Genomic DNA, 1,153,433 nt, shown 5'->3' with positions numbered 1-1,153,433 from the left:
AAAGACATCAGCAGAAATACACAAAATGGTCGCACGCTCCATTTTGTATGTCAAGTCAGTCTCAGTCTCAGTCAGCTGCAACGTGCAAAGCAACGCAAGGCTTCCGAGAACAAACACGCCAGCTTTCAGCTTGTTATTGCTAAACATTGCATTTTCAGTAAATAATGTCAACATGACCTGCCCTAGCTGGTCAAGTACGTGCCAAATCCACGTACACTAGAAACGCAGATTTCACCTTTAGGGAAAAACCCAAATCTGCACTTCACTGATTGGTCCAACAGGTCATAGCCTGATCCAGATTAAGTATGCTATGATGCCCATCCTGTGAGGGCTTATACCTATAAAATGTCTCTGCACTGTCATACCAATTGGGCACTCAGTAAGCTTGCTGAGGTCTCCGTGCGGCACGTATATTGCATTGTGATTACTTTCTAATTGGGTTCCCAATAAATCTTGCGAACTTAAACGTGCTGAGAGCGAATTGTTTATTTTACTGTTGTCATTGATCTTTTTATTTTTGCATTAACACATCTGCACATACGCCAATATTGGGGAGTACACGAAAAAAAAGTTTTTTTTTTTTATCAAGAACCTAAGTAACACAGTAAGCCTGGACCTATTCAATCATTTACATAGACCCGGAGCGTTATGCCCTTCTGACTAATATGAAGTAAGAACACTACACATGTATTTTAAACATCGTTTCGTTCTACTTTTAAAATAAAGATCGAGTAGTTGATGCTGTATAATCATTCCAGGTATATTATTAGAGGTTAACGTTATATTAAGCAGAATTTAGCATAATATCACAAGAGCGTTGCACATTATAAATTGGCGCTTGGAAATATTCCCCGTTTCTAGATGTATCTTCTCGTACAACGTATAAATATTTCCATGTATATTTGTGTTTATTAAATCCTAACATAACGTCATACTCCGTAGAGAGAAGTAGAATTTAGTACACTACAAAATGGCGCTTTGAAACACCATCCGTTTTAGTCACTAATTCCGGCTCGAGTACGTCGTCTGTGTTTAGCACGTGGCGCGAACTATAGAATGGTATATATCAGTGAAACGCAGAGAGATCGTAAACTACACCAGTAGAACTGAACGCGAGCATTTGTTTTACAACAGCGACGGCAGTAACTACGGGTATTTTCGCTTCATTTGACTTATCCCGTTTGTAGATAGATTCGGTAACAACAGTAATCCGATACTTACAGCTATTCGTTTACTCTTTCTGCAGGAACAGAATATTCATTCAACAGGCATATTTTTCTTACCTGACGGTCAGGGCAAATTTCTACTCGTGATTTCATACAAATATTTAAACGTCCTATTACACGTTTTCAGGTCGTTATAACCAGTCAAGATAAGGTAGGACAGGTCATTCAAATTTTACAACTATTCATTCATTGACATTAAAGAATGATTATAATTAACCGCCGGGTTTTAATATAACTTCTTCCCATAGAACATCAAGTCCCAGAAGTCATTGGGTAAGCATGAAATTATGGTGCTTATGACTTAGAACTTACACTGCATTTTCCAAAATATAACATTAGGTGTCGTGGTTTTTATTTCAGCTGATCGATTACGCAAATCACTTAGAAACGTATGAAATGGAATTATTTCATAAATAATCAATCCCATGGTGCACGTTAAACATGACACATTTACACATTATGTTGTTTATTTATTTTTTTCAGATCAGACCCTGATGAAGGTACTATTCAGTGCCGAAATGCATTGGGCAGGAATTGATAAAATGTGAAATGTTAAAAGTCATGATTGGTTATAAAGTGTTATCACATTGAATATTGTATAATGCATTGAAAAATATCGTGGAAGTTTATTGATTATAATTGTACAAAGATTAAGGAATGTAACACAAGTTGATTGATTGAAGATAATCAGATTATGATAATAAATAACTGATTAACAATTGCATACAAAGTCGAAAGAGCATAATTCATTAAGGTGTAGGACAACACCATGTGCACAGTGCGCAACTAGATGAGATTGTATCCCATCATAACCAGCGAACTTCTAAAAGTGGCATTTCTAAAATAACCACAATAAATCTGCGCACACTATTGCGCAGCATTGATTCTCACAATTTCGCACATACTAAACTTGACCCTGCACTCCCCTCATACCAGGAATTACCATGGACACACATATCCCCCATGCATTTCTATGAGAGGGCAGACCAATCTCACCACACGCACTCAGAGTGTGCATGCACTTTACACTGGGCCACAGTGCTAAAGTGCGTAAAGGTCTAAAATCACTACCACCACCTCAGAGCTTAAGGCAAAAAGTTTAGGGGTGAACCTGCCAAAAAGGGCCATGTCCAACAAGGCTCCATCTGCTTTTCAAATTGAATATCACATTAAAAAGGCATGATCGTCGGCAGAAATGGGACCTGACGAAATTCCTATTAGGGTCCTAAAAAGTGGAGCATGATTCTAGCTTGCCTTTTCTTCTACATCATGGGTACTCACAAACTTTCTCTCAGGGGGCAAATTTACAGTGTGGTTTGTGTCAGAGGGCCGCACCGGTGGAGGCAGTGTCAGTGGTGGAGGGGGCGGGGCTAGAGCAACAAAAAAAACTGTGACCATGAGGTTGAACACAGGTCCCTGCAGCGGACGCCTTCGTCGACTGAGCTACCAGACCCGGTATATATATATATATATATATATATATATATATCACGCTCCAAGTTTGCCCCAGCAAAGAGTTGCACTCCAGTTCAAGTAATGGCTGAATGCTTAGGGTAAGAATGTCCTCCGTCTGCCGATGCATTCAGACAGCCAGTTCGCCACCTCGCCTGACGCGTTTCGATTACTCTTCCTCAGAGGCGTGGTTGGTTTTGAAAAGGTACGTGCCTCCAGTGCTTAAAGTAATCCAGTTAAATCCGCCCCCAAAATGACTGGCATGATTGCACTGTGGGGCATACTGGGAACTGTAGTCACTGGAGAATTAAAACCCTCAATGGTTGCACTAATTCTTGGCTTGCAATATTCAAAGTCCGCAAATGGACCTCGGGAGACAGAGTCCAATCAAATCCCTTACTTGAAATCCACAATAGGTGTGCAGGATGCAACACCAAATGGCCCCCTGATTTCGCGGGATGGTGCAAGCTTGGCGGCGGGACAGCCGCCTTAACATCACGCTCCAAGTTTGCCCCAGCAAAGAGTTGCACTCCAGTTCAAGTAATGGCTGAATGCTTAGGGTAAGAATGTCCTCCGTCTGCCGATGCATTCAGACAGCCAGTTCGCCACCTCGCCTGACGCGTTTCGATTACTCTTCCTCAGAGGCGTGGTTGGTTTTGAAAAGGTACGTGCCTCCAGTGCTTAAAGTAATCCAGTTAAATCCGCCCCCAAAATGACTGGCATGATTGCACTGTGGGGCATACTGGGAACTGTAGTCACTGGAGTCACTGGAGAATTAAAACCCTCAACGCGTCAGGCGAGGTGGCAAACTGGCTGTCTGAATGCATCGGCAGACGGAGGACATTCTTACCCTAAGCATTCAGCCTTCCCTCTCTCCCTCACTCCCCTTCCCTCTCTCACTCCCTCCCTCAGTCCCCTCACTCCCTCCCTCCCCTCTCTCCCTCACTCCCTCCCTCCCCTTTCCTCCCTCACTCCCCCTCCCTCACTCCCCTTCCCTCACTCCCCTTCCCTCACTCTCCTTCCTTCACTCCTTGGAGTCAATCAGGCTGAGGCGACTAGGCTTCAGAGGGTCCAGAATGCTGCTGCACGGGCCATTGTAGGTCTCCCGAGACGATGTTCTGTCTCTCCTGTGTTGGCCTCTCTGCACTGGCTTCCGGTCAGACAGAGAATCAAATTTAAGGTTCTCTGTCTGGCATTTAAGATCTTAAAGCTTTCTTCTCCTCCGGCCTTGACAGGCCTTATCTCTTCTTATGTCCCCACGCGATCCCTCAGATCCGAAGCCCAGTATCTGGCGAACAAGCCTAGGTTCAGGCTTAGCAGGATGGGAGGACGTTCCTTCCGCGTGCTGGCGGCAGATTTATGGAATTCCCTTCCTGTTCATATTCGGGCCCTCAACAGCTTGACCCTTTTTAGAAGGGCCATCAAAACCCACTTGTTCATCTCTGTAGGCTAATATCCCCCTTCGTCTGCTCTGATCTGTTGTGTTGTTGCATATGATCAGGCGCCAGGACGCCCCTTCGCTGGGGCAGCTGTTGCGCCTAATAAATGTTATTAACATAACATAACATAACACTCCCCTTCCTTCACTCCCTACCTTCCCTCACCCACTCACTCCCTTCCTTCACTCACTCCCCTTCCCTCACTCCCCTTCCCTCACTCCCTTCCCTCACTCCCTCCCTTCCCTCACTCCCTTCCCTTCCCTCACTCCTCTTCCCTCGCTCCCCTAACCTCACTCCGTCTCCCTCCCTCCGTCGCCATGCTCCCACCGTCGCCCTCCTCCCTCTGTCGCCCTCCTCCCTCTGTCTGTCTCCCTTTCTCTGTCTCCATGTCTCGGTCTCCCTTTCCCTCCCTCTCCCTATGTCTCTGTCCCTCTACCTCCCTCTGTCATCTCTCCCTGCCTGTGTGTCACCGGGCTGAGACAGCTTCCCCAGCCAGCTTCCCCAGCGAGCACAGACACACAGCCCTACCCGAGCAGTTCACAGGTCTTTAAAAAGACCCTTTGCATGTGAATGGGGCTTTGTTCACCTTTTAGCGCCCCTGCAGCCCCACTCTGGCCTCCTGGAATGAATCGCTCGCAGCACAGAGCAGCAGAGTCTCTCAGAGTGTCTCTGCAACCGGCAGTGTTTGCAGACACTCCTGGAATTATTTTATTTTAAACACGGGTACGATGTCTTATGGTCCGCGGGCTGTCATGGAAGGCTTGCTGGGCCGCTGCCGGCCCGCGGGCCGTACTATGAGTACCTGTGTTCTACATGTTCAGAACAGGGGAAATCCCAAAGTCCTGGAAGGGGAGCATCGTAATTCCAATCGACAAGAAGGGCTCAGGCTGCTGCCCTGCAATTATCGGCAGATAGTTCTCCTGGATGCTACTGGGAAGATATTTGCGGTAGCTGTTTTAGACCATCTAAAACAGTTGGCATTTTCAACTGGTTCCATTCCAGTTAATCAAGCCGGGTTCAGATCAAAAGACTCGGTTATACACAATATCGCATTACAGCAAACAATAATGGAAAAAAACATCATCAATAAGTCACAGGTAGTGTATGCAGATAATCTTTGGAAAAAAACTCAAAAAAATGGGAACCCCAGATAATCTCCTCTATTTAATAATGTCATTGTACTCTGGGACATGGTGTCAAGTCCAAATGGGGAGGGAGAAGGGTCTCACCCCCCCAATACCTACACCTAACGGCCTGCGGCAAGGGTGACTCCAAGCTCCCTTACTTTTATTCTCTTAATACCTCAGTGACTTGCCGGAAAGACTCAATCAGGTTAATACTATCCCACCAAAAATTGCAGCTTATAAAATTCATTCTATGATGTACGCAGACGATGTAGTAATCTAGGATCGGACTCCATTTGGTCTTCAAAGAAATCTGCAAGCACTCACTAAATATACAGAAGAAAACTATTTAATACCTAACGTCACTAAAACAAAAAATTATCCCGTATAAGTATAAAGGAAGACTTACGTCAAATACAAATGGTCTTTAAGGGGAAAAGCGCTGGAAATTGTACAAGAATATACATATCTTGGGAGAATTTTTTCTCACTCTTTGCAAAATCTTCCCCACTTGCAAAACATGGTTTGAAAAGCTGATGTTCATCTAGGGGCTCTCCAACGACTTTATCCTCTACTGGGCAAAGACACTTCTCATCTCTTCTACAAGTATATAGGTCAATGATTCCCTCTGACTATCATATGCAATAGAATATATTCCAACATTTCAATGGAAACAACTTGACCTGAAAGAAGGGAAAGTCCTCCGGAAACTGACCAAGACGTCACAAGCTGTGCCGGTATAAGCTTTTCGTCTCGAATTATCATTAGTCAGCTCTTTTGCAAGAGGGCTCACTAACATAATAAAATGAGCATACAATTTGGTTCATACGGATCAAGGAACTCTTCGATCCTTGCTAAAAAGTGAGACAATTGAGCAAGAATCGCCGAAGTATGTATTCTGTAGAAACTTATCTATCGGTTTTAAATTATCAAATGTTACTCTTGACATGTTGAAATCTTGGACACCAGCACATCTGAAACTTTTTTAAAACATCTAACACCAAGGTTAAGCATGGATCTTGATATCAACATTGCTCCGAACTATCAATGTACAAACAATATGTGGAAACTATTGTATTTAAGAAAATACAACAGTTTTTTTTTTAACTTAAATCACGGAGTCAGGCGAAGTATTATATTACTCAGTCTCGCGATACTGCCTCTAAAAACCATTTACTTTTAAGTGGTATCCAAAAGAAAAAGGGTCTAAACTCTGTGATTTATGTAAAGGCAGGAAGATTTAGAACATATATATTGTTTGCCTAAACGTGACTGTCGTAGAAGCTAGCAAAAGATATTTTGAACCAATCAGAACAAATTGCAAAATTAACTCAGAATTTGATTTCTGTCTGCAAGGCACCACCTAATGAATTTGTGTGTATTAATATGTATACATTTTTAAAATCATTTTTAAATTTGTATTAGAACGACAATTTATTACAAAAATGTAATTTTAATCGTCAAATATTTGTTGTTCTCAGATGAGAACTAAATCAAATAAACTTGAACTGATTATAGTTTTTCCAGCCCACCTGAGTACAGTACAGTGCGGGTTCAAGCACCAAAGCCCACTCTTTGCATGCTCCTTGGAGACGTTATGTGAAAAATTAGGGAGTATTACTTCCTCCCCCCTCGGAGTGGTAAAAACAAAAGGCGGGGACCAATTTGTTTCTGCCAACAAAATGGCATAAGAAGTCAGATTTTGCCCAAAAATCCCTTTAATTACACGCTGTATGTCACCTTCAATTAGGAGGACTATATCATAAAATCTGTAGGGAGAGCCTCTCGGGTAACAGCTGTTTCAACTGTGATGAACGTTTCAGTTACTGTCACCTCCAGAAATGGACACAGTGCTTGCCGCACTATGGTAACTCCGCTGCATTGTCTAGCAGTGTTACTGCCCATGTAAAGGTTCCGTAACCGTGTCCTCACCGCCTGTGGCATATCTCGCTGTTAAAGCAGCAACTTCCTTTTTAGGTCTCGCTGAGCCAACCCGCATGCGTTGTCTGCGAGACTTAAGTAAGGGGCTTTCAAAAATGCTCCCAAAGGCTTTTCCAGGTGGATTGCCTACAGTGCATGTGTGCGGGTGCGTGCACATCGCACACCATTTGGCAGCCTAAGAGCCTCTCTCCGCACTCATGCTGGTTTGCTTGCAGCCGGCATCAGACTTCAACCACTTCAAAGGAATCCACTCCCCCGCCACCCGCCACTTTCGCGGCCACTTTGATGTTCACAGTGAGCCGCGCGGCCACTGAGAACATCATAGCAGCCGCAAAAGTGATCACAACTCCTCTCTCCTACCTCTTGTTTATGGAGCAGAGCTTTCTCTTGCTTTGTGTGTTTGTGCCCAGTTTTAATACAAATCCCTACTTGGTCTCTCTTTTCTCACATCTCTCCCTCCTACTGTCGGATTTGTTCTTTTCCTTCTCTCTTTACTGGTCATCCTCTTACTATCTGCACTTTAGTTTACCCTGTGTCTTTAATCCTTGCAGTAAAATTGGGCCACGACCTCTCCTCCAGTCCGCAATTGTACGCTTTCTTCTGCTTTAACTAAGGTTAACTTGTTTCAAATGCACGTTATACATGGGCTCCCCTGGTTAATGGAGTCACCCAAGGGGGACTGTGAACTTTTTATTACACCAGGGAGCTGCCGATGATTAAACTTCACGTGTCTGGTGCTTTACCCAGTCTTTGCCCCAATATATTTGATCTCTTCTCCCACCAGTTTTGCGTTTTGACTCACTAACTTTTTGTACACAAGTGCACATCTTATCTTCTTGGGTGAATTTACAATTGTGGTGTATTCATACATTAAATTACATTTATCAGTAGGTGGACTCATAAAATATATACCTGTTCAAGGAGGCGAGGGCATCCCGTTTGGTGCCAACCACCGACGTGACAAATTACGGCAGACATCTCATTAAGTCAGGGCTCTATTAATCAAACTCATTCATTGTTATAATTCGGTAGGAAGTTGTCGTTTCAGGTTTGGAAAGCACCGCAAGCCCTCTGCATACCCAAAAACGTACATGTTTGTAAGGGCACTCAACAATTCCTCTCCAATCATATCCCACAAAACAATTCACCAACACTTCTCGTCTTTTTTTTTTCACCCTCCCCTTCTCGCCTGCCCTCCGCATCATCTATCTTTTCACCTGCCTTTTCCCCCGTCCATTCCCCTCTTTCCTACCCCGTCCCAGTTAGCACCCTCTCTCCCCATCACAAGCCTCTGTCCGCCTGTTTTCATTCAACCCCCTTATTGCTTCCGCTCGGAAGTGCTCTACCGATGTTTGCACTTTTCATTCCACACAGATGTGCTTGCAGCCTCCTCCGCAGCCAAATCGTCCCCATTCCACCATCACGCTGTTAGCGGTGTGCCTTTATACGACTTTGGCATTTAAGAAGTGTCCATCAGGTGACAGGAAATGGAAGTCGAACAATCATCCTTTATTCCGATTTGGTTGAGTCTTTTTGATTTGAGCGCCTGTGTAAATCTGTACTCGTACACAGGACTATTTTTCAGCTACAGGAATTGCTGGCTGCCTTTTCATCTCGAAAATTTTATTGATGTTGTTTACAATAAGACCTAATTAAAGATGTGGTTTTGAATGTGCAGTAAGAGTCAACCTTTACAAAAAATAGACTATACCTTTAGTTTTATAAGGCATTCGAGTTCATGTTAGACTTTACTAAAATTCCAGTGGGTTATGCCTTCATTCGGAAGTTCAAAGGCGCCACATGACTTCAGGAGGTGAACGTGCCTGGGCTTACATTTCATTTTAGAAAAAAAATTCAAAATCCCAAAACAAACAAACCATTTGTAGTCACCAAAATCAATAAGCACATCTGCAAACAGTTTTCCATGGCAGGCAGGCAAAATCGGAATGTCCCTGAGGTGAGGGCTCCTCAGGTGATTTCAGCCTGTTCTTATCTGTGTGTCTGATTTGACAGCCCTTTTGCTTGGAGCTTATTTTCCACTTGGGCTCGGTTTCAGATTTTCTACTCTGTTTTCTTTGCATGGTTTTTCTTTTTTTTCAGTTTTTTTGTTCTTCCACTTAGCTCAGTCTCTCGGGCGCCCCGGTCACCACCACAGACCCGACCCCAGGTTTGTTCCTATCTTTTTTCCATTCCAATTTGATGGCGATGTATGTTGTGGCTCTTGTCTGTCAGTGGAGTGCAATGGTGTTATGTTAAGAGTCTATAAAGAACCACTTATATGCCTCCCGCATGCGGTTTTTAGAGTGTGAGATAGATCTAAAAGGACTTGTTTTTGTTGCTAATCACAGGCGCTGTTAACATGCAAACTCTGTGCTTGGATTCTCTTCACTAGAGCACATGCTGCATTACCTCCTCGTAAGTCTTCTTCGCCATATGATTAACGTAGTGAGCTTCAGCTCCACACCAGAACCCTCCAAAGCAAAAAAACTTAGCCTCCCATGCCTCCCATCCCTTCCCAATATGGCCGACCCATGTCACCCTTGACCTCTATAAGAGGCGGGCCGGCCCAACCCTTCAGCCTGTTTTTTTTGTTCTGCGCTGCAGATTCTCCAGAGTGTGTTTCAGGTAAGTGGTTCCGGCTGTAGCCTGAAACAGGGGTCCCTGGTTGGTGGCCCTGCTCTATCGGGCCCTAGGACTCTGGGACCATCCTTCTTCCTTTCCCCGGTGTCAGGTCTGGGCCGGTTAGGCTCTGCTTTACCAAGCCAAGGGTTTACAGGAGGCCAGACGAGGGGGTCTGGGGCTCTTCCTAAGGGTCCCTGTGGCCTGATTGTTAAGGTTTCTCACTTTGATTCCTAAGATAGTTGTACAAAACCTGGGGCTGCTGTTTTCCTGTCCCCTCGTCCGTGTGGGTGGGGTATTTGGTTGTTTTACACGTGCATGGGTCCTCCCACCCCCCTGGTGCCGCTCCTTCTGTGTTTTCCCGTTCTGCCTACTGGTCGGTCGCCGGCAGCCGGCTTTGGGGGCTGGGCTGTGTAGTGGGGCACCCGGTGGTCCCTTCTACGGCCCCCGGTCGTACCTCCGCTTCCTTGCCTTGTTTTCGGGGGCCCCAGGGGGCCTCATTGCGCCCTATACTGTCCTGGGAGAGGTTCTGTTAGGCTGACTCTGTTGCTCAATAGTTTCGGGTTGATGCTGCACCTACGAGCAGACTCACTTACTTGCAGCCAGCTTGGTATCACCTTTATTCCCCCAGTAGCCGTTCCGCCTGCCTTGCAGGCTCTGCTACTGCTTACTGACCTGCAATCCCTGCTTCCTTGAGGTCCGGCTCTGGTATCTGCGGGGCTCTGTTTCTCTAGCGTGCCGCGGTTGGTCGGTTTGGTGTGGCTTCTGTTGGGCCATTTTGCTTTTTTTTTGTACAGCTCCTGGAGGTGGCTCCGGTCTCCGGGAGCCTTGCCTCGTTAGTCCGCCTGCTGAGCGTGGTCTCTGCGGGCAGAGTTTGGATCCATGCCGCTATTCCGGGCCAGAGTAGGCGAGCGCACTCCTGTGTGCCGCGCGCTGCTGACGCGGCCTCTGGCGATCCCGGCCCCGTGGCTGCTGCAGACTCGCCCGTTTCTCGGTCCGAGGGTGTGCGTTTTTTACATTGAGTTTACAAGCGGTTACCGGTGGCTGCCTGCGCTTGCGTTGGGCATCGGCCGCTCCAGCCAGCCGAATGCTTTGCCTCCGGCCTCGGCCTGCTGCTGACTTTGCCCCTTTCAGTTGCGAGACGCTCGCGACCTTCCCTGTGTCTGTGTCTGTGGTAGGCATCTTGAGGTTGCCGCCACCCCCACAACTTGGGGTGTTTCTGCCTGGCTTTGGCGAGCTCTGGGGTGTTTGATTTTCTCTTATTACAGCCCTGTGCGAGCGGGCTCTGTTGAGGGGGGCTTACTTTGCTTGCCCAGTTTCTGTTATGAAATACGGCGGCCTCGGGGGTCCCGGAGGTTTCCACCTACTCTCCCATTCTTCTGGCCGAGGGTGTGCGGCTTGTGGTCTATGTAGGTCCTTGGTGTGCCTTTCACCTTCGTTCTTGTGGCCTCCAGTGTTTCTAGTTTGTTGGACTTGCACATACGCATGCCCACCACATGGTTTTCCCGCAGCATGTCTGATTCTATTACAGAACCGGAGGCTTCAGATTATGCTTCTCAATCTTTACTGCAAAAATCACAGCAGCCAATAAAAATGCATATTTTCATAAATAACCATAAACAAACTACATTTCCCATGATGACATGTATATTGGCACGCCCCCCTCCATAAGAACCCTTAGCGTGCCTCCATCTTCCTCTTTCTTTGCTGCTCACAGCAAGAGATAAGTGCACCTTGTTCCCTCCCTCTGCTGTAGTGCATTGTTTTATGATTATACTTTGATATTGACATTTATTGAATGTAATATGGATTTTTATAGAATAGTCTCTCTGTACCTTCATTGGAATTCGTTGTTGAGGGATTTGGTGCATCAACGGGCGAGCGTGTGTTAGGCAAAGCGTCTCCGCAGCCCGCCTTTATTTATTTTCCTCTGTGGCTTATATGAGAGCTTCGCGCCGCTGGCGGAAGCGTTGATGTTACGGTCGCTGCCTGGGGCAGACCTTCACCGTGTAGACACTGAGCCTTGGTCCCAAGGTTGAAGGCCTTTTCCACAACAGTAGCGCGCTTCTCGCGCAGGCGCAAGGGCTCCCCTCATCGCTCTGTGACGCAGTACAGTCCGGGTGGCTCTCGGCTGCGACGCGCTCCCCAACAAGCTGATATTGGGCTCCTTTTGGGCGGTTTTCAGTGGCGTTTGGGCGGCGCGTTAGCGGCGCGAATCCCCTGTCATTCAAAACACGATTGTTTCAACTGTGATCGCTCTGTTTTTCCTGGCGCCTGTGGAAGGTTGTAAAATACTGACCTATTAAGAGTGGGCACACGCTCTATAGATTAATACATTGGCCTGGGTCTCTGACCTGTTTGAATACAGCTTTGCTGAGGGGGTTCTTTAGTGTATCCTTCTGTGTGCTGGTGGGCTGACCCCCCCCTTACCCTCCTTGTGGCTGTGATTGAGTCTGGCTCAGACTATTAACTGGAGATTTGTCTGCTACAATAATTTGTTAAGCCACCCCTGAATATGGCTGAGTGGGAGCAATACCCAGAGGAGTATGCTGAGGAGGAGACATATGGAGGACAGCAGTAGGCTGTCTTAGAGGACAATTTAGTGAATGCTTTGGACGCCTCCGTCCAGTCCTCAGTGAACAGGGCGATGGAGACCACGGTCCCACAAACTGTTCAGCAGGCCCTAGCAGCAGCTCTACGCCCTATCAGGAAGCAACTAGAGGGCTTCGCCAAGAGGCACGGTTACAACAAGAAACCGCAGAAGAAGCAGGCAGATGCCTCTACATCTAATCAGGACTCTTCTGACCCCACACAGTGGCCACATGCACAAGCACTGTCCGCAATGCCCGCCAGTGGGGCAGCTGACCACTCTTACTCGGGAGGTAAGGCTAAGGTCAAGCTCAGGGCCCAAATCGACACAGATACCGACACTAACACCACGGGTACGGACACTGACACTGATATGTCGGAGGAGCCTCCTCCACCAAAAAAAGCAAGACCATCTCAGCCGGCTGGGGATATCCCTACAAATACCCCTTTCACCTTTGACCCTTCTGACATTATGCACCCTAGGTCCTCGGACTGGGTGCCCCCACCTGCAGTCTCTGCCTATCTACACGAGAACCTTAGGAAGAGTTTCCCAAGAGAAGTGCGCAATCGCCTCAAGTCGGAATGTCCATGACCTGACCTCCCGGACAAGGTGGCGGACACGCCGGAAATCGATACTAGCCTACTGACCTTTCTGAGAAAATTTTCAAAAGACCCCAAACGCGGTCTCGATCACCCCTGGAGGGGATGCCAGGACAAAATGCTGGATGCTGTGGGCCCCTTGGCCAAAATTCTAGAAATGGCCTTAGCAGCCAAGGAAGCGTCTACGCCGGTAGACCCGGACATATTAGCAGGTTGGACCCAGCGGGCCATATGTCTTATTGGCAACGCCAACTGTGCTATATCCTCCGAGAGGCGTAAATCTCTCCTGATGAAGATGGATAGCAAACTGACCGAGCTGGCAGATGCAGAGCCCGGGCCCCTAGCTGCGGGTCAGCTTTTCGGCGACAGATTCGTGAAGGACGTCTCCAAGTACGTCGGGACCTTCACGGCCTTGGATAAGGCGCAGTCGGGGATTAAAAGAGCTCTTAACCAGGATGTTTTTACCCGGGCCAGATGAGGTGGGGCGCTCGTTAGGCCGTGGAGGTCCCCAAGGCTCTCATAGAGGCGACTGTGGTCGTGGAAGAAATGACTATGATTCCACCAGAGGCAGGACCTTCTACCCATCCCGCAGGAGGTTCAACAGGGGATGTTTTCAGTCCAACCACAACAGAGCGAACTTCAAGGCTCAACAAAACACAGGTGAGCGTTGTAGACCTTTCTCTTCTTCCTTTAGGAGGTCGTACTCAACACTGCCTACGGCAGTGGTAGGAGCTAACACAAGACGCCTGGGTGTTACAGACAGTACAAGGCTTTCACTTAGAATTTTACTCTCGTCCTTTTCAGTCAGATATCCCTGCAGATCTCCATTTTTCCCTACAAGATCGCAGTTTTATTGAGGAGGAGATCGTTGGGTTGCTGCAAAAACGCGCGATAGCACCAACCAGTCAGAAGCCTCACGGTTTTTGCAGCAACATATTTATTGTACAAAAGAAGAGTGGCGGAAACAGACTGGTGTTAAATCTCAAAGACTTCAACCAATACCTAACGTACAATCACTTCAAGATGGAAGGCATCCATCTTTTAACGGATTTGCTACAGGAAGGGGACTGGGTGGTCAGGCTGGACCTCAAAGTCGCCTACCTATCCATTCCAATCTTCCCACCGCATCGCAGGTACCTCCAGTTCAGGTGGAACGGCCAATTGTACGAATATTTGGCTCTTCTTTTGGGCTCTCCTCAGTTCCATGGTGTTTTACCAAGATATTGAAGCCGGTTGTGGCTCACCTACGAGAGAGGGGAATACGTTTCATAATTTACTTGGACGACATCTTGATAATGGCACAGAGTCAACAGGTGCTTCAGCAGCATCTCGCCTTTACGACAAGGCTGCTTCAGAGCTTGGGTTTTGTGATCAATCCAAAGAAGTCGGTGATAGTTCCCACTCAGGTGATAGACTTCCTAGGATTTACGATAGACTCGATGTCAGCCCAGTTGTGCCTTCCAAAAGCGAAACTCAAGGATCTCAAGAAGGAGATCCGGAAGTTGTTGGACAGTCAGACAGTCACCCTCAGGGCGATAGCCAGGGTAGTGGGGATACTGGCCTCATCTGTCCAAGCGATATTCTCAGGCCCTCTTCATTACAGGGCCCTGCAACGACTAAAGATCAGGCATCTCCAGAAGGGACTGTCCTATTCGGACGTCATCCCTCCGTCACAAGAAGTACGGACCGAGTTGCAGTGGTGGCTAGGCCATGTAGACGCCTGGAATGGCAGAGCGATTTTCGGCTCCCAACCAGAAGTCATAATCGAGTCGGACGCCAGACGTTGGGGCTGAGGGGCGCGTTGCGGAGACATCGCCACAGGCGGCAGATGGTCTCCACAGGAACTTTCCTTGCATATAAATTGCTTAGAACTGCTCGCAGGGTCGTTCGCCGTGCTGACGTTATCCATGAGGCAGACCTCTTGTTGTATCCTCCTTCGCATGGACAATGTGTCAGCGGTGAGGTACATCAACAAGTTGGGCGGCACGAGGTTATCGCTTCTTGTACAGATAGCCAAGGATTTCTGGCATTATTGCCTGGAGAACCAGATCTCAGTACTGGCGGAGTACCTTCCGGGTCACTCCAATCAGGTGGCGGATTGGAATTCGAGATACCTCAGGGATTACAGCGACTGGAAGTTGCTTCCCGAGGTATTTCAGTGGGTCCAGAGGATTTGGGGTCCGTTCCAGACGGACCTATTTGCCTCCAGACTAACATACCAGCTCCCGCAGTTTTTCAGTTGGAGGCCGGATCCGCTGGCGAAAGCGACCAATGCCTTTCTTCAGGATTGGTCAACGGCATTCCAATATGCCTTTCCCCCGTTCATGTTGATCCCCAGAGTAATGTCACAGGTGATCAGACAACGGGCGAAGATAGTCATGGTGACGCCGTGGTGGATGTCCCAGTCGTGGTTTCCCAAGTTTATGCAGTGCAGTTGCGATCTCCCCAGACTCCTTCTGGAGTCGGAATTGCTATTGCTGGGCCCTCATCAGGAACGTCACCCACTGATAGTGGAGGGCAGACTTCAGCTGGTGGAATGGAGGCTTTCAGAGAACAGTGGCAACTGCCAGGTGTTTCGAGCAGGACTTCTGAATTCATCAGACAGGCCTGGGTCCATCCACGTGTAAACACTATTCCTCGGCCTGGAAGAACTGGGTGGATTGGTGCATGGAACGACATTTGGATCCAGTGTGGGCCGACTTGCCCCACATGTTGAATTTTTTGTCGGATAAGGCAGCGGACGGATTGGCTTATAGATCGGTGAACAATTTCCGGTCCACCATTTCAGCGGGGCATGCCCAGATAGACGGGAAACCGGTGGGCATGCACCCAGTGGTGTGCAAATTGCTTAAGGGTATTATTAGGGTTGCCAACCCACCTAAACCCAAGTATACGGGTTTGTGGGACGTTTCTTTAGTTCTCGCCTTGTTTAACAGATGGCCCGTCAAAGCGCTCTTATCCAGGAAGCAATTATCGGCCAAGCTGGCCATGCTACTTTGTCTTTCAGTGTGCAGACGATCATCAGACGTGCGGGCTCTCGACGTTACAGGTAGAGTATTTACTCCTGAAGGAGTTTCCTTTACCATTTAAAGTCGCACTAAGACATTGTCACGTCATATTGATTATAATGCTTTTCACGATAACGAGAAATTATGTGTTGTACAATGTTTGAAAATGTATGAGGAATGCACAAAGGCCATTAGGCCTCAGGGCTGTTCACAATTGCTGATTGCATTGGAAAAACATTTTAAACCCGTGGCAGCCACCACCGTTGCCAGATGGCTTCATTATATTATGAAAGAAGCTGGCATTGATATCACCATTTTCGGTGCCCATTCTGTAAGAGGCGCCATGGCGTCAAAATTGTTCATGTTGGGTTCAATCATCCAAGACATTATGCGTAGCGCAGATTGGTCCTCTGAGTCCACTTTTAAAACATATTATTAAAAGCCGGTGGGGGATATTACCTCTGTTGTTTTTAATGAGGGTTAATGAGCGTTAAACTAGCATAATCTGAAGCCTCCGGTCCTGTAATAGAATCAAAAATTTGCTAGCATTTGTGCCAAGAATTTTCAATTCTATTAAGGACACGGAGGCGAGGATTATCCCACCCGGCTTGGTTATGTGTAACAACTTGCCCACCCAGATGTTTTCGGTGGTTACGGTTTCATCTCCTTTGTTTCAGGATCAGACAAGAAATCTGAATAAACGCAGAAGACTGCCAGGATATTCAACCTAATGAACACGTTTTTTCTTCCATGTTGGAGGAGTTATCAGGTTATTCAAGTTACTTTGGACTTGTTCGCTACAAAGAAAGAGGAAGATGGCGGCACGCTAAGGGTTCTTATGGACTGTGGGGGCGTGCCAATATACATGTTATCATGGGAAATGTAGTTTGTTTATGGTTATTTATGAAAATATACATTTTCATTGGCTGCTGTGATTTTTGCAGTAAAGATTGAGAAGCATAATCCTCGCCTCCGTGTCCTAATAGAATTAAAAATTCTTGGCACGAATGCTAGCGAATTTTTGATTCCCTGGTTTACTATTGTCTGGGGTGTGGGCAAGTAGTGTTGGGGGTCTTTCGTTGTTGCTGTAGTGGTACGGCTCTTTTTGTTTCTGTCACGTTTTAGTCCATTGGTTTTTATTGGTTTTGGGGTCCTGGTGTCCCATTGCTGTAAATCGGGTGCCACATACTCACCTTTGGTGGATTTTGTATGAGTCCTCGTGGGGTTTCAGACTCCTGTTACGGTTACTGTCTGTGTTTACCTTACAGCTATCTTTGGGGTTTGGGGTTGTATTTTTCCCACTCTGGGGGTGTTGTTTTCCGCCTTTGTACCTAAGAGTTTTCAGACCTTCTTCTTTACGCTGTGCGTGTTTGGGAAGGAGCTGGGATGTAGTCTTGTGGCTAGTGCAGTCAACCCGGAGTATGGGGTTGCCGGTTCGTGTCTCGGCATCAACGCTCTTCTTCCCATGCTTCTGGTCTGCCCACTTTCTCTTTGGATTTTAGTGTTTCTTTTTTTGTACATTGGCCTCTATGGACTTCAGGTCTGGCTCTGTCTTTCCATTTATTGCCTGCTGGTTTTTCGGTATCATTTTGTGGTACTGATTAGTGCTGTTTTGGCAGCTTCCTCCAGGTTGGCTTAGTGGACTACTGCATCCGCTGCAGGGGCCTGTTTTTGGCCTCGGGGTCACAGGTTCGGTCCCCGCGGGTCCACTCTGCTTTTCATCCCTCTGTGGTCGATGAAATGTGTACCATTGGGTGGGTTACATTAAACATCTGTTTTTAGGTGCCATAATTCCCTGTCAGGGGTGTGCTTCCACTTTACACATACACAGGCTGTGGCAGTGCGTTGCATTTCACTGCGTTGGTCTTTTTCAAGTGTTTCTATATCTTTCTTCTTTCTGGGGTAGAGCAGTGTTCTGTTGGGTGGTGCTACGCACTTGGTAACATACTAGGTATTTTACCTTCTTCCCTTCCGGACTGTGGGCCTGCGGTCCTGCCATCCTGTGTGCTCTTGTTCCCGCCTGCTCTCCTATGGGGTGCGGGGTCTGGCGTGGTTGGTCTATGGTTGGGCGTCCATCTGGGGATTCCAATAGCTGTTGGGGACTGCGTGTCCTTGTACCTTCTGGGCGGGCAGTGCTTTGCATTGTCTGTCTCTTGGGTGCTCGTCCCCTCCGGGGTTCTCATGTGCTGCTGGGCCGTTCTGGGTTGCACTCATCTTCGCCTGTTCCTATGAGTGTATTTTCCTTGTCCCGCTCCCGGTTCCTTTCTGCCGGTGGTTGTGTCTCCACGGTTTCGGTCTGGTCTGAGTTGGTGGGGTCCGTTCTCTTCCCCTTCTTTTTGGTCTCGAGTCGGGCGCTCGCATCCCTTTTCCACCCTGTCTGCGGGTGTGTCCTGCGGTTTGAGGTTCCGTGACGATTGTAAGTGGTGTTTTCGACTCGCACGAATATGGTCGAGTCTGGTATCTACGAACCGCAAATGACGAGTTTAGTGGGTGTGCGCAGTTTCGCTGTGCTAACCTAAACCGTTCGTCTGTTTCGTGGGCTTATACATCTGTACCCACGGGTTCCATCTTAGATATGGCATCCGTTTTGTTTCTTGCCCTCAAGTAGCCAGCGAACGGACGCTGTCCGCTTCGCGACCCTGGGATTCCGAAGACTCTTGCAGAAGACACGTTTCCTTTGAAAGTGTCTTTATGATGAGGGGGATGATACTGTAAGGCAGATGGCCCCGCTCGAGGCTCATCTTGCCGTACCGGTCTGTTGTCCCAGCCGTGCATCTCATTAGGCACGTCTCTTTGATGCCTGTAGTTCGTGTTTCCCGATACCACCCCCTTTTACACCCTTTCCGATCTCCCCACTGTTTCTGCCTTCCTCTGCACCTGTCCCTGTTCCTTCTTCGATCTGTTTATTGCCGATTGGAATGTACTAAGGGTGGGAAGATGGGTTTTTACAGTTGGGAACCACGAATGTTTCTGTACTTATGTTCCGGACCTTGAATGCATCAAAGTGACCCCTCTCGGGGATAATTATGGGAACCAAGTTGTAAACCTTTGTGTACCATGTAACCCTATGGGAGGAATCTGTATAAAAGGAGCGATCCACAGTAGCAATTTGAAGCAGTCTCTCAGAACCTACACCCGTTGTACTTCTTGTGACTTCTGTGTTCCCTGCAGTAAATAAACTTCGAATCTTTGACGCCGAAGGAAGTGTCCCGTGTCTCTGTCATTTGTACGCCGGAACAGGTAACCCACGAAGGTTTCAGGTGTTGTCCCCTGGCACCGCTGGGTCTTAAATAACCCAGTCCTTCAGTTGGCGCCCAACGTGGGGCTGCATCAGTGATACCGGTCCAAGCCCGACGATCGTGAGGAACTTCGTGTGAAATCTCCGAGGGAAGGTGCACTCCGCTTCATCGATCCTGTTGTCGAAACAAGTGGCCCGACAACTTTTCCCGCGAAGATTCCCGCCTCCTGACGGCTGCGACGGACTGCTGCCCTGACTGTAGACCTGTTTTGGCGCCTGGCGTAGACCTTGGTACAGCGAGACGATTGACGGGCCTTCCTGGTGACGCCATTGGTCTTTGAGTTAAGTATTTGTGGGTCGCTCCCATAGTCCTTGGTCGTGGTTGCTTAGTTGTTGCATGGTTCCATTGCATTTGTGGTTCTTCGTACTTGGTTCTTTGTTGTGTTGTTTGACGTCTGCAGTCGCCAAAAACCGAGGGTTTTTGCTCTTTGCTGGGACTTGGTAAAACCCGTAACCCTTGAAGTTTGTGAAACTCGGCTAGTGTGCAAGATGCCTGGTCATAGTACTTTGTTTAGTTGTTTCAGACGTTGTGGTACGGATTCCCGACTGGAGGACTCGTGTCCGATACCTCCGGTTGGAACTCCAACTTATGAGCTTTACAGTAAACACGGATTAGGTCCGATTACCTTTAATGAATATTGGGTTCGTTATACTAAAAAAGACGGTGTCCTTAGTTGGCCGCCTCATGGTAGTTTTGAGACCCCAATTTTAGATAACCTCGAGGCTAAATTGTTTAAGAAAAAGTCAAGGCCGGCCATGTTTGATGCCTTTCGGTTGTGGCGTAAAGAAGCCCGACAGAAAGAGATCAGACAGACTAAACGTAATCAGAGAGATGGTGTTGCTACCATTGTAAAGAAAGCAGAGCAGTTTCAGCGTGATAAGGAGGATAAGGAAAAGGACGTTTTTGACAGGCTTCAGCGTATGTCCATAGATAAATGTTATCCCGCTTTGCCAACGGAGTCGGATAAAAAGGAAGAATTAGTTGAGGATCCTTTAATGTCTTATCTTATGAAGTCACCACCTCCGTACGCACAGGGTACCACAGCTCCTGTGGTTCCCCCTGTCCCAGCTCCTGTACCTGCTCCTCAACCTGTTCTTCCGACTGTTCCTGCTCCCTTGCCTATTGTTGTTCCTACTGCCCCTCCGCCTGTACTTCCACATACTCCTTCTCCCGCTACTGCTCCGGTTCTACTTACTCCTACTGTTTCTTCTGTTTCTACTCCTTCTCTCGTTTCCACTCTATCGTATACTTCTCCAACTACTCGACGTCGTACCCCTTCAATGGCTGCTAACTTTTTCAATTCTCTTGGACCTATTCTTGAGTCCACTGATTCGGACGGTCCACAAAGACGTAGTCAGCTTCCTGGTAATAGGGAACGTGCCGCGTTGTACAATATGGCAATGTCATGGATGTTGCATCCTCATAGAAATCCTCCACGTTCGGTGTTGGATACGTTCAGTCAATTCAATATACCGACACAGAGGTACGTTTTTGAAGAAATCTGCAAGGTTTTGCGCGATCAAATATCGGTGGATGCATCGGAAGATGTACTAACTGCTTTGACTAACTTGCAGCTTCAGTTTTCGAGCGGTATGGTGGTGGGTATCAACGTTCGACGTGCTATCGAGAAATTATTAGCTCTTCGTCCCTCTCTGATACCTCAAGCATTGTTTGTTGAGGATGTTGAGAGACAGCTAGATCCGTCTGGTCAGTTTCCTATGCGTGAAGTTCCACCAGTGTGGATGCCAGGTGATGCTGCTCAAAATCCACCGATCCTGCCACATTTCCAGAGAGTATGGATACATCTCCCATGGAAACGATCAGAAGTTTTACAGGTGAATCAATCTTTGCCTGACCCTCGCAAAAATCCTGCAGGGTATTACAAGGAGTTATCGCAGCTCGTAGATGCGACGGTGATGAATCTTGCCGATATCGATATGTTGTTTGGCAATGTTGTACCGCAACCGGTATGGGCTAAGATTCGGCACGAAGATCATGCAAGCGAATTAGGTGGCGATTGGGCTGCTCTTACTGCGGCCGATGCACGACAAGTTGGCGGGGCTAAGCCTGAACAGCTCGTTACTGCTCTCCCTCAAAGAATTATTACCTTAATGAAAATGCTTATGCCAGCTATGAGGGTGAACTGGGACAAGTTGTCAGCTTGCAGACAGAAGAAAGACGAGAGTGTCTCCGATTTCTTTACGAGATTTGAGGAGGCATTCATTGACCATAGTGGTCAGGATATGAGTACAGAGGGTGGTCAGCGGTTGTTTGTGGATAAATTTGTTTCAAATTTATTGCCCGATTTGAGCAATAAATTAAAAAATTCTGAGAGTGCGTGGGCTGTTTCTACGTCTGCTCAAATATTGGCTACGGCACAATATTATGAGAATAGGGAGAAAGAAGAGAATGATCGTGCCGATAAAAAGACGAAAGAACTTAAAACTAAAGTGTTGTTGCAACAAGCGTACCCTCCGCGCTCGAATCAGAATGATTCGCAACAACGTAATCGATCGCAGTCGCAATCTAATAGGTCGCAATCGCGAAATGACTCCTCTTCGCAAAGATCTTCATTAGGGTACAATCAGTGTGCCTATTGTAGACAGGAGGGTCACTTAAAATTCAATTGTCCTGTTCTAAATGAGCGTAATAGTGGTAATTCGTCTAGAGGAGGTCGTGGTGGTTCTCAGCAGACATCACGTGGTAGGGGTCGAGGTGCTCCCAACGATCGTTCAGACAATTCATCTAATTCCAACAATTGTTTTGATCAACGTGGATCGTCGCAAGGACGATCTGCGCAATACAACGTAGATGATTATTACGTCGATCAGGATGCTGACGATGGTAATTACTAGGACAGCCGTAGACAAGGAGAGGGAGTGGTATCAGTTCCGGTTGATCAGAGAGGGCCTTACGTCGCAGTTGCCACCTCGGGCGTCGTTGAGCCTTTTCTGTTGGACACTGGTGCAGCAAAAAGTTCCATCATGCATTCGAAACTCCCTGGCGCACCTTTGTCTGGCTTAACAAATGTTTCCGTTGGATTCTCTGGCGCCCCTGTTAGCAATCCGGTTTCGTGCCCATTGTCACTTACAATAGGGCCACGTGAGCTTGAAGCTCCTTTGATTTTGACCACTGGATGTGGTGAAAATCTCTTGGGCCTGGATTTGCTAAAACGTCTGTATGCGACTTTGTATTGTTCTCCTGCGGGAATAAAGCTTACTTTGGGTGAGAGAGTTGTCTCTCCAATGTATTTGTCTCTCGATACGCTCCCACCGGAATTGAGTTCTCTTCCTGCATCTTTGTGGGCAACAGGTCCAAACGACGTGGGCCTGCTTGACATCTCCCCTTATGTTGTTCACGTGAAATCTAATGTACGATTGCCTCGTATTCCCCAGTATCGTATCTCCCTCGATGGTGAACGTGCATTGTTGGCGATCATCTATGATTTGATTGAGAAAGATGTTATTGAGGAGACTCGGGGAAACGTGTGCAACAGCCCTGTACTGCCTATTCTAAAACGTACCGATCCTTCTAAGCCCCCTGTTTATCGTTTTGTTATCGATTTGCGGGAGGTCAATAAAATTGTGATTCCTCAGTTCCCTGTTGTGCCTGACATCACGGCGCTCCTCACTCTGATTCCAGCTTCTGCATCTTGGTTTTCAGTAATCGATCTGAAGAATGCGTTCTTCAGTATTCCGATTGCTGAAGAAAGCAGAGACCTTTTCGGTTTCTCTCTCGGTGGTCGCAGCTTCCGCTTTAAACGTGCTCCTCAGGGCTACTGTGAGAGTCCATCGATTTACAGTCAAGCCTTGAAGGGTCAACTAGATGCGTTTGTGTTGCCGGCTGGTGCGGCTTTGATCCAATATGTCGACGACTTATTGGTGGCTGCAGATACTCAGGACATTTGCAAAATTGCCACTATATCATTGTTGCAGCATCTCTGTGACTTACATCATAAGGTGTCTCCTTCTAAACTTCAATATTGTTGTCAAGAAGTCACCTATCTAGGTCACTTATTGTCAAAGGAGGGAAGAAGGTTGACCCCAGAGAGAATTGCAGCCATTGCGCGCATATCTGTGCCAACAACCCAAAGAGATGTGCGTGCCTTTCTAGGTATCACGTCATACTGCAGACAGTGGATTCCGAATTTTTCATTGTTAGCGAAACCATTGGTGGCTCTTACGTGCAAGGATGTTTCAACTCCTTTACCATGGACGGAAGAATGCCAGAAAAGTTTTTCGGAACTGCGTGACGCATTGTGTTCGGCTCCCGTGTTAGGTACTCCCGACTATAGCAAGCCGTTTACACTATACGTTCACGAGAGGGAAGGTTGTGCGTTGAGTGTTTTAACGCAACCTTTTGGTGATAAGCAACGTCCATGTGCATATTTTTCTTCGACCTTGGACCCGGTAGCTAGAGCATTGCCGAGTTGTTTGAGAGCAACAGCGGCAGCCGCGGTCTCCATCCGACAATCAGCAGGATTGGTCATGGATAATATGCTTACGATGATGGTTCCGCATGCAGTTGATACTCTTTTGAATCGTACGAAAACTCAGCACTTGACGAGTGCGAGGTTGTCAGAGTACGAGTTGACGTTGTTGGCAAGTCATATTCAGATAAAACGATGTAACGTCCTGAACCCGGCGACGTTGTTGCCAATTAGTACAGAGTCGGATGAAATAGCAGCCCATGACTGCTATTTGAGGACTGAGGAGGAAACAAAAGGTCGAGTGGACCTTAAAAACACTCCTTTGGAAGATCCCGATGGGACCTTGTATGTGGATGGTTCGTGTTTTAAATTGCTGAATGGTGATGTGATGACTGCGTATGCTGTTGTAACTTTGAATACTGTTGTGGAAACTGCAAGATTGAATCAGAACTCTGCCCAGGCTGCAGAGCTGATCGCTCTAACTAGAGCGTGTGTGTTGGCGAAAGGGAAACGTGTGAATGTGTTTACCGACAGCCAATATGCATTTGGCGTCGCCCATAGTTTTGGACGGTTGTGGAGAGAAAGAGGTTTTATGACGTCGCATGGTACGAAGATTCAGCATGGACAACTTGTGAATGATCTTTTGGATGCACTTACGTTACCTAAGCAAGTGGCGATTGTTAAATGTAGTGCGCACCGTAAGGTGACGGATGATGTTGGTCGTGGTAATGCGTTCGCGGATGAAACTGCTAAGGAGACTGCCCGGAATCTTAGTACTAGAATGTATGTGACGAGTTCGGTTAGGTGGCCTACAGAGACTAGCATGTGTGAGGACACTATCGAGAGCGTGAAAGCAATTCAGAATGAGGCCACTGAGACTGAAAAGACGAAGTGGAAAGAGAGTACGGGAAAGTTGGATGCGAACGGTTGCTGGGTCGATTTGTCGGAGCACAAGAGGTGGATGTTACCAGATGCATATGTGCTGGCTGTTGTGACAATGGCACACGGGTTAGCACATATTAGTGCGAAAGGTATTTGTAAGTTGTTGTCTCCTGTGTGGAAGAATGATGGTATTACGAAGTGTGCTGAGAGATTGGTGAAGAATTGCATGATATGTATGTTATACAATCCTGGAAAGGGGACCCCCACTCCTCCTGGCCATTTTGCTCCTCCTTCATATCCTTTTGAAGTAATCCAGCTAGACTTCATCCATATGGAGAGATGCAATAATCTGAAATACGTTTTAGTTGTGGTTTGCGCATTCTCCCGATGGATTGAGGCCTACCCTCTTAAAGACAATACTGCCCTGTCTACTGCGAAAATCCTGCTGAAGGAATACTTTCCTCGGTATGGAATGCCTCGAATTGTATGGTCTGATAACGGAAGTGAGTTTGTAGGGAGCGTGATGAAGAGTGTGTGTAAGGGCCTTGGAATTAATCAAAAATTCCACAGCGCCAATCATCCCCAGTCAGCAGGTTTGGTTGAAGGGTATAATGGCACCCTTAAACTCAAACTGGCTAAGATTCAGGCTACGACTGGTCTTTCGTGGCCTGACGCTTTGCCCCTTGCCTTGTTGTCAACAAGGACGACAGTACACTCCCGAGTAGGGCTCAGTCCCTATGAAATAGTGTTCGGCCGTCCTGCGAATGTTTGGGGGGTCCCTAGACCGGGTGTATTTTCTAATCTTGAGTATCCAATGCTGATTGATTATTTTTATGATCTGACTGCTAAACTGAGGTTAATTCACCAACAGGTTTACGAAGCACTGCCGACGCAGACGGAGGGTCCAGGCCACCAGCTCCAACCCGGGGACTGGGTGGTCACCCGGAACTTTGCCCGAAAGAAGAACTTGGAACCCCGCTTTTCTGGACCCTACCAGGTCCTCCTCGCCACGAGAACTGCCGTCCGTTTAGAAGGGCGAAAACATTGGGTGCATGCCACTCATACCAAGAAGGTTCCTATACCTTTACCGGCAGACTCGTGGGTGAGGAAGGGCATTGCTTCATCTGAAACCGAAGGACCACAGACTTTTGTACCCTTTAGGGACGCACAGCCTGTCGGAGAATCCTCAGTGCAGCAGAAAGACATTGTTGAGCGTTTGTCATCACAAGACTCAAGATTAGAACAATCAACTGATCGGCAGAACTCTGTTCCTTCATCGGATCCATTGTTTGATGAACAGACACGTCCTGGGAAAACTCGATACTTTTTGCGATCTAACACCAGAGACAAATAAATATCCGTTTTGTCCCTTGACAACTGCATTTTCCCATTTGCCACGATCAGTTCAAAACACCCGTATTATTGTGAATTATTTTTGCAAAAAAAATTGAGCTTCGTTCCATTTATGTGCTTTTACTTTTACAGCTAAAAGACTGCTTGTATATACATTGTGAATAAAGATACCTTGCATCCAGGTGTACCGTAGGGCCGCGCGTGTACTTCCTTCTGGTTAGTAGGTCTTGGCGCTAGGCTAAAGACCATCGGTTCCTGGGAACTCCTAGGGATTGACTACTGCTACACAGAACGAAGTGCGTCAAGAAACGTTGCGGACGGTAGTAGGGGATGACGTTTTCGAAGCTGATGGACTTGGGGCGCAAAGATTCAAACTGCAACAAATTATTCGTACCAAATGTTTTGTGTTCCAAATGTTCTTATTGTTTTTGACTGTTTCCTTGCTATTGGCGGGTGGGGTGTATTATATGATGTCGTACTTCTTACCTTCTGCCACACCTACTCCTACTTCTGAACCTAAATCTACCTCCACTGCATCCCCTCATTCTTTTCATATCTTACCCGAACACGAACAGGCTAGACGTGTGGAATTCAGAAATAATTCCTTTATTCAGCTCCTTCATCAGCATCAGTTAGTGGTGAATACTACAAATTGTTGGGTGTGTGGGTTAATGCCACATACCACGGATAAGGGAATTCCATACCTGGTCCTACCTTATAGTTCCCAGGGTTCAGCTCGAGCATTCCAGACAATGTTTCGAAGCGCACTAGATTCCTACCCCAGTCGAGAGCCACGTTCTCCCTACTTTGGCCCTGGTTCGTATCATAAGCCTTTGTCTATAGCGATAGAAGATTTGGATAAGGAAATCTATGAGCCGCCGCTCATCCCAGAGGAAGAGGTACAAGCCTATAGGGTCCTGAGTAAGGTCGAGTATAGTGCGCTCACGAGTGAAAAACAGCTTAAAAGCTCGCCTCCGATATGGGTCGTACCCCACATTGGTAATTTTTGTCTAATGGGTCGTGGCCGAAGATCGAAAGCCCGACTTGGAGAGAGTGCTTGCACCGAGAATTACATCCTGCCGATGGTCTCGTCCCCTGTGTTTCTGGCTGCCAAGGGTACATACTTTGTTTGCCATGATCGTGCGTATGCATGGTTGCCCTCCAACTTTGTGGGCTCATGTTTTATGGCAAATCTGTTGCCTGCGACGTTCCCCGTAGATGCAGACTATCACAAAACTAGAATTGTGAGAGGCGTGATTAGCGAAGAAGACACTGCCGGTCAAGAGGCAGGAGACTTTTTCAAGGGTTTCCTCCCGTTTTGGGGACCTATGGTTAATAGTAGGAACCTGAGACAGTTGACTCGGGTGGTGGAATCGACAGCTAATATTACTGCCAGTGCCCTTGGTAATATCACCACAGAACTTCAGGCGGAAAGGCTTATGACGTTACAAAACCGTATGGTTTTAGACGTGGTCTTAGCAGATCGAGGTGGAGTATGTAAGGTGATCCATTCGAGCTGCTGCATTTTCATTCCAGATAACGCTCCGACCGTCTATCAAGCCATCTCAAAGTTGCATAAGATCTCCGAATCCATACACGTGGATGTAGGGGATTGGACGCTACTTGGGTGGTTTTGGGGCCTGATGTCGACTTGGGGTTGGAAGATTCTGATGATTATCGGAGTTGTTGTGGCGTTCCTGTTCACGTGTTGCCTTTGTGTGCAGTGTGGTCCTGCCTTATGTGGCCTCTGTGCTACAACGTGTATAAGACAGCCACCTGTTACCAAGGGGACTCGGTTGGACAGAGCTATGTTACAGCAACATCTAGATGGTCTGATGAATATCGAATATGATTCCGACTAGTGCTTGCCTACATGAGGGCAAAAGGAGCGTCTGAGGTTCCGTGACGATTGTAAGTGGTGTTTTCGACTCGCACGAATATGGTCGAGTCTGGTATCTACGAACCGCAAATGACGAGTTTAGTGGGTGTGCGCAGTTTCGCTGTGCTAACCTAAACCGTTCGTCTGTTTCGTGGGCTTATACATCTGTACCCACGGGTTCCATCTTAGATATGGCATCCATTTTGTTTCTTGCCCTCAAGTAGCCAGCGAACGGACGCTGTCCGCTTCGCGACCCTGGGATTCCCAAGACTCTTGCGGAAGACACATTTCCTTTGAAAGTGTCTTTATGATGAGGGGGATGATACTGTAAGGCAGATGGCCCCGCTCGAGGCTCATCTTGCCGTACCGGTCTGTTGTCCCAGCCGTGCATCTCATTAGGCACGTCTCTTTGATGCCTGTAGTTCGTGTTTCCCGATACCACCCACTTTTACACCCTTTCCGATCTCCCCACTGTTTCTGCCTTCCTCTGCACCTGTCCCTGTTCCTTCTTCGATCTGTTTATTGCCGATTGGAATGTACTAATGGTGGGAAGATGGGTTTTTACAGTTAGGAACCACGAATGTTTCTGTACTTATGTTCCGGACCTTGAATGCATCAAAGTGACCCCTCTCGGGGATAATTATGGGAACCAAGTTGTAAACCTTTGTGTACCATGTAACCCTATGGGAGAAATCTGTATAAAAGGAGCGATCCACAGTAGCAGTTTGAAGCAGTCTCTCAGAACCTACACCCGTTGTACTTCTCGTGACTTCTGTGTTCCCTGCAGTAAATAAACTTCGAATCTTTGACGCCGAAGGAAGTGTCCCGTGTCTCTGTCATTTGTACGCCGGAACAGGTAACCCACGAAGGTTTCAGGTGTTGTCCCCTGGCACCGCTGGGTCTTAAATAACCCAGTCCTTCAGGTTTTCCTTTTCTGGTGTCCCCCTGCCGGGTGGTTACGGCCTTTTCCGGCCCGTGGGGTGTGCTTGGGTTCCCTGTCGGTTCCTGGTCATTGGTCCTCCTGCTGGCCGGTGTCTCGTCTGGCTTCTGTTGGTCGTTCCTTGACTTGTCTGGGGTTTGCCCCTTCCCTGCGGGGGCTTCTTGTCTCTGTTCTGGGCTATGTATATATATATATATATTTTTTCCCCCTGCCTTGTTCTCCAGGGGTTGCTGGGTTTACCACTTTGGCTTTTTGGCACGGTTGTGCTTTCCTTGACTGGGTCTCTTATGTCCCGGTTTCGGTTTGTGTCCCTGATGGTGGCTCTTTCTGCCTTCTGGTCCGGCTTCTGGTTTTGCGCTTTCCTCTGGCCCTCTGCTCACGGGGTCTGGGCCTGTCTAGCCTAGATGGTGCTCATCTAGGTGCTTCTCTCTTTTTTTTCTGCTGCTGCATGTGTTGGGCCTCGGTACTATGTCTCAATGGTTGGAATTGTGCTTCTGGGTGCACAGGATTGCCCTGGGCAGGAGTTTGTCACCTGCCGCTGCTTTCGATTTTTCCCACGTTGGTGTATATTCTTACATTGCTTTTCATGCTCCGGGAAGGCTGGGATTTTCCGGTTCTCATTCCCCGGGTGGAGCCTGTGATTCCTGTGCGGTATTGGTTTCTTTTTCTTCTTTGTCCCTGGTTTTGGGATTTTGGGGCCAGCTGGCTCGGGTTGCCCCCTTGAGGTTTTGGCGCTGCTCGGGATCATTTCGCCCTGCTCTTCCGTCCTCCTCGCCTTTGGCGTGTTTCTGACTGAGGCCTTACCTTCCTGTCCATTCCTGTTCCTGTTAGCTCTTCGTTGTTCGGCTGGGTCGGGCCTGGTTGATGCCTGGCTGTGTGCCCTCCTGGGTTCTCGCTTTGGTGGTTCGTTTGCTACATGTGGAGAGTTCCTGGGGTATTTTGCTTGGCCCCTTGGCAGGTCGATCTCGCTCCTCCATGCTGCGTTCCCCTCCCTGGCAGGTTCTTTATGCTTTCTTGTGTATGGTGGCCCTGGTGGACTTTGCTTCCTTTCTGGTTGCTTGGCCTTGAGCCTGGTCCCTTCTGCTCTGCGGGCGCCGTGGGCGTCCTTATGGGCTTTCTGCTTTTCGCTGTTGGCCGGTTGGGTTCCCATGGGGGCCGGGCCGTTCCTGCGGCTTACTTGGTCTGTTTTGCCTTGTGCCTGCCTGGGTTCTTTCTTTGGTGTTGCACTCCCTTCCGGGGGGACCTTTGTGCAACTGGGGTCCGTGTCCTGCCTGTTTCTGTCCTTGCTGGTGGGGTTTTGGTGACCTTCGTTTTTGTTGTGGTTCAGTTGGCGTGCTGGGTTTCTTTCGGCACCTCTTCCATTCTTGCGGCTCCTGCCAGTCTGTGTTGTTTCTTCTGGTTCCGCTGCTTTTGTCCTCAAGTGGGTTCTACTCTCTCGATGTTGCTGGTCTGCCGTGCGGTGTTGCTGTGTTTCGGTCGGCCAGTGTCTCTTCCTGCTGTGGCTTTTTGCTAGGTCATGGTGGTTGGGTTGCCCTCTGTATCTTCGGTTCCGGCATCTGGGCTTGCTTCCCTCTCGCTTTTGGCTGTCCGTTTGGTGGTCTTGGTGTTGTTGGGCCAGCTTGCTGCCGTCTGTACTGGGTGTATTTGTTGTGGCTTTTGGCCCCGTAAGATCTGGTTACGTGCCTTCTCTGTCCTCCTTCCGTTATTGGTTTGGGTGGTTTTTATGGCTGCCCTGCGGATCCGGGGTCCGGATTCTCAACCCTTCCTGTGTCTCTCTGTCCGGGGCTGGTTCTTCCTGCTCGTGGTTGCCTCTCTCTCGGGTGGTCCTTCCACTTGTTCGGTCTTTTGGGTTTGCCTGCTTCCTTAGCATCCCCTTCTGGTCCGTTGGTTTCTTGTGAGTTTCCATGAAGCCGCTTGGCTTTGGTATGTGCTCACTACGTTAATCATGTGGCGAGGAAGACTTACGAGGAGGTAATGCCCTGATTACTTACTGGTAATCTTCATTACTCCGAGTATAGTCTTCCTCACCACATAAGTTCCCATCCCTCCCTCCCTGTCTGGCTATCAGCTTCATGTTTATGCTTGGTAGTTTCAGGCTGAAGGGTTGGGCCGGCCCGCCTCTTATAGAGGTCAAGGGTGACATGGGTCGGCCATATTGGGAAGGGATGGGAGGCTAATGTTTTTTGCTTTGGAGGGTTCTGGTGTGGAGCTGAAGCTCACTACGTTAATCATGTGGCGAGGAGGCTATACTCGGAGTAATGAAGATTACCGGTAAGTAATTGGGGCATTCCCCCACACATAGTGCTGCTGTTGACACACCTCACTAAGCACTAAGAGCCCCCATCCCCTCACTGCTCCATTAAGGTGCCCTGCCCCTCCCTTTGTTGGCCTCGCTTTGCTTTTACTTCCACTCTTTTCTTTTTTTTCTCACCTTCAAACAGACAGCAGGCGCCACAAAAGCTGCCGCTTTGATGTTCTAATTCTCACGTGCAACTGCCACAAATCCAAACTATTGACCGAGTTTCTGCTTTAGCAATGGTCTTCTGCTCCTGTAAAAATCAGCCTATCAGAATTAGTCATTTGTGGCTGCATCACTCCAAAGTTTCATTTGACTGTGCAGTGCTTCGAAACAGACTCTAGCAAAGGCAATAGTTTTGGGCTATGCAAAGTACTATTTATCGATTTTTGTATTTTATTTATTTCATATGTCAAACAGTAAAAAGGGGAAATAAAAAACATGCCACCACCCAAATGTGCAATCCGTGTGCATGTAAAGAATTTTTTTTGTAATAGTCATAACTTTAATTGAGAAGTTACTTTGTTTCCCTGTGGGCAGGTATAGAAACTCTTTTTTAGTTTTGGCGCACCTCGTATGTGCCTCTGAGTGGCCCTCAGTGTGCTTTTTAAACCTCAATGTTCTAGTTAAAACCTCCTTGTGCCACATCACAGTAAAAATATTCGCCCCTACCACTGTAATTTACTCCATCCACGTCCTGCTGTTCCATTAGCTCACTCTCGACCTTGGTGTTTCGGGTCCAGTTTGAGCTATATAAAACTCCATAAAAATATTAAACTTCTCTCCCTATCACCAACACAGAATCCGTCCCTGCCCGTAGAGGACCTTCCGTTTCAGGGCTAATTAATCGGTGACTCTCGTAGCACGCATTTCACTCAAGCGCCAAGAGACCTTTCGAAATGCAGTGCTAATCATTCGGTACTTCTCAACATCATACGCTTACCACACAAGTGCCTACAGTTCATTGAGACTGCACTGCAAATAAATCACTACTTCTCACCAGCATCCTGTTCATGCAGGCGCCTAGAGGCAATTCACAAGTGCTTACAGTACCATGAGCGAGACCTCTCACCAGCACCCTGTTCCACACAACACCACACACATACACACACACACCACCACACACACACACAACCACACCACCACACTCACAACCACACTCACAACCACAACCACACTCACAACCACAACCACACTCACAACCACACTCACAACCACACTCACAACCACTCACACAACCACACTCTCACAACCACACTCACACACAACCACACACACACAACCACACACACACAACCACATGCACACACAACCACACACAACAACCACACACACAACCACAACCACACACACAACCACACACACAACCACACACACAACCACACATACAACCACACAAACAACCACACACACAACTACACACACCACACACACAACCACACCATCAGTGCACACTTTCACCAGAAACAGACACCATAAGTCGTCAGTGCACGCTTTCAACGGGCACAAACACCACCAGCCGTCAGTGCACACTTTCACTGGGAACAAACATCACCAGCCGTCAGTGTACGCTTCCACCAGGCACACACCACCAGACGTCAGTGCACGCTTTCACCAGGCACACACACACCACCAGCCTTCAGTGCACACTGTCACCAGACACACACACACACCACCAGCCGTCATTGCACGCTTTCACCAGGCACAAACACCACCAGCCGTCAGTGCAAGCGTTCACCAGGCACACACACACCACCAGTTGTCAGTGCACGCTATCACCAGGCACATACCACCAGCCGTTAGTGCACGCTTTCACCAGGCACACACACCACCAGCCGTCAGTGCACGTTTCCACCAGGCACAAACACCACCAGCCGGCAGTGCACACTTCCACCAGGCACACACACCACAAGCTATCATGGCACAATTTCTACAGGCACACACACCACCAGCCATTAGTGCACACATCAATTGTTAACGCATCCACAATTAACTATTGTAGCAATCACAGTATTACGCACTTTACTTTTAAACATATTCATCTAAAGCGCAGCATGCCCCATTGGTAGAAAAATAAATACACTTTTTTTTGGCCTACAATTTATAGACTTTTGTTGCAATTGGTGTTGCAATGTTTGGCAATGCCAATAGCTCAAACTTAATTAATGCGAGACCTATTGCATTGAAAATGCTGGTTCTTAAACTGTGGGCGCTGAGAGGAAAATCATCCTGTTACCCTTTTCCATCAGTCTGATGGGGTAGCTCACGTCCTTGTAGGGCACATTCGCGCAAATAATAAGTACGCTCAGAAGACTTGGGTGCCGGTGACGCTGCACATGAAACTTGTTTCTGTTGTTGCTTCCCCTGCTTTTTATTTTTCCAATTCTTCTTAGGAAATATTGGACAGTCATCTTTTGCAGGCTTTGCCGTCTATGTTTGCTGTTGTGCTGGAATTCTAGCAAAAGGTTTAACACCCAAACTATTGTGGACAATTGTCTTATAGGCATCTGCATTGATTAGTAGTTCGCAGGGTTTCTCATCATCTGGTACAAGGCGCAAGGCATTAGACACTGGAAAGTTAACTGCATCTCCTTTGACATTAGCAAGAATCAGATCAGCAACTACGTCATACACTCCAACCAGCGTCATCCCTAACTCCACAGCCACCTTCGATCCAAGCTCCTCTTGAACATGCTTAATCATGGAGGGCAGCAGTGTCATAGAAGGTGTGGCAAAACATTTTGCATACATCTCGCGAACACTTTACACCAATTTTCACAATTGGTTACTTCGGGTATTAAGTCTTTCTGCAAACTAATAGTTAAAATCCTGTGTTTTTCCACAGGAGTGGTATTAGGAAATACTGCTTCCAGCTGGTCAAATTTCTCTGCAAGTTAGTTAGGTAAATCATGTTTATTCTGTGGACACTTGCCCATAACTGAATAAACCATGACAGGACGAATAGTCAGTCCACAAGGTCCAGCTGGTTGCGCAGCAACCCCAGGTGTTCCCACCTGGAGATTCTGTGAGACGTATTGCAGTAGAGCTCTGTGCACCTCAATTAAGGCGCTGTGCAAGACACAAAGTTCTGCTACTGTCACTGTCAAATAACATGAATGTGGTGTGTACCCGACCAAAACTGGCTAAGTGGCCCCTGGAATTGATAAAGGACCTAAATGGACAGGAGTCACTGTGTGGGGTAGGGCACCATTAAAACAAATACGGTGTTGTCATGCCGAAATTGGAACTTCAAGAGTTCTATAAGGCCGATATACATTAGGTGTTGCAGTGTGAGTGTATACATGGAACAAGTTATCATCTTCATTCACTGCAGGAAAAGGTTGCCCAAGAATAAAACACCTCAGAGTTGAAAGCTGGATCATCTCCATACACAAAAATAAGTTTGATACCTGGGTCTGGAACTCCATATGTGTGCAAATGATGACTAAGTGGTGCACTGCTATGTGCCGCAATATCGACATCAGCCATAAGGACTAAGAAAGAAGAACAACTTAATGCGTGCCAGCGCAATATAGGGCAGTAATTCAAAATAAACCGTTTAATTGTATCAAGCCTAAAAAAAACTATAAAAATATCAATACAGGTAGGTAATGCCGTCACAACTGTTTACCAGAAAACAGAAGCAGGGATATTGTGGATAAGCACCAGTACTACTTGCGTGCCTCTTAAATAAGAACCGGACAAAACATTGGGTGAGCCATGTTGCAGGGATTCTGCACATACACAGAACTATGCGCAGGAAACCAGGACCTCGGTGTGTAGTGGTGTACCAGAAAACCTACCTCGGTGCCCAGAACCATAGTCTGACTAGTTATAGTGTCTCATTCTTTCTCCGTACTACAAAGAATCTACCAATGATTAGACATCCTAGAACATGTCACTCATTCCCTCTCTGGAATCACGGGAAGAAGAACAATATTTTGTTCAAACACTGATACTTGTCCACAACGTGAGTAAACAGAGACACAATATAGTTTCAAATGTTTATTTTAACTAACGTTCTCTATCAAGCAGAACATGAGCTAATTTGTGCATCAAAATGCACAAGAACAATATAATCAGCATGGTTACAATTCCATAACGCACAAAAGGGGTAATCATATTATGATGATATTATAATGATAGTGGAAAGAGGACTACAGCACTTTACCACCCTCCCCGTGCTATAAGCTAGAATATTATAATTATAGAAGACCGCTAGGCTTTGTCAGGGGGACCCCATACCTTCAAGTTTAGATGCAAGGAATTACATCTCAGGACAAGCACAGCTCTTCTTCGTTGCAATTAATCTCTCCAAGTGCCTTCTCATGCATGCAATGCCATATTAACAGCACTCGACTTTCAGTGGTGCAGCTGTGTTCTATGTTGTGTCTATGGGTGTGGGACTGACCAAAGTGAATCAACAGCATACATTGTTTTTCGACCTTGAACACGCTGTGCAGATGAGGAGCACAGGTACAGCTAAATGTGTGAAAAGCAGACAGTTCTCATGCAAGAATGCACTAGCAGTCTATCCACGAGAATAAAGTCATGTAGGAAAGCATGCAAAAGCGGCAAGATGGCTGCCAAGCATGTACTAACTAATGCTAATTTAGCCATGTCTCCAGTTATTCCCATTACCTCACTACACCCTCCCCTGGTCAGGACATCGGACAGAGGTTTATGGAGAACACAGAGTTCAAGAAATCTGAGCAAGAAGTTAGAGCATCAATTGTAAGTGATTCGAGAATCCGGGAGAGAAAATTTATTTCAAATCCAGCATAACAATTCTGGGAAGGAAGGGAAAGAGAGAAAAAAAATCCTGCAGATGATCGGTGCCAGCCAGGTTAATATATCAAAGTGTATGAGCAGTAAGTTGCAACAGCCTCCAGGAGGAAGTCATTGTTATCGTCAGAAAAAAGAGACGCCATCCACTCAAACAAACTGAAAGAACAAACATGATCCTCAATAAAGGGTGCCTCCAGCATCATCAGAGGACAAATTGTGTGATACTCGATGTAACTTTGTTGTAAGAAATCCTCTGTCACTGCACAGATATCCCACTGTGCCAAAACTCCAAGCGCAGCTGCGCATGCCATAATCCCAACACCGGAACACTCTTGCTCATGGGACACTAAGGAACACATCAGCAGATCAAAATGCGGTGCAGGAGACACCGTATTGGAGAGGTGAAGGTCTAATGCCCATACAAATGAACATTCCAGGCAGGTGAAGAGAGTTTGCACGCAAGTGTATTATGCAAAACAAAAGGATAATCCGTAAGCCACGCTGAGTGTCGCCAGGGGCAGAGTACCATAGCATTCACACATACGGCTATGAAGCATTTGCAGCCGGTTTTGGCTGTCTAGGGCCACAGGAAAAGCAGCCATTGCGCAGCAGGCAAATGAACTGCAGTACTCCAGCATCTAAGGCATGTAATAGTGGCAACCCACCGAAGACACTGGAAAAAATAGAATGAATAAATGCTGGTATCACACCAAAAATAGTTTGGAAAGAAGACATAAGGCCAGAGCCCACAACTTTAAAAAACATGGGTCAGGCCTGTAGTATGAGAGGCATTGAAAATGGTATGAATTAAAGCCCCGAAATGCAGTGGGAGGTCAGTATTAAGATCAGGTATTGGCCACATGAAGGACGAATGTTTCACATGCAGATGTGAGAGAAACTTCTTTATGGGATAACAATGCTCTAATTATGCTCAACTTATTGAAGTCTGCCTTCAAGGTTGGAATGGAAGGCCAGACCGAGTTATCACGTCTCCAGCGTGGGGGTGGAAACAATACATTTTTACAGCAAAACACATTTTGCGAGACTGTCAAAATGTAAGGGATGCCGGTAAGCATACCACAGCATTCCTCATTATTCAAAAGCAGATGACTACTGTTTGCAAGCAGAGTGCAAGTTGGTGTAATATTTGGCACTGGAATACCTTTCAGAATGCATGCGAGATTCGGGGCCATTAGTTTACAGGCTCCGTGCAACTGTATATTTTTGCAAACCAGAGAATGACCTATGGTTGAATCGCATGAGTCCCCAGTTAGGTAAACTTCTTTATCATCCCGCAAGCATCTGTAAGCGAATGGTAATGACCACATCTCATGAAGGAAAGCACTGCCTAAGGGTTCATAGCGGCCTAGGTGGTAATGCTTCATGTAGGAGCTAAATTTAAACAAAGAAAATGGTAAGGCTATTACTCCAAGGATGAGCCAGACAGCAGCGTCAGTTTCAGCCACAGAAAAAGGCAAATGTTCTAATTTTTCAATATGTAAAAGAGTGTATGTAGCATCCTTTATGAACATAAATAACTGTTTGTCTGTTAAGTTAAAAGGCAAAAATAAAGATGTTGCGTTTAAATAATCCCAAGGAACTTTCCGCATCTTAAGAGTTTGTAATGTCCATGCAAACTGAATTACTGAACGCAATTGAATCTGTCCATGATATAAAACAGAATCTTGCATAATATCAACAACAGATGAAACAATACTGTCCAACGTGTAAGTGGGGAAGAAAGTGTGTTAATACTATTATCTACGACAGCAAGGACTGTTTCTAATTTAGCCTGGTCTATCGCCATTAAACGGGAAGCAGCCTCAATCTGAGACAGCTTCTATATTTCATTATAGGTAGCATAAATAAATTGTTTTGATCTAGCACCAGCAGGCCCCTTTATAAAATCTGTTAAATCAATGTCACCTGATAATAACGGCAAATGTTGTTTTACTGATGACAGTGTTAAGTGTTTTAACCAGTTTTTACATCATTTTCCAACAGAGCAGTTGGTGGTAACTGAATGGGAGCTAGAAAAACCTGGATCAAGCGTATCCTGTGTATAGCCGGGGGCCTTGTCATGGAAACGGAGTTGGCAAGCATCTAAGTTGATCTGCCAAACCAACCAACCGAGGGGGTCTAAAGTAGAAATATTAAAAGTAACAGTTTGAAACATGGATTGCAAGTTGTCAATGGAATAATCAATATGATTGGTCCAGTTCAGATATTCAGCCAGAGCAGGAATGGCAGGGGTATTCATTTGCTTCGAAGTAGCCAATCCAAAACACATAGTCAGATAGACTGAATCATTTAAAAATAAAATTTGAGTCAGGTTGAGGCACGCGTGATGTAAAGCTTCAGTGCTCCGCACCTGCCAGAATCTAGAACCCCAAACAGATTTAAGATCTACTGTGGCCTTCCACAGATCATAGCCACCCATGGACATTGATTCTGGTTTAAGTGTATCAAAATCTTTAAAATATGTAACTTTTTTCAAGAACGTTTTTGAGCTACCTTCCAATAAAGCCAGGCAATGTTCCCATTGTGTGTAATTAATAACATTTCTAAATGTATTAGCTTTATACAGGTAATGATGGCCATAATGCTGGTAGCAAAACAAATCAGCATAATTTGCAGTATTCAAATACAAATCTTCAGCATCAAATGCAGCATAATACTTTAAATCTGAAAACAAAGATTGTATGGTATGTACATCCCAATCATCAGACCGTATATTGTGTTTCACTACATCACCAATGGAAACACAAAGTACATTTGGTACATTAATTACCTCTGTAGGGCCATGAATTTGGAACTCCACTGCATTCCAAACTATGCCATCGGCAACTGGCCAGGCAGAAATATTAACAAAAATAAGGTCTCTTTTCATGTTGTGAGAAGATGAATGAAGGGCCAAAGTTCCAACCACCAGTTTCACAGCAGAGTATTCTGGTATGTAGGGTCCATTTAAGAGAAGGAAAAGGAATGTCACAAAGGCAATTGACATAAATAGAAAAATGGCAAAGAGGACCTTCCAGATGTGTGTGTAAGGCAGAACCAAACAAGTCTTTTTAAACCATGCAACAAAAATAGAGAATTTGGAAGGGGTCAATGATAATGTAGAGTTCGAGTCAAAAGAGAAGGGCATCCGGTGGCAAACCAGGCAACGACTCGGTTGTGGGATAAGAATACTCTGTTTCTTCCTTAAGACTGGAAGTAGGGAGGTTTAGCAAAGGGTTAATGACAGAGTCCATCTCTATGGCAGTATCAGAAGCGCCAAACACTGGAGTCCTGGAAATCGCAGTACAAGAAGCCGCTGGTTTTATACTATTCAAGATCGGCCAGATGTTGTAACTTGACATTGTCCACAGAGACGTTCTGTTGTCTTTTCGACCAGGAAGTGGGGGTAAAATGACTGTAAGAGATCACTTCACGCCAAGCACTGGGACCGGAGCACGAGAAGAGGGGCCAAACTCTTTTTTGTTCTCCACCTTCTCTCTGACCAGGTCTCCAACTTTGGGTAGCCAGCCGATTACCGGAATCTGCAATGCTGCATTAGTGGCAGAGGGTAAATATTTCTTTGCAAGACTGTCTCGGGTCTCGTGTAGCTTCTGTAATACAGCAGAATGATTATCTACATCAAAGGCTGCGGCAGTTGCCGCCATGTCTCGACCATCAAGGTCTGGCCAGAGAGCATTCCGTATTGGGTCCGCCAACCCAGAGATCTTCTAGGGAAATCATTGAGTGCACGTTGTACACTATACAAATGGGCAAACCAGTTCATGCCAGTACCTAGGACCCTAGCTGTCAAGGATTGCTTTAAGTCACGGTTCATTCGCTCCACAACTGAATTACCCTCAGGTCCGTACGGAGATGAAAATTTGACCTGCACTCCCAAAGACCTCATGGACTCCTTGCACGCCTTAGAGGCGAATGCTGGATCCTGTTCTGAATGGAAAGTGCCACATGCAAACATTCCCACAAAGACACGCAAATCCCTGATGACAGTTCGGCCACACCCAAGGAAAAAGTGTGCATGAATCAACTGCAACTAAGCTGAATTTATAGGCAGTATCTGAAGAAAATGAACCTTAGTGATCTAAATAAAAATATCCAATAGGTCTATTAGAAATACACAGCGGTGGTTGTGGTGGTCGTGCTACCGTAGCTGGCTTAATCTGTTGGCAAATGTCACACGAAAGCACATAATTGCGGGTTCGTTTATATTAAACACACCACCAGTAACGCTGCTGTTAGATAGAGACAGTCGTAGACAGGCCAGTATGGGCTGAAGCCAAGCCTTCATGTGCGGCTGTTATCAGTGAAAGCCTATGGTCCGCTTTGGGAATTACCCAGTCACCAACGTCATCAAACCTCACATAAGGATCTTTATCGGGACTTAAGTGATAAGAGCATCTCGAAGGGAAACCCTGCGGGTAATTGCCACCATTCTCTGTAGCAGCAATTGCTGCCAAGATGTCATTATCAATCTTATTCATGGATCTTGTAACCGCTGCAACTGAAAACGTAGCAACTGCCGATTTAGCTGCTTCATCAGCCAAACTATTAGCAACCGCGTGTACTCCTACGTGCTGATGTCCAAGATTAGAAATACATGTGTGAGAGGCAGACGTTCTTAAAGATCTGCAACTAGAACCCAAAGCATTTTATGCTTAATTGCGCTGCCTTTAGAATCACAATAGCCATTTTGAGACCAAAAGAGTAAGTTGTCATTGAAAGACTGAACACAGTAGTAAGAACCACTTACAATGAGAGTAGTCACATTAAGATCTGCAAACTCAACTGCGAGCACCAGAGCGCGCAGCTCAGATATTTGGGCAGTACAGTTCCCTAGTGCCCAAAGTGTGTAAAACACTTGACTTGAACTCTCCGTTCACTATGGCACCTGCCACAATTGCGCATGCTGCCGAACAAGAATGCTTTGACCCCCTCTCTGGTTGCGCTGAACCGTCAGTGTAAATGATACAATGGCACTCCTCCAACGGACGAATAGACAGAGGAGCAGGCTGAACAAATTCATACTGTAAAAACTCCTGTGTCTGCAGGGAGGAGTCGAAGATGAAGGTGACATCCGAAGATGTCAATGAAGTAGCCAATTGTATCCAATGAGGATGCAAAGCTTTTGTGTTTGGTACACTTGCCTTCGTCACAGCTTCTAGAGCAGGATATGGTGTCACAACCAAAATGCGCTTCCCCTGTGCCAGTGCACATTCCTTCAGGATCGCCATCTTGACAGCTGTCAGGATTTTTTCAACTGTGGAAAACCGCAGTTCAGCCGAAGTGTACAAATGTGACTTGTAAGCAATAGACACTGTGTCGCCTTCATTAAACGCTAAGTATGTGAAACCCACTGCGACTGGCACAATACGTATCACCAGGTTAGTGTGGTTATCACGTATCAACAAGTATTTAGATTCAAGAAGATCAGACTGCAAAGATTGCAGGATAGATGAATATTACGGAAGCGAGCAGGTGTTTGGAAAAGTAGGTTGTATCAAAGCATACAATGGTTTGATACGCTGGGCATACTCAGAAATATAGGTTAGACCGAAGTTTAAAAATCCCAGCAAAGACTGTAGTTTTTTCAAGGTTGTTGGAGGTCAAACATGCGCATTTCTCCAAGAAATGAGGCGCCAAGCCTCTACCTTCATTATTGAGCTCGTAGTCCAAGAACAACACTGTGCACTCTGCAATGGGTGATTTCGCAAAGTTAAACTTATAGCCATAGTCCGCAAACAAAACTATGATGTGGTCCACTCGACAAAGATGCGCCATAATTGGTTGTCCGGGAGATAAATATCATCAACGTACGAGTACGCATCAGGGTCTATTGCGTCTAGCAGAGAGACGACAAGGGCGGCGAATACACCTGGGATGTTCTTATAGCCTATAGCCAAATGCCGGAATTATTTCTGTTTTCTGCGGGGGGTAAAAGCGGTCCATTAACTGCTTTCAGGTGATAGGTTGTGACTGAAAAAGCCATCAGAAATATCCAGGGTAGTCTTATATTTTTTACGAACAATACTGTCCACTAGAGCAGAACTATGGGTATTCTGAACCGCACATGTGCGACAATGAGAATTCAAATGTCACAGCCTCAGCCGCGGCCTCAGAGCAACAAGAGCGGGCGACGGCTGGCCCGGTGCAGACTCCATCTGCCGAGAAGAGGGAAAGTATGAAGAGATTTTGGGTAACCAAACAGAACCTTGTAGGCTTGGGCAACGAGTAGTTCAGGGTAAGAGGTGGCTACAAGGGATTTTGTTCATAAGCTTAGTGCATATGGTTTTGCACATATCACTCTAGGGTTGATTAAACAATTAAACCTAATTGTATCCAAAGGATAACTGAATCATTATTATGTTGTTCCAAAACATTCAGTGAAAGTAAACTAAAGAGAAGAAAAGAAAAAGCACACAGGAAAATAGTTTTATCTGAAAAAAGATTTTAGTATTGAACTGATCAAAGAATATAAATCATGGGATAACAAAGAAACAAATCTAAAAATCACAGTTATGAATAGATGTACATGGAAATCAACAAATCAATTCATAACATATCAACAACTCCACGAGTGAAAGAAGAAGACCAAGTTCACTGATGTACAAAGGTGTCCTTCAAGCAATAATGCTGTGGAGATGATGATTAAGTCGACGTTTCGGTCTTGCTTGTTGGCATCAAAAAGACCATCATCAGGACTAGTTTTTCACAAAGAAAGCCCCCTATACAAAAGCAATTATGTACAATTACTTTGATGTTCCAACCAATATATGAAAACAACAATAAGCTGCTAAGCTAGCTTTTATCAGAAAATCTGTGCTTCACATCGTAATGATGTGACTAAAATACCTGGGCAAACCACTGCAATGGTGACTTGTAAATCAATTATCTTCTCTTATTAAAATGCATGAAGCAAACATTAATGAAAAATAGGCCATACAGTCCAATTGTGTTCCCAAATGGAAACCAAATAGCTAGACTCTGTAAAACATGGCTCGATTGAAACCTGGTCGCCAACTTCAGTATATTTCAACTTGAAGATCTGTAACAATATGTATATAACGACTTAATATAGATCTACTGTTTTTAAATGGCTAACAGTGAAAAAGAGGTCTTGGTGTAGCATACCTGCAGTCGCTTGTGATGTCAGCTACAACTGCCACATTTAATATTGCTACTGGGAGACTTGTCTGGATAACCAGATATTTTGTGGTATCTATGGTAAAAAGATTTGCATTGTGTAATTAACTTCGTATGGCTACTATTGGAATAGTCATTTTAATGTTTAATTTTTTATTTTAATGCTTAAAACGCGATCATTTTGCTCGCATATATATTTATTTCAGCCCTGCAGCAAACACGTTCAGTGATGTTTTGTCGATGCTTGAATAAAGTATAAATTATTGGACCGTGAACCCATATAGAATACACTTCTCTTCATTGACAGATGCACAATCTCAATAGTAATGCGGCTAACGCAGTCTAAACGCATAATAGAAGGGCGAGCTGCCTCAAGTTATGACAGTCACAGTATGTATCTGAAAGTGAGGATATCACAATCACCCGTTATCAATTAATGTTGACTAAGGGGGTCCAAATATACCTAACATGCATTTGGTGTGTTGCGCCCTCATATTAAAATTTAATCGGTAGGTATGTCATTATAAAGATGGACAAGAACTGAATACTGACTGCTCTAGAGTGGTAACCTCAAGCAGATATGGCAGCGGTGGCTGAATTAACAAACGTGCAATTGGAAAGACAGAATATAAATCTGTTCAAAACATGTGTCTAAGACAATGACATATCTCCGCTCACTCACAGCGAAAATGACCTGTGCCGTCGATATATGAGCATTATCCACATGAAGTGGAGCAAGTGATTAGTCAAAGACAGATCAAAAAAGATACAGCAATTATGGGCTAGCTTAGCGAGAGTGACTCTATCTAATCTATACTACTATTATAAAGGAAGAACTTTGAACCTTTGAGGCGGGTAAACTCAGGAACCACAGCTCCAATCCACACACCCGATACATCGTTGTAATCGTCAGGGTGTGCAGATGGACATAGGCTATATAAACTTAATAAATATACTTTATTTAAAAAATGTACCGAAAAAAAGTAGTCCCTTGGAAGAAGCGCCGGCCGCGACGTGCGTGCTGACGTTAGGATTGCGGGGAGGAGCGGCGTCCAGAAGCGCGAGGAGGACCGGCGGACATGGCGCGGGGAGGAGCGGCGTACAGGCGGCGAGGAGCGGTAGACAGGCGGTGAGGAGCGGCGGACAGGCGGTGAGGAGTGGCGGACAGGCAGCGAGGAGCGGTGAGCGGCGGATGAGGTAGGTTATTTATTTATTTAGTTAGGAGCGATGAGCGGCGGAAAAATTAAGCAAAAATGACAATCGTGAGCAAGAGGAAGCAAATGGAGCATTACAAAAGTGAGTCAAACGGTGCATTACAGGAGGAAAAAGTTACGTGTGCAGGTTACAAAAGCGTACATCATGAGCAAGAGGAAGCAAACGGAGCATTACAAAAGTGAGCCAAACGGTGCATTACCGGAGGAAAAAGTTACGTGTGCAGGTTACAAAAGCATAGAAAGTAAACATAGAGGTATAGGAGGAAAAAGTGACGTGTGCAGGTAGCAAGAGGAAGCAAACGGAGCATTACAAAAGTGAGCCAAATGGTGCATTACAGGAGGAAAAAGTTACGTGTGCAGGTTACAAAAGCGTAGAAGGTAAACATAGAGGTATAGGAGGAAAAAGTGACGTGTGCAAGTTAGAAAAGCGTACAAAGTAAACATAGAGGTATAATACTGCAATATATGGAGGAAGGCTCCGGGGGACCCACGGACAACGTCGGGGCGGGCGGGGGCCCTGAAGCCTAATTGCTCCCGGACAACGTCGGGACGGGCTGCTAGTATTTAATATAACGGCTGCACGGAGGTAGAAAACCTCAACGTAGCATTCTCTACTTACAAATCGCACAAATGTAAGCCTCCTCCTCATGAATCCTTCACTGTAACGAGTACAAGTGTATCGTGGAAGCCAGGAAATGGTCCTGGATTTAAATACCTGAAACCGGAAATGAAACGGCCCGAAGCTCAACTAGTTTGATAAACGGAGCTGCGTTAATGGAGCGGCCATCTTAGACTGGATAATGGTTAAAGATACTTAGTTATGTGATCACTGCGAATAGCCAATGTTTAACATAATTGCACGTTCTGAGTGAATACATATCAATATTTGTGTGATTTTAGACTTGGAGCATTGTTAAATAAAGAAAAAATTAATTAAAAACACCAATTGGTGGCAACCATATTTGTAATCACATATCTAAAACATGCCAAAACATTTTTCATAGACATTAATTTAGAAGCGGTAAAGGCATATGATTCTTAATGGGTCCAATAAGTCTTAGGATTAACAGGATAACTAGGACGCATTGCACTACAAGACATACACATGAATGGTTGTCTATGATAAACACATCACACTACTGCTTTGGGCCGTCTACATATGTTAACAGATACTGCCAGCTAATAGTGAAAGTGAATACACAACAGTATGCTCTACAGAGTGTTGTAATAAGTAAATTTCCAACTATAAGAACATAATTCAGTTGTGTTTGTAAAACCTAACAGAAACAAGACTCAAACATTTATATGCACTGGGTTGCAGGGAGATCAGGCGAAAGAATACATAGATTAACATACTCAGATAAAAGACATTAGTATACAATGCAATTTACAGTTATATTTTATATTCTGAGTCAATTGCATGAAAAGAATTAGGCAGGACTGGAATCAGTTTCCTAAACTAGACATGCTAAGGTTTGCCATTCTGTACATGAATAAAGACATTTTTAACCGAGTCTGCATAGCAGATCCAATGTTGTTCCTTCATGGTTGGGATACGATCAACATTTGGTTGTCTTATAGTGGGTTTGACAGTTTCCACCACCCACCATATAAAGTCATTCTCAGTATGCTTTTTAAGTAGGAAATGTTCAACCAGTGGAGCATTTTCCACATGGCAGCGAATCCTAGACTGATGTTGGAGAATGCGTTTCTTCACTGCTTGTGTCGTTTTGCCAAAGTATCTGAGTCCACTCGGACATTCAATACAATAAACAACGTTAGGCGTGTTGCAATTGGAGAAACTTTTCAGAGTAACAGTCTTGCCTTTAAGCACAAAGGTTTTCAGGTTACTGGTTGTGCCACATGCTACGCAGTGGTTCCATTTATAATGTCCAACCACTGGACTGAGTTGGCGCATGTTGTCTACTAGATTAGTGTCTTTGTTTCTATACGCATGCACTAGTCGGTCTCTCAGGTTTGAACTCCTTTTAAAGACAAACATTGGTTTCTCACATAATTCTGGTACATTAGATAGGAGTGACCAATGTTTGGTCACCAGTTTTTTGATGGAGTTGGTTGCTGTTCCAAAAGTAGCGATACACACCAGCTTGGTGGCAGTTGTTTTGGTCTTCACTTGTAGAAGTGACTCTCTATCATTATACCACGCCCGTTTAAGTGAGCGCTTGAGGAGTTTATTGGGATAACCCCGGGCATGCAATTTAGCTTTAAGTCGCTGAGCTTCAGCAAAGTAATCTACCCGTCTAGAACAATTTCTCTGAAGATGGAGAAACTGCCCGAAGGGGAGACCATCCCTCAGGGCCTGGGGATGGTGACCGTTGTATTTTAAAAGCGTGTTTCTAGCGGTTGCTTTTGTAAACAACGTGGTATATAGTGTCTGGTCTTCACTAACCTTTATTGAGATGTCAAGAAAGTCCATGCAGTTCTGATCATGAACAAGGGTGAATTGTAGATTGGGGTTTTGGGCATTCACCCATAGATTGAAATTCATGAGTGTCTCCTTTGTCCCTCACCAAATAAAAAATATATCATCGATATATCACAACCAGCATTGTATGCAGGCTGCGAAGGGATTGTTGATGTTATAAATAAATTTGTTCTCAAAATCAGAAACATAAATATTTGCTATATCCGGCGCAAAAATTGCGCCCATGGCTACCCCTTTCTGTTGTTGGTAAAATGTTTTCTCACAAATTAAATTTTTTTCGCAGAGCGGAATGCAAATGCATTCCACAATAAATTCAGTGGGAACTGCATGCGGCCTTATTCTACTTTCAAGCAAATTATCAAGGATTTGAAGGACATCATTTTGGGGAATGTTCATATAGAGACTCTCGACGTCCATAGACACCAAGAGCTTGCTGGTATTATCAAAAGATAAATTCTCCACCACATTAATCACCGCTGTGGTGTCCCTGATGTAATGTTCTGCCTCAGTGGCAAAGGGACTAATAAAAAAGTCAGCATATTGTGCCAGGGGATTAAGGATGGAATTACACCCTGACACAATCGGGCGACCCGGTGGACATGTCGCACTCTTATGGACTTTTGGCAATATATAGATTGCTGGGACTGTAGGTGACTTGTTGACAAGGAATGAGGCTTCCTTGTCACTGAGCCACCCTCCGTCATGTCCGATCTTACTCAATTCAAGGATCTTTTTCTCAAGTTTGGGGGTAGGATTGCCTGTTAGTTTACAGTAATTGGTTTCAACCCCAAGTTGTTTATGAAGCTCAGTATTGTATGCTGTCTCATCCCAAAGGACTATCCCCCCGCCTTTATCAGCAGGTTTGATAATTGTCTTAGGTAGTGATTGCAAATGTGTTAAAGAAAGTTGCTGTTTTTTTTAGAGAAATTGCATTTCACATGTTGTGGTTTTTTAAATAGATTTTCAATTTCAGTAATAACAGCATTTTCGAACGTGATTATTTCTTTAGCCACCAAACCATTTGATGGAAACTACTACTACGCATCCAGTGGTTACCTCCGGGTGGAGGTTAGCATACAACAAAACAAAAGACCCTATGATGATGCACTAATGCAGCGTAATTGGCGGAGAATCAAGATATACCGCCTTTCCATCTACGTGCATGTATGAGGGCTTTTTATCAAGGTCAACCAGTACCATAAAAAACCCTGGCTACGCAGTTACAAGTGGTTCATTCCCCCTCATTTGATTTTTGATATTGTGGACAAGCACCAGTACTACTGGAGTGCTTCTTAAATAAGAACCAGACCAAACATTGGGTACACCATGTTGCAGGGATTCTGTACATACACAGAACTATGCGCAGGAAACCAGGACCTCGGTGTGTAGTAGTGTACCAGAAAACCCACCTCGGTGCCCAGAACCCCAATCCGACTAGCTATAGTGTCCCTCTCTTTCTCCGTACTACAGCGAAGCTACCAATGATTAGACATCTTAGAACATGTCACTCCATCCCTCTCAGGAATCGCAGGAAGAACACTCTTTCGTTCGAACACTCATACTTGTCCACAATGCGAGTAAACAGAGACACAATATAGTTTAAAAGGTTTATTTTAACTAACATGCTCTATAATGCAGTCCACGAGCCAATACTAGCAGCAAAATGCATAAGAGCAATATAATAATCATGGTTACAATTCCATAAAGCACAAAAGGGGAAATGATATTATGATGATATTATAGTGGAAAGAGGACTACAGTGCCTTACCACCCTCCCTGTGCTATAAGCTAGTTTAATATAAGTATAGAAGACCTCTAGGCTTTGTCAGGGGGACCCTTACCTCCAAGTTTAGATGCAAGGAATTACATCTCAGGACAAGCACAGCTCTTCTTCGTTGGAATGAATCTCTCCAAGTGCCTTTTCATGCATACAATGCCATATTAAAAGCACTCGACTTTCAGTAGTGCAGCTGTGTTCTATGTTGTGTCTATGGGCGTGGGACTGACCGAAGTGAATCAACAGCATACATTGTTTTTCTACCTTGAACACGCTGTACAGACGAGGAGCACAGTGTACAGCTAAATGTGCGAAAAGCAGACAGTTCTCATGCGAGAATGCACTAGCAGTCTAACTACGAGAATAAAGCCTTGTAGTAACGTATGCAAAAGTGGCACAATGGGTGCCAAGCATATACTAACTAATACTAACTTAGCCATGTCTGCAGTTAATCCCATGACCTCACTACAACTGAAAACTGCATCCCAGAATATTCCAACAACTGAACGACAGGTGGGGCCCTTGTTTGATAGACACACTAATTGAAGGAGAAGCACCCTGACCTGTATGCTGTGTTGAAGCAGGGCCGCCGAGTCTGTATCCTGATCTTCAGAGCCCTTTCAGCCACACCAGCGCCGCACCTCGCCACACCCGCTCCACGGGTGCCGCTTCCTGGCGTGCGCCAGAGGGTGCGGGGCTCTTTGGGAGGAAATCACCCGTGGCCTGAGGGAGGAGCAGAGCAGGGACTCAAGGAACCAGGAGTCCCAGCGAGGGCCGCGTCATCTGGCCGACGCCCACCCCTAGCCACGCCCCCACGCCGTCACACGCCCTACAAGAGCGACCTTGTTACCCGCTACGCGGGACGAGTGCGGGACGCCCCGGGCGAAGCCCGGGCAAAGGGCGGGCCCTCTGTGGCCCTCCGGGGACCGAGGAGAAGGGGCGGGGCCATACCCTTTCCATCACCGTTCCATGCCAGATACCAGTAAAATAAACATGTGAGTGAGAAACTACTGTTCATAATTTACTTTTGTTCCCCACTTGAGTCTGGAACTATCCCCCATTATGCCCTCCAAACTGGTAACTATGGACAATTATTTAATTAAAAAGGTTGCGCAAATCAACAGCAACAAAAGGGGGGGCGAGCCACTGGGTAACCGAGCACATAAAATAAGGAAAGGGGTAGTTCACTCTCCTCAGTCACAAACTGGCCAAACCCTAGTATGTGAGGCGGCCATGATGGCCAAAATTGTAGAACTTATCAGGGGTGTGACGCAACCACTTCTGGATAAGACTATCATGATGATACTTGGGACCCAACCTTACTCAAGGTAGACCATGGAACAATAGAGGATTGCTTCCACATATGTATAACCTACCAAACCAAAACCGCTTCCAGATCTTCTCTGGTCTGGATGGGGTAGATTGACAGCAAGCCCAGATTCCTAGAGAAACTGTGGCTGGGAACAACCCCTCTCCCCCAGTTTTTCAAGTTCTGACTAGGGGTTGGGTTCTCTCTAATAGCACCGAGGCCCCCATTGAGTCATCTCAAGAACCTCCCATATTAAATAAGACCCTCACTCTCGATAGGTTGACACCTTGTGACAGTGATATCCTGGAGCAGATGCAATCTATCGCAGGTGATAACAATGGGAGCAGGGAAAAGACAGGAAATGGCCCGATACAGGTGAAGAGTGACCTTTGTGCACTGCTTTTCTGGAATGTAGCAGGGTTGAGGCAAAAAATTACTAACCCAGCCTGGGAGTCTGCAATAAGCGGCCAGGATATAGTGGCCTGGAAGAAACATGGACTCAGGACCCAATCCATGTAAATGGTTATAGAACCTTCTTTACCCCAGCAGTTGGAGGCCGTTTTGGAAGGGCAAAGGGTGGTTTGACTACGTTTGTTTCAAATCAACTCAAAATTAAACAGGTTCATTGTCATTTATATTCTAATTACTTTCAGCTCATAATTCTAAGAGATTTTAAAGGAGCGAAGGTGATTATTATTAATTTCCACAATAATGTCCCGAGGGAAGAAATTGTGGTTGCGATGAAGCAGCTCAAGGAGGAAGTTCAGTTAGAGGTAGATAAAAATGACAGAGAACTAGTAATTTTATGGGGGGGGGATTTTAACTGTTCACTCTGTACCAAAGGGAGCCAGGGCCTATGTGGCCTAATGACAGAGAGAGATATGTATCTGACTCACTTTGATCACACTTTGATGGGGGACTTGTTGAACGAATTACTATTCATGTTTGACTTGGGGTTTGCTAATGAAACAGCGCTAAAACCCACACCCTTCGCCCCGACCTTTGTTGGTAGAGGTTTGGTGTCAACCATTGACTTTATTATCTCCTCCAGTAATCTTAATCATAGAGTGGTGGGGGTTACAAATATCCAATTGCCCATAAGTGACCATCTCCCCCAATGCCTCAAGGTAGCAGATTTGTTCCCAGACCCATCTAAGGCCGCGCCTCTTGTTGAGGCAGCGGTTGATGTGGTTCTCGGGAGACAAAATGGGTACACACTCAATTGGAGCAAAGTAATCCCCGCAACATTCTTCAAGGAACTCTATGAGGCGTGCTCTACTAGCTTTATGACCTGTTTGGGAGATAATTCAAGTAATGATCAAATAATTGAGCACTTTGGTATAATAGCTACAAACATAAAAAGTAGCTTAAGGGTGGAGGCAAAACGTAGAGGTAAGGGGTCCAAGAGTTGGTTCGACAACGCATGCACCAGGGCGCTGAAAACTTTAAAACATACAGTACACAGAAGCCCCAGGGACACAGGTGAAATAAGAGCATGCAGGTCTGCATATAACCAGGCCCTCAAAGTAAGGAAAACTGTGCTAAATAAGGAGGCAATAGATTCACTCTGCGAGGCTTCAAAAACTAAAAATTCCGCTGCATTTTGGAGAGTAATTAACACCCCCTTCCCTTACGAAACCCATACGGCGCGAATTGAGATCGCAATAAACGAGGATAATTGGGTGGATCATTTTTCCAATCTCTACAAGGCACAGGATGATATTCGTAGCGGAGGTCCTCATATTAGCTTGGACTTACAACCAGGCCTTAATTTGGTTGTAACACTTGATGAGGTATTGCTTGCCCTGAGAGCTACCAAAGGAGGCAAGGCAGCTGGGCCTGACGGGATCCCTGCGGACCTATTTAAAGTAAACACCGAAATCTGGGGCCCAATGTTGGTACAACTTTTTAATGCGGCTTTATCGAGGGGCTTGAAAGATTCCTGGTTTACCTCTGTCATCGTCCCAATTTATAAGAAGGGGGATAGAAACAGCTGTGCCTGTTACAGGCCAATCTCCCTTCTCGATTCTTCAATAAAAATCCTGGGACGAATAGTGTTGGCAAGACTCCAAAGCTGGGCGGAGGAAAATGAAGTCATGAGCGACTTGCAATTTGGTTTCCAAAAAGGGATTGGCACAATCGAGCAAGGCCTAAATTTATTGTTATTGTAACACAAATATATAAGGATAAAGTCAGAACGCTTGTATTTTACCTTTGTGGACCTTTCATCAGCGTTCGACTGCGTGTCACACACCAAATTGTGGGCAATAATGAAAAGTTTGGGAGTGGACAACACCATCATCTGTTTCCTGAGGGAACTTTATAGTGGAGCCACAGCTTCTGTTCGCTACGGTAGGGGGGGCGAATGCTCCAGACAATTCAGTGTGGGCCGTGGAGTGCGTCAAGGTTGTGTTTTAGCACCTTTTCTTTTCCTCCTCTACATTAATGGGCTTGAGCATCACCTGCTGCAGGAGTGCAGAGATATGCCCAGGGTGGGGAGGAGGGCAATCCCTGCGCTCATGTATGCGGATGATGCCGTGCTTATGGCACGTACTCCTCAGGCTTTGCAAAAACTAGTAGTAAGCTTTGAGAACTTTATGCTGAATCTAGACCTACTAGTAAATTGTAGTAAAACTTTCACAATGAACTGTGGTCCAAAATCAGGTAAACCGATGAAACGGATGTTTCCAAATAATGTTCCATTAGACAACACCCCAACTTTTTTCTATTTGGGCATTTTATTCCATGAGTCAGGTTCTTGGACAAGCGCAATTAAGGGCAGAACTCTTCTATTTATGAAAACGATCATGGCCCTAAAGAATTTTGTTAGAAAATTGGGCAGGAAGCCGATAAAAGAAATGTTAACTATATATAAAGCAGCATGCTTATCCGTGGCTATGTATGGCTCAGGTTTGTGGGGTTACGCAAATGTTGATCCAATCCAGGTGGTGGAAAACAAATTTATGAGGGAAGTCCTTGCAGTTCCACAGTGTGTTGCCACATTTAACTGTCACGCTGAACTTGCTCAACCCTACATAACAGACATTATTAAAATTCAACCTATCCTTTTGTGGCATAGGTTATGGACCACAAATGAATGCGTTATGAATCGGGCTCTATTACAGGATACCCTCAGCCTGGATCATGTGGATAGAGCAGAATGGCTGGGATACGTAAAGTGTTTCCTGACTGAGATTGGGTGCTATTCTTATTACTCGGATCCATCTTCAATGGATAGCATCTCAAAGAGTACACTGAAAACCCTCTGCCTGGACCATCTTGAGGATAAGAGGAGGAGAGCAGAAACTCTGAAACATTCAGTACATTCCCACCTCCTTACTCTATGTGAGACTAAGTCTGCACAGCCATACCTATCCCTGCCCATGACAAACTATGATCGCTTTCTTTTAACTCGTTTTAGATTTTGTATATTTTTTAGATTGGTGTCTTTTCCTAGTATGAACTCATGGATACGTATATTGCCCACTTGCTCGTGTGATGGCATGTCACATCAATCGGATATCCATATCCTTTTCTTCTGCAGACTTTATAGTGCCTCTCGTAGAAAAATTATCGTCCCTTTTTTAAAAGAAATGAATTTAACCAGATGCCGCCCAGCTTTTTTAGAAGTCCAGAGAATGGATACGGTTTTAACTGTAACTGTGGTTTTAAGTTTTTTAAAAAGTGTTTTTAAATTACGGAAACAAATGGTAACTGAAATGGTTTAAATTTTTTCTTATTGAATATCTTTCTAATGATCTCGCTCAGTGAACTCACATTATGAGCTGTAATCATTGTAATCTGTTTTTATGTCTGTTACTTTTATGGTTACTTGTTTTTAACCGAATAAAGTTCTTTGAACTGAACTGACTTGTTTGCGTCCAGGCTGAATACGCAACTTCCTAAGTTCTACAGTTGGCTGCGGATCCTCTAGCAATCAACTCAGATGCATTTCTTCAATCAAGGACGACGGGTATGCTATACGCATTTCCTCCGTCTGTCATGACCCACAGAGTATTGGCGCAGTTACGCAGGACGAAAGTGATGTTGATATCCTCGTGTTGGAGAGCACAAGCATGGTTTCCAGCAGCGCTGGCCTTGTTGTGTGCTCCACCAATACGTCTGCTATAATTCCGAGATATTTTGACGGACCCTCTGGGTCAACCTCATCCATTAGTGGTTCAGGAACAGTTGTCCCTCAAGGCATGGAAACTTTCAGGAGACGTAAGCAAATGCCGGGAGTTTCAGAGGACGCAATGTTTTTCCTGTGTCTATCTTGGGCTCCTGCTTAATCAAGAATTTCGAGTCAGCTTGGCGTAAGTTGGTTGGTTGGTGTGCTGAACGACAGGGGGACCTATATGATAGTTAATTTTCTGTCAGAGATGGCGAGTACAGGTTTGGCCTATCAGACAGTTAACAATTTCCGGTCTGCAATTTCGGCAAGTCATCCTAATGTGGATGGAAAACCGGTGGGGGAACAAGCACTGGTATGTAAAGTAGTGAGAGGCATCAGATTGGTGACTCCTCCAGCACCACGATATTCAAAATTGTGGGATGAAGATGTAGTTCTCCGTTTTCTCAGGAATTGGCCGGCAAATGAGGGCCTGTCGCACAAACAGTTATCCGCAAAAGTGACACTATAGTTGTTTGATTTCATGTAGACGAGGGTCTGATGTGCGAGCACTGGATTTAACAGGTAGGGTTTTCACTCCTTCGGGGGTATCATTTACCATCTCAAAAAGAACTGAAACAAATTCTAAATGCGTTATGGGCCGGGATGCCCGCCACCCCTCCCAACACCATTCCCCATGGGAGGAGACAGACACAGATTTAAACTTTTGGAAGGCGGGGGGGCCTTACGACCCCCCCGGCCGTATTTATTAAAATATGAAACAAAATTTAAAACTTTAAATTAAAACGTTTCATGAATCATGTACAAATTCAACTTCAATTACATTTTGATGAAGACAGGTTTTCAGGCTAACCTTAACAAATCTCTAATACAAAGGTTTCCTAGCCGAGTCTAGCATCCTGATAAATGCATTACATTTTTGAATTTGTACAACCTAGCATTAAGGGCCAACGGCAAGGTCTTAACCGGTGTCAGATCCCTATCACCAACTTCCCGCCCTCACGGTGTGAGTGGCGCATGCGCAGAGGACTTTACCCTCTCAGCCAACTGTAACTTCCCTTGTCGTGGGGGCTCCCTTTCACTCTACGCCATCTTAAGGTCGTCCGAGTTCCCGTGCGAGGTATCCGTAAGAAGGACAGCGTGGACTCCTCCCCTTCCCCACACTCTCTTCCGCCGGAGCGGATATCCGCCCCCGGGGAAATTCGTGGGAGGGGCATATAGCCGTCTCCCCCTGGGAGGGGCCTATGGCCGTTTCCCCCTGGGCGACCCATCCATAGTGGGTGCCGCCCCCCCCGTGGGAGGGGCCAATGGCCGCCTACCCCCGGGCGCTCCCATCCATAATGGGTGGCGCCCCCCCCTAGGGACCTTGAAATCACTGCTCACCGATCATGACCTTACCGCCCGACCAAAAATAAATACGACAGTTGTTTTACCTACTAAGGGAAGAAAAACTATGCCTAAATCTGCAACAGTTTGATAATTCACCGACTTCAACATTGCTACAAAGGGAAAAAAGTCCTAAAGCAAAACATAATCTTTATTTAATCCAATCCTTTACGTCTCTACAAAGGAAAAAAGGGCCTACAAGCAAGTATTCAATTATATGCATACCACGTCATACATTCATGATGCAAGAAATGACTGTCATACTTTTTATTACATCAAAATAATCACCGAGAATATTTCTTTATTTCACAAAATCTGCAACAAGGGGCTGGTGGGTGGGTCAAAAAAGTGCAGCTTGTTCCCTTGAGGGCTCACGAGCGACGAGTGCTGCAGCTTTCCGAGCACAGGAACAAGAGGAAGCTTCATTGGATTCCTGCCTATTTATCCAGCTGCAGGAGGGCGGGGACCCGCCTCAAGCACGCCCATCCGTGCACGGATTTCCGGGCGGGTGTCTAGGACAACCTCTTTTGGGCGGGAGGGGCGTGCTCCGGCTACGCCGCTTCGGGCATACCAGCCGGGTCACGCCCCCCGCCCACAATGGTTTCCCGGGGGATCGGGGCACCCATCCATACGTTCGGGGGGACCGAGTGGTCTCCCCTTTCCATATGGGCCGGGATACCCGCCACCCCTCCCAACACCATTCCCCATGGGAGGAGACAGACACAGATTTAAACTTTTGGAAGGCGGGGGGGCCTCACGACCCTCCCGGCCGTATTTATTAAAATATGAAACAAAATTTAAAACTTTAAATTAAAACGTTTCATGAATCATGTACAAATTCAACTTCAATTACATTTTGATGAAGACAGGTTTTCAGGCTAACCTTAACAAATCTCTAATACAAAGGTTTCCTAGCCGAGTCTAGCATCCTGATAAATGCATTACATTTTTGAATTTGTACAACCTAGAATTAAGGGCCAACGGCAAGGTCTTAACCGGTGTCAGATCCCTATCACCAACTTCCCGCCCTCACGGTGTGAGTGGCGCATGCGCAGAGGACTTTTACCCTTGCAGCCAACTGTAACTTCCCTTGTCGTGGGGGCCCCCTTTCACTCGACGCCATCTTAAGGTCGTCCGAGTTCCCGTGCAAGGTATCCGTAAGAAGGACAGCGTGGACTCCCCCCCCCCCTTCCCCACAATCTCTTCCGCTGGAGCGGATATCCGGCCCCCGGGAAATTCGTGGAAGGGGCATATAGCCGTCTCCCCCTGGGCGACCCATCCGTAGTGGGTGCCGCCCCCCGTGGGAGGGGCCAAAGGCCGCCTCCCCCCGGTGGCTCCCATCCATAATGGGTGGCACCCCCCCTAGGGACCTTGAAATCACTGCTCACCGATCATGACCTTACCGCCACAGGCCAGATAGTTGACCGACTATCTGGCCCCCCACACCTCCTATAGGTCATGCCTCCTCAAACCCACTAGCCAAGCCACGAAGTCTCCTATGAGTAATTCATTCCCAGCCCTCGACAGATGCACCCCATCATTCAAATAATAATGATCCCCCCCTAATACACCCATGGGAAATGCTTTGGAGATGAGCGGAGCGAAACAGTTTCTCAATCTTGTTGTTGACCCTCTTTACTGAGTCGTTCAACGCTGACGTAGACAAACCTCCCTGCCATATTCTCCTGGGAATCATGTGGGACCAGGCAATCATACACCCAGGAAGCCTCTTGGCCAACCAGCTAACTGTAGACAATATGTGCTCAACTAACACCCGTCTTCCCAGTCTCACCAAGTCATTGCCCCCCACGTGCACTATGACTATAGATGGCGGTGACCTGTGCCGCCCTAAGAGTTCCTCCACAAAATGTTGAAATTGGTCAATACAGAGGCCTCCCTTCCCATGGAAGGTCACTTTGAACCCATATTCCTCAGATGCGTGGATCGGGTCACCTGCTTTGAATATGTCCCCGGCACGCCTCACGTATGAGTGGCCCACGACCCAGACCACTTGATCTCCATTCGCTGATCCCTTCCCGCTGGTCAGCTGATGCTGGACCAATCCCAATTTCCGCCCCGCGTGACAGGCTTGCGAAACTGTAATCCAAACAAAAGACAACAAGCGTGAGTGCAGTTCATCAGTCTCACATACCTCTTGAAACAATTCGAGGACCAGCGGCCTAATTGTTTCACCTCGTCCGCCTGCAGACCCCGAGCCGTAGCTTCCGTAGCGGCCCCTATTCTAAATGAGTGGGTCCCAAAATCACCCGGGTTCAAGCCCGCCGTGCAATCGTAATTGCCAGCACCCTCTGAAATTGAAATCTCGTCAATGGGGTGCCATCCATGTGTCTAAGCAGGCCCCCCCCCCATGTTGTCAACCTCTGTTTCACGTAGGCCTCCACATGCCCCACTGGACAACCAGGATTCCCCCATGCGCGCTGCAACACCACACTATTCCCCAGGGCCTCCTGGTCTGTTTTTGACCTGGCTATCGAGATCAGTAGAGAATCGCCCCTTACTTGGACGTGATCCCTACGTAGACCTCCTTCCACGTCTTTCTTATTTCCTGCCACTAGTTCGCTCACCCGCAGGGCTCCATAGAACGCCAATGCGAAAGCTGCTCGGTGGGTGAGGAGCATGTCTCATCCAGTTTCGCCAGTAAGGTGGTCAATTTATCCAACCCAATCGGGTGCCTGTTATCCTGTCTGCGACCCTCCAGGCGCCGCCAGCAGTGGAGAGCCTTCTTGACTATGAAGGAATTCGTCGGGCCCCTTACCCCGTGGAGCTGCGCCATGAATGATATGGCGGCCCTATACCTGTTGGCGGTTGCTGCCGACCGGCCTTCTCTATGAAGTGCCACCAAAAATTGGAGCAAGGACTCCTCCCGCCCCCATCTATGCTCCCCTACTGGCCCCAGAAAGGCGCAGTATGAACGGAACGCCCCTTCATAAGCTTTCCTCGTCCTTGGCGCTAGACTGGCTGCCACAAGGTCTTGTAGTCCAGGGCACCGATCTGCCATAGTGCTTCGGGGAAAGGTGCCGCCACTAGCTCCGCTGTGGGTAGATAACCCCTGAAAGCCTGCATTTTTGAACGAGAGAGTGCATCAGCTGCTTTATTCAGTACACCCGGTACATGTTTTGCCCTGAACTGTACGTTCAATCTCATGCATCGTAATACAATTTCCTTCAACAGTCATAGGATCCATTTGCAGCGTGCTTCCTGGTGATTAATGCACTCGACCACCGTCATGTTATCTGACCAAAATACCACTGAGCGGTCCCTAAAGTCTTCTGGCCATGTCATCAGAGCCATCCAGATGGGGAATAACTCCAAGAAACCAATGTTACCTGTTAGGCCACTTGAGTGCCACCACGCCGGCCATGTTTGTGCCGACCACTGGTTACCGAAAATTGCGCCAAACCCCACGCTCCCCGCCGAGTCGGTCCATAAGCCGAGCTCGCTCGACGAGGCTGGGGGTTTGTTCCACACCACTCGACCGTTGAAGCCCTCCAGAAATGCCAGCCAAATGAGCATGTCCTGGCGAACCTCTGCCGACAGTCTAGTGCGGTGGTGTCCTTCCTTAAGGCCCACCATAGCCTGCGCTATGGAACGTGAGAAAGGGCGAGCCATCGGCATCACTCTCAATGTAAAGTTAAGCTGACCCACTGTCTGTTGTAACTGGTTTAGGGTCACCTTCTCTGTTCGGAGACATTGTACCAGGGAGGCCCTAAACTTGGCCACCTTCTCAGGCGGCAGGCGGAAACACCCCTCCTCTGAGTCTAGTTCTATACCCAGAAACTCGAGGGAGGTAGACGGCCCCACCGTCTTACCTGGTGCCAATGGGACCCCAAAACCCCGCATGAGCACGCAGAAGTCCTGCAATGCCTGCGCACAGTCCTGAGTGCCCACTGGGCCCGGAAAGAGGAAATCATCCAAATAGTGCATCACCTGTCTATGGCCCGTGGCCTCTGTGAACACCCATTCCAAAAAGGAGCTAAACATTTCAAAATAAGCACATGAAATCGAACAACCCATGGGCATGCATTTATCCATGTAGAATTTCCCCTGGAACGTGAATCCCAGCAGTCGCTGGTCTTGGGGGTGCACTGGGAGTAACCTGAATGCAGATTCAATGTCTGATTTAGCCAACAATGCACCGGGGCCCAGGCGATTCAACAGTACGACTGGGTCATCAAACAATGCATACTTCACTGAGGATACCTCGGGGTCAATAGCTTCATTTACTGAGGCCCCTTCGGGGCCGACAGATTGTGGATGAGCCTATACTCCCCCGGGCCTTTTTTCGGAACCACTCCTAAGGGTGAACACACAAAATCGGGTACTGGTAGGCCGCCAAATGGTCCTGCCACTCGCCCCAAGCTAACTTCTTTCGCTATCTTTTTGGCGGCCACCGCTGGGTTATGTTGAATAGACAGCTGGTTTTACAGGAAGGGCTCCCCCGAAAATTGCCCGCCGGGATCCTGAAGCCATATGAAAAGCCATCTCTCAGAGTCCCGGCAGACGCATGATCAGGGTATCGGTTCAGCCAGGGGGTCAAAGCCAAGATATCTACGGGCGAAGATGTTTGCTTCAGAGGCACCGCATCAATCCTGCTTGGATCCCCCCTTTCCTCCCGCGCCATTAGTTTTAGATCGGCAGCTGGTTTCCGGGTGTGAGGAATTCCCACAGCCCGAGCACGCGTGCCGGAACCTACACGTTCCCTGAGGCCTGTTACAAGTTCCTTTGTTAAATCCCCAACAAACCCCTTGCTTGCCTCCATTCCCGCTAGACCTGGCCTGGGCTTCCCCCCCCCCGGCGCTTGCCCGAAAGGGCTGTGACGGCCTCTGATGGAATCCCCCAGAGCTACTCGTGCTTGGCGCCGAAGCACCCGCCGGCCCTGGCAAGAGCTGGGCGTGCCAAGACACTGTATCCAAACAATCCCATGTCAAGGCCTGGTTAAACTCCTTTGCTTTTCTAAAGGCAACATCATAACCCTTCCATTCATTTCCCCCATACATCGCATGGAAATTCATGATCCTGTTCTGATAACATGCCAGGTCAGTCAACACTTCTGGTTTACGTTCTCCGAGAGTTGCCGCGAAGATAGAAAAGGCCCTGACCCAGTTCACCATGGTCTCTTCGACCCTGAATTCCGCCATCTTGGCCCGCCATACACTGGGATGCCAGAGATCTTTCTGGGTCTTTGCATATTCTAACTCACGATGGTCAGTCATAAGTGAAAACATGTTAATGTACTTGTCTCCCCACACCATCTCTTTCGTAACCATGGGAATATGTTGAGATAAACTTTCCCGCCTTGAGGGCACCGGGCCCTCCCCCACCAATGGCAACGCTCTCTTACCGGTTTCAGCCGAACTTCCAGCTGTGTCCGTTGTCTTCTCCCGATTGTCAGTCGTGACCACCTTCGCCATCTGCGGGGGAGTAGAAGGCACATTCGCTGTCCCGGCATCCCTTGCCTGCCGCAACTGCTCAATAATTAATCTGGCTTCTTCGGCTGGGTCTCCCGCAGCCGCTGATCCCCCTGCTCCCTTCTTTAGCAGGGTAATACCGCTGCAAACTGAAGTGCTAATTCCGGGGGCATCTGGTCATCCCCCAGTGGCGTGATAACCACGAGAATTGGCAATCCCCCATCCGGTCCTGGTACCGGGCTGGCCGCCGGCGCGACGGGGCTCGGTGGAGTTACTACTGGGACTGGGGCCTCGCTGGGACCTGCCCTCCCCTCCTTTTCTTACCCTTATCCCCTGGGGTGACGTTCGGCAATGCCGGTCGTATGACCTTTTAAAGCCGGCCCGAGGGGACATTCTGGGCCTCAACCTGTTTCCTGATGGCCGCTAGGCCACGATCCAGCCGGTCTACTTTACCTAACTTTCGGTCCATCACCGCCACTTGGTTCAACAACGTGCGCAGCATCCTTTCCATCTCGGAGCCCTTTCCGGATTTCTTGCCAGGCATGTCTTCGATCAATCCGTCCGACTTGACTTGCAAAGGTGACTTGATCTCCCAACACGCCTTGGTAACTGAAAGAGAAAGACAAGGATTACAAGTTCTCAAAAAAGTACAGCTTGTTCCCTTGAGGGCTCACGAGCGACGAGTGGTGCAGCCTTCAGAGCACAGGAATTAGAGGAAGCTTTGTTGGATTCCCGCCTATTTATCCAGCTGCAGGAGGGCGGGGACCCGCCTCAAGCACGCCCATCCGTGCACGGACTTCCGGGCGGGTGTCTAGGACAACCTCTTTTGGGCGGTAAGGGCGTGCTCTGGCTACGCCGCTTCGGGCATACCAGCCGGGTCACGCCCCCCGCCCACAATGGTTTCCCGGGGGATCGGGGCACCCATCCATACGTTCGGGGGGACCGAGTGGTCTCCCCTTTCCATTCTTATCCTGTGTTTCCACATCATAGCTAACTGTGTCTTGTACAATGTTTAAAATGTCATGAAGATTGCACCAGAGAATTTAGAAATGACATTGCAGGACAGTTATTGATTTCCTTACAAAGGTCTTCTCGCCCAGTTACTGCAGCGACTTTAGCCAAGTGGGTCACGTAGTGGTGTAGCAGGGCTTCCGTTCTCCCACAGAACTGTGCACAGAGATCTAGAACCTGGGTGAGTTAGGGTGACCCAAACCTCACCTTTGTTTCAGAAATCCCCTTACCAAGCTAGCTACAGTGTCTCATCGGTAGTAATTACTTCCCAATGACTTAGACAATCCAGAACATGAACTTAGGGTACCTCAGGTATCGTGGAACACATGAACACTCTTTCGTTATATAATCATTACAAACCGAAACTGGGAGGCAAAGAACACACGTGCAAGTTTGAAATGTTTATTTTTCAATGCAAAGTTCTCAAACGCAGTATCTTGTATAATACCAACATACATATTATAAAAATCAGAGTTAGCAGCATCGTCACTAATCCATAATAAGCAAAAGGTGATAGCATGTTATGATGCAAAAATCTATAGAATTCTGTATCACCTATATTTCGCGCACCCTATTCAGTATATTATATTATATCTAAGAAGGTCTCTTTTGGGTTCTAGCTGGGCGGGCCCATACCTCTAATTCTCAGTAGGAGTAGATCACATCAACAGCTACCAGCTCTCTGCATGCGAAGCATCAAGTGTGTCGATTCATTCCCTGTAACTCTATCTTAAACCCGCGTAGAGCCCAATGTTGGCAGCAACATTATTTGTGTTATGTCTAACGTGGTACGAGGATCAGGCCTTCAGCAACCTTGTGTTAGGTTATTCTTAGAGTGTGCAGTTCTCGGTGTGCAGACAGTTGTACCAAGTGTACCAAGCACGGCTGATACTAGAGCAATAACATATTATTCTCAAATAAATCACATCTTTCGTCTAGGTTGAAAGCTACAATAACAAGTAGGTGTCGTGTGCAAACTCAAGCTGAAATAAAATATTGCGTTTAAACATTTAATAAGCTCATGCTAACTTAACACAATATATAGAAACGTAGTAACCATATGACACCCCCCCAATGATCCGAGGACGGTTAAAAAAGAGAAAATATAAGCCAATACCCTATGAGAGGCAAAACATGAAAGCAGAGTTCAATGATATTGAGCCAAGCTAAATGTATGTAAATGTATATAAAAGTTTAATATCAAAAATATGTATGAATGCCTACAGTGGCCACACAAAAATATAAAAAGTCGAACTTAAGGCCTACTCCCAGTTCATAGGCCCAGAACATATGAAAGTCGAATGTTCGTATTAAAAAAGGGCACCATTCAGAATTACTAAAAAGTCACGTGCCTTAATAATGAAAGTCTTCAAAGTCACTCATGGGTTGAATGAATATGCAAAATAGGTAGCTACAGCTTCCAACATGAAATCACTGTCATCATCCGAAAACAGTTCAGCCATCCAAATAAGCAATGGGAAAGAACATACGTGCTCCTCCAACACCGATTCCTCAAGCAACATCAGAGGACAACTCAGTAGGTTCTCGAGAACGCTATGTGCCAGAAAGTCATGCGCCGCTGCGAATATGTCCCACTGACCCATTAGTCCATGCATCGCTGCCACAGCCATAACCCTTTCGCCAGAACAAACCAACTCGTGAGCAACTACGGGGCTCATCAGCTGATCAAAGTCAACGTCAGGAGAAGTCGGTAAGCAGAGACACAAATCAATGGCCCAGTCGAAATCACAGCTCAGGCAATGAAACACGGGCTGGACACATGTGAAATAGGAAAATCTGAACGATATTCCAAAAGCCGTGCTTAAAGTCGCAAGCGGCAAGGAGCCATAGTAATCAAGCATCCGGTTGCGAAACTGCATCAGTAGGAGCTGAGCGTTTTCTTGCGCAGGATGGGCATCCATGTTTTAGAAAGCAAAATATCACCAGAACGCCTGCAGCCAAAGCCAGCAAAACAGGAAATCCGCCAAACAGGCTTGCGAATATAGAATGAAAGAACGCAGGGATGATACCAAATACTTTTTCAAATGTAGTCACGAGACCACTGCTAACCAATTTAAAAAAATGTGCCAGACCTGTTGTGGAGGAGGCATTGAAGATTTGATGAACCAGCTCGGAGAAATGAAAAGGCAAATCAGTATTTAAAAGCGCCTGCACTTCTGTGCGTGTGTTAGCTATGTGAAGGACATAAGTTTCGCGGGCAGAGCTCAGGGCCACTTGCTTCTGAGACAATAGGGCTCTTATACGGCTTAAACCATTGAACTCGGCCTTCAAGGTTGGTATTCGTGGCCAAATTGAAACATCTGAATTCCCATGCGTGGGCGGATATAACACATTCTTGCAACAAACCACCCTCTCTGAAACGGTAACCACATAAGCGATACCGACCTGTAACCCACAACACAGTTCGTTATTCAAAAGTAAATACCTACCGTTGGACAATAACGTGAACGTGGGAACTATTGCAGGAACCGGTGTCCCCTTCAAAACACAGGCCAAATTAGGCTTGTCCTGATTACAAGAACCATGCAACTGGATGTGTCTGCATATTAATGAGCGGTCAGGCGACTGTGTACATTCTTCACCATTCAGAATCACTTCACTCCCCTCCTTTAGGCATCTGTAAGTGTATGGTAAAGACCATGTCTCATGGAGGAAAGCACTGCCTAATGGTTCATATCGCCCTATAGCCATATATTTCATACAATTTGTAAATTTATACAGAGCAAAAGGCAAGGTAATAACACCATGGATAAGCCATGTAGCAGCAGTCACCTCAGCCACCGAAAAGGGCAAGGATTCTAATTTTTCAATGTGTAACATAGAAAATGATGCATCTCTCATTGAAAGCATGCGCTGTTTTTCAGTCAAATTAAATGGGGCAAATAGTGATGAGACGTTCATAAAATTCCAAGGTACTCGACCAGACTTCAGAGTCTGTAGTGTCCAAGCAAACTGCATCACAGAACGCAATTGATTTTGACCATGATATAACACGGACACTTCATCATGTACAATGTCAACGACAGAAGACACAATATTGTTCAACGTGTAAATTCGGGAAGAAAGCGTGTTAATACGGTTATCGTCGACTGCAAGCACTTTTTCTAAATTTGCTTGATCAATAGCCTCAATTTGGGAAACTTTCCAAATTTCATTGTAAATAGCATGAAGCCACCGTTTAGATCTACCTTTAGCTGGGCCTTTTATAAAATCATTCAAATCCACATTATCATTCAATTGAGACAGATGTAGTTTAACTGCAGCTAATGTGGAATGTTGCAACCAATTCTGACACAGCTTCCCCACAGAATAAGTCGTGACAGTATAATCTTCTTCAAAACGGGGGTCGGGTCTGACTTCTGTGAACCCTTCAGCCAAACCTAGAAACCGACGTTGGCAAGAATCAGCACTCCTATGCCACATCAGCCAACCCTTGGAATCCAAACTGGAAATGTTAAAGGATGAATTGTGCAATAGAGCTTGCAACTCATGAATGGACAATTCAGTAAAGTTACCCCAACCTGAATATTCCTCTAAATCTGGGATGGTTGGTGTATTTAAATTTTTAGAAGTAGCCAATCCAAAGCATGTTGTTTGGAAAATGGATGAATTTAAAAACAACATGTGATTCGGGATGAGACATGCACGGTGCAAAGCCTCAGTGCCTTGTACCTGCCAATCCTTGGTACCCCAAACCGATTTAAGGTCAATTGTTCCTTTCCAAAACTCGTAGCCATCTACAGCCAACCTGTCTAGAAAGGACTTCGAATACAGTAATTTTGTATCGGTAAGTCTAACTTTGGACATGGACTTTTGTGTCATTTTAAAATAAAATGACTCGGGATTAGATTGATTAAAGTCTGTGAAATAAGTATATTTTTTCAGAAACGTATTGGAGATGCCACCTAATGGAGCAGGGCAATGTTCCCATTGTGTATAATTTACAGCAACCCTTCTTGAATTTGTCTTATGCAAAAAATGATTACCATAGTGTTGAAAACAAAACAAATCACCATAATTAATAGAATCTAAATACAGATCCTCAGCATCAAAGGCAGCATAATATTTCAAATCAGAGAATAATGCTTCTACGGCCTGAATATCGCAATCATCAGAACGTATATTTTGTTTAATCTGATCTCCCATGTTTACTCTAAGCACATTTGGAACATTAATCACTTCCGTGGGCCCATGTATCTGAAACCTAACCGCATCCCACACAATCCCATCAAGGACAGGCCAAGCAGTAATGTTAACTGTATTTAAGTTTCGTTTCAGTCTGTGCGCTGAATGTGAAGAGGAACGAGGGTCCAATGTTCCATTAAGGTATCGAATTCCTGTTCTTTCTTTAACGTAGTGACCATCAATCAGGCGGAAAAAATAAAACACAAAACCAATTGACATAAAAAGATAAAATGAAAATAGGATCAACCAAATGTATGTCCAAGGGGGAATTAAAAAATGTTTTTTAAACAACGTGGCATATCTTGCAATAGTTGAGGGTTTCTTTGAAGGTTCCGAAACAGAGTCAAAAGAGAATCTGGACTGGTCGGCCAAACGGGTATGCAAATCAGGCATCGATAAATCAGCAGGATAAGTGTAGTTTAACTCATCAATGTCAGTTACAGGAATAGTATTTAATAAAGGACTGGATATGGCAGGCATCTCGAGGGACACCTCATGTTCTGCACCAGATGTAATAGCCAGCACAGAGTGCCTCACCATGGAAGGACAGGAAACAGCCGGTGTCATGCTATGAAGAATCGGCCACCCTGTGTGTCTTGACATTGTCAATAGAAATAAATCTGTTTTCCTTACGACCTGGAAGTGGTGGTAAAATGACTGTTCTTGTGCCCTTCACTCCAAGAACTCGAACCGGTGCACGATATGAGGGACCAAACTCTTTCTTGTTATCGATCTTCTCTCGAACCAGTTCTCCAACTTGGGGTAGCCAGCCAACTACCGGGATCTGCAGCGCATCATCCGATGTGGAGGGCAAATGTTCCTTTGCAAGACTGTCTCTGGTCTTTTGTAGATTCTGTAAAACATTGCAATGTTCATCTACGTCAAAGGCCGTGGCCTGGGCCTTGCAGTCCAGCCCATCGAGGTCAGGCACATACATCTTGATACCAAAGAGCATTTCGTACGGGGTCCGCCCACCCAGAGACCTTCTAGGGAGATTATTAAGCGCACGCTGCACGCCTATGAGGTGGGCTAACCAGTTTCTGCCAGTGCCTATAACTCGAGCTGTCAAAGATTGCTTTAAGTCGCGGTTCATTCGTTCAACTACACTATTGCCCTCGGGTCTGTAGGGACTCGAAAATTTGACTTGGACACCCAACGAAACCATAGCATCCTTATACGCCTTAGAGGCGAAAGCCGGACCCTGATCCGAATGGAAGGTACCACAGGCAAAAATTCCCACAAAGACTCGCAAATCCTTAATGACAGTACGTGAATCAGCGCTCCGATGTGGCCATACCCACACAAAGCGTGTGCATGAATCAACTGCTACTAAGATGTACTTGTACGCAGTATCAGAAGAAAAGGGACCGCAGTGATCCAAATAAACGCATCCAAGCGGTTTATTCGAGATGTACAACTGTGTCTGAGGCGGACGCGCAGCAGTCGAAGGCTTAATCTGCTGGCAAATGTCACATTGAAGGACATAATCGCGCGTCTGTTTGTACAGTCCCCGCCACCAGAACCTCTGTTGTAGCTGAGTTACAGTGGCTGAGACGCCCGCATGCGCAGACGCCACACCTTCATGAGCCGCTGTAATCAAAGTAGCCCTGCGATCCGAGTTGGGAACTAGACGTTCGCCAACATCAGGGATTTTCACATAAGGAACCTTATCGGGACTTAAGTGGTATGTGCATTTAGAAGGGAACCCCGCAGGATATTTACTTCCCTTCTCTGTTGCAGCAACTGCTGCCAATATGTCATCATCTATCTTGCTTTTGGACCTCGTGACCGCTGCAACTAAGTATTTTGATACCGCTGACTTCGCTGCTTCATCAGCAAGCGAATTGCCAACAGCGTGGACCCCCACGCGCTGATGACCGAGAGTATGAATCACAAACACGAGTGGCAACTTCTCTTTAAGTTCCGCCACTCGGACCCAGATCATTTTATGTTTTATTGTGCTACCTTTGGAATCACGAAACTCATTCTGAATCCAAAAGAACAAGTTCTCATTGTAAGACTGGACACAGTAGTAAGAGTCACTTACGATCAAAGTCGTCACACTAGGATCTGCGTACTCCAATGCAAGCATTAGAGCACGAAGCTCTGCTAATTGTGAGGTGCAGTCCCCAAGCGTCTGCGTGTGCACGACACTGGACTTGAACTCATCGTTCACCATGGCACCGACCACAATGGCGCAAGCGGAAACGTAGGCATGTTTAGAGCCATGCGCAACCTGCGCCGAACCATCAGTGTAAATGATGCAATGGAAATCCTCCAACGGCCGCATTGCTAAAGGAGCAGGATGAACAAATTCATACTGTAAATACTCCTGCGACTGTAAAGTGGCGTCAAAAATAAACGTGACATCCTGGGATGTCAAGGATGCAGCCCATTGAATCCACCGAGGGTGCAAAGCTTTGGAATTAGGTACACTGGCTTTCGTAACTGCCTCTAAGGCAGGACACGGGGTAACAACCAACATGCGTTTTCCTTGTGACAGGGCACGTTCCTTAAGAATTGCCATCTGCACAGCCGTTAAAACTTTCTCCACAGTGGAAAAGCGCAATTCAGCCGAAGTGTACAAGTGTGACTTGTAAGCAATAGGTACTGTATCTCCTTCATTAAAAGTCAGGTACGTGAAACCCACCGCCCCAGGGATAATTCTTATCATCAGGTTGGTCTGGTTATCACAAGTCTGTAAGTATTCAGAAGCGAGCAAATCAGCCTGCAAAGACTGCAAAATGGCCGAATGCTCAGGCAGCCAGCATGATTTGGAGAAAGATGGTTGTATCAAAGCATACAAAGGCTTGATACGCTGGGCATATTCCGGAATGTAAGTTCTCCCGAAATTCAAAAATCCCAGCAAAGACTGTAATTTTTTCAGTGTTGTCGGAGAGCGCAATTGTGCGCATTTCTCCAGGAAGTGAGGGGCTAACCCTTTTCCCTCGTTGTTAAGCTCGTAACCGAGAAACAACACTGTGTACTCTGCAATGTGCGACTTTGCAAAGTTAAATTTGTAACCAATGTCTGCAAAGTTACAAATTATGCTATTTACTCGACACAGATGCTCCCAAAGATCGTCGTCCGTGAGATAAATGTCATCCACATATGAACAAGAAACTGGGTCGATGCCCTCCAGAAGAGAGACAATGCGGGCGGAGAATACTCCAGGACTGTTCTTATAGCCCATTGGGAGATGCCGAAACATTTTTTGCACACCGCCGCATGTAAAACTGGCCCATTGGGAACTTAGACCGTCTAATCTATGGGCATAAAAACCATTGGAAATGTCAAGCGTGGTTTTGAACCGTTTACGCTCAAGACTATTCACTAAAGCAGAGCCATGTGTATTCTGTACTGCGCAGTTACGGCAATGCGAGTTCAAATGCCTATAATCCAAAACCAAACGATATGAGCCGTCCGGCTTGTTTACAGTAAAAAGGGGGTTATTCATCGGTGACACACACGTTTCAATTACACCTTGATATTCCAATTGTTCAAGGATAGCCGCGACTGAAGCTTTGGCTTCACGCCGTATGGGATATTGAGGTTGAGGCTGCGGTTGAGACCGTAAAGGAATCTCGTGGCTTGGTGACAATTTATCCCAGCCACACTGATTGCGGTACACAGCCGGCGCAAGCGCCAGAGCCCACTCTTCTGCAAAATGCAGCGCTTCCACTCTCGGTACAGTGTGCGCGAAACTGGGCAGGATTACCTCCTCCCCTCGCGGAGCTGCGAGAACAAAAGGTGGGGGCCAGTCAGCCTCCGAAAGCAAAATGTCATACGTAGACGAGAGATTTTCCCAAAATACCCCTTTTACAGTTCGCTGCATGTCACCTTCAGTTAACAGGACAATTTCAAAAAGACGTTCAGGGGGAGCAACATGCGTATCAGCAGTTTCAATTACAACATAAGTATCAGTCGCTGTCACCTTCAACAGTGGACGGAGGGCCTCTCTCACTATGGTAATCAGCGCCGCGCTGTTTAGCAAGGTCAGAGCCCACGTCAGATTCCGAAGCCATCGTTCTCACTATCTGGGGCATATCGATGCGCTGTCAGGGCGGCGACTTTCTTCGTAGCAAACTGTGGTCTCCTGGGCGTAGAGCCTTCCTGCTGATCTCCACCGGTACGCGGGCGGGGCTGACCACGTCCTTGCTGGCTACCCCGGCCCCTGCTGCCCCCTCCTCCACCGGTTGACGGAGCCGATGAGTCCTGAAGGGAACGAGGAGAGCGATGGTCAGAAGCCTGAAACCTATCAGGCGATTTAATCATCGCGCGGTCGCGCAAATCATAAACACGATCCGACTGCGCAGGCAACGGAGACGCAGGAGCAGAAACCTGTGTTTGTAGTTGTTGTTGCTTACCCTGATTCTGCTTTTTAGGCCAATTTTGTTTCTTGGACTTTTGTTGACCACCAGTTTCCGATGACTGACCCTGGGGCTGCTTTTTCTCTTTATCAGGAAAAGCCTTAAGCCCCTTCGCATTGCGGCCAACCGTTCTATAAGCGGCCACAATGATCCTTGCCAACCGACGGGGTCTCTCGACCTCGGGAATTAAAGCAAAAGCGTTAGCCACCTGAAAGTTCACTGCATCTCCCTTGACATTTGCAAGGATCAGATCGCAAACTACATCAAAGGAGCCACACAGGCGCATACCCAATTCGACCGCCGACTCCGGTCCGTGTTCATCCTGAACACGTTTAAGGACCGCACCCAGATTGGTGACAGACGTGGTGCCGTAGCACCTCGAATAGACCGCTGCAAAAGTCTTACCCCCGGTCTCACAGTCAACAAGCTCAGGCGCCAAATCTTTCGGCAAACTTAGTGTAAGAATCAGGTGTTTATCACCGGGACTCGTATTAGGAAACACAGCTTCAAGCTGGCCGAATTTCTCTGCAAGCCAGAACGGAAAATCATCCTTGTCCTGCGGCTTTTTGCTCATCACGGAATTCACCATGACCGGATTGATTTTCAAACCAGCATGTTCTGCACGAAGCTGTGCACCCCTAGGGGCTGCGTCCTGAACATTACGGCTAGTGTAATGAACAAGCGCTCTAATCACTTCCACCGCGACTTCATGAAGTCGGCGTAGATCTCCCACGTTACAAGTGGCGCGATTAGGGTGAGGAGTGAATCCAGCCAAAGCGGGCCAAGGTGTGCCCGGAATGGACAAAGGACCTAACCTCGGAGCGGTTAAAGCGTGTGGTAGGGCGCCACCAAACCAAACTCCATGCTGCCAAGCATCAATAGGAACTTCCAGTGCCCTGTACGGAGCGTACGCAACCGGTACAGCTGAAGCAGTGTAGGAATGGAACACACCAGAATTAGCGTCGACCGGCGGAAAGGTCACCCACGAATAAAACAGTTCGTACGGGTAAGCATGTTCCGCACTCACTACCAGAACAACAGCCAAGCCTTCTACTGGAACATCATAAGCCCGCAAATGGTCACGCACCGCAATGCGACTATGCTGCGGGATGTCCACGGCTTGTGCCATGTCAGCACAGGAAAGTGAAAAAATAAAATTACTTTGTAGCACGACTGGATAGTAATTCAAAGAAACCGTTTACAGATAGATTCAAGCTTGAAAAAGACCTATTTCAAAAATAGGTAGGTTTTTCCGACACTGCCGTTTTCCGGAAACGGGAATGAAGGTGTTAAGGTTTGAATGATATACTACTCGAGTGTCATGATATAAGGCCAATCAACGTATGGGCGCCATGTAGCAGGGTTTCCGTTCTCCCACAGAACTGTGCACAGAGATCTAGAACCTGGGTGAGTTAGGGTGACCCAAACCTCACCTTTGTTTCAGAAATCCCCTTACCAAGCTAGCTACAGTGTCTCATCGGTAGTAATTACTTCCAATGACTTAGACAATCCAGAACATGAACTTAGGGTACCTCAGGTATCGTGGAACACATGAACACTCTTTCGTTATATAATCATTACAAACCGAAACTGGGAGGCAAAGAACACACGTGCAAGTTTGAAATGTTTATTTTTCAATGCAAAGTTCTCAAACGCAGTATCTTGTATAATACCAATATACATATTATAAAAATCAGAGTTAGCAGCATCGTCACTAATCCATAATAAGCAAAAGGTGATAGCATGTTATGATGCAAAAATCTATAGAATTCTGTATCACCTATATTTCGCGCACCCTATTCAGTATATTATATTATATCTAAGAAGGTCTCTTTAGGGTTCTAGCTGGGCGGGCCCATACCTCTAATTCTCAGTAGGAGTAGATCACATCAACAGCTACCAGCTCTCTGAATGCGAAGCATCAAGTGTGTCGATTCATTCCCTGTAACTCTATCTTAAACCCGCGTAGAGCCCAATGTTGGCAGCAACATTATTTGTGTTATGTCTAACGTGGTACGAGGATCAGGCCTTCAGCAACCTTGTGTTAGGTTATTCTTAGAGTGTGCAGTTCTCGGTGTGCAGTGTACCAAGCACGGCTGATACTAGAGCAATAACATATTATTCTCAAATAAATCACATCTTTCGTCTAGGTTGAAAGCTACAATAACAAGTAGGTGTCGTGTGCAAACTCAAGCTGAAATAAAGCTGAAATAAAATATTGCGTTTAAACATTTAATAAGCTCATGCTAACTTAACACAATATATAGAAACGTAGTAACCATATGACAGTTGGTAAGTCTGGAAGGTATTGATACTTCAGCTTTTTTAAGCCATTCTGTGAGAGGAGCTATGGCTTCTTAAGCTTTTTCTACAGGTTCTTGATTAGAGGACATTATGACTGCGGCGAATTGGTCTTCTGATTCAACTTTTAAGACATATTTTCATAAGCCAGTTGTTGATGTGGCATCTACGGTGGTGGATCAACTTTAAACTAGCATAATCCGAAGCCTCCGTGGAATGCCAGAAAAAAAATATTCTAGCTGATGCACCAAGAATTTTCAATTCTATTATGGACACAGAGGCGAGAATTAAACGTTAATATACAATATTAGGTTTGGATTGTTCATATTGACAACTGTGATTTCATGCAAAGGTATGTATAGTGATGTTGGGTTTCTTCCCAAACTTAGTCATGTGGGAAATACATTCAGTGAGTGGTATGTTACAGCTTATATTCTCTTTTCAGGAGATCAGAGTAAACCGGCTTGAGGAGTTAAGATGGAATTCCATGTTAGTCCACGGAGATTCAGATTATGCTTCTCTTAACTTTACTGACATTCACAGCAGCCAGTAAACTTTAAATTTGCATAATCCCGGAAGGACAACCGCCTCTACTGTATGCACCAATCACCTGTGAGTCCAATACATAATAGTCCTTGCATGACCTTCCTCTTCCTCTTTCTTTGCTGTTGCAGCAGCAAAATAAGTACCTTTTCGTTTCTCTGTATGTGTTTCTATTATTACAGATTTAAGTAGTTAAGCGCTTTCACTAGGGTGTTCGTCAGAAGACGTGTGCTGTCGTGCTACATTTTGCCGATTTTGTAATTTCATTGTATTAGGTTTGGCAAATACCATTCTTATTGTGCCTTTGTTTGTTTGTGGCATTTAGGCGTTCCAGCGCCCTCTGGGCTTGCATTAAGTGGAGCGGGACGTGCTTTGCGCCCTCGGGGAGCTACCCTCTTTACATGCCCATGCTCTGCGCATGCGTGAAAGGCCGATGCGAGTGAAATAAACGATCAGCTCTTCACGCATCAGCTTCGAGTAGACTGCTCTATCCCCGGTCCCTTTCTAACACTGACCGGAGCGTATTTCCAGAGGGGTGACTCCCTCCACAACTACAATTTTGGCACATTTACAGTTTCATTTTGTGGTGAACTGGTTTAGAGAATGTTGTTTGTAGTGACATAGGGACCGTTTTAAACAGTGCCTGCTCATACAAGAACACCCCAGGGTTTCTCCACCCCTAAAGCTCCTTTACCTTCTGCAGCAACGATGGCGCACTACGCCGAGGAAGATCAGTGTGTTGAGTTCAATGAATACACAGAGTATGAAGAACCTGATGAGCACCAAATGGAGGAGCAATTGGTTGAAGCCCTGGATACTCACATCCCGGGCTCTGTAAACAGGACATTAATTAACGCCTTACAGCCATTTACCAAGCCATTGAAAAATTATGTCAAACAAAAGTTTGGAGCTTCGCAAGGGGAAGCTTCAGGTCGTACCTCGGCTGAGGTTCTTGCACGGATGGCCCATAATGTTATGAATGACTATAGCTACATGGGTTCCCCCAAGACTAATAAAGCGTTGGTGATGCAGACAGGGGAGGCGGAGGAGTCTTCTCCTTCCGCACCTGACACAAATGATTCGGATCAGGAGTCGTAAGCTTCACAGAAGGCGACAAAGCGGAAACGCAAGTCCCACAATGTAGAGGACAAACCAGTTAATAAAAATCTTTTGTTCGACCCCAGAAACATCATACATCCGAGGTCCACTGTCATGGTTCCCTGTGTCGAGGTGGCACACTATGTGCAGGAGAACCTCCAGAGAGGTTTCGAGAAGGAGGTAAGGGCTACCTTACGCTCTGAATGTCCCAGACCATCTTTAATGGGAAAAGTCGCAGACACACCAGAAATAGACCCGAATATGGCCACTTTTATGAAAAAGTTTGCAAAGGATCCCAAAAAAGACTCGACCGGGCTTGGAGGGGCTGTCAGGACAAACTCCTTGACGTTACCGGACCCCTGACACAGATATTGGATGCCGCGGTTACCGCCAAAGACGCCAAGACTCCTTTGGACCTCTCGGAGGTTCTGGAGTGGGCGCAACAAGCTTTGTGCTTCCTCTGGAATGCGAACTGAGCCCTTTCGGCGGAACGGAGAAGTTCTTTTCTTTTCTTATTTGACCCGCAACTAGCGGAAATGGCAAATACGGAACCAGGCACTCTTGGCCATGGCATGATTTTCGGAGAGAAATTTGTGAAGGAGATGGGTAAATATGTGAATAAATTCTCTGCTTCAGGGGTCGAGCGACCGGCCGAGGGTTTAATCAGACCTCTTGAGGCTTCGAACAGTGTGGCAGCGGTGGTGCCCAATGCTCCAAATTTTACCCTACCCGCTATCGCGTTGACAGAGGGAGACAAAACAGAGGTTACAGAGGACAGTACAATTCCTCAGGAGACACCTCTTTTTCAGGTAAGCTGGGGACACCAAGGTGGGAGGTCGGATTGTTTTGTCCCACCAAAGGTGGGTGAGTATCACACAAGACCCTTGAATCCTTCTGACAGTAAGAGGGTTTGAGATAGAGTTCTATGCCTCACCACATCAGATACGTATTCCTTCAACCCAACATTTTTCCCATGCAGAGATGTCTTTCATAGACGATGAGGTCAGGTTACTGTTGGAAAAAGGGGCAATCGTGCAAACAGTTCCTCACCCGCTGGGTTTTGTAAGTACAATTTTTCTAGTGCCCAAAAAAGACAAAGGTTTCAGACTGGTGCCCAATCCGAGGGAGTTCAATTCCTGGGTAGTGTATTGCCATTTCAAAATGGAAGGCATACATTTATTACGAGACATCCTGTTGGAAAAGCATTGGATGGTGCATCTGGATTTGAAGGACCTGTATCTAGTGGTACCCATTTTTCCTCCTCACCGGAGGTTTCTGCAATTCCAGTGGAGAGACCAGTGGTTCAAGTTTTCAGCCATGCCTTTTGGTCTCTCGTACGCTCCTTGGTGTTTCACCAAGTTGCTAAAACTCAGGGTTCAGTATGTGAGGGAACGAGGAGTGAGACTTATAATATACTTGGATGATATTCTGATTATGGCACAAAATATGAACACAGTTCTTCTTCATCTAAACTGAACGGTCCACCTCTTACAAGAGTTTGGATTCGTCATTAACGCACAGAAGCCCATTCTGATTTCAACGCAGTAGAAGGAATTCCTGGGGTTTCAGGTGGACTCGATCACTGCTCAACTGCTATCATCCTTGAAGAAGAGAGTGGCTATCAAGAAGGAGTGAAGGTGGGTGCTTGCCTCTCCGACTATATCCTCGAGGATGCTGGCCCGATTGGTGGGGCTTCTGGCCGCATCAATTCAGGCGATATTTCCAGGGCCATTACAGTACAGGGCACTTCAAGATTCTGCATTTATGCAAGGGTCTGAGTTATGCAGAGCAGATCTTGATCTCCAGAGAGGCCTGGACCGAGATGACTTGGTGGTTAGACCACATGGATGCATGGTATGGCAAGGCCATTTTTGCAGCCAGTCCGGAAATAATCATAGAATCAGATGCCAGCTGATGGGGCCGGGGAGCCCGATGCGGCTCGGTGGAGACTGGGGGTCGGTGGTCCCCGTAGGAATTGAAACTCCATGTCCACTGTCTGGAGCTTCTATCAATCAATCAATCAATCAGTGACACTTATAGAGCGCGCTACATACCCGTAGGGTCTCAAGGCGCTGGGGGGGGGGGGGGGGGGGGGGGGGAGGGGTCCGCTACTGCTCGAACAGCCAGGTCTTCAGCTTCTTCCTGAAGGAGAGGTGGTCTTGGGTCAGGCGCAGGTCGGTCGGGAGGGAGTTCCAGGTCTTGGCGGCCAGGTAGGAGAAGGACCTTCCTCCTGTAGTCGCTCTTCGGATGCGGGGGACGGCGGCGAGGGCGTGGTTGGCTGATCGGAGGTGGCGTTTGGGAGCGTAGAAATTGACTCGGCTGTTGAGGTAGCTCGGGCCTTGGTCGTGTAGGGCTTTGTGTGCGTGGGTGAGGAGGCGGAAGGTGATTCTTTTGTTGACGGGGAGCCAGTGAAGGTCTCTCAGATGTCCGGAGATGTGGCTGGTTCGTGGGATGTCGAGGATGAGTCTGGCTGAGGCGTTCTGGATCCGCTGGAGTCTCTTCTGGAGCTTGGCGGTGGTACCGGCGTAGAGGGCGTTGCCGTAGTCCAGTCGGCTGGTGACGAGGGCCTGGGTGACGGTCTTCCTGGTCTCGGTGGGGATCCACCAGAAGATCTTCCGTAGCATGCGTAAGATGTTGAAGCATGCCGAGGAGACGTTGTTGACTTGCCTGGTCATGGAGAGGGAGGGGTCCAGGATGAAGCCCAGGTTGCGTGCATGGTCTGTCGGTTTGGGTGCGGTGCCCAGGGCGGGAGGCCACCAGGAGTCGTCCCAGGCGGAGGGTGAGGAGCCCAGGATGAGGACCTCCGTCTTGTCCGAGTTCAGTTTCAGGCGGCTGGTCGTCATCCACTCGGCTACCTCTTTCATCCCTTCGTGCAGGTTGGCTCTGGCGTTGGCGGGGTTGTTGGTCAGGGAGAGGATCAGCTGGGTGTCGTCGGCGTAGGGGATTATGCTGAGGTTGTGTTTGCGTACGATGGCCGCGAGGGGGCTCATGTAGACGTTGAAGAGGGTGGGGCTCAGAGATGATCCTTGGGGGACGCCGCAGATGACTTCGGAGGCCTCTGACTTGTACGGTGGTAGGCGGACTCTCTGTGTTCTTCCATCGAGGAAGGAGATGATCCATTCCAGCGCCTTGTCCTGGATTCCGATGTTGCTGAGGCGCCGTACTAGGGTGCGGTGGCAGACCGTGTCGAATGCCGCGGAGAGGTCTAGGAGGATGAGGGCCGCTGTTTCTCCATTGTCCATCAGGGCTCGGATGTCATCGGTGGCGGCGATGAGGGCGGTCTCGGTGCTGTGGTTGGCTCGGAAGCCGGACTGTGAGGGGTCGAGGGATCCGTTCGTCTCGAGGAAGGCGGCCATCTGCTTGTTGACGGTCTTCTCGATGACTTTGGCTGGAAACGGGAGGAGCGAGATGGGGCGGTAATTCTTGAGGTCGGTGGGGTCCGCTGTTGGTTTCTTAAGTAGAGCGCTGAGTTCGGCGTGTTTCCAGCTCTCGGGGAAGATGGTGGTGTCGAAGGATGTGTTGATGATGTCTCGCAGGTGGGGTGCGATGACAGCGTCGGCCTTGTTGAAGACATGGTGAGGGCAGGGGTCGGTCGGTGATCAGGAGTGGATGGAGTTCATCGTGCGGATGGTGTCTTCGGTGCTGATCGGGGTCCAGGCGTGGAGGGTGGTGGTGGGGGGTGGTTGCTCGGTCATGGTGTGCGTTGGTTGGTTGTTGAAGCTATTGTGTATGTCCGCGATCTTGTTGTGGAAGTATGATGCGAGGGAGTTGCAGAGGTCTTGCGATGGGGTGACGTCGTTGTTTCCTGCGCTGGGGTTGGAAAGCTCTTTCACGATGTTGAAGAGTTCCTTGCAGTTGTGTGCGTTGTTGTCCAACCGGTCCTTGAATGCTGTTTTCTTGGCGGCGCGGATCAGCTGGTGGTGTTTCCGGGTGGCCAGTTTGAAGGAGGTCCTGTTGTCCAGTGTCAGGTCCCTTCTCCAGACTTTCTCGAGGGCTCGGCAGTTCTTCTTGGAGCTCTTGAGTTCGTCGGTGAACCATGGGGCCTTCTTGCTGCCGGGTCAGCTTCTTGCAGGCTTGTTTGCAATTCGGGCACTCTCACCGCAACAGGCGAGTTGCTGTATTCTACTGCGAATGGACAATGTGTCAGCAGTAAAATACATCAATCGTCTGGAGGCACGAGATCTCGCATTCTGGTAGAGATAGCCAAATATTTTTGGCATTATTGCCTGGACCGTTATATAGCTTTAAAGGCAGAATACATCCTGGGCTCTTCCAATGTGGTAGCGGATTGGAACTCCCGGTTTCTACGGGATGCCAGCGATTGGAGACTGCATCCAAGAATATTCACGCAGCTGAACAACAAGTGGGGTCCATGTTCAATGGATCTTTTTGCGTCCAGACTCAACGTACAACTACCTCAGTTTTACAGTTGGCGCCCAGATCCTCTGGCGATCAGCTCAGACAATGGGCATTCTATATGCTTTTCCACCTTTCGCCATGATTCCGAGGGTATTGGCACAGATCTGTCGGCAGAAGGTGAAGGTTATACTGGTCTCACCATGTTGGAAAGTGCAAGAGTGGTTTCCGTGGTTCTAACCTTATCATGTGCACTTCCAGCGCAGCTACAGTAATTTCCAGAGATTCTGGAGGACCCCCTGGCCTTACCTCATCCGTTGGTAATGCAAGGCCAACAGTCACCCATGGCGTGGAGACTTTCAGGCGACGATGGCAAGTGCCTGGAGTTTCACAAGAGACTCTGTTCTTCCTATCGCAATCTTGGGCACATGCTACTCTCAAACGATATGAATTAGCTTGGCGTAGATGGGCTAGTTAGTTTTCTGAACGGCAAGGAGATCCCTTGGGATCGGGTATCCATCCGATAGTTAATTTTCTTTTGGAACTGGCGAATTAAGGCATGACGTATCGGACAATTAACAATTTTCGTTCAGCAATTTCAACAGGACATCCACATGTGGATGAAAAACCGGTGGGGGAACATCCCCTGGTGTGAAAAGTGGTGAGGGGCTTCCGTTTGGTTAACCCTCCGAAACCCAAGTATTCTGATTTGTGTGACGTTAATGTAGTATTACGTCTCCTTAAGACTTGGTCAGCTAATGAGGGATTATCGTGTAAGCAATTGTCGACAAAACTTGAGGTGTTATTATGTCTTGTATCCTACAGACGTGTCTCGGATGTGTGAGCTTTGGATATACCAGGTAGAGTATTTACTCCTTCGGGAGTCTCTTTCACGATTTCAAGGAGAACAAAGACACATTCCAGATGTATTTCATACCCTTCTTTTCCTCATCATAGCAAGTTATATGTGGTACAATGTTTAAAATGTTATGAGGGAGGGGCATGGCCAAGATGGCGTCGGAGTAAGACGTGTGGTGCAGTCCCTCCGGCGTCGAAATCTGCTTAGCTTTGTTTTAGCCCCTGGAGCAGCGAGCTACCGACACCCTCCTGCCTGCCGTGAGTCCCGCTGCCAGGGAGCACGATCCGGTCATGAAGTTTTGGCCCCCGGAGGTGTGGTAAAGGAGATACAATACCACGTGCGCCACGGCGGAGTGCGGCCTAGAGATCCCCGGCCTCGAGTGAGTGAAGGAACCGGACTTCCTGCGTTGCGGCACGAAGGGCGGGCGCCATCGTTGGGCCGGTTACCGCGGTGCTCCAGGCTTGACGGGTGCTGTGTTTCCCCTCCGCCCAGAGATCGCTGAGGGAGCCCCCCGGACCAGTGTAGCGCTGTCGGTTGGCTGACTCGGCGCCCGCGGGACAGGCCGAGCACGACGCTTTGCAGAGCCGGCATGGGCCGTTGCCGCATGGCACCTCCCCCACATCTTTGGTCCGTGAGCTAAATCTGCCGTTGGATCAGCATCGCCACTGTGGGCTGCCGGGACCGCGGGGGCCAGCTAGGAACACCCGAGAGTGCGGATGTGCCACCTCCCCCGTCCTTGGTTAATGGGGCACGCGGCGGCGGGGAACCGCCATTAGGCTACACTGGCGGGTGACCGCACATAGCTGTTGCGGGACGGCAGGAGGTCCTGCCCGTCACTACAACTCTGCGGTGGCCCCCTGAAGCCGAGGGGATCCCCTGGAGGCCCTGTATTCGGAGCCACCCCGCCTGTCGAGGCGCATAGACTGGAGTGGGCCTGTGGGGTGAAGGCCGCGGAGCGATCAACGGCGACGGTTGGAGAGTGCCGTCATTCCCACGTGGGGAGCACGATCGCTACTGTGGGACTGCTGGTACGGGCCTCTGGCTTCTGGGCCTGGACTTAGACAGTGATGGGCTGAGGCTGGGCTTATATCGTACCAGTGGTGGTGAACAGAGATCCTTCGCCCTGAATACACGAGCGAGCAAAGGCGTCGCAATGTCCTCCACACAACGTAAGGGGAAGCCCGGTAAGGTTGGCCCTTTGAGGGGATCCCAGCAAGCGGCATCCCCCGGGCCTAGTGTTTCACCCAAGCCAAAAGACGATGAGGCTCCCGCGACCAAAGCCTTTATGATGGAGCTCTTTGCTTCTATTAAGGAGGACATATCAGAACTCCGTTCCCAACTGGCTTCGGACCTCCGCGAGGTGAGGAGGGACGTGGATGGCATCGGTGAGAGGGTGGCTACTCTGGAGGATCTCGATCTAAGTGTGGCGAACGATGTTCATCAATTACAGCAAGATGTGATTCGGCTCACGGAGCAGAACTTGGACCTCCAGGCACATGCGGAGGATTTGGAGAATCGTTCCCGCCGGAACAACATCCGCATACGTGCAGTGCCATGGGACGGGGAAGCTGGTAATCTATGAGGCTATGTTCTCGCTCTCTTTTTGCAAATCCTGGAAGATGAGGATCTCCAAGACATTAAGATGGACAGGGTTCATAGGGTCGGCTTGCCTAGACGTGGAGGGGGTCCTCCACCCGACATTTTGGTCTGCGTCCATGGCCCCCAACTGTACCAGAACCTAGCAGCCTCGACGCTCCAAAAGCGACGTGAGTTTCGGCCTGTGACCACCTATCTGCGGGAACACAATATCTCCTATGCCTGGGGCCACCCCTTCCGCATCTTTTTCAGATGGCAGAATAGACTGGCACAGATCCGATCTCTTCAGGTGGCAAAGAACCTCCTGGGCCTCGACGACACGGCCCCCTCCCCTGAGGGCGGAAGCTCCCCGGCACAGAGGAGATGGCGGTCCCCCTCATGGCAGAGAGTGGGACGAGAGACAGATCGGAGACGACCAGATCGTACGACCAGTTTACAGGAAAGGGGGGCAGCGCTGGCCTCCGTGGCCTCAGTGACGGAGGCAGCCTCACAGCATAGCTCCGGGATGGCCTGAGCTCTGAAATTAAGGTGACGTGGCGCCGGAGGGGCTCGTAACTTCAGGTACCGTGGGTAAATTTGTACTTTTTGGGAAGACAACCCGGTCCGTGGCCTTTGGGGCACGCAATGTGGTGCCCCATCCTCTACCACTGGAGGAATCCACAAACTTCTATGCACCTGGACTGTTACGTACATTGCTCCTACTTGTTTTCCTTTTTAGGTCTCTTAGAGAGAGACCTAATGCTGTCCATCCACAAAGCTGACTTTTACGATTCGGATTTGGCCTCAGGCATTCACCCCAACAGCATTTCTCCTCCCCTTACCATTTGCTCCTGCATCCGAGAGCTTCAAAGGGATCTGCTTCACACTTCACGGCCGCCGTGACTCACATTTCTCCGTCCTTCGTGCCCAGCCCCCCTCCCAGCGCTGCCTTGTTTTCCATAAAGAAGGAAGGGACAAGGGAGAGACGTGAGTAGGAGAAAAGTTGACAGAAATTAAGACTTAGTTCAAGCATCCGACTAGCTACTAAAATGCCATTGTTGTAACAGCCATGTACAGAAATTATTTAAAAACCATTTAAACGGGAATATTTATCCCGGAGAAGGCGCATATCTGGTATTTGATCACATCGTGATTTCTTGTGAGAATAACCGAAAACCATTCTACTTTGAATTGCCGGCCTTAGTTAAGATAACAAAATAAATAAATAACTAACAAACAAAAAAAACGTGCAACTCGCCAACACTGTGACTGTGTCCATGTTGACATGACACCATTTCACTTCCAGGGGCCTCGCCTGTATTACCCCATCTAATTGTATTCTTTTTCTTTGGTTTGTTCTGACATTAAGTGAGCGGCAGTGCCTTATACATTTCTTCAAAAACAGAACGTCCAAAATGGACGTGTGCACTGCGGGCGATCTGCGGGAAAGCAATGCCGGGCTCCATAGCAGTGAGTGCTGCATTTACTACCGCATTTCTGCAATAGCTGAAGGTCTGGTTCCTCCTCGCAGGGAGGGGCTCTCAGCCCATCAGTCACTCCCTCCACCCTACAATATTATTATTATAATAGAGGCTTTTGTAGCACGCTCTGTTACTAAAAAGTATAGTATCCTGGCGCGAGAGAAAGGGGAGACAGATCACATTACATGCAGAATAGAGAGACATCCTTTAGGCAGTGATGTTAAAGAGGTGGGTTTTTAGGCCTTTCCTGAACGCCATGATGGATGGTGATGTTCTCAAATGAAGAGGAAGGGTATTCCAAGCTCTCGCTGCTCTGACAGAGATGGATTGGCCACCGAGCCTGCTATATTTAAACTTTGGCACAGTCATTTGGTGGAGATTGCTTGATCTAAGAGGGCGGTTGGGAACATAAAGGGAAAATCTTTTCCTCAGATAAGCTGGACCCGTTTGATGGAGTGCTCGGTATGCTAGCACGAGGATCTTAAATAAGATCCTTTGAGCAACTGGGAGCCAGTGAAGATCTCTAAGAGGTTGACGGACACTAGATCTTCTGGGTATGTTAAACAGCAGCCGGACCGCGGCATTTTGAATGACTTGGAGGCGGTGAATCAGATAGGCTGGGAGTCCGCAGTAGAGGGCATTCGCATAATCCAATCTGGATAGTATGAGAGCGCGAATGACCGTCTCCTTGGCCTCTCTCGGGAGCAAACGGAGAAATCTGCGCAGGGTTTTGAGGGTGGAGAAGCAGATTCCAGTGAGTTTTTTCAGGTGGTCCTCAAATCTGAGATTGTTACTAAACCAGACTCCTAGATTTTTTGCAGGTCCACCAATGGATTTGGGGCATGGGAGATCGGTGGGCCAGAGAGAGTCACTAAGTCCTGCTTACAATATGTCCTGCTTTTCGTGCCAAGAAAAGCGATTTCGTGAAAAGCGGCAGGCCAGCGTGTAGGTGCAAACGTGATGTGTGCTGCAGACTGAGCTGCGCTGATAAAGGGATGCTTCAGTGGCCATTTGTAAATCAAATGTCTGCAGTTAATACTAAAGCTGGTTCGGGTGGTGTGGTTATTTTTTATGTGTGGGAGAGCAACCTTTATCTAAACTGTTATTTAGAAATGGTACGTTTTGTAGGTATTTGCTGTTTATTTGCAGACTCACCATCACACCCCCTCACACACCCTCTCACCTCACACACCCTTTCACCCTCACACACCCTCACTCACCTTCACCCCTCACACACCCTCACTCACCCTCACCCACCCTCACTCACCCTCACTCACACACCCTCACTCACCCTCACACATCCTCACACCCTCTCACCCTCACACCCTCTCACCCTAAGACACCCTCACTCACCCTAACACACCCTCACTCACCCTCACACCTCCTCACCATCACACACCCTGACACCCTCACTCACACCCTCACACACCCTTACCCTCACACCCTCACCCTCACACCCTCACCCTCGCACACCCTCACCCTCACACCCCCTCACCCGCACACACCCTCACACACCCTCACACACCCTCACACCCCCCCACCCTCCCAACCCCCTCACCCTCACACACCATCACTCCCTCGCCCTCACCCTCACACCCCCTCACTCACCCTTACTCACTCACCCTCATCAGCATAGCATAACAAAACATAGCATGGCATAACACAAAAAGCATAGGATACACAACCTCACAACCCTCTCACCCTCACCCTCGCTCTAACACACTCACACACCCACCCACCCTCACTCACTCACCCACCCTCACCCACCCACCCTCAATCACCCTCACCAGCATAGCATAACAAAACATAGCATAGCATAACAAAACAAAGCATAGGATAGGAAAACATAGCATAGCATAACAAAGCATAGCATAACAGAACACAACAAAACATACCATGGCATAACAAAACATAACATAACAAAACAAAGCATAGCAAAACAAAACATAGAATAGTATAACAAAGCATAGCATTGCAAAACAAAACATAGCAAAACACAACAAAGCATAGCATAACAAAGCATAGCATAACAAAGCATAGCATGACAAAACATAGCAAAACAAAACATAGCAAAACACAAAAACCATAGCATACATAACAAAACATAGCATAGCATAGCATAACAAAACACAACAAAGCATAGCATAACAAAACACAAAATAGCATAGCATAACAAAACAAAGCTTAGCATAGCATAACAAAACATAGCATAACAAAACATAGCATAACAAAGCATAGCATAACAAAGCATAGCATACCATAACAAAGCATAGCATAACAAAGCATAGCATAACAAAGCATCTCATAACAAAGCATAGCCTAGCAAAACACAACAAAACATAGCATAGCATAACAAAACACAACAAAACATAGCATGGCTTAACAAAACATATAATAGCATAGCAAAACACAGCATAGCATACCAAACACAGAAAAACATAGCATAGCATAACAAATCATAGCATAGCAAAACAAAGCATAGCATAATAAAACACAACAAAACATAGCATAGCATAACAAAGCAGAGCAGAGCAAAACATAGCATAGCATAACAAAGCATAGCATAGCATAGCATAACAAAACATAGCATAGCATAACATAGCATAGCATAGCAAAACATAGCATAGCATAACAAAACATAGCATAGCATAACAAAACATAGCATAGCATAACAAAACATAGCATAGCATAACAAAACAGCATAGCATAGCATAACAAAACAAAACATAGGATAGCAAAACAAAACATAGCATAGCATACAGCATCACTCAGCACCACCACAGCATCACTCTGTGGCACCACAACATCACTGAGCTCCACCACAGCATCAATCTGCGCAACCATTCAACAACCACTGGTTCAATTATGTTATCTCAATGTTTCAAGCTTTATTACAAATGTAAGAAAAAGATGTTAATATTTGACATATGTTCTTGGATTTTCGTCACAATAAAATACACTGAACATAATCTTCACAAATGTTATTTACAAAAGTTTAAGCTATTGCCATTATAAATTACAATAACTTTTATTTAAGTATTAATTATTAAAAAAATTTATAAACCATTGTTATTTGTAATATCAATACATGTAAGTCACGTAAATACAACAAATATTGCATTAGAAATGCTATAGGTGTCACATTTGCGAAAGTTATAACTATTGGCATGGTAAATGACAAAGCTATTAATTTCGCCTTTTTCAAAAACAAAACCTAAATAAAAAATTTGTCATTTACAATACCAATAGCTCAAACTTTCCTAATACGAGACCTATTGCATTGCAAAACTGGGGGGGCAGTGGTGGTGACAGGTGTGTGTGGATGACTGCTTTTTTTGTTCTATGGTATGTGCGTGTGGTGGCTCAGGACGATCTACATCTGGCTTCTGGGACTCTAGGAGTCTATTCTCTAAATGTGAAGGTTTGGGGTGGTTATTTGGGAGGACTATATCCTTGCAGGAGAGCGGGGAGATGGGATGGTATGTGGGATTGCTTGGTGAGGGGCCCCTGTTATGATGGGGGAATGTTGAGACATGATTTGACCAGTATTCTCTTGCTCTTGGACACTACTGCAGGTTGCTCTTTTACTGTATTACCTACGGTCACCGGGGATGGATGTGGAGGGGTGGGACGGGGTGGTGCGGAAATAGCGGTAGCGGGATTGTTGCCTAATGATTCCTATTAGTATTGGGACATGGAATGTCAAGGGCCTGAATTCCCCGCAAAAACGTCAGGTGTGGAAGTATGTGAATGACCACCAACTCGATATAGTGGGTCTCCAGGAGACACACCTGGCGCGTAAAGATGAACTGCGCCTCCGGCACAAGCTTTTCCCTCTCATTTATAGATCTTCTGCCTCCACGAAACACAGGGGGGTGGCTCTTCTCTTCCGGGCGGCCCTTCATTTTCAGCCTATGGATGTGAGCAGCGACAAGGAGGGCCGTTGGCTGATGGTTAAGGGTCTGGTCCATGGCAGACTGAGCACCTTCGTAGTTGTGTTTGCTCCCAATGCGGGACAAAACAGCTTTTTCCAGGGCCTGCTGCGCAAGATAGATGACTTTGCTGAGGGGCACTTGTTTCTGCTGGGGGACTTTAACTTGGTGTGGAGTAGGGAGATGGATAGCTCCGGCACCCAAAGGGCTGATGCAGGGTTGTTCTCTGCTGAGACGCAGCGGCTTATTGGTGACCTGGGCTTAATTGATGGTTGGCGTTCCATGCACCCCCTGTCCCGAGATTACACCTTCTTCTCCCAAGTCCACCATTCCTATTCACGCCTAGATTACATTTTCCTGAGTCAGGCCCTCAGGGGAGATGTCCGCGACTCTAGTATATTCCCACTATCTGTGTCTGACCATAGTTTGCTCGTGCTTGGACTTCGCTGGTCGCCGGTGGGTGACAGACTTCGTAAGTGGTACTTCCCGGCAGCCGTAGTTAGGGATGACACATCATGCAAAGAATTACGGAAGGCTATTAGGGAGTTTTTTTTAGCTCAGCCCTGTGTCCGACACGTCCATTTCCACCACGTGGGATGCCTTCAAAGCGTCCATCAGGGGCACCTGCTTGGCCCTTAATTCTAATCTCAAAAAAATGCGCCGTAAGGAACGTGAGGAGTTGGAATCGGAATTGACAGCCCTTGAGCAGGCACACAAAAGTAATCCATCTAGGTTGACCCTCCGCCCCTTGACGGCGGTTAGGGGGAAATTGAGGGCCCATTACAACAACAGAGCAGAGTTCACCCTGCTGAGATTACAACACCTTTCATACTCCCAAGGGAATAAGGTGGGGAGACACCTGGCTCGTCAACTTGGAGAAAAGAGGGAACGGGATTATATAGGAGGGATCCAGGACTCGATGGGAGAACCGCAGCATCGAGATGAGATTAAGGCAGACCTATTTGGCCGCTTCTATGCAGATCTCTATACGGGAGACACACTTGATTCTGACACCCAGCGTGAATATCTACGGGGTCTGCCCATACCGCAGGTTTCTAAAGAATGGAACGAACTCTTGGCTGCCCCGTTCACTCGCGACGAAGTGCTTGATGCCATTAAACTCCTGAAACTGCATAAAGCCCCAGGGCCGGAGGGCTACACTGCCCACTTCTATAAGACATTTGCCACTGAAGTGTGCGACTTTCTGGTCTCCCTTTTCAATGACATGGCTGAAGCCAGCACCCCTTCTGGCTCGCTAGCTGAGGCCGTCATTTCAATTATACCCAAACCTGGGAAGGACCCCACTCAGTGCTCTTCGTACCGCCCAATAGCCCTTCTCAACATCAACGCCAAGCTGTACTCCTCAATTATTGCTAATAGGCTCCAGGACCTGATGCCGGCTCTTATACATCCGTATCAATCTGGATTCATTAAAGGCCGTCAAACCCATGACAACACTAGGCGAGTTGTCCACTTAATAGAAAAAGACAATAGATTCCGGATCCCAGCAGTTCTAGTAGGCCTCGATGCTGAGAAAGCTTTCGACCGTGTGAATTGGGGCTTTTTATTCCATACTTTAACTGCTTTTGGTTTTTCGGATAAGTTCCTCTCAATGGTGAAAGCAAATTACAGCAACCTTCCGCTCTAGAGTGTCAGTGAACGGTCATCTTTCTGCATTTTTCTCGCACTCACGCAGCACTAGGCAGGGCTGTCCTCTTTCCCCCCTGCTCTTAGCCCTGAGCATTGAACCGTTAGCGTTAGCAGTACGGGAACACAAGGAGATACGGGGCCTTCTCTTTACTGGGGAACAGCACAAAATTTCCCTATTTGCGGATGATGTGCTACTCTCTATTATGGATCCGGCACACTCCCTCCCACATGTCCAGGAGATGCTTTCGCGCTTTGAGGGGGTGGCTGGCTTTAAGGTCAATTATGACAAGTCATATGTCCTAAACCTCACGCTTTCTCCTGCGGAGGTGGAACGAGTGAGGTCTCTCACCCCTTTAGCCTGGGCCTCCAGCTCCATCGTGTATCTGGGAGTCCGCTTGACCTGCACGATAGGGAAATTATACTCTGCAAACTTTCCGTCACTGCTGGCAAAGACCCGGGCGGACTTAGATAGGTGGAAGCCTAAATACATTTTGTGGCTGGGCAGAATTCACTTTTTTTTTTTTTTTGAAAGAACAATGGTTCAAGGGTGGCCTAATAAGGTCCAGAAAGTAGTGTAGCGTAGGAATAATTCACGCTAGGGAGCTAAGGATGCAGGTACATATAGAATTATTTATTTTCTTTTTCAACATTTATCAAAAAGTTTCAGGTGCTCATATGAGTGACAAGGTGCATAACGTGACACAAGTGAACATAATGAAAAAAGGAATGTCACACAAAAGACCACATAAATATATACAATGGGGGGTTATATTTCCTCGAGTAGGTCGAAGACGTTTCGATCTATATTATTTTAGATCATCTTCAGGACTGGGGAGCTTCCTGAAACTGTGGAGAAGTAATTAAAATTAAATAGGAACCTACATCTACATTTTCTTAGCTTAGTGATTTTGGTGCTCCCAGTGGCAGGATTCAATTCCATGCACAATTTAATATAGTTGGGAAGGTGGCACTTAGCAATAAACCAATGTGTGCTGCGCTAATTTAATGATCAAGAGAAGGGGGGCATTTAGTGGCATGTGGGCACTTAATCATTCTAACTTACTCTGTAGTTAGTACAGTCCGACAAGACCAAAAACTCAATTCAGATTAGGTAAGGCATCAGCTGGTTTGGCAGGAGAAATTTCTAGGGGAGCAGAAAAAACGGCGTCACATCGTAGTACTCATGGTGCCGAGTCTAGAGTTAGGGCTGCATGCATTTGGGTAGTAAGTTATTTTAGGTAGTCATTTGATGCGAGTGAAAGCCATTTATAATCGCTGTCTATTATGGGATGTAGTGACTAAGCTCAGTGACCCAGAAAAAGATCATTTTGTTAGACATATATATCATGATTTGGTTAAGTTATGCAATAATAAAGAGGAAACATTTATTAAATTATTTAGACTTGAGAATTATATTATCAGTCCAGTGAGCGGTATTTTGTCGCTATAAAGGTGGTGGCATTACATATTTAAAAACCAGCTAAACATAGGCTAAGAGACAGGGAAGTTGTCATTATTTTTTGGGAAATACAGACTTTAGCGTGCAATTTTAGGCATGACTTACTAAATTCAAGGGTGTGCCAGAAAACGGAGTCTGGGCAGCTCGGTAGAATAATTTAAGGATGGATCCTTCTGGCGCCTACTGAACAACATTTAAGGCATAAACGTTATGACCTCAAGTTTGAGTATAAACAATGAGAAAGAGGAGGAAAATCGCTGGCACTTACTACGTGATTTTTTTGCCTCTAAGCTGCATTAGGGGTCCATTTAGTGGTTAAGTCGCTTGGGAAAAGGTAACATCATAAATCGGCCAACTGCTTGCCAGGAGCTAGGGCACAAGAATGTAGTCGGGTTAGGACTGAGTCCCGAAAATTACTTAAAAACGTGCCAGGGTCGTGGAGTAACTTACTTAATCAAAGCATGTAGGCTGCTGTGAAGGGGTCCGAGTACCTCGCTGCTTGGATTACTCACGCTCAATGCCGGGTGGAGAGCGCGTTAAGATTATTTCCTGGTTGCGCGCGCATGCATGCGGGTCCTATACTTGCGCATGCGTGCTTGGGAGATCTATCTGAGCCGCAAGTGTAGTGTGTTGTAAGCTACGCATGGGCAGTGTTGTTCTTATCGGGACAATTATGGAGCATTTGTGAATGGAGCACAAGCAAGAATTATTATCGGAAATTAGAATAAAGTTACCAATACAGGCAATGAATGTTGCTATTAAGACCTTACTTTAAAATAATGTATATAGGCAGATCGAAATTGCTGGATGTAATGAAATTAGGTGTGGGCGAATCAAGGTCATAGGTAGATTGTAGAATAGTTTTACAATAGTTATACAATTATCTGTACAAATGTATATCTTAAAGAAACATTAGATCTTTACAGTATAACAATTTTTGTTGACAAGTAGTTTGCTGCATGCAGCATTTTAGTAGGGGTAATCAGGTAACCATGTTCCATTCATCGAGGGAATTGAGTCCTTTCTCAATAGTTTTGCAATTGTAGATCCATTTGCACTCCAGGCGGTTCAGGATAGTCTGTTGATTTCCACCCCTTGCATTGGGCAGAATTCACGCCATCAAGATGGTCCTCCTCCACAAATACTTGTACCTCTTCCAGGCGCTCCCCATTCCTCTGGACATAGACTTTTTTCGACGCCTTAAGACCCAGATGCTCCGGTTCATCTGGCAGGGGGGTCGAGCGCGGTTCTCTTTCGCAATTTTGAGGCAGCCGCAGGGGGAGGGAGGAGTGGGTCTCCCTGACATGCATTTGTACTACAAGGCGGCACAACTACGGGTACTGGTGGACTGGTCCCAACAAACCTCGGAGAAACACTGGCTACACATGGATAGGAGTGTCGCGGGCAGCTCAATCTGGGATCTGGCCTGGAAGCCCAAGGACAGGCCCCAGAAGCCTACTTTAGTACCCACACCAGTACCACCTTAAAGGTCTGGTACACGTTAGCCACTGATGATCGTTGGACTACCTTTCCGTCACCATTCACACCTATACATTTTAACCCGGAATTTCCACCAGCGCTGCAGGAGGGCCCCTTCAAAGTATGGAGAGAGGGTGGATGTAGAACTTTAACCCATCTATTCCACGGTGATACTCCACTCACCTTCGATAATTGCATGAGGGATTATGGAGTCCCTTTGTCAGAACGATAACACCATGTTCAGATGCTTCATTGGGCCACGTCGCCTAGGGTCCTCGATGCAGCCACGAGACCTCCCTCGCCCTTTGAGGCGTTCATTCTCCGGACTTCGGCTATGAAAGGTGCGGTTTCCTTTCTTTATCAGCTACTGCTTACCTCATCGGTATCGCCTTGCCCCCGCTATATGGGGCATTGGGAGTAGCTCCTGGGACTGGACATCTCGGACAAGGAGTGGTCGGCTCTATGGTGCGATATTGCCGCACATAACCACTCGTTAGACTTGAGAGAGGCCCACCCACGCTCATGGACTGGTACTTGTACCCGGACAAGTTCCATCGAATATTCCCGACGACTTCTGACAGATGTTGGAGGGGCTGCGGTTTGCTTGGGGACGTCCGCCATATTTGGTGGGTTTGCCCGATTATTCGACCATACTGGGGAGAGATCCTTTCCCATATTAAGGAGATCCTCGGCTACCCGGTGGAGGACTCTATAGCCTATGTGCTATTGGGCCTCCGAGACCCCGCTCTCGAACATCAGACACGTGCGGATAAACAAATCCTATGGCTATGTCTTGGAGCCGCCAAACTTACCTTGGCCTCAGCCTGGAAAAAAACGGAGGCTCCGGCGATTTCCCCCTGGCACGCAAAACTGTGGAAACTACTTAGCATGGAACGAGTGGCGGACATCTTCCTGGGTAACTTCAAAAACTTCCAATTCCGCTGGGGCCCCTTGGTCCGTTTTCTTTCCAAAGGTTTACCATCTGCAGTTTGTCCATCCTCCATACGCGTGCTCCATCTATTTCAGGTCTAATAGTGCAAACACATTGAATGCTTGATGAATGTTGTTGTCACCACCACTGCGGGGGTGGGAGGGGTGGCTTATTGTCTTTTGTTAATTGATTGTTTGAGGCACCCACACAGATACTAAGGCCTACCATAGCTGGACATGATAGGATATGTGCACAGGCGGCTGCTACTCCTACAGCTGCTTGGCTGGCTCGATGGACTCTTTGAACTGTGCTCGCAACTGAATTGCTTCTTGGTCTTGTGGCTCTGCCCTCCTGTTCTGCTCGATGGCAGCCTGCTGTTGCTCAATACCATTGCTAACTGCCTATACTTATGCCCCCTGCGTGGGACGATGTGCGGGATTGCCGCGGTTTTTCTCTCTTTGTTCCTTCTAATAAACTAAAAAACAAAAAATTAAAAAAAAAAATGTTATGAGGATTATACTAGAGTTCAGGAATTATGTTGCAGGGCAATTGTTGATTTCATTACAGAGACCTTTCCGCCCAGTCACTGCAGCGACTTTAGCCAGGTGAGTTACTTTGTTATTAAGGCTGGCAGGTGTTGATACTGCAATGTTTGGAGCACATTCTGTTAGAGGAGCGAAGGCTACCAAGGCCTTTAATACTGGCTCCCGCTTACAAGATATTATGACTGCGGCAGACTGGTCCTTTGATTCAACGTTTAAGACATTTTATCATAAACCGATTGTTGATGTGGCCTCAGCAGTGGTGGAACAACTTTAAACTAGCATAATTTGAGCCTCCGTGGACTGACATAGAATTAAAAAAAAATGTATTATTGGGGCTTAGTGATAATCGTTAATGACTCGTGCATACTGCCAGCCTTTCTCTAGCTCAAAGTCAATATTCAGTGCAGGTGTAGCACTACCCCACGTCATTTCCAAATCTCGCGACCATTATAACTGTCGGGACTGTAGTAGGTTCCAGAGCCGCCACACTTATCTCCCCCTCCCACTCGTTGATGTAAACGCTTGACACACAGGACGTGGCGTAATTGACTCGTGATGCCGCATCACAGGTAATGGTATATATAGCTTCTAATGGAACTAACCACTGTGGAATTCAAGAGGAGCAGCGGTAGAAAAAAAATTGTTGCGTGAGATCATGCGCTCGTGATGTGGCAACTGACCGGATGGCTCTCGGCGGAACTTTGTGAGCTAAAAGCTACTTCATGGCAGAGTCTAATAAAAGTAACAGTACCTTATAAATGTGCTGGTGCTCGTTCCTCACACACTGCCTTCACTGCCCTGACTAATGCCTGCTCAATTACTGGCAAACAGAGAAATAGATACACTGGAAGCATCGTTATCTTAGAATCACTGAAGCCTGGCTAGGGACAACAGAACGGGACATTTAGACGCTATTTCATGCATCATTGAGCGTGCTATCAGGGCCCCACAGCCAATGAGTAACATGCAAGTGTTTCCCAACCATTCCAAAGCCGCGATACATCACCCAACCACAACCAATGAAGCTAGCTGACAAAAACTCTCTAGCCAATCCAATGACAACAGTTCTTCGGAACGAATCCAAGATCGCCGCACTTTCACAGGCCAAATAAGAATATGTTTCCTCCTACTTAATTGGCTGTCAGCATCTATGTGCCATAAGATTTGCTCTCTTTTCTCAGTAATTACGGGACAAAAGACGTCCGTTAAAGAAGTGATTACGAACTGTCCACTGAAATTCTGAACTGGTTTTGACTTTAGAAGCCTGTCATTGAAAGTAAAGCCCCGGCGAAGATATGCCCCTGTTCAACACCAACCCTTACGATCCAGATGTGGGTAAGTGCTGCCTCTACAAGAGGAGGGTTTACCCCTTCCCACCCAGATGTCCTGTAGTGCCTGTCACTTCATGGGATTCTCTCCTTGGCTTGTGTTTGCCAGTAAGCGTAATTGCTCCCGTGCCAGTGTGCAAGTATGAGAACGACGTGTGTCTTCTGTAGTTTGCATTTCACTCTCGATTCAAACTACTTTTAGTTCTTTCTGTTTGTATAATTTGCGGATCTCTAACTTTCAGAAGATGTTTTTTACTTGTACTTCGAGACCTTTTTAGAAAAGCTTTCCTTAAGGTGTTTGGGCAGGTACCAGTTTAATCATAGACACGGGGAAGACTATGCATTAGTCTCAGTTATTTTGCTTTGGCCAATTTAGAGCGCTACGGAGTGTCATTTGCTTGTTCTTCTCTTTTCACATGACAGTTAACCGGGTCATATTAAAGCATCAGGAGGCGTTGACAAGGTACTTCGCTTGAGCTGGTTTCCTTCCCACAGGAGTGGCTAGTGGGGTAGACCCTTTGTTTGTAATAATACTTGTTTTATCTGATATACAGACTCTGGTCTCTTTTGGATAAGTCCTGTTTGGATGACCCCCAGTTCTGCTCTCATCCATATGCAGAAAACGTTCAGCCTGCCAACTTTGAGGGCTACCTGATGAATTCTATTGTATCCAGTGGCCAGGAGGCATTTTGTATGCACCAGAAAGAGAAAAATCGGCATCTATGCTTCAGAAAACTCTGAATGGGTGAGCTGCATGCCCCATTCGCTCTGACTAGCAAATATATGCCTATAATCCAGGGTCCTAGGAGGGGTGGGTGACCTTTGTTGTCTCGCATGCTACCACTGCTTGTAAGCCCATGGTGTTGGAGGAAGAGCTCCACATCCGCAATTGTCAGCATCGAGTCCTTACTCCCTTATGATGCGTGTGGCGGTGCTGGGAATGCTTGTCTGCAAGAGCCTGCATTGCCATCAAGTGGCTTTTTATTGCTTTGCAGAAGCAACTGAGCCATCTTCCTCCTGCCACGGTGGAACAAAGGCTCTTCCCACTAGCACCCTTTGGCCTACCTTCAACAACTTCAGTGCCAGATTCTGCAGTCCCAGGAGAAATGAATTGTTTCATTTCCATTAGCTGGTTATCTTTTCAGTAAGTTTCATGCCTGTTCTTCGATAGCCGAAGGGATTTAGATCTAATACATTATAAAACCATCCTTGACACATATAAATCAGCTATCCTAGAGAAAAAGACAGCATTCTACGAAACTAGGATTAGTTAGGCAGGAAATAAACAAAAAGAGATCTTTGCAATACTGAAAGAACTGAGCCAATTAGGGGACAAAAACGTCACTGGAGACTTGCAGACCTGTGATAGGTTTCAGGAATTTTTCATTCAAAAGGTTCGGGGTATTGTCTCAGAAATCACTGCAAATCCCGTGGACCATAGTCTCCTAGACCAGTATGCTCCATCACACCTCCCCTGCCGGAGTAGTCAGTTGACCAGCTTTCCAAAACTCGACCAGGTCACCTTAACCACCGTAGCCAAACAGACCAAATCTGGTTCGAGAATGGATCCCTGCCCGCCGGGCATTTTTCAAATGGCCCTGCCGGGAGTGGAAAAGCAGCCCTGGAACTACTCAATGAGTCCTTAGATCTGGGCTACTTACCAGAAATGCTGAAAGAGGCAAGGGTTACTCCCTTGTTGAAAAAACCAGGGGCGGATGCGTCGGCCGTAAAAAACTACAGACCCATCTCACAACTCCCTTTCCTTGCTAAAATATTAGAACAACATGTCCTGAAATCCCTTTCAAAATATCTAGATGATCACCATCTCCTACACTCTAGACAAGCGGGTTTCAGGACACATCATAGCAATGAGCTGGTGATGGTGTCGGTTCTGGATGAGCTTAGATGCAGGACCGATTAAAAAACACCAGAGTGCCCTGATTTTATTAGATCTGTCAACGGCATTCGACACGGTCAGCTATGGCATCTTGCTGTGCCGATTGTCGAATCTGGGCATAAAAGGACAAGCTCTCCAGTGCCTAAGATCCTCTCTCACCAACCGTACCCAGAGAGTCCAAATGGGGGACCAGGTGTCGACCTTGGGCTCCCTGACCTGTGGAGTCCCCCAGGGTTCTGCGTTGTCTCCACTCCTCTTTAACATCTATCTGCAGCCCTTGGTGGAGGCGCTCACAGGCAGGGGTTGCCAGGTCTTTACCTACGCGGATGACACCCAACTCCTGGTCCACCTTGACCATACCAGCCAGGGTCAAGAATCTGTGAGAAATCTTATCAGTTACACTGTAAACTGGATGGCAGCTAACTCGCTAAAAATTAAACTGGACAAAACCGAGGTGCTTATTGTCCCAGTTCAAAACAGCCCTTGGTGCGAACTGTTCTGGCCCTCGGAGTTAGGTGGGGCACCAACCCCAGTACCAGTAGTAAAGAGCCTGGGTCTGAAGATCGACTCTTAGCTGTCGATGTCTAGCCAGGTATCGACAGTAATGGGTACATGCATGAGCCTACTCAGGCAACTACGGAAACTTGTCCCTCTCCTCTCCACCTCTGTCCTACAATCAATTGTATCAGCTACGGTCATCTCCCAGCTTGACTATGGGAATGCTTTTTATTTAGGCATCCCACAGAAGTTACTACGGAGGCTGCAGGTTGTTCAAAATGACGCAGCTAGGCTAATTATTAACCTCCCTAGGCGCATAAGAGCTACCCCCCTGCTGCATAAATTGCATTGGCTGCCTATAGAGCAGCGGGTCCACTTTAAGAGCCTGTGCATAGCCCACAAGGCAATACACGGAGATGCGCCAAAATACATAAAAGACAGAGTACAAAAGTACGTGCCGGGACGGGCATTGCGTTCTTCAGAGACCTGCAGATTAACCTCTTCTAGTTACAACCTTAAGACCAAAGGGGTCAGAGCGTTTTCGATTCTCCTGCCACGGATCTGGAATGACCTACCAGAGTCCTTACGTAGGGAACCAGCCTTGCTCCCCTTTAGAAAGATGCCAAAAACACACCTGTTCAGAGCAACACTCACATCTGTTTAGCCTGTCGCCCTGAAGTCTTGCAGTGCCCTGCTTCTTCTCTTAAGCGCTTAGAGACCAGTGGTAATTTGCACTATATAAAAATAAAATAACATAACATAACATTGCTCTCTCCGATATGCAAAGCGTAAATACCCAATCTAACATTTAAGTGATAATTACTTTCTTTTTGCTTTAATAGAAAACCGTAACTCGCTACATTGCAGGCTTTTACAAATAAGCCAGGCCTTTTTTAGCAAAAATGTCTTCATTTATAAATGATGGAAATGGAATCACTTAAACATTACTAATTTTATATGGTGCAACCTTTTTTCCATTTCCTTGCAGCTTGGTGCCTGTATTTTTTAAAAAGTAAAATGTGTGCATTGGATACTTTAATTTATTCCTGAATGGAGTCATTTGTTGGCAGAGTGGGCTTTGCGTTACGATCGGATCTCCACGCTCTGCACGCATTGCTCGCACTGCTAGAAGCTGCTAGGCATCGTAGCGCCTATTACCTGACTTGCTCGCACTGCAGATTAATTAGAGATTGTAGCGCTGTACTATTGAGACCGTGCATTGATATTTACTGTAACTTTATTTTTGTCTGTGTCACCCGATTTGCCTACTTTGTTTATTGTTGTCTGACTGTGCTGACCAGTCTATTAGCGCTTGTTTAAGGTTGTGCCCCATCTCGTCCTGTTGCGCTTTTTGGCTCGCTGCCATTTTGTTTGTTTGCTTGTTGTTCTGCCTCACAGCCCGGCTATCCACCCCGCTCCCGCCTCCCAGCTGCTCCTCCCTCCCACAGAGAGTGAAGCCCTACCCATCCGGCAATAACGCTGTGACCGTCCTGAGCTTCTGCGAAGCGGTCGCTCCCCTCGCTGCTCCCTGCACATTAAGCTGGTATCGTTACGATCGGATCTCCATGCTCTGCTTGCACTGCTAGAAGCTGCCAGGCATCGTAGCGCCTATTACCTGACTTGCTCGCACTGCAGATTCATTAGAGATTGTAGCGCTGTACTATTGAGACCGTGCATTGATATTTACTGTACCATTATTTTTGTCTGTGTAACCCGCTTTGCCTGCTTTGTTTATTGTTGTCTCACTGTGCTGACCAGTCTATTAGCGCTTGTTTAAGGTCGTGCCCCATCTCGTCCTGTTGCGCTTTTTGGCTCGCTGCCATTTTGTTTGTTTGCTTGTTGTTCTGCCTCACAGCCCAGCTATCCACCCCGCTCCCGCCTCCCAGCTGCTCCTCCCTCGCCCCTCCCCCCTCCACTATCCACTTATGACTGATGCCTTTGCGCGCAGCGTTCACGCGCAGCGATCGCGCCCCATGCGTGCCGAAGGTGCACCTAAGGTAAGCCCGTCTACGCCCGTTCGCGCTTGGACCGTGCCCAGCGCCAGACCCCCCTGGTCCCCGCAAAATCCACACCACCCGCATAACGTATGCCGCCGCTACTCTCCTTGCCCTTAACCCCGGTCGCACCCCACAATGCTGCGTAGCTACCCCAGGACACACCCACGGTCCTTTCTCCTGCCACTCCTGTAAGTTCGCCTGCATCAAGACCCATACCAAATCCTCCTCCTCCAAACACAGCTCCGAATCTAACCGCCTGAAATGCATCCTGCTGAACACCCGCTCGGTCCACAAACACGCCACTGAACTCTGGGACCTACTCGACACTACATCACCGGACGTCGCCTTCCTTACAGAAACCTGGATGAACACCTCATCAGCGCCCGACATCGCCATAGCCATCCCGGACGCCTACAAGATCATCCGAAAAGATCGCACCAACCAAACAGGAGGAGGCATCGCCATCGCCCATAAGAACACCATCCGAATCACGACCAGCTCTGACGATAACCTCGCGACCGCCGAACACCTTCACTTCCAGATCCACACCGACCCCAGAACCACACTTAGAGGCACCCTCATCTACAGACTACCAGGAACCCGCACACAATTTAACGAAGACATCACTGACTTCAGCAGCCCACATGCCCACACCTCCGAGAATTACATTCTACTGGGAGACCTCAACTTCCACCTGGAAAAGAAAAACGACAGCAACACCACCACCCTTCTGGACAACCTGGACAATCTCGGACTCAAACAACTTGTTGACACCCCCACCCACTTAGCCGGACACACGCTCGACCCTATCTTCACCTCCAGCAAACACATCTCCTTCGATCACACCACAGCCCTCCACTGGACGGACCACAACTGCATTCACTTCAGCTACAAAAAGACCACGACCCACATCCCACCAGAACCTATTCCTCGAAGAAACTGGAACAAAATCACCACTGACCAACTCTTCACATCACTTAACCAAACCCCCCCCCCCGCCATATCATCGGACCCAAACCAAGCTGCCACTAATCTCACACAATGGATCACCCACAGCGCTGACAAATTAGCACCCTTTAAAAACCACCAGATCAAAAAAAGAAGCAAAAAGGCCCCTTGGTTCAACGATGACCTTAATAAATCCAAGAAGTTATGTTGTACCCTCGAGAAAACCTGGAGAAAAAACCCAACCACTGACAACCTGACCACCTTCAAGGACGCCAATCGCAAACACCACCAATTGATCCGATCCACCAAGAAATCAGCATTCAAGGATCGACTCGACGACAACGCCCACAACAGCAAGGAACTATTCAACATCGTCAAAGAATTTACCAACCCCACCGCCGGCACCAACGACATCACTCCCTCCCAGGACCTCTGCGACTCTCTATCCTCTTTCTTCCACAACAAAATCGCCGACATTCATAACAGCTTTGAAAACCTGTCCGAAGAACAACCCACTCCACCCAACTCCAAACCAAAACAGCACTCTCACAACCTTTGCGCCTGGAACCCAATCACGACTGAAGACACCATCCGCTTGATGAACTCCATCCACTCTGGATCGCCAACTGACCCATGTCCCCACCACATTTTCAACAAAGCAGACTCCATCATCGCACCCCATCTCCGCAATGTCATCAACTGCTCCTTCATCTCCGCTACCTTCCCAGAAAGCTGGAAACATGCCGAACTCGGCGCTCTTCTGAAGAAACCCACAGCGGACCCCTCTGAACTTAAAAACTACCGCCCCATCTCACTCCTCCCCTTCCCGGCCAAAGTCATCGAGAAAGCCGTCAATAGTCAGCTCGCCGCCTTCCTTGAACCCAACAATTCACTTGACCCCTCACAGTCCGGCTTCCGAGCCAAACACAGCACCGAAACCGCCCTCATCGCTGCTACAGACGACATCCGAACGCTACTGGACAACGGAGAAACAGTTGCCCTCATCCTACTTGACCTCTCCGCCGCCTTCGACACAGTCTGTCATAACACACTCATACAACGCCTCAACAACGTTGGAGTACAAGGAAAAGCGTTGGACTGGATCATCTTGTTCCTCGCCGGAAGAACCCAGAGAGTCCGCCTCCCCCCATTCAAATCAGAGGCCACTGAAGTCATATGCGGCGTACCACAAGGATCATCACTCAGTCCCACCCTCTTCAACGTGTATATGAGTCCCCTCGCATCCATCGCGCGACAACACAACCTCAACATCATCTCCTACGCTGACGACACCCAGCTGATCCTCTCCCTCACCAAAGACCCTAACACCGCCAAAACCAATCTACACGAAGGAATGAAAGAAGTAGCCGAATGGATGAAAAACAGCCGTTTAAAACTAAACTCGGACAAAACGGAAGTCCTCCTCTTAGGCTCATCCCCCGCTGCCTGGGACGACTCATGGTGGTCACCGGCCCTGTTCGCACCCATACCTACGGACCACGCATGTAACCTGGGCTTCTTCCTTGACTCCTCCCTATCGATGACCAGACAAGTCAACGCCGTCTCATCATCATGCTTCAACATCCTGCGCATGCTCAAAAAAATCTTCAGCTGGATCCCCACCGAAACAAGAAAGACAGTCACCCACGCACTAGTCACTAGCCGACTAGATTACGGAAACACCCTTTACGCCGGAACCACAGCCAAACTACAGAAAAAACTCCAACGCATCCAAAACGCCTCAGCTAGACTCATACTGGACATCCCCCGTCAAGCTCACATTTCTGGTCACCTGAAAGATCTCCACTGGCTTCCCGTCAACAAGAGAATAACGTTTAGTCTCCTCACCCACGCACACAAGGCCCTCTACGAACTAGGACCCGAATGCCTCAACAAACGACTGTCCTTCTACACACCCACTCGCCAACTACCTTCATCCAATCAAGCCCTCGCCGCAATTCCACGCATTAATAGATCCACCATTGGAGGAAGATCTTTCTCCTACTTAGCGGCCAAAACCTGGAATTCTCTCCCCACTCACCTCCGCCTCACACAGAACCACCTCTCTTTCAGGAAGCAGCTAAAAACCTGGCTATTCGATAAATAACGCACTCACCCTCCATCAAGCGCCTTGAGACCCTCTGGGTGAGTAGTGCGCTATACAAATTATTGAACTTGAACTCGCTTCCCACTTATGCAAGCATTTGTTTGCTTCTGTTTGACCATGCCAACTTTTGTATCTGCAGACTACAAAGTTCTTTGTAGTCTTAACTGTGAGTTTATGAAGTGCCAGTTTCACTTTATTCTCCGGACGCTTTCACTGGCTGCTAATAAATGTTAGTTGCTTTTGAGATATTGTCTACGCCTCCAACAGTTTAAAAGGTAATTGGTCTTGTCTGCCAAGTTTGATGGGAGGATTGATTGTTGCTCTTTCTATGTGGTCCCTAAACTTGGAATGTTTTGCCCTTGGTGGTTTGTCAAGCTGTTGGTTTTCCTCTGACTCTTCAAATGCTTTTATCATGTGCTTTTATCATGTCCTATCTCTTTTTTTTCCCTTCAAATGTTCTTGATTTTGTTAGCTTCAGGTGCCTAGTTCAATAGGTTTTGATGTGTGAATTAAGCCTAATTATCGTGACAGCAAAGATGTTAGTATCATGGTATGTAACACTCTAGAAGACAGATGGTGGCACTCTGGAATAGTTTTTGGAAGTGGTTTTATTCAGAATAAGCCCTCGACGCTCCCAGGCATCTAGTCTGGAATCCACGGCAGAAGTAACTGCTGTGGAACCCGACCGTCGCCTAGGAACCCCCGAAGGAATACAATAATATACATTTTAGGGCGTGCGGGTAAGACCGCGCGTCTTCAACACAGGAACACAGAAGTATGTATACACTACATCACCTTTCCCCCTTACAATGACAAGGAGGTAAACCACAGAAATGCATATAATTTGTCTCTTTAGGGGGGTAACCACGTTCAATCGTTCACCTAACCAAGAAGGAAACAAACTAGTAAGGGCCTCTCTACCTCTAAGCAAAGACTCACAAGAACTCTCTACATTCGTTACTCCTTTCGGGGCATTAAAGTACCTGAGATTGCTATTCGGTTTGGCATGCGCTGCAAGCGTCTTTCAGAAACTTTTGGAGCATCTGTTTGGCAATCTCCGGGGTGTACAGGCATATCAATATGATGTTCTTTTTCATGCTGATACCCTAGAAGAACACATTTGCTTGCTAAGGATAGTTGTAGTCAGTTTTTCAAAGAAAAATATGACAATCGGGAAGGATAAATGTAAGTTTGCCACTAATGAGTTAAATTACCTGGGTCACACCATTTCTAGTTCAGGTATAAAACCTAAAATGTCACTCATCAGAGCCATCAAAGAAGCTAAGGCACCCTTGGACAAGGACGCTTTGCGCTCCTTCTTAGGCCTAGCAGAATATTATGCCAGGTTTGTTCCCATGTATGCCCAAACTGTGGAACCCCTCTGGTCATTGGGAGCAGCAACATTAAGGTACACTCACTGCGAGGCTAAGTGCCTACTCCTGTCAGCTCACATTCGAAGGGAAGACCGCGCATCTTCAACACAAGAACACAGAAGTATGCATACACTACAAACACCTAGGGGCAGATTTATGTTGGACTTGTGCCACGTTTGCATCACGCAACGGCAGTGTAAATGTGGCGCATCCCTGCGACCCATTTACAACGTGACGCATCTAGGCAGATGCGTCACGTTGTAAAGCCCTGCGCCACATGTGGATGTTCTGGCGCAGGGTGGGCGTTCCGGGGCAGGTGCGCCTCGCAAAAGTGGCTGAGTGAAATCTACAAGATTTCACTCAGTCACTTTTAGGCCAATGCTAAGTCAAGACCCTGCGCCTGCTTGAAGCCGGGGTAAGGCTTGATGCAGCATTGAACAGATAGGGCACCCCTGAGCCTTGCTGGAGCTGCATCATACTTGCGACGCAGCTCCAGCAATGCGCCACATTTACGGCACAGATGCGTCACGTATCTCTGCCGTTTTTGCCCCATGGTGCGCCGCATGGGTGGCGGCGCTGCGGCGCACAATAACTGGCGCATCCCTAGGGATGCTCCAGTTATTGTAAATCTGCCCCTTAGTGAACATAGATCATTACGACTCGCTCCGTAATGTAAAGCCTCTGCACTACTACGTTGGGGAAACAAACCCGGGGGAAATAGTACACACAAAGCTGTTCCAGATTACTTTCAAAAGTTGGTATTTTCTTAAGGACTGTTGCTTTAAGAAAAACTTGTAAACCTACAGAATCGTTTCAGGTGTTTGTTTTTTACTGCCTGTTACAGAAGGTACTGGACTTCTGCAGTTTTATTTTCCTTATTGATTTAACTTTTAGCACTTTGCAATCTTGAGTACACCTAGGAGGAGGAAATCCTTAGAGTTGGTTCTCATATGCCAAGATACGGACTTGTCAAGCATCTTTAACTTTAAACTATCATAGGTCTGCTTTTTGCCAACTGTGAGCGCGCTGAACAAGCGCTTTGCAGTAAATACCAGTTCAGTGGACTCATCAAAACTGCAACTTTTCCTTACCTTTAGCGACATCTAGGATAGGGTTCTAGCTTCTTTAGGACATTCACTGAAACCATTCCCTATGTAAAACCTGGCAGATTATTGTTTGGAGTGCCAACATCACAAGGTTTTCCCACTTATATACTGAATAGTGCCGGGGATTCATTGACAGTTGTACAGGAGCAATTAATTTAAATCTGCTTTCTGAAGCTCTCAGTACCCTCCAATACTATAGTTGGATCGAGAGTTGTTTAACATCCCTTTACCTTAGCATGCACTTTTCTTTTCTCTCTCCCGCAAACCTATTAGGGCTTTTGCTGTCTCAAGATACCACTCTCTGTCCTGTAATAGTTCCTTCTCTATGCTTAAGTTGGTGTTTAACCTTGAATTGGGGTTTTATGATTAAGACAAGTTTTGCTCTGTGTTGCTCGCAACGCAAAGCAGTTCGTCAATCTGAAGTCGTGCCTTTATTGGATCACTTTAACAATGCTATAAAAGACGAAGGTTGTTTGAGTTTTTCTAAAATCTTACAAATGTGTCATCCATATTCACTGCACTATTTCTTAAGTCTTAAAGCAGCATATAAACACCCAAAAGCTAACTAAGAACCTGGAGTTATATCAAATCAGGATAGATGATTCATATTGTATGATGGAGGTACGTTGAAAATGGCGTTTTCCAAATGTTTATGATTAAATATTCTTGTTTGTCTTTTAAAAGCATAAAACTTTTGCGCATTTGTCCAGCTGATGCATGTGCTTTTGTCATTCCCGACATAGGGAGTATTGAGAAGTAGATTACCCTTAAACCCTGTTTATAGAGCTTTGGGCCCGATGAAACGTAACCATGCTTTAGCCTCTCCCTCCGCTTACTTTAGAATATAAATAGAGTGAATCTTAAGGTAGTGCAGCCTCTTCTGACCTCTAAAAAGAATTTGGAGGTAAATGTACACCTGAAAGCCTCTTTGTATGTTACCTCCCTTTTGCACAATCGCAAACTATGGGATACAGTTCTCACTCTCTTATTTCCTTACTCTAGCAGTTCATTTCTCCTTAAACACTGGCCGTGAATAGAAATTTGGACTTTCACAGGAGCCTCGTTTGTAAAAGCCTAGAGGTAAAAGAAGTTCAGTCTGTATTGTTGATGTATTTGTTCTATTTCTGGCAAAGGGTGCGTTCTATACTGACTGGTAAATGACTTAACAATAGTGTGAAAAGGGGAATGGGTGTGTGTTACTGAAGATGTGGAGCGGACTATTGTTTAATGGACGCACTTGTTTGTCAATATTGGGTTTTTGCTACAAACTTTGAACAGAAATTTTCCGCCTCTGTCCTCAAATTCCTATCAAAGATGGATGTTAATTGGCTTGTTCACAATGCACTCGTAGCCTTGACTCCCGGCTTAGGCGTTGAATGATCTTTCTAAAAACTTTCTACCTTTTATTTTCCTCCCTTAGCTTTGGGGATTCATGTCTTAACCACACCCAAACTAAAAACCAATGCCATAATCCTCAACCACCTCATAATTTCTATGTGGTAAAACATCCTCCTGCTGAAACCGAGACATCTATTTTGAAAACCCAAATCAGTGAACCAGTATGTCAACTAAGTAGACAATTCCAATAGTTTTGTTAATGAGACACCCAATCAATTCATTTCCTTTTTTCGATTCCTAACATGTCTGTCAGATTTGTTACTTTGGTCAGAAATGAGTAATTTGCATCCTAATTTTCTTCCACAAGCTCATTGCTGGCCTAATATATTTGTGTCAGAAACATGAAAAACAGAGCTGCAGGAAATACCTGCAACTTTATTTCTTTCATAGTCAAGTTGATATTTTTCTCCATCGGCTTAGTCTCTCCTGCCCGTGACCCATCTTCAATCTAAGGTTCTCATTATGATGTCGGTCGGATCTCAATCGACAGGCTATCGGTTGCGGTCCGGCCGACATCTGGTGCCACAGTCCGACCCCTACATGATGCAGGCGGTCGGAGACAGCGGGCAGAGGTACCGACTGATGCTTCGGACAGTTGGTTGGAGAGCAATATCCTACAGTAGGGGCCCCCGGTGCCTGCTCAGGCACTGCCATAGGGATTACAATGTCTATTTCAGGCAGCCTTTAAAGGTTGGTTAGACCGCCATAGAAAGGCTTCCAGAAAAAGACTTTAGGTCCCCTAGCAGGGCCCCCGTTCTCCTGCGTCCTCCGCTATGAGACCTGGGCCCCACCTGTGGTGTCTGCACAAACATCCATGTCCCGTGTGCCAGGCACCAAATGATGGCTGGCACGAAGTGCATGGATGTTTGAAAACAACCATTTTTCCAAAGCGGCTTATGCAGTGACGCTTTTTCGGCTGCAGCACAAGCCACAATGAAAAAATTGATGTTTTCGACTGCCTCATGGATGTTCACATCCTAATTTGTCAGATAGATCCGCCGACTTCGAAGTCGGGTAGTTTCCATTATGATACAATTTCAGTCGGACTTCGTAATGAGGGCCTAAGAGTCATACATTAAACTTTGTGTGAAGATCTGTTTTGGCAGTGTAAATTGTGTGGAATTCTTTGTTCCGTTTTTTCCTCCCCTCATAACTTCCTTGCCTCAAAGAAAAGATGGTAATCTTAATTCTTTATGGATGTTGATCCAGCGGGCCTAAAGAAATTCTGTCTCAAAAGCACAACCCTACACCATGATACTCACCATTAATCATAAAACTCTACACAAGGCCCATAAATGATTGAGACAAGAATTGGCCAACTGAATCATGTGACCTAATTAATCGGAACTATTTACATTTATATACAACTGCAGTTTATCATTATCATGTTTATTAAATAAAGACATTTAATTAAGTCACCTAGGCAATGGATTAACTGATGGTAACTAGACTCAAAATAATCAAGACCAGCTTGTCATTTCAAAATCTATTTTATTAACTTTATGTTCAAATGAAAAATTAAGTAAAGGAACATTAGACTGTCAGCTTCAAACAAAATCAGCACGGAAAGTATTTAAGCAAAAGAATCTCATTCCCTAAACCCTATTTCCCTAACTAAACGTAATAAAACCTAAAAAAGGAAAGTCATTAGTTTGTTCTCCCTTACGTGAGTCAAAAGTCCGTCAGCATCTCACGCTCTACAGGTTTCAGGAACGAGCCAGCAAAGCTCCTCCCAAGCGACCAAGTTTTATACCTTTTCTCTATCTAAAACTAACTAAAAGAATACTTTTTAAAAGACATCCAGCGCTTTCATTGGCTGACAGCTGTCAGTCCACATTAGATCATCCTTTTCTCATTCCAAAATCGTGCCTCTTTTAAACGTCCTTGTCTATTGTCCACAAGCGACATTGGCTTCCGAGGTATTTGCAACAACTTATTAAATAACAGTTCGCTGCTTCCTCAGCTTGGCTTTTCTGCCGCATCCTGTCCATGGAATTTATACAACACGGAGCACATCCTGCACAGTTCCTCATATTTTGTTTACTGACGATTATGAATGTGACAAACTCTCTTTTCATTCTTTTGCTGTGCTCGGCTCATTATGACAGGATTCCAAACACCCACTTATAAGCTATGCCTCAAGCCTCTTTCTCGAAGAACTAGTATGCAAAGAAACACAAAACATTATTTAATTTGAATAATGAAAGTCATTCTGTTACCCACCCCCTTTACTAATGTTAACCCATTAGTTTATGTTATCTAGCTTCAAGCACAATTAAGCAGCAGTTATAAAGACCTTCTTCACATGGGCCTCAGGATTATCCACGAGTCTCTGCCACGTAAAAAACACAACATAGACAAAAGCACATTTAAAAAGAGCACATGCCATTATTTAAACAGCCGCAACTAATGTTGACAAAACAAAGTTAGTTTATTAATTCAACGCACTCGCAAATGCAAGAAAGAGCACCTTATGTTAATTCCCTCATGTTCGTGTAAATGCATTTTTAAACTAGGTTGAATTAGTACAAATCATGCATAAACCCATTAATATTATTAATTCATTATGGAAGTATAACTTAGCGAGCGAAAACGCATTTTATTTCTGAATCTCGCTTCATCAATGTTTTATTCTGGTAGACCACCCAATTACTATTTGGACTAGAGTGCTTTTAGTGATGTTGAAATGCAAATTACTACAAAGAAATACATTTTAATTCTAAAACCACTTATAAGAAATATGAAAAATAATTATGAAGGGATATATAGGTGGATGTATAGTGCGACACCATGACCCTCATTACAGCTGACCACTTAATTCTGATGAGGCTGGTAACAGCAGTTAACCAATCCCGTCCGAGTTATGAGATTTTTACTTTGTCCTAGAGTTCAGCAGTGAAAAACTCCGGGTGAAAGTCTGGGACAAAATAAGGAAATACCTGATGACTGTTAAACAGACCTGAAATTACAGATTACTTATTTCTCAGTGGATCCTCGGAGTCCAAGTTGTAATGGGCTGGATTTTCCCTCCCCAGTAGTTGCCAGTGCTACAAGCGGCCCATTTCCAGATCACTCATAATGAAGGCTTACAACCATCTGTTTGTGCTGGATTTTAATGACCACTGAGGGTTAGCTCATTGAATTGAAGGTCACTGCTTGAACAAAACGGTGATCAGCAGATCACAAGTTTGAGTTCCTTGAAAGATTGACCCAGCTTGCCATCCTCTCGAAGGGTAATACATTGAGTATCACAAATTATTAAATATTAACATCTTTATTTACAGTGAATACACATGGCAATAGTGAGGTATGAACTTCTGTAAAAGAAAACAAGTAACCAACATTTTCCAAAATTCTGACTGAACAGGAGTTTAGCTGCAATACCTATTATGAACACTACGACCGCTCCTTCTGCTACCAGTGATATTTTGACCCAATGTGAAACATTTGCCTTTTAAACAAACTGTGCTTGAATTCGGGCTCCTACCTCACATTATCGATAGCCATCCTAGAGTAAGCTCATTTACCCAAACAGTTATCCAACTCAGGTTCTTAAGCATACATTATGCTAAAGATGATCACAGCCCAATTCATATTAAGTAAGGGAAAATATAGAAATTTGCTCCTTTAATATCTATATCTTCAAGTGTCTGACTGAATGCTCAAAAATATCTGGAGAGCTTCTGAATAACCACGGCGGTCTTAGTTTTCCAAACCTTGCGCCTGCACAAAATATATGGATGTGAAATTGCAAATAGTTGGAGAATCCTGCTTATAGAAGCTGAACACATATTTGAATTTGCACATCCAACTTTATGTCAACAAATTTGCATTTGCACATCTAACTTCTCTAATTGTTGAAACTAATTGTTCTCATAAACACTTTCACCATATACCCCAAATAAATGTGGGTAATTTAAATCCCTGTTTCCAGGATGGAATCCACTTGCAGTGGTTTTATGAAAACTCATAAAACTATGAGTTTGTGGCTTTTCACCTACATCAACGGGTTGGCCCCAGCTAGAAAGCCTTAAAACTTGTCCTAAGCACTATACTTTTAAACCCCCCCTTAGAGGGTAAAACTTTAGCATTCATGATTGTTCGGCATTAATGCGTGGTGGCAAAGGCCTTTTCCGATTCTCCCTCCATAAGACAATGGATTAGTACATAAGTATTTTATTGCATTTATTTGCAAACCCAAGGTCAACATAGGTTTGCAGACAGACCTGCCCCATGACAATGGAATAGCTTTAACCTTTAGTTCCCACAGGAGACCCATCTGATCTTTTATGGCTTGTATTTATTTCCAACTTTGACATTCATACGTCTTTCCTTTTCATACTTCCTCCCAGTATCACCACACAAAGCAATCTGCTGTCAGTAATTTACTACATGTTACCTAGGTCACTTCAGAGCACTGGTACAGAAAACGTAAAAAGCAGAATAATGCAGGTTCTTAAATCTTGAGCTTCCAGCCAGATAATTAGGGTGGAATTTAGATGTCCGCTTTCTCCCTTCTGATCATGACTGGAAAGAAATTACAGAAGAGGCAGTGCAGATTGACTACAGGTTCAGTTACCAGGAAAGCAAAAAAAATCTTTAATGGATTGAATTGGAAGACTCGAACAAACGTGAAGACTGTCACTTACTCCCAGACAGGCCTTTGGGTCTTAATTCATAAGCATCGCCCTTCATTCCATTTTGATGAAAACCAAGGATCACAGTTCTGATGAATGCCTCCTTTAAATATTAGCTGCTGCAAAGAGGTTGAAATGCAATTTATCAGCATATTTCGAACTGAGGTGCATTCTACATATTTTAAAGACCATAACCGTCCACAGAATTAATATGAAAGAGAAACAAATTAGAAAAAATGACAATCCTGTATAATCAGAAGGAGTAATTGAACTTTCTGTAGAGAATCATTTTGTGTAATTTATGATTGTACAAGATTTGACTGCCAATTCTGAAATAAGTACTCATTGCTTTGGTCACATGCTTGATAGTATATGTAATAATTATGAGGTGGCCACAGTGTATGAACGGTTCATTTGATAACACAAATTGAGACACTTTCTGTAGGTTGTGGATACTTGGCCTCAAATGTTTCAAGATTTTGATTGATAGTTAACTAGAGGCCTCCTGCTTACTTGAATTTATGAGTAGACCCCACCTTTAGCAACTGAATTAGGGTCATACCCCTTAAGTGGTTCTCAAATTTCAAGAAGAACACAGAATAAATTATGTGGAATGAGGAAAGCGTGGCCAATTGGGTTTCGGGTAAGAGTGAAAAATGTCCTAGCTATTGTAACAGAAAGTTTCAATTCTTTTAAGTCCTCTGAGGCGAGGATCATGCTCAAACTTCCGTCACTTTATTTTCTCCAGCAGCCTTAAATCACTTCAGTAAACTACCTTTCACATGAACGTTTGGGAAAAGGTGAACAAAATGTCAACCACTCTGCACACAATGTTGCCTGTCAAAGTCCTCTGTTTGTTATCATGCCCCTCTTAATAGCATGGCCGTCAGAAGTCAGCTTTGCTGTGCAGCATGGCTAAAACCCCTTTTCATAGATGATCAGTCCCAAATGCAAGGCCTAATGGCTTTGCTAATGCTTTTTATGTTAGTAATTCTGTATACCTTGGCTTATACATCCATTCCACAATTGGTGGGGACGTAATATCCAGCACTTGATCAGGGTACCAGTGAGGATACCTGTTGACTGTGGTCTGGACAATGGTGATGTCTTTATTTAATTTCTACATTTCTGTACTAACATTTATCCAGCAAAGAAGTATCTTAATGTATGCACAGTCTCTTCTTTAATCTGACACATGCCCTCCTTTGTTAATCTGTTCATTCCTTACCTGTAGAATTTCTTTTAGAGAAAATAATTTTTATTTGTAGAAAATGTGTACATTACCACAAATATTAAATTAATACATAGTTTACTTCTGAACATCCATTTTAATTTCTATCCTGCAGTATTTTTTTTAAAGAAGTTGAATAACCCCATGTAGTGCCCAAAGTACCCACATTTTCCAAATAGTCCCTATAGCTCTGAAGCCCAGTAGTATGCATGCTTTAAGCTAGGTTGTCTCCTTTTTAAATAAATTTGTTTCCCTTCACTTGAACAAGAACGCTTTTCAAATCTTTGGCTCAAGATGTTACCATTACTGCCATGCCTATGCCTAATCAAATAAATCTGCTTCTTGCTCCTGCATCTAAAGCCCAGAAAATCCAGATCAGTTGGAGTACAACAAAATGGTCTCCTTTCACTTACTAGGTCTGGTATTAGCCAAGACAAAGTTATACGCTTAATACTTACACACATTTTCTGCCAGCCTTCTTTATCCATTGTTCTTTTATTGTATTATTCACATTTTTCGTCCACCCGCAGGGCTCGACAAATCCACTCGCCCGCTCGCATTTGCAAGGGAGAATGGATGAGGACGAGCTATTTTTAGGTCCTACTCGCCCTTTCTGGCGAGTAGGAAGACAAACTAACTTTTGTCCTCTGTCTTTGAAAACGGAGCAAAAGTGACAAGATAAGATTTAAAGGCATTTTTATTGCTCACAAAGGGACTGAGCAATAAAGATGCCTTTAAATCTTGTTAACTTGTCACTTTTGCTCCGTTTTCAGAGACAGAGGTCAAGAAAGTTGCAGTTGGGTCGAGGGGATTTTCCAAGTTACTAGACCTGAAGGACTAGTACAATGTTTTAGATTTGTTGAGCCCTGACCCGCTTCAGCTTACAGCAAGGGGCATAAGGTCAGTATACTTTAGCCGTTGTCTACATTTCCTGGGAATTACGGTATTCTGCTCTTCTACAAGGAGCACATCCACACTTAGAGGTTCAGGTAAGTGCCAGAGACCATTGGCAATGTGTGCTTTTTGAGACCAAAAATAACATTTACTTTTAGCCTTTTTTTTCTTATTAATGCGAGTTCGGCAACTTCCACAACAAAAACGTTTTGCAAAAGCCATTACAATCGAAAGCAAGCATTGACACAAGCAAGAGGCTGATAGCCAAACCTAATGGCTGTGCCAGTTATTGTTTTTTCCCTCAAAGGCATTTCCATAAATGTTTCTCTTTGATCAGCAGGACTGTAGCTAACCTGTTTGCCACAATAAATGTTCTATTTTAAACATGCAGCACAGGTATTGCGGCCTGGCATTTATATCTATGCATTTGCAACTTCTAATGTTCCACAAAATAGCAAATGCTTTGAGGCACGAACTGTAGCAGATTTCTCCATGAAACGATTGCACTTAAATATAGGCAAGTCATCGCACCTTAATTCATCTTCTTAAAATTTGTAGTCTGACATAAATTGTTGTACATGTGTTAAGTATATCCAAGGGGAGCAAACACAATTACGTGTGGCATAGTCCTACTATACAGAATTATTATAATTTTAACCCATTATCAAAAATCCAGTGAATCTGTATAGCTTTTATTGTGAATTTACACTTTGAAATTCTAATATCCTGATTCTCAGATTTTAGCAATAACAGTTTGTATCCCTTCTCTGTACAGTCCTATATTTGATTAAGGTGTGGTATTGCACTTATTTGGAGCAGCTTGAAAGTGCTGACATAGGAATGGCACGCCTGCCTTATCGTGGGCTCTGTCTTGGCTCACAAATACAGTAGAATATACATTTATTTGGTCAAAGACAATTCTCTGTTAGAACTTCCAATGGCATATTCATTCTTGATGTACATAGACCATTTACATTTTTTACGAGAGGTTGCAAGATTAAAATACCAGTTTGTCTCCTGTAGGGACTTTCGTTAGCATTGCATTACTCTAATGTTGACAACTTAGTAGACATCCTCCAATGTTGGGGATTTGCTAATCTCTTATTTTTGTTTTAGCTCTGTGGAACACCTATGGGAAACCCAATGAATACAACTCCATAATTCATAAGAAGCTCTAGTAAGAAGCAGTAGAAATCTGGATGACTGAGGTTGAGTTGAAAAGAGTCCTTGTAGCACAATTGTTGTCAATAAAAGTAGTCGGCACTCCCTCCAAACGTGAATATTCATTTTTAGATGTACCCTTTTACATTATTTCGTTTAAACTAATGAGCCTCTAGGCTACCTTAGTTTACTAAAAGGAGAAGTCTGCTGACGGAGCCAGAAGCATGGCAAGGTGGATTAAAGCGATTGATAGGTGCCCCTATTCAAACGGAACCTATTTGTATTCTACTATCTCCGAGAGAAGGCTGTTTTAAATTGTAAAATGATTGTCTTGGCCACTCTGGTTTGTCCATATACTTGTATTTAGTAGAATCAAATTTTCGACCTTGCTCAAGATCTATTATGTTAATATTATAATGTTTCCCCTGTAAATTGCAGCAAGACTATGGGGCAGTGCCATGCAGGTTATTATCTCATGCTTCCAGGAGGATGGGATCCTGTGCTTTATCCTTAGTCGGCTTTGTATGGGTATATATTATTGCTGCCTACTATGCAGCAACAAATCAGTAGGTCGGAACTTAGATAATCTAAACTTGCTATTCTCCTGAATTTTTAAGCAAGTCAGAAAATGTGCGTCTTGGTGCCTGGTTATACATTTCTTGGGGGGCAGATATCCAACGTCGAGGTGTTAAGAATGTATCTAGTGCTATATATGGCTTATATAGAGTTTTCACCTCCAGCGGTTATAACAGGTTGTTTTTTCTGCTTACTGCACCAAAATTGCACGTCTAGTACTGAGTTTTTCACTCTAAATTCTGACAGGGTTGAATTGTCAAAATTCGCAAAGAATGCACACTTTATTGTGCCTGGTATTTACTGTGTCTGATAATATTGCACAGTCCTGATTTGAGAAACTACGTTTACATTTTTCACAGTTTTTTTAATAACATCATCAAGGCTTAAGTACTATTTTAATTTTCATTAGATCTAGCTTGACAGCACAGCTGTCGTTTTCTGACATATTGTTAGTACTTTTAAATATATAGTGATGTTGCCTCTGCCTAAAGGAGTAGTTCTCTCCCCCCATAATGCTGTTGCCTATTTGGTGCATTGTTCCACCTCCTGTGGATTTTCGTGTTGCAATCCATGTGCTTAAACTATGTCTCAGTTTACTGAAAACACATTTTTAACTTTTCTTTGTGCTCAGGGCACAAATTTTCCTTTGTTGTGCATTAAAATTAAAAAGCGTTTCAATATCTCATCTAACAGCATCTTCGTTCTAGGAAGCACACATACCTTTTTTATGCAAGCATATGGCTGCCACATTTAGGTGGTGACATGTTTTATTTTATTTTTGTTGCTTATGCTTGTAATAAAAAATAGATATCTAAATAATCTGACAAACTTACCAAGGCTAGACTTTTGGTTTTACCAGACCTTTCCTTTAAAGATGCAAGACTGAATACCACTACTTACGCTTCTGAGCTCTGCAATCAGTCACGAATATTAGGATTTATAACCATCAGGAAGCATCAGTCATAAAATGCCATTTTTAGGTCTCGTGCCTGCGTTGCACTGCGCAGCAGTGCTTGCGCAGCGCAAGACCTTTAGTGAGTGAAAAACGGGGATTTAGCACTGACCTAGGAATCGCATACGCTCGTGCGTGTGCGATTCCTTTTGTGCTACCCGCCTTTGCGTGCATCTTTTTATAAAAGACTGCACACAATGGGCCAAAGGCGGGCTCGTTGCTCCACCCATGGCCTATTGGTGTTTATTGCGCGCTTGGTGCGCGTAATAGACAACAATAGGCCATGTGGTTTCAATTATCGTGCCCAGACACGGACTCGATAATTGAAACCACGGCGCGCGCTCACCACTCGTTTACAAGGAGTTTCGGACTGTGCATGGCTGCCGTGTCCGTGTGTTTTCGAGGCTATCTTGAGTTTCCCCGTGGCTCTCAGAATGCATTAGACTCCTCTTTCTATGAGAAAACATGGAACTAACAAACGAAGCAGCTCGTTTGAAAGTTATCCCTGACTATATCTGATCCAGTAACAATTTTTTTGCATTCTCTTCCCGTGCCCAAGCCCATGTGCACTCTATTTTTTTTATTCTACAGGTGTCTAAAACTAAGTTCCTTTTAAGAGTTTGTTGTGTCTCTTCCCTCTGTGCGTATGCAGACTGGTCACACATGTCTCAATTTTAGAGTCCTCCCCATGTCTCAAAAACATGGCTCTTTGCTGTAGTCAGTCCCTGTGTCAGATGCCACCTGTTTCCTGTTTAGAAGCTTGTTTTTCTGCTGACCCCACTTGCCTCTTTCCTTGAAGGCTCCCCCTTTCTCTGAGCTAACGTGCCACGCTTCTGGTGGCTGGTTCGTGCCTGATCTTATATACTACCGCTTTGAAGGCTGGCCTCGTGTCTGTCTCACAAATCGGTATACTGAAGGACTTTCCCATGTCCGCTCTCTGTTGCTGAAGGCCAGTGCCAATGCGTCAAACCTTGTGTTCCTCTTTTGCAGCCTGTGCTGGTCACTGCGTCTGATGCCACGTTCTTCTTTTGGAGACTACGCTGTGTTTAATCTCGTGTGTACTCCCCCAGAGGCAACACATGATGTCTCATCTTAACGTGTACTCTCTCAGAGGCAACCCAGTGTCTGAGCTCATGTGTACTCTCTTAGAGGCTCCCCTTGTGTGGCTCATCTTAACGTGTACTCTCTGAGGCAACCCAGTGTCAGAGCTCACATATACTTTCTTAGAGACTTCCCCTGTGTAGCATGTACTCCTTCAGGGTGTCATTTTACGTGCAGTCTCTCAGAGGCACCCCATGTGTCTGATCGCACGTGTATTCTCTCAGAGGCACATCTCAAAATACACTTATTGAGAAGCACCCATTTGCCCAATCTCACATTTTTCTTTTGGGATGCTTCCAGAGTCTGATTTCACAGGTAGTGTCTTACCTCATGTGTCCCCTTTGCCACCACCCCTGTGTCTGGAATTAGGCGTCCCTCGTTTAAGAACGCCCTACGTCCATTCCCACGTACCCACTTTGCAATCCCGACGGCTGGGGTCTCCGTACGGGAACGGCCAACCCCTAGGTCCCACCCTTCCAGGCGCGCCCCACCCACTCTTTGTGCGTCCCTACCTACCCCCGAACACGGGCGTGCTGAAGGGGTGGACGCGCGTCAAACTCGTCACATGCATGTGTGGCTGTGATAAGGGACCAGCTGGGAGGTGAGAAGGAGTGGCAGCTGGCGATAAATAACATTAAGTGACTACGAAGAACAAGCGTAGCAGATTTAACTTCATGTGACGTACTGCACCTACAGTAAGCACACTAAAACTGCGGAATGTATGTAAAGTTCCTACGCGAAGGACAGTTTGCCTCCTCTAAGGTTCAGACATTCAGAGAGGGGCGGTGTCTGGGTATACCACCCCCTTCGAGGGGTAGAAGGTCCAGCTGGTTGAAGAACACCTGCAGCGCGCAGCTAGTCTAGTGGGATTTAAGAGTATGCCCTGTCCATCTCACAGGTACTCACACTGCTGGTCATTAACCACTTGTCGGCTAAGTCCTTTCTTTACCCCCTACCCCTCCTCCAACCTCTGGCCGGAGCCTTATTTTGGTGCTTGGGGCATTTTTCGCCTAAACCTTCATAACTTTTTGTTCTCGTCCAATTTGCTCCATTTCCTCTACATGTTGGGGTTTCTAAAGTTACGCAGGGTTGCTAGGTAAGCTGAGTCATTAAACATTTGGGAGCCAGGTTTTACGGCTGGACAGGCAACTCGAAGCGGTAGTAGGTGGGAGAGGACGTGGCATGGAAATTAAATTATGTGACCTAGAGGCGTGATGTGGCAGTTGGGAGAAGGAATTCTTTGTACTCATCATGAAAACAACCAGAGCTTTATGTGGGATGAAAAAACTGGGGAAGGGGTCTCTCATAGGGGCGTGGTCACTGTAATGAAGGGCGTGGCTTGAAACGCTTACGTTAAAATTCTGTGCTTAGCATAGTGTGCAGCCCCACTGGTATTTTGCTGCTTGTGTCCATTCACCCAGATATATAACAGAACAAGTAACATTACACCTACAACACACCAGGACTATTGGCTTTGTCAATGGTTGTAAGTTGTTGCACAAGATAAATAAGCAACAACTATCACTTTGTTGTATATAATATTGAAAATGCTACTCACTCTTGTTATTACACTGTTGGGGTACGCTGTGGAATTCATGGCTGAAATACAAGTTATAGGAAGATTTTGCTGTCACTTGTGACTGATATGTTTTTGATTCTTCCTGCGTTTAATTGGTTGTTTATTTTCATGTCCTATGCTTTTTAATTGGTTACATACTCTTGATGTCCTATTGTTCAGGTGCCCAGTTCTGGTGATTTACATGATGTTTTGTTCCTGTCACTGAATATTTTTGACTATGTTATTTAATTTAATGAGCCCAAACATGCCTTAAACAAATTTTTGTTCCCGAGCACAACATTAATAAAGAATTTTTCTTTGGAATATATCAATTCAGAGAAAAAAAGCTGTCCAAGAATATATCTGATTTTTAGAGGTTCAAACAGGGAATTCTTTTATTCCTTTTTCTTTTTTTCTTCACAATTGCAGAAATTTCAAAGAATGATGTTTCTTGTTAATAAGTTGATTGAAATCACAAATAAAGTAGCCAGAAAGCAGACACTTGTTTCGTCTCGGGGAACAATCACACAGTGACTTCATCAGGGCCACAGAAACGAAAAAAACAAACAGTTTGCACTTAACATTAATTTCTAATCAGTCATGTATAAACAACTTTTCACCACCACCAGCAATATGTAATGTGAAAAAAGGGAAAAATAAGAGAAAAAGAGTCCAGTCACCAAAAATTCACCCTGTGAAAATTATATGGTATGTGGCTCTACAGCTCAAGTCGCAGAGAAAAAGAGGAACTTCTGAGTTTGATGAGCAGTGCCTACATTACGAACTAACACAGTCGTTAGAAACACCCATAATGCTACAAGTTCATGTGGTTCTAGAAAACAGTTGATAAGCCCAATTGCACATGAAAAGGGCTAAATTCAAATGCTTAAGAAACCAGTCCTAGTAAACCCAAGAAATAGCACATGGTTCCATCACTCGCCACAATAAATCTTTGCGATAGACTACACCACATTCCAGGTATAACCTGTCTGTGGTCCCATACAGCATGAGACTAATAAAAGAGAGAACCGAAGACTATACAAAGATCTTCAATACAAGTCTATCATTCACTATGACTATAGTTTCAAAAGCAATATTCAGTAGTTCCTGATAGAATGAGGTCTTATGATTATACCAAACCATCCTAATCAATCAATTATTAGTTATAAACCTGTATACTTAAATATAATTAGTATTCCTCGTATAGGTCACGTATCATTTACTTGCATATCCTAATATATGGCCAAAAATCGAAAAAAAGAGAATACAACAATGATTTCTGCTCCAATAAACACACGTACACATCTCAGATGGTCTTGTTATCAACTATAAATTCTAATGGTTAAGAGAAATTCACACACAAATGAGATATTCATCTCACTTCAACTGCAATAAATAAGATAAAATACAATGGAACGAGAGAAACTTAAGGCTACCCAGGCCTACTCAGTGTGATACAAGGTCACTCATATCAAGTCAAGTTACCTCAAAGGGACTATAAATCAGGTCCAGTCCAGAGGGAAATAGATTCATTTCTGAAAATGAGACGATATTTTAGTCACTCTGAACACAATACGATTGCTGGTCAGATTCCATAAAGGCAGCAGTACCAATATTACACATGTTGCTTGGTCATAAATTGTACTTAATCCCGTACATATAGCATAATTGTTACTTCTGGGTATATTATCCAGAACAAGCTAAAGTGCTATAAATATAATATAAATGTTCCATCAGAATATATACATTAGAAAAATACGTACAATACATACCAATAGCTCGCCTGTAGCCAGCTGGGACTGTTTTTTGGCGAATGTCCGTTCCCTTCCCAAACATTCCACCAACATATGGGACCTACTCTCTTCCGCTTCCTCAGACATTGGGTTCCTAACGGAAACCTGGTTAAAACCCTCCTCCGCCCCGGATATTTCAATTGCGGCACCGGATGGATATCGCATTTTAAAACTAGATAGGCCACATAAAACTGGTGGTGGGGTTGCAATTATTTATAAAGATCCGATAACAGCGATATTATTAGATCAATTTTGCAGTGACAATATAGAAATTCTCATATTCAGATTTGATCTTCACTCACAACTAAGCTGGAAGGGAGCTCTTATTTATAGCCCCCCCGGACCTATTGCCAATTCTATCACACTTCTTCAGGATCTGATTGCTCCCCATGTGATATTAACAAATAAGTTCTTATTACTAGGCGACTTTAATGTTCATAGCGAAAATCCCGACGACCCGGAGGCCACCACTTTTTCCGGAGGGAAATGTCTGTCCTCTGACTTACAAAAAGGAACAATACCCCGACACCCATTGCTGGTCATGTTTTAGACCAAATCCTTTCCAATTCATCTGATATCTCTCATAAGGCCACTATTCCTCTAACATGGTCGGATCACTTGTGCATATCCTTTGACTTGACTGGTACTCGTGAACATGTAACTAAAAAGGCCCTAATAACTTGCACTTATAGACAGTGGCACAAACTCTCTCCCAGTAAATTTCGCACTGCATACACCCAAGAACATTCATCCGCTTCGGATACAGTTGACAATCACTTGTCCTCTTTTCATAACACAAGCTCACTCTAGATGTCCTAATACCTGAGGAAAAAATCCCGTGTGTCCCCCACTTGCACACAGACACCTTGGTACACAGCGAATTTGCGCTTAGAGAAAAGTAAATGTAAAAGGCTAGAACTACAGTGGCGCCGAAATAAAGATTCCACAGCTAAGGAACAGTATAAAGTGGCCCTAGATATCTATCATAAAATGTTTACATCCGCACGGAAAAATCCTATAGCTAGCCAGCTGGAGCTAGCAGGCAACACCTCTAAAACACTTTTCCACATCCTTAACTCTCTCATCAATCCTAAAGCTTGCAACTCAAAAGAGGAAGCAACTCAATTACTGTGAGACAATATAGCTACTCATTTCTCACAAAAAATAGAGAACATCTACAACAAGATATTAGCTTCTGATTACACTAACCATATTCTTACTTACTTACTTTATTTCTTTATTTCGGTTAAGACAACCATAAAAGAATACAGTACAATATTTATTCATTCATCATGAAATGAGAAGAAATAGGGTACCAATAAAATAAAATGATGCTTAGTACAAACATACAAAAGATATCTGCACAGTTAGGGGTTAACTTTCCAGGGCACATAATTTGTCGGAATGGAAAGTCTTACAGACACAATGTAAATTCATCGATCGAGGTAATACATATTTTAAAAGGATAAATAAGTGCAGTGATTAGATCTAAAAAGACTTAAAAGATACCAGGAACTAGTATAATAAAAAATGATACGGTAAATAAGTATCCAGATCATACCAATCTGTAAACGTTCTGCAAATATATAAAAGTAACTTTGGTGCACGACCATTTTGCTTGACCTATTACCATTGAGTGAGTTAAGTTTAAAATCAATTCATATCTTATTAGTACAATCATGTTACATTTTTAGTGCATATCTTTTCCTGACTATTGCCACAGCAAGGAAGAAACGGCTCAGACTAAATACTATAGTCTGTGATGTATCCCCCTTGAACACTCTTTCCCCATCTTTAATTTTTCGAAAGCCTAAAAGAAGGCAAATGGGTTTGATCCACTTTTTTCTAGCTTGCAGATATACAGGACAAAGAAATAAGACATTGGTCTCATCTTCCCTAGTGCCTATATCCCACAGTTCGCTCATATCCGGTTTGGTATTTACTATAGGCCCCTTGTCACACACCCACTTAGATGTTCTAGATTTAATTTGTAGAATGCCATAACGATACTTTAGGTACAAGGATTTTCCCATTGCGGGCAGAATTTCGTCCATGAAGCATTCAAATTTACTTTCATTTTTAACTTCAAAGAATTTAAGGGTCAGTTTTCCAATATTAGGATTTTGTAATATACAACTGTGGATATATTCCCAGTACCTTGCCTTCAGCAGTTTTTTAGAAAGGTTAGTGAGGGAGTCTGGATCTGTCAAAAGTTGTATAGGCAACATTTTAAAAAACAATTTTCAATGTGCACTAACCATGCCAACCGGGTAACGTTCTTTATTTGCATTATTTCCTTTAGTGCTTCACTATAGTCCACTAACTCATCAGTAGACCACAGGCGGACCCAATATAACAATGGACGTAGAGAGGCATGATCATCAGAACGACGTATATTCAAATCCCAGAATAAGGGAATTAAGGGAGTACAACCTAGAACAGCTAAAAGTTGTCTGAAAAAGCTGTTTTCTTGTACAGAAAAGGCATCTCTGCCTACATGGCCCCACAATTCTGCCCCGTACAAAGTAGCCGATTGGGCTTTGTACTTAAATAGCTCAATTGCTGATGAGACTGCTCTACCGAAGCTATTCTTATGCTTCCTAATTATGGGGGCTTGAATTTGTGTTAGTAATAGCCTCGATTTTCTATTTGTGGCTTCCAGTTCATTTTAGTGTCAAGGGTGATACCCAGATATTTAAAATTTGGGACGTGTTCAATCTTTTCATTATTTACACTAAAAGCTTTATTAAAACCTTTGTGAGGACTGATCGCCATAACCTTAGTTTTGGAAGAATTAATTTCAAGGCTTTTGTCCGTACAATAAGACTGAAATTTTTTCAACAAATTTTGTAGGCCTTTAGGAGTATGTGACATTAAAATTGTGTCGTCCGCAAATAATAGTGTCGGAACGGCTCGACCACACAGCTTGGGAGAGTCATGTTCGCAGCCCAAGAGGGTGTTTGGGATGTCATTTACATATAGAGAGAAGAGGGTTGGCGCCATAACCCAACCTTGCCTAACACCTCTCTTTATATCTATTCTCTCTGTTAACTCTCCATTGGGTCCCCACCTCACTCTTGCATAGTTTCCCTCATGCAGTCTGATCAGTTGGTAAAGGATGTCACCGGGGACACCCATGTCCCTTAGTGATTTCCATAATTTCCCCCTCGGGACCAGATCAAAGACCGCCCTGAGATCCACAAAAGCGACATATAAGTGGGAATTCCTTATATTAATATATTTCCAGATTAAGCATAAAAATCTAAAAACCTGGTCCACCGTACTAATTCTAACTCTAAAACCTTGCTGGTATTTTGTAAAAATAGAATTTTCCTCGATCCACATAGTCAACTTACTTAACAGTTGTCGGGCGAAAATGTTTTGGAGCACGTCTATCAGACTAATAGGTCTGTAGTGCGATGGATTGTCTGTCTCCCTTCTTAAAAAGTTTAACCATTTCTGCGCCCCGCCAAGTCTCGGGAATTGGAGCTCCTCTTAGGATCTCGTTACTGAGCAAATTAATATACGGAGCCCACAAGAGGTTCTCATGTTTCCAGAGATCGCCAGGTATTCTGTCTGGGCCCGGGGCTTTGCCCTGTTTGACTGCATTAATAGCGAATATAGTGTCAGCCAAACAAAATTCTAACTTCACCCCTACCACCCGAATACAATGTTGAAAAGTGATTTACCCAGACACTTTCCTCAAGAAACCTATCCCTCGATCGGGTTCCATTTTTAGTACCCCCGGCGATAAGCTTCCAAAACGAAGATTGGTCTTTCAGTTTACATGCTAGAAGCAAATCCGACCAAACTTTTTCGTCCCATCCCTATTTTTGCTAGTAGAATGTTTTTTTTTATAAAGCTTCCTTTTGTCCCTGGTAATATTTATTTGGTTCCCTTTTACAGCTTTTATTAACTCTGATTTGGCCTGGCGACAGGCTCTGTTGTACCAGAGTCCTTGCTTCGGAAAATTATTTCGGCCAGGTTGAGCTCTTTTAATCCCTTCTGAGAGGATCCCACTAAGCTGCAGCATCAGGTTCCCATGCACTTCTGTTAGAGGGGAACCCTCGGTATTGATATCAACTAACGGTGACATTAGGGTTACATAGAGATCATAGATTTTCTTTATATTGCCCGCATTGCCCATAACGGCAGGCCATTTTAAGGACCTGCGGTTATTGGACTCTAGGGGGTCATCAGATAGATTGTAATGGCAAGAAGCCAACTCCGTGGGGAGCACAAGTAATGAGCTGTGAGTTGTCAAAATGAGGGGGGGAATGGTCACTTTCAGTACGGTTATCCACCTTTAGCATTGGCCATAGGGACATAGAAAACAATATATATTCTAAGTGGCTTGCATAGGAACCTCTCTTAAAGGTGGGTTTACTTGGGCAATCTGTTGGTAAGCGTTCATTACAGGCACGTAGCCCATATTCCATTGTCATTTTTAGCAGTTGAAGGGCACCTTTTGTGCAAGCTGTATATGGCTTGCATCAATACAGGGAATATTATTAGCATTGTCTTCTTCCCCATAAATATCTTCTAAGCCCATAACTGGTTCAAACTTCCTATTGAAGTCTCCTCCTATAATCAACACGCTTTTGTGGTCTAGGCTAGAGATAATGCTATTTAATTGGGCTATTGTCTCTGATTCTTTGTTAGACTACTGTGGTCTGTTATAGATGTTAATAATACAGACTACCCGTCCTTTAATGTCTTGGGATTTTATAACCAAGATATCAGGGCTATTAAAGTCTATCTTTTTTAAAACAGTGCCCAGTGTAATTCTTGCCCAAATTATCAAACCACCAACTGGTCTGCCTTTATTTATGTTTAAGGCCGGTATGTGAAATGACCTATATCCTACTTTAAAGTAGTTATCTACTCCCCATGTTTCCTGGAATAGAATAAGGTCCCAAGTATTCATATAATCATGCCATACTGGGTCAGACATATTTTTCCTTATTCCGGCAATATTCCAGGAAATTATCTTAGCTTCAACAATGTCCTTGCCATACAATTGTTTATGATCCATATTTATATCCCCTTCGGTTAGCGGGTTGAAGTTACCCAGCCTATCCATCGAAACCGGGTGGCAGCCCTGATTGGCTACATCCCTTGTGTTACACCTAGCCTCATTCCCCTGGATAAGGTTAACTATTGTGACTCTTATTTCCCTTTCATTAGTTGCTCCCAGTCAGTTAACCTCTTCTAGCCCATATAATTCTGTGAAGCGATTTTTTTTATTTGTAGCTACCGGAGGATAGGCGTTGAAACCTCCCACAACTCTTCATGAGCCATAGTATGCTCGTATCCAAAAGATCGCATAAGATTCGAACCATAAAAATAGGTGAGTTTTTTCATTTGAATAGGGCCGCTATCCATGAAACTGTATTTGTTGCAGATTAATCTCACCACATTGGTATCCCCAAAATTAATAATGATTGTGTTGCCCTGTATATCTTTTGGTCTGCTTCCTATCCAGTCAACCCTTCTTGCAAACAGTACTTCTCCATTGAGGTGTCTGGGAATCGCCCTGGGAATCGGCCTGTTATTAAACCAGAATATCACTTTATTTTTTAGCTCTTGGTAATATTCTGGTTTCCCACTCTTAAATTCTGGGACTCCAGTAAGCACAATTACATAAGGCAATGACTGGTGGTAAATCAACCGTGACCAATGGAGCTATTCGATTACTGTCATGATTATTTTTCAGCTTCTGCATACCTTCTGAACAAGCAGCCTTCTCCAATACGGTTTTGCCTGTGTTGGTTATTGGACATTGGACATTGTACAGGGTCTGAAACTCTATTCTTCATCCTTGCAGGTTGCATTTATACCGAGCACACATACTGCTTTTTTGACTAACATATTGAAAATGTCTCTGGTTCTGTAGCCAAGTGGCACAAATATGAAGACCGTAATGAAGAGTATCTCAATTTGTTAGTGGTGTGAATGAGAGTGGAAAGTTAATTGTGTATCTGTTCAGCGTTGGACTTTCCAGAAATACAATAGTCTAGTCTAATGTTTTTAGTAGTCCATTGAAATCTAAGCTTTGGGTGGGGTGTATGTAGCTTTTATCTTTGACACCCTGTCAGTGTACGAGGTCAGTTGAGCTGAGTTTTTTTTAGTTACTGTACTCACTTAGGGGCTGATTATGATGTTGGAAGGTCCGCAACCGACCGACCGTCGGTCGCGGTCCTTCCGACATCTGCCCCTGTGGTCTGCCCACCGCAATATGATGTGGCTGGCAAATGGACTGCTGTTAGATCGGGCTGAAGTAGCCCATCTGAGTATCAGAAAGACACCTTAATCCCTTAATGACGGCGTAGCCAGTCTCTGCTTTGCCGTCTGGATTATGATGTCACTTTCCAACAGCCTATTCATGTATGCCTTTCCAACCGTGAAAGACTCTCGGAAAATGTCTTTGGGGGTCCCTAGCAAGGCCCCTTTCCTCTGGCCCTCCGCTATGGGTCCTAAGGGACACCTATGGTGCCCCCTGTCGCAAAATCATCCTGTGCCCTGGGCAACCCCCAACTTTTTGCTGACTGATGCTGGTGGTAACTGATTGTGACTGACCCTGGGCTCTGCCTAACCAGGCACAGGGCCAGTGCTAAGCTGAAAGGAACATATTAGAATACAGTTAAAACACCTAACATACACTAGGGTACACTATTGTATGGTGGGGTACCCCTGTAATTTGCATGGCCTACCCCATAAGCCCCTAATATATCATAGGGCAGGGGATTGAAACTACCTAGAAGTCCCAAGTACCCTGGGGCATGGGAGTTTAGAGGCCAGCAGCTTTCTCTGCACTTGCATGTGTGCACTGCTGAAGCCTGTCATCAGTTTAAAAGCAGCACTGGGAGCCAGGACTGCTTTTACAAATTAAATTGTGCCCAAACTCGACTTTGGTGGTAGGGGCACTTAAAAATTATTAACCTACAATGTTTTGGCATATTAGGGACCCCCAGGGTCTCCCCTAGGTATCCCACCGCTGCCACCAAATGTTGGAAAGTGGGTTATTGGTAGGTGCAAATGTTGGTCTGCCACTAGCAATAAGGCCACTAACACATGATAGCACTCAACATAGGTCTTAGAAAATTATTCCTATGCTCAACCCTGGTAACGCGGCTGCATGCAGACAGGCTTAACTTCAAAGACAGGTATGTAAAGCATTTAAAAACACCATTTCATTAAATAATTAAGACACAACAGAAAATAAAAATCCAACACCAATTTATAAAATTAGGTAATATTTTTATCTTTTAAATGACACCAAAACGAACAAAATACACTGTAAGGAACCAGAAATGTGAATTTTTAAAGATGAGTCACTTTCTAGTGCTTAGAAACTAACAGTGCCCCTTTTTAGTCCTTCCGTTTTCTCTGACAGGGACACCTTTAAAAACTGTTCTGGAGAATCTCACCAAATGTGTTGTGCGGCCTTCTCCAGCAGGCGGGGTCCAGTTAGAACTCTTTCCTGAAGTTCTGCTTGTTGGTCCCACAGTATTCAACACACAATCCAGGATTCTGGAATCTCCAAGAGGGTGTGAAGTGTGAAACTTCAATTCCGCAATTGAACAAAACCCTTACAAATTCACTGGTACTCCAGGCTGGGAATTCTTTGAAGGGATGTCCAGGTGAGCTCTGTTAACCTGCACCTTGCAGGGAGTCCACTCTTTCGTCCTTTTGGAGCATGGTAATCCACAGGGCTGCAGTATCAGTTGGTGCAGTCTTCAGAGGTCAGGCCTTAGAAATCTTTGCACAGCAAAACCTCTCAGCAGGGTACTTCTTGCTTCAGTAAGTTTCAAGCAGCAGATCTCTGAAGACTGAACCAACATTGTCTTGACTCCAGTCGTGGTTCGTATACCACTTTCTTAGTATCTGGTTCGGTCCACCCCCTGTGGCGCACTGTGTATTTTGTGCTATTTACTGTGATTTCTTTGCAAAGTATGTGCATTGTGCATATCTCTGGGTAGGAGATATTTGTATGTTTTAGAGAGTATTATATAATAAATACATATTTTTATAAAAACCTTGTGTGGTTATTTTTCACTTAATCTATACTATCAGATTGCATTCTGGTAAAACAAGCTGCTTTACAATCCTTGTGGACTGAGCTTGAAGGTTTCTGTCACAGCTAACACTTCGAGTACTTTCTAAGGTTGTTGAAGATCTCTTAAATCACCATAAGGGTTGTCTGTACTGGTGCAAGGTGTCCACTTACATAAGTGTACATCATATACCAAGCCAGCTTCTCACACTCCGCTTTTGCCTCATTAAGCAATTCTAAGAGAGGAAGTCAAGTTCGATCTTGCCCTGTCCCACAGGATCTTACTTAATTGTTCTCTGTTAACTACCCACATCATTTCGGTGCCTTCTAGCATATATGTAGAGACAATGTTTGACCCAAACCTGACATCACTTTCCCATGTAAGGTAATTAATGCAACGTGTAACATCACAAAATACATAAATTCCCCAGTTTCCTTCCAATGCAAAGCCTCTGTAACCCTCAATTCACCCTCTTCCATCCCAGAGCAGACTTATAAAATAGAGGCTCCTTTTCAAAGTGTTTTGGTAATAAGGCTAAAGAACCACCATGTTGGTGCTGGTGAATGAGGCCCTTATGATGAAGCATGCCTCCTTTTGTAGATGAGGGAACTGTCCTTCATAATGAAAGGGGTGGGGGAAGGCAACAGTGGTTAAGTATTGATGATAATTTCCCCACATTTATAGAAGTGAGCAACTCCAGTCTTCCAGTCGTAGCAACACTCTAGACAAGATCTTTGATAGGACATGGATAGCGTAGACGAGATTGTCTGGGACTCCCAGCAGTTCATAATCTCCTCATTTCCCAGCTCTCTAACTCACTCTCTTCCTGTCGATTCTGATCCCACTTCTCCCAGCCCTTCATGCCTTAACCCACCTGCCAGCTGTTCAATGCTAGCTGCTTCACCCTCGAGCTTTCCTCCACGCTATAAGCTTTCTCTTTGTTTACATCCTTTTAGAAGCTATTGCTCAATGGTCCCCTTCGCATTTACTTGGTTGGTCTACACACTTACTCTCACTTTTGCAGAATTATTCTAGGGAGTGAAAAAAACAGGTTTTCAACAAGAAACATTGTACAGAAATATGTATACACATACAGTATACCACAGACAGGCCATGTAGGTGGTTATCATCTTGCTAACAAAACAGTCATCTCTAGTCACATACATGCCATCCAGTAGTACACCGGAGACAAAACTCTGCACACTTAATCAGCGCATCAGATATATTGCCATATAGTGGAATGCCACTGCTCCCAGCTGCGCACTCCACCAGCACACATCATGCTTTATTATACAACAGAACACAGTAAAACAGAACTCCTAACCTACAACAACACAAATGAAACATGCCATTTATTGGCTACTTTGGTAGCTCGCTATCACACATTGCTTTACACATTTATACATCTGTCTTATGGTCATCATGCCTAATCCCTATGAGAAGCATTTCGATAGGTGCAGCCTTCAGTATTGCACATCAAGCACAAAGGATATTAAATCACACCTCCATGAAGGCCACATAGTCACGTGGCACCCGAACATACTCATTCACATTCTAATTGAAGCACATCTTCACAAGTCGAATCACCATAGCCTGCAGTGCAAACTTCAAACCCACTGAACTACTTCTCATCAGACTACGACTGGTGGATTGTGCGCTTTACAAATGACACAAATACCTTGCATAACATACACCTTGTGCTCATCTCAAAGTCAAAAAGCATCTTACTTGAGTGGAAATAAAAGCAATAAATGTTCAGATGCTTCTTTACAGCTTATTTTAACCCCTTTGATACTGATGACGACAGGGAGCCGTCATGGCCCGCGATCGGAATGTGCGGCACAGGAGCGGAATTCCGGCCGCGGGCAAGGGGTTAAGCCTGATGCAAAACCCTTCTTCAAAATAATCAAAAATAGTAATGATTACCTTTCCCAACTCACCAACCCTACATCCCTGTAACTCGTAACCTCTACCTCTCACACTACAAATATCTTGCGGGCTGTCGCATTTTTATTATCTATATAAAATCATTTGCACAAAAGCTTACCATTTTTGAATTTGTTCAGATATCTAGATTTTTTTACAAACGCACCTTGCTTTAACTACTTTTCGTATGATCAAACACCAAAGTTGTTTTCCCTTTTGGAATGTTCACAGTAAAAACGCTAGCCTCTTGCTCAGAAGGCTTTTATCAAATTCATGATATGCGAAATTTGTTGATTTAAAAAAAAATTTTTTTTTTTTAATGTAAATCCAGAACAGGCGACAGCTGGACAGATGTAATGTAGGAATTAGAAATTGTTCCCAGGAATAAGCGAATGTTACAATAATATTGAAAGACTATACAGTTTAAAGATTTTAGTAGCATTGCAGTACATTTTATTTTGATTTACTTCCAAGTTTACATTGTTCTTTCTTCTATCCATTGTCTTAAATCTAGATATCAATAATTCTGTGAAAATCCCTTTTTGGTACTGCGCTTAAAAATGTTAAAGGTCCGTGCTTTGCTTTTACTTTTTTCGTAACAGAGAAAGCAACCAGCGAGATGAACACTGCTGAGGACTGGGGCCTCATTTTGGATCTTTGTGATAAAGTCGGCCAGTCACGCACAGGGTAAGCTAATGACACCTATGCAACCTCACAGTGTGAAATCACTTGACAGACGCCTAGTTTATACACTCCATAAAAACGAGCAATATGCGATTCTTACTAAACTTACAAAATTGTCGGTTGGCTACTTGTTCAGACGTAGAACATGCAAACACAGTTAAGGTCGCCTTCATTTGTCTAAAACGGGCAACTTCTGCCGTCATCCCTACAGTAGATGGAACTGGATTTTAGTTTGAGGAAAGTTAACATTCATTTTTTCCTCAAGTTAACAGAGTTACATACCTGAAATGATTTGTAAGAACATTTGCTGGGTCTTTCTTTGAATACATTTCGCATACAAAGCAGGTGGTTAAAGGTTGAAGTATTCTCAAATGCAATGCAAACATTCCGCCTTATAACTGCTTTCATATCTTGCCCCGACTTGCAGGTTGCGTTTGTCACTGACATGTGAAAGAAAACCCCTCAAAGATGTCTATTGTCCTTTTTAGGTCGAGGTACTAGGCAGAACCGGAAGTACCGAGATTTAATGACTCTTAGTAGTACGATTTGTCCCGCCTCTGTTTTTGGCTCTCTCCCATTGGCTGGCTTCCTAAACGGAGGCCAGCCATTGGAAGAGAGAGCTGTCCCTCCGAATAGGCTCCGTCCTTTTCAGATTTGGAGGTGTGTTCGGTGTTCTTCTTTCCACTTTTAGGCCACGCCCATTCTGAGAACACCGAACACGCCCCCAAATCCGAAAAATGTCCCTGGTTTCTCCGAGGCATTTCTGCCGTGCCTCGGAGAAAGACGGTGGTGGTTTCCAGAGCTGCTCTGCTCGTCCCCCCTCCCTCCGCCCGCAGCTCTCCTCTGTCCCGCTCCCCCCTCCCTCCGCCTGCAGCTCTCCTCCGTCCCGCTCCCCCACCTCCCTCCGCCCGCAGCTCTCCTCTGTCCCGTAGATTCTTTGCTAAAAGGGGTGAAACAGACTCGGGTGGACTTGTAAACAGCATTTGCTGGGCGTGTGTGTGACCAATTACGTGCGCCATCCTGTCAGAGCGACAAACGGAGCATCACTCTGAAGAGCCCCGATGCCCCCAGGAAGCTCCATAGCCAGAGAAGTCCCTCTGGGTCAGGCCTCACAGTAAAGCCGTTTCCCGAACTTTTTTCCGCACCAGAATCGGAGCACTGCTCCGTGTTCTTCGCCAGCCTTTGACACCTTTGGGTAAAGTCTACGCTGTATCCAAACGCATAAACGGCCCCTACCCGCCTCCCAGTGTGTCCTTCATATCACCGCCCCCCCCTGCCTAACGCGCAGTCTTTGCTCCCTGTATAGCGCCTAAAACCCCTCCCTACACCCGAGTCACCCGGAGCCCAGCCGTGGGTGTAGCACTCACCAGTGCCTGGCACTGCAACCCTCCAGCCTCCTCCACATTACTCGGAAGCCCACCCCACCCCTTCAACCAAGGTGAACTGAGGATAGCGGGAGGGGGGAACCCAGATGTAATTGGAGTCCATGTGCTGTAGGGAGGAGTGTACACTGCAAAACACACTGGAGAAGCTACAATTACACATAGGGAGCATGGGGAACTGCAGACACACGTGACAATAAAGCCAGCCTCGGGGAGCTGCATTTTGCCCTCAGGGGTTTGGGATGACAGCTAGAGCTGCAGTTATACTTAGGGACCTGCAGTCACGTCACCAGGGAGATTGAGCCGAACATGAGGGACTGCATTCACACCTTTGACACTGCAACCACGCCCAGGGATCAGCAATTATGCTAAGGGAGTGGTGGTCAAGTCTGTGACGATGCAGTCACAGCTACAGGTACAGTAATACTAGAAGCCGTGCAGTCAGCACCGGGCTCAGCACCCCACGTGTTGTTCTTTATTCATTCATTCCATCAACCAAGCATCAATGTCCACTGTGGAGTCGAATTCATACGAGCGTAGCTGCTGTCATACATGGAATTACCATACAGTGCCCATCATACTAGTAACAATATGTAGCTGAGTTAAAACAAGCCTTCCGCCTTGAAAACGTAGTGGAAGCCGTACTAGTAAACCCGCAATACCTTCTCAGAGGATCAAGCTCACCCAGCCCCTAAGTCTGCCAGAAGCACCTCAGGCACGGGGCTCACAGCTGTTATTATTCACACAGCTCTGATGATGCACCTCAGGCACGGCTCACAGCTGTTATTATTCACACAGCTCTGATGATGCACCTCTGGCACGGGGCTGAAGCAGTTATTATTCACACAGCTCTGATGATGCACCTCCGGCACGGGGCTGAAGCAGTTATTATTCACACAGCTCTGATGATGCACCTCAGGCACGGCTCACAGCTGTTATTATTCACACAGCTCTGATGATGCACCTCAGGCACAGGGCTGAAGCAGTTATTATTCACACAGCTCTGATGATGCACCTCAGGCACGGGACTGAAGCAGTTATTATTCACACAGCTCCGATGATGCACCTCAGGCACGGGCTCACAGCTGTTATTATTCACACAGATCTGATGGCAGAGTGTTGAGGGCAGAGTGTTGAGGGCAGAGTGTTGAGGGCAGAGGGCAGTAAGTGCGTCGGTTTCTGAACATATATATTTTGAATATTTTACAGTATCCGGTTTCCACCAAATTTATCAGGGCCAAAGTGCAGGATTAAACAAATCTGTACATTTCCATTCAGGTGATCGTTTGCTAATGCCTGGTACTCATTTTAGGTTTCACCTGTATAGCACTTGCACTGTGCTTGAGAAAACGATTGTGTTTAATATAAACCTAAAAGGGACGTATATCTTGCCTCACTAACTCACTATATAATACTCACTCTTTCACTTTTTATTACTCGCTCTCTAATACTCTATTTATTAATTAACTCTCTCCTACTCACTATCAACTACTCACTCTACTTCTCTACCAGAGCAATGGTAACCGCTCATCTCCTTCGACAGACATTCCGTCGATGATTACCTGTATTGTACTGTTAATGCAGTCACCAATGACAAAGAAACCGTTTACCGCACTGTCGACAAATGCACAAAAAATTACATTAATCACAGAAAAAGGAATTTTGATACCATTAATGCCTGAACCTACTTCAACTACCATGGTGGCATCTCAGCCACAAGCCATCTATTGGACATTGAAGATTCTGATGGTTTGGGACTCTTTGGCCCAGTCTAGCGTATCTTCATGTGAAATATTAAGAGGAAGATGAGACTATGGGATTTGAATATTTTGCTCCGAGACTGACCCCAGAGAAACAAACCGTATTATAGTACTTTGAGGACTATGGATCCTTAAAAAAAGACTTGCAGTATCATGAGGAGATGAATCTGGTTCAAAGTACTTTGTATAAAGACATGAGGCTTATGTTATTACATAAGATTTCCAGAACATTCTAAAACTACATCACCAAAGCAACCATCTTTACAACCACATTTGCCTGTTGTACAACTATGCTTTCCTCGCACTCTCATAATATACCTTCTTTTCCAAACCTGAAATTGCAATATCACAATCAAAAGGACTGCATTATCTGCAGTGGATAATAATACTTATTCGGAAGTTGACAGATTACAGTGTGAAGTAATCAAAGCATAGGTGCAGAATTGGATGACCATTTGGCACATATATCCCCACCAGCCTTCTCTACCAGACTCCTCACCAGACGATGTCTTACTCTTTCATGAACTTTAAGAGGTTGGATTCATCAATCACAGTCAAACAATCTGTTTGTTTTCTTATATGAATTTAAGGAGCCTTCTCGCAAATCTGTGAAAGCTATTCCAATAGTTAATCTGGAATCCAGAAATAAAAGTGATGAAAAATCCAGCTACAGTTTATGCAGTTTTCCCTTGTCTGGACAAAAATGATAAAGCTCCTGATGATTCCCTTGTCAGCGTCAAATAGGTCATCCCAGTGCCAACTTTGGTGAAGGAAGCTGCCCAACATAGATCGTTAAGTCCTTCCATATCCTGCTTTACTCAGCCAGAAAGGCAAGGAAGATATTTAGAAAACATAGGAAAGAGATTCTCTGATGTGGCAGCAATTGCAGTCCGGCTGCCACTTTCTTAGTAATCTCCTTGTGCTCTGACGAGCAGTTGTGGTCATAAATTAGTGCACACATTGGCCTTCGGCCATAGGGCAAAGAAGCTGAAGCCATGAAATTTCTTCATGAGGGGTAACAACAACATTTGAGGTGATAGACTATGAGATGGATATTCCATCCACTTGATTTAGACTTTTAGGTTTTGCAGCTGTTTTCCAGAGACCTAGATGACTAAAATTTAGGCCAGAAGTTCAAAGTAAGAACTTGGAGATTCTCCGTGATGGAGAGCTGTTCTGAGGCAAGCATGTAGATGAGGCCTTCTATTCAATCAAGACCTGTACCACAAGGACTCTCTGCATCCTACAGCAGAGATACCAGCCCTTTCTGGGATGCAGAGGGCAATTTGCATTCAGAGAATATTAGTCTTATCGATATCGACACCCTCAACAAACCTATCTGCAACAATACAGTCAGCAGCAGAATAAGGCTCCACCATCAGCCGCTTACAGAAAACAAGACCCATGGAGAAAGCAAGAACCACAAAATAAAGAGTGGCAGAAGAAAAAGGTTTAAGAAAGGCGGTGGTCACAATAACTTCTTTCTATACTGCATGCTGAAGGGCAATTTTTCTGTTATTACTCAAATTGGAAGAATGTGACTAAACACAGCCGGGTCCTGGACCTTCTGTCATATGGTCACACCTTGGAATTCATCCAAAAACCTCATAACCACCCCATAAGAGATTCCATTTCCATCTCCACCTTCACCTTTTAAAATTGGAAATGTTACCCATGATAAGCAAAGAAACGTTTGAAACAGTGATCTTAGCCTAGAGTAATATGGCTTTGTTTTCTCGCTATCTGGAGAATGTAGACCTATTTTAAATCCGTGAAAACTAAGGAAGTATCTCGGGAAGCAATCATTTTGCATGTTCCCAGTCCAAGATACTTTTCAGCTTCTGCATTTTGGAGTTATCCGACATCATTGGATCTCTAGGACGCCAACCTTCATATCCTCATAGATCCAAAATACCACAAGTATTTAAGAGCTGAAGTGGCTGGCTGCTATTACCATTGTTCAAAGATCTCCCATTTGGCCTTAAATCAACCCCTCTTATTTTCACATCTTGCTCCAGAGGCAGCATATCTAAGAAAGGAAGGTCGCCAGGTCTTTCCATCCCTTGACGACTGGCTGGTAAAAGCTTCTCACCATGCAGCCAAGAGGTCAAACCAGGCTTGTCTGCGACTCTTCAGCAATTTGGGCCTTACTCTCAACAAACGCAAATCTTCGCTCTAACTGACCAGTACAATAACATTCTTATTCACCTTGCCTCAAGATAGACACAGCACCGTGCTTATGAAGCCCAAAGTTCATTCAAAAGGCTGCATTCTGAATAGGTTGCAGCCAGCAAGGCCAGCGTACAATGCATACTCTAATTTAAACCAATTATCAGTAATAGCATGCTGTTCCTGTGTAGGATTAAATAGTAGCGTATGTGTTAGCTAGCTTACCTTGGAAAAATAATTTTTGGGGACTTTTACCCACCTGGGTCTTGCGGCTTGGATTCCTGCTAACAGCCCAGGTTGCTTACTTTACTAATAAATCAATCAAAGCACCAAGACCTGGTTTAGAAGGCATCTACTTTCAGGTAAAATGAATGCGAGTTTCTATAACTTATAGGCTTCTACAGAGGTTGAGGGAGTGCGATATCGAGGGTACTGTTTTTAGGTGGTTCTCTTCTTTTCTTGAGGACCGTCTACAAACGGTGTGGTCGCCTCCTTTCTCGGCAGATATTCCCCAACTGAATGTAGGGGTGCCTTAGGGATCAGTACTAAGTCCCACTCTTTTTAATATCTATATGGCCCCTTTGGCACCCCTGGTGGAGGAATATGGAGCAAAAATTATAACCTATGCAGATGACTCAAAGCTGCTGTTTATGGCCGCAAAAGACTAGCAGTTAAATGAGCATGCAATCGTCTTATGCCTCACCAAGGTTTTTGATTGGTTGTGTCAAAACCAATTATCGTGCAATTCAGCCAAAACGAAAATAATGTTTTTTGGATCGGCGCCCGAAGATAAATGGCGAAATTGGCTGCCCCAGACTCACACACCGCCTGCATGCCCAGTCAGTGTTGTTAAAAATCTGGGTGTCAGGTTGGACTCATCCTTGTCCATGAAAGCACAGTTGCAATCCGTGGTAGGTATGTGTTTCGGAATACTGATGATGATGCAACTTTTTCTTCCTTTTTTCCCTCAGTCCCATAGGCAGACTGTGGTCCAAGCCCTTATTTTATCTAGGTTGGATTACGCTAATGTTCTGTATTTGGGAATCCCTAACTACCTACTTAACCGTCTTCAGGTGATCCAACATGCAGCCACAAAAGCTATTATGCTGGTAGGACCTAGAACACCTATGAGGAGTCATCTGTATTGGCTCCTTATGAAAAACAGGATACTCTTCAAGGTCCTTGTGCTGGCCTTTAAGGCTCTACATAATAGTGGGGCACAGTACATTCAACAGAGGGTCACACCGTATTGCCCGGAAAGGACGCTTAGATCATAGTCACATCATCTGCTGGTGATACCAAAATTTTCTTTGGTCAGAAAGGGGGGTAGATCCTTTCAGGTGGTAGTAGGGAAAATATAGAACTCCCTTCCACTCAGCCTCCGACAAGAGCATGAGCTACTAAAATTCAGGTAGTCTCCAAACGTTTACCGCCTTTACTTAAAAAAGAAATTTTTACAAAGGACAGACCCCAAATTATTGAGTGTTATATTCCCTTCAACTTAACACGGTGTACACTCAGAACCCCAAAGTTTTCAGATAAAATGTGAATGGCAAAATGACCCCTTTTGGTGTCCTGTTTTTAGATAATTTCTGGCAAAGGGGTTGGCCACAATATAAATAAGTGTTGGAACACATTTTATTGTAAACCCTTTCTTCTCTTTACAGAGGAGTTAAATAGAGTGTAAAGGAATTCTACTATTCCTAAATAAAATACAGTTGACACTATGCTGAGAAAATGATCGCTGTTAGTAAATTGCGAATTATAGTGTCTTTACGTTTTCAAAAGTAGGTTTAGAACACAGCCCATGAAAAAGCCACATATTTGTTGGTTAATGCAATTTCTTCCTGAGCAGAGAATTTATGATATGACTAAATTGGAAGAGTAGGTGGGGCAATAAGAATGGTAAATAGTAAAGAAATCCACCTTTAAGTGATCGTGAGCTGGCATTGCTAACTATAGCTGGACAGGCAAAATGTATAATTTATGCCGAAGTTAAGGAGGACGCAACCACTTTTCTCGCTGCTTCCCGCATTAGTATATTTAATGAACAGTTACTATCATGATTTTTAGCTTGAAAAACTGATGTTCATTAATTCTGGTGCTCAAAACTATTCAAAACTACTTAAAACTCCATTCTAAGATGACGCGTCCCTCCGTGACGTTGTGTCCTAGGACTACACGCGCCTACACGTGATCAGATACGCAGAAGTGTTTTTAGGCGGCGCTGTGAGTCCTGGGAGACATGCGGAGGAGACAACGCGCTCCGTGAGGCCCCGGTCGGTAAAGAGGACTGGCGGTGGAATTGTTTTGCCGGCATTTATGGACAAGCGGGTGCTTTTTGAATTTAGAAATACTTTAGAGAGACTGGTTCGATGGTCGAATTACTAACGCAAACGAAATATACCCAATGCAAGATATATGTCTAATTACAGGCGGGAAGACATGGCGTATTTACACTAAAGAGAAGTGTTGTGTGTGTTGTGTATAGAATACCCGTTATTTCCATTCAGGTGCATAAATTTGAACACATAGGAAAGAGAGCATTTGAATTAGCAGTGTTTCTATCCCATATATACATTTTATGTTGTCCAACAGTCTTACTCACAACAGTTTTAATCACATTATTTTAGATTGACATTACAGCTGAAATCTACCAGGAGGACTCATATAGGGAGTTTTCCAAGAGGCCTTAACAGAGCAAGCTAGTACGAGAGACAGTGGCCTCTTGAGGGTGAATATGATTCTAAATAAATACGAACACATAGTAGAACACTTTTTGATATTGGGAGGAGTGAGAATGACTTAGTATGTTGTGTGTTTTGTTTTTACAATCAACAGTCTCCTATAACGGTGTATGGTGTGTCCAATACTGGTGCCTTGTCGAAGTGGTTTGCCCTGAAGAATTTGCCAAAAATTAACGTGGCAAAGAAACATGTTGGCGCTGAAAACGGTATGCATGAATAGCAACCGGTTTTAACTTGATAAAATACACTTTGTGAATAATAAAGTGGTTGCTGCTAGAGTGTATTTGTCAATTTTAATTACACACGGTTGCATCGCGAGATGTGACCTGCTCACTTCACTGCACCTAGGTTTTTCTTTTCTTTTGGACACCTTTTCTTTTTCCTGGACAAAATGACCACCGATGATGATAAGTGGGCACAACTGGTGAGTACCAACCAGTGAACCCGTTGGTGGTGCACACGTGAGGGGTCATTTTGCCATTCACATTTTTTCTGTTTATTCTGAAACCTTTGGGGTTCTGAGTGTACACCGTGTGAAGTTGATGGGAATATAACACTTAAAAATTTGGGGACTGTCCTTTGTAAAAATTTCTTTTTTAAGTAAAGGCGGTAAATGTTTGGCGACTACCTCACAGCAAGAAAAAAAGAGGACTGTATGGAATCTGTAAGTTATAGAATCTTGCATTAGTTTTAAAATTATATAACCTGAAAATAGGTGCCTTCTAAACCAGGTCTTGGTGCTTTGATTGATTCTTGAGTAGAGGGTGATCTGTGTGTCTTTTCCCTTTGTAGCTCCTTTTTGAAAACATGCATACTTTTACTAACCAGCATTTGCAATGCAATCGGTCTCGCCTTTGGGACCCTATATAGATTTAGCTACACAGCTCATTAGCCGGGGCGCTGAAACATCTACTGTTCTTTAACATGGAGGGAAAGTAAACGCCAACCTGTGTGACATGCCAGGTATGGGAACACATCAAGAGAAATATTGCCTTTCAGTGGGAAATGGAATAGTCCAAAGCTCTGTTCTGAATATAAAATTAGGGCCTTCGGTTGCCATATCACTAAAAATACAAGTTTTGAAAAAAATATTATTGTCTACAGATTCTCGTGCAAGAAAATTTCTATGGATAGGAATCTAAAGAATGCTGAAGTAAATAAGCAGAAAGCAATTGTGGTATTTTACTGACCTCTATTGGTCGTTTTCTATCAAGACAGTTAAATATAGGCAGCTGAATAAGGAAAAAAGTTCCTAATCGGAAGCAGACAAGTCCTAGGACTGATCTCCAGAGCCCACAAAGTTCATACACCTAGAAGTATATACTAAAATCTCGAATGCTCGACCTAAAAATGGGCTGTTTACTACTATCACCACCAAGAGGGATGTGCTCGTCTGCTGTGCTCATTAGTAACTATCATGGCCACAAGAGAAGAGGTTCCATTATTAAAGCACTATGCTGCAAACGACTAGCTCCAAGCCAGATCTTCAGCTGTTAACGACACTGCAAAAAACAAACTTTATCTGATGTTGTAAAGGCGTATCATATTAATAAACCTAGCGCACTTTCAGCACATCTGTTTAATTCATTGTTAGGAATGATGGTATCATGCATTCTTCCAATTTCTTTTGCTGCCTATGAATGAGATCTCCAGGAAGAACTGGACAAGCAGTGGATCCAACCCAGAATTCATTGGGCAATATTGTGGATATCACACTGAGAAAGAACGCTGCTCTACCATTTCGGGCTCTGTCAGGGGCGAAAGGGAAAGGGGAAAATAAAGAAGTGAAAGGGAAAATGTCCACAGTAAGGATCATGCTTGTGTTGTTCAACTACTTTATGTTGTGATTCATGCATTTGAATATATGAAAGATCCAGTATCTGAGAAGGGAAAAGGATTCTTACCTGTAATTGTAGTCCTGCCCTTAGAAGATTTACCTATTCATCAAGGCTAATTATTCCTCACACTTGTACTAGAATATCGTAGCAATGGTATCCTCTGCGGGAAGTCGTTCTCAGAGTGCTGTATTTTGATTAACTGAAGTTTAGTTATTTTAAGTCACTTAGGTTTACATTTCTAGACCTTTCAGGCTGTGCATAATGCTATATTGCTTTCTAATTTTACAGAGGGACTCTCACTTCGACAGGGAGTGATTCAAGTATGTAAATCTATGAAAGATACCAATGCTGGTAAACTACTGTTACAAACAAGTAACTTATTTTCCTTCCCTTTCCTGTTCTTGTCACACCTTCCTGTTAAGAAGAACCCATGTTGCTCTATTAAAATTCTACACGGTTATGGTCTGGATTAACTGTGCAGTTGTCACCAGACAATTATGTGAGCACCACTAGAAATTATATTTCGCTACACCCACAAGTTGGGAGCCAGTAGTACATGTTTTAATTGGGCAGACGTTGTTTGCTTCCGATCTTTTTGTTTATTTATACAACTGCATTAGCTTAAACTTTCAGGGACACACACATGACATTAGAATGCGCTTAAAGTGTCTTAGATAACTAGAAGATATACGACTATTTTCCTTGGCAGCATATTCCACTTAAATGGATTTGTAGGCCTGTCTAGATCGTGCAGCAGTCACCTTACCTTTTAACCTACGTCAATAGTATTCTACAGTTCTTTGTTTCCACAAAAATACATCTATTCAAGTGCTATTTACTTTTAATGATTTTATATTACCATACAACATTCCTTTAAAGCCAGGAATGACCTTCCCAATTGTTGTTTTTTATTACAATTTTTTGTTGTAACCAAATAGCCTCACTTAGAAAGTTGGCATCTTTTTCTTTTTTACTCGTACAATTTTTGTGGCATATGTGTTAATTTTATTATAATTAAAAAAAACTATATATAATAATCATCACACCAGCTTCCTAGGGCCAGACTTATTGGCATTGCCTATGGTTGTTTTTATTTAACACGTGATATAATTCCTGTTTTTAGTTGGTACCAAAGACTACTTGATATTAATTGTAATTCGGTCAGTTTTAAATTAACCTTTCTATGGTCTAGGTATTCTTGTGTGCTTCCAATGATGCTTCGTTTCAAAGTTTCTTCATTCTCATTTGTGTTAGTTATTACAAAATGCTGCTGCTATTGCTAAAAACCAGGCATGCAGTCTCTCATTGTAGAACTATAAACAACACCCCTTTGTCACTGCCCTAAAAACATAATTTCTTTACTTGGTTCTCAAAAGTAGAATTGCATGGTACATTAGTATACACTGCTGAAATGCAGTGTCATGCTACGAATCCAACTAGTTTTATTTTTCAGATTGGCTCACGCAAATGGGCAAATATGTTGCATGCTTGCTGACAATCCAGCACTGCTGGTTGTACACCTCAATTTAAAAACTTGATAGTGTTGATTGATTATGTTATTGAATATACCTGTGCGTGTTTTCTGTTGTGAGGAAAACAGGGCATTCACAGAGGTATTCAGAGTATATGAAGCTGCACTCCTGTACTACTCCTTCACGTACCCCTACATATCTTTGAGAGTTGGAGCTAAAACAGCTAAAATGGGAATATTGGTGGAATGTTCATATAGAATTAGTACAAATTGAAAGAACTGGACCTCTGCACTTTTTTAGTAGGGATTTGGATATTTCTGGGAAGATTCACAAATGTATTTATTAGTATGTGAAGTAATACTCTCGCATTTAAGGATCGCTCCTAAGGCCTTTCTTTCTGTCCCACCTCACTTATTTCTACTTCCAACATACAACATTGTGTTTTGAAAAATAAAAGTGTTGGGTAGATTGTTTGACGTAATCGCAGCCACTGGCAATTGCTCTACCCACAACCCAGGCTATCGTTTTTTGACCACCATGCCACCTCTGTCAGGAACCATCCATATGCAAATCAAAAACATCACCTTATAATTGCACATTGGTTTATAATCTAATTATAGCAGTCCAGCTTGAAATTCCAGGCCATGTCTTCTCTGACTGGCCAGCCCCATTTTGGGTGTGCCTATTTATTTTTCCTGGGTGCGGTGCAGCGTGGTACACTTCACACAAAGGGCATTTTATTGAGGAGAAGAAAAAAAATGATGGGTGGATTTTCTGAATCTGGTACCACATTTAAATCTGGTAATGACCAATGTTTTGAGACCTGACGTCACTCTTGTTTTTTATTGAATACCAGACCAAAAGACAGTCTGCGTGCTATAATGAGAAGGGTGAACCATAAGGATCCACACGTTGCAATGCAAGCACTTACAGTAAGTTATTTGTTTGCATCTACTTATTTTAGTAAACTGTTCATAAGAATTTAACCTTGTTTAAGCATTCCCCCTTCTTTATTGCAGCTTCTGGGAGCATGTGTATCAAACTGTGGTAAAATCTTTCATTTAGAAGTGTGCTCTAGAGATTTTGCAAGTGAAGTAAGCAACGTTTTAAATAAGGTAAGTTGCCTCATTGTTTTAGTGAATTCCTCATTTCTTGTCCCATTTCTCCTGTTGCCTTGGCCTTCCTTCAGTATAGGGACATGCTTGCTAATCTGTTTTTACTATTGGTGAATATCAAAGAAAACCCTATGATGAAAGAAAACTTCTGCATTGTAGGATTCTCAGTGATAGTCATAAATGCATGTCACACACACACAACACACCACACACAGTTTTCTGACGTTGGAGGTAGACATCTTAATGTTGAACAGTTCATTCATTGACACCTCCATAAGTCTGTCAGTGACTGGCCAGCTTTTACAGCCCTTTTCTGTAGAAAACTACCGTATTATAACTAAACACAAACCAGCTCCAGCTACTGAACAAAATGAAGGGAAATGTGCTTAACAAGCCTTTCAATGGACTGACTGTTCTTTGAGACTCTCTTCCTAATTCTTTTTTAGATCAAGCCTAGCGCAGCGCGCATGCGCTGCTCTAGGATATGACCTTTTGGAATCGGCCTGCACTTTTCAAACACTCGTGCTTGTGGTGGCATCCACCTTGCAGGAGTGAGCAGCGGTGTGCAGGGGCCATCTGTTCCCAATTAGCGTGGCTGCGCGCACTTGTTTACATTTGCCTATCTCGCATTTGAGCTTGCTTCATGCTAACAACTCCTGAAGGTTTCAGTGGCCTAGCTCTCAGTGAATTAGAGCTTGGCTATTGAAACCTACATGTACCAGAAAGCTCCTTGAAACTAGCAGCTGTCTATCAAGAAAGGACAAGTGCTAATATGTTGCAAAGTTCCCGCTAGGCAGAGATATTTAATCCGAGATATTTTGTTTATAAATAAACTTCACGCTTCAAATAGTGAACACAATCTTCGTTCTCCTAAGGAGGACCTAGACATTTCCCACTTAAAGTTGCCTGTTTCTGCACATGGAGAGAACACTTCCTGTCTACAGTAGTCCACTGATGGCAAGTCTGCATTTGTCCGGAAGAGCTGGCATGGGGCCTGAGTTGGGTTGAACAGAATATTTCACATTGGTTGAAATAGTATTCTGGTCCCCTGTGCCGTTCGGCAGATGACACCTACAGAACCAGTTCCTTTCTGGTGTGTGTGAACTTTGCTGAACCAGCTGCTGTTATTATTCCAAATTAGTTATGCACGATTATGCTCTTTGATTTCATCAGATTTAGTTCAGGGTTCAGTGAGCACTCAGTTCTCGATGGTAGAGTGCTGTTGTTGTAAATCCTTTTACTTTAACTGGATGGTTGAGATAAGGTTTAGTTTTGAACTTTTATATTGTTTTACATTTCTCTAGTTTGCTTTAATATGTTTTGGAAAGCCATTGTAATTTCCTAAATTGATTAGAATTGTGACCTATCAAATTTGATGGCTCCGCGATTTACGCCTCTAATTTGTTGTGATACGATGGTCACTGATTTTAAATAAGATTCTGTCCACTTTGCCTACCACCCTGTTGAGTTGGGAAACTGAGTACCATTGCATTGGGCATTAATATTAATATCAATTAGTTACTGTGTTTATAAACCAGTGTTTCTGCTCCCCCAGTGTGCATGGAATGGTTTTATTATGAATTAAGGAGCACTTGCCTTAGAATACCCTCCCACTATGCGTTGCATGATTTTATTTTTATTTAAGGATTAAGTGTCGCAGTAAACCCAATCCCCTAATCATAGCTACAATGCCATAGATCTGGTATTTCCACCAACGTATCGCCCATTTGGTCCGAGCTGTATGCACCATTGCTGTACGAAGTTGCCCGCCCGCTCCATATTAGCAGCATTTATGTATTTGGACCAGGGATTCTGTGATAAAATTGATTAGCGGATGGTTTAGTCCAAGTGTTTGTAGGGGAAGTGCACCTAGACAACTATTTATTTAGTTGAAGGTTTTATGAAGTCCTCACAAACCAAGGCAGCCACGTGAGCACCTCTTAGCTGCGGTGGGTAGAAACGTGTTGTGACAAGTATCTTAAACCACTCTTAAAATACTCCCAAAAAGCATTAACCAATGACAGTTCAAGGTCAGAGATGTGCTACCTTGCCTGTGTTGTTAATAGCAATTTAACATTGATACAGTTCCTGCATTCTCATTAAATGGAAGACATCACAGGATGGGTTGGTTAGCCTTTCAAGTGTACCATCTAAAATAATCGTTGCCGAAGCCATATAGGTCTTGGCTAAATGATAGAAAATAAATCTGTATGATGTGGTAATCACTGACTGCGAGGCACATGGATGTGTTGCCTTAGTATGGTATTATTCTGAGCCTGCACCCAGAATAAAACTGCATGAAGACAGCAGAAAGAAAGCCACGCAGAGCAGGGAGTGCAGCACCGTCTGCATCTTGAAATTAGTTAGTGTGAGTTTTAGTTGCTTTTTTTTCTGGTGGAACAGGAAGGGGCTAGCAACAAAGGGAGAGGGGCGGCCTCCAGAGTAGCAACACTGCAGTGGGGGTGGTATGGCAAGGAACAATTCAAGGAGGTGGGACGGAGGAAGGCGGTTCCGGCAAAAGTTAAACAAGCATTGGCATAGCCAATATGTCTCGCTTTTGGGACCTTATAAGTATTTAGCTATGCAGCACAATATCCCTGGTGCAACAATATCAACTGTTGCATTGCTAAACACCTATAAGGTCCCAAAGGCGAGAGCTATCGCCTATGCCAATGCTTGTTCTATGTGTGCCATTTTTTCTGCTGTTTCAGTTGTGCAGGATTGGGGCTTCTGGCACCCACCTTCTCTCAAATGGGTGTGTGGCAGCCTATTTATCATTTGAGGGAAAATGTGGCACAATTGACTAGAGAAGCCATTTTCTGGCAGAGTGTTGATTGGCTTTGGGGCAGAAGAGCGTGCACATGCCCTGCTGTCAGTGGGCCAGTTCCACTGCTGTGAATGCACACATGCATAGGCGCTTGAAGTAGGGGTGCGTTAGCACCCTCAAAATAAACAAGCTGGAGTTCAGATGGTAAATGAGCAATAAGAATGCCTTTAAATTCTGTTCTTTTCTTGTCACATTAGCTGTGTATTCAAAGACAGGTCAAACGTCAGGCTGTGTCGTCTGACAAATTTCTGTTTATTTATTTATTTTACCATGGTGTGACGACCGGATTTTCGGACCAGATAGAATCAGCTCACAAAACACCATCAATCCAGCCGAAACGTAACCATCTCCCTCCTCAGGACCCATTTATCCAGGCACCTGGGTACCTACCTGAGGATGGGGAATTAGCAATATACAAGCTCATATCATCAAAAACACCACTAAATCTATAGGGTTACTAGGAATACTCACTGATTACTAAGGACGTCCATCCTCTACACCACACTCCTACCTTATAGTCTCGCGGCAACTCAGACCCAGACTATGCTACCCTCCTAATCCTAGTGAAGGGGACAGTTCCGATAACTTACCATTACACACTGACCACAATCAGTGCTCGCGCAAGCCACAATCCTGTGGGTATACGCACTGTGTCCTCACAGTGCTCTCACTATTTCATACATACACAAGCCACAATCTTGTGGGTATACACATTGACCACAATCAATGCTCTCATTAACGCCACTTTCCCTAGCGGCGATCTCATTACACACTGACCACACTCAGTGCTCACTCAAGCCACAATCCTGTGGGTATACGCACTAACCACAATCAGTGCTCTCACTAGTTCATACATACACAAGCCACAATCTGGTGGGTATAACGCCGCTACACTACGACGATCACTTTCCTATGAATACCTTCAGCTCTCTCTCTCTCTCTGTTGGGAAGTTTCTCTCATACATCTAATATCTACTGGGGATGCAATTGTTATATTTTATGTGGTACACAAGAAAGGCCAAATTACACTGTGTAAAGGTTATTCCCTATTTCGAGTTCTTCTCTACTCCCTTGCTCAGTTACCATTTACCTGGACGGAAGTCGCATCCGTTCACATAACAGCATCTGACTAGAAGAAAGGTTAACTTTATCATAAGGAAGCAACGATCACACACTAGTTCACTAAGAACTGGGGTATCTTTATTCATTAATAACATCAACAATATAACACTACAATATCACACATAGCCTGAAAAGTAAAAGGGGAATAGACACATACACAGATCTGCGGGGTCTCTTTATTATAATGGAAAGCTTTATTACTAATTATAATAGGCTGCACACCGCTGAAAGAAAAAGGATTAGCAATACAGTAGGGAATCTAGCCTAGAGACTTGAGCCCAGGGACACTTCTTGATAAGATTCAGCTCTGGCCGGTTCTCTCTAGTTTGCAATGAGCGAACAACACCTCATAACTAAAACATCACCTTTACCCTGCAAGCATCTCAGTCTGCAGGGACAGAAAGCAAAATGGAGTCTCTCTGGTTCTGGGCCTTGTAGGCCCGAAAAGGACTTAACTCTATCAGAGTACATACACAAACCATACCAATATGTAATATGAAGTCAGGACTACAGGATCCACCCTCTACTATAGGTAGGATGATGAAAGGACACATAATTATGTCAAAGCCAATAGGCAATAGATGGATTAGAGTCAAGAATAAGGGATCTATCATCATTTAAAGCAGCTATCCTCTAGTTTATGCTTCTAGGTCTGAAAAGGGGCCTAAAAGGACCAAAACAAGCTAAGACTAGGGATCGAGGATGGTAGCAAGCTTAAAGTCACAATCACTCAGAAATAGAGCCAAAAACCCGGTCAGAACACTGCACCCTTGACTTCAAATTGCTAACATCCGTAAACAACAACAAACAAATAAACAAACATCAACATAATCTATCAACAAAATCAAAAACAAAAAGACTCCCTAAATTGAATGACAACTAAGGAAAATACCACCTAAAACTTGATGTAGGGAATATAAATCTGACAACCAATTGAAAACTAATCAAAGCACCCTTGACCTGAATGTTGAAATGTAACTAAAATTGATCTGATACCAACAGAAACTAACCAAGCACCCTTGAACTAAATATGCCTCAACCTCTAGTGATAACTCATGAAATCTATTGATGTGGGGAAATGTCTGTGAAAGAAAAACAACAAAGGGCCTAAATGAGGCCTGCCTACTTCGGTCAACTTAAGAAAGGATTTGGTAAAATCTGACAAATAAACATAACAAAGGGTCCTCAAAGTCTGGGCAACTATTACTAATAGATCTAGGACATAACCTGACTAAAAGACACACCTCCCAGGACAACTTAAAGTCTAAGGTGACCACCCCTGGAACTAATCCCACTGTTCTAATTAAGAGTTGATGGATCAAAGTGAAAGTGTAATAGTAGGGAAACAAGGATAACCCCATTTCTACAAAATAGCTGGTGTAGCACTATGCATATTAAGCAAGAAAATCAAAGAAAATTATCTAAGTGTGGTGTATATATTCCTCTAAAAGATAATCCAGACATAAATAGTCTGTCCAGAAATCACTATAGCTAAATCATAAACTTAAACATGGAAAGTTCAGTAATAGTAGATCATGCCAAAGGCAATAGTCAAAGGTCATAAGTCATCTAACTCAGGAAACAGTTTGCACTTAATTCCTCTGTATCAATCTTTGGAACACATGTGTGCACCATCATTCAAAACATTGCTTTCCCATCATTGGCAAAACTGTTTTACATAAAACAGGAAAACTATAAAATAGGTGAAAGATAAAAAAGTATAAAGTCAATCTGTATCAATAATGAAATAGTGTAGCATACTAAAATCAAAATATCATGTATCACAGGGCATCGGATTATTAAAGCAGCTCACTAATTATATACTGCACCCTATGACTTTCAAACAATATCATTTGCATATATCAAAAGGAATCATTGAACCAAAGGCCAAATCATTAATGTGGCAGTGCATCTTTTAAACTGGAAAATCAAAACCATGAACAGGACTGAGAAATTTTGAATTGGGGCATGTTTGTGGTAACTGCAAAAGTGGCATAATGTCCATCTGAAATAGAAACATGGGAAAAATGCAAGACTCAAGAATGCAGGCCAAGGAATTACATTGCAGATTCCATTTGTGGGAAAATATAATTATAACCAAATAAAAATGGGTTCTTTCAGATCATCACTTGCAAAAGTCAATTAATAATGTTTTTTCTTCAAAAAATAGAACTAATGGCTTTGTCAAAAAAAAAATTTGTTTAGGAAATCCAGATGTGTTTGAGGCAGCCAACTGTAGATTGTAATGCCAATTTTAAAAGTTCAGTCAATGTAATCCCTCGTTGGTTTCTCCTTAGGAAAACAGTTCATTCGTGTAGGCCACGACCCTCCATCTTCATCTGTATCCTTTGCCAAGGAAGCACGCGCACCAGTCTGGTCATCTCCAGGCACGTCAGCTTCCGGTCTGGGTCCAGGCTCGGGGTTTTTTGGGGGGGGGGCACTCACTCCGAAAATAAGAAAAATACACCACTCCAAAATAAGAAAAATACAACACTCATACAGGGCCCCCACATATCAGCCATCTGAAACGAAAAGCAAGCATCATCAATCTTGCAAAAACACATTTTTCATTCAAAAAGCACCCCAATTGCTTTTCATTTCTGTAAGAAACCTCTTAATTCATGAAAAGAACTCTTCTAAATCCAAGGAATGATTTAAACATTCTACCTATACCATATTCTTTAAATTTGTTTGGGCAAAATCAAATTTTTTCTTACACAGCCATAAGGGCTGGGCCTAGTCACTCCTTTGAGAAACAGCCCCCACCTCTAGAAAGATGTCCGCGCTCAGTTTTGAATCTGCTCCAACCATAACAAGCAGGAGCCGGGCTACACTGCGATCTAAAATTGAATCACTGCCAAATGCTCATCTCATTGCAGGAGCAAAGCTCCTGCCAAGTTTTTTCTCTACACTGCCTTCCCCTCATCGTGATGTCACCCACGGGGCGCCTCCACCCTTTCAAAACTGTGAGCGAAGAGCTCCTGAAAATGTGCCAAAAATAAAAAAAACAAGGCAAGGGCAAGTCTGCCTCAGACGGACGCTCCAAAAAGGGCCCCTCCTTTTAAAACGCTTCTGAGAGCCTGGCTGAGCTATCATATCCGCCAAGGTCAAAAAACAAATTCCTTCTAACTACAAACATACCCGTTCTCAGGCTTCAGAGAAACCCTGCCTTTAATTCGGAACACTGCACAGTTATTTCTAACTAATTTAAGCAAATTAGACATGGTGAAAAGCATCCTGAAAACACAAATTAATAAAGACATGTTTTGCAACTTAGACACATGCTAGCATTCTCAAGTAGGAAGCAAAATATTTCTGTAGCCTCATGAAAAACTAATCTAAAAGAAACTATATACAATAATGTACTGTTACTGGCTGAAAAGCAAAGCGTTAAGCAGCAACATAGAAAATCAAGACACATTTCTTAAAATAACATGCGAGACACCATTAATTCAAACAAAGGGGAAAAAAAGTTATACATGTAATTGTGCACTGCATAACCAAGAATTAATAATTTGGTGCGCAAGCTTTTCTATTTTAAGGATTAAAAGGGTCAGATTTATTTTTGCAGATAGCCTCTTTTCCTAACTGAGTGGGTTTTCTCACACGCTGTTCTGCTTCATATCAGCGCAAAATACAGAATCATGTGCATTTGAAATTTAAACAATAGGGGCAGCTTGCTGTAGGGGAATAATCAGTTATTTTTTTCTTCATTTGCAAAATACACTACAGAGCATTTTTTAAAAGCACACGGTTGCATTTCACTTTTATTATTTCAAGCACATTCTACATAAGATCTGTTTTATTTCCACAACCGGTGAACACTATTTATCTCTGTGCACCGTCCGTGCTCAGCTGAAAACCCTCTTCTAATGCTCATTTTAAAACACCCCCTCGCAGTCCGACTGGTTGATTTATAACACTCCGACCTCCGAGTCAGACACATTTAATCATGCGTTCAAAGGCAAACCCACACAAACTCGTGGACTCATGTCAAACTGTATGTTAAATGAACACTGCTTTTTTTTCTCTGTGCCAGATGTGACCTTTCCGTCAGCTAGCTGTCAAAGTACATAGGCGAACCCTGCAACTAATTAAAAAGTCAAATCAAACCATCATTAATCCAAACAGTCACTGACTCTTAGTGTCAGCTCACGTAACTATGCATGTTAAACAGCATATTGAAATAAACACTGCCTCCCAATTCAAGATATTAACCCTTTGGCAGCTCAAACACAATCATTCCCCGATGTCTGCAGATACATGGGGAAGTCAAGAACTTATCTCTCCACGTTTTCATATAACACGTGCACAGTCTCTAAATATTTTCTCTAAGCACTTGAAAGAGATCCAGCTCTCTCCTGCCTAACGTAATGATAACATGCTATGTACAAGCCATATCCACAAGGCGCTACAAGCCATATTCACAAGGCGCTATTCCCAAGGAACACAATGATAACATGCTATTCACAAGCCATATTCACAAGGCGCTATTCACAAGGCGCTATTCACAAAGAACTCAACAAGTCATAATGATGACATGCTATTCACAAGCCATATTTACAAGGAGCTCTTTACAAGGAACTCAACAAGTCATATTACACTTAATACATTTCACATTTCACAGCATAAGCAAATGCAGCAAGCCATTTAATAGGCAATTTACAAGCCTTTTTCATACACATATGTACAACTGCATCATCACCAAGATGTAATTGGCTCCATCACGTAATGTCACCCTTCAAGCCTGTCAGTTCAAACACCAAGATGAAAAGCATTTCTTCTACACTGCATAAGTCCGATGCCATGATGTAATGCTATCTCCTTACACTCCAACTGTTGAAGCCCATAGGTCAAGGACTACACCTCACCATGCAAGTCACAGACTGTTCCCAGATGTCAAATTTAAAGGGTTTTAAGTCCAAATACATGTGAAGGGCTCCCTCCTCTGCGCTTTATTCGAAACTGCCAGACTACGCCAAATGTGACGACCGGATTTTCGGACCAGATAGAATCAGCTCACAAAAAACCATCAACCCCAGCCGAAACGTAACTATCTCCCTCCTCAGGACCCATTTATCCAGGCACCTGGGTACCTACCTGAGGATGGGGAATTAGCAATATACAAGCTCATATCATCAAAAACACCACTAAGTCTATAGGGTTACTAGGAATACTCACTGATTACTAAGGACGTCCATGCTCTACACCACACTCATACCTTATAGTCTCGCGGCAACTCAGACCCTGACTATGCTACCCTCCTACTCATAGTGAAGGGGGCAGTTCTGATAACTTACCATTACACACTGACCACAATCAGTGCTCGCGCAAGCCACAATCCTGTGGGTATACGCACTGTGTCCTCCCAGTGCTCTCACTATTTCATACATACACAAGCCACAATCTTGTGGGTATACACATTGACCACAATCAATGCTCTCATTAACGCCACTTTCCCTAGCGGCGATCTCATTACACACTGACCACACTCAGTGCTCACTCAAGCCACAATCCTGTGGGTATACGCACTAACCACAATCAGTGCTCTCACTAGTTCATACATACACAAGCCACAATCTGGTGGGTATAACGCCGCTACACTACGACAATCACTTTCCTATGAATACCTTCAGCTCTCTCTCTCTCTCTGTTGGGAAGTTTCTCTCATACATCTAATATCTACTGGGGATGCAATTGTTATATTTTATGTGGTACACAAGAATGGCCAAATTACACTGTGTAAAGGTTATTCCCTATTTCGAGTTCTCCTCTACTCCCTTGCTCAGTTACCATTTACCTGGACGGGAGTCGCATCCGTTCACATAACAGCATCTGACTAGAAGAAAGTTTAACTTTATCATAAGGAAGCAACGATCACACACTAGTCAGACCCCCCAGGATATAGCGGCATGGATTAGCAAATTTAGCGGCACAAAAATGGAAATTTAGCGGCACAAATATGGAAATTTAGCGGCAATTTTGCGGCATCTTATTTGGCCATTTTTCCTACAACAAAGGGCTCAATAGCGTGTAGAGTGAGTAGCTGTCAAGCAGGGCATAGATCGGAGATTAGCAGAATGCCAAAAAGTTTTGCCAACTCGGAAATCGACTTGGAGTCTGTTTTTTTGCCATCAGATGCCAATCGAACTGCTAGATTTACATGCAAAATCCGAGTGGAATATTTCAAAAGTGAACAAATATTTGCACTGAATCAAAAGAGCGCACAGAAACTACGGCCTCTACTTGCTGTTTAAATATTTATTTGTCCTGTAATTTTGGGCTGTCTTCAGAAAATGCAACATTAGAACCCTCCTTCCTATAAAATGTTCCCCTTGATCAATCTATTGGAAAATTTCCAGGAACAAACTTACTTGTGTATCTATATATTTATTCCAAATTTGTTGGCAAAGTTGGCAGATGGGGCCCTAGTTATCAGCGAACAAAACGCTTTTCCTATAGACTAAGCATTGTAAACATATACAGTGTAACACTGACTGTATACACCTGTGAATGCCATTTGCTCGTCCTAAACACGAGGGGCATCCCATCCAGCGCTCGCTTAACGGGGCTGAGTCAACGCTCTTTCTGTGTGTTGTACTGCCATGAGATAGCTAAAGCTGTTTCTAGCCAGACCCGTGAATAGAACCATCAGTCAGGTCTTGTCATGTAGTCCAGACCAGACACTTGGAAAAAGTGCGTTAGATCATGTTACAAGCTGTCTCCATACCTCGACATCTAACTGTTGTCGGGTTTGACCCACGCCGTTCAGTGTAAGCGATTAGAAACCTTGGCATAAATATATGTCCTTCTGGCAACACACGCAGGTGACACTTCGGATGCACACCACACCGCGTCGAGGAATTCTGCTTTCTGGCAAGGTCCAGGACATGGCTTAGAGGTACACAGCCTCTGCCAGAAGCAAATGTGGCTGCCAGGCCGTGGGAAGGATGGAGGCAGGTTCTCTTACCAGCAGGCTTGCTTGTGTGATGCCGGCTGACCGCCAGAGAATGCCCTGACTCTCCCTCTCACTCATTGTCAGGCAGTACACACCCTAGTACGCACCATGCGGAGCGGTAGCAGATCACACCAGGGAAGCGGGGCTCTCCGCATGCGGGAAATCACCGTGCTCATCGCCAGTGTCGTGTCAATGGCCTGGTGTGTACCAAGGTTCCTGCTGTGCTAGCAGGCGCTAAATGAATATACACAAACTAATGACATATGTCTCAGCAGGGGCCTCGAGCGACCATTTATTTATATCCCCGGACCTTACCAGACCCTTGGAGTGTATGCTGCAACAAAGTAGAGTAGAGCCTTGGTAGCACTCTACACTTATGTGAAGTTTCTTCACATCACGTTCTTTCTACAACTCATTTGCATTGATAAAAAGTGTTTAAATGTAGCCAAAAATGTAGATTTTAGTATTGCATGCATTAAATGACTAGGCGGACCCCCAGGATATAGCGGCTTTTGTGAAAATGCCGCGCGATTTCTACAAAAGTGCCGATTTCGCGGGCACTTTTGTAAAAATCGCGGCATTTTTACAAAAGTGCCGATTTCGCGGCAAACCGCGAAATCCTGGAGGGTCTGACTAGTTCACTAAGAACTGGGGTATCTTTATTCATTAACAACATCAACAATATAACACTACAATATCACACATAGCCTGAAAAGTAAAAGGGGAATAGACACATACACAGATCTGCGGGGTCTCTTTATTATAATGGAAAGCTTTATTACTAATTATAATAGGCTGCACACTGCTGAAAGAAAAAGGATTAGCAATACAGTAGGGAATCTAGCCTAGGAAATAAAAGACAAGATTAATGTTTAAGTGTAAAGCAAACTAGTTTAGAATACCTCACCCTATAAGAAAGGAATGTTTCTCTCTCTCTCTGGTGGAATCAGGGCTCTCTCTCTCCCTCCGTCACCACGGCTTCACTCCACTGGCTCAACTGCTCCAGCTGACAGCTTCAACTCCTCCATCTGCTTCAATACATTATGATAAACTGGCAGCTCCAGCTGGCAGTTCCAACTTCATTCCAAGATTTATCTGACTGCTCTCTCCAGCTCCAGCAATCATCTGCCTTCTCTCTCCATTCCAAAAATCAACTGAACTGAACTGTTCCAAAGACCAACTGACTGCTCTCTGTTCCAAACACCAACTGACTGCCCCGCCTCCTCTGCACTTCGCTGATATGGAATGCTCTCCTCTAGTGGAAAGTTCCAGCCAGTAGCCTCCTCCCACCAGATCCATGCACCAGGCTCCCTGCTCCAGACGCCCTCATAGTGGTCAGCTGCTTGTTTCATCTAGAGACTTGAGCCCAGGGACACTTCTTGATAAGATTCAGCTCTGGCCGGTTCTCTCTAGTTTGCAAAGAGCGAACAACACCTCATAACTAAAACATCACCTTTACCCTGCAAGCATCTCAGTCTGCAGGGACAGAAAGCAAAATGGAGTCTCTCTGGTTCTGGGCCTTGTAGGCCCGAAAAGGACTTAACTCTATCAGAGTACATACACAAACCATACCAATATGTAATATAAAGTCAGGACTACAGGATCCACCCTCTACTATAGGTAGGATGATGAAAGGACACATAATTATGTCAAAGACAGGCAATAGATGGATTAGAGTCAAGAATAAGGGATCTGTCATCATATAAAGCAGCTATCCTCTAGTTTATGCTTCTAAGTCTGAAAAGGGCCTAAAAGGACCAAAACAAGCTAAGAATAGGGATCTAGGATGGTAGCAAGCTTAAAGTCACCATCACTCAGAAATAGAGCCAAAAACCCGGTCAGAACACATGGAAACTGGTGTTTGCTTTCTCTGACTACAAAGTTAGAGAATTTCGTAAAGCAAACTAGCTGCAATCTTTCTGGGACACGGAGCGTGTAAAAGGAAAGGCTATATACTTTTATAGCACAACTACATTTAGCAGTATATGATCTGTACAAATATTTCAAAACATCAGAAGTTAGGAAAGCAGACATGTAATTCTGAAGTGTGATGAAAACAAAGATTTAATATGATAAAAAACCAAGACCTTCATTTGGTGATGCGCAAATTATAAATATTTGCTGAAACTCGATTTCTACACATTATCGTTTGTGTGCTATATAGTTGTATCAGTGAAACTGCATGTCGGTGTGAATGTTGTTATTTCAATGGAATATTGCTTTCTGTAATTGACAATACGCTACCACACCCTTAGGTCAAAATGGACAGGGAAACGCCACTCCCAAGCTTTTAACAAGTTGATCAACACAGTTCTTATACTTTTTATTTAAGAAACACAACCGGTCATGAACGGTTGCGTTACTGCAGGTTGAAGGAGGAATAGAAGGTTCTCTTTTCCCATTAAGTGAGAGAAAGAGGAGACAGTTAAAGAAGGAACAAGCCAGGGTGTTTTCCAGATAAAGATGTGAAAGTGTGCATTTGGTTAATTTGCAAATCTTAAGGATATGCACATAATTGTGGCTCCGCACCCGTCTAATGAGTCAGATTTACATGTATTTTTGAATAACAATCCTTGTACAATACTATTTACAAATTTAAAGGTTCACATTCGTTTTCCCAAAGTGAAGCCAGTCACAAGTTCTGGAAGTTTAAAACTTGGTATTTATTCAATTCTCATTTTCAAAGACATTGCCAACGCGTTTCGTCCGTTGCCGAACTTCTTCAGGGCTATAAATATACACAAACATAATATTTTTACAAGTCTGTTGACAAACATTTAATAACACTTAAAAAAAAAAACAGACAATGCAAAACGGCGTCCATTTGTTTGAGCTTCTAATTCACACTTGCTTAGCGAATGTTATCTTACAATCTGGTATAGACATTACGGGAGATCTCTGAACATAATATGACACAAATTCATTTTGAAATTATATAATCTTGTATGTGAAATAAAATAAGATCCATATGTAGCTAAACACAAAACAGGCATTAACGCATGTAATTTGTATATGTAAACATACCATAGCAAGTTTATAATATTCCAAGATATATGTGCCTTTCGATAGTTAATTCAACCCCGGTAATCTGTGAATAAAGTGAAATATACACTTTTATGCTCATCAGGCTTAACATATATGCTGTCAAAACACAATTAGAATCGTATTCCGTACACTTCATTGTCAAATAGCATTATATTGTAGCTTCTAGCGGTGTTAGAATATATTGCAAAATTCCATCTTGAATAGCCTTTTTTAATTAAGTTTAGCATTGATGTAGTAAAACCATATGTTTTTACATAAGTTATATTGTGTAAAACCCACATATTGTAGGGATATAAAAAGTGTAATTCTATTTCTCAACTCAAAATCAGGTTTCTCACAACTGCCACTAAAACGATTGATTATCTTTCTTTTAATAATTTTGATATTTTAGCACGTCACACTTATATTAAAAATTGCCTATCAATTCTTATGGCAATATGAAGATGGCGTTATGGTTTTGAGTAGATACTGGAAAGATTAACCTAAAATAAATAAAGCCTCCATTAGCTAAACAGTCAACAAACATCTAAACTGTTAGTCTAGTTCGATACTTTAAAAGGCCCAGCACATATCCGTCATTGTACATTGTTTTTCACTTCTGAGTTCTCACAAAATTGTGTAATTTAATTCACTCCAAACAGCGCAGCCATATTGTAAAGGGCAAAACCCACTTTGTCTAGTGGTCTTTCGGGAGTCACTATAATGGCATACACAATCATTTAAACAATATTAGTTAATAGCAACAGACTTGATATTCCCAAAGAATAACAATTTTACAAAGCATTATTTAATCCTTATTAAGCACAGTTGGTAATTTGTTGCGCCATCTTTAAACTATGAGAATGGTGTCACGGAAGCTTAAGCATGTGTAAACACCGCTCGTATAGGTGAGTTTTCTTTGTGAAAAAAAGGAGTTTTACAAGAAACGTGCAAACACCGTTTACTATATATCTAAACGGGCAGTGTATAGTCTTTTGTTATTTCCCTTTTTTACAAGACATAGCATCTAGTCTAGTCTATACAATCCGTCACATTGCCACAATCAACGATGGAAAAGGAGACTATCTACACATTGAATTACAGAAAAAAATTATTATTCATTCTCCCAGCTTGAAGGGCACACGAACCCCCTACACTCCAATAACACAAGGGAAAGATAAAAGAGCGGCCTTCTTTGAACCTCAAAATAGGTTCTCAAATACATCGTAACTTAGCAATAAAGACACAAATGACATGTTAGTAAAGGATAAAACACCCTCCATGCATTTGTAAACAAAAAGAGGGCGAGTTTCATATCCTAAGCCAGATTTAACAATAGGTCCCTCTCTATATCCCAACTTACTGCAGGAGTACGCGTGTTGTCAATCATGTGGTCATCTGGTTCGGCGATAGTACAAGTTGTGCTAAACGCCCCCTTATTTATATTCAAGGACAAAAATTTGGTCACAGTGGCAAATAATCAGATAGACTACCCTGTGTAGTATTACAATTAATAAACTACCTTATGGTATATTCCTTAGGTCCGTTATATTTAAGTACCTTCCTCTTATTCATACCATATCTGCAAATTGAGCAGTTGCCACAGATATGAAAACCCAATGGCTTTTCTGGCAGCCAAGACGCTTGAGGGACATCAAGTGTCTTAACATAACTTGGGCACAGTATGTTTTTTTATTGTAGAACCCTTTCTATAAACAACTTTTGGTTTATCAGGGACACTGTCTGGAGGCAATGTTTCAGATTTTAGTAAGTGCCAATTTTTCCGTAGTATATTAAAGTACATTAAAGATATGTCACAAACACACATTGGCTCTGATTAATGTCTACACTGGAACGTGGTTGTTGGGCCAAAATATCGGCTTGTTTCTTTTTTCTCACTTTATTTTCTGCCTTTTTAATGTTGTCTTTATCATACCCCCTGGCTAGGAAATCACATTTGGTTTTGTGTATGTTTCTCTCGAAATTGACCTCCTCGCTACAATTTTGGCCAACCCGTACCATTTCTCCATAGGGTATGGCTGCAACAGTACTTTTCATATGGCAACTAGTCGCGTGTAGCGTACTGTTGCAGGATGCTGGTTTCTTATACATATCCCTATGGACCACATTTCCTTGCACATAGTCTGAGGTTCAAAAACACAATCTCTTGCTTGGAACTGTTGATGGTAAGTTTGATGTTACGATCATTTTCATTAAGGTAAGTAAAATACTCTTGTGGGCTCCCTTTCCAAATTAGGAAAATATCGTCAATGTAGCGGGCATAGAAGAGTATTTGGTCCACCCAGTTCTTGGCACCTGGGCCCCAGGCATGCTCCACCTCCTACAAACCCATAACGAGGTTTGCATAAGATGGAGCAAACCTGGAACCCATGGCAGTTCCCTGTTTATGCAAGAACCAACAGTTCCCATGCTAGAAAACCCTTTGTGTGAAAATCAGTTTGGACATAGTCAGCAGCATTTGGGTATGCTCGAGGTGACAAGCATTTTGTTTAAAAAGAAAGTTTTTAAGGCCCTTCTCTAGTTGTAAACAAGTGTATAAGCTTTCGACATCCATAGTTACGAACGTGAAAGTTTCATTTTCCCATACTACATCCTCCAATTTGCAGAGAAGTTCCCGACTGTCTTTCAAATATGAGGGTAAGTTCTGTACAAGTGGTTGGAGGAATGAATCCACGTATTCAGCGAGATGCTCTGTAGGCCCTCCATTGCCTGATATTATAGGTCGGCCAGGTGGAAAAATACCCACCTTATGCACTTTAGGCAGTGCATAAATACATGGGAATCTTGAGTTGTTAGCTAATAGGTATCGGTACTCAAGGTCTGACAATCGACCCGATTCATGCCACTCAGTTAATCTACTATTGATTTTATTCTCAATCATCTTGATGGGGTTAGATTGCAGCTTAGCATAACAATCTGGATGGCTTAGTTGTCTATCGATCTCATTAATATAATCCTGAGTATTCATTATGACAATGTTTCCACTCTTGTCAGCCTCAAGGATGACAAGGGATGGATCATTACGAATAGATTGAAGTAAAGTTCTTTCTTTTTTACTGATATTTTGTTTATGTACACACTTGGAGTTGGAATGGTGACTATCCGCCAAGTTGTATAAATCCTGTGTCACTAAACGCAAATTCATCAATAACAGTCTTAGTACAGCTTGGTGGAATAAACTTGGACCTATTTTTAATCCCAGTGTCAACTGACGTGTCCTCGGTTATATCCAAACTAGGTGCGAAGTCTACTAAGTCACCAACACCATCCTCAACATCCAAAGTTGCAATTACATGAGAAATGTCAATATCAGATAAAGTGAAATCAGAAACACATGCAGTATTCAAAACAGGCGGCCAAACATTTGGATGCTCTGAAAAATATTTTTTTACTTTCAGTTTTCGTACAAAACGAAACCAGTCCAAATGGACATCATCCATTACATGTTTACCATTTAAGCAGAAGTTCAAACCTTTACACAAAATCTCAGTTTCTTGTTCATTGAATGCACGTGATGACAAGTTAATCACATTCACAGTATTGGTAACTGCATCTAATTCTATACTGTCCACATTGTGGTGCACAATCTCATCTGTGAAAGCTACTTGTTGTTTCCCATTTTTGCTTTAGTCACCGACCTGGTGTTTCCTGCTACCCCTCATGATTCGTCTCTTGGCCCATCTTAAGGCTGCTTGGGAGCGAGAATAGTTTTAATTGATTGAATCTGGAATTTGTCCTTGTAACAGAACCCTATAAAAAGGTTGCACTAGCTATAATTGGCATGTTACTAAAAGCATTATGTTTGAAGGCACTGTAAACATTTAAACAAAACAAAATCTTTAAGCAGATTTTGTGACAGCCTTTGTGCAACCTACCTTTATACTGTAATGGATGTTTTAAACAAGTGAGTTTCTTGGTTCACTGTGCTTTCTGTCATGGACGTAGACCTCTTAGCACTATAAATACACATCACTATTTCCCCAGGGAACTGACCAATATTTAAAACGGTAACCATCAGCGTACACCCACAGATATCTAATGTGACAGGAAAATGCATTTCCCACATAACTTAATTTGCATTTATTTTTCATTTGAGTTGTGTGCATTATAGTTTATATGCAGTTTGCCTTTAGAATAAAGGCTAAAGAAATATTTACATAATATTTTGTTTTTAGCTGCGTCTCAAACCCCTCCCCCATCCCCCCACCACCACACCCACCCACTGCTGCCTGTGCTATACTTTCTGTGTTTGCAAGAAAGCTTGAACTGCTATTAATCAGTGTTTACTAAACCTAAGAACACCTTTTTCCTATAAAAAAGGCAAAACACTTTGCCAAATATTTTTCTTTTGTTGAAGATTTAAAGTAATTATTTTGGTATTTGAGAATTACTGGGTTTTACTTAATATTTCTTTATTTAAAAGATTATACAACATGTTACATCCTAACGGCTTATTAATCATCTGTTCTCAAATTCCGGGGGAGCTAATGTGCATAATCTCTTGTAATCTGATGCTGTGAAAAATGATCAAAGAAGTATTTTAGTAATCTAGAAATGGTAAGGTAATTGGAGTAGCCTCTTCTGCATTCAAATGCATGGTGGGTGTTCTTGGTGTTTTGAACTTCTATCCAGGAGTGACAGTAATGCAGGTTTAAAGCAATCCAGTGATTCTCCTGCATTCAAAAATAGGGCAATAGCAGTGACATAGTCTACTTTATGTAAGGCCAAATTAAATGATTGGCTTAACTTGAAATAATCTTCTACAGGTTTGTGTTCTGAGTAATTGTGATGCAGTGTATTATAAGCTGAAGAAGTCTAAGCAATCTCATTCTGTAACATAAGGAAGATCTAAAATACGAAAAGCCTCCTTTAATCTAAAGCAAGTGAAAGCAATTGTACAAATCTGCTCCTCTGGTTTAAAGTAACCTGACTAATGATGTCTAATGTATGGTGAAGTGCAGGTGTCAGAAGGTATTTTATGAGCAAAGTTTGTCAGGATGTAGACCTGTAAATGCTTTAAATTCAGGTACATAAATTTAAAATATATTGTTTGCTTGACGAGCAGCTTTGGCAAACCTTGCCTAAGGATAGAGCTACACAGTGCTTATAAAGCCTAAAAAGCTGCATTCTGAATAGCTTGTTGCCACCCTAGTTAATAGTCAGCATGACCCGCATACAATGAATAATCTAATTTATATCCAAACAAATAATCTGTAATAACATGGCTTCCTGTGTAGGGATGAATAGTAGGAAATACTTTAGCATACCTAATTTGACCAATTGCATATTGACGTTTTACCCACCTGGCTTTTGCAGCTTGGATTCCCGCGAACAGCCCAGGTTGCATACTATACTAAAAATTGTGGTGTTAGTAAACAGCCCAAGAGGGATGTGCATGTCTGCCATGTTAATTAGTAACTACAAAGGCTACAAAGGAAGAACCTCCATTATTGAAGCACTATGCTGCAAACCACTAGCTCCAAGCCAGATCACCAGTCCTAACTACTTGACATCACTAATGTGTTGAATAGCCTGCTTTTCTTCTGGTTAGTATTGGAAATTAATTGCTCTGTCATGGAGATGTTTGTTCAGATGCTGGAGGTAATTCTGTAAGAGCAGTGATAAGTAATCTTAAGTTTTGATTGGAGACACAGATGGCCATTTTTCCACCTTTATTTTGCCATGTGAAATGGAGCTACACAATTATTCAGTTCTTCTTGAAACAGGGGTGTAAATAGATTATGTTCCACATCATAAAAGATTGCAGGTGGGGCCAATAAAATCGAAAAAGAAAGACACTAACTGTCCACTTTGTCAAATAAATTGACTCACATCTTTGGAAGCAGTCTCGTATCCATGCTAAAATGGTGTGCAAAATTCTCCAAGGTATTCTGAAATTAAATTAATTGAGATTCAAAATGTTGGCAATCCCAAGGTCCCAGAGTTTGTGTATTTTTTCTCTTTTAATTGCCAAGGTGAGTGTAATTGAAATCGTTAGGTTATCTGGAACATGGCATGATGTCAGGGACTGGTTTACAAATTGTGTGATAAAGCAGCCAGCATGTGGACAAACTACTTCGTGGCCAGGGTAGGGTGTGTTTATTGCCTTACAGTGAGTTCGGAGCAAAGGTTATAGACTGGTTTTAATGATTTAAGACTGACTGGATGAAAAGAAAGTTCGGGGAATGTCTATACTTTCATCTTCTTCGTTGCCATTTAAGGCTGTCAAGAGGAGAAATGCATCCTTAATGATTCAAATATTGGTTTGAATGTATGTTACCTTACTTGCAATAAAAACATTTAAATGCTTAATATTGTGCAGGGCCCCCAGTTAGTAGGCGTAAAACAGTATTGTCACTTGTGAATCAGTAGCTGGCACATAAGAAAAGTCAAAGTATATAGATTATACACTTTAATCTATATGTATTCACTGAACCAGCCACTTACTCCATTTAAAGACGTATTTTTATATTTAATAAAAAAAATCTTATCTAATGGTGGTCAGTTTTTTAACATCAATATATTGGAAATGTAACTTTTAGAACGTTACCTTTATCCTGCCTGAAGCTGCTAGAGGCTAATTTGTATTGGGTCTCCTTCAACTGCCCAGCCAGTACTTGGCCTGAAAGCAGTGTGAAAACTGCTCCCAGAGCAGACACAGTGGCCTGTGTGTGGGAGGTGTATTATTCCCCAGGCAGAAAGACCAGTTGAGTTTGGTACCGGAACTTAATTAACTTCAAATGGGAAGTCCCCGTCATAAGTAAATATTAGGGGACACCTGGAAAGGCCTCCACTTTTGTCCCCCTAGTCAAGCTGGCACCAAACACACTAGGAGGAAAGCTACCCCAGATCCAGTTTGGAGTTACTACAGAAGAGAGGACTTCTCATTAACCTGGCCACACCTGTAGATGGGTACTCAGGCTCTGTGCAAAGGGGGAACAGTTTCCTCCTCCTAGATTTATAGAGTGAGGTGCACAGTGGGAGTGTTTTCAGGAAGGCAGAGAGGAACTACTGAAAAAGGAGTGGGGTTGCCCTGAGTAACTTTCATCCTATTGGGGTTGAGTGTGCTCACGAGTCACCCAAACCAACTAGCTGATGTTGACATAAATGTGGCATCCCAAAATGCCCTTCTCAGAGCGCCTTCTAGGTCTGAAGAAGATTGGATCTGATGTCTGTGATGTGAGAGGAGCCCTGAAGGACTGGACCTGCTCACTTGCACCCAGGATAAAGAGATGGACTCCAAGGGTCAGTTGACTGGCTTTCTGGGTCCCAGATAACAATTGACAACTGCACCTGGACTGGACTTTGCTGTAGACCTCTGCTTGGTACAGTGAGATTCACAAAGGGCCCTCCCCTGAGGTCCTTGATGACTAGGATTGTGTTCCATTGGTTGTTTGGGCACTAGATGAAAGTCTGGAAACTTCGAAAAACTTTCCTCCAGAGCTTCAGGGGACCAGTTGGGGGAAAAAGTATCAGACTGGCAATTCCACAGCATCAAACTGAGTTTCACTTCGTCCCTGTCAAGGCTCCCAGTACCTCCAGAAAAAAGAAACTAACAGCCAGATTCATGAAGCTGAATTGCGCTCGCAAAGGGCTAGATTCTCAGAATCTGGCCCTTTGCAAGCGCAATTATTGCATTTGGGATTCATCATCCAAAATGCAAAAATCGGTAATAGCGATTTCGCTATTTTGCGAGGAATTACATTTAAGGAATCTCTATTTGAGATTCCTTAAATGCAATTCATCATCCATTTTAAAATTGCGAATTCGCAATTTCGGCCCGCTATTTACCGCGAGGTCAAACCTCGTGGTAAATAGCGAAAACTTAGAAAAATGCTTTTAAAAGCATTTTTCTAAGGTGCATGTTGCACACACACATGTCCTTTGGACATGTGTGTGCGCAACACCTGTTTAAATTTGCATTTAAGGGGTGCTAAATGGTGTCCTTTGGACACCCCTGGCACCCTTTAAATCGCTATCTTATTTGCGATTAGCAAATTGCTAATCGCAAATAAGGAATACTCCCCATTCATTCCTAACGGCCTTTTGGCCCATAGGAATGAATGGGGAGTTATTCCTTATTTGCGATTAGCAATGTGTAGGAATCGCATTTTTTTTTTGCAATTCCTACATGAATCCCGTTTTGCGAGTCTGTAATAGCGATTCCTTATAAATAGCTATTACAGACTCGCAAAACGGGTCTTTGATGAATCGGGCTGTAAGTTCCCTTCCGACTTGGGTCTTCGAAAATATTCAGTAAGAAGGTTTCATCAGGGCCAATTTACTTCAGGTATGTGTTCTTCTGTTCCATGGCAGCAGCTACAATTGCAGCGGCAACTAGCTCAGGGAGGGTTTTTCTTCTCAAAAACTGACAGTCCCTTTCCGAGTTGGCATGTAGAAATTACTTTGATCTTTTGGCTTTCATACTTTTACTGGGACAAATCCACTTGTATTCTACCAGGGCTCCGCCTCTTCGACTTCCAATCGCTTCTAGGTCCTGGTCTTTCACTTCCATGAACTATCATTGGCACTTTTCAATTGATACTTTTTGGTGCTATTTTCACATAACTCTGTAAAATTAATATCTTCAGTTCTCCTTATTGGATTTTTGTAATTTTAATCTCATTTTAGTCTTAACAGTTATCTCTTTATTGGTGTCAGAATGGTATTGTTTTGTTTTACTTTTTGTAATGACAATGCACTGCATAGATAATTTACATATTGCCTTTGATTTAAGTTTCACTTCTTTTTGTCACCTTACCTGGGCCTCAGCAAAGGTTTATTTTATGTAATTTGCATGACATCTAGCAGGTGGTGACCTTTGAGGTGGATACTTGTATACCTAAAATAATAATCCACTTTCTGACAAACTATATTCCCACATGTGCTCTGCCACAGCCTATTCTGCATTCAGTCTATTTGTTATTTTTTTCTGCCCTCTTCAAACAAGCATTTGCAATGCAATAGGTCTCGCAGCATTAAAGTTTGTTTTTGGCATTGTATATGACAATGTGTTGCTTTAAATTTTTAGCAAAGTCTGTATTGGTGTATAAAGATGATTTGCAAGATGCTAGCTGTTGCAAAATATTAAGTAATGTTGGCAATAATATTATACTATAATAGTATTGTAAGTTACTGTTGTGCTTATATGCATTTTGTGATGGTGTAAGAGCGCAGGTTTTGTGATGGTGTGAGAGTGCAGGTTTTGTGATGGTGTGAGAGCGCAGGTTTTGGGATGGTGTGAGAGCGCAGGCTTTGGGACAGTCTGGGATTGCTGGCTCTTGTGATGGTGTGAGAGCGCAGGCTTTGGAGCATTCTGCGCTTGCTGGCTTTTGTGATGGTGTGAGAGTGCAGGTTTTGTGATGGTGCGAGAGTGCAGGTTTTGTGATGGTGCGAGAGCGCAGGCTTTGGGATTGTGTGAGTGTGCTGGTGTTTGGTGGCTCTTGTGATGGTGTGAGAGTGCAGGCTTTGGGACATTCTGGGATTGCTGGCTCTTATGATGGTGTGAGAGTACAAGTTTTGTGATGGTGTGAGAGCGCAGGTTTTGGGATGGTGTGAGAGAACATGTTTTGTGATGGTGTGACAGCACAGGCTTTGGGATGGTCTGGGATGCTGGCTCTTGTGATAGTGTGAGAGCGCAGGCTTTGGGACAGTCTGGGATGCTGCCTCTTGGGATGGTGTAAAAGCAATGTCTTTGGGACAGTCTGGGATTGCTGGGCCTTATGATGGCGTAGGTTCCCTGGCAGCATGGATGCTTTAAGAGCTTTGGCTTGAAGGGTGTTACAGGAGTGTTTGCTTCTGGCCTGGTGTATAAACTCTGGCCTTGAAGATTACATGGGGCTTATTTTGTGGGGTGGCAAGGCTGTTAGTGGATATGAACTGCAATCCTTGGCTTTGAGTGTTGTGAAAAGCACTGTGGATGGTATAAGAGGAGTGTAGTGTCTCTGGGGTGTAGGCGGCTGACTCCAGGTGTGGCATGTGAGGGCTGGCTCTCGGAATAGTGCAAGTTCTTGGGGTGTGCCAAAAGCATAGGCGTGGCAAAAGACCCATTGTTGCAAAACGTCCGATGCTAAGGATGTGAGAGGATGTGGCCTATGGGCTATGGAGGTCACCACAAATCTGGGGAACCTGGAGTCTTAGCAAGGACTCTCAACATCCTGTGATTCTGGGTACATCACTTAATCTCCCCGTGCCTACCAAAAATGAATGTGTTCTTGTGACAACTGGTGCTCTCCTCTTCAGGGTCATTATGAGGCGCTATATAAATATTACACTATTTGAACACTTCTGCATCCCTTTCGTTTGTTATGTGGCTTTTATAGCAATATCAATCCCACACAGTACGTGCACCCGCAGGTTACCTCACTGTAATTATGTGAACCACATTTCAAAAAGTCGGCATGCGCTCCAATGATACTCTGCCCTGGCCCCGCCCCCCAAGGCACGTAGGTGACCCCAGAATCCACCTTTTCTGCCGCGCGCTATAAAAGGTTGTTCTCCTCCGCTCCAAGGGTCTGTTTACTAATTCACCTGAACAAAGGTAGGCGCCGGGCCTATTGTTTGCGTTTCAACACTGTCCGCACCGTGCCGAACACACACAAATCCTCGGGGTCTGCGGCCTGGCGGTTGCATAGCTGGTGGCGACGAGGCTGACCCGACCCTGCTCAGGAGAGCCTTAGGGGGGAACGGTCATTTATTTTTTTGTCTTGGGGTTTTGGGGAGGCGTCGACGTGCTGCTTTTTTTCCGTTTTTTTTTTTAGAACACAACGACGCCCAGGATGCACTGGTGTTTCTGCCTTATGATTTGAAGCTTGCATAGCGCCCTCCTCAGGGTCATGTGCTTCAAAGTACTTATCCAGTCAGTTGCCAGAAATATCAAGATATTAGTGTTCATGAGCCTGGTCCGTCTTTGTCGGCTTCTTGCTGGAAGGCTCCTAGAAGAACAAGCCGTGAGCGAAACTGAAACCTTCCGTGGGGTGGGACTTCCGTCTTCAGAAGCCCGCGCACGCGCCCACGGAAAGAAGCAGTGCTGGTGACGCGGGGCTCCCATGCCCGAGGGAGAGCCCCGCGGTGGCGGCTGAAGTCCGGAGTGGCGGTAAGTGGGCCTTACTTGTGGGGGGGTGGGGTGCGCATGTGTGTGTGTGTGTGTGTGTGTGTATGCGCTCGTGTGTGCGGCGGGTGGCTCTGTATGTGTGCGTGCGTGTGTGTAGGTGCGCTCGTGTGTATTTCTCTGTGCGCATGCGTAAGCAAAGGGAGGTGTGGCTGTGGGGTACAGCTTTCCAGGAGAGGAGACGAAACAGGAGCTGGCCACAGCAAACGCGCTCACTTCCGTGTGGCCCGCTCAATTCCGAGCGCACGGCCAGCTCCTGTCCCCTCTCCTGGAAAGAAGAATCCATAACAATAGGTCTCTGACGAGACCGCACTTCGCGCGGTTCAACGCCACGAGACCTAAAAATGTATCCTTGTTCACCTTCCATCTGTTAAGTCCCCTTCCTCATCACCTTGTAGCCAGGCAAGAACCGCAACAACTATTTCTGCAAATTGTGCCTGCCTTCCCAAATAATATGGCGTCGATGATGCTTGGCACACTTGTCTTTGTTTTCAATCTGATAATTTATGAGACCGTAATAGCAACCTCCTTTGTAGGTCTTTCTCTTATCACTGCGTGTGTCAGGCACATTTGTATAGTTTTGATACATAATTTAACTTTTTGCATGTGTCTCTCTTTTTAATCAATGATAGTTCATTTTCTTGTCACAGGGCCATCCAAAGGTGTGTGAAAAGCTTAAAGCCCTAATGGTAGAATGGGCAGATGAATTTAAGACTGATCCACAACTGAGTCTAATTTCTGCTATGATAAAAAATCTGAAGGAGCAAGGCGTTTCGTTTCCAGCCATTGGTTCACAGGTATGTTAAGAAAAAAAAAATATATATATAATTTATGCTCCCATGATATAAACCTACCCTGACGTTTGTCTAGAAGACAATTTTTAACCCACTCTCCTGCCTTCTTTAAAGAAATGTTTTTCGATTCGTCATGGGATTAATTTTCATAAACATTAGATAAGCTCCTTTTAGGATGCCGGCTGTGCTATAACAAAGGAATATATTCTCCAACTAATAAATGCAGAATGCGTATGTAAATGCTGCTTTCTTGTATCCATATTTACAAATGTGATATAAACCTAGAGTAGAATCTAAATCTGTTCAAAAACTATGTACATGCTGGAGTAGTACAGCTTTAATGCCATTTCCTCCGTTTAAAAAGAGGCAAAAATGAAATACCTTTAGGAAAGGTATATCACCTCATACTAAGAAATAAACTCAGTGTCACGCAGCCAAGAAGAACCACAATCTCAACGCGCATCAGTGTCAATTGCCCATCCCCCCCAAACAAGAAAATTCTCGCTCATTGTTGAACATTACAGAAGGCTACTTCTCCTTTTATTAGATTTATTTCTGTGGTAAAATTATATATAGGAAATATTTTCAATTTTTTTTTCATTGGAGATGTGATTTATTTTTTGCCTTTTTTCCTGATGATTGCTTTCTCTTCTGCCATTTCACATAGCCCAGTTTCACTTTTGTTTCCTTATTCTTTTTCAGAATTTGACCCCCTAGAAATAATTTTATTTATGGTTATTTATTTCTATTTTTGGTGTTTTTTTTCTAGTGGGAATGCTTTTATCTCAGGAAAAAGATTAAGCTTCCTCAGAAGTGATGAAATCAAATGGGAATTCTATGTAAAGCCATTTCTGGGCTTTTTTCCTTACTTTCTTCTGTGTGACTTTGCTTGTTTGGATTGGGATTGGGGCTAGTGCACTGGATTCAAGCAAGCCGTCTTCAGCCCGGCTTGCTTGAATCCAGTGGCAAAGTGAGCAAGGGACTCACGTCTGAGCATACCCTGCTACACTTATGGCGGCCAAAAGCGGTACAAAAAGGGGTGGTGATGGACGGAGCATCTGAATCAATCAAACACTCACACCCAGTCAAAAGATCTGGGTTTAATCCATCACCGATCTTTAGCCCACTCTGCCACCCCAGTTCAGACCGGTTTCTGGCATTCCAGCGGTCTTCAGCCCGGTTGTCTGAAGACGGCTGGAATGCCAGAAACCGGTCCTCGGAAGCTTGTTTCCGGTCCAGGGAAGACATGGCTTGGCAGTTCGAGCTGGACTGTTCCCATGAGGCAAAGGGTCAGACTGATTTGCATATAGCCATGTCTGAACTGGGGTGGCAGAGTGGGCTAAAGAACGGTGATGGATTACACCCAGATCTTTTGACTGGGTGTGAGTGTTTGATTGATTCAGATGCTCCGTCCATCACCACCCCCTTTTGTACCGCTTTTGGCCGCCATAAGTGTGGGAGGGTATGCTCAGACGCGAGTCCCTTGCTCACTTTGCCACTGGATTTAAGCAACCCGGGCTGAAGACGGCTGGAATGCCAGAAGCCGGTCCTCGGAAGCTTGTTTCCGGTCCAGGGAAGACATGGCTTGGCAGTTCGGGCTGGACTGTTCCCATGAGGCACAGGGTCAGACTGATTTTCATATGGCCATGTCTGAACTGGGGTGGCAGAGTGGGCTAAAGAATGGTGATGGATTAAACCCAGATCTTTTGACTGGGTGTGAGTGTTTGATTGATTCAGATGCTCCGTCCATCACCACCCCCTTTTGTACCGCTTTGGCTTGCAAAAGCATAGGGAGTGCTTAACCTCATGCGCGCTAGCGGAATTCCGCTCCCGCGCTGAGATTTTTAAAAACGCACTTTACGTGACGAGCTGGGCTCGCCATCCGCGTGCGAGGAGGCTACGCCATGACGAGCCCAGCTCGTCATCAGCGTGGAAGGGGTTAATATATCCTCCCCCATACAAGACATTTTACAGGAGAAACTCCTAAACGTAGCGAAAACGCACTGAACTTTTCACTCGTAGGAATTGACTGAAATAGCAGTTTCTGACCAATATTTGACTATAATTTGTTGTCTCTTACTCCCTTTACTTGGAAGCAATTTTTGATTCTTTAATAATCTGTTTTATTTGAAGCTACTATGGGGAAGAGCAAATTACCTTGCCCAAACCAGAAACACAGGAAAAAGGCCCCATGTTGAGACACAACAAACCTTGTTGAGTTATTTGACCTGAGCAATGGGGGCACTAGACAAACAAATTAGCTCAGTATTGGAATCTCTTGAGGCAAGTTTGTCTCGATCAAATGACGATGTGGCTCAATCGGAGGCTTCAGTCTCCCATGGGCAGACTAAAATGATAAAAAAATCTGTAAATGGGTGCATTCAACATATTACTGACAACATCGTGTCGAACGACCCAGACAAAGCACTACAGCCTCCCCAAAAGAAGCAAATGTCCCCTTTATTTACACAAAATCCTGTTGCCCACAATAACCCGACACAAACGGATTCCATAATCTGCCTTGAAACCACCCCTTTAAAAGTTAACATCTTGCATAATGTTAGGAAAAAAAGAGGGCCAAAAAAAACCCTAACAAAAGATAGGACAAGGCCCAGGAAGTTATCTGATGTTCAGTGTACAGAACCAATGAATTTAGCGTTATTAATAGAGAGGTTGGATCTTTATCTCAGAGTCAGGTTAGATCAGATGGACCTTAGATTAACATCCATTGAAGAACACTTAGCTAACGCTAAAAACCAACCAATTACAACTTTACGGACACTTTTACTTGAAGCAGGTTCTTCCAACCCGGGCCAGATCTCTAAACACAGACCCAATGAGCCAAATAACGTCCTCTCAAACACCAGGGATGGGGAACACTTAACATCCACGCTCTCCACCTTTACGATCTCATCAGACCTTAGAGCGAAAGGACATTTTCCTAACCTGGCCAATCCCTTCCCTGAAAACGTACATCTAGAACGGGGGATTCTGTTTCTCTGAAAAGTTTAACTGACCCACCGGGTCTTACTTCCCGAGATTCATCCCCTAATCTTGTAAAAAACCCTGTTAGAAACGTTAACCCAGATAGGGTAATTCTGGCCCCAAATGACCATCTTGTACTTCCATCCAGCAGCCACTCCGTACATTATAGTGCTGGCTAATTTTCCAAAGAAAGAACCCTTGGCAATCGAAGGATGGGAAACATTGAGGAATAAATCCCTATACTGGTTGGGCAAGAAAACGGGCCTAACGGACCATCTGTTTAGAGAATTTAAAATGGCAAGAAGGGTTGAAAGTGTGGGCTCACGAGGGGATATATTTGCCGGTGACTCAATTGTTCTGGCTTTTCGCACCCCTCATTTGATAAATAGCGTGTTGCAACAGAGTGGGAGTAGGGGTATTGTAAGAGATGAAATAAATATCTTCTCATTAGGCTTTTTTTTTATCCCCGACAAAGAGGTCTCAAGGAGCTTCAGGGAAGGGTAGAAATCCATCAAACCACCACTACCCATATGATTTTCCAATACGAAATAGATTTGAGGTTTTCTCGGATTTGGATGAACTCGATTGACTGATTTCCCCTACTTTGGGGTCAAAAGGGAATTTACCCCCTAAAAACCGGAAATTACTCCCTCATGAATCTCTTAATATCTCCTCTGAACAATTGCTAGCCGCCAACAAAACCGAATCAGATTCATATCCCCCCCTTGTCATTCAAGAAAACCTGACACCGGAAATGGGGACGAATCGGGGAGAGATTCATGATGTTAAGGGAATTCCTAAAGCTAATGACTATGTAGACTCCATCATTCAGCCAAAGCCCCACCAAGCAGTTAAGACAAGCTTTCAATTACTATACTTTATTGGAACATTGCCGGACAACGTTCGAAGGCAAATAACGATATCTGGCTTAGCTTTACTCAAAATTTTAATATCTTATGCTTTCAGGCGACCTGGGCCACCACAGCAATTCATATTGTAGGTTATAAAACTTACTTTTCCCCTGCACAACCTTCATCTTCCGGCAGAGCAAAAGGTGGTTTATCCATCTATGTTTCCAACTTGATAGAGGCAGTAGATATAACTACGGTAAAACTTGAAGCCAACTATCAAGTACTAAGTCTCTCTCTGAACAATGCGGACTCATTCCTCATAGTAAACTTCTATAATAATTTTCCTGAGGGAGAATTATTGGCCAATATACAACAGATTAATCTTTTAATACAGCGTACAGCAATAGAGGTCATAATTATATGGGGTGGCGATTTCAATCAGCGCCTATGCAAATACAGCGACCAAAACATCTGTGGTATAATAGATGAAAATGATAGCCCGATAACCCATTTTTCCCATTCAGTAATAGGGAATGCCCTAAACAACACTTTGTTTGATCTAGACTTGGGTCTGGCCAACAACATGAATAATTCTTTCACTGCTATTGCCCCCACTTTTAATGGTAGAGGAAGACCTAGCACAATAGATTTCATCTTGGTTTCTTGTAGAGCGGAAAAACTTATTATAAACTTTGTGACGCATGTTAACGCAATAAGCGATCACTATCGCCTTGTCATTGCCTCAGAAACAAAATACCCAAAATATAGCAAGTACCCTGGCCCAAAATAGATTGACATTAGATAGACTAAATGGGTTTTCACTTAAATGGGAGAAAGGTGACCCAGTATCTGTTACCGCAACTGTAGTAAAAACAGCTTATTTGGCCATCGAAAAGAAAGTGTTTAGATATGGCTACATCTGCCGAGGAAGTATTGATTAACTTAACGGTGGTCATAAAATCAATAAAAGAAGCAATCTTTATCAAATTGAAAAACATCAGATCCAATAAGAAAGGTTGGTTTAATAATAAATGCAGAACTAGTGGTTCCAAATTGAAAAATGCCTTACAAAAACAGAAAGGGATGCCCAAGAAATAGCAACCCTCAGAAGGGAGTACAGCCTTGTCATTAAAGATAGAAAAGCAGAATTGAAACGGGATCTCTGGGACCAACTCCATAAAAGCTGTTCCCAAGAAAATAGCTCTGCTTTCTGGGCCATTATTAAATCTCCCTTCCTTTCCGATGAGAGAGACTCTCCCAAAATCGATGTTGCTATAGATGAAAGGGCTTGGGTGGAGCATGTTAGCAAGATATTTGCGAAGGGAAATGATCCAGAGTATGGACAAGTACAAACTCTCCCTGAGCAACAGTCTACTGTATACCCTATAGTCCTTGATATAACCCACAATGAAGTAGATCTGGCATTAAAGGCCAGTAAAAATGGGAAGGCCCCAGGCCCGGACGGGGTCCCAATCGACTTTTTTAAATCAAATCCTGACCTATGGACTCCGATCCTAACCAGGGTCCTGCAAGCATCTTGTACCGTAGGGCTCTTGGAATCCTGGTTAAAGTCGATCTTAGGACCCATCTTTAAACAAGGGTACCGTCAACAAACATCCTGTTACCGACCTACCTCACTGCTGGATTCCCTAGGTAAAGTGGCGGGCCGAGTCATCCTTGAACGCCTCCAGCAGTGGGCAGACGACAGCGGGATTTTATCTGACTTACAGTTTGGGTTTCGAGAGGGGCTAGGGACTATTGAACAAGCTCTTAATCTGACCCTGTTGTTAGGCAAGTATGCCAGTGGGAAAGGCGGGGAACTCCATATGGTGTATGTCGACCTATCGGCCGCCTTCAATTGTGTTAGTCATGCAAAACTTTGGTCAGTTCTATTAGAAATGTGGGTAAAGCTGAGGCTTGTCAATTTTCTGCGTGAACTATAGTCAGACGCTACAGCCAGAGTGCAGTACGGCGTATGAAGAGCTAACTGCGTCATTCGGTGTGGAGAGAGGGGTGAGACAGGGCTGCGTCCTGGCAGCCGTTCTCTTTACACTCTATACTAATGGCCTGGAGCGGGACATGGTCAAAGGGTGCCAGGACCTCCCGTTCATAAACATTCACCCTATTCCGGCCCTACTCTACGCCGACGACGCAGTGATATTGGCCCGAACCCCTGTTAAACTGCAACTGGCCCTTGATAGCTACGCTTCCTTCATGCCAATCTGGACCTAAACATCAACATCAAAAAGACCTTTGTTATGTCTGTGGGATCCAGTAAGAAAAGAACAAAGGGTATCTTTCTGAAAACTGCAAAGCTTGAGTGTACTGAAAAATTCCCATATTTAGGGATTACTATTGACCATAAAATTACTTGGAAACCGGCTATAGAGCCCAGAAAACTTCTCTTCATGAGAGCTACTTCTGCTTTGGTAAACTTTGCACGAAGCCTTGGAAGAAGGCCACCTGTTGAATTGGTAGCGATATACAAGGCCAAATGCTTAACTGTAGCGACATACAGGATAGGCGTGTGGGGCTATGAAAACATTGATGCCCTACAAATGGTTGAAAACAAATTTTTGAGGTATCTTCTTACAGTTCCTCGGGGTACTGCGACGTACTCATGCCACTTAGAACTGTGCCTCTCTTATCTGGCTGATATTGTCGAAATACAACCACTCCTTCTGTAGCATTGTATTTGTACATCAGACAGAACCACTTTTTCCCAAGGGTTTATAATGGATTGTATTTCCCTAGAAAACGCTAATAAGATTAGGTGGTTATGTTACATTAAACCCTTTTTGTACGATCTAGGCTTGGGAAAATATTTCCATTCACCCACCTCAATCCTTGAGATATCCAGAAAAGCATTCCAGGCGCGGTGCTGAACACACCTAGACGAATTGTGATTGGCCAAAGAGGCAAGTCATCAACTGTGCACAGGTTGGCTATACAGATCACTTTTTCTATTCAACCCTATTTAACTTTCAATACCACTAGTTAAAGGTTTTTGTTGACTCGGTTTAGATTAAATCATTTTCATTGACTGGTTACTTTTCCGAAAAGAAGTGACTGGTCTACAGCGTTACCGCCTTGTCCATGTGACGATCTCTCTATCCAGGCCACCATTCACACAATTCTATTCTGTAAGTTCTATTGTGAACCTAGAAAGTCCTGGCTTATATCGGTATTGAAACACATGGGAATTAGGAGATGTCATCCGGCATTGTTATCTTTGTTATCTTTATAGTTTTTGGAGGAGGAATGGTTAACAAAGATTATAATTACATTTTTAAAGTTCATTGGTCGCCATAGATCTAATTTGGAATAGAGTACCATCTTCCTACCTATGATTTTAAGTATTTCTGTGTAAATATGAAATAATGTTCTTTTTAAACTAACTTATTATAACAGGTTTTAACTTATGGAATTCTTTTTTTATGAGATGTAAAAAGAAAAATCTTTTTAAACTGTACTTTTATGGTTTTGTGAACAATGAAAACCGAATAAAGTTATTTTTGACTTGACTTTGAGTCGACATGGAGTTCGCCTCGGCTTTGAAGGTATTTTGCAATTGACTGTCTCTTGACGTTAAAGGTGCCTCAACTGCGTTTTTTTCAGTGTTGACAACATTCTGGGCTGACAACATTCTTGTCTTTTACAACCTCTCCCCACTTATCAACATACTCTACACTGCTGGTCCAGCCAACTTGTCCTTGAGCTTACAACTTTGGGTCAGGCACTTAGTTGCTAGGAGTGCAGTGTTGTTGGTGTTGTCAAGCAATCGGACTCCCGTCCTATGATCTATGAGGTCTAAGAGAAGGCCTTAATTTCGTCCATTTGCTTCAGTTTGTGTGGTACTTATACAGGCATTTCCGGGTGTACTGGGTACTTATGTACCAGTCAATCAGTAGATATGTAGAGCACTTCTTGTCACCTATGATGGTGTACAGGAGCTGGCAGGGGGCAGTTGATTAGCTGAATATCTAGTTCTTCAGGAACTTTCTGAACTCTGTAAGTGATTGGGAGGTCTGTAGATGAAAGGGTAGCTCATTCCATGTCTTTGCTCCTAGGTAGGAGAAGGTGTGCCCTCCGCGGGTTGACGGTTAGAGAAAGGAACGTGGAGCTGAGGTATCTGTTTGGCTGATGGAAGTTCAGGGTCTGGTTCAAGTAGGCCGGTCCATGTAAGGCCTTGTATGCATGGGTCAGGAGCTTGAACTGGGAGCCAGGGGAGTTCTCTGAAGTAGGGGATGATGTGGGTTCACATAGGGAGATCCAGGATGGGTCTGGCTGCAGAGTTCTTGATGGTCTGTAGTAGGAGGAGGAGGTGAGCTGCAATCCATACGTAGAGCGAATTGCAGTAGTCTAGCCTCCTGGAGCTGAGGGCCTGAGTGAAGGTGCGTCTTGAGCTTTGGGGCAGCCATTTGAATATCTTATGAATCATGTGGAGGATTTAAAAACAGGAGGAGGAGACTAAGTTGACCTGAGTCGTCTTGGTTAGCTTGTTGTCCAGAATGATGCCTAGTTTCCTACTGTGGTCAGTGAGGGACCATGCAAAACCTCTTAGCCATTGCAAAATGACAGTTATTTCTGTGCCCCTTAGGGATTTGACTCTGTTGTTCTACCCCTGTCTCTGTGTTAAAGGATATAACGGACTTGGTTCAGCCCCACACTTTGAGGATAAATAGCCAAGCAAGTAGACAATAATGTTGCTGCCCCTAACTTATTTCGTAACAAGTGAAACTGACAGATCAGTGACAATTACCTGGGTCTCCAAATATAAACTACCATTGGTTATGTGTTGGCTAAGTGAGCATGCTAAGATCTCTGCATCATGGCAGACGTTTTGTACCTCTTCTCTCATTCCCCCATGCATGCATTTTTAGACAAAGGGCCAGGGCCAGCACGTTAGAGAAAATAGCACTCTATTGTTCTAACTAATAAGGACATTTACAAATCTGGTCAGCAGCTTGTGAAACATTGCAGAATTGTAACAACAAAGCATTACGATAAAGTGTATTTCCCACTTGACCATATGATAAGATTGGTTCCCACAGGTTCGAAGTTCATAGTCTTTTATGAACTGCCAGCTTTGCTTTATGCTTTCCTCTTCCTAACAGCTCAGGACTGGCGCCTCATGTTTTTATTGCTTCCCAAAAAATTCCAATTGGTCAGGATTTACTTTATTTGTTGAAGAATCTGCTCCTTCCGTCCTCCAACCTAACAAATTTAAGTTCTAGAGTCTGTTAACTCTGAGCAATAAAATTACAGGCCGAGTTAATTTGCTGCCTCTGCTCAGAGTAATGTACTTCCATTCCCAGAATATATCAGAAACTTTCTTTTTTACCTTGGAAAGACAAGCCAGCCAGTAAATGTTCAACATTGTCAAGATAGAAAAGGCAGAGTTCATCCAAAATCTTGGATACTAACTGCAGCCATCTTGTCGATTTGGCCTATATGCCTTCATACAATTGTGTATGCACAATGTATTCAGTCGATGTTTATACACTTGCCATTGTGCACTTGTTTTGTACCTGCAACATAGAGCCAAATTTCTTGTATTTGGGGCCATGCATAACCGTGGAAAAGGTTTGGTTTCACTGTTTCGGCTTTCACTTCTTGTTCGGACTAAGATCCAGCAACAAGTAGAAAAATGGTCCTTGCTGCCTTTTTTCTACAGGGCCACCAGGAGTGAGTTTAGCTGCAAAGAATCCCACCTGTGTGCTTGCCTCTAGAGCAGAGGTCTTCAAACTTTTGGATCCCGAGATTCCCCTGTCGACATTTTCAGGTGTAAGGAACCCCTCATGACAAAAATGTTCAAACCTGTAGGCAGAATCTGCACATGCATCAAACTCCAGCTCTGGTCCTGGCAGCACAACACGTTTTGGTTCCAGAGTAGGGGCCGGCAAAAAGTCTGGATTCATGGTTCTGCCAGTGCCGTAGGATAACAAACGGTTTCCTTAGCCTACATAATATGGGGCAGATTTACAAGCCCCCTGTACCACCACTACCTCACTTTTTGTCACGTATTGGTGGTGCAGGGGGCCCCTACATATTTACAAGTAGATGAAAAGCCACCCTGCGAACCTTTTCCTCTCCTTGTAAATATGGCCCCTTCATATGCAGCACTGTGCGTGGAAGGGGAGTTTCATGGGTGTTGCTGTGGGTGTTCCCACGCAACACCCATTGAACAAGACACATCTCTATATTTACAAGAAATCGTAAATCTGGAGATGCGTTTGAATGCTACGCCACCCTAGAGGTGGCGTAGTGAGGCGCAACAAGGATAGTTTTTTTCATTTCTCCTCATTTTTTCCTCTTTCAATGCGTGCTGCATTCTACAGCACGCATTGAAAGAGAAAAATGCCCGTAGTGATTGTTTGGTGCAAGGGTGCCTGCGCCGGCGCATGAAGCTTGTGCGCCAGCGCTGGGGAAGGTCAGAGATGCGACATATTCTTGTAAATATGTCGCATCTCTGTGCTTTCCAAACTAATAGAGCACGGCGCAACAAAATGACTTGCTGCACCGTGCTGCGTTACTTGCCCTAAAGTGCTTTAAAATGTTTACAACTCCAGCACATCCACAGGACCAAATTCTCACGAGTGCCGAGATGCAATGGGACTTGTATATAATGTTTTTATAAGATAAATTATTCTTATAATAGAAATTGGCAAAAGTGAAAAACATTTTGGGGCAGATTTACAAGCCGCTTGCGCCACTTTTGCGTCACTTTTAACATGGGAAAAGTGACGCAAGCGGCTTGTAAATCCGCCCCTTGGTGTACAGAAAAAAACCTTTTAAGATGTATGAATGTCTTTTCTATTCTTGGTTAATTTCATTGTTTGTTGACCTGTGACATTCTTAACTTCCAGCAGTTTTATTCAGAGCTACTGCTTGATAAAACTGTTTAAATGTAAGGAATAGGCAGAGTGGGGGCCCAGGGGGTACTGGAACCAGAAAAAAAACAAAGCCTCTGTAACCAGTTAACAAAGGCACGTAAGTATGCAAATGGTCTTTAAGGACCTGTCAAATACTCGGGTGTGCGGAAGATACGACTCCAGACACTGCCCAGCCCACAAAAGCTCAAGCTGCACTGCAGGAGCCGGGGCTGAGACACAGACGAGTAGGAGGGGAGCTGAAGCCCTTGTAGTTCTATGGGCATGGGAAGAAGCTTGACTGGGAATGCGCGACCCCCTTTGTAACACTCCACAACCCCCCTGGGGGATGCGCCCACAGTTTGAAGACACCTGCTCTAGAGTGTCTTCTGTCTAACTGCCATAAAAGTACAGGCTACAATTTGTAGACCTCACCCACTTCCTTCATATATGTTGAGTTCAACACAGCTCTCAAGTCCTAGGATCAAGGTCTTCTGACAGTACCGCAGTTCAGCTTTTTTGTACTTGCCTAATATCAGGAGATGGGTTACTGTCTCATCCATTGCCTGGAGAGGTGGAGATAGATTTTGCTACTCTGATCTCTTCTGTTTTTTTCATAACTGGACCCCCTTGGGGCTGCTGCATTCCTCTAGGTGCAACTTCAGTACCATTAGTTGACCTGCTCATGATTAATCTGATGCATGAGGTAGGGAACATATTGTCTGATAGAAGCTTGGCTTAATAGATACATTATTTTAATTTTTAAACTTACAAACTCATGTTTCTGTAGAAAACCATGGTGAGCATTACTATGCTCAACTGTAGTTTAAAGAAAATATACAAGTCTGAAAGGACATTTGAGAAATTTGCTCCTACTATTGTATCCCCTTTTGTATTGCTTTGTTCGCCCTAAGTTGGCAGGGTATGCTCAGACGTGAGTCCCTTGCTCACTTGGCCACTGGATTCAAGATAGCCTGGCTGATGGGGATTATGAATCCGAAACCGGTCCCAGGAGGCTTGTTTCCGGTCCAGGGAAGACATGGCTTGGCAGTTCGGGCTGGACTGTTTCCATGAGGCACACAGGGTCAGACTGATTTGCATATGGCCATGTCGGAACTGGGGTGGCTGAGTGAGCTAAAGAATGGTGATGGATTAAACCCAGATCAGTTGACTGGGGGTGAGTGTCAGATTTGCTCAAACGCTCCGTCCATCATCCCCTTTTGTATCACTATTGTATTCTAGAGCAATATATCAAAAAACAATTATTGAGGCAAAAATGTAACTTTTGCTTCCTAATGTATCAATATTCAACTGCTTTGTTTGAGAAGTTGACAACCGGAATAAAGCATACATACATACATATATATATATATATATTGCTAGTTATTGTTTTGAAGCTCTAAAAATGCTAATCTTAAACATGTCCATGTTTTTGGAGCCATATACAGCCGCGTTTAATTTGACCTTTATTTATAATTCTCATCTAGGCTGCAGATCAAGCAAAAGCAAGTCCAGCACTTGTTGCCAAGGATCCTGGCACAGTAGTAAGCAAAAAAGAAGAGGAAGATCTTGCAAAAGGCAAGTACTGTTGCTTGTCCTAATATGATTTAATGTTTGTTGTAAGAAAGTGCCCTCTTTTTGTAAGGTTGCCTCCACTTTTTGCTAAACTGCTGATATGCTTTGACTGAGTGTGCCCTGGGTTCCTGCCAAACCGGTACCCAGGCCATATGTTCTTTCCCTAAAGCGACATTGAAGAAAAAAACCCAATTAGCACTCTTTGGCCAACGGTCAGTACCTTGTAAATGGTACCAAATCTACCAAGGGCACTATGGCCAAGGAAGGCCTCTAAGGGCTGTAGCATGTTTTGTGCTGCCCTTAGAGGCCCTGTACATATATATCTATCTATCTATCTATCTCTATCTATCTATCTATCTATCTACACACACACACATATATACATATTACCTACTGGCGACCTACTTTCCAGAGGAAATCTGCAACATTCTATTTGGAATAACTTTGGCGCCGGTGGACAAATCTTCGCGAATTTCTCCAAGAAAATGGCCTGTTCCGCTCCTTCCCTGAAAGTTTGGGGGTGATTCGTCAAGTGGGGTCCGAGAAAAAAGGGGGTCCCAAAACGTGTTTTCCCCATGCAATTTTCCATAGGACCTTTAGCCAGGGCTGCAGCCAGAACGGCTGAACTGAATTACACCAAATTTGGCAAAAAGGTAGAGTTCGGTTCGCAGATCACACTTTTTGTTAAATGGTGTAAATCCGTTTAGTAATTCCTGAGAACATCATAAGTAAAATCATAAGTATATCTATAGGAGCTTACCGTAAGCTCACTGTACTCTGTACCTTCACGAGCACGAGCTGAATGCTAATTGGCTGTCAACACTCCAAACCAGGAAGTGTTGGCAGCCATCTTGCAGAGAAGCAAACATGGAAAACGCAAAAAGGGGGCAGGGTAGAAACACCCTGACCCCCTAGGCCTGCTCAGGGGGTCCCACAAGGACGCCCAAGGCTCCCCAAATATATATATATATTTTTTTAAATCACGGGGTCCGCGTACGTACGCGAACTCCGCGGGAAAAAAAAAAACCCGGTCTGCTTTTTAAAAAAAAATAGCCCCAGGGGGGAACCAAATCCGGGGGGCAAAATGAGTAAAAAGGTGTGTGGGGGGGGGGGCTCCCAATCCCCCCACACTGCCCCGGGGACCGCCACCCCCGGGGCTTTAATATGAGAGATGGGGGGCTCTAAGGCCCCCGAGCCCCCCCCGGGGCTTTCTTTCTAGGTATGCAGGGGGGCTCATGGCCCCCCGCAGCCCTGGGGACCGCCACCCCCCCGGGGCTTCGTTTTCATAATAAAATTAAAAAACCTGGGGGGGGGGGGGCGCAATTGACCAGAGTGAGGCATATGCCCCCCTCCCACTAGAGGATGGCATAATAGGGAGTGTTCCCACCCAAGGAAGGGACCCATTGGTCCCAAGCTTTACCTACCTGTAACACCGCTATATTTAGAATTTAGGGGTCACCCCGAACCGTGCCTTCTCAGACAGAACCGATTAAGAAGACAAGAAGAAGGACTGAAGAAGCTGTGCCAAAGCTAAGAATAGGAGGACGACCACTGACTTGGCCCCAGCCCTACCGGCCTGTCCCCACGTCGAACCTGCAGAAGCGAAATCCTAGTGTGTCCTTTAGCCAGCAACCTCAAGATCCCAGAGGACATGCCCTGCCTTCCACAGAAAAGACTCTGTCTCCGTGAGCACCAGATTTGCTCGCCCACAGACTCTGGCTCACACCAAATCCGCGAGTCTGTACCACTCTGCACCCAACGCCTATGGCACGAGTTTGAGTGGCCCAACACCATGAGGAGGTCTCCCGGGCGATGCTGACCTGAGATCTGGTGATCTCTGACCTACCTCGATTCTCCCAGCAAAGCCCGTGGCCCCTTTCTGGAGGATCCGGCCAATCGCGACTGGAGCTGGTGAGAAAACCCAACGCCTAAAGACACCCCTGCACCCGAAGTCCCACGACCTTGGGTGGCCCAACCGACTATTTCCCAGCATCTCGGCATCCCTACTTGCCTCTCCAACCAGTGGTTTACCTCCAGAAGATCTTCGTCCCTGAGCCTGCAGTCTTTGTTGAAACCGGAGAACCCTTATTGAAATCAACAGGGCACCGGACACCAAAACAGCACCTTGCATCCAGCCGCCCCTTTGCACTGCAGGCGTACTTTGGGTGCTAACTCGGATCCCCCTTTGCCCTGAGCTAAACCCTAGGAGGTTTGCTCCCACAACCGTGTGGCCTGCTAGTGAGTAGCCACCAACCGGAGACAGCTTATCCCCCATTGGATAACATTGGGCCTCCACACTCTGCTGCCGTAGTGCCGCTGAAGGTGCTTTAAGAGTGCATCCTTGACCCTGGGGGAACCCTTGTTCTAACCCCAGAAATACAACCCCAAAGACAGAGTAGAAAAAGTGACTTAAAAAGTAATCTGAAAAGTGATTTCTACATTTTAACTTACCTGTATTTCAATCAATTGCATTTGAACCTGCATTCAATTGTAAAAACATTGCATAAGATTTTGCAAAGCATTTATTTCACTTACCTGTGCCAGGATTGGCTTGGTTCTCGACATAAAATAACTTAGACCAATTGTGTTTGTATAAAAATATTAATGAGTTCAGTCTTTGAGAGTGTGACATCATTTGCTGATTGAGTCTGTATAACGAATGCTTAACAGTACCCTCTGATATAGCCTTACTGCTCGCCCACACTACCACATATAGAGAGTAAGGGGCTATCTACTTTTACCTCTGCCTACCCTGGGGGTTGCACTGGACTATGTGCACACTATACCTCATTTTGGTATAGTATATACAAGATCAGCTTCCTACATTTGTGGTGCAGTGGTAAAAGTAATTTCTTCCTCATGCTACCTACCCTCAAAACAATATGAAATGTATTAATATTTGCACAAGGTACCCTTGCATATGTGTAAAATCTTGTTGTGCTATCGCCTGTACCACTCCACTCTTGATAACTGATCTTTATGGTACTTATAGCAGCGTGACAAAAATTCTGATGAAAAGGCACTCTATATCCAAAAAACAAGCGGTCTGGACACATCTGCTTCTTTCCCCATCGCTTACCCTTTAATCAAGCGACTGCTGAGAAGTGATGTAATTCAACCACTAATTTGAACCACATCCTGAGTTAGCTTAACGTCTGTGTTGAACAATTTTGAGTTGTTATGCACAGATGCAATCATTTACTCCAATTGAGCAAGTACATACTTTTTTATGAAAAAATACTCGAGGGCCACCCTACTGTACGGCAGTAGTAGGCTCAAAATTAACTGTAATATTCAGGAATCGGATGGATTTTGAGGAGGATCCGACGTATAACCCCTCTATATTTATTTTATTTTAGGTATTTATCAAGCACAGCATACAACAGAAACCATGGTTTCTTGGTGCTGTAGGGAAACCTTCTAACACTGAGCATACCGGTTACCATACTAATAAAAAGTAATGGAAAACAGACCTGTTTTAGCGATGTCCAGGATTTCTGTGGATTGGACTCCATCCTTAGATGAGTAGCGTGAGCATTCCAGTGGATGACAGCCACAACTAATATTGTCCTGCCTCTAACCATCTTCCTTCTAAATGTAGGTACCGTTGTTAGTTTTTGCTTGCCTGATCTCAGTTGGTGAGGGAGATCATGCCACTTGTATGGTGAATATACTACTTTATGTACCTGGGCACATCTTTTTAAAAATAATGCTCTGCTTTCCTGGAAAGCAATGTAAGGATGAGAGAGCAACCAATATGTGGTAACTAGGTTGCAGACCCAATGCAGTCGTAGCAGTGGAGTTCTGGATTAATTGAAGTTTATGCATATGAAACTATAGGAGACCATGATCAATGGAATTGCAGTAATCCAGCATAAATGAAATAAATACATTTGGTATCTGGTGTTTGTGAGGTAAGGTAAATATATGGAGAATGGGTTTCAAGAAATACAATAGATTACAACAGTATTTCACCACCACTGAGATTTGATTTGACAAAGTAACCAGAATGTTGATTTTAATACCGAGATTTTTAATGATGGGAGCAGGTGAGAGTGCTGGATAATAGCACATAAAATGTCCATAATGTCCCCATTTATTTAAAGATGGTTAAGATTGTTAGTGCTTATTCAGTGGTACACCTTGGTTAGACAGTCCTCTAGCTGGTTAGCGAGTTGTTGTACATACCTGGCAGAATTGGAAGTATAGACACTTTGATCTGGTAAAGGTGCCCTAGCCATGAAGCCTGGAGATTCTTTCAGCTGTGTAGATCCTCCTGGATCGAGCGCATGTATTCCGGCCAATTGGCTTGCTCCATGTTGCTAGAGAGCCTGTTAAGTTAAGACCTAAATATTTGATGGAGCGCTGGGCAGTCAAATACAATTTTTAACACATAAGGTGGTTTTTCTTGTGGCAATAACATCTCTACATAGGGTTAGCGAAATACATGCACTCAATGTGATAGAACCATACTATCAAGTGTTACCAGAAAAAGTGCCTTTACGCATCAACCCCAAGTTCTTACCTAAAGTTATATCACCTTTCCATTTAAATCAATATATAGAGTTACTAGTTTTCTTTCCAAAACCAGAGGCAGTTGCAGAGTGTGCCTTGCATATCATTGATTTTAAACAGGCACTTCTGTACTACTTGGAACATACAAAGGCATGCAGGAAAAAACAACAACTATTTGTTTCATTTTCAAATCCAATAAAAGGGAAAGCTATTTCAAAAGCAGGATTGGCTAAATAATTTGTCATATGTATATAAATGTGTTATAATAAAGCAAAACTAACTTTAACTACTATGACAAGGGGTCATTCAACAAGGAAGGAGCAACCATGGTTTCTTGGGAAATATCCCTCTTACTGACATTTGCTAAACAGCAACATGGAAGAACCCATATACATTTACAAAACATTATTGTGTGGATGTTCAGGCAAGACTAGAAGCTCTAGTTGGACAAACAGTCTTTCAAACATCATTTCAAACAAATGCACCATCTCATCCCTAAAGCTACCACTAGAGGAGTACTGCTTTACACTCTATGCATAACATGTGTATCTGCAGCCAACACATGCTGCAAATGGATTTATGTAATTTACCGTGTAAGCGTCTATTCGTAGCGTGCAGTGCTGCAGATTCACATACAATCTCCCACCTCCCCGGCAGTTATTGGAATGTGAGAAGGATAAACATAAATACAGCATGTTCAACAGCAAATGCTAACTTTGTAGACTATATCGCCACTCTGTATATGGCAAGGGGAAAAAAACATTATCTAACAAAGGAGCCATTGTACAAGCCAAATACTTCAAAGGGAAGGAGAAACAACACAGATCATAAGACTTCCTCAAAAGAAACAACTTGCTGAGTACGGGCCCAACACTAAATGGCATGAGTATGCATAGCATGTGAATCTGCAGCAGAACACGCTACAAATAGATACTTATAGGGTAAGTCTCATACTCCTTTTTTTATCATTTAGAATCACACCATATCTTTGCATGATCGAGCTCCAGAATGCTGCCATGCTCTTCTCTGGTAAATGCATAAATCAACACATCTTGAAAAACAACTACAACTCTGTCCTCATATGAAACATAACCCACTGAAAAGCTGAGGCCACCGAGGCCAAATGGCGTACAGTAATGTGAAAAATAACTGTGTGACAAATGAAAGCCTCAAAGTGCCTGCATTTGGGCTCTAGCACCATTTACGATAAGCAGATTTGCATCCATCTAACAATGCCGAACACTCTGAACTTAAGCAGAGGATATGAGTTGACCCAAATGGCTTTGTCCTGAAACACCATCAGCTCACCTCTGCTTCTTTGCACCACCCCCAAGAGCAAGACCCAAAGTGATGACTCAACTGGCGGATAATTCCCTTCTTGAAATGTCACAACAACTACTATTTCTTGAAGTCCTCCCTTCTACAACATGGTATACAATGAAGCTTGTTCACTTACACAGCTGTATCTTTGACTCTAATCCTGTGGTTAAAGCAACAAATCTTTGCATACACAGAAGCGAACCTGTCCATGACATCCTAAGCCAAACTGCCACTCCGAACCACCAAGACCTGATCCTTTTCCCCCCTGTTTTGAATAACCAAGGGTCTAGCCGAAAATATTTACTCCGTTATTTGCTACATAGATTTTCCTGAAAAAACCTCCCCCTCTGAACACGGAGATATCCTTAAATAAACCCCAAAGGTCAAAGTCAAGTCAAAAAAACTTTATTCGAATGTTCATAGTAACATCCATAAAAGCACATTTCAGTAAACCTACATTAACACATAAAATCCAAATATTGTTAAAAACGACATAGAATAGAGAATCACAAGCAGAATATACAGTAAAAAATTTAGATATCATTAATTATATTAGTTAAAATATTTCTCTCAGCAACAGTTACCCCTCCATGCTTTTCCTAAATTTAATTGCAAGTTTTAAAAAACTACATACAAATAAAGTGCAATCACAGCTTAAAAGTCGGAGGTAATAAAGTGCTGGTCTGATTTGTGCAAAATTCAATTTTTTGAGGCATGGTTTTAAATATAGCTTCCGTGGTACAAGATAGAAAGGACAGATGAATAAAAAGTGTGCCAGATCTTGCGGAGACTTTTCGTCGCAGCCGCAAGCTGGCAACACTTGGCCTCGATGGGCCCCCCTCTGTACGGCCAATAGTAGGTGGAATAAATATAGGCGAAACCTCGTGAGCAGAAAGCGATCATAACCTGACAGGGGCCATGACCGGTACGGTTCCATGCGCAGAGAGGTTTTTAATAGCACATGTTTCCGGACGCTGTCTTTCTTTAGTTCGACCTCCTCCCGAGCTAAGTACCTGGATGCAATGATTGTCTTCTTCACAAAAATAACATCAAATTTAGTGGTAAGCTCTGGGGTTGCAAAAAGATCGGGACGCCCTAGTTCAGAAAAACATTTACTGATATATTTAATCCAGGGGACTTTGAACCCGTTTTCCCATGTTAGTGCTTCTTTCAGGATTTGTTGGGTAAGGGGTATATCACTATTTATCCAACAGTTTAGCCAACAAAGTAAGGGATTTACGGCTATCCTATCGCATAAATAGGGCATGCCCAACTCTTCATGGGCAGAAAAGTTTGCTGTTCCCCTCGGAACCCTCAAAACCCGTGTAAAAAAACTATTTTCTGCAACCTCCAGGCCTCTAGAGGAGGTGTACCCCCATAGCTCACTTCCATAGCATGCAATAGCAGTGCTCTTAGCTTGATAAAGTTGGAGCAATGCGGCCACCGGACTATTACCCATTTTTCTTGCGAAGTCAAGAATTGCTGCATTGGCTCTGGTTACCTCTCCCATTTTCCTTTGTACTGCAGACCCCCATTAGCTGGTGGTCAAAGAGGACACCGAGGTAGGAGAATGTTTTGGCTACAGGAATTTTTTCCCCATTAACATTAAATGAGTTTGGCTTTTTTTTCCCTAGGCCTACCTTCATGACATAAGATTTTGAGTTGTTGATAGTCAGATCCCGGGACTTCATAAAAACATGGAAAGAATTTAGCATGGCTTGTAGGCCTGTTGCAGTCCTAGATATCAGGACTGCGCCGTCCGCATAGAGCAGAACCGGCAGGCCTTTCCGGCCGACATAGGCGTAATCCACTCCTGTACTTAAAAGATGCTCTTCTAGATCGTTGATGTATAGGTTGAAGAGGAATGGGGCTAGAATACACCCTTGGCGGACGCCACGACGTATTCCAAAATCCCTCGTTTCTTTTAAGTCTTGTGTATATCTGACATTTGCTCTTGTGTCAGAATGCATGTCAGCTAGTAAGTTAATCAGGTTCTGCTCTACACCCATTTTTGCCATGACATCCCATAGCCTACCTCTGTCTACACAGTCGAAAGCCGACGATAGGTCCATGAATGTCATGTGAATTGTACCTTGTCGGGCCATGGTATATTTTCCTATGATCATGTACAGGTTCAAACACTGGGTAACCGTTGAGTGTCCAGGCCTGAAGCCGTATTGAATTGGAGAGATTACATTATTTTCATCTGCCCATGCTACTAACCTGTTTAAAATTACACCCCCACTACTTTTAGGTCAATTTTGTGTCCTTCATAAGAAACTAGCAAACTATCAGATGAATCTAGGCTTCTGGCCACAACTGCTACGTAATGATTGCAAACCTGTCTCCCAAATGCACCAGTAACCACAACACTTTGCCCCCACATCAATACTCACTTAGGGAGCCACACACTTAGAAGCATCCCCGTCTCATCCTCACTTCTCCTTTCATCCAAAGCCATGTCCTGTAAATCCTCCGGGGTCTTGGCCAACACTCTCCCCTCGGAATTCTCCAAAGATCCATTTGCCTCTCTATTGTTGCAATGTTGTGCCCTCTAGCAAAGTGTACCACCTTAATACTTTTTAGGTGGGTCATGCCCTACTTCCTTCGACATGTGTGGTGTTCCCACATCTAAAACACATTAGCTTGCCTGAAAAACATCTTTGATCTCCTTCAGCATCCCTCTGAGCCTTGACGTCCCTCATCCTTTCTAAACTGACAGATGTGAATGGTTGTCATCAAATTCACTAGCTGACACCTGAGACGTCTGTTTACTTGTGGCCTTTCTAACTGTTTCTTTTAGACGGGGATAGTCCATGGGAAGAAGCTTCTAATTTATACTTTTTTTCCACGCACTGACATATAACCTGACCATCTGATCAGTGAAACAGTCAAATTGGCAATCATCAATTAGTCTCTTTAGAAAAGAAAAAAAATACCACCTTCTTTCCCCTTTTTGAAGAATGCGTGTCTTACTATAACTAGACTGAGTAGAATTTTAAAGCTGACCTCCAGTTTTTGTAAAACCTCAGAGCTTTCATTCATGACTTACTCATCATTTTAAAATAGGATTTGGGAGATGTTTATGCACAGCTCTCGCTTCAAACCCTACAGAGCGCAGCAGCAAAAAAGTGTTTCCATTCTGTATGGAATTTTACAACCCCAGTTGCACCCAAGTGTGTTTCGAATTTGGTAAACCAGTTCCTCCAAGGGATCAATGGGGTCACCCGGAGTCTCTAAAAAAGGATAGCAGTTAGTTAGAATACTAGATGGCAAATGCTCATTTACCCAGACTCACAAAGAAATATGGCTAGGATACACAATTGAATATCCACACTCAATATGGGTCTTGTTACTCTAAAGGGCTTTAAAAATGTTTTTTCTAAATTAGCATGTTTGTGGGTGTGAAAATAGGGGCAGCGTGCTTCACTATGATGTCTACATAATGCAGAAGGATTAAGGCCCAACAATGAAAAAAGGAGATAATCCAAAAACAAAAGTTAAACAAGCAAAATTTTCCAGGGAACGGTGCCTTGACGTGTTTGCCATTGAGAAGTGTGGACTGCATCAGTACAAGAAACTCAATTGTTGGGTCAAAATGGACGAGATAGTGTCCTATGAGTGTGTTCTCTTATGTTTGCCATGCCCTGCAGCGAGGTCTGACACGCAGGGGCTGCAGTGTCTTGTGTTTCACTAGTATTATTGAAAGTCTGGGTATTATCAGCAGTCTCCATCCTGAATGGTGAGTCCACAACGTGCAAAATACAGGACCCCCAGCCCACAGTAGTCCGGTTAATCGATAAACATGGACTTTCTGCTATGTAGGTGCCCAGACAAGTTCTAGATGCTTGAAATGGAATCCTCAAGGATGCGGTGGTGGCGCCAAAGTTCAGACTCTCGCCTCCAACAAAATTATGTAATGCACGTTGGACATGGATACAGGTAAACCTCAATTTCCCAGTGTACTGATTTTTAAAAAAAAGAAACTTCAAACAGCAAAAAACTATTTTCAAACAAAAGCTGATAACATTCCAAGAATTCCAAAAAGTCATAGCTGTACGCTTACATTAGATCTTTCTATGTGAAAGAAATTTGGTAAACTAATAGTATGCTACTGCATCTCATTGTTTGAGGGTTCCTGTCTGAGGTGGCCTGGTAGGCAAAAGCACGATGGACTGGAATGCTGTATGAGTAATTACCAGTGTCCGAGATGAATTCAGACGTTCCACCCATCACTTTTTTGTTGTCCTCAGTGTGATGTCCTTTTTGTGATGGCCATGGGAACACATGGGTCCTGTGCTCACTGCGCTACTTGAATCTAATTCACCTACAGATGAGGGCCTAAGTAGGTCCAAAATTGGGTTGCTTGTGTTCCTTTTTTTTTATTTTAGATTTTATTGCAAGCAAAATCAGATACATAAATCAAATTGGGAAGAAATACAGAAACCTACATAGAGAAACAGCAAAAAGAAAACCAGAAAAAAAAGTAGCAACATAAAATAACAAAGTACATTGCAATTAATATAGAGAAATTGCTAACTTCCCAGTTCTTCCTGTATCCATTGATGAATTGGATCCCAGATTTTCTCCCCCATTAGTCTTTTAGCACGACCTTTCACAGCATAGAATGCCTGTTCTATGTTGTATTTTTCTAAAAGCCGGGCCCTCCAAGTATGAAATTGTACCGGATCAGGACTTATCCATTCCTGAGTAACACAAGCACGATATATAGACATACATATGAATACAAGTTTTTTTTATCCTCAGGAATGTTGATAGAGGAGGTGCCTAGCAAAACAATCTCTGCTGTGAGAGTAATATTACATCCAAGAATTAAAGACATAAAAATCTGAATCTGATTAAGCACTGATGAAAGTATTGGACAGGAAAAGAACATGTGAGTCGCGTCTGCAGCTTCTAAAGAGCATCTCTTACATGCAGTACCTACAGAAGCTCCCCATTTAGAGATTTTTTCAGGGGTATGATATAAATCATAGAGAACCATATAGTGTTGAGTGCGGGATCTACCCGTTAATAAAATAGTTAGCCAACGTAATGGATTCTTCTATCATTACATTTGTCACCCCAAGTTTTCCTGCCTAACGTTCTTGAGTTAATATTATGTCATCTGAATATGATGAAATCAATAAGTTGTACAGGAAGCCTATCTTTCTTTTGATGTATAGAGATTCAATCAGAGGTATTTTCTGAAGCCCTAAACGTTGTTCTGGAGATAAAGTTTTAAAATAGCTGTGTAGTTGAAAGTATTTAAAATAGTCCAGAGTCGGGATATTAAACTTAGCCTGAAGAGTCAGAAAAGAGATCTCATCATTCTGCCATAAGTCATTGATACAATTGATTCCTTGTTTACTCCATTTTAGCATAATATGATCTCTAAAAATATCAGGCAATATATAATTAGATGACAAGGGGGTGTATCTCAAAATCTTCGGTATCCCTATATGTTGCTTAATAATCTTCCATGCCCGGTATGCTGCTATTACAGTCTTAAATTCAATTTTCTTAAAATAACTCGGTTAAATATTTTTTAGAAAGCAGCCACGAGCTTCTGCTCCTAAAGAAAATTCGTAAATGGAAGGGAAGTGTGCTTCATGAATTGGGGCATTATGCCAATAATTAATGGACTAAAACTGCAGTATTGATGCTAGATAGTAAAATAAAAAATGTGGTGTGCTCCTTCCTCCTCTGTCCTTAGGTAAAGTGAGCTTTTTAAAAGCTCTGCGATGACGTTTATATCCCCATAGGAATCTGCCCGCCATTCTCTCTAATTGTTTAAAAAATTCTATTGGAAATTCAAGGGGTATAGTTCGAAAAAAAGATATAGAAATCGCGGAACTATTATCATTTTTAATACATTATTTCTGCCATGTAATGATAAGTGTAAATGGTTTAGGGAGAAAGAAATATCAAACTCTATTAACGCAATACAAGATGAGATGGGTCAGGTCCATGAGGATCCAGATCGAATTCTTGAGGTATTCCGACAATTCTATTCTCAACTGTATAAAACTGATAATATGGCATATTCTCATGACATGTTGCTAAATTTTATAGGAGAAAATAATATTACAAAATTAAATGAATTACAAGCAAACTCCCTGGAAAAGGATATTACATGGGACGAAATTGAATTAGCTTTACTCTCGTTGGCTACGGGAAAAGCCATGGGTCCCGATGGTATCTCTCTTGAATTTTTTAGGATATTTAGAAATGTTATGAAAGAAGACCTATTGCTTACATTTCAAGAAGCTCAGAGAGGGTCTCCACCTGTATCTTGGAGTCAATCCACATTGATGGCTTTCCTTAAAAAGGATAAGCCTCCCCTTAACCCAGCGTCCTTCAGACCGATCTCTTTATTAAATGCTGATAGCAAGGTCTTCTCCAAAATTTTAGCTACCCGCATGTCAACAGTGATATCTTCCATCGTTTCACGTTGGCAACACGGGTTTATCCCTAATAGAGACACTGCGGACCATGTCCGAAGAATAATAGCTATGATGGACTGGGCCCAAACTACTAATACATCCATTGGAATCACCCTGTTGGATGCCGAGAAGGCATTTGACAGGGTGGAATGGCCTTATTTATGGGATGTACTGGCTTTGAAGGGCTTCGGACCCAAAATGATTAAAGCTTTGAACACGTTATATTTAACACCATCGTCACATATTAAAATTGGGCTTCGTAATTCTAACCCATTTTCTATCTTTCGTGGGACCCGACAAGGATGCCCTTCATCTCCACTGCTATTTTCAATATATATCGATATATATCTTAATAAACTTAATCAAGAGGAAGACATAAAACCTGTGGAGGTGGCTAGAACTACTTACAGAGCATTGGCATATGCCGATGATGTGGTAGTGACTACCACAGATATTGTAGCAACAATCACAAAAATTGAAGAGATAGCGGAAGAGTTCGGCATTTTTTCAGGCTATAAATTAAACTCTTCAAAAACCCAAATTTTATATATAGGTCAAACTCCACCTACACATCTCAATATAGTATCCACTGCAACATATTTAGGAATTAACATTACAACCCCAATATCTGATATACCTAAGCTTAATTTTACCCCCATTCTTAAAAAAGCAAATTCTACTTTGGAACGGGTTGCTTGTGTTCCTGTTTGAAGGGGATCAGACCATTTGGGCTGCACTGTTCCTATTTGAACAGGACAAAGTCTGATTTGCATATGGCTGGTTCTTGTCTACCGTGCCATCATTGTGGTGAAGGAAAGGATGGGGTGGAACGTGATCGAGTAATTACAAATGACTGAAATTATTTCAAGCATCTCTTCCATCATTTTCTGGTGTTCTTCTCTAAATGTCTGGCTTGTTTGTTTAGTGTAGGTTTAAGGTTTCCCTCCCTTGTGTCAACTCAATAGATTGATGTTCATATGTGCCGTCATCCACTGTTACGTTTGGGGGAAGGTTTGCTAATGATGTCTGATGATTGTTTAAAATTAATGTTTGAAAGGAAAGTTTTGAAAATGAGACCGATGCTTGTTTCTCCTCTGTAATTTTTAGGAATATTTTATTTATGTTTAAATTCTTCAGATGATTTGGTCTGTTTTCCTTGACTGAATCACAACTGCGCCATTATAGCAAACATTTTAGTGTGTTTATTAAATACAGCCGTGCTTTCTTCTAAGAAGACACTTGTGCTACTGCAGATATGCTACCAAATCAAGCTTTGAAAGCTTGACTATTGTAGCACAATATACAGCTGAACCCTTGAAAAAGAACTACATAGAGGTACATATAATGGAGGATTATGTGCCTGGATGTCCCTAAAATTATAAAACCACATCACCCATAATGAAAGCTTTCTTGTGGCTTCCAGTGGAGCAACGAGTTGCTTCTGCAATACTGTGCATTACCAACCAAGCCAGTGGTGAGAGATAGAGGGTCAGACTAACTGAACAAACGTATCTCTCTACACACCTCTGTCTGCACTCTGAATACTGAGAATGAGGTTGAGCCCAAAATGAGATTCAAATTTAAGAAGCATGGCAGGCAGAACCATCAATGTTTTGGCCCTCTACTCTTAAATACCTTGAGCCTACAAATGTGCGATCAGCCCAATTCATTGCTACCACCCCACACACTTCTCCCTGATAAGAAGGAGCTAGCCTTCATCATTGACAGTGGGTAGGGCCCTACCTCTCCAGCAAGTCCATATTGAAACAGCCCCATGACATCATCTCTCTGGAGGATTCACAGAGAGTCATCCACCTAGGACTGTTGTTTGCTAGCAAATGGCTATAGGAAATAAGTTACATTGAACAAAATAATACATGTATACTACTGTATGCTGTCTGCATTGATGATCTCCGTGTAATGTTTAAGTTGTATGTTTTTGAGAATGTGTTTACTATGTTGTATACTGAACAGTGCATGTAAATGATTTTGATATTCTTTGAAGGCACAGAAAGACCTTGTAAGACTCCTATTCGCTGATTGGCGGGTTGTGTTATTTCTGCAAACCTCTCAATGTGGCTGTTTCTCACTCATTCATGTTTGTTTCTTCTTGTGCTAATCATGTTCCCTCTCCTTTTTTTTATCCATCTCCCTCTGTCACCCTTTCAATTCCCTCTTTATGATCCTTACTTTTTATTGATGATCATATCTAGGATCTATCAGCTGTTTGCTTGCTATGTTGTATTCCATCTGTTTTGATTACTAACGTATCAGTTTGTTTGTTTTTCCCTCTTTCATAATGAACCCATTAAGGTTGCTTATTTCACTCTTATTCTGCCCTCTGTGCTCCTGAGCCGTTGTGCGCAGTTTGAAGATTACCAAGTCAACTTATCTATGCTCTTTCATTATCCACCCCAATTTTCTCCCCTCTCTTGATTCCATTATTTCCCTCGCTTCTTTCTCTGTGACTATTTTGTTATACTAATGCTTTCCAGAGTTTCACTCATAAATATTATGTTTATGCCATGCAAGATTTTATTAGTATAAATCTGCCCAGCAGTAAGTAGTGTAACAAAATAGTCACTGTAAAAAAGAATCCAGTCCAAGTATAGAAAAAAGGGTGAATTGGTAAAAGCAAAACCAGTTATTTACAGCACTTAGGAATAGATGTGTGGAATGAAACACTATATAATAAAACAAGTTCTTCCTTAATAATAATATTAAGCACTTGTTTTTATGAATAACTTAATACATACTTCTGTTTGTAAGTACTTTACGTAACAGTTCTTGCTATTACAGAACATAATGTTACTCATTTTACTTACAGACATTTGGAAGGATAAAATACTGAGCCTGCTTTGTCATCTTCAAAGTCATGACCTGATAATCTCCACATAATCGAGAAAATTATGTTAATCTCACTGGGCGATCCTGCTCGCTGTAGTTACAATTGAGATGTGTTTTTGTGACATAGTAAGATGTGCCCAAATTGTGTTTATCTGTCTCCTTTTTGAATTCTTGAGGATAGCCAGTCTGTAAGTAGAAGTCTATTCTTTGTTGTGTGCATTGGTCATCGCCAGTTTTCATTGTGGTGTCACTTTGACATTGAGTGTTTCTCCTCATATATTTCTCTTGAGACCAGAGCTTCTGGACTCCTATCTAATATATCCGAATTGTTGATAGTATCACCAGGAAGAAGTATGTTGAAGCAACAGATCTTTTGTATTAACCTTTTCCAGTGAAGTTGGCTAGGCATCGTCAGGGCTTGAAAATTCCACTCTACCGCTCGCATAGCCGAGCTAAATTTAACAAGGTCGAGCTATATTTAGGTCCGACTCGCCCTTTCTGGCGAGTAGGAAAACAAACCAACGTTTGTCCTCTGTCTGTGAAAACAGAGCAAATGTGACAAGATAACAAGATCTGAAGGCATTTTTATTGCTCACAAAGTTAATGAGCAATACAGATGCCTTTAAATCTTATCTTGTCACATTTGCACCGCTTTCACAGACGGAGGTCAAGTAGGTTGCAGTTAGGTTGAGGAAATTTTTTACCGTACTGGTCCTGCAGGACTAGTACCATTTTTTTTTTATTTTTCGAGCCCTGATCATTCTCTTTTCAAAATGGATCTTTGAGAGCTCGATTATGTTATGAGGTTTTGTAGAATTTAACTTTTAGTTTCAACAAGTATTCTAACATAGTCACTTATTTGATTCTAAACTACCTCTTAAATAATGATTACTGTAGTAGTCCGTTTCTCTAGTAGCTTGCATTATTTTTGTTTCATTTGGTGGACTAATCCATTTTTGTAGGCATGAGTGCGTTCTCTAATGTGAAAAGTTTCAGATATGGCATTTCTTAAATTTGTCTTTAATTAAATTCTTCACAATTTAAATGTGAATAGAATTGTAACACTGAATCTAAGATTGAAGATAGACTAGTTTGGAATTGGTGCAGAACATTTCTTTCCTCACTTTTTTATATCGGGCACCTCCTGTCAGATTGCATGCTAATTTCTCCATCGATTGAGCTATGTGATTGCCTTAACCCCCTAAATTCTAAAACGACTTGTGATGTTCTTAAGGGTAGATAAACCTAGCAATCTGATTTTGTCAATCATCATTATTTGGCTTTGTTTGGGGAAGAGCTGGCGTATTGCCGCCAGGTAATTGTAATGCAACGTATATATGTTCACAGATGCTCTGTTTTCACATGACTCATCCTATTTTTCAGCCATTGAATTATCATTAAAAGAACAAAGGCAACAGCTTTATCCAAGTACTTCCAGCCTCTTTGCATATAAGCCTGAGGGCCGAAAGGTTCAAGCTATCTACGATTTTGAAGCTGCTGAAGATAATGAGTTAACATTCAAGGCAGGAGAAATCATAACTGTACTTGACGACAGGTAAGCTATCTTAAGTATAGGCAGCTATCTATGTGCATCATGTTTAAGTGTGCAAACCTATGCAATTGTCTTCTTAACTAGAGCCTAGTATGTGATATCTCCAACTGGCAGGTAACTTGGTTTCTGCAATATACGATCTTCATTTACAGTCAAAATTCTTAGATTTATTCCATTATTTCATATTGTTATACGATCAAAAGTTCTGCATGCCCAGATGCAGAAAATTGCCCTTGGTAAGCCTATCCAGGAACAATTTTCCTCATTTGTAATTTGTTTAATACATCTAAATCCCTTCTCAAAAGTGAATTAGAGCACAACCTGCTACCTATCAAGTCTGAATAAAGATGAAAAGCACAGCCTGATAGAAGTAAATTAGAAGAGTTATATACATTACTGCTATTGATCTGAGTGTGAAGATTCCAGCATTACCTATTTGAGATGAGCCGGCTCAAAAGCCTACTGAAGCAAAGTGTTCTGAATTTTAGCCTGAATCTCCTTAGCAAGGCATGCTGTTTGATTACAATCGAAGCTGGGGAGGAGGGCATGTCCTTTACGATTTCACTTAACATGCCTCTGATGCAGAACCAGGACTGCAAATAAGTAACTATTTCTTCTGCATCTAAGTATGCTGATTTATAGTAATACGTGTTAGAATAGAAAAGCAAGCTGCAGACATCTCCCCAGCAGTTCTTGGTTACAAAGTACAAGAAAAAGACCAAAACTGATTGTACAATATAGTTAAGTGTAAAGAGAGCAGTTTGCCCAAAAAGTCTTTAGTTCACAATTTTTCCGAAGCATATAAAGTTCACAGAATAAAACAAAATAAAACGAGCACTTAAAAAAAAAATCTAGAACATGAATAAAACCAGATAAAAACCAATAAGATACAATTCAAACTATCAGCACAATCTAATAGTATTTTAAGTGCCTGACACCATCCACGTTTACAATAGGTCATATTTCATCAGACCACTAGGCTCCCATGGTGGGCTTCCTCATAAATATAAACTTTATAAAATGCAAGGTGCCATTGGATATTAATAAAAACAATTTCAACAGCCCTCAAGACTCCCAGTCAATAAAAGATAGATAGACAGACAGATTTTTATTTGATTTAGACCTCTACTGTGGTCAACAAAAAAGATAAAAGTACATTTTAAATTTCCATTGTAAAACTGATCACAATGTATCGACTTTAAAATATTTTTTTTAAACATTAAAAAAATGTAAACTAATTATAGCAGACAAATACATTGGGTGGAGATCTAAAAAGTGTAATTAAGCCTTGTACTGTAGTTCTATTCTATCTAAGACTTATAGGTTTGAAAAAGGGACATCTTACCTCTACCAAGGTTATATTTGGGCAAGCAAATAGTATGAGATGTATCTTGCACACCTCAATTGCAAAGATCACATAAGCCTGTAATATTGCCGGAATTATTCCAGTTTTTTGTAAAAGCTTTTAATGGTAAAATCCCCAACCGCATTAGGATAATACAGCGTCACACACTTTGTGCTAGTTTAAACCATAAGTATCCTTGCTGAGTCTTGTATTTTATAGTGTCTGCGTAGTGTGTATACTGTGATAACTGGGAACAGTGCTTGACATCAAGCTCATAGTATATTCTTGGAGTCAGGGTTTTCAAAAAAAACCTTAGGAGTGCAGGGGTCCAAGACTTTAAAAGTGCTGTTATGCAGTGAGAAAGATCTAACGCTATGTTAAGATTCTTATTAAAAGTATATTACATAGACTCTTTTTTTTAAATATCTCAAGTTTTAGTAAGCCCCTTAAGGATCCTACTTCGACGTATAATAAATTATCCGCACATCTTATGTTTTCTATAGCTCTAGCGAAGGAGCTAACTATGGATAACTCAAGGAGCAATGCTTGGAATAGAACCGCTTGAATAACCATTATCATTTTACAAAGCAGGTTCCCTTGTCTTGTATTTGTAGCTTGACATTTATTAATTAGAATGCTTTCGAGAACATAAGTAAAATAGGGGTAGATTCATATGGTAGACCTCTATTAGGGAATAAAAATGCCTGTGACCAAAGGAAGAATTTAATTGTGTTAAAAATGGGAGGAAGCTTGTAGGATTTGCGTGAAGATTCTACCCAGGTAGGTATGTTCTTTAGCTACCGCTATTGGCCTTTCACCAAGTGTCCAGTCAAAATGAGTTAAAAAAAAACTGAAAGGTACTATACTATCTTTGTTTTAAGAATATTTGCTTTAAAATAAAAAAAAATCTCAGTATGGCTAAATAATGCATTTAAGTTTTGTTGTAGGCTGATCAGTGTAAGCTCATGGAAGATAAACATGCTAGAGCAGCCTGGGTGTGGGTCTGGCTGCACTCATTACCTACAACACTCCTCTGGACCTTTTGGTTATACACTCTAACCCTTTGATCGAGACAATGAGAAGTTTGTATTGCCTGGAAAAACTTTCAAAGTCTGTAGGCAGTGGCTAGTTTATTGTGAAACCCTGTGGAAGCAAATATGCAGTACCCGAGTCATTATGAAACTCCTCCGTCAATGGCCAATGGCAGGCACAGTTTATTACGAAAAGCGTCTTTTACCTTCTTTAAATGCTCATGTTGTATAAAGATGTGTTAGGGCATATGTTCTTATTCAGTGTTATTTTTGTCTCTGCTGAGGTCAGAGTTTCCAGCCCACCTCCCTTCTTGGAGTAATCCTTGGCCTACTCGGCCTCGCTGGTAGTGCCCGGTGTTAACTGGGTGCACCTGTGGCTCAGTTTAGGGTCCAGTAGTAAGGCACCCCAGAACATTTCTCGTAAAAGACTGACACAACTGATGCTCAGGAGCCCCTGGGTCCCCTCACATCCATGCAATGCACAAGTTCTAGCGCCGGGGCGCCTCTTCGAAGGTAGCTGTGCGCTTTAGAAATTAAGCTTATTATTACCATCATCATCTCCTCCCCTGGTCTTACTTTTTGTCTTTACCCGGCGCACCCTTCTCCCGCATCTTGAAGCCACCTAGGAGGAACAGAAAACTCTTATAAATCAACAACATAACCGTTTTTTTGCATCATCTGTAAAGTGATCTTCTCAAAATGGAATCATTCTCCATCAAACACGTAAAAGGCCCTGTCTCCCAGAGACAGCCCGCAACATTATTGTAGGCCCTCGTCATCACAGTTCGGTATCCACAAAAGAGCGAAGCACTCCAACAAGTATAGTTAGGACCTAGTTTCCATAGGAAATTCGCAACATTCTATTGGGAATAACTTTGGTGCCAGCTGTTGAATCTTTGCGAATTTCTCAAAGAAGATGGCCCGTTCCGCACCGCTTCTTCCCTGAAAGTCTCGGGTAGATTCGTCAAGTGGGGTCAGAGAAAAAAGGGGGGTCCCAAAACGTGTTTTCCCCATGTTCATTTCCATAGGACCTTTAGACACGGCTACAGCCCGAACCGCTGAACGGAATTACACCAAATTTGGCAAAATGGTAGAGTCTGATTTGCAGATCGTCCTTTTGATTAAATGGTGTAAACCCCTCCAGTAGTTCCTGAGAAAATTAAGAGAAAAAATGTATATCTATAAGCGCGCGCGCGCGTACCTTCCGGAGCACAAGCTGCATGCTGATTGACTGTCACTGTCTGTCAACACTCCAAAACAGAAACTGTTGGCAGCTATCTTGTGCCTCGGTAGACTGGGGCAATAGAAAGCAGAAAAACAAATGTGTAGAACTCAAAAAGGGGGCAGGGTAGAAGCACCCTGACCCCCTAGGAAGGCTCAGGGGGGGGGTCCCAAATTTTTTTTTGAAAAAATCGCGCGTACCGTACGCGCACCCCGCGATTTTTCACCCCAAAATAATTTTTTTTTTTTGCCTTGGCGGTCCTGTGGGACCCCCTGAGCAACCCTAGGAGGTCAGGGTGCTTCTACAATGCCCTCTTTTTGAGTTCTAAAACTTTCAGAGCACGAGCTGCATGTTCATTGGCTTTCAACACTTCAAACCAGGAAGTGTTGGCATCCATCTTGTGCTCGGTAGACCGAGGCACAAGAAAGCAGAAAAACAAACGTGTAGAACACAAAAAGGGGGCAGGGTAGGAACACACTGACCCCCTAGGCATGCCCACTCTACAGGGCGCGTTTGCACAGTTTAAGATGTGGAATCAATTCCTGTTCAATCCAAAGGTACCCTAGAAGGAACTAGTCCAACTGCCGAGTGTTGTAAAAAGGGGGCGTGCCTTCTGAACACCTGCCTGCAAAAATATAGTAAATCAGTATAAAAATTAATACATTTAAAAATTGTCATTTAAAAAACCTTCGAAATTCACTGAAAACAAACATAGGTTTCAGGCCTTATATAGTTAGGAATTAGCATTTGAAATACCTTTGAAATTCACTGAAAAAACCATAGGTTTCATGCCTTATATAGTTAGGAATTGGCATTTAAAAAACCTTTTGAAATTCACTCAAAAAACTATAAGTTTTAGGGGTGTTCTACTTAGCTGGACAATTCACTCATACAAAACCATTGAAATTGCTCCTATATAGTTAGTTGTACTAACTATATTTCGCGCACCCGCAATCCACTGCTGATGATGTCACATATTACATTATTCATGACATGGTCAGTGACATCACTGATGACATCTCAAATGACATCACTGATGACATCATCCACGTGACAGTCACATACACCTTTTCATACACTAGTAAAATCTTTCATCACTCTTTGTAAAATACAGAGTATCCTATTTGAATCCATTGACAAAGCAATACAAGTATCTAAAAACCCACTAAATGATTCCTAGATGTATACACTCATCTAATCACTTACCTGTAGATTCACTCATACATGCTGTCAATGAACAATAGAACACTATCAAAAATACTTATACACCTATATCAACATTACACACCAGCACACGTCATATTCACTTATGAAGTCATCCTACACACTTATGCAAACAATCGATCATACTTACAAACTTACTTACTACACACTTATACAAACACCACTTCATCTATTCATTTAGATAGTAAGTCATACTTAGTGTATTATAAAATCATTATTACAAGTATAGAGTTATCCATACAGTCACTCATTGAGTCTTATGTATACTTATTTATAAACAACAACTCACACATACACTCTTTTATTTTTCTAGTTCGTTGGACATGTACCATTGAGAAATATATTTGCTCATCACACCACCCATAAAGATATTCACTCACCCAAACAACTGTTAGAACATGTAGTTTTAACTTCATATATCTACTGAATCAACTATTCACACATCTTTGGGCAGTCACACACACCCCACTAAACCACACACACATTAACTCTCCCATATAAATACTCAGTTAACTAATCAATAACTAATATAGACTTTCACATAGCTAGTAACCAACTGGAGAACCAGTTTACATTACAACTGACAAAGTGATACAGACATTCACACAGTTTAGTCAATATCCACTATATTTAGTGAGACACTATAAATTGGTCAAGCAAAACAGTCACTGCTACAAAATCCTCAATCCAAATATTTCTTTTTATATATCCACTCATTCTTCAATTCAAATTGCTATATATATATATATATATATATATATATATATATATATATTCACTGAAAAAACCATAGGTTTTAGCCCATATATAGTTAGGGATTAGCATTTACAAAACCTTAATTTACTCGCACAAAACCATAGAAATTCGCATATATAGTTAGATGCAATAACTATATATCGCGCACCCGCAACCCACTGCTGATGATGTCACATATTACATCATTCATGACATGGTCAGTGACATCACTGATGACATCACTGATGACATCACTGATGACATCTCAAATGACATCACTGATGACATCACTGATGACATCTCAAATGACATCACTGATGACATCACTGATGACATCTCAAATGACATCACTGATGACATCACTGATAAAATCACTGATAACATCTCATTAGTCATTACTGATCACATCACTGATGATATCATTCATGTGATAATACGATCAACCTTAGATACAATCAGTGTAAACAGACTCTCACAGACTGTCACTCATCCATGGAGTTACTCACACACCTAGTCAGTCATGCAAAGAATCAATCACACCTCCATTTCCTCAACTATACAGTTATACACACCTTACTTAATCAAACATATACTAACACATATTTACTCTCTTATACAATCCCTGATACAAGTTCACAATGATCCATACAGCCACTCACACATTCACTGGCTCTTATGCCCAGTTATTTATATATGTCAACTCTTACATGTACTGTGTTTTACATATGTACTTACTTTGACATGTAGCACTGAGAAATCCAATCACTCACCAATGCACTCATGCAGATAGTCAACCGCCCGTACAGCTGTTTCCACATGCACTTTTGAACCCATACATCTACTGAATCAACTGCTCACACATCTATGCACAGACTCACACACCTCCCAGCCACCCCCACACACACACACACTCACTCTCCCATACAAATATTTGGGCAACCAATCAATAACCCATATAGTTACTCATATAGCTACTGATCAACACATGCAGCAGTTTACAGAACTACAGAAATAATGATGCACAAATTAAGACAGTTTAGTCACTAACCCATGCACTCAGTGAGACACATTTAATCATTCCCTCATACAGTCAGTCATGCACCTACTAAATCCTTCATCCGAACACTTATACATCCACTCATTCTTCAATATGTAAGACATATTTTAACTTTACAGAAACATACAGTCACTGGATGTTGTCATTTGAGATGTCATCCGTGATGTCATCAGTGATGTCATTTGAGATGTCATCAGTGATGTCATCAGTGATGTCACTGACCATGTCATGAATGATGTAATATGTGACATCATCAGCAGTGGGTTGCGGGTGCGCGATATATAGTTATTGCATCTAACTATATATGCGAATTTCTATGGTTTTGTGCGAGTAAATTAAGGTTTTGTAAATGCTAATCCCGTACTATATATGGGCTAAAACCTATGGTTTATTCAGTGAATTTCAATGGTTTTTTAATAGCAAATATCAAAAGCTGTCAAATGTCAAGTACGTGATAGGTAAAAACATTTTCGTGTTTATGCCCGCTGATGTGCTTTGAACGCTCCCCCCCCCCCTTTTCTCTTAGTAGTACTCTCTCTTTGCAGATAGTGAAGGGTAGTTAACGCAGGCCTTTGCCCCCATTGTAATCCGTCGTGCCTGCTTGTCTCTTCATTTGATTGATTGTTATCCAAGCATTTACTGTTTTAGAATTGATTCTCTTTGGTTCATTCTCTATTTACAAACAAGCACAGAGTCGCAATACTCTGTTTAGTCTTTGCAGATAGTGAAAAATCGTGTAAAAAAAACCAAAAGAAATCGAGCAAAATCAGTAGGCCACTAATGGGATCTCTTTTTGACCTCGCTAACATAGAAACATTAGGAACAACCCTTCATGAGAAATCCGAAACTAGTGAGATGAACTGAGCTCCACACCATGATGGCTGCAAGACAGCTCGGCTCCGCCACCCACCCCGCCCAAAATAACGATAAACTTCATGCAAATATTATAAATATATACAACACACCAGCAAAGTAACAGGGTAAAACATTTTATTAAATAACTATTTACATAACTATTTTATACTTTTTGTTGCCCGATCCGGCTAGCTCAATCGATCGAGCATGAAACTCCTGCACTCTGATAGCAAGCATTGCTGCTGATGCTATGCAGACAAAAACTGGTTTTCAGTTTGTACATTCTTCAAGATTTTTCCATCCAAGGCTGGTTGAGAGTTTGTAGAACGATGGCTTCAGATTTTCAACATACGGTGTGGTGGCGCGGACTGGGAGGGGGCGCTTGGCTCCTGCCCCCTCCCCAAGTCGTGTTGCCCTGGTGTGGCCTAAGATCGCCCCCGACATAGGCGGCCGGCTCCCGGGGTCCGGCGGAACTTTTTGCCTTTTGATGACTCTTCCATTCTGGACCTTGTCCCACAATCCGTTTGACCTGAAGACACTCTGTAGTGGGGCGCCCCTTTACTGTTTCAGTTGCCATTCCGCCCGCTTTTGCTACACTGTGCCTCTTCCGCCATTCAGCTGTTTACCGCCCGCTCTTGCGACTACAGTGTCTCGCTCACCATGTAGTTGAGTTGCTCCCGCTCTTGCGATGCAGCGATAGGCGGCTGCCACAGGACTCTCAAAGTGGCGGCCGGCTCTTCAGATTTGGGTGTGGTCCACTAAAATGGCCCTGGGACACCTTGGAACTCGGACGCGTGTCTGCTAGGGCTTTGGCCCCATTCTCTAAAGTGTCCCCTCAGCCTTGAAGATTCTACAAAATTCTTGGGGGCCCCCGACTCCCGCAGGCTTCTGGTGGGGAGCGGCTGCCATGATTGCTCGTGGAATGGCCACGACTGAGCTACGAGATGGTGGTGCTCTCATGCTGACGCCAGCTTCAGTCTGAAACATCCAGAAACACTGTACACTACCAATTCGATCAGTTCCGGTAGCGCCCCAACGTGACCCGGTAGAGAAGAACTTTCCCTCCCCTCTTTGACTGATGGTTCTTGTTGCCTGTCCCTTCTGTTGTCATTTAACAGAACTTTTTAGACTGCTGAAAGGGGTTGTGTTCCAACCGCTGGTTGGTGGAGATATTTTGACTATATTCTGGACCTACGTTGTCGCGTAATGCGTTATATGACACGCCGCGTTAGCGCACCCGGAAGTGCTCCGGTGCGCGAAGCGCAGCTTCCCGGAAGCGATCCGGGGCGCGGCGCGCAGCGCGTAACGTAAGCATAACCGGTCATGTGACTTGTTATTAAAAATTTTCATTGGTTCATTTTACTTTTGTTATTCTAATGATGAAAGGCTTGGTCATATGACCTAAAAATTACGCTTTTTATTGCTTTCGAACATTATTTTTTCTTAAACATATATGTTATAATGTTCCAGGCTAATGTACTTTCCCGGAAAATTTACAACTGTCCTGCAAGTAAAATATATTCCTTTTTCTAGAAAAAGGGCGTTTCTTCGTCCCATGACTGAGCCGTTGAGCAAAAGAGGCTCGGCCTGCTGTCTTAGTCGCCGATACGCCTGAATATCAGATTCTTATCGATCACTTTATGTTGCAGGAGTAGAAAACACAACAGCCCTTGACCATTTATCTTTCCTGCGTTCCTGCGTATTATACCTTTTATCCGTCATGTAATTGGACTGCTTTATTTCACTTGCCTTTTACTGATTCGAAAACAGTGACTAAAATTAAAAACTTTACCAATGTAAATACTACTACCATGTTTTGTTTTAAAAACCTTTATTGTGAAAATGTCAGTATACAAATACGGGCCTATAACCATGTGGGCCGGCCACGGAGCAAACTGGAATCGTATATGATGAGGAGACATTTACACTGTAGAGGAACGTAACGAGCGGGCCGTTAGGTTGCAAGAACTAAGGTGTCTAACAGTTGCGGAATCGGTGGACGTACATTTTGTAATTAAAATACGACAGGGCCACTTACAATAAAATTATCTAGATATACATTTGCGGGCAAGTACCATGGGTGACGTTAATTCGAACTTTCAATAGTACAGTAATCAATAACACATCAGAACTTAATATCAATAGGGATGTCGAAATATTCAATCAATTCTCGTCCCCGCCCGCCATGTGCTTCAAAACTGCATACGTATCTCGTGATATCAAGGTTGTGCAACCAGTACACAACAAGGAGTTACGAGTCCCATTTATACCGGCGCCATTGAGGGGCTGCTCAGAAACAAAATGTGCCATTTTCCTGAAAATTTCAGCCGATTCCGTCCACAAACGCCAAAGTTATTAGACATAGAATTTTCAAAAGTTCCATAGAGAAAAAATCCTAACTATATATACCTACTGGCTATCGCCAGTAGGTAATATATATATATATATATATATATATATATATATATATATAATATGCATATTTAAATAACGAAGCAAACCACCTTCAGTGGATGATGCCATCAGTGATGCCATCAGTGATGTCATTTGAGATGTCATCAGTGATGTCACTGACCATGTCATGAATGATGTAATATGTGACATCATCAGCAGTGGATTGCGGGTGCGCGAAATATAGTTAGTACAACTAACTATATAGGAGCAATTTCAATGGTTTTGTATGAGTGAATTGTCCAGCTAACTAGAACACCCCTAAAACTTATAGTTTTTTGGGTGAATTTCAAAGGTTTTTTAAATGCTAATTCCTAACTATATAAGGTCTTAAACCTATGGTTTTTTTCAGTGAATATATATATATATATATATATATATATATATATGTGTATGTATATATATATATATATATATATATATATATATATATATATATATATATGTGTATATTTATATTTGTATATATTTTCAAGGTCTCCTGAATTGCATACCGCAAACAACAGGGAATTGGACGCTTGTGTTCTTCTTCTCGAAGCAGGTATTTATTTTTAGATTTTACAAGTGAACTGCAAGTGCTGAAACCAGACGCGCTTCGACGAACACAGTCGCCTTGCTCACTGGAAAAAAAGTGAAGGGTGACCCAACAATTTTAAAACACCGTTAACCAATCCTGTGCTAAGAGGTCACATGGTTCACTCTACAGACATGGAAAACATACTTATGTGCTCCACATTTCATCCGATTTGGAAACTGGTAAGGAACCAATGCAATTTGTAAACGCAATTTTGTAACCAGGGATTTAAAACTGAGTTAACAATTTTGCCATTATGTCAAATTACAAAGGATTTGTATCTGTGCAAATACGCTTTCACAATAACAATTCAAGGACATTTTTTAGTCTTGATGTGAATTGATATATACAAATCGTAATAATGTAGCAAAATAATATAAAACAATTGGAAAAATAGTAGAAAATAATTCCAAGAACAATCCACGTTAATTGCCACATTTGTTAATAACTGCATAATACATGATTTCAATATAGGTGTGTTCTCAGAGAATATGATGCTGTATTGCTTACATAATGGCATCCATACTCCTAGGTGCAAAATATCCCTGTGTTTGAATTCAATCGAAGAGGTCCATTACCCTATCCGAACCATGGTCTCCAAAAGTGCTAGTGCTAAAGTGCAAAACGAAATAACAATACTAGTGATCGGTACATATAAAGATCACAGAATCTTCAACCCCAAACCGTTATCATATCAGTCTAAATACTTTATCGATTTGACCCAGCCGGGTACAAATTCAAATGGGTTGAATGGTTGGGACGAGATCAGACCAGAAAAAGGAACAGTTCTTGAAGATAACATAATGGTTGCTCCACAATTAATCCTAGTTAAGATCAAAAATTCATAATAAATGGGTAATGCAAAGATACTCAAGAAATTAAACTATGGGAGTACAAAACACATCAATTTGATAGAAATCGCAATCAGAAATCAGAAATCAACTGGAGGCCAAGCATAGTCTTAATGAATTTGAATTCAGTTTCAGTCACCTCCAGGAAAGCTTTTCATCAGTGCCAGTGAGCCAATAAATACCATAAAACCAATTATTCATAGGACTAGTCTCATAAATTCATGATAAATTCATGATAAAATGCATATAAATTGACCACATGACCTATGTAAAAACCATCAATAGAAAATTACTAAAACCAACTTCAAAGCTTAATAACTTTCATGGTTAAAATCTGAAAACCTCAGACTAAAAGAACCAAAATTCATATACATGTACACACTAACTGGATGGTAAAGGGAAACCCAAATTATGAAGATCGCTTTTCAACAAATGCCCTATAAGTAATGATGTAGATCCTCACAGATGTTAAGACCTCTCAGACCCTTAGAATCCATTTCAATTATGTATTTTGTTTCTAACTGTCTGAGTGACTTTTCCCTGTTGCTTCCCCTCTTATTCTGTGGCACACTGTTAATCACGAAGTATTGCAGAACATTCAGATTGTTGTTGTGTTCCGCCCTGACATGTCGGGCAAGTGGGTATGTGGGATCTGCATTGACTGTTGCCCTCAAGTGTTGTAGAATGTGTGCATGCACCTGAAGTATTGTACTTCCTATGTACTATAACCCACAAATGCATTTTAAAATATAAACGTACTCCGTTCTACAAGTATAGTGTCCCCTTATCTAAATCGGAACATCTGAAAAAGCATTTACATAGGAGTTGGTATTAATACCAAACTTACATGCCCTGCATTTATATAAATATATATATATATATATATATATATATCCACAATGTGGCAGTGTGCGTCCATCACCGCCTAACAAATGTAATAACAACGTGGCACATGAACTCGACTTCACTGCGCTGTTTTGGCACTACAAAACATTTCCTTTGGTGCAGATTCAACCGAATCATAAAATGACAACAGCTGTTCCTCGTGCGGTGCAAGAACCCGACACGTGGCGTCTCGTAGCAGCGTGTGAGGAGACACGAATGTTGCTGTAGCTTGTTGTGGCAAACACACCCAGTGCTACACACGAGCTCGTGTGAACAGTGACAACGTTGACACAGGGGTGTCTCCTTCCGCCAGCCTCGCTTGCCATGTGACACGGTCCCAGCCTTTCTAGCCCGCAAGCCACAATACACCCCCCCTCCCTCCGATTTGGAAATATGGAGCAGACATTTTGGGTAAAATAAGTGTTGCTGTCACGTGAAGTGTATACATCCAAGAAGGTTCGTGCACGCATCCAGCGCCTGGGCACATAGTATGATCACCCAAGCCACTGGGCGCTATGTGTGTTCGGTGACCTGCGTACAACGTACTCCTGAATCCCAACTATTGTGAAGGGTGACCAGTCTCTCCTTGCGCTGCCCCCGTGCCCTTCACCATGTGCCACCCCTGCTTCACGTTTCAGCCTGCGAGTGTGACTCCCACGTGGTCCGGCACATGCCCTCCGTGCAGGGTCCGCACTCCTGGCCTGTTTCCTACTTTCTCTCAAAGGGTTAATCCCGGCTCATCTCTTGCCTTTGCTCCAGGGAGGACTGGTCCCTGTGAGTGTTTGCCCCCGGAGGCATCTGAAACAAACACAAAGGCGGCTTTGACAGATCTTGCCCCGCCCTGGCGGCCTTTGAGGCTTCGAATTCCCCAGGGAACATGGGCAGCTCTACCTGGGGCAGGTCCACTTTAAAATGTGTACATCTAAGTTTGCTTTCAATTTACTCAATGGAAACAAAATCGACTGACATGTAAGCCTTTTCAGAAGGGGCTCGAAAGGCCTGTCTCCGTATCTGTGGCCGAAAAGAGGGAGAGAAACACTTGACAATCCACACTTTGAGAGAAATACATATTGTTTCTTTAAATAAAATATACAGTTACAAAAAAACGATAAGAGAGAATGTAAAACAAGGAATTAGAACAGAAACGACAGTATTGAAGTAAGTAAACTTGTGGTGGTAACTAACACAGCCCAATTCTATTTAAGGCGCTCCTGTCTTCGCTGGGGTGGGGGGGCATTGGGGCCTGGCACATGGAACGGTGCGCCCAGAAGCAGCACAAGAATTGTTACTTTAGACCACGTGGGCACGTGTAATTAATGTGTTGTGAATGCGTAAGGCTAACTGCATCTGGTAGGCCGCCACAGGCTCTAGGGGAGTATTTACAATGGTTTTAAAGAGTCGGTAATACTAGAGTGTGAAGAGTGTTAAAGCTCTGAACACTCTGCAGATGTATGCAGACATAGGGAGGTACAGAGATGTAGATAGCTGCATGCCGAGGGTCACACAATATCTGGAAGGTGGCGCTAGAACCCACTTATGCGGCTCACACCCACCTAATCACTCATAACAGTACATAAAGGGAGATAAGAGTACATCCCACCCCAATTCACACACCGAAAGCTAGCCCTTTTAGGAGCATAGTGCCTAGAGCAGAGGTCTGGGTGTGTTGTACCTGCTCTCTGCCCCCTCCCCCCCAGAGATCACACCATTGCTAGTGTCCCCTCCCAACCCAGTGACGTCAGTGTGGCAATAAGTGCCAGCATCACTGGCCGGGCCTGTCTGGCTCCCTGAAGATCACCTCTACGCGCCTCAAGCCTCGGCTGACCAACCCACACTGGGATCGGGGATAGGCATCTCTGTTTACATCATAGCCGGAGATACAAGCACGCTTAGGGCCTTATCGGCGTCGGCCGCAGAGATTGGCGTGACCTCGGGCGGATAAGTGGCTGGGTGGACAGGACGCTGCCCTCGTCAGCCATGGCCGAACAGTACCGCGAGGCCCTATCAGCAGGACACCGCATCGTCTCAGCACGAGGACCAAGGTAATACACAGGAAGGAAGCAAGGAGACAGGACAGGAAAAGCTGTCTGTGAGAGCCATAGGCGGAGGGGAAATGGGTGACCACGTGTGTTACTAAGTGTACAACGTCCTATGGCTGCAAAGTGCCTACAAGCGACGCAAACTCCTCGGATCAGAGACCGGAGAGAAACCAATACTTACTCCAGCATGTTCCAGAGATGGGCGTCACGGGGGCAGGGTGAGGGACTTGGGGAAAGATTAAGGGGTAATGGGGTCATGACCCCACGGACTGATAAACAAGAGCTCGCCATTTGTGTCTAAGCCCCATCCTTCTCAGACGGGGGGCATGTTTTGGACTGAGGACGTCACTGAGAGAAAGAACCTAAAAAACACGCCCCCAATCCGAAAAAGACGGGGCTTTATGGGCCGGGATGCCCGCCACCCCCTCCCAACACCAATTCCCCATGGGAGGAGACAGACACAGGTTTGAACTTTTGGAAGGCGGGGGGGAGTTACCCCCCCGGCCGTATTTATTAAAATATGAAACAAAATTTTAAACTTTAAATTAAAAACGTTTCATGAATCATGTACAATTTTACTTCCATTACATTTTGATGAAGACAAGTTCTTTGGCTAACCTTAACAAATCTCTAATACAAAGGTTTCCTAGCCGAGTCTAGCATCCTGAAAATGCATAACATTCTAAAATAAAATTGTACATCCTAGCATTAAGGGCCAACGGCAAGGTCTTAACCGGTGTCAGATCCCTACTACCAAATTCCTGCCCTCACGGTGTGAGTGGCGCATGCGCAGAGGACTTTACCCTTGCTGCCAACTGTAACTTCCCTTGTCATGGGGGCCCCCTTTCACTCGACGCCATCTTAAAGGTCATCCGAGTTCTCGTGCGAGGTATCCGTAAGAAGAACAGCGTGGACCCCACCCCCCCTCCCCACACTCTCTTCCGCCGGAGCGGATATCCGGCCCCCGGGAAATTCGTAGAAGGGGCATATAGCCGTCTCCCCCTGGGAGGGTCCTATGGCCGTCTCCCCTAGGCCACCCATCCGTTGTGGGTGCCGCCTCCCCGTGGGAGGGGCCAATAGCCGCCTCCCCCCGGGCGCTCCTATCCGTACTGGGTGGCGCCCCCCCTAGGGACCTTGAAATCACTGCTCACCGATCATGACCTTACCGCCCGACCAAAATAAATACGACAGTTGTTTTACCTACTAAGGAAAGAAAATACGCCTAATCTGCAACAGCTTGACAATTCATCAACTTTGACATTGCTACAAAGGGAAAAAAGTCCTAAAGCACAAGACAATTTTTATTATTTGATCCATTCCTCTACGTTTCTACAAAGGAAAAAAGGCCTACAAACATTTATTCAATCAAAGGCATACATCCATGATGCAAAAAGTGACTGTATCTTTTTAATACATTTGAATATCACCAACAATTACTTTATTAAAAAAACATTGCAAAAAGGGGCTGGTGGGTGGGTCAAAATTGCCGCTTGTTCCTTCGAGGGCTCACGAGCGACGAGTGGTGCAGCCTTCAGAGCACTGGAACAAGAGGAAGCTTCATTGGATTCCCTCTCTATTTATCCATCTGCGGGAGGGCGGGGGCCGCCTTCAGTAACGCCCATCCGTGCGCGGACTTCCGGGCGGGTGTTTAGGACAACCCCTTCTGGGCGGGAAGGGCGTGCTCCGGCCTCGCCGCTTTGGGCATACCAGCCGAGACCCGCCCACAACGGTTTCCCGGGGGGATCGGGGCACCCATCCATACGTTCGGGGGACCCAGTGGTCTTCCCTTTCCATATGGGCCGGGATGCCCGCCACCCCCTCCCAACACCAATTCCCCATGGGAGGAGACAGACACAGGTTTGAACTTTTGGAAGGCGGGGGGAAGTTACCCCCCGGCCGTATTTATTAAAATATGAAACAAAATTTAAAACTTTAAATTAAAAACGTTTCATGAATCATGTACAATTTTACTTCCATTACATTTTGATGAAGACAAGTTCTTTGGCTAACCTTAACAAATCTCTAATACAAAGGTTTCCTAGCCGAGTCTAGCATCCTGAAAATGCATAACATTCTAAAATAAAATTGTACATCCTAGCATTAAGGGCCAACGGCAAGGTCTTAACCGGTGTCAGATCCCTACTACCAAATTCCCGCCCTCACGGTGTGAGTGGCGCATGTGCAGAGGACTTTACCCTTGCTGCCAACTGTAACTTCCCTTGTCGTGGGGGCCCCCTTTCACTCGACGCCATCTTAAAGGTCATCCGAGTTCTCGTGCGAGGTATCCGTAAGAAGGACAGCGTGGACTCCCCCACCCCTCCCCCCACCCCCCCACCCCCCTTCACCACACTCTCTTCCGCCGGAGCGGATATCCGGCCCCCGGGAAATTCGTAGGAGGGGCATATAGCCGTCTCCCCCTGGGAGGGGCCTATGGCCGTCTCCCCCTAGGCGACCCATCCGTAGTGGGTGCCACCTCCCCGTGGGAGGGGCCAATGGCCGCCTCCCCCCGGGCGCTCCCATCCGTACTGGGTGGCGCCCCCCGTAGGGACCTTGAAATCACTGCTCACCGATCATGAACTTACCGCCACAGGCCGGATAGTTGACAGACTATCCGGCCCCCCCACACCTCCTAAAGGTCATATCTCCTCAACGCCCTTAGCCACGCTATGAAGTCTCCTATAAGTAATTCATTCCCAGCCCTGGACAGGTGCACCCCATCATCCAAATAGTGGTCACCCCGGATACACCCATGAGAAATGCTTTGTAAGTGAGTAGAGCGAAACAGTTTCTCGATCTTGTTGTTGACCCTCTTTACCGAGTGGTTCAACGCCGACACAGACAGACCCCCCCCCCCCCTGCCAAACTCTCCTGGGAATCATGTGGGACCAAGCAATGGTACACCCCTGACAATATGTGTTCCAGCAATACCCGCCTTCCCAGCCTTACCAAGTCATTGCCTCCCAGATGCACTATGATTACAGATTGCGGTGACCTTTTCCGCCCTAACAGTTCCTCCAGATAGCTCTGAAACTGGTCAAAACAGAGGCCTCCTTTCCCATGGAAGGACACTCTGAACTCACATTCTCCAGATGCGTGGATCGCGTCACCTGCCTTGAATATGTCCCCGGCACGCCTCACGTATGAGTGGCCCACGACCCATACCACTTGACCTCCAGTCGATGAGACGTTCTCACTGGTCCTCTGGTGTCGGGCCAGTCCGATTTTTTTCGCCCCGCGTTACAGGCTTGCGAAACTGTAATCCAAACAAAAGACAACAAGCGTGAGTGCATTTCATCAGTCTTTTACAACATGTGCAGTCGCACATACCTCTTGAAACAGTTCGAGGACCAACGGCCTAACTGTTTCACTTACTCCTTACCCAGACCCCGAGCCGTAGCCTCAGTAGCGGCCCCTATTCTGAATGAGTGGGTCCCAAAATCGCACGGGTTCAAGCCCGCTGCAGCAATTGTAATTGCCAGCACCCTTCGAAACTGAAATCTCGTCAATGGGGTGCCGTCCTTGTGTCTGAGCAGGGTCCCCCCCCCATGTTGTCAACCTCTGTGCCAGGTAGTCCTCTAAATACCTTATGGGACAACTGGGGCTCCCTCGGGCGCGCTGCAGAACCACACTACTCCCCAAGGCTTCCTGGTCTGTCTTGGACCTGGCTATCGAGATCAACAGAGAATCACCCCGTAATTGAACATGATCCCTGCATAGACCTCCCTCCACATCCTTCTTGTTCCTTGCTACGAGTTCACTTACCCGCATGGCCCCATGGAATGCCAATTCGAAGGCCGCTCGGAACAGAATTACCTCGCTGGGCGATGAGCATGTCTCATCCAGCTTTGCTAGTAGCAAGGACAATCTGTCTAGCCCAATCGGGTGCCTTTTATCTAGTCTACGACCTTCCAGGCGCTGCCAACCGCGGAGCGCCTTCGTGACTTAGAAGGAACCCGTCGGGTCCCGTATCCCATGGAGCTGTGTCATGAATGATATGGCTGCCCTATATCTGTTGCAAGTTGCCGCCGATCGGCCTTCCTTATGAAGTGCCACCAAAAACCCGAGGAAGGATTCTTCCCGCCCCCAGCTATGTCCCCCTACCGGCCCTAAAAAGGCGCAGTATGAACGAAACGCTCCCTCATAAGCTTTTCTCGTCCTGGGCCCTAAACCAGCTGCCACGAGGTCTTGTAATCCGGGGCACCGATCTGCCATAGTGCTTCGGGGAACGGTGCCGCTACTAGTTCCGCTGTGGGTAGATAACCCCTGAAAGACTGCATGTGTGAACGAGAGAGTGCATCAGCTGCATTATTCAGTACACCCGGCACATGCCTTGCCCTGAATTGTACATTCAATCTCATGCATCGCGATACAATTTCTTTCAACAGTCTCAAGATCCATTTGCAGCGTGCAGCCTGGTGATTAATACACTCGACCACCGTCATGTTGTCTGACCAAAACACCACTGAGCGGTTCCTAAAGTCTTCCGGCCATGCCAACAAAGCCACCCAAATGGGGAATAGCTCCAAGAACCCAATGTTACATGTTAGGCCACTTGAGTGCCACCACGCCGGCCATGTTTGCGCCGACCATCGGTTACCGAAGATTGCTCCAAATCCCACACTCCCAGCCAAGTCGGTCCACAAGCCCAGTTCGTCAGACGATGCTGGGGGTTTGTTCCACGCCACTCGACCGTTGAAATCCGCCAGGAATGCTAACCAAATGCGCATGTCCTGGCAAACCTCTGCCGACAGTCTAGTCTGGTGGTGACCTTCCCTCAGGCCCACCATAGCTTGTGCTATGGAACGTGAGAAGGGGAGAGCCATCGGTATCACTTTTAAGGCAAAATTAAGCTGACCCACTACCTGTTGTAACTGATGTAGGGTCACCTTGTCCTTCCGAAGACATTGTATCAAGGAAGCCCTGAACTTGGCCACCTTCTCAATTGGCAGACGGATATACCCCTCCACTGAGTCCAGCTCAATCCCCAGAAACTCCAGTGAGGTAGATGGCTCCACCGTCTTACCTGGTGCCAATGGGACCCCAAACTCCCGCATGAGTGTGCAGAAGTCCTGCAGTGTTTGTGCACATTCCGGAGTGCCCGCCGGACCTAGAAAAGGGAAATCATCCAAATAGTGCATCACCTGTCTATGCCCTGTGGCCTCGGTGAACGCCCATTCCAAAAAGGAGCTGAACATTTCAAAATATGCACATGAAATTGAACAACCCATGGGCATACATTTATCTAGTAATATTTTCCTTGGAACGTGAATCCCAGCAAGCGCTGGTCCTGAGGGTGTACCGGGAGCAACCTGAATGCCGATTCGATGTCTGATTTTGCCAACAGTGCACCGGGGCCCAGGCGATTCAACAGAACTACTGCATCATCAAACGATGCGTATCTGACTGAGCATACCTCAGGGTCAATAGCCTCATTTACCGAGGCCCCCTTAGGGGCCGATAGATTGTGGATGAGTCTATATTCCCCTGGGTCTTTCTTCGGTACTACTCCTAAAGGTGAACACACATATTCCGCAACTGGCGGGCAGGCAAATGGCCCTGCTACCCGCCCCAAGCTGACTTCTTTCGCTATTTTTCTGGCGGCCACCGCCGGGTTGTGCTGAATAGACAGTTGGTTCTTACAGAAGGGGCTCCCCTGAAAATTTCCCGCCGGGATTTTGAAGCCATACATAAAGCCATTCCTCAAAATCCCGGCGGACACATGATCTGGGTATCGGTTCAGCCAGGGGGTCAAAGCCAAGATATCAATGGGTGAAGATGTTTTCTTCCAAGGCACCACCTCAATCCTGCTTGGATCCCTCCTTTCCTCCCGCACCATTGGACTTGGATCGACAGCTAGCTTCTGGGTGTGAGGAATTCCCACAGCCCGAACATGCATGCCGGAACCTACACGTCCCTTGAGGCCTGTTACAGGTTCCTTTGTTGAATCCCCAACAAACCCCCCGCTTGCCTCCGTTCGCGCCGGACCTGGGATGCGGATCCCCTCTGGCGTTCGCCTGAAAGGGCTGTGCCGGCTTCTGTTGGAATGTCCCAGGCACGCTCGTGCTTGGTACCGACGTACCCGCCGGTCCCGGCAAAAGCTGGTTATGCCACGACACCGTGTCCAGAAAATCCCATGTTAAAGCATCGTTAAACTCTTTTGCTTTTCTAAAGGTAACGTCATAACCTTTCCATTCATTCCCCCCATACATTGCATAGAAATTCATGATCCTATTCTGATAACATGATAAGTCGGGCAACACTTCAGGTTTAAGCTCACCCATAACTGCCGTAAAAATAGGAAAGGCCCTGACCCAGTTCACCATGGTCTCGTCGACCCTGAATTCCGCCATCTTGGCTCGCCATACCCTGGGGTGCCACAAATCTTCCTGGGTCTTTGCATATTCCACCTCACGATGGTCAGTCAATAGTGAAAACATGTTGATGTATTTATCTCCCCATATCATTTCTTTCGTAGCCATAGGAATATGCTGCGATAAACTTTCCCGCCTTGAAGGTACTGAACTCTTCCCCCACCAATGGCAATGGTGTCTTACCGGGTTCAGCCGTCTTCCCAGCCGTGTCCGTTGTCTTAGCTCGACCATCCGTCGTGACCCCCGTCGCTACCTGCGGGGGAATAAAAGGTACATTCGCTGTCCCGGCATCCCTTGACTGCCGCAACTGCTCAATAATTAATCTGGCTTCTTCAGCCGGATCGCCCGCATCCACTGATCCCCCTGCACCTTTCTTTAGCCAAGGTAACACCGCTGCTAACTGAAGGGCCAGTTCGGGGGCATTTGGTCATCCCCAATTGGCGTTATCACTACGGGGATCGGTAAACCCCCATCCGGACCTGGTACCGGGCTATCTACCGGCGCGACTGGGCTGTCTGCGCCCGGGCTCGATGGCGGCACTTCTGGGACTGGGACCTCCCTGGAACCTGCCAAACCCTTATTCCTCTTACCCTTACCCCCTGGGGCGACATTCGGCAAGGCCGGTCCTATGACTTTTGTAGGCCGCCCCAAGGGGGTGTTCTGGGCCGCCATCTGCTTCTTGATGGCCGCTAAGCCCCGACCGATGTCATCCACTTTACCCATCTTCCGGTCCATCACCGCTACTCGGTTCACCAAGGTGCGTAGCATCCTCTCCATCTCGGAGCTCTTTCCCGCCTTCTTGCCAGACATGACTTCGGTTACTCCGTCCGACTCGATCCTCAAGGGTACTCAAGCTTCCACACGCCTGGCACTGAAAGAGAAATAACAAAGATTACAAGTTCTCAAAATTGCCGCTTGAGCCTTCGAGGGCTCACGAGCGACGAGTGGTGCAGCCTTCAGAGCACTGGAACAAGAGGAAGCTTCGTTGGATTCCCTCTCTATTTATCCATCTGCGGGAGGGCGGGGGCCGCCTTCAGGTACGCCCATCCGTGCGCGGACTTCCGGGCGGGTGTTTAGGACAACCCCTTCTGGGCGGGAAGGGCGTGCTCCGGCCACGCCGCTTTGGGCATACCAGCTGAGACACGCCCCCCGCCCACAACGGTTTCCCGGGGGGATCGGGGCACCCATCCATACGTTCGGGGGGACCGAGTGGTCTTCCCTTTCCAAAATCGTCACTGGGACCTCTTTTCCAATGGCTGGCCAGCATTTAGGAGGCCAGCCAATGGAGGAGAGGGGCGGGGTTAACCCTCCATACTAAGAAACATAAAATCTCGCCAGCGAGACCGCGCAAGCGCAGCCTGCGCTAGCCGAGACCTAAAGATGCTTTCCATGACAGATGCTGCACTGAAGTCTTTGTAGCATTGCAGCAGACCCAAATTGAGCTTCCAAGGAGGCAAGGCCTTTCTTAATCTATTCATAGGAATATTGAGAAATAATTTCTGATGAAGACCTAACATTTTAGACTGCAGGTGAAGCTATAGGCACAAGGTGGGAGGGATCACACTGCTTCTCATCCCAGCACGGTTCTCCCCATTGCATCCTGGTAAATACAGTGCGCTTACTTTCAAAGTTGCTGTAGTTCTTCCCCAAAGTTGGTACTGGTATGGCTGTTCTCTCTAGACACGTGTTTCTTGGTTTAGCCCTTTTTCAGTAGAGAGCCAAAGTAATATAGAGCAGAGAAAAGTCATCAGGGGTTGCTGAAATGGTGCCCAAGTCGTCACAGGCCCCAGTACCACTCCACAGGCTATAGTCACCACAATGTAGTTTTGAGACGAAGTCTATTCATTAAACAGTGTGGATATTTTGCCTGTCTGTCTTTTCTAATTATTTTAACATTTGTGGCTTCATTGAAGATGCCTAAGATGCAGAACCAGGACTAACAGTAAGTAACCATTGTATTTTCCGCTGTAGGTTCTGTGTAAAATATGTTGGATTTTGCACTAAGATGCCAGTCAGGATAGCTGATGCAAAGGTGTTGAAGGAATATGCACGGAGAGGGTAGCTGGCTTAATTAACTAATCCATATAATTGGTAGGCAATTGCTTCCATTCTGGCATATCAACCAAGTGTGTATAGGTAGTAATAACTCTGGATCTCAGAGGGCTGGGTGTTAACTTCAAATTCAGGGCCAGAATCCCCTTCCTTCAATTCTGTGCTGTGCCCCCAAGCCTCAAAGCCCCCTCCTTACTGTCATTTCTCATTCGAATGGGTCCCACTCTGCTGAACCTTCTCTTCAAGAGTTTATAGATAGCCATTCCTGAAACAAAGGTCAGAGATGATAAAAGCTTGAGCAACTTTGAGCTACCATAAATGATGAGTTAACCTTCAGGAGAAGGACAGAAACACCTACAGAAGAAGAAGACAGCTAGAAAGGACAGTGAGAGGTAGAGACTGGCAAATATTCTGAAGCTTAATAGGTAGAATTTGAGGCACCTCTGATAATCCTTGCTGTCATTGTAGTTAACGGTACACCACCCTCATATCTGAACATCCTAAAGGCATAGTGGACTCCTACACCATTAGCGTAGACCCTTGTGTGGCAGGTAATGTTTAACGTTAGTGGGATTAGTGCTAGTGGTGCTTCCTACTTCTGTAGCTACTGGTAATCGGTGCTGTTTTATACTTTGGGGTGACTACTACTAGTGTTAATTTTGTTGTTTATATAAAATGGTTTTGTACAAGACGTATGCCTCACTTCATTGGTAGCCCCTGTATGTAAGTTGTTTGGCATTATTCTTTATGCAACAGTACGTTTGCAGGTTTTGCAGATATACATTAGAATATTATCCAAACTAGAGTATTCTTAAATATGTATTATGTTTTATTGTGATTGCTTTATTCCATACTTTTTAGTGACTCAAATTGGTGGAAAGGTGAAACCCATTTGGGAATTGGGCTATTTCCCTCTAACTTTGTAACGGCTGACCTCACGGCAGAACCAGAAATGAGTGAGTAATATTATTGCTCATAAGCAAGATTTTTTTAAATGCATTATTGACCCTACTATGTTTGCTCCATATTGACGTTTATTTCATTCATAAACTAAAAATTAAACTTTGAAGATCACTTCAGAATGCAATAATGAGTTTGCTTTCATTGCTACACCTGTTTTGTTTCAGAATGGAAACAGCATTTTACTGGATCAATTGTAGTTATGACATGTGATGCACAAAAATAAACAGTATGGCTCGAGCTCAACCCCCTTCAGTTGCAGCTAGCTGTGGCTCAATACATGTCCTCTGTTGCTTGATGAGTGTTATTAACATTTTGGATGAGCCCACAGGAATATTTCCTCTTTTCTTTCTTTCTAGTTTTTGGCCAGTAGATGTAATGGTCTGCAGAAAACGTGCTTCCATTGTAGTACATAGACTGTGAAATGTTCATGCTCTCCAGTGAAGTTTCACACCTTCACCTACCTTGTCTCCACACCAACCCCTACTCCTCTACTACTCATAACTCTGCTAATCTTATACTACATTTCCCCTCCTTTGCCTATTTCTACTGAGACCCCTATTTATTGCTATCCCCATTCTAGTTCCTACTCTTAACTCCTACTCATCGCACCCACTTCTACACCTATCAATATTATTACCTGTAGTCCTACCCTCACTCTCTCACTCTCTCTCTCACTCTAACTCTCACTCTCACTCTCACTCTCACTCTTTCTCTCTTTCTTTTCGGTACTCTCACTCCTTATCTGCAGAAGATCCATGAACCACCATTGTCTGGGTCACTTGGGGACAACAAAGATCATTGTTGCCTGCAAATTTCAAGGTTCAATAGGACAGCTGAGATTATTTGAAAGACCTACAATTATCTCTGGGACCAGTTTAGCAAAAGGTCATTGTCAAGGGAACTAGGTCCCCATCATCTCCTGGATGGAAAGCTTTGTCATTTGAAGTTTTGAGGTGTAAAGCAAATAGCAATTCACTTGTCATTAACTTTAGAGAATCGCTATTTCCTTACAAGACCAGAGACTACTGTTATGCATGTTGGTAGCCCCTCAACATTGCCTAACACATATGTTCAATTGGCTTACAATAACGCTGTGCAAAGGTGGAGGAATTAGACCAATCAGTCTCCTTCATAATATCCTCCAATATGCCACCCCTAGAAAAACACTGACTATCTATTGCATCTTTCATAGAATGAGCTTTAAATTTTTGTAAATCTAATTCTGTAGTAGGGGATCTCTGTGTATAGTCATAATCTAGTGAATAGTCCCGCCCATGTGCGCGGACCCCGGAGCAATCAAAAATAATCTCTTAAGCTGTCAAAACATGCAGACCTGCATAGACACTTAAGAGAGAATTTAAAGACAGATAATGCAGCCTATATCCACAGGCTACACTGTCCAATACTTCAACTGGAAATTCCACCAAAAATCACAACAGCACAGCCTGTCCAGGGTTTTCCACAGAGAAAAACCTTGCTTTTAACAGCAAAACCCTCTGGAATGATAGAGAGGAAGGAGTGGACAGACAAGCCCCATAGGCTGCCATTATGTGGCTCAAAACAGGATACTGTGCCTTTAAGAGAACTTTCCAGAAGCCTCACAGTATCCCAGAATGCAGTGCAGGTCCCTTTCACCTTCAATTCTTTTTTTCGGCTCCTGCTAGCAGGACCCTGGAGCATTAGCTCTTCTTTTCTGAGCTTTTTCTATACTATTTTTGTGATATTTTTGGATTTTTGTAGCTTCACTCGACGTCTTTAGCCTTTATCTGGATTCTGCTGTGGTTTTTTGGCAGAATTTCTGCAGTCTTCTTGTCTTTAGACTATTTCTAGTCTGACGTGCTTTGTCTGCAGCTGAACTGAAGGCCAAAGCTGAAGCTCACAGGGTTTGTACTCTGTGCTTGCCTGTGTCTTTGGACACCTGTCTTCTCTGTACCTTCTTTTCTAGGGGGCTTCGGCTTCCAGGTTTCAAACAGAGGAGTTTGAAGGCATCTTCAGCCTCTGAGTGAGGTGAGGGTAGGTCCTCTACCGAGTCCCATGCTGTAATCTCTGGGGTTATCCCCAGTAAGGGCACGTCTGAGCGATGACGCGGTTCCAGTCGGCGTTGGGGCCGTCGTGGAGTGCCTGGACGTCATGGAGTGCCTCGACGTCGACGTCATGGAGTGCCTCGACGTCGACGTCATGGAGTGCCTCGACGTCGACGTCCTGGAGTGCCTCGACGTCGACGTCCTGGAGTGCCTCGACGTCGACGTCCTGGAGTGCCTCGACGTCGACGTCCTGGAGTGCCTCGACGTCGACGTCCTGGAGTGCCTCGACGTCCTGGAGTGCCTCGACGTCCTGGAGTGCCTCGACGTCCTGGAGTGCCTCGACGTCCTGGAGTGCCTCGACGTCCTGGAGTGCCTCGACGTCCTGGAGTGCCTCGACGTCCTGGAGTGCCTCGACGTCCTGGAGTGCCTCGACGTCCTGGAGTGCCTCGACGTCCTGGAGTGCCTCGACGTCCTGGAGTGCCTCGACGTCCTGGAGTGCCTCGACGTCCTGGAGTGCCTCGACGTCCTGGAGTGCCTCGACGTCCTGGAGTGCCTCGACGTCCTGGAGTGCCTCGACGTCCTGGAGTGCCTCGACGTCGACGTCCTGGAGTGCCTCGACGTCGACGTCCTGGAGTGCCTCGACGTCCTGGAGTGCCTCGACGTCCTGGAGTGCCTCGACGTCCTGGAGTGCCTCGACGTCCTGGAGTGCCTCGACGTCATGGAGTGCCTCGACGTCATGGAGTGCCTCGACGTCCTGGAGTGCCTCGACGTCCTGGAGTGCCTCGACGTCATGGAGTGCCTCGACGTCATGGAGTGCCTCGACGTCATGGAGTGCCTCGACGTCATGGAGTGCCTCGACGTCATGGAGTGCCTCGACGTCATGGAGTGCCTCGACGTCATGGAGTGCCTCGACGTCATGGAGTGCCTCGACGTCATGGAGTGCCTCGACGTCATGGAGTGCCTCGACGTCATGGAGTGCCTCGACGTCATGGAGTGCCTCGACGTCATGGAGTGCCTCGACGTCATGGAGTGCCTCGACGTCATGGAGTGCCTCGACGTCATGGAGTGCCTCGACGTCATGGAGTGCCTCGACGTCATGGAGTGCCTCGACGTCATGGAGTGCCTCGACGTCATGAAGTGCCTCGACGTCCTGGAGTGCCTCTACGTCGACGTCCTGGAGTGCCTCTACGTCGACGTCCTGGAGTGTCTCTATGTCGACGTCCTGGAGTGTCTCTACGTCGACGTCCTGGAGTGTCTCTACGTCGACGTCATGGAGTGTCTCTACGTCGACGTCATGGAGTGTCTCTACGTCGACGTCATGGAGTGTCTCTACGTCGACGTCATGGAGTGTCTCTACGTCGACGTCATGGAGTGTCTCTACGTCGACGTCATGGAGTGTCTCTATGTCATGGAGTGTCTCTATGTCATGGAGTACCTCGACGTCATGGAGCGGTGATGCTCGACGTCATGGAGCGGTGATGCTCGACGTCATGGAGCGGTGATGCTCGACGTCATGGAGCGGTGATGCTCGACGTCATGGAGCGGTGATGCTCGACGTCATGGGGCAGGGATGCTAGACGTCATGGGGCAGGGATGCTCGACGTCATGGGGCAGGGATGCTCGACGTCATGGGACAGTGAGGCTAGACGTCATGGAGCGGTGATGCTCCTTTTGGGGCATTGGTCACTTGGGCTCTGCCCTCTTCCGTTGGGTCCGGACGTCACCGTTAGGGATGGCTCAGCGTCTCCGTGTTTGACACCTAGTGACATTTTGACGTCTGAGTGTTGGTTGTCGTAGAGACAGTCACTGTCTTAGTGATGGTGATGTCGTAGTGAGGTCGGCGTCATGGGTTACAGCCGCAGAGTACTGCCGGCTCTTGACGCCTGGGTCTTGTTCCAGGCCTCGCTCCTTGGTGAGCCTCCCGTCGTAGGAGGGGACTTTGTGTTCCCGGCACCTTCCACTCACGACGCAGAGCAGTTGATCAGCGTCGAGGAACCCTTCTGATGGGGAGTTTGTGGTTACTCACCACGTGTACGCGAGGGACGTTTGTCCTTTTGCTTTGTTTTGAGTGCTTGCATGCCTGCACGTCTGCTAGGTCGCCTCCTGCTCAACCACTAATGGTGAGACCACCGGGGATGTTTCAGAATCCTCTCGGTCCCCTCTTCCGTCCACCACCCCAGGGGCCTTTTGCCCCTCAGTCTGCGAACCTCAGTGCCTTGATGCCAGGGATGCGTCTGCCATGAGTACGGGGAGTCCCTCTCCGACGCTTTACTGGTTGGCGGGACTTACCTTTCGTCCACTACCGCCTGACAGGAGGTTCTGGCTCCGACCGTGCTCCTGACTTGGTCGCAGGGGTGGCGGCATGTAGACCTCGCGCTGTGGCCCGCTGTTGTTGGACCGTTGTTGTGAGATCCCTCTGTGGGGGGGTTTTCTTCACCGATTTGTGGTTCCTCTGCCGAGAGACAGGAGGGAAGCCTTACAAGAGGTGGTCTAATGGGCCTGATAGTTTCGGATCTAGGCATCGGTGTCGGAGCGAAGTTTTTCTCTCCTGCCGACCCCCAGGTATTGTGGGTTTGTCCTACGTTGCCATACTTTTATTCGCCTGACGTCTCTGCAGCCTGCGGCTCAGCAGTGTGCTTCTACTCTCCCGTTCTTTGGGCAACCCTTGGGTTGCCATGAGAGTAGTGAGTGGCCCGCATGAAGTCTGAATTGGAGACTTTTGGACGGCTGTAGGTTCGGGGCATGGAGAACGGCCTGAGGCCTTCTGCCCTTTCTAGCGGCGTTTTTCCTCCCAGGATTTGCCGGTGGTCCCGGGCCGCCATTTAATGCTTTAGAAGTATATTGTGCGCTTACGCGGGAGAGCTTGTGGCTCCTCGGCGAACAAAGGCCGGCTGGGTCTAAGTCAGTCTTCGGTTCATCGGCCCTCCTCCAGCACTTCCTCCGGTCGGCTCGCGGTTTCAGCGGCGCGAGCTCTGAGCAGAGGCCGTTATCCTGTTTAGGACAAGGGCGATAGAGGACGTACCTCTGTCTCAAAGGGGGAGAGGTCTGTACTCCCGGTTCTTTCTGGTTCACGAGAAGGACAGGAACGAGTTCAGGCCCATTCTGGATTTGCGACAAGCAAACAAGTGGATTCGCAGTAGAGGAATTTCGCATGCTGTCGTTGCATCAGGTTTATACTCAGCTGCAACAGGGAGATTGGCTTGGTGCCATAGATCTACAGGATGCATACTCCCATGTACTCATTGCACACAGGAAGTTCCTGCGATTCCAAGTCGGCGCCCATCATCATCAGTACGCAGTACTGCCAGTCGGGCTGAAGTCTGCGCCCAGACTATTCTCGAAGTGCATGGCAGTGGTAGCTGCACGCCTGGGGAAAAACGAGGTGGCTTCTCTAACCGTGCCTGGACGATTGGTTGATCAAGGCCTCCTCCTTCTCGGAAGCTCAGGCGCACTTCAAGAGGACGTGCGTTCTCTTGAACGAGCTGGGGTTGCACATCAACATGTCCAAGTCTGTCCCCATTCCGGTCCAGTGCATGCAGTACTTGGGAGCCTCCGTCAATACGCTGTCAGCAAGCGTGTCTCCTTCGGAGGAGAGTCGATTATCTCCCCTTAGGAAGGCTCAGGCTCTTGTGACCGCCCCATCTACGGCAGTGGAGACGGTGTCTTCTCTACTGGGGTCGGTGGGCTCTTGTATATTCCTCACGCCACACGCACGGCTGCTCATGAGACCTTTGCAGGAGTGCTTGGAGGATCAGTGGGATTAGAGGAAAGGATCCTTGGGCGACAAGATACGACTGTCTCTGCGTGCTCTTCAGTCTCTGAAGTGGTAGTGTTCAGCGGAGAATCTCCTAAGAGGGGTTCCCTTTCACAAGGACATTTCCACACAGACTGTTGTGACGGATGCGTCTCCCCACGGCTGGGGGCGCTTTCCGGAGACTTGCAGATACAAGGAACGTGGTCCCCGATGGAGTCCACGTATCACATCATTTTCTGGGAACTCAGAGCTGTTCACTTGGCACTGAAGGCGTTTCTTCCGTCCTTCCAGACCAACTCTCTGCTTGTACAGACGGACAATATGACCACAATGTATTACCTCAACAAGCAGGGGGGTTCGAGATCGCGCACTCTGTCGCAGGAGGCGCGGGCGATCTGGCGACTGACTCTAACGGCTACCCATCTGCCAGGTGTGCAGAATGTTCAGGCAGACGTGCTGAGCAGACTGATTCAGGAAAACCACGAATGGGTCATAAACGACGAAGTACTAGGAGAAGTCTTCGGCGTATGCCAAGACTTCGCCTCCAGGTGCTGCCTGTGGGGAAGCTGGGGAATGCGTTCTAGATTAACTGGTCGAACAGCTTTCTGTACGCTTTTCCACCCTTTCCCTTGATTCCGGCGGTGTTCATCAAGCTGTCCCAGTCCAGGGCGCGGATGATCCAGATTGCCCCGGAATGGCCCAGACAGTGGTGGTTCACGGACCTGCTTCACCGGTCTCTCCATCCTCTCATACAGAGGCCTTGCAGGCCGGACCTTCTCGCAAAGTTCAGGGGGCAGACGTTGCACCCCAACCTCTCGTCTTTGAGTTTGGCTGCATGGCTCCTGAGATAGTGTGATATGGCCATTTGAATCTACCAGAAGTTTGTATGGACATACTGAAGGAGGCTAAGCATCCTTCCACTAGGACTTCTTCTGCTTACAAGTGGAAGAAGTTTTTGCATCTGGTGCAAGTCCAAGGACCATGACCTGTCGACGTGTAAGGAAGATGTCATCCTTCTGTATCTTCTACGCCTGGCGCAGTCTGGCCTTAATGTCTAATCCATTACGGTTCATATTGCTGCGCTGACTGCCTACAGGAAATGCCCTTCAGACTTCCTTCTTCCAGATCCCTGTGATCAAAGATTTTTTGGAAGGCTGGAAAAAAGCATTCCCTCCTGTCTGGCTTCCTTCGCCTTCATGGGAATTGAATGTGGTGCTGTCCAGATTGATGTAGGATCCTTTTGAACCTGTTCATAGGGCTTTGTTGCAGCATCTGTCCTGGAAGGCGGCGTTCCTCGTGGCCATCACATCGGCCCACAGGGGGAGTGATATTCAGGCGTTGTGTTGCCAAGGACCTTCTACTGTATTTCATGCTGCTAAGGTTGTTACGCATAATCGCCCTAAATTTCTTCCTAAGGTTATTTCTGGTTTTCGTGTCAACCAGACAATAACTTTCCCTACGTTTGTTCAGAATCCGGCATCTCCAGCGGGAAGGTCCCTACATTCCCTGGATGTTAGGAGGGTGTTGGAATTTTATCTGGCTAAAACCAGAGATATTCGTGGTTCAGATCAATTGTTTGTCAATTATGGATCAGTCTGGACCGGTCTTGCTACCTCAACACAGTCCATCTCTAGGTGGATTGTGTCCTGTACACTATTGTGTTACCAACAGACTAATACGACCTTAGGAGGTAAACCTAAGGCTCATTCCACCATGGGCAAAGCTGCCACGACTGCTTTGCTGCTTAATGTTCCGTTTGCAGAAATCTGCAAGGCCGCCACTTGGAAGTCGGTCCATACCTTGGCTAAGCATTACTGTCTGGACACTGATACCAGGGCAGATGCTCAGGTTGGGCAGGCTTCGCTGCGAAATTTGTTCGCACAATAGTGGTGTTATTTCTCGTTTCTCCACCGCCGCTTTGGTGTGGGGATGGGCTTGCCATTCTATTCACTAGATTATGACTATACACAGAGATCCCCTACTACAGAAGGAGTAGTTTCTGTCCTGTAACTCCAGTTCTGTAGTAGGGGTATCTCTGTTATAGTCATAAGCGCCCGCCCTCCTCCCCAGTGGAGAGAGATATTCATGTAAGGAATGCGACAGGTCTGGCGTGTTACGCCTTCAAAAAGAACTGAAGGTGAAAGGGACCTGCACTGCATTCTGGGATACTGTGAGGCTTCTGGAAAGTTCTCTTAAAGGCACAATATCCTGTTTTGAGCCACATAATGGCAGCCTATGGGGCTTGTCTGTCCACTCCTTCCTCTCTATCATTCCAGAGGGTTTTGCTGTTAAAAGCAAGGTTTTTCTCTGTGGAAAACCCTGGACAGGCTGTGCTGTTGTGATTTTTGGTGGAATTTCCAGTTGAAGTATTGGACAGTGTAGCCTGTGGATATAGGCTGCATTATCTGTCTTTAAATTCTCTCTTAAGTGTCTATGCAGGTCTGCATGTTTTGACAGCTTAAGAGATTATTTTTGATTGCTCCGGGGTCCGCGCACATGGGCGGGACTATTCACTAGATTATGACTATAACAGAGATACCCCTACTACAGAACTGGAGTTACAGGACAGAAACTACTCCATCAGCCTGTTTCACAGTCTGATTCCACTGTATTTACTGTGGGCACCCAGAGCCCAGGACTCCCGGAACAGCTCACTAGCTCTTGTTGAAAGGCCTGACATTTTTCTACATCTACTGACACTTTCCAGGCAAGAAGGTTCAAAGTCCCCATCAACACCAAAGCGTGGTCCTCCCCGTCTGCGTTTTGCAGAAGACCTGGTTGAGCTGGAAGGAAAAAGGGAAGGTCGTAAGCAAGCTCCAAGGTCATTGGGAATCATGCTTGAGAGACCCAAAACTGAGTTATCAGGACAGTTAAGCACCAATCCAGCCTTACCTTCTGGAGAACTCTCACAATCCTTGGGAAGATATGAAATGCACATGCATTTGTTCTCTTCCACGCTTGAAGGAAAACATTTACCGCTAGAGCACCTGGGTTTGGCATCTAGCGCTAAGAATTTTCTAGCCGAAATGCAGCCTGCTCGCAAAAAGATCCAACTGTAGGGGTCCCTAAAACTGAGATAGTCTGCTGAAATAACTGTTAAGTTTCCATTTGCTGAAATCCCATAAGAATTTTGAATTCCAGTCTGCAGAAACATACACCTTCTAAAGTAAATATTCTGCTTTGAAGTTTATCTTGTGTTCTAAGCATAAAAACCATAGCTTCTTTGCCTTGTCTGATAGGTCTGTTGATCTTGTACCACCTAAACGATTTATGTACGCTACTGCAGAAACATTGTCCATCTTTAAGAAAACTGCTCTTCCTTGCAAATGATGCCTGAAACGCATTAGGGCATAAAGACCTGCTGTCAACTCTTGATAATTTATGCAATGCATTCTTTTTACGTGTGACCACAAGCCACCAGTATCTCGAGCACACAAGCTTGCAACCCAGCCTGTCAAGCTGGCATCAGACTCGAGGATAAAGTCTGGGGAACATCCTGATATCACTCTGCCATTCCAGGCGTCCAGATTCTCCAACCACCAAAACTATTCTGATCTGGCTTCCTTGTCTGGCATATTTTGTCTCCATATCATAGGCCTTCCCTAAGAGCCTTTGTTTTTATCCTCTACAAGGCCCAATAATTCAATGGGCCCTGGAAAATTGCCTGGATAGATGATGAAAGAAAACCTAGTACAAGGCTCATCTTTTTCCAGATCTTGACCATCTTTTTAAGAGGTAAAATCTGCATCACTTTCACAGTATCTATAGTGAAACCCAAGAATTATAGGGACCCGGAAGGAATTAAGACGGAGTTCTCCCTGTTGACAATGAATCCCAAATCTTCCAAGAGCGACATGACCAAGGACAAGTCCCGCAATATCTGCACTCAGCATTGAGACATAAGTAGTATATCATCCAGATAAACAATCATCCAAACTCCAAAAGGTTACAGCTCTCACCACCTTGGTAAAACCCCACGGTGCAGAGGAGAGGCCAAATGGTAGAGCATGGAACTGATCGAGTCGACCCTACCAGATGAACTGAAGGTTAATTTGGGATTCCCTGGAAATTGGAGTTATGAAATTGGAGTTATGAAATGGGTGTCTTTCAGGTCTAATTTCACTAACCAATTTTGCTCAACAGCATGTCCCTCAGAAGATGGATACCTTCCATCTTTAAATGCCTGTATGTTAGTAATCTGTTTAGGTCTCTCAAATGTATTACTGGTCTCTACCCTTTGTCCTTCTTTTCCAGCAAGAACAAAGGACTCACGAAAACCTTGCTTTCTAAGGCTACTTGAAGGATCGCTCATTTCTGCAACAAGGCTTCACCTCCTCCTCTACAACACGCTTGTGTGCAGCCGTTAAGGTTTACTCTCTCTGTAACTACCTGAAAGGGCTCTTTGCAGAACTCTTTCTTGAACCCATGACTGTTTCCAAGACCCAAGGATCCTGTCTTGCATTGTCACAGATGTGGGGCAAAAAGTCTGAGGCGTCCCCCCTACCTTTCCCTTGAAAGAAAGTAAGATTGCAGTTCTCACCGTGGTATCCAGACAAGCCCTGTCCTTTTGACCTATTTCTTCTCCTCCGATGGGAGCGATCCCCCTGGGGTTAAAAGGATCCGGACCGAAAGCTTCCGGCTTGGTAAACTCTTCCAAAGCCTCTTGGTTGTTTGAAGTTAAAGTGGAACCTCTAAGGGCCACGGCCGGCAGAAAGTGCCCTTCTGCGGGCCAGCAAAAAAAAACTTGTTTTAAACACTATGCATATTATTCTGCGCCTTATCAAGAGCTGTAAATGTAGACCCTTTTTCTTATTGTTTTAATCATGTCTTCCCCAAATAGAAGCCCTTTTGGGTTCTTTGATGGTTCTTTTTTGGCAAGGTCACCAAGCTTGGGGCTTATTTTCATCAAAACAAGTGTGTGTTTTTCTGTATTTAGCACAGAGTTAGCATTTCTCGACTCTTTGACTCCAGCTCCGGAGAAGGCTGATGCCAGGGGGAGGTCATAAGTGTGAGCCTCCTCTACCATATCTATAATACTTGCCAGCGGCCTGACCACATTGAGCAGGCATCCCTGGCATGACTTAAGGGATCTCTCCAAACCCTTCCTAAGGTCCCGACCCAGTTTAAACAAAAATGTTATTAACTCTGGATCAAGGTTAGGGGTAAAACAAACCTTGTTCTGAGATTATTAATCTTGGGCATTCTGCTCTCAGAACATTCTGTGCCCCTTTATTAAGTGGATTCCTTATCCATCATTTTCTAAATTTAGCTACGTGGTCTTGCGGCCACCATTCAGCACTGCACAGGTGCCCGATATTATCCAGGGAGAACATTTCCTCTCCTAATGGATCCGCAATGGTAACTTTGGAAGTAGAGGGGGAGTGTGACTCCCTAAAAAGGTTGTCTTCTTCAAGAGCGTCTTGATCTTAATCCAGAAAATACCCATCAAAGGGGCTCTCATTAAGTGACTCTTTGTACCCAATCTCAGAAAGGTGAATGCCGTCTGTAGCACCTGAATCACCTGTGCTGCTTTAGGGCACCCTTCATTTTTGTGTCATGTACGACACCCAGACTCTTTCAGGTGCTTAGACCTCCCAAACTCTGTGAGTTGCTTAGGCCTCGCATTTGTTTAGAAGGCTTTTTGGATATGTTTACTCTTTTTTTTTCATGTTACCTCCTTTGCCAACCAAGACAAGTGTTCACCTGACAATGTCTCTCTTACCTCAACACTCTGATTACTTCTTAATGTCTTGAACTGATAAAGGGTCTCTCTCAATCTGAATGCATTTCGCTCTGAATTATTCTTTTAATCATCTCCTTATTAAAATCCCCCTGCTGGATCTCAAGGGTCTCTCACTGATAAGACATGATGGGGTTTATATGGATATGGGATTAACCCAGATAGCTAATCATAAAACTCCTGGGGCAGTCTGTGTTAATTAATGAGACCGATTGTAATTAAGATATATATTTTGTCGAGTGGTAGGATAAAATTGCCACTGGAAGGATAGAATTGATCCTGAACAAAATGCAGATAAAAAAAACACCTTGAAGTACCCAGCAGATCACTATAGAGGGGTGCACTATCACCATCAACTGTATATCAGCGTGAAACGTTGCAGTGACCCTATCAGCAGCATCGGCGTCTTATGAGTTTACCACTCAAGTCCCAATTTAAAATGGTGCTGTACAATGTGCTGAAGTAGTTGCCGAGCGCATTCCTCATGATGCCACGTCAGTGCGGCTTACCGGAGATAGCGGTCTGCCACATCTGAAGGCCCAACAAGATTGGCGCCTCTGGGGCGGTCCTTGTTATGCAGCCCATAACGTCTTAATCCCCTCAGTGGGAGCAGGGCAACAGGACCATGCGGGTCAGGTTTGAGAATCGAGGGCGTAACTCCACAGCGAGAGCAGGTAGGCTGTCTTTATTCAGGTTTACCTTATTAATCACATTGATACACAAAGTGCTCTTGCCTAATTACTGCCATAATGAACCCACAAAGACAGTAAATAATAGAAAATAAGACTTTTCCGTAAATTGGAAACAGTGATGAAAAACAAACTTATAAAGGAAATAAAAAGGCTATGCAGCGCTTCTAGTAGTAAACCATATTTAATCCATACTTAAGCTCTAAACAGAAAACATTATTTAGGAAGAAACATTAAACCGAGCACTAGCTAATGTAGGTGACTTATCTGTGAGGAGCAACATTTAAAAGAGGCAGAATACTCACTGCATGGTCTTCTTATGTTTGCTGACTTTTCTATTCTCAGTACAAAAAAGGGGGGTCCTAGAACATTTGTTTAGAAGTAAGAAATAATACTAGATGTACATAAGAGAGCAAATGTAGTCAATTTCTTAAGGCTAATTGTTATTTAATCACAATACGCCATCCAACATATATTATACAGAAAAATGCATGTAACAATCATAAAAATCAGTGCCCCAAAAGGAGTGGAAGGGGGGGGTGTCAGTGGAAGGATTAGTGCAAGGTGTAGGAAAGTGACAAAGTGACGGTCCACAGACCTTGTTTAGACAGTTAGCACTTCTGGCTTCTTGAATGAGCCAGATACACAAAACATAAATGCTTGTAAAGTTCAAATTAAATACACCATGCTTCTAAAACACAATAAATATCACGCTTGGGGTAGGAGCTGGTAGGCATAAAGGTTGTCGAAGTTTCGACCTGACGGTATGGTAGGTAGACCTGTAACCTTACAGGGGGGGGTCTTCCTCAGGACAGGGTAGGGATGAGGGGCGAAGTTCCTAAAATCAATAATGCGATTAGGAATTCAGGCTGGCCTGGGAGGATCCAAATTACTACAGTGGAAATAGCAGGAGAGAGGTGGAAGGGTGTATGGATTACCGTGAGTCATGATGGTCACGGACCAGGAAGCATGGAAAATCCAATACCACAGTCACTTGAAAGGAGCGGTACATCAAAAGCAATATCTGAGAATGCAAGACCAACGTGTGGATTAGCATAAACAGTGTCAAGAGTGCACCGTGTGCCTCCATCGTATGAAAAAGAAGGGAAACTGACTTACTAAGGATGGGCTGACGAGTCACCATCCTCGTAGTAATTATTGCAAGTACGCCGCCACAATGTGGTCAGCAGGTAGGGGTTCTTTAAAACTGCAAAGAGGGGAGGGGGACCCAGAGTTAACCAACATACTCGAGAGACTCACACTTTATCAAAAAGGGGTAACTTAAGTGGATCAGGACAGGCCCGTAAACAGACGGTGGCGACAAATACCTGCAGGCGTAGAAAAATCCGGCGTCCCAAGCGGGGCTTCTGTCAGGAATGGCAAGAGGCTCCGAGGACAGATGCCGATGTTAAAGACTGATCGCAATGTGATACGAGCGCGTGCACGTCGTCTCACGCAAAATGCGTAGACTAAAAGCAACGAAAGACTCTGTATGCCGGTACATGGTCACACACGTGATCTTAATGACGAAAGAAAGTTCGGCAGAGTGAAATTAATGAAATTGGGTCCCAAAGGGATGTTTGTAGCTAGGAAATATTCGGCATAATGTCGTTAGCCACTGGGGAAGTTGATGGCTTAAAAAGACAAGTTGGGGCAGTGTAACCACTATTGACAGGGCAGTAAAGGTGCATTACAAAAAGTTGGTGTAATAGTAGCACCTAAGTAATTGTAAAGTCATGTGTATACAATGTATATTCAGAAATATCACCGTCCAGATGTAGTGCATCATAGGTGTCAGTGCTTATGTTGAAAGAGCTTACCTATCACGCAGGATGGTATAAGCCGGTTGTGGCGGAGGGAGAACATTCTCCCCAAGAAAGAGAGCTGCTTTAAGAGCGTTTAGGCTTCCAGAGTAAGATGAGCGGAGCACAACCCGTCCGGAGCCTCTTCTGATTTGATTTAAGTCACAAAGCAGAAGAAGCTGTACCTACCTACCTGCTTGTGATACACACCCAGTGCAGTGCTGGGGGAAAGAAATGGCAGATTACACCCGGTGGCATCCCTGGGTTTGAGGAAGGTAGGGTATCATTTCCGTTTTCTGTTTCATTCCTGATAATAATTGGGCATACAGTTAGGAATGTCGGACTTAAAAATGGGAACATTTTCTGAAACAAACAAGTAGGCATGCCACAATGCGCTTTGTAAATGTTGTAATACAATTGGTAGTGGCCAATATGTGTGGCTTTAGTGTGGTACCATATGTTAACACCGGCCTTCACAAACACAGTTTAGATGTGTTCTATTCACGAATTTGAATTACAGTTTTAAAGCTAGTCCCGTGGGCTCTACCAATGCTGGGAAGAAAGAAGGGAAGGAAAAAAAAATTCTGTATGGAAAGTACATAGGGGATAAAAAACTGAATGTGATAGTGTGATGACTGAGTGTACTATTCAGATGTGAAATAGTCCAGCGCACACTCCAGCGAAAGCACTCCCAGGAAGATGGTTTGATAGAGCAACCAGCAAATAGCATGAGGTGAGTATGTACCCTAGGTTTTATCTATCGGTGCGTTCTGTTTACTTTGGGCTTTTCCTCCATTTCATTATTCCTATCCCACATCTCTTCTTCTACCTCTCCCTATATTCCTCTTCCACTTTCTCCCATCATCTTGCTCCCTCCCTTGCTCGCTATTTATCTACCTACTCTATAAATAGAAAATTAACATTCCGGTTGAAAACAAGCATTTGCAATGCAATAGGTCTTGCATTGCTTGAAATTAGAGCTATTGGTGTTGCATTATTATTTGCAACGCCAAAAGCTCAAACTTTTACTAATGCGAGACCTATTGCATTGCAAATGCTTGTTTGTACTGATATAGCACCCAGGTCCCAGTGACTCTATTTGGGTATACCCTTTTTCTAACTGACTTTTCTATTCTGGAATGTTTTCTTTGTGATGTATAATACTCCTAAGTGCCGCATGGAGTCACTTTAAAGGAATAATGCATAATGGTAGCCTCCGTCTTGTAATGAAATAGATATATTTATGGATGAGCCAATCTGCAAAAATGTCTTGAAGCATGCCGTCATTAAAAACCTACTCATGATTTTCTTTGTAAAACCTGCAAAGGTGTCTGCTTGATTATTTTAAATTCCTGGTTGAGTGAACTGCTTTTATTGTCAGCTCTCTGGCCACAGACCATGGCCAAAGTGTTTTGAGCCTACAAAAAAACGGGTCTTTTATCTAGTACCACCCTATTTGTTCAGACCGTGCCCCATAATGGTGGTGCCTACCTATTGAGAGGCGACTCGTCTTCAGAAAAGGTTGGAAAGCCTAGAGAGCTTGATAGACCTTCCTGAGTGCAGAGACATTGATGTGAAAACTACTTTCGTTTTCTGACCACAGGCCTTGGACAGACAGATTGCCTAAATTGGCTCCCCAGCCCAAGAGGAAAACATCTATGCTATTATCGGAACTGGCAGATTTTGTAGTATGGAAACTCGCTCGGCATGATTGTTCCTCATGCACCGCTTCAGTAGGAATTGCTTTGATCTAGTAATAGCTGGAGTTTATCATCCTAGCTCCCCTATCCTTTTGTGATATTGTTCTGCAGCTAGCTTTGCAGAATCTACTCTGATAACCTGCTTTGAAACCAGGCAACCTTCTTGGACCACCACCTTGTATTCCTATCACTGCTCTCTAGGTAGGTCATCAAAAAGGTTCTTCAGCATATTCCATATCTCCTCATCATAGTTGCAAAGAGGGGTAGCTGCACTAGCTGTTTTTACCAGTATAGCTGCAGTAGCACACATTTCTTGTAAGTTACAGCCTTTTTTGCTTTCTTTCTAAGTAGGAGCCACTTAGTCTGGAGCTGAAGCATTTCTTATTTTTACTGTAAAGTTGATGACTAAATCGGGCATGGTGTATGAGCTCTGTTTCATTTAAGCCAGGTATTGGAGGTACTAAAGTTGTGGGAGAGGCTCAGGGTTGAAGGGTCTTCATTGTTATGCAAAACAATGTCTGCAAGGTTTTGAAAGGGATGTTTTAATTGGATAGTTCCTCAGGCCAAAACATCCTGAAATATGTTAATGATGTCCACCAGGGAAATTTTTGAGATGGAACCTATCAAGAATGTCTGTGTGGAGGACAGAAATTAAGCCCGTTCCCCCCCGATCACCTAAATCAGAAGACCTCTTCAGAGACCGAGAAGAGCTTTTGTGCCTACTTTATTTTGGAGCGATACCAAAGGGGATGATGGACAGAGCGTTTGAGCAAATCAAACACTCACCCCCAGTCAATTGATCTGGGATTAATCCATCATTATTCTTTAGCTCACTCCACCACCCCAGTTCAGACATTGCCATATGCAAATCAGTCGGACCCTGTCACTCATGGGAACAGTCCAGCCCGAACTGCCAAGCCATGTCTTCCCAGACGTGGGTCCCTTGCTCACTTTGCCACTGGATTCAAGCTAGCCTGGCTGATGCCGGCTGATTAGCCAGAAACCGGTCCCATGATGGTTGTCCAGGAAGACATGGCTTGGCAGTTCGGGCTGGACTGTTCCCATGAGTTTAATGGAAATTTTCAGAATGGATGGCATTCACCATTTCATAGAAACCAATTCAAACAATGTCTTTTTGTTCGAAATGTGCTTTTGCATGCTTATTTTTTAAGGTGTAAATACAATAGTTGCACCCACCCATTCCTCAACCATAAAACCCCTCACTAACTTTAAACTCCACCCATTCTGGAACCCTAAAACCCCTTTTTTATGTCTAATCCTTAACCATCTCTGACTACTCAAAACCCTTTAACACACCCAAGCACCACCCACCCCTGAACCTAAGAAAAAAACCCTCACCGCTGTTAAACACCACCCAACGATGACTTCTAAAACCCCTCACCACCCCTAAATTGTAACCATTCCTGAACCCTAGAAACCCCTTTCTACTTCTAAACTCGACTCATCCGTGAATCCTTGAAATCCCTCACCACCCTAAACTCGACCCATCCTACGCAAAAAACTCTTAACCACACTAAACCTCTACCTATTACTTAACCCTCACCAGCTCTAAACTCCACCCAAGAACCCTAAAACTTCTCAACACATCCCATAGCATTAAAGACACCTCAAACCCCTAAACTCACCTCATCAGTGACTCCTAAAAAGCCTTCACCACCCCTGAACTTCACCCATAACTGATACCTAAAAAAACCTCACCACCATTAAACTCTACCGATCGTTAAACCCGAAAAAAACCTTTCTGAGCTTGAACTCTACCCTGCTTGACTCCTAAAAACCCCTGATTAGCCATCCTTGAACACAAAAAACCCTCACTATTCTTAAACTCCACCCATGTTTAATGTAATTTTCCTTAAAATTATCTTTCCTTAAATGTTTTATTTATTTGTATTTGCCTAAAACTCCCTTTCCTTAAAACTGTTTTTTCATGATTTGGTTTCCTTCAGTATGGTTTGTCACTTCTCCTTCCCTTGGGAAGCATCACGCATTCCCCTGTCAATAGTAAATGTATATATGCCACTGATAGCAAGGGTGAAATCCAAAGTGATAGAAAATTTGGAAACCAAGTTCATGGTGCTTCAGAATGGGTTGAATCCAATAGAATCAGTTCTGTCAGGGGATTTTAATATAAACATGATGGGCTCCGCACTGATGAATGAGATTTTGGCATCCCAGAAAGCACTTTGGGCAATCCCAACTCCAAGTAAATGTCCATCCAGCTGATCAGACAAAAAGGGCACAGAATTCATCAACAAACTAGAACATCTTAGTCTTAGAGTAGTTAATGGCCGCTTTCTATGCAATAGCCCACCAGTGGCGTCTTACCACAATTGTACAGTTCCCTAATAGACTAGACAGTACTATCAACCTTTTTGCTCCACCTTGTTGATAGCTTTCGAATGACGGCAAGATAGGAAAGTGATCAGAACAGAGCCTACTGTAGTGTAGTTCCTATATTCCCAATAGGCTCTGCGCATTAGAATAATATACCCTATAGATTGGACATAGCACTGAGGTCAGTATGTCTCTATCAAGTATACTAAACTTAATTGTGAGTGCCAGCAAGCTCAAAGGTCACTAGAAACTTTCTCGAATACACAAGAAGGGATTTGTTTCTGACAACCGCATAAACATGACCACTTTGTTTCCCAAGAATAAAACGTATCTTCGGAGTCATAGAAACAATAGATAACTATTTTACTCAGTCAATCGAGCATGCTTCATTTCTACAGAGTTGCAGAGAAAATAGAGAGACGGGCGTTTCAATAAAAGGGGATTATTGAACAGTCGTCTTTCTCATGCAAGAGAGGTGAACTGCTACAATCGTTAGACAGAATGCAAATACAGCGTAAACAGTAATATAAAATAATACGGTAATAGCATTGTCTGGTGCTATGACATATAAAATTACATACATAAATAACAAAGGCTAAAGTACTTAACTGGTGCTTCTAAAGTATGCCTACCCCAATGTACCTAACCTAGGTCTAATACGAGGGAAGAACTAAGTGTGATCTTTAGCATAGGTTTAGTTTTGCCAAGAGTTGCCAAAGGTTTCTCTAGGTTATAATCAGCTCCATACCTTAGAATGAGAGAGGTGGGTATCTCTTTCACAGACTCGATTTCCCAACACCCCGCAAGGGGAGTCGGAAACACTGAGCAGAATTTCTCGGCAGAGGAGGACAGCTTATGATCAGTGCGTCAACTGGAGAGTTGGCTTCCTTTGGCACTTGCTGTAGCGAGCTGCGTTGTGCAAGTATGTAGTCTAACTGTACCGAACCACACCGTGCTTTGCCTTAGCAAGTGAAGGTATATTTATACCTTGAAGGTGTTTTGGAATGCCAGCTCTGACGTAAAGTCAGCATATGAACGTCATGAATGAACCCCTAAGTAATAGATGTTCATGCATAATAATGAGTTCTTGGAGAAATCAATATTCAAGCAATGGGAAGTCCCCAACGCCTTAAGAGTCTGGTTTTCCAAGACATCGTTGTGACTTAGATGAACGGATGGAAGTAGCCATGCCTGTATTTGGGCAGCATGGGCTATTCCTAAATAAGGACTGGATTTATATGCCTATATATGGGCAATGTGAATTGTACCTATATAAGGGCATGAATTGGGAAATGCATACAGAATCTAAAATCGAACACAACACTACTTTCTAACTTTGCCTATCACAAGCCTGTCGTGGAAACACACGGCTCAGCTTCAGCAGTTAAACAAGCAGTGGCATAGTCAATAGATCTCGCCTTAGAGGAACTTTATAAGTATTTAGCCAGAGATATTGTGTGCAAGTTGTGTTTAGTGTAGTGACGTAAGGGCACTGGCATGGTGTGGAATGTAGTGGGGAGTTGTGATATGATGTCTGTTGGTGGGATGTATGTGTAAATATATCAGAATAGACTTTGAGGATTACAACGCTGAATACCTCACATATTTCTTTATTTAATGATATACCTTGAGAAATTTAAATCTACTGAGAAAATAAATATTATTGTGATTTGTCAGGCTGGACACGAGCTACCAAGGAATAAACATTAAACCCAAAAAGTACTGTACATCTCAGGGTCCCATCTTTCCCCCCAAATGTTGTAATTTTTTTTTAGCATTTGTGTTGCGCACTGCAAATATTTCTGGTATCTGTATTGATTTTGTAGCATGATAACTCATATGAATGTGTTCGCTCTGCAAGCAGGATATAACATTATATAACAAAATATTAAAATTCATAAATTACATTTTTTTTTATTAAATCTCATTCATTTGGAAAGAATATTAATACTCCAGAACACATAACATGATTCCATTCAATACATGTCTATTGAAGAGCTGAGGTATTTTCATTGTGCTAAGATTATTTAAGCTCCTGGTCAGATATGTTTCAATAATTTTGTGATGTTTTCCTTTTGAATATTTTGCAGTGGCCATAGTCATGACTTGAACTGTTCCATAGGGCCACGCATAAGCCTGCTCCCTAGCCAGATCATGAAGACCTAAGAACCCAGAGAAGGCCCTCGTCCCCAGGAATGGTATTCACCAAAAGTAGATGCCCCACGCAAAATGGATTCTAGTTGCAACAGGAAACAGACCAGGGGAGAAAGCCCACAATCTTTCCTCCTCGCTGTTCACCCAGTGGCCCAGGCGCATATTTGTTTAATGTAATGTCACATCACATGGGCGTATCCAACTTTAACACGGACGGAAGTATGTGGCACTGCTGGAAGTGGAAATCCGAGAACCCATGCATTTCCTTGCAGCGCTGCTGAAACCCCTTTACAAAGCCTGACTGATCACCTATCTGCCTCTTATTGCTATATTTGGGTGTTGCACTGGTACTAATGAGGTGAATCCAAAGCTCAAGCAGTGTTAGCATATTTAAAAAATGACAAAATAATGAAGCAACACCGACACAAAATGTTCGACATTGTGCCTCGTAATTTGCCTTTTCTTGCCACATAATTTACTCAACCCTGCTGCATATTTTGCCCTCCCCTACCACATAATTCCGTTGGCGCCGATTATTACCCTCTCACACAGTAGGAACCTATTCACGTTGGTCTGTTTTTTTTTTTAATCAGACTGTACTGCAGAAGTACAATCATATGCATATTCAATAATTCAGCTGTTGCCATGCAATTAGTCTTTTCAATACTGGCCACAGAGAAAAGCAGTTCATAGCAGACTGCTGCAATGCCAGTTACTGCAAATAGACTAGAGTGAAATATGTATGTGGTCAAATTATCCGACTCCGCTCCCTCCAGCAGCGTTAAGCAGGATCTTGCACTTAGACAGTGAAAGTGTAAGATGCTGCTTAAGACTGCTGGAGAGCCCGAAGACAGTGGCTTGCACTCCTGTTTGATTAATTACATAAACAGCCCCATAGAGTGTACTGATTGCAGCTTTTTACCAACTTCCACTTACCTCCCTGGTCATAGTATATACAGTGGTAATTCTCCAGAAGTGGAAGCATAGTGACCTTGGTATACACATGGGTAATGCTCCTGAAGTAAAAGCCTTGTGAGCTAGTGTATACACACCGGTAATGCTCCAGAAGTGGAAGCGTAGTGTGCCATGTTATACACACCGGTAATGCTCTGGAAGTGGAAGCGTATTGTGCCATGGTATACCCTCTATTAATACTCCGGAAGTAAAAGCCTAGTGTACCATGGTATACACCAGTGATGCTCCGGAACTGTAAGCGTAGTGTGCCATTGTAAACACACTGGTAATGCTCCAAAACTAGAAGCGTAGTGTGCCATGGTATACACAACAGCAATGCTTCGGAAGTGGAGCATTTTCAGTAATCAGATGTGGAAACGTAGTGTGCTATGGTATGCACACTAGTAATGCTCCGCAAGTAAATGCATAGTGTGCCATGGTATACACACCAATAATGCTCCGGAAGTGGAAGTGTAGTGTCCATGGTATACACACCGATAATGCTCCGGAAATGGAAGCATAGTTTGCCATAGTATACACACGGGTAATGCTCCGGAAGTAAATGCATAGTGTGCCATGGTATACACACCAATAATGCTCCGGAAGTGGAAACGTAGTGTCCATGGTATACACACCGGTAATGCTCCGGAAGTGGAAGCGTAGTGTGCCATGTTATACACACCGGTAATACTCAGGAAGTAAAAGCGTATTGTACCATGGTATACACCGGTAAAGCTATGGAATTGGAAGCATAGTTTCCATGGTATACACATCATTAATGCTCCAAATCTGGAAGCGTATTGTGCCATGGTAAACACACCGGTAATGCTCCGGAAGTGAGGCATTTTTAGTAATCGGAAGTGGGAGCATAGTGTGCTATGGTATACACACTGTAATGCTCCGGAAGTAATAGCCTAGTGTACCATGGTATACACCTTTAATGCTCTGGAATTGGAAGCATAGTTTCTATGGTATAAACACCGGTAATGCTCCGGAAGTGGAAGTGTAGTGTGGCATGGTATATACTCGGGTAATGCTCCGGAAGTAAATGCCTAGTGTGCCATGGTATACACACCGGTAATACTCAGGAAGTAAAAGTCTATTGTGCCCTGGTATACACACCGGTAATGCCCCGTAATTGAAAGCATAGTGTTCATGGTATACACACCGGTAATGCTCCAAAGGTAGAAGCGTAGTGTGCCATGGTATACACACCAGTAATGCTTCAGAAGTTTTTAGTAATTGGAAGTGGACGAGTAGTGTGCTATGGTAAACACACCAGTAATACTCCAAAAGTAAAAGCGTAGTATGCCATAGTATAGCCTGGAGTAATGCTCCAGAAGTGGAAGCGTACTGTGCCATGGTAAACACACCAGTAATAGTCTAGAGTAAAAGCCTATTGTGCCATGGTATAAACCGGTAATGCTCTGGAAGTGGAAGTGTAGTGTGCCTTGGTATACATACCGGTAATGCTCCGGAAGTAAAAGCCTAGTGTGCCATGGTATACACAGGTAATGCTCTGGAAGTGGAGCATTTTCAGTAATCAAAAGTGGAAGTGTAGTGTACTATGGTATGCACACTGGTAATGCTTCAGAAGCTTTTTTGCCATGGTAAACACACTGTTAATGCTCCAGAAGTGGAACCGTAATGTGCCAAGATAAACACAACGATAATGCTCCAAAAATGGAAATGTTATGTGCTTAAAACACACCGGTAATGCTCTGGAACAGGTGGCCTAGTGTGCCATGGTATACACACACACGGGTAATGCTGCGGAAGTGGAAGCGTAGTGTGCTATGGTATACACACTGGTAATGCTCCAGAATTAAAAGCCTAATGTGCCATGGTATACACAGTGGTAATGTTCCGGAACTGGAAGCGTATTGTCCATGATATACATACCGGTAATGCTCCTGAAGCGTAGTGTGAATCAATCAAACACTCACACCCAGTCAAAAGATCTGGGTTTAATCCATCACCGTTCTTTAGCCCACTCTGCCACCCCAGTTCATACATGGCTATATGCAAATCAGTCTGACCCTGTGCCTCATGGGAACAGTCCAGCCCGAACTGCCAAGCCATGTCTTCCCTGGACCGGAAACAAGCTTCCGAGGACCGGTTTCGGGCATTACAGCCGTCCGGAAATGGAAGCACAGTGTCCATGGTATACACACCTGTAATGCTCCAAAAGTGGAAGCATAGTGTGCCATGTTATATACACTGGTAATGTTCTGGAAGTGGAAGTGTATTGTCCATGGTGTATGCACCGGTAATGCTCTGGAAGTGGAAGCGTAATGTGCCATGGTGTACACACCGATAATGCTCCCGGATTGGAAGCATAGTGTCCATGGTATAAACACTGGTAATGCTCCGGAAGTGGAAGCGTAGTATGCCATGGTATACACACGGGTAATGCTCCGGAATTAAATGCCTAGTGTCCCATGATATACACACCGGTAATGCTCCGGAAGTGGAAGTATAGTGTCCATGGTATTCACACCAGTAATGCTTCGGAAGTGGAAGCGTAGTGTGCCATGGTATACACACTGGTAATACTCTGGAAGTAAAAATCTATTGTACCATGGTATACACAGGTAATGATCCAGAATTGGAAGAATAGAGTCTCCATGGTATACACACCGGTAATGCTCCAAAAGTAGAAGCGTAGTGTGCCATGGTATACACTCCGGTATTGTTCCAGAATTGGAAGCATAGTGTGCCATGGTATACACACCTGTTATACTCCGGAAGTAAAAGTCTATTGTACCATTGTATACACAGGTAGTGATCCAGTATTGGAAGCATAGTGTCCATGGTATACACACCGGTAATGCTCCAGAAATGGAAGTGTGGTGTTCCATGGTGTACACACCAGTAATGTTCCAGAATTGGAAGCATAGTGTCTCTGGTATACACACCGGTGATGCACCGGAACTGGAAGTGTAGTGTGCCATGGTATACACACCGGTAAGGCTCCGGAAGTGGAAGCATGGTGAGCCATGGTTTACACACGGGTAATGCTCCGGAAGTTAATGCCTAATGTCCCATGGTATACACACAGGTAATGCTCCGGAAGTGGAAGCGTAGTGTGCCATGGTATACACACCGGTAAGGCTTCGGAAGTGGAAGCATAGTGTGCCATGGTATAGACATGGGTAATGCTCTGGAAGTAAATGCCTAGTGTTGCATAGTATACACACCGGCAATGCTCCAGAAGTGGAAGTGTAGTGTCCATGGTATACACACCGGTAATGGTCCAGAAGTGGAAGCGTAGTGTGCCATGGTAATACTCAGGAAGTAAAAATCTATTGTACCATGCTATACACAGGTAATGATCCAGAATTGGAAGCATAGTGTCTCTGGTATACACACCGGTAATGCTCCAGAAGTGAGGCATTTTTAGGAATCTGAAGTGGAAGCCTAGTGTGCTATGATTACACACTGGTAATGCTCCAGAAGTGGAAGCGTAGTGTGCCATGGTAAACACTGTTAATACTCAGGAAGTAAAAGCCTATTGTACCATGGTATACACCGGTAATTCTCCAGAATTGGAACTATAGTGTTCCATAGTATTCACACCGGTAATGCTCCGGAACTGAAAATGTAGTGTTCCATGGTAAACACACTGGTAATGCTCCAGAATTAAAAGCATAGTGTCTTTGGTATACACACCGGTAATACTCCAAAAGTAGAAGCATAGTGTCACTGGTATACACACCGGTAATGCTCTGGAACTGGAAGCGCGGTGTGCCATGGTAAACACACTGGTAATGCTCTGGAAGTGGAGCATTTCCAGTAATAGGAATTGGAAGCATAGTGAGCTATGGTATGCACACCCGAAATGCTTCCGAAGCATAATGTGCCATGGTAAACACACCGGTAATGCTCCGGAAGTGGAAACGTGATGTTCCATGATAAACACAAAAGGTAATGCTCCAAAAATGGAAATGTAGTGTGCCATGATAAACACACCGGTAATGTTCTGGAAGTGGAAGCGTAATGGCCATGGTAAACGCACTGGTAATGCTCCTGAGGTGGAAGCGTAGTGTGCCATGGTTACACACACCGGTAATGGCCTGGAATTGAAAGCATAGTGTCCATGGTATACACACCTGTAATGCTCCAGAAGTGCGGCGGTCTGCTAAGCTGACATGACTATGCCTTCCTTGCAGGTGTGCACTGCCTTTTTCGAGAAACAAATAAGGAGAAAGTGAAAGCGAAAGCGCTATGTTTAATTTGTAACCTGATCCACGACACAGGAGGAATGCAGCTTGAAGCTTGCGCTCCGCTGCTCGCTCCCGACAGCTGGAGGCCGTGGGAGTGAACATTTAGAGAAAAGGTGGGACATGCACCCGCCTTTGGCCAATTGCTTGCTTTCATTTTTGAAAGCTGCATGTGTGGGGGTTGAAAAACCACACGAAAAAACGTTTCTGGGAAGTCTGGAGTGATTCCAAGAGGCCTCCCTATTGAGTAGTGCATGCACGCTGAGCTAGGCTCGACCTAAAAATGAAGAATAAAATGGTCAACTGGCTCAGCCCACAATCACCTGGAGCTTGCAGAAATAACATTTCAGAAATGCAAAATTGAAGGGGAGGATGGCCTAACAAACTGGGTTTCAGTTCGTGAGGATGTTTATTGGTTTACGCCTTGCCAGTTAGGGTCCCTGCTCAACAGATGGAAAGCACAAAGATTCCAGTATCTTGCAAACTAAAAGGCCTAAAACACAAGGTAATCAAGCGCTAAGGGCATATCAAAAGGCACCAAGCCACAAATGCCTTAAAGCTGAATAGCAAAAGCAGAGTAGCCTTCAGCAAACACAGTTGATGGTTAAGGAGAGAGGCTGAATATAAAATCTAGGCCAGGCTGTTGCATGACATCAAAACTAACAGACATAAGAGAGTCTGGAAGACCGTGAACAAGTTAAATGGCCTAACGTAAATTGCCTCAACTTCAAATATATCGGAACAGCGTTAGTCAGAGTTTCTGTCAAACCACTTCAAATGCGCCTCAAAAAGGAACTGCATCGAAGCGGATCACCCCATGCAGTGCTTCGCTTCAGTAGTACCAAAGGCCTCTCAGACGGACCACCTAGGGAAACAAGCAGGACTCATCTCCAGCTTAGAAAGACAGCAAACGATCATAGTAAAACCAGCCCCTTAAAGCTGAAAATAGGGATCATTAAAAAAAAAATTGCGAAGGGCCGTTGAGCAGAAGGGCCAGGACCCAATGGCATCCCCATGGTGATATTCAGTGATAATGAGGAGTTCTGGGTGGAGAGCATGGAGCCTTTTTTTAATAGCATTATAACAGCCAATTTTATATCAGACCCATGCGAGGGCTTGATTATCTTCCCGATCTATAAAGGAAATGACAGCTCGGACCCGCTAACTTTCGTCTGATAGCCCTCCTCAACGTTGAGTCGAAGAATTGTGCGTGTTGCCTGTTGGAGGAATTAACGCCCTGGCCACAGAACAACAAATAATACTCCTCACCCAAACCGACTTTGCTAATGATATGGGCACATCAACACATTTATCAGCCCTTTCATTACTAATTGACCAGAGTAAGCACAATCGCCAGCCTCTCTTCCTCTGCTTTATCAACTATAAAGTGGCCTTTGACTATGAGGATTGAAACAAGCTTTGGCAGAAGCTAGTTAGCTGGAGCATCCCCCGGGCCTGCTTCAAGCCTTGATTCTCCTCCACACAGATACATGGATCAGGATTAAGCTGGGAGGGGCACCCACCTGTCCATAAAAATTCGACAAGCCAAGGCCCAAGGCAGAGGTGCATGCTTTCTTCTCTTCTCTTAAATCTGTTTTTATCAGATTTACCAACAATTTTAGACAAGGTCAATGCAAATGCACCAAAAACAGGAAGTATATATTTGCCACGCTTGATGTACGCCAATGACCTGGTTCTGATTAGCCGCACAAAGATTGGCCTCCAAAGTGTCCTGAGCACTGCATCAGCCTATTCAATGAAGAACCAAATGGAAATAAACTTGAAAAAAACAAAAACCATGCTTATACAACTAGCTCCATGACATGCCACCTGGAAACAGCATACTCGATCCAACTACTGAATATAAATATCTTTGATTTCTGTTCGACAGACTGCGGTCTTTAAGCAGCACAAAGAGTGCTTTCTTCTGGAAGGCAATTTACCTACTGATGGCTTTTCATCAACTCAGATAAAAAATTGCCACACCATTGTTTATTCCACTCCTGCAAATAATTTAGGCAAAACTGCTATCGCCTCTCCCATACGGGAGGAAGGCCTTCAGGGGAAGAGAAGGCTTCCTCCTGGGTAAGATCATAGCGAAAACCTTTAAGTCCCTAATCCATTTGTCTCTGGGTACCTCTGGGTACCTCGGCTCCCCAGGTAAGGCTGAAATTTGGCCTAACAAATCTTGGCCAGGAAAAGGGCGTGTATTAAATGCTGCTTTAAGCTAAAAAAAGGCCAGTATGCAGACTCTGACCTACCATCTGTCAGCAAATTGGCTCAAGAGCCCATTCCCCAGCTACAGACCTCCTCGCATCTTCATTGGCAACTCTTGATCTAAACTCTCTGTGGGAAACACAGATCAGCTATTTTCAATCTAAAACCTGTTGACCGATAAAGAAGCATTCTCCAAGTGACATCACGCTTGTACATCACAATAGCCAGCTACACCACGTTGAAACCCCAACCATACCTCTACTCCGGGTTTAATGCTTACATCAAAGGAGATTCCTGAAATACCGTCTGGGGGCCTTCCCTCACTTTTACACCTGCCGCCATGGCAGCGAGACGATGGCAGGGGGCTGTTCTGGCTATTTGGACAAGGTCCTGAAACAATGTTCCTCATAATGTGCACGTGCAATTCCACACACGAGGATCACAACATCATATTAAAAGGCCGTTATAGCCTGTTTCATACCAAGACACACACAGCTGACGTGCAAGTTGGTAAAACACCTTCCGAGAGTTGAGCAGAACCTTGAAAAAACTGCTTTTGACACCATGGCCAAGGAAATAATTGCTCCCGGGTCCGACTAAGCCCTCTCCGCCGAGCTCATAACGAAGGAGCTTGGCAGCCGAGCTCTGTTAGGCCAAGACTGTTGCTGCCGAGCCCTCTCACTCAAATAAACTTTCCTTTTAATAACATTTGAGCTGAGACGCGCAGTCTGCACTGATACCTCTGCACAATCGCACCGCTTCGCTAACATTCTAATGAGAACATGTAGCACTTTATTTGTGCTCCAAGGTCTTTTTTTTTATCCCAAATGAATGAGAACCGTTTTGCAATAACAAAGGTTGTTCTGTAAATTTTTGTAATACTCTATTTTAATATTTTCTCCGGTGTTATTGCTGGTGTAATGGTTTTAATTAACTACACACTTTATAAATAAACTTTTCTTTCAGCTTTGAACTTGGTATCTCAGTTTTCGTTTTTCCATTAATTTACATCACATCACTCAGAACGAGATTGGATGCTTTTTAGGTCTCGCCTGTCGATGCGCATGCGCATCGAGCAAGGCGAGAGTATTGGCACTTATCCGCTCTTTATCCACACTGCAAGGAATCGTGGCGATTCCTTGCAGTGCACGAGAAATTTAAGCTCAATGCGCATGCGCATTGAGCTTAAATGCGCGTGCACATGCCCCCAGCCGCCTACTCTCTCTCACAGCCTCCCCCAGCTCCGCCCCCTCACTACTTGATTGCACGGCCGCTAGGCCGTGCCTCCCCTACTCTCCTCCCCCCTCCTCCTCTCCTCCCCTGCCTGCCTGCCGCTAGCCTTGCCTACTCTCTCTCGCAGCCTCCCCCAGCTCCGCCCCCTCACTACTTGATTGCACGGCCGCTAGGCCGTGCCTCCCCTACTCTCCTCCCCCCTCCTCCTCTCCTCCCCTGCCTGCCTGCCGCTAGGCCGTGCCTCCCCTACTCTCCTCCCCCCTCCTCCTCCTACTCTCCTCCCCTGCCTGCCTGCCGTGTGTCTGTTTACATGTCTTCCCTCTTTGTTCGTGCTCTCAGCGTGTATCAAAGTGACATGAGCTCTGAGCTCAGTTTCCTTAAGAGTCACAGTGCATGAGAGCCAAGTTTACCTTGATCAGTGACAGTCGCGTTGGCACAGGATATAGGCCGCTCACAAATTCAGTGCGCCCGCTACTGTGTTGAAATTGGGATACAGGCGCACGCCATTTTGGATTGGTCTAGTATCAGGCCGAGACCCGCAGACAGCCAGGAATGTTGGAGAACGCTGATAATGGCTGTGTTTGTGGCTGGTCCCACCAGCACATGCACGATTTGGTCACTTCCTGTTATTCTCTGGCCACATAGACGTCATCCTGGTGAAAGCTGTGACTGTGTACAGGACAGGCTCGTGCTCCGCCACCAGCAATCTGTGCTCCGAGCTCCCAGGCGGCCGCGCCGTGGGGATAATTTTGAACAATAATACACACATCCTCTCTTCATTGCAGTGGCGCAGGCCGCCCTGGGCCCACTGATTGCAGCCAGGCCCGGGTGGCTTTCGAAGCGTTAATGGCTGTTGACAGAATACAGACTGTGTTTGCGACATCTGCTTGCTTGGCTGTGAGCAAGGGTTGTTATTTTATTTTTTTTGCCTTGGTCTCCTCGCGGCATCAAGGTTGTGGTGAAAGGAACCGCCCACCCCTGATATGGAGTTAAAAAGCTCAATTGGAACCAAGGGCTCCTCTTCAGCAGGCAGGTAATGAGGGTAACCATGGAAACCCACCAGAGGAAGTGTATTCTGGCAGGAGGACGTTAATCCCCTCAAGGGCATACGAAGGACATCTGGACTTTGCGGGCACTCGGCAGAAATGTGCATTTTAGTTAAAAAAATTACCGCTGTAAGAAACGCCCATCTGTAAAAACTGTGTCCAGCGTTGGAGACACAAGGTCAACTTTAGTCTACACAACACCCTCACTCTCACTCATCCTCACTCACCCTCACCCACCCTCAACCCCTCACCCTCACTCACCCTCACCCACCCTCAACCCCTCACCCTAACTCACCCTCACTCACCCTCACTCACCCTCAACCCCTCACCCTCACTCACCCTCACTCACCCTCAACCTCACTCACCCTCAAACCCTCACCCTCACCCACACTCACCCTCACTCACACTCACCCTCACTCACCCTCACTCACCCTCACTCACCCTCACTCACCCTCACTCACCCTCACTCACCCTCACCCTCACTCACCCTCAACCCCTCACCCTCACTCACCCTCAACCCCTCACCCACCCTCAACCCCTCACCCTCACCCACCCTCAACCCCTCACCCTCACTCACCCTCAACCCCTCACCCTCAACCCCTCACTCACCCTCACTCACCCTCACCCTCAACACCTCGGCCTCACCCTCACTCACCCTCAACCACTCACCCTCACTCACCCTCAACCCCTCACCCTCACTCACCCTCACTCACCCTCAACACCTCACCCTCACTCACCCGCACTCACCCGCACTCACCCTCACCCTCACTCACACTCACCCTCACTCACCCTCACTCACCCTCAACCACTCGGCCTCACTCACCCTCACTCACCCTCACTCACCCTCACCATCACTCACCCTCACCCTCACCCACCCTCACTCACCCTCACCCTCACTCACCCTCACTCTCACTCATCCTCACTCACCCTCACCCACCCTCAACCCCTCACCCTCACTCACCCTCAACCCCTCACCTCACTCACCCTCAACCCCTCACCTCACTCACCCTCAACCCCTCACCCACCCTCAACCCCTCACCCTCACTCACCCTCAACCCCTCACCCTCAACCCCTCACTCACCCTCACTCACCCTCACCACCTCAGCCTCACCCTCACTCACCCTCAACCCCTCACCCTCACTCACCCTCACTCACCCTCACTCACCCTCAACCTCATGCTAAAGATTTACAAAAAAAACCATAAACAATTCTAAAAGCACTAACTCTAATGCTGCGAGACCTATTGCATTTCTAATGCTTGTTAACTCTCTTAATGTTTCTCTTTACATAAACATGTTAGGAAGAATTTGGTGTGAAGGGTGCTGCAACACTGTTGTGAAAGGGGAAGATAAGACTAAAGTGCGGAAAACCATGCCTATGACAGGATGTTGAGGATGCTTCACTGCATTAGGGGCAGGCGGACTGTACAGCCACCGATATACGGTTACAAAGTGTTCAGGATCCCCACATTCAGCAGGGAATTACTCTAATAATTATGATTTCAAAGACACACTAAAATCTAGTATAGACACAAAAGCAACCATTTCTTCCTCACTTGCCCTGCTATGTATACTGGGATAGTGTAGATGCTAGGTACCTTACGCTGCGGGTGTCTGAATTTAAACAGAAGTGCAGACTTAGGGGGACCATTGCCTCTTTGTTTTTTTTCTTTTTGAAGAGTAAACGTGGAGTGGGGCTTAGTTTCAACAAATGCATTTTAAAAGTGATTTTGGTTTTAATTAACCGAGAAATGGGAAAATAATACGTTCCCTCCTATTGGTAAGTTTTCTTTGCAGAATTTTCAAAAATGAAAAGGTCTAGGTTTGAAATGTGTGCTGGGCTCTGCTTGTGCATCGTTATTTGACTGTTCATAAAAGAGACTATATAGGAAATAATGTCAACAACTTGTGTTTCATTCCTATTATTTGTGTGTTCTATGCATAATTCCTCTATTTGAATATCCATGTTAAGTATACTATTTATTTGTGGCACATCGCTGCGATAACTGAATATAATTATTCTCTTACTTCTTTGAAACTCCCATAGTAACTTGGGCTGATGTATCCCCAGTGTGAAAATATTTGTACTTGGATTTTTGCACATAAATAAAAGCTAACGAAACCTAAAAAACATCCCAAAAATAATTTCTTTTCAGAACTGTTTTGCAAATTTCATTGCAATCACAGTATTGAGCATATTGCTAAAGAATGTTATTTATATATTTTACAGTAAAAGCGGAAAAGAAGACAGTTCAATTCAGCGATGACGTTCAAGTAGAAACTATAGAGCCGGAGCCTGAACTTGTTTTCATTGATGAAGTAAGTACAATAACCAGAGTTAAATGTATCTGCTTCTCACTAAGAACAGATTCACATGCTGCTTTATCTTCCCAAATGCTAAAAAGAAGACACTACTGTGCCAAGTGCCGATTGCGACCCGTGCCGTTTAACAGTATCTGAACAAAGGTCTTTGCACTGTGCAGCCAGAGTTGCCCACCTGTCCAATACTTGTTTTTCGGAGTCTGTGCTGTCTACATCTTAGAGCCCACATTGTTTTTTATTGATCCTCAAGTAGAGAACGCATGTTTTGTTGTATTATAGTGTACTTCCACCCGCAGTGAATGCTGGCTACTACCCGGTCTTTAGACTATGGTGATACTGCCGGTTGGTGGCAAGTGATGTGTATATGATAGAGCAGATCATTTCACCTTGGAAAGTTGTCAACAATTGTCCATGGGGAAAATCTGCTCGCACCCCAAAACAGGAATTTAACACCCCGCCCCCCCTCACCCCCCCCCCCCCCCCTTCCCCCTCCCACCACCACACTCACCCAATGTGTTCTATGTGACTGTTAGGCAAATTCTCCAGAATAGGATCTTTCATAGAATGAATCATTCCTTGTCAAGGTGAGAAGCCTCTGGCTCCATACAACACCAGGGTATAACAGCAATAAGCCAAATGAAAAGAAACAGACACACATTGTTCGTTTTTTAAACTTCATTAGAAATTATCTAAACTCCAGCCTATAAGGTGGAAAGGATCTGAATTCCATTCCCCTGTCTATTCAATGTACACTTTAAGAAATTTTAAAGAACTTTGGAAATTGTATTCCTGGATGCAGTAACGGAAAATGTACCTTTTCTTCAGAGATCATTTTGCAACTGTCAGTAAATCGTTTTGGAACATGCTTGGAAAATCATTAACATGTCTGCTTACAAATGCCCATGACAGTGTTATTCCAATAAAAGATTTAATTTTACAGTTCTTTGAGGTTTTTACTTTCCGGTGCAAACTCATTCCCTGTTCCATGAGGATGATAGCAGGGGTGCATTCTGTCTTTGTTACAACCTAAAAGCATTCCTCTGGCAACCAAGGCCAATATCCCCAGAAGAGCAGAGAGTTTTGCACTTTGCAAGAAATCATTTTTTGCAAGATCATTGAATTAAAGCTCATGCTGCTCTTGCCAGCCGGAAGCTCGGGTGTCGAAGTCGTCAGTAAATATTGCTAAGGATATCGCCACAGCTGCTATAAAAATATACACTGTCCTCTTGGCCTTACTTTAAGCGCCTAACCTTGTTGTGGAGGGCAATTTTTTTTTAATAAATGTGTCCTGAGACCGATCTATGCACCTTAGAGAAGAACTGGGCTTTCAGGAGTTAAAAGTTAGATGAGCGATTTGCGTTTGGCCTCAATTTATCCAGGTTGAATGGAGCAGGTGTGTTTTTAAGATTCGAAGTTCTTGCTATGCCTTTTACAAAGAAAACGGAGTGGGTACGTTTTAGGAAGGGAGGGCCAATGACAAATTCAATGCAAGTTTGCAATTGTTGGCTTTTTGTCCTTCGCAAGCGTCGCAAGATAGGAAAGTTATTTAACACCTTGGCTGCTAGGGGGTTTTCCCCTCCTGTGCTGATAATGTTTGAATACTATAGTTTCATGACAAGGTCAACTCGTCAAACGCACAGCGCAGGTAACACCCATGACGAGCTGACCTTGTCATGAGCATGGAAGGGGTTAAGCACTATACATCATAGCAACACTTGCTATATGTTTTACAAGATTTACATTGTGCTCAAGATGTGTAGGAGGTCAGAGACGGGCCAGATCCCAGGTAAACGCATCTCCTCCAATGGCCCTTGAAATGCTAGATTTCTCTTTGACAGAGACTGAAGCGATTTATACCCCTCCTCATTCACAAGCTACTGCAATCGGCCTATCGATTAACTAGTTGCAAACTCAAATTTGTTTTGCAATGTTTTTACTGTGAGCTTGACAGATATCAAAGAGGAAGGCTTCAAGTAATATGGATTTTTGATGGAAATTGCCCACAGCATTTAAAAAAATCATTTGACAGCAACTCTTCAACTCGTCACGAATCTAAATAAATATTTTTTTATTGCTATTCTATTTAGTATTTAGTGCAAATACAATTTTGAGTGAACGTGGATTTGTCTTGGGCTATGTTTGTGCATTTTCATTTGATGACATTTCCAAGTTTTTTAAATTAACTGTCAGAATTCTAATGTGCGGAAATCCAAGTTACGTGGACAAATTACTCCATTCAGGAATGCCTCAGAAATGGCTGTTTACTTTTTAAGATTTACTTAGGTGTGCAAATAACTTGGCTTGTTGTAAATATTTTTTGTACCTGTGTAGCTAAGATCATATTTCATATGTTAGTCAAATTGCTTTATAGGAGGAATGTTCTGTATAACTGAGATACTGTTTTGTTATTTAGAAGCCTCATTTAGCTCTCGTTAACTTTCCTACCCTTTTGAACTTTCTCATTTATATGACTATAAAGGATGAAACAAAGGATGTATGATTAAGTCCATGTTCCTCACGTTTTGACTCTTGTGCCATGTTTTTTCATCCCCCTCAAGCTCATTCATTTGACATGCTACTTTAAATTGCAAGTTATCTGCTGAACTCTCCTTACATAAAAAAAGAATAATTAACAGAAACAGTCTGCATTGCTAGTTTGACTACTTGCATTTGTACCATAGTTTACGTATTATGATCATTTTCACAGGAAAAAATGGACCACTTATTACATCTGCTCCAGAGCACAGACCCAACAGATGAGCAGACAGATTCTGTTGAGCTTCTTCATCTTGAAGGTAACATTTAGGTTTTCACTAGGAGACTAATACAAACATGCCAAAAATATATGTGTGAGTCTCAGTCCACATTGGTTTTGCTTTAACCTAATTCTATCCTAGATGTCCCAAGATGTTTGGGTCATTGTAGCTTTATTTCAAAGCTGTGATTAATCTTGTTGACAACATATATTGTTTGAACTCCTTTTTAATTGTATTGCACAATATGCTTTTGGCTTTTTGGAGGAATTAAATTACATGCAACAATACCTAATCGAATGTTACAAGGAGTTCTGATTCTGAACTCTGGCCATATTTGGTCAAAGAACATCAAGTTAATGACAATAGCCTGTTTATATTCCTTATTATTTCTATTTGGCCTGATATCCATCAAGTAGCTTTGAAGATTTAGATTAACTCTGCCCTATAGTGCTAGTTACGAAGGTCCTGTTGCATTTTTACGTTTTCAGTCCCAATCGAAAGCTACATTTTGGTCCTCCGAGACCGTGATGGTGTATCTTTCTGCCAGGTAAAGCAGAGGAAACTGACTGATGACCCCTTCCTCATAACTTGCCTGATGAAGGTTCTGTTTGGGGACGGAATATTTATCCTAACAGTCTGCAAATGTTTCCAGTGAGTTCCTCTTGCCCTACCTACCTTTTAGATTAGCACAAACGCGCAAATATTTGGATTGGTATATTAAAAACATTGCCAATCCAGTTAAAGACCCATGTAGACTATTGTTAATAATATTCATGAATATACAGGAAATAACCAAGAATATCAAAAAAGCTTATAGGAAATCAAGTGAGTGAGCATTATTCTGTTCAATGTATAATTTCCTACGTGGCTTATTGCTATGTAATAGTACCTAGTAAATGTGCATACTTGAGAGCTAAGACGTTTAAGCACAGACCAGACCTTTACAGCTCACGGTTTGGAGCTTACAATATGTGGGTCCAATACCAGTGTTCTTGGAGATCTTTTATCTTGGCTAGATCAGTCATGGGCAACTGAAGACTGGCCAAATGAGGTTTTATTTTGTTATTAGATTAATTTGGGATGCATGAGAGCGCAGCTCTTGTCATCAAGGCATGTAGTGTTAATAATTACCGTTAAAAAAACCTATAAGAAATACATTATATCTGATAGAGACATCTAGTCGCAGATTCCTCACAGTTGAACTTCCAAGGCGTAAGACTGGATCCGGAAGATTTATCTTTAGCAGTACCCCTGTGCGCTGATAGTTGGCGTTGGTCCTTCATGTGACGTAGTCGCCACCGTCTCGGTAAACGTGACATCCGCATCGTCTATATAGGTGCCACCTTGGCGTGCTGTTGTCTGTTTGTTTCACGCCAGCCATTGCAGATCTGTGGAAGGGAGCTACCCATCATTTTTTGACAGCTTTTTTTGACTTTTTGTAAAAAAAAACAATTATTGGTTTCTAAGTAATGTCAAAAAAGACCTTGGAATTCAAACTGTGCAGCGCCTGTCACCGCGCCATGTCGTTCACGCATACCCCACCTCGTGTGTTTTTGGTGCCTGGAGCGCGACCACGACCCAAAATTGTTCTCGGACTTGGTGACATGGCGGAGGGAGAGGTCCCTAGGGCTTTTTGCGGACTGGCTTTTGGGCTTTGGGTTCCCATTCTCGGTCGAGAGGAATGTCCAAGCGCTGCTCTGAGGGCACCAAGTCTTCATCCTCCCATTGGAAGTCCCCGAAAGGCTCAGGTAAGAAGCACCACAAGAAACACAAGAAGTTAAAGCATGCTTCGACTTCTCCCTGTCCGTCACACGACGCAACAGAATCTCGACATTTGAGGCCTCGTTCTGTGGAACGTGTACAGGGGTCTGCTCCGCGTTTCCCTCCCTTTCTAGGACTGGGGGCGACTCTGGCCTAATTGAAAGAATTTCATGACGCCATGTGTGCCAATATTGGGTGGCCTGACAATGTCAGCACACCTTCAGGCCCCACAAGCTCAGCAGAAGGAGTTCCATTGTGTTCCGTGACTGTGGCTCCAGACCCAGCCCCCATGTCTCCTCATGAAACGGTCCGCACCTCCACCACCTTCCCTGATGTTGCGTCTGATTCCGAGACTCAGGCCTGCGTGAACCTCATTCTCATCCCCGGTTATACGGAGCCGGCTGGCCATCCACTGAGGCGGGCGCCGACAGACCCCTTGGACTCTGTTGCATCCTCATCCTTATTTTGAAGGGTTAGGATTTGAGGAAGATTGGCAGGGGACGCAGGACCCCTTAGAAATCCTACATTATACTGAAGAAATGGACTGGTATGAGGAACTCGATGATGCCTGTAGCTTGAATACCTCTCCAGAGCCTGGCATGCTCTCCCCTCCTAACCTGGCTATGGAGGAGGACGCTTTCTTTGCCATGGTGGTATGTAGGGCTGCTGAGATCTTTGACCTGCAGCTTCCTACTGTGGCAGTCAAACCAATGTTTTGACAGGTCTTCCAGCCTGGCGTCTGTACTTCGGAATCCTTGCTGCCATTTATTTAGGCCTTAACTGATGTTCTTCTGGGCACTTTTTCCAATCTCAGCAGAGGGGCTCCTATGAATAGCACTATTGCCAGTCGCCAGGGCCCTGCCCCGGGTGACCCAGCTTTCCCCACATCTCACCCGACCCTCGATAGCTTGGTGATCCAAGCTTCAACTTCTCTAGGCACGTTCCCTTCCGTACCCCCGGATAGCGAATCCAAAAGGTTAGATAGCTTCGGAAAGAACATTTTCTCCTCCACCTTCTTAGCTTTACAATCGGTAAACCCTGCATGCTTGTTGGGTTGTTACTCCCATTCGGAATGGGAGAATGTTGCAGAAGTTCCAGAGAGGCCCAGGCTGTTCTCTCCCAAGCTGTTGCAGACTGGAGAGATGCAATGAAGTTTACCATCCGCTGTGGCCTTGACACAACAGACTCATTGGGCGAGGCAATTTCCTCGACAGTGACCATTTGTCAGAACCCCAAATTGAGTGCTAGTAATAATGGGCACTCTGGCAGGTAAAAACTCTCACCCAAATGGCAAAAGACGACCAGGAATCAGCAGGTGGTCCGACCTTTATCGATCCCGGAATTCAAAGATGGCAGCCGATCTCAAAAACGAGATCGCAGTCTAGTTGTTTTCCCTTTTAGTTACACAAGTGTTCTGATGCTTAGTGATGTGCGCGCGGCGAAAATGCTGGGCACTTCACTGAAGTAATTCCGCGCTGCGTACCTGAAAATCCTAGCTCCGATTTAAAGGGTGTTATTCTTAGTTTTTCGTTGGGTCCTTCCTTCGGGCTGGGTGAAGTCATGGACCCTTTGTCATTAGGCCCTGTGTCTCTGACTTAGCTGAAGCAACGGGACATATCCCTGGTTGTTCAACACCTGGCTGGTTCTTTGAACACCAAGACGGACAAACTCAGCTGCCGGTGCCTAGTGGATCACGAATGGCATCTCCATCCGGAGGTGGTGCATGCACTGTTTCAGCAGTGGAGTGAGCCTTGGTTAGATCTGGCTCATCCCACTCCTGTCCGGAGTGCTCAAGAAGATCAAGAGCGACCAGGCTCAAGTCATTCTTGTGGCTCCAGACTGGGCATGGAGAGTTTGGTATCCCAAGATTTTGCAGATGAGCATTGATCCTCAGATGAGCATTGATCCTCAGATCAGGCGGCCCCTTTGAGAGGATCTTCTGTTGCAGTAGCAGGCGCAGGTTCGCCACCCTAACTTGTCAACCCTCCACCTCCTTGTGTGGAGATTGTACGGCTACAGTTGACAGCATTCGACCTTTCTCCCGAAGTATGCAAATTTATTCTGGCAGCCAGGCGTCCCTCCACTAGGTTGGTACACGCCTGCAGATGGCAAACATTCTGTCAATATTGTACAGAAAGGTCTATTGATCTTCCGTCTGCCTACCTCTTGGACATCCTCCTTTTCATCCTCTCTCTTGCCCTACAGGGCTCTGCTCTGGTCACTCTAAAAGGTTACCTTTTGGCCCTCTCTGCCTTTCTATGGTTGCCAGACCAAGAGTCGCTCTTCAAGTTCCCCATTGTAAATAGATTCCTGAAGGGGCTTAAACATCTGTTTCCCCCCTCACCTTTAATCATGCCCCAGTGGGACCCAAACTCGGTCCTCACTTATCTAATGTGTGCACCATTCAAGCCACAGCAGAATTGCCCACTGTGGCTGCTTACAATTAAGACAGCCTTTTTACTGGCCATAACTTCTGCCAGGAGTGTGAGCGAGTTACAGGCACTTTCTTATCAGCCTCCTTACCTGATCTTCCTAGAAAAGGTAGTGCGCCGCACTAGAGCTTCTTTTTTGCCTATAGTGGTGACACCTTTCCACCTGGGGCAATCTGTCACCTTGCCCACCTTCTATGCTCCTCCGCATCCTTCTAAGGAAGAAGAACGTCTCCATCGTCTGGACCCAATGAGCGCGTTATCGTTCGACCTCACTCGCACTAAAGATTTCCGGGTGGACGACCAACTCTTTGTGCGATGTTTTGTACCAAATAAGGGTCATGCTGTGCACTAGACGACCATCTCCCGATGGGTTATCCAGTGTGGTGTTCCGGTTCTTGACATCTGTCAGTCGGCTCCATGGGCGTCTCTGCACACATTTGTCAAGGATTATTACCTGGACAATCAGATCAGGGAGGGCCTCTTTGGCCATTCGGTCCTACAGGACTTTCTGGTTTAAACTTTTCCGCTGCCCCTCCTCCAGGGATGGTATTGCTTGGGTATCTGTTCAAGATAAGGAATCTGCGACTGGATGTCTCTATCAGAAGGACAAGTTGCGAACCTTAGGTAACATCTCATCTGGTAAAGACATAATCCATGGGGCAAATTCCTTACCAGACCACCCACCATCCCTGGTCTGTGGATCAGTTCTTCATGTCACAGCTGTTTCCCTTTAGAGTCATAGTTTTTTTTAAAACACACCTCTGTCTGTCAACTTAATGGCTCTGCTCTTCTGACGTGGAAAGCCGTGAAAGGTACTGACGTCAGTGCGCCATAGTGGCACCTGTATAGATGATACAGATGTAATGATGACTGAGCTGCTGCTGCCTGGATGATGAAGTCGACCGATGTCACCTGTCTGCATGCAGGTGTAGTGCTCAAGAAAAATCTTGCGGATCCAGTCCGACTGCTGGGACTTTCAAAGGTAAGGAATATGCGGCTAGGTTATTTGTCTACGGGATAAGGCGTTACCGAAGGTAAGTAGCTTGTTCATTTGTGTCTGTAATAGTGGTCTTAGCATAATAATGGCAGTGGTTGGCATCACTTATTTATATAAGTGGCATATAGGTACGCCATAGGTCAGCTATAATTTCTGCTACTAAAAAAAAAACACAAAAAACCTTGTGAGAACATGTTAGGCATTTTTCTTGGCAGCAGTTATACGTCTGAGGTTGAGAGCAGTGGATCAGAGATCTTGTAGGTCTGGCTCAAATGAAAAGAACGATTTGCATGCCAATGATGTGGTCTCTACTCTATAAGTCATGTGAGTAGCTTTCCACTACCTGGCTAGTCCATGCCACTTGAGGCAGTTGTAAGGATCTAGCAGCTGAAGTTCTAGTAATGTGGTTAGGAAATGTAGATATTACAATTTGTGCGATAGGCATGTTGGGACATGACTCTTTCCTGTCATCAAGTTAATTCTGGAGTTATTCTTTTGAAGTGTAATCTTCAATTTGTTCTCTGATCTTTTTTTTTATTTTTTACTTTTCAAAATTTTTATTTATTGCAAGAAAAAGAAAAAACAAAGAAAAATCATTTCTTGTTATACATATATCATTTCATAAGTATCTGGGCATAAATTAACCATTAAATACAAGCAGAGGGTTACAATACAGATACTCATCAATATCTAAATCATGAAAGTGATGCCGATGTGCAGGACGCTCTAAACGAATACATATAAATCAAATAAACGTTCCCCATATTTTTACCCTCCCTTTCAATGCCTTAGGACTCCTACACTTAGCCAATAAGTACTCCATTGTATATATTTCGTGAATAAGATTCCACCATTCCATGACACTAGGAGGTTCCTTTGAGATCCAAGTCCGCGCTATCACCACCCTGGCGCAGGCAAAAACAATAGTTATCAAATCTTTATAGTTACTATTAGTATCTTGTATATCTAACAATATCAAATGTGCAGAGAGAGTTGGAAGTGTTATTTGCCTATTATTGAGAACCGTTATTATCCCTTTCCAAAATGATGTAAGTTCAGGACACTGATAGAGCATATGTTCTATACCAGCAGCTTCCATGTTGCATTTTGGACATTTAGTACGCTCACTAGAAGCATTTCCAGAGATCCAGCTAGCAATTCTTTGAGGCGTATAGTAAATTTGAGTGACCGTCCTATAAAATTGTAGCTTTAAATTTGAAGATTGGACCACTCGATTTATTTGTCTGAGCGACCCTGCAATCTGGTTGGAGTTGATATTTATTCCTAGTCTGTTGGTCTATTTATCCGCCATTTTCGCACAGTCTCCTGCCCGGCCACTATTTAAACAAGCATGACTTTTGCTAATAAGTGATTTAGTATAGGTAGCATAAATGCATTTTAGAGTATCCGAATATTCTATTCTCTCGATTTTCATTTTATTAACCAAAAAGTCTTGAATCTGTTAAAGTACATAACATCACTAATTTGATAAAGTATTTTTAACGTACTGAAACTCAAGAGGCCATCCGACCCATATAGATCACCTAAAGTATTTATGCCATGCCCTATCAATTGCATGCCAGCGCCATCAGAAAATATACTTGGTATCCCTGGGTTCCCCCAAATTTGTAGCTCAGCATTAAAAAATGGAATCTTATCAATGAAAATAATTTATTCCCAAATTCTTTTAATATCTCTCGCGGTCTTAAACTTAACCCTATTGTAGTAATTGGGGTCATGTACACGAAACAAAAATTGATTGTTATCCGATCCTAGCATGAATTGGTTAAAGAATAGGGAATTCTCTTTTGATAGAAGACTACGTATACGTTGGAAAAAATTTGCAAAAAAATACATTTTGAAATCCGGGAAATTTAATCCTCCCTTTTCTATTGAGAGTTTCAGTATCGCGATAGATCTACGGGGTTTTTTTATAGCCCCAAATGTAGCTACTACATATGGCTTCTATTTTCTTAATGTATAGATTGTTCAGTTGCAAAGGAATAGACCTAAATAAATACAATAGCTTGGGTACAATCTTCATTTTTATTAAATGTATTCGTCCTACTAGACTAAGTGGTATGTTATGCCAAATTTTTAGAGTAGCTGTTATTTCATTAAATAAAGGGTCATAATTTAGTGCTATAATTTTCTCTATATCTGCAGTAAGCTTGCCTCCTAAATAAATAGCATTTGGGCAAAGCCCCAATATTGGTTGCATAGGTTTATAGTTAGCAATTACTTGAGTTTTACTCACGTTTAACTTACACCCCGATAGGTCCCCAAATTTGCTTGCTTCCTCAATTATCTCATGGATAGCCAGGACTAAACCGGTGGTGTATTGCCCCTGTATGCCAAAAGCACTCAATGTTGCCCACATATATTCCCACCCCACGCGGTTGAATGCTTTCTCCGCATCTAACATTACCATTCCGAGTGGGGTGAGAGTAGTTGCAGCAACATAAAAGGCAGTCACAGCAGTATTAATATGGGTAGTGGTGTCTCTCCCCACCACAAACCCATGTTGCTGGCAATTAACCAAATCTGGCATAGTAGGAGCAAGGCGGTTTGCCAAAACTTTGGCAAATACTTTCGCATCCGTATTAATTAATGAGATGGGCCTATATGACCCCTGTTCCTCTGGCGGTTTGTTCTTTTTCAAAAAGAAAACTATTTTTCCATGATATTGGAGCACTTCCTGTTTGCCCCATAGAGTCTATCACCAACTGAAAAAACGGGAGTAGTTCTTTTTCACAGATCTTGTAGATCTCTATAGGCAAACAATCTTCTCCCGCAGCCTTACCAGAAGGCAGTGCATGTATAGCTATCTCAATTTCATTAGTTGTAATCTTAGAGCCAAGTTGTTTGATTGCTTCCACATCTAATCTTACGGATAAATGTTTCTCTAAATATTGTCTAATTTCATCAGGATTAGATGAATTTTCTGGAGTATATAGGTGGCAATAATATTTAGCAAATTGATCTAGAATCTGCTCCGATTATCTATATTCTTTAGAGTCTGACCCTTTTATTACTTTTATAATAGTTTTAGCTTTTTTATCGGCTACCTTGTAGGCCAAAACTTTGCCAATTCTGTCACCCCCTTCATATTGTGCCAACTTGTATTTATGTATTTTTGAGCTGTATTTTTCCCTGAGGGTTTTTTTTAATGCCGCCCGCAGAGATACTAATCCTAATCCTAATCCTAGCTCTTCAATATTAGTTTTACCCTGTATTATAGCATCAGACAATTGTTGTTCAGCTAATAAAATATTAGATGTAGTCAACTTTTCTGCACCACGTTTTTCAGCATTGTCCCTTAAGATATATTGTTGTACATAGCCTCTAATACTGCATTTACAAGCATCCCATACAAAATTAACAGTTGTTGAGTTAATATTCAATGTTATGAATTCTTTTATATGAGCTTTGATACCAAGAATAAATTCTGAGTCCGTAAATAAATATCTAGGAAATGTGAACTGTCGGGGCGCTTGTTTTCTATCCAAAATTTTTAATTCAAACAGTATCGGATTGTGATCAGATGTGACTTTAGGGCAAATTTCTATATTACAGTTCTCCAAGATATTATCTGATGCCCATACCATATCAATTCTAGAACAGGCTTTATGTGGCGCCGAGTAGTATGTATGTTCTCTGATCTTCATGAACATAGAGTGGAATGCCCCCAATACTTTGAGACACAACATCATGAGTCATTACATCGCAGGCACCACATCGAAGACATTACATTCCAGGAATCGCTGCATTGCAGGAGATGTTACATTTAAGATGTATATAGGTTTTAATATTAATGACATGTTATGGTTTTAATCTTAACAATAGAATATATATTTGTTTATTCACTTGAAAAGTTAAGTTATTTGTACAAAATGCTTACTGTTCACTCCACAATCCATTACCCACATAACTGCCAATCAAACCATAGATTGTACACCAAATTAAACTATGCAGATGTCCGTTTCAGTAATTGTGGCGATCTTACAGCATGGAGTGTAATCTAAGCCACTACTACCTTTTAGTTCCTAGATTTGCGAAGACTGGCGATGAGAAGTTGCTGAACTGAGCGACGTCTGAGGTAATGGAAAAATGCAAGCCGCCAGAACAGGATTCACTCTTTCTAAGAGCTGATCACAAACTAGATTTGGCCTTAGTAATCAGCACTGTGGAAACTTCACACCTGAACAATATAGACAGCTATGCTTCCTGAATAGAGTGAGCAAAAGAATGGATGCTTTCTGTAGAAAGATACTTGGTGCAGCTAAGGCATTGAAAGACCGCTTGCTCGGTCCATTATGACAGAGTTTTTTGGCAATCCATTAGGATGATTTCTGAATACCTCCACAAAAAGGACTACTTGGAAATATTACCTGCCTCAAAACCAGAAGACGATTATGAAACAAATGCATCACTGGATATGCAAATATAGTGACAACTGTATCCTCACATCACATTGTGCAGATCACCCTTATCTCACTTGATAATGCTGCTGAACAATTTGCAACAAAATATTTTTAATCTACCTTTCTTGGGCTCTCTTCTATTTGGCCCACACACAGAAAGGCAAAGAATGAATGCAGGGACCCTAAAGGTGGTTAGACTGGAGGAGCAGAACATTTGTTTCTGATCAAAATTCAAGCAAAGGCATTATCATCCATACCAGCCACAGAGCATTCATCCCACTTTTAGACCACCTCAAACCCAACAACTGTACCAAGAGCCTCAACACAGTCTTTAGTGCCACGAAAGCAGAATATCAAAGGGTCATGTAAGTCAACAGCAGCAAGGCTCTGGGTGAAAGTCCCAGAACATTTGGCAATGACTTGCCCACTTTGACAGTACATCATTCTGGTTGGGGGGGGGGGGGGGTATTAAACTTGAAGAGTGGTGAAGCTTAAGCAAAAATTAATGGGTGCTGAATATTGTGCAAGATTGTTATGATCTGTTTCACCGCACTACCTCCTTCATTAACTACAAAGAAAATACTGAGGTGTCTGGTATGCGTGCTGAAGGATGAAGCAAGATTCTGTTAACAAAAACTGCCATAGAACCAGTTTCACCACCGGAAGAGGAAAAAGACACCTGCTCAATGTACTTCCTCTTCTGAAAGAAAGGGCCCAAGTTGGGGTACAGACCAATCTTGGATCTAAGGTAAGGGAACAAATTGATAAGAAAAAAGACATTTTGCATGTTGCCCTTTCATATGATTTTTCTCAACTCAGATTGGGGGACTAGATGTGTTCATTAGTTCTACAGGCTGCACTCTGACAGATACCGACCATGCAAAAATATAGGATTTTTCTGAGATTTGTTGTGGGAAACTCACCCTGCAAGTACTGGGTCCTTCCCTTGAGCATGAAGTCTGTTCCCAGAACATTTTCCAAATGCATGGTAGTAGTATCATCGTGCCCAAGAGGCAAAAAATACTCAACTGCCCATAACTGGATGATTGACTAATCAAAACCAAATGCCAATAAGCTGTGTTATAAGATTTTCAAACTACATGTCACCACTACCGAATTGGCTGTTCAAGTGAAACTGGAAAAGGCGGTCTCCACTCCTACACAAGTACTGAATCCTGAAGCCACCATAAATATGAACATTTGAAGAGGGATTGCTTTGGAATCACTGTATTATACAATATGATGATTTTCAAGATTGCAGGAAAAAAAGTTTTGATTGACAGAAATTGCAATGGGCAAGAAGATTGCAAAGTGTTCCAAAACTAAGGTTGTCAGTAAGGTTTGTACCTTCAGTCATTTTATGCTAAACAAATACCTTGTTGGTGCTCCCCGTAACATAACTTGTTATGAATAAGAATGTTTTCAGGGATTGTGAAAAGCTTTAAGCCAAAAAGAAATTGGAGGAACAAATGCAAGACTGCAATAAGTTTTTTCTGAATTAGTTTCTGCAAAACATTCTAATACTAAGGCCCTGATTACGACTTTGGCGGTCCTGGAGAGGGCCGCCATGCCAGCGCTTTGCTCCCAGACCGTCAATGTTGACTGCTGCCGTCCTACCACATTACGAGTTTCCTCGTTGTCGCTTGAGCAGGCAGCACTGCAGTCCCTTCGCGGTGTCTATTAAAATAGCACTGTAATGGGAGTGCCTAAGGATGTTCCTGCACAGCATGGACAGTGCAGTCCATACCGTGCAGGTAAGTGGGTGCATACAGACGGGGGGCACAACATGTGCCCTCCTGCATGCATCCCCGTGCACATGGGCAACGGGGGCCCCCCTTTGCTTACCTACTGCCAGCCTTTTCATGGCGGGCTCACTGTTTGTGGATCCCTGGTGGTCTGACCACCATACTCATATTACGGCTGTCGGACCGCAGGTACGGCAGTCCCTGACCGCTACCGCACCTCCACCGCGAGTTTGGCAAACTATGGACTGCCAAAACTCAGAATCGTGCCCTAAGTACATAAAATGCATTTAAAAAAAATAGGGACCTGTGGAGATTGTGATTTATACGACCAAGATATATGAAAGTCTATATTACTCAACCCACTGACACCTTTTTCTAAACATGATTGGCTCAAAAGCGGCAGAACTGATTACTCAAAAAGCATGCTTTTCATAGTTTAGTGTGAAGTTTTCCTTTAATACCGTGTTTGGTCTAAACCCATTCAATGGTTTTTGCTGCCAGCAAAAATTATATTGGGGGATACAATTTGAAAACACATCTTCCATGCCCCCCGCCCCTCCCCATCCCCTCCTTTTCACCCCTGCACAGAAGTACCCAAGAATTGGCAGACCGGACCTTTGGTGTTTATGCTAAGCAAGTGGCAAATTTTGTACCAATCTGTCCACTGGACCAAAGTTATAGGGAAAACAAAAGTAGCAACTGCCACTGGGTAATGTTCGTGTGTGTGTGTATGTATGTATTTCTGTGTGTGTGTATGTGTGTGTATGTATATATATATATATATATATATATATATATATATATATATATATATATATATATATTCACTAAAAAGCAAAGGTTGCAGGGACATTATAGTTAGCAAATAGAATTAAAAAATTGTGGAAATTAACCAAAAAAAAAACCAAAGGTTACAGGGACGTTATAGTAGAACTTCAGCCGTTGTAGTTAGCTATAAACCGCGCCCCCTCAATGCACTGCTTATGACCTCACATATTCCATCACTGATGACATGGTCCGTGACATCACTGATGACATCATTCAGTGACTGTGAGTTTAAAAAAAAAGTTTGAATGTTAAATATATATACCAAGGTGTATTGGTGAATCAGTGTGTGTACGAGTGACTATATGGATTACTTAGTTGGTGCGTGAGAGACTGTAAGTCAGTGACTAGGTATCTCAGTGAATGTATGGATGAGTGACTGGTTGTTCATTCATTCATTCATTCAAATAAGCTTTATTCGATAGCAAGTATCATAAAAGTGTTACAGAATCATAAAAAATATAAAATATACCAGTACATAAAAATATTAAAAGATTAAATACAGAGATTTAAGACATGATTTTTCAAAGGTGGTAAATTGCCATTACAGGGTAGAAAACACTTTTTTATTAGAAAATTTCTCTGACAAAAGGCTAAGCAACAAATAATAACAAGATTAAAATCTAGGAAGTGCATCTGCTCAAGGAAACATTGTTCTGCTACATCTTTAAACCCACTGCCTTTTTGTTTATTTTTGAACGGATAAACCATGCACAACTCAGATACTTGGCAACTTCGCACACAAACTGAGACCTTGAGGCATCTGTCCGCAGGATACGAAGCGGCACTAGATAGTTCTTAGTTCCCAATTGGGCACAAATTGGCTTAAGCCATTTTGTCCTAGCCTGTTTATAGGCAGAGCATGCAAATAATAGATGGGGTACCGATTCTTGCAGAGCTTCGCAGCACGGACAGTGGCTTGAAGTATGTTTTTTTGGCTCCTGTTGAGCGAGCGTGGAGTTTAGGTTTAAGGAGCCAAAACGGAACTGCATATAAAGAATCCTATCTCTAGGGAGTCTAATAAAATCTAGATATGGTTCCTGCGAGCTAACATGTTTATTGTAGAGGAATTCGTCAGTTAGTCTCCCTAGCCTGGAGTGGTGTACAAGCTGGCGATTAACCAAATTCCAGTAGATCTTTTTTAACTCCACCTTGGTCAGGGGGGCCTGGTTCTCCCAAGATTCGGCTAGGCCCAATTTACACATTAGATCCTTCAGATCCCTTAGCCATTTTACCCTCTTGTTCGAGTCCAGGGCGATCAACTCAGAAAGGCCAGCCGCGTAATGCGTCAATTCAGGGGGGTGTCTAACTCTTGCCCAATACAATAGGGGACGTAGTCTAGCCTTCTCACTGATCAAGCGTCTTCCCATGTCGAGAAATAATTGCTTCAGTGGTGTATGGATAGGGGCGGAGACCAGATCTCTAATGAATTTGTTCTCTGATCTTTGGATCTCTGCTATTTTTTTCAAAGCCCCAGAGTTCGGCACCATAAATTGCCGAACTCGCCGCTTTGCCCTCATACACCACTAGGGCCGGGGCAACCAATGTGGACAGGGAAGAGCGTTGCTGTCTTGAGATGGCACCCGCCACCCGTTTGTGATTTAATAGCATCTTACTCAGATGCGACCCCCAAGCCATTTTGTCAGAAAGCCTGATCCCCAAATAGTCGAAGGAATGGACTCGCTCTAAGGGAGAACCGTCAAGGGAGAGTTTAGGTCTAAAGTTGTTCCCGGGGTTAAAAGCCATGAACTAAGTCTTAGTAATATTTATGGAAAGATCCCTTAAAGTGCAAAAAAGTTGAAAACGAGTAAGGAGTTTTTGGAGACCCATCGGAGTTTTGGATATAAGGAGGGTATCACCCGCAAAGAGGAGGGTAGCAATTTTTTTGCCCCGCCAGTGATGGTGCGTCAGCTGGAACTTGGCTCAAAAAATCGACCACACCGTTCACATAAAGTGAAAAAAGTGTGGGAGCCAGCACACATCCCTGGCGGACACCCCTATTTACCGGTATCCTCTCAGTGGTTTGCCATTGATCCCCCATCTGACTCGTGCAAAAGTATCCTCATGGAGGCATATTAGGAGAGATAGAATATAGGGTGGAATACCCATATCCTGAAGCACTGTCCATAACTTTGTGCGTGGGACCAAGTCGAAAGCCGTCTTGAGATCAATAAACGCAAGATATAGGCTTCCCTTACCAATGACTATCACCTTCCAATAAAGGAGAAGTAGTCTGAAGACTTGATCGCCTGTGCTAGTGGCTTTCCTAAAGCCTGCTTGGCAATTTGAGAGGATATCCTCCTCCTCCATCCATAAATGTATCCTATAGAGGAGGGTTCTGCCTGCCACTTTCTGCATACAATATAATAAGCTGATAGGCCTATAGTTGGCGGGGTCCTGGCGATCGCCTTTTTTATAGATAGGTATTACCTCTGCTTCTTTCCATGAGATCGGGACTTCCACTCCTTCCATTATACTATTAATCAAGAGTAAAATGTTTCGGGCCCACTTAATGTGGCTCCAATAAAAACAGGTCGCCCGGGATACTATCTGGGCCTGCCGCTTTTGCAGGGATAATGCTATTGATGGCGGTCACGACCTCAATCAGACTAAAAGGGTTTGTGGCATCCGAGGGTGTTAAGGCCTGGTTATTGTGTGGACTCCCCCTCAGCTTCCTCAGAATATAGGTGAGCAAAGTGATCCCACCAAACCTGACTCCCAATATAATTCGCAATCAGAGGACTATCACTCCTTTCTCTCTTCTTGATTTAGTCCCAGAAAGAAGCAGAGTTTCTCTTACTTGACGCCTCCTTAAGATCCTCCCAATGGGCCTCCTCCCAGTCTCGCTTAGCCAATTTTAGGGATCGTTTATAAGCCTTTCTCGAAGTTTTGACCAAGGGAGAGGTTTTAGCTTTTACTGCTGCTATTAGAGCTTGCCTTTTCTCCGTACAGGTCGCCGTGAACCATAGATTAGAATTTATTTGTTGGCTCTTGCCTTGGCCTATGCATGAGCTTCCTTCGAACTGGGTGCCAATCAAACAGATGGTATCCTGGTGAATTAGGGGAATCTTCTCCCGCTCCTGCGCTGCTACTAAAACTTCCTCCAAGTCTCCTGTCATTGCGACCAAAATTGAGGAGATATGCGCGATCTTCCCCCACCATCTTAGACCACCTTAGGCGCCTACCGCAATTAGACAGAATTCACTCCTTAGAGGGAAATTGAACCCTCTGGATTGAATTTGGTTTGATAGACAGAGATGCCCATCTGTTCTTCATTTTTAGTGTTAGGGGGTTATGGTCGCTGTCAATGGTATGGCCCACCTCCATATCGATGACATCTACCCAAAGACGTAAATCCATCAGAATATAATCAATTCTGAATGGGCATGCTAATTTATTAAAAGTATTGCCCATCCGAAGGGGTTCTGCCATTAACAGCTCTAAGGCCAAATTCCAGGGTTATAGCGTTAACCTGGGTTATAACCTCGGACCTTCTTTTAACTGGCGACTGGGCTAAGGGGGGGCACACCCCATTTACTGTCCTCATCCAAAGTATTCAAGAGATCTTCGTGGCTCAATGGCTCAAATGTACAATTGAAGTCTCCAGCTACAAGAATTTTAGCAGAGGGGAGGCATTTAGATGGAAGCTCTTCCAGCTTGCTCAAAATTACTGAGAACTTGCCACCCACAGTCCCCCTTATATAAACGTTACAAAGTTCCAGAAACTCGTCGCCCTTAGGACCCTTTAGGGTTAACCACATGATATCATTGCTCTCACTGTCATGTAAAGAGGCAGACCATCCCAAATCTAATCTAATCCAGGCTAATAAGCCTCCAGAGGGCCTGCCTTTACCGCTAGTGATAGATGGAATGTGGAGTAGCTGGGGTTATATAACGCCCCAACGTTCCAAGTCTCCTGGAATAGACATACATCATGGGTTCCCACAAACCCGTTCCATGATGGCATGGACATATTTTTCTTTAGGCCGGCTATATTCCAAGAAAGTAAAGTCAGATGTTCCTGCGCTTGTGAGTTAGGGGACACAATATTAAAATTTTTAACCATGTCATAAGGTTTGGGCAAAAGGGAAGCCACGGGGTCCTCATGGTGCTGCAAATGTAAGGTACCATAAGATATGGGGCGACTCCTGCTTTCAGTTGGCTCTGAGGAGTTGTAATAGAGTCAATCGTTAGCGTCTAACTCAGACAAAACCCTTCTATTGCCTGGCGCGTTTTCCTTCTGCTCACTGAGAACAGATGCAATGCGGATGCCCCTAAGCTGAATGCACGAAGAGTCTGGGGAGAAGGTCCTATACTCAAGTGCGACCAAATTGTCAACCAGTGTAGCATCCACCAAGGTTAGCTCAATATTATTCAATAGAGAGTTGGGAAAGGAGCATCTCCTGGCTTTGATAATGTCTTCCCTGATTATGGATCGGCACTCTCGCACGTATCGGATCCAATGGATCGATTTATTGATTAATGAATCGGTGGATTCATATCTACTGGGGTCGGTGAATTTAGGAACATTAGCCATAAAGACTATGTTTGAAGATGGATTCTCAACCCTTAAGTGCTTTGGGCCTACAGAAGAAGTTAAGGCCGGGAGGGTTCCAGAGCTCTGTAGTTTATGGCGTATGCTTTGAGAAATGGCTGGGAGGCTTGGTCTTTCTCCCCTCACGGGGCCATAGTAGGGACCATTAGGTGTGTGGTTTTGTGCGCCCCCTGACCCCCTAGAAGAATCACGCATGGCCCCCAATGTGTCCAGAGCGTTCGTTTTATGGCCAGTCTGCAAGTGTGAAGAGGCTAGGACAGAAGGAAAGGTCTGTCCGCCTTCGGAAGGGATGGATTTCTGAGTGCATGGAGAAAGAGTGGAAGCAAGGAAATCTGTCATCATGGATCTCAACCTCCCTAACCCCCCTCTAAGATCCCCAACGACTGCTACTAGGTCCTTGAAGGTGTGGCTACATGAACAGCATTGTGCCATCCTCTGGTTAACTAAAGGCGGGGAAGATAGTACGGGGACAGGTTGATCACTAAATAAGGCTAGGGGGCATATCTATTAGTACATAGGACATTAGGGCCCACCTCACCTTGCTCTCTCTCCTCTGACTGTGCATCCTCAGGATAATGGACAAGGAGTTCTGAGTCATGCTGTAGCTGGTTTACTACCCCATTTATTCCGCCCTGTTTGGATCTATGAAACAGGTGCGGTATTACTAAGCTTTTGGGTTTTACAACAGGTGAGTTAGATGTGGCTTCTACCTCTTTTACACTATGATCATCTGCTAAAATATCTTTGCATTCCTGGATAACACTATCTATTCTATCCATTACGCAATTGGCTGCTGCATTTTTAGTTGATTTTCTTTGCCTCTTTTTCTTACTTTGAGCTACTAAAGGGCATTAGTTCCCCCAGCTCTTTCCATTGCTTTCCCCTTCCCCATTATGGTTGTTGCTCTTCACCCCTTAGGGACACCAAACTAAACTAAGAGCCGTCACTCTGAAAGAAATGCAATAGGAACTTCCCAGCAAAACTCTATAGTGTTAATCTCACACGAAGAGAAGAGCAGCTTAATGAATTTGCACAGTCACACAAGGAAATAGAGGGAAACCAATACCGTAACAAATGAAGGGGACCTAGCCCAGCCCTGCCTTGTTCATTCTCGGACGGGCTCAGACGGGCCTGCCCTTGGCCCGGACTTCGCCGGGCGCGCGCGTCCCGCATAGCGGGAGGCGCGAGCAGCTTAAATGTCCGGCGGCAAGAAGGAGGAGGGGCTTGGCACCCCCACAGAGTCCCGATGGTTCCTGGGACAGGGAGGCTCGCAGTGATGTTTCCCTGTCCCGCGATGCATCTCCTGCGAAGTGGGAGACGCAAGCAGCTTAAATGTCCGGCGGCAAGGAGGAGGAGGGGCTTGGAACCCCCACAGAGTCCCGATGGTTCCTGGGACAGGGAGGCTCGCAGTGATGTCTCCCTGTTCCGCGATGCGTCTCCCGCAAAGCGGGAGGCGCAAGCAGCTTAAATGTCCGGTGGCAAGAAGGAGGAGGGGCTTGGCACCCCCACAGAGTCCCGATGGTTCCTCGGACAGGTAGGCTCGCAGTGATGTCTCCCTGTTCCGCGATGCGTCTCCCGCGAAGCAGGAGGCGCGAGCAGCTTAAATGTCCGGCGGCAAGAAGGAGGAGGGGCTTGGCACCCCCACAGAGTCCCGATGGTTCCTGGGACAGGGAGGCTCGCAGTGATGTCTCCCTGTTCCGCGATGCGTCTCCCGCAAAGCGGGAGGCGCGAGCAGCTTAAATGTCCGGCTGCAAGAAGGAGGAGGGGCTTGGCACCCCCACAGAGTCCCGATGGTTCCTCGGACAGGTAGGCTCGCAGTGATGTCTCCCTGTTCCGCGATGCGTCTCCCGCAAAGCGAGAGGCGCGAGCAGCTTTCCGGCGGCAAGAAGGAGGAGGGGCTTGGCACCCCCACAGAGTCCCGATGGTTCCTCGGACAGGTAGGCTCGCAGTGATGTCTCCCTGTTCCGCGATGCGTCTCCCTCGCAGTGGCTTAAATGTCCGGCGGCAAGAAGGAGGAGGGGCTTGGCACCCCCACAGAGTCCCAATGGTTCCTGGGACAGGTAGGCTCGCAGTGATGTTTCCCTGTTCCGCGATGAGTCTGTGACTGGTTGTGCTCTTCACCCCTTAGGGACACCAAACTAAACTAAGAGCCGTCACGCTGAAAGAAATGCAATAGGAACTTCCCAGCGAAACTCTATAGCGTTAATCTCACATGAAGAGAAGAGCAGCTTAATGAATTTGCACAGTCACACCAGGAAATAGAGGGAAACCAATACCGGAACAAATGAAGGGGACCTAGCCCAGCCCTGCCTTGTTCATTCTCGGACGGGCTCAGACGGGCCCGCCCTTGGCCCGGACTTTGCCGGGCGCGCGCTTCCCGCATAGCGGGAGGCGCGAGCAGCTTAAATGTCCGGCGGCAAGAAGGAGGAGGGGCTTGGCACCCCCACAGAGTCCCGATGGTTCCTGGGACAGGGAGGCTCGCAGTGATGTCTCCCTGTCCCGCAATGCATCTCCCGCGAAGTGGGAGACGCAAGCAGCTTAAATGTCCGGCGGCAAGGAGGAGGAGGGGCTTGGAACCCCCACAGAGTCCCGATGGTTCCTGGGACAGGGAGGCTTGCAGTGATGTCTCCCTGTTCCGCGATGCGTCTCCCGCAAAGCGGGAGGCGCGAGCAACTTAAATGTCTGGCGGCAAGAAGGAGGAGGGGCTTGGCACCCCCACAGAGTCCCGATGGTTCCTGGAACAGGTAGGCTCACAGTGATGTCTCCCTGTTCCGCGATGCGTCTCTCGCGAAGCGGGAGGGCGAGCAGCTTAAATGTCCGGCGGCAAGAAGGAGGAGGGGCTTGACACCCCCACAGAGTCCCGATGGTTCCTGGGACAGGTAGGCCCGCAGTGATGTTTCCCTGTTCCGCGATGAGTCTGTGACTGGTTGTGTGAATGTGTGTATCTGTCTGTCAGTGGATGTCTAATTGGGTGTATGAGTGTTAGTGGGTATGTGAATGGATATATGGGTGATTGATGTGTTCTCTGACTACCTCTTTGGTTGTCTGGGTGTCTGTGTTTGTGGGTGAGGAGGTGTGTGACTGCCTGTATGAATTAGTGAGTGGGTGAGTCAGTGGCTGTGTAGGGCACTGTCTTGTTTGTGAGAAGTTGTATGAGTGAGTGTCTGTATGGCTGTGTCGGTGATTGAGTGCATGTGTCAGTATGGGTGATTAACTGAGCATGTGAAAGGCAGTATACGTAAGTGACAGGGTTTATGATTGACTATGTGTGAGTGAGTGAATGTGAGAGTGACTATATGGATGAGTGCATGCTTCGGTCAGTGACTATAGCTGAGTGAGTATGTGTTACAATTTGTATGAGTAAGTAAGTGGGTGGGTGTGTAACTGTTTGGGTGAGTAAGTGTCTGTAAGATTGACTGTATGGGTGAGTGAGTAGTTCTATTGGTGTCTCACTCAGTGTGTGACTGCTATGTCAATGGCTGTATTAGTGAGTGAGTGGTTCTACTAGTGGCAGTATGGATCAGCGAATGGTTGTAGGTGTGTAGATCAATGAATCAGTGAGTGGTTGTGTAAGTACTGGTATGGCTCTGTAATGGGTTTGTGAATGGTTGTGTGGAAGTGGCAATGGGTGTATAAAAGATTTTATATGGGTGTGAGTGGGTCCGTCAGATATGCTTTGGATGATGTCATTTGAGATGTCATCAATGATTTCACTGACCATGTCATGAGTGATATAATATGTGAGGTCATAAGCAGTGCATTGCGGGGGCGTGAGTTATAGTTAGCTGAGTTAACTATAAAGTCTGAATTTCTCTGGTTTGTATGAGTAAAATCTGATCCTAACTATATGGTTTTTTAAAATTTTATTTGCTAACTATACCATCCCTGCAACCTTTTTTTTCTTTAGTGAATTTCGAAGCTTTTTTTAATTAGCAGTCACGTTTGTCGAGTGGTGGAGAAAGGGGGCTGGGCCTTCGACCAGAGCTCAGGAATTTGATTGTGTAGGACTTACAGGAGGGACCAGGAGGGCTTCTTGGGTACCAAAGTCCCTCAGAGGTAAAGTGGACTATATCCCCCAACCAAGAGCGCACCAGTAGGCACGTTTGCAAAGTGGTGGTGAAAGGGTGTGTAGCCTGCTATCAGAACTCTAACACACAAAAGATTGCCCCCTCTCAAGTTATTTTAAATTGAGGACCAAATAAACTATTGTATTGAATCCGGTCCGGTATATTTATTTATATTTTTTAATCATGTTCTTTCATACAAAAATCATTTCAAATGGCAGAAAGAGAATACACAAAACAAACAATTACTGACAAACCTATTAAATGAACAATTGACAAAAAAGCATATTACGAAAATAGTTTATTTGGTCCTCAATTTAAAATAACTTGAGAGGGGGCAATCTTTTGTGTGTTATAATTATATAGGGCCCAGCCCTCCCTCAGCCCCACCAAGGGCCTACCTCCTTTTTGTGTGCTATCAGAACTCGGCAATCCTGCTGTGTGGGACTTACTGGAGGTAATAGGAGGGGCGGTCGTCCTTGGGGACCTACTAGCCCTCCTGTTACCTCCAGTAAGTTCCACACATTGGTATTGCTAAGAGGTCTTCCGAGGCTACACACCCCTTTCTCCACCAATGTGCAAACATGTCTCCTGGCACACTACTTGTTGGGGGATGAAGTCCACTTTACCTCTGAGGGATCTTGGGGCCAAAAAGCCCTCCTTGTACCTCCTGTAAGTCCTATGCAGCGTAATTCCTGAGAGCTGGTCGAAGACCCAGCCCCCTTTCTCCACCACTCTGCCAATGCGACTACTTAAACAAGTATTGGCAGAGCCAATTGGTCTTGCATTTGGGACCTCCATAGTGTTTAGCCATGCAGCACATTATTCAGGGTACTACAACATCTACTGTTACTTCTCATGCCACTGGTGAATGACCACACACACCCACGGTAGGGCTTTCACGCTATTTAATAAACACTGGAAATGCAATACATAACCAGATAGGGCAAGTCTGCAACCTAAAGGAAATAAAATGAATAATAAAAAATGTTATTCAAATAATGCCTTCATAACTTCACCAGGAGTGATATGATGCAAGTTGCTTATTTATTTTTGCAGCTTCTTTCTGAAATGTGCAAGTAAATGAGGAATTAATTTGTCATATTCTTTGTAGTTTCAACATCCTTACTGTAATTTTGCATTGTGTTTACCCCTTCGCTGCTGATGACGAGCTCAGCTCGTCATCAGCCACGGTGGTCGTGTGCGGAGCGACGAGCTGAGCTCCCTGCTTGTAACGCTGCTTATCGTAATTTGCCGCACACAGCGGGAAAAGCCGCTGCAGCGATGCGGTTAATAGTCGTTATTAACCAGGGTTTACAATGTGCAGTGCGAAGACGGAGCCTAAAGGCGCTCTTTTCAATGTATAATGGGCCATGCAGTACTTACTGAATTAATTAGACTACCCAATGCAACACAAAACCTAAAATTACTCAATGAAAATGGTCTCCTAATCATCAGCTACCTTCCCGAGAAAGACTGGAGCCTGTAATGAGCTTGTGGCGTGCACGAAAACGGTGTCCATATACTTCATTAAAAGTGTACTAAAAAGACTTAAAATTTTGGGGATATATTAATTAGAACACAACACAACATATCTTTCTAGTATTGTCAGCTGCTCCATATTATTATGCTGTTAACACAAATATATTCTTAATTTTTTGCTTTAAAATGCTAGCTTTTTCATAAGTGTATGAAAAAGTAATTTCTGGTTTATCTCTTGATCAACCTGTGAAGTGGTAGGCAAGTGTATTAAATTAATAGGAATACCACAGGTACCCTGGACAGGAAAGAAGGTATAGTGAGGTTTAAAATTGAGTTCACAACAGCATCTACTGCATGTACAGCTGGCACAAGAACACTTACACTTTGGACTGTTCAGACACCTGAGCACAAATATAGGACGTTAGTTGAGAACTGCATTGATGGGGTTCAGGCAAACAGTAGACAGGATGAAGTGGGGGCGACAGAAGCAACAGAAAAGAGGAAGGGACAAATAGAAGAAACACAAGGGGATGCCTAGGCAATATGATGGAGGGTGGGGGACACCAAAGCAAGGGTGGGAGAGGTAAAAAAGCAGCATGGAGATTGGGGTAAAGGAATAAGAGTGTGTGGGTGGGGAGCCGAATAATGAAGGGGGGGGAGAAGGACACACGTGAGGAGAAAACAACACAGAGGGGCGGGGAGAAGCACTATGGCGACAGAGAGCAACACAGTGCACAGGAAGAGAAGTACACGAGGGAGACAACTTGAAAACACTTTTGAAGTACTTAATAGAAAAAAAATAGTGCCTCAAATACAAGCAGTGAAAGCAGAGATTACACCCAATTAACCACACCCGCGCTCAGAGAATTCTCCGCCTGTGCTCAGATTTACAAAATCCCATGTTTCATGACGAGCTGGGCTCTGCATCAGCGTGCGAGGAGGCTACGCCATGACGAGCCCAGCTCGTCATGAGCCTGGAAGGGGTTAAGGAGACGGTAAAGTAGGAATGCACTACAGGAGAGACAAACCCAAGACTGACATGCAGGGACTCGCATAAGAAGCAGTAAAATGAGTGACTATAAAGCCATGCAATGGGCGTGATCCAAGTCCCTCCATGCTTAAGGTAAGTTACAATGTGCCTCACAATAGCCAGTGCATGCGCTCTCTAGTAGGCTCGATCTAAATATTTTTCCATCTACTTTACTGCTCTCGGCCAGTGTGCTTGGTTATGGGGAAGTAACAGGCTGCTTGACACTGTTCATCTCTCACTACATGCAGAAATAACAACAGGAAAGTGCTACTGAGTGGTACGTAATAACTAAAGCACGCACCATAGCTTGACAATATGTGGGACTCTGGAATGGAAGCACCTTCTGGCCTACCTCCAGATGCAGAGGTAGAAGACATGTAAACAATGAGTATGTGCTACAATACTGCATCTAATTTCGAACCCAAGGACACATGACTAATGGCTAGAAAGTCAAACACAACTGTCATCTTTAAATTGTAATGAAACGCAGTCTCCCACTGATAATGGATTTCTATTGGACCAACATATGAGGGGTCTTCTTGCAACTTGAGCATTTGTTAAATATGCTGGCAGCTGGTGGCAAGCTAAACTCAAGGGAAGTTATTTCGTCATGGGGTTGTATGTTTATAGTGCTGATTTAACTGTGTAATGAAGCAGCGCCTCGATACCCTCACGGGTAAATGACCATGCTTTACAAATCCTGTTTTGATATGATTTGAAATATATCAAAAAACATTTTCTTTGGAAATCAATGTGGCAGCCGCAGTATTAGACGCAAGTAATTCACAGATCAGCTTTTTTGCAAAAGCATGACCTGATCAGGGAAACCCGTAAGTTTGAGGCTCAGCTAGAAAACACTTGCAAATTGCCTGTGCTGTGATCCTGTGCACCACAACCAGCAGTTTTAGCAGCACTAGTTTTATTATGTTTCAGCAGCACTAGCTTTATTATGTTTCAGCGGCACTAGCTTTATTATGTTTCAGCGGCACTAGCTTTATTATGTTTCAGCAGCACTAGCTGTATGATGTTTCAGCAGCACTGGCTTTATTATGTTTCAGCAGCACAAGCTCTATTACGTTTCAGCAGCACAAGCTCTATTATGCTTTCAGCAGCACTAGCTCTATTATGTTTCAGCAGTACTAGGTGTAGTATGTGTTCGAGGCATGTGGGCTGCTGAATTCAGATCTGTGCATAGATCGCCGCCTAGTGTTGGGTCCAGATGATTGCACATTGTTGTCCTGGAAGAGTCTTCGAAGTATCACTAGATAGGTGGCTCCTCCCCTGGACTACAGTGCGCATGGGCATCGACTCCGTCCCCAGATTGTTTTTTTCCGCCATTGGGTTCGGATGTGTTTCGGTTCCCTCTGTCGGAATCGATAGTTGTTTAATTTCTTTTACTCGAGACCAAAAGGTCTTTAGGACTCGCGTCGGTATTGTCTGTCGTTCGGGTTCGTTTGTTTTCATCGACTCCGAGCCAACTCCGCCCTTCCGCGTGCTTTCGGCGCGGACGGGCCTACACGACGCTCCACAATTCTTCATCATGGAACGAAGTCCATTTAAGAGGTGCCCGGTGTGTGCCTCGAAGTACCCACATATCGATGTGCACCCGGTGTGCAATAAGTGCTTGTCGCCGGACCACGACGAGGCCAAGTGTATGGGCTGCTCCAAGTTCCGGTCGAAGAAGACGCTCAAGCTCCGCCGAGCTGCAAGACTGCAGGCCCAGCGATCGGCACCCCCTCCGACGGACATCTTCGACGCGGAGGATGTAGGCGACGACACTATCCGAGATATCACGGAATCTAACCCGGCGTCGGAGGTCGAGGAAGACTACGACGCGGAAGACGAGGATTTCGATGAAGTCGTCGAGGAGGTAGGGGACGATGACGGGGCCATTGCCACCGTAGAGGATAGCTCGGAGGAGGAGCTTCCTCACACTGACTCCGGGGCCGGCCAACATTATAAGGCCCAGGCTGAGGGATCGCCTTCGGGCCTTACCCAAAGTCTTGATTCCCGTCCCACGGCTCCGCCTTCCGGCCCGGCCACGGACATTGATGCGGCGCCACTTACGGTACCGAAACCGAAAGTGAAACCATCGGTCTCGACGCCAGACGTCTCGAAACCGAAAGCGCAAGTCGCACTGGTCGGATAAAAGGCTTCGGAAGCTTCGGCGCCGAAGAAACCCAAGATGGCCGTCGAGCTCAAGGGGCACGCCAAAATGGCCGACCCGAAGACTAGTGTCGAAGCCGAAGGTGAAGACGGGCGACTCGGTGGAGTCGACGCCGAAGTTGGTCGACGCACTTAAAAGTCGCATCGATGCCAAGAAGGTCGAAGACCATAAGAAGACCACAAAGAAGCGGCAGGACGACCCCAAGTCTATCGCTGACCCGCTTCCACTCGAGAAGGCCAAGGGGGCTGCTGCGTCGGCTCCGAAGACTGCGCCTCGGTTGCCGGGCCAAAAACTGCTTCAGAAGACTCTCTCGAGTCGGTCCGTCCCTCCGCCTCGCTCACTAAAAAGGTCAACGAGTCCCTTCAGCGTATTAGGGAGGGGACCGCGGCAGTCAGGCCGCAGGACACTGTGCCCAAGCCTCTCCAGAAACCGGCAAAGGTGCCAAGCCGATTCTCTTCACTTTACCGCCGAAAACGGCGCCGAAGGCTTTCGCAACAAAGCCTGGGGCCGGGGGGCCCTCGAAGTTATCCTCGACGCCAAAGTTGTCCTCGACGCCGAAGGCATCGTTGGTGGTTCCAGGCCCGCGCCACCAACCTCTGGCAGAAGAAGAGCGTCGAGAAGTAATCATCGACGCCAACATGGGCAAGCTCTCTCTTCTTAAACGGAAGATCACCCCTGAACCAGCTTTGGAGCATTTCCAAATCCCACTGAAAAAAAAGAGAAACCCTGCTGGTGCCTCTGCCCCTTTAAAGCCAGCGTCACCTCAAGGCCATGAACTTTCACCCACTCATTCTAATGTTGAGGAGGGTGATGGTGACGACGAGGATGAGTATGCCTACCCGGTCTACTCAGACCCAGAGGATGTGATTGAGCCTTGGTCTGCTGGGGGCGACCCTGGGGACTCGCATTCCGGACAGGAGCCTCAGCTCTTTTCAGCAAAAACTTCTCCAACTGAGGACTCTGCAGCTTTCAATGCTCTTATTGAAAGGGCGGCAGCCAACCATGACGTCGATCTCTTTGCTGACCCAGTAGACGTCGATTTTCTTTTTGACACCTTTTCAGTCGCTGAAAAAACTGTAAAGACTTTGCCAATGCTGAAAGGGGTGTTGAAACATGCGCCGGAGGTCTTCAAGGAGCCCACCCGAGCAAGAGTTGTCAACCCACGTATTGACAAAAAGTACAAGGCAGCGCCCACTGATCCAACTTACATCAAAGGACAGTTGCCTCTGGATTCCTTGGCCGTCTCCAATGCTCGCAAAAGAGCCAACTCACAGACTACTGGTGATGCTCCTCCCCCAGACAAGGAATCAAAAGTCTTTGAGGCTTCGGGGAACATATGGCGCATATCCAACACACAGGCGCTGCTTGCGCGTTACGACAGGGCTCACTACGACACTCTAGAGACCCTTCTACAACACCTGCCAGAGCAGTATAAGGAAGCAGCTGAGATGCTGATACAGGAGGGGAAGCTTATCACCAATGCTTCAATTAAGTGCGCTCTGGATGTGGCTGACACCGCCTCAAGAGCAATAAACACTAGCGTTCTACTGCGTAGGCATGCATGGCTCAGAATATCAAGCCAGACATTCAGACTACCATCCTCAACCAAACTGTCAACCCAGACCACCTGTTTGGCCCAGAAGTCGATACCACCCTCGAAAAAATGAAGAAGGACACCGACACTGCTAAGTCTATGTGTGCCTTGCAGTCACAGCAGTTTCGGGGTGGTTCCTTTTGCCGCTCCAATAACAGAGGCACCTCAAGGGGTCAAGCGTCTCAATCAACGCAGTTCTATAAGAGGAACACCCAACCCTCCTATACCAACAAGGGTCGGGGTGGATACCGTGGCAACAACGTCAAGGGCAGAGGACGTAGTAATAACAGCTCCAGGTCCTCCGCCGCCAACAAACAGTGACGCCTTTTTCACTGCCCCCGACCACGCAACACCGGTCGGGGGGAGACTCCAGCAGTTCCTGCCCGTGTGGAAGTCCATCACCACGGACAGGTGGGTCAGATCTCTTATCCAATATGGTTATTGTCTGGAGCTCACATCCACTCCACCCAACATACCCCCAAAAAGCTGTCCTATGTCCGGCGAGCACTTGCACTTGTTGCAGCAGGAAGTCAACGTCATGTTGCAAAAAGGAGCAATAGAGCTCGTGCCCCTGCAAGAACAAGGTACGGGAGTCTACTCCCTGTACTTTCTAATTCCAAAAAAGGACGGATCCCTCAGGCCCTTCTTAGACCTCAGACCTCTAAACTTTTACATTCTGTCGGAACATTTCCATATGCTCACGCTGCAGCAGGTTCTCCCACTGCTTCGGCAAGGGGACTTCCTGGCAACTCTAGACCTCAAGGATGCGTACTTTCACATTCCACTGCATCCTTCACACAGAAAGTACCTCAGATTCACCATTCAAAACCAGCACTACCAGTTCAAGGTTTTGCCTTTTGGGGTCACCACAGTGCCAAGGGTCTTCACAAAGTGCCTGGCGACGGTGGCGGCGCATCTGAGACGTCAAAACATCCACGTCTACCCCTATCTGGACGACTGGCTCATTCAAGCGAAGTCGGCCCAGCAGTGCGCCGACCACGTGTCCCACACCATTCACCTTCTGCACGATCTGGGTTTCTCACTGAATTATCCAAAATCACATCTCCAGCCCGCCCACATACGGCAGTATCTGGGTGCGACTATAAACACTCTGGCGGCCACTGCGCAGCCGAATTCAGTGAGAGTCAACAGCATTCAGTCGCTGATCCAAAGATTCAGACCTCAACACTCGCCTCCAGCCAGAGTGTTCATGCAGTTGATAGGCATGATGGCCTCCTGCATCTCCATAGTCCCGCACGCGAGACTACATAGGCGTCCGCTTCAGGAGTGCTTAGCACGTCAGTGGACTCAGGCTCACGGGCAATTAAAAGACCTAGTGTTGGTGAGCGGTCGGGCATACACCTCTCTGCATTGGTGGAATCCACGAAACCTTTGCAAGGGCCGACCGTTTCAAGAGCCTGTGCCGCAGATTATCCTGACAACGGACGCTTCTCTCCAGGGTTGGGGAGCGCATGCACTCCAATACACGGTGCAGGGACTCTGAACACTACAGCAAAGGAAGATGCACATGAATGTACTGGAACTGATGGCAATCTTCATGGCCTTAAAGGCGTTCAAAGTACATCTGTGCAACAAGGTCGTGTTGATCCGGGTGGACAACATGACAGCCATGTACTACATTCAGAAACAGGGGGGCACACACTCTCCGCAGCTGTCTCATCTGGCTCAGACCATGTGGAAGTGGGCCATTCAGAGGAACATTTTCCTCATGGCAGAACATCTCCCAGGCAAGGACAATCAGATGGCGGACCTGCTCAGCAGGCACAGCCATCAAATGCACGAGTGGGAGATACATCCATCAGTGCTCCAAACGTACTTCCAAAGGTGGGGTCATCCAGAGATCGACCTGTTCGCCACAAGGGAGAACGCAAAATGCCAAAGCTTCGCCGCCAGGTTCCCACACCCGCAATCACAGGGCAATGCGATGTGGATGAACTGGTCAGGCAGATTTGCGTACGCTTTTCCCCCAGCACCCCTGATACCGCTGGTGGCACGCAAGCTCAGGCAGCACTCGATGACTCTCATCCTGGTTGCTCCGACGTGGGCTCGCCAACCATGGTACACCACGTTTCTAGAACTGTCCGTGGTGCCGCATCAAAGGCTTCATCTCACTCCCAGCCTTCTGACGCAGAGCCATGGCGACATTCAGCACCCAGATCCGCAACAGCTCAACCTGGCAATCTGGCTCCTGAAGTCCTAGAGGTTGGCTACCTCAATCTTCCTCCCAATTGCATGGACATCATTCGGGAGGCTAGGAAGCCCACTACTAGAGCCTGTTATGCGGCGAAATGGAAGCGGTTTGTCATCTATTGCACAAACCACAACATTGATCCACTAGATGCTTCTATCCAGAACATCATCTGTTACCTGTTCCATCTATACAAGTGTAATCTGGCATATACTTCCATTCGCATTCACCTGTCTGCGATGGCCGCATACCTCCAAAATAGACAGCACCTTTCCCTTTTCAAGGTGCCTGCCATCAAAGCATTTCTGGAAGGCCTCAAGAGAGTCATTCCGCCACGGACTCCACCAGCTCCTGAATGGAACCTCAATGTGGTTCTTACAAGACTGATGGGTCCTCCCTTTGAGCCTCTACATTCCTGCGAGGTTCAATTCTTGACATGGAAGGTGGCTTTCCTTGTAGCAATTACATCGCTACGGAGGGTTAGTGAACTGCAAGCCCTCACAATCCAAGAGCCTTTCTTCCAAGTTCATGCTAATAGGGTAGTGCTCCGCACAAACCCTAAATTTTTACCCAAGGTTGTGTCTCAGTTCCACATCAACCAAACGATTGAGTTGCCGGTTTTCTTTCAGAATCCAGAGTCACTGGCGGAGCGGATGCTCCACACCCTTGACGTTAAACAGGCCCTAATGTATTACATTGATAGGACCAAGGATTTTAGGAAAACTAAACAGCTTTTTGTTGCCTTTGCGCCACATCACAAAGGTAACCCTATTCCCAAGGCTGGTATTGCTAGGTGGATCGTGAAATGTATTCAAATCTGCTATGCAAAGGCAAAGCGCACTCTTAGCATTCCACCAAGAGCCCACTCCACCAGAAAGTTGGGGGCCTCTATGGCTTTCCTTGGAAACATTCCTTTAGAGGACATATGTAAAGCAGCCACTTGGTCTACCACACATACATTTACTAAACATTACTGTGTAAACGTGCACTCCAAACAGCAGGCAGCTGTAGGGCAGGCTGTTCTCAAAACACTTTTCCAAACTGCTGCAGCTGGCACGGGCGGCCGCCGCTAAGGGAGGGACTGCTATGTATTCTATGCACAGATATGAATTCAGCAGCCCACATGCCTCGAACTGCAAATGCTACTTACCAGTATGCATCTGTTATTGGCATGTAGGGCTGCTGACATTCATATCGCCCGCCCTCCTCTCCGGCGCCTGTAGCAGCTGCAGTGTTCACATAGCATTTCATGGCATGGTCATCTTTCGCTGAGTTTCACTCCATCTTGGCCACAATGGCTAAAAACAATCTGGGGATGGAGTCGATGCCCATGCGCACTGTAGTCCAGGGGAGGAGCCACCTATCTCGTGATACTTCGAAGACTCTTCCAGGACAACAATGTGCAATCATCCGGACCCAACACTAGGCGGCGATCTATGCACAGATATGAATGTCAGCAGCCCTACATGCCAAGAACAGATGCATACTGGTAAGTAGAATTTGCATTTAGCAGCACATGCTGTATTATGTTTTAGCAGCACTAGCTGTATTATGTTTTAGTAGCAATAGCTGTATTTTGCTTTAGCAGCAATAGCTGCAGTATGTTTTAGCAGCAAAAGCTGCAGTATGTTTCAGCAGCACTAGTTGTATTCTGTTTTAGCATTACTATCTTTATGGTTTATACATGACTTCCTGCTTTACAAACATGAATGATAAGCCTGTGTAAAGCATTCAAAGAGTTTTGCTTATGTTCCTGAATCCGAAATGTTTTTAAAAGGGCCTTGGTTGGCAGTCTCGTACATCTAACTGCAGGCATTACATTTGCAATCATTATGGAAAGTACTTTCCTAGCGTTAATAAATAAGTTATAGGAGTGGGAACATCAGCTATAAAATGACTGAGCTTGGCCAAGTGGAGGGTGGTACAGAATTCCAATGGTACTGAACTTACCAATGCTCAGTTTGAAATATTCCATTTCCAGACTGGACACTGCTTTTACGCGATGGAGATACTACTTCACTAAATTAGGCACCGAAATAAAACAGACAATCCTGGCACCTATGGAATGCTAGGAAGCTATGAGGACCACCAACTATGAACCAACCAACTCAACTCAATGACAATATCAGACCAAAAACACAGCATACACGGCTGGACCTATTTTTCCATTGAGCGTTCAGCTCCTAAATGGACCCGATCCTTTAAGATTTTGCTTAGTGTGTGTGATTGTCCTTGTAGCAAGTACTCTTAACTTACTCCTGTATTACGGGGGCAAGTTAGGAGTACTCATGGCTTAGTCAACAATAAGCCATAGGTACTCTAAAAATAAGTCACAACAAAATCTTTCAGTTGTCATTATCCATTAAACTGCTAAGTCACCGTTTCCACACCTAGGCTTGCACAGTGATCAAAGTAAGCTGTGAGATTTTGCTGCGCCGCAGACCTGTAATTGTGTGACAACTCCAATCTTTAAAATGTTTCCAAAAGTAATTAAAGCAGCCACATGATATTTAAGTCTTTTGCTTACTTCCGTGTTTTTGAAGAACAGTAAAATTTAGGTTATCCATTCTGACTTGACTCCATAAAAGCTCACCCAACTTAGCTTTGCAAACAACATAAAAGCAAGGGCTATAGCGGAGGGGAGAGTAATTCATAAAAGCGTACAATGCTCTAAAACATGCTGCACTGCTGTGCCTCAAGCAGTCTAAAGTTTTATCCATGCTCACAAGTTCCTTTTGCACACTGTACTCAGCACGTCTCCTCCCAAATCTCAGTTTCCAATTTTCACTATCCGGTACCATTGTGGGTTTAAAAAAAAAACAGCTGAAAATAAGATCGGTTTCGTTTTGCTATTGAAATAAAAGCAAAAATGCTTACATAGGCAGAGATGGCAACATTTTGAATTATAAGGTTAATCTTCATGAGTTAATTGGGTGCTTCTATCCTGTGTTGAAATGTAAAATTATAGGGTATCTTCTAGCCATAAGAGGCTGTTTCTCTTGACATGTCGGCTACTTCTCAAAAAATCGTATTACTCCTCACATTACTGATACGCAAACAAAAGCAAATTTGGTAATACTGGCATACTTAAGGTATATTTGTAAAAATGCACGTTCACCTCTGGTATCCTGGAGCTGAATAAGAGGTGACTGGTACTTAATATTGGCCTAGAAAGGATGAGGAGTTCATCGGGAGTCAAACCTGTGACTATTTGAATCAGCCACACGCTGCAGGAATGTTATAGTTAGGAAATCACATTTAGAAAACCTTAGAAATTTACTGAAAAAAACACAGGTTCCAGAAATGTTATTGTTAGTAATTAGCATTTAAAAAAACTTTAGAAATTCACAGAAAAAACATAGGTTACAGGAACGTTATAGTTAGGCTGAGCTCAGCTAACTATAACGGCTACATTTCTCTGTATTGTACGATGGAAATGTCAGCCTAACTATAACGTCCCTGTAACCTTTGTTTTTTCTGTGAAAAATAATAATATATATGTGTATATATATAATGGCGGACTGGTGCTGGGCTAACATCTAAATAAAAAGAAAAATTTGCACCTTCCTGGGTCTCGCCGGTTCCTGTTTGTTGGTGTGGCTGAATGCGCTGTGCTACCTGCTCTAGGAACTGGACATACCTCATATATATATAAAACAGAAACTCGAACAAGACTGAGGGCAAATTCAGACTCATTACTCCTTATTCAAAAGGAGCAGGGGATCTGAAAGACATGCTCAAAAAAAACTGGAACATTTTGAAAACGGACAGTGTAATTGCAGATGACCTACCTGCTTACCCTTTAATCACCTTTAGCAGAGCAAGGTCACTTAGTGATATGCTTGTCTCAAGTCACCTAGCTAAATTACCACCTAAAACTAATTCCTTGAAGCAGATGGCGGGCTTCTTTCCCTGCGGCCACTGCAAGGCCTGCAGTGGGAGCAAACGGGTGTTATCATTTGATATACCTGATACCGGTAAAAAGGTGCCGATCAAGCACTTTATTACATGCAGCTCCCAGTTTGTGGTCTATTGCTTAGTCTGCCCGTGTGGCTTACGCTACATAGGCAGTACTATCAAGGAACTCAAGCTGAGGATCCTGGAGCACCAACGGGCGATCGAGAAAGTAGACACCTCATATCCGGTCGCCCGGCACTTTGCGGAGGAGCATAGCAAAGATCGCAAACAACTCCGATTCTTTGGATTGGACATCGTCCCACCCAATGTAAGAGGAGGTGATAGGTTAAGGAGACTCCGCAGACTTGAGTCCAGATATATTGTAGATCTTTCAACGAAACAACCTGGTGGGCTCAATAGCGGGGAGGAATTAGCATACCATCTAGGAAGATAATACCACAGGAGGAGTAGATCTCCCTCCCTTTAGGAAGTTTGGTACACTAAAATGTCAATCCAACTAGAAAGTGTACATTCCTTGAGGGTTACAGTAATTCTAACACTGCAAGACCACCATATATACTCTTTCAAATATGTTCCTTCAGTATGTCTTTGATAAATACGTCCATGATCTTGATCTATGAATTTCTGTGTCCTGAATCTGAACCTTGATTTTGATAATGTCAACTGAGAAAATATTCTTTTTCTTCCCCCCCCTACAGTTGATGACAGACTACCATAGATGTGTAAATATGTAAATATATATAATCCAGCTTGAACATATATGTATAGAATATGATATGCATTTAGTCTATCATGTACATGTGTGGCACGCAACATCACTTAGTGCGTGAGGGACGCTGTGAACATTAATATATTTTTGAACTAAGGTTTGTCTATATCATCATGGATGATACTGTATTACAGTGGAACCAGGACTTTGATGTAGATATTGGAATTTAGATATTTACAATAATTTGTGTCCTGAAAGTATCCGTCTTGACATCCAAAGTTTTATTGTCTATTCTAATACACACCAGATGGTAGTTCAGTTTCATCTGACTTTTTTTGAACATTGTACATACATTTTTCCTTTGTGGGTTCCTTGAACTAAATGAGTATCCTTCTGCTATATATCCAATGAAATAGCAATGTATACTGATTATGACAAATTATGACGAAACATTTTGGTTCATCTTTGTTTGAAGGATAGGAACACTTTTTCATGTGCCTGATGATCTCTTCTAACTTCCTATGTTTTTTGCACTATTTTGATTATGTTAGCATTGCACATAATGCCATAGGACACTAGCCGATCCACGGCTTTATTTCTTGACGTGAAAACTTCACGTATAAATCAGATAAAGACCCCTATCTGGATAGAACACCATTCCAAGATGGCGCCCACAGTGGCCAAAAGGGTTATAGTCCTATGTCGATGACAATGCTCACGAATTGTTTGTTTATTTATTGGGTCGCATGATATTGATGAATGACACACTGACGAAGGCTCACGCCGAAACGCGTCTGTGCTTTTCTGTTCCCTTTGATTAAAACTCTGGTTCAACCTTGGTCTGCGAGTGCTGCCTCTTTCTTGTGCAAGTGAAGGAGAGTCCGAGCGACAATAAATATATATATATATATATATATATATATATATATATATATATATAATATCCCGCTCATTTGTCGCCGTCGGTAAATAAGAAAGGCACTCGCAGGGCTTACTGCAAAATAGGGTTTAATTTTTAAAGTTCGTGAACGCAAACATGAAAGACGCGCTTCGCCTATGGCTTAGTCTGATATTTCATAAAAACCGCCATTGAAACTTACACTTTTAAACCATTGGTGGTTACACAAGTCACATGATGTAAGTGTGTCAACACAATCAAGGAGGGACTACGGCGTATGTTATTTTGGCCGCCATCTTAACACTGTAAAAACCCGCTTGAACACAATTAACAGTTCTTCAGGTATACATTACTAAGGTTGATCATAATGATTACTAGATCACATTATCAAGTAACAGTTATAATTACGTGTATCGGCAAAGTTTGAAAACTATAATTCAGCCGTGTATCGGCATTGCCCTCCCAATTGCGACAACAATATTTTTACAATTCATATGACAATAATAGTTAAAAAAACATGCAGCTTAGAGATTCTGTTTCTTAATCTCCTAAATGGACCAACATCTCCTCACACATGTTGAGTCCATTTGGAGTTTTCGTTTCCAAATCAATTATGTACCTAGATTCCAGTCTTCTGAGCTTCCTGACTATATCTCCACCCCTGACTTGTGCTGGTACACAATCTAGACTAAAATAACGCAACAGGTCCCTGTTGCTGTTATGCTTCTCAGCAAAATGTCTTGCTACTGAGTAATTTACATCACCTTTGGCAATTGCCCTCATATGCTCTAATATTCTCAATTTCACAGAGTTAATTGTACTGCCTATATAGTAAAGGCCACACGGGCATTGTAGACAGTACACAACATAATTCGTCTGACATGTGAGATATTTAGAGATAGGTCTTGGTCTAGAAAGACCAGATACCTGATAAGTCAATGTTCTTTTGCTGTTTATGCACGCTTTGCATTTACTGCAGGGATAAAAACCCCTAAGCTCCCAGATTTCTTACTTTCTGCATGCAAATGACTCTGTACCAATACATCTTTTATCGATTGTGCCCTCCTGAAAGTAATGAGAGGAGCAGGTGGAATATCACCTCCAATCACACTATCGGTCTTAAGGATATGCCAATTGCGCTTCAATATGATTCTTAAATCTTTAGCATTATCAGAAAAGGTAGTAATCATTCTGAAACTGTTATCACTCTCCTTTGACTTTTCTTGTCTTTTCTGATTCGTTAGAAAATTTTTCCTTGCTAATTTTCTCACTCTGTTAAGAGTATCTAATAGAAATTCCTCATTGTAACCTCTTTTGAGGAATCTATCAATACTTGCATTTGCGGCCCTTTCAAAGTCCTCCTCTGTTGTGCGGTTACGTTTCATTCTGAGCAATTCCCCATAGGGGACGCTTCTCACCAGTCCTGGTGGATGATTGCTAGAGGCATGGAGGGTTGAATTACCTGCTGTAGGGTTGCGAAAAAGCGACACATTTATGGAATTGTTTACTACTCTGATCTGGAGATCTAAGTAATTAACCGTATCTGTGCTGATGTCACCACTGAATTCCAAATTGATAACATTCTTATTCATGCATCTAATAAAGTTGGATGCCTCCTCACTCGAACCATCCCACACAATGCACAAATCGTCAATATACCTATTGCCAGGTATAGGTATAGGTATAGGTATAGATATATATATATATATATATATATATATATATATATATATATATATATATATATATATATATATATATATATATATATATATATATATATATATATATATTCTCGCTGCCCAGTCCTCTCACAAATCCTGTGAAATTAGAAACAGCACTCGCAGGGGGGTATAAAGCCAACAGTTCTTTATTTGGCTACCAGCACAGACAAGACTCGTTTCGGCGATGAGCCTTCAGGCAATTGACGAAGGTCCGCAGCTGCAGAGGGGCGTTCTCGCGACCGGGCCGGCCGCCATTAATTCCACAAAAAAAGTTACCCCTCTGCAGCTGCGGATCCTGTTGAGACCTACCCAGGTCACGCATCGGGAACAGGAGAGACCGCTATCAAGGTCTTGAGAAAAAAACAGTGAGTTATCTTCTGCACCCCACCTCAAACCCACTGGGGTAATACTTTTATCTGCCAAACACCAACGGCGTTTCACTTGAAAAAGATCGTGGTTTTGATAAACTGCAAATACCAGAAGCACTCTGCGTTGCTGACGCCCATGGGGGCGGGACTTATGTACCTGTGCAGACCTTCAAAACAACGCCGCTGCTGGGTGCGGTATGATATGCCTGTGAACAAGAATGACATTCATTCGAAACGCGTCAGGCTCTTGAATGTGAGGCGCATTGGACTCTTACCTGTAATTCCTTGAATAAAGACGGAGAAAAAGCTTTCCTGTGTGCGGCGTTCTCAAATGGGTAACTTTTTTTGTGGAATTAATGGCGGCCGGCCCGGTCGCGAGAACGCCCCTCTGCAGCTGCGGATCCTGTTGAGACCTACCCAGGTCACGCATCGGGAACAGGAGAGACCGCTATCAAGGTCTTGAGAAAAAAACAGTGAGTTATCTTCTGCACCCCACCTCAAACCCACTGGGGTAATACTTTTATCTGCCAAACACCAACGCCGTTTCACTTGAAAAAGATCGTGGTTTTGATAAACTGCAAATACCAGAAGCACTCTGCGTTGCTGACGCCCATGGGGGCGGGACTTATGTACCTGTGCAGACCTTCAAAACAACGCCGCTGCTGGGTGCGGTATGATATGCCTGTGAACAAGAATGACATTCATTCGAAACACGTCAGGCTCTTGAATGTGAGGCGCATTGGACTCTTACCTGTAATTCCTTGAATAAAGACGGAGAAAAAGCTTTCCTGTGTGCGGCGTTCTCAAATGGGTAACTTTTTTTGTGGAATATATATATATATATATATATATTTATTATTTTCTGGATTCATCCAAGCATTGTAACACCTTGAATTGGTGCACTGTGTCTAATTTCATCAAATAAGTTGCTTTAAGGGGACTGCTTCCAACAGAAATGGTTCCTTTAATGCTAATGTGACCCTCATCACTTTACTATTTGTTTCTATAAAAAGACCATGGGAGACTAATTTGTTGGATGCATATGATTAAGACTCATGTGAGTTGAAATGCTTTATGCTACCTGCTGTTGCCTGAATAAAGATGTATCACTAAGGACGGTGGCTGGGCTTGTCTTGCACAATCCTGGAGGTGGAGTTCAATTTTCTTATGGAATATTTTGGGGGTGAACGTGATCCAGCAAGCCCCGATCCAACAGGCTACACTTCCTGATGCTTTGCCTTTCGTTTGGAAGATATATAAAAAAAATTCTGTGTGTAGATAGATATAGTTTTGTCGCATTCCAGTTAAAATTGGAATTTTTATGACTTCAAAGCAAACCCCGGATGAAAAGTAAGTCACTTTTCTCATAGTTAGTGTTGCCTGTCCACTTATTTACTGGCTTCAGGTAGAGGAAATATTCTTCAGTTGTGAAAACATTATTGTGTTGCTTAAAGTTGATTATTTCCCCTTTACAATAATCATACTAAAATCTTTATTTTTCTTGTCTGCTTAGCTGCTTGCAACCACATGGGTCCGCTCATCGATGAGAAGCTGCAAGACATTGACAGGTATCCTCTTTAGTGTTTTCCTTTTGGCATCCATGCATGTTGTGACAAAGTCCCTGTGTAGGTCAGAAAGCTATGTTAGTTGCAGACATTGGGCTTTTGTCCTTTTAAAGAGGGTTGCCTGGAGTTTTCAACGTCCCAGCTTCAATACATTCCTTGACAAATATTTGTGAACATGTTACCTATTGACTTCTAGGATTTTAATTTTTTAACTTTTTTTTTATACGCTTTTATGATATTTTATATATCGAATAAAGCTCATACTACTTCTAGGATTGCACGTCCTTTCTACGTTTATGGGAACTAAGCTAAACGTTTTTTATCTAGTTTTAAAGCTTGTTAGTGCAAACATAATCGCTGTACCTACATTGTATGCTGTCTCTAGTGTCTACAGAAGGAAAAGTTTAAATGTTTAACTACATTCAGTTTTGTGAGGGTATGACTTCTTTGATCCTGGTTACAAGCTCTGCAGATCTGCCGCACTAATTTCAAGCTACAGAGAACCACCGCTACTACTTTTGCAAAGACATTGCGATTTGGCTACATCCACAGTACTCTGCTCATGTCACTAGACCTCCTTGAAGACCGTATGCTCCTGGTTCCTAGACACTGGTTTGATGGCAATTGTGTATAGCAATGCACCAAACCTAAATTTGTTTTCAGCCTGTTCATTTAGAGAAAACATTTAGGAAGAGCTAGCCCTGCACTGCAGTTTGGGACGCTGTAAATATTCCTACTCTCTTAAATGTATTTAAATTTATCATGCTCAAATTACACATTCGAGCAGAATTTGATATTTACTACATATGATTTCATACCAAAGCGTTGTTTGCTCCTGTAAATTGTTAATTAATTTACAAACATAAACCCAAACACTTTACCTATAAATAACATTTAATAATACATTAGTATATGCCCATCTTGCACATTCTACATTGATTCTTGTACTAGTTAGCTCTCACTTGTTGAACGTATACTTACAATGGTAGAAATATTGTTACTGAAATATAAACCCAAGTAAAATTACAACTAGGAGAACTATAGCATTCATCAAATTACTACTAACAGTGGATGAATAGCTTTGAGGTTTTGTTTTAAAGCCCATTACAGTATCCCTGATTGCTATCTCAACACAGTTGAAGGCTTAGCATGTAAGTATATAATATTGAATCAAGCTGTTAATGGGCAGAAAATAATGAACAGTCAAGAACAGGCTGATTTCTATGCCATTAAATTAATCGGCAAAGTAAGTCACCATCTTGAAGGGGGCATACTTTAAACTTGATACTAGTTTGGGACCTAATGTACAGCCTAGTTCTAAAGCTCATTACATGAACCAGTCATGTGATGAGGGCTTGCATTGTTTCACTTCATATAGCCCAGCTATAGGCGTTTTGTAGAGAGAAGGCACAGCTGAAGTAATTGAGGTGTATGTAAATAGTTTTGGCTCTATCAGATCTAAGAAATTTTTTTTGTCGTGTCAGACCCTCTTAGTAAGGATACTGACCCAAGTTATCACCCATTAATATAAGAGAGTAAAGGGATTGTTTGTCAAATTATTAGGGATAATCATTGTCAGGTGCTTCATTTTATTTTGATGGCATGGGATCTCCACAGTTGATTGGCACTATTGGTTTATTAGACAACCATTTGACCTTGTTCGAAGAAAATCTTTCCTAGGCCTAATATGCCCATGATCTTGATTAGGTAATATCAAGACCTTCTATGCATCTCTGTAGCTCCTGTGGGAACAGGAGATGGGCAAGCTTTCTCCTATGGTTCCTTGCAGAACCTTCAGGAACAAAGCCTGCTTGGGAAGTATGAATCAGCAATATGAACATATTGCGATTAACTATTTACCAGTATTTTAATACTATTGTTCATAAGGGAAATGGGCCTATAGTTTACGCAATGTAATAAATCTTTCCTCTCTTTGTGCAGTACTGGTATGATGGTCAATTAGAGAGAAGGCGATTAGATCCAGGTGCTTCTACCTCTTTTAAGGAGTGATATTGCATCTGTGTAACCTGTGGTTGTCGAGCCTTGTAAACCTCCCCAGGGAGCCCCTCTTCACCCAGGATTTACAATTCAGTCGATTTTGGTTTTTTTATGGCTTCTTCACTCTCTTCTGAGAATTTCTCAATCAGGTGTTTTTTTTTACGCCTGTCCGATAGCATCAGGATATTGTTTGAGTCTAAGAAACCCTTTCACTTTGTGAGTCTACATCATGACTCAAATAATCTGTGACTCTAAAAATCAGGCAATGCTTCTCATATGTCTTCTGGATGTTTGAGAAGATTGATTACCTGCTGCTCTCCTAATCGCTGGAAAAGCCGATTGTGCCTCCCTTTGCAAGAGTTGGAAGACCAACAGCCATCTGGCCTTCTCATTCTGCTAATCATGCTTTCTCCGCCTTATATTTAGAGTTTGATGTAGACCAGTGTTTCTGCCATCAGTTGACGTATTTGCGTTGTAGAGTTTGAATTGAATTTGGCTCCTATCGCTAAAATTAAATGTCTTGGGTCCTTTCATTCTGCCAGAGTTTTCTTATTAGCAATTGCTGAGTCCCTCATAAAGAGGCCTCCCTTTGCTGCGGCTTACCTGTTGCCCAAATCACCTGATGAAAAGTCGCTAATTGTTAGTTTCTCTCGTAGTTCCATGTATAGTCACAAGCTTTGAATAGTCCCGCACATCCGCGGGACGCTTGAGCACTTTATCCAATATATGTACTTAAGTGAAGAAGTTCCCCTTTCTTCGGGAAGGCCTTCAAAAGTCACTTAAGTCATAATGCAGCCTGGGGGGTTGGCTATTGTGGTCAGAGTTCTTCATCTTGGAATGGTAAAAGCAGAGACTGCTGTCAGAATATATATTTTTTGTAATGGCACAGAAAACAAACCTTCACTAAACATTTTGCTATGAGAAGACCGACATGAAGTGCAGGTCCCTGTAGCCGATAGGCTGTCATAAGTGGTGAAAAAGAAACCTGTTCCTTTCAGAACAGAGAGACCACCAATATCCCAGCATGCTCAGCCAGAGGCAGTTACCTCAGTTCTTTTTTCCGGCTCCTTCTGACAGAGCCCTTGGAGCATTGCTCTCAACCTTTTTAGATTTTTTCTTCAACTTAGATCTTCAAATTTCATTGATTTTTTTTTTCCTTCACTCAACGTCTTTTGCCCATCTCTGTGGAGCTAAATGTTTTCTGATATAAAAAAGGCTTTATTTCCTTTTTAAAATGCCATCTCTTTTTGACAAATGCCCAAGCTAAAACAGACCCACACGAGGTCTGCATTCTTTATTTACCTTCCTTTCATCTTCCAGACTCCTGTGACATCTGCAAAACCTTCTTCAGACGTACCCTGCGTGACATGGAGAAAATTGGCCTGCAGGGAAGAGAAGAGAGAAGAAATAAAGAAGTAACCAGTGGGACCACTGAGCGAACGGGAGGCAAATCCTCCACCAGAGCTCTTCCCTCAAACACCAGTTGCCGTGGGCGGTCTGAGAGGCGTTCTTCACTCAGAAAACGCTTTTGGTCCCGGTTGACATCGAGAGAATGCAGACATGCCCGCCGTCAGTGACTGGCTCACGTAAACGTTGACGCTCGACGTCGAGAACCACTCGAGAGAAATAGAGAGCCACTTTGCACTGGTAATGGAAGCAGAGGCAGGTGTTGACGCCGAGGGATACCGACTCACCGAAGCCGAGAGCTAGACGGTCGACATCAAAACGCCGCAGACAAGATTGGTTGACTTCGAGATGCCGCTCCTCCTCGAGGGGGCGATGTTGACAGGGCTCGATGTTAAGGAGCAGGTCGTCGTCAGCGAGAGGAAAATCCTCCAAAAGAAGCATAATCTCCTCCTCATTGAAGTCCCATTCCAGATCGCCCCCTTTGGTGGAGATATCTGCGCCTCCCACCCCGGTTTCTCCTCCACCGGACCCAGGACACTCTGCACCCGAGCCTGTAATCCTTGCAGCAGTTTATGGTCCACTGACGACCCAGAATTCTACACTCACATATGGAGACTAATCTCAGTGGCCCGCTAGGTACATTGGACCGCTCAGACGCGCATTTGCAACACCTTCCGGCCACCGCTACACTGCGTACACTTATGCAGGACAACATACTGGTTGATGCCTGGCGACACTCACACTGCCGGGTGCGAGGGCACCTGCGTTTCCAACCCACATGGCTCCTGGTCTCGCATCGATCTGTGGCTGGTCACTTGGGAAGTCGGATGCTGGGCTACGTCCATCGAGTACCTCCCGTGTACCCTATCGGATCATTCCCCGTGCGCTTAGCCAAATTCAAACTACTCTATACATTGCCATTGGCGGACAAATCACAGATCCTATAACTATTACTAGGGGCACAAGTCAGGGCTGCCTGCTATCGCCGATGTTATTTGCTATTGCAATGGAGCCACTCTCAAGCGCATCTGTGACAGCACCATATGCAACATGGCATTGGGTTCTTGACCCACAGTTTGGCGATTTCCATGAACGCGGACTATATCGCATTGTACATACGCAAGCCAAAGGAAAATCTGGCACCAATGACAAGAGAGGTGATACGGTTTGGAGGTTAATCTGGGTTGCAAATAAACTGGAGTAAATCCATTATTTTTCCCTAAACCGATGCGCCACTGCCCGTCCCCACGGTATACCTGATAAAATGGGCCATGGGACCAACTGAGTATCTTGGTATATGGCTGAGCAGCAACATGGAGGAGCTCTGGAAAGTAAATTTCAGTAACACTATGGAATGGCTGGAAACCAAACTTTTTGTGTGGAAAACCTCCCACTCTCTCTGGTGGGCCGAGTTACGATAGTCAAAATGGTGGTGGTTTCTATATCTGTTTTTAAATATTCTGCTGACACCTCACAATTTTTTAAAAGACTTTGTTCCAACATGATCACCTTATTATGGGCTGGTCCACAACCTCGTATTGCCTATAAAACCTTGACGCTGCCCTTCTCGCATGGTGGGATGGATGCTCCAAACTTTAAGCTCACTTTCTAACTGCCATGTTGGCTTGGCGAGTGCACCCACTTGCCAGGCACTAAACCTTCCCTTTTCTACATGTCAGTCACCCCTAAGGTAGGCCCAAGGTGCCCCTGTGGGCAGGGGCCTGTGTATGTGAAAGGTAGAACATGCCCTGGTGTGTGTATGGCATGTCCTGATAGTGAATTACAGCCCATTTCGTTTTTCACTATTGCAAGGCTACCTGTTGCCAATAGGACAGAATGTGAAGTTTGTTTATAACATCATATAAACATAACTGGCCCTGGGAACTAGGTAGGAAGAGAAAGTTTAGTATGCCTGAACTCAGAATCTAAAGATGCATCTTTTAGTGTAGGTGATTTTAAGATTCTGTGTTTGAAAATACCACTTTTAGAAAGTATGTATTTTCTTGCTCAGTCATCCTGTGTGCCTCTAGTGGAATGTGGATTGCCTGTCTGGGTTTTGGATGACAGAAGGCTGGGGAGCAGGAGGGGCTCCAGATAGTCTAGGTAGGGTCAGGAAAGGGCTGAATAGACCCGGGCTGCATTGGGGGAATGGGGAGTAGATTTCTTTGCACCTCAAAGGACCTGGTCTGCCTCTGGCAATGTCGGCCCCACCTCCTGCCATGAAGTCACACCAGAGAAGGCATAACTGGTTCTGGCTGGGCACAGACACACTCTGCCTAAGAGATCAAATAATTTTGGGATATAAACATTGGGGTCCAGACCCATGAAATTTAGAACACTTTTGGATCAAGAAGTCTGCCAGGTAGTAGGAGGGACAACCACTTTGCTGTGCACTTTGCTGTGTTGGCCTGCAGTGGCTGCTTCTGTCTTGAGCAGTGAAAGGACTGGCTGAACTTTCTGCAATCTACTTTTGTGAGTTTCTCCAAGGGCTTGAGATGGAGCTTGCCCCCTGTTCAAGAAATCTCAGAAATAGCAAAGACTTCAATCTCTTCTGCCCTCAGCACTGGGGACTGTGTGTTTTGTGCTGCAACAGAAGAAACGCAACTTGACGTCTACGACGCCGCTGCCAACTCCATGTCCTGAAGGCACCGCAGAGGGCACAGCCGCACTGCGACTCTGGTCTCACTGACGACAACGCCACCAAGCCGCTGCTTGCACCGCGACCTGTGAGCACGCACTCTGCACCTCTTTGCCACAACGCCTTGGCACCACAGAGGGCACAGCTGCAACACCGCTACCCTGGTCTCACTGACCATGCCATCTGACGCTGCTGCGCTCACCACATTCCACACTGCTGCCCTTCGCTCCGCAGTACACAACTCCTGCCGACGCCAGCACTCCCGATTCCATCAGAGAGGAGATCGACCTGCAATGCGTGTGACTTCGAGGGCCACGAGGACTCCTGCACCGACCTCCGGAACAGACGCCTGCGGACGCAGTGTTTTTGGAAGCTCAACGAGAGGTCATCAACGCCCTGCATTTCTAAAAGGTACTGTTTGCGGGTCTTCCCGACACTGTAGCTTGCCCGCAACGCCGCAGTCAGTCAGAACTGTTTGGATTTGTTTGCTCACGACTCCATGATAGCCCCAGATGGAGCTATCGACACCAAGGAACTATTTTTAAAGCATATTTTGATAAGTGAAGATTTTGAAGTTCTGTATTGTGGATTTTTATTGTTTTTGGTCTTGTCCCAAGTACAAAAAATATTGGATATTTTTCTAAACTAGTGTGGTGTCCTTTTGTAGTGCTTACACTATATTACTGTTAGTTATGTACAAATGCTTTACACACTGCCTCTTAAGATAAGCTAGACTGGTCATGCCAAGCTACCAAGGGGGTGAGCAGGGGTTATTTTAGGAGTGTAACTCCCTTATATTGACTATATTGACTAGGAAGAAGGGTCCCTATTTGGACAAAGGTGCAAACCCTTGCCAACTAGAGACTCCCATTTCTAACCCTAGACTAAAAGACTCTCCCCCAACTATCGACTGCACCTGATACACTTTACATTTCTGCACAGGCTCTAACGTACCCCAATGGCACTTCACAAAATGGGCCTGGCTGTGGACGCGAGATGTGCACGATGTTCGTCTCCTGATGCAACATTTACACACCTGGCCTGGACATCCCTGAAAGTAGCAAACTACTGGCTGGATGTGTGCAAAATCTTTAGCGCCATAACCTTCAAAACCATCACACCTGACCCCCTTACATGCTTACTGGGACATGTTAAACACATCCCGGACACCAGCCGCAGACTGGTATCAATGCTGTTGGTGTTGGCCATACGCAGGGTGGCAATCCATTGGGGCCGCAGGCCGGCACCACTATCCAAACACTGGTTAGCAAACGCAGCACATTGCCAGACGCACTTGAGTGAATATTGGAATTTAATGTCTCTGGCTAGCAGGCCGCACGACATTTGGGTTCCCCTGGTAACATACCTCCGTCAATCAGATGATTCTGACCAACCCCCTGACCAAATTCCAGACTCTGCGGCCCTGAATGGAGTCGCAATCCCTGACAGTGACAGGCCTACAACTACATGACGGGGGTACTACAACTTCTGGACATGCTAGCCTAAAATGATGTTTGCATGCCCAGAAAATTATCGAGTTACCATGCATTTCCAGTGAGCCGCTGTCATGATGCCATTCCGCCAAAGACTAGATGTCAAACTGTATAATTGACTGCATAAATGGAACATGCTTTATTTTCGATAAAGGTTTAAAAAAACTTTTTTTTCAATTTAAAAAAACTGCATTGTGGTAACAATTTCCAGATCTCTTGCCAGAACTCCTTACCCCACCCCTCTTTTGAATGTATCATACAGTTATGAGCATGCCATGTGGGAAGCCGGCTAGCTAACCCATTGACAGTAGACCACGAGTCTGTGTAAATATGACACTTTCCAGGTAATTCTTGTTTCAAAGCCTGATACACATCATATAGTTCTGCAAACTAACTGCTCTTTCCCTCTCCTGTAGTAGTTAACAATATCTTGGTCATAGGATTGTACAACACCGCTTTCCAATGCCTTTTAGCCCCCACATACCTAGCTGAGCCATCAGTAAACCATACAAGTTTCTTGTCTTCTGAAGAGAATGCTGCAAACGGCTCACCCCACTTCACGGGGACTCCTGTATCTCAGGCACATCCTGTAACACATCTGTATCTTCCACTGGAGACTGCGCCACCTGCTCATGCAACACCGCAGTACCGTTGGGGTCTACTCAGGCCCGGTCTTGTATGTACACCTTTCACTTGATTATGCTGGCTTTCCTGCACGTGCAGAAAAGCCAGCATAATCAACTATTCTATGAGTCTTGGGGGAACTCATCACCCATTGCATTATAGGAATCTCAGGTCTCAAAATTACATTGTGCCCCAGGGTCAAATGCTCCATGTCCACCAGGGCTCAATAACATTAAAGCAACTGCCTTTCAAATGGAGTGTACCACTCTCCAGCATCTGGTAACTTCTTTACCCCAAATCCTAAAGGCACCCCCATCTTTCCTTGTTTCTGTCACAAACTTCAATTGGCGTACTGCCTCTGGGCCTTCATATTCAGCTCAAAATGACCCTCTTGTACTGGCCACAAATCCAAGCCATGCTGTATAGCCTCCTTTGCTGATTCAAATGCATTCTGTTGCTGCTCTCCCTACTCAAACATGTTTATTTCGTGTAACTTTGTACAAAGGGGACAAAATCTGATTTAAGTGAGGGATATGCTGTCTCAAAAACCAAACAATGCAATGAACCTCTCAGCTTCCTTCCTATTTCGCTGCACAGCAAACTCTTTAATCTTTTGTCTCACTTACAGCACCACCTCTCTGTGTCCCTGATGCCATTAAATACCCAAAAAATTCACATCTTGTGAGGATGCCTGTACATTTGCTGTATGTATCCCCCACCCTTTACTCTGCAAGTGTTCCTCAATCCTGTCCAGTTGAACCTGCACTTGTTATTGTGTCTCTCCCTGTATCATCACATCATCAATGTAATGGCAAAGGTGCACCTCGGGAATGAATGATACCTCATCCAAGTGCTCACTCACCAGCTGGTGACAGTTGGTAGGACTATGAAAATACCCTGGGGGAGTTGTTGAAATATAATTTGCCTCCTGTTCCAGGAGAAAGCAATGGCAATGTCAGTAGTTGATACCACATTCCAGTGTGTTTCTGTATTTTCTCAATTAAAGTAATCGTATGTGGGACAGCGATAGTCAGAGGAGGAGTATGCTTGTTCAATTCGCGATAATCAACTATGATGCGCCAAATATTTTCACTTTTGCACACAAGCCACTTGGTTATTCCAGAAGATAGTGATTGGAATCATCACCCCTGCCTCTATCAAATCTCGGACAGCCTCACTGATCTCCTCATGGCCTCCCGGAGTTCTGTATTGTTTCATATGGATTATCTTAGTAGCTTGGGGCACCATTACTGGAGGAATCTTTAAATTACCCTCTCTCGTAGTAGTAACTGAGATGTACCTTTTTTAGGCAAACTGCTAACATCCAGCCTCTATATACAGAGTCATGCCTTTTAGGATGTCAATTCTAATGATTTACTCGAGAATGGGCACTATCAAGACAGGGTATTCTCTTTTTGAGAGGCTCTGCGTTCTCATATAGACTGTAGTTTGTACTGCTGGTGTTTACTTTCCATCCAAACCTGTAATTGTAAAATACTGCCCTTTGAACTTTTTTGGGTTTCCATGTATTAATGAGGCCTACACTCCTGTATCCACTAGGGCTTGCATATTTTGGATGTTCCCATTCTTCCAATAAATCTCAACCCTAACATGGGGTCTGTTATCTTTGCGTGCCTACTCTGCATCTGAGCTTTTCCTCTTCCCTTATCTAAATCCGTCCTGCGCACTTTTGCCCATGTCACATCCGGATAAACTCTGATAATCTTTAGGCAACTCCTTAACGCTGCCCCCTCGTCTGCCCGGTCTTAACTCACACCTTTCCCTCCCATCAAACAGGGCTCTCTCTCTCTTTATCCATGCAGGTCTCTCTCTCTCACTCGGTCTATTCACCTGTTTGTTATCCTTCTTATTCACCTTTCTTCCTTTTTAGGTCGAGCCTAGCGAAGCGCGCATCGCTGCCTAATGAGATGACCTTCAGAAATCGTCTGCACTTTTGTTACACTTGTGCTAGTGCTGGCATCCACCTTGCGGGAGCGAGCAGCGATGCGCAGAGCCCATCTGTTTTCAATTAGCGTGGCCGCGCACGCTTGTTGACATTTCTCCACTCTCGCTCCCCTGCCTGTCTCACCCTCGCCCTCCCTTGTTTTCAGTGCTTTGGCACCTGTCACAGTCACTTAATATCCCATGCCGTGGTCCCCTCTCTCCCCCGCCCATCGCTCCTGTTAATTTTAGTGCTTCATGCCCGTCGCTGCATGTTCCCGTTTATTTTACAAACCTGTTCCACTGCTGAGTCACCCAGTGTGTGCTTGTTCCGTTTGCTTTGATATAGTTCAAAACCATTGGCATTAAGGATCTGCATTTGTAATTTTGTTTCCTGTTTTTGAGGGAATCTTGCCAAATATGCGCAATGCACGCTGCTTCCCTCCCACAGCATTTGCTTGTTTATCATTTACGGTGATAGCCAGAGCAGCAATCTGTTTGCATAACTTATTTATACCAGGTTACCCTTAAACGTGGCCCTACACTCAAGGTGACAACTAAGCTTTCTGGGTTGATCATAGATTTGAGCTCACCCCTCAGCATCACCCTGGAGGGTTTGAGGGGGGAGTGGGCGCAGTTGCACTTATAATTTCCTGATTGGATGCAGCAGTATGCTTGCGTTTATGTAGTTTTTGTGGAGGAAAAGCTCATGATTCCACCGCTGAACGGTGTCATGCTGCTGTCACATCAGTACACTCTAGCAGGCACGTGCAGACTTGTTCAACCTGAATAGATTTCCGATCCACCCCTCCCCCTTCCAAATCCGTGCTCCAATAAAAACAATAATTCTCTATCTTCTTTGCCATAGTCATGTTGTGTAGTTCCTATATTCCCAATAGGCTCTGCGCATTGGAATAATATATCCTATAGATTGGACGTAGGACGGAGGTCGACTAGGTCTCTAGCGAATATATTAAACTTAATAGTGAGTGCCAGCTAACTCAGAGGTCACTAAAGAAGGGATTAGTTTCTGACAACCGCATAAACATGACAACGTTCTTTACCAAGAATAAGAAATATATCTGAGTCGCAATAACAATAGATAAGTATTTCACTCAGTTAATTGTGCATGCTTTGTTTCAACAGAGTTTCAGAGAAATAGAGAGACGGGCGTTTTCAATAAAAGGTTTTATTGAGCAGTCTTCTTTCTCATACAAGAGAAGTGAACTGCTACAATCGTTATGCAAACTGCAAAGTATAATGCGTACAACGAGAATAGTATTATAAAATAATACTGTAAGAGCATTGCATGGTTTCTAAGCCATATAAAAATACATACATAAATACACAGGCTAAAATACTCAACTGGTGCTTCAAAAATACGCCTACCCCTATGTACCTAACCTAAGTCTAGTACGAGGGAAGAAGTAAGTATTGTGTAGCATAGGTTTCGTTTTTCTTTGCCAAGAATCTACCAAAGGTTTCTCTAGGTTCTAATCGACTCCATCCCTTGGTTAGAATGAAGGAGGTCTGGTATCTCTGTCTCAGGACTCAATTTCCCAACACCCCGCAAGGGGAGCTTGGAAACACTGGAGCTGGATTCTCGGCAGGAGAAGGGCAGCCTCTTTATCAGTGCATCAGCTGAAGAGTCTGCTTCCTTCGGCACTTGCTGTTGCGAGCTGCGTCGGGCAAGTGTATAGTCGAACTGCTCCGAACCACCCTATCTTGCTAGAGCAAGTGAAGGTATATTTATACCTTGAAGGTGTTTAAGAATGCCATAGTTTGACGTAAAGTCGGGCATATGAACGTCAGGAAAGAACCCCTAGGGACTAGTTGTTCTTTGTAAAGTAACTGAGTTCTTGGACAAATCAATATTCAAGCAAGGGGAAGTTCCCTAACTGCTTAAGCCGATTTTCCAAGAAATCGTTGTGACGTTTGGTACGGGTGGAAGTAGCCATGCCTGTATTTGGGTAGCATGGGCTATGCCTAAATAAGGGATTGATTTCTATGCCTATATAAGGGCAATTTGACTTGTCCCTATATAAGGGCATGAATCGGGAAAATTTCACTCGGAGCTCTAAACGCCACACAACAGTCATAATCCTGAAGTGTGTGCGTTTTCTGAATTGCTTCTAGTGCACAGATGCGTGGGTGCGGCTGCTGTGTGATTTCTGTTAAGGAATCAGTTTTACATGTTTTGTTCTCCCTGAAAAACAGATGTTGCATGAGCGTTCCCACACTTACTGCCCACTGATCACCTGTTCTAGTGTGTTCTAAGTTTGGAAGGGCAGTGTGTGTGTGATTTACTACCGCAGCAAAAACCACACAACTGCAATATTTTTCTTCAGTTTAGAGTGATAGTTGCCAATGGAAACAAGAGCAGTAGATCCCTTGACTATCCTCTAGCTGCTCTCATTGTAGCATACTAGTTTTTACTTATACTGCTTGCTCCCTTCCTTCTCTGGCTGCTTGCTCCCTTCCTTCTCTGGCTGCTTTCTCCCTTCCCTCTCTGGTTGTTCTCTCCCTTCCCTCTCTGGTTGTTCTCTCCCTTCCCTCTCTGGTTGTTCTCTCCCTTCCCTCTCTGGTTGTTCTCTCCCTTCCCTCTCTGGTTGTTCTTTCCCTTCCCTCTCCGGCTGCTCCCTCCCTTCCTCGGCTGGCTGCTATCTCTTGCACAGTGGTTTGCACCATTTCTGATCACATGTTATTGCCTAGTTGCTATTTATATCAAGTTGGTCTGTAAAAATTGTCTCTCTTTCTAACACCAAGGTATTTCTCTGCTCTTACTTCAATCTTGCAGCTTCTCTCTATAGCACAGTTTGCCTCCTAACTGCTTCATGACTCTTCGATGTAGGGCCTGGGGGCGGGAGTGTCAGCACTTCCCCTGACTGCATTCTACCTCCTGGTGCTACTGTCTGTAGCTTGAAGGCCTGTACCTCCAATGGCAGGCCTCTAGTCTGCCTTTGAGCCTTGCATTTTACCTCAAGTGGCTGCTCTGTGGCTTGGTGCTCTGTACGTCCTCTGACTGCTATCTACCTTCTGTGACTAGCCTATGTAGTGAGGGGGTCATCACGTCCTCCAACTACTTTCTACCTCCTAAGGCTCATCTCTATACTATGGGTATTTACCTCGACTGCCTACTATCTTGTTTAACTGTTCACTGTACTATTTGGCTGATGTCTTCAATGATTGCTCTGTAGACGCTGGGGACATTCCCTCATATAAATTTACTCTGCCTCCAATGGCTGGCTTCGGTATCGTGGGGTCTGCAAGTTCTTTGACTGCATGCTACCTCCCATGACTGCTCTCTGCACTGTGTGGTCTGCGCCTCCAGCAGCTACTCTTCTGAGGGCATGGCCTTTGCCTCGTAGGGCTACATTCTACCTCCAATAATTGGTCACTCTAGCTTTGGGGTCTGCTCCTCTGACTGCTTACTCCCTCCTGGCTGCGCTCTCAAAGGCTAGGACTGCTTTGTACCTCCTATGGCTGCTCCAGTGATGTGTGGTCTCTACCTCACATGACTACTCAGTAGTGTGGGGTCTCCGCCTCCTTTATTTGTGCGGTACAAAAGGGGGTGGTGATGGACGGAGCATCTGAATCAATCAAACACTCACACCCAGTCAAAAGATCTGGGTTTAATCCATCACCGTTCTTTAGCCCACTCTGCCACCCCAGTTCAGACATGGCTATATGCAATCAGTCTGACCCTGTGCCTCATGGGAACAGTCCAGCTCGAACTGCCAAGCCATGTCTTCCCTGGACCGGAAACAAGCTTCCGAGGACCGGTTTCTGGCATTCCAGCTGTCTTCAGCCCGGCTTGCTTGAATCCAGTGGCAAAATGAGCAAGGGACTCACGTCTGAGCATACCCTGCCACACTTATGGTGGCCAAAAGCGGTACAAAAGGGGGTGGTGATGGACGGAGCATCTGAATCAATCAAACACTCACACCCAGTCAAAATAATTGTGCGGCAAATGGTGGGGTCTTTGCCTCATAGGATCCCATTCTACCTCTTGTGGCTGCTCTTGTAGCGTGCGAGTCTTCACCTTCTAACTGCATTTTGCCTCGTCTCACTGCTGACCGTAGCATAGGGTATGTGCTTGCAGTAACTGCTCTCTGAGAGGCTGGGTCTTTGCCTCATGTAACTGCATTTTACCTCCTATGGTTGGTTTTTATAGCATGAGCTTCTGCACATCCTTCAACTGCTTTCTATCTCGTCTGGCTGCTTCCATAGCAGGGGGTCTGTACCTCCAATGGTTGTTCTCACTTGCCATATTGGGGGAAGCAGTAGTGTTGTATGTCAACATGTAAAAGCTGCAGTTTGTGAGTTGTTGCATCCTCTTTTTTAACTGGTCTCCTAAAGTAATCATAGCTTCCCCTGGTTTTGACAGTTATGGTGCAAAGTGACTTTTATCTTGGAATATTAATCATCTACTGGATGAGGGACTCCAATAAAAGTATAAAAGGCAAGCTTGTGTTTCTGCAAGCTTTGCTTTTTTTTCTTCCTCATGCTTTTGTGACATTTGAATGGCAGCGGAACCCTTGGATGACAATACATTTTTATTGTCTTTAAAAGTTTAATAGCTGTTACCCGTTTGCAAAAATATTTAATTACATAAATAAAATACGCTGATTTGCTAGTGCCTACTCTTTAATCCCTGACTGCACAGCACCCAGGATAATTTGCTGCAAGGCTAAACACTTATAAGGTCAGAAAGGCGAGACCTATTGGCTATGCCAATGCTTGTTTATCCAGCCCTCGCCTCCGATGCATCTCCCACATACTCTTGGTAACAATGCTGTCACTTTATTCCCTTGACACCCAAGTCTTTCAACAGTGCCATAAACATGTCTCTTGTTTATTATCAGTACGAGTTTCAGACTAGGAGGACCTCTCGCCCCTTAAATAGCCACCCATTGGGCGAGGTTCATGTCTCATTTAATTTTTATTAACAACCCTGCAAATGTAAACGGTACTCTTATAACCGAGATTATCCAGTTTCTTCTCATCCGATTAAGCAAAATTATAAGTGAGTTCCTTTCATTTATACAATTCAGTGGTTTGAACGTTTTATTAAGGGGAATGTCTTCTTACTTTGTAGCAATAAAAAATACCTATGAGTATTTTGTGTCTTGTTTTAGGAAACATTCAGAACTCTCTGAATTAAATGTAAAGGTGATGGATGCTCTTTCAATGTACACAAAGCTGATGAACGAAGACCCGATGTATTCAATGTATGCGAAAGTGCCCAACCAGCAGTATTATATGCAGTCAACTACTACATCACCTCAGGTATGATTAGTGTAACAAGGTAAATGGTATGTAAAAATGACTATATTTATTTATGATATATGAGCTGTCGGTGAGTTACACATTATGTGTCTATAGACATCCACGAGAGGCCACTGCAGGTATGTCCCACAAGGCCTCACTCAACCTTAAGCCTATATGAGCACTCTGATAGCCCAGAAGTACTATGGACTAACATTACATAGCTCATAACAGAGCTAAGAAATTAGCTACAGTTTACTTGTCTTTCACACAAGTTTTTTTTTAACACATTTTTTAATGCTGTCCAAGATGATATACGTGTGACCGTAAACACGAAGACACTTTACAATTTGTTTCTATGAATTGTTAACTACCGAAGATGCTTTATAAAGCGCGCTGCCCAAAATATTCGGATAGGAAATGTATATATGTATTAGATCTACTAACAATTGACCATTTTAAGATCTAACAATTTTAGCCTGTATTTTAATTAATGCTCGATTTTATTTTATGATAAGTGCTGTATAAGGATTTGAGAAAGAACATTGCCTGGTGACCTACTCAGCTTTAAAAATCTTTTTTTAGGGCATATTATTTTCATCAATCAGCATTTGTAGAGTCCAGCACGGTCATGAGCAGAAAAGGCCAGAGGGCAGATAAATGAGCCGAAAAGGCAAAACAGAGAGCGGAAAAAAGGCAGAACAGGCAAAACAGAGCAGATGAGGACAAAACAGAGGGCAGAAAAGCAAGTAGAAATGTGAAAACGAAGGGCAAAAAACTAGCAGAACAGGCAAAACAGAGCAAGAAACAGGCGGAGAGGCACAAACAGAGAGCAGCAGCTAGACAGGCCGCAGAGGATAGTGGACTGTGGGCAACCTGGACAGGAGAACTGTCACAGGGGAAGCTGGCACGTAGACCTGCTCAGTGGGGTCACACTGCTGCCTCCCTTATGTAGGTCCTGGGTTATGGTAGAAGGGAAATGGTTGGAAGAGGGAAGAAACCAGCAGGAAAAGACAAAACAAAGAGCAAAAAACGAGCAGAAAAGCCAAAACCAAGAGGAAGAGGGCCGAACAAGCAGTAAATGCAAAACGGGGACAGAAAAATGAGCCAAAAAGGCAAAAGTGAGCAGAAGAATGAGCAGAAAAGGCAAAACAGCAGACAAAGGAGCAGAAAAGACAAAACCCAGCCAGAAACGAGCAGAGGAGACACTAACGATGGCTGCAGGTAGATAGGCAGCAGAGTGGTCTCAGGGGGAATTGGCACGAGTACCTGCATCCTCATGTGGCAGGAGAATGGATAGAGCCACCTATGACGTTACTGAGCTACAATTGTGTCAGTACGTCTGTGCAGTTTCTGGTATTTCTTTTTTTTTTTTTCAAGGCAAAATAATAAACACACAACTTAATAGTATGCACACAGTTCCAAATATGTATATGTTCTCAACTTAAATTGTAAATTGGAGCTCCTTCTGAAGGGACCTTGAAGAATAACCACAGTGCAAATCACATAACCTAAAACACTGTCACAGAGAACACCTAGCCACACACATAAACTTAATCTCTTTCCTGTAAATGAAAGATACTACCTGAAAACCTGTCTGCATCAGTCTTTAACCCTTAAAACAGCAAGGTCCTTAAATATCCTATGGTAAAACGTATTGGCCTTTTCATTATTCAAAATGTGTGTCTACTGACAGCGTATTCGCAATTAAGTAGGAAAACATCATGTTCGAGGCATGTGAGCTGTTGATCACATGCTTTTGCATACTCCTGCCATCTAGTGTTGGGTCATGATGTTTGCAAGTTGTTTTTCTTTGAGAAAGTCTTTCCAGTCACGGGGTAAGGTGACTCCTTCTTCCGGTGAAAGTGAACATGGACATTAACTCCATTGTTCAATTTTTTTTCCCGCAATCGGGTTCGGGCATGTATTGCTGAGCTCAGGTTTGAAACCCTTCTTCGGGTTCCCCTCCGTGCGCAGTCCACTCTACCCTTGTCTGTATTGTTTCCTACGCGTATCTCACTTATCCGCGTGTTGTATCGGTTGAAGAAAATTTCTGTTTCGATCGGAAAACTTGTGGAAGGTCGTTGGGCCTAACCGTGTCCATCCACCTCGCAGTCGATGGAACAGACTCCATTCAAATTCTGTCCTCGGTGTTGCACAAAATATCCGCGCACTGACTCACACGAAGTGTGCAACTTGTGCTTATCCCCAGAGCCCCAGAAGCAGGACTGCGATGCGTGCAGATCGTTTCAATCGTCCCTTGGGTACTGAACACCCCTTGCCCCGAAATCCAATTCAACCCAAACAAAAGGCTTCGGTACCACCTCCAGGCCACAGTCGACATGGCGAAGATGTTTCTAATGCCCCGCCTCAGCACCGAAACACGTCGCTCAGCCTTCCTGCTCGTTATTGAACCAGCCAAAGTCAGGCACCGAGCCGAAACCTTCAGGCTCGAAGCCAAAGACTGCTTCAGAGCCGAAATCCTTGTCGTCGAAATCCAAAGTGGCTTCGGAACTCAAACCTTCTGCGTCAAAGTCATTCCACCCGGGCACCTGAGTCCTCGGTGCCCAAACTGACGTCAGTGGGCCTGGCTGGTCACTAAAGGACCAGGTGCGGAGTTTCAACATGCTGCAAATGCCGCCTTCAAAATTGTAACAAATTGTCATCCGGTCACTGGCAACTACCACGCTGGTAATACTGAACTCAGTGTGGACTGAACATTGGAGTGCCAGCTACATTTACGTCTGGTTTTCTTTCTTGCTCTACCACGAGCTTATAGTAAATACATTAGGATTCATCTCAAATCGTCCTTCTTGGAGACACGCGCTATCGGATGCACCTTTTCTTACACAATATACTGCCCTGAAGAACCATGTTTGGGCGAAACTCGTTGGCTGTTTATACCTTGTGAAGCACAACAGAGAATAAAGACATCCCAAAATTCATTCATCTGTAATTGCCTGTGTTTATATATTTGTATGTGCCTACATGTTTTCTATATATTGTCTCTCATCCAACCAAATATAGTCCTAGGCAAAGCTGTCCTAGTCCGCACAGACAACATGACAGCTATGTACTATGTACAAAAACAGGGAGGGACATACTTTCTCTAACTGTCACGCCTAGCGCAAGCCATTTGGAAACTGGCTATACACCACAAGATTTATCTCCTGGCAGAGCATCTTCCAGGAGTAAACAATCCGATTGCAGACCTCAGCAGACAGACGCAGCAAATCCACGACTGGGAACTTCATCCACAAGTTCTCCTCCCCTACTTTCCGGAATGGGTATTTCTTCACATAGACCTGTTCGCCACAGCTTAAAACGCAAACTGCCCACGCTTCGTCTCCAGGTTCCCACACTCCCTCTCCAAAGGCAATGCCCTATGGATTAACTGGTCAGGGATATTTACTTATGCTTTTCTGCCTCCCACTCATTCCGCTGGTAGTTTGGAAGCTCAGGCAAACATCCCTCACACTGATTCTCATAGCTCCCACATTGGAACGTAAACCCTGGTTCACCACCCTGCTGGAGCTGTCAGTAGTTGCACACCAAAAGCTGCATCTCACCTCCAGTCTCCTTACTCAGAGCCATGGAGAAATTGGGCATCCAAATCCCAAAGAACCCAACCTAGGGATCTGGCTCCTGAAGTCATAGAGTTTGGTTATTTACAATTACCACCAGACTGTATGAATATCCTAACAGAGGCTAGAAAGCCTATTACTAGGGCATGTTATGCAGCAAAATGGAAACGGTTTTGTATCTATTGTAACAATAACAATATCAATCCTCTTGATGCTTCTATGCAGACCATCATCTATTATCTGTTACATTTACAGCAATCTGGACTAGTCTGTACATAGATTCGCCTACTTCTAGCAGCAGTAGCTGCATACATACCAAACAGACAACAACTTATCTATGTTCAGAGTGACAGTGATTAAAGCCTTTATGGAAGAATTAAAAAGGGTGATACCACCAAGAGTCCCACCTGCGCCAGTATGGAACTTAAACATAGTCCTTACACTGCTAATGGGTCCAGCATTTATACCAATGCACAGGTGTCAATTACAATTCCTCTCCGGAGGGTTGCTTTTTCCATCGTAATCACTTCTCTGAGAAGAGTTGGTTAACTCCAGGCATTAACTAAACACGAGCCTTTCTGTCCACTTCACAAAGACAGAGTGGTTCTTTGAACCAATCCCAAATTTCTTCCTAAAGTAGTATCTGCTTTTCATATCAGTTGAGTTACCTGTCTTCTTTCCTCAACCTGATTCTGTAGCAGAACGAGCTCTACACACACACTTGATGTTAGAATAGCTGTACTATATCATCTGGAAAGAACAATATAATTTTGTAAAACAAAGCAGCTTATTGTTGCTTTTTTGCCACCACACAAAGGCAATCCCATATCTAAATCAGGCATTGCAAGATGGATTGGGAAATGTATCCAGACATGTTATGTGAAAGCGAAAAGAACTCTGATAATACCTCCTAGAGCGCATTCCACTCCAAGACAGCGGCCACTATGGCCTTGTTTGTGAATATTCCCCTAGCTGACATCTGTAAGGCAGCAACATGGTCTACACTTCATATATTCACCAAGCACTATTGTGTAGATGTGTTAGTGAGGCAACAAGCTAATGTAAGCCAAGTAGTACTTAAAAGACTATTTCAAACAACTGCAACTTATACAGGTTAGCCACCGCTTTGGGAGTATACTGCTATATAGTCTATGCAAAGCATGTGATCTACAGCTCACATCACTTGAACGGATAATGTTACTTACCCAGGAAGCATCTGTTCTTGTGATGTAGAATTGTAGATTCACATGCACCCACCCGCCTCCCCGGGTACCTGTAGTTGTTGCAGTTCTCACTTTACGTACATACGCATGGACCTTAACTAACTCCATTCTCACCCTCTACGGGACAACAATTTACCAATGCGCACTATCACGGAAAGGAGGAGTCCCCCTTACCTTGTGACTGGAAAGACTTCTTCCAAGAAAAACAACTTGCAAACATTCTGACCCAACACTAGATGGCAGGAGTATGCAAAGCATGTGAATCTACAGCTCTACATGCCAAGAACAGATGCTTACTGGGTAAGTAACATTATCCTTCATTCCTCAGCTTCCCAAATTAAAACGCAACCGCTCAGTTCAGTTATATTTGTAATCGTCGCCAAGATCAAGTCGTAACTTATATTTGTAAATTTTTGCTCCCTAAATTGCTGATACTAAAAAGCAGTAATGAAGCGTTCGAGGCATGTGGGCTGCTGAATTCATGTTCGAGGCATGTGGGCTGCTGAATTCATATCTGTGCATAGATCGCCACCTAGTGTTGGGTCCGGATGATTGCACATTGTTGTCCTGGAAGAGTCTTCGAAGTATCACGAGATAGGTGGCTCCTCCCCTGGACTACAGTGCGCATGGGCATCGCCTCCATCCCCAGATTGTTTTTTTCAGCCATTGGGTTCGGATGTGTTTCGGTTCCCTCTGTCGGAACCGATAGTTGTTCAACTTCTAATCGAGACCAAAAGGTCTCTAGGCTGGGCGTCGGTATTGTTGCGTACGAGTTTCTTTCTGACTCTCGGCTCCGTTCTCTTGCTGCCCTTCCACGTGCTTTCGGCGCGGACGGGCCTACACTTTTGCTATGGAGCGAACACCGTTTAAGAAGTGCCCGGTGTGTAACTCCAAATATTCACACCTCGACGTGCACCCTGTGTGCAATACATGCTTGTCACCGGATCACCACGAAGACAGCTGCATGGCGTGTTCGAAATTCCGGTGCAAGAAGACTTTGAAGATTCGTCGGGCCCATAGGCTCCAGGCTAAGTTATCGACTGCGGCGCCCCCACCAGACGACATATTCCAGGAATCTGTCGAGGGAGAAGACGACGGGCAAGGTTCGGGCTCTAGTCCCGCGGGTGAGGAGAACTTTGACGAAGTCACCGACGAGGTAGGGGACGACGATCAGGCTTTTGCCACTATGGGAGATAGCTCGGAGGAGGAGCATCCCCAACCAGACTCAGGGGTTATTCCCCTTCATACAGCCCAGGTCGAGGGATCGCCTTCGGGCCTTACCCAAGATCTAATTATGAGTCCTACGTCCCCGCCTCCGGGCCCGGTCACGGACATTTATGAGACGCCACTTACGTTGAAGAAAACGAAAGTGAAGCCAACTGGTCACGCACCCTCGGATGCGAAACCGAAAGTGAAAGTTGCGCTGGTGAAGAAGGTTCTGGAGGCGTCAACTTCCAAGAAAATCAAAATGGCCGACTCGAAGAGCCACGCCAAGATGGCCGACCCGAAGCCCTCGGGGTCGGTGCCGAAGGCGAAATCGTCCGACGCGGCTGCGTCGGCTCCGAAAGGGGTTGTGGACCCGAAGACGGCTCCGAAGAAGCGTCAGGCCGACGACGCACATAGACATGGGGCGTCGGCCCCGAAGAAGGTGCCTGCGGGTGATCAGGCTCTCGATGCTGAGAAGTCGCTCGAGCCGGTCAAGCCCTCTCAGGCCTTGACGAAGAAGGTGGCGGAATCCCTGCAGCGGATACGAAAGGACAGTGTGGTTCCCGCTTCGGGCACTGTGACGCCTAAGCTCACGCCTAAGCCTGCGAAGGAGCAGATGCCTATCCGTTTCACCTTTCCTCCCAAGTCGGCACCGAAGGCCTTCGCGCCGAAACAGGGCGGACCCTCGAAGGAGGTATTGGCACCGAAAGCTGCCTTGGTGGTGTCGAAGCTTCGGCTCCAACCGCTTGCTGAAGAGGAACGTCGTGAGGTAATCATTGACGCCAACACCGGGAAACTGTCTCTCCTCAAGAGGAAGATCACGACGGAGCCGGCGTTGGAACATTTTAAGATCCCTCTCAAGAACAAAAGGGACTCTGCGGACTCTTCGGCGCTGGTGGAACCTGTGTCCCCACAAGCCCTAGGACACTCGCCAACGCATTCTGCCGCAGGCGATGCGGATGAGGAGGACGCCGAGTACAACTATCCGGCGTACTCGGATCCGGAGGAGGAGCACGAACCTTGGTCAGCCGGAGGCGACCCAGAGGACCCGCAGTCGGGCCAGGACGCGCAACTTTTTGCGGCGAAAACGTCCCCGACTGAGGACTCAGCGGCCTTTAACGCTCTGATCGAGAGAGCTGCGGCTAACCACGACGTCGAGCTGCACTCGGACCCCGTGGATGTGGACTTCTTGTTTGACACTTTCTCTGTAGCCGAGAAGTCGGTCAAGACGCTGCCGATGCTTAAAGGGGTGCTTAAACATGCAACGGAGGTCTTCAAGGAGCCCACCCGGGCGCGTGTGGTCAACCCTCGCATCGACAGGAAATATAAGGCAGCGCCCACGGATCCTACATATATCAAGGGACACTTGCCATTGGACTCCTTGGTTGTTTCCAACGCTCGGAAGAGGGCGAACTCTCAGACTACTGGTGACGCTCCTCCCCCAGACAAAGAGTCCAAGATCTTTGAGGCCTCAGGCAAACGGATTGCTGCACAGGCAGCTAATATCTGGCGAATATCTAACACACAAGCCCTGCTTGCACGTTATGATAGGGCCCATTATGACACCTTAGAGGCCATACTGCAACACTTGCCTGACCAATACAAGGAGGCAGGAGAGATGCTGATTCAGGAAGGGAAACTCATTACGAATGCATCCATCAAATGTGCACTGGATGTGGCAGAAACAGCCTCCAGGGCTATCAATACCAGTGTGTTGCTTAGACGCCATGCCTGGCTTAGAATTTCGGGGTTCAAACCCGACATCCAAACTACAATACTGAATCAAACAGTGAATCCTGACCACCTGTTTGGCCCTGAGGTGGATGCCACCCTGGAGAAAATGAAAAAAGATACGGAAACTGCCAAGTCTATGGGGGCTTTACAAAGTCAGCAGTTTCGGAGTGGTTCCTTTCGCCGCTCAACTTCCAGAGACACCTCAAGGGGACAGGCATCACAGTCCATACAATATTACAAGAGTAACACCCAAACCTCGTCCAACAACAAGGGTAGAGGTGGTTACAGAGGCAATAACGTCAAGGGCAGGGGACGTGGAAACAATAGCTCCAGGTCCACCACCACCAACAAACAGTGACGTCTTGTCACTGCCCCCCGACCATACAACACCGGTCGGGGGGAGACTCCAGCAGTTCCTGCCGGTGTGGAAGTCCATCACCAAGGACAGGTGGGTGAGGTCTCTTATCCAGTACGGGTACTGTCTAGAGCTTACTTCCATTCCACCGGACATACCCCCAAGGAGCCGTCCTATGTCAGGCGAGCACTTGACCTTGTTGCAGCAAGAAGTTCTAGTCATGCTGCAAAAAGGGGCGATAGAGCTCATTCCATTGCAAGAGCGGGGAACCGGGGTTTACTCCCTGTATTTTCTGATTCCCAAAAAGGACGGATCCCTCAGGCCAATCCTGGACCTCCGGCCCCTAAACTGGTGCATCCTCTCGGAGCACTTCCATATGCTCACGTTGCAGCAGGTGCTTCCCCTGCTTCAGCAGGGGGACTTCCTGGCTACGCTGGATCTGAAAGATGCCTATTTTCATATCCCCCTGCATCCTTCCCACAGGAATTATCTCAGATTCACGATTTTAGACCAGCATTACCAGTTCAGGGTTCTGCCGTTCGGGGTCACCACGGCACCAAGGGTATTTACAAAGTGCCTAGCGACTGTGGCGGCGCATCTCCGTCGCCAGAACGTCCACGTCTTTCCCTACCTGGACGACTGGCTCATTCAGGCAAGGACGGAACGACAGTGCGTCGACCATGTGTCACGCACCATTCATCTCCTGCACGATCTGGGATTCTCTCTGAACTATCCAAAGTCCCATCTCCAGCCCGCCCACGTGCGACAGTATCTGGGCGCGACAATAAACACTCTGGCAGCCACTGCGCAGCCAAATTCAGTGAGAATCGCCAGTATCCAAGCGCTGATCCGGCGGTTCAGACCTCAACACTCGCTTCCAGCGAAAGTGTTCATGCAGTTGATAGGCATGATGGCCTCCTGCATCTCCATTGTCCCGCACGCGAGACTACATATGCGTCCGCTTCAGGAGTGCCTTGCACGTCAGTGGACTCAGGCTCATGGGCAACTGACAGACCTAGTGTTGGTGAGCGGTCGGGCATACAACTCTCTGCAGTGGTGGAACCCACACAACCTTTGCAAGGGCCGACCATTCCAAGAGCCTGTGCCACAGATTATCCTGACGACGGACGCCTCTCTCCAGGGATGGGGAGCGCATGTACTCCAGTACACGGTGCAGGGACTCTGGACACTACAGCAAAGGAAGATGCACATCAATGTGTTGGAACTGATGGCGATCTTCATGGCCTTGAAGGCGTTCAAAGTACATCTGTGCAACAAGGTCGTGTTGATCCGGACGGACAATGACGGCCATGTACTACATTCAGAAGCAGCGAGGCACACACTCTCCACAGCTGTCTCATCTGGCTCAGAGCATGTGGAAGTGGGCCATTCAGAGGAACATCTTCCTCATGGCAGAGCATCTCCCGGGCAAGGACAATCAGATGGCGGATCTGCTCAGCAGGCACAGCCATCAAATGCACGAGTGGGAGATACATCCATCAGTACTCCAACCGTACTTCCAAAGGTGGGGTCATCCAGAGATAGACCTGTTCGCCACAAAGGAGAACGCAAAATGCCAAAGCTTCGCCGCCAGGTTCCCACACCCGCAATCACAGGGCAATGCGATGTGGATGAACTGGTCAGGCAGATTTGCGTACGCTTTTCCCCCAGCACCTCTGATACCGCTGGTGGCACGCAAGCTCAGGCAGCACTCGATGACTCTCATCCTGGTTGCTCCGACGTGGGCTCGCCAACCATGGTACACCACGTTTCTAGAACTGTCCGTGGTGCCGCATCAAAGGCTTCATCTCACTCCCAGCCTTCTGACGCAGAGCCATGGCGACATTCAGCACCCAGATCCGCAACAGCTCAACCTGGCAATCTGGCTCCTGAAGTCCTAGAGTTTGGCTACCTCAATCTTCCTCCCGATTGCATGAACATCATTCGGGAGGCAAGGAAGCCCACTACTAGAGCTTGTTATGCGGCTAAATGGAAGAGGTTTGTCATCTACTGTGCTAACCACAATATTGACCCGCTAGATGCTTCCATTCAAAACATCATTTGTTACCTTTTCCACCTGTATCAATGCAATCTAGCGTACTCTTCCATCCGCATTCACCTGTCTGCTATGGCAGCATACCTCCAGAATAGGCAACACCTGTCACTCTTTAAGGTCCCTGCTATCAAGGCCTTTCTGGAAGGACTCAAACGGGTCATTCCACCACGGACCCCACCAGCTCCAGAATGGAACCTCAATGTGGTTCTTACGAGGCTGATGGGTCCTCCCTTTGAGCCACTGCACTCTTGTGAGCTTCAGTTTCTGACTTGGAAGGTTGCGTTCTTAGTTGCAATTACATCGCTACGGAGGGTTAGCGAGCTGCAGGCGCTCACCATCCAAGAACCTTTCTTCCAGGTACATGCTAACAGGGTGGTGCTCCGCACTAACCCTAAATTCCTACCCAAAGTGGTATCACAATTCCACATAAACCAGACAATTGAATTGCCGGTGTTTTTCCAAAACCCAGAGACGCTGGCGGAGCGCATGCTCCACACCCTTGATGTTAAGAGGGCCTTGATGTACTATGTAGACAGGACAAAAGATTTTCGCAAAACCAAGCAGCTTTTTGTTGCTTTTGCCACACACCACAAGGGAAACGCTATCTCCAAAGCGGGGATCGCTAGGTGGATAGTAAAGTGCATTCAGATCTGTTACGCTAAAGCTAAGCGCACTCTCACTATCCCGCCGAGGGCCCACTCCACCAGGAAGTTGGGGGCCTCTATGGCTTTCCTAGGTAACATTCCCTTAGAAGATATCTGTAGAGCAGCCACATGGTCTACCACACATACTTTCACTAAGCACTACTGTGTAGACGTGCATTCCAAACAGCAGGCATCTGTTGGTCAGGCTGTTCTAAAAACACTTTTTCAGACTGCTGCAGCTGGCACGGGCGGCCGCCGCTAATGGAGGGACTGCTATGTATTCTATGCACAGATATGCATTCAGTAGCCCATATGCCTCGAACTGCAAATGCTACTTACCAGTATGCATCTGTTCTTGGCATGTAGGGCTGCTGACATTCATATCGCCCACCCTCCTCCCCGGCGCCTGTAGCAGCTGCAGTATTCATTCATATATATACATATGCTCATAGCATGGTCATCACTCACATTCTTCACTCCATCTCTGCCAATGGCTAAAAACAATCTGGGGATGGAGGCGATGCCCATGCGCACTGTAGTCCAGGGGAGGAGCCACCTATCTCGTAATACTTCGAAGACTCTTCCAGGACAACAATGTGCAATCATCCGGACCCAACACTAGGTGGCGATCTATGCACAGATATGAATGTCAGCAGCCCTACATGCCAAGAACAGATGCATACTGGTAAGTAGCATTTGCAATCTGTGCATAGATCGCCGCCTAGTGTTGGGTCCGGATGATTGCACATTGTTGTCCTGGAAGAGCCTTCGAAGTATCACGAGATAGGTGGCTCCTCCCCTGGACTACAGTGCGCATGGGCATCGACTCCATCCCCAGATTGTTTTTTTCCGCCATTGGGTTCGGATGTGTTTCGGTTCCCTCTGTCGGAATCGATAGTTGTTTAACTTTCTTTACTTGAGACCAAAAGGTCTTTAGGGCTCGCGTCGGTATTGTTTATCGTTCGGGTTGGTTATTCATCGGCTCCGAACACCTGCTGCCCTTCCGCGTGCTATCGGCGCGGACGGGCCTACACGACGCTCCAGACTACTTCATCATGGAACGAAGTCCATTTAAGAGGTGCCCAGTGTGTGCCTCAAAGTACCCGCACATCGATGTGCACCCAGTGTGCAACAAGTGCTTGTCACCGGACCACGACGAGGCCAAGTGTATGGCCTGTTCCAAGTTCCGGTCGAAGAAGACTCTCAAGCTACGACGGGCCGCTAGACTGCAGGCCCAGAGCTCGGCACCCCCTCCGGCGAACATCTTCGAGGAGGATGTTGAAGACGACGCCATCCAAAATGTCTCGGACTCTAACCCGGCGTCAGAGGTCGAGGAAAGCTGCGACGCGGAAGATGAGGAGTTCGAGGAAGTCGTCGAGGAGGTAGGGGACGACGACGGGGCCAGTGCCACCGTAGAGGATAGCTCGGAGGAGGAGCTTCCTCCCACTGACTCCGGGGCCGGCCACCATTATGAGGCCCAGGTCGAGGGATCGCCTTCGGGCCTTACCCAAGACCTCGATACCCGTCCCACGGCTCCGCCTTCCGGCCCGGCCACGGACATTATTGCAGCACCGCTCCAGGTGCAGCAACTGAAAGTGAAACCATCGGTATCGACGCCACCAGTATCGAAACCGAAAGGGCAAGTCGCACTGGTTGGATCTAAGGCTTCGGAGGCCTCGGCGCCGAAGAAATCCAAGATGGCCGTCGAGCTCAAGAGCCACGCCAAAATGGCCGATCCGAAGACTGCGGTGTCGAAGGCGAAGGCGCCCGATGCGGCTGCGTCGGCGCCGAAGTTGGTCGACGCTCTCAAAAGTCGCGTCGACGCCAAGAAGGTCGATGACCATAAGAAGGCCCCGAAGAAGCGCCAGGACGACCCCAAGTCTCTGGCTGCACCGCTTCCGGTTGACAAGGCGAAGGGGGGAGCTGCGTCGGCTCCGAAGACTGCGGCCTTGGTCGCCGACCCTAATCCGGCTTCGGAGGACTCTCTCGAGCCGGTCCGTCCCTCTGCTTCGTTTACCAAGAAGGTCACGGAGTCCCTTCAGCGTATTCGGGAGGGGGCCGCGGAGGTCGAGCCAAAGAAGACTGTGTCGCCCAAGCCTCTGCAGAAACCGGCGAAGGCGCAGACGCCGATTCTTTTCACGCTGCCGCCTAGGACGGCGCCGAAGGCTTTCACTGCGAAACCTGGGACCGGAGTGCCCTTAAAGTTGGCTTTGACGCCGAAGGCATCGTCGGTGGTTCCAAACCCACGACACCAACCGCTGGCGGAGGAGGAGCGTCGAGAGGTGGTCATCGACGCCAACACAGGCAAGCTGTCTCTCCTTAAACGGAAGATCACGCCGGAGCCAGCGTTGGAGCTCTTCCACATCCCACTTAAAAAGAAGTTGGACTCTGTGGGGACATCTGCCCCTATGGAGCCTGTATCTCCGCAAGGTCAGGAACTCTCACCCTCTCATTCCAATTCTGGGGAGTGTGATGGAGTAGACGAGGATGAGTATGCTTATCCAGTTTACTCGGACTCAGAGGATGTCACTGAGCCATGGTCTGCTGGGGGAGACCCTGGGGACCCCCATTCGGGACACGAGCCACAACGTTTTGCTGCAAAAACTTCCCCGACAGAAGACTCTGCGGCCTTCAACGCTCTAATTGAAAGGGCTGCAGCCAATCATGACGTCAACCTCCATGCAGACCCAGTGGATGTCGATTTTCTTTTTGACACTTTCTCAGTGGCTGAAAAAACTGTCAAGACACTGCCAATGCTCAAAGGAGTGTTAAAGCATGCGCCAGAGGTTTTCAAGGAGCCCACCCGGGCAAGAGTCATTAATCCTCGTATTGACAAAAAGTACAAGGCAGCGCCCACTGATCCGACGTACATCAAAGGACAGTTGCCGCTAGACTCTCTGGTTGTCTCCAACGCACGTAAACGAGCCAACTCACAAACCACGGGTGATGCTCCTCCCCCAGACATGGAATCAAAGGTGTTTGAGGCATCGGGGAAACGTATTGCTGCGCAGGCAGCCAATATATGGCGCATATCCAACACGCAGGCGCTACTTGCACGCTACGACAGGGCACACTATGACACTCTAGAGACCCTTCTACAGCACTTACCAGATCAGTACAAGGAGGCTGCTGAAATGTTGATTCAGGAGGGAAAACTTATCACTAATGCCTCAATTAAGTGTGCTCTAGATGTAGCTGATACCGCCTCACGCGCAGTAAACACTAGCGTTCTACTGCGCCGACATGCATGGCTCAGAATCTCAGGCTTTAAACCAGACATTCAGACTACCATCCTAAACCAAACAGTCAATCCTGACCACCTGTTTGGGCCAGAAGTGGATGCCACCCTCGAAAAGATGAAAAAAGACACTGACACTGCTAAATCTATGGGTGCCCTGCAGTCCCAGCAGTTTCGGGGTGGTTCCTTTCGCCGCTCCAATAATAGAGGCACCTCGAGGGGTCAGGCGTCCCAATCCACGCAATTCTATAAAAGTAACACCCAATCCTCATATACCAACAAGGGTCGGGGTGGATACCGTGGCAACAACGTCAAAGGCAGAGGGCGTGGAAATAACAGCTCCAGGTCCTTCACCGCCAACAAACAGTGACGCCTTGTCACTGCCCCCTGACCACGCAACACCGGTCGGGGGGAGACTCCAGCAGTTCCTGCCCGTGTGGAAGTCCATCACCACGGACAGGTGGGTCAGATCTATTATCCAATACGGTTATTGTCTGGAGCTCACATCCACTCCACCCAACATACCTCCAAAAAGCTGTCCTATGTCCGGCGAGCACTTGCACTTGTTGCAGCAAGAAGTCAACGTCATGCTGCAAAAAGGGGCAATAGAGCTCGTTCCACTGCAAGAAAGGGGTACAGGTGTTTACTCCCTGTACTTTCTCATTCCAAAGAAGGACGTATCCCTCAGGCCCATCCTAGACCTCAGACCTCTCAACTTATACATTCTGTCAGAGCATTTCCATATGCTCACTCTGCAGCAGGTTCTCCCACTGCTTCGACAGGGGGACTTCCTGGCAACTCTGGATCTCAAGGATACATACTTTCACAGTCCCCTGCATCCTTCTCACAGAAAGTACCTAAGGTTCACCATTCAGAACCAGCATTACCAGTTCAAGGTTCTGCCTTTTGGGGTCACCACGGCGCCCAGGGTCTTCACGAAGTGCCTAGCAACGGTGGCGGCGCATCTAAGGCGTCAAAACATCCACGTCTACCCTTATCTGGACGACTGGCTCATTCAGGCGAAGTCGAACCAGCAGTGCGCCGACCACGTGTCCCACACTATTCACCTTCTGCACGATCTGGGGTTCTCACTGAATTACCCAAAATCCCATCTCAAGCCCGCCCACATACGGCAGTATCTGGGGGCGACAATAAACACTCTGGCGGCCACTGCGCAGCCGAATTCAGTGAGAATCGACAGCATTCAGTCGCTGGTCCAACGATTCAGACCTCAGCACTCGCTTCCAGCAAGAGTGTTCATGAAGTTGATAGGCATGATGGCCTCCTGCATCTCCATTGTCCCGCACGCGAGACTACATATGCGCCCGCTTCAGGAGTGCTTAGCACGTCAGTGGACTCAGGCTCACGGGCAATTGACAGACCTAGTGTTGGTGAGCGGTCGGGCATACAACTCTCTGCATTGGTGGAATCCACAAAACCTTTGCAAGGGCCGACCGTTCCAGGAGCATGTGCCACAGATTATCCTGACGACGGACGCTTCTCTCCAGGGTTGGGGAGCGCATGTACTCCATTACACAGTGCAGGGACTATGGACTCTACAGCAAAAGAAGATGCACATCAATGTGTTGGAACTGATGGCGATCTTCATGGCCTTAAAGGCGTTCAAAGTACATCTGTGCAACAAGGTCGTGTTGATCCGGACGGACAACATGACGGCCATGTACTACATTCAAAAGCAGGGAGGAACACACTCTCCGCAGCTGTCTCATCTGGCTCAGAGCATGTGGAAGTGGGCCATTCAGAGGGACATCTTCCTCATGGCAGAACACCTCCCAGGCAAGGACAATCAGATGGCAGACCTGCTCAGCAGGCACAGCCACCAAATGCACGAGTGGGAGATACATCCATCAGTACTCCAGCCGTACTTTCAAAGATGGGGTCATCCAGAGATAGACCTGTTCGCCACAAGGGAGAACGCAAAATGCCAAAGCTTCGCCGCCAGGTTCCCACACCCGCAATCGCAGGGCAATGCGATATGGATGAACTGGTCAGGCAAATTTGCGTACGCTTTTCCCCCAGCACCCCTGATACCGCTGGTGGCACGCAAACTCAGGCAACACTCGATGACTCTCATCCTGGTTGCTCCAACGTGGGCTCGCCAACCATGGTACACCACGTTTCTAGAACTGTCCGTGGTACCGCATCAAAGGCTTTATCTCACACCCAGCCTTCTGACGCAGAGCCATGGCGACATTCAGCACCCGGATCCGCGACAGCTCAACCTGGCGATCTGGCTCCTGAGGTCCTAGAGTTTGGCTACCTTAACCTTCCTCCCAATTGCATGGACATCATTCAGGAGGCAAGAAAGCCCACTACTAGAGCATGTTATGCGGCCAAATGGAAGCGGTTTGTCATTTATTGCGCAAACCACAACATTAATCCACTTGATGCTTCCATTCAGAACATCATCTGTTACTTGTTCCATCTATACCAGTGTAATTTGGCATATACTTCCATCCGCATTCACCTGTCTGCGATGGCCGCATACCCCCAGAATAGACAGCACCTTTCACTTTTCAAAGTGCCTGCTATCAAAGCTTTTCTGGAAGGACTCAAAAGGGTCATTCCACCACGGACCCCACCAGCTCCTGAATGGAACCTCAATGTGGTTCTTACAAGACTGATGGGTCCTCCCTTTGAGCCACTACATTCTTGCGAACTTCAGTTCTTGACTTGGAAAGTGGCTTTCTTAGTGGCAATTACATCGCTACGGAGGGTTAGTGAGCTGCAGGCCCTCACAATCCAAGAGCCATTCTTCCAGGTTCATGCTAACAGGGTAGTGCTCCGCACTAACCCTAAATTTCTACCCAAGGTTGTGTCTCAATTCCACTTAAACCAAACAATTGAGTTGCCGGTGTTTTTTTCAAAATCCTGAGTCACTGGCGGAGCGGATGCTCCACACCCTTGACGTTAAAAGGGCCCTAATGTATTACATTGATAGGACCAAGGATTTTAGAAAGACTAAGCAGCTTTTCGTTGCTTTTGCGTCACACCACAAGGGTAACGCTATTTCCAAGGCTGGTATTGCTAGGTGGATCGTGAAATGTATTCAAATCTGTTATGCGAAAGCTAAACGCACTCTTACAATTCCACCGAGAGCCCACTCCACCAGAAAGTTGGGGGCCTCTATGGCCTTCCTTGGAAACATTCCCTTAGAGGACATATGTAGAGCAGCCACATGGTCTACCACACATACATTTACTAAACATTACTGTGTAGACGTGCACTCCAAACAGCAGGCAGCTGTAGGGCAGGCTGTTTATTTATTTTATTTATTATTTTATTTATTTTTGGCATTTATTAAGCGCGAACAATTGCCCGCAGGCGTCTCGGCACTGTACTGTTTTAGCCTCATATATGAACTTTGCAGTTTTTCAGAGGTTGAATAGCCAGGTTTTCAATTTCTTCCTGAAGGACAATAGATTTGGGCTTGATCTTATGGTTTGTGGGAGCGTATTCCATAATCTTGGGGCGGCAGCTAAAAAACGTCTGTCTCCCCAATTGACCAATCTAGTCCGTGGCACTACCAGGTCATTCTGTCCTGCAGATCGTAACATTCGGGTAGGAATGTACGGGACGAGATGGTCGCACAGGAATTGAGGCGCTTGATGGTGTAGTGCCTTGTAGACGATACATAACGTCTTAAATTTGATTCGGTTCCTAACAGGTAGCCAGTGGAGACTCCTCAAGGATTCGGATATTGGTTTGAATTTGGGAATGTTGAGGAGAAGTCTGGCTGCTGCGTTTTGGATTGTTTGCAGTTTCTTAATTGTCTTAACTTGGGCATTTGCAAACAAGCCATTGCAGTAATCCAACGCTGATAGGACCATTGCGCTAACCAATGTCTTTCCCACATTGGTAGGAAGAAAAGGAAGAATCTTCCTTACCAATCGTAGCTTGTAGAAGGCATTGGAGGCCGTCTGATTGGCGTGAGCCATGAAATTTAGGTTATCATCGAAGATGACACCCAAGTTTCTCACTTTTGTAACTGGTTCAGGTACAGCTCCGAAAGATGATGGCCACCAAGTGGGGGACCAACTAGGGCTGAGGTGGCCAAAGGTGACCACCTCGGTTTTGTCGGAATTTAATTTCAAGCAGTTTGCTGACATCCATTTTCCAATGGCCAGCATACCTGTCTTGAAATTTTCCGCCACTGTTTCCCCATCATTTCTGACAGCCAATATCAGCTGAGTATCATCCGCATATGAGGTAAGGTTCATCCCGTGCGCTTTGATGGTGTTAGCGAGGTCCGACACATAGATATTAAATAGTGTCGGACTAAGGGATGAACCTTGAGGTACCCCACATGGCAGTGATAGTTCAGAAGATTCATATTGGCCCAGTATGACTGCCTGGGATCTCTCTGCTAGAAAAGACGCTATTAAGTCTTTTGCTAGGCCTTGCACGCCCATCTTTTCGACACGGTTGACTAAGATCTTATGGTCAACCGTGTCGAAGGCAGCTGATAAATCTAAGAGCACCAATAATGCAGTTCCACCTTGGTCTCTGATTAATCGGATGTCATCCGCTGCCTTAATGAGGGCTGTTTCCGTTCCATGAAACTTACGGAAACCAAATTGTTTCATCGAGCAGATGGTGTTGCTCGATGAATCCCGCAAGTTGAATGTTCATGGCTTTTTCAATTACCTTGGCGATAAAGGGTAGGTTCGCTATAGGCCTATAATTTTTAAGTTCTGCTTTATCCAAGCCTGGTTTCTTCAGAAGTGGTTTGAGTAAGGTTTTTTTCAACTGGTTAGGGAAGATTCCTGTGCGGAACATGAGATTGGTCATTTGAGTAATAGCTGGGATTACGGCGTCTATTAATGACCGAAGAGTGTTTAAAGGGCAGGGATCCAGAGCTGATCCGGATTTAATTGTTTTCACAATGTCCTGAATATTGTCGTCTGTTACCTCTGCGAAGCAAGAAAGAGTATTACTTGGAGGAGGGGTATTTGTTTTCCTGATCCATTGATCTTCGCCTTGGTTAAATGCTGAGAATATGTCATTTACTTTGGTGAAGAAGAATGCTGCTAATGAATCGCAGAACTCTTGTGAGCAAGGAGGATTGAGGTCTGGGGCACATCCCGCGAGATGTTTAGTTATTTCGAAAAGCTTTTTGTTCGAGTTTTTTGCGCTTTCGATTTGCTCAGTATAAAACTTCTTTTTAGTCTCTATAATTAGAAGTTTATATTGAGTTAAGAGTTCCTTGTACACTATCTTGTCCTCGTTATCATACTTTTTCCTCCAGATTCTTTCTTTATTTCTGCATTGCTGTTTCAATTTTTTAAGCTCTTCAGTATACCAAGGGGCTGAGGGGGAACTTCTGTTTCTGGACATTCTTTTTTCAGGTACCAGTTTGTTAGCCGCCTGGCCTACGCATGTGTGATATTGTTCAATAACGGTATCTGGATCAGTTGCCCATTTGGGAGTGGAGTTCAGTAGCGCCTCCTTAAAGCATGGGATACTGATGTCTTTCCAGACCTTGAACAATTCTCGTGAGGGAGATATAGAGGCGGTTGTGGTTTTGTTGATTTGAATGGTTGCCAAAACCAAATAATGATCGGACCAAGCCATAGGCAAGACATCAGACACTGATATATTTTCCAAGTTAGTGAAAATACCATCTAAGGTATGGCCTGCATTATGAGTGGGTCCTTTCACCAGCTGAGATAGACCAAAGACCTCCATTTCAGATTGCAATGATATGGTGTCCTTGTCTTCGCCACGTTCCAAATGGAAATTAAAGTCACCTAGCAGAGTTATCGAGTTGTCAGTGCCTGAAGTTTCTAGGATGGTGAGTATTTCTGTCAGGAAGTCTGCCCGGGTTTCTGGTCTTCTATAAAGTAATATACCTTTGAAATTGTATGAGGGGGAGAGATAAATATCGAATTGAAGCGCCTCACATGCCTTTGAGGGTATGGCAGTGGTGCGAATTTTAAAAAGGTCACGGGCAATTATTGCAACCCCACCACCTCTTTTGCCAGTTCTATCTAGTCTGTAGCATTTGTATCCATGTGGAACGGCTATTACGAGGTCTGGGTCAGAGGCTTTATCCAGCCAAGTCTCCGTCAGGAACATTATGTCTATGTTCCTATCGGTGAGTACATCGGCTACCTCTTGCCTGTGTTTGGGTAATGAGCGCACGTTAATAAGGGCTATCGTGAACATTTGGTTTGTTTGGTTCACGTTTTCGCTACCTGCTCTTTTATTTAATAGGGGAGTAGACATTTGACAATGTTTACAGTGCAATACAGTTTTAGATAGCAGGGAGTCAGGGCTGTACCTTGTACAATTTTCCGAGATTTGCGGGCGTAGATCGGTCAATGCCGAGCGCGGGTATGAGATGAGGCTTGCGTGGGCGTTCTGACCAGGGGGTGTGGCCCTAGGCCCGTGTCTGGCGCGGACGGGCGCAGACGGGCACGCCTTTGGCGCGCCTTCGGCGCGCCGCCGGCGCGCCCGCTGCGCCCGCCCGCTGCGCGGACGGAATGACCCCATTATTTTATATCCTGCCGAGGAGGGTGGGAGGCGTCCTGCCACTGGACCGCCAACCCTTCCTCCCTCCAAGATGGCGCCCCTGTCCCGCATCGTCAGCCCGCAATCGGCCACGCCGGGATGAGGGGGTGAGTGAAGCACGCCTCGGTGCTAAATTAATCTTGCACTCGAGCGAACTATTATTACACCAGCTTAAAATTGCATCAATTAAAATATATACAATTCTTAAAAAGTCTGTGCAGTATCAGCGCGCTTCAGAAAAGGGATAGCAAGTAGGACCCCTGGCTTTCCGCCTCAGGGGAGAGTAAGCGAGTACTCAAGACACTTTTCCAAACTGCTGCAGCTGGCACGGGCGGCCGCCACTAATGGAGGGACTGCTATGTATTCTATGCACAGATATGAATTCAGCAGCCCACATGCCTCGAACTGCAAATGCTACTTACCAGTATGCATCTGTTCTTGGCATGTAGGGCTGCTGACATTCATATCGCCCGCCCTCTTACCCGGCGCCTTTAGCAGCTGCAGGGTTTACATATCATTTCATGGCATGGTCATCATTCACATTATTCACTCCATCTCGGCCACAATGGCTAAAAACAATCTGGGGATGGAGTTGATGCCCATGCGCACTGTAGTCCAGGGGAGGAGCCACCTATCTCGTGATACTTCGAAGACTCTTCCAGGACAACAATGTGCAATCATCCGGACCCAACACTAGGCGGCGATCTATGCACAGATATGAATGTCAGCAGCCCTACATGCCAAGAACAGATGAATACTGGTAAGTATCATTTGCATTATTCAAAGCCCAGTTAATCTTATGCCTTAAGACTAAATTGATCATTTTTAGACATCCAGTAATCCCCAATAATACCTCACAAGATGCAGAGTTGGCGATAGGGAGACACGTTCTGCAGCTTTTGCAGTATACTCGCAATATCTTAATGGCAAACAAATCTTACACCATATATTGTAGGACGTAAAGGAAAGTCAAAATTAGCTGGAGAATGAGGTAGAATATAAAGAGGTGCTGCTGACTTGAAATTTTGTCTCACTACTTCACCACTCTGAACCCAGCACACGAATTAAAGGTAGTGAGCTATTTACTTCTTTCCACCCAGCTGGTTAAAGATCAATACAGGCAGATGGATGATGGAAATATTCTATAGTACTGTATTAATTTCTGAAAATCAGAAAATATCCAGTACATGCTACTTCCAAAAGACAACTTGACTCTTCTATTGGAAAAAAACAGCTTGTTGCTAACAAATGGGTCCACAGAAGATATGCATGAAAGACACCAAGGAATGACAAGCAGAGATTTACACATTCATCTTTTTTTTCCCTAAAAGTGTGAAAGACTTCCACCTTTGCTGTTTCTCAGATCTTTAAACGGGTGGAATTAAGCACAAATGTTTTTGACATTGCGTAACATAATACCTTTTTTCATGGAAGATTACCTTAATACAAAAGTTGATCTCGACTCTTTGTCAATCTGAAATAAGCACAACATCTGTAATGCTAAGTAGGTAGGTATTTATAGTTTGTGATTCAGCCCTTTGGTAAAAATCCTCCTCAAGGATGCTCACTATGGCTGCTGCTCAGATCATACAAGAATGTATACATGTATATCTATAGCTAGACGATTGGCTGGTCAGAGCACATTCATTTCAGAAATTTCAAAAGTGCTTTTTTACCATTAATATCAAGAAAACACATTTAAAGTCATAACAAGTAAGCACTTTAGTGGAAGCCTTAATAGACCTGTTAAAAGCAGTGTCATTTAGTTCTGGTGAGAATATCAGTCTTCCATCAGAAAGTGATTTGCGGTGACCGTTTATCTTGTAAGCAACATTTATTCATGTCAGTTGTAATTTCCCAATGGTTATGTTATGGGTATTTTATGGTGTAGTCTGGTTGTTTTATGGTTATTGTTGGGGTTCACCTAGGAGGGTATCCTGGCATTGGGCAGGTGAGAGTCTAAACTCTCTTAGGGTGAGCAGGACGGGATATTCGAAGAGCCAGGTTTTCAGCTTCATGCAGTGTTCAAGAACTGAGGAAGCAACTCTGATGTGCAGTGGCAGGTCGTGTCAGGCTTTATGAGCTAGATAGGAGAAGGCATGACTACCAGATGTGGTTCTGCAATTAGATTAGAGGGACGAAGGTTTTTGAATCAGTAAACGGGTGCACTGCCTGTTCATACGCATGAATTTTCAAACAACAAGAATTTCTTAGGTGCTATACGGCGAGTGGACAAACCCAAACCACTCCTATGAGTAAAGAAACTACTCCTATCAGATAAACGGTTTGCCGTAGCACTCTGTAAAGTAAAGACGTTTTGTACAATGACAATATACAAGCACATTCCAGAACACCAATTGACAGAAGTGAAAAAAGTTCCACAAGATGATTAAATCTTGGAGTCTTTAATGAAGATTACAGCCAGCCGACACGTGTTTCATCGCCTTCGCGATTCCTCAGGGCTAGATGGCCGTGTCAACATCCGAAGGTCGCTTAGCTGGTGAGCAGGACGGGATATTCGAAGAGCCAGGTTTTCAGCTTCATGCAGTGTTCAAGAACTGAGGAAGCAACTCTGATGTGCAGTGGCAGGTCGTGTCAGGCTTTATGAGCTAGATAGGAGAAGGCATGACTACCAGATGTGGTTCTGCATATGCAGCTTGGTAGGTGTATGTGCGCTTAGGAGTCTGGATGAGTGGAGGTGTCTGGTAGATCTGATAGTCGTCTAGCCGCAGATTCCTTAACTTAGAATATCCCCAGGCGTCAGACTGGATCTGGAAAACTTTCTGCAGCAGCACCTCTGCGCGTCGGAGGCTGTGCCGCACGGCACAGCCCTGATGTCGCCCACGGACGTGACGTCAGCATATATACTCTTCCTGGCGCACTGACGTCCGTTTTCTCCTTTTCAGTATCCCAACGCGGAACCTGGAAACCAGCAGTTCCTTGGCCTGGGTTTTTGGGCCTTTTCAACACCTTTGGTGTCGCCGGAGCAGTGTGCAATGCCTTTGAGCCTTTAAGGCTTGTGAAACCTGTGTGCATCAGATGTCTGACACTGACCCGCATCTCAACTGTATATGGTGCCTCGGCATGCTCCACGACTCCAAATAGTGCAACGCCTGTCAGAGGATGAAGCCCCAGTACCTCAGAGAGCACTGTATGAAACTGCTGGCCGCACGGCTGTCTGGTCCAGCACCTTCGCGTCACAGCTCTCCCCCTCTGGATTGGGCTCAGTCCGGAGGTCGTTCCCGCGAATGTCGTTCGAGGGCAGGTAAGCGCAAGCACAAGCGGCAAGCACAGAGGTCTTCCTCCCATTCGCGTACTGCTGGCGCCCGCTCCTTTCGCTATATGCCAGGTAAAGGCGCCTGGCAGTCGCTTCCTCCATACCCTCCCTTTCCGGGGGTTGGAGTTGCGGGTGCCCAAATGGAGCCTTACTCTATTAAACTCCAGTCGTACTTTGGGTCCCCACCTCTCCCTGGAGCTCCTTCAGGTCCCAAACAGGTGGAGGGCACTCATGTCGGGTCCTCGCCAGCAGATTCTTCCTTGGTGCTGGCATCAACTCTGGTTCCGGAGACGATATGATGCCGACGGGACACGGAAAAGTGGGTCCTCCCAGTCGCCTGTCCAGCCTACCCAGTCAGTCTTCACATAGCCCTGAGCGGCTTTCTGCCCTGACGCTTGGCTCAATACCCGGCTTGCCCAAACGTGCACATTTTGCAGTGGGATCGATGTTGGATGGCGTCCAGGTCGAGTGCTCTCTGGAGGTTGTCAACATCTAGACGACTCCAACTGGGCGTCCAGAGACTGCATTTCCCAGAATGCGAGGGGCAAGCCTTGCCTGAGAGGTCAGCGGTGAGCTCCCACATCCTGTTGTCTATTTAAAGTACTCCTGTGAGTCATTGAGCTGACGAGCTCGTGGATGAAGCACCTGCACGCCAGTGAGAGGTACCAGACCTGATATGTTTTACTGCGACCTTCATGCGGTGTTGATCGACGCTGGTGCTGGCAACACCGCCTCCTTGTCAAGAGGTTGATGCTTCTCTGGATTCCCCGGATCGGGATCCCATGGTGTAAGTGCCTTGTGTTGCCTGGCCTTCGGATCAGTCTCCGGCTCCTCCACTTTTGTTGTCCAGTGGACGGCTTAGTCTCAACCGTCTCCTACTAAAGGCTTATTATCGCCTAACCGGATGGCAACTGAATCTGGTGCTGCTTACACACGTGCCATTCACAGGGTGGCTGCTATTCTTAGTTTTCAGCCTCCTGTGGCCCCCGTGCTGTCTGATCCTTTAGTGGATCTGCTCCATATGGAGCCTATTGAGGTGGAGCCTTTGCTGCCACTTGGCGGCTCTTTATTTGATATTTTGCGTGGCACATGGGCAAGGCCCTCTTCTGGTAACCCTGTTCATCGGGCTATTGCTCGTAGGTACCGTCCTGCTCCGGTTGATCCACTCTGCCTGTCCACTCACCCTACGGTTCAGGGACTTGTTGTTCAGGCGGCCTTTAACTTGCAATCTTCATCCGCCTTGCCATTATTACCTCCCACTACGGCGTCTAGGTGGCTGGACGCGTGTGCTCGCCAACATTTTGCCTCTACCAGTGCGGGTATCCGAGCATTGAATACTGCGTGTGTGTTCGCCTGTGAATCCATGACCCTTTGGAACTTGGTCGAGAACCTTCTCCCTTCTGTTCCAGAGGAGCCACGGTCACAGTTGCTTCGACTTCTGCATGATGGCAGGGTAATGGCGCAGTTTTCTCTCCGTATTTCCCTTGATGCCACTGACTCTATGGGATGAGCTCTTTCTCGATCTGTGGCTTTGCGCCGCCATGCAAGGCTGCGCGACAGTTGATTCCCGGATAATGTTTGGGATGTCCTCAGAGATCTACTGTTTAATGGTGTGGACCTTTTTGATCCCCACTCGAATTCAGCAACAGTCTCCCGGCTCTTGTCCAGAATGCCATAACTTTTGCACAGTTCTCTGCCTTATTTTACCTCACCTCGATCACAAACGTGTATAGTAGGTTCCCCGGTTGCTGTCCTCGGCTGTTCAGCCTTCTCTGCTTTGTTAGATTTCAGCCGAATGACTGGTTTATTCTTCTGTTCAGTCTCTGACTGTGTGTTTTGCCCAAGAGGATCCCCTTATCAGAGGTTGACACTTACCCTATGTGGGATATAGGCTGGTGCTAGGCGACTGCCTTAGTACGCTCCTATGGAGTATTCCTCGCGGACATCTTTCGAGGAGTCCTTCCCTGTCTTTTCTCCTGCGATCCTATTGTTGGCATTGCTCTATCGCACTTCGGGTAAACTTTGGCCCCGCTTGTCTATAGTGCTTCTGTCCTTGCTTTTACGGCTCACACCTTCGCTGCTGTGCGGCAATGCTTAGTGCTATCAAACTTGAGCACGCAGCCCTTATTGGGCTCGTCCTCCAAGGTACTAGCTTAGCATTTATATCTCTGCTGTATGTGGCCTCTTTTCTCACCACTTTTCCTACAGCGGTTTTCACCACATTCCCTGCTGCCCAGCACAGGTGTTTTCACACTTCTGCTTGGATCATACTGTGATCTTTCATGGGGCGTATTTCTTCGGAATACTTGCTACTAGTGGTCCGGGTCACTTACATTGACCCTCATCTAGTTTCTTCTTTCTCTTCTGAATCTGCTCTGTCTTGCACGGAGGATGCATGAGGGCTCTTTCCTTCATGCGGCATCTGTGGTCACTTGCTCGGTCTGCTTGTGCCACCACCTATGTGTGGTGCCCGGCTGCCTGGTCCCCCTTTTGTACCATTGCCCTCTTGATGTTGTGCGCATCTGAGCTGCTCACGCTGCCCTGCAAAAGGCCTTTCCTTTTTTCGTGTGGTTCCAACGTCCACACGATGTGCTTAGGTGCCTTCCAGTATGCTTCAATAGTGCCTCTCCTACTTTGACGCTAGGCTGTGTGCCATTGCCCCTTTCGCCATTTGTAACAGACCGCCTATGTCTTGGCGTGTCTTCTATTTTACTACCGGCCTTCTGGCCATGGATTGGTTGCCTGCCAATGTTGTCACATGTGTCTAGCTGATGCAGCTTGAACAGTGCTTCTTCCGCTATTCTACGTACTGGGCCGGTATGCGCTATCTGTCATACCGGTTGCCATCTCTGGGTTTTGCTTACAGGCTACACATTACATCTGGTGGATCTCTCAAACCCTAGGTCTAGTTCCTCTTCTGGCGGTGTCATCGGATTCCTTTTAACTCCAGCATATCTAGTATGCTTTTTCTTGTTCCATACCGGTACTTGCTGGGCAGAAGTCAGCCCTTTGCCTCCGTTGCCCCCTGTATCTTGCAGGCGCAGGTTCAACAGTGTTTTTTCCACTGTTTTGCCTGGTCGACCGGTAATCGATTTTTGCTTGGTGTGTTGGTCTTTGACTACTATTCTGATGCTCTTTGTTGCTGGAAGGGTTGTAGGTCCGAGTTCTGCAGACCACCAGATGAAGTCAGGAAGTGTCTTTACCAAGGATTACTACTTCTGTCTTGTTGATGCTGAGCTTGATGCAGTTGATTTCGTCCATCATGCAGGTGGAGAAATTGTTCGGGGTTTTTGGTTTATTGTCAGATGAGCTGGGTGTCATCAGTGTATGATATGACATTGATTCCATTGGCACAGATGATGTTGGCAAGTAGGGTCATGTAAGCATGGAACAGAATGCGGCTGATTGAGAATGTTTGTGGAGTCCTGTAGATGAGGTTGATGTCCTCCAAGGTGAAGGGGGCCAGGCTGTTTGACTGGGCTCGCAATGTCCGGAAGGACCAAATCCAGTGAAGTGGATGTCCTTGGATGCCGATTTTGTTGGATAATTATGGGGCTAAGGGATGGTGTCGAAGGCTGCGGAAAAAAAAGCACAGCAAGATGAAAGCCTCGATGTCACCTCTGTCTATGATCTGCTGAATGTCTGCAATAATGGTAGTATCTTATCTTATCAAAGTTTTATAAAGCGCTCGCACACCCAAAGGTTTCATGGCGCTGACCAGCAGGGGAACTAACTTACAAGAGGCCATTAGCACTAGGCCGCAACCTGGGTGAACAGCCATGTTTTTAAGAGCTTCCTAAATGGAAGAAGGGCAGTGCATGAGCGAAGCTCCAGGGGGAGAGAGTTCCATAGCTTGGGAGCGAGGGTGGCAAACCTACGGCCTCCTTTACGCAACAGCTTGTAGCGAGGGACAGTCAGGAAGATTTGGGAGGCAGAGCGAAGGTTGCGGGAGGGGGTGTACCTAAGAAGAAGTTTTTGGATGAACTGTGGGCCAGAGTTGTGAAGGGATTTGAAAATCATACAGGCCGATTTGAAACTAACGCGGTGTTGAATCGGAAGCCAATGGAGCTGCCTCAGAAGCGGTCTGGCGGACTGCCATCGGGGGTGGTGATAAATCAGTCTCGCTGCCTGGTTTTGTGCCAGCTGTAGACGTTTGCTGAGGGTGACAGGTAGACCAAGATAGATGGCATTGGCGTAGTCTAAGTGAGACAACACCAATGCTCTTACAACCTGCGTCAGAGCAGGTCGAGTGAGCAACCGACTGATCTTCTTTATTTTCCGTAATTGAAAGAAGCAGGTGGACACAACGGAATTGACCTGAGCTTTTAAGGAAAGCTCGTCGTCGATAACTACCCCCAGGCTTTTGACTGATCTGCGTTGCGTAGTGTTGGGCCTGAACCTAGATTCCGTGGTGTCGAGGAAATGGTTGTCTTTAAGGTGGGTGACTTTGTGGGTGGACTTTGTAAATGAAAGTATTAAATTGCCAGTTTTTTCAAAAGCCTTTAGACAGTCTTGACAGCTTGAATGTCTGCAAAGTGGCCATGTATTCTCTGAATATGTGGAAGGAGCGCAGAAGGATAACATTATTCTTTCTATCTTGTGGGGAAAATGTGTTTATCCCAGTTACCAACTTGTTGGCCTATCCATGGATCATTGGATTCAGACAATCTGCAAGAACATGTCATATGCTACTTGAGAAACTTAGAAATCACTCTTTCAGGAATCAAGGAGCAATGCTTGTGTTTCAAATGTTTCTGTACTGATTATTGTACAGCACCAGATTGGAGTTTGACACATTTGCAAAACAATCTATGGAAGAATTAAATAACCTATTTTTCTTTGCTGCAATCTTGAATCTGCCTTCTACACAAATACTGTTTGTTTTAAGCATGTGACTCTAGCATCATCCATGCAAATAAAAAGTTACTTATTGTAATAATTGTTTTGCACCGTGACAATGTTTTCGAATTACAGGTGACCTGCCCTACCTTCCATGAGGTAGAGCATTACAAAGGTGTGGTCCAGGGGCCAGGGCGACTGACCCTGGACGCTGGGGATCACGGTTCGATCCCCGGCTCCGGTGGTAGGGGTCTGCCCAGCACCATGTGACTCTGGGCAAAAGCTCGCCTAATCTTCCCGACGGCCCCTAGCGCCTTGACACCTTCGGGTAATTGTTCTCGCTTTACAAATAGTGGACATTACAAAATCTTTGCCTCATGCACACTTAAGAATACGCAAGATGTTAAAATGACACTGACACTGGGCTATTGCAAACCACTGGTTGATGTCATAGAGAAAGCCTCATGGCAGACACTTAATGTTGATGCTCACAATAAAGAAATCTTAAATAAATTGCACTTTTCTGGCCAACCACTTTATGGCGCAAGTATAGAGTGCATTTGAATCCGACATATTCTGTCTGCAAAGTTAACAAAACAGCTAGGCAATCATTTACTGAATACATTTCCTCCTTAATTGTATGATTGGCTTCACTTACTTGAAAGGTTTTTTCCAAACCAGTTTTGGAAACATTGCTTTCATGTTTCCTATCATATAGAGCAAATGTGTTGGTTTGCATGTCTGTATTCAAATGTGATAGTGCTATGAAGGACGTGACAAGTCTAGGGTTTTGCAAATAATGCTTTCAAACTGTTCCTGTTTGTAAGCTAACCTTCTTGTGTATCTTTTACTAGGTTTACCCAGGACAACTTCCAAGTGGTACATATCTAGTTACGGGAAATGGACAGATGGGACATATCCAGAACTACACTGTAACCCCAGAGCAAAATCCCTCTCTCAGTCAAGGTGCTGGTCCTCCACCTGTCAACACTTCACTGCCAACTCAGCAAGTCCAGCCTTCCTACAAGTAATTAAGTTAGACATTAATTTAAAAGACACCACTCGTGCATCTGACTATTTATTTCTGTTTTACTTCACCCAGCCAAATGTTCTGTCTTCATGTTGTAAATATTATGTACCATGTTTACTACACCTGAATAAACTCATCAAGGCGGTTATCAATTGTTGCTTCTCAGCAACATTACCATTTACTGGAAATGTATCACAATGGTTTAGTGTAGCATAATATCAGTATCATTATCATTATATTATAATTATATTGAACACACAGAGGGGAGAATTACTGTTTAGATAGAGCTATTTTAGATGATTTATTTTGCAAAAATCAGAACTTTTTGCAAACAAACTGCTAACGTTAAAGAAGTAGCCAATCAATTAGCTTTTTTGCATGTAACATGTTGGGCACTTTTTGTATATGGAAACATTCACCAATTACTTTGCCTCTTGGTGCTGTTGGAGGAGTCTGTTGATGCTTTCATCTTCAACAGGTGGCTATGTATGTTGGAAAGGGTACTGCAGGCATTATGTATATTTTGCAGCCATCTGTCTGGCCCAAGTTACTGTGGTAGGTCTGTTATTTTTGCTGTGCGTACGATCCCTACGGTGCCCTTATCACAGACAAAAATGAAAATACCTGTTGAGGTGGGAAGTCATGTTGTTAAACCCAAAGGCCATACAGGACCGCAAGGTAAAACTCTGTCGCCAAGCACTGGAAGATACTGCAACAAGATCAGTCTAAGTCGGAGAGTTGTCCTGTTCTCAGTCCAGAAGGCGTATATTTCATTCCCGAGATGATTCTTTGTTGTGCTCCAAATCTTTAGGGAATCGATGAAAAAAACATAAGAAATCATAGCAAGACTCTGCCCCATCTTGCCCCTCACATTCTACTGAGAAAGTGCAAAGGAGTCAGCCATGCCTCTCGGTCTGTCTCATTTCTGAAGTTTGTAGCCCTTAAGACCCATCCGACATTTTTCCCAGCACAACATGACTTTCTTGGGCCTTCTGTGAACCAAAGCAGATCAAAGAGCTCCTCAAGACAATGCTTTGTCTCTTCGGAGCCTTACTGACTCCTCTTGTGCTCCTATGGGCCCTAAGGAGCAGAGAGGCCCTCAATCTGGCATAGCACCAGCTAGTTATCCCTTATCACCAGTTGAAGTCTCTGAATCTACCACCAGGCCTCTTCAGACTCCTGCACCAACTCTGGCGCTCCTCCCCACACCGGTTCTCGAAACCTGTACGATGTAGGACATTGTGCCCTTTGTGCTCTTCAACTCCAGCTCAGCATAGTTATGACCTAAACTTAGCCAACCCTCGACTTTTATCGACTTGACTTGCCACCTCCACAACGAAGGACATATGCGTTGATTTCTCTTTTGGGTACAGATTCGGATGACAATTTCAAATGGTTGATAAAGGACAACCATACCTCAAAGAAAATTTGTATGACAATCTCCAGGAAGCCAGTGGCCCAGACACTTCCCCTGCGTTGAGAATGTTCTCACCTCTTGGCCAAGCCACTGGGGAGAGTGCTTCTTACGCAGTTGTCGTGCTTACTGTTGCCAATGTTTTTGACCTCCAGCTCCGCACCATAGATGTGGTGAAAGGCTCTTCTGCAGTGGGAAGAACCTTGCCTCAATATATTCATCAGCGATTAGAACACACAACTTCAGCATATCTGAATGTTGCAGTTTCTGTGGTGTTTTTCACTAGGAGACCCATTTGTCTAGAGTGCACCATGAGACTCCTGTATGCCTTCTCGCTGGTATCTCTTCTGCCCCAAATTCTGAAGATCTGGACTGACTAGGCCAATTCATCCCTAGTGGCCGGATTGGGCACGTAGAGTAAGGTATCCAGAGCTCCTGTGCTTCAGCATCTGTCCCCCGATAAGCCTGCCTCTCTGGGAATACATGCTGTGTCAGCAACAGGGCCGAATTCTTCACCGGGGCCTTTGCAGTCTGCTCCATCACGTATAGAGATTCAGCAGTGACAGCTGAACACCTTTGACCTTACTTTGAACGTGGTTGATGTCGTCTTGGCAGCCAGGCGTCCCGCTTCAATTATACACCTAAAGTTGGAACAACTTTGGGGCTTGATACCCTTCAGGCTAAGTTATCTGATGTTCTGTTTTTTGCCTTTTTGCGGTTGCTGGACCAGCCCTCCTATAAATCACCAGGTGTAATGCGTTTTTGAAGAGCTTACAACACTTGCCTCTTCCTTTCTCATGCCATAGTGGGACCTTAGCTTGGTTCTCACCTTTTTTTTCTTTTTTTTACTCAACTCTGTTTATTGGAATTTTCAGTGTTACAGGACATTTGCAATGTAGAGAGTAAAAGCACCAATTAGCATACACATTACATTGGCAGCACTTACAGAATTTTGTTGTTGTTGTTGCAGTAAATATATTGAAATACAGACGAGAGGGTATGAAAGAGCCTGCACTCCCAAATATAAGGCGATAACATCCCAGGAGAGGGGCATAGTGCCTTGCTTCCTGTGCCGTTGTATGCCTAACCGGAAAGCAAAACAATTGAACTGAGGGGGTGGGCTCGAGAGGCCATAGAGGGTCGAGCGGTCTCAAACCAAGTGTTCCTAGGGCGCGTGATAGGCAGTGGGGGGCTCTTAATTCTGTGAACTCCTTGTTAGAGGCCATCAGATGGGGTGAAGGGGACCGAGCGTCCTTACTCCAGTGAGTCAAATTTTTGTATTATTTTATTTTTATAATATCTAAAGGGCGTGAAGTCTGGGGGGGTGGAAGCATAACAATCCCAAACGGGACATGTATTGAGTGAGAGGCGTACATAGGCACAATAACTTTTTATCTGTAAAAGACAATTTATGTGTTTGTGGCAAAGCTGTGTAAACCAAGACGCGCCAGTCATGTGGCATATGAGATACAAGTCCACCTGAGTCATTGCTTCTAACGATGTAGGACACAACCTTAGGATGATTGTAAGTTAGTCTGCCGGGATGGGATTACCTATAAGATCCTTTATGTGGCTTTAAATCTCCTTCCAAAAGATGAGAGAGGAGCATACCCACCATATATGATGAAAGTCACCCACCTGTGCCCCACATTGCCAGCAGGAGACGGAGGCTGTGGGATATATAGAGTGTAGGCAGACTGGAGTGTAGTACCACTGAAGCAGTACCTTGTAGGATGCCTCCTGCTGAGGGATGCTTCTATGTATTCGTGGAATCTCCCTTCACAGCAGTTCCTACTGTTTCTAGGTAATGTCAGGAGTGTTGTCTGGGGTTCATTTCATCTGATAGGGGTGGCGGGGAAGGAGACGTGATTGATGGCGGACATCATACGTCTTTGACTTCAGGCCTCAGGTTCCTTCGAAGCTGCAAACTAGGGTTTCAAAAGGGGTGAGTGAGCGGATAGCTGCCAGAGCATTGGGAGGGCGGAGAGCCCAGTGCTGGAACTGAAAGTATTGGTAGCTCGTGGAGTCAGGGAGACTGAATTCCGTTTTCTACCGGTCAAAGGGTTTGATCATCTGTCCTGGAATAAGTCTTTAAGAATTCTCCATTCACCCTTCACCCAGTCCCTGGGGGAGAGTGGGAGAGAAGTTGGGGTTCCGCGCAGTGGGGATGTTTGGCAATGGGAATGTGGTCAGACCCCACACAATGGCTAGTTTGTCCCATATTAGGCCAGCTAGGTCTGTGGGGGCCCGGAGCGTCTGTCAGTTTATCAACTCAAGTATATTTACTTTTATACATTATTATACTCCGACAGCGAGAAGGGTTTGTACACCTCGGGGCCCACTGTTCACTTAGCTCCACTGTCAACCTCAGAGCACAATAATTTAAATGCACATTAGGTGCTTTGAGAGGCCTAACCGAGGGGCCGCCTGCCAGGCATGCCTTTTGTGTGCGGCAGGTCGGAGGCTGTCTACACTCATGAACAAGACCTGCTTCTGTGAGTTATTAGCAAGATAAGAAACACCAAAATGCACATAATATAAACGCACCCAAATTCCAAATGAATCCTGGAAGAAAACTTCACCCAAAATTTACTCACCTACTTATTCTCCCTGCCCCTGGTGACTGGAATGCAGTGGCACCAACTATTAACCCACACTGTAGCTCAACCTTGAAGGTAGCTGGCAGACTCCCCCAGATCCCAACTCAACAGGAGTTGCTGGGTCTCAGTGGAAAAGGCAGAGGTCACTGACACACCCACTCCTACATTGTCTCAAACAGCCTGCCTTTCCCCCAGCCATTGAGATTAATAGAGGTCTTCCGACCCCTCCCTGGCCCTTTTGAATAGCGCCCAAAGTAAAAGTCTATTCCTGGCAGTAACACACACAGCACCCACCAGTGTGTCTTCGCTGCCCAAGGAAAACCTTGCCCAGCCAACACATGCTCATGGCCAAGGGCTATCCTCTCCCGCCCCCTCACAAAAGCACAGATGTACACATCTTTATCACCGAGCAGCCTACGCTTGGTGTTTTTTCTCACCCTTTTGTTACCCCCCCCCCCCCCAGGGTGTCAGGCGACGTCCATCTCACGCCTTAAAACCAGCCGTCTCTGAATGCTTTGTGGACAGAAACCAAGTGTACTGTAGTGAAATGGCCCGTGGTTTAAATGATTACTAATTGCTGTTGTTTTTCTTTCTTTCAGTGGTGCCGGAGTCAGTTCTGCGCCCGGACCTACCTATGCCAACCAAGCTTCAGTTTACAGCCCTCCTCCGGCTACATCCTCTGACATTAGCGCATATCCGAATGCTGCTCCTAACGTGCCACAGGTGCCGAGCTACAGTCCAGCGACTCCAAGCCTTCCACAGTCCGCAGACAGCCAGCAAAATGCATTCTCTCGAACGGTATTGCTATAGGACTTGGATACCCATCGATTCCCTCCTCTGCTAACACTGCTGACCAGGACTTTACTCGTTATCTTGGTATCTTCCGCATAGTAGGAGTCTAGCCACAGTCTTCTGTTCATCAAACTGGTGGCTGTGTTCAATTTGCACTGACTCTCCAGCTTTTTCAAACAACTACGAGTTTGTTTTTGCAGATGAATGCAAAAATTTGAGACATTTGATTTATTTCAAAATGCCTATAGGTTGGTACACGATAGATTGCTGAAGAAATTGGCTAATCGTCTGATTTCAAAACTCTGTGTTACTGCATACATATTGTGTGACTGTCTGGTAGTCATTTAGTTAGCTGATGGGTCGGCTCACACAGACAATAACTATTCTAAATCCATTCCCATTCATAATTTTTAATAATTCAGCTGATATCCTGATTTATTGTATTCTGCAAATGTATGTAAGACTTTGGGCCTCATTTAGAGAAAGGTAAACTGAAATGTACTATTTTTTGACGGATGCAGTAAGTCGCCTTCTACAGGATTTGCAGTGGTGAGGTAGAGCCGCCATGTTGTAATACCTTTGAGGTCCTTCCTAGGGCCGGATTTAGAGGTGGGCAGTACTAAAAAAATCTGCCAGTAATGCAGAATCATATTGAGTAAATCTGCCTCAGCAGGATTATCACTGGTGGAGGAACCATGGCCGTGTGGTAGGTTTGTGGCATCTACTCATAACCAGAGTGTTTTTAGTTTACTGCAAATCTTTAAATGAGGCCCCAAATGTATATTGTTTTTTAGTGGCAGAGTAGCTACGTGGAACCGTTCTTCTACCCTTGTCTGTCATTAGTGTGTTTGTATTCATCTCGAACAGAAAATGGGTCTTGAATTTAGAGGACTAAATACCAGTGATTGCAGTTTTCCTTTACTTATAATATTTGTTTCTGGTGACTAAATGAGGGCATTGATTAGCTCTTCAGATACATTTAAAAAGTCTTTTATGTAGCGTTCCCAAATTACTTTAACATACTGTGAGACCATTAAACATGCCAGTTCCCCACTTACTTATTTACAACATAAAATGATTAGGCCTCTCCGTGTCTTAGTGCAGCTGGGTGTTTTACATTTTAAGATTGCTTTCTTAGTGGGGTAAAATACCAAAGATGGGGGAAACTGTTTTGGTTGGCACTCAGCTGTAAAGTAACTGAAAAGAAAATATAACACTACATTGTGTAAGTCTGATTCGATTAATTTTGGTCACTAAAGAGCAGATTATGGATCCAGAAGTACACACTTGTGTGCTTTTACAGCTTTTTTTTTTTAATAAGTGCACTGCACCACTTCAGTTGCCTGTATTGTTTTGTATATTTTCAGGATATGTACATATTTAAATATACTACATGTTGTATAGTCTAGCATTGTTTAGCAATTAAGTTATTTCATCTGCGGGCGGCGAATATTCAATGCTTCAATTGATTAGCAGTACGAAAAGTCGAAGGGGAGCGAGCAGTTCAATATTAATGTGTAGTCAATTGTTTTTCATTGTTTTAAATGATCAAAGAGTAGTTTTTTTAATCGTTTTATGAGAACACAGTTTACAAGTTGTGTATTATATTTTCTGCAACCAGAAAAAAATAGCCTTTCGTACTCTTTGGTTTTGCATGATGCCATGTACAGCTGAAGAATTATTAAACAAAATCATCAGGTAATGCTGAGTTCTCTTTTGATCAGTTTGTGTTCTAAATTAATATACAATGTCAAAATGTGTGTCCTTTAATAGTTGTATTTAAGTCGACTTCCTGCACTTATGTTGCATTCTAAGTACGCTTACAGACGTTTACCCTTTTATGTTTTCAACCTATTGACGTACCATAAAAATAACATAAGGAGCTACACTTACCAATAGCCCCAATTCCAATTACCAAATAAGCAGTCAGTCGGCAGTGAAGAATGTCCAATCGTTTATTATGCAAAAATACTCTATAGAGGAGCCTCTCCCATCCTCACCCCTCCAGGTGCGTGGAGAAGACTGCTGGCTTACATTCAAAACAGCACATATATACTTTCAGTAAGGTACTTCAAGTCACCGTAAATGGAAAAACACTACTTGGCTCTTGGTCCTCGAGGAACGACCATATATGGCACACATGATTAGTTCGAAACTCTGCTTGGTTATTATTAGGGAGGTCAGGAGGGACGTCCCGGTGCCCGGGAGTGCAGGCACGGCGCCTTCAGGAATGCGCTTATCGCACCCGAAACCAGATGCGACCTTGGGTCCCAGGGCAGAGAAAGAATAGCGTGCATTCAGCTGCCTTCAGTAATTTAACTGAGCCGGGGCCTGACAACTAATGGAAGGTAACACGTGATTACTGCTTGTGTCTAACATTGCAGGGAAGATGGCATCTGTATGGTTTTCGGCCTACTCGAAGTAAACAGAACACACGAACAGTGTATACCCTTACCTACTAGCTAAATCAGATATAAGTTTGACTTAATGCATACTCACATAGAAAAGCATATAGATACATCATGCTAATACAATATATATATATATGTGTCTATTACCACTAACATACGGGAAATCAGATTTTATCCCTCAGAATGTCAGGCCAATCTTTTGACTTTATTGAATTGTCAAATGTAGATGTTATTATTTCCACCATATCATTTTTAGGTTGAGTATTCGATACCGCTTGTATATACTTCTTTGAGGGCTTAAACCAGCCCACTGCTTTTGATTTGTTTGTTTCAGTGTCCTAAAAAATCCTTGCCTGCTAGTGGTCAATTCTTCCTCTTTGTCCCTCTTTTTCCTCAGTTGTTTACTCCCACAGTGCAGTTCTCTAGTCCTTGTACCTTTCCACTTGTCCCATTGTAACACTCCCTACCTATGTTATTTTATTTTCAACTGTGTCAGCCTGTCATGGGTGGCCTATCGGCTGCATGTTTATTGTTTACACAATCAATCAAAACAAAGTACATCCTTTCATCCCATATCTAAGCAATGATCATTTGGATCAGATATCATATGCCTTTTTGTAGTAGTCAAGGCAGGGTGAAAGTGAAATTGAGCAGTTGCCCTTGATGTGCCAATCGTAATAGAAAAATAAGATGATTGTGAAGTCAGCTTCCCCACCTGCAGACAGTAGTAAATAAAACTAACGTAAGTCTGTGTCACAAGTATGTTTGTCTTGGGTGCAAGCTGACTGAGCTGGCATGCCGGCTACAACAAGGTTAAGTTATTTCGCTTAACATGAGAGAAGAAGACTGGTGTACTGTGTACTCGAGTCCATTGTGCTAGTATAATGCCTAAAACTCCCACAAATATTAGAGGCCAAGGAAGTGGGAGGATAGATACATACCACAAATGTTATGTCGTGTGCTTGCTAGTGCTACTGTGCTACCATGTGTAGAACTAATTTGTCTTACTGTTTTGTTAAGAGAATGTATTGTTACAATAGTCTTCTTTATATAGCTACTTCTTCCCAACCAAAATCGAAACCGGACAGGAAGGAGTTGGCAGCCATGGCCCAGCGCCGGAAGCTGGAGGCCATCTGCACTGAATATTGGTGGCACGTGGCTCTGGCGGAGGAGGAGGAAGCGGCAGCAGCTGCAGCCTCCTCCAATGCCCCGGGCCCCAGCCAGATGCTACGGTCTGGCAGCCGCCTGCTGCCGCACTTCATACAACACTGCTGCCCCCCTGTGGATGCAATTGTAGAGCATTGAAGCACCGCATGCTCCTCAGAGTGGCACGCCTAGAAGAGCGGCTAAAGGTCTGGAGAAGCGAGCCCGCCGATAAGAGATCCCATTGGATTGCCCCTTTTTTATTCCTTTTTTATGGTGGGTGGGAATTAGGTGTTGGGGTTTATTATTATGGACAAATCACCGGACATTGGTTGGACTCTATCTTCTTTACCTTTTTGGACATTGGTTGGGGTTAGGGAGAGGGGTGGGTCAGGTGGGTGGGATTTAGTTTATTTTGTTAGGGGATAAAATAATACTTAATCTTTACATACGATGTAAATGTTTTGTGCTGGATTATTCTTTTACGTCACACAGTTTCCTTCCTTTGCTTCTGCAGGGGCGCAGACAGTTTTTGATTTAAATAATCTGCCAATGTTTTAACACACAAACAGATAGATGCGGTACCCTCACTGAGTGACTTGTCCTACTAATACTGTCAGTCTCTCCTCCTATTCTATGCAGTCTGCAACTGAACTCAAGGGTATGGGTGTGTGAATTAATGAATCAAATAATTTCCATTATTAATTATGCCTCTACCAAACTACTCTTACCTATGATTGGTGTTTAAACTTAGGCACAGCAATGGCTGCATGGTGATAATGGTTTGGTTTCCCAAGATGCCATGTTTGAGGTGGTAGTAGTAGATACTGGCAGTAGCATTTGCAAAAAAAGAAAATGAGACAGTCAGTCGCCTGAGAAAGACTCTGGAAGGAGTAGTAGAACAAAGCACAGTACAGTAACAGTACATAAGAAGACTGCCAAACAATCATAATAATGCAGATTATTTAGCAATGCTAAAGTAAAATAAAACATAATGGTGGCTAGGATAGCCTATTACAACAAGTTACAAACTGCTGTTGACTCAAGTCACTCGATACACGTGTAACCTTTAGTGCTATAAAGAGGAGGAGGATGAATCCAATCAATGCCTGCAAATAATTATGATAGATTATGTTCCTTTGGAAAATAAATTGACTTGCAAATATACTGAGCATGGGTGGGCAAGTAAAAGAAGATCCTCGCCCTGCCTTCAAATTGAGTTAGTGTTGCGCTCACCACATCCGCCCCAGCAATTATTGGTATACATTTAATTTAGTCACACCTCAATATAAATCACACAGCCCGAGGAAAGAGGCTTAGGTTTTGATGAATGGTTGGGAAGGGGTATGTGAGGGAAAGGTTTGACAAAGACAAACACTACACATGGACAACAACAACGCACAATCTTGGCAGACGACCATCATATTCAGAAATCTGTTAAGGGAGAAAAAAGAAATGCATGCATGATGACATCTTGATGGTTAATGATAAGTGCTTCCTAACTAGACTAGTAGACCGTACAGGGCAGCAGTATATTACAAATTATTATTATACAATTTGCCTTGCCTGTCATAGAGACCAAAATTACATACATTTTATGTTCTGTTGTACCTGGCTTCCTTTTAATGCTAGCAAAGAAAATAAAAAAAATTGTTGTAGTGATCAATTATAAGCAAAGAGCAACAATAAGTTCAATAACAACAACACACAGTTATAATGATTGAAGAGAAAAAAATGAATCACATAATTTAAAAGATGACGATACTAAAGTTACTGTATGTTATCCTGGTCAAATTGGGGAGTTGCATCTCTGCATTTCTCTTGGTCCTCCTGTCCATGGATGCTGTGTTTGTCAATCTTGGGTGTCACTGCCTGGCGGATGCAGATTTGTAGGTGAGTGTGAGTTGTTTTTCTCTATTTAGCACAGGGTAAAGGCCGGCCTGTAAGTGTAGATGGGAAAACAAATGGGATATTGAAAAATCAAGGAGAAAAAAAAGCATAAATTACAAAGCAGTGCAAACACTTTCAGAGGCGGCATGGCTAAATCATGTCTACTCTCTTGTATGTTTCCAGCATGAACCTACAACAGCAACAGGACAGAGCAGGCCCTCTGCGCCGACCCAACCTCCGCTTAGCTTAGATTTTGACTCAGACAGACAGTCACAGAGCAGACATACAGCAACATAGCATTTTCCAAAGTAATTAAGTAAATCAATGCATGGCTAGCAGTCATACCACTACTATAGAGTCGTGACTACTCAACTCCACCAGTACTAAACACACATGTAGGTCTGCTGTGGTTGTTGTTGACTTGTTTACCTTTTATGCCACTTCGTAAATTGAAACACCCTGAGTAATTCCATCAATCCTCTCCAATCCAACTGACTGACTGTGAAGATACTATGTGGTCATAATCATGGTGCTGTCCAACTCAGTCTGCAGTGTACCATATGCCATATTCAAAAATGCAATGGATCTGCCTGGAATAGAAGTACAATTTTGTTATTAAACAACCAGAAAGGAAACAATGACTCAAGTCACTTTTAGTGTGTAGATTAAATACTAGTACACTTTGACTTCACTTCATGCACTGCAAACAACAACAACACACAAACACCAATCACCCAGAGTCAGCGTCCAATGCATATCATCATCATTACCTGTTCCTTCTAATCAGGGCAGTCTTTCTTGGCTCGGAAAGGAGGATAGCTATAGTCATCATGTACCACTTCTTTTGGAGGGACTCGATGAGGCAACAGTTCTTGTACAGTAATCTCCATCCAATCATCTAGCTTGAGGGAAATGGATTTAGGGTGAGCCAGGACGATGGAGCAGGATTCGAGGAGTGGACTGAAATGCACACAGCTGCAACTCCGAAATAGCAATAAACAGAGAAGACAGTGGTGGTGGATTTATCGTGATTCGAACCAGAAAGACAGAGACTCACACAAAAAGTAAAAGTAAATAAGGAAGAAAGTAAGTTGAAAGCCCAGTTGTTGTGAGTGAAGTATAGCTGGTCCTCAAATTCTGGTGGTTGTACCAGAAATAGGTAATCATCTCACACACTACTTCATCACCTAAGTCGCTGTCCTCCTCTTCCTGCAATGATTCATGTATTTTGTAATTTGGTGGTATAAAGTGCTGATTCATTTTGATCATGGTTAACCCCTCCAGGTTTTTGGGCGAGAGACTGGTCCTTTTCACTGTTACAATGGCACCAGCAGCACTGAATACATGCTCAGAAGAGACACTTGCAAGCCAGATAATTTATCGCCAGCCTGCTGATCACTGGCCAGTGGCGCAATTTCCCATACCAATACGCCAATGGATTTTGATCAATATAGACCTCTATTGGGCCATCCAGATAGGCCTGGACCATCTGCTCAATGGTCAGGGGTGCTCCTCTTTGCTGGGCCTCATTTGCCTTTGCATCAGCACTGGACCTAACAAGCCCTTGCTGTCAGGTTTTGCTTTGCGGAATCCAGATGCGACGAGTAATGGTCCACTTCCTGATATCACCAACACCCCAGCAGAATATGCGGGGTGTTCGAGGGATCAGGCGAGAGAAAGGAAAGGGAAGGAGCAGCAGGGAATTCGGACCTGAAACAACAAAAAGACAATTATATAAATGGTGCATACAGTCTGCTACACTCCAAGGTTCTCGCTAAATTCTGATACATGTATATATACCTTATGCAACATACGTGGTCACTCTGTACGAACAGGCTATTCCAGATTCTGCTGTAATCCATATGTTGCATCTACAATATAGAACCCACAAGGCTTTAATATACTGAATTACAATCAATCAAAACAAGCTTTATTCGACAATGTCATAAAAGCATAAAAATATAAATTACATTTCATGGTTTAAAAGGTTAAAATGGTTGGGTTGAATTAATAAAAATACATCGTAAGTACAGATTACAAAAAGTGCATGAATTTTCCTACTGGCTTTAGCTAGACATTTAACAACATTTCAGTCCTGGTTCCAGTTTGCTTCTGATGACCCATGCACAGCCTATGAATTTGGCCAGAGCTATACAGATGGTAAGATTATTGCTGGTACGGATTATTCTAGCTGCTACTATGCCACTTCTGGTTCCCAGTAACTTAGCGAGGGGGCGTAGCCACTTCCGACGTGGGTCTGCATACGCTGGGCATTCAAATAATATGTGGTTTATCGATTCCAGAGAAGCAGGACAACCCGGGCAGGCAACCTTATTTCCCTGGGCCTGTTTTGAGGTAAAGTCTCAAACTGGTAAGCTGACTATCCTTAGTTGGAAAAACAGCTTACGATCCAAAGGTTTGCTGATACTGTCCCAGAAAGCTTCGAACATGGGTGTGTCTTTAAAACCCTGAAAGGTCCCTGTGAGTGAGAGGGGGGCAGCCTTCCTGTACACTTCTAGGGTCACAGCCTCCCAGTACAAGCCCTTGAGGTCCTTTTTTGAGGGGAACCTGGCATTCGCTGGATCTTCCCAGAGCGCTCTTAGTCCCAGTTCAAGCAAGGTTTTACCAATCCTGGATAACCATATGATTTTGTGGTGGATGTCACTTCTGATTAAATCCTTCAGTCCCTCAGCGTAGGTTTTCAGTTCAGGTGTTGTCCATAGGCGCCTCCAATATAGAACTGGTCGGAGGGCAGCTATGTGGGCAATAGGTCTCATGGCCATATCAAGGTACAGGGGGCACATAGGGGTACTCTGGGGTAGGCTTACAAGATTCCTCAAAAATCTATTCTCTGATGCTGTTAGTTTCCCCAGGTTTTCAAATCCCCATATCTCTACGCCGTATAGGGCTGAGATAATCACCTTACCATTGTAGACGAAAAGGGCAGGAGCAATTGGTTTAGTGTGTGACCTAGCATGTTCCCTATTTAATGCTCCTGCTAGCTGACGGTGCTTAAGAGTTCCCAATTCCACCTGCTGTTTCCAGGATAAATCTTGTTGAATGCATACCCCAAGGTAAGTAAATGCTTGGACCTTCTCAAGGGAAAGATTGTTCATAAGCATTTTGCCCTTGAAAGATTTGTGCTGATTAAAGGCCATGAATTACTGATGCAGACAACCAAACATCATATTGCACTCTCGCACATACCCCAATCTGAAATAGACAATCCTAGAATAGATGTACTAAGTGGGGGATTCTTTGGGACTTGTCAAAAGGGATCCTTCCTTCCTTTATGGCAAAAGATGTTCAAAATAAATAACCCCAATGATGCTTAATTCAGTTCGACAATTAAATAAAGAATACGGGGATGTAGAACTCCTATATAAAGAGACACAGTCAAAGTACTAGCCACTGAAATGTCTTCAACAAAAAACAGGATAAATCCTCCACAGTAAGATACTTGTAGACATGGCTCTCAGCTGTCACATAAGCAGGCAAGAACTGTAAATCACTGAAAATCCACATACACGGTAACGCATGGCGCCATGATACCACAAGCGCTCCGCTATGTAAATGAGATCCGAATTCGTAATAATTACACGGTAACGTGTGGCGCCTTGTTACCACCACGTTCCGCTACAACTGCACAAGGAAATCAGAACCTACACGGTAACATGTGGTGCATCATTACCACTATGTTCTGCTGTAAGCATGGGGCTGTGATGAAACATACACGGTAACGTGCGGCACCTTGTTACCGCTACGCTCCGGTATGTAAAAGAAACTAAAGTGCAAAAGAATACACGGTAACATGTGGCACCTTGTTACCACCACGCTCCACTGTTAATAATCACAGTAAGAGGACCTACACGGCAACGTGTGGTAACTTAACACCACTCCGCTCCACGTTGTACTGAATCTTCTAATGCTCGTGAACATCACAAGCATTTCAACCAAGCATAGAATCACTATGGCAAAGTCGACATGATCTCCGCATCCAATACTCACGTATCCACCGATGGTAAACCTCTCCAAAGCAAGCAGCCAGCGGGGCAGAACCAAACACCGATGTCCTGGCTCAGCTGAGCAAACACGGCAACAGCAAACAAATTACACACATCGGCGTCCGTCTCGTGGTGGCGTACTTCCTCCGCCCCATTGCATAATGGGAAAGGTGGTTCGTAAGGCAATGTAGGCGCCGTCACGGGATAATCCTGACACTTGCTGTAGATACCAATGCTGTGCCGATTTTACTCGGGCTTATGGTCCGGTTCTTGCTGTTATTGATAGTGTTGGTGACTGCTGTGAGCCAAACGCACTGACCTCAGGCTCTGAAGTTGAATTTGATACCTGATGCCCTGCTGCAGTACTTGTTGTGGTTTGGAGTAGCAGGCCTTTCTATTTCATTACCAGCCGTCCTTTTTCAAAGTCACCGGCTGTATTAACTATCCAAGTTTTGTACTTGGCAACATCCACTTCTGGAAAAGGAATTAATGTTTTAGTGTTCACTGCTATTTGTACCATGGATCCAGAAATGTGGCACAAATGTAATGTTTCACTGACCCAATCCTAGTTTACACCCTTCTATTTTGAGCTAAGAGAAAGGCTAAGCTCGGGACCAACTTATGTGCTTCTTGTTTTTCCTACACACCTGTGTACGAATCAGACCCCTCCTTTAGCTGTTGCTCTAACATGTGCAAGAATGGGATAGCTTGTCCCTTAGTACAGTCCTCCTTGCTGACTTCACGTGTGAAGAGCTCGAAAGAAAGTAGCATCTCTGCCAGGCATATAACTAGGACCAATTGTTCCATTTGAATGGTCATGCCTTTCACAGTTGCATCCCATCTTTCCATGGCATATTCATTGATTGGTCTGTACTGCTCAAACAGATGTTGAAGCATGTAATAAGTTTAGCTCCAATGTGTTGGCACCTCCTGGATTAGTGCTCTGACTGGCATTCTATGCTCACGTTGAATGATCCTTAGGCTTTAAAAGAATGGCTGAAATGTGTGCATATTCTTCTGCAGGTGGTCAGTAAGTTGCTGACCTGGTCTCCCTTTTTCAGGAAGTCTTGAACAATGCCCAGTGGAGCCGCCTGGTTCGGTTGTTGAGGAGACGAGCCCGGGTTCTCCCGCTGCCATCTCCTACCCAGCTGGACAGCGGAGCATATCATCCCTCATCGCGCCACCGCTGCTGCTGTTCTCTCCCCCTGCCTCGGATCAAGTTGACGCTGATGTCGAGGCCAGCCATGGTGCAACTCTATGTCCATCTGCTGCCTGCCAGCCCTCGCTGCTGCCTCCCCATGCTAAGAACCGCCAGGATGTGCTTGTGAGAACCGCAAGACCTCCTCCAGGTATGAAGGTGCCTGAGCCACGACTGGAGGATTGCCGTTACTGATGGCCCAGCGGTCTTAAATCCTGCACACCCGTCTCCACTCCACCCGCTTTTCTGACGGTTGAATCATTTTCCTGATTTGGTGCGGGTGACTTGACCACGCACTGCCTTTTATTGCTGCCCCAGTGGTCCTGAGCCTGCACGCCTCTTATACCATTCACCTGCTTCTGTTTTGGAAACTACATTCCCCCCCTTCCCCTCCCCCACTTTTTTGTGACTGACTTTTCTTGCTGGTGTATCATGCTCCCGGCTTCGCATACATGGACTGATTAAACCTTTGAATTTTGATCTGCCCGCCATCTTGTTTCTGACCACCATCGTTTCCCATGACCCTGACCCACCATCTTGTTTTCAACCTCTGTCCCTTCCCTTCGTGTATGCATGCAGGACTGTAGTCTCTTCTCCCTTACCTCCTTTCTCCCCCTATCGTTCTTTTCCTCCCGCCTTTGAGTGTCTGAATCGTTTTCTCTTTTTACCCGACTACCTTTACTCACTCCCCCCCCCTAGATCCCTTTCTCCCCCAACTATTCTGTTACTTCTATTCCTGACCTCTTTCCCTCTCTGCCTCTTATGAGATGTCATTTACGGTATATTTTCTGTAAAAAAATGTTTATTTATGTTTTGTGTTTCTCTCAGTTGCTCTTCTTTCATTTACATCTTTGATGCCTTTTCTGATTGATATCCTCTCTCCTCCTTGTCCTTGCCCTCTTTCCAAACCCTTTCCTTTATGCGCTCCCCCTCTTTCTTCTCCTGCCCTCGGGCTGTTCTATACCTTCGCTTAAACCTATTCCTTTACTGTTACAGCTCTTGTTTCCTCATCATTAGTCTTCTTATTCCTACTCTTAACACATGTTTTTCTGTTTCTTTTTATATGCAATATTGTGTAATTATTTTGTAACTTGGTTATACTGATACTCTGTAAAGCGCTCTGATACCTCTGGGTCTAGCCAGCGCTATATAAAAATCTTAAGATAAATAAAACAAATAAATATATTACTGCCATTGTCCGTGGCAACAAAACCAATGTTAAACCCTCTTGGGTGCAGCCATTCAAATACCTTACCCTTAAACTCTTCCAAAATGTTTACGGCATTATAAGATTTCTCCATAGAGAACATGGCTCCAGTTGCATGTTTTGAGTAGCATTAAAAAGCTTGGCAGTGTCAACAACACCTGCTGAAGTTATCTTTTCTCTAATCCCAGCAAAAGAGATCCAGTGTGCAGTGATGCACATGTAATCACTGGCTTGGCAACTGGTCCACATATCTGTAGTCTGGTGGATATTGTGAACAGCACTCTCCTCCAAAGCTTGTCCAAGCAATTCCAGCACGGCGTGATGTAGTGCTGTAACTCTGGCGAAATACCTTCTATTTTGGGCAGATGGCTGCAACAAATTCCAGAACTTCCCCCCCCCCCTCCCCCTCCCTCTCCACAAAAGAAAAAGGGAGAAGGTCCAGCGCTAACATTTTCGCCAGCTTCGCATTGTACAAACGTGCTGTTGGGTGGTTGCGTTTGTACTGCCCCTCTGACCTAAGCATGCTGAAAATGATGGGCTGGATTTTTTTCCTTTCTGGGGCCGCTGATGCAAGTGACATCTTGAACACAGATGTTGTTAGGCTCAATGCCACACTTTTTTTCATTGCGGTACTCAGTTGCCTTGGTGTCTCAGCCTGACTCTTACTCTGGTGCCGCTAAGCTATGCCTCCCACTGGATCAAGTGGTGTTTTTTCAAATGGGTTATTTGGCCTCTGGTACCATAGTTTGTACCAAGCTTACCCTGACTAACACAATGTTTACAAATGGAGCATATAGCAATGTTCTCCTCCTTACTGCTAACCTAAAAGAAGTTCCAAACAGGGGAGCTCAACTTTCTGCTGGAGTAGCCACTTGCAATGCTGGATGAAGTGGAGCATGTGCCTGTAATTTGACTTTGTGCAGTACCACTATTACCTACTTCTACTGAGGTGGTGGTTGTGCTGGGTGTAGGTCGCGGCCGGGCCTTTGCAAATATGGAAGCTAGAGGTGGTGTTGGTGTTACCTGTGTTGGTGGTATCCATGCCACATCCCTCACAGCAATTTGGGATAGGGTAATGTCATCCTCCACTGGAGCAAGACTAATGTCTATGATGACTGGCTTGTCATCATCCTCCTCTTGTACATCTACCTCCATAACTCAAAGGCTTTCTGGAATATTAATTTTCCCTAGCCTTCTCTTGTGGCATATCTCACTCCCAGACTGAGCTGGTGGCTTCCCAGTGGCATCTAGATCGTCAGAAGGGGGGCATGAAGAAGAAGTTTATGGACTAACCCTCCTTTTTCTTGCTGGGGATCTGGAAGACAATCGATCTTCTGAAAGAGTGGCTTGCTATTATTGTTTGTCTGCAGGAAGCTCGATCTTCTGAACTGCCCCTACTTCGGGAGGAACAACTACTATTGTGGGCTGTTTGGTGAGGCTGTTGTTGCGGCTGTTGTTGCCCACTTATCTGCTGAGTTTTCTCTTGCATTGATTGGGTACCACTTTGTGATAATGATAAGTCAATTTGAATATCACTGCTCATTGGCATTTTTGTGATTAGACTGGCTACCTCTGCGACACTCATGGGCTTGGGCGTAGGTTGTTGGGGTGGACGCACTGATGCAGAGGTGCTGTTCCCAGCTTGAGCCCCAGACGCTGCTGCTGCAAGCGCAAATTTTGGTTTCCCCAAAAAGATTTTGGATGGCACTCCAGAAGTGGTAAGTGGCACTTTCCTCTTCTTCTCACTGGCAACTTTATTGGTACTGGAAGACCTGGTAGCTTTCTTTGGGGCCATCTTCTTCAGATGTCAGCAGCATGCAGTGGCACAAGTTGAAGAGATGTCTGTGGTGACACGTCACGTCATGCGCAGCAAGACTTCTGTCTGGCAGTATAATGAGTGATGACGCCTCCTCCTCTTTTGTTCACCTAAATGCAAAGAAGAACATCAGTGAAACGTGGCATTTATGTTGTGGTTGAATTTACTACTAATATAAACAAATATAATATATAACTTAGTGTGCGGTCACACTTTTTTAGTGTTATTAGTAATATTATTACATTTTATTAACTCAGTTATTCAAAAAAAACATAACAGTGTAGCCATTTGTCAGACTTTGACAACAAGGGCTTTCATGGTGTACAGGTGTACTGTGTACACTCAGGAAGGATAGTAAAGAACAGAAACAAAATACAAGTGTAATGGAACCTGTTTTGCATTAATTTGTGCATCATGTGGGATGGATGCAGCATTCAAGGAGCTGCAGCTGCTAATGGGGATGGAAGCAGGAAGCCAAGAGGAACAAAGGAAATACATGCAGGCCTATATGGCAAAAGCAGCACACTACTAAACTACCACCACGAAATGGCCACCAGCCACATGGTCACTCACAGTCACAACAAGCAGGAGGCCTGGAAAACAATGAACTCAAGCAGGCATATATGGTCAAACAAAGGAGGCATGCTAAACAACACAGCTTAAATGCAAAAATCCACAGGGCTAAAAAAAGTTGGAAAGTTACACAACAACCACAACACACACACACACACACACACACATACATCCAATAAAGGCATTTATTTAACACACACCTAAAAAGTGAAATACCACCCAAAAACACATTTTGCAATTCAATCCAATGCCATCCATGCTCTAAATAATGTTTAAACTCAACGGACACCACAGAAACAGTTGTTTCATTCACCCATGAGTACCTCTGGGCCAACTGACTGAAAGGCCTTTGGCAGACTACTGAGCGAGTGAATTAAATAAATATTGCAAATTGATTACAAATGTTAGAGAAAATGTAGTGAACTTTGCAACATGTTCCTTTATAACACAAAACTACTAGAAAAATTACCTACAAAGAAAAACAACAACTAGCCCCCTACTGAAACTTCAGGCCACCCACAACAATAAATGTTAAAAAAACAATGAAAAGTAAATGAAAATGTGGGTGCAATGTCCCAATCAAGCAAACAACACCAATTCTCCAACTTACTTGTAAAATGACTAAAATCTCAAATCTAAAAATCCTCAAATCCAATGATAATGATGCAGCATGCACAAAGAGTGATCCTTTCAGCTCCAAATCCAAATGAAAAGTGAACATTATGAGGACAAAACATTGGGAGGGGCCTGCTGGACAGGAACAGGAAGTTGTAGACTCTGGGGCACTTCCTTCCTCTTAAAAAAACAAGTTAAAAAAGAAAAAGGGCTCCTTGCAAAAAAAGTGCAGCCAGATGTCAATCTGAGAAGTTTTTTTTCATCCAATCATCATTTTCGAGAAGCTCGAGAGATATTCTTCTCCAGGTTACAAATTCTGCGTGTTCAGCGTCGCGATCTTCACGGAACTTCCGCCGGATGTCCGTTGGTGCATCTGTATGACGTGTTTGCAATCACACACTCTCTCAGGACCGTGTGGCTGGCTAACAAATCTTGCGGCGCATGCGAAATGATAGGAAATCTCGACGGCAAACGCAGGCATCCCGGTAAGTCACTAGGGCACGCAAAAACGCATTTTGAAAGCGCAAGCAAGCAAAAAACTCCGCTCTGCTGCGGAGCGCCGACTTTTCAGTAACTGCGTTCTACTCAGAATGCGGAGTTGCCAAAACTCCGCAAACTCCGCTATGGAGTGGAGTTTTACGCCCAATGGTAAGTCCTTATGGTGCTGTATTGTTCGGGTTTTTCTTTTCTCTTACAACGTCTTTTCAACGTCTGGTGTAATCATAATTCTTTAATCTCGATTTTTCCAGGTAATAGCGGTATTTGTTTTTCTCATTACCTTATCTCTTTGACAATATTTCTGTTTTGTTTTTCACTCGCATGGCTAAAGCTTTTCGGCTTTTTGCCATCTTTCTTTCTTATTTGTGTCTGGGGGATCTGTGTTCTCCTCATGCCTTTTTTGTTTTTTCTTCAATTCTTACTTCACTTCATTTCTTTTCCCTCCCCTTTTTTCTTTCTTCTCTGTTACGCAACAAACCTCTTGGTAAGCAATTCTATTTTTCTGGATCTCTATTATTTACTGCCTGGTTTCAGATGGTATCCAAAAAACATGGGTTGTGCCCTAATCCCCCCAAAACATCTGGGCAAAAGAAACAAGGCAACAATTTGGATGGCAGGATACCCATGTTCTTTCACAATAACCTCTATGTTTTATCTTAAATTAACTACATTTTTGTCTGTGGGTCATGCTGTCTATTTGGATCTCAACTATTTTTTCTTAAAATTGTTTTAGTTGGTTATGTCTAATAGTCCTTACTTGTTTCTTTTTTGCTTTTTAATAGTTCTTTACGTTTCTTTCCCTGATTAGTTGTTTACGAATTGTTTCTTGGAACGTTAAAGAAATTTGTAACCCATTCAAAAAGCAAAGTGTGTTGTCTCGTTAGTCAAGGATGAATTGTCAAGTAGCTTGATTGCAAAAAATGCATCTTAAAGAACAGGACTTCAACTCCTTACGTAAGCAATGGGTCGGTAATGTTTTTTGTTCCCCAGCTGTTAAAAATAAGAACAGTGTAATATTACTTAATAAATTGTTATTTATTGAATTGTTGAACAAGGCCAAAGATGACATTGGTAGATGGCTTCTATTAGAGATTAAGATAAACAATATTCAGTTTTCTATTTGTAATATTTATGGTCCTAATGGTGTAGATTTAATATTTTGGAATGCATTGTCAACTCTTCTTTCTTCTCATGCCTCTGAAAATCTCATAATAGGTGGTGATTGCAATCAACTTATGGATACCTTTTTAGACTGCAAAATCTCAAACTAAGTTTATCCCAAACAAAATGGACAAGACCTACAACAAAGCCATTAGTTTTAGAGGGCTTATAGATGTTTGGAGAGTCTCTCAGCCAGATTTCTAGAGTTCTCCTCTTTTTCTACCCTGTGCATAGACCCTCCCTCCAGAATAGATTATATTGTTTGCACACAACCTATTCTACAATTTCTGACACACGTCGAGATGAGTTCAATACTTATTTCAGATAGTGCCCCAGTCATAGTTGAACTGGACTACCCTACTCCTATGTCAACTTCATGTAAATGGGGATTTAATAATATTTATTTGCTGCAAAGTCAGTTTAAGGAGCAATTGACATCATTTACACAGGCATTTTGTGATAATAACTAGGGGTGGGCGGAAATGGCGTAATCGCGTTATGCAAATCTCCGCGAAACGGTTAAAAATCTCTGCGAACACGCAGAAATTCTGCGAACACGTGGAATTGCGTGTTTGCAATGCTTTTTTACTGTTCGCAATCGCTGTTTGGGCGCTCGGGGGGAAATATCTTGTGAACACGTATTTTGAGAACGTGAACAAGCAAAAAATTTACCGGAACGCAGATTTTTGGGCAATTTCGCGTTCTCCGCGGAATGCGAAATTACCCAAATTCGCAAATTCCGCGAGCAGGACAGAATTTGCTGCCCAGGCCTAATAATACCCTTCCCTCAGACTTGCAGATTAATTTTGTATGGGACCCATTTAAGGCAACGGCCAGGGGTTTCATTATAGATTACATTGCAAAAAAAAAGAGGAAGGGACGTAAAGAGTCACCACTACTTATGGAACAAATTAAATCCTTAGAACACAAATACTTTTCTTCAAACCACAATGACACTCTGTCTAAACTTGTATAGGCAAAAATGCAATATAACAAATAGTCTTGGGACAACTATTGTGAATGTTTGCTCGAGTTTAATGCTGAAATGTATGGAGGTTGGAACAAGTGTGGCAAATCTTTGACTAAATACTTTAAAATTAAATAGAAAGAGACTAAAATTGTCACTATAACAGACATAACTGGGGTTTGGCCTTTTAGTGACTCTAAAATATTAGAATGCTTCACAGATTTCTACACTTCCCCTTCAGAGGATCAGACTGATGCCTTCTTTCAATCTATTGCTAAGGCACCTGAAAACAATATTGATCTATCCTCTCTGGATGCTCCAATTTCTGAGCAAGACATTTCAAATGCCATGATTCACCTTCTAAAAGACAAAACTCCCTGGCCTGATGGATTCTCTGTGCGCTTTATTCTACATTTCAAACAACTGATGATTCCTAAGCTGCTGCTTGTTATTACTCATTGTTTTAGCCATGGGAAGAACACTAGGTTCTTTTACTCAAGCAATGATTTGTTTCATCCCGAATAAAGGCAAGGATCCCTCCCAGTGGAGTAATTATAGGCCTATTTCATTGATTAATACAGACTGTAAGGTTTTTGCTAAACTGTTGGCACTCCGTATTAACCCAGTTGTACCTGACATAGTTGATATACATCAATCGGGGTTTGTAAAAAGTCGCTCCATCACTGACAACTCGAGAACTTTCCTTAACATAATTCACTTGGCTTCCAAGTTGAACTCCAGTGTGGCAGCCATAACGCGAGATGCAGACAAAGCATTTGATCATGTGAACTGGGAATTCATTTTTGGAGCATGAAATGGCATGGCTTTAGTCCTCATATCCTTCAATATATAGTTATTATACTCTGATCCCTCTACCTCTATTTGGGTCAATGGTCAGCAGTCCAGTTATTTTCCTCTCCATAGGGAAACTAGAAAAGGATTTCCTTTATCCCCATTATTATTTATCTTCTCTCTAGAACACTTCATAGAGAAAACATGTTGTTCTTCACAATTCACAGGTTTTCAGTTTAAAGATATAGACATTAAATTTACTGCTTTTGCGAAGGACATTTTGCTATACCTCACTAACCCAAGTACATACATTCTGGATTTTTTCTCACTATTACAGGAATACTCCATCATTTCTGTATATAAACTTAATATAGATAAATCAGAGGTTCTTCCTCTAAAAAAATAAAACTGCCTTAAAGACATGTTCAAGGACACAGGAATTAACATCTATTACACTAAATTTGAATGAAATTAATACAAAAACGTCAGCTTTAATAGAAGGCTGGTCCTCCCTATTTTTGTCTTGGTGGGGTAGACTGGCAACTATTAAAATGATGTTAATACCAATAGTCAATTTTTACCTCTATTTTTCAACAGTGTTAATCGCTCCCTAATTACATTTTTATGGTATAGTTGCAAGCCTAGAATTTTATTAATACGTCTGCAACAGTTGAAGGAAAATGGAGGGGTCAATTTTTCCAATCTTAGACCATACCATTCTGCCTTTACGCTGAAACTAATTTGGTCCTCCCTTGCGCTAACCCCTCAAGCAGAAGTGACTGCACGGAGTCAACTGGAACAGGCCCAATGCACACATTTTTCTTTGAACAAGGTGGTACTTCTCTCTCAAACCCCTAAAGCCTTTTTTCTCTCCAATTCTTACCCACTCCACAGCTCTTGCTAAACCTCTAATTGTTTCCTCTAATTCCTGCATGGTTTTCTACAAACTCCCGTTTGGTACACCAAACACTTAAAACTGAATACCAGAGTCTTCCCTTGGAGAAAGTGGATTAATAAAGGGATTATTACCATTGGCCATATACTCAACGACAGCTTTCTTATGGATTTTTCTGAAATTCAGGAACATTATGGCATATCCTCTTTTCATGCTGCACATTACCTTCATCTTAAGACTCTTCTTCTTTAGCTCCTCAATCAGGCTTCTCTCTCTGTTCCAGTAAATCAACCTCCACTTCTTAATCTAGATTTTTTCTCTCATATGAAAGCCTCTGCTTTATATAGGATTTTGTCCCGCCCCTCCAATTTGAGAACTAAATTCAGGGTGGAGCTCTTATGGGAAGCAGATCTTAACCAAGAATTCTCTCTCCAGACATGGTAATCCATTTGAGCCAAAATTCACACTTCATCTCGCTCAGCAAGCACAATACAAACACTATATTAATTTTACAATAGACCATTCCTTACCCCTGTGGATTTTCAGAGAATTAAGTTTACTGACAATCCAAAATGCTGGTCTTGCTCGCATGACAAGAGTGATCTCTTACATATGTTTTTCCTTTGCCCTCCTGGTAAACAGCTTTGGACGCTCATATAGAAGAAGTTGAACGATATTTTGTCCACAACCTTTTCATTTGATATTTTACACATTTTCTTAGTAGGTTCCTCCTCTATATGGCAATCCTAGGGTACAATAGGAAAGTTCATAGACTTGTTCACAGCATTAGCTCTACAGATTATCAACACAAATTGAAAATGTGCTACAAACATTTCTTTCATTGGTTGGTGGAATTTATTATGCCATCATCATAGATTGGACCGTGCATACGCTACCTATATTCTTTTATTAATTAAAAGGGATCTACTTTGGTCACCACTTGTGTCTTTCTTCTCCAGACAATCCATTCAAACTATATCCATTGCTGCCAACTATGAACTCCCATAAATGATATTAACTTTAACAAGTCAATCCTGTTGCTTTTTAGGGAATGTTGCTGTTGCTTAACATGTGCTTTTTCTTCTTTTCCTCCCTTCAACTCTTTCATTTTTTCCTTCTCCCTCTTTCTTTCTTCCTCTTCCTATATAAAAATTAAAATGCATTTGCTTTGGTAAATGTATGTTTTTCAATGCAGGCTATATACTAATAATGCATCAGTTTATGCAAAGTTATTCCTTGCTGATTTTATGTTTCGATAATGGTCATTTTTGGTTAATAGAGTTATTGACTGTTCTTATTTTATTTGTTCATTAATTTTGCTTGAATTGAAGTGCTTGTATAATTTGCCTTATTGCTGTATTTACACAATCTTAATATAGCATTTTAAACAAAAAAGACTCAACCAGCACCATTGTCAAACCTTAGACTCGGTGTCTTTATAACTTGAATGCAAAACTTAAAGGAAGATGAGCATTACACTTCCCCGCATGGTGGTGTCAGCAAACATTACTGGTAATCTTCATAAAACAATATTAAAACAATTTTTCTTTGCTAATTTTTATAATGTTTTAAACGTGAAAACGGAGTTCTATGGTTTTTTAAAGTTGTAATCCGATAAATAAAAGCTGTGTAATCATAGTTTTTAGTGAAATGAAAAATTACAATGATACGAAGTAGACTTGCTCCACAGGAGTTTGACTAGACAACTTGTTAATCAAATCTAGATTACTTTATATAGGCTGCATAAAATGTAATCTTCCAAATAATCGAATGAAGCTTCTGTTTAGACTTTATTGCATCTTATTTAAGCCCAGAGGCATTATCTAGCATTGAACAGTTGTTAAATCAATTTTTATGACAAGCCTCCCTAACTGATGCATTTGACACATACACTGAAAATGTATTACTGTCTCAAGTGGATTGGTGTCAGTACAACGCATGTTATTACAACGCATGCTTTTACATCGGATTTTTTACAACGCAACTGTTATTACAACGCGTTTTTTTACAACGCATGCTATTACATCGTAAAATAGTGTTACTGATTCAAAAGTACTATTACAACGCATTTTAATACAACGCATACCATTACATATTTTTTTTTTTGTAAAATAAAATCTGGCACGGGATGCAGGGAAATTAGGGGTTTTGGGTGGGTAAGTGTATTAAAAAACGGGTAATTAAACTACTATAATATTACGAAATCGATTTATTTATTTAATAAATTAATACCCGAGTATTAAAAAACATATTTATTTATTTAATAAATTAATTTAATAAATTAATACCCGAATAATTAAAAATATTACATTTCAAAGCATACCATTACATATATATTTTTTTTTATTGTAAAATAAAATCTGGCACGGGATGCAGGGAAATTAGGGGTTTTGGGTGGATAAGTGTATTAAAAAACGGGTCATTAAACTACTATAATATTACGAAATCGGTTTATTTATTTAATAAATTAATACCCGAGTATTAAAAAACATATTTATTTATTTAATAAATTAATACACGAGTATTAAAAAAATATTACATTTCAAAGCATACCATTACATATATATTTTTTTTTATTGTAAAATAAAATCTGGCACGGGATGCAGGGAAATTAGGGGTTTTGGGTGGGTAAGTGTATTAAAAAACGGGTAATTAAACTACTATAATATTACGAAATTGGTTTATTTATTTAATAAATTAATACCCGAGTATTTAAAAAATAATACTATTTAACATCGATGACTGTAATGACACACCAAAAAATAAATACATAAATTTTATTAAATAATAAAAAGAACTGCTTACATACAAAATAGAGTTTAAGGGTGGCTAAATATGTTTAAAGATGGGTTTAAAAATTAAAATAATAACACGATACCGATTTAGACCATTAATAAATTAATACTCGATTACATATAAAAATACTGTATACCATGGAATTCTTTAACAACGCAAAAGAATATATATATATATTTTAAGAATATAAAGAAGAAATAAGACTTTCAAATAATCGATAGACAAAAATAATGACCTTACGAAGAAATGAACGCCATTTTAAACACAGCATTGAAAAATAATGTCCATCTACTATTTCAATGCCCTCCAATGTCAACAAGACATTCAAAATGGATGCTAAAACGGAACGAAAGTTTGTTGAGCATACTTTTAAATAAAACAGTTTAAATTATATGTTTCCTCATGAAATGAATCCCCCCAAAAAATGAAAGAAAACAATATAATTTACGAAAAATATAATGCTATGTAAGAAAAGTTATAAATAGACGTAACCCACCATTTTGAAAACAGTTGATTATCAACTAGCAGAGTAATCAGACGTGAAAACCTGACCCTCTGACCTCTTGAGATAAATATCACCGAAAGCAACCGTAGAAGCATTTCTATTTCATAGAACAGTAAGTTATTTAAAACGATTTAGTAAAATGATGTAGGTTAACATATTATTAGCGAAATATTTCGTAAACCTGTTTCAATTTTGTATTAATTAATATAGTAGTATACATTAATTTAGTAATGCTTAGAACATAATATGTTTGGTTGTTTCATTTTTTTGATAACATAGTGAACGGTAATAAGAGTTAAAAATTATTTTAAGAGAAATAAATATATATAATGAACGATAAACAAAATATAATTAATTCAACGTTTTAAAATATTTCGTGAAGTAATAAACTTTTAAAAAATTTATTTATAGAAACGCCAACATTTCTAAACTAATGAGAGATTGCTTAAAAGTAATATTTCTTAAATTCGTACATCCAAATGCATGATAAACGATTTAATAATAACTAATACATATATTTCAAAAGAGGAACAACAATTACAACGCAACTATTAATCCATTTTAAAAAATTTTCGAAATAATATCTCAGCCAGTCCTAACTGAAATATATATATAAAAAAATAAGGTTCCATTCCATCGGAAAAAAATTAAAAAGTAATACAAAATCGTACGATAATGTGCAGTAATATATTATTTTTCAAATTAAAAATGATTCAAAAACACCACATTTAATTTAAACTTGTGAAATTGTATTATTTATAGCCAAACTGAAGAAGTAGCAAAACTCACAGAACGTTGAACAAACAACCAAAATCGAGAGTATTTTGAAGAATTTTCAAAAAACCACCTTCAAAAAACAAAGGTAATTTCCATGAATATATATATTGCATTTACAGATTTCATAGCAAATAAAAAACAATGTAGTAAAGATTATAAGTGCAGTATAATAATAACATTTTCCATATTTCTAACCATCCATCAAAGTAAATGTTTTCCCCCCACATATATATATAGAACAGCCAATAAAATGGTACATTTTCTAAGCATTGAACACCTTTTGTACTTGTTTTCTTCACAGCCTACCAGAAACCACTGCAAGGCAGATATCCACAAAAAGCCAGCCTATTCCACCACTATATACAACAGTTTTTCGAAAAGAATCTTCCGAAACCCAAGGTAATTTTCCTAAATAAACACATCTAAGTATCATATTTTAGAAAATTTAAAAATCATTGTAAAACGCATTATAAGTGCAGAATAATAACTAGTAAAATTATCCAATTACTATCCCAACTCTGTGAAAGTGCAAGAGTAGGTAAAGTGCAGGATAGTGTCCTATTGCTAGTTCCTATTCTAACTCCAGGTAAGTGCATATTCAAGGAAAGTGCTGGATAGTGTCCAAGTGCCATTTACTATTCTAACTCCAAGTGAGTGCATGAGTAGGGAAAGTGCTGGATAGTATCCAAGTGCCATTTACTATTCTAACTCCAAGTGAGTGCATATTCAGAGAAAGTGCTGGTTAGTGAAAAAGTGCAAATTAATATTCCCACTCTGTGAAAGTGCATGAGTAGGGAAAGTGCTGGATAGTGTCCAAGTGCCATTTAAAATTCTAACTCCAAGTGAGTGCATTTTCAGAGAAAGTGCTAGTTAGTGAAAAAGTGCCAATTACTATTTCTACTCTGTGAAAGTGCATTAGTAGGGAAAGTGCTGGATAGTGTCCAAGTGCCAATTACTATTCTAACTCCAAGTGAGTGCATATTCAGAGAAAGTGCTGGTTAGTGAAAAAGTGCCAATTACTATTTCTAATCTGTGAAAGTGCATTAGTAGGGAAAGTGCTGGATAGTGTCCAAGTGCCATTTACTATTCTAACTCCAAGTGAGTGCATATTCAGAGAAAGTGCATGGTTAGTGAAAAAGTGCCAATTACTATTCCCACTCTGTGAAAGTGCATGAGTAGGGAAAGGGCTGGATAGTGTCCAAGTGCCATTTACTATTCTAACTCCAGGTGAGTGCATATTCAGAGAAAGTGCTGGTTAGTGAAAAAGTGCCAATTACTATTTCTACTCTGTGAAAATGCATTAGTAGGGAAAGTGCTGGATAGTGTCCAAGTGCCATTTACTATTCTAACTCCAGGTGAGTGCATATTCAGAGAAAGTGCAGGTTAGTTAAAAAGTGCCAATTACCAAAATGCATGTGTAGGGAAAGTGCTGGATAATGTCCATGTGCCATTTACTATTCTAACTCCAGGTAAGTGCCTATTCTGAAAAAGTGCTGGATACTGAAAATGTACCCTTTACTATTCCTACTCTGTGCAAGTGCATGTGTCCGGAAAGTGCAGAATAGAGTTAAAGTGCCTCTTACTATTTAAACACCACATCATTTCATATTGAAAAAATTGCAGTTTAATGATAACATGTGCCATATTTATAAACATGCCTAAAGGTAAATGCTTTTCCCCCCACATATATATAGAACAGCCAATAAAATGATACATTTTCTAAGCATTGAACACCTTTTGTACTTGTTTTCTTCACAGCCTACCAGAAACCACTGCAAGGCAGATATCCACAAAAAGCCAGCCTATTCCACAACTAGATACAAAAGTTTTTCGAAAAGAATCTTCCGAAACCCAAGGTAATTTTCCTAAATAAACACATCTAAGTATCATATTTTAGAACATTTAAAAATCATTGGGAAACGCATTATAAGTGCAGAATAATAACTAGTAAAAGTATCCAATTACTATCCCAACTCTGTGAAAGTGCAAGAGTAGGTAAAGTGCAGAATAGTGTCCTATTGCTAGTTACTATTCTAACTCCAGGTAAGTGCATATTCAATGAAAGTGCTGGATAGTGTCCAAGTGCCATTTACTATTCCCACTCTATGAAAGTGCATGTGTAGGGAAACTGCTGGATAGTGTCCAAGTGCCAATTACTTTTCTAACTCCAAGTGAGTGCATATTCAGAGAAAGTGCTGGTTAGTGAAAAAGTGCCAATTACTATTTCTAATCTGTGAAAGTGCATTAGTAGGGAAAGTGCTGGATAGTGTCCAAGTGCCAATTACTATTCTAACTCCAGGTGAGTGCATATTCAGAGAAAGTGCAGGTTAGTTAAAAAGTGCTAATTACCAAAGTGCATATGTAGGGAAAGTGCTGGATAGTGTCCAAGTGCCATTTACTATTCTAACTCCAGGTAAGTGCCTATTCTGAAAAAGTGCTGGATACTGAAAATGTACCCCTTACTATTCCTACTCTGAACAAGTGCATGTGTCGGGAAAGTGCAGAATAGTGTTAAAGTGCCTCTTACTATTTAAACACCACATCATTGCATATTGAAAGAAAGTGCAGTTTAATGATAACATGTGCCATATTTATAAACATGCATAAAGGTAAATGCTTTTCCCCCCACATATATATAGAACAGCCAATAAAATAATACATTTTCTAAGCATTGAACACCTTTTGTACTTGTTTTCTTCACAGCCTACCAGAAACCACTGCAAGGCAGTTATCCACAAAAAGCCAGCCTATTCCACATCTATATACAACAGTTTTTCGAAAAGAATCTTCCGAAACCCAAGGTAAATTTCCTAAATAAACACATCTGAGTATCATATTTCAGAGCAATTAAAAATCATTGTGAAACGCATTATAAGTGCAGAATATTAACCAGAAAAAGTATCCAATTACTATCCCAACTCTGTGAAAGTGCAAGAGTAGGTAAAGTGCAGGATAGTGTTCTATTGCTAGTTACTATTCTAACTCCAGGTAAGTGCATATTCAGAGAAAGTTCTAACTCCAAGTGAGTGCATATTCAGAGAAAGTGCATGGTTAGTGAAAAAGTGCCAATTACTATTCCCACTCTGTGAAAGTGCATGAGTAGGGAAAGTGCTGGATAGTGTCCAAGTGCCATTTAATATTCTAACTCCAAGTGAGTGCATATTCAGAGAAAGTGCTGGTTAGTGAAAAAGTGCCAATTACTATTTCTACTCTGTGAAAGTGCATTAGTAGGGAAAGTGCTGGATAGTGTCCAAGTGCCATTTACTATTCTAACTCCAAGTGAGTGCATATTCAGAGAAAGTGCAGGTTAGTTAAAAAGTGCCAATTACCAAAATGCATGTGTAGGGAAAGTGCTGCATAGTGTCCAAGTGCCATTTACTATTCTAACTCCATGTAAGTGCCTATTCTGAAAAAGTGCTGGATACTGAAAATGTACCCCTTACTATTCCTACTCTGTGCAAGTGCATGTGTCCGGAAAGTGCAGAATAGAGTTAAAGTGCCTCTTACTATTTAAACACCACATCATTGCATATTGAAAAAAAGTGCAGTTTAATGATAACATGTGCCATATTTTTAAACATGCCTAAAGGTAAATGCTTTTCCCCCCACATATATATAGAACAGCCAATAAAATGATACATTTTCTAAGCATTGAACACCTTTTGTACTTGTTTTCTTCACAGCCTACCAGAAACCACTGCAAGGCAGATATCCACAAAAAGCCAGCCTATTCCACAACTAGATACAAAAGTTTTTCGAAAAGAATCTTCCGAAACCCAAGGTAATTTTCCTAAATAAACACATCTAAGTATCATATTTTAGAACATTTAAAAATCATTGGAAAACGCATTATAAGTGCAGAATAATAACTAGTAAAAGTATCCAATTACTATCCCAACTCTGTGAAAGTGCAAGAGTAGGTAAAGTGCAGAATAGTGTCCTATTGCTAGTTACTATTCTAACTCCAGGTAAGTGCATATTCAAGGAAAGTGCTGGATAGTGTCCAAGTGCCATTTACTATTCCTACTCTATGAAAGTGCATGAGTAGGGAAAGTGCTGGATAGTGTCCAAGTGCCAATTACTATTCTAACTCCAAGTGAGTGCATATTCAGAGAAAGTGCTGGTTAGTGAAAAAGTGCCAATTACTATTTCTAATCTGTGAAAGTGCATTAGTAGGGAAAGTGCTGGATAGTGTCCAAGTGCCATTTACTATTCTAACTCCAGGTGAGTGCATATTCAGAGAAAGTGCAGGTTAGTTAAAAAGTGCCAATTACCAAAATGCATGTGTAGGGAAAGTGCTGGATAATGTCCAAGTGCCATTTACTATTCTAACTCCAGGTAAGTGCCTATTCTGAAAAAGTGCTGGATACTGAAAATGTACCCCTTACTATTCCTACTCTGTGCAAGTGCATGTGTCGGGAAAGTGCAGAATAGTGTTAAAGTGCCTCTTACTATTTAAACACCACATCATTGCATATTGAAAAAAAGTGCAGTTTAATGATAACATGTGCCATATTTATAAACATGCCTAAAGGTAAATGCTTTTCCCCCCACATATATATAGAACAGCCAATAAAATGATACATTTTCTAAGCATTGAACACCTTTTGTACTTGTTTTCTTCACAGCCTACCAGAAACCACTGCAAGGCAGATATCCACAAAAAGCCAGCCTATTCCACAACTAGATACAAAAGTTTTTCGAAAAGAATCTTCCGAAACCCAAGGTAATTTTCCTAAATAAACACATCTAAGTATCATATTTTAGAACATTTAAAAATCATTGGAAAACGCATTATAAGTGCAGAATAATAACTAGTAAAAGTATCCAATTACTATCCCAACTCTGTGAAAGTGCAAGAGTAGGTAAAGTGCAGGATAGTGTCCTATTGCTAGTTACTATTCTAACTCCAGGTAAGTGCATATTCAAGGAAAGTGCTGGATAGTGTCCAAGTGCCATTTACTATTCTAACTCCAAGTGAGTGCATGAGTAGGGAAAGTGCTGGATAGTGTCCAAGTGCCAATTACTATTCTAACTCCAAGTGAGTGCATATTCAGAGAAAGTGCTGGTTAGTGAAAAAGTGCCAATTACTATTCCCACTCTGTGAAAGTGCATGAGTAGGGAAAGTGCTGGATAGTGTCCGAGTGCCATTTAATATTCTAACTCCAAGTGAGTGCATTTTCAGAGAAAGTGCTGGTTAGTGAAAAAGTGCCAATTACTATTCCCACTCTGTGAAAGTGCATGAGTAGGGAAAGTGCTGGATAGTGTCCAAGTGCCATTTACTATTCTAACTCCAAGTGAGTGCATATTCAGAGAAAGTGCATGGTTAGTGAAAAAGTGCCAATTACTATTCCCACTCTGTGAAAGTGCATGTGTAGGGAAAGTGCTGCATAGTGTCCAAGTGCCATTTACTATTCTAACTCCAGATAAGTACCTATTCTGAAAAAGTGCTGGATACTGAAAATGTACCCCTTACTATTCCTACTCTGAGCAAGTGCATGTGTCGGGAAAGTGCAGAATAGTGTTAAAGGGCCTCTTACTATTTAAACACCACATTATTGCATATTGAAAAAAAGTGCAGTTTAATGATAACATGTGCCATATTTATAAACATGCATAAAGGTAAATGCTTTTCCCCCCACATATATATAGAACAGCCAATAAAATGGTACATTTTCTAAGCATTGACCACCTTTTCAACTTGTTTTCTTCACAGCCTACCAGAAACCACTGCAAGGCAGATATCCACAAAAAGCCAGCCTATTCAACAACTATATACAACAGTTTTTCGAAAAGAATCTTCCGAAACCCAAGGTAATTTTCCAAAATAAACACATCTGAGTATCATATTTCAAAGCAATTAAAAATCATTGTAAAACGCATTATAAGTGCTGAATAATAACCAGAAAAATTATTCAATTACTATCCTAACTCTGTGAAAATACAAGAATAGGAAAAGTGCTGGATAGTGTCCTATTGCTAGTTACTATTCTAACTCCAGGTAAGTGCATATTCAGAGAAAGTGCTGGTTAGTGAAAAAGTGCCAATTACTATTCCCACTCTGTGAAAGTGCATGAGTAGGGAAAGTGCTGGATAGTGTCCAAGTGCCATTTAATATTCTAACTCCAAGTGAGTGCATTTTCAGAGAAAGTGCTGGTTAGTGAAAAAGTGCCAATTACTATTCCCACTCTGTGAAAGTGCATGAGTAGGGAAAGTGCTGGATAGTGTCCAAGTGCCAATTACTATTCTAACTCCAAGTGAGTGCATTTTCAGAGAAAGTGCATGGTTAGTGAAAAAGTGCCAAATTACTATTTCTACTCTGTGAAAGTGCAAGAGTAGGGAAAGTGCTGGATAGTGTCCAAGTGCCATTTTCTATTCTAACTCCAAGTGAGTGCAAATTCAGAGAAAGTGCTGCTTAATGAGAAAGTGCCAATTACTATTCCAAATAAAGTGAAAGTGCATGAGTGGGGAAAGTGCAGGATAGTGTCCAAGTGCCATTTACTATTCTAACTCCAGGTAAGTGCATATTCAGAGAAAGTGCTGGTTAGTGAAAAAGTGCAAATTACTATTCCAACTCTGTGAAAGTGCATGAGTAGGGAAAGTGCTGGAAAGTGTCCAAGTGCCAATTACTATTCTAACTCCAAATGAGTGCATATTCAAAGAAAGTGCTGGATTGAGTAAAAGTGCCACTTACAATTCCAAGTAGAAAAAGGTACATTTCAAACTTAAAATCAACAGTAAAAGCAAATAAATATTTTTCAAATTATGTTTAAATAAAAAACTTCAAAAATGTGTGTATCTTAAATAGAATATAATTTATATTTCCTTTTTTCAACAGGAAATGGCAAGCCAAAATACTGCAACTTACACCAAATCTCGCAAAGGGAACAGACTCCTGAAACATTGTGGGTATATATACTGTAATGAGAGGCTAAGTGAACCCAGGAGACATTGGAGGTGTGTACAATATTATACCGCCCATTGCAGTGGCAGAGCGGTTACTGTTGGTGAGATAGTGGTAAGAACCACTGAACATAACCACTCTGCCTCTGCAATGGAGATTGAGATACGCGATACTATCAATGAAATGAAAGATATTGCATCCACCTCCAATCAAACTCCTGGTCAGATTTTGAGAGAGGTTGCTCAACATGTCCCTGGACATGTTGCTTGTAATATGCCAACAATCCCAAATTTGCGTAGAATTATTCAAAGAAAAAAGCAGGCAAGTAACACCCAAACTGTTACTCCTCAAACTTTTGCTGACATTGTAATTCCTCATGATTTAACCCTTTCCTTCTCTAATGAACCTTTTCTACTGTATGATAACAAAAACCCTCTCAAACGCATGTTAATATTTAGCACTCCCCGTAACCTTTTTAAATTAGAAAATACAGAAATTTGGATGATGGATGGGACGTTTAAAAGTACGCCCCATCCATTCACCCAAATTTACAGTATTCATGCTCAAATTAATGATAATGTAGTACCTTTAGTATACAGTTTATTACCAGATAAGCAATCAGCAACCTATACTGAGTTTTTATCAGTTATTAAAGAAAAAACTTCAGGAATAAGTCCTAGGAAAATCATATTAGATTTTGAATTGACAATGATGAATGTCATCAACAAATTGTACACGGATACCCAAATTCAGGGATGTTTTTTCCATTTTTCCCAGGCATATTGGCGTAAGCTTCAAAAAACATCCCTGGTTGCTGATTACTCGTCTGATAGCAAATTACAAGTCGAACTTAAAAAATTAACTGCACTTTGTTTTGTACCACCTGATAGTGTAGATGACTACTACACAGCAATTTCAGAGTCAGAATATTTTGTAGAACATGAGGAAAAATTGGCACCCATTTTAAATTATTTCGAAGACACATGGATTGGACGTCTAGGCAGATCGGGTCGCAGGAGGAAGCCACGTTACCATGTGGAGTGGTGGAATTGCTACTCAACCTGCTTAGAAGGTGGTGCAAAAACAAATAATGCCATAGAGGGATGGCATAACTCCTTCAGTCACACGATTGGCAAACACCATCCTAATTTCTACTCTTTCCTGAAAACTTTGAAGAAGGAGCAAAGTTTTCAAGAAATGAGACTTGCTCAGGCATTGTCAGGTATTCTAAACCCACGTCCTTCAAGGCAAACAAAGGAAATGTCTGAGAGACTATTGGGTGTACTACAACAATTTTCGTTGTGTGTGGCTTTGGATTACCTAGAGAATGTTGCTAATATTTTACATTTTTAACTATTTTTTATTTAACTTACTTTCCTGCTTTGCCCTAAATTATTTTTTCAATATTTTAATTCATTTGAAATTTTTTTAAATTTTTTTAAATTATTACTTGTCGGGTTCCCTTACCTTTTTTAGATTTTTATTTTCTCTAAGTACACCAGTTAAAAATAAGAAAAAATTATTTTCTTATCTCTTTCAAAAGAAGAAAACCCTAACATAATAGTTGTTAAAAATCTTTATGACAACTAAAATGGAAATAATTTGCATTCCATTTTTTTAAAAAATGTTGTAAACATTCTGAACGTACCAATAAAATTTATAGTATACAAAATCACACCCCTTTATTTTAGAAAATTGATGCTGGCTTGTGATAAATTATATTAGTAAACTGGTACTATTATAGAAAAAAATATCTGTTTCTTTATTATATTTTGCAAAAATTTCTGTGCTATTTCAAACAGAAATATTTTTTGTAAAAGATAAAATACTTTATTTTTCTAAGGTTAAGTTAAAAGCATTATTTTATGTTTTTTATCAAATTTACCCCTATAAATTTGACTTTTTCATTATTTTTTTCACACCAACCCAACTGCAGTATTTCTCGCTAACTAAACAACCTAACTGCAGTATTTCTCGCTAACTAAAAAATTCAAATTGGAATTTTTTCAAAAAATAATTACAAGTTTCAATGAAAATCCTTTTTTTCCCAATATGTAAACAATTTATTCTAAAATAACGGACCTCGATATCAACTTTCTCAAAGAAATCGATAACATCAAAATGTAACCAAATCAATCAATTATAAACATTTTTCTAAATTCTCAAAAAAGCAAATAAACGAAACCTTGCATGGTATTTAAACAACGAACTGTCTTTTAAATTAAAAAAAAACAGTTTTCTCTTATACAAAACAAGCCAAATGCAATCAGTTTTCCAAAACATTGTTTCTAACATTTCCTATCTGTGTTCATCTAATAAAAAGAATCCAAACTATTCTACCACTACACACAACATATTACGTTCAAAATGTATACAATATAAATCATCACTCTATGTATTTAAACATATTTACCCTTTATTTGTCCCGTAAAATAAACCCGACAATGGCATATAACAGTGAAATGTACGACGACATGTTGTAATATAATCAAAACAACTATTAGTTTAATAAGCAACCTCTACTTAACCTCTCATTACATTATATATATCTATTTTAATATGTTTTAGTGTAAAATAAGTTCGAAAAGTTTCCTACCTTTAGCGCAGATCAGCTTCCTGCTACTTCCAGCAATCGGAAAATCCAAGATGGCGGCTTGCGTCGACGTTAACGTGAAGACGTCATCCAAAAACATCAAAATAGAAAATGGACAATTACATTATAATCTATTATATGTTTATATTATTTTCAAATTCATTTATTTGTTAATAAAAAAAATAATAAAAATATTTGCAATTGAAATGAAAATGAATATATTTTTTTACATTTAATATCATCAATAAACAAAATTTAAATCGAACTAAATGTAGTTTCTACTTTTATTATTTTTATTTTAAACGTTATTAATTACAATAAACACATAAAAAATTATCTTTTTTATCACTTACCTTTTGCCTACCCTTATTTCCTTCTTCTCCCTCCTGCATCCGTTGTTTTAAAAGCATAGCAAACTGTCCCGCGGATCCCATTCAAGACGTCAACGAAATAAATGAAGGACAAAACGCTTCATTGAAATCAATTCAAAAGCGTGGGAAAAAGTATAAATATGAATCTATAAATAGTTTTAAAAATATTTTTATTTCATTAAAAATATTATAAACACTAAACAATATTAAATAGATTTACTTATTACTAATGTAACATTTTACAATATTAAATTCTTTTTTTAAATAAAACCTGAGTATTAATACTTGATTTTTTAATCTTCTTTACTTTTTTTAATGATTTAAAATTTAATTTAAACTACCAAAAAATAAAGTATTAACAAACATGATATTTATGTTGTAAAAAGTACCTAAGTATTAATACTTAAATTTTAATTTTTAATAAATAATTACCTAAATATTAATACTTGCTACATTTTTTAAATTTTAATACACTAAATATATATATATATATATATATATATATATATATATATATTTCTAAGACAATTAATTAAATTATTAAAAATAAATGTTTATCTTAATACCCCCATATTAATTATTAATAAAAATATAAATATATAAATATCTATATATCTGTAAAACCCAAAATCTACTAATAATTACTAAGAATTATAAATAATTTAAATAAAAAATAATGTAATAACAAACATGATATTTATCTTTTAAAAAATACCTGAGTATTAATACTTAATTATTTATTTATAATACATAATTTCCTAAATACTAATACTTCCTACATTTATGAAATACTAATACACTAATTCAATATATATATATAAATATTAATACTTCCTAAATTTTTTAAATTTTAATACACTAAATATATATATATATATATATATCTAAAACAATTAATGAAATTATTCAAAATAAATGTTTATCTTAATACCCCCATATTAATTATTAATAAAAATATAAATATATAAATATCTATATATCTGTAAAACCCAAAATCTACTAATAATCACTAAGTATTTTAATTAATTTAAATAAAAAATAATGTAATAACAAACATAATATTTATCTTGTAAAAAGTACCTGAGTATTAATACTTAATTATTTATTTATAATACATAATTTCCTAAATACTAATACTTCCTACATTTATGAAATACTAATACACAAATTCTATATATATATATATATATATATATCACTTATTAATAATTAAATAAATAATTAAATAAATAATTCTATATATATCTATAATACCCAAAATCTACTAATAATCACTAAGTATTATAATTAATTTTAAAAAAATAATAATAATTTTAAAAAATAAATATTTAAATAACTATGTATTTAGATACACAAAATAAATTTAAAAAATGAAAATACGATGTAAAAACATGCGTTGTAATAGCATTAGCGTTGTAACACCATGCGTTGTAAAAACATGCGTTGTAATAGTAATTACGTTGTAATACCTGCGTTGTAATAGCACTACGTTGTAATAGTTGCGTTGTAATGGATGTTTCCCTCTCAAGTCATTGGTGGACAAATGTAACCAAAAGCAAATCAGAAGTGACCTGGCATGATCCAAACGCAAGCAGCCTAGGTTTGTTATGATATGAATAACACGTTTGCTGATAGAATGTGTAAAATGTTGGTTTTAGTTTTGTAACGGTTGGGACTGGTATCCTTGGCACGCTGAGCTGGACAAAAAGTAAAAGAAGTACAAGACTGTACTCAGACATAGTATACTATACAGGAAAAAGTATATAGTTGTTTGTGGGTGACAGTTATTTGTGGGTAATTTGACCCAATGATGAAAACCTTCCCTTGTGAACAGATTTAGAATGAGGGCGTATAGATGAGAAGGATTTTCCTGCCTTGTGTATTCATTTAGCTATGCAGCCATGTTGCACCGCCTGTGAACAAACATAATTTCATCAAGTGTAGCTGCACTAGAAAGAGACACAAGAACACCCATTTTCATCTGGCCAGTTGCCAAGCGTTGATGGAACCTGTTCTCTGCAAAGTCAAGGATAATGTAGACATATTAACGTTCAGGCACCAAATTATTATTGTTGCTTGCAATGTAGAGAACTTTAGCATATATGATTTCTAATGCTAAATGTTTAGGGATTATCAGTTCCTCTGATATCTCGACAAATACTTATCAGAAGTGTTTGCCTTTATTAGAAGCAATGAAGAGTTCAGTGAACTAGAGAACATGCCGCCACTATCAAAGTTAAATTTATCATATTAGACTTAAAGTATTGTCTTCACAGTTCATTTTATGGTTTGAATGCACTTTTTAAAAAATCAAAATGTATGTGACTGCTACCTCCTTCATAACGTAGAAAAATAAACTTTGATCAGCTTAGTGATGTCTCGCACTGTTGCTCCCCAATGGTGGGAGGGTAATGTCGCCCTTCAATTGTAATTCTAGTATGCCATTGGCAAATTTTTGAATGAATATGTCGATGGGGCTGCTCTATATCTTCTGAGATTAATTCTTTTTTTTTAGCAAATAGTCCAAGCGAAACGTCAATCCGGATACTTACTGCAGCTCAGTAATGCTGAATTATTTTAGAATGTCTGATGAAAATCTTTTCAGATCTGTTTGCATTTCTGCCTTGTTATTTGCATCACGATGAAAACTTCACCCATTACAACATGGGGAAAACCCAACCTCACCTGGTATTTTTATGAATGTTGCAATGGGCTCTGGGTTGAGGAGTGAACATGAAATCTGGTTTAACTGGTGATGGATGGGATTTTCCTATTGTTAGAAATTCCAGATTTGTAGACTAAATCTGACACATCCTTTTTTAAATATTTAAATATCAGGACGTTTGTCAAGAAAATCCCTTCCAAACATCGCTAAAACCTAGCAATTAACAGCCAGATTCAGCAAGCCGAAATCGGCTCACAAAAGGACAGATTCTGAGATTCTGGCCCTTTGCAAGCGCTATTTTTGCATTTGGGATTCATCATCCCAAATGCAAAAATCGCAATTCTAAAAATCGCTAAATTGCGAATAATTGCATTTAAGCAATCTCAATTTGAGATTCCTTAAATGCAATTCATGAACCATTTTAAAATTGAAAATTCGCAATCTGGGGCCGCTATTTACCGCGAAGTCTAACTACGTGGTAAATAGCAAAAACTTAGAAAAATGCACTTTAGTGCATTTTTCTAAGTTGTATGTTAAACACACACGTCCTTTGGACATGTGTGGCGCATCACCAGTGTACATTACCATTTCAGGGGTGCAACAGGGTGTCCTTTGGACACCCTGGCACCCTTGAAATCGCTTCCTTATTTGCGAATCGCTATTTGCTAATCGCAAATAAGGAATGACTCCCCATTAATTCCTGTGGGCCTTTAGGAGTTTAGCAGTTAGCGAATCGCAAATAAGGAAGCTGTAGAAATCGCTATAAATATTGCGATTTCTACATGAATCCCGTTTTGCGAGTCTTTAATAGCGAATACCGTCACCAGTCACTTTTCTCCGTAGCTGCATCGTCACAGATTCTTAACACGGGTGTTTTTTAACGCTTGGTATCTATCACTTCTTCAGAGATTCAACAGATGTACATTACTTCTTACACGTATATTGCTTTTCTTTGTTGACAGAAATTAATCCCCAGATGAAGGCATTTTTTGATATGCCGAAATGCATTGGGATAATTTGAGTGCACTATCTACATGTGGAGGAACATGTTTCCATTAAAATTATTCTTGTGAAAACAACAAGATGGATTATAAATTAACCTGACATCAATAAACATTTGCACTAACTTTATTACTTCTAATGGTGAAACCTTCATACAAGGACTTTACAGGAGCCCGGGGGACACTTCTCATTGCTTGAGAAGTGCTACCTCAGTACATTTGTTACGCTCCCTGCCGGAGGGCGATACCCCGGAGCACCATACAGACTTTGAAATTATTTTCTAAAGAGCAGAGCGTCCAGAAATACCACATGAAAAGGAGGCGATGCACATACCAAGTGTGCCTTAGTCAAGACATATAGGGGATATTAAAAATGAATCACTGACTGGTCATGTTAGTTTGCACATTTTCAAGCTTTATTGTCTCCACTGTAGTTTGCCAGCAGATACTACTATTTTGGACCGTTTATCAGCATGTCCCAAAGCAAGAAGTGGATACTTATTGTTCGAATGACATTTGCTAGTCTGTGGATTACTGCAATGGCAAATAACAGGCTCCTCCTGCATCCATTGAACACTATTCTGAACCACTGTTACGTGGCTATGGATGAAGACAATTATAGCTCTCAATGAGGAAGAGCAAGATTTGGGATGTATTAATAACCACATTGAATTGTAGTGAATAGACACACACAAGAAGTACCAGTAACACCTTCTGATCAATATAGGCCGACAGCAGATTTCCAATCATATTAGTACTCCTTGTATATAAGCCACCTAATAATTATGCTAACTCAATTCAGATTAATATCATTTTTGAACAGGACTGATCTGTAAATCTTTTTTCATGAAAAAAAACAACTGACTGGACTATTGAAAAAAGACTGGAGCTGTGGAATGGAAGAGACATCATATCTGTGTGGCTCCTGTGTTAGCCAAGATATTTTGCTTATACTAAAATAATATATAATGTACTTACTTATAGGAGCTTTCGGTAAGCCCTCCCTCTGCAATTTCTTTGTTGTTGCAGTTTTATATAGCACGAACACGACCCGACAGTATTGGATCCCTTCACATGAGCACCAGTTACATTACACAAGGACATATACATTTTTAGGCATTGGACAATTAATTGAGTTTCCCAGAATCAGAGGATAATGAACTGTCGCAGAGACTCAAACCTTGTTCCACAGCGCCAAAGTCGGCAGCTCTGGCCATTACGCCACATCCTCTCCCTGATGCCTTGCTCTGTTGTTTTGTCATTCACATTTTCCTTACGCCAACTGAGCAAAGGGTCAGCCCACTCTGACCATTAGCTAACCTTACTGTGAATTACGGCATTCTGCGCTTTCATAAGGTAAACATCCAAATACAAAGTGTTAGACTTGGCCCTTTTTGCTGGGTTATCCCCAAAGTATTTGCTTCTTCCTCCTATTTCCTGACCTGTTGTTGTTGGCTTTAGGACTCTGGGCACTTTACCACTGCTAATCACAGCTAAAGTGCATATGCTATCTGTATAAATTGTGTTTATGGATTGGTGTTTTCATGATTGGCATATATGATTTACTGGTAAACCTCTAGTACAGTGCACTGTGTGTACCCTGGGCCTGTAAATGAAACAATACTAGTGGGCCTGCAGCACTGATTGTGCCACCCACACAAGTAGCCCTGAAAAGTTATGTCAGATCTGCCACTGGATTGTCTGTGCACAGTTTGTTTATGCCATGTCGACTTGGCAAGTGTACCCACTTGCCAGGCCCTAACCTTCCCTTTTCTTACATGTAAGGCACCCCTATGGTAGGCACAAGGTACTTTCAGGGCAGGGTGCAGTGTGTGTGAAAGTTATGACATGTACAGATTTGTGACATGCCCTGATAGTGAAATACTGCTAATTTTTTTTTCACTATTGGAAGGCTATCTTGCGCCATAGGACAGAATGGGAAATGCTTTGTAACATCTTACAAGTATAACTTCCCATTGGGACTGTCATATGGCTGTTGGGGACATTGTCGACATTGCTAAGTTAGCATGAGCTCTGCTGCCATGATGCTGCTTTTGTGCACGTTACTACATGATTTTACTATGCAAGACTCTGTTTGTGCCTTTCACATGAGAACTGTCTGCTTTCTCCGTTCTTTGCCTGTTCCTGGGGTTTAGTCTGAACACGATGTGCAAGGTCAATAAACAATGCCCCTTGTTATTCTCCTATGGTCAGTCCCAGGCAGTTAGACAAAACATGTTACGCATCTGCTGGAAACCCGTGCTTTGATATTATGGGACTGCATGTTGGTTTAACACACACTTGGAGAGGGACTTTTCTAGGGAGAAGAGCTATGCAGTTCCTATGATGTGAAACATCTAGGCGCTAAGGTATGGGGTCTGCTGACAAAGGCCAGAGATCTTCCTTTATATAATAAAACTTCTTCTAGTAAAGGGGAGGGTGGTTAGGCCATATAGTCCTTGATCCACTGTCTGTATATGATGATTTCCCCTTTCACAGTCTATGGACTTTCTACAATGCTAACTGTGTTAGGTTTATGCGTTTTGCTGCTGGTAGTGGCTGTATTATAGAGCATGATAGTTTAAAATAAATATTTTGAATTATAACAGTGACTCTGTCTAATCTTATTGTGGACAAGTACGAGTGAGTGAGTGAAAGGGTAAGTATTGCTACCGCAATTCCTGAGAAAGTCGGGTGTGTTGTGTTCTGGGTTGTCAAATCATTTGTAGCTTCATGATTATATAGGAGAATGAATGAGACACTATAGCTAGTCGGTTCTGGGATTATGGGTACTGAGGCGATAGGAAGGCTTAGCCCCTACACACCAAGGTCCTGTTTTCCTGCGCATAGTTCTGTGTATGTGCAGAATCCCTGCAACAGGACAAGATAAAGAAATAAAGTTTAGGCTCTCTGAACTCAGAATTTAATAACCCATCTTTTAGTAAAGATGGTTTTTAGGTCTTGGCCTGATCCTGCGCATGGGCTGGCTGGCCCAGATATTTAGTAGGTGCTTTGAGAAATGCTACTTTTCCGGTGATCAGCTTACTATCACGGGCGCAAGCACGCGTGTGACGTGCTCAGCTGCCATTGGGTGCTCTCACTTTCGCCGTACAAGCGCGCGCTGCTGCTGAGCCCTTGATCGCGATCACGATCACGTTCACTTTCGCTGCCGGGCGGCAGTGTGCCTTTCACGGCCGCGCGGCCAATGCTTGTTGTGATAAGCAAGGCTTTTTGCATATTTTTGGGACATCTGTTCTTTCATCTTCACAGACAGAAGCTTGGCGTTTTCTCTACGGACGTGTAGGTGATGTGAAGTAGGAGTACATCTCTTGGGGATTTGAGGTTATGCTGCATCTTAAATCAGCTGCATCTGTGTGTTTAATCAATTCTCTGCATGCGGCAATCTTCATAGGAACATCGCCAGGTGTCCACAGATTGACATTCACCGAGATGCATTGGCACGTCAGGCTTGAGTCAGAGAGGACCAATGGGGGCCAACAGAACGTGACGCATTAGGCACGATATCACGTGTGGTCACGCGAACAATTCTCACATGTCCATGAGATCTCAGCAATGCGATGTTACTTTGGATCAACTATTCATAAGTATTTAATTATGCAGCACAATATCCTTGGTGCAACATCAACTGTTGCATGGCTAAACACTTATAATGTCCCAAAGGCGAGACCTATTGGCTATGCCAATGATCGTTAAAATGTGTGTTTGAAAATGCCACTTTTAGAAAGGCATTTTCTTGTTTAACCATTCTTTGTGCTTTGGCCTGTTTGTGTATTGACTGTCTGGTTTTGGAGTGACAGGGGCTGGGATGTGTATTGTTTAATACAGCACCATGGGGGGGGGGTGGCTGTGTATCCTGCCTTTCCTGAATGAGTCAGGGCTGGGCTGTATAGACCTGGGCTGCATTCGGAGTAGTGGGAGGAGTTTTCACTAGCACCTGAATAAGGCTGATCTGCATTTAGAGTGGTGCGGGAGATGTTCCTTGCACATGAATAGGGTCTGTCTCCACCCCCTGCTGTCATACTACACCAGTGAGGACAGAAGTGGTTTGGAGTGGGCTCAGAGACCCTTGCACAAATAGAACAAATACGTTTTGGATTAGACGTAAATCCCAGACCTTTAGACTTCTTCTGGAATGAAGAGGAACCTTTGCCAAGGAGAAGAGCTAGAGAGACAGGAGGAGGAGTATTGCCCCTTTGCTGTGTGCTGTCTGGTGTTGTCATGCAGTAGCTGCTTCTGCAAGGAAAGGACAAGAACTTTGCTGTGTTCTGTGTCCCCCTGCTTGAGTAAGATCTCCAAGAGCTTAAGTTGAGCTTGCCTCCTGTTCCGAAGTCTCAGGGACACAAATAATTCACCCCCAGCTCCCCTAAAGTTCCTTGCTGGGAGTCCTGAACTGGCAAGAGGTGCCTGTGGCTGTGTTGGGCCACTGGAGGTTGTTCCTGCTGTTAGGAGCTAGAAAATCAAAGCAACTACAAGAAAATTAACTGCTGTTTTTCTGATACAGCACCGCTATGTGAGAATAATCTCCATGCATCGCCGCACTGCTGTTGGAACAGATGCAGCGCCTGTCACCGCTCCAAGAACCGATGCATCGAGGGATCGCGGCTGAAGAACCCGATGCAGCGCCGCTCAACACCACTGCATCGATCACCAAAGCATCCCGGATTTCCCCACAATGTGCCTGTGTGGCAAGTTTTCCCGACCCATTGCCCGTGGACCAGAATCGTCTTGGAGTCGATGCATCACTACCCCCTACAGACCGGACAAGATGCATCATTTTCCTGCGTGCAGCAGAACTGTTGCATCGCCTCCCCATGATCTCAGGACCTGACGCATCTCTTTATATTCTCAACACTTCCCATCTCTGTGGCTGTTTGGCCTTGTAAATTTTGTCGCAACTACAGGTACTTTGAGAGAAATCACACATCCATAGATTTCTATGGACCAAGTTGTTTGAAACATTTGAAAAGTAATAATCTTATTACATGTATGTTGGATTTTTGTCGTTTTGGTCTTGTTGAGTTTAGATAAAGATACTTTATTTTTCTAAACTGGTGTTGTGTCCATTTGTGGTGTTACCACTGTATTACAATGTTTTTTTAGTACAAATACTTTACACTTTGCCTTTGTCTGTCTGCTTGTGCCAAGGTGCCCAGGGGGTGAGCAAGGGTTATATAAAGTGTGTATCCCCCTTACCCTGACCAGAATCAAGGCTCCCTATTTGGACAAAGGTACCTACCTCTGCCAATTAGAGACCCCCATTTCTAACACAAAGTAATTAACTTCAGCTACTGGGACTACTATAGCAATGTGTCCTTTATGCCCCTTAAAATATTATTGTGTTTTTTTCTATATTGACCTGGATCCGACACCTTCCTCAACAATAAAGTGTTATAAAAAATCATGACAAAACAAAACAAGCCTTGACAAAGCCAAAAGGTTTGCAGCAAATGCCAGACACATATGCTTTGTCATTGCTTTTTGCAAAATAGGAACAGGGCAGGAGTAAGTGCTGTGTCATTCATAAGGTGTTCCAGCTGTTTGGAGCAGGAACATATACGTCTTCTTTTGAAGCCTTCAGTGTTTTGGCCACTGCAATTTCAAATAAGAATGCAGGAGTAAAGTCTACATGAAACATTTAGATTGTCCAGAAGGGTTGAGGGCACTGTTATACATATGGGTATTTGTGTTCAAGGCCTATGTATTTATCTCTTGATATCGACCTTAAACAGCAGGTCCATGGCCCCTCACAAATAGTTGCCCATTCTCTGGACCTCATTTTCTGCCCATAAGACCTTACCTCTGTAAGGGAAATAACCCCTCTTTGCTAGACAGATCATTCACTGATTACCTTCCACCTGCACATGGATAAGAGATTTTCTCTCAGTACGTTTGGTAGAAAGAAGAGCATGGCACAAGCTTTCTAAAGTTAAATCAAATCCTTTCATTAACAAAACATATTTCTCTCCAGTAGACTCTGCTGAAGTTAATTATTATAGATTTGAAAGGGAAATTTTGAAAACATTCGATGAAAATATACTCTCTGACTACCTTAAAAAGCCAGAAAAAGGTGTCAGCCCCTTGGTACGACCTTACGTTGAAACACTCCAAACTAAAATGTGGGCAACTGGAGAGGAAATGGAGGTACCATTACCATGAGGTAGATGAGATCAATCAAAAAAATGCGCTAAGTGACTACAAAAACAAGTTAAGGAAAGTGAGAGCTAGTTACTATTGTGAGCTGATCACTGCAGCCCCTAACAAAGTAAGAAAAACATTTGAAATTCTTAAAGAATTTACCAACCCATCTTGCTTTCAACAAGAGATTATACCATTGCAGCTATTATGTGACAATCTGTTGGAATATTTTGATAGTACGATTAAAACAATTTTGGAAGGGATTAACAAACCTGTTGCATTAAAACACACTATCGTACCCTGTCATTGCTCTGCTCAATCTGGACTGCTTACCCCTTCAGACCTCCCCCTTGACATTGACTTGGTTGGATCCTATCTCTGGCGAGGTTTTTAAAACTTTGTACAGGGCCATGAAATCAGGATCGCCGTTGGACCCTATGCCACCAAAGCATTGGCTAATATGGGAAGATGAGCTTGGGGGCCCTCCCCTACAACTTTGCAACCATTCTCTTGAAACCGAGAAGGTGCCAGATTGTTGGAAAAAAGCTATAGTTAAGCCATTGCTGAAAAAAGCTCTGTCTGACCCCGTCGATCTAGCCAAATTCAGACCTATTTTCCTCCTTCCTTTTCCAATAAAAGTATTAGAGTGCCACATAAGTTCATTACTGTTGCTCTATTTAGAGGATTGTGCATGGCTTGAGGAAGAGCAATTTGGATTCCGCCCTGGCCATGGAACCGAGACGCCCTTATTTGCGCTACCGATGAAATGCGGAGGTCTACAGACAATAGACTATCTGTTGTACTTGTCCTCCTAGATTTATCGGCTGTGCTTGACATGGTGGACCACCACACTCTCCTGTTCAGACTTATGGCAGTGGGTGTGGGGGGCCCAATGTTAAACTGGCTAAAATCCTATCTGTCTGGTCGCTGTCAGGCAGTATCTCTTCTCCATTTTTTATCCAAATTTAGAATGACAACAAATGGTGGCCTCCAGAGCTCTTCTCTCAGCCCTATTGTATTCAATATGTATATCAAACCCCTCATCTCACTTATTAACACCCACAATATTAAGCTGATTAACTATTCAGATGATACTCAGCTAATTCTGTCACTGAGCAATGACGAGGATGCCATAGGTAATTTCCAGGCATGCATTCTTGATATCTTTGAGTGGATGAATGCAAAATTACTCAAGATGAATGGAAACAAAACTGAACTCCTCTGTTGTTCCTCCAATAAAATCCTGGTATCCCTATCACCTAACTTCTGGCCGCTACCCACAGAATTGCCACTGGGCAACCCAACAGCGATACGAAACTTAGGTGTGATCATTGATCAAAGGTCTATCTATGAAAAATTAAATGAACAGACTTACCAGGACATGTTTTGCAATGATCCGGGCCCTTAGGAAGTTATATCCTCTGCTTGACCTACCAGCTACATCACTGATTTCCAGAGGTGTAATACTAAGTAGGCTGAACCATTGCAATGCCCTGTTACTAGGAGCCCCTAGCTATTTGTTAAAATAGCCAGAGCGCATCCAGATAATCACAGTGAAGCTATCATTGAACAGATCTCGATACTCATTTGCCACAAAGTCCTTAAAGGATCTCCACTGCCTGTCTATCAAGCAGAGAAGTATCTATAAATCTCTCTGTATTGTCCATACGGCACTACACAATAAAGAACCAAAACCCTTACAAATCAAACTAAAAAAATATACTCCTGGCAGAAACCTTCGGTCAACCACAGGCAACTATGTCCAAGAACTCAGATTTCAAAAAGTCAGACAAGAAGGACGTACTTTCACCATCAATGCAGCTCGAACATGGAATAAACTACCAGCTCCCCTACGTTCTCACTCTGACTTACTAAAATTTAGAAAATCATTGGAAACCTGGCTATTCCCTCATTAGCGACCTGCTCCTCAGTTTCTCCATCAGCTGTTTTTCTTACATATTGGTTATAGCGCCAGGTTATCATTTTTGGTTACAGTGTGCTTTACAAATATCTCATACCTGCATATTGTCCATGACTAAAGAGCATAAATATTGCTCACGGAACAAGGTTCTAATTCTTTGAGGATGCCATCTGCACATTCAACTATAGTGTTAATGTTACTATAGATAGGATAGCAGTTTTCTGACAGGATGATTGTTAAGCTACTGACTGTAAACTACCACCTTAAGCCTGCTGAGTGGTACCTTCTGCACCATATCTCGAATAGACAAAAAAAAAAACATGTACTACAAAGACATCCCAACAATTTTCAACATGCACAGAGAATATTGCAACATAACAACGCACAACATAATGTGCACCAACACAAAATAAAAGATTTGACATTGCACCATAAGACTCGGCAACACAAATATGACAAAGCACGTACTGAAAGATATAGCACAAATCAAACCTTAACATTAAATACATAAACACCATCTGCCACTTTGAATACAAACATTTACTTTTTCATAAGGTGTAAATTAAGCTGCATAATCAATGTCATTAATATATATTTAAAGGAAATTGCCAGCAAGGGATTTGTTTGGTACTTTGAGTTTCACAGTATCATGAAATCTATATTACTTAAATCAATGAGCTGAATAAAACAGCAACTGTGCAATGTTTTGTAAATGTTGAGAGGGATCAAATAGAAACTACCACACTAGTTCTATGATCTGAATGGGGACTTAAACTAATTAGTGATCACTCCTGTAATTATATACAATACACGGTGTGTTGAAATGAAAAGACAAAAGTGAAGCAACACGTAAAGGTTTGTTCTTGAAAAAGGTTTTAGTTTATATTTGTATATAAATGAATTATCAACAAATGAAGGGTACACAATTAGTAACGATTGCATATATATCTTAAGTAAATGGAACTGAAGAAACAATCCATAAATACAAAAGAAAACAATCCAGTCAAAAGCAACATAGATAAAATGACTTCTTTTAAAAGATCATAAATAGAAAGTCAAAAACAAACAAAGGACTTGGATTGATGTGTCGACGTTTCGGTCTCAGTGGTGTGATCCAGAGACCATCATCAGGACAAGAAGATAGGCAATGAAGATGACCCTTATAATGTATTAAAGACCCAGACTTTGATGAACTCAGGTAAAAAAAGGTTCATGACCTTGTGAGTAATGCAATTTATAACCTTTGGTTGTATCAATAAATCCAGGTTAGGTCACAATTGAATCCTTAATGGTAAGATGAGAACGTGACATCAATGTCAGGAATCACGAAAGTTCACGAAAGGTAGCAAACGTCTCCTCCGTTATGGGTCACTCTTGACCCATAACGGAGGAGACGTTTGCTACCTTTCGTGAACTTTCGTGATTCCTGACATTGATGTCACGTTCTCATCTTACCATTAAGGATTCAATTGTGACCTAACCTGGATTTATTGATACAACCAAAGGGTATAAATTGCATTACTCACAAGGTCATGAACCTTTTTTTACCTGAGTTCATCAAAGTCTGGGTCTTTAATACATTATAAGGGTCATCTTCATTGCCTATCTTCTTGTCCTGATGATGGTCTCTGGATCACACCACTGAGACCGAAACGTCGACACATCAATCCAAGTCCTTTGTTTGTTTTTGACTTTCTATTTATGATCTTTTAAAAGAAGTCATTTTATCTATGTTGCTTTTGACTGGATTGTTTTCTTTTGTATTTATGGATTGTTTCTTCAGTTCCATTTACTTAAGATATATATGCAATCGTTACTAATTGTGTACCCTTCATTTGTTGATAATTCATTTATATACAAATATAAACTAAAACCTTTTTCAAGAACAAACCTTTACGTGTTGCTTCACTTTTGTCTTTTCATTTCAACACACCGTGTATTGTATATAATTACAGGAGTGATCACTAATTAGTTTAAGTCCCCATTCAGATCATAGAACTAGTGTGGTAGTTTCTATTTGATCCCTCTCAACATTTACAAAACATTGCACAGTTGCTGTTTTATTCAGCTCATTGATTTAAGTAATATAGATTTCATGATACTGTGAAACTCAAAGTACCAAACAAATCCCTTGCTGGCAATTTCCTTTAAATACTTTAACTGCCCAAGCCCGCAAGGGTTTATTGGGTTACCCACCCCTATCAGAAATTAATATATATTGACACATCTTTCATATTATAGTTCACTCCCAATTTTTCTGTCTATCCAATCATTTCTTTCATATCTTATCCTATCACACAAATGGAATTCGGCGTCATCTTCAGATTGGATTTGGCAAATTTAGAATTTAAAATTTTTTAGTATTTGAGTTGTAAAAATTGTTAAGTGCTTATACCGAGGCTCAGTCCATAACATATATAAAAGCACAAAAAGAGGATGAGTATATTTCTAGGTTAAAATTCGGGTATTTCTGCGTGGGGTGTTCAGACAGATTATCAATTGATTCAATATTTCAATTCTAGTGTCTCCTTAAAAAAGCTCGAACGTCCTGAAAATCAGCTACTGTAGGCAGTCCCACTTAGTACCATGCCATGTCAAAAAAATGAAGAAAGGCAATGAATGTAAATTCGTTGGACAGTTATTTAATGTTAAGGATTTTAGCGAGTAACATTTTGTATTTCGCAAGGGAAACATAAGATAGCGAGTTTGTTCCTGAACTAATACGTTTTACAATTATGAAATTAAACAGAATTGTCTTCAACTTTCAGTTTCATCATAAAGTATTTGACTTTTAAATTGCTGCTGGAATAGTTGGGTGGGTTAAGTTGTCGCCTGTATAAACATTCTCTGTGGTATATATCGAAGAGTGGAAACATGTATTTAGAATTGTGATTACAGTCAATGGCTATATCCACTATGGGCCAGATATAGGTAAATAGCATTTACTGATTCGAAAATACCGAATGTTACCGATTCGGTATTTTCGAATCGGTAAATGCTATGTAGCAAATCATTCGGTAAAAATTACCGAATCGTTAAGATTCGGCATTTACCGAATCGGTAAATACCGATTTGGTAAAAGGGGAAAACATTGAAGGATGGCAGGGTGTCACTTTGACACCCTATTGCACCCCTCAATTGTGTATGGGTGCACATGTTGCAGACATACATGCCCTAAGGGCATGTAAGTCTGCCACATGGCACCTTTGAAAATGCACAGATTTGCATTTTCAAAGGTAATTGTTATTTACCACCATCTTGAAGTTGGTGGTTAATAACGAATCCTAACATGGGATAAGCACTCATTTAAGTGCTCCCTACATTAGGAATTCGGTAACTTACCGAATCGGTATTTAAGAAATCGGTAATTTACCGATTTGGTAAATTACCGAATACATTTCAGCCCCTACATCAAAAAAGCCTATTACTGGTCGGTAATTCGTTAATTTCGGCCGTTACCGACCGGTAATAGCCTTCCTACATCTGGCCCAAAGATGTTTACAAATAAGTGAATGCATGGTCCGTTTTCCAGGCCTATCATCAACCCTAACATAGATTTGTTGGACAAAATGCATTGTTAGGGGATGTGAATACATCACTTGGGGAAGTTGAGGTAGAGTAGTTTCCTTTATATGTCTGTGCCTGTAGTAAATGGAGAGTATTTGTGAGTGGTCAATATTCAGGGAGTCTTAAATGGATACAGGTAAGATGTACAACGAACTGAGGTTTAACTCTAAGACAGCAGAGATATAATGGAGAAATGACCCCCTGTGCAATGTCTACATTTAGGCCATCATTCCTAGTATAATGGAATACTAGAAATGGGAGAAAACTGCATTTTCCGCCCAAATTGGTATATTAATATATGTGATATAACCCCATGCAGAATTACCACACAGGGCTTCTCTGAGGAAATATTTTATCCAGTAAAACATCGTTGAATGTGTCCCTGGAAAACAGCCCAGAATTCGATTGTAACATGTGAAATTTGGTGATAAAATCAATTTTAAGTAGCATTCAGCAGCGTTTCCCCACTGCTTAAAGAAAAGAGGAATAGGTAACTAATATTGAACCCAAGAATTTCTGCAGCAGTATCAGAATTCTAGTGTGCAGTATTACCCTGCTGGGAGAAAAGCACTTCCAGAAGAAACCCTTGATGTAATGATGGCAAACAAAAAGGTTGGGGCTAGGGAAGAAGTGTAGCTCTTTTATCTTATGACATCCCTTGAATATGTCAGGAATTAGTTTTACAGATCTACACAATCAGGCCATAAAAATAAATAGTCGTAAAGGTTTCTTTGGCTAATTTAAAGTGAGATTCAAATCCATCTGGGAAAATGAGAGCATCCCATTGAAACCCATTTGAAGAATATGTTTTTGTTGACTGCCTGATCACGTAGCAATATTAACAAGCATTGGCCTAGCCAACAGGTCTTGCCTTTGGGACCTTATAAGTGTTTAGCCATGCACCAGTGGATGTTGTTACACCAAGGATATTGTGCTGGATAACTAAACCGTTATAAGGTTCCAAAGGCGAGACCTATTGGCTATGCCAATTCTTGTTTTGTGTGGGATGGGCTTATTTTTCACCCTCAGAAAATTAGACAAGGGAGGAAGAAGGGGGGAGAGATAGGAAGACAGGTGGAATGTTGGGATGAAAAAGAATTTACATGAATGCCATATGAAAGGATAAATAATGGGGAAAAGAAAGAATCAGGGCTGGCACCAAAACAAGATCGTTTTGGTATTTGACAACCTGGAATTTGGTAGTGCAGATGGCGGTCTCCTAAAAATATCTGGGGCTCTGCAGTTTACTTCTTTCACAGCGTGCCAGAAATGTTCAATATCAAAATCATTACATACAAACGGAAAACCACCAGCAAATATGTACATCAACAGAGTACAAGTTAAAAACTCCCTTCTAGTTGCACAATACCCCTAGGGCCTATGTAAATAAAAACACAGAAAGATATGTGTTATTGCGGTGTCATTTGTTAGGAAGTTGCCAATGTTGCGCCCCGGTGCGCGCTCTTTTGTCAGCTGAGCTGCTCACGTGCAATGGTGGATCAGTTTGTGAGCAGGTGGAAACAGATGTGTAGAAATCTGCCCTTGGGTCAAAATATCTTGTTTTTATGTGCGGTTTTATACAGAACCTCTGCAGTATTTATGCTCTTGGATAGCTGTTATTATGACTAATTTGAAGATGCTTAATTTACTAACCTAAGCAAATAGAAGCCTAAACAGGTCTTGCCGAGATTCAGACGCGCAACAACCACTCTGCTGCAAGTCTCAGCTGCGAGCGTTTAACCCAGTGAGCACTCCTTCAGGGCTTGAGGTATACCTTTACACACGCGTGTGGGTACATGTTCACAGCCTGGCAATATGTGTGCTTGAAATCAACTGTCCCTGGTGCGTCTCTAAAGGCACCCCTGGGGGTACTAGACACTGTAGACTTTCGGTTATTGCTGTTCTTATCTGAGACCTGCCACACCCTGTGGTTTCTGAAGCATGTGTCAGTCAGCGTCAACAAAAACATTACCTTTTTCAGGTTAGGGCCAAGTCAGAGTCTGAGGCCTTCAAGGCACAGCAATGGTCGAAGAAACAAAGAGAATAACTCCATTCTAAAGTTTAAGTGACAGACTGGTGAAAGAAAAAAAAAAGCGCTAAAAGAAAAGCGCGGCCCCACGGCCACGAAAGTTAAAGAGACGCGCAACCATGTGCCAAGAGTTGTCTATTGCCACTCGTGCACGTTCGGCGTTTACCTTACAGAAACGAGCAGCGGCAGATGCAATCATTGCTAATAGATACTCTCTCCTGCAAAAGGAAACGCCAAACATGCACAAGTGGCAATAGAGAACAGTGCAAAACATGCACGAGTTTGACAAAAGTCCTGAGCGATGCTAAGAGGTCCCTCCTAAGCAGCGCTTGCGCGCTGCATAGGCGAGACCTAAAAAGTAATGAACAGAGGATGTTAGGATTAATTCTTCCAGTTGGTTTAAAAGTGTTTTACTCTTTTGACTCAAAGTTTACTCTTTAAGACACATGAAGACTAGGAACATCACTGACATTTTTGTAGTGGGGACAGGGGGACACCTTATGCAGGAAAGTAAATTAATTTAGATGGGAACTCGACCACAAAAGGGCCCTATTCACAGAGATATGGTTGGGCCATAATCATATGTTTACAGCTGAAAAATATTCACAGAAGGGTTTCTGGAAGGCATGCATGAATTTACTACTGTAGATGTCTCTGCCATTAGTGTGGAATAATCTGCAGTAGTAATCCATTCATGGAATAAGGGAAGGGGGAGTTCCAAAATGGGTTTAACTTGGAAGATAGGGTACATCCACAAACATGCTCATTCCCAAACAATCTCAACCTGGAAATGATCGGAGATTTTTATTCCACTTCCAGAATCGGAAGGAGATTAGATCACCTCCGGATTTGATCAGGGTGTAAAGGGTGGTCTTCCTTTATTGGGAAGAAAAACTTCTCCCAGAGAAAAGAGGAAAAAAAAGCTGTTCATTTTTACAGGAGGCTTTATTTCCCCTATGTATAATTCTACATTATCTAGAATACTGCACAGGAGAATGAGGCACAGTTGGGACATATCACATGACATTCCCAGTAGTAGGACAGGAAAGAAACCCGTACCTAGTGCTGCGTTTCAGTCGTACTTATGGGAAAATTTCTGAATTGAAAATGTATTTAAAAGTATCTTCAGTTCAAGGTGTGAATCTCAACCTGTTTCTTTGTGCTTTTTTCATGATAAGGTCCTTCATAAGGAGGTAAATATTTTAGATTAGGGGATCATGGGGCATATTTAGAAGCCTCTTGAGACACCGGGCAACTCTTTTTTTGATGCTCCAGTGGCACAGTTTGCCGGCCCATATTTACAAGGCATGAAAAGCCACCATGAGTGACTTTTCATGCTCTTGTAAGTAGGGCCCCCTTTCACACATTACTCTGCACAAAAGGGGAATTCCAAAGGTGTTTTTGTGGATTTTCCCATGCTAAACTCATGGATTCTGACACATTCCTAAATTTAAAAGGTTTCGTAAACCTTTCTTAACACTGGGAATGTGTCCGATTCAAACGCCTCCACAGAGCAATGAGGAGAATTACCTTTATTCCTCCTCTTTCTATGTGTGCTGCATTTTGCAGCACACATAGAAGGAAGAAAACGCCATCAATTGGACACCTTACTGCACAAAAATACTCATCCCTGCAATGCAGGCACCCTTACACCATGGTGCAAGGGTGTCTACGTGGTTGCTAGTCAGCCTATTGTGCGACAATGCAGAGGAAAGCACATGCATACATTGTATCGTTGTAAATATGATGCATCCCTGCACTTTGCTAGTTACACAGCTCAGTGCAGCAAGATGGCTTGCTGCACCTCGGTACGCCATTATCATGGAAATATGCCCAATATGTGTATAGACACATTTGCAAAAGTTACCAAAACAAATGGCATAGGAGGAGGAGCTTCGCGGGCGAGCAAGATGGCCGCGTAAGCTCGGAGCTCCGCAGACCCTCCGACCCTCCGCAAATATCCTGCAGGCTATCCTGTTCCACGGTAGTGGATTTCGATTGGTGAGAGGTTGCGGACGCGGGACCTAGACGAAGTTACGTCGAGCTGAACTTTGTGCCAGGGATGCGCCATTGTCTCATGGGTGGCCGATGATCGTGCCGACGCTCCGCATGATTGGAATGCGAAGCGAAGATCTCCGATCCCTGCTGGCGGAGTGCATGTAGCTGCAAAGTCGCCTGCTGTCGGCTTGGCTTGTGTGCTGGCTTCGCCTCTGTTCTGCACATCTGCCCACCTCGTCCGGGCTGTGTAGCCCTTTGTTCTCCTTGGATTTATCATGGCCGGCAGAGGAGACCCCGACAAGACGACGAACAGAGGCGTTCGGAGGACAACTCAGCCACAGTTGAACAAGATCGACCGTTATGCCCAGCAACGTACCTCGCCTTCTGTGGTGGCCCCTTCTAAAGACTCCCAACGTGCGGGCTCGCCTGATGGCTCGGAGCCCACTTTGAGTGATATCATGGGGGCCATCGCGGGCATCAGGACAGAAATGCAAAAGCAACATGAGGTACTGACACATAAGGTGGACACCCTGGCCATTGATCTCAACTTGATCAGGGCTGACTTGGGCAAGACCAATGATCGGGTGAAATCCCTTGATATTAAGACCTCCAGCCTGACTACCGGAGTCTCGGACCTGCAAGCGGAGGTCCGGACCCTACGATCGGTTAACGATCAATTCTCCAGACGGCTGGAGGATTTCGAAGGGCGTGCAAGGCGACAGAACGTTCGCATCATTGGTGTACTGGAGAGAGCGGAAGAGGCGACTGTGGACCTTTTTGTTGAGGATTTGATACAGACACATCTCGCACCATCCGGACTGAGTAACTTTTTTTCGGTGGAACGGGCTCATAGGATACCTGGCGGCCCTCCGAAGTCGGGTGTTGCACCTAGACCCATCATCGCCCGGCTCTTCAATTTTAGAGACCGGGATGTGATCCTTCAAGCCTCCAGGAGACATGGGCCACTTAAATTTCAGAACTCTGAGGTGCACTTCTACCCGGACTTCACTAGGGCCGTTCAGAGACAACGTCAGAGCTTTGCAGGGGTGAAACGGCGCCTTAGAGACATGGGTTTCAAGTACTCTATGCTATTCCCTGCTAAACTACGGATCGAGTACGAGGGCCGAGCCCTGTTCTTCGATGTGCCCGAGAATGCGAGCGATTGGCTGGATACTTTGCCGCAACGTCGAGAAGAGCACAACGAGCGCTCCGGAGGCGCAACTGGTGGCCTTGATCTCCAGGACTAGGTTCTGCTGTGCCACCTATGGCGGTTGGTGTTCCTGATGTCTGTGACTGCTAATACCAAAGCTTTCCCGTTTTTGTTGTTTCTTCTGTTTTTACATGGAGGGTGGCGGGAGGGGGTTGCGGAGATTCCTCACTCCTCTAGGGTCTTTCTTGTAGATTAGTTTATGGGGCGACAGGCACACTGCTGGTTGGGGGGGGCTTTTTAGTCTGCTGCAGGGGTGCAGGGTGGGGGGTGGTGGTGGGGAAGTTTGTTTGTTCTTTTTTTATTCTCTCTTTCTGTCTCTTAGGCAATGGGTTGTGTGTACTGATCTGTTTCACTTGTTGTTGAGGCTTTCTGGGGTTGGGCGGGGCCTGGGTCATGATGATGGGGGGTAGGAAATTGCAAGTTCCCAGTTGGAATGTCAACGGGTTGGGTGACCGTATTAAGAGAGGGGTTTTGCTTCAATTGATTAAACGACATATGCCGGATATTGTTTTCTTGCAGGAGACACACCTGGTTGGCAATACATGTAAAGCGCTTAATCGTAAAGGGTTTAAAATGGTGGCCCATTCGGGGTTCTCTTTGGGATCTCGGGGGGCGGGTGTCCTTGTGCGTACGTCCCTTCCGTTTGAGATTGACACTACTGTGATTGACGAGATGGGGCGGTATGCTGCCGTGACGGGATGATGGGAAGGGCGTGCCCTGACGTTACTTTCAGTTTATGTTCCCCCGGGCCTACAGTCTAGTACTTTCCAGGACCTTGGTGGCGCCATTTTGAATTTGCCTGCTGGGTTGTTGATTGTGGGGGGTGATTTCAACTCGGTTTGCTCCGGCTCCTTGGACCGCCATCCGCCTAGAGACCTTCGTAGCTCCCAATTGTGGCTGCCAACTTTCCTTGAGACGCTGGGGTTGGTAGATAGTTGGCGACTCTTGCATCCCACACAATGTCGCTATTCCTTCCACTCTGGCGCCCACGGTAGTCTCTCTAGAATCGATTACGTTCTTACTTTGGCGGCTCACGCGCCTGCTGTTTCTGAGGCTCGTTTTTTGGCACGGGGTATCTCTGATCATTCCCCGCTATGGGTCTCTTTTGACTTCGATATTGTCATGTCGGAACGGCCGGTAGTTGTTAACCCGTGGTACTTCCGCAATCCCAAAACTCGTAATCTCCTAGCCAAGGCCATCGATCTCTATTTCACTGAAAATGTGGGGTCGGTTACGTCGGCCGCAACTTTATGGGAGGCGTTTAAGACGGTTTTGAGGGGCGAGGCTTTTGCTCTTATAGCGGAAGCCCGTAGGGTTAGAGATGCTGATTTGGTACGCATCGAGGCGGAGATCATGGAGATGGACTCCCAGTTGGAGGCTGAGCCCGATCCTGCTCTCCTACATGATCTCTCCCTTAAACAGTCGGAGTACCATGATCTTACGACTAACGCTGCCCTCGTCCTAGCTAAAGAACAGCAGGGTCGGATTTACGACGTCGGCGACAAGGCCGGGAAGTTGCTGGCCTGGCTGGATAAGAGAGAGAGAGCTAGCCGTGTTGTACCTGAGATATTGGGGGAAGACGGAGTGGTTGTCACTGACCCAAGTGCCATTGCTGAGTCCTTCGCTGATTACTTTCGAGGCGTCTACACCTCTGTCTCGGACCGGTCTGAGACCGATTTGACAGTATTTCTTTCCGCTGTCGATCTCCCGTGCCTGTCAGACGAAGAACGCAATGACCTGGACAGGGACGTCTCTGTAGATGAGGTCGCACTTGCGATCCGCTCACTGCGATCGGGCAAAGCACCTGGTCCCAATGGTATCCCAGTTGAGTTGTATAAGATCAGGCCGGATGTGGTATCCCCACACCTGCGCAACATGTTCCTGGAGGCACGGGAGAATGGTCTACTTCCCCTTGACCAGAGGTTGGCCACCATCGTGGTCATCCATAAGGAAGGGAAGCCGAGGGATTTGTGCCGGTCGTACGGCCCCATCTCCCTCCTGAATGCTGAGCCTAAGATTCTCGCCAAGATACTCGCCAATCGTCTGGTTGGTGTTATCGGCGACTTAGTGCATCCGGACCAGTCGGGCTTTATTCCACACCGCAACAGTGCCCTTAACTTGCGTAGACTTCACGGTGCCCTGGCCAGGGCCCATACCCTTGAGGAGCCAGCTGTCCTGGCGTCCTTAGACGCCACGATGGCTTTTGACTCTCTCGAGTGGAGTTACCTGTGGGCTGTGTTGGCGAAGCTCGGTTTTGGCCCGGTGTTTATGGGGTGGGTTAAGCTCCTGTACGCTGACCCGCTGGCTAACGTTGCCGTTAATGGCCGTGTTTCAGCGACTTTTGCTCTTCACAGGGGCACCAGGCAGGGCTGTCCTTTGTCGCCTCTCCTGTTTGCGCTTGCGCTCGAGCCACTCGCGGCCTTGTTGCGGACTCACCCGGATCTACATGGTATCAGCTGGGCCCCAGGGTTCGAGGACAGAGTCTCCCTCTACGCGGACGATATTCTGCTCTACCTCACTTCCCCCTGCACGTCACTTATCGTGGCATGTGACGTACTGAGGCTTTTTGGCCTATACTCTGGCCTTGTTATTAACTGGGCCAAGTCTTCCCTGTATGTACTGAAAGGGGGAACACCACGCCTCCCCAGAGGCTGCGGCATCCAGGTGGCCAGCCAGGGCTTTAAGTACTTGGGGATATATATTTCTTGCAATGCGAAGGCGCGCTATGAACACAATCTGCTTCCCCCTCTTCTCTGCCTCCGGCGAGATGTGGAGGGTTGGCGCAAGCTTCCGCTTTCCTTGCTTGGGCGCGCGGCATTATTTAAAATGATGTCCTTGCCCAGGTTCTTGTACGCCCTGCAGAATACTCAAGATCCGGTTCCCGCCCGATACTTCCGGGAGATCGAAGGCCTTCAACGTGCCTTGCTTTGGGATGGCCGGCCCGCATCACTATCACGAAGCTTACGCTTCCGTGGTACGATGGGGGAATAGCGCTACCAGATGTGCGTAGATACTACTGGGCCTCCCAGTTAGCGGCCATCAATCACGGTTTCTATGGTCCGGAGAACAACCCTGGGTACGCGATGGATAGGTGGCTTTTGGGTGGCGGTAATTACTATAGGGCGCTTTACTCGAGGTCTCTAGACGGGCGGATGTCGGGCCCAACGAAAACTGTGGTCCATATTTGGAGGGCTATCACCAAGGCGCAGGGCTGGCAAGGCAAGCTGACTAGACTTACCCCACTATACGATTCAGACATCCCGGGCAGGTTGTGGCACACCAAAGGTTTCGATAAGTGGGACCTTATAGGTATCTCCAGGGTGGATGATATGTTGTCGAGAGGTGAGATTAAGACCTTTTCCCAGCTGCAGGATGAATATCAGCTGGGTACCTCGGAATTTTTCCGGTATGCTCAGTTGCGACACGCATTGCTCTCTGTTAGACCGGAGGAGGGGGCGATCCCGGAAAGCTCCCTGTTGGAAGACAGGGTGCTGGACGGCCACATGCCGGACAGCGCCATTTCACTGTAAAATGATAAATGTTCGCACCGACCTCCTTCTGGGTGTGCGGGATCAGTGGGTGCGTGATGGGTTGGAAATCGATGACGAGGACTGGCAGAGTGCGGTGTCCTCCCCTAAGGAGGTTGCCATCTCTTCCCCGTCTCAGACTGGTGCAGCTTAAGATCCTGCATAGGGTGTACGTAACTGGCCCCCGACTTGTGCATATGGGCTATTCGGTTGATGGGCTTTGTCGCAGCGGCTGTGGTGCCCTTGCCACTTTTATGCACATCCTCTGGGAATGCCCTGCCATAGCCTCCTACTGGAGACGTGTGCACCTGATTATGGGTGAGGTGACTGGGGTAGCGGTAAATGCGGAAGCTAGAAGGTGCCTCCTCAACATCTGGGGTCCGACGGACCACAACGTGGCTCAGACGCAGTAGGTGACCCTTGGTAACATGGTGGCTAAACGTGATATCGCTCAGAAGTGGGGAGCTTCAGTAGCTCCCATGGTGGTGCAGTGGAAAGCCAATATGGATTGGTGTATGTTTAGGGAGAAGACGGTCTATGTTGCCAGGGGTAAGCCCAAAAAGTGGCTGAAATTGTGGGGGGCCTGGAATGCGTACAGGGGAGACATTTGCCTACCCCCGGAACCTGTCTCGCTGGAGGAACATCTGTCGCCGTAGCCTGTGACACCAACTGTACTACGTTGTAAATATTATCCTGTTTTTTCCTCTCCCCTCCTCTCTCCTGGCCTCTTATCCTGTTTCCATGCTTGTGTTCCCTATGCTCCCCCCCTGCCCCTCCAACAATGCTTCGCTGGCTTCTTGTACTCCATTGCCACTCTCATCGCGCCCTTTCTGGCGCTCCTTTTTCTTTTTCTTTTCTCTACGTTCCTCTATGAAACAACAAAAATAAAATCAACCTTCACTGTACTGTTGCATTGATTCTTGCACTATTGTTCTCCTGCTTCGTTATGCTGCCTTGCCTCCAGGATGTCAGGCTGAATAGCTGTGTGCACTTTTTTCAAATAAAGGTTTTAAAAATAAAAAAAATAAAAAAACAAATGGCATATACAATTTATGAGTGTGTAAATGTACAAGGTGTTTTTCATAAATGGTTAGCCTTACATTGGGCAAAAAATTCTTATCTCTCAAGTCCAAAATCACTTTTCTGTTTGTAAAATCTCACATAAAGGATTTTTGTCAAGGAATCCACAAGTGGGAGCATTTGTGGATGTCGACAAGCATGGCTCTGTCCCCTTCTCACCCAAGAGATGGATGGAGATTTAGGGACTGATTATGAGTTTGGCGGTGTTTGAGCAGGGCGGCACGCCACCGCCCCACTCCCACACAGCCAAACTCCTCTGCCGTCCACCCGCCAGATTACAAGTTTTCTCGTAGTCTGGCGGGCAGTCCTTTGGTGGTCCCATTGCGGTACAAAAGCTCATAAGTGAGCCGTAGCACTGCAGAGCTGAGGGAGCTCCAAAGCCCATTCCTGCAAGGCACAGGGGTCGCATGCACATAGGGAGGCATGCCATGTGCCCCCTTGTATGCATTCCTAGCCATTGAGGCATCAGGGGGCCTGGGAGGGCCCCTATGTTTTCTTACCACCACACTTTTCATGGCGGGCTCACTCCCATGAAAAGTGTGGCAGTGAGAAAACTAGTAATATGCTTGGTGGTGCCACAGGGCCCCGCCAGCATATTGCGAGCCTCTGGCCACCATGCCACCACTGAGGGATCAAGGATGCCCAGCGGTTGTGACGGTCCAATGGCGGTCTGACCACCAAAGTCATAATAGGACAGTCATACCACTGATGACCCAAACTCATAATCAGGCCCTTAATCCCTTCAATGGTAGTCATAAATCCAATTTCAAGGTCTAAAGGGGAAATGAACACTAGCATAATTGATGGAGGTGTAGCTGAAGTGTTTTTTTCCATAGGTAAAATGTTTTCCCTGTTGTGAAAAACTAAAAGTTAGTAAGTGCACTTGCAGTTGTTGTAGTTTTTTGTAACACATTTTATTGGGCTCCAAGGCAAATGCAAAGCACAAAAACAGGCATTTTCCATTGTCATACTTCTTTCAATGACACATCTCGGTGCCTCGCATTCATATCCTGCAACTTTTTTGAACTCCCCACTTTCCCCTCCCTCTCCCCCGAAGTTACAACGGAGAGTTGCACAAGTGTAAAACATCAATCAATGTCCATCGACGATCTAGAGAGAAGAATAATACGCATGTAACCTCCTGGTGATGGTTTCAGTGGTTGTGTTTATGGAGTGTATCAGTTTGTAAATTACTGTTACTAAGGCCTTTAGCAATGAGAGATAGAAGCAGTCGATCCCATCTGTGATTCTGGCTCTGGATCTATAAGGCTATCCACCAGTGCTTCCAAGGTGCCTATTCCCCTCGTAGCTTTTCTCAACAACACTCTACCCTCGCACCCTGCCCATTTCTCCAATTCATTGCGCCATGTGGTCACCCGGAGACCCTCAGCGCCCTTACAATTCCTAGTGATCTCCCTTTTTGCTAGTATAAAAGTCAGATCTTGAAATCCACTTGTGACTTTGGTTTCAGAGGTGTGAGGTAACTAGCTCAGTAAGAAAGGGCCAGGAGAGGCAGGGACCTCCTTTTCTATAACTGCAGATACTATTCTTGTACTCTCTTCCTAGAAAATTTTCAGTGATGGGCAAGACCACAACATATGGAGGAGCGAACCTCCCACTTCCCCACACCGCGGGTGTGCTGCATTGGCCAAATGGAACTATTTATTGATGCGCCCCAGAGTGAGATACGCTTTGTGGGGGATATAGTAATTGATCAATTTGAAGCAGGCATTCTGTGATGTCACGTTCTGGTTATAGGTCTGCCTAGATCTCCTTCCCAGCAATCTTGTAAAGTCACCAGTTGGCAGAGCATATACTCTTTTTTGCCCTATACAGGCATTGTATTGCCTTAAAGGTACCTGAAGAGAGGACAATATACTGGCAGCTTTTATGGGGCTCTGGTTCTGACGTACCAGTATTCCAATGTTTGTGAAATGCTGCTGTTACCGCTTTATGGAGTAAGAAGTGGCTCTGTGGGAAGTTGAATTCCGCACGGAATTCTGTAAACGAAAGGAGCCCCTCCACTCTGAACAGGTCATGTACTTTCATCGCCCTGGTGGCGTACCAGTCCTCTAATTCTCCCCATGCCCACCACGCAGTAGATGTGCTAAAATGTTAATGGGCAACTGAGTTGAAAATGGTACCTTCCTACTTGTTTTGTGGAGGCACCTATGCCAGCACCTATATATCACCTGGACCTCTTGGTTGTTATCCACTGCAGAACACGCCACTCCCAGTAATGCTGTAATTAAACAGGGTATATCTGGAAAAGCAGCCCTACAACTCTGTCCGGGTTCGCCATCTACTACCCAAACCATTGTGGTTCAGCTGCAACATAATGCGCCTCAAAATCATGGACTGCCAGTTCTTCTCATGTCATTGGGCATTGCATGGTCATCAGCGCCATCCTCATGTGGCCCGGCCCCTATCTGAATGCAATGATCAAGGAAATAGAGGAGCCACGAAAGTGCCACCATCTTTAGAAGCGCCACTCGTCCCGCCACAAACAATGATAATGTTCTCCAAAAATCCATATTCATTTGAACTGACCTGATAGCCAGCCCCACATTTCCCTCCAGTAAATCTATATATGACAGGCATCATGGCTCCCACTGCACTAGTTCTATTCCCTCCAGAGGATTGCAGCCTATCTCTGTTGGGAACAGCCTAGATTTATGCTGATTAACTTTCAAGCCTAACAACGAGGCAAACTGTTCAAGAATGTCACTAGCGCCTGCCAGATCAGCTGCCATGTTTTTAAGGAGAATGTATGATTCGTCTGCAAAAAGGACTATCCAATGTAGGTGGCCACCAACCTGCATCCCCTGGTATCTATTTCCTGTCTGGGCATGACTAGCCAGAGGCTCCATAGCTAGCACAAAGAGCAGGGGTGACAAAGGACACCCCTACCTTGTTCCGCTCTCACCCTGATAACTGCCTGATATGGTCCTACTGGTGCAGCCTTAGCTACGGGGTGTGTATACAGCAGTATGTCAGGAAACCCCTACTGAGCCGCATGTGCACCATTACACAGTAGAGATTGTCCCACTCCAGGCTGTCGAATGCCTTCTCTGTATCTGCAGCGGACACTGCTCTTCCCTGTGGTCGTAATCGTTGGACTCCAACAGCTCCAGACAGCATTGGATATTGAGCGTCATGTTACGGCCAGGGATAAACCTCACCTGGTTAAGGTGTATTACCTTAGTCGTGAGCGGGGGCGCCTGGTTGCTGGGATACTTGCAGTTTATGTAATAGTGAGGAGGGGTACAGACTTTAAATCTTTTGAAGGCAACAACTTCTTTGCTGAATCTCCTGATCCTCGCTTGCTATTGGGAAATGTATAGTATGAGTTATAATTGCCTTGATATCAGTAACTTTGTAAGACACGTCTGATGTTGGACAATGTGTGGTGTGGAGATTCTCAGTTATTTATTTAACACTGGAATTTCAAAGAATCTCAAAGGCTTTAAAAAATAAATCATTGTGCATTGACCTCTGTTCTAGAAGATCTGTTGCGTCCAGGACTTAATCAAGCATTACATCCCACAGTTGTGTTTCATCTGGCAAGAACAGCAACACAGTGAACACATAATTATTTTTAAGATAGGTGTTGCAGAGTACAGTTTCACGAAATATAAATGTCTTGCTCTCATGCTCTTTAACATTGGCAATGATGTTGAATTACTGGTACAGGTAGTTCCACAGTGCCACTTAATCACAGCCAGAATCACCCCTTTGTTGTGCTGCACTAAATGAGAGCATGCTCGTTCTGTTCAATATTGTTCATGAGGTCTTTGGTCTCACTTGCACAAGGTGTATTGGCTCCATTGAAGTACAACGTGTTGTCAAAGTTATTGTCTGGTATTAATTGGTTATGCTTTCGTCTGTAGATGAAATAGAGTGCTAGCATAGTTCCGGCCGCAATAAACAAAACCACTCCAACTATAATTCCAGCTTTGCCATGTGAATGAACAGGGGTGTCTTCATTTTTATGTTCTGTGGGAAAAAAAATCAAATTATTTTCGTAAATTCAAACACCCATATTGTATACTAATTATTAATGCATTACACACCACAAACAGGTAAATAACTTGTTTAGTTTAATAATGCATAGTTTATGCCTTAACTTTATTTTTGCATTTAAAGTCTGAAAATAAGAAAACCCCAAGATGCATGTTCAAAACTACAAAGTCCTATTGCAATTCAGGTGTTCAGTTCAAATAATTTACATCATAGAAAAATGTGCTTTTTTTCCTATGTAGTGTCAGACTTCTGTAAGTTACAAAGTCACCAGGAGTGTTGAACTCGTAGACTCTTTTTCACAAAACTAGACCCGTTTGTGCCTAATGATTCCAGAAATTAATTTTTCGACTTGCCTATCTGGAATCCTATGACCGATGACAGAGTGACGGCCACGCCACTATTTGAAAAGCTCCTCTTGAGAGACATCCGGTTTGGAATTTTTTACTTTGATATGCATCATGAAACGGCTTTAACAATTGGTGTCTGCGATGGTTGTATGATGTTACAATGCATTTTGTTGCAACGCATGCCTTTACCACGCATGCGTTACAACGCGAATGCCATTTCTACGCATAACCTTTACCACGAATATTCCTTTACCACGCATATTCTTACAACTATTTTCGTTGTAAATTCATGCATGATAAGGGCATACTCTTGGTAAAGGTTATTCCCCCACCCCTAAAACCTTCTTACAAATACCCCTCCACAGCTCTTACACTAAAATCGAACTCCTCGTTTTTTAAAAAAATCTAAAATTCCCCTTACTCCTTCACGTCATCTCGTCTGTCGTCTTTCTCCATGATCTTTCTATTTGACGTTGCATGTCGTAAAGAGGAAACGGAAGTGTCTCTCCGTTTCCTCTAACGTCGTCGATTGCCTCCCGATTGCCTCCACATCGGTACTTTATCAGGTGACATTTTGTTTGGGGGGGAGACCCCCCAAGCCGCCTTTTCTTTTCGCACACTTTTTTGGGGGCGGGTAGACCCCCCAAGCTCTTTTTTTATTTTGAGCCTTTACCACACATGCCTTTACTACGTATCTCGTAGTCAAGGTCAAGTGGAGAAGTGTGGCTCACTGGTTAGAGGAGGCAGACCTGGAAGCAGAGTTCAGCCCGGGACCAGGGTTCAATTCCCGGCTCGGCGGGGTCTTGAGTCCTAAAATGTCCATAGACTTGACAATTCTCGCTCCGGTGCCTACTCGATTCACGGGTTCACACTCTGCAACTCTGGGCAATAGCTTGCTTAATCTCCACAACGGCCCCTCGCAGCGGGATGCCTGGCTTTCACCTTGCGGATACCCTGCCGGGGTTATCTCACAGGGGAATACCAGAACGGGTTCCCTAAGCAAGCGCTTAGAGACCGGTTGGTGATTTGCGCTATATAAATTCCTGTACATTTACATTTACAAGGTATGCGTGGTAAAGGCTATTTGTATTAACACGCATGTGTTGTAATGCATGCGTGGTTAATGTTATGCGTGGAAACTGCAGCGTTGTAGTGTCGGTTTCCCATCTGCAACATAGTTCAAAGTGCCACCGTCCTGAGGAATAACATCATTGATAATCCGTTAATTACTGATCATGAGGGAAATTCTATTGCAATTGTAACTTAATTTAAATATTTTGTTTTGGTTGCACTTTTAAATTAGCAACTCCCTTTCTATCGTACAGAGACCACACCTTATTCACATCCTTTTCACCTTACACTGATTACTGGACCGTTTCACTACTTTACTTTCCACCTAGATTACTTTGACCAGTTTTGACACATCCGTGCATACTAAATGACAGGACTATTGTTTGCTTAGAAATGAGGCTGTACAGTTTTCATAAGCTAGAGACCTTTTCATCTCCCACTAAAGGAATCGCAAGGGAATGGTGTTATTTCTACTTTACAAAAAGTGTGAAATGAAGAGATTTTATTAGGAGGCTGGGAAGTAACATTCTAATTATTAAGTTTGCAGACTAGTTACATTCCTCCTTGAACATCATTGCAGGTGCCACTGATTGAATGAAAACCACTACAGAAGCGCTATCCTCTCAAATGATGTCACCATTGTAGAAGACGAGTGTGAGTTATCTCTTTCCAAAAGTAGCTATCCAGAGTCTTGAGGTGGGCCAAATCTATTTTACTTTTCCTAAGAAAGGCCAGCACCACAAGGCTACTAAAGGAAGTCGTTTGTCAATTTGAAAGACTTGGTGAATGGTTGACTCCGTATGAGGCTACAACATACATAAAATTGGTGTAAACAAATAGTGTGTGCTTAAATAACTATTTACTTCTTTACCACAAGATTGGTGTCAACTGATTAGATATGCAGCCCTCATCTTGTGGGAAACTGAATTGAGAGGTAAGCGTAAATATCGAAGTGCTTATATTATTACTCACAGAATGGGGACCAATTCATGTAACTGAACAGACTGCTCCTGATAACCATTAACAATAATCAGCCTCTTTGTTTTTTAGAGGTAGGGCCAACACTCTGAATTTTGGGCTGTTGTCTTTTCTCTAAAGTTCGATTCCTAGTGCAGTTTAATTACCAGTTAAAAAATTTAATTTCCACTAATGTACTGCCAGATAACGTAGCAATTAATTTGCATATGCTATCATTTTATCAGCTCATCATATCCATCTACCCACCTACTCATCTTCCTTGAGTTTGAGGGCCTGAATCCCTGCAGAAGATGATAAACAAAAACTCACAAAAGAGTAAAATTTATCAGAGAAAAATAAACAAGGTTTTGGTTTTATATTTCCACTTCAAAGAGAAATTGTTTGGGTCTTTCTGTATTTTTTTTTGCCAGCACATTTTCACCTCGTTCTCACCACTAAAGCTGTGGGCTTTTTCAAGGCAGTCAAAGATAAGAGCATAGTTGGTCATTGTTGGACTTGGCCCATTTTCCTAAAACTTTTCGCTTATACCCCCCTATTTTAGGACGTCTTCCCCATGGTAGAAAACTGAATAGGCCATTTGTGGTGTGAGACGCCATGTTAAATGTAATGCAATGGTGTGTCCACTTGTTATCCCCCCATTGTAGGAATGTACCCTGGTAACTTGCTGCGTTTAAAATGGATGCCATGGCTGTGTGTGGTACCACCTGACTGCAGTGGGTCAGCAGTCTAGATGTTCAGTTCCCAGCCATCCCAGCTTTTGGAGGGAAAGCCTGGCACCCACGGTGCTCTACTCCTCCCCCTGAGCCAGTTAGAACCAGTTCTCCAGAGGTTTCTAGAAGCTTCTGGCACTGACTGGGAGGTGGGGTGAGGGGCGCATAAATAAGGGGGCTGTGCCACCATGTGCTCAGTCAGAGCAGGGACAGGAACGTGAGGGGACCTGCTGTCAAGGGGTACCCCCACTTGGGCCTGTGTGCTGGACCCTGCACCCAACTGAAACCCCTCTGCTGTCCACAGGGCTAGTGGAAGCCCCACTGCAGGAGTACAGGCTGCTGTACAGGAGGAGTGCCAGGCTACAGTGGAGGATGGTTTGTAAAGCCTACTGCCCTGTCTTGATGAGTACCCACCGACAGCTGACCTTGCCCAGTAGTGCTTGCTGCTCTGCTACTTGGCCCCTGAAGAAGGAAGGAGACCATCTTAGGTCCCTGAGGCTGCTGGTGGGACCGTGCGCCAAGTAAGCGCTACACCTAAAAGCGCTTGGAAGAGAAGAACGCTTTAACTGATTGCCAAGGAGCACCTGTGACTGCACCCAGAACGAGGTGAGGAGCACTTCCACCCCAATCTGCGACGCTGTGCAGGGTAGCCCTGGATGAGTGCTTCATTTGATGTGCCATGGAAGAGGAGCTGCGGTTTAAGCGCTACTTGCCCAGGACGGGAAAGAGTTGCTGCTGGATCTGTGGCTGGAAGACCTGTCTGCCCACCTGAGGTGCTGAGCCCCCGATGCGCTGAGCCCCCTACACGCTATTGGGTCCAGGGCTGCTGCCTCCAAAGTTCTGTGTTTAAAGGGAAGGACTGTTGCCTCCTTAGCACTGCAAGTCCAAACTGCACTGTGGCTTCCAAGCGCTACAGCGCTAGATTCTGCCACCCTGGTGCCATTTTAAATCAAAGCGCTGCCTATCCTGCAGAGCGCCGTCAAATCACTGCCGCGGCACGTGCCACCGAGCGCACCAGGAGTGGGTGCCTACCCCGCCTTATGCTTTAAGACACCATAGGTTCCCAACCAGCAAGTGTTTGGAACGCAACAGGAGCCTACCCCGTATTGCCCGCCCGGGGCAAGAGAAAAGGGGAGTGCTGTGTCTGCACCCCCAGCGGGTTCCTACCCTGCACATGATGCAAGAAGATCACCACCGCGACCCGTGGTTGCAGAGGAAGCCTTGGGCCGCTGCGCTGCTCGCAGCGACCCGGAAGCCAGGCTGTAGCGTGCCTGGTTAAGGGCGTGGCCGCCGGCCGGAAGGCGCGGAGGTGTGGCGGGGCTCCCGTGGTGCTGAGGGAGCCCCGTGGGCCCAGAGAAGCCCGGAGTCGTCCCGGCTTTGGAGGATGGGAGCCTACCCCGCCTCCGCCCACGGAGAGGAGCAGCAAGTAGTTTGCGGGGCTCCCAGGTGGAAGGGAGAGCCCCGCCTGCTGATGCCGAGGGAAAGCCCCGAGAGAAAAAGCGGAATCGTCCTTGAAGCTCCCGGTCCCAGGAGGGGGCCCTGGTGAAGTACGGTGAGGTGTTGATAGAGGCGGGGCTCCGGGTTGCAGAGGGAAGCCCCACGCCTGCCGCCAGGACCACAGAGCCAGCAGGAGAAGTCCTAGAAGGGGAAGAAGCCCGCCCGCAAAGAGTTCCGGTTAGTGGGGGCTCTGAGGAAGCATCACGGGTGCAGGGAGAGCCCCAGGAGGGCCCGCGCTGGTCTCCCAACACAGCTCCCCCACTGGACAGCGGGCAGCTGCGACGTGTGCATTTTATGTAGTGTGAGTCCCACTGGGGCTCTGGGGACTCCATATTGACCAGTGTTTTGAGGTGGGGGCTCTACCAGGCCCTGGACTAATTTTGCTGGACGCCACTGCCCCACTGGACAGTGGGCAGTGACAATGATTGGGAGCACACAGTGTTGATACTTGCAAGGCCCCGGGATTTCTGCTGGATAGTGGGCCATGTCTGACTTAATGTAGTTAAGGCCCAGGTTTGCTGTCACCTGCTTGACGCCCCAGGGGGCCCATGCCAAGGTCAGGTGTGGTACCCTACTGTGATGTTCCGTAAACCTAATGAAATTAGGCCAATGTGAGTTACACCAATGCTTCTATGCATAGTGGACCTGGGGTACGTGACGAGGTTTCCCTTAATGTCCTTATACCTACTGGGGGTTCATGTTGCAATGCTAATGTGTGTAGCCCCCGGGTGATGCAGCTACACTAAGGTGCCTAAAGTTTTTCTCCTAAGGTTGATGCCCCTGAGCTTCCACGATTTTGCCCAGTGCAGGGTGGGACTTATGTTAGTCCCGTACTCATGGTTTAATGCCTAATGCAGCCATGCTCCTGGGGGCCTATCGCATGAGATTATGCCGATTGTATACCAATGTTATCTAGGGCAAATGTGTTGTTGTTTCTCCTAAGGCTACAGCATTGGACCACATGATGTATGCCGTTACAGAGATGTCTAATGTGCTAGAGTTTTCATGCCTACTGTCAGATGACTAATGTGTTCTGTATATTTAGTGATAGAGTTCACCTTTACCCTTCACTCGAACTGTACCAGCGAAGGTTCTTGCAGCGGCCCGTTGGGCGCTGCCCTGTGAATAGTCCCCGAGCAAACCATTACCCAGTGCCGGTTGCACCGTTTACATGCCACTGTGATTACATTCTACTGTGTTGATTTAGTAATACACTTACTGTTTTCACCCAAACTGGTGTGGTCTCCTTTTGTACTGTGCCTTGTGCGTCGTCTGGGTGTACTGCGTGGATGCTTCACACATGTCCCCTGGAGTTTGGCCTGCCCGCTCTGCACCATGCTACCCCATTTCTAACAGTCATAATCATTGTTTCTTTTCTTATGATCTGCCAATACACACAGTGGATCATAGCACACGCGACAAATCGCAAAAGCCTATGAAGATGTAGAGCACTTGTGAAAAGATGCAAAACATGATTCATTATGAGTAAAGTAACAGATCTGTTATTCCAGTTGATATGGCGCAGGCAGATTGATGCAGAAAGAGAGAAAAATTAGATTGATGTGAGGGAAGAGGTATCAAAAGCCATAATGAGATTGGGTTGATGCTTGGGATTGTATTCAGGCATGCACTCAGAACTCTGCCCTTGGGTAGATTTATACGATGGTAGAGTACCTTGATTCTATGTGACATCCCTGCTAGGAAGGACGGATTACTCTCCTATCTGTGGCTTTATTCAAAGGGCAACCAAGGGGAATACAATAGCATGTAACAAGGAATACGTATTAACAAACAAAGGAGAGGAATGAATAATGTTTATTTGTTAAAAGACAGATTCAGGGAAATGACTAACTTAAAGGATTGTATTGCTGAGACCAGAGAAACCTTTCAGAAAGGATAGGAAAAGTTAAATTAGACCATTAGGTTCAAAGTTGTTGAAGAACCCAGGTCTGAGCTTTATTTAATAGATTTATTGGTTAGGTACCAGTAGTCCTGTTAAAATGGTAGCAGATTATACTGGGATCCCTATTGAGCTCCTACATGGTGCCATAGAGAAGCAGCATTGGGGGAGGACTGTGTTGGGTGCAGTGGTCTGCATTTTGGGGCAACTTGCAGTACTGCTGCCTCGTTCTCTGTGGTCTGGTGCTCTTGTTAGTGGAGGAAGAGTGCCAGGCATTTAATAATTGGTTCTGGGTGGCAAGTTGTGAGAAACCGCATGTGCGCCAACTGTTGTTGCAACAGCCAACTTAGTGATGGAGAGCTACATATGCCAGATTCCACCTCTGTAAGTGTGGTTCATCAGCCATGGAAAAAAGAGGTGGGGTCGGTGGCCCTGAAAGTTGCCAACAAGGATGTATATGAAGTACTAATAGGTACTAGTGCAAGAAATGTATAATGCTGAAATCATGTTTTTAGACAAGCTAATGCCTGGGAAGTGGGGATGCAATATTGTAAAACATGTCAGTTTTGGTGGAAGTGATCATATTTAAAAAGTACTTAAAGCGGAAATGCAGGTCCACCGATGTAACTAAAGTAGGTGGGTGAAGGGGGAAAAAGTTTCAGAATGGCCATAAATTGGATTTGCAGTATATACTGATTTGTCATAAAACAATAGAACGGTGCAAGTGAGAGTGTAACATTTATCAAAATAGACAAGACTTTGTCCACTATTGTCTACAAACTGAATAGAAGTATCGGAGTCTGTCTGAAGGCCGGGTGGTGCCTTGTAGCGAATTGTAGACTTACATAAAGCAGATTCGGAGGAAATGGTCACATTTTGTTTGAAATGGTAGCAAGTGGGAGCGTTCAGATTATCATATCTGAAGAAGTGAGAGTGTGAAAATATAGAATGGCGAAGGTCAGGGATTTGTTTATGAGATCGGTCGACAACAATAAATGATGTCTGTAGCACACCAAACTCAGGGTACGAATATCTCAGGCATAGCGACATATTTACAATCAGGTGTTACCCAATGAACCTCCCCTAACCAGTAATGAACCTCGGGAAACTTTAAAGGCACATGGGCACCAATTTCAAGGAAGAGTAGAATACATTGGTGTCATATGAATGTGTCCATGATTTAAACACTGGATATTAATAATGCTGAGAATCTGGCCTTTGTCTGCACATAAAGATGATAGTATCCAACGAATATCTGCTGCCTGTAAAATACATGTTTGTGGACGGAAAAGATTGGACATGTTGTAATTGTACACAGTGACTCAGATTGGACAAGCTGCACCTAAGACACACAGTAATTTACTTATAGACTGCTCTTATCAAGACAGAGTGGATGATCAGCTCTTTGTTGGCTTCACTGGTGCTAAGAAGGGAAAGGTGGTGACCAAACACACTATTGATGTGCTACTTCATTAGTGATTGTTCCTCCAGGCAGATATCTGCCAAGCACTAAAAGATGTTCTCTGTATACTCTTGCCAAGCACTATATGGTGAAACCCCGAAAGCGGTCCTAGGATGCTTGTGTCTGGTCCAGGGAGGACCTGGCTTGGCAGTTCAGCCTAGACTGTTCCCGTGAGGCACAGGGGCAAGGCTGATTTGCATATGGCCAGGTCTAAACTGGAGTGGCATGGTGAGCAAAAGAATGATGTATGTAACCCAGATCTCTTGACTGCGGGTGAATGTTTTGATTTGTTCTGCATTCCGTCCATCAATTGTGTGTCTTTTGCTTCTAAGCACTATAGCCCAGCATCACAGGCATGCATTGACAGCTTCTTTGTTCAAGCGGTGGTCCATGACATCTTTGGGTAACAGATTACTCATCAGCCTCCCATGAAGAGGTAGTGTTGTGATTGCTAATGTCCCAAAGTATGTAAACTTGTGCTGTGTTTGTCGCAGTCATTGTTCCCTCAGTTCTTCTATGCATGTCTCAATGGACACAGAAAAACTTCACAAACGATACTAGCACACAGGCTGCTCCTAATATCCTCTGTTGTGACGTGCAGGTGCAGAATCGCAGCTGGGGCTGCCTGATGCCACCTGGTGGTGCTGGAGAGCTAATGCTGGGGAAATCTTTTCTGGGTCTGTCTGAAGCCTGGAAGGGTTTTTTTTTGGACCGAGGTTTTTGGGGTGGCATTCACCCCGGCTGTTTGGCATCATCCCCTGATTTTTCGGACCCCTTTTTGGCATTAGGTTTCTGTGTGCTTTACCCCTGCTAACAAGAAGTAAAGTGCTTGTGCTCTCAATCTCAAAAATTGTGAAATTGGCATAAACCGGAGTTACATTTGGTTTACTTTTGAGCACATAGTATGTGTTACCACCTGTACCCAGGGCCCATAAATGAAAAGTTACTAGTGGGTTGCAGCCTTTATTGTGTCACGAACTAAAGTAGCCTTTTATAACATTCCTGAGGTGTGTCACTGCAGCCTGTAGTGCAGTTTTAAACTACCATTTCGACATGGCAAAATACACCATTTGCCAGGCTCAAACCCTCTCTTTTAATACTTATAAGCTACTCCTAAGGTAGGCCGTAAAGGCTCAAAGGGTCGGGCACACAGTATTTAAAAAGTAGGATATGTGGGTTTAAGTTTGACATGTCCTGACAGTGAAAACTCCCCAAAAAGTATTTTGAATGTTGTAAGGCTTTCTCTCCCATAAACTGGGTTGTCCTATTACACTTATTAACGGCTAACTTCAGTTTGGGACCAGATACAGAAATATTGTTTCCACTCAGATTAATTCTAATGCAAATCTGCTTCAATGGTAGAGTTGGATTTTTAAGTTATAATTTTCAAAATGGCACTTTGAGAAAGTACACTGACTAAACCAACTGTGCCTGACTGTGAATGACATTACAGTTGTGGGTTATTTATTCTTTCCAGACATTGGAACAAAGAAGTCCTAGGTGTGAGGGGAGTGGGTCTTCAGGACAGAATGGCTAGGGAGCAGGTGTATCCTGCCCTGATTGCACTTCAAAAGACCATGCCTGCAGCACACACAAAGAAAACTGACAACAGGTCTGCCCTTAACCTTTGTGACCCTAGACAGTTTGGAGCCAGGCCCAGTGGAAGGGGAAGAACTGACCAGAAGGAGTTTTTGGGTGAGGTCAGGGAATTCTTCCCCACAAAGGCTGGCACTAGCTTTAAAGGTGACACCTGCAGACCTCTCATGAGATCACCTCTGGACCTGTGGAAGATTCAGAAGAAGGACTGCCTAGCTGTCAGAAAAGAAAGACTGAACCTCCTTGCCTTGAACTCAAGAACCCCAATAGTGACTCTAACAGTCAGTTAGCTGACCTTCTTTTTGAGCTGCAGCAATACACCACACGTCCAGGGACCCCTGCAACTGTCCAGTTGACCAGCACTAATTTGACCTGCATGTGCTCTTCTGCTGACCTCTGCTAGAGTGAGCCCTGATCCCCAAGAGGAGCCTTCCCGGTCCTGGACCCTTGACTGCCATCAGAGTGCACGCCTCCTGAAGATATAAAGGTTTGGGCTCCTCTTGACAGCAATGTAACCAGTTCTTGTTGACAAATAGCTGTAAGCGTTGACCGACTGCTCTGAGTTCTATCGGGACCTGCTCTTCATGCCAACAGCAGCTGATGGTTCAACAGCCAATTCGAAGCTTCAGTGAGTCCTGCTCTTCATGCAAACGATGACAACTCGTGTTGGCTGCCAATGCAAATCTCAAGCAAATACCGGCTCTTCACACTACAGCAGCAACTATCTGTGATTCCCGGTCTGTTCCTCCAATCGACAATTACCTCTGCATTGACTTAAGAAGGTAACCCTTCAGCGCGACAAACCTGGTTCCTTTATTCAACCCGCATTCAAACACAGTTGGCCTAAACTTGTGACTTTCCCCTAGTCCAGCACAACAAGATAACCGTGAGGGGTGCTTTGTGCTTCTTTGAGCTATTTTCACCTAAAACTTTGAAAACTCATATCTCTGGTTCTAATGAATGGATTTTGGTCTTTTTGTTGTAATATGGTTTATTAGTTTTCCTTTATTTTTTTAAATTAGTATGTTATTTTTCTTGGCTTTTGTTTTTACTTTATTACTGCTTAAGTGCTGCATAAATAATTAACACATTGCCACTATGTTACGACTGACTGTGTTTGTGCCAAGCTACCAGGGAGTTAAGATTGCGTTTGTTATTTGAGTGGGGCTTTTCATTGTACGGCCATGATACTTCCAATGTTTACATGTACTGCTTTTAAATACCATGCGTGCTGCCTTAGGAGCGTTCATCCTACATAGCTTCACAATGAAAAGAGTTTTTGGTGTCTAATCACTGTAAAGACTTGTTACATCCAATTCCTACATTTCTTGCCTTTAAACCCTGCCTTAGGAACTATAAGACCTACATAGGGGTATCAGTATTTAAAAGAAAGGATTTGACCGATCAAAAGGGTTTATTTTGACAGGTCAAGATACAGTTTGTATACTACTTCAGTCAGGTTTCAGTGGTAGTAGGCCTGAAGCCCTGCCTGCACTACTACTGTAGTGGATGGGGCAATATATGCTGCCCTTCACTGATGCCGTTTAACTTACAGGCACTGGGCACACCTTGTTCCATATACTAGGGACTTATTTGTAAGTTAAATATACCAATTATGAGTATACCAATTTAATCATGTTAAAAGGAGGAGCACAGGTATGTTTCTACAACAGCAGCAGTAAAGTGCACAGAGTTCTACAGCCAGCAAAAACAGAAAGGGCAGAAATCTGGGGTACGCTTCACAAAAGTTGGTTATTTCCTACAGAACTATTTTCTGATTCTTCTCTGCTCTGATCCTCACTTTATCTGCCTTTGAACCAGATTAAGAGTCCTTTGAGTCAAGGCCCTGAAAATATGAAATTACCTTCCCTTTGATGTTCAGAGCATTACTAGATTTGGACTTTGTACACTGTCAGTTAAAACATTTATTTTGTTGATCAGGTCTAGTTCAAGTCCTGCCAATAGATAATACCTTGCAACAAGATGCTATAGTGCAGGTACACTTTTAAAATAATATTAATATTAACGAAAATCAACAGCCCTGATAAAGTCGTAGGATTGTTTCCCACAGGTGTCGAAACACTTGTTGGTTAAGATTGGCTAAGAGGACTTAAGAGAAAATAAAGAACAATTGAACAAAATAATCTGTGAAATCTTGAGACACTACTGTTAATCACTATATGTTGATATTAGCATATGCTAGAGGGTAAAAAGCATATGCGCATGAAAGCAAGGAATTTAGCATCTGGACATAATTACAAAGTACATATTGTCATGTTTTAAAAAAGGTTTCAAAACTTTACAGAGGAGCTATCTTGTTTCATTTTCTTGTTGGATGTATTTCATGTATTGTTTTCACTGAAATATATTTTGAACACTGTGTAATTGAGAAAAAATGTCTTCCAAAAAAAAGATCATTCATTGCCATATAGCTGCAATGAAAATGGTTTCTGTAAGAGTAGACATTTATCTTACCATGCTGTTTTGCTGGCAATACAGTTGCATCGAGAACTAGAAAAAAAAGCCAAAATAAAAAAACAATTACTTTTTATAACGTTTCTTATCCCATAGGAAATATGTCAGAGTAAAATATACTCACATTAGTACATTTTATGTTGTATATTACATCACAGATATATATATAATTTGTAAAATATGTAAGAATGGCAATTAAATCGCCATTGATGCACTATTATGCATGAATAAAGAAAGCAACATATGAAGAACCACAGTCCAATTGTAAGATTTAATATGCTGTAGTACATATTTTAGAATGCTCGATAAAATATCAAATGGATTTGCATTCATTTAGATTACTGTAGTTCATTTGTTAAATACGTTTCTCATTAGAACCTAACAAGCCTGTGACCAGAAGACTCATACAAGGCTTTTCTTTCGTCCTTCATTACTCAATAAATCTAGTTTGGTAAACTTTAAACATAAGTCATAAAATGTTTTAAAGTAACTCTCAACATAATCTAGTGTTTTTGTTACAGGAAAAGTTTGATATTCTCAAAGTAAAATATGTAGTTCTGCTCACCCTTCTTTTTTTTGCAAACAAATAATTTGTAGGAAGAACAGTGATGATTGGACCATTCACCATCAATACTGCTCATCCCGATACATTCTGACGAATCGTCCGTGGGATGCTTGTTCTTCCAATTTACAAAATCAACAACACTGTTGTCTAACCACAACCAACTTCCTAAAATACAAATATATGTATAAAACAATGTTACATTAAAACAGCAAAGCAAGTCAAATAAATTCATTTTGTGATTCAATTCTGAACAATAAAAAGTCACTTTTAAAAAATCATAACTAACAACAACAAACACAGCAATATGTCAGTACTTCAAAATATGTCCAAGTTTAGAACCATAAATCTAGTTGGAAATAGCTTTAATAAACCGTTGCAGCACATCAAACCTAACCAATGTGATTCTTCTCACCGTAACAATGTATGAGTTTCCACATTTTTACATCCCAGACAACATTGACAAATAATCTGTATTGGGACATAGGAGCGATTTTGCACCAACCCCAATGGAGCTGAGGTTGGATACAAATCATCCCGGTCAGAAATATTACCATCTGACTTTTTCTTTTAATAGAAGTCAATATGCTCCAGCAGGGCAAGTTCAAAGGCTGTGACCAGCGTGAGTCTCTTGAATTTAGACTATGGTGGTCGGGCTGCCATAGTCAGGGTTGTGTAGGTAATTACTTTTGCCACACTGGCTGGACTACTTCCCATGTTACCTAGAGATTTGTGCTGGCCATATGGAGATCTATGGAGATCTTGGTGCCTACAGAAGAGGCACCACCATGACAGCTCTTGTAAAGGCACTGGAAGTTTGCGGAGTGGCCGCTATGTTTCAGGCAGAGCTCAGCAAATGTTTTTGTGCTTAGAAACTCCAAAGGTGGGAGTTCGTTTATGAAAAAAGAAACATAATAGCCATGACGTACTGGCAGATTTCTCCCAGGATATCGGTGGGAATTCTCATTATTTTCAGTTTGGAATTGCCAGGTTTACCTTGGCTGACCCAAAGTGAAAAAAAAGATCACAACATCCACTCTAAATAGGATGGATGATGTGATGCTCTTACATGGGCAGCCACAACCCAGGCTGTTGATGAAGGATATCTAACTTTCTGGGCTTTCAGGTGCAATTAAAAGCTCAATTGCAGCTTTTGATGCAGAAAATGAAAAGTAGCAAGCAAGAATTGAGGTCAGCCGTGACTAAACAGACTTTACCACTGAGAATACTGGCTGGGATTGTCGGTCTGTTAGCATCTTCAATCCAGGCAATTTTCCAAGGACCACTACACTACAGGGCCCTTCGGAAATTGAAGATTCTAAACCTTTGCAGGGGTCTGTAATATCTGGACCAGGTGAGGTTGCTGCTGGATGCCACAACAGAGCCGTCATGGTGGTTAGCACACATGGAAGACTGGAACAGCAGCGCCATCTTTGGCTTCCAACCAGAGATAGTTATAGAATCAGATGCCAGCAATTGGTGCTGGGGAGCCAAATGAGGCACCGTCTCCACTGGGCCAGAGGGTCAGAGACTGAATTAGATCATCACATCAATTGGTTGGAACTTCTTGCGGGTTCATTTGCCATCAATACTCTGTCACCTCAAGTGGAGAATTGCTGCGTTCTTCTGAGGATGGAAAATATATCCACGATCAACTACATCAACAGGCTAAGTAGGAACAAAGGGCCCGATTCACAGAATGAACTTAAGACTCAATCCTAAACTTACTACTGTAAAGTTAGGACTACTAACTTTACTACTATAAAATTGAGAAAAATCCTAATTATAAGACTTTCGGTATTCACAGAAGGCATTTAGGCGTCCTAAAGTTAGTAGTCCTAACTTTACTACTACTAAATTGAGAAATATCCTAATTTTAAGACTTTCGGTATTCACAGAAGGCATTTAGTAGTCCTAAAGTTAGGAGTCCTAACTTCTGTGAATACCGAAATGAGTACGTTCATTCTGTGAATACCAAAAGTAGTAAGTGCATTCTGTGAATGCCAAAAGTAGTAAGTTCATTCCGTGAATAACAAAAGTAGTAAGTGCAATCTGTGAATACCAAAACAGTAGTAAGTTTAGGATTGAGTCTTAAGTTCATTCTGTGAATCTGGCCCAAAGAATTTAGCCATGGATTTTTAGCATATCTGTGATAGCAGAAAACATTCAGGGAAAACGGCTGTCATAGCGGATTTGAATTCTATATATCCAATGGATAACAATGATTAGAAGCTGCATTCTCAGGAGTTTCAGTCTTTCATTTAGAGGCAAGGTCTGTGCAGTGTGGACTTGTTTATGTTCAGGCTGTAGAACCAAACTTGGGAATTTCTTTAGTTGGAGGCCAGACCCATTGGCAATAGCGACAGATGAGTTCCTTCAAGGCTGGAATGGGAATCTTCTCTATGCGTTTTGACCCTCATGATGATTTTGAGGGTAATAGCACAAGTGATGAGGCTGGATGCTGACTTGATGCTAGTGACTTTGATGTGAAGGACTCAGACCTAGTTTTCAGTTCTTCTGGAAATGTCACGCAATCTCTTGATCAAACTCTTCTTCTCACTCAGAGACCCATTGCGTCAAGTGCGCCAGTTGATTCGTACAGGACAGCTATGTGAATTTGGGAGTTGTTGGAAAATGGCTGGAATGTTGCAGCATGCAGCATTTTACAATCATCAGGCATGGTCCTCCAACACACATAAATGATATTTTTCAGCCAGGAGGAGATTGGTATATTGGTGCACCGAGTGAGATGTGGTTCCCTTGAGGTCATGTGTACACTTAGTGATTAATTTTTTGTCATAGGTAGCAGCTAAGTGTTTGGTCTACAGGTCAGTAAATACTTTCTGCTGTGCTATTTCAGCTGGACACAATATGGTAGATGGTAAACCAGTGGGTGAATACCCCTTAGTTTGTAAACTGTTAAGTGGCATTCAACTTTATAATCTTTCCAAGCCTAAATATTTAGGCCCAGATTTATTGGGACTTGCGTTCCCATGCATGATGCCAATCATTGAGCGGCAACACATGCCCTTTTATTGGATTTATAAAGCCAGGCTTTATAAATATTTCTAGGCATATAATGACACATTCTAGATATATCTCTTACCCTGCATGTCCAAATAGTCCTAAATTGTGTGTGGTACAATGCTATAAAGCGTATATCGATAGTACCAGATAATTTAGAAAAGAGTCATGAGGCAACAGTTTATTGCTCTAAAAAACCTTTTCTCCCAGTGACTTCAGCAACTTTGCCCAGGTGGGTAGGATGGCTATTGTCTGAGGCTGGTATTGCTATCTCCAAGTTAGGAGCGCATTCTGCAGGAGCTGCCTTGGTCTTGAAAGTTTACTACTTGGGGTCCAGGATAGAGAATATCATGAAGGCGGCTGAATGTACATTTAAAATATTTTATCACAAACCGATTGTAAATGTTGATCTGTTGTTGTCGGAAATCTTTACACCAGTTTAATCTGATTATCCAGTCTTGCCATAGAATAAACAATTTTCTAGCTATTGCATCAAGAATTTTCAATTCTATTAATGACATGGAAGTGAGGATTACCCCGCCTGTGATTAATGCACATATGTGCATGATTTAATGCTTGATATGTTATTTTACAATTAAATTATGTTTCTTTTCCTGATTGGGCAAAGGCTGTTGTAATTGTTATGTTTTCATTTTCCTGAAATGAACAGACGTTGGAGTAGACATGGCGATGGAATGGAGATTACAATAGAAAACATGCAATGTGCAAACATTGCTCAGTATATGCAAGGTCAACATATCGGTGTTTAGTGCCATGTATTTGGGGTACTTGAGCATGAAGATCAAGGACAGTTTGTGTTGGAATACGTTCTAAAATGTTATTTTTTTAACCAGTATTGATGTTTTAGCTTCTTATAGACTGACAGGAAGACGTTTCCTTCATAGAAAGAGGGAGCGAGATTGCTCTCTTGAATTCAGAGAGTAGGATTCATGGTGAATAGGTAGATGGCATAAAGAGGGGGAATATAGTTAACGTTTTGAACTGTTTTGATTGGCTGGTGTGTTTTACAGTGAAGGAAAGAGAAGTGTAATCCTAACCTCTATGTTTGAAATAGAATTAAAAGTTCTTGATTCAATAGCTAGAACGTTTTTTATTGTTCCTGACTGGGGGTCAGAGGCTGTCGTAGTGTGAAATTCTCCAAGATTCAACTGGAGTCGAAAATACTCTCTGTCCATCTCAGGGTGAGTGGGGTATTTCAATAAAGAGAAAGCACTGCAGAATTCAGCCCTTCTGATCGGCACAAAGTACTTCTTATACATGGATAGAGTTCTGCCAGCACTTGTGAGCAAGGCAGGAATACTGCAGGTGCAGTACTTCAAAGGGAAGCATTATTTTAAGGCACTTTTGCATCTCTGCCTGAAGTGGTGGCAGTACTCTCCAAGAACTTCAGTGTAGGTTGTAGTAGTCGACCTGTACTTAGTCGTGCTATCAAGTCCGTCAAAGCAGGTCAGCAACCCTCGCCCAGGACTCATTATCAGCAATCTATATTCCCTGTAATGTGTGTGCTTGTGCACCTTTGTGCCCTCTATGACCATGCAGTGCATCACATAGCTGCCAAGTGCTAGATTGTTTATGTGGGACAATCCTTTCTGTATGTGTGACGTAATGTGTGAAACTTAATTGTGATTAAAACCATGCAGATAAATGCCTGTTAAGATAAACATCAGAAATGATATGGAGCGGTAGCAGTAAGTGCCACGTTCACATCTACTTTCACTGGGATAGTGCTGCTCACTGGTGGCATAATGCCACTGAGTTTAAAGTTACCGGCGACTGCAGAGAGTATGGACCATCCACCATCAGCCTTGTAAAACAGTATGCAATGTCCCGAGGTTTAACAATGGCAGCTGTTAATGATTCTTCCACCCCTGCACTGGCTTCAGACACTGGGTGGGAGCAGCTAAATGCTGAGATTAAGAGTCTTTTTCAGTGCACCTACCAATAGCTTTCCAAACTCGTGGCACAAAATACACTTTTTCTGAACCTAGAACAACTCCAAATTGCATAAATATTCCTGTGCTGGAATGTGGGAATGACTAATGACTTGCGTTAGTCTGACCTGTGATGCGTGGCACTTATCAAGGCTGGCATGAAGAAGCTGGGAGTGTCTACATGCAAAGTAAAACATGCAAAAGAGGCATTAGCAAACTAAACATGTGGGGGCATATTACCAACAACTAGCGATCATTTATGTCTCTAACTTGTTTAGAGACAACAACTATCGCCGCACATCGGCGATTTTTATCGCAGATAAACCTTGCTATTAGCAAGGTTTATCGCAAATGCGATAAAAAACGGCCGCAATGCATGAATATCGCTGAAAAGTCAGCGATATTCATGCATTATCGAGCAAATGCTCTTAGCCATGTTATCCACCTCCCATTGGATAACATGGCTAAGAACTGCTCAGGGCAGGTGTTAGCTTTTGGAGATATTCGCGCTTAGCGCGAATATCTCCAAAAGTTGGTAATAGGAGATAGCGATGTTAGCGACTGTTTCCAGTCTCTAACATCTTGGCACGCCCACTTTGCATCTCATTAGTGATAAATATCACTGACATGCAAAGCGGGGCCCAAGATGGTCGCTATCTCATTTTAGCTGTCACTTACTGGTGTTAGCGACAGCTTGGTAATAGGGAGATCATTTTATCTCCGCTTTCTTTGCTTTTAAAGCCAAAAAAGCGGAGATAAACCCCCTTGATAATATGCCCCATTTTTTTAGTAAACATAGTACTGATCCCTTCTCTAAATAAAGTGTATTTGGCCAAGGTCCTTCTATGCATGTTTTTAGACATGGGAGTCTCTAGTTGGCTGAGGTAGGTACCTCTGTCCAAGTAGGGACCCTTGCTTCTAGTTAGGGTAAGGGGGATACACTTCTAAAATACCCCCTTCTCACCCCCTTGATAGCTTGACATGAGCAGACAGGCTTATCTCAGAGGCAATGTGTGAAGCATTTGGGAACACACATAGTAATACAGTGAAAACACTACAAATTGACACCACACCTGTTTAAAAAAACATAACTACTCTTTATCTAAAGCAAAACAACACCAAACAACAAAATCCAAACTACAGTAATAAAAATATGACTTTCAGATGGTAGAAATAGTCCAGTTCAAAGCAAATTTCAGATGCAACACCTTTCACACAACGTACCTAGGATGCATCACGCAAACAAAGAAAACTGGCTGCAGGGAAGGTGATGTGTTGGTTCCTTGCACTCAGGGAAGGAGATGCATCAGTTCCCTACTCTGGGGGAGGTGATGCATTTGTTCCTTACCGGAGAGGAGGTGATGTTTTGATTTCTTACTGCAAGGGAAAGTAATGCGTTGGTTTCTTACTGCATCCCTCAATGAGGCATCAGACTTGGTGTCTCAATGCAATGCGACGATTCGGGACAATGCGTGAATTCTGGCAGCCGCACAGCAGGGCTCACGTCAGAATCGGTGCGGTAAGGTCAAACTTCGGAGATCTTTGCACTTAATGCAACGTGAATCAATTTCTCGAGCTGCGGCAGGCGCTGCAACGGTTCCTACGGCGATGTGTCGGAAACAGGATCGATCGCTTCACGCTTCTCTGTGTTACGTTGATTTTCCAGCTCCCAGCAGAGAACAGGCTCTAGAGGTCAAAACAACAGCCAGCACCTCTTTGCATGTCAGTACTCCCAGCAAGGTAGTTCAGGGGAGCTAGTGGTGAAGTCTTTGTGTCCTTGAGACTTCAGAACAGGGGGCAAGCTCAGTTTCAAGCCCTTGAAGATCTTCTTCAAGCAGCGGACATAGCAAACAGCAAAGTCCTTTTCTGCTTTCCTTGGCAGCAAGTAGCCACTACTGGCCAAGGCTAGACAGCAAACAGCACAGGGGCCGAATTCCACCACAGAATCTTTGGCTCTTCTCCTTGGTAAAGGTTCCTCTTGATTCCCAGAAGTGATCAAAAGTTCTGGGGTCTGGGCCCCAGTATTTATATCACAAAATCCTTTGTTCTCTGGTGGCAGAGAAGCTCTGTGCTCAGTCATAACCAGTTCTGTCCTCTCTGGTGCAGCTTCCTCTCAGGAGGTGGAGACAGTATTGTCCTGGGCAGACCAGGCCCATTAAGATGAAGGGAAATCTCACCCTCTACTGTAAATGCAGCCCAGGTCTATTCAGCCCAGCCCAGACTCATCAGGTTCTCTGTAGCCACTGATGTTCCCCAGCCCCTGTCATCCAAAAGCCAGATATGCAATACACAAACCTGGCAGAGGTACACTGGATGGCTAAGCTAGAAAATACCCAGTTTCTAAAAGTGGTATTTTCAAAATCAGAATGAAAAAATCACCCTCACTAAACGATGTATTTTAACATTCTGAATTCAGGCATACTAAACTTTATTTTCCTACCTGGTTCCCAGGGGAAGTTATGTTTATAAGATGTTATAAATAAACTTCCCATTTTATCCTATAGGAACAGGTAGCCTTGCAATGATGAAAAACGAAAGTGGCAGTAATTCACTATCAGGACATGCCACACACACCAGGGAATGTCCTACCTTTGGTTTTGCTTTGTTCGCCCTAAGTTGGCAGGGTATGCCCAGACTTGGGTCCCTTGCTCACTTTGCCACTGGATTCAAGCTAGGCTGGCTGATGACGGCTGATTAGCCAGAAACAGGTCCCAGGATGCTTATTTTCGGTCCAGGGAAGACATGGCTTGGTAGTTTGGGCTGGACTGTTTCATTGAGGCACAGGCTCAGATTGATTTGCATATGGCCATGTCTGAACTGGAGTGGCGGAGTGAGCTAAAAATGATGATGGATTAAACCCAGATCAGTTGACTGGGGGTGAGTGCTTGCAATGTTCAACACTCCGTCCATCATCCCCTTTGGTTTTACCATTTCCTACCTTTCACATACACTGCACCCTGCCCACAGGGATACCTTTGGCCTACTAGGGGTGACTAACATGTAAGAAAAGGGAAGGTTAGGGCCTGGTAAGAGGGCACACTTTCCAAGTCAACATGGCAGTACTTGACTGCACAGAGGTTCTGCAGTGGCAGGCCAGAGTTACATTTACAGGCTGCATATGCGGGTCTCACAATCAGTGCTGCAGCCCACTAGCAGCATTTGATACAGAGGTCCTGGGCACACACACTGCACTGGACTAGGGTCTGACTAGTAAATCAAATCAACCAATCATGGAAACACCAATCTATAACAACAAGTTACAAAGCTGAACACTTGAACTTTGGCACTGAACAGCAGTGGCAAATCGCCCAAAGCATCTGGACCAAAAAAAGAGAGTCTAAAACACTGCAAAACACAGGAGGCACGAGGCAAAAAATGCAGGGGAGACTCACGCCAATGGTGTCAGGACTAACACATGTCCCCTCCAGCTGATATGTGGGGAGAACTACCCACCTTCCTGGGAGCTCTCTTCACCTACCAGGGCGGTGTTCCACCGTGAAGCCCATCCCCTGTAGGGGAATTGACCACCTCAACAGATTTGGATTCACACCCCTCATTTGCATCAACCATCTGAGGGGCCTGTCGTCGGTCTGAATCCAGAAGTGAGTTCCAGACAAGTGGGGCCTCAGCTTCTTCAGCACCCAGACCACAGCAAATGCCTCACGCTCAATCGCACTCCATCTCTGTTCCTGTGGAAGTAACCTCCTACTAATGAAGGCTACAGGTTGGCCTAGGCCCTGCTCATTTAGGTGTGAGAACACAGCCTCCACACCATGATCTGAAGCATCTGTCTGCACAATGAATTCCCTTGAGAAATTGGGCACCTGAAGCATGGGGGCCGTGCACATGGCACACTTCAGGGCATCAAAATCCTTCTGGCAGGCGTCAGTCCAGATCACCTTCCTCGGCTGCTTCCTGAAAGTCAACTCTGTCAAGGGGCCACCAATGGTGCCATACCCACTGACAAATCTCCTGTAATACCCAGTGATTCCTAAGAAGTCTCTGACCTCTGTCTGGGTCTTGGGGGGATTCCAAGCCAGAATGGTATCAATCTTCTGCTGTAGGGGCACCATTTACGCCCCATGGGCTCACCAAGACCCATAATCATGCCCTTTAGGGTCTGGTTGAATCTCTCAATCAGTCCATTACCTTGGGGGTGGTAATGATTGGTAAACTCGTATTAACACTGCACTCCTGCCTAAGGGACTTCCTATACTTAGGTATGAAGTTGGTACCACAGTCGGACACCACCTCTCTGGAGAACCCCACACCAGAGAAAATCCCCATCAATGCACAACCAACCACCAGGGGCACCACAGTCCGGAGAGGGATTCCTTCCACATACCGGGTAGCATGGACCAGCAAGACCAGGATGAACCTGTTACCCATGGCTGTCTTGGGATCCAGGGCCACACAGTGTCAATACCTACCCTGTGAAAGGGGGTGCTGACCACAGGCAAACGTTGCAGATGAGCTTGACTCTTCCCCCCACTCTTACCACTTGCCTGGCAAGTTTGGTAAGATCTGCAATGAGTGTCAGAACTCTTTCACATTTGGGGCCAGTAAAAGTGGGTGAATTGCCTTTCAAATGTCTTGTCTTTCCCTAAATGTTCTGCCAAATGCACATCATGAGCCAGACCCATTAGGAAGGCTCTGAAGCGCTGGGGGGCCACCAGCACACGGGCTGATCCAAGCTCAGTAACCTCAGGCTCGCTATACAGGAGACCATTCTCCCAGTTAATCCAATGTGATCCAGACTGATCACATGCTGCCTGGTTCGCAGCCTGCTGCCTTAAACCAACAAGAGAAGGGCCCCTGGTGGGGACGCCTTTCTGCTGCCAATGGGTCAGCTCAGACAGGCCCTCCAGTTCAGCCACTTGTTATTCTGTAGGCTCCAGAGCATCCCCCTCAAGGTTTGCCTCCTCCTGGACCGTGGGAACTTCATGTGGTGGTTTCCCACACCCCCTGCCTCTTCTCATTCTGGCAGGCACTTGGAGCTATCTTTCAGGCTCCAGGTCCTCTTGAATGCCCTTACAGGCTGCCATTGACGAGTGGTTACACACGTCAACTCAGGCAGACCCAACATCTTCAAATGAGACCTCTGCGCCACTTTGGCCCAAGGGGAGCTCTCCAAATCACTGCCTAGCAGACAGTCAACAGGCATGGCTGGCCTTACAGCTACTTTCAAGGTACATTAGCCCTCCCGCCCCACTCAAAGCGAACCTGTGCCACTTTGCAGAGGCACTCTGAGTTGTCAGCTGGGTAGAATGTTTTGGGGTCCACATGCTCTTTGGATACCAGCCGAGAACTAACAGCTGTCCCACTGGCTCCGGTGTCTCTCAGAGGCTCCACACCATGGCCATTGATGGTCACCCACTGCCTGTACTTCTTAGTGTTATCAGGCAGATGAGTTCTTGGGACAATCTCACTCTCTCCTAAAGAGAACAGGGACATTTCTGCAGGACCCCACCCCTCTTGAGCACGCGTATCCTCCCCCAAAGCTACACTAGCCATTTCCAGGGGTGGTGCACCAGTGGGTGAAGTAGTAAATTTCTTGGGACACCTAGGATCCCCTTGGAAGTGGTCCACCTGACCACAACCAAAACATGCCTTGGAACACCTATGAACAGGCTTACTTTTCAGCACCCGTGGCTTCTTTTAAGTGGGAGGCTAGGAACCCTTACCTTGGTTCCCTTGGGGATTACGTTGGAGCCCTTTTTGGAACTCCTTCTGTTTTCTCTTGTCCCCCCCACTCTAGTGCTGGGGACCCTGCCCACCTTTGGTAGAGTCTCCAACACAACCTTTTACTCTACTACTGACCTGGTACTGACCCAGCAGTCCACCTCCACAGCAAACTCCTGAGGTCAGTCAGCTTACTGTCAATCAAGTGCTGGCGTAGCTCTCAAAAACAATTATCTGACAAGTGCTCCAATGCAGCCAAATCATATTACCCCTATAAATCATTCACCTTGCTACCCTTCACCCAACCATCTAGTGCTCTTTGTAGTTTCTACATTTCTGCCTGTACAGTTCTGTGGTCAACCCATACCTTGCTATTAAGGCCACCTCCATGGGGGCATAAGAAATCTGATCCTCAGGGGGCAATGCTAGCTAGCAATGTCTCCCTTCCTTCACTGATATAGCGGCCCCACAACACCCTTCCCCAAACTCTCTCAGGTACTCTGTGGGACCTCATCACTACCTTTTAGGCCTCGAACCACTGACCAATGTCCTCATGCTTCATGAAATCCTTAATAACATCCTTGGGGATGCATACCGTCCCTTCTCCAGGCACTGATGGTGCACTGCCACCACTGGGATTGCTCTCTAGACTTTTGGCTTTCAGATTCATCTCCCTCAACCCTCTTTCATGCTTTAAGAGTCTCTTCTTCTCTTCCATGGTCAATTTCTTACTCTCCAGCTCCAATTTCTTTCTCTAGTCCTCGCCACTGTACCTCGCATCAACAAGACCACCATGGGAGGCAGACCCTTTTCATACCTGGCTGCTAAAACATGGAACTCACTCCCCGCTTACCTTCGCCTTACCCAGAACCACCTAGCATTCAGAAAGCAACTTAAAACGTGGATATTTGACAAGTAATCCTCCTCCCCTTCCTAAGCGCCTTGAAACCCTCTGGGTATGTAGTGCGCTATATAAATTCTATCAATGTATATGTATCAAGGACCCCCTGAATTAACGAATCTCACAATTCCTAGGCCAGGGAAATATGCGGGAAAAATGATGTTCATCATTTTTCCCGCGCTATCGCTCACCAAGACGCCTCTTCCCGCCACCGGACATAGGGAGCCCTGCCGACCATTTACAGGCAGGGAGATCTTTTAAATCTTTACCTAAGGACTAACATCTTACTTAACCAGAAATCTGAGACAAGCATCTTTCCTTTCCTCAGGTTATCAGTTCCCTAAAGAAAATAGCCTAACCATCAATTTGAAGTCTGTTGGACCAAATCCAAGGCCAATTAGATGAAATCTAGGAGAAATCCAGAAACAATCAAGAACAACTTTCATCTGGTATCACCATAATAAGGGCTCCGGTTGGCGGGATTTACTAAACACTCTTCGAAGGAATCAGTTTTTATCACTTCATCACCAAAAGATTTCGAATAAGAGAACCGGGAAAAAAATTTTCTTAACACCAATGCATTGATAAAACAAATACTTAATATTGTGTGGCTGCTCCAAGAAGAAGGCGCTGGCCGCCGAAACGCGCGTAGAGACCGAATTTTCATGCCACTTACTCTTTAATTTTTACTTTATGTATGAACATATTAGATATAATTGTTAGGTACTCAATGTGATTTTACAATTGTCATTTGATGCTATATGAATGATTTTTTACTTGTACAAATTGTTTAATAAAAGTCTGTTTTTTTAGCCAGCTGTAGTTTACTTTTATATCGTGTCTAATTTACATGTGATCTGTATCGCTAAATGTCCTAGGCTGTTACTTTTCATTCATCTATATAAATTCTATGACTTGACTTGACTTGACTAGCCTGAGCTTTGTGAGCTCCAATTCATGCACTCTGCTTCTCTCCCTGTCCTCCAACTCATATGGAGATAGACCCCTTGAAGATACACTGCTGCCCACTGGAAGGCAACTTCCCTCCAGTAAGGCCCAGTAGCCCCTCCTGCTGCCCATCTAAATGCTCTCCCTCCACCATAGGCTCCTCAGTACGCTCACTGGCATTCCTTGTTTACAACCAGGCCCTCAGCACCTTTGGCATTCCTACTTTCTGATGAGGCCTCTCACAGAGATTTAAAACTTTTTGCAGACAGCTTTAAGTTGTGGCACAGTGTAGGTATCAACCCTCTCCTCTTCAAATTCGATATCCACTATTGCAAGTGATGCAAGTAATGCTGGTCTACTCATGGTGAAGATTGGTTCTCAAGATGCAAACATTTCCAAGGAAAAAGCTCTACCACATGTATGTGGTTGCGTAATGGTCTCTATTATACTAGTAGTGTACACCAATCTCTGTATGTAAATCACAAATGCAGATCCTCAGAGCAGACCACCAATGTTAGAATTGGGGATCTCTTATTGGCAGAGGTAGGTACCTTTGTCCAAATAGGGACCCTTGCTTCTAGTCAGGGTAAGGGGGATACACTTCTAAAATAACCCTTGCTTCTAGTCTGGGTAAGGGGGATACACTTCTAAAATAACCCCTGCTCATCCCCTTGATTGCTTGGCATGAGCAGACATACTTATCTCAGAGGCAGTGTGTAAAGCATTTGTGAACACATACAGTAATACAGTGAAAACACTACAAATGGACACCACACCAGTTTAGAAAAATACGTAATCTTTAGCTAAACCAAAACAAGACCAAAGGACAAAAATCCACAATACGGTAATAACAATATGACTTGAAGATTGTAGAAATAGTTCAGTTCAAAGCAAATTGCAGATGCGACACTTTTCACATAAAGTCTCTTTGATGTGTCACATAAACAAACAAATCAGGCCGCAGGGAAGGTGATGCGTCTCTTCCTTACACTCAGGGAAGGTGATGCATTGGTTCCTTGCTCCTGAGGAGGTGATGTTTTAGTTCCTCACTGCTGCCCAGGCGAGGTGATGCATTGGTTCCTTATTGGAGAGGAGGTGACGTGTCGGATTCTTGCTGCGTGGGGAGTTGTTGCATCGGTTTCTTACTGCATCCCCAACGAGGCGACAGGCTTGGCACCTCGCTGCGATGCGACGATCCGGAATGATGCGTGGATTCTTGCAGCTGCACAGCAGGGCTTGCGTCACAATCGGTGGAGTGATGTCAGACTTCGGAGATCGTTGCACTCGATGCGGCTTGCTGTGATTTCTCGAGCTACGGCAGGCGCTGCAACGGTTCCTTCGGCGATGTGTTGGAAACAGGTACGGATGCGTCACTCTTCTCGGTGTATCATTGATTTTCCAGCCCCCAGCAGATACCAGTCTTTAGAGGTCCAGAACAACAGCAGGCACCTCTTTGCAGGTCAAAACCCCGATCAAGGCAGTTCAGGGGAGCTGGTAGTGAATCCTTTGTGTCCCTGAGACTTCAGAACAGGAGGCAAGCTCACTTTCAAGCCCTTGGAGATCTACTTCAATCAGAAGACACAGCAAACAAGCAAGTCCTTTACTCCTTTCCCAGACACCAAGTAGCCAACCCCATACAGCAAACAGCACAGGGGCAGTATTCCTCCACAGCTTCTCCGGCTCCTCTCCTTGGCAAAGGTTCCTCATGATTCCCAGAAGTGATCTAAAGTTCTTCGGTCTGGGCCCCAATATTTATATCACAAAATCCATTATCCTCTAGTGGCAGAGAAGCCCTGTGCTCAGTCAAAACCAGTTCTGTTCTCTCTGGTGCAGCTTCCTGGCAGGAGCTGGAGACAGCATTGTCCTGGGAAGACCAGGCCCATTCAGGTGAAAGGAAATCTCCTCCCCCTAGTCTAAATGCAGCCCAGGTCTATTCAGCCCAGCCCTGCCTCATCAGGCTCTCTGGAGCCACTACTGTTTCCCAGCCCCTGTCATACAAATGCCAGACATGCAATACACAAACGTAGAAGAGGCACACTGGATGGCTAAGCAAGAACATACCCACTTTCTAGGAGTTGTATTTTCAAACACAGAATCTAAAAATCACCTTCACCAAAATATTTATTTTAACATTCTGAGTTCAGGCATACCAAACTTTATTTTCCTACCTTGTTCCCAGCTGTAGTTATGTTTATAAGATGTTATAAACAAATTCCCTATTCTGTCCTATGGTAACAAGTATCCTTGCAATAGTGAAAAGCACAATTGGTAGTATTCCACTATCAGGACACACCACACATACCAGGGCATCTCCTACCTTTCACATACAATGCATTCTGCCCACAGGGGTACCTTGGGCCTACCTTAGCGGTGACTAACATGTAATCAAAGGTAAGGTTAGGGCCTGGTAAATGGGTACACTTGCCAAGTCGACATAGCAGTACTTGACTGCACACAAGCTCTGCAATGGCAGGCCAGAATTACATTTACAGGCTGCCTATGTGAGTGGCACAATCAGTGCTGCAGCCCACTAGCAGCATTTCATTTACAGGCTCTGAGCACACACAATGCACTGGACTAGGGACTGAGTAGTAAATCAAATCAACCAATCATAACATCAAGTTGCAGAGGGAGCACTTTCACATTGTCACTGAACAGCAGTGGCAAAGCACCCAAAGCATCTCGACCAGCAAAACAGAGTCCAACACACAGCAAAAACACAGGAGAGAAGAGGCAAAACATGCAGGGGAGACCTATGCCAACGGTGCCTGGCCTAATACATGGCACGACATCTAAGCAATGGAGGCTGTGCTTAATTTGTAAAAGAATAAGTGCCGGTACACAAAGTTTTGGTCAGAAGCTCACGACTGGTGCTACTGAATGTCAGCATGCCAAATAGCAAAGCAGCTTAATGTTAATTCCACATATTAATTCACTACCAGACACTTTTGGTCCATCCCTATGTCTCAGTCTTGCAGATTCCTGCTTCTCCCCTTGTTACAGTTTTTTGTTTATCTCTTTGTCCTTCTTTCCCTCGTGAGTTTTTTTCTCTACTCCTGGAAGTTTGGTGCAGAAAAATAACTGCCTGTCCCCATAAATGAGTGCCTGGGGCTACAGCTTTGACCACCGGCATTAAGCACTGAACTTATGTATGCAGATATCCTGCCCGATTCATCTGCATACCCACAATCCTTTGCCACACCCTTCTGTTATTGTCAGAGACAAATGCATACGCAGATCAATGGATAGATATGCATAGAATTGGGTTAGTTGAGGATCTCGGTGAAGTGGAATAACACTGCTGCATTTCCAATCAACAAGAAAAGCAAAATTACATTTAAAAACAAGCTGCTCATGCAAAACACTATGGCCTTGTTCTCTCTCTTTATTTGTGCCCTATATTTCCATAGTCTATTAACTAGATATTATTAAAATAGAGCACTGTTGTGATCAGAGCCCAACAAGCAATCTGAGGGTGTGTGCTTACAGCTCTTGCTGTTTTATGAATAAGGCAGCGACTCCTGAAAGCCTACATCATCTATGTCCACCAACATGACCTCAAAAATTGGGTCTTGTCCTAAGAGGTAAACACAGGATATAATTTCTGAAAAAATTCTGGGCATTTTATTTTATTACAATATGCTGATTGTTAATGCTTCAGATCAACTTCTCCAGTAGTAGACATGTACACAATTGCATCCTGGGTTTGGCTTCTGTATACAGAGAGCTTTGCAGCACTGCCATGTTATACTTAGGGCCAGATTCACAAAGGGCGCCCACACTCATGTTGGAGGCCCTCAGTCTTAGTGGGGGTCCCACACTCATGGTGTGGGCCCACACTCATCGGAGGACCTCCCCAATGAGAAACCGTAATGTGGAGGTCAAGCCACAAGTGTAGGCCCCCTAAACAACTGCTGGGCCTCCGCCTCGAATGCTGAGACTCTTTGTGAATTGGGCCCTCTATATTTCACGCATCTTAAATTCAGAATGCATCAATTTAGTTGGTAGGCCATACATCTGCGCAGAAAGCACTGTTATTATTATTGCAGTGGCGGGCGATAGGGTATGGAAGTGGCAGGACGAGGTAGATGCGGGTGAGGTTTGAATAAAAAAAATATCATTTACCTGAGTCTCTTCTGGAATGCACCCAGGATCGCATAGCCATTTAAAACCAAGCAATGCACTATTGTATTTGGTCTGAGCGCCCTTGTTCGGCACTCAGCCAGGGAATGGGGGCCTGGGAATGTTCTCCATGCAGGCTGTAATGCAGCCTGCATGGAGAACATGCAAAGTGCGCATGACTGTTTGGCCGGCCCGAAAGGTACAAACATAGTGCACAACGAGTTCCGCTCTGACATCAGGGCATGTACCTCAAAACCGGTCCCAGGATGCTTCTTTTCAGTCCAGGGAAGACCTGGCTTGGCAGTTCGGACTGGACTGTTCCCATGAGGAATAGGATTAAGACTGATTTGCATATGGCTGGGTCTGGCCTGGGGTGACAAAGTGAGCTAAAGAACAAGGATGGATACAACCCAGATCTGTAACTGGGGGTGAGTGAAAAGTTTCAGCGCTCTGTCCATCATTTTCTTGTGTTTGCTTTATACAATTCAAATAACCAGGGGTAGGAAATCATAAGTGCCCCCCAAGAATTAATGTGAAATTACAATACCTAATAGAATACGGCCCTGATTTACAAAAGTAAACGTACACCTCTGTAAAAGTTTGCTATTTTTTTTGTATTTTTACTAACAGTAATTTTTCTAATCTGGAGATGCCGCAGTCTGTATGGAGAGCTCCATACATAAAAAGAATGGACAGGCCTAACTTTTTCTGTGCAGAGTATCTGCCATGTTTGCAGAATCTCTACTGCTGTAAAATTACTTTCTGTGAAATTAAACTTGCAGTTTATGAATCCCCCAAAAATATTAAACTTACACAAAAGTTTAAGTTTACCTTTTGAAACAGGTGCTAAGCGTGTTTGTTTTCTGCAAGATGCTGACCTGAAGTAAATACCTGTTCTATTTCAAGCAAGATATTGTGTTAGGCTGAATTTGTTTTCACCGGTATGGCAGATTACAAATGTGAGCATTTCATATCCTGATATCTTGCATTGCAGATGCTCAGGTTATAGTCAGTGCAACTGGAACTATGTAATTTTATGGCTGTGGCATTTTCTGCAAAATAATGGATTTGCTGCATTTGCCACATAATCTATCATCTGCTGTATAATCTGCATACTTAAACTAATCTTCCTAGCTCAAAGCGATCAAAAGTTTCTAAAATGCTGCAATACATGTTGTAAGCGCTGCTGAAGACCTTTGCAAAGGTTGACTGTTCACCTTTCAGTTTCTTATTGCTATACCGACCCGTTCTCAGAAATATCTTAGGAACCGCGACTCTCCTAGTGAGGGTCATGCATAGCTAGCACTCAATGATAGTACTGTGATATTTCATTATTACGCATTCAGAACTTATAGGTTTTAGCAAATTTATATTTACTTCTAAAGCAATTCACCTTATTATCAAGTATTGGCAAAGCAAGTAGGTTTTAATGTGTTGGCGCGTACATACATAGGCCTGTACACATGTTTGCAATAGAAGAACATTACTGTCGACCTATTGCCTTTGTCAATGACTGATATATTCTTGTGATTAAGGAGATCATGCAACAGGAAGAGGCAATATTCTGGGAACTGCAGTAGATCAGGAAGTTGGTGATATTTTATTGACAAGGTCCTTTTTCTTTTCTTTTGTGAAAGCAAGCAGTAACATAGAAATCATCTCTCTTTTTGCAAAAAAAAGTTAAAACATTCTTTGAAGGACATTTTTAGAAAAACCTGACTGTGACCATAAATTCAAAGCATTAACACACATACGAATACAAGTATTTACCATAAAGTCATTTTCCATTTTGGCCAAATAGTTTGTGGTTGTACTTTACCTCCTTTTGTTTAAAAAAAGATATAAATACATTCTCAACCTTGCCATTTTTTTTATTTTTAAGCCATAGTTTTCAGAAGTCTAAGCCATTCTTTGATCATTTATTCCTAATGGTCATGCAATATAGGTAACTATTATGAAAATAAGGACATATTACCTTCAACATTTTTGAATAGTCCGATCCAAAAATCTGACGATTTATATTTTTGTTGTTCCTGTTCCTGCCATATAAATGTGTTTTCACGCAAATCTTCAATAGAAGTTAGAGAGGCTCCTGCAAAGGATAAATCATATGTAGTTACTGTCTATAAAAAAAATGTTTTGTGAAAACTGAAATGCTGACTTCAGCTTTTACCTTAAGGGACATATTTGTCAAACTTTCACACAACGCAACACAATGCAGCAAGCCACCTTGCTGTGCTGCGCTGTGTGAAAGGGAAAGGGCAGGGATGCGCCGTATTTATCATCATATGGAACGCTGCCTGTCCTTTCCATGCTCTGGTGCAAATTTGTCTGGCTAGTACCAACACAGGTGCAAGGGTGCCTATGTCGTAAGCAGGATTGTTTTTGTACAGAAAGGGACATCTTCCTACGCAAATCCATCCTGAGAGGCATTTTCCTCTTTGTATCTGTGCTGCATTCTGCATTCAGATATTTCTCCTTGTTAGGCCTCACCTGGGGAGAAATAATATTTTGAACCGTACCTAGGTCTACCACTAATGGTAATCTGGAAATGCACCAAAATCAATAGGTGGAGGCGTGGGAACACCCACACTCTACTCATGGAATACCTCCCTGGGGCGGAGCAACGCAAGGCAGCGTTTTGCACTGTCTTGCGTTACTCCAGATTTATCAATCCATGAAGGGACTTGCAAGATGGAATGATATATCTAAATTGTTGTTGCGGTGCCCTTGTTCCCCCTGGCTCGAGGCAATGGTGACACAACACATTGATCAATATGCCCTTAGATGTCTTAAACACATATATAAGAAACTTGTTTCATTCATTGGTCGTAAGGGATTTATCCTTGATTATAAGAGCAGGGATACATTCTGATACTGGCACAAACAGGAGTGTTTGGCCAGGGACCATAATTACTGCAATGCAGTAATTACTGTCTGGGGTGGGATATTTTTATTCCACTGGCAATTGATTAATCACGTAACACAAAGGAACTCTGAAGGGGGGTCCAAGGGATTAGAAATTTATCGACCTGCAAGAAGTTGTTTCCCTAAATAAATAACTCAAAATACAATGGACTTCTTGGGTCTGTAACATCTTGGAACCAGCAAAGAAAAGAAGAAGGTGAACCTATGTCTCTCTAGCAGAACCTAATCGGGGAATGATCCCTTTTAGGGCGAATGCCCTCACTCACCATAGGTGACATGCTTCATCATTTGGGCTTTCTCCTCCCAGTGGTAAAACCTAGTCCCACTGAGGGTTACGACCACCTCACTGAGAGGTGGGAGCTCTGGGATGTTTTGTTGTTATATAAACACCAGTTATAGATGCTGAAATCACAAAAGTGAGCAGTGTAGTGATGTGAGGGAGCAGCTCAATGCGTGAATGAAGGGTGAATTAAAACTGCTTAATGCGGATGAAAAGGAACTACAACCAATCCGGTAGTCTGACCTATGCTTAAGAAGCATGTGACCCCTGTTTGATGAATGCCTACCTATGACCAAGGCTTGATGGGAAAGCTGAAACGTGTTAGTACTATAGGCGAGTGCTTCATGGTGGACTGCCTGCCTGTCTCCAAGGTTGAAATAAAGTGCTTTAAGTTTCCATTCGCACTGGAGTCATCTCATTTCTGGTGCAGAAATGTTGGTGGACCCCGACTTCAGGTGCCTGGCAGCACAATCAGGACACGAACCACACGGCAAGTAGGTTTCTATAATGTGATGTTATTCACCACCAAACAGACATGACGCGTTTCGTCCGGTGAACCCGGACTTGATCACAACATTTATATAAAAATACACTTTTTTTAGAACAGGCACATGGAGAATGCTGAATTCCAAGGCATTTTTTATTCCATAGGGCCTCCACCGACCCGGAAACACAGAGAGGCGCGTTTCGGCTGTCCCAGCAGCCTTCCTCAATCTGGTATATATATCTCAATGGTATTGCTATAGCAAGAATCTAGTCAAGGGTAGCAGAGAACTGTACAGGGTTCAGGACAACGATAAAACGGTAAAGTCAATGAGTGACAGATGAGATCGCTAGTTTGTGGAGTATAAATGCATTTGTGGTGTAGTGGTATTTAAAGAAGTGTGTCTTCAACTCTTTCCTAAATTGGAGCATCGATGTTGCAGGACACCATCATTATTTCACTTGCTCTCTCCCCACTCCTCACCACGGCACTGGCTGCAAATACTTATTCTTGCTACTTACCTACAGGAATACTGTACTTCTTTTCCACTGGATCCCAAAGTACATCCTTTCCCTGGCCTCCAATACATGTTATGTCAATGTCTATCCACCTACATTGTTTAACTTTCTGTAGAGACCAATCACCCTGGCTTCAAAACTCCCAAAATTCATGTGCTCCTTAGGCCCATCAATTCTATTTCTCCCTATCCTCATTGTTCTGTTGGCTATTCTTGCAAGTTCTTCTGTTCACTACCCAATCACATTTCACTGACTCCAGAGACTCATTGTTTCACCAAATCCCTGTCTCTGTCCGGTCAGCGGTCCATGGCTCCATCCTTTTGCTTGCTCCTTACCCTCTTACAGTTGTTGGCTCCATACCCCTTCCTTTTGCTGCCTCTTTCTATGGGCCAGATGTTTGCGCCACATGCATTTTAACACTTCATTCAGCCTTTAGCAATCACTAAATTAAAGGAATATTTGAAATGAAATCACCCACCTAGTTTTAGGCATTCAGCTAATGCCTTATGCCAACTGTTTGATGAAGACGTCTCAAAGTAATAACAATATTGACGGAAGGGAATCCAAGATTTCTCGTTTGTTTCTGGGCATGTTCCAGGATACTGTGGTAGCTCCGTTGGGGCTATCTCTGTTGACAAAGAATGAGAGCACAAAATGTTTGGCTTATGTTTGAGCATGTAAAGGAACTCTAAGGAAAGTTTAAGCATTGAATTAATCAGGATAATATCATGTACAAAGTTTCAGATTCAGTTTCAAGTGTTAGCCTGGATGAAAATGATGTGTCTTCAGGATCATTAGGCATGCTGAAGATGCAGATCTATGGGAGCCTGTGGGCAAGGATTGCACTCTACGATTGCCATGACTCTGTTCCATCATATACCACAGCTAAAGCACCAACATTGTGCTCAAGCCTTGTTCATATTAGTTTATGGCACATCCTTTTTTTAGTTTTTCTATTTATTCTTAAAGCACAACGATGACATCCCGGTACACTTATAAACACGATCACAAACATACAGTTTTAAATAATAGATACAATATAGCAGCATAAAGCATGCATAAAATATCATAGTAAAATTATATTACCACTCTCACCCTACAACATACTACAGCATTATACTTCCAGCAGAACCAGAAGGGTGTAGTATTACAGGAAGGGGAAAATAGTTTCTTTTAAGAAAAGATTAACTTTCAATTTCCTATAAAACATATGGAAAATCTGGGCACTGATATAGCTTTCAAGCTGCCCACTACATTGTTGAGAATCCTACACTTTGAGGTGTTTACCGGAGGCCTATTCCACGAGGTATCGAGTTTTTTCATTTAGATATCTTACTATGTAGTTGGCTTGACCAATCCATCTAAGTATCCTAGTGCTATTAGAAGTGTTGCACATAGTAACACATCTTCATTGCATTTAATTACATAATTGACAACTGGATGGTACCATAAACCAGTTACAGTGATATACATACAATGAAGGACTAGCAAGCAGATCCAAATGCTGCAGACAAGCACATGTGCCTATCCTATCATGAGGACCTTGGTCGACATGTATATTTTTAGTTATCCTAAGCTGCAGGTCTCAAAATATGATACAACATTTATATAAACAGTAGAGATGAACTCATGAAGCCTTTTTAGGTCCCAGAAGAACAGGGAAAAGGAGAGAATGTGGTGTGGAATTAGAGCAGTGTCCAAGTTCCAGTTTGTTGGAACTTTAAATGCAACCTACATTGGTAATGATAGTCACTATTCTAGATGGTATAGTAAAATGATTGAAAACACCAACTCATAGTGTACTTTAAATGTAAATGTCTTACCATTAGACTTTTTGCAGATAGAATAGTAATTCTGATCACAGGTTGACGTTTTCCAGCGACCATTAACATCCAGATACACACATGCCATTTTCGTTGCTGGCTCTCCTGAATCCCATTTTGTGTACCTTGTTCTCCATTTGTCAATCCATTTGTACTGACTATCAGTCTGAAATAATTTGCAATACAATGATATAGTTACTGGTTTACCATAGACAAATATCCATGTACTTTTTTTGTGCCACCTGTCTTAAGTGAGTATCTAGTGCCTAATTCTCAAAACAATTGAAATTCAGCAGTTATAATTATGCCCGCAATGCACCGCTTATGACTTCACATATTACATCACTGAAGACATCTCAAATGACATCACTGATGACATTATCAAGAGAACCACACACACACCCACTCACATCCCTATTTAACCTCTCATACACCCAGTCACACATACATACAACCACTCACATACTCATTCACAGACCCATACAAGTTCTCACATAATCACTCAGTCACCCATAGAGCCAATCAGACAACCACTCACCCATCCATACAGCTACTCATACAACCAGTCACTCACCCTACAACCACTTACAAAGCCACACACTGCCCCGTACAGCTACTCGTGCAGCAAATTTGTCTACCCATACAGCTACACATACCCACTCACTCACCCATACAATCTCTCAAAACAGCCACTCACGTACCCATACAAGCACCTTCACACTCACTTACACATCCACACAACCACTTACATACCCATTCACACATCCATAAAAGCACCCCTACATCAACTTACTCACTCATACAGCCTTAACACATAATGGCACTCTCAACTATAGCCACTTACACACCAAGTTACTTAACCAAACATCCACTCAAACAGCCCCTCGTTCGGTCATATTACCACTAACACACCCAGTCACTCACTCATACAGCCATTCAGACACCCACCCACTCACCCATACATTCACTAACACATCCATTCACCCACCCGTACAGCCACTCACATAGCCACTCACCCACCCATACAGGCACTGACATACCCACTCACTCACCAATACAGCTACTCACTCACCCACACAGCTGCTCACACACTCACTTATTCAGCCATACAGCCACTCACACACCTAGTCACTCACATACCTACTCACACAAAATACACACAAATGGAAAGCATCAGATGAAAGCTCAAAGAACGCAAGTACCAGAACTCCAATTCTTTTTACCAAGAATATACCTGCAGAGTCACCCACTCCAAGGAAAATAACTACCATAAACAGAGAAGACTTTAGAGCTTGAGTGAACTTTTCCAACCCTCACGTTCAAGAGGATTCAGTAATCCAGGCAAAACTGCCAACCCAGCCACCACTTAAAAATAACTCAATTCTTTTTATCCCTGAATACAAGTCTAGAGGATGCAGAGACATCCTCAACAGAGGGAACATTTTACAATTCATTTAAGCAATCAGGAGCTTGGTTGATACAAGCTCACACAATCTTTGAAGAATAGCATTTAAAAGCATCAAGGAACTTTCAGAAAGAGAAATAACAAAGACAACCAGGTCCTCAGAGGAAACAGCGAGGAGGATCCTGGATGAAGAACCTCAATTAAAGGGATGGGGAATTAAAATACTCCTCTAGCTAAAGCCGGGCTATCCAGATCCACTGGTACAAAACAAAAGAGAGCAAGCAAATCGATGTACTGCATCATCGGGCATGTAGCCACTTAAAGGCGCCTGCACCACGGATGCACGGCCAACAGAAAGAAAAGATCAACACTGAGTATTAGATCAAAGACTGGACTTGGCTAGCAAAAATGAGAAATCAGCAAGGTGAGAGTACTTGACTCAAAACAACTAGCACCAGGTGATCATCACCTACGAATCTGCTCTTGGAATACAAATGATTTGGGTAATAAAACATCAGAAAAAAACCATCTGGACTACTGACAAGGCTTCAACCTCATCCTACTACAAGAGACATGGCTAAAAGAACCCTTTCACTTACTTGGTTACAAAACCTATCACACTCCAGCAGTAAAATGCTCTAAATTTGGGCACCTAATGGGGGTCTAACAATGTACTCATCAATAAGAAAAATAATGGCACCCAAAGATGTTGACACTTTCACATCTCCTACAAATGCAATTAGAGCACTCAGAGTGAATATACGGGATGGCAACACCAAACAACAAATATTACTCCTAAACATTTATATACATCCTTGTGACAAAATCAAAGGAGTTAAAATGATGGGATCAGTAATAACCAGACAGTTCTTAGAAGAATCAATGCACAACCTACTGTTGACAGGTGACTTTAAAACATGCATCGACTTGGGCCACAGAAGAGGGATGAGCTACTGGAGGACCAACATAGCGCCTGGATTATTCCTTGTCAGGAGCAGAATAACAAGAAGCAACAATTAGTACTCACTGGAAACTTCAGAAAGGATCTGGAACATCTAAAATTTGTGGCACAAAATGGATGCTTCCCGGGAGATCACACCCCCATCCCCCGGAGGGCAACATTTCACAGAGCAACCGCAAATACGCCAATAGGTTATACCTTTGTATCTTTACCATTCTTCTGCACGATTGCAGGCTTCCAGGTGGGGACTCAAGATCAAAGTGACCATCTGCCACAGAAAATCTCTATAAGAATATCTAGATCACTAATAAATCACTCTGTTGAAGATCCGGCGTCCATATACCCTAACAACTTCAGGAGGATCAAGTACAAACCCAAACCGGCTATGACAGAGCTCCACGCTTCTGTGTAGCACCTGGGATCCCTGCTCCTTGCTCCTTGCTCCTCCCCCCACGAGATTGATGGCGGCGGGTAGCTGGCGTCTCTGCTGCCTCCAGCTTCCGCACTAATCCAGCGTGTTTTTCGGCGTCCAATATTTTCCGGTAAAGCAAAAACCCGAAGCCGCGGTCAAGCAAATCTGGAGCCACAGTCAAGCCCTCCGAGCCCCCTCCGAGCCTAAGCCCAAGCTCCCAGTCGGAAATTTGAAACCTGAAGCTCGAGTCTGAGTCCTGCGAGTTCACGGATTTGCAGACCTGCTCTCTGCCAACAGACTTTTCCCTTATACTTTCGCTGGATTTCTTCACAGCAGTGGCGGCGGCGGTGGGTGAGTCTTTTTTCATCTGGCTGTAAGCACAAGGGATGGACATTGCGAGGTGCATCGATCTATGCCCAAAGAATAATAGTTGAAGACTGTGTGAGCACTGTATGATAAGAACTGAGACAACTGAGACAACTGAGACAGCGCAGTAAGCTATTCCTTTCAGCCTATGCCCCTCGCGCTTGCAGCCCCCGCGGACTCGATCTTTCCCCCTGCTCCCTGGTGATGGATTGATTGTGGCTTTGGGTAAACTTTTCTACAACAGCGGCGCAGTTGAACTCTTTTTAGCTGAAAGAGCTGGCTCAGTTTGTTATTGCTGCTTAAAGGCTTTAAAGGCTTTGGAGGGTCCCAATTTTCAATATGAATTTTTTTTTTGAAATTTAAACTTTATTGTTCAGTTAATTAAAACCATAACAATTTAGTAGATAAAACACATCCATTATACAAAAAAATGTTTTGTTTTGTTTTTGTTTTTTTGTAAAATTACGTTAAAATTAGTAATAAAACGTCAATTATAAGGCGAAAAGTAAAACTCAAAGATTTCCGATCAATATTTACATCATTGTGCAATAGTTCAAATCGTTAACATTAGATATCTTCATGTTGTTTAATGCGTTTCTCAAATGCCTGCAAGAACTTTACCAGCTTACAATGTAACCGAGGAGCAGTTGTGTCTAGGCATCCAATAATGGCAGATCTACATGTTCGCAACCTCTTAATCCGAAAACTATTCTTTAAATAATATGTCCGTTCCTTAGACAGCGTCTTACAATGGCAAATTATGTGTATAAAATCTTCTTTGGAAATGCCACACGGACGACATGAGACAGCTGCCTGCTGTTTCCAGGCTGGTTCTTCAGCTAATGTTGGAAAGTTACCAAATCTCAATGACATCAGCTTCCTTTTAATAAAAATGGAGTAAGTTGTTTCCGAGTACAGTGCCAGTGTCAGTGTCTTATAGCCATTTATTACAGTCCAAGAGTGCTAACGATGAGAGAAAATTTCTTTATCCAAAACAAGTGAATGAAGTTTAGCTGCTTTATTTAAAATCTGTTTCAATAAAGCAAATGACAAATTTGTATCCCATAAAGTTTTTGAACTTATGGCCTCCAAAGCATACGTAAGGAATTGATTGGCTTTGGATTTTTTTGGGGATTGAAGTTCTTGCCATAAATAGGTATTGAGATTGCTATTAACTGCTTTTTGCTTTATCTGATACCACATCTTAATGTATGCGTATAGTCTGCCCAGGGCTTCATTTTTTAATCCAAATTCGAGTCGCATTTGCGCTGGTGATGTCATACTGGGTAATCGTAAAACCTTTTTATAAATTTTGGTTGTTAAACTATTCAATAGTTCAACGTCCGTTCCATGCATTGCCACACTTGCATAGGTCAGGGTTGGGAGAACTTTGTTGGCCATCACGGTTAATAAGAGTTTGAGTGATGGACCTTCCAGTTTTTTTGTCAAGGTACTTAATCTGAATATCAAGGCTCCCGCTCTTTGAGTCAGATATTTCGTCTGTTCTTTTAAATTAAACTTATCGACAAGGTAGAAGCCCAAGTATTTGTATGCTGAAACTTTCTCTAATGGTTTTCCTTTTAACCAAATATCGAGATGTGATTCGCGGCGATTGGTTATCAGCATAGTTTTTGGTTTTGCGATGTTTAAGGCCAGTTTATTTGCCAGCAGGTAAACCGAAAGTTTGTTTACTAATCTGGTTAGGCCCACCTTCGTTAAACTCATAAGCACTATGTCATCGGCATAGGCCAGATGGTTGAGCTGTAAATCACCTAGTTTCGGCGGATGAGCATTGCAACTATTCAATTGCCCTGACAGATCCGAGATAAAGAGATTGAATAAATGAGGCGCGAGAACACATCCCTGTTTGAGACCAATCGTTGTAGGGACTTTTCTCAATAGCCGGGTGCCATCACCTATTTTCACTTGCGACCATGTATCCGAATAAAATAAGAGCAGACCCCTTAAAATACTTTCCGGAATAGCCCATGCTCTCAGTTTCGTCCACAATAAATTACGATCAACACTGTCAAACGCCGCCTGAAGATTGACGTAACACATGTTTAGATCCTGCTTTTTACTCATACATTTCTCCGCAATCATGATGATGGATACGATGTTGGCAGTAGTTCCAATCCCCTTGCTGAATCCCGTTTGATTAATGGGGATCAGCTCTTTTTCATTCGACCAGGTAACCAGATCGTTTAGAAGTAGTGATGCAAAATATTTTGCCTCAACATCCTGCAATGCTATTAGACAATAGTTGTTCGGTTTGGATCTTTCACCACCTTTATAAATTGGCATGAATATTGATCCTTGCCAGCTTTCTGGGACTTGGTTTAAATTTTGGACATCTGAGTACAGTTCGGCCAGGCAAGGCCCCCAAAATTCCGGTGAATATTTGTACACAGCTTGTGGAATGCCATTCGGGCCTGGCGCCCCATTTGATTTTGCTCTTTTAGGTTTAAAGTATTTTATTCAGCACAACACAGAAGGACAAACAGACATCTCAGTGATATACAGCAGGGCGGAGAAGCTAGCATCGAAAAGCGCTGTCAACAGTCGATATTCCACAAATCACGCCCATTCAATAACCGAAGGCACCTGTCGTCCCAGCATGTCATGACATTTTCCATGAACCCCCCCGCCCAACAACCCCTCCCAACAACCGAACCCCCAACTTCCACCCCCACACCCACCCCCCATCCAGTGCACAATCCCCTACCGCGTCACACATCCAGGTCACAAGATCAAGAAGGAGAGGTCCAGAGAGAGATCACGGGGCAGACCCCACCGGGGCCGGGAGCCGCAAAAGGCGGAGGTACTTGGGGCAGGTAAGTTCCCTAAATTCAGTGAGCAACAGGGAGTGAAACGGTTGCCAGAGCTCCCCAAACTGTTCCACGTCACCCGCCACTGTGAGGGACATTTTCTCCATACCTAGCACATGCCACAACCTGTGAAGCCAGCCAGTGATAGACGGTATCACAGCAGTGTGCCAATGAATCAAGATATTCTGAACAGCGGAGCCCAATGCTATCGCTATCTGCCTGCCCCTGCGAGAACGGAGGGGGTACATTAGATCATTGGGGAGCCCTAACAAGGTATAGGCCGGGAAGCGTGGCAATTCAATTTCAAAGTGAGAATCTATTTCGTCCAACACCTCCTTCCAGTAAGGCCCCAAGAGCGGGCAGTCCCAGAGTATGTGCGTTAAAGTACCTCGGTGCCCACATCCCCGCCAGCATGTGTTATCTTTGTTACGATCAAACTCATGTACTCGCTCAGGTGTATAATACCAGTAGGTAGAGACTTTAGTCAGTGTGTCTGTGAGCCCCATGTGGTAAGCTGAGTGCCGCGCTCTGTAGGATATGTGTTCCCATTCTCTAGGGCTCAGTGTCCTCCCCAACTCCCTTTCCCAACGCTCCCTCCCAGGGTGATAAAGATGTGTCGCCGGTGGCTGTAGTAGTTTGTACAAGTCGGTAATCAGTTTGGAGTCAGAGGTCCGTGTCATAAGCCAACGTTCATAGGGGAGAAAAGGCCGATCGGCCGTCTCTCTCACCTGTGGCTGGAGTGCCCAGTGGCGAGCCTGCATGTAATGAAGCCGTTCCGTCTCTGGGAGGGAGAACTCCTGACGAAGTTGGTGAAAAGGGACCACTCCCTCCGGGTCATAAAGGTGACATAAGGCTCTACACCCAGCCCGACGATACCTCGTGAACGCCCCCCTCTCCATCCCTGGAGTAAAGTCCGGATTGTCCACCAGTGGAGTAAGCGGTGATGGAAACGTAGTGAGGCCACACAAACTGCTAGTAGCATCCCACGCTCGCAGGGGCACCCTCGTGACAAAGGAGGCATACAGATTTTTGGGCCGATGCTGACGACGCAGGAACGGGACCTCCTGCAGGGGTCTCCCCGCCACCGCCTGGTCCTGAAAGAGCCAATGCTTATCCGATTCCCACTTACTCCACTCCACAAGATAGCGCAACTGAGCCGCCTGATAGTATTTGCGGAAGTCCGGGATACCCAGCCCACCAGCCTCCGGGGGTAGCAGCGAGAGAGCCCTACGCATTCTAGGCTTCTTACCCTGCCAGACAAACCGAGAGACATCGGCCTGTAGTTGCGAGATCCAACCCATCGGCGGTTGGAGTGGGAGGGCCCGAAAAAGGTACAGCACCTGAGGTAAGATCGTCATTTTAACAGCGGCTATCCTGCCGAGCCAGGAAAGGATGCCTCTGTTCCACCGACCCAGTTCCTCCTTAATCTTGGCACCCAGGGCTCGGTAGTTCGCTGATACCATAGCTGGTAGGGTAGGAGCAATCTGGATCCCCAGATATGGGACCGCCCCTGAGGACCAGAGCATGGGGAATCGCTGTTGCAGACAGGCTCTGGTGTCTGGCTCAAGAGAGATATCCAACGCCACCGACTTCCCCATGTTCATCTTGAACCCTGATACCGCGCCAAAAGAGGCCAGTTCTTCCATGCATGCCGGTAGAGCTATGCGGGGCCTATCAATGGACAGAATAACATCATCAGCATAGAGGCTGATGGCATGAGTGAAGCCTCCCATTTGGATGCCAGTCACCATTGGGTTATCGCGCATCCGCTGGGCTAACGGCTCCATATAGAGCGCGAAAAGCAGAGGCGAGAGCGGGCAGCCCTGCCTGGTGCCGCGTTCGATAGCAAAGTAGTCAGAAGCGAGCCCGTTGACACGGACCACCGCCGACGGGCGACTGTAACAATTAAGGACCATGGAGCGGAACTTCTCCCCTATACCCGCCTTCATAAGCACCCGTTCCAAGTAAGGCCAGTGGACCCGGTCAAATGCTTTTTCTGCATCTACCGCCAACATCATCCGTTCTCCCGGGATCCGGGAGGCCTTCTCCAATAGGTGAACTATCCGTTTTGTATTGTCCACTGTTTGTCTCCCGGGGACAAAACCTGCCTGGTCCGGATCGATCAGCCCCGGCAAATGGAGAGCTAGTCTAGCGGCCAAGATCCCCGTATACAGCTTCAGGTCAATATTCAGGAGGGAGATCGGCCTATACGACCCGCATTGTTTCGGGTCCTTGCCCGGCTTGGGGATAACCGAGATCGTGGCCCGGAGTAGATCGGGTGGAATGGCTCCAGGTTCCGCGAACGAATTGAAGAGGCGTGTCAGGATGGGGGCTAACGTCGTGCAAAACGTCTTATAGTAAAGCGCTATGTATCCATCCGGACCCGGCGCTTTGCCATGCTTAAGTCTGGCAATAGCGGAGACCACCTCCTCAATCCGAATGTCTCTGTCTAAGTGTTCCGCTTGGAAAGGCTCTAAAGAGGGCAACGTGACAGAGTCCAGATAAGCGTCCATGGCCACTTCATCTGGGGGGTCCCCCGTATATAGCTCCCCGTAAAAACCGCGGAAGACTGCTGCTATTCGAGCGTCTTCTGTTTCCAGGAACCCCGTTGAGTCCGAGACCTCCTTAACAAGCTGGGACTGCCTCGCTACTCGTAGCCTATTTGCCAGCAACCGGCCACAGCGATCCCCCCCGGTGTAATAGGTGTGACGCAACCTCAACGCCGCATATTCCGCCCGGTCAAGGTCCAGGGCCGCAAGAAGCTTCCTGGCCTCCCTGAGCTGCCGCCAAATTCGGGGAGCCCCCGTCCTGCGATGGATCTGCTCAAGCTCCCTAACCCGATCCGTCAGTTCTTCTCTCTTGGCCTGCCGCAATTTATTATCCGCCGAGGAGATCGCAATAAATTCCCCTCTGATAACAGCCTTCATGGCTGCCCATTGCGTGGCCCGGGTAGTGTCTGTGTTGTCATTATGGGATTGAAACTCTTGAATCACCTTCTCAATGCGAGCAACCACTTCCTTTCTGTGCAGCAGTGTGTCTCGGAGGTGCCACGTCCGAGGGCGGGGAGCCGTCGGAGGCACACTCAGCAGGACCTCAACCGGGGCATGGTCAGAGAGGGAGATCACTCCTATCTCCGAACTCGAGGCTAGCGTTTTCACCGGGGCGGTAACTAAAAGGTGGTCCAGCCGCGCGTATGTCTTATGGGCATGGGAATAATACGAATATTCCCTATCAGTCGGGTGTAGATGTCGCCACAGATCCAGGAGGTCCACCTCCTCTAGCTGGGCCTTACGGTCCGCGGATAGCTCTTCGACTTGAGGGGAGCGTTGCGCCGACCTATCCATTGAGGAGTCAAAGACAATATTAAAGTCCCCCCCGAGTATGATGTGTCGATCCTGGGTAGAGGTGACCTCCTCGATTGCCGCCTGTAGAAAGCGGTCCTGCCGTTCATTGGGGCTGTACAGGGACCCGATCGTAAATAGAAGACCCCCTATCCTAAACCGATAAGCCAATAATCTACCTTTTTGTTCAGTGAATTTGTGGAGAATCTCCCCCTTGAAGTGTCGCGCCACCAGAATCGCCACCCCAGCCGTCTTGGTAGTGCAAGAGGAAAAGAATTGCGAAGGGAATTTACGCGATCGAAGCCTGTGTGTGTCTTGTGATAATAAGTGCGTCTCTTGTAGGAGACAAATATCAGCCTGAGTGTTCTCTAAGAGCGAAAGGACAGCCCTCCTCTTAACGGGATTATTCAAACCCCGAAAATTCAGGGTTACAACCTTAAACGTGGCAGGAGGCATGAACAGCAGCACAGCAAAAAGCTACAGGGCCCCCACCCGGCAAAGGCGGCAGGACAGAGGCATTATCTGGCATGGTGTGGAGCCAAGCAACGAGTAAGGAGCAGGGACACAAAGAGCCGCAGATGAGGTATATACTATAGAGCAAACAGACCCTCAAGGGACGCACCACCCGCCAGGAATTCCTCACAGATCTCTCCATCCCATGCAAGTCCACATTCAAATCAGGTGGACAGGCCAGACCACAAACACCATAGCAAAGTGGAAGCAAACCAAGAAACATAGGCATTGCTAGGACGACTAAAAACCCCCCATGTGCACTGGACGACCCTCCCTCCCCACTTCCAACTCCCAACCCCCCCAACCGTCCCCCGTCTACCCCAACAACCCCCCCTCCCCCAGTCCCCTCCCTCAACCGGGACTGGTTCAACAACCCTAATCCCATCCCTTCTCACCCCCCCGAGAACCTTGCAAACCCAGTGTCCCAGTCCGGTCCTTATCGGACAAGCCTGCGGAAAGTCAAACAAGTGGACGTCCAGCCACCACGCATCTCTCCGTTCCCTCCTCCCCCCCAGACCCCCAAACCTGTATCTCCATGATAGCGATGTTGATCTCCCCCCGGAGGTCACTTTAAGCTGTCAGCGCCACTACCATCGTCGCAGGATCATCCGCCCTTTCCTGCGTCGCGGCGCCAGACTCCACTAGGGCCGCAGGAGAGCCCGGTCGTGTCGAAGAAGTAGATGATTGTCGGCCGGGGATCGTCTGCCATCCGTCCCTGGTGACATGGCTCCGGCGGGGTGTGTGCGTACCGTCCTCAGTGGCGGTGATCCCCAGAACCCCACACGTGTCCTGAAGGGAGCGCAACTGGTGCAAAGTGCCATTCCACCTAAAAATGAGCCGGAAAGGATGACCCCATGAATACTGAGTTCCATGCTCCCTGAGAAAGTCAGTCGCAATTTTAAAAGCTTTGCGCTTCTGCAGGGTTGTTGCAGCCAGATCTTGGTACAGAGCCACTCGGTGGCCCCGGAACTCCAGGGCGGGTCTTCTCCGAGCCTCCCGTAGTATCCGCTCCTTCAGGGGGTAGTCAGGCAAGAAGGCCAAGATATCGGGGGGGGGCGCTGAAGTCCGGCGCTGCAGGCCTACTCTGTGCGCCCTGTCTATCCGGATAGGAAAGTCAGCCGGTTCCCCCAGTACCTCTCGGAACAGTTCCCCAAGGTATGCAGCTACATCCTCCCCTTCCTCTCGGGACGGAACTCCCCGGACACGGATGTTGTTCCTCCTGGAACGATTTTCCAGGTCCTCCGAGTGCGATTGCAGGTCAATGTGTTGTTCTCGGAGTCGGATGACCTCCTGCTGCAACTGTGTGATTTCATCGTCCCTAGCATGTCCCGCTTCTTCCACTGTGGACACTCTGTCACCTAGACCGTCCACCTCCCTCCGTATCTCGCGAACCTCACTTGCGACCTCCTGCTTGAGCGTCTGAAAGTCTTCCCTCAATGTGCTGAAAAGGGACTCCAGGAAGGATCTCGTAACCGGTGGTTCTCCTCCGCTCGCTCCCTGAGAACCACTCGGGTGGGGAGGGGATGGCTGTCCCCGGTCCTGTCTCGCATTGCTCCGGTTCAGCATCTCAGGTAGCGTGCGGTCCCCCTTCCGGGATCCCCTGTTGCTCGACATGCTTGCCACCACGGTGCGCCTCTCGGAAAGTCAATAGACCAACCCCCGTTGCGGTTTAGGAACCGAGCTAGTGGTCTCTGGCACGATCTGCGGGGCCGAGCCGCTCCACTGGCCGCCCCTCCGGGGTCCACAACACCAATCAGCCCGGCGCTGCTCTCCGGCCTCAGGTTCGGCGTCACCAGCGCTCCTGCGGGATCTCCCTCTTAGCTAGGCCGCAGCAGGCCCTCAGGGACCGTGTGGAGGTCGCGGTAATGTCCGGCCCCTGCGCCGCCTCACAGTCCGATCCAAAACGCCGCCAGAGACTCCCCCGAAGTAAGGGACCGACCGTCCCAGTGCTAAATCGGCCAGAGTCAATGGCGACTAATAGCTCTGCGTCTCAGCCTCCCAGCTTCCGGTCCCCCGTAGCGCCCAGGGGCCTCAGCCGCGACTCTCCCCTCCGGCGACCCCCAGCTGCCTGACTCACCGCAGGGTCCCCTGGCGACCCAGGGGATCAGCTCCGTGTGCCGTAGTCCCGACCGTTGGGCTGGGGGCCCACCGTCGTGCTGTGCCTCCGAGGCCCGGGGTGCAGGTAGGCGTCTTCCTCCCCTGCCTCAGCCCAGGCCCGACTCGCCTGCGGCCTGGTGCTTTGATGCCCCGCCGATGGGGCTGCGCTGGGTGCGATCAGTGCCGGGAGCAGCAGGATCCACCCCTGGACAGTGCAGAGAGACCCCTTGTGCCTACCGGACCGCCAATGGGATTGCCGGTGGTCCGCAGCCTCCCGATCGGCCGCCGCCGATCGTCAACTAGGCCCGCAGTAGGCCCCAAAGCCGGCCGCTTGCGTAGGTCTGAGTCCGGCCCTCCCCGCGTCCCAGAGTGCAGCGGACTCCACACTCCGGCAGCCGGGCCCTCCGCTTCAGGCTTCCCCTCTCCCCTCCGCACAAAGTCTTGACTTGCCTCCGGGGGTCCGCCGCCCAATCGTGCACTCCGTTCAATCGGGGAGACAGTCTCCGCCGGGCAGGGAGAGAACTCCGCACCAGCTCACCGCCATCTTGTTCCTCGGGGGGCGGGGTAGGTGTTTTGCAGGCGCCACCGGCGCCGAGTGTCCGTGGCCGGTTCCCGGACCCCCCGCAATGGTTTACACAGTGTCCCCTGGCTGGGCGGTCCCTCGTGGCGACCGCAGCTCCGCTGTGCACCACCTCGGCATGGGCAAGAGGCCCCGGCTCCCGTCAGTGCTGATCCGGCCCCAGGCGCTCCGACCTCCGCCAGAATATGCGCCGCTGTGCTTTTCCGGTGCGTTCGGGAGGACGCCAATTCCCCCGCACTTGCAACCGTACTTTGTGGCTCCGGGGGGGGGAAAGTAGCTGGAAATAGGGCTTGGGGCCTCGGTGGGGATCAGGACCTCCGGAGGGCACGTCCTCCTACTCCTCCATCTTGGCCACGCCTCCGATTTTGCTCTTTTAAACAATTTTAATTATCTCTTCAGCTGTGTATAGATTGATCTGAAAATCTGTACTCAGTTCATTACCGTTTTTATTGGTCCACGATTGACTCACATGATATTCTGCGGGGCATATTGTTATTAGACTTTTTAGACAAAGGTCACTACAATAGCTTTTTAACGTGGTGTCCGTAAATTTTGAAGCAAGGAACGATGCCCACTCTGATTCCTGCACATTTGAAGTTAAGACGTTACAGGGTCTTGTTAATTGATTTATAGTTTGCCAAAATATATTTGTGTTCTGTAATTTTGAACTATAAATTATTTTTGACCAAAAACTATCATTTGTTGACCTTTTAAGTTTCCAGATCATATTTTTATATTCCTTTCGTTGAGCACGGAAGCTGGCCCATTGGTTTGTACCACGGTCTGCCGACTTTAACTTCTTTTGGGCTTTTCGAAGTTGTCTTCTCAGATCTTGTAGCTCTTTCGGGAGCTTACTCCGTAGACTTCAGTGCTGGATTTCATGAAAGGCAACTTCATTTTTTGTTTCAATTTTAACAGAAAAAGAGACCATCCTTGGATCGCATTTGGGACATTCCCAATCTTTATCAGTGTTTCCTATATTATTGAATCCCACTCTTGTTCATTTGTGTTGGACCAATTTATACGTTTCAAGTTAACAGAGTTTAACTGACCTTTCAATATATATGACGATTGCAATCTTTCCTTGTTGAGGTTAAATATGATGTGTTGCATTGCATGGTCACTCAGCACAGTAAACACGATTTGAAAACTAGTTACCAAAAGAAAGATTGAAAGACTAACCATTGTAAAGTCCAAGGTGAATTGGGAAAAAGGACCAACGTATGTTTTGCTGAAAGGTTAATCTTCCGGGAACCTCCCATTCAGTACACGCAGCCCAAGGAACTCTAACTCGGTCACTAATTGGATTGCCTGTTTGTCCTTTCGTGTTCCTACACTACTTTGTATCTGTTCGGGAACACCCCAGTATGCATTATCAATTGTTAGTTTATCATGCTCTTTCGGTGTTAGGATCAGGTTGGAATTAAAGTCACCAGTGATTATTATATCAGCTAATGGTTCAATCGAGCGTAAGTTCGTGATGACTTTGCACAATATCTCGTTCTTTAACTTTTTTTTCTTAATTTTCGGTTGTGTGTAATAATTTACAAGAACTATTGGATTGGTTTTACTGTAGTCTGTTAGTTTGATTAGCTGAATACTAGAATCTGGTGACTGTAATTGTTCGGAATTAATCTTTAGGGATGAAGACACGTATACTGAAAGTCCACCTATGGCCCGGCCATAGAGCTTACATTTTTCCGCTGCTACACTATAGTGTATGAACCCGGCAAGGGCACTTTCTTCTCGTAGCCAGGTTTCTTGTCAAGCAATTATATCACAACCTTGCCATTCATCCAAAGGAAAGCCTCCCTCCAGTAAACGTTTTGCACCTGCAATATTCCAGGATACCACATGTATATCCTTTTTGGTGTCTTGTTTCAGTTTCCATTCAATTGGTCAGACCTTCCTTTTTTCGTTTAACATACCAGGGAGCCATTTCCAATTATCTGTGGAATTGTCTGATTCCCCATTTCCCCGTTTTATTTCTTCATTTTCTGGCATGGGTTCACTCCTACCCTTAGCATTAAATAATATGGAATATACTGTTTTTTTTATTTTATTTAAAGATACATCGACCATTTTCAGGGAATGTTGAACTCCACCCTGCCTCTTCAATGGAGCAGGGTAGCGTGGAGAAATTTGATGCAATATCTCGATGCCCCATGATTGAAAGATATCGACTTTCCCCATAATTGCTTCTGCTATTTGTGTCGATTTCCAGGTTGTCAAGGTTTGTTCTGCTGAAGCATCAGTCGTGCCTTTAAGAAATTCAACCCGCTCAAGATCTTCTGTACAAGTAACCTTTAGGTCTTCAAATTCCGTCAATAGCTTCAAAATGTTGCTCCTATTTAATATGTCATGTGCCCCCTGAGACGTATACTCTGGTGTCCAGATCATTTTATGCAGCTCCAATCCAGCTTTGTGATTGAATGACTGCTTAGGGATGCCTGATTCCATATTTACCTGAGTACTCTCAGGATTCTTTACACAGAATTTCCATGTTTTCTCGGTCAGGGCCCTATGCTCCGCATTCAGACTTTGGCGCTCATGGATCGATCGATCCCCTCTAGTTACAGTTGCAAGCTCTATTGATTGTATAGAGGAAGCTGGAATTGCCCTTTGACATTCGTCACTATCCACTGACATTTGTGCAAGTTTATTTGAACCTTCTAGAGGAATAATTTTGTCTGATGAGTGACCATCAACCTGTGTCTTAGCTGGTATAAATTTCACGGAGTTGCCATTAAGTTGTTGGCATCCTTCCTCTTCTCCCTTATCTGTGCCGTGGGCAATGGCTTCAATGGGCTTCACCTTATACTTAACTTCAGGCTGCATACACTTAGTACCCGTAATATTGCACTGTATGTCTGGATCTGCGGTGCGCGATTGATTTGTACCGTCCATCTTATTATGCTGAATTTTTTTAACTTGCAGAGATTTGGTAACAGTGACGGGTTGCTCAAGGTTTTTACACGCTTTTTCGGACACTAAGTTACCTTTAGTATTCGTATCTTCACTTACTGAAGTATCCATGTTACTTCCTCCTTTGTCAACAATTTTTGATAGACCATGATTCAAGTTCGCAAAAATAGGATACACTCCATATCCCTTGTTTAAAACCACCTCACTTTTCTTGTTTCGGGCTTTCCTCTCTTTTTTCCTTTGTCTCTTGGATAACCTTGGCTTTGTGATCTCGTTATTACTAGAGTCTAACAAAACCGTTTTATTTGTTACTTCATTCATTTTGATCCTGACCATGGCCTTTTTGTCCACGTTGGAGCTCATCATGTTTGAGGGTTTTTTATCGATCGGTAAGTTTTCATCAAGTTTAGAGCTGCTTGCACTGTCCAGCGTCTGATCTGCATTAATCAAGCTTTGGTTTAAGGTTAAAATATGTTCAAGGATGATAGGGAGAGAGCTCAATTTGTCCAAAACGGGGCCACAAGGACAGGAGGATTGTGACTGATATGTATGAGCTTGTGCTCTTTTGATCAAGTTATTCAGGTTGTCCAACTTTGTATTTATCCCTGCAATATTTAACGCTACAATATTCATTAAGTCGATTTGGATATCCAACTTATCAGATTGCATTATCATTGTTTTTGCCGATGTTTGCAAGGCTTTTAGAAGAGGGTCAACCAGATTCACAAAGGCCATATCCATTTGTGTTTTAGTCATGAGTTCCTCTTTTATTGGGTCCTTATTATTGATATTGATTATTGTCAATGGGGCCCCCCCCCCCGGCCCATTAATTTCTGTACGTGTTCAATAGGATACTCACTAGACAAGTACTTATTCTCATTGTCTCTCTCAATAACTCCAACCTCCTCTAACTCCTCTTTCTCCGAGAGGCATTTGGCCGGCTCATTCTCACATTTGCTTTTGTCGCATGCCAACTCCGTCAAATCAGTGCTCTTTAATTCCACCTTATTTGCAGACTCTTTTGTGGCTGGTAATACTTGGCTTGGATTAGTTGTTATTAACAGTTTTGGAGACTGCAGATTTAGTGATGGCATTGGGGTAGTGTGTACTAATGCTGTTGTTAAGACTTCACAGTTTCTCCCACAGAGGCTTTTAGTTTTTCCAGAGTGTCCTGGATTCTCCGTTAGACTAATATTTTTAAAAGGATCATCCGTATCACCAAGGATGGTTATTGTGTCTTGTGTCGAAACGGTTTTGATTGACATAGCCGCCGCTAGCCCGCCTGGGCTAATCTCCATTGTTGGCGATTTAGGTGCTGATAGGCCCAGGACTCCCTCCATTGATGAGAACAAAACACCCCCCGGATCTTTCAAAAACTGGAACCCCGTACTAGGCGAGTTTTTATTTTGAATTGACTTTTCAAAGAGGGATGCAATTGGTGAAATGAGTGGACTCTGTTTAGAACTACTTGCTTTGGTGGAGTTCAGTTTTTCCAATCTTTTCCGTTTAAGAGCACTTCGAGAGGCTGGAATCTTGTCCCGCGGTGTCTTCCTCACTTTCCCAGACCTCATGGTGAAACCCAACGTTACTAAGCCTTGTGTTGCCTGGCTTATCAGTAACTTAACTTTGTGTTTGTCTTGTCTTGTCTTGCCGTTTATCCTAGACCCCTTCGGGGACCTTTTGGAGACAAGGTTGCGTTTCACCTGTTCATCTGCCACCTGTCGTCCCCACAATCTTCATTCGGGCGTGTCCTGCCACTGCTGTAGCTCTCTCTGGCACCGCTCTTTCACCACTATGACTGCTGCAGCAGGTGCAGGTGTGACTGTGTCTCTGCAGCTCTGCAGCTCCACTCCTCTCAAAACTCCAACACACCAAGACTTGTTGGTGGTCTAAATTAACTAATAATATGCACCCAGAGGCTCCAAAGGCATACAAGGGAGCGGGGGGCGGTGGGGGACCAGGGACGGAACACAAGCGGGGCTCTCAGGGGTTGCCACGAGCAAGAACAGACCTGGTCGGTTCTGCCTTGACAGCCCCCCGGGATCTTACTCTGCAGCAGCCTCTAATGGCAGCCGCGCTCGTGCTCGTGCCTCAGTCAACCCCTCTCTACCCCTCTGCCTCTCTCACTCTCGCACTGACCGCTCGAGGCCGGGGGCCGGGGGCCAGGTGCCAGGGCGGTGTCAGCCTGACCTTGTGGTTAACTTGACTGTAAAAGTTCGCTGATGTAAGCCCTGGGTAGATCTTGGGTACTGGGAAGAGTCGTCGCCTGCAACCCCCCGCTTGCCGCCGGCCTCTCTTTGGATTCCTTTTGGATTCGGCAGTCTTATAGCGGTCTTATAGCAGAAGGAAGGGTCGAGGCTGCTGCCACTCGGTTTAATCAGATCGAGCTCCACAGCTCCGGCGGTTGTGGTTGCGGTTGCGGTAGCTAAGAAGCGCCGAGAAAAGTCCTCCGGCGTTTTTCCGGCGGCGGCGGCTGTTTCAGCTCCCAGCGGCTCCTTGGAAGAGCGAGTGTCTCCGCTGCGCGGCTGCACAGATCACCAACGATTCACCAACGTATGGACCAGCTGGTAAATCCTAGAGTGCTGTCTGGGCGGGTAGGCTTCCTCTGTTCTAGAAGCATCAATATGGGGAAATTGCGTAATACACGTAAATCGAAAGCCCTTCGCCTGCAAGCTAAAGAAGCAAAAATAAACGCTAAACTACTGGATAAAAGCGATAAAGGCGAATGTAAGGAAGATGTCTCCTCTGAGAGCTCAGATGAGTTGGAGGGGTCCCTCATGGAACTGCCAAATCAAACTAACCCGGGAGAAGAGACAGGGCAAGTGAAAATCGACTTGGAGGCCTCCCAAATCGCTGTAACTGCACAATCTACTCAAGAAGGTCTAAACGCAGAGAGGAAGGTTAAGACACCAGGTGAGCTAAAGTAATTTCCTCTGTTTGAGAAAAAAAAAACATGCATTCCATCTGCAGCCCTGTTCAATTAGATGCCTTCTCTGCAACAAGCCATTCTCCAGATACACTTGCTGTGACTTTGTTTACAGGGAAATTGGGCCCAGCGTTAGGTCCAACGGTCAATACTATCACCATGGTATCTTCAACTCGAAACGGAGATGATGTGGTGAATGCAGTCACACTACAAGATGACATCCGATCTACATCCTCTGCTGACCCATTTAGCACCATCTTAGATTTGAACACCGAGACTGTGGGGGAATACCAGATGTCAGTAAAAGACATGTTGTACTTAATTCTAGATGATGTGCGCCAGATGAAGACGTTTCAAAAATCAGAATTGGCCTCAATCCACCAGCGATTGGAAAAGATTGAGGAGTCAGTTTCCACCTTCCCAGTTCGTCTTCAAGAAGCTGAGAGCCGAATATCGAACTTGGAGGACCAGATGACAGAGGCAAAAATAGACATTAAATTGATTTCCAAGACCACACGGACATTGGATACGAAATAGGATGACCTGGAAAATTATAATCGAAGATCGAACCTTCGAATAGTGGGGGTTCCAGAAGGAATAGAGGGGTCCAACACAGTGCAGTGGGTCACCTCCTTTTTAAAACAAAAGTGATTCCTAAGCATGAGGGTGATTTAACAATCACTAGAGCATACCGGGTACCTGCCCAGCCCTTCCCTAATTCCACTCTCCCTCGCACAATTTTGCTAAATTTTGCAGATGTCCGGATAAAAGAGACTATTCTTTCCACAGCTATCCAACAAAGACAATTTGCAGTCAATGAGACCGTTAAATGACAAATCCTTTCTGACATGTCCGCTGCTGCTGCAGCAGAAGGAAGTAAGCATGGGCGGAAAATCCGTTCCGCTCGCGGATTTTGCGGATTTTCTGTAAATTCGCGATCCGCGAACGCTCGCGAATTTACCGAAAATCCGCAAATTCGCACGCAGCGGATTTTTTTTTCTTGGTGATACAATTTTGCGGCGTGCTGCATAAGTTCGCAATTGCGAACATGTAGGTGCGGCGGGCAGCAACAATCTCGCACTCGCGAAATTACAAAATTTGCAATTCTGCACAAGAAATCCACTAGCAAGCAGCATATACCTTCTGAAAATGATAATTTTTTATCAGAATAACTCCTCAGGTTGACATTTGCCTGCCCTTTTTTGGATTTGAGGCCTTCTGACTTTCTTTGGATCACTTTTGGATTAGAAATCAACTTTCACAAGTAAGTTTGTTTGGGGCATTACATTTGCTGTTCTGCAGAAAAACGAGTTTTGCTAAACAGAAAGCACTCAGCAGGTGCAAAAGTTCAAATTCATCATTAGTAACCATTCCCTGTAGTGCTTCCTGACTGGGGCCCCTCCAGAGTTCAGTTGCTAGTTGCAACAATTGTATGACCCTGCTCTGACCCTCACAGCCGGATCATAGAATAGCTACAAGTAGGCCACAAAGGTCCTGGAAAAATAAATTGCACTGCAACAGAAAGCAAATTACAGATAAGGAAGCAGGTGCCAGACTGGAATTTTAAAACAGTGACACATTAATAAATCAACCCCAAATTAATTCATGTCAGTTGAAGCAGGGCAGGTGTGCTTGCTTTTTCCCCCCCATAATCTACAGTGATGATGATGAACCAGAGTGTGGCATTGATGTACCAGATGGTGACATGGGTTAAATAGAGGGTGGCAGTGTTGAAACAGAGGGTGCTGTGAACCTGTGATGATGAACCAGACGTAGAAACAACATAGTCGTGACCGTTGCGTGCCGACAAGTAAGTTCGCAATTGCGAACTGGTACAAAATCCTCGCAAACTGGCGGAAATCCTTGTGAACACTATAAAAACAAAAAAATCTGCAAATTCGCGAGAATTCGCGGATTTTGCGGATTGCGAGTTTGCAAATACGCAAATTTACGAACGCCAGATTCGCAAAATTTGCCCATGCTTAGAAGGAAGGAATTTGTCAAAATTCTAGATTTATTTAAAGCTAAGGGTGCCCAAGCTATGATCGCTCAGCAGTCTAAGCTGAAAGTGCTGGTTAAGGGCAGATTTTATATGCTGTCAGACATAGGCGAAGCACAGGATCTGCTTAAGGAGATTTCACATGGTCAGAAGAGTTAGAAATTGCTGAGTTGATTCATTATTTTGATTTGATTATTACTATTATGTTTAAGTGTTCTAGAAAGTCGGGGGAGGAAGCAGGGTGGTGCAGGGCAGGGGGTACTGGAGGTCAAGGGGTGTAAGAACAGGACTCCCCAATGTTAGGGGGTAGGTTCCCGTGGCCAGCGTGGGGAAGGGGAGATGGGCCACAAGATGCTGGGGTGGGTGGGGCTGAGTTCATGGGTGGGGGGGATAGAAAAAAAAAGATATGGAAAAATGAAGATCTCTGTGTTATTTTGCTTAGCTTGGTTTTGGACAAATCTCTGGCCGTTTATAATATTCAAAAAGAGAGGGTTGGATGGACAGAAAGTGTCCAAATGTGGTGTAATTTTGAATGTCTAGTAGGGAGGGTTTGAAAATAATTTCTTTCAACGTTAATGGCTTAAATAATAAGAAGACAATGCGGGTGATAGAAATGTGGATCAAGGCAGAAAACCCCTCTGTAATACTCTTACAGGAGACACATATCTCCTCCTCTAAGCTCTAAGAGTTTTTAATGTTTAAATCATGGGCTTCGTATCGAGGGTTTTCCTCGTTTACTGAATCCCAGCGAGGGGTTGCAATATTCTTAAATAAGAACATACACGCTGAAATTATTCAAACAGAAGAGGGTGGTTCAGGACGTTGGTGTTGGGCCACATGTAAAATTAAAAACAGACAGAGACCTATTACTTTCGTTCGTTTTTACGCACCGTTAGAGGATAATTTCAGAGTGTATGAAGATCTGTTCCAATCTTTACTGATGGTGGCAGGAGATATCGGTATTGGCGGCGACTTTAATGTCCTTATGAATCTCAATCTGGATTCAACTACTCAATCGAGAAAGCAGCTTAAACTCAAAGCATTGAAAACTATCCTTAACTATAAAATAACACTTAATCTCTGTGACCAATGGCGTATACATAATCTATTCAAAAACGAATATACTTGTTGGTTAGGGAGATTCAGGTCTTTTTCTCGGATTGACTTTTTTCTCGCCTCTAGAAAACTGAGTCTGTGTCACCAGAGGTCTGTGTATAATGGGTTTTCTGATCACGCAATGCTAGTCATTGAATTTGTTTTAGGGAAGAATTTAAGAACTCCCAAACATTGGGTGTTTAATAAAACATATTTGAATGACGAAATATGGGTCGCAGCATTAACATTATAGATTAGAGAATTTCTTTCCTGCAATATTGAAACAGCCCCACTTAACATCGTTTGGGATGCTTTAAAGGCTTTTATCTGTGGTATAGTCATAGGGAAAGACGCAGCTGCTCTGATCGCTGCTAGGTCCATTAAAAACTCATTGGAACAACGCATACGGGTTTTAAGTATTTTGAGGCAGCAGAACCCCTCCAGTAGTGGCCAAACGAGAATTTAGTGCACATTTACATGCTCAGAGTGAGGAGATTTTTCGTAGTCAATCCCAGAAAATATACGAAGAGAGTAACTTTACTAGGACATTTTTAGCCTGGCAGGTTAGAGAATAAGCCGCCACAAATTTGATCCGAGGTTTAAAGTGCCCAGTGACACATTTGCTTTCAGTAGACTCGGCTGAGACAGGGGAGATAATGCTTACTCACTATAATAACATCTATAGCCAGCAACATAAAATAGATCAGCAAAAGTTAACTGATTTCTTAGAAAAATATGTATTACCTTCTCTTCCCCAAATTGAACAAACGGTAATGGCGAGTCAATTTTCTCTGGAAGAAATAGAGCTGGTAGTGAAAGACCTCCCGAATGGTAAGGTTTGTGGCCCAGATGGGCTACCTGCCGAGTTTTATAAAGCTTTTGTTTGCGCCTTTTCCGACATTTGTTTGCACTACTCAATTCTAAGTTGGAAGAAGGACCAATTCCAGAATCATACCGGGAGGGCACAGTGGTTAGCTTTTTGAAGAAGGGGAAAGAAGCCAAAGATCCTAACTCATACCACCCAATCACTTTATTCAATTCTGATTATAAAATTGCAAAAAAATTACTCTCAATCCGGTTTAACCAAATTTCAACAGATTTGATACATCCTGATCAAAATGGATTCATTGCAGGTAACGAATAAGCATTATCTGATTGAAGCTCTAGATTATTTTGAGACACAGGGATTACAGCATTAATTTTTTTATTAGATGCTGAAAAAGCTTTTGATTTGGTGGTTTGGGAGACACTTTTTATTATTTTGCAATATTTCGGTATCTCGGATAAAATTATCAATCTAATTCATAATCTTTATACCAGTGCTGAAGCCAATTTTATTATAAATACGGTATTGGTAGGGTCAGTTTTAGTTAAGCTTTATTGAGCCCCTAGCAGTTGCAATTCGGAATTGTGCCGATATTCTCCCTCCCGTTCCATTAATGGCCAAGATCAAGCTTTACGCTGATGATATTATGCTGCTAATTAAACCCAATTTACAATCTCAAGTACGAGTATTTCAGCTTTTTGAAGAATTTGAGGCTTTGGGGGGGTATCGGATCAATAAAAAGAAAACGGAAATCCTGGTCTGCGGAGGCAGAGATCCAGAATTGCATCCTGACATAAGTTGCTGTATTAATGAAAAACCAAAAAGATATATATTTTTTTTTTTACAGCTTCAGTTAAAGATTTGTATAGTCTTAACTTCGATCCCCTTCTTCAAAAGAATCGTACAATGTTTTCTCGGTGAAATTCATTGCAATTGTCAATCCTTGGCAGAGTTGCTTTGATAAAAATGTCCGTTCTACCATTATTTAATTTTCTGTTTTCCACCACTCCTTGTTTTTTGCCAGGAGCATTTTTTTCTAAAGTTGAATCTATGTTTTCAAGTTTTGTTAGGGCGAAAAAAACACCCCAAATTGCAATAAGAACTCTTTATGAGGATTTGGATCAGGGAGGCCTCTCTTTACCGAATTTTAGGGATTACTACAATGCCTATTTTGCTCAGTATTTTTCAAGATTTAAAAAACAAACTTTACATCATCTATTAATTTCTTTTTTGATCGAATTTGCCTCGAAATTCAGATACCCCCCCCTGCAGGTTCTTAAATATCCCAAACTAGTCCGCTACAAGACATTAGTATGGTTCTTTAAGAAACGTTCAGCCATGCTTAAAAGATAATCTCTGCCCCCCTTTAATTCAACAACCTTGTTGTCTAATTTATTTTCATTTATAGGGATTGGGTCAGGGTCAGAGATAGTTGAAAAGATTTTATAAAAAATGGAGTGTGGATATCCCCATCAGAGATGGCATGTCTAGTCCATGGGAACTTTCTGCTGGCTGGGTCTTATAATATGATTTATAAAATTCTGGAGCAATTGGATCCCATACAGTTTATTCAGTCATCCCCATTGACTAATGACCTCTTTGTCAACGCAGTGCTAAGGAAACCTGGGGATTGGAAACAGCGCTTAGCACAGAGTAGGGAGGTGGATTTAGGCCTTAAAGCAGTTAAAAAATGGCACGAACAAGAAAATCATGTACTATCCCTGAACACTTGCAGTACTATTAATAAATTAAATTTTAGTACATTAAGGGGTGCCAACTGGTATAGAATGTTATTTTTTGGCAAATGGCTATTGTACCGTACACACGCGGCAATTTCTAAAATGTATAGTAGTCATTCATCTGATTGTTTTAGATGCTCAAATCATGCTTCGGCCAACTGGTCCCATTTAATGGTCTACTGCTCTAAAATTATGGTATTCTGGGATGAAATATTTGCTTTTTTAAGAACCTACTATCAGATTATGATTTCCTAAAATGCAAAATTGATGCTTTACGGTTTTGATCTAGATCTCAAGCTCTCGGGACTCGCTGGCCAAATTGGTGTATATTGCAATGGCAGTGGCCAGATCTTTGTTACTACAGAACTGGCGGTCAGAACAGATGCCATTCACGCAGGAATGGCTACAGAAAATGCAGAGAGTCAGGAAAGCGAGCAAAGTTATGCTTTAAGGGTTGGGGGGGTAAGAAAATGTGATAAAATTTGCGGCTTTTATTTTGATTAATTTGTATAAAGAACATCGTGGATGAAAGTTAATCCTCAATTGATATCTGTTTTTTGATGTCTGATATGTGACATGATGAATTTAGTTTTTTGTATTATTACTTTGCAATGAAAAAAAAAGTACAAAACCATTCACCCAGATGAACTGCTGGCCTCAGCAAAGTAAATATGGGAAAAACGGGAAGGGACTGACACAGATGTGATAACGCGCTTGGAATTCTCCATTAAAACACTAGGAGAAATGCGACACACCAAGTGCTTGTCCAGCCAAATGGTTCATCGGACCATCAAGAGAATCACTTTTTTCTATCACCAAAATTCTAAACCGTTGTAAGCTTAAGAAAACAATAAATAAAACATTACGCAGACTTCAGCATACAGGACAGGATCCTATTAGTTAAAAGGAGCTCACACAATTAAAAGCAAAAAAAAAAAGCAATCTGGCAGGCAAAAAGGGAATCAGATTAAAATCTGTGGGCTAACTATTGTACGATTCAAAGTCGAACAACAGCGCAAGATTCTGGTGCACAATAAGCAGCCTACACAACCCGAGCGTACCGAGAATTAACTCACATCTGACAGAGGAAGCTTGGGCCTCACATCTGATCCTTCATTTTAATCCATTACAGAAGCAGAGCTCCTGCTACATCACTGAGGCAACTCCTTCAGACCTAATTGTTTCAGCAGTAAATGATCATCTTTCAATTACAACTCATCAGATTAAGAACAGGATAGCTAAAGGCAAGCTGGAGCGTGCACCGGGCCCTAACCAGATTTCACCAATGCTATTCAAAAAAGATCCTCAATACTGAGCTTACACATTACTACCGCTGCTTGTACATATCTTAGGAGGAGACATCCCGGACTCATGGAGGGGGTCAATCACAATCCCTATATACAAGAAAGGGAACAAGAACATAGCAAATAGCTACATGCTCGTAGCTTTAATTAATATCGAGGCCAAATACTATGCTTGCCTCCTTCTGTATGACCTTACTGCTAGGGCAGACGAAAAATCAATTATCCCCATCACCCAAACAAGCTTTTGCAAGGGCATGGGAACAACAACAAACATACTTGCCCTGTCTCTACTAGCAGATGGCACCAAATCAGCAAAATATCCTCTCTTTCTGTGTTTATCGACTACTCATCAGCTTTTGATAAAATTGACAAGAACAAACTTTGGCTCAGACTTGAGGAAAATAAACTACCACCTGCTTTTTTAAACCAGTTAATACTTCTACACAGTAATATGTGGGTCCAGGTTAAGCTAGGAGATGGACATTTCCTGTCCAGAAACATTCCAACAACCATGGGCTTAAACAGGGGGGTGTGCTGTTGCCGATGCTCTTAAACTTGTATATGCCTGACCTATCAACAGTATTGGTCATTTGTAATTCACATGCGCCAAAGATGGGAGGGATCCTACTCTCCAACCTGCTATATACAGATGACCTTGCGCTGATTAGTTGAACACCCATTGGTCTTCAACACTTACTAGACACAACCAGTAGATACTCAGCAATCAACGGTCTAAACATCAACCATGATAAAACGAAGGCAATGCAATGACATCCAAAAAAGACAACTTCTAATTACTGTTGGCATTTGGCTGACACAACAATAAAAGTAGTTGAGGAATATAAGTGCTTAGGAGTGATAATAGACAATAAATGTACATTTAATTCACAAGAAGAAGCCCTCAATAAAAGAGGAAACTCAATTGCGATAGCTATGAAATCCATTAAACACAAAACTGCCGGCCCAAGCCTCATTGCACTTCTACAAGTCTCGCAAGCAAAGCTCATTACAGATAATGCTTATTTTAGACAGAACTGTCTCAAGAGCGGCAAGGATGATATTCAATCTACCCAAGTACGTCTCGCCAATCCAAATAAGGCTAGAATTCAGCCTGAAGACCCAAAAAATCACCCGCAAAGAAGCTGATGTCAAGTTCTGGCACAGGATCAAAAAGGCTGAAGTAGGGGGGCGTGGCCAAGCGCAATCCGAATTGGCCACGGAGTTGAAGAGCTCCGTGTTCGGTGAGCCCTAAATCTCTCCTGCTGCCTATCCTGTCGTCCAGAGTACCCTACCCGGGGCCGGAGGTGTTTCAGAGTTAGTACTGCCGATCCGGGGATGTTTGTGGCCCCGCAGAGGTGCTGTGGTGGCTTGCTCTGTTCTACTGACTGTGGGCCCTCAAGCCTGGACCCACGGTGGTAGCTCCGATCCAGAAAAAAGGAAGTTCTGGTTTGGCTGGAGGGTGGCGCCACATCGCTGAGAGGCTTAACCGGGCTATTTCCTGACCCCGCCGCTGGACTGCGGGGCTCTGCGCTCCCTCAATGAGAGTGCGGAGCGGAGAGGAAGGTAGCGGCAGTGAGGGGCTGCGGCGGCTGAGGCTTGGGCGGACGCAGCATCTGATATTGATTGCCGGTCCCGGAGCGGACCCCCCCCCTCCCCAATTTTGACTGCTTATCCTTTGAGGTGCTGTCTCTTCTGCCCCCCCCCCCCCTAGTGATGCTTGGATTGTGACGGAGGGGTGGCGTCGGCGGGGACGGATTCCTCCCCCCCTCCCCCTTCTCTTCTTCTTTGCCGTGGGGGCAGAACTGTGACGCTGGTGGCCCTGAGGTCCAGAGCTGTGGGGCTGGTTTGCAGCTTTGTGGATGCTTCTGGGTGCCTCTGTGGCCTGGCGGGGGACCCCCTTCCCTCTACCCCCTTGATGGGCATCTTAATCGGCCTGCTAAGTTGGTGGTGTGGGCTACACTATATGAAGAACAACACTGCTGTTTGGCGCTGTGGGTTGCGAGCAGACGGCTGGCCCTGAGGTCCCTTCTTTTTGACGGCGGCTTTATTGCTGGAGCCCCTCCCCCTTCGCCCCCTCCAAACTTGCACTTTGGAACGCTGCGCTGTTATTGGGGGCCACACTTGTGTCTTGTGGAGACTGGCGCAGGTAGGACCTACAGGTGTGTGACGGGCCTGTTGCGAGCAGTTGGGCCTTCACCGTAGGGGGAGTGTTGCTCCGTTGAGATGGCGTGTGGAGGTGGACCTGCATTGAGTGACACCGCTCCCTTGGGTTGACATCGACTTGGTGTGTGTTGGACTACTGGGCAGTCGGCGGATGATGCACTGAACCTCTCTGTACATGAGCATTGTATGGGAAGCAGTGAATGGGCATTAAGACGCAGCTGATTACTGCCTGATAGTGCTGCAGTGTTGCTGCCGGTGTCCCCAGCTTTAGGTGGACTTATCCTGCTGTCATTTCTCCGACGCGGCGCACCGGCATAGCGCCCATCTCAGTGCTCATATTATTGGTGGGCTGTGCTGTCTGTCTTTGCTGCTGTGGACTCTGGAGGACTCTTGTCCGGAATTACCGTGTTGGGTGTGCTCTCTGGGTGTCTCTGGGGACTGCCCTGTATAGTGCTCTGCCCACTGGGACATACAGCGTGTGAAGGGCAACGGAACCAGGAGGTCAAAACCGGTTCAATCAAATAAGCTCGACAGGTACACTGCCACTAGGGATATGTTAAAGGGATAGCTGTCGGAAGATTCGGTGAAGGGAGCGCTGATTGGAGATGAACCTGAGCTCTCGCTTAAAGATGTTATGGACGCTATTTCTGGGGTTAAAACTTCACTGGAGCATAAGATGGACGCAATGGCCATAGATATTAACCTGATTCGTGCGGATATAGAGAAACTGAACGAAAATGTCAAACAGGTTGAACTTACCACCTCCAGTCTCGTGGAAGACGTCACCCAGTTGCAGAGGGAGGTCGAAGAGCTGTGTGACTCACGTGTGGCCTTTGACCTCAAGTTGGACGACTATGAAGGCCGCCTCCGCCGTAACAATCTGCGCATCCTAGGCGTGCCTGAAAAGTCAGAAAGGCAGGCCCCAGACCTGTTTGTAGAGGATATTATTCTCAAGCACCTTCAGCCTAAGGGCCTCAGCAAGTTCTTTGTGGTTGAGCAGGCGCAGAGGGTCCCGGGCGGCCATCCCAAACCTAGCGCTCCCCCGCAGCCCATGTTGGCCTGAATCCTGCACTACAGAGACAGAGATGCTATTCTTCAGTGCTCAAGAGCCAGTGCTCCTCTTAAATATGAGAATGCCACTATTTCCTTCTTTCCTGACTTCATGCAAAGAGTGCAGAAGCAACGAAAATCCTTTTTGTCTGTGAAGCGCGACCTGCGGGAGAGAGGCATGAAGCACTCTATGTTGTTTCCGGCCAGTCTTAGAGTTGAGGCCGATGGTAAATGTTTTTTTTTGATCAGCCAGAGACAGTGTCGGAGTGGCTTGAGTTTCAGGGCCCTCCTGATCAGGCGAACCAGGGAGGAGACGGTTACTCAGAGGCTCAGCCTTCTTAAATGGTCGTCCATCCTTTTGTCTTGACGATGTGGGGGGTGGTGTGGTGTGTGGGTGGGGGGGTGGAACGTGATGTATCCTCTGCATCAATGGGGGGGCGGGATGTACGACGTTTGGTATAACTGTATTCCTGCCGACTCATCATTATGTCTTTTTGGGTACTGACCGGAGCTCTTATGATCTATCCCCCTTAGTACTTCTTTGTTCTTTCTTTTGAATGTTATGGGCGACAGGCACTCTGCATTTTTCAATGGGCAGTTATAAGCCTAGTGGGCAGGGCAGTGGGGTGAGGGGGAGTTGCGGAGGGAAGTTTGCTTCACCAGATGGGTGGATTGTTGATGACATCAGCATATTGTGCTTGATTAGCATGCAGCAGACAGAAGATTGTCACTTCCTTTTTATACATGATGATGGGGGTAGGGAACTGAGGGTTTTGAGTTGGAATGTGAATGGGTTGGGGGACAAAACTAAATGTAGTGTGGTCCTTCAGTATCTTAAAGGCCAGGCGCCGGATGTGGTTTTGCTTCAAGAAACACATTTAGTCGGTAATTCTTGTAAGGCGATGCATAGAATGGGATACAAGTTGGTGGCCCACGCAGGATTCACATCTGGTTCCAGCGGAGTGGGCATCCTCACTCGGAGTGTACTCCCTCTTGTGATAGATTCCACATGGGAAGATGATAGGGGCAGATATGTTGGCATTACAGGTCGATGGGAAGGTTATGTTCTTACCCTCTTGTCTGTTTATGTCCCCCCCGGTATGCAGTCCACCTTCTTTGCTGATTTGGGAAAGCTTCTACTCGAACTCCCGGTTGGGCTCTTGATCCTGGGAGGTGACTTTAACGCAGTTGTCTCTGGAGCTATGGATAGATATCCTCCGCGTGACATGGGGCGCGCCATGCAATGGTTACCCGACTTCATTGACGCAATGGGTTTAGTGGACGGCTCGAGATTGCTTCACCCGGATCAGAAACAATATACATTACACTCCGGTGCTCATTGGCAGCCTCTCCCGCCTGGATTACTGCTTGGTTATGGCGGCTCAAGCGTCTTACATCATGGAGGCTGCTCATCTCACCAGGGGTATCTCTGATCATTCCCCGCTTTGGTTCTGGCTTTGTATCATTTCTGGAACAGCGGGTAGGGTAGCCCCCATTAACCCCTGGTATTTACGTAACCCCAAACTTCGCACCGACCTTATTATGGCTCTAGATGAATATTTTATGAATAATGGAGGATCGGTGTCCTCCTCCATATCTCTCTGGGAGGCCTTTAAAACGATCATTAGAGGTCATGCTCTGTCACGCCACAGAGCTTCAATGGACGGACCACAGCTGCGTCCACTTCACCTTCAAGAGAACGACGACCCACCATCACCAGCAACAGGCCGCCCGCAGAGGCTGGAACAAGATCACAGCAGACCAGCTCGCCACCTCCCTGAGCCAGCACCCTCCTGCTAGCTCAGCGAACCCCAGCCAGGCCGCCGACAACCTCACGAAGTGGATCAGCAACTGCGCGGACGAACTCGCCCCACTGAGGACCCCGCCCAGCAGACCCGGCAGCAAGAAGGCCCCATGGTTCAACGACGAACTCAAGAGCTCCAAGAAGAACTGCCGAGCCCTCGAGAAAGTCTGGAAAAGGGAACCGACACCGGACAACAGGACCTCCCTCAAGCTTGCCACCCGGAAGCACCACCAGCTGATCCGCGCCGCCAAGAAAACAGCATTCAAGGACCGGTTGGACAACAACGCACACAACTGCAAGGAACTCTTCAACATCGTGAAAGAGCTTTCCAACCCCAGCGCAGGAAACAACGACATCACCCCATCGCAAGACCTCTGCAACTCCCTCGCTTCATACTTCCACAACAAGATCACAGACATACACAGCAGCTTCGACAACCAACCAACGCACACCATGACCGAACAACCACCCCTCACCACCACCCTCCACGCCTGGACCCCGATCAGCACCGAAGACACCATCCGCACGATGAACTCCATCCACTCCGGATCACCGACCGACCCCTGCCCTCACCACGTCTTCAACAAGGCCGACGCTGTCATCGCACCCCACCTGCGAGACATCATCAACACATCCTTCAACACCGCCACCTTCCCGGAGAGCTGGAAGCACGCCGAACTCAGCGCTCTACTCAAGAAACCAACAGCGGACCCCACCGACCTCAAGAATTACCGCCCCATCTCGCTTCTCCCGTTTCCAGCCAAAGTCATCGAGAAGACCGTCAACAAGCAGATGGCCGCCTTCCTCGAGACGAACGGATCCCTCGACCCCTCACAGTCCGGCTTCCGAGCCAATCACAGCACCGAGACCGCCCTCATCGCCGCCACCGATGACATCCGGGCCCTGATGGACAATGGAGAAACAGCGGCCCTCATCCTCCTAGACCTCTCCGCGGCATTCGACACGGTCTGCCACCGCACCCTAGTACGGCGCCTCAGCAACGTCGGAATCCAGGACAAGGCGCTGGAATGGATCATCTCCTTCCTCGACGGAAGAACACAGAGAGTCCGCCTACCACCATACAAGTCAGAGGCCTCCGAAGTCATCTGCGGCGTCCCCCAAGGATCTTCTCTGAGCCCCACCCTCTTCAACGTCTACATGAGCCCCCTCGCGGCCATCGTACGCAAACACAACCTCAGCATAATCTCCTACGCCGACGACACCCAGCTGATCCTCTCCCTGACCAACGACCCCGCCGCCGCCAGAGCCAACCTACACGAAGGGATGAAAGAGGTAGCCGAGTGGATGACGACCAGCCACCTGAAGCTGAACTCGGACAAGACGGAGGTCCTCATCCTGGGCTCCTCACCCTCCGCCTGGGACGACTCCTGGTGGCCTCCCGCCCTGGGCACCGCACCCAAACCGACAGACCATGCACGCAACCTGGGCTTCATCCTGGACTCCTCCCTCTCCATGTCCAGGCAAGTCAACGCCGTCTCCTCGTCGTGCTTCAACATCCTACGCATGCTACGGAAGATCTTCTGGTGGATCCCCACAGAGACCAGGAAGACCGTCACCCAGGCCCTCGTCACCAGCCGACTGGACTACGGCAACGCCCTCTACGCCGGCACCACCGCCAAGCTCCAGAAGAGACTCCAGCGGATCCAAAACGCCTCAGCCAGACTCATCCTCGACATCCCACGAACCAGCCACATCTCCGGACATCTGAGAGACCTCCACTGGCTCCCCGTCAGCAAGAGAGTCACCTTCCGCCTCCTCACCCACGCACACAAAGCCCTACACGACCAAGGCCCGAGCTACCTCAACAGCCGAGTCAACTTCTACGCTCCCAAACGCCACCTCCGATCTGCCAACCACGCCCTCGCCGCCGTCCCCCGCATCCGAAGAGCGACTACAGGAGGAAGGTCCTTCTCCTACCTGGCCGCCAAGACCTGGAACTCCCTCCCGACCGACCTGCGCCTGACCCAAGACCACCTCTCCTTCAGGAAGAAGCTGAAGACCTGGCTGTTCGAGCAGTAGCGGCACCCCCCCCCCCCCCCCTCCCAGCGCCTTGAGACCCTACGGGTATGTAGCGCGCTCTATAAATGTACTGATTGATTGATTGATTGTCACTGATAGCTGGAACAAAAAAGGAAAGGAATAGACAGTTTGTTGAGGCAGAGACTGAGATTGGTCGTCTGGAAGGGGAACTGGAACAGGAAGTAGCGCAGGCTAAGTTGCATCTCTTGAGCCTTAAGCATTATGAATATAAATCACTGGTCACGGATAGTGCCAGGGCTCTTGGTAGGGAGCAGCAGGGCAGGCTGTACGACCTCAGGGATAAGGCAGGGAAACTTATTGCTTGGTTGGAAAAAAAGGACTGGGCTGACAGTGTTGTCCCAGATCTTGTTACGGAGGAGGAAGCGTTGCTTACGGAGCCACAGGGTATCGTCGATAACTTTGCGGCATATTTTCAAACTGTTTATACCTCTGTCTCAGTTTGACCAGAAGAGTACTCGCATTGGCTGCTTCGTGACCTACAGCTCCCTTGTCTGTCCTGTGATGACCGTGATTTTATGAATAGTGCCTTAACAGCTCATGAAATACCCCAAGCTATTCGCTCCTTGAACTCGGGTAAGGCGCTGGGACCCAATGGGCACCCAATTGAACTCTACAAGCTCAGACCCGATAAGCTGGCTCTGTACCTTAAATGTATGTTTGTTGAGGCCCGGGAGAAGGGATTTTTCCCTGTGATCAGAGAGTTGCTTCAGTGGTGGTGATTCATAAGGTGGGTAAACCCAAAACTAATTGTGCCTCTTATAGGCCCATTTCTTTATTGAATGCCGAACCTAAAATTGGCCAAGCTCCTTCTAATAGGCTGGTGAAAGTGATCAGTGGGCTGATCCATCCGGATCAATCAGGCTTTATTCTCCATAGAAACACGGCCCTGAATCTACGCAGGCTGCATGGCGTGATAGCCGGGGCCCACACTCTGCAGGAACCAGCCGTAATCGATTCACTTGATGCAACCATGGCTTTCGAAACCATAGCATGGTCTTATTTGTGGGTGGCCCTTACTAAGTTTGGATTTGGCCCAGAGTTTATCGGCTGGGTGCGCTTGCTGTACACTGAGCCACTCGCCCAAACAGTTGTTAATAATCGGGTCTCAGCGTCCTTTCGTCCTGGTAGGGGCACTCAGCAGGGTTGCCCTCTCTCTTCCCTTCTTTTCTCGCTGGCCCTAGAACCCCTGGCGGCTTGGTTACAATGGGAGCCATCTATACGGGGCATTCTGTGGTCCCCCGACTGGGAGGACTGAATCTCCTTGTACGCGGAAGATATGATGCTTTATTTAACCTTTTCCCGAAAGTCCCTCATTGTGGTGTGTGACTTCCTGGCCTCGTTTGGCAGGAACTCCAGGCTCTCCATTAACTGGGGGAAATCTCACTTGTTTGTTCTTAGTGGAGAGCCCCCGGTCCCTCCACAAAATTGTCCCTTTCAAATTAATATGGACGGGTTTAAGTACTTGGGGATTTTCATCTCTCTTGACCCAGCAGTCAGGTATACAAAGAATCTCATTCCCCCTCTGCAGATGCTTAGGAGTGACATTGCTAACTGGAGGAAACTTCCACTCTCTTTACTGGGACGAGCGACTCTTTTTAAAATGATGGCTCTGCCTCGTTTCCCTTATGCCCTTCAGAATACCCTAGATGTAGTGCCATCCAGCTATTTCCGTGAGATGGAAGGGTTGCAGCGTAGTCTTTTATGGGAGGGCAGACCCCGTATCGCTTTAGCTAAGCTGACACTCCCCTGGTATAATGGAGGCATTGCCCTCCCTGACATTAAACAGTAGTATTGGGCTTCCCAGCTGGCTGCGATCAATCACAGAACATATGGGCCCGTCACAGATCCCGGCTACGCCATGGATAAATGGCTCCTCCCTGGAGGCAGTTACAATAGGGCTCTGTACTCTAAACCAACGAAGTTGGACTTGACGGGGCCAACTATACACCCTGTTTGGATCTGGCATGATGCTATGAGTTCTTTGGGATGGAGGGGCAAACTGACACTAGCTACCCCTCTTTTTGACTCGGAGCTGCTGGGTAAGCTTTGGAAGACGAAAGGTTTGATAAGTGAGACCTGATAGGGATCTCCACCATTAGAGACATCTGGGCCAAGGGGAGGATTAAATCATTTGAGAAAATGCATGCTGAATTCAAGCTGACGAGATCTGAGTATTTTCTCTATGCGCAAATTCGACACTCTTTACAGGCGGCCCTGCCGGTGGACGCAGACCTACCGAAGGCTTCGCCTCTCGAGGATAGGATTTTAAATGATCACCTCCCCAAAAAGGTGATCTCCCTGATCTATAAGAAATTAATTAATCATAGGGTGGATCTACTTAGGGAGTTGAGGGATAAGTGGGTGCGAGACGGAATAGAACTGGATGACGAGGACTAACAATTGGCTGTGTACTCTCCTAAAGTGGTTGCCAATCCTGCACGTCTGCGGCTCGTCCAGTTAAAAATACTACATAGGGTCTATGTCACGGGCCCGCCTTGTACAGATGGGTTTGTCTGATACTGGATTGTGTAGACGGAAGTGTGGTCTTGTGGGTACGTTCCTCCATATCATCTGGGAGTGCCGCTATATTACTGAGTACTGGCGTAAGGTTCACAACACTATACAGGAGGTCTTGCGGGTCTCCTTGCAACCAGAAGCTAGGAGATACCTCCTTAACATATGGGAACCTACTGATCTTAACTCTGCACAGACATTTCAAATTCTGTGAATTTCATTGGTTTTTTAAAAGCTAATATCTATAGCTGTAAAATATATTCTTTATTAAGTGACGTATCACCTAGCCCGTGAGACGCCTCATGATGCATCGCATAACCGTGACGTATCGTCTCTGCAGCGCAAACCAAACCCAAAACGTAAGCGCGCCAGAACACGCTTAAAGATATATATATAAAATGTTTTTTTTCCGCACATATAAGCCTCCTCAGCCACCCTTAGAAAACCTAGGGGGTCAAGATAAGTCTACCATGACCCCTTCTACCCATTCTAAACATTATTTGCCCTCCATCTTGTATCTTAATGCGACCGAAACACAAAATGGTGGACTCCCGTGACGCTTAAGGTTCGCTAACCGGGCCGCTTTCCGGAAAGCGGTCCTAAAAAAAGGTGGGAAAGTAATTTACAGAAAAACGACTAGAGACACTCTCACCAAATATAGATTAGCTCATACTACATAACAATCCCTTTCATTTTCACAAATTTGATTGAAATTCCATTTAGCCATTAAGCCTGTAGACCTCTCTAAGTACCGTGAGGTAAATTACTTCACAAAACACATCTGAAGTGTTGGAATTGACAACCAATGAAAATGTTACTTTCATTTTCAATTTTTTTTTCCTGACATTTGATTGGTTATGTACCTGAATATATATAAAGGAAGAGAATGAAACACAGCCATTTTGACTACTACTTCCTGAACTACATTTCAAGAGCCTTTTCACCTCCCTGAAAATTAAATTGATAATTTGTAAGTGGCACTTTAAATTAATTTGTAAAAACGTTTTTGATAATTATTTACTGTCCCCCTGCTATAGTTATAGATACAGATAGACTCCTCTGTTATATTTATTGATTGACTTACACTTCTCTGCTATAATTATGAATTTACTTACTTTAAGTTCACTGTTAAAAAAACAGAACTACCTGTCTGAACTTAAACCCAACAGTGCCCTAACTCTTCTAATTTAATTATTTTTTTTATGCAATTTACAGCAAAAAAATGGAAGGGGAGCAAGAAAAAAGTAATGTTTCCTTCGAGATTACATCCGAAGACATTGTAAATGAAGAAAATGTGGATGAAGATTTTATGGATCAATCTTTTGACGAACAATTTATTCAAACCTTACAAGAGACAGAAACATCCATGTTTGACGAGATACCAGATGATATAATGCTGGAAGTTTTAATGAACTATGAAAATAATAAATAATTTTTTTTAAATCAAAATAAATAAATAAATAAAAAAACGAACAAAAACAACAAATAATTAACATACAGTATTACAAAAGTCTATCATTCTTTTATCCTTAAAGTTCGCTGCCCAGAACGCTTTCCGGTTCGCGAACTTGGCGCTTACCACGCAAAAAAAAATTTTTTTTTTGGACCCTCCTAGGCCCTTTTAAAACCTCCACATAAAACCTAGGGGGTCAACGAGGATCTACTATGCCCCCTTATGGTAATTTCCCCCTTTGTTTTGGCCTCCTCTTGTCTCTCGATCCTACCGAGAGACAAGATGGCGGCCGCTCCGGACTGTTTAGAATGTTGACAGACACCGGAGAGCCAATCAGCTTCGCATCGCAAAGTTCCGATACGCGAAAGGTTCGCTAACCGGATCGCTGCCCGGAGCGCTGTTACAGATATATATCTTGATTTAAACGTTAATTTCTCAAAATCCACTGAAGCACATATATTGAGACCTAGCAAAGGCACATCGGGCTAACAGTCCCTACAATTTTGCCAAGTTTCGTGCAAATCCATTCAGCCGTTCGGGCTAAAAGTGAGTCCAACCGCCCTATGGAAATTAACATGGAAAAAACGCGTTTTGGGACCCCCCTTTTTTCTCGGCCCCCCCTCCACAAAACCCCCCCAAATTTTCAAGGGCTGCTCAGAAACAAAATGTGCCATTTTCCTGAAAATTTCAGCCAATTCCGTCCACAAACGCCAAAGTTATTAGGCATAGAATTTTCAGAAATCCCATAGGGAAAAAATCCTAACTATATATACCTACTGGCGACCGCCAGTAGGTAATATATATATATATATATATATATATATATATATATATATATATATATATATATATATATATATATATATATGTATATATATATATATATATATGTAAACATATATATATATATATATATATATATATATATATATATATATATATATATATATATATATATATATATATATATATATATATAAGAACAGAGAATTCCCTCTCTCCGGATCTGCGAATGCAGTCAAAGCCTCCACGCCAACCACAGGAAGGAAAAACGGACCACCAGTTCAGCAAGCATATTTTCTTTATTTCATTTCACAAGCCATTTCCAGCGACGCGTTTCAAGCACGAGTGCCCTTGTTCACGCTGCAGTGAAGGAATAAAGCAATCACAAGCTATTTTTAAAGGCAGTGCACCTGTGTGTGTTACCACCCCCTGGTGGTGATATGCCATATCACATGAGTGATAAAAGTGAAAAAAGACTATCTCTGCAACGTCAATATATCTTGAGCACACTTAGAGGAGCTAATCACAGGTTAAATCCAGGGTTGCTTAATAAAGTTATTTAAAATAAACTGAGTAACTGGTTAAATCCATATATACACTCGATCTTTCACTATCGTGTTTAGATGAACAATAAATTGTGTATAAATTGATGTTACTAGTACAGTGGTAGGGATCAAAAATTATCAGAAACCAGTAAACTATAGCATAGTGTGCAAAATTCAGCAGTATGGTAGTTGCAGCAAATAGACCTTAATAAAGTGCATGTGTAAAAAAAGTGCAAAAATAGTGATTGCGACGAAATAATATACATATTCGTATGAAAGTGCATAATGAGCCGCATTACCACAGGACAAGAGAAGCCAAATTAACAATTATTTCGTAATTCAGAGCCCTGAATTAAAAATGATCATAAATATACATAGGCTATCAGTATCATAAATGGTAAAAGTTCATATCAAAAGTGTAAAAAAGTGTTAAAAAACGGGTGTGAATGTATACAAAAGTTGGTAAAACTATCAGTATTTACAAACCAGAAGGACCGATCACATTATATAAATACATAGATAGTTCGCGCAGATGTGCAAAAATGCAAATTCATGAAGTGCAAGTAAAGTGCAAAGTCAAATAGTTGTCATATAAATACACAGGAATAAGTATTTACATATTTACAGCACGACTGAAATGAAAAAAGATGTTAATTTTTAAGTACACACATAGGGAACCTAACGTGTGTAAAATAAACAGTCTAGTAGATAAACAAACTATATAATGAGATATGGGCACATGCATCTGAATATCACAAATAGGGAACCTAAATTGCGATATTAATACCCCTGCAGCAGATGTTAATAGGAGATGAAAGAAATATTGAGGATGGAAATTTATTCTAGATAGTGATGCATCTCTTCAATATTATTGAGCCCATTGGGCTAACGGCTATCTAGCTCTAAGAGGAATCTAGATTCCAACTTCCTCAATAACAACTCTCTATTGCCGCCTTTTCTTAACAAGGGTACAGAGCCGATTACAAAATAAGAGAGGCAAGACAAATCTCTTTTATGGATGTGGTCGAAATGCCTGGCGACCGGATAAGTCGGGTCGTTATGGAGTATGGCTCGTAAATGCTGTAGTATGCGCATATGTACCTGGAGTTTGGTACTCCCCACGTACCGAAGTCCGTAGGCGCATACCAAAACGTACACGGCATAATCAGTTTTGCAGGAGTAATTGCCCAATATAGGTTTATCTACAGAACTAAAAGGAGTTGTGTAGTGGGTGGTGGACATGCCGAATTTGCATGCCCGGCAGCTGGAACATTTGAAAAACCCCCTAGAGGGTTGTAGCCAACTAGCTTTAGTTTTTAATTCAGGCGCAGGAGTGTCTAAGTAGCTACCCATGGTTTTTGCTCTCCTAAAGGTCACTTGAGGAGTAGGAGGTAATACTGAATTGAGAACATGATCACTTAAGACTATTGGCCAATTCTTGTTGAGGATAGCCTTAATCTTTTTTTCTTCCCTACTAAACGTAGTGATCATTCGAGGGCCCGAATCTAGGGACTTACTGGTAGTGGGGTTCTCAATATCAGGATTGTTGTCTGGAAACAGGCTTTCTCTTGTGCGGGATAAGGATTTTTTGTAGGCTTTTTCTAGCACTGCCTCTGAATATCCCCTAGCTTTAAGGCGGGAATTGAGATCCTTTAAACATAGTTCGTAATCAGAGGTGGAGCTGCATATTCTTTTAAGCCTTAACATTTCACCGTAAGGGATGCCTGTGATAGTGTGTCTTGGGTGCATACTGGTAGAATGTAATGTGGCATTTCCAGCTGTTTTTTTCCTGTGTAGAGTGGTATTGACTTTGTTATTTTTTATGTACACTTCTACATCTAGAAATTGGATTTTCTCTTTTTCTACATGTGCAGTAAAATTAAGGTTGAGATTGTTCTGATTGATGTCATCGATAAATTTGATTGCTTCAGCCCTAGTACCCTGCCAGGCTATAAAAATGTCGTCAATATAACGTAGGAAACTGATGACATGATTGTCCATCCAAGCTTTGTGGCGTGTCATGAGGACCTGCTCCTCCCACCAGCCTACGTGTAAACACACATAGCTGGGAGAGAAGCAGGCCCCCATTGCCACACCCCTAAGCTGCCTAAATATGTCCTTGCCAAAAGAAAAGAAATTGTGATGGAGACACCATTCCATTAATTTAAGTATGACTTTGTTATGTTCGTAGAGTTTGATGGAGCGCTTAGATAAAAAGTGTTTTACAGCCGAGAGTCCTTGCTCATGATTTATACTGGTGTAAAGCGCTTCCACATCAAGAGAGATGAGCCACATGTCTGGATTCCATGCGATATTCTCAATTTTCCTGATAAAATCACTGGTGTCTCTTACGAAGCTGGGTAATTCCTTGACAAAGTCTTGGAGAAAGAATATATACATGCAAAAATGAAGGAGAGAACTCTAGGTAGTTCCCAAGTTTAGGTGAAAGGCCGCTCCTGTATAGAGCACCCTCAACACCAGCGACACTCTAAGGGGCCTATTATGATCGCGGTTTTTCCGGAGGATGCGGAAAAACCGCAGCGGACCCACCACAGACCCACCGTCACATTGGGATGGCTGGTGGGCCCTGGTTTCTGTCTGCAGCTTTTCCGCCGCGGTTGGCTTACAACCGCGGCGGAAAAGCTCTAATATGGTGACGGTGTCTCTCAGACACCGTCAGCCATATTAGGATGGGCTGTTAAAAAAGCTTTTCCACAGCGGGTTTTCCGCCGTGGAAAAGCATGTGTAACTTCACTGCAGGGGCCCGTTGCGGGACCCCTGGGTGTAGGGGGGGTGGGGGGTGCACATGGGGGGTACCTATGTTACCCCCCTACATTTGTATGCAGAACTCGGCAGGCACCGCACGGTGCCTGCCGCCTTCTGCATACAAATGCAATGTATGCATTTTTACCATTGCGGCGGATGCAGCTTGAAGCCGCACCCGCCGCAATGGTAAAAATAGAGGATGTGACCGCCAGGGTGGCGGTCACATCCTAATTGCATAGGAGGGAACTCCGTAGGCCATGCGGAGATTCCCTCCTACTCTATGGTGGCGGACGGACTCAGGTCCGTCCGCCATCATAATCGGCCCCTAAATTTGCTCACCTCAAATGTCTGCTTTTCTATCAAAGTTTTTAAGCATAGGATTAGCACAGTGCTATCCACTACGAGATAGAAATAGACAAAGTCTTTTGCCATTTGTAGAGCAAAGTCTTTAAGCATAGGATTAGCACAGTGTTATCCACGCCGAGCTGTAAAATGATAAAAGCCATTTACCACTCCAGGCACATTATCACAGCTTTGGATTGGTAAAAGGCGCTATATAGATGATATATTCGTTGTATGGAGTGGCACTAAGGTCCAGGCAGAGAATTTCGTCAAGAACATCAACACGAATGAATTACATTTGAAATTCACAGCTCACATAGACTGCCAGACCACCAATTTCTTAGATATTCAAGTGCAGATAAAAGATGACCAAATTGAAACCTGTTTGTATAGAAAGCCCAGGTCTGGGAATACCATCCTACATGCAGACAGCTTCCATCCTAGCCACACCATCGCCAGTATTCCCTCTTTTTGATTTTGTAAGAATCCATAGAGCATGCAGCACTGTAGAATCCAGACAACAACATCAGGTAGAGGCTTTTAAAAGATTGGAAAGCAGAGGCTATACACCTAACAAATTGGAGGCAGCTATGAGAAAAGCTAATACTGATGACCATAACAACCTTTTTGACCCAAACAGGAAAATTAGGCAAGGAGATGACAATGATGAACATAAAGACACAGAGGATAAAGATACAATCAGATTATTCACAGGGTATAGCAAACAGGCCAATCTGATAAAAAATAATTAAAAACAATGGCCGATTATTCTCACTGATCCCATCCTTAAAGAAGTCATTCTTGTCACCCCTACCATCACCTTTAGATGCGCAATGAGTTGGTCAAAAATAGCCCGGAAACTGCCAAAACCATAAACTGGCTAGCACCATGCAAAGATTTTTTTAAGTGCAGTTCATGCGGGACGTGTAAGTTTGGAATCAACACCACCATGTACACTACCCTTTTTCTGATAAAACCATCGCTTTGAAAGCACACTATACTTGCCGTACTGAATTTGCAGTTTACGTCCTAAAATGTAGCTGCAACCTTTATTATGTGGGCAGCACCAAATTACAAGCCCACGTACGGGTGCTACAACATCTATGAGCAAACGTAAATTCTGATCCAGCCTACCCCGTGGCCCGCCACTTTAAAACTTTCCATGACAATAATCTCAATTGTCTACAATACTTTGTCATTGACGCTGTAGCACCCAATAGTAGGGGGGCAACAGGGAAAAGACTCTACAGCAATTAGAGTCTAAATATATAATAGAGCTGGACAGTGAGTCCCCAATGGGGCTTAACCTTGGGGAAGACATGCACAATTTTCTACATGTGAAATCAGGTACCCTTCAGTACCCAGTCGTCTCCTGTTCTGCTTAGATCTAAATTAGACTTTTCATACATTTTGTCATGTATTTTTACCAGATTTTGTGATCCGGCTTACATATGACATATTGGGGAACTGTAATATTTTAACGTGGTCTTTTGGCTTACGCAAGACTTAGAGTTAGCATTGGACAATGCTTAGTTGATCCTTTGACTCTCGTTTTTGTATTCAGTTACTGAGTTCCACATATGGATTGATCCAAGTATCAACATTTACCCCTTTCCCCATTTATAAGTAATAATAATATTACTTATTAGACAGCGGTCTTAATATTCTTTATTATGAATACACCCTGCTGCTATACTAATAAGACATATCATAGTCTATATTCCCATAGTAACAATAGTTTTTAACTTTTTTCATTTCCTTTTATATTTATTAGTTTGACACTCGTTAAGCACTTCTTCACACAGTAGAGGAACACATTAGGGACGCCTTGACCTGTATAGACATAGATACTTTAGGATACCTGCCTACTATTTAATAGTTTGCACACATATATATATATATATATATATATATATATATATATATATATATATATATATATATATATATATATATATATTATAACCTACTGGCGATAGCCAGTAGGTATATATAGTTAGGATTATTTCTCTATGGAACTTTTGAAAATTCTATGTCTAATAACTTTGGCGTTTGTGGACGGAATCGGCTGAAATTTTCAGGAAAATGGCACATTTTGTTTCTGAGCAGCCCCTGAAAATTTAGGGGGGGTTCGTCAAGGGGGGGCCGAGAAAAAAGGGGGGTCCCAAAACGCATTTTCCCATGTTAATTTCCATAGGGCATTTGGCCTCACTTTTAGCTCGAACGGCTGAATGGATTTGCACGAAACTTGGCAAACTTGTAGGGACTGTTAGCCCGATGTGCCTTTGCTGGGTCTCAATATATGTGCTCCAGTGGATTTTGAGAAATTAACGTTTTAAAAAATGTATATATCTGTGACAGCGTCCCAGATAGCGCTCCAGATCGCGTACTTTTCGCGTCACGGAGCTTTGCGAAGCGATGCTGATTGGCTCTCCGGTGTCTGTCAACATTCTAAACAGTCCGGAGCGGCCGCCATCTTGTTTCTCGGTGGGATGGAGAGACAAGAAGAGGTGAAAAACGAAGGGGGAATTTAATGAAAGGGGGCAAGGTAGACCCCTCTTGACCCCCTAGGAATGATGTTGGGGTTATTAAAGGGTTCCGTGGGGAAAATAAAAAAAAATTGAATTTTCACGGTAGAAGCGGTTCTGGAACCGGGTCGCAAACTAACGGCTGAATGGATTTGCACGAAACTTGGCAAAATTATAGGGACTGTTAGTCCGATGTGCCTTTGCTGGGTCTCAATATATGTGCTCCAGTGGATTTTGAGAAATTAACGTTTTAAAAAACAGATATATCTGTGACAGCGTCCCAGATAGCGCTCCAGATCGTGTACTTTTCGCGTAACGGAGCTTTGCGTAGCGAATCTGATTGGCTGTCCGGTGTCTGTCAACATTCTAAACAGTCCGGTGCGGCCGCCATCTTGTCTGTCGGTAGGATCGAGAGACAAGAGGAGGAGAAAAACAAAGGGGGAATTTAATGAAAGGGGGCTAGGTAGACCCCTCTTGACCCCCTAGGAATGATGTTGGGGTTATTAAAGGGTCCCGTGGGGCAAATAAAAAAAAACAGATTTTTCGCGGTAGAAGCGCTTCTCGGTTCGCAAACTGGTAGCGAAACGTGAATTCGCCATTTTGTGTTTCGATTTCATTAAATTACTAGGTATAAAGGGGTACGGGAGACGTATCCTGACCCCTTTTGTTTTCTGAGGGTGGCTGAGGAGGCTCATATATGTTGATACATGTCTTCCAGCGGCTGTGCGTGAGCGTTTTTTTTTTTTGCTGCGTGATGTCTGTTAACGTTCGATTCGATGGAAATCAGGAAGTGTTGACCGCCATTTTGTCACTGCGAGTATATATTTTATTTGTTATAAATAAATCATTATTGATAAACATTGTCTGCGCCATCTTGCCTTTTTTGCAATGCCACACTTTTGTCGAGCACAGCAGCCATTTTAGATGCCTTGACCAGACCCACTGTCTGCACCCTCGCAAGCATCTCCCCCACACACTGGTCACTCCCGCTCTCTTTCTCATGTATGGGCTAGAAACCTCCTCCCATCTGCGCTGTTCTTCTCTGAGAATCACACCCTGTGCCCGCCCGACACCTGCCTTTCACCCTATTCACTACCGCACCCTCTGACATTCTCTTCCTCTGTGTCCGATTGTCCAGGCCCGTCCCAGGCTATCACCTAGCCCTGCAGATGTAGTTTATGGCCTCAACTGTAAAGAATCACCCCTCTTCAAAGAAGTTACAGTAGATCAAGGCCCCCACCCGATGAGATCCGTCACACTACACGCGTTCCTGCAATCTGATAACCATCCTGTATTGTGATTGGAGAGGGGATTCTCACTGTGAGGGTGTGTGGGACCGAGCCTGAAGCGGAAGATTCCAGGGATGCCTTTTTGTACATCAAAGTCTTCACAATTATGTGTCACATTAAAAATATATAGCACTCACAAAAAAGTAGAAGGAAAATAACACTTTAATAACTTATAAATATATACATCGCAACAAAAACAGTAAACACCTTAAAACATTTTTTAATAAAGCAGAAGCAACAATGGTCAGTAGCGGTCTGTTGTGCGAATAGTCCCAAGGCAGCATATTTACCTAGAGCGGTGCTGTGTAGGATATTCTGAATGGAAATTAACCAGAACTATAACCATCTACTTCCAATAATATAACTTTTATGCCCAAATTACGCAAAGATTTAGCTAATCTGCTAAAGGGGGGAGTCGCCATTTCTTTACAATAATCAATAATGAAAAATCAACATCAATAGGGTTGTCCGTATTCCCGATGCAGCACTATAGTGCAACATACACAGCACCTGGGGTGTCAAGAGTGAACAGGTCCTAGCTGCTTAACCAATGACTGACAAATGCTATATTAAACACTTACTATGTATAATACTTGCGTTCACAATAGTTTTACTTTACAAAACAGAACAAAAGATGTCCCCTGTAAGTAAACCCATATTAGCTGTTTCAGTTATTGAACATCCTAAGGTTTTATGACATGGGGAACAGTAGTGATATCCTGGGCGGGTGATGGAACTGGGTTTGTTAATGGAAAAACATCTACAGAGAAAAGTATTGGTAAATTATACTTCTCCGGAAATTTAAAACCCTCAAATGTTTCATTTGTGTAATCGTTTTATGAACATGTACATTAAAAAACTAAAAGAAATGTCAAGAACGTCCCATGTGAAAGTGAATTTTATCTGGCAATTTTTTTCTTTTCCTTCTCATGAAAAGAAAGTTAAAGCCAGGTTCGTTACCTGCCTCATCTGCAAAAAAAAAACTCTCGAGAGGGACCGAAAAAAAATATTGCTATGGTAATCATACCATGCATCGGCACATGGAGAGGTGGCACCCTTTTAATTATTCTAAAGCACAACTTCGAGATTTGGGGGATAACCTCCGACCGGCAAAAACATCCACTAATGACTTAGCAATAAGTGAGTCAGAGGCAAGGGAAACGGTCCCAAATCTGCAAAAGAACTTTGGGCAGATGAGATTGACTTGTGTAGCATGTGAAAAATTAATTTCATGCGGAGAGATCAGTATTACTTCAATAAATACAGTAATCAATGATGCATTAGAACTTAATATCAATTCATTTTCCGAACGTGTAATCAGTACCTGTCCCATGTCAATTCATTGTTCGAACGTATAATCAATACCCATCCCGGATCAATTCATTGTCCGAACATATAATCAGTAAAAAGTGCGACAAGTGCGACAAAATCATATCAATAATTCATTGTGAGCAAGTACCAAAAGTGTCGACAATTCTAACCTTCAATAAATACAGTAATCAATGATGCATTAGAACTTAATATCAATTCATTGTCCGAATGTTTAATCAGTATAAGTCCCATGTCAATTTATTGTTCGAACGTATAATCAATACCCATCCCGGATCAATTAATTGTCCGAACATATAATCAGTCTTATCCCATATCAATTCATGTGCTAAAAACTGCATACATATCTCATGATATCAAGGCTGAGCAATCGGGGCACAATAGTTTCATTTGTACCGGCGCCATTTTGGGTGAGGTCAGAAAGGTCCAAGTATAGTCAAAATGTCTCCACCAACTCGTGGTTGGACCGGGACCTCTTTCGGCAGTCTAAAAGTTTTCGTTGAAGGGTAGTAGAGGGGACTGGCGACATGAACCATCAGTCAAAGAGGGGTGGGAGGCAAAAATCTCTCCTACCGGGTCATACTGGTGCCCCACCGGAACTGATCAAGTTGGTAGTCTTGCAGGACCCCATGCCACCACAGGCAAGTGTCCTGCCACGCTAATGTTGGGGCGACCCATCAGAACGCGGATACCTATGTGGGAAGGAGCGTTGCGACCAGTGTCTCCTGCCCGTGCCCATCAAGAGCTATGAAGACACTCGGAGGAGAGCAAAATCTCCATCCTTACACGAAGGAGACTGTGTAGTGGTTCAACAAGATCAGGTAAGGAAAACGGACTGTAAATTCAAAAAGGAAACTCTGGTAATCACTCAGCAGAAGGGTACAATGTTAACTGCGGAGTCAGAAAATAGACGGATTACCCGAAATGTGTCGCACTTTCAAAAGTGCACCTCTCGACAGGACAGGACAATGGATCAACGAAATGTGGAGAGACCTGATCAGGTGGTTGCAGTAGAGAGACCTGAAACTCAGGCAGAATCTGAGTCTGAAGATGCAGGAGTGAGTCTCCGCCCTCGACGGAACATTCAGAAGTCCAGGCGGCTAATTGAAGAACTCTGATCACGTCAGTTATTTCATTTGTTAACAAAGGGGAAGATGTGATGTTGTGTGCAGTCTAGGGGTTGGGGTTTGGGGATCCCCAGGGGCAGAGCAATGAATAAAGGAAGTGAGGCATGCAGCCCGAGCACAATTAGACCTCAAGGACCCAATACCCGGGGCAGAGATATAAATAAAAAGGGAAGGGGACCTGCTCAGCCCCCTGCCCCGAGCCTATGTAGCCCCAGGAGCCCCATCCTCCTTGGCCCGCATCAGTTAAAGGTGGGAGCCCCAGGGTCCCCAGGCCTCAGCCAGGTTCCCGCTTTATCAGAATGGAAGCCACAGGGGATGGGATCCCCGGGGTCTTATTAGACTTGGTGAGTGGTGTCACTCCCCCACTTAAGTAATATGTGCGCTGCCCTTCCAGCATGCCCTTGCCTACCTCAATGTCGTTTTTAATGCACAGGAGCCCATGCTTTAAAAATAAATCCCTACCCCTTATGTATTTTTTCACTTTTTGTAGGACTTGGGACTGGGTATTGGGTCCTTGAGGTCTAATTGGGCTCGGGCTGCATCTTTTTATATAAAGTTTGGCCCCAGGGGATGCGGTCCCTGGGGCCCATGAAAGTTCAGGGAGGGGGGCACAAGTTTCCTTTCCTTTTTTATTTGCTTTGGCCCCGGGGAATGATATGGTTCAGGGAGGGTGCTATGATGAAGGTCCTGCACAGCATGGGTTGGCTGTGTCTTTGCTGCCTCTCTTTTTTCAGATTTAGAAGAGGTTCTGCAAATCTGTGGCAACATTTTTTAAATAGCAATGACTCATGCACATTTCCCAAATAAAACCCGAAGGGGACCAGGGCCTCAGGGGAGGCGCAGTGCACATATGACTTAAGTGGGGCATGGCACCCCTCCCCAAGCACAATAAGGCCCTGGAGACCACATCCCTGTGGCTTCTATTTTGATAAAATGGGAGGGGGTATCTGCAGCCCTGAGCCTAATAAAGCCCCAGAGACCCCATCCTCCGGTGCTGCATAATTTTATGAAGGAGGGGGGGGGGGGCTTGCAGCTTCTTTAGCCTAATTAGGGCTAGGGAACAAAATGTTAAAAAGGGGGAGGCTCCATGTGGATACCCCTCCCTGAGACGTTATAAGGCCCCAGGGACCCATCCTCCTGTGCCAGTTCAATCATTATACCCGAGGGAGCCCACCTACGGGACACAGTAGTTTCCTTGGCAGCACTTGCAGGAGCGGTAATCATGTGTTTGCTCCTGTCTGGTAGGAGCATTTTTAAATCTCCCACCAAACAAGAGCAAACACCAAGTCTGCTCCCAGTTAGTGGTAGATTTGAAATTGCTCCACCCAGTTGGGAGGAGACTTGTGACAAACAAACCACCTACTGCTTCCCCTGGTGGGAGCATGCAAAAAGCAGCTGCTCCCTCTGGGAGGGAGGAATGCCTGCTCCTGCAACATCAAGAACCCGGCTGGGGCCACTGGGGCCCTCAGGCTTCCCCCACAGCCCCCAACTTATTGGTGGGTGGGTGCCCCGGGTGGCACTGAAGCATCCACCTATAAAGGATGCGGGCCCTTAGAGATGGCATCCTTGGGGCCAGGTGGACTCCCTACCCCTTTTATTCATATTTATGCCCCAGTGGATGGGGTTCCTGAGGCCTAATTAGGCTCAGGAAGGGTGGCTGAACACTCCTCGCCCTTTTTATTAAATGTGGCCCCCTGGGATTGGGGTCCCTTGGGCCCAAGAAAGTCCAGGGAGGGGGGCACACTCCCTCTTCCCTTTTTAATTGGCTTTGGCCCCAGGGGATGGGGTTTTTAGTGTGTGATATGGCCCGGGGATGACGGCTACGCCGCAAACCCTGCACAGCATGGAGTAGGCTGCCTATTTTTTCAGATTTGGATGCTGTGAATCCTTTTGGCCATTTCAACCTTCGATAACCTTGAAGGTTAGTTGGTTAGAAAATGGTCTAGGACCAGTAAAACTTTGCATAGTGCAGGTGTAGCCATTTAGGCATCACAGCATGAAAATGTCGCAAGAACTGCTATCACTATTATTAGTACACTTTGCATGCTTTGCTTCGCAGAGATTTGGTAAACTGTCTCTTTTCCATGCTTGCTCTTAGACAAATCTAATGAAATGCTTCTATGTAACCCAAACTGCAATCTTCCATCCGTAGAGACTTTATGAAGGGATCTAACAAACACCTTTTCCTGATCTTGCATAGTCGCTGCAGGTTAACTGGAAGCGAAGCAAAAACTATGCAGTTCAATTGCACTGGCTATTGAACGCATGTGCTATGGACATCAGCAGTTACGTCCATCTTCTAGCTTCTAGAATTAAACACAAAAGTCATCTTTTCAGATATGTGGGTATGTTTGTGGAACGCGTTAATTGCACACTCACTCCAACTTTTCTATTGTATGTGGAAACTGGTGGGTTGTGGCACAGAGTGTAGGCAGTTGTGTTGATGAGCACCTATTCGCGCCTACAAGCGGTAAATTGTAGTTTGGTTAGGTGACCTGAAGGAATGTCGATATATTGGAGAGAGGAATGGTTTATTGTCTCTTTTAGTAGTATCTGTGTGTGTATGAAACCAGAACAGATTACAGCTGAAACTTTATCAGGCCCTGCATGGCGGTACTTTGCTGCAAGATGGATGGAACTGTATAAACGAAGCCACACAAGTCTGCTTAGAGTTGAATCTCTGTACAGCACGAGAAAGGAGGATAGACATGTGTAGCTGAAGTAATGCAGGATTACACAGACAATCTTGGAGCACATCGCATGTTTATTTGTCCTTCTGACTTTAGAAAGCAGTAAGAGCACTTTGACACAGAACGTAAACCTACAGACGGGAAACATCCTTTACAATGAAACTTTTTCCACGCAGTACCTTTACAACGCAGGATGTACAACGCAAGTCGTTACAACGACTTGTGCTGGAGGGCGCTGTAGGATAGGGAATAGTTTAATTTACTATCCAAAACCTTCCCTACTATCCACGGGGACTGGAGTTGGAATAGTAAATTAAACTATTCACTATCCAGCATCCCCCAACGCAAGTCGTTGTAACGACTTGTGTTGTAAAGGCATGCGTGGAAAAAGGATGCGTTGTAACGACATACATCCCCTACAGACAACTTGATGTTTTGGGAAAGCGATTCAGTCTCAGATAGGTTCAAAAAGAACATATGACAGTTTTCTGATATTTAAGGATGCAGTTCTGGCACTCTGAGTTGAGATTTGATGTGACATGGCCCAAAAAATAGGAGCATATTTATCAAAATTTTGCTTTGCCCTTTGAAACACAAGATGATGCAAGGGCCATGAAAATCTAGATGAGATTTTCAGGCCTTCAAGGTCACCGTGCATGGCCCTGTGGTGCTTGCTAAATCTGGAGTAATGCAAGGCTGCGCAACTGCCTTGCATCACTCTGCCCCTGGGAAGCATTCCATGGTAAAATGTGAGTGTTCCCACGCATCCACCCATGGATTTTGGTGCATTCTGAAATTTACCATGAGTGGTGTACTTTGGCATTCTGCAGCACACGTCAAAAGAGGAAAAAGCCTCAAAGGATTGTTTTCGTGCAGGAAGGTGTGCCTTCCTGCACAAGCACAATTCTGCCTACAACCCAGGCACCCGTGAACCATGGTGAAAGGATGCCTGTGCCAGTCTTGAACAGGACTTACACCAACGAGGGACAATGAGGAACGAAGCGCGTCTTTGCACTGTAAGGGGTTATGTCATCGACGCGTTTTCACGTAAAGTTTTGTTGAATGCTGTATTTTCACGCGATCATTCTCACAGATATAGGGGCAGATTTATGTTAACTGGCGCATCCCGAGGGATGCGCCAGTTAACATGCGCCACAGTGCGCCACAGCTACGCCACCCATGGTGCGCCGCATTTATGATGCGGCGCACCATGGGGCAAAAACGGCACAGATGCGTCACGCATCTGTGCCGTAAAAGTGACGCATTGCTGGAGTTGCGTCGCAAGCGCGACGCAGCTCCAGCAATGCTCTGGGGGGGCCTATTCTTTCAATGCTGCCTTAAGCCTTACGCCTGCTTCAAGCAGGCGCAGGGTTTTGACGCAGCATTGCCCTGAAAGTGACTGAGTGAAATCTCATAGATTTCACTCAGCCACTTTCAGGAGGCGTTCCTGCGCAGGAACGCCCCCCCCTGCGCAGGAACGCCTCCTCATGGCGCAGTGCTGTACAACGTGACGCATCTCCTAAATGCGTCACGTTGTAAATAGGGCGCAGGGATGCGCCACGTTTCCGCGCCGTTGCGTCACGCAACGGCGGCGTAAACGTGGCACAAGCCCTTCATAAATCTGCCCCATAGTCTTTCGTTATGAGGACATGTTTCTATATGTCCTATTCAAACAACACCGGACTGTTTGAACAACGCTACATCGGGTGCATGCATCAGCTGCCTTATCGGAGCACCTGTGAGTTTCAAAAACATCAGGGATTCGTTTTTTTAGAGGTGGCATTGGAAGTGACATTTCTTTCGTGAATGTAGCATTTTAATTGTTAGAAATTGTATTTCTTGCTTTCATGAATTTCATTATTCATCGCTACGCTGCCATCTAGTGTCAAGTTGGGAAAAGTAAATGTAATTTATTTCTACTGCTTGTCTGTTCTCTACATCGACTTGAATATTGACAGATCTGTTTCTGTAAAGTCATGTTCAATATTTCACTGTTTAGAATTATTATACCAATGTTTAAGTTCTTATTTATTACACTTTACAGTGATTTTCGATTTACAGTTTATACTGTTTTATTCTATTCTACAATGCACAATGTCTTGTAACCACTCCGTGAGGTGTGTTGTTTGGGGGGTCTCTCCCATTCTCTGTGCATACACATTGACCTCCAGTGGAGGTGCTCAATGTTACATTCACATTTTACCCTACTTAGGGTATCTAAGGTACTTACCTTCACACAGTGCACAATATTATTTATTTTACTCTACATAGGGTATCTTCACACAGTGGACACTGTATTGGGTGTCCAATGTTTTTTCCTTCACATAGTGCACAATTTGTACCTCTACTCAAGGTGTCACACATAGGGGTTTTTGTCCTATTATTACAGTGCACATTGCTTTTGCCCCCCGAGGTGTCACACAGGGTTCTTAGTCTTGTTATTACTGTGCACAATGTTGACCTTTTCACAAGGTATTTCAGTGCACACCTACCTATGTAGGTTTACTGGTTGTGTGGGTTCTGCCTCGCATTTACAATGCACAATCTCCTGACCTCTCCGGAGGTATGTTAGTTGGGTATCCCCATCATCTCGTGCATAACATGGTACCTCTGATCGGGGTGCGTCCTTATGGACATGACATTACTCTTGTCATTACATTTACAAACCTTCACTACGGTGTGCGCTCTTACCTTTCTTAAGGTGTCTGGGGTAGGTTGTTTGATTTACTTCTACAGTGCACAACAGTTTAATGTTCTCTTTTTTTTCCCTCTGCACATTCATATTTTTACCCTCTTGGGTGTATAGTTTGGGCTTTTACCTTTTAACTATACTGCAGTGGTCCATATAAGACTGGGTGTTTCTCTATTCCATTTTCCTTATCTTTGATTACACTGTAGCCCAGTACTTTTCTATTTTATTTAAAACTCAAATGTTTATGATTGTATGGAGAAGGAGTTTTATATTGTATTTCTCTTCCTCTCTGTCATCTACTTTTCTCCTGATTTGGATGTCCCTCGTGCACTTTCCTGGCCAGTTGGTGTACAGAGAGGACTCATTGATGATTTATTTTCTTCTCTTTATTTCTTTGTCTCATTTATTAGAAAGGAGGATATGTTATCTGTTTCTTTTATATTTCTTTGTTGCTTTCTTTGTCTCTAGTACTCTTCTCTCCATTTATGTCTACTAGCGTATACACCTGAGTATATTTTCTTTTCTTTTGTTTTACTTTAGAAGTAAGGAGGATATGTAGTATCCTGGTTATTATGTTTTAAATGCTTTCCACTCCTCCACCTGTAGAACACTCTTGAGTTGATGTCACTTAGAACGTTAGTGTATGAAGCAGACAGTTGGAGAAGGGCTGAGCGCCTGGTTGGCTGCTCCTGGTTGGGCTGAATACTATTGTACTATTGATCTTCCAACTGACCTTGAATAAATCCTCCTGAAAATCATCCATCTGCTTGGAGTCAGTTACTACACTGTGCAGGCGCTAGGAAGCCACATGTCCACCAGTGTAAGGGGAGAGCAGAGCAACAGAGTGTCCTGCTGTGTTGCGTGAACAAATTATAAGTATAGTCTACAGAGTATATTGCTGCTGCTCTTTTGGATATGAGAGAAGTATTTACAGATTGTTTCTTGTTTTCTTCTCTATTTCTTCTTTATTTTTTACTCTCCAGAATGTGCTTTATTTACTTCATAGAACTGCTTTGTCATAAATGCTTATCAAACCTTCCTTCAATGTGTTTTTTTGTATTTTGCCAGAGTGTCCACATTTTGCTTTAAATAAAAGACCTATGTGCTGATTGTGAGGGACGCTTAGATTACTGGAATGGCACTAACATAGTTGTGGTACAACTATAAAGGACATGCAGGATGCACTACATGCCTGGGAGCATGGGCACAATAACTGAATGTGTCCTTCATGAGGACACAGTGATTACCACATAAGATGAGGTTTTGCCTCATTGCTGCTGTTGTGGATGTGGTACCCAAAAGTTGCTTCTTCTGCCAAGCCCTGTATCCCTACTAAGGGGAAACTTTGCTACAGAACATGACCTAATTTGTTTGGCTCCAGGGGGAGCCTACCACTTATCTGCTTACAATTAGTCTATCTCTGCTTTGAATATCTATACTGTATCCTCTCTGATACACATATATGGGATCTCCCATTTGTCTTACACAATGCACTGTTTAGAAATTGAAGAGTATCTGCTCAGGAAGTGTGGATTACCTCCCACACGATACACATTTTTCTGACCACAGGAGTTTCACCGCACTCTAATTTTGAAAACTCCAAGAGCACTGCAGTCAAGGCTGACTGGGAGAAGAAGTGGATTTTTGAACATGTCAAACATTGTGAATGTCTGTGGTTTACACCAATGTACAAGCCTGCTGTAAGTGCTGGCCCTCTAGAGTAATGTTTATCCATTTGCAATTAGAAAGCAGCTCTGCACCATCAGGTAAGGACTCCATGCTGCTTTTCTACTCAAGGCTTAAACAAAGCCCAGCATATCGAAAATGCCTTGAGAACCTTTATTTCCTCGGAGGACTCAACCTGTCCTTTCCTGGAAGTATAAAGGATCTGCCTGTTACTAAAAGCAAGAGGAAAGTGGAGTTGGACGGAGCCTGCTTGGAGATAGCTTGAATAGAAGAATTTGCTCTGGACACCACAATTTCATCTGGACCGGACCCAATGAGGCTTTAATGCCCATGAGTAGGATCTTGCTTTGGTCGTTATTTTGTTGTGCGAGCTTGGCCATCTCTTCTCTTTGTTTGTAATGTGTTGCGTTTTCCCGTGGGGACAAAAGAGCCAGTAGGGCTTTTCTTTGCTAGCTGGTGACTTATTCTCAGTGTCGTGCTGGCTGAAATGCTCTGATATATCTACTCTTTATCTCCACCAGGCTGCTGGTGAAGTTTCACTTTCTGACATATGAGAGGGGTATTAACTGTAGTGGCAGGAAATTGTTACAATTTAACTTCTATGCATGCCTATCAATCCAAATGATGGCAGAATCAAGCACAGTGACCCATGTTTGGCATCAAGACCTGTAGAATGCACTGTATAGGTTGAAATTGAGACTCTAATCTTTTCAGCCCCTGAGATCACAAAGTTCTGAAGTTGCAAACTTTGAAAACGTATTGGAAAATAACTCTAGACTGTACGAAACTCTACCTTAGAGATATGTTATACACCTTCAAACACTTTTTGGTATAAAGCAGCCAGACATTGTGGGAAGTTTCCTTCGAACTCATATAGGCAAAGGTGTGTTATTGCGCTAAGGGGATTGATTAGAGCAGCTCGGATAGCATACTAAAATGGTGCAATGTATGCTCTTTGATTGACAGTCGAAAAAAGAAGTTTCTCAGATGCCTCTGCTCAATGCACTATATCGAAGGAAATATGGATCAGACTAAGGTACTTACTATGAGTCCCACAGCTTTTTGTGTGATAATACTGGGCCAAGGAAATAACTGTAGCGAGGGTTTGGTATTTACTTGGTGTAGTAACACTTCATCACTCTTTATCTTAGAGAGCCGAATGGAGATTAATGCAGTAAAACCAAATGTATTCAACCATTCAGTGTAACAAAATTCAGAATCTTATGATGCTTTCTTGCACATTTTTGACCAGATTTTTATTTTAAAACAAAATTGTGTAGGAAGAACCATAGGGTGCCATACTGTCATCAGGTTCCATATTTACCCGTTAGACAACAACTGGGGATGATAGGCCTAGAGCTTAACTTTTCCAGGACATAGTCACTATGTTGTAGCCTATTGGTTGCCACTCGATCAGAAACAGACATTTAGCTCTTCCATTGTCTGGAAGTGTACAGTCTCATGGCACAGTTACCAGAATGCAAAATTGAGTAAAGTCTATAAGCTTTAGAGCAGATAACTGAATGTGCTATAGTTCCGGGTCATTTACTTTAGGAGACTGCTTGATCCTGGGCAAATCATACTCTGTCTGTGTCCCATGACCACTAATCTGACAATATGTGAGCACTCTGAAATAGGCTTAATGGAAACAAACAGATGCTAATGGCAATTCCCAGTAATGGACCACAGCATGGTTTTAATTGATTCATTCAGGCCTGTTTAGCAATGGGTGGTTTACAGCAGAATGTGATGTGCTCCAGAATTTGCATTGTGCAGGATCCCTCTGATGCTATACCTTCTCCTACCCAGCAAGAGAAACCCACCACTTTTACAGTTCATAAATGTGTGAAGGAGTGAGAATTGGCATCCTGCAGTGCCTCAGTGCAAGGAAGCAGGACAGAATCTGTGACTGCCGGCAAACATGCAAAATGGAGGATGGTTGGCCACCCCAGTGGCACTTCATTGAAGGGGGGGCACAAGCTGTGCAGATTGCTGAGGTGGTGGGGGTGCACCCCCACTCTGTACCCAAAAAGAAGTCACATTTTCCACCTGAATTGGAAATGAGGCCCTAAGTATAAAAAGAAGACATCCTGCAATGTTTGAGTTTGAAACATTATTTTTGTGTGCTTTGAACTTTAAGTGTAAATTTATATTCTTACCATGTTGCTGTTAAGACCAATCCATACAGGCTTCATATACTTCAACACCTGCGTCGTTAGAAATGAGTGCGTGTAAGAATCTAAAATGCTGGCAAGTTCTGAATCCTCTGCCTTACAGTGTCTGCGTGCTTCATCCCATTTCATCTCAGAGCGTACAATTTTGTAGCTGCTGTCTCCATACTTGATAAAGTTAGAAGGGGGAATGGTTGTTGGGTCATCGGTAAATGATAAACCTGGAACAGAAAGGAAAACATTCATAAATGCATGAAACTGGTTAGAAAACGAAAAGTTGGTACTCACATAATGTGAATGTGAAAAACCGTTAAGTGAAACATGTAAAAACTGAGGGGCCGATTAGGTTGGCAGACGGATCGCCACCGCCATGCAGGCGGTGGCAATCCGTCCGCCATCCGTGCGCCACCTATTTCCCCCCGCCATAGTACAATGACGGGGGGACCGCGGCGGATGGAAAGACTGTCTGCCGCTTTTCCGCCGCGGTCGCCTTGCGACCGTGGTGGAAAAGGTCTAATATGGTGGTGGTGTCTATCAGACACCGCCAGCCATATTAGCATGGGCTTTGAGGAATGCTTTTCTGTGGTGGGAATGCCGCCACGGAAAGGCATACGGTCTTTGCTTTGGGGGCCCGTTGCTGGCCCCCAGGGTGAAGATGGTGTGGGGGATGCACATGGGGGGTACCTATGGTACCCCACTGCGTTTCAAAGTACAACATGGCAGGCACCGCCTGTCATGTTGTGCTTTGAAACGCACAACATGCACATGCACTGCCTGCCGCAATGTTAAAAATGCGGGATGCACCCGCCACTGTGGCGGGTGCAACCTAATTCGGAGCACGGGAGTTCCGCCATTATGTCATTATGTCCGCCATCCTAATCGGCCCCTAAATTCGTCACTCCTTTTAAAAAAAAAGAAAGTCACAAATGTGTCTCCAGAGTTCTGTGGTATTGTACTGTGCACAGATATGACTTTCAAGATTTCACATGTTCACACAATTTGGCCTACAAAATTACCATTGCAAACTGCTGGGAATTCCGTTTCCCATATGCTAATATACATCTCTCTTTTGGATGTGGGTTCCTTTCTAACCATGAAACAGGTTTAATCTTGATCTTGCCAGAGGAAACTTTGCAATTAATTCCATCAAGGCGTTGGCAAAGGGTTGGTAAACACCTTTAAACGTATACGTTTCTGAACATGTACAAGGTCACTGGGTATTTTGACCCTGCAACTAATGCTTCTCGACTACATCCATTCCTGGTGAGGAGATGTACTTAAACATGAACTTCATGCTAGTAAATCTGTTTATGTGTGCATAACATATATCTGCATATGCAAGCTTAAATACATAGGCATAAATATAGCTTTGAGATTATGGTTCATTACAATTTGACTTGGACTAGACCTTGCAGAGTTCATCTAATTGTAAAATTAAACCAGTAACTGATCTATTACTTGATATGTGCTCACAATTAAGACAAAGTACTTGGGCAGTGTGAGATGAAGAGAGTTGCCCATGAATTACAAAATGTGGTCAGGTGGAAGGCAAACTATTGGTATAGCGCAAAGATTGCTCACCCGTTACATGCCGCAAATGTTACAGACACTTCATGAAAGTGCACTTAGCACATTATTCATGTATGATTTAACAAATTAATGTTAGTCTTGCACTTGTCAATTATTAAAGAGCGCCTTCACTGTAAGCTTAGAGAATTTACTTATATACATGTCTTGCCTTAATTTAGATTGCTTAATAAAGAATAATCCCCATTTAGTAGAAAATGTATTCACCATAGAAATGAAATGTAACTTTTTAAATGCATGTGCTACTTCACATAAATAACACGTCACTAATTTAAACTATGATTAAACACTTTCTTACATGAATAGGATGTACTCTTATTAGAAAAGAAGATGTTTTTGTATTGTGTGCATTTATATTCCATATTTTGATTTAAATGTGGTTCTCAGGCATAGTTATCATTGAATATTATGATGATTTATTGAATATTATATGTGGTATGAAACGTAATGCATTAGAAATGTATATTCATTTGTGTTTAAATGTGCACACGCATATTAAATGTGCATTGTAGAAGTTAACATGAGTAGGCCTGTATTTCGCCATGCTGCATAAAGCTGATTTATTTTTTGCTAACTCAACGTTTCTTGCAGGTATTCACATGCATTGTTTGTTTAGAACAGATCCATTATTGTACTAGGGATAAGGAGAATGAGATAAGGTCCTTGAAGAAAGGTACAAGTAGAAACAGAGCTGTAACTGAATAAACTATTGTCAAAGGTTGCAACCAACGAGTGCTTGAGGGCTAGATGTTGTTTCAATGTCCAGTGTGGAACAAACAAGCAATGCTGCAGTCTACAACGTGACAATTCATGGATTTCAGTGGACCCCTAATGATGTAATTGAGGGGGTGTTACCCAATGGACTTTACATGTTATAATATACCGTTCTCCATTGACTGTTACTCAGATTTTTCTCACAGACTGGTATGCAGATCGCTTACTAGACCCCTTTCCGACTCAGATTCCTTGCAGGTTCGTTGCTGACAGCTTTCCTTGATTTTCTCTTTCCTTGAGCCATTGCTAACCTAATAGACTTTAAGAGATTTTATGCCCAAAATGTTCTTCTTGATTTCTGCTTAAGTGTGGCTTAGTCTGATACTTATTATTGACCCATAGAAAACTCTTGATCGAGCTTCTGAGACGCTGTTTTCCTATTTGATTTCTTTTTGTTTTGACCTGATTTCCTTTATGGAATTTCCCTGATTTGCTAAGATTCGGTCAACTAAACCATCCTCTGGACTTTGAGACTGTAGATTACTAAAGCATAGGAGAGAGGTTATTCTCTGTGCATCAGATTTTGATGTTATTGTTTTGTATCGCAGTCAGGGAACTGCTTGTTTGTGTGATTTTAATTTGCTTCAATTTCTTTTGGTGTCAGGGAGTTCATGTTGCCGTTCTGTATCTTTATAATATGGTACTGAGGGATCACTGACATAATATCGAGGGACAGAATATCGACTATCACAAATATCGTGTAAAAAATATCGACAGACAGAATATCGAGTTTGTGTCTACAAACAGGTAAGTACAAATATTGAGTATAAAATATTGTTTACTAAAATATAGTTTATAAAAATATCGACTTTATTAAAAACAATGTTAAATTAAATTATTATTAAAAATTAATTAATAAAATATACTTAAAAATACTTAAATTAACTTATAATAATTAAATAATTAATAAAAGTTATAAAAACATTTTTTAAGTCACATTTGTTAAAACATATATGTATAGTAACATAAAATAATTAAATAATATCCAATATTATTACCGTACAATAGCAAAAGTGTTAAAATGACTATTCCCACTCCAAAGAGTGCAATCGTAGGGAAAGCGTTGGATAGTGTAGGGGTTAAAATTACTATTCCCACTCCAGTGGGTGCAACAGTAGGAAAAGCGTTGGATAGCGTAGAGGTAAAAATTACTATTCCAACTCCAAGGAGTGCAACAGTAGGGAAAGCGTTGGATAGCGTAGGGGTAAAAATTACTATTCCCACTCCAAAGAGTGCAACAGTAGGGAAAGCGTTGGATAGCGTAGGGGTTAAAATTACTATTCCCACTCCAAAGAGTGCAACAGTAGGGAAAGCGTTGGATAGCGTAGGGGTTAAAATTACTATTCCCACTCCAGTGGGTGCAACAGAAGGAAAAGCTTTCGATAGCATAGAGGTAAAAAGTACTATTCCCACTCCAGTGGGTACAACAGTTAGGAAAGCATTGGATAGCATAGAGGTAAAATTTACTATTCCCACTCCAGTGGGTGCAACAGTAGGAAAAGCGTTGGATAGCGTAGGGGTTAAAATTACTATTCCCACTCCAGAGGGGGGAACAGTAGGGAAAGCGTTGGATAGCGTAGGGGTTAAAATTACTATTCCCACTCCAGTGAGTGCAACAGTAGGGAAAGCTTTGGATAGCGTAGGGGTAAAAATTACTATTCCCACTCCAGTGAGTGCAACAGTAGGGAAAACATAGGATAGCGTAGGGGTTAAAATTACTATCCCCACTCCAGAGAATGCAACATTAGGGAAAGTAAATACTTCATATATTATTGTAAAAAATGTAAATTAATATCTATAAAAAATGTATTTAAAAGTAATTACCAATTTAATATAATATTATAATTAATCAATTAAAATTACTAATTAACATTAATTATTACAATTAGTTACCTATTACTACAAATTAATTACTAATTAACTATTAATTATTTAATAATTAAAAATTAATTAACAAACAATTAGAATTAAATACTATTAAATTAATGTAATTATTTAATTAATTATAAAAAAAATACTTCCCACCCAACAACCCACTACAGAAAATAAATTAGTAAAATTAACATAATTAGCAATTAATCAATTAATTAAAATTAATTACCAATTAAAATATAATTAATTACCAAATATAAATTATTAACTATTAATTATAAATTAATACCAATAAATACATTTACATATTTAATTATTTATAATTAAATTACTTCCCACCCAATTCCCCTATAAACCCACAACCCGCTACACAAAAAAATGAGTAGAATTAACATAATTAGCAATTAATCAATTCATTAAAATAATTACCAATTAAAATTTAATTATTTACCAAATATAAATTAATTAACAATTAATTAAAAAATAATACCAATAAATAAATTTACTTATTTAATTATTTATAATTAAATTACTTCCCACCCTATTCCCCTATAAACCCACAACCCGCTACAGAATTAAATTACGCAAAAAAGAAAAATACTAAATTCTTTAATAAAAATTAATTATAACATAAATACACACTTTTCACACATATTATAACATAAAAAACATTATAAAAAATTAGATATTATTAAAAAATCGATATTTTTAACAATCTATATTAAATACTTCGATATTTTAACTTTCTATATTTTTAACATTCGATATTACATTACTTACCTTAAAAACAATATTTTTGACATCTATATTCTGTCCATTCGATATTTTGTCCAATCTATATTTAAAACTCGATATTATGTCCAATCGATATTTCGGACTCGATATTTTGACTGTTCACCGGTACTGAGAGTTGTTTATTTGAATTTGATTATTAACTGTTAATACATCTTTTGAACTTGGCCACTGATTCCTGGTCATCATTGTGTTGCCAATGGGTTGCACTCCTAACTGAAATTTCGATTGACTTTTAATGCTAACTCTCATAAAACTCTCAGACAGCTGCAAAGGTCCTTCGGAGGACCAATGGTACTGAAGTGGGGCCAGAAAAAGTTTGATCAAATCTGGTAACACTTCCAATGGTTTTCCCCTGATGTGAGGGTGTTAGGATGTCCATACTAGAAATTGCCCAAGACCAGTCCAGACCCCAAAATCACATGGTTCGTTTGAAGGATTGATGGAGTTCTGATGGTTATGAAACAACTTGTACCAGTGGAGGTGGAGGAGTGTGAGTATTAATAGGGTCACACGTTGGTACTGCTTATGCTTTGATTGTGGTATCTTGAAATGGCTGCGTAGTGTTATGCAGAGCTGACTTAATTTGACGTGTGATTGTTGTGCTTGATGCTGATAAGTTGAAGTGGTTATCAGGTCTTTCATGGACTAAGATCCCAGGATATATACCGACGTGGTAAGTTTCAGTGTAGAAAACACTGTATGTAGTTGTCCGTTGTGTTGTGGGGCTTGTCTTGAGATGTCATCAACAGCATTATTGATGAGGAAGTTATCTTCGTGTGATTATGAGATGTGGATGGCATAGTTGACCTCAGTGCACAGGGAGTAAATGTATCAATCAGAGTGAGATCCCACTGGTAAATGTTTTACTGGGAGTGAATGACAGCATAGGTTGGAAAGTGTTGTTACAAATTGCCTTGTAGTGTAGTTCCTATTTTACCTATAGGCCCTGCGCATTGGAATAACATAAACAGCAGTGTAGACGTAGGACTGAAGTCATCTAGGTCTCTACTGACTATGTTAGAGACTTAATTTAGGTTTGCGCCAGCTAGCTTAGAGGTCACTGGAAACTTTCTTGACTGACTAGGAAGGGATCAGCTTTCCTGGCTCAGACAAGAAGGGATTCAGCTTCCTACAACCGCATAAACATGACAACTTTGCTCCCTCAGAATAAGAGTAAATCTCTAGAGTCGTGTGAAAACAATAGACAGCTATTTCACTCAGTCAGATGTGCATTCTTAGTTTCACCAGAGTGCAGAGAATAGAGAGACAGGCGTTTTCAATAAAAGGTATTATTTATTGAGCAGTCTTCCTTCTCATGCAAGAGAAATGAATTGCCACAATTGCAATATTTAACGTAAAGTAAAGTACGTACAGTAAAAGGAGTATTATGAAATAATATGTAAAAGCATTGATATGGTTTCTTAGCCATAAGACACTTTAAAATGGATAAAATATATATACATATATACATAGGCTAACATGCTCAACTGGTGCTTCTAAAATACACCTACCCCGGTGTACCTGACCTAAGCCTAATACGTGGGAAGGAGTAAGTAAGTAACAGTTTAAGTTAAGTAGGTTTTTGCCAAGAATCTGACTCAAGAATTCTCTCTAAGGGTTTAGTCAGCACTGTACCTTGGGAATAGAATGTAGGAGGTCTGGTATCTCTCTCTCAGGACTCGATATCCCAGTCACCCGCAAGGGTAGGCTGGAAACGCCGGAGATGGATTTTATCGGCAGGAGAAAAGACAGCGTCTTTCTCAGCACGTCAAAGAGGAGGGGCAGCGTCCGTGGGCTCTCCGCGTCTGCTGGGCTCTCGGCAAGTAGATTAGCTGCTCTGCTCCCAAACCACCACCGTGTGTTTGCTTAAGGCAACGTTGGTATATTTATACCTGAAAGGTGCCGAGTTTGACGTAAGGTTTGGACATAAGACGTCAATAAAGATGTCACTAAGAACTGGCCATTCTTACAGTGCTCGCAGGAGTTCTATTACCAATCAAAACAAAGCAACTGGGGATTTCCCAGGTTGCTGGAGGTTTGGTGTGTTGAAAGAACTCGTTGTGCTTTCTAGGAATCTAAGGAAGTAGCTTTTGCCATGCCTTGGGCTGCAAGGGCGATTTACTGAAATATGGATCTGTTTCTTATGCCATTATAGGGATATTTATTGATTATAGCCGTGTAAGGGCATAACATGGTAATATTGATTCAGGTTCCTAGATAAAAACACCTTTTGAGAGGTTATCCCAAAACAGACCCCTTACTTTCCTAGTCTTATCTCCCTCTATACGCAATGTTATTTCGTATATTTTATGAGGTTCGCTAACTCTGGTGTCTGCAATTTCCACCTGAATGTATTCATTCGTGTCCACTGTCTCCAGATGATTCATCAGGATCTTGCGAGTTATGGTGATTTCTGCTGCGCTGTCTAGCATAGTCTGTGCCCACTCTCCGTTTTTCAGCTGTGTCCTCAGTATCCTCGGCATGTTCGATTATTTTAATACTGGCTACCTTCTTTCTTGGAAATTGTAATATTTTACTTTGAGCAGGTTCCTTGTCTTTGGACTTGACGTGCTCTTCCCTGTGTTCTGACTGTCCTCTTCTTTCCGATTTCTGCGAAAAAGATCGAGAGGGACGTGTATCAATATCTTGATATCTATCAGGTTTTTTCAAATTATCCCTATTTCTAAGGTTGTATCTTTTCTCAGAGGGCTCCCTTTGGGGAGACTGGTGTTCTCGGCTCGGAGCTCTTTCTCTCCGCTGAGGAGACCTTCCTCTGGACTGGACACTTTTTTCTTTGGGAGTGGATTGTTTATTTTCATCCCAGCTCTTTTTTGGGAGTGTTTAGATTATTTTTAATAAATATCTTTTCAGGATTTTCAAGTAGTTGGGGTTTTACCGGTTTCCCACCCAAACTATCTTTACCTAGTTCTTCATAGGATTTTTCTATGATTCTGGCAAGTTTAATTGGTTGGTCTGCTATATCTGTTTCTTTCAATTTTTGGCGGATCGCCACAGATGCTGCTTCTCCTTTTATGTTGGCTAATAATATAGCCGAGACCTGCTTGAAGTCTTTCAGTAATTTCATACCAAGAGTTAAAGCAGGTTCTGGACCGTATTCATTTTGAATCTGTCTTAGTACATCTGGTATTACCGCCAGAGACGGAACACCATGTGTTTTTGTGTAAATGGAAGCAAAGACTGTGCCCCAAGTGTCACAATCCACCACATGTGGTGTGACCCCCATTGGAAGGCAGATAGTCAGAATTCTGTGTTTCTCACTAAGGGTAGTATTCGGGAATACTGCCTCTATTTGAGTTATTTTTTGTGCTAGCCAGAATGGAATTTGTTCCTGTTTTGCGGGTGTTTTACCAGGACATGATTGTATGTTCTGTGGTGTAATTTTATTTGTGTTCCCCTGATGAGGGGTCAGCTGTGGAATGTTAACAGCTGGTTGGACTGTTGTAGTCCGCATTACATATTGGACTAACTGTCTGTAAATTTTAATTAGTAATTTTAGCTGGGCTAAAAGTTCCTTGTCTGACATTTTATCAATGTCAGGATGTGGTGTGTAGCTGGCTAGAACCGGCCACGTTGCTCTTGGTCTACCTAGTGGACCGAGCCTGGTGATGTGATCATTATGTTTTAGGGCGCCTTTAAACCAGAGCAGGTGCTCTTGGTAATTTAGTGGAATTTCCATATCCTCGAAAGGAGTGTATTCATCCGGAGTTTCCTCTATTCTGTAATAGTGGAATTTGTGTGTTGTAGCGTTTGCCGCTGGAAAGTTTATCCATGTATAGAATACCTCTGTCTGCCGATATTCATGTGCCTCTATCACGAAAATGACTGTACCACCTTGTGATGTCAGTCCGTTTTCTATAAGTTTTAAAGTTATAGTTTCTCTTATGTTTGCCGGGATGATAATTGCACCTGGTTCATTTTCATTAAACCCTGTAACATCGAAACCCCGTTGATTTGCATCTACTGCGGCTTCATCGGTTTCGTTGTTGTCACCGTTATTTGACATTGTTTTAATGAAAGTTTGCAGAGCAGGTTTCCAAGGAAACAAAAGATTAGGTGCACAATATTTTGGGACACTGTATCCTTCAACGTTGACTAAACCAAAAACTCTACATAGGAATCTCTTCCTACTAATTTCCGGGGGATTTTAACCTTTCACCCACTCCAGACGTCTATTGGAGTATTTACGGGAGAAAGGGTCTGCGTGAAAAAGCACGACTGAGTTACTCTAACGTCTTGCGCTAGTTTTATCGCCTTACCAAATGTTGGGCGCCATGCAGTGTAGTTCCTATTTTCCCTATAGGCCCTGCGCATTGAAATAACATAAACAGCAGTGTAGACGTAGGACTTAGGTCATCTAGGTCTCTACTGACTATGTTAGACTTAATTTAGGTTTGCGCCAGCTAGCTCAGAGGTCACTGGAAACTTTCTTGACTGAATAGGAAGGGATCAGCTTCCCTGGCTCAGACAAGAAGGGATTCAGCTTCCGACAACCGCATAAACATGACAACTTTGCTCCCTCAGAATAAGAGTAAATCTCTAGAGTCGTGTGAAAACAATAGACAGCTATTTCACTCAGTCAGATGTGCATTCTTAGTTTCACCAGAGTGCAGAGAATAGAGAGACAGGCGTTTTCAATAAAAGGTATTATTTATTGAGCAGTCTTCCTTCTCATGCAAGAGAAATGAATTGCCACAATTGGAATACTTAATGTAAACTAAAGTACGTGCAGTAAAAGGAGTATTATGAAATAATACTTTAAAAGCATTGATATGGTTTCTTAGCCATAAGACACTTTAAAATGGATAAAATATATATACATATATACATAGGCTAACGTGCTCAACTGGTGCTTCTAAAATACGCCTACCCCGGTGTACCTGACCTAAGCCTAATAAGTGGGAAGGAGTAAGTAAGTAGCAGTTTAAGTTAAGTAGGTTTTTGCCAATAATCTGACTCAAGAATTCTCTCTAAGGGTTTAGTCAGCACTGTACCTTGGGAATAGAATGTAGGAGGTCTGGTATCTCTCTCTCAGGACTCGACATCCCAGTCACCCGCAAGGGTAGGCTGGAAACGCCGGAGCTGGATTTTCTCCGCAGGAGAAAAGACAGCGTCTTTCTCAGCGCCTCAAAGAGGAGGGGTAGCGTCCGTGGGCTCTCCGCATCTGCTGGGCTCTCGGCAAGTAAATTAGCTGCTCTGCTCCAAAACCACCACTGTGTGTTTGCTAAGGCAACGTTGGTATATTTATACCTGAAAGGTGCCGAGTTTGACATAAGGTTTGGACATAAGACGTCAATAAAGATGTCACTAAGAACTGGCCGTTCTTACAGTGCTCGCAGGAGTTCTATTACAAATCAAAACAAAGCAACCGGGGATTTCCCAGGTTGCTGGAGGTTTGGTGTGTTGAAAGAACTCGTTGTGCTTTCTAGGAATCTAAGGAAGTAGCTTTTGCCATGCCTTGGGCTGCAAAGGCGATTTACTGAAATATGGATCTGTTTCTTATGCCATTATAGGGATATTTATTGATTATAGCCATGTAAGGGCATAAAATGGTAATATTGATTCAGGTTCCTAGATGAAAACACAATAGCCTCTTACGTGTATGAATAATCTTTAATTTCTTTAGAGGAGCAGTCAGAGTTAGTTGCTGAAGTTGCTTGCATTGGGTTGTGAGATTTGCTTAGAGAACGTGCTAAAGATAAATTATAAAGGAGGGTGAGCTGCTGCAAGGAGCGAGATTGATTTCATAGCGAGCTGCACTGCTATTGGTTGAATAAATCATAGAGAGCAGCACTGGGATTGGTTGAGATTCCTGCACTGATATTTGTGGGTAAAAAGTAATTTCCTAATTTCAACAGAAAGTCTTTTGTGAATTTTGCATATTATTGATTGAAAAATAAAATTCTTAAAGCATTACAAAGCATGATAAGGTGAGACATGACTGTGCCTGTCAGAATGGGAATAGAGACACCACCTGATGGTACACCAGGAAGTACGATGGCAGTAGAAGAGGGTTTTCACATATATTTGGTTCAAACAGTGGCATAGAATGACCGATAAAGATGGTGCATTGCAATTTCCTCATTATGCGACATTTAACCCCTTGGGCGCGGCCGCGATTCTGCACCTGTGCAGCACTTTTAATGAGTGGGCGGGTTCATGACGGCCCCCAGCCGTCATCAGCACACGAGCACCGTGATGCATGACGGCTGGAGGCCGTCCTCAGCACCGAAGGGGTTAATTTGAGAATTATTGAGAATTTCAGGAAGATGCTGTTTGAAATGATGCCGCCTCCCAGACCTACATAATTCGAAGCACTTATTACCTGGGAACATGTGGCTCATTTGAGACAGAGAGAAAGATGTCACGGGTGTGAGTCAAGAAAGCCAGGCACACTTGTGCTGATGCAAGATGAGATGTAGAACAGAAAGCCTGGAGCTATGACATGATTGAGGGAGTTAAAATAAGTCCTGTACTGACAACAGAAGAGAGGAATGGTAAACAAAAGGAGAAGAAAAAGCTTAAAGAGGCAAATAACACTGAGAATTCAGATGAGGACAGTAATAGCAACATGAATAATGACTTTCTAACTGAGTCACTGCTAAATCTTCTACCTCCATATAATGATACTCTGACTGGTGGAGTGATTAATGTGCCAATGACTGAAACTTTTGATGTGCCTACAGCATCATTAAATACGAATTCAGATCCTATGAGTTAATCGTCAGGAATGACATTCCCTTGACTTTGTAGACTGTAAATGTTCTGCATGCTTTGACTGTTCCTGGTACAATTGGTCCTGTAGTTCCTTTGTAGAAGCCTGGGTTAGCAGCGAGTAATACCCATACTTTGGCTGTTCCTACTGGAATGAGTGCCATAGCCAATAACAATGCTAACAATTCAGTGAACCCGACAATAAGACCCTTTCCTCAGACTACTGGAGTTCTGATACAATGGAATACCCCAGGTGCTGCAAGTGCAGACTGTACATTAAATCAGAGAGTACTTGATCTGACGAGGAGATTTCCTTAGAGATCGTCACCATTTTTCTTTCCCAACACAAATGCCCTAGTGATGATGAATTACAGTTCTTTTAGGACAGAAATGCCTATGGGAACACTGATTTCTGAAGTCCATTTTGAACTCAACACCAGGTACAAGTAAGAAAAATAATTTTCCAGCAGAGCAACCAGATCTCACTGCCTGAGAACTCGATGATTGGTTCAAAGGTTCAGATACCTCAGCAAGTAGTTGGGATCTTGGAACAAATGCCCAAGTCCCAGAGAGAAGGATCAATGGATATGGCTAAATTATAGGTAGAATTAGAAGGAATGATAATTGGGACTCTTGGCATGTCAGAACTAAATGTATTCTCATAATCATAATGGAGGGAAAGAGAAGGAATTGTAATCCATTTGGCTTCCGGCCATGTAAAGTGTAATCAATGGAAAATGAATCACTTGTCTTTTACCAGAGTCAGGGTTCCGGTTCATCAAAAAAAAAAACTCATTCACAAATTAACTGTATGTACGGTTTATCTTGGTTCTCCGCAAGGTTGTTTGTGTGAAAAGCATCATCATTGGGTTTTATTTATGCTTTCCTCCACCTGGAAGATGACCAACTGGTATTGGCAGTAGTGATTAGGGAAAGTGGATTGTGAAGTGCAGTGAAGCTAAAATTGCCTACATCTGAGGAACTAGTATTTATTTGTCGTAGATGGGGCAAGGGTTAAGATTGCGTGATGGTGCAATATTAGAAGTGTAACTGTTCTAAAGAACCTATGATAAAGCGATCAACATGTTTCCGCCCTTCTTTGCCCAATCGGGTCTTTGGGCTTGCTTCAGGACCAAAAGGCGCACGTTGTAATGAGGTTACGTGAAGTGGCAAGTGGTTCACTTACCCTTCTTCTTAAGTGAACATATTAGGCCACTTATGTGTTGCAGATGTTAGTCTTTCTAAAACTGGAAAGAAAAAAGCATAAAAACAAAATAATAATACCAACAGTCTTAGTTGGCTATTGTGTATGTAGTTACTTGTCATGGGTGATGCTTTTAGTTGGAATTGAACTTATTAAATTGTATTGGGAAAGCTACATATATGGATGGTTGCATCTGCTTTTGGCCTAGTTATATACCCACGGATTGTACATAATGCAGGTGGGAAAACTTGTGATGTCTCATTTAGAATTCTCACTTGCAAGTCCGCGCTCTGGTCATCATTTTGAAATGGTAAATCATTCATAGTGCTAACTGGAGTCTGGGACTTTACAGGTACAGACATCGTACTTATTAAAGGTGTTGAACCGGTCCGCATTAGAGTGAAACCAAATGCTGAGTACAACGAGAATCCCACAATATAACTTGACCCTTGAAACTGTTGCTGGAATTGCTCCTGTGATTGACTCAATGATTGAGCAAGCCATTCCAAATGAGATTATGGGGAGTCCATGTAACTCGCTCATCATGGGTTTGCAGAAACCCAGCTGCAAGTACCACTTTGTCCAAGACCTGCAAAAGCTTATTCATTTGTTGTTACTAGTGGTCCTGTGGTACCAAATCCAGCTGTGATTTTGTCTCAGATTCCGTGTGAGGCTGAGTGATTTTCTGTCATAGATTTGTATCAAGCCTTTTTCTCTATACCATTGCACGAGGATAGCCAGTTCATATTCACTTTTCATTTCAGCAGCTGTGTTTTGGCATGGCACTGAGTGCCACAAGGGTAAACGGAGAGTCCATCCATCTTTAATTAGAAACTCAAAAGGAAACTAGAGTGTTTAGTGATGCCTTATAACTAGTCCTAGTCCAATACTCTGACAACCTGTTGGTGGCTTCAAATGCGCAAACAAGACACAATCACTCTCTTAAACTACTTAGCTGAGAATAGACATAAAGTATCCCCGACCAAATGAAAGTTCTGTATGAAAGAAGTCCTATATCTGGGACATCACATTGAGAAAGGAGCAAGGAAGGTGTCATAAGAAAGAATCTTGGCGATTCTAAAAATGAAAATTAATCAACCAACAACACAGAGAGAAATCAAAATGTTCTTGGGAATGGTGGGCCACTCTTGACAGTGGATTCACAACTTTTTTCTGATAGCCAACCATTTACAGAGGAAGACACAGTAGGATGTGTAAGATCTGGTACCATCGGATGACAGCTGCATATGTTCCTTCTCACAGCAGAGAGGATGTCTCTGCCGGTACACAGTCAAAATATCGAGTAGGAAATATCGACCTACCATAATATCGAGTCTGAAATATCGAAGGAGCATAATATCGAAGGCAAGAATATCGTAGGACAGAATATCGACCCAAGGTAAGTAATATCGAAATACTTAATATCGATGTAAGTAATATCGAAGTTAGTAATATCGATAGCATATATATCGATGTTACTAATTTCGATGACACTAATATCGATATTTGTATTATTTTATAGTTTTTTATTATGTATGTGTTATATGTTTAATTTAAGTATTTGAAATAATTACTATTATATGTGTATAAATTTTATATAATAATAAATACATTTATAAGTAAATTTTATGTTTTAGTACCGGAGCGGGTTGTGGGTTTATAGGGGAATAGGGTGGGAAGTCATTTAATTATGGTAAATTGATTATTAATTAGTAGGATTTATTAATAAATTATAATTAATTGGTAATTATTTGAAAATAATAGGAAAATAATTTTAATTAATTTATTAATTGATATATATGTTCTGTAGCGGGTTGTGGGTTTATAGGGGAATAGGGTGGGAAGTAATTTAATTATGGTAAGTTGATTAATAATTAGTAGGATTAATTAATTAATTATAATTAATTGCTAATTAATATTGATTAATTGGGAAAAAAATTAATTGATTAATTGATATATATTTTCTGTAGCGGGATGTGGGTTTATAGGGGAATAGGGTGGGGAGTAATTTAATAATAATTAATTAATTAATATATGTTTTTAAATATTTATACTTAATTAATTGGCAAATAATTAATATTAATTAGTTAATTAATTAATATAATGTTGTACATATTTTAAATTAGTAATTAATTGGTAATTAAATAATATTATTAGTTAATTACAATAATTAGAGTAATTTATTTATATATATCATTTTTAGTTACTGTTAATTAATTAATTGGGGAAAAATGATATTAATTATTAAATTATATTAATTACAGCTAATGTGCTAATATATTTACTTTATTGTTATTGTTAATTAATAATTAATTGCTAATTAAATAATATTAATTAAGTTTGGGTAAAGGAGTATTTTTAGGGTTCAGGGTCAGTTTTGGGTTTTTGGGTAAAGGGGTATTTTTAGTGTTCAGGGTCAGTTTTGGGTTTTTGGGTAAAGGTTTTTTTTTAGGGTTCAGGGTCAGTTTTCAGTTCTTGGGTAAAGGGGTATTTTTAGGGTTCAGGGTCAGTTTTCAGTTTTTGGGTAAAGGGGTATTTTTAGGGTTCAGGGTCAGTTTTTAGTTCTTGGGTAAAGGGGTATTTTTAGGGTTCAGGGTCAGTTTTCAGTTCTTGGGTAAAGGGGTATTTTTAGGGTTCAGGGTCAGTTTTCAGTTTTTGGGTAAAGGGGTATTTTTAGGGTTTAGGGTCAGTTTTCAGTTTTTGGGTAAAGGGGTATTTTTAGGGTTCAGGGTCAGTTTTCTGCTTTTGGGTAAAGGGGTATTTTTAGGGTTCAGGGTCAGTTTTCAGTTCTTGGGTAAAGGGCTATTTTTTGGGTTCAGGGTCAGTTTTCAGTTTTTGGGTAAAGGGGTATTTTTAGGGTTCAGGGTCAGTTTTCTGTTTTTGGGTAAAGGGGTATTTTTTGGGTTCAGGGTCAGTTTTCAGTTTTTGGGTAAAGGGGTATTTTTAGGGTTCAGGGTCAGTTTTCAGTTCTTGGGTAAAGGGGTGTTTTTTGGGTTCAGGGTCAGTTTTCCCTACTGTTGCACTCTCTGGAGTGGGAATAGTAATTTTATCCCTACGCTATCAAACGCTTTCCCTACTGTTGCACTCTCTGGAGTAGGAATAGTAATTTTTACCCTTACGCTATCCAACGTTTGATATAATTAATTGTTAAAATATCAAATGTTTATTTTATTTTTTATATTACTTACATTTTATTTATGTTATTGTTTTATGTTTGTAAATGTATTAGTAAATTAGAATATATTTCATTAATTTATAAATTAGTAAAATAATTATTAATACTTATTGTTCAGTACATATATATAATATATTTTCTGTATATATGTAATTAATGTATTATTAATATATATGTATTATTTATTAATTTTAAACATTATTAGATACTGTTAAATATGTATATTTTATTTATTAGTGTTATATACTTAATTTTACATTTATATATTAAAAGAAAAAAAATCGATATTTTTAACATCGATATTTTTTACATCTATATTCTTTTTTCGATATTTTTGTACTTACCATGTTGTAGATAGGATGTCGATATTTTTGCCCTCGATATTGTTGACTCGATATTCTTGTAGGTCGATATTTATGAGGTCGAAATTCTGTCAGTGATCCGTCTCTGCCGCACCCTTGCACAGGGAATACCTGATTATGACAAAATATTTGCTTTGTTTTGTTGTTTGAGAGGGCTGTGCTCTTTTATTTCTAACTCAGATTCACAGGAATGCTCGCAGACCTGTTGCCTATTTTTCTGCCACACCTGCCCCATTGTTGCAGCTTTGCCTGACTGTCTTAAAGCTGTTGCCTCCAATAGCATTAGCATCAAGCTGTGCAAAAGCATTGTTATGAGTAACCCCTTGGACTGTTTTTGTCCCCACTCAGTTGAAGCGCTGTTAATTCGTTAACAGTTGGCTAACCAAGTAGGAGCATGTCTTTCTTGGAGCCAAAACTCTTACATTGAGAAGGAGTACTTTCCTAAACCCAGGTTAATTGCTGCCCCTTCCTGGAATTGAGATTTTTAGGGGAAACATGATTGTCTTCATGTAACTGAACTGTGCACCAAACCAAGACCTGAGCATATAAGATGTGCCACTCCACTACCTGAATCAGCTTATGTGCTGTTTGTTGATGGCTCTTGCCTACGATTTTATGAGCGGAACCCTGAGAGCTGCCTATGCAGTCTGTACTGTCTCAGTTATGGTTGAAGCCTCCTGGCTTCATGGAGTGTTTTCATCACAAGTGGCAGAACTGATTGCTCTTACTATGGCATACTGTTTTTCAGATTAGCTGGGAGTGACAGTTTTCACTGATAGTCAGTATGGATCTGGTGTGGTGCATGACTTTAGGTAGTTGTGGTCCCAATGCAGATTCATGACCTCTTCGGGGCCTTCAATCTGTAATGGGGAAAGTGTGAAGAATTTGCTTCAGGCTTTGCAACTGCCAGCCCAAATTGCAATGGTGAAATGTGCCACTCATAGGTAAGGCAATGACTATGTGACTGTGGGTAACGAATATGCTGATGAATCAGTACGGTACTGTGCACTACATGTTTGCACCTTAAATGAGGAATACGTCAATGAAAGTTCCGATGTGACAAATTTTAACCTGTTGTTGTCTGCAGTTGATACATGGGATAAAGTCAAGAGATTACAGGAATAAGTGCCAGAAGTAGAAGAGCAAAGTTGGGGCAGAGCAGGTTGTTTCAAAAGAGCAGATGATTTTTGGGTTTCAAGAGATTAAATACCTATACTGCCAACTAGCTTGTTACCTCCAATGGTAGGACATTATCATGGATCTGCACATGTAGGGAGAGACGCCATGGGGTGCCTCTTTAGGCAAATGTGGTTTAATCTCAGGTTCAGATTGATAGCTGAACGTTAGTGTCACAGATGTGTTGTGTGCCATCAGCAAATTGGAGGCAGAAGAACAGCAGTAATACTGAGTCACATAGGAAGATTAGGGAGTCATTTAAACAGGATGAGGTTGGATTTGGGTTTAACAATGTCCTAATCCTAGGATTGTTTTCAACTTTTCACAGTGAGTTGAAGCTTAACCAAATAGCAGAAATTACAGTCTCACAGTAGCAGAGCTATTGGTAAGGGAGTTGATACAGCGTTTCGCATACCTGACTTTTTAAAGGTCAGACCGAGGAACTCATTTTAACAATGAGGTCCTGAAGATGTTACGTGCAGCATTATAAGTTGAACAGAGACTCCACTGTAGTTATTGACTAGAGGCTTCTGGAATTGTGGTGCAAGTAAATAGCACTTTGAAATCCAGGTTAGCTAAAGTGTGTGAAATGGCCTGATTCTTTGTCCCTTGTACTGACAAGTCTACACAGTACTCCAGATAGGAGAACAGGATTGGAGCCCCATGTGATCCTCATGGGGTGGGCAATGAGACTGTCAGCTGTGCCTGCAAATGCGCTTGTGAACATGACAGATTACATGATTCTTGATTACCGCAAAGGACAGGCTGATGTGGTTTGTTCTGTGTCTCACCAGGTTGGAGAGGTTACAGCCCCACCTCAACAGGAGCAGTGCCATGGCCTCGGTCCTGGTGACTGGATAGTGGTGAAGAAACACATTTGCAAGTCAGGCTTGGAGCGTAAGTGGTGAGGCACCTACCAGGTGATTCTGGTCAAAACAACAGCTGTGAAGTGCGGAGGTCTCCCTAACTGGGTATATGCTGTCCATACTTGAAGAGTCCCTTACACCCGAGATGAAACAATGGCACCTGTTCCTGATGTGCTGGTGGTTCCAGTGAGATGGAAGGAGCAGGTTATTCAAGCTGTTGGGGACCAGCAAGCTGCTGGGGGAAAACACTTTTGGACTGAGGAGCATCTGAAATCAGTGCAGAAGAGTCTCATCCAGTAGTGTTAACTGTGCCAGATTCAAACCCTTGTGAAGGGCTTAGGGCATAACACAAGTTGTCCCAGAGACAGGTGGCCAAGGAGAAAAGAGAGAGGAAGTATTCTGTCCAAAGTGAATGTACCACACACTACCCCTGAATAAACTGAGGGACTTGGCCAAAGGGACAGTGATGAAGAAGGGCCAACAGTAAGGAGATCAAAGAGAGCTAGGGTACCCTGTCAAAGCTACTGTTCACCTGGATGAACTTACTTAGCAGTGAATGATTGGGAGAGAGCATTTTACACCTTTTGCTATAACAAATCACATTTAGCTGAGCCTCTTTGAACTGAACTTTGTGACTGAACTGAGTTTTAAATCAACTGACTCAGTAAATGTATTTTGAAGTGATCAATAGTGAATTTGAACTGCGCATATACTGAAGACATCTTTTACAGGTAAAGGAGCCTAAGACTACACGCACCCCTCTTTCCCACTGACAATAGCTTACCCACAATAGATGAGAAAAAGTTTCATGCATATGCTTCTAGAGGGGATTACTCACTGAATGTTTCTTCTAAACGGCTTATGAATATATGGTACACTATGGAAACTAGGTTTGCCACGTATGCATTCAATTGCCTGCATTGATTGCTGAAGGAATTACTTATCACCATATCCCTGTGACGTATGGAGATACTTATAGTCTATTGATGAGAGTATTCTATGGTAAAAGTAATTTTCAGTACTATTACTGGAACTTTGATCTGGTCCCTTCAGAAGTTTATGTTCTAAAGCCCTTGAATACACAGCCTGATACTAAAAATGCTGAGATAATGGGACATTTCTTTAGACCTACTATAACAAGGAACACAGCTTATGCACAGGCACACCTTAACCTGAATATTAACAGATGGATAAAGCAAATTCATACATTCAGTAGAAGATAAAAGAAGAGTTCTCTTGGTTAAAGTAAATCATTTAAAAGTACCATCCTGGACTAAAGAAGAAATTGAACACAGAACAGTGGAAAACATGGCAGCATTAGCTTTAGATTGGCAACAGAGAGGGACATTATGCATTCATATAAAAAAATCCACAGTTTGTGGTTGGATGCTGCTGCCCATGTTCTAGCGCCGGCAAAAAATGAAAAGACATAAATCACCTGGTCCATGGGTCCCTGACAAATTAAGAATAGCAAAACAACAATGGCGCAGATAGGAGAAAAAAATGGAGAGCTAATTATTTTGAGGACAAAAAATCCAAGTATAAAAATCGACTAGCTGAATACAAAAATCTGATAAAGCAGGAAAAGTCAGCCTTTTCTACTAGTAAGGTTGAGGGAGCTACCATCTCCGCCAAAGAGCTTTTAACTATACTTCACAAGTTGACCACAAATACTGCTAATAATTGTACAGACTATAGGCAATGATTCTGCGAATCAGTGGCCAAGGCTTTTGTAGCCAAAGTTGAAAATTTTTACAATAACTTTTCCGGCTTAGTGCAATTGTTCCTTACTGACCCAAATGCCCCTCCTAGCCATTCAGTGACTGGCACACTCAGCCACTTTCCTCTACTCTCTATTGAGGAGGTCCCTAAATGGCTTAAATTAGCCCAAATGGGGTCTCTTTGTGACATTTGTCCCCCTTAGATTGCTACCATATTTTCAGACACCGTTGCTCCTAAGCTCACTGATATCTTCCATCACATGTGCCGGTCCGGGATGTTCCCCTCAGACTGAAGAAGGCACTATTTCTGCCTCTTATTAAAAAACCTTCTCTGGACCATTTGGATCTAAATAACTCTTGCTTTATTTCTTTCCTACCCCTGCCAGCAAAGTTGATTGAAAAGATCATGAATAATCAATTGGTCAGTCGTGTTGAGGCTAATAATTCTATTGATGCTACTCAGTTCAGCTTTCAGGCAGGGCACAGTACTGAAACTGCTCCCATTAAGGCAACAGAGGAAATAAGAATTTCTATGGACAGAGGCTGTTGGGCTGCTCTTATCCTGCTTGACCTATCAGCATGTATTACCATGATCAGGCTAATGCAGTCACATCGGCTGCCTATTACACCTTGAGATTAATCAAGAAGATTTTTCCATTCATTCCAGAAAGTAGTAGTCACCTCCTTGGTGTTGTCTAGGATTGATTATGCTAATGGGCTTACTAAAAAAGCCTCTTTCATCCCTTCTTCGGTATCAGCTAGTGAAAAGATGCCTGAGGGAATTTGAGTGCTAAATAAGATCATTTCATATAACATAAAGGGCCTTGCAAATGTGACCATACATTTGAAGTTCGAGAAAGACTGGGGTTTGTATTTAGATGGAGAAGATCCTGATTATACTGGAGGTGATTACGTTTGTGGGAAAAGCGCATTTTACAGGTTACCCGGGGTAGTTTTTCCAAACATTTATCACTTAAGACAAATTGAGGATCCAGCAAGGTGACAACATTGGAGAACTAAAAGAAATACCACTGCTAGTGAAATTGTAGGAAATCATGTTGTTGCTTTGATTCCATCTGTAGGATACTCACACAAGATTAGAAAGCTTTCTACTGTAGTTTATAAGCTATCTACTATTTATTTTATTTTATTTATTTAAACAACTTATAAAGCACGCAAATACCCGTAGGTGTCTTGGCGCTATGTGCTGCAGCAGGTGAGGCTTAAGGCTGGAAAAAAGCTATTGCTTGAAAAGCCAAGTTTTTATTTGTTTCCTGAATGATAGCAGAGAAGGGCCAGCCTTAATCTGCAAGGGAAGAGAGTTCCACAGTTTAGCAGTGGCAACTACGAAACTTCTGTTGCCCCAGTTGGATCTCTTGGATCTCTTGGTTCTAGGGACGACAAGAAGACTAGCACCTGCTGAGCGAAGAGATCTGATGGGAGTGTATACCTGAAATGACTTCTTCAAGAATTCCGGCCCTGTATTGTGAATGGCCTTATAGGCAATACAGAGATCTTTAATTTTAGTATGAGTAGCCAATGGAGCTGTCGCACCACATTAGAGCAATTTCTTTACTGTTCTTCAGACATACAAGGATGAGAAGCCAACTGCGTTAGCATGATGTTTAAAAGAAAGTTAATCGTCTGGAATGACACCTAAGTTCCTGGCTTTAGTGACCGGGATTGAGTGAGATCCCAATTTATTTGTCCACTAGCCCGCAGACAACTCCAGGGATAAATTTCCAAAGACCATAACTTCTGTCTAGGATGAGTTTAATTTAAGGCAATGTCTTGACACCCAGGTACTAATGGCCAGCATGCCATCATAAAAGCTAACCGAAACTCCATTCCCATTTTAATGAAAGCTGAGCACCAATTGGGCGTCATCTGCATATGATGTGAGACCCAGTCCAAATGATTTGATTACTCGTGCTATTTTGGTCCCCTCGTGCTAAGTTGGTGACGTACATGTTGAACAGAGCGGGACTCCACATAGAAGTGAAACGACTAGGGAATTAAAGTTACCAAGACTAACTAGCTGAGTACGATTAGATAGAAATGAAGACAGAAGGGCTTTTGCCTTGTTCCCAATGCCTAGGGCAGAGACACGATTGCTCAGCATAGCATGATCAACCGTGTCAAATGCTGCTGATAGATCCAATAACAGAAGTACTGCTGAACCTCCTTTGTCTAATACAAACCTGATTTCTTCAGTGGCTTTGATGAGTGCAGTTTCTGTGTTATGGCCTTTCCTAAAGCCAAACTGAGTATGTCCCAACAGCTTATTCTCCTCAATAAATTGAGCCGGCTGAGTGTTCATAATTTTTTTAATGAGTTTGGCAGGCAAAGGGAGAAGCGCATTTAGTCAATAATTGGTGGTATCCCCTGGATCCAGATTAGGTTTTTTTAACAACGGGAGATAGAGGCCTTTTTCCATTGGGAAGGGTAGGGGCCTAAGCTGAACATGTAGTTGAAAATGTTGGCTAGGTTTGTACCTATTAGGTCTAGGATTAGTTTCAGAACTGAGGGGTCAAACGGTGAACCAGATTTGACCTTTTTTACCAGATCAATTATCAGGTTCACTGAGACTGGCCTAAATTCCCTGAAGTCAGAGCTGTCCTGTCCCTCGCTATTTAACTCTAGCTGACTCCTGCCTTTAGCGGAGGCATTAAAGTTCAAATAGATTTGTCCCACCTTATCCTGAAAGCTGAGCGCTAACGAGTCGCAAAGTGCTTGGGATGCTACTTTAGCAGAGCTGCCTGCTGGCCCCACCAATTTAGAAACCACCAGAAACAGCTGTTTGGAAGAATCTTGTGTTGTTTCTATTTCCCTACTATAATAGTTTCTTTTTTCTGTTAGTATAAGGCGTTTATAATTTGGCAGTGCCAACTTGTAGAGAGATTTCTCCTGGCTGTCACATTCTAAGCGCCAGTGCCTCTCTTGTTTCCTACATTGTTGTTTCTTCAGCCTCAGTGCCTCAGAGAACCATGGGGCAGAGGGAGTCTTCCTGTTTTTGGAAACTGTTTTATACAGTACTAGTTTAGCAAAACCATTTTGGAGCCAACCTGTATAGTTTATAGTGGCCAGTTTAGGGTCTAGAACAGCTTCAGGCTGAGTATCTGATAGATCCCACTCCAAGTCTTAAACTGTTTGGGGGGGGACTGAACTGGAGTGGGAGGAAGTAGGGTGTCAAATACCAATATCGAATAGTACTGCATGTGATGAGACCATGTCAGAGGGAGTATCTTGTTTACCGAGATCTGCTCATTGTTAGTAAAAAGAACATCCAATGTGTGACCAGCCGAATGGGTGGGCCACTGGCTTTTTGAAGGCGTTATAACACCTCTAGCTCTGAAGTAAGGGATATAGAATCCTTGTCTTCCGTGGCTTTCAAATGAAAAATGGTAAAACTGGATTCACCAGCAGCAGGTTCCAGAAGGTTTGCAACCAATGATAAAACGTCTCCCCTGGGGCACAGTGGTCGTTATAGGATGGTCCCCTTAAATGATTGATGATTGGAAAACATTATGTCAAAATTTAATGCTGCGCATACTGTAGAGGGAATCATCTCTATCTTCACTAGTAAATCATTTTGGTGTCTGAGAGCCAAACCTCCCCTCTTTTCTTTAATCTATTGCATCTGTGTGTAGAGAAGCCGTCAGGTGTGACAGTACAGAAGTCTGGGACGCCAGAGGGGTCGGCCCACATTTCCGTAATAAATAAGAGATCAAGATGATAGTTATCTAGAAACTCCACTATTTCATATTTGTGCTTTGAGAGAGAACGTGCATTGATAAGGGCCGAGTAGACCTTTTCATTTTCCATATCTTTTGGGCTGTGTTTTGCTGAACACAGTTTTAGCTAGGTTTGACTGTACCAAATCTTGGGCCTCCAATACGAACCCAGAGGTGGAGTAGTGCTAGCGGCGCCCAATGCACGATGGCGCCATCCTGTGCTTTATCAGTAAGGAGGCGGAAGAGCCCAGCAAGTAGCACGCCACCCTCCCTGAGTGCCAGAAATGGACGGCAGGCAAAGTCTATGACCATCTTCCCTCCCTCCACTCAATCAGCACCTTAGAGCTGCAGTGGACCCGGGAGTAGGAGCAGACAGTCCTGATGCCAGGTGAGTAGACATGTAAAAACCATGAGACAGCAACCTGTTCTTCAAAAGTATAACTAGAACATTTTAAAATCAATACATTTCAACTTAAAACCAAATTTAATCATGAAGTGATAACATGGAGCATAATAGGCAGATTAGTAAGCAGTGCTACGTTCAAGTTACTAGTACAGCTGGAATATTCTTAGTCATAGATACAGAAATAGTTGCCATCAGATCAATGGTTTTGCAGGAATTGATTTGCTTTAGACTCCCTTCACGCAAAAGAGGTAGTTGTTTGCCTGATTTTAAAAGTGCAGCAATGGTGTGCTTACATTCCAGACAAAAGGAAAGATCTGAGGAAATGCATCAGCCACATTACTGACCTGAACAAAGATTTGAAAGGGTTTACTGAAGCATGTGCTTGGGAAGCAATAGGGAATGGATTTTATTCAGTAGGCAGATGCTTTGGACACCTACAGAGTGGAGTTGTTGGAAGCACCTTCAATCCCGAAGTGATAATTGCTCTTTGTGAATTGTTTCTGATTGTGATCTATAGGGTATACAAATGTGTGCAAGCAAAAAAGGGAGTGAAGAGAAAGAGAGCAAATATGGAACTAGATGATAGACAGAGCAGTTACTATGATGACATGATATTTCTGGGGGATTCTAGAAGAAAGATAATGAAAACAACAACATTGTTATTGGTCCATCAGAAAAGAGATTGATTCGCCATCAGAGGAGGGATTGGTGCAGTGCAAAGACTGCCCACCCTTTACACATCACAAATGTCACAGGCGCTTGAGATAAGCCTGACTGCTGGAGCCAAACTACCAATGGGGTGAGCAGGGGCTATGTAACTCCTATCCTGTCTAGAGTGAGAGTCCCTACTTGGACAGGGTGCAAACCACTGACAACTAGAGACCCCATTTCTAATAGTGATTAAAGACTTTCGTACAGATGTAGACTGTAATCTTACTAGAAACGACAATCAGTTTATGTAATGTGTGCAATCATATTCAATATTTTGATTTGTAGTTCTCAATCATAGTTAGCATTGAATATTATTTTGATTTATCGAATATTACATGTAGTATGAAACATAATGCATTAGAAACGTAGATTTATTTGTGTTTAAATGTGCACACGTATATTTAATGTCCACCAGTAGGCCTGTATTTCACCACCTGCGTAAAGCTGATTTGATTTTTCAGCTATCTTGACATTTCTTGCATGTATTCATGTGTTGATAATTTAGAACAAATACATTCCTGTACTAGAGATAGGTGGAACAGAAGCCTGAGAAAAGGACTTTGACGAAAGGTACACGGGAAACAGAGCTCTAACTGAATGACCTATTTTCCAAAAATAACAACCTACATGTGCGTGAGGGAAAGATGTAATTTCCATGTCCAGTGTGGGACAAACCAGCAATTTTGCAGTCTGCAACATGATGATTTGTGGATTTCAACAGACCCCTGATGGTGTAATCAATGGGGTGTCGCCCAATGGGATTTATATATTATAATATACCTATCCCCATGAACTGTTACTAAGATTTTTCTCGCAGACTGGTATACACATAATTTACCAGACCCCTTTCTGACTCAGATTCCTTGCAGGTTCTTTGCTGACACATTTCCTTGATTCCCTCTTTCCTTGAGTCGTTGCTAGCTTAATAGACTTTGAGAGGTTTAATGCCTTCAGTTCTTCTTAATTTCTGCTTAAGTGTGGCCTAGGCTGACACTTATTCTTGACCCATAGAACACTCTTGACCGAGCTTCTGAGATGCTAACGTATTACGATTTGATTTATTTTTGTCCTGAGCTGACTTCCTTTATGGAATTTCCCTGATTTGCCATCTGGTAAACCCTGTTGTCATTCTGTATCTTGATATTATGGTACTGAGAGTTCTGTAATTGAATTTGAATATTAACCTGTAATAGATTTTTTAGTCTTGCTACCGATTCCTGTTCCTAACTGTGTAGCCAATGGGTTGCACTGTTAACTGAAATCTGATTGACTGGTTAATGCTAATTCCCATCATCCCCCAGACAGATAAAAAGGTCCATCGGAGGACCAATGGTAAGCAAGTGGGCCCAGAAAATGGTGAATCACTGTGAACTGGCTTATTGACCATTACCTGGCATACTATGCGCTGGACTGCAAAAACAATGTCAGATTATTTGTAGTAACATTTTGTGAAATTGAGTGAATGTTTGTTGCCAAGGTTACCAGAGCAAATCACAAGACACCAAACACTAAAGTGTGAAAGAAAACAATGGAAAATTAGAACATTCATATTTCCTCAACTCTGCTATAATAAGGACTGCAGCGTAACAAGGGTACCCACACATTTAGAGCTCTACTGTGATCAAAGAGCTGTCTTAAACAGAGCCCTATCGTACACACAGTCTGTGACTAATCCATGATTTAATATAAATAGAGTCCTGGTATACTCAAAGTAATAATAAAACTGATATGTGGCATAATCTGAGCCTTTACAGAATCCAAATACTGACAAAATAGGAGCCTCAGGACACTCAGAAACGGTTTTACCTGAGCTCTGATATAATGAGTATGCTGCCATAATTCTTCCACCTGCTGAATGGTACCAAATTGAACACATGTATTTTTATGCATGACAAGCAGCTGTCTAAAGCATAATTTCTCTTGGACAAATACAGATTTTTGGTTGGTGTAATACCAACATATGTTATTAATCAACTGTTTAAAACTACATGCCTATAGTACTATGAGCTATATAATAAACTAGGGCTAGACGAAATAAAGCCCATCAACCCAATGAAAGAGTAAGAAACATGGTTCCTTTATGTCCTTACTGAGATGCACAAAGGTATTTCCATGGAAAACAGCGTCATTGTCCCTCCAGCTACAATGCATGTATTGAGTGTTTCAGTGTTTTGGCAAACCCAATTGCTTGGTATATTGGTCTATCATTCTCACCAAAACAGCTTAGGGCATGATTATGTGATTATGTGCTGTGTGTTATGATTGCTGCATATATTCATCCAGTTATACTGGCTTTTCAGTTTCAGTTTACTGCTTGTTATGTGCATACTACAACACACAGCTGTACATAAGAATCAAGTAAACAATTCAGGATCTTTCTTCCACAAACTAATTTAAAGACAATCAATGAACTCAGATCGGGGTACACAATGGGCGTAAGTGTGTCCAAATAAAACTATATGACATAAATTCAGGATACCTACTTTTGCCCATTTGACAAATGTAGCCTCTTAAATTATCACAATCTTCATCAATCCAGCTACCCGCATCTAAAGTTGATCCCGTCTTTATTGATACACAATCATTCTGCAAAGGAGAAATTAAGTTAACTTTTTTGAAACACATCAATCAGTCTTGTTCAAATCCCTTAAGTACAAAACTCCTGTCAAGTCATTTTACATCACTAGTCATTGTAAGTGGTATATCAATCTGTGTGTGTGTATATATGTATATATATATATATATATATATATATATATATATATATATATATATATATATATATATATATATATATATATATATATATATATATATATATATATATATATATATATATATATATAAAATATATATAAAACACAACAGGATCCCAAGTGCTCTTGTGCACACACAGGGACACAGACTCACAATATAGCTGGTGCCTAATTCTTGCTTTAATTTAATTAGAATGGTGCTGCCTCTGACGCCTTTCGGACACAAGACGATGTCCTTGCTCAAATGACATGCATCTATCAGAAACGTGAATTTAAAGGGAAAGTGATGCTTCCTGTGACGTAGTCGGCACTGACAACCATAGACAAAATACTATGCATTTCTATTTCTGTTTTTCATATTTAAGAGCACCAAATCAATAGATATTATCTAAAAACATGCCCAGCTTGTAAAACATACATAAAATATTGGTACAAATACCAAATAAAAATTAATGTCCAAACCATATTTAGATTCTCATTGACAATACCTTGCTCACATTTCTTAAATTGAATACAGTCCTATAAAGGCTTTACAAGAACGTAGCAATTATTTTCATATCACTCACATGGTTTCATAAATGATTAAATACATAAAGTGCACAGTGCATATTACAATTGTATACTAAATACAAATTCATAAAATACCATCTTATAAAAAAAATCTTATAAAAAAGTGCCACTTCTGCTATACTGCCCGTTCAAATATCACGGATCCACCCAAAGAACTGCCATCTAAAAAGCAGAATGTCTTCACGTAGGTGTCGTGAGTCCATAGGCAACACCACGTCCATATTAGATGTGCCTAAATACATGTGCTACTAATTGAAGTGTTGGCTTGTTGGATAGTAAATCTAAGCTAATGAATTCTCATTTTAGCTCATCTCCTAAGAAGTGCAATAAATAGTCATTTATCTTTATGTGCAAATACCGTTGTAAAGTGACTCTTGAAATGTGCAAATATGCTAATGGGGCATAATGTGCTGTAAAGCCAATAAACTTGTTGTTCAATGTATAAAGCGCTGGTGCAACTCAGTTCTGAAGTGTGTAAAGTGCAAATTGATAGAACTTTTTAGTGCAAAATGTGCAAATACGAATATGAAAATTGTGATTAAAAATGAGATCATATAGTGGCTACTCGTTATCCTGTTCTCTTATATGGGCTCTACTTTGTCCCTGGTGAACCTCAGATCACTTCTGTATCTCTGGGTTCAAATACCCTATAGATGATCTTGCTGGTTCCCAATGGGACAAGTGTATTTACTATAGACCCACATGAAAGGTAGTGGTCAGGGAGCCCCCTGACACTTCTGTTTACACCCCTAATGGCAATGTATATGGGCAGCTCATTAAACCATTAATATGTGTGGCCTAATACTCACTAATATATACAGCGAGATAATGTTGGAGATTCGGAGTCACAATTCTCCATTAGCCCAAGTAATGACCATATCTGGCAATTGGAATTTGACCCACTCACAGAAAGTTGAGCAAATCCTCTCCGATATTCAGCCCTAGCGGAGTCTTTGTATCCAGCTCTACTATACATCTAGATTCAAGCTGTTGCAATTTCTTTCTCCCTATTGCCGCCTTGTTTACTCTGTGGCACTGCATCAATATCAAAATATGGCAAGCAATTCACGTTATTGCTATGAATTGCTTTAAAGTGCCTGCCGACAGTATATGGTAACAAAAAGAAGTATCCCAACTGGTTTTATTTGCAGGCAGTTAATCAGGATATGTATACACTATTATCCACAAGGAGACAAGGAGACTCTAATTGTTTGGAGCATGTGCTCATAGCAACATTTATCTGATTTCTTAGAGATCAAGAAGGGGATACAAAATAAGTCATATACAGTTGTGACAGCACTGTAATAACATAATTAAAAGTGATTCGTGACAACCCAAATTGCACGTGATGCTCGTGGAATGTCAGTGAAGAACCGAAGTAGCATCTCTGGTGACAATGTGAACAGCGTGGGCGGCGCGAAGAAGTTTATATACAGTGAATAATTGGTACAGTATGGTTCTGGTAGACTTCAGAAGTTTTAGTTTATAGTTGATTGCATTTTTTGTTCATGAACCATTCTGTTTGACGTGCCTATGGCTGTGCTGGTGTGTCGACGGCGTTTCGATCCGCATCATTTGGGATCATCATCAGGACTGGGTTTGGGTAAGAAGACAGTGTTGTACAGGGGGTAAAATACGGATGTTAGGGAAAAGCATGGGGCGCAGGCATGTAGAGCTGACTGACTACAATAGGAGTGCTTCCCATTGGTGGCAGGTCAAGTGGACTGACTGGGGTGCCTAGAAGCATACGTGGGCCAGATGAAGCATGTAGCTAGCAAGTACCAGGGGCTGGCACAATGATGTAAGACTGGGCGAGGCACAGGCATGTAGAGCTGGCTGACTACAGTGGGAGTGCTTCCCGGTGTTGGCAGATAGAATGGACTGGCTAGGGTCCCTGGGAGCATACATGGGCCAGAGGGAGCATGTAGCTAGCATGTATAAGGGACTGGAACAATGATATAAGAATGATATAGACATGGCCACTAGCCAGGCACCCTAGTCAGTCCATTCTATCTGCCAACACCGTTTATAGTTAGACTCAGGTTTCACACATACAAAAATGTATGAAATTCAGCCGTTATAGTTAGCAAGCAAGCTATAACTTGTGCCCCTGCAACGCACTGCTTAACAACCTCACATATTACATCACTCATAACTATAACTACCTACTTGCGACTGTTAGAAGGTAATATATATATATATATATATATATATATATATATATATATATATATATATATATATATATATATATATATATATATATATATATATACTACTACTGTTATAAAGGAAGAACTTTGAACCTTTGAAGTGGGTAAACTCGGGAACCACAGCGCCAATCCACACACCCGATACATCTTTGAAATTGTCAGGGTGTGCAGATGGACATAGGCTATATACATTTATAAAAATATACTTTATTTAAAAAAATTACGAGAAAAAAAAAGTAGTCCCATGGAAGTAGCGCCAGCCGTGACGTGCGTGGTGACATCAGGAGCGCGGGGAGGAGCGACGTCCAGGAGCGCGAGGAGGAGCGGCGGACATGAGCGCGGGGAGGAGCGGCAGACAGGCGGGGAGGAGCGGTGAGGAGGGCAGACAGGCTGGGAGGAGCGGAGAGGAGCGGCCGACAGGCGGGGAGGAGAGGGGAGGAGAGGGGAGGAGAGGGGAGGAGCGGCGAGGAGCGGCGAGGAGCGGCGGACCGGTGAACTCAGGAGTGCGGGGAGATGCGGCAGATGAGGTAAGGCTCCGGGGGACCCACGGACAATGTCGGGATGGGCGGGGGCCCTGAAGCCAAGGTCCGGACGGCCTGTTACCCCGAGGGACCCACGGACAATGTCGGGGCGGGCGGGGGCCCTGAGGCCTGATTGCTCCCGGACAAGGTCGGGACGGGCTGCTAGTATATATATATATATATATATATATTCACTGAAAAAACCATAGGTTTCAGCCACGTTGTAGTTAGGAATTAGTTAGCATTTAAAAAACCTTAGAAATTCACTGAAAAAAACATAGGTTTCAGCCATATTATAGTTAGGAATTAGCATTTAAACAACCTTAGAAATTCACTGAAAAAACCATAGGTTTCACACATGTTATAGTTAGCTGGACATTTCACTCATACAAAACCAATGAAATTCCCCCGTTATAGTTAGTTCAGCTAACTATAACTGGCGCGCCCGCAATGCACTGCTGATGACATCACATATTACATCACTCATGACATGGTCAGTGACAACACTCATGACATCACTGATGACATCTCAAATGACATCACTCATGACATCATCCAGTGAATGTGTGTCTTTCTGAAAAATAAATATTTTTTATATATGTATATCTAAAGGTTGATGGAAGAATAAATGGGTAAAATAGTGTCTAAATGGATGTTTTTTTGTAAAATTGATTGTATAACTGACTTAATAAGTGTATCTTAGTGAATAAATGTATTAACGAGTAATGTTTAAATATTTAAATATCTGTATCAGTGTCTCACTTTGAATATAAGTGGCTGCATGGGTTGGTGAGTAGCTACATGAGTGTGTAAATGGGTTATTAGTTGGGTTTTTTGAGTATCAGTATGAGTGACTGTATGGTTCGGTGGAGAATATTAGTTAGCGCATAGATGCATGAATGAGTGACTCACTGTTTGTATGTGTTTTGAAGACAGCATGTGTGCAGGACTGTATGGTTGGATGATTGCGTGTATAGGTGTGTTAGTGAGTGAATGACTGTCTCAATAGTGTCTTATTTAGTAAGTACATATGTTTTAAACTAGTATATCTGAGTATTGATGTATATAAGTGAGGATATATGAGAGTGAGTGATTGGAAGAGTTCCTGTATAAATAAGTATGTGTTTCTATAAGTGATTGTTTAGGAGAGTAAGTATGTGTACGTTTCTCTAGAAGTTAGTGTAGTGGTGTGTATATAGCTGTATATGCAAGTAAATGGATGTTTAATAGTTTATTTGCATGTGTGAGTATGTGTGTGAGTAACTCTATGTATGAGTGTAGGTGTGTAACAGGATGTATAGGTGTATGAGCACTTAAGATCAATGAGTACATGTATGAGTGACTATATAGAACTGTTGGTGAATGAGTGGATGTGTATGTAGATTTTGGAATTACTGAATAGGTTGTTCTAACTGGTATTGGTATCTCAATTGTTTTGAAAATGTTAGTTTCTATTTTTCAATGTGTGTATCAAAGGTTATGAGAGGAGGTCTGCCACTCTTTCACAAGGATGATGTCATCAGTGATGTAATCAGTGATGCCATTTGAGATGTCATCAGTGATGTCATGAGTGATGTCACTGGCCATGTCATGAGTGATGTAATATGTGACATCATCAGCAGTGCATTGCGGGCGCGCGAGTTATAGTTAGCTGAACTAGCGGAATTTCAATTGTTTTGTATGAGTGAAATGTCCAGCTAACTATAACATTTGTGAAACCTATGCTTTTTTCAGTGAATTTCCAAGGTTTTTTAAATACTAATTCCGAACTATAACGTGGCTGAAACCTATCGTTTTTTCAGTGAATTTCTAAGGATTTTTAAATGCTAAATGCTAACTACAACGTGGCTAAAAACTATGTTTTTTTCAGCGAATTTCAAAGATTTTGTAAATGATCATTTTAATTGTATTAATTGTTATATATTTTTTATACTGATTTACTACATTGTTTTAAAGTATTTATTTTTAGATATTTCATTTTTTGAATTACATTACATATTTTTTATATACATTTAAAAATAAATGTTTTTAAACATATTGAAATTGTAATATTTGTTTTACTTTATTTTGAATTTTTTTATTTATATATATTTTATATAGCAAGCAATGATATCCTATGGAAGCAAATTCAAGTTACTGTGAAGTACGGTTAAGATTACTTTTCAGGATCAGTAGTGGGCTGCAAGATGCAGCACTGAGGTCTCTCCTGATAACAGGGGAGTAAATCAGAATTCGTAGTTCGGCTGATTTTAGAGGAATTTTTTTAAGTTGCAAAACCCCACACTTAGAAGAATTTCCAAGTGAAACCAGTCAATGTTAGCCTATGGAAGGAAATTCAAGTTACTGTAAGTGTGGTTAGAATTACTTTAAGGATCAGTAGTGAGCTGAAAGATGCAGCACTGAGGCATCTCCTGATAACAGGTGAGTAAATCGGAATTCGTAGTTCGACTGAATTTAGAGGAATTTTTTAAAGTTCCAAAACTCCACACTTAGAAGAATTTCCTAGTGAAACCAGTCAATGTTAGCCTATGGAAGGTAATTCATGTTACTATAAGTACGGTTAGAATTAATTTTCAGGATCAGTAGTGGGCTGAAAAATGCAGCACTGAGGTCTCTCCTGATAACAGATGAGTAAATCATGATTTTAGAGGAATATTTGTACGTTTCAAAAATAGACACTCAGAAACTTTTGTGGTGAAAACCACACAATAGATTCCTATGGAAGGAAATACAAGTTACTGGTAAGTACGCTTAGATTTACTTTTCAGGGTCCGTACTGGGCTCAAAGATGCAGCACTGACATCTCTCCTGATAACAGGTGAGTAAATCGGAATTCTTAGTTCGGCTGATTTTAGAGGAATATTTTGCTCAATAGTGAAGGAAGGGGGCGGGTCCTGAGGTGACATGTGTGCAAACACGCCCTGTGGCGCGTTTTAAGTTGGGGAATTAATTCCTCTTCAATCCTGAGTTCCTCTGTGTGCCAACTAGCCCACCAGGTACCTCCAGTATGCGCCAGAGATCTGTGTTGCAGAGAGGTGTTCAGAGGCCATGCCCCCTTTTTACAACACTCAGCAACACAGCTCCGTGGCGCTTACTGGAGGTACCTGTTGGGCTAGTTGGCCCCTAGGAGACCTCTAGATTGAAGAGGAATTAATTCCCCAATTTAAAACACGCCACAGGGCATGTTTGCACACATATCACCTCAAGCCCCGCCACATACCTTCACCACTGTGCAAACGTGCCCCGTAGCATGTTCTAAGTTGGGGGATTAAGTCCCCTTGCATACTGGGGGTCCCTGGGGGCCAACTAGCCCACCATGAACCTCCAGTATGCGCCAGGGGGCTGCATAGCAGAGAGGTGTAAAAAGGGGCATTGCCTCATTAAATTTCTCTGCCACGCAGACCCCTGGCGCGTTTCCAGAGGGGGAACTAAATCCCCTTGAATACTGGGGGTCCCTGGGGGCCAACTAGTCCACCAGGAACCTCGAGTATGCGCCAGGGCGCTGCGTTGAGAGAGGTGTAAAAAGGGGTGTGGCCTCATTACACCTCTCTGCAACCCAGCCCCCTGGCGTGTTTCCAGATGGGAAACTAAATCCCCTTGAATACTGGGGGCCCTTGGGGGCCAACTAGCCCACCAGGAACCTCCAGTATGCGTCAGGGGGCTGGGGCAGGGGGAGGCGGTCCCCGGGGCTGGGGGGACCTCAGAGCCCCCCACCCCATTAAAATAAGACCCGGGGGTGCTGGTCCCTGGGGCTGAGGGGGCCTCAGAGCCCCCACCCATAATTTAGTAAAGCCCCGGGGGTGGCAGTCCCTGGGGCTGGCCACTTATTGCAGGGGCCATTGCCCCTGGGATTTGGCCTCCCGGGGGCTGAAAAAAAAATATATGCAATTTTTTTTTCGCCAGGGTACGCGTACCATAAGCGTATCCCGCAATAAAAAAATTTAAAACATGGGGGGTCAGGGTGCTTCTACCATGCCTCCTTTGCGTCTTTTGTGCACCTGTTTTTCAGTTTTCTTGGGCCTCGGTTCTACCGAGGCACAAGATGGCTGCCAACACTTCCTGGTTTGGAGTGTTGACAGACAGTTGACAACCAATTAGCATGCAGCTTGTGGTCGTTATGGTACGCGTATAATCCTCGGACAGAACTCGTACGGTATTTCGTCCATAGATATATCTATGATTTTACTTTTGATTTTCTCAGGAAATACTGAACGTATTTACACCATTTAACAAAAAGCACAATCTTCGAACCAAACTCTACCTTATTGCCAAATTTGGTGTAATTCAGTTCAGCAGTTCGGGGTGTAGCTGTGTCTAAAAGTCCCTATGGAAAATTGCATGGGGAAAACACGTTTTGGGACCCCCCTTTTTTCTCGGCCCTTGCTTGACGAATCACCCTGAAACTTTCAGGGAAGGAGCGGAGCGCCCCATCTTCTTTGAGAATTTCGCGAAAATTCATCAACCGGCGCCAAAGTTATTCCAAATAGAATGTTACGGATTTCCTATGGTACTTAGGTCCTAACGATAACTACCTACTGGCGACCGCCAGTAGGTAATATATATTTATATACACTTATACATATACACACACCACACACACATATGGCACTTACCATTTTAACCTTGTATAGAATGTTATGCTCCTCTATGCAGCTACAAATGGCTGAACAAAAATCAGTAAATTTGGCATGCAAATAGAACTAAACTCAAGGAGGTGAATTTGCTTGGCATGGTGTAAATCCATTCAATAGATTTTAAGAAGCCACCATTTTAAAAGTGTTCTGGCAGGTGTTCTGTCAAGAAGAGGTTACAATGTAGAGCTATCTGGACCAACAATTTACAGATCCTCCATAAAGGATAGGCAAATGTATTAAAAAATTAAAAACGCATCATTTGGCCAGGGAACTTTTTTTCACATTGTGCATTACAGCTCCACAATCTGACACAGAATTTTTAAATATGTAGCACTGTTAACCAGTACTGTGCATTGAGCCCTTTGTTGAGAAAATAAGAGAAAGATTGCATAAGGGGGCAGGGTGAACCCACTGTGCCCAATGTGAGGGGGACACAAATGGACCTTCCCCTACAAACAAAATAAATATTTAAAAAAAAAATGATTACAGAACTCAGGAACGGTATGCAGAATTTGTGATCCCTAGGTCTCCCCTGACTCCTTTGGCCCAGTCGTTTTTGATATGATCAGAAAATCTTGATGGCAATATTGGACTACTGTACAATATATATACGTAGAATGTGCAAACCCTGTAGAAAACCTTCTTTTAAATATTTTTTTAGGAGAACTGTTGATCCCCTTGTCCCCGTTGTGGACAGTTTACAAACTCACTTTTACAAACTGTGAATGAATTAACAATCAAGATGTCTTAATGCTAACTCTTTGTAGACAGTATGACCCTTTTGTAATGCTAATTTCTTTAATTTGTTTACACTGTACTAATAAATGTGTGTTTGTGTATTACATATACATATATTGATGTCTTTGAAGTGAAAATACCAGTCGCGGCTGCTGCAGGCCAGTGGGGCGGGACGGGGGAAGGGCAGGGTGGGGGGTAGTAAACTCCAGCATACGGCCGGCCCGAGTTAAGGCATAAATAAATAAATCAAACATATTGCATTGCGTGCGCTGCAATGCAAATGGCGTTTTATTTATTTATTAACTCACTTAACTCCAGTCGGCCGTATGCCGGAGTTTACTACCCCCCACCCTGCCCCGCCCCACTAACCGCAGCACTCCCACTAGGAGCCGCGACTGGAAAATGCATGTGGCCCAGTAGCACTTGTTACTTAGAGCAACTGTACTAATAAAGGCACATTCACACATTTATTACTACAATGCAAAGGTCTAATTACATATTATCAGAAATACCCTGACATAGAGGAAGCATTGTTTACAGTCTCACAGACTGCAAGCTACAGTGGTTTACTTAAACTGGAAATCAACTATGTTAATGGTTACAATTTCTCTTCAATGTAATTGTAGCCCAGGACAAAAGTAACCCCTTGCCTATTTGGTTGGTTAAATACTTAAAAATAATAAATACAAATACATATAGATGCACAGAGTGTAAAAAGTTATACAAGATGCTTTGTATACTATATATCGCATAGTGCTAATAGTGCCAACATTGCATTGCTATGCACAGTTGATGTGTTAACTGGTTTGGACAATTGTTGTACAACTAATGTATTGATAACATTGCAGTTGTATGTTGACCTGGATTCAATATGCTGTTTGAGGGCAAGGGAAAATAAGTTGCTTCTTTTGAATTCGCATAAGCTGGTAAATTTACAGTAAGTGGTTTTCAGTCATGTGATGAGCTCTATACATTTAAAAGGGTGTGTTTCTATTTCTGTCACATTATGTTGAAGTATGTTTTGACCCATTTCTTTTTTTGTTTTCAGCTGGAGCATTTGGTTTCAAAGACTTATGATAATGTGGATCTTAGTTTTACAGGGGCATGCTAATATAGAAAGAAACATTTGATGAAGAAAACTAGTGTACATACATTTACCAATCAGTGCCCACATTGCACACTGGCACACCAGATATTCTAAACTCTGTATTTGCAAAGATTCAATAAGACTTTGCCCCACTGCCCTCCAAAACAGATTTAACACTCCTTGCAGCACTTTTACTATGACCTTTCTAGTGTAACTACGTGTGCTAAAAACATGTTTTAAATGGTGCTAACATGATAATGAGTATCAACTAAGTTTCACCTTAGTAGGTGTTCACCTATTTGCATAGAAGTTCCCTGGGCAATCCACAAGCTCACTGTTAGGAACGTCCACAAATGGAATGTCAGACAAAATATACACATATGTATGTGGCTTACTGGAATATCATGGACCTAACCCAATTTTTATATTGTCCTAAATAATGGTGTAACTAGCACAATTGTAATTTACTTCTTTTTCTGGCATGGACTTACTTAAACCAGGTGTAAAAAGTAATGCACAAGAGAGACACTTGATAGCTTATCAAAATGAAGTGCACACTTTTCCCAACAACTTTGAACCTACTTATTACATTGTATATTTCACATTATTAGATGAAGAGATACTACTGTTAAAAATACAAAATTATAGTCAAAAGGAAGTACATATATAAGGATGATGCTTCTGTCTTACCTCATAAGAGTCTCTGTACATATAATAATTACCACCTGGGAAATCAGCAGCCCAGTTTGTATAATAGACTCCACTTCCATCGGTCCACAGGAACTTATCTTCAGCATTTATGTCATTGAGCCCAATCCAGACACCAACCTGAATTTCCCTTAGATGATAGACAAGAAAATCTGAAATAAAAAACATACAGGATACCATAATCCTTATTTTTTAATAGGTTGCCAATCAGAAATGCAGATTAACTAAATAATCTTCTATATTATATAGCATAGATCCTCAAATGGAATTTCTATAGTGTGGAGTGGGCCATTGTATTTTCTAGTATATCATTACCAATTGGCTACTCATTGAGCTAGTGATCACATGCATGCTCACTCCTGCAAAGACACAACAAGTAACACCTTGCCAAGATCTATTCACATCTAGGAGACATAACTGATCTCCGACAAATGTTATCTACCAAAACTTTGTTACACAGACTTTAGCAAGTGAAATCTCAGTCTTTTGGTAAATATTTGCCAAATACTTATGATAGTAGAAAAAGATACGTTTTCTCCAGTGTCTTAATATAATATGGACATGAAGTACATCAGCATTATTGAGTTAAACAAAAAGAATGCACTGGATCAGCCAGATCATTATATTCAGCTTGCAAACTCTGGTTGTACACCAGAAAGCAACCTATTGATGTCGATCTTACCCTGATAGATCTAAATGTAACCTGACTGCTTGACTCCTCTGCCCTCCAATTAACTTTCAGGAATGAATCAAAGTCGTCCTGGGTTAGATTTGAGACCGTGCTTCAATCTTATGTTACTCCAAACTCATGTTTGTGGTGCGTTTGTGGTGATTTCATCAACGGAAACAATAACTGAGGCTCTGGACTTGAAGTAACTTAGGAAGATAAACCACGCTTCGGAACACCCCCTTTGTCTTCTCTTAAGTGGGATTTACAAATTTCTCAGCATTTTTGTAGGAGAAATTCTAAATAGAAAATCCAATTACTCCAAAGTGGATCCATGTAGTACGTGATCATTTAATCATCAGAAACAATATCTAGGGATCTGTAGATGACATGGGCAGAGATTTGAAGCTCCACCTGAATGCACTTGCCAAGCTATGCCAGGCACAAGTTTTGATGTGTCCGATTGGTCCTATTAGGAATGTCAAGTGATATCTCCTTAAGACTTCTATTCCACCAGTGTGGGATTCTACGTAGAGCAGAATTCTGCATTGGAAGAATCGAGCCCCCTGACCAAATGCACACTTACAAATGCAGAAAATGTTTTTCATCATGAAGAGAGTACTTCCCATAAATCCCCTTTCTGATAAGAGATTTACTCTAATACTAAGGTGGAGTACCTTAATGCCCATTTACATGGTAGAAAATGATCAGATCAGATTCTTGGAATCCCCATTCCAAACTGACAAGACAAACCATAATTTGAAAAAATCCCTTCCCATTTCCCTGAGTGAGATTTACAATCACAAATTTTTCTTCTCCCGACACAAAGAAATCTAAAACAGCAAATCCATTTACAGATGCATGGAAACCTTTTCTGAATTACTTGAATGCAGAAATAGCGAAAGTTATTTCCACAATCTTACATTCACACCTTAACATGGCCCTTGGCTTTTTGCATCATGGGACCCTGTGCTCACTGTATTGTTTGGGGTTACCATTTTATTGTATGTTTTCTGCTTTTTACCAATTGACCTTCAGTTTCACTGCTAATCCTGCCTGGGAATTCACACCCGTATTGCAACTGTGGTAATTATATTGTAATGCAGCTGACTAAATGCTTTGCAATCTGTTTTTGTGGACTAGGCCTTGACTGCTCATCCATCTCTGTTTGTAGAGTTAAGAAAGCTTTGGTGCGCAACTCTCCTTTGAAGACAGAGTACTCACTCTTCACAGTTGGTAGAGAACACTAAAACTCATTATACTTTATGGTACTTGTCAAACATTGGGACCTCTAGTTGGCAGTGGTATACACCCTGTCCAAGTAGGGACCCTTCGTTCTAGTCAGGTAAGGGGCTAACGCACATAAGATAACCCCTGCTCATCCCCTTGGTAGCTTTGCATGAGCAGTCAGGCCTATCTCAGAGGCAATGTGTAAAGTATTTTTATATATCACACACACACACACATACAGTAACACAGTAAAACACTACAAATAGACACCACACCTGGTTAGAAAAATAAAGTATCTTTAACTCAAACAAGACCAGAATGACAAAACTCAAAAATACAGTACTCAAAATATGATTATTTAAAAGTTTAAAGCAATTCTGGCCATAGAAATTACTAACTGGGGTAATTCTGCACAAAGTACCAAAATGCACAAATACCAACAGTCACAGAGGAGGGAAACATTGGAAAATACAGCAATGTGTCGGTTCCTGAGTCCATGGGGTGGCGATGCATTAGTTTCGCTGCACGCAAGAGAAATGTTGTGTCAAATGCAGACTGTCAGGGGAAGCGATATGTCCAACTCCAAGATGGTTCTGGTCTGTGGGTGATGCACTGGAAAATTTGGCGCACATGTGCGATGCATGGAAATCGGGGCACGCTGCAGGTCGATGTGGTGGCGACAAACAGGTGCTGCATCACTTTCTTAAGCTGTGGTCCAACGATGCGTTGATCCATTCAGCCACACAGCAGAGCCTACGTCAGAGTACGTGCGTGGGGTCTTGTACTTTGAAGGCACAGCGTGCTGAACTAAGGCTGTGGCGGTTTCTTCGGTCGCGGACAGGTGCCACAGTGATTCCTTTGACAACACAGCAATGATGTGATGGAGCAAGGATTCGCATACGAAGAGACTTGCTCGTACTCATGAACCTCGAATAACAATAACGAAGTAACCAACCAGTTTGTTTTACTAATTTCGCACACCTTAAATTTACATGGGGTATCCGAGCGAAGCTTGCTTATGTGTTTTCTATTTCTAATGCGCTTGCAAAATAAAATGGCTGCTGCTACATGGAAATTTCTACTGCGCATGCGTCTGTCATACCCACGTGACATGACGTACTCGCAGCTTTGGAGGGAACTCTGTCGCATCTGCGCACTAGTGTTAATATGGCTTTTCTGTGTTCTCTCACATGTGAGAGAGACTTGCACTGCTGCTTTTGCTAAGATGTTCGTTCTGCTTAATCCAAATGCTATAGTTTATTATAAAGTAATGGGTATAGTGTAGAAATTCATGGTATACAGTGTAATCATTTATTTCTGTGTTCTAAAATGTTTCCTTTTTCTTTTCATGTATCGTATTCTTTGGGCCTGGGATGTGCTTATTACTCCATCTTGGAAGTCCTTTCCGCGCATGACAGTCTGCAGCGGGAAGTTGAAAACATTTGCCATTGAATGGGATCCAAGAAAAGCCACAGCCAAGATGCGCCTGGGAAGATGAACCCTAACCCTGCTAGAAGAAGCTGAACTGTACTGAAATTAAAACATTGTATTTAATGTTAAATTCACCATTGTAAGATGGAAGGAATATGTCATGTGAACCTGATATTTAAGGGGCGTATATGAAATTTGAATAAAGAGACAGAAGAAGTCTAAAAAGTAGGTGGTGTGAAGACCTGTCCTCGTCCTTTGTCCAATCAAAATTGGGGATCCTTACACTTGCAACATTGGGGGGTGGTACACTGACCTGAAAAACAGTATAATTAGCGTAGGTTTAATTAGAGAAATTGTCCGACTTGTCTGAATAGCTGACCTGTCACTGACCCAACGCACTCAATAGGTGACTAAGAGCAGAGAGCTGCGGAGCACTCTGTCGGGAGGTTCGAGAACCGAATCGGGGTTTTGGGAAGTTAAAGTGCTGGCGAAGCACTTTGTTGTTGAAAGTTATAACCCAATCGGGGTTTTGGCAGATTCCTTGCAGAGAGGGAGTAGCGCAGGCGTTGCAACCGAAACTGCGGGTGCTGGTCTTAACCTTTGGTAATCCGGTCCTGATCCAAATTCTGGGGTTATCCTGTCCTGATTGTTCATGAGCTGCACCTGCTTGCCTACTGGCACTGAAGTCTTTGGGGTTTCGCCTGTCCTTTCCAACTGACCCATGGCCAGGGTTGGTCTTCACACTATTCTAGGTAAATATAAATCTGTGTGGGTAATTGTCTTTCTAAATCGCGTCCTTTCCTTTACCCTCCCTAAAATATTGCAAAGTTTTCATTGCATATGTTCCCTTTTCTTTGCCGTCCTTTGGTAAATAAGATTTAATGTATTATTGTCTATTAGCGTGTTCCAATTTTCAACCCATCTTTAGTCAATGCTAAATGTTTCCATATTAGTATATGTTCCTTTTTATTACCCTCCCTTTAAGGAGATAAGTTGAATTTATAGTATGTTCCAATTCTCACCTTCCCTATAGTTATTGAGCTAAATCTGAATTTCGAATTGCATAAGTGGTGTTCTCTTTTTCAAACTGCCAATGAATTACGAAAGTTCTTGGGTTTAGTATGTTCCCTTTCTTTACCCTCCTTTAATCAAGTTGCGAAAGTCTGTTTCCTAAAATAGCATGTTCCTTGTTCCTACCTTCCCTATATTTCAAGTTTGCTAAATGTTTGGCATAATCTATCTTTTACATAGCTATACGCTGTTTCTGATCTTGGTTATTGATAGTTTAACCTATGGCTTAGGACTTTTGATGATGATTAGATAAAAGAGTTTGAGCCTACCGTGAGTCTGTGGTTATTATATAAATGCAAATGTTATGGTATTTTGAGTGCCTTTCTTTATTAAACTCCCTGATCATCGTGGTTAGGTATCTAGTGACACGGATTGGTAAGTTACTGGTATAGGAATTAGTGTAAGCACAAACTGATAAATAGAGCGTGTGTCACCTGTCTGAGGTAATAAAATTAATGTCCATTTTTGAAGTATGGGCCCAGGCGAGTATTGGTAAGATCCTAGCCGGGTGACCTGCGCGCTCTATCAGTTAATTTCTTGGTAGCAGCTGTATGGTTAGGGATTAGTTAAAGTTAGGTAGTTAATTAGTTATCTGGTTAAAGTTCATATTTTATTGATCGATTAAATGTGGTATTATTGAAATGTTTAATTGATGCTGCTATGTTGAATTTTATGTATTAACCAAAATCGTTTGTACCTGTTATATATTTTGTCTGGAATCCCCGGGGGCAGAATAGCGGGTGGTAAATAGAAGCCACATTGCGGCGAGGTCACTTACCTGTAGAAGGTTAGTGCATGGTTGGGCAGAACCGGAAGCACTATTTAGGGTTTTCTGTATGAATGTATGAATAAGTGACAGCAAAGAGTTTGCTGGCAAAACTTCTATTGTGATATAACCTAGTAAGGGTCACACGGAAGGATTAGCAGGTTCGTTTAAGCTTGATTGATAGTAAAGGGGTTCGCTGGTGAAACTTTAGCCTCAGTATATTTCCCGGAGTGGATGAGTCTGGAGGAGTAGCAGGTTCTCTAATGCTTGTGTGAAGGGTAGGCGGAAGGATTCTACTCACAGTGTATGAAAAGTAAACGGAAGGGATTTACTTGCAGTGAAATATTTCTTTCCTATTTAGTCACTTGGGCACAGTGGCGGATGTGTTTCCGTTGTTAAATAATAAAAATTTGCACTTTATAATTCAAAAGAACTGAGTGTTCGCATTACCTTGTGAAGGAGGGAGTCAGTTGCGGAGCTGCGCTGACGTCACTCAGTGCCACGCCGGTATTGGTCAAGACAGCGGGCGTGTAGCTGAGATAGCATTGTAAAGGAGGGGTGAGCGCAGGAACGTGGAAACTCATCTCACGGGAAAGGCCGCGCACTCATTGGTTGAAATTTTTTGAAATCACAGTGTTGGTTGGTTGTCGAGAAATAAAAGACGCGCTAGCATTGGAAGTATTTAGTAAACAGAAAAAGCTTTTTTTTTTGCAATTTGAATTCACGAGATATATGTGGTATCCAAGTCATCCAGAAAATCGACCTGATCCGAGATACTTAGGGTTTGCTAGGGATCAGATGTTAAGAGGCAGACCTAACAATATGTACAGAAGTAAGAGAAAATTGTCATTTGTAGACAAAGTTAAACATTTCTTTAAGAAAGACAAGCCTATTAAGACTAGAGAAGGAGTCATTATCCCACCTCCGAATACTCCTGCATCATTCATGATGTTTGACAGGGGATACCATTCTTGTGTATGGTTAGAGAACTGGGTGGAATACACAAAAGATGATGGGCTTCTGGCATTTCCCGTAGAAGGCACCTTTAATGGAAGAATTTTGTTTAATTTAAGGACCTGAATGAAAGACTTACATCCGAGACCTAGATTAACGCAATATGAGGTATTAGAAGAATGGGAGATTGAGGCTTTTGAGTGAGACAGACCCAGAATTGATAAAGGACTGAGTACATTTTACCCAAAGGTTCCACAAGATTCTAAAGATAAACAAATGAAACAATGGAGACAGAATATGTTAGTGGAAGGGCTTTAACCAGTACTAACTGTAGAGGAGCCTGTGTGAGCTAAAAGGACTGAGAAAGCTAAACATTGAATGACTAGTGGTGATTCAGACGATGATTACATGGAGGATTTATTAATGAAAAATCCACCACCCTATAATGAAGAAACAAGAATAGTAAATCTGAATAACCCGTTTTTTAAGCCACCTTATAATGAGGAGTCAAGCACATCGAACCCGACTCCCCAGTTTTTAAAGCCACCTTTAATTCCGCAAGTCATATATGAGACCTCTATCGAAAGGGTATTACAAGAAAGAGAAAGAGAAGCTCTAAATAAACAGAGAAGTTAATTATTTCAGAAAATTTCCCAATTAAATACCAGACCTGAGGCGTTGACAATTCCAGTGACTATTGGCCCAGTTGTTCCTTTGTACGGAGATAAACAAACTAGTCCAAAAGCTCCAGTTATAACTGCATCAGTAGTACAGCCAAGAAAAGAGCCACTGATAGTAGATGATCCGGCAAGTGAATGTGAATAAGTGATATCCTTAATGGATTTACCAATAAGGGAACCTGAAGGTGGTTCAATGAGGAAAACCACTCCTTTAACTTTGAGAGAATTACAGATGGAGACTTAATTAATTAATTAATTGCAGGTTTATATAGCACTAGGATCGACTCCCGGAGGAGTATCTCCGCGCTTCGACCGCTGCGAAACCCTTCCTGGCTTCCCTGAGAGATGGTCCCTTAATGGGTATCTCCAGGGTGAGACCAGGCATCCCCGGCGGTCTGGTGGGGCCGTTAGTGAAGATGAGGCAAGCTTATGCCCAGAGTTGCCGAGTGTGATCGCTGATCAGAGTGGGCACCGAGGCGAGAGAATTACCGAGCCCGCTGACCCTATTCCAGAAACCTGCCGCGTCGGGAATCGAACCCTGGTCCCGGGCCGTCCTCTGCTCTCGGGTCTGCCGCCTCTAACCAGTGAGCCACACTACTTCACTTCCTCAGGTACAAGAAGTGCCACTGTGGTAACTCCTGAAGAGATAGACAGATGGACACGAGAAATAGAGAGACCAAAGACACAGCCCAAGCCATTAGACATATATAAATTAAGGATTGAAATAGAAGAAATGATGGCTGGGAATGTGGGATTGGAGGGATTAAATACCCTTAGTGAAGATGAATTACTGTTTATCTGTAAAAGAATCACTAGAAATACAAGGGTGTTTGACGAAAAACTAATGGACACGGCAGCTAGCATGGGAATCGGCATTGGTAAATCTAAGGTATTGCAGAAACCCTACCGAGTAGAATTCTCTGACAAAGATTTAGAAAACATGAATGTGTCAGGAAAAAAAGTGCAGATAAGAGAGCTGATGAATTTAATGCATAAATGGGGAGAATTGGAGAAATGGAAAGCAAGATGGGCAAAGAAAAAGGAAGAAATTCGATCAAGACAAATGACTTCAGAATATGTTTTAAAAGAAGCAGAAAAGGTAGAAAAATGATGTCCCATGCGAGAGGTACCAGGTGGAGGCTATGTGCATGTTCCATGGTCCAGACAGGATATTTTGTCATTTACAAATGATTTCCCAAAACTTCGAGAAAAACCTGTAGAGTGGTACAGACAGGTCAAGAGATTTGTAAAGGTGTCAAAGTGTCTTTTAAAAGACTTAGATGGTTTATTTGACATTGTAGTCCCCGTAGATTTGTGGACAGAATGCAAAATTGCTGTTGATTGGCCTAGTGATGAGTACCCAAGAGACCCAAATACAGGGGCACCTTCCGAGGATGTAATGAAAAAATACAATCAGATAATACTTTACCTGAAAGGAAAGGTGCCTGCAAAAGAGACAGATTGGATGAAAATAGATAGAACCACTCAGAATAAAGACGAAACTGTGCATTCATATTATGAACATCTATTACAGACATTTAAGCAATACAGCGGACTAGACAACTTCGACATTAAAGACATGACACATTTTATCTATCGATATGTGCTAGGATTGAGACCAGAAATTGCACAATGGATTAAAGACAATAAAATTTGTTGGCACGCTAAACCCATAGATGAGGTCTTGAAATATGCAAAATATTGTGAAGATGAGCTAGAAAACAAACGGAGAGAATTGAAAGAAAAGGTCATGTGGGCACAAGTAAAATTAGCAGAACACCAAGAACAACAGTTAAATCAGATGACTACTAATCAGAATAAAAATGATGGAAGTGGGAGAAGGCCCAGGGGAAAATTCAATAGGGAAGATGCGAAAAAGAAGTTCCCCTGTAACGGATGTGGCAAGTTGGAGCACTGGAAGGACGAGTGTAAGGCTGTGCAGAATGGTAATGTGCAAATTAATGATTTAAATCCACATGCGCAGCCTGAGGTGCCACGGAATACCCAGCAGCAGGTAACACAAAACCAGATACCCCCGGCGCCTATGCCAAATTATAGGAGCAAAGCACAACAGAATGTAGAGACTTCGAATTGGGAAGGAAGGGAAAAGAGAGATGCGTCAACCTCACAATTTCTTTTGAATGACACATTCTTTTGTGAAGAACCTTACTGACGGTGCCTGAGGGGGAAGGACGAGGAGTGCATGCTTGGCGCCTCCTTGCCAGTAGACCAGTCAGGACCATACATTAAAGGAAAGGTTGAAGACAATGATGTCACCTTTCTGTTGGACACTGGTGCTACCCGTTCTACTGTGAGAACAGCAGATGTTCCAAACCTACCCCTCTCGGGATAAGCGATCCAAGTAGTGGGCGATTCTAATAAACAAATTAGTACCCCAGTCACAGAACCAATGGAAGTAAAAATAGGGAATTTTAAAGAAATGCATAGATTCGTAGTCTGTGACCCAAGTCCTGTAAATCTGCTAGGACGAGATTTGTTGTGCAAAATGAATTGCACCATTTTTGCACTCCAAATGGCGTTGAAATTCAAACCCCAGACGAAGATGGAATTTACAAATGATGTTAGCAAGACCAGAGACAGAAGTTGCCAGGATGACAATAACAGACTTACCAGAAGAACTGCAACAGACGGTAAAACCAGAGGAATGGACTTTACGGGAAAGGATGTAGGATTAATGGCAAATGTGGACCCAATAAAAGTGACCATAAAAGAAGATGCAGTTTACCCAAACACACGATCGTACAAAATGAATGTAGAAATTCAAGCAGGAGTTGTAGTAGAAATAAAGCGGTTATTGGAAGCAGGTATTTTGCAAGAAGTAATGAGCAGTCCATGTAACTCCCCCATAATTGGTATAAAGAAACCCAGCGGTAAGTACAAAGTAGTACAGGACCTGAGAAAGGTTAATAAGATTTTTGTCCCTTGCTGTCCAGTTGTGCCAAATCCTGCAGTGATTCTGTATCAGATACCGTGGGAAGCTGGATGGTTTACTGTCATAGACCTATGCCATGCATTTTTCTCGATCCCATTGCACCCAGATAGCAAAAAAAAATTCTCATTTGAATTCGACAGTCATGTCTATGTTTGGAATCGTGTCCCTCAGGGGTACACAGAAAGCCCCTCAATTTTTAATCAGATTTTGAAAAAGTGCCTGGAGTTGTTAGTACTACCCAGACGGTCAGTCTTGCTTCAGTACATAGACGATCTTTTGGTGGCCTCAAAATCACGGCAATGGATTGTGGGATTCGCAGTCCTTGCAAAGCCTCTGATACAAATGACAAAGAAAAGAGCCAAAGACCCAGTAGAGTGGGATAACGAAAGCATGACTGCCTTTGTAAATTTGAGAGACTGCCTGTGTACAGCTCCAGCATTAGGAATGCCTGACTATTTAGAAGATTTTGCACTTTTTTGTGACACACGAGATAATTGTGCACTTTCAGTTTTTACTCGAATTCATGGATTAGTGGGACGACCTGTGGCATATTTTTCGTCCACATTAGACCCAGTGCCCGCCGCATTACCCGGATGTCTGAAAGCAGTAGCTGCAACTTGCATGAGCCTTGAGCAGAGTGAATCCATCTTTATGGGAAATCCTGTAACAGTGTATGTTCCACATGCAGTTGTAATCTTGCTAACTAGGACTAAGACTCAGTATCTCACACCTAGTTGGCTGACTAAGTACAAGAGAATTCTTGTAGGTGCAGGAAATGTAACCATTGCTAGGTGTAACATTTTGAACCCAACAACCCTACTGCCAAATTCATACAATGCAGAACTTAAGGAGGAAGTTGAGCATAATTGCAATGATGTAACTGAATACAGTACTAAGCCAAGGGCAGACATAAGAGAGGAGCCCTTAATTGATTCAGACTGTGAGCTATTTGTTGATGGCTCATGCATGAGACATGAGGAAGGAGGTTTAAGCGCTGCCTATGCAGTGTGTACCTTGGGAGGCCCAGTGGAAGCATCCTATTTACCTGGAGTCAAGTCTGTACAAATTGCCGAATTGGTTGCCCTGGCAAAGGCCTGTAAATTTGGGAAAAATTGAAAAGTGACCATATTCACTGACAGCCAGTATGGTTACGGGGTTGTGCATGACTATGGCCAATTATGGATGCAAATGGAGTTTCTGACTTCTGCAGGCACCCCCATCAGAAATGGTCAATATGTGAAAGATTTACTGGAAGCAATCCAGTTGCCAAAAGAGGTGGCTGTGGTCAAGTGCGCTGCTCACAAATCTGGCATTGACAAAGTGACAGCTGGTAATCGATATGCTGACCAGTTAGCCCAACATTGTGCAAAATACAAGATGGCTGTAAATAAAAAGGTTGAAGTTGGTGGAAACAGCTGCCAACTTATGTTACTGGATCGCGTGGATACATGGGAAGAAGTGAGAGAGTTGCAGAATGGAGCAGAGCCAAAAGAAAAGGAACAGTTGAGGAAATTAGGGTGTAAGAGAAGGGTTGAAGATGGTGTCATTGTTTACCTTGACGAAACAGTAGTGTTACCCCAACTATCTGCTTGCTCCTATGGCTAGGTTGATTCATGGAGATTCTCATTTGGGAAGAGATGCTATGATATGTCTGTTCAGACGAACATGGTTTAATGTGAAATTCAGGAACATAGCACAGGCACTCTGCCAGAGGTGTTTGGTTTGTCAGCAAATGAACCCAGGGAAAAGAACAGTGGTATTGTCACGGAAAATTGGAAAGGGAGAAGGTCCTTTTATTCGATTGCAGATTGATTTCATTCAGATGCCCCCTTGTCAAGGACTAAAACATGTACTTGTCACTGTCTGCCTGTTTTCAAAATGGGCGGAAGCTTACCCCACACGTAAGAATGATAGCATCACTGTGGCTAAGCTTCTACTTAGAGAGATTATCCCACAGTTCGGATTTCCAGTAACAATTGAATCTGACAGAGGAAAACATTTTAACAGTGAAATAATGGGTCTAATTTGTGAAGCATTCAAAATTAAGCAAAAACTGCACTGTGCATATCGCCCAAAAGCATCTGGAGTGGTAAAATAATTTGAATGGCACTATAAAATCAAGATTGGGAAAGATGTATGAGTAAACTAGATTGGAGTGGCCAATGCTCTGCCACTTATTCTGATGGGACTTAGGAGTATTCCAGACTGGAACACAGGCTTAAGTCCCCATGAAATACTGATGGGAAGAGCAATGCGGCAAGCATGGGTGCCAGGACACAGCCTGCTAAACATATCTGATGATTTAGTACTGGAATACTGCAAAGAACTGGCTGACCAAGGGCGTTCTATCTCTCGCCAGGTTGGGGAAGACGCTGTCGCCAGACCAGCAACACCAGCACATGACTTGAACCCAGGGGATAGGGCTGTCCTTAAGAAACATACTCGAACATCTTGCCTCACACCCAGGTGGAGTAAACCACGTCAAGTGAATCTGATTACCACCACAGCAGTAAAGTGTGTAGGAGTTCCGCACCGGATCCATGTCAGTCGCCCGAAGAAGGTGACGGAAGCTGATTAAACTGAGGCTGAAGGTTGCGCAGCTGAAGGGTCCCAAGATATCGATCCTGAAGTAGCTGAAGAAGAACAACCGAGCACCAGTCAAGATGATTGGATCCCAGTAATCAACATACCTGCAGAATATGTTCGAACCAGGAGTCAAACTTATTTAGACAGACAGAGTGATAGCGAGGATGAGACAGGTGTAGAGCAAGATAATCAGGTCATTGAAATCCATGTCAAAAGTGATGCTGAGGAGTACCAGATAGGGACAGGTCAGGTAATCGATACTCCACTCAGAACTCCTGAATCTGAAAAGGGACAGATAGAAATTAGGGCGGAAACTCAAGCGGAAGAAGATCAAGAATTCGAAGAGCTTGAGCAGGACCAGGTAGGAATAGACAATGGTGTTCAGGACGAAAAAAGTGAAACAGATCAAAGGCAAATCCAACAGATTCCTGAACAAGGCCAGTTTAGTAACCAGGCAGAAGAAACAGAAACAAGACCTGGAACTAGTCAGATAGAGAGGGAAGAAGAAGAAAACACTGAAATCAATGTGCCACAACTGAGCGAGAATAAAAGAGCATTCGAAGAGGGCCAAAGCACAGTGCCAGTTAAACGACTCAGAAAAGGAGACAAATGGCCCAGATATGTCAAAAGACTGAGACTGCGTTTAAAGAGAATTATCGAAGAACCTGAACAAGTACATGAAGTAACCACTCCAACTGATCCACCTGTGATACAACCCAGAAGAAGAAGTCCATGACTAAAAAGACTGAACAACAAGTACAAGGGCCCTGAGTGGACCTACATTGTATTGGAAGAATTTGAAAATCTAGACATAAGTGACGAATATGATGAAGAATTGATTGCTGAACAAACTACTGAAAAAGTAAAACCCACCTGAGAGTTGCACAGGGTAAAGACTGTGTAAAAGCTTCAATGAGGGGTTAAGACTCCTTTAGACCAAATGGCTGATTCAACTCTTAACGGAAGACCGAAAAGAAATTGTTTAAAAACATGCTGCAAAGTATGTTTATGTAGTGTAGCAATAGTACTTATACTTTGGATAGGACTAACCATAGCTATTCCTTACATGAGGAGTAAAGATACTAATTTATACCCTACTAAGCCAGTGACAATGGACACAGAATAGCTGCAAACGAAAGATACACCACAAAGAGTAGATACACAAGAGAAAGCACTTAGCCTTAGACAAACTAAAATAGACTTAGATGCACCAGATGAGGAAGGACTGCATTATAATAGAATCAAAAACAGAACTCATTTAAATGTGTTTGCAAACCTGTTAGTACACTATGTAGAAGCAATGGAGATAGAAAACTGTTATGTCTGTATGAAGCTGCCTACTTTGGTAGCTGAGGGTGTGACGTATCACCACTTGCCGCTAACATATGGAATTTCCTGTAGTATTCAAACTAGCTTATTTTACAAGAATGGACCTTTACAATATTATTATTCTAACTCAGATGATATATTTTCCGAATTTCCTGTACATAGAAACCTAAACCCTGTTCACACTACTAGAGATGTGGCACGTTATATGAGTGAATATTTTCTAACCGTAGGGAAAATAGATATAGGTGTTGCACACAGAAATACCTTAACATGTTTATTACACAAAAAAGAAAAGATATTTCTAAACATGGTAGAGAAGAGAAGGGAGAGTTTCCAAAGAAATGCAAATGACAAGAATCAGAAAACCCCTAATTGGGCTGAAAGTATAGGGAGCACCTCAAATGGTGGAACAAATGCTGCTATGTTGCTGGATTTCGAAAAGAAGGGGAAACTCTGTCTTCACAGAGAAATGACTAGTTATTATAACAACGTATTCATTGGTTCCAGTAAATGTGAGCACAATTATAAGGTAATCGGTGGTTGGGGTTTCAAAGATGAGACAGAACCTGTGTTTCCCGGAATTTATTATATATGTGGGAACAAGGCTTATTTCAAATTACCAGATCACTGGTATGGAAGCTGTTATTTTGGTATTGTCTTCCCAAAGATATACCATGTGGATAAAATCACTGGAAGTAATGAAGAAACTAATGGATTAGTACGTAGCAAAAGAGAAAGTGTTGAAGAAATAGTAGGTGATATATTTAGTGCATTGATACCTACAGTGGGAGCGACTCTGAATACACACTGAATTTGCAAATTGTCAACAGTAGTAGATCAGTTATTAACTGACACTGCTGGAGGTTTCCTGATGGTCAATACCGAATTGGTTGCGATCAGATCTATGGTTTTACAAAATCGACTTGCTCTTGATACATTATTGGCAAAAGAGGACGGAGTCTATAGAATGTTGAAAGCGCAACATTGTTGCACTTACATTCTAGACAAAAGTGTTGAAATTAAGAGGTATGTGAAAACATCAATTATTTGGAGAGGGAGCTTAAACCACTGGAGGTTGATAGTGCATGGAAGAGACTGACTGATGGTCTCTCCTCTGTAGGTAGTTGGTTTTCTAATCTAGGTAAAAGTCTTGTGAGTAAAATACTGATGCCAATGGCCGGAATAGGTTTATTACTTTTAGGGATAATAATTTGTTGTAAATGTCGAAAACATAAGAAGAAGTATTCCATAAATCAGCGAGGAGTGAAAAGAAACATTGAAGAAATTGAATTAGAAGAATTGAACAGCCAAATATATAAAAAGATGAACATTTCTCATCCGAATAAAATTAATGAGAAAAAGCAGAATAGAAAGTTCGAAGAGATTGAAATGGGTGAAATGTGAGAAGTTGGCATCTGTTTCATTATTAGAGATGATATAAAATATCATCAAAGAGGGGATTGATTGAGCAAGGATTGGCATACGAAGCGACTTGCTCATACTCATTAACCTCGAATAACAATAACGAAGTAACCAACCTGTTTGTTTTACTAATTTCGCACACCTTACATTTACATGGGGTATCCGAGCAAAGCTTGCTTATGTGTTTTCTAATTCTAATACGCTTGCAAAATAAAATGGCTGCTGCTACGTGGGAATTTCTACTGTGCATGCGTCTGTCATACCCACGTGACATGACGTACTCGCAGCTTTGGAGGGAACTCTGTCGCATCTGCGCACTAGTGTTAATATGGCTGTTCTGTGTTCTCACATGCGAGAGGCTTGCACTGCTGCTTTTGCTAAGATGTTCGTTCTGCTTAATCCTAATGCTATAGTTTATTATAAAGTAATGGGTATAGTGTACAAATTCATGGTATACAGTGTATTCATTTATTTCCGTATTCTAAAATGTTTCCTTTTACTTTTCATGTATCGTATTCTTTGGGCCTGGGATGTGCTTATTACTCCATCTTGAAAGTCCTTTCCGCGCATGACAGTCTGCAGCGGGAAGTTGAAAACATTTGGCATTGAATGGGATCCAAGAAAAGCCACAGCCAAGTGCGCCGGGGAAGATGAACCCTAACCCTGCTAGAAGAAGCTGAACTGTACTGAAATTATTACATTGTATTTAATGTTAAATTCACCATTGTAAGATGGAAGGAATATGTCATGTAAACCTGAAATTTAAGGGGAGTACACGAAATTTGAATAAAGGGACAGAGGAAGTCTAAAATTTAGGTGGTGTGATGACCTGTCCTCGCCCTTTGTCCAATCAAAATTGGGGATCCTTACACTTGCAACATTGGGGGGTGGTACACTGACATGAAAAACAGTATAATTAGCATAGGTTTAGCTAGATAAATTGTCCGACTTGTCTGAATAGCTGACTTGTCACTGACCCAACGCACTCAATAGGTGAGTAAGAGCAGAGAGCTGCGGACCACTCTGTCGGGAGGTTCGAGAACCCAATCGGGGTTTTGGGAAGTGAAAGTGCTGGGGAAGCACTTTGTTGGTGAAAGTTATAACCCAATCAGGGTTTTGGCAGATTCCTTGCAGAGAGGGAATAGCGCAGGCATTGCAACCGAAACTGCGGGTGCTGGTCTTAACCTTTGATTATCCGGTCCTGATCCAAATTCTGGGGTTATCATTATTATTATTATTATTAACTGAGCTTATAAAGCGCCTGGTTACACTAGTCAGTGTGTCCCCGCGCTAATAGTGGCCTGAAAGATCCCTAATACAGCCAGAGAAGAGCAATTCAATATTTGGGGAACAGATGTGTCTTGAGTTCCTTGCGGAAAACCTTTTCGGACGGCTCCATCCGGAGTCTGAGAGGAAGAGTGTTCCAACTCCGTGCTGCCAGAAGGCGGAAGGATCTGCCGCCCATCCTGGCCCTGCAAGTCTTCGGGATACACATTAGCCCAGTGCCCTCCGACCGGAGGGGCCTAGTTGGTTTACACAATGTGAGCAAGTTCCTCAGGAAACTCGGGCCCTTACCGTGAGTGAACCGATGGCCTATACACAGGATTTTAAACTGGACACGCTCTTTAATTGGGAGCCAGTGGAGCGTCCCCAATGCCTTTTTGGTGGAAGATCTTTTTGGCAGTGATAACACTAGGCATGCAGCAGCATTTTGGATACCTTGCAAACGTTGAAGACATCTCACGTTAGCTCCCAGATATAAGGCATTCCCGTAGTCCAGCCTGGAAGTCACCAGGGCATGGACCAGGGCCCTTCTTGCTGACACTGGGAGCAGGTCGAGTGTCTTTCTCAGACAACGGAGAATGCCAAAGCAAGTACCAGCTACACGTCTTTTGTGATACTCAAAAGATAGTTTTGAGTCCATCCAAATACCCAAATTCTTGACCTGTTCTTTAGGTTGAGGTAAAGGGCCCAGGGTCTGGGGCCACCATGCGGATGTCCAAACAGACGGAGACTTGCCTACAATAAGCACCTCCGTCTTGTCTCCATTTAATCTGAGACAATTGTTTGACATCCAATTAGCCAGGTCTTGCAGGCAGGATGTAAACTGACTAGCTGCCTGCTCAGCTGGCTGAGAAAGAGCTACAACCAGCTGAGTATCATCCGCGTACGTCACCACAACAACCCCATGTTTCTCCGCAATAGATGCCACTGGGGCAACATAGAGGTTGAATAAAGTGGGACTTAGGCTCGAGCCTTGGGGAACTCCTTGGCTCAGGGCTATAGCTCTGGACCTATGGGGCCCTTGCTTCACACAAAAGCTGCGGCCAAGGAGAAAGGACTTCAGCCAGTGCCACGCTTTGCCAGCAACTCCTCCCTCTCTCAGGCGCTGTAGCAGAGTATGATGGGCCACAGTGTCAAACGCGGCACTGAGATCTAAAAGAATCAGTGCCGCAGTTTGACCCTCATCTGCCTGCTTCCTAAGCATCTCCGTGGAATAGAGGAGCGACGACTCCGTGGAGTGGAGAGCACGGAAGCCAGCCTGGGTGGGGTGATAGGGTTGTTGGGTTTCAATGTGAGCCGTTCAATGTGAGCCGTAAGTTGTTGGTTCACCAATTTTTCAGCTATTTTGGTGATGTAAGGAAGAAGTGAGATAGGCCGTAAATTGCTCATTTGAGCGATGTTAATCTGTGGTTTCTTCTTAAGTGGAAGTACCACAGCCTGTTTCCATGTCGTTGGAACCGTGCCAGAGTCAAATGACTCTAGGAGAGCCTGATTTTATACTTCCAGCCACCTTTTTCAGTTCAGCAATATCAGGAGTCAGAAAAGCACACAGCTTATCTGTGGCTGAAAGTCCCTCATCCAGCAGGGTTTGGTCGCTGGAACCGGCCCTGGCTGTGTTGGAGAAGGCGGCATATATATCCTGTACCTTTTTATGAAAGTAGTCAGCTATCTGATTGCAAGATTGCACCGAGGTAGCTGCTCTTTCTTCCAGACAGGCCAGAGAGGATAATTCCTTATATATTGTGAAGAGTTCTTTGGCGGAGCAATCGGCCTTAGTAATCCTGTCCTGATTGTCCATGAGCTGCACCTGCTTGCCTACTGGCACTGAAGTCTTTGAGGTTTCTCCTGTCCTTTTCAACTGACCCGTGGCCAGAGTTGGTCTTCACACTGTTCTAGGTAAATATAAATCTGTGTGGGTAATTGTCTTTCTAAATCGCGACCTTTACTTTACCCTCCCTGAAATATTACAAAGATTTGATTGCATATGTTCCCTTTTCTTTCCCGTCCTTTGGTAAATAAGATTTCATGTCTTACTGTCTATTAGCGTGTTCCAATTTTCAACCCACCTTTAGTCAATGCTAAACGTTTCCATATTAGTATATGTTCCTTTTTCTTACCCTCCCTTTAAGGAGATAAGCCGAATTTATAGTATGTTCCAATTCTCACCTTCCCGATAGTTATTGAGCTAAATCTGAATTTCGAATTGCATAAGTGGTGTTCTCTTTTTCAAACTGCCAATGAATTACGAAAGTTCTTGGGTTTAGTATGTTCACTTTCTTTACCCTCCTTTATTCAAGTTGCGAAGGTCTGTTTCCTAAAATAACATGTTCCTTGTTCCTACCTTCCCTTTATTTCAAGTTTGCTAAATGGTTGGCATGATCTATCTTTTACATAGCTATACGCTGTTTCTGATCTTGGTTATTGATAGTTTGATTTCTTTTACCCTACGGCTTATGACTTTTGATGATGATTAGATAAAAGAGTTTGAACCTACCCTGAGTCTGTGGTTATTATATAAATGCAAATGCTATGGTATTTTGAGTGCCTGTCTTTATTAAACTCCCCGATTCATAGTGTTTAGGTAGCTAGTGACAAGGATTGGTAAGTTACTGGTATTGGAATTAGTGTAAGCACAAACTGATAATAGAGCGTGTGTCACCTGTCTGAGGTAATAAAATTATTGTCCGTTTTTGAAGTATGGGCCCAGGCGAGTATTGGTAAGATCCTAACAGGGTGACCTGCGCGCTCTATCAGATGCATAGAAATTTCTCCTGCATGGTGGTGCTGCGTCGGAAACCTATAAGAGGCCAGAATTGGAATTGGCACCACTTGGGAAGTCAGATCTCCAAGCACTGGAGTTCAGGGATGTTGCAGGTGAATTATTTGATGGCCCTGAGACTGCTTAAAAGAGGCAAGGACACACAAGGCCTTGGAGAAATTTCACAAGCAGGATACAAAGCAGAATCCAGTCCGTTTTCTCTCCAAAGCAGAAGCAACAACTGCAGGCCAAATCAGAAAAGCAACACACAGCAAAGGGGCAGTGCTCCTCCTCGCAGCTCTTCGGTTCTTCTCCTTGGCAGAGTCTCCTGTTGATCCAGAAGCATTCTAGAAGTCTGGGGTTTTAGGTCCAATACTTATACAGCTTTTGGCCTTTGAAGTAGGTGTTCTTCAAAGGATTGTCTTTGTACTGCACATGTTCTTGTCCTGCCTGGTCTTGGCAAACATGAGCAATGGGACCCCCTCAAAAAAGTAGATTATGGCCCAGGAACCGAGGGGAGAAAGAATACACAAAACTAGAAGGGTGTTCCTGCCTGGTCTTGGCTCCAGACGCACTCCCAGGGGGTGGAGCCAGCATTGGGAGAGGCCAGGCACAGCCCTATTAAAGTGTATGTGACAACTATGCCCACCACTCTTGCTTAACGTGGTGATGGGCCATCAGGATATGCAGGGCACACCTCAACTCTCTTTCTGTGACTGTCTAGAGTGAATGCACAAACAGGCCCCTGTCAGTCTAAACCAGACGTTGATTCCACATGCAGGTAGAGGCACAGGATGGTTAACCAAGAAAATGCCCACTTTCCAAAAGTGGCATTTTCAAACACACATTTTAAAAACCATCTACACTAAAAGATGTGTTGAAAATTCTGAGTTCAGAGAGCACAAACTCCAAATCTCTACCCGTTCCCAATTGAAAGTTACACTTGTAAGATATTACAAGGCAGCTACAATGCTACCATGGGAGACCTAGCTCTTGCAAAAATGAAAAATGTAATTGGTAATATTTCACTATCAGGACATGTAAAACACACCAGTACATATTCTACCTTTCACATACACTGCACCATGCCCATGTAGGTACCTTGCGCCTACCTTAATGGTGCCTAACATGTAGTAAAAAGGAAGGTTAGGGCCTGGCAAGTGGGCGTACTTACCACATCGCCATGGCAATTTAAAACTGCACTCACAGACACTGCAATGGCAGGCATGAGGCAGGTTTACAGGGCTACTAATGTAGGTGGCACAACCACTTCTGCAGGCCCCCTAGTAGCATTTGATTTACAAGCCCTGGGCACACCAAGTACACTTTACAAAGGAATTACCAGTAAATCTGATCTAATATGCCAATCAGTGAGAAGCAATCAGAATTACAATTTATTCAGGGAGCACTTTCACTTTAGCACTGATGAGCAGTGGTAATGCACTCATAGTACATTAACCAGCAAAATTGAAGTCCAGCACAAAGTCAAAAATACAGGAGGAAGAGTCAAAAAGTCAGAGGAAACCATGCCAAGGATACCCGGTCTAGCAGTGCTTAGTTGTACCTGGCATGGAAATATCGGTGCATTCTCTCGGATAATTTACAAAATATAGATGAAACGCCTATACGTGGTCAGGGTGCTGTGTTGAGCTCAAGAATAGATGGGAAAATGTGTCCCTGAAGATAAGATTCAAAAGAGCAATTCACAAAACAGTCATTAAATAAGGATTGACTCAAAAAGGGGTTGGATCAATAAATTATAAAACTATGAAGGCTTATTAAAATATTAAAGTATATCACAGAAGGCAAAAATATAGCCATTCTCATTAACCCATCAGAAATCATTGGCCATCAACACTCTTAGCATTTAAAATAGATGTAGTAACATTTGAAAAATTGTCTCTGGGCCTGATTTAAATGTTGGATCACTGTGTTTGTATCGTCGGCATGGAAATAGTTAAACTCTAAGATGGCGAGAGTACTCCTCCCGCCACATTTAGAGATAATTACTTGCCCAGCTTACATCTCTTCTCCTTGCAGGAACAGCTGTAAATGCATTAATAATTTGAGAGATGGATGGCGGGACTTTCTTTTTGAAAAAAAACAAACAATGACCCGCCCGCCCTGGGAGATTTTACCCATGGCGAGGGGATCATTTTGCAGTTTTCACTACCTGTTACCGGTGCTGACAGACAGTGAAAACTGGCCATGTGTTTGCCCACTGTAAATAGGGCGATGGCCACATGGCCAAACCTCAAACAGCCCTTACTCTAATGGAGGCATATGTAGACAACAGATGTAGAGTAGTCTCTGCTGTCTACTTACTGAAGTTCCACCCTACTTTTAATGAGGCAAGCTGATCTTCAGGTTTGGGTAAAGCATCTAAATAAGAACCTACATCCGGAGTATGCAGCTGATGAATAGATAATAAGGTAGCATCCCTAGTAGAGACCAAAACGAATCCCAAAAGAATCTGGTGCACCACCAAAATCAGGGCCTTCTATAATACATTTTACATTGGAAAGCAATGAAAATATCACAGTCAGTACAGGGCGTACATCACAATGTCAAATCATGCTACAGCATTATAAATGTCACATAATACCACCATCAGAGAACTATTTCCCAAAATGAATAACAATAAGTCCCCTCTGACATAATGTCATCAGTGGTGCCAGAACAAATCTGGTTACATAAATAATGAAAAGTCTCATAAATGAAAAGCCAACAGTGAGCAAGCGGGGAGAACCTTGTTAAGTAACGTAAGCCTTCCCTTGGAGTACGTCACAAACAGCATTCCATCGCAATACATCAGTGCAGATTTTTCTTGGTGTGGTGTTGATGAGAAATAAACACATCATGAATAATATGAGTGCTCCAGAAGCAACATGGAGCTGGGGCCTAGTTGGGACCTTGATTGGCCTAAGCTCCAGAAAACAAAGTAATGTACATTGCAGAATTTTAATTTCAATAGCAAGAAGTTCATGTTAATAATCAATTATAATGCATATCAGAAAATAGTTACATCAGCAAAGATCAATGAAAAAGGCCAATATAAAACCATAATTTCTCCTTTAAACTTACTCTACAAAAAGTCTGTGATTTAGCAAAAGTAGATGGTGTACTGGTTTCTACTGAATCTTGTTTGATATTCATTTATAAGTCTGCTTTTGAAAGAACGTAGTAGCAAATACTTATTGTATTGTTTGGTAAATTGATTATAAACTATTCCAGCCTAAAGGTAACAAATAAATAGAATGAAATGAACAAGCGTTGGCAAAGCCAGTAGGCCTTGTCTTGGGAAACCTACTCACCATGAAAGGGCTTTTCTTTTTTAATTCACAGTAATCCGCCATACTTATGTAATGAGTTTTGGTGGTTAGCTTCAAATGTATTTTCTTTAGGCAAAAGAGCAAATATTCTTTAGAATAGTTTTTTACCTTATTCATAGCTTTGTGACCAACAATGGCAGGTCACCATTTTGAAACTATAAACCAAAAACTAAATTATGTGTGGGGTGTCATGCAAATGGGGGTAAGTTAGTGGTTGGAAAGTAGGGGGTGGAGCAGGGAGTTTGGATGGTGGGAGAAAATGGGCAAACGAGTGTGGCTGATAGGAGTGTGCAGCTGCCTTGCCTTTGTTAAAAGATTTAGAAATGTTTTGGACGGGACTAGAGAAGGAAACTAATCCAATTAAAAATGATGAACAGAAGAAAGGCAACAGGGGTGGTAAAAAATGAACAGGGAAGAAAGCCATGGAATGAGGAGCAGAGAACTGAGACAGACAAGTAAGCTAGCAGATTGCAAACAAGGGGCAGACACATTTAATATCTTTTGTGTTGTAGACAACTGGTCTTTGATGACAGCTAGGTAAAGCTGTCTGTAGGAAAAATTAAGGACATCTTAATTACAATATCAACACCTTAGAAAAAACAATTATCTCACCTTGTATGTCTTCACTAGTTATGCTTGCAAGGTTTCCTCCAGCATCAATACATTCTTGTCTTGAAGCACTCCATGAAAGTTTTTTTTCACCATCCATTCCAAATATTTTATAGCACTGTAAAAGAAATCATTAGAAACACTAACTCAGTTTCAGAAGTCAAAGTGAGGTATTCTGATTCTGCGAGTGTAGCAAGTAAAACCACAATAAAAATGTGAATACATTCTTACTCGTATAATGGTGTGTAAAGTTACACTAACAGTAGGGGACAACATCACAAGGACTAGAAAAAAAGTGATGGGTGGAATGCTTGAAGTAATCCCAGCCACTGAAAATTACTATGAGATGCATTGTAGTCCATCTTGTTTTTAGGTCGAGCCTGGACAGCACATGCTCCGTTCTTCGCGGCATTCAGGTATGGACTTGTACCTCTGTTCACTCTCCTCCCATATTTTTCATTGGCTTGTGTTATTGTCCCTTGTAAATGTTGATTTCTGATTCATTAATAGGCTTGTTAGTCCCTCCTTAGTACCGCTGTGTCTACATTTGTAACCTCCCGTGAAGACTGGCCCTTTTACTTGTGTTGCTACACAGTATGTTTTAATTACATTCTCCAAGCACTATTTTATTGTACTGTTTTGTCTAGGGTGACCAACTGGCATGGATGGCCAGTGTAAAAATTCAGGACAAAGGGTCAAAATTCAGGAAAGAATTCAGGACAGAGAGTCAAAATTCAGTACAAAAATTTGAAAGTAAATAGACAACCAAAATAAGTACAAGTCAAAATAAGTTTATGTAAGGTTGAGAAAATCGTGCACTTCAGTTTTTCAGCATGCGCACAGCTTTGCAAAGGGACATCAGGCCCTTTCTACAAGCAAGATTTGTGCTAATGTAACAATAAACATTAAATAGTATTTTTTTAATTGTATGTTGGAATCCGACTGTTAAATGTACAGTGAAAACACTGTTAGTTATTTTATTTTTATTTTTATTTTCTCCAGCATGACGCCAAGACAAAAGCAGAATCCCTTACACCACATGCTGTCACTACAATGGGGCCCACTGTCATTCTATATGTGCTAATCAACTGCAGTCTCAGAATGACAATGGGCCACTCCACAGTCCGGAAGGGGCCGCTGCAGGCAGTCTTTTCAGTTTAAAAGATAAGTGCAAGAGGCTCTGAGTGAAAACATTTAAACTCATGGGGCCTCTCGCAGGGGAACAGCATACCTTCCTGAAAATTCCCCATTTGATTTTAGTATGATGTCTGTAAGGCATCCGTAATTTGGGAACCCCAAGCTACGGGCGCCTTGTGGACATCATACTAAAATAACAGACGGTCAGTGATGGTTGGTCACCCTAGCTTTGTCCTGCCTGGACACACTCTCCCACAACTGTTTATTTCTTTTTGTATTTAAGTAGTGCAGCAGCCTCAGCACTAATAATGGATGCCACACTTTGTTTTTTGTTTCCTATTTACTTTTTGTTACAATGCAGGCACCCGTGCTTTAGCTTTAAACATTTTATTCAGTGCTTTAAATGGGCCGGTACTGTCCGGTACTGAGTACCAGCACTTTTTTATTTTGCAAGGGAGAGTACCGGGACTTCTCATGGGAATCGTAATTCCCATGTCTAAACTGGGGTGGTGGAGTGAGCTAAAGAATGATGAGGATTAAACCCAGATCAGTTGACTGGGGGAGCGTTTTATTTGCTCATACGCTCCGTCCATCATCCCCTTTGGTATCGCTTTGTTCGCCCTCAAGTGGCAGGGTATGCCCAGACGTGGGTCCCTTGCTCACTTTGCCACTGAATTCAAGATAGTGTGGCTGATGAGGGTTATGAACCCGAAACCGGTCCCAGGATGCTTGTTTCCAGTCCAGGGAAGACATGGCTTGGCAGATCGGGCTGGACTTTTCCCATTGTAGTGGGACTGAGCCTTGCATTCACACAGTGTTAAGTTAGCATGAGCAGAAGTTTAAACACCATTTTACCTTTTGCTGTCTTTTGCACATGGCACACACTTTAGCTTTTATATAGAGTTAGGCTGAGTGTTTTGTTTCACATGAGAATAACTTGTTTTTCTACATTCCTAGACTTGCTTCGTAAGCTTAGTCTGAACAGTGAGTGCCGAGGCCTTCAAGGTTATCTAAACACTGTAGCTGCTGTTCGAACTGATCAGCGCACGTTCCAGCTATAACATATATACAGCTGTGGCCAACTCAGATACTGGTGCCTTTAATAATGCACTGTGTAGGCATGATTGAACACACTTGGAGAACATTCATATGCTGAGAGCTTGTGCAGAACTCGATGTGATCCACTCCTGCTAATCTTTGAGGTATGGGGTCACCTATGCAAGCCTAAGAGACCTCCTGTAGTTATAAGATAACCTACTAGCAAGGGAGGGTGAAATATAGGTATATATTTAACCTGTTTCCATTTAGCATTATAGCATGCTTTCTGCCTTTGTATTTTATGAAATCGTAACTATGCTGACAATCTTATTTCTTATCATATGTATGCTTGTATTAGCTAAGATGCTGCACCTGAAGACACAGCGTTAAAATAAATATTTTAAACTTGCATGTGCCTCCCTTTACTCCCTGTTTCGGACTGGTATCAGAGTATAACAAAAGAGTGCTCATGTTTCCCACCTTTCCAGAGGTAACCTAAGTTGTATGTTCTGGGTTGTCTAATCATTGGTTACTTTGCTATAGGACGAAGAGCTAATGAGACACTGATGCTAGTCTGGTAGGGGATTTTGGGTACTAAGGTTAGTTTTTGACACTTTTGGCACACCCTAACTCACTGAGGTCCTGAGTCTCTGTGCACAGTTCTGTGTCTGAGCAGAATTCCTGCAACACCATGAAGTACAGGGTCAGCCTGATTTGCATATGGCCATGTCTGAACTGGGGGCGGGGGGTGGAGTGAGCTAAAGAATGATGATGGATTAAACCCAGATCAGTTGACTGGGGGTGAGTGTTTGATTTGCTCAAACGCTCCGTCCATCATCCCCTTTGGCATTGTTTCACTCCTATGGTACAGCACAATGGAGAAATCACATCTTTCACACTTAGGGCATTTCATTGAGAAAATATTAAAAGTGATGAGCGAAATTACTAAATTAATCTCTCCATTGGTAACTGATCAAGGCAAAATTCCATTCCACTATGTTTTGCTCTCTGTGCTACTCCATACAGGGGTCAATCATATGAAAATCAGGCTTCGTCTAGCTCTAAAAGGAACAGTCCATTCTAAACTACTTTACACAAAGGCAGGTTTTTGAAACAAGATAATCTAACCTACGATTTTCAAAGGAAGGAAGACTAGCCTTGTGTGATTCACCTGTGGTATATGTCTTCTATTTCTATTGTAGTTTTCCTTTGATTGTTCTTTGGTTCTGTAGTTCTTGTACATCACCTAGATTTCTGTGTATGTAATTTAGAATGCTTTGGTGTATGAGTATAGGTTCTATGTCAGAGAAGTGGTTGGAGCTGAACTGAATAGATGCCTTTACTCTAGCACCAGTGGGTCTTTTGCTACTTATTGAATAAATAAGTTTTAACCTATTTTCTGCCTCCCTCCGCTCTTTACATCACCTCATATCATTTATTGTGAAAGTGAAAGAAAGGTCTATTTCAGGTAGATTTCAAAGTATTATTGGTACGAATACCACAAATCAAGATTATGAAATAACAGTTATATAGGAAAGCTGCAGACCATATCACTAAGTACTTTGTATGCTACCAGCCTCTTTCAAACACACAGCTTTTCTTGCTCAGATAATTTGCATAACATCTTTTTTTAAAAGTGCCAGAAAATATCTGCGTGTTACATAACTAATCTCAGGACCAGGGACCCATTAAGAGCTGCGTGAAGCACCATCCACTGGAGTGGGAGGACTAGTTTTGTTTTTTGGTGGGCCACGTTTTACTGTTCAGTTCCCTGACATTACCACAAACAATACCTGCAACACGCACAAATACATGCTGTCTCACATACCCTGAAAAACACCTACACATAGGGTGTTTCTCAATTACTCCAATTTGCAGAACATGACCTACTTTTTTAGCTACCCGATTCACTAGCAAGGGCCAGTTTTATTTTGGTGCCTGGGCCGACATGTATGTCCCAGTCTGACACTGCAGCTGAGCTAGGTCAGTTTCACTTCAAGGGATGTCATCTTTATTCATCCCTCACTGGACTTCTTTTAGAAGCAGTAAAGTACCCAAGATGAAAGCGATTGATGCACCAATCTAAGGTCTTTTCAGGTTTGCTACAATTGCCATGATGGAATGGGATGGCAGAGTAAGGGCAGATGACATTTTGGTTTGAGAGAAAAGAAAAGACATAGGTATCATGAAGCTAAGTTTAAGACCTTCACAGCAGTAGCGACCCGTTTCAACACTGTATGTTTTCAGAGCTACCAGACACAAAAGCCATGCCACCAATAAGCCAAAACAAGTGTTGACATACTTTTCTAAGTTACAACTTTGAAGATGCCATATAGCAGAGAAGGTTACTATAGTGTCCTCCAACTGTAAATCCAAGACCACATGGAGCGTTATCCCCAATCCAAGACCCCATGGAGCCTTATTACCATTTCAAGACTCCATGGAGGTTTATCACCAATTCAGACACCATGGAACTTTATCTCCAGTTTAGGACTATTTCAGCATTAGGTGACAACGAAATAAGTCAGATATCAAGAACATGTGTTTGAAAATGCGTGTGCCGTGATGTGGCTAACTGAGCTCCACAATGTCTTTAAGGCTGCAAGCAACTTTTGTCAAGGTGCACAAACACCTCTGAACATAACACTTGTCTTTTCGCAGATAGTCTGGAGTTATCTGGTGGACCAGTATGACAGTCTTCTGGGCAGAAAGTAGCTGACTCACGAGGACTCTGTACTCTCAACTCTACCATTGGAACCTCTATACCATGAAAAAGAGAGTGATGCCAAACATAAGGCAGGTAGAGTCACAAAATAAGGGAGAAGGTTTATGGACGTAGTTGAAAATTCTGTCACATTTGCAACATAAAAGGCAAGGTTTTAAAATATGGTTAAGGGCATAGCACCACTAGAACATCACTAAAAGTGATGCTCTGATGGCGCTATCACCTTGTAAATACACCCCATAATTTGACTAGACTTTGGAAAATGCTAGAGGGGACTGATGGAATAGGTGGCACCCCAGGGGTCAGATCACAGAAAGGGAGACCTAAAAGGGCTAATTTAAGACTTGCACTCTACCAGGTTTTTGCATAGCTGGTGTTTTATTAGTTGACAAGCTGGATCAAGCAAGGTTTTTCACAGAATCTAAATGTTTCTTTTGGCTGGAGTGGACCAGGCTTCTCCAACTGATAGCTTGTGAGCTACTGGTAGCTCTCCAGCTACCTGTAAGTAGTAAGTTGAGTGCAGTCAAGCCTACTAAATTTAGAAGTATTTCCTTGGTTGGAATAATAAACCAAAATTAAGAATTTATATTTGAGCTCAAAATGTGTTTGTTTTGAAAAGTCATAACTGATATTTAGAGAAAAAATGGCTGAATGTCCAAAACATATTTCAAGCTGCTATTTGAGTGATAAATCATGTGATATTTGGGAAACTTTTACAAATGTTATAATGGTGCTAGGAGTATTGTTTCTGTGTCTGGTAGATATCTATACTACTATTATAAAGAGAGAACTGTGTCCTTTGAGCCAGGTAAACTCGAAAAGTACACCACCAATCCAAAACACCCAAGACATCTTTAAAAACCTCAGGGCAAGCAGAAGGACATAGGCTATATAAAAATAAAAAATATACGTACTTTAAAAAATGTAGGAATAAAAAAAAAAGTAGTCCCTTGCAAGTAGCGCCGGCCGCGACGTGCGTGATGACATCGGGAGCGCGGGGAGGAGCGGCGTTCAGGAGCAAGAGGAAGAGCGGCAGACATGAGCGCGGGGAGGAGCTGCAGACAGGCGGAGGAGGAGCGGTGAGCGGCGGACAAGCGGTGAGGAGTGGCGAGAAGCGGAGGAGCAGTGGAGCGTCAAACTCAGCAGCGTGGAGAGGAGCGGCGGCTGAGGTAAGTGAAGCAGCCGCAGGTTCGCACCGAGGGACGGGCGGGGGCCATGAGTGCTCGCAAGCCTTCTGCTGCTTACGGCCGCTCTGCTGCGCCTCTCCTGCTGAGATGCTGCCCCCAGCCCCCTTCTGCCCCGGGCAACGCCGGGGGCGGGCTGCTAGTTACCCATAAAGCGACATTCCATTACTGCTGGCAAACATTTGTGTACAAAAACTGCTGGCAAACAAGCATGATCGCTGGTTGTAATCTTGCATATTGTGTCCACTAATGTAATCTTTTCTGATGTGATGACTATCACAACACTAATAATATCAGTTGCTCTCAATGAGTTTCAAAGAACATAAATAGCCATTAATATAGAAAAGTTTGGAGATCCCTGTAGTAGACATTATTATGTATTTGTTGACCCCTTTCAAGTAACTAGCAAGCACAACACAGCACAACGTAATAACACTACACAAACAGCACATCAAAATCATAATAGGGCACAACAGAAACAGAATGTCAAAGCAACCACAAAATGTAATAATTCAAAACAAAACAAAAAACAGCATATAATCACTGTGAGAAGTTGGCCTGGTATATGATGCTCACTAGTTCTAGTGATCACCTTGTACCATGCCAAGCAACCCTCATGATGATTGGTTGTAAGTCAACCTTATAGACCAGCTATCCTAGAGGTAGCGTGGACAAAGCAGTCGTAGGCTAAACTCTGTAAAGGCATGTGAAGCAAACTGTTTTACCATACACAATCCCCTTGAATACCAAATGAAAGGACACCACACAGACATATATTGAAAATATATATATATTTATTACTACAAGTATCCCCTATAATCTTTGTGAGCACAGGAGCAAATGCGTTAAAACAAAACACAGTTTAAATACGCAAAAGTTGCACAATATGGATGAGCCCTAGGGGCCACCTAAACCATATACTAAAATAGTGGTATAAGAACCACCTAGCTGAAAGGAAGTAGGCCTAGGGCCTTGGGAATCGCTGGAGCTGTTCAGGACTAACAGTGAAGAAGTCGGGAAAGGCCAGCGGGACTTGGGTGCAGCGCTTAAAGTGCACGCATACACCAATGCAATGTCAATGGTGCATAAAAGTTACAAAGTTAGTGTTTAAGGAACCTTCCGAGAGACCTATAAGGATAAAACTTAAGACCTAGACACTAGAGGTGTATACCAGTGTAGGAACACCGGCGTTGCTGAGTTACCCCACCCACAGGAAGCGGGTGCACAGGTGCAAAGTAGTGTCGAGTTTCGTCACGCAGGTCGATGGTGCTTGGAGCTGAAGATGCTGCAGGCGTCGAGACGAGAAGGGTTCCGGTGGATCAAAGGGTAGATCTGAAGTGGTGAAGTCCTGAAAGCAGAAGGGACAATGTTCAAAGTCACTAGCCAGTGACTACCGTGGAACCAGGATGGAACCAGGCGATGTCAGGTGCAAACAGGTGATGAGGTGCAGCTTGTCTCCTCAGCCACATGGACACGAAGAGGTCGAGGACGTCCAGGAGTCGAACACAAACTGTCCCACAAAGGTTCTAGCTGATGGCGGTGTCGGCAACTTGATCGAAGCAAACAGGCCTTGGCTAATGCAAGCCATGCAGGAAGTGAAGAAAGCTTATCACTCGGACCAGCAAGGTCAGAGCGGGTGCTCCTTTTTACAGGAGTGAGGGCAAGTCTGGAGCAACCAGACCAGTAGTGTAAAATGTAGGTTTCATCGCCAAGATGGCCGCTAGCCATGTGGCAAGTGGCCGGGATGGCGCGCCAAGTGCCAAAGTGCAAAAGGGCCCCACGCAGATCGTGGAGATGCTGGTGGGCTGATCTTCGGTGCAAATGCTGCTCGGTGGTGGGGCTTCTCCAACCCCGGAGCACAGTGTCGAGGGTGCCTTGGGTGCTGCGCAGTCAGCTTCTCGGGGGTCTTTCGAGATGTTCAGTCCCACGTCTCTCGGTGCCTCCACGGGTCTCTTCTTTGCAGGGACTGTGGATCGAGCTCTGAGATGTCTGGGAGTCTGGGTCTAATCAGGCTCTGGGCTCGGGCTCCAGCAGGAGGTGGCGGCAAAGCAGACGTCGAGTTGCTGGATGGTACCTGTGTTCACAGGGTGGCCACTCCTAGGCCACAAGGGCGATGCTCTTCAGTCTTCTGTGCAGCAGAATGTCGAAGTCCAGTCGTCTTCTTAGTTTCAAGTTGATTTCAGGATGATCTGAGGTGCTATGGCACTGCTCCCACTCTTATTCCCAATCTGAGGGGTGGATCACCTGCTAGGTCCCTCCTCTGGGTGGGACCAGGAAGGGGGGCGGTTACACCCCCTTTCCTTTGTCCAGCTCCGCGCCAGGACTGGGGCTGGAAAGCCCCAGCACCGGTTTGGACTGGCTTATGCACAGGGACACCTTGTGTGCCCCAGGCATGTCTGATTCTATTCAGCCCTGTCCTACCCAATACACAAAATCCTGTCTGGGGTGGTGCTCACACCTCCCAAGGCAGGAAACCCTTTGCCCAAGCCTCCTTCGCTGGAAGAACTCCCAGCAGCAGGAGGTCAGACTTGTGTATGTGGTGGAAGCATCCATTTTGTGATGCTGAGGCTCGAGTTTAACTTTAACCGGGGTTCAGGTTATGTACATGTCGTGTCCCTCTAGAAGGGTGGAATGCTATCCCCGTCGACAGAACTGTCGAGGGGATAGTATTCCAAATCGTATGGCTCAGCTCATGCTAGAACACCATCTCACATGAAACCACGCACTTTGCCTCCAGGATTGCAGAGGCCTTCCATAGGAGTGGCTTTTAGGTTACCATGTGTCCAGTTAGGTTAGATATAGGTGTACTATATCTAAGTAAGAGGTGATTACACCAAATTACCCCAGCTGAGTGATCAGCCAGTTCTGTCAAATATGGAGGCCAGGCCAGGGGTGGCACAATACATGCTGCAGCCCCTGGTAGGCCTTGGATACACCTATGCCCTGGGTACCTGGAGTACACTGTTACAGGGGCCTATAAGGTGAACCAGTTCCAATTTGTAATGCACCTAGAGTGCATTGGCATTAATTTATAGCTAGAACATCAGGCTGTGGGTCTGATTAGCAAGCCCACAGCCCATTAAGTCATAAACCAGTAAAGCAAAAAGCAAAAATTTGGGATGACCATAGGATAGCAGACCCTACTCTCCTACACAACCCCCCCCCCAAACGCAGGGACATTAGACTAACCTTGACCAGATGTGTCTTCATGTTCTAAGTGGAAGTACCTGGAGAGACCATTTGCGTTGCCATGGTCAGTCCCTGGACGGTGCTCCACTGTAAAGTCCATCCCCTGTAGGGAAATGGACCACCTGAGTAGTTTGGGGTTTTCACCCTTCATCTGATTAAGCCATAAGAGGGGCTTATGGTCGGTATGAATCTTGAAGTGAGTGCCAAACAAGTATGGTCTCAACTTCTTCAGGGCCCACACCACAGCAAAGGCCTCTCTCTCAATGGCTGACCAACGTTTCTCTCTGGGGGTCAGCCTTCTGCTAATAAGAGCAATCGGCTGGTCTTGTTCATCTACATTAAGTTGTGAAAGCACAGCTCCCACTCCCAACTCAGAAGCATCTGTTTGGACAATGAACTCTCTTGAGTAGTAAGGACTCTTCAGGATAGGTGCAGAGCACATGGCCTTCTTCAGGTCATCAAATGCCTTTTGACAGTTTTCTGTCCACTGAACCTTTTTGGGCATCTTCTTGGGTGTCAGATCATTAAGAGGAGTCACAATGGACCCATAGTTCTTAACAAACTTCCTGTAGTACCCAGTCAGGCCCAAGAAAGCTCTGACCTGAGTCTGGGTAGTTGGAGGGGACCAGTCCTTTATGGTCTGGATCTTACTCCCCAGTGGTTGAACTTGGCCTCCACCTACAAGGTGACCCAAATACACAACCTTACTCTGCCCTATCTGGCACTTTGTGGCGTTGATAGTGAGGCCGGCCTTTTGCAGAACCTCAAGCACTTCCTTCAGGTGGACCAGGTGATCCTCCCAGGTGGAGCTGAAGACAGCAATATCATCAAGATATGCTGCACAAAAGTCATCCAACCCAGTAAGGACTTGATTCACCAACCTTTGGAAGGTGGCAGGTGCATTTTTCAAACCAAAGGGCATCACCACAAATTGGTAATGTCCTCCAGGGGTAGAAAATGCAGTCTTGGCTTTGGAGTCCTCAGATAACCTGATTTGCCAATAGCCAGCTGTCAAATCAAATGTGCTCAAATATTTGGCAGACGCCAACTTGTCAATGAGCTCATCTGCCCTTGGAATAGGGTGTGCATCTGTCCTAGTGACAGCATTGAGTCCTCTGTAATCCACACAGAACGTCATTTCTCTCTTGCCATCTTTGGTGTGAGGTTTGGGGACCAGAACCACTGGGCTAGCCCAGGGGCTCTCTGAAGGCTCAATAACACCTAATTCCAGCATATTTTGCACCTCAGTCTTTATACAGTCCCTGACATGGTCAGGTTGCCTGTAAATCTTGCTTTTCACAGGAAGACTGTCACCAGTGTCCACCACATGGGTACACCAGTTAGTCTGACTGGGTGTCAATGAGAACATATGTCTGTATGACTGCAAAACTTGTCTACAGTCATGTTGCTGATGTTCAGTGAGGCTGTCATCTAAGGCCACACCATCAACTGAGCCATCCTCAGGCTTCTGAGTTAGCAGGTCTGGGAGAGGGTCACTCTCTTCCTCCTGCCCCTTATCTGTAGCCATGAGCAAGCCCATGTCTGCCCTGTCAACATATGCCTTCAGTCTGTTGACATGGAGCACCCTGTGGGGGCTCCTGGGAGTTCCTAGGTCCAACAAGTAGGTAACCTTTCTTTTTTTCTCAACAATTGTATGGGGTCCAGACCATTTTTCTTAGAGTGCTGCTGGGGCCACAGGCACCAACACAAGTTTCAAGTTTATTTATTTATGATTTCGGAACTCTGAGGAGATCCACTTAAACATTTAGACAGTTAAAATACATTTACATACAATCATTCAAGTACAAAATAGCAATATACATTTCCGACCTTTTAATATAAAACTAAAAAGGTTTTTAACAAGTTAAAAATTTTATAGCAAAACATTTCATCAGGGGGATTATGAATGGCACCAATAAAGGAGATATCAGAGAAAATACCCAATTGAAGACAAATAGGTCTCAGCCACTTGCGCCTAAACGCAAGTAAAGCCGGGCACACAAAAAGGACATGATTAATATCCTGATTAGAATTTTTACAAAGATCACATAAAGCTGAAGAGCCATACCATCTGGACGTCAAAGAATTCAACGGAAGTAGATCCTGCCTTAACAGAAGGAAGAATCGCCGTACCCCATGATGGAGATTCCAGGTGACATATGGTTGAGCAATTTGCATTTGGTAGGAATCTATGGCCAGATGGACGCCTTTTTTCAAAGTACGTGATTCCCTGTCCAACCTGAAGCTTAGTTCCCAAGAGGCCGTCTTCAGGATAGATTTCAACTGGTGTGTGGATAAGGTAAATAAAACCGATTCGTCAAGTTCAAGAAGATCAACTGCAGTTCTAAATTATTTTACAATTGTCGAGTATTCTTTAAGGTTTCCAAGCAGCTCAGTTTTTATAATATGTCTTAGGGTGCCTGGGTCCCCCTGTGCAATATTAAAAACCCAGCGCACTATTCCTGCTAAACCTTGAACCCAACTACTACGCAGGCCGAATTCCAGTCTGAGTGCGGCTGTAGAGCACGCAGTATTAACCATAGTGAGACTACGCAGAATTTTGCCTTCCATAGAGTTTAAGAAACCCCAAGTTTTTATATCTACTATTTCCATGCCATATAATAAAGATGCAGAAATTTTTGCACGATATACTTCCAACAAGATAGCAAAATGCCGTCTACCAGTAGCCTTGTAGAGAGAGACTAGACTTTTACCTTGAGTAAGTGTTTTCCGAGTATTATTGGCTATGTGAACCTTCTCACTTAAATTGCCCGTAACAATTTTTCAGAGGAAGACATAAGATTGTACCACTTCCAATCTCTGTCCACCTACGGACCATGGGAAATTCACGTATTTCAACTTTTTTCTTCCCGTCATGCACATTACTTTACTTTTTGAAACGTTCATCTTCAAGTGGTGTGCTTCGGCATATTTATGAAGAGCGTGCAGACAGTTATTTAGACCTTTAGGTGTTAAGTATAGAATCAGTATATCGTCTGCATACATTACACAAACGATTGGGACACCCCTCAACATTGGAGCTATTCCTTCACTTACAGACAAAACGTGGAGAAGATCGGTTATATAAAGGGAAAACAATAAAGGGGCCAATAAGCAGCCTTATTTTAACCCATTTGCTGTTTTGATTACTTGTGAAAAACCTCTTTCCCCACCTAACAAAACTCTACACCAGGTTTCAGAATGTAAGGCTCGTGTTAACTCCAGGAGAGTAGATGGCATGCCAAGGTTTAATAACTTCCTCGACAGCAAAGATCGATCTACTTTATCAAATGCTGTGGAGAAATCTATAAAGGCGCCATAAACTCTCCCTCCACGAATCTTAACATATTTCTCTGTTATAACCTGTAATGCTGTCAAATTGTCTAAGGTGCTATGTCTCTGCCTAAACCCAGTCTGCTCAAAGGGCAAAATTTCATCCCTTGACACCCACTCATGAATTAATTTATGAATACATTTTGAAAAAACCTTGCCTATGGCATCCAGGAGGGCGATATGACGATAATTTTGAGGCATATTACGTGCTCCCTTCTTAAAAAGGTGGACTAATATGCTTCCCCTCCATGAGGGGGGAACAGTTTTACTAGAGAAACAGAAGTTAAAAGAATTTTACTCCACATCTTACTATGTTGTTTTATAACAGAGATGGGGAGCTCGTCCGGACCCATTGCACCTGAAGAGCGCAGGCCCTTAATCGCAAATTCAATGTCCTTTTCGGACGGTGGTCCGTAAAGAAGGTTGTCCACTTGTAATCTACTGTTTTCATGGACCCTACCATTACTAGCATATAGCTTCTCGATGTATTCAACCCAGATATGCTCTTCGATGGGGATTGGCAGAGGTCTAGATCTTAGTCCACAACCCTTCCCAATTATTGACCAAAATGTCCTAGCTTGACCCTTATAAGCTGCCTCACGAAGTCTAATCCAAAGTGCATCTTCTTTCCCCCTTTTTAATTTAGCCTTCATCCTATTCCTTCGTCTTCTCAATAGGACGATCCTGTGATATCTTTCGGGGGTATATATAAGGTATTGCTCCCTTACCAATTTATTCATTTCAGTGTTAAGATAACCAAGACAGCTAGGGGCAGCTTTAGGATTTTTTACAGGTGAGGGTTTCTTTGCAATTGAAATTACTTCATTCAAGAAGTCAGAGAAACATTTTAATTCACAACCATCCCAGTGAACCAAATTCTCTACGGCAGTCTCTAAAATGCTCGTCAAACCCTCAATTGCCTTAAAATTCCAATAACATCTCCCAGAATTGACTCCAAAATTTACCAGATCACTATTTAGGAACCATGTATCCACAACGGGTGGATATACATTTACAGAAATTGTAAGTACCTTATGGTCACTAAATTCTGTATCGATTACCAACAGATCTTTCAGAAGATAAAAGGAAGTACTATCCACTACCACATAATCAAGAATGGATTCACTATTAGCAGATTTACTATTATTAAATTTATGTGTAAAATGAGCCGGAATATCAGAGGGGAGCCTTCCATTTATTATGATACAATCTGCCTCTAGTGATTCCTCCAGTAATAATTTCCCTCTCTTGTTGGTCTTGATATTACTAGGGAATAAAGCTTGTGGTATATGTAGTGATTCTTCCTTAAGTTTATTCCTAAACAACTCTAGGCTGTAATTAGAAATTTTACAATTAAGATCCCCTAATAGCAGTATGTGAGGGGGAAATCAGAATCTAAAAGATTCTGTATGAAGGAAAAAACCTTTTTTAAACCAACATTAAAACAAGCATCAGGAGGAATATAGGTATTTATCAACACCAGTGATTTTTTTGGTTCTTCAGTAACGAGATTTGACAAAGTTATTGCTTGGAACAATCTATCAGGGTCCAAATAATAAGCAAAATTCCATTTTATTTTATTCGAGAGTAGAGAAGCTCCACCCTTAGCATGGCCTCTCCTAGAAGTGATGGCGTTGCCATCCAACACATAATAGTCCTTTACCATGGGAAATCTTTCATCAACCCAAGTCTCCTGGAGACAAATCACATCTGCTTCTAATGTATATAAATATATTCGTTTTTCAGAATTGTTTTTTATTCCTGCCGTGTTCCATGAAATTATTTTTAAATTAGTGTTAAAGACAGGAATACAGTTTAGGAATAGAGGTAGATTTGCTTGACAGAACACCTGGCAGCCAATTCCATTTGTGACTTTCTTCTACTAGGTTTGGTTGACAAGAGACCGGGCTTTTGTAAATCACATGCCTTTCATTCTTTGAAATACAATTTTTTTATTATTTCAGTTTTTAAAGACCAGTCTGAGTTGCCTATAGTTGCAACAGGGAATGTTGGCAGGTTTATACGACTATCATTACAAGATTTTATGAAAAAAGGAATAACATCAATCCCCCTAGATTGTAATCCTTCAGACCATTGTAAAATATGATTTACTATAATTTTGGAGTGAAATTTAACCCTTGCTACTTTCCCAACCTCAGATTTTAAAATAGAGGCTACATCTATGTCATTAGTTTGGATCAATTTTAAACTTTCGATCTCCCGAAAACAATTCAAAAGGACAGATCTATTTATAATAAGACCCTTATCAAATAAAGGAATGAAATCTAAGAAAGCAGAATCTACACTTTCCTTTTCAACAACTATATTTGATCGATTAGACAACCTTTTATTTTCCATCATATCGGGAAAAGGCTCGGCTAAAGGGTTAAGTTCCGGAAGTAGGATGTTAAGGGGATTTCCCTCATCAGCAGATCCAAGAGTATTCCCTGTCCCTGTTGATTCAATGGTCATAATTATTTGGTCAGATGTAGTTTGCCTAGTGTAATCTTGAAGTAAGTTTAGCAAGGGCTCTTGTGGAAGATTTTTTTCAATATGAGTATCTGAGTTTTCATCAAAATTAATTTTCCTCTGCCTCTTTTTTGCATATCTATGGACATGTTTCCTCTTTTTGCCTCTATACTATTTTTTGTTTTCCTATTACTGCTTTTTTTCTGTCATTTGAGGATTCCCAAGTATCCTCTTTTTCTTCGTTTATTTGAGGTTTGAATATAGGAAATAATTCCTTATCGGTTCTTTTTTTCAGGGTCGGACAGTATTTCTATTTCTTGTTCCGGTTCAGAAATACAAGTAGCTGCTGCTTTTTTTATTTTTTTAACTTCCGAGGGATTCCCCGGGATAACTGTTACTTTCTTTCCAATGATAACAGGACATATATTACTTTGTTCATTGGGAACTAAATGTAAAATTTGCGATATATTTCCAGGATCTTTTTCAGATATCTTCTCTAAATTTTCATTCGCTACTATTATAGGTAGCTTGTATTGTGAACTGCAGTCAGTCTCTTGTCTACTATTTAATAGTACCCTGAGTATCTGTGTTACCGTCTCCAACACACAATCCGAGCCCCCGACAAATTTTTCTAGCAGTAATAAGATAGAGGATAGTAGATGTTCTAGAGAAACCAAAGTCAGAAATTGGCTTATCCATCCTAGCAGGGGGATTGGGCTCAGAATTAGTCATATTAAAAACAGGACTTGATGAAAAATTTACTTGGGAAAGAGAGAAATGTGAATCAGTGGAGGGGGAGCTACTATGCAGTTGAAGGCCCGGGGTTGCGAATACATTTGGAATATTAGTTTGATCTAAGACTAATTTATGTTCAGATTGTCTCTTATGATGCGCTATATCTATGCCAGGTAAGGTGAAATCATTTCCAGTAGTAGCCATAGGAAGAGGCAAACCAAGAGAAACAGTTAAGCCTTCCTCTACTGGGGAGGGAAACTATGGACTAACACCTCAATAGGTTTGGTGGTAACATCATTGGGAGATACAATATTGTTTTTACTTAGGACACCTGAACTATACTTAAATTGCCTCTGTAAATTTGGGGAATCAAGAGGGCCAACCATCTCAGTTTTACAGACAGATGTATCTGAATGTAAAGCGCCAACCTGCTTACTACATCCATTAGTTATAAATTGACCTTCCTCTTCACCCTTATAATTAGTTTCTTCAGGTTTCAAACCCCCAATCGGAACCTTATCCTTTCCCCTTTCCCATTGACTGTACAATTGGCCTTTTCCCTTTAGTAATAGAGCAGGAGTATCTTTGTTTCGTAGAGGATTTGATTTAGTCTTAGAACAAGTCCTACCCACTAATACACGCCCATATCTTAATTTTTTTGCCGTCATTTTAGAACAAATAAAACTCAGCAAAAACAACCATACAAAATTAAGACAATACAATGGCCGTAAACAAACTGAGTAATCCCGGACCACTATAGTAATTTAGGAAAGATATAGACACAGGTTACTTCAGGTCCGTCTCTATTGTAGAGGGGCAGAGGAAGAGAATTGATATGTATATCAAGTACAGTAATATATCTGGAGGTACAGACCTAAAGGGGTATGCCCAACTCAGCCTACTCCAGCCTCGGAGGGCCTCAGAGGGCCCGCCCTTTGCCCGGGCTGAGTCCTGATGCGCGTTATCCGCTGTGGTTTTATAGTAGAAGGGAGGGGGGCGGGAAGAAGACCCAGCTGCAGCGGAGATGATAACGCTGTGCAGGCTGGTCCTCGCAGTCCCGGCCGCGATGAAAACTGTTCCTGATTTCGCCCTCAGTCAGCGTTCATATGGTAGTATCCCCGAGGCAGTGGGAATGAAGATTCAGTTTTTCCAGGTCCGGTTTTGAAATTAGCACAACGAAAGCACAAGGAAAGCAAGTCCTTTCACACGGCTACGAGCGGCTCCTGTGGAGCGGGGGCCGCGAGCCGTTTTGAGGAGCAGGAGGGAGGGGCGGGAAGAGGACCCAGCTGCAGCGGAGATGATAACGCTGTGCAGGCTGGTCCTCGCAGTCCCGGCCGCAGTGAAAAACAGTTCCTGATTTTGCCTTCAGTCAGCGTTCAGATGGTAGTATCCCCAAGGCAGTGGTAATGAAGATTCCGTTTTTCCAGGTCCGGTTTTGAAATTAGCAAAAAAAAAAAAAAAAAAAGCACAAGGAAAGCAAGTCCTTTCACACGGCTACGAGCGGCAAGACGGTCGGTTCAGGAAGCTTCTGCAATGCCCCAGCCGTGGCCACTCAGAGAGTTAACGAGTGTTAATGAGCGGCGGTTTTTCGGATTTCCGAAACACTTTCTGAGTCTCTGTTTCTCCCCTGCTCCTGCTCGCACCGTGCTCCAGTTGCATAAAGTACTTTGTTGCCTTATTTGCCTTGCTTATACTGCTAATATCTGCGAGTATCAGAATAGCTGAGTCAGTTTCAGTTTATTTCCATTTATTTCCGTTTATTTCACTTTAGCTTTAAATTTTTTAGTTTATTTGGCTTATTTCAGGTCCAGGCCGTATTTAATCAGTATTTGATCAGTAACCCGAAGATCCACACCGTTTCCCACTGACCCCCACAGACTTACTTTTCTACTGCTGGGTCGTGAGCTCACCTCCACCTCGCCGCACCAACACAATGGAAGACCATCCGTTGCCCACACAGCCCAGGCTCAGGCGCATACACCCGGGAGGCAGCAGCGCCGTCCTGCTCCCATCCTGTCCGCTGTCGTCAGGCCCCGCAAAACCGCATGCAACCGGGCACCAAGAACGCCGAAACGCTGAGAACCCCACCACCAGAGTGGAGTGGAGTAGTAAGGTGGCATGGCGTGGCGTGGCGTGGCGTGGTGTACCCGGCAGCAAGGACCGGATTGCAGGACCGATAAGCGGCAGCCGCCGGAAACAAACAGCGATTCAGAAAAGGGGGTGGTGATGAACAGAGTGTCTGAATTAAGCAGACCACTCTTACCCAGTCCAAAGATCAGGGCTTGATCCATCACCGTTATTTATCTCACTGCCCCATCCCAGCTCAGAACCTGGCTATATGCAAATCAGTCTGTCCCTGGCCCAGTGCATCATGGGAACAGGGCAGACTAAACTACCAAGCCAATTCTTCACCAGAAAGGAGACAAGCTACCGGGGACCGGTTTCTGGCATTTCAGCCGTCTTCAGCCCGGCTTGCTTGAATCCTGATGGAGCAGTGAGAAAGGGACTCATGTCTGAGTATTCCCTGCCACACCTATAGTGGCCAAAAACGATTCAGAAAAGGGGGTGGTGATGAACAGAGTGTCTGAATTAAGCAGACCACTCTTACCCAGTCCAAAGATCAGGGCTTGATCCATCACCGTTATTTATCTCACTGCCCCATCCCAGCTCAGAACCTGGCTATATGCAAATCAGTCTGTCCCTGGCCCAGTGCATCATGGGAACAGGGCAGACTAAACTACCAAGCCAATTCTTCACCAGAAAGGAGAGAAGCTACCGGGGACCGGTTTCTGGCATTTCAGCCGTCTTCAGCCCGGCTTGCTTGAATCCTGATGGAGCAGTGAGAAAGGGACTCATGTCTGAGTATACCCTGCCACACCTATAGTGGCCAAAAACGATTCAGAAAAGGGGGTGGTGAAACAAACAGCGGCTGCTGCAGCAATGAGGACCGGGGGTCAAATCCGGCAGTCCGGTAATCCAAACTGCCGTGACCGCAACAGGCAGCAGCTCGGCAGCAGCTTCGGCAGATCGGCAGCTCAGCAGGGCAGAGTCAGTCACGTGATACTGTGGAAGCGGGAGAAAAAAACTCATTAGCACTCGATTGTCGACTGGCACCAACACCCATACCATCTGTCCAGGCTGATACTCAGTCAAGACAGCCTTTTGGTCATGCCAAGCTTTCTGTAATTCTTGGCTAGCCTCAAGGTTTTTGGATGCCCTCTCCATATACTCAGCCATCCTGGAGCGGAGACCAAGTACATAGTCCACTATGTCTTGTTTAGGCTTTTTAAGAGGTAACTCCCATCCTTCCCTCACCAGACATAGGGGTCCTCTTACAGGGTGCCCAAACAGCAATTAAAAGGGGCTAAAGCCAACCCCCTTTTGTGGGACCTCTCTGTAAGCAAACAGAAGGCAGGGTAGAAGGATGTCCTATCTCCGCCTGAGCTTTTCAGGTAATCCTTTGATCATACCCTTTAGGGTCTTGTTAAATCTTTCAACAAGCCCATTACACTGTGGATGATAAGGAGTGGGGAACTTGTAGTTGACACCACATTCCTTCCACATAGATGTCAAGTATCTTGACATGAAGTTGGCACCTCTATCAGATACTACCTCCTTAGAAAACCCCACTCTGGAGAAAACTCCAAGTAAGGCCCTGGCCACAACAGGAGCTGTTGTGGTCCTAAGGGGAATTGCCTCTGGGTACCTGGTGGCATGGTCCACCACCACCAGTATGAATCTGTGCCCAGATGCTGTAGGGGGAACCATTCGACCTACAATATCAATCCCCACTATTTCAAAGGGAACCCTCCCAACAGTAGTGGTATCAGGGGGGCCTTTGTTGTGCCACCTGCTTTGCCACTGGCTTGGCAGGTTACACAGGAGCGACAAAACTCCTTGGTGTCCTCAGACATGTGAGGCCAGTGAAAGGGAGGGACAAGCCTGTCCCAAGTCTTATTCTGACCTAGGTGTCCTGCTAAGGGAATTTTATGGGCCAAGGTAAGAAGGAAGCCCCTAAATTGCAGAGGTATAACCAACCTCCTGATTGTACCAGGCTTGGGGTCTCTACCCTCTGAATAAAGGAGCCCATCATCCCAATATACTTTATGGGTACCTTGAGCATTCCCAGCAGCCTCAGCAGCAGCCTGCTGTCTGATGGGTTCAAGAGAAGGACAGGTTAACTGAGCCTGCCCCAAGTCTGCCCTAGAAGGTCCTCCTGTCCCAAAAACTCAACCTGATCAGGTTCAAGTTCTTCAGGGACAGTTCCTTCAGGCGTCTCAAGATCATCTTCCTGTGAAGGCTGATCCTCACTTGTAGGCAGTTGGGAAGGCCACAGCCTTTACCCTCCTGTTCTTCTTCTTGGAAGGTGCTTGGTCCATTGTTCCAGGATCCAAGACCTGAGGTTCAGAGAGGCACTTTTTGGCCTGTGACCTGGTCACAGCAAGGACATGTGGACAAGTGGAGAAGTGTGGCTCAGTGGTTAGAGGCGGCAGACCCGGAAGCTGAGATCGGCCGTGGACCAGGGTTCGATTCCCCGCCTCGGCAGGTCTCGGGCTCAAAAATTCCACGGAGTCGACAATTCTCGCTCTGGTGCCTACTCGACTCACGGGATCTCACTCTGCGACTCTGGGCAATAGCTTGCTTAATCTCCACTACGGCCCCTCGCGGCGGGATGCCTGGCTTTCACCTTGTGGATACCCGGCAGGGGTATCTCACAGGGGAATACCAGGACGGTTTCCCTAAGCAAGCGCCTAGAGACCCCTGGGTTATAGCGCGCTCTATAAATCGAAGCACATTTACACATTTACACATTTACATGTGATGATATCCCTAACATCTCTGCACGAGTCCTGTACTCAACTTCTGACCATAGAGAGCTCTCCCGGTCATTGCCCAACAAACATTCAACTGGAAGATCAGCACTAACCACAACTCTTTTTAGGCCAGTTACCCCTCCCCAGGAGAAATTAACAATTGCCACACTATGTGTAGTAGTGACATTGCTGGCATTAGTCACCAGGTAATTGTCACCTGGTATGTATTGTCCAGGGTCCACAAAGCTAGGTGTCACCATAGTGTGTCACATGTGTCCCTGTATGCTTGAGCCACTTTTTCATTAATAAAAGGTGTCTGTCTGTACTTGCCCAGATTACTGGGACTTATAGTAGGGGCCAAATCTATGTCTCCATCACAAATCAGAACAGCCTGTGTAGGGGTTCTGACTAGGCCAGAATCTCCCTCAGTTCCCAAGGTGATACCCACTACCCCCTTAGTTTGTGGACCAACACTGCTAACTGTACTAGTGGGTGCAGGTGCCTTAGGGGCTGCAGTGTTGGGGGCTCCACCCCTTTTACACTCACTTGTCCAGTGAGAGGTGTTTTTACATGTACTACACCAGGGTTTTCTTTGACCTTCTTTCTTCTTCTTCTTGGAAGTTTGGGACCCACCCTCAGTATTAGTTTGGGGCCCTGTTGAAGACTTCTGGTCTTTAGCTTTCTGCTCCCCACCCTTCTGGTCTGTTTTCTTTTGGTCACCACCCTGGTTCTGGTTCTGGTTCTTTTGCTTAACTCTGGTTCTAACCCATTTGTCTGCCCTCTTTCCCAATTCTTGGGGAGAGGTCAGATCTGAGTCAACCAAATGTTGATGCAACTGCTGGTTCTGACAATTATTTAAAATGTGTTTTCTCATAAGCAAATTGTACAATCCTTCATAGTCTGTAACCTTACTTCCCAGCAACCATCCCTCCAGAGCCTTAGTGGCAAATTCAACAAATTCAGACCAGTCCTGAGTTTGTGTCTTCTGGGTCTCTCTGAACATTAACCTGTACTGTTCAGTGGTTAAGCCTAACCCATCAATTAGAGTACTCTTCAGGACCAGGTAGTTTCTAGAATCCCCATCACTAACTGTGAGGAGTCTGTCTCGGCCTCTACCTTCAAAGGAGAGCCACAAAATTGCTGCCCACTGCTCCTGAGGGATCTGCTGTACTCTGCAGGCTCTCTCAAGTGCAGTCATCCATTTTTGGATATCATCCCCAGCTTTGTAGGGGGGCACAATCTTACTCAGGTTTCTATTGTCATAGGACCTGTCTTTATCCTTTGGGATAATGCTGCCACCAGTGGGTACTAACCCACTCTCTCTCTAGGCTGTCTTTCTCTAGCAAGTTTCTCTTGGGCTAGGGCAACCTCTAATTCTTGCTTCTGGATCCTAAGCTCAGCCTCTCTCATTTTGGCCTCATGTTCCCTTCTCTGAGGGCTGGTCATCCCCCTTCTGGAGTGACCATGAGAACCTCTAGAAGCCTGGGAGGTATTGGATTCACCTGAGTGATTCCTCTTCCTCCTATGCTCCTGGTTAAGTCCACTTGGGGGTCTGGGTAAGGTCATACTTAGCTCAGTCCCAAATACACTTAAGTTAGCCTGGCTAAGCCTGCTGGCTGGTACCTGACTAAGTCTACCATCATTAGAATCACTGCTCCCCCCTTCTGTCTCCTCTTCTTCCTCCTCCTCATCAGGCTGAGTATCTCCAGTGACTTGGTAATCCTCATCTATCTGGACTACAGGGACAGGGGTGTCAGTATTGTCATCTTCAGTGGGAGAGCCTCCTTCACCATTCCCTGTGGGGTCTGGTTTAGAGGTCTTTAGAGCTTCAGACTGGTCTAAAAGCTCTCTAAGGTGGTCTGTAGTAGGGGTTGGACCTGTCTTGAGACCTCTTGAGGCACAAAGCTGCCTCGATTCCTTAAAATTAAGCATAGCAAATCTGGATGGTGCCCTTGGAGGGTCACTCTCAACAGGAGTAAGTCCAGTGGACCCCTCTGCTCCAGACATTGCTCTAGTGTGGGTGGATATGTTGCAATCTACCTACACTGGTGTTTACCTACTAAACCTATCTAGTAGTTGTAGTCAGGGTGTGCTACTCCCTATCCTCTACAACAACTAAGTTCAGTAGAACTTAAGTATACTAGTCTTGTTTTATATGTACCTAGCAGGTACCTGTATGATCTTTCAAATGATACTCTCAAAGATTGTAATGGTAAAACAACAGCAAGCTCAAATCCCAACCGCTGCTCACCAATGTGAGAAGTTGGCCTGGTATATGATGCTCACTAGTTCTAGTGATGACCTTGTACCATTCCAAGCAACCCTTATGATGATTAGTTGTAAGTCAACCTTATAGACCAGCTATCCTAGAGGTAGCATGGACAAAGCAGTCTTAGGCTAAACTCTGTAAAGGCATGTGAAGCAAGCTGTTTTACCAAACACAATGCCCTTGAATACCAAATGAAAGGACGCCACACAGATATATATTGAAAATATATATATATTTATTACTACAAGTATCCCCTATACTCTTTATGAGCACAGAAGCAAATGCGTTAAAACAAAACACAGTTTAAATACACAAAAGTTGCACAATATAGATGAGCCCTAGGGGCCACCTAAACCATATACTAAAATAGTGGTATAAGAACCACCTAGCTGAAAGGAAGTAGGCGTAGGGCCTTGGGAATCGCTGGAGCTGTTCGGGACTAACAGTGAAGAAGTCGGGAAAGGCCCGCGGGACTCGGGTGCAGCGCTTAAAGTGCACGCATACACCAATGCAATGTCAATGGTGTGTAAAAGTTACAAAGTTAGTGTTTAAGGAACAATTCCGAGTGACCTATAAGGATAAAACTTAAGACCTAGACACTAGAGGTGGATACCAGTGCAAGAACACCGGCGTTGCTGAGTTACCTCACCCACAGGAAGCGGATGCACAGGTGCAAAGTAGTGTCGGGTTTCGTCACGCAGGTCGATGGTGCTTGGAGCTGAAGCTGCTGCAGGCGTCGAGACGAGAAGGGTTCCAGTGGATCCAAGGGTGGATCTGAAGTGGTGAAGTCCTGAAAGCAGAGGGGACAATGTTCAAAGTCACTAGCCAGTGACTACCGTGGAACCAGGATGGAACCAGGCGATGTCGGGTGCAAACAGGCGATGAGGTGCAGATTGTCTCCTCAGCTATGTGGTCACGAAGAGGTTGAGGACGTCCAGGAGTCGATCACCAGCTGTGCCACAAAGGCTCTAGCTGATGGCGGTATCGGCAACTTGATTGGAGCAAACAGGCCTTGGCTAAAGCAAGCCATGCAGGAAGTGAAGAAAGCTTATCACTCGGACCAGCAAGGTCAGAACGGGTGCTCCTTTTTACAGGAGCGAGGGCAAGTCTAGAGCAACCAGACCCGTAGTGTAAATTGTAGGTTTCGTCGCCAAGATGGCCTCTAGCCATGTGGCAAGTGGCCGGGATGGCGCGTCGAGTGGCAAAGTGCAAAAGGGCCCCACGCAGATTGTGGAGATGCTGGGGGGCTGATCTTCAGTGCAAATGCTGCTCGGTGGTGGGGCTTCTTAAACCCTGGAGCACAGTGTCGAGGGTGCCTCGGGTGCTGCGCAGTCAGCTTCTCGGGGGTCTTTTGAGATGTCCAGTCCCACGTCTCTCGGTGCCTCCACAGGTCTCTTCTTTGCAGGGACTGAGGATCGGGCTCTGAGATGTCTGGGAGTCTGGGTCTTGTTGGGCTCTGGGCTCGGGCTCCGGCAGGAGGTGGCGGCAAAGCAGATGTCGAGTTGCTGGATGGTGCCTGGGTTCAAAGGGTGGCCACTCTTAGGCCACAAGGGAGATGCTCTTCAGTCTTCTGTGCAGCAGAATGTCGAAGTCCAGTCGTCTTCCTAGTTTCAAGTTGATTTCAGGATGATCTGAGGTGCTATGGCACTGCTCCCACTCTTATTCCCAATCTGAGGGGTCGATCACCTGCTAGGTCCCTCCTCTGGGTGGGACCAGGTAGGGGGGCGGTTACACCCGCTTTCCTTTGTCCAGCTCCGTGCCAGGACTGGGGCTGGAAAGCCCCAGCACCGGTTTGGACTGGCTTATGCACGGGGACACCTTGTGTGCCCCAGGCATGTCTGATTCTATTCAGCCCTGTCCTACCCAATACACAAAATCCTGTCTGGGGTGGTGCTCGCACCTCCCAAGGCAGGAAACCCTTTGTCCAAGCCTCCCTCACTGGAAGGACTCCCAGCAGCAGGAGGTCAGACTTGTGTCTGTGGTGGCAGCATCCATTTTGTGATGCTGAGTCTCGAGTTTAACTGTAACCGGGGTTCAGGTTATGTACATGTCCTGTCCCTCTAGAAGGGTGGAATGCTATCCCCGTCGACAGAACTGTCGAGGGGATAGTTTTCCAAATCGTATGACACCTTACTCAACATGTTTTGATAAAGCCAAACCAAAGTTAGCATATAACCGCGAGGATTATAATGCACTTAAGAGTATATGGTATGGCAATATCCCGGAACAGCTAAGGGAGTTGTTCCCGACAGCTGCAGACAGGCTCAGCTCATGCTAGAGCACCATCTCACATGAAACCACGCACTCTGCCTCCAGGATTGCAGAGGCCTTCCATAGGAGTGGCTTATAGGTTACCACGTGTCCAGTTAGGTTAGATAAAGGTATACTATATCAAAGTAAGAGGTGATTACACCAACTTACCCCAGCTGAGGGATCAGCCAGTTGTGTCAAATATGGAGGCCAGGCCAGGGGTGGCACAAAACATGCTGCAGCCCCTGGTAGGCCTTGGATACACCTTTGCCCTGGGTACCTGGAGTACACTGTTACAGGGGCCTATAAGGTGAACCAGTTCCAATTCGTAATGCACCTAGAGTGCATTGGCATTAATTTAGAGAGAGAACAGCAGGCTGTGGGTCTGATTAGCAGGCCCACAGCCCCATTAAGTCATAAACAAGTGAAGCAAAAAGCAAAAATTTGGGGTGACCATAGTATAGCAGACCCTACTCTCCTACAATCACCACACCAAATTACAACACAAGAACAAACTGCATGAATGGCAGGGTACAAATACCTAAAAAATAATACAAAAAAACAAAGGTCCCACAGAAGCAACAAAGTATATAAATCAAACAACAAAATAACAACACATCAGAATACAGCAGCACAAATAAAACACAGAGTAAAACACCACAAAAACAAAATAGCCAACTTTTACAACTCATTGTACTAAACCGCAGCTTAACAGAACCAAGTTACAATTACACTATAAAACTAAATTATTAGAAAAATGAAACAACCTAATACATCACAATTGCAAATTTTTGCTGTTGTGTTGTTTGTGTTGATGAATTATTGTGCTGTATTGTTTAATTTTTTGTTCTGTTTGTATGCTGTGTCATGTTAGTGCCTTGCATTATGATGTTGTGTTATAGAGGCGTTGATGTAACTGCAGAGATATTCTAAGGAAATATTACCAGCTCCACAAATCTGGTTTCATAATATCGTGGTTAAAGGTGTTTGCTCAAAGCACTACCTTAGTCACCACAAAATACATTTAGTAGCACCCCAAAAAAAGTGTTGTAATCTGGCTTCATATGATTATTTTTAAACTCTCAACAGGAAACTCTGAGCAGAATTTAAAAAGCCTATTCCATGTGACTCAGTTAAAAAAAAAGAAAAGGGCAAGTTTCAGGTAATTAAACAAGCATTTGCAATGCAATAGATCTTGCATTCAAGCAAGTTTGAGCTATTGGCATTGTAAATGACAATGCCTTTTGTTTATGTTTTGGGTTTAAATTTACAATACTAATAGCTCAAATTGCAAATGTGAGACCTATTGCATGGCAATAAAGGGCCTTCTCAACCGCTTGTTAGATTGTAAATATCGAAGGAAGAGACCAGCCTGCGACGCCTTCAAAGTGGTGATAAATTGGTGGTGGTATTGGTAGTGGGGGTGGCTTTTGTGGTGGTGGTATTGCTGGTGGTGGTAGTGGTATTGGTGGTGATATTGGTGGTGGTGGTACTAGTGGTGGTGGTGGTATTGGCAGTGTGGTATTGGTAGCAGTGGTGGTGGTATTGGTGGTGGTGGTATTAGTGCTGCTGGTATTGATGGTGGTGGGATTGGTGGGATTGGTGGTAGTGGTATTGGGGGTGGTGTTATTGGTGGTGGTAGAAGTAATGCTGGTATTGGTGGTGGTGATATTGGTGTTTGTATTCGTGGTGGTATTAGTGCTGGTATTGGTGGTGATGGTGGTATTGGTGGTGGTGGTATTGGTGGTGATGGTATTTTTAGTGGTATGGTATTGGTGGTGATGGTATGGTATTGGTGGTGGTGGTATTGTGGTGGTGGTAGTGGTATTGGTGGTTGTAGGGGTCGTGGTATTGATGATGGTGGTATTAGTGGTGGTGGTGGTATTGGTGGTGTTGGTATTGATGGTGGTGGTTGGGTGGTTTTGGTGGTGGTGGTGATATTGGTGGTATTGGTGGTGGTTGTGGTATTGGTGGTGGGGGTGGTATTGATGGTGGTAGTGGTGATATTGGTGGTGCTGGTATTGGTAGTGGTGATATTAGTGGTTGTGGTGGTATTGCTGGTGGTATTGGTGGTGGTGGTGGTATTAGTGGTGGTATTGTTGGTGGTAGTATTGGTGATGGTATTGGTATTGGCGGTGGTATTGGCGGAGGTATTGGTGTTGGTGGTGGTGGTATTGGTGGTGTTATTGGAGGTGGTATTGGTGGAGGCAGAGTTGGTGGTATTGATGGTGGTTGTGGTGGGAGTGGCATTGGTGGTGTTGATGGTGGTGTTGGTGGTGGTATTGGTGGTGGTGATATTGGTGGTGGTGGTGGCAATGGCGGTGGTGGTGGTATTGGTGGTGGTATTGGTGGCGGTGGAATTGGTGGTGGTTGTGGTGGTGGTTTTAGTGGTGGTATTGGTAGTTATGGTGGTATTAGTGGTGGTATTGGTGGGGATGGTATTGGTGGTGGTATTGGTATTGGTATTGGTAGTAGTGGTGGTTGTGGTATTGGGGGTGGTGGTATTGTTAGTGTAATTGGTGGTGGTATTGGTGTTGGTATTGGTATTGGTGGTGGTGGTATTGGTATTGGTGGTGGTGCTATTGGTGGTGGTGGTATTTGTTTCTGGTATTGATGGTACTGTTGGTGGTAGTGGTATTGGTATTGGTGGTGTTGGTGGTGGTAGTATTGGTGGTGGTAGTGGTATTGGTGGTTGTATTGGTGGTGTTGTATTGGTGGTGTTAATGGTGGTGGTGTTGGTGGTGGTATTGGTGGTAGTACTGGTGGTAGTGTTATTGGTGAAGGTGGAGGTGGTGGTATTGATGGTGGTGGTGGTATTGGTGGTGGTGGTATTGGTGGTGGTATTGGTGGTGGTAATGGTTGTGGTGGTATTGGTGGTGGTGATATTGGTGGTGATGGTATTGGTGGTGGTGGTATTGATGGTGGTACTATTGGTGGTGGTGGTATTAGTGGTGGTATTGGTGGTGGTGGTGGTATTGGCGGTGGTGGTATTGGTAGTGGTAATGGTATTGGTGGTGGTGGTATTGATGGTGATGGTGGTATTAGTGCTGGTGGTGGTATTGGAGGTGGTATTGGTTGTGGTATTGATGGTAATGGTGGTAGTGGTGGTGGTGGTATTGGTGATGATTGTGGAGGCATTGGTGCTGGTGGTATTGGTGCTGGTGGTGGTATTGTTGGTGGTAGTGGTGATGCTGGAGGTTTTGGTATTGATGATGGTGGTATTGGTGGTGGTGATATTGGTGGTGGTGATATTGGTGGTGGTGTATTGGTGGTGGTGGTAGTGGTATTGGTGATGCTATTGGTGGTGGTGGTATTGATGGTGGTGGTGGTATTGGTGCTGGTGGTGGTATTGAAGGTGGTATTGATGGTGGTATTGATGGTATTGTTGGTGTTTGTGGAGGCATTGGTGCTGGTGGCATTGGTGCTGATGGTATTGGTGGTGGTAGTGGAATTGGTGGTGTTGATGGTGGTATTGGTGGTGCTAGTGGTGATGGTGAATGTCGTGGTATTGATGGTGGTGGTATTGGTGGTGGTGGTATTGGGGGTGGAGGTAGTGGTATTGGTGATGGTATTGGTAGTGTTGATGGTGGCAGTGTTGGCGGTGGTATTGGTGGTGGTAATATTGGCAGTGGTAATGATATTGGAGGTGGTGGTGGTGGTATTGGTGGTGGTATTGGTGGTGGTGGTATTGGTGGAGGTGGATGGTGATGGTGTTGGTATTGGTGGTGGTGGCATTGGTGGTGGTGGTGGTATTGGTGCTGGTGTTTTTATTAAAACAGGAGTTTGAAAACAACCCCTCAGGTGGCTTTTGTACAGATGACATGTAACACAGATGTGCTGTTGTCAACTTCAGCCCATTAGCACATGATTATGTGCTACCTGGAATTCACATGACCTAATTAGCTAATCATTTCTAAATCCATTTTACTGAGGGTTGAAACAGACAAGAGATAATGCTGGGTTAAAGTGATTGAAAGTGGGCGCCCATGTTTTGGGGTGGCTGTGATGCGTAAAAAAACACAAGCGGTTTCAGATGTAGCAGCGCATATCTGGCCTGCAGTAAGAGAAACTCAATAAAGTAAATAGTACTTACAGAAATAACACATCGCGTGTAACAACTGAAGCAAAAGGGCCAGTCTCCATGGAAGAGTACAAATTAAGACAAGTCCATACTAAGGAGGGACTAATAAGCCTATTAACGAATCCGAAGGCAGCATTTGTGAAAGACAATGACACAAGCCAATGAAAAATATGGGAGGAGCGTGGGCACAGCTTCTCTCCCATACTCTACTACAGCACTCTCGCAGAGAGAGCAGTGCAAGCATGCTGCCGCTAGGCTCAAACTAAAAAAAACAGCTGTGTGAGGAAGTGTCAGGATTTAAAGGAAAACACTTGCTATCAACTTTCCACAGGACTGGGAAATGGAACAAATGCTCCAACCAATTTGTGCTTTCCAGTAGCCTGGGGAGTAGATTTATGGGCCTCCGGGAGAAGAGACATCTTTATAGTCAGTCTTCTACCTCAAACACAGGCTGAGTAAGTGAAGAAGTCTGCCCCTCCCTGAGTGCCATGAAATGTACCTTTGTGTGTCAGGGGGCAGGCTTTCTTGTAACATGTGGAAAGGCAGGAAAGAAAACCATCCAAGTAAATGCTTCACTTTAGTCAAACTTGGCAAAAATATGATGGTGGTGTTGGTGGTGGTATTGGTGGTGGTGATATTGGTGGTGGTGGTGGCAATGGCGGTGGTGGCGGTATTGGTGCTGGTATTGGTGGTGGTATTGGTGGTGGTGTAGGTGGTGGTATTGGTGGTGGTGGTATTGGTGGTGGATGTGGTCGTGGTTTTAGTGGTGGTATTGGTAGTTATGGTGGTATTAGTGGTGGTATTGGTGGGGATGGTATTGGTGGTGGTATTGGTATTGGTATTGGTGGTGGTGGTAGTGATGGTTGTGGTATTGGGGGTGGTGGTATTGGTAGTGTAATTGGTGGTGGTATTGGTGTTGGTATTGGTATTGGTGGTGGTGGTATTGGAATTGGTGGTGGTGCTATTGGTGGTGGTGGTATTTGTTGCTGGTATTGATGGTACTGTTGGTGGTAGTGGTATTGGTGGTGTTGGTGGTGGTAGTATTGGTGGTGGTAGTGGTATTGGTGGTTGTATTGGTGGTGTTGTATTGGTGGTGTTAATGGTGGTGGTGTTGGTGGTGGTGGTATTGGTGGTAGTACTGCTGATAGTGTTATTGGTGAAGGTGGAGGTGGTGGTATTGATGGTGGTGGTGGTATTGGTGGTGGTGGTGGTATTGGTGGTGGTATTGGTGGTGGTAATGGTTGTGGTGGTATTGGTGGTGGTGGTATTGGTGGTGATGGTATTGGTGGTGGTGGTGGTGGTATTGATGGTGGTACTATTGGTGGTGGTGGTATTAGTGGTGGTATTGGTGGTGGTGGTGGTATTGGTATTGGCGGCTTGTTACAGATTTGCTGGGTAAGGGGAGGGGAACAATATGGAGAGTTTGGGGCGGTGATGTGAGGAGGAGGCATCATATTGGGGATAGATAGCAAAATGAAGGAAAAATATTTTCTGATGTAACCCATGAAATTATATAAGTCAGCCATTCAAAAGGATGGTCCAGCGAAGGGCAAAAAGAAGAAGGAGAAAAGTCATTGAATAGGAATCAAGCAAATGGGATTAGCAAGAAAGCCAATAAATGGAAATCAGTGGGTTGATCCAAAGTCCACTCCAATAATTAGTATTGTGCAAAACAGGTCTTAGTCTGTAAGCGATATGTAACTTGGGAGTCTTTGACACTCCTACACAGAAACCACATAAATGTCAGACAGAAATCTTTGCTGTGGGGTCAAAAACGTATTGTCAGAAAACGTTTGTCCTTTCCTTCCTTGGTCAGTATTACAAGCTGCACATAATGTACATTTGCTGTTTTTAGATGAAACAAAACTGAAAACATTGCCACTTACTGTTCATTGACATTGCATTATTTTGTATTGTTTTACAAACTTAGGCACACTTAGAGCGCTAATGCCTTAAACTGCATCCCTGAAGAGAAGCTGCCATTTTAAGGATCTTGCAAACTATATGAAATTGAGGGCTATGACAATTTATTAAAAAGTAGTTCATCACATTGAATATCAGCAAACATTTTATATTGAGCATATTTACTTCCTAGCATTTTACTACAAACATGAATTGCATAGTGATCTTTGCTACTGCAATTTTAGGAATGTTCATCCGTATTTTTTAACTTCATGAAACTAATTACCATATTTATAAATATTCCGTTTTTTTGTCAAAAGTATGTTTATTGGTATTTTTAAACACAGAAAAAAACTGCGACAATCCCGCACATCATCCCACACAGGGGTTAGCAGTGAAATCAGCCCACACGCAGCACGTGAAGCCGGACAGAGCTCTCTTCTCCCAGGCCCTTAACATACAGAGTAGTGCTCCAATAGTGCAGTTCCTGATGTAGGGGAGGTGTATCAAAACGGTCTGTGAGGTGGTCGGGGGAATTATAGGCCAATATCCTTACTGGACTCCCTCATGAAGCTAGCGGGAAGGGTGGTCCTAAGCAAACTACAAACCTGGACAAATGACAACAATATTTTGAGTCCGGTGCAATATGGCTTCAGAGAGGGGATGGGTACTGTGGAGCAGGTCCTCAATTTCATAATTATTCAGGGGAAATACGCTCGGGCTAAGAAAGAACGCCTATATGCCATCTTCTTTGATCTCACAGCCGCGTTTGACTGTGTGGATCATGCGAAGTTATGGCAGACCCTTGAGGAAATAGGAGTGGAACCAGCCCTAGTCTCATTCCTCCGCCAGCTGTATTCTGGGGCAACACCTAGGGTACGGCACGGGACCAAGGGAGAATGCACTGGGCCTTTTCCCATAGAGAAGGGTGTCAGGCAGGGCTGTGTGCTGGCCCCATTCTTATTTTCCATTTACACTAATACTCTGGAGAAACAATTGGAGGCCAGCAACATTGATTGCCCAAGATTTGGTAAGAAACAAGCTGTATCACTCCTTTATGCGGATGACGCAGTGCTTATGGCCCGTACCAAGATAGGAGCCAAGAGGGCTTTAGCAGAATATAATCACTTTATGGCTTCAAGAGGGCTAAGAATTAATGCCAAGAAATCGTTTATGATGGTGTGTGGGAAGGGGCGGGCCGAAGCAAAGGGATTAAGGGTGGATGGCCTTACAATCAAATGTACAAAAACTTTTTCTTACCTAGGGGTTCTGCTTGATGGTACGGGGCAGTGGGGAGCTGCCATAAAAAGTAGGACTTTGTTATTTAAGCGCTCTATAGTGGTACTTATGAACTTTTTGAAGCAGTTGGGCAAAAGACCCCCGGAATTTCTTCTAAAAATATACAAGGCAAAATGCAGGAGTATCGCCCTATATGTGGCTGGAATCTGGGGAATTCAAAATGCTCCGACTATTCAGGTAGCTGAGAATTGTTTTCTAAGATATCTATTGGCATTGCCACAGGGTACAGCGACGTGAGGAATTAGGTCTAGAGTATATTTCTGACCTTATAAAAATCCAACCAATCTTACTCTGGCATAGGGTATGGACCGGTGAATCTTTGGAGTTAAATCGGGACATCATAAAGGAGCAATGGCCCTCAACAATGTAAATTGTATCCCGTGGCTAATGTATGTAAAAAATATCTTTACGGATCTGCAAAGACCAGAATTATGCAGTGACCCGTAAAATATCATTGGGATATCAAGGAAAGACTTGAAACTATTATGTACGAGTCATTTTGGAATGTTAAGAAGTGCTTGTGAACTCCCGAAACGTACCGTCTTAAAGCATCAAATGACCCTGCTATGCCAGACTATCCAACCGTATCTATCTATTTGCAGTGTGGGTTTTGACCGTTTTCTCTTAACGCGGTTCAGATTTGAGTTATTCTTTCGCATGGTAACTTTTCCATCAAGGAATGACTGGTCCAGGGACTTGGAACCCTGTACTTGTGATGACCTGTCAAATCAATCTACTTTCCATCTGATTTTATTTTGTAAACATTATGACAGGGAACGTAAAAGATGGATTAGACAGTATTTAAGACAAGGTCATTGGCGCCAATGCAGACCAGCGTATCTAAGCCTCCTGCAATTAGGTAGTGAGAAATGCATTATGGTTATGACTTGTTTTTTAAAAAGTATTTAAAAAAAACTTAAATTAATGATGGTAACTGACTGATTAATGACCTCATTTTAAAAGTAATGTCTATAAGGATCTGCTTTATATCGAAAAGTTATTAATTTAATGTCTTTTAATGTCTTTTAATTCTGTTTTAAAGTAGTATGTTTGAGTGTATTATGTAATGTGTATTTATTGCGACGCTTTTATGATTTTATACTTTGCTAAAATCGAATAAAGCATTAATGAATCTGAATCTGGTCGGGGGATCAATGAAAGTCTCGGCAATCGCCCCCATAACAAATTGCCTGAAACCTACATGCCCCAGACTGAAACTAACAGCCGCCAGTTTATGCCAAGTCAAACGGTGAGCTTCCACGTACCAGCTCCCTGGTGGCTATTGTCCTGGAAGAAGCGATAGGAGGGATTCACATTAATAACAACGAAATACAAAAAGCCCATCCAATCCATGTGTAGCCAGTGTTTTTCTGACTCTTTTTGTGACCACTCTACTAGCACTCGGAGTAGCGCCGCCTTAATGTCAGGTGTGCACCATATATACAGAGGTGTACAAACATTTACAATGAATACTCAAAATTTCACAACACCAAAATGAAGCTTAGTACAGAATAATTACATTCGAAGCCAATTGCAATATGAAAAACATTTACACAAAGCACAATACTGCATAAGTGTGGCTCACTGGTTAGAGGCGGCAGACCCGAGAGCAGAGGACGGCCCGGGACCAGGGTTCGATTCCCGACGCGGCAGGTTTCTGGACCAGGGCCAGCGGACTCGATAATTCTCTCGCCTCGGTGCCCACTCTGATCAACGATCACACTCGGCAACTCTGGGCATAAGCTTGCCTCATCTGCACTAACGGCCCCACCAGACCGCCGGGGATGCCTGGTCTCACCCTGGAGATACCCATTAAGGGACCATCTCTCAGGGAAGCCAGGAAGGGTTTCACAGCGGTCGAAGCGCGGAGAAACTCCTCCGGGAGTCGATCCTAGCGCTATATAAACTTGCAATTAATTAATTATATAAAGGAAGGAACCAGTCCTTTAACTAGAATGCCAGTGGACAGGCGGAACCGAAGGTGGAATCAGACTGCCTGCCTGTCTCACAAAACCAGTGACTGAATATTTTATAAGATTGTCAGCAAGGGCCCACAAAGTTGGTATTGGTTAATCCCTAGGTGCACCCTTCTTTCTTGTCACAGGCTTCTTCTACACGAGGAATACGAGGTGCCCCCCGCAGTGGAATCCAGATCTGGCAGACACTACTTCCGCAACGCAACCGTGAGTAATCCTGATCCAGTGGCGGCCGGAGGGCTGACAGGGAACTGGGGTCTCAAGGGGCAGCGTGAGGAAGTAAGTGCAGAAGCCATTTCGACTACGGAATATACTAGTGGGAGAGGCAGTCCTTAACGTGCAACGCGCCAAAAGGCAGTGGATGTTTAAAGGAAATCACTTGATACCAATACAGCGATGTCAGCAGAATGGGATAAAGAACGGGAAGAGGCTGCTCTTGATATCTTCAAAGAGCAAGCTGAGCCAGCGATAACACCAACAACCAGCACTGGTGCACAGCAGACACCCCAAGGGAATGAGACCAAGAGACTTCTGAATGAACTAGAAAAATTGCAAAAGACTGATGTAGCCAAGTGGTGGAAATGCACATCTCTCAAAAAATACATTGATGTCGGCAGAGTCCCCAGAGGCCTAAGAATTCTGGTAGCGCCAACATATGAGGATCCCGACCCAGCCATGCTGCAGGAGTGGGCCGACAATAGCGCTGAATCATCGTGCACCATGCTGCGCATCCTGGTAAAATATGCCTCTTCGGACAGGGAAAAGTTACTCCTAAAAATCAACCACCTTATGGAAGAGTTGGCAAAAGTGTCAAACCAAGATCTGGTGAAAAAAGGATTGGAGGATATTAACACAAGAGTACAAAAACTGGAAGCACCATCAAAACCAGAAAAGCGGAAAAATTCCAGAGAGATAGAAATGACTATCTGCAAGGCCGAATCTATACCTTTGCAAGGAAATTTGAAAACATACGCAGGCAGCAACTTTCTGGTACAGGTGGTGCTCCCTCTTGCCCCCAAGTATTGAGTGAATCTGAAATAAGCTCAGGTGCAGAGTCGGAACCAGAAACAGGAGCACACGTAAACACAACAAAAACCATCCCAACACCTATGGATGAGTTTGCTTTTTTACGAATGGAAAGACTATTGAGCCTAAGACCGAGAACGCAAAGAGGAAACACGAGTACAAATATCCAAACCAATCAACCAGCAGAAGGAGGAAAGACAGACGCTGGGGCAGAAATGGCAAAAAGAACAAAAACAACATACAGACGCAACAGGAGACGATGAACACAGACATTCCAACCACAAACACAGTCATTAATCTAACAACAATGGAGTTGACAACTGAAGAAATAAAAACTTTGACACTGGGACTTTCTTTTTGCAAAGAAACCAATTTTAACTATGCTGAAACAAGGATTGAGCTCTACCAATTTACACGCAAACTGAAATTGCAAAAACACTTCTCATCACTTAAAGAAAAAACGCATGATAACGGGGGTGCAACGAATCAAATGGCAAATTTGCACCCCATGACAGTCGCAGACTTTGAGACATTGAAAGATATCACTGAACTGGAATTGAACTTGGAGGATGGTAGTTTAACAAACACCCAAACAGGGCAACTATCTAACGCCCAAATCCACGCCACTGAAAAAAGTCCATTCAGACCAAAATCAACATTCTACCCCCCAATGCCCAGAGATAACATTGACAGTTTTGCGGACAAAGTTATAAATGACCTCAAGGAACTGGCTATCATGAGCAGCAATCATTATAACAAAAATACCAACAACCAGAGAAAAAAATATGACACACTGATGGAAAAACTGAGACAAAGACCCGACATTGTAGTCCGCAATGCGGACAAAGGAGGAAACATTGTACTCTGGCCTTTTGAGATGTATGAAAAAGAGGCGCTCCTCCAATTACAAGACAAACAATGCTATATTAGAACCAATAGCACAAACATCCTCAACATTAAGGAAAGATATCATACATGCCTTTACAATTGGAGAGGGAAAGGACTCATATCTAAACAAGAGCTGGATTTCCTCAAAAACGATTATCCAGTGACACCACAACTGTATTTACTCCCTAAAGTCCACAAAAATCCCAGCTGCCCACCAGGAAGACCTATAATTTCTGCTATAGGCAGTCTCTTTGAAAATACAAGCAAATACATTGACTTTTTTCTTCAACCCATTGTCAGAACTTTGCCTGCCTATCTTCAGGACACTGGTGATTTCTTAAATTGTATGTATGACTATTTTTGGGTCAAGACTTCTGCTCTGTCACCTTAGATGTCCAGGGCTTATATACTAGCATTAGATACGGGGATGGTTTAAAGGCAATGCAACATTTCCTTGGTAACAGAGACATCAGTCTTTTTCAACACACTTTAATGCTGGTACATATGGCAGAGTGGTGCCTGGAGAACAATACCTTCACTTACAACAAGCTACTGTACAAGCAGATACAGGGGACTGCCATGGGTACTTGCTTCGCCCCCAGCTATGCTAATTTGCATATGGGCTGGTGGGAGGAGCAAGTACTCATGACCCAACATCTTGACATCATCAACAACAACATTGTCTTATACAGACGTTACATAGATGATATATTCATCCTATGGCTTGGTACTGAAGAAAGTGCACTGCAGTTCTCCAGAGATATCAACTGTAACAATCTGAATCTGAAATGTACATGTACAGCCAATAGAAACAGCATTAACTTCTTAGACTTAGAGGTTTTCCATGAGGGAGGCAAAATACATACTCGCACCCACAGAAAAGAAACGGCAGGGAACACCATTTTGCACTCAACAAGCTCCCATCCTCTAAGCCTAAAAGAGAGCATACCTTATGCTGGATGCATAACAATGAAACGTAATTGCAGTCTTGCTGCAGACCTCCAAAAGAGTACAGACAGTCTCTGCATTAGACTCAAGAAAAGAGGATATAGCCTTACCACCCTCAACAAAGCAAGACAAAAAAGCAAACGCCTAGATAGGCCGGTCTTGCTCCAAAAAAAGTCAGAAACAACCAATAACAAGAAACCAACTATCACTAATGCCATGCCTAGACTAATCACAGGGTTCAACATACATCACAAAAACATCAGAAAAATCCTGTATAGGCATTGGCATCTGATTAAAAATGACACTGTCATAGGACAAAATTGTGCCAAACTACCCCAACTAACATTCAGAAGAGCAACCTCAATGAGTCAGGAACTGGTCAATTATGCACCATCAGCCCCGACTAAAAAAATCTGGTTACATTCCCAACCGGGTTTCTATAAATGCACCAGGTGCAAAGCATGGGGTAAACACAAAAACCGTCAAGTTCCTCTTCAGAAAGTCCCCATTCAAAATCAGACAGCACTACACATGCAAAACAGATTTTGCAGTGTACGTCCTGAAGTGCTCCTGCAATTTGATATACGTGGGCAGTACCATTCATCCAGCTCATGTGAGGATTCTGCAACACCTCCGAGCAATAACCAACGATGATCCCGCGTACCCTGTGGCCCGCCATATCAATGCATAGCACAATGGCAAGACAGAAAATCTGACGTACTTTGTACTAGACAGTATAGCACCGAACCCCAGGGGAGGGAACAGACAGCTGAAATTAAGACGGCTCGAATCCAAATACATTATCGAGCTCAACAGCAAGATCCCCAATGGGCTGAACGCTGATGAAGCACTCAGTGTACATCTTTGACTAGGAAACCCACTAATATAACCTAACCCTCTCTTCACCGTCTTTTAAAGTTTCCCATTCCTGCAGATAAACATCTGGTTTCGCCATCTAGGATGAATCCTTTTTAAACCACCACAAAGTGCACTTTTTTCTGATTAAACAACTTAATTTAATCAATTTTCACATGATCTATGAGTTTAGTGGAAAACAAAGCGCCTCTAACGTTACCCCAATTTGTAAAGCAAACTTGAGTTCCTCAACAAAGTTGAGAGATAGCATACACCCTGACCCCCCCCCCTTTTTTTCACTCTAACCACATCCATACAAACTGATGCAGTGCTTTCAGAATGGATATACGGAGGAGAACACGGACATGAGTCAGATAAGCCCACTTGGGCTGGATTCCGTTAATTTTTTCCGTCAAATTTTTCCTTCCTCTAACACTGTTGGGAATTAAATAAACCCCCACGCAGAATGCGCAGCCAGCCCTTGCATCCTCGCACCTGCGAGTTTAATCTATAAGTATACATGACTAGCTTTGACATTAGTGCCTTTCTATACTCCCAAGCCAGTGTCTGGGACCGCTAAAATAAACATTTCATTTCACAGCCTTTTCCGTGCGATTATTTCCGCACAGCTTGTGGCCCCTTGCCCTTGACTTCACTTCTTTTAGTAAAAGGTGACAGCAGGACATCCGTACGCTTAGCTTTCACTCTATTGTCCTACCTTGATTCAGGCTCACTTCAGAGACACACCACACACGTAGGCTGTGGAGTACAGGCACACGAGGTTACAGAGTGCCGGCATGTAGACTCTTTTAAACATGCCGCGTTAGGAACTCTTTCATTTCTCAGCTGACACGTGTGAGAACACAGGCTATTCTCTTACGATTATTTGTTTGCTTTAACAGCGTAAAAAGCCTTATTATATTTTTTAAGCAAATTGCATACTTTGACTAAAATAATTACATGTAAAGACGCATTTACAAATTATTTACAACAATTGATTTCTATGCTTTTCATGTTGTGTCATAATGATTTGCAAAATACAGAGGCGCTTACAACTCTGCTATGTCCATGATCACATGTTATTTTTTGTCACATGGTTGTTTCACTAATTAAATCAATGTGCACTAGTATAAAAGCAGCTAGCAAGCAAGGTGTCAAACAGATGTAGTGAGCAAGGGGGTTCCATCTGCCGAAACCCATCTGATCGCTGTTATTGGTGAATAAAGAAACCTTTGATTACATCCACGGAGTCGGTGCCTGTTCTTCTTGAAAGCTGAAAGCCAGGATTGGAAGAATATATATATATATAATCTCATTTAGAATTAACAGTTGAATTTCATGTGCACTGTGTATTTTGTTCTTTCTCACGTTTTGTGTTGCAAGTGGAAGAAGAGTCCTTGTTAGCAAGAATAATGTCTTTGTTTTCTTAGTCAGACGAGGAGAGAAGAGGATACATCATGAGCTCAAGGTGATAAGAGACATTGTTGTGTTTCACACAGGAGAAGGCCAGGGAATCAAGGTCATCAATGTTATAGTTCAGGAGAATCGCTGTCCAGTGGAAACCTACCTATGTGACCATGTAACGTGACGGATGGCGTGACTCGTCGCTAGGCCTTTTGGAAAATGTATCTGTAAGAATGTGATGCAAGTAGGGAAAGAGCCCACTTCTTCTTCCTTCTCTGCCTTAAGAGAAACAGTATCTTAGAACGAGTTCTGTAGCTTCATGCTACCTGACCCAATGATGTGGAGAGACTTCTTAGAAGACTGCACGTGCTGACACCTTTTACTTCACTCCATTGAGAATGCAAAAGTAAGAATGCCATGTTACCATGTTAGTCTAGAGATGGAATAATGCTTTACTTTCATCAACCCTCGATGCAGGGGAATTTGGACTGATGCTCTTTGATCCTTTGCATTTTATTTCTTGAACTAATCATTCTGTTTATGTTGCATAGATTAAGCTGGGTGTGCAGATTTGGCTTTATGCCGATTCCACTGTATTTTTGCACTCTCATCTGGAGGTGTCTTTATGTTGTTATTTCTGGCTTTGTAATAAATTGACTAACCTTACGAAAGTGTCTGTGGTTACTATGGGTCTAAAGAGTCGGCTGTTCAACTGATTTGGAATTCATGTTGATCTTTCTCTCCTCCACACTTTCATGCTGCTAAAAAGAACCATTGGACAGAGAGTCTAGATCTGACCAGCAACTTATGGGCCCGGCCCTTTTCAGATTCCTCAGCTCAACCTTGGAGAGGGTAATTCTTCACCTCCTCGAGGAGTGGGTTAGCTACACCAAGCTTTTTTCAGAGGTTCAGTTTGCCTTTGGCCCTGGAGTGGGAACCGTGGAACAATCTTTTGACCTTCTTATGATTTTTGGCAAATATGACCAAGCCAAGGGTGGGGCAATCCTTATGACTTTTATGGATCTGTCCAGCGCTTCCGACATGTTGGGCAGGGAAAGGCTCAAATAAATCTAACAATAATCAACCTTTTGATTAGACTGCATGAGGGGACGAAGAAACGGGGCTGATTGGCCACTAACAGAGACTGTACCCCATTCTTTTTTTCAAATAAAGGTGTCAGACATAGTTGCATTTTCGCACCCTTTCTTTTTCTCTCTTGCATAAATGCCCTAGAGAAAGAACTGACACTAAGAGGTAAAGATCTCTGACAGATTGGGAACCCCGTCATCCCTGTGTTTCTTTACGCAAATGAGGCAGTCCTTTTAGCCCGCACGGCAAAAGGCCTTCAGCTGTTATTGGACACTTTTAATGACCATGATGGAACCTGAAAATTAACCATGCACAGTTGTTGCAGATTGCCTAAAACTAGAACAAGCAGACCCCATTCCTTGGTTGTCTTATGTTAAAAATTCCTTTTTGGACCTTGACCTTCCTCACTTCTTTTTCTCTCCAAATGGTTTTACTGGCAGCATAAAAGATTAGGATAAAACTACATTTATCAACTTAGATCCCTGAAAAGGCTTTGCAATCAACAATCTCTAGTTACAGTATTACATTAGCTAGGTGGGAGTTGAACACTATCTCCTTTTGGTTACCAACACAGAAGACAGGTTCTATCTTACCCGTTTATGGATAGGCTTTGTCCCTTCCTAGTAGTGCACCCCCATCAGGGATCAAGGTTCCACTGTTTACCACCCTGTCCCTGTGATGACACCACAAAACAAACACTGGCCCACTTCATGTTTGTTTACGGCTTTTACATCCAACCTAGAAGGTCTTTTCTGCGACCCATCTTCAGTCCTTTAGTGTCAGATCTCACAATACGTGTTTGTCTCGCCTCTTATGCCTACAGTCAGAATTATGCTGTCTTGTTAGCATTAGGTTTATTTGTGGGTCTTTAAAAATCAGGAAATCTCTGAACTAAAAAGTTTTTTTTTATTAATTGCAGTATTTTAATCGTATATGAACATCGCACTTGCACTTTGAGTTTTGACTATTTTAACTTTATGCCTTTTATGACTGATTGGTACACCTGAGGGCTTTTACTCGATGCTGTCCTTTTTTTCATAACAACTTTTTGCCTATGTGGCAGGGTTTTATAATTATGCATTTATGTAGACCCAAATAAATCTGGTTCACTGGTGTAACGAAAATTGAGGGGGCCTCCATGCATGTAAAAAGTGGGTCCCCCTCCAGGCTCAATCGGGAGCTCTCTGGCCAGAGTGCTGTGCCGAGGGAGCGCCCTGAAGCTTGGGGCCCCCCGCACCTCGGGGGGCTGTGTTAAGCCCCTGATCTGATTGATATAAATAACTGATTGTTAGCTGTTAAGACATCCTGGGCAACTTGGTGGATCCCTTATGTGTCTTTTTTAATGGACAATTTGAAGGTTTTTGTTTCCTTGGTCTCGTCTTTACTATATGGATTATTATCACCAGATGTATCATAACAACTGTAATTCATTCCAAACCTTTTGCATTGTGATCTGCATTTATCTTGTTTTAAATTTTTATTTTGGGTTCTTTTATGGCTTGTTTGAGCTGAAATAAAGTTGATTGACTGACTGAAGTGCTAATTGTCCAAATGTACTTATTCAAAATAAATGAAGTTGTTCAGCAGATATATGAAAACTAAATGGAGCATCATATTTGAGCTGTGCTCTAGCATTCGTTATGACGGTAATGAGCTTTGGGGAGCACTCCTCTTTCATTTTTTATAACAATTATAATATGTTTAAAACCTTGGTGCAGCGGCTGAAAAGGGTTGTCAAGCCTTAAGGACTAGAATGCAGTTAGAACAAATTTGGAACTTGTAGAGTTGCACACTGTTCACACGGTGATACACACCTAATCCTATTTTTCAAAAACAATTCACCACAAATTTTCAATTTGTAATCTTTAGTTCATGTCATTTTCTGTGTATCATGACAATCAAAAGATAAATACATGTGAATTTTTCCTTGCTGATCTATCACAAACCATTACATGATATGATGATCATTGTACATTTTATATATTTTTATAACAGTTGTGGAAATCAACATCAATTCATCACATTTACATTTCATGCCCAATGCATTTCGGTACCAGCCTGCTACCTTCTTCAGGGACCAATCTGTATGAAGTGATGTCACTCTGTAATCAAAGTCTTCGCAGTGTAAGCAACTATAAAGCTGTTCACATATGCACGAAACTGTCACTCTTATGAAGTCTGTGTTCGTAAACTGGTTTGTCTGCGCGAAAGAAGAAGAATTTGCGGAACATTTACTTTGCAAAACAGGTAATCTACGAACACAGACTTCGTAGGAGTGACGGTTTTGGGCATATGTGAATAGCTTTATAGTTGCTTACACTGCGAAGGCTTTGATTACAGAGTGACATCACTTCATACAGATTGTCCCCTGAAGAAAAGTACCAGGCTGGTACCGAAATGCATTGGGCATGAAATGTAAATGTGATGAATTGATGGCGATTTCCACAACTGTTATAAAAAGTATATAAAATGTACAATGATCATCATATCAAGTAATGATTTGTGATAGATTAGCAAGGAAAAATTCACATGTATTTATCTTTTGATTGTCATGATACACAGAAAATGACATGAACTAAAGATTACAAATTGAAAATTTGTAGTGAAATTTTTTTGAAAAATTGGTTTAGGTGTGTATCACCGTGTGAACAGTGCGCGACTGTACAATTACCACACTAGCATCCGTTACGCCATTGCCAAATTGGAACTGCAAGTCTTCGTGGAGCCTATTGAAAAAGGAATGGAAACGTGAGTGGTCGTAGACCCTGCTCAGTTGCCTTGAGCAGTGGGGTCTGTAGATTCCACGTGCCTCCTCGAAACACTATTAACAAATACAAGGCTTTGGAGAGAACAGGCACACTTACATGGAGGCTAACACCCCTATTTCTTGAGGACACACTTCTTTGAACAATCTAAAAAGTGAAAGAGTTTTACAACTGGAGTATTTGTAACATCTGTGAAATCTAGTGGTAGGAGAATGAAACAACATAATTCACAGTATAGATAGCATTATATTATTTTGTGTTTCTTGTAAATACAGTATGTGGTGTTCTGCTTCCAGTTACTTTTGAAGAGGTTTTGGCACTGGTTTCCCGCATAAAAGTTCGAAATCTGATTATCCATGCATCTCAATGTTCAAGAATTATCTGGTTTCTGTATCCAGGTTCTTTTTAGAATACCTGTGTTTAGATTTTATTTATATTGAATTTTTGTTTATTTATTATTATAAGTTATTCGGCCGCTTGTTAGCGTTTTTGACTTTCTATGTTGCCTTTGCCATCATTCTGATGCCCTGCTTGGCTTCTCTTGACTTTTGACGAGAGATTTCTGAGGGAGGTCATCCCCATCACCATTCTCACAAGAAGAAGGTGATAAAGGAAGTGAGTCCTGGGACTAACGGTGCCTTCACAGAGGATTAGGTCACATTATAGTTTTTTACAAAGTACAAGATGGATTATTGATGCTTACCTTACGTTTGTGCGATAACCAGTTTGTTGGACAACCCCCTAATGGCATTGGGATTGTCGGAGCTAATGTTGAGTTTATAGAACTGTTGTGTCTTTCACAGATGAAGGGATTCTCAAAGCCACAATTTATATCATTCCAGTATCCTGCAAGCAATCCAAACATTGTAAATACGTCATGCATACATTTCTCAATTAACATTTGATTTTTAATAATGTTTATACAATTAAATGTTTCTATTTAATGTAATTGATTTGAAAACTAAAAAAGTCCATTTAAGGATTTTTTAGGCACCCTTTATTTTTATAATTTGGAGTGTTTTATGTAGTAGTACCACCACTTATATATTGTCTATGGGGTTAAGTACACACCCCATAAAGAAACCTTCATTTAAAAAAAACTCCTTTCACATCCCCTCTCAAAAACATGAGATTGTGATCATTTTGTACAATAATTACAGTACACCACACTGAATTCTGTCATGTTTAAACAACCCTAGAATGTACATATAAATTGACAGAATGCACACCTTTGGTATTCAACAGTCCGTTCAGTATACTTAATGGCATTATTAGCGTGCAGACTTGCAAAGTGCTCTGCCCCAGTGGCACATATGAAAAATTCCGTAATCAGTGGAGCGCAATGGCGCTCCAACCACCAGTCACACAGAAAAATCATAATACATTCCATATATTCCACAAATTCCATCATGAATCATATCATCCATTTAAATCCATTGTAATCCTTTTTAGCCAATATTTTATTCAAAACGTTATCTTTGCTTTCTCCATTTACATGAAAGGCTGTACAGATCTCCATATTTTCAAATGCTGTACATACATATGCCTGAAGCCTTTTTCTGTAGCACGTGGGAAAACATAATTCATCCAAGGCAGCAGTGATCTCTTTAATTAGGTGCTGCAGTGCCGGTGCCGACATGTCCATAGGCAAAACAAGCCCGGCACAAAGTTCGCATACCAGCAGGCTTTGCTGTAGTGGTTTAGTTTTGGAGGGGTACTCCAATCTGCATGATATAAAAGATAGTTCTGCTGTAAACAGCCTCGACTGATGCATTTATCTGATCTGATGTATAGTTCTGATCTCTAAAGCCTCAGATTTGGAAATATATCTTTTCTGTGTGATGGTTTTACACTATCTCAAATCTCAACTTGCGACATCTATGCAATTTAAGGGATAACTTTGATGTTTAAATGCTGCTCCTGTACATTTTTGTGGAGCCTGAGTCATAACTATACTGGCCTAGAAACTCCATAGTCATATCACTTTCATGACACTATAAACGTTTTCCCTTCCTAACCTGGGTCCAGCTAATAATAAATGAGTCGGAGGTTCAAGATTGTGTTAGGTGCACCTACGGCAGACCGGAAATTCAATTAGCCAAAAAACATGAAAAGCTGAATTCAGCTCCAGCATTCACTCTGAGTTATCACGTAAACAAATGACAGTGAAGCACAGAACCCCATAAGGGTGACCTTAATTCGTGAAGATAGAGGTTCAAAAGTCCAAAATCCACCCCTGTAGAGTTACTCTTAAATTTGCGATAGATTTCACATTTTTTTGGGATTCATAAAATCACAGCAGGAAAATGTGCAGGGGTAAATAGTCATTCAAGTTCTTCTGTTGGTTGTGCCGCAATAAAATGTCCATGCTTTGCATCTAACCCTAAATTCACATGGTGAGAAATGACGCACGAGGGAAATTCTTTACACCATTAAAAGTCCATTTTACCTTTGCAAAATCCCACAAATCCTGATCCAGCTTGTGAAATTTATGATACCATATTATTTTGTTTTTTGCACAGGGAAGTACTAATTGGGTGCATGCAAAAGTGTCTAAATGAGGCCTTCTTTGCCATTATTATTTCAAAGGCACTGCTACTCACATAATGCTTTCATTGTTCAACCTTTAAAAACACGTTAATGTGTTCATGTTACAATGTTGAATGCCACCACTGATTGCTTCAGGGAAGAAATGGAACCCAGTATGTAATTTGGGTGATATAGAACTTTAACTTTTTTATTTAATTTAAAAACCTCAGTTGCCCTAACCCTGTAGATTGCAGGTAAATGAACAATAGTAACCCAAATGGTTTAATATGCTGATTAACAAATTGTCTTTAAATGAAATGAAATGCATGGTTCATCTAGGTTAGTAATTGTATATGGATAGAACTTATGTGTTTTCATTTCAATAATTCTTTAAAAATGTGGTCTAGAAGACTTCATAGGAATCACAGAAGTAATATCTTAGGGAGTCATGTAGAGTTGGGCGTTAATGAGTGTCTGCCGATGTTAGTCCTAATTCCGCACCTTTTCTATTTGGACATAAAAGAACTGTGAAGGATCATGCTGTAAGAGAATACAAAAACACTAGAGAAACGTCCTCCTTGACTGCCAGTTAGTTTAGTTTTTACCTCCTGTTCATAAATGCAAACGCTAGGGGGTAGGGAGGGGCGTGGCCTGACTGGCCAAGATGGTAGATGCTCTTGTCTGACCTCCCGACCGCTGACCCGGATCTTTCTATATCCTCGATGCTGGCGCAGATTGCATTTGGCTCCGCTACCCCTACTGGGGCTACCACTCCCTGCGTTGAGGGTGAAATCTGCAGTAGAGACCCCGGCTGCATCCGTGCCCTTGGATGCAGCCTATTCCTGCTCCTGCTGCTGTGCTCTCCAGTAGGCTCAGCGGATACTGACCCTGACTTGGAACTTTGTTCTGCCTACTGACGGGTGACCCTGGGGGTGGGTGAGGGGGGGCAGGGGCGGTCGATGCCCTTAGGTATGATCCACTGTCCGGCCCACCACCCGGAGGATGGCGTCTGACCTCTGGCGAAGCCAGCTAGCACTTTACTGGGAGCTGTGGACCGCAAACCCATGCTCATCAGATGGGTCGGGACAAATCATGGCCTGTGCACTGCTGGGGCATTGGAAGACCCTCTGGGGTTCCAGACAGACCTTTTCTTAGCAAGTGGCTCTGTTGCAGTGCCCCAGATGGGGTCCTGTTGATGTCCTTGGCCATGTAGGCCCTGTGTGCGGTGCCAGGTAGGGTCTCTCTCCCCCTACCTTCTCATGGATATTGGCTGCCTCTATTTTCTATGCTTGGACATACTGTGTAGCAAGCGGGACAGGGTTTGCGCCACCCCAAGACCACCACCACAGGAGATACTACTGTCCATCACTGATCACTTCCCCATCCCCCTTGGTCCTTTAAGAAGGAGGTAGCTGAGTTGGTGAGCTACTATCTACCACCAGAGAGGTGATAGCAGCTGTTAACAACATGGGTAGGGACAAACTCTCCACCCCCCAGTCACAGATTGAGATGAACAAATGCACTTCTCCTACATCAGTGCCCAGGCGGCACCTGATGCCCTGAACCGGCTTCTAATGCCCTCCGAACTCAGACAATACTGATATTCTACAGGCCATCGAAGCCTCATGCACAGCGTTTGAATCCAAAACTGGCAATGTAGGGGTGGAGGTATCCTTCCTGTGACAAGATCTGGCCAACAGAGTAACTGAGGGGAAGAGTTGAGCATGTGAACGTGAGTGTTAGAACTGGTTATTTCTGGTTGGCTAAGGCTGACGCCAAAGCTAGGCAGAAACCACCATTCTAGTCAGGGCAAGGGAGTCACACGCCAAGATAACCCCTGCTCACCCCCTTGGTAGCTTGGAACGAGCAGTAAGGCTAAACTCGGAGGCAATGTGTAAAGCATTTGCACCAGCACACAACAGCAACAACATCCTAGGCACACCACAAAAGGAACTCCACACAACGTTATATAAAAATAACTTCTGTATTGTAAAACACATCAGATAGAAATCACACATGTACATTGTGCCAACTGGCACGGGCAATATTCACAAGGGATTATGTACAGGACAGGGCCACATGGGCCACTGTCAGAATCAGCACTTAGTAGAAATTAGAATATAGGATATAAAATCACTTCTGGAACTTAGAATAAGTATAGCACAAAATAGCAGTTATAAATCACATCAAGTAACTACTGAGAACAGGTACCAGGACCTCACTAGGACCACCTGTTCTAAAAAGAACAACCACCTAAGAATAAAATATATTTAGGGGTATAAACAAGAACACATTACCCATGATGCATGAAACACATTCAGAGGAGTAGTAAAGAGAAACACATGATGCCTAAAACATTCAGAGGTGTAAGGACAACCACCTAAGTATCACACAGCGTTTAGGGGTCTAGGAAAGAACACATTACCCATGATGCATAAATACACATTCAGAGGAGTAGTAAGGACAACCACCTAAGTATCACACAGCGTTTAGGGGTCTAAGAAGGAACACATTACCCATGATGCATAAACCCACATTCAGAGGAGTAGTAAAGGGAAAGAAAGACACATGATACATAAAAATACATTCAGAGGTGCACAACAACTCAATAGCGCAAAAACACACAGTAGGCAGTTACTATCCTAGACATAGCAGATAACCACATTGCGCACAACTTACATAAGCCACCACCTGTGGCAGTCCCTAGGCCAACTGGCCTTGTTGGGGCTCAGACGCCCTGTGTCCAAATGTCAGGGCGCGCTGCCAAGCAGCGCCAGTCCAAGCACAAGCCTAAACGTAGCAGGTGCCCACTACTTGCTGGGCACCTGTGAACATCCCAAGACCAAAACGGTGCAGCTGCCCACTAATTGCTGGGCAGCTGTGAACACAAGCAAACTAGGGCATGGGCCCTCACTGGCCCTTGAACAGTACTGCGCCAAACTGCGGGAGCCCCCACAGGCTCTTGAACCAATATGCCCCCATGAACCTCCCTGGTTCATCTACACCTGTATTATCAGGACGTTTCTCATATAGATTGTCTCAAGTCTCTCGTAATGCAGTATTAAAAATAATACTATCGCCTTATCTCCACTTAGCTCTCAAAAACGAGCAAACTACGTAATGCCAGCAGTAAAATCACTTTCAAAACAGCCCTGGGAGTAAATGCACCTCAAGCGCTGTAAGCGCGCCTCACCGAGTACTCCTCGGACTCTTTTCCTCTCACCGGCACAGCCTCGCACTTCAGATGGCTTCCCCGCGCCTGACAGAGCACACTCGCTCCTTGCCCCGGCCGGACCCGGTTGCTCTCCCGCCCGCTCTCGGCACTCCAACGAGCGGCGGGGGACGTATGCAGGCACTCTGCAGTTGGGACGGCAGGCTGGGGGCCACAGAGGCACTCGTGGTTCCCTCGGCGAGGACGGGTCTTCTCCGTGAAGGCTCTTCCACGCAGCGCGGCCCCCGGCGTCTCCGCAGCAGTTCCTCGCTGATGGGCCAATCAGGTCGCGGCTCTGAAGGCGAGCCCTCGCAACCACCCGGGAGTCAGCCAACGGCAGTGCGGCTCCCGGGACAAGCCTACGATGACAAATCCTGGGCGACCAATCCCTGCACAGCTTTGGCAATGACGTGACGGCACACGGGCCAATCCCGTCGCGGCGTCAGTGAGGGGGCTCGGCTCCCTTAGCCAATGGGAGCGCAGCGGCTCCGATCTTCACCGCGGCAGCCTCCGTTTACGAACAGCAACTTCTGTGGGTATTCCTGGCCCCGGGGAGCAGCGGTGATTATGCGGCACATGACGTTTGAGGGCGCAGGTCACGGAAAGACCTCCCTCTTGGCCTCACAATCGCTCTGGAGCAAGATACACGAGGGGAGGCGTCACAGACCTCCGACCCTCGTTGGGAATGTGCCGAAGAGCACACCGATCCCTACCCACGGTCCGCAGTTGAGCACCACACGCTCCAGGTCCAAAACAGCACAATCTGCACAGCGTTCTGGCAAAGCTTTAGGAATAAAAGAGGGAGCAGCATAGCCCCCAGCAGGAAAATCCTCCAGCATCCAGAGAGAAGTCTATCAGGCGTCCAGGGGCTGGGCAGGGCCCAGGGATTCCCCTGGGCCCAATCAGCAGCACGCCCCTGGCAGATTCAAGTTGAAAACAAGAACATTTTGGAAGGGGACACAGCCCCTTCTTTTACACAGAAAAGTCTTTGTGTAGGCAGTGTGAGAACCAGCTAGAACTGGTTATAGGGAAGTCCTGTCAGTATCAGGGACAGAGGTGACAGTCGCCCAGCGGGGGGTGGAGCCAGCATTGTGGTCAGGCAGGCACAGCCCTTCACTATCAGGTGCCATCTCCTCCCACTTCCCTGGCAGCAGATGCTGCCTTTCATCCATGGGCTGACTCAGACAACCTCCTGGGCTCTCCAGCCCCTGTCACCCTCAAACCAGACAGTCAATCCACAAGCAGGCCCAGGCACTCCTGGACCAGGCTCACCAGCCAATCACACGCCAGACACAAATTACACAAATATACCAACTTATAAAAGTGGCACTTCTAGACTAGACACAGTCATGCCACATATACCATTTCTCAGCATTCAGTCTCACGAGTTCTCTCATACCAAACTCGCCCCTGCACTCCCCACACATCAGGAACTACCATGGGCATACATATTCCCCATTCATTCCTATGGGAGGGCAGGTCATTCACCACACATACACAGAGACCTCAAGCACTTTACACTTTACCACAGTGAAAAAGTGCGCAGAGGCCTAAAATCACCAACACCAGGTCACAGAAACAGGCTAGGAAAAAGCAAAAAAGTCTCGGGTGAACCTGCCTAAAGGGCCGGATCCAACACAAAATGCAGGGTACACCAATCACTCCACTGATGGGCTTCACTGCTTTGGGCGACAAAACACGGACACGGGCCCGCACAGCAGGGACACCTTCCGGTTCTACGCCACTCTGAACCCACCTGGTTACCTCCAAACAATAACTTTCTGACACAACTAGGATACCACACTGGTACTCCCTAGTCATCCATGGCCAAGACCATCCAAATATCACAGGTCCTAACCAATCCACAGAGCGGGTGGCAATAACCCCTGGCCCTAAATAGCCATTCTCCACTCTCCCTCTCAGTGTAGCTACAACTACCACTGATCCAACAACCTAGGGTCCACACCCCCAGGCTGACCAGAGGTCACGGGCAAGAATGCCCTACCCTACCTCTACTTCTGGGTTTCTGCACCCTCACAGGAAAGCACTCACCAGAACACAATTCTCCTACCAGCCCAGGACCTCACTCCATCACTGGTCTACCACCTGGAAACTATTTAACTTCTGAGGTACAAAGCACACAGCACAGTTCCTCTTCAAGCAGGTGGGGGGACACAGCACACAGCAAAGTCCCCTTTCCTCTACCTTAGTGGAAACAACAAACTGCAGGTGAGCCCCAGAACACACAGCAAGGGCAGCCCTCTCAGTCTCTTCAGCTGATTCACTTTGGCAGAGATTCCTCTTGACCTAGAAGTTTCCTAATCTCCCAACCTAGGATCTAAACCCTCAGGTTGCACCGAGGTCAGGAGTACACCGTCCCTCTGCACCCCCTTCCAGAGTTCTGCACCCTCCCACCTTGGAGCAGTACCCCTAGAAGCCAAAACCGGTCAGGACACTGAGTACAGATGCCCTTCCCTCCAGGTCAGGCTGAACCTGAACCTGGCCTCCCCCCTCCTCGGGGAACAACCTCCAGAGGCCCCACAAATGGTCAAGCACTCTAGACGGTCAAATGCTCAGCGAGCCAGGACTTCTGCACCCTCCACTTAGGAGCGGTACTGCCCAACACTAAGACTGCCGGAGTTCTGGTTACAGACACTACCCGTCCTCTAGACACAGGAAGATCCTCCTCACATGACCTATGTACAGCTTAGGCCCCTGACCTGGCGCTCCCTTAGGGAACCCTCCAGGCCCTGAGATAGGGTTTCAGGCCAACGTGGGACACACCTTCCCACACTCACTCCGCCTCCACTGAGACAGGGCGTGAGCCCCTACACCCCTACCATACTACTGGGACCTAGCTGGGTTACACATGAACCTCTTCCCCTACACAGGATCATCAGATACTCAAGCCACTCCTTTTGGAACCACTCCCTAATGCCTCTGCAAGACATCTAGCACACCACCAGACATCCACCTTCTTGTCCAGTGCCTCTGCAGGACCTCCTGCACACCACCAGAGGTACACCTCACGTGCAGGCTCCTTAAAAAAACCTCACACCAACTCCTCCAGTTCAAGACACCACTCATCCACACACTCCCCCTCCAGACAGGTGAGACAGTTCCTCACTGCTTCTGACTCTCAACCTGTACCCCTCTTACTGAGCACCAGGCACCATACTCTAGGAACTGGGAATGGGACTTCACACGCACTGGACACATTTAAGCTGCCACCACTGGATCCTACCATACTGTGGAATCCAGACACACACACTACATTCAGGCGATAACCACCCTCCTGAGCTAGTCATTTCTCCTCCACACTCCCTCTCTTCCATCTACCCACACAGGGACAGGACCAGGGATGAGCACTGGACCCAGCAAGGGATTCCTACTCTATGGGAACCTCCCCCTCTACTGGCGTCCCGCCCTGTCAATTTCTCTCATCTGCCACTAAACATAAAGTGCTGAAACACATTTGAAAATGACACTCTTGAGGAAAAACAAAAATCAAAAACAATAATCCCAAACATGTGACTATCTAAAAAAAATGCAGAGTTTTGTAATCCTGAAACTGGGCAACCAAACAGCTGTCCCTTAAGAGTAATCTGCTGCCTCCTTGGAAACAAGAACATTTTGGAAGGGGACACAGCCCCTTCTTATACACAGAAAAGTCTTTGAAGTCTTTGTGTAGGCGGTGTGAGAACCAGCTAGAACTGGTTATAGGGAAGTCCTGTCAGTATCAGGGACAGAGGTGACAGTCGCCCAGCGGGGGGGTGGAGCCAGCATTGTGGTCAGGCAGGCACAGCCCTTCACTATCAGGTGCCATCTCCTCCCACTTCCCTGGCAGCAGATGCTGCCTTTCATCCATGGGCTGACTCAGACAACCTCCTGGGCTCTCCAGCCCCTGTCACCCTCAAACCAGACAGTCAATCCACAAGCAGGCCCAGGCACTCCTGGACCAGGCTCACCAGCCAATCACACGCCAGACACAAATTACACAAATATACCAACTTCTAAAAGTGGCACTTCTAGACTAGACACAGTCATGCCGCAGCATTCAGTCTCACGAGTTCTCTCATACCAAACTCGCCCCTGCACTCCCCACACATCAGGAACTACCATGGGCATACATATTCCCCATTCATTCCTATGGGAGGGCAGGTCACTCACCACACATACTCAGAGAGCTCAAGCACTTTACACTGTACCGCAGTGAAAAAGTGCGCCGAGGCCTAAAATCACCAACACCAGGTCACAGAAACAGGCTAGGAAAAAGCAAAAAAGTCTTGGGGTGAACCTGCCTAAAGGGCCGGATCCAACAGTGAGGATACATTGAAAGAGCTCAAAACAACTGTCTGAAGACTCTTGAATACATTCAGAGCACTGGAGGCATATGTCAAGGTCATGGTGAGCCGGGCTCGGAGATATAGCCTGCACTTCATTGAGTAACTGCTTGAGTGCCCACATCTTTATTGTCGTACAAAAGAGGGTGGCGATGGACGGAGCATCTGAACCAATCAAACACTCACACCCAGTTAACAGATCTGGGTTTAATCCATCATCGTTCTTTAGCCCACTCTGCCACCCCAGTTCAGACATGACCATATGCAAATCAGTCTGACCCTGTGCCTCATGGGAACAGTCCAGCCCGAACTGCCAAGCCATGCCTTCCCTGGAGCGGAAACAAGCTTCCTAGGACCGGTTTCTGGCATTACTGCCGTCTTCAGCCAGGCTTGCTTGAATCCAGTGGCAAAGTGAGCAAGGGACTCACGTCTGAGCATACCCTGCCAACTTATGGCGAAGAAAGCAGTACAAAAGGGGGTAGTGATGGATGGAGCATCTGAACCAAGCAAACACTCACACCCAGTCAACAGATCTGGGTTTAATCCATTACCGTTCTTTAGCCTACTCTGCCACCCCAGTTCAGACATGGCCATATGCAAATCAGTCTGACCCTGTGCCTCATGGGAACAGTCCAGCCCAAACTGCCAAGCAATGCCTTCCCTGGACCGGAAACAAGCTTCCTAGGACCGGTTTCTGGCATTACAGCCGTCTTCAGCCAGGCTTGCTTGAATCCAGTGGCAAAATGAGCAAGGTACTAACGTCTGAGCATACCCTGCCAACTTATGACGAACAAAGCAGTACAAAAGGGGGGTAGTTATGGAAGGAGCATCTGAACCAATCAAACACTCACACCCAGTGAACAGATCTGGGTTTAACCCATCACCGTTCTTTAGCCTACTCTGCCATCCCAGTTCAGACATGGCCATATGCAAATCAGTCTGACCTGTGCCTCATGGGAACAGTCCAGCCCGAACTGCCAAGCAATGCCTTCCCTGGACCGGAAATAAGCTTCCTAGGACCCGTTTCTGGCATTACAGCCGTCTTCAGCCAGGCTTGCTTGAATCCAGTGGCAAATTGAGCAAGGGACTCACGTCTGAGCATATCCTGCCAACTTATGACGAACAAAGCTGAACAAAAGGGGTGGTGATGGACGGAGAATCTAAATCAATCAAACACTCACACCCAGTCAACAGATCTGGGTTTAATCCATCACCGTTCTTTAGCCCACTCTGCCACCCCAGTTCAGACATGGCCATATGCAAATCAGTCTGACCCTGTGCCTCATGGGAACAGTCCAGCCCGAACTGCCAAGCCATGCCTTCCCTGGACCAGAAAAAAGCTTCCTAGGACCAGTTTCTGGCATTACAGCCGTCTTCAGCCAGGCTTGCTTGAATCCAGTGGAAAAGTGAGCAAAGGACTCCCGTCCAAGCATACCCTGCCAACTCATGGAGAACAAAGCAGTACAAAAGGAGGTGGTGATGGACGGAAAACTAGCGTGGAAAAATCTTAGACGCAGACTAAAAAAAGGAGGGTTGGCGCTTCCAGACATAAGACTATATGCAGAAGCGTTCCAGTTTAAAAGCATACGGATGCTGTTAGTTAAGCCAGGGGAATCAGCTTGGGGGAAGCTATTAGGCGAAATGGTGCGGGTAGAAGGGGGAGGCAATGGAGAAGCATTTCTGTATAAATTTGGATCACCTAGGTTCTTCAAGAGGGTTCGTCTGAAGGTTCTAAGGACAGCTCTTGAGACTTGGTGTAGGCTCAGGCATAGATGGGGCATTGGATACTATTCTGATTATGCCCCTATATGGGATGGCCCAGGGACCCCGGGTTGCTTGCAGGATGGCTTGGCGCTGCCGATAAAGAGGGCCGGTGTCAAAATCTGGTCTGAACTGTTGGACAGTGGGGGGATACCTCCCTGGGATTACCTGAGGGCTAAGATTGGCACCGGGTTCTCAAGATTTAAATACATACTGTTAACATCATGGTATGTGGCAGAAAAGCGGGAGATAAGCGGAAACAGGGAGATTGAAGACTTGCTGCAAGAGACACGCCCACTGAATAAGGAAATATCTATGTGGTATAATAGTCTGCTGGATGCCGAAGACCATAAGACTCCCGCCTCCGTAGCAGTGTGGACGGGATCCCCACTCGAGACACCAGCAGACCTTTTATATGAATCCTCACTGAAGACCCTGTACAGATCAGTTAAACCTGCCTGCCTAAAGAAAAATCATTTTTTTGTCATTAATAGACTCTATTACACCCCGGCAAAAATTGCAAAGTTTGCTCCTTTTCCCGTCCCTAAATGCCCTAGATGCGCAGTACCCTTAGCAAATGACTTACATATTTTCTATGAGTGCCCAGCACTCACAAGATTCTGGGCTGAGGTAGGTGACAACTTACTGGGCATATTTAATACCAACATTGAGATCAATATACAACTGGTATTTTTTGGAGAAGATGGTCACCTCAGCCAGAACCTCTCGCGGAAAGACAGGGGCCTATTACTGAACTTGATACTGTTGGCAAGAAGGGAAGTGTGTAAGAGGTGGAAGGATGCCCTACTCCCGCAAAGGGAGGATTGGCTTAAAGCAGCATTCGCTATGGCGCGACTAGAGTACGATGGAGTGGAAGATAAAATCTCGAATATTTGGCACTCCTTGGTGAGCTGGGGCAAGGACTTAAGATTACTGTAACATCATTGATCTTATGATTACACCAAAGTCCCATACAAAATAATGGGACTGGTCGGATGACCCAAGCGAGTGCGGTAAGCCGTAGGGGCGACCAGTAACGAAGGCGGCTTCATAAGACCCGCAGAGGCTTGTAAGGTGAGATGAGGACCAAAAAAAAAAAAAAAAAAAAAAAGCCTTCCCTGGACAGGAAACAAGCTTCCTATGACTGGTTTCTGGCATTACAGCCGTCTTCAGCCAGGCTTGCTTGAATCCAGTGGCAAATTGAGCAAGGGACTCACGTCTGAGCATATCCTGCCAACTTATGACGAACAAAGCTGAACAAAAGGGGTGGTGATGGACGGAGAATCTAAATTAATCAAACACTCACACCCAGTCAACAGATCTGGGTTTAATCCATCACCGTTCTTTAGCCCACTCTGCCACCCCAGTTCAGACATGGCCATATGCAAATCAGTCTGACCCTGTGCCTCATGGGAACAGTCCAGCCCGAACTGCCAAGCCATGCCTTCCCTGGACCAGAAAAAAGCTTCCTAGGACCGGTTTCTGGCATTACAGCCGTCTTCAGCCAGGCTTGCTTGAATCCAGTGGAAAAGTGAGCAAAGGACTCCCGTCCAAGCATACCCTGCCAACTCATGGAGAACAAAGCAGTACAAAAGGAGGTGGTGATGGACGGAAAATCTGAACCAATCAAACACTCACACCCAGTCAACAGATTTGGGTTTAATCCATCACCGTTCTTTAGCCCACTCTGCCACCCCAGTTCATACATGGCCATATGCAAATCAGTCTGACCATGTGCCTCATGGGAACAGTCCAGCCCGAACTGCCAAGCCATGCCTTCCCTGGACCGGAAACAAGCTTCCTAGGATCGGTTTCTGGCATTACACATATTTATTGTCAGTATGTTTGTTGGATAAAAGGAGCATCACCTTCCCCACAGGAACCCTCCTCCTGGAGGTCCATCATGCTCTATGATTGCAAACTTTGAGAACTTTAGGGACAGAGACATGATAATCAGGATGGCAAGCAGTATGGGGAAGTTGCTGTTCCAGGTTGGCCGTAATATGGTCGCTCTGGACTATACCAACTCAGTAGAACAACGGCACAGGAACTATGATAAGATGAAACAACATCTTAAGACCTGGGGATTCTGTTGCATGCTTCTCTTTCCGGCAATCAATCAATCAATCAATAAGTAGTTTATAAAGCGCAACTATTCACCTGTGAGGGTCTCAAGGTGCTGGGGAGAGGGGGGGGGGGGGGCTGCTGGTGCTACTGGGGTGGAGGATCATTCCTAGAGCCAGGTCTTGAAGGGGCAGGGTGTTTCAGGTCCTGGCGGCGAGGTAGGAGAAGGAACTTCCTCCGGTTCTAGTCTTGTGGATCCTGGGGACGAAGGCTAGGGTGCAATGGCAGGAACAAAGTTGTCTGGAGGGTATGTGGAAGGTGAGGCGGTGTTTCAGGTATGCTGGTCCCTTGTTGTGGAGAGCATTGTAGGCATGTGTGAGGCTCAAAGTACTTCACAATTCTAAATCCTATTTTTTTAGACACCTGCAGAAGCCTGAACCTGGGCAACCAAACAGCTGTCCCTTAAGAGTAATCTGCTGCCTCCGTAGGGCTCAAACGGTGCACATGAGGAGAGGTCAATGGGGTCCCAGCCTAGGTGTCGCATGAGGTCAATGAAACGTAAATGCCAAAGATCCTGGCCACGGTCATCGTTGAACTCTGAAGATGACTGGCGCACTTGCACTCCCTCCTAGAACCACCAAGGCACATGCCACCTTCTCCATCCTGGGGTCCGTGGTAGACTGGGATGTCCCTGCTGCTGATTAATGCACTAACACACCTATTTAGAGTTCTAATGCCAGCACCACTATATGCTTCACTTATGGTCAAGCTTGGTCAGGTTTGAGACCCATCTATGGAATTATCCACTTTGTTTTTGGTTATTGGAGGGTAACAGATGCTTTTGGGGTGGATGTGTAGGGTGGGATGATTATTTGTGTGGCACTGAAATTTTTTACTATTTAAGTTCTCCATGTTGTAGTTTTTGTCTATGTTATTTTCTGCATTGTCTGCCCACCACCATTGCATTTTCATTAAGAGCTAAATCCCTGTAATGGAAAGTTAATGCTCTTAATAATAAAATTAAGTGGAGTGCAGTGTTCAAATACCTTAAGCGCCATTCCACACTAGTGGTACTTCTTCAGGAAGTTAACAATTGTCTCTTACTACTATGGGGGGCTACATCAACTGCCATTCCCCTACCCAAGCATATCCCCTTGCAGGTCTCAAAATCCCGTTGCTATGCCTTGATTTGTTTAATTGAGGGTGATATGGGGGCGTTTATTGCATGATTGCTTCGATCAATGTCCCCCATGCTCGTGTTTACGGACTACAGGCACTCTCATCATTACTTCGGCAATCCTCTGCTGGCTCTACATTATTTGGGGATGATTTTAACACTGGCTATGGATCATTGCCTAGACTCCAGTAACCCCCTTGCACGTAGGTCATTCGACTTGGCGGCATGGGTTTCTTCCATGGCTTTAACAGGAGCCTACTTTTCCCACACACCAGAGAATGCACATTCAACTCTCACGCCCATAAATCCTCAGCCTGCATTATTTTCTGCCCTCCACAGACGCGACAGGGCTGATGAACTCCTCAATTCTGCCACACATCAACTGATCATGCCCCAATTACTCTTACCCTCAGATCTTCCAAAAGGCAGCAGCTAGGACAATGGCAACTGAGTTGCTGATGGCTCTCAGACATCGCCTACAATGAATTTCTACAGCAACAAACCTCTGATTAGTTTGCTATGAATATGTGGAAACAATTCATAGCATGCAATTTCGTAAAGGAATGAAATCCTTTTTTATATAATGACCATGTACATACTTCAAACATACATCCCTACTGGCATACAATCTTTTGAAAACGATGACAATGGAATCTAATGTATGTAGGGAAACTTAAGGATATGGAGAAGCAATTAATCTGCTTGAACTACAGTAGAATAAAGTACCAGAGCCCTAGTGCCCCGTGTTGACCACTTTATAAAACGAACTCACACAAATGATGGCATAGTAAGACAAGTCATCTAATATAATTCATTTAGTGGTAATGTTGTAAACTACTCACATTGAAAGAATATATGTTGATTGAGAAATGTGAAACAGTATAGCATGGCTCAAGTGGTGACACATTGGATTACATTTTCCAATTTCTGATGTCTCAGAATTTATACAGATTTGACACAATGAATAACCTTGGAGTTCTTTTGATGCCATAACATTAATCCATAGTTAACTAGTATATGTTGTACATTGTAATACAATTGTCTAAGTTTGGACATTTGTAATTAGAGATGTTTGACATTGGTATGTTATGAACTATGAACAAGGAAATGTTGCCTTGTAGACTGTGAATTATTACAAGATTTATATAGCATGTATTTAGGTTGATACACATCTTGTAAAAAGTAATTTGTAATGTCATTGTATCAGTCTATATCACTAGTACTACTAGTCAGATCAATCAATCAATCAATGACACTTATAGAGCGCGCTACATACCCGTAGGGTCTCAAGGCGCTTGGGGGAGGGGGGGTGCCGCTACTGCTCGAACAGCCAGGTCTTCAGCTTCTTCCTGAAGGAGAGGTGGTCTTGGGTCAGGCGCAGGTCGGTCGGGAGGGAGTTCCAGGTCTTGGCGGCCAAGTAGGAGAAAGACCTTCCTCCTGTAGTTGCTCTTCGGATGCGGGGGACGGCGGCGAGGGCGTGGTTGGCAGATCGGAGGTGGCGTTTGGGAGCGTAGAAGTTGATCCGGCTGTTGAGGTAGCTTGGGCCTTGGTCGTGTAGGGCTTTGTGTGCGTGGGTGAGGAGGCGGAAGGTGATTCTTTTGTTGACGGGGAGCCAGTGAAGGTCTCTCAGATGTCCGGAGATGTGGCTGGTTCGTGGGATGTCGAGGATGAGTCTGGCTGAGGCGTTCTGGATCCGCTGGAGTCTCTTCTGGAGCTTGGCGGTGGTACCGGCGTAGAGGGCTTTGCCGTAGTCCAGTCGGCTAGTGACGAGGGCCTGGGTGACGGTCTTCCTGGTCTCGGTGGGGATCCACCAGAAGATCTTCCGTAGCATGCGTAGGATATGAAGCATGATGAGGAGACGGCGTTGACTTGTCTGGTCATGGAGAGGGAGGAGTCCAGGATGAAGCCCAGGTTGCGTGCATGGTCTGTCGGTTTGGGTGCGGTGCCCAGGGCGGGAGGCCACCAGGAGTCGTCCCAGGCGGAGGGTGAAGAGCCCAGGATGAGGACCTCCGTCTTGTCAGAGTTCAGTTTCAGGCGGCTGGTCGTCATCCACTCGGCTACCTCTTTCATCCCTTCGTGCAGGTTGGCTCTGGCGGTGGCGGGGTTGTTGGTCAGGGAGAGGATCAGCTGGGTGTCGTCGGCGTAGGAGATTATGCTGAGGTTGTGTTGGCGTGCGATGGCTGCGAGGGGGCTCATGTAGACGTTGAAGAGGGTGGGGCTCAGAGAGGATCCTTGAGGGACGCCGCAGATGACTTCGGAGGACTCTGACTTGTACGGTGGTAGGCGGACTCTCTGTGTTCTTCCGTCGAGGAAGGAGATGATCCATTCTAGCGCCTTGTCATGGATTCCGACGTTGCTGAGGCGCTGTACTAGGGTGCGGTGGCAGACAGTGTTGAATGCCGCGGAGAGGTCTAGGAGGATGAGGGCCGCTGTTTCTCCGTTGTCCATCAGGGCTCGGATGTCATCGGTGGCGGCAATGAGGGCGGTCTCGGTGCTGTGATTGGCTCGGAAGCCGGACTGTGAGGGGTCGAGGGATCCATTCGTCTTGAGGAAGGCGGCCATCTGCTTGTTGACGGTCTTCTCGATGACTTTGGCTGGAAACGGGAGGAGCGAGATGGGGCGGTAGTTCTTGAGTTCGGTGGGGTCCGCTGTTGGTTTCTTGAGTAGAGCACTGAGTTCGGCGTGCTTCCAGCTCTCAGGGAAGGTGGCGGTGTCGAAGGATGTGTTGATGATGTCTCCTCCAGTTCAAGACACCACTCATCCACACACTCCCCCTCCAGACAGGTGAGACAGTTCCTCACTGCTTCTGACTCTCAACCTGTACCCCTCTTACTGAGCACCAGGCACCATACTCTAGGAACTGGGAATGGGACTTCACACGCACTGGACACATTTAAGCTGCCACCACTGGATCCTACCATACTGTGGAATCCAGACACACACACTACATTCAGGCGATAACCACCCTCCTGAGCTAGTCATTTCTCCTCCACACTCCCTCTCTTCCATCTACCCACACAGGGACAGGACCAGGGATGAGCACTGGACCCAGCAAGGGATTCCTACTCTATGGGAACCTCCCCCTCTACTGGCGTCCCGCCCTGTCAATTTCTCTCATCTGCCACTAAACATAAAGTGCTGAAACACATTTGAAAATGACACTCTTGAGGAAAAACAAAAATCAAAAACAATAATCCCAAACATGTGACTATCTAAAAAAAATGCAGAGTTTTGTAATGTAGCCGGCTGTCGCTGTGGCACTGCGCAAACACAAGTCCAAATCCGCACTGCTGACCAACAATGTTAGAACTGGTTATTTCTGGTTGGCTAAGGCTGACGTCAAAGCTAGGCAGAAACCACCATTCTAGTCAGGGCAAGGGAGTCACACGCCAAGATAACCCCTGCTCACCCCCTTGGTAGCTTGGCACGAGCAGTAAGGCTAAACTCGGAGGCAATGTGTAAAGCATTTGCGCCAGCACACAACAGCAACAACATCCTAGGCACACCACAAAAGGAACTCCACACAAGGTTATATAAAAATAACTTCTGTATTGTAAAAACACATCAGATAGAAATCACACATGTACATTGTGCCAACTGGCACGGGCAATATTCACAAGGGATTATGTACAGGACAGGGCCACATGGGCCACTGTCAGAATCAGCACTTAGTAGAAATTAGAATATAGGATATAAAATCACTTCTAGAACTTAGAATAAGTATAGCACAAAATAACAGTTATAAATCACATCCAGTAACTACTGGGAACAGGTAACAGGACCTCACTAGGACCACCTGTACTAAAAAGAACAACCACCTAAGAATAAAATACATTTAGGGGTATAAACAAGAACACATTACCCATGATGCATGAAACACATTCAGAGGAGTAGTAAAGAGAAACACATGATGCCTAAAACATTCAGAGGTGTAAGGACAACCACTTAAGTATCACACAGTGTTTAGGGGTCTAGGAAAGAACACATTACCCATGATGCATAAATACACATTCAGAGGAGTAGTAAGGACAACCACCTAAGTATCACACAGCGTTTAGGGGTCTAAGAAGGAACACATTACCCATGATGCATAAACCTACATTCAGAGGAGTAGTAAAGGGAAAGAAAGACACATGATGCATAGAAATACATTCAGAGGTGCATAACAACTCAATAGCGCAATAACACAGAGTAGGAAGTTACCATCCTAGACATAGCAGATAACCACATTGCGCACAACTTACATAAGCCACCACCTGTGGCAGTCCCTAGGCCAACTGGCCTTGTTGGGGCTCAGACGCCCTGTGTCCAAATGTCAGGGCGCGCTGCCAAGCAGCGCCAGTCCAAGCACAAGCCTAAACGTAGCAGGTGCCCACTACTTGCTGGGCACCTGTGAACATCCCAAGACCTAAACGGTGCTGCTGCCCACTAATTGCTGGGCAGCTGTGAACACAAGCAAACTAGGGCATGGGCCCTCACTGGCCCTTGAACAGTTCTGCACCAAACGGCGGGAGCCCCCACAGGCTCTTGAACCAATATGCCCCCATGAACCTCCCTGGTTCATCTGCACCTGTATTATCAGGAAGTTTCTCATATAGATTGTCTCAAGTCTCTCGTAATGCAGTATTAAAAATAATACTATCACCTTATCTCCACTTAGCTCTCAAAAATGAGCAAACTACGTAATGCCAAGCGCTGTAAGCGCGCCTCACCGAGTACTCCTCGGACTCTTTTCCTCTCTCCGGCACAGCCTCGTACTTCAGATGGCTTCCGGCGCCCCGCGCCTGACAGAGCACACTCGCTCCTTGCCCCGGCCGGACCCGGTTGCTCTCCCGCCCACTCTCGGCACTCCAACGAGCGGCGGGGGAGGTATGCAGGCATTCGGCAGTCGGGACGGCAGGCTGGGGGCCACAGAGGCACTCGTGGTTCCCTGGGCGAGGACGGGTCTTCTCCGTGAAGGCTCTTCCTCGCAGCGCGGCCCCCGGCGTCTCCGCAGCAGTTCCTCGCTGATGGGCCAATCAAGTCGCGGCTCTGAAGGTGAGCCCTCGCAACCACCCGGAAGTCAGCCAACGGCAGTGCGGCTCCTGGGACAAGTGTACGATGACAAATCCTGGGCGGCCAATCCCTGCACAGCTTCCGCATTGACGCGACGGCACACGGGCCAATCCCGTTGCGGCATCAGTGAGGGGGCTCGGCTCCCTCAACCAATGGGAGCGCAGCAGCTCCGATCTTCACCGCGGCAGCCTACGTTTACGAACGGCAACTTCTGGGGGTATTCCTGGCCCGGGTGAGCAGCGGTGTTTATGCGGCAGATGACTTTTGAGGGCGCAGGTCACGGAAAGACCTCCCTCTTGGCCTCACAATCGCTCTGGAGCAAGATACACAAGGGGAGGCGTCACAGACCTCCGACCTTCGTTGGGAATGTGCCGAAGAGCACACCGATCCCTACCCACGCTCTGCAGTTGAGCACCACACGCCCCAGGTCCAAAACAGCACAATCTGCACAGCGTTCTGGCAAAGCTTTAGGAATAAAAGAGGGTGCAGCATAGCCCCCAGCAGGAAAATCCTCCAGCATCCAGGGAGAAGCCCATCAGGCGTCCAAGCAGCAGCACGCCCCTGGCAGATTCAAGTTGGAAACAAGAACATTTTGGAAGGGGACACAGCCCCTTCTTATACACAGAAAAGTCTTTGAAGTCTTTGTGTAGGCAGTGTGAGAACCAGCTAGAACTGGTTATAGGGAAGTCCTGTCAGTATCAGGGACAGAGGTGACAGTCGCCCAGCGGGGGGGTGGAACCAGCATTGTGGTCAGGCAGGCACAGCCCTTCACTATCAGGTGCCATCTCCTCCCACTTCCCTGGCAGCAGATGCTGCCTTTCATCCATGGGCTGACTCAGACAACCTCCTGGGCTCTCCAGCCCCTGTCACCCTCAAACCAGACAGTCAATCCACAAGCAGGCCCAGGCACTCCTGGACCAGGCTCACCAGCCAATCACACGCCAGACACAAATTACACAAATATACCAACTTCTAAAAGTGGCACTTCTAGACTAGACACAGTCATGCCGCAGCATTCAGTCTCACGAGTTCTCTCATACCAAACTCGCCCCTGCACTCCCCACACATCAGGAACTACCATGGGCATACATATTCCCCATTCATTCCTATGGGAGGGCAGGTCACTCACCACACATACTCAGAGAGCTCAAGCACTTTACACTGTACCGCAGTGAAAAAGTGCGCCGAGGCCTAAAATCACCAACACCAGGTCACAGAAACAGGCTAGGAAAAAGCAAAAAAGTCTTGGGGTGAACCTGCCTAAAGGGCTGGATCCAACAGTGAGGATACATTGAAAGAGCTCAAAACAACTGTCTGAAGACTCTTGAATACATTCAGAGCACTGGAGGCATATGTCAAGGTCATGGTGAGCCGGGCTCGGAGATATAGCCTGCACTTCATTGAGTAACTGCTTGGGTGCCCACATCTTTATTGTCGTACAAAAGAGGGTGGCGATGGACGGAGCATCTGAACCAATCAAACACTCACACCCAGTTAACAGATCTGGGTTTAATCCATCATCGTTCTTTAGCCCACTCTGCCACCCCAGTTCAGACATGACCATATGCAAATCAGTCTGACCCTGTGCCTCATGGGAACAGTCCAGCCCGAACTGCCAAGCCATGCCTTCCCTGGAGCGGAAACAAGCTTCCTAGGACCGGTTTCTGGCATTACTGCCGTCTTCAGCCAGGCTTGCTTGAATCCAGTGGCAAAGTGAGCAAGGGACTCACGTCTGAGCATACCCTGCCAACTTATGGCGAAGAAAGCAGTACAAAAGGGGGTAGTGATGGATGGAGCATCTGAACCAAGCAAACACTCACACCCAGTCAACAGATCTGGGTTTAATCCATTACCGTTCTTTAGCCTACTCTGCCACCCCAGTTCAGACATGGCCATATGCAAATCAGTCTGACCCTGTGCCTCATGGGAACAGTCCAGCCCAAACTGCCAAGCAATGCCTTCCCTGGACCGGAAACAAGCTTCCTAGGACCGGTTTCTGGCATTACAGCCGTCTTCAGCCAGGCTTGCTTGAATCCAGTGGCAAAATGAGCAAGGTACTAACGTCTGAGCATACCCTGCCAACTTATGACGAACAAAGCAGTACAAAAGGGGGGTAGTTATGGAAGGAGCATCTGAACCAATCAAACACTCACACCCAGTGAACAGATCTGGGTTTAACCCATCACCGTTCTTTAGCCTACTCTGCCATCCCAGTTCAGACATGGCCATATGCAAATCAGTCTGACCTGTGCCTCATGGGAACAGTCCAGCCCGAACTGCCAAGCAATGCCTTCCCTGGACCGGAAACAAGCTTCCTAGGACCCGTTTCTGGCATTATAGCCGTCTTCAGCCAGGCTTGCTTGAATCCAGTGGCAAATTGAGCAAGGGACTCACGTCTGAGCATATCCTGCCAACTTATGACGAACAAAGCTGAACAAAAGGGGTGGTGATGGACGGAGAATCTAAATCAATCAAACACTCACACCCAGTCAACAGATCTGGGTTTAATCCATCACCGTTCTTTAGCCCACTCTGCCACCCCAGTTCAGACATGGCCATATGCAAATCAGTCTGACCCTGTGCCTCATGGGAACAGTCCAGCCCGAACTGCCAAGCCATGCCTTCCCTGGACCAGAAAAAAGCTTCCTAGGACCAGTTTCTGGCATTACAGCCGTCTTCAGCCAGGCTTGCTTGAATCCAGTGGAAAAGTGAGCAAAGGACTCCCGTCCAAGCATACCCTGCCAACTCATGGAGAACAAAGCAGTACAAAAGGAGGTGGTGATGGACGGAAAACTAGCGTGGAAAAATCTTAGACGCAGACTAAAAAAAGGAGGGTTGGCGCTTCCAGACATAAGACTATATGCAGAAGCGTTCCAGTTTAAAAGCATACGGATGCTGTTAGTTAAGCCAGGGGAATCAGCTTGGGGGAAGCTATTAGGCGAAATGGTGCGGGTAGAAGGGGGAGGCAATGGAGAAGCATTTCTGTATAAATTTGGATCACCTAGGTTCTTCAAGAGGGTTCGTCTGAAGGTTCTAAGGACAGCTCTGGAGACTTGGTGTAGGCTCAGGCATAGATGGGGCATTGGATACTATTCTGATTATGCCCCTATATGGGATGGCCCAGGGACCCCGGGTTGCTTGCAGGATGGCTTGGCGCTGCCGATAAAGAGGGCCGGTGTCAAAATCTGGTCTGAACTGTTGGACAGTGGGGGGATACCTCCCTGGGATTACCTGAGGGCTAAGATTGGCACCGGGTTCTCAAGATTTAAATACATACTGTTAACATCATGGTATGTGGCAGAAAAGCGGGAGATAAGCGGAAACAGGGAGATTGAAGACTTGCTGCAAGAGACACGCCCACTGAATAAGGAAATATTTATGTGGTATAATAGTCTGCTGGATGCCGAAGACCATAAGACTCCCGCCTCCGTAGCAGTGTGGACGGGATCCCCACTCGAGACACCAGCAGACCTTTTATATGAATCCTCACTGAAGACCCTGTACAGATCAGTTAAACCTGCCTGCCTAAAGAAAAATCATTTTTTTGTCATTAATAGACTCTATTACACCCCGGCAAAAATTGCAAAGTTTGCTCCTTTTCCCGTCCCTAAATGCCCTAGATGCGCAGTACCCTTAGCAAATGACTTACATATTTTCTATGAGTGCCCAGCACTCACAAGATTCTGGGCTGAGGTAGGTGACAACTTACTGGGCATATTTAATACCAACATTGAGATCAATATACAACTGGTATTTTTTGGAGAAGATGGTCACCTCAGCCAGAACCTCTCGCGGAAAGACAGGGGCCTATTACTGAACTTGATACTGTTGGCAAGAAGAGAAGTGTGTAAGAGGTGGAAGGATGCCCTACCCCCGCAAAGGGAGGATTGGCTTAAAGCAGCATTCGCTATGGCGCGACTAGAGTACGATGGAGTGGAAGATAAAATCTCGAATATTTGGCACTCCTTGGTGAGCAGGGGCAAGGACTTAAGATTACTGTAACATCATTGGTCTTATGATTACACCAAAGTCCCATACAAAATAATGGGACTGGTCGGATGACCCAAGCGAGTGCGGTAAGCCGTAGGGGCGACCAGTAACGAAGGCGGCTTCATAAGACCGGCAGAGGCTTGTAAGGTGAGATGAGGACCAAAAAAAAAAAAAAAAAAAAAAGCCTTCACTGGACAGGAAACAAGCTTCCTATGACTGGTTTCTGGCATTACAGCCGTCTTCAGCCAGGCTTGCTTGAATCCAGTGGCAAATTGAGCAAGGGACTCACGTCTGAGCATATCCTGCCAACTTATGACGAACAAAGCTGAACAAAAGGGGTGGTGATGGACGGAGAATCTAAATCAATCAAACACTCACACCCAGTCAACAGATCTGGGTTTAATCCATCACCGTTCTTTAGCCCACTCTGCCACCCCAGTTCAGACATGGCCATATGCAAATCAGTCTGACCCTGTGCCTCATGGGAACAGTCCAGCCCGAACTGCCAAGCCATGCCTTCCCTGGACCAGAAAAAAGCTTCCTAGGACCGGTTTCTGGCATTACAGCCGTCTTCAGCCAGGCTTGCTTGAATCCAGTGGAAAAGTGAGCAAAGGACTCCCGTCCAAGCATACCCTGCCAACTCATGGAGAACAAAGCAGTACAAAAGGAGGTGGTGATGGACGGAAAATCTGAACCAATCAAACACTCACACCCAGTCAACAGATTTGGGTTTAATCCATCACCGTTCTTTAGCCCACTCTGCCACCCCAGTTCATACATGGCCATATGCAAATCAGTCTGACCATGTGCCTCATGGGAACAGTCCAGCCCGAACTGCCAAGCCATGCCTTCCCTGGACCGGAAACAAGCTTCCTAGGATCGGTTTCTGGCATTACACATATTTATTGTCAGTATGTTTGTTGGATAAAAGGAGCATCACCTTCCCCACAGGAACCCTCCTCCTGGAGGTCCATCATGCTCTATGATTGCAAACTTTGAGAACTTTAGGGACAGAGACATGATAATCAGGATGGCAAGCAGTATGGGGAAGTTGCTGTTCCAGGTTGGCCGTAATATGGTCGCTCTGGACTATACCAACTCAGTAGAACAACGGCACAGGAACTATGATAAGATGAAACAACATCTTAAGACCTGGGGATTCTGTTGCATGCTTCTCTTTCCGGCAATCAATCAATCAATCAATAAGTAGTTTATAAAGCGCAACTACTCACCTGTGAGGGTCTCAAGGTGCTGGGGAGAGGGGGGGGGGGGCTGCTGGTGCTACTGGGGTGGAGGATCATTCCTAGAGCCAAGTCTTGAAGGGGCAGGGTGTTTCAGGTCCTGGCGGCGAGGTAGGAGAAGGAACTTCCTCCGGTTCTAGTCTTGTGGATCCTGGGGACGAAGGCTAGGGTGCAATGGCAGGAACAAAGTTGTCTGGAGGGTATGTGGAAGGTGAGGCGGTGTTTCAGGTATGCTGGTCCCTTGTTGTGGAGAGCATTGTAGGCATGTGTGAGGCTCAAAGTACTTCACAATTCTAAATCCTATTTTTTTAGACACCTGCAGAAGCCTGAACCTGGGCAACCAAACAGCTGTCCCTTAAGAGTAATCTTCTGCCTCCGTAGGGCTCAAACGGTGCACATGAGGAGAGGTCAATGGGGTCCCAGCCTAGGTGTCGCATGAGGTCAATGAAACGTAAATGCCAAAGATCCTGGCCACGGTCATCGTTGAACTCTGAAGATGACTGGCGCACTTGCACTCCCTCCTAGAACCACCAAGGCACATGCCACCTTCTCCATCCTGGGGTCCGTGGTAGACTGGGATGTCCCTGCTGCTGATTAATGCACTAACACACCTATTTAGAGTTCTAATGCCAGCACCACTATATGCTTCACTTATGGTCAAGCTTGGTCAGGTTTGAGACCCATCTATGGAATTATCCACTTTGTTTTTGGTTATTGGAGGGTAACAGATGCTTTTGGGGTGGATGTGTAGGGTGGGATGATTATTTGTGTGGCACTGAAATTTTTTACTATTTAAGTTCTCCATGTTGTAGTTTTTGTCTATGTTATTTTCTGCATTGTCTGCCCACCACCATTGCATTTTCATTAAGAGCTAAATCCCTGTAATGGAAAGTTAATGCTCTTAATAATAAAATTAAGTGGAGTGCAGTGTTCAAATACCTTAAGCGCCATTCCACACTAGTGGTACTTCTTCAGGAAGTTAACAATTGTCTCTTACTACTATGGGGGGCTACATCAACTGCCATTCCCCTACCCAAGCATATCCCCTTGCAGGTCTCAAAATCCCGTTGCTATGCCTTGATTTGTTTAATTGAGGGTGATATGGGGGCGTTTATTGCATGATTGCTTCGATCAATGTCCCCCATGCTCGTGTTTACGGACTACAGGCACTCTCATCATTACTTCGGCAATCCTCTGCTGGCTCTACATTATTTGGGGATGATTTTAACACTGGCTATGGATCATTGCCTAGACTCCAGTAACCCCCTTGCACGTAGGTCATTCGACTTGGCGGCATGGGTTTCTTCCATGGCTTTAACAGGAGCCTACTTTTCCCACACACCAGAGAATGCACATTCAACTCTCACGCCCATAAATCCTCAGCCTGCATTATTTTCTGCCCTCCACAGACGCGACAGGGCTGATGAACTCCTCAATTCTGCCACACATCAACTGATCATGCCCCAATTACTCTTACCCTCAGATCTTCCAAAAGGCAGCAGCTAGGACAATGGCAACTGAGTTGCTGATGGCTCTCAGACATCGCCTACAATGAATTTCTACAGCAACAAACCTCTGATTAGTTTGCTATGAATATGTGGAAACAATTCATAGCATGCAATTTCGTAAAGGAATGAAATCCTTTTTTATATAATGACCATGTACATACTTCAAACATACATCCCTACTGGCATACAATCTTTTGAAAACGATGACAATGGAATCTAATGTATGTAGGGAAACTTAAGGATATGGAGAAGCAATTAATCTGCTTGAACTACAGTAGAATAAAGTACCAGAGCCCTAGTGCCCCGTGTTGACCACTTTATAAAACGAACTCACACAAATGATGGCATAGTAAGACAAGTCATCTAATATAATTCATTTAGTGGTAATGTTGTAAACTACTCACATTGAAAGAATATATGTTGATTGAGAAATGTGAAACAGTATAGCATGGCTCAAGTGGTGACACATTGGATTACATTTTCCAATTTCTGATGTCTCAGAATTTATACAGATTTGACACAATGAATAACCTTGGAGTTCTTTTGATGCCATACCATTAATCCATAGTTAACTAGTATATGTTGTACATTGTAATACAATTGTCTAAGTTTGGACATTTGTAATTAGAGATGTTTGACATTGGTATGTTATGAACTATGAACAAGGAAATGTTGCGTTGTAGACTGTGAATTATTACAAGATTTATATAGCATGTATTTAGGTTGATACACATCTTGTAAAAAGTAATTTGTAATGTCATTGTATCAGTCTATATCACTAGTACTACTAGTCAGATCAATCAATCAATCAATGACACTTATAGAGCGCGCTACATACCCGTAGGGTCTCAAGGCGCTTGGGGGAGGGGGGGTGCCGCTACTGCTCGAACAGCCAGGTCTTCAGCTTCTTCCTGAAGGAGAGGTGGTCTTGGGTCAGGCGCAGGTCGGTCGGGAGGGAGTTCCAGGTCTTGGCGGCCAAGTAGGAGAAGGACCTTCCTCCTGTAGTTGCTCTTCGGATGCGGGGGACGGCGGCGAGGGCGTGGTTGGCAGATCGGAGGTGGCGTTTGGGAGCGTAGAAGTTGATCCGGCTGTTGAGGTAGCTCGGGCCTTGGTCGTGTAGGGCTTTGTGTGCGTGGGTGAGGAGGCGGAAGGTGATTCTTTTGTTGACGGGGAGCCAGTGAAGGTCTCTCAGATGTCCGGAGATGTGGCTGGTTCGTGGGATGTCGAGGATGAGTCTGGCTGAGGCGTTCTGGATCCGCTGGAGTCTCTTCTGGAGCTTGGCGGTGGTACCGGCATAGAGGGCTTTGCCGTAGTCCAGTCGGCTAGTGACGAGGGCCTGGGTGACGGTCTTCCTGGTCTCGGTGGGGATCCACCAGAAGATCTTCCGTAGCATGCGTAGGATGTTGAAGCATGATGAGGAGACGGCGTTGACTTGTCTGGTCATGGAGAGGGAGGAGTCCAGGATGAAGCCCAGGTTGCGTGCATGGTCTGTCGGTTTGGGTGCGGTGCCCAGGGCGGGAGGCCACCAGGAGTCGTCCCAGGCGGAGGGTGAAGAGCCCAGGATGAGGACCTCCGTCTTGTCAGAGTTCAGTTTCAGGCGGCTGGTCGTCATCCACTCGGCTACCTCTTTCATCCCTTCGTGCAGGTTGGCTCTGGCGGTGGCGGGGTTGTTGGTCAGGGAGAGGATCAGCTGGGTGTCGTCGGCGTAGGAGATTATGCTGAGGTTGTGTTGGCGTGCGATGGCCGCGAGGGGGCTCATGTAGACGTTGAAGAGGGTGGGGCTCAGAGAGGATCCTTGAGGGACGCCGCAGATGACTTCGGAGGACTCTGACTTGTACGGTGGTAGGCGGACTCTCTGTGTTCTTCCGTCGAGGAAGGAGATGATCCATTCTAGCGCCTTGTCATGGATTCCGACGTTGCTGAGGCGCTGTACTAGGGTGCGGTGGCAGACAGTGTTGAATGCCGCGGAGAGGTCTAGGAGGATGAGGGCCGCTGTTTCTCCGTTGTCCATCAGGGCTCGGATGTCATCGGTGGCGGCAATGAGGGCGGTCTCGGTGCTGTGATTGGCTCGGAAGCCGGACTGTGAGGGGTCGAGGGATCCATTCGTCTCGAGGAAGGCGGCCATCTGCTTGTTGACTGTCTTCTCGATGACTTTGGCTGGAAACGGGAGGAGCGAGATGGGGCGGTAGTTCTTGAGTTCGGTGGGGTCCGCTGTTGGTTTCTTGAGTAGAGCACTGAGTTCGGCGTGCTTCCAGCTCTCAGGGAAGGTGGCGGTGTCGAAGGATGTGTTGATGATGTCTCGCAGGTGGGGTGCGATGACAGCGTCGGCCTTGTTGAAGACGTGGTGAGGGCAGGGGTCGGTCGGTGATCGGGAGTGGATGGAGTTCATCGTGCGGATGGTGTCTTCGGTGCTGATCGGGGTCCAGGCGTGGAGGGTGGTGGTGGGGGGTGGTTGTTCGGTCATGGTGTGCGTTGGTTGGTTGTTGAAGCTGTTGTGTATGTCCGCGATCTTGTTGTGGAAGTAAGAAGTGAGGGAGTCGCAGAGGTCTTGCGATGGGGTGATGTCGTTGTTTCCTGCGCTGGGGTTGGATAGCTCTTTCACGATGTTGAAGAGTTCCTTGCTGTTGTGTGCGTTGTTGTCCAGCCGGTCCTTGAATGCAGTTTTCTTGGCGGCGCGGATCAGCTGGTGGTGCTTCCGAGTAGCCAGTTTGAGGGTGGTCCTGTTGTCCGGTGTAGGTTCCCTTCTCCAGACTTTCTCGAGGGCTCGGCAGTTCTTCAGATGGCAAGTGAGACTATTGCCCTGCTAGACTATGATGTACCTTGAGTTGTACTCAGGTCTACAAACGATTGACACACTTGATGTCAGTAGAATTGTTGTTTATAAACATCCTTATGTACGACTAAACAAATGTGGTAAACCTACTCTGCTACGCTTCATTTGAGCATTTAAACTTCAGGCCACATTTTTAAATTCTCATGCCTCTTCCACTGTCTATACTAACTGAATAGGACGCAAAATGCATTCCACACTGTGTTACATGGAACAAACAGAAGCAGACTTCCTGTTGTACTTTTCAAAAGACTTTTCATTAGGTCTCGCCTAGCGTTGCAGTGCCTGCGCTGCCCGCTTTGCAAGACATGCAGTATAAAGTAAAGCGTGGAAGCTTCGTGGAAGCTCTGCCCACTCTCCACCCATTTTTTTCCATTGGCTTTTGTCTTAAAATCCTGCCTTCCGATTGGTTAGATGCTTGTTAGTCCCTCCTCATGAAGGCCATGCCGTCATTTGTATCCTTCCATGGTTACTGGCTCCTTTACTGCCAACACTATTTTTGTTCCTCTGCCTCCCTTCTCTCCCCCCCACAGTCCGTGACTTCTTGGACCAACCCAGCCACCCCCACCCCTGCTTGTGCCTTCTTTCCCACCAGCACTTCTGATTCTAATGCAATAGGTCTCGCGTAAATGTGAGTCCTATTGCATTTCCAATGCTTGCTTATAAAGTCCTTTCCAAGACATGCAAGGCGGATTTGATATCCCGGCATGTCTCTGTTCGCATTTGTGTCTCGCTGGCATTTACAATGTTCTGGTTACTTCCTGCTGAGACCGATTGCATTGCATGTTAGGGTTTGGTAGTCAGTTGCTTGCAAACGAACGACTGTCACTTAAAGCAGCTAAACATGTTACTTTTGTCATTTACGCGGTAGCAGCTAAACATGTGACTTTTGTCATTTACACGGTCTCCATCAAATCGCAACATATTTGAAGAGAAAAAATACAATATATTTCTAGCAGGTTTCTCACCTAAAACTTGTTCCTCCTGCATTTGGGAGGAAGGAAGTGACCCGTACTTTCCACTCTAAGCTGGTCCCAGACGTGGGCCTGCCTGAGGGGGCTGGAGACGGTGGTGTAGCATCGTGCTACAAATAATCACAGACTCTGGTTGCAGTTTATTGGAGCTTTATTTGGTGCATCCTGCTCATACCCTTTCCCTACTCTAACTGCCCTAGTTCCTGTCCCCGGCTCCTCCAGTTCCTGCTCCTCCCTTTAACTCCACCCCCCAACCACTAGACTACATCACACAATCCTACAGGTGGGAGCTGGAAGAAAGCTGGTGCTGCTGCGCTCTGTGCTGGGGTCCCAGCAGGGAGTATTTGTCCTAGCAGAGGGCCCCTTAGAACTGCTGGAGAGAGAGGGAGAGGTTGTAATAAAACTTCAAGACAGCACCTGATGCGGCAGTGAGTGCTGCTGATTGGCCATTAAGTAGAAAATCTGAGAGGGGGTAAATCTCTGCTTTGAGAAAGAAGTGTCACCGCAGTAACATCTTTGAGGCACGTTAAAATATGTCCTGCAGAAACCATCACCCAGAGCGTCCCCTCATCACCACTTCCCTTGGTGCTGTCCTTCCCGAGGCTGGAAGAGAGAGAGAGCGCTGCTGCTTCATGTGCATTTTGTTTTGCAAATACAAGACACCCCGTGAGATCTAGAGGTAAGTCTGGGAACTTCAAAGTATGCCAGCTTTTTGTGGACAAGAGATGTATCAGAGCTACTACAGAAGCTTATTACCACCTCACTCAATCACCTCAGTCTGCTGGGTAGCGCCTTGACTCTTCAGCAATGCTGCTGCGCTACTTGTAAAGGGACTGCACCAGACATATTACTGCTGAATATCCACAACTACTATGAAATTGCACGCCTCCTTACAAGGCACACACCACAGAGTCCTTGCAGAAGAGGGGTTTGCCCGTGAAGTAGATGTGTACACACAGCGCAGCCAAAGTATTCACCCTGCATAACCTGTGCACAGCACACCTCCAAGAAGGAGGGGCTGTGCAGACTTTCATATGCAAAATATATCTTCTAACGTTGTTTTGGGTGAATGTCCAGTCTGTCCTTCTCGGGTAAACACAGTCTGAACATTATTACACATAAAAAGAGGGGCTGCTGCTGGGTGCCTGGTGCATGCATTAGGTTGCCTCTTATCAAGGCTTGTTGGAATTTTGAAATGTAAGGAGCGTTTTCATAAAACCGCAAACATTAGGAATTCCACGTCTTGATAATTATGTCAGGCCTTCTATAAAAGCCACCGGATAGCCTCTTCCAGAGCATATAAAGGGTTATCCCTTGTAGGCTGCAGACAAAAGTAATGACTTTTATTTATTTATTTATTTATTTTACTTTGCTTAATTTATTTGCTCTTATAGGTTATCTCCAGTAGCTGACGTCTCTATTTCGATATATTAGTTTTTACTGGCCTTCTCTCATCAGCGCTTTATCTTCAATATTTTACTTCTATCCTCCACTCTCTCAGTATGCAGCAGTTTGTAATGGCGTCATTCTGCAGCTAGGATAGCTCTGCGTGAACCCGATTCATATGCATATACAATGCATAAACAAAAAAAACTTGAAATTCCGGGGCAATCGCTTTTGCAATGGGAGGAGCCATTAATTGTGCAATAAAAACTTGTATGGCTCTCATCTCCATACAATCCCACTGGCTTTGCAGGCAATGGCGCCTGAGCTATAATTAACAACAAGATGAGAGTACTGCAATGTGCGCACCGGGCAAATCTGGGGTCAGGTGTTTTATTTATGACCACGTTTAAAGTTTTTATATGATTTTAAGGATGGTAAAATCAGAAAAAAACAATAGGTGAATGAATGTATGAATCAATAACGTTGGTGCAAGAAGCTTTGCAATGTATTTAAATGAAGGACTAATGTGCTGCATAGCTAAATACATATAAGGTCCCAAAGGCGAGACCGATTTCATTGCAAATGCTTGTCAATCTTTTGCTGTGGTGAGTGTCATCCACCTATTTGTTACACAAAAGAAATCTCCACTTTTGTAAACTATTTTTAATATGTTTTGTGTTTGTGATAACCCAGGTGATAGCACCGGACCTATTGCTGAAATAATTATTTTGCATTTTCTGCGACAAGTTATGAAAAGGTAGTCCTACCTATAGTAAAAACAGATCCATACACAGGCATTTGGTGCATCATGTACAGGAAATTACACAGCCAATTTGGATGCCATACACTAAAAGATGTGCTGATTTATTCTTGTTTTTTATTGGCTTGCATATTGCACTATGTAGTCTTCCAACACACACTACTTATATCTATATGGTTTGCTGTGTTAAACAAGGTGCAGAACTCACAATGCATTTTGGTTCTGATGCTGACTCATGATAGTTTACCCGAGGGCTGAAACATCAACAGAATTGGTATGGACTGAATTCGTAAAATGTGCCTATCTACCTTATCAGACATTTTCTCTTAGCTAGTTATTTACACTATGTTAAGGCTGAGTTACATGTTTTTCATTTTAATGTAAGCCAGCTTATGTTGTTCAGCATTGCACACTGAGTCTCTCACTGCACCTCAGCACTTATTTTTCTCACATACCTACCAGGATAAAACTGTAAATAATTATGGAAGAATGCTACAAATTATTCCTGTGTAAAATGTGAACTTAATCCACACTCTTTGAATATATTCTAGTAAATATGTATTGTAAAAATGTTTATTATCTTGGCTTCGGAGAAATTCACTGGAAGGCCATTGCTCATATTATACTGATTGAGGCAATAAAGGCTGGTGTTAAAGACCAAGTTGTGTTTTAGAAACCATTATAAGATTGTCTGTGTAGATCATATGACTTATTTTGTGTTGTGTCAGCTTTATCAGGAAGCCCTGCCAAGAACACGGATAGTTTGGAAGGTCGGCTATATACAATGAAAACAGTAAAGGAGCTAGTGTGCATCCATATTTAGGACAATTTTATGTGGAAATTCTTGCAGTTAAACTGAGATCTTTGGGTATTTTAACTTAAATCAAACATTTCACTATGTAATTCCGCCAAAACATGAAGAAAGGTGTTGTCCATGCCCCAGCCTTTTAATTTTTGATAGAGCCTGATTCTGTTAATTTTGTCGAATGTTGTTCAGTAATCTATGAAACAAACAAAAATATTGGTTTTCTTACTTTCTAGAGTTTTCCTGATGAGTAGATAGGGCGTCATTAGGTTATCGAGCAAGCATGCCTAACCTCTTTGATTGAATTTTATTAGATTTTTACTATCAACTCATTCATCGACTTTTTGTTGTTAAAAAAGTGCAAATATTTTGCCATCTGCATTCAGGAGAGCTATGAATCAATAGTTATTTTTTATTCACTCTTGGAACCCTCCTTGTGAAGCACTGAAGTATTGACCCCTTCCAAGACATGGTGATTTGCCTTGTGACACTTGTTCCCGTAATTTACTCAAAGTAACGAATTTTGTTTGAAAACTTCAATTGGAATTTCATTCAGAGCAGTAGCTCTAACTGATTGGCACTCTTTCAATATTAGACTGATTTCCATTGGAGAGACAGAATAGTTTAGAGAAAAAGCGATTTCAGTGCAAGAATTGGGGGATCGATTTGGTTAAGTAAAGATCACAAATGAATAATATACACTTTTCGTAGCAGATGTTGTAATCTCATGATAATGGAGAACCATGATCAACTAGCAACCAGAATTTCCTTCAAACATTTGTTTTAATTGGTTGCTGCCTTATTGACCAAAGGCCAGATTTATCAACATTGCATTTTACGAGTCCATAATAGGGAATTTTAACGATTCGTTATCATGGACTCGCAAAATACAGTGTATGTAGGTTTTGCAAAATAAATTGTGATTCCCACCCATTCCTTATTTGCTACTCGCAAATTGCGTGTCGCAAATATGGAATGGCTTCCCATTCATTCCTACGGGCCTCGAGACCCATAGGAATGAATGGGAATTGCATGCGCAATTTGTGAGTGCCCAATAGGTACTCACAATTACGCATGGAATTTCAAGGGTGCAAGGGTGCCAAATGGACACCTTGTAGCACGGCTGAAATATGCATGTGTGCACATGTGGCGCCCTTAGGGCATGTATGTATGCCACATGGCACCTAGAAAAAAGCATAAATTTGCATTTTTCTTTGAATTTGCATATTACCACCAACTTGAAGTTGGTGGTAATTTGCGATTCCTTAGAGAAGGTTGCAACATTGTTTTGCTTCCTGCATTTCATTTAGGGAATTGCAAATTGCAATTCTTTAAATGGATTGGCAAAAAAGGGAATCACAATTTTTGCGATTCCCTATTTTGCGAATGCCTTTTTAGATGATACAGCCCAAAAGGCTTTTTCCCCTTCGCAAGCGGATCGATTCTGCAAATCGGTCCGTTTGCGAACGGGAAAAATGCTTGATAGATCTGGCCCCAAAGGTCCTCCTGTTTGCTGTTTTGGATACTGGCAACAGATCTATTAATTTATTGTTTCAGTTGTTTAATATTTTGATCTTGATTGGAAAAATTATGGCTGTTCCACAGCGCTCTAGTTGCATCCTTTAGTGTTTTTTATTCATAAGATTTGTCCATCATATTTATTTTGTTTTTTTTAAATGTGGGACGCTCAACTATGTTAAAAAGTAAAAAAACGATCCCACATAGTCACGATAAGGCTTGGTGACAAGGAATGGGCTATTTCTGATCAAACAAAACGCCAGGCATTCCACAGCTTCTACTAAGCCCTTTATTCTTGTTAGGATGCTCCCCAAGAACACATACACTCCTACCTTGACTCCTGCAGCTGGGAAACCCTCTACCCGCAGTACAAAGAACTCTGGGCGGGCCCTATCACCCTTGCTGAACTCCAAGCTCTGAGGGAGCTCCCCATTGCAATGATGCCCGGCCCAGATGGGCTCCCAGTAATTTTCTACAACACATTCCTCACTGTCGCCCAAGACCGTATGTTGACATTATTCAATACGCTCACAGCCAACATGGGTCTCACTCCAATGTCGGAGGTCCTGGACCCAGTGGCTCAGGGGAGGCCTCCTAGAGCCAGCAGGATCTTGTCCCAGGCACTCTGTCACGTGGCTGGCCTGAAGATAACGAACAAGATAGAGCAAGCTGGGGCCCCGGTCCTGGGCCACCAAGTCACTGGTTGAGAACCCAAAGACCACAAGGAAGTTCAGGATACCCTGTCCCTTGCAACCCAGAGGTAGGCTACCTCCCTTTCTTGTAATTCTTGCATCCTGCGTGACAGAGGGGAACAAAGGACTGAATGCCCCCAACCACTTCGAGCCCCAGCTGGGCTCAATGAAGAAGCTGAGCCCTCATCAAGACTTCCAGGGCTGATCAGCCATCTGGTTGCCCCAGAAGAAAGCATGGCATGCAACCAAATGACCAGGGTCAGGGGACCTTGCAACCTAGATGCTCAAGGCTCCAGCTGGGCCTCAGGCACAAGGCTTCAAGAGGGGTCCTGATGGAATGTTGATCCGGGACCCACGGGTACCCTAACGTGCATGCGAAGTGGGGGAACAGATGACCCATGACCCAGGCACCAAGCCCTAGGATATTAATTTCTGTGAATTGTGGGAAGATTCACTCTCTCTTAAGGTGGTAAAGATGAGAGCACAATGTGCTTGTTAAAATACCCCTCACACACTAAAAAAATCCAATAGTGTCATGCTTCATCATTGGGGTCTTCCCGTCCCTCTACGGGGCGGGGCGTGCTACGACCTGGCGAACTACGCGGGAGCACTGATAATGTGACAAGGCTATGTGATGGTGCAAGGTGAGGTGTGTCAGTGAAGTGTAGGGACCTGACCAGGTAGTGGCTATTTGCTCTACCCCAAAACCCCCTTCTTAACGTCCCCAGCTAGGGAAGTGAATAAATTGTTTTTTTCCACTAGCCAGAGGATTTTTAACTTTTTGTTTTTCCCACACATTATTAGGTCCCTACACTTCACTGACACACCTCACCTTGCACCATCACATAGCCTTGTCACATTATCAGTGCTCCCGCGTAGTTCGCCAGGTCGTAGCACGCCCCGCCCCGTAGAGGGACGGGAAGACCCCAATGATGAAGCATGACACTATTGGATTTTTTTAGTGTGTGAGGGGTATTTTAACAAGCACATTGTGCTCTCATCTTTACCACCTTAAGAGAGAGTGAATCTTCCCACAATTCACAGAAATTAATATTATATATTTTTTTCACTTCACATTGATAGAATCCATTTGTTTATGCATATCTAATTGGAGGGTGATTCTATCAGTACCTCTCTACTTCCTCTTGTGTTTTGGAACCAAGCCCTAGGACCCAGGCTCCAGGACCCAAGAATGAGGACCCATGACTCAGGCCCAAGACCCAGGCCCAAGAACTCAGGACCCAGGACAAAGGTCCCTGGACTAAGGCCGTGGGACCCAGGCATCAGGACCTCGACCAGGAACCAGGCACCAGGTCCCAGGACCTATGACCCAGGAACAGGGACTAAGGCCCAAAAACTCAGGACCCAGGACTCATGACCCAGGACCTAGTACCCAGGCCCAAGGACTCAGGAACCATGACCTAGGTCAAAGGACCCAGGCCCCAGGACCCAGACCCCAGGACCTAGTATTCAGACTCCAGGACTCAGGCACAAGGACGCAGGTCCCGGGCCCAGGACCAGGGCCCTGGGCACCAAGCCTGCGACCAAAGCACTGGGACCCAGGAACCAGACCAATGGTCTCAGGACCCACCCCCCCAGCACTCGGGCACGTGGCCCAAGAACTCAAGACCCATGACTCAGGATCAATCTCCCAGCTTCAAGCACAAAGGCCCGGGGACCCAGGACCCAGGGCCCTGGCCCCACGGCCTATGACCCAGGACTCAGGCCCCAGAACCCAGGCCCAAGGACCCATGACTCAGGACCCATGATACAGGATGCAGCCCCCAGGACACAGGCACCGGGACCCTAGAGCAAGGCCCCGGGACCCTGCCTTAGGACCCAGGCCCCAGGACTCACAACTCAGGCCCTGGGACTCAGAACTTAGGTACCAGGACCCAAACACCAGGTCCCAGGTCCTGGGCCCAGGACACAGGCCCAGGACCCAAGCCCGGCGACCCAGGTCCCAGGACCTTGGACCCTAGCACTCTGCCATGCGACAGGCCTAATGATGGAATCGGGATGGGCTCTCAGGTCCTGGGCCATCTGATCATTGTATGGGAACCACCAGACGATAAGGGGGTCCAGGGTACCTTGTCCCTAGTAATCCAGAGGAAGGCTATCCCACTTTGTTGTAATCTGTGAGTATTGAGTGACAGAGGAAACCAAAGGAGCAAATGCACCCAACCTCTTGGAGCCCTGGCTGGGCTCAAGGCAGCAAATGATCCCTCATCGAGACTTCCAGGGCAACCCGGCCATCTGGTCACCCCAGTGGTAAACATGGCTTGCAACCAAATGGCCATGCTCAGGGGATCCACCTGACCTGGTGCTCGAAGCCCCAGCTGGACCTCACGTATGGGGCTGCGGAGGGGGTCCTTACAATCCTCTGACTCTGGGCCCACAGGCACCTTATCACACAGGTGAAGGGGGGGGCCTCCCTGGGCCTGATGGAACTCTGTCCCAGGTCCTTGGTGGTGCGGCAGACTGGAGGACGGAGCCTGGGGTGGAAGTGCCCACCCCTGGGCCTGGCGGGCCCTTAGGCCTGGGCAGAGCTCCTGGACCCGGCCTCACAGGTTAAGCCTCCCTGGACCTGGAAAAATGATATTAACATTTGTTCTACCCTTTTTAGTTCCCTTAGATATTGGACTCTAACTCAGCCAGCACCCAGGACAACCTAGCCAACCTAGGGCTGACTTGCATGGCTCTCATCACATTTTATTAGTCATAATCACTAGCAAACCTCAAACACATTTTTCTCGCTTTTCTGTGATGGAAAGTTCTGGAATCGGCGGGGAGCTACAAACCACAAACTTCCTTCCACCCCACATTACCCAAGGTCTCTCAATACAAATGGTACCTCACTTGTGTGGGTAGACTTAGTGCTCGCGACAGGAAAAGTCCCAAAACGCAGCATGGATGCGGAGCATTTGTCGACCGAAAATGGGCCCTTTTTTCCCAATAAGCTGATAGGCTCATTTCACTTTCAATGCTATAACGTCAGTGCGCCATGGGGGCCGAGAGTCATTAGACTAAAAAAGAAATGCCTCAGATTGCAGGGGAAGCTCTTCTCCTTCTCACGAAGGATAAAAATAAAAATAAATGAAATCATACTGCTGTAAACAGCAGAGTGTTTTCCTGGACGTGTGCAGAGGACGTAACGGTTTCGTCCTCTGCACACGGCCACCGAAGCGGAAGACGTAACCGTTACATCCTTGGCACAGAAAGGGTTAACGACAGTGCCAATAGAACTTCTGTAACATCACTTTCATTAGTTATTAAACATGAACATTTTATGGTCTCCTATCACCTTGTTCCTTAACATTTCGTATTCGATGTGTATGCAAAATAATCGTTTTTCAGGAGGCGTAACTAAATCTCCTTATTCTATAAATACATTCTGTGTCCGAATTAGTCATGCTTTTGATATTTGATAAAGCTGAGTTGAATATGCCTACATATTTGTTTTTTAAATTGTTATGATTCTGTTTTTGCAAGAATGTACTGGTTGCAATGTTTATGCTCCGTTCCCCCTCTCTATTTCTCTCTCCCTTTTCTTTCTTTTTATGGTTTAACTACCTCTTTGTTGTGGGATTTTTGGACTAGTTGTTTGTGCAGACCAAATCAATTTGTAAACCCTTAGAAATGTGTGATCTGCATATTATATTCAATACATTTTCCAGACTCCAAAAACCTTGCAGCTTTATCAGCCAATTAACTAGCGCACTAATTGTGATGAGCTGTTACATAAAAAGGTTATAACATAAATGACCCATTTCTGCACTTTTGCACTATTACCCACTCATCCCCCCTTCTCTAAAACGTGTCTTGCTTCTTTACTGGATACACAAAATCCGATGTTTCCAGGCTAAACATAGAGTGACCCAACAGCCCTTCCTGTTCAACATCATATAGTACATTATTTCTAATTGATTAGCCACATGAGGGGGTAACCTACGCTATTCGCTGAAATGGACAAACATGAAAATGTTTGAGAATGCCTATAATATGCAAGATAACATGGATGTAACCAATTGCACCAATTGTAAACAAGTTTATCTATAATTGAAAACAAGCATGTTAAAATTAACATGACCTGTATATCCAGGCAAATTTGAGAAGGAAGCCTTTTATGCTTTCTTTAGGGATATCCATTACATTCATAGCGAACTCTATACTTACTCTGTGGGACGTTGGGTCAGCCTCCACCGCCATATGCTTCTTTGGCTCGGAAACCTTTAGACACTGGTTTGAGACATTGTCAATAATATATCTTGTATCAACCCACTGTAGTATTTAGCCTCACCTTCTTTCTTTTCATTATTGGAGTGTTTCCATTCTCCTGCACTAGAATGTATAAGGGACTATTTCACATCAATTCTTTTTTATCATCCATGCATTGAATACAGAAACCCATCATTAATTTAATTGTTTTTAAATACCCTGTTTTAAAAAATATATATTTTTCTCAGTGTTCTATGTGGTCATTAATCGTATTGGCTTTGCCAATGGTTGTTTTTTTTCACCCAAGATATTACCTTGACTTTACAAATTTCAAGTGATTTTTGCCTTCTGCTCTTCACTCAGACACCATAATGGCTCTTTCAGCAAGTTTTCTTTTGTTGTGGTGGGAGGAAATCTTCCCATACTTCCACACTAAACTCTGACAAACTCAACAGCTAATAGTCTATCACTTATCTACCCTCATTGGACAGTACAGCAGTAAGACAGTCTACGCACAGCGTTACGGTAAATAACATCTGAGCCATCCGTCTCCTACATGACTGGAAATCTGTCTTCAGATCACGGAGCAGGAGTCAGCTACCTTACACATTATAGAAAATGCTCTCCCGACCACAGAGAAAGACGAACCCTGGCCCTACAGAACGTCTCAGCTGTCTTAGTCACCACCCCAATATATGAATGACACTTTAGCAAAGCAATGACTGAAGGACACTAACTCTGTACCTCTCTCTAAGTATGTTATGTATCAAATTTTCACTGATAACATAAGTCTAATGAGATAGCTGATCTTGTCTGTAGCCAGAGCATAAAATGGATTAAAGTTATCATTTTTTACATTTATTTTCTCAGTTCTGCAGTCAAAAGTGGTACCCCTGACAGCTGGTTATGTGGACATGTAATCTGTTAATATTAAAGCAATTATCTTTCCCTGCCTTCTGATAAAGCTGAACCTCGGCTGATATTAGGTTTAAATACATTTTAATCTGCATTTTGAAACAAATTCCAACTGTTCACTGATTGATAGAAAAGGACAAAGAAAATCTAAAGTTAGACAACAGGTAATCCAGGCACAACACCCCCTTCCCTCTCAGCTGAGACCCCCCCCCACCCCATCTCTCACCCACCCCAAACCCGCAGATTGAAAGATGGTAAAGCATGGACAAATCCTTAAAGTCTCTGCTAATTTATTCCAGTAAGCAACTCCATTGTTTGGTGAATGTGTTTTTCCTTACCTCGGGCTAGTTTTTTAGGTTTCGCCTGGCGTTACTGCGCAAGCAGTTCGCGCAGGCGAAATCTAATGTTTACAATATGGACTATAGGAACGTCCCCCGGCTCCCATTGGCTAGCTCCATAAATGGAGGCTAGCCATTGGAAGCCGGATCTGTCCGTCAATGCCGGACCAGATTCGGGGGCGTTCCCGCGATTTTTTCCCTCTCCGCCCCTCTGTGCGCGTTATCTCGGCGGTGGGCGTGTTGTTGGTTTTTTTTGGTCCCGTGATGTTTTTGTCATTTTGGAAAAGCCTTTGGCCGAAGTGGTTGTCTCATGTTGTCTTTGGTTTTACGTTTTTGTTTGTTTTTTGCTGTTGTCTGTACATGCCTGTGTTGTTAATGTTTCTGTTTGCACAGTATGGTCCTAACACGTTTTTTTTTTCAGAGTATGTGCTCGTGTTTGGCTCGTGGCTTCAGTCGTCTCTTGTTGCCGCCTGTTCATGCCCGTGTCCGCTGGGCTACTCACACTGTTTTGTTGTGTCGCGTAGCTCTGCGTGTAGGCATCGACTCATGATCGAGGTCGTGGTTTCAAGCCCCACCTTCTGCGGTGGGGATTTGGTGCACGTGGTGTGGTCGAGGAAGGGAACTGGTGTCCCATGTGGGGGCCGTGCAGCGAGGAGCACAGGGATGGTGTGTCGCTTCCCTAACAGGCGTCACATCACTGGTGGTTGCCGCTTTAGGTTGTTTTCTCCTAGGTTATGGGGAGGCTTGCCTGGGCGGCCCGAGCGTAGATGGCACGAGGTAGTGCTCCGCCGTCTTCATAGGGGACGATGCGCGTGGTCGGTGGGGCGTTTCACCCCTCATCAAAGCGACCCCACCCTAAGATGCAACGGTGGCGCAACGTTGTACTGGAAGTAGGGAAGCATGTGGCCTGAAGGGCAAGTCGTGCAATGGATGCGGTCTGGTGTAGGCAGACCCTTTGGACAGCCAATGTAGAACGGCGACTTCGCAGATTGCATTGATAAAAGACCAGCCTGACATGTGTGCAATAACGTGAATAGTGCAACGTGGGGGTTGTAGTGCAAGTACTGCAAGTACTGCAACATGTGGGCTGAGTAAGTAGTGCAACAATCCGGCTGCAGCTTTAGGTAAGAGGCCGGTGAGCTGTAGTGTAAACAGAGGCGCGTGGATAGAGCTGCAGTAGCACATCTGGGAGCTATAATGCAAGTGAGAACACACAGCACGTGTGTTGTGGCATCAAAACAACTTCCTTTAGGCAAGTAGAATGTCTGTGGGCTGCAGTGCGAGCAGCGCAGCCTGTGGTTGTAGTGTAAGTAGTGTAAAGATGCAATGAGCGGCGAGGAGCCCAGCAGATGGCAGACACAGCTCTCTCTGACTGTAATTCTGAGAGCTGTTAATCCGATTGCCAAGGCGCCGCCAGTCGCGTGGAGGTGTGCTCCCTGGCACGCAGAGATCAGTACGGCCACTGACCGGATATGGACCGCACCACCCGAACCCTACTACTGCCCCCTGCAGACAGGCTTCGGGAGAGGCCGGCTCCGGGCGGATGGCGCCTGCAGAGGCTGCGAGAAGTCGACGTAAAGGGCCCCAGGCACTCCTCCTCTGTGGGACGAGGTGCGCTCCCCACAGCCTGAAATATTGATGGCGGGCGCCGCAGGCTGGGCCGTTTCATGTCCCACACACCGCAGAACACAACTTGTTGCTGGGGGGAGCAGAATTAATTGGCTGTCAGTACAAACACTCTCTGAAATACCACAGAAAATGCGGGGTGTGTGAGCGTGCGGCTAATTGAGCGCGGCTCTGCGGGGGGTTGGATGTAGGTCACGCGCAGATACCTTTAAACAGGGTAGGAGATGCCAGTTTGTGTTCAGTGATAGTCCGAGGCCGTGCAGTGCTGAGGCCCCGCGGATGTGCGCCATGGACTCATCTGCGCACCCCACGCAGGGTACTCACCAATGACTTTTTACCTGCTGGGATCCCACGTCTTTCAGACGCGTTCACTTTACCCAAGGCGCCACATGATTGAAACACATGGATAACTAGCATGGCAAACTGGTGTGACACACCAAGGTCACACGTGAACTCCGCGCTGCGCCTCCAACGACATAGGTGCCCAAAGACGCTTGTGGTGGGCGGGGCTGCGGGGGCTGGGTGTGGAGCAGCAAAGCTTGACCCTGCATTTCGGAGGCGGTTACACACACAGGGTTGCGTGTCGTGGCGTCAAAGCAAGGCCTCTTACCTCACAGGCACCAGTCTGGGACAGAGCGTAATGAAGGGGGCTGCACACAGGGCCGTGATTGAGTGTGTGTGTGTGTGTGTGGGGGGGGGGTACTCTTCACACATAAGCACTAGAGCACAACGCTAGTCGGATCTGTGTGTGATTGTAGTGTGGGACAGTGGGAGGCAAGGAGTGTGCACACATACACCTGGGACTGACGCCACGACCCGAAGGTGGCTGCATCCTGGAGGTTTTTTGATGAGTATGTCTAGGAGTATGTGCTAGGGATTGCATAGTGCTAGGGAGTGCATAGTGCTAGGGAGTGCATAGTGCTAGGGAGTGCAGAGTGCTAGAGAGTGCAGAGTGCTAGGGAGTGCTAGGGAGTGCAGAGTGCTAGGGAGTGCAGAGTGCTAGGGAGTGCAGAGTGCTAGGGAGTGCAGAGTCCTAGGGAGTGCTAGGGAGTGCAGAGTGCTAGGGAGTGCAGAGTGACTGCAGAGTGCTAGGGAGTGCAGAGTGAATGCAGAGTGCTATAGAGTGCTAGGGAGTGCAGAGTGCTAGGGAGTGCAGAGTGACTACAGAGTGCTAGGGAGTGCAGAGTGCTATGGAGTGCTAGGGAGTGCAGAGTGCTAGGGAGTGCTAGAGATATATGTGTAGCTCAAAGTGTGTATGTGTATGTGGCTCTAGGATGGTGTGTGTGTAGCTCTAGGGTGGTGTGTATGTGGCTCTGGGGGGGTGTGTGTAGCTCTGGGAGGGGTGTGTGGCTCTGGGGGGGTGTGTGTAGCTCTAAGTGCATGTGTGACTAGGCAGTACATAGTGACTAGGAAGTGCAGAGTGACTAGAGAGTGCAGAGTGACTAGAGAGTGCAGAGTGACTAGAAAGTGCAGAGTGCTAGAGAGTTCAGAGTACTAGGGAGTGCAGAGTGCTAGGGAGTGACTAAGGAGTGCTAGGAAATGACTAGAGAGTTCTAGGGAGTGCACAATGCTAAGAGGTGCGGAGTGACTAGGGAAGCTAGGGAGTGCTAGGGAGTGCACAGTGCTAGGGAGTGTAGAGTAACTAGGGAGTGCTAGAGAGTTCTAGAGACTGCAAAGATTACGCTAATAACAATGTAAGTGACAATGCCATTTATTTATCTGTTTTCAAAACCAACACATAAATAAAAATTTGGTCATTAACAATGCCAATAGCTCAAACTTTTCCAAAGGCGAAACCATTGCATTGAAAATGCTTGTCTATACTTAGGATTCACCGCAACCTCTCAATCCATTTATGGTCCGAGGGTGGCACCTGTTGTTCCCATAGTCCCAAGATAGTTTGCTTGGCAGGCAGAAGGAGGTGGGAAAGTGGAACCAGCCTGCCAAGGGTGCCAATAAGATCACCTTCTGGCATCGATCCAGGTCTGACTCAGTGATTTATTCTATAGTGGTTAATACTAAAAACCAAAATGGCTATATCTTAGGACAAGACCACAATATATGGGTCAGGGATCCCTCTTCCATGAATCCTCTGAAAAAATAAAGGTCTTCCCCCATTTGTATTTAGGCTAGTCGTGTTGAGAAGTAGTGCCATATGTATAGAACTTTGAATAATGTTTCTCTCCATCCTACATGGCACACAAAGCTGTTGGTGCGGACCAGAATTTACTTCCACTGATCTTGGTCATCTAGTGTAATGCCTACTTCTTTCTCCCAAACTCATTGAAATGTGTTTTTTGTGGTGCCTCTTTTGTCATTGCGATACCAAAGGGCTTTTGACATTGAGCATGGTGTAGCTAATGGATGCAGCATGTTTAGCTCCTGTGCAGTGTAGAAAGTATTTTTCAAAAGGTTTGAGGGCTCTCGCACCTCCCTGTTTAAATGTAGGGTTCAGCAGCCAAGGGTGAAGCAGCAACCTGTGGTATTGCTCAGTCTCCAGGAGACAATTTTTGCATTCCGCCCAACCATTTGCAATAGCAGAGTTTTGTATCCCGCCCAACCATTTGCAATAGCAGAGTCTATTCAGACAGGGCATGAATTCACGATTTCCCCAGAGGGGTATGAATGTGGATGAGAAAGAGGTGCGTCCATATTTGGCTCCCATTCCATGCCATACGTCAAGTTTGGCCTTGTGACTGGGGAGAAATAGAGTGTCTGTGTTCGCTTAGATTTACGTTGCCAAGGAATTTCCCACAGGTGGACCACTGCTATCATGTGATTGATCATACACCATTCCTTTTCAGTTTCTTCCCTCATCCAATTAATGAGGAAGCACAGGTGAGCCACTGCATAGTTATGGGAAAGGTCAGGAATCACCAGTCCCCCAGACATGGTCTCAGCGCACTCTGCTTCTGACAAATTCTCTCAGCCTTGCCCTGCCATATGAAGGAGTCCCACAATTGACTGGAGGTCAGCAGCATAATCACATGGGATCTGGAGAAACCAGGTCTGAAATAAATAGGGGATCCTTGGCAATTTAGCCATTTTGTAGGCCCTACTCTGCTTAGGAGGTGTGGGATTATGTATTTCCAGCGAGTATGTTGTGATTGGATTCATTGCATCGATCATTGTAAGCTGATTTATTTCATTTTAGCTAGGGAGGATGCTATTGCTCATCCCATGTAGTATATGTTCAAGGAAGCCCAGCGTAAGGAAGTGAGTGAGTGTTTTGTTGTACCACTGGCCTAGGGGTGGACACATTTAAAATGTCTGATTTAGTAACCTTACTTTTGAACCCCGACATCCTTTGATAACGGTGGAGTGCCTCAAGCAGTTGGGGTAGGGTGCCAAGAGAGTCCCACAGTGACAAGAGAATGTTGCTGGTGAACATAGTCAGTTTCAGCTCTTGTGGGTCGAACTGAATGCCTTTGATCCGGGGTTAGCCCTGATGCGCCCAGTAGAGGTTTTAGTGGGAGGCTAGAGTGGAGGGGAACAGGAGGCTCCCCTGCCTCGTTCCTCTGTTGATTTCCACTCAATCTGAAAGAAGTCTGTTACTCCAGATTCTGGCACAGGGAGCTTGGTATCCTGCCAAAAGCCAGGGTATGAAAGGATTTCCTTTCCCTGCTGCTTGCAAATATCAGTCATAAACTCCCAGTAGGGGGTGTGGCTTGGATTGCAAAACGCATGGTTGCTTAGCTATGTCCCTCCTTCCAGCATGGGGCAAAACATGAAGATAGCGAACCACCAGAGACCATTTCTGAATAAGCCATGAGCATATTCCGTGATCGGAAACTGCCTGGAGCCCAAAAAACATATCAGAGTGATCAACCGAGATAAGGAGATTAAACAATACACTTTGATGATTTATTCGCCGTCCCAGAAACAAGATGGCGGCCATGACATCTGACACAGGCACCATGACAGCAGCAACCAGAAGACCCAAGGGAACTGAATGCACTATCACCCAGAAATTTACCTACTGCCACACCAGTTCTTCAATTGAGGTACTGCCAGTATGTTTTAACTATCCTAAGCTTATCGCTGAAGCCTCAGATGCAATATTCTCTACTCAGTAACTATATGCCTGACCTAAGGATGGAGGCAGATAATGGCGATGGCAAACCTTTTGTCTAAGGTGCACAGCACGAAATATATTTAGAATACCACACAGCAGCAACCATTTAATCCACACCAATCCATCGTATATGTGACCGGGAGTATAAAAACTTTGTCTGAAACAATTACTTGAGACTTCACTCCCGTCTCCAAAATTGCTTGTTAACCACCTAAAATCAAAATGGCGGCCACCATGCTGTAACAACACTACAAATGAGCGGAGAGAACATCCGCTCCAACAAGACTGCAGACCAATGCCTTCAAAGCTGATTCTAGTGCTGACTCTCACCACAGCGGACAAACAAGACCCAACCAAAAATACTTGTTTACTTTCCCTTGCCAATCCCTGCTGGTATACAAAACGGCGACCTATGCGCACAAATACAGACTTCTTCATTGATCATTCTGATAATCTACCCATCGGTCTCATTTCGTGCAGATCCCAGAGAAACGTATGTTTTGCACTTACTATGGAGACCACGACAGTCAGTGTAATGCTGTGAGCTTCTACTTGCTATCATTTGCTGCCAGAGGGTAGGGATTAGGCCTGGACGGCAAATTTCATTCTGCTTGCGGAATTTGCGGAATTTGTGTAACTTTGCGTTCCGCAGAGAACGCAAAATTGCCCAAAATTCTGCATTCCGCGACTTCGCGAAATTCTTTCCTTGTTCGCGTTCTCAAAATGCGTGTTCACGAGATATTTCCCCCGAGCACGCAAACAACAATTGCGAACAGGAAAAAAGCATCGCGAACAAGCAATTCCGCGTGTTCGTGGAATTTCTGCGTGTTCGTGGAGATTTTTACCGTTTCGCAGAGATTTGCGTAATGCGATTATGCAAATTCTGCCCACCCTTAGTAGGGAAGGGGTTTTGTTATTGTATGCTTTGTACACTATTTTCTTCCCTTTATTTGTTCCCGTCCTATTTCCTTCTAACACCTAAAGATACACTTGTCACATGGACAAGACTGCTTAACAGCCTTACTCTCAGGCTTGCTATTAACCCACAACTACATAAAAAGAAAATCTGCCCTGTCAGACACAACATCTACATCGAAGATTTTCTTCCCACCAATACCCATCAGGAGACACATACTGCCTAATAATTACAAATCATCCTACTTTCCAACACGGCTTCACAACATATTGCAGTTAATCTTAATATTGTCTCCCTAAATGTGAAGAGCCTAAATGACCCAGTAAAATGCTGCAAAATATTGGACTATGTATATAATATCCAAGGAGATATTATACTCCTCTACGAAACTAAGATCACTTATAAAGAAGCTGTCCTTCTTAAAACAATTGGATATTGGAGGCAGTTAGCTCTCCGGCAGGCAAAAAAACCTGGAGTAATTACTTTAATTTCCAAACACTGTAATCTTACGCTTCATTCCTTTAATACACAAGACAAAGGCTGACTACTAATCCCAACCTTACGTATGGGGAGGATCGTTTTGATGTCTTAAATCTATATGGCTCTAACAAGGATGACACAACTTTCTGGAATAAGATATCTAACAAGTTAAGTCACTTACCTCAAAATGACCTTAGTATACTATCAGGGAACCCTAACGTACGACTAGACACAGTTTTGGACCACCAATCTACCTGCAACTATCACCCTCCCAAATCATATAGAGTATTACAGAATATATGCTCCAAATATAAACTTAATGATACCTGGCATCTACAACATCACAACCCCAGAGAATACACATTCTACTCAGAACCACACAATTGTTACACAAGCATTGACTATATCTACTTCTCTGGCTCCTATACACATCTAATCAAACAAACAAACATCTCTCCGATGTTAATCTCAGATAATTGCTACATCAACACAAACCTAGCAGAGCAGGTACCAACATAAAATCCCCAATCAAAATATTCCCCTCACTTCAATAAAGATGTCTTATCCAAACCGGATGATAGAAAAAGAATTGAAGAAGTGATATCTAACTATCCTATTGACAAGGACCTCCCAGACACAAACATACAAACGCCCTTAAGGCAACCCTAAGAGATATTCTCATAGATATCAAAATAAAAATCAACAAAGCGAATAACGCCAAATGAGTGAAACTGGAAATGGAAAAAAGACAACTTGAACCGAGACACACAAAATATCTGGATAAAGATACCCTATCCCTCCTCACACAGAAGAAATATGACTACAACAAAATCCTAAATGAAAGAGCCTGTGTTTGAATAAATACATTTAAGAGCCACAGACTATGCGAAGCTAGGAGGGCAGGAAATATGCTAGCGTCTTACCTAAAAAATAAGCAAAACCCAAAAAAGTTTACAGTAATCAAAGACACCACAAGTAGGACCCATACTAACCCACAAAAAATCTATAACACTTTCAAACAGTTTTACGAAAAGCTACATATGAACGACAAGACCACCAACACAGCCCACTGCAAGAGCTACTTAGATCATAAGCAAATCCCACGTTTTACTTCGCTAAGTAATCCCATATCTATGACCGAAATAACCAACGCAATCGGTACACTGAAAGAAAACAAAGATCCTGGGCCATATGGCTACACAGCTACATTTTGTAAAACATTTGCCAATTTACTCCAACCAAACATGCTATCACTGTTTAACCACATTGCTAAATCGGGTGCTATCTCAGGTACAATGGCATAACCGAACATTGTCGTAATCACAAAAGACGGGAAAGATTTAACATTAACCAAAGATTATAGGCCCGTTTCCTTGATAAACATAGACTAGAAAATGTACGCAAACATTTTAGCTAATTGCCTCAACACCCTCCTTCCAAAATTAATAAGCAGTACCCAAGTCGGCTTCCTAAAGAATCGTATGCCAAATGACGATACCCACCTCTTATGCCATGTCATCGATAATGCAAAATCATCTACCTCACCCTCCACCGCAATTACAGTAGAAGATGAGAAAGTGTTTGAAAGCGCATTACAGATCTTTCTCCAACACTCCCTGGAAGCCTTCAACCTAGGTGAAGACTTCATAAAGATGATCATGGCTCGCTACAAAAACCCAAACGCTCGTATTCTTATCAATGGATCACTTTCACTCCCACTTAAGCTACAGCATGGTACAAGACAAGGTTGCCTACTCTTCCTCTCCCTCTTCCTTCTAGCATTAGAACCTATGCTCCGAGACATAAAGAATAACCCCAACATTGCTGAAATCGACTTCAAAGGTACATGGGTCAAACTCTCTGATTGCGCCGATGATATTTTCATAGTCACAGAAGAATCAGGCCCTTCTATCCAGGCCCTCATGAAAACCATAAAACAATACTTGGAGGTATCGGGCTGTAAACTAAACAGAGGCAAATCTGAAGTTAAACCTCTTAACCTACATCCTACTAAAGATATTTTAGGAAACCCTGGTCTCACTTGGCAAAACCAGTACATTAAATATCTCGGAATTGAATTTGGATCAGAACTTCCAGACACCATCAAAGATAACGAAAACAATCACCCTTCAAAAAAGCCCATCTAGACAACTGATCACCTAAATTCATCACTTAGTTGCGCAGAATAGAGACAATAAAAATGATGGCCACCCCAATCATTAATTACTTAATCAGTATGCTTCTACTATTCCTAGCAAATGATTTCCACCAAAAGTTAGACAAACAGATATCAAGATTTATATGGCAAGACAAAAAAGCAAGAATAGCACTGAAATAACTTAAATTACACAATACATTAGGAGGCATCAATTTAGCAATCTTTAGAGAGTACTTAACTGCCTTCTTAGCCAAACAAGGCTCCTACTGGACCCAAACCCCAGATAACTATACCTACACGCCAGTCTGGTTGGAAGTAGAAACAGTGATCTTAAACAATCTAGACCCACTAAACGCTTCTTACATCCAACCACTAGCACCTCACCAACTCTAAATATATATTAAAAACACCAAAATGTCTTACTACCCATCTATAAAAAGCTACCATGTTTAACATTCTCTGTCCTAGCCTCCCTGTGGAACAACCTGAACATTAAATACAAAGGGAAAATGTTTCATTCGCCATCATAGATTAACATGGGAATCTTCTTCCTGCAACAACTTGGATCTAAATCTTCACAACTATCCCTTAAGAACTTACAATCACAATTCCATCTGGAACATCCAGAATGTTATAACTTCCTTACACTTAAAGTGGCCATTTCCAAATCTAGGAACCACTACAGGGACCCATCCCTCTCATTACTTATCTATACATTTAACAAATTGGGCCATCAATTATCCAATTTCTACCAACCGCTACATCCCAAGACGACAAAATTAGACAATAACATAACATTTTGGGACTCTCACTTCTCCAAACCTACACAAATTCCAATTGTAACACCATATGGCAATCAGTCACCACCCACAAAATCTCCCCAATACTCTCCCGCTCCAAATATTGGCTACTACACAAAGTCTACTAGGCTTCTTCTCACCTCTACTCCCTATAAATCTTAGGAAACCCTATCTGTTGGGACTGCAAAGAAGAGAAAGAAGACCTTGCACACCTAATATTCCACTGCAAATCGTTGATCCTCTTCTGGGACAAAATGTTCTTGTTTCTCTCAAAACTATTTAAATTCCAACCCAAGAAAGATTTTTCCTTCCTCATTAAACGTTTTCTTGACCCCTACATTAAGCACTCTGCAGAGTGCACCCTACTAAACCTCCTATTAACATCAGCAATTAAAATAGTTTAATCTAATTGGAATAACACACACAAGGCTTCCTTTTAAGTCCGAATTAATTGGATAACACACATCAGATGGGCGGACAATATTCCACATCAGAATTCCCCCTGGAAATCACAATTCAGACTCATTTGGGAATCTCTGGATAACTATTTTGCTACCAACAAACCACCATAAGCTTGCATATTCCAAACCAATTTCCCCATCTTACCCCCTCTGTCTTTGCTCTACCCTAACCTAACCATGTGCATAAAACTTTCAACTTGTGCCTAATCTCTCAATCTTTCCATCATCACTTCAGGCTGTTAAAAATGCATGAAAAAAATGTATGGTAAACTGCATGGTTTATTACATTGTATACTTTACTTTATCTACAACAGTGTAAGACCTGTACCAAGTTGTTCCATGTGACTATGATTCATATTCCCTGTGTATTATGTGCCTCCTTTCATTTCTTTGTTTTATCCCTTAATTTTTCTACCTTCTTTTTTGACACTTAATACAATTATGAAATCCAAAAATAAAGTCCCAATAAATCCTATCAAACACATTTCAGTGTCTAGGGTGACCAGGATGGATTGTTAGGTTCCATTACTCTGATGTTCAGAAGGTGGAGAGCACCCTTGAATGAAGCCAGCCTGGTTGGGATGCATTAGGGCGACACTTAAGGGTTGAACCCACAGGGTCGGTATTTTAGTAAGGATTTTGGCATCTATGCTGTGGATGGAGATGGTGCGGTATGATCCACATTTGGTGTAGTTCTTGCTAGGTTTAAAGATCAGGGATATGGTAGATTCGGCTACAGTTGAAGTCACACTACCTTCCTCAATTACCTCCTGGTACACGTTGAGGAGTAAGGATAGGAGTGACAGCATGAAAGACCTCGACTAATTTTAAAATTTCTTGAAAATCAGGTATTATTTTTGCAGGTAAGATATCTAAATTGTCCTTTTTAGTAACTTATTTTGACCATTGTCTCCCTTCATGCATCATTCATTTAACCAGTCATTCATTCATGTATTTTATGTTTATTGAGGAAACTACAGCTAAAACACAGTGAGTTCGTATATATTGTCTTAGCTACATTAATTCTGTATATACTATGATTTTACATTTTGAATTCATTAATTTAATAGGCTGCAAACTAGTTCATATAACGCACTAAACTTTGGTAAGCATTACAAAGCCATACATTAAAAGACAAGTACAATAGGTGACATCTGGGCATGGTTTACACTCACCTAAATCTTTGTACATAACCACACAGTTCTCATCATTATTTGCAAAGTTGGGTTCGTCTTCAGCCCATGCATTATAGATAACTGGGGAGCCATCCATCCACCTTAAAAATAACACACACAACAAATAAGAAAAGAGCACAGTTGCAATAGCTGCTGTAATATACAATAGTTTGAGTATATAATGGGTTAGTTCACAGAATGACAGTTCATTAGGTAATGAAAATGTTGTAGTACCTATTAAAAGTTTCATACGGGACAATATATTGCACATCCTATTTTATTGAGCATAATTTCTAGTGCATATGATATTAATATTGTCAATTAATGTGGATTTGAATTAGTGGAGCAGTTTAACACTAGTGCATCTTTTACACTGCTTTTTTTCTGCTAATCTGTGAGTGGAATTATCTTACTTCATAGGAGCATTATTATCCTCATTTGATCCATAGGTCACTTAAATGTTTATTTTGACCTTTGGTAAAACTATTTGATTGAGCTTTTACGGTTTTTAAATAAAATTATAGAGTACAGCTATTTCTACTACAACATTTGTAGTACTTTAGATTATATAATTGGGCGAATTTTAATATTTATTTTGTTCAATTGCACCATTGATTGAATTAACAGATCCAAAAGTTGACTTTGCCAAAACACATTAATCAATGAATTAGGGCATGATCAATACATACTTTCATATGTGGTTATATGTTTTCTAACTTTAGGCACGTCGGCAGAAACGGTAATGCATACCCTGCACTGGACTGGCGAGAACTGACATGGACTTTATTGAACAAACATAGAAGAGTTTTACCAGTAATGATAGCAATGAGTTGCGGGTTACTGGAGTTGAGATATGTGTCTGTGGCTCGGGTAGATCAATGCTAGCTGGGTGAGACACTAAAACAATGCAAAAACATTTTACCGGAATGCTAATCTACCTCTTGCCACTTGATGATGAACCTGAAATATATCCGCCTACAACAAGGATTATATGCACACTTTTGATATATAGCTTTAATCTCACTGATTTTTTTTTGTTTCAAAACGATGTAATATTATGTTAATTTATGTAACAACTTTCGGCCATTGGAACGGCCTTTATGCTGTCCAAACACTGCATGTTTTAGAGACAATGGCTTATGCATTATTTCTATCCGAGTGTTTGTGTCCTCGCCTACATCCATATTGTTGTGCCCTAGTGTTCATCTTTCCTCTACAATGTGTTAACATGCGCCATCTGTCATATTAAGTTGTTCTGGCTTCGTTGTTCAGGTAAGTCGTGGTTAAAACGCCGTTGTTAAGGATGTTTCCCGTCATATTACATATCACCTTGCCGCTCTGCCTTCTAAGACCTACTATTTGTGGAATCCATGTCCTGTCAGGGTTTTTGCCTTGAGTCCCGGAGTTGTTGTGGGTGAGAGCAATGTTGGTTATGCTGATGTTGGTGTAGGTTAGGTTGATGAGGTCGGTACGGGTTTTGATATGGGTTTCGTTAAGGAAAGAGCCTGTACAAATCCTGGTTGAGGTGATAGCAGAAGTGCAGGTCCTGTTTTAGGTGTAATTGGTGACAAAGGGGCTGATGCAGGTGCTAGTGCTGCTATGACTAAGGTTGATACCGGTGGTGGTGCCAGAGTTCGTGCTTCTTGTATTACGGTTGAGAGTTTGATTGGTGACTTCTTTATAGGCCTGGGCATGGAATTACGCTCCGCTTGTGGTGTTTTTCCCACTCCGGCTCTGTGTAGCGTAAAAAACCTATGCAGAATGTTTTCTTCGCTCGCCAACATTAAGTTGGTGAGCGCGAGTGTGGACACTCTTACTCCAGAACATCTCCCATCAAGATTTGTCAATGTGGGGGTTGCAGATGGTTGCTCCCGTTCGAGTTGAACATTACTTGAGAAGCAGTGCCCTCTTGGAATGAATGAGGTTCTGTTCGTTGTGACTTTACAGTGCAGGACAAACACCTGGTACGAAAATCAGCGCGAACAGGCGAAGTAACACACTCCACTACTTGCAGGAATCCACATAGCGCTGCAGAGTTTTTTGGTTTCTTAGCGGAACTCTGTGAACTCTGCCCAGGCCTAATTTTATATAATTCAGTCATTCTTCCCTTGCATCACACAGTAGTCTGGGGTGGTAGCCTGAGTATATCATGCCTACACTATTGCAATAGCAGTTACAGAGGTCTCTGAAGAACGTTTTAAAACAACTTCTTTTGCACAAAATCTCACCCTGGTCATCAAATCACAGCGCACATAACTGCTCCCCGGGCTTTACATTGGTTTCCTATGGTGACAGTTAATTATCTACAAGAAGTTCTGCAAATCTCACTGCATATACTGTGCTCTTGGAGCCCCCAACCTTCTGACCCAGTCCTGAGGCGGAAGCCGGGAGCTGGTGGTACGAGTGAAATCTTTTCACATTGCTTTTTAAAACTGTAAAATCTTGTGTGGTGTCACTTACTTGTGTATTTTAAAATACTGCTCGCCTAATCTTACAATTCTTCGCTTGTAGCGCACAGCTGACCTAGATAGCTGTCGCGCCTTCTTCTCACTCCCTAAGCGCCCGCCATCAGCAGAGGCGTGCGCGCTGACCACGCCCCCTTTTAGGCCACGCCCCCTATCTGACTATATACACGCTGAAAACTAGCGTCTGACAGTAACCTTCTGACCCAGTCCTGAGGCGGAAGCCGGGAGCTGGTGGTACGAGTGAAATGTTTTCACATTGCTTTTTAAAACTGTAAAATCTTGTGTGGTGTCACTTACTTGTGTATTTTAAAATACTGCTCGCCTAATCTTGCAATTCTTCGCTTGTAGCGCACCGCTGACCTAGATAGCTGTCGCGCCTTCTTCTCACTCCATAAGCGGCCGCCATCAGCACAGGCGTGCGCGCTGACCACGCCCCCTTTTAGGCCACGCCCCCTTTCTGGTAGAAATGTCCATGCACAGGAAGCGCAGCGGACGAGCGCAGCAGGAGCGCCGTTTGCGCGCCGTCCGTGCCAAGACCGCGACAGGCGCAGGAAACTCTGCCCAAACCACCACGCACATCAGGTACCTTCCTAGCGACCTCCACCTACTTCAGGGTAACAACTACTGCTCCTGCAAACTTGACTTCTCAAAATACTCCGACTCATTCTGCTGCAAGTACTGCCGCTGGTCCCCCACTATAAACCCAGCCCGCTTCTTCACCCCCCTACCCCTCCCCAAGGATTCCTCGCCGCCCTTCAAAGGTGGTTTGATAAACGCCCGGTCTATGTGTAAGCATTGCCAAGACATACACGACCTCATCCTAGACTCTGATCTTGACTGTCTTATGATTACAGAAACTTGGCTTACGGAAGACAGCAACCCGGATATAGCCATTGCCATCCCCCAGGGTTATTCCTTCTTTAGACAAGACAGACTGAAAGGAAGAGACGGTGGAGTTGCAATCATACTGAAAAATTCCTTCACCTGTCATACGTTTAATTTAGACCCCTTAACAGACACAGAAAGCATGGGATTCTCTATTAAACTCAGTCAATCCTTCTCCTTCTCAGGTGGTTTGATCTACCGTCCACCTGGAAATGCTTCCAAGTTCCTAGACTCCCTGAGCGACTCTCTGGGACACTTCTTACTCCGTTACCCACATTTTACTATTCTTGGGGATTTTAACCTACACCTCGAGTCCTTATCTGACTCACAAACCAATAGTTTTCTACAGACCCTCGAAATTTTCAATCTTCAACAAAGTGTCACTTTGCCTACTCATTTACTAGGACACACCCTAGACGGCGTCTGTACCAATTTCCCCTCACTCACTACCCTACCCCCTCTCCCCCAGATATGGACTGATCATAGCCTAATCCCATTCCATATTATAAATGTACACCCACAAACCGTCAATAAAACAAATCCTCATCGTGACAACTCCGTCAACTGGAAAACAGTCCAAGAAAACCTTACCCTTAACCCCATTCTTCAATCTCAGTCCCCCGCTTTATCTGGGAACATCGAACTTGACGAAAACCTCTTCCATAATTGGATTTCACAAGAAATTAAAAACCGGAACCCTACCAATCGTCTCTGCAGAACTCATAAAAAAAACAAAACCAACTCCCCATGGTTCACCCCTGCCTTAGCTAGCGTTCACCTACTGTGCAGGAAAGCTGAGCGAAAATGGCGCAGAACATACGACAATGACGACCGTCTCTCTTATATCCTACTAAGGAAAAACTACCTTTCTAACATCAAATCTGCTAAGAAAATCTTCTACGTCAACGCCATTATAGAAGCTAGTCAGAAACAAAAAACTTTGTTCTCAATAGTAAAATCGTTCACCCAGCCCAAAGCACTTCAACCCGAAATCCCCCCATCCCAAGTTTTTTGCGACAAAATATCAGACTACTTCGACGAAAAAAATCGCCTCCATCTAAATTAATTTCCCCCCTCCACAAACACCTCAAGTGGCTCTTATTTCTGATCAATTAGAACCCCTAGCTGGTAGCCTTAAAAACGTCACCCCTGTTACTTTGGCTCAAACCAGAGAAGTTATCCTATCATGTAAGTCTGGTTCCCCTTCCGACCCCTGTCCTCCCAAGATTCTCCACCAACTCATAGACGTGGTGAATCCAATCATTAACGACATAGTCAACTCGTCGCTTAGCACCGGATCTGTCCCTCGCCTATGGAAAAAGGGTATAGTTAAACCTCTCATGAAGATGGCTAACAAATCCCCGTCGGACCTGACCAATCTCCGCCCGATCACTCTTCTCCCGGCTCTGGGAAAAATAACCGAACAGTTGGTCTACAAAGAACTCAAACTTTATCTGGAAGCTCATAATATACTCCACCCGCAACAATCTGGTTTCCGTCCCAAACACTCAACCGTAACAGCTCTGATTGAATTGTCAGATACAATAAAAACGCTGCAAGACCAGAGGAAGAAAGCTATTCTCATACTTCTCGACCTCACAGCAGCGTTCGACACCATATCCCACTCAATCCTGATCAACAGATTGATAGACATAGGGATTTCAGAAACAGCCCTATCGTGGATAAAATCATTCCTTACCGACAGTCTCCAAACTGTTGCTCTTGGCCCTTTCCATTCCAAAGAGAAAAAGGTCTCCTCCGGAGTACCTCAGGGGTCCATCCTGAGTCCCCTTCTCTTCAATATTTACCTCATCCCACTCCTATCCCTGATTGAATCATTCGGCATACCGGTAACATCGTATGCCGATGATACGCAGCTGATCGTACCCCTAGAGGATAACTCAACCAAAGCTGAACTCAATCTCAAAAACTGTTTAACAGCGGTCTTCCACTGGATGGACACTAACCATCTCAGATGTAACTCTAGCAAAACAGAGATCCTCCCCATCGGAAAGAACACCTCCTTCTGCCCAGCCCTCTGGTGGCCGGATGACTCTGCTGCCCCTCCCCAGACCGTAACAACAGCTAGGAACCTCGGTGTACTCTTCGACTCAGATTTATCATTCGACCAGCACGCCAGGAATGTTGCCGGCAGATGCTTTGGAATAATAAAATCGCTACGAAAGTTCTTCGACTTTCTTCCACTTGACGCCAGGAAAACAGTAACAGTGGCCCTCATAATCTCACGCCTAGATTACTGTAACATTTTTTATGAACAAGGGAACCCCATAAAGTCGAACCTGGGGTAGAACGATGCTTTTTAAGAAACAGGGGTTCAAGGTAGGCCTAATAAGGTCCTAGAGAGAAAGGTGAAAGTAGCGAGTATTTAATAAACGCTAGGGAGCGAAAATTGTAGGTAGAGGTAGGAACTTTTATTTACTCTTTCTTTTTTATAGATATACACAAATATTTATACTGTATTTCAGGTGCTCAAGTGAATAGTACGGTGCAGGACGTGCAGGACGTGACATAAGTGATCAAAGTGAACGGACTGTCACACAACAACAACAAGGTTAAAAACACAACAATTATATACAATGGAACGAGTGAAATTCCTTGGGTGGGTCGACGGTGCCTCGCTGACAGCTGCTCGCAGGTGAGCAGCTGTCAGCGAGGCACTCGGACCCCCTTTCATGCTACGCCTACACGCCGGGATTAATTCCAGGCTCCAATATTTACCTATTGCCATAGCGACGAACACGCTAACGGATTCCCCTATACTGTCATTTATTTTAATTAACCAATTCAAGTAGGACCCTCGTCCAATTAAAAGTGGCTGAGCGCTACTTGGATCATCCCATTGAGAGATCTTGTTTGATTAAAACCAATATTCTCTCTGGAAAGCGACAACCAATTCAGTTATACTGTCAAAATAAAGCATCCTTGCCTGATAACGCATCGGCAAGTTTCAGGAGGCTCATCAGTCCTGATGATGATCTAAAGTTATATAGATCGAAACGCCGTCGACCCACCCAAGGAATTTCACTCGTTCCATTGTATATAATTGTTGTGTTTTTAGCCTTGTTGTTGTTGTGTGACAGTCCGTTCACTTTGATCACTTATGTCACGTCCTGCACTGTACTATTCACTTGAGCACCTGAAATACAGTATAAATATTTGTGTATATCTATAAAAAAGAAATAGTAAATAAAAGTTCCTACCTGTACCTACAATTTTCGCTCCCTAGCGTTTATTAAATACTCGCTACTTTCACCTTTCTCTCTAGGACCTTATTAGGCCTACCTTGAACCCCTGTTTCTTAAAAAGCATAGATTACTGTAACGGCCTCTTGGCGGGGACAAAAAAGTTCACACTGACCAAACTTCAAAGTGTTCTTCACACGGCTGCCCGACTGGTCCTAAAATTGCCCCGGAAATCATCTACTTCCGCAGCCCTTAGATCCCTGCATTGGCTCCCCCTCCATAAAAGAATACTCTTCAAAATACTTACCATCGCCTTTCGGGCGTTTAACACAACTGGTCCAAAATATCTAACCAGACGCTTCCCCCATTACAACCCAAGTCGATCTCTCCGTTCTGCCCAGGACAACCTCATGTCCCCCGCCAGGTACAACTTGAAGACGAAAGGTGGAAAAACTTTAAGCTTCCTGGCCATTAAAGCCTGGAACAGCATGGCCAAACACTTGAGACAACAAGCCCTTGAGAAACCTTTCAGAAAACTTCTAAAGACTTGGATCTTTAACCTTCCCGACGACTGGACAAAAGCTGCCATCTAGCCTCCTACTGCTACCACGACTGGGCCTTCAGGAATTTCAGCGCCAGGATGCTCCCTCCGGAGCGAACGCTGCGCTTTAGAAATACCCCCTCTAATATCTAATATCTAATATCTAATATCTAATATCTAATATCTATGCATCAAACCAAATACCGGTGGCAAACGGGCGGATTCTCAGAATCAGCCCCTTTGCCACTGGTATTTTTGCAATTGGGATGCATCATCCCAAATGCAAAAATCACAACTTAAGGAATCTCTAATTTGCGATTCCTTAAATTGTGATTGCATTTAAGCAATCCCAAATTGAGATTACTTACATGCAATGCATGAAAGTAAAAAAAAAAGTGATTTCGCTAATAGGAGTAGCAAATTACCATGAAGTTGAACTTCATGGTAATTTGCAAAAAGTTTGAATAATGCACTTGTGTGCATTTTTCAAAGTTTCATGTTGCGCACACACATGCCCTTAGGGCATGTGTGTGTGCAACATATGTGCAGAGATCAATTTCATGGGTGCAACAGAGTGTCATTTTGACACCCTCGCACCCTTGAAATTGCATGAGCAATTTGCGAGTAACTACTGGTACTCGCAAATTGCTCATGCAATCTCCAATTCATTCCTATGGGCCTGTAGGCCCATAGGAATGAATGGGACAGCATTCCCTAATTGCGACTAGCAATTTGCGAGTAGCAATTAAGGAATGTTTAGGAATCGCTATTTTTATAGCGATTCCAACATGCATAGGCTTTTGCGATTCCTAAATAGCGATTCCTTAAAAAATTGCTATCTAGGAATCGCAAAAGCCCACGTTGATGCATGTGCCAGTTGATGCTTTATAGTACGCTTTATGCAAGTACTGAAACGGCTTCCCCCCTCTCTGCTTTGGATGGGGAGTGATCTAGGAGTGACAGATGCATTAACGAAGTTAAGAAGTGTTATCACGGCACGTGCACTCTGCTTCCACTTCCGGGGCCTGCAGGGTGGCTCTTGCTACAGAGCTGCATAGTTTAGTCAGGGTGAAGCTTAGGAGCTTCAAAAGGAGTCCCCACTAATACCAGATGTGAGAAGAAATGCCAGCTTACAGCGATAGGCGCAGGCTTCTAGGGAGTTGGCAAAGCAATTCTCATTAAAATGTAATCATTGTTGGTATCTATTTACATACGGATAGTTAGCAGGGCAGCTTTCAGAGATCTTTTATTAGCCTTATTTAAGCTATAATGCGTTAGAAATTGGATTTTTTCAGGACATCAAGCTCTGTCACACTGTATCTTAGGCAGTGGTGTGCAGGATGCTGCTTTCTTGATGGTTGGTGGTAACAGAGGAGGCAAGGAGGCTGGTAGATGAGGGGGAGTGGCTGCAATTATTCTCTTAGATCTCAGTGCCACGTTCGACACGGTCAACCATACCATCTTGACCCACCGACTCAAGAGTGTTGGAGTGTTGGGTGCTGCACTGACATGGCTCTCATCCTTCCTCAGTGACCGCCGCTTCCAGGTCTTCGAGGGAGATGAGGTCTACTCCAGATTACCTCTGGGTTGTGGGGTCCCACAGGGCTCGGCCCTAAATCCGACGCTCTTTAATATTTATATGAGGCCTTTGGTGGGGATTATCCATCCATTTGGCATTAAGATCGTCAGTTATGCAGATGATACCCAGTTAGTGGTAGCGTTATACCACGATAAGGGTTCATCTAGCGTCCTGGCTCCCTGCCTTGAAGCAGTGGCCAGATGGATGGAGCTTTCCTACCTTCGCCTCAACGGGGACAAGACAGAGATTATGCTGTTGGGGAATTCATCACCCACTATCTCTGTCTCCATGTGGCCGTCTTGCTTGGGTCCTGCGCCATCCCCGAAGCCACAGATAAAGAGCCTTGGCATTTGGCTTGATAGCTAACTTAACTTTGTGTATCAGGCTACTGCACTCTCTTCAATCTGGTATGGATTGATGAGAATGCTTCGCAAAGTTATTCCCCTCCTTCCTTTCGAGGCAAGAAGGATAATGGTCCAGGCTCTCATATTGTCCCGCCTGGACTACGGGAATGTCCTGTACTTGGGAGCCCCCCAGGCCACAATAAATAAACTACAAGTAGTTCAGAACTGTGCTGCACGGATGCTCCTTCAGGTTCCATGTTGGCAATCGGCAAGGCCAGCACTGAGACAGCTACACTGGCTACCAATTTCTGCCAGGATACAAATCAAAGCTATGTGTCTGGCACACAAAGCCACATGAAAAACTGGTCCACTCATTCTACACCCACTAATAACATCATACCTACGCTCTAGTTCTTTACGTCTGGCCACTATCAAGAAAATAAGGAAGGCGAGATGGGGCGGACGCTCCTTCTCACTCACCGCTGCTAAGTTGTGGAACTCCCTTCCCCCAGTTATGCGGGGGAACGACAATCTGTTGACCTTTTGTAAGCTTTTAAAAACACACCTGTTTGGAATGCTACCCTAGCTCTGCGGATTGGCTCTGCTCTGCCTTTCTTTTCTACAAGTGCTACAAGGCCTCCGGGTAGTTAGGCGCTATAGAAATACTAATAGGTCAGAGCTTTGGTCATCTATGGGTTATAACTGAGTATTATAAGGGGATTAGTACTTGGTAAAAGATGGAGCATTTTAAACTTACAGGTAAAAGCCACCCTACTTCCAGAGATAGGGAAGAGAATAGAACAGATAAGTGCTGCAGAATTGACTCATTAGACAGCTAAGGATGCTCTCCTATCAGACATGTCCTATATTTGGATCTGTTTTAGAGACTCTTTGCTCGCATGAAAATTGATGATGGTGTACAGCCTGACCATATTCCAAGAAGGAAGGTTCTTCTGAATGCTGAGTTGACTCCCTTATTTGAATATCTGGCATGCATTCTCCAACTTGAAGATGAGATACCCTGTACCAGTACTGGAATGTTTCAACAGTTCTAGATTCCTCTAGGCGGCTGGTTTTACCAATGTATCGGCAATTCCAGTTTATTCCTCCCCCTAAACTGCTGGTGAACAAGGAGGATAGAGATCAAGTGCCTAAAGAACGGGAAAATCTAAAACAAACACCAGTGCAAACATTTCTTATAACGCTGTACCCATTGTCTAAGGGCGAAATTGAGCTCCCTGACACTTTAGGTATGGATCTTATGTTGGTAAACTGAGAAGAATATTCATCAGTGGTCTCAAGTGAAGTGGATGATGCAGTAGAGATGATGGTATAGGCTTTCCAGGAGAAAGGTATGCTGGGCTGATCTAAATCTAGCAAGATTAGACATGTTATGTTGTTTACTTTTCTCAGTCTCTTGTAAAAGACTTTCACATGATAGCTACATCTGTCCAAGAGGATTTCTCTGAACTCTTGACTAAGCTCATTGTGTTTCTAGGCTGTGATGAGATAAAGGTAAGTGTTTTTGCTACTAATGCTGTGGTAGCAATGTGGAGACAAATGTACCTCTTCAACTTGAAAGCGTCAGGTGCTCAAAAGAAGGCTTCTCTTTGGGGCGTTTCTCCTTCTTTGGAGGTCAGTTGAAAGCTATTATTAAAAGAGCCTTTAAGAATCAAAGCATGCTCAGTTTTTAAAGGCCAGTCCAGGTCATCTATTATAAACGTCATTCATGCAGATATAGGCAAAAATGCTACCATCCTCCGCATCTAGAGGTAAGTTCCAACCACCTTCTTCTATTTGATCCAAAGGGGCAGGCTGTTTAGCTTTTTCTTTGTCAAAGTATCAACCTCAGTCCTGGCCATGCCATCCAGATCCAGTTGGAGGTCATCTTTTCCCTTTCTGCCAGGTTAGGAGGTTTGGGAAAGCTCAATTCTGGATACTTGGGTTCTAGACATACTTTATGGTTACTCGCTGGACTTCAAATCAGTCCTTCAAGATTCTTGCCCTGTGCCCACACTTTCCCCAAAAATCATGACAGGCAATTAGCTGTTCGTTTCGTAATTGTGAACTAGTGGGAAAAAAGTTGTGATTCCAGCTCCTCATCAGAAAGAGGTCAAGAGGTTAGGGGCCATATGTATGAAGGCCAAATGGGTTCGCAAACACTGAAATTCGCAGAACTCATTTTAGCAAAATGGTATGTATGAAAGAATTTGGGTGCAAAATAAGGAACCGCAAAATTAGCGATTCCTTATTTTGCAATTTTGCAATTGCATTTAAGGAAACCCCTGCACTCTTGGAATTATTCTCAATTTGCGATTAGCAAATAGCGAATCACAAATTGAGAATAAATTCCCATTCCTTCCTATGGGCCAGGAGGCCCATAGAAATGAATGGGAGAGTATTCCTTAATTGCGAATTCGCAATTTGGGAATTCGTAATTAAGGAATATCAAGAAATCAATAAAAAATTGCGATTTTCTTGATACATACCAATTAGCGATTCTGAAATAGCGATTTCTTAAACATCGCTATTACAGAATCGCTAATTGGTATCTTGATACATATGGCCCTTAGTCCTCTGTATTTCTGACATTAAAGTCCTCAGGAAAATGCCATCTAAATAAGTTGCATAGAGACAATTCACTTTGAAATGGAAACATTTCAGAAGACTATTCCCCTGTCCTCTAGATGGCAGTGGATGATTGCCATGTAGTTACAGGATGCATACATCCACGTACCAGTGATTCCATCTCATCAGAGGTTCCTTTCATTCTGTGTAAAGGGTTGTCATTGGCTTTTCTGAGGCCTCCCCTTCTTTCTCAAGACCGCTCCGAGGGTAAGCATGAAGTTGTTGGCTCCCCGGATAGAAACCCTACACAATACAGAATGCTCATGCATCCATATCTGGACAACAGCTTGATCCATGATCGATTGAAAGAAAGGACTTTAGACGGTGAACTCCTTATTAAATGGTGGATAGCTTATCAACTACAAGAAATCTCAAATAGAGCCATCCCAAGATTTCAAATTCATTAGAGGCTGTTTTCAAACACACCACAGTGCAGCATTTCTAACCAAATAGAGGTTGTTGAAATTTCACCAACATTGTTCAGTCTTATTAGATCAGGTCCATGCTGCTGTGAGGGAATGGCTTCAAGTGCAGGAAACATGCTAAGCTTGATAATTATTTTTAGAACCGGGACCCTGGCCGGCCAAGACTCGCGTCGAGGTCAGTCAGGGATCGCCACTTCTAAGTGTCAGGGCAAGGGAGTTACACGCCAAGATAACCCCTACTCGCCCTCTAGGTAACGTGGCGCGAGCAGTCAAGGCTAAACTTGGAGGCGATGTAAGTTAAGTATTTGCGCACGCACCCCAGCAACAACACCCAAGGCCCACCACAAAGAATACACTCCACACAAGGTTATGTAAAAATAGCCTTTGTATTATAAAAATATACATCAGATAAAACACACATCTTATTACACGGTGCCAACAGGCACGGGCGGAATTTACAAGGGATATTTGTACAGGACAGGGCCACTTGAACCACTGTCAAGGGTATCAACACTTTTAGCAGCAATACTTTCAGTAATAAAGCAATACCTTCAGTAATAAAGCAATACTTTCAGCAATAGCACTTTAGCAATACCTTCAGTAATAAAGCAATACTTTCAGTAATAGCACTTTAGCAATACCTTCAGTAATAAAGCAATACTTTCAGTAATAGCAATACTTTCAGTAATAGCATACAACCAGTAATTACTGGTAACAGGGCCTCACTAGCACCACCTGTACTAGGGAGAAAACAACCACCTACACGTCACACTACCTGTAGGGGTGCAAAAGCAACACACATGATGCCGTAACATTCAGAGGTGTAAAATCACTAACTATGTCCCCAAACTCACCAGTCACCACCTGTGACTGTCCCGGTGTCCCAATGTCAGGGCCTAAACGTGGCAGTTGTCCACTAAGTGCTGGACAACTGGAGCAGGGAAAGTTAGCACAAAGTTGGAGCCTCTCTGGGCTCAAAGAACCACCACTGTGGCACTGGTGAGCCTCTCTTAGGCTCTCTCACCAGTAAGGGGGGGCTGCTGAGCCTCTCGGGGCTCCAGCAACAGAAAAGGTGCAGCCTCGCTGGGCTGGGGGGTCCCTCGCTCTGGGGACCCAAAGCAATAATGCTGGCCAAGAGCCACGCTGGGCTCTAAATCACTTGGTGCCCCCGGGGCACCTCGTGGCTCCAAAGACGCGGAGATATTCTCTCTCGTTGGAGCCTCTCTTAGGCTCGGGTTGGAGTCCCTCCTGGACTCGGGATGCAAGGGAAAATGCCCCCAAGATCGTGGGAGCGGCCCGCTGCCAACCGGGGCGGCTCTAAGCACACTGATTGCCACAATCATTGGAGTCCCTCTCGGGGGACTCGGGAAATACTGGCCGCCTAGAGCCTCGCAGGCTCTCAATCACAGGCGCGAACAAAGAACTGGCCCCTCTTGTCGGAGCGACCCTCTCTCAACGGGGCCGCCCGCAGCACAACAAAGAACCCGCCCCCGCACTCACCGGCTGCCTCGGCTGCTCAGCTGGGCCGCGGGCGGGGCTCCTCTCCACTCGGGAGCTCCAGGCAAGACGCGGCAGGCTGCTTCCTGCTTCTCCGGTCTTCCCGATGACGCGGCCGGAGGCTCGGCCGGCTGGGCTAATCCCAGCGCGGCAGGGCGATGACGCGGGTGGCTTCTCCTTCTCGGCTTCTCCTCTGCGAGGACGACACGGGGCAATGCCGGGTGGGTACCGGCTCCAATTAAATTAAGAAGCGAGGTGGCACTCGCAACTTCAGGACGATCTCGGCACAGAACTTACTCGAGGTGGGCACTCGATCCTTGGCAAGGAACAGCGCCCGGTCCCAGCAGCAATTCACAGTCAGCGAGGTGTGCACTCGCTCGGGGCGGACAGTGCCTGGTGGGCACCGGCCTCTGTAATTACAGCGCTCACAAGCGCAATAAGTGAAATAAAGCGCTCCCAAGCGCTAGGCAAGAAGTCCTCAGTGCTCCCCAGCACTGGAGGACAGGGCAGAGCTCCAGCAGGGCTGGGGGCAGGCAGGGGGGGCAAGGCTGGGCCAGAGCCAGCACACTGGGTCTCCAGGCAGGGAGACTCCCCAAGTGGCGGTCCTTCTGGCCCCAGCAGCGGCACAAGCCCCCTCTGGCAGGATTCCAAAAGAAGAACAATTTCAGTGGGGACACAGCCCCTTCTTATACTGTAAATTCCTTTGTTACAATGTGCAGGGTGGGGGGAAAACCAGTCGCAGCTGGTTCTGGAGCACTCTTGATGGCCCAACCACCCATTTCATTCACTGGGGAGGCTAGGGTCATTAGACACACCACAGGGGGGCGGAGCCAGCATTGTGTGGGGAAAACCCAGCCCATCCAGGACCCAGGTACACTACTCCCACACATCACTCATGCTAATCTCCCACTCACCACCGGGCAGACCCATCCAGACTTCCTGGAGCCTGGCATGCCAGCCAGCTCCAGCCAATCACGCTCCAGCACCCTCACTGTACACATATCTCAATGTCCAGAAGTAGCACTTCCCAACTAGACACACACATGCCGCAGACACCATCTTGCAGCATTCGCTCCCACGAGTTCAGGCATACCAAACTCGAGCCTGCACTCCCCACGCATCAGGAACTACCAGGGATACACACATTCCCCATGCATTCCTATGGGAGGGCAGGCCAGCCATGCTACACGCACGCACTTTCACTCTGGGACTCAGGGGAAAGTGCGCAGAGACCCAAAAATCACTAACACAGGGTCACAAATAAGGCAAAAAGTCTAGGGGTGAACCTGCCCTGCGGGCCAAGTCCAACACAACCCCCTTCCAGCCAAAACGCAGGGGAGAACAATCACCACCGTGATGGACTTCCCTGCTTGGGGCGATAGAACACGGACGCAGGCCCGCCACTGCCGGGACATTCTCCTGTTCTATGCCACGGTGAACCCCTAGGGTTCCTTCTAAAGCTCCTGTAAGGACCAACTGGGCTACCCCACTGGTACTCCTCAGCTGTCCGCGGCCAGGACCCGGCCCTGGGCCACCCAGGTGCCACCGGTCCTTGCCAATTCGCAGAGCGGGGGGTAGTAACCCCTGGCACACAGTGTCCATTCTCCACTCTCCCTGTCTGCAAGACAGGACTAGACTGCCACTGGTTCACCAGCCTTTGGTCTACAACCTCAGGCGGACCAGGAGTCTCAGGGAAGGCTCTCCTCCCCTTACCTCGTCTTCCAGGGTTCCTCCTCCTCCTGCGAGGGGTACCCTTACAACGCCACTCCAACCCAGGGTTTAACCCCTCAGGTTGCGCCGGGGTCAGAGGTGGGCTTTCCCAGAGGTCTGCCCTCTCCCAACTGGAGAAGTTCCCCTGGAAGAACCAGTCAGGACACTGCTTACAGTCGTCCTACCCTTCAGGTCAGGCCGAACCTGAACCTGGCCTCCCAACCTCCGGTCTAAAACCTTTGGTGGAATAATTGCCTGGCACTCCAGGACTTCTGGGGACTCACACGCAATCCCCCTGAGGCTGACACATGACCCATGTGTCGTGTGACTGTCTGTCTGGCGCAGATCTCCCGCCTCCTGTCCACCTGACAGGGCGCAAAGATTCCCCAGACCAGAAGTGGCGCCACCCGGGTCCACCCAAGAAGATCTAGCCTCACTGGCTAGTCTCTGGTCCACTGGTGCATCCACTGGGAAACTCGTCCCCCAATCACTCCTCGCTTCGGACTTCTGTGCCCTCCCAACTGGAGCGACACTGCCGGACACTGGAACCCCTGGAGTTCTGGTTACAGACACTCCAGGTTCCCTAGACACTAGGAGATCCTCCTCAAGTGTACTAACAGGACAGCCTAGGTCCCCAACCTGGTGTTCCCTCAAGAAACCACCCAAGTTCTGAGACAGGGCTTCGGGCCTCGGGGTGCTCTCAGCCACCCCCTGACTCCTGCTCCACTGAGCCAGGCAGTCAGCCCCTTCACCCTTCCCACTATACTGGGACCTAGCTGGGCTACACTGAGCCTCTTCCACCACGCTGGGCTGGAAGTTCCCTGTACCACTGCTGTTGGACTTACTCTCTAATGACTGTACAGAACCTCTCGCACTCTCCCAGCGGTCCGCTTCATCTGCAAGCTCACGTGCCTCAGACAATCCACACCCCAACAGGTGTGTGCGCAACTCTGGAGAACAACAACTGAGCAGGTGCTCCTTGACAATCAGATCAAACAAGACATCAAAATCATCTCTCGTGTTAACCTTCACCCAATCAAACAGTGTCCCACAACATTCATCCTCAAACTCCTCCCACGACTGGTGAGGCAGCTTCCTACTGCCCCTGAATTTCAACCTTAACTCCTCCTCTGGGGAAACAGGTACCAGACTGGGGGAATTGGGAGTGGGACTGCTCGCACTGGGCTCTACATAGCTGCCACCACTGGACTCCACCCTCCCTGGGGGATCCAGAAAATTATGACTGCGGGCAGGGGATAACCTACACTCTAGGGCTATCTTCTCCCTGGCCAAGGCCCTCTCAGCCTCTGCAATCCGCTCATTCACACCCAGCTGCGCCATCTTCCAGGCATACTCTAACCTGAGCTTCTCCATGGCCAGCTGGTGCTCCCTCTCTTCTCTCCTATCCATCCACTCCTCTGGGGACAGGGAAAGGGCTGGGGGGCTACATTTGACACGGGACCCAGCAAGGGACTCCCTATCTAGGGGGTACTCGCTCTCTGCTGGCGCCCATCCACTGTCAAACTCACTCTCCACATCAGACTCTTCAGGGCTCCCCTCAGACCCACCACCCTCATGGTGTGCGGTCCGGGCCCTCTCCCTCTCACTGTGCTCACGCTCCCAGTCACTCTTCTGCCACAGGATCATGTTATCCCTAAGCTTGGGCTGGGTGTCTGACTCACTCACTGGGATGTCTCTCTCCTTACATAACCGTACCAACTCATGCACACTGTACTTAGACAGGCCACACAGGTTAAAAGGAGATTCCATCTTGACAGGATGCTCACAGACACGTGCAACACAAGGGAACTAGCAATCTGAAGTAAAAGTACACAATTCCAAAACTTCCACTCTCCTTAAAAAAGAACTCACTCATACGTCCAGGAAACCACACCATTCATCCACGCACACCCTCCCCTCGGATCGGTAAGGCAGTTTCTACCACCCCTGACTTCTCAACCTGACCACATGTGACACAGGTACCAAACTCTGGAAGCAGGGCGGGGGACAAATGTACTGAACACAATTATCAAATGACACTCTTCAGGAGAAGCAATAATGGAACTTCACCAAAACACAATAATCCCCAAAAATGTGGTCATCTAAAATGCAGAGCTTTGTAGTGGCCAGTTGCTACTGTGGTACAACGCAAACACAAATTCTTATCTCACCGCTTGCCGCCAATGTTAGAACCGGGACCCTAGCCGGCCAAGACTCGCGTCGAGGTCAGTCAGGGATCGCCACTACTAAGTGTCAGGGCAAGGGAGTTACACGCCAAGATAACCCCTACTCGCCCTCTAGGTAACGTGGCGCGAGCAGTCAAGGCTAAACTTGGAGGCGATGTAAGTTAAGTATTTGCGCACGCACCCCAGCAACAACACCCAAGGCCCACCACAAAGAATACACTCCACACAAGGTTATGTAAAAATAGCCTTTGTATTATAAAAATATACATCAGATAAAACACACATCTTATTACACGGTGCCAACAGGCACGGGCGGAATGTACAAGGGATATTTGTACAGGACAGGGCCACTTGAACCACTGTCAAGGGTATCAACACTTTTAGCAGCAATACTTTCAGTAATAAAGCAATACCTTCAGTAATAAAGCAATACTTTCAGCAATAGCACTTTAGCAATACCTTCAGTAATCAAGCAATACTTTCAGTAATAGCACTTTAGCAATACCTTCAGTAATAAAGCAATACTTTCAGTAATAGCAATACTTTCAGTAATAGCATACAACCAGTAATTACTGGTAACAGGGCCTCACTAGCACCACCTGTACTAGGGAGAAAACAACCACCCACACGTCACACTACCTGTAGGGGTGCAAAAGCAACACACATGATGCCGTAACATTCAGAGGTGTAAAATCACTAACTATGTCCCCAAACTCACCAGTCACCACCTGTGACTGTCCCGGTGTCCCAATGTCAGGGCCTAAACGTGGCAGTTGTCCACTAAGTGCTGGACAACTGGAGCAGGGAAAGTTAGCACAAAGTTGGAGCCTCTCTGGGCTCAAAGAACCACCACTGTGGCACTGGTGAGCCTCTCTTAGGCTCTCTCACCAGTAAGGGGGGGCTGCTGAGCCTCTCGGGGCTCCAGCAACAGAAAAGGTGCAGCCTCGCTGGGCTGGGGGGTCCCTCGCTCTGGGGACCCAAAGCAATAATGCTGGCCAAGAGCCACGCTGGGCTCTAAATCACTTGGTGCCCCCGGGGCACCTCGTGGCTCCAAAGACGCGGAGATATTCTCTCTCGTTGGAGCCTCTCTTAGGCTCGGGTTGGAGTCCCTCCTGGACTCGGGATGCAAGGGAAAATGCCCCCAAGATCGTGGGATCGGCCCGCTGCCAACCGGGGCCGCTCTAAGCACACTGATTGCCACAATCGTTGGAGTCCCTCTCGGGGGACTCGGGAAATACTGGCCGCCTAGAGCCTCGCAGGCTCTCAATCACAGGCGCAAACAAAGAAGTGGCCCCTCTTGTCGGAGCAACCCTCTCTCAACGGGGCCGCCCGCAGCACAACAAAGAACCCGCCCCCGCACTCACCGGCTGCCTCGGCTGCTCAGCTGGGCCGCGGGCGGGGCTCCTCTCCACTCGGGAGCTCCAGGCAAGACGCGGCAGGCTGCTTCCTGCTTCTCCGGTCTTCCCGATGACGCGGCCGGAGGCTCGGCCGGCTGGGCCAATCCCAGCGCGGCAGGGCGATGACGCGGGTGGCTTCTCCTTCTCGGCTTCTCCTCTGCGAGGACGACACGGGGCAATGCCGGGTGGGCACCGGCTCCAATTAAATTAAGAAGCGAGGTGGCACTCGCAACTTCAGGACGATCTCGGCACAGAACTTACTCGAGGTGGGCACTCGATCCTTGGCAAGGAACAGCGCCCGGTCCCAGCAGCAATTCACAGTCAGCGAGGTGTGCACTCGCTCGGGGCGGACAGTGCCGGGTGGGCACTGGCCTCTGTAATTACAGCGCTCACAAGCGCAATAAGTGAAATAAAGCGCTCCCAAGCGCTAGGCAAGAAGTCCTCAGTGCTCCCCAGCACTGGAGGACAGGGCAGAGCTCCAGCAGGGCTGGGGGCAGGCAGGGGGGGCAAGGCTGGGCCAGAGCCAGCACACTGGGTCTCCAGGCAGGGAGACTCCCCAAGTGGCGGTCCTTCTGGCCCCAGCAGCGGCACAAGCCCCCTCTGGCAGGATTCCAAAAGAAGAACAATTTCAGTGGGGACACAGCCCCTTCTTATACTGTAAATTCCTTTGTTACAATGTGCAGGGTGGGGGGAAAACCAGTCGCAGCTGGTTCTGGAGCACTCTTGATGGCCCAACCACCCATTTCATTCACTGGGGAGGCTAGGGTCATTAGACACACCACAGGGGGGCGGAGCCAGCATTGTGTGGGGAAAACCCAGCCCATCCAGGACCCAGGTACACTCCTCCCACACATCACTCATGCTAATCTCCCACTCACCACCGGGCAGACCCATCCAGACTTCCTGGAGCCTGGCATGCCAGCCAGCTCCAGCCAATCACGCTCCAGCACCCTCACTGTACACATATCTCAATGTCCAGAAGTAGCACTTCCCAACTAGACACACACATGCCGCAGACACCATCTTGCAGCATTCGCTCTCACGAGTTCAGGCATACCAAACTCGAGCCTGCACTCCCCACGCATCAGGAACTACCAGGGATACACACATTCCCCATGCATTCCTATGGGAGGGCAGGCCAGCCATGCTACACGCACGCACTTTCACTCTGGGACTCAGGGGAAAGTGCGCAGAGACCCAAAAATCACTAACACAGGGTCACAAATAAGGCAAAAAGTCTAGGGGTGAACCTGCCCTGCGGGCCAAGTCCAACAATTATCAATACTCGAATTGGAGATCTATGGTTTACATCCCAGTCTAACCTTATTTGTTTTTTCCCTTACTTACAGATGGTTAGTGTGTTTCTTGTGCCTTGGGCTTGCCTGCACCTGAGCCTCATAGTTTGACGTGTTACATTATTGGAACTCTTCCTCCTGGAGCTTCAATCATCTAATTACAATAACAATAGATATCTGAGACATTTTGCAATGATGGCTGAGCACAATATAGCTGGGGAAGTCTACTTTGGGATCTCATTCAGCATAGTGGCATTCAATTAGAGAGAATACACGCAGCCAAAAGAAGGGAGGTAGTGGCAGTTCACAAGACCCTGCATTAGTTTACTCCTCAGTTACAGAGTCAGGCAGTGTTTCTGTGGACATACAAAAGTGTGATAAAGTTCTATATAAATCAGTTAGTCAGACAATAAATCTTTATTCGGTTTGGAAAAAACATAAAATAGTACAAATGCAATAATACAACAATAAATAGTGATCTCATAAAACCATTAAAACCAGATCTTGGGTTAATTTGTACATAAAAGCATTGCAGCAATCAATATACAACTAAGCATGGTAAAGCTGATAGTAACTATTTTAAGTTCATAAAGTTAATTGTGCATAACATTTAAAAATGTTCTTCCCTTTTAATCATGAGACTAAAAACATGACATTTCATGCATTGAGGTAAACCCATCAATTTGCCCTTTTTAGGTCGAGGTTCAACATGCATGCACTGTCGGCAAGACCTGCTGTAATCACTCTACGGAGTATGATCCCTCCTGCGTCTTGCCATTGGGTCACTCCTGCATCTCTCTTATTTCCTAGGTCCCTATAGGTTGGCGCTCAAAACACATCACTTCTGTTTTTAGGCCGGAGCAATGGCCAACTACAGTTTCCTTCGGCTGTGGGTGTCTATGTATTTCTTTGGATACAACTTATTTTAATACCATGGCGCCCGTTTCACTGGTAGCCACGCACATACATTTCATATACATGGGCGCTGCGCTTTGCTTCAGCACGGCACATGCTTTCAGGTTATTAATACACCAGCTGTGTTCTATTTATAAATATCACATGCTTCAGAGCAAGGGCTCCCCACTGCACCCCTAAGAAAGAGCGAATACTTCAGCCACATTTTATTTCGAAGTATGGCGGCCGCGCCTTTCTTTTGTTCCGCACGGTGCGGCTCATTTTTTTAATAACTCACTATTTTAACTCTCAGCACGGCACCCATTTCACGAGTGCTGCACTTTCTCTTTTACATGCAGCTTCAAAGCTGCATCTCCCTGTGATGTGCCCTTCCATCCAACATCAAAAACAGCTTGCCTCTTCTACGCTCCTCCTACCCCCCTGCCTGGTTAAGGAGACGGCGCATTCATCATTGCTGGGTTCAGCCTCTCACGGGATCCCCTCTGCAGCTGCCTGGGTCACAGAGAACAGCCGTTGAGCCGGCCTCAGACCTGCACACATCCCCTCCTACAGCAGCTAATCTACCAACTCCCACACCTCTCTGCAGCACTTGAAATGGTGGTACCACTAGTAGACAGGAACAGCCGCCTCGTGATAGTAGGTGTCCTTCATGCTTGTTCCTCTCTTCCTCTAACTAAATATTGGGTTAATTCAAATTAGTACAATAGAATTAACAGCCCTGCCATAAAAAGAGAACGCTTCCTGCTCAACAAGGCGATTGTATAATTGTATTTCTGAAGCAAACTCTGTGTTTGCTTCAGAAAACTAAAAAAGAATGCCAAGCTAGGAATAAACATGGTGCACTCTCTGCATTCTTTCTGAAATGTAACAGTGCACTCCTAAAGAGGATCGGAGCAATGCATATTTTTTGTGAGAGAGAGTGTTATTGCCCAAAGCCCTGCTCTGAAGCTCTGGCTGTGCTGGATACAAAGGTTGGTAGTCTTGAAACTACCTTGTGCTTCTTTAATAAACCACCAGACTCTCCGTGCCCAGTTATCGCACTCTTGTAGCCTGCTGATTTCTTCCCTTTTGATGGTTTTGCTGACATTCTCTTTCTCCTTTCTGATTTGTTTTCCCGCTCTACTGGTCGCTAAAGATCTTATGTGGAAAAAGAAGTGCCGGCGCCCTACACCGGCAACCACCACACTGGAACGCAGGCGGCCATGGCCTTCTTAAAATCCTTAGAGACCATGCACACACAGGACGCAAACGTCTTATAGGGGTAACCATGTAGCAGAGGGCATTTTTTATGTCTTGAACTGAATCACAACTGACTCAGAGGTATGTTTTCATAATTCTTGGCTAATAAATTTGCTTAGCTTCTAGACTAGTCATAATGCATTTCCCTAGACAGGTATGAAAAGACTAATTAGTATTCTCTGGCGATAGGGCTGCAATTGCTCATCCAGTTCTGAAAATGACGCTGCTTCTCTTTAAGTGATAACAACAGAAAATTGGGTGTGACAGTTTGCATTTGGGATTCAACACGCCATCGAACTCTGGAACCTTCTAGACGCCACAGCCCCTGACGTTGCCTTCCTCACGGAGACCTGGATGAACGCCTCTTCAGCTCCCGACATCGCCATCGCTATCCCAGAGGGCTACAAGATCGTCCGGAGGGACCGCAACGCCAACCAGATGGGAGGAGGCATCGCCATCATCCACAGGAACACCATCCGTCTCACGACCAGCACCGACAACACCCTGACCAGCGCCGAACACCTGCATTTCCAGATCCACACCAACCCAAACACCACCCTCAGAGGCACCCTGATCTACCGACCCCCTGGACCACGCACACAATTCAGCGAGGACATCGCCGACTTCGTCAGCCCGCATGCCCTCCCCTCCGCTGACTACATCCTCCTGGGAGACCTCAACTTCCATCTAGAGAACAACAACGACCGCAACACCAGCACCCTGCTCGACAACCTCGCCAACCTGGGACTCAAGCAACTGGTGTCCACCCCCACCCACCTCGCCGGACACACACTCGACGCAGTCTTCTCTTCCAGCACAGACATCGACTTCAGCCACGCCACAGAGCTTCAATGGACGGACCACAGCTGCGTCCACTTCACCTTCAAGAGAACGACGACCCACCAACACCAGCAACAGGCCGCCCGCAGAAGCTGGAACAAGATCACAGCAGACCAGCTCGCCACCTCCCTGAGCCAGCACCCTCCTGCCAGCTCAGCGAACCCCAGCCAGGCCGCCGACAACCTCATGAAGTGGATCAGCAACTGCGCGGACGAACTCGCCCCACTGAGGACCCCGCCTAGCAGACCCGACAGCAAGAAGGCTCCATGGTTCACCGACGAACTCAAGAGCTCCAAGAAGAACTGCCGTGCCCTCGAGAGAGTCTGGAGAAAGGAACCGACACCGGTCAACAGGACCTCCTTCAAACTTGCCACCCGGAAACACCACCAGCTGATCCGCGCCGCCAAGAAAACAGCATTCAAGGACCGGTTGGACAACAACGCACACAACTGCAAGGAACTCTTCAACATCGTGAAAGAGCTTTCCAACCCCAGCGCAGGAAACAACGACATCACCCCATCGCAAGACCTCTGCAACTCCCTCGCTTCATACTTCCACAACAAGATCGCGGACATACACAACAGCTTCTACAACCAACCAACGCACACCATGTCCGAACAACCACCCCCCACCACCACCCTCCACGCCTGGACCCCGATCAGCATCGAAGACACCGTCCGCACGATGAACTCCATCCACTCCGGATCACCGACCGACCCCTGCCCTCACCACGTCTTCAACAAGGCCGACGCTGTCATCGCACCCCACCTGCGAGACATCATCAACACATCCTTCGACACCGCCACCTTCCCTGAGAGCTGTAAACACGCCGAACTCAGCGCTCTACTCAAGAAACCAACAGCTGACCCCACCGACCTCAAGAACTACCGCCCCATCTCGCTCCTCCCGTTTCCAGCCAAAGTCATCGAGAAGACCGTCAACAAGCAGATGGCCGCCTTCCTCGAGACGAACGGATCCCTCGACCCCTCACAGTCTGGCTTCCGAGCCAACCACAGCACCGAGACCGCCCTCATCGCCGCCACCGATGACATCCGAGCCCTGATGGACAAGGGAGAAACAGCGGCCCTCATCCTCCTGGACCTCTCCGCGGCATTCGACACGGTCTGCCACCGCACCCTAGTACGGCACCTCGGCAACATCGGAATCCAGGACAAGGCGCTGGAATGGATCATCTCCTTCCTCGATGGAAGAACACAGAGAGTCCGCCTACCACCGTACAAGTCAGAGGCCTCCGAAATCATCTGCGGCGTCCCTCAAGGATCATCTCTGAGCCCCACCCTCTTCAACGTCTACATGAGCCCCCTCGCGGCCATCCTACGCAAACACAACCTCAGCATAATCTCCTACGCCGACGACACCCAGCTGATCCTCTCCCTGACCAACGACCCCACCGCCGCCAGAGCCAACCTGCACGAAGGGATGAAAGAGGTAGCCGAGTGGATGACGACCAGCCGCCTGAAACTGAACTCGGACAAGACGGAGGTCCTCATCCTGGGCCCCTCACCCTCCGCCTGGGACGACTCCTGGTGGCCTCCCGCCCTGGGCACCGCACCCAAACCGACAGACCACGCACGCAACCTGGGCTTCATCCTGGACTCCTCCCTCTCCTTGACCAGGCAAGTCAACAACGTCTCCTCGGCGTGCTTCAACATCCTACACATGCTACGAAAGATCTTCTGGTGGATCCCCACCGAGACCAGGAAGACCGTCACCCAGGCCCTCGTCACCAGCCGACTGGACTACGGCAACGCCCTCTACGCCGGTACCACCGCCAAGCTCCAGAAGAGACTCCAGCGGATCCAGAACGCCTCAGCCAGACTCATCCTCGACATCCCACGAACCAGCCACATCTCCGGACATCTGAGAGACCTTCACTGGCTCCCCGTCAACAAAAGAATCACCTTCCGCCTCCTCACCCACGCACACAAAGCCCTACACGACCAAGGCCCGAGCTACCTCAACAGCCGTGTCAACTTCTACGCTCCCAAACGCCACCTCCGATCAGCCAACCACGCCCTCGCCGCCGTCCCCTGCATCCGAAGAGCGACTACAGGAGGAAGGTCCTTCTCCTACCTGGCCGCCAAGACCTGGAACTCCCTCCCTCCCGACCTGCGCCTGACCCAAGACCACCTCTCCTTCAGGAAGAAGCTGAAGACCTGGCTGTTCGAGCAGTAGCGGCACCCCCCCCCCCCCCCAGCGCCTTGAGACCCTACGGGTATGTAGCGCGCTTTATAAGTGTCATTGATTGATTGATTGTATACCGTTAACACAGATTTTTTTAATGAAAGTAGGCGGTGGCAGCCAAAGAACATAAAATGGACAAGCAGCTGTGAAATATTTAAAAATGATATAAAGCGTTTGTTTCCCCGTTTGAAGTTCTGCTATAAATACATAACTGCTGCATGCTGCCTTTGCACGGTGAAATATACTTTGTTAATTAAGAACACGTATTAATAGTGTATATGGGCTGTTTGAATGCACAGGGAAATAGTGAGAATGCCAGTTAGGGAGAGCTAAGTGCAGCATGAAGGGTATTCAAGGTGTGCTTACTCCAAAAAGCGCCCAGTTTTCCACTCAAGGCGCTATTGTGGGCCATACCAGCATAACTGGACCAATCCCTTTGCTACATGCCACAAATGTATTCCATGCCTCTCTCTTTCCTTTGACACATACCTCATGCTATTTTTAAGTTGGGCAGTGGATTCTTCAGGGAAGCCACATTAAGCCACACTACACTTCATTCTGGGACTTGTAGTTTAGTTGTTAGCATTTTAAGTATGGGCTAAAAATATGTTTCTTGTACTGTTTTCTTTTAGCCTTTTAAAAAAAAGTTATCACTTCTTTGTCTTTTAAGCACAATTTTGCCATCATTATGGACAAATGCATTTCGCAATAGCAATTCATCCTAATTACTGCTCAAAATGTGTTTGTTTTTGTCGTACCCACTTCCTTGATCCCTTACTGCCTTTTTTAGTGACATTAAATAAATAATGTGAAGAAGGCAACAATATCTCAACTGGTATCATTATGCAGGACAGTTAGACATGTATGTACAATACATTACATGAAAGAAAAGGAGACTCTCAGTGGGTTTTTTAGAATGTGCACATGGCATCTTATATTGGAGTACAAATTACGATAAGGAGAAATACAGTTGTGACAGCACTGTAGGCACGAAATTGCGTGAACAACCTGAATTGGACTTGGTGCTCGATTGTGTACGTGACACAAAGGGTGGCGATGCAAGTGACAATGTGATATCAGCAAAGAACGGCACAAGGTGCAAACGTAAAAAGATATGTACAGTGAATATGGTGGTTTAAGTCAATAATTTACAATCTTATTGGACATTTGATAACAGTTTCTGTTGAACCACAAGAGGGTTGCGCCGTCAGTTGCACTGACAGGTCGACAACGTTTTGATCCAATTAATTAGGATCATCTTCAGGACCGGGTTGAAATTTTTTGGACGGTGCTGTACGAGGAGGGAAAGGAGAAGGGTAAGGGAGGGGATAGAGACAGGGTGAGGGCGCGTGGAGAGGGGTACTAGGGCGGAGATGCATCTAGATCACTGTGCGGGTGACCAGCCGGGGAGGTGGAGGGCATGCCAGTGATACTTCTGAGGCGCATGTGGGAAGGCGCTATATCTAGGTGAATCCACTGGTCTCTAGGACGAGAAACCTAGTCAGTGGGTAGTGAAGGAATGAGGGAGGTAGTGCCAAGATAGCTGGAGTCTAATTACCGTTTTGGAGTGCCTAAGGTATAAGCTGGCAATAAAGGACACAGGATGAGGTGCTGAGGTCAGGGGGGCTGCGTTACCAGGAAGGACACGGTCCTGTGTCCGCTGTAATTGTAGTCTTCCGGGAGAAGGAAGTACCGGTCTTGCAAGGTTAAATGGAACCTAGGGGTAAAGGTGAAGTGTGTGAGCCGGCGGGGGTGAGTTCACATTGTGTTGGGGCTGCATGCGTGTAAAGCATGAATAAGTGTGTGAATTACCTGGGTTTGAAAACAATTGCTGGTGTGAAAGCCGTGTGCAGGAGGACATCGGCGATGCAGGAGGTTTCTCGATATCACACAGTCAATTATGTGCGCTCAGGATCTGTGGAGGAATGAGCGTGCAAGTTTAGCCTGGAAAAATGGCGAGAAGTGGGCTGTTGCAACGGTATGCGTGGTGGTCAAACGGTAAGGAACCGAGAACCGTAAGTGCAGCCGTAAAGAACACAGCTCTTACCTTGAGAGTTGGAACGAATCCGGCGTAGGACGCCGTGAAAATCAACCATGTACCGCCACGATCGTGTGCGGTATGTAGGGCGAGTGAGAATGGAAGCTGATATGCAGAAAGACTTCCGTGTACTGACGCGACAGATGGTCATGTGATCGCGGCAAGGGGGTGTGTCTAGAGTGACTCGTGTGGGCAGGGAGGAGTGCCCGGACGAGGTGCATGAGGAGGGAGGGGAGAGAACAGAGAGGGAATCATAAGCAATGCAATGAATTACCATGAATGGACAACTTAGATATCTGCCAACCGTGCATGTTGTAGAGAGACATATAAGCATAGATAATTCGGCGGTTGACAAGTAAGCAGAAAATTGCAAAATATCGAATGAAGCAAACGTGGAGAGACATATAAACATTGACAATTCGGCAGTAGGCACGTATGTAATCAATGGCATGAAACGGATACAGCAATATATTGAACAATAGCACAATTATGCAAGTGGCACTAGTCATGGGATGTCAGTATTTTGGTTCTGGCGAAATGTGATGGGCTTCTAGGGCGAGCGTGTATTGAGTCTAGAAGCTGTATGTGAAAGTCCAATGAAAAGGTGATGGGCTTCTAGGAGCGCGTGTATGGAGCATGGAAGCTACGTATTGGTGGACTGTTAGGAAAGGGCATATTAAGAGAAAGTTCCAGTGGGAGGGGCTCAAGGTAGAATTTTACTGTTCCATTTGTTAATCGTGTTCAGACCCGAGTTTACACAGTTGCAAATGGTGATCCATTTACATTCGCACTTGTTGAGGAGGGCTCTGATGTCACCCCCTCTGATGGGTAGTGTAAGTTGGTCTATCACCTGCCAGGTGATTTCTGTTTCACAATGTTTTTTTTTCAATGTAGTGGGAAACCAATGGAGCAGTCAGGACTTTACAGTGAATTCTGCTTCTGTGCTGAAGGATCCTCTGTTTGACCATTTGGGTGTTTGGCTGATGTATAAGAGGTCGCAGGGACATCGGATGGCGTAGATGACGTTTTGAGATCTACAGTTGGTCAGGGTTTTTAGTGTGTACAATCTATTGTGAGTTTTGAAGTCCTTTGTGTTCTGTGTGAGGTCGTATACGGAGCAATTTTGGCATTTGTAATGTCCACTGGCTGGGGGTAAGCCCCATGCAGCAGTGATAGTGTTTTTTTCTGTGATGTTGTTTGGCTATGTGATCGCATGAACTAGATGCGTTGCAAGATTGTCCCCAAGTTAGTATGAAAAGAGGGGAGGCTCGCTGAATGTATCAAATTGTCTAAGTAGTGGGCAGTCGCGTTTGATGACCTTGCTGACTTTGTTGCTGCAGTGGCTGAATCTGGAGACAAAGGATATTCCGGTCATATTCTTCTTTGGTTGGGGCGTGAGGAGATGTTCACAGTGGCAGTACCAGTCTCTTGCACGCTCTAGTGACTAGTCGTTTAGGATATCCACTCTCAATCAATTTTTTCATAAGGATGTCCGATTCCTGGAAGTAGTCTTTCCGCCATTTACAGTTCCTTCGGATCCATAAGAATTGGCCATATGGAAGGCCTTCCCGGAGACCTCGGGGGTGGTAACTTGAGTACTGAAGAAGGGTGTTCCTCTTTGTTGGCTTTCGGTAAAGGCAGGTCCCGATTTTTTCATCTTCAGCATGTATCAGGACATCTAGGAAAGAGAGGTCATTGGGTTTCGCATCACAGGTGAATTTGAGGTGCACTTGGGAGTGGTTAAGCCAATCGAGAAAGTGGTTGAGAGATTCCGTGGTACCTTTCCATAGTAACAGGATATCGTCGATATAGCATCGCCAGAAAGTGATGTGGTTCAGAAATGGATTGGTGGCGTTGAGTATGTAAGTTTTTTCAAGGTTGTGGACGAAGAGGATGGCAAAGTTGGGAGAAAAACAGGCTCCCATGGTGACTCCTTTGATTTGGAGGTAGAATGTATAGAGATACAAAATATAGTTGTTCTCTAGGGCAAGGTGTAAAAGGTCCATGATGAATTCAGTTGGAATCAAGGTGGGTCCTGCCTGGTCTCCAATAGAGTCTCAATCACTTGGAGTCCTTCACTATGTGGACTATTGGTGTAAAGTGATTCAATGTCTAATCCTACCATGAGGTCGGTGTTAATGTCAAAGGGTCTGTCTTCAATGGTGAGCATGAGTTCCATGGTATCTCTGATGAATGTGTAAGTGGAAGGAACAAATTCCTTTATGACGGCATCAATGTAGTTACCTAATGGCTCCAGTATTGACCCGCATCCAGATACGATGGGGCAACCAGGTGGGTTGGTAGTATCTTTATGGATTCTCGGGAGTACATAAAGGACAGGTGTGCATGGGTGTTGATTGTTCAGGAAGTTGAATTCTTTATGGGATATGATGTTGAGAGATCTAGCTCGTTCCGTTGTCTCTAGTATTTTGGTTCTGAGATCTTGCAGAGGATCTTTGGTGAGTTGGCGGTAGTGATTCTTGTTTGCTAGTTGCCTTTTTTACTTCACGGTCATATTTGTCTGTGTCCATTACTACGATACCGCCACCCTTGTCAGCTGGTTTGATTATGAGTTCAGGTTTGTTCTTGAGGTTGGTCAAGGCTTGTTTCTCTGACAAGGGTAGGTTATAAGGGACATATTAAAATTGAGCTTGGAGGTCTGTGAGTTCTTGTAGGACCAGGCGTTTGAAGGCTATTATATCAGCAAGCATGGAGGATGATGGGGGATTGAAGGTGGATGGAAACATGGTCCTGCGGGTTGGTTAGAGGATGGTCTGTTTGAAAAAAATTGTTTGAGTCTGATTCGACGGAAAAATAGTAATAGGTTGGACTGTAGTTCCAGAAGTTGGTCCATTCAGTGGGCACGAAACTCAGGCCCCTGCTGAGAAGTTGGGTCTCATCGTGAGGTAGAGTATGGTTTGATAGATTAAATATAGGTATGGATAGTGGATCCATAGCAGTAGGGCGGTGGGTGTTCGTTCGCTTGGTTATTGCTGGGGTCCCCATTGGCAGTATCTGTTCCGGTTTCTCTCTCACCTGAGAATTGAGGCTCGTATTGACGGTTGTTCTGTGGTCGGGTTTGAGTTTGGCCGTGTCCGGGCCTTGCCCTAAAAAACCATGTGGTAGCGGGGGTTGCGGTCTAGCGGCAGTCTTGGATGTGCTTGGTGCCTCGCCTCCGTCCGAGTCTTCAATATTCGCTGTACATATCTGTACATCTTTTCACGTTTGCACCATGCACCGTTCTTTGCTGATACCACATTGTCAGTGACATAAAATAAGTAGTGCCATCCTTGCCCTGCAGATTGTTGTGATCCATTCACATCCATTTTAATAACCAACCAAAAACACAAATCAACTACACACCACGCAATTCCCCCAAGCACAATTTCACAAATAAATAATCCTATCCAACCCATTCCACTCCACACCACATATATCCACTCTACTACAACCCAAAATACATGGGTAAAGCACATTTTCATTCACAACAACACTATCCCTAGCTCTCACAAATGCGAGACCGATTGCATTGTAAATGCTTGTTTCTTTTGTCGCCGTAATTGTGAAGGGTGTGCCCAGACGTGACTGTTGTGTTTACTGTGCCATTGGATTCAAGCTAGCCTGGCTGATGAGGGGTGATGCCCCGAAACAGGTACCAGGATGCTTGTTTCTGGTTCAGGGAGTACCCAGCTTGGCATTTCAGGCTGGACTGTTCCCATGAGGAGCAAGGTCAAGGCTGCTTTGTATATGGCTGGATCCAAACTGGTGTGGTGTGGAGAGTATAAAAACTATGGAGTAAACCCAGATCTTTGTGACTGGGGGTGAATGTTTGCAATCTTCAGCATTCTGTCCATCCTTTGTTCTTTTTGCTACACATGTTGCAGCAAAACAAAAATGTTATTAGGCCCTGCAGTCAGGTTATGAAGTGATTTGTACATAGCATATAAAAAATGACATCCCCTTATCACTGTGGGTCAAAACATATCATATCAATGCCAAATTATTTGTCCAACATATGTTGTACTCTTACTAAGCAACTATAAATCTGTCTACCAGTAGTCAAACCCATTCAGATCGTAGTAATTGTAAATATAATAAAGCTGGTCTACATCTTCTTATGTTAAGTGACCTAAGTAAGGGAATTAAAGAAATGTTTAATTGGCGCTGCATACAAGTCACAAAAAAAGAAAAAATGGAACACAGATTGTGCAGACTGTGAGTCGCAAGACCATGGCACAAAGTCTGTATCTCGGAACACATCTCTTGCATAGGAAACCAGCAAGTGGACAATATTAAAGCAGAACCTGACCAAATAATACCTATATTGATGATGCGATAGAAAATGCAGATAAAGCTCCATATACTGGCTTTGACTGAGCAATTGATACTCTGTGGGTTATCGAAAATTTCCAAGAATCCTAACAAATAATGTTGGGGCTTCAAGTATCCCAGCCACTGGTTGTTACAGTCTATGTCATGTTTCAAACAATCAATGATCAGACCTTGATTGAGTAAAGCTTCCAGCCTTGACCAAATTGACAGCCACAACAATGAAGGAGCAATTTTTATAGAATCTTCTACATATGAATAAAGAGCACACTTTGCAGGAGGGAATTTTCACTAAGTAGTATTTGTGCTATATGCAGGAACCCCAGATACCTGCGCCATACATAGCCACTGAACTGCATTTACCATTATACATTTTAATAGCAGCTTCCAGAGGGGACAAACCCAATTTGTCAGACAACCAGGGCCGTTTCTAGGTGTTTTGCCGCCCTAGGCGTGAATTGAAAAATGCCGCCCCCTCCCTTTTACTACAATCACTCTCCGCCCGTCATCCAGGCTAGAAGAATTAATACATTAGATATAAAAGAACTTGGAAAGTTTGGAATTGACAAAATTGTTGTGCTTTGCCCAGAAAGCATAGAAAACAGCAGGTGCCACATTACTACAGTGAACCAGCTATATTGCCCAATTCATGATTACACTGGCATACATCTTGAGCTGCTCAAGTCATAAAGCTTACAATTCAAAATAGCACGCTCTTGTACCATACTGGTATACCTCCAAATGGTTTGCCATGGAAGGATGCAGCAGGGGACATTTATTTAGCTATGCATAACATGAAACTGGAAATGTTTGACAAAACTTATATAATTTCAATAAAAAAATTATATGCATCCAATAAAATGCTTTCTTCTTAGTAGCCCCACCTCCATTTGGGATGGTTTGAATAAGGGTGAATTTGTTCCTGAATATTAGCAGAACATAGAAGGAACATACCGGCAGGCCTCAGTATTGTAGAGTAAACTTGACTAACATGTTACACAAAAATTTAAGCTGTTCATTTATGACAAGTGTATCTGAGTGCATCCCATTTACTATTTTCTTTCATTTTTGTAAAGGGAAATATTAAAGAGTGCAGAAAAGCATTGTCTCTGAATGGTGTTGGCATGTTTGGGATGCATGCCTCACACTCACATACTCCATTAGTAAATGTGCTTTACTATAAAAGAACGCTGTTCACTATCTGCTTTGCTAGACCTGGCATAGGAAATGATCTCTCAATCAGCATTCTTTTAACGCTATAAGGGAAGAGCGAGTTCCATTCTTTCCACGCTTATCAGGATAGAACTCTCATCTTGAAGGAAGAGAATCCCAAGTCCCCTCTTCATCCTGATTCCTAAGATTAAAAATTGTGCTTTACATCCCCCATGTTTAGTTCACCACCAAAAATGACCATCGGATCCTGTCCTTGTGGTTCGTCCTTCTAGTCCTCTATAAACAAGGACTGCAAGTCCTCGAGGGCCCAGAACTTCCCAAAAGCGGAAAACTTTGTTTTATAGACATTTACGACAATGGAGAACAATGCTGACACACCTAGAAAAATCATTTTGAAATAGAGTGCGTTTGTATTCTCAAAAGGTACCCTCGCTGTTAGAACCGGCTGTCTCTAGTTGGCAGAGGTATGCACTTCTGACAAATAGGGACACTCCTTTTCTAGTCAGGGCAAGGGGATCACACCCTTCGATAACCCCTGCTCACCCCCTCGGTAGCTTGGCAGAGCAGAACAGGCTTATCTCAGAGGCTGTGTGTTAAGCAATTACGACCACATACAGTAATAAAGTGAATACACTACAAATGGACACGACACAGTAGTATTATAAAAATAAGTATTTTTATATAAGGCTTAGCACAAGACCAAAATAACGGCAAAACTGTACACAATCGGAATAAATACGTTTGGGAAGGAAAAAGGATAGTTCAAAGGTAGTTTCTTTTGTAGCACGAAAAAGTCTTTTAGTATCAAGCAAATCTTCTTCTTGGAAACACAGTTCTTAGCAACAGGGTAACTCACACGGGAGCTACACAACGCCGGGGCAAAGATAATCCACAGGTTCGGCGTCGACCGCGAGGAGCGCGACGTCGGGCCTGGAGTCACACGGACCCCCAACAACACAGTACCTTAGGAAAATGAAGCACACGATGATCAGCGGCGTCGAGCAATCCGGCGCCGCGTCTTCGGTGTCGATCAGGCCTCAGCAGGCGTTGTCGATGATGCAGTTGCACAGAGTGAGCAGCGCTCACGGCGTCGAAGGGCACACGGTTGATGCGATCAGCAGCGGGGCAGACACGAGGTCCTCTGGAGTTAGAGCCGTACTCCCACTCACTGGCGTTGCTGCTGGCGTCGGTCGGGCCCAGCGTCCGATCGTCGTGATTGCTGGTCCTTTCAGAGGTGCTGGATTCACACTTCCAGCAAATAGCACTTTTAGCAGATGAAGTCCTTTAGCCCTGTGACTTCAGCAGGAGACTGGCACTCTTCCAGTCCTTGGAGATTTTCTTAGCAAGCGTGAGAGTACACACACAGTTCCTCTCTCCTGGTTCCTTGGCAAAAATAAAGAAGCACTGCAGGATTCCCCCAACAACAGCACTCTGGCAGAAGGGGTAGGCAGTCCTTTAGATCAGCAGGCTTCTTGTCCTTGGTTACAGGGTTCCTTGTCAGAAGTGATCTGATTTCCTAGTTCAGGGGTCCTTCTCTTATACCCCTTTTCGTCTTTGATCCCTTTGTCTATGCCGGGGGTTTCCCAACACCCTGGGTCTGCGGTGGGTGGAGCTAGGCAGTAGCACCTGGCCTATTCATTGAGCCGGGCCGGGTCCTCAGACGCCCCGCAGGAGGTGGAGCCAGCATTGATACTGGCAGGAGCAGAGCTATCGCCCTCCTGGCAGGAGGTGGGGCTAGGATCGTCCATGGCAGGCACAGAGCCATCAGTCGCTTGGCAGGAGGTGGAGCCAGCATTGTATCAGGCAAGGCAGGCTATCAACAACTACTCTCCCCCTACTTTCAACGTAAATGTCCCACTCATCCCACACTGACTCATCCAGACCTCTTGGAGCCACCCAGCTCCTGTCACACACACGTAAGACCAGCAGAGACCAGATATGGTTAGACAAGAAAATAGACACTTTCTAAAAGTACTACTTTCGAACCCAGAGTCCAAAAACCATCCACACCAACGGATGCGTAATTAAACCCCGAGTTCAGGGATACCAAACTTGACATTGCACCGTACTCTCCGAGCCAGCTAGGATCATAGCATTAATAATCCCGGCGGCCCATTCTATCCAACGGAGAGCAGGCTACCTCGCAATAGTGAAGCACGAAGATGGCGGCACTTCACTATCAGGACATGCCAACTTGGTCAGGCTTGTCCTACCTTACACTTACAATGCACCCTGCCCACGGGCCTACCATAGGGGTGACTAACATGAAGTTAAGGGAAGGTTGGAGGGGCTGGCAAGTAGGTATACCTGCGCAGCCGGCGTGACAGTGAAAGACTGCACGTGGGTCTCGCAATGACCGACCCGTAGACATTCTTTTACGAGGCCGCTCCTGTGGGTGGCACAACACGTGCTGCAAGCCCACGAGCGGCATTTGTATTTACAAGCCCCGGCACTCCTGGTGCACTAGACTAGGGACTGACAGTAAACCAAATAAGCCAAACATGGATACAATAGATACATCATTTTAACATAGGAAGCACTTGCGCTATGGCACTGATCAGCAGTGACACGGCGCCCAAAGCATATACCAGCAAAACATCGTAAAACAGTAGAGGCAAACAGAAAAATGGAGGAGAGACTCAAGCCAATGATGTCAGGTCTAACACGTGTCCCCTCCAGCTGAAATGTGGGGAGAACTACCCTTAACCTAGGGAGTCCTCATCACTAAGGCGGAAAAATCTGGACAGACCATCAGCATTGGCGTGATCTGTACCAGGGCGGTGTTCCACCGTAAAGTCCATCCCCTGTAGAGCAATGGACCACCTCAACAGTTTTGGATTCTCACCCCTCATTTGCATCAACCATCTGAGGGGCCTGTGGTCTGTCTGAACCCGGAAGTGAGTCCCAAACAGGTAGGGTCTTAGCTTCTTCAGCGCCCAGACCACAGCAAATGCTTCTCTCTCTATCGCACTCCACCTCGTTTCCCTGGGAAGTAACCTCCTACTGATGAAGGCTACAGGCAAGTCTCGGCCCTCTTCATTCACCTGAGCTAGAACAGCCCCCACGCCATGCTCTGAAGCGTCCGTCTGAACAATGAATTCTTTCGAAAAGTCGGGTGCCTGGAGTATAGGTGCTGTGCACATTGCAGTTTTCAGGGTGTCAAAGGCCGTTTGACAGGCATCAGTCCAGATCACGTTTCGTGGCTGCTTCCTGGAAGTCAGCGAAGTCAAGGGGTGCACAATGTTGCCGTAATCCTTGACAAACCTCCTGTAATAACCCGTGAGTCCTAAGAAGGCTCTCACCTGCGTTTGGGTTTTGGGCGGTGCCCAAGCCAGGATGGTATCAATCTTGGGTTGCAGGGGGGCCACCTTACCGCTCCCTACTTGGTGCCCCAAGTACACCACAGAACCCTGCCCAATCTGGCACTTACTGGCTTTGATTGTGAGGCCTGCTCCACGCAGGGCCAACAACACTTCCTGGAGGTGGCGCAAGTGTTCCTCCCAGCTGGCGCTGAACACGGCGATGTCGTCCAGGTAGGCGGCACTGAATTCCTCCAGTCCAGCCAAGACCTGGTTGACCAACCTCTGGAAGGTGGCAGGGGCATTCTTCATCCCAAAGGGCATCACCCGGAACTGGTATAGCCCATCTGGTGTGGAGAATGCTGACCTCTCTTTTGCCCCATCAGTCAAGGCGATCTGCCAGTACCCAGACGTTAAATCGAACGTACTAAGGTACCGGGCAGCCCCCAACCGATCGATGAGCTCATCAGCTCTGGGGATGGGGTGCGCGTCAGTCTTCGTGACTGAATTGAGCCCTCGGTAGTCCACGCAGAACCGGAGTTCCGGTGAAGCACCAGGCGCTGCAGCCTTCGGGACCAAGACCACTGGGCTGGCCCAAGGACTGCTAGAGGACTCAATCACCCCTAGCGCGAACATTTTGGAGACCTCCTCCTTAATGTACGCTCGGACCTTGTCAGTCACCCTGTAAGCCTTGTGCTTCACAGGAGGGCTGTCTCCGGTGTCAACGTCATGGACACACCAATGCGTGACACCCGGAACCAAGGAAAACAGATCCGGGAATTGCCCCAACAGTTGGTGACAATCCTGTCTCTGCTCAAGGGTCAGTGTGTCAGAGAGGACCACACCATCCACTGACCCGTCTTGCTCTTTAGCATACAGGAGGTCAGGAAGAGGCTCACTCTCCTCCTCCGTCCCATCATCTGTAGCTAGGAGCATGCCCACTTCGGACCTTTCTAAGTGGGGCTTCAAACGGTTGACATGCAGGACCCGCAAGGGGTTCCTGGGAGATTTCAAGTCCACCAAGTAGGTGACATCGCTCTTCTTCTCCACAACCTTAAACGGTCCAGTCCACCTGTCCTTGAGCGCACAAGGTTCCACAGGGGACATGACCCACACTTCCTGACCAGGCTGAAGCTCTACCAGAGTGGCATTCCGGTCGTACCTCGTGGCATGGTCCACCAAGACCAGGATGAACCTGTTGCCCAGGGCTGTCTTGGGGTCCAGGGGCCCAACAATGTCAATACCCACCCGGTCAAAGGGGGTGCTGACCACCGGAAAAGGTTGGAGGGGAGCCTTCTGCTTCCTTCCGCTTTTCCCACTTGCCTGGCAAGTGCGACAAGTCTTGCAATGGATGTCTACATCCCTACGCATCTGAGGCCCATAAAAATGGGTGACAAGCCTGTCATTGGTCTTGTCCTGCCCCAGATGTCCAGCTAACGGTACGTCATGAGCCAAACCCAGTAGGAAGGCTCTGAAGCGCTGGGGTACCACCAGCACACGGGCTGACCCAGGCTCAGCAGCCTTAGGCTCGCTATACAGGAGGTCGTTCTCCCAGTACACAAAATGTGACCCTGACTGATCACCTGAGGATTCGGCTGAGGCCTGCTGCCTCATGCCCACAAGAGAAGGGCACACCTTCTGTTCCGCACAGAATTCCTCCCTGGAGGGACCACCATCCTGCTGCCAGTGGGTCAGCTCGGGCAGATCTCCCAGTTCGGCAATTTGTTCCCCTGTGGGCTCCAGGGCATCCCCCTCAGGGTCTACCTGCTCCTGGACCATGGGAACAATGGGGGCCGGTTTCCCGCGCCTCCTGCCTCTTCTCTTCACAGCTGGGTCCAGGGCCGTACTTTCAGGCTCCGGGACCCCATCAACACCCTTACTCGCTGTCATGGATCGAGTGGTTGCACACACCCACTCTGGCACACCCAACATTTTCAAGTGCGCCGCTCGCTCCACCTTAGCCCAAGGGGAGTCTTCCAAATCATTGCCCAGGAGACAATCGACAGGCATGGCGGGCCTCACAGCAACCTGAAGAGTACCTGAAACTCCCCCCCATTCAAAGGAAACCTGAGCCACCTCACACTCTTTCTGGGAGTTATCGGCAGCTATCACGGGGTAGAATGCGTGGGGAACCACCTGCTCTCTGGACACCAAGTGACACTTGACAGCTGTCACACTCGCTCCGGTGTCTCTGAGAGCTTCCACTCTATGGCCATTAATGGTCACCCACTGCCTATATTTACTAGTGTTACTAGGCAGAGGGGGTGGAGGGACCATTTGCATGTCTCCTAGCGAGACCAGGGACATTTCTGCGGGACCCCTCCCACCATGGACAACCATCTCCTCCCCTCTCAAGGCTACACTTGCCAACTGACGAGGGGGTGCACGCGACGGTGCATTCGAATCCTTTTTGGGACACCGGGGGTCATAAAACCGGTGTCCCACCTGCCCACAACCGTAGCAGGTTAGGGGGCCCCTATGAACAGGTTTACCCGTCGGGGCCCCTGGCTTCTTCTCAGGGGGAGGCTGGGAACCTTTCCCTTGGTTCCCTTGGGGATTACTTTGGGGCCCTTTCTGAGACTCCTTCTTTTTACCCTTGTCCCCCCCACTCTTCTGCTGGGGACCCTGCCCACCTTTGCCTGAGTCTCTCACTGGACCCTTGTGGACCCTGGTACTGACCCAGCGGTCCGCCTCCTCAGCAAGTTTTCTAGGGTTAGATATCTTGCTATCAATCAGGTGCTGGCGCAGCTCTGGAAAACAGTTATTAGACAAGTGCTCCCACGCAAACAAATCATAAAGAGCTTCATAACTTTCCACTTTGCTGCCCTTTACCCAACCATCCATGGCTCTGCAAAAATAAGACACATATTCAACCCACGTCGTACCAGGCAACTTCTGACATTCTCTAAAAGCTTGTCTGTACTGCTCGGGGGTTAAACCATATCGCAACATTAAAGCATCTTTCATATGAGCATACAACATCCTATCCGCAACAGGCATGTCTAACAGGGTATCTCTTCCCTCATTCACAAAGCGACCCCACAACCCCGCTCCCCAATTCTTCTCAGGGACCTGGTGGGCCAACAATGCTAACTCATATGCTTTAAACCATTGACCAATATCTTCATTCTTATTGTAATCTTTGATCACATCTTTCGGGAAGTAAAACTTACTTTCTGCAGGCTCGGATGGAATGCTGCCACCAGAGGGATTCAACTCTAACTTTTTAGCTTGGATATCCAGCTCCCTCAACCTGGCTTCACGCTCCAAAGCTAACTTCTCTCGTTCAAACTCCAACTTTTTGATCTCTAAATCAGCTTCCCTTCTACCTCTTGCATTTTCTAACTCCAACTGCCCATTTATCTTGAGCCTTGCCATCTCCATGTTGTAAGCTCGCTCTTTCGCCCTTTCTTCTCTCTCTTCAGGGGAAAGACCTTTGGAGGAAACACTGCTTCCGGGAGAGGGCACAGGTCCATTCACTGGCACCTCCTCATCCCCTTCCTCTGTGGGTACCACCACCACATCAGAGGGATTTCTGGACTCCCACCAGGCCTGCAATGCTTTATAAAAATCATCCTTTCTCGAGAGGCCGGTGGTAGGAACTTCAAACTGGTTGCAAAAGTGTTTCAGCTCATCTTTCTTGTATTTCTTTAGCTTACTCCTCTCGAACTCTTCCACAACAACGATAGCAGGGGCAGTGACTCCGTTGTCACTCATGGTTAAAACTGGCAGTGTTCAGAAAATCAAGTTTCAGGAAAGCGGAGACCAAAAATAGGATCCTTCCGAATCAGATTGTGACTGCGTTATGGTCTGCTTTCACTACGTAGCGCACACTAATCACTGTACATGGGTCATAAATGCAAGGTCCAAATCCCACCGCTGCCACCAATGTTAGAACCGGCTGTCTCTAGTTGGCAGAGGTATGCACTTCTGACAAATAGGGACACTCCTTTTCTAGTCAGGGCAAGGGGATCACACCCTTCGATAACCCCTGCTCACCCCCTCGGTAGCTTGGCAGAGCAGAACAGGCTTATCTCAGAGGCTGTGTGTTAAGCAATTACGACCACATACAGTAATAAAGTGAATACACTACAAATGGACACGACACAGTAGTATTATAAAAATAAGTATTTTTATATAAGGCTTAGCACAAGACCAAAATAACGGCAAAACTGTACACAATCGGAATAAATACGTTTGGGAAGGAAAAAGGATAGTTCAAAGGTAGTTTCTTTTGTAGCACGAAAAAGTCTTTTAGTATCAAGCAAATCTTCTTCTTGGAAACACAGTTCTTAGCAACAGGGTAACTCACACGGGAGCTACACAACGCCGGGGCAAAGATAATCCACAGGTTCGGCGTCGACCGCGAGGAGCGCGACGTCGGGCCTGGAGTCACATGGACCCCCAACAACACAGTACCTTAGGAAAATGAAGCACACGATGATCAGCGGCGTCGAGCAATCCGGCGCCGCGTCTTCGGTGTCGATCAGGCCTCAGCAGGCGTTGTCGATGATGCAGTTGCACAGAGTGAGCAGCGCTCACGGCGTCGAAGGGCACACGGTTGATGCGATCAGCAGCGGGGCAGACACGAGGTCCTCTGGAGTTAGAGCCGTACTCCCACTCACTGGCGTTGCTGCTGGCGTCGGTCGGGCCCAGAGTCCGATCGTCGTGATTGCTGGTCCTTTCAGAGGTGCTGGATTCACACTTCCAGCAAATAGCACTTTTAGCAGATGAAGTCCTATAGCCCTGTGACTTCAGCAGGAGACTGGCACTCTTCCAGTCCTTGGAGATTTTCTTAGCAAGCGTGAGAGTACACACACAGTTCCTCTCTCCTGGTTCCTTGGCAAAAATAAAGAAGCACTGCAGGATTCCCCCAACAACAGCACTCTGGCAGAAGGGGTAGGCAGTCCTTTAGATCAGCAGGCTTCTTGTCCTTGGTTACAGGGTTCCTTGTCAGAAGTGATCTGATTTCCTAGTTCAGGGGTCCTTCTCTTATACCCCTTTTCGTCTTTGATCCCTTTGTCTATGCCGGGGGTTTCCCAACACCCTGGGTCTGCGGTGGGTGGAGCTAGGCAGTAGCACCTGGCCTATTCATTGAGCCGGGCCGGGTCCTCAGACGCCCCGCAGGAGGTGGAGCCAGCATTGATACTGGCAGGAGCAGAGCTATCGCCCTCCTGGCAGGAGGTGGGGCTAGGATCGTCCATGGCAGGCACAGAGCCATCAGTCGCTTGGCAGGAGGTGGAGCCAGCATTGTATCAGGCAAGGCAGGCTATCAACAACTACTCTCCCCCTACTTTCAACGTAAATGTCCCACTCATCCCACACTGACTCATCCAGACCTCTTGGAGCCACCCAGCTCCTGTCACACACACGTAAGACCAGCAGAGACCAGATATGGTTAGACAAGAAAATAGACACTTTCTAAAAGTACTACTTTCGAACCCAGAGTCCAAAAACCATCCACACCAACGGATGCGTAATTAAACCCCGAGTTCAGGGATACCAAACTTGACATTGCACCGTACTCTCCGAGCCAGCTAGGATCATAGCATTAATAATCCCGGTGGCCCATTCTATCCAACGGAGAGCAGGCTACCTCGCAATAGTGAAGCACGAAGATGGCGGCACTTCACTATCAGGACATGCCAACTTGGTCAGGCTTGTCCTACCTTACACTTACAATGCACCCTGCCCACGGGCCTACCATAGGGGTGACTAACATGAAGTTAAGGGAAGGTTGGAGGGGCTGGCAAGTAGGTATACCTGCGCAGCCGGCGTGACAGTGCAAGACTGCACGTGGGTCTCGCAATGACCGACCCGTAGACATTCTTTTACGAGGCCGCTCCTGTGGGTGGCACAACACGTGCTGCAAGCCCACGAGCGGCATTTGTATTTACAAGCCCCGGCACTCCTGGTGCACTAGACTAGGGACTGACAGTAAACCAAATAAGCCAAACATGGATACAATAGATACATCATTTTAACATAGGAAGCACTTGCGCTATGGCACTGATCAGCAGTGACACGGCACCCAAAGCATATACCAGCAAAACATCGTAAAACAGTAGAGGCAAACAGAAAAATGGAGGAGAGACTCAAGCCAATGATGTCAGGTCTAACACTCGCCAAACTGTAGTATGTCACTGCGCTCCAACGCACCAAGTAGCTACCGTTAACCCTTTGCATATACGTGCTAGACAGACGCTGCAGTGTGTCTGGCAAAAGGTAGAGGGTTTCTAACTTTACCAGCAAGGGAGAAGGGAATCAGCAACCTGAATTATTTAGCACTGACAACTCCTGGGTGTTAGTGAAACCGAACACTGGAACCTGAACCTGGAGTAATGGGCTGCCTCTAATTTGGGACCATCCGGGTGACACACATAATTTTCTCTATAACAGAAATTCTTTCCTCTATGTTACCTCAATTACTTTTGGTATTGGGAAAAGATAGTCGACAAATTGGTATTACTTGTGCACAAAAACACAGGATGCACACTAGTCCAGAGCATAGACCATTACACTTGACAGATTTCAAATACCCTGTAGCTATGACTCCATACCTGGCCACCTGCTCTGAACGTCTTAAAAGCTACCTTTACTTCCTGTTGTAGACAAAGCAGGAGAGAGTGATCCTAACGCCCTTACCGTATGGCTGAGATAAAAGTGCACCCCTTAAGTGTTTTGGGCAGCGTGCCACGAAGCACACACATCTCAATGAAGCATTAGAAATGGGAGATCACAATAAAGAAAAAAACATTTTAGTGAAAAAGAAAACTTCAATCAAAAGAAAAACGGAATTTCTGCAAGTACCATTTGTACGTTTACTATTGTAACGCTCACAATATACAAATTGAATCTGGAAAACATGCCTGAACTGGGGTAAAAATGAAGCACATATATGCTGCGGATGTACAAACATTTATAAATGTATACAGTGCATAGGAATTAACTTGTGTATGGTAATAATGTTATTGTGAATCAGGCCCACGTGGAATAGCCTCTTGGAGCACTTCAATAGTCAAACCTGAACAAAAAAAAGGAATTAAGCAAGCAGCGTTTGACACACAAAAAAAAAGATTATTGCTACAAACCGGGACATGACAGAATAACAAGCCGTACAATTGGGTGAATTGGGTGAGGAGCTTCGTGATTGAAAATGTTGATTTTTATTTATAGCTCCCACTTAATACTTTACATTTTGAGTTTCTGGTGGCTGTGATATGATTTTATGTTTCCAAGCTCGGCTAATGAAAGGAAACACTCCTTTTACGTATTTTGATCTCAAGCGAAAAAAAATGCTTACTTAACGAAGCATGTTCTGTGCTTTCTATCATTTGGACAAAGCACGTTCGCAGACAGCTGAAGTGGGAAGTCAATACTATCTTCGCAAAACGTTCTCCCGCAGTGTAAGGGAACGTTTGACATCGAGGCTCTGAGGGCAGTGTTGGGACCACCAGAATGAAAGCACGCGATGGACGCTTCACCACTTACCCCAGTGATGATGACAGCGTGTTCCCAGCGTCAAAAACGCAGGAGGTGGCCAGGAGCAGGGTGAAGAACCCCAGGTTTGTCATGGCACCTCCTATCGTGCTTTTTTTTAAAGTGCAGCGAGAGAGCAGGGGTGACGAAGCAGAAAACTAGCTTGATGCTGTGCAGAGGCAGATGGGAGCCCTTTCTGGTGTGCGCAGGTATTTGAAATGTGCGCCTCACTCACTTTACACAACACCTTGCCACTGGAGGACATTTCCTAAGAGTGTGGACGTTTGCAGTGGCGGGCGCGCACCGTAGGGCCCCTGCCCGTGGGGCACTGGCGCCGGATGTGACGTGATGGCGCTTTCGAGGTCTGTTTGTTTACTTTTTCTTACGTGCAGTACAAACTCTGCTTTTTGCCGCCCTAGCCTTTTTGCCGCCCCAGGCAGCCGCCTAGTCTTGCCTAATGGCAGAAACGGCCCTGCAGACAACTTAAAGCTAGCAGCTATTGATTGTTCCAATTGAGTTCTCCTTACTTTAACCAGGTGTGGCCAAATGCCTTTGTTATCAAAGGGACCCCCAAATACATAGAAGTTGGTAGACATAACAATTATTATTATTATTATGTTTCTTATATAGCGCCAGAATCGACCCCCGAAGGGGTATCTCCGCGCTTGCCTTGGGAACCCGTCCTGGCTTTTCCCTGTGAGATAGCCCCTACAGGGCATCCCCAAGGTGAAAGCCAGGCATCCCGCCGCGGGGGGCCGTTGTGGAGATTAAGCAAGCTTAATGCCCAGAGTTGCAGAGTGTGAACCCATGATTAGGTCAGGCACCGAAGCGAGAATTATCGAGTCCATGGACATTGTTATGTTATGTTATGTTAATAAAATATTTCTAGAGCGCACTATCACCGATTGGTTGCTTGGCGCTGTGATGAGCAATAACATGAACATAGAGGGAAGAGGATTATGGGAATGCTTGTCTGAATAGCCAGGTCTTCAAGGCTTTCCGGAAGGAGAGGAGATCTTGACAATTCCGGGTCTCCGACGGAAGAGAGTTCCACAAGCGGGGGGCAAGGGTGGCAAACCTGCAGCCTCCTGCGCGCTTTAAGTTGAAAGAAGGCGACTGCAGGAGGTTCTGGTGGAGTGAGCGAAGGTTGCGGGACGGGGTGTATTTGAAAATCAGGTTGTTGATGAATAATGGGCTTTTGTAGTATAAGGACTTGAAGATTATGCAGCCAGTTTTGAAGGCACATCGCTGGGCCACAGGGAGCCAGTGTAGTTTCCTAAGGAGGGGGTGGCTGCCTGGCGCCTCGGTTGGTTCAGAATTAACCTTGCGGCATGATTCTGTGCCATCTGGAGTCGCTTCACTAGGTAGTTGGGAAGACCTAGGTAGATGGCGTTGGCGTAGTCCAGATGGGACAATACAGTAGCGATCACCACCTGGGTGAGTGCCTCGGGTGTGAGCAGGCGGCGTACCTTCCGGATTTTCTTCAAAAGTGAGCTCAACACCCTGCCGCGTCGGGAATTGAACCCTGGTCCCGGGTCTGACCTCTGCTTCAGGGTCTGCCTACTCTAACCAGTGAGCCACACTTCTCCAGTCTAGTCTTACTAATATAGAACAGCTTCAGTTTACTAAGCCGCGAGACACAAACCATAGTATAAAATGTAGATTTGTTAGTAGACAGTCACAGTTGATCCATAATTGAGGCAAAGTTCCAATACCATTTCCAGCACAACCCCAGTTCTGGATAATAAGACACAGTGATCTGCATATAACAATGCTGGTAATCGCTTGGTTCCCGCTCTTGGTACATCTACCTCTGCCTTCAACAGGAATGTTCAAGATCATTAATGTAGAGGCAGAAGAGAAAGGGTGCCATAGCATAGACTTGTCTAACTCCCTGCCTAATGAGGAGGTGCACTCACCATTGGGAGCATACCTGATGCATCTGGTTACTTACTTGTGAAGTTGAATCAATCTGAGGATCCGCTCCCATTTCTAGAATCTTCCTCCATAGATTCCCTCGATCAACACAATCAAATGCGGAGCTAGGATCCTTAAAAGCTAGATGTAAGCAGCCTCTTTTCACCTTGGTGTACTTACTGATTAAAAAATGAACATTCAGGCACTGGTAAACAATTCCCAATCCTTGTCTGAACCTGTACTGCACAGCTGAAAGAATACATTTCTCCTTGGCACAAGATTCCAACCAGTCTAACAGAATTCTTCTTAAATCTTTGACAATAGAGTCAATGGGGGAAATAGGATGATAGCAATGTGGATTAACTTGGTCCCCTTCCTAAAGATTGGACCAATAATTGAATTAGACCAGACTTTGGGAGACTAGCATGAATTGTGCTTTGCAACACATTGACTAATGCTGCCCGGAGATCAAGATTGTTTTTGAAAAGTCTCTGTTACCTCTGTTACCTCCTTTAAAGTAATTGTCAGAATGTCTCCATTATCTGGGCTAGAGTTATTAGTAACTGTATTATCTAGCATATCTGTAAGTGTGATGCCTATTTTATATCTTGGAGAAATGGGCCACCCACAGATGTGATGAACTATTTGCATCAAGACTTGTGTGGTGGGTGTTTTAAAAAAAAGGCGAGTTTACAATTATTCAAAACTGAGATACATCATCCATGCAACTTCTGACATGAAGTTGCTCCCATTCTTCCTGCCTTGTGGTTCCTTTCTTTGTTTGATCACTTCCTTAAAATGCAGTCTTCACAACCTCACTTCCTCCACATCCCTTTGTGAACTTTTTTAGTGGCTCTAACTAGGCAGCAATGAGCCACGGAGCAAGTCCAATCAAACCATTTTTTTTAGGTTCCCTACTAATTCATAATAAGGTAAGACGCTCGATTACCAACTTACAGATTTCATTGTAAGCCCTAAGTGAAGTAGTGTGGCTCACTGGTTAGAGGCGGCAGACCCGAGAGCAGAGGACGGCCAGGGACCAGGGTTCGATTCCCGGCGCGGCAGGTTTCTGGACCAGGGTCAGCGGACTCGATAATTCTCTTGCCTCGGTGCCCACTCTGATCAGCGATCACACTCGGCAACTCTGGGCATTAGCTTGCCTCATCTTCACTAACGGCCCCACCAGACCGCCGGGGATGCCTGGTCTCACCCTGGAGATACCCATTAAGGGACCATCTCTCAGGGAAGCCAGGAAGGGTTTCGCAGCGGTCGAAGCGCCTTGGGACCCTACGGGTAAGTAGTGCGCTATATAAATGCCTATACATTTACATTTAGGTTTGAAGGATTTTCCCCCAGAAACACCATTAGGAGTCCCCAATTTCTGCCTACCAGCATTGACAGTTAAGGTCATGGATCGATGTCAGTCCATTTAAGCTGGATACCTCTATTCTTGGTGGCTTCTAATAGAAGAACAACATAGGTTAGTTGTGGTTGGAGGTAACCAAAGAGCAGGTTCAAGGTCAAAGAGTTATGATCGCTCAGACAATTATGAAATATTGTAAAGTTAGAGACCTTCTGCTGCCACCCATTTGGAATTGTGATAAAGTCAATCAAGTTACCAGCAACCTTCCCAGTAAAGGTGACATGTTTCAGATCTGCAACCTGAACTAAATCAAATGTACATATTAGGTCCTGCCTACTTATTCATAATCCTAACAAAACATCACCACATGGACTGTGTTTAAAATATAGGTGCAATTAAAATCACCTCCCCATATTATAACAACATCCTCCTTTAGTTTATCAAACACCATGCTTAGCACTGAATCAAGTGAATCAGCTATTGCAGCATAATTGCAGTTAAAGTTATTATGATCGAAATTAACTAGAAGAATAGACTGATTTACCAAAAGAGACAAACAGATAACTTGGAAGAGAGGTGAGGTAAGGAAGGATTTGATTATTCTACCCACAGGGGAGACATAGACTAGGGTTAAAATACTGCCAATAGATGTCCTGATCTTGAAGGAGTGGCCAATATCATCGGAGAGAGCAAAATCCATCAATGTATGCACTGTTACACAATCCAGATCTCCTAAAGGATATCAGCAACCAGATTTAGCCAATTACCATCATTCAATTTGCAGGCAGTACTGGCCATTTACCAAAATAACAAATTAAGATCCGACACAGATGGAAAAGTTCGCAAATTAGAACTTGCCACTGTTCTCTACCCTTCGTAAGTATGTTTTCCCTTTCCTCCCGACTGCTCACTTTCCTTCTTGTATCTGCTTTGTTTTTAAGTTCCCCAGTTTCCCCTGATTCACAGGTGTCTCTCTCTTTTGCCTTTCGATTATTTGTCTATTACTGTCTTTTTCTTACCATTCTTACTATTTCTTGGTTTATCTCCTCATCCTTTTCGCATCGATCACTTCTGCTCTCCTTTTCTTCATCATATTTCTTTTTTCCTCATCCTTTTACTCAATGCTTTACTGCAATCATCTTCACTGACTTTCTTACTCTCCTACGTTTTTCTATTCTTCTGGGTTCCCTTTGCTCTTCTCTTTCTTCCTTTGTTTTCTTTCTTTTTTTTGATATGATATGTCTCTAAAGGTAATTACATGGAATGGTAAGGGCGTCAATTCCCCTATCAAAAGACAAAGAATTTTATCTCATCTTTCGCGTCTGAACGTAGACATTGCTTTTTTACAAGAAACCCATTTATCTGCTGAAGAGTCTGTCAAATTGAAGAGAAGTTGGGTGGGTGATGTTTATTATTCTCCCGGGGATGGTAAACGTAATGGTGTTGCAATTCTGTGTCACAAAGCTCTCTCCCATTCACTGATTGCCCAGGAATCCGATGCCGAAGGCAGATGGATATATACCAAACTCTCTGTCAAGAATGTTCCAATTTCTCTCCTAAATGTTTATGCTCCTACCACTGGTGACTCCACTTTCTGGCACTCATTCTCCCAGCAAATCACCAGATTTATTGATGATAATTTCATACTAGCAGGAGATTGCAATCAGCCCCTAGATCCCTTTCTCGATAGGAACTCCAAAGCACACTTCATCCCTAACAAGTCCCATAAATCCTTCTCTCGAGCTATTTCCCAACACAAACTCACTGATGCTTGGCGCCTATGTAATCCAGAACTTCAGGAATTTACGTTCTATTCACCATGTCACCACTCCCAATCCCGAATTGATTACATTTTTGTTACTCATAATATTGCCCAAACTCTCACTCATGCGGAAATCGGTCCAATTTTACTCTCTGACCATGTCCCCACATTAGCTCAATTGGACATACTACCCAAATCCGTAGGCCCTAAACGCTGGCGTTTTAATAACTCTCTCCTCTTGGACCCTAAATTTACTACCTCGTTCACTTCTTTCTCTCATGAATTCTTCTCCTTAAACGATGATTCCCCTGTCCCTGAACATACCATTTGGGATGCCTTTAAAGCAGCAGCAAGAGACTTCATCATAGGCTTTGTTGCTAAAAAACGTAGAGCTGCACGCGATTTTACCAAGGCTACCCTTCTGGATATTAAGAAATTGGAGCATTCTTATTTTACTTCTCGTTCACATCAAACTCTAACTGCCCTAGTTAATGCTAAGATGAAATTCAACAAACAGTCTACGGATGATGCGTCCTTGTACTTGTTAAGGTCTAGTGCCAAGTTCTATGGTGGCAAAAATAAGGCTGGCAAGATCTTGGCTAATTACCTTAAGGTGAAACATAACAAATTAAACATTGAATCAATCTATGACGCCAATTTGACTCTCAAACATACAGACGCAGACATTCTCACTGAATTCTCTACTTTTTATAAGACCTTATACTCCTCTGAAACTCAGCCTTCTTCCCACTCCTTAGACACATTCTTCTCCTCCATCCAAAAACCATCTCACTTCCCACTTGACCTTTCGCACTTGGAGTTAGATATATCCCAACAAGAGCTGCTCAAGGCGCTTCAAACCCTCCAAAAAGACAAGGCCCCTGGGCCTGACGGCTTCACAGTGGAATTTTTTCTCCACTTCTCAAACCTCCTTATCCCCAGACTCCACTCCCTTATTGGCACCTTCCTTTCCTTGGGATCCTCCTCAGGCTCTTTTTCAGACGCTCATATTTGCCTTATACCCAAGGAGGGAAAGGATCCTCAATACTGCAAGAACTACAGGCCAATATCTTTGGTCAACATTGACTACAAGATTTTTGCAAAATCTCTTGCGGCGCGTCTAGACCTTCTTCTTCCAGACCTCTTGGGGGAGGAACAATCGGGCTTTGTTAAAGGTCGATACATAACTGATAACACCAGACTCCTCTTTGACATTCTTTCTAAATCTCGCCTTTTACCCCATCCCCTTGCGGCCATTGCCCTGGATGCTGAAAAGGCATCTGACAGGGTCGAATGGACTTATTTATTTCACACCCTCCGCTGGTTCGGTTTTGGTCCTGTTTTCATATCCTTGATTTCACTACTCTACTCTAACCCACGTGCAGCGGTTTGTGCCAACGGTCAAATATCTTCCTTTTTTGATTTAAAAAGAGGTGTTCGCCAAGGTTGTCCCTTATCTCCCTTCCTCTTTAATCTAGCCTTAGAACCCTTCCTTTCCAAGCTCCGTCAAAATCCCTCTATCCACGGTTTCCAATTGTCAGAGTCCCACATTAAACTAGCCGCTTATGTGGATGACATTTTGCTATTTATCTCCAACCCTTCCGTTTCCATTCCTGCCTTTCTCACCGAAGTTCACACTTACTCCCAAATATCTGGCTATAAACTCAATAACGATAAATGTGAGATCCTCCCCTTGACTAAATTCACATTCAAACCCGATTTTGCCGCCTCCAATTTCACATGGAAACCCTCCAATATTAAGTATCTTGGAATGCATATTACCCCCACTATCCCAGATACCGTCTCCCTATGCATCTCCAAATGCGTCCAAAAATTAACGGATCTCACATCCAGGTGGCATCCCCTCTATCTATCTTGGTGGGGCCGCCTTGACACTATTAAAATGATGCTGTCTCCCATTGTTCTTTACACCCTCTCTAACATTCCGGTTTCTGTCCCTTCCAAATTTTTCAAGAAGATTAACTCTATCTTAACGTCCTTTCTTTGGAATAAAAAGAAGCCACGAATGTCTCTAGCACGTCTGATACGTCCAAAATCAGAAGGTGGGGCTAACTTTCCTGACTTCCCAACCTACCACAAGGCATTTCAGTTAAGGCAAGCCTCTTTTTGGCTTCAAGACCCGGACACCCCCTGTCCTCTTTGGGCCAAATTTGAACGCCTCCTTCTCTCTCCCTTTTCCTTTGCTGAATACCTTTCCTTTTCTCGCAAACCCACCTCTATCCCTACTCCTATTCATAAGTTTACCACTAAATTGCTTCTCTCTTCCATGCACTCACCTCCTACTACCATTGCTGATTTCCTTTCCTCCACCATATGGCATAATACCTCCTTACTCATTCGTGACAGACCCTTTTTTTGGAAAACTTGGCACACTCGTGGTCTGCAATGGGTTTCCCAACTTTTTTCCCACTCCTCCTTCTTATCTTTTAATACCCTCCGCTCCCTCTACGACTTACCTACTTCCTTTGCACGCAAATACCAGTTACTCAAAAATACAGTCCTAGCAAAATACAATGACCTCTCTAACTCCTGCACTCCCTCTGCCTCATCCACCCCCACTTCTGCACTTCACTCCTTCTTACGCATTACACCAAAAGCTACTGCTATTTACAAATATCTTCGCGCTGGCAAGGCTCCAAGGCCTAAATCTAAGGTGGAAGAGTCCTGGGAGCATGATCTGTCTGTCTCTTGGTCGGTCTCCTTCTGGGACAAGATCTGGACCAAGATTCGCAAATCTTCCAGAGCAGCAACCCTCACTCAGACTCTGTTTTTCATTTACAATAGACTCCTCTTTACACCCCATGACCTTCACAAACGCTTCCCTAATACTCCCCACACGTGCTGGTCTTGTTCGTTGCCACAAGCTCATTTGTTTCACATGTTGTTTTTATGCACTCATGTTCATAACTTTTGGCTACAGGTTTGGTCTCAAATTAATTTAATTTTCCACACCTCTATCCCTTTTTCTCATACGCATATTTTCATGGGCAGCCTCTCTCCTTGTTGGAATGACGTTGATTTAAAACCTCAGATTATTGACCTTTTACTTGCCGCTGCCTTCCAACAAATAACGGTCAATTGGAAAGACTTTTCCAAGATTTCTTTCAAGGCGTGGTGGTTTAATGTATGCCATAACCATAGGCTTGATACTGCCCATGTTTTCCCGGCATCCATGGCTACAAAACGCATGGACCTATGGACTCCCGTCACACTTTATTTGGACTCCTGTAGTAAACGCTTGTTTCACCCTCCACCCTCACAACAAGAAGTTCCTAAGCCTCCTTAATCGCTCGATACATTCCACTTATCCTTCATTGTAACAACTTTTTCCTTCTTACTCATGTTCTTATGCTTTTCATATTTTATGCTTAACATGTTTTATCTTTGACTTTTCCTTTTTTATTCCATTTTGTACCCAGATTTATCTTATTATGAGGCTTATATATGTATGACTGTATTATTTTGCTCAGATTTTTTAACTTGATATCACATTGTACTCTGTTTTGACACCTGGTTTTCTCTCTTATTATTATCAATAAAATTTTCTTGAACTTAAAAGAACTTGCCACTGTGCCTATTTGTGCCACTTTGACGTCAGCATCTGTGTAATTAAGGATTGCATGTGTGGCCATTAGTACAACACAGTCATCTCTTTCAGTATAATCTCGTTGGGCATGAAAACAAGAAAATGATGTATCTTGTTGTCTAACTGCCGCTTTGTATAGAGCAGGTAGTTGATGACACCATTTCTCTAGACACTAAATCCCTATGGTCTGTCCTGAACATTTGTTCCTGATCATTCAGCGCTAAATTCCGATTCCTGTTTAGATTCGTAACTTAATCAACCTGCTCCAAGGGGTAAATCAATTATGGGTCATGATAATAAATGATCTGCGCATAGGCGATGGCGGTACGGCTGGCCGATGGGGAACAGCAATACTGGACCTAACAATACATGTCAATCTATTTAATGCAAGAAGCCAGCTAACTGTGCATCCATGAAGTGATTGACAGCATATTCCCCTTCCTCCCATTTGGGACTGTTGCCCAACCATGGTACTCCCTAGATAGTGAAAATGTATTTATCCACAAGGCATCATAGTTAGGGTTCCTAAGAGTTTTGCCCATCAAATGAATACATTTATTGTTTAATTGTAAATCGTTCTCTATTTGATTAGGATGTAACACTGGTACATTTTTTAGCACAATCACTAGGGTCGTAGCTTCTGGAGGTAATAGCAGAACCCTGTAATTCTGCCTTTCACCCATATGAGGAAGATTTATATTCCAAGATTTAGTTGTTGCTTGATCTGAGTTAGATGTAAAGCCACAACATTTGGCATTTCACAGGCATGTCTACAGTTGTTTACTGTCTTGATCGAAGTGGGTTCTGTTACAGTATGATTTCCTGGGTCCGCCCACTGCTCCACTGTCGTCCCCTCTACTGAGAGCGTCTTGATTTGACCCAGCACAATTAGTCCCTTCATAACTTTCAGATTTATGTGACAACTACAGTACCAACTCTATGCTCCTAAGTAGAGAGGGTATGTGGTTGATTATTGCCCTAAGCACAACTTCAACAGCCTTAATATGAATGTGAATATTGATGGAGTTTCCTTCTGGCATACTTGGTTTGATACTGGAAGCAAAACTGCTCCTATATCTGGTTCAGATTTTTAAGAAAGAACATTATTTGCGGACTTAGAGGGTGACTTGGTACCAATGGGGGCTTTCTTTGAACAAATATTAGCATGTCCCAGGTTACTTTTTTCTTTTTGGATGGGATCATTCCTACTGGATAATATATTATCAGGTATAATTCATAAGCCACTGGTGAAGATACAGGGATTACTTGCCTCCCTTCCCTCTATATGAGTTTGCTCCCTTCTGCATGATTAGTACTGGATCGTAAGTCTTAATCTTTCTCCACAGCCTTAAATAAGGCACTCTTGGTGACCCCCAATCTCCGAGTCGGTTGCACTCATGGCATTAGTTAGAAAACTACTTATTGAGGCTGCCAGCAGGCGATTCGAAGGAGCCACAAATAAGACAGCTGACTTTCTCTTACCCATGATTCCCAAATGCAGTCAGGTATGGCAATGCATATTACAAATCCGAGATGGGTGGCCCAGCCCAGCTTCGTTCGGCCACAGATGAGTGCAGGCGGGACCTCTCTTGCTCTGTTCTTGGCCTGGGCACGTGCCTGGGGGCATTGCACGCACTCCCCATGCTGTGGGAACTGCAGTCACCTTTATCCGCCCATGCGGCGCACCAGTAAGTTCCCTCGCCTCCTGCTGGTCTGCATCTCTGGGGGTACCTTGTGACTAGAAGTCCAAAACCAGGCAAGAAGGGAATGCTGCTCAAGAATCCCATGCTGTGGTGGTTGTGTCCTCCATTATGCTCTGACGTGGCGCTCCAGTAAGTTCCCCTGTCTCCTGCCAGTCTGCGTCACTGCGGGCAGGTTTCTGTTGTGCTTCCAGAGAGAAAGCAGAAGTAATCCTAGTTGTTCCTTGTTGACCATACATGTCTTGTTTTCCTCCACTGAGACAGTTGGCTGTTGCAAAGGAATAGATTCAGTGGATATTCCCCCAGATTCTCATCACCCAAGGAATAAGCTTCTGTTTCAGGCTTTTGTAGAGAAGCTTTGTTAGCCTTTTTGGAAGCTGAACGGAGGGTTGTACAGACAACAATTAAGCCTTTCTGCAGGGTTAGCAGTATCCAGTCAGGAATCTTGCAGGAATTTTGTCTCTGAAGTCTTAAATCACCACCAGCTGTTATTTTCCTTCTGGTATCAAGTTCATTCTTTGAACCCTTGTAGGTGTGACCCTAGATAGGTTTTACAATTCCTTTAGTAGGGTTTTGATCTGGCTTTAGCAGTCTTCAGCTGTAGGGTACAATTTGGCAGCCATTGCAGCAGTCGGAGCACCAAGGGTAGGCCTGTCAATACTTGTGAAGTGGAAGCATGTCATTCAAATTATTGTTCTCTTTAGGCAACTTTCGTGAAGGCTTTTGCCCCCCCTTATTGGGATTTACTTTGAGGGTCAGATTTACAAGCCCCTTGAACCTCCGGTGCATCACGTTGCATGAAGCACCGGCTGTGCAACTTGCTGCGTGATATTTTACAAGCACACATAAAACCACCCTGCGTGGCTTTACTTGTGCTTGTAAATATCGCCCCTTTTCATGCAACACTTTGCGTGTTGGGGGTAACATGGGTTTTGTTGTCAGTGTTCCCACGGAACACCCATGTCCACTGATGCATTTCCAGATTTACGATCAATCGTAAATCTGGAAATGCGTCAGAATGCTACACCACCCTATGGATGGGGTAGAAAAGTGCAACGAGGAGAAATGTTTTAATTTCTCCTCGTTTTTTCCTCTTTCAATGGTGCTGCGTTAGTTTCTTGTAAATCTGCAATTAGTTCTTAAGGCTTTATAATCCCTACCTTTGGAAACAATGTAAAAAGTAGATTTTAAGATTCTAATTTTGAAGACTCTTTTTGGTGACCTTTACCTCGGTTTGCTGGGATGGTGATTGACTGTCTTGTCAATCGGTGCTCATTATTTGCCATTTTTCTCAGAGAGATTGTTATTGCCTTTATTTTCGAGTGTTTGGCCTACAGTGGTGTCTTATTTACATCTAGTACAGAAGATAACCCTTCCTTCCTTTTTTTCCGCATCCTCAAGAATAAAGACCTTGGGAACTTTGCAACTATTAAATGTATATTGATCAGTTCAAATGTTTCTGTCTCGTTCAGTGAGTCACAGAAACTCAGATAGTCATTTTGTAAATGTTCGCATCTTCAAATAAGCATGAAAGGCTTCCCTGTCAACTTCAACTAAATGAGTGAGATCTGTGATTTCTTCTGCTTATGCTCCTCAGATCTGTTTAAATGCGTTCTACTATATGCTAAGGGGCATTTCTTTTAGGATATCTGTTGTGTTACTAAATGATTAAATCCTTCTAAATTTGCCTCTCATTACTATCTTTCATCTCGCCCTTAACTCGTCCACTGCCACCTCCTCTTTACTACCCATCATGCTGAGATTGTCTACAATTGACAAAGGATGCCTAACAAATCACAAATACCTAAATAGATCAAAACATGCTGATTTGAAAAAAACTCTGACCATGCACATTATTTAAACAGTTCAGTCTTGAAAAAAATTGCTTTAATTGCCTCAGAACAAGAAACTTGTAATGTACTTACTTAAACCTTTTATCCAGTCCCAAAAGTAAACCGATAAAATAAGAATCCTTGTTCTTTTTCCTCATGACCTACGGCACAAATAACATTTTGCAACAAAAGAATTTTAATGAATTCGTAGGTTAAAGGTCACTCTGCATTTTCACTCCATGCAATAATACATACATTTTAACTGAGCTTGTAACTTAACACTCAGTCTAGATTTAGAAACTGTTAACGTTTTGACTTGTATACCTCTCCTTTAGAAGCTAATTGATCAATTGTAATTGAACATTAGTGGGAGGGGGAAGTGTCCCTCAAAGATCAGATCCTTAAAACTAAAATACATTTCTTACTGACGGATTTCTTGGTACTAGTAGACGGATGCCCTGATTGTGGCTTTGCGGTGTTTAAATCTCAATACAAATATAATACACTACAAATATAAGTTGGTGTTGGAGAACCTGTGCAAATTTTTTAGAGAAATCTCATGTCAATGAAACACAATTATGTAGAATGTTGTTTGCAGGTATCTATTAGGGAAAACCTTAAAAAACCTCAAGTTACTGGCAGGACATTGGTGGCTGGTTAAAGCAGGACCTGTTGGCTGCAGTTTAACCATCCAACTAAGATGTAATCTGCTCAAAGCAGTTTCCTGTAAAAATGTCACAAATTCACATCAGGTGAAATTGTGCAAGATGTTTCAAATTTTGCTTACTAAATTAATATTTGGTCTATGTTAGAAATTCCGATTCCTGCTTAGAGTCTCATCTCAATCAACCTGCTGAAAAGGAGTAAATCGATTATTGGTCATGATAATAAATGGTCTGCCCTTGGGCGATGGAGGTATGGGGGGTCCATGGGGCACACCAACACTGGGCATATAAAAGTATCCAAGAGGAACTGCCTTACTGTTTCCCTTTGCTGTTTCAAAACAAGTCAAACTATATAAAGTAAGAAGCCAGCCTACTGTTGGTCCGTAATGTTGAAGGTGCTGTAGCCCTTAGCTAAACAACAGTCTCAATCCTAGTCTGGGTAAGTGTCAGGCAAAACTAAATTAACTTTTGCTCCCCCTTTGATAGTTTGGCACCGACCAAGTCAGGCTAAATTTAGAGGCAGTGTGTAAAATATTTGTGCACCACTTCAAACAGTAAAACAGTGAAAATATCACAAAGCAGGTACCTACCAAGGTAAGAAAAATAGAACTTAATTTAATAAACAAAACAAGAACAAAACAATAAAAACCCAATAAGTAGGAGTTGAGTCATGATTATTTAAAGAATTAACTGTAAAATAGCACTTGGAAGCAATAAGCGATGCTGTGAAATATCTGGTCGCTCCGGAGCGGGACAGTCAAAAGTTGATGCCGACCACGATGGAGCACGGGCTGGAGCAAGGGACCCAGTGAGTCCCGCTGAACAAAAGTACCTTGACCACTTGCATGCGGGGCTCATTACCCCGCTGTGCTGGGGTGAGGGGAGACACGCACAGCGCCCCGGTGCTCATGATGTCAGCTCGTCATGAGCCGTGGTGGTCGTGGTCATGAGCACACGAGCACTGTGGCTCTTGACGAGCTGAGCTCGTCATTAGTGTCCAAGGGGTTAATCCTGGTTGCGTCGATGAAGATATGGGGTGCAGCCAAGCGATGACTTGGTGCCAATTCCACAGCAAAGTAAATGTGTTGATTTTCTCGAAGCAACAGCGGCAATGCATCAATTCTGAAGGTGATATGCCGGTTCCGAGATGCTACGTTTCAGAAGGTGAAGTGCCAGATTTCTCCTCGTTGAAGAGGAGACGCTGCAATTTTCTCCACGCAGCAGTGATGCTTCAGTTCTGAATCTTCAGTTCCAAGGGCAATGCAGTGGTTCAGAAGGGATTGCATCTGTGCTGTTCCTGTAACAGTGATGATGTGTTGATTATGTTCTCAGAGCAGAAAATGTGTCGTTTCTGCTGGAGCAAACACCTTAGGCCCACTTCCAAGGGTCCAGGACTGGGGTGGCACTACTTGAAATGGAAGACCCACTGATTGCAGAGTTCAGGTGTGGGAGCAGGTTGGTTGGAAGGGCGTTTATATCCCTGAGACTTCAGCTCAGGATGCCAGTCAGCTAGCCCATGAAAGGGTGACTTATATGTATAACAAGCATTGGTAATGCATCGGTTTTGCCTATTTAATGAATAAAGAGGTTTTTTTATGAATCTTCGTCCGGCAGAAGATAAGAGCCCCTGACAGAAAACACTGGAGTGTAGAGGTCGTGGTGTAGCAGCCAGAGATGCTGACTCGAGAGCTGGAGCTCCTGGTTCGAGTCTCGGCGGCGCCGCGCAACATCCTGTGATTCAATGCAAATCACTTAATCTCTCCAAGTGATAAATTGTTATATAAATATGCTGCAAGAGTAAAAGGCAAAACTTTATGAAAAATTGTTCCACCAAAGAGGATGTTAACAGTATTTCGGCTGCGGGAAACGGATAAGAGAAGCAGACGACGAACAACCATTGGCAAATGCAGGACAATATGCTACAGCCAATAAAAATGGAGGAAAAGTAAGTGGCAAGCACAGGAACTATGAGAAGTCAGGAAAGAGAGCAGGTGAATGTAAGTCCCTTTAAAAATAATAATTTATCAAGGTGAAACCTAAAAAGGGAAGGTTTGGGACTAGCAAAAGGATGGTTTGCCAAAGCGATATGGCAATATAAACTTCACATACAAGCTCGCAAAGGCAGGCCTGAGGCATGGTTAAAGGGCTACTTAAGTGGGTGGAACATTCAATCCTTCAGGCCCAATAGTAGCATTTAGTGTACAGACTGTGGGTACAAGGGCTACCGCTTTTCTAGAGACTTACAATTAAAATAAATATGCCAATTGGGGATGAACAAATATGAGAAAGTTTCGGGGGAGAGCACAATCACTTTAGCACAGTCCTAACCATGAAGGAAGGCAGGCAAAAAGTTGGGTGAAAGACCACCCTAAGGCTGTCGGTGCTAACAGTCCAGAACTAAATATTAGTTGATATTAGCTATAAACAAAATTCCTGAAAAACACAATTATTGGAATAAGCCCAAGGACCTCATGCAAAGAGGATAATCGAGAAAATATATAATTACCAAAAAATGAGAAGAACACTTTACAAATGTTGGCAATCATATAGTGGCTGCATTTTAGTAGTATGTTTTATGTAGTCCTACATGAGTTTGTGAATAGATCTTATATGGTGCAACTTCCTTTAAGTAAAACTGCAAAGAAGGCTGCAAAATCCTTTCTAGTTGTACTAACTGTATATACAAATTGCCCAAGGATGTCCATATTATACCAATATGTGTGCCCCATTTAAGTGTCACACTTTCAGTGTCTCCCTATGCCAGTTGCAGTGTTCCCCTATGAAAGTACCAGTAATCCCCTATCCTTTGGTCACTGTCTTTCTTTTCCAGTGTCAATGTTTGTTTTAGCCAGTGTCAGAGTTTGTATCTCAACAGACCAGTCTAAGGGTCTTACTATAATGTCGGTCGGAGTTTCCCGGTCCCGACCGCCTAATTACGATGCGAATGCACATCATGTGATTACATTCCCACAGTTCCCTATGGGAGCATGTGTTATGGCTGTAAACCTTCCGTAACACAAGCTCCCATAGGGAAATGGGAGGTTGTGTTTATCCCTGCTACGTGTGGCAGGCACCACATGGTGCCTGCCACATGGTGCAGGGATCAACAAGGGGGCACCATAGGTGCCCCCTCGGTCCCCAACCAGAGGCCGCAAAAAGAAGAGGGTCATGCTAGGGGCCCCCAAACATGCTTTCCAACAGGCTTCCCATTTCGGAAACCCAGGCATTGAAAGCCTGCCGGGAAACCGTGCATCGTAATCCGGATGGCGGAAACGCTGTCCATTTGGATTATGCGGTACAAAAGGGGGTGGTGATGGACCCCCTTTTGTACCGCTTTTGGCCACCATAAGTGTGGCAGGGTATGCTCAGACATGAGTCCCTTGCTCACTTTGCCACTGGATTCAAGCAAGCCGGGCTGAAGACGGCTGGAATGCCAGAAACCGGTCCTCGGTAGCTTGTTTCCGGTCCAGGGAAGACATGGCTTGGCAGTTCGGGCTGGACTGTTCCCATGAGGCACACGGGTCAGACTGATTTGCATATAGCCATGTCTGAACTGGGGTGGCAGAGTGGGCTAAAGAACGGTGATGGATTAAACCCAGATCTTTTGACTGGGTGTAAGTGTTTGATTGATTCAGATGCTCCGTCCATCACCACCCCCTTTTGTACCGCTTTTGGCCACCATAAGTGTGGCAGGGTATGCTCAGACGTGAGTCCCTTGCTCACTTTGCCATTGGATTCAAGCAAGCCGGGCTGAAGACGGCTGGAATGCCAGAAACCGGTCCTCTGTAGCTTGTTTCCAGTCCAGGGAAGACATGGCTTGGCAGTTCGGGCTGGACTGTTCCCATGAGGCACAGGGTCAGACTGATTTGCATATAGCCATGTCTGAACTGGGGTGGCAGAGTGGGCTAAAGAACGGTGATGTATTAAACCCAGATCTTTTGACTGGGTGTGAGTGTTTGATTGGTTCAGATGCTCCGTCCATCACCACTCCCTTTTGTACCGCATTTGGATTATGGGCAAGTTTCTGACTGGCCCACAGGATCCGTGAGCCCATTGGAAGCCAGCCAGAATGACCGGCTGGTTTCAATTCTGACCGGTTTTATTATAACCAGGTGGTCTGAATTGAAACTGATGATCTCGGTCATAAAGCCTCCGACCTAAGGTCAGAGGCTTTACTACCGATATCACAATGGGCCCCTTAGTGTTTGTGTCTGTACCTCACTAATGAAGATTGAATTCCCCAGTGTAATTTTTTCCTGCCCCAGTGCCAATGTAACTATGCCTATACCTCTGTCTCTGTCCAGGTTGAATTTCTCCCGGTAACTATGATAATATACCTCTGTCTCAGAGCTTAATCCACCTGGTCTAGTGTCAATTTTGAATCTCACCTGCCAATTCATGATTGAATGCTTGAGTAGCCCTGCCTCAGGATCAGTGTTTCCATGAACCAATGTCACTGCCTGAGTCCGCTCTTCCACAAGGTCATTATTGGTATCATGTGTCAGTGTCAATACCAGTGTCATAGTGTGAGTCCACCTTCCTCGATGGCAGTGTATCCACGTTTTGGGGTTCCATCACCCTACCCTAGATTTTGTCTCTCACAATTCTGTTTTAAGGAAGATGTCTGAATCTTCAGATCCCATTATCAACATTCAGAACTCTCTGTCTCAGTGACAGTGTTGTATTTTTCCAGTGCTAACATCGAGTGCCCTTTACTTAGTGGCAATGTCTGCCTTTCCCAGTGTCAGTGTTTTGGTGTATTTCCAACAAATGCCCTGAATACAAGTATAGATGGTATTTATCGCAGATGATAAATAACAATACCACAGGGTAGGTTATTTATTAAGTGCAATAAATACCTCCTATCACATGTTTTTGGGGACTAACATGCAGATTTTGGTGTCTAATGCATCAAAACCCACATGATAAAGTAAATATCAATGGCTTTCCCCCATTACATTTTGGCATGTTTGACCTGCTGAAATTTAACAAAGGGTGAGTTATTAAATGTATCCAGAATGAACCGCCCAACCCGTAATCCAGCCCAGTGTCAAGGTTTGAGTCTAACTTTCTGTCGTCCAATGTGTTTGTTTCTTGTTTCACTCTTTGTGTCTTCCTGTCAAAGATTATTTCAATACTTCTACCTTCTCCTTCTATCTCAATGCTAATGTTTATGTTTAGTTTAGTTCTGCATCATTGTAGCTCCTCAAGTTTATGAGGTGCATAAATGAGGACATGCAAGGTCTTATATGTTGATGTCAGAGTACTTACAGGCAAAACCAAGCAAGATTATCTAGAGCTCAGAATTCATGACGGAAGCTAGCAAGTCAGTAGTTCTTGTGAGGGTTCGACCCTTACACCATCAGCCAGAGTTAATCCTTTAATGGCTATTATCCCCTTTTCCTGTCATTTTATTGAAGAAAAACTTTGAGCGGGCACGTGTATGTACTTTCTCCAAAGCATGAGGTTATTAGCCCTTCTCCCAGCAGAGGAGATGCAGGTATTGAATTACAGTCTGAATGAAAAACATATTAAATAGTACATCCATTATAATTCAAAACTAAGAGAGCTCTCCTAAATATAGATGAGAATGGTTTTCATTTATGCTTTGAAACTGAAGACAACGGCTACCACTATAAAAATGAAGTTTAGAGTTCTAATCAGTTTGTTGTAATAGGAAACTACACCACACTGATTTATAAGCTGAACATTTAAGTTATGATGTAGTAAGTCACAGAATATCATATTCTGCTTCTTATTCTTCATAACTGAACCTTTTTGTAACTGGGCAGTCCCTGTGCTCATTTGTCTGTTACATCACACCATGCTTATTTTTATTTTTTTCTGTGTGGTATTTTATACAACGCGAACTAGACCGGAAGGTATCAGAGCACTTTACATGAGCACCAGTTGCGTTACAGACAGACACATTAATTTTTGTTAGGCACGGGGAGATTGAGTGGTTTGTCCGGATCACTGAATGTTGAGCGTCCCAGCCGAGACTCCGAGGTCGACCGCCCTAGCTTTTAGCCCACATTCTCACCACACTATTATTATAGTTTTACTATTATAATATTCTATGCACCTTCAGGCCCAGCCTAGTGATCTGTCCTCATGTCTAGCACCAGCAGAAACTTATAGAGATTCTCATAGGTAGATATTGACTGGACTGAAGATGCCCTTGGCCATATAATTATTAAAGTGTTGCATTGCGCTTGAGTCGCACAAAGCAGAGCAAAGGCAACGTAACATTAAAGTCAGATTTACCAGGCCATGCAAGGTCACCTTGCTTGGCTCTGTGGTGCTTAGTAAACCTGGAGTAATACAAGGCCTTGGGTGTCTCTGCCCAGGGAGGTGTCCCATGGGTGGAGCCTGGGTGTTCTAAAACATCCACCCCTGGACTTTGGCACATTCCCAGTTTTACCATGAGTGGTAGACCTGGGAATGCCTGAAAATGGTACACCTTTCCAGGGAAGGTGTAACAAGGAAAAATATCTTTATTACTCCTCATTTTTACTCTTCCTGCAGCACACATAGAATGAGGAAAAGCCTCAGAGGATTATTTTGTGCTGGAAAGTGTCCCTTCCTGCACAAACACTTTCCTGCACCATGAGGACTTTCGAAAAACTTGTGAACGCAATGTAAATACTAAGTTTTTGTTTTATTTTTTTACTATTATCAGTTACTTGTTTAAATATAAATATTAGGTTTTAAATAGAAGACTAAACTCAATGATCCAAATTCTATTTAAGTTGAGATGATAATGGAAATGTGTTGTATTTGTCCTTATTCATTGATTACATTTTAATTATGCTTAAGACCGATAAGGACATTTTGTTAAGGTTTTAATTAACTGAACAATAAAATAAATAATAATACTTTCCTGCACCATGACGCTAGGGTGCCTGCATGGGTGCTAGGCAGATAGAAGTGCAAAAGGGCAAGGCGAGGGCAGAAATGTGCCATATAATGTTAAATATGGCATATACCTGTTCTTTCTATTTCAAAACCGTGCAGCAAGGTGTCTTGCTGTGTGGCGTCACGTGAAAGTTTGATCAATCTTCCCCCCAGTTCTTTCTGTAGTTATGTTTATTGTGGCAGTTAGTGCTTTCTATCAGAATAGCACTTCATCTGGGCCTTGGAGCTGGTGCATGCTATGGTAGATTTTGGTCCTGCAGTTGGATGTATTGCTTTTGCCTCGATATCCAGGTGCCTGCGTGATGACATTTAGGTAGGCTGGCATTATTTACACGGATTGTGGCTCTATCCATGACAGATTGTGAACGTTTTGGAATACTGTGTACCAGTATATGTTTTAATAGTGCTGGACTATTTAACTCCTGCTTTCTACTTTGCACTTCCTTTTCTAGCCTGTTTGTCTCATTAGGATAGTGATTACTCCAGTACTGCCTGGAGGAAATGGGCATCACAGACAGGGCCTCTGAAACTACTGTCCCTCTTCCTCAAGGATACATCCCAAAGAGTGATGGTGAACCAATTCCAATCGGATGCATTCTCTATTCCAATGCGTGGTGCCACAGAGCTTATCCTTGAGCCCTGTGCTTTATAACCTCTATGTCTCCCCAATTGTTAGGATCATCCGCTCCTATGGACTATAAGCTGTCTCCTATGCCAATGACCATTGTGTCAATCCCTAAAGACACGGAAACGATCATAGCTAGCTTCAACTATTGTATTACAGCTGTAGCAGGGTGAATTGAAATAAATCAGAAGCTTAATGGGCAGAAGACTGCAGTGTTGTTCTTTGGAACCTCAGCCTCCATTTGGAACAACACTCTAGGCACCAGCTCAGCTCCTGCAGAGAAAGCCAAGAATTTAGGGGTGATCCTTGACAGGGAGCTCTCACTGGACTGGCAGGCTAACCGTACCACCTCAACATGTTTTTGACTGATCAAAATGCTGAAGAAAATCTTTTCTTTTATCACCCTCTCAGCATGAAAACAAGTGGCCCTGGTGTTGGATATATCAAGAATTGACTATTGCACTTTATTTGTAAACTAATAACAACACCCAAGTCAAGATGTCCAAGGCTTACCTTGGACATCACTAAACAGCATCCAGCATCCAAGGGATTATTTAATCTGCATTGACTCCCAATAAAAAGGTGGACCATGTTCAAGGCCCTCTGCATAGTACACAATGCCCTTTATCAGGCTAGGCCGGATGGAATTAAGGTAATGTTTCAATGGTACATCCTAGGAAAGAATCTTCACTCAGCCCACCTCCGCCTGGTTACAGTGCCTAGAGTCCAGAAGAAGAGATGGGGAGGCAGACCTTTCTCAGTCGCGGCTGTGGAACTTGCTTCCTAACAACCTAACTTGTATCAATCTGCTGTTTCCGTGTAGAAAAGTCTTAAAGACTTGGCTGTTCACCTTGTAGGTGTATCTCTCAGTAAATTTTAACGCTGTTATTCTGCTGCTTGGTTAAATCGGACTACTGAGACTATAGGGCCTTGACACCCATGGGCATTTGATGTACTCTAAAAATCTTGGTTATGTAAAACCTAGATTTACCAAGCTCCATCTAAAATGGAAGAATTGTGCGATGTTCTTAACAAAATGATAATTAACAGTCACAGTATTAAATTAACACTTACGTATCGCCACAAAAACTTTCTTTCAGTTTCACCATTGATAACTACAAGATCACCAAAATTCTTCTTGCAAAACTCGCGAGCCTTTTCCATTGGCATATCTTCAGCACTGAAATAGTATTGAGAGTCTTTAAATTGAATCCACCCATCGTCCCGGACCACAAAATCTGTAAGAGAAAGATATATAATCATATACTCCCATAGCCATCCCAGAATGCAGTAAAAAGAGCGTTTACATTGAAACTGAAAAGCATTCCGCAATTTGCCTGAAATAATGACTGACATGTTACTGAGTTTCAAAGAATGAAAAGGGTTGTCAACCTTTCTTGAACTTACACATACGTTTCTGTCAATGCCACTACCAGCGAAATTGACACCTCACCTAGATTACTGGCATGAAATATTTTTTATCATCAGGGCACACTGGTAAACTGATATGGAGTTCTTTCCATGGTCAAATAACAACTATCGCTGGGTTTTCAGCATATGGAAACATTTTGCACTACAATATCAACTACATTTAAATGATTTTTTACGTAATGTATTAGGTTTTCCTGTGGGCTACAATCAAGTACAGACAGCAAAAGATTAATAAACACATCTCCTTAGGAAGCAACTAATATGGCCATATAATTTTTAAAAAACATACTTCATTGCTAAAAGTCCTTATTTCGTATTTTTATATTATTTCTCCCCAACCTATTTTTTTTATTATGTATTGGTTCCAAGTCTGCGGCACTTGAATAATAAGGTTTATCTTTTTACATGAAGTCTATTATACATTTAAAATGTATCACTTTCTAGGAAGGGGCAAGATGGCGGCCGAGTGCTCGGTCGTGTGAGCTGATCTACCTTACCTGGATGAATCACCTCCTCTGAAGCTTTTTCAAGCGGGCCCCTCATCGTCGAATTTGGGCAAGCCGAGCTGTCCGTGCTTTAATGCTCCAATGCTAAGACTCTTGTTGTGCTCCCCGAGCTCCCCGAGCGCCATATTTGACAGCTCGTACAGAATCTGGCGTGTTCCTGCTTTATATTTACCAGTTTCTCCTAGCAGTGCGGATTTCCCCTGTATTCATCGTCCCTGGAGGTGTCACCGCGGCAGCATGGCTCCGAAAATCACAGCCAAGACTGCGGCCGCGAGGGCTCGATCTGCCGCTAATACTACGGCTGCTCGAATGAATAGCCCGGCGGAATTGGATGCTGTCAAAGCCTAGCAAGGGGGAGACGGCATTGGAAAAGGTGCTTCGAACAGCAATCGGGCTGCCTCTACGGCGACGATCAGCAAAACTAAGCAGACTGTACCTACGCTTTTCAATAACGCGACCGCCAAAATTAAAATATCGGCCGGTATCGGGGGAAGTAAGGAAGTACATTTGAGCCCTCCACAAACTTTCAACGGATTAAAGGCAGCAGGAGACGGTGGTATCCTTCCCATGAATGGGGGTTGCGCAGTTGTCTACAACAGAGCAAGCTCACACTGCGCAACAGGGGCTCATTACAAAATGCCCAGTGATGGCTACCCTGGAGAACAAAGGTATAATGAGAGCCTCACAGCCTGTGCCCAGTCTCCCAGTGAGTGGGATTATGGGAACTGTAGTTCTGCCAATAGAGAATATTCCAATCCCGGTGCACTCGCATTCTTCTCCAGCTGGTGCTATCGATAGGGGTGAATCTTCTAGGGACCCTGAGGGGGGGATACATTTTTCTCCCTGTCAGAACATATTGGGTCTTCTATGGATGAGGAGGACGACCTGGACAGGGAATGGACTGACGATGGTAGTGACGCCAGAGATTGGTGGTTAAATGAAGTCCTTTGCAATGAGGTTTCATCCTGTAGCCCTCGCATAGTACTAAAAGCAAATAATTTAAAAGCTCAGGATGCATTAAACAAGGCCTCTGCGGTATCTGGTTCATTATCTTGGGATAGCCCGTCCTCTGCGCAAATCGGCTTAGGGGAGAGTGCTTCAACTAAGGGCCAGAATACACCATTTAACCAGGATGAGCTGCCACCAGGAGAGATACCACTTGCTGTTATCTACCAGACTATCATGGCACATCGTGAGGAGTCTCATCAAGAGAATGCTCGTACTCAGGGGGCCTGTCGCAGAGTCCAAAACTCTATCCGCAGAGTGGCCAAAACCTGCACGGACATAGCTGCCAGAATCAGAGGGGCCGAGGAGAGGATCTCTAAATTAGAGGATGCCCTAGCAACGCAGAAGTTCGCAACAGATATGATTGGCGCACAAAAAGATGACATCTTATGGAAGTTGACTGACTTAGAAAATAGGGCTAGGAGGAACAATCTTGGGATTCTAGGGATCCCTGAAAGTCGTGAAGGGGGAGATGTCAGGCAATTTGTTGTTGAACTTTTTACTGAGGCATTCTCTGATGTAAAGCAATGGGATTGGCAGCTCGAGGTGCAACGAGCACATCGATTCTCTTTTAAGCAGAGACAGAAATTAGGATCATCAGGGGATAAACCACAAGCAATTTTGATATGTCTCAATAACTTTTTGGTGAGAGAGAAGATTTATGACTTAGCAATACCTGATAGAAAAAGAGAGAGGAAAGATTGGGAGTTTTTTTTTTGGCCACATTTTTGTCCAGCAACGGATGAGGGGAGGTGGCAGCTCCGCCAGCTGATATCCCCATTTCAGTTAAAGGGGGCCCAAGCCTTTTTACTTTTCGCCTCTAAATTAAAAAGGATCTACCAGGATCAGACTAGATTCTTTCTCTCTGAAATTCAGGCCAGGGACTTTTTGGGCACTACATAACTAAGAAGGCTGCAGGGCTAGTTTTTGCTTTGCTAAACGCTTCTATGTATTTTCAATTATTATCCCTAGGGGGTCCAAGGAGTAGAGCTGTGGTCAGTAGATTGCAGGGGGGGAACCCCTATCTTATTATTTTTTTTTTCTTGGTTCTTAGTTATCTTATGAAAGCAATTGTCTCTATCTTTTAGGTATACCTATGAGGGCGTTAGGGGATCCAGGTGAGAACGGGCCACCGGCACATCCCATCACAAGGACCTAGGTCCTGTTGCCAGCTAAGTGGGTTGTAGGGGGTGGGTGGGTGAGGATGGGGGGTTGCTTAAGGGGAAGGGGTGGGTCATGGGGGGAGGGGGGTGGAGGGCCTATGCCTATTTTGGTTTTGCATAACTGTGTTTGTCGTGGCTTGAAATTTGATCAATGTTGCTATAAATCAATTCACATGTTTAAAAATTCGGAAAATGCTAAGTCAGGCTTAAACTTTTTATTTGGTGTTAATGGGGCAGGGTAAACTTATTTTAAGTTCATGGAACAGTTGTGGACTTAGTGATCCTAAAAAACGAGCATTATTTTCTAAAATTGTTCATGCTATGCAATTAGAGTGTTATGTATACAGGAGACTCATATACCGTGGGGGAGACGTGGCTGCTTGAAGTTGCAGGGATATGACCTAATTGCCTGCTCTAAACAGACTGCCATAATTAGGGGTGTCTTAATGAATCGAGGAGTGGGTTTCTGTACCAAGGTCCACAAGGACAGGATGGGTAGATGGATCATTGCTGAAATATTAGTCGATAACAGATCGCTAACAATATGGATGATTTATGGGTCAAACTTAGATGACCCTGAAGTGTTCAAATATTTAAATGTAGAACTAGCCACATGGCCCTCTCCTCTGTTTATATGTGGGGACATTAACATCAACTTGTCTAGCAATTTCAATCTGACAGGCAATCTTAAGTACCCTGGTAGAAAATCCAGAGTGTTCAGGGCTCTACAAACCCTAGTGCAAGAACATGGTGTAACTGACCTATGGCATCGGCACAATAAAGCCGATGACGGGTATACATATTACTCTGCCCCTGACAATAAAATGGTTCAGTTGGATTACTTTTTTATCTCTGATCAGGCGGCGGAATTAGCTTCTATCTCTGCCCCTCCTAGAATTTTGTCGGATCAGAATTCGTTGGTTGTGGAATGTCCCTGGACTCGTTCATTTAGAGCCCTGAGGGCCTGGACGTTTGAAAGGAAATTCTTGTAGGATGAGGCCTATCAGGTCCATATGAGAATGTGGTTAGTCGAATTTTTAGATGTAAACAGGGGAACGGCATACGATCATATGGTTTGGGACGCAGTTTGCGGTGAGACCAAGAGCTTTGCATCCTATCGCTGGAAGGTAGACAGGAGTTGGTTAAGCGCCAAATTGAGGAGCTTAAGGTAGCAGAACTAGAACTAACATCTAAAATTAAGAATGGGTCTCATATTGAAGAGTGCCAGCAGATGGTTGCCATATTAAAGTCTAAACTCTTGGAGTCTTTTGGTCAGGACTTGGCTATCAAATATCTCCAATACCGTACAACAATGTTTAAATATGAAGAGAACTCTGGTAGGGTATTGGCCACGAGACTCCAACAGAAAAATGTGCAGGGTCGTATTATCAAAATTCAGGACAAAGCTGAGGTGGTTCAGGACACTCAGGAGTGAGTGGGCGATGTGTTTCAGAAGTTTTATTCAGCACTCTTTACTGAAGACATTAGAGACACTCAGTGAGAGTCTGAGATTGAGGATTTTTTGTTGGGATTGGATACCACGAAGATTCCTCACGAGCAGAATGAATGGTTATTGGCCCCTATTTCATGGGAGGAGGTCAAGCTAGTGGTAAAAGTTTTAGCCAAAGGGAAGGCTTCTGGACCTGATGCTGTGCCCTTGGAATTTTATAAGACCTTCCTTGGGGAGGTCCTTCTAGACCTTTTAACTGTTCTCAGGGCAGCGCGGAAAGGCACTGTCCGTGATTCATGGCGCCAAACTACAATTATTTTGTTTAAAAAGGGAAAGCCCGGCTGAGCCTGTCATCCTTTCGACCAATCTCCCTCATAAATAGTGACAGTAAAATATATTCCAAGATCCTAGCATCTAGGTTGGTAGAGGTGATTGTCCCATTTGTATCCTGCGCCAACATGGGTTTATTCCGGGCAGGCACACTAAGGACCATGTCCGGCGGGTCATCGCCCTTTTGGACTGGGCCCAGGTCACGACCTCTCCCCTCGGGATGATCCTGTTGGACGCCGAGAAGGCGTTCAACAGGGTCTCCTGGGGTTCTTGATGGCTGTGCTCCGATGGAAGGGTTTTAGTAATGAGTATATTCAGGCAATTCAGGCATTATACACCTCCCCAGTAGCAGCGCTACGTATTTCTGGTCAGGAGCTGGGGTATTTTAATATTAGCAGAGGCACTGTTCACCCTTTATTTTTGCTCTGTACATTGATCCTTTCTTGAGCAAAATAGAAGGACATGCAGGGATCTTGCCTATTAGGATCAAAGGTACAGAGTATCGTGTGTTGTCTTATGCGGACAACATCGTTGTCTTAAAACAGATGTTTCTTCCGCATTTCCGGTTCTTAAGGCGTCTGCTGAACAGTTTGGATCAGTATCAGGGTATAAGCTAAACATGGCAAAAACCCAGGTATTACAAACACCTAACATGCCGTACTCTGATGCCCCAGTAGTCAGCGAAGCAACTTATTAGGGAGTAAAAATCACGGCTGCAGTAGAAACCATCCTGGATTTGAACATTCTGCCGGTGGTTGAGGCCGTAAATATCAAGCTGGAATGGCTGGATCACTTACATCTTTCTCTTTATGGCTGCTGCAGTGTCCTTAAAATGTTGGTGCTCCCAAAGTTTTTGTACCTTTTCCGGACAATCCCTGTAGAGCTTTCACAAAAAAGCTTGGTAAAGGCCAATAGGATTTGGTATAGGTTTTTTTGGGGGTATCACCGGTCTCGAAGAGCGGCTAAGTGGATGTGTCTCCCACGCAATCAGGGTGGTTGGGCTGTACCCAACTTGGTATTATACTACTGGTCTGTGATGGTTCAATTCCTGGGACTACCACTGCTGGGGGCAAGGGCGGAGGTTCAGCCATGTAATAGACCTACTATCTTCGAGTTTGGTCTTGGCTTAGCCCCCAAGGGTATCCTAACGCAAGTTTTGGAGTCGATCTACTTTAAGTAGACCAGGTGTAAGGTGGTCATCGCTATGTTTTAATATGGCAGAAGATTCGGTGGAAACTGTCTATTCCTAACATTAACATCTACACTCCATTTAAATCCGCAAGACTTCTACCCGATATCCTCCAGGACCAGACTACTTTTAGATGGCAGGCACTCGGTATTCATGTTGTAGGGAACTTAGTGGGGGCCGGGCAAGTAGTATCTTATTAATCTCAGAGGGATACGTTTCAGTAGAACACGTATGACTTTTTCAAATATTTACAGCTTAGAAGCTTCATTTTCAAACGCCTTAGGGTATCTCCCTCAATGTTGGATAAGCATGTGATTTATGAGTTGGTTCAAAAATAGGCCAGAATTGGGACTGTGTATCAATACCTATTGTCTACCTTTCCGGACGACCTTGAGGTGCAAAATCTTAAATGGGATGGTAAACTTGGTAAGACTGGGGCTGATCTGAGACCTGCATTGGAGTTAGCTAGTGAGGTTCTGGTCTCTGGTAGCCTTCAAACCCAAAGCTACATGGCAGTGTTTGATCTATACTACACACCTGCAAAAATAGTGAAATGGAGTTGTAGAAAGGGCGATCACTGTGCAAGATGTGGGCTATACGCAGCGGTTGCTATCCACATGTTTTATTCCTGTCCGAGCCTGCGTGACTTCCTGTCAGATGTTGAGCGATTTATTAACTCTACGCTGAACATTTCGTGTTCACTGACCTCAGAGATGGTGATAATGGGTGTTGAAGGCTCGGCGGTGTCTAGAAATTCGTGGCATATAGCTGCATTTTTGTTTATAGCCATGTCTATTATTCGGCTTTGCATTACCTCCCAATAGCTAAGCCCTGAAGCAGCTACATTAATTAACTGGAGAGCTAGGTTGCCAGCTATCTATAACTTGGAGTCCTCAGTATTTACCTTAAAGGGTGTGCGCAGGGGAAAGCTAGCCTGTAGGATCTGGGCCCCGGTGGAAGGTTGGTTAAAATAACCTCTTCCCCTACTATATATAAGTTGTGCATCTCTTAAAATGCTATAGCTCCATGAACTTTTTGTTTCTTACTCTTGATGTTTTTTTCTTTTTCTTACAGAACAATTTTTCATTGGTTTTTATTTTTGCTCCACTGCCCCATCACACTGTTAAATCTGATGCGTTTATTTTTTGTCGTTGCTTATTGCCTATGAAATCTGTTTTTTTTCAAAATAAACATTTTATGAAAAGGAAAAAAAAATGTATCACTTTCTAAATGTTTTAAATGTATTTAAGGAGTGTCCAATTTTAAATAATTGATAACATTAAAACCCTAGAAATTAAAACATAAATAATTACTCTATGTTGACATATTAAAAACATTTTATTGCTTATTTTTTTTATCACCTTAGCTGATTTAGTGGCCACAAACCCTACAAATCGGTAAATTTCAGGGTTTACGATTTTTAAATATCTTTTTCTTCTTCTTACCCCATATTTTGTACTAAACTAAAATGGGTCTAGAAATGATGACTAGTTTATAAGGGGCATGCTTTGGCTGTTCCTTCCAAATTGTGACTCGTTACTATGGGCCAGATGTAGGTAGGCTTTTACCAGTCGGTAACTGCCGAAATCGGCCGTTACCGACCGGTAAAAGCCTTTTCCTATTTAGGAGGCTATTTTACAGATTCAGTATTTACCGAATCGGTAAATGAGATGTAGGAAGTACTGTAAACAGTGCTTCTGGGCTTTAAGAATTCGATATTTGCCACAAACTATTAGTTAGTGGTAAATAAGGAATTCCTATGTAAATGCATAAATGTGCATTTACACCTGTGCCATGTGACAGACATGTATGTCCTTAGGGCATGTATGTATGCCACATGTGCACACCAGCACTAATCAGGAATGAAACAGGGTGTCAAAGTGACACCCTGGCACCCTTGACTATTTCCCTATTTTACCGAATCGGTATTTACCGATTCGGTAATTGACATTCATTCCTATGGGCCTCCAGGCCCATAGGAATGATGGCAATTACCGAATCGGTAAATACCGATTCAGTAACTACCGAATCTTAACGATTCGGTAGTTTTTACCGAATGATTACCTACATAGGATTTATCGATTCTAAATACCGAATAAGTAAAATTCGGTATTTTAGAATCGGTAAAACCTATTTACCTCCATCTAGCCCCAAATGTATAAATTGTTTGCAACCATCATTTTAGTTGCAAACCATTGATTAGTTACAGACTCAAAGGCTGGGGTAGTAATTGATCACAGAGGGGAATGAGTCTGCTTTGGACCTCTTAGACTTTGGGAATCTGGGAGAAAACTTCAAGGGAAGTTGCTAAAAAAAGCACACACAAAGGGAAAAACTATTATCAATTTTGAAATTAAATCACAGGAATGGTGGTGATCTGTCCTTTACAAGCTACCATCGTTGTCATTGTAGCCAATCACATGGTGTGGCAAATTGTGACCTGCCTTATGAATACTAATTAGCAGGTCATTTTTTGACTCTCTGTGATTTTACAAACTGCCATTTGTAGATTTCCTGTGTTTCTGCTTTTGCATCATTAACAATGCGCCAAATGTATTTCTACAATTGATTATACATGTAAACATTGGTATAGTACTGTTGCCTTTGAATTAATTCTCTATAATGTGTAGAAGTATGTTTTCCTAATATTTGTTAACTAAGCCTCATTTTAGACATATATGCCATCTTGCCCAGGATGTATGCCACCCTTCTCAGTCACGTCTCTTCCCCAACTGTCCTCACAAATTGGCCTTTGTGTTTGACTTTCTTATGTAAGTCATGCATACCAATAAAGTTCTATTGGAAGTAGTATCATCTTGGCTCCAAAAAGAAAGAAGCTAACTCCTCCTCATTTCCCTGTTTTACCTGCAGGTCTGATTCTAAATAATGAGTTGCCCTATGTGTCAGGGGAATGGCACTCAATATACTTCCCAAGAAAACCTTTATTGGCATGTAAGGGAACAGGAATAGCAAAAGCAACCCAGTAGAGTATGAAGGATGAGAAGGGCCCTGCTGCAAGCAAGGAAAAGTATCCCTTTGACTACTATTGGGGTTGTAAACCACTGCAATTGTCAGGGTAGAATAGGCCCCTCAAGGCTCTGGTCCCCGGTGCCACTAAAACGTCTGCAACAATGGTAGGTGCACCACTGAAGTCCAATAAGTAGAAAAGGGGCCCCCTAGGGACACGAATACAGGGCAGAAAAGCAGGGGAAACAACAGCTAATTTGAGTCCTATATTTACGCTTAGCAGGAATAAGCTCACTGAAACCAGAAACAGAACAACCTTAGTCAGAGTCAAAACATTATAGGAAAATATTCATATTTTATTTATTTTCTTCAGTATAAATATATACTTTTTTCAAAACAACAAGACAAGATTTACAAAACATAAACAATGGAAAGGGGCGACCACTCGGTCCCCCCGAACGTATGGCGGAGTACCCCGATCCTCCCGGGAGGCCATCTTGGGCGGGAGGCGAGTCTCGGCTGGTATGCCCGAAGCGGCGTAGCCGGGGCGCGCTTTTTTCCCGCCCTGGAGTGGGTTGTCCTAGACACTGAAGCCGCCAGCAACGCCCCCGGAGGCGGGCGGAGGCGGGTTTACGCCCGCCCGAAGACGGATAAAAGGAGCAACAAGCCAAGGAAGCATCCTCTTGTTCCTGTGCTCTGAAGCTGCACCTCCCCGCTGCACGTGAGCTCGAGACGGAACGAAGAGCCAATTTTGAGCGTTGTAATTTTGTTCTTGTTCTTTCAGATATCTTCGTTGGAAAATGCCGGGCAAGAAGGTCGGAAAGCGGGTCGGTTCCGATCAGAATCATGCTCGTAAAGGACATGGCCGAGATGAAAAAGCAGATGGCGGCAATGAACGGGGTTGGAGGCCCGAAGCGAGTCGTCGGACCAGCATTGCCGGGAGTAGTCCCCAGCGGGAGAGGCAAGAGGTCCAAGAGGGGGGCACCAGGGGGGGAGGCCCCGGTCCCCGATACACCGATGGAGGAGCCAGTCTCGGTTCCAAAGGAGGGGCAACCGATCCCCGTTGTAGTCACTCCTGTGAACGGGGAGGATATGCCTCCCGAGTTGGCTGCACAACTGGCAGCATGGTTGGGAAAAGATAGTGAGGGCACCACGGCGGACGACGCCAGGGCAGTAATGAGGCAATTGCGAGAATCTAGAGAGGCTGCGAAGGCGCCATCTTCTGTTCCCCCACAGGTTCCGGTGGGTGAGACCGCAGCGGGCACGATTTCTGCGGCAAGTACAGCTCCTAGTTCAGGTAAGCGGCTACTGCCGATTGCGGGGGAGGGGTCTGTACCTTCACGAAGGGAGAAAGTAGCCCAGCATGTTCCACTCGAAGTTAAGGAAAAGATTTGGGCTGATAAGTATGTAAACATGTTTTCTTTGCTTACCGACCACTACGAGATCGAGCATGTGAAGGGTCAAAAAGAGCTTCTGCATCCGAGTGTTTGGCGCGCCAAAATGGCCGCCTTTAAGGTTGATGAGAACATAGGTACCTGGGGCAGAGCGTTTGGCATATTCACCTCAATTATGGGGGAACGAAGGCCTGAGTTGTTGCCCGAGTTGCCCATATATCAGACACGTATCATGGAGTATTCTCAATCATACGAGGGCAATCAGTGGTTTTGCTATGACAATGTTTTTAGGAAGGCCAAAGAGCACGACCCAGCTCTGACCTGGGATTGTTATGACTCCATTTCTTGGCAAAAAATGGAGAATTCAGGCATGTTAAAAGTACCATTGTCGGGGGGTAACGGGGGTGAGTCTTCCCGCCAATCCTCTGGGACACCCTTTCGGACGGGTGCAGGTAACGAGCATCACTCGAAGTCGAGTGGCAACGAAGGTAAAAAGGGGATTTGTTGGAATTTTAACAGGGGAAAATGTACAAGGCCCCAGGGGTCATGCAAGTTTAGACACGAATATGGGGGGTGTGGACAGTCCTCCCATCCCGAGACCATGTGCAGAGCCAAAACGGGTGATAACGGTGGTAGGGGAAGCGCCAAACAGGTCTGAAATAGTTCGAGGGGCGCCTTTACCTACCCCGGTTGATACCATGGCAATGATTCCTTGGCTCAATGAATACCCGGATCATGTCTCCGCTGGGGTGTTGCGAGACGGGTTTTCGTATGGTTTCCGCATTCCAGTGGGGGATTTTCAGGGTAGAACAAGTTGTAAGAACCAACTGTCTGTCCTGCAGCATACGGCGGTGGTACAGGTAAAGATTGGGAAAGAGGTGACTCGAGGGCGGGTTGCCGGTCCATTCGATTTACCACCGGTTGCTAACTTTGTTTGTTCCCCCTTAGGGGTGGTCCCCAAGAAGGACCTGGGTGAGTTTAGGCTAATACATAATTTGTCAGCCCCACGAGGTCTTTCCGTGAATGATGCGATAGACCCGGAAGTGTGTTCGGTGCGGTACGCATCTTTCGATGAGGCCGTCGCCATGTTGAATCGCCTGGGGCCCGGAGCGCTGATGGCAAAATCAGACATCGAGTCAGCGTTCCGGTTGCTCCCGGTACACCCAGACGATCAGCGTCTCCTTGGTTTCATGTTTCAGGGTCGCTATTACATGGATAAATGTATGCCAATGGGATGCTCCATATCTTGTGCTTATTTTGAAAAGTTCAGTTGTTTTCTGCAATGGGTATTCACGAGAAAGACGGGTTTTCAGCATGTTATGCATTATCTCGATGATTTTCTGTTCCGGGGGGCAGCCGGGGATCCAGAATGTGGTCAGGCTTTAAGAGAATTTTGTGGCTTGATGAGTCATTTTGGTGTGCCATTGGCACCAGGTAAGACTGTGGGGCCATCGACTTCGCTCGAGTTTCTTGGAATAGAGCTCGATTCAGAAGAAGGTTGCTTTCGGCTACCCAAGGAAAAGGTGGTGAAATTCAGGGCCTCCCTTGAAACATGTATTCGGGAGACTAAGGTGAACTTGCATCAATTGCAGCAAACTGTGGGTCAGTTGAATTTTGCCCTTAGAGTAATGCCAATGGCCCGCCCCTTTTCCCGCTCGATTGCACAAGCCATGGTCGGTCTTAAGGAGGGACACCACCGCACGAGGCTCTCTGCAGAGATTCGCCAGGACATGCGCATTTGGTTGGCATTCCTGGCGGATTTCAATGGTCGAATTGTCTGGAACAAGCCGGCGGTGTCCTCCGAGGAGCTGGGGCTGTGGACAGATTCGGCGGGGAGTATAGGTTTTGGCGCCATATTCGGTACGCAATGGTCGGCTCAAAAATGGCCGTCATGGTGGCACGAGTGCGGGCTGACGAGTAACATTGCTTTTCTCGAACTCTTCCCTATTTTGGTGGCCCTGAAAACATGGCCTGGGGGGTTTCGGGATCACTCTGTGGTGTTCTGGTCTGATAACATGACCATGGTTGAGTGTATCAATAGTCAGGCAGCACGTTGCAAATGGATTCTGAGACTGCTCAAAGAAATTGTGTTATTGTGTATGCAGTTGAATGTGCTCTTTAGGGCAAGACATGTCCCGGGGGTACTGAACCAAGCGGCTGATGCGCTTTCTCGTTTCCGTATGCAGGCCTTCTGGGGTTTTCTGCCCACAGCGGACCCGGTGGCGGCACCCTTTCCCGAAGCTCTCTGGTCTCTCGGTGCCCCGAACTACAAAACCTCGTGGGAGAGAGTTTAGCACCCAGAACAAGGAAGGCATATGAAGGGGCGTTCCGTTCCTATTGGTCCTTTTTGGGTTCTGCTAGGGGGGAGCTTTGGGGCCAGGAAGAGCTTGTAGTAAAATTTTTGCTGTCTTTACATGGGGCAGGCAAATCAGTAGCTACGGCCCAGAGGCATCGGGCCGCCATTTCCTTTATGGCAAGGGCTCATGGGATCCAGGACCCGACAGCGTCTTTCGTGGTGCAGAAAGCGCTACGTGGGTGGCAACGCCTTGAGGGTCGCAGAGTAGATGAGAGGCACCCGATAGGTCTGGATAGGTTGGCCCTGTTATTATCCGTACTCCCAGCGACATGTTCATCCCAGTATGAAACAGTGTTATTCCGGGCCGCTTTTGCGTTAGCATTCCATGGGGCAATGCGGGTAAGCGAACTGGTGGCGAAGAACAAGCGGGATACGGTGGGGGGACTGTGCCGAGAGCACATTCAGGTTAAGGGGGAGACGATGACTGTCTCGTTTGTCAGGTCCAAGGCCGATCAGGGTGCGATTGGGGATTGCGTAGTCATACATCGGATTCCCGGATCTCCCATGTGCCCTGTGGTTTGCGTAGAGGAGTATTTAGCGCAGAGGGCGGCATCATGGGGGGGGACCTTGTTGAGGCACGCTGATGCCACCCCACTGACGAGGTTTCAGTTCCAGCGGGTGCTTACAATGGCAATTTCGGCCGCGGGCTTGAACCCCGGCGAGTTTGGGACCCATTCCTTTCGGATAGGGGCTGCTACTGAGGCTACAGCCAGGGGTCTGAGTGTAGAAAAAGTGAAACGTTTGGGGCGTTGGTCCTCGAATTGTTACAAAAGGTATGTGCGGTTGCACATGTTGTGAAGCTGTTATCATGTACTCACGCTTCTTGTTTTTGTTTGGTTTACAGTTTCGCAAGCTTACGAGGCGGGGCGGACTGTGCAGTCGACCCGACACCTGGGAACCAGCGGTCAAACATCACCGGCTGCGAAAAAAGTGGTGTGGGTCGTGGGCCACTCATACGTGAGGCGCGCCGCGGACGTATTCAAAGCAGGTGACATGATTCACATGGCTGGAGAATACGGGTACAGGGTGACCTTCTACGGAAGGGGCGGGCTCTGTATTGACCAGTTTCAATCCTTTTTCGAGGGTTTGTTAGGGCGGACAAGGTCACCGCCATCTATAATCATAGTCCATCTTGGGGGCAACGATTTGGTGACCACTGGTAGACGACTTCTTCTCGAGGCGATACTTTCCACAGTAAGTTGGTTGGCGAGAAGGGTTCCAGGGTGCACAATTGCATGGTCCCATATGATTCCACGTAAGGTGTGGCGGGGGGCGAATTCGGTTTCTGCTATAAATCATTCGGTGAAGAAAGTAAATAACAAATTGGGTAGATTGTTTCGTTCAAGTGCACTGCATTCTATTCCTCATGGTTGTATCAAGGAGGACTGTATGTATTTGGGGGATGGGGTCCATTTGTCCCGGGTAGGGAATGAGTTACTCATAGGAGACCTCATAGCCTGGCTAAAGAGTTTAAAACATGACCTTTAGGCAGGAGTTTTTTGTGGGGGGTCCGGATAGCCGGTCAACTATCCGGCCTGTGGCGGTAAGGTCATGATCGGTGAGCAGTAATTGGAAGATCCCTATGGGGGGGGCGTCACCCATTACGGATGGGAGCGCCCGGGGGAGGTGGCCATTGGCCCCTCAACGGGGAGGCGGTCCCTTCTAAGGATGGGCCGCCGAAAGGAAAGGGAAGGCGGTCAAGGCCCCTTCCTGGATAGGAGGGGCTACGGGCCCCTCCTGGGAATTTCCCAGGGCCAGGACACCTGCGACGGCAGATGTGGTAAGTTGTGTGGGGTGGGAGGGGGGTTTACGCTACCTTCTAGACACCTCACACGAGTCCTCGGACGACCATTAAATGGCGTTGAGTTCATTGGGGCCCCCGTCAAGTCAAGGGAAATTGGTAGATGCACATGAGGTACAGCCTCTGTGCGGTCGCCCCTCGCAAGTGGGGGGGGTAATTCTGGTTTAGGGATCTGACACCGGTTACGACCTTGCCGTTGGCCCTTAACGTTAGGATGTACAATTTCAAGATAAAATGTTTTGTAGGATGTTAGTTTCGGCTAGGAGAACCTTTGTATTAGAAATATGTTAAGGTTAGCCAAACATCGTAATGTGGAAATGAAATTGTACATAATATGAAACTGTTATTTTAATGTTTTGATTTTGTTTCATATTTTAATAAATACGGCCGGGAGGGTCACTCCCTCCCGCCTTCCAAAAGTTCAGAACTGTTTCTGGTTTCCCATCCTTGGGGATTGTGTCGAGAGGGGGTGACGGGTATCTCAGCCATATGGAAAGGGGCGACCACTCGGTCCCCCCGAACGTATGGTGGAGTACCCCGATCCTCCCGGGAGGCCATCTTGGGCGGGAGGCGAGTCTCGGCCGGTATGCCCGAAGCGGCGTAGCCGGGGCGCGCTTTTTTCCCGCCCTGGAGTGGGTTGTCCTAGACACTGAAGCCGCCAGCAACGCCCCCGGAGGCGGGCAGAGGCGGGTTTACGCCCGCCCGAAGACGGATAAAAGGAGCAACAAGCCAAGGAAGCATCCTCTTGTTCCTGTGCTCTGAAGCTGCACCTCCCCGCTGCACGTGAGCTCGAGACGGAACGAAGAGCCAATTTTGACCCACCCACCAGCCCCTGAAGACAGCAAGTGGTTTTGAAATAAAGTTTTGATGTGAAAACTCTATTTCTTACAGGTTGTTATGATTAAAATGTTATTTGAGTATGCAATAAAGTGAATGATTCTTTACAGTATGTTTTTTTCGAATAAAGTATTTTGCACAAGTGTTGATCAGTAATCATACGTGAAGCAGTTATGATTGTTTTAATTTAGTGATTTTAGTTAATTGTCGTATTTATTTTGGTCGGGCGGTAAGGTCATGATCGGTGAGCAGTAATTGGAAGATCCCTATGGGGGGGGGGGCGTCACCCATTACGGATGGGAGCGCCCGGGGGAGGTGGCCATTGGCCCCTCAACGGGGAGGCGGTCCCTTCTAAGGATGGGCCGCCGAAAGGAAAGGGAAGGTGGTCAAGGCCCCTTCCTGGATAGGAGGGGCTACGGGCCCCTCCTGGGAATTTCCCGGGGCCAGGACACCTGCGACGGCAGATGTGGTAAGTTGTGTGGGGTGGGGAGGGGGGTTTACGCTACCTTCTAGACACCTCACACGACCATTAAATGGCGTCGAGTTCATTGGGGCCCCCGTCAAGTCAAGGGAAATTGGTAGATGCACATGAGGTACAGCCTCTGTGCGGTCGCCCCTCGCAAGTGGGGGGGGTAATTCTGGTTTAGGGATCTGACACCGGTTACGACCTTGCCGTTGGCCCTTAACGTTAGGATGTACAATTTCAAGATAAAATGTTTTGTAGGATGTTAGTTTCGGCTCGGAGAACCTTTGTATTAGAAATATGTTAAGGTTAGCCAAACATCGTAATGTGGAAATGAAATTGTACATAATATGAAACTGTTATTTTAATGTTTTGATTTTGTTTCATATTTTAATAAATATGGCCGGGAGGGTCACTCCCTCCCGCCTTCCAAAAGTTCAGAACTGTTTCCGGTTTCCCATCCTTGGGGATTGTGTCGAGAGGGGGTGACGGGTATCTCAGCCATATGATAATATACACAGAAATATCTCAGAAACATCCCACATACCCCTACGTACATTCAAACTTCTCCACAAACACACACATTCTTTAAGCATCCAAAAACTCAATAAATTCTAACATACTCATCCATTCTTCAATCATCCCATACACAGCATACTTCAGGAGCCAGATGTTGTACATGTATTACGTCCTGGGCAGTCTCCAAGCATAAGATAGGAGACTATATGAGAAATTAACAGGACAAACTCAAAACGCCAACGCGCATTTCGGTGCGATGCCAGGTCTATGGCCACACCTTCATCAGGGCACACAGAGGAGGGGAGGGGGACGAAAAAAAGCATACAATCTGTAATAAGTAAAAACATATTTGTTTTAAGATACACACAATTCTATGTCAGGACCGGAGGCTTCAGATTATGCTATATCTTCCTTCGCTTTATTAACATAAAGACTCCACAGCAGCTTAGGAAAAGATATAATAAGAACAAAAAATGCTTTAAACATAAAGCATCGACGTAATGTTCAACAAAAAATCAACAACAACTCCCACGAGTCTCTTTGCGTAACCATAGTCCATAGTCCTACTCTGTCCATCATCACTATATAACCGGACCTCTCCTCATCTTCCTCCTCTTTCTTCGCTGCTCCCGCAGCCAGATAAGTGCTTTTCTATTTGTCTTCTTTTTATTGTGATTGATTGTCTTGTGTACGATCTTTTGGGGACTCCTTGCATGGTTTATTCCCTTTCAGAGTCCCCGGTTGCGGGAACGTTCTTCGTTCCTACGCGACTTTATTCCCACTTGTGTGCGGTGTGTACATAGACCGCACGGGGGCGGCCTGTCGTCTCGCCGACCCTCCGGCGCGCCTCCGCGGTGCGAGAAGCCGCGCCGTGGGGTCTGCTTGCGCAGGGGCCGTCCCTCACGTACCCCTCTGACACCTGGTGATCCGGGTCTGTACTTTGCCAATTTTGACGCCCTCTGGGGTCGGTATAGCGGTTCTGACCGCGTGAAGCGCCTTCGGGCGAGATCTGTGCACCTCTTTACACGTGTGTGGCCTAGCGCGCTTGAGGGGTACGTAGACCCGGTCCCGGCGAGGAGGGTCTGCGCGCTTGGGGGTTGGTGCTGCCCACCTGCCACGTCAGCTGGCCCAAAACGTGATCGCAGCCGCTGGGCCTGCCCACATTCGAGAACTTTCTCAGTTGCCGCCCTCTTGGGTGCCCCGCATTTGCCCTTGGTTCCGAGATGGAAGGGGAGTACGATGAGGAGGCTTGCCCTTATCTGCAGGATGATGAGTTCTATCAAGCGGTGGACAATTCAATCTATCGTTGTGTGACGGAGGTGGTTGGGCCCATGGAGGACCGCCTTTCCGCTCGCATCGTGGAGGAATGCGCGAAGCTGGCAGCGGCGCAGGTGCCTCCGTCCCCCGAACTCCCGGGGACGTCCGGCGGGTTGCCACCCGCTCCTAAGAGACCCCGTGGGGAGGGACCTTCATCTGAGGCCCAAGGCGTGGACAAGGGCGCTTTCGAGCGGCTTCGGGACGCCTTCCTGGCCAAGGCGACGGCGGTGCCCCCTGCACCCTTGGTGGACCCTGGCACTTCGGGCGACGTGTCTACGGCACCCGCCTCCCCGATCTACGACTCTCCGGACACGGATGACGACGGGGAGTCGACCCGTTCTTGGCTTCCGACGCCTTCAGCAAAGGAGATGCCCCGAGACGAGTCGGGCATGCTGGACCCGGACGAGATCGTCCACCCCCGATCCGCGGCCTGGGCCCCGGGGGAGACGGTGGCGAAGTTTGTCGCGGGCAGGCTGCGCAAGCCCCTGGAGAAGGAGGCGAGGGGTTGCCTGCGGGGGGAATGCCCTCGGCCTACTCTGGAGGGGAAAGTGGCCATGACTCCGGAATTGGACCCCAAGATGGCCACCTTCCTAGCGAAATTCATGAAGGACCCCCGGAAGGGGATCGACCGGTCCTGGCGGGCTTGCCAGGACAAGTTGTTGGATGCGGTCGGGCCCGCCACGAAGATCCTTGATATGGCGGAGGAGGCTCGAGCGAATGGCACCGCCATTTCACCGGAGGTGCTCTCCAACTGGGCCCAGAGGGTGATCGTATTTTTGGGCAACGCCAACTGTGCCCTGTTCACGGAGAGGCGGCGTTCGCTCCTTATCAAGCTGGATCCGAAGCTGGGGGACCTGGCCTCGTCGGAGGCAGGTGCCGTGGCTCAGGGTGGCCTCTTCGGTGAACCTTTCATCCGCGAGCTGGGAAAGTTCGTGAATACGTTCACGTCGCTGGACAAGGCCCAGTCCAGCATCAAGAAGGTGTTCCACCAGCGTTTTTCTGGAGGGGCCGGTCGCGGCAGGGGCCGCGCGATCGGCCGTGGTCAGCAGACCAACAACCGTGGACAAGGCTCCGGAAGAGGTCAGTACCAGACCTCAGCCAACTACACCAACTTCTACCCCACGAGGGGACAACGCTATGGTGGCAGAGGGTTCAAGAAGAACTCCGGACAGGGACATGCCCCCGGTAAGTGTACTTTGCTTGGATCAAGTTCCGATTGGGGGGCGGCTGGCAAACTTTTACGGGGAGTGGGAACTGCTCACTGCCGACGCTTGGGTTTTGCAAACTGTAAGAGGTTTCTATATCGAGTTTTACGACCAGCCGACTCAGGCGAGACCCCCGCGCCCGATGGTTTTTTCAGAATCCGACGCGCGATTGATAGACGGAGAGATCTCGGACTTGCTGCGCAAGGGAGCCATCCGTCTATCAACGCGCCACCCACATGGGTTCCTCAGCAATGTCTTCTTAGTAGACAAGACGGATGGGGGCAAGAGACCTGTGATCAATCTAAAAGAGTTCAATGGGTGGTTGGTCTACCGTCACTTCAAGATGGAGGGGATCCACCTCCTTCGAGACGTGCTCCTCCCTCGGGATTGGATGGTGCGACTGGATCTCAAGGATTCCTACTTGGTCGTTCCCATCCACCCCCCTCATCGTCGTTTCCTGCAATTCCTGTGGGACGACAAGGTGTTCGAATTCACCACCCTGCCGTTCGGTCTTTCTTCGGCCCCGTGGTGCTTCACGAAGGTCCTCCACCCGGTAGTGGAGTTTCTCAGAAGTCAGGGGGTCCGTATGCTTGTATACTTAGACGACATTCTCCTCATGGGGCAGTGCCCAGAGGTACTGGCAGGCCAGCTGCGACAGGCTGTCGGCCTGCTTCAGAGACTGGGGTTCGTCATCAACGGCTCCAAGTCGGTTTTGGTTCCCACTCAGCAGATCACCTTTTTAGGTTTCGTGGTGGACTCGGTGCAGGCGGTCTTGAGCCTGCCGGGTCGGAAGGTCGCAAAGATACGACACCTGCTTCGGCAGACGATCGCAAGGGATCGTACGTCACTGCGCCATGTCGCCAAGGTGGTGGGCCTTCTCTCGTCCTCCATCCAGGCGATTTTCCCAGGCCCGTCTCCACGAATTGTGTGTATCTTAACACCATCGCTGCTAATGGTTTTCCCCTCCTGTGCTGATTGATCGGTAAATCCCATTGTTCATGACGTGCTCAGCTCGTCATCAGCACAGCTCAACCGTGCCTCATGACGAGCTGAGCTCGTCATGAGCATCGAAGGGGTTAAAAGAAATATGTTTTTACTTATTACAGATTGTATGCTTTTTTTTCGTCCCCCTCCCCTCCTCTGTGTGCCCTGATGAAGGTGTGGCCCTAGACCTGGCATTGCACTGAAACGCGCGTTGGCGTTTTGAGTTTTTCCTGTTATTTTGTCATCTAGTCCCCTATCTTATGCTTGGAGACTGCCCAGGACGTAATACATGTACAACATCTGGCTACTGAAGTATGCTGTGTATGGGATGATTGAAGAATGGATGAGTATGTTAGAATTTGTTGAGTTTTTGGATGCTTAAAGAATGTGTGTGTTTGTGGCGAAGTTTGATTGAATGTACGTAGGGGTATGTGGGATTTTTCTGAAATATTTCTGTGTATATTATCATTGTTTATGTTTAGTAAATCTTTTCTTGTTGTTTTAAAAAAACGATATATTTATACTGAAGAAAAGAAATAAAATATGAATATTTTCCTATAATGTTTTGACTCTGACTAAGGTTGTTCCGTTTCTGGTTTCAGTGAGCTTATTCCTGCTAAGCGTAAATATAGGACTAAAATAGAGCCTCAATATAAACCAGAAGGGGCAGACTGTTTTGTTATTTGAATTAGCACCACTGAAGTCACCAACTGCAATATGAATGTCTGTACATATAAGGCAACAGAACTGTGAGTACATGAAGACAGCAGTGAAAGAGAAATGGGAGAAAGGCAAATCAGACTTTATTTATTTTTCTAAACTTCTTAATCCTAATAAGCTTAGTGATGCATGCATTCCTTCTTTAGTAATCTTTAGTTTACTTCATCACCACTAAGTGAATAGTTTTGCATATTTATGGTGGGCATACAATTAAGGTATAATACATGGTTTGCCTGCCTAGAATAGAACAAACACAAGGCTCAAGTCTAGTGGTTTTGCAGTTGGACTACAGAGCAACAGAGTGCGAGGGAAGCACACATTGAGACATGAAAGTGAATTTAATGGCCAGGGGACCACTTCCAAGCTTGTGAGGTGTGAATTGAAATCTCACTTCTTTGTTTATTTTCAGGTCTAGCATAAAGACAGTTTTAGCTGTATTGCCAGCTCCATGGTTCCAAAGAAACATCATAAAAAATGCTTACATGTATCGGGGCTACCAGTCAACACTCTTTCACCATTGGTTTGCTGACATGACACACAAATTATATTACCTCCCACCCTGTCATAAGATACAGATCAACAGACCAACTTCCTACTGCCATTGGATGCCTTCACTTTAAGGTGACTGCATATGTCCTTGCACATGTACACATACATCTAAAAAGCATAGCTCCCCCAAAATAGAAATTGTGAGATACTTGCACTTCCGAATGACTGGTATCTCACAATAGTATAGTATAGTAGAGTTACATCAACTATTTTTGGTTGTATGATAGAGGCATGCATAGCTAAATCATGCGTGTCTCTACCACATAGACCGAACCACGAATGCTTCTTAACCACGCATTCCTTAACCCGGATGCCTTTACCATGCAATTTTGTGGTAGGGATGAATATTAAAGGGGTATGCATGGCTAAGGCCACCACTACTCTGACACTCCCCAGCCTAAGCTACAAACCCTCTACCTGCCCACCCGCCCTGTGGCCCAAAACCTAAAAACTACCCATTCTCCTCCCCCTGCCATAAGGCCTAAAACACTGCCCCTCACGTACACTACTCCAACCCCCTCCCACCCCCTGGCTGTCCATAACTCTTTGCATACACTACCCGATCACCCCACCCCCTGTGCTGTCCCTTAAACTACCCCAACCGCTTCTTCTGCCCTTTGTCATAAAACCCTACCCCTCAATTAAAAAACTACCTAAATCTCCTCCCCAGCCCTAAAGACTACCTTGACCCTACCCAGCACTGAAAACTAACCCAACCCTCCCCAGCCCTGAAAACTACCCCAACCCTCCTGCAGCCCTGAAAACTACCACTGGCCCTTAAAACTACCCTGCCCTCACCAAGCCTTGAAAACTACCCTGACCCCCACAGCCTTCAAAACTACCCCGACCTCCCAGCCTTCAAATCTACCACCTACCCTCAAAACTACCTCCCCAGCCCTCTACACTTACCTCTTCGCATCCTCTGGCTCTCTTCCTGGTGAGGTCTTCCTGCTTACACCCAGCAGCAGCAGCAGCTAAACCACGCACTGCCTTAATCATGCATATGCATCGTTAAGGCAAGCATGGTTATGATTACTTAGTCGAAACACATGTGGCTGAGGCTTCAGTGTTCCAAATGTTTCCCACTATTTTCATATCTCTCTAGACATTTATTGCAAAATACAATGTTAATGCCTCACTATAAGCCAGCTTTAGTAAATTTATTTAATCCATTGTAAATAAGCATGTCATTAGAGTAAGTAGAGTTTATGTGCAGATTTGTACGAGGAAGTCCCATCCCCCTCTCCCAAGGGTTATGATTGACATTTCAACCACTTGTACCTGATGTGAGAGAGCCCTCTAGTAACTACTTATGGGACTGCATCTCCCCTGTTGTAGTGTTGTACCACTGACAGGGTACACTTCTCTCAAATCAAAGACATGGCTTACACCCACCAAAACATCAACAGTCTAAAAAAGCTATCTAGTTGTAGTTCTACTTAGCAGTGTACTGCAGTTCTGAAAATAATAGGGTGTGATCACAAACTTAAAACAAGAACATGCAGTTTATTGAAATCTGTCATTCTGGCTCATTATTATCAAACAGCTTTGGAAAATAATTAATCATATGGAAAACAACCACAAATAATTAAAATAGCAAAGTGTTTATGCAAATTTATATACTAAAGCCACTTTCCCACATCCCAAAGCTTGTTGCATTGATACATGTTATCTAAAGCAGTTGCTTCTGAATTGACACAGACCTTTATCAACAAGATGTGGAACTGCAACTTCAAGAACATTTTTCATTTCCTTTGCATTTGTTTGTGAAGTACACCAAGTAAGGCTTAATGAAACTGCTTTTGCATCTGACTCAAGAGAGACACCTAGTAAAAACTAGTGGAACTACGGCTTCGTGTAAGAATACCAAGGCTTTTGCATTTGATTAGAAAGGGATCAGGACACTTAGTAATGACTTGTGGAACTACAGCTTCATCAAAGAATTTCAGTGCTTTTGCATTTGACTTTTGGGTGAAACCCAGTGATGACAAGTGGAAATGCGGCTTGATGTAAGAATTGTTATGCTTTTTCATTTGACTTGGGATGAACACCTAGTAACGACTTGCAGAGCATCACATTTATATTTGGTTGAGAAAGGACACCTAGTAATGATTTATGAAGCAGCAGCTTCATGAAAGAATTTAATTACTTTTGCATTTGATTAGAAATACACCTAGAAACTGCACCTTCATAAAAGATAATCAATAATTTGCTTATAATTTTTGAGGGACACATACTAATGACTAGTGGGACTGCAGCTTTATGTAAGAATCTCAATGGTTTTCCATTTGACTTTTGATGTACACCTAGTAACCTCTAGTGGAACTGCAACATCATGTAAGAATTTCAATGCCTTTTCATCTTACTTGGTAGTGACACCTAGTAATAATGAGTGAAACTGCCCCTTCACAAAAGAAAATAAATGCTTTTGCATTTGACATATGACGGACACCTAGAAACAACTTGCAGAACTGCGTGTTCTGTGGTTCCGTGGTCCCGAATTGGGTTCGATGGTTTGGAAACCCGATTTATAAAGATTGTCGAATATGGACGATCTTGATGTCGGCAAATCGCAAATGACGAGTCTAACGTGTCTGAGTGTTTTCGTATGAATCGATATAGGAGAACACTCTGCATTTGAGGATTTAGTTTGAACCCTCGGGTTCCATTTTGTAAAACGGCAGCCATCTTGTATGGTTGCCCTAACATAGGCCCTATGATTGTGGCCGAAAGAGTCCTTGACACGTACGCCTTAGCAGACTTCTGGTTGACCTGGCCAAACTGACTCCTCGCCTGGGGCAAATCCTGCTGAGCCAGTTCCTTGGTTAGCAGCTGCACTGATAAAGATCAAAGAGCAGGACATGGTCCGATTATATGGCCCACCGTTCCCACTCCTCTATCTCCTTTCCATCTGTTTCTGCCTTTCCTTTACGACATGTTCATCGATCTGGGTTGAAGGTTTTATGATGGGTTTGTCCGGTCAGATCGAACAGGAAAATAGCATATGTGCGATCGTTTGTGGTGGGCTGGACAACGGAAAGTGAGACGGTTGACGGGTCTTCTGGTGACGCCATCGACAACTCAGTTAAGTATAAAGGGAGCGTCTCCTAGTTCTTAGTCCTTAGTTTGTTTTGTATCCTTTAGTGGATAGCTTTGATTTGGTACCTGCAGGCCCCAAAGGCAAGGGATTCGTGTATTCACGAGCTTATCGATTTTAGATTACCCTTGTTGTTTGAAGCTAGACTAGTGAGCAAGATGCCTGGTTTTAGCAGTTTTAGGAATTTGTTTAGTTGTGGTACTATGAGGGATTCCCGGTTAGAGGATTCGTGTCCGGTTCCTCCGATCGGAACTCCTACATACGAGTTGTACGTGAAGCATGGAGTAGGTCCAATTAGCTATAATGAGGTTTGGATAAAATACACAAAGAATGACGGTGTCCTACAGTGGCCCCGTTATGGTAGTTTTGAGACAGAAGTCTTAGATAATCTTGAAGTGAAGTTGTTCAAGAAGAAAGCCCGGCCGGCGATGTTTGACTCTTTCCGCATACGGCGCAAAGAAGCCAAACAGAAAGAAATTACGTTAGCGAAGAAGAATAGGAAGGGTATGTCAATGGTGCAAGCCGCCGTTGCATACAAAAATGATGAAGAAGAAAGCGATAGTGAGCAGATGCTTAGAGTGAGGAAGTTAGCGGTAGACAGATGCTACCCAGTTTTGCCAGCTAAAGAGCAGAAAGATGAAAAGGATCTTGTGAAAGACCCTTTGATGTCGCATTTCCTAAATTCTCCACCACCCTATATGCAGAATGCTACGGCTCCACCACAGCCTGTTGTGGCCGTGCAAGCTCCTATTGCTTTGCCTCCTGTTATTCCTTTACAGCCAGCTCCTCTGTTGGTTGTTCCTTCTAATGCACAGCCTTCTCAAGGGTTGCCTGCTTTGCCTTCTGCTACTCCTGCTATTTCTATGCCTGTTCCGACTATGGATCCGACTACTACTGCTTCGTCTCCTCTTGTCCTTCTGACTGTTCCTTCTCCTAGACAGCGGATGACCGCTGCCTTTTCTAATTTCCTAACTCCTATCTTGGGACAAATGGGTATGTCTCCTATGAATGAGCGTAGACAATTGCGTAGTCAACTGCCCGATACAGATGAACGAGTGGTTCTAGACCACATGACACGTAGATGGGTTACGTATACGTCGCAGTATGATCTGGAAGGTATTATGGATGTTTTCCGACAATGGGAAGCACCAAAGCAGCGTTACGTTTTTGAACTTATGTGTGCATTTCTCCATGAACAATGGATGGATGAAGTGGGTAGGGTTCCTATAGAATTATCCCGATTGCATTCGGAATTTGCCAAAGGAACGATTGTGAGTCTATCCGATGTTGAGAAAGCGGTATCAGTGTTACTGCTGCTACGTAGCGATGTTCCTATTGAACGGTTGTTTGAGCCAGATTCGTCAGTTAGAAGACAAGCGCGTCAATATCCGATGCGAGAGGTTCCTCCATTATGGAGACCTGGTGATCCGGCTGCTCAGCCACCGACTTTAGCACATTTCCAACGTGTGTGGGTACATGTGCCGTGGAAACGTGCAGAAGTTTTAGCGTTTAAACAGACATTACCAGATCCACGAAAGAATCCAGCGGGATATTATAAAGAACTTGCGAAAACTGTGAGTTCGTGTGTCATGAATTTGGCGGATATAGATATGCTTTTTGGGAACGTTGTTCCACAGTCCTTTTGGAATGTCATTCGTCATACAGATCATGATCTTGAATTGGGCGATTCGTGGGCGAATCTCGCTGCGGCAAATGATAGACAAGTTGGAGGTGCTAAGCCTGAAGATGCTATTACTGAACTTCCTGGTAGGATTATTACTTTCATGAAGACTTTAATGCCTGAGGTTCGTGTTAATTGGGACAAATTGTCAGCCTATAAGCAGAAGAAAGAAGAGTCTGTTTCAGACTTTTTCTCGCGTTTTGAGGAAACGTTTGTTGATCATAGTGGTCAGGATATGGCTACAGAAGGTGGCCAGAGATTGTTTGTCGATAAATTTGTGCACAATCTTCTTCCCGAGTTGTGTACTAAGTTGAAGGATTCTGAGAGTTCTTGGCCCGTTTCTACTTCAGCGCAGATCCTTGCTACGGCTCAGTACTACGAGAATAGGCGTAAGGATGAGTTAGAGAGAGCGGATAAGAAGACTAAGGAATTGAAGACTAAAGTTCTTCTACAACAAGCTTATCCACCTCGTGTTAAAAATCAGCGTGACTATCAGCAGCCTCAACAGTTTTCGAGGAACTCGCAAAGGGACGAGACTCCTCAACAACAGCGTATTCCCTATGGTCCTAATCAGTGTGCGTATTGTAGAGAAGAGGGTCATTACAAGAATAGTTGTCCAGTTTTGTTGCAACGCGCAAATAGTGCTTCTGGCGTTAGAGGTCGAGGTGCTCAACAAGTGCCTCGAGGTAGAGGTCGCGGACAAAACGCGCGCCCTTTGCCTCCACAGAATTCAAATCTACACAGTACTACGTAGATGATTACTATGTTGAAGGCGATGGAGAGCAAGGTAATGATTATTAGGACAGCCATGGACAAAGAGAGGGAGTTGTTTCAGTTCCGGTAGATCAGAGTGGACCTTATGTGGAAGTGATTGCATCAGGTGTGTCAGAGCCCTTTCCGCTAGACACTGGTGCTACGAAGAGTTCTATTATGCATTCGAAACTCCCTGGCGCACCTTTGTCTGGCTTAAATAATGTTTCTATAGTTTTTTCTGGCGCCCCCGTTATGAATCCGATTTCTGTTCCATTGCCTCTTTCTGTTGGTCCTCGTAGGTTTGAAGCACCCCTTCTTTTGACAACAGGTTGTAATGAGAACTTGCTAGGCCTTGACTTGTTGAAGAGATTGTATGCGACTTTGTATTGCTCACCGTCTGGAGTACAACTTACTTTAGGTGAGAATGTGATTTCTCCAATATATGTGTCGAAAGGTTGTCTTCCACCGGAATTGTCCTTGCTACCAGATTCCTTGTGGGCTACGGGTCCAAATGATGTGGGCCTGTTAGACATTCCTCCATATGTTGTGACGTTGAAGGCGAATGCTCAGTTACCACGCATTCCGCAATATCGTATTTCAAGTGATGGTGAACGAGCGCTTTTAGCGATCATTTATGATTTGATTGATAAAGGTGTCATTGAAGAGACTCGAGGTAACGTGTGTAATAGTCCGGTTTTGCCTGTTCTAAAGAGAACTGATTCTTCACAGCCTCCTGTATATAGGTTTGTTATCGATCTCCGTGAAGTGAATAAGATCGTTGTTCCGCAATTCCCTGTTGTACCTGATATTACTGCATTACTGACATTGATTCCGGCTTCTGCTACCTGGTTTTCGGTGATTGATTTGAAGAATGCTTTCTTCAGCATCCCGATTGCCATAGAGAGTAGAGATATCTTTGGATTCTCTTTAGGAGGACAAAGTTTCCGCTTCAAGCGCGCTCCTCAAGGTTATTGCGAGAGTCCATCAATCTACAGTCAAGCTCTGAAAACACAACTTGACTTGTTGGCCTTACCTGAAGGTGCGGCCCTTATCCAGTATGTTGATGATTTGTTAGTCGCTGCCGATACTGAAGACATATGTAAGGATGCTACTGTGTCCTTGTTGTCTCATTTGTCTAAATGCCATCACAAAGTCTCTCTTTCCAAACTACAATTCTGTCGCCAAGAAGTTACCTATCTAGGTCACCTCTTATCGAAGGAGGGAAGGAAACTGACCCCAGAAAGAATTCAGACCATTGCGAAAATGAGTGTCCCTACGACACAGAGAGAAGTATGTGCGTTTTTGGGTATCACGTCGTACTGTAGACAGTGGATCCCAAATTTTTCTCTTTTAGCGAAACCTTTGATAGCCCTTACGGTTAAGGATACTCCAAATCCTATTCCTTGGACTGACAAATGTCAAAATAGCTTTTCTGAGTTACGTGATGCATTGTGTTCGGCTCCTGTGTTGGGTACTCCTGACTACAGTAAGCCTTTCACATTGTATGTTCACGAGAGAGAGGGATGTGCATTGTCGGTTTTGACTCAACAATTTGGCGAGAAGCAACGCCCATGTGCGTACTTTTCGTCGACTTTAGATCCTGTAGCCAGAGCGTTGCCAAGTTGCTTGAGAGCAACTGCAGCAGCGGCTCTTTCGATTCGACAATCTGCTGGTTTGGTTATAGATAATACACTAGTGGTTATGGTTCCACAGGCAGTGGATATCTTGTTGAATCGGACGAAGACACAGCACTTGACTAGTGCTCGGTTGTCAGGGTATGAGCTTACGTTGTTGGCGAGCCATGTGCACATCAAGAGGTGCAATACTCTTAATCCGGCTACGTTGTTGCCAATTTCGCTTGAGACAGACGATGATAGTGAAGAGCAACACAATTGTTTTTTGAGAACTGAAGAAGAGATGAAAGGGAGGATTGATCTGAAAGATACTCCTCTCCCTGATTGCAATGATGCCTTGTGGGTTGACGGTTCGTGTTTTAAATTACGCAGCATATGCCATGACGACTTTACATACAGTTGTCGAAGCTGCTCGAATTCCCTATAATTCTGCTCAAGCGGCAGAGTTAATAGCACTTACGAGAGCATGTGTGTTAGCGAAAGGGAAAAGAGTGAATGTATATACTGATAGCCAGTATGCGTTTGGAGTGGTCCATAGTTTTGGACGATTGTGGCGTGAAGGTGGATTTTTGACATCGCATGGGACGAAAATCCAGCATGGGCAACTGGTGAATGAGCTTCTTGAATCTCTTACGCTACCTTTGCAAATAGAGATTGTGAAGTGTAGTGCCCATAAAAAGATTACAGATGATGTTGGTCGTGGTAATGCGTTTGCGGATGAGGTTGCGAAAGAAACTGCTAGAAATGTAACGAGTCGAATGTATGTTGTGGGTCCAGCAAGATGGGTTCCAGATAAAGGCATGTGCGAAGACACCATTGAAAGTGTGAAGATTATTCAGAGTGAGGCTTCGGAGAAAGAGTTGGATGAATGGAGAGAGAAAAAGGGTAGATTGGATGCGAGTGGTTGTTGGACTGATTTGTCCGAACATCAAAGATGGTTGCTGCCGAATGCGTATGTGCTTCCAGTTGTTACAATGACACATGGATTAGCGCATATTAGTGTGAAAGGGATTTGCAAGTTGTTGGCTCCGGTTTGGCAAAATGCAGGAATACCCAAATGTGCAGAGAACTTGGTTAAGAATTGCATGGTGTGTTTGATGCATAATCCTGGTAAGGGAATTCCAACACCAGCTGGTCATTTTGCTCCTCCTACGTATCCATTTGAGGCATTGCAGCTAGATTTTATCCATATGGAGAGATACAACAACTTAAAGTATGTGTTGGTGGTTGTTTGCTCTTTTTTCTAGATGGGTAGAAGCTTACCCCCTTAAGGACAATACTGCCTTGTCCACTGCCAAAGTTTTAATAAAGGAATTCTTCCCTAGGTTTGGATTGCCGAGAATCATTTGGAGTGATAACGGAAGTGAGTTTGTGGGAGGAGTGATGAAGAGAGTGTGTGAAGGTCTTGGGATTAGGCAGAAATTCCACCCTGCAAATCATCCCCAATCAGCTGGTTTAGTTGAGTGCTATAATGGCACTCTGAAGTTAAAGTTGGCCAAAATTCAAGAGAGCACTGGTTTACAATGGCCAGATGCTTTGCCTTTAGCGCTTTTGTCCACCCGAATGACTGTGCACTCGCGAATGGGTTTGAGTCCGTATGAGGTTGTGTTTGGTCACCCGGCGAATATTTGGGGCGTACCAAGACCAACGAAGTTTAGCGACCTTGAGTATCCTGTTTTGCTTGATTACTTGCGTGAAATGACAACTAAAATGAGTGTTTTACGCCAACAGGTTCACGATTCTCTTCCACAAGCTACAGACGATCCAGGACACGTGCTTGAACCCGGTTCCTGGGTGTTCATTAGGAACTTCCAGAGAACGAAGAATACTCAGCCCCGCTGGACCGGACCTTATTAGGTCCTTTTGTCGACGAGATCTGCGGTGCGAGTTCGTGGAAAGAAACACTGGATACACGGGTGCCACACGAAGAAGGCACCCTTACCTTTACCATATGATAAGTGGGTTCAAGATGGTCTTGCAGATTCAGAAACTGAGACTGTCCCGAAATTTGTCACGTTCAGTGATGCTCGTTTGATTGGTACTAATTCGGAACTGGAGAGTGATCGGTTTTTGCAAGCAGCAATACCTCCTGCGAAGCGGTTGGACACTACTGATCCTCAGCTGTTGTTTACCGATCAAGAATTACCTGGAAGAGACAGATAAAATTTGAGATCGAGAATTAAGGACAAATAAAATTAATAAAGTTGATTTTTTTTAATGTTTGCAGGTTAACTCTCCACCAAGGATCTACGTATTTTTGTTTTTCTGAACTGCCATCCGGTTATTGCTGCTAGGGTCGCGGTTGCTACCAGTCTTGGGAGTGCAAGCCTGAGACACTAGGTCTTGGGTTCTGTTGGTCCGAGGCAGTCTTCCTGGGTTCAGCGGAGGCCTCTCAAGCAGAATCAAACAACCACCGCGGGCAGCAACTTTAGTTTAGGATGGATTTCTTTGAGTTGGAGAGACCTGTGCAGACACTGACTTTTAGAAAATGTATTTGTAAAATAATGTTGAAGAGATGTTTTTTGATACCGTGCATACTTTTACTACTGAGTATCGTAATTCTTATAATTGGTTATGTAGCATTTTTTTTTTAAAGAGAAGTCTAATTCCACTGTGCAATCTACACCTTCACCTACTATTTCCTCTCATTCTTTCCACCCTTTGCCTGAATACGAGGTAGTTAGACGTAAGGAGTTTGCTAATAATTCCTTCATACAGCTTTCACATCAGCACCAGTTAGTGATTAATACAACCAACTGCTGGATTTGTGGTTTAATGCCTCATACAGCCGATAAAGGAATTCCTTATTTGGTTTTGCCCTTTAGTCTAAATGGTACGATCCGAGCTTATAGACCATGTTCATATATGCCCACAGTGTTGACCCCTTACGTTCACCGAGAGATAATCTGAAGAATAGTCCTATAGCTAGAGGCATAGTCGATATGATTCAAGGGACTAATGCAGTAGAGACTATTCCGCAAGACGAGAGACAACCATATAGTGGTTGGAGCGTAAGTGGATATGGAGTAAGTCTGAGTATTAACCAGCGTGCGAAAAGTCCTCTACCGATCTGGATAGTGCCCCATAAGGGTTACTATTGTCTGCAGGGCAACGGTAAGAATCCGAAAGCTCAGTTAGGGAAGAGCGTTTGCACTGAGACTTACGTGTTTCCGTCTCAGTCTTCCCCAGCGTTCTTAGCTGCCAAGGGTACTTATTTTGTTTGCTACGACAAGGCATACACATGGTTGCCCCATGACTTTTCAGGCACATGTTTTGTTTCCTTTCTGTTACCCCCCACTTTTACAGCTGCAGCAGATTATCACAAGATGAGAATTACGAGAGGTGTCTTTAGTCAAGAAGACACTGCAGGACAAGAATTGGGTGATTTCTTCAAGGGTTTTCTGCCGTTTTGGGGACCGATGGCTAACAGTAGGAATATTCGTCAGCTTACGAGAGTGGTTGAGTCCACCATAGTTGAGACTGCTGGTGCCCTTGGTAACTTGACTGCTGAGCTTCAGTCAGGTAGACTTATGACACTTCAGAATAGAGTTGCCCTGGACGTTATTCTAGCAGATCGAGGGGGAGTTTGTAGACTGATTCAATCGAGCTGCTGCGTTTTTATTCCAGATAATGCTCCGTCAGTCTCCCAGGCCATTTCCAAATTGCATAAAATCTCCGATTCTGTCCATCTGGACAAAGGGGATTGGTCTCTGATGGGATGGTTATGGGGATTGATATCCACTTGGGGTTGGAAGATTTTGATGGTCATTGGAATGGTTTTAGCGATTCTGTTTGTGTTCTGTCTCTGTGTACAGTGCGCTCCGGCTCTTTGTGGCCTTTGTGCTACTTTGTGCGTACGGAAGCCTGTCCGGAGAGAGATGCATAGTAATGAGATGATGCGACAGAAGCATATCGATGACCTGATGAATATAGATCCAGATTCAGATTAAAATGGGTTTGGGTTTATTGCCTATGATAGGGCAAAAGGAGGGTCTGTGGTTCCGTGGTCCCGAATTGGGTTCGATGGTTTGGAAACCCGATTTATAAAGATTGTCGAATATGGACGATCTTGATGTCGGCAGACCGCAAATGACGAGTCTAACGTGTTTTCGTATGAAACGATATAGGAGAACACTCTGCATTTGAGGATTTAGTTTGAACCCACGGGTTCCATTTTGTAAAACGGCAGCCATCTTGTATGGTTGCCCTAACATAGGCCCTATGATTGTGGCCGAACGAGTCCTTGACACGTACGCCTTAGCTGACTTCTGGTTGACCTGGCCAAACTGACTCCTCGCCTGGGGCGAATCCTGCTGAGCCAGTTCCTTGGTTAGCAGCTGCACTGATAAAGATCAAAGAGCAGGACATGGTCCGATTTTATGGCCCACCGTTCCCACTCCTCTATCTCCTTTCCATCTGTTTCTGCCTTTCCTTTACGACATGTTCATCGATCTGGGTTGAAGGTTTTATGATGGGTTTGTCTGGTCCGATCGAACAGGAAAATAGCATATGTGCGATCATTTGTGGTGGGCTGGACAACGGAAAGTGGGATTAACTTTGATTGTCGTGATTCACTACTTTTTGAAATGCTACTTGCTCATTGGTTAGTTTTGTATGCACCAAATGTAAATTGTGATGTTGCCAGAAGCGTAATTTTCGGCATAAAAGACCGAGTTTCGTTCACTAAGATGGTGCAGTCTCTTTCGAACTACCCGTGTGTACTTCGTAGACCTCTGTCCCTGGTTGCAACCATTAAACTTTGGTCTTTGACGTCATCGAGAAGTATCCCGTGTCTCTGTTTGCCAAGACAGGGGAATCCGGGGTCTTTGGGTGTTGCCCTGACACCGCTGGGTTTTTGTATTAGTATTGGTTCCAAGAAAACCCAGTACTTCATTTCGTGAAAGAATAAAAAAGCTTTTGCCTTTGACTTGAGAGGATACTAAGGCCCCTGCATTAAGCAAGTTGATGGCGGGCAAAGCATATATTTTAATGATATTTACTAAGCCACAAAAGCCACGCTACATGACTCCACATGGTTTAGTAAATCCAAAGTAATGCAAGGCAACACATATCACTGCCTTGCGTTATCTTGCAGCAGTGAGGTATTCCATGGATAGAGTATGGGCTTTTCCACACATCCACCCATGGCTTTTGAAACAATCCCAGATTTACAAAGGTCTAAACCCTGGGATTGCGCCATAATGGAGTGATTGCCTGATCTAGGCATAACAAAGAGAAATATTTGTATTTCTCTTCGTTACTTCCTCTTTGTATGCAAGCTGCAGCACACACAGAAAGAGGAATGCTCCTTTGAAGATTGAATTTGTGAAGGAAGGCGTGCCTTTCTTCACAAAAAATCCTGCTTATATGGCACGCACCCTTGTGCTCTAGTGCAAGTGTGCCAGGGTTGGTGCTGGGGAGCACGCAGTGCACCAGTCCAGGAAAAGAGCAGAAATACATCATATCTTTGTAAATAACACACATTTTGTCTCTCTCCCTTTCACGCAGCATAGTTCAACAAGTTCCCTTGCTGCATTGCTAGACTTTGTATTTATTCTGGACTCTAGTAACCAGAGCATCCTCAGCATTTGAATGGGTGCCTGAGTGTCTGTGTGGGTGGGTGGGGCGTATGTGACTCCCTGCATAGAAGTGTGAGTGGGTTATTCACTGAGTGTAAGGGTTCAAGAGTACTGTGAGGGGCTGTATGGGTGGGTGAGTGTGTGCATGGCTGTGTTGGTGAGTGAAAGGATGTCTCAGTGGTACACATGTGAGTAACTGCATATGTGAAAGGCAGTATATGTGAGTGTTGGAGTATATAAATGATGATATGTGAGAATGAGTGATTGTGAGAGTGGCTGTATGGATGAGTCTGTGCTTGTGTCAGTGATTGTATAAGAGAATAAGTATGTGTAAGTATCTCTATAAATAAGTGAGGTGGTGTGTGTATAACTGTGTTGGTAAGTAAATGGGAGTGTGATTGATACTGTGCATGACTGACTAGCTGTGTGAATAACTCTATGGGTGAGTGGCAGTGTGTGTGTGTCTCTATGGGTTTATGAGTGCATATGATAGTGGTTGTAATGATGAGTGACTGCATAAATGAGTGACTGTATGGATGAGGGAGTGGATGTGTGTGTAGACCAGGAATCAGTGAGTTGTTATGTAGTAACTGGTATTGGTGTGTCTATGGTTTCGAGAATGGCAGTCTATATTTTAGAGTGGGTGTATCAAAGGTTATGTTAGGCTGTGAGGAGGTGCATCACATTATATCATGGATGATGTCATCGGTGATGTCATTTGAGGTGTCATAAGTGATGTGATCAGTGATGTCACTGACCATGTCATGAGCGATGTAATAATTTTATTTTTAGGGAAGCATTGGATATCTCCCAGCTGGAGATTAAGGAAATCTCGGGTTGTGAACTCATGGGCTTCTCCTTAAAAGGACAAGGAGGTGTCCTGTATTCCGGGCTGCTTTGTTACAGACCCCCGACCATTGCTTTGTCTGCCGTGCCTGAGCTGATAGATTTAATCTATGACCCCTCTAACTCCCCCACCAAGACTCTGGTTTTGGGAGATTTCAATCTGTGGCCGGACGGACCCGCAAATCCAGCTTATAAGGATCTGATCCAGGCCTGCTGCTACATCCATCTGCAGCAGATGGTACTTTCCCAGACTCATTCCAAGGGACATGCCCTGGACCTGATCTTTGCAGATGCTGGTCAGGTGACTATACGAACATCACTCCCCAATGTTGGACGGACCATGCACTCGCCCACTTCTCTCTCCTACTTCCCACTGATACACTGAGGAGTGGCAGTACAGGAGCCACCACTAAGGTTGGCAGGCAATGGTCGAGGCTGCTGAGACAGTCGAGCCTGCCAACTTTGCTCCCGGAGGGTTTTACCTTGAGGGGCAGTGTGGAGGAGAGCTATGAGTCCCTTAGCCAGCAAATCTCTAAATCACTGGATGCATTGGCCCCTGTGCGGAAAACCAGGAATAGGAGCAGGGCTAAACACGCCATGCCTTGGTTCTCCAAGGAGCTTTTCCAGATGAAACTCCAGTGTAAACGGGCTGAACGTACCAGGAGGAAACAGTATTCTGAGCCAGATAAGGCCCTTTTTAAACAGGCATTGTCGGTGTATAAAACGCAGATTAAGCGTGCCAAGGCCAGATTCCTCGAGGAGACGTTACTGCTAGCAGTGAACAAGTCTCAGGCCCTGTTTAGGCTCGTTAAGGATCTCTCTCGCCCTGCCTGTATTATCAACGATATCTCGGCCTCTAAGTCGCTGTGTGACTCTTTGGCAATGGCTTTTGAGGACAAGATCGCTTCCATTTTGAGCAATCTAGGCACCCCATCCACCCCTGACTCTCTGGTTAACTCTGTATTGATGTCCACTAGTGGATCCTTGGAGGTGGACGATAGGCAGGCCCGGCTGAACAGCTTCCCCCTTCCGTCCTTCGAGGACTTTTGCTCAGTAGCTGATGGGGTCTCCTCAGGCTCCCCCTTTGACCCACTGCCACACAAATACTGGAAATTGTTCCAGGAGGAGCTTTTTTACCCTCTTCATGCCATCTGCTGTCAGTCCCTCAGTTCTGCTTGGGTCCCGGATTGCTGGAAGCTGGCCGTGGTATCGCCGCTCCTAAAGAAGGACACATTGGATCATACTTGCCCAGCAAATTACAGGCCTATTTCATTGCTTCCTTTCCAAATTAAGATCTTGGAGAAGCTGGTTACCAAACATCTGACCAGCTTGATAGAGACAAACGTCTGCCTGGATGTGGCTCAGTTTGGCTTCAGACCAGCCCATGGTACTGAGTCTGCGTTGGTGACCGCTTTGGATGACCTTCGTTCGCGTGTCTACCTTGGTCGAGCAGCCTTTCTAGTGCTGCTCGATATGTCGGCCGCGTTCGATACGGTCAACCGTGCCACCCTGGTCAGGAGACTAGAGGAAATTGGGGTATCTGGTTTGGCCCTGGACTGGTTGATCTCTTACCTTGGTAACAGACACCAGGTGGTGGCCTTGCCACCCTATCGATCCAACATCAAAAAGGTAGGGCAGGGAGTACCCCAAGGGTCTGTCATCAGTCCCATACTATTTAATCTATACCTCCGTCCCCTGTTCACGTTGATTAAGTCATTTGGCATCTCGGTCATCAACTATGCCAATGACACACAACTTATCTTCTCTTTTGAAGGTAGGGATGCTGTATCGCAGGAGACTTTTCACCACTGCATGACAGTGACCGCAGAATGGCTGAGTCTTAATTCCCTGCAATTTAACAGCTCGAAAACTGAGGTACTGCACTGCTCGTTAGATCGCATCCCCCGACTTCTGCCACCGGACTTTTGGCCTCCTTCCTCCCAGGGCTCTGGGTTGGCGTCAGATTCAGTTCGTAATCTGGGTGTGATGTTCGAATCCAACTTACAGCTAGACACGTTTGTCAACAAAACTGTGGCTACGTGTATGATGCTGCTCCGCACATTGCGGAAGATTCTTTCTCTGCTCCCGGTTCATGCCCGACCAGAAGTAGTGCGCAGTATTATTTTAAGCAGGCTCGATTACTGCAACGCGCTACTCCTGGGTGCACCAGCCACCTTAGTGGGTAAATTACAGCGAATACAGAACATGGCCGATAAGCTGGCCCTTTCTAGGTGGCATTCTGAATCCTCCTCCTTGGCGCTTATGGACCTTCATTGGTTGCCAATTGCTCAGCGTATTGATTTTAAGGCACTTTGTCTGGTATTCAGGGCCCTACACGGGCAAGGGCCGCCAACGCTGAGGCAATGTTTTCCTGGTACACACCTTCTAGATCTCTCCGTTCCTCGTCAGCCTGCCTGGTGGTAATTCCTAAAATCGTGAGGACTCGGATGGGCGGACGCTCTTTTAGATTTTCTGCAGCTAAACTGTGGAATTCTCTACCCCTGCCTCTGAGAAATAAGGGGGATCTTACCTCCTTTAAAAAAGGATTAAAGACGTACCTTTTCCCTAGGACAGTGTAAAATTAGGGCAGCGTAACAACGTGTGTGGTTGGTCAAAGTCAAAGCGCCAGGATACCCTTTGGGTGACAGTGTCTGCGCTATACAAGTATGCCATACAATACAATACAATATGTGATGTCATCAGCAGTGCGGGGTGCAAGTTATAGTTAGCTCAACTAACTATCACGGCCAAATTTCTCTGGTTATGTATGAGTGAAATGTGCAACTAACTATAAAGTCTCTGAAACCTGGGGTTTATATATATTTACGAAAAAACACACAGGTTTCAGGGACACTATAGCTAGAAATTAGCATTTAAAAAACCTTAGAAATTCACTGAAAAAACACAGGTTTGAAGGACTTTATAGTTAGGCTGACATTTCCCTCGTATAAAACCAGAGAAATTCAGCCGATATAGATAGCTGAGCTAACTATAACTTTCGCCACGCAATGCACTGCTGATGACGTCACATATTACAACACTAATGACATGGGCAGTGACATCACTGATGACATCTCTGATGACATCATCTTGTGAGTGTTTCTAAGAAGTTTATGAATGTTATATATATACACGCCAAGGAATATTCGGAGAGTGAGTGGCTGTATGCATGTCTGTATGGATGATTTGTTGGGTGTGTGACTGACTGTATGAGTGAGTTATTACAAGTGTCTTAGTGAATGTATGGGTGAGTGACTAATCTTTGTAAATGTATGTATCAGTCTGTCAAATGATGTGTAAGTGGCTGCATGGATTGGTGAGTAGGTACATGAGTGTTTATATGGGTTATTGCTTAGTTGTCTAAGTACTTGTATGGATGCCTGAGTGTCTGTGTGGGTGGGTGAGGGGCTGTGTGACTCCCTGCATGTATGTATGAGTGAGTGAATCCCTGGGTGTAAAGGGTTCATGAGTGCATCTGTGAGGAACGGTTTGGTTGATTGAGTGTGTGTATAGCTGTGTCGGTGAGTGTATGGATGTGTCAGTGGTATATGTGTGAGTAACTGCATATGTGAAAGGCAGTATATGTGAGTGTTAGAGTATATAAGTGACTGTATGTATGTGTGAGTGAGTGTGAGAGTGGCTATATGGGTGAGTGTGTGCATCTGTCAGTGATTGTATAAGGAGTAACTATGCATTAGTATCTGTATGAATAAGTAAGGTGACGTCTCTTTTTCATCTGCCATAGTACCTACTAAGTGGAAACAGGCCTGGGTTACCCCATCCTCAAAAAACCCACCCTGGACCCGACTAAGCCTGAGAACTATCGACCTATTTCTCTCCTCCCCTGGGTGGCAAAGGCTGCCGAAGCCCATGCTATTAGCATACTTAACAACTTTTTACATTCTAATAACATTCTAGATGCAACTCAGCATGGCTTCCACGCTGGCCATAGCACGGAGACTGCTCTCCTTGCGATGACGGAACATCTGCGAACCATGCTTGATTCTGGTCAAACGGCGGCTCTGATCCTTCTAGATCTCAGTGCCGCCTTTGATATGGTTTCGCATGAGGTCCTGCTTCATCGCCTGGAGGAGGTTGGGATCTTTGACCTGGCCCTCGAATGGTTCAGATCATTCTTGACAGGAAGATCCTTCCGTGTCTCTACTCTTCCCTTCCTATGCCAAGAATATCCGATTGAACAGGGCATCCCCCAGGGAGGGCATTGAGCCCCACATTGTTCAATCTCTATGTTCAGCCACTAGCTGCTGTCGCCAGGCAATGGCACCCTACTATGGTCTCATTTGCTGACGACACACAGCTAGTGTTTGCTCTTTTGGATGGCTCAAGTCAGGATGCCTCCAAGTTTAAAAATGGACTTGCTGCTGTGGCAGATTGGATGACGTCTAACTACCTACAATTGAACGCTAATAAAACCGAGGTCCTGATAGTCGGTAAGAACACCGAGCTATGGGGTGACCAGTGGTGGCCCACTGTTTTAGGTAAGACCCCCGTACACAGAAATGAGGTTAAGTACTTGGGGTTATGGATAGACCCCCCTCTCACAGTTTCTGCGGCCATACTAAAAAAGTTGCGGCCACTTGTTTAGGCAACCTACGTGGCATTAAACCGATTTTAAAATCATTTGACGCATCCACTAGGCAGCTGATTATTCAGTCCACCATTCTTTCTCGGCTGGACTACGCCAGCTCAATACTTTTGGGGGTTAATCATGCCAAAATCATCCGGATGCAGTGTATTCAGAACGCAGCTGCCAGGGCCCTAGTCAGCCTTCCGAGGTTCTGCTCTGCCACCTATACCATCGGGAAGCTTCACTGGCTCCCTGTGGCACCAAGGATTCAATTTAAGACGTTCTGTCTGTCCTTTAAAATCCTGAAGCTGGCCACTCCTAAAATCCTCGACAACTTGCTGATTCCATACGTCCCGTCTTGCCTTTTGCGCTCCATTGGGCAGCACTTGGTCATGGTACCTCGCAGTAAACGCTGTAGAGCGGGGGGTCGCTCCTTACGCTACCTGGCAGCAAAACTGTGGAATTCGCTTTCGATCCACATTCGAGCACTGAATGACCTATTGTCCTTCAGGAAGGCAGTTAAGACTCATCTCTTCCCTCCCAAAAAATAATAATTTCTCCTGGTATCTGTCTTACTGAGTCTCTATAGCTGCTTTTTCCTCTTTGCTGCTGTAAGCGCCGAGACGCCCCTTCGCTGGTGTAGCTGAGCGCTATATAACTAGTTATAACATAACATAACATGTGTGTATAATTGTATAGCTGAGTAAATGGCAATCTGATTGATTCTTTTCCTGACAGACTAGGTGTATGAGTAACTCTATGGCTGAGTGGCAGTGTGTGAGAGTCTGTATGGGTATATGATTGCATATATCAGGGGCTTTATAGATTGGTGACTGCATGAATGAGTGACTACATGGATGAATAAGTAGATGTGTGAACACCTAAGAATCAGTGATTGGGTATGTACTATTGTTGTGTCTATGGTTTCAAGAATGGTGGTCTGTATTTTAGAGTGGGTGTATCAAAGTTTATATTAGGGTCTGAAGAGGTGCATCAGATATTAGGTGGATGATGTCATCAGTGATGTGATTTGAGATGTCATCAGTGATGTCACTAACCATGGCATCAGTAATGTATTATGTGTTGTCATCCGCAGTGCATTGAGGAAGCGCAAGTTATAGTTAGCTCAGCTAACTATAACGGTTGAATTTCTCTGGTTTTGTACGAGTGAAATGTCAGCCTAACTATAACGTCCATGAAACCTGTGTGTTTTTTCAGTGAATTTCTAAAGTTTTATGTTAATTCCTAACTATAACTTCCCTGAAACCTATGTTTTTTCAATGAATTTCAAATGATCATTTCTAACTATAACGTCCCTGAAAACCTATGTTTTTTTCAGTGAATTTCTAAGGTTTTTTTAAATGCTAAATTATAACTATAACGTCCCTAAAACCAATGTTTTTTTTCAGGGAATTTTAAAGATGTTTTAAATGCTAATTTCTAACTATAACATCCCTGAAACCTATGGTTTTTCCAATGAATTCCAAAGGTGTTTTAAATGCTATTTTCTAACTATGGCTACAGAGGTAGGACATGTGCAGAAAGAGGCAGAATGGCACAGAAAGAAGCAAGAGAAGTGCAAAAAGAGGCAAGAGAGGTGCAGAAAGAGGAAGAAATGTGCAGAAAGAAGCAAGAAAAACACAGAAAGAGGGAGAAAGGTGCAGAAAGAAGCAGGAGATGTTCAGAAAAAACCACTCAAGGTGCAGAAAGAGGCCTACTTTGACTGTACCTTACAACATTCTCATACAAAGCATCTTAATCCCTAATCCTTCTCCCAAGATGTCTTCAGCCTAATTTGTCACTTGAAGGTTCAATATTAATGGACTGCTCAGAATGTTAGGCCTACCAAATTTAAAATAACAATCCTAAGCATATCACTGTTGTAAGCCTGACCAAGTTCATGAAGGTATGCATGCGTGTCTCTGCTTTTACCAAGTGACATGTTACATAAAAATAAACATACTTATACTTGAATACCTGTGTTTCAAATAGCATACTCTGTAAATATGATTACAAAAAGGTGTATGTATTTGTTTCTGTTCATAATACTCGGCACATGGGTATTCAATAGTATATTTGAGGGGGCTTTTTAACACCTATATACATAACACATGCCTGCCCGTGCTACTGAATGAGAGAGCAGGACTGAGATCATTTAACCACCTATAGGAGAAGCTAACCACTTTTTAAGCTACCATCTTCAGATGCATAACACATGTGAGAATACATAAACAAGTAGACATATACCTCAGTCACAAGCATGCAGACCTTTAAACTTGACAGCTTGCACTTTCCATTTGAGTACAGAAAGGGGCGATAGAAGTACAGTAAGAAGCAAGAGAAGTGCAAAAAAAAGAGGTGCAAAAGAGTAACACATGTTCAGAAAGAGGCAAAAGAAATGCAGAAAGAGGCAAGAGGGGTGTAGAAAGAGGCAAGAGTGGTGCAGAAAGAGGGAAGACGAGTGGAAAGAGAGGCAACAGGGGTGCAGAAAAGAAGCAAGAGAGGTACAGAAAGAAGCACAAGAAGTGGAGAAAGAAGCAACAGAGGTGCAGAAAGAGGCAACAGAGGTGCAGAAAGAGGCTAGAGAGGTGCAGAAAGAGGCAAGAGGGGTGCAGAGAGAAGAGGGGTGCAGAAAAAAACAAGAGGGGTACAGAAAGAAGCAAGAGAAGTGCAGAATAAAGCAATAAAGGTGCAGAAAGAGGCAAGAGAAGTGCAGAAAGAGGCAAGGGAGGTGCAGAAACAGGAAGGAGAGGTACTGAAAGAGGGAACCAGGGTGCAGAAAGAGGCACAAGAGATACATAAAGAGCCAAAAGGGGTGAAGAAAGAAGCATGAGTGGTGCAGAAAGAAGCAATTGAAGTGCAAAAGAGGCACAAGGGGTGCAGGTTTGGTGGCCGGCCCCCCAGCAGAGGTGTTGAATATTTGGGTCGTGTGGCACTCCTTTGTGAATTAGGTACTAGTGCAAGTGCCACAGTGTTACTTTGGTTTAAATTTAGGTTTTAATGATGACATGTTTAAAGTTGTGTGGAGGGGCAAAGGGGGCATGTGCGGGAGGAGTTGAATCCCAGCTTAAATATATGGTTGTTGGGCGGCAGGTGCCCCGATATTTTGATGATACTCTTGTGCGAGAATGACCTGTGTAAATAAAAGGATGTGGTTTTGATGAGGGCGATGAAAAGGAACTTGGCTTTGATTAAGGAGCAGTGGGCAAGTTGTTTTGCTTTAGGGGCCGAGTTTGTCCCTTGCAGGGTTTCGGCATGGAGCCATCAATCCAGGAGCTATTGATAGGGCTAGGCGGAAAGAGAATATAGAAATGGTACGACGTTCTTGCAGGATGTTTGGGTTTTGGAAGGATGAGTCACTCAGAGATACGCTTTGATACAGTGGAATTTTTTAGGGATTATGGTGTGCACCTTTCTAGGACTGGAATGGATATATACCTTTTGGAAATCAGAAAAATGTTGGCCAGGTCTTTGAATCTGCTAAGACACATGAGTGGAGGGCCATTTGTCTAGTCAGTCAGGGGGGCAGAAAATGGGTGGTGGTCTCTGGCCCTTTTCGTGGTGGAGGGGTTTTAAAAGTTTAAAAGCCAGGGTTGGAAGACGTTTTTTGGTTACCGTTGAAAGTTGAGATCATTGGCAGGGAAAGGGTAGACAAGTAATTTAAAGTTCAGTTGTAGAAGGTGGGTGATTTGCCATTTTTGAGAGGCAGTCATAGGATGTTGGTTAATAAAAGTGTGCAAGTTTACTACAATACAATATAATGTTGTTTATATGGTGATATCAGGGTGGGGGCATGTTGAGGGGATCGTAGTAGCGGGGCGGGGAAGGGTCAGGTATCAAATGTACAGAGAGGTTTTAGTTTTGTAAGGCAGTTGCCAGGTATGGTAATTGTAATGTGCACCTGTTTCAATAAAGTGGCGTTTTTCACACACCAAAATGGTTCAGTTTCTGATCTACTCCCAACACCACTGGTCCAGCAAAGGGTATTTACTGGGCATGTGGCTTGTATCGAGGAATCTGCACCATTGCCGGTACAGCTGAGGGTGGTATTTTATGGTTGTGATTGGGATTTATTTGGGAATTCGACTGTTCAGTGGGATGTTAGATTAGTGTAGGGTTGAGAATGAGATGGCGCTCTTGTGCTATACCGACTCACTGGACTTGCTGAGCGGCAGGTTGTGAGTAAGGAGTCGAGGTGGTGCAAGGGGTGCTGCAGTTCATGACAATTGATCGTGCGGTGTTGGGGTGGTCACCATCTTTAAATTAATATTACTACGGTAAGAAGAGGAGGCTTCTCCAAGAGTAGCTAGTGAGCTACTCGTAGCTTACCAACTACCCCCGAGTAGACCTACTGTGTGCAGCCTGGCCTACTACATTAAAGGCATTTGCTTGGCTTATTTTTAATATATGTGTAGCAAAACTGAAATACAATGAAAATGTGTGTATTTTCAGAACTTTTTTCAGAAACATATGTTTGGAGAAAAATGGTTGTATTTGCAAAATATACTTAAAGCTGATATTTTTGTGATAAAAATTATGGGGGTGGGGCTTATTGCTCATGTTTGTATCTAGGTACTAAAAGAATTTCCGCAGTGGCAGGTATATATTACCCAGGTAGATGCAATTCAAATTTATAAAGCCTTGTTCACTTTACTGCTGGCAGCCCTGCCTGAAGCAAAGCGGTGACCACTACTGACAACATGAGTATCTCTGTATATACAGAAGGTTAGAGCCCACTGGACTAGAGAGTACAGCCTCTGGGCACAACAATGCACCCAACCTGCACCTTCTGTACTCAATGGGGGAGGGGAAGATTGACTGTACATATGCAGCTGGACCTTCAGGATCATTCTACTCTGCCCCCCACGGCAAACTACTGTGGATTTATGGTTTTGGGGCTTGTTAATAGCAGGTGTCACTGGGTCTGTGTGAATCGGTGTCCAGCGCTGGGGCAGAGTTTGGGCTTCCATTTCTGTGACATTTTCAAAGTCGATAATAAATGGACGAGCGACAGCACTCATGAGCCCATTTTCCATCCAGAGATGCATTAAGAATAGCAAGTACTGCATGCACAAGCAGCCTGGAGATGTAAGGTAAGCCCTGCTGACCCCGCAGCGCAGAGGGGTAAAGTTCTATCTCCCTTTTACACACTGTAATATATGAGATACTTGGGAGCCGCTCATCACATTTCGCGGGTGTACCATTTTCTGTTATGCCATGGGCACAGCTTCCCCCCAATCTGGAGCATTGTGAGTTTGGATTGTCACTGTGTACGCAAGCACACCCCTGGACTCGATCATTAGGCAGGTGCCTTAGATTGGAGACTGATACGATGCCAGTGAAGCATTTCTTCTGAGTGTCAGGGAGGAGGAGCGGTAGGCATTGGACTGGATAATCAAATCACTGTAATCAACATAATTTACAAAACTACTGTTTCTAACAGAGTCTATTAAAACACTGACACGCTGAAGATGCCCATACGTGTGTGTTCGTATGATATATGTGAGAAAATAGCTGATGTTTAATGAGGAAAAATTATCTGAATTCAATTTGATGAGGGGCAGGATTTTTTGTTTGTGTTTTTTTGAATGTGTGGAAACTGTAAGCGTTTACTTTGTCAGTTGGTTTTAGGATGTGTAAGGCTAGAGCTGTGGCCCTGAGCTCATTTTGTGCTATTTCGTAGCAGGCTTGCATGTGCACAGATATTGCGGAATCTGTCAAATAAAGTTTCAGAGAACCAACATATCTACAACGTTGTGCTGTTTTAAGCACTGTAACAATGCTGTTATTCATAACCCATTTCCCTTTTTAGTATTAAGACTGTGATATCCCTATCGGGAGATTCAAACCTGTGGAGAACGTCAAATACTAAGAGAGCATTAACTCTCCTTTCCACAAGAATAGATTAGGCTGTAGTGTTTCTCAGGTGTACCGCATCCTGGTCAAATTCCGTTGTTAAGTTTCCCTATTGCTGCGACCTGTCCTCTCTTCCACCCGGTCCATTGATTCACTTCTTACGTCACTGACTGACAGGGTTGTTCCATTGCTGTAACAACCCCACTCTCAATGAAAGCTTTCTGGACCAAGAGATACCTCTCTGACAAATTTGGTGTAATTTTGTTCAGCAGTTCAGGCTGTAGCCGCAACAAAAGTTTCCTTTGGAAACAAACATGGAGAACACGTGTTTTGGGACCTCAGGTTGACGAATCACCCCGAAACTTTCAAGACAGGAGCTGACCGGAGTGCTCCATTAGTTTTGAAAATGTTGGCAATATTCTTCAAACTGCGCCAAAGATATTGACAAAAGAAAAAATGCGTTTTTAATAGAAACAAGGTCCTAACTATAACTACCTACTGGCGACCTATGTTTTTTTCAGTGAATTTCTAATATTATTAAATGCTAATTACTAACTATAACGTTCCTGAAACCTATGGTTTCTTCAATGAATTTCTAAGGTTTTTTAATTGGTAATTTATAACAGTAAAATAGTAGTCGCGTTTCCAGAGTGTTATAGAAAGGAGGCTGGGCCTCCGACCAGCCCTCAGGTATGCCGCTGCGTAGGACTTACAGGAGGTATCAGAAGGGCTTCTTGGACCCCAAAGTCTTTCATCACCCTTTTTACACCATTCTGCAAACACGCCCCCTGGCACACTGCTGCACGGGGAATTAAATCCACTTTAGTCCTGAGGGCCTCAGGACACATGTGGACCTCATCGCCCACCTTCAGTGCATCAAGAGGCGCGTTTGCAGAGTGGTGTGAAAAGGGGCGTGGCCTCGGGCCACCTATCAGCAATCCCACAGTGTGGGGCTTACTGGAGGTACATGGTGGGCTACTTGGCCCCAGGGTCCCTCAGTAGCGATGGAGACTTACTCCCCCAACGCAGAGCGTGCCAGGAGGTGCATCTGCAGTGTGCTGCAGGGGACGGGGTGGGGTCTCCGGCGAGATGCTCTTTCTTTTTTCTTTCTTTTTTTCCTTAGAAGGAGGGCTATGTTGCCCCCGGTCTCATGATATTTTGTGAACCCTGGGGACTCCATCCCCCAGGGCCTTTGGCATATGTTATTATTTTTTTTTAAAACAGGACGGGGGCTGTGTGGCGTCCCTCCCGAGGCCGATTTCGGTCCAGGAGACTCCATCCCTCAGAGCATGGCCATATGTTTATGTTGGACTTTGGCCCTTAGGGCAGGTTCACCCCTAGACTTTTTGCGTGAAATGGTGACCTGGCAATGATGATTTTAGGGATTCTGCGCACTTTCACTCTGTCCCAGTGGAAAGTGCGTGCGCACTCTGAGTGCATGTGCTGAGCTAGGCCTGCCCGCCCATAGGAAAGCATGGGGAATGTATGTGTCCCTGGTAGTTCCTGATGCGTGGGGTGTACAGGCTTGAGTCCGGTATGTGTGAACTCGTGAGAGTGAATGCTGCGAGATGGTGTATGCAGCATGTATGTGTCAAGTAGGGAAGCGCCATTTCTAGACATGGCTGTACGTGTGCTGTGAGGGTGCTGTTGTGTGATTGGCTGGAGCTGGCTGGCATGCCAGGCTCCAGGAAGTCTGGATGGGTCTGCCCGGTGGTGAGTGGGAGATTAGCATGAGTGATGTGTGGGAGGAGTGTACCTGTGTCCTGGAGGGGCTGGGTTTTCCTCACACAATGCTGGCTCCGCCCCCCTGTGGTGCGTCTAATGACCCAAGCCCTGCCAGTGACTAGAGAGGGTGGTTTAGGTAAACGGCGTACTCAAGAACCAGCTGCGACTGGTTCCGCCCCCACTCTGCACCCTCAGACAAAGGGAAATACTGTATAAAAATGGGACTGTGTCCCCACTGAGGTTGTTCTTGTTCCAGGATCCTGAGGGGGCTGCTGTTGCTGCTACTGGGCCAGAGGACCGCCACTTGGGGAGTCTCCCTGCCTGGAGACCCAGTGTGCTGGCTCTGGGCCCAGCCTTGCCCCCCTGCCCCTTGAAAGGACTTTTGCTGGACTTTGGGCTGTCCTCTAGCGCTGGAAGCGCTGGAATTGCCTCTTAGCGCTTGGAAGCGCTTTTGTTCTGCTATAGCGCTTTGGAGCGCTTTCTTGTGGCTTGTAGCGCTGGGGAGCGCTTTATTTGAAGAGGCCGGTGCCCACCCGGCATTGTCCACCCCAAGCGAGTGCCACCTCGCTTATTCTCGAGTGTTTTGTCGCCTGGCAGGTGCCCACCCTGCCAGGGACCTTGCCGCCCGTTTTCGCATTTTTCTCGAGGGTGCCGACCCCTCGGTAAATTCATCCCCCGCCTAGAAGCACCGGAAACGGGCCGCCGCGCTGCCCGCGACGACCCGGAAGTGTTCCTGCCGGCCGGCCAATCAGGGAGCAGGCCGACCGGAAGTCCCGCCCCGCAGCCGTGACCTGGAAGTCAGGCAGGCCGGGGGCAGGAGAGAGGCAACCGGAAGCAGACGGGAGGCCACCCCGTGCTCCGGTAAGGGGAGAAGCCAGCGTCTTTCCTTGTCCCCCCCAGGCTCCCAAAGCGAGGGAGAGCCCAGGGGAGAAGTCTGCAGAGAGTCCCGAGGAGCGGGAGCTCTCGTGAAGAAGACCGCTGCCTCGAGACCGGTGAGTGTGCCTCGGGGGATACGCGACTCACGCGAGATGCGTGAGATTTGGTAGGGGCGGTCGATTTCTACCTGCTGAAGCGCACAGAAGCGCTACGAAGAGTCCAGGGGGCATTTTTGTGTTGAGCCCGAGAGGCTCAGGGGGCATCTTGCTTATGCAGAGCCAGGAGAGGCTCCAGGTGCCCCACTTGTGCTTCGAGTCCCCAGGAGGGGGACTCCAACGGCGGCCATTGTTGCTTTAGAGCCCGGAGGGGCTTAGGGGGCACAAGTGATTTCTGCAGAGCCTGCGAGGCTCCAACATTGGCCCCATCATCGTGCTACCCAGTTGCCCAGCACTTTGGGGGCAACTGCTCCGTTTAGGCCCCCCTGACACTTTGGACACAGGGCGTCCTAGCCCCAACAAGGCCAGAGGGCCTAGGGACAGTCACAGGTGGTGACTTACGTGAGTTTGGCGCAATTGTACTTTCTCTGCACCTCTGAATGTATTGTTTATGCGTCATGTGCCTTTACACCTCTGAATGAATGTCATGCATTGCATCATGTGTATGTTCTTACACCCCTACAGGTATTGTGATACATAGGTGGTTGTTTTCTCCCTAGTACAGGTGGTGCTAGTGAGATCCTGGTTACCAGTGATTACTGGTTGTGTGCTATTAAGTGCTATTTCTGAAAGTGTTACTTCTGATTCCTGACAGTGGTCCAGGTGGCCCTGTCTTGTACATATCCCCTGTAAATTCTGCCCGTGCCTCTGGCACATTGTAAAGTGTGTGTTTTTATCTAATGTGTTTATTGTAATACAAAGGCTATTTTTCTATATAACCTTGTGTGGAGTTTCCTTTGTAGTGGGCCTTGGGTGTTGTTGCTGGGGTGCGTGCGCAAATACTTAACTCATATCGCCTCCAAGTTCAGCCTTGCTGCTCGCGCCACGTTACCTAGAGGGCGAGTAGGGGTTATCTTGGCGTGTAACTCCCTTGCCCTGACCTTAGGAATGGTGATCCCTGACTGACCTTGACGCGAGTCTTGACCAGCCAGGGTCCCATTTCTAACATTGGCGGCAAGCGGTGAGGATGAGAATTCGTGTTTGCGTTGTACCACAGTGGCGACAGGCCACATTACAAAACTCTGCATTTTAGATGACCACATTTTAGGGGATATTATTGTTTTTGAAGTTCCATTACTTTCTCCTCCTGAAGGTATCATTGTGCAATTGTGTCCAGTACATTTGTTCCCCTGCCCCGCGCCCAGAGTTTGGTACCTGTGTCACGTGTGGTCAGGTTGAGGAATCAGGGGTGGTAGAAACTGCCTTACCAGTCCGAGGGGGGGGTTGTGTGTGAATGAATGGTGTGTGGCACTAGGCAAGTGAGTGTGAGTTCTCTGGGAGAGAGAGCTTGCTGAACCTTTGTGAATTGTGTACTCCTGTGTTAGCTCAGGCCCCTAGGTTCCCTGTGTAATCTTTTCACCAGAACGTCCGCCAAAATGGAACCAGTTTTTGATTTCTGTGATCTGTTTGGGTACAGTATGTGTGATCTGGTAAGGTTCTGTGGAGAGAGAGGCATAGGAGTGGATGAGTCAGATACTCAGTCTGAACTTAGGAGCAGCCTGATCCTATGGCAAAAGGGTCAGTGGGATCTTGCGCGCAGTGAGGAAAGGGCCCGGGATTCACACCAGGAGGGTGGTGGGTCTGTGGGGAGCCCTGAAGATTCAGAAGAGGAGGAAGAAGAAGACAGCACCTGGACGCCAGTAGAGAGTAGAGACCCCATAGATAGGGAGTCCCTTGCTGGGTCCAGTGTAGGAGGCAGCGCCTCATCCCTTTCCCTGTCCCCAGAGGAGTGGGTGGATAGGAGAGAAGAGAGGGAGCACCAGCTGGCCATGGAGAAGCTCAGGTTAGAGTATGCCAGAGAGATGGCGCAGCTGGGTGTGAATGAGCGGACTGCAGAGGCTGAGAGGGCCTTGACCAGGGAGAAGATAGCCCTAGAGTGTAGGTTATCCCCTGACCGCAGTCATAATTTTCTGGATCCCCCAGGGAGGGTTGAGTCCAGTGGTGGCAGCTATCTAGACTTCAGTGCAGGAAGTCCCAGTCCACGTCCCCAACGTAAGACACCTTGTTCCCAAGAGGAGGAGTATAGGTTGAAATTCAGGGGCAGTAGGAGACTGCCTCACCAGTCTTGGGCAGATTTTTCAGATGTATGTGATGAGGCACTGGCTGAGTGGCTGATGAGTATCAAGGAAGAGGACTATGATGAACTATTCAGGCTGCTTGTCAGAGAGCAGATGCTCAGTAGTTGTTGTCCTGAGTTGCGCCAACACCTGTTGGCGGGTGAATTTTCTGATCTAAGACTATTTATAGAGGAAGCAGACCGCTGGGAGAGGGCCAAAGGTTCTGTAGAGTCATTGGAGAGTGAGTCCAACAGTAGTGGTTCAGGGATCTTCCAGCCCAGCGTGGTGGAAGAGGCTCAGTGTAGCCCAGCTAGGTCCCAGTATAGGGAGAAGGGTGGAGGGGCTGACTACCTGGCTCAGTGGAGCAGGAGTCAGTGGGTGGCTGAGAGCCCCCAGAGGCCCGAAGCCCTGTCTCAGAACCTGGGTGGTTTCTTGAGGGCACACCAGGTTAAGGACCTAAGCTGTCCTGTTAGTACACTTGAGGAGGATCTCCTAGTGGCTAGGGAACCTGGAGCATCTGTAACTAGAGCTCCAGTGGTTCCAGTGTCCGGCAGTGCTACTCCAGGAGGGAGTGCACAGAAGTCCGAAGTGAGGAGTGATTGGGGGATGAGTTTCCCAGTGGATGCACCAGTGGACCAGAGACTAGCCAGTTGGGCTAGATCTTCTTGGGGGGACCCGGGTGGCGCCACTTCTGGTCTGGGGGATCTTTGCGCACTGTCAGATGGACAGGAGGCGGGAGATCTGCGCCAGACAGACAGTCACACAACAGATGTGTCGTTTGTTAGCCTCAGGGGGTTTGTGTGTGCATCCCCAGAAGTCCTGGAGTGCCAGGCAATTGTTCCACCAAAGGTTTTAGACCGGCGGGTGGATGGCCAGGTTCAGGATCAGCCTGACCTGAAGGGTAGGACGACTGTAACCAGTGTCCTGACCGGTTCTTCTTCCAGAGGAACTTCTCCAGTTGGGAGAGGGCAGACCTCTGGAAGGGGGTGCAGAGGGTGGGAAAGCCCACCTCTGACCCCGGTGCAACCTGAGGGGTTAAACCCTGGGTTGGAGTGGCGTTGTAAGGGTACCCCTCGCAGGAGGAGGAGGAACCCTGGAAGAAGAGGTAGGGGGAGGAGAGCCTTCCCTGAGACCCCTGGTCTGCCTGAGGTTGTAGACCCTAGGCTGGAGAACCAGTGGCAGTCTAGTCCTGTCTTGGAGAGTGGAGAATGGATACTATGTGCCAGGGGTTACTACCCCCCGCTCTGCGAATTGGCAAGGACCGGTGGCACCTGGGTGGCCCAGGGCCTGGTCCTGGCCGCGGACAGCTGAGAAGTACCAGTGGGGTAGCCCAGTTGGTCCTTACAGTAGCTTTAGAAGGAACCCTAGGGGTTCACCGTGGCATAGAACAGGAGGGTGTCCCGGCAGTGGCGGGCCTGCGTCCGTGTTCTATCGCCCCAAGCAGGGAAGTCCATCACGGTGGTGATTGTTCTACCCTGCGTTTTGGCTGGAAGGGGGTTGTGTTAGACTTTGGCCCTTAGGGCAGGTTCACCCCTAGACTTTTTGCGTGAAATGGTGACCTGGCAATGATGATTTTAGGGATTCTGCGCACTTTCACTGTGTCCCAGTGGAAAGTGCGTGCGCACTCTGAGTGCATGTGCTGAGCTAGGCCTGCCCGCCCATAGGAAAGCATGGGGAATGTATGTGTCCCTGGTAGTTCCTGATGCATGGGGTGTACAGGCTTGAGTCTGGTATGTGTGAACTCGTGAGAGTGAATGCTGCGAGATGGTGTATGCAGCATGTATGTGTCTAGTAGGGAAGCGCCATTTCTAGACATGGCTGTACGTGTGCTGTGAGGGTGCTGTCGTGTGATTGGCTGGAGCTGGCTGGCATGCCAGGCTCCAGGAAGTCTGGATGGGTCTGCCCGGTGGTGAGTGGGAGATTAGCATGAGTGATGTGTGGGAGGAGTGTACCTGTGTCCTGGAGGGGCTGGGTTTTCCCCACACAATGCTGGCTCCGCCCCCCTGTGGTGCGTCTAATGACCCAAGCCCTGCCAGTGAATAGAGAGGGTGGTTGAGGTAAACGGCGTACTCAAGAACCAGCTGCGACTGGTTCCGCCCCCACTCTGCACCCTCAGACAAAGGGAAATACTGTATAAAAATGGGGCTGTGTCCCCACTGAGGTTGTTCTTGTTCCAGGATCCTGAGGGGGCTGCTGTTGCTGCTACTGGGCCAGAGGACCGCCACTTGGGGAGTCTCCCTGCCTGGAGACCCAGTGTGCTGGCTCTGGGCCCAGCCTTGCCCCCTGCCCCTTGAAAGGACTTTTGCTGGACTTTGGGCTGTCCTCTAGCGCTGGGAGCGCTGGAATTGCCTCTTAGCGCTTGGAAGCGCTTTTGTTCTGCTATAGCGCTTTGGAGCGCTTTCTTGTGGCTTGTAGCGCTGGGGAGCGCTTTATTTGAAGAGGCCGGTGCCCACCCGGCATTGTCCGCCCCAAGCGAGTGCCACCTCGCTTATTCTCGAGTGTTTTGTCGCCTGGCAGGTGCCCACCCTGCCAGGGACCTTGCCGCCCGTTTTCGCATTTTTCTCGAGGGTGCCGACCCCTCGGTAAATTCATCCCCCGCCTAGAAGCACCGGAAACGGGCCGCCGCGCTGCCCGCGACGACCCGGAAGTGTTCCTGCCGGCCGGCCAATCAGGGAGCAGGCCGACCGGAAGTCCCGCCCCGCAGCCGTGACCTGGAAGTAAGGCAGGCCGGGGGCAGGAGAGAGGCAACCGGAAGCAGACGGGAGGCCACCCCGTGCTCCGGTAAGGGGAGAAGCCGGCGTCTTTCCTTGTCCCCCCCAGGCTCCCAAAGCGAGGGAGAGCCCAGGGGAGAAGTCTGCAGAGAGTCCCGAGGAGCAGGAGCTCTCGTGAAGAAGACCGCTGCCTCGAGACCGGTGAGTGTGCCTCGGGGGATACGCGACTCACGCGAGATGCGTGAGATTTGGTAGGGGCGGTCGATTTCTACCTGCTGAAGCGCACAGAAGCGCTACGAAGCGTCCAGGGGGCATTTTTGTGTTGAGCCCGAGAGGCTCAGGGGGCATCTTGCTTATGCAGAGCCAGGAGAGGCTCCAGGTGCCCCACTTGTGCTTCGAGTCCCCAGGAGGGGGACTCCAACGGCGGCCATTGTTGCTTTAGAGCCCGGAGGGGCTTAGGGGGCACAAGTGATTTCTGCAGAGCCTGCGAGGCTCCAACATTGGCCCCATCATCGTGCTACCCAGTTGCCCAGCACTTTGGGGGCAACTGCTCCGTTTAGGCCCCCCTGACACTTTGGACACAGGGCGTCCTAGCCCCAACAAGGCCAGAGGGCCTAGGGACAGTCACAGGTGGTGACTTACGTGAGTTTGGCGCAATTGTACTTTCTCTGCACCTCTGAATGTATTGTTTATGCGTCATGTGCCTTTACACCTCTGAATGAATGTCATGCATTGCATCATGTGTATGTTCTTACACCCCTACAGGTATTGTGATACATAGGTGGTTGTTTTCTCCCTAGTACAGGTGGTGCTAGTGAGATCCTGGTTACCAGTGATTACTGGTTGTGTGCTATTAAGTGCTATTTCTGAAAGTGTTACTTCTGATTCCTGACAGTGGTCCAGGTGGCCCTGTCTTGTACATATCCCCTGTAAATTCTGCCCGTGCCTCTGGCACATTGTAAAGTGTGTGTTTTTATCTAATGTGTTTATTGTAATACAAAGGCTATTTTTCTATATAACCTTGTGTGGAGTTTCCTTTGTAGTGGGCCTTGGGTGTTGTTGCTGGGGTGCGTGCGCAAATACTTAACTCATATCGCCTCCAAGTTCAGCCTTGCTGCTCGCGCCACGTTACCTAGAGGGCGAGTAGGGGTTATCTTGGCGTGTAACTCCCTTGCCCTGACCTTAGGAATGGTGATCCCTGACTGACCTTGACGCGAGTCTTGGCCAGCCAGGGTCCCATTTCTAACAGTTTATCTATCCATACTAATATAATAAAGAGAGAGCCCAAACCTTTGAGGCGGGTAATCTCAGGAACCACAGCACCAATCTCAACACCCAATACAGCGTTGGAAAGGGCAGTTGCAGAAGAAGGACATAGGCTATGCAGACGCCCACCATATACATTTAAAAAGTAAAAGAACCGTGCCGGCAAAGTAGTCCCCTGTGGGCGTGTCTGTGGTGTGCTGTGGGATTGTGCTGGGGGGGGCGTGACAAATGCTGGGGGCGTGTGGTACGTTACGCCCTTCGGGCTGGACTGTTCCCATGAGGCACAAGGTCAATGCTGATTTGCATATGGCCATGTCTGAACTGGGGTGGTGTGGAGTGCAAAAAAACGATGGATTTAGGCCCAGATCTCTGTACTGGGGTGAATGTATGACATTGTTCTGCATTCTGTCTGTCACTGCATATGTGAAAGGCAGTATATGTGAGTGTTAGAGTATATAAGTGACTGTATGTATGTGTGAGTGAGTGTGAGACTGGCTATATGGGTGAGTGTGTGCATCTGTCAGTGATTGTATAAGGAGTAACTATGCATTAGTATCTGTATGAATAAGTAAGGTGACGTCTCTTTTTCATCTGCCATAGTACCTACTAAGTGGAAACAGGCCTGGGTTACCCCATCCTCAAAAAACCCACCCTGGACCCGACTAAGCCTGAGAACTATCGACCTATTTCTCTCCTCCCCTGGGTGGCAAAGGCTGCCGAAGCCCATGCTATTAGCATACTTAACAACTTTTTACATTCTAATAACATTCTAGATGCAACTCAGCATGGCTTCCACGCTGGCCATAGCACGGAGACTGCTCTCCTTGCGATGACGGAACATCTGCGAACCATGCTTGATTCTGGTCAAACGGCGGCTCTGATCCTTCTAGATCTCAGTGCCGCCTTTGATATGGTTTCGCATGAGGTCCTGCTTCATCGCCTGGAGGAGGTTGGGATCTTTGACCTGGCCCTCGAATGGTTCAGATCATTCTTGACAGGAAGATCCTTCCGTGTCTCTACTCTTCCCTTCCTATGCCAAGAATATCCGATTGAACAGGGCATCCCCCAGGGAGGGCATTGAGCCCCACATTGTTCAATCTCTATGTTCAGCCAGTAGCTGCTGTCGCCAGGCAATGGCACCCTACTATGGTCTCATTTGCTGACGACACACAGCTAGTGTTTGCTCTTTTGGATGGCTCAAGTCAGGATGCCTCCAAGTTTAAAAATGGACTTGCTGCTGTGGCAAATTGGATGACGTCTAACTACCTACAATTGAACGCTAATAAAACCGAGGTCCTGATAGTCGGTAAGAACACCGAGCTATGGGGTGACCAGTGGTGGCCCACTGTTTTAGGTAAGACCCCCGTACACAGAAATGAGGTTAAGTACTTGGGGTTATGGATAGACCCCCCTCTCACAGTTTCTGCGGCCATACTAAAAAAGTTGCGGCCACTTGTTTAGGCAACCTACGTGGCATTAAACCGATTTTAAAATCCTTTGACGCATCCACTAGGCAGCTGATTATTCAGTCCACCATTCTTTCTCGGCTGGACTACGCCAGCTCAATACTTTTGGGGGTTAATCATGCCAAAATCATCCGGATGCAGTGTATTCAGAACGCAGCTGCCAGGGCCCTAGTCAGCCTTCCGAGGTTCTGCTCTGCCACCTATACCATCGGGAAGCTTCACTGGCTCCCTGTGGCACCAAGGATTCAATTTAAGACGTTCTGTCTGTCCTTTAAAATCCTGAAGCTGGCCACTCCTAAAATCCTCGACAACTTGCTGATTCCATACGTCCCGTCTTGCCTTTTGCGCTCCATTGGGCAGCACTTGGTCATGGTACCTCGCAGTAAACGCTGTAGAGCGGGGGGTCGCTCCTTACGCTACCTGGCAGCAAAACTGTGGAATTCGCTTTCGATCCACATTCGAGCACTGAATGACCTATTGTCCTTCAGGAAGGCAGTTAAGACTCATCTCTTCCCTCCCAAAAAATAATAATTTCTCCTGGTATCTGTCTTACTGAGTCTCTATAGCTGCTTTTTCCTCTTTGCTGCTGTAAGCGCCGAGACGCCCCTTCGCTGGTGTAGCTGAGCGCTATATAACTAGTTATAACATAACATAACATGTGTGTATAATTGTATAGCTGAGTAAATGGCAATCTGATTGATTCTTTTCCTGACAGACTAGGTGTATGAGTAACTCTATGGCTGAGTGGCAGTGTGTGAGAGTCTGTATGGGTATATGATTGCATATATCAGGGGCTTTATAGATTGGTGACTGCATGAATGAGTGACTACATGGATGAGTAAGTAGATGTGTGAACACCTAAGAATCAGTGATTGGGTATGTACTATTGTTGTGTCTATGGTTTCAAGAATGGTGGTCTGTATTTTAGAGTGGGTGTATCAAAGTTTATATTAGGGTCTGAAGAGGTGCATCAGATATTAGGTGGATGATGTCATCAGTGATGTGATTTGAGATGTCATCAGTGATGTCACTAACCATGGCATCAGTAATGTATTATGTGTTGTCATCCGCAGTGCATTGAGGAAGCGCAAGTTATAGTTAGCTCAGCTAACTATAACGGTTGAATTTCTCTGGTTTTGTACGAGTGAAATGTCAGCCTAACTATAACGTCCATGAAACCTGTGTGTTTTTTCAGTGAATTTCTAAAGTTTTATGTTAATTCCTAACTATAACTTCCCTGAAACCTATGTTTTTTCAATGAATTTCAAATGATCATTTCTAACTATAACGTCCCTGAAAACCTATGTTTTTTTCAGTGAATTTCTAAGGTTTTTTTAAATGCTAAATTATAACTATAACGTCCCTAAAACCAATGTTTTTTTTCAGGGAATTTTAAAGATGTTTTAAATGCTAATTTCTAACTATAACATCCCTGAAACCTATGGTTTTTCCAATGAATTCCAAAGGTGTTTTAAATGCTATTTTCTAACTATGGCTACAGAGGTAGGACATGTGCAGAAAGAGGCAGAATGGCACAGAAAGAAGCAAGAGAAGTGCAAAAAGAGGCAAGAGAGGTGCAGAAAGAGGAAGAAATGTGCAGAAAGAAGCAAGAAAAACACAGAAAGAGGGAGAAAGGTGCAGAAAGAAGCAGGAGATGTTCAGAAAAAACCACTCAAGGTGCAGAAAGAGGCCTACTTTGACTGTACCTTACAACATTCTCATACAAAGCATCTTAATCCCTAATCCTTCTCCCAAGATGTCTTCAGCCTAATTTGTCACTTGAAGGTTCAATATTAATGGACTGCTCAGAATGTTAGGCCTACCAAATGCAAAATAACAATCCTAAGCATATCACTGTTGTAAGCCTGACCAAGTTCATGAAGGTATGCATGCGTGTCTCTGCTTTTACCAAGTGACATGTTACATAAAAATAAACATACTTATACTTGAATACCTGTGTTTCAAATAGCATACTCTGTAAATATGTATACAAAAAGGTGTATGTATTTGTTTCTGTTCATAATACTCGGCACATGGGTATTCAATAGTATATTTGAGGGGGCTATTTAACACCTATATACATAACACATGCATGCCCGTGCTACTGAATGCGAGAGCAGGACTGAGATCATTTAACCACCTATAGGAGAAGCTAACCACTTTTTAAGCTACCATCTTCAGATGCATAACACATGTGAGAATACATAAACAAGTAGACATATACCTCAGTCACAAGCATGCAGACCTTTAAACTTGACAGCTTGCACTTTCCATTTGAGTACAGAAAGGGGCGATAGAAGTACAGTAAGAAGCAAGAGAAGTGCAGAAAAAAGAGGTGCAAAAGAGTAACACATGTTCAGAAAGAGGCAAAAGAAATGCAGAAAGAGGCAAGAGGGGTGTAGAAAGAGGCAAGAGTGGTGCAGAAAGAGGGAAGACGAGTGGAAAGAGAGGCAACAGGGGTGCAGAAAAGAAGCAAGAGAGGTACAGAAAGAAGCACAAGAAGTGGAGAAAGAAGCAACAGAGGTGCAGAAAGAGGCAACAGAGGTGCAGAAAGAGGCAAGAGGGGTGCAGAGAGAAGAGGGGTGCAGAAAAAAACAAGAGGGGTACAGAAAGAAGCAAGAGAAGTGCAGAATAAAGCAATAAAGGTGCAGAAAGAGGCAAGATAAGTGCAGAAAGAGGCAAGGGAGGTGCAGAAACAGGAAGAAGAGGTACTGAAAGAGGGAACCAGGGTGCAGAAAGAGGCACAAGAGATACATAAAGAGCCAAAAGGGGTGAAGAAAGAAGCATGAGTGGTGCAGAAAGAAGCAATTGAAGTGCAAAAGAGGCACAAGGGGTGCAGGTTTGGTGGCCGGCCCCCCAGCAGAGGTGTTGAATATTTGGGTCATGTGGCACTCCTTTGTGAATTAGGTACTAGTGCAAGTGCCACAGTGTTACTTTGGTTTAAATTTAGGTTTTAATGATGACATGTTTAAAGTTGTGTGGAGGGGCAAAGGGGGCATGTGCGGGAGGAGTTGAATCCCAGCTTAAATATATGGTTGTTGGGCGGCAGGTGCCCCGATATTTTGATGATACTCTTGTGCGAGAATGACCTGTGTAAATAAAAGGATGTGGTTTTGATGAGGGCGATGAAAAGGAACTTGGCTTTGATTAAGGAGCAGTGGGCAAGTTGTTTTGCTTTAGGGGCCGAGTTTGTCCCTTGCAGGGTTTCGGCATGGAGCCATCAATCCAGGAGCTATTGATAGGGCTAGGCGGAAAGAGAATATAGAAATGGTACGACGTTCTTGCAGGATGTTTGGGTTTTGGAAGGATGAGTCACTCAGAGATACGCTTTGATACAGTGGAATTTTTTAGGGATTATGGTGTGCACCTTTCTAGGACTGGAATGGATATATACCTTTTGGAAATGTTGGCCAGGTCTTTGAATCTGCTAAGACACATGAGTGGAGGGCCATTTGTCTAGTCAGTCAGGGGGGCAGAAAATGGGTGGTGGTCTCTCGCCCTTTTCGTGGTGGAGGGGTTTTAAAAGTTTAAAAGCCAGGGTTGGAAGACGTTTTTTGGTTACCGTTGAAAGTTGAGATCATTGGCAGGGAAAGGGTAGACAAGTAATTTAAAGTTCAGTTGTAGAAGGTGGGTGATTTGCCATTTTAGAGAGGCAGTCATAGGATGTTGGTTAATAAAAGTGTGCAAGTTTACTACAATACAATATAATGTTGTTTATATGGTGATATCAGGGTGGGGGCATGTTGAGGGGATCGTAGTAGCGGGGCGGGGAAGGGTCAGGTATCAAATGTACAGAGAGGTTTTAGTTTTGTAAGGCAGTTGCCAGGTATGGTTATTGTAATGTGCACCTGTTTCAATAAAGTGGCGTTTTTCACACACCAAAATGGTTCAGTTTCTGGTCTACTCCCAACACCACTGGTCCAGCAAAGGGTATTTACTGGGCATGTGGCTTGTATCGAGGAATCTGCACCATTGCCGGTACAGCTGAGGGTGGTATTTTATGGTTGTGATTGGGATTTATTTGGGAATTCGACTGTTCAGTGGGATGTTAGATTAGTGTAGGGTTGAGAATGAGATGGCGCTCTTGTGCTATACCGACTCACTGGACTTGCTGAGCGGCAGGTTGTGAGTAAGGAGTCGAGGTGGTGCAAGGGGTGCTGCAGTTCATGACAATTGATCGTGCGGTGTTGGGGTGGTCACCATCTTTAAATTAATATTACTACGGTAAGAAGAGGAGGCTTCTCCAAGAGTAGCTAGTGAGCTACTCGTAGCTTACCAACTACCCCCGAGTAGACCTACTGTGTGCAGCCTGGCCTACTACATTAAAGGCATTTGCTTGGCTTATTTTTAATATATGTGTAGCAAAACTGAAATACAATGAAAATGTGTGTATTTTCAGAACTTTTTTCAGAAACATATGTTTGGAGAAAAATGGTTGTATTTGCAAAATATACTTAAAGCTGATATTTTTGTGATAAAAATTATGGGGGGTGGGGCTTATTGCTCATGTTTGTATCTAGGTACTAAAAGAATTTCCGCAGTGGCAGGTATATATTACCCAGGTAGATGCAATTCAAATTTATAAAGCCTTGTTCACTTTACTGCTGGCAGCCCTGCCTGAAGCAAAGCGGTGACCACTACTGACAACATGAGTATCTCTGTATATACAGAAGGTTAGAGCCCACTGGACTAGAGAGTACAGCCTCTGGGCACAACAATGCACCCAACCTGCACCTTCTGTACTCAATGGGGGAGGGGAAGATTGACTGTACATATGCAGCTGGACCTTCAGGATCATTCTACTCTGCCCCCCACGGCAAACTACTGTGGATTTATGGTTTTGGGGCTTGTTAATAGCAGGTGTCACTGGGTCTGTGTGAATCAGTGTCCAGCGCTGGGGCAGAGTTTGGGCTTCCATTTCTGTGACATTTTCAAAGTCGATAATAAATGGACGAGCGACAGCACTCATGAGCCCATTTTCCATCCAGAGATGCATTAAGAATAGCAAGTACTGCATGCACAAGCAGCCTGGAGATGTAAGGTAAGCCCTGCTGACCCCGCAGCGCAGAGGGGTAAAGTTCTACCTCCCTTTTACACACTGTAATATATGAGATACTTGGGAGCCGCTCATCACATTTCGCGGGTGTACCATTTTCTGTTATGCCATGGGCACAGCTTCCCCCCAATCTGGAGCATTGTGAGTTTGGATTGTCACTGTGTACGCAAGCACACCCCTGGACTCGATCATTAGGCAGGTGCCTTAGATTGGAGACTGATACGATGCCAGTGAAGTATTTATTCTGAGTGTCAGGGAGGAGGAGCGGTAGGCATTGGACTGGATAATCAAATCACTGTAATCAACATAATTTACAAAACTACTGTTTCTAACAGAGTCTATTAAAACACTGACACGCTGAAGATGCCCATACGTGTGTGTTCGTATGATATATGTGAGAAAATAGCTGATGTTTAATGAGGAAAAATTATCTGAATTCAATTTGATGAGGGGCAGGATTTTTTGTTTGTGTTTTTTTGAATGTGTGGAAACTGTAAGCGTTTACTTTGTCAGTTGGTTTTAGGATGTGTAAGGCTAGAGCTGTGGCCCTGAGCTCATTTTGTGCTATTTCGTAGCAGGCTTGCATGTGCGCAGATATTGCGGAATCTGTCAAATAAAGTTTCAGAGAACCAACATATCTACAACGTTGTGCTGTTTTAAGCACTGTAACAATGCTGTTATTCATAACCCATTTCCCTTTTTAGTATTAAGACTGTGATATCCCTATCGGGAGATTCAAACCTGTGGAGAACGTCAAATACTAAGAGAGCATTAACTCTCCTTTCCACAAGAATAGATTAGGCTGTAGTGTTTCTCAGGTGTACCGCATCCTGGTCAAATTCCGTTGTTAAGTTTCCCTACTGCTGCGACCTGTCCTCTCTTCCACCCGGTCCATTGATTCACTTCTTACGTCACTGACTGACAGGGTTGTTCCATTGCTGAAACAACCCCACTCTCAATGAAAGCTTTCTGGACCAAGAGATACCTCTCTGACAAATTTGGTGTAATTTTGTTCAGCAGTTCAGGCTGTAGCCGCAACAAAAGTTTCCTTTGGAAACAAACATGGAGAACACGTGTTTTGGGACCTCAGGTTGACGAATCACCCCGAAACTTTCAAGACAGGAGCTGACCGGAGTGCTCCATTAGTTTTGAAAATGTTGGCAATATTCTTCAAACTGCGCCAAAGATATTGACAAAAGAAAAAATGCGTTTTTAATAGAAACAAGGTCCTAACTATAACTACCTACTGGCGACCTATGTTTTTTTCAGTGAATTTCTAATATTATTAAATGCTAATTACTAACTATAACGTTCCTGAAACCTATGGTTTCTTCAATGAATTTCTAAGGTTTTTTAATTGGTAATTTATAACAGTAAAATAGTAGTCGCGTTTCCAGAGTGTTATAGAAAGGAGGCTGGGCCTCCGACCAGCCCTCAGGTATGCCGCTGCGTAGGACTTACAGGAGGTATCAGAAGGGCTTCCTGGACCCCAAAGTCTTTCATCACCCTTTTTACACCATTCTGCAAACACGCCCCCTGGCACACTGCTGCACGGGGAATTAAATCCACTTTAGTCCTGAGGGCCTCAGGACACATGTGGACCTCATCGCCCACCTTCAGTGCATCAAGAGGCGCGTTTGCAGAGTGGTGTGAAAAGGGGCGTGGCCTCGGGCCACCTATCAGCAATCCCACAGTGTGGGGCTTACTGGAGGTACATGGTGGGCTACTTGGCCCCAGGGTCCCTCAGTAGCGATGGAGACTTACTCCCCCAACGCAGAGCGTGCCAGGAGGTGCATCTGCAGTGTGCTGCAGGGGACGGGGTGGGGTCTCCGGCGAGATGCTCTTTCTTTTTTCTTTCTTTTTTTCCTTAGAAGGAGGGCTATGTTGCCCCCGGTCTCATGATATTTTGTGAACCCTGGGGACTCCATCCCCCAGGGCCTTTGGCATATGTTATTATTTTTTTTTTAAAACAGGACGGGGGCTGTGTGGCGTCCCTCCCGAGGCCGATTTCGGTCCTGGAGACTCCATCCCTCAGAGCATGGCCATATGTTTATCTATCCATACTAATATAATAAAGAGAGAGCCCAAACCTTTGAGGCGGGTAATCTCAGGAACCACAGCACCAATCTCAACACCCAATACAGCGTTGGAAAGGGCAGTTGCAGAAGAAGGACATAGGCTATGCAGACGCCCACCATATACATTTAAAAAGTAAAAGAACCGTGCCGGCAAAGTAGTCCCCTGTGGGCGTGTCTGTGTTGTGCTGTGGGATTGTGCTGGGGGGGCGTGACAAATGCTGGGGGCGTGTGGTACGTTACGCCCTTCGGGCTGGACTGTTCCCATGAGGCACAAGGTCAATGCTGATTTGCATATGGCCATGTCTGAACTGGGGTGGTGTGGAGTGCAAAAAAACGATGGATTTAGGCCCAGATCTCTGTACTGGGGTGAATGTATGACATTGTTCTGCATTCTGTCCATCAACTGTTGTTTTTGCATTTGTCACCCCGAGTGAGATGGGTATGCTCAGACGTGAGTCCCATGCTCTCCACACCACTGGATTCAAGCTATCCTGGCTAAAGACTGCTGATAGCCAGAAATCGGTGAAAGACATGGCTTGGCAGTTTGGCCTGGAATGTTTCCATGAGGCACAGGGTCAAGGCTGATTTGCATATGGCCATGTCTGAACTGGGGTGGGGTGGAGTGCAAAATAAATGATGGATTTAGGCCCAGATCTCTGTATTGGGATGAATGTATGACATTGTTCTGCATTCTGTCCATCAACTGTTGTTTTTACATTCCGCCCTTCATTCATGCATTTTCGTTGTAAATGTATGCGTGGTAAAAGCATATAAAATGTAATGCCATGCGTTATAATGGCATTGCGGAGTCATGATACTTTCATAATAAAAGAATGCGGAGTGATGGTCTGCGGAAAGAAAGTTGCGGAATAATGGGAGTTTACCCTCCTCCGGTAAGTACATTGGTGGCGCACATTTCCAGCAACATACTCATATTTTTTCACCACCGATTTGAAAAATACACAGGTCTCTCTCAATGATGGCCAGCACCGACATACACTTTTAGACACACCTTACGCCACAAGTTCTAGAATTGCAAACTTTAGAGCTGGGGAGCTACGTTCGAATCTCGGCATCAGGTCAACATCCTGTGATTCCAGGCAAATTGCTTTGTCTCCCCGTGCCTACCACAAATTAATGTGTTCTTCTGTAATGTAAATTGTGCTCATGCCATGTTGTCGAGTTCGCGCTATAGAATATTGCAAGGAAAAATAAAGTATGGAAACTCGAGTTCACACACTTCTGAATGCGCACTCTTAAGTGCATCAGCAGTGCACTGTGAATCGGAGCGTTTCACAGGCCTGTCACAGATAAGAAATGCTATCAAAACGAAATCCTACAAAACAATATACTACTGGCCGGCAGCAATTCATACCCGGACAACGTCGGGACGGGCTGCTTGTACTACTAATATACTAAAGAAGGAACTTTCAGCCTTTGAACCGCCAGGAGCGCGAGGAGCAGCGACAGGAGCGAGAGGCTGAGGAGCGGCGGTGCCCGCGATGGGCTAAGGTGGAGGTTCGACATGCCCAGGGGTAGGAGCGGCCACGAGCGTGGGGAGGAGCGGCCAGGAGCGCGAGGCTGAGGAGCGGACACGAGCCTGGGTAGGAGCGGCCAGGAGTGAGAGGCTGAGGAGCGGCGGCGGCGGTAAGTGTCATCCGGTCTTTGGCCCACGGCTGCACAGGTGGTTGGTGGCCTGGGATTCGAGACGCAACATGCTGCTGGAGGTCTGTGGGGGCCCTGAAGGTGGTGGTTGCACTCCGGAGGACTGCACACTGAGCCTCATTGCCCCGGGACATTGTCGGGACGGGCTGCTAGTGTATATATATATCTTTTTTCATGAAAGGAGGGGGCAGCGCGCCCCCCTCCTGAGGCCTTTTTTGGTCCTGGGGACCCTTCCCTGGGCCGCTTGTGCCTCAGGGACCCCGGGTGTAGCTCTCACATTTGGGAACGCAGGGGGTGCCCCAATGCCCCCTCAGTCCCTGCCGACTCCCCATCTCCTGTGAGAGATGGCATTGCTTTTGGGCAAAGTGAGCTGCTGACATGCAGCTCCCTTTACCCAAAAGCAATTCTTCTTAGTCTCATGGAACCAAGAGCAGGCTTCCTGATCTCACTAACACGAAGCAAAGCAGTCTTTGCTATGACAGGGCGGGAGCGGTGCGTCCCGTCCTGCCATAGCAAACTGCAATGTCCCAAGGGCGGGCACCACAGGACATTGCTGGAGCCGGCCCTGGAGGGTGGCGGTCCCCAGGGCCAAGGAGGGCCCCCGCTCAACATTTACATATACCAAGGTGTTTTGGTAAATCAGTGGGTGTATGAGTGCCTCTAAGGATGATTCAGTGGATGAGCGATTGACTGTTTAAGTGAGTGCATACGTGCCCCAGTGAATATATGGATGAGTGACTAGTTGTGTGAATGTCGGTATCAGTCTGTCAGTTAGTAGTTGGTGTCTAAGTGGCTGTATGGGTGAGTGATTGGTTGTCTGAGTACCTGCATGGGTGTCTGAGTGTCTGTGTGAGGGGGTGTGTGACCTCCTGTATGGATATTTGAGTGGGTGTGTTAGTGGTTGTATGGGTTTGTGAGTACATGTGTGAGAGGCTGAATTGGTGAGCTAGTGTTGTTATGGCTGTTTGGGTGAGTGAGTGGATGTATCAGCGGTATATGGGTGAGTAACTGGAGATGTGAAAGGCAGTGTGGGTAAGTGATGGGGTATATGAGTGATGGTATGGGTGAGTGAGTGAATGTGAAGTGTATGTATTGGTGAGTGTGTGCTTGTGTCAGTGACTATATAGATGAATTAGCACATATTAGTATCTGCATGAGTAAGTGAGTGGGTGTTATCTGTATGAGTGAGTAAGTGGGTGTGTGATTGACAGGCATGGTTGAGTGAGCAGGTGTATGAGTAGCTCTATGGGTCACTGACTCAGTATGTGAGCAGGGAGGCATTGTTTCAGGACCCTGAAAGGCTTTTAGCCATTTTTACTGACTCGTAAAATGGGTTTAGAAATGGAGAAGGAATCTCTGTTTGGAGGGGTGAGTTGTAGACAACCCTCCCAAATACAATTCTTATACATATGTATAAGTGGTATAAATGGTATAGGATTGAAATGGCGGTTGTAAACTATTGGAAAGTTAACGCCGCCCCCTCTACCCCCCAGTTGGGGTCGTTCCCCATTCACAAATGTGTAGGGGACCTTTGGGGACTATTGAAAACTATCAATAAAACTTTTAAAAAGTTACATTTTCTATTTTAAATGCCGCCGGTTTCTTTTAAAGAAAATGGGCTGAAAAGTTGCTTTATTGAAATTTGTCAACAGACATGGTTCACAGCTGACTCCAGTAGGCCATCATCTCTGTGATATCATCCTACCTCATTAATATTCATGAGGTGGATTGGATTCTGGCACATTAAAAGTCTGATTTTTAAGAACCGACCTATTAGCACACAGGTGTTTATTTTAATCTTTACAGGTCCTCAAAATACTTTCTTGCATAGTATTCATGCTGGGGACATAGAATTCCAGTATACATTTATAGTCGTAGACGACAGCAAAGGCTCTGCAGCATATATGCAAAATGTTGATTTCTTGGGGAATTAAATGCGTCCCCCTTTGTTTGTGCCTGCTTGCAGTACACATTATCCTTTGGTACAAACTCTGGCAAGACTATATTAACAGATTGGGCTGTGCAACAAAATCTATGGGCTTTGCGCCAAGCTGCCCCACTACAGCCCCCTGACTGCAAAGTAATGCGAAGTTTAAGGGTCTTCTGAGAAAGGCCACCTTCCCAGTGTGAAACACTGTAAAGTAAATCACTGCTGTGGCTATGTGCCACTCTAGCACTGGTGGAGAGCTTTAGTAAATCTGGACCAGGGTGTTTTGAACAGAGGGGCATATTATCAAGGGGGCGATAGGAAATTATCGCTGCTTTAGCAGCCGTTTTCGGCCGCTAAGCGGCGATAATTCTATTGCCTTATTAGCAAGCTCTCGCTAACAGCAGTTAGCGACAGCTTGTAGGCGATAGGGAGCGGTTTGGGGCCCGCTTTGCATGTCAGCGATATTTATTGCTAATGACATGCAAAGTGGGCGTACCCAACCTGTTAGCGACTGAAAGCAGTCGCTAACATCGCTATCGCCTATTACCAACACAGACGTAGCGATGGAAATATTCGCACTAAGATCGAATATATCCAAAAACGAACGCCTGCTCAGACCAGTTCTTAGCCATTATATCCAATGGGAGGTGGATATAATGGCTAAGACCCAGTTAGCGATAATGCGTGAATTTAGCTGTATTCTCAGCGATATTCACGGATTTTGCCGCTATCGCCGGGAATTTTATCGCTTTTGAGATAAACGTTGCTAATAGCACGTTATCTCAGCAATAAAATCCGGTGATGCGCGGCGATAAAAAAATTGCCGCTAAGCCTACTTAGCGATAAATATCGCTATTTGTTGATAATATGCCCCGAGTTATTTTTAAGAGGAAGTTCATGATAAATGCTAGGAATGGTAGGGTAGGCAGAAGGTTTATTAAAAGTTGATCTGTCAATGCTTGATTCCAGGAGATTATTACTCCTGCCAAATCAAGAATAAAGTTAATTATTCTTCAGAACCCACGCATAGGTCTGTACGGTTTGAATTTTGCAAAGGAAAAAAAATGCTAAGGATTCAGAGAGGTACAGCGATGGGGGGACCAAAGAGTCACAATGTCGGGTGTAGGAAATCTTCTTGACAATCTTAAAAGATGTTGGATTGAGTTGCTGAAAAAAGTGATATGCATGGAGTAAAATCTTAAATAAGCCATTCTAATCTCAGTTTTTTTTATAGTAGTTAGCACAATGAAATAAGAGGATTTGGCTGCAACGTGTTAGTAAATGTGCCATTGTCTCTGCAATGCTTTACATTTCTATTTCATAGCAGCAAGAGCAGCAGTATACGAAGGAGCAGAGAGCCTCGAGCGGTAGGAGGTGGGGAAGTGAAAAGGCGCTAAACTGTTGAGAGCACTTGAAATACAAGAACGGACAGAGTGAAGATCAGTGTCGGTGTTAATATTGGTATTTACTGTGTTTAAGTAAAGTCAAGGTGAAAGGTTTTTGGATTTGATTTTGGCAAAATTACATTTGAGGGTAGATGTGATGTTACTGGAGTGAATTTGGTAAGCCCAGTTAGTAGGCAATAGGTTAATAATAGTAATGAAATTAATGGAATTGAAGACGAAGGGTCCGATTTGTTTTTAGCGGACAGAGTAATCTCAGTTGGCCTGGAGAAGGACTTAATGTTTGCTAGGCGGATATTACTCCGCCTACCAATTTGAAAATGACCACTAAGCTGGTGGTCATTTCTAAAGCATTGGTAGGAACCACTGACACAGCAGTTCCTGTCAATGCAGTTTACAGTTTGGTATAGGGCTCCGTTAACATGACAGAGCCCTGCACCAAATTGTTTTGTTTTTTATTTTATTTTCAAAAAGAAAATCCTGAAGCAGGATTTTGGGGGGAAAATAAAAGAAACTGCTCCACACGCCTTGGGAGTCCGCGTCCCTGGCAAGGAGAGCAATTAGAAGTTTTCACTTCCCCTTACCACCAGGGTTATGGTGATGATGGGAACTGAAAACTGACCTCTAAATCAAATCAAATATCTTTATTCGGTTTTTCAGACAGAAAGAACCATAAAAGCACATTAATCAATATTAATAAAAATTACACAGTAAAAACATGATATACAAGCATAAAATACCCAATTAATAAAAAATGTATTGGTAACAACAATCATAGATAGGCAGGTATAAAAATTACAGCGGTACTTAAACAGATTAACATTCCCTGCTGTTTCTAAGTCTTAGGACAGATTTTAAAAAAACAGTCACAAATAAAGTGCTATCAGGGTTTAGCAGTTGCAAGTAGTATAGAGCAGGTCTAACCTGGGTAAAATTCAGTTTTTTTTAAGAGCGGTTTTAAATAGAACCTCCACGGTGTATCATAAAAAGGACAAATGAATAAAAAGTGCACCAGATCCTGTGGAGACTCATTGTCGCAGCCGCAGGGTGGTAGCACTTGGCCTCTATGAGAGCCCCTTGGGACGGCTGACATATAATGGTAATAATTCAGGCGAAACCTGATCAACAAGTGCCGCTCAAAACCCGACATCGACCAGGACAGGTAAGGCTCCAATGAGGTGGTAGCTTTCAGCATAGCATGGTTTCGTACACTGGGTTTGTTTAATTCCACCTCTTCCCGTTTCATTTGGAGTGAAAGAGAAAAGGTTTTCCTTACAGCCTCTACATCAACAAATCTAATCAAATCAGGATTTGAAAAAAGTTCTGGGCACCCCACGGCTGAAAAGCAGTCTTTTAAATATTTCAGCCATGAGATTTTAAGCATGTTATCTAAAGAAAGTGCTTCCCTTTGGAGTAGATGTTTTAAAGGCAGATCTTTGTTTAGCCAGCATTTTTGCCAGAAAATTAGTGGCCGTAATGCTAAAGTATCACTGATGAAGGGTGTTCCAGTTTCGTCATGCACTATTAAGTTGGAGGTCCCATTTGGGATCCCCAGTAAGTGCCTCAGAAAGATGTTCTCTGCCACCACAATGTCATTAGCTGTCGCTTACCCCCAGAGTTCACTTCCGTAGCTTCCTATTGCCACGCTCTTTGCCTGATAAATCTTTAAGAGAGCAGCAATAGGACGGTTGCCCATTTTCCTGGCAAAATTAAATATAACAGCATTGGCCCTGATTATCTCGCCCTTTTTCTTTTGGTTTAACGGTCCCCATTTTAACTGGTCATCAAACAGAACTCCCAGATAAGAGAATGTTCTACTTGTAGGGACCCTCTCCTGGTTGACCCTGAATGAATAAGGTTTGGATTTACGCTGCCCCACCTGCATTATATAAGATTTAGTGTTGTTAATAGATAAGTCACGGGTATCCATAAAATTATAAATAGCATTTAATAGGGTTTGAAGGCCTCTTGGAGTCCTGGCCAGAAGGACAACATTGTCCGCATACAGTAAAACGGGCAGCCCCCTACGTCCAACGTAGGGGTAATCAGCACCGGTGTTGATTAAAAACTCTTCCAGGTTGTTGATGTATAAATTGAAGAGAAAGGGGGCTAAGATACAGCTCTGCCTAACCCCCCTTTGGACGCTAAAATTCCTGGACACTCTTAAGTCCTGCGAAAACCTCACGTTGGCCTTAGTATCCTGATGCATGTCCCTAAGAAGGTTGACCAGGCTGGGCTCCACACCCATGGCGCCCATGGCCTCCCAAGGTTTCCCCCGGTTGACACAGTCAAACGGGGAGGGGAGGTCCATGAATGCCATGTGAATGGAACCCCGCCTAGCCAAGGTATACTTCCCCAGAACCATGTACAGATTGAGGCATTGTGCAGTTGTAGAGTGACCAGGCCGGAACCCGTATTGAATTTGAGAGATGACCCCATGATCATTGGCCCAGGCTGTCAGTCTATTTAAAATTACACCACCCACTACTTTGACCACAGAGTCAATGAGGGAAATTGGCCTGTAACAGGTGGTGCTGTTACGGTCACCTTTCTTAAATACTGGCACTATCGTGGAAGTGCCCCAGGACCGTGGACAGCCATGTTCAGCAGCTGCGTTAAGCACAGCAGTGAGAACCGGCGCCCAAAGAGATTCATTTGATTTGAATAAGTCCGGTGGCACATCATCTGGGCCTGGTGCTTTATTACTGGATAACCCCAGGATGCCTTTCTTGACCTCGCTTGTTGTAAAAATTGGGGGAGTTACACTTTGTTCCCCTCTAACCAATTCTGTCTGAAAAGTGTTACTATTAAAAATAGAACTAAAATGGGATACCCACTCGTCTTCAGTGATGTTAGTCCCAATTGAGTTGGACCCCCCGCATCGAACAAAGGTTTATTGATGATTCTCCAGAATCGTTCACTATTTCCGAGGGTAGTTGGGTCTAACAGATCTTGCCAAATTTTGTCCTTTATTTCTGCCTTACGCTTAGCCATGGCCTTTTTGTAAGACAGCCTTAGGGACCTGATTAAAGTGGGATCTCTAGAAGTGGACTTCAGGGCCACTTTTAGCTCTCGGCCTACTTTTGAGCACGAGTGGTCAAACCATTTAGGGTCCCTGCACAGAGGGCCCGAAGAGGGTACAGACAGCATTTCACCTACTTTTAAAACAATCCTGTCAAAAGCTAATAGAATATCTGGTGGAAGAGACGCAGGGGATACACATAGAGATAACATGGAGGCACAAGTTTTAGAACTTTTATCATAGATTACCTCCGAGTTCACCTTGGACCATTTTAAACGGCGCCTGTCATCTGAGCATTTCAGGACCCCGCAGTTTTGGACTTTATCGTGTGAAATTAAGAGGTTGCCAGCCAGTGAGATACAAACAGGGTTGTGATCACTATAAAAGGATTCCTGGATTTTGAAGCCAGATATAATTGATTCTAGACCATTAGATAGGAGAATGTGATCAATGTAAAATCCCCCCGAGTACCCCTTGAATGTAGGAACGGGCTGATAGCTGCAAACGTCAACCAAGGACATTGCAGAAGTGAGATCAAATTCATTTTGTAGCTGATTCAGCGTATCACCCCGAGCAGAAAGTTCAAAATGAAGACCTCCCATTCTGTGACAACCTAGTTCACCCATTACAGTGTTCATGGGGTCCCCGCATGGATGCACATTGAAGTCCCCCATGATAAGGATCTGGTGAGAGAAGTTTTCACATTGGTACCTAATGAAATTGCCCAATTCAGCGATCCTACATTCCCCTCTTGAATTTACAGAATAATAAAAATCAATCAAGAGCACCCTTTCATTCCCTCTTCTTATGATCACAGCTTGAATGTCCATGTTGTGTGAAGGTACAACTTTGACTACACAAAGCAAGGCTAGGTCAATATACAGAACCAAGCCTCCCCTGGCTCTGCCACTTTGTGAAGGTTCAGCGGGTATGAAATAACTTTTGTATCCTTATAGGAAGATATCACACTCCACCAATCAAGTTTCTTGTAGACAGATCACAGAGAAAGACCTTATAAACTCTATCCATTTTGGATCTTTAGCCTTTCCCGCCAGCCCAGCAATTTTCCAGGAGATAATATTGCAATCCAATTTCTTACATTAAGATAGTTGCGACAATCGGGTTGCAGTTGTACCCCATCTAGAGACAACGTTATTGACCATATTGTCACCCCTACGGGTTAATGGGGGGGGCGCAAATTATTTGGCTTGTGACTTGTATGGGAACTCCCTCAGGGTGTGCAAAACTACCATAGTCAGATTGCCCATGCGTTTCATCCCTGGAAAGGTGAAGTCGGTCAACCAATTCTAAACCATTAAACATATTTTGTGTATAAGTTTGACTGGCTATATGGGGTTGTGCGTGCCGTCCCCCAACTGACCTTTCCGCCCGATGTTTTACCAGTGTCCATTCGTTTTCAAGTTCTGGGAAGTGGGATGGGGGTAAAAGTATTACAATGGGAAAGGTTGGATTAAGGTCTCGTGGCTGTAGTGACTCCAGTTGCAGATATGCCCCACGGTGCGCTGGTCCCTAAAGTTCACTACTACGCAATCTCCTTGTATAGTTTTTGGCCTTTGCCCCATCCAGGACAACCTGCGAACCATCAGGATTTCGCTAGAGCCGTTTGGGGGGAGTGGCCTATGTCTATTCAGCCAGCTGGTTGTTTTAATTTTTAGGGAGATGAAAGATTCCTTAGTTGAATTGATTAATTTGGGGACCCTAGTTAAAACTACCAGATATTGACTTGATTCTGGTGGCAAATCAATTCGCATATCCCCAACATTGCCTGCAACAAGTAACTCCCGGGAGATTTCTTTGGGCTTAACCGTGTTAACCCCTGATGTTATGTTACCAGGTAGTAATACAGGAGTAGGTGTTTTAGGTGGGGGTACATTCAAAATAGATGGTGGTGCAGGTGTATTAGTGTTGTTTATCACAACCCCCCCTTGTACGTTATTCTGTTCAACATTACCCGAAGACAAGTTTTTTATCTTGGTATTGTCCGCTATCTCCAATGTTGCTTTCTCAATCTTTGTTAACCGCTGCTCAATCTTTACAAGTCTGTTTTCAAAAGATTTGAAAGTAGATTTAAGCAGGGCTCCAAGATTGACAAGGTCTGAGACCTCCTGTGCCGAGGTTGTATCGGCAGGGATAGACGTCCTTGTATTAATTTCGGGCGGTGTTCGTGTCCCATCTCTCTCTTCGTGAGTCGAAGCCTCCATACCCAGGCCATTTAATGCTGAGTTGCTATCTCTGACACCTTTGGCAATTTTGGGCTTCCTGCCTCTGACGGCAGCATTAGTCCCCCGCTTCCTCTTGGGAACTGCGCCCTCGTGCCTCCCGCGGAGTGCCTGGTGTTAGGTCTCTCAGGTCTCTCAGGTGAACTGCTGGTAGACACCATAGTGTTCTCTATAGCCATAGATGTTTGAAGCTGATCAATTAGTGAGATAGGGCCCTGATCCAGAGGAGAGGGTGGGCTATGAACAGTCACGGGAATGTTGATGATATTTCCACGTGGCAATGGATCTGGAGTACGGGCTTTAGCAAGGTGCCCCATGGAAGACCTTTTGGCTAAGGCAAGATCTAAAGACACCCTATGTTCCATAATACTAATCCCCTGATCAATAACAGAGTTCGCCCTGGTGATGAAATTATCCAGGGTCCCTGTTATTTTACTTCTGTTATTATGTGCTGACATTTTACAGTACAATGTGACCGGTCAAGCAGGTACTTACAATTCAGCTTTCAGGACTAGTAGCAGGAGCTCCACAAATAAATGGGGTGACCCGGTCCGGTCTCTCTCGGGCTCGAACGGGCTAAAATGGGCCCACCCTCGGCACGGGCTTAGCCCGGCGCGACCCGCGCGCGATCCCGCGATGCGGGGTTATCCGGAATTTAAAGCGCCTCCTGGCCCGGGTGAAGGCGGCTTCCGGCCGCGAATCAAGCTGGGACTGGTAGTCCCTGTGTCCCCAGGCAGGTAGGTCTCCCCCCCTCTGCGGCCACGCTCAGGATATTGTGGAGCTGCGGCGGCGGGAGGAGACCTCAGGCAGCAATGCGGGTAGCTGTGGTGATGCAGGCACAGGGTATGGGCTCCAGAAAATACCCCAACAACAAACAAGGCGCGTGTGCGCAAAAGTACTGTCCCCAGCTCCGCCGGGGTTATCCCAAATCTAAAGCTCCTCCTGGCGCGGGTGAAGGCGGCTTCCAGCCGCAAAGCAAGCTGGGACTGGTAGTCCCTGTGTCCCCAGGCAGGCAGGTCTCCCACCCTCTGCGGCCGCACTCAGGATGTTGTGGAGCTGCAGCGGCGGGAGGAGACCTCAGGCAGCAATGCAGGTAGCTGTGGTGATGCAGGCACAGGGTATGGGCTCCATAAAATACACCAACAACAAACAAGGCGCGTGTGCTCAAAAGTACTGTCCTCTAATTCTGCCTATCTAAAACAGGTGGTAGAATTAGATGTCTAGCCCTGACGGCCATTACTCCACTTCGTGACTTAGGGGTTCCTGCTGAATGGGAGATGACAGACAGGTAAAAGGAAAGAAGTGGAAGGAGTCCAGGAACTTCGAAGTTGGAAGCTGGCACATTTTGATTGATGATCTAGATGCGTTTGGCTAGGGAATGTGCTGTGGCCACAAGGGGGCTGCAGAAGGTTTGTCATTAGTACAACAGTCTTATAGGTGCTGTGCATGCCCACTGTCTGTCCGATTGTCTGCTCAGGCTGTATTCTGACAAATGCTGCCTTATGGAGGGTAGCATGTGGCAGGCAGTGCCAGCATAAATTGACAAAGCACCAAATACTGCCCTGAAAATAGAAACAAGTGAGAGGAGAGCAAAAGAAAAGAAACTAACTTTAGCCCAGAGCTCAAATTGAGAGTAGCCTAATCCCATACTACTTCAATCACTAAGAAAAGCAAAGTACCAGATTTAAGTCTCGGCTTGTTGTTCCCTCCACTGCCCAAATTCCAAAATTCAAGACAGTGTAGAAGGTGGGGAATACGCCAAACATATGGCACGGTACGCCACCAACAGCGGCCTGCCAACCCACGCAGGGTCAGGATCAGGTGGTAGGTTTCTCCATGTGAATCTGAAATGGACTGATGCAGTACAAAGCTGGTGCTGGAGCAACGGATGTATGGCGATACAACGTGAACATTTACAGCACATGCCTTTACAACGCAGTTTTTACATCGCAACATCCATTGTAACACATGTTTTTACATCGCATGCCATCACATCACATTTTTAGAAACTACATTTACAACACATTCCTTTACAATGCATACCATTACAACGCATATTACTTTTAGGGCAACAGTAGGGTAAGTGTTGGATAGTGTAGGCGTAAAATGACTATTCCCACTCCAGTGAGTGCAACAGTAGGGTAAGTGTTGGATAGTGTAGGGGTAAAAATTACTGTTCCCACTCCAGTGAGTGCAGCAGTAGGGTAAGTGTTGGAGAGGGGATGGGTAAAAATTACTATTCCCTGTTACTTACCTTATATTGCGTTGTAATGACATGCTTTGTAGTGACATGCATTGTAATGACAGGTGTTGTAGTAACATACAATGTAATGGCTGCATTGTAATGGTATGTGATGTAAAGGTTGTTGCATTGTAATGACTGTGTTGTAAAGGTAGTGCGATGTAATGACTGCGTTGTAAAGGTTGTTTCCCAGAGGGACGCCTCCCAGCTCACAGCACGAAGTAGCACCACTTCTCCTTCAATGGGACCAAGAAAAGACCTGGGGATGACTTCATTGGCCTGCTGCAATGTGTGGTACGCATGAAAATTCCTGGGGATGTTCTTGCTGTTATTAGTCACATGCAGGTTTCCTCAATGTACCCCTAGGGATTTTTAAGGTACTACCAGGCAGTCATGCAGTGCGTCTATGGAAAAGAGGTAATCAATGTGGTGCTGTTTGCGCCCCCATGCTGAAATCTGATGATTGCCTGCCACCCCCTCCATGATAAATCCACCTCAGTAATCAATCACTAATACATTGGCGTTTGTGGGAGATGGTATAAAGGTGGAGGTAATTAGACCGTCATGGAATCAGTGTCACCACCAGTGTTTGAATTAGGTTCCAAGAAAACACAATACAGAATGGTTCAGAAAAGTGACTGTCTGCTGATGAAAATTACATTGGTCATGCATTGCACAACCCTCAATCAGGCTCTGTTACTCTTCTGGCTGTGCTGTGCTCCCTTTTGATCACATGGTATCCATACTTTTTGTTATGCTAACTACCCTCATGCATCACTCCTTCCACTCCTATCCATACAATGATGCTCAAAATGTCTCAACTTTTGAATCCCAATCGCTTCCTATAAACCTACGTCTACATCACGCAATGGGTTAGTGCAAAGAGATGTTGAAATTGTGTAACCTAAGACATGTTAAGTCAGAATGAGGTACTCTGGAGGATTAAGCTTCCATGTAACACTTCTGGCTGTTGTGAATTGCATTGGCTCCCGTTTCCTTTTCACACTAATCCTGTTTATTGATGGCTTTTGACCTTAATAAGTATTGGTTTCACCATGGAAAGAGGAGTACAACTTTCTAGCACACTCTCCTTTGGAGCACTTATGCGGAATTCAAGGGCCGCCACTAAGCAACCGCCCAACATTACTTCCCATTGCAAGAACCTTGCTCAATGCCCTCGAGTTGCCAAACGTCCCTGGCAGGTTTCCACTCTTTGCACCTTGGATACACTCATCTGTGAGCCAATCAATGAAGATTGTGGGTTTGAACTTTGCCAAAGGTGACCCAACTCTCAACATCTGCATCCTTTATTATTGATATGGTCCGGGTAATGGAGCAGGATTTTTCTTTACACGCACTGACAAAGCATGAAAGCTGGCAGCATGCTACAGATCTATTGGATTTGTCAATGCTTATTTTCCCCTCAGAGCAAAATTATTAAATAAACAAAGCATCTAATGATCTGTGATGCGTGAACAAATAAAATAAAGAATTACCAAAATGAAAATAATCCATTAAAATAAACAAAGAGCTTACCTCGATTTGTTGTGTTTGTTGGTTCAGGTTTTAATGCCACACCTGTTGAAATAAATTGCATCCTTTTAATTAATTAGAAAATGTTCAGTAAGCATCAATAGAAATAATTTATAACATATCATTTCTTCTGACACATGGATTGAGGCTTAATGCTCTTTTATTACGCACTCTGGGCCTGATTACGATGTCGGTTGGAAAGGCTCCGAACGGCATTCAAATTTTCCTAAACAGTGTTGGAACCTATGTTTCTGACTGACACAGGAACATTTCCAACTGATTATGATAGAAGTTAACAGGTTCAGACTTTTGGATTCGGGTGCGTCCGGCATTTGGAGACTCCAATTTGGTCGGAGCCAAATCATACATCTCTCTGGATCGCGTTTCCGACTGACGTATAATGATGTCGGATTTGGACAGCCTTTCCGAATTGCTCTGTCAACATTGGAATGGCTGTCAGGAAGTGACCTTGGGCACCTGTAGCAGGACCCACTTCACTTCACCCAGAGGCCTCAGGTGGGGGGCCTGTGGAGGGTACCCATGGCACCCTCTTTACAACCATGCACCATGGGGTGCCTGCAACAGGGTGCAAGGTTTTCTGCAACCATGCCTTTCTTCAATTGGAGCCTGTGTTGTCGGTCAGAACACAGGCACCCATTACATTCAATGGGAGACCGACCGAACGGTGTTCGTAAACATTGCAATTGGTCGGTCGGACTCGCCGAACCCGAGTCGGTCAGAACCGATTCCGACAAGGAGTCGGTCGAATTGCTTTCCAAATGACATCGTAATCAAGCCTTCTGTGTTGGCTTCATGTTATCATTTAAAAAATCACATTTTCTGGTGTAGAAAACTTCCAGTTTCTTTATGTTGCAGAACATACAGACTGGAGCATTGAGCAATATGAACTGCTGGACCTTCCTGCTTAAAGATGGTTACATATTGGCACTTGTTTGCAATTGTTAATGTAACTAACACTGCTGGTGTACAAACGTTCATGTTGGTGTGACCTCTTGATTACTTATAATCATTGGTGTCATCTGAAGGCTACTCTCGGTTGTGGATGAGAAGTATTGTATTGTAATTATGAAAGCATTTATATAATGCTTACTACCCCAAACAAGGCAAGCAAGGTAGCCCACTCCCTGTCAAAATGACCGGTTTTAGTGGTTTTTAGTATAAGCAAGGCCTTCCACCATGCATATAAAGACATGCGTGAAGTTTTGTTTAATTTAAAATCATTTCTGTCATTTGGCGTTACATTTGTTACTCAAAATGCACAAGATTACGTCATTGCCCTCTTGGCATAATTGAGATGCATCTGTGTAGAAATCATATCATAGGAGCAAAAAATAACATGTTCAAGCAGACCACAAACAAGTTTGTGACTCAGACCTTAAGAGAGTAAGTTTGTAAATTTATATAGCACGGTTTATCACCCGTTTGAGTCTCCAGGCGCAGTCCATGGGGACAGGGAGATTAATGCCCACATGCATCATTGTAACATTTTGCGATTTCTTAATTGCAAAAATTAAGGAATCGCAATTAAGAAATCGCAAAATGCTATGCATTAAAATATCACAATTTTATTTGCGATTCGGTATTTTTCCTTAATTACGATTCACAATTTGCGAATCGCAATTAAGGAAAACCCTTCCCACTGATTCCTATGTGCCAAAAGGCCCATGGGAATGAATGGGAAGGCATTCACATTTTGCGAATTTCAAATTGCGATTCGCAAAATGTGAATGCAATTTCAAGGGTGCAGGGGGGGGTTCAAAGAACCCCTCCCTGCATCCCTGAAATTTAACTGTAAGTGCAATTTACACACACACATGACCCAAGGACATGTGTGTGTGTAAATTAAAACTTTCAAATATGCAACTAGTGCATGTTTGAAAGTTTTTGGTAAATTAGCATGAAGTTCAACTTCTGAAATGCAATCGCAATTTAAGAAATCGCGAATAAATTGCGATTTCTTAAATTGCGAAAACAGTCAAAACCTTAATGCATCCCAAAAAAGGGTTTTGCATTCGCAAACGGCCGATTTTTGCGATTCGCACCGTTTGCGAATGCAAAAACCCTTGATGCATGTGGGCATAAGTGATTTGCCCAGAATCACAGGCTGTTGCACCGGTGGAGAGACTTGATACATTCCCTTCAGTTTACAAAGTACTAGTATTTAATCCATTGGTTTTAACACTGTAAACCACACAGTACTTATTCCTACCCCCACCCTGCTCGTTTGATAATGGTATGTTCCACCCCCTTCTCCTGTGTCACATTTGGTACGCTCCAGATACCGTGAGTCTACCTTAGAATGTTGTGTATGTTCTTACCTGACTGTGGTGGAGAGAGGAGCAGTGTTAGAATAAAGAAGACTTTCTTTTACCTTATTGGTGTCTTCACTTTGTATCACTGGTGACGATCTGTGTAAGGGGACAGATGTTACATGCTCCTCCCCTTCTGCATACTCCACCGCAATTCTTCATCAACTTGCAGGTGACCATGTCTTCTCTTCAAACTACGCTGGTGAGATCTTCTTTTCTTTGAGAGAGGGCTTCGCAATAGGCACAGCTCATATTCTCCACTACTCTGCCTGCTATCTTAGCGTTGGCGATTCGGTGAACCGATCTGTGGTCACCTTCCTCGTCAGCGTTGACTGTTTCCAGCAACTGTGCCCTGGTCTTCGCCAGCCGAGTGCCTAGTTGTGTATATCCGCTGAATTCCTGCATGCCTTCCCTGATATTCGTGAGGGACATTTGTGATGCCTTGCCCAGGTGTCGCACTACGGAGGGGGGCCCTATCCTAAAGCGAGGCGGGGTTCCACACCTCTGAGGAAAATCGACTAGGGGTTCCTTTGAATACGCTCCCCACTGACTGGAGGCGTTCTTCCGCCAGTGTGGTGCTCGGTGAGCTTGCTTACCATCACCCTCGCTACCACATGCTACCTGCTGAGGGACCCCAGCCTTCCTGCGACCGAGGCGTCTCTTCGACGTTGGTGATGACGAGGTGCCGGGTTGTTATGTTCTAATATAGCCCCTCCCAGCGTCTGTCATAATGGGCGTCTCCCTTCATCCTCCACAGCGCGTCTCCCTTCAGCCTCCTCAGCGCTGACGGATGTCCTGATCCCCGACTGGAGGTCCGCCTCCTTTTGAGAATTCTTCCGGAGCTCCCTAAAGCAACGCCAGCCCTGTCCCTGCCTCAGCAACCCAGTAGACGGCATTTGCCGTCAGATCGGAGCGTTCTGAGCTCCGCACCTCAGCGCCTCAGTCATCACCAGCGGACACCTCGGAGCACCCAGCTGATCTCTTCACAAGCGCAAGTAATAACTTCATTTGTCTGCTTGTCAGATGTTAGCAAGGACCTAATGGTGACACGCACACCACATGCCATACCTTTTCGGAGAAACGCACTCCTTAACTCATTACTCAGCGTGTCACTTGTCAGTTGCCTGATAATTTCATCAGTGAATTACTTCAACCACGGTGACACACACACCTTATATACATTTCACCAACTGTGTGTTACTTACAACAACGGTGACACACACACCTTATCCCATTCCCCTACCCGTGTGCTTTAACAATTGTTCATATTTGCTTGTATTAGGAACTATATATTGCTTATAAGGTGTCATTTCTAGTGTCCTTGCTAGGTCAGTAAGCTTTACATTTTTTGTAAACGTTGTCATTGTCTCTCTCCTAGTCTATATAGTACTACTTTCCCCCTGTCTTCCTCTCCTTATATTTTCAGTGTTGGCTTTCTGGCAATCCCACACCATGGCAGCGGCGAGCATGACGCAACCAGCTCCATTTTTTAACAAATTCGGGGAACCCAGCGCCCCATGGGAGGATTGGGAGAAAATATTTGAGTCATATCTAGTAGCCATAGGAGGGGAGAAGTTCAGTGCTTTCAGGAAACAGCACATACTCTTGCATAATTTGGGTCCTACGGGAAGGAAAGTGTTTGAATCACTTCGTGATCCAGAAACAGAAGAAGAGGATGAGGATGTATACAATTCTACATTAATTAAATTACGCATTCACTTTGGGGACAAGGTAAATGTAGTATTAGAAAGGCATAAATTCTTCAGATGGTCACAGGGAAAACAAGAGAGCGTTTCTACATATGTTGCAGTTCTAAGGGTTCTAAGCAGGTTATGCGAGGATGAGGATGTATACAATTCTACATTAATCAAATTACGCATTCACTTTGGGGACAAGGTAAATGTAGTATTAGAAAGGCATAAATTCTTCAGACGGTCACAGGGAAAACAAGAGAGCGTTTCTACATATGTTGCAGTTCTAAGGGTTCTAAGCAAGTTATGCGATTTCCAAGATTTAAATGATTCCTTGATCAGGGACCAGTTAGTACGCTGCACTAACAACAAGGAAATTCAAAAGAAGTTGTTACAAAAACAACCAGATCTTACAGAAGCAGTCAAAATAGCAAAATCTATCGAACAAACGGATATTTGTGTTAAGGAAATAAACTCTTCTGATTATAAGGATAGAGTAGCAGAAATATCTAACACAGAGGAAGCACCCGAAATCTGCAAAATCAAAAATGAGGCATCTAAACCCAAGAAGGACAATTGGCATAATCAGTCAGAAGACCCCGAATTTCCCAAGTTAAAATGTTTCCGTTGTGGTAGCAACAATCACTTGGCCAATGATCCTAACTGTCAGGCAAAGTCTGCATTGTGTAGAAAATGTAATAGGAGAGGTCACCTATCTAGGGTTTGTGGATGTTTTCCAAGGAGAATGGAAAACAACAAACCCAGTGAAGACAAAACCCAAGTCAAAAAGATAATCCTACAAATTAACGAAGTGGGGGCTGATGACATACAAAAGTATCCAGAATGCGAGGTCTCCATTAATGGGAAAAATGTCAAAATGTTTGCAGACTCATGTTCCCCATTCACATTGATAAATTTTTCTGACTTTACAACTATGCTAGGCCAAAATCAAAGTAAACTCTGTAAGGCAGACATAGCTCCCAGTGGTTACAATAGGGACCCCATACCCATGAAGGGAATGTTCAAATCCATCATTTCTTTTAAGAACCGTTCCACGGTAGGCAAAGTATACGTGGTGGAAAATGGATCCAACTTGCTTGGGTGGCAACACCAAAAAGAGTTAGGAATCAAACTGGACCCCAACAACCCCGAACAAGTTCCGTTCACTAATATTTCTAACAACTCTGAGCATATCACCAATGAATTTCCAGAGGTTTTCTCAGAGAGTTTAGGGCTACTTAAAGATTTCCAACACAAGATTCAGTTGAAACACAATGCCAGCCCGGTGGTCCACAAAACCAGACCCATTCCACACCTTATGTGGGAACCACTAAAAAAAGAATTGAGTAGGCTGGAAAAGCTAAATATCATACAGCCAGTTGATTGTTCAGAGTGGGTGGCCCCCATTGTTATTGGCAAAAAGAGCCATAGCCAAGACATTAGGATGTGCATTGACCTTCGGGACCTGAACAACAGCATACTGATAGAAAGACATCCATCACCCCGCATTCATGAAATGCTAAGTACAATGGGGAAGGCCACACATTTCAGCGTCCTGGATCTATCCATGGCATACCACCAAGTAGAGCTACACCCAGATTCGAGAAGGCTCACTGCATTCACTACACCCCTAGGGACGTTCATGTTCTGTCGCATGCCGTTCGGGCTAGCCTTGGCGGCAGCTGTGTTTCAGAACATAATCCAGCGAGTCCTGAAGGGAGTGCCTAAACCTCTCTGCTTCCAAGATGACGTTCTAATATATGGGGCCAATATTGAAGAACACGGCAACGTATGAAGACAAGTTCTTTCTAAGTTCAAAGATGCAGGACTCACACTGAAAAGAGAGAAATGCCAACTCGGGGTAAAATCAGTGGAGTATCTAGGCCATTGCATCTCCAGAGAAGGTTTCAAACCTAAACCTTGCTTAATTGAAGCAGTGAAAGAAGCCCCAGCACCTACCAATAAAGAAGAACTCAAGTCTTTCCTGGGATTGACCGAATACATGTCCAAATATGTTAATCATTTCGCGGAACTGTCTGCCAATCTCAGGGAACTCACGAAGAAGAACACCCAGTTCCAGTGGTCAGAAGAACACCAGGTATCCTTTGATAAAGTCAAAGAAGGTATACTTTCAGCCCCTTACTTGTGTAATTTTGAACATAACCGTAAAACATTTTTTACCACAGATGCAAGTGGAAAAGGTTTGGTGGCTACCCTCTCACAGGTGATCGATGGCAATGAAAGAATTGTTGCTTTTGCCTCACGGTCCCTAACAAAAGCTGAGATGAACTATTCGGTGGTAGAAAGGGAAGCTTTGGCTTGTTTTTTGGGGGGGTGAAACATTTTAAGTTCTTCCTATGGGGCATTAAATTTTCTGTATGTACTGATCACAAACCATTGGTCTTTATGTTTAATTCAAAGAAAAACTCTTGTAATACACCCCGCATAGCCAAATGGATACTGGGATTAGAGGGTTTTTGTTTCAAAATGGAATACGTGCCAGGCGAATAAAATTCAGCAGCAGATTTTCTTTCCAGAAGTCCTCTTAATATGGAAGAGCAATTTGATGTGATTGAACCCCCAATCTTCCAAATTAATCTTACCACTATCTCTTCCAAGAATGGTTAAGATGCATGGACTTAGACAACACGATGTCACAACTCATTTCATACACATTACAGGGTTGGCCTGATAACCAAGACCAAGTGGCTACTGAAGTGAAGAAATTCTGGGAAGTACGCCACAAACTGAACATCAATCAAGGCATGTTGTTCAAGAATGATAAAATAATTCCACCCATGGCCATTAGGGACAAAATAATTGACCTAGTCCCTGAAGGTCATTTAGGCAGAAGCCTGACCAAAACGAGATTACGTGAACGATACTGGTTCCCTAACATGGACTCATTACTAGAAACTAAAGTCAAGAATTGCCAGACATGTGCCAACAGTGACAAAACAAAGACGCCTAGGAAAACTCCTATCATTCCTGTATGCGTACCTGACAAACCATGGGAAAAGGTAGTCTTGGACATAATGGGACCATTGAATCTCAGAAGGGTAACTAAGCAGTTCGTCTTGGTCATGGTGGATTATCATTCACATTGGACAACTGTTAGGATGGTTAGTCAAATAACAACCACAACTGTCATTCAATTCCTCAGAGACACTTTTGCAACAGAGGGCATTCCTGCATCCATCGACACCGACAATGGAGTGCAATTCACCTCTCATGTCATGACAGAGTTCCTCAACAACCTCAATATAGCACATGTGAGATCCCCACTCTATTGTCCCAGGGCAAATGGTCTTGTCAAAAGAATGAACCGTATGGTCAAAGGTTGTATACAGCTAGCTAGTAGCAACAGCATTACCACAGAGCAGGCATTATAAGACATGTTGTGGGCATATCATACCACCCCTAATCTAACCACAGGCATTTCCCCTTTTTCTGCCCTAAGAGGTAGGAAACCTTGCACCAAGTTCTACCCCAACTGGTTGGGGGGATCCCACATCACCAATGACATGCAAGAGTTCAAAGACAATATTCTCATTCACCAGGACAGGTACAAATCCCAGTATGACACCAAGCACAGGATCAAAATGCCACGATGGGAAGTGGGGGACTGGGTTTGTATCAAGAATCCTAGGAAAAGCAATTCGGAGACCGAGTTCTCCAAACCCATGTGCATAACAGATATAAAGAACAACACCGTCATTCTAGACAATGACCCGTTATGGAGTATGGCTAGGCTGCTCAGGTCACAAGATGTACATAACCAAGTAGCAAACCAAAGTCTCCCCACAGTGCCGCACTCAAGCAACCATTACCCCACCCAGAGAACACGCAGAACTCCTGGTTGGCACAAAGACTTTATTAGGTACACATGATTATTGCAATGTTATGTAAGGGGGTAGATATGTTACATTCCCTTCAGTTTACAAAGTACTAGTATTTAATCTATTGGTTTTAACACTGTAAACCACGCTGTACTTATTCCTACCCCACCCTGCTCGTTTGATAATGGTATGTTCCACCCCCCTTCTCCTGTGTCACATTTAGAACGCTCCAGATACCATGAGTCTACCTTAGAATATTGTGTATGTTCTTACCTGACTGTGGTGGAGAGAGGAGCAGTGTTGGAATAAAGAAGACTTTCTTTTACCTTATTGGTGTCTTCACTTTGTATCAAGACTCAAACCCGAATCGCTACCTCCTGAGTTGGCGTTTTGGCCACAGTCTCTCCCTAAGAGAGGGAAAATCATGATGTGATGGATATAGAGGGTTCGGAAGGAAGTTAGCTTAAGGGGAATTAGAAGACTAATTAAAAAGTTATGTTTAGTCTAAGAAGGTTTATTTGGTGCAAGGGCGGGAAGGACTTGTGAGAAGGAGGAAAGGAGATTTAAGAGGCAAATCTGAAGCACAATCATACAGGTGTGAATGGATTCTTTATGATTTATAGAACTATCTGGTCGGCTTTTTCGGGGGAATGGACTCAGTGGGCATTTGTCTGATTTATAATTAGAAGTGGCCCCTGGCATGGAGGATAATTTTGGACATGACTGTAAATAATTCAGGGCAAAGGGTCAAATTCAGGACACAACTTCAGGACAAACAGTCAAAATTCTTAAAAAAATTAAGGACAAACGTTTCGGTTTACAAACACATCGAAGGAGAGGCCAAACCTCACAACTTTATCAGTACATTTATTACTATTTTCTACATAGCACTATTAATTCACAATTGTCTTCTTCTGTTTGCCTCTAAGTATGCTGCGTTCAGGTGACAGATTACGTCCTTGTTCAATAGTAAATAAAGGCCCTTGAGCATGTCAAGGCCATCTCCCCTCCCCACATTTACCCACTCTATCTTTGAGAGAAAGCAACAGCATCATTTTGATTATGTTTCTAAACATTTTTTAAAACATTGGCAAACAGTTTGGGAAACAGTAATTTAAGTAACCTTCTCCTAGCATAAACAAGTTGAACAAAAACAACTGGCTCACCTCAACCTCCAGTGTACTTTACACATAAAAAAGAATACTGGGACAGAGAAGATGATATGGCACAGCCTCACATCTAACATCAGTATGCGAGGAACCCATAACTTGTCTGTAATCTTACAGCACTAGAGTATTCATCTGGGACTCTACATTTATCTAAGAACCTAGGCCTACCAATAAAGGAGGATTAAAGAGGTGGAACAAATAAAGACCATATGGGAGGTCCGCAGCAACTGATTCTAAGGACTGTTGCTAAGAACTGTATGAATAAAAAAGAGAAGAACAAGGTGGTATAATTCCTAAAATCAGACAGGATGGGCCGCCATGAGTATCAAACAATATTTTATATCTGGGGAGTTGTGTCAGCAGAGAGGAGAGAAATAGAAGAGGCACTTTCAAGAGGTTGAATAAGCAACACCCACCCACTTTGGCTAACTCTTTTAGTATAATGATCTATTGGTGTGCTTGTGAAGGGTGAGCAGGAGCCAGACCCCTTATAAGGTTGTGCTGGGCAATAGCCCACTCTGTCCATGTCTCAAAATGGTACTGCAGCTCATCACAAAGTACCAAAGTACACATACAATCTTCCAAACTTTTGAGATGTAAATTACACATACAAAATGTAAGAACATGATAAAGATATTAAAATGTAAGAAGTGTTTCTTTAACATATGGTAAAATGTCCCCCTTTATATACAATTAGACACTGAATTGAACCAGGAATCAGTAACCTTTCAACAACCAGAGATTAATATTTACCAACCCCCCACTAATCTGCAGAATGTAAATCTGGCAGGGTGACATGGTCCTTCTGAGGCCAGTTTGCTTTTTAGTCTTCTCTTTCACTTTTAGTAATGGCCAAGTGGCACTAGTAAAGATGGTATTGCTACCCCAGTTAATATATTATTTTGCAAACCTTCCCTCGTTCCATCTTTAGACACATCCCAGTTCTAATTTGGCGGCTGGGGCGCTGATGAGTAGCTCTTTCCACTCTAAAGCTATGTGTGACTGCAGGTGTATTAGCCCTTCTGGACTTAGAATTCTTTATTTATCTGCACACCGAGTGGATCACTGGACGTCTGGCCACCCGCTGCATGAGATAGGGTTTACCCATAAAGAATTTAAGGAGGACTTACCACAGTACTCATTGTCTCCTACTGACCATTCTAATAAACATGGGCCTTCCCACTTGCACTGGATGGCTACCCTCAGGGCAGCTCCATTAGTGACATGCTGCAGGCCTCTCAAAATGGGGGATATATTTGTTGACGACAAGCAACTAGAGTTCCACACTCTTATAGAAGACTTCAACCTTTACCAGGTCAACTCTTCACTTATGAACACCTTAAACAATCATTAAATGCCCTATTTCATATCCACCATCTGACAACAAGCCCACATGAGGTGTTCCAGACGCTCTATACTGATAAGATGGGTGTGCAGAGCTTTCCTGCAACATGGAGACCACTCCAAGGCTTCTCTCTGAACTACCCGGGAATCTGACATGGGCAAACCTCTGCACATTACGGACTGGGATAACATTTTGGACTATCCCCACAAAGTAACCCGTGACTACCATTTAAATTATAGTCATTTTAATATTTTTACGTGAGACTACCTTACATCTGCCTGAATTAACAAAATATATCCTTTAGCAGCAGCTGCATATCTTTGCTGTATTATATTAGATGCCAATTTGCTTCATACCCTTTAGTCTTGCCCCACACTGTTCTCGGAATGTTGTTAACTACGAAGGACCATGTACTAACAAATTCACCAGAAGTGGTCCTATTGGGTGTATTCCCCAGCCCGAAGTTCAAGAAACCCTCCACTAAGTTCCTCAACCTGACTCTTCTTCTAGTAAAACACAATATCACACTGCACTGGAAGGATTAACTTCCTCCAACTATCGTAAGCTGAGTCTGGTCTCGCTCTCTTGGTTTCGATCTGAGAGCACCCTGTTACAAAGCGAAATGAGAAGGTCTGAGAAAATATTTTATTGCACAGATGTGGGATGTTTTGGTGGAGGGCTTTAAAGACTGCACCAATGATGATATTCTCCCCCGCCTCCCAGTAAACCACCCAGACTCATACTCTTTCGGTTTTTATGTAGTAGTTGTTCTTGCCACATCTAGGCAACAGCACAAGGCAGTGATCTAAGAGCTTCTATTTCTAACATGCTGTCATGATTCCCCCCACTAAATCACTTTCTTCTAAGCACCACAGCGTTCATACTCAGCTCCCATATGCTGATAGGTAAGGGAGAGACAACTGGCTGGGGGTGAGGAGGAACAGTTTACTATGAGTCAGTTACATAGCAAAAGTATAAAAATTGTGTCCTAACTCTTCATAAATATATGTAGCCTAGCACTGTTCTTCTGTAAATGTAATATTGAATCTGATGCTACATACTTGGCTACTATCCCACTATATAACCTCTTTTGGCAAAAAACAATGCAATCTTTGAAAAACATATGGTGGTGTTTCAGTTTAGTACATTAAATCACAACAGTGCATTAACATTTATATGAAATCAAAGTTTCTCAGCATGAACATTAAAACATTCATCAAACCACCCTATTGACAACACAAGTGAACAAAGTGCTCAATTATCTGGTTTCCCTTACATCATAGCTAATATTATTGTGATTGCATAACATTACTGGCTAATAAAACATACAAGTGAGTTTTTTTGTAGACAGTCCATCTTAAACTGAATACCTTGGAAGTTCTGTCAAATGTCACTTTCAAATAAAATAGACACACAAAGTAAATTAATTTGACTTAGATGACAGAATTTAGTCATGTAGGAAATTTGGAATTTGAACGCAGGCTTTCGGGACACACAAAGTGCTCTTAAGCCACTGAATAGGTAAATTTATTTTTCTCAGTCTCCAGTAACACCAGAAGACATTGTTGTTTGTACAATTCTGTATGATGAATAGACCACAGTTTCAAAAGATCCAAGGTTAATGTGGCACAATGTATAGATAAGAAAAAGTTACATTATGAAGGGAATGCAGGACATCATATGCTAATATCACTAGCTATTTTAGACATTAGATGGCTATTCAATGCTGTGGTCGAAGTGCATTAAAAAAACATATGGATACTGCAGTGGGTACAGGGTCAGTGAGAGTGAAGGTGGAATCAGAGGTGAAGCTAAAAAGAACAAAGTGACTACATATAAAATAAGCAGGCGGATATGGTACACAGTTCCTTAGAGAGAGAGGAAAGGAAGATGCTGTGTCGGTCTAACGCCCTAACCCTCTGGTGGAGACAGGGTGCTCCCACTTTGGGATTTGTGGCCCTCACACACCCAGCTGGGTGTCTTGCTTCATCATAGGGCATGCTCCTTGTCAGGCCAGCGCTGCAATGCCTGACAAGCACCCTATGAGGGGCTCTATATCGGAGACCTTGTGGTCCCAAGCCATTGGGTCCAGTGTGGGTATAGGGTCTCGTGGTGTAGATGTAGGTGCAAGGTGTGAGGGAATTGTGCAAAGAGGGTTAAAAGGAGGCACAGTGGTACTCCAAATCCAATTTAATCAGCAAGCCCACTGGTCCAAATTCTTAAAGAAGATTCCAGGGGCAAAAGCACCTCTGCCTTCCACAACCTTTCTGCTGCAGAAGCTGCGTCGGGAAATGCTCTGGCAAACAGCGCCTAAATCTCCATCAAGCAAGCAGACAAGGTTGGTGCCACTGTGATCATGTCAACAGTGGACTATGACAATGAATGCAACCGCCAGTTGGCAAACCATCACTACTACACCCGCATTGATAGTGACCCCACGGGTGCTCAAACAACTCGTATCACATCAATGTTTTTCACTGCCGAGACAGAAGGGTGGATTAGACAAAAAGAGGTGGATTTTTTTAATCAAAATTAACCTAGGATAGCCGATTTCTATGTCCTCCCCAAAATTCACAAGGGACAGAATTCACCACCTGGACGTCCCATTGGTTCCGGGATTGATTCCCTTCTTGAACCCCTCTCACGCTTCAATGACCACCTTTTACAACCTGTTCAGAAGACACCCTCATTCTTACACAATACTAGGGATGTATTACGCCTCATTGAAAATATTGACACAGCCCCTGAAATCGATTCACTGGTAATGTTAAATGTGGAGGCCCTCCACACTAACATTCCGCAAACAGCGACATTGGAGGTTGTAGAGGCTGCTCTCCTGGCAGAGTAATGGGGTTACCCTACCCTTGTGAATTTCATAATGGAGTGTGCCACAATATCCCTGACTGAAAACTTTTTCCAATTTAAGAAACAGCTGTACTATCAGACCCAGGGAACTTCCATGGGTATCACCTTCGCCCCGAGCCTGGCCTGCCTCTACATGGTGGCCTTTGAGAAAAGGGTCATTTTTGACAGCTCCAACCCCTACACCAGTAACATACTTCTCTGGTGCAGATACATAGACGACATCCTGATATTCTGGAAGGGTGACATGGCATCATGTGGGGTATTCTGTGGCTGTCTTAACCCCCTCAATCGATACCTCAGATTTACGTATACCATATTCAATAGATGTATTCCTTTCCTAGATCTGATGATCACACTAACAGGGGGGCAACTTAGCACCACAGTATACAAGAAACCCATGGACTGCAATAGTCTCCTCTTATTCAGTAGTCACCACCCTAAATCATTGAGAGACAACCTACCTTTCGGACAGTTCCTGCGGCTACGACCCAACTGTAGTACTGTCCTGGATTATGAAATCAAGGCTGACCAACTGGCACACAATTTGAGGTTATGCAATTACCCAACACACAACATTAACAAAGAAAAATATGGGCCTGCAACAACAACAGAGAGGCACTGCTAGAACTGAACCAAAGAAACCCTGATGTGTGTAATCATATTCACTCCTTATTCTAACAGAATCAGGAAAATCATTAAGAAATATTGGGGCATTTTGCAAATAGTCGAACTTACATTACCACCACGTTGGTTTACTTTTAAACGCACCAGGAACCTAAAAGACATCCTTGTCCACACTAGACCACCACACAGCATCCAGAGTGACCAACGTCCGTTGTGGGGTCTCCCTCCAGTGATGGGCCATTTTCCATGTGGGTCATGTACTGTGTGTACCCTGACAGAGCCGACCAAGGAGATCCAGTTATCCCCCGCGTTTAAATGGGTATCGAAAAATCAATCAAATTGTAACACAAATAATTGCATTTTACCTTGACATATCCTTGAAATCTATGTTACATAGGCATGACCACTGGGATAGCCAAAACACGAATCATGGAACATCGTAGCAATATTGGCTGCCACAAGCTCAACACTAAGCTCTATTCACATTTTGCAGAGCAGGGCCGCACAGGACCAGACAGTCTCAAATGTACAATTATAGAGGCACACCCACACATGAGCAGACAGGCCCTCTGTAGATAGGAACAATACTGGATTTTACATCTTTGCTGTGATCAAAATAATATGAATGAAGATATCTCCTGGAACAAAGAAAATAGATAGTCCACTACCTACATGCATGTGCCATCATGAGCTAGGGTGATATAAACCCTCATTCTCCACAGTCCTTATGCCTGTCTGAGGGGACCCTTGAAGGTTAGGATATACTTGCTTGTGGGGGATGTTGTTTCTCCCCCCTCCTAAGCTCTCCTCACATGTGACCCAACTCTTTTAACAGCCATGCCCTTTCTATCATCCGGACCTCTTTAAGGCACGATCCTACCTTTTTTGCTGTATGACTGTGGCACTATCAGTCATGGGCCTCTCCACTTGTAAGCCGCCCGTATGTGTTCATCTTTAGGTGAGCTGCCCATTTTGTGTGCCACCATTTGTGGGCTGCCCTCTTAATTGTCATAGTTTATCTTTAACGGGTCACTATCAGTTATTACTTTTATTGTTTTTGAGTTTGGTGCCTCTATTTGTGGCCCACTTCATCTATTTTCATAGTTTGCTTTGAACTGGTTACCACCAGCGATTCCTATAAGTGCTTTTAAATTGTATGCCTCTATTTGCGGAACGCCCCCTTTAGCGCCAATATTTGCTTTAAACTGGTCACTACCAGCCATTCTAGTCACTGATTCCGAGTAGCTCCTCATGATTCCCTCATACAATATGGCGCCCTCTTTTACCCTGCCTCTCGCCAGTAATTCTCGTGCCGTCTGCGAGTTCACTGTTAGTCTAACCTTACACGGACAGGCAGCTTCCGGAACACCTGGACCCACCCGAGTCCAGCATCCACTCTAGGTACTTAGGCCAGCCGTACCTCACTCACTGCACTCTCCCGAGCTGGTGGAGAAAGGGGTAGGTCTTCCGGCAAGCAGCTGTGGCTGAATTGTGAGTACTCTCTTCATTTTCTATTTCACAAGGAAGTCGCTCCTCGCCCCTGTGGTCTTTTTCCATGCTGGTCTCATTCTGCTGGGACCAACAGGCTGCCTGTAACAATTTCTTGATTTTATGCCATATCTAAGACGTTAACGCAGCCTCCGCCTGTTCCTGAAGGAGCTAGTGAGCCACCCCAATTGGGTGAGTGTTTTGCTACAAATGTACCACAGTGGTTGTTTTACCACCACATTTATCTCAGTCATTATATGTGCTACACGTTTACCACAATGATTCTTCCTTTTTCACAGAGTTTACCACTTATGAGTTCTTCTAACCACCTGTGCATGTAGATTTGCATGATGTATCCCCAGAGGCTGTCTTTAATGGTGTTCATTATGATTTATGTTGTTTTCATTTCTGTTTTTTTTGGTTTAGGTTGGTCTAATAAGGTACCTCATTGTTAGGTTGCTTTAAGTATTTGGGACACATCTGACACTAATACTGGAAACAACTACTGTGTAAATAGTATATACTTGGCCCTGAAGAATTGCCACATGATCCTCCAGACATATTAGGCAAGAAACATGTTGACCACAATTCCGTAGCCACCAATGTCCATTATCCCAGTGGTGGCACACCTTTTGTGATTTTAATTAGGACCAGAGGGCTCGCTGATTAAATTGGATTTGGAGTACCACTGTGCCTCATTTTAGCCCTCTGTGCACAATTCCCTCACATCTTGCACCTACATCTACACCACAAGGCCTTATACCCACACTGCACCCATGGCTTAGGACGAAAAGACCTCCGATAAAGAGCCCCTCATAAAGTGTCCGTCAGGCATTGCAGCACCGGCCTGACAAGTAGCATGCCCTATGATGAAGCATGCCATCCAGCCTGTGTTAGAGGGCCTCAAATCCCAAAGTGGTAGAGACCCTGTCTCTACCAGATCATTTGGGTGTTAGACTGACCCATACTCTTCCTCTCCTTCTCTCTCTCTAAGGAATTGCTAACCATATCCGCCTGCTTTATCCCCCGGGGGCACGTATGCTGGACCTATAAGCACCCCTGGTTCCTCCTTTTTTATGATCAACATATAAAATAACACACACCTTAAATAAAAAAATTATGAAAGTTAAACTTATCAGTAGGAAAAGCACTATGTTATGTTGTAAAAACTTTATTGGTTAATGCGTTTGGTGCAGCAGGGAAAGTCATGTGAATTTCTAGTGCTATGAGGTCCCTGAAAGCACTTTGAACGTGCAACTCATTATTTTAAACGTGAATTACACACAGTATAATATTGGCTGCCAGAAAATGCATATATAAACTTACGTTAAAGATAAAAAGTGCTTCTGAAAAAACTAGATTTCAATAATATGCAGATTATACCTTCTGCAAAAATTTTTTTATAATTGTCCATTTAAAGCATGCACTCCACAGCTCAGCGTGGAACACCCTTGCAGTACCTCTCAAAAATAAAATATCTTTGCCTTCAGAAAACTTAAATTGACTCCATCAATGAATGCCTATATCGACTCCCAAGCAGCCTTTACATTTGCAGATGTATCAGTTGCGCACATGCACATTTTTTTCAGGATCAGGCACCCTGGCAAGAAGGCTTGTTTCCAATCTGTCTGCCTCTCCCACGGGAACACAGCAGAGGAGACCCCCTCCCTTCCACCCCAGCTGGGTAATCTGAATGTTTGCAATTAACTTTTGTCCTTTAGCTGGAAGGCTACAATTAGGGACAAATGCCATCCGTTAAACCATCAATTACAGACAACAGACATCACGGCTAAATTACAGGTAGTCTGGGAAAATGATGGACGGGTGGTCACCCTTGTGGGCTCCCCAGGGAATATGAAGCAGTAGAAGGTTATCTAATGGCGGATTGCGTTGCTAGTGCCAGCGCTATCGGTCTTTTTATTCCACCTCGATTTTGTTAACATGACCAGTGTATCCTTTTTAGACAATTCTGGGAAGAGCCTGCTCTATTTCTTGCTTTCCCACTTTACCAGGAGTGCCAAGGTTTAAGGCGGGATAATTTCGATATCATCTAAAATCAGCATGGAGCTATCCCAAACATTACCAAAACCCGTAGGTATGACTTCCATTTTTAATTATAAAACAGATCCAATGGCTGTTCCAGTTTTTGTTAGCACCCTCCCATCAGTATGAGAGACAGCTGCTAGAAGAGCTGACCAGCAGTTGCCCAAGAAGGGCAGGATCATGAGAGGATGCACATATTGTGCTGTATAATCACAGTCCAGTGGCATGATGCAAATGAGCAGCAGGAAGAGCTGGAAGGCAGACTCATCCATGTCACAGGACTGAAAGTGTCTACAGTGCAGGATGGGTCTGCTGGAGATGAGAACACCTGCCCGCAAACTCCACGCCCAAAGTATCACGTAATCTCGCTGCTTGCTGCTGATCTCATGAGACTTCATGGCAGTTTACTTAAGGTCACAGTATCCTGATTTACCAAGGTGAAGATTCAATGTTAACATTACTCTCACATTCAAGCAAAGTAGCAGTGTGGATGAATAGCTGCTACAGCGAACAAATAGAAAAACGAAGGTTATATGTTTAAAATACAAGTGTCAGATAAAGATTAATATGACAAAAATATAATGATTGAATATGCTCTTTAGTCCCTTGTGCATTTCAATTGGAGCAGTGTAGGAGAAAGCTTACATCAAACAAGCATTTGAAATGCAATAGGTCTCGCATTAGATTAGTTGGAGCTATTTGTTTTGTAAATGTAATAATTTTTTTTACTTATGTTGACGTTTTTGAAAGTAGTTAATTTTTTTTATAATCACAATGGCTTATAAATGTTAAAAGTAAATAATACTTACCTAATAGTTGTTGTAATTCATAATGGTACTAGATTAAACGTTTGTAATTTAATTTTGTGAACATTATGTTTTTTATTTTTTTAGTTTGGTAAAAAATTAATATCAAAAGTGTAATAATAATACTTTTTTTTCTTTTGTAATAAAGCTTTAAAAATTGAGACATTGCATCTTTGCTGAGAACTGGGACTTAAAGAATGAAGTGCTTGAATAGGTCATCAAATTAGTACGGGTGAAGACGGGTAAACATGTAATTATAGAAGACGTTAGAGTGATTGAGGCTGGAGAGAAGGGGGGTATGATAAGGGTGAGGCGAGAGACGGCCTAGCGGCCGTCAAAGTAAAAGCCGTGGGCTGTGAATAAATTATGGGAGGAAAAATGCCTGAGGCAAAGCACACGCTGAGGGATGCCTGTGGGAGGGAGGCTGGTGGCTTTGATGTGCACGCGCTTTTTAGGTCAATGCGCTTGCGCATTGAGCCTTGCTTTTCACGGGCACAGCATCAAATCGCCCGATGGTTAAGCTCTGGTTAAGCCCCAATATCTCTCGCAAGGTCAATGCGCAAGCGGATTGACAGGCTCGACCTAAAAACCTAATAGCATAATAGTAAGACTAAAATACTACTCAGGGTTTAGCCAAATGTGCTTGACAATGTCTCGAGTCACTGGCTCAAAAGGGCTGAGCGAAGCAGGTCAATGCGTTGAAGGATTTTGACCAAAGGCCTTTGTTATAACCAGGCTGCCTTGCCTCAATTGAAGTCAGATCATAGGAAGCTGGTTCCTTATTGGAACTTCTTGTGAGGTAAAAGAGAAGATACTTCCAGCATATGTCTAGAAATGCCACTATCTACTTGATTGTTTTTTAGAACGAGACACAAATATATCTGCATTCCAAAACTGCAATTGCTGAGCATGTGATATCATGTTACTTGCATTGCAACAAATTGCATCCAATGTAATTTTTCTAAAATCCAATAGTCCCTCTACCTTCTATCATTTTAGTATTTTTGTCTCAAAATGAACTCTTCCCATTCTTCCTCCAGAGAAATGTGCATGGGAGAAGAATGTCACATACAAGCTGTACTTAATATGTAAAAAGAATAAGTTCCAGGGCTCAAGGTTTCATTCAGAAACGTGCAGCCAGCATTAGTGAAGGTTGGGATGTCGAATACCAAGTCTGCTAATCTTGATTCCACCTCATGCCTAAATAATACACCAAGAGACACTCCACTTCCTGCCTCTTTACCTCACTCTTTTAGGTTTTTTTCTGTCCCTGCTTTCCCCTTTTGTCTCTTTTTTTTAGGTCGAGCCTGAGCCAGCACGAATGCGCTGCTCTGGCGATCTGCTGTAGTAGAGTATGGAAGAGAAGCCCCCCCATTCTCCACCCATATTTTCCATTGGCTTCTGTGTCTGTCCTTCGTAAACGCTGGCTTCTGATTGTGTAATTAGCTTGTTAGTCCCTCCTTAGAATGCCATGTCTTCATGTGTAACCTTATACACACTTGAGATCTATATGAGGGATCTATGAAAGCCAGAAGGTACTGATACCACAAGAGAATGCTATTCACATAGAAGTACGTTTGGCTGTGTGTGAAGTGAGGAGAACAAAGAATGAATGAGGGGTGGGTGCTGTGTGGAAGGAAGGGGTGGGGAGAAATTCCCTCAGGACATTCTTCATCATATGGGTTCCCTCCTCACACCGTAGTGTGCACTACAACTCCCAGAGGGGAGGAGCAGAGGTGTTTTCTCAAAAGTTGAGATTTAGTGCACAGTTTAATGCGGGGAGAGTGCAAATAGAGGGTTACAGAGTGGTTTACAAATGTCTGCCTGAGTCCACTAAAAGTTTATTTGGTGGTCACAGTGACATAGTTAATAATGCAAGAGGATTAGGGATTCAACAGATATACCCTATTTGTAAGTCAACATGTTTATGCCAACAGGCATTTGTCAGGACCTATATTTCCAGTCACTCCGCAAATGTGATGAATTGCAAAAAAGAAAGAAAATGATACAAGCCACCACTGGAACTGTGTGGCTTGTTGTTCCAAAGTCCCTCTTCTTATCAGAGGGATAATTGAAATAATAAGCGACATTGCCTTGTGCACTCTCCAAGCTCTTGAACCATGGTGCCCAGCTTGTAAGTAGCCGGCACCTCCACTCAAGAGATGACAATCAAGAGTGTCATCTCAGTTCCAGTGGTGGCCATTGGTGTACTACCATGGTGTTGTTAAAGATACCACTCCCCAACATAAAATACCATTCCACATAATTACACTCCATAGCATACAATCCCACTGCACTTTTATTCAGTACACTCAATACCACATAAATACTATCCACATAATTCCACAACACTCCGTGCCACACAATTCCACTCCATGCCACACAATTCCACTACTGGTCAAGTCAAGTACAACTTTATTTGATTGGTGTTTCAGACAATCATAAAAGTACATAAAACACACAATTCATCACAAAGCAAAATTAAAAATATAAAATATGCAATTAATTGTAAATTTCATTCACTTTTATCAATACCCCTTAACCTTATTGTAAACTAGATGGTTATATTACAACGCATTTCCTGTGGCTAAGTGCTTTCTTTAACCCATCCCATGCTCATTTTTTTTTTTTTAACGTCATTTTTATTGCATCACCAATATAATTGTACAGACAAGACAATCAAAATTATAATTACTCTGCGTACAAGATATAGCATTGTTCATTGTGTTCTCGTCTGGGAGGTCCGCCCCTTCCTCAGGTACGGTTAGCCTCTGTCCATGAGTATTTCTCGTACCATCTTACATTGTCCGACACAAGTGGCACTTAGGTATTGCTGGGTTGCTTTTTTGGTTTTCACCCCTCCCCCACCCCATAATTTCGTTCCCCCAACAGCCCGCCAATTCCAGCTTCCTTCCCTCCCTCCCCCGTGGTCGCGCTGCGCTGATTCATCGTTGTAAGAACGTCTGTTGTGATGCAGGGAGTACCTACATTCGCTAAGGTGTGTCCCCCGGTATGATAACAGGGTCTGCTACATCCAGCTCCTCCTCGCCCACCTGCTCCTCATCATCTATGTCACGGAGCGCCTGCACCATCATTTCCCACGCAGTTGCCCTCTCCAGAGCTTTCTCGTCATTTGTCCTCCAGGCCATCTGGTACCTCAAGGTGCTTTCACACGCCGCCCACCTCAGGCATTCCCCATACCATCGCTTATACGCGGGCCCCACTCTCGATTTCCAATTCCTCGTTATCTCCCGCTTAGCTAGAATGAGCCCCAAGTCTATAAATTTGCTGGTAGTCTTGTTTCTAGGCGTGTGCGGGAACCAATGGAGGATGCCCACCGCTTTCGTGTACTGGATGTCCCTGTCTGTTGCACTGTTGAGGGCTCGCCCCACTTCCTGCCAGTAGTCTCCCAGAGAGGGGCAATCCCATAACATGTGACCTAGGTCCACCCCAACCGTATTGCATCTGGGGCAAGCAGCGTTTTCTATCCCAAAGTATTGTTGTATTTTCCCCGGTGTGAGGTATGCCCTGTGAATGATGTAGAAGTGGATTAACTGAAACCTGGCATTTCTCGAGCTCTTCCGTGCCCGCCTCAGTAGCTGGCCCCAGGTCGTGTCAGGGATCTCCAACTGGAGGTCCAACTCCCACTTGGCCTTCAGAGCCGCCAGAGGCTGTAAGGCCTCCCTCTGTATCCTGGAGTACAAGCAGGTGACAGCCTTAAAAGTCCCCGCAGCCATCATCGTGTACTGACACGCCATGGAGGTGCCCGGCTCCTGCAACCCTTCCCCCCAGTGAGCCTGCATAGCGCCCGTGACCGCTGCGTGCAAAAAGTAGTCGCCCCTCGGTAGATCGAACCGCTCCTGCAATTCCTGAAACGGCAGTAGTACCCCATCCTCATACAGATCACCCAACATTTGTATCCCCGCCTCCTCCCAACCCAACAAGCGCGACCAGTCTCCTCCATGTGGGAGGGCCGTAACCATTCCCAACGGGATTTCAGGGGCATACATAAGGCGGACTCCCGCCCGCTTACGGGCCCGGTTCCAGCAGAGCCGGAATGTCTGCTCCTCGACCGTCAAATCTCCTAGCCGGAGTTTCTGGTGCAACGTGATGTACGCCAGCACATCCCATCCCATGCTCATGACAAGCTCAGCTGGTCATGAGCCACGGTGGCCGTGTGCTCATGACGAGCTGAGCTCGTCATGACTGTTGCGCCGCGCCCACGTGGGAATAATTCCCCTGCTGTGCTGGGCGTTCCATTGGACGGGTATGGTCATGACGAGCTCAGCTTGTCATGAGCACACGGCCACCGTGGCTCATTACGTGGCTTGGCTCATGACCGCCCTCCCCCTAGCAGAGCGGGGGAATTAACCCCGCAGGGAAGGGGTTAAAAACATTGCTACCCTCCAGACTAAGGGGTCCATTAGGATGACGGGCGGACTTTGCCCGCCCGTCATCCTATCGTAAATCGGGACCGCCCGCCATAAGGGCAGGGGTCCCGGGGGTGCCGTTAGGATGTGCCCGCCACAGTGGCGGGCACATCCTGTATTTTCAGCATTGTGGCGGGCGGTGCTCTCTGCACCGCCCGCCACAATGCTGAAAATGCACTTTCACATTTTCATTTGCAAAGTGGCAGGCACCGCGCGGTGCCTGCCGCTTTGCAAATGAAAATGAAGGGGGGTACCACAGGTACCCCCCATGTGCACCCCCCCACCTGTACTTCACTCTGGGGGCCCGCAGGGGGCCCCCAGAGTGAAGACCGCATGCCTTTCCGTGGCGGCAGCGCCGCCGCGGAAAGGCATCGAACAATGCCCATGGTAATATTGCGGGCGGTGTCTAACAGACACTGCCTCCATGTTACTCGTTTTCCGCCCCGGCCGCTAGGCGACCGGGGCGGAAAACAGGCGGGTGGTATTTTGCACCACCACCTTCCCCTCCGCCATCCTAATATGGCGGGGGGATTTGGGCTTGCAATGTCGGGCGGTTTGCCTCCGCCAGGCCGGCAGTGGCCACCGCCAGCCTGGTGGAGGCAAACCGCCCGACATCGTAATGGACCCCTATGTGTTCATTTTCCAAGACCTGGAGTACAGTAAACGCAGGGCGACATTGTCTAATCCCCAGAGATTTTAAGATTGTAACAATCCACGCTGTCCTTAATTCAGTATAAAACCTACAAAATAGAACAACATGTATGATGGATTATTCCGAATGGTTATCACAGGGACACAATTGCATTTCTCGTGCCTAGTCATTCATTTTTGGGAAAGCTACAAGTTTATGGAAGATCCCAAGTCTGAATCTGGTCAATAAAAACCTGTCATCGCTACCAGGTACCATTATTAAATAAGGTTGTATACTAACAAGTTGTTAAAATCATTTGATTGTACCGCACAATAGTCTTTGTGATCTCTGAGTGTGCCTAGTAGCAAGAGGCCTTCTTTTTTAGCTCTTTTCTCGTGATCATAAACATAGTGCTAGGCTCGGTAAAATATTCTAAATGACCTAGATTACGCATAAAATCGTGGACATACCTTAACCAAAGGATAGTTAGAGCCTAAACCAATTTTGAAATATCCAGTAAAATGTCCTGATTAAGCATAGTTTTTATCGATGTCTTGATCCTATACCATAAGAGAAAAGGCTCAATTTTTATGAGGTCAGCAATGTATGGTATACCAAACTCGGAATGGCAGACATATAATGATACACTTCTCGGTACAGCCAGAACATATTGTAGGAACGCATTTTCCACTAAGGAGTACATGTCAACAGAACCCCAAACCCATGGAGATACATTTTGCCTTACAAATCTGAATCTGAATGAGCTCTGCGGGCTGCCTCCTACCCAACTTTCTTGAGAAATTAGCAAGGACGGCTGTGGTCTTTAAAACGCCAATTTTTTTTGCTAGCCCATTGAGCATTCTGATCGAAAAGTATACCGAGATAAGAAAGTCTCTTAGTGAACCCTATCTTCTGCTGAGACCTGCTATTAATATCTCAGATACAATGAAACAGGTATTCAGTGGTACACCCGTGGTGGCTGCTCGCTCTTCCGGCGAAATAGATAGCAGGTCTTATCTATACCCGTGGATCATTTTGACTAGAAAGCCTATGTTCTAATCCTTGTGACTACGTCTGGATACCTGTTTCATTGTATCTGAGATACTGAGAGCGGGTCTCATTTATACCTGTGGGTCATTTTGATTTGAAAGCCTATGTTTTAAATTTGTGACTTCTATTGAATACCTGTTTCATCTTATTTGAGATATCAACAGCTCTTCAACCGGTTCTGTTCCTGCAGATGCGGGGTACCTCTGCCAGGGCGAGGTCGGCAGAGCAAAGGTTCCTCTTGGGTACGTGGAAGGATACTCTTTCGTTGAGGTATTTGGGCCCAATGTTGTGTAGGGACTTGTAGGCGTGGGTGAGGATTTTGAAGGTGACCTTCTTCTTGGCGGGGAGCCAGTGGAGGCCTCGTAAATGATGGGTCATGTGCTCATGGCGCGGTGTCCTGAGGACGAGTTTGACTGTGGTGTTCTGAATGGTCTGGAGTCTGTGCATACGAGTTTCGTTGATCCTGCTATTAATATCTCAGATACAATGAAACAGGTATTCAGTGGTACAGCCCTGGTGGCTGCTCGCTCTTCCGGCGAAATAGATAGCAGGTCTTATCTATACCCGTGGATCATTTTGACTAGAAAGCCTATGTTCTAATCCTTGTGACTACGTCTGGATACCTGTTTCATTGTATCTGAGATACTGAGAGCGGGTCTCATTTATACCTGTGGGTCATTTTGATTTGAAAGCCTATGTTTTAAATTTGTGACTTCTATTGAATACCTGTTTCATCTTATTTGAGATATCAACAGCTCTTCAACCGGTTCTGTTCCTGCAGATGCGGGGTACCTCTGCCAGGGCGAGGTCGGCAGAGCAAAGGTTCCTCTTGGGTACGTGGAAGGATACTCTTTCATTGAGGTATTTGGGCCCAATGTTGTGTAGGGACTTGTAGGCGTGGGTGAGGATTTTGAAGGTGACCTTCTTCTTGGCGGGGAGCCAGTGGAGGCCTCGTAAATGATGGGTCATGTGCTCATGGCGCGGTGTCCTGAGGACGAGTTTGACTGTGGTGTTCTGAATGGTCTGGAGTCTGTGCATACGAGTTTCGTTGATTCCGGCGTAGAGGGCGTTTCCGTAGTCCAGTCTGCTGGTAATGAGTGTATGGGTGATGGTCCTTCTGCAGTCGGCGGGGATCCACTTGAAGGTCTTACGGAGGATGCGAAGACAGTTGAGACTGGTGGAGGCGACAGCACTGATTTGTCGGTTCATGGCGAGGGAGGAGTCGAGGATGATGCTGAGGTTTTGAGCATGGTCTGTAGGGGTGGGTGGGCTCCTGAGTGCGGGGGCCCAACAGGTGTTGTCCCAGGCGGAGGTGCAGGGTCTGATAATGAGGACCTCGGTTTTCTCTGAGTTTAGCTTCAGGCAGCTATCCTTCATACAGGCTGCCACATTCTTTATACCTTCTTGGAAGCAGAGTTTGGTGTCTTCAGGATTCTTTGTGAGTGAGAGGATGAGCTGGGTGTTGTTGGCGTAGGATACAATGCTGAGCCCATGCTGTCTGACGATGGTGGCGAGGGGAGCCATGTAGATGTTGAAGAGTGTGGGCTGAGTGATGAACCTTGGGGTACTACGCAGTTGATTTCCGTGGGTTTCGAGAGGAAGGGAGAGAGTCGGATCCTCTGGGTTCTGCTGGAGAGGAAGGATTGGATTCAGTTGAGGGTGGTTCCTATGGCTATTTCAATTTTTGGCTGCCTCCAGGAGTCAAAAAGGGAGCTTCCCTGCTTTCAAAAATCTGAACTATCTTTAGCGAAGGAGGCCTCATGAAGGGATACTCACACTTCTTTTCTAAGGAATGCTTTTCGTTCCTCAACAGCTAGTGTAGTGTATAAGCCCCTCTAGCCTATCTAACATCGCTTGGGTTTCTTGGAGTCTTGTGTATTTCATCCTTTAAGTTGGCATATGCGCTTGTGCACTTCGAATCAAACCACCCTGTCATTTCCCTTTTTTGCAGTTCTGTACGAATATTGCCTCCCTTACGGCTCCCGAAATATTTTGAAATGAGGATAGAACTCTATCAGATGAAGCTATTTCCCTCAGACAGACACCAGAAGCTAACTTACACTTAGTTATCACTTGTTTTGTGATTTCTAGTGGGTCCACCATCGACCAGCGCAGAGAGTAGCCATTTGTCCTATTAGTTGTTAAATTTTGTGAGACCTGAACAGTTTCATCCTAATTTACCAGATGGTCTTTTCGTCAATAAGACTGAAATGCTCAATGAAAAGTGGTCACTCAATGAGTTGTCATGTGTGGTAAATGATTGAACTCTTCTTGCATGACTATTTGACAGCAATATGTAGTCTATAGTGGTGAGGAAACCTCGACCATTAAAAGTGTAACTCATTGGAGCAGGCGCAACACATAACTCATTCTCAAACCCCAAGTCGAGGCCAAACAGTACATAGTTATACAATTCCCCCAATTTCGAAAATAAGTATTACTAATCCCATCTTCGTTTATAAATCCACATAGTTTACCATCAGCATTTGAGCAGTGGCGTAACGATAATTGAGGGGGGCCCCCTGCCAGGTACATGGAGGGGCCCCTCTCCGGACTCTATTAGGAGCTCTTAGGCTGAAGTCCAGTGCTGAGGGGGCCCCCTTGAGCTTGAGGGTCCCCCCGCACTGCCGGGGATGCGTGGGTCTGTGTTATGCCCCTGCATTTGAGCATAAAGCACAATGAAAATCCCCTCCCAGAATTGAAAATATGCCCTTGGCAATTTCATTGTACAATCATTTCAAATCATTTTCCAGTTTTTTCACAACTACTGGGATTAGGTCCAGGGGAATATTATTGTAAAAATGTGTCACGACAATACAGTGCTTCCTATCCATATGGATTTTGATCAGTTGGTAATAAATCTCTTCTGTGTGCATCTCTATTTCTTTTACATTCAACCTATTGGAAATGTAAGTGCAAAGCCGTCCCTTTGCACTTCCACATCAACGGCTGGAGAGTAAAAGGTTTTAAATCCATTAATATGCATTATGTTCCTTACCCAGGTTTTCTGAAAACACATTATATATATCAAAATGTAATATAAAGTCACACCATATAGGGTTAGTATGTTTAGAACTTAAACCTGAAATGTTTCAGAAAACAAGGTTACACGAGACAGTATAGATGTTGCCTGACGGCCTTATTAATGCAATATTACTAGGAGATGAATCGCAGTTGTTAACTGGTATCTGATTTGAAATTGTACGTTTGATGAGTTTAGGGCACACATTTAGATTCAGATTACTGGTACCCAACATCTCTTCTCTTTGCTCAGTAAGAGCCGGTGATAAAGGGCAGGTATTTGTTTCCTTTTGCGCATAGTCAAAAGTGGTTTTCTTGTTGGGTAGTTTATCGGTTTTATAACCACTAGAGTCATACCTGTAGGTTGGGTAAGGGTCTCTAGGATGAAGTAGTCAGTCAATGTCTCCTAGGATGTTAAAAGTATCAAAATGATTACCAACTGGGACCTTATACCTATACTGCATGCTTCCTAGATGGCTCTCCTCCACAGGTTTGTTCCATAAAGCCTTTGGGGGTTGGTAAAAATACCCTAATGGTAAGATAATAATTCACTGGGTCATGATGGACTGGTTGCCAGCCCTGCCAAGAATGGACTGCACCAGGTTCGGGGACCTAAAGGTTAAAACCACACAATCACCAGCTAAGAGCTTGCTTGTTTTGCCAACCCATCCTATTCTGCTGGCCATTTTCAAATTCCGAGAAGAGAATATTGTTTAGATCAGTTCTAGTGCTCAATGGGTGTAATCCTCAGGGTTGTCTTGTGTTCAGGGGCATGGAGAGGTAGGGGGTGACATTTGCCAGCACAATTGTGTAAGGGGTTACTTCTGGCAGATGATGCAGGGTCTGATTTGGGTTTGTAATGTGTCTCTGGTTAGACCTTTGACGGTTCTGTGTTAATGTCGCTCCCTGCGTCACCCAACGTAGTTATCCCTATAGGTGTTGAGGCCCCATTAAAAGTATTAGCAGCCTGTATACGTGTAGTGCTTAGACCTACTATGCTATGCAAATACCCTGTATATTCTAAGGATGAAGATAGTACAAATTGTTGGTGGGGGTCGAGCTAGGGCTGACGCTTCGGGAGTGCTGCCATGGGTACTTGCGTAGTGTACTTGTCCCCTCTCAGGATTAGTTACAGTTGGACTTACCCCAATTTCCGGCCCCTGATATACCAGAATGCCAGAACCTCTACCAGAGTAAGTGTCCTGGTAGAGTGGGCAAATATTTATAACCAGCCCCTCCAATTTAGTGAGTCTGTCTTAGTGAGTTAGCCTGTCTTCTATTTGAGATAGTTTCTGTGACAGTGGTTCAACTAAAACAGATACCATAGTCTCAAGCCTTTTCCAAATGTCCTCCTCATTCCACTTTGGAGGTAGTTTGGCGGTTACATTGGTCTTCAACATTAAATGGGGTCCCTGTTCACAGTCTCTGTCATCAATTATAGTTTCAGTTCTCGTTACCTTTGAGGATTTTTGTTTTTGTTTCTGAGGTCCCGACCCTTTCTCTTTTTGGGTGGCGGCTCACTTTTACTGTCTCGTCTTGTTTTGGATTTCTGGCCCCTAGTTGTTATATTTGGCCTGCTTGCTAGCTCGGAGGCTGTAGAAATTTCAAGGTCTGACCCCGTGTGTTGTAATTGTATTGCTTGAGGGTGAAGATCTTGAGAATTATTTTGAGAAAAATGCTATGCGATAGCGGGCTGTTGCTGGGAAGTCTGAGGCTCCAGCGAGAGCCGGCCCTTTGTTAACTCAATCTCGTAAATGAGGGCTGACTCAGCCCTCAGAAGCAAAGCATCAAGTGTCCCCACAACTCCCAGGCCCAGCTGGTAGTTGACGGTCTTACGTTTGCTCATTTTGGTACCCCCTAGTAATGATGAAATAAATGAATTGCACAGTACCTCATACAGTGCTGCTCATTTGGCCCAGGGTCTAGATGTTAAAGGGGCGGCCCAGCCCGGCCTCCTCCGGTCCCAGACGGGCGCAAACAGACACCCCTGGCCTTGGCCTGGGCTTCGCTGCAGGAGCCAGCACCCGATTTTAAGGCGCCTCCTGGCGCTGGGCAGTAATGCAGGCGGCTGCGCGCCGCAAGGAGTCCTGGAGCTTGTAGAGCCCCCTCTGGTCAGTTAATCATCACTGAGGATTTTGGCAGAAACAATACAACAGCACTCCAGAGCGGTGATTTGCTGTGCCTTTTTACACTTCCTGTGCTGTCAGGATAAATGGCCCAACTAAGCGCTCCAGCTCAGCATCAATAGGAAATAGACAAATGAGCGCTCTAGGGGGATGCCCCAAAAAAATACACAAATGAGCCCTTCAGCGTGATGCCAAGTAGAAATACACAAATGAGCGCTCCAGCCAGGGCACAAGTCCTATAAAAAGAAGTGGGGGGACGAACAATATGCAAATGACCTCATGACGTCGCGTGCTGAATGTGTCCCGGTGCATGAAAATTACACCGGGACAAGTTCAGCATATTTCTGTGGGCCCAGCTTCTTAGGAGGGGGGATGGCGTCCACCCTGTGAAAAGAGTGGGGGGACGCCGTCCACCCGCGTGGACCCCCGACTCGAGCCCTGGCTCCAGCGCGATGCCTAGAAGAAATATACACTAAGCGCTTCAGCGCGGTGTTAATTTAATACACTCTTGGTGCATTGGCGCACCAAACAATGAACATTTTTGTAACCGCTTCCACGCAGTTCAAAATAAGCACTTTCGGCGCGTCTGCACCGCAACAAATGATGAGTCCTGCAACCACCGTCCACGCAGTTCAGGAGTCAATGTGTGCGCGGAGCTTCAGCGCTTGAAATAGACAGTGGTCACAACCACCTTCCATGCCGTTTGGGGAATTAAAGTACCTGCAGCGTTTTTGGAAGTTGGTTGGTAAATGCAGCCCAGGGTCATTACGAGCAGTACTCACAGGAAAGCTCAAGGAAATTCCTGCCTGGACTGTGGTTGAATGTACTAACTGATCCAATTCAAGCCTGATAATTCCACTGCACACCACATACATACACTCCATAACATGGGTAAAAGACATTGCCTTTAACAATTCCAATAGCTCTAACTCAAACAATGGCGAGACCTAATGCATTTCCAATGCTTGTTCATATTTCTCTTCCTTCTTTCCCATTTTTCTGTTTTCTCGTTTTCGCTCTTGATCAAAGCCTGTTAAAGAAAGATATGTGAAGTTTAAAAAAATGAGTGCAGTTGGGGTTTGCCTCCAACCACTGGTTCAAATACAGCACTGCATACAGGGCTATTGGAGGCTCTGTGTAAGTTGAGCAGGGGTCAACTTATTCCCCAGACCCAGGGGCGGATTGGCAAGGTGGGCATTCAGGAATGGGCCGAAAGGCCGGTGCCTAAGTGCCCTCTGTGGGCCGTTTTTTTTCTCCCCTGTCCCAGTCCACAGAGAGAGGACTAGGAAAGGGGAGGAAAAAAAACGGCCCACAGAGTGCACGGAGACAGAGACTGAGAAAATGCTGTGCGGCCAGACAGCGATTGTCAGCTGTGGGCTCTCCTTCACCCCTGCCAAGCAATCAAGCTGAGGCTGGGCTGGGGAGGGGTGATTGTATGCAATAATAGGGCTCCCTAGGGGCCAGGTGTTTCTCAGGCCTTTGAGCCATTTGCACCTCGGCCCCCTGGCGCCCATGCAGCCCAGAAACAGTGTTAGTCTTAACACCTCGCCCACAGCCCTTCACATTCAGGGCACAGTGGGCGAGGAAGAATGGGTCTTGCTGTGGGGGCCTGGTGATGTTTGGAATTTTTTTGTTTTATTTATTTATGCGATTTTATATAGCGCGGACTTTACCGAAGGTGTCAGAGCGCTTCACACTAGGAACAGCAATAATACATGAGGAGAAAATTATAAGTGGACAAATTACAAAAGCAAACGTTAAGTTACATGAATCAAAAGTGACAATAGTGAGCAACCAAAATACAAGAGGAGCAAACGATACATTACAGGAGGAAAAAGTGACATGTGTGCAGGTTACAAAAGCGTACAAAATACAAGTAGAGGTATAATACTGCAATTAATGGCAGACACTCCATCACAAGAACAAACGTTACGTAGGCAATGATGACACTTGTGCAAGTATCTAAAGCAAACAAAAGTGAGAGGAGCAAACAGTGTGTTACAAGAGAAAAGTGACTTGTGCAAGTTACAAAAGGGTACCATACACAGGTACAAGGGTAATACTACAGTAAATGGTAAACACTCAAACTGCCAGAACACACTGGGAAGGCACTTCCCATGCACCAGCTTCACCTCAGCCTCCCCCCTGGCTACCTGGCTACCTTGGATGATCCAGAAAGCTGTGTTTTGTGCTCCCCTGCCAGGAGATTTTCACAAGGCCTGGAGGGTTGATTAATTTACTAATTGCAGGGGCCTTACCTCTGTTCATGTGCTCCTGAGCTGAAGGTCTGGGGAGGGCTGAGTAGGTTAGTAATAGCAGGGGCTTTGCTGCTTTTAAGGTGCTCCTGTGCTGGAGGGCTGGAATAAGTTTGTGACAAAAAGGGGCCTTGCTATTTTTTTTAGTTGCTCAGCATGTAGGCCATTGTCACCTTGGCCCTGTGTCGTGTGCAAGAACAGTATCCTCCCACTTTCATTCCTTGTCTGTGCAAATGGTGTTTCATGAAAGGGCACGCCCCTTGAATGTGGGCCACGCCCCTTAAATATGGGCCACACCTCTTGAATGTGGGCCACTTTTTTCGTCAGTGCCCGGGCCGAATTGTGATCCCAATCGACCCTGGGCCAGACCCCACATAATGGATTCATGATTCTCGGAAAATAGTCCTTCAATTTCTGCAAACTGAAATCAGAGGCTCTTTTAGCATACTAGCAATCCGGTTGAACATTGTGCTCTGGGTATGAGTCACACATGAATTCTTTGATTTGTATCTAAATGCAGTGGCACAGCGAGCAAACAAGAGTTGAATGTAATTTATCAGGAGTAATCCAAACATTTTTATGCACCACTTTTTGTTTTTCTCAGTAAGGCTGTTGTGAACACGGGGTCCAGGGGTCTTCTGAGGCTCTGAGAGGAGGACAAGTGTCACCCTCTCATTTTTAAACAAGTGGCCCCAGGGGATGCAGGTCCTTAGGAGGCCGGGGGGGGGGGCATGCACCCACCTTCTCTTTTGCATAATAGTATCCAGGGGGCCTTTGGAGGCTCAGGGACGGTGAGTTGCTCATCACCTTCCCTTTCATTTTTAATTAGCCCCAGAGGATGGGGTTCCCGGGGCCTCCGAGAGACATGGGGAGGAGGGCTGCACACACCTGCCCTTTCAATTTCATGTTGGCCCTGGAGTATGGCGTCCTTGGAGCATCCTAGATGCTTGCGAATGGGGGCCAATCACCCCGTGGCCTAAATATACAAATATGCTGCCCCCTGTGCCCTTCCCCCTCCCAGGGTTATATTTTTAAGCATGTGCTTTAAAAAAAATATTGCAGCAGATTCAAATGTTTTTGGACTCGGGAAGGGTCCCTCTATGACCCCCCCCCCCCCTCCCCCCCCCCCAGGAATAGAGGACAGGGTATTCTGCCCCTTATAACTTTTTCAGGGCTTTGTCCCAGGTCCTGGTAAGAGCTTCTGGACCGGGTCAAGCAGGGGAGGCCACCCCGACCCTGTGGGTCCCCATCCATGACACTTTGAGACATTGCGGGCAATAGATCGCGTCCAGGGCTGGGGCCTTTCATTCCATGGCCCGCTGTGATGCTGACCCAGGGCCCGGTCAAAGTTGTTGAACTTGGACAAGAAAGGGAGGCCATCCTGGGCCTGCAGGATCCCGTTCTAGGCACTTTGTGACAAGGTGGGCCAGTCAAGGGAGTTTAGGGCTTTAACCCAGGGGGCAACAGGGTTTTTTGTCCCGGGTCCCGGTCAGAGCTTCTGCACCCAGAAAGCAGGTGAGACCTCTCCAGAACTGCAAGATCCCATCCTGGCCACTTTGTGACATGGTGGGATAGAAGAAGGGAGCCCTGGGCCTGGGGCTCCAAACCCTGGGCATGTCAGAACTCTGACACGGGGTCAGGTCAGAGCTTTTTATTATGGGCAAGCAGAGAAGGCATCCTAGGGCCCATGGGTCCCCAAAAATGGCACTTTGCGACACAATGCATGAAAAACAAGTCCCCAGGGTCCTCATCCTGGGCTTATCAGAGCACTTCCCATTCTTGGAATCTGTGCACATTGAGTGACATAGTGGGATATTCAGGAGAATATATCAGGCCTCCTGGAGCCCTGACTGTGATTCAAGCTGTGAATGAGTTCTCATTGGGATTTCCACAGTGGCTTGGAATTTTGGACATTGAGTCACATTAAACAATTGACATATTGTGTTTACTTTGCTCAGTACAAAATGTCACTAGTGATGTTGGCATGGCATATTTTGCACAACACATGTAGGAATGGTAAAGAATCCCTAATTTGAATTGTGCCCAGGCCTAATTATGACATAACGTGCCCCTTAAGATTAAAAACTATGAACATCTTTGAATGCTGGAACCCATGAGTGAAGGACCTTAAGATGGAACTAGGACCCCTTTAATGAATAGATTCCATTAGCAGATTTAAACTGTACCCTCAAGAAACGTGTTATAAAAATTAGTGAGAAGTGAGGTTTTCATTGTAAATGGTTACCTTAAAAGGCAGGTAAACAACACTATTGCAAAGCACGTACTTTAAAAAAAAATTTAGTATTCGTTGTATCTTTAAGAAAGCCTACGTAAATGCCCTTTTACTTTGTATACCAAAAAGGCTGTAAATGCAGCATCATATTAACAGGAAAACAAATGAACATGCAACAGTGATTAGTAAGTAGCACCACGTCTTCATGACGCACGAAGGCACACAAAAAAAACACAATTCCCAGGCAAAAAATTGTAAACGAGCAATCACCAGTGTTGTAAGGTAAAAAAAAAATAACTAAACAGCATACACTAACCTCTGGTCTAACAAAATGACAACTCGATGCTACATCACTGAAATCAAGTAGGAACAGAAATGTGACCATGTAACCATCCATTAAATGCTATATCCTTGAGAGACAGTCAATGTAAGCAACCACCATGAAAAACACAAAAAACCTGAAGGCTGAAAGCTGAAGCAGAGTAACCAGAACCTACTAATTGTACTTCAAGTTGTACTTTTTTTTTTAAAGAATCTATAACATGAGCTCCGCAGATTCCAAAACGTTTTGTAGCCAGATTTACAAAAGAAATGTACACATTTTTAATTTGTTGTTACTGTGCTGGGCATTTCTCTGAAACTGTGATAGAAAATTGAAAGCAAAGGCACATATATTTCCCTACATTACCCTGAAACTCACATTTTTATGTTCAGGACCTTCATTTAAATTTTGTTCAAATGTTTCATTTGTTATATAATTAGAAAAGCTTAATTCACATATGAGAAGATATTGAAATTACATACCTTTGCCAATTTGACATATCCAACTGCGAACAAAATCACAATGTACATCGTTCCATATCCTATCAAACTCTACACAGTTTTCGACGTTTTGTATATTATTGGGCTCTCCGTAATCCCAGTTTTCATAACCCATCTGTTGGAGCAACACAACTTTGTTTAAAAATGATGTCATACTTTCAAACAGAGAGTCAGATTCACAGAGACCTTTGTATGCGCAGTATTGGTTCTCACACGTGGGGCATATCAGCAAGAACTTCGTTAAAATTATCGCCTTTGTAGCGGCAGGAAACTGCTGCTAAAACAGCGATAATGGGCTTGCTAAAATGCGTTATAGAATTCCAATAGAAGGCCAGGTTAGATGTGCAGGACATCTAACCTGGGCTTCTATTGAAATTCTATAACGCATATTAGCAAGCCCCTTATCGCTGTTTTAGCGGCAGGAAACTGCCGCTAAAACGTCGACAATTTTAACGAGGTTCTAGCTAATATGCCCCATAGTCTTTTTTTATAAGTGGAACACTTACATTTCACAAAGGTTGTTTTTGCATACTTTAAAAGATTTAGGCACACAAATATATTTGTTTCAGTGAACAGGAAATGGCTTTTCCAGGTCTAGAATGCCCTGTGAGTTTTGTGACAACCCACATACCTGTTTGCAGGCATTCCTTAACTCCTCTCTGACCCCTTCCTCCTATTGAAAAGATGGAACACGTATTCCTACAAAAAGGGAGTAGATAACTTTCCAGGATGAGGCATTCAGGTACACAGCAATTCCTGCTCCCCCGGAAGGTTCCTTTAACGCATTCATAGACACACAGGTAGGTTATCAGGGACATAACTGCTATACAAAAACCTTTACAAAAACCTAAGAAATAACGAAAAAATACTTTGCTGGCAGGCCTAGGTATTGTTCCCAGTGTGTCCTGTCAATCACCACTTCTTGCACACCCACCAACACCCCCAGCAAAGCTGACACTTCTTGTATATGGTTTCAAACTGCTGTCCCGCCTCTTCTTAACCTGCCAGGTTACTGACACTTTGCCCAGCCATGGCATTGCCCTGCTTTAATTCAGTGTTTCTCCTGTCCAGACAAGGGGGACCGCCACCAAGGCAGGATTCCCACCAGCCCAGAAGATTCTGAGATGATTGCCCTGCCTTTGTCATCCACTTCACAACCTCTTATCCCACGACCAGCTAATAATTCTGTTGTGTCTGATGAAGGTAGACACCAGGAGCCAGGATGTGTATTTAAGTCTTCTTTATTCAGTCTCCAGTTCAGGTTACATCAGACTATAGTCCAGCCGGCCTATTGTGGTACCAGCCCCACCAGGAGCAGCCTGCCTAGCTGCTCAGCCCATCTCTAACTGCCAACACTCATCCACTCAGACACCTAGGCATTCCACGCATCACTGACACACCATCATTATATGACCAACTCACACTCTGGCTGAGCAGCTAGAGGCAGCAGGGCTGGAATACATGTTATACAACTAAGTAGGGGATAACATTATCCATTTTTCTTCAAAGAAAACGAAAAATGTAAATAATATTACATCAAGCAAGCACTATAAACAAGAAAAATAAATAATGGTACATGTCTCTAGGATGCAGCAATAAGGACAAAACATTGCAGGAGAAAGAACCATTCAAACAAGAAAGGATGGTTAAGATACATAAATAAGATTGAGCAACAATATCCACCATCCTCCCCCATGCAAAGATATGAAAACTATTTGAAGATTGAGCAAATAGTGCAATTCTGTAGGAATATAAAATGTAACATTCGAAGTAAACACTGTAAGCAAATGCATACAGACGCAAAGGACACCACACACTGCAACAACAATCCCAAAATTAAGGAATCAAAATGTATATGGGTCGTCACCCATGGAAACACGCGTATAGGGATGTACCTTGGTACTGCGTGCAACTGTAAATGGCGACTAAGTCCATATCCCAATCCAGTGTGAGGGTTGACCTATAACTAATATGGGAACTAACCTAAGCCCAACCCCCTTTTTGAGGTACACACCCCCATGTAGGAGTAACAAACAAACCTGTTGTAAGGATTAACCTGGATCCAATATGGGAACTAACCCATGCCCAAGCCCCCTTGTAGAGGTTACATACCCCCATGTAGGAGCAACAAACAGTAAAAATTAACCCAGAACCATCCCTCATGTATGGTAACAATGTGATGACCACCCACAAGAACTCAAGGAAGAACCATCCCTCGAAAAACATAAACTCGTGGCATCCCGATTTCTTTTAACCTTTCACAAAACATAAACCTGTTGCATCACAATTTCTTTTAACCTTTCACAAAGCTAATACTAAAACCATTCTATTAACTGTAGAGCACTGATGCACTGTCCCACATGCCGTTGAGCGATATCTCACCCGAGTTGTGAAAGGTCTGGACTTCCCCTACGTAAAAAAATTAAAAAAACACAAACACTAGTGTGCGAAGTCACACAAATCATCGCTGCACTGTGTGAACACACGAACAATGTACGCCACCTGAAACCAAGAACAGGATTTAGAACTACAATTCTTGACAGCCCTACATGTTCAATCTATGGCACATAGGAGTTACAGGACGCCTCAGAACTCATAGCTTAATGGATCCAAAATAAAACAGTGTGCAAACTTAACCCAAATTAACCCATTTGAAGAAACAAATTACCCCTAGTCCAGGTGAAATGGGAGGTCTTAAGAATTCCCACCTCAGTCATTAATTCCAGTGAAACAACTCCAACATACACGAAAGGAAGGATTCCACTCAGAGTATGTCCAGAAGAGGTTATATTGTCATGTACAAACACGAAAAGTACCGCAAAATCCATGGACACCATGAGGCCACCCAAAATCAGTTTTAAAAAAAAGACAGCTGAATGTACCTTTATCTTTCATTGTAAAATCTTCAAACAAACAGCTGTAACCTCAAAGTGCTGAAAAGGCGCCACCAAAAATGATGTATGCTGACAGGCCTGAGCAGCACCGTGCCGCACTGGACCTCCAAAAGGAACCTCTCAGAAGACGACGATTTCTCAACTGCTTCCATAACAACAAAACACTGTGTGGTCCTCGAACTACATAGAGTTCAATGAAAACTTTATTGCACAAAAGAAACCAACAGCGCGATTGGCAAAATATGTGGAAGGCTGCCAACCACAAGATGGTGGGATGTTGCTGACGTGCAGCGGGCTGGCTCTTGGCACATCTTGCAAGTGAAGTCTAGAGGCAGCAGATAACACAGGGAACAAAGAGGCTCGTCATCGGAATCCAAGGAGACCAGCAAGATTGAAACTACAGGTATTGCTGCGCACGCTATGAGAACTGCGCGCGCCTTCATTTTCAAATACCTGGGAGGCAGTTGAACTGGCAAAAGTCAAGGGGACAGCCAGGGACCATAACAAATTGCAAAAGTGACTTACCCCTATCTTAAACATGCAAACTGAGGAAGCCGATTCACCACAGGGCCAATAAACCGGCTCCACTGATAGTTTCATTCCTCATAAAAAAATAATGCAAAATGCACACAGCTGATCTTGCTTGAACTAGGGAAAGTCTGTGAAAGTCCCAATGTGAGGGGATCCCAATGTGAAGGAATCACTGCTCCTGCACGTAGTTAAAGTTGCTGCAATCCTTTCTCCAGGCTTGGCTTACCCCTATACCTGCACAAGTAAAGAGGATGGCAGAGAAACGCTAATTCAATAACTGCCTCGAAAAGCAGGAATGGGAGTCACACAGGCCCATCTTTGTGCATGCTCCGGTGCAGCCAGGAACCATGACACTGTCTCTTAAGTGCCCATACAAAGAGGTTGACCCTCAATTTCCCAAACCGCATTCTCCAAATTAGCACGTAGTGCCAACCTTGTGCTATAAAAAGGTCCCACATTTCTTTAAACCTTCTTCTGCTGCAATCTCCTTCTGTGCAGCAACTGTACGCTGTTAGTTTTACCATCTTTGAAATGAAACTTGTCAAATACGGTTGTAGTTGAACTACTCCTCCAACTCACTGTAATTCTTTTGTGGCTGGAACACCAAAAGCGGTTGTAGTTGAACTACTCCTCCAACTCACTGTAATCCTTTAGTTGGCGGTAGTATTCCCAGGCAGTAATGTCAGTTGGTGGTGGGGGCATCTTCGTTGGGGCTGTCCTTTGTAGGACACTGGTGAGGCTGGCGCTGGCTTGCCTGGAAATACTTTCTTTGTAAATGTATTTGCTTGTAGGATCTCTTGGTTTCTCTTGAAATTTCTTTGTAGTTCCTTTGTTTCTGTGCTGTACCAAGAGTCTCTAGGGTCCAAGTCCGCTTGTCACCAAAATAAGTCCCTTGAAGGTAGACACCAGGAGCCAGGATGTATATTTAAGTTTTTTTATTCAGTCTCCAGTTCAGGTTACATCAGTCTATAGTCAAGCCGGCCTAGTGTGGTATCAGCCCCACCAGGAGCAGCCTGCCTTGCTGCTCAGCCCACCTCTAACTGCCAATACTGATCCACTCAGACACCCAGGCAGTCCACGCATCACAGGCACACCATCATTATATGACCAACTCACAATCTGGCTGAGCAGCTAGAGGCAGCAGGGCTGGAATACATGTTATGCAACTAAGTAGCTGATAACAAATTCCTTCTCCCTGCTTACTTTAAGATTCTCCACTTAGACGCACCTGTTCTGCCTAAGCAATGACACTCACATTTAGGCCTATACAACGATAACAACTGAATGAATGGATTAATGCTCCTTTTATAAAGCATAAAGCTACTCCTGGAAGGAGTGTCCCAGTGCTGAGCAGTCTGAAGCGTGCTCAGGGACTTCTTAAGGAGACTGCCAAACGTATATTGGGGCCCCTGTTTGGAAAAGTGTTGAATGTATGATCCAATTTGAGCTATTTTATGCTTTCTTTGGCCAGGTTAGACAGTGCACAGGCACGCTCGTCCAAATTCTAAATATGTTTACAGTTAATCTAAAGGGATAGTGATGTGTATGTTTTTTATATTGCAGCACAACAGCGCTCATTAATATTACTGCAAATAATCTCTAAAATACATTTTTGGGGAGGATTTCACTGCAAAATGCCCGTCATAGACTCTCACACCAGTACAAAAGGGGGGGTGATGGACGGAGCATCTGAACCAATCAAACACTCACACCCAGTCAACAGATCTGGGTTTAATCCATCACCGTTCTTTAGCCCACTCTGCCACGCCAGTTCAGATATGGCCATATGCAAATCAGTCTGAGCCTGTGCCTCATGGGAACAGTCCAGCCCGAACTGCTAAGCCATGCCTTCCCTGGACCGGAAACAAGTTTCCGAGGACCGGTTTCTGGCATTTCAGCCATCTTCAGCCCGGCTTGCTTGAATCCAGTGGCAAAGTGAGCAAGGGACTCACGTCTGAGCATTCCCTGCCAACTTATGACGAACAAAGCAGTACAAAAGGGGGTGGTGATGGACGGAGCATCTGAACCAATTAAACACTCACACCCAGTCAACAGATCTGGGTTTAATCCATCACCGTTCTTTAATCCACTCTGCCACCCCAGTTCAGACATGGCCATAAGCAAATCAGTCTATCCTGGCTGAAGACGGCTGATAGCCAGAAACCGGTCCTAGGATGCTTGATTCCGGTCCAGGAAAGACATGGCTTGGCAGTTAGGGATGGAGTGTTCCCATGCGGTAAAGGGTCAAGACTGATTTGCATATGGCCATGTCTGAACTGGGGTGGTGTGGAGTGCAACAAAACGATGGATTTAGGCCCAGATCTCTGTACTGGGGTGAATGTATGAAATTGTTCTGCATTCTGTCCATCAACTGTTGTTTTTGCATAGACTCTCACACAGCACCCACATTAAAAACAAATTAAAGGAGAACAGTATTTTAAACAATCTCCTTAGTAATTATTCAAGGTCATCTAGGCAAGCCCCTCTGCAGAACAGAGGGGGCACTATTAGGGGGCACACTTTGCCCATGCATTAAAACGTCTCTGAGCATGCTGAAGAGGCAGAAAACAGCTCGGATTCTTCTGATGACCACAGCCCACTCCTCACCTCTAGCATCTGCTCAGCTAACCCTTAATGGATGTGCACTGTCCTATTGTCTTAGTTTGTATCTAACTCTGCCATCCTACAGTCAGATGCTTATGATTTACTCACTGCCTTTCATAAACATTGTTTTACTCCCTCAAAGCACCCACGCATACATACCATGGGCACAAAGAAAGACAAAGACTCATACAGTGCCTAATTTGAGCTGGTGGGTGCAGTCAGGTCCACTTATCACATGCAAAAGACATGATCAAGGAAAACAGTGAAAAAGGGAGAAAGAGATGAAAAATATACGGCAAGAGAGGAATAACAGGTTGGAGAGTGCCTTGTGGAGGATGAAAGAGACATTGTTAGAAATGGTATCTCTAGTTCGCTAAGGCTTGCGCCAAAGCAAGGCAGAGACCACCACTCTAATCAGGGGAAGGGAGTCACACGTTAAAGATAACCCCTGCTCACCCCCTTGGTAGCTTGGCACGAGCAGTCAGGCTAATCCCGAAGGCCATGTGTAAAGCATTTGCACACGCACACAGCAACAACATCCCCGGCACACTACAAAAAGAACTCCACACAAGGTTATATCAAAAATAGCCTTTGTATTCTCATAACACATTAGAATAGTAATCACATAATATACATTGTGCCACTTGGCACTAGGTCATATCTACAAGGGATTATTTACACCTGACAGGGCCCACTGGACCACTGTCAGAACCAACACAAAGCAAACTCCATAAAAGTAAAACATATCATAAACGTACAACCAGTAACCACTGGTAATGACTGTACTTAGCATCAGCCTGTAACATAAACTACATTATGCACAGTATCACATTTGGCGCGGATTACATTCTGAGCCAACCTCACTAACATAAACACATTATGCAATCATCTCATAAGTCTAAACGTATTAGACCCTAACCTGCTAAGCATAACTCCCATTAGGGGCATAAATCACAGTGAAACATAATCTCACTAGCATAAACCATAATATGCAGACCAACCTCATAATCATAAAAAACACATTTAGAGGTATAAAACAGGGTGCGTAAATCATGCTACATGAATCACATTTCCTAGCGCCACATAAATCATATTAGGGCCTGGCGCCCTACAAACCTAACAGTTCCCCTGGCCAAACGGCCATCTCAAAATGCCCTGTGTCCAGAATGTCAGGACTGCTGCCTAGCAGCGGAATCCAAAGTGCGACTCTGAGCAAACCTAAATGTAGCAGCTGTCCTCTACTTGCTGGGCAGCTGGGGAAGTATGGGGCAGAGGAGTGTATCTCTAAAAAGATGCCCCCAAAGAAAGAATAGCATAAATGGTGCAGCTGGCACCAATTGCTGCGCAGCTGTAAATCTCTGGCACTCACTGTGCCCTCTGAACCCATGCCCACAGCGTTGCAGCTGCCCTCTGTCTGGTGGGGCAGCTGTGAATACACAAATAGGCCCTGGCACAACCTCACTGGGGCTCTGTACCCCAATCTCCATCGGTGCAGCTGCCCTCTGCAAATGAGGTAGCTGGATATATCTCCGGAAGTAGGCACAGGCACCACAGGACCCCCTCTGGGGTCCAGGAACTCCTTTGCCCATCGTGGGAGCAGCCTACAACGTCGGGACCGCCCGGGTACTACCACTGTGCACTTGGGGCCCCCACTGGGGCTCCTCACTCAACAAATGTTGCCTCACGATTGGCCCTACTCACCTGTCTCCTCCGGACTGGGGACAGGCACAGGGATCCTCTTCACTTCACCGGGGATCTTGGCAGAGTGCAGCAGGAGGGCCCCCACTCCTCGGGGGCTCTCTCAATCATAGCGGTGGACACCGCAGGGCTCTCCCATTACCATGGAAGCCCCGTCGAACCGATTCTCCGCATTGCCGGGACCTCTCTCTCCATGCGGCGGGTGGAAGTGGAGCCCTTGAGGCTTCAAAAAGTAGATAGGACCCGCCCACAGTCAGGCGGAAGCACCTGGCTTCTGGGTCGCCCGGGCTGCAGTGGTGATTCTCGGTCATTACGGGGTAGGCTCCCGTTTCTAAACAAAGCTAGTGGCGGGGTGGGCACCCACCGAATCCCAAGATGCACAATGCGGGGTGGGCAGCCGCCATAGCACACCATAAAGGGGGGTGGGCTCCCCTTCTCTCTCAGCAGTTACGGCATCCATGCGGGGTGGGCACCCACTTCCCACTCCTCCATCAGGGGGACTCCCCACATCTGGATTCCTTCAGGAAGACTACAGCCCAGCGCTGTGGAGCCCTCATGCTCCTGCTTGGGAGAATAATTAAAATAAAGTTCTCGAAATGCACTAGAAGTACAGTTCTGCAGAAAGAAGCATCAGTATAAAGGGCCATATGTATGAAGGTAGCAATTAGGGATTCTGTAATAGCGACTTTTAAGAAATCGCTATTTCAGAATCGCTAATTGCTATGTATCAAGAAAATAAAAAATGTTTAGCGATTTCTTGATATTCCTTGATTGGGAATTCGCAAATTGCTTTCCCCTCATTTCTATGGGCCAGGAGGCCCATAGGAATGAAGGGGAAATTTGCGATTAGCAGTTTGCTAATCGCAAATTGAGAATATTTTCAAGGGTGCAGGGGTGTCCAAAGGACACCCTGTTGCACCCCTGAAATATGCATGGGTGCACATTGGCGCACATACATGCCCTAAGGGCATGTATGTGCGTCACAAGGCACTTTGAAAAATGCAAAAATATGCATTTTTAAAGGAATTCGCAACTTACCACCAACTAAAAGTTGGTGGTAATTTGCGATTCCTTAAGGCCAATTTGCAATTTTTTTTGGCTTCTTACATTGCATTTAAGGAATTGCAAAATTTGCGATTCCTTAAATGCAATCGCAAAAAAAGGAATCGCAAAATTTGCGATTCCTTATTTTTGAAGTGATTTCCTTCATACATACCATTAGTCCAAATTGCATTTCGGCGTTTGCGGAGTCAATTTGGCTTGATACATATGTCCCAAAGTTCCTGTGGGCCCAGGAAGGAAAGCCCTCCTGGCAGCCCCTCCCCCTGGGCCCCAGCAGCAGCACGCCCCAGCAGGAACAGCACCAAATACAGCACACTTTCATGGGGCCACAGGCCCTATATTTATATCAGTAAATCCCTTTGTGTCACAGCACAGGGCTAGGAGATACCAGTCAGAACTGGTTTAGGGGGGATTTGAAGCACTTTGTTTTGCCCAGCTCCTCTACCCTTTGTTAGGTGGGGGCTCAGTGATCGGACACACCACAGGGGGCGGAGCCAGCATTGTGGAGGGAAGGCACAGCCCCATTCAGGTCCCAGGTGCAACTCCTCCATAACATCTGCATGCAGATTTTTTTATTTTTTATTTTATTTTTATTTTACCGATTTATAGAGCGCGTGGCTGCCCGTGAGCATCCCAGCGCTAAATGACAGGGAACCAGAAGTGGATGCCCAGAAGTATATGGAGCCTCACGGGAACAGCCAAGTTTTGAGTGCTTTGCGGAATGAGAGAAGGTTGGGTTGGGCTCTGATGTCTGGGGGTAGTGTGTTCCATAGTTTAGAGGCATTGTATGCGAACAGTCGACAGCCAGAGCGGGCTTTCTTAATTCTAGGAACAGAAGCTAGATTGCAGTTTGAGGATCGAAGCGTTCTTTTGGTGGTGTGAGGTGTGATGAGGTTTTGTAAGATTGGTGGGGCCTTACCATGTAGGATTTTATATGTTGTGCAGAGAGCTTTGAATTGTATTCTCTCCTGAACGGGTAGCCAGTGCAAGGCGTTCAAGGCGGGTTTGGTGGAACAACGGCGATGAGTTCCTGTGAGAAGGCGTGCTGCGGTATTTTGAACTGTCTGGAGTTTTGACAGTGCTTTTTTGGGAGCTCCCAGATATAGGGCATTGCCATAGTCCAGGCGGGACAGCACGAGACCATGTATTAGGAGTTTTTGGGATTGTGCAGGGAGTAGGGACAGAATTTTCCTAGCTGATCGTAGGAGACTGTGACATATACCAGCCGTTTTCCTAGCTTGGACGGAAAAATTGAGGCCTTCATCGAGCCATATTCCTAGGCTCTTTATTTCCTGTTTCGGAACAGGTGGAGTACCCATGCAAGATGGCCATAGGGAATTGGGATGGTAGAGTGATTTATTTCCCAGGATCATTATCTCTGTCTTGTCGTTATTCAATTTGAGGTGAGAGAGGTTCATCCATTTACTTATTTCAATTAGACAGGTTTGGAGGTTAGGGAGGGAGTGGTCTTGCTGACTTAAGGACACCACCAATTTGGTGTCGTCGGCGTAGGTTAGGAGCTTGTTCCCAAAAGGGGTGACGATTTTTCCAAGGGGGGACATGTAAACATTAAAAAGGGTTGGGCTCAGGGACGAGCCCTGAGGGACCCCACAGCTGATGGCTGTGGACCTGGACGTAAAATTGCCATCTGCTACCTGGAAGGATCTGTTGTCAAGAAAGGATTTAAGCCAAGCCAGGGCCATACCCGCGATTCCAAGCTCACTGAGCCTGTGGACCGGTATCGAGTGGTTGACGGTCTCGAAGGCTGCGCTCAGGTCCAGGAGGATCACTGCCACTGATCCTCCTGAGTCCATGATTTTCCTTGCCTCTTCGACAACCGCCAATATCGCAGTTTCTGTACTCTGGCCGGGCCTGAATCCAGTCTGGGAAGGCTCCAGGAGCCCATTGATTTCAAGATGGTGGGATAGACTGTAATTAACGTGCTTCTCGGCTATTTTACTAATGCCTGGAAGCAGGGAAATCGGTCTGTAGTTGCCTAGTTCCAGTGGGTCCCGATGAGATTTTTTGATCAACGCTTTCACAGTTGCTTTTTTCCAGCTCGGGGGAACGATGCCGTGGGTGAGTGAGCTGTTGATCAGTTTGGTCAGGTGGGGAAGGATGGTGGGCCCGACAAATTTAAGGATGTTAAGAGGTACGGGATCTGTAGGGCTGCTGCTTTTGATGGAATTGAGTATAGGAAGGAGAGTATCAATTGTCAGGGGAGTGAAGTGTGACAATTGACATGCTGTAGCATGGTGCGTACGACAGGACTGATTGACAGCAGAGGGAGCGTCTAAAGTTGGCGGAGTAAGGGAATTGATGATGTTTGTTATCTTCAGATTAAAAAATTCTGCAAGTTCATTGCAACAGGTAGCAGACGGCTCTACTAGGGGGGTGGTTCCGGCACTTTAAGAAGTTTCTTAGCTATTTGATAGGTTTCCCGGGATGAATTAGTAGATGTTCTGATTTTTTCCTCGAAATAGTTGCCTTGGGCGGCTTTGAGTGCTTTTTTATAGTTGAGTAGGATTTTTTTATATTCAATTTTTTTTGTGGGATAACATTTTTTCCTCCAGTCTCTTTCTGATCTCTTGCATGCTTTCTTTAGGAGCCGCATTTCCTGGTTGAACCATGGGGAGGTAGCTTTACCCCGGAGTTTACCGAAGGTTTATTTTGGAAGCATTTTATCCAATGTGTTTCCTATCCAGGTTGAAAACTCAGCGTCCACGTGAATGGGGTTGGCATCAAGTTTAGGGGGGGATCGCTCTAGATGGAATTTCCATTTTTCAGGATCTAATTTAGACCAGGAGCGCGTGGGCTTGTTAGGTAGGGTTGTGAGACGTGGAGCGGAAGTCAGCTGTCATTCTAGTGGAACTAAGAAATGGTCAGTCCAAGGTACTGGGATAGGGTCCAGGACAGTAAGGTCGTTAATACTGGAGAATATCGGGTCCAGCAGATGGCCCATTGAGTGAGTGGGTAGTCGAATTAGTAGCTTTAGTTGGAGGATTTCAAGGTCTGCTATTAGGTCAGCGGCTGGTTTGGCTTCCTTTTTATCCAGGTGGATGTTCAGGTCACCTAGGATCATACAGGTGGAATGCGTGGCGGCTAGTGTATATGTGTGTTCCATAAGAGATTCACAAAAATGGCCTAGGGGTCCTGGAGGGCGGTAGATGAGAAAACCCGACAAAGATCTACATGGGGAAACTTGAATTGAGAACAAGACATTTTCACAGTCTAGGAGGGGACTACCTTGCAGTCGGCAGGAGAGATGGTCTTTGTAGATTATGGCGACACCCCACCTTTCCCTTTGGAGCGGTCCATATGTTGAATTAGGAAGCCCGGGGGTAGGGAGTTTACAATGTCGGGGTCTGAGTCCGGACCAAGCCAGGTTTCCGTAAGAAGACAGTGTCAAGCTCGTAGTTTTCCAGCACTTGGAATATTTCAAATGAGTGCTTGGGAAGGGATCTACAGTTGATCAGAGCCAAGTGCATTGGGATGGGGGATGGGTTTTCAGGCACGGTGGGTGTGAATTTATACGGGCAGTGGGAGCATCGGTTGAGGGGGTGTTCACCAGGTACGGAATGTAGACAAGGGCCCTTTAACTCTTTATTAAGATGTAATAGTGCATCTCTTGAGTATCTGCGCGTGGGGTAGACGGTGTTATCTATAGGGTCTGGCTCTGAGCTCTGCCTAGCGCGGACGAGCGCAGACGAGCTTGCCTTAAGCACGCCTTTGGCGCGCCATCGTCGCGCCCGCTGCGCTCGTCCGCTGCGCTTCCGGCAGAGACGCATAATTTATGGTAGATGGTCTGGGCGTTGGAGGGGGGCGTGGCCAACAGAGGTGGGCGTGTCTCTTGGCTCCCTCGCAACATGTAATGGATCTCTCTATTCATCACTGGGGTGACTCACCCTGTATCCTGGAGCCACCCACACCCTTGAGTTCCTGTCAATTTCAACCCAGACATGCAATTCACATCAGACAGGCAGACACACAGCACACAGAAATGCCAACTTCTAAAAGTTGCATTTCTCCACCAGTCACCATACATCTGTGCACACCATTGCACAGCATGCATCCTCACGAGTTCATACATAGTAAAATCGACCCTGCACTCCTCTCATACCAGGAATTACCATGGACACACATATCCCCTGTGCATTCCAATGGGAGGGCAGGCCAATCTCACCACAGTCACTCAGAGAGCGCACTCACTTTACACTGGGCCAAAGTGCTAAAATGCCGGGAGGGCTAAAATTACTACCACTATGTCAGAGCTTAAGGAAAAAAGTTCTGGGGTGAACCTACCAAAAAGGGCCAGGTCGAACACACACAAATAATAAATTTAACTGGCTAAGAGACAGGTGCATTTAGGCATCAATAAAGCAAATCTAAAGTAAAAAGAAAGTTTTTCACTGTACAATTCCTTATTTCTAAAGTACCTGTAGACCAGTAAGTTGTAAGGAGAATGCACAATAATATGGCGATGGTACCACCGTGCTAAACTGAAGTCACTCTTTCTTCAAAAAGACTAATATTAATAAATTGTAAAGAATGCACTGTCCGTGGTCTCTAAACTCAACTGTATCCACGCCTGTGAAGCATCAATATTGGGTTAATACAGGGGCGTAACGCAAGCGCCTGCAGCCCCTGGCCAAAGGAAGGTCAGCTCACCATCTGTTAACTGAGGTCTACACTGCTTTCAATGATGGAGGTATTTGTATTTGTATTTGTGGGTATTTATTAAGCGCAGCCTTTCGCTCCTGAAGGAGCATCTTGGCGCTGAGCGAGCGTGTATGAGATTGGATGATAAAGGATCTAGATGGCTGCCATCACATAGGTATCGGATTGCTGATAGACCCAAGTCTTCAGTTGTTTCCTGAAAAGACTCTCAGTCTCAATCAGTCTGTGGTTTACGGGCAGGTTGTTCCAAGCCCTTGCAGCAAGGACTGTGAAAGTTTTTCCACCCCTGGTTTTATATTTATACCTTGGGATCTTGGTGAGGTTGGTCCCTGAGGATCTCAGACAACGTGCGGGGTCATAGTGGATAAAACGGTTGGTGAGGTATTTAGGACCTATGTTTTTCAGGGCTTTAAAAACTGTTAGTAAGAGTTTGAAAAGGATTCTCTTCTGCAGAGGCAACCAGTGGAGACAATTTAATGCTTCTGAGGCTGAAGATTTCCTGGGTAGTTTTAACACTAATCTTGCAGCAGCGTAGCTGTACACTTTGCAACTTCTTCAGAGTGGACTTTTTCACTCCGGCCATCAGCCCATTGCAATAATCGAGTCGAGAGAGTATTAATGCAACCACAACCGATTTCCTAGAAGCAATGGGGAGGAAGTCAAAATTTTTTTTTAGAGATTTGATGAGTCCGAAACAGCAACCGGCCGTAATCCTGACGTGATCGTCAAAGGAGAGGGTTGCGTCAAATTGCACGCCCAGGTTGCGAGCAGAAGTCACTGCACTAGGCGGGGCCTCTGAATCTTTGGGCCACCAATCCTTAGGGCAAAAGAGTAAATCATTCCCTAATGGTATGATTTCAGTTTTCCCGCTGTTGCACTTCAAGTGGTTTGTATACAACCACTGAAATACCTCCGTGAGACAATTCTGAAACCGCAGCTCTGTATCCGTGCAGTTTTTGTCGATAGAGACGACGAGTTGGGTGTCGTCAGCATATGACGTGACAGGGATCCCATAAGACTCTATCACAGCCAGGAGGGGTGCCATATAGATATTGAAAAGTAATGGGCTTAATATGGACCCCTGCGGTACTCCCAATGTAATGGTTTTTTCGCTGGATAGGTAGGGACCCAAAGACACAGATTGGGACCTATTGGTCAGGAAAGATTTTACCCATGCCAAAGCTGTGTCTGTCACGCCAATCTCACGCATCCTATCAATCAGGATGACATGAGAGATTGTATTGAACGCTGCTGTGAGATCAAGCAGGATGAGGACGGCTTTCCTTCCCTCATCCTGCAGGAACTTGATGGAATCGGAGAGTTCTATCAGGGCCGTTTCGGTAGAGTGGCTGGGGCGAAAGCCAGATTGCTGTGGGTGCAGAATGTTATGGTTCTCCACAAATGCTTTTAGCTCCCAGTACACTATCTGTTCCGTGATCTTTCCTAGAACAGGCAGGAGTGAGATGGGGCGCATGTTCGTCAGATCTGAGTCTAAGGAAGCATTTATGATAGCGTTGATGTTAGGATTAACTACCTCAATTAAATGATGTAGTATGCGAGGGGGACAGGAGTCAGTTGGTGCGCCTGATTTGCAGGCCAGAATCGCCTTGCGGGTCTGTTGGAGGGATACAGATTGGAAACCGCAAAGGGAATGATGGTGATCGCCTACCTGTTTCTGGGGTCCAAGAGTGGGAATGGTCAGGGGGGGCGGGAAATCCTTTTGAATGATTGCAATTTTTTCCCCAAAGAAATCTGCAATTTGGTTGCAGAGTTTCAGAGGGGGGGATTTCGGGCTGAAGAGCTTTGGGGTGAGTAAAGGATTTGACGATGGAGAAAACCGTTTTTTGCTTCTGATGGGCGTCGTTGATAGCTTTTGTGTAATACTCCTTTTTGGCGGACTTTATGCTTGAGAGGTATAATTTCCTCTGCTGAACATAGAGGGCTCTTGAAGCCTCATCGTATGTTTTCCTCCACTTCCTTTCTTTTATTCTACAAAGAAGGTGGCTCTCAGTTAAGGCCTGGGTGTACAATGGGGCGCTCAATTTCCTTCTGGGACACTTCACACGGTCGCCTTTAGAATTAGAGTTTTCCGAGATAATCTGATCCATCCAGACGTGGAAGTTGCGAGAGTCAACCGATATGTCTCCCACCAACTTAGGGGCCTGTGCCAGTGGCTGGGAGTCCAGCTTAATACGGTCGGTCACCTTTCTCCAGTTTACCGAGAAGGAGGGTTGGGAGTGCTTTATTGTTGATGAAACTAGGACTTGTTGCTCAATGTCAAAGGGAATGAAACTATGGTCGGTCCAAATTTGTGGAATGGGAGGGGACGTAGTCATTGTACTTAAGTTGGAACAAATACCGTCCAAAGTGTGGCCGGCTTGATGGGTAGGAGCGGTCACTAATTGAGCCAGTCCAAAGATATTTAGGGTATGTTGAAAACAAGTGGAATGTGGGTCGACGCACGATTCCAGTTGCATATTCATGTCTCCTAGTAGAGTAAAGTGAGGGTAGCGTAACATGAGTGACCCAAGTACTTCATCTAGGGAGTCCAGAAAGGAGGTGGCATTGCCTGGAGGGCGATAGATTAGGCCTCCAGAGAAAGAGGTAGAGGCATTGAGTTTGATCGAGAAGCCAATACTCTCGCTACCCCTAAGAGGGCCTAAATCAAATGTGTGGCACGGGGAAGACTTTTTTACAATGAGAACAACCCCTCCTCCTCGCCCAATTGGTCTGTCCTGCCTGAAAATGATGAAATCAGGGGGAAGGGCAGTAGCCAAATCAGGATTAGAGGAGTCGTTGAGCCATGTTTCTGTTATAAAAAGAGCGTCAAGATCATAACACATGATTAAATCGTGTATATCTTGGCTGTGGCAGCCCAGCGAGCGGGCATTGATAAGACCTCCCTTGAAATTATTGCAGCCGTGCTTAGGGGGAGCGGAGCGATTGGGCAACTCTGTGGATGTCCAGAGAGACGTCCATTTACAATGTGAACATGAAAAGGGGCCCCAAATTTGGTCAATGGGGAGACAACCCTTACATAGATCACCTATCCTAGGGCGAAGTGCCAACAATTCCCTACTGTCATACCTGGTGGTGGATAGATGTTGCCCAGCATGCCCCGCGCCCGGCGCGATCCTGGCGCGGACGGGCGCTGACGGGCTTGGCTTAGGCGCGGCTTCGGCGCGCATCCGGCGCGCCCGCTGCGCCAGCCCGCTGCGCCGTCTGGCCGGTCTACACATTATATAGGGAGAGCGGAGGGTGGGAGGACGGCGCGACTAGAGCGCTCCCCCAGCCTCTCCAAAGATGGCGCCCACCGCCGCCGAGTATCGGCAGGAAAGCGGCTGGGCGAGGAGGAAGGAAATTAAGAAATGGGTAAGGGTGTCAGTGTGCCTGGCTAGTGATTCCCACTTAACACTGTTAAAAGCCCCCAAAGTTAAAAGCAGTACAATATTAAAAAGCTCCTAAAGTGCATTCAAGATCGTCCCCACGTTCTGGTACACGCAGCTCGCAGCCCCAGTCACACTCACTACGGAGAGCTCCGTTAAGGCACAGAGCTCGCTAAGAAGCCCCGCTAAATAATCCAGGAGGGCGGGAGGACGGCGCGACTAGAGCACTCCCCCAGCCTCACCAAAGATAGCGCCCACCGCCGCCGAGTATCGGCAGGAAAGCGGCTGGGCGAGGAGAAAGGAAATTAAGAAATGGGTAAGGGTGTCAGTGTGCCTGGCTAGTAATTCCCACTTAACACTGTTAAAGCCCCCAAAGTTAAAAGCAGTACAATATTAAAAAGCTCCTAAAGTGCATTCAAGATCGGCACCACGTTCTGGTACACGCAGCTCGCAGCCCCAGTCACCCTCACTAGGGAGAGCTCCGTTAAGGTAGAGCAGTCCAATACGTTTGTGGAGTGGAGCCATTCTTGCACTGGAGTAGGGGATCCCTGGCACGAAATGAAAATGAACTACTTGTTTGGGGACTTTAACCTTAATCGGAGTTATCAGCAGGAGACGAAACTTTCAAGTAAAGTTGGGTATAATCAGTATGTTGGTAGTAAGATATGTTGGATTTGTTTATGATATCAGTTAGAGGTTTCAAGTACAGATTGAAATCAAATATTGAAGAACTGTATATTTGTGCTACCCAAATATACAGTTGCTAGGTTGAGCAGTGTGCAGTTCTATTTGTTTACTGGCTAGATAAGATTTGAAACAGTCAAGGGCTTTTCCTGCAATTTTCATGTGGTCTTTCATAATATGTCTGTTGTTATCAAGTTGACAGTATTGAATTCAGCAGTAAATTGAGTATTGCATCCTGCTTTGAAACCAGACTGGAATTAATCGAAGTTGTATCCTTATACAAATTACTTATTTTAGTTTTAACTCAGCTTTCCAGGATATTGGCAAAGAATGGAAGCCTAAAAACTGGGCAGTAAATATTTGGATCTCCCAGTTCTGCCATAAGTATTTAAAGAGAGAAGGCACTAGACCTATTTTTAGATAGTATGGAAACACCCAAGAGATTACTGTAGGAACTTTGTATCTTGACCCATATTTGGGAACAATTCCTTGCTGTACATTATGTTATCTGAATCCGTCTTGGAACTGCTATCCCACATTGCTACTTTGGTAGTTTGACATCACATGCTCTGATAGCCTGTAGATAACTTTGCAATATTTTGGCTATTAATTTTTTTCCATATGTTTGATAGCTTTGTTGATATATTCGGTCTTTGACTTGATAACAGGTACTCGTCTTAATACCATCTCCAGGCTAAATCCTTTTATGAATCATCCCCAATTCTTTTTTCATCATAGCCACTAATGTGCCTGCTTACAAAATCTCCCCCATACCAGCTCTAGCTCTTGCCTCTGACATTTCACATATATTTTACTTGGCTCTCTTTTCACTTATGGCACATGTGTGCTCTGTGTATAATTTCGAACTATGTACTTTTCAATATACTGATGCAAAAAAAAAATCTATAAAGAAGCTTTATCCCTAGTATGAGCAGTATATTACTATATGATATCACTTATTTATTGGGCTTTTAATTAAAGAACAACAGTTTTTGAACTGTCAGGTTATCATTAGGGACCTTTGATAGCGATTATAAAAAAGATGTCAAAATGAGGTGATACTCCTCTCCATGCAATGTAGTAGGACCTCTCATTTTGTTTTATAACACTGCTGTAAAAGAGACTTTTGCAAACGCTCCTGCCTTACATACTTTTAAAGATCAGATGGTGCCAAAGCCTATCCTATAGTGAGAGCTTTACATGAACTATGAGCCTCTCTGCCTTCCCACCAAACAATCCATAAAAAGCTGAACTACAATGAGAAAAGTAATTTTCCCAAAAAGGGCTGATTATCAGATAGCAATTTTGGCAAACCATATGGAATGAATGAATGAATAACTTTTATTGTGTGGTTACTTAAAACCATTACATTAAAACCAAAGAATAAAATTACAAAAGTTAAAACCAAAGGTGTTTCTGCGGGCAAGTTGTCAAAGTTCAGAAGGACACACTCAGTCCGTGATCGAGGCGGGACACCCAGTGCCCCACAACAAGGTCTCTATTCCTGCGTGGCCTTGGCAGCCATCAACTCAGACCGAGTCTGTTGTATGAATTTTCCAAATGAGGCCATCTGTTTTGGTATACTCAAGGTGAATAGTTGATGGATTGCTTCCTTAGCTGTACGTGACCCGGCGTCCCTAAGAATGGGCCTGAGGTAGAGGGTGCGGGGTGCACGTAGGGCAGGGCAGCAGAAAAGTAGGTGGGCCAATGATTCACGTTTATAATTACAGAGTCTGCATTCCCGAGGCCCCGCGCCCGCTGTTCCCGGGTGATATAGTTCTTTGAGCGGCAGGGGGTGCAGTCTGTAGGCGAGAATCTTGTGGAGTGCTGAGAGGCCCACGGCCTGCGTGAGATGGTTTCGAGGGTTATGCACGGTGTGCGGCAGGCATAGGGACTCGTGAAAGGCTCTTTTCGTGAGGGACTCCAGGTCCAGGTCCCGGGAGCGTGCACGCACTTGCTTTTTTATCACGTGTTTGATGGTCGTGTAATTGACCAGATCTGGGTTCCACGACTCAATCGCCAGATTCAGTTGTGTTTTGGCTGTTTCAAGGATGGCTGACCAAGGGTTCCCTGGTTCAATAAAGATGTATTTCAAGACGGCCTTCAGTGTGTTGTCGCGTGCCGCTGTTGTGAGGTAGTAATATTTACTTAGGGCCGCCATCTCTTCCAGCGTTTGTTGGTTAAGGGCGAATTCCAGGCGAATTAGGGTGTTTCTTGTGCATTTCGGTAGATGGTATAGTCTCTTGTATGCCCCGCAGTGGATTTTTTCCATCTCCTTATTAAGTTTGCCTGGATACGCCTGTTGTGCGTAGTTTAGGGCCGGGATTAATTTGGCCTTGAGGACTCTTTGGATGGCAACTGCTGATTGGCTGTGTAGGGAAGCTTGTAGTTTGCATAGGGCAAAGGTGATGGTCTTCCCTTTGCCCTGGATTTTCTTTAAATGTGACCCGCACAGTCCCGATTCATGGAAGGTGACCCCTAGGTACACGTATTTCTGGATGTTGTCCAAAGTCAGCTGGCCGAGGCTCCATTTTGCTCTTTTTTTTTTGGGATAGTGCCCGAAGATGACTATTTTTGATTTTGTCGGATTTGCTACCAGTCTGTTTTTGTTGTTATATATTGCCAAAGCGGTGAGTGCCTTTTGAAGTCCTATTTTTGTGTGATCAAGGATTACGAGATCATCCGCGTACTGCATGAAATGTATTTTGATTGCCCCGATCTTTGGAGTTGCTAAGGCGGCCCCAGTCAAGGCCATCTCCATGTCTGCTGTATATAAATTGAATAGCAGGGGCGCCTACACGCACCCTTGTTTTAAGCCACGGTTCGTGTCTATCTTGTCGGTTGCAGATTCATTAGAGAGTTTGATTCTTACCCAGGTGTTTTGATAGAGGGATTGTATCACTCTTAGCAAAGAAGGGTCGATGTTCCAATGGACCAACTTTCTCCATAAGATGGAGCGGTCTACTCCGTCGAACGCAGCTGAGTAATCGATGAAGCAGGCGAATAATGGGAGGCTTTTGCGTAGCCGTGCTCGATTGACTAGGTAAGAGAGTGCTGTGATGTTATCTACAGTCGAGGAACCTGGTCTGAAGCCGGTTTGACAGAATGGCAGAAGATTTTCATTACTTGCCCAGTCTGTGAGGTCCTTCAAGATGGCACTTGCATAGGCTTTGCCCTCGATGTCCAACAGGGCGATCATGCGGTAGTTTATTGGATCCGATTTGGTCCCTTTCTTATGAATTGGGTGCAGGAGTGAGCCTCGCCATGAGTCGGGCACGGCCCCCGATAGCCAGCAGTCAGAAAACAAGTAGGTCAAGTTTTCGGACCAGAATTCAATGTTTGATTTAAACAAGTGGCCTGGGAGGCCGTTAGGGCCCGGTGCGCCGTTTGTTCTGATTTTTTTAAATATTTTAGACACTAGAGATTTTCCGGGGGGGGGCATTAGGTCGGTGATTGTGACTGGATTCACTTTTGGTGGAGTTGTGTTGTGTGGCTGGGTGGTTGGTCCTTCTTCATAGTAGAGCGCGTTTACGTGAGAGACCCAGACCGATGCCTCAAGGGAGTTTTCTCTATGGTTTGTGCCTTGGCCAAGATGGCTTATGTAGCTCCAGAACTCTTGTGATTTGCCAGGGCTCAATAGTTCGAAGATTTTCAGCCACTGTGCCTCGCAGTGATTACGCTTTGCAGCCCACACTTTTTTGGAGTGGCTCTTTGCGGCCTCCTGCAGTTGAAGTTTATTTTCGGTTGTGCGGTTTTTGCTGTGGGCTTTTCGTTTTTTGTTTAAGTCCTTAGCACTTGTTTTAATTTCTACGTTGAGTCCGAAGGCCGTCGGAGGGTGCCAGTGAATTGCCCTAGGTTTGTCCCCGCAACCCCGGAGTTCTGCCGCTAGGGTCAGGGTGGATCTTTCCCATGTTGCTTTTGCCTCCTGGTTGTATTTGCGCGGGGGCCAGCCTGCCCACGTGTTTGCCCAGTTGTTAAAAGTTGCGGTGGCTACCTGTCCCCATTTGATTCTTCTAGGCAGCTTTATTAATTCTTGGCCGTCCGATGCCCCGATGCATGCAGGATTGTAGCGTAATTTCACTGATAGGTTCATAGTGATTGTTAGAGCTGCGTGGTCGCTGTCGTTGCGATGGTGAACCGTGAAGTTTGTCATTTTGTCCTGCAATTTGTCGCTTAAGATGATATAATCGATCGTCGTTTTATTGTTGTACTTGTGACCGATCAAGGCTCCCGGGGTGTTCTTTAAGAGCAGTGTGTGGGCCGTCGCCAGTTTGTAGGATTTCAAAAGATCATTCAATGCTTTAGTCGCCCCACGCAAACCATATGGGCCTCATATATGAGGCCCCCTGCGCCACTGGAACGTCACTTTTTGTGACGGTCCATGGCGCAGGACTAAGCTACTTTTTCTGGCTTAACCCCTTCGCTGCTGGCCCGTTTCCACCGCTGTGCGGTAAACAAATGAACAGGGCGGGGCCGTGACGGACCCCAGCCGTCATCAGCACACGAGCACCGCGGAGCGTGATGGCTGGGGTTCGTCACCAGCATACAAGGGTTAATCCTGATTCGTAAATATTGTTCCCTTTTACTCTGAGTTAAATGGGCATACAGTGGGTGTTGCTGGGGGCATTCCTAGCATAATCTCAGGATTTTTGACACTGCCCCAGATTTACTAGAAATCGTGAATCTGAGGTAGCGTCAAAAACGTACGCATCCCCAGGGGAGACACAAAAGTGGTTGAATGGGGAGAAATATCTTTATTTCCCATACTGCTTCCTTTTTCTATGTGTGTTGCATTCTGCAGCAAACATAGAAAGAAGAAAAAGCCTCTTGTGATTATTTTTGAGCAGGAAGGTTTTCCTTCCTGCACATTAATATTCATCCCCGCAATTGAGGCACCCTTGCACCATGATGCGCACAGGCACAGAGGAAAAGGACAGGAATGCACCATATCTGATAGATATAGCACACTCCTGCCCTTTTCTTTTGCCGTAGGGCAGCACTGCAGGAAGGCCTGCGTGCTGCCCTACGGCAACACCTCATAAATGAGGCTCTTAACCTTTATTAGATTAATCTTTCCTCAATTCCAAGTGAGGATATGATGTTAAAGATATCAGTTTTCAGTTTTCAGATGGCGTCGGAGTGAGCACTCGCACCGATCTTCTGCGGGGATCTGAGAGATTATAGATGGCTGGCGCTTGTTCACTGATTATGGGGCAGCTGAATGATAACTGAATGATAACTAACGCGTGAAACCCCTAGCGATTTGACTTTTTGTGATGGAGGCATGGACATGCGGGATGTCTCACGTTTCCTTATGACTATGATGGACGGTCATGGAAACTCATCGGGTTCCTTCACGGCTGTGAGCAGGATTAAGCTCATGCAGAAAAAGGATTAGAGGACTAAGGCTTGAGGATTGAGAGGGAGAAACTCCGGAGTCCACAAGCTGAAATGTAATATCAGAGAGAGTGGTGGGGGGGGGGGAAAAAAAGTAACGAGGAAGATTCTTACCGGAAGAAATCCTGGAGCTAAGACCACTGCGGGAGTATAGGGGATCTCTGGTGGCCTATGGTAAATATTGGGAAACACTGCTAAGGGCCAGACGCTATAGATGCTACAGACCGCATTCAGACCTGCATATCAGACCTGCATATCATACACATCGTGATATCCTGGGCGGCGTTGCAAAATCTACGAACATGTGAGTGATTTCCCGATTTTTCTTTCTCCCGCTCTCCCGGCCCCTCCCAGCCCTCCTGGATTTACTGGGTCTCGCACTGCAAAATTACAGAATACACCAGAGGGTGAACATTATGCGGCCACTTGTTGTACTTATCTTTACCCTTTTTGTGATTCGAGGGGTAGGGGGCCGTATTCAGTCACGTCGCGGTTGAGCTGTTTCTGGGCTTCTATCTGCGCTGTGACTGGTCTCCCTCTACAGGTCAATTACTGTGTGAGACGTCATCGGAACACTGCTTGCCGGGTGTTGTATAGGGAGATTGCCACGCCCCAGGACACAGGTCTTAGGGAGCGTCTATAAATTATCTACAATTATCTGCTGACACATGGGTTTGTGGAGTAAGACACGAAAAGAAAAAAACAAGTTAAAACAAGCTGATTGTCAACATGAGTACATTTCAATTTATCCACTCTAGAAAATCTGGGAGCAAGAGCAAATACAAGGAGAGCCTTCACATAAAAATATATAAAAATAAGCATAGACTGTCGCAAAGGTTAAGGCAGTTTGAGCAGGTTGCAAAGCCATACAGGATCACGATAAAGCTTATCTTTAAGGAAAATCAAGAATGGGACTATACCGTTACAGGCTTTTTTAATCCCAATGATCTTGATAGAACTTGTACGGAGGCAATAGAACTACAGACACAAATTCAAACACAAATAGCACAGAAAATGTCTGAAACAATCTCGAGCAAGGGGGAGGAGCCAAGATGGCGGCGGAGACGGACGTGTAGTCGCCCCGGCTCCCCGAGCCTGTCTCTCCTGCAGCACTATCCTGTCCACTATCCTGGCGTAACTCTACTGAGGGAGGAAGAAGGTAGCGCGCTGATACCGGGGGTGCTTCTCCGGTGTCTCTACCTGCCTGTTTCCCGATGTTACGGACACATTGATCTTCCGACCATTGCCGAGCCCTGAAACCGAAACTCCTGTCCCTGCGCACCGCCGGAGAGGGCTGCAGCTCCGATTCTTGCTTGATCAGTGGTGTGACGGGTGTCCACTGTCGGATTCCCTACTATGGAGGCACCTGTACTGACCTTCGTGTGCACAGGACGCACCGACCGATTGCGGTGAGACTTTACAGCTCCGTCTTTCTGAGATGCCGAAGTGAGCCGCGTCGCTCCTTCCCGTGTGTGTGTGGGACTGGCTGCTGTGAATCGCCTCATTGATCGCTCCTGCCCGATCTTGCAAGAAGGGAACTCTCGTTACTTGCCGCCTAGGAGCGACTGGCTCAGTTGGAATCGGAAGATTGCATCCCACCTTAATGCTGTCGGATTTGCCTACGCTTTTTGCAAAATCCCTGGCTGAAACAACATGGCGGCCGTCCTCACCGGGGCAATTGTGAGCTCTACCTCGGATCAGGATTGTGTAGCACCGATTGGACTCCAGCGTGGTCGGGGATGCGGTGCTGTGCTTAAGACTGTGGACACGTCGGATCACCCGCCTGATTACTCCTATGCTTCCATTCTGGCCGCGATTGCCAACTTAAGGGCTGAATGGCGAGAATGCTCCCGATCGCTGATCATACAGCTGGACACCGTCTCACTTGGGCCGGGGTATGCATCGCCGGCTTGTTCTCATCACCGCGCTGATCTGGCCCCTCTCGGCACTGAGCGCGCTACATTGTTGCCACGCGATGGTGAACTGGGGCAAACCTCTGGCGCGGGTGACTATAGCGGACTGCCGTCTGCTTATCCCGGCGAGGCTACATTGTTTCCTGCTATGTCGAAGCTTTCCATCATGGCTACAGACTCGCTACCTTTCGGCATGGATCCGCTGACGTTGCTGCTGCTTCACATGACTGCCTATCCCACACGCGCTAAGACCCCATTTTATTGTGCACTGAAATACTTGATGGCCTTGGGACTGGCGCCCCTTTGGATTGCTGAATCTGCGTGTGCTTGGAAGTACTTGGTTTGTCTTGGGGGGCCCCTTATTCACCGTGAGCGGCCATTTTGCCTCTTTGTTCTTTTTGATGCGGATCCTTCTCCGGCGCCATTTTTGGATGGACGCTTGAGATCTGGCCAGGGTTAGACGGGCCCTCACTCACACGGTCTGTTTTAAGTGGGCGGGTGGAGACTCGGGATGGGGTGCCTCCTCGGCGCGGAATGTTGTGCTATAATGTTCCTTTCTCGGTTTGTATTGTACTTTATGATCCTTGATTTGGCCATCGTGTCTGGGGGAGAGAGTATTTTAGGGTCGGGGCTGTCCGGGAGATATAGGATTTGGCCCTCCCCTGGGGTGGGGTTTCATGGGAGTTTTAGATTAGATTGCTCTTTTTAGATTGCTCTTTTCTTGCTCCCTATGACTTATGTGATGCGATAACCTTTTTTTTTTCTTTCTCTTACTTCTTAATCTATATTTCGGGTTTATTGGGCGACAGACACACTGCTAGGGGGGGGTAGGCCGTAGCCTTTGCATGCATGTAGGGTGGGGGGTGGGGGGGGGATTTTATTTCTTTTCTGTTTCTATGGTGCCTTGTTTTTCTTCTTTATTTTATTTCCTCTTCTTTCTGTCTTGGGTTTGCGTAGGTGATGCTGGTGGGCGGGTGGCGGTAGGCTTTGTTATGATCCTGGCTTTGATATTCCTGTTGCATACTTAATGGGCCGTCATGCCGCCTGGAGGGACCTGCGGATTGGGATGCTGGGCGATGTGTGCCTTGGTTGCTATCGATATGTCGTGCCTACGTGAACCCTGCTTTTTAGTTTATGGTTTATTTTCTATTCTAACGGAACAGTTTGGACTTTAATGGTTGCTAGAACTCGGAATACAGACTTAAAAATTTTAAAATTAACCTTCATTGCTCCTTCGGCGCGATAGCAAGTGATCTCCAGTGTAACTGCTGACTAATTGTTTATCGATATTGCCGTGCTATTGCGTCTCCGTATTGCTTGCACCTGTGCCTCATCAGTTTTCGTGGCCGGCCTCAGGGTTGTGGGCCCGTATTTGTATTTCTTTGGATGCACTAATAAAGGTTTTCAAAAATTTAAAAAAAAAAAAAACAATCTCGAGCACATTTGTGAGCAAAAGAATGGCCCAAGAAAATCCAGAGATGCTTTCAGAGGATGAAGCTAATGAAATGATAGAGGTAAATGAAGCGGCCAAAGTAGCTGCCAAAAATACAGTAACTTTGGATCATGAAAGTAGTTTAAAACAAACGATAAGCTACCAACTAAAAAACAATAGCTCCATTAAAAGGCCAGAAACTAGAGGATTGAAGGCACAAGAAGTTAAAGGGGCCAAAAATGGAAAGGAAGGTATGGAGGATAATATTAATGGCAAAGTAAAACATAAAAACAACATGGAGAAAATCAAAAGCCAAAGCAAAAATGCCATGAAAACTGCAGAGAAGGAGAAGGAGAAAGAGAGCGAGAGGGGAAAACAAAAGAAGCAAGAACAGTTAAATGAATGTAACCCCGAACAAAAGTCCGATGATCAAGCTGATGAAAAGATGGAATGGCTAAGAGATTGCAAACTATTAAAAGCTTGAAGGCCGCAGCAAAACTAACGGGATTGTGTGATGAAACACAACCAAGGATCTCTAATATATTCACACCAGTCTCAAAAGAAGCCCTAAATGAAGGCAATAAAGGTAACGATAGCAATAGTAACAATAACAATAATGGGAAGCTACAGGATGTAATGAAGAATAAGACTCCCAGCGATGAAATAATTCTAAATAGCGCAAGCGCAGAAATGGCCGCAGATCTGGTCAATCAAGATCTGGAACTGGTTCTGGACTATATGCCCGCTATTGGACGAATCACAGCTGGAGATAAAATCTACAAACTGGGAGTGAAGAATCGTCAGAGGAATCTAACTCTGAAATTTATGAAACTGGCTTATCGATTTCTAGTGAAATTGGAGACACAATTGCGATCAGCGAGGACGAGAATTCACCTACTGTCAATCTGGAAGTATCAGATCAGACATATCAGAGAGATACAAAGAACAATAATGAACTTGTTCGAGATTCGATATCCAAAAAGAAGGTGGAGAAAAAAAATCAAAACATAGAAAACTCCATAAACCATTAGATGACGAAACAACGGATCAGGGGAGTAACCAGGACCAAATAAAGAAAAAATCTAGACCCTTGAGGAAAAGCTTGACTCCTACATCTATAGGAGACACAGAACTTAAAAATCCAAAAAATGGGGCAGTTGAAAAGAGCAAGGAAAAACAACATCATGATACTGGCAAACTAGGATTTTCTGTAGAACCATCATTGAGTGAGGTCCTGAGGACCATAAAGGATTTTCACTTGGATGTTAAAACTGATAGCCAAAGGAATCACGATGCTATTTAACAACTCCAACGTGCTATCCAGAAGGTGGATAATACTTGTACGGAGATAGTGGACAGAATGGCTTCGGTGGAGAGCCGCACAGAAAATCTGGAAGCAGATGTCATTAAACTTCAAAGTAGAGAAAAGTCTCAAGCTGGTATTATTGAAGATTTAATGACAAAGGTGGAGGATCTCGAGAACCCGGGGGAGAAGAAACAACCTCCGCTTCTTGGGAATTGCAGAAGGTGCAGAGGGAAGCGACCCGAAGGCATATATTGTCAACCTTTTAAAGTCTACCATGCCTGAACTTCAAAAATGGGAATTGGAACGTGAAGTTCAACGCGCACATCGCTTTCCTCTCACACTCCCCAAGCGGTCTATAAAAGAAAATCAGTATCCAAGAGCTATTCTGGTCTGCTTCGGAAACTTTCTCTTACGAGAAGCAATCTATGACCTGGCCAGACCGACGAGTAAAAAAGAATATCAAGGGAACAAGTTCTTTGTCCGTCCGGATTTTGCTTACGCAACGGTTGAACGCCGATGGAGGTTGAAACAACTCTTTGCCCCATTTGAAAAGATCGGAGCAACCGTTTATCTGCTAAATCCAGCATGTTTAAGAGTACTTCACAAAGGAATATCAAGGATCTTTACAAGTGAGATCCAAGCAGAGGCTTACCTGCATGAACTCTCTGAACTAAGAAAATAGGAGGGGGAAAGCTAGTCATCTGAGCTGTTATATGTTTAAAGTCTCTTGATAACTCAGGCGATCAAGTAAGCGGTGATGTTCGGATCACTCGGTCGCCCACACCTGGGGGCCTCCGGTCCCAGGATGCCTCAAGAAATGGTAGGGGGAGGGAGGGGTGAGAGGGGGGGTGGGATGCTCTGCTCGAGGGCAAGGAAGGGGGGGGCAGTAGGGGGGAAGAGGGAAATAGGGGGGTGCAAGGGGGGGCACACAGCACAAACAGCACAGCATATTTTTTCTTGGTTTAGCATTAGAGATAGACAGGTACACAGAGGAACAATTTGTTGTATTCTAGATGAGTTGTAGAATAGCCTCAATTAATGTCTGCGGTTTGAATGATCCTCAGAAAAGGATTCGGGTGACCGCAGTGCTTAAAACAATGAAGCTAGATATGATATGCTTGCAGGAATTGCATGTGGAGGGAGGGAGGACGTTCCTCTTAGACCAGTTGGGCTTCAATCTCCTGGCATGCACAAGGCAGGGGTCTAAGACAAGGGGTGTTGCGATACTGGCTAAAGGGAGGGATAGTGTAGTGGTTAAGAAACTTGAAGACCAGTGGGGCAGGTGGGTGATAGTTGAAATAATGCATAAGGGTGTGAAGTTCACAATTGCCTCGGTTTATGGCTCCACCGAGGATGACCCAGAGATATTTGAATACCTTGAGACAGAACTAGCGCACTGGCCAGAACCAATTATATGCTGTGGGGATTTGAATATTAGCATGCCCTCTGGCAGTTGATTACAACTAGGGCAGGGACATGCTGGCAGGAAAAAAAGATTACTTCGAGCTGTCACAGTCATGACACAAAATAACTCACTCTGCGATGTGTGGGCAGGGCTTCACCCGTCGGTAGATGGCACCACATTTTACTCCGCACCACATAAGATCTTAGCAAGACTAGATTACTTTTCATTTCAAACTCCCTGCTGGCAAGATCTAGAATCCAGAAATATCCAAGGATTATATCAGACCATAGTCCTCTGGTCCTGGCGGTAAACTTGGAGGGGGTGGCAGGCAGAGATAATGGCTGGACATTTGAAAGAGCACTCCTGAAGGATACAGAATATGTTGTGCACATGAATAAATGGATACAAGAGTTCTGGGAGTTTAATAGGGAGAGTGCGTCAGCGGGGTTGTCTGGGGTGCATTCAAGGCAGCAATTCGGGGGGAAACGTTGAGTTACACTTTGTCTAAACAGAAGCAGGAAAGAGCTAGGGTGGAACAATTAGTTAGGACAATTGGACAGGCAGAGGAAGAGCTGTGCTCTTTAATACAGCAGAATGTGCCACTGGAGATGCAGCTACTTAAAATCATTCAACTGAAAGCAGAGGTGGTAGAGGAAATCAGCAGCAAGACAGCAGTGAAATATTTAGTTAAGAAAGAGCAAGCATTTGAACTTAGCGAAAGAGTCGGGCATATCCTGGCAATCCGAACCAGACAGCAATTGGCATCGGGGGAGATTAAGGAGATCATGGATAATCAAGGGACCCTTAGGAGGGATACAGAGGGAATCAGAGAAGTTTTCAGACAGTTCTATGCAGACTTATATAATTTAGAAGATGGCTATGGAGGAGTAGGTATAATAGAATATCTTGACCAGAGCATAGGTGAAAACGTCCCGCACCTCTTGGATGAAGATAAGGCATTGTTAGAAGCCCCGATCGGCCTAGAAGAAGTGCTTAGGGCAGTAGGTGATCTTCCAGCTGGGAAAGCAGCAGGCCCGGATCTGCTGCCAGTGGAATTTTATAAGACATTTCAAGGGGTGATTATCGGTGAGATGTTGCACGTGCTGAAGCAGGCCCAACAGGGGAACTCGATCCCAATGTCTTGGAGAGGGGCAGACGTCATTGTCATTTTAAAAAAAGGGAAGATCGCTACAGCCCCAGGATCTTACAGGCCAATCACCTTGATGAACGCCGACTCAAAAGTGTACTCAAAGATATTAGCCAACAGACTAGCAAAAGTAGTCGAGGGCTTGGTTAGTGACACCCAGCATAGGTTCATACCTGGGAAGGGAACCACGCTGCATATCAGGCAGGTATTCACCCGGTTTGGCGCCACAGGGGTCCCAGGGGATCCTATCGCAGCTCTCTTTTTAGATGCCGAGAAGGAGTTCGATAGAGTTTCCTGGGACTATCTATGGGCAGTACTTATCAGATATGGGCTAGGTGCAGGATACGTTAAAGCGATTCAGGCACTTTACGCAGGGCCAACGGTCAGGATAAAGGTCAACAGGGGGTACACAGCCTCGGTGCAGATTCATAGAGGGACTAGACAGGGGTGTCCTTCTTCACCTCTACTATTTGCCCTGTAAATGGACCCCCTGCTTAGGAGGTTAGATGCCAATATCAACATACCGGCAGTGTCCATAAACCACAGGCAATTCAAAACATTCGCTTACGCGGATGACGTGGCAATCGTTTCCTTTAATCCCACACTAGCTATCCGAGATATAGAAGCGGAAGCCCAGCGGTTTGGAAAGGCTTCAGGATACAGAATAAATAGGGAGAAGACCCAGATTGTTAAAAACTCATACGCCGTGTGCAGTGATCACCGGGTAGTGAAATCTGCCATATACTTGGGGGTGGAGATCACCTCAGATTTAGATGACATTGTCAAAATCAATATGTCACCTCTAATGGCCAAAGTATCCTCAGATCGGGTACGAATGAACAACTTACATTTAACTCTGGTAGGATGTGCGAATGTGATCAAAATGATTATTTTGCCAAAGTTTTTATACTTTTTTAGGGCAATCCCATTATTTTTTTAATCAAGCTGGTTTAGCAAGTTTGAGGCGGTTCTGAATAGGTTTATATGGGCCCATGGAAAGACAAGGTGGGCATATAGATTCATTTCTCTCCCCAGGGATAGAGGAGGATGGGGGGCCTCAGATTTCAGACTGTATTATTGGGCGGCTATAATACAATATATTCAGGGATTGATAGGAGGGGGAGGGCTGGGTCCAAGGATCACAGCCAATTCCACCAAGGTCTATGCCACTGTTCTCGGGTTTGAAGCGGAGAACGCATTTCTTAATCGTTTGGACTCATCATACTTTAAAAGGACACGATTCAAGACAGTACAGGCTGCATACAAAGTATGGGAGGCCTTTTTGAAGAGAGCGGGATTAGGAAGATATAATAGATATACTCGGCTTTATAAAAACAGATCCCTCCCCTTAGAAATCTTTTCAGATTCAATCATGGCAGAATGGGCAGGGAAAGGGATTAGAAAACTGGGGGATTTGATGGGCCCCCAGGGGATTGTCAAATTTGTGGAACTGCGGGATAAGTTTAATATAAGTAGGAACAGTTTTTTTAAATACCTGCAGGTACGCAGTTTCTTGTGTAATATACAAGGGGGAGTGGCAGGATTTAATAACAATTGCATATTGGACCTGGTAGGAACGGGAGGGGGGGTGACGATCCGCAGTGTATACGCAAATCTAGTTACTACTAAGCCAGATGATATGGAGAAGCATGGTGGTAAATGGGCGAATAAGCTCGGGATCGAGATGGCTAGATTCCAAGATTCCCTGGAGTTAGGTTATACAGTGTTGTGTTCAGCCCCACTGCAATCTCAGCATTACAAAACGCTCTTCTCGCTCTACTATACCCCGGCTAGAATAGCCCAGTGGGGCGGCACTTCAGGGACGACCTGCTTCCGTTGTGCTGCACCAGAAGCTGACATTATACATATCTTTTGTACATGTCCGCAATTGTATACGCTGGTTAAAAGTATTGAGCAATTCTTATCACAGGTCACAGGGGCCAACATTGTCCTTACTCTAGAGTTAATGTTGTTAGGTGTAGCAACAGAATATAATAGTATGTACGAATAATTTCTATTCTTAGCTATGGCTGTTTTAAGATTGTTGCTCGCTAGGACATGGCTGGAAAAGACTCCCCCAGCTATGCAGCATTGGCTTGCTAGTCTTTTGGCGGTTTACAATCTTGAAAAATGGATATATGAAAGGAAAGGTAAAAGGGGTAGGGCATTAGGTAAGAAGATTTGGAAACCATTGATGCTGTGGAAAGGGGATAGGGTGGAGGTATAGCGGAGGGGTGCTAGTAACGATATACAGGTAGATCCCGCTGTGTGCTAATAGAATATGCGAGCAAGAGTTTTCCTTTATGGTATCTACGACTGATTATGCTAAATCATCTTCACTTTTCTCTCTACTTGGGAACACTTTATTCTGTATGGATAAATAAACAATGTGTGTACCTTTTTCATTTTTATTTTTTTAATGTATTCTCTTCTCTTACACTATATGCTGTGTTGTGCTATATGAGAAAAAACCTTCAATAAAAAATATTAAAAAAATAAAAATAAAGATATCAGTTTTCAGACCATGATAGAAAGTGAAACAAATGTTGAAATATATTCTAGTCCAGATGATTGAAGTAGTCCTTGCTTACACTCTTTGTGAGTGGCATCATCATCCTTGCATACCTTTGATTGACATTGACATAATATTGCACATGACCAAAGAAACTCAATCAATGATTATTATCATACATATGTACAGATAATCCCATTCAGTTTCAAAAGCCTTGTAAGAAAATGGGGACCGATCTCAATTCCTTTTGATTTTCTTGTGCATAGCCTACATGTCATCTTGTTAGATGGTGGATATACATTTAGCATAGTGATATAAGTCTAAAATATATGCAAGAATTCAAGTTTTACAGGAATTTATTGTCTGAAAAGAAAAATATATGTACTCACTGGAGATCCATCTGACCATCCAAATCCTTCTTCCGCATCCACCCTATGTAGACCAATCCAGTAAGCTTCCATATAAAGTGCGTCTTCCCTTAAAAACATAAATAAAATATTGTTACTGCAATATTTTTCACCACTGCCTCTCAAGTGAAATGCGTCTACACCGGTACTTTAGGAAAGCCCTCTATTTAGAAATCTATACTCCACCTTGTTAAGAAATTTTACTGGAGCCCCAAACCTCTAAAAACTGAAAAAAGAAACTGCTAACCGTTATATCTTTTCATAAAATTAAGCGGATTAATCAATTTAGCCAAAAAATGCTAGGTACTCTTGCTGGGAGGATCTTCATGCTTGGTATACTCTTGTTGAACTGTTTTAACATGTTTTAACTATGGATCTTTTATGGTTTTAAAACTTAAAACCGAATAAAGTGTTTTGAAATTGAAATTGCTAGGTACTCTATTATCTGAGATGAATACAAAATACATTGTTACTAAACCTTCGTTACACTTCTTCCTGCATCACAATGATTATCTTGGTGCTTTAAACTGATAGAAATTCCAAGCTCCCGCAGCTATTGCAGGGGTTGCCTGTGAACTAGATAAGCAGAAAATCTGTGCCACACTAAATCATTTATTAGCTAATTATAGAGATTGATTGGCCGCATTGTTTGGAGACAAATGTTCATAAAAACCCCAGTATAGGAATACCATTGCAGAGCTGAGGAGTGGGGGCTGAGTTCTGACAACTAGTCTAGTGCACCGGCCGAGACAGAGGAAAACAAATAAAGAAAGGAAGAAATAATAATGACTAGAAAGACAAATGGGAGGATAACATAAGATAAGGTGGGAAAAGGACCATAGGGAGAGAAAAATAAAAGATGTAAAAGAAAAGGGATAAAGAGAGAACGGGCTAGGAGACAAACTAAAGAATAAATGAATGAAACACGAGAAGAAGAAAAATGAGAGAAAGATGGGCTTGGAAGAAGATACAAGGTAAAACAAGAAGAACTAATGAGGAAAGACATTATTTTAGAAGAGGAAATAAGCGAAAGGGAAAAAGAAATAATGAAACGAGAGAAGAAAGAAACGAGAATGAAGAAAGAATAGGCTTTGTCAGAAAACAAATTCTAAAGCGGTGGAAGATGAAAATAAACAAGAAGGAAGAGAGAAGAAAGATAGAGAATGAAAGAAAAGAAGACCAATTATTTAATTTATTTTTTTATAAATGTTTCCCCCTTTTGTGCAAGGAATTGCCCAGTTTCACATACAAAAAAAGTAAACACATTAGGCAGCAAGATTAAGAAAGAAAAAAAGAAAAAGACAAAATTGAGCAGTAACAAGGTTCTATCACAGCACAGAAAAATGAATGCACACTGACATACAGATGAGTAAAAGCAGGCTTAGTTACATCACAAAGCACAATAATGGCTAATTATAATAGATACCTTTCCATATACTTTTGTACTTGGATCCATTCAGTTACAGCAGACCAAATCTTGGCTCCCATTACACTCTTCATCCTCCCCTTAGTCTTATAGATTGCTAATCCTAAATTGTACATGGCTAATAGTCTTGAACGCCAGCTCGAGAATGTCGGTAGATCAGGGCTAATCCAATCCTTAGTAATGCAGGCCCACACCACCGCCATGCAGATAAACAAAAAAGATACCATAGCTCTTGATCTAGTCTGTGCAGTACTATCCGAGCTGACGCCTATCAGAACCAGTTCCCCAATTATACTCACGGAGGATCTCATTATTATACCTAAAAACTGCTCAATTTCTCTAAATAATTCCCCTGACTTTGGGCATAAAAAAACATATGAACTGCATCCGCTGCATATAAGCCACATCTATTACACTTAATCCCAACAGATGTCCCCCATTTTTAAATCTTTCTTGGGGTATAATACATATCATATATGGCCATGTAATGTTGAGTGCGCATCCTCCAAGTCGTCAAAACTTGATTGGCGAGCCCTAAGGATTCCCTGATATTGACATCCTTTAGCCCCAATTTCCTTACCTTTTTTCCTTGACATACATCCAAATCATCAGGAAATCTCTCTATTAATTGTGCCTAATATTGCCCAACAGATGTTTTTTTCTTCATTTTTTCAATAAGCGGGATCCTAACAAGTTGTGGTTCAAATCCAGACCCTTGCTTATTAAAATAATTACGAATTTGAAGATATTTAAAAAATTCATGCTTAGCTAATCCATACTTAGCATGCAAATCTGCAAATGTTGCCGATTGACCATCATCACATAGATCCCCTAAATAGTGAATTCCTTTTAATTCCCATCTATTGGTCACTTAATCATGAAAAATTATTGGAAGTTGCCCGGGAGCTGAGAATGGTGTATACGTATTCAGCTTTGAGACACCTAACTGCCGCTTGACCTGCTTCCAAACAGAATAGGCTGCCTTAAGTATTTTAAATTTGGTTTTCTTAAAATACCTTGGTTCTATTATTTTGACGAGGCATTCCCTAGTCTCATCCCCCAGCCCAAATTCATATATTGATGTTCTATGGCAGGGCAGGATTTCAGCCCTGTCCCCGACTACCAGGGGACTGATATATTGCAGGATAGTTGCCCAATAATATAGCATAAAATGTGGCAAACCCCAGCCATCACGATCTTTAGGTAGCATAATTTTCTTATAGGCCCTTCTCTATCGACTATACCCCCATAAGACTCTAGAGCAAATCCTCTCTAATCTCCTAAAACAAGACACAGGAAATTCAAGGGGATTTGTTCTAAACATATATAAAAACTTTGGTAATACCATCATTTTTAATACATTTGATCTACCGTAAAGAGATAAATGCAAATGATCTAGCCGCTCCAATGTTGAATTCACCCTTGTCAATACAGGATTCATATTTAGCTCTGGGATGTTAGTAACAGGGAATGAAATTTAAATTCCCAAATATGCAGCTTCTGAAACAGTAGCTGTATTTTCAGGAGGATCCCCACCTGTATAGAGCACTTGCATTTTGGATATGTTTAATTTATAACCAGAAAAGCTCCCAAACTGAGATGCTGAGTGTGGTGACAATATCTCTTGTGACTACAACAATATCATCGGCATATGCTAATGCCCTATACTCCATATGCCGAAGTTGAACTGGTTTTATATCTATAAACCGATTCAGCGTATTAAAAAAAAAAAAATCACTATATAAGGCAAATAATAAGGGTGAACAGGGGCAACCTTGCCGTGTACCTCGATCTATATTAAATAGACCCAACTCTTGACCGGAAATTTGTTTAGTGGCTTCCACACAGATATAAAGTGTCCTAACTGCCTGCTAATCTTGGGACCAAATCCCTTCAGTCTTAATACCTCCAACATATAAGGCCAGGAAACCCTGTTGAAGGCCTTCTCGGCATTCAACAGGGTTACCCCCAGTGTGGTATCAGTTCCTTGAGCCCAGTCCAGAAAAGATAGCACACGCCTCACATGGTCTGCTGTATCCCTGCCGAGGATAAACCTGTGTTGAAAATTTGAGACCAATGCAGAGATAACACCAGCCAGACGCATAGCAATAATCTTGGAGCAAATTTTACTATCGGAATTGATAATGAAATCGGTCTATATGACGTAGGTAGTAAATCAGGCTTATCCTTTTTCAAATAACTATAATAGTAGGCTTACACCAAGACACTGGTGCAATCCCTCTTTGTAGGGCGAAAAATCGAGTCATGAATTCTGGTTTTAAAACATGCCGAAAAGTCCTATAAAATTCAAGGGGGATGCTATCAGGTCTCACAGCTTTGCCTACTGCCAGTGATGTTATTGCTGCCTTCACTTCCTCCCAAGTAATATCTGCATCTAATTCTACCATTTGATCACGTGTCAATTTTTTAATTTTGACATCAACACAAAATTCCTCAAATTTTTCTAAGGCAGAGCCCTGATTATTATTAAAAAAAATCATAGATCCATTTACACATCTGTTCGCAATATACCGGATCAAAATGAAGTCTGCGTTCAAAGGTCCAGGCTCTTGAAGACAATCTACGTCTAACATCTAATTCTAACACAATAGGGTTATGATCTGATATTATCTTGGGCTTAATATCAATCCTGGCATTTCTTGCTTTCTCTGCTGTTATAAAAAAAAAAAAGACTCAGAAGCTTTCTATAAGGTGCAGAATAAAAGGTATCTCCCGAGACTCCTATATCCTTGGCCCACCATACATCCACCAACCCAAATTCTTTGACAAGCCCTCTGGTGGCTTTGAAAACAATATTTTTCCACCCGTCATAAGGCCTCTGACTTGCTATATCAAAACCACCCTCCTTCCCACAGAGGATCAGCGGAGATGGGCATGAAACTAACTCAATACTCAAAAAAATTTGCATATCTGGATCATCCAGATTAGGACCATATATTGAGCAAATTGTCATTGGAGCACCCTCAATCCATACTTCGATGATCACCCAACGTCTGCAAGGATCTTCTTTAACACGCTTACAATCACCCCAACCAGATCTCTTCCAAATAGCTACCCCTCTCGTTGTCGAACTTTAACGAGCACAGCCCAAGAGCTCCATACCCAGATCCTTCAACCATTTCCGATTGTTCCATGCAATATGAGTCTCTTGTATTAAGAGCAGATCAACCTGCATTAAAGTTAAAATCTTGGCCACATTGCCCCTTTTTTTTATCATTCATGCCACAAATATTCATTAGCACACGGAAAGTTTACCCATCATTATAAAGAGTTACATTGAACATTCCTTGCTTGCTTTGACCAAACCCTGCACCATATCCCAATAATAAAAAAAACATAATATTGAAAGCTTTATTTACCATATCTTTCCTGCCGGACACATACCACACCCATACTGTACTATTCCTTGCCCCACCACCCCCACCTCCCTTACCACCCCAAAAGCTACCTCCCGTCCCAAACCCCCACCCAAAAGAGGCATAAGGACTGCATAGTCCTTGTTGGTGATAGAGAGAAAGGATTGTGTACACTCTGCTTACCCTCCTACCCCCGGCGTAAAAAGACCTAAAGAGGACCTTTTAAGCAACCTTTCCTTCATATTGTACCTAGAAATTCCTTCGCAGCAATCTCAGAGACAAAAAAATGTTTTTTCCTGATGAATAATTATAAGTTTAGATGGGTTAAGTAGATAGGCGTGTGCGCCTTTAGCTTGAAATAAAGGGATCAACTGGTCGCACAAAAAATTCACAACCCTTCCCACCTCTCTTCCGATCTGGTCTTGCTAAATCATACTAAGATTCACGAAGAAGAAAGTTATTTAAACAGATCAGTATGGCCCTGGACTTACTATCTAACCCCCTTGTGCCATCCCACACATGAAAAGGGAATCTATGTGCTCTCTGCAACTCAACTTACCACTTCCATCGACTCAGTTCGGGGAAGGCTTCTGAAAATAAGTCAATGACAAACTGTTGTATGTCTTTGCCTTCTTTTCCTTCTGGGACACAGAGTACCCGTAAATTGTTCCTTCTGGAGCGGTTCTCTAAGTCGATGAGCTTCCAATTGATATCCTCTCTCATAGAGTGTAGAGAAGTTATATCTGCTTTCTGCTGCACAATCTCATCCTCAATTATAGATATTCTTGCCTTTGCTTTCCCAATCCTTGAAGACATGTCTGTGCAAGTCTTAACAACACGACGCACCGTATTTTGAAGTATACAGACTGCACCCTGTGTGCGTAGTCCCTCTGCTTTAGTCTCCTTTTGATGTGTCATTATGGCTTGATAGATGGTGGACAGGGTGATCTCCTTCTCTGCCAAGGTACCAGCACTGTTGGTCTCTCCGATTGCTCTAATGCAGCTACCCGGGCCACCATTCATCTCCCCAAGTTGCAGTGAAAATGAATAGTCCCACACTAATGTCCCAGCTTTATCGGGTATTTCCTTAGAGGCTGATTTGGAGACTTCCCTTGCTTTCTGCACCGTTCCTTTATCAGCAGAGATATCCAAACTTGTTTCATCATCATCCTGTAGAACGCAGCTAGTCACACTTCTAGAATGTGCCCAATCACCTCTAACACTCTTATTATCCGAAGAGTTTGATGGCTCTGACATTGAATAGAATTTTCCACACGAATCCCCAGAGTCAACAACGTTAATCACATCTTTACCAAGACTTTCCATACTAGCCCTAATTTCTTGTTGTACCTCTCCAGGATTCCCGCAAGCCAATGATGAGGGCAGCCCCCCTGAAGATTAATTGCAACACCTGGTGTCTGATGAGATAAAACCGTTATTTCAGGTGACTCTAATAATTCGGCGGATTCATTTTGCACCTCAACATTGACATTAATATTGTGATTACCCCGAAGGGTATTTCATTTAGAATAATGTCTAATCCAGCTCCTTCACTGCTGCATCCTAAATCTGGCACATACATAGTCTCACCATTCACTGTTACCCCTGTTGCACCTTGCTGTACTGATGAAAATAAAAAGTTTTGTTTGGTTCTGGGCTCAGAGTCATTTAAGAGTCATTTAATAATGCTGGTGATGTTGCGACTTGCGATGTTGAGCTTTGTTAACAGATGGAGAGGTTGTCGCAGCACCCGGTGAAACAGTATCCAGGCTCTTACCTTTCGGTTGCATCTTTTTAAAGATCCCTGGAACTTTCAGTTTCGCTGTGGTGCCATCACCAGTCTGTGTGCCCCCTCAAGGAGATATAACATTATCCTGTCGTACACCAACAGTGCCACCTCGTCCATTGCTGAAGCATGTACATGTGCAGGGGGGAATTTGGCTGTGGCAGCCGCCCGAGTCTTAGGATCTTTTCTGGCATTCTTGGGTGCCATTGCCACCAGCACGCTCCTGGTTTTCCAGCGAGCCCTCTGCCTGAGCGACAGCCGCTGCCTCTGTCTCGCGCCGCAGTCGGAAATCAAGTGCTCCGGGGCTCCATCAGTCTGCAAGTGAGCCGCGGTGAAACACAGCTCGCGGAAATTGTAGAGATCCCTTCTGATGCAGGTAAAACCAGAGCCACAACATGCCCAAATATTCTAACGGCCCTCACTTCATTAGTCGCCAGGAGGTTGAGACCAGGGGGGTTAATAGAAGGGAGCGTCCACAGCCTGTCTCACTCGGTCACTGGCGTGACCGCAATCTTGCCTCGAAAAGAGGACAAATTATAGGTCAAAATAAGCAGACAAAGAAATAAAAGAATGAATGACAAAAGCAAGATAGGAAGTATTCGAAATAAAGTTTGATTTGCAATGCAAGGGATAAGAACAAAAATAATGGAGGATAGAAAATGTTAATTCCCTAGAAGTATGAAATATGGAGAGTGGCACAAAAAAGAAAGCAGCAATTGAAAAGACAGCCTGAGAAGAAGAAACAGTAATGAATGAAAGAAAATAGAAATAAGAGAGAAATGTTGGAACATATTCATACACCAGGTATCCTTCACACAAAAGATCCAAAGTCTAATAATCACATTCAAGAGCCACAGGGACTGCAGGTTTGGGGGTGGGCACTAGACTTCACGATACGGGGTAGCTAATGGAAACAGTTCACAGTACATAGTAATGTGCATTTTACCTTTAGGGTTTCCAAGTAATTTTCAGAGTGAACAAACACAGGGCTAGACGAGAGCAGGGCACAGGTATGGAAAGGCCTAAAGGTAAAGTGAAATGATATGTGATAGGAGGTGAAGTTTCAAATTCAGAGTTTGCTTTTTTTGTATTCATAGGAAACATTCTTTAGAGTAAACCTCATCTGCAGATCCTCAATACACCAGCGACAGACGATGCAACACAGAAGAATCATCCACATCTTCTGTGTCTTGGCAGCTTGTTCTCCTATCCTATTCCCCTTTCGCCTTGACATCCATGGCTTATTGTCTGTATCCTGTGTCAAAGAGGCAGGCGAGGTCTCATAGTTCCTGTGGATCTATGGCTTCCCTGCCTTTACACAGGATAAGCAGGGAGAAGAGATGAAGTCTGAGACTCGGACAGCTGAAAAGGAGACAAGAGGAAAATACATAGAAACAGAAAAGAGAAAGACTAATGTAGGAGTGTGGCGAAAAGCACACCAAGACCACAAGGATGAGAAATGAGGCATGACCAGGAATTTGGAGTCGGACTGGGAGTCGGAAAACACTGGAAACAGCCAGAGCATGGGTTGCATTGGTGGAGCTTCTAAAGCGCCCAGAGGAGGAGAGGGATGACACCTCAATAGAGGAGGTCCCAGACATTGCAGATTGAACCCCTCACTCTAAAATTTGTCTGGTTGCCAAATGTTAACATGAGCACACCAAGTTAGTTGCCCCAGGCTGATGACCCAGTGATGTAGACCCACTATAGCAGAAGTCCGTGCTAAGCATAGCACAACCCTGGTGTACAAAGATACAAAGCTGATTGTAATGTAATTAGAACTTGTAAAGCTCTATTATCACTCCAAGGAGCATCATGGCGCTGAGCAGAACCCGAAGATGTATTATATGTGACACACCTGGGGGGTGGGGAGGGAGGGGGTTAGTTGTGGAAGGGTTCATAATTGAACAGAGATCACAAGGACTAATGATAGAGAACTCCGTGGACTAATAGCATATTATATGGTTTCACCAATAAGTAGGGGGTTGCTGGAGATGGGCTTGGAACACCCAAAGCAATTCCCACTCCATAACAGGAAGTACCTGACTCTTAAGGCTAAGAGTGTCGATTCATCACAATTGTAATCGGAAGTCTATTATCGCTGTATGACTGTTTTAAAACTCAATAAAATGTATTTAACAAAAACAACAGTAATTTGGAGCAAAAAGGGGAACCCATTGAGGCAGTGGCGATTGGGAGATGGATATTTAGAAGAGTGTAATATTGGGGAAATGATCGTGAGAGAATCCGAGAAAAACAGGTGATTCAAAGAAGAAGTAGAGAAGTGACACTGATAAATTTGGTGAGGGCCTCTCATTGCATATTGTGTGTGTTCCGACCACCATGTTGTTCCTGGAGGACAGCTTTCCTTGGCACACTGTGGGCATTTTAAGCATCATAATCACTGAGCCATAATGTAGTCCTCATTGGCATATTGTGAGCAGTCTTTGGATCTCTGGGATAAAGCTATCCACGGTATAAAATGGCCTTCCTTAGAATACTGCCAGCATCCATGAATTATTGTGGCATGTGCCATTTGAGACACTGGTATAGTAGTATTTTGCATATGGTGGTCTCCTATAACTTCAGACTGGATCCTTGGCAGAAAATAGGTATTCCTGAAATTGGTAGCTATCATATGTTTATAATGGGGATCGCTAGGCTGTTACTGTGGTACTTCAACATGAAAGGCAGGTTCGGTCCCTTTGGTGCAATACTACATTTGAGTGTTTTTTTATTATATTTTTTTATTGAGCAGAGCAATAAGAACATGATATACATATTAAGATCTAAACAATCATAAAATCCATTTTTAACACAACCACAATAGCTTCTTCTTTCCATGACACATTTTTAAAAATTATGGCTGTAGCAGCTAATTGATGTAACATCAGTAGAAGTTACAAGTTAACAATGTGCAAAACGTGTAGTAATGTGCAGTGGCAAAGACAAAGTGCTAACTATCGCAAAACTGCTAAAATGTCCAAATCAATAATGAGTGATATTATCCCTCCTTTAAGTTTACTAAAATTCCTTAAAAACTTCCAATTTTTATTAGATTTCCTAGTGGCTCCCACCCGTCTTGCATATGCTTCTTCAAAATCTGGTGCCCTTTTCATTTTATTAAACCATTTCAGACGAGAGGGGACATCCCTAGATTCCGAATTTTGAAGAGTTAAAGAACAGGCTACAGAACAAGAAATAAATAGAACAACTTCTTCGGCCTCTGTTAAAATTGTTCTGTCTGTACATAGTTCGAATAGGGCAGCCTCAGCCTCAAGCTCAACTCTCTTCCCGGATATCTTTTTTCCAGTACTTCTGGAGTTAGATAGGCCCGCCATCGTTATAAGAAGGCCATCCTTTTGAAGTTAGCTGCGCGCAGGGATTTACTTCCTAGGTGGCATAAGGCTTCCCATTAATTAATGGAAAAATGCATCGTGTCTCACAGACTATTCTTGCGAAATGATTGTCTATCAAGGGTAATTGACCCTGATGATGTAGCAAGAGATACCAATTCCCAACACCATTTACTTTGCCCCATAGAGAGCTACCACAAGTTTATTAGGAGCATCAAGAATGGCAATCGTTTTCTTAAAAAAATTAACAATTTGTAGATATTTAAAAAGGGCAGGTTTCCTTAGACTCCCAGCCCTTGCTATTTCCTCCTGCCAGAAGATCACCCTATTTTAAATAAAAAAATATCTTAACTCCCCTAGCCCACAACCTTCCCAATTATTCATATGGCTTTCTCGAATCTGGAGGCCAAGACTAGTACATTCTCCCAATCTCAATTACTGTAAACCCGAGGAGCCTGTCTTTTTAAAAAAGGACTGAAAACTAAAAGAGTAGTCCTTTAACGTCTTGTATCTAGTTTTTTTTAAAGTTTGGAGGTATTTAAAAACACGCGAGTTTGAGATCTTGTTTCTTGTGCAATTTTGTCAATAATGAAGCTATCTCTAATACACGTAGATCCCATCAAGCCCGCCACTAGGTTTAAAAATGAGACCTCATAATAGGTTCTTAAATGAGGCAGAGATAAACCCCCTGTGCAGTCGATAGTTGTACTGCGGTCAATTTAACCATTGGCATTTTCTTTCCCCAGACGAACTCTCTGATCAGGGTTTCCATTTCTTTAAAAAAAGACACATTTATTTTTATTGTGGCATTAATAAAAAGAAATATAAGCAACGGAAGTATGGACATTTTAATTAATGAAACTCTTCCCTCCAATGTTAAAGGGAGTAAAAGCTACTGTTCTAAAAGTCTCTTAATTTTTTCTTTCATCCTTAAATAATTCAATTTATATAACTGTTTGTATTGATTGGACACATAGATCCCGAGATATCTAATTGGATCTAGCTTTGCAGCTTGTGCCCTCAGGCAAGATGGAGAAAAGTTTAAATCTGTGTTGAGGGCTAAAACTTCAGTTTTGTTCGAGTTTATTTTATAGCCGCCAATCAGCTCAAAATTCATAAATTCCCTCAATACCATTTCCAAATGATCTTTGCTGGGCTTCAAATATGAAATAATGTTGTCCGCAAAAAGTTTCCATTTAGCCATGCCAGAGATTGGAGGTTGAATAACAGCATTATTTTGCATTTTAATTACCAATGGTTCTATAAAAAAGGTAAAAAGCAATGGCGAAAGCTGACAGCCTTGTCTTGTCCCCTGGTTAATTTTTACGATACCTGCATGTTTCAAGTTTATTAATACCCCTGATAGATATTACGTAGCATGGTAATGACCTGGGGAGGAAAGCCAAACTGACCGAGGGCAAAAAACAGAGTTTTCCAATTTACCAAGTCAAATGCTTTCTCAGCATCGACCATCATAATACAGGCCGGAATAAAATTAGTGTTAAAGTAATCCAAGGCCTGTATTAAAAACTCAGTATTGGCTGCCATAAATCTTCCTGCTATAAAACCAGTCTGGTCACTATAGATTGTCTTTTGTGGGACAGATAAAAAGCGCTCAGCCCATACCTTCATTAAAATCTCATAGTCTGAATTTAGGAGACTAATAGGCCTATAAGAATTAACGTCCGTAGGATTTTTATCTTTTTTTTTACAAAGGACACAATTATCACCTCTTTAAAAAAACAAGGGTACCAGACTGCCCTTTTTAATATAATTAAATAATTTTTTCAGAGGTGAGATTAATTCTTTTGAAAAAGTTTTATAAATTCAATGGGGAAGCCATCCACCCCACACGCTTTGGCCCCGGCTGTTGCTTTAATGGATGCCAAAATCTCAACGGGCTCCACATCTGACCCTAATTGATTAATCCGCTATCTGAGAGTCTGGGAATATTCACTTTCGTGAAATAATCCTGAATCGACTCCTCCCCCACCGAATATTTGTTAGGGTAAAGGTGCTGGAAATGTTCTAGGAAAATGTGTGGGATCTCATTCCCCATTGGTAACTTCTAATCCGGTCCTAGGGTCAAACACTTTTGATATTATAGCTGCTTCTTGTTTTTTTCTTGTAGAATTACCCAATAGTATACAAAATATTTTCATAGACCCTTTGTTGAAACACTTGGGAACTGCATATCTCTTCTAAAACAAAAGAATCCCTCAGAGCTGTTCTAGCCTGCTCAAGATGATGAGGATGCAGCTGAATCTGGTGGGCATACTCTTTCTCGACCGCTGCTTGTAATTCTGCTATTTTAGGCCTCCGAATATTTGACTGGGAAGCAGAGTAGGCAATTATTTGTCCGCGAGCTGCCTCCTTGTACCCACCCCATATGGAAAATGGTTCTGCGGTGTTATCATTGATCTTAAAATATTCGGAGCTCCACTCTCTGAAGCTTTTCACCCAATCTTGGTCCTGGAGGAGAAGGCGGTACAGCTGCCAGCTGGGCCGCTCTCTACACCCCCCAGTACGAGTTTGAGCCCAATATATGCGTGGTCTGAAAAGGGGTTACACCCAATATCTGCCTTTAAAACCTGAAAGGGTCTAGATGTAAGAAAAACATCAATTTGGGACACGGTTTGAAAATGGTGTGAATAGCAAGTAAAACACTTTTTATCAGGATTTATATTTCGCCAAGCATCTATTAATTGATATTCTTGTTTAATGGCCTTTGTATTTGGTTTAAGTTGTTTTTTATTTTTATTTAAATTGTCCCTTCTTAAATCCTGTATAAAGTTAAAATCACCTCCTATAATAATCTGCCCAGGGGCTCCCCTCAGAAGCGCATTGATTTTAACAAACCCTGAGGTGTCGTCGAAAACAGGGCCATAATAGTTTACGAAGTTCAAAGTCCTCACCTTCAACTTTGTTACCACCCATATCCACCTCCCCTGTGGATCCCTGTGAATTTGTACACATTTCCAGGGTAATTTTTTAGAAAAATAGATGGCAACTCCTCTCATTGCAAGGCCTGCGGATGCAAAAAAGATATTAGAAAAAACCTTGAGTAAAAATAATTTAGGGGAATTAGATTTTAAATGTGTCTCTTGGAAAAACAAAACTTGCGGGTTGAATGAAATCAACCATATAATAAGAGCGCCGTATTTTCGTTTATTAAGAATTCCATTCACGTTGACTGACTGGAACTTGCATTTACCAGTTTCTATTGCTGTTTCTATTCCTAGAGTAAACTTTGGGATTACTCAATAACGACTCTCTAAATTCCTTCTGCTCCTGCTCTTTTTCCTGCTGTGAACCCTTCCCAAACCCCATCTTCCCACCCCAAAAGAGAAAAACCCACCCATCGAAATGTGAAAAAAAAACACTAGCCATGCTAGGCACATTTTGCCCCACCCATCTAACCTCCTGGGTGTCATCTAACTACACCCTGGGTGACCCCAGCAAAAGAAAAGAAACAGTCAAAATTACTTAATAGGGAACACACATTAGAGCCAAGAGCAGGCAGAGCCCATTTTCATGTATGAGGGACCAGGGTATTTTATACTATTCCCTAGAGCTCAGGATCCGCGCAAGATCTCTTTTAGTAATGCCTGAGCCTCCTCCAAATCAAAAAGCATGAAAAACTTTGCCTTAACTAAAACCCGCAGTTTAGAATGTTGAGGAATTGATGCTTAGGCGCCATGGGCTTTAAACAAATGAAGAATCTTAACAAATTATTTTCTTCTACGCGCAGCAGCAGCAGTCATATCAGAAAATATACAACATTTAGCGATTTCATTTACAAAAAACTGTTTCTGCTGGATCATCTTTGTTAGGATTCTCTCCTTAATACGAAAGGCTGCAAAATTCAGCAAGATTGTTCATAGTATCGTAAAATTAGGGAAGGGATGTGCTGGGACTCAATGTGCCCTGGTAATTGAAAGGTCTCCTTCGAATTCCGGAAGAAATTTCTGCTTAATAAATGAATTGACCCATTGCAGGGTTTGAGACCCTTCAATTCTTCAGGTACCCCCACTATTCGGAGGTTTGACCTCTGAGAATGGTTCTCGAGATCCTTAAGTTTGTTCTCCAGATAGCTTTTGTTTTTTGCTACCTCTTTTGCTTCCCCAATAACCGTATTCATTTCATGTTCTAGTAATGAAATTCTGGCTTCCGCTTCCTGGAGTTTGATGGGGAAGCATGTCATTGCAGCTCAATTTTGTCTAGCCATTGGCGCAAGGAGGCAATCTCCTGTTCTTGGTTTTTTTTCATTTCCCAAACCTTTTCCAATATTAAGTTCAGTATATCTCTAATGTCCATCTGATAAACTCCTGATGTTTCCGATCTTTGGCTGGAGTTACATTGTAATTCCGTAATGCCCAGATTCCGATTTTCAACCATAGAATCTTCCTGAACCAGTAGACCCCCTGTCAGCAGTTGACCCTGAGACCGCAGTTGGAGTTGGGGCTGAAATTGAGGTTGAGGTAGCATAGGGTTTAAAGGGACATTTACTGGTGTCTTTTTTACCTTCATCTGAAGTTCCAAGCAGCTTTGACTGGATTGAGCTGGAAACAGTAATTTCTACAAGCCTTGATGGTGTTGGAGAAACCACCTGGTCTTGACTTAGACCTTGACCTGGCTCCAGAACTGCCAAATCATTTCTTATGGACATAGTTGAATCTGATCAGGTTTTAGGTGGCATTGTGGTCTCTCCTGGTCTTTTATAGTTAGATTGTCTGATGATACTGGTAGCACTGGCACTGGTACTGCTGAAGGCCCTTTTGACGTTTTGGTAGTTGGACTTAAAGAGGGGGGTTCTAAAGTTGCTTTCTTTATAAACAATGGACATTCCTTTGCCCCTTTTAATCCTTTTTTAAGACCATCAAGTAAAGAATTATCCTGCTGTAATTTAAACGTTGAAGCTGCGACTTATATCAGTTTTAATGTAGCGTTTGTCTGATCTACCACCAGTACCCCTCGTTCCGGGGAGGCTATAGGGGGCACCTCCTCCTACAAGCTCTCAAGGGTGGTATCCAGGCCAAGGGAATTGGTGGTATTTTCCTTATTGGTGGCTGTGTATTTTTTTTTGCCTGGGCTAAGCATGTTTTGGCCTTGAGGCGGGCTGCAGAGTCGACTTTAGCGACTGCATTAGAATACTTCAGAGGTTTTCCCATTTTTCTTCTAGTCTCCCCTTCTCCCTCTTATATCCCTCTCATCTCTCGGTGCCCCCTTTAAATCCTACATACCTTGAATCAAGCACTTTTTCAGAAAGCTCTTCACAGGACTCTTGGCTTCTCTGGGGTTCCGTCCGCTCCTACTCAGCTTACTTCACTCAGTAGTCTGATACAATGCCAACACTCAGCTCCACACAGTCAAAAGACTGATAAGCTCAGGGGGAAGCAAGCTGGCATTCCAATGGCCGCAGCTTACCTTGTAAATTGGCACCACGAAGCAACTTGAAAAACACCACAGGAGAGCAGTTCAAAGATTGCCCATGGAGATTTCACAGCTGATTTTGTAACAGCGGTTACCGCCCGCTTCCGCCATCAGTTCTTGACTTTAGCGTCCACGTCTGTTTCCTGAGGCTGCCTAGCGTTACACCGCAAGAGGGAATCCGCTTTAAGGGCCCAACAAACACGTCACGTCTTCAGCATCTTTCCGGGCTTTGCGGGCAGCTGAGAAATAGAGAATTCTTCTCAGCGCAATCACGATCACTCCAGCCAGGTATGATTCTCCATTGCTGATGGTGGAGCAGCAGCGTCACCTGTGGCTACTCTGAGGCATGGTTCTCGGTACCCATCCCATTGGACCACATAGTCCATCCATTTGAGTGATGTTGAATATTGGAAGTTGGTATTTGGAGACCAACCTGAGAGGTATAGGTGAAATGTCATTCTAGTTTTTTTCAAAGGACAAATTATTTTTAAAACAATTACAAGATTTGCTGTGGTACAAATGACTATGTGTCCCGGAAATGAAAAGCTGATATTTGGGGAACATTTTCCCAAAAATTTAACATGTATGGGTAAAATGGTGTAATGTACATGTTTTATTTAAATATTCCATATGAATACTGATTCATGTGGCACTTGATTGAAAGTGCCGAAAGTTTTATGAACTTTCAATCAATTAATATCTACAAAAATACCTACATAAAACACACAACACTATCAAGTGGTGATTTCACTCAATACAAGAGAGACTTTACCTCAGTAAAATAAGGGCAATATTGTATTTCCAGGGAGCTGATTTTGAGTTTAGCAGAGGTAAGTCAGTTGCCATTGTGGAGTACTTCACACCTGCCATACTAAGGGTCTTCTTCCTGCCATATTTAGAGTTATCAGCCAGCCTCATAGACAACTCTAAACATTGTTACGAACTGCCGTCACTGCGCTTCCTGTCAACGTATTTAAAGTTTGACAGGTGGTACCATCAAAATGATGGGCAATCCTTCAAAGTTTTAATATGTTTTTTGTTTTTGAGAGGATTTTTAAACCCTCCAAATCTTTTATGATAACATGGTGCTATAAATTTTGCAAACAGTTTTGTTTCCCCTTGAATGGTGAAATGAGAAGTTGTCCACCACCTTCATGGGCATTACATCACAAGGGGCCAGTGGCAGCTATTTGAGAGTTGGGACTTACGGTGGTCTGTACTCAGGGAAAGAAATCATGGAGTCTAAGCTGAAAGAGAGCAGTGCTATTTCAGCTGTTCTCTGCATTTCAAGGTAATTCATATAGTACTAGTGAGTCAATTATCTGGAAAGCCAATAAAAATAACTACCTAAATCATCACTGAAAACTTTTTTCTACCCTTTACAGATGCAGACTTGCCAGTGCTCATGAAATAATTATACCTAGTTTGGTCAATTCCAACAATGTGTAGCTGCCGCTCTATATAACAAAAAGGAGTTAGCAACTGGTCTAAGGCAGTTTGGGGCTCATATACAAGCCCCTTGCACCACCGGTGCATCTCGTCTATTGACACCCAGGCAGCGCAATAGGCTTTTCCCATATTTACAAGGCAATGTAAAGTCACACTGCATGACTTTTCATACCCTTGTAAATATGTCGCTATTTCTCCCATAACTCTGGTTGAAAGGGGCATTCTATGGAATATATTGACAAGGAATATGGAATATATTAACAAGGTGTACCGCTGAGTATGTATTTGTTTCAGATTATACATAGTAGTCAAAAGTACCAAAAACACAATTTAATCACCAAGTGGTCTGAATAAATGAAATAATGAATGAATAAGTCATACTGAAATTACTAAAAGCATAGTGGAGTCACAGTAATGTAACATCACATGATACACTGTATCTACAAGTCAGTACATGTGTGTCTTCAATGTTGGTGATGAGTCGTAGATGGTGCTAACTGCAAATATTGGTACTGGTCCGCCAATACTGTCTGGTCGTATGAGAATTAGTCACCCACTCTCTGATTGGTAAACGCATGTACACAATTATATCCTACACTGTATGAAGTCACGAAAACAAAAGCTTTAAACAGAAAATGTCTGGTGAGTGATTATTGTGCAGGCAAACAACATTCAGCAACATGTTTGTAGTCGGTTGCATATTACACAGTATTGCAGTCTGAGGCAATGTGGACATATCTGTTGCTTCTACAGCAAATACTGAACACATCATACCAAATATTGAGGAAAGGAAATATGCCAAACAGGAATCTAATGAAGGTCGATGCCGAAAGAATACTATTGTTGCCAGTTTCTTTGCATGGAGAAAGCAAAAGTAACTGCATGACTGGGGAACGAATTACAACTACACACCACAAGATGTGTACTAAAGATTGAACCTCTAATTTTACTAAGTAAAACAAGCACTAAATTGTTTCCAGAGAACTACCAAATGTGAAACATATGTGTTTGACAAATAAAGTACATTTCAAGATTAATGATCTGTCACTGTGCCATCTTTTTTTAAGTGAGGATAAAAAAGTAAACTGTTGTCATTTGGAAGTTGACTACAACAAAGTATAAGTATAACATACCATCTCAAGATTTATGTCAATGTTTATGCGCATTGGACACATATTCCATATTTGAAAAAAAAGACTTATAGCAGGAAGTTTACTAACATATGTAAATTATTCCACAATGTCCCATCTAAAATCTAGAAGCTATTTAACAAATCATGGGGCATATTACCAAGGGCATTATCACCGCTTTAGCGGCAATTTTCCCCGCTAAAGCGGCGATACTTTTATTGCCCTATTACCTAGCTGTCGCTAACACCAGTTAGCGACAGCTAGTAGGAGATAGCGATCATCTTGGGGCCCACTTTGCATGTCAGCGATAATTATGCAAAGTGGGCGTGCCAAGATGTTTGCGACTGGAAACAGTCACTAACATCGCTATCTCCTATTAGCTACTTTTGGAAATATTCGCACTAAGCGCGAATATCTCCAAAAGCTAACGCCTGCCAAGAGCAGTTCTTAGCCATGTTATCCAATGGTAGGTGGATAACATGGCTAAGAGCATTAGCTCGGTAATGCATGAATATCGCTGACTTTTCAGCGATATTCATGCATTTCGGCGATTTTTATCGCTTAGGAGATAAACCTTGATAATAGCAAGGTTTCTAAGCGATAAAAATAGGCGAAGCTCGGCGATAAAATTATAGCCGCTAACCAAGCTTAGCGATAATTATCGCGTATTCTTGGTAATATGCCCCCATATTTGTTAAATTGTACCCAGCAGCCATCCCATATTATCTGCCCAACATCATATCACAGGTTAGTAACACATTTGACAACACATAAGCAAAAGCACAGACACAAAGCAGAATTGTTATACTTCAAATTACAGAAGGGCGGTAGACAACAATTAAAATGTGTACTAAGCAATGAAGATCATTGAAGTGGTTATGAAATTGCGAAAAAGCTGGCAACTGGAGATGCAAAGTGTTCTTACATCTGATATATTAGGCAGTGAAGAATGAAGAGTGAGCAAATGAACAAAACCAATCCTGGAGCTGCTCTCATGTATGAAAGCAGCTCCAGGATTGGTCGTAGCAGCTTAAGGCAGCGCTCCTTTTCAGGTTAGGAGCCTGTGTCTGCTGTCCCCAGGGCTGTTATACAGCTCACAGATTACTGAGGTCTGAAGTGCATATGTCGGGCTGGCTGTGGCAGGATAGCCGGCCAATCCGATATGCGCACTTTAGGCAACTGTCTTCAAGTTGGAATGGCCCTGCCCTATCCTCATACGTAAGGTGCACTAGAATGGTAATCACCATTACCATTTTATTTAATTTCTGTTTCACGCACTTGCTGAGTGTCCAGCATGCAGGAGATGCTCCTCCGTCCTAAAGGAGGACCCGCTGCTAGGCAGAAAGTAGATGCAACACACCCTTGTAGGGTCAATATACTAGAATCTGCAAGTACAAAACCCACAAATGTTATCTGTCTGACAACATGCAAGTAGGAAGTGTTGTAAAGATATTTTAGGATATATTTTGTGTTAGCATACAAACATTCATTTGCACATTTGGCCCCCCAGTAGCACAATTTCTATCAAGAATTATGCATGTGGAATCTGGATTCCACTCGTCCTGTGACCTCTTCCTATACTATACCTACACAATGCATTTTTTAGGAGTGACATATGTGCTCAATATTTGCCCTTTATATTTTCTGCTTTAGGGTCTGATCATGGTGATATAAGAGTACATGTGACCTTGATCATCTGTTTGACATATATAGTGGGGTTCCACTGCAGATGTAATATTGTTGTGAGTATTTTGCTATTAGGTGTGTATAAATACAAGTTGCACATTCACTTACTGGTACGTGTATGGTCCAGAATCATAGCTGTAACTGGCCCTTTTACTCCTTCAACCAGTTCCGGTCCTATTACTGCTGTTACTTGCTCCTCCATTGATGTTAGTGGGATGTAAGTATCTACACTGTTGCCAGGGATGGCTGGCATGCCTCTCGGGTGGCGGAGAGATCGCAGGAGGGGTCACGGAGATGTGCGTAGGGGGATACAATATATATATTTAAAAAATAAACAAATAAACTTACCTTGCTCCCTGCTGGGTGCCGCGTCTCTGCTCCTGCTCTCTTTGAGTACATCAAGGAACAGGAAGCAGGCCCAACTAACCAATCACAACTCTGCAATGCTGCGTTGTGATTGGTGAGCACCCAGGGTTCCCTGACCAATCACAACGCTACAGCAGCACTGTGACTGGTTTTGAGCGTCCTGGTTTGATGCTCCACCAGGGAATGGGGGCCTAGGCTTGTTCTCCATGCAGCCTGCAATGCAGCCTTCCTGGAGAAGAGGACAGTGCTCATGACTGATTTGGGCGGCCCGAGAGGGTCGACCAAAGAGTCATTGCGCGCTTGAGTGGGCAAACCACTCCACTGCTCCCCTGATCAAAGAGCAGAGCAGCCCCACCCACTGACACACCCACAAAGCAGCAGGATGCAGAATTAAAATAATAACACAAAGATATCATCATTTTAAGTTTCTACTTCCCACTGTTTAAAATCAGTGGGGCAATGTTCCTCCGCCATAGCTTAGGAGCCGCTCCTGCCTGTTACCATTGCGCTACAACGGTTGTGTGCCATTTTCTCTTTTGCGTGCGCCATCCAATCATGCCACGTTTTTTTTTTTACCTCATCAACAGTTCGCACTGTTGGGGCCACTACACTGATTTTATTTGTATTGCTTTCCCTGAAGCTGTTTTTTTTAGCTTGAGATAGCTTGGAATTAACAAAAAGTTGGTGCTGTTGCTTCGCCACCTCTGCTATTAGGATCTCTACCTCTTCGGGGTGAGTTTCAATTTCCTTTTATGCCATCCTCCCTGTGAGGATAATTGTGAAGATCCTGACATGGCGCACTAAAGGAGAAATGCTTTCATTGCTCATTCCTTTTCCATGTCCGACGGTGCAGCATGTGTACATACTGGGAAAAACATGGCAGCTATAATCAGCGCGGGCACAAGGGAAAGGGGAGCGGAGAGCCATATCTCTGAAGATATGGCGCTCTCCTGCTCGCTCCCTGTCGCTCAATGCAGCGCTGCCTTGCGGGGGGCTGCGCTGCATTGCAGTACTTTTTGGTAAATCTCCCCCTTCATTGTTTAGTTGGAGAGCTTGTTGGATTTGCCTTCTCTGTTCCATTTTACGATGCTTGCTCTGCTTCATGGTGGGTATTTTCACATTTGTGCTGCCTTAGCTCTTAAGATTAATTTTGAATTATGATTGAAAAAAGAAATGATTATGATGTAGAATCTGCAGTCTGACAATAGGAATACTTGAGTCTCATCACAAAAACCTAATGATAACGCAAATGGATAAATGTAACAATCCTTAAAATATCATGGACTTGGTAGCCTATTTAAGGAATTAGCAAAGCATGAAAAACATGAACGCCAATGGCGGAATTTGTTTTCCCCAAAGCCCATGCTATGTAGTTCTTCTTATATTTTTTCAAAGAATTGATAACATAAAATCATAAAAATTACAAAAGCTGTCCATACCCAGACCTAACAAATAACACTTGGTGCAGTCAAGGTACTTACATTAGCATTTGCCAGATTGTTTTTCCATCTTCCTTGTTAGTAAACGACACTAAGTCTCCTCCTATCGCTCTACAAAAATCTCGTGCTTCAAACCATGTCTTCCTCTCAGCCTCCTCTTTTACAAAAATCTAGAAACAATAACATATATTAATAAAGAACACTGAAGTGAGGCAAAGATGATGCGGTATGAAAAACTAAGCACAACCATTAGCAATGCTAATATTGATTCCCATTTTCGTCATTATTATTTAGTTATGATTTATTTAGTGATTAGTGAAGTATTTCATTGATTGCCATTTTTGTGTGGTTGATTGGATGGGCAGAAGTGTAAAAGAGATATCCGCTCAATGGTTGGATGGATGAATGAGTGGGTGACAGACTAGCTGGGTAGGTACTGGATGAGTGAGTTCAAAGGTATTTGAACGTCTGGGAAAATAAAGACATTGATGCATGCATTGATGAATTGAGTGGATGACTGAAAACAGGTCACACAAATCTTACAGCAGAAAAATTGTTCCAAAATGTAAAAAAAGTAACCAATAATTGCAACTTTAAGCCAGTTAAAGCATAACAGAGATGGCAGTTCCATCGTGCCATTGGCATGCTCCGATTTGTCACGACACTATGTGAACCTACCTGCATGTTTGAATTTTGTTTCATTACTCTTCAATCATTAGTGCTTGCTTAAATGTGCCCCGCCACTGTGCCATTCTTATGGCATGTTTCAATTTGAACCTTCACTTACTGGTCTTCAGGGCTTGCTCAGATTTCAGCTCAGAAATGTTATGCATAAAGACAAATTTGCAATATGAAACCTAGGGTGCATGGACACAATTGAAACACCTCTCGTTATTCTTTCTGTCTTCCACATTACAACATTTATATGTAACCCTGCACTAAGAAACATATTGTCGAACTCATGATGTACTTATGTTTTGGTACTTCTCTCATGTTCATTGGCTTTCTGCCTCTATGCAACATGAAGGCGGTTATGTTCTATGTTGTTTTTCAAAACACAACATTCCCTGGGTGGTCAGTTTATCCTCCGACCAGCTGAGAAGTATCCGTACTGATCATCTCTCCATCTAATGAAGAAAGTGATCTTTACCTGCTCAAAGTGGCTCTAAACATATTTTCAACAGATTTTGGAGGTCTTTCATGGGCTTATTCGAAAACAATTTGAAGTTTGTGGAGGGTTCTTAGACAAAACGGTACATTTGAGACATCTGCTTAAAAGGGTAACAAAGTTTGAATGGGGAAAGTAGCAGGACAAAGGTTTTAACAACATAAAGAAAGATTTGTCAGGCAAATTGTTTAGCACCTTTCGATCTCAAACTCAAATTCATAATCACGGTTGATGCTAGTGCTACAGGGCTAAGTCTATTTTCTCTCGGAAACATTTGGGGAGTGACAAAACTGTTGGATTTGCATCCAGAACACCGACATCTGCTGAACAAAATTATTCTGTAATAGAAAGGGAAGCACTGGCTGTGGCCTAGGATGTGGAGTACTTTCACACATACGTGTGGAGCACAAGATTCTTACTTAGGACTGACTACAAGCCCCTGGTAAAAATGTTGTCCCCTGGATATGCTGGCAAGGGTTCTGCTAGATTAGCAAGATTTGCTGCCAAACTCCCGGCATACCAGTGCAAAGCTGAAAATGTTCAGGTCTGGAGATACTCTCAGACTGATTCCTATCCAGATTGTCTGTGAGTTGGAAAATTGTTGATGGGTACCCTGTTTCCAATTCTGAAAATGATGGTGCTGTTGCTCTGTGGAAGATGTGGTCATGCTTGGGGAAGGGGCATTCACAACTGAAGACTGGCATCAAGAAATGGAAGTAGATGATGTTCTTAAAGTGGTGATGAGTTTGGTTAATCTTGGATCTAGGAGAGATAGTTGTGTTGTTGTGTTGGTGCGTCCTTTCGTTAATGAGTTAAATGAGTTGTCTCTTTGTGGAGGGAATGTTTTGATGAGGGGGACAGATTTATTCCACCTTTTGGGTTAATAAGGAAAATGTTGGCACATAGGTCATTTGAAATAGACTTTAACCCAATGCCACCCCAGAATTCAATTTTGGTTGCCAGGCATGGATGAGCAAGTGGTGTCATGGGTTGAAAAGTGTATAGCTTGCAAGGAGGGAGAGAAGAGATTGAAGGTGGGCTGCAGAACTGAAATGGGTCATATTAGAGATCCAGGTAAAGTGTGGCATAGCATCTGCTTAGGCCTCATTGGCTCCATGGCCAAATTGCCTCTTCGCAACAGATTTGCTATTGTGGCTTAATTTGTAAAAAAAAGAAGTGCAGGTGCAGAAAATTTTGCCAAGGACGCCACCGCACACGTCTTCCTCCGGTGAGCCCCACTTTCAACAATCTCACTGCCTCAGTCTCTATCTTCTAACCTTGATCTTTTGGCTGTCCCCTAAGTCTTTGCTCTAAGAGTCTATCCTCTCACCTCTCTAATTATTTTCTATCACCTTTGTCACACCCTGTCTTTCTGATTTGCCCTCTATTCATTTTAAACCTGCACTTTTTTCTCTTCACTTTCATCCAAGCTCTGCTCTCTCTTCCCTCGATCTTGGATCTTTACTATCACTCTCTAGCAGTCATTCTATCTTCTCTCTTCTTAATGCTCTGTTCTTCACATCATGGCTTCTTTCTCTTTGTATCTGATTTGCTCTCCTCCTTTCCTTCTACTTTGCTCTGTTTCATCTCTCTCCTCTCTTTGTTTCTTCTCCTCTTTACTCTTGCTGTCTCTCATCTCTAACACTGCTGCTGCCTGTGACCCCTGTCGTCAGCCTGTACATGTCCCTGCTATTTTAAACTCTGAGTTTTCCTGTTGTCATTCCTAAAGAAGCGAAAGATGATATGTTTTACTTTCTTACTTACACCAAAAACAAAAACAAAATGGACACCAAATGAAAATGCTTTCTTGCATATATTAATCAGTGTGGTTTGACTGGGTTTATTGCGGAACAGGCGGCTGCATGAGCACAGCAGGTCATGTCACTGCTAGTGCTGCCTGTAATTAGTAGGTCCAAGGATGACGACGGCATCAGAATCGGCATCCACTGCTCAGCTTGCTGTGATTCTGCCTGCTAGAGCACAGGCATTGTCCCCAGCAGTAATGCTGCCAATGCCAGTATGTATGGCAGTGGTGCCTACTGGACTCACTCACGCTTAGCAATTACCATTCTGGGGTGCAGAGCACAGATTCTACTGGTGACGCCATGACGCACAAAAGTTGTGTTGGGCCACAGCCGCATCGAGCACATTGAGGATAGCAGCAATGCAGGGCTGCCGGATATGATACTTTGGCTACGCAACAAGTGGAAAGTCTACACTTACTTTCATTTATTCGCCCTCAAGAGCCCTCACTCTCAAGTTCCAAATGCGCTCTTGCAGCTTCCTTGCCTCAAAACCGTCATGAGCCAGCCCCCAGCTACAATTATCCAATGGGAGGGTAAGGCTCAGGCAGTGGCAGGGTGCAGCAGACTAGGGAAATAGAATGCAAGCAATAGTTTGTCGATGACTTCTTGGGTTTGTGATCAGCGTAATGACATCATCACTAACGTGGTGATTCACAATCATGCCTGCCTGGACAGGCATATGCCGGCCTGCCTATGAACATTTAGCAGCCAGTCACCATGCAAATCTGTTATTCTTTTTATTTTGAATTGAACAATTAATATTGAGACCACCACCTGCAGGTTCAGAAATGGTAGCCCCTGTAAAAGAAGTGCAGGTGCTGAGCACCTGAAAGCACCTGCTCAAATTAAGCACTGCAATGGTTGAGTGTAAAGTTTGTGAAGGAGATCACCACTGAAAGCAGCATAATATATTTGGGCAGTTTGTTTCATGAAGAGGGGTTCCCTTTGTTCTTATTACAGATAATAAAACACATTTAGTTTCACATGCTATGCAAACTTTCTTTAAGAGTTGTGTGGTCATTTATCATCACACCTCGTTGCACAACCCACAAGTTAATGGCATATGTAAGAGAGCTAACAGATGTGTTCAAGGTATAATTCAGATGGCGTGTGTAATTGGTGGCTTGGTGCAGAAAATAATGGATGAGGTGGTGTGGGCATATTGTACTATTAAGCAAGTTCAGAGTGTTAAGTCTCCTTTTGAATTAATGCATGGGAGATCCCCAGGTACAAAATTAGTTTCTGCATGGATAAAAGAGTGGGTGTCAAACAGTGGTGAGAGTAGTATGTTTCATATTGATAATCCTTCTTTTATAGGGGGGGGTCGCATCACAGTAGGAGGTTTGGTCAAAGTCAAGCCGTGTGGAATCAGCAGAGGTCTCTATAAATTCAAAGGGCTGTTCAAGGTCAAGAATTTTTTTCTGCATTGTGTGGTTTTAGAGGGTGGTGAAAAGTTGAATCTCCTGTCAGGGTCCCTTGTTTACTGACTGCATTGCACAGCAGCAGAACAACACTAGTTCCCAATGCCCCTCTCTGAACACCTCTGCCAAGTCTTAATATTCCACATATAGATGTGTGCCAAGGGGGGAAAGGAGATTGTGGAAAGAGAAGAGACAGTCAATAAATGTGGTCCAGCTTCTACAAAGCTTTTTCAATTTTTCAGTTGGGTATGTGTTCTGAACTTCTGGTAGCGTGATTTGGAACTGCACGAAAACACAACAACAGGTGTTCAACTTTTGAGATCCCACCCTCTAAAATACTAATAGTAGCATGAGTCTGCTTGACTGTCTATCATTTGCTCATACCCAAACAATTCTTGGCCAATGCTCATCTTATATATTTCATGCAGTGTATGCATACTATTCTTCATAAGTTACTGAATCACATTACTTTTGTATATTTAAACTTCTGCCTTTTCTTCGAGAGGGAGAAGTTGTATGTCTGGCGGAGAATTAGAGAACTGGATCATTAGACATCTTGAGAAGACTTGACACTACTCTCAGGAAAGTTTCTTGGTCTATTGTTCTAGGTAAATTACTTCCTTCCTGTTAATTTGGTAAACCTTTTCCAAAATCTGTATAACCTTTTTTCATGTGTAAGTAGCCCTCTACTAGAAGGGCAGACTGCTCTCTTTTTTATTTATTTATTGCTTGTAGACTAACCTATTTAATAGAGTTAGCGGAAACTTTTTCTAGACAATAGTTCAAGAAGTAATTTATGCCTTTTCCCTTCCTAAAACCAGCCCGAACACGACTACTGGGGATGGTCCTATGCCGCCTCTTTCAGATAGTGGGAGTGTGTCTCGGGCCACAGTGAAGAGAGTTTCCCAGGGTGTAAGATATTCGAGAAGTAACCAATGTAAGAATTAAGGACCTCCTGTATAACTCTAGAGCTCCTAGGACAGGGTAAATTACCAAAATGGGAAAAGAACTTTCCTAGGCAGTGAAAAACACGTATGGTACATAGATTGTCGGGGATAACCCAAGCTCAGTGCAAGTAATGGACGACTATTTAAAACATGATAGTTATTCTTTTATTAAAGTTTTTTTAATAAAAAAAATATTTTTGAAAGCATCAAAAAGCAATAATTTAAAGAAATATATATAGATATAGGTGCCTAGGCATCAGTTGTGTTGTATCAACATCCAGAAGGACGAAAATTTGAAATCAAGGACAAAATTACTTGCGAATCTCAATTCGCTGTATATGAACTACAATGCTTCTGTGGGAAAAAATATATTGGATCAACAACATGTGCTCTAAAAAAGCGAATATTGGAGCACATTCGCTCAATAACCAATGATGACTTCAGCTGTGCGATAGCAAAACACCTGAAAACACACCCTGGAAAGACTTGGAAGGATGTTACATATTCAGGCATAGCTGTGATTAATGAAAATGAGAGAGGTGGAGATCGAATCACAAAACTACGGCGTCTCGAATCGAAACTGATAATCAGATTTAAAACAAAGACCCCGATGGGACTGAATGGGGATGATGAGATGTATGTGCATCTGGAAAAATGCACAAAGAAGCATTACAAGAGACTAGAAAGTGACTAATAGAGACATAAGATATATTGGTGTAATTATAGAAAAAAGTGTAAAATCTCATCAAGTATAAGACCTAAAATTCAATGTAAAATTCAATGTATCCTCAGTGCACAGTATGAATTAATGTGGTAGTTAAGCAGAATGGTGAAAAACTTTATTTATCAAAATGCCAATGGTCTGCGAGTTAAATTTGCTTATTGGGTCAAGTTATAATCAGGCACTCAGCCATAAATCCAACTAATGGACATCATGTAATTAATTGTTTACTGTCCGTCCTTTAAAACTGTTTCTTACATATTACATGAAGTAACAGATCAGTATTGGTATGAACTTCACCAATATTTACCCAAATTGAAATGCAAAGATTAACCTTGCTAACTCAAAGCATGATGATAAGTGTTGAAAACCAACGTAAAACTGGGATTGCCTACGACACCGACAATGCATCGTAACTGGCCATGTGGGCTTTCTAGTATAAATTTGCAAAACAAACAAGGGACTACTGTTTGTATATCGTGATCAGGGACTGGTATAGTCCGAAACGCGTAGGTGGGAGAAACCTACAGAAAATAAAGCACATAAACCAACTTTGAAGTGGTGCGCGGCGTCTTCTTTGATGAGGATCTTGATTTGAAAAAAATATATACATATATATATATATATTGCCCTTTGCTGTCCAACTAACATAAAGTTAAACTTAGATTGAATAGTTTGCTATTAAAATATACTAATATGAAAACTGTAAAACAATGGCTAGGTGGCCCTATTTTTAGGCCGAGCCTACTAGACGATGCAATATGTCTATTTGCAAAAGACTTATTGTCAGCTTTGCAAGATTTTACAATGGCTTAGTGCTTACCATTGGTTGACTTAAATGTCACTCTCATTTGCTTGCTTTTTACTCAATGGCTTACCTTGTACATCTTCTGTGTGTCCCTCCTTTTGAGCATAGCCTCTTTACTTGTGTCCTACCCTGGCTCACTTTTAGGGAACTTTTGTTTCTTTTTGCTTAAGCACTGTTTGATAAGGTATGTGTTTTGAAGCCCTTCTCCAGTCTCTCATCGGCACAATTACATCATCGCCACTCACTACTCTTCACAAGAATACAAACAAAATAGACAAAGATGATTTCATTCCAGAAAAAAAAGCATATCAAACATGTCATTAAAATACTTTGGCAGTGCTCATTTTCATGAACGCATATAAGGAAACTAATATTACAGACCTGCACGTGAATAACCATTGCCTGTAGGTGAAAAAGGGCACAGTACTATTGAATTTGGGTGCTAGATTGTGTAAGCACTCAACCAAGGCACAGGTAATTTGCCTTTTCCCCAGTATTTATCAGAAGAACGACGTCTATCCAGTACATCTTTAAAAACTTGTTTGCTAAATATGATCTTCCTGTGCTCCTACCTTGCTCTCCATCCTATTGTTCTTTCACCCCTCCAGGCTCGGTTTTGACTGTTTTATGTTCACCCCCCTACCCCAACTCAACATCACATACCCACACAATTTACCTTTAAAGGGGAACTTCGTGTTTCCACTCCAGTATAAAGAAACAAATGCACATCATTTGTTTCAAAGTTGCATGTCTTGGATGTCCTGTAAACAATTCTTTGTGGCTGAGGGAGTTAAGGGGGTGCCCTGCACTATTCGCCTGAAGCTTTTGTAAAGTGAGATGGACACCTGAAAGTGGTTTGCAGAAAGCTCTGTATGGCGATGAATGGTGAAAACGTGCACAGGGTGGTGAATGGAAATTTAAGGGCATTTTCAATTACCTCCTTGTCTGTTTGTACGTCCCATTCCATATCCATGAGTAGCCCAGCCCGTCTGCTCCACAAAACATTTCAAAATACATCCTCCAATATGGCGCTGCCTACCCAACAGGCATAAGAAGGAAGGTCATCACCTTGGCAGCCTGTTCTTTTTCAACCGCACTGCAGTGCAATACCTAGCGGGTCAGACTGCGGTAAGTGTTTTTCTGTATTTTGTTGTGTTTGTCTTGCGGACCTGCACGAGCAGTCCTGGTCTGTTTTTCTTTTTGATCCTCATGCTCCAGCGGGCAAGGGTCCTGCTCTCATGAGTGGCGCGTGAAGCATCCTATTTCCATGCTATCAACCCCCTTCCCCATTGTGTTGCCACTTATATGGGGTAGGCAGCAGGGGCGCACAGATTCTGGGTGTTCTCCTGTCTCCACCGGTTGACGCGTGTTTCAATACAGTTGTTTATGAGGCTGTTCTGCTTCCTGCCTCTCGTGGCTCCCGCTGATTTTTGGGTGCCGCAAGAGTTGTGTTGCCTAGATATGGGCAAGTTGCTAAAAGCAGCTTCATCGTGTTTCTTTGTGGCTATGGGGTCAACTTCGAAAGGTGCTGTGGGGGTGCCAACTTTAGCTGCAATACGCTGGCTAATTAACAAGACGGTTAAGGCTGTTTTTCAGGCCAGAGAACGAGAAGAGCCTCCGGCTGAGGTTTAACGGCCCTGTGCCGTGCTGGACCTTGAGGACCCCGAGGATGAAGAGGGGAAGCGTCATGACCCACCCTCTTTGCCCTAGCATTGTGAAGTTTGCAAGTTGCTGGCCCAGGAATGTAAGGAGTTTGCCAAGACTGCTGTCTGACGGCTAGCCTCTCCTGTCAGGGCTTAGTGCTTTCAGAATACACCCTTCCTTCTAACCCAGTGGATAGAAAGGTGGAAGGGGCCTTTAAGCTGTCTTACGCCACCACCAATTTTTCCATCAGTGCCTGCCACCTATACCAATTTTATGGTTCAGTCCCCTTGGAAGGATTTCCAGTCCCTGGTGCTGAAGATCAATGAGGGGGGGATACTTCCTCTCTTTGGCTCTGATGGAACTCTAGGTGTGCTACTTGCTCTATATCTCATTCGATAACCTAGTTTCCGCTGCAGTGGGTTCGGGCGCCTGCATTGGGGCTCTTCGTCATATATGGATGCAGTCATGGAAGGCGGATACCTCACATAAGTCTGCTCTCTGGAAATGACCATTTGATGGCTCAAATGTGTTTGGTCCCCACCTTGAGGAGATGGTGAAGCTGTCAGCCAAGGACTGAAATCTGGTGGCTCCCATGCACACCTCCTGCCCGGAAGCAGGGTTTTTGTTATTGCTGCACCTTAGCTTTTCCTCAACCTAGGGGCGCTGGCCAGCCCTTTCGAGGCAGCGGTGGTGGCCCCTGGAAGGGACAAATCCCAATGCCAGTCTGTGGGTGCCTCCTCTGCACCTTCTTCAAAGCAGTGATTATCTACCCCTTCAGTTGGTGGTCGTCTTCACTTCTTTTGTCTCCAGTGGGTGGGGGACAGGGGGGGTATGGTTAGTTCGGACAGTGACCTCTGGCTACTGGATGCTACCGGATCGAGTTTGCCTCCCTCCCTGCCCAGGTGTTCCAGGATACTCTTTGCCCTGGAATCCTATGAATTGAGAAACACTGTAGGAGGGTGTTTGGCTTCTTCCTCTGGAGCAGGGGCTGGGTTATTATTCCATAATTTTTCTGGTGCGGAAGAAGGACACCTTGGACTTACGCCCCGTATTGGATCTGAAGGGGATGTATCAGCACATTCTTCATCGCTGCTTCAAGATGGTGACCCAGCAGTCGATCCTACAGCAGGTGCATGGGGGGGGGCTGATTGGCGCTCCATCTTTTTCACAGGCTACGGAGGACGTGCATGTCATCTTCTGGAGTCTTTTGGGTTTCTCATCAACCACAGAAAGTCCTCTCTGCGACCCTTTCAGTGTCTGAAGTCCATTGGGGCCCTCTTCCAGCTCTACTATGGATGAAGTTCCAGTCTCCAGAAAGACAATTGATACTATTCCAAACTATTTCCTGGGTTCTGCCCCAATCTCAGGTGTCCATCCGTCTCTGGCTGCAGAGTCAGGGGGAGATGGCCTCCACTCTGCATGTGCTTTCCATGGCCCACCTCCATTTGTATCCTCTCCTGCCTCCGTCCCACTGTGATCCGGCTTCTCAGGCTTACGAGGCTCTCATTCCCTTGACCCTGGAGATCCGGGAGTCTCTCCAGTGGTGGTTGTCACCTCATAATCTGTCCCAGGACTTCAATCTCAATCCTCCTCCCTCGGTGGTCCAGAAGACCAATGCAAGTGCCATGGGGTAGGGGACAGTTCTGGGGGCTTTCAAGCTCCAAGGCAGGTGGTCCCAATACAGTGGTCTCCAGTCCTCGTCCTGGAGTGAATTGTTGGCAGCGTGGAAATCACTACTTTGCTTCTCTCCTCTCCTCTGGAACCATGCTGTCTATTTTCAGACCAACGACCAGGTTGTGCTTGTCTAGGTCAACCGGCAATGGGGGATGCGCTGGTCTCTGTTTCTACTTTCCTGGAAAATCAGTCCGTGGGTGGAGAGGAATCTCCTCTCTCTCTCTGCAGTCTATTTTTCGGAGACTGAAAATGGTTCTCTGTCTCTTGCCTCTTCTCTTCCTACAGATTCTCTCCAGGTTCGGCCTTACTTGGCTGAATGTGTTTGCCTCAAATGGCACAGCCCTTCTCCTTCTGTTTTGCAACTCGATGCCCTTGAGGTTGGCCTGTGCGATAGATGCTTTCTCCATCCCGTGGTCCCAGGGACTCCAGTTTGCCTTTCCTCCATTTCCCTTGTTTTCCAGGGTAGACCAGGCACATGTTCTTCTGGTTGTTCTGGAATGGTGCAGCAGGCCATGGTTTCCCCTTCTTCAAGGTTTGGCAGTTTGTCCACATTGGAGGTTTCCCATGCATCCCTCTCCCTTGCTTGCTCCTCTTCCTTTCTCATTGTCTCTGCTGTGCCTCAGACTGGGGGTACGGTACTTGAGAGGTTGTCCTTGTTGGCTCAGAGTTATTCGCTTGAGGTGGCCCAGCACATCCAGTTGTCTCGCAGGCCTTCGACCCTGAAGTCTTACACTCGTCATTGAAAGAACATTTATTCTTGGTCCCAGTGGGAGGGTCTGTCTCCTGTTTCCTGTGATCTGTCAAGGTTTGGATTTTTTTAGGATGGGCTTGTTATGGGTTTAGTGATGTACACCCTCTGTACCCAATAGATCAGCGTTCTGGCTTTCAGGGGCTCTGATTTAGCTTCTGTGTCTCCCTTGGTGATGTGCCTGACGTGGAGCTTCTTGATTTAACACCCCATCTCCTGCTCTCCCTTCAGCACCTGGGATCTCCCTTTGGTGTGTCAGGCTCTGACTGGTCCTCCTGTTACCCCTGGTTTCCATTGACCTTAAGTTTCTTTCAGCTAAAGTTCATTTGTTGTGGTGGTTTATTCTGGTCACAGGGCTGGTGAGCTTGGGGATTTGTTGGCTTCTTCCTTCTTTTTGTGTTTCTATCCAGATAAAGTGATTTTGTGCCCGAGTCAGTTTTTCTGCCCGAGGTCTTGCCTGACTTCCTCTGTCAGGAGGATATTGTCCTTCTGGTGTTTTATCCTGATCCTTCTACTCCTGAAGAGGAGGTTCTCCATTCTCTTTGCATCTATCTGGATCGTACCAGTGATTTTCAACCAGATGATTCCTTGTTTTTCTTACGTATGGTCTATCTGGGAGTGGCCTTTTTTGTCTAATCTTACTTGTTGGGAAATAGTGCTGTGGTCATGTCTTTCAAAGGCAAAGTTGCCTGCCTCCCTCGTCCCTCTTCTGTCCAAGGGCGGTCAATTGGGGTGTTTCCTCCTCTGTGGAACATTTGTAATGCTGCTACGTGGGCCTCTCCCCACACTTTTGTCTCCCACTACCATCTCCAGATGTTGATGGCGGCCTCCTCTGATTTTGGCACTCATGTTTTATCTGCTGTGGATAGTCTGTAATTTTCTTGTTTTTTGCATTCAAAATATCCAGTGTTTGGCATCATCCTTGGTTTCTGTGTGCATCAATCACTGTGTGCTTGGGTATGGGCTCCTGGATAAGGAATTGAGGCGGTAAAATAGAGAATGAGATAATGCCCCGTTAATCACTTGTAATCTTCATTACTTCAAGTTTTGGTTTTCCCATTCCATTCCAACGCCCGTCCCTCCCTTCCTGGTTTCTGGTACTGGTGATTGTTTTTATTTCATTTTGAGTTTCTTTGGTATTCTTAGGCTGTCTGGGTGACGTACGTCCCCCTTTACGCCTGCCGGGTAGGCAGCGCTATATATGGGGAAGTATTTTGTCGGAGCAGGACTCAGAGTAATGAAGATTACTGGTGAGTAACCATGCATTTATGATTCACGTTTTTTTCATTAGATGTTTTTAAGGGGAAGAAAACCAAATCAGGATTTATTTTGGGTAGTTTTATATAACACAAACTCAACCAAAAAGAATTGGAGCAGTTTACATGAGCACAAGTTTCATAACACAAGGACACATTCAGTGGTATTTTTAAGCATGGAGACATTAAGTGATTTGCCCAGCATGGATGTTGAGCAGACACCGATACTCAAACCTGTTCCCCTGATCTAAAGTCATCAGCTCTGACCATCTGGCCATCACTTTTGACTAATGGTACCTGGGACAAATGCATTTATTTTGTAAGAGGGGAAGCTAGCAATGGTAAAGGACTCAATGTAGTTTTTTCAAATGTTACACCTGTCAACACTCAATACTAAAGTTGGAGGGTCATTAGATTCTGCATGAAGTTCAAAATGTGAAGCCGATGATGGTAAATTGAAACTGACAATGTGCAATCAAGGGCGTGCATTTGCCATTTTTCCTCATGTGATTCACCAGGAAGCATTGACTTGCCAACCTGTGTTTCCCTATAACCTTAATGCGATGATCCACCTGCAGTTGCTAGTCAACCGCACCATTCCCAGATTACCATACCTAGTACTTATTGTGAACTGTAGTTTTTAATCCCAAAAACATAATTCAGTTGATTTGATTAATGCACCGTTGTGGTTTGTCCAAAGGTCCAACTCGCTAGGGGTCAATTTGGCCGAAGAGCTATTCAGAGGGTGATAGATATAATGAGAAAAATGGACTTGGTAACAATGATCGTTGATGTTTTCAGTGGTAAGTGGCTACTAGGCTGGTAGTGGGTGTTGCTGCAAAAAAAAAAGTCCACGTGTCTTTTATTAACCTGCTCAGTGCCCTTTTTAGGTCATGCATAGGGCAGAGCATGTGCTGCTTCTACAAGGCATTAAGTAATTTGTATATTGGGAGAAACTCCTCCTATTGCCGCTTAATTGCTCCTGCCTCTTCCCATTCGTTTAATGTTATCATAGCTTTTCTTATTGGGCTTATTATTGGCTGTAGAGGCGATGCTTCACTTCCGTTTATTCCGGAAGCAGCAGTGCCTAACTACAGTTTCCGTCCGCTCTTCAGGTTAATCTGTGTCCGAGAGGAACTTTTTCAACTATCCACATTTGCCAGCCATGATTTTAGTGCCGAGGTCTGCATGCTCCACCTCTCGCTCGGTTTCAGTTTCATTGACGTTGCTACACACTGCTGCATGTGTGGTACAGAGAGCATCTGGGGCCCAATGTAGGTAATCCCAGATTACCGATTCTTAAATACAGAATCATACCGATTCGGTATTTAAGAACAGGCAAATGGGATGTAGGTATTTTTACCGAAAAAATTTCGGTAATTACCGAATTAGTAAATACCGATTCGGTAATTGCCATTCATTCCTATGGGCCTGGAGGCCCATAGGAATGAATGCCGATTACCGAATAAGTATTTACCGATTCAGTAAAAGGGGGAAACATTGAAGGGTGGCAGGGTGTCACTTTGACACCCTGTTGCACCCCTCAATTGTGTATGGGTGCACATGTTGCATACATACATGCCCTAAGGGCATGCATGTCTGCAACATGGCACTGTTTGAAAAGAAAAAAAAATGCTTTTTCCAAGGTTTTCATTATTTACCACCAACTTGTAATCCTAAAAGGGGAAAAACACTCATTTGAGTGCTCCCTACATAGCAAAATCGGTAATTTACCGATTCGGTATTTTAAGGAATCGGCAATTTACTAATTCCTTAAAATACCGATTGGGTAAAGTACCGATTCAGTAAAATGCCCACCTACATCTCATTTTCCAAATACCGGTTGGTAACGGCCGAAATTACCGATTATCGGCCGTTACCGACCGGTATTTGCCTACCTACATCTGGCCCCTGGTGTTTTGGTCACACCATGTTCCTATCGGTGTCTCGGATGTGCTGTGCAGAGTTCTGTTATCAGCAAGAATGATGGCTTACGTTCCGGAGCTGTGCCTTGATGGAGACTGCCCAGGAGTGCTGAATCAGTGAGTAACGTGTGTCTTGGTATGAGTGACGCTCTAAAACAAATTAAATGCATCTGTGAAAGAGTGTGGTTATGGAGACTTGAGGGGCACTGTTAAAGGGTGGTAGTGAGGGAGTCCGAGGCATAGGTGATCATTCGGGGCACCAACAAACATTGTTGCACAGGGCGCCACCAGCACTAAAGCCGACCCTCCCATAGAGCCCAGTCCGCCTCGCCCATGGGTACCTCCATTGGCCTTGTTTTAGCAGTAGTAGCTGCAACTCATCAGGGCTCGGCAATAAAGGATTTGCAAACACACCAAACTAAGTTTGCAAACTTCGCAGTCTCTCTGCTTCATGCACAAGCACTTTTAACATGTGCTGCCTGCTCTGGAACACTGGAATTATGCAGCAATGGGGGACAAAATGATGCTGCAGTGTTGACTAAATTATGCAACAAAAAAAAGGCTGCAGAGTAATGCAATATATTTTCTTATACTTTATTATTTAGACATTTGTACACATGTTAAGTCTCTGCAAAGATTCTGCCTCATTAGTATCAGTATAACATACAAATGCAGCAGTGAGAAAAGTGATAGTCAACCTTTGCAAAGGGCCGTCCACTTTGCAGCAACTCAAGTCACATTTTTTAGTAACTTTATATCCATTTGAGCTACAAAACTTATTAGTTAAAACTGTAAGATTATGCAGTGGATGATGTATTATGTGGCAAATATGGCAGAGCCATAATTATATAGAAAACATTTGCAAACTAGGATGTTTTGCCATTCATGTTTGAACTGCTCTTGTGGAAGAAGGGAGGAGACAAATGGCTTGTAATTCCACTTTTAAGCGTATTTGGGACATTGTGTGATTGGAAATATATTCCACTACTATTAAACCTTAAATAACCAAGTGTATCCATTGGTTGAAATAAATAACACAATAAGCTGTAACTGGTCGGTGAAATGCAACAAATTGGGATGTTTGTCACATTCTGGCCACACCTCTGACTCAGCCCATTGATCCAGTCCTTGGGTTATTCCCACCCTGGGAGTGTCTGCCCACAGTTCCCCTACTTTTTTTCCCCCACTTCGACCACTGTTTGTATGCATGGCCTATGTGTGTGCCTATGCACTCATGTCTGGTTTGTGTGTCTGTTGCATGTTTTAAATCTGTGCATCAGTATGCACCTCTAATGCACACGAGCCTGTGTTTCCACTGTTTCTGTATGCATGTTTTATGTCAGGGTTTCGGTATACCTGTCTTGATATTATGCTTGTCTTAGGTGGATGAAGGACATCAGATATTGTGCAGGCACTGCTAGCCATCCACGGGTCACCGATAGAAGTCAGGGTATGTAAAGACGCCGTGCTGCCCTAGTTTTTAATAGTGAGATCAGTTTGTAAACAAAACAAAGGATGCATGTTAGTTTAGTCTTTCTTTTTTAGTGAGAGATTAAGGCCGCCGATTTAATTAGGTCAGATTAACTCTTGCATTGGGTAAATTTACACAAATATTGTTTAAAGCAACACGGTTCAATAAGGTGTCACATTTTCAGGTCTCAGAATGCAGCCAATTTCCTTTTTCAGGTTATTCAGAAACATTCTGCAGGGCATTCTAGAAGTTGCTATTATATCTACATATGGAGTGTTCCAAAGGTTTTTAGGGAGGGATGGAGACCATGTTGACTTTCAGTATTTTTTTAATTATTTAGATTGTACTTGCTGGGTTCCTGCTTATATTGATAACAGGCAGCTTATTTAGTCTGTAAGCACTATTTTTCTTTAATAAGTTTCTCCTATTATTATTATTATTATTAATATGTTTCTTATATAGCGCCAGAATCGACCCCCGAAGGGGTATCTCCACGCTTGCCTTGGGAACCCGTCCTGGCTTTTCCCTTTGAGATAGCCCCTACAGGGCATCCCCAAGGTGAAAGCCAGGCATCCCGCTGCGGGGGGCCGTTGTGGAGATTAAGCAAGCTTAATGCCCAGAGTTGCAGAGTGTGAACCCATGATTAGGTCAGGCACTGAAGCGAGAATTATCGAGTCCATGGACATTTGTCTCAAGACCCTGCTGCGTCGGGAATTGAACCCTGGTCCCGGGTCTGACCTCTGCTTCAGGGTGTGCCTGCTCTAACCAGTGAGCCACACTTCTCCACTTAAAAGCATGTGGTGCCTACTGCAGGCACCACATGCTTTTCTGCAACATTCAGCGTGGCATGCGCGCTTTCACTTTCTAAGCAGCCTGAGAGATTGTTTGTTGCTTCTTTGAAATGAAATAGGTCTCACATTTACAATAGTTTGAGCTATTGGAATTGTAAATGACAATGCCTTTTATTTATTTGTTAATTATAAAAACAGATAAATCAAAAGCATTGGTATTTACAATGCCAATAGCTTAAACTCTCACAAATGCGAGACCTATTGCATTGCAAACGCTTATTAAACTCAGCTAACCAAACATTTGTTTACATTTTGTGACACAAAAGTGAAGTGAAGTGAAGTGAAGGGGTTTTGTAGAGCGCGGCTGCTGCCCGAAGGCTTCCAAGAGTTGATTGTAGACAATTACTCTGAGGGAGGAAAAGAGGAGGTAGGAGAAAAGAGGGGGGAATTAGTTCCTAAATAGGAATGTTTTCAATTCTTTGCGGAAGAGCAGGAGGGTAGGGTTGGACCTTAGTGAAAGGGGAAGAGAATTCCAAAGTTTAGCAGCGTTAAGTGAAAAGGATCTACCTCCTGCTCTGGATTTTTTGATACTTGGGACTACGGCGAGAAAAGCATTTGTGGATCGAAGTGTTTTACCGGGACAATAGGGGGAGAGAAGTGAGTGGTTGATCTCCGGGTTCGCTCTATGAAATGCTTGGTGCGATATGCAGAGGGCTTTGAACTTTATTCTCTCTCTGACAGGGAGCCAATGAAGAGATCTGATCCCTGCCTTGACTGACTGTCTGCGTGGGATCTGGAGCAGAGTGCGGGCGGCACAGTTCTGTGTTCTCTGCAGTTTCTTCAGTACATACTCTGGGGCTCCTAGGTATAAAGCGTTGTTGAAGTCCAGCCTAGATTGTACGGGGCCCTGAATGACCACTTATTTGGCCTCAAAGGGTAGTATTGGCAGGATCTTTTTCAACATTCGGATAATACCGAAGCATGTTGCAGCCGTATTTGTTGCCTGAGTATTAAGGGTGAGCTTCTTGTCTAACCATACACCTAGGCTTTTTATATCTTCCTTCAGAGTTGGCATTGGTCCTAAACTTGCGGGCCATAGCTGGTCATAGGTGATGGATGGGGAGGAGCCGAGGATCATTATTTCAGTCTTATCACCGTTGAGTTTTAAGGAAGACATTGTCATCCATCTTCTGACATCCTCCATGCAAGCTGCCAGATTGGATTGGGGGAGCACACTGTTTTTCTGTGTCAGGGAGACCACCAGCTGGGTGTCGTCCGCATACGATATGATTTTGATACCGTATTTTCGGACGACCCCCGCCAGCGGCCTCATATACACATTAAACAGAGTGGGGCTCAATGAGGAGCCATGGGGCACGCCGCAGTTTAGGGGTCGGCTTTTGGAGTATGAATCGCCATCGAAGACCTGAAAGGTTCTTTTGCTGAGAAATGAGCTCAGCCAGTCGAGGGCATTTCCTGAGATGCCAAGATCGAATAACCGGGATAACAGGGTATTGTTGCATACTGTGTCGAACGCTGCGCTTAGATCGAGGAGGACCACTGCCACTGACCCCCCTCGATCCAAGATCCTCCTAGCTTCTTCCGTAACGGCTAACAGCGCTGTTTCTGTGCCGTGTTTAGGGCGAAACCCTGTTTGGGTGGCATCCAATAGAAGGTTCTCCTCCAGGTAGTTGGTGAGATGGAGGTTAACGTATTTCTCCAAGATTTTGCTTGCCCATGGTAGCAAGGAAATTGGGCGGTAGTTGTTAGGGTCTGAAGGGTTGAAGTTCGTTTTTTTTAACAATGCTCTCACCATTGCTTGTTTCCAGACTGGGGGGGACCACTCCTGTTGATATGAAACTGTTGAGTAGGTCCAAAAGAATAGGAAGGATGGTCTGGTTGACCATGTTCATCATTTTAGGGGGTGCAGAGTCGAGGGGGGAACCAGATTTTACCTGAAGTGTCAGAGATTTGAGTGTTTCCAGATCTAATAGTGGAAATTCATTCAGGTAAACTTGCGTAGGATGTTCTATAGCGCTTGTGGATAGTGGTGTGGCAGCCTCTGAAGTGGGAGTTGCAAATGATGAGTATATTTTATTTATTTTTTGGAAAAAGAATTTGGCTAATTCGTTACAGCGGGAAATGGGATCATGGGTTATAATTGTAGGTGGGGGAATTTTGGAGAGGGTTTTAACTATCTGATATATTTCTTTGGGTTTAGACCGAGCTGCCATAATTTTCTCATTATAGTAGTTAGTTTGGGCAGAGCTTATTTCTGTTTTATAAGCTCTGATATTTTCTCTATATCTTTCTTTGTCATTAGGGGCATATCCTAGGCGCCACTTTCTTTCCATTTTTCTGCACTGTCGTTTCAGATCCCTGAGTTTATCCGAGTACCATGGGGAGGTTTCTCTGGCTCTTTTTAGCCTGGTTTTTCTTGCAGTTTCACTTCACTTCACTTCACCCCAAGACCCCCGATCCCTCAAGATGGCTCTTTTTGTTAAACCGGATGTATTTATCATCTGTCGTTAGAGCTCATCTTCCAAATATGATTTCAGTCTTGCCGGGGCAAAGAAGAATGTTGAGGTGCACAGGGAGAAATCATGAGCATATCACAAATTCTTTTCCCCTGAAACTGACACATGTCCTTAGCATTAACACCTTTTACCAACATGTTAGCAAAGGAGATTTCTCGAGGGGTTAAAGGGTGACTAGAATGTTATGTTGCCTTCAGGTATGTTGGTGATGTTTTGTGATGCTTTTGTCCTTTTACGTTTTTGTGCTGCATTTTCACATTATGTGACTTCTTCTTTTATATACTTTTTCATTTATTTTGCAACAAACAATAAAGGAAGCACAGCATACCATAATCATGTCATCAGATAAGACGAGATCAATGGGAATTAGCACATAAGGTTTCCAAAAATGCAATAATGGGTACTCTATAGGCCAATAATATACTGATGGGGAGAACTCACTCTTCCCAAGTTAACCATCTGATTGACTTGAATGGCAGGGTCCCCATATTTCCGGAGGCTTTTTCTCACAGCCTCACCAGTTATAGACCATTTTCTATGTGGTTGCACAGCAATCTATGCCTCTATGCCAATTTCCCACTAGTGGAGAGCTCTTGCCAATGGCTGGCAATGTCCTTTTTGGCTGTCATAAATGTCATCCTGGCTAGGGCTATATGGACACGTATCTCTGTCCATTCCTCCAAAATTCCCAGCAGCACCACCTTAGGATACGAATGGGGTGGCGTACCTATAATATTCATAAGGGCCTCACGTATCCCCCTCCAATACCTCTGAATAGGAACCCATTTCCAGACTACATAATAAAAGCTGGCTGTTGGTTCTCCACATCTAGTGCATAGGTATTTACCCATCCGACCCATTCTCCATGATCAATTCGGGCTACAGGATATCCTTTAAAAATCTTTTTTGTTCTGTTGTGCTTTTTTGTGTTTCTGCTGTGTTGTTTTTTTTCTTTGTGACATCTCATTGTGTTATGTTCTATTGTTTACTTTAGACTCTACACAAATGCTGCTACATTTCCAGACAAAAACAGTACTTTCCTTTAACGTTCCATTGACAAATATTTACCACCGCCTAAGGTCACAAAATACCGCTATTCTGGGCAATTCAACTGCTTAAGTCACAAGCCAACCTATTATCACACACCAGAACAACTGAAATGTTCAAATCAAATTGGGGGGGGGGGGGGATGCAGGTAGGAAAGGGAATTTTGTACTCTGTTCAAAGCAGGTCCCTGCTCGGCGGCGGTCTGCAAGATGGCAGCAGGTAGACCTGCAGTGCTGTGGCTTTGAGGAAAGTGTGACTGAAATACCACACCACCCTCCAGAACCGTAAGACCCTTGAAAAAACAGATAGTAGGAAAATCCACAAAATAGAACTGAAGACAGGTGAGAGCTTAAGGCCTCACAAGTGTGCATGTTGTGTATGCATAGAAAAGCAGTGATACATTCAATACGCCCTGACGAAGGCCCCAGACCTGAACGGGCTCACAACGTGGGCTGAAATATGTTAGCACGCTCCTCTTTTTCTGGTTAATTGAACAGTTGTTCAATAAAAACATCAACAAACTTTTTATCCGTCCCCCAGGTACCCTTGGAATAAAGGAAACTTTTGGGTAAATCTGCAGGTATTTTTAACTATAAACCCTTAAACTGGATCCCTGCTTACACAATTTGATTCGTTTTAGGAACTCCCATTCTATCTTTGGTTGAGTCCACCCTGGTGGTATTACCCTACCAGGGTGTGTATAGGCGCCGATGATGAAGCATGTCACGATAAGGGAGTGAGGCATTTACTCCAATATCTTTGAGTACCCTAGAGGTGTGAGGAGGGACTACCTTGGAACAGAGTATAACATTCCCTTCCCACCCCTACCCAATTTGATTTGAACATTCCAGTTGTTCTTTTGTGTGATATTGACCTAAGGAACTGGTCTTTTTATCTCTCATTCTCTACAATGTGAACAAGTCAACGCAAGGCTGTGGGAGAGGCCTGTCTTAAATTAGTACCTTATGTTCTCACTTTATGAGATAGGATTCCTAGAGTCAAAGGGACACGTGGAGACAGCTTTTAGCTATCTGTTGTCAAAAACCTATTGTGAACAATACTGATACTTACAGTGGGCACTGCAACAGCCTACTACTTAACGTTGGTTGTCTTTCTTGTCATCCTCAGTTGATTGCTTCTTACGCAATGGCTTGCCTTCTTACCCTTGAATTTGTTCCTCGTGTGGACCATAGCACCATTACTATCCCTGTATCTCGTGTTGCTTTTTTTTGATTTTGGGAAGACACAGCAGCCTACCTTCGCTGCTAAAATGGCCTTTTCATAAAAATCAAACACATTCGGCACCAATTGGGCCATTGTAGTATGAAAACATTTAAGTGCATGCATACATACTATCATGCTTTTTTGGTGATGCTGTTCAAGTTTGGCAATAGTCACTTCTTTTCTTTTCAGAATGCTAAACAGCATCACTAAAAGCATTGACAAAGCCAAGAGGTCTGCACTGTCAAAGTCAACAGGCAGGACCTGTAGGTGTTTCCAATGCTTGTTACATCTTAGCTACAGACATCTTACGCTGTCTGAAGGCAGACCTATAGTTTCGAATGCATTACATATCCTTGGAATAGCCTTTGGATCAGCCCGTTGCACATGGATGAAGAGGCTTTATTGTCTATCTCGGTTGTGTGCTCTTGATTCCATGCCTTTTCTTATTATTCTTATGTTAGACCTGTGGAGAAGCATTTCAGTCTTAAGGTGTTCTGATTGGCGGACATATCCCTTCACTGCTCACATTCCTGAACAATTTTAAGTATTGATAAGAGACAGCTTTAAGCGTTGTACCTCCCATTGTAGACAATTGTACTGTTTGTTTTTATGTATCTATGTTTTTAGCAGGGGTGTTTCATTCTACTTGTTGAAATACATGTTGCCATGTTCTTGTGTCTTATATGAACTTTGCATTTTTATCTGCTGTTATGATTTACTGTAATACATCGAATAAAGTGAATTAAATGTATTGATTGACTAAAGAGGTGTGTCTCAGAGTGACAGAGGCACATTCTTAACTTCTGGACAGCCGATATAGGGAAGGTTGCACTACTAAGACCCTATTTCCAATGTTATTGGTGACTGATATCTAACCTTACAAGAGGTTCAGCTTGACATGGTTCTACAAGCATGCATTGTCAAAGCCAATAGCTCACCTATTTAAGGATGTGACCTACTGACTTTACCAATTATTGTTAAGCTATCCCTTAATGTGAACTGTCTAGAAAGCAGGCACCCAAAGGTTAATTGCCATGCAATTTATGCCCTGTGGAGGAATCTGACAGGGGTTATAATTTCTTCCTTTCAATTGTCACCTGTGCTTTGAAGAACAGTATTTCAAAGATCTGAGGAGCCAGGACAAATAGCATGGACATTATGGTTTCTATTTTCAATGCCGCCCTTGTGAAATATTTTGAGAATAGAGCATTACATACCACACTTTCAATTGCTATATACTTTTACCTTTGTAAGTGTGTCACTGGAATTGACTCCCGTTCCAGTTACCACTGTTAAATTAATAATTGTGAGGCATTCCTATGACAAATGTAACCCATCAGACTTCCATGCAGCTCGCTTGTCAGCTGCATTTTCCAACTATGATTCTCTGAGGTAACTTAGGTGTACTCCTTCACTCCCAGTTACCTTTAGCCTGATTACCCTCAGTAAAACTTCAAAGTAGCAATTGCAATATGAATATCAATTGCATCAGTGAAAAATTCCACTTATCCTCAGTCCAAACGGTGATGACCAACTTGCCCACATGAGTTTACAAGATGCAGCCTGCAAGATATGCCCTTGAATTCTAGGTTTATAGGTTTCCATAATGGCAAATTTAAAAAAAAAAATGCATTTTTATTGGAATTTTCACAGTGCTGATAATTCATATGGCATATATACCTACAAAATGTCATATTATTTATGCCTTTGTTGAGAGTAGCATATTATGAACTTCAGTGCAGGAGTGCAGAGAAGTCACATATGAACTGATGTTTACAGTCCCAATATAATCCACTGTGCTCTCCCCCATCATCAAGGTGTATGAGACAATGAAGGGCAGCACCCAGTTGTACCATATGTGCTTAACAAGGTAAATAGAATAGAAACAATAGCATAACCTAACAGTTCGAACAATGGGTTATGGGCTGGCTCATTCACACCCACCTTACCACACAGCAGCACAACCAGGTTGCCTCTCGTCACAACCAAAGCAACCAATCTCAGTGGCACTCACTTCCTGAAGCATCTGCCATACCAACAGGTCTGTCCCCAATCAGCCACTCCATTCTCATCACCAGACCCCAAGCTACCCGCGGGTGAGTGACTGAGGCCCCCAAGATTCTCAAATGTTTCCAGCACTTTTGCCTGAAGAAGTGTCATCAGACTTCTCCGTATTCCCGAGCCTCCTCTTTGCAGATTGCCTAGTCCTCTACTTGGGTCATTCCTTCACAGCGGCCTCCCACTGGGGTACCACCGGTCGAGCTGAAAAATTCCACGTCAAAGCAATGTGCTTCTTGGCCAGTATAAGCGCTAAATTGAGAAAATGATTCCCCATTTACTTGGGTTTTGGACAGGGTAAGGATCTCAACAAACATACTTCCAAGGTGCATGGCATGGTGTGGCCGAGCATCTAATTTTACCTCTGCACCACAAAGGCTCAAAACCTATGTGCATGAGTGCAGGACAGGTCATGAGAGAAAGAACTGCCTTCACCAGCGCACAACGGGGGCAGCATTTAGCCTCCTCCCTCATATATTGCAATGAGTTTCTTCAGGGTGAGATAAGTATGATGGAGCTAATTGAATTGAATGATCTATAATGGATATCCTGGGAGACTCTCTGGGGGTAAAACAATATCCTTGCCTATTCCTGGCCCTAAACATCCTTGCCTAATATTCAACTCCACTTCTGTCTGAGGCTAACCAAGAGGTGTCTACTCATCCCCACAGACAATAATAAATTACAAGGCATATGAGTACGAGGTCCGTCTCCTCCAGCATCCCAAAGTATTGTGGAGGTCTGAGTAAATACCTCATATGTAAGAAATTGTCCGGGGGCAAGCCAGGTGTCTCAATAAGGATGTCCAAAGGCAGCAAGGTGGAGTCCACATAACAGTCGTCCACCATCATCAGCCCCACTTCCATCCAAGCTGCCAGCTGTGCTACCGAATAAAACCATGGGAGAGTCCCCATGTGGAAGTTCCACCAGTGGAAAAGCAGAGGTTTACGATGGACACCTGGGTATCCGCCAGACACTTCTCCAGCAGGGGAGCACTGTGGCCAAGAGCAAGTCATCTCTCCGCCTCCCTCGCACCCGCCGCAAAAGCTTGGCCCAGAGTGTTCCTTAATTAGGCATGGGTCCTGTGCTTGCTATGACACTGGATTCAAGCTAGCCTGACTAATGAGGGGTGGTACTCAGAAACCAGTCCCAGGATGCTTGTTTTCCGGGCCACAGCTAACCTGGCAGTTCAGGCTGGGCTGTTCCCACGAGGAGCAGGGTCAAAACTTATTTGCATATGGTTAGGTCCAAACTGGGACAGCAGTGTGAGCAAAAAAAGGAGCAATGTAACCCAGATCTGTGACTGGGGGTGAATGTTTGACAATGTTCAGCATACCGTTATCATCTTTTGGTGTTGCTAAAGTATCACTAATCGTGGCAGATGCCTGGCCGCAAGCACGTTGGCACTCAAAGATGAGAGCTCATGTCTCAAGGTTCCTTACTGCTGCAGCCCAGCCTTCTGACTATGCAGCTTCCCCGTGATGCGGTGGCCCAGGATTGCAGTACAGACAGATGGGGAGGAGAAGTAAGCTGGAGAAATGGTAAGGCTGGAGTGGAGCAAGCGCTTCAAACGTCCGCCATCTTCCCTCAGCAAGTCACACCCCTCCAAAATGCCTGATGTTCCAAAGCTAAGGACTCAACTTGTCTGTACCTCACCAAGTGTATTACATAATATTGTAGTCTAGAACGCATTATATTAATTTTATCCTCAACCCGATCAAGGTGACCTATTAAATAGGAGCATTTATTAGGTACAAATTGCACAGCCTGACATAAGTTACTGAGAATACAAACCTCTAAATTGCCAGAGGTTCCATGCTTTACACCCATTATTTATCTGTACAATAGTAACAAAACCATTATTTAAAGAGTAACTTTAACAAGTCAAACATACTGTGTGCCACTGTTTATTGAGAGACATAACCATTGGCAAAAGACTAGGTTCAGATACTATGTCAATTTCCTAAAAAGGCCACATGCAGTGGGCTGCCAATGTGTAGATGTTCACTCATATGCGCATGAACAGTTATAAAATGACAGAGTGTAGTGTCAATAGCTCTATAAAAGTTCAGGACCAAAATCCAAAATAGCAAAAAGAACACTGGGCTAAATCAATAAATAGGTGGCACCCTCACAAATGCTACATTATGTAGCTATTTATAAAAGCATTCATGACCCTCGACATATTGGGCACTATACTAGGGCATCTTGGTATGGGTCATGTACCCCACGGACCAATGGGGATTCTTGATCGCTCAGCCTGTCACTGGTAGTAAATAGGCAACATGAATTATAATGAATCTAGAAAATTGTTGCTTTATTGATGGAAACACCAATAAATAAATGCTTGAGCTTCTTCATGCTCTTTCTTGACATCCCTGCTGCAAATATAGTTAAAGACAAGTGAGCTAAGAAGACTCAGAGGCTGCTGCTGAACTGCCATTGGCTGGTCTCTTTGAGGTAAAATGCAACTCAGGCATGGCACTTAACGTAAAATACACATTTTGTCTATTGAAATGACTTTCATTTGAGTGGACCTCAGGAAAGGAAGAGAGATCATGCGTGACAGAAGGTACTACGGAGGAGTGCTTGATTTGTAAAAAAGAAATGCCAGGGCCCTCATCAGGAGGTGATTGAAGCTCACAACATCCACTGCCCCTGCCTGCCATGCCAATGACAGTACCAACACAACTACCAACCATCACACTCCTAGAACAGTGTCATATCCGGCTATTCCAGGCCCCCAAAACTCTGAGAATGGCTTGGGCAGCAGGTATTAGTCCTTTTAAATGTTTATTTAAGTAATAAACAACTGTTATGTGCTCATCTTCAATTTAGACAAACAGCCCCTCCCTGTGGCAGATTGTCATAACTACCGCTGTTGGCAATTAAGTGCCAGTGCCGAGCACCGGAAACCACCGGCACAAACGGAGCACTGCTGTAGAGTCAAAAATGAACAACATGACTGAGATGTGCCCAACTAATATTAAATTACAAGAAACTATGCAGGTGCTAGAAACAAGATTTGAGGATATATAAGGTAGATAATGCTAAAATAATTAGCATTTTATGGGATTCCATTAGCAAGCTAAAGGGTCATTGGTTGGTCTCTTCTTAGAATAATGATGTGTAAAGACTTTAAAACCTAAAGGCCCATTGAGGTTTTTCACTTCAAAGAGCACAAAGACGGCTTTCACCAATGCCCAAAATTAGAGCACTGCTGCACACAATTAAAGGCAGATTTCAGAATTATTGAGGTAGCCGGGCAAAAAGCAATACAACAGCAGAGGCTAAGGGATTATTGATATAGGTCCTTCCTAATGACACATAACAAATACAGCACTAGGCAATGTTATTCAGGCAGTGAAATATAGGTTGCACAAAAGCAAGTTAAATTGTGTTGCTCATCAAGGCAAAGCTAAAAAGGATTTAAGATGGTAAACCACATTTCTTTATCTCACCAGATTTGGTTTAAGGCTCGCTAGACAGATGGTAAAAACATGGTGGATTCTGCAGTGATAAATCATCTTGACTAGGAAGTCAAGATCAACCAGAGCGACTCCAAGCATGTGAATACAGGACATGAAGGACACTGCCAATGCATCTCATCCACCAAGGAGGGTACTGTTTAATTTAGATGGATTACTGAGGGTGGAACAATGAATGAAATATTATATAGGGATTTTGGTACTGTCAGTATATGTGGGCATCACCCTTTGCGATAAGGAGATAAGAATGTGGGCACTACCACTCTAAAAATATAACAGTTAAGAACACTTTAAGTTGTCCTGCACTAATTCTAAACCCTAGAAATCTTCTTTTGTAGAACACGATGAATTTTTTTAAACATTTCAGGACCTGGTACAGAAACAACTTCACATCAAAGGAAACCCAGATTAGATATTGCAACTGAAATACTCAGAGTATGGGGGCCTAAGTTGCTTAGTTGAAATCCCTAGTGGCATGTTTAATCTACTATTACAACATGGCTGATGGCTATTTTAGAACAGTGACCTAAAAGTTGAAAAACTACAAAAGCGAGGTTCGTAAGTGTAAAACAAGAAAGCGAGCAAACAGCTTTGCAGATGCCACTCCCTCATAAAAAACTTGCATTATAAAATAAAAAGGTACATTGGGAGCATTTAGGATCTTGAGCGAGGAGTAAATGAAGAGAGTGTGGGGGACTAGTATTTTAGGGGTGGGAAAGCTAGGGAAAGGAAAAACATACCTTCCCAAGTGGTGCTAAAATGTAAAGCAAATTCGAGCCCACTCAAGTTATCAGTGGAAGAGTACAACTTATCCACTCAAAGCACTGTCAGGCTGAATTGCTTCTGGTGGCAAGAAAAGGGAGTAAAGTTACTGAATCATGAGCAGAGACATGAGACAGACAACAAAGCATCAATCATGAGCAAGAATGGACCCAAAGCCTACTTCAAGCATACAGCATGTTTTGGAAACAATAGGTCTGTAGCAAGCAGCTACAGTAATCTTGGAAACCCTTAAATGAATTTTTGGAGAGGCTTCCCTCTGTATTGGTTCTAATGATGGATTCAGTTGAATCAAAGAGACGAAAAATCCCAGTTAGTTTCCACAAGGCTCCAGAGAATTCACAGGAGCTGTGGCTAAAATTTTGAGACTTTCACGAACATCATAGCCCAATCTTCTCCAAAGTTTGATAGCCTCAGACAAAATGGAAGCTGAATAAGCAAGCCAATTACTAAATATGGGGGCCTACAATTCTAGTGTCTTAAAATGTCTGATGCGCAAGAGGTGCGGCATGCGAAGCAGTGAGTAACTTTCAGAAAGAAAGGCTCTCTACCCCCAAAACAATTGCATTAATTAACAGCCCATACAGTAATCTGATGCGAAAATTGTCTTCTTACCTTAAAGCATGCATTTGAATTTTTCTTTTCATGCCAATCATTTGGGCACTTAGGAGGAGCTGTTGTTGTTGGTATTGGAGGCGGAGTTACACCCACAGCCAACTGTTTGCAGATGGACTTAAATTTCTCTGCACAACTGATCACATCCCATAATCCACCTGCAGCTCCAGTTCTCATTGCAACACAACCTGGTTTTCTACCTTCATGTCATAAAAAAACAAAAATTAAGTAGCATGTAAACATTTATTTAGAACAAAAATCATAAACAGAATAGTTTACTCTTAAAAGGAATGCCAATGTTTAACCTTTGAAAAAGCAGCCATTTCACAAATAAAAATGATACAACATAACAAGGAGAACTTCATGAAGGTGAAAGATTTCCGTTTGCCACATAAACTGTATCAACCAAAGAGGAGGGGTGGATTCTTCCAAGTTTCATTTAAGTTATGGATCTATGTTACAGCATTAAAGACACATAGGACCCATTAGCAGAGACTCCAAAGCTCCTGTTGCTGTGGAACCCACCCCTTTGTCGCACACCACTGAGGTAAGTTAGAGGTAGGAAATCTCTTGTACGGCCTAACCACCGGCCGCTATGTTCCCCATTTGAGTCATGATGCACCTAGTTTTAAAGATAGTACTGGCACAGCTGAGATGTGCTGCAGCATGTAGGATGCTGTTAAGGGGTGGAAGTGTGGAGTTCCTGAGGTCATGAGCAAGGCGTTATCACAAGGGTTTGATCAACAGATTTGAAGTTGCTTTTTGAAAGACATGATTTAAAATTCCTTAAAAACAAGTTGATACCATGCCAGCTTTGCTTTTGACTAAGTGGTACTTGCCCGTCAGGTTGTTGTCCAGGATAAGATGAGGTGCATTGTGAATTGGAATTCAATGAAAGTTTGGATTCAAAGCAGTCAAAGTTCATGTCATTGAGACAGGAGTCTGCTGTTTTCTATTTGTTGTTCTTGGCAAATAACAGGTAATCTGTCTTGATTGGGTTGAGCTTCATGTAGGCTTAGTGCATTGAGGTGCGGATGTTTTGGAGGCAGTGTTTGAGGCAATGGATGTCTGAACCAGAGCAGACTTTCAAGTCACATTGATTATCATTAGCATATTGCTGAATCTATTGTGTGAGTAGAGCAGCAAGCAGCTCTATATAGAGGGTGATGATGAAGGGACACCTAGGGGACTCCCCAGAAGATAGGGATATTTGGGAATCAGTGGGTGCTCTTGTGAACAAATTGCATGATCCTGTGCCAACTAATTTACCTCACTCTGTCTCCTTTTAATTGAGCATCCAACCAGACCACCTACACAAAGTTGATCTCAAGATATGTGCTAGAAGAAAACCTTAACAGAAAACAATGCTAAACATAGAAAAACAATATTGGACCTATATACAATGCACATGACAAAATGGCATCTCTTGGTTCCCACTTATAATCGGAGGACCAGAGATGGGGACAATTCCTTGTTTTAAAACTAATAATTTACGTAGATGTTAATGCGGTGCTCTAATCATCTTTATTAAAATAGAAGACATACTTCAAAGAACCCTTATCAGTTTTCTGAAAAAGCAATAACATGTTGTCAACAATAAGTTGCATTGAGAGAACTATGGCAGCACAGTCTTTGACATTCCGGATTTATTAAACACACAGATGATACAGTACATCATAAAAAATATTAATGTGGACTTTGTACAGGGTACAGCACCCAAGCAACATATTCCACCCATCACAGTCCTTATCATTCTCACCAGACAATGACAATTCACTGTCAGGAGCACTATTGTCTGAGGTACTCTCCTCCCTATGCCCAGGGAACGTTGAAATGAGTTCCCCGAATCTTCCAGGTCGGACTGCAGTTTAGCGTCTGTTCAAACATGATGAAACTGTAATTCCTATTATTTTTTATTCACAGAGGCCCCTGAAGAAGGGGTTGATTACCCTGAAATGCATTGGGCATTATTGATTATTGGATGTTGAAGAACTTTGTAATTCTGAATAACGTTTTGTTCATAATGTATATAGTTTTCTGAAACATGTTGAACAACATTTTCATTGATTGTTCTATCTGGATTTGCTTAATAGTGTTCAATTACACAACTAATGTCCCATGCCATTAAACAATGACTGAATTACAACAGTAATCATTTTACGGTGTATTCTTCACATTTGTGTATAATTTTAATGAGGTGAATAGTTAAATTCATGCTGTGAAACCAGACACCGAGTGAAGGGTCACTTGTTTACTTATTGTTATAATAGGGGTAGGCAACCTCTTGCTGGTTGGCATGCACAAGCATCAAACTAGTTGAGGCAACCTTGAAGTCTTGTACAAGATAGGTGTGCGCAACATTACTTATTCAGTGCATAGTGAATCAGACATCTCAGAGGGCAGCATTCAACAGGTTTTCAGTTATGTGACAGTCTATTTGTGATTCAGTTCCAATTGTTACAGAAGGGGTGGCATTGGCCGATCCTGTGAAAATGTCAGCATCTGGTGTACTACACCTTAGGCAACACACACTTGCATATGGCTCTATAGCTTAATCTGTGGGTTAAATATGATCTAGGAGGTATATTGTATAGTAGGCATTTTATGCTTGCGTTTCGGGATACCCTGAGAGTGTAAGTTAAAACCGCTTCCTATTTCCTATCTTCAAAGTTCACTCCAATTGCCAATTTTTCCTGAATGTCTTCAGGTTTCTTTTAGTACTCTCCCATATTGGCTATAGTGTCTGGTTCTGGTCATTTCAAGATGGCCCTTAATGGCCATTTTGGAGAGTGGTTCATGAGGTTTGACACCCCATGGTTGCTGGAATATGGCACTTTTGTGAGTTAGAAATTGATTCTGTGGTAATTGAAATATATGAACTAGTTCAACAAAAAGTCCTTAATGCCAGAATATGATAAATAAAATGCCCAAACTGTTTTCTAGCAATGTGTCAACGTTGCAACTCATAAGGAATGTTTTGAATGTTATGGAAATAATTGATAACATCCTACTTTACATAGGGACTAGCAGTCACTGGGAATTGCAAGTGTCTAAACACTTCTATTCTTAGGGAAGTAATTTTAGGTTATGTATATATGTGCAAAGGTGAAAGAGAAACATCCAATGTCTGAAATGGGCTGGGTGAGATGCAGAATAATTTGAGTGATATTTAAACAGGTCACTGGAGAAAGAGTGTGGCTTGAGAATTCTTCTACATGTATATTTTTGTTGGATGATATTTTTCGTAAACAATTTGGCTGGAAAAATTGCTAATGGCCTGTTTAGGCCACACCTAAAGAGCAATAATTAAAAGGAAACATGTACTGCACAGTTGTGATGCATTAAGGCTAAAGGAGGTCTGCATAACCCCTGAAGTCACTCATCATTTTCATATATTTAGGTTGTGATGAAACCAGAGGAGTAGAGGCACCTCTAAGTGTAAACACATGTGCTGGGCCAGACAGGAGCAACAATTTGCCCTCCACAAGGCCTTCATGGTAGGCTGAAATTGTAGTACCCTACGTCCCCTAGTAGGGAGCATTAGTAACTGCAGGAGTGCCTGGGTTCTGTGTACAGTACCACACATCGATTTATTCATGGAAACATTCTTTGTGGTGTAAGGTTTACTACTGAACGTGCCAAAGCCAATAGGTAGGATTTTGCAGGAATTAAATATAAAATATGTTCAAATATCTGATAACAGTACTGACATAGCTGGTCGCAGTGCTGTAGGGAAGCTTACATTATCCTTATACGAGGGAACATATGTATGATTCATTTAATGGCAATCTACACAAGATGGCTTAACTGATTCATTTGTATGGTCATAATGTGAATTTCAATATGAGATGAGATGTAGCAGAGATATTGAAGTGACATCAGTTTTACTGCACTACCACCATGTGATCGCGTTCATCCTGTTTCATTTATTTCAGCCCTTGCTTTTTATTTCCAAAAAGCGCTATGGGAAGTGAGTGGAGAATGGTGGCAAAGATTACTAAAGATCAATACCCTTGACTTTAGTGTATTCGAATATGTTGCTAAATGAGTCCCTGTCATCCTAATTATGTGCTGGTGTGCCCAATAGGCACTCACAGCAAATATTAACTATTAGTTGAAGCCAAATGTGGGGTGTTATTGTTTTAGGGGTTGCTGGTCCACAAACCATAAAAGGTGCCTCAGACCTACAGAGTCAAATCTACATTTAAGGTGTTAGTTGACCATTGAGACCTTCTTTGGGAGCATCCCAGTGGTTTGTGGGGCCTTTTAAGATGGTATGGCCAATGATTTTACCATCTGCCATTTTGTACAGATTTGTAATACTGTGCATAGTATTTAGTTGTTTATGTTTTAAAGTACTTTTTAAAAAACTGAACACTGATTTATTATATATTGTGTGGGCGTGTTATGAGCTTCTAACCACCAGCACCACACTGGGTATGCCTTAGACTGCTGTGCCCTGCTGCCCTAAGAGTCAAGTGCTAAAAGGAGTATTTGGTTCTCCCTTTGAAGCTCAGAAGCACAGGAGCTTCTGAACAACAGAATCAAAAGACCCCAATCGTCTCAACTGAAGCCAATAATTCCATTTGCCCTAGGACCACATACCCTTGATTTCACAAGAGTCACTATCATGAATGACACATTCCACACCATCCCCTCAGCTTACAGATATGCATAGGCTACTATTTTATTTTGTATGACATCTGACATATTTGGCCACACTTAAATCAACCTATCACCAGCAGTAACTTGACATGTTAGAGACTCTGTCCGACCCCTTACTGTCAACTACAACCTAACAAGTAACTTACTCTGCCCCAGTCATGCTACCTCACTGACACATATGTGTGCCAATGACTAACTCTGTGCCTTTTTATTAATGAGACAGTGGTTTGATATGGATTGAACTCAACCAAGCCACATTGAGCTGGATTAATGATATGGGTGATATGACTGACTCTGCTCTATTCCTACTGCCCATCCCTTGCAAGCCTCTTCATCGTGTCAAACTGATCTCTGAAGCCTCATAATTAACATTCTGCATAATTCTGCATTTAATAATTAAGGTGTGCCATAACAATATTAAAAAATGTGTGTATCATTTACATAAAATCTAGAAGGTGACCACATCTAGCTATTATAAGCATCACTCGAGTTTAATCAAATGGGTAATTCATAAAATTATGCTAACCTTAGTTTGCTAGGAGCCAGATTTGAAAGTAACATGGCTCAAGTTAAAGGCTGAAAGTCTGCAGATTTAATTTCTGCTTACTTTGCATGTTTTATGTTTCCTACATACGGTGCTGTTTTGGGGACTTTTCTGTGAGTTAGTGGATAGACTGTTTATTGTATTAGACGACTGATAGCGAGGCTCTCAGAAAATTTCCCCTAGATAGGAGATTCGAATCGTCGGAAGAGCTATTGCTCCAGACAACATGCCCAGTGACACATCAAAAGACATAGTAATGCATGGACTATTGTGTTGTCGGGAGAAAGAGGGGAGTTCACCTGCTCCCATAAAGGGACAAGCTCTGATCTGCCCACAAGTGTGCGAATGGCCTGGAAGGTGCATGAAGAATCTCAGAGAAAATATTATGTGTACTTTAGTATTAGGAAGATGCTTCCTTGGCTTCTAGTGGAAAAAATCCACACACGCACTCTACATAGTCTTTCTCGCAGAGACATGGCTCAACCCCACATCCACCTCAGACATCTCCAGAGCAGTACCCACCAGGACCGCATCAACAAACCTGGAGGAGAACTCACCATCATTCAAAAAGACACCATCCAGTGCACCACCACCAAGGATAACCCCACCCCAGTCATGGAACACCTTAACTCCAGGCTCTAAACCAATGATTAGACCTCAGCTGTCCTCCATCATGACCTCAATTTCCACCTCGGGCGATGACAGAGATAAAAACACCGCCAACTTTTTTGAATGAATGAACCACAAAGGACTCACCCAACTTGTTCACTACCCCACTCACATAGGAGGCCGCATTTTGGACCCGATATTCACCTCTAGAAATTGCATCAAATACAGCCGTTTCACCGAACTCACCTGGACCACTGTATGATCCATTTCAATGTCACCTGCCCTCTCACCACTGCCCAAACTTACCAACCCACCCCCCACTACTGCTGGAGCAAAACATCCAAGACCTAATGGCCTGACTCCCTTAATGGCTCTGTTCCTGACACCACCACATCCCTTGGCAAGAGTGTCAGGAACTTCACCTGGATCATGATTTGCGCTGACACATCAACCCCATCAAAGAGAGAAACCACAGGAAATCCACAAAACAGGCCACTTGGTACACTGGAGAACTTAAAGCAGCAAAATGCGTCTGCAACCAACAGGAAACAAGATGGAGCACTGCCAAGGACACAACTGGGGGAACCTCTTTCAAGACCTCCCAAAAACCTCTAGCCCCAGCTACTAAGGAAGAAGAGAGATGCCCTAACTGCTCACATCAACTCCAGATCCAACCACAGCAAGGAAATCTTAAACATCGCCTGGGAGTTCTCCAGTCCTGCAGCTACAGAAAACCGCATCACCCCCTCCCAGGAGATCTGTGCAACCTTGCTAATTTCTTCCACAACAAAATTTCCACCATCTACAAAAACTTTGAACCCCAATCACACCACCAAGACTGCTATGATCACAGCCACCAACAACATCTGAGCCCTTCTTGACCAAGACAAGATGGCAGCCCTGATCCTCCATGCAGCTTTCAACACTGTATCACACCACACACTGATTGCCATGGAGACACTCCCTCTCAGATGGATTGCTTCTATGCTCACTGGAAGACCTCAGACTGTCCGCCTACCGCCTTTCAATTCTGAGCCCAAGGAAATCACCTGCATTGTTCCTCAGTGCTCCTCCATCAGCCCACTCTCTGTAACGACCCATGCCAACCTTGTCAGATCCCTATGACTCAACATCATATCATATGCAGACAATACCCAACTCAATCTCTCTCTCTCTCCAAGGACCCCACCAGAACCAGCTACCACAGAAGCAATATGAGCATCACCAACTGGAAGAGAAACAACTGCCTGAAGCTCAACACTGATAAAACAGAAGTACTAATATTCAGCATTAGTAACACTACCTGGAATGCTTCCTGGTGCCTCGCTGAACTAGGATCAGCACCCTCCCCATCATACCATGCCAGAAACCTCAGCAACATCCTTGATAGCAAGCCTAACATGAAGTCCCAGATCAACGCAGTCTCCTTTGCTTGTTTCATAACTCTGCACATGCTACAAAAGATCTTCAAGTGGCTCCCCCTGAATGCTAAACGCAACATCAGACAAACCCTCATCACCAGCAGACTGGACTATGACAATGCTCTCAACTCAGAAATTGTTGCACACCTCCTCCAGAGACTACAGACCATTCAGAACGCTGCTGCCATACTCGTCCTTGACCTTCCCCCGAGGGATCCACAGCACACCTCACCTCAAGGAACTCCACTGGCTCCCCGTACAGAAGAGATGCCAGTTCAAGTTGCTGACACAAGTGTGCAAGGCCCTATACAACCTAGGACTGACCTACATCAATCACCACCTGAACTCCCACCAATCAGCCAGACAACTATGCTCTGCCTCCCTCTCTCACCCACACTCCCTGCAGCAACAGAAGCATGAGCGGAGGATGCTTCTTCTCCTACCTTGCAGTAAAGACATGAAATGTTCTCCCCCTAGAGCTCTGGATCTCCCCTCCTCTACCAAAATACCAAAAAGCGTTCAAAGTCCTGGCTATTTGACTGAGCCCCTCATACCCCACAAGAGCCTGGATACCCTCTCAGATGATTAGCTGAGCTATACAAATTGATTTGATTGATTTAGATCTATTCCTGCCTCTTCTGATTTCCGTTGCCCGAGTGTGAGGGTTTTCTGCTGGATTATTCATATTGTCTTGATAAATGCCTTCGATTGGCTTCTAATGCTGACACCTTCCTTTTCCTGTCCCCTGCTACTGCCCATTTCTTTGCAAGATTTAGAACAAGGAATTGCCTTCAGGGAACACAACTTTTTAGTGTTTTGTATTCTTAATGGAATCTCAGTATGTGTTTTCTTGTATGTGATAATAATAAGAATCACTAATCTTAACTTGTAATGAGACTACTGGAACTTTGTGATTATTTAGGACAATATACAGAATTTTACTAAATTTGCTAATGAATCTTTTGAGTTCCTTTCAATTTTCCATCTCGTTAGACCACATTTGTTTTACAGTTTATGGAGATATATTCAAATGTTAGCTCCTAAACGTCTGTCTATGTCGACTAACAAAGGTTGACATGACCAGTGGCGTGGTTTGCTTGATGTTTACACCCAGAGGCTGAGATTAAAGGACCCCAGCTTCCTCATCTGTTAGTGTCTTGAACCTAACCTGACTGACCTTTCAAAGATATCGGCTGGAATAGTTACTGAATGCATACCACATCTGCAAATTACACTGCTCCAACCATTCCAAAATTGTGCAAGCGTTTTCTAAGACACTTGACCAAATCTGCCGCAGTCACACTGGTCTTTAGAGGCACAGGTTTAAGGTGGGACAGATACTGCGTCAGGCCCAATGTCTTCTGAAAGTAGTGACTGGCTTGACTGACTATACATCTCTCCTGTCAACCTTTCAGATGTGTTGGCCTAGCATTTGGGTCACTTCTAAACCAGCCCTAGCATAATTTGGAGGCAATAGTTGGACATGTGACCAGCAGTCCCACTGGCATAACCTTTTAGAGGAGTCATTGAAATATGACTGACTATGTCCCTGTTCTAAATAAACTTTTGACAGACTCAGAGGTGAGATTAACATATATAACAGACTTCTCTAAAGATTTAACAGCCATATGGCCCAAACTACTACAGCCTAACCAGCTTTTTTAAACAAACCCATTGATGCTTAAAGATGTATCCACCTCTATCTGAAACCTTCTCCCTCTTGCCCCAGTATCAACCACACATTAGCCCTAAAATACAAAGCTTGAAGAAAAGTAAGCTGAAAGAAGGATTAAAAAGCAATTGAAGAATCTAAACAAATTTTCTTGCTAGAATAATAATGAGAATACAAATAAAATGCCTATGTAATTGCATCTAGATTCATTCTAGAATTTCTAGTTTTTAAAAACGTCAATAAAACGGACCTAACATGCATTAATAAAAAGGTGTTTCTACTAAATGACTAAAATATGACATTAAATTTGATTGTTGAGCCATCCTCTAAGAGGTTAATTCATGTTTTGCCAGGTGACTGCTGCAGCACTTCTGCAAATTTGTTTGGACTGAAGTTATAAATGATCATACCGACTATCCACCTAGTGAGGCAATCAGAGAAGATTGAAGTGAAAGTGAAACAGCTTTGTTGACTACACTGCATAATTTGTCAGTCAGAATGTGATTGTAGAGAGAGTCACCTCCATCATTAGTGTTTCAACTCTACTTATTTTACTGATTTTGTTACTTTACTGATGATCTAAGAGGGTTTTGATGATGTGGAGCTTCTGTGAAAGACTTCATTAAATTCTCTTTTAGCTCAAGTAGCATCCTGGAAAAATCTAAATAGGGGCATGTCACATACCCTTGTTGATGAAATCATGTTTGGTTTATCTAGATGGGAAGAGTTTCTGACAGCTATGGAATATCCTTTGATTGTTAAAGCTTATAACTTGGTACTTATATAGCGTATGACTCACCACCAGGGCATCTAGGCGCTGTACTCATACCGCTGTAGGAACCCTTCCTGGTTTTTCCCTGTGAAGTCTCCACTCCTGGGCACCCCCATGGTGATACTAGGCATCCCAGCGCTGTTGGATCCATTGTGGAGATTAAGCAAGCTATTGCCCAGACTTGCAGCGTGGGACCCATGATTAGAATAGGCACCGAGGCGAGAATAGAAGGTCTGAGGAAATTTGAGCCGGAGACCCGCCGAGGCGGGAATCGAATCCTGGTCCCGGTCTGCAACAAGGTCTGCCGCTCTAACCATTGAGCCACACTTCTCTTAGCTCCACTAAAGCTTCATGGAAAAACTACCAAAGCTCAATTACAGTTCTATCTGGTGGAATAATAACATCTTAGGTTAATGGCTGTTGGGCTTTCAACCTAGTAGAACAGACACATATGTTTCCAAACTTCTTTTATCAACATTTTGAAAACAAAGTGTCATATTTATGAAGGTTTTGCATCGCCCTTGTGCCATGTGGGGGTACATAGGTGATGCAAAACCTAAATTGGATTAATCAAACCTCCCAAGGCCACCTTGCATGGCTTTGCATGACTAGAGAAATGCAACACAACGCAAATTGTGGTGTTGCGTTACAATGCCCTTGGGGGAGCGTTGGTGTTCCGACGCATCCACGCATGTATTTTGGTGAATTTCCAGATTTACCAACACTAGTGAACCTGGGAATGCCTCTAAATGTTACACCTCCCCCAGGTGAAGCGTAATGAGGAGAAATATTATTATTTCTTCTTGTTGCCGCCCCATTCTATGTTGCCAGAAGCAAATGCATCTCAGGAGAGTTTGTGTGCAGGAAGTTGTTCCTTCCTGCACATAAACAATCCTGCTTACAACGCAGCCCTTGCACCATGGTGAAAGAGGGCATACATTGTCGCTAGGCTGCACAATGTGTGCCAGCACTGGGAAATGACAGGAATTAATATTGTTAAGTACCGAACATTCCTGCCCTTTCACTATCACGCAGTACAGCAAGGTGCTATGCTTCACTGTGTTGTGGCATGATTTCATAAATTTGCCCCAAAGGATTCTGCTCCTTTAATGTTGTTGGATTTAATAGTAGATTTTGTTATCCTTGACTGGGCCACTCTTTTAGAAAGGGTGGAGGAAGTGGTGTTGATATCATAATAAGTGTTATATGGTTTAAATCTTTTAGTAGCACTAGGCAGACGAGAGTATGTATTGGTCAACACAAAATCACCTTTGCTTTTATCCCACATGCAGTACTTCAAGACACTAGTTTGTTGCCACAGTCTTTTATCATCTTTTATGTTGGGCCATCCCAGTAAAATTCTAGAAAACTGACTTGCCCGAAAGATGACATTCAGATAATGTTTCACCTAAATAAGGATCCTAAAATAGACTGAAGAAAGACAGAAAGTATCTTCCTAGCTATTGGGTTCAGTTGAATTATTTTGGGCCTGATTATGAGTTCCTGTTAATATCCCAGCCTATGCGTAAACTCCTGTTCACACATGGGTCCGAATTACGAGTTTGAAGGTATTTAATACATGAATAATTATTGGATGCATTAAATACCTTAAGGCTCATTAAATTTTACCAGATCAAAACTGCCAGGGGAAAACATATGGTATTTACTGTACACATGAGGATTTTGGAGCATTAAACATCCGCATGTTACTCCCCATGAACTCTTGATAGGTGTTATTTATCACACTTAACTAATAACGTAGCCCATTGTATCATTATTTATCTGGGGTAATACATGACCTAATAGCTCATAATCAAGCCCAATGCGTTTGTTCAACACAAACTGTAACAAAAGTCTGTAAAAACCGTCAAGGTACATCCCAGAATGTTCACTCCCTAGGCACACTAAATCAAATCAATCATCGCCATCTTGAACGCTGCTTATTCTTAAACTCAAGAGTTAATACAATTGCAATAAGGTACCTCTTACATTACTTAGCAGCCTTTTTGATCCCAACAGAACAAAATCAAACTTACGGATGTCCTCGCTCTGATGTCAGAAACTATTTAAAAAAAAATCAGTGATGCTCAAGCCTCAGCTAGGTGGCTCTAGACAGTGCGGAAAATGTTCAACAGACATTGCTTTGGGCCAATTTTAATAAGTAAATTCATCTGGAAAATCTCCATCCAGCTGTGTTGGTAATAGTTAGAAACAAGTTCACACTAGTCTGCTGTAAAACCAGAACAAGTGTTGGCTCCAAGATTTTCCGGGAGAGACAGCACAATGCATAGGTCAGGAAATTCAGATTTCATTAATCCGTGTTTTTCGAGGTGTCAGAACTTCTCGCTAAACCCCACCCCCTTAATTCTTTTAAGACTGAAGCCATTCAAGGGGGTTGTTCTTAAGGCACCCAACTCCAATTCTCCTTACATAATGCCCAAATACTAGAAGTTGTATTGCATCTGTATTGCGGGCTAGCCTGTTGATTGTACAAAAATAATATAACACTTTGGCTGCTCTATTGACATATATATACATTATATACATCATGAAAGGTTGTCTCCAAAATGCCCGGATGATGTTTATGTTTGTCAGTGTGCCAAAAGTGTTCCCACCCCTGGCGGATGTCATTTAAAAATAAACATTTCAGATAGGAGACAAAATCCTGCCGGAGATGTTGAAAAATAGTTTGCCAGTAAAATTTTACTTAGCAGCTGAGGGATGTCACGGTTGTTGGTGGCTACCATTTGGGTAGAAATAGAGCACTGCAAAGCATAGCCACTAGCCATTTCCAACATGCACACATTGTAGGCCTTGTAAAACTGCAGAAACAGCAAACACAAACTCAGTGCGCGGAGTTCATGTCCTAAGTAGAAACATTTGCACTGGTTTAGGACATAGGCGAGGGAGGCATTCAAACTTCTTTCACTGACTCATACAAACGTGCATGTCAATATTCATAAGAATTTAAAACACGTGCTGCAGCTCTCCCAGCTCATGCATTTGTTAAGATCTAGCATTACCATTTTGGTAGTACCGCCAAGCACAGGAAGAGTCAGCTGTGCTTTTCTGGCACAGAAATTTACCCTTTGAAATGATCTTCCACAAAATATGGCACTTAATAAATGAATTCTATTCTTAGGCTAGATTGTCCTTTTCGTTTCAGTGCTGATAACTGGAAATGAACATATCTATCGAATGAAATTATTAGTTTGCAAAACAGGCGCTTTTTAAATCATGATGCTGACACAAACACAAATTTATCATCCAGCCCAACTAATATGGAGGTATGTATTGCTTCATGTTGTCTTACCAAGAGCCTTAAGAGTGAATAAGCAGAAATCAACTATGCAGTGTCATTTTGAATCATTTTTCATTGAGGTGACTTATTTAGAGAATCCACGTTCAATCCACCTTCAAAATGGGCTTGCTAAGCCTTTGCTGGTTGCCACTTCCTTGTGCATTCAGCAAAAACACATCTTGAGGTGTGTGGCACCCCCATTCCAACCCATGCATAACCACTTTGGGCCAGCGGCCACCTTTTTCTATCAGAATCCGAGTACTGGTTGAATCCAGTCTAAGTCATTTAGTTAAGGGAGCTAAATGAAACAGAGAGCTTTTTCCCTTCCCCCATTTGTACATTGAATGTTTGAGTATACAAATTCTCATAAGGGGAAAGGAGATTTACATCCTCTTTCCCTACCCCATCTCAATGTGTCTGAATCTTCTCCAGTAGACAATGGTAATGTCTATGGTCGCTAATTTGTTTCCCTATCCTCCCTATTAATAAGAAAATTATCAAGATATGCAGCATCAGCATTGGAAGGGTTAGGCCTTTGCACCACCAGAATACCAGAATATGAATTAGAGAATATACACATTGGCCCAATACTATACCTGGCATTTCTGAATTCCAGTGAGTGAAGACAACTGCCTCTTCATTCGTCCATTTAAATGTCCCTTTCTCCTGTATGTCAGAGAGTCCTATCCAGTAATATTTATCAGGCCTCAGTCCAATAACGCTTGTCAGATAGGCTTGTTCGTACCTATTGAATAACATGAGGAGAAACAGAACAAAAGTGGATGGTGTTACTAGCTATGTGTGGCTTCCAGAAGAGGTATAGTGCAAAAGTGGGCCGGTATGATCAAAGACATGGCCTTTTTTTTTACTTCTAACTCTGCGTCAGACACCTACTATCTTTGTGATTTGAAGCAAATGTATAAATGGCATTTTTCAGAAGTTTAATTAATATTACTACGATGATAGTATTAATAAAAGTGTTCAGTTTTGACATTGGTGAAAATGAGATTTATCTTTGGACATATTGCCTTACTGTTAGCTCAAATTATTAGCAACCTCCGTGGTTTCCCACTCTAAAAATTAGACCTCTATAAAACACCTCATTGATTCCAAATGTATTTTTCATAGATTATCAACATGCGCTGTTTCTTCTTACTTGTTGAAGAGCAGTGCATGTTGTTATGGTGGTCAAAATAGAATGGGAAAAGCGCTCACAAACTATTTAAAAATCAGAAAATACTGAGCCAAAATTGAATAATTACGAAACAGCACAGGTACTATTCTCTTTAAGGATAAGGATATATTGCATTAATTTGTAACCATTTATATTCCCCAGAAACACAACCACTACAATCAGATTTGACTTAATATTTCCATCCATTGCCTCCCATTCTTCTCATCATATTGATTTCGATCCACTTCGGGATGATATTTTGCTCTAAGAAATAACCCATGCAGTCTCAATACTGCGTAGAGGTAAATTTCCACGGTCTGATGGCTTCACTATTGAATTGTATTGCGATTTCGCAAAATATCTCCTTTCCAATCTTTTACATTTTCTTAACTCTTTTGTCACTTAAGGGACCTCTCAGGGCTCCTTTCAGGATGCCATGATGTGTTGAATTCTAAAAGACACCGACGATCTCTCACAATGCAAAAATTAGCATCCCATTACTTTAGCCAATATGGATTACAAAATTTTTGCTAAAATTTCTACCTGATCTATTAGGTCCTGAACAGTCTGGCTTTCTTAAAGGTCGAATGGCTTCAGATAATGCTCAAGTCTTTTTCAACTTCCTGAGCAAGGTCTCTACACTGGATCATCCTGCTGCTGTTATTACTCTGGACTCAGAAAAAGCTTATGGTCATATCAGTTGGTACTTTATGTTATAGGCATTAAAAAGGATTTGTTTTCCATCCAAATTGATTGCTTTAATATCCTTGTTATACACAGATCCTGAAGCTTTAATTTTTGTTCATGCTATACTTTCCTTTTATCAGAAGGGTATGCCAAGGTTTTCCATTCTCCCCTTTTCTTTATTATAGAACTTGAACCCTTTTCAACACAAATTTGGCATGCTGTGCAATATATCAGGTTTTCAAACTGGTTCACAACAAATTAAGATGTCAATTTATGCTGCTGAGATTCTTCTATATTGTTCTAATCCTACAGTTTCCCTTCCCCTTTTCCTTCAGCAAGCTACTACTTTTTTTTCACTTGTCGGGTTATCAACTTAACTCTGAAAAGTGTGAAGTACTACCTTTAAATGTATTGTGTAATAAACAACTTTTTGTAAACATGGGGTCTGCCTGGCAACCCAACAAGATAATGTATTTAGGATTGCGTTTCTCACAGACCATTAAAGAAACTCTGAAACAGAATTTTGATTATATTATCAAGACACTAAGTGATAGTATTGCCCAATTGCATCCACTGTTTCTCTCTTGGTAGGGTAGGATTGACTCTTCTATAATGATGCTCACTCCCCTGATATAATATGTTATTTCTGGGATTCCTGTTTATTTCCCTGGTTATTATTTTAAGAAAATGATTTCTCTTTAATCAAAATTTCTTTGGAAAGGTAGGTTGCCTAGTATAGCTTTGTCCTCAATAAAAATGATAAATCTAATGGAGGCCTTAAATGTCCAGATTAAAAAAAATATCACTATGCTTTCTCATTGAAACATCCTGCTCCTCATTGGCTACAGTTAGAGATATCTCTCATTGCCTCTTTCGAAACCTCATTAACCTACTACATTTACCTCACTTGCTATCAACAAGAATCTATTTGGCATGATACATTTCTATGAATTAAGAATAATTCCCTATATAAAAAAGTTTGGCAAGCCAGGGGTTTATGTTGGGTATCACAACTTTTTGCTGTTTACCCACTTTCATCCTTTTCTGAGCTCGAAACAAAATGATTTTTGTCATCTACTTCCAAGTCACAATATAAACTTTTATGCACCTTGCTTAACCAATACATTTCAACTTTGCCGGCTGCTACCCCCCATATCTACCACATTTTTTCCCCTGCTCAACAATATTCTGTCAGCATCTGTTATTTATAAATCATTACAAATAACCTCAGATAGAGCCAAGTCAAAACCTTAATTAGCATGGGAAAAGGATTTGGTGGAATGTTGGCCTACGATTTTAATATACAAGATTTGGCTTAAACTCCACAAAACTATGAGAACTGCAAACATTATACAAACGCTTTACTTTGTCTTTTCCCTTTGTCACTTACACTCTTCACCCTAAAGTCCTTTTCTCCAGGTGCAATCTCATCTTGTTGGTCCTTATCATGTTGAACTTCACATCTTAAGCATATGTTATTTGAATGCCCTGCTATTCATAATTTTGGGGAAATTGGCTGGACTCAAATTAATAAGATTTTCAAAGTTGCTATTCATTTAGCCTTCACTATTTGTTTCTTATGTAGTTTGGCTCCTCAATGATCTCATCTAAATCCAGGCTACAAGTAATTAGATGTATTATTGGCTGTTGCATTTATTTGATTATGTCAAATTGGAAACAAGCTCATAATGTCACCTTCAGGTCCTGGTGGAATGCCATTTGTTTTCACCATAGACTGGATACCAACTATGTCACTCCTAAGTCTCTAGCTATAAAAAGAGATTGTTTATGGCTTCCACTTAGCAAGTACTTATCCTTTCGTGCCTCTTCGACCAATAACATTATTACTGTGCCAGATGAAGTACGAAAGCCACCTTGAATTTCACCTGCTCTGCCATTGTATGAATAGAATATTTTTTACAATGTTATAAACCTTTTTTTGAGCTTTTTTGTTTCACCATTTCTTGTTATAATGTCTACATTTTCTTAGCTATTGTTATATTTCTATATTTGACACAGTATGCTACATATTGCTCTCATTTTCCTTCCCCCTTTTCTTTTTTTACTATACAGTTGCTTACAGCGTAGAATTTCCATCTGATTGTATTTTCATCTATTTTATCAACTATTCAATGCTTTGATGCTTATTACCTCTGTTCTGTCTTTGTTTTGATGGCATATGTTCATTGTTACAATGCTGTTCTTTGCTGTTTTCAAATAAACTCAAACTTAAAAAAAAATTACTTCAGTGATTTCCAAATACTTGAGAATAAAGGAGTACTGTAGATGTTGCTTCTACTTTGGGTACTTCTATGATTGTAACCCATACTTTATTTTGTTCACTTTTACATAAAAGGAGATTTATAGTAATTGGTAGTGCTCAATCAATCAAATAATCAGGACATTTGTTAAGTGAGCTACATACCCGTGAGGGTCTCAAGACGCTGGAGGGGTGCTGCTACTGATCGAAGAGCCTGGTCTTGAGAGATCATCTGTAGGCCAGGAGGTCTAGGGTCTGCCGTAGGTTGGTGGGGAGAGTGTTCCAGGTCTTGGCGGCGAGGTGGGAGAAGGATCTGCCGCCGGCAGTTGTTCTTCGGCGGAGCGGAGCTTGCGGGTAGGGGCGTAGATGCTGAGTCGTATGTTGAGGTACGCTGGGCCGGCGTTATGGAGGGCCTAGTGTGCCTCGATGAGGAGCTTGAAGGTTATCCTCTTGTTGATGTGGAGCCAGTGTAGGTCTCTCAGGTGGGGTGTGATGTGGCTGCGGTGGGGGATGTCGAGGATCAGTCGTGCCGAGGCGTTCTGGATGTGTTGCAGCCGTCTCAGGAGCTTCTTTCATGTTCTTGCATAGAGGGCATTTCCGTAGCCCAAACTACTGGAGACGAGGGCCTGGGTTACTGTTCTTCTTGTTTCGGGGGGATCCACTTGAAGATCCTGCGGAGCATTCGTAGGGTGTTGAAGCAGGATGAGGAGATGGCGTTGACCTGTTTGGTCATGGAGAGGGTGGAGTTGAGGATGACCCCCAGGTTGCGTGCGTGTCAGTGGGTGTTGGGGCTGTTCCCAGTGATGTCGGCCACCAGGAGTCGTCCCAGCTGAAAGGGTGGAGCCGAGGATGAGGACCTCCGTGTTGTCTGAGTTCAGTTTCAGTCAGCTGTTCCTCATCCATTCGCCGATGGACTTCATTCATTCGTGGAGTTTGGTTTTGGTGGTGTGAGGGTCTTTGGTGAGGGAGATGATCAGCTGGGTGTCGTCGGCATAGGAGATGATGTTGAGGTCATGCTGACGGGTGACGTAGGCGAGGGGAGTCATGTATATGTTGAACAGCATTGGGCTGAGGGAAGAGCCCTGGGGTATGCCGCAGATGATCTCAGTGGCGGTGGAGCTGAAGGGGGGGGAGGCGGACGCTCTGTGTTCTTCCAGAGAGGAAGGATGTGGTCCAGTCTAGGGCCTTCTCTTGGATCCCGGCGCCGTGTAGGCGTGTTCGTAGTGTGCAGTGACAGACTGTGTCAAAGGTGGCTGACAGGTCCAGGAGGATGAGGCCTGCTGTTTCTCCGTTGTCGAGCAGGGTCATAAAGTCGTCGGTGGCAGCGATGAGGGCGGTTTCGGTGCTGTGGTTGCTGCGGAAACCGGAATGGGATGGGTCCAGGATGTTGTTGTCCTCGAGGTAGCGGGTCAGTTGCTTATTGACGATTTTCTCGGTGACCTTCTCTGGGCGCAGGAGCAGGGAGATGGGACTGAAGTTCTTAAGGTCTTTGGGGTCTTCCTTGGGTTTTTTGAGTAAGGCGTTGATCTTGGCGTGCTTTCAGCTCTCTGGTGGGGCGGTCATGTCTTTGAAGCTGTTTTGGATGTCTGCGATCTTGCGGTGGAAGTAGATGGCCAGTGAGTTGCACAGGTCCTGCGAAGGGGGAGTGTCGTTGGTGTTGGAGCTGGGGTTGGAGAGTTCCTTCATGATGCTGAAGAGCTCTATGCTGTTGTGTGCGTTGTTATCCAGGCAGTCCTTGAAAACGGTGCTCTTGGTGGTTCTGATGAGTTAATGGTGTCTGCAGGTGGCATTCTTGAGGGCCGTGTAGTTGTCTGGTGATCGTTCGCGGAGCCAGTTCTTCTCCAATTTCCGGCATGTACGCTTGGAGGCCTGGAGGTCTTCAGTGAACCAGGTGGCTTTCTTGCTGGTGTGGCTGTTAGAGGATGTCTTGAGCGGAGCGAGAGTGTTGGTGCAGTCGTCGATCCACTGTCGGAGGTTGAGGACGGCAGTGTTGGGTACGGTGGGGTCGGCTGGTGGGCTCTGGGCGAGGGTGGTGGCTAGCTGCTCTTTGGTGACTTTGCCCCAGCAGTAATGAGGCATCTGTTGGGTGCGGTGGTGCGTTGTGGGCTTCCTGAATGTAAAATGGACTCAGCGGTGGTCGGTCCAGTGGGGTTCGGTGGTGTGGTTGAAGAAGACGTGGGGGCTTGCAGAGAAGATGGGGTCAAGCGTGTGACCGGCTTCGTGGATGCGTGTTGTCACAAGCTGTCTGAGTCCGAGGTTGGTGAGGTTGTCGATCAGGGTGGTGGAGTTGACGTTGTTGTTGTTCTCGAGGTGGAAGTTCAGGTTCCCTAGGAGGATGTAGTCTGTGGAGGCTAGGGCATGGATGCTGATGAGTTCGGCGATGGAGTCGCTGAACTGTGGTCTCGGTCCAGGGACTCCCTAGATGAGGGTTCCTCTGAGGGTGGTGTTGGGGTCGGTGTGGCTCTGGAAGTGCAACTGTTCAGCAGCGCTGAGGGTGTAGTCGGTGTTGATTGAGACTCTGAGGGTGTTCTTGTGGATGATGGCAATTCCACCGCCTACTCCGTTGGTGCGGTCTCTGCAGGAGATCTTGTAGTCTTCCAGGATGGCTATGGCAATGTCGGGTGCTGAGGCGGGGTTCAACCAGGTCGCCGTCAGGAAGGCGACATCTGGGGCGGTTGAGTCGAGGAGGTCCCAGAATTTGACGGCGTGTTTGCGGGCAGGGCGAGTGTTGAGGAGGATGCATCTCAGGTAGTTGAGTTTGTTGGTTGGTGGTTTTTTGGGTCAGATGCGGTGAAGCTGCAGTCCCTGCAAGTGAAGGGCCCTTGGGTGCGCTTCGGGTTGGCCCTATAGCAGGTGTGTTCTCATCCGGGGTTGAGTGCATGGAGGGTGCTGGCGTCGTAGTGCAGTCGGGTGTCGTGGTGTCTTCGGAGTCCAGGGGATCTGGTGCTGGACGCGGTCCAGGCGTGGACGGGCGCAGACGGGCTACCTTAGGTGTGCCTACGGTGTGCCAGTGGTGCGCCCGCTGCGCGCATCTGCTGCGTGCCCGTGCAGCGGCTGCCATATAACGGTCAAATCGGAGGGAGGAGCATCTGGTAGGCGGAAGCGGGCGGTCAATGGGCGGGCGAGGGGGCGGGCTGCAGGGAAGCAGAAACGGGGACGTGAATCGTACGGGGTACAGAGGGAAAAAAGGGGTCGGAGAGAATAGACAATCACAGGGGAAACAGTGGAAATAAGGCAACAGCAGACAATACTACAAAAATAGCAAGCAAAGACAGTATTTACCAGCAAAGGGGCACACAGGAGTAATAGTGCACAGGAGTCACGGGGGAGCGGCGAAACTAGCGGCAGCAGCGGGTGGAGAGACACAGGCGCACTGGTGGTGCTGTGCGGAGTGAGGAGCAGCCTGTCATGCGAGCAGGGTCACACCGGATAAGTATTGATGGTAGTAGTCCTTTAGAGCGCAATAACAACACATGTTTTATATACGTGCTTTTAACTGATTTTCTTTCAGTCTTTCTGTATTCTTTTTGTTATTGCGAGATCTGACAAGCTTGAATGCCTAGGCCTCGTCTCTGGAGAAAGGCACCTTCTTTTACTCAGATACCAAATGATCAGATAATAAATGTCATAGATTCTGAGAGGTTCTTCAGCAGGAATCACATTCAGTTTCTGAATTCTCAAATATATTCAATGATAATAAATCTGAATATTAAAACCCAGGAAAGCACAATATGAGTTCATAGCCTCAGACACAGCTTTCTATTGTCTTGCTAACTGTCTGAGAAAAAGGCAGCTAACTTTCCTCTTTAATGAACTTGTAAAGAGTCAGACAGAGCAAGGCAATGTCCTTTAGTTTCAGTATCCATTTGCACAGCAAAATTGAACAAATATCTTAATTTATGAAAAATAATTCAATTAGCAAATTAGACTTACTATTTCAACAGTATAGTATAGTGAAATATCACATGGGAGTAAATCTGCTCTCAGGGACAAGGTGTAAGTGTTCCAGGGTGTGAAAGTCAGGAAATTTGGTGATCACCACAACCTCATAACAATTCACGTTGTGGGTGCACCACTTTTTTGGCACAGCCACAGCACAAAGTGTTATTTGCGATTTATAAAGCCATGCAAATCTGATTTGTTTGGCTTTGAAATTAATTTTTCCCAAAAAGCAACTATGTTGCTTTGCATTAGGGAGGGGTTCCATGGGAGGACAATAGGCATTCCCATGTATCCACCCAAGGATTTTGGTGCATTTCCAGATTTACTAAATCTAGTTAGGCCTGGGCGGAGTTTGCGGAATTCCGCAAGAGGGCGCCGCTTCTTCCTGGTACTCGAGTAGATTTTCTACTCTAGCTGCAGCTTCCTCAACACAAACTTATGGTTTCTCAAAGCGAGCAGTCGCGACTATCCGTGACGGCCCATGTTGAGAAATCTTGCTGGGAGGTGGTCTAGCATTGCATTTATCTTGCTCACGCCCGACAAACTAACGCTGGCACGCGCGAGTGAGTAAAAAACTCTGCTTTGCGGAGTTGAGTTTATCGGAACTCTGTGTGCTCTGCAGAGCGTGGAGTGCAGAAAACTCAGCAAACTCAGTAAACGGAGCTTGTATACCTGGGAATGCATCAAAATGCTAAGTATTCGCTAGTGAGGCATAACAAGGATAAATAGCTTTATTACTCCTAGTCATTTCCACTTTCTATGCGTGCTACGGAATTTAGCATACATAGAAATAGGAAAATGCCTTTAAGGGAGGTTTTTGTGCAGGAAGGTATGCCTTACTGCACAAAAATAATCCTGCCTGTAATACAGGCACCCTTGCATTATGGGGCAAGGGTTTCGGCATTGGCACTAGGCAGCACACAGTGTGGCAGTGCAAGGAGACAGCAGAAAGGAGCCATATCTTGGTAACTGTAAAAGTAAATATGCCCCTGAGTGTAAGAAGACCCTTCCATGGGACATTTCCATCTTGGATGTGGTGAGAGATTTACTCCTATTACAGGCAGGAGTAAATCTCTGTCCTGGATAGCAATAGAGAGGAAACACACTTAAAGTTGGTGGGTATTCATTAGAACGGTTTTCTCCTCGAGGAACCATATTTTCCCTGTCAAGTAAAATTAAAAAGTTAGCATGCACACTTTTGGTGAGCAGTAACACGCATTATTGTACTCTATGTAAACTTATGCATGTGTCACTGCGTATTTCTAGGAGTACTGCGGGAAAGCTGCAATGTTGTAGCTTTCCAGGAGTTCTTATAGAATTCTTTGAGAAGTTAAAACATGTATAAATCTACACCCCAAACTTAAATGGAAGTTTACAAGTGTGCATTTGTGACCGTTTGGGTATCAGGCACTGAGAGAATTTAAACATGTTAAATGCAGAGGAGAACAATGGGGAACAGGTTAACTTGATGTTCAAAGCTCTTCTGGGAGAAAGGAGAAAAGGCCACATAAAATGGAAATTATTCAAGTTATAGTACATTAGAAATTTCATCACAGATCACGTCATCAGGTGTTCACACAGTACCTGTCTCGAACAGTAGTTAAAAAGGCATTGTGCTTTATGCATGTGTCGTTGGCCTCTGAAAAGGTTGTCGCTTGTTGAGTCAACATGTAACAGTAGTAGCCATGTCTGTTCCAGCCCTGTAATGAAAAGAATTATAATTGGGACACATTAGCGATCTGTAGAAGAGGATGCACATTCTGCACAATTCTGTAGAAGGGAGACTTTAAACATCTGAAGTTGTTCTTTTACTTATTCAAGATAAACCAAAGGAATTAGGTCAGTAGCAACTCCGTCAAATCTGATATCCAGCCATCCTATTATTGTTATAAGCCAGGCGAAATCCACAGAGGTAAATCACACTCAAGGAGCAGGAAGTGGAAAGCACAAGGTGTGCTTTGGCTTGCAAATGTGTGAATTCCCACGATATGTACATGTACTCCAGTGACTGGAGTAACTCCCTTCCCTGATGGGACGGGGATCGGGGGATGTCCAAATTTGGTGGAGGTGCTGGAGAAGGCTTTCTTCATGGGAAAATTTATTTTCTCAACAGAGAAAAAAATAGTATTTTTGCACTTTCGGCTAGCCTCCCTTTTGTGTGGAATGTGTATGTCATGCGCCTGGAATGGCATTCCAGGCACACTGTTACACATGGTTTCCGGCACATTCACGTGACGCTGTACAACTCCAGCCAAAATGTTACATTTTTTTGTGAGTTGGGCACGTAGTGTGTCTTCGGCCAGAATATTTTGCACTAAGGAACATTTCGAAAATAATTTTATTAAGGTAATAGTTATTTTTTAAAGATTGTATTGGCTTTTAAGGAGACAAAAACATACATTTTGATCCAAGAGACATTACTACTGAAAGTGTTATGATTGTTCACAACTAATTTTGTCAAAATGGCACCCGTGTACATAACAGATATGACACAAACACATTGTTAACCCTTTGTCCAGAGTAGACCCAACTGCCCCTCCATCCTCAACCAAGTTTAATTAATTAGTAGAAATAATAAATTATTCTCTTCACAATCTCATGGACTTTGTCAACCCAGCCTCTTATGCAGCAGAGGGAGTTATACACCGACCAAAGCCTGGGCAAGTTGTAACAGCCTGGCCTCTCACAAACTGCTTGACCGCAACATCCCATGTATGTCGCCAATCAGTGGCGGCTACTCGGCTAAGGCGGAGGAGCATAGACCCACTGCTTTTTCGCATTATAAAAACTGAAAATTAAAAAGATAATAACATAGAGTTATTATCATTTTCTTTTTCCCTGCTGAAGCAGTTTTGCAAACGGGGCTGCTCTGCTCACAGAGGAGCAGGGGGAGGAGTAGTGAGGTTCCGTAGGTTCTGAACCCGTTTAATAAAGGTCGTCGGATATGGACGATTTTGGCATCAGCGGACCGCAAATGACGAGTGCGGTATGTACAAGTGTTTTCGTCATAACCGATCAATGAGAACACTACGTAATCAGGGTTTTCGTTCGAACCCTCAGGTTCCATTTTGTGTACGGCAGCCATTTTGTGTGGTTGCACTCACATAGGCCGATGACTATGGCTGAACGAGTCCTTGGGACACGTACACCTTAACTGACTTCTATGTGACCTGACCGAACGGACTCCTTGCCCGAGGCTGACCTCGTTGAGCCAGTTCCTTGTTAAGCAGCTGGTCAGATAGAGATCAAAGAGCAGGACATTGCTGAGTTTATGGTACATGCACACACCCTTCTATCTTGCTTCTCATCTGCTTCTGTTCCTTCCTTTATGGCTTAATTATTGATATGGGTTGAGGTCTCTACGATGGGTTTTGTCCGGCCCGTTCAAACAAGAATGTTGAATTTTGCTTGGTCATTTCTGGTGGGCTGGACAACGGAAAGTGGGATTGTCGTTATGTGATATGTTTGAAATGTCACCCTTCTATTGGTCAGTTTGTATGTAATTGATGCTAGCCAGGAATGTGATTTTTAGCATAAAAGACGATGCTCCGCTCCATGAATTTGTGCAGTCTCTAGCGAACCACCCGTGTTGTGCTTCGTAGATCTCTGTTCCTGGTTGCAGCCAATAAACTTTGGTCTTTGACGTCATCAAGAAGTGTCCTGTGTCTCTGTTTCCCGAGGCAGGGGAATCCGAAGACATTGGGCGTTATCCATGGCGCCACTGGGTTCTAAAACCCGGTTCTTCAGTAGTGGGCACACTGTAAGTGCGCATAAAGGTTTGGCCGGTCGCCTCGGGCCGGCCAAACAGTCAAGTGCACTTTGCAAGTTCTCCACCCAGGCTATACTACAGCTTGGGTGGAGAACATTGACAGGTTCCCACTGTCTGTCTGATCAACAAACCATGGTGCTCAGACCAATCACAATGTTGCATTGCAGCATTGTGTTTGGCTTAGGAGAGCCTGTGTGCTTCCTACTTCCGTTCTGGCCAGGAGAGACGATGTTGGGGAGACACGGTTAAAAGGTAAGTGTATTTTTTTTCTTTTTTGCCACCCCTGATCCATGCCAGTCACCGCTGGCTTTGACATGAGTGGGAAATGCACTGGATGTAGATGGGCCTCTGTGCATGTCATAAGAGGAGGAAATAACTACATTTCCCATCACTGTAGCTCCAGGCGTCGTGTATCCTGCCTGACTAAAACTCACCTCACCTAAATCAAATCTCTCCGAAACATTCCTCAGAAATGATCAGCTCACCATATTGAAGGAATTTTCTACAACAAATACTCTGTGAAGAGCAAATTAGACTGTCTTTCCTTGGCTTGGTTATTATTAGATTATCTATTTCAGCCATGAGGGGGACCAATATCCCCAATGAGGTCAAAGATCTGAGCAACTCTGTTAATGGGGAGTGGCTCTTTATTTACAACCTCCACATAAAATCCCATACTATAACATCAGGACCAGCATTTATCTTAACTTTATCTGTATAATTGCAGTAAGCAACTCAGAGATTGCCTTGGGTCCCTAAATCAGACTTGTGTTCAGATGGCACTGTCAAAAATATCAAATTATCCAAAGACACATGTAGGGCCTTTTCCTCTCTGTCACCATACAGGAAGCAATAGAAGTTTCAGAGCAGGCTTGACATCCACCAATGGCCAAATACCACTGTTCCATGTGTGTCCCTCAAAACTAGTAGCATGTCTAATTTGATATTCGTTTATATCAGCCAGGAATTAAGTATTGACTTTTTCAAGAGTCAGAAGAAAAGAGATGCAACATCATAGTTTCAACCCACTCATGAGAGTAATTATCATTTGCTTATGGAAGGGGACTTAAGATACTTTTCATGCTATCAGATATAAATAACATCTCAGATAAAATAGAGCATCATAATAGGTCTGGCAGTCCGGTCAGGCATCATCTATACAAGTTTTGAAGGGAGGCCATATTGTTTCAAATGTGTGTACTCTCCCTTCTTGCTGATACTTTTTCCCCTGCAGTCTTTAGCCCCTTTAAATCGCCCCTCCAGATTGGGTTGCACTAGTTCCCACTCTGCTTTGTCCCCAACTGCCAGCAAGGAAAATTTGCTCTACAAAAGCACCTTCAATTCATCCAAGCGAGCCACTCTGGACAGCTTGGTTGTGACTTTCACCCCTATGTATTGCAAAATTAATTCAACTATTCCTCCTCTATTGGCAACATATTGGAGTAGGTATTTAACCAGTTTATATTTATGTTCCCGCTGTACTTCTCCCATTGTTCAAATATTCACTATCCCAAGAGCCTTGTCTGTATGGAGATGGATCTAATGTCTGCCTCTCCTACGTGATACAAAAATGTGTTTCATTCTTTGACATGGTCTATCCTCTAATATGTGTGGTCGGCATGTGAGTAAAATATGTAGTCCCTCTTCCTAAAAAGAAACACTCGTTAGCACTTCCTAGAATCCCTTGTCCACTAGGATGTCATTAAAATAAATGAGTGCATCAGTTTGTTGAAAAGTACTTTCAACACCAAGGGAGCCTCCACAAAGCCATCTAGTGTGCACTGTAGTTTCACTAAGAAGAAGTTTGTTCCCCGGTTCTTTGCATGCAAGGCTTCTTCTATGAGTTTTCCGTCTCCCAGCCTACCTTTGACAAAAAACACAACAATGCTTCTCATCGAGGATCACCTCCTAAGTACCAAAAGAAGCTTGTGAAATAGTACAGCCACCCAGCACTGTTTGGTGTCTGCAGATGTATAGTATTGGCTGTGTTAGTGTTGCTATAGAAGCTGGGTCAAAAATAGTGTATGGCTGGGTCAAAACCGAGTTGGAATTGTGGGCAAAAGAATGATGGGTTGCAATGCTATCATGAGTGATTGCCAATGGTTAGACGTATTGCAAGCATTCCTCCCATTGCATTTTGTGTGTTTGTGGTAGTGTTTAGACCTGAAACCTCCTGGTGTCCCCCTTCATTTGATGTGATTCCTGTGGCACTACTACCTCTGCATTGTCAGAAGCCAAAAAGACATGTGCTCAAGACATTTTCACAGGACATTTAAACCCCTTGACATCAATATACTACATGGTATGATAGGGTCCGAGGTCATCTATCGATTACAGGATATGTGTTGACTTTTCGAATGCCTAAATCCACCCTCACCCCTAGTATCCTTCAAAAAGCTACCTAACTATAGAAGGCAAAAGCTCCACACATAGAATCTAACAATGTCTTCGAAAAATAATGTATCCAATTGTTTCTGGTGGAAGTGATGAACTTCCCACCAAGCTCCCCACTGTACAACACACAGTGCTTCACACTGCCAAATGGGGGAAAGTGGGGTTGGAACGAGAGAATGAAATACTGCTTCTGAGTTTTTCCTTTTTCTCTTGGTGTGGTCTTCTATATTACTTCTAATGACTATCAACTGATAATGCTTCTCTTGCGCTTCTTGAATATGTAAATAGAAGGGCATCATCATTATTATTCTCAGAGCAGTCACATAATAAGACAGCCCACACAGTGTTTTAAATAGTGCAGTGGAATCCTTGAAACATTTCACCAGACATATGTTTTATGGACATATCTCGTTACTATAAGATTCTATCTCAATTTTTTGAAAGCTCTCAACTTGTATTCTTTTGGGTAGATTTCCCCAGTAGATCACAATAGTTGGTAAGCACTTAACTTAACTGCTTCTGGAATTTTACAAAATCACAGCCTATATAGTGGTTGCTACTACCCACTTCGAGATGAAACACCCTGTGCCCTTCAATGTCTCAATTAGAATAGCAAATATTCTTAAATGTCATATGGCAAAACAATATTATCAGCTAATCAGATGTTCTCTCACAGTCTCTTTTGTTATATTTTACTAGGCACAATGATAAGTCATTTCTTCTTTCTTTGTCCTCCTGTCCAAACCACTGAGACTATTGAGGAGATGGTGAGAGGGGCTTATGACGGTTCTAGGAGCAGCATGTTAACATTATTATTACAATTCAGAGAAGGTCCAGAGGCAGGACAGCAGAACACATCCCCCCTTGTGTTAATGTTTCTTGTCTTTTGTTTCAGGGTACTGGTTTTCACTGGGCAATGGAGTGAAAACAGAAGTCGGGCGAGATGAAGGATGGCCTGCAACACGGTATGCGCCTTCACTAGCAGGAGAGTCTCTACAAAGGGAAGCCTCCTATCACTGTGCTCTGTAGAAATAGAAACACCTCTAGGCATGGGAACAACCTTCATACAGAACTATGCTGAAGATGCTCACTAGTACTATGTGACTTACTACAATCACATGACAGCTGAGACTTTAAGTGGCTTTGAAACTGTCCATCCTACCCAGCATCCTCTGGTGAATTACATGTTCCAATGGAGGTTACCAGAGATGGCTGTAGAAAAGAGTGCATGAAGGACACAGAGCATTGACCTTTCTTCAATGGCAGGGAACAGAGAGATGATGCGGGTAGGAGCATGTCACCAATTTTATGGCTTCTGTAAGTAGGTGTATAAGACATTATAACAACAATGCATATTGGGACTCAATCATCTCCTTGACTTCGCTGTTCAACTAGGCATGCTCGTTCTATTCCAACTGTGTCCTTCACTTGAGGTTTAAAATCTGCGGGAAGCCTCACATATTCTAAAATGTCAGTACCATCAACCATCTCCTTCAAGTTCCAGACTCTCACCTGGTCTAACCCTGCCCTACTTTCCAGGTAATTGCATTTCAACAGGAGGAACACATGTAAGGATTCGCTCCCCACCCCATCTCTTCCCATTCAACCTGCAGCTGAGTCACTCACTCATATCTTTTCCTAAATTTCTAGAACAGCGCCTCTTATTTGAATCACTTCTCTAAATGTCAGAAAGGCCTCAGAAAAGCGTTTTTTAAGCCACAAATCTCTTGCTAGGATCATCTTAGCATTATATTTTGGGGTTCAAAGGCATGGTCATCGATCATTTTATTAAGAAGTTCAACATCCCCTTTAGAAACTGTTGCAGGCGAGGATGAGCATGATCCATGTGCATATGCATTGTCTGCAGGAAGGGCAGCATGGGCGTAAACATGCCTATGTCCTTGAGACCTCTGATGGTGGTACATCTTTTTATTCAAGGACAGATCGAGTTGACATCTGCTTTGCATTACTTGGCAAGTGGCCATCTGAGATCAGTCCTTCTGTGTTCTACCTCTTCCTTAGGGGCATACTAGTTGTGATGAATTTCCATGCCTATAGTCATGCATGTAGAAGTAAAAGGTCCTCACTTATTGATGAATGGTCTTAAACAGACTACCTCCTAAGAGTTTGCCAGAAAGGAGGATAGGTTTCAACAGGTTTCTACAGGTCTCTACCAATCCTCTGCTAATCCCACCTCACCCAGTCTCCATCACCAAAAGCTTCCTTCGCCTAGCCAGACAGTCTTCTCTCTGACTTTTAGTCATCTATAGGCCAAGCAACATGGCTGGTTTAGCTGGTCATATCATATGAGATTCCTCTGTTGTAAATGGCACTGAGGCCACTTCAACTCCACAGTCATATTTTTAAGCGAAATTAAAGTTCTCTGCTGGACCTACAAGTGTTTTATGAGACATGGTGGTTCTTGAACCCCAGACACTAACATTCGCAGTGCAGCATTGGACAGACAGCTGTCATCTCCAGTACATCCCGGGCTTCACAGTCTATGTTTACCTCAACGGGAGACTCACATGAATCTGGTAATGCCGCTTGTAGTGGGGGAGGGGAGCCAGAGCACTCTCATTCCAGTGCAAGGCTGGCACCGGGATGGATATGGACCTCATCCTCAATCCGAGCTGCGGGGGTCTGTGTACCACCAGCCTCTGTCCATGCTTACTGTGCATTGTCCAGTAGGTGGACCCAGAGCCCCTAACGTTCATTGTCTCCCACTCATTTTTGCCCCTCCCTCAAATCATTGTACACACAGTCTGTGCAGCTTCAATCCAGCTTCAGCAGTCATAGAATGGGAGGCAAGCAGCTAGAGACCTGACAACCAATCAGTTAGCCCAACAACCTCCAGTGCCTCTCTATGCAGCACTTCATACTTATCTGCTTGCCTCCAGTGGGCACCTGGGCCCCCACCATCACTTGACCTCTAAGGCAGTGCCACCATGGGAGAGTACACTGACAGGAGGGGCTGGGGTCGCAAGAGAAATATTGTTTATTACTCTTAATGTGATGTCTGCATTTCCAGCTCTTGCTTGTAGTTCATAATGTGCCATTGATTGTTTGTGTGCCATTGCCAAGAGATGTTGTGCAGCTTGTAAAAAAGAAAAGGTTGGATAATCTTTTAGGTGCTGGCTAGAAAGTTTTGTTTCTAGCAATTGAAGGCAACGTTCAGTTGCAGAAATAAAAGCTTATACAGAAATTGTTCACTTACGAATAAATGAAGAGGTTTAATCACACTGTTGCAAATTTTGGCTTCATATTGTGTATCAGAATTGTGTGACCAGTTTTCAATTTTGAGATGGTGACATGCAAGGACCAGCAGATCACCATCACATTGTTTGCATTCCTAAATGGGACAAATCATTTTGTTTAAAGCAGACCAACTTCCAGAAAATAAGTACATTTGCTCTACCCATGATGTCAGTCGGGCAGTTTTTCTCAGCTCTTCAGATGCTGACCAACACGATTCCCTTTCCAAACCCATTCCCTATAATTTCGAGGAGTTTGTAACATTTCAATGATTTGCAACAACACTTTTGTTCAAAAACCATAAATCCATCCCATTGCATACCTCAAATAGTAGGAGACAATGTTTTCACATTCCCTCCCTTTTTGCGATTCGGAATGAGTTGTTAAACTTGTTTGTTATTCTGAAAGGCTCCACCAAAATGGAAACCATTTTGTGTTTGCAAACCCAATAAATTTTGTCATTGCAAAATAGTTTCATACATCTGGTCCAATTTCTTCTACATGTTCCTGTGACTCATTCTTTGACAAATCATTTCTACCCGAGTACTGCATGTTATGAGCTGACATCAGTTCTGCATTTGAAAACTTCCTTTGTCAGAGACAGTCGGTCTTAGTCGCGTGGTTCCATTTGCAGTTGTAGAAAAGAGTGAAGTGATAAGACTTGGGCAAGTTCCTGTTTTATAAACCTTAATGATTGTGTTGTTCGTTTGAAGAGATGATTCTGCTTGAGCGAAGTTATTTGTGCACCTTGTACAGACTTTATTGGTTCTCATTTGTTGTGTGAACCTACTGCTATGTAAACAGTTGGCTTTTCATCTCTTGTGGAAAGGGGCGACCATTCGGTCCCCCCGAACGTATGGTGGAGTACCCCGATCCCCCCGGGAAGCCATCTTGGGCGGGAGGCGAGTCTCGGCTGGTATGCCCGAAGCGGCGTAGCCGGGGCGCGCCTTTTCCCGCCCTGGAGTGGGTTGTCCTAGACACTGACGCGGCCGGCCACGCCCTCGGAGGCAGGCGGAGGCGGGTTTACGCCCGCCCGAAGACGGATAAAAGGAGCAACAAGCCAAGAAAGCATCCTCTTGTTCCTGTGCTCTGAAGCTGCACCTCCCCGCTGCACGTGAGCTCGAGACGGAACGAAGAGCCAATTTTGAGCGTTGTAATTTTGTTCTTGTTCTTTCAGATATCTGCGTTGGAGAATGCCGGGCAAGAAGGTCGGAAAGCGGGTCGGGACCGATCAGATGCTCCGCATGCTCATAAAGGAGGTAGCCGATCTGAAGAAGCAGATGGCGGTAAAGAACGGGGAGGGAGGACCGAAGCGAATCGTCGGACCAGCATTGCCGGGAGTAGTCCCTAGCGGGAGAGGCAAGAGGTCCAAGAGGGGGGCACCTGGGGGGGAGGCCCCGGTTCCCGATACACCGATAGAGGAGCCAACCTCGGTTCCGAAGGAGGTCTCCCCCGTGAACGGGGAGGATATGCCTCCCGAGTTGGCGGCACAACTGGCAGCGTGGTTGGGAAAAGAGAGTGAGGGCACCACGGCTGACGACGCCAGGGCAGTAATGAGACAACTGCGGGAATCTAGAGAGGCCGCGAAGGCACCATCTTCTGTTCCCCCACAGGTTCCGGTGGGTGATACCGCAGCGGGCACGAGTTCGGCAGCAATTACAGCACCGAGTTCAGGTAAGCGGCTACTGCCGATTGCGGGGGAGGGGTCTGTACCCTCACGAAGGGAGAAAGTGGCCCAGCATGTTCCACTTGAAATTAAGGAAAAGATTTGGGCCGATAAGTATGTGAATATATTTTCTTTGCTTACTGACCATTACGAGATGGAGCATGTGAAGGGCCAAAAAGAGCTTATGCATCCGAGTGTTTGGCGCGCAAAAATGGCCGCCTTTAAGGTCGACGAAAACATAGGTACTTGGGGCAGAGCGTGGGGCATTTTTACCTCCATTATGGGTGAGCGAAGGCCTGAGTTGTTGACGGAGTTGCCTATTTACCAGACACGTATCATGGAGTATTCTCTAGCGTACGAGGGCAATCAGTGGTTTTGTTATGACAATATATTTCGGAAGGCTAAGGAGCATGACCCAGCTCTAACATGGGATTGTTATGACTCCATTTCTTGGCAAAAAATGGAGAACTCGGTCATGTTAAAGGTACCATTTTTGGGGGGTAGCGGGGGGGAGTCTTCCCGCCAAACCTCTGGGACACCCTTTCGGACGGGTGCAGGTAACGAGCACCACTCGAAGTCGAGTGGCAACACAGGTAAAAGGGGGATTTGTTGGAATTTTAACAGGGGAAAATGTACGAGGCCCCAGGGGTCATGCAAGTTTAGACATGAATGTGGGGGGTGTGGACCGTCCTCCCATCCTGAGACCATGTGCAGAGCCAAAACGGGTGATAACGGTGGTAAGGGAAGCGCCAAACAGGTCTAAAATAGTCCGAAGGGCGCCTTTACCTACCCCGATTGATACCATGGCAATGATTCCTTGGCTCAACGAATACCCGGATCATGTCTCCGCTGGGGTGTTGCGAGACGGGTTTTCATATGGTTTCCGCATTCCAGTGGGGGATTTTCGGGGTGAAGCAAGTTGTAAGAACCAACTGTCGGTCCTGCAGCATACGGCGGTGGTACAGGTAAAGATTGGGAAAGAGGTGACTCGAGGGCGTGTTGCCGGTCCATTCGATTTTCCACCGGTTGCTAACTTTGTTTGTTCCCCATTAGGGGTGGTCCCCAAGAAGGACCCGGGTGAGTTTAGGCTAATACATAACTTGTCAGCCCCACGAGGTCTTTCCGTGAATGATGCGATAGACCCGGAAGTGTGTTCGGTGCGGTACGCATCTTTCGATGAAGCCGTCACCATGTTGAATCGCCTGGGGCCCAGAGCGCTGATGGCCAAATCAGACATCGAGTCAGCGTTCCGGTTGCTCCCGGTACACCCAGACGATCAGCGTCTTCTTGGTTTCATGTTTCAGGGTCGCTATTACATGGATAGATGTATGCCAATGGGTTGCTCTATATCTTGTGCCTATTTTTGAAAAGTTCAATTGTTTTCTTCAATGGGTATTCACGAGAAAGACGGGTTTGCAGCATGTTATGCATTATCTCGATGACTTTCTGTTCCTGGGGGCAGCCGGAGATCCAGAATGTGGACAGGCTTTAAAGGAATTTTGTGTTCTAATGAATCATTTTGGTGTGCCATTGGCACCAGGTAAGACCGTGGGTCCCTCGACTTCACTCGAGTTTCTGGGGATCGAGCTCGACTCGGTGGAAGGTTGTTTTCGGTTACCCAAAGAAAAAGTGTTAAAATTCAGGGCATCACTTGAAACTTGTATTCGAGAGTCTAAGGTAAACCTGCATCAATTGCAACAAACGGTGGGCCAGTTGAATTTTGCCCTCAGAGTAATACCAATGGCCCGCCCCTTTTCCCGCTCGATCGCACAAGCCATGGTCGGCCTTAAGGAGGGACATCACCGCACGAGGCTTTCGGCAGAGATTCGCCAGGACATGCGCATTTGGTTGGCATTCCTGGCGGATTTCAATGGTCGAATTGTTTGGAACAAGCCGGCGGTGTCCTCCGAGGAGCTGGGGCTGTGGACAGATTCGGCGGGGAGTATAGGTTTTGGCGCCATATTCGGTACGCAATGGTCGGCTCAGAAATGGCCGTCATGGTGGCACGAGTGCGGGCTGACGAGTAACATTGCCTTCCTCGAGCTCTTCCCTATTTTGGTGGCCCTGAAAACATGGCCTGAGGGGTTCCGAGATCACTCTGTGGTATTCTGGTCGGATAACATGACCGTGGTTGAGTGTATCAATAGTCAGGCAGCACGTTGTAAATGGATTCTGAGATTGCTTAAAGAAATTGTATTGTTGTGTATGCAGTTGAATGTGCTCTTTAGGGCGCGACATGTCCCGGGGGTGCTGAACCAAGCGGCTGATGCGCTTTCTCGTTTCCCTATGCAGGCCTTCTGGGGTTTTCTGCCCACAGCGGACCCGGTGGCGGCACCCTTTCCCGAAGCTCTCTGGTCTCTCGGTGCCCCGAACTACAAAACCTCGTGGGAGAGAGTTTAGCACCCAGGACAAGGAAGGCATATGAAGGGGCGTTTCATTCCTATTGGTCCTTTTTGGGTTCTGCTAGGTGGGAGCTTTGGGGCCAGGAAGAGCTTGTCGTAAAATTTTTGCTGTCTTTACATCAGGCAGGCAAATCAGTAGCTACGGCCCAGAGGCATCGGGCCGCCATTTCCTTTATGGCAAGGGCTCATGGGATCCAGGACCCGACAGCGTCTTTCGTAGTACAGAAAGCGCTACATGGGTGGCAACGCCTGGAGGGTCGCAGAGTAGATGAGAGACACCCGATAGGTCTGGATAGATTGGCCCTGTTATTTTCTGTACTCCCTGCGACATGTTCATCCCAGTATGAAACAGTGTTATTCCGAGCCGCTTTTGCGCTAGCATTCCACGGGGCTATGCGGGTAAGCGAACTGGTGGCGAAGAACAAGCAGGATACGGTGGGGGGACTGTGCCGGGAGCACATCCAGGTTAAGGGGGAGACGATGACTGTCTCGTTTGTCAGATCCAAGACCGATCAGGGTGCGATTGGGGACTGCATAGTCATACATAGGATTCCCGGGTCTCCCATGTGCCCTGTTGTTTGCGTAGAGGAATATTTGGCGCAGAGGGTGGCATCATGGGGGGGGACCTTGTTGAGACACGCTGACGCCACCCCACTGACTAGGTTTCAGTTCCAGCGGGTGCTTGCGATGTCAATTTCGGCCGCGGGCTTGAACCCCGGCGAGTTCGGGACCCATTCCTTTCGGATAGGGGCTGCTACTGAGGCTACAGCCAGGGGTCTGAGTGTGGAAAAAGTAAAACGTTTGGGGCGTTGGTCCTCGAATTGTTACAAAAGGTATGTGCGATTGCACATGTTGGGAAGCTGTAATGATGTACTCACGCTTCTTGTTTTTGTTTGGTTTACAGTTTCGCAAGCTTACGAGGCGGGGCGGACTGTGCAGTCGACCCGACACCTGGGAACCAGCGGTCAGACATCACCGGCTGCGGAAAGAGAGGTGTGGGTCGTGGGCCACTCATACGTGAGGCGTGCCGCGGACGTATTCAAAGCAGGTGACATGATTCACATGGCTGGGGAATACAGGTACAGGGTGACCTTCTACGGAAGGGGCGGGCTCTGTATTGACCAGTTTCAATCCTTTTTCGAGGGTTTGTTAGGGCGGACAAGGTCACCGCCGTCTATAATCATAGTCCATCTTGGGGGCAACGATTTGGTGGCCACTGGTAGACGACTTCTTCTCGAGGCAATACTTTCCACAGTAAGTTGGTTGGCGAGAAGAGTTCCAGGGTGCACAATTGCATGGTCCCATATGATTCCACGGAAAGTATGTCGGGGGGCGAATTCGGTTTCTGCTCTGAATCACTCAGTGAAGAAAGTAAATAACAAATTGGGTAGATTGTTTCGTTCAAGTACACTGCATTCTATTCCGCATGGTTGTATCAAGGGGGACAGTATGTACCTGGGAGATGGGGTCCACTTGTCCAGGGTGGGGAATGAGTTACTCATAGGAGACCTCATAGCGTGGTTAAAGAGTTTAAAACATGACCTTTAGGCAGGAGTTGTTGTGGGGGGTCCGGATAGCCGGTCAACTATCCGGCCTGTGGCGGTAAGGTCATGATCGGTGAGCAGAAATTGGAAGATCCCTATGGGGGGGCGTCACCCATTACGGATGGGAGCGCTCGGGGGAGGTGGCCATTGGCCCCTCAACGGGGAGGCGGTCCCTTCTAAGGATGGGCCGCCGAAAGGAAAGGAAAGGCGGTCAAGGCCCCTTCCTGGATAGGAGGGGCTACGGGCCCCTCCTGGGGAATTTCCCGGGGCCAGGACACCTGCGACGGCAGATGTGGTAAGTTGTGTGGGGTGGGGAGGGGGTTTACGCTACCTTCTAGACACCTCACACGAGTCCTCGGACGACCTTTAAATGGCGACGAGTTCATTGGGGCCCCCGTCAAGTCAAGGGAAATTGGTAGATGCACTTGAGGTACGCCTCTGTGCGGTCGCCCCTCCCAAGTGGGGGGGGTATTTCTGGTTAGGGATCTGACACCGGTTACGACCTTGCCGTTGGCCCTTAAAGTTAGGATGTACAATTTCAAGTTAAATGTTTTGTAGGATGTTAGTTCGGCTAGGAGAACCTTTGTATTAGAAATATGTTAAGGTTAGCCAAACATCGTAATGTGGAAATGAAATTGTACATAATATGAAACTGTTATTTTAATGTTTTGATTTTGTTTCATATTTTAATAAATACGGCCGGGAGGGTGACTCCCTCCCGCCTTCCAAAAGTTCAGAACCGTTTCCGGTTTCCCATCCTTGGGGATTGTGTTGAGAGGGGGTGGCGGGTATCTCAGCCATATGGAAAGGGGCGACCATTCGGTCCCCCCGAACGTTTGGTTGAGTACCCCGATCCCCCCGGGAAGCCATCTTGGGCGGGAGGCGAGTCTCGGCTGGTATGCCCGAAGCGGCGTAGCCGGGGCGCGCCTTTTCCCGCCCTGGAGTGGGTTGTCCTAGACACTGACGCGGCCGGCCACGCCCTCGGAGGCAGGCGGAGGCGGGTTTACGCCCGCCCGAAGACGGATAAAAGGAGCAACAAGCCAAGAAAGCATCCTCTTGTTCCTGTGCTCTGAAGCTGCACCTCCCCGCTGCACGTGAGCTCGAGACGGAACGAAGAGCCAATTTTGACCCACCCACCAGCCCCTGAGGACAGCCAGTTGTTTTAATAAAGTTTTGGTGTGGTAACTCTATTTCTTGCAGGTTGTGATGATTGTCGTGATATTTTGAGTATGCAATAAAGAATGGTCATTTTCAGTATGTTTTTTCAAATAAAGTAATTCTGCACTAGTGTTGATCAGTAATCATACTTGTAATAGTTATGGTTGTTTTGTAATTTAGTGATTTTAGGTAAATTGTCGTATTTATTTTGGTCGGGCGGTAAGGTCATGATCGGTGAGCAGTAATTGGAAGATCCCTATGGGGGGGCGTCACCCATTACGGATGGGAGCTCTCGGGGGAGGTGGCCATTGGCCCCTCAACGGGGAGGCGGTCCCTTCTAAGGATGGGCCGCCGAAAGGAAAGGAAAGGCGGTCAAGGCCCCTTCCTGGATAGGAGGGGCTACGGGCCCCTCCTGGGGAATTTCCCGGGGCCAGGACACCTGCGACGGCAGATGTGGTAAGTTGTGTGGGGTGGGGAGGGGGTTTACGCTACCTTCTAGACACCTCACACGAGTCCTCGGACGACCTTTAAATGGCGACGAGTTCATTGGGGCCCCCGTCAAGTCAAGGGAAATTGGTAGATGCACTTGAGGTACGCCTCTGTGCGGTCGCCCCTCCCAAGTGGGGGGGGGTATTTCTGGTTAGGGATCTGACACCGGTTACGACCTTGCCGTTGGCCCTTAAAGTTAGGATGTACAATTTCAAGTTAAATGTTTTGTAGGATGTTAGTTCGGCTAGGAGAACCTTTGTATTAGAAATATGTTAAGGTTAGCCAAACATCGTAATGTGGAAATGAAATTGTACATAATATGAAACTGTTATTTTAATGTTTTGATTTTGTTTCATATTTTAATAAATACGGCCGGGAGGGTGACTCCCTCCCGCCTTCCAAAAGTTCAGAACCGTTTCCGGTTTCCCATCCTTGGGGATTGTGTTGAGAGGGGGTGGCGGGTATCTCAGCCATATGGTTTATGGTCTGAGGTGATCCAGCTATGCTGACTATTATGTTATGATGTTTTACTATGTGTGAGTAGGACTTTCCATGTCTATCCTCAGCATCTTTTGCAGGGGCATTTGTTGTGGAATACTACATTATGAGCTGATTCTGAACGGGGGCAGTTCTATGAGATGCCTTCTGGACATGTCTTTTTTTGGTTGTGTACCTTGAGTTGTCGCATTAATCGTATCTGGAAACATACAAGGGCATGGACACTTCTCAACAGAAAACATACATGAAGGCAGGACAGTTACAGGTAAGATACAACAATTGTGGACTGGAAGTTGTAGGCTTCTTCAGGATACATCAAAGACATCCCGTAATTGGGTAATGGGAGGGTGGTGGAATAGTGTTCCTTAGTGATTGATGTTTTGGCTCATAGAGGTTGATGTTTTTACAATTTTTGCAGTACATTTAACAAGAAAACAGATTTCATTTAGTGTGAAACAAAAAGGTGAGCATCATTAGAACTCAGGACCTGATTACGATGTCGGTAAGTCCAACACCAACAAGCCGTTGGGGTTGGAGCCACCGACATCTGCCCCTGTGGTCCGCGTACCACATTACAATGCGGTGGGTGGCAGCATCTGGCTGAGGGACCGTCGACTACGCTTCCAACAGGGGTACTTTGGAGGGTCAGTAATCCCCACAATGAGGGCGGTGCTTGCTCAGGCACTGTTGTAGGGTTTACAATGTCCCTTTCTGCCTGGCCTTTCATGGCGGTTCACCTGCCATGAAAAGGCAGGTGGAAAGTGACTTTGTGTACCCCTAGCATAGCCCCGTGTCCCCTTGGCCCTCCTCTATGGTGCCGGGGGGGGGCACCTAAGGTGCCCCCCTGAACATCCATGCACCATGTAGCAGGTTTATTCTCTATTGGTGCGTGTGCTGCAGCCCGCAACACACACCACAATAGAAATAATACACATTGCGATCGCCATGAAGGCAGTTGCATCATAACCAGGGCAGCGGGACCGTAGACTTCTAGTTGCACAGTCCTGCTTCCGCTACAGTGCCGGTCTGATGAGAGTCCAACTTACATCGTAATCAGGCTCATAGTGATCACCACTGATAAGTATATCGGAAGAGAATGCTAATTCATTCCTGGCCCACGTGTGTACTGTGTACTGCGAAAGAGTCAAGTATGAAACACAATTGCAAAGACTCTTGACGAAAGGGAGATTCTGTGTTTTTTATTTTCACTGTTTAATGGGGTAGTCGGAGTAGTAAGCGGAGTTATAAGGATTGTGATTGTTCAGCTTGATTTGTTGTGCATGCTGCTTTTCTGATTTGACTTTAGACACATTTTACTAAAATTAGAGAAATAGATCTGGAATTGTTGTATTTCTTTAAAAGATTTCTGATTCTGGATGGTTCACTTACATTTATTTTGAATGATAGTACATTTTGAAATGTAATTTTACTTGATCTTGTTTCATTTTTTAAGAGTGCAACCAGGACAAGATCCGCTCGAAAGGATTCGTCTAGGTATATATTAAAAATAAATACGTTTTCCTTTCTTACAATATAGCGTTTTACAGAACCCAGTTATCATAATTAATCAACACAATTATTACATGAGAACCTGCTCATAATTGCACTAAAATTAAACTTCAGAACTCATCCTCAAGCGGAAATAAATCATCAAAACCTAATTCAGGTTTTTAATTAAAATAATATCCAGACTAATGGTATATATTTTCCCATAATTTCCTGCCTCTTTACATTAACGAGGTTTTTATACTCACTTTACTGCATCCAGGATCAATAATGTCCACATGACCTGGCTCCAGTGGCAAGGGAATCCTCTTGCAAATGTACCCACGTGTCTTTTCACAAATACTGTCAGCCCAAAAGCCTTCCTAGAATGTTTCCAAGAGAAAATGTTTTTTTTAATAGTTTATACATTTCACAGTGTTAAATAAAGATGTATAACAATAATTGGAAACACCAATAAAATGGCTTGTAAATGAAAGTGCCTGTTCTGACACTTGGGAGCTTAGGCACTCAATAACGCATCATACGTGCACTCTGTCCCTCATAAGTGCACTCCTTCATGCCTATATCCACCCTCAAATTCATTCTTGTATTCACCTATACTTCCCTCCTCAACAGAAAACAGACACTCAGAAAGCACATACAAGTGAAGTTAAAAAATGAAAGTAGAAAAAAGAACCAATAAAACATAAATCCACCTAAATGTGGCAGGTTTATACTTGCAATAATAAAAAAGCAAATACATTAAACATAGAATAGATCGTCCTTATTGGAATGTTATTATGTATAGTGTACACACTCAGTGAATCCTTGTTTAAAGGAGTATTGGCTTAAAATGTTTTTTACAATGAATATGTCTGCCGTACTGCTTTTGTCATACCTTTTCATAATACACATATTAGACCTGTTATATCCGTTAGGGAAGAGAAAAATCCCCGGCATGGCTTTGGCAAGGGTGCACTCGCCTCCAAACCATGGGCGGCCTTAGGCATGTGCAAGCTGTGCACCTGCACAGGGCCACCAAACCCCAGGGGCCACCACGCCAATATATATCCTTAATATAATAATCCTCTGAGGATGGATACATATTTGCGTGGCGGCCCCCTGGCAGTGATTTGGCAGCCTCCAGCTCTGTTCCACTTCCAAACACCCTGACCCCCCCATCTTCACTGGCCCCCGCGCTCCGCCTGCCCCGCCGGGACCGCCTCTTTCGGGGCCCCCTACCGACGCTCCCTGCCCAGGGCTGCCATGAGCCTAGAGCCACCCCTGTCCAAACCAACATAAGTAAGCTGTAGTTTTTGACAATTGCCCCATCACACAACACAATCATGCGCGTGCTCTGTAGTAACTATTTTTAAACTAACAATTTTGTGATGCACCGTATAAACTAACAGGGCACATAGCAAATTCTCAACTCATGAAGGTTTGCAGTACAACATGCCTAATTAATTTTTATTAGGCAGGTCACTGTGTGCAACTCCCCTTGATTGGCTAAAAGCACAGAGATGGAGACCTACAAGGATCACCATCACATTTGTTTTCATTCCCAAATGGGACAAATCATTTTGTGTAAAGTAGACCATGTTCCAGAAAAGAACTACATTTGCTCTCGCCACGCGTCGGGCGGCAGTGTTTCTTTCTCTGCTCCTCAGATGCTGACCAACACGATTCCCTCTCCAAACCCGTTCCCCATATTTTTGAGGAGTTGGTAACATTTCCATGGTTTGCAACAACAATTTTGGTCAAAAACCATAAATACTTTGCATTGCATATCTCAAATAGTAGGAGGCACTGTTTTCACATTCTCTTCTATTAGAGAGAACAGCCTAATAGCTTCACTCTTCTTTTTTCTAAATCGGTCTGCAAGTGCCTTGCATCTGAGTCCTTGACCCATCCAGGTGAAACATTTTTGGCCTATTGGAGTACATTACACATTACAGGTACCTAAGATAAAGGGTTGTGGCGGTAGTCCAGACAGCAGATGCAAATTGCAGGGCTCCTACGAGAACATTCCAGAGATCCTTTATAGTGGGTCAGACTGAGTGTTAAGGAAACAGATAAAGGGACCCTTTGAAGCTAATTGTCCTTTGAAAGAGATAGGTTAATAGGTGTGAGAAATTGGGGGTATTAGTTGAGAGGGTGTGAGTACCCACCTTAACAAATAATCACAATCAGTCAGGGTAAACTACTAAAGTCACTAAAAACCTGTCCACAATACACTGGTAGCTATCAGACAGACAGTGCAGAGCTAACAGACTTAATTTGGGGAATGTGTAAAGTATTTGTGTAGTAGAACAGTAATAAAGTCAAAACACAACACAAGAAAAATCCCAAACCAATTTAGGAAAACAGAGTACAATGACACCAAAATGACAAAAATCTAATCAGTAGAACTGGAGATATGAATTTTTAAAGGTTAAGTCTTAAAATAATGCTAATAAAGGTTAGGTGCAAACTTGGATAACTGGCTGAGCTTGATGTGGACAAGGATGAAGCTTAAGGCTGACTGTGATGTATCGCTGGCCAAATGCAGGGACCAAGTTCAACCTGGTGAAACGTCTTTCTTTCTTTCCAACTGAGGCCCAGATTTACTGTGATTTTGCGTTGCGGTTGCATCACTTTTGTGGCACAGCCCGACACAAAATACTTTTTGGGAATATACTAAGGCACGCAAGGTTGATTTTCATGACCTTGCGTGGTTTAATAAATACAAAGTAAACAACCTAGCATACAGAGCTGCCTAGCATTGCTTTGCTTCTGATGGGCTTTACATGGGTGGAGCATGGGCATTTACATGCATCCAACCATGTATTTTGATTCAAACAGTGCTTAATTTGTAAAATATGAAGTGCAGGTGCTGAAAAAAAAATTCGGAGGCCACACCCACTTTTAGGGCTCCGCCCACTCTCGACACTGGCTCCACCCACTTTATTAGCTCCACCCACATGTTCAAGTGGCACTGCTAATAGTCAAATATAATACCAGATCTGAATTTCAGAAAGGGAGCCTTCGCAAGGTTTTGATAGGAGGTTCCCTGTGGCGTGAACCATTTTGAAAAAGATGAAAGCAAATGTGCATTTAAAGCACAAGTTTGGAATAAGAAGGCCGTGCCATGGGAAAAATTCAGAAAGCAGGAAACCACAGCATAAATGGAAACACTAAAGTCATTGGGGGAAAGAAAGTAATTTCATTATGGCAGCTAGAAATAGGTTCCTGCTTCTCAACAGAACTCAGAAAATGTGAGGAATGGAAGCATATGCAATCTACCCCTGGCCAACATATCAAAGAATTTTAGCATCACTTTATTTTGATGAGTCGTTTTGAGAATAAATGAGGCACTAAGAGGCAAGACGTGGTGTATATGTCAAGTGTAAAACAATATGTTCCCTGATACTTGGACTCGTAAAATGTTTGAAATGTGGAAGAGGTTGTATTTTAAAATAATTCAACATTAACTTTTGCCAAAAGCCAAATAATAAAATCAGGCTTCGCAGCACACAGCGCTCCTTTCCGTAAGTAGCTACAGAATGTCTTTGATAAGGACAGTAAATCACTCGGGGAGTCGGGGGTAGGGGGAAGAGGTCAGTCCTTCTCTTGCAGGGCTGTGCGCACATCGGATGGTCAGATCGATGCCACCATGCAGCCCCTGCATGCACTCGTTTACAGTTGGAACAGTCTATGCTGAGGTTGAGGATACATTTGTAGTTTAGAGGTTTACCCCCACCTATGAGTGTGATATCTGATATGCATTCTCCTGAAGGTTTATGGGACCTTTTTGCCGCAGTGGAAGTGCCCCTGCAGCCAGCTGCTGCGTCCACCATGGCACCATCTATAGGTTCAACGACCGTGGCCTGTGTCCACCAATGAACATCCCGTCTTATCAGCGCCTGGAGCCAGGCCTTGTGGTGCATCCATATGTGTCGCTGACTGCCTGTGCCATGCAGCAGTCTGGGCAAGCTTCACGGGCTGCTGTGCGCAGTCCCCCTGCTCCTGCCGGGTGTGAAGAGCAGCACGCCTACTGTACAGTTTAGTTTCTAAGCATATCAATATACCGGCGATTTACATTGCGAACTCACTTTAAATCAGTAATTCGGCCAAGCGTAAATGTAAGGGAATCCCGGAATCATTATTCATACCGGAATAAACTAAGTGTGGGATAACGTCGAGTACTGATAACATCAGACGACTAGTCACTCTGCCTAGTAATACACCCTTTAAAGTTAAATCAACTTTTAATCCCATCATACCAAGGGATTCATTGGACATTTTTAATGAACAACTGGTGGCACAGATTAAGCATTTGAATTCCAAACTTCATAAATATAAAGACAAAAAATCAAGCATGGAATGGAGATATAGCCAACTGATGACAAAGCTTCAAAAAAACAAAGAAATCGTCGTCAGAAATTCGGATAAAGGAGGAAATATTGTTCTGTGGCCCAAAATAAATTACATGAGGGAAGCTTTATCCTAACTAAATGACACAGCTTGCTACAAAATAAGCTCACCACTTAAAGTCAAGACCACATACAAAGAATTCCACACACAATGATTGGCATGGAAAAGTGGGGGGATTACCTAATCTGGATGAATATAAATTTCTGAAAAAAAAGCATCCTGTCGTGCCAGTGATTTATTTTGTGCCAAAACTTCACAAAAATGAGAGTCAACCACTAGGGGGGCCAATAATAGCAGTGTGCGATGGTTTGCTAGAGAATACGTCGAAGATAGTGCCTCACAATTTGTGTCCTTACTGAATGAAAATGAAATCAATTTGAAATTACGGCAACAGTCAGCACAATTCAGTGGATTTCTTAGACGTAAGAGTCAGTATTATAGAAAACAAACTAGTCACATCACTACACCGCAAATCTAAAGCGGGAAATACATTCCTACATGCCACCAACTAGTGCGTAATTGAAAGTTTAGTGCGTGCTTCTGTGCTTCATTTTTTTTTCTTACCGTTATCGAGGATGGTGGGGCCGGTCAGCAGGCCAGGACACACACACACACTGAGTACTGGTGGCTGCATTAGTAGTACTCCTGAGTGCCACGACCAGACGGCGGCCAGCCAAGCACAGTGTAGTGACCGGTCCGTCACGCCACCACCACAGTGCACAGGACAGCGCACCAGTACTGGACAGCACACAACAGCCCAGGCCAGCTCCCAAGTTTGTCGACGTCGGCGCACTCGTTGGTGGGGACTCGGGAGTGGGGACTCGGGCCGGGGTCTGGGCGGCTAAGGCCAGGGTAAGGGCTAAGTACTCACTGACTAACTTACTTAAATAAATCGTCATGAGTCTCAGGGGGTGGAGCTGCCTCAGGCGGGTGGCGTGGGGAACTGCTGCGCAGGCAGCGCGGTTATGCTGGGGCGTGGCTCACTAGCTCATCATGGCTGCCTGCAACTGGTGACTGGGCAGAGCCAAAGACAAAGTCAAAGAAATCTGCGCGCACACTACGCACAACCCCCGACTGGCCCCAGCCCCCAACCCCCATCAGAACCAGGGCAGCTCGCTCCAGTCCAGGACCAGCCCCCACCAACTTCCGCGGCCGGCCCGCCCACCTGGCAAAACAGAAACTATCTCAACAACTCTTCTCTGGCTGGCCGCGCCCGCGCCAAAACGAAAGTTACGATAGGATTCTATGAAACAGAAACAAACACTGAGTGACTGCATAAGTGCACATTATATATGTTTTTTATTTAATCATACTGTATAATATATATATTTTATTTATTAATTATTGGACGGGCTCACTCAGTCAGTCCCTGCCAACAACGGTGCAACTTGCAAGTACTTAAGAGAGAGAAGACGCCCCGGGCCGTCACGCCGGTGAATGTGTTGATTCGTGACGATTTGAAATTGACACACATGATGAGACTCGGGCGGCGGCCGCGGGGCGCAAGATAATAATTGACACTGACACTGAATGAATCTCAGAATTCACAACACAGACACGGTAGACACCACCACACGCACGCTGCGGGGCGAGCCAGGCCTGCAGTGCACAGAGCAGAAGAAGCAAGCAACTGCAAGCGTAAGCAGCAGGTGAACAACGACGCACAGCAGAAAATTCATAGACCCGGCCCTGACATTTAAGTGCCGGTGCTAAGCACCGGATAGCACCGGCACAAATTAAGCACTGGATTCAAAGCCGCATTCAAAAAGACTTGTAAACCCAGTTTTGCACTAAAGTGGTGCACTTATCCAACAGAGGCATAAAGAGGAGAAATATCTTAATTGCTCCTTGTTCCTTACACTTTCCATATGGAAAGAGGAATACGCTTCTAAGGACTGTTGTGCACAAAGGGCCTTCCTGCACAAAAACAATCCTGCCCCTGATGTGGGCACTCTTGTCCCATGGTGCAATGGTGCCGGCTTTGGCGCTATGCAGCACACAGTGTGCCAATGCTGGGAGAGAACAGTAGTTTGCCATATCTTAGTAGATATGCAGCATTTCTGTTCTCTTCCTTTCACACAATGCAGTGCAGCAAATTGCCTTTAGGCATTGTGTGAGAGAAAAGATGAATCTTATTCTCTTGAATGGAAGTAAACAATCCTCATTGGGGCATGTCAGCAGGCTATAGCCAAAGAGGGCTCTACATTATTACATCGCAGCAGGGCAAGAACTTGGTGAAGCCACTGAGTTTTGGCAAAAAATTCCAGAGGGATTAATTAGAATTTCACAACCACAGAAGGTCCTTTGCCAGCCGGAAATGATCTCCTTTGCCTGGAGATCATTTCTACCTTTGGACTTACTTTATTTGAGCTCAGATTCTTCCAGTGGGGCAAGGCTGCAGGCTTTGGCTGAAGCGGGTTTCACAAGGCCGGACATCTTCTCCCTGAGGTCCCAATTAATTGATTTGCTGCTGCAGAGACTGCAGCAGGAGCAACCTCGATCTTTGGCTCTGCAACAAAGTATCTCCATGATCAGCTTGATAGAGTGGTCTGGTCCCCCATTGGTTCTAGGTACAAGAGGTTTAAAAAGGTTTTTACATCCCAGGTTTCAGGATTGTTAGGAGGCATATACTTTGACACTAGCCAAGGGGCCAGGCACTTGGGGACAGCACTTGGGGACCAAGATTCACCCAGAGATCAGCAGCAAAGCCAAAGTCAGGTCCAGTTGCAACTGGTCAGCTGGGAATGCAGAAAAAGGTCTGTTAGAGCTTGTTGTGTCCCTGTAGCCATACAGAAGGCCAGCCCTATGATCCTTGGTGTCACCTTCTTTGTCCGCCCTAAGTTGGCAGGGTATGCTCAGACGTGAGTCCCTTGCTCACTTTGCCACTGGATTCAAGATAGCCTGGCTGATGAGGATTATGAATCCGAAACCGGTCCCAGGATGCTTGTTTCCGGTCCAGGGAAGATTGGCTTGGCAGTTCGGGCTGGACTGTTCCCATGAGGCACAGGGTCAGACTGATTTGCATATGGCCATGTCTGAACTGGGGTGGCGGAGTGAGCTAAAGAATGGTGATGGATTAAACCCAGATCAGTTGACTCGGGGTAAGTGTTTGATTTGCTCAAACGCTCCATCCATCATCCCCTTTTGTATCGCTTTGTTCGCCCTAAATTGACAGGGTATGCTCAGACGTGAGTCCCTTGCTCACTTTGCCACTGGATTCAGGATAGCCTGGCTGATGAGGATTATGAATCCGAAACCGATCCCAGGATGCTTGTTTCCGGTCCAGGGAAGACATGGCTTGACAGTTTGGGCTGGACTGGTCCCATGAGTATCTAGGGTCAGACTGATTTGCATATGGCCATGTCTGAACTGGGGTGTCAGAGTGAGCTAAAGAATGGTGATGGATTAAACCCAGATCAGTTGACTGGGGGTGAGTGTTTGATTTTCTCAAACGCTCTGGCCATCATGCCCTTTTGTATCGCTTGGTTCGCCCTAAGTTGGCAGGGTATGCTCAGTTGTGAGTACCTTGCTCACTTTGCCACTGGATTCAAGAAAGCCCGGCTGATGAGGATTATGAATCCGAAACCGGTCCCAGGATGCTTGTTTCCGGTCCAGGGAAGAAATGGCTTTGCAGTTCGGGCTGGACTGTTCCCATGAGGCACAGGGTCAGACTGATTTGCATACGGCCATGTCTGAACTGGGGTGGCGGAGTGAGCTAAAGAATGGTGATGGATTAAACCCAGATCAGTTGACTGGGGGTGAGTGTTTGATTTGCTCAAACGCTCCGTCCATCATCCCCTTTTGTATCTCTTTGTTCGCCCTAAGTTGGCAGGGTATGCTCAGACGTGAGTCCCTTGCTCACTTTGTCACTGGATTCAAGATAGCCTGGCTGATGAGGATTATGAATCCGAAACCGGTCCCAGGATGCTTGGTTCTGGTCCAGGGAAGACATGGCTTGGCAGTTCGGGCTGGACTGTTCCCATGAGGCACAGGGTCAGACTGATTTGCATACGGCCATGTCTGAACTGGGGTGGCGGAGTGAGCTAAAGAATGGTGATGGATTAAACCCAGATCAGTTGACTGGGGGTGAGTGTTTGATTTGCTCAAACGCTCCGTCCATCATCCCCTTTTGTATCTCTTTGTTCGCCCTAAGTTGGCAGGGTATGCTCAGACGTGAGTCCCTTGCTCACTTTGTCACTGGATTCAAGATAGCCTGGCTGATGAGGATTATGAATCCGAAACCGGTCCCAGGATGCTTGGTTCTGGTCCAGGGAAGACATGGCTTGGCAGTTCGGGCTGGACTGTTCCCATGAGGCACAGGGTCAGACTGATTTGCATATGGCCATGTCTGAACTGGGGTGGCGGAGTGAGCTAAAGAATGGTGATGGATTAAACCCAGATCAGTTGACTGGGGGTGAGTGTTTGATTTGCTCAAACGCTCCGTCCATCATCCCCTTTTGTATCGCTACCTTCTTTGTCCTAGGCACAAGAGGTAGAGCAGCTCCAGTCCTTAGGGTTATTGTCTCTGTTATTTTCCACAGGTCCAGAAGTGATCTGTGAGGGTAATGGGGGTGACACATTTATACCCAGTCCCAATTTGTGGGTGAGGGAAACTCCTGTACACTCCTTAACTAATGGGGGAAAAGTTCCCAGGGGTGACCCTACCCACCATCGCAGTACTTGATGCAAGTTTTGCTACAACTAATCCCACAGTGCCACTCTCTGCCCTCCAACAACATAGCAGACCCATTCTCTCCCTTTGCAGAGCTCTTGTGCCCACCCTTCAGGTGTGGTGAGGGAAATGAGAAACCTCTCCTCCGTGGTCACTCAAAACTGGTTCTGGGTGTAGCTCTTCTTCCACTGGGTCAGTGCCTCACTGGCTAGGGGGCAAAGAAAGGGGGCAACCCGGTGTTAACATGCCTGTGACAGGTAGGCCACTTTAAAGATAATTAAGTACATGGGGACAGCCCAGATGGTCAGTTTGCTAGAGAAGCAAATCACCTCCCCACACCCAAGCCTTCTGTCTCAGCTCTGATAGCAACTTCACACCTCATCGGGGGGGGGGGGGGGGGAGGCGTTCAGCTCCTGGGTGACAGTTGGAAGCCCATGCAAATAGATGTATGGAGGCTTTTTTTTAAAAGAACCAGTTCTAAAATATTGATTACAAAATTGACTTTACCAATTCTTTTGCAATGCATATTTTAAAAAGTCCAAGAATGAATGCTGTAGCTGTTTCCTAAGCAGATATATCAATATTATATTAAATATTGTATCCTAATGATTTCCAATGGAATAGCAAAAGATGCTGCAGTACAAATGGCCTGTTGGGCCTTTTCACAGTAAGAACATGCAAGATAAGTGGGGTATGTTTGTGATGACTTTGTAAATGATGCAGCAGGTTTTGAAGATGTTTCAGGTTGGTAATGAGAGTCAATAGAGTTTCATTAAGATAAGGTGATGTGCTCAAATTCCCACAGCCCCTGCATGAGATGTGCTGATGCATGCTGGATGTCCATAAGGGGTGCCAATGGGTAGCCTGGGAGGCCATGGACTAGGGTATTACTAGGTAGGTGGTGTTGGAGGTGAGGGATGTCTGAAGCAGAGGAAAAATCCAAGTAGAGTTGTATACCATTGATATATATGTGAATCGTGATTGTGCTGTCTGTGAATAGAGCAGAGTCCTGTTTGTTCCAGTTGGCCTTAAAGGGGTTATTTGAAAATTGGTCTGACAGAAAGATTTTCCACCCCAGAAAGATCAGCTAGCATTCTGCAGTCACCTACTCTCAATTTCTGGGATGTTCTCCATATTAGGAGTGTAGACTGCTGTTAGCTTTATTGTTCTACCCTTTATTATGTCCAGCAGAATGAAGAATCTGGACTATTTTTCTGATTTGCTTTCTGTTTTGCATGTTGAAAGCTGTTCTACCCATATATGCTTTGTGATTTCAGATACTCCCCTTTTCAAAGTTGTGTCTCCTTCAAAGAAATTATGTCCAAGCTCTCCAGAACGACATCCGCTTTTCTGGTGTATTCACTCTTTCCACTTTAAAGGAAACTATTTTCATGATACCTTACAACAGAGGAGTCGGGCCCCTCACACCCACTGATTAACCTATTGTAGCTGCTTTAAAATAAAAAGAAGGAAGGCTGGGGGTGACCCCAACACCACCCTCAGAGGAACCCTCGTCTACAGACCCCCCTGACCCCAACCGCAGGTCAGTGACTCCATCACCGACTTCAACAGCACACACGCCCTCGCCTCCACGGACTAGATCCTCCTCGGCGACCTGAACTTCAACCTTGAGAACAACAATTATGCCCACTCATCCACCCTGATTGACAACCTCGGCAAACAGGAACTCAGACAACTCGTCACAACACCCATTCACTCCGCCGGCCACAAGATTGACCCCATCTTCTCAGCCAGCACTCACGTCTTCTTCGACCGCACCACCGAACTCCACTGGACCGACCACCGCTGCCTTCCGGAAACGTACCACACACCACTGCACCCAGCAGATGCCTCGCCGCAGCTAGGGTAAGATCACAAAGGACCAGCTAACCACCGCCCTCGTCCAGAACCCACCCGCAGACCCTACTGACCCCGATGCCGCAGCCCGAAGCCTCAGACAATGGATCAATGACTGCGCCAACACTCTCGCCCCGCTCAAGAAGCCCCCCAACACCCACAACAGCAGGAGAGCCAGCTCTTTCACCGAAGACCTCTAGGCATCCAATCGAGCCTGCCGTAAACTATAAAAAAGCTGGACCCGCGAAAGAATACCAGATAGCTATACAGCCCTCAGAAAAGCCACCCGCCGACACCAGCAACTCATCAGATCCGCAAAAATGACCACCTTCAGAGACCGCATAGAGAACAACGCACACAAGAGCAAAGAGCTCTTCAACATCGTGAAGGAACTCTCCTACCCCAGCTCCAACACCAGCGACATCCCACCATCACAAGACCTGTGCGACTCGTTGGCCACTTTCTTCCATCGCAAGATCGCAGACATCCATGACAGCTTCGACGCTGTCACCCCCCCGGCAACCACTGACACCCCTCCCACGTCCACTACCTGCACCAACGACCTGCTTGCCTGGACCAACATCAAGGTCGACAACACCATCAGGATCATGAACACCGTCCACTCCGGATCCCTGGAAGACCCCTGCCCACACCACATCTTCAACAAAGCCAGCAGCACCATCGCACCCCACCTCCGGAAAACCATCAACGTCTCCTTCGAAACAGAAACCTTCCCAGGGAGCTGGAAGCATGCAGAGATCAATACCCTACTTAAGAAACCCAAGGCGGACCCCAAGGACGTCAAGAACTTCTGACCCATTTCCCTGCTCCCGTTCCCGGTGAAGGTCATCAAAAAAGCCATCAACAAACAACTGACCAGCTTCCTCGAAGAGAACAACATCCTGTACCCGTCCCAGTCTGGGTTCCACAGCAACTACTGCATCGAAACCGCCCTCATCGCCTCCACCGACGATATCAGATCCTGTTCTACAACAGAGAAATCGTGGCCCTCATCCTCCTGGACCTGTCAGCAACCTTTGACACAGTCTGCCACCGCACACTAAGAGCACACCTCCACGACACTGGAATCCAAGAAAAGGCCCTGGACTGGACCACCTACTTCTCTCCGGAAGAATCCAGAGCATCCGCCTCCTCCCCTTCTGCTCCGAAGCCACAGAGAGCACCTGCGGCACAACCCAAGGCTCATCTCTCAGCTCAATGCTGTTCAACGTCTACATGGCACCGCCCGCCCACATCGCCCGACGGAACAACCTAAACATCACCTCCTATGCCGACACCCAGCTGATCCTCTCGCTCACCAAGGACACCCACACTGCCAAAACCAACCTCCACTAAGGTATGAAGGCCGTCGGGGCCATCCTTGACTGCACACTCTCCATGAAGAAGCAGGTCAATGCCGTCTCCTCCTCCTGCTTCAACACCCTCCGCATGCTTCGCAGGTTCTTCAAGTGGATCACCACCAAAACTAGAAGGACAGTCACCCAGGCCCTCGTCAGCAGCAGACTGGACTACGGAAATGCACTCTACGCAAGAGCCCCGGCCAAACTCCTGAAATCGTTCCAACCATCCAGAACGCCTCTGCACGCCTGATCCTCGACATCCCCAGCCACATCACACCCCACCTGAGAAACCTGCACTGGCTCCCCATCTACAAGAGGATAACCTTCAAGCTCCTCATCCATGCATACAAGGCACTTCAAGACACCGGACCAGCGTACTTCAACAGCCAACTCAGCCTCTACATCCCCGCCTGCCAGCTCCGCTACGCAGACCGCGCCCTCGCCACGGTCCTCCGCATCCAAAGAGTAACCACCGGCGGCAGATCATTCTCCCACCTCGCCGCCAAGACGTGGAACACCCTCCCCATATGGCAGACCAAAGACCTCCTGATCTTCAGGAGACTCCTCAAATCCTGGCTCATTGAACAGTAGCAGCGTGTTATTTACCCCCCCCCGGCGCCTTGAGACCCTCACAGGTCTGTAGTGCGCTTTACAAATGCTATGATCGATTGATTGATTGTCGTTGCCAATTAATTCACGAACAGCATATGGGCCACAGTGTGTTCTGTTTTGGAAATTGACATAGAACAGTTTTTTGTGGATGATATTGGGGCTCGCTACTCTGCCGCGTAAAGCTGTAATCAGAGGCTCCGGACAGGAGCGAAAATTAACCGGTTAATATATATATCTATATCTATACAAATCAATCAAGACATTTGTAGAGCGCACTACTTACCCGGAGGGTCTCAAGGCGCTTGGGGGGGGGGGGGGTGCTGCTACTGCTCGAACAGCCAGGTCTTGAACTTCTTCCTGAAGGAGAGGTGGTCCTGGGTCAGGCGCAGGTCGGACGGGAGGGAGTTCCAGGTCTTGGTGGCCAGGTAGGAGAAGGACCTTCCTCCTGTTGTCGTTCTTCGGATGCGGGGGACGGCGGCGAGGGCGTGACTGGCTGATCGGAGATGGCGTTTGGGAGCGTAGAAGTTGATGCGGTTGTTGAGGTAGCTCGGGCCTTGATCGTGTAGGGCTTTGTGTGCGTGGGTGAGGAGACGAAAGGTGATTCCTTTGTTGACGGGGAGCCAATGCAGGTTTCTCAGATGTCCAGAGATGTGGAAGTGTCGTGGGATGTCGAGGATGAGTCTGGCTGAGGTGTTCTGGATCCGCTGGAGTCTCTTCTGGAGCTGGGCGGTGGTTCCGGCGTAGAGGGCGTTGCCGTAGTCCAGTCGGCTGGTGACGAGGGCCTGGGTGACCGTCTCCCTGGTCTAGGTGGGGATCCACCGGAAGATCTTCCGTAGCATGCGCAGGATGTTGAAGCACGACGAGGAGACGGCGTTGACTTGTCTGGTCATGGAGAGGGAGGAGTCCAGGATGAAGCCCAGGTTGCGTGCGTGGTCTGTCGGTTTGGGTGCGGTGCCCAGGGCGGGGGGCCACCAGGAGTTGTCCCAGGCGGAGCGCGAGGAGCCCAGGATGAGGATTTCCGTCTTGTCTGAGTTCAGTTTCAGGCGGCTGGTCGTCATCCACTCGGCTACGTTTTTCATCCCTTCGTGAAGGTCGGCTTTGGTGGCGGCGGGGTCGTTGGTCAGGGAGAGGATCAGCTGGGTGTCGTCAGCGTAGGAGATGATGTTGAGGTTGTGTTGGCGTGCGATGGCCGCGAGGGGGCTAATGTAGACGTTGAAGAGGGTGGGGCTCAGCGAGGATCCTTGAGGGACGCCGCAGATGACTTCGGTGGCCTCTGACTTGTACGGTGGTAGACGGACTCTCTGTGTTCTTCCGTCAAGGAAGGAGATGATCCATTCCAGTGCCTTCTCCTGGATTCCGACGTTGCTGAGGCGCTGCACTAGGGTGCGGTGGCAGACAGTGTCGAATGCCGCGGAGAGGTCTAGGAGGATGAGGGCCGCTGTTTCTCCGTTGTCCATCAGGGCTCGGATGTCATCGGTGGCAGCGATGAGGGCGGTCTCGGTGCTGTGGTTGGCTCGGAAGTCAGACTGTGAGCGGTCGAGGGATCCATTCGTCTCGAGGAAGGCGGCCGGCTGTTTGTTGACGGTCTTCTCGATGACTTTGGCTGGAAACGGGAGGAGCGAGATGGGGCGGTAATTCTTGAGTTCGGTGGGGTGGGCTGTAGGTTTCTTGAGTAGGGCGCTGAGTTCGGCGTGCTTCCAGCTCTCCGGGAAGGTGGCGGTGTCAAAGGAGGTGTTGATGATGTCCCGTAGGTGGGGTGCGATGACAGCGCCGGCCTTGTTGAAGACGTGGTGAGGGCAGGGGTCGGTTGGAGATCCGGAGTGGATGGAGTTCATATATATCTATATATATCGATGTGTATAATTACAATATCAGTGACGTTCAAAAAACTTTTAAGATACTGTGACATGAGTATTTTTTCCATTTTCATTAACCCCTTGGCTGCTGGGGTCATTCCCCTGTGCTGGGGGGAGGGGGGGCGCGCACAGCGCCCCGGTGCTCATGACGAAATCAGCTCGTCGTGAGCCACGGTGGTCGTGTGCACATGACGAGCTCAGCTCGTCATGACCACACCCGTTTCATTAGAACGCTCGCACACCTTGGGGAATTTGCCCAGCGTGCAAGCGTTCTAACGGTCATGACGAGCTCAGCACATCATGAGCACACGAGAACCGTGGCTCATGACGAGCTCAGCTCGTCATGAGCGTGGGAGGGGTTAATGACTTTGATTGCACTAGAACTTTAAATTTGGCAATCTGAATCCCTTACGCTGTCATGTGATCAATGTAAATAACAACAATATCTCAATTGGAATAATTTAAACAACATAAACAATTGCATGTACAGGACATTACAAGAGAAGTGGGGAAGAAGAGAGACTCAAAACTTCAAATGGTTTAGATGTGCATATAGCATCATATATTTGAGGACATGTTTAAACAAAAACAATTGTCAGAACAGTTTACAATAACAGCACTGGAGGCATATAATGCGTGAGGCAACCCAAGGGGGCTTAGTGTGCTACGTGATAGTGAGACGAACAGTGTAGACGCAAGTGACATATGGGTGATAACAGAGAAGGTATCCACTTGAGCCACATTATTAACTTTCAAATGGAATATACAATATCTATTATAGATGAAATCATCGCTTTCTTGCATGTGAAATCGTAAAAATGCATTTATTGGCCTGAATCTCTCAAAGATACTATGTATAATGCAAATAGGAAGAAATTTACAAGTTTGCAATATTGTTGAATAACATTTGCGTGTTGATGCTATGGGTACATACTTGTTTTGTGGGGACGTGGGGCACTTTTTCTTGTTGAAAGCTTGTTCCAAAGCTTAAAAGCATTGGTGCGGCACAACTAATAAATTATTGTTTTCAAGATATCCTGGAGTGCCCGTCATTTGTGCTTCATTCAAGGTGATTTGGAGATACATAGCGGGGTTCTGAGCCAGCACCTACTGTCAGTTGTAGTCACAGGACGGCAGGGACACAGGCGGTGGTGGGCGCCACTGGGTGTTATAGTTAGGATCGTGTTTCAATAGGAAATATTTTTTTTGAGTTACTAATAGCTTTGACACTGTTTGACAATTCTCCATGAAACTTTCTAAAAAGTGCTACTTTGCACATGGAAAATTTTGGAGTGATTTGTCAAGCGGGACTGAGAAAATGGGGGCTCCCAAGATGTATTTCCCCCATTATTTTTTTCACCGGAACTGTAGACACAGCTGCAGCCCCAATGGCTGAATGGATTTACACCAAATTTGGTAAAAAGCTTGATCTTGGACAAGATAGACTGTTCTTTGGAAAATCTGTTCAGTAGTTGTGAGACATAAAGGTTACAAAATGTATCTATTAAGCTGCGGAGCTTTCAGAGATCTGATTGACTGCCACCACCTCAACTAGGAAGTGGTAGCAGCCATAGCGGTTACGGGCTCATGAGAAACCTGAGAAAGTTTCTTCCACTACTTCAATTCCCTGGAAGGAAGCAGGTGGTACAATGCACAGTCCTAAGTAGGATCAATTTAGCAACGCACTTCTGCTCCGAGCGCCAGACAACTTGCTTAAAAGATTGGACATGATGCAAGTAATGGCAGCTAAACTGGCATATAACAAATCTAGATTTTACTCTGCCTCAAGCACCTTAAGAGAGCTTCACTGGCTACTGGTTAAAGAAAGATGTGTCTTTAAAGGAATGTGTGTAGTCTTTAAAGCCATAAATGGTATGGAGCCTGTAAAAAAAAAATTCAGTCACTGCAAGCCTCAAAGATGCATTCGATCTTCATCTAACCTAGTATCCCAAGTTACAGGAAAGCAAGGTCTGGCTATAGATCCTGCCAGATTAAGGCAGGTCAGCTATGGAGCAAGTTACCAGCCTCTCCTAAAACTAACGGAAATTTTACAGCTTAAGGAGCAGCCTATAAACATGGCTCTTCCCTAAGTACGAATTTGGCTTTGGCCAAACCTTCTGTGGCCGACTTGAGAAGTTTTTATGGGGCTGATTATGATGTCAGTTGGAGTTGCCTCTGACCAACATCATTTTGGAATCGGGACCAACTGGCCTCCAGCCGGCGGTCCCGACCGCCTAATTATGATGTGACCACACATGGAGCAGTCACATGCTCACCTTTCCGTATGGAAGCTTGTGCTGCGGCTGTAAACCGGCTCTAGCACAAGTTCCCATAGGGAAATGGGAGGTTGTGTTAATCCCTGCACTGCTTGGCAGGTACCTAGGGGGGCCTGCCAGGTGGTGCAGCAATCAATAGGGGGCATTAGGGGGGCACCATAGGTGCCCTCGTGGCCCCCAACCTGAGGCCGCAAGGAGAAGGGGGCACTGCTAGAAGCCCCCAAACTCACTTTCCGACCAAGATCGGAATAGGCCTCTAAGTGTTGACAGGCAATATGCCAGCACCACAATACCTGTATAGGTGAAGGTTGCATTTTATAAAAGCTTGTGAATAATAATTAACAATAATAATAATAATAATAGGACTCAGGACTTGGTCCCAAGCCTTTAAACAAAAAGACATAAGTGGGCAGGATAGGGCTTCCCTGACCCCCTAGACCTGGCGGTGGTGTCCCAGAGGGAGCATGCGTGGGGCAAAAACTGTTTTGTTTTAAATTGCCATGAATTTGCCAAAAGACTGCAGTGTGGCCTCCCTGACTTCTTTTTAAAACCTGTGAGGTGGGGAAGAGCCGGGGGGTAAGCATGTTTGTTTTTTTGTGGGGAGGCGGCGCAAAGCCTGAAAGTATTTTTTACGTGGAGAGAGGGCATAGAGCCACCCTTCTTGAATAATCTTCAGCCCAGGGACCCTCTACCCTGGGGCCCAAAGCACAGTTTAAGGGGATCCTCCAAAAACCTTTTAAAACACCTGGGGACCCCATCCCCTAGGGCCACCACCACAATTAAAAGGAAGGTGGCCACAAGGCCCCCCCTCCCTGAGCCTTTATTGGCCCCAGCAAACCCGGCATTTTTGATTTGTCCCGGGGTGCCAATCCCTAAGGCACAGTAGTATCCCTGCCCGCACAGGAGCGAGCAGGGAAACTTGTGTTTGCTCACACCTGGCCAGAGAATTTTTAATACTACTGGCAAACGGCAGCAAACACAAAGTCTTCTCCCAGCGAGCGGGAAATTAAAACATTCTCTCACTGGCTGGGTGTAGACTTAAGATCTGTTTCCCTGCCCACACTGATTTGTGCAAGGAAACTGATTACATATTACTCCCGCCCTGTAGGGTGCAGCATAAATAGCTGTTCCCTGCAAGCAGAAGCAATGGTGGCTTCCGCAGCATGTTGGGAGCTGGCTGGGGCTGTGTCGCTCACCCCACAGCTCCCAATGTGTGTTGTGCATATCATGGGTTGGTACTGGGCCACCCACCAATATTAGAATGAGGCCCCAGAGGATAGGTCACTGGGGCCATTGTATGCTCTGAAAGGGGGGGCCACATGGCCCTTCTTTCCTTTGTATTAAAAATAGCCCCAGGGGATGGGGTCCTTCATGCCATTAAAGGTTTCACGAGAGGGGCTATGCGGCCACCCTTCCCTGTAAAAAAAACATCTGGTAAGGTTGTAGTTCCAAAGGCCTAATGAGGCTCCGGGAGGGGGTCATGTGGCCACTTTCTCCTTTCTAATAAAATCAGTTGTGGAGGATGGGGTCCCCCAGAGCCTAAAGAGGTTCAGGTGGGTGGGGGCATGCAGCCCCCTCCCCTTTAAATTAAAACAGCCATTGGGGATGGGGACCCCAGGACCTAAAGAGGCATGAGGGGCACATGATCCCTTATCCTTTAAAAAAAAGAGCCCTGTGAGATGGAGTCCCCAAGGCCTAATGAGGCTTGGGAAGGGGGATCTGCATGGCCTTCCTCCCCTTTTAATTATATTTTGGCCCCGGGATGGGGTCCCCAGGGCCTAATAAGGCTGCTGGGGCGTGTAGTCCCTCTTCACTTTAAAATATGGTATGGCCCCGGGATGGGGTCCCCAAGGCCTAATAAGGCTTGGGGAGGGGAGCCACATGGGGCCCGCATGGGGCCTAATAAAGCTCAAGGAGGATGTGAATTTATCCCCGGGAGATGGAGTCCTGGGCCTATTAAGGATTGGTGAGGCCACGTGGCCCAAAGGCCTACCCTATGCCACGCGACCAAGGATCAACCCCCAACGTGGATAATAGAAAGTTCTGTGTGGCCTGGGGTTGGATGCCTATTTCCAACTCCACCACACACAGCCAAAGTCCTTGTGTAGTGTTAGAGTTGGCTGCCTTTGGGGCGATTGGCCATAGGGCCTGACAGCAGGCCAGGCCCAGTGGCCAACCCCCCCATCGCGCATGGCCAAATCCTGTGGCTGTCTTCACTGGGTGGACCACAGGGCCTGGCTGCAGGCCAAACCCTGTGGCCAACCCCCTGCCACACATGACCAAATATCCTTTGCAGTGTGGGGTTGGGAGCCTTTGGGGGGTCGGCCACAGGGTCTGGCCAAAGGGTCTGACCTAAAGGCCGTGGCTACATGCAGCGTGTTGGCTCTAGGGCTCGGCCACATAGCAAGCACTGTGGCCAGCCTCATGCTATGGACAACCACGGGCCCTGCACAGTTTGGGGTTTGGCTACCTTTGGGGGGATGCCCGCAGTGTCGGTCTGCCTTGCAGCCAGCCCCTGCTATGTCAGCTAACGGCTGTGCACTGCGGGCTGGTGGATTTAAGTATGGTAATAAAATATGACTTTATCAACAAAGTATTGCATTTCAGCTAGAATGGTGATACCTTAGGATACATGTAGTACCACAATCTATAATTTGTACCAGAACCCCACTAAATAATTGCCACTATCATACAGGTCTAGTACTGATTGGCTGATGCTGGTGGACTCAATAACGATTTACAATACTTCAGTATCTGGTAGAGGCAGTTCCACATCATCTTTTCATCATAAAATGTTATTACCTCATCATGCCTCACAGCAAAGTTTAGCTGATAGAAAGATTATTTTATGGAGTTCCTTGTGATGGCGAGGACTATAACAAACTCTGCAACTTTTGTAGCTTGGTGAGACATGTGTTTCATGCAAAAGATTGAGTCATGGGCAATTATATATGGTAGACAGTCAAAATATCGAGTTGTTAATGTCGATGTACCGTAATATGGAGTCCAAAATATCGATGGTACGAAATGTCGAAAACAAAAATATCGTCGTAGAAAATATCGATTTATGTGTGTGTTAAAAATATCGAAGACATGAATGTCGAAATCAGTAATATCGATGGTGAAAATATCGATTGTCAAAAATATCGATATGTTAAAGTGATGTTTTAAAGTATGTTAAGTAATGATTTATTTACATGTTGTTTATATATAAGATCATTTTTATATTTAATTTTATTATTTTTAGTTAGAAGTCTAGGAGCGGGATGTAGAGTTTATAGGGGATAAGGGTGGGTAGTGTATTAAAAAAGTATAGTGTAAATATGGAATAATAAATTTCGCATTTGAAGTAAATTTATACATTTGCGAAATTTTATTCAAAATATTTATAAATGCGAAATTTTATATAAAATTATTGAGTATTGTTAAATTATTTGTTCTTTGATTTTGGATATATATTATTAAATTGTGTAAATATATCTAAATATTTATTTTTTTACTAAATAATTGTATAGTAATGTTAGGAGCGGGATGTAGAGTTTATAGGGGATAAGGGTGGGTAGTGTTTTAAAAAAGTATAGTGAAATTGTAAAATTTTAAATTTCGCATTTCCTTTACATTTCAAAATTTTCGCTATTTATAAAAATTGTTTGGGAGTAGTCGAAATTTGATCGAAATTTAGGGAGTACATTAAACATTATGAATAATTTTTGTGTATGTACAAAAAAGAATTATAAATATTGAAATATTACATTACATATTTATAATATTTTTACTATAAATTTAGGAGCGGGATGTAGAGTTTATAGGGGGTAAGGGTGGGTAGTGTTTTAAAAATATATAGGGTAATTATATAAATTAAATTTTCGCAATTTCATATAAATTTGCGAAATTTCAAAAATTGAAATTAATATTTCGATATTTGCGAAATGATATCGATTTTATTCGAATATAGTATTTATTTTTTAAGTTTGCTGTTGTCTATGTACTAAAATATATTTGTAATTATACTATTGTCATATATTTTCTGAAAATATTTGTCTAATTATGTTATGAGTGGGATGTATATTTTCAAGGGGATAAGGGTGGGTAGTGTATAAACAAAGTATACTCTAATCATAGAAGTAAAAATTTCGCCTTGTATTTCATTTTAGTTTCGAATCGAAATTTTATATAAATATTATTAAAATACGAAATTATGAACACTATTACGTTGTTGTTCTAAGTTGAGGTGTTTTGTGTATGTAGTAAAAAGAATCAAAAATATATAATGTAGTACATATTAAATAAATAAATGTATCATATTTTTAGGAGTGGGATGTAGAGTTTATAGTAGGTCAGGGTGGCTAGTTTTATCAAAGGTACATTTTGTGCGTTTAGGGTCTGGTTTTTGTGTATGTGCGAAGGGGTATTTTAAGTGTTCAGGGTCAGTTTTTGGTTTGTGGGTAAAGGGGTATTTTTATGTTTTTGGGTCAGTTTTTAATTTGTGGGTAAAGGGGTGTTTTTAGGTTTCAGGGTCAGTTTTTGGTTTGTGTGTAAAGGGGTATTTTTAGGTTTCAGGCTCAGTTTTTAGTTTGTGGGTAAAGGTGTTTTGTCAGGTTTCAGGGTCAGTTTATAGTTTGTGGGTAAAGGGGTTTTGTGAGGTTTCAGAGTCAGTTTTCAGTTTGTGGGTAAAGGGGTATTTTTAGGTTTCTGGGTCAGTTTTTAGTTTGTTGGTGAAGGGGTTATGTCAGGTTTCAGGGTCAGTTTTTAGTTTGTGGGTAAAGGGGTATTTTTAGGTTTCAGGGTCAGTTTTTAGTTTGTTGGTGAAGGTGTTTTGTCAGGTTTCAGGGTCAGTTTTTAGTTTGTGGGTAAAGGGGTATTTTTAAGTTTCAGGGTCAGTTTTTAGTTTGTGGGTAAAGGTGTTTTGTAAGGTTTCAGGGTCAGTTTTTAGTTTGTGGGTAAAGGGGTTTTGTGAGGTTTCAGGGTCAGTTTTTAGTTTGTGGGTAAAGGGGTTTTGTAAGGTTTAGGGTCAGTTTTTAGTTTGTGGGTAAAGGGGTTTTGTGAGGTTTCAGGGTCAGTTTTTAGTTTGTGGGTAAAGGGGTATTTTTAGGTTTCAGGGTCAGTTTTTAGTTTGTGGGTAAAGGTGTTTTGTAAGGTTTCAGGGTCAGTTTTTAGTTTGTTGGTAAAGGAGTTTTGTGAGGTTTCAGAGTCAGTTTTCAGTTTGTGGGTAAAGGGGTATTTTTAGGTTTCTGGGTCAGTTTTTAGTTTGTGGGTAAAGGAGTTTTGTGAGGTTTCAGAGTCAGTTTTCAGTTTGTGGGTAAAGGGGTATTTTTAGGTTTCTGGGTCAGTTTTTAGTGTGTGGGTAAAGGAGTTTTGTGAGGTTTCAGAGTCAGTTTTCAGTTTGTGGTTAAAGGGGTATTTTTTTGTTTCTGGGTCAGTTTTTAGTTTGTTGGTGAAGGGGTTTTGTCTGGTTTCAGGGTCAGTTTTTAGTTTGTGGGTAAAGGGGTATTTTTAGGTTTCAGGGTCAGTTTTTAGTTTGTTGGTGAAGGGGTTTTGTCAGGTTTCAGGGTCAGTTTTTAGTTTGTGGGTAAAGGGGTATTTTTAGGTTTCAGGGTCAGTTTTTAGTTTGTGGGTAAAGGTGTTTTGTAAGCTTTCAGCGTCAGTTTTTAGTTTGTGGGTAAAGGGGTTTTGTGAGGTTTCAGAGTCAGTTTTCAGTTTGTGGGTAAAGGGGTATTTTTAGGTTTCAGGGTCAGTTTTTAGTTTGTGGGTAAAGGGGTTTTGTGAGGTTTCAGGGTCAGTTTTTAGTTTGTGGGTGAAGGGGTATTTTTAGGTTTCAGGGTCAGTTTTTTATTATAGGGGTACAGGGAAAACATAAATTAAGATTATTTTTAAATTAAAATTATTATATTAAATTAAATTTAATGCTATTACATTATTAATTTTTTTACATTTCATTTTTTATAGTAATTAATTAATATTTAATGTCCTGCAGTTACCTAAATTAATTGTTAATTGGTGTTGGAAGAGTAAATTTAATATGTTCTGTGTTCTGCACTTACTCTAATTAAATGGTGATTGCATTTCTAATTGTAAATTAATGACTGTTTTTGAGAAGCAATTACCTAAAGTAAATGGTTATTGGAGTCGGAATATTTAAAAATTTAATTATGTGTATTTCAAATATTGATATTATATGTATATGGGTGTATGAATAATAATTTTTATAACTTCAGTGTATAGTATGTTATTTATTTACATGTGGTATATAGAAATAGCTAGAACATTATAGTTATATTACATTTGCAAAAATTCATAAAAATGATTTTGTCATAGCTAATACAAAATAATGACACCAGTTTTCTTTCCAGTAATTTTTTTTATTCAACACTTGAAATATACGAACATATATACATTTTATTAAGCTATCTTTGGTATACATATAAAAAAAAATGGAGGACAATGTCCTTTTAATAATCACATTTTATAGTAATTTTCTTGACAAGTACTTTTAATTTGTAGAGAAAAAATGGTTAGTTCACATAATGTAATGTATGATATTATACATACATAATACTATTATTGTTTCTTAATAAAACATCAACATGTGTAATGAAAAACATAAGTCACTAATTTTTAATACATATAGTGATATACTGATGATGATATTAACATATGAACACTTTCAAAATTATAATATAATATAAATATCCTAATTAGAACATGGACATCATCATCAATGATTCTTTAACATTACAATATTCTTATGTATGATTATTATTATTAATAAATACGTTTTAATAATAACAATTTTCACATATTAGTCATATTGTAAACATTTAAATCTGATAAACAAAAACAATATTACACATTTAGTTATATAATAATTTTAATAAATATTACATTAAATATTTTTATATTTTTATACTTAATGTAATAAATATTAAAAGTATGTAATATATAATTAATATACAGGCAAAAACATTTTCTATTCACAATATACTATACAATTTTTTTAACATTACACATAATTTCGAGCCATATATATAACAATAATCGACATTTATAGTAGTTCTTTTCACAGTTACATATAATTTGGATCGTTTCTTTTGTAACCACTCTTTGTCTTTTTGCGTTATTTTGGTAAAGGGAAAGTCGCGGTTGGAAGCAAGTTCACTTTTGAGTAGGTACGAATCTAATTTTATATTGTTAAAGTATTGTAAATTATAATTAAAGGTTATATTTTGGTATTTTGGGGTTGAGAATTAAAGTATGACTATTTACATATAATGGAGTGGAATCAATACGTATTTTCGGTCACGAATTTTTGAGCCATTTAAAATAGTTGGAGTTAATGAGTATGTGGTATAATTTAATGAAATTATAAATAAATAGGAATATTATGTTTATATATTCTGGGATATTCGTTAGTGTTATGTCGGTGGGATTGTTTAGCTGTTTTTTTTTCTCGTATTTTGAAAAAGCTATTTCCGTTTCCGATAAATTTTTTTTAAGGGAAAGGAAGTGTGTTTCAGTTGTTAGAACGGAGATGATTTACATTATTCCTTTATATTTTAAGTTCTCTGATATATTTATCACACTTTAAGATAACAGTCGTTATTGTAAATGGCATTTAAATAGTCGTTTAATTTGGATGATGGATAGTTTTTGCAGAGTTAAAGAAAACATAATTAATGATTAGTTGGATTAAGTGTTTGATATTTACACATTGTATTGTCGGATAAAGGATTATCTTTATGATGTTCTATTTAAAGGTAAGTTATAAATTTATGTTATTTTATTTGGATGGAAGCAGTTTTTAAAAACAAATATTGTGATATAATAATATATTTATTTAGTCTTTTTAGAATAGTGTTAAAAAATAAATTAGACTAAATAAATATTTTTTTATTATATTAAAATATGTGTTTTTTTAAATTAAGGATATTGTTTGATCTCTATCAATTAATTTAGTTATAGCAATTAGTTCAATGTTTTGGCTATCATTTTTAAATATTCCAGTCCTCTTGTTGTAGGATATAGTTGGACTTGCTGTTGTAGATATAAATACATTTGAGCAGTTTGTCTAGAGAGTTTTGGTTTCAGTTGTATGACTGATTGCTGCATACGTAGTTCCTGAAAGCTTTGCTCTTTTTGTATAGCTGAGACTAGCTTGTGTAATGTGGGTGTTGTACGTCCTGTAGAAGAGAGGAAGGCATTGTGCCAACCTTCAACAGCATTGTTCGTTTTTGCTTCTTGGTTGAGTGTTGGTAGATAGACATTCCACCAGGGAATTGCAAATTTTGGCTGGCGTCTGTGGCCTGACCTATGTAGTCTTCCTACCCAGTTGTCCTCAAAGTAATCTAAAAGTGGGGCGAGTCTTTGCTCATTTTGGGTGTAGAAAGGACTTTCAATTAACAAATTGTAATGTTCGGCCACATCAGTTACTGGTACATATGCCAGAGCAATGAGATGTTTGATCTGGTATGCAAAATTTATATTTGTTGCATACTCAACACTAAGGGCAGATTTTTGTAAATGTCTCCAGAGACATTGATTGAAATGAAAATAACATCCTTGAATGGATGTGTGTGGGTACGTTTTCAAAATAGAATTAATCATAGCTTGCTCGAAGTCTATGATGATTTTCATTGGGAAGTAGTCAGAACTTTGTTCCTTTATTTTTTGTAAGATTTCAGAGTAAGTAGTGGCTTGTTTGTTTGGTAATAAACAATATATGAAGGGGATACAGGTATTATGATATTGCCCATGAATTGTGTATAACTGGTAGAAAGGTTTTGGGCATATAGAAAAAGTACCATCCATCATCCAAGTAGTACTTTCAGTTAATTTTTTTATATTGTTATTAGTTGCAAACATGATTATTCTTTTGTCCTTGCTATGATTATCATAAAATATAAATGGCTCGTCATTATGAGTAATTACAAGCTCTGGCGGAATTATGACTTCTTCAAAAGTTTTAGGAGTTGGTATATTGGGTCTACTTGCTTTTTTTGTTCTTGCTATTGTTCTTTTAATGGTAGCAATAGATGGTAGCTGACCTCTTGCTTCTTTGGGAACTTTAGGTAGTAATTCTTTCAGAATTACGTTGGTAGGTAATTCTGATCTGGTACTTAATTCCTTGATATTTTCAAGAGTGGATCTCACTTCTATTTCCGAGATGTTTGGTGGGTGATTATGTTCAGTGGTATTTATAACACTAGTTTCCCTTGTTGTAGCACGGCCATAGCATTTATTGGAGTAATATTTTGTACACTTCCAATTCACTTTAAGGTCTTTTTGTTTCTCTTGAGTATAAATGTAGCCCATATAGCATAACAAAAATTTCCCTTTCTGAGATGTAATAAATCTTGCATCATCAGTCATTCTTTACTTCTGGTATCTAGAAAAGTTAATATACAAATATTAATACAATATGAAATGTATAAAAGATTTTAAATAAAGCTAGTATTCTTCTAGTAATTTACTTACCACCAGTAATGTTCTATTTATCGAAAGTAGATGCTTGTTCAGTTAGATGTTGTTCTTGTATTGCCACGGTCTGTTGAGAAATAATTAAGTATGTTATAGGAAAAGTTACCATTTTTTTCTTGGTAACTTTTTTTTTACCTTATAACGTATCTAAAAATAGTTTTGTTTATTGAATGTAAAAAGAGAAATTTCCAAGATTATACTAACAGATGCATAAAAAGAGTCATTTTTATTTCTAGTACATTCTATAGAGTTTATAAAGACTAGTTATGTTTTATTTATGAACTTACCAAGAGAATTATAGTAGTAGCAGAATGTTTGTTCTTTGATGTGAATTATCTGTTTTCTGTACCTTTGAGTTCTGTTTAGAGAGAAAGTTGATGAAAATTACTAAAGCGTTTATATGTAATATAAATAATACACATTTGTTATAAAGCATTGTTACTTAATTGCTAAAATGAACCGGGGATGATACATGTATTATGAGTAAAAGCACAAAAAAACATATTTAAGAACAGGAAGATTATACTAACAGATGCATAAAAAGAGTCATTTTTATTTCTAGTACATTCTATAGAGTTTATAAAGACTAGTTATGTTTTATTTATGAACTTACCAAGAGAATTATAGTAGTAGCAGAATGTTTGTTCTTTGATGTGAATTATCTGTTTTCTGTACCTTTGTGTTCTGTTTAGAGAGAAAGTTGAAGAAAATTACTAATGCGTTTATATGTTATATAAATAATACACATTTGTTATAAAGCATTGTTACTTAATTGCTAAAAAGAACCGAGGATGACACATGTATTATGAGTAAAAGCACATTAAAACATATTTAAGAACAGGAAGAAAATATTTTTTACACAGCATTGTAACTTTTTTTCCTCAAAAAATTCTGCCTGCACAATATGTATTAAGATTAAAGGCTAAGAAACAAAGTATAGAGTTTTAAATTAGTCCAATAATTGGCAAAGAACGCTAAGTAAATGTTAAACATATGTAGATACCTTTTTTAAATGTAAAGTGTCCTGTATCTTGAAGTTGAAGTATAACTTGATTTGTTTGTAGAGTCTGTTTAAAGGTAAACTACATAAAGAAATAACAAATTAGGTTACAAATCTTGGTCTATAATTAATAGACAAAAAAATTAGAATTTATTAACAGAGCTATATGATTACTTACTTGTAGTTTTAGGACGAATTTTCTTGAAGAGAAGAATATAGATGGTGCTCCCAAAATTGGCAGTATGTGGTCACGAAGAATATTTCCTGCAACTTGTATGGCTGTTTGTGATTGGTTTATATAGTCTATGTGTAATTAAGTTTGCCATCTGATTGGTCAGATATGTAAAGACGAGTTACTATTGGTTAGTTTGAATTTTTTTTAAGTAAAACATTTAAGATATATCTTCTTATATAGTTTATGTTGAGGAATTGAAATGATATATTTATGTAAAATAAAAGTCTTGTAATAAATAAAGTTTATGTAAAATGAGTACTAAGTATTAAATAAGTATGTTTACAAAGAGTTTATATACAAATTTCGTCAGTTAGCGAAAACACAATATTGTACACTAAATGTTACTTAATAATTTGAAAATACATTAGTGAAGTCATTAGAAATGTGTGTATTACTTAGAGAATAGATTTATTGGTGTTATATATAAAAAAAGGAGTATAATTTAGCTATCGATATTTTGATATTGACGAAAATAGTGCTATCGAAATTTTTGTATTCGATATTATTGTAGTGTGGTATATGTAGTATTGAGTGTCGATATTATGGTATTCGAAAATAATGCTAACGATATTTCTGTAGACGATATTTTTGTGCATCGATATAGTTTGCTCGATATTTTTGTAGTTTACATGTTAAGTATAGGGTGTCGATATTAGTGCTATCGATATTAGAGACTCGATGTTATAGTAGGTCGATTTTTTAGAAATCGATAATCTGTCAGTGATTCATTATATATATATATGATATTCTGGCTGCATTATTTTTATACGGTAATATTTCAAAATCATAATTCTGGTAGTAAACCAGCACAAGGGACAATTAAATACAGGTTTATCAAGTTCTGAAAGAATGTTTACCTTCCCCTTCATAACGACACAGTCTTCTTGCCTGTTGTTGTGGTGGGATGGTTCTCCCCGAAGCCACTTGGTATATGTCACTGGAGTTGCATCGCTCCATTCAAAGTACATGTGAATTTTAAGATCATTCAGCCCAAGCCATAGCTCATCCGTCGGCTCTGTGAACATAAACACCTATATTTTCATAAACATGATAATAGCACCACTAAAGCAGGTGAAAAAAAATCCACCCACAATTTCTAAATATTCTATATATAAAGGTGTTTAACATCTGTGAGAGAGCCACATAGCTATTTGTTAAAAATAAATGTTTGAGAGTGTGATTCACCTGTTGGCACAGGTAAGTTTTGGGAAAAAGAGATTGCCACATTTCTTTGAAAAGGGACGGTGTTTGTAGTTGTTGCTTAAAAATTAAAAGCAGATTATTTCTGTGTCAAATTTTCTTATCAAATTACCAAGAATGAGTTAAAAAATATCTGAACTTGGATTTAGTAATATTTTTCCAAGCACTTGTTTTGATTTTCTTTATATCCCATTGTCATGCACGCTGTAAAAAAGAAGCCACACCATTTTCCGCATAATTCAGAATTTGCTTGATTTACTACATAATCCATCATCTGCAGTATAATTTACAGATTTTAATAAAATAAATGTTTCTGGGTCAATCAGATCAAATGTTACTTTAAACGATGCCCCACGTGTTGCTGCTCAGTGGAAGACCCTGTGCAAAGGTTACATGGTCATCTTTCAGCTGCTGATGTCTCTGTTTAGATGTTACACTGAGACTTATGAGGTATAACCTTTGCCCAGATAGTAACAAAATGTGAAATAAACATTGACAAAGCCAATAGGTCTGGCTTGTATTCTGAGCCCTGCCTAAAACATCAAAAATCAGTTTGCCACAATGGAAAGACACAACAAAAAATTACTTTCTATATGCAATGCATCTATGATATAAAGAATCTAATGTTAGATGCTTCAATGTACTTTTAAGACGTGAAATAGTGCTGTGTACATTACAATGAAGAGTTGTCTATGAGCCAGTGTGATACACCAAACAGCCAATAGCATGAGGTGAAAGAGTAGTACTCCTCGTCACATCAGATCTAAAAAGGCCCAGGTCCTGACATTGAGTTGTCTTGTATTCCTAGACGTATAGTATGGTGCTCAAAACTCAGCTGCATTTGCCCTTAAACAACATACTTGTATGAGGATGCTCTCGATGCTCTCGAAGTTCTCACGTTTCCCAGGTACATATGTGAGAACCTCAACTAGTTCAGGTTTTTTTTTGCAGCCAATGACTTTCAATTCTCTACATCCATTGTGAATTCAGGACTCCGAGTGCCAGAATGCAAATAAAAAGCCTGCCCTCGAGAGCTATTCAATCATGAAGGCCTACATCCTCCTCGGGGACCTGAACGTCACGCTCGAGAACAACAACGACAACAACTCCACCACCCTGATCGACAACCTAGGACCCAAACAAATCGTCACAACACTCACCCATGCCGCTGGCCACACGCTCGACCCCATCTTCTCCGCAAGCCCCCATGTCTCCTTCAACCACACCACCGAACTCCACTGGAACGACCATCGCTGCATCCACTCAACCTTCAGGAAGCCCACCACGCACCACCGCACCCAACAGATGACTCGTCGCTGCTGGAGCAAAGCCACTGATGACCAGCTAACCACCACCCTCTCCCAGAGCCCACCCACTGACCCCACCGACCCCGACACCGCCGCCCGCAACCTCAGACAACGGATCCACGGCTGCGCCAACACCCTCGCCCCGCTCAAGAAACCCTCCAACAGTCACACCAGCAAGAAAGCCAGTTCGTTCACCAAAGGAGTCCCACAGGGCTCTTGTCTTAGCCCTACGTTGTTTAACGTATATGTCTCCCCGTTGGCTAATATTATGAGGTCCTTCGGGTTTATGCCCATCTCTTACGCTGACGACACGCAGCTGCTGTTCACTTTCAAAAAATTTACTCCGGAGATAAGACAATCTTTCTCCAACGGCATGACTGCGACCGCCAGCTGGATGGCCACGAACTTTCTCCAGTGCAATGTGGGAAAGTCTGAGGTCATGTTATTCGGAGAGGCAAGAATCCTGTGGACCCCTGACTGGTGGCCCTCCAGTCTGGGGCAGGCCCCCTCCCCTAAACAGGTGGTGAAAAACCTGGGGGTTCGTCTAGATCACGACCTCACCCTTGCCCATCATGCCAGCACCACGGCGGGATCTTGCTTCCACATTATAAGCCTCCTGCGGAAGGTGTTCCCCCTTCTTCCAGACTACACAAGAAAGACCTTGGTCCAGGCCCTCGTTCTGAGCCGCCTGGACTACTGTAATGGCCTTCTCTTGGGAGCTAACGAAGGAGTGCTTAATAGACTTCAGGTGGTTCAGAACACCGCGGCCCGCCTGGTGACCAATGCCCCCCCTAGAACTCCATCTCTGCCCCTTCTCAAGGCCCTCCACTGGCTTCCCATCCGGAAACGGGTGGAATTCAAGATTTGTTGTGTGGTACACAAGAGTCTCTACAACCTCGGTCCACACTATTTGGCCGAGAAATTTGTATACCACCGCCCCTGCCGCAATCTCAGGTCCAGCAACCAACTATTACTCCAGGTTCCTAGACACTACAAGACCAGACAGGGAGGTCGTGCCCTTTCCATTATGGGCCCGCGCCTATGGAACAATCTCCCCCTTTCCCTTAGAGAGTGCCCGAGCCATCTAGCCTTTAGGAAACTCCTAAAGACAACTCTATTCTAGTTGGAGCGCTGTCTGTCCTGTTCTTCACAGCACCGCGCGGAGATACACCTTCGGGTGTGATGCCGGCGCGTTACAAGCCCATAAATAAATAAATAAATAAATAAATAAAGACCTCAGTCCTCCAAGCAAACATGCCGAAAACTGGAGAAGAACTGGCTCTGCAAACGAACACCGGACAGCCACGCAGCCCACAAGAACGCCACCTGCAGACACCATCACCTCATCAGAGCCGCCAAAAGGGCCTCATACAAAGACCGCCTAGACAACAACGCACAACAACAGCAAAGAGCTCTTCAACATCGTGAAGGAACTCTCCAACCACAGCTCCAACACTAACAACTTCCCACCCTCGCAAGACCTGTGCGACTCGCTGGCCAACTTCTTCCACTGTAGGATTGCAGACATCCATGACAGCTTCAACTCCATACCCACCCCGACAACCATCAAGATCTCCACCCCCTCGACCACCACCAGCACCAACCGCCTGCTTTCCTGGACCAACATCAACGACGACGAAACCTGCAAGATCATGAACACCATCTTCAACAAAGCCAGCACAGCCATCGCACCCCATCTCCGGGAAGTAATCAACATCTCCTTTCCGGAAAGCTGATAGCACGCCAAGATCAACGCCTTACTCAAGTAACCCAAGGCGGACCTCAAGAACCTCAAGAACTTCCGGTCCATCTCCCTGCTCCCGTTCCTGGCGAAGATCATCGAGAAAACTGTCAACAAACAACTGACCCACTACCTCGAGGATAACAGCATCCTGGACCCGTCCCAGTCAGGGTTCCGCAGCAACCACAGCACCGAAACCGCCCTCATCGCTGCCACTGATGACATCAGGACCCTGCTGGATAATGGAGAAACAGCAGCCCTCATTTTCCTGGACCTGCCAGCTGCCTTCAACACGGTCTGCCAACGCACACTATGAACCCGCCTCCACAATGCAGGGATGCAAGAGAAGGCCCTGGACAGGACCACCTCCTTCCTCTCCAGCAGAACACAGACCATCCGCCTCCTCCCCTACCGCTCCGAGGCCACCGAGATCATCTGTGGCGTATCCCAGGGCTCATCCCTCAGCCCAACGCTGTTCAACATCTACATGGCATCCCTCACCCACGTCGCCCGACAGCACAACCTCAACATCATCTCCTACGCCGATGACACCCAGCTGATTCTCTCGCTCATCAAAGACCCCCACACCGCCTAAACCAACCTACACGAAGGAATGAAGGCTGTCGCCGAATGGATGAGGAATAGCCAGCTGAAGCTGAACAGGTACAAGACAGAGGTCCTCATTCTCGTATCAACCCCTTCCGCCTGGGATGACTCCTGGTGGTCGACCGCACTGGGAACAGCTTCAACACCCACCGACCACGCACGCAACCTAGGGGTCATCCTCGACTCCACCCTTTCCATGACTAAGCAGGTCAACGCCATCTCCTCATCCTGCTTCAACACTCTCTGCATGCTCCACACAAAATAAATGTTTAAGCAGTTCTGTAAACCCTGCACTCTTTGGTTTATGCACCCTTAAAATCAGTTCTGAAATCACGAATATATGCATTGACATCAATCTAATTTATCAGCAAGCGTTTCTGGCATTTTTTCCATCATTTTCTCGACCTATATGTATTTTCAGACTCCAATTGGAAAATGTGTGAAGTGTCGTGTGCAGGCATTTTGCAGCTTTCGGGCTTTTCTAAGATGTGATATGCCCACGTGCGCAGCTAGTTACCCCACTCGCATAGATTGAGGAGATTGATTTATATGCAGTGTGGGCGACAGACGTGTGAGAAATGGCTGCACGACTTGCCTCCACAAATCCTCTACTGCAAGCAAATGCCGATGCTGCCGGTGAATCCATGAATACCATATGGCTTCGGTTTACGGATATGATTTAAAATACTCACGACATTGTGCGGAGCATAGCTCACACTTCATTTCAGCTCACCACGCATGCATCACTCAAAGTCCCACGCACTTTCACAGAGGTAAAGGCACGAAGGACCCTACGCAGGATTTGGATACAGGGGGCCCAATTCACAGAATGAACTTAAGACTAATCCTAAACTTACTACTATTTGGTATTCACAGAATGCACTTACTACTTGCAGGTTTCACAAAGTGAACTTACTACTTTCGGGATTCACAAAGTGAACTTACTACTTTCGGTATTCACAGAATAGATTTAAGACTACTAACTTTACCTCCGCACTCGGGCCGGAAATTCCAGCCCGGAGGCGGAGTTTCTGGCTTGGGAGCGGAGCTTATGGCCCGGAGGCGGAGCTTGCGGCTTGGAGGCGGAGCTTCCGGCTCAGAGGTGGGTATTTAGCCATGCCTGAAATCTCCACCTCTGGGCCGGAAGCTCTGCCTCCAAGCCGCAAGCTCCGCTTTCGTCCCGGAAGCTCCGCCTCCGGGCCGGAAGCTCCACCCCCAAGCCGGAAACTCCGCCTTTGGGACGGAATTTCCGTCCCGAGTGCGGACGTAAAGTTAGTAGTCTTAAAACTGTTCTGTGAAAACCGAAAGTAGTAAGTTCACTTTGTGAATCCCGAAAGTAGTAAGTTTACTTTGTGAATCCCGAAAGTAGTAAGTGCATTCTGTGAATACCAAATAGTAGTAAGTTTAGGATTTAGTCTTAAGTTCATTCTGTGAATCGGGCCCAGGGACATTTTTCATGTGAGGAAATCAAATGGTAACGCCTTTTACATTTCTTGTTTTAGATCATTTTCTACCACTTGCCTCCATCGCAGCTTGAGTGGAACTTGCCCTATTCCGATGTTCTATAGGATCGAGAGCAGCCTCAGTCAGTATGCTTGAGTCGAAGCACTGTGAGTGATGGCTTTGTACAGCAAGAGCTGGGCGATCCAGGGACTAGCGAGCGTAACGAAACTCGAAGGGGCCCCCCTGCAAGGCATGTGGAGGGGCCGCCTCCGGACTCAATAATGAGCTCTCTAGCCAGAGAACTGTGCTAAGGGGGCCCCGTGGAGCTTGAGGCCCCCCACATGGCGGGGCTGCAGGTGCCTATGTTATGCCACTGGATCCAAAAAATTAACAGAGAGAGCCGAGACAGAGCTGAGCCAAAGGTCTGGCTCGGAACTTAGGGCCTGAGAACAAGTCTTTCAGCCCTCATCAGCCAGGATAGCTTGATTCCAGTGGCATGGAGAGCACGGGACTCACGTCTGAGCACACCCGTCCTACTAGGGGTGACAAATGCAAAAACCCCTGTCTGTATTCCCACAAATTTCCAGCACAGCATGGACGTATAACTATGCTTCATTTGGTCAATACGGTTCTTCCATATACACTGAATGAGATAATACATGAATGAAATGATACAGATACAATGGCAGATGTTAAATGCACTGCATGATAAATGCCGTTGATATTTAAGAAGCCTCACCGTATCCAAGCTGAGAAACAACAAAACTATGTTCTTCTATGTTGTGGATGCTTGCAAGGTCCCCGTCTTCCTTTCTGCAGGCCAGCTGGGCTTCTTTCCAGAGTTTGATGTCTCTGAATAGCTTGTAGCAGTGACCAGCGTATGGCAACCACAACCTGGGGCAGTTTATGGGTACATCACTCGCTGGAAAATTAGAAAACTCAGTTAAGATCAATTGATTAGCAGACTCAACGAAAATGGGTGCTTTAGCAAATAAGAGAGTGAACGCATTAGGAAACAACATTGGTGAGACACCTGCATGATGCAAATCATCACGCCAAAACGTCTCCTGCAAATGGTTGACTATTTACAGGGACAAAAAATTATCTGATCTCAAAGTGCAAGAATAAATGATAGAAATATGTGAGCTTACTTACCATGGTGAGCAAAATGAGATTGTTTCAAAGACAGTGGGTGCAGAGGTGCATCGCAAAATGATGTCTTCCCCTGCAGAATGTGATGAGGAACCCCTGGAGTCTTTGATATCATACAGATATTTAATGACTTTGACCTGATTGAAGGCACTCTGCGGGCCCGTGGGCCCTTAATTGGGTAAGGCCCCCCCCCGTGCAACACATGGGCTGCAGGGGCTCGTGTTACTCCCCTGAGTGAGTGGTACCAGGACAGTGCACCTACCCCTGAAGCACAAGAATGAATTTAACAGGCACCATCTTCTTAAGGGAGATTACATTTGCATATTGCAACCAAGTAACAGTATCTAGTTAGAAATAAGTTAATTTGCATAATTAGGATTTGGGTGGATGCAGTAGCATGACCTCTAAATGTCCATCAAGACTTGGGGCCTCATTTATGAAAAGTGATGCATCGCTGCGTGAAAACAGCGATGCGTCACTTTTCACTGCGCACTCCTTACGACATTCCTGATGCGTCATATTTAATGTATGACGCATCATGTCGCAAGGAGTTACAGATACGTCAGTATTTCTGACGTATTTGTAAAAGCAAAAGTGACGCATTGCTGGAGTGTGTCACAAAAGTGACGCAACTCCAGCAATGCGTCCTTTCACATGGGGAAAGCCCCATGTGAAAGGGCTTGCATCAGTCTTACGCCTGCTGTGAGGCAGGCGCAAGATTTTGATGCAACAGCGTCCTAAAAGTGACGCAGTGAAATCTCATAGATTTCACTGCGTCACTAATACGAGGCTTTTTGCGAGGGAACGCCCCCTCTGCATACATTATACCTGACGCAGGTATAATGTGGCGCAGGGGTTTAAAAAGTGACGCATCTACCTAGATGCGTCACTTTTTAAATATGGCGCAACAAGGCACATTTTTTACATCGCTGGTGCGTCACAAAAAGTGACGCACCGGCGGCGCAAAACTGACGCAAGGCCTTCATAAATAAGGCCCTTGGTACTTAGAGTAGGAGTAGCCGGACAATTGTGTAGCCAGCTTCCTCATTGCATGCGTCCAGCTCCAGCATTGTTAATCACAGCATATTCCATTTCTGTAGCTAGAAAATACTGAAGCAAACATAACTATTCAGCTTCGTATGGGTATACTATTTCTAAACCCTCTCCATTTTGTCAGATGAGAGAACATTGAAACGGTAGAGTAAAATGATCTGAGAATCCCAATCCTTGGACAGACCTTAGTGATGAACCATGGTGTACTGATGTTGGTTCAAGGCTAGCCTAAACATGGCTTATCGATTAGCTACACAAAATATGTAAGTCCAGGTATGAATCATTCACTATCAACATTATTTGTAGACTAACATGCAATTAAATAATAAATAGGCAGCTGCAAAATGTTTTTAAGAATGTTCTGAAGCCGTTTCTCGATTTGGGAATGGAAGCTTTCCGCATCCCATAAGGAGTTTTGTGACTCATTCCGAATCCCAATTCAGAGCCATGAAATGGATATTCCTCGACGTTTGCGAGTCACAGTGCAGTGTATCAATGTTTGAGACTGCATTTGCATTAAAAAACATCGAAAAATTACTAACACCTCAGGAAAGCTTCCCCATTGTGAATTGTGTCGGCCACCCCTGGGTAGTAGGCAGTGACCAAAAATCTAAAATGCTACTATTTATTTATAAAGTGTAATATAGTGCAAACATCAGGGTATAAGAGCGCTTTACAGGGGGATCAGTACGAAACAGGTAAAGACAAAGGAATAATCGCAAATTCAATATAAATACAATCAGAGAAGAATAACAAATTGTGGAACAGGACCTCCATAGGAGATCAGTAGGATAGTTGTCAAGAGCAACAATGGGTAAGATCAATCGACACAGGTTATGATCTTAGGCCAACCAATTGGTCATCCGAAATGTTTACACTTCTATTATGAAGGAGGCTGTAGATAGAATCAGACAGATTTAAAATATAAAATATGAAATAAATATATATGTTCATAATTCTCAACCTTATTTTGTTGATTTGGCTTTCTTCTCAGCAAAAAACAAAAAGGGCAAAAACAGGCTGCTTCTAAAAAGGCTGAGAGAACGCCACAAGAAAATGGAGCTGTTTTCCCTATCTTTTCAAGTAAGATCAAGTTCTTGCTACTGCAGCACACCAAGCACACACTGGAAGCTGTGGGAATGTTTCCTTTGCGGGCCTGTAACAATAGCAAGAACCCGCAAAGTGCACTGCATATGTCCAGGGCCTGGAAATTACATGCTATTAGTGGGCCTGCTGCACTGATTGTGCCATTGGTAAAGAGATTGGACCCCCCAAGTTTAGTGTCTTTGGAATCATAACTTAAAATATCAACTTATCGTGAAGTCGGACTTTAAATTGTAATTCTGAAAATGTGACTTTTGGAAAGTTGTCTATTTCTTACTTTAGCCATTTGGTGCCTTCTGACTATCTATGAATACACATCACAGGTGGGTAACAGCTGGGCTTTGTGCATTCATTCTAGACAGCCACACACAAAGGGAGCCTAGGTGAGACTGATGTGCCATCTACATCCTTATGGGCCATTGATGGCAGGATGTGAGGGAGGAGCTGATACTTACACCTGAATAGGCTGTGTCCTGTTTGCACACAACAGTCTGCATACCCCCTGTAGTGTACAGAGCCAGGGCAAGGAGAGCAGGGACTCTGTGCATTCAAAGGTATCTCTTTGAAGTCTCCCCCACTTCAAGGGCGCAACTGGGTATAAGTACTGGACTTCTGAACCTACCACTTCAATACACTTCTGGACCTGTGGATGCACTGCCGGGAAGAAGGACTGTTGTGCTGCTAAAAGGACAGCCACTCTGCTGGACTTCTGCTCTGCTGTGCTCACCTGCTGCCTACTGCCCTCCTTGCCTGGGAATGAGAAGGACTGGACTTGCATCTCTCCAAGCCAGAACCAAAGTGACTTCAAGGGCTTGCTGGCTTCCCTCCTGTTTTGAAGTTTCAAGGACATAAAATACTTCCAACCACCCTGCTACAGCACCTGGACTCTGCCATCCCTATTTCTTGCTCTGCCAAGTGGTACCAACCCAGTCCTGGACCCTAGGAAGTGGGTATAAATTGCTGCTGAAGCAGAAATCCACATACCAACGCTGTTACATTACTCAGAACCGGAGTATCTCCTTGGACGATGATGCATCACCACTGCTGCAAGGATAAGGTGCATTGCTTCTCTTCTTTGAGTGCCTTGATGTCGATGCATCACCTTCATTCTTCGCACCTCAGTTTCTACGTTGACGCAAACAAGGTACGTTGCAGCAGGCCCAGTGTGGATCCCTTTAACCGACTCGCACTCCATTGAAGCAGGCCTGAACTTTTCGACTTGACCTGGTCTAAGGCAGCCAGATAGCCACAGTATGCACCTTATCCTTTTAACCACTACATTTCAGTTTATTCTTTTAAAATGTATAACTCTAGTTATACTGTTTGGAGTTGTGCTGTTTTGATCTTGTATGTTCAATAAATTAAGCCCAATTGTTCTAATTAGGTGTGGTATCTTTTTGTGTGGTGTTTTCACTGTTTTACTGTTTGAGGAGTTTCACAAGTACTTTACACATTACCTCTTAAGTTAAGCCTAACTGTTCTGTGCCAAGCTCCCTGAGGGTAAGCAAAGGTTAATTTAAGCTGTGTATCTAAAGTACCCTGACTAGGACTGTGGTTCATGCTTGGGCAGTGTGCATACCTCTGTGAACTAGAAACCCAATCTCTAACAAGGCTCATAATAGGAACCAGGATAAGGTCTATAGTAGCAATCATTGTCTATTAGAACCACAGGTTTTTGTCCAGCTGTCATCTAGAGTCATCTCTTCAAATTTGCTTTTTTTATGAAAACTGGGGAATGGCCTGTCACCAAATATCTTTGAAAAAATAGTCACAAGAAGGGACTCTACTGTCTTTTCAACATTACCAAGACTTTAGGGCTCTTCATTTGCATTAGTTGATATGATGCCACTGAATGGTACTCTTCAGGAAGTATTTCCTTAAACGTTTTGCTTTTTCAGCCTCGGATTTGCTGATTCTCTTGTACTGGCCTTAGGGCTTTGGGTACTTTCCCACTGTAAATGCAGTGTGGAAGTGTGTGCACCCTTTCTACACACGTTAGGAAGTGTTGCTTCCCTGATATTTTAAGCATGTCACAAGTCTGCCATTGCATGCCTATGTGCTTGTTTGCACTTATCGTGTTTTTAAACTTGTGTCCACCCTGCCATTGCAGGTCTGTGTGTGCGCAATTGCACTTATGCTCAGGTAGGGCTTTCTAAATTACTGGCCAACCCTGAGAGGACCTTTCACTACCACTAGAGCACACCATTGGCACATCTTAAGGGGTGAAGGGAGTGGTAGGTGAAAGGTCAGGCAGGAACACGTGTGTTTCTTGCCTAGGTAGTGGGGAACACACATGTTTCGACTACTTATGAGGTTTGCTCTTCCCATAGGCTGACTTAGGGAAATGGTTGAAATTACCTCAGGATTCAATAGCGGATTGCAGTAGAGAGGCCTCATAATGTTTCCTAGCATTGGATTTGCAATGACAACCCCTTTCCTGTGATAACAGTGGTTTTGCCATTACTAGCAGAGAATACCACTTCTAGAAAGTGGGTATTTCTCTGCTCTAAAAATCTTTGTGTGCCTTTCAGTTTACTCCACACCACACTGGTAGCTGGGGGAGCACATATGGACATTCTCCAGCCACAGCTATTAAACACTGGGCAAGCAACTGGAATGACAGACCTCTGCCATTTGAGGGCCTGGCTGGATAGATTGGAGGAAGAATTTTTGACACTTTGCCTCTGGAAGCCAGATCATTGCCCCACTAAAGATTATTACTTGCATTCTGCAACCTCATGGCAGACAGAACTGACAAAGGGAGACCCTCTGATTCACCCCCACTTCAAAGGCACACTACAGTATAAGTACTATTGCCATACTTCATCAGGGGAGAGATATATTTGTCGAAACGTGGAACCAGAGAACCTGGACTGCATGAGGCACACTGCCAGAGAAATCTGTTGGCCACCCATGCACCCATCCTGAATAGTGGCTGGCCGGGGCTGACTACCTGCTGCTGTGTGGCACCCTGAAGTGTGCCCTCCAAGGGCTTTTTGGAGTGTCCCCTGTTCTTGTAAATGTTTTAGGGACATCAAACATCTGTTACAAGGGAACCACATCATCTACTTGCAACACCTGGAGAGAGGTGCCCTCTTAGATGGCCAGCTTGTCTGCTGGATCACAACTGGTAGATCGGCATGGGTGTGGGGCTAAGAATTGTGCCTGGAGACCAGATTGCCTTGTGCCCCAGAAGTCTTGCCCGCATCTAAGGTGTGTGGCCTCTGCATCTAGAGACCTTAACAAGCAAAAGTGTCTTGTTGCTGGTGAGCGGATTTACTGGTCGCAGGATCCAGCGTGGCCCGCATCGTTGATCATGCTGCATCTCTCTGGTGGGACACGTCGACTGTATGCTCATTGTGTGCGGTGTCGGATTCACAGTTTGTGACCCTCGGAGATGGAGTTGTAACCATAGTAGTGTATCATTTTACCTTGTGCGGCATTGGTAATCTTTCACCTTTTTGTGAGACCAGAATTGCCTGATATGACCAGTATCAATGATCACCAGACATTGTGCCTCATTTCCAGGAAGGTACGGCCTTGGTGACTCTTTGTTGTGTGTGACCGGGATTGTCTGATGTGACCCATATCAACATGCACCGGACATTGTGCCTCATTTAAAGGGAGGTACTGAGAGTGCAACTCTTCATCGTTGAAAATCAAAATTGTCTGATGCGACTCGTGTCACTGTGCACCAGATGTTGTACCTAGATTGCTCGGGTGCAACTCTGATCAATGTGTACCTGATGGGGTGTCTCTTCCTTCCAAAAGGTTCACCTGCTTCATTCCTCATTCATCGATTATTCCCTTTTTGGCCCTCAGTGCGGCTGACCAACTGCCCTCTCCTCACCTGGCCCCCAATGACAGTGTGTTGTCAGGTAGTATTACCTAGCTTGGGCCTGGGTAGTGAAAGTGATTGACCCGGCTGAAGGAACACTTCTGAGAGAATCAGAAGAAGGTCAAAAGACTGTTTGACTCCCCCTGTGCTTTGCAGAACTGAGCTGGTGCTGGAAGGCCCTTGTGCAGGCACGTTTGAGTGACCGACTATTGCACTCATCCTGCTTCTGCTTTGCATCCTGTGGTTGAATTTCCAGAGTGGGGGCCAAATCCCCATTTGACAATTGGGGGCCAAATCCCCATTTGACAACTGTCTCCTAATTATTTCTACTACCTACCCACAACTGCTTCCTGGGCACCCTGACTAAGTGTGACTTTGGCAGCGTGCTGCCTAGTATCCGGGGGTAGGCTGGTTATCTCGAATCTGTGAGTGTAGGGTAGTCAAGGTGGGGTGGAGGGTGGAAGGAGACTTGGACCACAGGGTCTGTAATGTGCTATCAATTGATCTGCTGGGTATCAGTTGCACTACATCACAGCACAGTAATGTAGTGCAACTGATACCCAGCAGATCAATTAAGTGGGCGAGCGCGTTCCGTACAGACCTGCCTGATATCTTTTGCACCACGTATTGGTGCTGAGTGAGTGTGTGTGGGAGTGACAGTCTGCATACCACCTGTGAGTAAAGACACTGGCCTGCGGTGTTGCCTTACACATTGAATTCTTGCCAGAAGAACACTATGCTTGACATTGGTTTTACCCCTGCAGCCTCTGCCCGCGGTGCTGCTAAAGTGTTATAATTCTTTGCATGTACATATTTCTGATATCGTTGTGAGCTGGATGGCACCCTATAACTGTGTGGTATTTAATTAAAAGAATTGCCAGGATAGGCCTAGGTTCAACAACATTTTGCACCTCATAAGGGTACTGAGGGGTAGAAGAGGATCTGCGCGAAGTGTGCCTACTATTGGTGTCATTTCAACACGGTTGGGCTAGTAGTGCTAGTAACATTTCTAAGTGTGATTTATGCCAAGAAATACATGATGTTCATGTTGTGTTAAATACAAAAGTTATTCACATACATCACGTGTGAAGTTTCCATAGTGGTGCTCAGCGTATTTATTGAGAGTGAGTGCTGTGCTAATGCTTTACACTTTGCCTCTGTGATAAGCATGACTGCTCAGTGCCAAGCTACCCAAGGGTGGGTGCCGCTTATACAGTGAGTGTAATCACCAAGCCCTGACAAGAGTGGTAGGTTCTGCCTGGCTAGGGCCTCGCCTCAGCTAACTAGAAACTGCCAGTTCTACCAATATCTACCTGAAGGAATAATGAAAGTGGAAGAAGTGATGTTTCCTTTTTTGCAGATATACCCCAGTTTCTGAGCACACTCTTTATTTTCCCATTTTGCTCCTTTGCCAGGATTAAGTGTGACGCAGGCTTTTCCGGGAGCTGCAGATGGGCTTCCTGAAGAAAAGACAAGAGCAAAAAAATGATTACTGATCAGAGTGACAGTGCAAATGAAGCTTAGAAACTCTATGCTTATGCGCATTAAGAATGACATACATTAGAATGAAAAGAAACCTGTAAACGTTGTGCCATCACAATTGTTTCTCAATCATGGCACCTCACCCCCTGAGCGCTCTGTTCTCTTACCCTATCAATGTCTCTTCATTAAATGGATGTCCTTTCAGATGCATGTGTACACATTGTTCCTGAGACCATGCACACCTTTTTGAACCACCCCAGCAGTCTGATTCTACAGCAGTGGTAAACGAATTGAGTGAAACTTAAACTCTTAATTTGCAGGCTTATTACTTAGATGGTTCTCCCTGTAATAATTATTGAATTCCTCAGACATGTGTCACGTGCCCAGATTACTTACTGGAAATAATTACTCCCAATCAAGGCCTTCTACATAGAATGCCTGACAGTGTGAGGTGAATCCTTGCCTGGGAGATATAATTAGAATTCCTAATACGGTAAAAAAAAAAGAATTCCTACTTTCTCCTGTGATTCTTTGGAGGTCCCTCCCTTTCTAGCCACCATAAAAGTAGCCAGGCCCCCACCCCACATTCTGAGTAATACCGAGCCCCAATTGTGGACGGATATGGTTTGGAGGAGAAAGAGAACACCAGAAATGTGACAATGATTTCTTCAAGTGACAACGGATACCTAAAATTACTCCTGACAATAACTTTTCCTCATCACCATCCCAACAGAGAAAATATATATATAAACCCTGCGGAAGACGCAGAGTGAAACAAAAACGCTTCCTCAAATTATTGACTAAAGTGGTAGACTAAACGGACACCTTTGAAAGAACCTTAAACCTAAACCTGCACAGTGAAAACCCACCATCAGGAGGACCCTGGTAGACCAACTGTGAATGTATCCTGATTAATAGGCACCTGCAGGGGCATAATGCAGGCAACTCCAGCCCTTGTGGTGCAGGGGGGCGCTCAGGCCTCCAGGACCCCAATTCCCCATGGGGAGGCCCGATTCAGTCAAAGACCAATGAATATATGAGAGATATGAAAGACTCAAGGGAAGTACTTAATTTGAGCCGGTGGTTTGTGGTGCTCGGCACCGGCACTTAACTGTCAACACTTGCACTTATGAGAGTCTGCCAGATGGTATTGATGTTTGTGTAATATACACATGAGCACAACAATTATTGTTTATTAATACAATATACATTATAAATTACTACTACCTGCATCCCAAGCTATTACTGTAGTTTTGGGAACCTGGAATATTCTGAATTGCCAACAAAATTGAATGGAAGGTTCCCCTGGTTACTTAAACACAGGTAGGGGGAGAATGCTGCAATTAAAAAGGGGGGGACCTGTGATTTTTGTGGTGGACTCTATAGGGTCAGGAATGCTGACTAGAACAAACCAGTATTAAGACAAAACTTATTGACTGGAGGGTCCTTAAGTAATAACAACACAAAAAACATGGGTGATCTGAATGTCAAGCACTATCCCAGGTTAAACAATGTATCCTAGTTAAAATTATAAAAATATATAAACAAACAGGTAAACACACCAGTAGAATGAAAAGTATGAACACAATTTATTAAAATACCTCCCTATAAGGGTTACATTCTAGATAAAAAACATTAAAAATAATCACAGAAAGTGAAACAATGTAAAAAAAGGGGGTCAAAGTACAAAGGTCGACGCTGCGTTTCGGTGTGAGTTTCTAATATTTACACCTTCTTCAGGACACTTTGACAGTTCTCAAGTAATCTAAAAATTTTAAAACATCATTTTAGATATTTTTTCTTACAACACATGATCATGCTTCTTACATTTAATATCCTAACTGGTGTACCTAGTGACATATCGCTTTATCTACCTGTTATCCTAGGGATGTGCATCATGAAACCCTCTGTTCGTGCTCTGGCTTTACAATTTGACAGTAACATTTTACACATGAAAATCTGGAAGTGCCCTACTTTGTAAGGAAATTATATACAAGATAGTGAAAATATTATACCTGATATTATTGAAGTTTCTCTTTTGAACATTGAGAAAGACTCCAAAAGCAATATGACTCGTCTGTGCCTCCAATTTGCTCAATGGCCTTAATGGGGGAAGAAAGATATTGGATATATTTTATATAATTAATACTGTTATTTAGTATGCTCTTAATGCACCTATCATTTATCTATGCATATTACCTGGTCTCAATTTGGGGTGCACGGTGAAGAACAACGGAGGAGCCACCGGAATTCTCAGGATAAAAATATGGGGGACTCCCTCAGGTCCTTTTTAAATTTAGGAACACACAGCTGTTTATCTACATTCAAACGCTGTGTTCTTTGGTTGGTGATTTGTGATAACACCTGTTAGGGTAAAGTGAACGTGTTTAAATAAACCGCTAAAAAATTGTGAACCACTAATGATTTTAAGAGCTTTTTTAAGCTTATTTTCTGCATCTTGGCATAGGTGCAGTCAGATATGAGCGGATGCATTATTTTTGGACAAAACAAGTTCATCTGACTAATCTCTCTGTATTCTGATGGCCGCGTTATACTTGCAGAATACTAATCAAAATAGAAGGAGAGATCCACCATATATTTGTAGCTAATGTGCCAGATTACTGGCAAAGTGCAGTTAAAGGCAAAGTCCATTATAAGCTGTTACTAACTTTCTAAGATTTTTACAAATATCAAGTTACTGCATGAAAGCCTGACCTTAGTCGGCTACTTCAAGGTAAAACGCTCACATTCACTTGTTCGCTTACCTAATACGTGTGAGTCGGCCTCCCTGCTTCTCCGTGTTCCGCGTCATCCGGGTAAGTAATTCACGGGATGCGGGACTGGGTTAAGTACTCGCACTTCCCAGGTTAACCCGTTTATTCCAAAAACTGGCGGCCATTTTAGATTGGGTAGTTGAATTCTACCCAATCTAAAATGGCCGCCAGTTTTTGGAACTGAATACGTGTCGACCATAAACATCTTATACACGTAAATATTAAGTACAAGGGATATCCGCATATTTGTTAAAAGAATTTAATGAACCTTCCTACTAATCCGTCTAATTTAAACAATGGCGAAGGCAACACAAAAGCTGTTAAAACACGAGCGCGCTCGAACGTATACTACTTCCGGGTCACGCATGCTCGGTAAAACCGTAATCTAATAAACCTCTAAATAAGGTAGCGAAACCTCAGATGTGGACCACTGCCCCCACGTCTGGTTCATAAACTGAAGCGAATTGATATATGAATGCGTAATAAATCGGACAAAATCATATCGTCAAAATTCCACTTCCGGGTTAACCTGGGAAGTGCGAGTACTTAACCCAGTCCCGCATCCCGTGAATTACTTACCCGGATGACGCGGAACACGGAGGAGCAGGGAGGCCGACTCACACGTATTAGGTAAGCGAACGAGTGAATGTGAGCGTTTTACCTTGAAGTAGCCGACTAAGGTCAGGCTTTCATGCAGTAACTTGATATTTGTAAAAATCGTAAAAAGTTAGTAACAGCTTATAATGGACTTTGCCTTTAACTGCACTTTGCCAGTAATCTGGCACATTAGCTACAATTATATGGATCTCTCCTTCTATTTTGGTTAGTATTCTGCAAGTATAACGCGGCCATCAGAATACAGAGAGATTAGTCCGATGAACTTGTTTTGTCCAAAAATAATGCATCCGCTCATATCTGACTGCACCTATGCCAAGATGCAGAAAATAAGCTTAAAAAAGCTCTTAAAATCATTAGTGGTTCACAATTTTTTAGCGGTTTATTTAAACACGTTTACTTTACCCTAACAGGTGTTATCGCAAATCACCAACCAAAGAACACAGCGTTTGAATGTGGATAAACAGCTGTGTGTTCCTAAATTTAAAAAGGACCTGAGGGAGTCCCCCATATTTTTATCCTGAGAATTCCGGTGGCTCCTCCGTTGTTCTTCACCGTGCACCCCAAATTGAGACCAGGTAATATGCATAGATAAATGATAGGTGCATTAAGAGCATACTAAATAACAGTATTAATTATATAAAATATATCCAATATCTTTCTTCCCCCATTAAGGCCATTGAGCAAATTGGAGGCACAGACGAGTCATATTGCTTTTGGAGTCTTTCTCAATGTTCAAAAGAGAAACTTCAATAATATCAGGTATAATATTTTCACTATCTTGTATATAATTTCCTTACAAAGTAGGGCACTTCCAGATTTTCATGTGTAAAATGTTACTGTCAAATTGTAAAGCCAGAGCACGAACAGAGGGTTTCATGATGCACATCCCTAGGATAACAGGTAGAAAAAGCGATATGTCACTAGGTACACCAGTTAGGATATTAAATGTAAGAAGCATGATCATGTGTTGTAAGAAAAAATATCTAAAATGATGTTTTAAAATTTTTAGATTACTTGAGAACTGTCAAAGTGTCCTGAAGAAGGTGTAAATATTAGAAACTCACACCGAAACGCAGCGTCGACCTTTGTACTTTGACCCCCTTTTTTTACATTGTTTCACTTTCTGTGATTATTTTTAATGTTTTTTTATCTAGAATGCAACCCTTATAGGGAGGTATTTTAATAAATTGTGTTCATACTTTTCATTCTACTTGTGTGTTTACCTGTTTGTTTATATATTTTTATAATTTTAACTAGGATACATTGTTTAACCTGGGATAGTGCTTGACATTCAGATTACCCATGTTTTTTGTGTTGTTATTACTTAAGGACCCTCCAGTCAATAAGTTTTGTCTTAATACTGGTTTGTTCTAGTCAGCATTCCTGACCCTATAGAGTCCACCACAAAAATCACAGGTCCCCCCCCCTTTTTAATTGCAATATTCTGAATTGCCACACTTCTAGGAGTCTGAGGGTCAGTAGTTGTGTTGGTACTGTCATTGGTTGCAGTCAGGGACAATGGATGGTGCAAGCTACAGTGGCCTCCTGATAAAGCATCTGACCCTCTTTTTTCTACAAATTAAGCACTGGCACCCGATATCTGCTTCTGCATCACCTCAGCAATGCCCAAAGACTACAAAATAATACACTGAGATCGCATCAACAATCACAAAAGTGAAATCGCCATCAAAAGAAAGGAAACCTTCCTCTGCACCAACACAGTATGCAATGCCACCCCAATCATGGAACATTTCATCTTCCAACTCCACACTGACGGCAAAACCACCATAAGAAGCACCCTCACCTACAGCCTGCCAGGACCCCACCCCAGCTACCGCGACACTATCCCTGACTTCATCACCCCGCTCGCTCGCCATTGACTATAATCACTACATCTTCCTCGGAGACCTCAATTTTCACCTAGACGACCCAGTCAACGACAACATCGTCAGCTTCATTGAAAGCATGAACACCCTCGGCCTCACACAACTAATTACCAACCCCAAACACATTGCAGGACATACGCTTGACCCTATCTTCATGGGAAGCAACAGAGTCAAGTACAGCCCCATCACTGAACTCACCTGGACTGTCTAAGTTGATCAGCAATGAACTCACCACCATCTTCAAAGCATCACCGCATCAACTTGCCCCGATAAATGCCGATGTCAAACCCTTCTTCAAGAAACAGTCAGCCGAGCCCAGGGAACTCAAAAACTACTGGTCCATCTGACTGCTTACCTTTACCACCAAGGTCCTCAAGAAAACCATCAATCACCAACTCACAGAACCCTCTAAGAACAACAATCTTTTGAACATCTCCTAGTCAGGATTCCGCATCAGCTACAACACAGAAACCACCCTTATCGCAGCCATAGATGACATCAGAGCCCTATGGGACCGATTTCACAGTGAATCCCACCACACCCTTATCAACAGGCTTCATCGTATCAGAATTCCAGGAGATGCCCTCATACGGATCACCTCCTTTCTGACAGGTGGAACCAAGAGAATTCGCCTTCCTCCCTTCACCTCCGAGCTCAAGAACATCACCTGCGGTATCCCTCTAGGCTCATCCCTCAGCCATTTCCTGTTCAACACCTGCATGACCCCCCTGGCTAACATCATCAGATCCCACCGACTAAACATCCTATCCTACGCTGATGATGCCCAGTTCATCCTCTCGCTATCAGAAGAGCCCTGCACTATGAGGGCCAACTCCCACAGGTGCATGATGAAGCTCACCGAATGGAAGAAAGGCAACTGTCTGAAACTCTGCAAAGACAAAATGGAAGTACTGATCTTCTGAAACAACTCCTTCCTGTGGAACAATTCCTGGTGACCTTCCGAACCAAGACTCTCACCCACGCAGACAGAACATGCCCACAACCTCAGCATCACTCTGGACAGCTAGCTCACAATGAGAAACCAGATTAACTGTCTCCAATCACCTGCTTCCTCACACTCTGCATGCTCTACAAAGTCTTCAAATGGCTCCCTGTCAACACTAGATCCACCATCAACCAAGCCCTAGTCACCAGCCGGCTGGACTATGGCAATGTACTCTATGCAGGAATCACTTTATACCAATTGAAGAACTCTTCAGCCAGACTCATCATCAACCCCCCAAGTGCACCCACATCAACCCTTACCTCAGGAAGCTCCATTGTCTCCCCATTCAGAAGAGATGTCACTTCAAGATGGTGATCCTCATATACAAAGCTCTGCACAACCAAGGACCAGCATACACCAACCAATGACTGAACTTCCATGAAACTTCCAGAACCTGCGCTCTGCCGCCCTTCATCTTCCTCACACTCCACACATGCATCAAAGTGACACCAGAGGTTGTTCCTTCTTCTGCTATGTGGCCAAGTCCTGGAACGACCTTCCCCCTTCACCTCCGGTCCTCACCCTCGCTGCTGGAATTCAGTAAGGGACTCAAGGCTTGGCTTTTCGACTGAGCCACACTGCTGCAGCAGCAACCTCAGTGCATGAATACCCTCACAGGTGATTAGCCGTGCTCTATAAGTCTTTTTGATTGATTGATTAACACTTAAGTATGCCACCATTTAATTGAAAAACACATCAGCTGGACGCGCATGCCGCCAAGTTCATGCCTTCGACAAGAATATTAAATATAAATCAAGCCTTTAGTCAATTCCTCTTCACATACACCTTACTGGGACCAGAAAAAAGAGCAGCAAAATTAATAAGACAATAGCCCAAAAGTGAACTGAAGAAATCAGCATCAACTAAAGGCTAGTTGGAGACATCCTCTGAAAGTGAATGTGCTCTCCATCAGAAAAGCATGTGCGTCTTGCAAACGTCTGTGAGATCATGCATTTTGTAGAATATATTTGTTTGTTTTTATGAATGTTTGCCTCTCCATGTTAGCTACTTACAAACATGCCCCACTTTCAACATTGCCTAAATCCTGCTGTACTTCTCTACCAAGACACTATGGAATGGGCCCTACATGTTGACTAATAGAAGCTACACTGTTTTTTTCCATTTGTGGCTATAGCAGGAGGTGTTTTAACCAGCTTTCTCAACTAGCCATACTTCAGGTATTTCCCCAAAGTGCTGCATATATTGGGCCCAGTATGTTGCTCCTCAAAGTGGGCACTGAAAAGGCAGCTTCAGTGCCTCGCTACGGTGATACCAGGATTAGATAGGTATCTACTATTCAAGTTATGCAGGTTTATGGCATCGAAATATAAGTTACTGTTAAATGCTAGTATGGAAAAGGACTCTTCTTCAAACTTTGCAGTGAGCTCTTATAAAGTTTGAAATTGCAGCAGCCCTATTATTCAAGTATAACCTTCTTGGTGGTTCAAAGCATCCTCGTTAGGCAGGAGTCTCTTTTGTGATGTATTTATTGTTTTGCTGGTGTGAGTATCTTGCACAAATGCTTTACACATTGCATCTGGGATAAGCATGACTGCTCTGTGCAAAGCTACCAAGGGGATGAGCACATGTTATCATTGGTGTATAACTTACTTGCCCTGGCTAGAGCGGTAGGTTCTGGCTGCGTAATGCATACTCTAGCCAACCAGAAACTCCATTTCTAACAGCCACTACTTGTTAATTTGGGCTTCGCAGTCAGAACATTCCTTCCCATCCTTGTCTTTTCTGTGAATGCCAAAAGTTTTCTGAAAATATACTCTATTTTACTCAAACATCTTCCTTGAGAGCAGTGATCTGCTTCTACCATGCTCACAATGGTGGCATGGGAGCTGTAATGGACAAACTGCACATTCTGGTTCTGGAAATGTGTGGTAGGAATGGAGATTTGCATAATCAGCAACACTGATAAGAATTTTTGGTAAGCTACCTGGGTCTGGTTATTATGGTAGAGGAAGAAGATGAGATTTCATAGGTCAGAGTCAATGTTGAATTGGACGCTGTATTGCTTAGAAAGACTGTCGGTTGTGAGGTTTCCGAAAATAGGCACTAGGTGTGGATTTGCCTTAAGCCTTAAGAAAACATGGGAGCTTCAAGTGGTAGCCCCTGCATATCTTTACTTTGTCAGGTTGAGCAACCACCTGCCAATACACATCTTCTGGATCTAAGTGTGAAAGGGGAAGTTAGCTTAATGGCGCCTGGTTCTCTGCAAGGAGACTATTGTGAAAGATGAGGATTGGTGTGATACATGCATGTGTGTGTTGGGGGGTGCGGGACTTTATATGCAGGGCCGGACTTGGAACCCAAAGCACCCCTGGCAATTTTGTCAAATGGCCTACACCCAAGAGGGGCGATTAGGGACAGCCTGAAGCACTGCTGCTTAACAAAACTGGCCCCAGCACTTCTACTTTTGTTACTGGGAGACAATATTTCAGCATTGCTGCAAAGCCGGCTCCCAGTAACAAAACAGACCCCCCACTACTCCAAAACTGGCCCCCACCCTTCCAGCCTATCGGGCAAATGTCTAATGGCTTCTATGGCCAGTCTGGTCCTTTTTATATGTAATGCTGCCAGGGTTAGGTAATAACAGGCTAAAGGAGTTAGAATAGAATAGCAATCTTAAAGCAGCTCGGTTGCAGAACAATGCTGGAAAATTAGGAATGCTACCTACGCATTGACATTTTAGTCTCAGCAGATTTTGACATCCTGACTAATGTGAGTTAATGTTTTGGATTTACTTATTTAAAGTATGGACGTCTATGTTTTAATTAATCAGAAAACTGTTACAAAAAATATTTACAAAATTGTTCTTTCACAACTTTGTGATTTTTTTTAAATGAGTTTGAGGGCTTATGAACCCTAAGACGTTTATAAAATGTACAAAAAATAAAACCACGGGAGTAAACTTCCTTTCAGTGTAGGGTTGTCGAATAATCTTTTGCAACGCTCACCACATTAAGGGGGACATTCTTCACCCAAACAGCTTTTGCAAGAAAATACTCCCGTGAAAACTATTTGTAGAAATAATATCCTGGAAGTAAGCAAACTGCTAAAAGTGCAAAGCTTGTCAAGTTACACAACTTCGTAGGCAAAGGTTGAAAATGTGCACACGCCTACTTTAAATGATTCAGTGAAAATACAATACATTCTACTTACCTTCAAATGTATTTTGGAGAAAAGGATCTTTCTAGCCAGGCAAGAAAGAGCTTACCTTTTATTGTTAAATACTTACTATTTTTGGAAGAATAGACAGAAACATGTTGAAAAAATAGAATGAATCAATTTTAAGAAATATTTTACTTATTACAGATTTCTAGAACATAATGCTTCAAAATAATGTTGAAAGTATTCTAGTAAGACAGTTTATTTAAACAACCATCAACATATAACCAATACATCTAGGATTAAACACTATTTACCAATTAATTAACCCAAACCCTAATGTATCCAATTTACAACTGTGAACATGTGTGTGCATTTTTTTTCCAAACTCCTATATTTATACCTTTTGCCGTGTATATTAATATTAATTGATTTGATCGGGGATGGTTTTTGTGAAAGTTACATTTAATTGGGAAACATTAGTCATAGTTTCATCGAACGTACCTGGTGCCCAGTTGAGATATCTGAATGGACTTCCACCACTCCACTGCCATCCGCTGTTGAAATTAAGGCTATTAAGTCCTATCCACACTGGAGTCTCACCGTTATTTGTTAGTCCTACATTAAAAAATAACAAAAAGTATCTTCGGTAAGTAACATCTTAAGGTACTCAGCTTAACTAACAAGATAACATATTAATTTGGAGAAACTCTTTAGCTGCAAAATTGTTATTCCAAGAAAACAATGATGTTGGCAATTTTAATATGCAAAGATGTGATGATGATGTGCTGGTATAGAAAGATCTTAACCACAAACAGCTACGCCAAATGCTTAATGATATAATATGCAAGTGATGACATTTCTAGTTTTCTATTTGTTAAGACTCCACAATCATTCTACAGGCATTAGTGTTACATTTCCACAGCATTCGTTTCATATCATTTTCTGATTTCATTGGCTGGGCAATGTTGAGAAAGAAATCTTATCTCACACAATGTACGGGCATGGTACAAAAGGAAGAAAAAGAGCAAAAACAGAAAGAGAGGGACTAGGAAGCACTGCTGAACCCTCCTTCACCCTAGGGAGACATGCCTCATCATAGGGTCCCCTCTTCAACCGGGACCGCAAGAGAGTATCTTCTGGACTCTACCAGATTTTGGTACCACGAGGTTGATCCATACCAGTGAAAGTATGGTTTTCACTTTTCAGATTTTTTTATCTCAAGCAGAGTGACTTATAGTTTTGGTCCTGAGGAGTGGCATGAACCTGTGACGTCTATATAGACAGAAACATGTTGACCAGATTATAGAATAGGGGAATATCCCTATCCCTATCTCACCAAGCCTGTTTTTAACTCTATCCATTGGGGGCACCAGAATAAAATGTGTCTTTACCCACTAAGAGATAGTTTTAATTTACACACACTTTTTGTTAGCCCTCTGCCCCTCCCTCCCCACAGAAAACAGAACTAGTAGTGCAGTTGACAGCAAAACAAAACGCTCCTCTCCTATGGGAAAGTAGAAGCCAACACTGGGTACCTTGCAGTCTTAGTGTGAAGAAGGTACCCTATAATGATGCATGTCACCCCAGGGGGAGTATGGGTTCTCGTCTTAACACAACAGCAATTCCTAGTCCCTCTCTTTCTGTTTTTGCTCTTTTTTCTTCTTTTGTACCATCCCCATACATTGTGTGAGATAAGTTAAGTGGAGTAGTACATTGGTTTGTGAGAAGTATATGCTTTATCTGTGTATAAGCCCTACACCAAAGTTGAATATATATCGAGTTTTCAGAACACACTATTCAAATTCAATTATTAATTTTGAGAAAACGCTTTCAATTCTCAATCCTATACAGCACTGCATATTTTAGCTCAAATCTAGTCGAGGTATATAGTATCTTTTTACTGCATACATAATGTTATTTCAAATTTTTGGCTTTACATTTTTTGGGTTTATTTATTAACTAAAAATTAGGTACATCCTGAATATTACCTGTCTGTAGAGGTGTGCAAATTTAGGCAGTTTCACTTATCCCTCAGGTTTCAGGTTTTATAAATGTTTCCAACTTTTTAAAATTCATGAAGTTGGCACAAATTCTGAAAATGATTCTGTTGATTAAACATCTTTCAAAATCTAACTTTTGCAGAATAATTCTTACTCAATACAGCTTTGGCAGGAGAATTTTTATACAACACAGATGCTTTGGGAGGAAAAATCAACCAAAACGTAATCGAATCAAGAGGCTTATGAAGTCATAAAAACTTTGGATTTTCATGAAGTTGTGAACTTTGCAAATCCCAGTCAGTGATAATTATCCTCTGCACATCTCTAAGGAATACATTAGTCTCAACAAATGCATTGTCTCGCTTTCAGGAATTACTTCCTTAGATCAAACCCCAGCCCACTGACAAGGTCAATAGAAATAGTTCAGGCAGCCCCCCCCCCACCCCCCACCCCCCACACACACACTAATTTAATTCCATTACTTTTACTGCTGACAATTTGTTTTGTGCATTTGGACTTTAACTTAAATTTTAACTCAATTGTTTAAAAACTAGAAATAATGACTAAAATGTGAAGAGAATGTAAAAGTTAACATAAAAAGTTACAATGCATAGGGAGAATTCAAATTAGTACATTAATGCAACTTTTAAAAAGTGTGTGTGTTGGTGCTTTCCCCATTCATTCAAAACAACCACTTTACTAATGAAGTAATTTCTTTTAATGCATTAATTACAATTAGATAGAAAAACCTTAATGTTGAAATTAATTTTATGATAAGCTATGGAGCTCTAATTATTGTAAATATAATTAAATATACCTAAACTAACTAAACACAGATATTGCAGTGAGTTATAGAAGTTTTAGACAGGACATTCCGTAGCTTAGTTTAGATTAAATGAAAATAAGGAAACAGACTTAATGAAAAAATATTTATAAGGACAGTAATAAGGCATTTTACTACTAATATGGTTAGGATATTGTTAGAGCCCCTTATACATTTGAACAGAGACAGTGCTAGCAAACTATAGTTATGTTATCTTATGTTATGTTATATGTGCTTCTATAGCGCTCAGCTGCCCCAGCAAAGGGGCGTCCCGGCGCTTTCACTCACACAGACCAATCCCGGAAACCAAAAGAACAGGGGATTCAAATACGGGCCGATAACAGAACTATTGCGGTGGAAAAAGATAAGTTTTAATCGCTCTCCTGAAGTCCAACAGGCCATCCATGCCTTGCATCTCAAGTGGCAGAGAATTCCATAGTTTTGCCGCTAAATAGTGGAAAGAGCGGCCCCCAGCTCTAGAGCGCTTTACGCGAGGGACAGTAACTAAATGCTGGCCAAAAGAGCGCAACGCACGAGATGGTACATAGGGAGTCAGAATGTTACAGAGCAGGCTGGGTGAAGCACATTTATGTATCTTAAATGAAAGACACAAAGTTTTAAACTTAATGCGCTCTGCCATAGGCAACCAATGAAGTTTCCAGATAGTCTTGGAGATAGAGCAACACCGAGGAAGCCCTAACAAAACTCTGGCCGCCATATTTTGAGTGCGTTGAAGTCGAACAATCTCGGCTTGATTGGCGCCTAAGAACAGGGAGCTGGCATAGTCCAATCGAGATAAAATCATTGATTGGAAAATCAACTGACGTGTTGCGGGCTCAAAACACTTTAAAAGAGGTCCGAGACCCCGTAATAAACCAAAACATGTGTTGGAAACCTGTTTTGTATGCAACCGAAGACTAAGGGAAGAATCCATCCACACCCCTAGGTTCTTGACCTCAACCTTAGGCTCAGGAGTCTTACCCAGTGCCCTAGGCCACCAATGTTCACCCCACAGACTAGCATTCTTACCAACTATCAGAACCTCAGTTTTACTGGTGTTTAATTGTAGGTAATTAGAGGTCATCCATTCGGACACCGCCGTCAAACCATCTCTAAATTTAGAGGCATGCATAGTAGATTCTTCTGTCAGTGCTACCACCAGCTGCGTGTCATCCGCATATGAGACGATGGAAAGATTCCACTGCTTGGTGACCTCAGCAAGTGGCTGAACATATGGATTGAATAAAGTGGGGCTCAGGGCAGAGCCCTGAGGAACCCCTTGTTCAATAGAGTGAGCCTCAGATAGAAAGGGCGGAGCGGTAACCCGAAATGATCTCCCAGACAAAAAAAGAACAAAACCATTCCAGAGCCATACCCATTATACCTGCCTCCTCCAGGCGTTGTATCAAGATGTCATGTGAAACAGTGTCAAATGCGGCACTGAGGTCCAATAGGATCAGTGCCTCCATCTGACCAGCATCCAGAATGGTACGTAGATGCTCAGTCATGGCCAGGAGGGCAGTTTCTGTACTATGTCCGGACCGGAAACCGTTTTGGGACATGCCCAGAATGTTATTGGACTGCAGAAAGTTGGTTAATGTGGTGTTGACATTGGATTCCGCTACTTTTGCCACCCAAGGAAGGAGGGATATAGGCCTGAGGTTTTCAGGCTTAGCCCGATCCAGTGTAGGCTTCTTAAGGATGGGGGACACCCAAGCATGTTTCCAACGAGTAGGCACCAACGCTGAGGAAACGGATAAGTTGATAATCTGACAGAGTGGGGCTGAAAATAATGAGAGAGATTCTTTAAAAAGAGCGGGCTTTGCAGGGTCAGCTGAAAAACCAGTTTTAATTTTTATGCTTAGCCTACCAAGCTCTTCATGAGAAATCTCAGGAATAACTATAAGCCTAGAGCTAGAGCTCGGGCCTGACCTTAAAGGAATGAAACCAGAGTAAGTCGTCCCAGGAGGAAAGGACTTATATATCGCCTGCACCTTTTCAATGAAAAAGGAGGCCCCTACTTCACACTGGGATTCTGAAGTAATTACAGGCTCCGAGTTCTTTCTAACTCGGATGTCTTTTAAAATCCGAAAAATACATTTGGCAGGGTTAGCGCTGAGATTAATCTCATTAGTATAATAAGCTGCCCAAGCTTTGCAGACAGCTCTTTGATATAGTTTAAGGTCAGCCAGATATTGTTTTTTAAATCCAGGACCATACTCTTTCCTCTAAGCACGTTCGTTTTTTTACATGCCTTCCTTAGCATGGACAACGAATCGTTATATCATGGACTGGACTCATGGGTACGATAGAGTCCAGTGCCCGAGTAATCCAGTCACAAAACGTATCATAGCCTAATTCAACATTGGTAAAAAGACTAAGAGGTTCATCAATAAGGAGTGCATGAAAATCCTCAAGTCTCAATTTATGCCATGGGCGATTAAAGGTGGATCGAGGAACAGCTTTGTCAGAGTGCTCTGGAGTAAAGAAAGACATTTCTACCACAAAATGGTCAGACCAGCCCACTGGGGTGGGAGTCGCCGCCATAGCGGAATCAATGTTAGAGAAGATCGGATCTAACAGATGCCCACCAATATGTGAGGGGCTAGGGACCAATTGGACTAATTGAAATTGAAATTGACTAGTTAAAATGAAGGTCTCAATTATGAGGTATAGTAAGCAATAAATAGACCAAGAAGTAGTACACATTAACATTATATAGTAAAGGTAACTTTTTTAAAGTATGAGGGGATTGCAGTGAAGGTACTCTGAAATTATGGAGTTGAGAAAATTCAATAAAAGTAAAGGCACTCAAGTAGCAGTAGTGAAATTCTCTTCTGTTTTGTTATAATTAGTTACTAGCACTTTTAGAGTGTACACATGCTCCTGGTGTGGCCTGTTGGGGCTTGTTGACAATCCATGAGTGTGATAACTTATTAGCTGAACTATCATCATTCACCTTTTGAATGGTTGTGAAAGGCTCAAGAACTGGCATTTTCAATTCTCCTGGGGTGTATTTCACTTCCACTAGGGTCAATATGCCACCAGCTTTACCAAATATAGTCAATCTATTGTGGATTTTGGTCCATGAACCAGCCGGGCCCCGTGCAGGTAAAAGCGGTGTGGCTGGGTGGGGGGAATTTCGACAGCGAGGAAAAATGATTTATTTATTTTATTTTCCTGTGTTGTCGTCAGTCAAAACCCCACCACCACCTGGCCCGATTGCCTCATCACTCTTACCTGCACGGGCCGCGGTTGGTTCATGAACCAAAGTCCAGAAAACAGTCAAATCTGGTTCACGTAAGGATGTTCTACCCGCTAAGATATCTTCTCTGCTTCATTGCTTCATAAGTAGTTGGTTCCCTTGATCTGCCCTATCCTTAATTCCTCCCTGACCATAGGCATATTGCCTTCCTTCTGAATGGAAAGCCGCACAAATAATTCCAATCAGGAAAAACCCAATGCTCCTCCGGAAGATCTATCCAATTACCGTCCTATTTTCTTGCTACCCTACTTAAGTACACTCCTGGAGAAACATGTGAACATCTTTCAGACTTTATGGAAGCAATTGAAGGTTTTGATCCTTCACAGTCTGGTTTCCGCCCCAGATTCAGTATGGAGACAGCATTAATTGCAGTCACTGATAACCTCCAATATTTCCTAGATAATGGACAGGCAGTACTGTACGTGCTGCTGGATCTGTCAGCAGCGTTTGACGTGATATCCCATCCCATTCTTCTATCTAGATTAAGAAATGTTGGTATCCAAAATCGTGCTTAACAGTGGCTGTTTAGCTTTCTAAATAACCTCACTCAAACTGTGAATCTGGGCACTTTCCAATCCCCCACAGCAAAGCTGACCAAAGGCGTACCCAAAGGATCTTGCTCAAATCTAGTGCCTAATTTGTGCCGGTGCCTTCCGGTGCTTAGCAATGGCACCTATTTGACAGGGCCGGCTCTACATACACCCCCACGCAACTCTGAAACTGCATGTCATATAATTAGTCATATGGTAGGTAGGCAATGTGTGTCAGTATATAAAACTAATTTATCTCATGCTCAGACGCGGCGCACATCACATATCATTCATATTTGACTGCACAGACCTCGTATTCCAATAATGCTGATAACAACGCATTTAAAATTTGCTTTGAGCGGTATGAAGCCACAGCGGATAGCCAGTGGCCCTTCAGTATTGCTGCCAATGGGTGGGCCACGGCCCCGGGACATTGATTGGGCAGGGGGCTGAGTTTTGTGTTCTGCGGGGAAAAATCTAGGTGTGCATTTATACCATAAACTCTCTATGAAAGAGCAAGTTACAGCCACCGTGAGCTCTTTCTATATATTAAATTTCCTGAGTAAGGCTTTTCCCTTCCTCCCTTTAACAGTCAGGAAAACCTTATTACAGGCTCTTGTTGTATGTACTACTGGCATGCCCTCCTAATCTCACCCATTTAAGCATCACTTCATAGACCCCATTTGGTTCAAAACACCGCCGCACAATTGGTCTCCAATTCTCCAGCCAGAACTGCTTCCTTGCCCCTACTCCAGGGACTACACTGGTTGCCTGTTCGGAAGCAGGTTCGTTTTAAAATATGCTGTATAGTGCAGAAGGCACGTCACAGCAATGCTCCCAGCTATCTTAAGGATAGACTTATACGCTATCAGCCCTCTAGAACACTCCAATCCGGATCAAAATTGCTCCTTGTGGTCCCTCGGATAAAGAAATCAAGTTCAGGGGGGAAGGCCTTCTAACACTTTGCCCCCTCATACTGGAATCAACTTCTTCTTCATCTTCGTGAATGCGCTATCTGCAATTCCGTCGATCTCTCAAAACCAAACTTTTCCAGACTCCCTTGTTGACTTTGTAACTCCTCTTCAGTCTCCCTATGCTGACCTAATAGCACTCCTATAGTGCAGAGATACCCCTTTGGGGGTGATTCAGGCGCTCTATAAGACACATAAATAAATAAATAAATAAATAAATAAATAAATAAATAAATAAATAAAGTATCCCTCAATGTTATTTAGTGAACTGGATTGCTAGAAGTATCCTCATCCAATCAATTCAGACTTTTTCTAATTATAAATATTTATGAAATATATATGAACAGATTAACACCAAACTACAACAGGCAATGCACTGCACACCCCCTTGGACACACTGAGTTCTCATAGGCTTGCCTAAGGTGAGAAGCTTTCCATAACTGATTCAAACATTAATAGCTTCTTCACCTTCTGCAAAGAGTTTTCATTATGCTCATGCACACAGATTTTAGAAAATGTTTTCTTAACCTTTTTATGGCTGAGTACTGAGGGATAGGTGCTAGAGGAAGTCATGGCTTTAGTTTGCGCTGGTTGGGCAGACCCACGTGCAGACAGAGTGCTAGAGTGACGGGCAGCTGGCTCCAGGGATTTCACTGGAGTGAGTGCTTGGGACATGGAAATGTGGAGAAGTGTGGCTCACTGGTTAGAGCAGGCAGACACTGAAGCAGAGGTCAGACCCGGGACCAGGGTTCAATTCCTGACGCGGCAGGGTCTTGAGCTCAAATGTCCATGGACTCGATAATTCTCGCTTCGGTGCCTGACCTAATCTTGGGTTCACACTCTGCAACTCTGGGCATTAAGCTTGCTTAATCTCCACAACGGCCCCCCGCGGCGGGATGCCTGGCTTTCACCTTGGGGATGCCCTGTAGGGGCTATCTCACAGGAAAAAGCCAGGACGGGTTCCCAAGGCAAGCGCGGAGATACCCCTTCAGGGGTCGATTCTGGCGCTATATAAGAAACATAATAATAATAATAAGAGCATTTTCGATTGCTTCAGGGATGCTGAGAGCCTACCCTGAAACGCACATTGTTGCACTAAAATGTGAGGGAATGGTGTTGGAAACAGCTGTGCCTTGGCTGTCTTTCCTCTGTGAACCTTCTGGAAAAGTATAACACAAGTGAGATGTACAGAGTAAAATGGGACAGCTGTAAATGAAAACAAAAACACGTAAGTTAACGGTGGTGGTGTAAGCCCTTTGCAGACACAAGCGTGACAAGAAACAAGGTCATGCTGGCATTAGTATCAGTGCAGGCTGGAGGGTGCAAGGAGGAGGAGAGCTCCTCAGAAGCCGCTGTGGCCTTGCATGCCTGTGATGCTGTGGACAAGCTGACATCCTGTGCTGTGCCCCTAGTAATTGTCTCCAAAGCATGTACAGCACGCCTGCGCTCAGTGGAAGACCTTTATGTGATGCCTGAAGAGTAACTTCTTCATACATCCCCTCTCCCCAATTAGAATGTTACAGTACACATGATATATGCTTGACAGTGATGTTGTAAAACTGGTCTACAGCCAGCGGGTTAGAGGATGTTGCAGACGCCATGTTGAGGACCGGGAAGAGGAGGAGTGATGGGCAGTTGTTACACAGCACATTCTTTCTCTGCTTCAATGAAAGAGTTACATGTAATGCTTGTATTATTTAATATGTCTGGTCTACAATCTTTTTGGCATGAATAGTGCAGGTGGCACTCTACGACAACCTGAACAAATCAATAGTTGGCAAGTTTGTTGTAACTGTGCCTAGTAGTTTGGGCTCCAATGGAAAGCAATGGTGAACATGTGATTTTTGTATGTTAATTTCCATAAGTGAGTTTCATTAATAGTTTTTGAACAATTTAGCCCATGTAAACCAATTTTGAACGAAGGCACCAGATTTACTTGAACCAAGCCTCTGCCACATATGGGCCAACAGATATTGACAAGTCAGAAAAATACGTTTGTCTGGGTGCTAGTAGTGCTACCCATCTTAACCAATACCAGACCACACAACAAATACACTCAAACCATTGCAACTAAATTAGCACTCGCAAACACACACCTTGACACACACACACATACACACAAGCTCAGCTAATTTCCAAAAGTAGAGAGTGGAGACATGATCTGGACTGGTGCCCTGCCCTGTCTTGAATATTTCCACTAATCTGCAACAGAATCTTGCCTCTGCCTATTAGAAGACTGGAATGTATGATTTAGGCCTGATTTAGAGTTTTATGAATGCAGGACATCCGCGAAAAATCAGTCAATGCCCTTTCGCCTCTTTAAAGTGCATCGATATCAGGACGCTCTTAATAGTGTGAACAGGGCAACTGCCCCTCTTTGGCAGAAGTCCTGCATCTGATAAACTCAAATCTAGGCCCTAAATGTTATTTGTTATATTTCATGCCCAGTTTATCACTGAACCGTGTCTGTTAAAAGGCTCAGAAACAAGTTTCACAATGGAAGACCCTCCCACAGGCCCGGACTAAGAACCAAAACTGGCCCTGGCAAAGTGCGCCAAGCACTTTGCCAGAGCCGCTGGGGCTGCGACCGAGCTCTTTGCCGGGGTTGTTTTTCGGCCGATTTTGTCACAGGCCAATTTTGCAGCTATGCTGCAAAAACGGCCCTGTAACAAAACAGGCCCCCAGGGCCCAAAACCGGCCCCCACCCTTGCGGCGCACCGGGGGATTGCCCGGGGCCCGCAACGACCAGGCCGGGCCTGCCCTCCCACTGTTCCCATTCTGCTTTTATAAAATTACCTCAAAGGGATAACTGAGGAGCACTGTTTTAAAATTGTCCCTTTGCACAGGGCAATTCCCTCCAGTCGGCACAATTATTTCTATTTCACAAAATTACAGTTTTTAATCTATTTTAACTAGGTGACGGTAAACCAGCTGCCCATATAAAAATATCAACCTGCAAATAGAACAAATAAAAATAATCCAACCCAATATGCAAATTATCTTGAAGTTTATTAAAAATCAAAGTGCAAATGTGTGCAATCTAAGCACACATGTGCTCCCGCACCCAGAAAAAAATAAATACATAAAATAAAATAAAAAAATAAAAAACGACTGAGAAATAAAGTTCCAGTTTGCACTTGCTGAGGACTTATATATATATATATATATATATATATATATATATATATATATATATATATATATATATATATATATATATATATATATATATATAACACCCACTGGGGGTCGCCAGTGGGTAGTTATTGTTAGGATCTTGTGTCTATTCTATAGCGTTTTTTCTTTTGCCAATATCTTTGGTGTAGTTTGACAAATCTTTGCCAAAAACTGGTGGGGCGCTCCAGTCAGCTGCAGTCTTGAAAGTTTTGGGGTAATTCGTAAAGCGGGAGCTGAGAAAAAAGGGGGGTCCCAAAACGTGTTTTTCCCATGTTAGTTTCTGTAGGAAACTTTATACAAAGCTACAGACTGAACCTGCTGAACGGAACTACACCAAATTTGGCAAAAAGGTAGCCCTTGGTTCAAAAAGAGTCTTTATTTAAATGGTGTAAATCCATTCAGTAGTTCCTGAGAAATTAGAAAAAGAAAAACATCGATATCTGAGTACTGAGGAGGAGTCGCTCCTCCTCCTGGGCATGAGCTTCACTCTGATTACCTGCCAACACTCCAAACCAGGAAGTGTTGGCAGCCATCTTGTGACTCTGTAGAACCAAGTCACAAGAAAATAGTGAAAAAGAGGTTAAAAAACAAAAAAAGGGGGCAGGGTAGAAACACCCTGACCTCTTAGGCCTGCTGAGGGGGTCCCACAGGGATCCCCAGGGCCAATAAAAGTATTTTGTTTTAAGCTGCAGAATTCACGCTGGGTGCCCCTATCCTGCCGAGAAAATGTAAAAAAAACGCGTCCTTATTGTTAAGCCCCTGGGGGGGGCTCGTCCTGGGGGCAATCACAAATTCTATAGTGGGGGCCACATGAATCTATTTACAATTGTAAAATTGCGTTTTATGAGCAGCATACATTAACACACACTTTTACACTAGAGATTTTAGGTGCTTAAATTGTTTTGTGCAAATATGTTATGCAATGAGCCTCTTTGTACTGGCAGCTGCATAGCTGTGCCTCACAATTACTTTTTTTCTAAACAAACCTGATTTAAACTGGGTTTGTGCAATTTCACAGTGTTGTGGTCTCTTACCTGCAATATACGTTTGCTCGTGAAGCTCTGTGATACTTAGCAGCTCTGCATTTTGTTGTTGACAACTGGCCCTTGCTTGGTGCCATGGAAGGGCAGATTGAGAGTTTATCTGATAGTACACACCGGTCAATGCATCCATACTCCACCACATATCAGTAGTATCTGAGGGAGCAAGTCGAGATGTTTAGTTTTGTGCAGGATCCTGAGAACAATGATGTATCTTACAGTTCCATCTGGGTGAGAGGGCAGGAGGCAATTGATTACTAAAGTGAAAGATATCAAATCAATATATTTACTAAGTACATATTCATTGATAAATGCTAATCACTTGCAACTAACAGCACCAAAAAATCAGCATTTATTTTGGTAATTTTAAATATATTCCTTCATAAAAGCTGCAGTGAGTAAGTTGTATTTAAATCATGAATTCAAGGTAAGCAGCTAATCATGCCTTGGGAAAAATGAAATAACAACAAATGTTATGGGGAAATTGCGAAGGATAAAAATATCACATGACCTTGTCAGTAGTCCACCTGAGACTGTAACATAACAGACTGTGCTGGCTAACCATTGTCCTAATACACTAGGCAGAAGCAAACTCAACCCCTTATCTGTGATTGCCTCGGATACAGAAAAAGCATACTTTAGGGTGGAATGACCATTCCTTTGATGGGTGATAGAGCTGTACTGGTTCACCAAGTAGAAATTGAATGTACTATTTCCTAGTATGAATAGTTACCATCAACAGCATCACCCCCAGCCTAGTCTCAATAACTGCATGCTGCCACAAAGTAACTAAGCCATTAATGATCTAACTGAACCTATGGGTTAAAATAAGAGTAAATATTTTATAATCAGCACATAGCAGGAAAACTGGTCTATAGGATTATAGGCAGGTGAGCATCTTAACCATTTTACAGAAGTCCATAATTTATGCCACTTGTCAAGAACTGGGTAAAGGATGCCTACTCATAACTTTGCTAAGAAGCCGAAGGAAACGTGGTGTGATATCAGGAATAAAAACAATGTATAATTCATTTGGGATTGAATGCCTGTCATTTTCCCAACCTGTATTGCTTATGGTGGTAAGTGTGTCCATTTTGACTGGGGATGCTATATATCCTGTGGTTGCGATTGGAAACGTATGGGGAAAAAAAGGTAAATATCCCTACCTTTCTCATTTCCTATGGATAAAGCATATAATTGAGAGTAGTGCTTGCTAAATACTTCTTATATGTCTCAATCTGTATCAGTGTGTCTCCCTGCTGAAATATGGATTCCTAATATCCTTTGGTAGGTGACTCAAGCACGGGTTTGGGGTTGCTAGCAAGGGGTCTATGTTTTCTCTGTTTTTCATTCTTAGATGTTGGGATCTCTGATTCTGTTGTTCTAGTCAATTTTTTACATAATAATTCAGATTGAGATTAGATCATGCCTATCCCATCCTGAAATCTATGAAGACTGCAATCTGCATTTATTACTAGAGAAACATGTTTGTGCTCTAAGGCAAGTAATTTTTAGCTTCTGGTGACAGCGTATTCCTATATGAATCCTCTGATGCCAGTTTTCAGAGCATCTCAAACCGTACCCAGATTACCTGTACCATAATTTATACTAAAAAGTTCTTTAACAAAGGCGTTGGTCCTTATCATGTAGCCCTTTTTTTGCAGGAGACATTTTGAAAAAGTTCATCCTTGATTAGGTGTCTTTAAGATAAAGGTAAGTACCTCAGTGTGTTGCCATCTCAGGGCTCTATTAAGATCCAAGATCTCTGTTTAGAGATCTATAGGCCTAATAGGTCTACTGCCTGCAAGTGCACATTGTAATGTAGTTGAAGTACCTATTATAATAAAAGGACTGGGTAGTGTCAGATGACTTTCTCCAATTTCCCCAATTTCATCGTCTTTGAGGCTGTATAAAAAACATTTGATCAGGTGGATATTCCATATGCTGAGCCCTAAAACCACCCATCTCTGGTTTGGGTTTGATTCCTTCATACAATCTGACAGTTAGGGTTATATTCTAATATAGCAATTTCTTTCACTGAGGCTCTCTTTGAGTTATTGAGGATTTGCTCTTCTCCTATCCGTTCATATAGGCCCCTGTCCGTCCTAGCAATTCAGGTTTCTTGCAGGCATCCTATAGAAGGCTGAAATCCATCTATCTCCTGCTTAACTCTTCGTTGCTTGATTTAGAAATTAAGCCACTTAACATTCGGGGTTGATATGTTACACTGCTCCGTTTACGCTAGGCCTCAACTAACCCATAATTTCCATTTTCCTCCCAAAACCCCATTTCCCAGCCCCCTCAGCCTCCTTATCCCAGCTGTAATCTTCCCCTCTTCCCAGGGGTCTAACCAGCCTGTGCAAAGGTCTCCTCCCTTTTGCCACCCCTACCCCCATCAATAGTGGATGCAGATGTCTAAATCCTGGGAACATGGCTCCAGCCCCATCATCACTGAAGTCCAGGCTCAGGTTCAATTCCTATTCTAGGTCCAAGAGTTCTATACATTTCCTGCTCCAGTTCTCTCATTTAAAAAAGGTGATGAGTTTGGTACATTTGAGTATTGAATTCCACTGTTGAAGGAAGAGTTTGGCCTCAGGTACATCTTCAAAATCTAGCAAGGCCTCCCACAGTTGTTAATCTATATATGTGTGCTGGACTGCCAAACCCCATTGATGTGAGCGGCTGTGCTTACATACAACACTAATTGATGCTGAGAAAAAAATGTATGACTTGCATTACACATTAATTCTTAAAGAAAAAAAGCCCCATATTAGCAGGAACTTCCAAAGCTTTAAACTCTTGTAATAAGGGGCCATATGTATCAACATTCCGTTTTGCGATTTCTAAATAGCGATTTTTAAGGAATCGCTATTTAGAAATCGCAAAATGGTATGTATGTAGAAATTCACTTCTTTTTAGCAATTCCTTAAAATTCCTTAATTGCGATTAGCAAATTGCTAATCGCAATTAAGGAATAATTTCCCATTCATTTCTATAGGCCAGGAGGCCCAAAGGAATGAAGAGAAAATTTGCGATTCGCAATTTGCTAATCGCAAATTGAGAATATTTTCAAGGGTGCAGGGGTGTCCAAAGGACACCCTATTGCACCCCTGAAATCTGCATGGGTTCACATGTGGCACACATACATGCCCTAAGGGCATGTATGTACGTCACATGGCACTTTGAAAAATTAAAAAATATGCATTTTGAAAGGAATTCGCAACTTACGACCAACTAGAAGTTGGTGGTAATTTGCGATTCCTTAAGGCCAATTTGCTAATTTTTTTGGCTTCTTACATTGTATTTAAGGAATCGCAAAATTTGCGATTCTTTAAATGCAATCGCAAAATAAGGAATCGCACATTTTGCGATTCCTTATTTTTAAAGCACATTTCCTTCATACATACCATTTGTCCAAATTGCATTCGCAAACGCCGAAATTCTGCGAATTTTGGCGTTTGCAAAGTCAATTTGGCTTGATACATATGGCCCAAGATTCGGAGTGCCTGCTGTATTCTAGCTTTTTCTCAGGTTTGGTTCAGATGAGCAAGCTAGATCATTTTCAACTTAATCGATAAAAAAATGCAAAGTTTCAGTTACAGCGTTACGTTATATTTTATAGGGCATATTAACACCAAATGTGTTTTACATGGCGCCAATGACTCAATAACCATGATGAAACAGATTGCTGATTGTTTCAAATAGAAGAGAAGGGCTTTAATGTTTTCCCCATGTCATGATAATTTTCTTTTTCTTTTATTTTTGCAAAAATTCTTTATTTTTTTTAGACAGAACAATCTATCAGTCTACTGTTGATGTTTTTCCACCTGCATAAGAAGTATCTGGCATTCTTGTGGTGCACACTGGTCTGCAGTGAAGTGATGACACCAACTAATGAATAAACGGCAGCCTGTTCCAAGGGTGCTCTATGATCTAGACCATCATTGGACCTGAGCATCAGGAAGGAGGAAGACAAAGTAGTTATTCAAAACTCTACTAATATTCTCCATGCTACCAGCATTGGCCACTAGGCATGCTGTCATGTTTTACACTCTCTGTACCCTTTCCAGTTGGCACTTGGGAAGGTTAACATAAGACCTGATTACAATGACGGTGGGATGTGTCCAGCTGATGCGTTTTTGGTGGACCGACCACCGCCTCCTCGTGGTATGATCACCCGATCATGCTCTGTTTGGTGAGCCTGCCACAAACCACAGCCGACATTACTGCTACCTCAGAGGTGGTCCATGGAGGCGGCCCAACGCAGCTCACCGCCCAAATACCATCTGCCATTCCACCGGCCTGTTCCTGACAAGGTCTGGTGCTCATGTAGTGCCTTCCAATGCCTCCAAGTCGGGTGTGCGAAATGGTGGAGGCATTATCTATAAGAACACTAACGTTTACTATGATCACCAGTATATGAACTTGTAATAGATTCTAAGGCCAGGGCATGAAGTTTGTTTTGACTTGCCAACAAGAACCAACTGTGTTTACTCATTATTAAGCTTCAGATAGTTGGATTTCATCCAAGTATGCACATTAATTCTGGGGTCACTCTTAAAACTTTGGCTGTTCTCTAATCTTATGGCAAAGGCAAAACAGAATGTAGGTATGTCCTTTTCAATGAAAAACACAGCAACAAGATTCCATAGGATTAGCCAGTGGATGAACATACATACTGAAAAATGTAATGTCCTAAATATTGTTTCCAAAAATATTGTCCATTGCAGCTGATAATATTAAATCTACACCCAATGATGCTTTTGTAAATTATATAACAAACACAGGAGCTTATTTACAAGCCCCTTGCGCCAGGCGTATGTCACAGTTTCCCATGTTAAAAGTGATGTGCTTGTGGTGCAAAGGGCTTGTAAATAAGCCCCACAATGTTTATGTCAGACAATATTTTTGTCATTGGTATTCTGACATAAAGCCAGTTTCAAATAATTCATCTAGCACAATTTACTATACTGATGCTGTTGACATTGGACATCGGGTGACAAGTTGGCAGCCAGCACCTTAGCATAGTTTTACTGTGCCAGTGAACATTCCTCCAGTTTATGCTACCGCCCTCGTCCTGGACAAGCTAAATCCAGGAATTAACAGGTACTAGTGTGAACACCACCATAGTTGCACTACATTTGGGTCTGGGGTAGGGTGTACGGATGGTGGGATATTTAAACCCTGAGGCACTTTGTTCTTTCGCAGAGTACTCTGTTAAGCGAAACCATATTTAATCTTTTGTACAAAGAAAGTAATGTAAATGTGCATGGGTATTATCATTCTTTTCTTGATCTTTTTTTCAAAATTGCAGTCAGAGTTAAAGGGTAATCAAAGGGGTTTCAGTGCAGAAAGGCAATATAAGAACAAACTTAAAGGGTGTAGTAAGTCAGGCTTAACTTAGAGGCAATGTATAAAGCATATATGTAGAACTCAAACAGTAATAAAAGTGAAACACAAGAAAAATCTCCCACCAATTTAGAAAAATAGAGTAAGATTTAGTAAATCATTTGACACTTACATGGCAAAAGTCCAGTCAGTAGAATTGAAGATATGCAATTAAAATGTTTATTTAACAGTAGTGCCAAAGTTTGCAACTCGTCAACTGGGCATATCTGGTCACACTGGACCACGACAAAGTCACAAGTTCAGGCCAAGCCAACCACAATGAAGCAAATTCCAGGCACAGGACCAAGACTGGCTTGCTGAGGATTGTACGGTATGTCCTTGGTGCGTGGTCTATGCCGGTTCTGATGAAGCTGTGTGGTGAGGCTTCGGGGGGGCTTTGCATTGCTCTGTGTTAGTTCTTATGAGGCTCGCAGCTGTGTGGCCATGCTTTGTGGGTCTTTCTTGTCACTTGACGCTTGACACAGATTCCAATGAGACAGTCAGGTGTCCTGCAAGGCTTCATGGGACATTACATCACTCTGCATTGGTTCCACTGGTGTAACGAAACTTAAGGGGGCCGCCTTGCAAGGTATGTGGAGGGGCCCCCTGTGGACTAAATCGGGAGCCCACCAGCCGAAGCACTGTGCTGAGGGGGCCCCCTGGAGCATGGCCCCCCCACCACAGGGGCTGCTGCGGACTTGATTGGTTCCAAAGAGGCTGGCAGTTGTCTGGTGAGGCTTTGCAGGGCTATGCATCACTATATGTTGGTTCTGACGAAACTTGAAATTGTGTGATGAGGGTTTGCAGGGCTTTGTGTTGCTCTGTGTCGCATTTAGTGAAACCTTCAGTTAGGAAAGGAAGAGCTCTCTCTGATGCCAGCCAAGGGTCCAGGACCTGGGAGGCAGGAAAGCACTCGAGTAGAGGACAGCAGGGCTCAAGCAGGACCAGCTGCAAGTCTAGACAGATCCAGCGTGCCAGGTCATCTGGGCAGTTGCAGGTAGGCCTCTGAAACATGTTGTGTCCCTGTAACTCAGAAAAAGAGCTAAGCCAGCTTACCCTTGGAGTCACTATGTCTGAGATGAAGGGAGCAGGTCCAGTCTTCCTTCTAAGCAGTCAGGGCAGGACTCAATCTGCAGGGCAGCGTGGCATCCCTGTAGTATCCATAGGTCCCGTACTGTACTGAAGAGTTGGTTCTGAGGGTCCATTTATACCTGGTGCCAGCGTAGGAATTGGGAGAAGCTCCTAGAGTTTCCCCCCCAAAGAATTTTTTTCCTTCCTGCCCTCTCCCCAGATTGTCTGAGGTCATAATAGACCAGTGTGACATTCTTTATGTGAGTGCGGAGCACGGTCTTTAGAAGTGCAAGTACGGCTGTGCATAGCTTCCCCTCCCCCATTATGCCTATGTTGGCCCATCCAGATATATCTAGTACCACTGTTGTGTAGCTGTCTGGGAGAGACAAAGACCAAAGACACAAAGGCCAACTGCCAACTATACCTAGTCATGTGACCCAGAAGCAGGCTGCAGGCACCAAATGGATGGGAAAATGCTAACTGTCGAAAAATCAAAAGACACACAGATGATGAACGAAATGCAGAGCAAATCAAATATTCACCTCAACTCAATAGCTCTGGGTTAAATCCACAGTTCTTTTGCTCACCATTCAACTCCAGCTTAGACCGAGCCATATGCAAATCCCCTGTGCCTCTTGGGAACTGTCCAGCCTGAACTGCCAAGCCAGGTCTTCCCTGAACCGGAAGAAAGCATCCTGGGACCGGTTTCAGGGTAACACCCATCATCAGCCAAGCAAGTTTGAATCCAGTGGCAAAGTGAGCAAGAGACCCATAGCTGGTCATACCCTTCCATCTTAGGGTGAACAAAGCAAACACAAAGATGTGATGGATGGAGTGCTGAAACTTTTCATATACTCACCCCCAGTCACAGATCTGGGTTAAATCCATCGTTCTTTAGCTCACTTCACCACCTCAGTTTAGACCCTGAAATATGCAAATCAGTCTTGACCCTGTGCCTCATGGGAACAGTCCAGACCGAACTGCCAAGCCAGGTCCTCACTGTACTGCAAACACACATACTGAGACCGGTTTTGGGGCATCACCCCTAATCAGCCAGGATAACTTGAATCCAGTGGCACAGTTCTCTCAATGCCACTGGAGTCAAGCTAGCCTGGCTGATGAGGCCTGAAAGCCCCAAACCAGTCCTAGGATGCTTGTTTGTGTTCTAGGGAGAACCTGGCCTGGCAGTTTGGGATGGACTGTTCCCATTGGGAACAGGTTCAAGACTGATTTACATTTAACTGGGTTTAAACTGGAATGGCATGGGGAGCGGGAAAACAATGGATTTAGGCCCACATCTCTGTACAGGGCGGAATGTTTGACATTGATCAGCATTTTGTCTATCATTTGTTCCTTTTTCATTTGTCACCCCGGGTAGGACGGGTATGCCCAGACGTGGGTCCCCTGCTCTCTATGCCACTGGAGTTAAGCTACACTGATGAGGGGTAAAACCCCGAAACCAGACCTAGGATGCTTGTATCTGGTCCAGGGAGAACCTGGCCTGGCAGTTTTGGCTGGACTGTTCCCACAGGGAACAGGGTCAAGACTGATTTGAATATGGCTAGGTTTAAACTGGAATGACACGGGGAGCAAAAAAAACCAATGGATTTAGGTCCATATCTCTGTACTAGGGTGAATGTTTGACATTAATCAGCATTCTGTCCATCAATCTTCTTTTTGCATTTGTCACCCCGAGTGGGACGGGTATGCTCAGACGTGGGTCCCGTGCTCAGACGTGGGTTCTGTGTTCTCCATGCCACAGGAGTCAAGCTTGCTAGCATTCTGTCCATCAATTGTACTTTTTGCAACTGTCTAGAAATGGCATTTTCAGAACTGTGACTTAGAATCCAATTTTACCATAAAAGAGGATTTTAAATTACAATTCCCCAGAAACCAAACATGACTTTCCTACCTGCACCCAATCAAAACTTATCACATACTAAATGTACTATGGGTTCCCAATGTTATTCTATGGGCGACGTAGGCCTCACAATCATGAAAAATGAATTTGTGAGTTTTTCACTACCAAGACATGTAAAATTTGAACGTACATGGCTAATGTTTTTGCTACAAAGCACACTTCCCTATGTACTATCTGGGCCTACTTTCGGGTGCCATATGCAATAAAAAGGGAGTTTAAGGTTTGGCAAGGGGGTTCTTTTGCCAATTCGAATTGACAGTTTAAAACTACTAACAGGCTGCAGTGGCAGGCCTGGGACAGATTTGAAGGGACTAATTAAGTGGGTTGCGCCTTAAGTGCTGCATGCCTTCTAGTAGCATTTAATTTACCTGTGTTGGGTATCTGGTATACAAGTTTGCTAAGGACTTATAACTAAATTAATACGCCAATCAAGTGTAAGCTGATTTTATCATGTTTTAGGGAGTGAGCACATGCCCTTTAGCACTAGTTAGCAGTGGTAAATTGCACAAAGCCCTAAGGTCAGCAAATAATAATTTGGAAAAATAGGAGGGCGGAAGGCAAAAGGTTTGGCGGAAGACCACCCGAACAAAGCCAATAAATTAGGAGTCATTATGGCAGACCCAAAGATTAAAGCAATGTTGTCCAATTACTCCTTCACACAATTGGAAGCGTAACCAACTAGGGGTGACCTGGTATTTCTCTGTCCTCTGCAATACCTACATTCGTGTTGACTACGGTGAAAAAGAGGAGTGAACAACAAAATATTACAACACCAGATAGATGATGGCTATTTCTGGTGATTGTTGAGAGAGCAAGTGCAGGGATGGGGTGAATTCTACCTTGAAGTGGGCTTAAGGACCCTTGCAAAAAGAATGAAGAGGAACAAATGCACTAACTCAGGTAGGATGGTTCAGAATCAGGGCTAGAATTAATAATTCTTCGCAATCTTAATAGTTATCAAAAAAGCATATTGCCCATTTCAACTTGGTGAGGTCCAATGAGTTAATAGAGCAGCCTATATTATCACAGGTAGCCCAACAGAAACATTTGTACAGGATGCTGATAAAGAGCAAATAGGAGTTCGTGCAAATGAGAAAAGTTGAGCAAATACCGCCAAATATATTCCCAGCATAGAAACGTTTCCAGGGTCCCCCGTTTAGCATCCCAAAAATCCCATTATTATTGGTTCGACGACTGAGTTTGACCTCTAAAAGATGGTGGGGGATTTAGTGCCCCTTCGATCCCAATTATTGAATTTGAAGCTAACAGAATTGCTTTCAGGCTCATTGGAGAACCATTTGAGGTCCCCTGGAGGCAGTGCGATGCAGTGCACTCATGAGTACTCTGAGCTTTATAGCAGTGCAAACTAAGTAAGGCGCAGCTGGGAAAAAACAGACGAGAAAGTCAGTAAGCTTGAGGACGCACCGCTGCCAAATGCAGCATCTTGGACCAGAGCCATGCCTAGAGGGATGTTTAAGGTAGTTCTAATTCTTTTCTAATCCTTAATTCAACATAATGTAAAAGGCATTTTGGGGAAAGTGCTATTTTCTTTTAAATATTATTGTAACTGTTTTTAAACTACTGAAGGATACTACATAGAATCATCAAATGAAATATGAAATTATATTATACGAAATCATATATATTCAAATGCATATAATATGTATACTTTCTATATTAAAATGAGTGGTGGCCAACTTGACTGGTATGTGCTGCCGAAATGTAATGTTGTAAATTAAATAAACACAATTAACAAATCCATTGCAAACTTCATATTCCATCTGCAAGCCTCACGAAGGGCATCAGAAATTAGATGAAACATTTGTCATTGCACTGTTATCTTTCAAGGTCGATCGCCCGAAATAGAGTTTATTGATTGATTGCACTTTTATCTGGACTGTAGCCAACGACTAACTAATATTGCAATAACACTTCCGCAACCACACTACATTGGCCAGTTTGCGTTATCCAGGAAATGAATGTTTGTTTAAATAAATAGTGAAATGACATGGCCACGCTCTTTCTGAACTTATCAATTGAACACATTTTCCTGTCTATTCCCAGCAGGAAAAGGGACGAAAGCTTAGCATCTGCACCCCCATTGTCTTTCCTTTTCCTTTTCACGATAACTGAAAGATAAGCACATTGAAGTATTGAAATAATCCCCTCTCGCCCCCACTCCCTCCGATATTCCCTGCAGCATTATTTAGAAAAACGTCAAACTGATATTTGCTTGATTTTGGTTACAGGGGAAGATGTCTTAATATTTTCTTGTTTTTTCAGTTGCGTTACTTTTGGGGGGTCGCCGGTTTGATGCCTTCTGACATGTTCGAGAGTATCCATCCATTCTTTTCCTCTCCTTCTCCCCTCTCACCTACCTTCCCCTACCTCCCTCTCTTTGTTTCCCTCATGAAGCCTCACCCTGACTGCTGCAATGAAATCTGGCCGCTGGGAAAAGTGGCGACGGTACTGGTTTTGTAGTTGGTATTTTTTTTACATACACTGTTGACAAAAAACCTATAATAAAACAATCAGTAATGGGTGTGATAACTATAAAACGCCCAGAATTAACAATATTGTACCAGCACAAGCAATAGAACAGGGGTAGGTGGTCATATTTTAACACTAATTATCACTGCTGTGCACACTCAGTTACCCATAGTGTGTGTCTAGATTTGCACCACTCTTTAACAATCCTTAAAGCATGGGTAGAGCTGCCCATTACTCATTTAAGATTTACACTCACAAATCTTGACTACTGGCACAGATTTGCATCTTCAGAAATGAACTCTACCTAATTAATCCCTGTGTGTGTGTACAGATGTGCCTCATCACTCAGTAATAACAAGTACCTACTTATATTGGCACTATCGTGAAGAATTCTTTACTACCTGCCCAGCATTGCACTTTCACTCAGAAATCTTTTGGACTTAAATGTCCACATTTCGAGCATTATGCCTTGCAAGAGCGCACCTAAAATTACTGGGTATATGTTATGGCCCGGGGCAGGTTCTCCAAACTTTCCAAAAGCCAGCTGTACCAGCTACTTTTAAACACTGCAAAGGAGAGCACTTGTTGACAGTAGCGTGCAGTTTATGATGGGGATGTATCAGAAATATAAGTAGAGGTAGTGGCATTTTTCTATTGCTTTGCAGCCATTCAGAGAACTCTGTGGCACTGCAGCTACTGAAATTTCCATGATTGTCATTGTAATTGCCAAACCCTATTATAGTGAGTGATCTACTGTATCAAGATGGTTACACCATGTTGCTTTAAGGTTTACCATTTGCTTTGACAGCTACCAAAACCTCAGCACTCATGATTATGTCACAGCAATGTCACGACCACACATGTAATACCAGGAGAGAGGGTAGGCACTGATTTGCCTAGAGTGGTATGGTGGGCAAAGGACAATGGACTGGGCCGGGGAGGAGGTAGCGTTTGGGCTTGGGACCAATGTTAGTTACTTAGGAGTAACCAGAGTCATTTTGCTAATTACTCATTACTCTTGTGACGCAAAACTATGCAATTGCACTAGCTTGGGTAATTAGGAGTAATTAGGGGCAAAAACTTTGCCACAGGAGCACAGTAATGACAAACCAAGCGTGAGTGAGTGGCCACCGGCCACTAAGGTTTGTGTGTGTCCTGTAACATTTAGTGACAATTACACTCGGACATGAGATTTGAATTAAAGTACTGTACATGTGTAGTGAATAATCTCTAAGACATAATTTGATATGTTACATGTATTTTTAAAGCACCATATCACCTGTGAGGGTGTCCTGGCCCTATGCACTATTAATCTAGTGTTTATTGAAAGCCTATTCTGTTAGACAACCTATACACTGGTTCATGCGAGTGTGTGAACAAAAGAGAGAGCAGGTTCACAGTCAATATGAAGGAAGTGAAAAGAAAAGTTGTAGTTGTAGTTGTAGTTGCAGCATGTCAAGCAGATTCAGATCATGTCTCTTTCCACAATATAAATGTCAGCAGGTACTAAGCTGTAATAGACCCCCGAGATATCACACTCAGAGAAACTTCTGTGTAGCATCCAACTAGTCCATGAAAGACTCTGATGTGCCCAGCACTGATGCCTGAGGTTTAGCAGGGAGTTTGTTTACTTTCTGAAGAGTGGGCAGTCTCAGGAGACCTCAGGGTCACCAAGAATGTCATTCATCTGAAGATAAGCAAGACATATTAGGATGTATAATTACGAAGGAGATTCAGCAACATGAGGATGAGCATGGCCTCCAGGAGCTTCAGGTAAGCAGGAGCTTCATTGATCAATGTCCCTGAGAAGGAACCTCTAGGCACTTAAGCATGGCCAGCACTCACAAGTAAATGATAGAGAGCAGGAGCCTTGGCACCCCCTAGGGAGCAAGATCCATTGGGAGACTTGAATACCTAAGGGTCAGCAGGATTTCAGGTGACTAAAAGTGACCATGAACATCAGGAACTTTAAGGTGAGCTTGCGGCTCCCCTAAGCAATGTCCCTGAAGCATAGGTTCAATCCCAAAGCCCACTGCAAGGGCTAAGGACAAGGAGGACCTTGAGCACTTTGGTAGTGACAGTACACTTCATGTCCTTAGGGTAGCAGAAAACCAAGGGAGCTATATGGAAATATACATTTTTGTGGAATATCAGAAAACATAGTCCTCCAGTAAGGGTCGGCAAGAGCTACAGGGTCTGACGGTGAACATGGAAATCAGGTGACCAGAAGATGAGCTGGAATGCAAAGGCACCTGAGAGTGAGCTGGAACCTTGGGGATCTGAGCCTAAGCTGAGACTCAGAGGACTGGAGGGTGGAAATGAGCTTCAGGGTCCTTTTAATAAATGGGTAGTTTAGGGGCCATCTGATGGTGAGCAAGATTCTCAAGCCCTTAGCCACACATAGATCCTTAAGGGTGAACAGAAGCAGACAGACAAGAGGGCCTGGTGGCTTCGTGGACTATAACGTCCACTATAGGGACATCATGGACCTCATGGTCATAGCTTTGCATCCTGGTGGATCCAATTAGCTTTTCATCCTTCTGAGGTCAATAAAATGAGTACCATTGAGTTGGGTAACAATAAATATCTGTTATTCAGTCCCAAGATACCCTTTGGGGTGAGCGTGCACTTTAAAAATACACATCATTTTATGTTGTTTTATTGTCTTTCTGCAGTGAGGCTATTCCTAACTTGCAATATCATAAAAATGTAAGTTACTGGAAAAGTCAACTCCACACTGCTCCATATTTACAAACTGGGTCCAATGCGTCAGTTTGTAGAGGCCTGCATCACATTATACATGCACCAGTTATAATGTATGCAGGGTAGATGTTCCCATGTTAAAAGTCACATAGAACTGAGGCAGTGAAATGTACAACCTGTTACTACCTCACTCTACGACTTGACTGTGTCAAAATCCATGTGCCTTCTCAAACCAGGCATAAGGATTGATGCAGGGCTTTTAACATGGGTGTCTCCCCTCTGTGCAATGCATCACTTTAGCTGCAAAAGATGTCTCAGAAATTCTGATGCATCTGTGAAACCTTGCGCAATGGAGCACTGTATTGTAAATACGGCGCATCCATGGTGTCGTTAAGGCATTTGTGGTAAGTGCAAGAAATCTGAGACATCGATGCTGATGCGTCATTTCTTGTAAATATGCCCCTATGTTTTTGAAATATACAAAATCATTTTGGTAAATAGAACCTAAAATTTTAAGCGAAATGCAAGCGCTTCCTCTCTCATGTAAATTGATGTAGAAATTAGGAGTGTTATTGATAAAGTAGACTACCGACTTCATTACAAAACATTGATTTAAACAATTCATTCATTGTTAGGCCTGAGCAGAGCTTGTGGAGGTTCTCAATGTGGAATTTTTTGGAGTTGCCGAAAAACTCAGTGGAGTTCCGCGAGCAGGTGGAGTAATTATGAGATTCATGTCCATTGTGCCCAGTAGTATACAGAACATTTACATTTCTCATATTTGAGCTTGTAACGTGGGGTCTTATTCTTGCTCCCATACAATGTAGCAGGATTGTGTGAGGAAGAGCAGGGAAGTCATAGCCAACTGACTAAACACTCACCACCTGGAGATGTTCCCACTGCCCATCAGCAGGTTCAGCAATGCTCGCATCTGAGCCTGGGGCGACATCTTAGAAAGCTCCCAAGCCCAGCCATCCAATGCTCTAGAAGAGCACACCCATGCCTATGGGTACAAACGGCAAGCAGACAGGATCGACATTCAAAATAAAAGAAAGACTGCTTTTTTAAATTGCTGCTAAATACCGTCCTGAACATATAAATACAGTGGCCACCCTGGAATGGTGCATTCAATTCAAATCGCGCTGAAGTCTTTGAAGAAGGTGTGTTGAAAGCGGTCATGGGTGCCAGTAAAACTTCCTTGTGGTTGATAGAGTTTTTGTAGAACTCCGCTGAGTGCCAAAACTCTACAAACTCCGCCAGCGGAGCAGAGTTTTACAACCAACCCTATCAATGATTGTTCAGCTAGAGCTATTGAATGAGAATAGGAACCCAAGACACACAATTAAAATTAGTTTTTTTCCCAATCTGAAGGCCGATGTAAACCCTGTAGTTGCACCTTCACACAAGTTCAAAGCAGCAATGTTTTTTTACACTTATCTGTATAATGTTTAGGCCATGCAGTGAATTTCGCTCCGTTCGCGGAGTTTGCAGAGTTTTCTGCACTCGGTCAGAAAACTCTGCACTGTGATGTGAGGCAGAGTTTTTTCCCTGCTCGCAATCATGAATGGTAAGTTCGCAAGTACTAGCTGCAGCTCGGGTAGAATTTCTACCTGAGCAGAAGGAATACCAGCACAAACTGCAGCTCGCACTGCGCTCGTCCACTCACGGAACTTCGCAGAGTTTTTTTTAAAGTTCTGCGTAGCAAAAGTCCACGAACTATGCCCAGGCCTAATAATATTTAATTTTGAAGAACTGCAACAAAGACATACATGAAGATCAAGTAGTGCTATATCTAACTCTGGAAAAGACAGACTTTGATCACAGCAACTGAGCCCAGACTAAACATACAAAGGTTTTCTTAGTGGTTGTACACTTACCTGAATATGCCACTTCTACTTTGGTGGTTTCGTATTAAATCTAAGGTGATTTCATAATAATTAGAAAATTGCCCTCTTTGGCGAAAATAATGCAGGTGACAACATATTATAGTTTGTCTAGAAAATAATAAAATAAATCATGTTTTAGACAAGCATGACTTACGTTTTGACGGGCACAATCCATACATTTTGTCGTTCTCGTAGTCTGCCGTGGTTGCACACCAAGGCTGGCCATCAGATCTCCCATCCAGTGTGCAGTCGGCATACCAATTCTTATTAAACATGAAGGGAAACACGCAAGGCTTGCCGTTGGAATTCCCTCGAAGTGTAAAAATATCTATAAAGAGAAAGTTATAAAGTTACAGTGAAGAGACACAATCACAAATCCTTGTCACTATTTTTATCAATGATGACTTTATTTTTATTGAAGAGCTTAATCCAAAATCATTCTGTGGTTGCAAATAGCAAACTGGGATTCCCAGAATCAGGATACCTGGTCCCTTACTGAAGACAATGAAACATAATCTCACAGAAAATCTGCCACGAAGGCGTATTTTCAATTGTACAACATTTAAAGGTGCGCGCCACAGAGCAGTCTTTGGGGATGTTGATTGGGAAAGTAGTGAACATTCGCATAGCCATACGTTTGTGGTTATTTGAATACCCTCCCATTGGTTTTCTACCCCAATTTTTACTCCTCACTTCTGACCAGCTCTAGAGAATAATAGTTACCTAAATTGTTCAGACTGGATTTAGGATAGTAAACACCCCATGACGAGGACAGAGCAAGTCATGGTAACGCCGTAACAAGGTAATGACAATGGCATGGTTATGGTGATGAATTGGTAAGACTGGTTTCTGCTATGCCATGGAATGTATAATTCTTCTGGTGGTAAATCCAATAATGGATATTATATTTACAGAGGACACTACCATTTGGATGATTTGACCTCACCTATTTTTTCTAACTCAGGCCAGTAGTGCCATGAGGGATTGTGCAAATGAAAGTATGGAAGTCCAATACCAGCTCTGAAGCAATGCAATTTGTGCCGCTTTCACTTTGTCCTCAGGTGCCTCATTGGATTTTGTTTTATTTTGGTAAACTTTGTACGGCCTTCAGTGTCTAAGAACCTCTCAAACTTTAAATCTAGCACTTCTCACGAATACTGTGCCCTGAGAATGAGGAGGCTGTCCTTAGGAGCAAATGTACGCTTAAGGGTGTTTTCCTCTTAACCCTTTGGTGTAAACATTGGCTAGTGGCAGCTCATAACCAATTTTTTTTAGGAAATCACGACCAGCACCACTGCCTATCTGACTAAAAAGCTCATTGACTGTATAGACCGCAGGGTCTCATCTATAGCCGGAGCCTTCTTTTTTTGGTAATAGTTTTATTCGTTCCAAAATAGGAACCAGCACCTGAGGAACATTGAGGCTGAGCCTTGGTTGCAAATGGCTTCGCCGGAGTCCATGATTCTATCTGCCTGGATTCGTGGCTACTGCAACAAAATACATTAACTTAAATATTTTGAATGATTGGGCATCCCCTTGGGGTCTCCCTACATGGGCCTTGGAATATGGTGTACCCTCCTTGCTCCCTTATGTGATCTTCTTAGGTTTCACATGCACAGCGCTTGTGCTGTGCTTCGGAAATCTCAAAAAATAAAAACGGGCCTACTTACCCATTATTTACATTTGCTTACCATTTTTTACCTTTACTTTTCATTGGTTGACTCCCATGTCACTCTTGTTTCCTTCTGCCTCCAGCCTCTATTTTTATGAGCAATGCATCAATGCATATCTGTGTCCTACACTTATTTTCATGAGGCTCAGCTTTGAAAGCGCAGTGGTAATCCTAGCGGTAATCCTTTCAGGGGCTCTCAACTCACTGAGCTATACTGGAGGGGAGCTTAAATTCTGGTGCCAATACTTGCTTTTTATCTTATTGTCATTGCTGTTGTGCTGCACACTGAGGTCACCCTCTAGGAGTTATAAGAGCTGAAGCCTTGCTCAGCAGAATTCAAAACTAGAATGCCGAAATTAATCACTATCTATCTTCAGGCCTTTTACTCTCCCTAAAACTATAAGTCGCTCAATGTGGCGGGCGCTATTTAAGGGGGGAGGCAGGTGGGGAGAGGTGGAGGGGGATGTAAATTAAAATAATAAATAATAATGAAAAACACTGACCTGCAGGCTGGCCACCTAGTCGACCACCACTTCTCAGTTCGCTTTCTGCCGCCACTCGCTCCTCGGAAGCAGAAACCAGGAAGCACCCAGGCTCCTGACTCCCCAAACCAATCACAGCACTGCAAAGCAGCGTTGTGATTGGTCTTTGCACCATGGTTCAGCGCTTAGACAGGGAATGGGGGAAAGGCATGTTCTGCACCCAGGTGCAGAACATGCAAAGTGCGCATGACTGTTATGGTTGGCACGAGAAGGCCGGCCAAACAGTTATGTGCACTCTATAGTGAAGCAACAACTCTTCCTGGCCCCTACTCTAGCAGTCCAGCCCCACCGACACAAGGAAACTGAAAACTAAGATGATAATAATGCTGGTTAATATAATTTTAGTTTTCCTTTAACTACTGCTCGCAGAGCAGTGGGACGGTGCTCCTCCGCCTTAACAGAGGAGCCACCACTGTCGCTGATGTGTATAATAGAAGTGAAAAAAAAATTTAAAGGGTAAATATCAATTGGAATGAGGCATAGTTGTGAGGCGACATCAGCATAATGCATTCAGTCACATAAGACATTGCTTCTAGGCACTTGCTTTCTGCGAAATGTGCCTCCCAAGAGGCGCCTCTTAACAGGGGAGATTCTGCAAAAATCCCATGTAGTGCAGTACTTGCAACTTGTGCGATGTGACAGGACGAAGATTCTCTAAAGTTATAAGCTATGTTCGTTTTTATCGAACCTTGCATGCCAGCTGAGTGGTATTTTTAACCCCTTGCGTGCGGGGCGTATTCCCCGCCTGTGCTGACTCCGCCTTGCGCGGGAGGAGTCATGACGGAACGGTTCCGTCATCAGCACAGCTCAACCGATGCTGATGACGGAACTGTTCTGTCATCAGCACGCAAGGGGTTAATAGTAGTTGGCTAAAACACTGCCACTTAATCGTTCCACTTAAATTAATTGGTTTCATTTAAAAAGTTACTCAATCAGCAGTTTTTTCCCCTAGAGCCGACGTTTGCCCAAGGCTAATCCCCATGTATAGATTATCTGCATTTAAATAGTTCATTTTTGGGAAATTAAGCCTGGTAAAATTCTCAATGCATTGACATGCTGCTGCTACAAAGAAAGTTGATCAGTTCCACTTGAGGGGATTTGTGTAATTCATTTGCAAAGAATAGTTACACATTTGCCATATTCAGAACATGATCTACCAATTGTCTGTCAGAATAGCATCTATTGTACATCTATCAGTACTTTGGTACATCCAAAGGGATGTATGACATTATAACGCATGCTTTTACCACGCATACTTTTACAACGTAAGTATTACAATGCAAACCTTTACAACGCATAGTGCTTAGAGGTGCTGGATAGTGAATAGTTTAATTTACTATTCCAACTCCAGTCCCCGTGGACACTAGGGAAGGTGTTGGATAGTAAATTAAATCTATTCCCTATCCTAGAGTGCCCCCCAGCGCAATGCGTTGTAATGGTTTGCGTTGTAATAGTTGCGTCGTAAAGGCACTGCGTGGTAAAAGTTGCGTTGTAAAGGATATTTCCCCATTCAATGCACTGTTCCTCATTACTGGTTTCTTTAGATTTTAGCCTGATCAGCTGCTGAGGTGCTACTCATTTTCTATATAAGCCATAAATCCGCTACAAGGGACAAACTTTTGTATGTAGTGTTTCATACAAGCAATATGGATAAGCATCATGGAACTGTGATTAGCCTAGATAGCACACTAACAGTGTTGCTGAGTTTATGGGCCATTGACAATAAGATTTATTTGGAATAATATTTTTCAAAAACCACTGAAACCTTAAGGGGGCCTATGTATGAGGTTTAGCACTGTGGTGTGATGAAATTATGCAGACTGTTCCAACATTATTTATTAATTTAGTAGGCTTAGCCAAATATTTTTGGTACAAGGCAAACACACAGCATTGCTCTCGAAACAATGTCTTGGGATCTCAAGTGCATACAAATCATTTGGATATGTTTTAGCATTTTATTTGCTCTTCAACTTGACTGTAGCAAATCCTTCATCCCAACTGTAACAAAACAGATTTTTGGAATGCCTTATGAATTAAGACGTCTGACATTTGGTGATGGGTTTATGTAAACCATAAGTGATTTTTAGGTCTTGCCTGACACCGCACAAGTGCTGTAGTTTGCAAGAGTTTTTTTAAATTACAGGGGCTTAGAGCCTGCACATTGCCTACCACTGAATGGGTTCATCTTAACTTTCATGTGTTTGCTCCTCTTTGATCAACACATGAGGGCTTCACCTCCTCTTCGTGTTCTTGTCCCCACTCTGCAGAATGGCCCAAGTACTTCTTCCATGAACATTGTATGTCCATCCTCTACTTGCACTTTTTAAGGCACTTCTTTATTTTTGTGCTTCACAGCCTTCCATAATGGGACATGGTCTTTGGTCAATACATGATGCTTCACCTCCTCTTCGTGTGCTTGTCCCCACTCTGGAGAATGGCCCAAGTACTGCTTCCATGCACAGTTTATGTCCATCCGCTACTTGTACTTTCGAAGCCGCTTCTTTATTTGTGTGTTTCACAGCACTCCATAAGGGTACATGTATTTTCTTGCCCGTTGTTGTTGCCTGCTGCTACGTCATTTTGGTTTGCCACCATGTGTGTTGTGCTTGCTGCACGCTCCTTGTTGCTTGCTGCCCCTTCCCCCTCCCATGTTGTGTTGCTTGCCTTTCCCTCCACCCCTCCAATATTGTGTTGCTTGCCACCTTCCGCGTTGTGTTGCTTGCCTTTCCCCCATCCCCTCCCACGTTGCATTGCTTGCTGCAACCCTGACGGTAGAAAAAAAGCTTTAGCACACAGGCAGGGCTATTTTTTTCTAAGTTTGAGCCATGCTGCATTGTATAACATGGCTAAAAGACCATGGCAAAGTCTATAGCCCTTATATAGAAGAAACCAATGAGCTTTGCCAATGCTTGTAAGGTGTGTGACAGCGAGATCAAAACATCAATTTAGCAGGTGTGATGACTGCTAGTTTTAAAGCACACTCATATTCTACCAATAAAGTAATAATTCCTAAAAACCAAAGTTACATCTGATTAAAAAGCTGACTAACATCTAGCATGATACGGAACAGCAGTATGGTATTAAATTAGGCAACTCGTCAATCAGAGGTCTTGCTACAAGTTCTTTATAATCAGGGTCACTGGAATTAGGCGTTTACTCAATAAATATCGATTAGCCACATAATCCATCGTCTGCTGCATAATCTGCAGATTTGAACTAAAAGATGTTATTTAGCGCTCAAACGGATCAAAGATTACTAAGAAACAGTAGGTAACACATTGCTGCGCAGTGAAAGGCACTTCTCAAAGGATTACCAGACACCTTTCTGCTGATTTTTCCTGCATTTGGGTGACATATGGTACTAATGAGGTGTAACCTTTGCCCGGATTGTGTTAACGTGTAAACATTACAAATGTATGAGGTAATACTATCACAAGATGTGCTGCATTATGCTGCATTATTTGCATTTCTTGCTACACAATACAGTGTTCTTGCTTGCACAGTTTTTTTTCAAGCTGTGACTGTCCTTCAAAAATTAAATGAGATATCATACAATTTCATATGTGCCAAACTTTGGGACAAACAGCAACACTATCCCCATCAATACTAACTTGTGTCCCACTTCATAATTGAAGATTATCTCTGTAATTCCATTGTTATTCTTCCTGTCCTGCACTTGTGAATTCACGAACAACTTCCCTTCAAGCAGATGTTGCGCTGCTGCAGACAGGAAGATTTGTAAGCATTATTTTTCACGTTGTCAGCTGTTTTAGAAATGCACTACCTACGAAACAATTACTCAACATGCACACTCTGATCTTTCAAAAGCTGAGGCCTGCATCTGAAACTAAAACCTCAATCTCAGATACTTGAGATTAGTGGTAATTTTGCAGGATCTAACAATATAAAGTAATTGATTTAACAAACATTTGCTTTCATTCTATTACATCCTAAAGGGTTTCTACAAATCTTCACTAACACAGAACAAAGAAGTGTTCCCTGCATCGCCTTTGTTATATTCTGTTACTGAGACCCTGTGGTTGAAGTCAACCGGCAATCAGTTTGCCAGCCATCTAGCTGGATCCAGACAGACCCTAAATGAGTGGCGAGTCTTGTCTGTTTGTGGGCTCACATTCTTTTAGGGCCGTGCAGTGCCCATTCCCTGAATTTACTACATTACTCAACACACATTTAAACTCGGGAGCATCCTTTATCTGTTGGTGCTGGTACTATGTAAGTCAACATCCTTTATTTGTAGGTACTATTGCTTTGTAAGTCAATGCCCATTATTTGTAGGCACACTACTTTGTAAGTTCCGGTTTTTCTTGGCTTGTTTCCGAACTGTTCTAAATGATTTCGAATCTCTGCAGTCACAAGTGTACAATCCTGATTCTCTACAAAATAGCCATTTTAGTGGGAATGTGTGCTCACCTTTTTTACATTGTCCTGTTTGCTTCTACTATTGTTCACAAAGGCTCGCTGCTTACAAATCCTGGTATATGATTGATGGAGTACTGCATGCCATTGGTTAAATGTTTTTTCCGTTCAAGGTGAGTTCTGAGCTTTGCCAACTCAAGAGCTTCACGAACGTTAGATCTTTGTAAATATTAGAGCTTTCTGTACAGGGTAGTACCTGAGTTTTGTTAGCTTTATCAGTGTATTCATTAATTACAATATTTTGTATATTTAAATTTATAGAAATATTAGCATATTATTCATGTTTCACTGTTAGACCTGGCATCTTTTGGCGTATTTCCCTGTCTTTTTGCATTCTGACCTCCTGTTTTTGACTCTATTTGTGCTGGTTTATTGTCTCTGCACACTTTCTCACTACTGTCCAGTGTTAAAGTATAAGTGCTCCATTTGTATATTGTACTAGCTTACCCGTCGCGCGTTGCTGCGATCTCAGAAGAAAGGAAATTTAAGGAAACTGTTATGATAACATTTAATTTACATTGTGTCATTTTTATTGGAACTTAGTCATTTTAATATGGAAAACATTTTAAAGTGTTGTTTTAATTCTGTTTATTTATTCGAGTGCTGGTGGATACACGATATTTTTTGTTTATCTGTCTGGTGCGTACACGAATATATCAAAAGGTTTTCCGACGCGTGAGCTGGCCACATACAGTTGTCCATGTAAGAAGCATGGATTCTCCAAATCTAGTCCACACACTTACAGCGATTGTCCTTGTGGTTTGTTGATGGTCATTGCAAAAGCGAGTCACCCCGGAAAGTGTAAACGTTCAGTATTGGAAAGATTATTAGGGCCCTAGGGGGCCGGGGGGCCGATATTTAACAAATATTATTTTTTTTTTTTGCCAGAAACCTTCGCGGGGGTGTACTCAACAACTTTTAACTATTTTTTTTCTTTTTTTTTGGGCCAGAAACCTTCGCGGGAGTGTACTCAACAACTTCCCAAAGTTTCATGCCGATCGGATGAATGGTGTAGTAATGCATAAAGGACAAACAGACATACTTTCGTTTTTATATTAAATATATAGATTATGGCTCAGTGTTTCCAAGATTGGCATATTTGATTGACTGGCAAGTCCATAGTACAGTGCACTAGGAGTGCCAGGGCGTGTAAATCAAATGCTCCCAGCACTCATTGTGCCACCCACCGAAGTAGCCCTGTAAAGGCATCTCACACCTACCACTGCAGTGTTTGCATGCTATTGTTACGGCCATGTCGACTTGGCAAGTGCACCCATTTTCATGGCCTAAACTTCTCTTTTATATGAGAAAGGTAGGACACTATCTGTCCCATTGGATAGTATCGGAAATACTTGGTAATATTTTGTAAATATATCTTCCCATTGGTACAAGATAGAGAAATTGAGCTTAGTATGCCTGAACTCAGAAAGAAGAAATGTATCTTTTAGTAAAGATTATTTTTTTAATTTTGTGTTTGAAAATACCACTTTTAAAAAGTAATACTTTCTTGCGTAGCCATTCAGTGTGCTTCTGCTGGGTTGTGGATTTACTGTATGGCTTTGGAGTGACAGGGACTAGGAATGTGCATTTTCTTCAGACAGCCACTGGGGCGGTCGAGGTGTGTCCTGTCTTTCCTCAATGAGTCAGGGCTGGGCTGAATAGACCTGGGCTTCATTTATAGCAGTGGGAGGAGATTTACTTGCAACTGGATGGGCCAGGTCTGCCTTGTACAACGTGTCTCCACCTCCTGCTGGGAAGCTGGGCCAGAGAGGACAAAACTGGTTTGGACTAAGCACACACACTCTCTGCCCAAAACAACAAAGAAAAGTGCAGTATAAATATTGGGGCCCAGACCCCAGAACTTTAGAAATCTTTTGGACCAATGGAACTGCTAAGGAGAAGAGCTGGAGAAGCTGTGAGGAGGAACTATCACTTTGCTGAGTCCTTTGCTGTATTGGCCCCCAGTGGCTGTTTCTGTCTTGGGTAGTAAAAGGATGGACTGAACTTTCTGCAACTTCTTTATGTGAGTTTCTCCAAGGGATTTAGGTAGAGCTGCCCCCTGTTCAAGAAGTCTCAGGAACAGCAAAGGCATCTATGATGCTGCTGCCGACTCCGTGTCCTTAAGGCACCGCAGAGGGCACTGCCGCACTTTGCTCCACAACCCTGGTCTCATTGACACCGCTGCCACCAAGTCACTGCTGCCACCCCAACCTGTGGGCACTGAACTTCGCACAGCCTTGTTTCATGCTGCTGCCCTGGTATCCCCCACAATGCCCCTCCATGCTGACATTGATGCTGCTGCTTGCACCCTGGTCGAGGGCACCACTCTAAATTTACCGGACGCACAGCTCTTAAGTTACCGGATACACTGCCCTTATCCCGCACAGCAGCCTTGGCCTACCGACGCCTGCGCAATTGGTTCTAATTCATCAGCAAACACAGTGGCTTGCACCGTGACCTGCCAGCGCAGTGACGAGCACCACATCACTTGGCACCGCAGCCCTGGTCTCACCAATGCCGCTAGACGACCATGACTGAGCCATTGTCTGCACCACGACCTGTGGGCACCGCATGCCACACTGCTGCATTTTGCACAATTGCCCCAACGCCTGCCGACGTGGGTGCTCCCGTTTTCAACTATGAAGAGTTGGATTTTTTAATGCGTGTGACTTCAAGGGCCCGACGACTCCTGCACTAACCTCCAGAAGTGATGCCTGCGGACACAACAAGAGGTCGCTGACACCCTGCATTTCTAATGGTATTGTTTTACGGATTTTCCCCGATGCCTTAGCTGGTTCGCAATGCTGCAGTCAGCCAGAACTGTTGTATTTCGTTGTTCATGACGATGTGATAGCCCTTGGCAGAGCTATCAACTTCAAGGAACTTTAGCCTATTTTTGGAGTATTGATATATCTAAGAACTGTTTGGGGGATTATTATCATTTTTTTCTTTTTTGCAGAGATCAAATATTTGTTATTTTTTTAAAAGTGGTGTGGTCACTTTTTGTAGTGTTTTTACTGTATTACTGTTGGTTCTGTGCAAATGCTTTACACACTTCCCCTGGGACAAGCCTGACTGCTAGTGCCAAACTACCAAGTGGGTGTGCAGGGGATATTTCAGTAGTGTATCCCCCTTATCCTGACTAGAAGGAAGGGTCCCTATTTGGACAAAGGTGCAACCCATTGCCAACTAGAGACCACCATTTCTAACACTGGTTATCAGCGGTGACGATAGTACTTGCGTTTGCACTTGATCTACAGTGATTGGTCTATTTTTGTCGTTCCATCTTTTTGTTGAACCTGAACTTCAAACATATTATGCATGTGCCCTGACGAGGAGCTCTTGTCAAAATCAGCTGACCACTGGCGGTCGTGATTGGGATTACTAAGTAACCCGACGTAACGTGGAGCGAGTTATACACGGTCTTTTTAATTTGAGAAATATGGCCGACCCTCCACTCACTAATTGCAAGATTAGATGAAAATATCGCTGACGGTTGCAAGAGTGGCCCATAAAGAATAATTGAACAAAGACCGCGCCAAATTGAAAGATAGCCACTTTAGTGGTATCAAACTGTTAATCTAGAAACACTGAGATTCCGAGCTGTCTCCGAATGAGATGTTTTATATTTAATGTGGGATTCAACCATTATATCCTGAAGAAGGTGTTGGCTCCTAAACATTGTGCCCACCAAAACGCGTCAGTGCCCTTTTTGAGTTGAAGTACTTTAAGTCCTGGTGACAACAACTCTGGTTGAAAAATTAGTTGGCTATCAGAGTGGGATTACAAGTGTGGCTATTGTACTTACCTCATGTTAATAGGATCCATCTTTTCCTTAAGTTTTGTTTCCCACTTGTGACATTTGATTGTATATTGAAATGAGATTTTATTGTGTATAATTTGTGTAATTTTTAAAATTGTGTCTGATGACAAGAAATAAACTGTCTCATTTTAATTAATTTTTCCTTTTTGCTCCTGTATGAATGAGTTGTTGTGGTTAGAAAGTGTTTTTATGACATAAGATTGCACCCAAAAGGGAATCTCTTTATGACATTTGAACCTGAACTTCCTACTGTATCGTTCCTGGTAGAGCAACATCATCAATTACATCCCTAAAAGAAGCCTTTGAGGAGGAAAAGCTGGAAGCCTACAATGTCAAGGAGGTGAGGGCTATTTGTAAAAACCTAAAGGTCCCAGTCAGAGGCCTCACTAGGAAGGAGGAGCTACAAAAGGCACTGAGGGTCTGCATAGCAGCCAGACATGCCGTGAGCAGTCTGGAGATCTTAATGTGGAGGCGGAGGAGCCTATTCCTAGGGTAGATGTGCTATTGGGGGAGGGGGTCCTTCCAGGCCAGGCAACAGTGGTTTGTCTCCAGAGGAGCTGGAGGACAGAAGGGAAGCTAGGAGGCATCAAATAGAGCTTTAGAGGATCAAGTTGGAATTACAGAAGATGGTTTTAGAAGATGAGCGTGGGCTCAAGGAGCTGGAGTTAAAGAGTGAATCCAGCACGGATGGTGGCTGCAATTCCTCAGTGCACTCAGACAGGATTGTCTACATTCCCAAGAATGTAGGCAAGGAATATTTAAAAAGGGTGATGACATGCAATCGTGGTTTCAGGGCAATGAGGCATCTATACATATGAATGGGGTCCTGAAAGCATTGGTGTTAGAATTGGGGGTCTCTGGTTGGCACAGGTGAGTACTTGTGGCAGCAGGGACCCTCTCCTCTAGTCAGGGCAAGGGACTTACTCCTAAAAATAACCCCTGCTCACCCTCTAGGTTGCGAGCACAAGCAGACAAGGCTTTTCTCTGAGCGTTATGGGTTAAGCCTTTATGATCACATACAGTAATTCAAGAATACACCACAAATGGACACCAGTCTAGTTTTATATCAAAAATAGGTTTCTTTATATATATATCAAGCAGACTTAATACAAGACCCAGATAACGTTTTTGAATCAGGCCACAATACTGTTCAGCAAAGCGTTCTTAGTGCAAATGCGTTATTCTCGTGGTTGTGCGCGTGGGGCACTTTTGTCCGACTCTCACCGGTGAAACAATGTCACAAAAAGGAATTAAACAAGCGTTGCGGGCTCCTGGGCCCGTGGCCTACACATGGGGTTACGTGTTTGAATGAAAGTACCTTTTTTACGATGCGGAGTCCGGCTCAAATAAGTGTGCAGGACGTGACGGTGGACTGGGGCGTTGTCAGCTCCTTAGTCCCGTGATCCCGGCTGGCGCGGTGTCTCCTGGACGAGGCGTAGAGTGGGTGCCACGGGGCAGCAAAGCAGACGATCCGGGTCCTCAGTGGGAGTTAAAGTGTGGTGCGGCGTTTGAGCCGTACCTTCCGGGGAGGGGCTGGTGATGCAAGGAGTGCAGTGTGGCACGAGGCAGCCAGTTCGTGCCGTACGTACGGGCCGGGCTCTTCAGGTGCGGCACTGTAGCGGAATGTTTCCAGGGTGGGGCACGGCAGGTGGTACGCTTCGAGCATACAAGTCGTACGGGACCGGTGGTCCGATTCGATCCCCAGCAGCAGGAGGCAACAGGCAGTGCGGCTCGTAGAGGGGCAGGAGAAGCGGGGGTGCGGTGCGGCCCGGCTGAAGTACGGTGCGAGCTACGGCTCGTAGGAGGGCAGCGACACACACTGTGGGGCAGCAACGGCACAACTTAAAGCGAACAGGGTTTCACGAGGCGCATTCTGCTTACGGCTCCGGCGGCAAGGGGACACAGGCAGTCCCAGCAGCTCTTGGGGATGGCAGGTAAGAGTCCAATAGTTCTGGAACTCTGTTCAGGGGGCAAGCTCACCCACAAGCCCTTGGAGATAGTGGAAGCACAAGTTCTGCAAACTCTCTTTTAATCTTTTCCTCTCCTTTCTCAGCAAGGCACCCACTGCAGGCGAATTCTCCAGGTCAGGGACAGTACTCCTTCTTCAGCTTTTCCAGGTCCTTCTAGTCGGGCAGAGGTTCTTCGTAGTTCAAGCAGGATCTGATTTCTTAGGAGCAGGGCTCCAATCTTTATACTGAAAATCTTTTGTTCTTTCAGGCCAGGGGGTCCTTTGCCTAATCCAGTCCAGTTCTTGAGCACTTTGTTTTGGAGACTCTGGCTTCTTCTTTCAGTGTGCAGGGCAGAGACGTCAGACGCTCCCCAGGGGGTGGAGCCAGCATTGTGGTGGCAGAGCACAGCCCTATTCAGAGTCAAGGGGCACTCTTCCCACCCATCCTGGTGTAATTCCTCTATTTACCTCCTGGCAGCCCCAGCCTGTCTCCTGGAATTCCCCAGCCCTGTCACTCACAGAAACCAGACAGCAGATACACATCCTAGCAGAGGCAGGCTGAAATAGTTAGGCAAGCAATTACAAACTTTCTAAAAGTAGTTTTCGCAAACACAGGATATTAAAATAAACTTTACTAAAATATGTATTTTATTATTCTGAGTACAGGCATACTAAACTTGAATTTCTACCATGTTCTCTGAGTCTGTTAGGATTATAGTGTGTAATAATTCCAGCAGATAGGATAGAAGTAGTGCATACATGCATATGAATGCATCCCTGTATGAGGCACTCTGCTAGGTTAATCGAAGAAAGACTCCCAAACAATGTTCATTAAGTTTTGCAAAGTTTATGTTTAATTATTAGTATCATCTGATATTTTCAGCATATCATATGAACGACGTTATCATCATTGCATTATTATTCATCATTATTCATCATATATGCGTGTTTCCATAACTCCAATGCATTTCGGGCTTATCAGCCCTTTCTCAAGGAGATCTAAAAAAATGAAGGAGATATAGCAGTCAATGTAAATTACGATTCGCTGACATGTGGACAGTACGTATCATGCAGTGAAGTGTCTAAAATCACGCAGCCGCGTGAGGTCACCGGTGTGAAGAAAAAAGTAAAAATTACTTGGTAACAAGGGGAAACGAAAGTACGGTGGAGAGGAAAAAACCAAAAGTCACCGGGAGTGTTCGGTGTATGATTAAAGGCCAAACGGGGTCCAAAGTGCTCTAAGTGGTTGAAGAGATTGAATGGGTGCTCGGGGTATCTGAACTACTTACAGCTGCAGTGATGTGGTGAATAGTATCGACGAAGCTGTAAGAATGAACAACATTACGTAAGGTCCTGTTCACGATGGGAAACCTGTCTCATCAAACTATAGGGTAGTACTAAACGACTTACTAGGAAGGTAGATCGGCGTTTCGTGCTGATGCTACAGGTCCGTTAGGTCTGCACTGGGCGTCCTACGGGACCGCAATGATGCGTCCGTATTAAACCTTAGTGATTAGTTGCATCAGTCACGTGTGGTTAGTAAAAATAGGTGACGGACTATCAGGACGGCCATCTTAAGTGGGTTTTAAAGGTCTAGGACGGACACGCTTCCTGCGAGAGCACCCTATCTTATTGAACTTGTACTGATCTTATCTAAAAAGTTGGACAAACCTAAAGCTGTGCACCTTCCATTTACTGTTTTGAATAATAATTCCAGCAGCCCATTCAGGCCTACAGACTGATTTGCATATAGCCATGTCTGAACTGGGGTGGCAGAGTGGGCTAAAGAACGGTAATGGATTAAACCCAGATCTTTTGACTGGGTGTGAGTGTTTGATTGATTCATATTCTCCGTCCATCACCACCCCCTTTTGTACCGCTTTTGGCCACCATAAGTGTGGCAGGGTATGCTCAGATGTGAGTCCCTTGCTCACGTTGCCACTGGATTCAAGCAAGCCGGGCTGAAGACGGCTGGAATGCCAGAAACCGGTCCTCGGAAGATTGTTTCCGGTCCAGGGAAGACATGGCTTGGCAGTTCGGGCTGGACTGTTCCCATGAGGCACAGGGTCAGACTAATTTGCATATAGCCATGTCTGAACTGGGGTGGCAGAATGGGCTAAAGAACGGTGATGGATTAAACCCAGATCTTTTGACTGGGTGTGAGTGTTTGATTGATTCATATTCTCCGTCCATCACCACCCCCTTTTGTACTGCAAGCCCACCAGCAGCATTTGTATGTACAAGCCCTGGCACTCCTGGTGCACTGTACTAGGGTCTGACAGTAAACCAAATAAGCCAATCATGGAAACCAATCAATGTATACATTTTTATGTAGGGAGCACTTGCACTGTGGCACTGATTGGCAGTGGCACAGTGCTCTGAGCAGCTAACACCAGCAAAAACACATGAGGCAACAGCAAAAATGGAAGGGAGACCCATGCCAATGGTGGCAGGTCTAACAATTGGGGAGCAAGATTGTGGCCTCATTTATCAGACGAGTAGAGGGAAACGTTTTTACCTTTGGGTAAAGGGTACACGCTCACCTACATTGACATGTAGGAGACCCTTCTCACTAGGTATGGCTTCACCCCTAATAAATACAGTGATCAGTTTAGGTCTAGTAATAAAAACTGATTATGCCAAATATAGCTGGAATGCGTTGATTCTTTCTGCAGTGCACTGGATGGTTGAGTGAAAGGCAGCAATGTAACAGACGTTCAGGGGCTGTACAATTTGATTGTGTGGGAGCACTTGTCTAGTCTGTGTTTCACAGACCTGCGCTACCACTTGAATGATCGAAAGCTGACTGACCCCAGGAAGCTTGCTATGGGGGCGGACCACTGGGTGACTACCAGGGTCCAGAAGAAGGTATATGAGGGTGACTCCATCACAGGTTGGCAGGGTCCCCAGCAAAAGAGTGGGGTGGACAAGGGCAAAGTACAGTAGCTCTCTAAAGGGCCCCAAACTAATGTTCCGGGTAAAGGTTCCCATCCCCCAGGAGATAAGAAACAAGGGGATCTCTTCAGAAAAGCCTGCAGGGACCGGCCCCTGCAAGTGCCTGTGAGCAGGTAGGTCACTTGAAGGGGGACCCCATGTGTTCCTAGAGGGCACAGCCACCCACCGATGGGCAGTCCAAGGTGTTGGCTTGTGTAGCGCTTGAGGAGGAGGGGTGCCAACAGGAGGGTGGTGATCTCGCAGAGATGGCCCTCGTCTCACTAAGGGATAGTGAGATGGTCCCAGGAAACCAGGTGCCTGCTAACACCGAGAAGTACAGCGCCTGAATGACCATCAATGGGAGAAGAGTAAAGGCTCTCAGAGATACTGAAATCAGTGTGACCCCCTGAGTCCGTTGTCAACTGGTCTCTTAGGAGCAAGTAGTCCCCGGGGCATTCCACCAAGTAGTAGCTGTGGACAACTTAGAGCGCCAGTGTATAGTGGTGCAGGTTAGCTTTGAATGGGGAGGGTCTCAGGCCCCTTGAAGGTGGTTGTGAGGCCTACCATGCCCGTAGATTGTCTGCTAGGTAACGACACGGAGCAGTCCTTGTGGAAGGATGTTGAGCTCAAGAGATGCTTGGGTTGCCAGAGTGGGCACACTTAACCACTCGGTCAATGGTAGCCGGTAAGGGCGGTCAGAAGGACTTAGAGCCTGAAACAGTTGCCCAGGTTCCTGCCAAGAGAAAGGGCAGAGGGAGCGGGAGCAGAAAACCCGCCTCTGAGGTTCTCAGGGTCTGGGAGGAGGCTGATCTTGAGCTCATTGATCGGTTGGGAGCTGCCAAGTTCCTCAGCACGTTTGACTTGACGTATGGGTACTAGCAGAATGCCCTAACTGAAGGGGCCAAGAAGAGGTCATACTTTTCAACCCCGGGGGGACACTACCCATTTCGGGTAATGCATTTGAGTTGATGAATGCCCCAGCCACCTTTCAGAGGCTGGTCAGCCAGGTGTTGGCTGGGGTGGAGATTTTCAGTGCCGCCTATCTGGATGATTTTGCAGTGTTCAGTTCCAACTGGGAAGAACACTTGCAGCACCGCTGGAAAGTGTTTAAGGCTCAGCAAAAGGCAGGCCACCCGGTCAAGACCAGTAAGTGCCAGATTGGTCAGGGCTCTGTGGTGTACTTAGGACACCAGGTAGGAAGTGGCCAGATGGTATCCCTACGATTGACACCATTTTAATTTGGGAGCCCCCCAAGACTCAGACAGAGATGAGAGCCTTTTTAAGTCTCACCGTCTGTTATAGAAGATTTGGCAAGGACTATGGCACTATTGTTGCCCCCTTGACAGAGCTGACTTCCAAGAAGCAGCCCAGGAAGGTGATCTGGACTGATGTCTGCCAGAAAGCTTCTGATGCCCAGAAGGCAGTCATGTGCATGGCGTCCATGCTCAAGGCTTCTGACTTCTCTAAGGAATTCGTAGTGTAGACTGACAATTCAGAGCATGGTGTGGGAGCATTGCTCTCACAACTGAACGAAGAGGTCCTAGACCAGTCTGTAGTCTTCCTTAGCAGGAGACTACTCCCCGGGGAACAGAGATGGAGGGACATAGAAAGAGAAGCTTTTGCTGTGGTCTGGGCACTGATTGATGCAAATGAGGTGTGAGAACCAAAAACTGTTGAGTTGGACCATCTCCCGACAGGGAATGGACTTTATGGTGGAACACCGCCATGGCACACAACACGCTAATACTGACGATCTGTCCAGGTTCTTCTGCCTTCATGAAGAGTTCTCCAAGGAGGTTAGATAGTTATCCCTAATTTCAGCTGGAGGGGACATGTGTTAGACATGGCATCTTTTGGTGTGTTTCCCCTGTCTTTTTCCTTTCTGACCTCCAGTGTTTTGCTGGTTTCATGTCTCTGCTCCCTTTCTCACTGCTTTCCAGTGTTAACGTCCAAGTGCTTCTATTGTAAATTGTATTATGGATTGGTGTTTCCATGATTGCCATATTTGATTTACTAGTATGTCCCTAATAAAGTGAAATGGGAGTGCCAGGGCTTGTAAATCAAATACTACTAGTGGGCCTGCAGCACTGATTGTGCCACCCACCGAAGTAGCCCTGTAAAGGTCTGCCACTGCAGTGTCTGGGCACAGTGTTTACTGCCATGTTGACTGGGCAAGTGCACCCACTTGCCAAGCCCTAACCTTCCCTTTCATTAAATATGAGTCATCCCTAAGGTAGGCCCAAGGTCCCCCTACCGGCTGGGAGCAGTGTATGTGAAAGGTAGCACATTTCCTGGTGTGTGTGACATGTCCTGATGGTGAATACAGTGTAATTAGTTTTTCACTTTTGAAAGGCTATCTGTCCCATAGGATAGAATGGGGAATACTTGGTAACCTTTTGCAAGTACATCTTCCCATTGGGACAAGATTGAGGATGGGATTTAGTATGCCTGAACTCAGAACGTAGAAATGCATATTTTAGTAAGAGGATTTTTAAATTCTGTGTTTGAAAAAAACACTTTTAGAAAGTAGATATTTTCTTGCTGAGCCTTACGGTGTGCCTCTGTTGGTTTGTGGATTGACTGTCTGGCTTTATAGTGACAGGAGCTGGGGATGTGCATTCTATTCAGACAGGCACTGGGAGCAGGGGGGTTGAGGTCCTTGTATGAGTCAGGGCTAGGCTGAATAGACCTGAGCTGCATTTAGAGTAGTGGGAGGAGTTTTCCTTGCAGCTGAATGGGCCTGGTCTGCCTTGGACAAAGTTGTCTCCACCTCCTGTTTTAGTGGCAGAGAAAGTCAACGACTTACTACTCTCCACAAAATCTGGATCACCTTTGTACCCGTGTCCTCCATCAATTCTGCACCTGGCTTCTGACCAAATTAGCATACACATTACCCCTCTCCCGAATGAGGTAATTAGCACTGATGTTTACCCTCAGCTATGGAAAAAGGCCTGCATCAGGCTGATTATCAAGAAAGCCACACTGGATCCTGCTGCGGTAAAGATTTACCACCCGATATCTTGTCTCCCTTTACCATCTAAACTTCTAGAAAAGGCCATCAACTTAGAACTTATGAAATACCTAGATGACAGCTTACTTCTTGATTCCTCCCAACATGACTTTAGAGCAAGACATTCCTCTGAATTGGCCTTGATAATGGCGACAGATGAAATTCGCAAAGTGGTGGCGGAGGGGGGCAGAGCTGTCCTCAACCTGCTAGATCTATCGGCAGCATTCAAAACTGTGAATCACATGGTGCTGGTGCAGCGGCTGAAGACAGCAGGTATTAGAGGGACGGCTCTAGCACCCCTGTAATCCTTTTTGGCTTCTAGTAAACAACTGATCCACTGGGAAGGTTTGAAGACTGCAAACCTGTGCCTTCCTTGTGGAGTCCCACAGGGGTCAGCTCAGTCGCCAATGCTTTTTAACATCTATGTTACCCCTCTTGCCAGATTAATTAAACAGCATGGATTAAATCTGGTGTCATACGCTGACGACATTCAGATAGTGGTGTCGGTCTCGCAGAGGGTGGATATTACAGCGGACCAGTTCCGTAGCCAGTCATGGCCTGAATGAACGCAAACTTCCTTAAACTTAATACATATAAGACCGTGGTTATTCAGTTGGGGAAGGGCCCCTCAAACTGGAATCAAATTTGGTGGTCTGCGAAGGCTGGGTGTTGTCCTACTCCGGTGATGAAGGCTAAGAATCTAGACTTCACCTTTGACTGCGAATTAAAGCTCGGAAGCAAGTCAACCAAGTAACCTCTGCTTGCTTTTTCACCTTGAAAGTTCTACGCAAAATCCTTTCATTCATCCCATTCACTCTAGGGAAAACAGTAATTGGAGGCCTAGTACTTTCTAAAATCGCTTATGTGAATGCACTATACCTTAAATTAAAATCCCTACAGAATGCAGTGGCCCGTGTGCTACTCGCTCTTCCCAAATACTATTGCACGTCTACCAGCATCAGACAGCTCCATTGGATTACCATCCCTGAATGAGTAAATTCAAAGCCCTCTGCCTAGTGCTCAAGGCACTATACGGAGGTGGTGCTATTGACATCAAAAGCTATTCTCCTGGTACAATCCTCTGCATAGCCTGAGATACGCCAACACAGGGCTGGTACTCGTGCCCAGAATGAAAAAGGCTAGATGGAGTGGTAAGAGCTTTTCTTATCTAGCCTCAAAGCTTTGGGAGTCCCTCCCCCCACAGCTAAGACTGCAATCCACCAGGACTATCTTCAGGAAACAGGTTAAGACCTGGCTGTTTCCTGAGCGCTCTTGAATAAGTAAACATTCGGAGTAGTATGAACCTATCTTAGCACCAAGACGCCTCGGCAATCGAGTGCTTTATAAATACATCAGTCAGTCAGTCCTGCTGGGAAGCTGGGCCTGAGAGGACCAAACTGGTCTGGACTAAGCACAGACACTCTCTACCAAAGAGAACAAAGAGAAATGCAGTATACATATGTGGGCCCAGACACCAGAACTTTAGAACTCTTTCAGGCCAAGAAGAACAGTTGGAGAGGAGGAAATATCACTTTGCTGAGTGCTTTGCTGTAGTGGCCTACAGTGGCTGTTTCTGTCTTGGGCAGTTGAGAGGACTGGACTGATTTTTCTGCACCTTCTTCATGTGAGCTTCTCCAAGGGCTTGAGGTAGAGCTTGCTCCCTGTTCAAGAAGTCTCAGGAACAGCATAGACTTCAGGTTCTTCTGCCACTAGCACTGGGAACTGTGTGTTTTGTGCTGCAACAGAAGAAAAGCAACCCGACACCATCTACGACGCTGCTGCCGAATCTTTGTCCTGAAGGCAGCGCAGAGGGCACCACTGAAACTCGCACCCCAACCCAGGTCTCCCTGACGACGATGCGGCCATTGAGCCGCTGCTTGCACTGCGACCTGGGGGCACCGCACTTCGCTCCGCCCCACTTTACGATGCCGCCCTGATATCCCCGATGCCAAGACTCCACACTGATATCAACGCCGCTTCTTGCACTGTGGTTCAAGACACCGCTCGTAAGTTAACAGACGGACCGCCCTCATCCTGCACCTCAGCCTTGGCCTTCCGACGCCAGCACCATCAACTGTACTTTGTCAGTCATCAACAAGCGCCACAGAAACAATGGCAACAATGCTTGCACTGTGACCTGCCAGCACCGCGACAAGCACCGCATCAGTTTGCACCGCAGCCCGGGTCTCACCAAAGCCACTGGACGACTGTCACCGAGCTGCTGCCTGCACTGCAACCTGAGGGCACCGCACTCCGCATCGCTGCACTTTGCACTGCAGCCCCTATGCCTTCCGTCAGCGGCACTCCTGACTTCAACGGCGAGGAGTTTGATCTGCAATGGGTGTGACTTTAAGGGCCGACGACTACTGCCTCGACCTTCAGAACCGACACCTGTGGACGCCGGCTTGTGGGGCTCAACAAGAGGTCGCCAACGCCCTGCACTTCTAAAGGAACTGTTTAGCTGTTCTTCCCGATGCCGTAGCTGGTCCGTGATGCCGCAGTCAGCCAGAACTGTTGAATTTGTTGTTCACACGCCGTGATAGCAGTGGCGGATGGTGACATTTGAAAGTGGTGAGGCGTAAAACAATTGTCGTACTTCACTGTGGCGAGTGAGCCTGAACCTCCTACGCGGTGATTCGGGGGGGAGTCAGGAGGGTTCCCCCTGGGATAATTTTGAAAAAAAAGTGAGCAAATGGTGCCCCAAAATAGCCGGCTGACTCTTCACATGCGCTGTATGGAGCAGGTGGAATTTAAGATTAAGATAGCTGGAGAGCAGAGGCCCTGACTCATGCCTAGCTCGCACTCAAAACGCTGACTTCCTGTTACAAAAAGCAATTTGCAAGAGCAGAGCATGAACATTTATTAAACTTTTACCTAAATATCTCCTTTCCACCTCTCTCCTAGTCTGCATCTCTCCCAGACAGTATTTCTCCTTGTACACATGACATCTCTCCCTGCTGCCTCTCTTCCAGTCTTCATCTCTCGCTGTACACATCTCTCCATGTCTGCATCCCTCCCAGTCTGCACCTCTCCCTCTACACCGCTAGTCTCCCTATATGCATCCCTTCCAGTCTGCACCTCTACCTGTATATGTCTCTCCATGTCTGCATCTCTCCCAGTCTGCATCTCTCCCTGTATACATCTCTCCCTGTATACATCTCTCCCTCTATACATCTCTTCCTCTATACATCTCTCCCTGTCTACATCTTTCCATCCCTTAGCAACGAGGAGCAAACGTCCCCCAAAACAAGGGAAGTTTTAAAGACCTGTTAAGCACTCGGGTGCGGCTGCAAATAAATGCTCGCCAGCCGCGAAGTTGTCTCCGCCCGGGCTGACACACACAATGGGGGGGGGGGGCTGAAGCCCCGTGTGCCCAATGGGTGTTGCGCGCCTGATTCTCACATACATTTTCCGCACAGCTTTAAGGGGGTGAGTAACATTGACAGATGAGGAAGGTACTTAAGTATGCATTGATGCTTCAGGACGGCTGGAAAGTGCCATATGCCGAACTTAAAAGCTATCAAATTAAGTACTAGACCACTTCTCCAGCTCAGGACACACATGCAGGACTGGACTGCAAAAACACTCAGGACAAGCAAAACTCTGACAATGTGCCCTTGCACCATTGTCACAGGCAAGCACGCGAGGACTAAGCATGGGCGGAAAATCCGTTTCGCTCGCGGATTTTGCGGATTTTCGGTAAATTCGCAATCCGCGAGATCCGCGAATCTCCTGCAAAATCCGCAAATCCGCGAGCAGCGGATTTTATGGCTTGCTCGCACTGTTCGCGTGAGTTCGCGGCTTGCCAGTACAACTTCGCACCCCGCGAGTAAGTGCTAAATTGCAGAAATACGATCTTAGCAAAACTGAAACTACTTACCAGGTTCAAAAGTTCAGGCTCATCATTAGTAGCCATTTCCTGTAGTGCTTCCTGAGGGGCCCCTCCAGAGTTCAGTTGCCAGTTGCAACTATTATGTGACCCTGCTCTGAACCTCAGAATAGTTACACATATGCCACAAAGGTCCTGAATTACAGCTAAGGGAGACAAGCAGGAGCCAGGCTGCTTGTTAAAATCCATTAATCAGCCCCTAATTCATTATTGTCAGTTGGGGCAGGGCAGGTGTTGTAACTAATTTTGCAACAATGAAAGCACTTAGCAAGTGCAAAAGATCACTAATCAGGAAGCACTAAGGAAGCAGGTGCCAGCTAAAAAAATATTCTGTGACACATTAATCAGCCCCAAATTAATTCAGGTCACTTGAGGCAGGGAAGGTGTGCTTTGCTTTGCCGAAAATAATGTACACTGGACAACCAGAGGGTGTGGTGATGAAACAGAGGGTGGCATGGGTGGGCCAGAGGGTGGCATGAGTAGTCAGAGAGTGGCAGTGGTGACAGAGAGTGGCAGTGATGAAGAAGAGTGTCCCAAACAGGCTGGACACGTAGAAACAACAAGTTCGCAAAACTTGCGACCCGACAGGTAAGTTCGCAAATTGCGAAATTGTAAAAACCCTCGCGAACTGGCAGAAACACGCGCGAACACAAAAAAAAAATCCGCAAATTCGCGGGAATTCGCGGATTTTGCGGATTGCGAGTTCGCAAATCCGCAAAATTCGCGAACGCGAGATTCGCAAAATTCGCCCATGCTTAGCGAGGACTCCTGGGCCCCAAACAATACCAGCACGTGCAACTCCTACCTAATGACACAAGCCCCAGCACAATCTTCGGGTCTATATCATTTCTCCATCAGTTCTGCCTTTAACTTCCGGGAAGCTCCTTGTCGCTCAGCCTCTTGAGCCAGCTCTAGCTTTTGAACCAAAAGCACATTGCACGCTGGTACTTGTTTTTTCTAATTTGCCATTCGATATGATGGCTTTCCAAGCCCTTAAAAAGACAGGATTGAATGAAAACATTCCCTAAACAGACACGGCCACTAGGCAGCCCTGAAAATAATAAAGATAACAATGATAATAATAGCAACAACTTGTTTTCAACAAGAGAATCACCTTCCGTCTCCTCACCCACGCACACAAAGCCCTACACAACCAAGGCCCAGGATACCTCAACAGCCGCCTCAACTTCTACGCTCCCAAACGCCAGCTTCGAAATCCGGCCACGCCGTCGCCGCCGTCCCCCGCATCCGAAGAGCCACCACAGGGGGACGGTCCTACTCCTACCTCGCCGCCAAGTCATGGAACTCCCTCCCCACCCACCTCTGCCTGACCCAGGACCACCTCACCTTCAGGAAGCAACTCAAGACCTGGCTGTTCGAGCAGTAACGGACCCCCCTCCCCCAGCGCCTTGAGACCCTCTGGGTGAGTAGTGCGCTATATAAATGAGTTGATTGATTGATTGATTGGTTTTATGTGTAACTTGCTCACAGTCTTGTGGTTTCAAAGTTCTTAGTTTATGTCAATCGTGCACTAAACCAATAAACTAACATAAGGCACAGTATGCTGGGTAACAAACAGCTGCAATCGGCACCGCGCAAGTGTGAGGAGAAAACTGTCCGGGCGACGATTTGGCTTCTGTTCACGATGACTTTCATCCCTGGTGTTTGAGACGGCGGTGTGGGGGCAGATGAAAGTATGGAAACTCAGATCTCCCCTTTCTTCGGGGACATTGTCGGGAGGGGCCACCCCACATAAGGGACTCCATTCAGACCGCACCCAACGTGTCAACTTTCCGTCTTTCAGGAAGTTCAGTGAAGTCCATTTCTGAAGCACACACAAGGCCTTTTTAACAATTAAGGTCCTGTATAGGCCCCCCCTCCCCTCCAGAATGTGCAACAGCCGGACAAGCACCACTACTACAATCCGCACAGTCAGAATGAGAGCCCTTAGGGGCAGTGGCGTAGCAAGGGTGCCGTGGGCAATTGAGCAAGCAGGGATTACCCCCCACCACCACTACTGTACTTCCCGACAAACTCGGATTGGTTAGCAAAGAGCAGCAGTGTAGTCAGGATTCAGGGGGCCTGATCGGCATCTGGGCACCGGTGCAACTGCACCTGTCACACTCGCACCACTGATGGCTAGGCCGGGGAGGCACGATATCGAACACTGTCAACTCAGAGACTGCCTCCCAGTTTCACAACAATGGCCATCTGTCCCAGAAAAGCAAGAGACGGCACCCCAGATACCAAAGACCAACCCACAACTGGAATTGCCCCGCAATTTCACAAGACAGGTGGGAGCACCCCAGGCAAAGAACACCCGGACAATCTCCACAGTGAAAAAAAATAAACATGTGCCTGCTGTTGGTGTACCTTACTGGATCATGCTTTTTTGGAACAAGCTACACAAATAAACGCACGGGCTGGGGATGGGGGCCGGGGAAAATTAAAATAATGTAATAGAAAAGAATGAAAACTTACCGGTCCACGCCGCCTCTGCACGACTCGACTGTCGAGTGTTGAATAGAGCGCGCGGGACCCAGGAGTAAACAGGAACAGCCTCAGCTGCGATGTCACTGTCTGCAGTGTCAACCTTACCCCTCTACTGATGACGCTGCTCCAGCAGCGCCGCGAGGATTGGTAGAGGGCAGGGATATTCCCTGCCCATTAGGAGACCGAGGGGCTGCGGCATCAAACCCTCAGTCTTCCTAATGTGCAGCTTAGAGTGCGCATGTTCGGGCTGAACATAAAAATGATCAGCCCAAAAAATGAACATGCGCACTGTTGCTGGGAGCGCTGCCTGCTGGTCTGTCACTCAACTCCCTGACCCTGCCTGAATGAGTGCTGCCGCAGCCCCGCCCCCACCCCACCGTCCCTCGTTCGACTACTTCTCAGACGCGCTAATTCCAATCAGGACTGGAGTCTGAGTGGAATTAGTGTCGGAAAAGTAGAACAAAGAAATTTTGGGGCCGTGGCATTAGTAGGGCAATGCCCCAACGCCCCCAATGGACGCACCGCCACTGCGTGATAGTCCCGGACGGAGCTATTGACTTAAAGGAACTCTATTGTTTTGAGTATTGATATTTCTGAGAACCGCATGTTGGTTTTATCATTTTTGGTCTTGTTTGCACAGATAAAGTATTGTTTATGTTTTTTTAAACTGGTGTGATGTCCTTTGTTTAGTGTTTTCACTGTATTACTGTTGGTTATGTGCAAATGCTTCACACACTACCTCGGAGATAAGCCTGACTACTCATGCTAAGCTACCATGGGGGTGAGCAGGGGTTATTTCAGTAGTGTATCCCCCTTATCCTGACTAGAAGGAAGGGTCCCTATTTGGACAAAGGTGCAAACCATTGCCAACTAGCAACCCCCATTTCTAACAAATACTATTTCACAACTCTTAGAGACATTCAAATTTGTATTGAATTGACAAAATCAATTATACTCTACGAGGTTTTCCCCACAAGTTTAGTCATGCAAACATTTCTATCGCAGAATCTACTATCTTGGAAAATGGTTGCTGGTGGATCACATTGTCACTTATTCCTCTTAATGTACTTATTCCCCACTTTTTTCATGTGATACACAGCTCGGCCAGTATACCAGGCATTTTTTCACTCCCTTAACTAGATTGAAAAAAAAGACAATCCACTACTTATTTGCCAGCCATGTGACTACGTTTGTTCTTCAAGTGGTACAAAGTATTAGGTATACACCTAGGCATTGTTCACCGAGGATCATGCCCGTATTCAATTTACCATCAGCAATAATTACACTTAAAGGTTTGCTAAAATGTGCAGAGACCAGTCATGATGTGGAAATCGCTTCGTCTACCTTTTTGGAGGTCAGAGATCATGTGTTGCCAGTTCCACTTTATTTTGTAGATATTGTGACATTATCTGATTTCCCAAATAACTTATTTCCCCTTACTATGAAAGATACACTGACAGAATACTTGTAGAAGGACAGAACACCCCCTTAATGTGTGAAAAACACAGTCAAATCTTTTATATTTCTAAAAGAATGAAAAATGTACCTTCATAACCATGAGAGCACAAATCATCGGAGGTTCCATAAATCTTCCATTTGCTCCAGCCTCCTGCCCCTTTAAATATGAGAATTCTGTCCTGCTTGTTTCCGTAGTTGAAGTACAAATTTTCCCCTTGGATTGAAAAAAGAGTTTCATTTTTGCATTGCCATTTTTGAAGGTTATTCTTGGAGTCACAAGGGAACAAAGCAACTAACGCCATGTCCTTCTTTGATGTCACTCCTAGGCACAGCTTTGACTCCATGTTAATGAGCTGGTTTTCTGAAATCCACCGAAACTGCTGTGATTGGCTCTTTTGATTGCATATGGCAACTGTGACCGAAGTGTTCTCAAAAGACTGTGCACAGCGTTTGTGGTCTTCATTATATATCAGGAATGGACTGGAATCTGCAAAGAAAATCATAAAATCATGAGGTTTTTAAATGGAAATATACATTTTACTATGGGTGAAAATAGAAGTCCCCAGTAAACACCCGCAAGTTGCATAAAGAAAACAGTTTTATATCAGGAATATTGAATATATTGTTGAAAAAAACTGTTGCACATATTTTCATTTGTCCCTTGTAAATTAGGCATCGGTTAATGTTACCATGATATTGCACCATTTAATACGTTTTCGTTGTTGCCTGTGATATTCCTATACATAACATTTGCACCAGCAAATAAAAAAAAATGTTCAACACGTTATTGCCAAAAAAAAACAAAATAGTGGAAGTGTATTCAACAGACATAAGACAGTGCTGTTTTTGATCTCTTTGTTTGAGTGTTTATTTATTCAATCGCTAAGAGATTACAGAGGTACAGGTCATTGTCGCCATTCGGTGCTCTAAATTCCATCTAAAGTTACTAAATTGCAGTGCTCTCAGACTCATGATTAGTTTTCAAGGATACAGTAGACTGTGTTTTTAGGTTTCGCCTACACAGCATTTGCGCTGTGCTTTTGAAATCTATTATTTTTAATATAAACTTAAATGGGGCTTATATCCCGCCCCATCTCTTTCCTGGATTTTCATTGGTTCCTGTGCATGCCACTTAGTTTTCCTCCGTTTATATTGGCTGTACCATATTTTTCTGCTTCTCTTATCTGTTTTGCGTAGCTGAAAAACTGTTAACATACGCTTTGGTGGATCTATTTTTTCATAACGATTTGCTTCTTTTTTTTGTTGTCTTGCAGCAGTTTTATATTGCAACTTATCAGGCGAGATTAAGTGATTTGCCCAGAATCACAGGATATTGCACCCCCGAGACTCGAACTGGGATCCCCAGCAATTGAGCCAACAGCTCTGGCCACTGTCCCACATCTTTTCCACACCATGTTACTTGTCAGGAAGCTATTTTGTTCGTCCTAGACGATGATTGTTAAAAACACAATATTATTCAGAACATAGGCGAAACCGATGCATTAACAATGCTTGTTTAAAGATGGAAGGGCACATGATAGTTTTATTCGGTGCAAAAGAGCAAAGAATCCCAGATGAGGAAGGATCTCTACAATACTGAATGTTCATTGGCAATCTCACAGGCCAGTTGCCCTTTCATTGATTTTATATGGGAACAGAGAAAGAAAATCCTGCAATCCTATCCAATTTTTTATTGGCTGTATTCATATAGCTCGAAAATGTCCCATGCGAGGACCTCACAGCACTTTACCGGGGAGACAAATAATGTGTGCAAAGATGTGCTGGGTAAAGGTACTCATGTAACCCCACCCACAGGACCCGACTCTTGCTCTCCTCCTATGACCTGGCGTTGGAGGTCGCCTCCTCACATTATCTTGGGATCTTTATTACTAATTCTATCTGCATCCTTAATGAACATAACATACCCCCCTTGCTAGAGGCCCTATTTAAGGAACCTTACGGCTGTGGTAGGCATGGGATTTCCTGGCTGGGCCGCATAAATAGCGTGAAAATGAACTATCTACCCTGATTATTGTCCGTGACGCACACTTTGCCGCTATGGATCCGTCCCAACATCCTCCATACTCTTTCAGTTTCAATTTAGAAACTTTATTTGATCTTGCCAATTAAGATCATAAAAGTACATAAAAATTATTTAGACAAAACCAATAAAATTGACAATTCATTCCCATTTCCTCCTCAATCAAGTATCAGAGCAATTATCATTTTCAGTGTCCCTGAGTAGACAGTAACGAATGTATCGGAGCATATGAAATTTTGATTAAATTACAAATTGCTTAAAATATATAAATTCATCATCTAAAACCCAGATCCAGCTGTTTCCTCTTACCCATGCACGCCCACCAGTAGCGTGTCACTGCATAGCAGACTAAAGGGTCGGGTAATAACTTTACATATTATTATGCTACTCAACACTGTCTCAGATTAAACCGTTTTAAAATCGGGACAATGTAATCCTTTGTTCTTTTTTCTAAGAACCACAGAAAACATAAGGTGCAAATCAAACTGGGATGAGTTCAGTCACAAGGGCAATCTGATAGATCAGAGTGTTTAAATCTTTTTGACGGGAAACCTAACATTAATGGGAGGAGGTTCAGACAAAAACGGGTGAAAATAAACTAATGTTGCGGGAGTGGAATGTCAACTAAGTACGAGTAAAAATAACAAAAGAAGGGAGGTCTCCTTAATAGTCCAATTTGGTACAAGGAGGATTGAAATAAAGAACTTAAAAAGTCCTGGTATTCAGTTTTTGAAAGGACCTCTTGTATATCCCCCTCATAACTCAAGAAACCAACCACACAAAAAGATATACAATTTTAAACATACAATAAAAACAATGAATTAAAAAAACAGTGTTTCTTTTAAAAAGTTTGAACAATTTATTACAAATAATTAGAATAAATGTTTGATAACAGCAGTGCAGTGCCATACATTAAAAATATGCCAATACACATGGAGAACATTTAAAATTACAAAGCTCAAAGTTGTCGATGCAGCATTTCGGTTTATTACGATATCACCTTCATCAGGACAAGATTCTATTTAAAGAAAACATACAATTAGACACAAGCATTAATCTTTGGAAACACTTCCTTTTTCATACTCTAAGGCACAAGTCTATACAAGCATATATTTATGTTTTATCACACTGTATTTTCTACATATATATACAATCCTGTTTTTTTTAGTTATGGTGGTTGAGTTACGAGGGGTTATACATTTAGGCTGGAAACAAAGTGACTTGAGTCACTCTAAGGTAGCATATACAGATAAATCATTGTGCATACCTACGATAGTTTGATCTGCCTCTCGTTGGAATTAAAGGTTATTTGTTTTTGATGCCTCATAGAATAAAGGCTCTGTTCTGACAATTACGCCACAGTTTCCTTGCTGAAGGGGAAATAAATTAACGATAGCAACTATTAATTAGGTGGCCGGTTTTTTCAATTTCGGCTTTTTACTTTACTAAGGGGGGCCTAGGTTTTTAACTGGCCCTCTCATTTGATGTTATCTTTAAATTTCGGGTGCTCTGTGGTGAGGATGAGACTGGAGGGGGCCACCCTATTGTTTTGAGATGTATCACTATAGGGAGACACACATATACATTAGGGTCTTTCAGATGGTTCACTATTCAAGCTCTGTCATATCTCTAGATTGTGAGACCTTACTGACCTTATTATATTGCGTGTATCATCGTCAGGTGTTAATCGTTCATAGCCGGAAATCCGCAGTTGTCTGTAACATCAAATTAAAAATCTGATGTTTAAATGTTTAAAGATGTTAAGACCCCTCAGTGATCTACTGATTCTTCAAGACATAGTACTTACCCTGAAGACAGGGATATGAAGCCCTCAGAGCAGCGTGAATGGACTCTTTTTACTTCTACATGTGCTGTATTTTCATTTGCGGTCTCTCATTCAATTGACCTGAAATTAATTATAGTATATATATCTTCATAATTTGTATGACCGCCAGATCTAATTCTCAAGGCTCAATTTACATTGTTGGATATTCCCGCATTAATTGCATACATTATTTCATGATGCACTACATGAGCAATATCAATTTGGCAGCGTGTCGGCTGTCATGAATTAAATTAAATTACGAACGCCATATCTTTTACGGCGTTATACTAACTGGCTATACCGCTCACATTCTGGTGGAGTTTTACACTATCTAGTGTTATAGTTCACATACCCGCTCTGACTTAGGCTAGTGGGTTTTTTCAAAATCGGGAGCGTGGGGAAAGCTTTTACCTTAATCTCTTGAATCGGCCTCCCTGAACCCCTCACGGCTCCCCGTAATCTCGTTCGGAAAGAGAAAAACTTCCTGTCTGGTTGTTGCTTTTTTTAATGAATTTTCGTGGCAATACTTGGGCATATTCTTGCGGAAACACGCCGTCTCTAAGACGTCACTGAAATGTGCAGCATATTCCAGGGACTACAATTGTAGTTTTAATCGCTTACGACTCCTGGGGATATGGGATGTCGAAAACACAACAAAACTTTATTTGGGTAAAAATGTGGACAATTATCGCTGTATCGCCGTATTTTGTTTGACATACCCTCTTCATTTGGGACAGCACTTAGTATATATATGTGTTGTATGATTTCCTTCTTTGTTGCGCTAAAACACCATTAGTATCCCGCCTACATGCGCATTAAGCAACCATTATACATCTATCGCTGCTTTACATCTGATGATCAAGGCGCTCACGAATCCCATTTGTTTATGCCATATATAGTATACTTAGGGATTTTGTGTCTACACTAGGGTTCTATTTTGTTCAGTATTATTTATAGCATATATAGTATACTTAGGGATTATGTGTCTACGCTAGGGTTCTATTTTGTTCAGTATATTAATAGTTAATATTAAACTAATACTTGCGACCCTAATGTATATTCTTGACTTATCTCTTCCATGGGACGTATATCTGGTTTAAGGCTTTTTTAGGAGGATTTGACATCCTCCATCGTCTTATAGGATGCTTTCCCAATCTTCTTTGGTATTAAATCCTTCTCTCACTGAGTTGAATCTAGACATAAAGAATTGCTCACGCTTTTTCCGTTTGGTGTCAGTGTTGCCCCCTCTATTATTGAGAGTGGTAAGTTCTAGACCACACCATCTTAAATCTTCAATACTGTGTCCTGCTATTTTCCAATGATCTGTCAGGGGGGCACCTTTTTTGTTACAGCGGATGGCAGATTTATGCTCATTAATTCTCAACCTGCTTTCACGGGTCGTTTCTCCAATGTATATATAGTCACAGGGACATTTAATTAGATAATTAAATAGATTTTTTGATCTATAATTAATAAAAGATTTTACTCTGTGCTTTGTTTTGTTATGTTCCACACAGTCACCTTTAATTATATTTGTACAATTTGAGCAATTACTGCAGGGAAACGTCCCTACAGGAAGTGGTTTTCTTGTCAATGCTCAATTGGGTCATCTTATTATCCTCCCTGTAAGTATGGACTAGGCTATTTCTGATGGTGCGATTACGTCTGAAAGCAAACATGGGTTTAGGAACCTTTTCTTTGTTCTTTTTGGTCACCAGATTCCAATTACGATTTATTATGTTTTTTACTTTGTTGCTTATTCCACTGTAGTTGCTTACAAATACTAACTGTTTATTGGTTTAGGTTTCTTTAATTTTATCTTGGAAAAGATTCTCTCTATTGAAATACTTCGCTCTTTTGAATGCCTGTTTCACCATGCGTTTTGGATAGCCTCTATTCAGGAATTTCGTAGTTAAAACCTCTGCATGTTTTAAAAAATCGCTATTCTGAGAATAGTTACGTTTCAGTCTTAAAAACTGTCCAAAGGGAATATAATTTTTTTGGCAGGGTGGGTGATGACTCTTATAATGGAGCATCGTATTTCTATCCGTTTCTTTTGTAAACAATTCTACCCGTAGGTTGCCTTCGTCGTGTTTTATTATTATGTCTAAGAATTTGCATTGGTATTGATCATGGTGAACCGTGAATTTGAGGTTATTGTCACCTAGATTTAACCAGGAGATAAATTCTTCTAAGTTTCTGATGGTCCGGTCCAAATAAAAAAAACGTCATCTATATACCGGGACCAAACTGAAATATTTTCAAAAAAGAGGGCAAAAGAATTAAATATGTGTGTCTCTTCAAATTGAGCTATGTAAAGGCATGCCAGACTAGGAGCACAGGTGGCTCCCATGCTGGTACCTTTAATTTGTTAAAAAAATTCTTTATTGAATATAAAAATGTTGTTTTTCAAAACAGTGGTTACACAGTCAATAATAAATGATTCGTGAGGGGTGGGGCCATTATCACTTTGTCACAGTAGAGTATTAACCATATCTATGGTACTGTCTTGAGGTATGTTTGTGTATAACGCCTCGATATCAAGTGTTACAAGGTATTATGTTTCTGGATTGAAGGGTAAATTCCCTACTTTTTTAATAATGGCGGCTGTATCTTTAATATACGCTTTCTGCTTGGTTACATATGGTTGCAGAAAGATGTCAGCGTATTTACTCAGAGGCTCTGTTAGTGATCCTATGCTCAACACTATAGGCCTCATAGGGGGGTCTATAGGATTTTTGTGGGCTTTTGGTAGTCCATACAATGCTGAAACTGTGGGGTTAATATTTAGTAAAAATCTATATTCCTCATCACAAATGATATCACCTTCTTTTGCGAAGTCTAACATTCTTTTAATCTTGCTCTGAATTTCAGACCAATCCTTCCTACTTGATTTTTGGTAATGTTCTTTATTCTCCAGAAGTGAGATCATTTTATCATTGTATTGTGTGGTCGACATCACTACTATGCTACCGCCTTTGTCTGCCGGTTTAATCGTTAACATCTGGCAGTTTTCTAATTTAGTGAGGGCCTCTTTTTCCTCTTTATTCAAATTAAAATCAATCCAGTTTTTTTGATCAAGTAAATCTGAGACACTTTTAGTTACAACTGTTTAAAAAGCCTCAATCTCTTTATTGACTTGTCCAATATGGGGAGTCCAGGTAGATTTAGGCTTAAGGCCAGATTTATTGAGAGAGGGGGCCCTATCTTTGTCCTCAAAAAATGACTGAAGTCTAACCTTTCTAAAGAAAGTTTGAAGGTCCCTTTCAAGGCTAAATCTATCAACTGGTGATGCAATCGCATATCCTAACCCTTTCTCAAGAAGTTTAATTTCTATAGCGGACAGTTCTGTGTCAGATAGATTGATCACAGGAGCTTTATTTAAATGTCCCAGGTTTTCTGACTCCTGGTGTAGGGTCTCTGTTGGTACTGAGGTTGAGGCGGATATTTGCCTCTCCCTCTGCCTCGCCCTCTCTGTTGGACAAAGTTGAGTCGCTGTTCTAAAAAAGAAAGAGAGTCCCTATTCGGGCCTTTTGTAGTTTCCTTATCTTTGCTGTTGTTTCTATTGTCGCTCTGTGTTTCTGGTTCACTGTCAGAGCTAGTGTACGAAGTGTCAAAGAATCTGACCTTCTTCTTCTGGAAATTATGACCCTGGTGTTGTTGCCAGGGTTTGCGATATTAGGGCATTTCTCTGGGGCGTTCATAATAGTCTTTTTGTAAGTATGGATAGATGAGTACAGGATTATATTTGGTGACATCTTTTCTTAGTTTATTGCTTTTCTTGTTAAATAGATAATCTCTGTAGTCATCGACGTCTTTCTGGATATCCTCCAGTTTCTGAATGGCATCCTCAAGTGCCGTATTTTCAGTTTGTTTCTTTTCTACATCTTTCAGCTCTTGTCTTTCTATGATTAGTATATCTGACGCTGTCTCTATTATTAAAAGCATCCAGTCACGGCTGCATTGATTGGCAATGAGGGTCCATTTTTCTATAAATTCATGGTTCCCAATGAATATTCCCGGTTCATTCGTAACCTGAAGTCCTTTAGGGATTATCCCATTTTTGCAATAATCAATTAGAAAGTCAGAATGTAATTCTGTTCTTATTATCTTTTTCTTGGTGTTCCATAAGTTACGCCACTAAGTACGAGTAACCACCGTCTATCAGGGGAGGGACCAATTGCTAAGCTAGAACTCTGCTCTAAAATATTGGGCCTTCTTAATAAAAATATCCACCAATTTTCCCACTGGATATTCTTTTACATAATAAAGGATCTTTAAGCAGTTCTTTTTGGCCCATATTTGTCAATTCCCGCTCTACATAAGTCAGCCATTTAATTTTAACACAATCTCCAATTTTAGGCAATCAGTAATAATATATGTGTTAGGGTCAAAGTGTCCTTATTCCAGATAGAGCACCAGAGGAGAATAGGTGCCAACTTAATTGAGTCAGTAATATTGGGTAAATTCAACTCAATGTGTACAATATCATTTGAATAAGATTGGGGTAGGGACACCAAAGACTTACAAAACTTATTTTCAATAGCTTTAATGGCTTAGACCCTAGTTTCTTTGAGAAAGCCTTGATCGCAGTTGGACTTCTTTCAAGACCCAGTGCTCTACCCTCCACTAATTGTTGCCACGTCTGATTTTTGTCAAGAAGGACCCCCAAGTAAGGAAATTAGTCCACTATCCCGATTTTCCCAGAGTCCATGTAAAAGCTGGGTATTTTATCATGTCTTCCTGTCCCTGCTGCAATTAAAAAGGACTTTGATTGATTAACTTGGATGTCCAGTGAAACCATGCCAGACGTATAGGCCAAGATGAGAGTCTGAAGGCCTAACCCATTTCGGCAATAAGTACAGCGTCATCTCCATAAGCCAAAATAGGCACTGGAAGGGAGTCACCATAGGAACATCCAGAGTTGTATTCACAAGCGCCTTTTCCACTCCGTTTGTAGATAATGAGAAAAGGAAAGGAGCCAGGATGCAACCCTGTCTCACCCCCCTTTGGATCTTAAAAGGGCGGGTACATTCCTCATTTTGCCCATAATGCACTGAGGCAGTAGCGTCTGAATATAGCTGACGAATGAAATTAATGACTACTGGATCACAGCCCATCTCATTCATTATGTGCCAGAGCCTAGAGTGGGAAACACAATCAAACGCTTGCGAAAGATCCATAAAGGCAAGGTAAAGTTTCCCACCCTTATCTCTAGTGTATTTATCCACAATCAAGGAGAGGTTCAGACATTGGTCAACTGTCCCTTTTCCTTGCTGGAACCCGCACTGGGAGTGCATATCAATCATTCAATCAGAACAATTTGTATAGCGCGCTACTCCCCCGGAAGGGTCTCAAGGCGCTGGTGAGGGGGGGGGGGTTCCGTTACTGCTCGAAAAGCCAGGTTTTGAGTTGCTTCCTGAAGGAGAGATGGTCCTGGGTCAGGCGCAGGTGGATGGGGAGGGAGTTCCATGTCTTGGCAGCCAGATAGGAGAAGGATCTTCCTCCGGCGGTGGTTCTGCGGATGCGTGGTACGGTGGCGAGGGCGAGGCTGGTCGATCGCAGCTGGCGGGTGGGCGTGTAGAAAGTGAGGCGGTTGTTGAGGTACTTGGGGCCAAGGTCGTGGAGAGCTTTGTGTGCGTGGGTAAGGAGTCTGAACGTGATCCTCTTGCTGACGGGGAGCCAGTGCATGTCTCTCAGGTGGGCGGAGATGTGGCGAGGGATGTCCAGGACGAGTCGTGCGGAGGCGTTCTGTATGCGTTGAAGTCTTTTCTGTAGTTTGGCGGTGGTTCCCGCATAGAGGGTGTTCCTGTAGTCCATTCGGCTGGTGACGAGTGCCTGGGTGACCGTCTTCCTGGTTTCGGTGGGGATTCAGCGGAAGATCTTTCGAAGCATGCGCAGGGTGTTGAAACAGGATGACGATACGGCGTTGACTTGTCTGGTCATTGAGAGGGCGGAGTCCAGTATGAAGCCCAGGTTTTGTGCGTGGTCCGTTGGCTTTGGTGTGGTGCCCAGGGCGGGGGGCCACCAGGAGTCGTCCCAGGCGGAGGGGGATGATCTCAGGATGAGGACTTCCACCTTGTCTGAGTTCAGCTTCAGGCGGCTGTTCTTCATCCATTTTGCGATGTCCTTCATTCCCTCGCGTAGGCTGGCTCTGGCGTTGGCCGGGTCATTGGTGAGGGAGAGGATCAGCTGGGTGTCGTCGGCATATGAGATGATGTTAAGGTTGTGTTGGCGTGCGATGGTTGCGAGGAGCTCATGTAGACGTTGAAGAGGGTGGGGCTGAGCGAGGAACCTTGAGGTACGCCACAGATGACTTCGGTGGCCGCGGATCGGAACGGGGGGAGGCGCACTTTCTGGGTTCTTCTGGCGAGGAACGAGGTGATCCACTCCAGTGCATTCCCTTGGATTCTGATGTTCCTGTGGCGCTGTATTAGAGTGCGGTGGCAGACTGTGTCAAATGCTGCAGAGAGGTCCAGGAGGCTGAGGGCAGCTGGTTCCCGTTGTAAAGCAGGGATCTGATGTCGTCAGTGGCTGCGATGAGGGCGGTTTCGGTGCTGTGGTTGGCTCGGAAACCGGACTGTGAGGGGTCGAGGGATCCGTTGGTCTTGAGGAAGGCGGCGAGCTGTATGTTGACGGTCTTCTCGATGACTTTGGCAGGAAAAGGGAGGAGCGGGATGAAGAGGAAGTTCTTGAGGTCGGTGGGGTCTGCTGTCGGTTTCTTCAGGAGGGCGCTGAGCTCGGCATGCTTCCAACTCTCCGGGAAGGTGGCGGTGTTGAAGGAGATGTTGATGATGTTCCGGAGTTGGGGTGCGATGATGGAGCCGGCCTTGTTGAAGACATGGTGGGGGCAGGGGTCGGTAGGGGATCCGGAGTGGATGGTGTTTATCGTGTGGGTGGTGTCTTCGGTGCTGACCAGGGTCCAGTTGCAGAGGGTGGTGGTGGGGGGCGTTGTTTCGGTGATTGGGTGCATGGTTGGTGCGTCGAAGCACTTGTGTATGTCGGCGATCTCGCGGTGGAAGAAGAATGTTCTTCTCCTTTACCCATAGCTCCAACCTAGATAAGAGGAGTCGACCCATTAATTTTGCAGTTGTGTCTAAAAGAGAGATTGGCCTATAACTCTTAGGGCTCCCCCTATCACCCTTCTTATATATAGGAACAATTATACTAGATTTCAAAGAGACTGGTGGAACTCTCCGGGCTATATTATTAAAAGACTTTAGTTAGTAAGGGTACCCAAAGATTTAGGTTGTCCTTAAAGAAATCTATCGGGACCCAAAGATCTAGGTTGTCCTGAAAGAAATCTATTGGGACCCCATCTGGTCCAGGTGCTTTTCTTCGAGAACAGGCTCCCAGCCCTTCCCTTACCTCTACAAGCTAGAATGATAGCCTTTCTTGATTGGTAGAATATATGAAGGGAGCAGATGTAGCAGCATGAGCATTGGGACCGAAAATACTCTGAAGGTGAGCCACCCACTCTTCTTCGCCCACATTAATGTCCAGAGAGGGCTTAACCTTAGGCTTGAAATTAGGTGACTTATTTAGATCCCAAAACTCTCTACTATTTCCTTTCATGAAGGCCTGCTCCAACTTAGCCCATATTTCCTCCCTCAGTGATCTTTCCCTTTCCTTTCTCTCTTCTTTGTACACCTTCCGTGCTAAAGAGATTTGATCCCTATTTCTAGGTTGGTTGTTTAGTGCTTATAAAGAACCATCCCTGCTTGGGTGCATGGAGTATCAAACTAGCCTTTCGTTTTCCTTGACTTAGATTCCTTCTGGCGGGTAAGTGCCCCTTTTATATGATTTAAAAGGTCTTCAAAGGAAGAAATTAAATCTACTGGAGCTAAATATTGATCTAAACAGTTAATGATACTTTGTTGGGATTTGTGTATCACCAATTTGTGTGGGGTTTTTTGGGTCCATTTTAACTGGTAACTGTTTATTCTGGCTACTATGGTAGGATTACATTAAGTGCTGCTTTTTCTCATTCCCAGGAGGTAAGAGAACTCCACAAGTTAATCTTGGATGATCACTTAGGGGTTAAACCAGAAAACCAAATCTGTAACCCTACCAATAAGGGAATTAGAGATCATTATGTAATCAATGGTTAACTCGAAATGTTCGTGAGAGAAAGTTTTCTGTGGAGTGATCACCAATTAAAGTCATGTCTCTGGTGAAGAGGAACCTATTTAAGGTACAACCATAACTATTATGCAGAAAATGATACGTCGGATAACCCAGCAGATCTACTAGGCCACATATTCGGTATTGGGTAAACTTGCAGGGGGGAGGTTAAAATCACCCATGCAGATGATACATGGTGATTTATTTTTCCCTAACTCATTACAAATCTTATTAACTGCCCTATTCACTTCCTCAGCTATTAAATACATATTTGGATCAAAGTTGTTGTAGGAGTTGAGTAGGAGCGAAGTCCCTTCCTGTCTTAGGGGCACATGTATGAATGTACAATTTTGCGAGTCATTAATAGACATTTTTTGTGAATCGCTATTAAGGGCTAGCAAACTGCTACATAGGTAGGAATCTGGCAATCTTTAGCGATTCCTGCGCATTCCTTATTTGCAACTCGCAAATTGCGAGTTGCAAATAAGGAATGGCTTTCCATTAATTTTTATAGACCAAGAGGCCAATAGGTACTCGCAAATTGCGCACACATTCAAAGTTGCAAGAGTTCCTAAAGGACACCCTGTTGCACCCCTGAAATGTGCAGGTGTGCACATGTGGTGCACATAAATGCCCTAAGGGCATGTATGTGTGCCACTTGGCACTTTGAAAAATGCATAAAATTACATTTTTCAAGGAAATCGCAATTTACCACCAACCTGCAGTAGGTGGTAATTTGCCATTCCTTACTGCAAAATCGCAATTTGCGATGTTTCCCAGGTTAGCATTTAGGGAATTGCAAATTGTGATTCTCTAAATGCTTGCGCAGAATAGGGAATCACAAATGTTGTGATTCTTCATTCTGCGAGTGGGTTTCTACTTACCTGCATTGCACACAGCTAAATTGCGATCGCAAACGCTGAAATTCTGCGAGGAGTGTTTCCGGGCAATTGAGGAATCCAGGGAGAGGCATCTCTCAGTTATAGCGATCTCATGAGCCAAGACCGACTCTACCCTTGTTAGAAACGCATCTAGTGTTCCCACCATGCTCCCCCCTATCTGTTTGGCTCGAGCCTTCCTTTTAGCTATTGATCATGAATATGAGGGGTATATGTGGAAAAATAGAAGACACACAATCTAGCCAGACTACAATAAAGTACCTTAATGGGATTGGTTAGGAAGTCCCAGCGCACAGATGTCAGAGAGTGGGCCCGGTCCAGTCTCCTCCGGGCTCTGGCTGGTGTGGACGGGCCCGCCCTTGGCCCGGATGCGCCCACGAGTGTGTCCCACACCGCGGGACTCCAGGCGCGCTTTTATGCGCATTGACAGCATTGCCAGGGCTGAGGCTGCTGGGACTCTGAGTCCCTCCCGATTCACGGTGCTCCCAGCTGTAGAAGAACAGTCAGGAGCAGTAGAGAAGCAGCTATCCTCCATGCTCAAAAACAGGTACTACAATTTGTGTGGCACAATTCGATGCCCAGAATACTCAGAGCTACACTTTATAAGAGAACAACTGACGGGGTTTCTAGGGTTCCCTAACATAGGATACTACATTCACGCTTCCCAATTGCAATCTGCTCTTGACTGACTTTCCTCAATAATAAACACTGTGTGCTCTTCAAACAGACATGCTTCACCATCCCCTTACTCCACATCGTGTGCATGTGGACCCGTGACCACTCCCCACCCCCACAGACACCATTGTATGCTACTGCTACTCTCCTGAGACACTGGGATACAATCAACTACTTACAAATGGGCAAATATAACCCTTTTCCCTTTTTCTACAAAGCTCAGAGTTCCTGCTGGGAATGATGGATACCCATTTTGCAGACTGGAGGAGGGAGTGCCACCACTCTTGGGGGTCCTTATTTAGGATGGTTTCACACTGCATAGGCACACTCGTAGGTAGCTCTTTCACCTGAATGCAGCAGACGAGTTTCACCTCAATCAACTCCTGCACCGGGCGAAAACACAAACGGTGAAAGATAATGGTAGTAAAGCTAATACACTTCTTAAACAGCTGTTTACCAAGGGTTCTTCCAGGAAAGGCACCACCCCCCTTTACGAGGCCTTATGTAGCCTTTCCAACCCTGGTACAGATGTGAACAAGACTTAGGAATCACACTCACAGATGACACCTGATAGAGGTTCCTGTCGTATGTGGCCAAGGCTTCCATCTGCCTACAGCACAAGGCATTTCCTACAAAATCCTCACCATAGTTTAGTCCGACTGCGATGGAGGGCAGGCCAGCAGCAGGACCCACAGAGAGCCTGTTTTAATATACCTTGGATGAAGCAAAGCATCAAAGTTGAGGGCTCTATGCATCAATTCTTTCCATGCAGTGAGGTCACTGCATTGTTGTTGAGCTTCCCTGAAGTGAAGGCAATAGGTCATCATCGAGCTGCGCAGAGCATCAGCGACAGGCTGCGCAGGCTGCAGAACCGCTGTCATTGAATAGCGTCTGCACCGGCATCAAAGGGAAATGCGTCAGTTCTGATCGGCGCAGTGGTGACGATGCATCGGTTTTAGATGAAAGCAGCTGTAGAACCCAATTCTGAGGGTACCTCAGGCAGGGGCAGGACTCACAGACAGCAGAGTCCAACAGCACCAGCAGAATTGCAGGAGGTCTTTTGTGTCCTTGAGACTTTGGAACACATGAGGCAAGCCAGCAAGCCCTTAGAGTTCACTTTGGAGGGAAGGCAGAGTCCAGCTCTCCTGCCAGAAGAGTCATGGAGCAACAGGAAGCAGGGCAACCAACAGAAAAGCAGTCCTTCCAGAAAAGCATTTCAGGTGACTTCTTTAAGTAGCACAGCAGTCCTTCTTGCAGAGGTTCTTTTCAAGATCTAGAAGTGTCTGATTTTAGGGGGTCTGAGATCCAGTACTTATACCCAAAAGTGCCTTTGATGTAGGGGTGACTTCAAAGGAGCTCTCTGTAGTGTACAAGGATCCCTTTCAACCCAGTATGTCTGACAGGCTATCTGTGTGTAAATCAGTGCTTTGTGTGTGCCTGCGGTGGAATGAGAATAACAACCCGCTAATCCAATCGCTATCCAGACTCCTCTGTGACAACAATTTAATCCAGTACTGCACGGAGGAGACGCACTACAAAGGAGCCAACTTGGATGCTATCATCGCTCAAAGAAACACAATCATAATCAATCACATACTCCCCGTCGACTGGTCAGACCACCACATGATCTTATTTCATATCAACCAACTAACTCTCTTACAAACGCCTATGCAAGACCCCCCAAATGGTTGAGAAACTTCTCTCAAATTCCCATGGGAGTCCTTGAAGAACGGATAAGTTTGCTTCTTTCCGACACCAATGACCATCTCTCCACAAATGAACTCACTGAGTTTTACAACACAAAACTAGTGTCCATGCTCCCCTCAAGCTGAAAAAGAGCTGAGCCATTCCATCCAGATCATGGTTCAACTCCGACCTCAATTTGAAAGGAAAAAACTATGAGCCAAAGAAAGAAAGTGGAGAAATAACCCTACCTCCATCCTCCGCGATCAACTCAAATCAGCCCGTAGGAAGTACAACAATCACATCAAAAACAAGAAATCCAGCCTTTTCCGTTACAAGCTGGACAGTGCCAAAAACAGACCCAAGAAGCTCTATAGCACCATCAGACAACAAACCTCCAAGCCTGTGTCCTCCTCTATACAGGCGTCCAAAGAACTATGCGATAACTTCGCCAACTTTTTTAATGATAAGATCACTAAAATTGAACTCTCACTGGATGTCAACAACACGCACTCCACGAAGAGCACCGCGGCTGGGTCGCTTGATCTTTTGCCTGGTACCTCTTCCTATTCCTGGCTACATTTCCACCCCATTCAAGAGATAGTCACGCTGATCTCCACCTTCAAACCCTCAGCTCATGTCCTAGATCCCATACCTCCCCATCTGATCAAAAAACGGAAGCGCACCTTAGCTCCGATCTGGAGCACGATCATAAGTAGCTCCCTGAAAAACTGATTCGTTCTAGACTGCCTTAACATGGGATAAGTCACACCCTGTTGAAAAAACCTGGCCTAGACGTTACGGATCTAAACAACTTTAGACCTGTGTCAAACCTCCCCCTTCTTTCAAAAACCCTAGAAAGGGGCGTATTACATCAACTAATCCAACAACTGGACAACATAAACCTCCTGGACCCCCATCAGTCTGGCTTCAGAAAAGGATGTAGCACAGAAACCGGGACCCTCAAAATCATCCACGATATCCACGGATCACTAGACTCTGACCAATGCTGCTTCCTCATTCTCCTTGACCTCTCAGCAGCATTTGAAATGGTAGATCACAAACTCCTCATAAGGGCTCTCCAAGAAAGAGCTGGTCTTGGTGAGGTAGTCCTCAAATGGTTCTCCTCCTTTCTACAAAATCACACAAAAAAAATTAAAATAAAAAACTTCACTTCTGACCTCCAACAAGTCAACAAGGGCGTCCCTCAAGGCTCTGTGCTATCACTGCAACTCTTTGACATCTACATGGAACCTCTCTCCAAACTACTCAGAACAGCCAACATCCGCTTCCATCTCTACAATGATGCTACTCAGATTTATTTGGAAACTACCTCTCTCAAAGACATTCCAAGACTCAATGATTTACTGAGAGATGTCCAACACTGGTTGACATGCAACCACCTTAAACTAAATCCTGACAAGACTGAGACACTCCTCATCTCGAATAAGGAAGATAACCCCCAAATTGCCAAATGGTTACAGGCCATTGATGCGCTCAACGGGAATCTCACTCTAGCAGACTCTGTCAAATCTCTAGGCATCACTCTAGACCCAAAATTGAACATGACGAGACACATTAAGAATACGGCCAAAAGTGCTTTCCTTAACCTCAGACTACTGAACAAAATAAAACCCTTCATTATGCCCAGTGATCTCAAACAGGCCACCCGATCTCTGGTACTGTCTATGGACTATGGGAACGCAGTCCTCTCAGGAATTCCAAAATCGCATCTGGCTCCCATCAAAACAAAGCTGCATGCAGCTGCCATAATGATCACAGGTATTAAGAAATTTGATCATATCTCCCCTGCACTCAGGGAACTTAAGTGGCTTCCAGTCGAAATGCGGATTAGCTTCAGAACAGCCTGCCTCACCCATAAAGCCCTTTACACCGGCAAACCCGAATACCTGGCGAAAAAACTCAAAAAATCCGTCCAGACCAGGAACCTGGGAAGTTCAAACTCCCTCCTACTCATCCCACCAAAAACGAGAAGAAAAAAACTGCGGATCGATCCTTCACCGAAAGCGCTCCTAAAATCTGGAACTCCATTCCCCCTCACATCAGAACCATTTCCGCCTTTGTAGAATTCAAAAGCCAACTCAAAACCCTGTTCCACAACTGCTCCCTAGGGAGTGGAGAGCTCGGGGCAGCTAGCGGACATCGAGCTCTGCTCCAGCTCTAAGACTCCAAAGAATCCTGAAGGCTAAAACTGTCCTGCATTATAATGTGTTGCTCTGTTACTTTGCGTTCTTCTGTTAATATGTTGCTCTTCTATTTTGTATTTGGTGTTTATCTGCTATGCACCTGCTGTAAAGTGCTCTGATACCCTATGGTCAGTCCAGCGCTATAGAAAACTTCTTAAATAAAAATAAATAAATGAAATAAATACCTATTGATGTTAGCCCCTCCCATTCCTCCCTGCCCAGGAAGACCAACCAGGATGCAGATGAATGCAGATGAGTGCTCAGAATGCAGAAGAGCCTCATCTTCATGAGTTTGTGGCTGTTTAGAGGGAACGCACAAAGTGTAGCTGTCACCCAAACCAGATGTGTATTGGAAACAGACTGTTAGGCAGAAAGAGCAGTAAGTACAGAGAAATGTCCGTTTTTTAAAAAGTAACATTTCTGAAACAGTAATGTTAAATATAACTTCACCAGTAAGAAGGCTTTATCATTACCATTCCAAGCATATCAAACATAAAGAAACTACTCCTCTCTGATCATTTCATTTCATAAATCTTTATTTCGGTAATTATATCACCATAAAATATATGCATAATTCATTTCATAAGTATTAAAACAATAAAATAGTAAAACATCACAATCCATCCGGGTACATAAAATTTTTCCTATAAACAGAGTTTCTGGTTTTGTTCTACGGTCAGTCAGTGATCAGTGACCAGCCTTAAGCTATTGGCTTCTCAGGTACCACATTGCTCCTAAGTATTTAGTGACAGCAAAGACAATGTGATCAGTCAGATCTGATTTGAGAACTCTAAACGCGGCCAGGCACTCCGCGAACCCCAGGCTCCTACATATGGGGATAATCCATTTCTTACGGGAGGCGTGGTAAGCTGAACAAAAAAAGACTATGTGGAGTTCTGATTCATTTTCCACTCTGCAAGCCGGGCATAGGCTATTTGGTGATTTACTCCACTTGCTAGTTAGAGCTCTGATGGGAAGAGTCCCATGCCTCCATTGTAAATATAATTTCCTAAGAAGAGGAGGATATATTTTGTCAAAGGCTGGTTCAAATCTATAGCTGTCCTTAATAGATAAAAATGACTCTGTGTATGTGCCCAGAGTTTGCTGACGACAGAGTGCCGCTAATTTACTGTCGTGATATGCCTTTGCCAGTCTCTTTTTGGAAATTAGTGGGCATGCAGATAGAGGATCAGACCAGAGTGTCGATAGGCCTAGACCCTCCAACTCGGTTCTAATAAATTTAAGCCACTTAATTTTCCCAGCGTTAGGCATGGCTAGAACTTCCTGCAGACCCTGCCTATAACTGCTCAGTTCTGGAACTGCCCACAGCCTGCGCCAGTAAACGAGGGGACGTAATGCCAGTTCTTCGCTTAGAGGTCGCAGCCCTAAATCTAACCTCATTGGAACAAGGGGCGTGCTAGGCGGAAGTCGTACCACCTGCCTAATGAACTTATTCTCCTCTTTCATCAATTCTGGAGAGGATACGTGTCCCCATAGCTCACAACCATACATGGCGGCCCCCCTTGCCTGTGCCTTGTAAATCTGGAGTGGTGGGCCGACGGGTTTGATAGATGACCTATTGTTTCCTATGAGCCTCATAACCCCTCTCGAGTGTGGGCCAATTTAAGTAGTGCTTTCTGTTGGTGTGTGCACCAGGTCATATTCTCATTTAGCAGGAGCCCAGGATACTCAAAGGTACGCACCCTTTCTAGTCTGGTCTGGCTGATGGTAGGGGCGGTTCGTAGCCTTTGTGGGGCATTAAAGACCATAAATTTGGTCTTTAAGGTGTTAACTTCTAGGCCATGTTCCCCACAAAACTCCACAAAGCCATTTAGGACGCGCTGTATCCCCATTGGGAACTTTGAAAGCAACAGGGTGTCGTCGGCGAACATTATCGCCGGTACCCTGCTGCCTGCCAACTTAGGGGTGTCAGAGTTGGCAACCCCACCGAGGTGGGCGATTACCCGGTTGACATAGAGGCAAAACAGGCGGTTTGACAACGCCCCCTCCTTGCCACACCTCACCTGGGCAAAGTTGGCAGTATGGAGACGAATAATCATCTCCAGCAAGCCCTCGGGGACCCCCAGTTTGGTCAGCACGTCCCAGAGTTTTCTGCGGGGGACCAGGTCGAAGGCCGCCCTCAGGTCCACGAATACAGTGTAGAGGCTGCCACCCTCCTGCTGTACCGTTTTCCAGAAGATGAGGGCGAGCCGAAAGACCTGGTCTATGGTGGAGATCTTCTTTCTAAATCCCGCCTGGAATGGACTCAGAATATCATGATCCGACATCCATTCCGATAAACGATCCAATAGTAGCCTAGTGAAGAGTTTCTGGGAAACGTCTATCAGGCTTATTGGCCTGTAGTTGGCTGGGAGCAGAGGCGAACCCTTCTTAAATATAGGGACTATCTCTGCCCCCAGCCAAGTCGGGGGGATCGTCATGCCGTTCAAGATTGCATTGAACAGCTCCCTCAGGTAGGGGGCCCAGATCTTGACCTCCTGCCTATAGAGGTCACCTGGGAGTTTATCCAGGCCAGGCGCCTTTTCGGCCGCAAGGTCCAGGATTGCCCTATTAAGTTCTCCCAGGGTAAACTCATCCGTCTTGACTACGCTTTGTAGAGATTGAGCCATTGGTGAATCAAGTAGGTTCCCTGGTTGGCCCGAATCGGGCACACTATACAAGGATTTAAAGTGGTCTTGCCATACTGTGGCGGCAATATTTGCATCTACTGCGGCTATAGGTTCAGCTGAACCATGCTTGACGATCTGCCAACATTTGCGGGCATCATGAAATACCAGGGCAGCCGTCATTTCCGACCAATTGTGCTGGTCCCATTCTATTTTGGCATTGCCGGTGGTGAGCTTGTAGGCCATCCTCTTATACCTGATCTTACTAGGGGTATCCCGGTTTTTGAGGGACTTTAGGAGGGCAGCCTTTGCACTTCTACAAGAAGCATTGAACCATGTGGCTCTCTTTTTCTTTCCCTTTTTCGTCCCGACCACCGGGTTCATTACTTCTGCCAGGTTGGTGCAAAGCTCAGAGTGAATATCCCCCAGCACTCTGAAATTATCTGGAGTTGGTGACTGAAGGAAGAGATCCCTGACTTTTTCAAGGGCAGGCACCACTGCCTCATATATCCTCTGAGTGTTTTTTGGATTCTGCACTAGTGTAGCCCATCTAATTCTGCGCCTGTTGCTAGATGCAACGAGACCCTCCGGAAATACAGAGTTTTTGTCTGTGTTTGACGTTGGCATACCCTGAGCAGCGAACCTCAGTGACAGTACATTGTGGTCACTGTCAGTCCTTCTAAGTATAGTGAAGTCCCTGACTTTATTCCAATCCTTTGTCCGGACCAGGAGGTAATCTATCAGTGATTCATGTCCTGGTCTATTGAAGGTATGCTGGGGTGGGATGTCTCCTTTAATCCGCCCATTGCAAACCCTTAGTGAGTGGGATAGAGTGAGGGACATTATTTGAGTGGCTAGGGGTGACCATGATTTTACCGGTGGGCCCGACAAGGTGGGTATCTCCCAGAGATCATCTTCTTCATTGACTACACCATCCAGATGATCCGGGAGGGGCTCATACTGGATGTTAAAGTCCACCCCCATTATAAGTGATGGGCAGAGGAACACAGCCAACTCCTCTTTAGTTCCTGAAGTGCCCGTAATGCCAACCGGTCTAGAGTATACATTTATTAATGCTACTCTGACACCGGATGCCCACTCTAGGGCAACACACTGAAAGTCCGGTGAGTTGGTTACAATGTTTCTTGCCTTGCATCCAAGGTGGGAACTTACCCAGATTGACAAACCACCGGGCGGACGACCCCTCCCACCCCATTTTGCCACGATCTCAAAGGTAGCAAACCCTGTATGGAAGTGTTGTTCTCTAGCCCACGTTTCTTGGAACAGACATATGTCATAGTCCTCAACTAATTCCACCCACTCAGGTGAATCAAGTTTATTAGCCAACCCGGCCACATTCCAGGACAGTATCGAGAGTGTACGTGGTGCCCCACCCTCCTCAATAGGATTAGAGACCAATTGACGCCTATTTATCCTGCCCTGGCAGTAGTTAGAGGAGGACAGACCCTCTGAAACCAGTGAACAAGTTGCATGTGGCATATCAGCTGGGCATGGGATGATAAGCTCATCTTCTTCTTTTTTATGATCAGTAGATGTACCCACAGTGAGATAGTCAGCAACCTGCTTCTCTGTGTGTTTGGTTTCCCCCATGGTTTGGATACAATCTCCAGGGAGATATGGAGATGGTACCAGTATTTCATTTACCCTGTGAGATATTGGTGAACCAGAACAAGGTGGGGGATAAGCGAGAGAGCAATGAAAATCTGTCAAGGGGGAGGCGTCAAAAGCCCAGTGGTGAAGTCAATCCACGTCCTCGAGGCATCCAAATCTGTTGGAGGTGGGAGCCCCATTCCACCCTCCATATTTATCTTGCCAGTGATTGGATGGCCCACCCTGCACAAAGTTTTGTTCCGGGATCGTGTTCCAATTCCGGTTTACCCCCATGTGGGAGTGGAAACGCGGGGGATAGAAATAGGTTAGTGGTCTGGTTGCTATGGGTGAGTAAGCACCATGGCCACTCCATGAGTGGATAAAGTGTGCAGTGTTGGGATCTTCGAATGAGACAATTACACAATCACCTGAGATGGATTTGTGCGAGGTCCCTATCCAGGGGACATGTCGCACCATAAGAATTTTACTTCTGAGGTGATTGGGCAGTGGCCTGTTCACATTAAGCCAGTGGATGACCTTATTTTTTAGTGACCCAAAGTCCTCCTGCTGTTGATATGGGATTTCTGGCACCCCCGTGAGGACTGCTATATAGGGTCTTACATTTGGGGGAAGATCAACATAACCCCTATAGTGATTTTTAGTAAATTTATCTCTCTGTGGGATAGCGTTGTAAGTGTCGTGATTATTAGGTCTCGGGCTGCCTGCACTTTAGGAGCTGGTACAGAAGGGTCCGGGAGCTGGTTTGCACTTCCCACTACTTTATTAGTGGAGGTACTTGCAGGGACCTTTTGCCGGGGTTTTGGGACGGGTTTGATCACCGGAGAGGATGGTAAAGTGACAGCAGCTACTGATGGAGTGTGACTCGCAGCTGGTGGACTAGTTGGTTTGTTACCAGATAGGGTCACGGTGGCCAGATTTAGAATACTTTTTTCAGTCTCGAGAAGCTGGGTTTCTAATTGAGACAGTCTGACTTCCAACGGGGTAAGGAGTTTTTTTAGCGTTTCCCACACAATCGTTAAAAATTCCTCATCCTTTCCCTGAATCGTACAGAGTGGTGCCCCACCATTCTCACTTTCAATTGTCAGATTCTCGTGCTCCCCCATCAACTTAACTGGACTAGATTCTAGTACTAAAGGGCAACTATTTTCTACGGGAAGGAGTGGGTGGGATAGCTGGGCTAATACTTGAGAGGGAAACTGTGTCTTCGCTACCTTAGCCTTTTTCCTAGAATAGGCAGTTGGGGTCTTACGCTTACGTTTCTAGTTGGAGCCCTTGGTCAGGTTTGAGGAAATCCTCGCACTAATGACTTTAGGATCGACAGTTGGTATTGTCGTTAACGGAGGCCCTTCTTCCCCTCCCACCCTGCCCGGAAAATATATTGAGGATGGGGGTGCTGGGCATGGAGACCCGGGGAAAACAGAACAGGTTGACTGGACAAGAAAAATAAGCAAAACAAATTTCCGCCACGTAGTCAATATGTACCACGTGAACACCGGGCAAGGATCCCAAAACAAATTTATTTTCTTTTTTTGACTGAAGTTATTAACGATTCAAGTACACATAGACAAACAAAACGACCGTTACGACAGTGGATTCATGATGACAATATCTACAAATATACAAATTTTACAAATATACAACACTTATACAGATGAATCAAGCAACATAATTGAGCAAGACACACCAAACACAATACAAAATTCAGTGAACAATATAAATTGTGATAATATACAGTGCAAAAAACTTTAGAATTTACAGTAAATATGTGACCAGTCCATCGGACTAGGGGACCATGGGACAGGCGGTGGAGGTGGAATGAGAAGCCTGCCTGTCAACCAAGCCTGTGGTTAAATGTTTTGAATGGGTTGCTCAACTAGGATCCAAAATAATCGGTAGAGTTCTATCCTAGGGGCACCCTTGATGTTTGCCACAGGGTGGAAGTGTCAACCTTTGTTTTTCTTTTTTTTTCCTCTCTTGTGCTGTAATCACCTTGGATCCCTCATTCCATAAATAAAATGCAAAACAGGTGGTATACATGCATCCAAAGGCACACAGCTAAGGTATGAAAACAGTTACAGAAAATGCTCAAACCGGCCCCACTCCTTTCTTCTCCTAGTGATACACCTCTCCATCCATTCTCTCTCTCCAATCTCTGTCTGCCCTCTCCTTCCTCTGTTCTCTCTCTCTCTTTCTAGCTATCTCTCTTTCTCTGTCTCTTCCCATTCCTCCCTGTGCCTTCTGCTATTTACCATTGGGAGCTGGAAAACGTGAATGAGACACCAGGAGCGGCCCAGGTGTGCGCCTTCAAAATCAGCCTACAAGGATTTCAGCCCACTAGTAAAATTCGCAGTGGATAAAAGGCCTGCCAAGCCCTGTTCAAAATACTATTTGTCACCAAATAACTTTTGTCTTGCATGGGACTACAGGAAAAACATTTTATAAACATCACCCCTTCTAATTCCCAGAGTAAAATAGCCTCTGTAAAGCATACATCATTAAATTTGGTAGACTATTGAGCACACTTTATGTAATAAAACACATACATTCTTTTATGTAATGATTCTCCACTTTTGGGTTTATCCTGTGTCCCTGCTACGGACCCCTATAAGCACAACTTTCCATTAAGGGATAACTGCACAGAGCAGCAGTGCATTTGACACATTTATAATGAAAGTGTCTCTGTAAAAGGCAATGTGTTTAATGCATACATCAAGACATCAGACCGTAATCATCTACCTGTGTTCTCGGTATTCTTTTTGAAATAACTGCTGCTTTGAAAATGGTGCATGCGGTGTTACACACATTTGTACTAATAAATAAACAAAAGATTTCTTTCAAGATAATTGGCTTCTGGGAACCTTTCTGTACATGAATGCTAGGGCAATGCACACAAGCATGCACAAACACAGTGGATGACATGCCACTGCATGGTCCATATGAAACCAGTTTTTCATATTTTTCCTCACCACCCATTTCTAGACATAGTGACAATGTCTGGCTCTGTGTACTCCATGAGATCAGGGAAGACTAGTCTACTTTTTCGGTAACATAAGGAATTAATTAGATATGCACGTTTTTTGGACTTTCCACATAAAAGATCGTAGCAGGGACTGGAGCTAATTGCATCTAGGCTGAGTGGAGAGTGTTTGGAAGAGGTAGATAATTCTGGGAAGGACATTCATTTTGAACATGCTAATACACCGACGTCATGATAGATTTAGAGGATGCCATCCTCTAAGTATATTTGACCATCGTCAAGAATGTTCTTGCAGTATTCCATCCAGTTGACCTTAATTCATCTGTAAAGATGAGTTGGAATGCTGATATCAGGTATCTAATGGAGATGATGGCCCATTGGAAGGGAGCCAGTGCTTGGTGTTGGGGGAGGTTGCTGAGTCGGATCATTACGTCAAGGGCATGGAACGTTTCTTTATTGATCCTATAGCCAGATACCAACTCAAACTCATCCAACACCTTTACCAGAAATGGTAGGAAATCTGAGAGGATGGTCAGTGTAAGTAAAATGTCGTCAGCAAATAAGTTGACTTCATTATGGTCATCCCCAAATGGGATACCAAAATCTCCAGTTTCTGTCTAATCCCTATGGCCAAGAGCTTCACCACCAGATGAAAGAGGCATCTGGAGAGGGGGGATACTTTCCTAGTGCCTCTTGCAAGTTTAATGGTATTGGTGCACTGTCTATTTATCCGAATGACCACCGAAGGAAAGGTGTAAGCCACCATGATTTTGTCAGTCATATCTGGGCTGAGATGAATTTTGTCAAGCACCACCCTCAGAAAGGCCCAACTCATCTGGTCAAATGCTTTCTCTGTGTCAAGGAATATCAGCAGAGCTGGAATGCTACATCTATGAGCTTTTTAAATCAAGCGAGATAGGCGTTGAGTGTTGTCTGCTCCCTGGCAGTTTTGAACAAAGCCAACCTGATCAGGATTTTGACCTGAGAAGGAGGGTTTCTAGATGTATATCCAATATTTTCGTATAGAGTTTTGCATCTGTATTTAATAGGGCAATTGGACAGTGGGAGGCATATTTGGCTGGGTCCTTTCCTGGTGTTGGAAATGGCCCTTTCAGCAGGGTTATCCCCAAACCTTTTGCTTCTTCCTCCCTTGTTTTTCCTGACCTGTGGTTGTTGGCCTCTGGGCACTCTTCCACTGCTGATCAGTGCTAACGTGCATATGCTCTCTGTATAAATTGTTATTGTGATTGGTTATCCATGATTGGCAGATTTGTTTCATCAATAGGTCCCTAGTAAAGTGCACTGAGTGTGCCAGGGCTGGTGATTCAAATGCTACTACTGGGCCTGCAGCACTGATTGTGCCACCCACATGAGTAGCCCGAAAATGGTGTCTCAGGCCTGCCAACTCAGTGCCTGTACGCACTTTCTAACTGCCATGCTGACCTGGCCAGTGTCCCCACTTGCCAGGGCTAACCCTTCCCTTTCTGCACATGTTGATCACCCCTCTGGAAGGCCTAAGGTACCCCCCTGGGCATTGTGCCGTGTATTTGAAAGATAGAGCATGTACTAGTGTGGGTGACATGCTCTGATAGTGAACTACTGCCAATTTCGTTTTTCAGTATTGAAAGGCTATCTTGCCCATAGACTAGAAGGGGGAATGCTGTGTATAATGTTTACCTGCATATCTTCCCATAGGATCAAGATAGAAATTCTGGTATCCCTGAACTCAGAATTTAATAACCCATCTTTTAGGAAGGATGTTTTTTAAATCCTGTGTTCGAAAACAGCACTTTTAGAAAGTGGCTGTTTTCTTGTCTAACCTTTCTGTGTGCCTCTGCCTGTTTATGAATTGACTGTCTGGTTTGTGGGTGCCAGGGGCTGGGGTGGCTCCAGGAGGCTGGGTGAGTCATCACTAGGCTGAATAGTTCCATCTGCATCTTGAGTGGTGGGAGGGGAGAGCACTTGGGCCTGAATAGGGCTGTGCCTGCCTTCCACAATGCTGGCTCCACCTCCTGCTGGGCAGCTGATGACCCTGCCCCTCGCTCTCAAAGGAAGAAAGTGCCCACTGGCAGGAGACACCCAGAACTGGACAGAGGGATCAAAGACTTTTGGGGGTATACCTACAGGACCCCAAACCCCTGAACTTTAGATCATCCTGGAATCTGAAGGAACCTCTGTCAAGGAGAAAAGCTGGAAGACTGAAGAGGAAGGACTGACCTGCTGTGTGTTTGTAGGCTGGCCTGCAGTTGCTATTCTGCCAAGGCGAGGGGAAGGACTTTGCTTGTTGCTGTGTCCCCTGCTTGAAAAGATCTCCAGGGGTTTGAGGAGATCTGGCCTCCTGTTAAGAAGTCCCAAGAACAAAAGGACTTCACCCCCAGCTTCCCCCTTGAACTCTGCTGTGTGAGTTCTGACCTGCCTAGAGTGCTTGATCCAGTTGTGGGGCCTCTGGAGGTTGTTTCCTGCTGTTTGGGGAGCTGGAAAGGAAGAAGAGGAGAAGATCTGCAATTGCCACGCATCGCTCACTTGCAGAGCGCATCGTCAACAATGTGAGAAGATTCCCATCACTGTGAAGATTGTCGTAGCGCCTGTTGCAGCTGCCAGACCCGACACTGCGCTCGCTTGCAGAGCGCATCACCCCGGTGCGGGAAGGTTCCTGTAGCTGCGAACATCGTCACAGAGCCTGTCGTCACTGCGAGAACCGACTCAACACTTGCCTGCATCCCATCGCTGCAAACATCATCGCAGAGTCCAGCACCAACGCGTCGAGAGTCCATGACAGAAGAGGGTCAACGCTGTGCCACGCATCGCTGCTGCACCAAAGATCGTCGCTGCCCAAGAGATTGTCACATCGTACCTGTGCGAGATGCATCCTCCCGGAGAACCTGCAAACTGGAATCCATACAAGATATCGCATCACCCCCATAAAAACCCGCCCCCTGCGTGAGACTCCTGAGACTCCTCCCCAGGGTCTCAGGGTCTCACTTGTTTTCTGACGCTCCAGCAGCCACTTGGAACTTTTGTCGCATCTACAGGTACTTTGGGCTTAAAGTCACGCATCTGTAGATTATTTTGGTGCAAACCCTTGAACTCTTTTTAAAGTTTTAAATTGGAACAGTGTATGGTGGATTTTTGTCGTTTTGGTCTTGTGTAGTCTAGATAAAACACTTTATTTTTCTAAACTGGTGTGGAGTCCATTTGTGGTGTTTTCACTGTGTTACTGTGAGTGTTGGTAAAAATACTTTACACATTCCCTTTGAAAAGCCTGTCTGCTCGTGCCAAGCTACCAAGGGGGTGAGCAGGGGTTATTCAAAGAGAGTTACCCTGACTAGAAGCAAGGGTCCCTATTTGGACATTGGTACCTATCTTTGCCAACTAGAGACCCCCAGATCTAACAACCGGTTTGGGAACTAGGTCAGTCCCTGCTTCACACGTGATATGGGTAAGGCCAGTATACGGAGAGAAGAAGTCTAATGGAGAGTGTACGTTTTCCTGAAGGGGAGAAGAAGATTTGATAAAACCCCAGTGTAAGGCCACTGAGCCTGGAGATTTCCCTGTTGGGCAATCATTTAAGCACTTGCCTCAACTTGGTGGCTCTATAGGACTTTCATAAGTTCCCTATAGATTGAAGTGACAGGTGTCCATTTGCAATGGAGCACATAGTTTTGTGCATTTCCTTGACTCGCAATCACTTGAGGGTAAACAGTTTGGCAGAGGCTGCAGAAGCTATCCTCTTATTTGCTTTCCTTCACAGCCCAAACACCCATTTTAGGTTTTTCAATTTGAAGAATATATGATTTGGCTTTATGTAATCTGATAGAATGAGCCAAATGGGTGCGCACCTTGTCTCCTTTATCGTAAAAGCATTGTCCCAAGGCCAACAGGGAGCTTCTCGGCAATTGGTTCTATGTGGTTTTAATTGACCTCATAAGATGGCAAGCTTCCTTTGTGTTTGTTTAGATAGGGTATTCTTATCCAGTCTCTTAAGCATCTTAATCTAAGTACTTAGGGTCTGTTCAAGGAGGCACATCTCTGTGGCTCTGTCTATTACACTGTTGATAATAGTATCCCTGATGCTTTACATCAAATACATTCCAGAGTGTGTGTATAGGGGGGGTGGGGGGATAGCGTCTCTGTACACTAGGTCTCTCATTATTCTAGGATTCCGTTGCCAGTGAGGGGGTCCTTGAGAGAAGCCACACAGTTTTTCCAAGTGAGTTCTAGGTGGGCATTATCAGATATGTATATCTCTGAGCTTAAGGATGAATCTAGATTGCAAAGCAGGGAGTGGGTAATGAAAACATAATTTATGGGTGAATCGATGGTATGGACATTGGAGTAAAAGGGGTAATTCTTGAAATAGGGTGTAGGTGTCACCAAGTGTCCAGTAAACACATTTCAATAATCTTTTTTGAGAAGTGCTGACATCACTCTTGCTCCCTGGTATGTGCTAGGAGTCCTATATCTGCCTGGGTCCCATGCCAGGTAGAAGTTACCCCGATCCATAATAACACCTTTAGTGTCTTGGCGTTGTTCTCTCAATATAGTGCAGATATAAGCAACAACCATCTGCATCTCTAACGTCTGATAGGGGCTTCTGCCCAAAATGCAGTTTGCACAGAATGGCAACACCAGCTGTTTTTCTGCTGGGAGAGGTCCAGTATTGATGAGGGTACTGAGGATGGTGCAAGCGCTGTTGATCGCTCCCAGGTGGGTGCATTTTCTGAAGTAAAATAACATCAGGCTTGTGTTGTAAGTGGTATTGCCAGACCTTGTGTCACTTATTAGAAGAGTTCAGGCCTCGTAAATTACTGGCAACACTTTTAAAAAAAACATTCTGTAATTACAAATTTGACAGTGCTTCAACCCAAATTCAGTATATGCTTGAAATTTGATCTGGGTGGAATTTCTATTACAACAGAGTAATCAGAGTAATTTCGGCAATTCTGTGTTACTCTTTCATGCAAAAATGTGATTATGCCAGCTGGCATAATTAAGATTAATTTGTGAAAAAACCTACAGCAAGAGCACATTATGCTTATGTTCTGCTGCATGTAGTGCTATTGCTTTAGCACAAAATACATCCTCCCATCAATTTTGGACACAAGGGTGCATTTTGTGCTAATAATCTAGGGCTAAATGCTATGAGTAAGTTAGGAACAAATCGTACCCCAAGCGCACATTTCATTCTTTCATGTATACATCTCAGGAACAGTACTTACTTACTTATACCTACTATCCCTCATGGGGTATAGGCCATCAACCAGCTCTGTCCTGAGTTTTTCTTTCATTGACTTCAGGTGTAACCTATCTCCTTGCAGTTAAACTCAAGGCCTCTGTACCAGGTGTTTATAGGCCTTCTTCTTTCCATTTCTCTTGAGGGTTTCAGGTCAGAGCTTCCCTCGTGGAGTTTCATGAGGATTTGCGTAGGGTGTGACGTTTTCAGCCCCAGCATCTTTTCCTGATTTCTTCATGAGCAGGCAGTTGGAAAGTCTGCTGCCATGGGTCGTATTTGCTGTTAGTGTTTGCCCAGCGGATTTGGAGGATTTTACACAGAAAGATGTTGATGTAGGTCTGAACTTTGTTGGTGTTGATCACTGTTGTCCTCCAAGATTCTGCTCCATACAGAAGGATCAATTTTACATTGGTGCTAAGAAGCCTTTTGTTGGTTTGCAGTGTCAGGTTATTGGAGCTCCAGATCTTCTTTAGGTGGATGATGGCAGCTCTTTCTTTGTCGATTCTTGCCTTGACATGAGCGTCTGTGCTACCCTGCTTGTCTATGACACTGCCCATGTAGGTGAAGGTCTCCACCTCTCTCAGTGCATTTTCTGCAACAGTGACTGCAGTTCTGCTGACCATATTAGCCTTTAGGTTCTTGGTTTTTCCCCTGTGGATACTGAGGCCAAGTTGTGCTGATGTAGCTGCCACATTGTCAGCCTTCTCTTGCATCTGCGGATAAATATGGGAGAGTAGGGCCAGCTCGTCTGCAAAGTACAGGCCATGGAGCTGCATCCAATGTGTCCACTGGATCCCATTCCTTCTCCTTGCTGTTGATATTTTCATGATCCAGTCAATGGCTAGCAGGAAAAGAATTTTTGAGAGTGAATACCCTTGGTAGACTCCGTTCCTCTCTTGGAAAGATTCTGTGAGTTGTACTCCATGGACTATCTTGCAGGTCAATCCCTTATGAGAGTTTCTGATGATCTGTACAACTTTATCTGTTATACTGGAGGAGCTTCCGAAGGGTCTCTTAGTCCACGCTGTTGAATGCCTTCTCATAGTCAATGAAGTTGACATAGAGGGGTGTGTTACATTCCATCGACTGCTTAAAGCTGATGCCCAGAGTTGCAATCTGGTCTGTGCAGGGTCTATCTTTGCGGAGGCCAGCTTGCTGGTCTCGCAACTGAGCTTCTACTTGTTGCTGAATTCTAGTTGGGGTGACTCTTTTAAGCACTTTGACTTCAGTTCATAGGAGAGTTATCCCTCTCAAATTTTGCAGTTACTCAGGTCACCTTTCTTGGGGTATCTTGATGAGATATCCCTTCTTCCAGTCTGATGTCACCTTTTCCTGTTCCCAGATCCTTCCAAACATAGGGCAGAGCATTTCTACTGATGTTTCAATGTCTGCCTTCAGTGCCTCTGCAGGAATTTTGTCAGGTACTGCTGTCTCCAGATTTCCCAGATGTTTAATGGTTTGCCGTATTTTTCCTTGGTTTGTCTGTTGCAGTCGGTTGGAAATCTTTGTCAGCTGACTGTATGCCTGCTGGAGACTGCAGCATGGGCTGGTTCACTAGTTATTGATCGCTGGCCTTTGCCTCCCATGATTGTCTTCCCAGCGTTGTTGTTTCCAATCTTGGCCTTGAGACCCCGATAAGTATGGTTATAGATGTCTATCTCAGGGCATATTTCCTGGATTGACAGAGGGCTGTTGTAAAACTTTTCTTTTTCTTCTTCTTTGTTATCATTTATAGGTGCATAGCTCTGGATAACATTCAAATTGACCCTCTTTTTCTTTGTGCAGAAGGTCGCTGTAATGATTCTGGGACTGTGTGCTTCCCATATAATCACAGCTTTGTTGGTTGCTGGCGCTAGCATCGGTACTACTCCCTGAGTATATGGTGTGTTCTCTTGCTCTTGTCATCCATAATGCTTGGCATCTAGTTGAAGAGGTCCTCCCTGACGTCGGGTCACCCCTATTTGCACTCAAAAAGAATCGCAGTATAGGACAACAGATCACATCAACAAGACCCCAAAAGAAGTGAGTACAATATTTGGCACGAATCCAGTGAAGGGTCACAGAAAATGCGGCACCTGTTCGGTGTGCAACCTTACAATGGAGGGCTCTCTATTCACAGATGGAAAGAAATTCTGGCGGCACGAGGAACATACCAATTGTAAAACAAAGTACGTGGTATATGCCATTCAATGTCCATACCAAAAGGTGTACATTGGCAAAACACCACAAGAAGTCAGACAAAGGATTATCCAACATCGGTCCAGAATTAACAACAAAATCCTGACAGCCCCGTTGGTGGCTCATTTTCTACAGAAAAATCATAAGGTGGACGAATTGAAATGGACTGTGCTGTCAGTTATCAAAGTAGGTGGAGGTGGCGATCCTGAAATACGCCTCTCTCAGAGGGAAGCATATCTAATACTTAAATTCGATACAGCCCATTCGGACTCAATCAATCAATCAGGAGTTTGTTAAAGCGCGACTACTCACCCGTGAGGCTCTCAAGGCGCTAGGGGTGGGGGGGGAGGGGGGGTGATCTCAATGATCTGTCCGAAATAAATAATCTGTAAATAATCTGTGAGTCTCCGTCCCCCCTTGGATACCCTGTAATCTCTATTTTCCGTTTTGCATTGTGGTATTGCTATCCGTTGTGGGTCCGGTTCTGACTAGTTTTGCTATGTCTTATGTTTTAAGTACATGTTGCAGTGTAAGCTTCGGTCCTCTCAGTAATATCAAGCGGCATTGACTGTTCCAATCTGCCAGTTATGTGGACTACATGTCCCAGTATCCCTAGCCATACAAGTGACCTCGAGCGGTCCCCTTAACTCTGCATTCTATGCGCGCGGCGTGCTAATGCCAAACGCCGTCTTCGAGTGAAGTAAACAGATCGCCCTAACGACCCACACCGTACAGTAAGTGAGATTCCTATTTACCGCGCTGATGCGTGTCTTTGAACAAGCAAGATTGTGCAGGTGTATTGAAACTCAGGTTTTGATAATTACAGGCGAATTCACGTTGCTGATGAACTGACAAACACGAGAATGTGCGAGAGAGATCATTGAGCCACGGCTCTGGCCGCCCTCTAAACAGTGAGTGTGATTCCGGTCTCAATAACATAATATTTCCATCCTTGCTGAGTCAATAACACCCAGTAGGTGTATTAAAAAGACCTCCATTTTCCCCCAGGTTGGCTCCAGCCTAGATCCGCCCATAAACCAGGGACCCTCTTGATACTCCTCCACTCACTTGCAGAAAGAACCCCCTTCCACACAGGTAGGCTCTTGTCCACGCCGAACATACCAATAAAATTGTTTTGCCATCTTTCGCAAGTCATCGTTCTGATGTATACTCCTATCTGGTTACAGAACCGCGGTATACGAGAGGCGCTCCATTACACTGCAACTACTTATGAGTGACATCCACCTGTCTTTCCCAGGTACTTTCTCAGTTTCCTTTGAGTCATGAGTCACGAGTCTGACCTTTTAACTTATTTTAATATTAGTGCACAACCCTTACACCACTCTTCCTCATTATTATCATTTTCAGTTTCGGCTCCATCCAGTCCGTGTCCTGAGGAGAACCCTTACTAACGTAGTGGTTCGAAACGCGTTGACCCTGAGCCTTGGAAAAAGAATAAGGGTGCCACTAGGGCTGTTTAAACCTATACAGTGTGATCCCTAGTTTTGTAACCCCCTAATTTATTTTCCTATCCTTGGCTTAGTTAGACAGGCAGGCAGCTCTTTTGAACTGTATGTCCGCCTGTCTTTTTGTACCTAATAGAAAGGACTGGTTCCTAATGTGAATGTATTTTTAGGTATTTGATTTAGTGCTTTTGGTGTTGCCTGTATGAACTGATAGTATTCATTTTGAGCACTTGTACAGCACTTGTATATTATTGCACATTGCACTTGTTCTTATGTATTTTTCACTGTTTGCTGACTGTCTGTTTGATGACATATGTAAATGAAACAGTCGAATGTTTTTCTAAAAATACAAAAAAACTAAAATAAAATAGATGACCCTCCAGAACTAATTGGCTGGGCGGGATCAGAAATGGAAAAATAAATCTGTCTGGCCCCTTTGTTTGTTTAGCATACTTTAGTGGTCCAAGCCAGTTCAGATACAGGACCCAAACCTTTGTTCTTGCCCTGCTTGTCCAGAATACAGCAGCATTCGTCCTGGAACCAGTCTTTTCTGTCCAGACTTTGTCCATATGGTCTTGCTGATGCCAAGCAGGGAAAGGTTGTATGCTTTCATCTCCGCTGCCACTTAGGCTGTCTTGCCCACCTCGTATATGGTCCTCACATTCCATGTCCCAATGGTGATGGTCTTGGTTGAAAACAGGTGGACCAGCTTTGTAACTTCCAATGGCAGTGAGTGAAGAGCAATTCACATTGGCATAACATGGTTTCTTTTCTGAGAATATAGATTGCTTAAACTGCTTATATATTATTTGCTGCCAAATTACAGATGTAGTGTGTTGACCACTGTAAAGGATGGTAACTAATTGTTGTGGTTTACTTTATGTATTTAACAGTAAGAAAAGTCCATTTAAATGTTAATAGTCGAATAAAACATCTTTCTTTAATTGCTTTCTCCCTTACAACCACTACACTGTTTTGTTTCTGACAGCATTAACGTCTATGTAGATGTCTTTGAACCAATTCAGCTTAACAATTTGTACAAAGCACATTCTACCATTTGTATGACCTCAAGCTGTTGATATAGTTGTTTGTTATAACTCAGCTCAGTGGTACTGATTGTGCAGAGCTCAGAAGGACAAAAGGCTTAGTAAACATGATGGGATTCAAACTGTATTGTTCAGGTTATACATAGATATCTCAGTTAATGCATGTGTTCGCTGCTATCAGCATGGCACTTATACCAAACATGAGGACTTACAAGTTTCTCCTATGCACTGGTCAATGGCAACAGTTGCACCTGAGGGAAGATCTGTCAAACTATTCATAGTGGAAAAGGTTAAGTTGCCTTGCACCCATTACAATAATTGTTATTGCACCACATCTTTCTCCACTAGCATCATCGAGCTACCCATTGTTTTTGCTGATATGCTTTCCTTGGAATCAAGGCTTCATCTGTCATTGCCATAACCTGAGCAATCCTGTAGTGAATTGCATTTCCTGAACCTAGATATGAGTGTTGAGAGAGGTTTCCTTCCTTTTAAGTTCAGGAAACAATTAGTAGAAACCCACAAATCAACTGCTTCAAATTATTTTTTTAAGTATGAATATTAGTCCTCTTACCCACCCTCGTCTTTACTATGAAGTACAATTGATACAAGTATTCACAAAGACAGTAGGGTTTACTTTTGCGTAAAAAAAGTGCTAACCAGAGGTCAACAACATTCAGTCATATACTAATTGAAAAAGTCCATAAATGTAAAAATAAATATATACAGAACAATTTACATAAATATTAATGAAACCCCAAACCAACACATGTATAAACACTTATGCAGTATGACAAACATAACAGCACCCATGCACACAGAATTACAGGCACTAATGTACTCCTATCCCAGGTATTAATGGGCCTCAAAAGCACCAGGGAGGGGTTAGCTTCAAATCCCCACAAAGTAAGAAACCTTTATGGGCCCCAGCAGTAATGAGTTAATAGCCATAGGAAAAATTGAACACCAATATCTAGTCATGAGTATCATTGGCTCTAAATAGCAATGAAAATAAATAGCTCCAGTTATTAATAAGCAATAATAATGACCCTAGGCAGTAATGAACATCAATGGACCAAGACAGTAATGAACATCCTTGGCACCAGGCAGTACATGCAGTAACACCTGCAGGCAATAATGAGCTTCAATGGCCCCACGCTGTAATGAGCTCCAATAGCCTTATGTAGCAATGAACAGAAATTGTCCATGGCAATTATGAGTACTATAACTGACACCAACGATGATGACAATATAATTAATGAACATTAATGGTTCAAGTCAGCACATGCATTCCTTATTTATTCTATCTTTCTCCATTTCAGGCACCTACACTGGCTTTTCTTTTAAAAAACAGTCACTTTGAAATCCTGTGGATCTTCTATCAGTCCTTTTAATCCCTAGGTTGTCCTTCTTACCAGATATATTTCCTGCCCACTGTCTTTGGTTTTTAAACCTGAAGAATAACATGAGTTGTTTTTGATTTAAATTTCTTGCCCTCAGCAACCTGTCCTTCTAGATTATTCTTGCTGTTCCTAATATCAGAAAGAGTAGACTAGGGGCCAGATGTAGGTAGACATTTACCGACCGGTAACGGCCGATTCGGCCGTTACCGACCGGTAAATGGCTATTCTAGATGTAGGAGGCCTATTTTACCAAATCGGTAAATTTACCGAATCGGTAAATTTACTGAATCAGTATTTTTACCGATTCGGTAATTTTGATATGTAGGTGGGACTCTTTTGAGTCCCACAGGCCTTACTGAATCGGTATTTTACCACCCAATCCAATTGGGTGGTAAAATACCGATTCCAGGTGTGCATGCACATGTGTGCATGCACACCTATGGCATGTGACAGACGGACATGCCCTTAGGGTGCTAGAGGGTGTCAAAGTGACACCCCCTGCACCCTTGCAAAAATCGGTATTTACCGAATCGGTAAATACCGATTCGGTAATGCCCATTGATTCCTATGGGCTTGAATGCCCATAGGAATCAATGGGCATTACCGAATCGGTATTTACCGATTCGGTAAATACCGATTCCTACAGAATCGGTAATTCAATTACCGATTTTCCCTACATCTCCCCCCTTCTATTTTACCGATTCATAAATACCGAATCGGTAAAATTCTGTATTTATGAATTGGTAAAATTAACTTACCTACATCTGGCCCAAGGAGAGCAGTCCTTTGGCATTCATACGGTGCCTGCATTGAATGCCTTCTTACCCACACAGCCTTTGCACACAATTCCCCTTTATAGAGTTCAGAAAGTAGCTGAAAATATATATTTGTTTACCTTTAATCTTCCCCTACCACACTGAACTGTTGGTTTTCGTTCAACACCAAGACATAGTCATTCTGTGCCCCCACATTTTTACTGACTGATACTGGTGTTAACTGACTCTGATTAACCAGGCCTGGAGCCAGTGCTATGCTGAAAGACACTTAGAATACAGTGAAAGCACTACACTAGGGTACACTATGGGTTGTAAGGCCTTAGTACATAATAGGGCTAGGGGATTAAAACTACCTCTAACTCAGAGGTACAGAAAAATGCAAGAGAGGTGCAGAAAGAAGTAAGAGCAGTACATAAAGAACCAACAGAGGTTCAAAAGAGGCAAGAGGGGTGCAGAAAAATGGAGGAGGGGTGGACAAAGAGGCAAGAGAGGTACATAAAGGCAGGAGGGGTGCAAAAAGAAGGAAGAGAAGTGCAGAAAGAAGCAACAGAGGTGCTGAAAGAGGGACGAAGGGTGCAGAAAGAGGCAAGAGAAATGTAGAAAGAAGCAACAGAGATATGGAAAGAGGCAAGAGTGGTGCAGAAAGAGGGAAGAGAGGTGTAGAAAGGCAGGAGGGGTGCAGAAAAAAGGAATCAAAGTACAGAAAGAAGCAACAGAGGTGCTGAAAGAGGCACGAGGGGTGCAGAGAGAAGGAAGAGAAGTGCAGACAGAAGCAACTGGGGTGCTGAAATAGGGACGAAGGGTGCAGAAAGAAGGAAGAGAAGTGTAGAAAGAAGCAACAGAGGTACGGAGAGAGGCAAGAGTGGTGCAGAAAGAGGGAAGTGAAGTGTAGAAAGAGGCAAAGGGGTTGCACAAATAGGGAAGAGGTGTGCAGAAAGAGGCAGTAGGGGTGCAGTAAGAGGCAACAGAGGAATAGAAATACGCCAGAGAGGACAGAAACAAGCATGAGAAGAGAGCTAAGAGAATTGCTGAAAGAAGCAACAAAGGTTTTGAAAGAACCAACAGAGGTGCAAAAAGAGGCAAGAGGGATGCAGAAAGAGGTAGGACAGGTGCACAAAGAGGCGAGAGAGGTACAGAAAGAGGCAGCAGGGCTGAAAAAAGAAGGAAGAGAAGTGTAGAAAGAGGCAAGAGCATTGCTGAAAGAAGCAACAGAGGTATAGAAAGAAGGAAGAGAAGTTCAGAAAGAGACAAGTGAGGTGCAAAAAGAAGGAAGAGCAGTGCAGAAAGAACCAACTAAGGTACAAAAGGAGGCAAGAGGGGTGCAGAAAAAGGTAGAAGGGGTGCACAAAGATGCAAAAGAGGTACAGAAAGAGGCAGGAGGAATGAAGGAAGAGAAGTGCAGAAAGAGGCAAGAGAATTGCTGAAAGAAGCAACAGAGTTGCAGAAAGAAGCAAGAGAAGTGCTGAAGAGGCAAGTGAGGTGCAGAAAAAAGCAAGAGCAGTACAGAAAGAACCAACAGAGGTGCTGAAAGAGTCACGAAGGGTACAGAAAGAGCAAGAGAAGTGCAGAAAGAGGTAAAATAGGTACAGAAAGAGGCAAGAGATGTGCAGAAACAGGCAAGAAATGTACAGAAACAGGGAACAGGGGTGCAGAAAGAGGCAATAGAGGTGCAGAAAGAGAACAGAGGGGAAGAGATCTGCAGAAAAAAAGCAACAGAGGTGCTGAATGATAGAACTGAGGTGCAGAAAGAGGCAAGAGATCTGCAGAAAAAAGCAACAGAGGTGCTGAAAGAGGCAAGTGATGTGCAAAAAGAAGCAAAAGAAGTGCAGAAAGAGGCAATAGAAGTGTAGAAAGAAGCAATAGAAGTATAGAGAGAGGAGAGGGGTGCAGAAAGAGGGGAGAGAAGTGCAGAAAGAATCAAAATAGGTGCTCAAAGAGGCAAGAGAGATGCAGAAAGAGGCAAGAGCAGTGCAGAAAGAACCAAAAGAAGTATAGAAAGAAGCACCAGAGATTCAGAAGGAGACCCGACGGTTGCAGAAAGAAGGAAGCAAAGTGCAGAAAGAAGCAACAGAGGTGCTGAAATAGGCATGAAGGGCGAAGAAAGAGGCAAGAGAAGTGTAGAAAGAAGCAACAGAGGTACAGAAAGAGGCAAGAGTAGAGCAGAAAGAGGGAAGAGAGGTGTAGAAAGAGGCAAGAGGGTTGCACAAATAGGGAAGTGGGGTGCAGAAAGGGGTAAGAGGGATGCAGAAAGAAGCAAAAAAAGTGCTGAAAGAGGCATGAGAGGTGCAGAAAGAAGCAAGTGAAGTATAGAAAGAGGTAACAGAGGTGCAGAAAGATGCTAGAGAGAGGCAGAAACAAGCAAGTGAAGTGCAGAAAGAAGCAAGGGAATTGTTGAAAGAAGCAAAACAGGTTTGGAAAGAAGCAAGAGAAGTGCAGAAAGAGGCAAGGGAGTTGCAGAAAGAAGCAAGAGCATTGAAGAGAGAACCACAGAGGTGATAAAAGAGGCAGGAGGGGTGCAGAAAGAGGTAGGAGTGATACACAAAGAGGCAAGACAGGTGCAGAAAGAAGGAAGAAAAGTGCAGAAAGAGGCAAGAGAATTGCTGGAAGAAGCAACAGAGGTATAGAAAGAAGCAAGAAAAGTGTATAAAGAGGCAAGTGAGGTGCAGAAAGAAGCAAGAGCAGTGCAGAGAGAACCAAAAGAGGTGCTGAAAGAGGCAAGTGAGATGTAGAAAGAAGCAAGAGATCTGCCAAAATAAAGCAACAGAGGTGCCGAAAGAGGTAGGTGAGCTGCAGAACAGAGCAAGAGAGGTGCTGAAAGGATCTAACAGAAGTGCAGAAAGAAGTAACAGGTGCAGAAAGAGGCAAAAAGGGTGCAGAAAGAGAGAAGAAGGGTGCAGAAAGAGGGAAGAGAGGTACAGAAAGTATAAGAGTTTTGCAGAAAGAGGCAAGAGAAGTGCAGAAAAAATTATGTGCAGAAAGAAGCAACATAAATGCAGAAAGAGGCAAGAGAGGCTCAGGAAGAAGCAAGAGTGGCTTGCACACCATTAGTACCAATTTAACACCCACATTTAGCAATAATTAACAGTTGACCATTTTAGGTTTGCAAAGGGCCTTCCACCACACTGTAACACTTGTCGCTGCATTTCTTGTAACATTTGACCCATTTGAGCTAGAAACTAGGCTTTTTTTGTTCAAATCAGCAGATTAGGGCACAGATGATGAATTAAGTGTCTAATGTGGAAAATGTACATTTGTGCGAAAGTTGGTGCAGCCAAACAGTTGCATAATTCCTGTAGCCCTGCTCATACCTCTAATTAGGTCCACAAGTCATCCTCAGTGGTTCCTTATTTTTTTGTCTCACTATGTTCATAGCAGGCCTGGGCGTAGTTCACAGAGTTTTGCTACATGAAACTCCGCAAGGTTACAAAAAAACTCCCTGAAGTTCCGCGAGTGGTGGTGTGCAGTGCGAACTGCAGTTTGTGCTGGTAATCCTGCTGCTCTGGTAGAAATTCTATCCAAGCGGCAGTGCGCGATTGTGAACTTACTGTTTACGATCGCGAGCGGATAAAAAACTCCGCTGCACATCACGAAGTGGAGTTTTCTGCACTCTGGGAACTCCACGGAGTACGAAGTGCAGAAAACTCCACAAACTCAGCTAACGGAGCAAACTTCACCACCCAGGCCTAGTTCATAGTTGAGCTTCTATGGAAACGATGAAGACTAAACCTGAGGTTACCACTCAACAACACCACATAATTAATCTCCATATACATAATCCCACTCTACATAATTCCTATACACTAAATACCACATACTTTCTATCCACATAATTTCACTGCACAACATACCAGATAATTCCACTACACACAACGCACATCCACTCCACTCCAAAAAACATTAGTAAAAATCTTTTACATTTTCAACGCCAATAGCTCTATCTCTCAAAAATGTGAAACTATTATATTACAAACACTTCTTTAACTAGTAGTTGCGTTTGCAGAGTGGTGAAGAAAGAGTGCTGGGCCTACGAACAGTGCTCAGTAATTTTGCTGCGTAGGACTTACAGGAGGTACCAGGAGGGCTTCTTGGCCCCCAAAGACCCTCTGGAGTAAATTGGACTTCATCCCCCATCCCGTAGTCTGCCAGGAGGTGCGTTTTCAGAGTAGTGGAGAAAAGGGGGCATGGCCTCCGAAAACATCTTAGAAATCCCACTGTGTGGGACTTACTGGAGGTAACAAAAGCGGTAGTTGGCCCCCAAAGACATCCATGGGGGCCAACTACCCCTCCTATTGCCTCCAGTAAGTACCACACAGCAGGATTGTTAAGTTCTCATAACAGGCCACGGCCCCTTTGTCCACCACTCTGCAAATGCGCTCCCTGGCACGGTCTTCGATGGGAATTGAAGTCCCTTCACTGCTGGGTGTTCTTAGGAGCCAACTAGCCTACCTCTTACATCCAGGAAGCCCCACACAGTGGGAATGCTGAGAGATAGACACAGGTATGCCCCTTTTCTTCACCACTCTGCAAACACACCTCCTGGCATATTCTAAATTGGGGAGTTATATCCCCTGAATACAGAGGGTCCCTGGGGGACAACTAGCCCACCAGGTACCTCCAGTAAGCGCCACATAGCTGGATTGTAGAGAGGTGGTCCGAGGCCACCCCCCCTTTTTACACACCTCTGCGAACACGCCTCTTGGCACACTGCTGCTCGGAGGATGAAGTCCACTTGTGTCCTAAGATCCTCAGGACACAAGAGTACCTCATCGCCCCACTAGCAGTGCACAAAAATAAACCCAGGTGGGCCAGGTCCCAGGGTCATATCATAAAAATAGATGGGGCGAACGGGGCCTCCTTCCTAGAGCTTATGAAAACCCTGGGAACCGCCACCTACCCAGGGCACTTCTTATTATGTATGTGGGTGGGACTGACACCTCTTCAGGCCATATGTAAATGAATGCAGGGGGGCCAGCATGTTCACGCCCCGGCAGCCCTGGGAACAGTCACCTCCCTGGTGCACTAAATATTATGTGTGCAGGCAAGCCCATACAGCCTGCCCGCAGCCCTTGGGAACCACCATCTCCCCTGGGCAAATGTAAAACAATGTGGGTGTACAATGGGCCAACCCACAGCCTCTGGGAGCGCCACCTCCCTGGGGCAAACTTGTATGTTGGAGGGGGGCCACAAATGTCCCTAGGGATCAACACTCCCCATGGTCGGCTCCTGTTATGGCCCGGGATGCCTACCCCAGGACATAGCTGTGCGCTTTTGCCCTAATCTCACCAAGTAAAAGCAAACATTACTCCACTTTCTGCAAGCAGGAGCCATCAAACAGCTCTGGCTTGCAATAAGTTGAGTTTTCATCTGTTTCTCTGCACACAAATATGCTTGCAGAAAAACAGATGACGAAATTGGTTTGACAGACAGGGTGCCGTCTTTCAGCAGTTCCCTGTCTGTCAGAGCAATGCCTGGTCCCAAAGGAAGCAGAGAGTCGGCAGCGACCGTGGGAGCCTTCAGGCTCCCCAATGAAAGTGATTCGGTGCCCTTGGAGGGACCAGGGCACCTAGAATGGAGACTGAGTCCTGATCAGTGGGGCCCAGCCGAATTTTCACCCGGGGAGGGGGCTGTGCAGCCCCTCAAATCTATAAAAAAATTTAACTTAAAGAAAAGTCCAGGCCATGGGGATGGCGTCCCTGGAGCTAAAAATGGACCAAGGAGATTGGGCACCAGCACCCCTCCTATATATTTTATAACAGAAATGAAAGAAAATTCCAGGCACTGGGGGGATGTGGGTCCCCGGGGGTCAAAATAGGCCCGGGGAATGAGGGCCATGTGGCCCTCCTTATCTAATAAATAAAAAGCAACTTGGGAAGTCATCAGAGGCCACACCCCCTTTCACTACCACTCTGCAATGGGGCCTCCTGGCACACATCTCGGTGGGAGATGAAGCACGCTTGGCTGCTAAGGGTCCTTGGGGGACAACATCCCCTCCTATTACCTCCTGTAAGTCCCACACAGTAGGTTTGCTTAGAGATTGTTGGAGGTCACACCCCCTTTCGCCACCACTCTGCAAACATGCTTCCTGGCACATTACTGGTTGGGAACGAAGTTCCCTTGGCTGCTTAGTGCACTTGGAGGCAGCAAGCCCTCCTGTTGCCTCCAGTAAGTCACACGCTGCAGGATTGTTGAGAGATCTTCAGAGGCCATGCTCCCTTCCTCCACATCCTACTGCACTACTGGTTGGGGGATGAAGTGCCCTAGGCTGCTGAGGACCCTTGGCAGGCAAGAACTCCTCCAGTTACCTCCAGTAAGTACACACAGCGGGATTGCTGAGAGGTATTCGGAGGTACTACCTGCTTACCCCACCACTCTGCAATGAAGTCACTGACCATGTCATGAGTGATGTAATATAGGAGGTTATAAGCAGTGCGGTGGTATGAGATGTAATTAACTCAGGTAATTTATAACTGCTACATTTTGCTAGTTTTGTACAAGTGGAATCCGAGCCTGACTATAACGTCTCTGTAACCTTTCGTTTTGTCAGGTCACTAAAAAAACATAAAGGTTGAAAGGTCGTTATAGTTAGGATCAAATTATACATGCACAATACTATAGAAATTAAACAGTTATAGTAATACTTATCCCAAATATCTATAACTCATTTCCTAAGGCAACTATAACTCATGCATATCAAAAACTACTGAACAAATTTACACCATATCACAAAAAGCACACTTACTGGACAAAGATCTAGCTTTCTGCCAAACTTGATGTAATTCCGTTTAGCAGTTTGGGCTGTTGCAGTGTCTAAACTCCCTATAAGAAACTGCATGGAGAAAACCGTTTTGGGACCCCCCTTTTGCTTGGACCCCACTTGACAAATCTCCCCAAAACTTTCAAGACAGCAGCTGCTGAAGTAAGTGTTAAACTTCTTTTGAAAATTCCGTGGAGATCTATCAAATGGCACCAAAAAACGCTTTTCCTATGGAAACTAGGGCCTACCTATAACTTACTATTTGTGACCGCCAGTAGATAATATGTACATAAAAAATATATATATATATATCTCTACATGAGAGAAGCCCACAGACACCTGGACAATGCCACATGTTACAAGATAGCCAATGCAAAGGAAGTTACTGCAAGTGGAAAATAATTGAAAAAGAGTCTTCATAACTATAGAACACAAGGCATTCTCAGCAGAGATTAGTTCACCTTCTTGAACCATGAATTCCCAGTACTCACCGGCACTTTACTTCCTCCCTAAAGTGCAGAAAGGCACGTCCCCAGTACCAGGACACCCGATCATCTCAGCACAAAAAAGTCTGTGTGAGAATATCTCCAAATATGTTGATTTTTTTCTTCAAGGACTTGCTGTCAGCTTACCCACATATCTGGGAGACACCAGCGACTTTCTTCTCAAGATCAAGAATGTCCCATGGTCCCAGGACTGTGTCCTAGTGTCATTGGACATAACATCGCTGTATACCAGCATACGCCACCAAGATGGACTATCCGCTTGCCAACACTTCCTAGCGAAGAGATCCATTACATGTTACAAGCATAATGAATTGAACCTGTTTCTTATCGAATGCTGCTTGCAACATAACTTCTTTGTGTTTGACAATAGATTGTATCAACAAATCAGGGGTGTTGCCATGGGGGCTGCTTCTCCCCCAGCTACGCCTGCTTACATGTGAGCTGGTGGGAGGAGCAGGTCCTCATGGCAGCATACTCTGATATTTAGACCAACAACATCAAATGTTGGCTATGGTAGGTAGATAACGTCTTTGTGGTTTGGAAAGGCAACATCGAGAGAGCACGTGCTTTCATAACACTGAATATTTGTAATGAACTTAATTTTGAATTTAATGCCAACATGAGCACTGAGTCAGTTGATTTTTTGGATGTGAAATTATATGTTTCAGATGGCACATTGCATTCCATCCTTTATAGAAAATCCACAGCAGGCAACTCCACCCTCCATGCCTCAAGCTTCCATCCCAGGCACCTTATTGCAAGCATTCCCTTTGGCGAAAGGCTGCGCTTGCGCAGGATTTGAAGCTCCAACGAGGATCTATAGCCTGTCAAAGGGACACACACAAGTGATTCAAAGCCAGAAGCTACACGGAGAGAGAAATCACTGTTGCCATCGACAAAGCTAATGCCATTCCCAGAGATGTGCTCTTACTAAGGAAGCTAACTGACACAACTGTCAGTACTGATACACAGATTGAGCAGTCTAGCCCATTTCCATGCATTATGCCGCATGTATGCATGCTTTCTATCCTCTGTTTCTCATGTGCTTGCGTTGTATTAGAGTTAGGTTTTGAGTCGGCTGATGGTTGTCCCGTTTTTTGTTTTCAACATATATTTGTGTGATTTTAAGTCACATGCACTGACTACACTGCAAAAAGTTAATACTGACCATTCACGCCCAACACTGCAGCACCTTCTCTGCTTACCTGACCCCCCTCCCTATTAAGCATGGGCGAATTTTGCGAATAATTTGCGGATTTGCGAATTGGCAATTCGCAAAATTCGCGAATTTGCGTGAATTTGCGGATTTTTTTATTTTTGCGTGTTTGCGGGTGTTCGCGAGGTGCTTTGCGTGTTCACCGGTGTTCGCGAGGCGCTTTCCAATTTCGCGGGGGGGGTTTTTTTTGCCTGGTTAATCACTGCCACCCTCTCGTTTTTTATGCCCATCTGCCCTCTGTACCACTTGTTTGTTTGCCCTTTTGCCCTCTGCCCCACTCATTTTTTGGCCCCTTCTGCCCTCTGTCCCACTTTTGTGCCCTTCTGCCCTCAGCCCCACTTAGAATGGCGCCGGCAAGCTTCCAGCGCCATTCTAAAATAGCTAGAAATAGCTTCAACAGGAAGCACTAATAGATAAAGTAAAGCAGGTGCTCCAGTTGAAGGTCAAATTAAGTTACACAATCATTAATCACCCCAAGTTTGGGGTGATTAATGATTGTGTAATTGAAATTGAGCAGCACCTGCTGTACTTTATCTATTAGAGCTTCCTGTTGAAGCTGACTTTTGTAACTATTTTAGAATGGCTCTGGCAGCTTGCCGGCACCATTCTAACAGAGTTACAAAAGTCAGCTTGAACTTTTGACCCAATCCCTTCCGTTCGCGGATTTCCGTTCGCGGATTTCCGTTCGCGGATTTTGTGGGAAATTCGCGAATCTCGCGGATTGCGAATTTACCGAAAATCCACGAAATCCGCGAGCAGAACGGATTTTCCGCTCATGCTTACTTCCTATCGCTCTCAGCATGACAACTTTAGTCAGTGATCCGTCCCTGTGTGTTTACACTCTGCATGGCACATATCAGTATGAGGGTTGTGTTATCTAACTTTTAGACTTCGACTCCTAGCGTTATGCGAGTAGCAATTTCACAACTGTGGCTATGGCCTTTTTGCCCTAAGCAGACATTTAGTTTATCCCCAGTCTTACACAGACCGTTTTTCAGTGGCTCTTTATTCCTGTTAGATAGCTCTTCCTGTGCTCTGATGGATTAGCGGCATTTGGTGTCACCATGACTTGAATCTCTTCTCCTCGGTTAAGGGGGGTTTTGGGGGCAGCCGAGCAACGCGAGGTCTGCCCCCCGGGCAGATTTGGGAGGGGGAGGGGGTCGAGCAAAGGCAGCCATTTTGCTGCTTTGGGCTGCCTTGGGGATAGCCCAAAGGCAGCCCAAATTTACATAAACAGCCCAAAAGCGACAGTTAACTGGGTTGTCCTCGCTGGCCCAGCCACCATTTTAGGTTTGGTAACCCGGTGGCTGGGAGCGTAGGACAGGTGTCGGGTTTTTGTGGCTGTTGTGGTGTGGTGTTTCTGGGCAGTTTTAATGGCGCAGGAGGATATAAGAGCGCTGGAGGCCATCCGCCTGCTGTGCGAGGCGGGCAGATGGACCTCTTGGTTGGCCCCCAGGCGCGCCCGGTGAGGCGCGCGTCCGCTGGGGTCGCAGCGGCCGTGTTTGCCTGCTCGCCGCCTTGTAAGGCAGCACAGAGGCAAAGAGGGCAGGGCCCCGCGGTAGGGGAGGGCGTAGCCCTGCCGGCGGCGAGAAAGATATGCGTGGGTGGTCGGCAGGGGGGGCGCTGCCAGCGGCTCCCAGCCACGCTCTGCAATGAGGCAGGATGAGGCCCGCCCGGCTCTGGAAGGTGGGGCTGAGCGGGGGAGCCGGGCGGGTCGCGGTGAGCAGCGGCGTGCGGCTCGGGCCTCCTCGGAGTTGCTAGGGGGCCCGAGCGGGACATGCGGCAGGGGTGGCAAGGGGAGGCCTGAGATACAGGCGAATGCGAGTGTGTCCCTGCAGGCCGGCCACCCGGACAGGGGAGGGCCGGCCGAGGGTGTGGAGACAGGTTCCTGGGGGTGGGAGGGACGGAGAGGAGCGGGAGGGGGATCCCAGCGAGGATGGATCAGGGACCAGGAGGCGGAGGAGTGAGAGCCCCTCCCCTCCTGGCAGGGCGAATGTGTCCATGGGGGTCAGGGGGCGGCGGGGAGGTCGGGCGGGGAAGCTGCCACATTGGGAGGGCACCAGTGGATGGGGGGTTGATGGAGCCAGAAGGAGGGTGTGGGGAGGGGCTGGTTAGGGGGGGGCGGGGATGGGATAGTTGAGATGGATAACACCCAGGTGGGGGAGGGATTTATGTCGCCATTGCTGTTAGAGTCCGGGGAGAATGAGGGGGAGTTGGAGGTGGGGGGCGGAATGGAGGTTGTGGGGAGCTCCCTCGGGATGGGGGGGCCTCAGGTGTGGTTGAGACGGGGGAGTGCCGAGCAGAGGAGGAAGCGGGGCCTTCTGGGTGTGGGGACGGCCTGTGGGAGGATTTAGCAGACGGTGGGGGGCAGGGGAGGGCGGTTTGGTGTGGAGTGGGGAGGATGAGAGCAGGAGTGAAGGGGAGGGTCGGGAGAGGGGGGTTTGGGGGAGGGGAGAGTTGTGCAGGGATGGCGTGGTGTATGGCCCGGTGTATGGCGCTGTGCAGCTTCAGGGACCTAGCACACCGGACCTACCGTTTCTTTTCAGGAAGAGGGCCGGCGAGGGGCTCCGGACTTGGCAGGTTTTGGGGCGACCACTCAGCACCAAGATGAAGGGGGGGTCTGGCCTCCCACGGCGGGCCTGGTGTCAGCGAGGGATCACAGCGCGGCCGGCACACGAAGGCCCGGCACGGGATCACTGGCCCCACCACCCACAGGGCCGCAGCGGCTTGGGGGACAAAGCAGGAAGAGGACCAGGGCGTCGCAAGTGTTTATTGATGTGGACAGGGAGAGAGAAAGGTGGACCGTACATAGCAGGGTGCAGTCGGCTCCGCCAGCCAGAAGGGTTTCTGTGCTGGAAGGGTTTCAAGTGATCAGGGATGATGAGAGTTTGGAGGAAGGGGAAGTGAGAGAGGGTGGACGGAGGTCCGCTAATGATGTTGGTGTTTTACAGGTGTCACGGGGCCCACACGCGTGGACGGCCCGGACATCTTATGGACAGCGGCGCCTTTGGTGAGTCGGAGGACGGAGGAGCGACGGGCGTTGTTATTGGCTCCAGGTAACCGAGGGGCGCACATGGTGTCTGTGGGGGTTGGGGGGAGAGGAGGATGAGGGGGTTGTTTGAGGAAGGGGAGGTACATGGTGGATCGGGGTGTGGGAGCGGCACGGCGGCTGGTAGTGCAGTGGCTGGAACTGGTGCAGGGTCGAGTGGGTCGGAGGGTGCGAGCGGGGTGGCAGCTGGGGACGGGGTGGGGTAGCCGGAGAGTAAGGAATTGAAGATTAAGAGGCTTCCATACATGAGTGTTACGAAACCTTTGGGGGCGCATCTGATGCTGGCGACCAAGGAGCGGATTTGGAAGGGGGAGTACGTAGAGTTGCTCAAATTGCTGCATCGGGAGGTACGGGCAAATGAGGGGTCTAAAGAGGAGGAGTACGAGCTCCAGAAGCGCCTAAGGTGCCCCTCACAATTGAAAACTGGACGGCAGCATGTATCGCGAGAAATTTCCAGAGCGATCGTTGTCCTTGTTTAAGTACATGAACGTGATTCGGAAGGCCCAAATCATGGGAGGCGGTTATGCGTGGGCCCAGTAGGACGAGGAGTTCCGGTCTCTGATGGCATGGGACCCGGATGCAAAGTGGGGCGAGTTGGACTGCGACCTTTGGCAGCATACAATGGGTTTGGCCGGGTCAGGGAAGACCATTTTTACGGCCAGCGGGCTGCCCATAATCTATCAGCCCTTTCAGGGTCGACCCACCCGGGGGGTGGGTGGGAGCAGGGGCCAAATCTCAGTCGGGAGTGGTGGGGCCGTGCTGGGATTTTAACAAGGGGGCCTGTGCTAGGAAGCACTGTTGTTTCAAACATGAGTGTTCGGGCTGCGGTAAGTACGAGCACCCAGTCCTGTGGTGCTGGGGACCGGCGGGACCGCCTCAGGGGTCCATGCATGGGCAAACTGGGGGAGCACGTTCGGGGGCGGGGCAGCAGCCGGGTGGCAATAGAGGAGGAAAGGGGTCTGGGCCCAAGGGCTCATACTCCAATTAGGTTGGACCGGTTGTGCGCGGCACTGCAGGCTACCCAGACGTAGGGGCCGCCGAGCGTTTGCGAGTCGGGTTTTGGGACGGTTTTCGGTTAGGCTATGAGGGACCACGTAGAAGGCTGTGGGCAGACAACTTTAGGTCCGCCAAGGAGCACCTGGAGGTGGTGCAGGAGAAGTTGGAGAAAGAAGTCAGCACGGTTCGGATAGTAGGACCTTTTGACGATTGGCCTTTGGAGGACCTGATTGTGTCCCCTATTGGGGTGGTGCCGAAGAAGGAGGCGGGACAGTTTCGGCTCATTCAGCATTTGTCGTGGCCGGCCGGGGTTTCAGTCAATGACTACATCGATGAGCGGGAGGCGATGGTGTCATACTCATCGCTCGACGTGGCCATGGCTTTGATGGTGGCGGAGGGAGCCACGGCACAGATGGCAAAGTGTGACATCAAATCGGCTTTCCGGCTATTGCCCGTTCACCCAGACAAATGGGGCCTGCTGGGAGTCCAGTTTCGCGGCCGCGGGTATGTGGACAAAGCATTGCCGATGGGCTGCTCGATGTCATGTGCACTATTTGAGTGCTTTAGTACGTTCCTGCAGTGGTTTTTCACGGAAACCTTATGGACGGTATTAATCATGTTACGTGTAAGTGACATGACTTTCTTTTATTCAAGAGGAAATGCAGCTGTTTAAACAACTTGTGGTATTTACCATTAGGCTGTAAAGCACAAGCAGACATGGCAGCCATAAGGTTTAGCACTATACCATGAACTCAATGAGTCCTTTGTCACTGGCTGTTATAAAAGTGCTTCCCCATTTAAATCATGTGTGGTTGTATTTAAATGTGCTATGTGTTTAGAGCTGTGTTGATGAGAACTGAGAAAGGCTAAAATGCTGAAATGCATTTGTAGAGAGTTGTAAAAAGGGGTGTGGCCTCAGAACACCTCTCTGCAACGCAGCTGCCTGGCGCATACTGCAGGTTCCTAGTGGGCTAGTTGGCCCCCAGGGACCCCCAGTATGCAAGGGGAATTAGTTCCCCCTCTGCAAACGTGCACGGGGGCTGCGTTGCAGAGAGGTGTAAAAAGGGGCGTGGCCTCATTACACTACTGTGCAACGCAGCCCCCTGGAGCATACTGGAGGTTCCTGGTGGGGTAGTTGGCCTTCTGGGACCCCCAGTATTCAAGGGGAATTAGTTCCTCCTCTGTAAATGCGCCAGGGGGCTGCGTTGCAGAGAGGTGTAAAAAGGGGAGTGGCCTCATTACACCTCTCTGCAACGAAGCCTCTGGTGCATACTGGAGGTTCCTGGTAGGCAAGTTGGTGCCCAGAGACCCCCAGTATGCAAGGGGAATTAGTTCCCCCTCTGCAAATGCGCCAGGGGTCTGCGTTGCAAAGAGGTGTAATAAGGGGCATGGCCTCATTACACCTCTCTGCAACGCAGCCCCCTGGCGCATACTGGAGGCTCCTGGTAGGCAAGTTGGTGCCCAGTGACTACCCAGTATGCAAGGGGAATTAAGTACCCCTCTGTAAACGTGCCAGGGGAATGCATTGCAGAGAGGTGTAATGAGGCCACGCCCCTTTTTACGCCTCTATGCAACGCAGCCCCCTGGTGCATACTGGAGGTTCCTGGTGGGCTAGTTGGTCCCCATGGACCCCCAGTATGCAAGGGGACTTAATCCCCCAACTTAGAACAGTGGTGAAGGTAGGGGGCGGGGCTTTTTAAGTTGGGGAATTAATTCCTCTTCAATCCAGAGGTCCCCTAGGGTCCAACTAGTCCATCAGGTGCCTCCAGTAAGTGCCATGGAGCTGCGTTGCAGAGTGTTGTAAAAAGGGGTTGTGCCCTCTGAACAGCTCTCTGCAACACAGGTCCCTGGCGCATACTGGAGATACCTGGTGGGCTAGTTGGCTCACAGGGGACCTCAGGATTGAAGAGGAATTAATTCCCCAACCTAAAACGTGCTATGGCGCTTGTTTGCACACATATCACCTCAGGCCCGTCCCCCTTCCTTCACTATTGAGAAAAATATTCCTCTAAAATCAGCCGAACTAGGAATTCCGATTTACTCACCTGTTATCAGGAAAGACCTCAGTGCTGCATATTCCAGCCCACTACTGATCCTGAAAAGTAATTCTAATTGTAGTTACAGTAACTTGAATTTCCTTCCATAGGCTAACATTGACTGGTTTCACTTGGAAAATATTCTAAGTGTGGAGTTTCGGAATTTTAAAAAATTCCTCAAAAATCAGCCGAACTACGAATTCCGATTTACTTACCTGTTATCAGGAGAGACCAAAGTGCTGCATCTTTGAGCTCACTACTGTTCCTGAAAAATATTTTTAACCGTACTTACCAGTAACTTGAATTTCCTTCCATAGGCTAACATTGACTGGTTTCACTTGGAAAATATTCTAAGTGTGGAGTTTTGGAACTTAAAAAAATTCCTCAAAAATCTGCCGAACTACGAATTCCGATCTACTCACCTGTTACCAGGACAGACCTCAGTGCTGCATCTTCCAGCCCACTACTGATCCTGAAAAGTAATTCTAATTGTAGTTACAGTAACTTGAATTTTCTTCCATAGGCTAACATTGACTGGTTTCACTTGGAAAATATTCAAAGTGTGGAGTTTTGTAATTTTAAAAAATTCCTCAAAAATCAGCCTAACTACGAATTCCGATTTACTCACCTGTTATCAGGAGAGACCTAATGCTGCATCTTTGAGCTCACTACTGTTCCTGAAAAGTATTTTTAACTGTACTTACCAGTAACTTGAATTTCCTTCCATAGGCTGACATTGGCTGGTTTCACTTGGAAAATATTCAAAGTGTGGAGTTTTGGAACTTTAAAAAATTCCTCTAAAATCAGCCGAACTACAAATTCCGATTTACTCACCTGTTATCAGGAGAGACCTCAGTACTGCATCTTTCAGCTCACTACTGTTCCTGAAAAGTAATTTTAACCGTACTTACCAGTAACTTGAATTTCCTACCATAGGATATCATTGCCTGCTATATAAAATATATCTACATTAAAAAAATATAAAATGAAAATATATCACAATTTCAATATTTTAAAAAACATTTATTTTTCAATGTATATTAAAAATATGTAATGTAATTTAAAAAATAAAATATGTCAAAATACTTTAAAACAATGTAGTAAATCAGTATAAAAAAATATAACAATTAATACATTTAAAAGTTATCCTTTACAAAACCTTTGAAATTCACTGAAATAAACATAGGTTTCAGCCACGTTATTGTTAGCATTTAGCATTTAAAAAACCTTAGAAATTCACTGAAAAAACCATAGGTTTCAGCCACGTTATAGTTAGGAATTAGCATTTAAAAAACCTTAAAAATTCCCTGAAAAAACCATAGGTTTCATACATGTATTTTTTTTGTACTTTTATGGCTTTTCTATATCTCATGAAAACCGAATAAAGGAATTGAATTGAATTGAGTTATAGTTAGGACCTAGTTTCCATAGGAAATCCACAACATTCTATTTGGAATAACTTTGGTACCGGTGGACGAATCTTTGTGAATTTCTCCAAGAAAATGGCCTGCTCCGCTCCTTCCCTGAAAGTTTGGGGCTGATTCGTGAAGCAGGGGCAGAGAAAAAAGGCGAGTCCTAAAACGTGTTTTCCCCATGCAATTTTCCGTAGGACCTTTAGCCCGGGCTACAGCCCGAACAGCTGAACGGAATTACACTAAATTTGGCAAAAAGGGTAGAGTTTGGTTCGCAGAGCACGCTTTTTGTTAAATGGTGTAAATCCGTTCAGTAGTTCCTGAGAAAATCATACGTATATCTATAGGCACGTACCGTACGCATACTGTCCGCGTACATACGCGGACCTTCCCGAGCACGAGCTGCATGATAATTGGCTGGCAACTGCTTGTCAACACTCCAAACTAGAAAGTGTTGGCAGCCATCTTGTGCCTCGGTAGACTGAAGCACAAGAAAGCAGAAAAACAAACATGTAGAGCGCAAAAGGGGGCAGAGTAGAAACACCCTGACCCCCTAGGCCTGCTCAGGTGGTCCCACAAGGACCACCGAAGGCCAATTTCTTTTTTTTTAAACCCAGTCTGCTTGTTTTCAAATTACCCCCTGGGGGAACCAAATCCAGGGGCATAGTGAAAAAGAAGTGTGGGGGGCCCCAATCCCCCCACACTGCCCCGGGGACCGCCACCCACTGAGGCAAAGCAACGCAGCCCCCTTTTGCATACTGGAGGTTCCTGGTGGGCTAGTTGGCCCCCAGGGACTCCCAGTATGCAAGGGGAATAGTTCCCCCTCTGCAAACGTGCCTGTAGGCTACATTGCAGAAAGGTGTTAAAAGGGGCGTGGCCTCATTACACCTCTCTGCAATGCAGCCCCCTGGCGCATACTGGAGGTTCCTGGTGGGCTAGTTGGCCCCCATGGAAATCCAGTATGCAAGGGCAATTAGTTCCCCCTCTGCAAACGTGCCCGGGGGCTGCGTTGCGGAGAGGTGTAAAAAGGGGCGTGGCTTCATTACACCTCTCTGCAATGCAGCCCCCTGGCGCATACTGGAGATTCCTGGTGGGCTACTTCTCCCCCAGGGACCCCGAGTATGCAAGGGGAATTAGTTCCCCCTCTGCAAACGCACCCGGGTGCTGCATTACAGAGAGGTGTAAAAAGGGTATGGCCTCATTACATCTCTCTGCAACGCAGCCTTCTGGCGCATACTGGAGGTTCCTGGTGGGCTAGTTGGCCTCCAGGGCCCCCCAGTATGCAAGGGGACTTAATACCCCAACTTAGAAGACTACAGGGCGCGTTTGCACAGTGGTGAAGGTAGGGGGCAGGGCTTGAGGTGAGGTGGGTGCAAACATTCCCTGAGGCGCGTTTTAAGTTGGAGAATTACTTTCTGTTCAATCCAGAGGTCACCTAGGTGGCAACTAGTCCAACAGGTATCTCCAACAGGAATCTCCAGAGCTGTGTTGCGGAGTGTTGTAAAAAGGGCGCATGCACTTTAAACACCTCTCTGCAACACAGCTGCCTGGCGCATACTGGAGATACCTGGTGGGCTAGTTGGCTCACAGGGGACCTCAGGATTGAAAAGAAATTAATTCCCCAATCTAGCTCACTACTATTCCTGAAAAGTAAATTTAACTGTACTTACCAGTAACTTGAATTTCCTTCCATAGGATATCATTGCCTGATATATAAAATATATATTTATTTAAAAAAATATTACATAAAAAAATATATTTCAATGCTAATGTTTTAAAAAAAATCAATTTATATTAAAAATATGTAATGTATTTAAAAAAAATAAAATATCTAAAAATACATATTTTAAAATGATGTAGTAAATCAGTATAAAAAAAATAACAATACATTTAAAAATTATCATTTACAAAACCTTTGAAATTCACTGAAAAATACATAGTTTTCAGCCACCTTATAGTTAGGAATTAGCATTTAAAAAACCTTAGAAATTCACTGAAAAAATCATAGGTTTCACACAAGTTATAGTTAGGAATTAGCATTTAAAAACTTTAAAAATTCACTACAAAACCATAGGTTTCACACATGTTATAGTTAGCTGGACATTTCACTCATACAAAAACATTGAAATTCCCCCGTTAAAGTTAGTTCATCTAACTAGAACTCGCGCGCCCGCAATGCACTGCTCATGACGTCACATATTACATCACTCATGACATCAATGATGACATCTCAAATAACATCACTGATGACATCACTGATGACATCATCCAGTGAATGTGTGTCTTTCTGAAAAATAAATATATTTTATGTATGCATATCTAAAGGTCGATGGAAGAATAAATGTGTAAATAAGTGTCTAAATGGATGATTGCAAAAACATCCCTGACCTTGCTCTTAATTGGCCCCTCACTCCTTGTGAGCAAAGAAATCCAGGCAACAAACATCATCCACGAAGGCAGAACATTGTGCTTCATTGTGGGAGTTGCAGTTTTTCCACCACAAGCTGCATGGTTGGTGTGGGAGCTCATGGGGGTCAGGTGTGCTCACTACATTAGAAGGAGAGGCGGGACTATTTAAAGACACTTTTAGAAGTCCACTGCAAGTTTAAGATTGGGCATTTTATAAAGGTATTGCTCCAAAACGTGTCATGCCTCAGATCTAATTAAAGCTGCCTCACTGTGCTCTGCTGTGTCCCTCATCTTTTCGTCAAAGGGGAAGATTGCTTGTTCATATATTCGATATAAATATATATATATATGTATGTATGTATATATGTATGTATGTGTATATATATATATATATATATATATATATATATATATATATATATATATATATATATATATATATACTATATTCACTGAAAATACTAAAGGTTAAAGGGGCGTTATAGTAAGGTCCAGATTTCACTCGTACATAACCAGTGAAATTCAGCAGTTATAGTTACCTGAGCTCGCTATAACAATCGCTAAATTTCACTGGCTTTGCACAAGTGGACTCTGGGCCTAACTGTAATGTTCCTGTAACCTTTGGTTCTTTTAGTGAATTTCTAAGGTTTTTTAAATTATATTTCCGAACTATAACGTCTCTGTAATCTTTTTCCTAGTGAATTTCTGAGTTTTTTTAATGTCATTTGCTAACTATAACATCCCGAAACATATTTCTTAGTACATTTTTATGTTTCTTTTAATGTTATTTCCTAACTAACTTTCCTGTAACCTTTGCTTTTTTGTGTGAAATTTGTTTTTAATTGAATTTCCTAACCTTTGAAGATGAGTGTGTAAGTGAGTGCAACAGTGTCTCAGTGTGTGTGTGTGAGTGAGTGCAAAAGTGTCTCACTGGGTGTCTGAATGGGTCTGAGTGGGTCTGTGAGGGGTTGGGTGAGTTTCTGAATCTGTGTCTGAGTGGGTACACAAGTGTCTGAGTGAGTGTTTGAGTGGGTCTGTGAGTAGGGTACATGAGTATGAGTGGGTACATGAGTGTCTAAATGGGTCTGTGAGTGGCTGTGAGAGTGTCTGAGTGGTACTCTGAGTGGGTGCATGAGTACCTGAGTGGGTTTGTGAGTGGGGATAAGAGTTTCTAAGTGCAGCTGTGAGTATGTGCATGTGTGTCTGCATAGGTCTAGGTCGGTGAGTAGGTCTGTGAGTGTCTGAGTGGGTCTGTGAGGGGGTGTATCAGTGTCTGTGTAGGTCTATCAGTGGGTGTGTGAGTGCCTGAGTATGTGAATGGGCATATAAGTGTCTCTGTGGGTGTGTCACTAGCTGTGTCAGTGACTGGGCCACAATGGAACTGCACCTGTCCCTTTATCCAAAAAGAGTCCACAGTTTTGCACAAAATATCTACCCAATTCCACTCCTTATTACTTAGTGCTACCCCCGTGAGTAAATGTGCAGTGGATATTCTATACACAACTGTGTAATGAAGTATGAGGAAATGTCACCAGTGACCTTGTGTGCATTTTGGCAATGCAATTGTTTGTCATGCATCTTTATCCCGAGATTTGTGATAACATGAATCTTCCTATAAAGATGACTATGAGAGTACAAACAAGTAAATCTCTACCAAACAAGGGTCCTATTTTTCACTATATGAAGTAAGTGATTCTTTCTTTAGTTGAGATGTCTTCATATTTTTTTTTGCAGAGTTTTATATAGCGCAAACTTGACCCGAATCAGGTATCAGAGCGCCTTACATAGCACCAGTTACGTTACACGAGGACACACCTTCATTTTTTTTCACTCAAGCCCAGATCCCCAGATTCAAGGTCGACCGCCCTAGTCATTAGGCCAACTCCTCTCCCCATATTTCTCGGCATCAAGAATTCATCCCTAAAATTAATGACAAGAAATGGGCTGGGTGGTTCTCGTCTTAAGTTGTCCATTATGCTGGCAAAAGGCAGGAAGACCTTTGCATACTACTAATGTGGGCGGGGCTAAATGGGTGACGATTCCAAGAGATTTTGCACATTTGAATTCTCGTAGTCATTTAAAGGGAGAACCATGGAATCTGCTTTCACAAATTAACAACAAAAAAAGAACCCACTTGTCACAGTCACTACAGATTGCACTCCAACAATGTATTCACCGCCTCAAAACATTTTAGATCGTCTTTCAATGTGGAATTGCCTTCATCAAGCCTAGGAGATCAGGATCATTTCTGCTTTATAGAACTGGAGCTTCAATTGGAGCACCTGCTATGTTTCTATTTGTAAGTGCTTCTCGTTGAGGTTTAATGTTTGTGAAATTAGCATCAGGCCTCACACTGACTTGCCAACAGTTAGCAGGGGAGAGGGACCACATGGGTACCCATGCTGATTTTGTCACCCAAGGACCCCATACCCTGGAGCCAGGTCAAGATTTAATGAGGAAGGGGGCTGTGTAGCTTCCCCACCCGGGTCGATTGTGGCCTCGGGGACCCTACCCTTCAGGTTATTGCCAATTATTGGAAGGGGAGGTAGTCAGCGTGGCCCCCCTGGCTGCCGGGGCTCCATCCCCTGGATTCTGGCCTCTTGCTCCTGGGTGACCAGAGCCCAGCAAGGGCAGCAAGTGACATCTGTTGGGGATCGCAGGGGAGCCTCAATGCCACTGTGCTCCCTGCCAGCTCACCACCTCCAGCGTCAACTGGCATTTCCCCTACATGTAGGGAGGAACCAAAAATGCGGCTTCCAGCATATGGGATCAATTATTTCTTCTGTTTCCCTGCCGGCATCACAGCAGTCAGGGAAGCAGATGAAAACTCATCTCCCAGCAAGCGGACCTAGTTAGACTGCTCCTGCTTGCTTGGAGCAGAATAAATGTTTGCTCTCGCTCAGCGGAAGCTGTCACAACTCTCACCAAGTGAAAGCAAACTGCTATATCCCGAGGGTGGGATCTTCAGAGGTAGAAGGAGCTGACTCTTGGTGAAGATGCTCCCCAGGGCCATTAAAATCTCCATGAGGGAGACCCCTCATTTCAGCTGCACAGGCCAGCCCCGGGGAGATGGTGGTCCCTGTGCCTTATTTGGCCCTGGAGAGGTGTTGGTGGTCCCAAGGGTCTGGGTGGTTCATGCAGTCCCCCACATCATTTTTTATTTACACCTTCGAGGTGGTGGTCCTTGTGGGTCCATGTGGGCGTCCCCTTCATTTTTAATTAAATACCCTAATTCCCCCGGGACCTGGCCAACCGTGTTTTTTTTGTTGTTGCAGAGAGTTTGTGAATCTGTCGCAATATTCAGAGCAAATTTTTACTTAAATGCTTTTTGGCCCAGGTGAGGTCCCTGGGGGACCCAGCACCAATTTGAGGGTTTCAAGATTTACCTACTCTGTCTCTTTTTTTAGGTTTTTGTTTGGGACTTGCCTGAGTTTGAGTCCCAAGATGGCTGCCAACAAATACTGCTTGAAGTGTTGATAGCCAATCAGATCTCTTCATGAGATCGAGAGGATTTGAGGAGGGATTGCATCCCAAGACATACAAATGTGTTGCTCTTTTAATAACTCTAAAACTACTGAATGGATTTACATCAAATCACATAAAAGTTGCTTTATGGACTAACATCTAGCTTTCTGCCAATTTGGTGCATTTCCGTTCAGTGGTTCGGACTTTAGTCGTGTCTAAAATTACTACCGGAATTAACATGGGAAACACACATATTGTATAACCCTTTTTCTCAGCCCTCACTCAACGGATCACCCTGAAATGTTCTGTGGATTCACAAGTGTACTTCTTTGCTTAACTCCTTCCTGCAAAGTTTTCGGGTGATCCGTCAAGCGGATCATGTGTGGAAACTGCCACTGAACAAAATTCCGATCTCTCTTCAGCAGGAATATTCATTACCAGAGTTATCGTGATATTTTTATTGTGGCCTGAAAACTGCTGGGCACACAAGGGACTCTGCAGCAGGTGCATTTTAAACCTGTGTTATTTCAAACACAGTCCCCCTACCAGATCAGTGCCAGGCGTCACTGCACCTGTGGCAATCCCCTAGTGCCGGCCCTGATCTGTGGGTTCTGAAGTGCATTGCCCTAGATATTATGGTGGAAAATAAAGTTTTGGCTTTTGACAAAATTACTCAAAGTATTAATAATGGAGTTCGGGTTAGTAATAAACAACAGAACCCTCAGAATTGTGATATTTATTTTCTTTATACCAACCACAGGATTGTGGACACATTGTCTAGAGCCAGGCAGACAGAGTTGATAGATCTAGTCAATATGACCTGAGGTGGTGATATTATAAGTATTGTTAGACCTGGCTTTTCTAGCGGGTTTAGCTCCCGACTTTTTGGCCTCCTATTTTTGACCCTGTTTTTGTTGGTTTTGGACTCTGCACTTTACCACTGCTGTTCAGCGCTAAAGTGCATTTGCCGTCTTTATAAATTGTTATTATGGATTTGTATTTCTATGATTGGCCTATTTGATTTACTTGAATGTCAGAAAAAAATATTCCCTTAGGATGCATAAATCATACAACCACTCCACATTCATACACCTACATAAAAACAGGAGCACAGATACGCTGGATACCCGAACACTTCTTAAGTCACTTTAATAAAACGTACAAACACATATGCCTTATGTTATCGCTTAATAGTTTTTTTAAATAAAAACCATGAATCAAACCCAATATAAAATAGCAAGGACGGAAAAGACTTTAAAAAAAAGACAATCACATTATTCATCAAGATGTTAATTCATAAATGTACATAAAAGCATAACCCCACGAAAATAACTATTTCTTGGTAAAAGAGTGGTTCTGTACTACACAAATTTAACAATACAAAAAGAGCGTTGACGCGCTTCGGTGAGTTACAAAGAAAGAAGCCAACCTTCTTCAGGACAATAAAACTATATATTCTCTGCTCCTATGTGTTTTTCATCAGCCCTATTTAAAAAAAGAACTTTACTAAAATTCATGTTTTCTTTTAATACCATAGCACATGCATAAAGTAACACTATACAAAAATTCATCTCAATTAGAACCGTAGTGACAATAAGTATTCAAGTATCTGACCCTCCATGTGTCTCTACAAAGTTGTCGGTGTCACCACAGCATTTAGATATATAATTTATATATATATATATATATATATATACCTTTCATATACAGGCAATCTTTGCTTAGCAGCAAGTATACTGCATTGATGAACAAGGATTCATCTGGTGTAACTCACCGGTGAGTGGATGGCATTTGGGTCAATGTACCCTTCTTGATTCATCATTGTAGATATGTTGGATTGATAATTTAAAGAGCAGATTGAAAGATGGTTGTGTGTAATATATGTTGAAATGTTAGGTGTTATGAATGAAGTGTGTATTTATTTGCATAAATGCTGAGGTGACACCCGCAACTTTGTGGAGACACATGGAGGGTCAGATACTTGAACACTTATTGTGATATGTATGTATATATATATATATATATATATATATATATATATATATATATATATATATATATATATATATATATATATATATATATATATATATATATATATATTTACATATCAGCAATTTTGCAAAGTGGAAAAGGTCTTCAAATACAGCCCAATATGCCAATTTGGTTATGTATATAATTATGCCAATGGTTTATCGCACGTGTCTGCTTTCTTCTCGGTAGGCTGCTTATGCTCTACTATTACTACTACTATTACTACTATCCTGCTCAATCCGGGTATAATCCCTACAAGGGTAATGTATATATATTAATGATCAGACAACTCCTTTTCATTTGGGGGGATTATGGTCTCGGTCACTAAATCACATTAGGTTGCACCTGCTGTCTATATAGATCAGCAGCGTCCGCTGTAGGTAATTGACAAACTGCCCATAATTATTTGATATTGTCCGCAAATTTGTTTAGTTGCATCTGTTTACGTGACTGAAATAAAAGAAAAAGGTTTTGTCACGTTTAGAAGTAATGACAATGATAATAAATCAACCGGGACATCGTGTCCCTAGTACCGTGCACTATCTGTGCCCAGGGTCTGTAAATTAAATGTTGCTTCTGGGCCTGCAGCATAGATTGTTCCACTCACACAAGCAGCCTTTAAAAGGGTTCTCAGACTTGCCATGTCTGCACACACTTTTTACTGCCATGTCAACCAGGCAAGAGCACCCACTTGCCAGGCCCTAACCTTCCCTTTTTCTAACATCTAAGACACCGCTATGGTAGGCCCAAGGTACCCCTGTGGGCAGGGTGCAACATATATGAAAGATAGGACATGTACTGTGTGTGATACATGTCCTGATAGTGAAATACAGTGTATTTCGTTTTTCACTGTTGAAAGGCTATCTGTCCCATAGGATAGAATGGGAGTTTATTTGTAACATCTTATAAGTATAACTTCTATTGGGACAAGATAGAAAGATGGAGTTCAGTATACCTGAAAGTAAAGATGATTTTTATGTTGGGTGTTTGAAAGTACCACCTTTTAGAAAGTGGTTATTTTCTTGCTTAGCCATCCTGAATGCCTCTGTTGGTTTGTGAATTGACTGTCTGGATTTAAAGTGAGGGGGCTGGGGATTTGCATTCTCTCAGACAGATACTGGGGGGTTGAGGTGTGTCCTGACTTTCCTGGATGAGTAAGGACTAGGCTGAATAGACCTGGGCTACATTTAGAGTAGGGGGATGAGTTGTCTTTGCACCTAACTAGACCCTGTCTCCCTTACACAATGCTGTCTTCACCCCCTGTCAGAAAGCTGGGCCAGACAGGACAGAATGGTTTGGACTGAGCTAAGAGTCTCTCTGCCACAAGAGAAAAAAGAGAAATTCAGAATAAATATTGCGGCCCAGACTCCAGAACTTTAGATTACATCTGAACTTAAGAGGAACCTCTGCCAAGGAGAAGAGCTGGGAAAACTGAAGGAGAAGTACTGCCCCTTTACCGTGTGCTGTCTGGGGTTGGTCTACAGTGGCTGTTCTTGCCAAGGAGAGGACCAAGACTTTGCTGTGGGCTGTGTATCCTCCTTGAAGAAGGTCTCCAAGGGATTGGTGTAGAGCTTGTCTCTTGTGTTGAAGTCTTAGGGATACAAAGACTTAATTTCCTCTGTCCTCCTGCATCTGGAACTGCTGTTTCAGCTGCCACAGAGGGAAATTGCAACACCGACCCTGGCGAGCAATGCCGTGGCCTGGAACAAAGCCATGGGCACCAATTGTGAAGAGCATAATGCACCGCTCTGACTTACACTGCAGCCCCGACGCCTACTGACGCCACACTGTATCAACTCAGATACCGTCACCAAAGCCGATGCCAGCACCGGAGCCAAGGGCGCTGCTCGTGATGCTCACGACACACAACCCCGACTCTCACCGCAGACTCGACCTCACCCACACCGGTGCTTCTTCATCACAGAGCTGATACTGGACATGGGTGACTTCCTCAATCCATAAACACAGCACTATCGTAAGGAACCGACACCTCACCACCACCGCAACATCACCTCCCCGGCAACAGTAAGAAACCAATGCCTCACATCCCCGACAACAGCAAAGAACCAACGCCTCATCTCCCCTGCATCGCAGTAATGAACCGAGGTCTCACCTCCCCTGGGGTTGTAAGGAACTGACACATCACCTCCCCGTGGTCGTAAGAAACCAACGCCAACGAAGCATTACCTCCCCAACACCATGCACGGCCTTTGCTCTTATCGTTTGCCAAAGGAACTGTTCTTTGGGGGTCTGTGTGACTCCGTGTCGGATGCCACACCTCGTGATCTTCGCCGTACTTTGGTTGTCCGTCTGCCACAACTTCATAAGAGCTCCAGGTGGAGTTTTCTGTTGCTACAAGCTTTATTTGTGTGAATAACCTATTTTTGGTGATATATGAATATATGTATTGTAGATTTTTGTAATTTTGGTCTTGTTTGTTTTAGATAAATATTACTTATTTTTTTAAACTAGTGTGGTGTCCATTTGCAGTTTTTTCACTTTTTACTGTATGTGTGCACAAATGTTTACACAGTGCCTCTGAGATAAGCCTGCCTGCTCGTGTCAACCTACCATGGCGGTGAGCAGGGGTTGTCTAAGGGCATAACTCCCTTACCCTGACTAGAAGCAAGGGTCCCAAAGGTGCAAACCATTGCCAACTAGAGACCCCCACTTCTAACTAGTATGTACTGGATTTTTTCTAGGTAACAGTAGGACGTCTTTAAATGTTATTAAAGAAACAGCAGTGATTAGTCAATACATTACTTGCCTCCTTGGCAACAATTAGCACAAATAAACAAACAGTAAAAGACATGAATGAGGAAGTCTTCTAACCTTGGGGAAACAGTACCATGTTACAAATAACCCCGCTGTGTTGTACAGTCCCTCGCTAGATGCTTTGGCAGAAAATTAAGAGGCCTATTTATGAGAGGCTTGTTCTGCTGAAGCCTCACTTTTTTTAAGCTCCGGCGATGCAAGTCTCTCAATCATATCTATGAGGCGATGCAAAGCCACTCTGCATGGTTTACACCTCCTCATAGATATGGAGTAAGACAAAGCAGCGCAAGTCCTTGCCTTGCCTTACTCTGCATTACCCATGGATTTTGATGCTGCCTCAGATTTACTTAATCATGTAAACCTGGGGCAATGCCAAAACCCTACACCTCCCAGGAGCAGACATAACGAGGATAAATATTTTGATTTCTCCTTGTTTTTTCCTCTTTCCATGTATACTGCATTCTGCAGCACACATAGAAAGAGGAACACGCCTCTCTGGATTGTTTTGGGGCAGGGAGGTGCCCTATCCTGCACAATAACAAGCCTGCCTGCAAAGGAGCCACACTTGCACCGGGGTGCAAGGGTGACAACATTGGTGCATGGCAGCAAACTGTGTGCCAGTGAAGGGTGAACGGAGATTAATGCACCATATTTCATAAATATGGTGCATTCCTGCCCTTTCACACTGGTGTAGGGCAGCGTAACAAGAAGACTAGCAACGCTGCCCTACGCTCATTCCTCATAAATGAGGTCCTGAGTCGTTTATTTTATTTTTTGCACCAGGTTATCTCTGTATGTCATTTTGATACATGTACCACTGCATTATTTATAAATATCTAATATTGTTTCTTTAATAACTCTTGGATATTGCTATTATTAAAAAAACGATTTTCAGTCAAAGTTTTTTTTATCTGCAGGCACAGGCATAACGCTAAATACGATTGGTATGCAACTTGATAAAATGTTCTTTTAATGTAACACCAATCTTCGTTTTGTACAATTTAAGAAGGTCCTCGGCAAAACTAATATTTTTTATTGCAGGGCGGGCATTATTAAACTTCGCTTCAGTTACTGTGGAGTAACTCCAATAATCCAACATGTCTTACTGAACCACCATTTTCTTTAACTGTACTAGTAGCCTCACAACGGAAGTAACTTTAATTCCAGTTCATTAGTTTGTTCTGGTCTGAATCGAGCTATAGGGGCATGTGGCATAGCTTTTCATATACTTTTCAATGTTACATACTTTACTGCCCTTGCTGCATGTTAACATGGTCACTTATTGTGCATTGACGGTGTTACAGTCCATGCTGGGTGTGTAATACCTAGGGAAGAGTCTGCTTATTTCTTAAAACAGCCATTTAATATATGCAGCGAGTGAAATATGTGTGCTAGATTGCCATGTTCGAGGGTGACTCTAAAGGGCTGCAGAAAGGAAACTGTCAATTTTCTGAAGCTCTTTATTAAACATGGCAGCTGAAAGGTAGCCATCAGGAAAGAGGACTTTGTAAGTCCTCTATTGAAAGAAGGAGGAAGAAAAGTAGCAGTAAACATCCACACACTTCCTATGTTTTCTTCAAAATGTATTGTTTACAAGCCTGTGTAGTAAAACAGGAACCAGGCGTGGAGCTGATGCCACCTCACTCCCTAGGGCGCCAATGCATAAGAAAGGTATATAAGAAACTGATGTGAGGAGCTGGGTTATAAATATGAAATATGAACTGGTTGCTTGAAGGAGGCTGACCCACAACTTCAGGACTGATTCCATGATAAGGAATGTGGCAAAACTTTGCTTGACTTGATATATTATCAAAATCCATAAATACAGCTATGCTGTTAGACAACTAGATATAGTTCAGGTACGGATTAGACTAATGGAGCAGAGTTGTGTGATGAAATATTTTTGGAACATGTTTACATTTTGTCCTATTGTTTGTATTCTTTGGTGAGTTGCTCACAAAATTAATAACCATTCCCAAAATAAATAATCATACAATGTAGAATGCTAATACTTAGGAGGACATACTGATGTTGGGGACTGGAGTGGGCTCGAATGTATCCCTTGTGCATAAGATATTCTCTGAAATGGATTTATCTGATGTTTTACACTCTTTCCAATCTGAGCATAACTCAGTGAGGGATATGTAAGAGACACTTGCCACCTTTTTCTCCAAAATGGTTGCAGTTTTTTTAGGTTTCAGAACTCTACAGGATGTGATCCCAATAGTTTGTGGCTGACACAATAATAACATAGCACCGTATATTCATTCTATCCTGCTGGCCCGCTCACTTCTGGCATAATAAATATTACTGCATAACCTTGCTGAAGCTCAGCAGGTTCTTTAGTGAATTACACTCATCCAAATCATAAGGCGTTGTGCATGACTGTACCGGAGGAAGATTGGCTCATAATGTTACAGTTTTACACCCAAAAACATTAGTATGAGGCGTACATATGCCTTCTCTGTGACTATCATGGAATGGTTGAAGCATTGGTTAGCTCTAATCTGTTAGTCCAAATGTGGTCAAAGGGACATGCTAATACTTATATTGCTTCACCTGGTTCATTTTCCTTTTCATGTTCACAGAAAATGTGTGTTGGGCTCATTGTAAGCTGACATGGAAATGAATAGACTTCGAAGACCAATCAGAGTCTAACATATTATTTTAGGTCATCTGCACGTGACACGTTGGATATTGGAATTCTAGTCCATTGTATCGGACAACCATTGACATCCAACAGGTGATATGTCATTTTGAAACAGGCAGGGGAAACCCTTTATCTGCCACTGAGCACCACAGCGCCAGGGTGCCTGCTAGGGGACAGTGCGCTTTACAAATAAGTAAACAGACAAATAAATAATTAAATAAAGAACAGGATGCAACCCTGCTCAAGTCTGTGTGGCCTACAGATCGACCTCATGAAAGTACCAATCGCGGGTCCTCACGCTGACCCATGTACTTTTGTGAAGATCCTTGATGGAGTTCAAAAGTGCTGGATTAAGAATACCCATATATGTAGGTTACTCCCGTAGCACTGTACGATCTAATGGATCAAAGGCAGTAAAGTCACCTAAGAAGCACCACTAGAGCCTCATGCATGTGAGATGCCAAGACCTTCAAGGCCATAAGATTATCCACGGTGCAAGGACCAGGCCTGAAGCATCTTTGTGTCCGTGGGATTAAACCTTTCTCTAACATCCATTCTGTAATGGACGTCACTAATGCCTTTGCAAAAAGACTACTGCGGGGTCTAACGGTGCTAAATGTTTGTGTTTCTTTTGTTGAGCGATGTGGAGCATTTCTCCAGTGTTGGGTAATTGTGCTGAGATCTGAGTCCTGGTCTGGTGAAGAGGATGAACAGATAGGGAGCTTGGAACCTTTTCTTCCCTCATGTATATCTAGGAAGGAAACAGGATAAGCAAGTGATTCACTTTCATTGCGCATCTGTTGCCAAGGATGTTCAAAAACCACAATGCGGCAAATAAAAACATAAAAACGGAAACAGGTGCAGGTCTGTTACTTCCTCCTTTTCAGTTCACACTTTCTCCCAGTGGATGCTTTGGTCGATCTGGCACACGACTACATTGCTTTCAGCGAAAACAAAACATCGGCTTGAAGTAATAATCCAAAGTCTACTGTCAATACATTTGACAAAATAAAGTACAGATCAGCCCAACAAATGCTTATTTTTGATTAAAAACGAGCTCCCAAAATGCAAACAACGTGAGGCAGGGCGCTTCGGTGCTGGAATGCAGTGCGAATCTATCATCATCATACTTTATTCGGTTTTGACAATAAAAACCATAAAAGTCATACAAACATCGATAAAAGAAAATCCCAACATTTATACAAAGTCAATACATAAGACCATTTAAACCCCTGATTACAGAGTTAAAAAGGTAGGACCCACTATCAAGTTTAATCACAACTGGACCGAAGGCTGATGGTAGCCCTTAAAAAGCTAAGCATATACAGATCCGAATCACTTGAGAGAAGTTGTAAAAATCTAAAAGCAAGTCTGACTCTCCTAAAGCAAGCTTTTTTAGACCTGGGAATAATAAAAGACTTCCTTGGAGCCTCGTAAAAATGACAAAACAGTAAAAAAGTGCATCATATCCTGGGGCGAATGTCCGTTGCAACCACAGGGCAGGGCAAAAGTCCTAAATAAGAAGTGGGGGGACGCTGTCACCGGAAGTGACGTCAGGACAGGAAGTGATGTCATGAAAGGTGCAAGGGCGGGAGCCGGGGATGATTGGCACATGTGCCCTGGGCTGGGATACTGTGAGGGGGCTTGTAAAAGCGAGCGGAGGGGTGAGGGGTCTGTGCAGGAGGCAACGAGGAGCTCCAGCGAGGAGAAGGCGCTGTTCTGGGATACAGTGAGGGGGGCTTGTACAAGCGAACAATGGAATGGGGTGATGGGCACAGAGAAGGAGCAGGGGGAGGGGAGTCGCGGGTTCCTTGGAGGGAGGCATCTACCGAAGACACAGTGCAGCGCCAGACTGAGCTGTCCCTGTCTGATACCTCCTCCTAGCTCAAAAGCGAAGGTTAGCAGCCTGCTGTAAGCTCCGATCTCGTCCCAGAGAGGCCAAAGAGTGAAGCCCAGCTGTTTAGCAGGGGGGGGCGGCGTCCACCCAGTAAAATAAGTGGGGGACGCCGTCCACCCGCGTGGTATCCCGACTCAAGCCCTGCTACAGGGTATAAGACACTGCCCTTTATGAGTACCATGAGTTTGGGCCAAAAGATAATAAAAAGATCAAGCCGAAATCTAGTCAGTAGGAAGTGATTATGGTTACTTTTAACCCGTAGAGGACTGCTCTACGTGGACGATCCCGTGCTGCTGTCCAGGACCCCGATAGGACTACAACGCCTGATGGATGGGGTTTCACAATTTATCAGGAGTAGAAAACTTGTGATTAATAAAACTAAAACCTATGTTGTGGAGTGTGGACCACGGGCGAGTAAGCCCCAATTTTATTACATTGAAGGCAAAAGGGTCCAAAAAGTCGATAATTTCTGCTACCTAGGGATCACCTTCTCTAAGAATTGTTGCTGGGCCAATGAGCATAAGAATGTCAGGACTAAGATGATGAGAAGTGCAAATGGGGTGTTTACTTTTGCTACCAAACTAGGGAATAAAAGGATAAAAGACATGCTCAAGATCTTCCAGTCCAGATGTCTCTCCGTAGCCATGTATGGGGCAGGGGTCTGGGGTCTGGCCCCAGTTGGAAGCCTTCAGATGGAGGAAAATGCCTTCCTTTAAAGACTTTTGTGCTTGCCAAAATCTACCTCCAACGACTTAGTCCATAGAGAACTGGGAATTCAACATTTAACTGATTTGATTCTTCTGCAACCTTTAATGTTGTGGCGGTCAATTTGGCTGAATGAAGAGACATCCTTAACCAGAGCTATCATCAGTGATTGTCTCACTGTTGATTACCATTTAAAGATCCCGTGGATTAAATATATCATCAACAGTTTCCAGGAGACCTATGGCCTTAATATTATTGGGGATCGATATGGGGCTTCAGACTTTTCTAAGTCTGAAATGAAGAAAATCTTTTTTAAAACAAATTAGAGAGGCGGGCAAGTAATGATGGAAAGTTATCCACCTGTGTGTTTTATAACAGTCTGAATGAAATAGGGGGCTTCCAATCGTATTTGACTCTAGTGACAAGAGTTTCCCATCAGTTTGTCTTAACAAGGTTGAGGATGGGGACTGTGCATAATCTAGTTGCCTTCCCTTCGCTGAACCTGCATCCTGTTGGCCCTTGTCCATGTGACAATACTTCTGCACAAAGCACCACGCACTTTCTCCTGCTGTGTCAATTGTATGGGAATTTTCGTAAAACTTTTTTAAAACCTATTTTTATCAGGTTTGGTGTTAGAACAGTTCACGATTCTATGAAATTGCTTTTTAATTTGCACCATCCCGATGTATGTTTTTATACTGCTACCTTCCTCCTTAAAGCAATTAGTGTTAGGAAAAGCATGAGTTTTTAACTATTTATTCAGTCCCTGCCTGTATAATATATATATATATATTTTTAAATCTCGAGCGTTGAACTGAAAAAGTAATTGTATTGTAAATGTTGTATGTTTTGCATTTATTATATGTGTGCTTTTATGGACATGTCTTTTGTTCCGAATAAAGCCTTATGAAATTAAATGAAATGAACCCATAGAGGATATGGTTAAATAGTTGGCACCGTTTTCAGTACAATGTACCTGCGCACAAAGGGCTTTCTCAGCTCTACTTCCTCCCTATCCCAAATACGCCGTTTAAGAAAACACTCTTTCAGTCAAGTTGGATCCCATCTACTTATCGCTTCTGGATTGTCAAATAAAAATCTGCTCTTCCTAAGCTGCAAAGACATTCTCAAACGTACTTTAACCAATAGATGCATTTAAGGAATCTATCATATTATGGAATTTTCTCATAGCAGTAAATCCGGGCTCCCTATCAGTGTAAGTTATTAGACTTTCTAACATCACTTTGAAGCTGACTTTGCTAACATATTTTAACATGTTGTCTCATAAACACTGTCTTTGCCACCTCATAATTATTGTAAATATACTTTGGAAATGCATGCTTTTATGTTTAATTGGTTTACGTAATTTTCATGCGTATGTACAATTACGGGTATTTCATCAATATAAGTTTAGTGTTCACTTTTGCATTATGACTACTTGCTTGTGAGATATAGTATATAATGATGTGACGCTAACTATATTTTTCGATTTGACTTGACGATCTTTGTATTTATTATTGTTTTTTTCTTATTGTGAATCAAAAATAAATATACAAAATTAGCTTCTCCCATGAAGAAACTATAGATAATTGTGTGCATTGCTGCGACGTCACTACTCATCGGAACAGTAAGAACAAAACCACACTAATTACGCATTGATGTACATTCCAAAGGTATAAACACTCTAATCCTTTGCTTAATGTGATGCAACATATTCTTTGGATGCATATTCAAAGGGTCAAGCAAGCAAGACAAATTTCAATTAAATTGAGTTTTCCATCTAAGGCATTTTCATAAAGGAGGGTTTTCTTAATTTAAACATGTCTGTTTAGGTGGAATTTTCCAGAGTTATGCAAATATTTTCCTAGATTGAATACTTATACTGAACTTTATATAGATACTTGTGTATATTTTCAGTGAGGCTGCAAGAAAAGGGGGACACAAATTCTGACGTATCAAAGAATTTCCACCTACACTGTGGACATTTTCAGGGAATGTTCCATAGACATTTCCTTAGACATTCTTTGAATTCCCATAAACATTCTTTCAGTGTGTAGAAGTGTTCTAATTGATAAAAACTGCTGACAAAATACAGTAATGTCCATGTTGTGTACATGAAAAAGGGGATTTAGAATTGACTATTTACATCTCAGTAGAATTTTTCATGCATTGTACATGATACAGTGGATTTGATAATGGGACATTTTCACAGATTATGAAGTAGCTGTGACAAATCGCACAGCATTGACTATTTACTTCTCAGCAGAATTTCCAAGAGGGAGTTAGAAAAATGTACTTTCATTTCCTGATCTTTTCTGCAGAAAGCATACATGTGTGGTTTTACCAAAAACATGTAAATATTTCTCTTAATCTCCTGATATTTCCAGGGTGGCACAATCACTGCTGCAGATCCTGAAAGACACTTAGCCTACATGCCCTAACTCCTTCTGGTACCATATACTAGTACCATACTAGTATTATATAGTAGGGACTGAGTCGTGAATGCAGATTGTTGGCACCATCCAGCCCTCATTTTTGAAGACCGTAGACCGTAACTTACTTTTAATCATCAGGCTTTGACCCAAAGTAAGAGCGAGAAGTACAGAAAAGGGAAAAGGAAGGAGCAAGACAAACGTAAGAAAACGGTACCAAAGTGAGGAAGAAGAGATGATAACCTGCGAGTCTGAGATAAAGAGACAGTATGAGTGGGGGGGGGGGGGGTGAGAAATAGGTACGAGGTCACCGCAGGCAGGACTCAGCAAACTTGGTTTTCTGCAATCCTAGCATTCAGCATCATCATCAACAGGCTTCTACGAAAAATATTGACTCCTGCACTTACTTCTCTGTGTTTTTGGTTTTTGTTTAAAAATTAAGCGCCACTAATGTCAGTTTGAGGAATGTAACATGAGATTGTTATTCATAAATGTTGCAAGTTCCCTATATCCAGGGCAAGTAGAAATATGTGATTCTGCGACCATGGCCTATTCGACATAATTATGGATTTGCCACATTTGCCACATAACCCATCATCTCCTGCATAATTTGCACTTTTAACAAAACAAATGTTGTTTCCAGCTCACATGGATGAAAAGTTAGTAAGAAAGCAGGGGCACGTGGTGCTGTACTGTGTAAGACCTTTTGCAAAAGTTGGCTTGTCATTTTTCAGTAGCTTGTTGCTGTATTTGGGCTTTTAAGTGGTACTAATGAGGTGAAGTCTTTGCTTAGGCAGTGTTAACATGGGTAGCATTGACAAAATATTTAGGTATAATCACAAAATGTGCCACACAATGCCACATATTTTGCCTTTTCTTGTTGCATAAATTGGACATCCCTACTGCATGATTTGATGCTGTCGTGCCAGTGCCCCTGCCAGGTCTCACTCCGCACATATCTATATAATAGAGTTCTCTGCCCAGGAGAAGATACCAGCACCGTTAATTACAAACAAATATTTCTGGGGTATTGAATGCACAGGATTTCTGCAATACATTCCACTTTCCTAGCAATTTGATACTTTCTATAAACTAAAATCGCCTTAACCCGGGGCATGCCACATACCAACAAAAAAATAGTGTATACTTATATTAACTGAGGTTTATTCTTAATATGGATCGCTTTTCCTGCTTTGGAAACATGAACGGACATAAAACATTAGCTCCAAATTGGTACAAGCAGCAATGTGGCTCCTCACTAAAATAGTGCCTGCTATGCATGTAATGGAAGAATAAGATAAGAGAGGATGATTTGTCTGAAAAATAAACATTGTGTAGACTTCAGGAAGACACCCCTTCCTTAAACTCAGAAGAGTTCAGGAAGTCACCACTTTCTTAAACGCAGAACTTTGCAAGAGTTATTGAAATGCCAGGCGTTTTATCTGCCAACCTCTCATTCTTACTATTGTCATCACATAAGCCAAGTCCGTACAGAACGCCTACAAATGTCACCACCAATGTCACCACCACGATAAAAAACACATGAAACTTCTGAGTTTTAATTTCACTTGTTTTGGATGTTCAAAAGGTTATGCTTTTGATAAAAAATAAGCTTCCTTTGTGTATTTACAGAGCAAATCGGGCATGTCTTCTTGCACTCAAGTAAATCTATTTTGTTTTATATTTTGTTATCGAAATGTATCTCTTCCTTGGCTTTCTTCAGTCACTTTCTGCCTCTAAGTCCTTTATCGCCCTGTTCTCTCTTCCAGTAAATTGCAGAACTTTCATCTTTCCCACCTCAGTTCTTGCTTCTATGTCTCTATGACTCTATTGCTCTCAACCTCTCATACTTCCCTATGCGAACTGTCTGTTCTGTTACTCTATACTGCGCCTCACTGCCTCCCTTCATGTCTATGTGTCACTATCTGTCCAGTTCAACTTGTTACTTCCCTGTAACATAATTAGAAACTAGCTTTCTACTATGTTGGAACTGTGGTATTTCATATTCGTTTAAACATTGATGTGCTACTTAGACTATACATGTTGAGGTCACACCTGCACATATATTGCTAATTCCACTGTGCATGCTGAGTGACGCTAACATATGAAAAATGGTTGACAAGTTAAACGATAATACCATTTAATATTAATACTATGGTAGTTTATTTAACGTGTCCTGGTTATCAATTGTCTTAAACCGTCCAATTGCTCTGTTCCCGGTCCTATGACTCTGAAGAAGTGGGTTCGAGTCTCCTCTTCAGCACTAGCCTAGAAAATGGTGTGTTGCAATACAACCCTTGGTATGTCCTCTGATTATAAATGGAAGCATATTTTAATACTGCACACACAAAATACACCAAACTTGCTCAAAGTATGTCCCGGAGGGACGAATACATGCCACGTTTTCAGGAGAAGCAATTACCATCGAAATGCATAGTTATATCTTAATTAACTACATGGCAGTTTATCTTACCTGATGAACAAGAAAGTCTGCCCTAAATCCGACTCTCCTGCAGTGGACACTTCCAAACTACGCATTGTGCGGTATGTATCCTTCACATTCTAATTTAATATGTGCTGCACTAAATGTTTGAACTGCTTTTGCAGCAATAAAAGCATTTCTATGAAGTGCGCTGATGCTGCTTGAGCCAGACCCTGATGTATAAATGTATATATGTGTGTGTGTGTGTGTGTGTGTGTGCGTGCGTGTGTGTGGGTGTGTGTGTGTGTGTGTGTGTGTGTATGTATATATATACACACACACACACACACACATAATACCTGAAGAAGAAGAAAAAATCACTAATTTTCTTTTATTTACAACTCTGTAACATTTCACAAGTACTATGTAAGGGCATTTCTAGAAAAACACGGTGCTAAAAACAATTTATCACATACAACATCCCAGTCAAAATGCATGAAAAGCGCCATATTCTGAAATAAATAATGCGTTAGTGGTAAGTAGGAAAGTGGGATACTTGAGCATGAAATGAACGGGAAGGGAGTCAGTCAGGCTTATTTCGTCCTTTCAGAAATTCAAAAGTACGAGCGAGGCTAGATTTGCGGGTGCAGACGAACACCTTCAGTGGTGAGACAGCAAGAGGCTCAGAGTCACTCACCCAGCAGGAGCGCGCGCTGCACGGAGCACAGGAAAACAAGAAGCCGGAAGGCCGTCATGATAACCTTCTCATTCTTTTCTCCCCACAAACACCAGGGTGAAGATTTAGGACGCTGCCCGCCGCAAAGTCTAAACTAAACTGGTTCTGTGCCCCCCCTGGCCAGTCATTACTTTTTGAAGGTTTTCTGAATAACGGGACAGATGTGGCCTCTGAGTGATAAGGAAATATCCTGTCACATGGGGCTCTGTCAAATAACAGGATTTCGCCGGTCAAATGATGCTTACGGCGCTAATTTTTACTGATGGGGAAACGTTGCCCTGGAACTCACACACGAATGACGCCAGTGGATATATCCGTCTGATTTCCTAGAACTTCCTTTGTTATGTCAAAAATGCACCAATTACGGGAACATTAAATGCTGACCTGGTTGCCTAAATTTAAGGTGCCTCATATGTAGTGCACTGCGGTAAAAGACACAATTCTGCGCCTTTGTCACTAAGAAGATGTAGCGCCGTGGAATTTGTGTGGAATTATACAGTGGGAACCAATCTTCCGTCTTGGGCAGGTCCTAACTCCTCCTTTTTTTAAACATAGAGCTCTTCTTCTTAAGGCCATGGCAAGAGTCAGCATTAGACTTTCCCTTCTGTGCCGAGCTTCTCCTCATACCTCTGTGGTACCTCCAAAGACACTTACTTTTTATTTACTTGCATTTATTTATTTAATGCGATTTAATATATAGCGCAAACTTTACCCGAAGGTGTCAGAGCGCTTTACACAAGAACTAGTTGCAAAACATAAGGACTAAGGATTACATGTGTTACATAAAAGATACATACAGAAAAAATTGCAAATGTACAAGATGTAGAGTCACACAAGGAAGAGATGCAAACAGAAAGAAGAGATACGAATGGAAATACTCTAAGAGTCACATAGGAATGGTAGAGAGTACAAAGGTCTACTTCATATACTAGTGATCAGAGTTATCTCTATATACATAGGGAAGGGATACGAATGGAAATACTCTAAGAGTCACATAGGAATGTTAGAGAGTACAAAGGTCTACTTCATATACTAGTGATCAGAGTTATCTCTATATACATAGGGAAGGGATACGAATGGATATACTCTAAGAGTCACATAGGATTGGTAGAGACTACAAAGGTCTACTGCATATACTAGTGATTAGAGTTATCTCTATATACAGAAAAGCAAAGTTCCATTAAGTGGGGCCGGAGGGGGATGCAGTCACAGCACCAAGGGAGGATGCTGTGACTGTGACAGTGACTGCGACAATCCTCAAGACTGCTTCTTAAGTTTCTTTACCTTCTCTCTTTTCAAACTCTCGCTATGAGATAAGCCCGTGCTAGATTTTAATATTATTTGACATGTGAAAACTTGAGTAACTACCCCTTTCCAGTGTCACCGATAAATGCAATGAAAATAAGTTCTGGTCTGTATGGAACACAGTGAGCACCACAAGTACTGATTTCGATGTGGCCATATCACATAAAGTAAGTTTTGCAAGTGCTAATTTATGACGTGTCCCTATCACATAAAGCCACCACTCTAACTGTTCATTTAAAACTGCGCGCCCTATCACATAAACCGACAAATCTGTTCATTTAAGACAAAACGGCCCTATCACATAAAGTGACCTGTCTAAGGCCCTGATTACGATTGCGGGTGGACAGCCACCGTATAGGATAAAGTGAACAATGCAGTTGCTAGTTGAAGACATGCAGCCACATCACATAAAGGTCACACTTGTTTAATAACAAGCTGACCATGGAGGCTCAGGTTACTTGAATGGTGGGTAGCTGCCTTGTGATTATTAGATCCTTACGTAAAATTCTTCCATTATTACCCCCTCAGGCACGGGCTTTGGTTGTACAGAGTACAGTCCTGAGCAGACTGGATTATTGCAATGCCCTTCTGCTAGAATCTCCAAAGTCTCTTTTGGATAGACTTCTTAGAATTCAGTCGACCGCAGCCAAACTTGCTTTGGGCTGGCCTAGAAGGTCTTCGTCCTCCCGGACCCTGGCAGAATTGCATTGGCTCCCAGTGGGACTGAGAATTCAGTTTAAGTCCCTCTGCTTAGTTTTTAAAGCCTTGCATGGATTGGGACCTGTCTCGTTGCAGAGGAAATTTGAGTGGTATGTTCCAGCTAGAAACCTTTGTTCCGCCTCGGCAAGATTAGTTAAGATCTCGAGGTTTAGGAAAGTCAGAACAGGTGGCAGAACCTTTACGGTTGCTGTGGCCAGGTTGTGGAATGGTCTACCCCTGGAATTAAGGCAAGTCAGTGATCTTTTTCTTTTCAGAAGAAGACTAAAAACATTGCTGTTTCCAAAAATTTAAGGTGCTGTACTGTTTTGGGTTAGCTCCTTCCTTGTTTCTCTGCTGCACGTTCTCTGCGATGTACTTGAGTTTGCCAGCGCCAGGATGCCTGTCAGGTGATAGAGCGCTTTAGAAATGAAATAAATAAACAGTTTCCATGCGGCCATATCAAATATACCGAGTCCTGCAAGTACTTGTTTGAGTCATGGGACTGTATCAAATAAAGTGAGCAGTACAAGTACACATTTTACACAATAGGCCTGATCACAGAACTTTTTGGACTGGTTCTACTGTGTGTCTTTTAGAAATCGGGTCTCTAGTTGGTAGAGGGATGCACCTTGGACTTGTAGGGACCGCAATTCTGGTCAGGGTAAGTCAGGCACACACTTAAATCAGCCCAGGCTCACCCTCTGTTAGCTTGGCACACAGCAGTCAGGCTTATCATATGAGGCAGTGTGTAAAGCAGTTGTGTATATGTGACTACAGACGTAGTAAGATAAACAAGGGAACCCCAATCCTTAAACCTGGGGTGATATAATGTATTCGGAAACACTGATTACTAAGTGGCAATTGTAGTCCAAACTAGATGCGAAAAGTGCATTAGAAATAGATCAATATGCCTCAGTTAAAGTGCACACATATGGTAATTAATGCCATGGGAGCAAAAGGAAGTATGTTACCAGGGACACACTCAAATTAAGTAACACATGTTATTTATTTTCAAAAAGATGCAAAAATAGTTCAGGTGCTCACATAAAAGTGACAGCAAGCAGGAGGTGGTGAGTGAGGGTGACTTTAAAATATATACATCGCATTGACAATATATGGTGGAAACTCCTAATTGGCAACTTATAAGAAATACAAGGAGTTCCTTGTTGTAGAGGGTCGACAGCATTTTGATCTCAATGACTTGTGATCATTTTCAGGACAGAGCGTATGTGAGCAAGAAGACTCTATAAAAAAACATTACAGTTAATTCATTCAAGGTGGATGCAGTTAGTATAGTCTGACAGTATATAGGATAATTAGACAATGACAGGTGGACGCCTTGGTGCGCGTATGCAAAAGGGCTCAGAACTGGGCCAGGTAAATGCAAAGAAAAAGATCACTAATGAGGACTTAGGGAGGAAACAAATAATTAGCGCAAGCCAAGGTTAATGATAAGCAAACTTACATGGTAATTAAACCTGGAAGGGTGGTCGAATTAGGTGCTTAATCGCTGCTGTAGATCACCTGCAGGGGAGAACCCTCAAGTTGACTCTGTTCAGTTATAGTACCAAAATCTGAAAAGTACGGAGTGATAATTAAGGCAAAAGTAAGGCAGGCATCCTGAAAAAAGCAGGTACGGGGGGGGGCATGGAGCCCGAGAGTGGACACATTTACTCGAGGCAAGACTGCATGAGTCGGTCTGCACTTGCTGGACGGGCCATTGCTCTGTCTAAGATTCCTGGTGCACTGAAGAATCAGGGAATTAACAGCCTGCCAGCTGCTGGTTAAATGAGCTGCTGGTGAGCGTGTGTGCCACTCAGCAGCTTGACTGGGTCAGAGGTGTGTCAGTTAACCCTGTGTTCCATGGAAAGGAATGCAGTGTTGAAAGGCTGTTGAGCCTAGTCAAACGGGTCAGGGGTGTAGCAGATAACCCCATGCGTGCCTAACAGGGCGTGCACTGTTGTAAGTCAATGCCTCAGAGTTAGAGAATTAAGTAAGGCAATCGCTCTCCAGGGGCAGTCCCCAAGCAGGTATACCCTAGGGAAGGGTACCATTGGAAAGGGGAGATACTCCTATTTACAACAATACCTCCCCCATGTGTTTTGGAGTTAAGAGGGCTGGAATAGCCCCACGAGCATAGAAACAGTGAATGTTTCAGTTTTGTTTTCCTTGTAATGATGACAGCATGCCATGCTTGCGATCTTCATTATAAGAAAAAAAAACAAATATGCCTTGGGAGGTTGGGGAAGCTCTTCCCCACCTCCCAAGGCAAAAAAGAAAAATAGGAAGACCCTCTGCTGTTTACAGCAGAGAGATTTTTTGCAAGTGTGCTCATGACGGAATAGTTCCGTCATGAACACACTTGCACTTGGGCTCATGATGGAACCAATCCGCATGACCACAGAAGGGGTTAAAGGCCTGATTACGAGCTCCTCATAATATTCTGACTCAAGCGTGAACTACTTTCCACACATGTGTTGGAATTGGAGTTTGAAGGTATTTAATGCATCCAGTAACAATAGGATTCTTTAAAAACTCCATCTTCATAAAATGTTGCCAGGTCAAACCTGCCAAAATTGAACAGAGGAAAACATCCAAAACTACACTGTCATTTGAATTTTGGTGCTTTAAACACCAAAGTCCACATGTTTTTCCACATGAACTCATATCGTTATTATTTATCAGACTCGATAAACAATTTCCCCCATGGTATTGTAATTTATGAGGGACAATAATTAACGTCCTAGCTTGTAATCAGGGCCTAATCTAAAATGAATGCATTCAAAATTACATGAGGTAAATATCAACAGTGAAACCTATTGCATGAAAAGTGTGTAATATGAAGTAAACATTGATAGCTTCATAACTTGGGTCACAGTGCTTTCTAATTGACCTTATGATAACATTTCCAGCCAAAGCCCACTGCACTTTGACCCTCATTACGATGTCGAACTGCCCAAACATATGTCGGATGTTCTGACACTCTAATTTGGATGTGACCGCATATAGTGCAGTCAGAAACATTAAGTTTCCCATGGGAGCTTGTGCAGTGGGCTGAAAACACAAGCTCCCATTTGAAAGTTGAAGGTTGTAAACATCCCTGCACCGTGTGGCAGGCACCATTAGAGAGCAACCTTGGTGGCACTATATGAGTACACCATGCACAGGTAGCATTATGGGTTACAATTCCCCCATTGATTGAGAGAAGAGGAATCCTCTCCAAGATGGTAATGCGGCAGCGCTTACTTTATCACTTTGTGAATCTTCCAGACATTGTTACAGTTAAGATGTTTAGGGACTTGGACACATTTATGACTTTGCATTGACCATGAAGCTTTGACGGACTGGACTTTTGAGCCGACTAATATGCTGTGCAACTAAAGTGGCCCTACACATGGAACCCTCCACACTTGGTACACTGCAAACGCTCCTCAAGATAGGCCATGGGAAAAGATTTATTACATGGCCTACTATTCATATACACAGTAAGTGCCATGTGTATATTTAGGTCTATGTACATTGCTTACACATATTCAAAACCATAAAATATGCAAGGCAAGATAAATGTGGAAAGCATACCAAGGAACTATTCGTGCTTCAATTTACATATAGTTTGTTATTTATATAGAGGCCTTCAATCAAGCTAAATAACTTTACCAAGCATCCTGTGTATGTAAATATATACAAAACAAAAAATACCCCCTTCCATCCTTCCCAACCCTCTCCCTCTGTCTCATCCCAAATGTTTCTCACTACTATGAACTCCCAAACATCCTACTCATACTTTCTCACCTCCTCTAGCCTTCCCACTCAACTAACAAGCACACATGACCCCTACTTGCAAAAACCTTTCTACTTTCCCTTTGTAAATACATTCCTATCGTTCTATTCCTACTCCATACTCCCCGTTTTTTTAATCCATTCCTATCAATCTATCCCTACCTCAAACTACTATAAACTTGCAAGAAATCTCGCTATATAATACATTTATATTGCATTTACAATTGCAATATAGGAGAATCATGGAACATGCTGGTGTGATGCTATTACCCTTTGGGAAAGCCTGAAAAAAACGACAATTCGCTATAAATTATAAGGAATGTTAGGCTCGGAATACCTCCCCAGGATCACTTAAAATGCCTGCTTCAAACACATACAAGCCCATATAGTCCATAGGGCCTACCTCATTCCAAAAAAGCTACAGAATTGCTTCCCTTCGGCAACCCGTAGAATTTCCAAGATGTCACATCACCCCATCCAACCAACCCACAAACTGTAGGCTGTACAACAATACAACCCTTTTGGACTGGGGTTCTGATCACACTAACTGAGATCACTGAAACATTGACCTTGGACCCTCCACCCCCCCACGCCATCCTCCCCCCCCCCCCCCCGGCTAGTGCTCCCAGAAATTTAGCCTTAACTCTACAAAGCTAAATTGAGCCCTAGATTTTTGGATCTAGCACTTCTACTCGCCATGATGGCCATCACCAGAAAATGGAAACCAGCTGCCTATTCGACGCTTTTATAATGACTTGATGATTTACAATACAGGGAACAGGTTGAGAACACTTACTTGTGCAGGGAAGAGAAACATCCTCTTTCACACCCTGATTGCTGTGCTATAGGGAGTACTTGTATAGGTACATGAAGTTCTCTTCTCAAACGATGATGTCCCCCCCTCGAGCAGGCGTTATTTCAGTCACTGTTGACTCTTGGCTTAAAACATTCTGCCCCTCATGGCCCTCTACCCCCAGTTTCCCCTTTTTACGCACATCTGCATTGATCTACCCTCCATGTTGAGTTATTTGGTTCAGTTGTCCTGGGTACGAAGGTTACATTTTGTTACGACCAACTGTTGAAATAACCTGCTACTAATTACATTTTTATTTTGAATAATCATCCTTTGCAATCTGCTGATCAAAAAGGCTACGTAATACTAACCCAAAGCAATTTGAGTTAGCAGGGTTTGCATACAAAAATGACAATATGTTTTAAAAAGCTATTCTAGATTAAGTGTACAATACGTAATATTCATTGAAAAAAACTAAGGGTAAAGTGGTGTTATAGTTAGGTGAAGAAATCTGTTAAAACATGCCACTTTAAATGTACAAAACCACTGAAATTCACCAGCAACACTAGAAAAAAACAGTAGGTCTCCTGGTCATTAAATCCATGACCTCAGAAAAACTTACCATATTTTTTTAAAGCACTTCCCTGCCTAGAGCCATTGCTCTAGAGGTAAGGGAGTGGTTCGATAGCAGCATTTTGAGTGGCCTGAAGATCTATAAAAAAAAATCAAGACCCTCTTATGGTTGTTTTTATGATTCCATTTTAAGGCTGAAAATGTTAAAAGAAACACACACAGACATGTTTGTTTTAATAGTATTATTTTTATTAAATATGCATTTGACAACACACTTAGACATTTTTCACCCTCAAAATGTAATGATAAAAACTATGAAAGAAGAAAGCTACCTAGTGCGCCAACCAGACCCCTCCAATGGTTCTTCTGTATCCCCTTCTCACCCTCAATAATATGTGTGCTCAGTAGCTCTCAATTGCCCTATCCTCTCTTTGTACCACCCCCTTGGGGGTCCCTGGTGCCTAACTTTGTGGGGGCATGTCGGTGGACTCTGTCCCCAGCATGTCGAGCAGGGCCTCCAGCATGGTGCCTCATACTTCCAAGTCGTCGTCTGCATTCTCCTCTGTGCGCACTGCGTGAAGTCGCCTTTCCTTCTCTGTCCCATATTCAAGCAGATCAGCCATCCATTTATTAGCTGCCGGGCTTGTACTTTGCAGCCAATGACTGGCCACCTGCGTCTTCACCAGAAGCAGCCCCAATATCATGAATCTGTGGTTTATTTTGATGTTCTGCTTCAGTGTCGAAAAGGACCCCCAGCAAACTATGACCAATGAACAACTCTGCATGCACCCGTGTTATCTCCTGCTCCAAAACCTCAGTTGTTTGCTACCAGTCCATGGGATATGAAGGAAAGAGGCCAGTATGATCTCACACCTGTAGCAGTCTTCTGAGTGGACTCTATTGATTCTGTGTAAATGCTGGTGGTCATGTATGCTTGGTGCATGTAGTAAAATTATATGAGTTTAAACCTCACATTACTAACCACCTCTCTGACCTGCGCAAATGCTCTTTTCCATGCCCCCTCAGGTAGGGGTCTGGTAACCACTCTGTCCATCTGTGTTGGACCCTCGCCGTTGCTATGCGGCAATCACATTTAAGTGCCTTATAGAAGTGGGAAGTCAATCCGCAAGTGGAAACGGGATTTAGTACCACGTGTAATGTCTGCGAATCCTCCAATTCACCTTATAAGTCAGTCCACATCTCCCGAAAAGTGCAGGGTTTAGTGTGCTACAGAAATTGACCCTGCAGAACACTAAAGGTATTCTGCAGCTCCTCTCATGTGAGGAAAGTGCTGTTAAGGTACATCTCACCCGCTGTGCTACAGCTGCCCTCAAAACATTGTGAGATATCCACTCCGAATTGTATGGCTCCTTTGGGCTGCAGCCAATGGAGATGCAAAAGTTTCCTTAAGGTGCTCGCCTCAGCACTCGGGTAACTGCCTGCTCGCACTCCACTGCCACTCATCTAACAATATAGGGGTGGTCACCTGGAAATCCCATTCCCAGCAGGAAGCATCGGGGGAGGTCCTCCTCCACTCCCCATATCCCCAGGAGTTTCTTTTCTGTGTTTGGTCCTTCCATGCACCACTGCATCACATATTGCAACAGACCCGCTACATGATGCAATTGCAGATATGTTAGTCCCAGACTTCCCTGTTCGGTGTCTAGTTTTAGAGCACCCATTTTGACCTGGCTTCTCTTAACATACCATACCATTAAGTTTTGCAAATGTGGATTAAGCCTGGGCGGAGTTTGCTGGGTTCCTCTGTGAAAGCGGTGGAGTGCGTTAGATAAATGCTGTTTGCACTGATTTTCAGTGCCAGGTGCTTGTTCGCACTATGCAGTTATCCCGAATGGTACCATGAACAGTGCAAGTGGGCGCTGCTTCCTTTCTGCTGCTCGAGTAGATTTTTTACTCGAGCGGCAGCGTTCTCAACGCAAATGGAAGGTTTCTCAACGCAAGCTGTTACAAGCATACACAACACTCACAATGAGAAATCTGACCGCTCGCCTTGAGCAATCTCGCCGAGATGTTGATTTTCCCATGCTCGCTCTCTCCAACTTGATGTTGATGAATTAGGAGGTGGATTTTCCTCGCAACCGCTCGCCAACTTCACGTGCATGGCGGAGCGGAGTTTTTGGGATTTCCGCAAGCTCCGCGTAACGTGGAGTGCTCAAAACTCAGCAAACTCCACAAGCGGAGCGTAGTTCATCGCCCAGAATTAATGTGGATTTCAGGATGTCGTGCATGGCATTTTGGAAGGCATATAGGCAGCGAGGTAATAAAACCATTTTGCTCAACCAAATCAGCCCATCACTGACAAGTGTAGGTAGACCCAGAATCAGTTAAATTCCTCCAATCCTTTAAGTACTTTACCTATATTGAGGTGGTAACAGGCCTCTGATTAATTTGCCATTTGTATACCTAGGTACCGAAAAATGATCTCTCTTCCAACCAAGCTCACTCACCGGGAGTTTGGCCGGTGGTGCCCCCACCAGTGCAGCTATGGAAAATAGCACTGCTTTTGTATATTGTCCTTGAAATTGGACACCTTGCCAAACTCAGCCTTAGTTTGCAGTAAGCCCGCAACTGACTTCTCAGAGTGTGTACCAAAGACAAGTGCGTTGTTGACATACAGGGAGACAACATGTGTGACTCCCCCCTCTTCAACGCCCGTATGGCCATGTCATGGCGTAGCCTGATCACCAGGGCCTCCATTGCCAAAGCATAAGGAAGCAGGGATAGGGGCCACCCGGTCTACTACCTCTCTGAATGGGGAAGCAATTAGACACCAGTCGCCCAGTGCGTACCCATGCCACCAGCGAGGTATAGAGCAGATTAAGCCAAGATAAGTACACCGTGCAAAATTCCATTCTTTGGAAGACCTCCCAGAGGTATTCCCAATTTTAGCGTGTCAAATGCCTTCTCGATGTCCAGAGCTATTAGGGTCGCCTCCATCTTCTTGTCTGCTGCAGTGTACAATATCTGGGACAGCCTCCTGAGATTGCATTTTGGCCCCTTACCTAGCATGAAAACGCACTGATCTTCATGGTGACCACCCTTTGTAGACTATTCACAACCATTAGCAAGCATTTTCATGTCTAGTCTCAACGCAGACAAGGGTCTATAAGAACTGTAGTCAAACTGATCTATCCTCGGTTTTGGAAGCGTAATGCTTTGAGCCTCTTGCATAGTTTGCAGAAGCATCCCGAAGGTATGTGCCTCTTGGAGCATTTCCTATGGGCGGCGAATGAGCAGCTCCACTTAGGATTGATAGTATTCCATTGATATGCTTACCCCTTGATAAAGCCAATAGGCTCAGTTTTCATATTTTGGTGCTACAGAAGGCTGTGCGCCACGTGGCGTAGGGTTGGCTGCTCACAGACCAGGCCCTGTGGCTAACCCTGTGTCATGCACAGATGATTGGGTGCCTGTAGGGAGAGTAGGCCACAACTAGGCCAATGCAATTTGCCATAGGAATTTTAGACACAACTACAGCCCAAACCACTAAAGGGAATTACACTAAATCTGGCATAAATCTAGATCTTGGTCCAGAAAGAGTGCATTTTGTAATTTGGTATAAATCTGTTCAGTAGTTTGGGAGTTATTAAAGAAATAAAATTTATGTATATTTAGAGACACAAATCCTGCAGTGGATCTGACAGATCTCAAAATTAGATTTGATTGGCTGCCTCCACCTCAACCAGGAAGTGGTGGCCACCATCTTAGGACTCGGGACTTAGGCACATGTGGCCCCCATCCCTGGGCTGATTTCAGCCAGAGAACCGTATCCCCTGGGGCCCAGCTTTTTGCAAACAGGAGTAGGGAGTCATGCGGTCCCCCTTCTGGCCAATTTCAGCCCTGTGGACTCCATCCCCTAGGGCCTAGCCATATTAAAAAGGGGCAGGGTGGTACGCGTCCATCTCTCCTGTCCGATTTCGGACTGGTAGGGCCGTATTCCCTGGGGCTTGTCCGTATATGAAAATGAGAGAGGAGCTGAGCACCTCCCTCCCTGATCTGATTTTAGTCCCAGGGACCCCATCCTCTAGGGCCTGGACTCAGCTAGAAGGGGAAGCAGCCCCCCCCACCCTAAGCCATTAATGATCTTGGGGGCTCCATCCCCTAGGGCTGGCTCATACTATGTCCCGGGTTGCCCACCCCTGGGACATTGTTGTTTCCCTGCCCACACTGGCGCAGAGAGGTAAACCTGTGTTTGCTCTACTTTGGCGGGAGCAATTTCAAAACTCCTGCCAAGTGGGAGCAAACACCAAGTCCGCATGAAAAATGCTCCTGCCCACTGGGAGCAGACTTTTCATCTGTTTGCACTGAAGTGGACAGGGAAAGAGATGAAAAGATTCCTCCTGCCCGCATACTGCTCTCTGCGGATGGAAACAATGTCGGTTCTTACCAGAATGGACACTAGAGCACCCACCCTTTGTTGGCCAGGCCCCAGAGATGGGGTCCTCTATGCATATGTCTGCCCGGAGAGGGGGGCTACATGCCCTCCACCACCAATTTCAATATGGCTGGGCCCTGGGGGATGGGGTCCTGAAATTGGCACAGGGAGGGGGGCTGTGTGTCCCCCGTAAACATTTTGGCGGGTCCCGGAAGATGCGCTCCCCAGTGCCTAAATATGCCCATGGATGGGACCACGTGCCCTCCTCACCCTGAAATATGTTGCTGGACCCTGGGTGATGGGGTCCCTGGTGCCAAAATCGGCCTGGGGAGATTGTCCATGTGCACTCCTCCCCTTAAATATGTTGTCAGGCCCCGGGGAATACGACCAAAAGCAGACCGGGTCCCTGTGTCCCAATCCCCCTAAAAAATGTGCCGGGACCCAGTGGATAGGGTCCCCAGACCAAAAGCAGCCCTAGGAGGGGGGGCATAGGTTGGCTGCCTATGGGTGGTTGGCCACAGGTTATGGCCACAGGCTAGGCCTCGTGGCCAAGACCCCACTGCGCACGGCGAAAGGCTGTGTGCAGTATGGTGTTGGTTGCATGTGGGGGTTGGCCACAGTGCCTTGCCGCAGGCCAGTCCTTGTGGCCAAACTCCACTGTGCATGCTTGCGCCAAGCCATGCTAATTACCCTAAATAATGTGTCAGTCATGACATCTTCTATTACATTATAGATAATATCACTGGAACATTTGCAATACAATTATGGATGAGAAAACTGTGCATGGCCGGTGCATGAGTTATAGTTGCCTTAGGACATGAGTTATAGTTTCTTGAGATAACTATAACTAGAACTGCTGAATATCTATGGTTTTATGTGTGTAAAATCTAAATATAACTACAAAGTCCCTTTAACCTATGGTTTTTAGTAGATTTCCAAGTTTAAAAAAAAATGTAGTTCCAACCTATAAAGTCCCTGTAACCTGTGGTGTTTTTAGTGAATACATATATATATATATAGCTATATCTATATGTACATATCAATCTATTGATATATACTTTTCACCTTATATTGATTTAATTCGCCTGATATGTTATTCTTGTCTTTAGTTAAAATTAATATAGTGTTTTGTGATGTATTGCAGGAAGAATGGGAGCCAGTAGGGATTTATCCTGGAAGACAATGGCACACTATAATGTGTGAGAACATAGAGCTTTAGCATTATGTGTTAGCTGGTGTGCTGCTACATCCACAAAAAGCATTTACTCTGTTATAAGTAGCACTTTGTACTTTATCTACTTGCATTTTCATTTTTTGTTCTTGCATTTGTGCACTTTATATTGAAAATGAGTAGTATTGATCAGTTGTCATATAGGAAAGTTCACCTTCTATGTCTATGGTCATGTGATTCTAAAGACTTGAGCAACCAGGGGGCGTGTCAATAATTCACAAGCATTTAAAAATGTAAAAAAATGTAACAACTTTGCATGTGATCAAGGGCCCACGGGCCCGAAACGCGTTGTGCTGCTGCTGTATTACCTGCACCATTAAAATCACCTAAAGCCAGATCTGGTGGTCCATCTCTCTCTTCGCTTCGCCGATCAGATCGATTGGAGGTGGCCTGTGGAGTCTGTTCTTTGCATATATATATATATATGTGATCAAGCCACTCCGGTGGTAAAATGCGTTATGGCGGACTCATGAGAAAATAAACGCTACTGCTTGCACTTAACCTGGGCTCGTGTCTGCTTTTTCGGTGCTTGCTGGAGATTTCACGCTGCATCTGATTTCCTCAAGCGGCTTTGGAAATATATATATATATATATATATATATATATATATATATATATATATATATATATATATATATATATATATATATATATATATATATATATATATATATATATATGTATATATATCTTACAAGAGTCTATGTTTACAAATTTAAATTAATGTATGACAAGGGAAGAATTACATCATGTTCCACTGCACTGAGAAAACAATAGGCAAATAGCACTAGTACGTTTTCTATGTTCATGCCTAAAAACACATCACATGATCACGTGCACTGTGGGCGGGCAGTTTGTTTGAATTTAAAATACCACACTTGCTGCTAAAACTTTGTGTGAGCAATAGCCCGGCTGTGCTCGAAACACGTCTCAGCAGAGCGGGGAATTAACAAAAAATACCTTCCTGCCTGGTTCCTGGTGGTCCGTCTCCTTCATTTCCAGAAATGGTCGTTTGGAGGATTGTTGCTGTGATATATATATAGCACCAATGTATTTAAATGCACTTGTTTGAGCAGCTCAGGTATATGAGCAAGGCTACTCGTTAGCCGAAACGCGTCATCCTGACTAAAAAACATCCTGCACCTGGCAAAATAAAAAGTCACTGTGGCCAGCAGTGATCAAAGAAACCTTTGTGTTCGTGTTCTTCTCCTAAGGGTGGTACCAGCACCGGAGTGGTAATTATATATATATATATATATATATATATATATATATATATATATATATATATATATATATATATATATATTACCTACTGGCTATCGCCAGTAGGTATATATAGTTAGGATTAATTCCCTATGGGATTTTTGAAAATTCTATGTCTAATAACTTTGGCGTTTGAGGACGGAATCGGCTGAAATTTTCAGGAAAATGGCACATTTTGTTTCTGAGCAGCCCCTGAAAATTTGGTGGGGTTTTGTCAAGGGGGGGCTGAGAAAAAAGGGGGGTCCCAAAACGCGTTTTTCCCATTCATTTTTCCATAGGGCGGTTGGACTCACTTTTAGCTCGAACGGCTGAATGGATTTGCACGAAACTTGGCAAAATTGTAGGGACTGTTAGCCCGATGTGCCTTTGCTAGGTCTCAATATATGTGCTCCAGTAGTTTTTGAGAAATTAACGTTCAAAACAAGATATATATCTGTAACAGCTTTCCGGGCAGCGATCCGGTCCGCTTACTTTTCGCGAAACGGAACTTTGCGCGCAGAAAGCTGATTGGCTCTCCGGTGTCTGTCAACATTCTAAACAGTCCGGAGCGGCCGCCATCTTATCTCTCGGTAGGATCGAGAGAGAAGAAGAGGTGAAAAACGAAGGGGGAATTTATTGAAAGGGGGCAAGGTATACCCCTCTTGACCCCCTAGGAATGTTGTTGGGGTTATTAAAGGGTCCCGTGGGGAAAATAAAAAAAAATGATTTTTCACGGTAGAAGCGCTTCACGGGCCGCGAATTGGGCCGCAAACTGGTAGCGAAACGGGAATTCGCCATTTTGTGCTTCGTTTTAATTGTTTAGAGACAAAAATTATCGCCGCACATCGGCCACAATGCATGAATATCGCTGAAAAGTCAGCGATATTCATGCATTATCCAGCAAATGCTCTTAGCCATGTTATCCACCTTCCATTGGATAACATGGCTAAAAACTGCTCTGTGCGTGAGCTTTTTTTTTTTTTTTGCTGCGTGACGTTTGTTAACGTTCGATTCGATGGAAATCAGGAAGTGTTGACCACCATTTTGTCACTGCGAGTAAATATTTTGTTATAAATGAATCCTTATTGATAAACATTGTCTGCGCCATCTTGCGTTTTTGTCCAATGCCACAATTTTGTCGTGCACGGCAGCCATTTTAGATGCCTTGACCAGGGCCACTCTCTGCACGCCGCCGATCCTCAGCATGGCTCCCCACCCTCGCAAGCATCTCCCCCACGCACTGGTCACCCCCGCTCTCTCTCTCATGCATGGGACATATACTTCCCCCCATCTGCGCTGCTCTTCTCTGAGAATCACACCCTGTGCCCGCCCGACACCTCCCTTTCACCCTATTCACTACCGCACCCTCTGACACTCCTCTTCCTCTGTGTCCGATTGTCCAGGCCGGACCTAGGCTATCACCTAGCCCTGCGGATGTAGTTTATGGCCCCAGCTGTAGAGTATGCAGACATGCCAACCCTCCCGATTCAGGCGTGAGACTACTGATTTCAGTGCTAGTCTTTCGCTTCCCGATTCCTGCAAGGAAAAACCCGGGGGCATATTACCAACAATTAGCGGTAATTTTTGTCTCTAACTTGTTTAGAGACAAAAATTATCGCCGCACTTCGGCGAATTTTATCGCACATAAACCTTGCTATTAGCAAGGTTTATCGCAAATGCGATAAAAAACGGCCGCAATGCATGAATATCGTTGAAAAGTCAGCGATATTCATGCATTATCCAGCAAATGCTTTTAGCCATGTTATCCACTTCCCATTGGATAACATGGCTAAAACTGCTCAGGGCAGGTGTTAGGTTTTGGAGATATTCGCGCTTAGCGCGAATATCTCCAAAAGTTGGTAATAGGAGATAGCGATGGTTAGGGACTGTTTCCAGTCGCTAAAATCTTGGCACGCCCACTTTGCATGTCATTAGTGATAAATATCACTGATATGCAAAGCGGGGCCCAAGATGGTCGCTATCTCCTTTTAGCTGTCACTAACTGGTGTTAGCGACATCTTGGTAATAGGGAGATAATTTTATCTCTTTTTTTTTTGGCTTTTAAAGCCAAAAAAGCGGAAATAAACCCCCTTGATAATATGCCCCATGATTTCTCGGGGGTTTCAGCTGACAGGGCTTGGTATTGTGTTACGTGCTAATTCTTCCAGGAAACATCAGAGGGTCGATGCAGGGGTTCTAGAAGGGGTGATAAACCATTTAAGCCTCATGAACAAGCGCATGGTCTTTTAAAGATTTGTGAAGTACTCGGGGCGGCGGTGTGTGTGCGTGCCCTCTTTCAGGAGCGGGCGGGGGGACACTGCCAGCAATTTGCAGGCCAGGCAGTGTTCAACACGTGCATCACCCTTTCTCTGCCTGCTATTGCGCTCCATGCTTCGGAAAGGTAAGAAAAAGAACGTGCATTTGAGTTTGAAATGTCCGATCTTGTAGCAGTACACTTGCAAAGCCCACACATGACAATAACCCGATTCAAGGCCCCATTCACCCGATTTTTTAAACATATATAGCACTCCAACAAAGTTAGATTTTAAAACTTTATTAACATTTAAATATAACGAACGCAACAAAAACTGTAAATATATTTAACCATTTTTTTAAATTAACCAGAACTATAACGATAACAACAACAATAATATAACTTTTATGCCTAAATTACGCAAACATTTAGCTAATCTGCTAAAGGGGGGAGTCGCCATTTCTTTACAATAATCAATAATGAAAAATCCACATCAATAGGGTTGCCCGTTTTCTCGATGCAGCACTATAGTGCAACATACACAGCACCTGGGGTGTCAAGAGTGAACAGGTCTTTCTTTGTTCCTTAAGATGTTATCTGTGTCAACCTCTTCCGAGAATGCTGATGCGTTAGGATTTCCTTGTGTTTCTTAATAGCATTGGTGTCTGTACACTTCTTTGTCAATTCTGTCAAGATGATAACTGCTTCATAAACAGACCATATCTTTGTTTAGTCATTAGTGTTAAGTGTGTCTGAAACTACAGTGCCCTTCTGTTTTTTTTTCTTCAGGCTCTACAGAGTTTTGTGTGTTGTTCTTTTCAGCGACAATTATTCCAGAGGTTTCAGGTTCACTTGTTTTGTTCTGCAGTGAGTTAACAGCTTTAGAGAGTTCATGTTTATTTGCTATGTCCTGCTGTTCGTCAACTGCTTCAGAGACGTCAGCCTCATTTGTTATGTTTCAGTAGATCCTGGACCTGCCCGGCCGCGCCCAAAATGGCGCCGGTGTAAATGGGACTCGTAACTGCTTGTTGTGTACTGGTTGCCCAACCTTGATATCACGAGATACATATGCAGTTTTGAAGCACATGGCGGAGGCTTGTCTGCTGTAGTGGGGCGCCCCTTTATCGTTTCAGTCGCCATTCCGCCCGCTTTTGCTACACTGTGCCTTTTCCGCCATTCAGCTGTTTAGCGCCCGCTCTTACGGCTACAGCGTCTCGCTCACCATGTAGTTGAGTTGCTCCCACTCTTGCGGTGCAGCGATAGGCGGCTTCCACAGGACTCTTAAAATGGCGGTCGGCTCTTCGGATTTGGGCCTGGTCCAGTAAAATGGCCCTGGGACACCTTGGAACTCGGACGCTTGTCTGCCAGGGCTTGGGTTCCATTCTCGAAAGCGTCCCCTCAGCCTTGAAGATTGTACAAAAGTCTTGGGGGCCGTCGACTCCCGCAGGCTTCCGGTGGGGAGCGGCTGCCATGATTGCTTGCGGAATGGCCACAACGGAGCTACGAGATGGTGGTGCTCTCATGGTGACGCCAGCTTCAGTCTGAAACATCCAGAAACAAGGTGGGGCTTTCATCGTTTGGGAAAAAAAATGTTTTAATCCAATGAAAAGTGTTATTTTTAGGTCACATGACCTAGTCTTACATAATTAGGAAAAGAAAAGTAAAATTAACCAATGAAAAGTTTTATTAACAAGTCACATGACCTGTTATGCTTACGTTACGCGCTGCGCGGCGCGCTCTGGATCGTTTCCGGGAAGCTGCGCCTTGCGCAGCGGAGCACTTCCGGGTGCGCTAACGCGTCGCGTCATATGACGCATTACGCGACAATGCAGGTCCAGAATATAGTCAAAATGTCTCCACCAACCAGCGGTCGGAATACAACCGCTTTCAGCAGTCCAAAAAGTTCGGTTAAATCTTAAGAGCGGGAGCAACTCAACTACATGGTGAGCGAGACGTTGTAGTCGCAAGAGCGGGCGGTAAACAGCTGAATGGCGGAAGAGGCACAGAGTACCAAAAGCGGGCGGAATGGCAACTAAAACGGTAAAGGGGCGTCCCACGACAGCGTGTCTTCAGGTCAAACGGATTGTGGGACAAGGTCCAGAATGGAAGATTCTTCAAAAGGGAAAAAATTCCGCCGGACCCCGGGAGCCGGCCGCCTATGCCGGGGGCGATCTCAGGCCTCACCAGGGCAACACGACTTGGGGAGGGGGCAGGAGCCAAGCGCCCCCTCTCAGTCCGCGCCATCTCACCGCCCCTCGGGGGCCTCCGTCAAGCGGTTTAGGGAGGCACCGTATCACATTGTTTTCTAATGCAGTCAGGTCCACAAATGGACTCCACTTACTTTGAATAGTGAAGCTGCAGCAGGTGCAAATAAGGTTTAAACAGTGTTACAAGAGCTGCTTAGAACTCTGAAGTATGGCACTCAACAACCAGGACTTATGCCATTTATGTAAGGCAGTGACATGGAAGCAACTCAGGGACAAAAAGCATGAACGAACATTCACGTATGAAAATCTTATTTGGAGAAGGGGTAGAATCCAAACGCCCCCTGCCAGTCCGCGCCACTACACCGTATGTGGAAAATCTGAAGCCATCATTCTACAAACTCTCAACGCTTGTTATCAGTGCATGAGTTTCATGCTCGATCGATTGAGCTAGCCGGATCGGGCAATAAAAAGTATAAAATAGTTATGTAAATAGTTATTTAATAAAATGTTTTACTCTGTTTCTTTGCTGGTGTGTTGTGTATATTTATAATA

At 44.4% G+C, this 1,153,433-nt stretch overlaps 2 protein-coding genes across 3 annotated transcripts; one reads left to right on the top strand and one right to left on the bottom strand.

Moving 5' to 3' along the window:
• Positions 1-93,659: 93,659 nt before the first annotated feature.
• STAM (signal transducing adaptor molecule) lies at positions 93,660-345,722 on the top strand. Of its 2 annotated transcripts, XM_086941775.1 has the most exons (15): positions 93,711-93,846; positions 104,768-104,845; positions 129,652-129,736; positions 141,958-142,033; positions 142,121-142,216; positions 167,929-168,075; positions 180,268-180,358; positions 196,867-197,038; positions 220,589-220,683; positions 252,811-252,899; positions 255,610-255,697; positions 294,074-294,128; positions 309,365-309,515; positions 339,039-339,211; positions 343,828-345,722. In XM_086941775.1, exons 3-15 carry the CDS (start codon positions 129,669-129,671, stop codon positions 344,036-344,038), a joined length of 1,512 nt encoding a protein of 503 aa, XP_086797901.1. In that variant the 5' UTR covers positions 93,711-93,846; positions 104,768-104,845; positions 129,652-129,668; the 3' UTR covers positions 344,039-345,722. The 2 variants fall into 2 exon arrangements, with proteins under 2 accessions (XP_086797900.1, XP_086797901.1); XM_086941774.1 differs by lacking the exon at positions 104,768-104,845 and having other exon boundaries at positions 93,660-93,846.
• A 57,457-nt stretch (positions 345,723-403,179) lies between these two features.
• Positions 403,180-1,134,554, bottom strand: LOC147688873 (macrophage mannose receptor 1-like). Its single transcript, XM_086941773.1, has 30 exons — positions 1,134,359-1,134,554; positions 1,060,200-1,060,598; positions 1,034,060-1,034,233; positions 1,018,441-1,018,602; positions 1,007,142-1,007,255; positions 997,068-997,214; positions 989,347-989,529; positions 983,168-983,325; positions 954,821-954,934; positions 937,476-937,591; positions 928,425-928,573; positions 914,845-915,044; positions 886,759-886,886; positions 865,251-865,338; positions 832,196-832,328; positions 797,449-797,490; positions 720,815-720,978; positions 711,626-711,693; positions 655,680-655,780; positions 603,377-603,519; positions 559,301-559,415; positions 536,208-536,377; positions 525,482-525,584; positions 497,872-498,104; positions 441,574-441,739; positions 440,229-440,378; positions 437,516-437,632; positions 418,915-419,079; positions 418,350-418,385; positions 403,180-406,286 (listed from the first exon to the last, which is right to left on the bottom strand). Exons 1-30 carry the CDS (start codon positions 1,134,414-1,134,416, stop codon positions 406,039-406,041), a joined length of 4,344 nt encoding a protein of 1,447 aa, XP_086797899.1. The 5' UTR covers positions 1,134,417-1,134,554; the 3' UTR covers positions 403,180-406,038.
• Between the last annotated feature and the right edge of the window lie 18,879 nt (positions 1,134,555-1,153,433).

Source organism: Lissotriton vulgaris, chromosome 10, assembly GCF_964263255.1.
Source record: "Lissotriton vulgaris chromosome 10, aLisVul1.2, whole genome shotgun sequence".
In the NCBI taxonomy this organism is placed as follows: domain Eukaryota; kingdom Metazoa; phylum Chordata; class Amphibia; order Caudata; family Salamandridae; genus Lissotriton; species Lissotriton vulgaris.
This window is presented reverse-complemented; position numbering and strand designations above follow the sequence as displayed.

What these genes read in the sequence shown, in the direction of transcription:
- STAM (XM_086941774.1), top strand. Translation starts at nt 93,807, where the DNA reads ATGCCCCTGTTCAACACCAACCCTTACGATCCAGATGTGG. An exon ending in TTGCAATGCAAGCACTTACA is followed by an intron (nt 142,034 to 142,120) that starts GTAAGTTATTTG and finishes TCTTTATTGCAG; the next exon opens with CTTCTGGGAGCATGTGTATC. An exon ending in AAGCTGCAAGACATTGACAG is followed by an intron (nt 294,129 to 309,364) that starts GTATCCTCTTTA and finishes GTCTTGTTTTAG; the next exon opens with GAAACATTCAGAACTCTCTG.
- LOC147688873 (XM_086941773.1), bottom strand. Translation starts at nt 1,134,416, where the DNA reads ATGACGGCCTTCCGGCTTCTTGTTTTCCTGTGCTCCGTGCAGCGCGCG. An exon ending in GGTTATGTACAAAGATTTAG is followed by an intron (nt 603,520 to 655,679) that starts GTGAGTGTAAAC and finishes GATTGCTTGCAG; the next exon opens with GATACTGGAATGATATAAAT. An exon ending in ATTGCCAGCAAAACAGCATG is followed by an intron (nt 406,287 to 418,349) that starts GTAAGATAAATG and finishes TTTTTCCCACAG; the next exon opens with AACATAAAAATGAAGACACC.